The sequence below is a fragment of the Bolinopsis microptera genome, chromosome 13 (assembly GCF_026151205.1).
Source record: "Bolinopsis microptera isolate Bmic1 chromosome 13, MBARI_Bmic_1.0, whole genome shotgun sequence".
Classification (NCBI taxonomy): Eukaryota; Metazoa; Ctenophora; class Tentaculata; order Lobata; family Bolinopsidae; genus Bolinopsis; species Bolinopsis microptera.
In genome coordinates this window covers 5679192-6616793 of record NC_087084.1, presented here as the reverse complement: position 1 = coordinate 6616793, position 937602 = coordinate 5679192, and the positions used below count along the sequence as shown (strand labels likewise).

Genomic DNA, 937602 nt, shown 5'->3' with positions numbered 1-937602 from the left:
ACAATGATGAAAAAATTATATACTGAATATCATAAATTATATCGTAAATTAGCTAAACTTATGATTACTTAAGGCCAGAGGGGGGGGGGGGGGGGTAAAATTCGTTTTTCCAGTTTTCACATATTTGATAAGAGCTGCTGGAGACGAACAAGAAGAAAAAAACCCGACCAAAATCTGACCTGGCATTTTTGAGATATCGCGTCCAAAGAATGTAAGCGGTTTCTAAATAGAGTGGCAGACCTCATCGCCAGGAAAAGAAAAGAGAGGTATTGCGATGTGGTAAGACATGTAAGGACAAGAATAAGATTCGCTATGTTAAGAACCACACTCATAGCTCTACGAGGGTACAGAGGGAAAAAAATGGACAGCAAATATGAGACACCACTATCAGAAGTCCCTTATAACCTCATCCCTGCCCCTATGATGGAGTAGATGTGTATATATATCTGATTGTTGATATTTCATATTATAAAATATTGGTAGCAGTGGACAATTTCCGTTACCTCTGTATTGTGCTCTGCCAATTGCAACACTTGAATTACTTTATTATATATATACTGTTTGACATTTTAGTTTAGATATTTCAAGAACAAAGGCAAAAATCAAAATTCTAAAACATAACGTTTTAGCGTAACACCCCAAAGAACACCTGTGCCAAGTTTCAGCTTCTGGATGTGGCCAGTCTTTTCAAGTTAAGGATTTTGGTATGAGGGGGATAGGATTGCAGCCCCATTATTTAAATATCATATTCATTTGAGCATTTTCAGAATCGTTTATGGCAATTTTTTACTTTTAACACTGCAGTGTGTTACAAAGCCAGACTTACAACAACCATCTACTATTGGCCATTGCTGAGATTGAATGTATTTTAATCACAGTTGCCTTCGAAATGGTTAACTGTTCTCTACTTAAGGTTGTAGATATTAATAAATCATTACAACTTAATCTTTTCAACTTCCCCCAATTGGGTGACGAAATCACTGATTTGATCACTGATTAAGTGCCGAGATCACGTATCTGCAATATCTTAAAAAGGTCATAACTCGGGTAAATTGTGAACAAACAACTTGAAATTTAGGAAAAAGCACTTCTATTATCAAACCAAATATGTCTAGGAATTTTGAAGTTCCCAACTGAAAGCATTCTAACTTAATGGTGACAATAGCGGAAAAGAGGGATTGGCGTGCCACACCCACTGTAATTAAATAAATTTGACAAAGCTTTCATGGAATCTAAGTTTGACCCATATCTATAATCTCTGAAATTTCTGTGCAATTCTAAGAAGAATTACGTGAGTTATGAAAGGGTTGCGTGTGGGCAGTTACTTCTGGCCCACCATGTACATACATAATTATGCTTTTGATGTATTGCAGGGATTGCAGGGTGTTTTACGAAAATGTCATGTAATAACAATTTTTACATATTAGTATAACAGTCGAAAAATGTGCTCGAATCATACGATTAAACATCAAAACAACTTTATTTGAACCAGGTGCCAAAAAGCCCCGTTTATCAACTTTTAGGATTTGAAGAAAAGCTGAACGATAACATCGAATGATCAAAATGGTTCATCCAACAAGGAGCAACTTGTTGGACTATAGAGTCGACTTTTTATTAATATTACGGGAATTGAAATTAGTATGGATAAGAATTAATGTGGATAGATGAAAACATAAATTATACATGATAGAAGCAAAAAGAGCTCTGAAAAGCAATAAAATCACTAAATGACTTCTAATGCATTTTGGTTTAAATATAACCATATTTTATTTAATTTGCTTCAACGCTCGATTTTCATACTAGGGTGTAAATTGGTGAAATATACGCGGCACGCTGCTATGGGCGCGCGCCCATAGCAGCAGTGAGCAGCAGTGAGGAGCAGTTATCAGCAGTTTCTTTGCACTATAGTCCTCCTGTGTTGACTATTGAATTTACGGATAATATAATTAGTTTTTGAGGACTTCTCGCCGCTTTAACGCGCTGCACAAATTGTAAGTTTATTACCTACCAGGACGCGCGCCGAGTTAAACTCGAAACAAATATTTTACGAGTATTATGGGTTGCTCTATCCTATTTTTACTTGTGAAACAAGCGCGCCCGAAGTGACGCGAAAGCACCGGTGAACCTTTTTGCTTGCAGTAGCACTAGACCGCCGAAGGCACTTCATTCTAATTGTGAAACAAGCGCGTCACGCATTGCTCTATCTAGAACCCTTGCGCTTGCAGTAGCGTTTGTAGGTTTTATACAACCTACCAGGACGCGGGCCGAGTTGGACTCATCTACGGTCCTATGGAACAGATATTTTACGAGTATCACCCGTTAAAGTAGCGCGCGCCCGCAGTGGTGCGAAAGCACATGGTTAGGTGAAGCAATTGACACTATATACTGCTTTAAATACACTTTTATGAAACTCGTAGTCGAACTCCAGGATTGCCACCATTTGTTTTAACAAACTTTCAATGTTCGGGAATCCCGATTTCCGGGAAATCCCGGGAAATTCCCGATTTTTCGGGAATCTAGGAAATTTTTCCCGATTTTCGGAAATCCCGGAATTTATTTCGGTCGGGATTCCCAAATTCTGGGATTTAAAAATGAGATCGGGAATGACGCCAATCTCGGATTATTTAGCTCGTTTTTTTGGTAAAATGAGTCCGATCCATATATTGGACCGTAGACGAGTCCAACTCGGCGCGCGTCCTGGTAGGTTGTAAACCTACAAGACAAGAGCTGCTGTCGGACAAATGTCCTTTTAACTGCATATCACAGTATATGCAGTACTCGGCCTGGTCTGCTACCTTTGAAGTTTGAGCAACTCATTAAATGATTGTGTGGTATTGACGGGGATGCAGGCCACACTTTGTGTTTGTTGTTTTGATCTACAAATAAAGAAGAGTGTATAATGAAGTTTAATTAATTAAATTCTTTTGGATAAATAAAGGTAACGAATATCTGTCGAGATTTTTTTCTTTCTTATAGTTTATTCCATCTGATGTCTGATTGTACCAACATGTCTGTCGTATATTGTTTTTAGACGTTAGTGTTACCAATAAGCAGTTTAAAGGAAAATGAGAATTTTTTGTTGGAGAATTCTAAATTATTATAGTTTTCTCTTTGTTAGGAGAGCCGCTCTGACATTAGTAGCTTGTACCATTCTTGGTTACTAGTTGCTAATATGAGCGGGATATAAATACTTTGTTATTATATTATTATTATTATTATAGAGCAACTAATTATTTCATCAACAGTATGTACCATGTAAAATGCAAAAAATACCTTTTTGTATTTATGTATCCTGGCCTTCCTGTATATTATGTAAAATGCAAAAATATTTTTTTTGAAAAGCTAGCTGATGAGCTGTCTAATTTAAGAACTCTTGTCATGTCAATCATACAGTGCATAAAAAAGTAAAGAAAGAAAGTGAACAAGATTTTATCCAGCTCCACGGTCATCAACAGAATTATAAAGCAATAGTGTGCAGTATTCAATATTAAAACAGCAGACTTAGCCACAAACTATAATTTTTTACTCTCAATGGTTTTACTCAGATTTGTTCCATTTCACCTTTTTGTAAAAAGGCAATAGTGAAAGGTTACGAATGGACGTTTTTGCAGAAAAACGTGGATTTTGGAGAGCGGTAGGCGGGTCTGAATATGTCGTGTTCTGTCCTTCTGTTAGTAACCATGTCAATTCATATATTAAGATGCAATGAAACTACCAGACCACAATGTATGGGGACTTGCCACCCCATGGCAACATTAAAATATATCGATTCTGTTACATCGTTTCCTGTTAATATAAAACTCTGTTACAAAATGAACTGGGATCTGGCAATACTACACCTTAGTTCGATAAAATATGACAAAGTAATGTACAACTAGACTTAAGTAAAAGTCTGAATGAATATAGAAAACAAACTTATATACTGCTTGAAAGCTAAATAATAAACTGCGAAAGAGTAGTCAACGTGATATAAAACTGTTCCGATACGACCAAAGAGAGAAAGAAATAGATCCTGCGGAAGAGGTAACATGCATAGCCATAAGGAATTATAACGAATTACAGGGATTGGCCTTACACACAATATAATTATATAATGAAGTCATTAACTGTGAAATTGTGCCAGTGTTTGAGGATACACGCTGGCTGACTATTAATAAATAATTTAAGATATCTGTGTTAGATTTTTCGTTCATAATTATGGGTGATCAGTTTATCAATTAATAATTTAACATCATGAATAAATTCATTAACTACTGAGGAGGATCTGCATATCCTATTCTTTCTTTCTTTCTTTCTTTCTTTCTTTCTTTCTTTCTTTCTTTCTCGAAACATGTATCCTATTGTATTTCATTATTGTATTAAAATGTAAAGATATACTATAACTAGATATTACAACGAAATAGCGGTATACCAAATTGGCCCTTGATATTAACTATAACCGTGTTGATGGTTTTAAATTTTGTATGTTGTAAGTATTATATTTTAGTTTGTGAAGCGTTTACTCCTCCCCTCAGCAAGACAGTTAGATTGTAGATTAATGATAATAATTGTCAAATGACGTTATATATAATTATATAACAGTTATAAATGTTCAATAGTTGTAGAGCGATTTCAAGAGTAGTGGTCCACAGGGGCCCGAAAAAGCCGTACAGGCACTTGGGTCCTTATCCTTGTCACTAATCTCAATTGGATTCGGTTTACACAAAACATGAACATTTAGACACATTGACACGATATTTATTAGAAAGCAAAAAGTATAAAATAATACGTGCGTGCGCGGCTTGAGCCGCGCCGCATAAGAACGGATGCGTGCAGGGGCTGGAGTACGCTTGTATGTAGATTAATGAAATGTTGCATTGTAAATATTGAGAATTGACGATATATTATGATCTAATAGTAAATTTCACAAAGCTGGCTTTGGATTTAGGTAAGATTATAATTCATTCAAAAAAACCACGGATAGTTTAAATTTATTTCTATTTGTCGTACAATCATAAACAATTTAATCCTGTTTTCAAGAATGCGCGGCTTTGGCGGCCAGTTATTGACTTATACATTAAATTGGATTTTAAATAGAAATGTGAATATATTAAAATTTGAAACTTTCAAAACGGAGGCTTATAAATATTATTATATTATGATTGTAAAATAAAGGATAAAATTTTAAATTTGTTTCACTAAATTTGTTTCACTATATAGTTCGCCTACAAATATTCCATATGAAGGTTTCACAGGTACGTTGGAGCTAAGGTTAGGAAAAGTGACGACTTTAAAACTGAAATCACGTCGTTTGTCATATAATTTAGTGTATGTAATTTATACTTTTTGAGTGTGTCTAACCTTATATTTAGACAATAACTATAGTTGGATTTATTTATGAATATCATTGATAAACACATGATTTTATCACTTACACCTGATTTTGATTTGGGACCTTTCTTAAGCTTAAATCCTTTAGAAGAAAGGTCAGGTCTTTTTGGGGGGGGGGGGGGAGCGCCCCCTCTGATGCCCCTATACTCACGCCGCCCCCTACTATTAGAATGATCCGATCCCATTTCTCACCTCAAGTTATCTTATACTTACGCAAAACATAGTTTGTTGGCGTTCCTTTTGAATTTTAGCTGCATGTCTCTTGAGTTCATATAACATATAAATTTTCTATCAAATTATAGAAAATATGGCTGAGACCCAAAACTTATGACCCGAAATTATATATTTATCGAATGAATCTAATTTAGATAATGAAAAGGAAGCCTAAGCTACATATTCTCTGTGACTTTTAGTACAAATGTTTGATAAAATGTGGATACTAAAGCCTAAAAACCACCAGAAATGTTAAAAATCACTAATTATATTACAGTTGCAGTCAGTGGCATAACTTTACCTGTTGGCGCCCCCCGCACAGTGGGGTCAGTGGGGCCCTTCACTACACCACTGGTTGCAGTTGTTGTCTTTTGCAAGGGTGAATTTACTTGATTTGATATTTATTTTCAGAATCAATATAAAATCGTATGTTGACTATATAAACTAATGATTACATTTTAGATTGATGCCCAAATTTACAAACTAGTTCTAGCCAAAAAAATCCACAACAAATGTTGTTCCTAGGATGTTGCAGCAAAGTATTCTAAATTTACAGAGCTGTGTCAAATGTTTGACATCTGGACTGGTTGTAAAAAATTGTAAACGTTTTACAAAGAAAACGAACATAAAATATAGCTGATTACTCCTTCATTAACTCATCTACAGATGTTTGAGAATGTACTATTAATGTATTGTGAACACCCTGTATATTATGTATAGTGTATATAATATTATACAAATATCAATAAATCAATTATCAGTATCATTGCAGGCATGATTAATGGCTACTGGATTTAGCTTCACACTTTGGACCTTCACAAATAGATGACAAAAAATGCAGACACAAAGTTCGGATCTCTATCATGGGTTGAATTAGTTCCTGACTCTGAAGATAGCCCTTCCTCTCGCTCTGGGCATTCTCTTATATTCTTTGAAGGATCTCTATACCTTTTTGGAGGAAAAGATGAATATTCAGCAAGTAATGAACTTTGGCAGTACCACACTGAAGCAGCCGTCTGGACTAAACTCTCATATTCTGGAAAAGCTCCCCCTAGACTATTCAATCATAGTGCTATACTATACGATAAAAAAGTTTTCATATTTGGTGGGTCATTAGGGTCCAGTTTTTCATTGTGGGTTTTTGACTTTTCGGTGTACGAATGGGAGAAATATCAGACTGGAGATAACTGGCCTCTCAACCGTCACTCCCAGTCAGTGTCTATTCTCAATAACACTGTGTACATGTACGGAGGTTACACTTACCTTGGTTGTGAAAGTAACGAGCTGTGGACGTATGATCTGGGTAGGTAATGTTGCAGAATACAATACATATTGTTAACTGGTATACATGAATTCTATATAGTAACATCTTCAATCTACATGTATATTATACATGTAGATGTTTGAATTCACAATCATATCAGCAATCTGTGTATAATATGCTTCACAATTGTTTGGAAGGGTTGTTTGGTGTTTAAAAGAATTTTCCTTACCCCAGATGATAACGAATGGTGTAAAGTGGAGACCGCTGAAACCAACACTCCACCAGCAATGTTCGGTCACACGGCCGTGTTCAGTGGACCTGTGATGTGGCTATTTGGAGGTAGTGCTCAAAGGGAAATTATCAACTCTCTCTGGTCTTATGATACTGGTCAGTTTATTATGAGGTGTCGGGTCAGAGAGTTACCAAGTTAGTAGGATACTAAGTTACTAAGTTACTAAGTAACTAGGTTAATAAGTTACCAAGTTACTAAGTTACTAGGTTACTAAGTTACTAGGTTAATAAGTTACCAAGTTACTAAGTTATTAGGTTACTAAGTTACTAAGTTACTAAGTTACTAGGTAACTAAGTTATTAAGTTACTAAGTTACAACTAATATTCAGTTTGAAATTAGATTTGTAATGTCATGGTGCTCTAAAATAATGCATAAATTTGTGTAAATTTGGCCACCTCAAATGATGTTTCCAATTATATCTAATATGTTATTATGACAATGATAAAATTTCCAGTAGAATTCAATGTTATCATTATTATCATAATATGTATGCCTGGAAGTGGATTTGTTAAGCTTACGTTTTGGCAAATTGGCAATGTTTTGTAAGATACAAATCGATATAATAATTATGTCAAGGATCTTAATTAAATATGGTGTTGTAAATCTAACTTATTACTTTATTTAGAGACACAACAGTGGACTGGGGTGTTGTAAATCTAACTTATTACTTTATTTAGAGACACAACAGTGGACTGGGGTGTTGTAAATCTAACTTATTACTTTATTTAGAGACACAACAGTGGACTGGGGTGTTGTAAATCTAACTTATTACTTTATTTAGAGACACAACAGTGGACTGGGGTGTTGTAAATCTAACTTATTACTTTATTTAGAGACACAAAAGTGGACTGGGGTGTTGTAAATCTAACTTATTACTTTATTTAGAGACACAACAGTGGACTGGGGTGTTGTAAATCTAACTTATTACTTTATTTAGAGACACAAAAGTGGACTGGGGTGTTGTAAATCTAACTTATTACTTTATTTAGAGACACAACAGTGGACTGGGGTGTTGTAAATCTAACTTATTACTTTATTTAGAAACACAACAGTGGACTCACCATGTCAAAGTGTTTTCTCCACCGCCTCTTTACTATCACATTGCAATTGTCGTGAGTGAAATTTTTGATTCTTACCACTTACAGTATCATGGAAAATATTGTGATCTAGCTGGATTATCTCTAACTTTAACTGTGGTTTTTTAAGGGGGCCGGGGGGAGGGGGGGGGGTCTTCATCAAAATTCTCTCGAAATCGACTTTATAGTTGTTTCTGATAGAGGGGAGTGATATCTATCAGCTGCTTTTGGTCCCATAGAAAAATATTGTTCCTAGCCAAAATTATCGCCGGTCAAAGGTCAGCGCTTATTTGTAATTGTATTGCGCAAGCGATTTTCAATCGCGCGTTCTGAAAATCGAGTCTAAAAATCTACCTTCTCCTACATTTTTTGAGCAATCACCCTTTAACTTTCAGGATATGTTCTTAGGATCAGTTAAAAGAGAACTTTAGAGCCAGAATTTTGAGATAGGCCTTTAAAGATTTTTAATTTGATTTTGAAAATTTTGGACCTTGATTTTTAGAGGTCCAAGATTTTCAAAATCGGATTAAAAATCTTTAAAGGCCTATCTCAAAATTCTGGCTCTAGAGTTCTCTTCTAAATGATCCTAAAAACATATCCTGAAAGTTTGAGGGTGATTGCTCAAAAAATGTAGGAGAAGGTAGATTTTTAGACTCGATTTTCAGAACGCGCGATTGAAAATCGCTTGCGCAATACAATTACAAATAAGCGCTGACCTTTGACCGGCGATAATTTTGGCTAGGAACAATATTTTTCTATGGGACCAAAAGCAGCTGATAGATATCACTCCCCTCTATCAGAAACAACTATAAAGTCGATTTCGAGAGAATTTTGATGAAGACCCCCCCGGCCCCCTTAAAAGTGAGGCAGTATTTGAATATAGCTATTATAAAATTATGATCATTGATGTGCCTGATATAGTTAATAGTACTTATTTAATGTGAATTCTCTTTCAGACTGGTGATGTGATGCTAATATACGGTGGTTTTGATGAAGGAGTAAAAGCTTACACGGGCATGTGGCGATTTAACTTCGGTACGTGCTCTCCTCCGTTATCTATTGAACTTAGAATACATTTTCCCCAGATTATTGCCAGTACATGAGAACGCTTGTACTTCTTGAATATAGAAGCTAATACAAATCCCCCAGAAACAGAAGTATGGACCCAGATGGTGTCTACTGAGTTACCTGCTCTGGCTGGTCACGCTGTGGCTGTCTCTTACGTTAAATCAACACGCAATGGTTTGTTACATATTATTTTTATAGAAAAGTAGAAACATTGAACGTGACAGCACTAAATTTAGTTTCTTGAGATTAAAAAGGAGTTTCTCTTCTAGTGCTGAAATGTTTTGACTGTTTTATCTTCACGATTCGATTGAGAAGCACTACCCGGAAGCAGTACTCGCCACTAACACCTTAAAATGTTTAAATTTGATTACAAAATTTAATTATAATTATGTAATTATAATTATAATTCTAACAATCAATTTAGAAAACACTGTATTCCTGCCATACTGATACATCTACAATATAGATAGGCAATTTAGATCAATCTGGTACACAACTTTACTGTTCAATCTTAATACGCCAATAGACCTTATTGAATAGTCTATAATCAGTTCTTAAAAAAGTGAACGTATCCATAATATATAATTTTACAGGACCCTTTTATATCTTAATCAGGCTAAATGAGGTTAAAGTTAAAGTCAAGTATTTTTATTATTTTACGTATAGTAGTAATGTGTGTGTTAGTATGTGACTGTTATTCTAGAAAAGTGATATCAGAGACAATAAGAATGAGCGATGTGCATAACGTTACCACTTGACATGCATCAGATTGTAATTTTAAAAGAAATAATTATCTTTGCTGAACATGACGTATTCTTGCAATTATTAATACATCAAACTTGTTGCCACGTTCAACCTTAAGACTAAAATAGTTGAATACACTTCCTTTCTTGATCGTATTAAGATAATATAATTTGAGTGCACATATTATGCTATGAAAAGGTAGTTAAAGGGATCATGAAGTGTCCCCGACTTAATCGTCAAAACATTTCACATATACTATCACATAGAAACACTAATATAACAATAGGGCTCGGAATTCCCAGATTCGTAACTTAATTATGTCGCGTGAAATCGATACAGGAAGATCGCCCTAAATTGTTGGATAGTGGCTAACTGTCAGACACCGCAATAGAAACAGTGTTAAAATGCACATTTTTATTCATGTGCTGTGGCGCCAATTTAATTGATAAAATCTTCAAATTAACGACACTTGATAGATTTGACTTTTATCTTTCGAAAATTGTGGTTGTATAATGTGCATAATATACACAAGCATCAAATAATTGTCTTATAAGTTTACGTACTGCTGTGTAAAGTTGTAGGAAGAAAAACATTCAATTACCAAACGCTAAATAACAATACACGTTAGAAAGAACCTATTACTTAAAATAACCTTAAATTATAGATAGTTTTTTCTTGATACAAACATTTACTTGTTAAGTTCATGGCAAAATATGTCCATCATCAGTTCCGATACTGATAAAACCCGTATACCTTGATCCATCTGTGTTTGGAAACTTTTCCCGGATCGCCGACACAACACATGATGGAAGTACGTATCGAACCTTTCTATCCAATTGCAAAGCTTGAGCTACTATACTATGAAAACACGTGCCGCAGTCGACATCAAACGCGAAAATTTGTAACAGCTCTGACTTAGTTATTAATTCTTTAATTGGAAGATAAGACTTTTATCTACGGGGTACAGACTACGGATACATATGTTAGGTTCGTGTTTACACATTACACGTTATTCAAGAAAGCACACATTTGCAAGCTTTAAAATACAAAGACCGTACAGAACGAAAGTAAACAAATTGAACACTGATCGTGCTACATTCAAAGTCCATAAAGTGAGCTGTCTTTAATTGCTTGTAGGAACTAGATTTATCGCTGTACACCAAATTTAGGAAGATATGTGAAATATAATGGTTTATACCTGATGGTAATCTTGTCCGTTCAACAAAAAAACCAACAGAAAACTTGTTATGGACAATTAAAATCAGGCGTTTTTACACATGTCGTATATGCTCTCCCGTCACCTAGCCACTACTTGGAAAAATGTAATTGATATACCCCATATTATCTCAGCTTGTGAAGCAATTACGACGGAGCTATTTTGGGATTGTGGCAGAATTACTAAGCCTAGCTCACTACCCAAGTTTCGAGAATTTTTGAAGAATTCGCAAATTTACACTTCATGATCTCTTTAAGTAGTTGGGGGGGGGGGGGGGGGGGGGGGCTGTTTAGGAGTCACATAGTTTATAAGTTCTAACAAGGTGTACGTTTTACTTCTCCTCTGTAGTTGCGATCTTGACGATTGAAACGACCTCTTTAATTAAACAAAATATTTCGAATATACGACATCTTCATCTTACTATCTATAAAGCGAGACGATATAATATATGGATATGTTTATTGTTTATCCGTACCATTTTAGTGAAACCAGGGCATCAACTTTAACGCGACTTTCCGCAAAAACCGTAAAAGATATACAACTGAAACATTTTTACTGGGTCAAATGCTTTAATGGCCTCTAAATCAGCATGAAAAAATAACAAATTGGCCAAGGACTCAAGGAATAGGAGTTTTAGAGCCCAAAATTTTGACCCCCAAGTGGTGTCAAAAACGCGAATTAAATAGGTAATAATTATTTTAGTCTCTTGAGTCTTGGCACCACTTAAATCACTTTAAGGGTTATACGGGTTCCTGCTAGTTAAGTAGTTAGTCTAAACTATTAGTATATTATGGAAAGAAAGGATAGAAGGAGAAAAAGGTTTCCAGCGTTGATAATTGGTTTGAATTTTAAGGTTTATTATTTGCACATACTTCCCGAATCTGGTAAGGACTTGTTAATCACATGAATCTCAATAATTTGGTTGGAAATCATACGTGAATCCAAAAAGCTGGCACAATTCAGATCAAGCTCACACAATTTCAATATTGAGACTGGACGTCATGGAATCCACAAAAGAAATCAGACCATATACCTCAGATATGTAAAGCTTGCTCAACAGAGGACAGGGACGTGGACGTGCTCGAAAATTTCGCTGAAATGCCATTCTCCGACCCGCCACCCGGACCCCATCATCGAAGATGAGGTACACATCCTCCGGACCTGCTTTCTGTATGAAGATCACCGACATCGCTTTAGTCAGAGAGCCAAAACAGGTCTTTTCGCTAACTTAGAGCTTTAGAGGGGCTATTCACAGATGCAGCGAGGTTCCTGGTGAGAGCAAATAACAGGCGTTTACCGAAGAAGGAAGTCACTAAGAAGGATCCGCTGAAGGCCAGCTGTAAAGTCTCCGCTACACCTCAACAGAACTCCTCTGTGGAAACGTGACGGCCAAGTTAAGCTTCATTTCATTAAGACACTGAACTAGACTGTTGATATTCGGTTACCTATTCATATTATCATATCATAGCATTATGGAACATGCTCATGGGAATTCGGATAATTGGCAGTTAAATTATTATTTTCGCACTTGTTTCTCTTTCGATAAAGATGTGACGAAGTTAAATTTTAATGATTTTTCAATTTTTATTTTAAGAACATTCTTGCAACTTTATTTGTTTATTTCTCTATTGATGTATAGACATAGTAAAGACTTGAGTGTTAGGGCTCTCATTGACAAAATCTATGTTTAATCCTGTTTTAATCCTGTTAATCCTGTTTATGATAGAGATTCCTTAATGAATGTATTAAAAAATTGCGAAACTCATTGTCAATATATTATGAGAGATTTACAGTACAATTTACAGTTAAAATCCTCCTTTCATATTTCATTTTTCTTGTGCAGCCATATTCATCAAGTCAAATATTTTGATTTTACAAGATTTTTTTTTTTTTTTTTTTTTTTTTTTTTTTTTGTTTTAAATCATCTCAAATGTTATATTCGTTGTAATCTCTCCATTGATGAATGTGCGATATTTGTGTGAGTTTTCTTTTTTTCTTTGATCGGCTTGTGGATATTTTTAATGAGATAAAGAGTGACTATCAAAGAAATCCTATTAGTTTTTCTCCTTTTGACCCGGCCCATTTAGTTAAATATTTATTATAAAAACAATTAAGAGTCGTATCTTTGATTAATGTTTACTTACTTAAGATATTCAGCATAATTCAATAATTCAATAAATGTTTCAATTTTTTTAAAATAAGATAGCTTTTTAAATGATCAACACTTTAATTAGATTCATAAATTTCCGCCGTTATTTCAGAACGTTCTGAAAAAAAAACCTCATCATCCGATGAGTTTTTTTTCCTCCTTGTGGTTTCCCTTTTTTTCTTCTTTTACATTTGGTTTATAATTGTTAAATGCCTTTTTTAAAAGTTTGTATCTTTAAAACATAAATAGTGTACGCAATATCAGCTCAAAAATATAACGATACTAGTGTTATAATACCTTATTCAAAATCAGCATTTCGATTCAATTGGTTTTCTAAAAGTTATAAAGAAATTGGGGAATTTTTTGATAATTTGAATAAGTTATTACCTTAACACTTATATTTAAAATCGGGATAATAATATTAATCCACTTCATTTTAAGTAAATGTTTGTAAGATAAGTAATCGAATCGAGATATATAATATCTATCAGCGTCAAATATACTTTATAGCATGAAACTAATCCTAATTCATTCAAACCTTTTGTCTTATATTATCATGAATTGATCATAAAAATAAAATACCTTTCTAAATCTCTATTTTCTATATTTTACAGTCTGGTCTTAATTTTATACGGTTAGAAGCACGCCAAACCGAATTAAAAGTTTTGGATGGGCCTTAAAAGCAATCACTCTCCATTAAAGTTACTTATGATAATCATCAATTATTATGTTTTATCATTGGAAGATGGGAAAGGACCTAGAATGAACTTGCTATCTGTTTTAGAAGTGATTTTAATAGTAGAAAATTTGCAAATGAGGAACACTTGCATGATCATTGACGAAATTGGAGATGTAGCTGCATGCAATAGATGTTGGGAAAAATCTGTTTCAAGGGTACAGTTTACACTTTCCGCATTATGGTATTTTTAAGAATCATTTGTCGGTAAGATCCTCGTTTTATAATAATAATATCATCAAATTTAAAATACGTAGTTCCTGTTTATTGTATCTCATAAATAATTTTGTCTGCATCTTCTTGCAACTCCCATTCTGCTTATCAGCATATTAGATTAAAACTTTAAAGTCGTTGATTCTGATTTTTACGGAGATAAAATCATCTAACTTGGTCTTGTTATGCAGCTGTGTCTCTCTTGTTATAGCCCCCTTGCTCGATCAGAGTTGGTGAAATCGTTTTTTGTTGTCTTGTACTCCAGTCATCTTGCTGTGCCTGGAAGTTCTCGTCTTGACTCTGCCTACACAATCCGGCTCAATGATGTTAGCTGTTGATAATCGTTGAAATTCTTGACTTAACTCTCGGTAATTCTTGAAACCAGGATTAGGGTTCGAAGTTCTTGGGATTGGTACGTAAAAGGTTTGTTACAGTGTCATCATAGATTAGGGGGTTTTTGATGAGTTGTATGGTAGAATAATCATGGAAGGAAAACAGGCCATTACCAGGGGTGTTGCATCTAGGGATCAAGGGAATGTAGGACACAGATCACTATGAGGGCACCCAGCAAAGGAAAATCTGTAGTGATGATGATGGTGATACTAAGTTCATTTTTCTATTGCGTTGCGTTATCTGTCGTTCCCTCCTGTACTGAGTCAAACTTTTAGAAGATTTGTGAAAGATTGATGCCAATGAATTGGTATGATGCTGTAATGAAAAAGAAGCTAAACAAAGTTCAGGGAAAGAATTGCCCTTTACCAAGTGCCTTCTGTGGATCATTTTCTTTGACAAAAAATTTGAAGAGGCAGACTCCTCATTTCCATAGAAAAATCTTACCTTTTGTATGTTTTTTGTGTAAATTTCATACTGTTATGTTGAGAATTACATCCGGACATCATTTTGTTGATCATATGCCAACTTAGGTTGTTTCCTTCATTCTACCAAAGTATCTTGCAAGACGCAAATACAAATAGGCGTCTGCTTGTTCATTGTTCAATAAATATTTTGCTCTTCTGCTTATTTTACTCCATTGACGAATAAATCCCCAAATTTGGAGATAATTGGGATAACAGAATGAATAATGGAAAGCCAACGTCATCATACAAACACCTCCTGCAACTTGGAGTGATTTTATTAAGGTAACTTCTCGGAATTCTCATAGAATTATTGTATTCCATGAATTCGGGTGAGGGCTCAGTGCACACATAGCAAAAAGGCGACGAGACTTGAGATCGATGTGCTAAGAACACCAATAAATTGAACAGTGGATGCTGTATCCAAACCAATTGCTGGATTCAAATTGTTCCTTGGAAGATTACACCATCATAAACTGATATGACGAATATAAGTATATACCAACTAAAACCGAGCATTATAGAAAGATTCATCATGATGTGGAACTGATTGAACAGAGCTACTGTGGTTTGGTTTTCAGCTTCTTCAAAGTTCCTGTATTTTTGGACAGGTGATAGATTTGCCAGACGGCTAGAATTCTCTAACCCACGATGAAAACATTTGAGAGCATTTCCCTTCTAGAATCTGTCTGAACACTGGCTATTACATTCGTCCGTTAATCCTGGCAGTCAAATGAATCCGGCACATTTCTTTGTCACCGGTTTTTTTGTTTTTTTTTATGGTTTTATGATAAGCTACCGTCACACTTAAAATTATTTGTGAGCTGTCTCTATCCGAGCATCCCCGCATTATCGATGAGATTGCATACTTGGGAATAATCAATGCAAGTGATATTGTTGGTCACAGACAAATATCTTTCGTATAAATATTTCCATTGGATTTTCTGACAAAGTTAGGTTTTAGATGAGCTTATTGGCTATCGTTGCTATTCTATCACGTTCTTATTGACTGAGACAAGCCTCATATCTAGGGATATTTCTCAGTGGACAGAGAACTGAAACACTTGTCTGCACATTCTCGTGTACAAATAATGTTCTCCAAAATGTGGTCACAATTTTGAAGAATGTTAGGCATGATACACGTTGTATTGGTTCTCCGTAAACGTTTTCATTTGTAAAATCTAACGTGCTGATTAGTGAAGCCATGATTTTGAAGTTTTGAGTGTTTTTTATCCCCTTTATGCAGTATGGATAAATGCTTTTTCATGCTTTTGTCAGTTGATTTTAAAAAGGCTGTGGGACAGGTTTCGGTTGTTTGCGGGACTCAGAGCAGATCTTATTTTCATATCCGCATGTTTAAAACTCCATCACATAGTTTACTAATTCCCATATCCAGGGGTACCCATAGACAAGGAACCATTTTCACACTTCTCGTGGATGGTAAACAAATCGACAATAAATGGGCCATCTGTCATCTCGTCGATTTCATTCAAAAGTCTTAAACCCGTTCTCTTACCAAGCTAGCTTTAGTACTAGGGAGTTCCCTTTTCTGACCGCAGCGTCTTTCACACTTTATCCAGTGTATTTTGTTTGCACAAAAGACCAGTTTCATCATTTTATCATAGCAGTCTTGTGACCATCACACATTAAGTGCCCTGTGAACAGTACACTGACTTGGGGGAAGTTGGGGGCATGGGTTTCAAAATTATCATCACAAATTGCCTTTCTACCAATGCAGATTATATATATTGAACAGAGGACAATATCCGTCAACAAGACACCATACCCCTATTCTGGCGGGGATCTGACAACAGTTTGTTTGTGTTGAAGCATCCTGCAGTACCCTAAGGTTTAAGTTATGTCTGACACTTTAAGTCGTGTACATCTTGTAAAGTTGTGTAATGGACTGTAACTTTAGTTCTGGATGTTCACAACGTGTACTGTGTTTTCATTAGTTACGTTACAGTTAGCTTCGTTCCTATCCGTTAACAAAGTTCTGAAATCCATTACATATAAAATTGCGATCGTATGTACTTTTACTATTCCTGCTATAGATGGAATGTCACAATACATACCGTAAACTGTATCCGTTTACATGTAGCCTCATCTTCCACAGTTGTCTGTATCACACACATCATTACAGATTTTGTTCGGACGCTATCTGTCCCCACTCGGCATAGTTATCATTTCGTGCATCCCACTTCATCTAGTTCTGTATTGACACAGTCAGATTGTCCATTGCAAATTATATCATCATATTCTATCATGTTCATGATTCTACCCCATCTATTCTTACACATAAATCCTCCACAAAGAATGTTGCCCTTTGTTATCCCCATATTATATTTTTATCTTTAAAATTTGGCCCAGCCTGATAAAAGTGGGATCATCTGAACAGAAAGCTGACCACTCTTTGCAATTTTTTCGTCCAATAATGTTCCTCTGTATGTGGCACTTATAGAGGCGTGTGATCCTCGTCTCAACATAACCTGTTTCAAAAATCTCCGTTTCTGTAAAATTGCACGACTCTGCAAAGTGTTTTCAAGAGTGACCACTCCATAAGCTATCGTTTCATTAATTTACCAAAACAAAAAATACTGTCTTTAAACTGATGTAGTAGTCGATTTTTATTTTGTATACGTAAATAATATAAGTGATATTAATTACTTGGATAATTGAAGTTGGAATTCGGACCAAGCTTTGTGGTGATGAATGTGATGGTGTAGTTTTCTGTGGTGATGATGGAAACGAAGTTGTCAACAGAATCAGTAATGTCGTAGTTCATAGCTCCATAATCTAAAAAATAATTTTAGCTAAGGAAGATGATATTGAAAAGTTGTGATTGGAAATCCAAAGACATTCTCCCAAACCACCTCCGTCTAATACTAAAAGCATAGCTCACGAGTGAATGATAGACAAAATCTTAATAACAATCCCCGCAAATCATAGTTTGGTTCGTGCGCACTAAACGCACTTTGAAAACCGAAACGCACTTTACGCACGAAAAATTATTTTTAAAACGCACTTTTTAAATCTGTTTCTAACAAAATCAGTGCGTGGCACGGAAAAGGTGGAGAAACTTGTATTTTTTCACGGTTAATCTGCGCAATATCAGTGCATTGAGAAGCTGTGCAGCTGCCGTGGTAGTTCTCTTTTTAACATACCTTAGTAAGATGTAGGAATGAAGAATTTGTATTTGTAATTTGTTAACCTGTAATGTATAGCAGGACGCACCGTAACGCACTTTACCGGACACTTAAACGCCGGCAAATCTCACGAACAAACGCACTTTTCTGGGAAAAGTAACGCACGAACCAACTATGCCGCAAATGGCATTTAAATTAAAATTCCTATTACTTGCCGGTTTTATTTTTCGCCAACTTATATTACCTAGTCAAAGATGCAAAATATAAAGCAACCTTTTTACGATTCTTCTTCATTTAAAGTGAAATTTAAACGAACTGTTATTGTTATAAATATACATTTGGTGAAAACTTCAAAAGACGGGACTTGTAGCGGTTTACCGAACATCAACAACACGAAATTAAGTCTTGGAATCTCAGTAAGAGCGATGCTGTGAAAACTTTTAACGATTGAATAGAACATCATCGTTCTGTAAACATTAAATTGAGTTCATGACGTACTTCCCGTCTGTTGATGTGTTATTTATGTAATTCCTATAAAGAGGAACTACAACTCACAAGCGCCCTGTTTAGTCCTGGAAGGGATGTTGGTATAATCAATAGTGATAAATCATAGTAATAATAAACTTATCAATATTTGATAAATAATTAATTTAATAATAACCACCGGTCTAACTGCAAGAAAGATCCGGGACCTGTGCTTAAGCTACTTTATAAATTTTATCGCCTCTGCGGCCAACAGAATTAATAGAGAAATAAGAATTAACTGATGCTGGAATTTTTTAGTACGAGCCCCAGTGTGCACGTGACGATTTAAATGGCATAGTCACCCCGTGCCGGGCATTATCTTGTCTTTATGGTTAAAAGATAGTCCTTTCTCCATTGCGTTAACATTATCTGCAGGCCTCTTAGGCGAAGTAATTGCCCTCGTAGTGGTCGTTAGGATAGCTCCAAGGATGGTTGTGATATATGTAAAATCATTATTTACTGAATGAAGGAATTTGATCGGACAGAATCTGTGTTGGACCTCCTTCTGAAAATTATGATTTTGTATTATTTTCCGATCGTTCGTCAGCCTCGCGCAAAGCTACTGGAGAAATTATACCCCAGCAGACATGGATAAGATCATTGCATTTAATCATAAGATGATTTTTATGTAGTGGGACCTGATGGGTGTCTCTTACAGTCTTTATAAAACTTTATGAAAGGTCTAAGATAGTCGTTAGGATAGTTCTAATAACATAAATCGTTTCCATATATATAGTTTTTCAGGAGCCTTTATACGGGGCTAAAAACTAAGACTGAAGTATTTAAGCCTTATTTTACGTAGTGTGAGTTTTAGTATGTGACTGTTATTCTAAAAAAGTGTTATCAGAGACAATACGAAGAGCAATGTGCCTAACGTTAAAAAACATAATGTGACCTGAAAGTTGACATCAGATTGTAATTTAAAAATGAAATTATTTATCTTTGCTGAAATGCGTTATTTTGCAATTAATACATCAAACTTGGTTGCCCACATTCAACATTAACTCAAACTAGTTAAATACAATCCTTTCTATCGTATTAGATAATATAATTGACAGTGCACATATTATGCTATGAAGGTTGGGTTAAGTAGTTGGTGGAGGGGGGGGGGGGCGCTGTTTAGGAGTCAATAGTTTATAAACTAAAAAGGTGGTACGTTTTACTTCTCCTCTGTAGTCTGTGATCTTGACAATTGAAAACGACCTCTTTTAATTAAACAGTTAAACGAAATATTTCGGATATTTAAGACACTGAAAAAAGGCCATTTTTTTCCAATTAGCAGGGATTGAGTATAAGATTGCTCTAAAGCTCTAACAGTGTTCAAAATTCAAATGCTTCAACAACATAGCTCCAGACTATATCACCAATTAATGCAAGTTCTCATGTACATGTTCATGAGTAGATTAGAGGGCTTGATACTGACTCTTGGATTATGAGTTATTTTTTCCTTTCACCCTTTTGAAAAAAAGGCCAATACGTGAAGGTTACGATGGAGGTTTTTGCAGAAAAACGTGGATTTGGGAGATCCGCGTTTTAGGCGGGTATGAATAAATTGAATATGGTGTCGTTCGTATGTTACCAAGCAACGTAAAAGTGCGCGCGCGCGAGGATTGCTGGCGGAGATGTGATGTTATTGATAGCCTGTGATCTATGAATGCGCGGCGACTGTGTTTTATGTATTTGGTGATGTACGTTAATTTCCTATTAGGTAATACGCCCAATTTGTACGTGGCACGGCGTAGTGTATTGATGTGTTACACGAGTATGTTTTACCTTTGCTGATTTAATTTCTTGTCCTTACAGATACAAGTTAAGTTCTACGGCAAATTGAACTGAATTTCAAGTGTTTCCGTATTTGAAGCATAATTTATCAATATTATTATTCAGAAGTGAAGTGAGTGATTGGAGTTATATTAAATGTATAGTAAAATGTGAAATGGAAATCTAGCGTCGCCAAACGAAACCACGGGCGCACATTTTGTTGGCTATAAAGCGATGTATAAATTTCTAGTTATTATTATTATTATCTTCATTAACTATTAGTATATTATCAATTATGGAAAGAAAGGATAAAAAGGTTTCCATCGTTGATAATTGGTTCGAATTTTAATGTTTATTTGCACAACCTATGGCTTCGAATCTGGTGCAAGGACTTATTAATCACATGAATCTCAATAATTTGGTTGGAAATCATACGTTGAATCAAAAAGCTGGCACAATTTCAGATCATGCTCACACAATTTCAATATTGAGGACTGGACGTCATGGACCCACAAAAGAAATCAGAACGTACCTCGGATACAAAAAGCTTGCTCAACAGAGGACAGGGACGTGACTGTTCAAAAATTTCATTTGCCATTCTCCGTCCCGGACCCATCATCGAAGATGAGGTACACGTCATCGGACCTGCTTATCTGTATGAAGACTCGTGACCGGACATCGCTTTAGTCAGAGAGCCATAAACCTGTACTTTTCGCTAACTTAGAGGGGGCTATTCACAGATGACAGCGAGGTTCCTGGTGAGAGGCAAATAACAGCGTTTCCCGACGAAGGAAAGTCACTAGGAAGGATCGCTGAATGCCAGCAGCTGTAAGTGGAACTTCCCGCTACACCTCAACAGAAACTCCCCCGAGGATTCGTGACGGCAAGTTGAGCTTCATTTTATTATGACAACGAACTGTTGAAATTCGGTTACTAATTCATATCATCATATAATATCTTTATGGAACATGTTCGAATGGGAATTTGGATGATTGGCAGTTAAATTATTATTTTCGCACCTGTTTCTCTTTCGATAAAGATGTGACGGAGTTAAATTTCAATGATTTTTAAATTTTAAATTTAAAAACATTCTTGCAGTGCACTATTTATTTATTTCTCTATTGATGTATTATAATAGTCAAGACGTGAGTGTTAGAGCTCTCGTTGACAAATATATGTTTAATCCTGTTTAATCCTGTTTATGATAGAGATTCCTTTTGAATGTATTTAATAAATTGAACTCATTGTCAAAATAATATTGAGAGATTACAGTACAATTTACAGTAAAATCCTCCTTTCATATTTCATTTTCTTGTGCAGCATATTCTTCAAGTCAATATTTCTGATTTTACAAGATAAATCATCTCAACTGTTTATATTCGTTGTAATCTCATCATTGATAAAATGATGCGATATTTGTGTGAGTTTTCATTTTATCTTTGATCGGTCGTGATGGATATTTTTAATGAGATAAAGAGTGACTATCAAAGAATACTATTAGTTTTCTCCTTTTGACCACGGTCATTCTACCTCATTATCCCACCTAGAGCAACGAGAGACCTAACAACACCAACCATGATGCTGGGACGGCACTTCACCGTCACAACTCCTGGAGCCGATACCACTGAATATAGAAATTCACTTCAAAACACCATCGACAACATTACCAGTGAAACGATCACCTGCTACACTGACGGGTCACTCACAGACTCAGGATGCGGGGCTGGCTATATCATCACAACTGACAACAATAACACCACCCTTGAAGAAAGATCATTCAAGCTCCCTGATTATTGCACTGTTTACCAAACAGAGCTCACCGCCATCATTGAAGCTTGCAAATATCTCTCTACCTATACCAACACACATATCATCATATGGTCCGACAGTCTCTCATCTATACAAGCTATTTCTGCGCTTTCAACGCGAAGTAGAACTACAAGAGACTGTTACGACTCTCTTAATGCACTCGGATCCAACAACACGCTAGAGATACGATGGATTGCAGCACACATCGGATTGTGGGGGAACGAAAAAGCAGATGAGCTGGCCAAGCTTGGTACAACCAGTGAATCCACTTTGAAGTGTCCAATTCCACAATCCTACATCAAGCGTCAAATCGACAACAAAGTCAACAGACTGAATCAGGAAACTTGGTTAACTGACGGTCCCAGACACACCAAACTGACACTCGGCCACAAGCATGCCAAAATCATCAAAAACCTCAACACTACACTCAGCAAAAACAGACAAGATTACAGAACTGCAGTTCACCTCATCACGGGTCACTGCGGCTTAAACAAACACCTTCACACCATTTGCAAATCAAACACCAGTGCTTGTCCTATGTGCGGCGACGGAGAGGAAACTGTCTCACACTTCCTTGGACAGTGTCCAGCTATTGCCCAAATTAGAGGTCAATATTTCCAGGACTACTACCTCTCTGTCAATGACATATTCGACAACCAACACATCACCAGTCACCACAATTGTCAATTTCGCAAACCGCACCAAACGCTTAATTGTGCCGGAAGAGCTGGATCAGACCGGGGTGACTTAAAGTATTAGCTCATATGCTGTCTCGTCTCGTTTTACTTTTCCAAACCTAGCTGGCATTTAAGCGTATCATTTTAACTCATATATCATCTTACACCATCCTCCACCAATCACTCTGATTTCACCGGCAACCTTCCCCAAGGTTGCCACACCCCAGAGGTAGGCAGAGCATCTCAATGCTATCCTCTCGTGGGCTATCTTGGCCCAGCCTCTCTTAAAAAAAAAAAAAAAAAAAAAAAAAAAAAACGGTCATTCTAGTATTATTATAAAAACACTTAAAAGTCATATCTTTGATTAATGTTCTTAATACTAAAATATCAGTATAATTCAATAATTCAATAAATGTTCTAATCATTTTAAAATAACATAGCAATATAATCAATACTTTTATTCAGATTCATAAATTGTCCGTTATTTCAGACGATGAGTTTTTTTTCCTCCATTTTTCCCCCCTTTTTTTTCTTCTTTTAAATTTGGTTTTTATAATTGTTTGCCTCTTTTAAAAGTTTGTATCTTTAAAACATAACAGTGTACGTAATAATCAGCAAACATAATAACGATACTAGTGTCTATTAATACCTTATTCAGAATCAGCCTAGTAGGACAAGTATCCGTTAACAAGACACCTTACCCCTACTCTGGCGGGATCTGAACAGTTTGTGTGACATGAAGCATCACTGCAGTAGTTGTAGTTACTGTCTAACACTGTACATCTTGTAAAGTTGTGTACTGGTACTGTACGTCCATTGCTGTTATGTTCACAAGTGTACTGTGTTTCATTAGTAACGGTACAGTTAGCTTCGTCCTCTCCGTTAACACAGTCCTTTTTTCCATCACATATATAATATGGTGGTAAGTAGTTTACTATTCCTGCTCTAAATGGAATGTCACAATACATACCGTAACTGTATCCGTTACAAGAGCCTCATCTTCACATCGGTAGTCTGTATCACACTCATCATTACAGAGTTTGTTGGACGCTATCTTTTTCCCACTCAGCATAGTCATCATTTCGCTGCATCCCTCTTCATCTAGTTCTGTATTGACACAGTTAGATTGTCCATTGCAAATTAATTGACCGTGTTCTAATGTGTTCCTGATTCTACCCAATCTATTCTTACACAGAAATCCTCCACAAAGAATTTTCCCATTTGTTATCTCCACATTAAATACTCTAAGGAGGTAATTACTGCAGGCCTGATAATAGTGCGGATCATCTGAACATAAAGCTGACACTCTTTGCAATTTTTTCGTCCAATAATGTTCCTCTGTATTGTGACACTTATAGAGCGTGTGATACCTCGTTCTCAAACATACCTGTTTCAAAAATCCTCCGTCTTCTGTAAAACTGCACGATTCTGCAAAGTGTTTTCAAGAGAGACACTCAATAAGCTAACGTTTCCATGAATTTATCCAAAACAAAAATTACTGTCTTTAAACTGATGTAGTAGTCGATTTTAATTTTTATACTTAATAATATAAGTGATATAATTACCTTGGATAATTTCGGACCAAGCTTTAACATTGTATGTGCTTGTGGGGATTGGTGTTGTCGTAGTACTCTGTGGTGATGATGGAGAATCTGGTTTACCAAGTTTCAACAGAATCAGTAATGTTGCAAGTTTCATAGCTCCATAATCTAAAAAATATTTTAGCTAAGATGATATTGAAAAGTGATTGGAAATTTTAAAGACATTATCTATTCCAAATCCCCCTCCGTCTAATCTAAAAGCAAGCTCACGAGTTAAACGTAGACAAATATTAAAACAAATCCCCGCAAATGGCATTTAAATTAAAATTCCTATCACTTGCCGGTTATAGTTTTCGCCAGGTCCTGAACAGCTTAGTCAAAGATGCAAAATATAGAGCAACCTTTTGACGATTCTTCTTCATTCAAAGTGAATATCAACTAACTGTTATTGTTATAAATCTACATTGAAAAAGTCAAAAGACGGACTGTAGCGGTTTACCAGAACATCTAAACATCCAAAACTAAGGCTTGGGATCTCAGTAAGAGCAGATGCTTGTAAAAATTTTAAACGATTGAATGGTACATCATCGTTCTGTAATATTAAATGGTGATCCATGACGTACTTCCCGTCTGTTGAAGTGTAATTTTTGTAGTCCCTATAAACTTATAAAGGAGGAACTACAACTCAACAAGCGCCCTGTTTAGTCCTGAAGGGACTGTTGTATAATCAATAGTGATAAATAATACAAGGTGTCCCAGAAGTAACTGCCCACACGCAACCCTTTAATAACTCACTTAATTCTTCTTAGAATTGCACAGAAATTTCAGAGATTATAGATATGAGTCAAACTTAGATTTCCTGAAAGTTTCGTCAAATTTAATTAATTACAGTGGGTGTGGCACGCCACTCCCTCTTTTTCACTATTGTCACCATAAAGTGAGAACGCTTTCAGCTAGGAATTTCAAAGTTTGTAGAAACTTTTAATACCAAATAGATGATTTTAGAAGAAAAATTATCTTAAATAATTTTGTTAGCTCGAACACAAGAGTACAAATTGTACACATTTTATTACAAATTTTGTGTCTTATTATTAAGTATTATAAATTTGGGACTAAAAGTTTCGTCTCATCAAGCTGATTACGATTCTGTAAAAATTATTTCAAAAAAAAATCTGATACTTTTTAAGTTATAGGCATTTGAAGCCATTTTTGACCCTTTTTTACATGAATTTTACTAAGATCTTTGAGGCCAGATTTCATACCTTAAAACTCAAAATTGAGAGAAATCCTGTTGCAAAAAGTTGGATATGATCATCAGCTACACTCACAAGAATTTTTGAAGCGATATCTTATGACCTGGGTGATTGGTAAAATGTACAACTTTAATAATAGGCAAAAATTTCAATTTTGCTTCTCTCGTCCTTGTTCGGTCTGTTACTTCGTCATTTATTGCTCAATTCTATAATCCTTTTAAGGGCTTCTTGTACGGGTTGTACATAATGTTCAGTAAATAAATCAGCAAACAAACTTTTAAAATGACTGAATTATCGGTATTTCAGTGACAGACTTCTCAAAATTTAAAAAAATTTCCAAAAAGAAAATTTTTTTTTTCGAAAGTGCGCACTCTCAAAAAAATTTTCAATGTATCAAATCTTATTGTTTTATCTATACTCTCATAATATGAAGTCAAATCCCGAATCTCGGCAAAAAAGGTTTTGGTGTATGTCCCCTTAAAAGGGTCATAACTGTAACTCGGTTAAATTGTGAAATTGTTCAAGTTGGTTGTAACCAACTTGAAATTTTGGGAAAGCACTTCAATTATCAAACCAAATGTGTCTAGAAACTTTGAAGTTCTTAGCTGAAAGCGTTCTCAATTTATGGTGACAATAGTGAAAAAGAGGTAGTGGCGTGCCACACCCACTGTTATTAATTAAATTTGACGAAACTTTCAGGAAATCTAAGTTTGACCCATATCTATAATCTCTGAAATTTCTGTGCAATTCTAAGAAGAATTACGTGAGTTATTAAAGGGTTGCGTGTGGGCAGTTACTTCTGGGCCACCCTGTAGTAATATTTAACTTAATAATAATTGATAAATAATAATAATAAACACCGTCTAACTGCAAAAAGCATCAGGACCCATTAGGTTAGTTGATAGTTCTAATAACATAAATATAATTCAAGTCTCTCTTTTCATTGTCAGATACTAGTTACCAATTACCATCATCGAAAGATTAAGTTGATCTTACTATATATAAAGCGAGACGATATTATATATATGTATATAATATGTATATCCGTACCATTTTACTGACACCACGGCATCAACTTTAGCACGAATTTCCGCAAAAACCGTAAAAGATATACAACCTTAACTTTTTTGACTGGTTCAAATGCGTTAATGGGCTTCAAATCAGCATGAAAAAATAAAAAATTGGCCAAGGAATAATAATTTTAGTGCCCAAAATTTGTACCTCCAAGTGGTGTCACTTTAGGGTTAGACGGGTTCCTGCTAGTAATAATAATTAATTGTAATAATTAATTTTAATATTATCTGATAACAAAGAAACATCTAACAGGTAACCACTCGGAGGTAAAACAGAGGAATAACAACCCGCGATCACTACACGACCAACACTCCGTTAACAATCTGTACCAGTCAGGTGCTGGTAGTAACAACACGACTCTTAACAGTTCTACTACCACTGTTACTGCACTGGACGATAGTGCCATGTCAAATAGTGCGGTGAGTTATTTTAATTAATTATCATGATTAAGGATCATAATTAATTATCATAATTATTTAGTGATTTCGTCAATTATCTGATTATATTTAAATATAAGGAACGCTTCATTGTTTAAATTTTAAAAACATTTTTTGAGACCACGTAATCTCAGCAACCCAAATTGAAATTTTAGAAACTCCTAGAATAAACATAATATTATCGAGTAATAAGTTTAAATAACATTTATTACATAGTTTATAACATCCCTCCTAATAGATGTAAAATCCGGATTGGAATATTATTTATGAGTCGCATAGTTGAAATGTTATCTTGGGTAAATTTCTATTGATCCCGTTTGATGCGACAAGGAAAAGGCTCTTATCAGGAAAGGAATTATTCGACGTTTCAATGTGACAACATCCCTCCTATGTTATAACACACATAATCCCTGCGCATGCCGGAGTTATAAGTTTATAACATTGTGTTATAAGTATAATAATATATAACATTATGACCAGGTTGGAGAGGATTACGGTAGTACGTGGGTACGGAACGGTTCATTAGACTCTGCAGATAAGGGAGGAGAAGTAGTGTTGTTTGATAAAAGGAACCCTACAAGACAGTCAGATGAGGGGTACAGCTCACAGGTGAGGGGTACAGATGAGGGGTACAGCTCACAGGTACAGGTGAGGGGTACAGATGAGGGGTACAGCTCACAGGTACAGGTGCACTGTCTTTATTTGTACTTGTTATTATCTAATTAACTGTGTCCTTGGAAACACAAGGAAATGTTTTGTAATTCGTTTATAGTAAGCCGCAGCACATAGGCCTGTTTCACGATAGATGATTAGAGGGAATACCACATTTAAATCACATTATTGTATGACCAATAATTGATCAATAATTGATCAATAATTGACCAATAATTGATCGTGTACATTGTGCATCTAATGCATTTATATATAACTAAAGCTTCTCATCCTACCATACAACTTTACTTGCTGTAACCAGAGCTCACCAGATTAGCAGTGTTTCATTAAAACCAGTCAGCAGCTGAGTCCCTGACCTACATTAAGAGTTTATTGTGTTCTACTGCCCTAGTAGTAGTAGTATTGTGTTATGAAACATGATCTTAGAAACCACACTGCAAACAACGTGGCTCTATCACTCCTTCTTCTAACGTTATATTCGTTACATGGGAAATTACTGGCGTGAATTAAGTGTGTTACTGGTTTAAGCTTGTTACTCTGCGTCATGTCATGACGATCTTGTTAAACAAATGTTGTGTTAATTTTCTAAACTGAATCGAAAGTATCTACTCTACTACAGATTTATTGACTGTATGCAATATGGTCTGTGCTAAGCTAGTGTGCTTTACAGTTAGCTTAATCTTAATGCTTCTCAGCTGTGTCACTATTACAAGTAATGTAGATTACAGAATCTGAAATCACAACTTATGACTAGCAGGAACACGTTATATTATACATGGTCTTTGCGATATTGTAGATTGCGATAACATCTAACTAACGCTTCATTACACTGGGCAAGTTGTGCCACATACATTTCTAACATCTTCCACTGTATCACTGGAGGAGGTTTATATCAAACCTGTGTTTCATTTGTTTAAATGTTTTATGAAATCCCACAGACAAAAGTTAAATTCCAACACCGATACACCGATACTACGATCAGTTGTTGTACACGCTACAGTGTGCACACTTTTTTTTTTTTTAATTTTTTATCTCAACTCTTATTTTACTTCGGACATTCCAACAGCCACATTGTTACACAAGTGTGTAACCAGCCAATTACAGGAAGCCGAAGGATTCAATTATACATTAGGCCAGTGACGGTTAAGGTAGTGTGTACCATACTTTCTTCGCCCGAGACTTTGCTGCAATGGGCAGCTCCTCATTTAACCCTCACACCCGATTTCTCGAGTATTTGGCTGAGTGGACCGGGGGGCTGCATAGACCACTCAGGATCCTTAGCTGAGCGTCGACGACGCTCACCCCACGGCTAGTGACAGAGTCGGGAATCGAACCTGGTACCTCAAGCAATACCAGGCCCGGATTAACCAACTGAGCCACTAAGCCTACAATACTACATTCTACACACAAATCTACACTCACTGAATCACTTGTCACTACCCGTCAAACATTAGTCTCATTAAGTTAACTGTAGATGTGATGAGGACGACATCATTACCATTATTGCAACTCTGTGATACCCCGCTCTGGTACTGGTGTATCATTATTCATTAGGGTTCGTTCACATATTACGTAATCAATATTTTAGCAATTTTTTTTCAGCCGCGCGCTGAACCAGTCAAGGTTGTTAAATACGTATTAGGAGGGAATACGTATTGGAATACGAATACGTATTAATCCTCGAAAATTGACGTATTACGACGTATTCTTTATTCAAAAAATTCAAAAATTCAAATATGTTGAGGGGACTGAACTTTAGAAAATGGTCTTACATTTTTATAATTGCGAGATCGTTTTAGGAGCAGCCTCTAATCTCTAATAGTAATTAGTAATTACTGACGGCTAACAAACTGAAAAATTAATTCCCAGACCGGAGTAGTGCACTGTGAAGCTGACTGATCTTAACGAACTCCTCGCTCTCTAGTCTCTCAACATCAAAATCATTAAATATGTATTAATATGTAATTGATAATTTCGCAAAAATGTTAGCTTATCGGATTATCCATGAAATTTGATTACAAATTTAAGTTATCTGTATCATGTATAACTGCACTCCTTTAATGCATGATCAATGATGAGGGTGGCGCGCAGCTGTAATGTTTAATTTTGACAAATCAGCGTATTACGGCGTATTATGGCGTATTCGTGGACGTTTTTAACAATCCATAGAAATTACCGTATTACGGCGTATTACGACGTATTCTTTATTAAAACCGAATACGTCGTATTCTTTCACGAAAATTTGACGTATTTAACAACCTTGGAACCAGTGTTATGTTGCTAAGTAAAAATTGTGTATTTTTGTACATTTTTGAGTGTAAATTAATTTATTAGTTTATCACTTGTACACATATCACAAATTATTTTATTATAATAAAACCACTTCTGTGAAATGGTTATTTTGAATTTAAATATTTGAACTAAATATGAATTGATTGTGGGTATAAAATAAAATTTTGTTTTACTAAAAAAAAAGAAGTTGTTTTACTGTAACCCCGAAAGCTGGTATATATTATCTAAAGTAACCTTGGTTACATCCCGTGCTGTTTCGAATATATATTTAGATTTATATGTCCAATATCGAGTGCAAAAAAGTCTGATCTCCGGTACTGATGTTACACTTACATGATCTCCGACGTGAGGATCTCCGAAGTCCGATCTGAAAGTTGGATCTCAGAGCCAAAAAGAGGAACCTAAGCCTTGGTTCCTCTCTTTAGGAGTCAAACAGGAAATTCGGTGTTATCAACTCAAACTCGGATTCGTAGCACAATTGAAAAACCAAAGAATAAAAATCTTTATCTTAAAATTAATATCAGGTCGTATTCGATTCAGTGGCCCAAACTCCAGTAGGTTACAAGACTTAAGTTCGAGGAACACTTTGATTAAGCATGATCCGTGTCTAGTTGGAGTTTGAATCGAATATTATGCAATAGTTATCTACTAATCACTCCTAAACTGAGCGCTTGAGCGTTTTAGAGTCGAATCTCGAACCCTGCCATTCGGCCAAGTAATCTTAATTTAAAGTTCTAGAATTACAGTTCTAATATTCTATTACTAATGTAGTAGTGCCCTAGATAAGATCTCGAGGTAGCTGTAATAACAAAAGAGCTAGCCAGTAACCACTTGATTAAAAAACGAGGAGACGAGGGAATGGCACACAGAAAACAGAAAATTTGTATCTGCGAGGAAATTTTTAACTTTCTGGATGTGGGCCTCCCCCCTCCGTAATCAACCGTAATCAAGATCCACCCCTTCCCCTCCGCTGATTACGTAATATGTGAACGACCCCTAAATAAAAAATAACAAAAATAAAATATTAATCGATGCAATTTCGAATTGCACAGAAACTGGCTTACCACAAGTAGTCATGCACAGTACAATTGGCAAAGAAAAATTACGCTTTTTATTGTCAAAGATTAAAAATCTGAGGCAGTTGTGTTCATTACCATGTTTGTCAGCTGCAAATAATTTGCTACGTATAGAGAGGGTAATTAAGCGAGATTTTACGAAATATACTACTTGTTACTGTATTAGTACATGTATATTTGTGATGGCAAAATCAAATATATTATGGCACTAATGCCTATTCTGCTGTTAGGAGACAAAATCATTGAATCGATTTAATGATCGAATTTAAAAGGCAATTTGAGCAGGTGCTTGTTCACTGGGCCACGCTCAGCCTGCCATTCCGCCGAATTTTTATTCTTTATTACATGATTATGAACATTATAGCCGGGGTCCCCAGTTAAGTGCTTGTAGATTAGCTAAAATCATAGTGATATTTAAATAAAATGACATTATAAAGTTTGTGAATAGGTAGCAATTAAATGCAGGTGGCTCTGCCAACCACCTCCTTTATAGAAACTTAATAGTCAACCCCATGCAGTAGAAATATAATGGCCTCTAATAATGATTTCGCAATATCGACCATGACGTCACGCTCTGAACAGGTTCCTGACGATTTCGTTTTTCTCGAAACCACTTACAGTAAAACCCCAATTTATTAATTTCTTATATTCTTTTCACGCAAACTGTACGGTATCCACTAACACCTTAGAAATCAAATGGATAGCTGCTCACATCGGATTGTGGGGTAATGAAAAAGCAGACGAGCTGTCCAAAATTGGCACAACCAGTGAATCCACTTTGAATTGCCCAATTTCACAATCTTACATCAAACGCCTGTCTTAGTTCGCCTCTCTCTTCCACACTCAACCACCACTTAAGCGTTCATCTATGACACACCCCACAACACTTACCATCATCCTTGATTACACATCTTGATTCCACCAGCATCCTCCCACAGGACTGCCATACCCCAGAGGTAGGCAAAGCATCCATATATGCTATCTTCTCGTGGGCCAACCAGGCCCAGTCTCTCTTAAAAATATAACAATTTTTTAAAACTGTACGGTGAATCGGGTTTTTAGTGTATGTAGGACGTTAAAAACGGTTTGTGTGGGGCATGATAGATTTTTGAGCCTTAAAGTTGTCAGAAATAAAATGGTATTGAAACACAATTGGTTGGACACAGCTGTAACTTTAAGTCGAAGCTGGAAAATGAAATCTACGTTACACAGAATTTAATTAATCAGCAATTATTAATGATGAGTGTCAACATTATATAATATTATTATATGTCTCTCTCTCTCTCTGTTCTGGTCAACGGTTTCTGGCCTCTTACTATAAAGAAGGAGGCCCTATCACCGTGCCCACAGAATGCAACTCCTGCTAGCTGCATTCCAGGACTCCCAAAGTATATACGAAATCATACAATAATAAATATCAATGCAACAGACCTCTGGAGTCTTGAAGCTGTCACTACCTGTCTCAGAGCAAACCCACTTCGGTTGTGGTACTTCGGTGGGCAGACAAGGGACTTCCGAGCAAGGTCATCTCCTGGAATTGGTGCTATTATTAGTTTTTCCTGGGATTGGGTTATTTCCTGATGTTGTTTCCTGAAATTGTGTTATTTCCTGATGTTAAATATTAGTAGTTTACCCAAAAAGATCTTCCTTGTCTAGTCTTTTTGACTGTTCCACAAATTTTATGATGTGGTTGAGTTTGCTGTTGATAATTTCCTCCATAATTTCCCTATTATTATATGTATTCCAACCCCCCCCCCCCCCCCCCCCCCCCCCCCGTAATCATTTGGGAACCCCCTTACCCCTCGGCTGATTACGTAATATTATTTGAACGACCACTTATTAGAATTTAAATTTAAATCAAATTTACACAGTATTTAAATTTTGATACAATAAGACTCTTCAGTTGCAGTATGGTTTGTCATTTGTAGCTGAAGAATGTATGTAAGCTGTTGAGGACACGCTATATAATTGGATTATTGATATCCAAGGAATTTATGTTAGATTATGACTATGTTAGTTATGAGATCGGGGTTTATGTTCGTATAAATATAAAACCACAATATTATTAAATTGGTAAGTGATGACAATGTGGTGATAATGTGGTGACAATGTGGTGACAAAGTTCTATATTTCAGAAGATGTTCTCCGTGACACCTGGTGACATTGAGCTACGTCCCATGACTACACACTCTACAGTGAGTAACTTATTGATAATACACAATATACTACATATAGTAGTAGATCAAGTACTAACAACCACTAGATCAAGTCTTAGACCGAGTACAAGTACTAACAATCACTAGACATATTATTAGTAGACCAAGTACTAGACCAAGTAGTACTGTATTAGACCAAGTACTAACAGCCACTAGATCAAGTCTTAGGCCAAGTATAAGTACTAACAATCACTAGACCAATTATTAGTAGACCAAGTACTAGACCAAATAGTACTGTACTAGACCAAGTAGTACTGTATTAGACCACGTACTAGACCAAGTAGTACTGTATTAGACCAAGTACTAGACCAAGTAGTACTGTATTAGACCAAGTACTAGACGAAGTAGTACTGTATTAGACCAAGTACTAGACCAAGTAGTACTGTATTAGACTATTAGACCAAGTACTAACAGCCACTAGATCACACTGTTTCAGAACAGTGCAGATTCCCACGTGTCCCTCCCTGGCATGGTAGATGAGGACTATGTTGCTCCAGATTGTCAATACCCTCCGCCTCAGAGAATGTACCATTCTGTTTACGAGAACAAGAATGTTTCCTCCCAGGTAATTAACTTTATTAGCTTATAATTGGTTAATTGGTTAATTGTTTTTTAATTTGATCGTTTTTTGTAGTTATGCATTTGTAAAGGATATGACACAGTTTGAGTAAGCACAGTAAGATAACCATTGTTATTTTGTACTCAAACTCGAATAAAGCCAAGTAGCGCACTCAAAAGCATATTAACTTCACAATGTGTCACAAGCTCTTCTCACTGATGAAACGTTCCACATTCCTATTATTCCTTATATAGTCATGTCAAATATTCCTAGTGCATTAGCCGCATGGTAGTTGAGTAGTTGATTGCTATGTAGACCGAGTTGATCTGGATACCAGTGGGGACACGTGACGGTTATTTTAAAGTTTTAACCAATCAGCGATCACCTGTGACAAATGAAATCTCAGCATTCTTGTCACGTGTCCGATATGTGCTGTCACGTGTCCGATAATATGTGCTGTCACGTGTCCGATATGTGCCGTCACGTGTCCGATATGTGCTGTCACGTGTCCAATATGTGCTGTCACGTGTCTGATATGTGCTGTCACGTGTGAGATATGGTTCACCTCTCTCCACCAGTATCCAGACCTATTGAGTTTGAGTAATTGCATGGCTTGTGGGGGGGGGGGGCTGTAAGCATTGTTGTGCGCAATGTCGGAGCACTCAAACACAAATTTCAGTTTAAAATATGGTGGTGTTATTTTATTCAATCATTGTATAGTAGCTTGTTGTGTAATGTGTAAGGATTGTGAGAATGTGAGTGCTATCATTTGATGGATATTAAAAAGGAAATTGAAAATATGATTTATTATGCAAGCGTCTTTGGTTCGAGAATCAAGATGCATTTGATGAAAACACAATGTATGGACATTGTTAAAATATGAGATATGCATGGACTTTTGGTAAAGATTCGGGTATTTCACATTCACTCTATTACTAAAAAGTAAGGCGTTGACATATTATACGTTTTACATTTACAAGCTTAGTTATAATCGATGTTTCTGGTACAAATTTTAAAATAAAATTTGATAAAGTTAAAATAAGAAAGTTACATTTTGTTTGCAGGAATCGTACTGTTTAGCAGAACCAGATATAGTATTTGCAGAGTTTGTAAGTTTCAGCAGCGATAATACAGTTTACACTCGATTTAGCATTACCCTCGCAACTTGCATGTGGGATTGATGTGTTTTTAATCATAATATGTGTATGTTTATTGACACAATGCAATATTATATCGATTTATTTCTTTCTTATCCTTTTATATTATAAATGATAGTGGTATTACATGATATATCATAATCGTAACTTGTAACAGTGTAACTACACTCCACTAATGTTACATGCAATCTACAAAAGACAACTTAGCTATGCATGGTCTGATGGTCTGCTCTTCTAATTTATTTATTATCTTGATTTGTTACGCAGGAGAGTTTACACTTTCAGTATTCCTGATGTAACATACAAAATGTTTATTTTACAGTTAATTACCGCACCAGAAAACAACAACCAACTAATTTTAAAATGTACACCTTGTTTATCAAGCAACCTTCTGATTGTACAATCTACATTTACACAATTATACACACAATCATACATATTACATATTACATATACTACTATAAATTCTAACACATTGAATTATTAATTATGATTATTAACATGCTGATTATATATTAATTCCAGATGAACGCCAGGACAGGATTTAACAACCCCCTATATGATGACACCCTGTTAGGCAACCCTACTAAAAAACACAATAAAACCAACTCTAAGCCTAAACCCTCCGCTATCACATTCTACGACACTCAGGTTAGTTCTAATCCTTCATATTATGGAGCCAGGGTTTGTACTGGCTACACCTGGTTAAAACGCTTCCATCCCACTACATAATCACTGTGTAATAAAGTTCACTAAAACTCTCCATAAAACGTGTATAACAGTGTGAAACCAGCTGTTTTGTAAATGAGATCATGTTAACTTGGTTCTGTGAGGTTCACATTCCAAAGTAAAATTACACACATTGCAGGTTATTGGCGACACGAAACAAGATCAGAGTGACTCGGGCAGTCAAGGTGCATGTTTTAAAATGTAACATGTACTGTTACAGTCGTTACAAGTACTGTTACAGTCGTTACAAGTACAGCTGTAATTACAGTCTTTACAAGGATTATTTACATGCAAGTCTTAGCTAAAGTCTTGTGTTAAATTAGTTCAGAACAACTCCCTATCTTTCATATTGTTATACATTGAATAATTCTGACAACTATTATTATCCTGGAAATACAATAAAGTTGAGAACGTGGGTTACATGTTGGTCTTACTGAACTAAAAACTACTTTCTGAAATGTTTCCTATTACTTATACATGCAGTATCATCATCCTGCTATAAACTTTTTACAGTCATGGTTGATACTGAATGTTACACTGAAACTAATACTTACTTCACAAAGTTTCATGTTGTCTGCACAATTTTATATAGTTTTTTCAAGTCATGATGTGCACTATTACCCTTAAAATCTCACTACAAACTCATAACTCAGGCAGTAGTTACTCTATTACCCTTAAAATCTCACTACAAACTCATAACTCAGGCAGTAGTTATTCTATTACCCTTGAAATCTCACTACAAACTCATAACTCAGGCAGTAGTTACTCTATTACCCTTAAAATCTCACTACAAACTCATAACTCAGGCAGTAGTTACTCCATTACCCTTAAAATCTCACTACAAACTCATAACTCAGGCAGTAGTTACTCTATTACCCTTGAAATCTCACTACAAACTCATAACTCAGGCAGTAGTTACTCTATTACCCTTGAAATCTCACTACAAACTCATAACTCAGGCAGTAGTTATTCTATTACCCTTGAAATCTCACTACAAACTCATAACTCAGGCAGTAGTTACTCTATTACCCTTAAAATCTCACTACAAACTCATAACTCAGGCAGTAGAAGCAGTCTACGTAAAAAGAAACATTTTAAACGGGGCTGCAACACAGAGTTCTACATAGTGGGCCATGGTCAGGAGACACTTCCTACTAATGTTGTTTTATACCGCTGTAAAATAGGTGGGTTTTATTATTTAATTATTTAATTACTTTAATTGTTTAAAGTATTTAATTATGTTTTTACTTAGACTTAAAATAGGTGGGTTTTTGTTTAAGTAGAGAGTATAAAAGTTAGAACATAATTAAGATAAAATCAAGTTAATTAAGTTTAAAACATAAATAAGTGAACCTCTCATTATGCTTAAACTTTTATACTGTAATCAAAGTAATTTAACACTATATTATTACCTCTTCAACTGTCTTCAATTTCATAATAATTCACGTTTCGCAGTTATTTTAATTTTAGAATGCTAGATTTTTATTTTAATGATATGTGCATTTTGTACATAATACATGTATGATGAGTTCGCTTGGTTTTCATTTTTGAAGAAGTTAATGATAATTGGAGAGGTTGTTAGTCGAAATCGATTTAGACTTTACCGAACTGCATATTTTACTAACTTTGTTTAAACTTAGATCCCAGCTAAATGATATGAAATACGAACTTTATAGGTTTTAGGGGTCGTTCACATATTACGTAATCACCTTTTGGCCAAAATTTAATAACTTAGAAACCCTTCCCATGGCCCTAGTGATTATGTTGTAATAATATATATTAATATGTTATAATAATATATAATATGATATAATATGTGAACGACCCCTCATCATGAAAACAGATGCTTGCTGAAGAGATGAAAATAATAAACTGAATACTAATTGATCAATAAACAGATGCTTGCTGATAAAATAAAACACTTAACTGAATACTAGCTAATTAATTAATTAAATATTTATAATTGATTGATCACTCATCATACTAGGATTCATTGACTGATAACATCTGACCGATGTAAAAGTAGGTACTGTTAATATCAGTTTATGTTTGATCACTATTGGAATATCTAAACAGTGTTTCCCAGAAAATGGTTTGATGTCAATTTTTACCTTTCAAAAGTGGGTACGCTAGTTTACCGGGAAATGAAATTATTCTTTTGTTAATTTACCGGGAAAGTAAATTTTTGAGAAATCGAATTTCCGTGAAAAATTCGGGATTCTCTTGAGCAGGCTCGGAAAAACTTGGTATCCGCTCAAGCAGGCTGGGGGGAACTTAATTGTAAATTTTGAACCAGGAAGGAAAATACTTTTGAAAGGTCATGTCATGTTGTAGATATCTAGTGAAAAACTTGCATCTACATGTAGATTACAGTAGTAAAGATATAAGTTGAATGTTTGCTGCTTCGTGTATGAAGTGCTGATCGCTGCTGCTACATGGTACCAAACATTGCGCATTGGAAAACTCTCTGTGTTATTTGTTCATTGTGGGTTATTAATACACTTTATAAAATTATTTTGCTATTTATCATAATCAACAGAGTTTTCCATTACGTGTGATATTTGCGTCATTATTATTTGACTTGATTTAAATATTATTAATCATCATTTAATGTGTGATTTTTCTCCGACAAAAACAAACGAAACAACCAGTTATTCATCAAATTCTTTCAGTTTGATAGGAGAGAAAAACAAAACAGATAATCAACTCTACTCTCAAATCTAGGACCAGAACTCTCCAACAGAATTCAGTTAAACGTTTTTATAAGTCATGAACTCTGATATTCCGGAGGCAAAGTGTTTGTGTATATAAATGTAATTTTTGATTGGGCGACATCTGTCCGACAGCGACATCTGTCCGACTCAGAAAATAGGTTATTCGGACAATAGTTTATGTCGGAACTCGGATCCTACCGTACGATTTTCTTGAAACTTTCCATAAAGTATGGTGGTTATAGATTATAGGACGGATAATCTGTGTAAGTTTGAGCGAGTTTCTATGTGCCAAATTTGAGATATCACCTTTTAAACACAAAAAATATCTCCAATTCGGTGGTTTGCAGTGGTACCAAGGCATATATCTGGAGATCCAACGATACGATTTTCTTGAATTTTCTAGATAGTAAGATAGCTTTAAGACAAATAATTTGTGCAAGTTTGGGTGAATTTCTATGTGTCAAATTTGAGATATCACTTCAAACACAAGAAAATAGTGCTGTCGGACAGATGTCGCTGTCGGACAGATGTCGTGTTACCGTAATTTTTAGTAAAATATAAAGATTTACTATTAGTGACTTTGTTATCACCACTGTTACGTTTTTCAAGTTCCTATTAGTATGTTTGAGTAGACTATCCGAAGTTGAATTTGGTTTTGATTTGTAAAGCGTAATCTTAAACTTGTTCTTAATTAGGAATTGATTCCGTGTGTTTTATGTGTTTTTTCCTCGTTTAATCCTGTTATGACTAGATAATCAAGGTGTCTCCAGTCAAGGTGTCTACTTAGTAATCCTTCAAAAACATCGAGGCAAATCTCAAGATGGGGTAAGACTCACTGTGGCGTAGCGTTGCCTGTTGGCGCCCCCCCCCCCCCCCCCCCCCCCATTTGGTGCCCCCTCCTAAGATGACCCCCCCCCCCCCCCCCCCGCACAGCGGGGCCTTTCGTTACGCCACATTGGCCACAAAAACCGAGATTGCGCCCTCTGAAAACATCCATATCTTGTTCCTTTTACGTAACGCGCTACGCCTAACCAATTTTATGTATCAACTACGGCGCGGATTCGTTGTCATGTATATATATTATATTATATAGATCGATATTATATATATTATGTATATCACTGCATAATAAATATAATATCCATTTAAATTCCCGTATAATCGTCATAATATATACATATCGTCATAATATATACATATTATATATATATATATATATATGATATTTACCTGGGGACCCCAGGCTATTATGTTCATATATTATGAATAAAGATTTGGCGGAATGACAGGCTGAGCGCGGCCCAGTAAATATAATATGTATATATTATGACGATATGTATACATATTATGACGATTTTACAGGAATTTAAATGGTCGAAATCTAATCACAACCCACAAAACAGTCGAAATCTAATGATCGTGACCTTGGACCTAAACAAGAATTGGGCCCGTTGTTTCGTTGTGTGCTGTGGTGGACGCTAGATTTTCATTAATTTCAACTACAAGCTCTAATCTTGTCATACGTTGTATGACCCGCCGCGCACGAGTGCGTGGCTCCCCCTGTATCGTCGAAACTCTAACACTATAGTGAAGCGACAGTGGGGGTCACCACGTGATACAACTCTAATCAGCTCACTTCATAATACGAACATTATGTTTAAAATAGTATAGGGAAACACTTGTGATTGAATTCAATTGCCTTATAAAGCTTAATTTTTATCTGTAATTAAAGAAATTGTAAGCAAAAAGTGAAATATACTCATGTTTTGTAATTGTACACATCAGTAGTCAGTACACTAATTAACTACGCATGTCACATACAAATTGGACTTATTACCTAATACTATACACAGGCGGGGCTAAGTGCAAAGAAACTGCTGCTCACTGCTGCTCACTGCTGCTCACTGCTGCTATGGGCGCGCGCGCGACAGCAGCAGTGAGCAGCAGTTAGTAGCAGTGAGCAGCAGTGAGCAGCAGTGAGCAGCAGTTAGTAGCAGTGAGCAGCAGTGAGCAGCAGTTAGTAGCAGTGAGCAGCAGTGAGCAGCAGTTAGTAGCAGTGAGCAGCAGTTAGCAGCAGTTTCTTTGCACTTAGCCCCTCCTGTGTATACATGCATACATCAATTAATACACTCGCACCGCGCATATAATAGGGGGTGCACCATAAAATAAACTTGCTCGGATTTTAAAAATTTTTGTACTATTGTTTTCTAAAGTGTAGAGACTGTGAGAATTTTCACAATACCAAATTTGTCATACCTTTTTGAAAAGATCAATGAGTTTCGCCTAAATGCCATATTTGATGGTGCGCGGCTTTTGGAGCAAAATTAGCTGTAAAAGTCGCGTAATTTGACCAAATTTGACCAAATTCGTTGGTTTTTGTCGTATTATTTGGATATATCTTCAGTTCCTTGAATTAGATCATTCTGAAAATTGGCAACGACCTTCCAATAGGGCTTTCACATATGTCCGAAAAATTTGGTGGATATCGGAGTTGATATAATGATAAAAATGGGGCGAAATACGCTGATTTTAGTTCATAGTTGTAACATAATGTCTGATAGTTGGATATGCTTTAAACGTTTCGGACACTTTCCTTGTAAGTCTATGAGTAAGCTTGCCAATTTTTGTTGCAATCAGAGGTCGGGAAGAATACTAAACATCTATTTGTTTGAAGAAAATTGTGCTGGCCGAAATTAGCGCTAAAAAACTTACCTGAGGACCCCAGGCTTTAATGTTGGTAAACAATAGAATAGAGATTAGGCGGAATGACAAGCTGAGCGCAGCCCAGTAATAAAAAACCATCCTACAGTCGGCACGCGCGGCTCACTGTCGATGGCGCACTACCTACATATAATACACTGACATATAATACACTAACATATTATACACTGACTATGGACTACAGGCTATAATATACATCTCATCTAGCTCCGCAAGCAATTACCCTTGCGCGCCATGCGCGCGTCTAGTTGTGCCGTTGACATGGTAACTAACGGAAGTAAGAACTGACGACATATTCAAACCCACCTACCGCGATCTCCAAAATCCAATGGTCGTTTTTCTGCAAAAACGACCATTCGATTCGTAACCTTTCACTTTTGTCTTTTTACAAAAGAATGTGAATGAAAAAAATGGGCCTTTACGTACATTAAGTGCAGCTAGATGCACTTGGTTTTCTTAATGCCCATTTGACTAGCATGAAGGTTACGGCGCGCCGCGCGCTATACTACTGCGAGCGCTGCGCTATATACTGCAAATGCTTTGGTTCGTTAGAGAAAAATGATAAACGATAAATGTATTTCAAGTTTTTATAATTACATGTAACAAAGATTTTTGACATACATATACTTTACCTGGGGACCCCAGGCTATTATGTTCATAAACATAAAGATTCGGCGGAATGACAGGCTGAGCGCCGCCCAGTAAAGCATAACTACAGTATTTATCAAAAAGTTGTATTTACAATTTATTTACTAACAGAGTTTTTATTTGTAAAGTACGGAAAAAATAAACAAATATTGCACCATGCAGGCAATTATGGCTACAATAAATGTTGGTCCTATATCCCAACATTCTGTTCAATTAGATAAATGCTAAAGCTAAAGTCCAATTAGATGGATGTCCAATTTAATGAAAACTAATCAATTTATTTATAATTTGATATCCGATAAGCGTTTGATTGACGATGTCAACCTTTCCAAATTGTTATGCTCTGCGAATTGACAAAGCAATGATATTCGATGCGAAGTAAAAATGATAATATCCTCCAAGATAATTGTCTTCAGTCTTCACAAGTATCTTTTGGTGATAATTTATTCGTATCCTGCCTGGAAAATACACAAAGTGGTCAATAAATACATAAATGAAAGTGTACAGGTGGTGTCAACATAATATAATCATTGTCTGCACTTAGATTTGTATAATCCAAAACGCGTGGAGATATTTCTGGCCAGCTTTTTTGGTGAGAAACTTTGAAATAAAACAGTATTCTCATATCTCAATACCTAAAAATGCCTGTATATCCCAACATGCATTCCCGATTGTGCATGTAGTTTTTCCATTGAGCCTTAAAAACTTTGGTAGACTTTTTTCCCACATATTCCTCTTCAAATTCTCGAAAATCATCAAAAATTGATCTGCTATCTTTTTCTTCAATCCCTGAGAATAACAGGGTTTTATTTGTCATTGTTAGTTCGAAGCATTTCTATTGTCATGCTTATATAACATCAGGTATCGTATTCAGATTAATATAATTTATTTTGTATTACAAACGATTTTTAACAGGTGATAAAGATTGTATTTTGATATTTACCTGCTTTAAATAGTCTCATGAAAACAGTGCTGTCAAATGCTTCCATTTCCTTCAAAGATGTAAGCGATTCTATCACTTGCTTCCGTGTGATGTCCATGTTCTCAGCTTTAATGTACCACAGGTATCGTTCAAATGCGCCTACAATGATATTTACTGATTCTTTCCTAGCCCATAATCCCTGTTCAATGGCCAGGCATTGAGACCCTTTGGGATTTTGTGTGTGAAGTGCGAATTTTAAACAGATTAAAGGACCAGTTAACTGAAAAATTTGTAGTCTCCAATTTGGCTAAGATTTAAATCAGCTGTGACAAACTGGTAAAGAATCGTATCGCCGAAAGAACCAATTCTCTAGCGTACGTGTAACGCGTGTTATTGCAATAATAAGCTGTGGCGTCGTGACGTCATAAAGTCCCTCAGTGCGCGCTTGCATAGCGTAATACATTGCAAATGTTTATCATCGTCAATAAAACACGTGTAACTCACTCAAATTTTAGAATTATGACTATTACCCTAGTTCTCCAAAATCCTTATAGTTTTGGCTATCATCCTAACTAAAGGAATAGCTGATTGTATGTACAGTGCTCACGTCATGATTTTAAACAGTGACATAATTTCTTGAACAGTGGCGGGTGAATGTACGGTTAGAAAGTTTCTGCTATTACAACTTATGTCATATAATGTGATAATTTTGGATTGTTTTCATTGCTTAATTACACAAGCAGGGAGACTGTACCGATTATTTTTCCCCAGTCCATGAAACTCTAACGAGTTTAGAAAGGATCTAGATAAGTAGGAGTTTGTTCAATTCCGAGAGCAATTATATTTATATCATAGCGGAATTTCTAACTTTAATCCACATGTGTCAGCCAGTACAGGAGACAAGAAGTCTGGCTACTTTACGGCCGTTCCTCTGGGATTATTAGTAGAAGTAGCTTCTATCAGAACAGTGCCGTGGGAACAGAATTCCCGCCAAAATACCCGGTCTACCAAATAGTAATACTGATTGGTGTGTAAGGTGTGCGGTGTGTTTTGAATTAGACTTACGGCTTACCTAGTTGTTATCCTAATTGCATTATCATCGGTACATAACATAAATAAACTACTGGTAAGTTTAAATACCAAGTGCAAACGTGTTCAGTCAATCGACCCACTGAACAACTATAGAATTTCCAAGACCCTATTATTCTCTGGCCATATATTACGGCACGATCGATTGTTAGATGGCTAAACGACCAACGTTAATCTATACAATTCTAAAACTATGAGCTAGCACTTTAATCTAAAAATACACTTTTTATATTACTCCTGATTTTTACATTTCACGTTAAACATTGTCGCCACAGGTTGATCATGGACACTAACAGCTTAATTTGAGATAAATGACTTAAGAGTTTCTCTAAAGTTAACTCTAAAGTTGTGTAGTCCAGTCATTTATGGACATTTATGGAAATGAACCTGCAAATGTTCAAATACTCACGAAACTTTGCACAGACCTTCCTGAAGGTATGAATAAACGATTTTCGTTTGGAGACATTTTTTGACCGTGGAGAAAACCCAGGAGGGCCACGCCCATATTGACCCAACAACGTAACCGACCCCTTGCTTCTGAAGGTCGTAGAGACTTCTAAATAGGCTTAAACCAAGCGGCATACGCATGTTTATATAGGAGTTACTGAGCAACACATGGCCTAAAATCCTTACTTTTCGAGAAATTTGCCAAAAACCATTTTGGGCGTGGTGCTGAGCCCATTTTTGATAGGATCGTGATAGAGTCTTTAGACAGGGTGCAAAAGAACCGCAATTAGCATATTAATATATGACTTACGAACAAACATATGCCTTAAAGTGCTTACTTTTTCAGTTATTGGCGAAAAACTGATTTTCGGTTCCAGAAATCATGCTAAAATATGGGCATCTCGTAAATTGGGCTATGAAGGCCCTACAGATTTTTGAATGAGTGCAAATTGTGCAGAATGGCCATGTTTATATACAACTTATGAAGCAACATGTACCCTAAAATACTTACTTTTCGAGTTATTTGGGGGAGAAACATTGTATTATGTCCATTTTCTACCTGTAAAATACAGTCTCACGAGCTACTCAGTGCGCGCAAGGGACTTTATGACGTCATCGCCAAAATAATACAAACGCTAATTACACGCGTTAGAGAGCAGTTAGAGATTTAGGAATTTCGACTCGTTGCTTAGTTTGCTATTTGTCACAATCTGTCAAAATATGAGGATAACTTTTTTTTCAGTTAACTGGTCCTTTAAGAATGTGCCTGCAAAAGAGAGATGTTCTTTGACTGTGATATTTGGAAATATAAACGTCAATTCTTGAATTGTCTTGTAGGTTAACTTTGAATTGTTTTAAGTGACTAATACTCTTAAGAGAGTGCCCTTTAACTTTAGATGTGAAGATAAAATAGATTTTGACTACAGTAGTTATTCCAGTGGTTTTACTACGAAAACATACCTGGATTTTTCATAGCATTCGATTCTAAAACCGTCTTTGCAGAAAGTCTGAAATCCTCTAGTTGTGCATCTACTGTTTCCCTGCAACCAATATCTGCGAGTTCGTCTTGGTTCGACAACTTCTCTCTTGCCAGCTCATACATTTCTTTCTCGTATGAATATGGTAACTTTCTTCCTTCATAATAATTAAGATACCTGACATTATTTGAGTTCAAATTTCAAGTTACTTGATATAGCATTTATGTGTAACAGGTTCATAACTTTGTATTTCAACTTTATTTCACAAATAGTGGATCTAATAAAGTTGGTTAAATACAGCATAAATTGAGCTTAAAATGGGCACATCAGGACCCATCTATCGACTGTGCTACTATTACCAACCTTCATAGGTTACTGGATTGTCAAAAGCTTACGTTGAAAGACATAGGCACATTATTTTTACTGTGGAAAATCTTTCAAAATAAACAGAAGCTCTGAATATTATGATTATATAAAAAATACAAATAAGACTTACAGCATTTCTAAGAGATCACTCAGGGCCAAAAATATACTATAAATGTCACATTTAGGGCAATTCTGCACGATTTTAACTGTCTTTTGTGCTTTGACTGTCTCTGAGAAAGTGTCCATCTGAAATTTTCTAGATAAGTTGAAAGTAAAGTAAAATAAAGTAAAAATTATGGCATAACATCATCACTAATGTCTACAAAGTATCATCACACTACAATATACAGTAACTATTTCTCCATCAAATTTAAAAATAATAATTTACCAAATATTAATCAAGAATAAAAACAAAATTAAAAATTTTTTAATTTAATCATACTTCCCAGTGGAGTAAATATTTATAAAACGTTTCTTTGCTACATAAGGATGAAACCACAGATAATCATTGTGTTTTTCCTTATTTCTGATATAACTGGTACCTTCAATTCTTGTTAAAACTTCTTTCGAAAAATTCGAAAAATTCGAAAATCATTTACAATACATTTAGAAATCATATTCTTTTATACAAATCATACGATTTGCCTTGGAAATACATGCTTTTATCTGTTCATTCCAAAGCAGGGAACTATGGGTAATAACCCCCAAATCTTTTTCCTGATCAGATTCTTCAAGTTCTACGCCATTTACTAAATAATTTAAGTTGGGGTTGCTATTAAGATTAATATGAACAACTTTACATTTGGCAGGATTAAACTCCTTTCTACTTCCTCCTGACTCTTCTTTCTCTCCTTTCTCTCTTTCCTGGCTAAAAACGAATATCTCTGTCTGCTCTGCATAAGTCCAGATTGATCCAATATGATGCTTCTTGCCAGCCCTTACCATGATTTGAGTAATAATTTACCGATTCTTCATCAACTGTCTGGATGATCAGTGGTCGGCAATAGTCAGGCTTCTTTGGATCAACTTTACCAGCATGATGGCAACTGACGAGGTCGTTCTTATCTATCTTTAAAGTCTCCACACAGAATTTTTAAGTCATCCTCCTTCCGCTGTTTAAAGGTAGCCTTCTTACTCTCTGGGACTTTTACAACACAAAGATTATGTTTTCGTGCATTGCGTTCATATAAGTCTTGCATCCTTATTTGAACTTTCGTAACAACACTATGGGAAGCCTGTTCAAGACTAATTTCTTCAATAACCTTCTTCTGACTGCTAGCAGTAACATCAGCGAAGGACTGGAAAGCCTGGTTCACTATCTTTGATATTTCTTTAGGTTTTTCAGACTCGAAGTTAGTTGGAATGTTCTCGCTCACTGCATTTTCAACAACCCCTCTGATACAAGGTGTAAGGGCCTCAAGTTCCTGCCTAATAACATTCCGTAGTGTTTTTAGTTCTTCATTATTATGCTTTTAATGTAAGGTGATATAAAACAATTCTGACAACGCCAGTTAGACAGATGGTCGCCTTCTTCTTTTGTCAGACCTGTCATTCCAACACAGCCAGTAATGCCAGTACATATCACAGGTTGCACAAGCTAATGAAAACTCCTCTGCAATATACCTTCTGCATTCACAACTGCAATTTTCTTCATATCCAGTTACATCCTTTTCTGCTGTAGCACCAGTTTTCTCTTGACATTTCGTGTTCGTTTCGTCTCTCCTCGTGTCATACCTCAAATTATTTGTTATATAGTAGTGTTGAAAGTATTGTTATCTTTAGAAAATAAGGAATTCAGAATATTTCTAACAGCAGTCTATTTTGTATGATTTCATCAAGCAAATCCTACAGAGTACTAACAGTTAGTTGTAATTGAAAGTACTCCTCAACTGATGCTCTGTGGAATTCCGGATCCAGTTCCAAACTTTCCGAGCGAACTGTGGCAAAGATCATCCAAATCAACTTCTCGTAACTATTCTCAGTCTGCAAATCACATACTGTAACAGCAACTAACAAAATTAACTTGACTGATCAGATTTGGTGATACTTCAAAAGATAACTTGTTTAAAATTAATGACAATATTTACTATTTCGGTGTCAGATGTCTGAAAGATCACTTCATTTAGCTCCCTGTAGTCATACGTCCTTTGCATGCTGTACATAATCATGGTCATTATTTTGTCGGACAAAACGAAGCTGTCTATAGGATCCTCTTTTTGTATCAATCCACAGCGATCAATAATTCTGTCAAAGTTAATACTTTATCATACTTACTCAAAAACATCAAAAACATTAGTATAATAGTTGTACCATTGGCTCTGTGTCAATGTGATTTTTATAAAGGATGATCATAATTATTAGTAGGTTTCAAATTTAAATGAAGAAATTTAAAGACTACCTTTCCCTAAGGCTATAATAACCTGCCTAGAAATTAAGTTAAAGATCCACAATCTGACCATCACCCCCGTAATTAAAAAAAGGTCCTTTTTAAGGACCTTCACAGGGTTCCATCTTGGTGACAGTTACATTCGATAGAGATTATCAGTTCATGTGTATTTGACTGCAAAAAAGTTACGTAATAGTATAATTATTAATGCTTCTCATAACTTACACGCTTCTTTGGAAATAGAACAATTTCGAAAACTCTTCAGATAACTTCCGGATGATTTGAGCAGTAGCAAACTGTTCACAACTTTCGTATGCAATCATAAAGAGACCCATCACCAAAGGCCATGTTTCATCTGAATTGAGTGAAATTAATTCAGGCATAATATTTGAATATGACTCTTGCCTTGCCTTTCATCAAAATTCACAAAAGTATCTAAAATTCAGCTTACCGGCATTTCCTCAAAAGGTAGATTAATGTAAGGTTTTTTATAGTAAGCTGGTAATTCTGTGTCAACAAGATCTAAAACATCATCTATTCCATCACTGAAAAATAGATTTCTTGATGTGGCCACTTTCAAAAACTGGTATTTCGATAGCATCACCATAGTCAAATGAATAATTTTCATCAGAGATGAATTCATACTTTGTATAATGAATAGTGTTAGTTTTAAATATTAGTAGATTGTAATGTCAACTCTTACAGTCTTGAGATGTTAACCATCAAATCTTCTCTGTTCTCGTCAAAGTAGTCTATAACGGAGACATGGTTGTAAACGATATCGTAACCTCTTTATCTATGTCATCCCAACTTGTGTTACATTGTCTCGTTGCTGGTATTACCTGAAGCACAATAAATTTAAGGTTAACTGGATCAGCCTTCACTTAATACCCGTTCAAATATAATTCCGATATGGTAGATACAAATTGTATGTATTTGTTTTTTGTATGGTAAATTAAGCCCCGATTAGGTACAATAAGAAGTCAATTCAATTATCACAGAATCTCTGCCACTGTACCTTTCTTACTCTATCAATGGCATTCTTTAAAATTACCAAATCTTCTTTCCGTTTTACAATCACATTTTCTCGCAAGATCTGCTGATAAAAATGTATGAATGGTTGCCCCGAATTGAATATTAAAATAAGGAGTCACTGTCAAATTTGTATGAAGGCAGTGCAATTAAATTTCCTCGGCATCGAATAAAAATAATTTTAGGCAACCGGTTCATCTATACAGCTGAAAACCTGAGTGCAAGCAGATGATAATTTTGATGGTTACAAAGCATCAATTTCAATTAACTTACATTTTAATTTTGTCCAAGTATCATCTTCTGAACGTAGTTGAGAGATAATATTGCTAAACCACTATCCTCTGCAACAAAAGCTTTAACTCGTTAAATTCTTCTGCTGCTTCAGATGCTTTTGTGAATCGGAGAATATTTTCTCAAGGACGGTTTCATCTCCCATTACAGAGGCAATGTCCTAAATTTTCATCATCAGAGGATTGACAAAGTTTTCAATTAAACGTATAATCTAAATAAGGAATTGATAGTTTAAAAAAACAAAACTACAAAAGCAAAGTCGTCAGCAAATATGCACTAACAAAGGGTAATTGGGGACTAATTAATTAACGATAATTATTTAACTCCATTTAAGAGTAATTGGGACCTGAAGAGCACGTTTAAGCGATATTGACACTCCTCTGTAAAGTACACCTTCACCGCAACCTCCGTCTGATAGAACTGGAGGGTGACGTTCAACTGCTACTAGCGCTTTGATATCATTCAGATCTTTTCCGCATTTAGCTGAATTGTTATTATTGTTAATAATTGTTGATTTTATAGCTTCTTGTTATCATCTCATACAATAGGTATAACTTACATTATTGGAGACCTGGTAATATGACAGCGGATATTGAAAATATCTGTTGACTACGCAAAACTCTACTTGAAGTTTCGGATACTTATAACTTTATATTGCTGGCACTGTAGATCTAGTCGTCCAATCTAGTCGCCCAAAATACATACAGAAAATAGATCTATTCACAAAACAGAGAAATAATTAAAAAAAAATCCCTTCTGTTTCTTGTTAGAATTAGCAATATTTAATATCTGTCTAAGCTCCCTCCATGATTTTCGCCCTCAATTTACAGGACCAAACCTTTGAGTTGTTAGGTGACCGACCGATATTAACAAGAATTTCGCCGCGGTTAAACCACGCACGATTAATTTTCCCTACAATGTACTTGTACCATTAATTCTTTGAGTGAAAAGTGTGACTGAAAAAAGTGCAACATATTTACATACTATGTTTTTTATAAATAAGTGGGATTCGTGCATGGTAAAAATTGACGATTTATTTGACCAATGTAGCGCCGGGCATCAATGTAAAGATACAGTTAAACTGCGAAGGCACAACACCAACCAACCCTACTCTATCTCCCAAAAACAACCTTCTCCTGGTCAGCCATGTCCCTCATCCTGCACTTGACCCCCGCAGAGTCACAAGCCCATCGGAGCACAAATGAGCGAGAAACGGGGAAGCCTTAGCTACCGGGCCAAGGACTGCATCACTAGCACGAAATACGATATACCCTCCTTTTACCATGCGTTTCAACCGGCACCCGAACCACACGCTGTTTCTAGACATAACTTCCCACTTACATCAGTGTCTTCTCGCATCAACTGGCATCGGCAAATGCGACACTGTGTAGACTCAACCCTGAGCTTGATCAGAATCTTCAGTCACAAACCTGACACCGTTTCGGGGGCTTTCATTGCGATACGGTTTTCTGTCAGGTGCCCCAGCAGTCTCTCTTGGACCACCATCTGATCTGACAATCACCCGAGGATACCTGCTAGAGCTCGCGATTTGCGACGAGTTAGCTTATGGCACCTCTGGCTGTTAGGTGAAGTCATAAAGCTCAAACAGCTCTCATCTCCCACTCTCTTTTCCTAGATAGCAATAAATCCATCTTGAACAATGGGCTGCATCCTTCCCACAATCTCTGACCAACTTCTTAGGGCTCTCCCATCAGACCAATCTTCCTTGATGCACACTCCAAACTTGCTGCGACCACACCTCTAGCACCAACCTCAACAGCAAAGCTGAAACATGACCACCCATTAGCTTGTATTTCCGCTTGTAGACTGTTATACCGATCAAGCTTCAGCTCATGGGAGCAGCTATCATCTCTTCCGACGGTACTGTAAGCTCCCACCAGATTACTCTCTTGGAAGCTTTCGAGAGAAGAACCAAATCTGGTCTTAATCTGGTCGTTGCTTATATCCGACGGGAATTTCACTGCTTATCCAGGGTCTGCTAATACTATCCAATCAAGTGCCCCACTCAGAATCCCAAACTCACTGACTTTCGACCTCTTCACCTCCTAAACCTCCCTCCTGCTGGAACAAACTCAATTGCTTTCCGAGTGACACAAGAGCTCTCCTCATGTTGACTCCTCCGCTCACAATGTAATTAATTAACGCATGGCTAGCGTCGCGCGCAGCATAACAGACGCTTCCTATACACATATTATAGGGAAGTGGTCTATATTGCAAAGGAACAGACTTTGTCATCAACGTAGCGCCGTCGGCCACCTCATATATCCAAACCCGATTACTTATTCCCTACGATCTTTTTGCCTTCGCAAGAGTAGGGAAAAAATCTCTGTTGACAACGCTGACAATTTACTTTTTAATTATTTAGGTTAATAACAGATGCCTAACCTCTACATTATTTATCCTGGTTGACTTTAGGTATTTTTTTCCAAAACCCGAGATATCTTCCAGAGCCTTGTTCACCTTGTCTCCTTTAGCTTTTTCAGCTTCTTCGATAGCTGTTTTCCGTTGCTTAACTTTCTTTAGATGCCTTTTTGATTATCTTATAAGCTGACTTCTTTTTGTTTGATGACTCTGAAACAAAGAATTCTCAGTATTGATTTTGTTAACTTCTTCGAAATTAGTTTTACAAATTTGTTGGAGATGTGTACTTAAATCGATAACAACTAAAATTAAAACCTTTGGTATAGTGAAATAAGTTTCATCATCTGCAGTTATTTCCTCAAGTTTTGTCCAATTACCCACACACCCCTGATTTGATACCAGTTGGAACTAGACCCACACTTTTGATATACTTCTTCTCCATCTGAAACAAGAAATGCGGCCGCTTTTTTTTGTGCATGGCCGCTCAATTTCCCGATCCGTGATGGCGTATTTTATCATTTTCTATACAACCTGGGGACCCAGTTTTACTGTTTATAAGTATGCAGATATGGCGAAGTGACAGGCCGAGCGCCACCAAGTTAATATAATTCCATATTGAATTTGAAAATCGTGTATATTTTAAAAACCATATGCTTATTGTTTATGCAACCTGACACCGACACGGATGGTGCAAAATAGTATAAGTAAACTCAAAATAAAAATAGTAGCACAATTAGGCCTATGGGGTATTACAGGTGAAATTTAAAATTACTTGGGCATTCAGCGCCCCGCGCCCAAAATTACTAATTGGTTACCCCAAAAAACTTTGCGAGGTAGTCAGGGGCGATTCCAGTGTGTGCAGGCGGGACGGGCGCTCGAGGTACGGTCGCAAACCCATATACAAAAAAAAAACCTCGTCGTAACCCCTTTTCCTTTACTCTTTTGTGCCTTTGGGACTTTTTAGTCATGGTCGGGAAAAAAATAGACCGATTAGAAATATCCTGTTGGAAAAAAATTTTTAGTCATTAGAATTGAATAAAATTTAAACCAATTTAGTACATAAAGGCAAATTGACAGCATGACAAAAGACAAACGAACTTTTACCCTTCAAATTTTAAATAAAAGGCAGCCTGGCCGAACATGAAACAGGGACTTCCTTTTCGATTCAATGAAAAATCTCAAATTTATTTTCTCCACCTTTAATTAATCAAGTTCTTTTTTTTCTAATAAAAATGTTCGTTCATAAAATTTTTGTAAAATCGAAGCAGGGGCATTAAACTTGTAAACATTTTTTGGACTAAACCCAAATTTTTAAAAAATTAATTATTGACTAATTAGTTTTTATTAACGTTAACAAAGTTTTACCGGAATGCTCGCGCAAAAGTTTTTAGTGTTGTAACCCCTCCAATGAAATGAGGGGACCAAAATATCTGGGAGTAAATCTTTTCCCTTTACTTTTTTCCCGGAAATTTTTGGGCGTTTATATCCTTATATCTAAAATAACCTTTACCCTTTTCGTTTACATGTTTTATTAGTAAAAAAATCGGGAAATCGGCAAAGTGGGGCCCAAACAAGACACAGAACAAACACAAAAAGACACAGAAAAAAGACCAAACAAGAACAAACAAGACAAGAACAAGACACAGAAAAAAAACAGAACCCAAGACAAAAAAACAACGAACAAACACAGAACAAACACAAAAAAACACAGAACAAACACAGAACAAACACGAACAAACACGAACAAGACACAAACAAACAAGAACAAAACCAGAACAAGATAAAAACAAGATTTGGGTTTTTAATTTCATCAAAACCTTTTGGACGTTGACAGGAGTCGCTGCATTAAGGATTAGGCACATTTAAAAACACAAATCGCCTATTTTTGTACATAAAGAAAAGGAAAGTGAAAGAGAAAGGGTGAAACCACCTCCCCCCTCCAAATCTTGACGCCTATAACCTATCTTCTCCGTATTTTTCTCCGCTCCTCACTGAGAAAATGATACCATCATTGCCACTTTGTTGCAATCAAAAAGGACAGTGCTACTAGATTAAAAAGGTTTTGGGGATTCCGCTGTGGTTTATTGGTATGATGGAACCCAATCAGTGGTTAAAACGAAAAAACCCAAACCCACATTTCCAGAAATGGAATGAGATTCCCGGGGTGATGATATATTAAAAAACCAATAACCATGGAATATAAAAAAAGATTTTTTTAAAATTTTAAAGCTTTCAATGATAACGTCCTTTTGAACCTCTTAATTTTTTCGATCGAGGAAATTCATCCGGGTGGGGGGAACGTCAACAAATAAGTGTGGACTTATTTGCTTAAAAAACAATCGGCCCAGGTAAGGATGAGCTGGTCTTCAAGCTTTTGACCAATAAAAAAACCCAAATCCTGTCCCGTGTCAAAAAAAATTAGGGGCACCTTATAAAATTTCAGGTAAAATTGTTTTTTTTAAAATTTTTTTTAAAATTAAATACGTGACCCCAAAAACACTAAACCGAAAATTCCCCTTTAAAGCTGTCAACGTGCCTCAAAAAACATAATGGGGGAATGTATATGTTAACAAAATTAATGTTAGTTTTAATTTTATTAAATACAATTCAAAAAGGATCGTCAAATAACAACGCCCAATCTAATCTTTCCCTAAAAAAAATCTTAAAAATCGAAACTTTATTGTAAATTTTTTTTGCCAATATTTAGATAATTATACAGATTTGTTCCGTTTGGGGAAATTAAAAATTTTAATTAGTTCAAACTCTGAATTTGAAATCATTCATTTCAACTACCCCCATTTTTTGTGTTGAATGAATCTTTTCCCCAAAAAGAACTCGGAAGAGGGTTGCGAGATTTGGACGGGGGAGCAAAATAGACAAACCTCCCACACAGACGGGCAAGCAAGAAAAGGGGGAGCTTAGCAGTATAGGGGGCTAGTGAGGGGAGATAGGAAGGTCTAACAGATAATGATCTCTCCTCGTTCCGTGCCTGAATTTGGGAAGTATTATCCCCCGATATATTATAACAAGGCAGTACTTTTTACTCTCCCATTAAATCAGGTATAAAACAAGTGTTTTCCCCGATTTTTATTTATCTTTAGAAACCCCCCCTTAAAATCAGTATCTGATTTATATTTTTTTTAAAAAAAGTCGGATCAGTGAAAAAATTTAGGTGCTGCTTTGGTTTTTATGAAAAAAAAGCTGCTTTTAAAAAAACAAAATTATGTTCGTTTTTAGTATCCCCAAGTGGAATACAATTTTACTCCAGGTCACAGGAAGCATGTATCATATCCAAGAACCTCTTCGGGAAAAGCGGGAAACCCCCGTCACCAGGGGACAACAAGGGGCGGAGACCCAAACCCCTCAACACAGCCTTTGGACCACAAAAGGAGGTTTTTAAAAATAATAACGCATGTATTTCTTTTTAAAAAACCATACGGGGAGGGTCCTTCCACGGAATAACTCATATTAAAAACTTACAAAAATTTTAAACTATAAATTTTTAAAAATATAAACTATAAATTTTTAAATAGTTTATTAAGTTTTTTTAAATTGATTTAATATGCAGCAAAAAGGTCCAAAAGTCGAGCTGTCCAAATGGCAACAGAGAAAATCCAAAAAGCGCGAACTAACAAAAATCTTCACATTGATAGTAGTGGGTAGGTGTATAGAACTAACTAAATATTTACATTATAAAGGGGGAGGAGGGGTATAGTTAAAAAACGCAGAACTAACTAAATATCTTCACATTGATATGTGGGTAGGGGTATAGTTTAAAAAAAACCCGAACTAACTATTTTTCTTCACATTGAAGTATAAGTTTTGTGTGGTGTTATTAAATTTAATTAAGTTTAGTTGTTATATTAGTTTTTAAAGAATTTTTAAGTGGGTTATGGATTTTGATACCACTGAAAGTTTCGTTTTTACTTACAAATAATCGTCAGTTTTTCCTTGACACATTTTGTTTTTGGGTTTTCGGGAAGTAATGTTCATGTGATTTTTATGGTCGTGGTACTGGTTTTATATGGTTATTACGGGTTTTGTGGTTTGTTCTGTGGTTTTTATGTTTCTGTGGGTTTTGGGTCCCGATGGTCTATGTAGCCCCAGGTTCACTCGCCCAATGCCGAGAAATCGGGGGGTGGGGTTAAAAGGCTGGTTATCAACACGCAAGTCGGGCGAAAAAATGGCTGTGCCCTTAACCTTCTCCTTTAAAAATCCCCTTTCCCTTCTTTAAAACCTCCTTTAATCTTTTAAAAATTTAATCATAATCCGAATAAAATAACAAAGGGGGGTTCACTCATCATGCCTTTTTCCCAAAAATCCTCAAAGTAAGTAAATAAGATAAGATAAATAAATAAGTAAGATAATAAGATAAGATAAATAAGAAGAGTACGGTTTTATATGGGTTAGTTACTGTTACTGGGGTTTTTGGTTCATGGTTGTTCTGGGGTTTCGGTTTTATGTGGTTTTACGGTTTCTGGGTTCGTTTCTGTGGTTATGGTTCTGGGTTAGTTTTCTGGTTTTTGTGGTTATGGTTTATGGGTTGTTACGGGGAAAGTGGTTACTGGGTTTAAGGTTTGGTTACTGGTAATGTGGTTACTTGTTCATGTGGTTAGTTACTGGTTACTGGTTCATGTGGTTAGTTACAGGTTACTGTGGTTACTGGTTCATGTGGTTAGTTACTGGTTACTGTGGTTACTGGTTCATTTGGTTAGTTACTGGTTACTGTGGTTATTGGTTCATGTGGTTAGTTACTGGTTACTGTGGTTACTGGTTCATGTGGTTAGTTACTGGTTACTGTGGTTACTGGTTATTGTGGTTAGTTACTGGTTACTGTGGTTACTGGTTCATGTGGTTAGTTACTGGTTACTGTGGTTACTGGTTCATGTGGTTAGTTACTGGTTACTGTGGTTACTGGTTCATATGGTTAGTTACTGGTTACTGTGGTTACTGGTTCATGTGGTAAGTTACTGGTTTACTGGTTCATGTGGTTAGTTACTGGTTACTGTGGTTACTGATTCATATGGTTAGTTACTGGTTTACTGTGGTTACTGGTTCATATGGTTAGTTACTGGTTACTGTGGTTACTGGTTCATGTGGTTAGTTACTGGTTACTGTGGTTACTGGTTCATGTGGTTAGTTACTGGTTACTGTGGTTACTGGTTCATGTGGTTAGTTACTGGTTACTGTGGTTACTGGTTCATGTGGTTAGTTACTGGTTACTGTGGTTACTGGTTCATGTGGTTAGTTACTGGTTACTGTGGTTACTGGTTCATGTGGTTAGTTACTGGTTACTGTGGTTACTGGTTCATATGGTTAGTTACTGGTTACTGTGGTTACTGGTTCATGTGGTAAGTTACTGGTTACTGGTTCATGTGGTTAGTTACTGGTTACTGTGGTTACTGGTTCATGTGGTTAGTTACTGGTTACTGTGGTTACTGGTTCATGTGATTAGTTACTGGTTTCTGTGGTTACTGGTTCATGTGATTAGTTACTGGTTACTGTGGTTACTGGTTCATGTGATTAGTTACTGGTTACTGTGGTTACTGGTTCATGTGATTAGTTACTGGTTACTGTGGTTACTGGTTCATGTGATTAGTTACTGGTTACTGTGGTTACTGGTTCATGTGATTAGTTACTGGTTACTGTGGTTACTGGTTCATGTGGTTAGTTACTGGTTACTGTGGTTACTGGTTCATGTGATTAGTTACTGGTTACTGTGGTTACTGGTTCATGTGGTTAGTTACTGGTTACTGTGGTTACTGGTAGGCTATCCGATCCGATAATCGTTACCGATAATTATCTCCGATAATTCGTTAAAAAAGGTTATCTGTTTATCTAGATAAAACATATTTTTATCGGTATAAAAATTCACTAGAAATTACCGAAAAAACTGCCACAATACCGTAAAATTTTAAAGAAATATTAGTGTTTTTTGCCTTCCCAAGTAATCCAAGAAACAGTCCCAAACGTTTTATAGTATGATAGAAGAGGTAGTTTACTTAAATGTGAGCTTAAGAGGTTTATTTACATTTGTATACCTATGGAACTGTAGAACTGTAGAACTGTAAAAGTCTAGAGAAAGTTATTAACATTGTTATCTTGAAGTTGAGGCTAGGGTGCTGGCGTTCTACCTTACTTGAACCATTCTGGAGACAGGAACGAGCATGTTACTGTTAACAAGAGTCAAAAATACCGGCAGGCGGCAGGGCACTCAATTAAATTCCGTAAGTGTTCTAGGCGTGAAACATTGTCTTCAGGAGAAGGAATCTGTTGCTCCAAGTTATCCACAGGATAAGGAAACGGTTCACTGAATCACTTTAAATGTTTTACTGTTTCGAGGAGAATTGGTATTTGTTGCACTACTGTTCTCAAGAGAAGGATACCGGTGGTCTACTGTTTTGAAGAGAACTGGTGCACTACTGTTCTCAGGAGAAGGAAACCGGTGGTCTAATGTTTTGAAGAGAACTGGTGCACTACTGTTCTCAGGAGAAGGAAACCGGTGGTCTACTGTTTTGAAGAGAACTGGTGCACTACTGTTCTCAGGAGAAGGAAACCGGTGGTCTAATGTTTTGAAGAGAACTGGTGCACTACTGTTCTCAGGAGAAGGAAACCGGTGATCTACTGTTTTGAAGAGAACTAGTGCGTTACTGTTCTCAGGAGAAGGAAACCGGTGGTCTACTGTTTTGAAGAGAACTAGTGCGTTACTGTTCTCAGGAGAAGGAAACCCTTGGTCTACTGTTTTGAAAAGAACTGGTGCACTACTGTTCTCAGGAGAAGGAAACCGGTGGTCTACTGTTTTGAAGAGAACTAGTGCGTTACTGTTCTCAGGAGAAGGAAACCGGTGGTCTAATGTTTTGAAGAGAACTAGTGCATTACTGTTCTCAGGAGAAGGATACCAGTGGTCTACTGTTTTGAAGAGAACTGTTGCACTACTGTTTTCAGGAGAAGGAAACCGGTGGTCTACTGTTTTGAAGAGAACTAGTGCGTTACTGTTCTCAGGAGAAGGAAACCGGTGGTCTACTGTTTTGAAGAGAACTAGTGCGTTACTGTTCTCAGGAGAAGGAAACCCTTGGTCTACTGTTTTGAAGAGAACTGGTACACTACTGTTTTTAGGAGAAGGAAACCGGTGATCTACTGTTTTGAAGAGAACTGGTACACTACTGTTCTTAGGAGAAGACAAACCGTTGGTCTACTGTTTTGAAGAGAACTGGTACACTATTGTTCCCCGGAGAAGAAAACTGATGCTCTAATATTTTCAAAAGAAAGGAAATTGTACTTTAGCAAGATTACTGGTAAACAGTAATAAAAGTCGACAATCAGTTTTTGTGAAATTTGGAAAACATTTTGGCTTTGGCCTTCAGCAGAAAAATTATCGGTTTTATCGGTTTTATCTAGATAAAACCTAAATTTTTATCTGTTTATCTAGATAAAAGATTTCATACCGATAATGGATAGCCTAGTTACTGGTTCATGTGGTTAGTTACTGGTTACTGTGGTTACTGGTTCATGTGGTTAGTTACTGGTTGCTGTGGTTACTGGTTCATATGGTTAGTTACTGGTTACTGTGGTTACTGGTTCATGTGGTAAGTTACTGGTTACTGGTTCATGTGGTTAGTTACTGGTTACTGTGGTTACTGGTTCATGTGATTAGTTACTGGTTACTGTGGTTACTGGTTCATGTGATTAGTTACTGGTTACTGTGGTTACTGGTTCATGTGGCGTTTCCTCAGCGTTCGGAAGAAGAAGAGACAAAAAAGACAAGACAGAGACATCGGTCTGAAAGTAGCTGCCCTCACCCCAAAACATTTGGTTTGTCTGTAATATCACTGAATATGCTAACAAATCCAGTTAATTTTGTGCCGATCAAGAAAATGTTTAATATTTTTAATAGTTTTGTGTTCCCTTCTCTCAGGAAGATATTTTACAATCCAAAACTTTATGAGATTTACCAACTAACCGTTTCTCTTCAGATCTGAAGGGTAGAAGGATGTCGAAGCAAGCCACCATGATAAGCCAAGAAGGTTTAAAGTTGTCCTCCGCTATAAAATCAACTGATCTAAACTACCAGTCCACTAACACTCCTACCAGTCATCACATTGAGTAGGTTCAGCTTCTGTGGTTTTATTTTCCCGCGCTAAAATCTTTTGACAACTTGGTTCCTATTCGTAATGCTCGCTGTTCAGTAATCAGTATTCCACAGCACATGGTATACCTATAATAGAGCTATAGTTAAATCATTAATTTGAATATTAACCTTGAACTCTATTACAGGCCCCACACAGTGTATGTAGAGTTGGAGGAGCTCCATGAAGATGATAAAACTAAGAAAATGGAGTGGGTTGAAACTGCGAGGTGGCTCAAGGTTAGTGACTACTTAGTGACTAGTTAGTGACTAGTGAGACTGAGCATGTTTCACATCTTTGAATCAGAGAATCAAAGATTCTCTGAATCTATCCCTCCTAATTCCAAAATTTTATAATTATAAACCTGTTTCACGGTTGTTTTAGACAATTTATGTACATTTATGTTTACTACAACATTAGAATTGTAATTAGTTTCATTAACTAACACACTCCTGTGTTTAATTAATTGTAATTAGTTTCATTAACTAACACACTCCTGTGTTTAATTAATTGTAATAAGTTTCATTAACTAACACACTCCTGTGTTTAATTAATTGTAATTAGTTTCATTAACTAACACATAAACTAACACACCTCTGTGTTTCAGTATGAGGAGGATATGGAGAAGAGTGAGAGGTGGGGTAAGCCTCACGTGTCTTCTCTCAGTTTCCATAGTCTACTGGAACTGCGCAGGGGCTTCTCCAAAGGTACTTATTAATTAATTATTAATTATTAATTAATTATAGCTCAAAGTAATATGTTGTCATGTTGAGAATATGTTTTCATGTGGTAAGATTATTCACATCAGTAATAAATAGTTTTAATTCGAGATTAATTGTAAAACCGTCTGAATTACAAATTTGAACTGCACTTAGCTTATAATAATACTTAAATGTCTAGATAAATTGTAAAACAACCATCTTAGTATTACAAATTTAAACTACGCTAAAATGGAATTATAACTCCAGGTATAGCAGTGATAGATTCAAGAGAGGTGACCCTACAAGGTGTAGCTCACGAGGCTCTTAATGAGTTTGTTCACCAAGGCATCCTGAAGAGGGAACACAAGGACATTGTACTTCGTGCTCTCCTCTTGAAACACAAGTTTGTAGCATTTGCTAGGATTTGTTAGGATTTGTTAGGATTTGTTAGGATTTGTTAGGATTTGCTAGGATTTGTTAGGATTTGCTAGGATTTGTAGGATTTTAAAGATTTGTAGGATTTTTTAGGATTTGTTCGGATTTGTAGGATTTTAAAGATTTGTAGGATTTTTTAGGATTTGTTAAGATTTGTAGGATTTTAAAGATTTGTAGGATTTGTAGGATTTGCTAGTTCAGACTGTGTAGAGTTGTTAAAAAACTAGTTTTCGTCCAGTTTTCAATTAAATGTACTCTTGATAGATAGATTGATAAGCTTTTACCTTTCACTTGGTAGATAATAAGATAATACATGATAAAAACTCGTTTGATTATATATAATAAGCTTGTATCACTTAACTTACATTTTCAGGAATGAGTTTCAGTCCAAGAAGAATAAAAGGAAAAGTTTAGATTTTTTGACTGCTATGAGAAACAGAAGGGCTCATTCTCTGGTTAGATAATAGATACGATCTCTTGAGCTCTTAGAATAATATTCCCTTTGTTGGAGGAATAAAGCAGGCATTTCCTTCTACTTAAATTTACATTTACAGACCGGAAAAAGTTGATTTCATGTTAGATTTCCCTGCAAATTCTTAAAATCTATTTTACAAGCGATTTACACAAGTTTTACAAGTTTTTCTTAACAGTCGACAGGAAAATTGTTGTGATCCATGAATTTTTATCAGGCGCCAGATAAAGTCTTAACTGAGAAGGATGATGCAAAATCAGAAAACAAGGTTACTTTTTAAGTTTTAAATTTTCACTACAAGTTTGGAATACCGGCAGTCAAAATCCATCCAGAAATAATAATCTGAACAGCGACAAGAAATTCAATAGGTTGATTCAATACAATCATTAAATTACTTGGTGTTTCAACATATTTAGCCTTACGAACAGATTTTTTTCTATAAAATAACAGCATTTTTAGCATTTCGGCATGTTTTGTCTTTATTCCACGGGTATTCTGCCAGTTGGGATCTAGTGCCAGAACCCACAGATAATAGTATTATCGGTATAAGATGCAATTTACTAAAGGTCTGAAATGTAAGGATTCCGACCATTTTATTAGCTTATTGGATCAATTTTATTAGCGGTAGGTATCGAATGACACTATCTGGTTGATGTAATGCAGTAATGATGAGGCTTGAAAATTTAATAATATCATAATTTATTGGTTCATTATATTACAATTAAAATACAGTTTCATATATCAGGACGCCAACAGAGGAGGGGGGGGGGGGGGGGGGGCGCCAACAGGGGGCACTTTTTCAGCGGGGGAAGCGCCACCAGGGGGGGGGAGGGGGGCGCCAACAGGGGGGGGGGGGCGCCAACAGGGGGCACTTTTTCAGCGGGGGAAGCGCCACCAGGGGGGGGGGGAGGGGGGCGCCAACAGGGGGGGGGGGGGCGCCAACAGAGGAGGGGGGGGGGGGGCGCCAACAGGGGAGGGGCGCCAACAGGGGGGCACTTTTTCAGCGGGGGAAGCGCCACCAGGGGGGGGGGGAGGGGGGCGCCAACAGGGGGCACTTTTTCAGCGGGGGAAGCGCCACCAGGGGGGGGGGGGGGGGAGGGGGGCGCCAACAGGGGGGGGGGGGGCGCCAACAGGGGGCACTTTTTCAGCGGGGGAAGCGCCACCAGGGGGGGGGGGAGGGGGGCGCCAACAGGGGGGGGGGGCGCCAACAGAGGAGGGGGGGGGGCGCCAACAGGGGAGGGGCGCCAACAGGGGGCACTTTTTCAGCGGGGGAAGCGCCACCAGGGGGGGGGGGGAGGGGGGCGCCAACAGGGGGGGGGGGCGCCAACAGGGGGCACTTTTTCAGCGGGGGAAGCGCCACCAGGGGGGGGGGAGGGGGGCGCCAACAGGGGGGGGGGCGCCAACAGAGGAGGGGGGGGGGGGGGCGCCAACAGGGGAGGGGCGCCAACAGGGGGCACTTTTTCAGCGGGGGAAGCGCCACCAGGGGGGGGGAGGGGGGCGCCAACAGGGGGGGGGGGGCGCCAACAGAGGAGGGGGGGGGGGGGGGCGCCAACAGGGGAGGGGCGCCAACAGGGGGGCACTTTTTCAGCGGGGGAAGCGCCAACAGGGGGGGGGGGAGGAGGGGGCGCCAACAGGGGGGGGGGGGAGGGTGGGGGCGCCAACAGGGGGGAGGGGGGGGGCGCCAACAGGCAACGTTACGCCCCAAACACACAAATATGCTCACCAATCGTATCCCAACGTTTATCAACAGCAGTAGTGCACCTCGTTACCTCATTAAAAGCCATTGTGGTCTTAATAAATACCACACGTTATAAATCTTACTCTATCTGTGACAGTTTCGGGCCATAGTGCAATTACTGAGATGGCATTGGCATTATTACTCTCTTGGGGCAAATCTTCTAGGCTATCAAATTTAAATAGGAGATGCCACTTCATTTATAGAGTTTCTTCAGTCTGATTTCAAACAACATTTATCATGGTTTCGCGCATGTTAAAGATACTCAGGTCTAAATCCAGGATGAAGTGTGTTCGAGAACCACCAATGTTACCGCATAACAAAACAGTTCCAGGTTACCGTGACCTGTAACATTTCACATACAAGTGACAAATCTACCAGTAGAAACACTGTTTCAGTGCTACTTCCATTGTATTTCATCAGTGGCGCTATTGTGAGGAATCTGCGGCTGATTCAAACAAAAGGGCCAGAGAGAAGAAACAATGTGTTAAACAGCGTGTTAAACACATTAACCATCTTCGTTGGGGCTTGGAATTCTAGAAAAAGTAACATTTAGGACACGCTTTGATTCAAGACTCTTGAACGTTAAAAAGCATCGCAATCACGATAGGAGTACTTCCTGGCAAATTGTCATAATAATATTGTTATAGTTATTGATACTGTGATACAATAATAAACGGATATAATAAGTTTAATTTTGATCAATTTAGCAAAATTACACAATAATGATTCAAATTTCAAACCAATAAAGTTTAAACAATTCAAAAAATTATGAACCAATAATAAATCTTATGAATTTAGCATGTTATGTTGTGTATAATATTATGTATGTTTAGTATGTCTATTGTTTAGTATGTTATGTAGCATCTCAGTAATGAATGCTTCACGGTGATTCAATTTCAGAAACGACTTAGCTGCCCGGATGAGGATCTCGGAAGATTCAAGAAGATACAACGACGCATATCTTCTTTCGATCCAACATTTGGTAACAAATAATAACTATTAATACAATAATCAACAGAAGCTGAAAGTTATTCATCTTAATTCAGTTACTTTACTCCGATTTTATTTATAGATATATTAATTTTATATGAATTATTTTCAATAAATGTTTTTGCCATGAAACGGACCAAACTGATCCTAACTCATATTCCACTCATCATAGCATATCGCTTCAGCATGTACAAAGGGCATAACCTCAATCAGTTTAATGTAGTGAAATGACTGGTGTGAATGAAGTAGTGTACTAATACAAGTTGGAGAGGATCAGGTAAGCTTAGTCAGCATCCATGATGTTACAAACCCTCTGGGACATTACTGCGCCCAGTCTCCAAAGTTACAGTAAATTCCTACTACGGACAAACAAACACAGACAAAACACCAACAAGAAACTGATATACACTAGCTAGCTCAGAGAGGAAATGAGTACCGGCTCAGGAGGTATGTCAAAACAGGGCGCCCTTTCGAACACTACTCGGGCTAGAATCAGTGCAATTCGGACACTACTATGCAACTGAACCATGCAAAACTATATAAGTACACCTATGCTGGCAAGGCAATAGGTCAGACTGCCAGTCCTGAAAACCAGTTCTATGATAAGGGTCACGCAAGCCCCGAAGGGTTAATACAAAATCAATAAATGTTTTTGCCATGAAACGGACCAAACTGATCCTAACTCATATTCCACTCATCATAGCATATCGCTTCAGCATGTACAAAGGGCATAACCTCAATCAGTTTAATGTAGTGAAATGACTGGTGTGAATGAAGTAGTGTACTAATACAAGTTGGAGAGGATCAGGTAAGCTTAGTCAGCATCCATGATGTTACAAACCCTCTGGGACATTACTGCGCCCAGTCTCCAAAGTTACAGTAAATTCCTACTACGGACAAACAAACACAGACAAAACACCAACAAGAAACTGATATACACTAGCTAGCTCAGAGAGGAAATGAGTACCGGCTCAGGAGGTATGTCAAAACAGGGCGCCCTTTCGAACACTACTCGGGCTAGAATCAGTGCAATTCGGACACTACTATGCAACTGAACCATGCAAAACTATATAAGTACACCTATGCTGGCAAGGCAATAGGTCAGACTGCCAGTCCTGAAAACCAGTTCTATGATAAGGGTCACGCAAGCCCCGAAGGGTTAATACAAAATCAATAAATGTTTTTGCCATGAAACGGACCAAACTGATCCTAACTCATATTCCACTCATCATAGCATATCGCTTCAGCATGTACAAAGGGCATAACCTCAATCAGTTTAATGTAGTGAAATGGCTGGTGTGAATGAAGTAGTGTACTAATACAAGTTGGAGAGGATCAGGTAAGCTTAGTCAGCATCCATGATGTTACAAACCCTCTGGGACATTACTGCGCCCAGTCTCCAAAGTTACAGTAAATTCCTACTACGGACAAACAAACACAGACAAAACACCAACAAGAAACTGATATACACTAGCTAGCTCAGAGAGGAAATGAGTACCGGCTCAGGAGGTTATTTTCTATCAAGTAATTCTCACAGTTCAACTTCAGGAGCACTAAACTAGAATATTCTAAAAGATCACTTCGCTAAAACCTGCTGTAACCAGCTTACCACATTACACTGTATAGTTCAACTTCAGGAGCCAGATCCACTTCACAAGGTTACTCAAAAGACATCTCCGATCCTGCTGCAGAGCGTAGACAGAGCATATTTGATAGGCTTCAGCTCAAAATTAATGAATTTAAAGGTAACTAAGATTCACTTAAGTTCCTTATAATATTATATCACCGTGGTTTTAGCAGAATTATTTAGTTTTTAGTTATTTAAGTATAGTTGACTCGGCAATAAAACCTCCCATTTCTTCATAATTTCATACTTTTCAGGGAGATCGAGCAAATCAGAAGATCTGGAGTCTTGTGTTTTTACTAACGTTGCGAGTGAAGCACCTACTTTACCCGCCCTCACAGAGGAGACAATGGATGAGATACAACCTCCAAATGAGGCAAAACAAGGGAATACCTCAAATGAGTCAAAACAGGGAAATAACTCAAATGAGGCAAAACAAGGAAATTCTTCAAATGAAACGGCAGAAGAGAGGGAGATAACCGAAATTTCTGACAAGTTGGTGTCGAACATTCTAGAAAAAGTGAAGCAAGATTTTATGAAATGTGAGCAAGAGATCAAACAGAAGCGGACTGGTGAGCGGACAATAAAATTTCAGTATTTTATTATAAGTATCCAATGGCTCAATTTGTTAAGCTTTCTGTTATTTGCTGTTTCTTCAAGTGCCCGAGTTGGATAACTAAATAGCCCCTCAGTGCATGTTGCTTTTGGTTCTGATCTTTCCAGCCAATTTTTTCAGGTCTAAATTCCCGAAAGACAGTTTCATTCATGGAACCCCGAAAGTCAACAGTTGGACTCCACGAACTAAATTTTGACAGACCTACACTCTCTCCTACCGCTCACTTTGTTCTTAACAATCCTCTCGTTGTGGAAGAGGAGGAGGAAGAGGAGGATGGTGTTAGGGTAAAATAATTCCAGTTATGGGATCCGCAATGTTTTTATAGTTTTGTACGCTGGGATAACATTATATATTAAATTGGAGCTTATTTCAGAGATTAATTTTTTATTGGAAAGTTTTGTAAAGTTTTGGGAAGTTAAATAAAAGTTCACAAAAGAACAAAGGAGTAGGTCACCTCCAATGGTTAATCGAATTTGTTTGGTAGCTTGATCGAAGTCTGAAAGCACAAAACTAGGCTAAAAGTTGTAGCCATTTTAAAATCATATATAATATAAATGGTTGGAGATTGGAGGTTATTGTACAACCTGCGTCTTTGACCTTGGTTATAATACGATAATATGAGGTCATATTAAAGAAACAATCAGCTTGAAGTACTCCTTCCACAAGGTATTGGATGCAATAACGAAACATGTGGAGACAACGTCAGGATCCGAAGAAGTACAAGCATCTCAAGAATCCAGCTCCGGCAAGGATGGAGGGGACAAGAAGTCATCTGTCAGTGACGGCAAAAGGAGAGCCAGTACTGCACAGTTCCTCAAGCATAAACTTAACAGGTAATTGCAATACATTTGCAGCTTAATTATAATGTTTTCCGTTTTTTATCTGCTTGATATCTACGATTTGGCACCAATATCTCAATATCTCACACAATACAATGTTGCTTCAAATTGGGGTTTTTCTGATTGGATCAAAATAAATTGAAAGCATGTCAATGGATTTTTATTTGTTTAGATAATCATCACATATTTCACAATTTTCAGTCCTGCAATGTAAAAGTAAGATTATGTCTTGCGCCTGCAAGCTCAGCAATTATAGATTTCGCATTCTGTGGTAAGCAGTGTTTGGCCCACTTCCTGGATCAACCGCTGTAATATAAGTAGCTGATGATGCTAAACCATTATTATAGCTTTATAGCTATATTTTACGCCCGTTTAACAATGCTGAGAAATTCAAGAAAGCTGTCTGGCGAGTATGCTAAAAATTATAAAATTGCTGAGTTGCTGGCTGACATTGGCTGATTTTCAGGTCCCCACTACAATTGCTGAAAGATGCTTCCACGAGAATCGAGGTGAGTTTAAGTTAGGACTTGACTGTAGCATCTTGGCCCCGACAAATTATTGACAGGTATCATTTAAAATTTCAATTCCGGTCTAAGTGGTTGCAGTTATGGTTATAAAAGAGTAGAAGGTATCTGCGTCCAATTCTTGATTGTAGCTGTCAGTCGCTATAGCTGATCATGGCTGATTAAACCTGATTAAACTTGATTATAGCTGTCAGTTGCTATAACTGATCAGACAGTTGATTGAGGAGGGTATAAATCTACTGAGATAATTTCAGAAATACATGTATCCTGATCAGGATAAGAGCAATGATCGTACTAGAAGGTAACGTTAATGTAAGTTGCATGCTATTAATTTATTGTATTTACATAGAGAAGTAAGGACGTCGAGGTAGTTAAAGTCCGGTCATTGAGTTTGTTTAATATAAAAACTGTTGCAAATTCGAAATATGTAATATTTGTCATATCTGCACCTCTTCGCACAATTAGATAATTAACCAATTAACCCCCTCAAGGTTCCTCAGAGCAGGTAGTCTACCCCCTGACTGTGAAGCCGCCCCAGTTTTAGTGGCAAAACTGGACTTTCTCACCAAACCTCTGGTGGCTTTTATCCGGCTAGCTGATGCTCAGTACTTTGGTGCGTGATTTATTATACAATGTTACAAAATATAATGCTTTTGGACACGAAGGTGTTATTTTGGCAATGATGATATTCATAATATATAACCTGTAATACTATTCTGTATATATATATCTAATTTCGTTTTCCAAAAAAAAACCTCTTCAAATATTAGCTTACAAATTTGCTTTATCTTTATAAATCACTAGCAGGAACCCGTCTAACCCTAAAATGGTGTCAAGACTCAAGAGACTAAAACAATTATTACCTATTTAATTCGCGTTTTTTGACACCACTTGGGGTACCAAATTTTGGGCTCTAAAACTCCTATTTCTTGGCCAATTTTTTATTTTTTCATGCTGATTTGGAGACCATTAAAGCATTTGACCCAGTCAAAAAAGTTTCAGTTTTATATCTTTGACGGTTTTTTGCAGAAATTCGCGTTAAAGTTGATGCCGTGGTGTCAGTAAAATGGCACAGATAAATATATATATATCGTCTCGCTTTATATATAGTAAGATAGCTTATATTTTTGGACACGAAGGGAAACACACAACGTAAGGCTCGAAATCTTCGTAAAACTACATCATAAGAGCCTCAAATTATTTGTTATATAGTAATGTTGAAAGTATTAATCTTAATAATCTCAAGAAATCCGTGTGTGTGTGTGTGTGTGTGTGTATGTTTGAAATTTCCGAACGGTTATACAAAAAAAACGGTAAGAGTTACGGGACTGGTTTTTTCGGTATAGTGCCGACAAAACTCTGACGAAGCCAATAAGCAAACTTTATAAAAATCGGCCGGTGGTAAGTGGTTTAATTGATGGTTTTGTACCACAAATGTTACATAAAATGGCTTGATCAGAACGGCAAGAGTTACGGGGCTAGCTCTCTCTCTCTCTGCATAATATTATGTAGCGTATATATTACATGGCGCATATATTACATGGTCATGTAATACTATAAACTTATTAGGGGAGGGAGAGCTCAAACGGTCTGTTTGGACTGTAGAGAGAGTTCATACTTTCATACGACAATGTAATGCATGTTCACAAATATGATAGGCGGGTGTGGTGCATGGTGTTAAGGGTTAATTTCTATTGATTATTGTTTAAGATACTATCTTTTAAGCATACTATTGGATCATGTGAGGGCACTCCGAATAGAATTGCTCGCCTAATCCGGGTTTTGACTCAGCGGGTAATTACTCCTACCCTTTTAAACTGCGGCAGTGAAATCCCGGCCGAAGGCCGGGTTACACTAGTTATTAATAATTATACATTGGTATAAAACCAATGTTTGTGTTGTTGATTTGAGGTGATATTAAAATTCCACCCGCAAATTATGAATATTATACAGTTCACAATGACAATTAAGGGTAATAATATATATAGTGATATGTACGTGATAGGGATGTGAGGATGTTGGTTATAACGTCTTTAATTCATTATCTTCGTCAAAGTATATCTGCTTCCTATTATTATATATCCGCGTACAACTTTATGGAAGGCGCGGAATGGAGTGGCTGGGTGATTTGTCTTACTCTTATTTATAAAATTCCGTTATAACGGAATTTTATTTTTTCTTAATATTACTTGAAGCTGACATCGTTGACAATTTTGGTAAGGTTAGTACGATGGGCTCACCCGTTTGATGTTAAAAATCGTACATCAAAGTTCTATTGTCCCCTGAAATTTAAACCAAGTTCATAAAAATATCGAATCACAATCTCATTACAGGGTAACTCATGAATAATCGCCGTAATAAATAATGATTTTAATAATTATCCAATTTCAGACGACATCACAGAGTACTACATGCCCGTGAGGTTCCTGTTTCTGGTTATTGGACCCCACTCCGACTCCGTGGACTACCACGAGGTGGGCCGGAGTATCGCTACTATCATGAGTAATCAGGTCATTAATTAGATAATTGATTAATTTTTAAATATCCATATCGTTTTCAGTTGTGTCATTTCATTTCCAATGTTACACTTTGTAGGAACTGATATTAACCGAGTTTCTGATTCAGGATGTTACTAAAGATAGCAATGAAAATGTTTTAACAGCTCAGTACTGTGTATTACTACAGCTCAACCTGCTCAGTCTGACTAATTGGGAATTTAAACTCTTGAAATTAATTAGGGGACATCTACTTAGGACGTCCGGCAAATAGAGAGGGGGGTGGTTTTTGAATTTCGGACAAATCCGGACAGGGGAGGGGGGTGGTTTCTAAAAATCCGGACGTCCGGAAATTTTTGCAGAATTAACAGAAAAGTCCCATTTATTTCAACTCTTTGACACTAATTACTCTGTAAGTTTAGATCCCTGTATTTTGAACGAGAAGTCGATTCCCAGAGCACTCATGAGAGCCGAGATACAACTCGCATATTCTCCTAGCTACTGCCTTAAAACTTATTCGATTGGATGGCTACTTAAGTACTTAAATGTAGCTGTGCTAAACTTGTTCGACACTAAATGTAGGTATTATTGTCTATTTTAAGGGGGTATGTATTATTGTCTATTTTAACGGCTTACTGATTAAGCCGTTCGGAAATTACACACGTACATACACACGTACATACACACTACACACGTACACACACACATACCCACACCTTTATTGAGATAATAATTTAAGATACATATCATGATGTTTGAAAGACGCCTGAGGGCTTTATTGACGGAGTGTCTGAGAACTATCTACCTCGAACACTTCATCAGATGGTTCAATATTTCGTTCTCTTAACAAGTTTCTCGTTCTTTGTCTCCTAGTCAGTCTGTAGTTATTTATTATTGGCGATCTTGATCGGGCTATGTTGAAGGCTTGTCCGGTGACTGCTGAAAAACTCATGTCACCTGAAAATTATTGATTAACATAATTAATTCCACTCTAGATATCAGTATCATGCTAAAAATTAATAAAGCTAGGTATATATTATTATAAATAAAATTCGAAACTGATAATAATTATCTATGTTTCTTTAAATGAAACGCAGTAAAAAGGTGTAAGGGTATAAGGGCCTCAACGTTATTTATTGTAGGGGCAATAAATAACGTTTTTGATATTAAAATTAGATTTAGCAGGATATTTGGTGGTACCTTGAAAGGAAACTGTAGATAACCTCTGACGAACTTCTCCTTTAAGGTAATCTCTGAAACTTTTAACAGTAAATGCGTAGATAAACACGTTATACATGACACTTAACCAAATTGATTCTTTAGCCAGTCTGTGGTATAAAGGGTAAAATGAACTTCTCATGGGTAAATCAGATTGTTCAGTCAGTGCATCGACGACCATGTAGCTGATAAAAGGCAGATAAGAAAGAATATACAAGGCTGCAGTCATCTGAACTGTTATGAGACCCTGCCATCGGAAACTTCCTCTGCTTCGTTCTGCTGACCTTTTTGCTTTTAACAGATGAGAAACCAACAGAGCTGACATAATAACAATAATAATCATTGGAATGAACCCAAGAACAACTGATAAAACAAGCTGGAGCCACCGCCAGATGTCTGACGTGTATCCATACGCACATATATAAGTTCGATAGTCGAAAGCCACATCTTCTCTGTCTACAACGAGGAAAGATATGGGTAACACAGTTGATATGATCCAGATAAAAACACTGAGGTAGAATGAAGCTCGCTTTCTGAACCAGAGCTTAGCTTTGAGAGGGTAACTGAGCAGTATCCACTTGCACGTTGTTATAGCTGCAATATACTGCAACTTAGCTGAGTGTCCAAAGTAGGTAGCCATGACAACACAATAGCACAAACCCCGTCCAAGTACCCACTGGTTAGCAATAAGTGATGCGGTTTTAGGTATCAAACAGGAGATAGCCAGTGCGAGATCCAGCATGGCAATATGTTCTACAAACATTACGATGACTCTGTGCAGTTTTATTGCTCTGTATTTCAAAGAGGCTACTAGTATGGTAGTGTTTCCGAAGAGAGATGGAAACAGCATGATAATCAGCCAAACTGTCCAAACGTACCTTAATCCATCAGTTTGTTCGCCGTAGAGGGTTCTGTTGGAAAAATCCGGGGATTCCATCCTTTGTAATATAGAAATTGTATTTAGGGCATACATAGTTTCGAATGGATGAATAATGACTAAGGTATTTTCTGCAGACTTTAGTAAGTACAAATAAACAAACCTCTCATACTGTGCCACTTAGAACAGATGTTAGTCTACACTCTACAGCCTGGTATAGTAGCATGACCTCCAATATCCAAAGGTCAACCAGTGCTTAAAACTTGCTCCACTGCCATTCTGTTATAATATGACACAAATTTTCAGTCAAACATAATGTAATATAATCAAACAAAACTTTAGTAATTAGTATGTGCCAGATGGATGGATCGAGCTCATTGAAGTTGGTACACTAAGTAAACTGGGAAATTGCCGGAACATCACTCAATGCTGCCTACTCTTTTTGAATTTGTTAAGGGAAAATGGATAAACCGTACGCGTTTTGACGGCTAGACTGCTAGGCAGGATTGCGTTTAAGGATGTAATTCAGGATCGCTATTGCGTATTTTTGGTGAACCATGGCAGTAATTTAGTATTTCTTTAAAGACGAAAAAAGTTTGGTGTTCCGTCCTGCCTAATCAGTTTTATTGTCATTGCCAGTATACAATTATTATTCTTCTTACATGATTTCCGAGTATTTCCTTCTGCAAATGAGTATCAAATTGTCGAATTCCGACAAAGGTTAATTCAACTATTAAAGATGTGAAATGTTTGATAAGTATGAATAAAATGCAGACCATTGCTTCCTCATGATCTGGCTATAGCTAAAGCTACAATTTTTCACTATCACAGCGATTTGAGATGTCTAATACAATTCCAAAAACGGAACAAACAAACGAGCTGCTGGAAAAGACATTTATCATTCACGTTTCATTCGATTTGTTCGAATGAGTGGTGAAAGCAATTCACAAATAATCAAACAATTCAGACTATCAAAGACAGGCCATCAATCTGTTCTTTGATCTTTATAAATTATTGAATAAATAAATAGAGATAATATACTTAGAATGGGGACATCTATCTCGTCACGTGAGTGCATAATTATTATTATTATGCCACTTTACATAAAATATGTCAATAATTCAACTTATCCAACTGGTGTATAACACCAGGTGAATAATCTCAATAATGAGTAGGTATAAAATATTTAACTGGAGCTCAAAAATCTATTCCAGGTGCAATTGCAGGGTCAGAGTAATAGACTTTTTATCAGATACAGATCTGTGTTAGTGTATTACAGCAATAGTCAATGAAGTCAATATTGGTCTCCATTGATAGAGTTCTAAGTATTTTGGCGAGGAGTATTTGTTATTATTCTATTATTGTGGGGTGCACTGCACCTGTATTATAACCTGAACATACTCAATAGTATAGGAAAAGAATCAGAAAAAAGTTCATTATCAAATATCAATGCATATCATCAGATGACAAGTAATACTATCAATAATTGAGAAAAAACAAAAGAGGGTGAAAGTTGGCAAATGAACAACTCCTTAAGCTGAATCCCTCAACAGTAAGTCAGTATTAAATTCTCTGTCTCAATTATGCTCATCGCCAGCTAGACTAACTCCAATTATCCTGCTCATCTAATTTTTAAAGCTTTTAGGAGGGTAATTCTAGAATTTTACATCTTGTATTGTCATGACGCTCGGTGTGATACATCAACCTTGTAAGTTATTTGATCGTTAAACTAAACAATCATGTAATATGCCACGTTACATACTACGCTGTTGACTAATCCAAACTGAGAGTAAGGCTTAAGCGTGGTGTTTTCCTCGAAATTTGCCTTACTTGAGTCAATCTTAGGCAGGTGCGGGAACGCACTATTTGCAAAATCTTACCGCATCTATACATTGCCTCTCTTGCTTAAACCGCTCAAGAGATTGAGAAGTTACGTCCCACAAAAGATGAATGAACATACAGAAAGACAAAGAGGGAGCATACATATAATAGCCGTACCTAGCTGCTGATTATAAACAACAAGATTATAGAACCAGCCGCCTCGATGGATGGGTGGTAGAAAATTATGTTCTAGCAACTTGACAATGACAAAATTACCATCATGTGATTGAAACAATGTTATACATTGCGTTTATACACTCGCGTTTATCGCATCCACAGACCTTCTACCTCGAAATTTATAATTACTTTGGAAATTCATCAACGGAAATGGAAGCAATGACACCATAGCTGATTACAGGCTGCTGTGAAATAGGATTGGCAATGAGATGCATGCAGAGTGCTGGATCAAATTAGCATACATCTGGGGTCTAACCCTCGCCCAATCTTGTAATCTTGTGCCTCGATCTTTGCTGGCTCCGGCTGTATTATCTACAATGACCTCCCCAATTTTACAATTTGACATTGTAGAGAAATTTATGTTATGATTTGTTGTTATGGAGTTGTGAAGCTTGCCTAATTATGGATATTTTTGGTTTGAACCTGGATAGTGTATCAATGCAATGAATTTTGACTATGCGCTAAGAGATAATTAGTAGTAATTAGTAGTAATATGCAACTTAACAGACGAGTAAGAGATTGTGGGATCATTATCTAGACAATGCGACTAATCGCACAACATATTATTATATAAGGTAACAATTGAGATGGAGCAGCAATGGTATTCAATTATCGTAACTATGTAATATGTAACAGATCACCATTTAGGACATGGGTATCGCAATAGCGGTTTGATCGAATCCTTATTTTATAAATCGGTGTTCATAGAAACAGGTCTTATCAACGAGCTTAAAGAATCACATAACAAAGCACACAACAAAGTACATAACGTATTACATATCAAAGTACATAACAAAGTACACATCAAAGCACATAACATAGTACATAACATAGTACATAACGAACTACATAACAAAGTACACACCTCAGGAGTTCCAACAGAAGATGTACTCCGCTAGCAGCAAGGAGGAGGTCCTGGCGGAGCTGAATGTGTTTCTTAACGACAGTATAGTCCTGCCCCCTGGAGAATACGGCGCTGACCATATCCTACCTAAAACTTTACAGGTGTGTTCTGTTATGTTATGTTATGTTGAGTATGTAGAACTCTGTGAACCAGAAAGGGGGTAAGAATAGTATAATCAACAGAATTTATAATTACAGTAGGTTGTTTGGAATCTTAGAAGATCATTTATAGACACATTGTATAAGCGTTTTTAAAATTGCAGAAATCGATAAGAAAGAGAAAAAAACAAGCGGCTGAAATCGATGAAGACAAACGAGGTATTGAATGAAACAGTTGCTATTATCTCACTATCATATCCATTTGAAATTTTTTTTACCGTCATGGGTACACCAATCATGATCATTTCTTACCATTTTTCCATGCTTGAACCTGAAAAAAAACCTCGCCTCTTCAGTGAGATACCCAGTGGTTGGATACACCAGCGAGCTAAAAGAGCACTTCGACCCCCTCTCCCGTACTGGGAGGTACTTTGGTGGTCTTATCAGAGATGTCAAGACGTTACGCAAGCGTTATCTATCGTAAGATAATAAATTTGGATATGAGTTAACTTAGATAGTGCAGACAATATGTTAGTCCAGTCAGTTATGCACATTATGTTATCTGTCAATGCTTTTCTCTCATCAGTGACAGTCTAGAGTCCTAGCCATTTTGACTTAACATTGACTCATTCTTCAATTATATTAAACATTAACCAGTGTCAAAAGCTGGTCCCCAAACAAACAAACATTTAACAACATTTTAACAACATTTTAACAACATTTTAACAAAATTTTAACAACATTTTAACAACATTTTAACAACATTATAACAACATTTTAACAACATTTTAACAACATTTTAACAAATTTTACTAGAGATATAAAAGATGGGATGAACCTAGTGACACTGGAAAGTGTACTGTTGATGTTCGGTCTGATGCTAGCCCCTGCTATAACCTTTGGAGGGTTAGCTGGTAAACACACTAAAGGGGACTACGGAGTCATTGAGATGTTGCTCTCTACTTGCCTTGGAGGTTTGTTAGATATGGTATACATAAATTAATGGGGGTGGGATTCTAGCCACAGCCTTATTTCATGCCATGTTTAAGTAGCCGAAGAATCCAGGTCCAAGGACTCCAAGGACTTCAAGGTTGCAACATACATATATAAAATTATGATAAGTAGCCGAAGAATCCAGGTCCAAGGACTCCAAGGAATCCAAGGTTGCAACATACATAAATAAAGTTATGATAATTAATTATGATTATAGCTCTTTTTTTGGGGGCACTGTAAAGGGTAAAGGGCCCCAATTTTTTTATAGAAAGGAAAGGCCTAAATTAACAACTTTGAACAACATTGTTACCCTAAAATACTTAATTTTTTTATTTGGGAAAACTTTGTATTTTTCCTTTTTTTCCTTACCTGTAAAAACTGTCTTCAGGAGTACCTGTTGGGCGCGCAAGGACTTAATTCGTCATCGCCAAATTCAAATCGCAATTACACGGTTATTTAAAGAGACAGTTAGAGATTTAGAATTTCGATCGTTGCTTTTTCCTTTGTAAAATCTGAGTCAAAAAATTGGATCTTTTTTTTATTAAACTTCCTTAAAAATCCCCTCAAAATTATTTAAAAAACATTTTAAATTTTAAATTCTACATAAAATAACACTTTAAAACATTAAACTTTTAAATTTAACCCTATTTAACACCTTTTTAAAATTTAAAAAGAAACCCATTACTTTAAAATTTTTAAAAATCTTTAATAAGTTAAAGGTTATATTCTATAAATAATGAATTTATTAGTTGGTTTATTATTAATTTAGGGTTTAAAATTGGGGGCTGGGGTCATTTAGAGTTTTAAACGTATTGAGATTTGGATCATTTAGGGTATTAAGATCCTTATCATTAACTTTTAAAAAATTGTCCCTGGCTCCGTAAAAACAATACAAAATAAATAGGTTTAAGATAAAATTAAGTAAATTTTAAAAAAGGGAGGAAGTAAAATATTATTAAAAAAATCAATGCTATAGGTTTTACCTGGTTGGCGGTGTAGGCCACCCTGAAATGGTAATCGTGGAGAAGGTTGGCTTTTTCACAATTGAATTGGTATAGGCCCTTTCCCAAAATCCCTTCCAACAGCTCTTCCTTTCTGCAATTTTGGGTATTTGTGCGTGATTTCCATCCCATTCTCGCTTGTGTTCTCTTCTGCCCGCTCTTTCCCCCCTTTTTCCTGTTGTTGTCCTCTTTCCCAGTTACTTATGAGTTTGGAGGGGCCGGAAATATTCTTACCTCTTCTTCACTTTCCCAACGGTTTTTTCTTTTTGGAGCTTCTGTTTGTGGAAACAAGAGTCCAGCCCTTCGCTAAGAAGCAGCTGAAACCTTTTGGGTTTCAATGATAAATTTTTATTTTTTTTTTTATGAGGAAATTAGGGGGAAAACAAAAACGGCTTGGAGGAATAAAGGATATTTCTTTATAAACTCGAAATCGGTTTTAGGTAAAAATTACGTAATTTTTTTAATTGGCTCCCAGGGTTTAAAGGTTCCTTGTGGGTCACCTCCTTGTTAACTTATGATTTATGCGGGTGTTTATGGTATTTAACAAGGTCTCTTATTCAAATACTAGTTTTTTATTCAAAATACAAAAGTTTAATCAAGAGCAAACAAATTTCAACAAACGGTTTTTCCCGTTTTTCCAAGTTTAACTATTACGGGAATTGGAAACCATTGGTTTACCATCTGATAGCTTTTGCTAACACCCCCTTCCTGGATTAATTTAGTAAAATTTTTAATCTGTTTTTCATACTATTTAATTCTGTGAAAAATTTTCCCTAATTTACCCCCTGATTACTCTATGTTCTTATACATTTTTACTTACATACATTAAATTTTCAATAAAAAATTCAAGTTCAGTGATTTTTGGGGGTGAATAACAATTTTTTGTTAAAGGTTGACCTCACTTTTTGAGAATTAAGGAAGGTAAACCAAAAATAAATTAAAGTAGGGCCCCCCTATTTATTTGGTAATTACCCCTTTCTATTAAACAACTTTTTGTTGCTGACAAAAAAAGGTGATACTTAAAAATTTTCCCTTTAAGGTCAAAATTTTTAAAGGGGCAAAATTTTTGGTAAATACGGGCCTTACGGGACTTACTAAAAAATGATATTTTTAAGGTACACTATATCAACCTTACTAGCCCTCACTACTTAAATATTACTTTCACAGTTTACATACGTAGCGGGTCGCACATATACATTATGTGTTTTGATATATCCGACAAGAGTTTTGATACTTTTGAATTACAAAAATTAAAATAATTTGAGAAGTAAATGAATTTTTTAAAATCTGAAGTTAATTTTTTATTATTACTGTGCCGTTGTGGAACAAAGAAAAACCTTTGTGTTTAAAGAGTAAAAGTAGTAGTAGCGTTTAAAAACAATCTTAATAAAAATAATAAAAATTACGATAAATCAGCTATGTCTCCATTCTCAAGCCGCGAGGAGGCGGGCCGAGAAAGGCAGATCGGTAGAGGTGGCTTTGGGTTTCCAGGTTGTCCTGGGGGCCCCTTTTGAATCTCCAACAAAGTTCGTGCCTTTCAGCCTGCTGCATTTGGCATTTGCTGCATCTGAATTTGCTGAAGTGCCAGAATACCCATTCTTGCTTGGGGGAAGCTCTTCACCCCAATCCTGCCATACAGTTTTCCCTATGTGTTGCCTTGGGCTGAAATGAGAGGCAGGAGAATTTCTCTGCCTCTTTGTCTCGTTCTTTACCTCCACGGGGGTTTTCCCTCTTGAGCTTGCTGGGGTACTAATGCTCGAACTTTTTTGCTGAAGTGCAAAGGCACTCTTGCTCCTCTTCACCCGGGTTTTATTCCCTCTACATCTGGTGAGGGTCAGTTTCTTTAAACTCCCAAGGGTGGGTCAGAGTCAAACTCACACTTGAGGGGGTTTTATTCCTCCTTTGATGATGCTCTCTAGGCATGACCCACTTCATCGGGTACGGCAATGTCGCCTTTACCCCCCCAGTTTTGGTGAGCTCTTTTTTCCGGCTGTGCAGACTTTTTTGCCTCATATTTAAGGTTGTCCATTTTTTTTGAGCTCTCCGCAATTCCTTTGTATAGGGGCTGAATACAACCAGAGTTGAATTGAGCAGTTAGCTCTCTCCAAGTCTTTGCTTTTTATTTATGTCTCTTATGTCCGACTGGTGACTTTCGATTTCCAGAATGTCTTTTTTCTCGTCAACCAACTTAACAAGATACGCTCTCTCCTCCGCTCTAAATTTTGGTCTTCTGGTGCTCTTTTCTTTTTATCGGTATCTCTACAGCTGCTACCTCTTCCTTTTTCATGTTTTCTTATAAAATCTTGTCGCTCATCCTGATGATGATATGAATATGTATAAAATATGCTGATAGAATTCAAATTGTACGTCAAAGAGAACAGTTTTGAAAAGTAAAGTTTTGGCGATTGAACTATCAACTATGTAAACGGGTTGAACTGCAATTTTATTTCAAATGATAATTACAGATTGTATACATTTTTTTAGTGAGTAACATTTTCTCGTAAGAACTCGAAAAAAATGAAAACTATTGGCTCTGATCAAGAAAATGTCTCAAGGGTAATACAGTAAGAATTCCGTCCCAAAAAAAGAGTCCCGACAGTCTCTCAAATAAACTTCACCCAAATGGGGTAACTAAACATGTCAATCTGTAGAATAAACAAAAGAGGTGACAAATAAGCCAAATTAAGGAAAGTGAGTAGCACTGCGCAAGCCACTATGAATTTTGGGAACTTGTTGAGAGACCTCAATCCTCTGCTAAGACATGGCCATCTCCGTTTAAGAAGACACCCCATAGTGCCTTGTTGAATTTCCCCTTTGTTCTTGAATTTGGAGGGTGGGGGTTTAAGGGGTCATCAAATACGGGGTCAAGGGATAGCCGATCACAAGGAGTTCCTGCCCATCCAGTTTCGAAGTCAGTGCTAAGCTTAGAATTGTTTCAAATTCTGCTGTCGTGAGTACTTCCAGGCCATCCACAACCACGTCAATGATTCTTTGCTTCTCATCGCACACAAATTGCGTGATAAAGGAGAAATGTTTTTCGACATCCCAAACAATTTCCCTATCCAAACCCCGGACTCTGAATGGAATGGTGAACCGTCCACAACCCACTTTACAGCAGGCAAACCCACAGTATTCTAAAAACCATTTGTTAGTTTCCTTGTGTCATCTGGAAAAAACTAATCTGGCTTGAAAGTTGTAGCGATAGCGTTAGTTACTCTGTGCACTGTCGACCACACTGTGACTGGGCTAAAGCCCCGAAAGTCGCTCAAGATATCTGAAAATCCCAGTGGCAAAAAACCGTTGCGCCACAGAGAGCTGCTGCATCGGGCTCATTGGGGGAAATTTGTTTGTTTTCTATACTGAGGAAAAAGGCTCCACAGATTGGTGGAATCGAAGAAAAAACCCCCCCTTTTTCTTAAACGAAAACGGTGATAAAAATCGACTCATCGTAGGCCTCAAGTGGATTCAGTCGATCTCTTAAAGTGCAGGGCCTGCGATGAACCTCTAGAAACTTCCCAAAAATTTCTGTAGGTCTAACAAGTCATCAAAATCACCATTTTTCTGGATCTAACAAAATTGCAATGAACTAGGCAATATTGGAAATTGCAGGTCTTTTTTAAATCTCAAAGGGGTACAAAATTGCAAAAAAAGGAAACGGACAATCGAATACAAATTAAATAAGGGCACATTCGCAAGCTTCTGACATGATGCCAATCACCAAAACAGTCACCTCCCAAGTTCTAAACACACCCCTCCCAAAACTGGTTTGTCACTTTTTATTTCTAATTTTCCGCTGAAAGGGTCACATCAGTGATCATTATTGTTGAATACCATTTTGAGTTATAGGTCGACCTCCCACTTAGAGCATAAGTGGGAGGTCAGCCTATAAATTAAAGTTGAGGTATTTCCAGTTGGTAAAAGTATGTCGATTTGGGGGCCAACTTTTAAGGGCACTTTAAGTGACACTTAAAATTTCTTTCCCTTTTAAAGGGCGTACTTTAAACCAAATTTGGTGAATACGGGCCTTAGGGAGTAAGTAATTGTCATTAAGTACTGTGTATTAAACCCCGAGGATTGAGATTTTTCTTGCTGTGGGACAGTGGGCACTAAAACGGGGGGTTTACATTTGGAGGGATTTGGATGGATGGAAGATGGGGGCCCCGTGATTTTTTCAAATAAATGATAAACAAATCCTCGCAACATTTTAACAGTTTTCAAATTTAATTTAAATACTCAACAAATTGCAAATTTGAAGTCTTAAATAAAATAATCTAATTTAAACAACGAGCTTTTTAATTCCCACGAAACAAACAATTTCAGTAAAAACCACTTAAAATAGTCAAATTTCGAAACAAAACAATCTTTCATTAAATTTAGCTAGCTCCACAAATTTTAAAACCTCAAAAGGGCTATTCACTCACCACATTTAAATACTTTATTTACTTACCAAACCCCGCTTTTTTTTATTAAAAATTTTCGATAATTTTATGAGTTTTTAAGATCTAACCCACAACAGCTGAACCATACGAGCCTGACTGAAGTTTTTTTAAACACGATTTTATCAGCCCTATGTCTTTTCACAAAGAAAACCCCCAAAATTAAACCTTTGGGGTTTTGGGTATAGAAGGGGTTGAAGGAGTTGGTATATGATAAGTTGGGGTTTTTAAAGTTGTGGAAATGTTTATGCCGGTTGGGTGGAGATTTGAGTGGAGGTAAGAAAAAAGTGTTATATAAAGGGGAATTTGGGGTTGGGAGTTCTTTTTTTTGTTTGAAAATTGGTGGTATTTAAGGGTGGATTTTATGGGGGTTGGTGTAAAGACAACAGGTACCGCCTAAGTGGAAAGCCCTAGGGGGTTACCGAGATTAATTCAATTTTCGCCTTTTACGGACAAACCAGGTTAAAGGGTAATAAAGAAATGTCCCAAAAAACCCCCTGCAGGTAACGGGGGTGAGAAGCCAAAGGGGTTAAGGGATCACCATGATGTTAAGGTTTAAACAAATGTGGATTTTTTATACTGCAGTTGGTTAAAATTTCATGAGCCCTTCAACAAGTTTTTATATGGTAAGGGTTAGGGAAAAGATTATTCCTGTTTTCTTTTGGGGAAAAATTGATGAAGCAATTTCCAGGTGGTATACTGGAGTTTTGAACGTTAACACCCACACAGGCCAGGGTCCGCCAAGGGTGGTCAGGGTGGGTAATCCCACCCGGGTGGTAGGGGGGAACGATTAGGGTTTTCTTTTACGGAACAAGTTCGAAGACAAGGGGGTGGGTAAAAAAATAAAATTCGGTGCCCCCGGGAGGTGTTCAGGGTTGGGAATTGCCCGAGGGATTAGAGGTTTCAAAGATTCTTAGTATTTTGTGTTTCTGTTGTTGGGGAATAACTATGTCTAAAATTTGGGGGAAATCGTTTTAAACTATGTTTTTTAAAAAGAAAATCCAAATTTTTTTTTAAAGGAAGAAAAAAAAAAATTTTGTTGGAAGGTGTCTGTAATTTGTATCGGACACACTACAGCCAGAATAAGTGATTACGGGATTATGAGTTCTAACTAAGGAAAGTGGAAGCCCTTAAAACGATATTTATGATGGGGGTAATTCCCTTTTTTGGGGGGTTTTTGGGCCTTTTACCGCCAACGCTTTTTAAAGATTGTTGGTCCAAAAAAGGGTTATATCCATAAGGGGGCAATTCCATAAAGCGTTTTTATTTAAAACGATAACCCTTTTGGCCTTACTAGCGTGGGGAGGTTTGAAAACTTTTTTGTGGGATTAAAAAAAAATATAACTTGGGATATCGACGGGCGTTTTTTAACCAAGGGGGTTAAAACATTTGGGGGGAAATTTTTCGTTTTAAAAAAACCGGGGTTTTTCGTTTTAAAATTTAATCAAAATCCAAATTTCTTTATAAAGCATAATCGATTAAACGTTTTTAGAAATCGTTAACGGCAATTTTGGGTTTTACGTTTACCGCTTCTTCCACCATGGCCCTAGCCGGAATTAACCTTTAACGGAGCGCCCCAGTGATGGGAAAAGGGGACCGGAATTAAAAGGTTATAGCGATTCCAATTCCCTAACTTCGGAATTTCTGGGGTTCTGAGAATGGGGTGCCGCAACCCCGGATTTAAAAATTTGGGGTTTGTCCTTTTCACCCTTTTCCCTTTAACAAGCATGGGTTGCAAGATTATAAGGCTTTACTTCAATGTCCCCGCTTCCAACGGGGTTCCGTTTCGCATAACCTTTCAATGCCGTAATTCCAAACCTTGTCGGCAATTTAAACCCTTAAAGCGCATTCCCTTAACCCAAAAATGGGTGCCCATCGTTTTGTTTTACAACTGGGGGACGGGGGTAGATTTTAATATACTTTGGTCGTTTTTTTATTTTTTAACCTTGCCGGTTGGTTTTTAAATTAAAAATTAAAATTTTTATTGTGATTTCCGCCGGAAAGTTTTGGAAAAAAGCCCTTAAGGTTTTAAAACTGCTAATGGTTTAAAATGGAAATTAGTGGCCCCATAATGGTTTCTGAAACCTGGTCACCGGAGTTATGATCAGTTTAAAGGATATCATTTTCACCTTTTCATTTCCCCTTGCTGGTTGGCATTAGAAACCTTAACCTTTTAAGGATAATGGGGGAACGGGGAAAATGCCGAAATTAAATCATTACCTTTAACCGTTTAATTTGCGACTCAATTTCTTTGGTAAAATTTGTTGCCCCTAAAATAAGTGCCCTTGGAACCCGGGTAACCGGGGATTTAAGGTTTTAAAGGGCTTTGGATAGAAGCTTTTATTCTATTAAATTGCTGAATTTTAAGGAACTCTTGTAAACTTTGGGCTAAGTATCTTTATTGTTTTTGGGGCTCAAAGGGCAACAAAAAACAATAGGTTAAAAGGGTTACATGGGGAATGGCAAAAAATTTGGTCCGGAAAAACTAGTAAAAACAATTCAATATTTTAGGGCCTTTTAATTAAATTGTGGTTAAGGGGGGAATTTGGGGTTTTAGGGGTTTGGGGGATAGGAAGTAAAACCCTTTGTAGTGCAAAACCCTAAAAACCAAAGTCCGTTAAATTTTGGGGCTAGTAAAAGCCGAGTTGGCTCCAAAAATAACCCAATAGGTTGCCCGTCATTTGCAATTCAAATGTTGGATAGTTTGTAAATTTACCCTGTGGGTCGAATTGAATTGAAAGATTAATTGCTGTTTATCAAATTTTATTTGGCATGTTCAGCTTAAAATATTCCATGGTTGGTGGGGGTGCCCCATTATGGGTCCCCCTTTTTTGGGGTTAATTTAATAGGATAGCCAAATCGTTGATTTTTGTCGAATGTTGGAATTTCTCAAGCAGAGTGGTGATAAAAATTTAAATGAACATGAGGAAGATAAAAATATATTTTGTTTAAAAAAATTGTTTGGCGATATCGAAAAACATTATATAATGAAAAAGGGGCTGATGGCCATTTATCTGATTAACAAGGAAAACATGTTTAATTTTTAAAATAATAAACAAAAAAATTTATTTATTGATTGTTTAAAGGTGTGTATTTGGATTAAAAACCCGGGGAAGGCTCTTAATTTTCCCTTTGCCAAAAAATTCCAATATTTTTTTTTGGAACCTAAAAAACAATTTCAAAACTTATCCCCCCTTTCCCTAATTTTAAAAACCCGGGACACAAAATTTCAATTCCTATCTTAAAAACCCCTCCTTTACTAAACGTAAGTGTAAAACGGTTTTTCCTTGTATTCCCAAAAAATTTTTAACACTTGCTTGGGGGGAGGTTAGGTAAACAATAACCATTTGACATTGTTAAAAACCCCTTTTAAAGATTTTTTTAAATTTGGCAAACGTTTTCTCGATTTAAAAATCCCGGAAAAAAGCGGTTTACTATTAAAAATTTACAAGTATCTAGACCCGCAGCAAGGTTTCTAGATTATTACAATTTTCCTTTTACCCGGGCCTTTAGCACATTATATACAATACGAATGCTTCCACCAACAACCCCAATTAATGAGAACCCCATTTTTTAACCCGTAATTGTCACCCGATTTGGATTTCTGAATGCTAACACCTGTTATTTACCCAAAATTAAGCAATTGGGCAGAATTTTTTTACTGTACATAGTTGTTGTTCTGTTTCTGTAATCCCAAAAAAAATTGTATAATGATTAGAGGGATTTTAAAAAACCAATTTAAAAAATAAAATAAACGTTTTTAGCGTTTAAATTTCTGAAATTTGTTCAAAAGCCGTGGTGAAAATATTTTGTTTTTTTGTCGCCCGTCAAAAGGGTTTTAACCATTAATAAAAAGGTTATGGAAAACCAGCCAATTAAGTTGTATCGTTATAATTAGTCGTTTACGATATGTCGCTTTAGGGTTTTTAACGATTGGAAAAAACCTTTAAGCTTTAATTTGATAAGTTATGCCGCACATTTCTTTGGTGGGTTTTATAACGTCTAACGCAAACCCCCTTTTTTAAACTGAAATCCCGGGACCCCGATGCTTTAAAAAATAATAGAGTGGGCACTCCTTTCCAAGGGTTTAAGGGTATTAGAAATGCTTAATATATGCGGTTTTAAAATTTTGGGACTGTTAAATTAGGGGAACAATAAAAAAGGTATAAGCCCTTAAATTTTTCATCCCCCTTACATTAGGGGGCTTGAAACCTAAAAAGGTTTCTAATTCCGCCAATCCCCAATGGGATAAGAAATTCCTTTTAAAATTACCAAAATTAACCTCTTTGAAAAATTGCCCACCGAATTATAAGGGATTATCATCAACCTAAAAAATTAAAATCCTTTAAATAAAATTGCCTCCCCGTCCGAAGGGGGGGTAAAAGGTTTAACTTCCAACCAAAGGGATGGGAATTGGGAAAAAAAAAAGCTGAGAAAAAAATTAACCCATAAATTTTAAAATTCTTTTCCCGGGGCCCCAGGTTTCACAGGAAAGCTTAAGGGGATCTGGAAATGCCGACCAGGTTAAAATTGAAAATGTATAAGGGTTATTGAACAGGCATCCTTGACCCGGGTTTGGGGCTGTTGACTTAAAGGTTTATTTTGATCCCCCTGGTATAAAAAAAGCGTTTTATTTTCAGACATTATAGCGTTTAAATTTATCTCCCTGCCAAGGTTTTAAAACCTGCAAGGGGCACTTCCATGACAATTGAAAATTAAAAAATGTTTTTTAAGGTTTTTAATAGGGAAAACTGAATTAGGAGATTAAAAACCTTTTAAGGTTTATTTGAAAAACCCCTGGGGAAGGAAAAGGGAGAAAAGCATAATAAGTTTTAACTGATTGGGGAAAAAAGGGTTTTAAAAAGAAATTTTAAGCCATAGATTTAACAAGGTTAGGGAATTAAAACAATGATTTTTTTATCCCCCTCCCCTCCACCAGGGAAGGGGCACATTGTAATAGTTATAGGGAAAATTCTTCCAACCCCCCATGGGGAGAAAGTTTAGGAAAAATTAGGTTACCTTTTAATCCTCTTGGTAAAGTTTTAAAAATAGGAATAAGTAAATTAAAATTGAGAGTTTGTTTTAGGGTTTTAAATCGGGGGGAACCCTTGAATTAGGGGGATTTAAAAGGGGGTATACTTTTAAAATGGGCCCCCCTTTTAAAAACTCTGCTAAGGGAATTAAAAGATTTCGATGTGTGTGTGTCTAATCTTGCCAACCCCAATCCTAAGTGTTTTTACAAAAAAAAAGCATATATACTTTTAAGCTTTTTTCCTTACTCCTGAAAAAAAATTTTCCTGAATTGAAAGGTAACAGGTCCAGGGAACCGGGACCGGTCCAACCAACGGGAACCGGTAACCGGGACAGGTTTTATAAACCCCCGGTACCCCGGGACGAGGGTCCGAATCCGAAAACTTATAAAACCCTAACCCTAACGGGGGAACCCTTTAAGGTTAAAAAAACCCGGGAAAAACCGGGACAATACAGGGTAACCGTAAGGTTTCCAAAAAACCCGGTTATAGTTAAAGGGTTATAAGTGTAAATAGGTTTCCGGGTCCAATTTTAAAGGTTTAACCCCTTTTTTGGTAAAAGGTAAAGAACCCCCTTTTAACCCCTAAACGGTTATAAAGGGGAAAAAAGGGTAAAAGGGGAGGCCAAGGTACACCGTGGGAACCCCTGGAAACCCCTTTAAATCCAGGACCAGTAACCCTTAAAACGTAAAGGGTTTATATAAAAGGTTTTATTCCCAATATAGCAAATTTTAACCAATTTTTTGAACCGTTTAAATGAAAAAAAAAAACGGTTTTTAAAAAAGGGCGAAAAAGGTCAAAGGATTATGGGGAATAAAAAAGTTGGAAATTCCAAATTTTAAAAGGGAAATAAATACTCGGAATTTTTTTAGAATTCAGTAAACATTTTAAAAGGGCCCTCACGCTAAATAATTTTAAAATTGACGTTTTTATTATTTGAAACCCCAAATATATTCAGGGAAAAAAAAAGGGTTTTGTTTTAATTGGGTTAAAAAATTAAAAAAATTGATTTTAAAAAGGGCGTTGATAAGGAGTAATGATGTGGTAAGTAATACTTTAACAAAAGCAGGTAGGTTAGATATTGGTTGGTGTGTTAAGTAATATAGGCAGGATAGTTGATCTTAATTGGTGTTCGTATTGGTGGGAAGCTAATTTAACACTAATTAAAGCTTGCTATAATTGAGTAAATACGACTGACTAAGGAGTAATTAATAATGATATCGTGTGTGGTGAGTGGTCATTAAGTCAGTAGGATGAACCAACTCCCTGACTAGTGTTTATACTTCAATAATCAATTACAAAGCTAACTACTATGATACAAGGGATCTCTTGCCTTATCTTCTTATCTTGGACAAAGAATATTATATTTTATAAATTCCTACAAGGTTGGACCAGGGTAATATAACCACGGTAACCACTAACCAGGGTAACCAGGGTAACCAGGGTAACCAGGGTAACCAGGGTTACTAGGGTAACCAAGGTAACCAGGGTAACCAGGGTAACCAGGGTAACCAGGGTAACCAGGGTTACTAGGGTAACCAAGGTAACCAGGGTTACTAGGGTAACTAGGGTAACCAGGATAACCAGGGTAACCAGGGTAACCAGGGTAACCAGGGTAACCAGGGTAACCAGGGTAACCAGGGTAACCAGGGTAACCAGGGTAACCAAGGTAACCAGGGTAACCAGGGTAACCAAGGTAACCAGGGTACCTCCGGGATATGGCAGCAGAGATATTCTCTCTCTCTGAGATGAGGCAATTTGTAACCAATCAGATACAGTATGCGATAAGACGAGAATAAGATGAGGCCTGGGCATAGAAACAAACTGTTTTACTTTCAGGGCAGGAGGATTGGTCTATTTGGCTCATGGTGGAAAATATAAATAAAGTCTCGCGGTAGCAAATAATTCCCACACTATCTCATAAAGCAGCAAAATCACAATGACTACGGTATTTGTTCTAGACTTACAAAAGATGGACCTAAATTAAATAGGACCATTCACCGTCTTAAATACTTTTAATTTGACTGTACTATATAATTAGGGAAACCAGTAATAAGGTAATATTAATGCTGGGACAAAATAATATGTGTGCTCTGGAGTCTGGAGTTTGGAGTCTGGAGACTGGAGTCTGGAGTCTGGGTCTGGAGTCTGGAGTCTGGAGTCTGGAGTCTAGAGTCTGGAGTCTGGAGTCTGGAGTTTGGAGTCTGGAGTCTGGATTCTGGAGTCTGGGTCTGGAGTCTGGAGTCTGGAGTCTGGAGTTTGGAGTCTGGAGTCTGGAGTCTGGGTCTGGAGTCTTGACTCTTACTCTGGCCCTCGTGGTAGCAATTAATTCTCAGCTTCAGACAGCTGTTTCAGACAATGAATTTACCACTATCTAATAAGGTAGCAAATCACTGTGACTATAACAATATCTGTTCTCTAAATCAGAACTCTAAATGCTTAATGAACACTCTTGCAGGTACCACCCGTATTCACACTCAGACCTGAGTTTAGTCATTTTCCGATACGAGATTGGGGACGGGTTCTATAAACAAACAAACAAACAAATATATCTGTTCTAGACTTACAATAATTAATTGTAAGTTACAAAAGATGGGGCCAATTAATAGGACCATTCACAATCTCAAAATGTTTGACGAGCTTTTAATCTAAATACCCTTTTAATTGTGTGGTGACATGTAAAGTAACCAGTCTTACGGTTGTCAACTATCGGGCGGAATCACAAGAGAAAAACGCAAAGCGTGTGTCACTCACGGGCTATCATTAACATCTGTTTAATAGAATGGGGCGTTGGGGTATCTTAATGTTTGGTTTTAATGACCATGCTGTCATCGAGTGCACAAAAGCAGAAGTATTATATATATATGTGGATTGTGTGGATACTGGCGGGGAAGGAAACTGTATTTTGAGGAGCATAACGGGAAGTTGGTCGTTTAGCTCCGGACAGTCTATGCAACGTCTATGCAACGTCCGTGCAACAACAAAAGAACCGTCTATGCAACGTCTATGCAACGTCCCTGCACAATGAACACTCTATGCACACTCCCTGCACGGTCAGTCTATGCAACGTCTATGCAACGTCTATGCAACGTCCCTGCACAGTACCATATGAACACCGGCTACTAGCCGGCTACTAGCCGGCTAGTAGCCACTTTTGTAATAACAGCTCCTCAACTTCACATTAACAACCGGCTACTAACCGGCACTTGAAAAGTGGTCACTAGCCGGCTACTAACCGGCTACTAGCCGGCTAGTGACCACAAAGTGGCTACTAACCGGCTACTAAGCGGTCACTAGCCGGCTATTAGCCGAGCTCTAAAGCAGACCTATTAGTAGCCGGTTCTAAACCGGCTACTAGCCGGCACTTGAAAAGCGGTCACTAGCCGGCTACTTTTTTTTTTATTGAAATCTTTCAAATCAGTCAATTACATACAAGTTTACACAATGAATTAGTTAAATATAATATTGTCCTCTAAGCATGGATTGTCAAAGTTGAAATTGTCTCGGACAAAATGTATGTAACCAAAGGACCTGAGGGTCACCAAAACACAGATATTGAGTGCAAATGCAGCTCCTGCACAAGCATGGGCCCTTATAAAATTGTAATAAGTTACTTTAAACAAAATCACACACCCATTCAATCAATTCATAAAATATTGTGCTGTGAGATGAAATTGAGAAATATGTGAATGCAGACAGCAAGAATAGATAATCTTGAATAAACTATTTTACGGATTTGTTTCTATTGAATAGTCAAGTTCAGAGTCCGAATCCACCGGGATAATTTTCCCCCACATGTAAGTGGAAAGTTTACTTTTAAAATCAGTGATACTCTCTATCTCACGGATATCTAGAGGAATGTGATTCCACTTAGTGTGGGTCCTATAGAAGAAATTCTTGGCAAAAGCGTTGGAGCTTGCTCGAGGTGAGATAGAGCTTACAAAACATAGAGAGTCCATGTGACTATTTCTGAGCCTTGAGTGGCCTTGAAATGGTTGCAAATATGAGGGTAAAGTGACAGGTATATGTTGCTTCACAATTTTAAAGAAGAAGATGAGATCCAAGAAGTCAAAGCGGTCTTCAATCGGCATAATCTTCAGCTGTCTGCATTTTTGAATGTATGTGGATGGTGGATAACTCATATACTCCTCGTGAAGAATCCACTTAATAGCACGCTTTTGGAGGCCCTCCAGCTTGCTTATCTGGGATTTTGTGACTGGTCTCCATATAACCGAGCAATGCTCAAATAGGCTCCTCACTAAAGTGAGATACAGTACTCTACGACGATTTACGTCTTGGACAAAATAACAATTTCTTCTCGCCATGCCTAATTTTTGGTTTGCCTTAGAAAGGACTTTGGAGCACTGATCTTTCCAATCGAGATTTGATGTCACAATTACACCCAGATCCTTTTCATGATCAACATAGTCAAGTGTGATTCTTCCCATGGAGTATACAAAGTTAAAGAGTGGTAGGACACTAAGGAGGGAAACTGTTTCGGATATCCTTCCTGCGACGGTGAGGACCTTACATTTGTCGGGATGAAATCTCATTTTATTAGAAAGTGACCAGTCATGGAGATAATCAATGTCCTTCTGCAGTCGCAGGATATCAGACTCCGAAACAATCTTACGCCAAATTTTAGTATCATCGGCATACAGTGACAGTTGTGTGCCTGGTGAAATCCCCACTGATATATCATCAATGAACATAATGAACAGCAATGGTCCCAAAATTGACCCTTGAGGTACACCAGACTGGGCGTTTCTCATAGAAGAAAACTTGCCACTTATCAAGACCTGTTGTTGCCTGTCTCTTAGATAATCAGTGATGAATTTCAGTAGCCTCCCATCAATACCAAATTTGCTCTTTAGCTTAAATAATATAAGATCATGGTTAACCGAGTCAAATGCTTTGGCAAAATCAAAGTAGACTACATCTGTTCTCATATTTTCATTCAGTGAGAGCGCTAGGCTGTCGCACAGTCCTACAAGATTAGTTGCACAAGATCTCTCAGCTCGGAAACCATGCTGTTTGTCATTGATCATGCCATTAGTAAGTGCCAATAACTCATCTCTTATTATGCGTTCAAGAACTTTAACCGGCTACTAACCGGCTAGTAACCACCAAGTGGCTACTAACCGGCTACTAACCGGCTACTAACCGGCTAGTACTAACCTGCTCTAGGCGACTCTAAATCAGACCGGCTATAATTCATTATTGCCAAATAAACAAATTATTTGAAACAAATTATTTGAAACTTGTTATTTGAAACTTTTTATTTGAAACAAATTATTGAAATGAATTATTTGAAACAAGTTATTTGAAACACGTTATTTGAAAGTAAGTTAGTAGCCGGTTAGTAGCCACTTGGTGGTTACTAGCCGGTTAGTAGCCGGTTAGTAGCCGGCTAGCGACCGCTTTTCGAGTGCCGGCTAGTAGGTCCGCTTAAGAGCCGGCTAGTGACCGCTTTCTAAGTGCCGGCTAGTAGCCGGTTTGGAACCGGCTACTAGTAGGTCTGCTTTAGAGCTCGGCTAATAGCCGGCTAGTGACCGCTTAGTAGCCGGTTAGTAGCCACTTTGTGGTCACTAGCCGGCTAGTAGCCGGTTAGTAGCCGGCTAGTGACCACTTTTCAAGTGCCGGTTAGTAGCCGGTTGGTAATGTGAAGTTGAGGAGCTGTTATTACAAAAGTGGCTACTAGCCGGCTAGTAGCCGGTGTTCATATGGTACTGTGCAGGGACGTTGCATAGACGTTGCATAGACGTTGCATAGACGTTGCATAGACTGACCGTGCAGGGAGTGTGCATAGAGTGTTCATTGTGCAGGGACGTTGCATAGACGTTGCATAGACGGTTCTTTTGTTGTTGCATGGACGTTGCATAGACGTTGCATAGACTGTCCGGAGCTAAACGACCAAGTTGCCAGCATAACACTAAACAGTTATTCTGGGTTTGGATTTGTCAACACTTGGTTGGTTGGTCTCTTTCACTTGCCAGAAGAACTATGGCACTCCTCTTCACCGGTATATGAACCTATAGATTGACTAATTGAACATCACAATACTCTTTCTCCTTTGGATCTCCCATACTGCAGTTAACAACTTTAAACTTAATAACGTATTAAACTGAGTAACGCATTAAACTGAATAACGCATTAAACTGAATTACGCATTAAACTTAACGCATTAAACTTAATAACGCATTAACAAAATCGAGTGTAATCACAACAGAAATGTATGAGAGATGGTCCTTGAAGAACAACTGAAACCACAACCACTGTCACCCGACATCACACTATAACAGTCATTCGTCCCTTCACGGCAGATCACACTTCTATATTTAGGCGCTTCCCCGTCTTTATCAACTGTCAGATATCATATCCATCATTCACAGCAGTCCCCTTCAGCTCTTTAGAACACCTGTGCCAGTGTGCCTACTGCCTATCTACACGGTTACCACAGCTTCTAAAATATTTCTAGAGAAAGGAATGGAGAGTCGGGCAGGTTTCTAAAATATCCATTAGGGCATTAAATGGGCCACGAAGGGTGCTAAAATCGTTTTATGGCGTGACGTGGCAGTAATAAGTTAAAAGATGATTCACGACGGCTTTTAACAGTGAGCTAGTAACAGTGCCAGGTAACTATAGTAACTAGTAACTATATTAACTAGTAACAGTGCTTTAGTAACAGTGATATAGCTTTAGTAACAGTGATATAGCCAGGTGATCGTGGTTTCATTAAATATAAAAATATAGAGATATAAAGATATCCCAACGTCAGTCGTCAGGAAGCTGTAACTCTGTAATAAGTTTAAAGGTGATTCAGGCTTTTAACAGTTAACTAGTCACGTGTGATCGTGGTTTTATTGGATATAAATAAATAAAGATATACCAACGTCAGGAGGGACTCTAATTCTAAGAAGTGATATTCTCGTGTAAGTTCAGCTACGTATATGACGTCACACCACGTGATATGACGTCACCAGTCTCTGTATAATTAAATAGTCTTCTGTAAGTTAGTAAGTGATAATTCTATTCATCCCACACGCTAACAGATCAGATTAACCACAATAGGTATAGCAACTACATTACAGTCGTAACATTGGACTTGTCCACACATCACCGAACTAATGATTGAGAGGCATCCGCTCTCTGGGGTGGTCAGCAACTCTGATGGCCTGTCGAGTTTCGACGAGGCAAATCAAAGGTATCAAAGGTAAGGTAGACCTGGTCTGGCTACTTGTGAACCTGAAACACTGGATCTCCTACTTTATTACTATCTTATTATTAGCCCTGATAAACCAGTAGATTGTTCTCAGTTTTAATGATAACGTTGTATTGAGTTATCTAAATGCTCTCAGGTCATTAGACTACGCTATAATATATCACAAGTTAACAGTTCTAGTAAAATTATATTTAAATTTTAAAATCAATGTAAAAGTTAGCATTAAAACTTGGCAAACTATATGTATCGGTAACATGAACATCAAATGTCGATACAAATCACTTTGAAATGCTACTGACAAACGAAAGGTAGAAAGAAATAAAGAAAGAAAGAGCGAGAAATAAATTATGTGTTCATTAGGCAATTATTTGTTCATTAGGCGATGAGACGCAGCCGTACGTACGTGCGTACGTACGTTCTAATATGCAGCCAGAGACCCGAGTCTGGACTGAATTTTCTAAAGTGTAGTAGCCACCATGTGATAGCTTCAAATTGTACAGCTGACATTACGTTTTGAGGCTAGACTTTGTAATAAACAAGTCTTGGACTGTTCCCTCCTCCTTTGTTTGGATTAGACAACAATATGTGTTTGATCTGCATACTGGGCTTTGGCTAAGTAAAGATGTTTTAGACTCTATGATACCTCCCATGAATTTCGGCAAACTTTAAGTTAATTTGAGTGTGCCCCAAAGGTTCATGTCATTGTTATGATATCGTCGCTGATTCGGTTTTAACTGATTCGAGGTAAGATAGTTATAAGAAATCAAACTTGCTCCTACTTTTTTAAATCTCTTAAACACTAACTACAATAAGTTTAAAATATAAAATCCTGAAGTGCACTCCTGAAAACGAACAGCTTGGGTTGAAAATACAAGCTCCGGTTGTATTTAAGTCTGGAAAGTGCGCTGATGTAAAACTAAAATCTTATCCTGAAGAGTGAACTATACACTTGAACACTAGTTATAAGACCTTGAGGCTTGGCAATGCGAAACTATTGGTCCGTGATTAGGCCGATTATAAAGTCCACTGTGACTTATCAAAGAGACAAAATATCATGCCAGCTGCGGGATTTGTTAGCTAAAGTGGGAAAAGTTCATTAGTATTTCAGGAAATCTGCACCAATTGTCTGCTATAATAAGTTAATAGTAGCGATTTCTCCCCTGATCGTTATGAGATTCAAATGCGGGATTGATCAACCACATTGGCCTGTTGTGCTATATATAGTAAAACGCTCAGCAACTATTAACAGAGAATGAAAATTGAAATATCACGCACAGGAAAGTAAGTTAAGACCAAAGTTTCTAATTAATCTCGTTCCTGCTTGATTTGATTTGAAAATTTCATCGAATAATACAGAATTTTAAAGCAAAGGAACTAAACTTGAATAAAATCAATGGCGAACTTGTTTAGGCTGGGAAAATGCTCAGACTGGTTAGGGCAGGCACAAGTGAGCAGAATTTGACTGTACTATATGATTGGGCAAACCACTAACGTCCATGTTAGAACACATTTGCTCTGGCCCCTAATTAATCATATATCAAATACAGCTCTAAGGGGCAAGGGCAGTATATCGGCCTTTCAGACGTGTTGATAAGGGGGTTAGAGCATATTGAGATGGACCTCCGTTTTGGAGTGAAACGGTTCATTAATATTTGCGAACTTAAATTATAATCCTATATGCTAGCATATTTTTTGTCTGTTAAGCTATAATATAGTCATTGACAAAGATCTGAGGCTAGTTATGATTGTGATAGTTGAATGTTGATATCCTCTAGAAAAGTGAGAAAAAATATGTATGGTACATACAGCTCATTAAAAACACAAATCTTTGGAAGGTACCCTATACCTACTAAAACTTAAAAATGCTCACTGCTTGAACGACTCAGTAAAACGTTGCCTAAATTTAAATTACTTCAATTATTTAATATGATGAATTTAAAGGACATCTGTAGTCGAAAGGATCACCGGACAGATTAAGTAAATCAGCCTGTAAGATTAACTTAAACTACAAAATCACGTTCAAAGAACGCTGACATCAAGTAGTATTTAATGTCTGCCAACTGTCAGGCAGCAGTAACTTGACTCACCAGAAGTGTGCTGGTAATTCCACCTTGTCAAGTAATTATCCCTTTAATTAGGCACTAATTAAAGTAACAAGACCTTGTAATTAAATACAAAGTGCCGCGGTGGTCAGCCTGAATTCTTACTATACTCCAGTCATACTTGCTGAAAAGCTAACGTAGATAATAGGTAAAAATATACCGTTTGTTTCAGATTCACAAAGTCCTACTTAGTAGTCAGATAAATGAGAAATAATTCTCGACACACGACAACTACTGTAATAATGTAATAAACTAATAGATAATATCTGATCACAATAAATTGTGAACTACCCGAGATATGGTACGCCTCGAGTTAATTTTTTCGCTCTTGCACTTAAACGTTAATTTTTTCGCTCTTGCAAACAGCGCTCTTTGATGCGACTAAAAATATAATCTAAAAGGGAAGCCGAATAATTAAATGATAACAAATTGTTCTGTTATATATAAAAACAATAAATGTTTAATAAAAGAGTTTGGTGAATATTGTTCGTAGCGGGTGCTTCTAAAGGCAACGGTCTTTCATTGACATGTTCAGAGTGAGTTGGTTAAATAAGTTTAGAATAATTTATGGCAATCAATTAAGTTAACTAACAGTGGGGACATGTAGATTGTTTAACGAAGGTAACAACTAAGTGGTAATTGCTATCCTCATCTGTGTTTATTAATTTAATCTATTCATTCGAAATAAGGAAATAATTTTACAGTAGTAAAGTTCTGTGAACTACCTTCTACCACACTTCATTACACGGTTTTCTAAGCAACGTAAAACTGTAAGTCCTCCTGAGAGTGAGTCAGTGCGTGCACTCCTGACATAAGAAATTGGTAGTAAATCAACCAATGTGTCCCACCACTTCAAAGTGAAGGAAATATTCTCATCAAATATATATGTTATCATCATTTGCACTTCGAATCGAAGTTAATACGTTTAGTGCGTGCCAACCTGAAGAATCACGGTATATTCAGTGCTCACAATAACACAGAGTTTCGTGCGGATCAGGACATCTTGTTAGTTAGTACATTAGTTCGCTTTCAGGTTTAACGTTTAAAGTGGAATATAATAATATCATCATGGTACTCTTTCGTGATATTTTAGGAACTAGGATCTGTTATTACGAAATGAGCAGAAAATAGAAAGTAAGCGTGTTAACTTAATATATTTTCTCACGAATAAATCAAAACAAACTAAAGTAAACCCGTCCACAAGTGTTTATTTTTAAATGCGCTAACCACTTACAGTTTACACGGTTAAATAGAATATATCAAAGTGCTTTACTGAAAGCACAACTTGATCGAAATCACAATAGCAATAAGTCATCTCTCAATAACAGAATCAAAGTCATAATTTTGAACGAAAGCTTCACTAATAACCAATTAATAACCGCTAATGCAGCAGACTTTTTCAATACTAATGCTATCGAATTTAAGAAATAGCAGACAATAATCTATAAGCCACTCTTTGATCTAGATTCTGTAGGCTCAACAATCTATAACTCAACAACAGAATCAAAGTCATAATTTTGGAACAAAAGCTTCAATAATAACCGATTAACTGAAGCTTGTGCAACGGTCTTTGTAAATCTTAATGCTATTGAATATAAGACACAACATAATATTTACTATTGTATGGAATAACGTTAAGCAGCAGACACGGATCTATAGTAATATAATCTATAAATATTACATTTATAATAATAGTATAAGCCACTCGTTGATCTAGATTCTGTAGGATCAACCTGCAACCATCATAATCCGAATGAAAATCATGAAAATTTCACATTTCTAGGCGTAAATATCTTTGCTAGAAGCTGAAACATTTATTAACCTCGTTGCTAATGGATAATTTATACAATAAACATGCTCCTTCGACGAAATTTGAGACAAATATGTTATTACCCATCTCGCGAAACGTACTATACAACAGATGGAGCAACGCGTTTATCACATTAATGACCAGAGCATAACGAATTATGCTATTTATGACATATGAGCTGAGTAAAATATGAAGATAACAATATTGAAACATTTCAATATGATCAGGATAACAATAAATTGAAAAGCTGTATACACTTCGTTATTTATCCACGTTAAATTATAATTTATAAATCTAGGGACTGTTTATTTTGAAACAGCAGGTTATGAGTTGTTGATTCCACAGTGACGAAACTAAACCTGTCTAACGAATCAACAGGACCCTATCCTAATTCCTAGCTATGTTATCTATCTCTAGATTATAGTAAAACCGGCAGATAACAACTAACCATATCCAGAACCGCTCTCACAGCAACAAATCATTAACAGTAACGAGATTAAATTGAACAGATGGAAGGTATTAACTTATGAAGGTTGAAAGGTATAGCGTGTTGAAATTGAATAGGCTTTGAATTCAGCAGGCGATATTTTCTGTTCTCTCGAGTCATAATATTATCTATATATAATATTATTATGTATATAACTTTTTGTAAATTGGTCATTAGAACTACCGGCACCGTCCAGGCAACAAACAAACAAACATAGGAGTATATATCATTTAATCAATTGATGTGGATTCTGTCGGGGGAGGCAAGGCATATTGTTTCGACACGTGACTGTAATATGAATAAGCCAACCAGCATCCACTATTGACCAAAACAACCCTAGAATTAATGTCACGTGTCAAAAAATATGGCCCTCACCTCCTCCGAAAGAATTCACGTTTATCGAACGACGAGCATCTCCTTTAACATCGTGCTCTTGATTTGGTTACGATGCTGCGATCTAAAAAGCAAAAGTAGAAAGACCAGAGAGTCATCAACTTGAATATAACTGCAGATAACTCACTGCAAGAAGATGTTGGAGAATGAAAGTGCACTACATCATATGCCAGGTGCACACGCTGACGAATGTAAAGCTAAAAATATAGAATTATTGATGCACGATACTTGTATTTGCCTGCACTTCCTTGATGCTATCATGTCCGTAGTACATCATATCCAGTAAACAATTGAAATTAATTAAGATCTTATATTATGCAGCATGGAAATAATGAAATGGAGAAATGTCTGCTTGCTGACTCATTCAATTATTCGACACGTTTCAGCTACCTGCTAATATCCTTGTGTTTACAGGATAAAACAAGACGACGAGCAGTCAGGACAAAAAGTTAGTCAGTTTAAATTTTGACATATTTCGTAGCAAATATTTAAATTTTATCGTGTCGGCCTCTTTTAAAGTGTCAACATTAAAAATACACTTTATGCTAATGCTATATGCCTGCGACCTGTCATCAAATATATTTGGTTTAGATTGGTGACAATTTTCTTAAAACTACCGAACAAAAATTAAGTAGCGAGCATAGTTTCTAGAAAAATTGCTGAGTATGGTACTAAAAATTCACTACATATCTAGTTTGACCTTTAAGACGGAGTTTAGTCTAATGTCTGCGCGGCTGGAAAAAGGAAACTTTGTTGAATATTTCATCCTACATAGCTAGAGGAAACTCAGCGATGGAATTATAGCATAACTTCTATCACCATAATTCCATCGCCAATCGCCATAAGCATAAGATTATTATGCCTTAATATGATTGGCTCATACCGTGTGATAAAAGCCGAGACAGATCTTCCTACAAAGCACATTGTTGCTGAGTCAGACAATGGGATGGGCTTCCATATAATTGGGATTATTTTGGATAAACAGTGTCTTACGATGTACAGCACGTACGCGACGATAATTATACAGTGTGATTATAACTCTCCAAGGCTTCAGATTCACCACTACTATAATAAAGTAATAAGCCACTTTATGCAAAGATGCAAATGAAGGTATACAAAATTACCACTCAATTTAAACATCTAGGGGGTGATTATAAATTATATCTAAACATTGGTCAGGCGTCAGACCTATGAGGGAATGGGTTTCAGAATACCTCGATTCATCAGCTGATACGGTGCACAACGAAATTCTTCAAAATTGTTCACTCGTATCAGTAAATTAAAAGATCTTGTGGAACATGTGGCTGACAATGTGTCTCTAAGTACTAGTAGCTGGTCTGATAAATATGAGCAGCTGGTTTGGAATCTAAATTAGTCACTGAGAAATTTCATAAACTTTCGAGATTGATTTTGCCAAGAATCTAGCTAAAATCGATTTTTAAAAGGTGCGTTTGATGCTCCACAAGGTAGCGGGATACTTTGTCAATTGATTAAAGAGTTAGGGGCCCGATTTAAGAGTTAGGGGCCCGGTTAATCGACATCATATTATCTCGTTTTTATGGACTGGTCCCCAGGATGGAGTTCAGATTAGAAGATTCTAGAAGCGATTAGATATGGATTTAAACTTTTTAGGGTTTGGGAACCGTTTACAAACCAAGAATTACGGCTGTAATTTTAGTTATCAGTGATGCCGGAAATCCTCACGTGACGTCACATTCTCCTCGCGTGACGCCACACTCTCCTCACGTGACGTCACGTGAGGAGAGTTTGACGTCACACTCTCCTCACGTGACGTCACACTCTCCTTGCTTGACGTCACACTCTCCTCGCGTTACGTCCCACTCTTCCTCACGTGACGGCACACTCTCCTCGCGTGACGGCACACTCTCCTCGCATGACGTCACACTCTCCTCGCGTGACGTCACACTCTCCTCGCGTGACGTCACACTCTCCTCGCGTGACGTCACACCCTCATTCCCTCGATTTGTAATGACAATGACATAATTCAGTAATACTCCATCTTAGACACAGGTGTTAGTGACAGAAAATAATGATCTCAATTAGAATTCATGAATTTCTCGAAAATAAAAGTAAGCTATAGCTTATGGTAAATCAAAATGAGATGTAACGTAGAAAAGTTTGTGCTCGCTTTAAAGCAGTTGTATCTCCAGGCAAAATAACGTAGCCAGTATGACGTCACACTCTCCTCGCGTGACGTCACACAAAATAACATGGCCAGTTGATTTATCAGATTCTAGAGATATATTATTTGATAAATCAAAAATGTTAATTTTCATGGAATCATTTATATTAATTTGCACTTGGTCACACCTTTCCAGTAAAACAGTAAGAATGAAGATTATAGCTTTATATTTACAAACACAATACAATTTGTCCCCTCTAAAACGAAATCTAATTTCAATGGATCAGGACTTGTCTGGTTTAGATTACAATTGGACCAAAATCAAACGGAGCAGCAAGTATTGTTATTGTCAAATATTGTTATTGTCGACGATTAGCAAGATTATACACTATACAGTCAACGAAAGAACCAAAGTAGCCGATATAATAAACAATAGTTGTGTATTCGCGGTATAAGACAGATATGATATAATATGTGTTATTGACATGATTCCTATGTAATGTCCAGATTGGTGAATTGTCGTTATATCAGTGATTAATTAATTAAATTTCAGCTGCGGAGTGTGATGTCAGGGTTTGGAATCACAATAGCAATGATAACGATGATAATTGTAGCTAATTTAACGACAAGTGTTTACACGGAGCCTCTTGTCATGCCGGACAAGTTCCAACACACTGCAACTAAACGAGAATCATGGTAACCACACTTTCATCACATTGTAACTGTAATTCAAAATTGAAAATTACCGATCTTTTTGGAAAGGGGTTTTTTGCTCTCTTCTGTACAAGGCCCTTAATAATCACTGGGGGTCTCATTACTATATGAGTGAAGGTAACCACCACTCTCTCCACACGTGACGTCACATTATCCCTCACGTTGCGTCACACTCTCCCTCACGTGACGTCACACTCTCCCTCACGTGACGTCACACTCCCTCACGTGACGTAACACTCTCCCTCACGTGACGTCACATTCTCCCACACGTGACGTCACACTCTCCCTCACGTGACACTCTCCCTCACGTGACGTCACACTCTCCCTCACGTGACGTCACACTCTCCCTCACGTGACGTCACATTCTCCCTCACGTGACGTCACACTCCATCCCAGGTATATAGACATGTTCGACACCTCCTACACCTCCATCTCCATCCCTCTGCTAGCTATCTCAGCTGTAATACCCGCCTTCCTGGTCTCTGTACTGATCATCATGGAGAGTCATCTCACCGGGGTTCTGGTTAGGAAACCTGGTCACAGACTCGTCAAAGGTTATAGGATATTACATTTTGAGTTGTATTTATTATTTTATTAAAGTTCTGTAGTATGTTTAATTTATGACTTTTTCTAAAGTTAGTTTCTGTCAAGAATCAATGTTTCCCGCAATCGGACTACGAATTGTTCCAATAAAATCTTTATAACATTGGCAGAATTTCTGTGTTCCTTTAATTAGGCAGTTACCTTGTTACTCTACCTCATCTTCTTTACCATTCAAGCTTTTTATTAAGAATTAAAACAAGGCCTTGATATTATTGTTGTAATTAATTTAAAACTATTTCCAGGTTGTACACCTAACTGGGACACGTTTCTGATGGGAGCTATCCTCTTAGTATGTTCTCTATTAGGACTACCCTGGCTCTGTGCTGACTCTGTTAGAACTAGTGAGTATACTGTGAGGGTATGTGACGTCACGTGAAATAGTTAGACGTCACGTTAGAGTGTGATGTCAGGTGAGAGAGAGCGAGTATGACGTCACGCGAGGGAGAGTCGCATGTCCCACTTTAGCTCACACAGAGAAATAACCCTCTCTTCTCTCACCCAGTTGAGCACATCAAGACCCTGACAGTGTACAGCAAGTACTCCGCTCCCGGAGAGAAACCACGTGTTCTGTACATCCACGAACAGAGAGTCACTATAGTGCTTGTTCATGTTCTAGTCGGTAAGTTAGTTAACTCTACCGTACTCTGTTTAGCTTATCCATATTCCATACTCCACAGTATTTTAAGAATTAAGACATTTAAGACATTTAATTTGTAATTTCTTCGAAAAAGTCATTCTGTATGTGCTCAAATGTACACAATCAACAGAAAAAACACCAATTTCAGTATGGAAATCAAATAACAATTAAAATCAGCTATTCTCGCTGAGCCCACCCTCCGATCTCCTCACTGTTATCTCCCTCTAATCATCATCCTCGTAAACACACAGTACCCACTTGTACCGAGGGTTTGAGTGTAGTCCTTCACTGCACACGTCACACTCTCCCTCACGTGACGTCACACATTCCCTCACGTGACGTCACACTCTCTCACTGTTATCTCCCTCTAATCATCATCCTCGTAAACACACAGTACCCACTTGTACCGAAGGTTTGGAGTGTAGTCCTTCACTGCACACCCAACCTCTCCGTCCACCCTGGGGAGAGAGATAAATGTGAACGACCCCTTATGACACTTGAAAATGAACCGTATTTAATATAAAGGTGGTGCCAACCTCAAAACAGGAAGGGTTATTTTGAAATACCGCTCTTATAATCTATGATAATAAAGTTAGGGTGACTCAAAAGTATGATCGTACTTTCTTATTCTTCTGACCCTGCCCTTGGAGATGTAGTCATCACATTGTCGTATAAGAGCGCAGATAGACATGTCATCATCATCGTCACTACTGTCATCATCACTCACCGCCTCCCCTGTCGTAGATATCTATATAAATCTTTGTTGTCAATATTGCTTGTCGATATCCGGAAAACTCATACAGTATTTGAATTATTGTTGATATTGTTTTTGTGCTTTCGTCCTTGATAAAAAGGCGTTCCAACAACATGTTTATTGTTTGCGGGAACTAGGATTATATCTACGTTAGTTAAAGTTAATGGTTAATCTTAAATACAAAATAATGACCGTACCATCACATCGTCGATCACGTTCGAGCATGGAGTAAGCCCTGGTGGCCAGCCTAGAGCTCCACGGTAGCTTAAACCAGCGTTTGTGAGTGTTCTTGAGACAGTCCAACATGTCCGAGGAGGTGATATAGTTGGGCGGGTCTAGTTGGTATAGTTGGTCTAGTTGGTCTAGTTGAGATGTGTTGTTGCCAGATTCTATCTGGGACACGGTACCGAGGTAGCTTCCTTCTGGGTGTTCAGCGGTTGTGAGAAACTAATCGTGGGAGGGGGAGACAATTATGGTGATATTATTGTTTAGGAGGCTGTACTTTTTGTTTTGCTTATGTGTGATGATAAGACACTAGACAGCTCTGCTAAAATTGGCGCCTGACTAGTAGTTTCTCTCAGTATTAAAGCACGTCAAATTGATACGTTAACGTTAAAAATAAAAGAAGCCAGTATCATTTGGAAACACTATAATATTGGAGAATTATCGAAAACTGAATTGATTTTCATCAGCCAGAAGTTAAAACCATTTTTATATAATTTTACCTGCAAACAACAATAGTGCTGTCGAAAGAATAAAAGCAACACCAAAAAGCACAGCAATGGGGCGCCGCTGTAAGTGAATCATCTCACGATTGTCAACCTCAGCACCAAATCAAGGAACATATTAAAATAAATGCGAGTTTGAAACCATTATCATTTCTACTTATGAAAGAAGAGAAAAGAAATAGCACGTGTATGGATGTAGAACACGGTGGTCAGGTGCTGTTTCTCCTCCTTTAAAAGAAGTCCCGTGTTTTTTGTTAACGTCTAGCCATCAGGTATGAAGGTGTAACTTACCGGATTTCAGACATAATTTAACAGAGAGGGCGGATGAGGTTTTTACTTCTAGAACAAACCTTATTTCAGAAAATGAAATCTGTAGAGTGATTAGTGTCTACAGCTGGTTAAATTTGGGGATGATCTCGTTTTTCAGTGAGTGAAGGCGGAATAAAAGTGAATGTTTAATTTCTTTTAATGTTTTGCCCCTCATTGATTATTGCACCTGGATTTCTATATTATGTAACGATTATACACCCCCTGTCCTCTGCTGTACCTTCAATTGAATATTTTTATTTGTTGTATCATATCCTTATCTGATATCACAGTTGACAAAAGACAAAACATGCAAAAAAACATCATAATTACAAAAGCTGATCAATGTTTGGCCGGTTTGAAGAATTAATTACACTTATCTTAGGGGGGCGCAAAATCGTCGTTTGAATGTGGGACAATTTTGAAAAACTTAACTGAGGTACTAGCAAAACTGCGCGTTTTGCTCTAGAAACACACTTTTTTAGAGATTTTACCGGCGTGCCCTCTGAAATCATCTAATTTTACCAATTTTAGGGAGGGGGCAAAAGTCAGTATCCATACGTTGGCCTTAATAGCTCAGTCACTGAGTGCCTAATTGAAATTATTCTTACGTCAAATTTATACTGGGTACTGCTAGGTAGTCACTAGCCAGCACTTTAAAAGGGAACAATAGCTGGCTACTAACTGTGCCCTTAACATCTGACCGTGCCCTTAAACATCTGATTGTGAACAAACGGAAATTTACAAATTAGAAGTCCCCTTTCAGTGATAAATAATCGGAATAAAATAGTATTTTTACTTCTACTGAAGTACTGATCTGTTAGCAACTCAACAGTTAATGGTAAAGACTTAAAGCTTTAAAGATAAAACATCCATCAGATTTTAGTTATCTCGCCTTTAAACATGGTTAAACAAATAAAACAACCGTTTTTGCAAGAAACATGGTATGCAATGTTTTCAAATTTGAAAAATGAGTGCTCTCGATCATGCTCAGTCCCTCAACTAATATTTTTTGTAGTGGCAGATAATCTTCACTCTCTTTCCAGTCTGCTGCACCGTACAACCAACCTGAACAATTTAATATGCGTTAGCAAATGTATGGATCGTCTGTACTCTGTTCCCATGCATATCATACATTATTTTTGGAGAGTCCAGAATGATCCGGTTTAAAGTGCCTCACTGTGTTGATAACTTGATAAATAAATATGCTAATTATTTATTTATTAAGTTATTTATTAAGTTATTTATTAAGTTAACACAATAAGGCACTTTTAACCGGTCTTTTCTGGACAGTATTGATATTGATAAACTCCTGGAATTAATCGCTTCATTTACCCACCTCTCCACTAGAAAATCTCCTGATTTCGTACATCTTCGACCTGAAGTACTTCAAACACGAACCTTTAACCTGGAAGGAGCTTTGTTAGATAATTTAACTGCACCATTTTAGTCAAACTGAAATGAGTAGCTTTTAGGCACAACTGGCAACCAGCATCTTTCTGGCGCCATTGAGAACAGATGCCCAAAATATATATATAATATATACTTTTTACTATTAGTACTGTAGATCAAGAACACAAAATGTTCTTCGTTCATGCCCCTTGCATATAATTCTTTCCTAAATCGACAAAATATCAGATAAGAGTGTGATCTGTAACTAAAATCTACATCTATGTTAGCCAGTAACCAATACAGAAACTTGAATTCTCACCGTCATAGTAGAATCAGAACCATGACCCAGGGATGACAACCCCTCCTTGAACTCAGTTTCAAATTCTACATCACCCTCTTCAGTTTCTACATCACCCTCTTCAGTTTCTGAAATCCTCGAATTGATTACAAATAGATAATTTCGCTTAAAATTGTCCCATTGAGCTCGAATATAAAACTCCTGATAATTTCTCACTTCGCGCGTGCAAAAGTTTAGCGAACACTACATTCCCATCTTAACGTGAATCACATGATCGAGCTCTTAACACAGAAAAGTGTCCTGTAATGTTCCTGCAATATATGAAATAGTGATATTAGTATTACAGCATACACATACCTGTAGTATCTCTTCGTCTCCTGTCCTCTCCCTGTAATACCTGCTGTGCCTTGCGGACTAGTCCTCCATTCCAGTCAATGTGGAAGTAATGCCTGCGGAGGTGTATTCTTATTCAGTCTTCTGTTTAAATCGAAACAATATATTAAATTTGGTACCGTACTTCCTTGGATGTTGTTGATCTTGCAATCATGAGTTTTAAACTGTTCATTAAATCCCTGAACGACTGTCACGTGTCATAACAACATGGCTCACCCAGTATCCAAGGTTAAAATTATCAGTAATAATTGTCGTACACAAGCACGCATCATGCAACCCTCATCCCCCAATAGTTAATATAAACCTAAACCCAAATCATTTTTCACTAATATGTCACTAATATGTCACTAATGTGTCACTAACACTCTAACAGGTCACTAATGTGTCACTAATGTGTCACTAATATGTCACTAATGTGTCACTAATGTGTCACTAATGTGTCACTAATAGGTCACTAATATGTCACTTATAGGGCACTAATGTGTCACTAATGCAAATGGTTCACTAATGTGTCACTAATGTGTCACTTATGGGTCACTAATGTGTCACTAACCAGTGAGAAGATTCCAGACAGTCCATCTCTCTGTTCTCAACAGAATTATAACCATACGCCGTACTAAGTATTAACACAAAAACCACCAGCAGTGTGTTCTTCATCTTACGATTAATTCCTTGCAATGAATATTTCCGGTCAAGTCGCCTTGTTAAAGCAAGTAGTTAATATCCGAACGATTTCAAGGACGATCAAAGATCCCGAACAATAGTCAGAGATTTGCACCGTGTTACTTTTAGGCGGCGGCGGTCTGGACGCAAAATTGTTCGGCTCCGGCGGTCTGTGCGCAAAAATTGGTCGGCGGCGGCGGTCTGGACGCCAAAATTGGTCGGCGGCGGCGGTCTGTCTACTAGATATCCAAACCAAGGTCTACTGTGTACATGATGGTAATTTAGTTGTGTAACTGATGTACCTAAGGGCGAATAAATTTGGTTACCATACTTTTAGTCACAAATTTCATAAATTTTTTTTGTCTACAACAATTTTAGTCACATTTTTCGACTTTTCGAGACCATTTTTCATTCCATTTCTTTGATTTTCGATTATTTAGCTAGTTTTTTTAACGATTTCGCATAAAAAGTCATACTATATAGTTAGGCATGTTGATTAAATGATTTGTTGCAATAAAGAAATAAAAGAAATAATTTGTAAAATAAAATGCTATCTATCAATTCTATTCGGCAATGACACCCGTCTGAGCATTACAGATTAATGCTGAAATGCATTACTCAGGAATTTCAATAACATCAGATCCAGAGTCTGTGACTCTGTATCACTAAGTTCTTCAGTACGCTGTTCGGTTTCTTTTTCACCCTTTTTCGACTTTACCATTTCTGTCGGTACGACGTAGTTTATGTCGATATGATCCTTCAGCCGTTTCAACAGAACATTTTGGGATGGATCGATTAAAAATATAATGTCCAAGAGGAGCTCTAACCCTTTAAGTGCAATAAGACTTTGTTACAGTTCGTAGTTTCACAACAGTCTTTCCTCCCAACAAAGTAGTTCAGCAGTAGGAACGATAATGTCATTATATTGATTATAAACAATGTAAGCTCAATGCTATTCATGTCATATATTATGCTCTACTAAAATTTTGGTCTCCTTTAAAATTAGTCGCCGAAAAAATTAGTCTTATGAAATTTGTTTTACAACAATTTTAGTCAAAAGTTTGACTAAATTTATGGTATAACTAAATTATTCGTTCTTAAGGTATATGAATTGATTTCTTAAAATCACTCTACATTGAAGAACTAATTTATCGTTAACAGCTGTATTTGTTGATCTGACGGCCAATACCTCAAAGACCGCGGTCTGGGTCAAAATGTCGCGGCGGCGGTCTGGGTCAAAATTTCGCAGTGGCGGTCTGTGTCAAAATTTCGCGGCGGCGGTGGCATCGCGGTGGTGCACGTCTCTGGTCCCTCATAAAATATTAATGCTAACATGATAAGTTAAGAAGTAAAACGTTCTGCAAAATAAGAAACTCAAGAGTTTCCACTGTTATAGAGTTATAGAAGAGAATGAGGAAGGCATCGAAAGGTTGCTCTTATAAATAACAGATAGCAATTTAAATACGACGACAACTGCAAACATTCTCTGCCATACACCCTTAACCGCCCTAACTAGAACACACAATTATTGCACCTGAACCTAGCAGATCTAAATAATACAATTACTAATAAAATTACTACTGGCTCCGCCGTCTTACTAATAAATAACTACGTCTAGTTTTGCGAGAACTAATCTTTCCCTGCGTGTTTTTGATATAGGAATATCATATTAGCGATAAAGTGCTGCCAGATGGTAACTCATTTAAGGCGGGTATTAATGATCACATACTTGACTAGTTGTAGGTTGTAAACTAGAATCGTCTATGAAGTCTTTTAATTTATCTGCATTGTAATTATGGCGATTGTTCAAAAAATAATGAAATGTAACGAAGATAATACATAATGCATACTTCCGACTTCCTAGTTACTGTAGTACCTATAGTAACTAAAGTTACTTCCTGCATCATAGTTACTGTAGTAACTATAGTGGTAACTATAGTAGTAACTATAGTAGTAACTATAGTTACTGAATGCTCGTCCAAAGTACTAACCTGCAGCTGATCAGCCCATTCCAAACTATAATCTGCCAGACGCTGTATGGTAACTTATTTAAAGTGGGTCTTAATGATTGTTTTTACAGTAAGTTATTTGACTTATTAAGGGTAGGAGAATATCGGTGCATATCTAGTGCGCGAGATCATTAAGAATTTAATGTAATGGTTCTTGTTTAAATTCGCAAACAAATGGATTTAGTAATAAGAAATATTTCCAACATGTTCAACATGTTCAACATGTTCAACATGGTATTTCAAAGTTATTTAAATAACTCATTTAAAGTCAACATAAATGACGACCAATAATGGTTTTCACAGTTACCTAATACTTATTTTACTGTAGGATATCTCCAGCACTTAAATGTTTGAGAATTGTTTACGCATTTTAACCAAACTAAAACTGAAGGATCATTGGTGAGGAGTGAGGACAGGATATAATTCAAAGTTTTGATATGCAACTAAATTCAAGGTTATCTAAACAAACGATCACGTGCCAGTGCCACTGATCACCATCTTTTCAAAAAAAGTAAGAAAGTACAACTACGGATAATATTGATGGAATGACCGTTTCAGCACCTTTTTATTCAATCAGGATCGCCCAAACAGTCACATGACCACAAGTTCCGTGCTACCACCCCCGCCAAATTATAACCAGGAGTTTGTTGGAAGTCCAGCCCCTCCTATTACTATCAAGACAGCTGCACTGTAAACTGTTAGCAGCCAATCAGAAGTATATTTACTGGACACGTGAAGTTTTCCTCCTATGGATGTGGTTCAGGTGCCATCTGTTAATGACAAAGGGTTGCTCCTTTGACTCTAGATAATAGAGGTTGTTTTCAACTGATCGTCGTTATTTCACTAACTTTACTGATGATAGAAACAATATAGGGTAATTATGTTATTATAGCTTTATAGGGTAATTATGTTGTTAACAGTACATGGATCACTGCTTTAAGGCTCACTTATAAATCAAGAGGCTTGCATATAATGAACATATTGACACGGGTGCAGAGTTGAGTCTGTACGGAACCTAGTAGTTTCAGATCCTTGTTTAACTTGCCGTACAGCAAGGTCATCCACTACTTTAGCCCGGCGAGGCACATAACTCCCTCTACAACTCCATGACAAATGTTTCATATATACTAGCCGAGTTCACAAGAATATATCCTTGTGTTTGAGAAGAGCTCGTTAGAACTGCTTCCTTTCCCTTCAGTATCCAGGAAATTTGACAGGTTTTCTATCCTAATCCTTGGAATATTGAAGGGTGTAGTTTTTAGATCAATGTTGCATTTTTGAATTTAATCACTGATTATAACCAAGTTAAGAATTTAGTGGTTAAAAATGGTCATTTTCCGTCCAACACTTTTTGAGACTCACTAAAACTTTCAAAGATTCAGATGAGAACTAAATCGTATTTGGAAATGATCAACAATGTAACTTAATATCAAATATCAAATATCAAATGATGGAGTAGTTCGCTGTTTATTAGTCTCATGATTGAAATACTGATAGTTGGATAATATCCGGTTGGATAATATCTCTCAACCGGATATTATCCAACTATCAATGTAACTTAATGCAAAACATTTCATCAAAAGAGTGCACGAAAAATAGTCTTATTTTTAAGAGTCCACAAAAACAGTCTTATTTCTAAGAGTCCAGAAAAGATTATGTTTTAAAACAGTCTTATTTTTTATAGCAGCAGACAACAGCCACATATTGACCACTCTCCGCTATTCCACACCCGACCTTTGTATAACTTCCTTTCAGTGCACTCTCAGAGCCCTTCTCTTCTTCCTCATCAAAATACACTCTGCACATGCGCTCGTACATGTTCAGATTATCTTTTTTAGATAGTACGCAGAAAAGACTGACGTTTCTCTTTAACCCTGAAAATAAGCTTGCTGTTATGATAATGATAACTGCATGGGGATTTAAAGATTTGTTTGTAATTTTGGTGTGAACGTAAAATAAAGAAGCCATTTCAAAACTATTGAAATGACAACAGGGGAAGATAAAAGTGAGCTAATGAAGGTACCTTCAGATTCTAAACTGGGTCCCCCTAAACTCTGCTTTTCTTGAGATGGTTGATCTGCCACTACTTTTTTTGCCCGTTTTTCGGCAATGACCTATTTAATGAGACTGTCAATTGTTCATTGTTTATTATTACTAATCTATCACATAATTGACTAGCTAGTTGGTTGTACACTAGAATCTTCTCTGTGATCAAAGTCTCTCAATTAATCTGCATTGTAGTACTGGCGATTGTTAAAAAAGACTTCGTGAAGATTATACATAATACCTAGTTCCTAGTTACTGTAGTAACTATAGTAGTAACTTTAGTTGCTATAGTATTAACTTTAGTTATAACTATATTAGTAACTATAGTAATAACTATAGTAGTAACTATAGTAGTAACTATAGTAGTAACTATAGTAGTTTTAATACTTTCAACACTACTATATAACAAATAATTTGAGCATGAATAAGAAGTTGTTACTTTGAAACGTCGTTTATCCTAACAGTGCAATATCATTTGTCGCAAATCAGAATAATCAGAAACTATTTGGAAAACCCAAAAACTGTCTATAGTAGTAACTATAGCAGTAACTATAGTAACTGTAGTAATAACTATAGTAGTAACTATAGTAACTATAGTAGTAACTATAGTAGTAACTATAGTAGTAACTATAGTTACTGAATGCTCGTCTAAAGTACGAACCTGTAGCTGATCACCCCATTCCAAATCTGCATGTCCTTCCTTTAAGCACGTGACCTGGTCAGGACACACCACCACTAAGATACAGCAGGATAATGTAGCACATACCAACCCTGTGGGATATGTGGTGTTTTGATCGTATTTACTTCAAAAGTTGGGGCACAAGACTGAAATTTCTGAGCCACAGTTGAGGCAAAAAGTTACTTGGGGCAACCTGAAGTCTGAGCAATGATTTAGAAAATGACATGGGATCTCCTCCGAACCCTACTTACTTACCAAAACCGAGGAGCTGCGACATCGTCTGAACTTTTTTGCAACAACGTACCCAACCACAGACAATTTAAAAATGCAGGCCTTTTTAAAGACTGAAAATATTCCTCTTTCAATTACTGACGAATCCTCCTGAGATTAATTACTCACAATAATTATTGTGGCGTGATTAACTTCACCAGGGAAATAGGATTAAATGACCCTAATACTTTATTACCTTATTTTCCATTGTACACCTGTAGTGAATCTACTAAATCACCATAATTATTGAGGCTGAATGAAATATAAAATACATACTCCACAGTGCCTACAAACTAAAAAGAGCAAGCGATTTTTAATCACGAGATTTCCCATGGTAACACTATGCCCACCGGTTAAAAATTTAGAATCGTTCAACCGGTGGGCAGAGGGTTGATGTGGATAAAGTTGGGGACATAAAATAAATCAAAGAAGCCCTCTCAGACAGTTAAATAAATACATTAGTCAACTCTCTCAGCTGAGCATGATTACAATACCACTAGCTGTATATAATATGCTCATGATGATATTATAATTGTCATCAATGAGTTTCTTTATTTTAGTATTTTTAACCTATAGCATACTCCATTGTATTTCACACTGAATACTACAGTAACAGATTTTAATTCGTCAAATTTATTATTAATTACGTAATTAAAAATATAAGATTATAATATCTTACCATTGTCACTCAAAGTGTCTGTTCAACCTGTGTCTGTTAAGGATCATCGCGGATAATGCACTGCACTGGTTAGTAAGGGGGACAAAAGAAAAAAGAAAAAGAGAAAAGAAAGGGGAGAAAAAGAAAAAGTTAATGGTTGGTTCAATTATCTTGAATCGATCATTAACAATGATAAAAAAGAAGAAAAAAGATAGTTTACTGGTTGGTTAAATTCTCTAAAATCAATCACTAAAAATACAGATCCCTGTTAATAAAGAGTGTTTATGCTAAGACATTGAACCGACGCCCGCAAGTCATTCACTGTCTTAGATAAACACAAAAATTTGGTTCCTTACCTACACGTCCACATTTTGGGATCTCTGTGTAGGAAAATATTGATCCTGAAATAGTAGCGTTGTAACCATATTGTAGAAATGAATGCTCCAAAATATCACATTCATATTATGTATTTATATACAGTTAATTGTGTGGATGGCACGAATTTGTTGTGTGACATTCCACTGACAGAAATTCTGATATCAAACACAAAACTTATTCTCACATTCTCGCAACTTACCGTACTCGCAAGTCAGGGCTTTGTCTCTGGACATGAGAGCAAATCTCTTCGGTTTCTCACAGCTCACTGTTAGAACGGTTCCTGTTGGTACTGGTAATTGTGATGGTGAAACTGCCAATCCCGTGAAGTTCCAACCATCAAAACTTGTGCATTCTGAAAAGTATTCTTGTTGTATTGATGTTATAAATATTATGTTGTTGATGTTGTTGATGTTGTTGATGTTGTTAATGTTGTTAATGTTGTTAATGTTGTTAATGTTGTTAATGTTGTTAATGTTGTTAATGTTGTTAATGTTGTTAATGTTGTTAATGTTGTTAATGTTGTTAATGTTGTTAATGTTGTTAATGTTGTTAATGTTGTTAATGTTGTTAATGTTGTTAATGTTGTTCATGTTGTTCATGTTGTTCATGTTGTTCATGTTGTTCATGTTGTTCATGTTGTTCATGTTGTTAATGCTTTTAATGTTGTTCAGATTGAGAGTTACAAAGTGTCTTCTTTTTTTTCATAGGAGAGTTTGGGAAAGATTTATATCGAATATGCTTAGCACCCTCAGTCCATACATATAGTTTGATAAAAACAATCAGTATATTTCTTCTTGGAGAGGGTTCTTGAAACATATAAATGATACGAAATATTTTATTAGCAGGAGCTTTAAAAACAGTACATTTCCTAACCTGATGTACCAGTAGTAACAACCTCAAACACAACCAATTGTACACCAGTTTCTTTACTGAGTCTCACATTGTCCCCTTTAGTGTTACAGAGCAGTGTGTAGATCTGGTCTGCTTGTTCCAGTCCGTATGTTAGTTGGAGTGTTCCACAAGATGCCTGTTTTACATCTCCCTGGTATACTGACACATCTACGTTGTTGTTTTCATCTATGCATTTGATCGTGGCATCCTCGCTATTTGCACAGTTTGCGGCTTCATGGTACCAATAAGTGTTGAACCTTAAAATTTTTAATTTTAAAATATATTCAAACAATATACATACATAATTTCAGTAATGATCATTGTTCAATGTTCAGCTATAAGGTTAAACAACTTTAAAAATAGATAAAACAATACAATGAATGTAATAACACTTGTTGGACCTATAGTAGATGACAACGGTGAAGATGAAGTAGGTTTTGTCGAATTCCAGGTTGAGCCAGCGTGCTCCTTCTTCTTTTTCAGTTGAAGCCCTCGTGGAAAGATCCTTGTCGATTGCAAGATCTGCTGGGCAGCAATCTTGAGTTTCTCCAGTTGCCGCAGAAGGAGTGATCTCTCCTACCTCAGCCCATCGCTCTAGTTGGATAAACACTTATTAAATTATTAGATACTTCTAAGCTGTTGTAATGGTAAAATTATCGATTAATTATCAGGAATTGATCTTAGTCGGATAGTGGAGTTCAGTGTAGGCAGCTATTATTTAGATATTTAAGGTCACGTGATACGAAGAAATATTGAACATGTTTACCTGTACTAGTAACAGCTATTTCAAACAATGCTATATCTCCAGCAGTCTTGCTTAGTTTCACAGTGTCCCCGTCAGTGTTACAGAGAAGTGTGTAGATCTGGTCTGCTTGTTCCAGTCCGTATGATAGTTGGAGTGTTCCACAAGACTTCTTATTTACCTCTTCCTGGTACACTGACACATCTACGTTGCTATCCCTATTCACACAGGCGCTAAAATTATCTTTACTTCGTCTACACCAACTACTGGGATGGTACCAGTTGGTGTAAAACCTATAGTAGATCAGGACCTTGTGGATAAAGTAGGTTTCACCAAACTCCAGCTTGAACCAGCTTGCTGCTCCGGTACCAGCGTCAACTGCTGCACTTGTTGAGAGGACCCCGTCAACTGCGTACGCCGCTTCACAGCATTCTTTAGGAGTACTGCTGCTTGCTGTTCTTGTAGTTATCTCTGCTATTTCTAACGGTCGAACTGAAGCAAAACAGTCGTATCAAGACGAGTTGTATTGAAATTTAATAGGTAAAGGGGTCAACCTTTACAATGTTAATCCTATTAAATAAAATGCGGCAAAATAGGCCAGGACCGGGACTATTATAAGTTGGGATTCCGGTCGATCCTTGAAAATGCCATATATGTCATAAGATGCCTGGTACTATAATATAAATTCCGAAATTTTACAACATGAAACATTACCTTTGCTAGTAACAGCTACTTCATACAATACTATAACTCCTGCAGTCTTGCTTAGTTTCACTGAGTCCCCTCTATAGTTACAGAGTAATGTGTAGATCTGGTCTGCTTGTTTCAGTCCGGATGATAGTTGGAGTGTTCCACAATACTTCTGTTGTTTCTCTCCCTGGTACACTGACACATCTACGTTGTTATCATTGTTTGCACAGGCCCTAAAATCATCTTCACTTTGTACACAATGATGACTGGGATTGTACCAGTTGGTATAAAACCTGTAGTAGATCAGGACCTTGTGGATAAAGTAAGTTTCACCAAACTCCAGCTTGAACCAGCCTGCTGCTCCGGTACCAGCGTCAACTGCTGCACTTGTTGAGAGGACCCCGTCAACTGCGTACGCCGCTGCACAGCATTGTAACGGAGTACTGCTGCTTACCCAAGTTTTACCTTGGGTTGCATTCCTTTCAGTTATCTCTGCTAACTCTGGCTTTCGGACTGAAATCAACGATCGTTATTTGGAACCATGATAGCATGATAAAGTAAACCTGTTTGGTTTCCCACTCGTAGGAGGTTTTAGAGGATTCGTTGCTTCAGGGAATACTTATCAGTAATACAGCCAGTTAGGAGTTTGAATCCATATTTCTCGGGCAGTTGATCGGTAAGAGTTACGAATTTGGGTCTTGAAGAAACATTTTGTGACACCACCAGAAGACATTATGTAGACGCTCTACTTTATTTAAACTGGCAATAATACCGGTGCACAATCACTGTTTTTACGGAGCCATATGTAGTCGGCCGGGTGGTGTAGTGGTAACAAGATCGCCTCCCAAGCAGAAGACTCGGGTTCGAATCCGGTCGGATGCAAGTCGGCCAGTTACCAAGCTGTGATTTGGTACAGCTTCGGCTGGTGATACACACTCCCTGGCTCGTTAGACTAACCCCCCCCCCTACAGCTAGTATATTACTAGTATAGTGCCTTGGCACAGAGTAGCTTAGGGTTAATGAAAACGAGATACGCACCTCAGGCCATCCCAACACTGGGAGTGACCTAGCCTTGTATCTATCTTGTATATGTAGTATCTTTGGGCGCCTAAAGGGGCCCTAGTCATTGCTATCTTAAAATTAGGGCTCACAAAAATATCAGGCTGCACTCATACCCACCACTAGTTGTAAAAATCCAGGAGGTTTGTTGGGAGTGGTCATTAAGTTCAGGTCCTTGACGTAGAGTGTACTTACCAATGTTTGGTTCGTATGTGATACCTCCGCAGTCTGGTAGAACAACGATTAGAAAATTAATTATAATTTAATTAAACGAATTTATCGTTTATTACCATACACAGGAGGACTATAGTGCAAAGAAACTGCTGCTAACTGCTGCTAACTGCTGCTAACTTCTGCTAACTGCTGCTAACTGCTGCTAACTTCTGCTCACTGCTGCTAACTGCTGCTCACTGCTGCTAACTGCTGCTCACTGCTGCTAACTGCTGCTGTCGCGCGCGCGCTCATAGCAGCAGTGAGCAGCAGTTAACAGCAGTGAGCAGCGTTTTTCAGCAGTTGCGCGGGGCGTGCACCGCGCAGTAAAGACACGCATAAAACTGCTGCTAACTGCTGCTAACTGCTGCTAACTGCTGCTCAGTGAGTGCTGCTCACTGCTGCTAACTGCTGCTAACTGCTGCTATGGGCGCGCGCAGTTCGCAGCAGTTTCTTTGCACTATAGTCCTCCTGTGACCAGGGAATTTGTTTATCTTTTTGGCATTTTTTAGGTTTAACCCCAACTCTGAAATAATCAGTTTACGAATGAAAATTAATTTTGAACAAACCGTTTCGTTTGAGGCAGTGATCCTTAGCATCCTCAAGACTGTCATACTTGGAAGTTCCTGTACTATATTCGGGCAAAAATTTGTTAGGGTACTCGCTCCATTTTCCTGAAAATGTAAGTAACTTTGATGCCAGCATGTGACAACTTTGTTGTTCTAACTTTCTAAACAGTAGACACATTCATAGAGATATTTAATTTTTTACCAAAACCCAGAATTAAGTTGATCGGACCGGTACCAGTGTCTCCTTCCTCCAAACAGAAAGAAATGAAATCATTTGAAATTACTGTTCTCAAATGTATGCAAAATGATACCGAGAATGAAATCGGTCGGTCAAGAGGCAAAACTTCTATCCCTGAATACGCCGAGAAGAAAATAATTTTCTGAGGCTGGTATTTAAAAAGTGTGGATTGCCTTGAAATATTTGAAACCATAGTGATAGAGAAAGTCACTGAAACTTGTTTTGGGCCAGGCACCATGACTAAATCAATTTCCTTACTTTGATAGACATTTTAAATACTAGACCTACCTTCTGTACTTTCTTGAGTGGAGCCGCCTGTGACTATCCAAATCACAACGAAGACGATAGGAGTCAATCTAAGCATCGTGGTGTGCTAAAACTGGCTGTTCTTCAAAGTATTCTCGTACTTGTTGAAGTAAACCAGTGCAACAAAACGAACTCTATAAACGGTTAATGTGAGCTATACCTTCGTGAGAGCACTTGAAACCAGATAATCGTCTTCTAATGAATCATTTATAACGCCTTCCATGTGAAAACAAAGGAAACCTCCTTTCGGACCCACAGGTACTCTAAGACCGATTAATGTGAGCCAGTCCTTCGTGAGAGCACTTGAAATGCAATAATTTCCTTCTAATGAATCATTCATAACGCCCCGGTCCTGGCCTCCATGCGAGCAAATCTTCCATCTTGAACTAAGCTACAGTTATTACCGTGCTTTATTCCAGTTAACTTCTTGACTTTAAACAGCACAGTGCCCTTATCTTGTGTGTTACTTGTAGCATGTGAGCGAACAGATAGGGCTCAATGTTCTGCCTCTTTGGTACATTAACTCAAGACTCTTAGACTTGCCCCAATTCAATGGTAAACGTGGTCAGACCAGCTCTCACCTTCCACGAGTTCCACAAACAATGGAGTTTGCAACGTTTCCTTTTTAAGTTTTTACCGGTAGCATAATTCTATAATTGATAGTAAATTACAGGCATTAAATAGGGTTTCTAATAAGAAGCTTTAAATTTACTCATTACAGTTTATTATAAGTACAGCCTGCAATCCATCTTAAGATTTTACACATAAAAACACAAGTTAAGAGTTGGAAAATACCACACAATCAAACTGATAAGATGTTAGATAAGAAACACTACATCAATGTACGGCTCTTAGGCTGATTCTTATAAACACAAACAGCAGCAATGGTATGATGTACCCTTAGGCTGATTCTTATAAACACAAACAGCTGAAACTCTATGATGTACTCTTAGGCTGATTCTTATAAACACAAACAGCAGCAATGGTATGTCTGTTCTCAGCTATATCACACCCAACCTTATTGACTCCATAACTCTCCTTGTAGTTTCCCAGGGTGTACTCTTCTACGTGGTCCATATAGAGGGAACACATGTGGTGGTGTACTCCCAGGTTGGGTCTCGTTACTGATTCTAGGTATACTGGCACACCTGAAATAGTTGAAATAATTGGGCAATACCTTTCAGATGATAGAGGGTGAAATAGTTGAAATAACTGAAATAATCAGGAGGTTGAGAGGAAGGAGCTTAAAAGGATAAAAATCTTACGGCTAAACATTGATTGTGGATACGATTAGTTAAAAATATCGGGTTTGACCACGTTATGTTCAAGTTAAAATGTAAGCATTTATTGATAAAATTATTGGAAGATTAGACATTCCTAACGCGAACGATCAACAGATTTAAACTTTTAAGATAAGACGTACCTTCGTAAAACCCTAATCTGTCTTTCTCTGATAATATCTCAAGACTTCGTCTGTTACGTCTTACCTTATCATCCAACATACTTTCAGCTTTACGTCGAGCAAATACCTTTAAGAGATTACAAATATTTTTACACTTTTGAGATTACAAATACCTTTAAAAGTTTAAAGCTTTAAGATTACGAATACTTCAAGATTACATTTGATACTTTATTAACTCATTAATTCTTTCCGAAAGAAACCAAGAATCTCATTCAGAACCCCCTCTACTTTACCAATCCGTCAAATGTTTCGATATTGGTATAATTAAGTAATTAATTATACCAATTACAGCTGAACTATAATCTGACCTGTAAAGCTACTTTAACAATCCGTCAAATGTTTCGATATTGGTATAATTAATTAATTAATTAACCAATTACAGCTGTACTATAATCTGACCTGTAAAGCGGGCCCCCATTCTAGCCCATGTTTTTGGTGTTGTTCCTCTAAACACTTCTCTTGTGACGTGGAGCTGAACACCACCAGGATCAGGGTTACTGAGACAGAATTTCAAATTCAGTCTTTAATAAGACGTGATTTCAGTTGGATAGAGAGTCCATTTTGAGGACAGTATTACAGCTGTTGAAGTGTCTTCATACATGATAATTAATGATAATATTATGGTTATCTATAATACGTACCAAAAGGAAGTGCACTCAGCATACCGTTCAAATATAAGGGTCACGAAACAACAACCTCTCAAAGGTTCAACACTGTTGAAACAATAGTCAACAACTGGCCTCTTGCATTGATTCAACGAACTAAATAAATGTAATACTAGCAGTTTCGTAACATTTATCCTATATTCCAATTACAGTCTATATTTTCTGTTATTAAGCAGAATTTACTGACCAAAAAGACACCTGCCAATGATTACTTTCTCCTCTTTGATTAATTCTGATGTCTTTATCAATTTAGATGCTTACTTTACTGAGGAGGGGCAATGTGATGAAATAGAGCTGAAGTTCTCGAGTGGTCACGTGATGTCACGTGGTTTACAACACACCGGTTTTTAAAGACCACGTGACTACAGAATACGCACCGATTGGTCGGTTCAGGACGCTGGACTAAGATTCTTATGATCTTGATGATTGCAGATCATTCAAGTATGACTTTAGCACTAATTATCCAATAGAAAGTATCAAAAATGTGCTGTTGAAATGGACTCTTACTAATTCGCTCGCCCAAAAATTATCACGTGACTTTGCTTTTATGGTTTTGCAGCTGAACAAAAACCATAACCCTAAAGCTATTCATAACCCTAACCACAACTCTAACCCTAACCCGAGCCTTAAACAATCAAATTCGTGTTTTACTAGCCTGTCACGTGACCAAAATTGATTTTTTGCCTATAACTTTCCAGGGAAGCATTTTTACCCTACGTCATGGGGGTGATTCGGAATCAGCGTTCAAAAATACAACGAACAACAAGGATGCCACTATACCTTCAGGGCCTTTCCACAAGAATTTTCTTAAAATTTGGGCGAGCGATTTAGTGGGAGCGGTTGAAATGACCCGGTGTTCCTAACTAGTGCCTGTCGCCTGACATTTACCCTTCAAGTACTGTAACATGATGTGATTATGAGCTGACAAAACACGATACTTTCTGTGACAAGTTGTGAACTATTGTGAACATTCCGCTTGGATCTCTGGATGTCCCATTTTATGAAGTGCAACATAACTGATAGGAGTGCAAATATTTTGAAACAGTATTTCAACAATGTATTGTTAAATATAGGAAATATTGTGTTTCTGCTCGCAGTTTCTAGAGTTCACGTTAAGCGCTGATGAATGTAAAATCAATGAACGATCAGGATACAAAATTAGATCAGATGTAAACTGTAGATTTTAGTAGCTTGTATTTCAGTTTTGGGCAAAAGATGAATGCAGAATAATCATATTCTATATTTTCACTCTTACACGCTATATATTTATATCTGCTCTGTGACGACTAATTTTATGTTAATTATATTTGTGGTAGGATAGACAGTAAGGAGTGATTAGTCTTTACCCAGAAGATACGTGCCATATCAAGTTATCATATTCGTAAGAATACAAAATTAGATCAGAATGTGATACATTGCCTTTTCTTTTAACATCAAACATAAAGTGAGTGCAGAATAATAAAACATAAGTTATGCTTTTCACCGAGTATCTGAGTGTAACTGCATGGGTGATGGGTTACACTATTCCTGAAGGACGTTAGCCCCATTTTGGGGCCTCGTGGTCTTTGTGACAAAATATGGCAAAATATTCACGTTGTGGTAACGCGCGCAATCAAAATTTTGACCTGACTATCCTGGAACATATTTGCGTTAACATGTTCCGCGCGCAATAACATGCGGAGTTGAGCTAGTCTACAGTTATTATACTCTAGTATCAGGGCATAGTTGAGTATGCACTTCGATGTGCACACTCAACTATGCCCTGCTATAGTAGAGTCTATAGCTATTTCTTGGTGAACACTAGGTAACCCATAGTTGCTATCCCTGGGATGTACAGGTAACACTAACACTAGGAACACATCTCAGCTGAGTTGGAGAACTGATTTCTAAGTTTCTGATATCCTCGCGTGGGAACGCCCAAAATCAAGGATTTCTGTTAACTAAGTTATATAGGTGATTTGATGGATCAATAATTCATATTGGTATTTCCAATTTTTACAAGTAAAAATTGTTTTTAAATTTCATTTATATCACCAACGAAAATATTCTGGCCACAGATCAACATGGTGTTATCAATTATACCTTATAACTCTAACAGAATCTCCAAGTTTAACCAACATATCATTTAATTGTTCAAATTTAAAGCTTGACTTGGAATCATTTTCTAATCCTGAACCATATAATCCTGAATCATATAATATAACAACACAATAGACCCTTGCTCTAGAAATCTGCAGGTAAATAGGTTGTAAACCTCGGGCACGACGAACATCGTATAACACAATAACTGCTGGGTACTCTACTGACAAACAATTAGAAATATTGCAACTCTCTATTTCATTACTATCAGATACACTACATCGTTCTTCATTTACCTTTTTAATTACAGTATCATTAAACAGCAAAGAACAATTAGATACTATACCTATTTCAAACGAACGGGTCACGTCTGTGTTACATAATTTAATTAGCTCTGTATTCAAGATATCAGTAACCTTACTGTGATCCTGATCAAGTGGCTTCTCAATAACATGCACTACAATCTGTGGTCCGTGTATAAAGTGTCCTTGTTTTATCATTGGAATAAATACGTCGATATTATCATCTATTTCGTTTTGTTGTAGTTTTATGTACTCTCTGATCTTAGATAGAATGTCAGTAATGTCAGAAGTATTTCTTAAGTTCAGAGATAAAGTTACAATGTTTTCAGGGGGCATATCGTTTATGAATGAGTTAAGTAACATATAGCTAATATCATAAGAAGTACATAAGTAGCGTGACTGAGTTAAATCACAAGCAATCCAGACACAGTTCGTTTGAGAGAGTACTCTGATGGTGCGTTGTAACTTTCTATAAATTGGTCTATTTCTCGACGCACCTGCCACACCCTGCCAGTCGTCAATAAATACGTGTAGGTTACTTTCCATCAGTTGAGTCAGTACTGCTGTTTTTGTTAGTGCGTAACCAATCGTAAGTATTACCACCCTGTAGATACTGTCTAATACCTTCTGTGCTGTGTACTCTGCACTGTAATTGTGAGCATTTGGTACTATCACCTCGTTACTGATTTCAGCTTTACGTAAAGCATATTGATAACGTTCACATGAGATGTTATCATTTGAGAAAATGTACAACACAGCTCTGTTATCCACATTTGATTTGATCACTTTTATGATCTTAGCCAACAAGATGATAGATTAGGCTATCCGATCCGATAATCGTTACCGATAATTATCTCCGATAATTCGTTAAAAAAGGTTATCTGTTTATCTAGATAAAACATATTTTTATCGGTATAAAAATTCACTAGACATTACCGAAAAAACTGCCACAATACCGTAAAATTTTAAAGAAATATTAGTGTTTTTTGCCTTCCCAAGTAATCCAAGAAACAGTCCCAAACGTTTTATAGTATGATAGAAGAGGTAGTTTACTTAAATGTGAGCTTAAGAGGTTTATTTACATTTGTATACCTATGGAACTGTAGAACTGTAGAACTGTAAAAGTCTAGAGAAAGTTATTAACATTGTTATCTTGAAGTTGAGGCTAGGGTGCTGGCGTTCTACCTTACTTGAACCATTCTGGAGACAGGAACGAGCATGTTACTGTTAACAAGAGTCAAAAATACCGGCAGGCGGCAGGGCACTCAATTAAATTCCGTAAGTGTTCTAGGCGTGAAACATTGTCTTCAGGAGAAGGAATCTGTTGCTCCAAGTTATCCACAGGATAAGGAAACGGTTCACTGAATCACTTTAAATGTTTTACTGTTTCGAGGAGAATTGGTATTTGTTGCACTACTGTTCTCAAGAGAAGGATACCGGTGGTCTACTGTTTTGAAGAGAACTGGTGCACTACTGTTCTCAGGAGAAGGAAACCGGTGGTCTAATGTTTTGAAGAGAACTGGTGCACTACTGTTCTCAGGAGAAGGAAACCGGTGGTCTACTGTTTTGAAGAGAACTGGTGCACTACTGTTCTCAGGAGAAGGAAACCGGTGGTCTAATGTTTTGAAGAGAACTGGTGCACTACTGTTCTCAGGAGAAGGAAACCGGTGATCTACTGTTTTGAAGAGAACTAGTGCGTTACTGTTCTCAGGAGAAGGAAACCGGTGGTCTACTGTTTTGAAGAGAACTAGTGCGTTACTGTTCTCAGGAGAAGGAAACCCTTGGTCTACTGTTTTGAAAAGAACTGGTGCACTACTGTTCTCAGGAGAAGGAAACCGGTGGTCTACTGTTTTGAAGAGAACTAGTGCGTTACTGTTCTCAGGAGAAGGAAACCGGTGGTCTAATGTTTTGAAGAGAACTAGTGCATTACTGTTCTCAGGAGAAGGATACCAGTGGTCTACTGTTTTGAAGAGAACTGTTGCACTACTGTTTTCAGGAGAAGGAAACCGGTGGTCTACTGTTTTGAAGAGAACTAGTGCGTTACTGTTCTCAGGAGAAGGAAACCGGTGGTCTACTGTTTTGAAGAGAACTAGTGCGTTACTGTTCTCAGGAGAAGGAAACCCTTGGTCTACTGTTTTGAAGAGAACTGGTACACTACTGTTTTTAGGAGAAGGAAACCGGTGATCTACTGTTTTGAAGAGAACTGGTACACTACTGTTCTTAGGAGAAGACAAACCGTTGGTCTACTGTTTTGAAGAGAACTGGTACACTATTGTTCCCCGGAGAAGAAAACTGATGCTCTAATATTTTCAAAAGAAAGGAAATTGTACTTTAGCAAGATTACTGGTAAAACAAAATTTAAATTTTATTGCCATTACAATGAATAATGATATCATAATAAATATAAGTAGACATCCGATAATAAACTTGTTACATCCAGTACAACCCAAGATGTCAGCCGACGCGACTTACAAAAATAAAGAAAGCTAGCATGTTCATTGTTCATAGTTTTTCTAACGAGCATACTTTGTACTTAGGCTGTACGGAAATAGCTTAAATTCTACGTCATTTCTGTAATGTTTCAAATTATATTCAAATGTTCTATTAAAAACTTTACATAATTTTTGAGATACAAAAATAAATTTTAAAATAAATAACTCTTTTGCTGCTTAGGCACAGCACCGCGCTTGATCCACATGCTATACAGCGTGTAGCAGCACAGCGCTGAAAACAGGAGATGAAGGAGCTATAACTTATAAGCGGTGCGCCGCGCCTAAACCTAAAACCATAAACTTTAAATATTGTCAAGATATTAAACGAGTTTTGCAAAATAATATAGCATGCTGACTTCGTAGGATATTACAATTATACCTGTGCCAGTTCCAAATGTGAGTCAGCGCTTAAACCAAAAGCAGTTGGCAAAAGGAGCCAGTTGCCTGCAAGAGCTTTACTAGCACCCGATTTACCACTTTTGGAGCACAAACTCAAACCTAAAACCGGCCAAGCACAAAGATATGTTATTGCCACGACTGGGTGGATTGATTCCCAGAATATTTATCAGCACGCAGCACTATTAATATAAAGTTCATTATCGAATTTTAGATATTTCATGGATCGTTTAACACATATATAAAAGGTTATTAAAGAATAATTAATGTTTGGTTGTTGGTATAAATCGATATTAATCAATTATTTAAAATAGTATTTGTGTTTGTTATTATTAACTATTGAGTTACGTTTGATTTAAATATTAAAACACTACTACAATACATTTCACAAAACAAAACAGTAAACAGTAATAAAAGTAAACAGTAATAAAAGTCGACAGTAATAAAAGTCGACAATCAGTTTTTGTGAAATTTGGAAAACATTTTGGCTTTGGCCTTCAGCAGAAAAATTATCGGTTTTATCGGTTTTATCTAGATAAAACCTAAATTTTTATCTGTTTATCTAGATAAAAGATTTCATACCGATAATGGATAGCCTATGATAGATTTCCCTGAACCTGCTGGTCCATTTATTAACAACAAGTTCTGATCTCTGTTGAAAGCATCGTGTTGTTCCGCAGTCACGTATTCTATTCCGAGCATGCTGAAAATGTTGACAATGCCATTTTGATTTACATTAGCAGATACTATATCAGTTGCTTTTATCACATTGGGGTTTAGGGGACGGTTTTTACTGAGAAATGTTATGTTTCCTTTCTTCAACTCGTCGTCAATCTCAAATATAGCTTGTCCTAAGCTACACTTCAGTTCTTCACATAGGTTTATATCAGTACAGTACATTGCTACCAATACTTGCTTAATTTCCTGGTGTTTGGTGAGAAAAGCTTCAGTTTGAACAAAGCTACATATCGAACCTAACACATATTGTTTCCACCAGCTTGAGAAATCTAGGAAGTCTTCTTTACACAGTAACTGTTTTTTGGTCTGTTCGTCCATGTTCTGAAGTCGATCACGACTTGTGTTAGGAAACGCGGACAGGCATATTATTGAGCATTGATCTGCCTCCATTCCAACTTGCTCTACAAGACCATTTATCAACGATTTTGTTCACCCTGATTTTTTTGTGAAACTTGGTTTCGAGATAGTAGTTGACCAACAAACTAGGACCAGTGACCGAACTTTTGAGGGGGTCCCGGACCCCAACCGCCAAATGGTGCCCGCGGGGCAGCCACGCCCATATTTGGTCCAAATTAGGCCCAATTTAGCCAAATACCCTGAACATGCCCAAAATCCAGATTTTTGGTGCTCTACTTGTAGCTAGTGGTTCCCTGAACTCGTATATGAATTTTCATCAAGATCGGACAAAAAATGACTGAGTTATGAGCAAAAAACCATATGACCATATTTGGGCATACGCACCAAATTTGATCGATTTTGGCCCATTAATTGGTCAAATTTCAATATTTTTGAATGAAACCAACTTTATATGGAAGGTAAGCCTATACTACACATTATCTATGATTATCAGCTCAGGATCTACCTAATCTTGGATTCTATTTTCAAATAATCGCAAAAAACGAACAAAATTGCCCATATCTCAGTTCGCGATATTTGCAAAACTGACTTCGCTCAAAACAATAGAACTCAATAGGGTTTCAATATTTTTTCAATTCCAAAATTTGCACTGCTAAATTTAGAATTTTTTGCTCATAACTCACTCATTTTTTGTCCGATCTTGATGAAAATTTATATACGAGTTCAGGGAACCACTAGCTACAAGTAAAGCACCTAAAATCTGGATTTTGGGCATGTTCAGGGTATTTGGCTAAATTGGGCCTAATTTGGACCAAATATGGGCGTGGCTGCCCCGCGGGCACCGTTTGCAGATAAAAAATCACATTTTCTCCCATAACTTCAAAGGGAAGCATTTTAGGGTGTTTTGTTGTTCATAACTCATATATAAATATGCTAGTTGCGGTTATTTTGCACCCTTCAAAAAGTCACTAGCACATTCCTATCAAAATTTTAGAAAAATCAGTAAATATTAAAAACGAAAAATGTGCCTAAATTTGTTGTTTGGCTTTGAGGTCCAATAGATCAGGAGGTGAATGAGTAAAAACATTTTTGAGGGCATCAAAAACTGCGCCAGAATTCAGAGAACAATTTGATGTCAAGCATCAAATAATCCGATCTTCCCTGACTGACTTTTTGTTAAAATAAGTCTGAAAAGGACAATTTTAGCTTTTTGACTTTGAAAATTCATAACACACCAGCCTTTTTAAATACGATATCAAGATTTTTCACACACCTTGACATAGATGTGAATAAACGGCGAGCAAAATTTCAACCCGATACCGCAAGAAATGATTAACTTATAGCGTCTCAACCACAAATTAATTTTTTACGAAAATTGCACTCTTAACCAGGAAATGGTCGATTATAAAAATGGGAATTCTCAAAATAATTTTTTTTTGTGTGGAAACGGTGCGCTAGAAGGTCACTGAACTGCCTATGAGGTCATTTGGTCTGGACGGCACAAACCACTGTTTTGGGGTATGCCCCCTTAAGTCCCTATAATAACAAAGAGAGTCTAGCACAGTGACTACCCGGCCGGAGCTAACTGCTAAATGTATCAATTTAGTATGAATTCTATAATAATTGCTAGATTTTAAAGCAACAATTACCTAGTTAATGTTTTACTACGAAAAGACATGCATAATGTTATAGTGTAAAGTATGTACCGACCGCTAATTGTTTTTTCACCATTTGTAACCGATTGATCTCTTTTCTGTTTATTTCTCTGCTTTCCTTTCCCCATCATGATGTTATATCTGTTTGTAACGAGTTTTTTGAAATTTGATGACTATAAACTTTCCTGAAAACATTTTTACCAACTAGCAGAATTTAATGTTATCACAACTTGTACACAGAAGCTTTTTATCAGAGACTATATTGATTTTTACAGCTATTTGGGCTATTAAGATAGTATTATAAACCTCTGATGTAAAATATTGAATCCTCTTAAAGGGATCATGAAGTGTCCCCGACTTAATCGTCAAAACATTTCACATATACTATCACATAGAAACACTAATATAACAATAGGGCTCGGAATTCCCAGATTCGTAACTTAATTATGTCGCGTGAAATCGATACAGGAAGATCGCCCTAATTTGTTGGATAGTGGCTAACTGTCAGACACCGCAATAGAAACAGTGTTAAAATGCACATTTTTATTCATGTGCTGTGGCGCCAATTTAATTGATAAAATCTTCAAATTAACGACACTTGATAGATTTGACTTTTATCTTTCGAAAATTGTGGTTGTATAATGTGCATAATATACACAAGCATCAAATAATTGTCTTATAAGTTTACGTACTGCTGTGTAATGTTGTAGGAAGAAAAACATTCAATTGCCAAACGCTAAATAACAATACAGGTTAGAAAGAACCTATTACTTAAAATAACCTTAAATTATAAATAGTTTTTTCTTGATACAAACATTTACTTGTTAACTTCATGGCAAAATATGTCCATCATCAGTTCCGATACTGATAAAACCCGTATACCTTGATCCATCTGTGTTTGGAAACTTTTCCCGGATCGCCGACACAACACATGATGGAAGTACGTATCGAACCTTTCTATCCAATTGCAAAGCTTGAGCTACTATACTCTGAAAACACGTGCCGCAGTCGACAACAAACGCGAAAATTTGTAACAGCTCTGACTTAGTTATTAATTCTTTAATTGGAAGATAAGACTTTTATCTACGGGGTACAGACTACGGATACATTCGTTAGGTTCGTGTTTACACATTACACGTTATTCAAGAAAGCACACATTCGCAAGCTTTAAAAGACAAAGACCGTACAGAACGAAAGTAAACAAATTGAACACTGATCGTGCTACATTCAAGTTCCATGAAGTGAGCTGCCTTTAATTGCTTGTAGGAACTAGATTAATCGCTGTACACTAAATTTAGGAAGATATGTGAAGTATAATGGTTTAAACCTGATGGTAGTCTTGTCCGTTCAACAAAAAAACCAACAGAAAACTTGTTATGGACAATTAAAATCAGGCGTTTTTACACATGTCGTATATGCTCTCCCGTCACCTAGCCACTACTTGGAAAAATGTAATTGATATACCCCATATTATCTCAGCTTGTGAAGCAATTACGACGGAGCTATTTTGGGATTGTGGCAGAATTACCAAGCCTAGCTCACTACCCAAGTTTCGAGAATTTTTGAAGAATTCGCAAATTTACACTTCATGATCTCTTTAAATCTCACAAAATATATCCTTAATCCTTATCGTTCCTACCTGACTTTACAAAGTTAACAGTTCGTCTCAGATTTAGAGAAAGTGAGAGGAGGAGGGTAAAATCAGTCACTAACGAATATCACAGAAATAAGGACCTTAGGACTGTCACTATTATAATGCCTGGCTGTATCACTATCAGTTAAGTAAGAAACCAAACTAAAATAGGCACCCAGTCCAAACTGAGTCTGCTGAGAAATAAACTGCTGATCAGCACAATAAGGATTAAGAGAGAACGGAGTTTGCGAAGCTAATGTAAGGATGTAGATTTTAGGACCGTGGCCGTTTGGACGGAATTGGATTATGAGCGTCACGTGTAGCCGTAGGTCACTTGTAAGTCACGTGCAGGTCACTTGTAAGTCACGTGCAGGTCACTTGTAAGTCACGTGCAGGTCACTTGTAAGTCACGTGCAGGTCACTTGTAAGTCACGTGCAGGTCACTTGTAAGTCACGTGCAGGTCACTTGTAAGTCACGTGCAGGTCACTTGTAAGTCACGTGCAGGTCACTTGTAAGTCACGTGCAGGTCACTTGTAAGTCACGTGCAGGTCACTTGTAAGTCACGTGCAGGTCACTTGTAAGTCACGTGCAGGTTACTTGTAAGTCACGTGCAGGTCACTTGTAAGTCACGTGCAGGTCACTTGTAAGTCACGTGCAGGTCACTTGTAAGTTACGTGTAGGTCACGAGGGACGAACTCTCACTCTGAGTAGCTGGATAGAGTACACACTACACTGTTCGGGGGCCATCTAATTATACATATTATATTACAGATTCGTCCGGGTGTTTGAGTGACAATACTCGGGAGACGGGAACGGGGAAGGGCCTCTAATATATATATATTAGAGATAATGTGTACACACAGACGACCGCGTAATATGCGGGATCTATATATAATATTGGATGGCGAATCACAAGACTTATCTCCAGACGGCATTAAAAGCGCTGCTCTGTCACGTAGAAATGCACTTTCCTCAAGGAGATCAATCTGCGATGCATCTTTTTTACATTTTTTAGTCAGAACTATTTTCTTTCCCAACCATATGCCTCCACCTCCTTCGGGAGCAATGCAGAGTACTCCACGACCATCTGCTTGATCATCCCTGTAGATGAGTCTACCTTTTTCTAAGTTCAAACTGATTGCTTGTGTACAATCTAGCAGTGTCAGACTGTCACCAGAGGTAGAGTTGTTGAATCCCGCCAAACCGACTCAAAGTGAAAATTCTACAGATCTCAGAAATCCGTTGATGTGGTAGAAAGCTTGTTGTTTAACCGAATAACAGCCGCTGCCGAATTGTTTGAAACTTCCTTCAAGGCATTCTCTATGACACCTGCGCTACTGTTAGATCCTTCACTTCCTCCCAATGAACGCAACTGATGGGATTGTAGTTCCGACACTGCTTGCACAGAGTCCACATCAGTTGATAAGGACACGTGTGCTCCTTTGTCACGTTGGATAAGACTTTGGCAAAATAAAAATACGAGAAAAGACAAATAGGTTACGATAAGTATGTATCCAAGTTTTGAACTAAGATTATGGCATCCACGTTCCATATTAACAACGTCAAATATCACAATCACTGAAAACACAATTTCGTAATGGTTAATGCTATGTAATTTTATTGTTCAAATAAGTGCACCACCTCCGGTGGGGACGGTATAATAAATAATGTACACATAATAATTAATAAATAATACCACATGGAATTGGAGAACAAGCATGTCATCGACAGTGAGTCCCTACTGATATCATGAGAATAACTCTACCATTAATCACGGTCAACAATTTTCTGGATATTTTTTTATCTAGACACTTATTTTACTTCGGTGTATTCCAACAGTCTGATGGTTAAAGATCAAACAGCAGATGAGATGTGATCGCTAAATTAAAGTTTAAGTGATATATCAATTTAGTGATGTACTATGATGTCGGTCCGTTAGTAGTGGGCACAGAATTCCATCGTCCATCAGTCAATTTCTGCATTTACCATTAAACTGCTTTCTTTGATCCTTGCTGTGGTTATTGAAGCGCTTCAATGATCATTATAATGGGTTAAAAATACCAATATCAAAAATAACGATATTTGACTAATTTATGGGCCAAAATCGATCAAATTAGGTGCGTATGCCCAAATATGGGCATATAGTTTTTAGCTGATAACTCCGTTATTTTTTGTCCAATCTTGATGACATTTCATATACGAGTTCAGGGGACTACTAGCTACAAGTAGAGCACCTTAAATCTGGGTTTTACGCATGTTCAGGGTATTTGGCTAAATTAGGCCTAATTTGGACCAAATATGGGCGTGGCTGCCCCGCGGGCACCGTTTGGCGGTTGGGGTCCGGGACCCCCTCAAAAGTTCGGTCACCGGCGCGGTTCTAGTTTGTTGGTCAACTGCTATCTCGAAACCAAGTTTCGCAAAAAAAATCCACCCCCCCCCCCCCCCCCTTAACTTGGGTACAATTATTAGACTGGAATCTGATTTACGTTTAGGTTTTATTCTCTCCTAATCAGTGCACAGGAGTGGCTTCCTGGGGTTACACCTCAGACTCCAGCTCTGGGACTAATCACATAGAATATAAATAAAGCACGGAGTGATAGAATTATCCTTGAAATGGGGCTTCTGGTGGAGCACTGTGTGTCGTGTATGTGCCATTGTCCAGGTTCAATGGCTTCACATGTTATGAAGTATAAACTATGTACCAAAGTAACAATGGTTTTAAAAATACATCTTACTATATATATTATATAAAGCGAGACGATAGTTTTCCGTGCCATTTTACTGACACCACGGCATCAACTTTAACGCGACTTTCCGCAAAAACCGTAAAAGATATACAACAGCGATCGCGTCTGTATTCTGTAACTAAACAAAGTTATATAATAATAGTTAATAGTACTATGTACAGTATGCACTGAAGGGGTATCCTAGGAAGTTTCTTGCACTTTTAACAGGTACCCTTCCTCATTTAACTGGGGTTCGAAAACTGGACCTTCTGCGCAGAAGGCGGATGCTCTAACCACTAGGCCACCTAGCCCCTAAGGCTATAGCTATTATAGCTATTTTTTTGTTAAATTACTACCAAATCCAAATATAGCCAAATTGGTAAGATTTGTTTAAAAGCTGAAGCGTTTGAAGGGGGTCTAGCCTTTGCATATTTTTGTCCATTTAATTATAAGACCCAAGTTAAGTGTAGGAAGTTGATGATATACCTTATCGGACCTTATTTGGACGGACATTAAATGAACAGACATAATTATGAACGGACATTAATATGAACGCTAGAAGGCACTCAAAACCATCAAAAATCCGATTTTTTTCCATTTTTTAAGACTTTTTTTATTTCAGAAAATGATTTTTAAATCCATTTTTTATACAGTAAGTAAGAAAAGCAGTCGTTAACAGTAAAAATCTTAAAATATGAATTCTTATAGCAAAACTAATAGTTTCGATTAATTGCATCAATTATCACATGCTGTAAAAATCTCTTCGGGTTGCTTTCGGGTGGATACTTGATTGACGTTGTCAACCCTTCCAGATCGTTGCTCTGCTTCGCAGAGCAACAACCTGTGACCGAACGTTTGAGGGGGTTCCGGACTCAAAGTTTTTCTACAAGTAAAAACTACTTTTCTCCGTGTTTTAAGCTATTTCGATCATTTTGAGCCAATTACAAAATTTTACATTTTTTCTAATTAGCTAATTGATAATTATCCAATTAACTAATTGTCTGACGTAAAAAGTGTCTTTACAACAGTTTTTCCTCCTGATAAGATGAACACCCTCGATTAATCTGCAAGCTTTTGCGATGATCAAAACTAAGGATATTCGACAAACAAGAAAGGTGGTAAAAAGTGGTAAAAGTGGCAAAAAGTGGGCGTAAGACACGTGGAAAAGTTTGGAAAAGTTGGTCAGCCATAAAGGGCACCCAATGGGACTCAAAAACGTCAAAAATCCTTCGAAAGCTTCTTGTGTCGGTCGATCGATTTTTTCAGTACTACGATCTGTCTGTACTATACTGTCCGTGATCTAGCTCGTGATGTTAAACGTGACCTTTCCTAAATCTTGACCAGATTCATGATCTTGTAATACTACAGAATACTACAGAATTCTGTAAAGAGTGATCACCGTAAAATTTACATCACGAACATCACGAACTAGATCACGGACTGTATGGTTATGCAATATTCAAATATATATTCAGATATATTCAGCTACATAACATTATCGTGGAGCTTTAGTTTAAAGACTGTAGTTTAATTGTTTCCAAGATTAGGTTTAGAAGTTTATTATAATAGTAATAAATGTATGTATATATGTATTATCTTTTATTTGCAACTAATTATCGGCAAAATATCAAAATAACATTTTAAACTTTGAACGAATTTGACTACCCTCTCCGCCATTTCCCTATTTTCTGTGATCAAGGCTTGTTTTTTTCATTGGGTCTTTCTATTCTCTAATTAGCTAGCTTTAAGTATGATGCTCCATGAACAGAGCTAACATTTTTCCAATTAATTCTTATCTGAAATATCGTATCGGAGATAATACACCTCGAATTTACATTCATATCATTTTCTAGTGACCATCATCAAATACCAACATATTTACACGTACGCGTACGGTTGTTGACTTTCCAGTAAAATGAAGCAGCAAAATGTACCAGAGTTTAAAGATGATATGAAGATGGAAGAAGATTGCATCCTACCAGAATTGATAAAGACAGATATCAAGAAAGAGGGCCTGGAAGATTACATCGTACCAGAATTGATAAAGACAGATATCAAGAAAGAGGGCCTGGAAGATTACATCGTACCAGAATTGATGAAGACAGATATCAAGAAAGAGGAAGATAATCTTGTTATTAAATCAGAAAGGTATTCGAATCCTACTTCTCAGATGCATTGTCCCATCCAAGAATCAGCATTACCTTGTCAACAGTTGGTTCATACTGATGAAAAGACTTACAAGACTGAATGTTCGTACAGTGCAAGCAAAACAACAGCTTTAGTTCTACATCAACAGATTCATACTGGTGAAAAAACGTATAAATGCTCTGAATGTTCCTACAGTGCAAGCCGAAAGAGAGCTTTAGTTTTACATCGTCGGACTCATACTGGCGAAAAAATGTACAGCTGCTCTGAATGTTCCTACAGTTCAAGCCAAAAATCAGCTTTAGTTTCACATCGACGGACTCATACTGGTGAAAAGCCATATAAATGCTCTGAATGTTCCTACAGCGCAAGCGTAAAACCAAATTTAGTTCGCCATCAGCTGATTCACACTGGTGAAAAACCTTACAAATGCTCTGAATGTTCCTACAGCTCAAGCCAAAAATCAGCTTTAGTTTCACATCGACGGACTCATACTGGTGAAAAACCATATAGTTGCTCTGAATGTTCCTACAGTTCAAGCCAAAAATCAGTTTTAGTTTCACATCGACGGACTCATACTGGTGAAAAACCATATAAATGCTCTGAATGTTCCTACAGTGCAAGCAACAGATCAAATTTAGTTTGCCATCGGCGGACTCATACTGGCGAAAAGCCATATAAATGCTCTAAATGTTCCAACAGTGCAAACCTAAAACCAAATGACAGTAAAAATACATATCGATCTTCTGAATGTTCTTATGATGGTTGTCATAAGTCAACTTTGGCTTTTCCAAAGCGGAACTATACCGGAGAAAACTCACACACTTTTCATGAAAAACAAAACGATAGTGTTGAAGGACCCCTTTTTGTTAAACCTATACCTTTCGTGAAGCCTCTAACATCTTTAGCTGAGTCAGCTGACTCCCTACTCTCCAGTTCCAGCTTACTTCCCGGTTCCTTCTCCAGTTACCAACCAACATCTCACTTGTCTCCCCCAGCAATAAGTGGAACAACAAATTTCTCAACAGTTAATACCACAAAAGCCGCCAAGGGGGTGGGTGGATCTTTTGACAAAATTCCAAAATGACATTTACTCTTAGTCGACGTCGAGTAGAGAACTTGGTACTTGATCCCCCCTCCCGGAGTTATAGGAAGTTAAATTCAATCTTCACTAGTCAAGTCACGGCTGTTGTACTTGGAAATCACGTTAAATTAGTTTGGCTTTTTGTTTACCCTCACCGGTGATGTTTTATAATTTTGCTTACAGACTATCGTGATTGCTTGATAATTTTGTTGCAGGCTGATGCAAATTTCGACTGAGCGAGTTCATATACTTTTGCATTTTCCCGAATTTTAGGTATTTTAAGTTGGGGAATGGGGGAAAAACGTGGGAAGGCGACACAATGCACATAGGTATGTTTGGTCACTGATATCACACCTGACACCATGCAACAGGTGCGAAGTAAAGCTCAAAAGTCAAAACCGTTACCGTGGAGCTTTAGTTTGGAGAGTTCTAGTTTTAGGGAGCATCCACATATCAGTATTACTATTACGTCAGCAAGTTTTTGGCCATTGTTTGTTGTTACCCAATCCGTCAATCCGTGTTAGCAACTGTTTTCACATAGCCAATGATAGTTCGTCTGGTGCGTCGAAGTCCTCCAAGGCCCATATCAGTTAAATCTTTCCAATTAATTTTAATCTGAAATGTCGATTCGAAGAGAGGATATCTCGAATTTATATTCATACTAGAAAGCCCGTGGTAACAGGGACGAAGCTAGTAGTATTCTTTGAAAGAAGGTTTTAATCGCATCAAAAAAGATCCATCCCGACCGAAGATACAGTCAATTTAAATATAAAACACTTTAAACACAACGTAATTACCACAAAACCGATCAAAATGACATTAAAACAATCTTTGCACGTGCATGTGTGCATTAAAACACCGTTGCTATGGAACCTTTTGGTTGTTACCTAAATTCCTATTTCTCATCTAATTTGCACGTGGGCGGTCGTACAGACAGACAGACAGCAGAAATAATTCTTTGAATTATAGTAGAGATTATTGTTTAGCGATGATCATCAAATGCTAACATCTCTACACGTAGGGTAATTTACTTTCCGAAAAATGGAACAGCGAAATGCACCAGAGTTTAAAGATGATATGAAAATGGAAGAAGATTGTGTCCTACCAGAGTTGATAAAGACAGAGATCAAGAAAGAGGGCCTGGAAGATTGCAACTTACCAGAATTGATAAAGACAGAGATCAAGAAAGAGGGCCTGGAAGATTGCAACTTACCAGAATTGATAAAGTCAGAGATCAAGAAAGAGGGCCTGGAAGATTGCAACTTACCAGAATTGATAAAGTCAGAGATCAAGAAAGAGGAAGATAATCTTGTTATTAAAACAGAAAGGTATTCGAATCCTACTTCTCAGATGCATTGTCCCATCCAAGAATCAGCATTACCTTGTCAATTACAGCTGATTCATACTGATGAAAAGACTTACAAATGCTCTGAATGTTCGTACAGTGCAAGCCGAAAACACAATTTAGTTCGTCATAAGCTGATTCACACTGGTGAAAAGCCTTACAAATGCTCTGAATGTTCCTACAGTGCAAGCCAAAAGAGAGCTTTAGTTTTACATCGACGGACTCATACTGGTGAAAAGCCATATAAATGCTCTGAATGTTCATACAGTACAAGCGTACAACCGAATTTAGTTCGCCATCAGCTGATTCACACTGGTGAAAAACCTTACAAATGCTCTGAATGTTCCTACAGTGCAAGCGTAAAACCCAATTTAGTTCGTCATCAGCTGATTCACACTGGTGAAAAACCTTACAAATGCTCTGAATGTTCCTACAGTGCAAACCAAAAGATAGCATTAGTTTTACATCGGCGGACTCATACTGGCGAAAAACCGTATAAATGCTCCGAATGTTCCTACAGTTCAAGCCAAAAACAAAATTTAGCTCGTCATCAGCAAACTCATACCAGTGAAAATCAAAAGCCTTACAAATGCTCTGAATGTTCCTACAGTTCAAGCCAAAAATCAGTTTTAGTTTCACATCGACGGACTCATACTGGTGAAAACCCATATAAATGCTCCGAATGTTCCTACACTGCAAGCGACAGATCAAATTTAGTTTTGCCATCGGCGGACTCATACTGGTGAAAAACCATATAAATGCTCTAAAAGTAAATGTTCCAACAGTGCAAGCCTTAAACCAAATGACAGTAAAAATACATATCGATCTTCTGAATGTTCTTTTATTGGTTTTCATAAGTCAATCTTATAGCTGCAGGAACTGGACGAAGTTTTTAACTCAAATCAAATTTAATGATCAAAGCCAAAAGCTGATGTAAAAGGTTTTATAAAATGTTTTGTAAAGTGAAATTAGTTTCTTATTTTCATAGTTAATATTCGGGTTTTATCAAGTTTTCGAGCAACTATTACATGTAAGACCTAACCTTCATTTGGATATTTAAAAGACAAATTAAATACACACAAGGGTTTACGGTAAGGTAAATCGGGGTTTACTGTAGGAATCAGTAAAACCGCAATTTACCTTACCGTTAATCCCGGTTTACCGTACAGCCCATACTCATAGGGAGTTTAAGCAGACTGAAACTATTAATATTATATCGTTAAATTCGCTGATAATGATGATACTCATACATTGTACACTGTGTTCATACTTCAATTTAAAGCCGCATACAGTTCAGTGTGTTGATAAGAACACAACTGATACGAAAGCGAGTGAATTTGTAACGTTACTAGAATAGACTGTGCATGCAACTGTCGGAAAATCTATATATTCGAGAGTAGGTTGAACAATTAATACCAGATTATACGATTAAGTTCTTTATTTCAAAGTTAAAGTCATAAAAGAAGCACAAGAATCGCATAAATATACTTGATTATCTAATCGATTGTGATAATTTTCTTGCTTGAATCATTTAAGTTGTCAAATAATTTAACGTTCTATTCGTTGTCGTGAGCTTTTAAAACCAATACTTATAAATGTAAAACTAAAAGAGTACGAAGTTCAAGATTAAATGTAAATTTATTCATTATTTGATACAACAATCTGTTTGTAGTGATACTGTAAATACTAAATTGTGAAATTGTGAAATGAAATATAAGGTCAAAATATCAAATCTGTATATAAATATTAGTGAAGCTAACAAAAAAGCAGTAGAATTCCTGCAGTCCAAGTAATTGGTATATACTATTGGTTCATTTAAAAACACAAATTCAAACTAAAATGTGGTCTAAGTTTCAGTTTACATAATTATTAATTTATTTCTGATAGGTGTGGATTCTTGTGTGGAGGCATATTGACAGTGATTCTGGGGTTTGAATTTCATCGGTCAATAGTGGATGCTGATTGGTTAATTGCTGTCACGCGTCAAAACAATATGCCTCACTTCCCCACCAGAATCTACATCTATTAAACCTAAGTTGAAATTGTCGTCGTGATAGTATCAGCCATGATGTCCCTTTTATTTGCCTGAGTCTTCTTATTCCTGAGAAGAAATGAAGAAATATATTAGAATTATTAATTCTTCTTCCAGTCGTTTATGAATTAAACACAAATTACTTATATAACTCAAACTTCAGTTAACATTACAGCCTCACCCAGTTCGAAGGTTGTTGCGATGTCTGTTGTACATCTTTGTCCGGAAAAACTTTCTAATGCTCTTCAAAGTAAGCACATGCAAATTGCTCACAATCTGAAGGAACAGCAAAGAGTCGGCTAGTCTGTATAAGTGGTGGTTGAATTCTTCTTCGGAAATGTGTAATTCTATGATTTGGTAAACAGCAAATGGAAGGAAGGAGATGCAATAAATTACTGCTTTAAGAATTTTTGTCAAGACCCTTTTCCACTTCAGACTTTCTCCACGCTTGCTAACGATCTCTTTAGCCATGATTATCATTTGAATTGTGGTTGTAACAACAATACAGTTTAGAATAGAGATAAATATGGCTGTTGTCAACGTCCTAATCCGACGCCAAATATTTCTACTCAAAACAAAGTCGCAACCATAACCTTTGTATGAAAAGCAAATTTCCCATTCATAATCAAGGATCAGGGTCGTCACTAGGCCGATCGAAGCTATCAACCAAAACGCTCCACAAATCTGATGTACGGTCTTCAACGTAACTGTCGACGACTGGAGGGGGTATTTGAGGAGAAGCAGCAGGACCGAAGGCATAGCGCAAACAAGAGACAGGATGACTCCATACAAGTAATACCTACCGAGAAAACACGCTGTACACAGGACGTTGCCTAGCAACCATCTATCAGCAATGAGGGAGGTAACCTTCGGAAGTATGGATACCACACAGATCATTAAGTCACATACAGCAATGTGTTGGATGATAGCTAGGAGGACCTTGTCAAGTCGGATGGCCCTGTACTTGACGGACATAATCAGAATGAATGTGTCCCCGACAAGAGATGAACAGAGAATCACTAAGAAATACACAGACCACGTGTATCTCATCACATCACTTTTAATGGAGTGCAGAGTTCCGTTACTGTAATCATATTCCAGGGTCGTCATTGTGCTACGGGTTTCCAGGAATATTAAAATTATTAAACAGAAGTTTTACGTTATCTCTTTGTGGCCAATTCGTAATCAGTTTTCTGTTTTACACATTGACATAGCTACCGTAAAGTTATACAAGCGTTAGGGGTCGGTCACATATTACGTAATCAGCTGAGGGGGGGGGGGGGTTTCCGAATGATTACGCTAGTGTAATTTTGACACAATAGCTATGTGTAAAACTGATTACGGAGGGGGGAAGGGGGGGGGGGGGGGAAAAATGTTCCAAAAAATGATTACGTAATATGTGAACGACTCCTTACCACCTAGAAACCCCCCCCCCCCCCCCCCCTTCAGTGATCACATAATATGTGAATTGAGAACTACCCCTAACACCTAAGTAGAAAGTAATACAATCGCAAATTGAATAAACGGAAACCTAGGTGGCACTAATTTAAATTAAACACAACGTATCGACCACAAAATACATATCAATTACTGATCTAGATTGGGATAAATTAAAAGCAAAAGATAAAAATACACCTTATCAAGAATTCCTGACTAAATCAAAATGAATAGCCATAGTCACGGCAGATATTATTCAACTGATAGTGATATAAACATGTTGTAAATGTAATAATATGGGGGACTAAACATAATTTAGTCAATCAATCACAGTCTGCTTGTCCTAATAATTGAGTATAGTAGCTCAATTTAACATCAAATTTAGGTTTTTCTAGAAAAAGCATCCAGACAAGTCTCACGAGTGGAGTTGTTGAATAAATGTATTACACCCTGGTCATTAGGAAATTTTGCACGAGATGGACCATGACCCGATCACGTTTTTCCAATTTATCTTTAGAAGATTGTCACAGCTAGGAAGAACTTTTAAGATATATAATAGGCATGTTGATGTATGAATTATAATGGTTATATGATTGAGGGTCTTACTAATGACCAGGGTTATCATTGTCTTTCGTTATCGTAAACCTTTCACGAGATAGCATTTATAAAAAAATTCCTATGTCAATGTGAACTGATAGGTTTTTAACCATCTCCCGAACATGATTGTTTGTTACATTTAATAACATATCACATAACGGAGTAGTTCGCTGTTTTTTAATATTAGTCTCAATAACTCATGATTGAAATTTAATACTGATAGTTGGATAAATATCTGATTGGAAGAGACAAGGACAAGTAAAACAAGGAAGTTAACAAGGAAGTTAATAACATATACGTTAAGAAGGTTTTAATATTTTATTGTATAAATATCTAATATGATATACAAATCATATGAATAGAGATTCGGCGGAATGATAGGCTGAGCGCGGCCCAGTAAAGTTTGTGAGGCGCGTCGAATCGGCAAAGTCCTCCCAGGTGGATACATACGTCATACCTTATCGGACCTTATTTGGACGGACATTACATGAACGGACATAATTGTGAACGGACATTAATATGAACGCTCGAAGGCATTCAAAACCATCAAAAATCCGAAATGATTTTTTAATCCATTTTTTATACAGTAAGTAAGAAAAGCAGTCATTAAGCAGTAAAAATGTTAAAATATGTGTACATGATCAGTGTCTAATATCACATATCATCCTCATTAAATGGGTTTTCGTGCATGAAATAGTCCATGCTTAAACAAGCATCAGTGATTTCTAGCTTTGTGGAAACCTTTTTTATCAAACTACCCCGGTCCTGCATTTCATTGTTAACTTTTACAAGCCATTCGGCGTGAAGTGGTTTTATCTTAGACAACTTTAGGTTAACCTTAACATCACGTGGAGCTTTCCTAGCACTGTTTCATAACCTCCCCTCAGTAATATGAACTATAACAACGTCGGACAATGTCCTTGGCAACACGATTTACCGTAATATCTAGAGGCTGGAACAAGTTTGTCATGTTGGCGGGGACTAGCTCATGAACTATGTTGTTGAGTGCCATAATTTCGTTGACTTTTTTCCGCCAAGTGACCCTTGAAAACATCATATACTAGTAAAGTTTTCTGTGCCTCCGGCAGACCAAGGAGAACCTTTCCGTCGTTAACTTACGGCACAATAAAGTTCTCAAAGTTGTCATATTCTGGACAAAAAGTTCGAAATGGAAAAATTTTTGAAAAAATTTCAACGGACTTTAACTTGGACGGACATTAATTGAACGGACTTTATTTGAACGGACATTAAGATGAACGCTAGGGCCTCCAGCGTTCAAGTAATGTCCGTCCAAATAATGTCCGATAAGGTACTTCTCTGTAAAGCCAAAGGAGTATAATTTTGCTTGAAACATGGTTGAATATTATCTGTTGCAATAGTAGAGCAACAGTTTTTAGATAACAGCTGAGGTTATATGGAAATGCCGACAAGAATTTTGTCATGACTAAAACTGACGCTCAGAATTCCAACAGAGGTTAACTTTAAGGCAGTTAAAACTCAGCATTTAGTTTCGGTGGCACTTTAAAGTTTTTACGCAGCCGTTTTAATTGTAAAGATTTTCTTGGTTGATTTGATATTTTCAAGGTAAAACACAGCAAACTAAATTAAGATATCGTGATAGAAAACGGAACGTCAATATTGTGCTTGAACCCAAAACTCATTTTATCAATTTAAATTTTGTATTCATGAATACCAGATGTTTCCAACCTTTTAAGGATATTACTTATAACATGGGGATAACGGTTCTAAAGATCAAAACCCTGCAGAGTCACTTTATGTTACATGATCTTAATAGTATCCATTCAAAATAACTGTAAGTAAGCTCTAAACTTGCAAGTATTTTCAATTTTGACCTCTCGTTAATATTTGTCGTTTTCCCTTGTGTTAGGCCATTTCTCCATGCTTCCCGTAAATAATTTGTAGTATTTAACATTCCAATGATTCTCAAATACCTTCTTCATCTGCCACTCTCTACCGTATCTCAGCTTTTCGTAAGCATCGTCGATAACAGTTGTATCATCATTGTTAATGTACAAATTTAAAACATGGAATTTAGGACACCAGACAACTTTCTTGCTAGCAGCTTTCAATCTCAAGAAAATATCCTGATGTTCGTGTACTTTTAGCTCCTTGCTCCAACCACCAACTTCAAGAATATCTTTTGTCTTTGCCATGAAACTGTTACTGGTCAGATCGCATCGCAAACAATCTGGAAAGAAAGGCAAGCTCTGGTTAGCAATCCTGCAGGATCTCGAATAATGGTTAAGAGTTGGTTTTGATTGGTCACAACCAAATTCCATAAACCCAGGCCAGTCCATCGAGTCGGTTCTCCCACCCACTAAAGATAAGTCAGTTGTATCGAGTAGTTCTACGATTTTAGCGGCGTCCCACGATTCTGTGACCACATTGTCGTCGTCCATGTTTACAAAGTATTTTGTCGTTACCATGTTAACTCCTATCATTCTGCCTTCACTAATTCCAAGATCCCTACTTTCATTTATAACGTAATTTATATTTGGGAATCGGGAAATTTTGGCCACGATATCCGAGGGATGCGGGTTGGGGCCATCATCGATCACTATCATCGGAAGATCCTGATTGAGTACTGTTTTTATTGATTCTGCAAGTCTGAGAACCAGGAGAGGTCTCCGTGCTGTCTTCACCACCACAGTTACACATTCAGATAATATTTTGCATCTTTCAACTTGTATCTCAGGTAAGAGCTTAGCCATTGGTGGTCGGTTATTGGATGGCGAATCACAAGACTTATCTCCAGACGGCATTAAAAGCGCTGCTCTGTCACGTAGAAATGCACTTTCCTCAAGGAGATCAATCTGCGATGCATCTTTTTTACATTTTTTAGTCAGAACTATTTTCTTTCCCAACCATATGCCTCCACCTCCTTCGGGAGCAATGCAGAGTACTCCACGACCATCTGCTTGATCATCCCTGTAGATGAGTCTACCTTTTTCTAAGTTCAAACTGATTGCTTGTGTACAATCTAGGAGTGTCAGACTGTCACCAGAGGTAGAGTTGTTGAATCCCGCCAAACCGACACAAAGTGAAAATTCTACAGATCTCAGAAATCCGTTGATGTGGTAGAAAGCTTGTTGTTTAACCGGATTACAAAAAGACAGTGTAAGTCTCTTTAATTTGGAAATGCCAACACACAAGCCTTTGTCGGGAAATTGGAGACGATATTTCAATTTGTGAGAAAAGCTTGCTGATTGCTTTACTTTGTCGCTCGGTGAGACAGTTTTAGAAGTAGTGGCAGTAGTATTAGCTATAGTAGTATCGGTTTGGGAAGTGGTAGTAGTAGTTATAGTAATCGCTTTAAACTCATGTTGCTTCCTAATAACAGCCGCTGCCGAATTGTTTGAAACTTCCTTCAAGGCATTCTCTATGACACCTGCGCTACTGTTAGATCCTTCACTTCCTCCCAATGAACGCAACTGATTGGATTGTAGTTCCGACACTGCTTGAACAGAGTCCACATCAGTTGATAAGGACACGTGTGCTCCTTTGTCACGTTGGATAAGACTTTGGCAAAATAAAAATACGAGAAAAGACAAATAGGTTACGATAAGTATGTATCCAAGTTTTGAACTAAGATTATGGCATCCACGTTCCATATTAGCAACGTCAAATATCACAATCACTGAAAACACAATTTCGTAATGGTTAATGCTATGTAATTTTATTGTTCAAATAAGTGCACCACCTCCGGTGGGGACGGTATAATAAATAATATACACACAATAATTAATAAATAATACCACATGGAATTGGAGAACAAGCATGTCATCGACAGTGAGTCCCTACTGATATCATGAGAATAACTCTACCATTAATCACGGTCAACAATTTTCAGGATATTCTCTGATGGTTAAAGATCAAACAGCAGATGAGATGTGATCGCTAAATTAAAGTTTAAGTGATATATCAATTTAGTGATGTACTATGATGTCGGTCCGTTAGTAGTGGGCACAGAATTCCATCGTCCATCAGTCAATTTCTGCATTTACCATTAAACTGCTTTCTTTGATCCTTGCTGTGGTTATTGAAGCGCTTCAATGATCATTATAATGGGTTAAAAATACCAATATCAAAAATAACGATATTTGACTAATTTATGGGCCAAAATCGATCAAATTAGGTGCGTATGCCCAAATATGGGCATATAGTTTTTAGATGATAACTCCGTTATTTTTTGTCCAATCTTGATAACATTTCATATACGAGCTACAAGTAGAGCACCTTAAATCTGGGTTTTACGCATGTTCAGGGTATTTGGCTAAATTAGGCCTAATTTGGACCAAATATGGGCGTGGCTGCCCCGCGGGCACCGTTTGGCGGTTGGGGTCCGGGACCCCCTCAAAAGTTCGGTCACCGGCGCGGTTCTAGTTTGTTGGTCAACTGCTATCTCGAAACCAAGTTTCGCAAAATAATCCACCCCCCCCCCCCCTATGTACCAAAGTAACAATGGTTTTAAAAATACATCTTACTATATATATTATATAAAGCGAGACGATAGTTTTCCGTGCCATTTTACTGACGCCACGGCATCAACTTTAACGCGACTTTCCGCAAAAACCGTAAAAGATATACAACTGCGATCGCGTCTGTATTCTGTAACTAAACAAAGTTATACAATAATAGTTAATAGTACTATGTACAGTATGCACTGAAGGGGTATCCTAGGAAGTTTCTTGCACTTTTATCAGGTATACCCTTCCTCATTTAACTGGGGTTTGAACACTGGACCTTCTGCGCAGAAAGCAGATGCTCTAACCACTTACCACTAGGCCACCTAACCCCTAAGGCTATAGCTATTATAGCTATTTTTTTGTTAAATTACTACCAAATCCAAATATAGCCAAATTGGTAAGATTTGTTTAAAAGCTGAAGCGTTTGAAGGGGGTCTAGCCTTTGCATATTTTTGTCCATTTAATTATAAGACCCAAGTTAAGTGTAGGAAGTTGATGATATACTTCTCTGTAAAGCCAAAGGAGTATAATTTTGCTTGAAACATGGTTGAATATTATCTGTTGCAATAGTAGGGCAACAGCTTTAGATTACAGCTGAGGTTATATGGAAATGCCGACAAGAATTTTGTCATGACTAAAACTGACGCTCAGAATTCCAACAGAGGTTAACTTTAAGGCAGTTAAAACTCGGCATTTAGTTTCGGTGGCACTTTAAAGTTTTTACGCAGCCGTTTTAATTGTAAAGATTTTCTTGGTTGATTTGATATTTTCAAGGTAAAACACAGCAAACTAAATTAAGATATCGTGATAGAAAACGGAACGTCAATATTGTGCTTGAACCCAAAACTCATTTTATCAATTTAAATTTTGTATTCATGAATACCAGATGTTTCCAACCTTTTAAGGATATTACTTATAACATGGGGATAACGGTTCTAAAGATCAAAACCCTGCAGAGTCACTTTATGTTACATGATCTTAATAGTATCCATTCAAAATAACTGTAAGTAAGCTCTAAACTTGCAAGTATTTTCAATTTTGACCTCTCGTTAATATTTGTCGTTTTCCCATGTGTTAGGCCATTCCTCCATGCTTCCCGTAAATAATTTGTAGTATTTAACATTCCAATGATTCTCAAATACCTTCTTCATCTGCCACTCTCTACCGTATCTCAGCTTTTCGTAAGCATTGTCGATAACAGTTGTATCATCATTGTTAATGTGCAAATTTAAAACATGGAATTTAGGACACCAGACAACTTTCTTGCTAGCAGCTTTCAATCTCAAGAAAATATCCTGATGTTCGTGTACTTTTAGCTCCTTGCTCCAACCACCAACTTCAAGAATATCTTTTGTCTTTGCCATGAAACTGTTACTGGTCAGATCGCATCGCAAACAATCTGGAAAGAAAGGCAAGCTCTGGTTAGCAATCCTGCAGGATCTCGAATAATGGTTAAGAGTTGGTTTTGATTGGTCACAACCAAATTCCATAAACCCAGGCCAGTCCATCGAGTCGGTTCTCCCACCCACTAAAGATAAGTCAGTTGTATCGAGTAGTTCTACGATTTTAGCGGCGTCCCACGATTCTGTGACCACATTGTCGTCGTCCATGTTTACAAAGTATTTTGTCGTTACCATGTTAACTCCTATCATTCTGCCTTCACTAATTCCAAGATCCCTACTTTCATTTATAACGTAATTTATATTTGGGAATCGGGAAATTTTGGCCACGATATCCGAGGGATGCGGGTTGGGGCCATCATCGATCACTATCATCGGAAGATCCTGATTGAGTACTGTTTTTATTGATTCTGCAAGTCTGAGAACCAGGAGAGGTCTCCGTGCTGTCTTCACCACCACAGTTACACATTCAGATAATATTTTGCATCTTTCAACTTGTATCTCAGGTAAGAGCTTAGCCATTGGTGGTCGGTTATTGGATGGCGAATCACAAGACTTATCTCCAGACGGCATTAAAAGCGCTGCTCTGTCACGTAGAAATGCACTTTCCTCAAGGAGATCAATCTGCGATGCATATTTTTTACATTTTTTAGTCAGAACTATTTTCTTTCCCAACCATATGCCTCCACCTCCTTCGGGAGCAATGCAGAGTACTCCACGACCATCTGCTTGATCATCCCTGTAGATGAGTCTACCTTTTTGATATATAGATCCCGCATATTACGCGGTCGTCTGTGTGTACACATTATCTCTAAAAAAAACTTAGAAAAAGGCTTTTTCTAAGTTCAAACTGATTGCTTGTGTACAATCTAGCAGTGTCAGACTGTCACCAGAGGTAGAGTTGTTGAATCCCGCCAAACCGACACAAAGTGAAAATTCTACAGATCTCAGAAATCTGTTGATGTGGTAGAAAGCTTGTTGTTTAACCGGTTTACAAAAAGACAGTGTAAGTCTCTTTAATTTGGAAATGCCAACACACAAGCCTTTGTCGGGAAATTGGAGACGATATTTCAATTTGTGAGAAAAGCTTGCTGATTGCTTTACTTTGTCGCTCGGTGAGACAGTTTTAGAAGTAGTGGCAGTAGTATTAGCTATATTATCGGTTTGGGAAGTGGTAGTGGTAGTTATAGTAATCGCTTTAAACTCATGTTGCTTCCTAATAACAGCCGCTGCCGAATTGTTTGAAACTTCCTTCAAGGCATTCTCTATGACACCTGCGCTACTGTTAGATCCTTCACTTCCTCCCAATGAACGCAACTGATGGGATTGTAGTTCCGACACTGCTTGCACAGAGTCCACATCAGTTGATAAGGACACGTGTGCTCCTTTGTCACGTTGGATAAGACTTTGGCAAAATAAAAATACGAGAAAAGACAAATAGGTTACGATAAGTATGTATCCAAGTTTTGAACTAAGATTATGGCATCCACGTTCCATATTAGCAACGTCAAATATCACAATCACTGAAAACACAATTTCGTAATGGTTAATGCTATGTAATTTTATTGTTCAAATAAGTGCACCACCTCCGGTGGGGACGGTATAATAAATAATGTACACATAATAATTAATAAATAATACCACATGGAATTGGAGAACAAGCATGTCATCGACAGTGAGTCCCTACTGATATCATGAGAATAACTCTACCATTAATCACGGTCAACAATTTTCTGGATATTCTCTGATGGTTAAAGATCAAACAGCAGATGAGATGTGATCGCTAAATTAAAGTTTAAGTGATATATCAATTTAGTGATGTACTATGATGTCGGTCCGTTAGTAGTGGGCACAGAATTCCATCGTCCATCAGTCAATTTCTGCATTTACCATTAAACTGCTTTCTTTGATCCTTGCTGTGGTTATTGAAGCGCTTCAATGATCATTATAATGGGTTAAAAATACCAATATCAAAAATAACGATATTTGACTAATTTATGGGCCAAAATCGATCAAATTAGGTGCGTATGCCCAAATATGGGCATATAGTTTTTAGCTGATAACTCCGTTATTTTTTGTCCAATCTTGATGACATTTCATATACGAGTTCAGGGGACTACTAGCTACAAGTAGAGCACCTTAAATCTGGGTTTTACGCATGTTCAGGGTATTTGGCTAAATTAGGCCTAATTTGGACCAAATATGGGCGTGGCTGCCCCGCGGGCACCGTTTGGCGGTTGGGGTCCGGGACCCCCTCAAAAGTTCGGTCACCGGCGCGGTTCTAGTTTGTTGGTCAACTGCTATCTCGAAACCAAGTTTCGCAAAAAAAATCCACCCCCCCCCCCCCCCCCCCCCCTTTAACTTGGGTACAATTATTAGACTGGAATCTGATTTACGTTTAGGTTTTATTCTCTCCTAATCAGTGCACAGGAGTGGCTTCCTGGGGTTACACCTCAGACTCCAGCTCTGGGACTAATCACATAGAATATAAATAAAGCACGGAGTGATAGAATTATCCTTGAAATGGGGCTTCTGATGGAGCACTGTGTGTCGTGTATGTGCCATTGTCCAGGTTCAATGGCTTCACATGTTATGAAGTATAAACTATGTACCAAAGTAACAATGGTTTTAAAAATACATCTTACTATATATATTATATAAAGCGAGACGATAGTTTTCCGTGCCATTTTACTGACACCACGGCATCAACTTTAACGCGACTTTCCGCAAAAACCGTAAAAGATATACAACAGCGATCGCGTCTGTATTCTGTAACTAAACAAAGTTATACAATAATAGTTAATAGTACTATGTACAGTATGCACTGAAGGGGTATCCTAGGAAGTTTCTTGCACTTTTAACAGGTACCCTTCCTCATTTAACTGGGGTTCGAAAACTGGACCTTCTGCGCAGAAGGCGGATGCTCTAACCACTAGGCCACCTAGCCCCTAAGGCTATAGCTATTATAGCTATTTTTTTGTTAAATTACTACCAAATCCAAATATAGCCAAATTGGTAAGATTTGTTTAAAAGCTGAAGCGTTTGAAGGGGGTCTAGCCTTTGCATATTTTTGTCCATTGTGAGAAAATACTACAATATAATCAAGGTACGATGTTGGATACCTGAGTTCTATATCTTTCGATAGCAACTCCATCTATGTATCTGCTTAGCTTCCATCACTGATCCTGGTACTTGAGATTCCAGGTGTGGCTTTAAACAATGTTTTAAGGGCCCAACACTCAGCTCACTCAGTTGATGGTAGAACAGTGGGTCTTTTTGCGATGTTGTAGCAGGGACTCCACTTCTTGTTTTCTCTTGCTAACCAGATTGCATAGGAACATCTGAGAGCAACCAAAGCCGCCTCTTGGAACACTGCTTTCTTTACTCTCTTTGTAACACCAAAGTAGTTTAGTAGGGCTGGTAAGGTATGATGCCAGAAGCCTCTACACCCAACCTCTACCGTAAAAAGCTGAGCTTTCCACCCACTGCCATGCAGCCCAGGAATAAGCTCTCTGTTGTAACGTGCTTGTTTACGTTCTACTTGGTCACTAAAGTTACTCTCGTCACCAACTGTCAACTCTACTAATATGACCACCTTTCCTTTATCAGACCAGACTACAATATCGGGACGTTCTGCAGTTCCGTAGATGTGCTGGGGGAACTGTGCTGGGAGGTCATCTTCGTCCCAGATAATCTGCCAATCTTGGTCTTTCTCAAAAGGGCTCTCTCTTTTCATCTTCGTCTTCGGTTTTTGGTAACAGCTGCTAGATGACTTAAAGCCTGTCCAGTCCTGAACTTCAAGTTTAAAATCTGTGTTGTTGAACTTCTCGATTTGATCCAGTAGGGATTTCGCAATGACCCGCAGCACGTTGTCATGCCTCCAATTCTATCGTTTGTTGTTCAGCGAGAAGTTGCAAGCTACCAAAATGTGCTTAATGTTGCAGTGTCTCCATCCGCAAAGTGGACAGTGTCCTGTGTCAGCATAGTTCCACAGGCTCATGTTTGCTGGAGTATTTGCAACGTCATGGGTTGCATTGAGGTGGAACTTAAGAAGAGCAGGGCTCATCTTGTAGTTGTAAATAAGGTTGTTCCAACCTAGGTCTAGCTGCATGATGTTTTCCCATGTTAAGAATTGTCCTTGAACTCCCTTGTCTACCAGTGTCAACAGGATATCCTGCTCTGAGATGTGGGATACCAGTTCTTTCAGTTTTTCCTTTTCACTGGCTACACTCCGCTTGGATCCCAAGCCCATCCTGCCTTGCACTGTTACCCCTACTAACTCTCTGAAGTAGAGATCTCTTTCTCTAGCACTCAGCTCCTTAGTGTAACCCCACCGACTGCTCCCTTCTTGTTTCTTGGCCCTGTGCTCGTAGACCTCCTTAACTTTAGGATCCTTGCTGTTCTTTAGAGAGTAACCTTTGGACACCTGAAGGAACTTGTATAAGTCCGATAGTCTTTTAAGATTCAATCCAAAGCAATCCTTATTTCTGTAAAGCACACTGACAGTAATTGTCTTTGTTACACCTAGCCATTTCTTCAGATACTTCGTACATATTGCTTCAAGATCTTTGACAAAACTAACCGGGAGATTGTAGATCATCAGGTCCCAGGAGAGCTTGCTGGTTAGGAGGTTGTTGTAAATCCAGCATTTCATCACTCCATTAAGGCCTGATCCGTCCACTGCCTGAAACAGTGTAATCAGTTTGTCTTCTATCAGCTTCTTGGTATCTTTGAGGCCCAGATCCACATATATCCAATGGCCAAGAAACTTCATCGGTGTATTTCCAATAAACTGGATTTGAGCTCCATCTATGAAAATTTCAGGGTCATAGGACACATACCTTCCATCTATAACCTTCATCCCCAGGGATACGCATTTACTCGGCTTGGCTTTCATTTTCCTTGACCAAGTAAGAAATCTTTCCATCACATCTATTAGCTTCTTCATCTTTTCCAGCCTGGGAGACATCAGAGTTAGGTCGTCAGCAAAAGCACGACTTGACGTGCTGCTAGAACTAAAAGACGGCTTGTAAACCAAGTCGCTTTGATTTTTCAGGAGATCCAATAGTAGGTTGAAAACTATTAAGAACAGTACAACCAATAGAGGGTCGCCCTGAAAAAGACCTAACATATAAAAGAACCAGTTTGTTTTCCAGTCCTTTGTCACCACTCTCACAATCAGCTCATCATAGTACTTAAACATATATTCTATGAGCCAGTTTGGGAACTTATAATGTCTTAGAGCATATATTATCAAGTTGTGGGGAACCCGGCCGTAGGCGTTCATTAGGTCCACCCAAACTGCAAAGATCTGTCGTCTATTAGATTTGGCATCCTTTAACTCTTCCATCAGAGCCTGAGTATGCTCGAGGCAACCTGGTGTCTTACGCAGGAATCCTTTCTGGATAGACGTGTCTATGTAGCTATTGCTGACCATATACTCTAGCATTCTGTCCGCTAGTAATCCCATCTGCAACTTCCCACTAGTGTTTGTTTTAGTGATGTTTCTGAACTTACTAGGGTCATCTAAATCCTCAGTTTTTGCTATCAGAATGGCTTCACCTACTCGCCATTGCAGCGGGACTCTCTGGCTTTCCCATAGAGAATCCAGCAATTTGAATACTGCTTTCGCCATTCTGGGACATCTCTTCCATAAGACCCAAGTTAAGTGTAGGAAGTTGATGATATACCTTATCGGACCTTATTTGGACGGACATTAAATGAACGGACATAATTATGAACGGACATTAATATGAACGCTAGAAGGCACTCAAAACCATCAAAAATCCGATTTTTTTCCATTTTTTAAGACTTTTTTTTTATTTCAGAAAATGATTTTTAAATCCATTTTTTATACAGTAAGTAAGAAAAGCAGTCGTTAACAGTAAAAATCTTAAAATATGAATTCTTATAGCAAAACTAATAGTTTCGATTAATTGCATCAATTATCACATGCTGTAAAAATCTCTTCGGGTTGCTTTCGGGTGCTGATTGACGTTGTCAACCCTTCCAGATCGTTGCTCTGCTTCGCAGAGCAACAACCTGTGACCGAACGTTTGAGGGGGTTCCGGACTCAAAGTTTTTCTACAAGTAAAAACTACTTTTCTCCGTGTTTTAAGCTATTTCGATCATTTTGAGCCAATTACAAAATTTTACATTTTTTCTAATTAGCTAATTGATAATTATCCAATTAACTAATTGTCTGACGTAAAAAGTGTCTTTACAACAGTTTTTCCTCCTGATAAGATGAACACCCTCGATTAATCTGCAAGCTTTTGCGATGATCAAAACTAAGGATATTCGACAAACAAGAAAGGTGGTAAAAAGTGGTAAAAGTGGCAAAAAGTGGGCGTAAGACACGTGGAAAAGTTTGGAAAAGTTGGTCAGCCATAAAGGGCACCCAATGGGACTCAAAAACGTCAAAAATCCTTCGAAAGCTTCTTGTGTCGGTCGATCGATTTTTTCAGTACTACGATCTGTCTGTACTATACTGTCCGTGATCTAGCTCGTGATGTTAAACGTGACCTTTCCTAAATCTTGACCAGATTCATGATCTTGTAATACTACAGAATACTACAGAATTCTGTAAAGAGTGATCACCGTAAAATTTACATCACGAACATCACGAACTAGATCACGGACTGTATGGTTATGCAATATTCAAATATATATTCAGATATATTCAGCTACATAACATTATCGTGGAGCTTTAGTTTAAAGACTGTAGTTTAATTGTTTCCAAGATTAGGTTTAGAAGTTTATTATAATAGTAATAAATGTATGTATATATGTATTATCTTTTATTTGCAACTAATTATCGGCAAAATATCAAAATAACATTTTAAACTTTGAACGAATTTGACTACCCTCTCCGCCATTTCCCTATTTTCTGTGATCAAGGCTTGTTTTTTTCATTGGGTCTTTCTATTCTCTAATTAGCTAGCTTTAAGTATGATGCTCCATGAACAGAGCTAACATTTTTCCAATTAATTCTTATCTGAAATATCGTATCGGAGATAATACACCTCGAATTTACATTCATATCATTTTCTAGTGACCATCATCAAATACCAACATATTTACACGTACGCGTACGGTTGTTGACTTTCCAGTAAAATGAAGCAGCAAAATGTACCAGAGTTTAAAGATGATATGAAGATGGAAGAAGATTGCATCCTACCAGAATTGATAAAGACAGATATCAAGAAAGAGGGCCTGGAAGATTACATCGTACCAGAATTGATAAAGACAGATATCAAGAAAGAGGGCCTGGAAGATTACATCGTACCAGAATTGATGAAGACAGATATCAAGAAAGAGGAAGATAATCTTGTTATTAAATCAGAAAGGTATTCGAATCCTACTTCTCAGATGCATTGTCCCATCCAAGAATCAGCATTACCTTGTCAACAGTTGGTTCATACTGATGAAAAGACTTACAAGACTGAATGTTCGTACAGTGCAAGCAAAACAACAGCTTTAGTTCTACATCAACAGATTCATACTGGTGAAAAAACTTATAAATGCTCTGAATGTTCCTACAGTGCAAGCCGAAAGAGAGCTTTAGTTTTACATCGTCGGACTCATACTGGCGAAAAAATGTACAGCTGCTCTGAATGTTCCTACAGTTCAAGCCAAAAATCAGCTTTAGTTTCACATCGACGGACTCATACTGGTGAAAAGCCATATAAATGCTCTGAATGTTCCTACAGCGCAAGCGTAAAACCAAATTTAGTTCGCCATCAGCTGATTCACACTGGTGAAAAACCTTACAAATGCTCTGAATGTTCCTACAGCTCAAGCCAAAAATCAGCTTTAGTTTCACATCGACGGACTCATACTGGTGAAAAACCATATAGTTGCTCTGAATGTTCCTACAGTTCAAGCCAAAAATCAGTTTTAGTTTCACATCGACGGACTCATACTGGTGAAAAACCATATAAATGCTCTGAATGTTCCTACAGTGCAAGCAACAGATCAAATTTAGTTTGCCATCGGCGGACTCATACTGGCGAAAAGCCATATAAATGCTCTAAATGTTCCAACAGTGCAAACCTAAAACCAAATGACAGTAAAAATACATATCGATCTTCTGAATGTTCTTATGATGGTTGTCATAAGTCAACTTTGGCTTTTCCAAAGCGGAACTATACCGGAGAAAACTCACACACTTTTCATGAAAAACAAAACGATAGTGTTGAAGGACCCCTTTTTGTTAAACCTATACCTTTCGTGAAGCCTCTAACATCTTTAGCTGAGTCAGCTGACTCCCTACTCTCCAGTTCCAGCTTACTTCCCGGTTCCTTCTCCAGTTACCAACCAACATCTCACTTGTCTCCCCCAGCAATAAGTGGAACAACAAATTTCTCAACAGTTAATACCACAAAAGCCGCCAAGGGGGTGGGTGGATCTTTTGACAAAATTCCAAAATGACATTTACTCTTAGTCGACGTCGAGTAGAGAACTTGGTACTTGATCCCCCCTCCCGGAGTTATAGGAAGTTAAATTCAATCTTCACTAGTCAAGTCACGGCTGTTGTACTTGGAAATCACGTTAAATTAGTTTGGCTTTTTGTTTACCCTCACCGGTGATGTTTTATAATTTTGCTTACAGACTATCGTGATTGCTTGATAATTTTGTTGCAGGCTGATGCAAATTTCGACTGAGCGAGTTCATATACTTTTGCATTTTCCCGAATTTTAGGTATTTTAAGTTGGGGAATGGGGGAAAAACGTGGGAAGGCGACACAATGCACATAGGTATGTTTGGTCACTGATATCACACCTGACACCATGCAACAGGTGCGAAGTAAAGCTCAAAAGTCAAAACCGTTACCGTGGAGCTTTAGTTTGGAGAGTTCTAGTTTTAGGGAGCATCCACATATCAGTATTACTATTACGTCAGCAAGTTTTTGGCCATTGTTTGTTGTTACCCAATCCGTCAATCCGTGTTAGCAACTGTTTTCACATAGCCAATGATAGTTCGTCTGGTGCGTCGAAGTCCTCCAAGGCCCATATCAGTTAAATCTTTCCAATTAATTTTAATCTGAAATGTCGATTCGAAGAGAGGATATCTCGAATTTATATTCATACTAGAAAGCCCGTGGTAACAGGGACGAAGCTAGTAGTATTCTTTGAAAGAAGGTTTTAATCGCATCAAAAAAGATCCATCCCGACCGAAGATACAGTCAATTTAAATATAAAACACTTTAAACACAACGTAATTACCACAAAACCGATCAAAATGACATTAAAACAATCTTTGCACGTGCATGTGTGCATTAAAACACCGTTGCTATGGAACCTTTTGGTTGTTACCTAAATTCCTATTTCTCATCTAATTTGCACGTGGGCGGTCGTACAGACAGACAGACAGCAGAAATAATTCTTTGAATTATAGTAGAGATTATTGTTTAGCGATGATCATCAAATGCTAACATCTCTACACGTAGGGTAATTTACTTTCCGAAAAATGGAACAGCGAAATGCACCAGAGTTTAAAGATGATATGAAAATGGAAGAAGATTGTGTCCTACCAGAGTTGATAAAGACAGAGATCAAGAAAGAGGGCCTGGAAGATTGCAACTTACCAGAATTGATAAAGACAGAGATCAAGAAAGAGGGCCTGGAAGATTGCAACTTACCAGAATTGATAAAGTCAGAGATCAAGAAAGAGGAAGATAATCTTGTTATTAAAACAGAAAGGTATTCGAATCCTACTTCTCAGATGCATTGTCCCATCCAAGAATCAGCATTACCTTGTCAATTACAGCTGATTCATACTGATGAGAAGTCTTACAAATGCTCTGAATGTTCGTACAGTGCAAGCCGAAAACACAATTTAGTTCGTCATAAGCTGATTCACACTGGTGAAAAGCCTTACAAATGCTCTGAATGTTCCTACAGTGCAAGCCAAAAGAGAGCTTTAGTTTTACATCGACGGACTCATACTGGTGAAAAGCCATATAAATGCTCTGAATGTTCATACAGTACAAGCGTACAACCGAATTTAGTTCGCCATCAGCTGATTCACACTGGTGAAAAACCTTACAAATGCTCTGAATGTTCCTACAGTGCAAGCGTAAAACCCAATTTAGTTCGTCATCAGCTGATTCACACTGGTGAAAAACCTTACAAATGCTCTGAATGTTCCTACAGTGCAAACCAAAAGATAGCATTAGTTTTACATCGGCGGACTCATACTGGCGAAAAACCGTATAAATGCTCCGAATGTTCCTACAGTTCAAGCCAAAAGATAGCATTAGTTTTACATCGGCGGACTCATACTGGCGAAAAACCGTATAAATGCTCCGAATGTTCCTACAGTTCAAGCCAAAAACAAAATTTAGCTCGTCATCAGCAACTCATACCAGTGAAAATCAAAAGCCTTACAAATGCTCTGAATGTTCCTACAGTTCAAGCCAAAAATCAGTTTTAGTTTCACATCGACGGACTCATACTGGTGAAAACCGGTGACCGACAACGAGGAACCTCTCATTTCGGCCTCCCACAGGTATCACATCACATGGCCCAATCAGTGACGTATCATTTGTGATGTGATCCATATTATAACCATCCTAACAGCCGGACAACCAAGAACCTGGGTAGGGTTCACATGACAGTTTAGTAAGTAGCTGTGTATTATGAAGTATATTAAGAAGTGTTAGACGTTGGAGGATCCGGAGTTTCCCCGAACATGGTCGAGGGTTTTCATCGTGGATTTAAATCCAGGGTGAATCGACCCAAGCCGACCGTGCAAGAGTACTTCCGTGCTATTAGGGAGCAGCAGGTGATCACTGATTACCATATCGATCGACTGGGTGTTGGAAAAACCCCTTCTAAGAAAAGGATTAGAAGGAAAACTTCCAATGACCAGTTGTTTCAGATCTGTTCCAAATACTCGGATTGCTCTAGCAAGGTTGACTATCTGTTTGAGATTGCCAAATACTTTTGATTGATTTTGAGTAATGTATTCTGTATGTAATTATTATGTTGGGTTTGAACTATCATTATCTTGAAAAAATCTTTGTCTTAATTAATGAGTGCAGAAATATATACAGCACAGCTGTGAAATCGGTGGACACCTGAATGTTTAAAGTATCTCCAGAGGTTCCTAGTTGTCGGGGATATGTCATGATTGGTTCCTAGTTGTCGGAGCTGATTGGATTTCCCAAGCTTGCATGTTAATTAGTTAACTAGGTAAAATTGAAAGGTTCCTAGTTGTCCGTCAGCCGTGAAAACCCATATAAATGCTCTGAATGTTCCTACACTGCAAGCGACAGATCAAATTTAGTTTTGCCATCGGCGGACTCATACTGGTGAAAAACCATATAAATGCTCTAAAAGTAAATGTTCCAACAGTGCAAGCCTTAAACCAAATGACAGTAAAAATACATATCGATCTTCTGAATGTTCTTTTATTGGTTTTCATAAGTCAATCTTATAGCTGCAGGAACTGGACGAAGTTTTTAACTCAAATCAAATTTAATGATCAAAGCCAAAAGCTGATGTAAAAGGTTTTGTAAAAGGTTTTGTAAAGTGAAATTAGTTTCTTATTTTCATAGTTAATATTCGGGTTTTATCAAGTTTTCGAGCAACTATTACATGTAAGACCTAACCTTCATTTGGATATTTAAAAGACAAATTAAATACACACAAGGGTTTACGGTAAGGTAAATCGGGGTTTACTGTAGAATCAGTAAAACCGCAATTTACCTTACCGTTAATCCCGGTTTACCGTACAGCCCATACTCATAGGGAGTTTAAGCAGACTGAAACTATTAATATTATATCGTTAAATTCGCTGATAATGATGATACTCATACATTGTACACTGTGTTCATACTTCAATTTAAAGCCGCATACAGTCCAGTGTGTTGATAAGAACACAACTGATACGAAAGCGAGTGAATTTGTAACGTTACTAGAATAGACTGTGCATGCAACTGTCGGAAAATCTATATATTCGAGAGTAGGTTGAACAATTAATACCAGATTATACGAGTAAGTTCTTTATTTCAAAGTTAAAGTCATAAAAGAAGCACAAGAATCGCATAAATATACTTGATTATCTAATCGATTGTGATAATTTTCTTGCTTGAATCATTTAAGTGGGTGGGTTGTCAAATAATTTAACGTTCTATTCGTTGTCGTGAGCTTTTAAAACCAATACTTATAAATGTAAAACTAAAAGAGTACGAAGTTCAAGATTAAATGTAAATTTTAATATATTGACAGCACTGCAGTGCCCCAAGCGGCACGAGGTGTTTGTCTGTGTGGTCCCGATAAGCGAAGCGAGCAGGATCTACACTTTATATTAAGTTAAACAGATGGATTGCATGTAGTTCATGACCATGTTTAACTATATGGCCACTAATTGTTTTTGCGCGTGTCACGTGATCATGAAAACCCGCTCCCTTATTTATATATAATAGACGGTTAACGGAAACCATTTATTTAAGTCGAAGTGTAGACTGTAGAGTGTAGAGTGTTGACGATGTCAATCCTTCGCAGTTGATCGGCCCAGTGGTGCGTCGCGCCGGGACTTTACAAAGACAGAGTCAGACACCTTGTGCCCCGGGGCTCGATTTTCCCCATTTATTCAATGACAAATCCTATTTAATTAATTGTCCTAGAATAATAAAATTCCGACGAAACTTCTCGTATACGTAACTATTTTCAAATATTTGTAGTTGTACATTTCAGGATTATTCATCCTGTTTCCCAGTGTGATTCAGAGTATTCCAGTAGCAGTTTTGTTGGGTGTCTTCCTCTTCCTAGGCTTCCTCTCCTTATCAGGTTAGATACACATTCAACATTAACATGTAGTAAACTGCAGGGCCAAAAATCCGGATTGTTTGAGAAAATATGAATATCCTTACAAGAAATAATAGGTAAAATGCTGCCGAATAAACTTAACTTTGAAATTTTTCAATCGATAATTTTCAAATCGTATTATTATTAATGAAAGAATCGTCCTTTAGGGCTGCAGTTTGTGAAAAGGTTCAAGATGCTATTCATGAGTGCCAAATATTTCCCCGACTACAGCTTCACTAGCAAGGTTTGATCTTGTACCTCAAAAGTTAGTTTTTTACTATATCGATTGTTCTAACTCGGTTACCTACCGGTGGGATGTAATATTATTATCCATATTATTATGGATCCGTGAGCAAATCATTGAAATTGATTTGTTTAATGAAGTTGAATATTTTGAACAAGTTTCAAGGAAATTAACAGAAATCATGTCACGTGTAAAATCTATTTTCAGGTGAGGACTGCTAAGATCCACACGTTCACAGTTCTACAATTAATTCTCTCTGCACTTATGTTCGGGATTAAGCTGTCGCCGGGTTCTTTTTGTGAGTATACAACTTGAGAAAATAAGTTTTTTGTTGATTGTACAGTAATTTTTTAATTAAGTAATACCGGCCATATAGCTGTGATAATGTTGTCACTTCGAAATGAACTGAGCTGTTCAAATTGTTGAATAAAAAATCTTTCTTGCATTGCAACAGTGTTTTTAATATATATAATATGTTAATATGTTATATATATAATATGTTATATCTGCTGCAGTGTTCCCCATATGTGTTATCGGTTTAGCCCTGATAAGACGCTACGCAATGAAATCTATCTTCTCAGAAGAGGAAATCGAGGAGGTAAATGTCATTAAGATTAAATTCTTGACTAACAAGTTATATTCTGCACTTATGAACACAATCACATAACTTGCAGTGCACCACCTTATCTCACTTTCACTTATTGTTTGGTAATTCCGGAGTGAAATTTTGCCACTCTTGTACTATTTGAAGCACAAGGAAATATTTTCAGTTAGACCCAGAGGAATCCGGAAGTGAGCTAGATGAGTCGGACCACGAGTAATTCATAGCGGGACAGTTCTAATTGTAGGAGCTTTTAATAAAGTTTATCTGAAATCTTAATCAGAATACTGAATAGAGAATTAATACATGATTCATGGATATGCAATTTGCATCAAATTGATAAAGTTAGGGCTACAAAGTTTGGGTTACAAAGTTCATTTGAATTACTTGATCCTTTGATTTTAATATATTTTGATCGGTTTGGGTCAGCCAATTAATTTATGTCGATATTTTCAGTACCCTGTACAATGACGTCGGTTCATGACTGAAAGTTTTTAGAACTATGTTTTATTTTAACAAGAGCTTATGAATTTTTGAAAATCCAAAATTACGTTTACGGTAACATTGACTAAGATTATTCCGCAACAATTCGGGTTGAACAACTTGTAGTTGGACCCCCCCCCAACAACTTGTGATTTGACAATGTGAAAGTCGCAAAATGGTAGACGGTAATGGAGTATAAAATTCTCGTCACTGTATTAGCACAATAATGAGTCAAATAATCAATCACTCGTATTACTAAAATACAATTACATATAAGCGGGAACACTGAGATACAGTCACGTAGTCAAGTGTTTTTTGCACTGAGTCACGTGTTTTTGGCAGATATTCGAGAGCACGTGTCTGATAGTCCTATTCCCTCGTCCTCCGGTATCTCCTCCTCGTTTATCACAGCTCTTATCGTACTCAGGGTTCCTGTAAAGTTTGAACTATAAATACAACACTATAAGTATAACAGATGGAAAAATGCTTGATAGGACGTTACATGTAACATGTTCTTTGTGATGTTATAAAGTTGATAGTACGGCTAGTTACAATTAACACCTGCAGTACTCCAATGATCGTTCTGCCGAGAAATAGCACTTACCCACTAGAATCTCTCCACCTGAAGGCACACAAACTGGCTCTGAATCCTCCTCTTTGGGGAGCTGGAGATACACGTGGCATGACGGTGACATTGGTTTCAGGAGCCAGCCTTCAGCGGTTTTAGTTAATTTTAGGTGCTGTTTCAAGATCTCTATACCCGGCACCTGAAATAGTTAAAATGTGTGTTTAGTTGTAGATTATTTGTTAAAAGATGCAATCGCACTCATCGCAGTCCTCAATTAGCTTTTGCGAAGACACGGCAGTTTCATGGCCCTTTTCGTTCGGTATATACCAACGGTTCAGAATTCATTTGATTACCCAAATTGGCAAAGAGTTTACCTGTATCTTAAAGTTGGACCCCTCCCCGGAGCCGATAGTGACGCTAGAGTTGAAGAGCACTTCTTCCTTTACACTCGGACTAAGTACCTTCATCACCAGCCCTTCGTCTTCTTCAGGAGCGTAGCTGTGGGGGGATACATAGATGTATAGATAGAGTTTGTAACAAGAGTGGGATACAGGGTGTCTCTAAATAATCTTGCAAGGGCCAACTCCAAGGATTCTAGTCTTGCAAGGATGTACTTTTTGAGTAACTTTTTATCCATTTGTTTAAACTTGATTCTGTAAACATTTATTGGTACTCGGTAGTTCTAAGGTTTAATGGCGTTTTTGTACGTTGCCATGGCCCAGGACCTTGTACCTATCTGATATCACGACTCACGTGAAGACTGAAGATAGAGAACTGAAGTGTGCCATACCTGATTCTTATTTTAGCCATGCACTGAGAGGCATTCCTTCTGGAAGCAATACTGATCCACTCTTTTCCTAGCAACAGAGTTGAAGTACCTAGCGATGGAGTGGGTTTAACATTTTTAACATTTGCATTACTTTCATCATTTGCGAAATTCGGCTATAACTTCAGCTAACATATTTACAATTTCCTGAAATTCTATTAAAACTAACCTCTGGGCATATAGATGGGAGCAATAACAGATACGAAAGTAAGAGGATGACCCATACTCTTCACACTGACACACAGGCCACATTCGTCAGAGTAATCTGTTGATATTACACAGTGCCCGTTCTCTGACCCCTCTCTCAGCCCCTTGATACCTGGTCGAGTCCGAGACGATCAGTTAGATAGTTAAATAATTAATTAGATAATTATTTTATGTTTTTTAAGAACAAGCATATTGGCTTTTTAAAAAAAAAGCTCCAAGATATAGTAAAATTGGCATCAGAGACATCAGTAATAATATTTGCTATAATACCACTACCCCCCCCCCCCCCGGCCCCCCAACTAACCTTTGTCTCCTCTGAAGAGGACACTGTTCTCACTCCTACAGACTATAAAACTGTCCTGATCTGACATGCTCACCTCAAACGTCTGGCTCTTCCCTGCACACAGTAGATAGTGTTAAAAAAAGTCGAAATTCGGGATCATGGCAGTAATAACTTTATTTTTAGCATGAAGAATGAAGATGCTTTGCCTGCATTTAGACTTTAGAGTGTGGCAACCCTTCAAGCTTCAAGGGAATGATGCCAGGGAAATCTATGTTTTTACGTGAATGTCACGCCAACGTCAAACGATTCATAGTAATTGTTTGATTATGATCTATCTTTTGCACGTCCAGTATCTATACTCTAAAATGTAAATCATCACTCGGCAGCGTTTGAAATAGCTATCTAATAATTGTGGCTAGTTCTTGAGATGGTGGTTATTACTAAGTTAGCATGCTGTTTGAGAATTCTGGTCAGTAGTCACAGCTCACAGCACTATATTCCGTTTGAAGCGAAATTTTGTATCAGAGAAAATTGAACTGGGGAAGTGAGTTATTGAGTCAATTTGTGTCTATCAGTTGAACATGTCTTGTCTCCAAAAACAAATCGTGTTAACATACATAAGAACACATACCTGACTGATGTTTGGAAGTGCACTGTAGCGTCGCTGCACATTTATACCATCTACTTACTGACGTCTTTAATCCTGTAATAGTAATACTGACGTCATGAGTCCTTATAAGGACATGAGCCCTTAGGGTCTGAAGTCCGCATGAATATGCGGTCAATAATCGAGCATCAATAAAGTAGAAAGATAAGCTGATAAAATCTACTACATTTACGTATGATAACCCATTGAGTTACATCGCGATTCATTTCATAGAATACCTGAACCATTTTACAATTTACGTATTCAATTTTGATACAACCTGATCCTTGAAAAAATTGTAACCAAATTTTGAGCAACATTAAGATCCACACTCACGGTTATGTATGATACTAGTGATCTGCTTGATGTATTCGCCGACTCCCCCGATGAAACTGAACTGAGCCACACTCTCCAGCCCAGGGCAGGTGTCTGATAGGTATTTGGGAGTAACTCCGTTTAGGATGGGTATGATGTTCTTCAGAGAGGCTCCGGGGTTTATTTCTTGATCCTGGTGTGGGACGGTGGAGAATTAATTGTAGTTTTGGAGGGATCCCGGTCATTCTATAAATAGTTTGTTATTCATCCAGATCTACTTCTGTTTTCAAAATGATATTATTATTGGAATATTGTACAATTATGGGGGGGGGGGGGGGGGGGGGGGGGGTGTAACCCAAAAAAACCCAACTCCTACCCAAGAAAAGGTAATACTGGGATTGGGTTTTTTTTGGGTTTTTTAAACAAAATTTAAACAAAATTCTAGCCATTTCATTAATTGTATTGAATGTGAATTATTTCCCACTGAGTCTTACCTACGTGTTGTTCTCATGTCTTAACTTAATAGATAGTTTACATAGTATATGAGTGTGTTTATATTGATAGTATGTTATCACGATAGCAAACAGGATGTCTCGATCATCGAGATATAATCCATATGAATGCACAAAGTGGAAATGTGCCAAATGTGGCAAATGTGTTCTCCTGTCCATGTCATGGAAGGAGGCTATGACGAAGGTCAAGGGCAAGTCAAAGCACATGACTTAAATTACTTGACTTAAGGCGGCTTCAGAGTCCGAGTCTCAATGATGTGTCTCCAAAGCTTTCTGTCCGCCATAAGCTCCTTAATCTCCCCAGTGTTCTTGAGTACGGTGTCACTTATTAGGTTATCGACGAAAGTGAGCGGTGGTCTGCCCCTCCCTCTGGTCCCATGGCTAGGTTCCCGAAGGAGAAGTTGGTGTACTGCCAGGTCATCATATCGCTGGATCTCTGCCCAGCCGACCTCATTCTTCTGGCCTGTATCTTCGAACTAACTCTTGGGAGTGATTTAAAGACCTATTTGTTGGTGCGATGTTCTCTCCAGTCCACGTTTAGGGCCATCCAAAGCATTTTACTGTAACATCCGTCTATTCTTTTCAAAGATTCTGTCATTGTCCACGTTTCCGTTCCATACAGGAAGATTGATTCAACTGTAGCCTTGAAACAGACGGATCTTTAAATCTCGGCGCAAATTGGACCTCCATATAGCCTTCATTTTGTTGTAGGCAGCCCATGCCTTGGCCTTGCGTACCCTAAAGTCGTGCTCTGTTGTACTTATCCAGGCTCCTGGGTAGAAAAAATCCTCAACTTCCTCTAAGGCATGTCCGTCCTTAGAAGTTATTGTGTGTGGCTCCTCTTCTACTAAATTAACAGTAAGATGCTTGGTTTTAGACAAAAGAGATTTTCTGCCTCCTCATCAGATGAGGCTTCTGTAGGACTGTAGCATGTGATGACAGTGAGCCTGCGCTTTCCATTGAAAGACATGGTGCAAGGATCCTTGCGCTGTAAGATTTTATAAGACTTAAATAGCCTCATATGCTGTCCTCGTCAAGATGATTCCTACTCTCCCATTAGAAGCGCCAGCTGCGTTTCTCCACGCAGATGAGGTCACTAGATGAATCCCTTTGTTCATCTTTTCTATCCTGGTAGGCTCAGAATGCACTACATGATGTTCTTGCAGGCCAAGGATGTGCAGTTTGATTCGAGAAAATAGTTCTGCAAGTTCGATGCGTTTGTGCTGTTCTCTGGCTGTTCTTATGTTAAATGTGCTAACCTTAGCAGTCCTTTTACATGATACAATACAATTGATGTTCATATTTTTTTGATGTTTTCTTGTTTGACTTTCTGTAGAAGTAGGTTGTCGTGTTGTGGAGACCGAGTTATCAGCTTCTGTAATAGCAGCGTAATTACCCCGGCAACCACTTCCACTAGAAAAATAAGGGGCTTTAACCCTTAAGCTGTTGATAAGATTCATCTTGACTTTTCAGTTGGCTCACAATCCTGTGCAGTCCCCTGCACATTGGCAGTGGATTGTGTTCTTAACTCTTGCGCCACTAAAAGAGTAAAAGGTTAAGGCAATCCGCTTGAACAAAAGCCATCTTTAACTCTCACCATAATATCTTGGGTATCTTGAGCATGTAATTGCACGAACATATGCTATACAAGACAAATGTGACACTTCCTTTTTCTACCAAACAGCATCAGTTGTAATCCTTACCCAATCGTCACCTGCTCCAGTGTGGGACTTTCCGATTTTATCCCAAAGCATAAGGAGGTTAGAGTGAGAACAGAGCTACACTTTAGCGGGGACTAACCCTTCCCCTGACTACCTCGTTACCCGGTACCCCGGGCATAGGGAGCCGTATCCTGACTACCAGAGTGTGGTCCAGTCTAGCTGGGTCATAGTAGACTAGGTTAAACAGGGTAACAGCCAACACCTCTTTAGCTACTGTGCAATCCACAGTAAAGATTTACGAGTCTCAAAGCCTCTTGTAGACCAAGAGTTAAGGAGTCAATAGATCAAATTATTGAACTTCCGGGGCTCAATGTCTCCCGTCGACCGTCCTGCCTTTAGCCTGGACCCCCTGTCCAGTATCCAGTCTTCACCACGTGGAGGTAGTGGCTTTCATCATGCTGTCCGATGAGTGTCTGGAAGAGGGCACCAGCAGGATACCCCTTTTCAAAGTTCTGGGAGCCTCACATCAGACCAGGGCTTCCACCCAGCTTCTATCCAGCGGTGACGCCTTGGGCCACCTAAGCTTCACACAACCATTGAAAGACCACCTGCCTACTTGTAAAAATTTTGATGATGCGATAAGAACACTGTAACTTTGAAGGAGAGTCTTTCCAACCATCTTCTGACGGAGCAGAGAGTGACGAAGCGGAAACAGATGATGAAGAAGAGGAAGTGGAGGATATTGACTCATCAGAGGAATGGGCGAAAATAGTAACTGTGTATGGTGATGCTCTGCATCATGATACGGCTGTTGAGGTTTGCCTCAATGGAGGGCGAGATCGAATGCCATCCCAGTCAAGATTTTAGCGACTCCAGGGCCATAAACAAGCGAAGATATCACTTAATATCACATGTGATCACGCAGCTGATGGTAACTGCAAGATTCTTTCAGTTGGAGATAGAGCATGGTTTCTCGTTAAGCGGATGATCAGGAAAACGGAAACAGAGATCGTGAAGGTGAGAAGAAAGGCTTTATTCCTCTCGTACCGGTTGCGGTCAGGGTTGGGGTCATCAGTGAGTTGCGTCCCTACTAACTCAATTTGCCATGGCCATCGAAGTGAGCATTACATATGACTGATATCATATCTGGATGGCCAACTTCTTCTGAGCACATCAGTGAATAAAATACTGCTTTTAGGTGATATTTAAGCGATTATATCTATTGTGATGTTGTAGTGATAAACAACAACAGTGATGTTGTACTGATAATTGTTTTGCTAGGTGCCTACATGATTTTATTTCCTTCAAATGAAAAATTTGTAAAAAACCCAAAAAAACCCAACTCCTACCCTGAAAAAGGTCATACTGGGATTGGGTTTTTTTGGGTTACACCCCCCCCCAATTATCAACTTTCGTGGTTTTCGAAACAGCTGTGTGGATGGATGACGTCCATAATAAGTTAAATTACTGTCCAAGTATTTACCAATCAATAGTAATACCACTGAGTAATTTGAAGACCACACAAACCAGTAAAATGTTGAGCTCTGCCGTCAGATCCTGCTGGATGTACGACTTGCTAAGTATCGGTACACAGTATCTGCATCTCAGCGGTTCTTCCGTCCAGATCTCCTTGAAGTCCCCAGATAGAATCGTTACTCCCTCTTCTTTTAGTAGCTGTATTTAGTGAATTTATGGTTTAAATCTTTCAAACTGGAGCAACCCTATTATCTGTCTTACAACTAATTGACGAGAAGTTTTAGTTAGATTGTCAGCCCACCATACAACATGTTGATTTAAAACATCACAAATCTACAAAAAGGTCTAGCAATCAAGGCTACCAGGGATGTTTGAATTTCGTGATATTTACATCAAGATCTGTCCAACAATCTCACCTGGATAAGGTACTCCGCAAACTTCCTGTCGGCATCAGTGTAGTGAAGGTAAAGATCGTAATCATGCTCTTCAGTGATACCCACAGTTTTGTACTGGTTCCTTGGTACCAGGAGTATTTCTCCTGTCTTACGGAATGTTTCCATAGTATGCGCGTAGGCTGACTGCTTCCACTCACTTTTGTAGAATCTTTTAAGAGGTAGAGGTAAGGGTAAGAATCAATATTATGATTAGATATACTCGTATAGAATTGGAACCCGATAAATACAGTCGCAGTAATTTGTAGCTTTATAAATTTGATAGGAATTGATATCAACGTGTATATTCATACGTAAAGAAGCATTTTTAAAGATATTTTCCGATATCCGTCACAACTACAAGAGATGATGTATCTAAAAGCATTTTAATTATGAAACAATTTATTGATGTCTAATAATAATAGATGCATGTCTATAGAAATATTCATACTTTTCTTTCTAGACATTTGTAATAAAAGCTTTTTTTATAACAATTTCTAGTATGCATAATGCATCAGTATCATGAGCCAATATTTCATCCCCAATCATACAATACGTGATATTGAAATGACCACCAATATGCAATACAATCCTCTAAAATCAAATCTTTCAAATTATCTGGACTTGTAGTTTATTTGGGTTCCAAATCGGATCGTTTAGTGCCATACCGCCCACCGCAAAATCTCCAACCCCACATTAGCACATAATATTAATAGATTTCCTCACTAAAAGTTAACTTGGATGCAATCTAAAATAATGTGAGGAAATGAAGCTCACCTTTGCACGTGATCAACGAGATCAGGTCGTCTGATGCTGGTGAATAGCATGTCCAGGTAATCACTGTGAATCTTGTCCTCATCTGTTAGATACGAGAATAGATCTAATCCGTCCTCAATGTTATATCTGAGGATTTAAGTCAGATTACAATTACAACGTTTCACATGCCAGTATTCATATGTTGGTCATTTAAATGAGAGAGGTTCATTAATCATTGTAATGATAAAATAATGTCAAATAATTGCTATCTCTTGTTTATCTGTTGTTCCAAAGTTCAAATAGCTAACATTTTTTGGTAGCTGTTTGACCTTTGGTAGGAGCAACAGATAAGCTGGAGATAGCAATCATTTGACAATATTTTGTTAACATTTAAGTGTAGAAACAATTACCTGAGATGTGGTGGAACGTTTGCTATAGCTGAGAGCGTGGTGACTTCCCTGAAGTTCAGTTGTGTGTGAATGTGATACAGCATCATAGTGATCGGATCTACTTCATCCTTTTCTCCTGTTATAGTCCCCAACATTGTGCCAGTACACTGTAGACATTTGGTTTAGTGAAATTATTTTAAAATCTTATTTGTTGATTGATAAGAAAATTAACTCGCATCGGCCAGTTGATCGGAGATTCTTATCATCAAAAGAAACATGTGTTCAGTTGTATGCTTTATGCCTGCAACAGCTCATGAAAGTAATTGCCGTACCCAAAGCCAAATTGGTCAGGAAAGGTCACTGAACCTTGTAGCTGTAAGAAGCTGAAATAAAGCAACAAACTAGGGATACTAATTTACAATATTAGAAAATAAACTATCTAAAAAGTGCAGACAAGAGTTGGTCAACAGTCGCTTATCAATGTGTCCTGTAACAAGTACACAACGGTCACAACTGATCGATATCAAGCATTGAAGCAACACCCTAGCCTAGCTAGATAAACATCAAATGAATCAGACCGAAATATTTAGTTACAGCTGGTGTACACTTAACCATGTTAACATGCTAAATTCAAAAACATCCGTTAAAACTTATAGAGATTTTAAACAAGGAGCGGAGGTTACCTAAAGTTCCGGTTATTCAGTACGGTTTATTTCGATAGGACGGTGGTGCAGAAAACAAAGTGTTGTACTCGAGAACATGAACAAACTTTTTCTAAAACTTGATGTAGTATTTTAGCAACAAGCTTTCTTTCGGATGCTGCACTTTTGTCGTGCACAAAAACAGAGCATGTTAAAGCTTTATAAAGGAGCAAAATGTGGGACATAAGCAATTCTAGCTGTGTTGATAATCTAAAGGTCACGTGGCAGTGGTCAATGGGACGCTAGACGTCACATTACGATGTGGCTGATGCCTGATTATAATAATTGCAATGACTAATGCATGATTAACACAGCTCTTATGATTAGCAATGTGTTAACTTGGTGACGCGTCTGTTTTTAATGACGACAGTGTGAGTGGGAGCTGTTAAAACAATGATGCAAATGGTAAGTTCCTAAAAGTTACCTGGTTGATGCAGTGTCACATGCTTGATCAGACTTCAAATTTTAAATCTGTACTCTCCTTATTTTTGATACTGCGAAGGATCCACTGAAACCGAGATGAACACTAGCAATACTAGGCCTGGTAATTTTCTTTTTCCGTAGAACTAGAATCACGTTTTGAGAAGAGTTCATCCAAGTTATCTTTTTTTTCTAACGTCCAATGATCACTTTCTATAGAAAATGAAACAACTAAATCAAAGTTAAATTTGATTTTATCAATGTGAATATTTACACAATGCAATAATTAATAAAATATACGATTTTAAGAAGTCAACAAGTTCCATGAAATAGGATATTTTAAGTCGCAATCTTCACCAAATTGAACTACCAGAAAGGGTGAAACCACCCGATCCTTTCAATTTAAACCTTGCGGAATTCAACGATAAATGAGGTTGCGGAGTTGAAGGTCTAGGACAGTCATGACGCTCAATATCAAACAGAACAATCAATAACTTTGAAACAAATAATTCAGTTAGACAGTCAATGGCACTACAAAAGTGTGAAGCAGGAAATTAATCCCACCAAACTAACTTATCCACAGTCAGATCTTCCTCTTACAGCTGCCTATATTTTTAAGAAATTGTGCGTCTGAAGAACTAATATTTAGATGTCTAGAGTAAGTGTGTGAAATGATATTATCAACTCGCCAACTGAAGAATGCAAAATATTCAAGATCAAATGGTTAAGAGCATTGTAAATTTCATTTTATTTTCTGAACAGGGAGATCTGACCGTTAAACTGTATCAACAGAGTTCTACTTCAAACCCTACCCACATAATCCAGGAGCACAAACTTTGAAAACATGACTTTAAAATACAATTATCATCTTCAGATATAGATTCATGATAACTTCCGATAGATTTATAATCATAACTTTGAAAAAATAGGAAAATTGTCAACAATTACGGAACCAAAAAAAAAGGTACAAATTAATTGCTGTACCAGAGTCAAAATGCCCCGCAAACACATTCCTTTCAATCCACGAATTTATAGCTTCGTCATCATTTTTTAAAAAACTTATTAAAAGAAAAGTAAGACACGTATCATATATAAACAATCAATTTGAAAACTTTTGAGTGCACTGAAAATTCCTGGGTTTCCAGGAGTAGATCAGATAATGCATGAAAAACATACCGGTCAGGTTGACATCAATAAAGTAATAAACTCGGTGAACGTGGCCTGGGTGAATCCAGGCGAAAATAAAGTGTAAATTTACTGAGGGTTTTTAGAAATCTCGTTGATGTATAGATTAGGGGTCTGTTTGACACACAGGAACAATTTTTCGCCCTTCCTCCAAGAACATGACAGTATAACACACAGTTAAATTCAGCTCACATATTAATATCATCACATATTTGAAATATTTCGCATATTTCAGATGAGAGCGAGCAAGTCAGGAATCTCCGGAGATAACATTCATATTTAATCAGCTGAGCACACACCCGATTTGAAGATAGTTTGACAGCACAATGACGTCATAATGAATGTATGACGTCATTTTTTCTGACCATCAGTTTTCTATTTTGATCGAACATTCGGTACCGGTAGATTTGCTGGATGCTATCGAAGCTCTTTTATGGGAACTAGAAATAGAAACTCTCGGCGAAAGGGAAACGTTTTCCTTGCTCTTAGAAAACTTAACATTGTTTAGAGAAAGTGACCTCTGGGGCGATTCAGCACTCCGCAAGTCTTGCGTGCTGCTAGTAGTACTGCCCCCTTTTGATTTATCCCGTGGGGTCAACGGAAAAAAGAGGGACTTTACCTTGGAACGGCGCTTCTGTTTGGGATCGTTGTCAAGCAACGGTCTAGAAGCGGTATTTTGAGGGGAACCCGGGGTGGGCGGATCTCTGTTGAGGGATTCTGAGGACGCCTTAACGTTCATATTGTTAATACTAGTGGTACTGTCACTGTACCTAGATACTGATCTTATTGTCTGAGTTAAGCACTTCATGAAATCAGGATCTACCCGGCTACCCTCCATGTCCTCAACTATCGGTAAGTTTATACCCTCCGGTAACAACACATTGTCCTCTAACAGCTCGTGGGGACCAAACCGTATGAGAGTTTTATCCTTGCTCTCGAGATCACGTGCTGCTATTCGGAGCTGGTAAGCATGCAGTGCTCGGTATACGAAGGAGTACTGGTCGAGGGTCTGGATCATGCCACCTCGGTCCTGGCGGAGCTGGCATATGTAGCCTAGAGGGTCCACTTTGCCGTTGTCTAAGAACTGCTCGATTCCTGGGATAAGGGGAGTTAGATTTGTATCCATGAAAATTATTTGAGTTAAAAACATGCCACATCCGGATTAACAAGCTAAACATGACGCTTACTTGAATAATAAAGATAAAAGATGCCGCACCTAAATTAACAGAGACGAAGGTTCCGGTTCTCCCGATGCCGGCTGAACAGTGCACCAAAACTGGCGCGTTCTCCAAAACATCTTTAAAAGCTCGCACACATTCCACATAGTCCAGGAAAGGTCCTGTGTCTTCAGGGACCCCGAAATCTGGCCACGAGTGATACCTGAATAATGGCAAGAAGAGGGTTTATATTTGGCATATAAATGTGGATTTACCTACTTCATGCTAGGAAAATGGACGAAAAAGCATATTTAAAGCACATAGTGTGAAACAAAAATGTTTTAAATAATAGGATATTTACCACAAGTGATAAAGTATTCTTTCCTCGTCTTTAGGTTTCTCCTCCGCAGCCTCCTCATCATTTCCCTCCTCTTTTCCAACTGCTCTCTCCTCCTCACTCACCTTTTTGACTCTCAGGATGGAGATTGTATAGAATTTACTCGGGTAGATTCCTAACTGGGTTATCTCGATATCACCAGATCTCATTGTGTGCCCTGATGGGTAAAATTTATATTATAATAATTAATCAAGTAATCGATTAACTAACCCTTAACTTCTCAATAAATGAACAGAATTATGCACATAATTAATTATGTAATTACCGATTTCAGTAGCGGGCCAATACAAACAACACTTCATCCGACTGTTTTCTATCAACCCCGTTGTCATGACAATAATGCGGCATCTCTGAAATCACGTGAATAGTTAGGGACATGTCATAGTAACACTGATTAAAATATCTGGTATTACAGGATAGAACTGACACCAAGCGTATCGTTATAACGAAGAATTAATTTGAAGTAGGATTGGGTGAATATTCTGCAGAGAAATAAATCCAAGGAAGTTATACCTCTTCCCAAAGCAGTCTCCAAAAGTCGTATGAAGTTGAGGGTAGAGGTCCTTGAGTGGCGACATACTCCTTTGGAATCAGCTTATAACCCCTGAAATAGATGTCAAGTTACATTAAGCTCACTTTCTTGTGAGATCATATTTATCATGCACGTTTCCGGTTTCATAACAACTCTTTCATAAAAATGCAGCACAACTTTTATTAATTGGTGCTATAGGGGTGGAAAAATTCACTAAAATTGGCTGGTGAGTAGTTGGTAATGTTTAAATTATTCAACACAACCAGAACTTTGGGAATGTCTCCCTAAATCTTAGGAACCAGTTAAGTTCTGTAGAAATTTAACGCGGCACCATGTTAGCGAAGACTAAAGAGGAGGAAGGAGAAAAACGAATTCGAAAGAATCAGAATTGCCCCCCGTCTTCCCTTCCTTGGCAAAAGATGTCTTATGTCACCTGATATAGTTAGCATTGACGTAGGTGGATGTTGGATCACAACCCATCTCGGGAAGGAGAACTCTAGAGTGCGGGTTTGGCAGCACGTTCAGATACCTGACAGAGGAGAGAAATGATGTCAGTGAACTCAGAATTTAATGAACATTTGAGAAAATAGAGAGTTTCTTGTACGTGGATATTAGATAGGGGATTCTGAGAATTCCTCTTAATTCCTGTTAATAACACAATTTATTTAATAAAACAATTATCCAATAAAACAATTATATATTTCTACGGCACAATTAAACAATATCAATGGTAAGTGGAGGCTTGAAGAGGTTTCAAGTACCAAAGTCCAAATGTCACTGCTTATCGTGACTTTGAGAGCGACCTGTGCTTGAAACCAGTTCAATTATCCAATACGTCAAGGTTGGCTTTAAATTTAATAATGGTGCACGTCCAGGCTTATATTAATCTGTGGGACTCTGTATCTACATTAATAATCATATTATGTCGTTTAGTATCGATAAGGTATGATTAAAACGATCTATACGATGACTCAATCTTACCTGTTTTTACTCTCCGTACCCACAGGGGTCTTGTTAATTGTGATGCTGTTATTCGGGATACTATCAAACTCCATTCCTGACGAAGAGAATTTAGAAATTTGATTTCAGTTCGTTGCTATTTGAAATTAGAAATGGTTAAAAATGCAGTACACAAACAAATACAGCGAAACTTAGGGATAATAGGGAACTGGACAAGGGCGACTCCAACATCTAACTTTTCTTATTGTCGAATTAAAATACAAGTTTTTCTCACCTAGTTCATGATTTTCATGGTAGTCAGAGTTGGGATCTAGAGGTTCCCCCATCATCGCTACCAAATACGCTAGCTCAGATTTAGAGAGGGGTCTCGTCCTGAAGAAATCAAACAGTCAGACCACTATGTAAGGAATTGTTGAATATGAAAATATTGAATAGCATACAAATTGGCACAGGGAATCCATATCCATAGCAGTGAGCTGTAGTGACAGCATGGATTGCTCATATCCTGTAATACCCCTTCCCAACAGCCATGATAATCACGTCAATTGGGAGGGGACAAGGGATGCTGCACCTAAATTGATTAACTTACTTGGACAATCGTTTGAGATAGGACTGTGACCTCTGAATAACCTGGCCAGTTTCATAAGGGTCCAGGCCGTTGTAGAGTTTTGTATGACCGCTAGTGAACATGTGTCGGAACCTTCGTTTGAAACTGTTCATCTTGTTAGTATGTGCACTGAAAATAATATTGTTACGACTTACGGGTATGTGTTTTGGGGAATTTGATCAATTTAAGTGAGATCATGGAATGTCAAATGCATGCAGCCTGCCAGTGAATGCGGCGAGTTGATTGTCTAATTAAATTTGCACATCGGCCGAAGAGTGCAAATTGCTAATATCATGTTGAAATGTATAGTCTGTCTAAGTTAAGCGTACGTGAAAAATAGCTCAGTACGATAGGATTCCCTACAATGCACACCGCTAGAAGTGCAATAGGCAACTTTCACCGTCATATGTACAAAATCTTGAGAATACACAGAGAGGGGAAAATCATGAAATTCCAGGAGGTGTTGCCCTGTGTCAGAAGTTAAAGTATTTGTTAAACATGCTTTTGTACATCGACAAAAGTTTTGCCACACCCACTTTGTGCACTGTAAAGAAAACGCGCAATTTCATATTATACGCGCGCTACGCGCTAGAAATTCCAAAATTTTCCCAACGCGCGTTCCAGTTTGGCTATTGTTTGCGGTGACTGTGACAAAAATTGGCACACATTCTATCATCAAAATTTCGGTTCCACAAGGCCGTTTTTACTTCCTTCTAAACTTCGAGGAATAATGTGCTGTCCCAATGATCTCATCTTTAAAACTTAATGTATCAGTAAGGAAGGTCATTATATTTAACCATGTTCTGACATTTTCGGGAATTAATAACAATACAAAGGCGCAACCCGAGACAAAACGGATGAAAATAAAAAAATCAGACTTTCTCACAGAGACTGGAAGACTAAAATCGTAAACAAAACATCCTGCTATTAATAAAATGCACATTACATTCCTTCCAGTCATTCTGCCGTGGAATTTGATAAAAATTTGTATCATCCATGATTATCCAACTTAAAAAGCACTTAACTAGTTTTGTGGATTCTAATAAAAACACATTACGTTACATTAGTGATTGCTTACCATGTAATTAGTGATTACTTACCATGTAATATATAGAACAAGACCTAGTATCAGTAGCGATATTACTGTTATCGTTATTATCAGGTACTTTCGCTGGGTGTTTTCTGAAAAGAGAAAGTGACGTTAAAACCAAAAATAGGATTTATCTGTTTTACACTTGAGTAGATGTTAGTTAGCAGTGAGTTTTCATTGACGTAAATAGGAACGGGCGATGTGGGGGGGGGGGGGGGGGCTAGGGAATATGATTTATTAAGAAAGTCGATAGCAAAGCCCACAGTTGAAATCTTGGTTGGTAGTATCACATGACATCAGCCGACGAATTACGTATTATATAACACAAATTTCAGAAATTATATGTTGGCATTGCTGGGCGTTGATTTAACTACCATAGACAACAAAGTGAAAAATGTTTGTAGATTTTTGTAGATACACTGAATATTTGTGATGAATTATATCATAATTTTTATAATATCAGGAATTATATTTTATACAGGAATTTAAACTCAGTCGATTTCAACCATCATTTTAACATTTTTGTTGTATCATTTTCTGTTGTAACCTTAATACAAGCTGCAAATTTAGAAGAAAAATCTGAGATCAAATTTCACATCTTACTACGGACCAGGTAAATTCCAGCGAAAATAGAATTTTAGCGGGATGGGTTGGTCCGGAATTAGATTTTCTAAGTTATCTTCTTTTCTCTGGTCAGTCCGGAATGAGGCGAACAGTCTGGGATTATCTGATCCGGAGTTTAAAAAATCAGAACACCGTTCTGACACGTGACCATATAATTGTTTCTGACACGTGACCATATTGTTTCTGACACGTGACCATATTGTTTCTGACACGTGACCATATTGTTTCTGACACGTGACCATATTGTTTCTGACACGCGACCATATTGTTTCTGACACGCGACCATATTGTTTCTGACACGTGACCATATTGTTTCTGACACGTGACCATATTGTTTCTGACACGTGACCACATTGTTTCTGACACGTGACCATATTGTTTCTGACACGTGACCATATTGTTTCTGACACGTGACCATATTGTTTCTGACACGTGACCATATTGTTTCTGACACGTGACCATATTGTTTCTGACACGTGACAGAGGTCAACCGCTCAGATTTATTTGATATTAGACATATATGATTATTGATAAGTTTATTGTTCTTACCTAAAAAACGAACTTCAAATATCAAACCAGAGTTTTCTAACAACATCTCAGAGTAAATTATTGTAAAACCTAGTATCTATCTCTATAAGGCCGAACCCTACACCATCCATACAGACCATAGCATATCAATATTACCTTCTAAACCCTCCACTTTTTGTTCCTCTTTTTCTCTTTTTTACATCAGGCTGCTTTCTTTGATGATGCGTGTCAGCAGTAAAATCATTGTCACCGAATATTGTAATTGAGTAGAAGAATCGATGACTAAATGCTACAAGGAATACATCAGAAACACTGATATCATACACGAAGAACTAGACATATAAACTTCCAAAATCAGTTTTTGTTCCTATTTTTCAACCTATTTTTTACATCAGGATCTTTCTTTGATGATGCGTGTCAGCAGTAAAATCATTGTTAACGCTACCCGAATAGTGTCGTTGAGTACGAATAACAACACTACAAGAAGTACATCATAGAGGCTGATATCATATGAACAAAACTAGGCAACATTATTATTTGCCTATTTACAGAAAGTGTGACTTTTTTGAGAAATGATACAAAATATTATGAAGGAGCAGTTGCTTCAAACAAGTCTCATTTAAAAGGTCACCACAAAAATTAACCAAATTCTTTCTAAAACAAGCTACTCACAATACACACATACAAACTAGACATTTTGTACAAGGTATACTAAAAAATGTCAAGTGTAACGCGACTTACAAGTCGTATATGCCATCCTAATAACTAGACTAAAATTGTAATGTTCCGTCGCCGACCAGTAGTGCTAGTTTACTTTTGAAGTTAGTTTCTAGATGCAATATATATATATATATATATAAAAGTGCATAATTTTGATAATTTTATGCTCATATTTGCTAATAAATTCTGAACTGATAAAGAAGAGCATAATCTTAATATTTCCACACTAAGTCTCACTTGAATGACTTAAATGTACATCTTTGTTGGGTATATTTGAATGTCGAAGCGTGCAATAAATGTTAGAATTTATTATTTATTCTATTATATATTCATGTTATTTGGGATAACTAGTTTAGACACTGCTGAGTATAAGTTGTATCGTAATAGCGGTGTTATTAAATTTCAATCTATTCTATTATATAATAAACGGGAAAAGTTAAACGATGAATTTCGTGCAAGAAATGTAACCCCTCTGGAAGCTTAATCCGTACCTTTCGTGTGCACTGGTTACGTTACTGGGAATTTATTTAAATGACACGCTCGGGAATGCGCTTTAGCTCGAAATATAACATAACTCAACTGTTCGATTTGTGAATTGTGAAATTCTTGTATTATAAAGGGGGGGGGGGGGGGGTCAAAAGTCAGTACACATGCGTTGGGTCTTTTAAATTAACCTTGTTTCATATTTGAGACCTGTAACAGTGTAACTTTACAGATGGTATTATATGCTACTAGAAAACCAGTGGTCAAAGGGAGGAAGCTAATAGTATTTTTTGTTAGTAAGTTTAAATCGCGTCAAAAAATATCCTACACAACCGAAGATACAGCCAATTAAAATGTTGCTCGTACTAAACACAGCGTAATATCAACAAAGCCGATCAAAATGACGTTAAAACAATCATTGCACGTGCACGTGCGTGTAATAACCCTCGTTACCATGGTTACTTTGCAAATTCCTATTTCTCGTCTAATTTGCACGTGGGCGGTCGTACAGACAGACCAACATTCTACAAAAATAATTCTCTGAATTTTAGTAGAGATAACTACTCATTCGATGATTCTGTCGCCAAAATTTGAAAATGAGCAATTCAATCAACATTGAATTGCTCATACTCGTGTTTGTGAACAATGAAAATGTTAGAAACTCTGATTGAAATTATCGCGATAGGTTCACTAAATCTGGAATATGATCTGAAAAAATGAAACGAATCTAAAATGACGAAGTTGTCAAGCAATTAGGTTATCTCGTTAGCAAAATTGATTGGGTAATCATGCGCTACGACACCGTAACTCAGTAACTCACAACTGTGCTTTCAGTATGGTTCCCATAGTACAGAATATCTAGTGTCAACCCAATCACCTGATACCACGCAATGAATAAACTTGTTATGCTTCATCTCTCGGTCATCTGAGAAGCTAGAGCTACCATTTTCAGGACGAGCAAATTTTAAAATGCCAAACACAATGCATTACAATTTGACCCGATCGAATCTTTCAAAATATATAAAAAACACGTAAATGATTGTTCATTGAACAGAAAAAATGGACATTGTAACTAATATTATTTGATATATTCCTCGAATGAGTGATGGTAGCAAGTCGTACCAGTAAGAAATATTTCAAGCAGCCACTCAGAGAAATCAGCTCCAACGTATATGTACTGACTATTGACTTCCTCCCCCCCCCCCCCCTCTTCTGCAGTTATACCAGAAACCAGCTATAGAACACGTAATGTGTACTGACTACTGACTTCCTCCCCCCCTCTTCTTCTGCAGTTATACCAGCTATAGAAAACGTAATCCAGTCGTTGAAATAGTTTACCTGATTTCTCGGTAACATGTAAATGCAGCGTGACATATTCCAAGAAAAAGAGAAACAATTTTTCTTTTAACTATTTTATAACTATCATATTATTAAAATTATCAAGTTTCATGTTCAGTTCTCGCTACTGATATCCTCATTTCAGAATGAATTCCATAAAAATTTACATCATAAAAACCTGAAAAGTCAACTTAACCATTCATGTGATATCCACTGTTTAATTTTAACAGTGTACTATGTATAACATAATTTGATAAATGACATAAGGACATACATATCACACAGCGTGAAAATAATAAAAATCATCACAAATACCAAGGGGCTTAAAATAAAACCCATGTATCTAACACCCGATAAAACTGAATACATAACATGATTCGTGCTGCAAGTGTTGATTTTCAGATATAACATACATACATAATTAGGTCATATATATATATTATAGAGTGAATATATGTTGCTACTTGTCATTAACAGGGTGCGAGAGCTCAGTATACATTTACAGTATACAATACTATACATTGTACTGTTTCATCACCCTTCAGGAATGTATAAAACTACTAGTTATACTGCCCGGGGGATCCCAAAGAGTGACATTAGAAAACAAAAAAACAGTATTATATATTTAAAGACGAATCCGCACCATTAATGGTACAGATTTCAGACTTCATGGCATAGTAAAGATATGATGTATACTGTATAGTGGAAACTGTAGTGGAACGAGTTGAAAGTGACGGTTGTGAGTGACTCATGTAGATGACGATGCGTTAATCAAAATACCAACAAAAGGAGGGAGGGGGTGTCATTTCCATGATCTCAACTTTGTAATCATATATTAGTTCATACTACAGTAAAACCCCGAGAAAATGGCTGCGGTAAATCGGGGCGCAGTAAATCGGGATTTTACTGTAATAGCATTATTTAATAGCATTATTTAACTGTCATAGAGATGATCATACATTCATTATTTATTGATAGTTTTGAGAAGTCTACTTAACAGCAACAATTTTAGTTTCTTTTTGCTGACGATTAAAAAAGTATGAATTACTAGAATATCTAATTGGTGTCTCCTGCATGAAACATCATGCAAATGACGAAAACTATTTATATAGAGTAAGTTACAACTTACGGTACTGACACACGGTAACCTTACTTTACATTTTCTAAACGAACTACAAATAATTTTTAATTCTATACTGCCAAATTAGCCAACATATCATTTAATCTATAGACCACATCATGCCCAAATAACATTTTACATTCTAAACAACACGTGTATCTCTGGTAAGATTCGTGCAAACAAATAAAAAAATTGAATAAAATAAAAAATAAAAATATCAGCTCTTATAAAAGTAAGTTTCAAGTTTTCAGCAACTTTACATTCGTTGTTAGCTACGACCCAAATAACAGATACTTCTCTATTTTCTAATAAATGTTAGCTGCTTCCTTGCTGAACATTTCACAGGCTATTTAAGTACAAAATGTATAGTATAGAGTAGGTATATAATACACTGTTTACACAGTATACACTGTATACATTCTCTTCACTGTCTTAAAAAGCGTTATATTTACTTCTCGATATATATATGTACGTACATTTAAAAACTTCGTGCTCACTCTTCATCTAGTACTATCTACTCTGTCCAGAAAACACTTTTTCTCTGCATGTTCCCCATTTGTCCCTACAGTAGAAAATACAAAATGCAGAACTTAGACCGTATATATACGGTTATTATATAAAACGCGTTATATATAACGCGTTGGTATTATTTTACCACCACTCTAGCTCTTTACTTTCCAACTCCAACTTCTACAACAAACACTATCGTCCATCTTACCCAACATGCAAAACTCACATCTGCAACACACCATTAACTTAATACAACTCAACATATATCACAAGATTCCACATGTAATATCTCACATCAGAAAAGACACGGGGTAGTTCTATTAGGTTAATTTGGAAATTAGCACGAACAGTACACATAATTATAGGTGAACTGTGTACGTGACTACATGACTACATGACACGTGACCACGTGTAATTTAGTCACGTGACTACACGACTACGTGCACAATGTACCGTACATTGTGCACGTACTCATGTAGTCACGTACACAGCTGTGTGCAATGTACGCCATTGTACCCTCATTTTAGACTGTCTGTAGATAACAAAAGCAATAGCTGGGGTTTATTTGCCGTGAAATACATTCTGAGAAGTGGAACACTTGATACACTCCAGTTGGATCTGGTCAGACGGAGAAATTTGTTTTAATTTCTGAAAGATTTCTGAAAGATCTGCGTGAATAAGAAGTTTGAAAAGTTAGATTTAAGAATCTACATATTATAAAACACGGTGATTGTGTAATGTGTGGTACCATGCTCAATTATTGATTTAGACAACTAGGAGTACTCTGTCTGGTTATATGAGAGTTACTGTTAGATATAACGCACAATGCACAACATTACAAGATATAACGCACAATGCACATGTATGTGATTATATATGCGTTTTGTGATCGTGAGAAAATAGAAATGATGCCAATTTGTAAACTTCTGAGACAATTTAATCTGTTTTTTCGGTAGAACTCAAAAGAATGAAAATTTATCTGTCAAAATATTGACACATTTCTACCCGAAGTAAGGCCTGCTAGTTAAGTAGTTAGTGTAATTAGTTTGGCCCTTTGATTTCAGGGATGCTGCTGTTGTGATAAACTGACGATTTTACTGAAGACAGCGACAATATTTAAATTTGTTTGTGCCAACTTGGCCAAAAATTGGGCAATCAATGGGCATGAGGTTGGCCCGCCCTCCCGTTCTATGATTGTAAATATTGTCTTTCTAAGTAGTAGAGCTGTGCAATGTGGTCATGTTGACCTCTGCTCCATATAGGCAATATTGACGCTAAATTCATTATATAATGAAATTTATCTCACTAAGTAATGTTAAGTTAATTTATAAATTGCACTTTAATTGCGGCATAATCTTTGTACGTGACTTAAATCATAATATTAATAATATAATAATATGTTCATACTATTATATTATTATATTCCTTCTTGTAACAATAGTGAAAAGCCAGACAATGAGTAACCACGCCCTTAGAAATATTCCCTAGTACAGACAGAATAGTTGGTATTTAGTTGTACTCATGCAGATTACAGTACACACGTACAGTCGTACACAAATATTGTATTGCTCTGTAGATCAATTATTATAACATTTAATTACTCAGGTTCATTAAGGAAAGATATGGCGTTATATTTTTGACATTATTATTAAGTTACAGGTATTTTTTATTGAGTATTATATATAATATATTTTTAATCTGGTGCTTTAGTAGTTAGTACGCATTTCAACTTTTAGCCTTTGCCAAGGACTGTATTATTATATCGGTTCAATATGACAACAAAATTGAGAATTATTTATTATTAAAAAAATTGAGAATCAGGGATCAGAAAGATAATTTTGAGTGCAAGAGAAAATTACAATATTCCAATTAAGATTTAGCACTCACCCTTTGCCCCATCATTTGCACATAGAATACAGCACAGTAACGAGAAAGTAAGAAAAAAATCAGAGCAGACAAACCAATAACAACACTGAAGAATGATAATATATTTAAAAGAAGTAACCACTGCCCACGTGCTACATCCGGACATTTCGATTTGCTAATAGTTTATCACGTGACAGGTAAGCTGGCTGATACTAGTTTGAATATAATCACGTGACACAGCAACAAGTACGATACTTCCCAAAACGCGCACCACAGCTACACATTGAGATATAACACCACAGCCCACGTGACATCCCACGTGACAGCCCGCGTGTCTTGCTAAGCAGTGAAGTAGAGATTAGCACGTGACGTGCCTGCCCTAGATTTGATTAAGTGTGGCCCAAGTGTGGACTAGTCAGCTGGTAGTGATGTGTATCTCATATTATGTGTAACAATGTTAATATTTCTTTCAACGAACACGTGGTACATTCATTAATCATTTTCATTCCGTAGAAGTGCGAAAAACGCCCTTGCTAGTAATATGCGTTTTTTGGTGCATCTTTTTTAGTTCTTTGTAGTGATCATATTATGAACTGATTGACTATTTTAATGACAATATTCTAGATTTAATAATAACCTTGGCCTTGTTATCGTCAGGAGAATTTATATAATCAAATGATTGATTGAAAGTAAGGGGATTGTCTCCAATGGACTAATTTATTGTTTACATCATAATCAGTTAAAAATAAAAACCCTAATGGGCACAAATTTAATTAGGGACGATAAGAGAGCTCACTCAAACAATACAATAAATAAAACGATTGTTTATTTTTACAGCACAATAAACAATATCAATAATATATAAATCAGTGGCGGCTTGAGGAGATTTCAAGTGCCGAAGGCCACTACATGACCAGAGTAGCTTCATTGTGCGTTAATACTTAATAGGGTTGGGTTCAGGGTAGTTTGTATTATAATTTGTATAATAGTTTATAATTGTATTATAAAACACGTAACACGAGTAGAATGAGACAGAGGAATAAAGGGGCTTACCAATACTACTGTTTATCTGACATACCAACATAATATGTACTTTTATTATAGGACTAACGATGTAGAAAAAATACGAATATTTCATCAGAATTATGATGTTTTACTGTTTATCCAACATATTACAATACTACTACTAACCAATATCTATTAATATTACAACTATTACTATACAAGTATACAGGAAGTGACTAACCCGGTTCAGATATCTCGTATCCTAGTGAACACAGAGAGTTGCCAAACTCACTGTCAAACGCACAGCACGAGTATTTTCCTTGCTTATCTTTTGACATGCTCGTTATTTGCAACCTGGGTATTAATTGTGTGAGGTATTGATTATTTCATAATTAGTTTGTCTAATTAATTAATTAGTTGTAGTTACTTGAAAGGATGAATATCAAATCAGATTATTTTAAAACAGTTTCTCCATTGAGACAAATTTGTCTCGTGTCATCAAATAATACAAAGTATGGACTAAAATATGAGTTCTCAACTGACAGGAGTATTGTATTTTAAATAAGTGGTAAAATAATCTGGTTCATTTTAGATCGTTTACGAAAGATAAAAATGTAACTTAATCATTTTTTAAACTACATAATATGTTGATGATGATTGATAAAATCAAAAACAGTCTAAAAACGAAACTTGCTTACGATTGTAATGTTTCTCCCTTTATAATTTCGCCATCACCTCTGAGCCACTGAAAAGACCCATTAAATTACAAAACAAATATGTATTTGTTCCGTTGCGAAAGTGATACATTTTCAATAAATTAAAACAAGAACTGACTAAATAAATAATAAGTTAACAGATATAATATTACCGTGTACTCGAGTTTGTAACCCTCCAAATAGCAATGAAGAGTAATATTCTTGCCTCGCTCCACTGTGAACCTCAACAGGTCATCCCCAATACGGTCCTCACTTCTTACAGGTCCTACAATTAATAGTGATAATAATAATAATACAATTTATTGTAGTGTAGGATTGTTTGAATTTCTATTTGCTAAGTCACTTAAGGGGGGGGTTCACCCTGATTTTTTTGTGAAACTTGGTTTCGAGATAGCAGTTGACTAACAAACTAGGACCAGTGACCGTAATTTTGAGGGGGTCCCGGACCCCAACCGCCAAACGGTGCCCGCGGGGCAGCCACGCCCATATTTGGTCCAAATTAGGCCCAATTTAGCCAAATACCCTGAACATGCCCAAAATCCAGATTTTAGGTGCTCTACTTGTAGCTAGTGGTCCCCTGAACTCGTATATGAATTTTCATCAAGATTGGACAAAAAATGACTGAGTTATGAGCGAAAAACCATATGACCATATTTGGGCATACGCACCAAATTTGATCGATTTTGGCCCATAAATTGGTCAAATATCAATATTTTTGAATGAAACCAACTTTATATGGAAGGTAAGCCTATACTACACATTATCCATGATTATCAGCTCAGTATCTACCTAACTGTGGATTCTGTGTTCAATTAATAGCAAAAAATGAACAAAATTGCCCATATCTCAGTTCGCGATATTTGCAAAACTGACTTCGCTCAAAACAATAGAACTCAATAGGGTTTCAATATTTTTACATGAAATTTTCAGAATCAACGTAGAATCGCATTTCGACCTTAAGTTTTGTATTGGAATTTTGAGTTAGGCCTTTAAAAAAATTTGGCGGCCAAATTCTGAATTTTGCACTGCAAATTTTGGAATTTGGCCGCCAGAATCCACAGTTAGGTAGATACTGGCTGATAATCATAGATAATGTGTAGTATAGGCTTACCTTCCATATAAAGTTGGTTTCATTCAAAAATATTGATATTTGATCAATTTATGGGCCAAAATCGATCAAATTAGGTGCGTATGCCCAAATATGGTCGCATGGTTTTTGGCTCATAACTCAGTCATTTTTTGTCCAATCTTGATGAAAATTCATATACGAATTCAGGGGACCACTAGCTACCAGTAGAGCACCTAAAATCTGGATTTTGGGCATGTTCAGGGTATTTGGCTAAATTGGGCCTAATTTGGACCAAATATGGGCGTGGCTGCCCTGCGGTCACCGTTTGGCAGTTGGGGTCCGGGACCCCCTCAAAAGTTCGGTCACCGGTCCTAGTTTGTTGGTCAACTGCTATCTCGAAACCAAGTTTCACAAAAAAATCAGGGTGAACCCCCCCCCCCCCCCCCCCCCCCCTTAATATGCATTTTGCGTTTGTTTCTCCCGTTTTTCTTCCCTTGCGTTGCAAGCCCTGTCTCTTGTAGAAACAACCACTTTTGTAGATACACACAGTCTCTACGCCTTTAACCTCTGGTCCCTAGGGTCCGCTGACTCCGGGCCAGAGGAAAATTACCGATTGCCAAGGTTTGATGCCTAGGCAGTCGAGACCTCTTATTGAGACCCGATATAATAAAATTTGGTAGCTTAAACACAAACTCTAAGCCCAGTGGATAAACCACAAAACTTATGCTCTATTGTGTGAAACAAAGATACTAGATCAAGATAACTATCAAGGAGTGTATGCATAGGACATAAAAAGTTTTGGAACGAAGATGACATGCTTATGAAGCGAGCTAACAGTCTAATTGCTAATAAGTTCAAAAAGATCATGACATTAGGTTGCATCCTAAACAGCAAATAACATAAAGTGTTAAAAACATTAATAGTGATAGTACTATGTTTACAGTATGTACTGAAGGAGTATCATAGGAAGTTTCTTGAACTTTTAACCATCAATCAATTAATACCAACAGCACGAGTAGACCTATGATGTAATACTGCTAGGACTCTGAAACATACCAGCTATTATACTAGGACTCTGAAACATACCAGCAATGACTCTGAAACATACCGTGATCACTAAGTTTCACATCCCAGTTGTCACGGCAACGTGTCCCGAACTCGTTTCTAACGCAACACGTGTAAATACCAGTCTCATGTTCCGTCAGCTTATCGTCTGAACGTATGTTAACCCATCAGCATTTAAGTGAAATTTTTAGTTTTGTAAATATTAATTATCTTGTGACTTGTGTTTATATTCAAGTATTTATCTCAAATTTATCTTATCTCATTAATCCTAACATCATCCTAATGGATGATAAATCTGTCATCGATTACATTTAATGATAACTACATATTTTAAATAAAGCGATACAGGTTTGCTGATCTACTATACATCTGTTAAATTTGAATAATTCTAATGTTTAAATATATTTACAAGTCATAACTAAATCCCACAGGTACTTAGAAATGTACGAGATGTTTCTTAGAAACTGCTAAATTGTAGTACTGGCTACTAAACACTATTGCATAACATTGCCCCACCTTTCAGTTTCAATGTCATTCCACAGGTTACTTAGTTTTAGATGTGGTTGATAGCGCACCTTGCAAATATTTTGCAGCAATACTGCACACACATCACAAGGTTTAACATCACTACAAGTTGGCCCTGGTAAAGTGACAAGATCCACAAATAAATAAAGAAATCTGATAAAATATAGTTCTCTTTTACCTTCGTATCTAAGAGTATCACGATCGGCCCTAGTGAGATCTGATAAGATATAAGCAGCGTCTCTCTTCCACATAACTTCCATGCCCTGATACCCCACTGTTCTGGATGGTTCCACATCGCAGACAAGGAAGAATTTGCGGCGGTATGATATCCTGATGACTTGTCTGCCGTGGGATTTGAACTTTGGAGCTGTGGGAAAGGGAGGTTATACACTGTACATTATACACTGTACACTATACATTATATATAGGAGGTTATACACTGTACATTATACACTGTACACTATACAATATACACTGTACACTGTACACTATACACTGTACACTATACACTATATATAGGAGGTTGGTAGAACAAGTTTAACATTTGAACGACGATATTCATGATAGTGAAAACTACAATGTGTTATAAATCTAATTCAACATTTGAAGAATAGGGGAATATATTTCATCATCACTTTGAGAAAGTCAAGAAATGACCGTGGAATATAAGAGGTATAACATAGTCGGTCAAACATCTGTAGATTGCGATTGGTTGTAACAAAATTGTTACCGATTTACATCACTCGACTTCGACTCGACTTAGGGCGGCTTCAGCGTCCGAACAGAAATGGTCTTCTTCCAAATCTTTCTATCCAGCATGAGTTTGTTAATCTCTTTGCTGTCATCAAGCCCCGTGTCCTTCCGAAGGATGTCGATGTATGTGAGATGTGGTCTTCCCCTTCGACGATGACCTTGAAGGGGTTCCCAGAAGAGTAGTTGATGACTCAATAGTTCTTCATGTCTGGCTAAATGACCTGCGAGTCTCATCCTCCGTGCAGCTATCTTATCAGATGCTCTGATGAGGTGTCCATACACCTTGGCGTTAGTCTGCCGCTCTTTCCAGTCAATGTTCAGTGCCATCCTCAGCATTCTCGTATAACATCCATCAATACGTTTTGCGAGGGTCTGGCTGACAGTCCATGTTTCAGAGCCATATAGAAGGATGGACTCGACTGTAGCCAGGAACAATCGTATCTTGAGATCTCTACGCATATCCGACTTCCATACAAGCTTCATCTGGTGACACGCTCCCCATGCCTTAGCTTTACTCACAAGGAAGTCCTTCTCCGAAATCTTCATTCTACTACCCAAATATACGAAGTCATCGACTTTCTCAATGTTCTTCCCACTCCCAGCAACCAGAGTCGGGTTATCATCATCTCTTATGTTGATTCCCATGTACTTAGTTTTCCCCTCGTTGAGGTGGAGTCCAACTGAGTTGGCCGCCAGTTCCAGACTCCTGAGGAAATCTTGTGCCTCCGCAACACTATCTGTTATAAGAGCAAGGTCGTCAGCAAAGTCCGCATCAGTGACCTTGACTGCCGGATAGCGACGGCTTCTTCTAGGGTGTAGAGTAAACCCAAAGTCCCTTCCCTCTAGGGACACCCTCATAATGTAGTCAATTACGATTATGAATAGGTAGGGCGCCAAAGTGTCTCCCTGCATCACTCCTGCATCACTCCTGCTAGAATGATGAAATCACTCTGATTTACATCAATAGCTAAATATAGCTGGTTGCTCTTTCATAAATTAATTTACAGATGTTTAAAACCATACAAATGTTTCGTGAACACCCTGCAAATTTGTAAATAACTTAAATTTTAAAATATAATTAAAATATTAATCTCACCACAATGCTGCCTATCACAGTCTGATACCTCCATATTCTCCCCCGCACATAACTTTCCCGACAGCAGACACTGTCGTTCCCTTTCCTTTTTACAGGACAAACGGTCATCAACTGGCTGTGCACACTGTGACCACTGCTCCCATTCAGACCACTTATCTGGTAAAGTGGAATAATTTATTTTTTATGTTGACCAAGTAATTAATTATAGATTTCCAGGATATTGTTTAAAATTATATACTTTTGAATCAATTAAATGTATATTGATTTAGCTCCATTTGATAAGGAAAATAACCTGGTAAAAAACTAACCACATTGGTCATCTGGACAGTCAGTGAAGTCCTGGAGAGCATCAGTGCACGAGCGGGTGGAGTTAACCGCCACCGTACAAAACCTCTCACGTGACTTCTGGCATGCTGTCATGTTGGAGTTGTACTGGCACGTCTCACCCCACACACCCCAGTTAGTCACTGTTGGTTCTGTCGAGAGTCAAATTGTTTAGTTGTATGGTTAGCATGTGTGGTTTTTAAGTTGAACTGTTGGAAATTAAAATGTCTGAGAGTGTAAGAGCTAATAAGAAACTGTAATGAAGAGCAGTTTGTTAAATTAATAAACTTATGTTAATAAATTAATTGAATTGGTTATAATTACCACAATCATTAGGATTACAGTCGAGGAACCCATTTTGTTCCCCCTCGCAAGAAGAAAATTCGCTATAATTAATGCAAGTCCTGGTCCTCATTTTAGCACACTGGTACATCTTCTCAGGGCGAATTTCACAACTTTCAGAGTACTCACTCCAGACACTCCATTCGGGTACTGCAGTTGAAGATTCAAAGTTTTGTGGAGAATTGGGAAAATATCATAGTTGATCGAAAGATAGTGTTGAAAGGAATGGTAACATAATATATTTGTGATACAATGGAGTAATCAATTTTAAAGACCAACCTAAAACTTCAATGGTAGCATTGATGTCCATGAACACATGTTCTCCCTGAACACCAAATGATGCCTCACAAGTAACCACAACAGTTTTCTCAGGCTTGAATTTGACTTTTGCTTCCACAAAATCTCCTCTGACTGCAAAAATGGTATTACCTATGGCCACAGCTGTTGCCGCATCCTGGCACATGATTTGAGGCACTCCAACATCACCCTCTTGTATAATTTGGATCTCAACCTGCTGATTTTTATACACAGCTGCCACCTCAGGTATTTGCTTCATTGTTAGGGACCGGAAATGAATACTGATATTGTTGCTGATAGACTCATTAACTGAACAATGATATTCTCCACTCTGCCCGTCCGAATCCAGGACATATTGATATGATGTAGAGTTTGTGATTGATATGATCTCAGTATGCAATTGTTCTGTGTCTTCATTGGACTTTGATTTGATAAACCAACTTATTTGAGGAGTAAAATCAGACAAATTTTCACCCTGAACTGTGCACGTAAGTGTAACTGGTTCCTGAAAAACCGCTGTAGCTGATGATGTCAACTCTGAAATAAAAAATGGTATCTAAGCGGTGAAAAAATGTGTCAGCTATAAAATAACTGTAATATCTTTATTGCTTTGAAAGAGCTTTAATCTTATTGAAAAAATTAAGTAAGACAGTGATTATTTGTTTGTAATAATTCCCTTTTTAGAAGTAACAGAAAATCAACAAAGTTGTGTCAAATCACTCAGAGGCACCATTTCAGCGATTGTGGAATCACTTTTTTGTTTTTTTCCCTGAATTTTAATGTAAGTTTGCGGTAACAATAATAATGCTGCAGATTGCATTATCAATCGCTGGCAGTATCGAGATAGCCCGACCACTGGTCCGCGGACCACTGTCTGCGGACCACTGTCTGCGGACCACTGTCCGCGGACCACTGTCTACCAGATCATATTACTGTATAATAACAGTATCCCCTGAATCAAGCAACAGGTGTTTGTGAATAGTTGATTGGTTACCAGATCAAAGTAAGGCAGTATCGAGATAGCCCGACCACTGGTCCGCGGACCACTGTCTGCGGACCACTGTCTGCGGACCACTGTCCGCGGACCACTGTCTACCAGATCATATTACTGTATAATAACAGTATCCCCTGAATCAAGCAGGGTTCACATCATCCCCTGAATCAAGCAGGGTTCACATCATCGCACGCGAATTCCAATCAGCGGTGGTGTCAAGGCTTATTAAACGATTAAGCAACCTTACGAGATCAGTTCACATCATGCAATATATAAAGAATAACTATTATCAGACTGCATCAATCATTTCTATCATCAACTCCTTCTTGAACAACTACAACTATGGTCTCAGAGAAAACGAAACGGATGAACTCAGCCCTACCCTGCGACCCTATCTGCAAACCTATCTCACCTCTCGACAAGTGGACTCAAGCTGGTAAAACCCTCATCGTCACCAGAGCCAACCCAAGCTTCTGCGTTTTCTGCAACAAGAGGCATGCTGGTATATCATGCGCTGCTCATGACCCTGTAGCATCTTCTGATGCCGGAGGTCTTGCTAACTCCTAATCAATAGTTTGATCCAGTAATTTACTACGCTACAATTAATTATGCTAAGTCGTAACTAATTGCATCCAAGATACCATACATACCATTCATATGATCTGGTAACCAATCAACTATTCACAAACACCTGTTGCTTGATTCAGGGGATACTGTTATTATACAGTAATATGATCTGGTAGACAGTGGTCCGCGGACAGTGGTCCGCAGACAGTGGTCCGCAGACAGTGGTCCGCGGACCAGTGGTCGGGCTATCTCGATACTGCCCAATCGCTTTTTGCCGCACTGAAATGGTGCCTCTGCAAATAAATTGAACTCAAATATCTGTTACCAGTAAACTTACCAACAGAGCCAAAGGTTTGAGATAAGGCAAGTTCAGGTAGAAATAATATAAGAAAACATAGCATCTGCAATCATTTGAGGATGTTAGTAAATAATCTCATGATATCTATGATATCAATTAAAGGCACAATAGTAAGTACTACCGCAAACCAAGTTTTTGTGAAACTTGGTTTCGAGATAGCAGTTTACCAACAAACTAGGACCGGTGACCGAACTTTTGAGGGGGTCCTGGACCCCAACCGCCAAACGGTGCCCGCGGGGCAGCCACGCCCATATTTGGTCCAAATCAGGCCCAATTTAGCCAAATACCCTAAACATGCCCAAAACCCAGATTTTAGGTGCTCTACTTGTAGCTAGTGCTCCCCTGAACTTGTATATATGAATTTTTTGTGAAACTTGGTTTCGAGATAGCAGTTTACCAACAAACTAGGACCGGTAACCGAACTTTTGAGGGGGTCCCGGACCCCAACCGCCGAACGGTGCCCGCGGGGCAGCCACGCCCATATTTGGTCCAAATCAGGCCCAATTTAGCCAAATACCCTAAACATGCCCAAAACCCAGATTTTAGGTGCTCTACTTGTAGCTAGTGCTCCCCTGAACTTGTATATGAATTTTTTGTGAAACTTGGTTTCGAGATAGCAGTTTACCAACAAACTAGGACCGGTAACCGAACTTTTGAGGGGGTCCCGGACCCCAACCGCCGAACGGTGCCCGCGGGGCAGCCACGCCCATATTTGGTCCAAATCAGGCCCAATTTAGCCAAATACCCTAAACATGCCCAAAACCCAGATTTTAGGTGCTCTACTTGTAGCTAGTGGTCCCCTGAACTTGTATATGAATTTTTTGTGAAACTTGGTTTCGAGATAGCAGTTTACCAACAAACTAGGACCGGTAACCGAACTTTTGAGGGGGTCCCGGACCCCAATCGCCAAACGGTGCCCGCGGGGCAGCCACGCCCATATTTGGTCCAAATAAGGCCCAAATCAGGCCCAATTTAGCCAAATACCCTAAACATGCCCAAAACCCAGATTTTAGGTGCTCTACTTGTAGCTAGTGGTCCCTTGAACTCGTATATGAATTTTCATCAAGATTAGACGAAAAATGACTGAGTTATGAGCCAAAAACCATGTGACGATATTTGGGCATACACACCAAATTTCATCGATTTTGGCCCATAAATTGGTCAAATATCAATATTTTTGAATGAAACCAACTTTGTATGGAAGGCCAAGGTAAGCATATACTACAGATTCTCTATGATTATCAGCTCAATATCTACCTAACTGTGGATTCTGTGTTCAAATAGTTGCAAAAAATGAACAAAATCACCCATATCTCAGTTCGCGATATTTGCAAAACTGACTTCTCTCAAAACAATAGAACTCAATAGGGTTTCAATATTTTTTCATGACATTTTCAGAATCGACGTAGAATTGCCTCATGACCTTAAGTTTTGTATTAGAATTTTGAGTTAGGCCTTTAAAAAAATTTGGCGGCCAAATTCTGAAATTTGCCGGGCAAAATCGATCAAATTTGGTGCAGTTGGGGTCCGGGACCCCCTCAAAAGTTCGGTCACCGGTCCTAGTTTGTTGGTCAACTGCTATCTCGAAACTAAGTTTCACAAAAAAATCAGGGTGAACCCCCCCCCCCCCCCCCCCCTTAAGTCCTTTGTTAGAAAACCTGCCAACCTTTCTATGATATTGTTGTTAGGTGCATCTACCTTATCCAGTCAGATTTAATTTGCAGCTATAAACTTGTGTTTACTTAATAGTTTAACCACCGTCCAAAGCAAAGATGCACAATCCTCTCAAATAGGTATCATTTACAGCTGAGCATAAGGGTTAAATTCAATTAAAATTATTAAAACTTTTGGTGCTGTGTAGAAATAACATTAATTACTTATCGTTATTATTATGTAATTTTTTGGCACTTAACATTAGGTAGGTCAATAAATATATTTAATAAATTGTAAAAACTATAATAATCTGAATAAAATGTACTATGACCCTGGCCCCTTGATGTTAAATGCAACCCATTAATACATCTATGTACACTGTACAGGCTCTTAGACCAAGAGTGAGTATTGGTCTGCTATTTTAACAGCACCACTACGTTTCAATTCTTTTTCCCGTACAAGAACTGTCACCATGGTTTTCAAAAGGTTAAATATCTCTCATTGCTTCAGTATAATATCGTCGACCAGACTTACTGCACAGCTTATCAGCTAGCTTCTTGAAAAAAAGGTGTATTTGCCTTAATTCCCATTTTGCTTATAATAGTAGTTAATGGAAATAATAATAATAATAATTCTATACAGTTACATAATTGAAACAATTATGGCCCCTTATTGTGGGCAGAGTATGTGTCTTTGTTGAATTGTCCTGGTATAAACTTATCTGAGTGACTGCATTAAAATAATTTAAGGAGAGTTCTCTTAAAACTTTAAAACAATGGGGATAAATGGGGATAAATACTAAGACCTAATAAATCAAAACAAAATGCAGCCACCTAATTTGTTGTTAATCTTTCTCTCCCCCTACGATTGACTAGTGGGACCATTTTAATGTTAATGGAAATATTATTATAAAATATCCGTGTTCAGCTTCAATTATTCTTTTATTGTAAGCATTTTTTTGTCAATCATGGTTACTACACCTGTAGATTGTAAATACTCATTAAAGATCCAAAAGCCTTATTAAAATATCCTTGTGCATGAATTGCGAGCTTTCATCTAGTCGGGATTAACTAACTAAGTTATAATCTATCAAAGCTTAAAACGTGCATTTGTATAGCACGTGACATGGCCATTGCTGATATAGATAAGATAAACATATTTCGAACAGTATGCAGATAATTTCAGCGACGGTAATCGTCTAGCTATAAGGCTGATAAGGTTACATTCATAGTTCTTAATTTGTGATTGACGATGTCAACCCTTGACGAATGTTACTCGTCTAAATTTCTTCGAAGTAGCGCGCGCCGCTTTCTTCACGAAATATTATGGCTCGAAATATATGGCCCGATGGCAAGTGCTAAGAAGTAGCGCGCGTCGGGCCATTCGGCCATATTAACAATGGTCAATGTCAACCCTTAAAGATTAATATTTATATGCAAAAAGTTTGTAAAGCGATGCACTACCAACTACTTAAGAAAACAACAACTTTCAAAAAACAACAATTGGGCCGCGCCGCGCATCAAATAAAATAATGCTTAGCTTCACGCAACTTTCAGTAGATCGGCAAAATGAACTATTGGGCCTTATGCACCAAGCTGCCAAGGATTGACATCGTGACATGAATCAAGCAAGAAGTAAAATACAATTTGGTTGCCATTTATATTTATAAAAATTCATTTTGTGCCGCCACAGGAGGAGAAAAGTGCAAAGAAACAGCTACTAACTGCTACTAACTGCTAGCTACTTACTGCCACTAACTGCCACTAACTGCTACTAACTGCTGCAATCTTGACGGATGTTACTTGTCTAAATTTCTTCGAAGTAGCGCGCGCCACTTTTTTCACGAAATATTATGGCTCGAAATATATGGCAAGTGCTACGAAGTAGCGTGTACCGGGCCAGATCATTGACAATGGTCAACTGCAATCGAGCGCCCACGCATTCGCGCGCCGTTTGTAGCAGTTAGTAGCAGTTAGTAGCAGTAGGGGGTGCACGATAAATATAAACTTGCTCGGATTTAAAAATATTTTTACCACTGTTTTCTAGAGACTGTAAGTGTAAGAATTTGTTCAATACCAAATTTGTCATACCTTTTTGGAAAAATCAGTAAGTTTCGCCTAGGTGCCATATTTGATGGTGCGCGGCTTTTGGAGCAAAAGTAGCGTAATTTGACCAAATTCGTTGATTTTTGTCGTATTATTTGGATATATCTTCGGTTCCTTGAATGAGATCATTCTGAAAATTGGCGACGACCTTCCAATTGGTCATACGTTGTATGATCCGCCGCGCACGAGTGCGCGGCTCCCCTGTATCGTCAGACCAGGAATTAAACTGACAATTATTAAATTTCAACATGTTTCAGTCTTATTTCCTATATTCAACAATTTTGACGACTTGGGTTCCCTGGACTAAAACTTTGCCATTTTGACGTAATCTTTGATTAGCAATCAAAGAAATATCGAGTTAACCAATAATTGATAATGGCACACGACAAGCTTTTGAAATGTAAAATTGCGAATGAAGATTTAGAAATAAATAATTAGTATCACCAAACTGCCTCAAGTAAGAGTTTTCTTGAACCGAAATTTTACTGTTTTTTGCAATTTAAGTTAAAATATTTTGACTGAATTAACGCAACGTAAATTTGCTTACGATTTGCTTGTCGATGACGATAACGAAGAAAGAGTTCGATAAGAATTAAAACAATCAGGAGGTGAGAGGTGCAATTACTAGATCACGTGTGCAGTGGACAGAGGAGGGGGAGCGCGCGACTAAATACTTTTTTGGACTGGAAAAATCAAACGGCAAGAAAAACAGTATTAGTAAACTGATAGACATCAAAGGCAATGACCTCACAGACCAGGAAAACATCTCTAGTCACGTGGTTAACTTTTATCAGAACCTGTATAACTCAACTAACCCATCTCCCACTGAGATAGATAATTATGTAACCAGTAGCGATTTAAAGCAAATCCCACAAGAAATTACGGAAACTCTGGAGGGGCCTATCACGTTGCACGAAATGGATGCTATTCAGTGGCGTAACGAAGGGCCCTGCTGACCCCGCTGTGCAGGGGGGCGCCGTCTTAGGGGGGCGCCAAATTGTCGTTTGAATGTGGGACAATTTCGAAAACTTAACTAAAGTACTAGCAAAACTGCGCGTTTTGCTCTAGATACACACTTTTTTAGAGATTTTTACCGGCGTATCTTCTAAAATCACCTAATTTGTTCAATTTTAGGGAGGGGCACCAAAAGGGGAGGGGGCGCCAACAGGGGGGCGCCTTTTCGGCAGGGGGGCGCCAACAGGCAACGTTACGCCACTGATGCTATTGTCAATAAGTTACATACATGCTACATGAAGAGGTCTCCTCCTAGTCGTTGGAGTGGCCTGCATCACACACATCTCTTCTACGGCGTAACATGTTCCTCCATTCCACTCGCTTTAGAGCCAACTGTTTTACTGCATCTCTGCTGATGTTATCGACACCTGTAAATTCAGCCGCATCCTCGAGTACACAGGCCATCCAGCCTTTGCGGGGTCGTCCTCTCAGTCTCTTTCCATAGTTTGGTTTCCAATCCAGTAAGAAATTGGGGAACCGCGTCTCTGGCATTCTGACAACATGTCCGTACCACCTTAGTCTAGCCGCACCGATGAAAGTTTCGATAGACTTAATTCCAGCACGCCTGAGAACTTCTTCATTGGAGACATGGAAGAACCACTTTATCTTCAAGATTCTTCTCAGGGAGGTCAGATGGAAGACCTCAAACCGTTTCATCTGCTTCTTTGTTGTGTTCCACACTTCAGCTCCATATAACAGAATAGTAATAACAGCAGCCTTGTAGATACGGATCTTGGTGGGCGTTCTTATAGTTCGACTGTTCCATATCTTCCAAAGCTGATGGAACGCACCATTAGCACGCTGGATCCTGATGTCAAGATCTCGGTCAATGGTACCATCCCCACTGATGTTGGCACCAAGATAAACAAAGTTGCTGACCTGTTCAACAGGTTCTCCCTCCACTGTTAGCTTTATACTGTCTCTTTCGGTGTAAGGTCGCTGGGACGCACTTCAGTATTGTCCATCACTGCCAGATCATCAGCGTAGTCACTATCCATGATAACTTTTTCATCTGCACCCTTTAGTTCCTTTTGCAGTACAGCACCATGACTGATTGCCTTGTGAACCTCGGCCAAAAAGATTCCAAAGTTCAGACAGAAATTAAATACAGGAGGGCCCTGGATATCACCCTGTCCAGTGCCCGAATTAACAGAGAACCAATCAGACATTTCACCATTAACCCTGACAGCACTCATGGTTCCGTTGAAGAATGCCTGAAAGATTCTAACGTATTTCTCAGGAAGTCCATAGTGTCTCATGCTTGACCAAATCAGGCTTGTCCGCCGTGGCTAAATGGATCGGCGGCGGCGTTTCACTAAAATTACACCGGCGGCGGCGGCGTACGCCGGCGTGAGCCGTGAAATCAAGGCCAACTTAATTGAGGTCTATGAAATATGAATATGATCATGTACTTAATTTGGGTAATTTAGACTTAACTTCAACAAATGATGTTGGTATATTGTTATGGTATTATCTGCTATCAAAGTTGAGACAAATTAATACAATTATTTTATTTAAGGTAAAATACATAAACAATAAATTATTGCTGAAATCAATGGATCTCTCATTATGTTTTGTTGGAAACAAAATCATAGTTTTTAGAACAAAACAGTGTATATTTGAAATTCTTAACATTCATCCTAGATCGGTGACTAGAAAGAATTAAACCTGCAGCCGACCAGGTTCTTTCAATTTCCGCACGACTGGCAGGTATACAATGCACTATTCTTACTATGTTTGAGAGTATTGGGAAAGTTTTTTGCCTATCGGCCCAAAATCTTAAAAGTTCGAATTGTAAAATTTCTTCTTCAGTCAAACTTATGAGTAGGTATCTGCTCAGTTCTTCTGATAATCAATATTGTTAAGCTTAGTTAGCTAAAGGTGTGTATCATGTGTGTGTTGCCCCTAGCCGCTAATCGCTATCAGTAACACTGATATCTTCAAATGAAGACAGAATTATTTTGAAGTCAGAAAATGCACGCCGTACGCCGATGTACGCCGGGGTGTATCGGCGGCGTTCGGCGTGGCAAAATCACCCGGCGGCGGCGGCGTTCGGCGGCGGCGGACAAGCCTGGACCAAATAAACTCTCTTCTGATGGAATCAAACGCTGCCTTAAAATCAATGAAATTAACATAAAGTGGAATGTTAAACTCAATGCAGTTGTGAATAATGGTGCGGATGGAATAAATCTGATCAATACATGAGCGGTTCCGTCTGAACCCACACTGATTTTCCCTAAGAAGACACTCCATTCCAACATCCAGCCTCTTAAGAAGAACCATTTGAAGAACCTTAGAAGACGTTGCCCTAAGAGTTATACCCCTATTATTGCAGCAGTATGAGGTGTCTCCCTTCTTTCCGATAACCACTATAACACCTTTAAGCCAATCCTCAGGGATCACCTCTTCCTCCCATACCTTTTTAAACAGTAGCTCTAGTTGGCCAACAAGAGCACTTCCACCATACTTAAGTTGTTCATTAGTTATCTCATCAACCCCTGCACTTTTGCAGTTCTTCAGTTTCTTTAGAGCATAACTAATCTCATCTCTAGAAGGAGGTCCATCAGAACAAGAAAGGTAGTCAAAACTCGGTTGTGAGGGCACACCATCGAGGTCATCAAGATTGCCATCCGATAGTGGAGGATTTAAGAGCTCAGTAAAGTGCTCCTTCCACCTTTCCTTCTGACTGTCCGGGTCTGTAATAAAATGACCGTCCTTATCCCTAACTGACATACCCACTTTCTTCTTCTTTTTCCCAGAAATCTTCTTTATCTTATCCCAAACTTCCCTTTGCTGGCCTTTCTTAGAAGCCTCCTCTAGATCAGTCGCTATTTTAGTAGCCCAGTTGTTGTCGTCAATTTTACAACTTTTCTTAACTAATTTATTAAGTTTAGAGTAGGCTGATCTATTGACGTTTGAAGTGGGATCCCTCCGTTTGAACATTCCCCGTTGCTCTATCAAGTTCTTAGAGGTTTGCGAAAGGTGTTGTTCTTTAACCTTCCGGGGACGCTTTCCAAGCACTTCCATCGAGACATCAGTGACTGTCTGCTTGAAATTATCCCACATGTCCTCAAGGTTGACCTCATTAGCCAGACAATCAAAACGGTTCTGAAGAGCCACGTTGTACTCTTGAACCTTAGACGAGTTTCGCAAATGTTCGATAGCAGGCACATCATGCCTTTTAGCAGTGATCTTAGCTAACGACTGCAGTTTGATTTGCAGCCGTCCACGAACAAGATAGTGATCTGAACCAATGTCCGCCCCACGACATACCTTAACATCGAGTAGCGAGTGTTGGAATCGTCCACTAATACAAATATGATCTATTTGATTCACAGTTAACCCGTTGGGAGACCGCCATGTACCCTTGTGGATGTCTCTATGCTGGAACAGAGTTCCACCAATAACAAGTTGATTGGCTGCACAGAAATCCATGAGCCTGGTCCCATTGTCGCTTGATGAACTATGGAGAGATTCTCCACCAATAACTCCCTCGAATCCATATCTAGGTTTGAAGTAACTTTTCCATTGAAGTCACCCAGTAGCAGTTTCAGATCATGTCGGGGCAGTTCACCAAACGTGTCTGATAAAACGTTGTAAAAACGATCTTTCTCTCCGTCATCAGCACCGTCAGTCGGAGCGTAGGCTACAACAACAGATATGTTGAGGTGTTTGCCGTGTAACCTAGCTGTTAAGACCCGCTCTGATGTAGGTACATAAGAGATCAGGGAGTTCCTGACCTTTTTGGAAAGACATAGGCCAACCCCTTGCCTTTTGATACCATCTCCCCTACCAGAATGAATAAGTAGACTACCATTGTCAATAAGTTAACCAACAATAAATCTCCAGGTTGGGACGGGCTTTCTGCTGAATTTTACAAAACTTTTTGGATGGATATCAGGCAGATCATGTATAACTCCTATTAAGAATCTATTAACAGGGGATGCTTGTCGCCCTCGCAGAGAATAGGTATTCTTACTCTTATTCCCAAGCCAAAAAGTCCAGTGGAACTTAATTACATAAAGAATTGGAGACCTATTTCTCTGCTAAACATTGACTATAAAATCTTCACACATATAGCTAAAAATAGGATTATGAAGGCTATCCCTAGCATAATCAGCAAAACCCAGTCAGGCTTTCAAGCGGGCAGGAGTACAGCAGATAATCTTATTCTCATGTCAATGGTTCTGGAATCATTTAACAACGACACGGAACAAGAGGGCCTCCTTTTACAGATTGATTTTGAAAAGTGTTTTGATTCGGTAGAACATAACTTTGTCTTCAGTACTCTTGAAAAATTGGGTTTCAGCGAATACATTATTAAACTGATTAAAGTGGCTTTTCAAGCATGCTTTAGCTACGCCAATATTAATGGGTTTTTAAGCTCGCCTATTTATATTCTAAGAGGTCTTCACCAGGGTAGTCCACTGTCTCCTATTCTCTTTCTGATTGTGGCCCAAACTTTCTCGAATAAAATCCAGATTAATCCTAATATCAGGGGTCTTAACATATCAGGTGTGGAAATCTTACAGAGTCTCTTTGCAGACGACACTGATCTGTTTCTGAAAGCTTCAATTGAAAGTGTAGAGGCGGTTATGACAGAACTCAGAACTTTTGCTCAGTGCTCGGGGTGTAAAGCTAACATCGACAAAACTAGATGTATTCCTTTAGGTCGAGCTCGTCTTAATACAACTCTACTAGAATCCCTTCAAAGTTTATACGGCTATGATTTTATAACAAATAACTTCACCGCTTTGGGTATAGTTTATATGAACGATGGCTCACTGATGGATATTGTCAACAGTAATTATAATGATAAATTGATTAAGGTTCAGTCTTGGATAAACCGATGGAGCAAGAGGGATTTGACGCTGATGGGTAAATGCACAGTCATTAAAACCCTTCTCTTTTCCCAAATAACATATTTTGTTTCTCCTCTCCCTCGACCGGATGCTTCCTTTATCAAAATCTTTGACACGGCTATTTTCCATTTTCTTTGGGGTTGCGAACGCGATAAAGTAAAACGTGAGATTATTACCCGAAATAAGGAACATGGAGGCCTGGGACTTTTTTATTTATCTGATTTTATTATAGGTCTCAAAACCAGCCTCATATCCAAGCTACTAAATAATTCCTTTCACCACACTTGGAAAGATATTATGATTATGCAGCTGAAATTTCCTGACCATATCACCATCTCCGTAGAAAACGGTCTCGCTAAAACCAACTGCCATTTTACTCAAGACGTCCTTAATTGTTACACTGAGTGGAAGATAAGTTCGGTAAATGCAGCCTTGGGTTCTATTGATCACTGCGTGTGGTACAACCAAGCAATAACCGACATCGGGGCCAAACTTTGGAACAATCATCTGATTAATAAGGGAATATTTTACATCTCAGATTTCCTTTCTATAGACCAAAGTACAATCCTTAACTACCATATGTTCATTAACAAGTGGGAGCTGTCTCCAAATATGCAAATGGCAATAGATTTATAGATTAGCAAGCTAAGTAAGTATACATACAAAGCATTTTACGAGTCCAACTCGGCGCGCGTCTGGTAGGTTATAAATCTACAATCCTAACCCTAATCTCAAATTGTCAAATCTGGCAAGCCATAATCCCGGCCCTTATCTAGCTTGCGATATATTATTAGTAATAAAGAGCTATTATAGCACGATGAACTACTGAGCCGCGCAGCGCATCAAACAATTGGAACAAATATTTTACGAGTATCACCCGTTAAGATTAGGATTTTAGCATATGATTCAGTTTGGGATTAGGTTAGAGTTGCAGAAATCGAATTAGAGGGTTAGGGTTTCAATTTCGATCAATCATTTAACGGGTGATACTCGTAAAATATTTGTTCCATATATTTGATATTGGACCGTCGACGAGTCCAACTCGGCGTGCGTCCTGGTAGGTTGTAACATGTAAACCTATAATCAATCATCAATAGTCTCATTTAATTGGGACGAATAAAAGTTTACAACTTTAAATTTAGCTTTAGTTTGTAGCGCGATGCACTACTGGGTCGCGCGCGCGCATCCAATAATGCTTCTCGCAACCGCCGGTAGATCGGCGAGATGCACCACTGTGCCTCACCGAGCTGCGAAGGATTGACATCGTGAATCAAGCTTTAGTTTATTTGCAATTTGAGAAAAGTTAAATATTTCAACCACAAATTAAATGTTCAATTAAATAAGCGTTATTCAAATTTCAAAATTCGAATGATTAAGTCTGAATACAGAATACAGAATAGAAATCAAAAATTGTTCAATGACAATTAATTTTAATTTACGTTTTCAATGGCCTGTTCGAGTGATTTCGGCAGATGCTCTGGCGGCAACGTACAGAGTAGATTATCTACATCAGAACGCAAAAGAAGAAGCACAGCACTAATCTTCACTCTAGCTACTTTTAATGTCCTGGGTATTACTTCTCCAGTTAAACGGGATGAACTTTTGAGAGATTGCTATTATCGTAAAATAGACATTCTCGCTGTGCAAGAAACAAAATGTCGTCACTTTGAGGATTCAGTTTTGCATTTTACAGATGATGATGGGAAATCACACAAATATCGCTTCATAAACTTTCAGCAATTTGACAATAAGTGGCAAGCAGGAATTGGTTTTCTTGTAAATTCAGTCTATACCAACTACATCAAGTGTTACAACAGTATCAGTGACAGGGTTGCTTATCTAGATCTTGAGATACCAAGTAAATCAGGTAAACCAAGACTTTGCCGTGTTATCAATGCCTATGGACACACTCAAGTAAATTGTGATAAGTATCTGCAGAGACGTGATTATTTCTACAAGTTTCTTGGCAAAGCTGTTGATATCCCATCAAGTTGGGACTTATATATTCTTGGAGATTTCAACTCTCGACTCGGTAAATTGTCTCATTCAGATATTGTTTTCGGGTATAATGACTTTATGGGTATGTATGGGTCTGGAAAGAGGAATTCAAATGGAGAGCATCTTCTTAATTTTCTTGCTGATAAAAAACTTTTTGCTTGCAACACTAGCTTCCAGCACCCTGTCCGTCATATAACAACAAGAATTGGTTTTATGAAAGACTACTCAGCTCCTAAAAACTCACATCGCACTTTGCCCTACTACTCTCAAATTGACTATGTCCTATGTAGCAGTCGATTGAAGAAACTTTTAGTGAATTCTCGAAGTTATGGGGGTACTCTTGTTAAATCTGATCACAAAATTGTTATTACACGTTTCAACTTCAGTGACGCTCACCTTGTCTTCCCCAAACAGAAACCTAAAATGCATTTTGATATCACAACCCTTGTCAGTAATCCTGCTGCTAAAATGCATTACAACAACACATTGAATGATATTCTAACAGACAGCCCTGTTAATCCTAACCCTGAGGAAGAAATGAATAGTTTGTTTCACAATGTACATAAAGCTGCTGAGGTTAGTATTGGATACCTTCCTAGGAAACGCCCTAAAAACTTTTGTAATGACCTTGAAATTCGAGAGATGTCTGATGAAAAGAAAGTTCTACAAGCTCTACTCAATCAGAACAATACCTCTGAAGATAGATCAGTTATACGTACCAAAATCAATCGTATTCAAAATGACACTCGTAAGAGAATCAAGCTCCTTCAAGAAGAGCATGCAGACACTCTTGCTGAAGAGATAAACGAAACTGATAGTTCTAGAGCATACTTTGCAGCCACTCGCCAACTAGCAGGTATCAAACGTGCTCCAACCATAAGTGTGCATGATGAAAACTCTAACTTCATAGGTACAGACACTGGAAAAGCTGCTACACTAAAGAACCACTTTGAAGAGAAGTTCACTGCAAAACATACAGTTGAGCCTATTGACACTTTCTTTGATCAACCTAGTCCTCTCGCTGACCCTATTACTGCTATTGAAGTTGAGATAGCTGCTAAAGCTTTGAAGAATGGTAGAGCCACTGGGCCTGATGATATCCCAAGTGAATTGATTAAGTATGCAAACAGAAGTGTATTTCAGAAATATGCAGACTGTATAAATACCGCATTTGAAACAAACACCACCATAACATCTATTGGAAAAGGCAACATTACTCCACTCCAAAAGCCTAAGAAACCACTTGGTCCAGCAGCAAACATCAGACCTCTCACCCTCTCAAACTGCTCCAGAAAATTACTGTCAATGATTACCCTAAAACGTATCCAAGGCAAGCTAGATCAGTACACCGGTCCTACACAAAGTGCTTACAAGAGAGGTAGAAGTTGTGGCGATATAATTTGGTCTCAACGTATGCTAACCTCAGCGGTACTTAGAAAGCATTGGAGCTACCACAGAATGAGTATAGACATGTCAAGTGCCTTTGACACCATCAGCAGAGAAACAGTACTCAATGTTCTTGAAGATGCTGGCTGTACTAGTGATGAAATTAGGATGGTACGGCTCCTACTATCAAACACAGTGTTGAAAGTAAAAGTCAATAATACTGTATCAATTGAGTTCCAAAGCACAACTGGAGCATCTCAAGGAGATGCACTATCAGGTAATCTATTTACTGTTGTTGAAGCCGCTGCACTTATTCACCTCAGATCTGTACTCTCCCAAGTATCATCAACACCTTACCCAGTGAATCATCCAATCCCTAATCCTCCTATCTCAGAAGAATTCATGCCACTCGAAACAGGATACTCTGATGATATTGACTTTAATAACACTGAACTTGCTCCACTCAAAGAAATGCCTCCTATCGCTAAAGATATATTCCAGCAGTGGGACCTTCATATCAATTCTTCCAAAACTGAATTTGTCCATTTTTATTTAGCAGATCCTAAACCCACTGTTAAACGCAAGGTAATTGTTGGAAAAGTGTATAGAGGTGATGAAGAGTGGCGCTCTAACAAAACTTTAGGATCGTTGATGTGCACTGTTAAGGATATCAAGAATCGAATATTCCTTGGTAATGTTGCCTTTAGTAAATTTCAGAAAGTTTGGATGAAGAGCAAGATTTCAGTCCAAAGGAAGATCAAAATCTACGAGGCACAAGTAGTCTCTATTCTACTCTACAACTGCAACTCCTGAGCTGCACCACTAGCTTCGTTGAATGAACTTGATATTGCTCATCGCAAACACCTCCGAAGAATCCTCAACATCAGATGGCCTACTGGGGTTATTTCTAATGAGGCACTCTATGCTCGTTGTTATGTCACTCCCTTGTCTGTGAGAGTCTCTAAGTTTCGATGGAGAATGTTAGGACATATTTTAAGAGGACAGGAAGACTCACCAGCATACACCTCTATGTTATTTGCTATAAATTCTGATATTTTTATGGAAGGGAGACGGGGGTAGACCATGTTTAAACTTATTAGATGTTATTAGAAAAGACTTGACTAGTAGAAATCTTGATATTAGACTTAAGAATTTGACTGATTTCGAAGACCTTAGATTTTTAGCTTTAGATAGGGAGGAGTGGAAGAAGTTAGAAGATGGTTGATGTTTTTGTTTTCTTTTTTTTATGCGTTTTGATATCTATAAGGTGCCTATAAGGATGCTCTTTTAAAGAGATATTTCGTACTTTGAAAGATTTACTACTACTACTACTTACGTTTTCAATCTGAACTTAAAATTAAATTAATAATGAATATTAATTATCTCAACCTGATCCTCAAAATAAGTTTATATGAAATATAACCATCATGTTTTGAATCAGTGATCTGTTGAGTTGGAAAATAAAAAAATTGAATGTGAAAATTGGTATGCTGTAGATCAAAATATAATGAACGAGTAAATCATTTGCCAGTAACCAGTAACCAGTAACCAGTGACCAGTAACCAGTAACCAGTAACCAGTTACCAGTTACCAGTTACCAGTTACCAGACATGAGCTTTCTAGTTGACGAGTGCCAACATAGCTCGTTTGATCCAGGCCAAGGGTCCAGAGGAGCTGAAATCGTGTTCGACCTCGGGCCACTCTTCTAAAGCACGTTCTTTTAATTCGTTCAGTCTGGATCCACCTGAAAAAAAAGCAGCATTATTTTTGTGATCGTGAGTAAAGTATTTTAATATGCTCAAACTCAAAGCTCAGCATGTATTTAGATTTTAACCATGACTAATTTTTAGCTGATAAAGTAATTGTTAGTATGTAGTAATGAGCGTTTTCGTTATCTTTATCTAACATATATCTTAAATTTATTATTTAAATATTTTCACTGAAATATCTCTCCTACAGTTGATTTTTACCTTCAACAAGACAATACAGAGACGCCACCAACAAAACGAACGCGACAGATCTCCACTGCATGTCTGTACTTCTAACTATTATGTTTCAGATTGTTAACGAATAATATTGATAAGAAGAATTGCCCAAATTAGATACCAAAAGATTAATTGCCAAAAGATAAATTACGCAACGACCTTTAAGGGCCCAATACCGTTGTTTTTAAATTGTGGCACTCGCTTACTCGCTAGTCGCTACAACCAGAATAAAACTTAAAAGCTTCGACATAATATCGGCCAATTTCTGTGGAATCAGTCGGTGGGTTTTCTAAAATAGTTTCAAGCATTATTCTGAGCTTTGCCGGGTTTGGTTAAGTGGGAAGTTGTACTTAGAAAGAGTGTTCCATCCAAGAATCCTACAGAGAAAGTCAGCTTCTTTTAATCCATTTACTTTTAGAGCTGCTATAAACCCAATTGACACGACGATGGGCTGACAGCTGTTTCTGTAAGACTTTGTCCGCAAAGATACGGTTACTACAGCGGGGAAAACTGCTTAAACTAATTTACAAACCCTCATTAGGGTTCATAATCATAATTATCATATCATAATGGAATGGAAAAGTGTTAAGTACAAGGTTAATGTGGTTTAAGGAATTAAGCTCAGGAAACATCAATGGATCCAACACCCTTGCATTGTTCTACAGTGAGAATTGCTTGATTAGTAATAGTAGTTATTATAGTACATCTGACTGGATCAGGGTACATATTTAAGGGTCGAGCTAGTTCGCGAGATATCATTACAGATCAACAGAAACGAGTATTGCAGACAAAATGAAGATCCTCTTCGTCCTATTCCTTGTCGGAGCTGCCCTGGCTAAGGAGTCCCCACTTAAAGCCATTCTACGATCCCCGGTGGAAACTCTGAAGCTCTACAATTCCTTTAAAGGCGAGCAGCAACTCTCTTTTCATGCAGCTGAAGATCGAATGAGATTCCGACTGTTCAGAAAAAGCGCAGAGTTTGTGGCGGAAGAAAACTCTGTTGAAGGAGAAACGGCCGATTTCGCTCTTAACTTCTTCTCTACCTTGACCGAATCTGAGAAACAATCCTGGCTAGGGTTTAACGCTACCGGTGCAGAACCAAACCTTCTCCCTCAACCTAACTATGGGTCAGAAGAAGAGAAGGATATACCAGAAGAAAAACTGTGGACTGACGAAGGTAAAGTGACCGCTGTAAAGAGTCAAGGGAGCTGCGGATCCTGCTGGACCTTCGCAGGAGTTGGCGGACTGGAGACAAGGTACGCTATAATAGCTGGAATTCTGAAGACATTTTCTGAGCAGGAGTATTTGGACTGTGTCTACGAAGGAAGGAGAGACGGGTGTAGAGGAGGTTGGATGGAGAATTGTTACGAATTTTCAGCCGAAGCTGGAGGACGCCTTGCTAAGTCAGCAGATTATCCATACACTAAACAAGACGGGGACTGCCTGGGTTCCAGCAAGCCTGATGCCATGATAGCTGCAAAGATCACCGGGAATGTTCCAGTTGCGCGAAGTGAGCAGGCGAACATCGAAGCTCTGGCAGAAGGATCTCTTGCTGTAGCCTTTGAGGTCACCGGCAGATTCTATCAATACAAAAGTGGAATCTTCAAAGACACCACGTGCAAGAGATACCCTAACCATGCAGTCACAGCAGTTGGATATACCAAGGAGTACGTTCTGGTAAAGAACTCTTGGGGTTCACGTTGGGAGAAGCTGGATACGTGAAGTTTACACGAAACCATCACAACTGTGACCTGTGGAACCGCAGCAGTTACCCCAGGCTGACTCCTACTGGTATCATCGACGATGGAAAAAACCAACCACCCACTTCCGCTCCTGCTCCTGTCTGCAAAGATAGTAATCCAAAATGCGTTAAAAGTTGGTGCGCTCATGATTTAGACTACATTAAGTATGATCACTGCCAGAAGACATGTGGTGCGTGTACTGACGATGGAGATGATGGTTGAGATGATGGATATCCTGCAGAGGCACGACACTGTGTCCGGATGGAATCTGCAGACACGAACACATGTGTTAGTTCACACGTCTTTACAATTCGTAAAATTGCAATTTATCATTAATTGCATTGCATTTTAATATCTGTCGTTTTATTTGACATCTTGAACTATGATCAAAATTTGCATTGAACTGTATAAAGATATCATTTCTATTCTATTCATGCAATCGCTACAGAATCTTAAGACAGTTTCTTCTTACAAATACAATCCACGATCATTCCATGCGTATTTACTTTTAGGGCTTCGTACCTAACTGAAATTCTTCGGGTTCTCATACAAATTCCAAACTCTGACGATACGCTCCCACTGAACGATAGATAATTATTAAATTACATAATTATTAAATTACACTGAAACACGTTTTAGACTTTATCTTATGGTTGCGATTTAAAGAGAACAGTGTATTTCATATTAAAGGTACAGTATGTATACTTTGACATGTGACATTGTTTCTGAGTTTTGATTGATCAATGCTGGAAGCTGATTGGTAAAAACTGTCAAGTGCCAGAGAGTTAACTATCAGATTCCCACACGTCCTAACGAGCAGTGATTTACGCGGAACTAAGTTGAGCTAAACAGAGAGGAGAAACACTAAAAGCAAAATGGGCCCATCTCAGTCTATTTATTGGTTAGGGTTAGGTTTAGGGTTCCGGTTAGGAAATCAAAGTAACGGGTGTTATTTGAAGTGGAATAGATCGAGTACATGGGCTCGCTATAGTGGCGCCCAACAGCGAGTATCTGGTTGTAAACGAGCTCGACAATAAAAATGATGATAACCAGTTAATTAAGACGCAGTGCAGTTCACAACCTCTAGAGTAATGGCGTGTTTTCTGAGCTACAAGCACGTGCTATTGATATCGAATGCACTCCGAACCAGGCTTTTGTTTAGTTTTTAGAGGGATGGGCTTATCTATTGTGTTTGGAATAGAGTCTGGTGACGATGGTGCTTAAAGCACGGGAGTAGAGGGTGCAGCTTTAAATTCAATCGATTTACACTGACCAGCAGGCAACACGTGCTTCGGCAAATAGACTCTTCAAAAACTTAATATTTATATGAGAACCAAAACCTTAGATCATAGCGCTCAGCACTATCAAACTATTAGATCTTTGTAAGGAATCATAATTTTGTTGAGATAAGTTCACCAATGCAGTACGGGTAATGGGGTACGTAACTTCATGATAAGCTCTTTCACAAGATATTTAAAAGCTCTTTGGCGAGGGATTTAGTAGAAACAGTCAAACAGGGTAACCTCATTTCATTGATCAAACCATGTTACCAGGACGTGCACGTGTTATTTACTGTTAACTGTGGCTGTTATTTTATTTCTGGGGGCATTTTTATTTGGCACGTATCAGCAATTATATTAACCTACCAGCATCCATAAAACATTAAGGGTATATTCAGAGAAGGGGTGGGGGGGGGGGGGGCAAACATCCTTCAATGTACATACATTGTATCATTAGTCTGGTTACATTTTGGACGTTTGGCTGCAGCTAAATGCAGCTTACTCATACTGCCTAGCTTCTTACAGTTATGACTTGCTAGTAATAGTGGTTTTATTTTCAATTGAACCTCATAATCAGCCTGCTGTTAATTTTTACACCCTGAATGACTGTTTGACTTTACATTACAATGCCATTTACAGGTGCTCTCCGAGTCTAAATTAACATAAAATACCTTCATGATCATCGGTTGATTGAAATTTGGAAGGTTGATTGAAAATTCGGACGTTCGAATGATATCATATTTGGTGTATACTGTATACACTATGTTTATACAAGTTTTGGATTCCACTACAGTAGTTACTTAAAAAGTAAACCTATACGTAGATAAGAGGAGAATTCTTAGTTTGAGTCAAGCAAATATGGTATTTACCAATCGTGCGTAAAGTATTATACAATTATATACACAGTACACACGTATTCCCAACGTATCACTCACGCACATATGAGACAAAATTAAAATATTTTAGATCGAGTACTGACTGGTTAGCAACTGTTAACATTGGTTAGCAATTGTTAACATATGCTAAAACATGTTAAAATATATGCTAACGCAACTTTAAAGGTGCGATACACTGTACACTGTACACTGTCAAAGTTTAACTTGACATCAACACACTGTAGTCTGTACAGTGCACATGTCACGGCTGTACCGGCAACCCGAGGCCACATTTCAGATGTTCAAATATCATCAGTTATTTTGTAGTCGTATCTGTAAATAGTCTCGCTACATTTCTACTCGTTTTTTTACTCAGATACAAATTATACCGGCGCTCACAACAACCTGTACAATTACGCAATGTGTGGCCTAATTTTTGGCAAACTTCAAAGTGCACTACTCGCACTCGTATTGAATGACACTGGCCTGTCAGTTTTGTATTGTATCGTCTAATTTTGTTGGCGAACCTGGACTTACATAATTTTGTCCATCGCAGTACTGCTTTATAATGCAGCAACATCGCGTTACGCCAATCGTAAGTATTTTCCGAAGGGTTGATCTGTGTGCAGATAGTTTCCACGAATATGCCCAAATTAAACCAAGGCGAGCCGTACAAGTTGGTTATTAATTACTTTAAAGACCCTCCCAGTGCCGGCCAGCAACTTGATAACTCCAATATCTTGACAGATTTTACCTCTCGATTTCAGTGGTCAATGACCTTATTTAACGTTTTAATTTTTATCATACTTTGCTGTTGCTGGCTGCCGCAGAGAATCAGAGATTTACCGAAAGAATTGTGAATTTAATTATATTTCTGTAGTTTGATTTAGTTGATTCAAGGCTTGTGAAAAATGATCGGGAAAGTTTAGATTAATATTATTCAGTGTAACACTTTTCTAACCGGTTGATTAAGAAACAGTTCCTGAAATGAACTAAATAAGATAATGACTAAAATTTGAATTTTGATGATTGTGTGATGATAAGTACTACAGTGGTGCTACGCCTACACTGTAGTGCTACCCGAGGTGCATTTTCACTCGCAGAAAGTTTATTCTGTTAAATAATTGTCTGTGAGCATGTCGTCGTTCTTCATAAACCCTATTGCAACAAAATTGTAGGCAGACATCTGCGAGCAAATTCATCCCGCGGTTGCCATGACAATTTGCAAAATTGCACGTGCTGGCATAACCATCAACTGATTTTGCTAATATTTTAAAGAATTTCATAGGAAACTGTGACTTAACTCAGATTCCACACGATTTTAGAATGGATCACCCTGATGAAATGAAAGTCGTCTGACACAAAGTTCTTTTCGTCACATCTTGCTGTTGTATGCTACAGATAAGTGTCTTTCCCTGCTACCTAAACTCAAAGGACCAATACTAATGGGGTGTTTGCAAAGTATCATTAGGGAGTCATCAAATTGGTTATTTGGCATCAAAGAACAATGTCCGGATTTGTCAGAATCGGCAAGAATTGGAGTTTCGGTGATGTTCTCCACTCTTTTTATTATCGTGTTATTGTTCGCTGCCTCGCTCAAGAAAAGACTGGCTATCATTGAGGTTTGTCTTTTTCACTTTCATACGTACATCGTATATTCCTAGTACTGTCAAAACTCAAAACAACTTTGACCTCTGCAACAGCAGCAGCATTTTTAAGTTATCTGTATCCTAACCAATTTTTTAACAATTTTACACCAATACATTCTTTAAGGCGGAGAACGAAAGTCTACGAAAGGAAATGATCAGATTGCAGATGTTAACTTTGGATATGATTGACACAGTTATCTCCGACTCAGCAATAAACCCTCCGAAAATCAGTTCAGACATTTGTCAACAGTCAACTTCAGACAATATTCATCTTTCAACATCAGACATTGTTCAACCGAGAGATTCGTGCAGCAGCGGTTACCTTTCGAACAACAGCGAAATTTTGCTTAACCACTCGAATGGCTTCAGTGTCGATCATTACAAATATCATTGTTTAAAAACAGCACTTGGTAGTGACAACAGCTTCCAGATAAGAAATGATAACGACGATCATAATTTTAACGAACCTAATTTGGCACAAGAAATTCATGCTACAGTGATAGGGCAGGATTTTTCGAGAATCAGAATGTCAGATCGTCTCAGATTGAGGAATTCTTCGAGTAAAACATCTTGATTTTTAATTATCTCCTATTTTTTCTTGTGCAGTTTTATCATTACAGAGCTTGTCGTTGATTACCTGGGGGGGGGGGTGTAATCTTTACATTTTTACACTTTTTTACATTATACTTTTGCCTTTTTTGGTGTATGGTGTAGTAAAAAGTGTAGTAACAAAGGTACACCTTTTTACATTTTTAATACACTTATTACCAAATTATCTTCTAAAAATCATCTTTTTTCCTATTATTTTCCAATCAGTCTTCACATAGTACATTTCCAAAGGTAAAACATACCTTTGGTGAGAAACAAATGTCACTTTACACTTTTTAAGGCTATTTTACACGACACTTTTGCCCCCCCCCCCCCCCCCCCCCCCATTAAACTCACATTATTAGGGGACTAATCGAGCAATAATATTAAGCCCCAATTACAATCTCATGGCATAATTATGAAAGTTGTAGCGCTTAGATTTGTCCGCAATTGTTATGTACTATCGTACTGGATCGAAGCTTTGCGTCGGACTTCCTTATGCCTTTATTTATTGTTTAAATTGTTGATATTGATTATTGAGATAAGTTTCAAGGCTTGGAGAATCCTCGGCTTAACAGTAGAAACTTAGTTTGGATGATTCGTCGACCACTTTATATCTTGTATATTATCTTATTATGATAACCAACAACCAGTGTCGATATCTACTACTGGAGAGGAATGAAAAAGACTATTTAAAGTGATTAAACTTTCACTAATACACACAGCAATCTTACATTATCTTAATACAGCTCACATGATTAAGTTTGAGTCTTGAATTACAATTTTCGTCATGGTGTTTTCTATTTATTGATATTATTAACATTATATTGTAATTTTTATTTGTACGAAATTTGTACACGAATGATAAAGATTTCAAAATGTTAAACTGAATAAACAGAATCGATTGATCAAAACGAACAACACTCACCAACACAACCCAATTGTCATATTATGATTCAGATCTTCGATCACTCCTTTTAACTGCACAAACACTGACAATCCAACGTCACACATTCAAATTCTTCTGACATAAATCAAAACATGGGGTCTGGGGATAATGCACAGAGTGTTCCAATTCCACATGTAAGACATAAAGTGTTTCAGTGACCGATCTTTTAGTGCAAATTCCATTTGTTAGGAGGACCTGAGGAGATATAATCATTCAGTTATGGGTTAATAAAATCCTCCCCCCCCCCCCCCCCTCCGTAATCAGTTTAACACATAGCTATTGTATCAAAATTACTCTAGCGTAATCATTTGGAAACTCCCCCCCCCCCCCCCCGGCTGATTAAATAATATGTGAACGACCTCTTTTCAACTTCCAAGCATTTTATAAGCCAATTAATTAAGAGGGAGTTCAACTCGGCTAACATGTGCACGCGCGGCGTTATGAAAACACACTGGCTGCTAAAAAGTTGTTATTTATCAGACTTCTGTCAATCTTAAATGGTCCGCGCCTGCCGCAGAGCACTCAAGCTGTAAAGCACCCAATGCTGTGACCACGGTTGCCATGGGTAACCAAATAACCCAATGATGAGATAGAGGGGATGAATGTGACCAATCTTGGTAAACAGATAGTTACAGCAAACTACGGTCCAGTGATGGTTTTAATCTACTTTAAACAACTCCTGATCCCAACGGACATACTGAATTTCTCACAGAAGTCATTTTCGAGATAAGGAATAAAATAAAAATAGAGCTATGTGAAAGTGGTAAAAACTATAAAGTATAAAGACAAGATGCTGCCATGATCTTACCTCACTTCTCTAAACCATCGTCACCGTACGATTCATTGTGAGGATTCCTCATCTTTTCCACCACATCTTGCAACAGAGAATGGAACATGCTGAAAACGCCAACTCCCGTGGCGGCGGATGTTTCCCAGTAGGTTAGTTTGTGAGATTTGGCCCATTTCTCGCCTTCTTCACGTGATACAACCCGTTCAACGTCTTGGTCGACCTGATTTGGTAAAGGATTGTAAGTATATTACGCCAAGTGCCAGTGGGGGATCGTTTGGAGAAGCTTACGATAGTTTAATTTTTGCACAATAGCTATGTACATTGTACAGTGTGTTTCAAAAGTCTTCATAGGATGTTCATTTTGAATAACATTTTATCCATTTGTCTAAACTTCATTCTGTAAAAAGTCACCGGTATTTCTGAGGTTTAATGGTGACTTCTGAATGTTTTACGGTACCATGGCCACCATAGCAACCGTAATCAATCCCCTAGCAACCGATGTAAATTCTAGTTTCCAAGAAAACGTTCACCTGACATACTGGTAGAATAAACTTTATGTAACCACATCTGACATCAACAACAACAAAACATACCAAACTCAGTGCTCACCTTATTAGCAACCACTACAGTGGCCAGGGGGAAGGAGCTAGCACACCGGACACACTCCCTGTTCCACGCCTCCATGCTTTGGAAGGATGCACGGTTAGTCACATCGTACACCAACATTACTGCCTGTGTCTGACTGTACAGCTCGTTTCGAACGTCATAGTACTCGAACTTTCCTGGGGTGCTGGGCATAAAGGGCTTCAGTCGGGTGAATGTGTTTTGAAAAATAAAGGCATTGACACTGCAATTTATATACCCTATATACCATAATGATTTTCAAACGTCACACTTAAATGGTAAATAACAATCTGAAGAAACAGATAAACTCACCAGCCATGTCCCAGAAGTGTACCCTGACATCCACATCCCCGATAACGTGTATCTTAAAGCCGTAATCTATACCAACTGTCGGGTGAAACTTTGCTGTAAACTTCTCCTCGCAGAATCTTTTAACTAGACAAGTTTTGCCGACCCCGCTGTCACCAACACCTGGAGGATACTTGGTGACGTCATCGGGTAATCTGTGACGTCAACAACATATTGATATGTACAGCTGATGTTGTTGACAAATTGGTGATAAATGTATAAATTTCGTTAATTTATTTTCATTGATTTGTATTCCATTCGACATCGACTCTATTACCTTGAAATAAAATTAAGTATCTGACTCAAAAAGCAAGTAAAACATTGAAAATATTTAATTTCTTCATCCTAGTTAAAATAAAAACAAATCTTAGCTATCCTTGGTAATCAAAAGATACAGAACAATGCTGCTAGATTTATCTTTGGTCTTTACGGAAAAAGATACGTGAACCTATCAAAAAAGCTCCACTTTCTACCTGTTCGGTTCAGAATCAAGTTCAAAATATCACTTCTGGTCTTAAAGTGTCTTAATAACATAGCCCCTCAGTACTTACAAGGACACATCAATCTAAGGGAAGTACGAAGACGAAGTTCCAGACTAGATGATGACTTTTATTTGTTGAAAGTTCCTCCTGCTCCTCATTTCAGACGAACGGATGCTGCATTTATGTTTTGTGGACCAAAAATTTGGAATGAACTACCCTACTCAGTGAGATCATTATCATCTGTAGAATGTTTTTAAAATGCGCTAAAGACGTTTTATTTCCACCTAGCTTTTGATAATATTTCTAATATTTGTCCATAATAATTTTACTTATATATTACCGACTATCTTGACCCAGGTCAGGTCGGCGATGGAGTTCATCGGGTCGAAAGGAAGATGTCCCTTTACTCTGTTTAGCGTCATGGTTCATCATATGAGATAACTGCTACGTGTTGTACATGTTTAACAGCTAAGAGGGTCATTATTGAGCTAATTAATTAATTAAATATATGTTAAATAATTTAAACTTAAGGGGCGATCACATGTTTTTATATTTTTGGCTGCGAAATCCTCCATGTACACACTATACAGCAGGTATTTTAAACCTTGACCACACGATAGCATGAGATCTCTAATGCTGACAAACTGAATTTTAAAGAACAAAACAATTATTATTTAATCTCTCTAAGAAGTCTTATTGTTTAAGCATGTCACTTCATAGACAGTGGCGACTAAGAATCAAGCTGCATTTTGCGAGAAAGGACACAAGCAACACAGTCAAGCAGCACGGCCAAGTTATGAAGCAGTCCAGCTACGAGACATTTGTGAAGGTGACCAGGCACTTAGTGACGTCATCTGGCACTTAGTGACGTCATAGGTGAGCGATTAAACTCGTGAAGTAGTAGTAAGTAAGTACAAGCAAGTACAAGTAAGAAGTCTGAAAGTTATAGGGAGTATTGGCGATTGTGAAGTTGAGAAATAAGCATATTATTTAAATTATTCAAGTAAACATTACAGGTACATTCTGCACTAAACTAGTGAACAATAAATTAATAACACCTCTCTAACGAATATCAGCTAGTCTAACAAATAACACTTTATGAAACAAAAATCAGCAGTCTATCTACACAAAAATAGCTCACAATAAAAGTAGGTCACAAAAAGTGGTGGTCATGGTTAAAGATTTACGTTTAAAACGTGTCATTTTTAGTAAAATCGTAGTCATTGTGGTTATAAAATTCATGAAGTCAGTATCATTTATGGTTGTCTTCTAAATGAAATGATATCTAATTTAATATTGGAGCCCAAACAGCGCATGAAAGTCTATTAGAAATCAATCCCTCTATACTTATAGATTTAAAGCAAAGATAATTAAGACAGCTATCGTCTTTTTACATTAAAGTGGAGTCACATTGCATCAACAGCATACCGGACAATATAAACAGTTTTTAATCAACTTACAGTGATATCAAATCACACATTCCATATAATACGAGCACATATCTTAAACCACCCAGTCCACCAGGGATCAAAAATTTTGACTTGATCTCAGAGTCTGTAAAAACGAATCCACGCTAACATTACCATCAGCGTCTAAAGCAACCGCCGTTTTGTAAACCTTATCAAAATCCTCGTCAGATAAGCCCAGTTTCATGGCCCCGAATATCTGCTTGATATGTTCTTTGGATCTGACCTGGAAAAAGTCCCGCTCAATTAACCCGTAGCTGGTGTAGATGGAGGGGTTAAGGAGCCCGTACACGTCGGATTGTTCCCCGTAGTTAGTGTAATCTCCGACGCGCTTGATACGCGGTGCGGGTAGGTCGCTCCGGATCGTGGGCACTCCAAAACTCCTGTAGTCCTGGGTTGGGGTGAATCCTGCGATGGCGTTTATAATTGAGGAAGAGGTCTGGTGGTTGTCTAAGTTACCGTCAATCTGCCGGATTCTCGGGGTGGTGCTGTCTTTATCTTCCTTGAGAGTGAGTTCTTCTACCTTGTCAGTGGGGATTTCGTAGTTCCAATTCAGGAAGTTACAGAAGTCCAGGTAGTCAATCTTGCCATCGGCAGAGGAGTCGCAGAATTTCATCAAGTTGTTAATGAGATAATCGTCGACCGGCAAATGGAAACTTTTGCACACTTTCAAAAGATCATCAGATTCAATTTTACCTGATTTGTTGGCATCATAACTATTGAAAGCCGACTGAAGATCAGCAAAGTTGTGGTAGTTTGCTTTTTTGAGGTGGTCTCTGGTTGCAGCTACAGCACCACGCTCACGGTCACGTGCCCGCAAGTACGAATTAGCCTCACGGTGATGTATCAAGTCTCCTGCACCGTACTCATCCGGTTTTATCATCACACCAAAAGTGTGATCAGCATCGATATTCATAGAATCTTTAATCGGGTCATGAACTTCTCCCAGTTTTGGCTGGGTCCGTTCTTTGAAATCGTCTAACCGTTTAGAAACCACTGTTAACGTGTTGTTGTTCTTTACGTCGTCACTCCAAAGAAGGGAGTTTTTGACGTGACCTCCATCGTTACTGTGAGGCGTTTCAACTCCGAACACGTCAGTTTTCTTTATTTTGGTCCAGACGTAGTTGAGGTCCCGTTGTTCACCGACTTGTTGGTATCGGTGTGACTTTCTGTAAAGTTCGATACCTGGGAAATTATTAAATTTTAGCGATTGCAGATTGATTTCAACATATCAGCAATTTTTCAACATTTGATAAATATTTAATTATGTATTACAAATCTCATGTGATCACGGTCGCGGTGACCTGGGGAAGTGGTGACTTAACCAAAATGTCGATTATTTGAGAGATTTGTATCTTATCCTACCTTCATCAGCCTTAGCAGCGACTTCATCTCTTGAAATATTAGGATTAACAACCAACCCAGCAGGATCGCTCTTCTCAGTTTTTATCCCAAAAGTGTCTAAAGTCGTTATACCCTCCGCAAACTTTCCAGTTTGATCCGGTACTTCTCCCAGTGGTTTCTTCACTTTGCTATCGTAAATACGCTCATTCCGCTCGATCAACCTCTGTCTGAAGAAGGTCTGAGGAGTGGGATTCACAAGATTCTTAGCGACCTCCGAAGACCGTGTCGTAATCCCATGCCGCATCCCTGTCAGTACCGCTGTATCCGCGTACTTTCCTGTGTAAGTCCGCTTTTCACCCGGTCCTGGGTAGGTCAGAGCCCAGATCCGTTTTATGATCTCGGGAGGGTCTTTGGGGACGTTCATCTTGATGCAGTCGGTGGTGCGGTCTCCTCCAGCTGTCAGCTTGCCGGCTGCGGAGATACCGGGGTTTCTGTCCCGGAACTTTCCTTCGTTCGCTAACATATTCCAACGGTCTCCTAGACAGATGGATATAGTTGATATATTTTATCGAGATTTCTAGGGTTAGTATCCAGCTTTGGATCAAATAGATTGCAACAAAAAACTAAACTAAGATTGTAAGCAATTAGCACATTATGCGAACAAAATAGAAGAAACTTCGGTATTTCCGAACTAAAGACAGTCAAGGACTGGCTTGCCTGTCCTTCCACCACCAGGAAAAGGATTTCCAACATTTGGCATGGAAGAGATAATAATATGGACTTGGGCATTCTAACGAAGGAACCAGAGATCCCTAGTGTATTTTTAAGCAACCTTGCTTTGAGACAGCCCCCAAAACAACATAAATTATCCTGGCTTTTGTGAACTAAATTTAATACCGATTGCATTCTATCATACAATTAGTTATAATTAGTCTTTACTTGGGGAACTAGAACGAACACCGATGCAACATTAAGACAACAACAAGACAACAAGCTCTAGCAACCCCACCAGCCACCTCCCGCAGCTCCAGCAACCCCTCCTCCTGCAGCCCCAAATACACCACCTCCTCCAGCAGCTCCAGCTGTTGCCTTAATGTTTGCTTAAATGTTGCCTTAATGTTGTCTTAATGTTGTCTTACCGTTTGTTGTCTTATTGGTGATTGTTGCGTTAATGTTGTCTTATTGTTGTCTTAATGTTGTCTTATTGTTGTCTTAATGTTGTCATATTGTTGCATCGGTATTCATTCAAGTGGCCTTTACTTGAATAAGTGATTGCAAAATTCTAAATCGAAACCTTTAACGCGGTAAGTCGGATTCAAAACTTGCGAGTTGCCATGAAATCAACTCCCGATTAATAAATGGAAATTGTTACACTCAATCGCTTAGCAATAGCATTAAGTTAATTGCAAGCAATACATAAGGCAAGAGCTAGCCATATGGCAATTGGCATTGTAAACAAGCAGTTCAGGCGACAGTTACTACATCTCTAAATCACACGTTCTCGTGTACTGTTCATGTTAAAACATTTGAGGTCTACCTCCGCATACATCTTAAAACTCATAGGAGGTAGCTACCTTGAAAATGAATGAGCGCGCGGCGTAAATATATCAATTTCATGGAGCATATTGGTTTAAAGATTTATTCAAATTTGAAAATTCATACTATTTTAAAAATGAAGTTAACATCAAACATAATTATTACTTTAAAAATATATGTTAATGTTACTTTAAAATCAAAAACATGTGCTTTTACTTTTAAAATTCAATTTCCAAGCCCACAGCTGGCTCCGAAATTACGCCGCGCAATGTGACAAGTTTATCATTTTTCATTTTGTAATATTTATAAATACTGCACTGCGGACAGCGGAAGGTAAAATATTTGGCTTTCTCATTACTTCAAACAATTGGTCGAATTTGATGCCTGTCCACTTTACACTCGTTGCTGGGCGGCGATCAGCCTGTCTTTCCGCCATTCATGTCATTATGTTTATAAACATAGAATAATATAATAGCAGCTGGGGGCCCCAGGTAATACACTCGCTGTCATGTGATTAACTTTATACCACATTCTGTACAGGTAGTTGAATTGATGGCATAAAACAAGTGGATAAAACAATGGATTCAAATTCTTACATTACAAGTTCTTAAGTTAACTTTCAAAGACCAAGAAGCCATTTAGGTTATTATATGAAATGACTACTATCCCGAACATTATATATGCCATGTTTTATTATGTAAAACCAAAAACATCCTATTCGGATGTTACATAGTACATGCTGGTCAGAATAATAAATTACATTATACTTATTGGATTTGGTTTGAGTTTTTGAGCAGGTTTTTGACCTCCATCTCGGGGTCCGGACTCTAGGGCGTAAGACTCTAGGGCGTAAGACTCTAGGGTCTTAGGGTTAGGGTTAGGGTTAGGGTTTGGGTTTGGGTTAGGGTTAGGGCGGTTAGGGTTAGGGTTAGGATAAGGGTTAGGGTTAGGGTTAGGGTGATGGTTAGGGTTAGGGCGCCGCCCTAAAGTCTCACGCCCTAGAGTCTTACGCCCTAGAGTCCCGGACCCCTCCATCTCATGTGTTGAACTTAAAACACATACCAAATGCTTGGTTGCTTAGCGAATGGTATATCATCTAGCCTTACAGTTATACTCCTAAGCACAGAAAGTCAACAAAGGAAGCCATCTGGCATCTTTAGGTCCCCACATAAAATTTAAATTGTTAAATAGTATGATATGTTATTCTAAATTCTTACCATGTTTTAATCATAATTTAACATCACTGTTAGGAAGTTAGGAGATGACACTACGACCGCCAGATAAAAAAGAGTTTAAAGTATGTCTATTTGGGGTAAGAAATAGATATTATAGATATGGATTCTGGTGGGGAGGTGAACTGTGAAGCATATTCTTTTGGCACTTTTGATGTAAATAAATGAGTCAGCTTCCACTATTGACCAATCAAACCCCAGGATCACTGTCTTGTGTCAACACACCATATTCCACATCTATTAATCGATATATATGGGAACTGGCAGAGAGGTAAACCAAATGTATTTTGACATCTGGCAAGGATTTTGGGCAATTCGATAATCTGTTGATGGTCACATAACACATGGTTAGGGCACGGTTAACGCCCACTTAACGGACAGCCACAGGAAATATTGTATTTATTATTAAATCACAATTAAAGAAGCGATAATTTAGTTGTAAACATAATATTGGGGTTAAAGAACAGACTGTTGATCATCCAGATGTTTTAGAATAGTTTTAGAATAGCACTACCCGACATCCGTGCGCTGAGTGTCTAACCGTGCATTAACCATGCCTTAACCGTGCTTTAAGTGACCATCGACAGATTACCAAATTGCCAGATTTTGGCTTTTGCTTGGTAAATGCTTGAAGCTGATTGGTTAATCGATGTGTTCTGGCAGAAAATACATGGTTCACCTCTTCACCAGAATCAACATTTATTAACAAATAAATTAACGATACAGAAGCTGATCTGAGGCTTATCAACAAAATATATCTATGAGCACTATTGAAACCAAACCTATCATTACCTAAATGTCGATACAACTCATTTCAATTATATATAGTATTATATTTACTATACAAGTATATCATACATGCAGTATTCCATCTCATTTCATCTGCTTTAGCTAGTTTTTGTCCCCTGCAGGATTCGTCGGTCGGTAAAACCAGTATAGTCAGGAGATTTGTTCAGAATACTTTCTCTGAGTTTCAGGCGGCTTCTATTGGGTATGATTAATGCTGTTCAGTCCTCTTCAATATAAAATGTGAATTTAAACACTAGCCTTAGTGGGCTAGTGTATTCTCAATTCTGTTTATTTAGCCAATGCTATAGGATCGAAGGCTTTTCCACATATGTATTATTTATACCATTTTTTGGCCATTTTATACCTCCTCCCCGACAGTGTTCATTTAATTATTTTGAAAACCAGAAAACTGCAGAACACATTATTTAATTTTAAACAATATCCACAGTGCTGCATACACAGAGAAATCAATTAAAATCGAAGATGAAACTTACAAAATACAGATATGGGACCTCGCCGGTCAGGAAACTGTAAGTTCTGTTGTCTGTTGTCTGTTGTCTGTTGTCTGTTGTCTGTTGTCTGTTGTCTGTTGTCTGTTGTCTGTTGTCTGTTGTCTGTTGTCTGTTGTCTGTTGTCTGTTGTCTGTTGTCTGTTGTCTGTTGTCTGTTGTCTGTTGTCTGTTGTCTGTTGTCTGTTGTCTGTTGTCTGTTGTCTGTTGTCTGTTGTCTGTTGTCTGTTGTCTGTTGTCTGTTGTCTGTTGTCTGTTGTCTGTTGTCTGTTGTCTGTTGTCTGTTGTCTGTTGTCTGTTGTCTGTTGTCTGTTGTCTGTTGTCTGTTGTCTGTTGTCTGTTGTCTGTTGTCTGTTGTCTGTTGTCTGTTGTCTGTTGTCTGTTGTCTGTTGTCTGTTGTCTGTTGTCTGTTGTCTGTTGTCTGTTGTCTGTTGTCTGTTGTCTGTTGTCTGTTGTCTGTTGTCTGCACGTCACTACCTCAACATGCTGTATTAATCCGTATGGCATCATGCCAAATAACACACTTCTAACTGTTTGCAATTTAATTTCAGTTCAAGAATTTGGCTCCAATGTACTATCGAGGTGCTGCAGCTGCCATCTTAGCATTTGATATTACCTACAAGGTAGGAACTAAGAAGGTTTTTAGCAATTAGATTGTAAGAAGATTCTGAGGAGAGGGGGCATTTTTTGAGAACCCCAGAATCACTGTCATGTGTCAAAAATATATGCCTCACCTCCCCACCAGAATCAACATTTAAAACGCTAACATTTCAGAATTCCTTTATTAGTGTGGACTCCTGGATGAGTGAGCTAAATAAGAACGCCCCTGAGGGAATCGTACTGGTGTTGGTTGGCAACAAGGCAGATAGTGCCAATATCAGACAGGTTTGTCTCAATAACTGATATTTTACAACTAACGTGTAAAATGTTTTACTGCTTTTTTTTTCAAGATGTAAATATCTGATAAAACTCAATCTAGGTCTCTGTTGAAGATATACAAAGTTACACTACAAAGCACAACATCATTTACTTTGAAGCGTCAGCTAAATCAGGAGAAAACGTCGAGGAAATTTTTCATTTCGTATGTGAGTATCCTTATAATTTACAATGGTTATTATAATAAAGGGTATAACCTCCGGAGTCAGTGGTCAGTTAGTGAGGTAATCATCCCACGAGCTGACTAGATCCTACAGCTGTTAAAGTGGATCACATGATTGCTATGCAGCTCCTGAATGAGTTAGAGCCTTGAAATGTGGCGATTTTTGCCCTAAAATTTTAAACACAAATTCTGGAGCATCACACCACAAATCGTAATGTTAAATCTGATACGATTTATTAGCAAAGGTCACTTGATATTTTTTGTGGGACATTGCTAATATCTAAAAATATCTTTCAACATTTCTGCTGAAAGTTATTAAGTTAAGGCCCCTACTGATACAAAATATTTATATGAGTAGGTAAAGCAGGTCTTCGTGACTTTATTCCTTATCCGATTGTACATTTACACTTTCCCAGATTTTACATGAGCTAATCATGAGTGTTACCGGCTCTACTCAACTTTAAGAAGTTGGAAAATTTAAAGTAACAAAAAAAAACATGCGTTTTTCCCATTATACATCATCAGCTGTTTTTAGTAGCTCAAGTTGAATGACTGTTTTTTAGTCACATGGGAGATGTAATGTACAAAACTTAGAATTTAGATCATCTTAAAGTCTATACAAAAATTGTTTATGACTTTATTGCAGGTAAAAGTGTACCAGATAAAAGGAGAAAGAATCTCATGACACTATCAGGAGGATCAAAACCTTTAAATCGGATTAACTTGAATGATTTATGTGAGACCGAAATACGAAATAAAAAAAGGTGTTGTTAATAAAATATAAAACCGGAATTTAAGCTGGAAAAAGGGAATTTTAGAACGCTTGTTCCTAATATGAGGAATGAACGGAACGGGTGAAGATATTCAGTCTTCAGAAGTATTTGAGATGTAAACGTTTCAGTGTCAATAATTATACTGTTTAACTATAGCTACACGGCACGTAATAACTCACTTGATGCGTTCCATTTAGCTAAGGCCAGTGCCGCTTTGACTGTTCCGTGTTTATGTGGGTTTTCATGTCATAATTAATGTTTATAATTCAAGCTTATAATTAATGCATTAAAAAACTGAATATCTTGTTGTTATGTAGTGTGTACATGTTTCAAATCAAATCAGAATATTTTATTTAATATTTGCAGCTTGAAAGTTGAAATTAAGATCGTTTTGTCACAATTACTTCTTGTCTTTTATAATGTATTTTCTATTAATTAAGAGATTGAACCGAGAATGAAAATGAATTGATAACTGTCGTCCTTCCCCGGACTTATAGTGCTCTAGAATATTATTCTAGAACATTCTACCCAGAGCATCATGCAGCAGTCTAACTCTACTGGGGCATGACTCAGTCGTGCCAGTGTAGAGTTAGAATTAAGATAAAAATACCTGGGGCTCGCACGAAGTTCTGGGGCTGGACGAAGTTGCCCATATCACATATGAGCCGAGAATATATTAGATTTATGAGTTTCAAAACGACAACAATATTATGAGATCAATGATCCATTCTTACCAGGGGTGTAGGATGAGGGGTTCAGGGGGGGGGGGGGCGATCTCTATTGCCATATTCTTCAGCTAGGCCTTTTACAAGTTTTGCTGTTTTTGAAATTCAGGCTGTGGCCAAAGCGTGTGCTAAATTAGAAAAACTCTAAGATTCCTACACCCCTGATTCTTACCCGAAAGAAAGAAATCTGTGTGAAAACGTTTGGGCTCATTACGTAGCCATTTTTTATTTCAGAGACCTGTAACTTTACAGATGGCATACTGTAACTACTCAATCAAGATTTGAAAATTTTGACTGTTAAAAACTATTTAATAATGTTTGTAAGAGCGGACCCCTCTCTCTCAATTTAAATGCAACTTAATGTCTACCAAACATTCTTGACAAGTTATCTTAGATATAAAAATACTTAATGTATTTTCCTTTCCAGTATCAGACATGACATACATAATCAGTGACCCGATATGGACAACTATACGAGAAAAAGTAAAAGAAAGAAACTTGACAGAATTGTTGAATATTTACAATGTCAACAACTTGGACTACGATGCTAAAGGTGGGCGTTATAAGAGGACAGTACTTCATGTAGCAGCAGAACAAGATGAACAAGAGATTGTATGTTATCTTATACAACACGGTGCTGATGTAGGCACAAAGAGCAATTATGGGTACAGCCCGTTACATGGAGCTGCACGTAATAACAGAGTAGAGTTAGCTAAATTACTCTTACAACACGGTGCTGATGTGAACACTAAGAGCAATAATGGGTACACCCTGTTACATGAAGCTGCACATAATAACAGAGTAGAGGTAGCTAAATTACTCTTACAACACGGTGCTGATGTGAACACTAAGAGCAATAATGGGTACACCCTGTTACATGGAGCTGCACGTTGTAACACTGTAGAGGTAGCTAAATTACTCTTACAACACGGTGCAGATATCAGTACTAAAGATATAGATAATGAGTCAGCTCTTCAGTATATGCAGAAGATCTGGTCCAATAATGACTTACAAGATACATTCCGTGCTCTTCCAAATGGCGTCAAATATTCTAATCCTGGTCTTATCGTCAATGAATTAGAAATTAAGGACGATTTTGATGATGATGTCAAGAGCATCTTAAGTAATATTCTGAAAGAAGCGATCGACAAATTGCCAGATATTATCAATGATCCTAAGCAGAGACTTACGTTTTATAGAGGAGATCTGTATGTGCGCCTCGTTAAAGAAATTTTGAAACGGTCAGGAGAGACGACTCTTCTACATACGATATACATTGCTCTTCAAGCAAAAACTCCATGTAATCAGCTCAAAAGAGAAATTCTCAAGAATGGACTCGGCTACGATATCTTTGAACAGTTTCAGAGTAAAATTAAAGAATTGGCAGATGATGTAGTTGCAGAGAGAGACACAAAGGAACTTAATGTAATTGCGCAACAGATTTACGCAGAATACATGAAGGAGAAAAAGGATACAAAAGGATTTAGTTATCGACTTAAGAAATACTGCAGCAAAACATGGAGAATCACGCAAGCTTTCCTTAAATCCTCATTTCAGCGATTGAAGTTATGTTGTAGAAGAATAGATTGTGGTCTTCCATGTTGTTGCCGAAACGTTAAATGTTCATTTTGCCTGACAAATCCCTCAGAAGTATACCACAGCTGTTCTGCAATAGGAATGATGGGGAGAGTCTTTTGTATCCTAGGAATTGTCTTCTACATTTTAGACTTGTACACTGATTTAGTAGTCGGTATTTCAGATTTCAAAGGATTTTCCCAAAAGCTAGGGATCTTTGAGATTGCTCTGGTATCGTTTACTTTAGGTCATGAGAACTTCAGATCTGCTAACAGTGCTTACACAACGGAGGAAGAGGTTCTGAGAATAACGTTTGGAAGATTCATGTTATCTGCCAAAGAATGGAGCGAATCAAACTTAAACTGGAGCGGAATAGGTTTAAAATGTTCTTTTACAAGCTATCTTGTCCGTTCAAGGTACAGGGAAGTTTTCTGAGTAAGCTAAGAGCGATATTCTACAATCTACTGACATGTTTCCAATTAAGGCCAGTCGTGGATAGGTTGGTAATATTCCTACACGCACCAATAAGCTTGCGTGAGTATTACAGACGTCAAGCAGAACAGAATAGCTTGAAACAGTTTTACCTGATTTTGGAACAATTGCCGGAACTCCTGGTTCAGTTCTATACATTTCAAATAGTGATGAACAACCTTTCCCCAAGAGATATTGAAAAGTTTGCCGGTGAATGTTACCACTATTTCGATTATCAACGTATGAATACAAACAGCACCAACGACACCAACCTATTTTGTGAAAAGCTCCCACTATCTGATACAGGATTAGGAACATATTGTGGCACTGTGTTTCGTATATTCTCAATGGCAATTCCATTTTACAACATTCCCTCGGGAATTGCCTCTTTGGAAGATGGCTTTAGGAAATTGGACCCGCTGACTCCTAAAATGTCCACTATTTTAAAGATCATTTTCCAAGCATCCTATACATTAATGATACCAGCCAGGTTGTTCATGTTTGCAGCATGCTGTGTTTATAAAGGAGTATGTCTTTGGGTTCATCATCTTCAGAGTGATCATGGAACTCTTGGTAAACCTTTATGGCCTCAAAGCGAACTTCACAGGACTTTCCCTTAAAAGTGTTTCAATCTTATGGCGAATGGTCTTGTTTAGTATCAGAGATGTGTTTCTAATATCGATAAGAAACCCTGACGCTTACCTCTCAAAACCCTCAGACGTTTCTTACAAGTCATTGAGAAAGAGGAAAAATCTAGCTGTCCGTGCAATCCCATTTATCTGCGAGGGTTTGGTCGCAGCTTTGATCATTGAACAAAAATATCCGTGCGGTAAGCATTTCAACTATTTCAAATATTTGGGATGGTTTTGTATAATTCCTCTAATGCTCTCGGTATCAGCAATGGTCATGGTTTCAGACCTTTTCCATCCATTTGAAGGAAGATCTTCGTCACTAAGAAAGAAAACAAAGAAGCTCCTTCTCGCTGGTTTTATCAGTATTATGTTCATGGGAGTTGTTGTATGGACCTTCATTGTTAGTCAGAAAAGAGGGTCAGTGGAACTTCTGGTCATGGGTCTGGTAATTTTTCTTCATATCGTCCTTGTTGCTGGACTCTGTCTGTTTGTCAAGATGTCCAACAAAAGTAAAGAAAGTAAAGAAAGTAAAGAAACTCCGTACACACCTGTAGCTACGTCAACCGCATCAGTCGACCACCATCAGTCGACCACACCAGTCTGATGAATTACCCTTTTGTCTATTTAATTCATCCTCGGCTTACCAGAGCCATAAAAACTGTGTATTTTAAAGTATTTGCTGAGTAAATATCAATTCATAGACTATATCAGTCTTCTCAAAGCAATAACAATGAAAGTGAAGCAGAAATCATTTCATCAGCAAAATATCCCTCTGTCATTCCAGAATCATCTTAAAGCTTTATTGAGCTGGATTTACGACACAGTTAACTGGTGGACTTCTTAAATTAACCTCGCAACAGCACATGTAAGTAAAATATATAATAAATATATGATTACATCATTCTCCTTCTTAGACTATTAAATTAAAATACAGTGAAACCTCTATAGTCTATATAGTTATACCGGGCCTGTCGGGGGAAAGAATAGTGCACGGTATAGAAAAACCCGGTATATATGGCATATGCTTCGAAAACAATCTGTCAAGTGTCTCATGTATCCAATTAGGGCCTTGTATAGTTGTATGTACGCATATTGTGTTGTATTGTGATGGACTACAGAATAGGTACTATAATCGCCACCAAATACGATATGACTTATGATAAATAAGAACTTAAATTTCGGGTGTAAAGAAGAAGCTCAGTATATCGAAGTAGCCGGTATACTGGTATAGAGATTAGAGAGTAGAGACTGCGAGTCCCGGTATAGAGAGTAGAGAGTAGAGACTGCGAGTCCCGGTACAGAGAGGTTTGACTGTGGTGAATAAGTCCACTTTTGGGGTTTGTTTACAAAAATCCTTTATAATTTACTTTGTGATTTTTGACTTCTTTGTCGCTGATTGTTACTAATAAGAGTCTTTTACATTAGCTTTTTGGTCCAATCAAAATAACGCTCACATGGTTTTTCATAAATTTCAGAACTAAACTGCAATCCGGGGTGTCTCCAATCTTTCCAACTGATGTTACGCTGATATCCAGGTTTGTTGGTAACAGTTTTCAAACAACTTATATTTTCAATTTAATTGGAAACAATGTGTTTATCAGTCAGCCTTTTCGCTGCATGATTTAAAAATTATCATAAATTTTAGCTATTTGATCCAATAAAAATAAAGCTCATACGGTTTTTGTACATTTCAGATCAAAACCAGGGTGTACACTTTTATTCGGGTTTGTGAGTAGTTTTAAAAAAAGGAAGTAAAATTTCGTATTTAAAGAGAGACAAACTGTTTTTAATTATCAACGTGGCCGTAGAGCGGTTTAAATACAAATTAATAATTCAAGCGCAAAACGCACAGTTTTGACTTTTGCTAGTACCGTACTGTAATTAAGTTTTTCAAAATTGTCCCACCTTCAAACGAAGATTTGGCGCCCCCCTAAAATGGCGCCCCCCCCCCCCCCCCCCGCACAGCGGGGTCGGCGGGGCCCTTCGTTACGCCACTGCAACTACCTAGATTTTTCTTTATTTCCAGATGAATCTACATGGTATAGCAAAGTGTATCATATATCCAACATTTTACTGCTCTATTATAAAGGTACAGTTTTTATTCGTCGTTCTCTAGTCCAAGTGTAGTAACAAGAATTTCGCCGTGGTTAAACCACGCACGATCAATTTTCCCTACGATGTACTTGTATCATTAATTCTTTTGAGTGAAAGGTGTGACTGGAAAAATTGCACCATATTTACATACTACGTTGTTCATAAATGAGTGGGATTCGTGCATGGTAAAAATTGACAATTTATTTGACCAATGCAGCGCCGCGCATCAAAATAAATGAATCCAGAAAATTGCGGAAAATAACTTTGCGAAGGAGGAATTTCACTGTAATTAATTAACACATGGCTAGCGTCGCGCGCAGCATAACAGACGCTTCCTATACACTTAATTATAGGGGAGTGGTATATATTGCGAAGGAGCAGACTTTTGTCATCATCGCAGGTCCATCGGGCCACCTCATATATCCAAACCCGATTACTTATTCCCTACGATCTTTTTGCCTTCGGCAAGAGTAGGGAAAAAAATTACATTGTTATAAAGTTATAATTCACAAGTTTTTTTGTAAAACTCTTTACTATTTCAAATTTCAGATGTGAAATAGTGAAGAAATAACGCTCACATGGTTTTTCATAAATTTCAGAACTAAACTGCAAACCGGGGTGTCTCAAATCTTTCCAACTGATGTCCGCTCGCTTACACTAGTACTACCTTCGTCTTTTAACCCTCTAACTCTACACTGATATCCAGGTTTGTTGGTAACAGTTTTCAAACGACTTATATTTTGAATTTAATTGGAAACAATGTGTTTATCAGTCAGCCTTTTCGCTGCATGATTTAAAAATTATCATAAATTTTAGCTATTTGATCTAATAAAATAACGCTCACACGGTTTTTGTACATTTCAGATCAAAACCAGGGTGTACACTTTTATTCGGGTTTGTGAGTAGTTTTTTAAAACAGGTAAAAACAGAGACAAACTGTTTATGATTATCAACGTGACCGTAGAGTGGTTTAAATACAAATTAATAATTCAAATGTTTTTAATCCAATCAAAATAACGCGAATAAAATGGGCTTAACGAATTAAACACATGATGGGCTAAAATTGGAAAAAAATAACAAAATAGGATGTATTTGCAAACTATGTCAACTACTTTTCTTTATTTCCAGATGAATCTACGACCTAAGTGGTATAGCAAAGTGTATCCTAAATCCAACATTTTATTGCTCTATTATAAAGGTACAGTTTTTATTCGTCGTTCTCTAGTCCAAGTGTAATAAAAATTACATTGTTATAAAGTTATAATTCACAAGTTGCAAATTTTTCTCGTAAACCTCTTTACTATTTCACAGTTTCCGATCGATTTTCCTTTATCTAAACAAAGCGGATGGGGAATGCAGTAGTAAGAGATATTTACCCCCTGTAGCACACATTTTGAAAATTTCACGGATTTTCGACACTTGTAAAAATTTCATGGATTTTCGACACTTGTAAAAATTTCATGGATTTTCGACACTTGTAAAAATTTCACGGATTTTCGACATTTGTAAAAATTTCACGGATTTTCGACACTTGTAAAAATTTAAGCTTTTAGGGGTTATTCGGCAATCCTTTTTGCAATGACACTTTGTGTACTTGACTCCCAGTTTTGAGATTCATGCAAATTGAGCATGTTGAAAAGGTGTAGGATAAAATGGCGGTCAAAATGGCCGTAACGATTATTTGATAGATCCTAAAATGACTCGTCAAGATCCAGTTAACTTTTGCGGTCAAAATGGTCGTAACGATTATTTGATAGATCCTAAAATGACTCGTCCAGATCCAGTTAATTTTTGCGGTAAAAATGGCCGTAACGATTATTTGATAGATCTTAAAATGACTCGTCCAGATCCAGTTAATTTTTGCGGTAAAAATGGCCGTAACGATTATTTGATAGATCTTAAAATGACTCGTCCAGATCCAGTTAATTTTTGCGGTAAAAATGGCCGTAACGATTATTTGATAGATCTTAAAATGACTCGTCCAGATCCAGTTAATTTTGAAATAAATCATGGCTGAAATTTACAATGAAACTTTGTGGAACAGGACTGGCTCCAGATGTTTAACTTTGTCAAGATATTCCATTGTTTAGTCCAAAACCTTCGAGATAAAAGTGGTCAGAAAGCTATGTTTTATTTTTCTTACTTAACGTTACAATTCGTTTTTATTTCCGAGGGTTTAGAGCGAGGTGTCAATTCACCTGCCGTTCTATTCACACGATGGCTCGATCTTTTTTTTCTGTGCTATTTTTTTTGTTACTTTAACGTAGGATTTGGAGCGAGGTGTCAGTACACCTGCCGTTGTAAAAATTCCTTGAGCGCGGTAAGTGTTACTTTAATCAAATCCAACCTTTGTTCCAACAGATTATATTAAGAAGAGACGCTCACAATTAATTCATTTTTTGTTCATCTCCCACCTACCGATGCATACCAACACCCTGAGCTAGTATTAATTGTTTTAAGCTTTTTATACGTAAAAAATTCGAGCATTTTTAACACTAGCATTTTCCGATACTTGTAAAAATTTCAAGAATCTATAATAGAGAAAACAGTCAGCCCTAACTAATATTGAGTTATTTTCATGTTTCTTATATTGATTTAATGTTTCCTTAGATGACCTGGTTATTAATGTTTTAAACTATCTGCTTTTTATTAATTTTTTCACATTAAAATCTTACTCAGCTATGATTGTTGAAGGTATACTGACCTTCATTGGGAGTTCATGTAAAGGAAGGGTAAAGATCGTCGTAAAAACAAAAGATAAGGAGACGGACTATCTTGTCTGGTCCTCGATCGTCCCCGATGAGTTGAAGGTTTGTAGTTTGCCATACAAAAGGATCAAATTTTAACGGTTTTTAAAAAATATTTCAGTTCAAAACAGTTATAGTGTAAAGTAGGAGATTGAAAATCTGACATCTGCTCGTAAAATTACTATTAATGACAAATTCACCATATGAAATTTTTGTGACACAAATTTTCAATTTGCAATTTATTTTTGTGTAATAGAAAATAATATCAAACAGATAAATAGTAAGATAAATATAAAGACTCTCGAGAAGACTGTAAACGGCAAATCTTACACGAATGTTGTTGGGTTGAGCGTCATTACACCAACAGTACAACAGTCAACCCCAGCTGCAAAACACCGTAAAAGAGTGAGTCTATTTTAAAGAAATCAATATATTTCTACAGTTTATACTTTTGAACATATAATTTGTGCATGCACCACCGTGTAAATTCAAAAATCTTCACATGTCATTGCTGTATTACACAGTGATTTTAATTTGTTAAGTTACATCGTATGTCAATTTGAAAATTTTCCAGATAGCTAAACGACCTACCGTCACTACAAGAGACCCAGGTAAAAACAAAACCCCTCCATTTTAGATTTGGAAGACCTTCTTAGAAATGATACATATTTAGTTTTTATTAAAATTTCAAAACATTGTAATCGAATGCTATACAAATAGAAATTTGATCAGTGTATAAAATTATACCTACGAGCTAGCTCACTCTATAGTTTAATGTTTAAGAATAATTAGAAATGATTTAAATTTTGGAATTGGTTCATCTAATATGAAAAATTTTCATTTCAGATGCAGATGAGGACACAGGACCAACCACCAGCGCAGCCAGTCCCAAAAAAGTGAGATTATTTTCCTAGAATCTAAGATATGTATTTCTAACTTTAAATCTACAAGTTTTGATAAGCATACATCACCATGTAAATTCAAATGAATATTCCATTGATCTGTTAGTCACTGAGGATCAAAGCCCTATTCATTCCTGTGATTATCAAAGATCCTGGTCAATAAGTCTTATCAAACACAACTCAATCGTTTGGAATGAATATTCCGTTGAGGATAAAACAACGATATTATTGTTAATAACACATTCAATTTGTAGGTGAAATCTAGGGGGAAGCAGCTCCCCCCACCTGCAGACTTCATAGATTGGGCAGCCTTATTAGATGTAAGTAATTTAAAATCCTAACAGCTCTGTTTAGTAATATTAGCTGATTAATGAGATAGAGTTATTTAAAAAAAAATTAAATATATATATATATCCATAGACACAGTGTTTCGTCCTATTAGGACTGATCAATATTAACCGCAGGAAACAAGCTAGACCTGCCCCTGCCGGACCTGCCGGACCTGCCGGACCTGCCCCTGCTGGACCTGCCACCGGACCTGCCCCTGCCGGACCTGCCCCTGCCAGACCTGCCACTGCCGGACCTGCCGGACCTGTCCCGGACCTGACCCTGTCGGACCTGCCCCTGCCAGACCTGCCACTGCCGGACCTGCCGGACCTGCCGGACCTGCCCCTGCCGGACCTGCCCCCTGCCGGACCTGCCCCTGCCAGACCTGCCACTGCCGGACCTGCCGGACCTGTCCCGGACCTGACCCTGTCGAACCTGCCCCTGCCAGACCTGCCACTGCTGGACCTGCCGGACCTGCCGGACCTGCCCCTGCCGGACCTGCCCCCTGCCGGACTATAATATAAAAGTTTAAATTACTATTATTATTATTTATTTACTTATACTTTATCAAATTCTTGTTTTACTTATCTAATATTCAATGAAACAAGAAATTTCAATGAAACAAGAAATTCTACTTCAAGCTGCTAATGATAATAATTAAGTGATAAAGATATTTATGCTATAATTCAAATAATTAACTATCGTGATACCAATTCTATAATGTTTCTTTCCCCTTCTAGTTACAACATGGGTTAATGTACTTGAAATAAAAATAATACATTTATAAAGTATATTTAATACAGATATAAAAATAAGAATCTGAAAGTTATGAGAAAGCTCTGCTAAATCACTGGTAGCTTGACTATCACGCTGTGCAGTATGAGTCGAATTATATTTTAATACAGATATAAAAATAAGAATCTGAAAGTTATGAGAAAGCTCTGCTAAATCACTGGTAGCTTGACTATCACGCTGTGCAGTATGAGTCGAATTATATTTTAATAAAGATATAAAAATAAAGAATCTGAAAGTTACGAGAAAGCTCTGCTAAATCACTGGTAGTCTGACTATCACGCTGTGTAGTATGAGTCGAATTATATTTTAATAAAGATATAAAAATAAAGAATCTGAAAGATATTCGAAAGCTCTGCTAAATCACTGGTAGTCTGACTATCACGCTGTGCAGTATGAGTCCAATTATATTATATTTTAATAAAGATATAAAAATAAAGAATCTGAAAGATATTCGAAAGCTCTGCTAAATCACTGGTAGTCTGACTATCACACTGTGCAGTATGAGTCGAATTATATTTTAATAAAGATATAAAAATAAAGAATCTGAAAGTTACGAGAAAGCTCTGCTAAATCACTGATAGCTTGACTATCACGCTGTGCGGTATGAGTCGAATTATATTTTAATAAAGATATAAAAATAAAGAATCTGAAAGATATTCGAAAGCTCTGCTAAATCACTGGTAGTCTGACTATCACGCTGTGCAGTATGAGTCGAATTATATTTTAATAAAGATATAAAAATAAAGAATCTGAAAGATATTCGAAAGCTCTGCTAAATCACTGGTAGTCTGACTATCACGCTGTGCAGTATGAGTCCAATTATATTATATTTTAATAAAGATATAAAAATAAAGAATCTGAAAGTTACGAGAAAGCTCTGCTAAATCACTGATAGCTTGACTATCACGCTGTGCGGTATGAGTCGAATTATATTTAATACAGATATAAAAATAAGAATCTGAAAGTTACGAGAAAGCTCTGCTAAATCACTGATAGCTTGACTATCACGCTGTGCAGTATGAGTCGAATTATATTTAATAAAGATATAAAAATAAGAATCTGAAAGTTATGAGAAAGCTCTGCTAAATCACTGGTAGCTTGCCTATCACGCTGTGCTGTATGAGTCGAATTATTTTTAATAAAGATATGAAAAATAAGAATCTGAAAGTTATGAGAAAGCTCTGCTAAAACACTGGTAGCTTGACTATCACGCTGTGCGGTATGAGTCGAATTATATTTAATAAAGATATAAAAATAAGAATCTGAAAGTTACGAGAAAGCTCTGCTAAAACACTGGTAGCTTGCCTATCACGCTGTGCGGTATGAGTCGAATTATATTTAATACAGATATAAAAATAAGAATCTGAAAGATAATAAAGATAATAATACATTTATAATAAATGTAAACTGTATACAAATTAATGTGAGAAATACTATTAAAAGTAGAAAGTGAAGAATGAAAAATTATAAAGATATGAATAAAATGAAGAATGATACGAAGCTATGAAGAGCAAACAGTCAATCATCATCTTATTGCAATTTACAAGCAGACGGTCCCATCCGCTCTATCGAGTTTGTGTTTCCAATGCCCCCAATGGATGTGGACCGGATTGTAGTTTAAGGCTACAAATCTGACTATCTCATGATACGGCTGGGCATTGTTTGTGTGAGATAATGGTAAGATCGCTTGTAAGCAAAGGGTTCCAGCAAGGCGGGGATTCCCGCTAAATATAACAAAATAAGAGAGTATTCTCTCTAATTCCAAAAATTGAAAAATGACTGTTTGCAATTCATACTGCTTCAATGTTATTATCATCACTGATAATTATAATAATGAAACCACTAGTACTGAAAGATAAAAGGATTAAATTAGGTGGGAATTCCCACTATATTTAATGTAATAGGAGAGCACTCTCTTCGTTTACTTTTTTTCTCTAGTTATACTACTGTTTGAATTTACTTGTTATTCTATTTTAATTTTAAATATTATCTTATTACACATTTTGCTACTATCTTTTCTTGCTATCTATTTTTAAATGGTTAACCATACTTTTTTCTTTTTTTATTTTTGGGGAAAATTTGCCTTCCTCAGCTGGTCGTTACTTTATTTTTCTAATATTCTTATCATTTTAAAACTTTGATCAGCTGCAGGGGGTGAATTTGCGTCAAGGTTCTGTAATATGAACCAGTTTTCACAGAAAAAAGACCGCCCGTAGGTGGTGAATAGCCACATCCTTCACGAGGTGACCCCGTTCTCTGCATTTTATTTTACTCTACTTTTTGACTTATATTTTTATTTTCCAATGCAGAGGTTACTAAATACGGCGGATCGGTTATAAAATACTTAGTACTATATAAAGGCTTAAAAACAGACCTCTTATCACAAAACTATTAGCATGAGCGAACTGACTTTTAATGTAACACGAGCCTTGAATGACTCTGTCATTGAATTTAAGGTTAGAGCCCCTGAAACACAGTTCAACGGAACCCCCGAAGAAGGGTTGGAGGTGCTCTTGGGGGGTGTTGACACGATAATAGAGCACTCCATACAACGACGGAACTGTTTCAAGTTCCATGTCACTTTGGACGGAGTATTTCAGGTATTTGATTTGCTACTAACAATCTGTTAAAATAGTGATAAGGAAACTTTCAAATCAAAAAGAAGTGGTTTAACAAGAAAAAATATAGATAAATAGAAGTTGATATATTTCATTTACAGAAACATATAAACGGTGAAGAGCAGACATTTGGTTTCAAGACACGAACAACTGTGTGCCTGAGATCATCAAATAAGGATGAGATGATCAATGAAGTTCGAAATAAACTCTTGAACTCATACGAGTCTTTTCAAGGAATGGGTTGGTAAAGTTTTCTAATTTTTATTTCATTAACCTCCAACTACCTTGACCCTAATTAAACCAAGTTGAGTTACGTTAAAATTGCAGATACAAAGATTACTACAATTAATCTCAACAGGTAGCGGTTGGATATGGAGACGATGGCCAATGGTTACAGTGCTGGTCATAAAGTACAACCCTGTATCAGGATGATTGATTGAGTGATTGATTAAAGGTCTATATAGGGATCACTATAATGTTGAAAATTGTTGTTTTATATCTTACTAATTTCAATTAACTTTAAGAACTTTCAATAGTTTAAAACCACAAATCAATAACAAGAGTGATTGAAATTTAAAATGGAGATAGAAGACATATTGCGTTTTAGTTTGAATTATGACGTGATTTAAGAACGTAATTAACCATGTTATATATAACACTCTATATAACATTATATAAACTCTCTTAAATTCTAGAATGTCGACTTACTTGCCAACTCCCAAACTGTTGAAAAAGAGAAGATGTCTGTTGAACATACGGAATAAAGATGACCAATCATTCCTTTATTGTATTGTGGCTGCTTTGAAAAGACCTGATAGAAACCCAACACGACCTGGATTCTATAAGCGTTATGTCAAGAAACTGATCACGACAGGTATATATCAATTATTAACAATCATAACATATGCAACCATCACGTGACCGTAATAATCTAGTGAATATCTAGAGCTTAGTGAAGAATAGAAAATGATACTTGTACCCACAGGAATCAACGCACCAAAACGGTTGGAGGACATCCCCCTGTTTGAGAAACAAACCTGTAAGTCCCTTTATCCATATAATAAAGCAACTTTCCTAATTACACATTCATAATATTTTTAAATTTATCTTTATTCTTATATCAACTACGATTTTCAGGTATATCCGTCAATGTTTTTGGTTACAGTGAGAGTGAGCCAAGAACACACATTTTCCCTATTTACACGACGAACTTCAAGTTTAAGAGGATAGTACATCTGATCAGTTTGACAGAAAGAAATAAAACACATTATGTTCTGATCAAATCCCTATCAACATTTTTGAGATTGGTCACGAAATACGAGAAAAGAATGTTGACATGTGAAAGATGTTTTAGAAGGTTCACATCCAAACTTTTTTTTGAAAAGCATGCAACGTTCTGTGAGACAGGAGAACCCTCTGTCTTCATGCCTGAAGACCCTGTATTGAAATTCAAAAACTTTCAATACAAATTTCCCTGTCCTGTGGTCATGTATGCCGATTTTGAGGCCTATCAGATCAGCATGAACGAGAGCACCGGTTCAAAAAGCTCAAACATCGCTGAACAGAAACCAACAGGGTTCGCATACATGATTGTGTCACCTCATGATGTTCTTTGTAGACCATTGAAGTTATATAGAGGTGAAGACGCAGCCGCAAAGTTTGTAGACTGTTTGATAAATGAGTGTTACGACATAGAGGATATACTCAACGAGGTGAAACCGATGGAGTTCACAGACGATAACATGGTGCAATTTCAAACAGCAACCAACTGCTCAATCTGTAAACAAAGCTTAATTTGGAGCGATTTGAACAATCCTGTTGTTCGCGATCACTGTCATATTTCAGGTTGATAAGTTAACTTATACTATTGATTAATACAAACGTTTACAATTGAAATATAAATCTAAAATTGATTATCACTAATGTGACATCTTATTCAGGTTCATTTCGTGGTGCCGCTCATTCTCAATGTAATTTGAAGGCTTGTCAACAAAAGAGGTTGTTTGTCTACTTTCACAATGGGAAGGGTTACGACAATCATTTCATTCTAACAGCTTTAGCTGATGACAAGAGAACGGGTACCATAGAGGTTATTGCCAATACTGCTGAGAAATATACCCAGATTAAGACCCAAAGATTCATAGTCCATGATTCAATGAGTCACCTCGTTGGCAGTCTAGATAATCTCTGCAAAAGCTTGCGACAGAGGGGCTTGGATGGGTTTAATCTAATGCGAAACGAATTCCCCCTCGATGATCAATTTCGATGTGTGTTGCAAAAGTTAATCTACCCCTACGACTATATAGACGGGTTTGACAGATTCGAGGAGCCAATTCCCGGTAAACCAGCGTTTTTCAACAAACTCACCGATGAAGATTTGTCTGACGAAGATTATGACACACTCTTAAGAATTTGCAAAATCTTCAATATAACTACTTTAGGGGAACTTCACGATTTGTACTTGAGGTGAAACATTAATTACATTTTAATGCTCTTATTTTGATAGCCTATCATGTAACCCTTTTGCGATTATACTCAAGAAATCGCATGAGTTTGATATGTAACCTTGAATTCCCTCCTTCTAGAATTTTGATAAGCTTACGAGTTGAATGATATTTTCCTGCCTAATCTAAATTCATGCTTCAGAGTGGATGTTTTGATACTAGCATGTGTCTTTGAGGACTACAGACGGTTGGGTCTTGAAATGTTTGCTATAGATCCAGCGTATTACATAAGTTCACCAAGCTACTCGTTTGACGCTATGTTGCATCTAACGAATGTTGAGTTAGAATTGTTGACAGATGTGAACATGTATGAATTCTTTGAAAAAGGTTAGTTTCCTAATGTAGGGAGTAGATTATTTCTTCATGTTTTTCATTAATAAAAATACAGAAACCTTTTGAACTCACTTGAATATTGATTAAGGATTTTTCAGGAATGAGAGGAGGTTGCAGCACAGTTTTCAAACGTCTAGCCACAGCTAACAACAGAGGTCTACAAAGATATAACGATCAAATGCCTCAGTCATCGATTTTCTACACAGATTGTAATAACCTGTACGGGTAAGTTTTAAAATAAATTAACTGGCAAGTGTAACTCAATTAAGTGTAAATCATATTAACTACATTCTGTTTAGCCTTATCTGGTCTCTGTTACAAGGTTTGTAAACTGGATCGGGTAGATAAGGATGGTTAGTTTAGGTCTGCACCATGCTTTCAACCATGCACCATGCTTTCAATATCATTATTTTCCTCTGCAGGTATTGCATGCAAATGAAGCTGCCCCACAAAGATTTTAAATGGTTGACTGAGCAAGAGATATCCTCTCTGGATGTCACAAAGATCGACGTTAATGGTGATACAGGGATGATTTTGGAGGTTAGCTAAGAGTTTACTTAATTATTTCAAGACTATATAGTGTAATGTTTCTGACTTCATTACATTTATTCTAAATTTTTACAGGTTGACTTAGAATACCCTGACTCACTTCATTCGAGTCACAGAGATTATCCCTTGGCTCCGGAGAGGTTATCTATAACAAAGGATATGCTGAGTGAGGAGACGAGGCAGTTTTTTGATGATTTCAACATATCATATTCAACCCAGACCAGACTCACGCAAACTGTCTTACCTAAAACGAATTATGTCACACATGTCAAGAACTTGCTGTTTTACACACAGCAAGGACTTGTTCTCAAAAAGATACATCGAGCTGTGACATTTTACCAATCTTCTTGGATGGCTGAATATATAAAAACAAATACTATGAAGAGGATTGAAGCCCAAAACAAGTTTGAGAAGGACTTCTTTAAACTTCTGATAAACAGGTGATTATTGACAGAATCAAACAGGTTATTTTTACTAATTTCAGAAAAACGCGAATCTTTAAAATTTTGTTGCTAAATCGATAATTTCAGTGTCTTTGGCAAGACCTGTGAGAACGTTAGAAAATATCGAAAGTTTGACTTGGCAACAACTGAAAAGCAAGTCAAACGCCTCTCTCAAAGAGTTGAACTGAAGTCTGCTGTCGTTGTATCCAAAAATCTCGTCATTTTTGAGTCAAACAACCTTGAGATAACGTTAAACAAACCTCTTTATGCAGGCATGGTAAGGTTGTTCAAACTGTATTTTAACTGTGATCGCTCTCTCAATTATACGTAATTTACTCATGTTTTCCAAAACAAATTTATAGACAAGCTCATTTGTAACTCTGCTCATTTTTCCAGGTGATTTTGGAACTTGCAAAACTCCACATGTATCAATTTCATTATAAAGTTATGCGACCTCTGTTTCCAGGGAAAATTGAGGTTAGTTCTACTCAAATTCTAGCTTAACAGAACAACAACAGACCATTATTCTAGATGTTCTTATTTTTCTCTATTTAAAATTAACAAATTTCAGTTGTGCTACAGTGACACGGACAGTTTTCTATACCACATACAAGAAGGCGATTTGACTGAAAAATTTTCGAGAATATCCTCAACTTTCATGGACTTCTCAAACTACCCTGTGAATCATTGTCTCTATTCCATTCAGAATAAACTCACCCCGGGCAGGTATTATCAGTCACTAAATCAAATTAAAAATCAATGTATGATAAATTAGGGTTGAAGGCAGCCGAATTTAACTCTTTCACATTTTCAGATTCAAGGACGAAATGGCAGGTTGCGAAACCCATCAGTTTGCTGGGTGTAGAGCCAAATGCTACTCTATAGTTACAGATGAAGAACAGAAAATGGGAGCCGCGGGAGTGAAGAGAAATATGCAAAAGAGACTGAAGCATGTCGATTTTGTAGAAACAATCGCACATTCCACGTTTAAGAACATTACTCAGAACACCCTAGTATCAAAAAATCATAGAATTTTTATGAGACAATCAGAGAGAATAGCTCTAAGTTTTGTAGATATTAAGAGGGTTGTTTTAGGTAATGGAATTGACACAATTCCATACGGGTATAATGGATATGTTGATTGACTTTTTATTTGTTTGTATCTTATTTATGTTTAGGTTATACAAAATAAAAGTCGCATATTATTCGTTTATAAAATTAAAACGTAAATGATAATAACTAAATCTAAAACAATCAACTAAATCTAAAATATCCAACTAAATCTAAAAACACCCAAGAAAATTAAGATTCAATAAAATTTTTTATAGCAATACATTTTGCCTTGGCACAATATCTGGCATTGTGTGACCTAAAACAGTTTGCATCTGGCAACACATCTGGCATCTGAAATCCTAATTCCTGTACATTTGTAACTATAGTTGTTGGTAGAATGTTTTGAATAAATTTCAAGGTAAGATCGTTGTAGGTATACACATGATATTCTTGAAATCTCCAAAATATTTCGTTCATCTTCTCGTAGGGAAACCAGCCATCATGATAGGACAGGTTGTTGAGGTTCTTGGTGGCATACCGTATGGTTCTTTTATCAACATCATTTAGATCTCGATTCATAGGGGGTTTCACAAGGTAGTGGTTGAATTCATTGTTGATAAACATACAGCAGATTTCTTTGACGATAAAACCGCTCGGTAAAGTATATCCGTCTGTAGTGATGTAGACATTCATGATTTGAAACGTTCTGTAATTCGCAAAACAAGAAATGAAGTGAGAACATTTCACCTCCCTCTTTATAGCTTTGCTTTCTTTACTTTAACCATAGCCTCAGAAATGCAACTGTCGTTTAAACTGTTGATGTATCTCCCAAAGTACAATGCTTGAGGAGAGCTTGTTAATAGAAAAGTTTTTCCAAGATTACAGTAAATGACAGCATCTTTTTTAGGGTCGGAACTATGAGGCAAGCTTGGCGCAAAAATTTTGTACAATGTTGGCAAGGAACCTAAAACTTCGCCTCTGGCTTTTTCAAAATGGTTCTGAACTCTATCCAATAGTGATAGCTGATGGTGTTGGTGGAGAATATCATTTTTCATTCCATCTTGACAACCAGGACAATCTGCTAATGTCCATGAAACGCATTTTCTTATCACATTTTCGGTGAGGAAGCCAACCCAGTCAACATTATCGTAAAATGTCATTTCAAACGAATTCAAGAATGTTTTAATGGAAATGAACTCATTTATAGAGGTTAAACTTTTCAACAAAATTTTTCACGCTTGGGTTAATATTTCGGTCAAAATACTTGTAAACACAGAAATAAAACTCTGCAAGATTCTCAGGATGATGTCTTAACCAAATACACATTAAACGTATGGTATTTTCATCGTGAAGGCACAGCTTGGTCTTGATTAATTCTACAAACCGAACAAACAACCATGTTGACGGATATTACCGTCTTAGTTAGTAGCTTTTATGGATATCTACTAGAGAAAGTTTAGTGTAATTTTTTTATCGTACTACACTCTATGATCTAGGACATCAACAGTTAAGGACTGACTCATATGTCTCATTAAGTCTTAAGCCTCCCTCAATGTAGAAAAAAAGTTAGACATCAGTGCTAATAGATCTAGGAACTTTAGAAAATTTCACTCCATCAGAAGCTTGAAGGATTTTTACCCATGATTTTATAGCCTCCTCTTTTAGATTCAAAGGAATACCTATAGCTAGCACTATCAAAACAATATACCAATAGTTTATATTATTGTATTGTGCAATTTGGGCAGAACAATTTGTAGTACATTCTTCAATCTCATCTATAATAGGTGACAGGAAAAGCAGGCTGTTGTAGTTCAATTTGGAAGTGTCTCCAACTGATTTTGTTAAATTCATAGACTTTCCATCAATTTCAAATCCAATCCAGGAAAATGTGAATGTTGATTGATTTATTGCCGCCTCAAAAACAGTCAAGTTTTCTCCCTGGTTCAAATATAGATTTACGATTTTCTGTGACCTAAACAAATGAGCACTTTGATTTACACCCTCAAAGTAAAAATAATCTTGCTGGCCGTTTAAGTTAACAGGAAACTTGAATACAAAAGTAAGGGTTGAGATGAAATGGAAAACTACTTGGAGATTCATTTTTCCTGGTTTTCAATATAGTTTGTGACACATGCTTTATATAGCCTAATTAGAAGCATTGTATCTGTTATAGGTATCTCTGGCTAACTTGATAGAGTCCTTGATAATTGTGAAGAGGTTAATAACATCACCCCGCTTATTTCTAAGAATATTTTTTGCATTTGATGGTGAGGCCGTTTGTAGCTGCTCCACCACACGTCGTTGTTCATTTGTTACCTGATCTCGCTGTGGTTGACAAATTGGTAGAATACCAAATGACAAGCTAAGTAGTAGATTCTGCAGTGTCGGTAAATGATTTTGAATTAATTCATCAATCTGATGGTTATTGATTAATTTTTGAATTTGAAAAATTTCCTCCATTGTTGTGCAATTAAATATCGCTTTTGTGAGACTACTCAAATCTTCGTCATCATCTTTCACAGCTTGAAGTTGTTCTGAGAGAAGTTTTATTTTTCTTTTGCATTCTCGTTCGAAATCATCCATTGCCTTTTCATGTGCATCATTCAAATCTTTAGTAGCCTTGACATGCGACTCTCGTATCTTATCAACTCTTTCATCGTATTCAGCCTTCATTTCATTACCAAAGTCACGCAATTTATCTCTATAATTCTCTTTTAGAGAATCTATTCTTTCTTCGTGCTTCTTTTTTAAATCTGTGATCTTCTTTTGACATATGTTTTCAAATTGCTTTTTAGAAGCTAAACACTCTTCATACAATTTCTTGTAGTCAATACTATCAATACTATCAACCACTGTTAGACCATCATCAGATTGTCCATCATTGTCATAGCTGTCAACTACCTGAAGTCCTTTATCTCCTTGTCCATCATCATCAAAACTATCGACAATTTTCAGATTATCGTCAGCTTGTCCATCGTATGTTTGTGGAGTAGGATAAGTTTTGATTTCATAGTCTCTAGGTTTCTCTTTAGGATGATTATGTTTAGTTACTGGTGCTAAATCACGTTTTTTAGCATCTGGGTGAGATGTGTTATAACCTCTAGATCGTTTATTCGAAGATGATGAACCATGTGAGTGGTTAACCAACATGAGTTTCGGTTCTGGATGAGCAAGGCTTTTGTGTTGATACAATGTAGCGTTTGTTGGGTAAGATTTCCCACACTTATCACATTGTAAACTCATTTTAAAATTACAGTGAACTCTGGGTATTTATAGACAAAAAATATATCATGTAAAACAGAAATGAATTTGAAAGACTTGTATGAAGACCCTACCTTTCCAGGGTCCTTTACTGGAAAGAATCGCTTCTACAAACAGCTTAGAAATAAAGGTCATTTAGTAAGTCCTAGAACTGTGACAAAAAGTTTAAGAGCAATTGACAGCTACACACTACACAAACCCGATAAGAAACCTGGTTTATATCGCAGAATTTGGACCAAGGGAATTGGATACTTGTATCAGTGTGATTTAGTTGACCTCTCGAGTTTACATCAACACAACGATGGTTACAAGTGGATTGTTACTATAATCGATACATTTAGCAAAAAAGCATGGGCTCTTAAAATGAAAAATAAGACAGCAAATTCTGTTGTAGCTGTTATGGAACCGTTCTTACGTCAGAACACTCCACAAAAAATGCAGTTTGATCAAGGAACAGAGTTTTACAACAAGAAATTTTTGCGTTTATTAAAAGATTTACGTATAAAACACTACAGTGTTTATAGTGATAAAAAAGGGGCAATAGTTGAGCGGTTCAATAGAACATTAAAAACGCGAATGTTTAAGTATTTCACGTCTAAGGGTACTCACCGTTGGATCGATGTTCTACAAGATCTATTAAACGGATACAATGAGAGTAAACATAGATCCATAAAGCACACTCCCAATGAAGTAACATCTGCAAATGAAGCATTAGTTCGAAAAATTTTATTCCCTAAAGTGATAAAGAAAAGTAAGTTTATGAAAAAGCACTTCAAAGTGGGGGATACGGTAAGGATAACAAGGCAAAAAAGAACATTTCAGAAGGGTTATGAACAATTATGGAGTCACGAAGTGTTTACAATAAGTCAAATCAAAGACACTTATCCTATCACATATGAGTTGAAGGACTATAAAGGTAAAGAGATTAAGGGTTCATTTTACACTAGTGAAATACAATTGGTGGATAAATCTAACAGCATTTATCAAATTGAAAAAGTTTTAGATAAGCGTACGAGACGAGGTCAGACCGAATATCTTGTCAAGTGGCAAGGTTATCCAGACGAAGCAAACACTTGGGTACCTCAATTCGATCTCTTCAGTTTGTGATGCCGATTAAGTTTCTAGCCTCCCACAACTGCATAATATTTGGACCAACAAGAGCTGGAAAGACTCAATTCATATTGGAAGTTATCAGACAAAAACTAGTACACCCCTGGCCTAAACGGATCTTTTACATGTACAAAATAGAGCAGAGTTTTATGAAAACTTGGAATGATGAAGAAAATGTGCCGATAACATTTATCAAAGGACTTAATTTTGATAAAATAGATACTTCTGAACCTAGTATGTTGGTTGTTGATGATTTAATTCTTAGTGATAACAAGGAAATGGCAGAATGTTTCATTTTAGGGTCACATCACAAATCAATATCTACATTCTACATAACACAAAACCTATTCCCAAAATGTCCCTTGTTTAGACTCATGAGTTCTAACAGTCACTATTTTGTTCTCTTTAATAGTCAACGTCATTTTAGACAAATTAACACATTGGCAAGACAAATGTTTTGTGGTGATGATTTGAAGCGTGTCACTAACGCCTTTAAAAGAACATCAAAACAGGAGAGAGGGTTCATTCTACTTAGTCTTGCACCAAGTCTACCACAGGAGCTAACTGTAATAACAGATTTTTGGGAATGGTTACCAAGCATTTATCTCTAAAGCAGGCAGATATGTTGAATAAACATCGATACATACTGGAGAAGTTAGCTGCTAGTAATATGAAAAACCGTAAAATCATCTTGAAAAATTCACCTCCAGAACTTTTCAAAGTTCTTGGAATCGTGTTCAATCTTTTAGCAAATAAAAAACTGGATCTAGATAACAAACAACATCAAACTTTGAAGAAGCATAGACGTTTAATTCGATCGACAAGTGGTTTAAAAGGAGCGGGTATGAAACAGAAACTAGTTGCACAACGTGGCGGAGCATTAGCTACTATATTAAGCACAGTTTTACCAATACTTGGAGGAATACTACAATCAATTTTCTAACATGTCTCGATATATTATATCACCCTCTCACTGTAAAGATATGCATATGCTTTTACCATCAGAGGGGATCTCGGAACAAATCAAAACTATTGAACTACCAAAAGGAATCTTCCCGGATTTTAACTATAATGAGCTATTAATTAAACTTTCAAAAGCAGATGTACAACGATCCAAAGATGGACTGATTTTGATTAGATATAAACCGATTAATATCAAATATGATGATTTTGTCAATGATTGTTGTAATGGTGATTTTAAAACACATTACGAACCTATTTTCTGTCATCTTAGAGATTTTGGAATAACATTTTAACTATAAAAGGAGGAGTTTCAATTGCTTTAGCAAAATGGATAACATTCACAATATCATTGTTGTTGGTGGTTATGAAGGCAATCAATCGAAATTTGTAACTCGGGTTAACCCCGTTAAAATAAAAAAAGAAGCCGAAATTGCAGTTACATCGATTTTTCATGGTCAAGTGTTCAATATTAGTGATGATAACAACAAGATTCACTTTTACAATACAGTTAACGTGACGAATATGTTTACACCCATGGAAGTGCACACACTGATAACATATGGTGAACTTGATATTGAATTGAAGACAGTTACAATACCACCAGGGTTTTACCATTCAATTCATGCTATATGTCTTGCAATAGAAGAAGAGATATCTAGTGTAATAAAACCAAAGAAATACAAACCTTTCACTGTATCACTTGATAAGCACAGACAAATTGTACAGTTAAGTTTGGATAATCTTATTATAACGAACAGAAAAGATTCACCATGGGGGCTTGTAGGTGTTGAAACTGATTTGTATAGCACATACACTCTTCAGAATACCTCGTTTGAAGGGGAATCACTACCTGCATTTATCTACATTAACATTATCGAAAACTCTTACATTAATGGAAAATTATCTAGAATTTCTTCTGTGATTCCTATAAAAACAAATCCAGGATGGAATTTTTTTCATCAAGCTCATCCATATTTTGTTTCGATAAATGTAAAGGAATTCTCAAACATCTTGATCGAGATAAGAGATATTAATGGTAAATTCTTGAATTTCAATCCTAGTTTCAAGACAATTCTAACTCTGAGTGTACGTCCTTCTACACTATATAAGGAAAGCAATTGAGAGAAGAGAAAATTAAAATGGAGGAATTTAACTCTAGCTATCTGAAAAGTAGACCATACCATGCTGTGTTTGTACAGCAAGGTGGGTCTTCAGATATGGACCGATATATTTACGGTATGCAGGGAGAAGGGTTGGGAAGTTTTCTTGGTTCCTTACTAAAGAAAGCGTTACCACTCGCTGGACAGGCTATAAAAGCAGTAGCTAAATCAGCAAAACCAATTGCAATCGCTGCTGGTAAAGAACTACTTACTGCTGGAGCAAAACAGGGAGCAAAAAAGTTAAAACGTTTAGCTAATACTTCTGGGGCAAAACAGGGAGAAAAAAAGTTAAAACGTTTAGCTAATACTCAAGTGACACATAAACATCACTCCAAACGTAAAAGAAAATGGCGAAATTTGTAAACTCTAGTGATTCAATGTCATCTTCTCTCCTTCTATGGAATGACACACCTACACAAGTTTCGATTCAAGAGACTTACGATTTGAAAGTGTGGCCTGTAACAAATTTATTCAACGAGGGACCCATAAATTTCAACATACCACCACAACCGAAAGGACTTTTAACGGATTTACACATAGTTACCAAGGTGAAGCTAATGCAAAATGGTCGAGATATCAGCACACGAGCAAAAGATGTTTCTGTAGTTAACAATATTGCAAACAGTCTATGGGGTGAAGTTTCAGTTGTAACAGGAAATCGCATTGAGTTATGTCAAAGTATGCGGAATGCTTATGCTTACCAGAGTTTCTTGAATCAGACTCTAAGCTCGGATCAAAACCGTGATGGGTATTTGTTCTACAACGAAGGATTCCTGATGGATGAAGGTGTAACAAAAACATCTGAGGAAAATCTAAGAACATTTTGGAGGTGGGATGAAATTGATAGAAATATAACTTTATGGGATGATCTTGAATCTGTTCCAGGATTTGAGTCTCTTAAAGAGGGGATTGCTGCAAAAAGGGATTATGCGTTTGATATGGAAATACCAATGGATATCGATTATAGGAGCGAAATGTTAGAGGTTATTAAGAATGGAAATTCAGATCTAGATGGTGATGATCTTGAAATAGAGTATCAGAATCAAATGTCACAAGTGGATAATTGGGTTCCAACTCAAACAAATCCAGCTGCCAGTAAAAGAAGTACTCTTTTCAATAGAGGAAAAAATGTTACTCTAAACACCAAATTTCACTGTCCATTGTTAAACACTACAAAATGTTTACCTACAAATATGAATTTGAGAATGAGTCTAACTAAAAATACTGACGATTTCTTGCTTTTGTGCAAAGCAGATACTGGATATAGTTTGGTTATTGAAGATTGTTTTCTTAACATTACTTACTATCGAGTAAGGGATGAAATTTTAGAAATGATTGAGGAGAGACTTAAAAAAGATCCTATTCCATATTTCATTTCTAGACCTGAAATCATAGTACGTCCGGTAACGCAATCATCGAGGATAGTTAGAATAAATGATATTTTTGCAAACTCTATTCTTCCTCCATATGCATTCTTTATGTTGCAGAGGAGTCGTGACTTTGATGGACATATTGTTATGAATCGTTGTGACAAGGTAAACGCAAGACTAAAAGCTAAACCAAAACCAAAACCCAGGTAGTCATCCTGAATAGTATATCGGTTAATCATACAATAAATTACTAGAATATATAACATCCCGTTCAACTAAAAAGTGTTAAAAACAATATAGATTTAATAATTTAACTGAATTCGTAAAAAAATGTGATATAAATCAATCGTACAAAATTTAAAATGTTTGAAAACGTGGTCAAAATGAAATCTACAAAAGTGTGAAGTGAACTCACGTGAAAATTTTGAAACGTGTTGCGCTCGCTACACGATTTAAAACTTAGCGCATTCCGTTTAAAACAAAAAATAACGTGTTATTCTTCAAAACATAAACGTGACAGGGAATATTTATAACTTTATGTTTGATCTTGATAATTTAACTGGATTAATGTGTGGTTAGATTTACACATTCAAAATAAAACAACTGTCATAAAATGTGATAATGAAACGTGTTTTATGTTCCTCCCAGTTTGCGGTAACTTAGCCTGTCTGGTGGTTTACTATCACGTGCAAAGTTTGCTGGCAGAAGCAAATTAGGTTGTTGCAATTCATGCTCTCTAACAATATTAGGTTTCATAGTGCTACGGTTAATTTCTATGGCAAGCTCACGTGGTTTAAGTACAGGTTGTGCAGTGATTATAGGTTCAATGGCTGCCTTATGGTTAGGCTTGGCGGGTAGATTTGGATTATTACCAACTATAATCGAAGTTTCCGGCTCTGTACTCTCAGGTAAGCTAGCTGTCTTCTCGAAATCACCATCAGTAGCTGTAGAACTCTGCTCATCTCTTATCTCCAGCTCAACTCTCGGTGTATCCGGATCTGTTTGTTGCAACGGTTCTGACACAACAGATCTCTTGATCACCTTGTCCAAATGCTTGCGGTAGACTCCATCAGGTGTCTTGATCAGTAGCACTTTGGTACCTTCCTTACCCTCGATAACACCGTTTCTCCAGCACTTCTTGTTCTCATCATAGAACGATATAGTGTCATCAATCTTCAGATCACGAAGTCTCGATTCAGCAATCGTGTTCTGATCGTTTAAAGCAACTTTGGCAAACTTACTACTCGAACTCGGGTGTAGAAAACTCAAGGCGTTTCTCGTCCGTCGTTTCATCATCGCAACTGCAGGCTCTACTCCGGTAGTGGTGTGTGGTGTGTTGCGGTAGTTTAGCAGCCAATCAGCCAGGTTACACATAACGTCAGGGTTTTTCAAGATCATCCGTTTCATAGCTCTTTTAAACAGTCCGACTGCAACTTCTGCTTGTCCATTACTTGCAGGTGAGTAAGCAGGAATAAGCACGTGTCGAATCTGGTTATTGTTCGTGAATACTTTAAACTCTTCTGAAGTTAAACTCGATCCATTGTCTGATACTAGTATCTTGGGTAGTCCCCAACGGCTAAAGATGTCTCGTAACTCTTGAATCACTCTCTTACTTGTAATGTTCGTCATTCTCACAACTTCTAACCATTTTGAATACGAACAGATAACTATCAGCCACATAGATCCAAGAAAGGGTCCACAGAAATCTAGATGAATCCGCTCCCAAGCCTCCATAGTTTTAGCCCATGGGTGTGGTGTAGATCTAGCGGGTTTCTTCTGGTTTAGTTGACATGGTTCACATAGTTTAACCATTTTCTCGATCTCAGCATCCATGTTTGGCCAATAAACATAGCCTCTCGCTAGTGCTTTTGTCTGTGAAATGCCCATGTGTGTTGCATGAAGCATTGAAAGCACGCTCTTTCTCATACTCTCTGGAATAACAACTCGAGATCCCCAGACAATACAGTTCTGGTCTATTGACAACTCGTTTCGACGTGTGTAAAACGGTTTCAGCTCGACATCAACAGGGGGTTTCTCGTTCCAGCCGTCTTTAACAAACTGTAACACTCGACCAAGTGTCTTGTCTCTTCTTGTGTGACTAGCTATTAACTCAGCGTCAATCAAAGGTTTGTCATCACCGAAGTAGTGCACGCTGAAAACAGTATCTAGAGGTTTCATTTCAAACTCCTCTGTTAACTCGTCATCAAACTCTCTCGTCTCTGCCGATGTGTCTAAAGGCAGTGGAAAACGGGAACATAGATCAGCATTACAATGTTTACCAGTGGGTCGAAACTGGATCTTGTAAGTGTAACCGCTAAGGAACAATGACCATCGTTGTAAACGACCTGCCACCATGCTAGGAATTCCACGACTAGGGTGAAAGATAGATTCCAGCGGCTTGTGGTCTGTAACTAGGGTAAACGGTCGTCCAAAAAGATAACGGTGCAGTCTCTTAGTCGCCCAAACTATTGCCAATGCTTCTTTTTCTATCATGGAATAGTTTCTCTCAGATTTCGTCAGTGTTCGAGATATATACTCGATCGGTCGCTCTGTTCCATTTTCATCAATATGTGACATAACAGCTCCTAAACCAACGGATGAAGCGTCCGTGTCAAGCTTTAACTCCAGCTCAGGGTTGTAGACTGTTAGAACCAAGTCAGACGATAACAGCGCTCTTAACTCATCAAAAGCTCTCTTTTCTCTATCTCCAAAGTGGAAAATACTGTCAGCGGGTCTTAAACGGTTAAGTGGTTCAACAACTGTTGACATATTGGGAATAAAACGTGAATAGTACTGTGCACCACCAAGAAATGATATCATCTCCGCTCTAGTAGTAGGATACGGTGCTCTCACTATGGTTTCAACTTTCGAACTCAGCGGTCTTATCCCGTCAGCAGATACTTCATGGCCTAGAAATGTCACCTTAGGCTCCATGAAAACACACTTGTCTAGCCGGCATTTGTAGCCTTCATTCTCTAGTGCTGTAATCACCGTTCTCACGTTCTTCATGTGACTCTCATCATCAGGTCCTGTTATTAGAATGTCGTCAACACGCCATGCCGTGTTCTCTGTCTTTCTCAAGGTATCATCAATCTTGCGTTCAAATATCGGTCCGGCAGATGAAATACCGAATGGTAGAGAAGTAGGACTGAACAATCCTTTGTGTGTGTTCAAAGTCACAATCTTTTGATCACATTCTCTCAACTTCAAACTATTATAAGCGGCTCTGATATCCAGCTTAGTAAACAGTTTACCTCCGACAATCTTACTCAAGCAATCTTCTATCGTAGGAAGTGGGTAAATAGCTGTGTCGAGATTAGGATTTACAGTAGTCTTGTAGTCACCAAATATGCGAATCGTACCATCCGCTTTCATGACAGGAACTATGGGTGAAGCCCAGTCTGAGTGCTCTGTTGGAATCAGCTGTCCATTCTTCACTAACTCGTCTATGGCTTTCCCAACCTTGTCTACGATGGCAAATGGGACATGCCTTGCCTTGCAAAACTTTGCTCTCGCATCAGGCTTAAATTGTAGACAAGCTTCGAATCCTTTAACAGTTCCAACACCAGGATCGAACACAGGACTGCGGAGTATCTCACTAACAAATTCATCTCTCTGAAGCTTGGAGACAGCGTAAGATTGCTCAACATCAACAAGTCCTATCATATGATCCAACCAGTCTTTACCAAACATCTGGATGATCCACTCTCGACCTAGGAGTGTGGGAAACCGACAATCGACAACATATAGTGGTAAAATCCATTTCTTGCCTCTAAATTCAACGTTTACAAGGGCCTTGCAGTCAATGCTTTCACAATTAAAATTAGCTACTCGCAATTTCTGGGAACATGGAACAATCTGGCAATCAGTTAGTCCTAGTCTAGCAAAATCAGACTTACTTATACAGCTTAAAGATGAACCAGTATCTAACTCCATTTTCAAAATCTTATCATTAATCTTAACTTTAAGAAATGGTTTCTGATTACAATCTATACAACTGGATAAATTACTAACAACTGATGCAGGAAGAGTACCATCAGGAACAGGAATCTGTACTGGAATCTGGACAGGATCAGCCGTCTCCACGCAGTACAACGTTTTCTCCGACTCTTGATGTGTGTACCCATAATCAGCAGCGCAAGCGTTGCCCTCATCATGATCACCAATCCCTTCAACACAATGGGATTGCTTCTTAGCAGAACGACAGTTCTTCGCGATATGTCCGGGTTTGCGACAGTTTCTGCAACGAACTTTGCAGTTTTTCGCAACATGACCACGAACAGTACAACGTGAACAAACAATGCTAAGGTCGGCCTTCTGATGGAACTTAGAGTTTTGAGGTTTTTGAAACTTCCCGGGTTTTTGAACATAGTGTGTTGTGACTGACATTGAACTTTGCAGAGCGTTCTCCTTCGTCTGAGCTTTATCAAACAGGCTGGCAGACGTGTCGTTGGTAGCAGATTCTGATATGAGTTCAGCACGTATCCTATCAGAGGATAGTCCAGCCACAAAACGTGTACGCACCATTAAATCAAACAAATCACCGAACTGACAAACATTAGCAGCTTCCTTCAATCGTGACATAAAAGTACATAAGGATTCACCAGCAATCTGATTCAACGTCATAAACTTCTGCTGTTGAGCTACAATGTTTGTTTTGGGTGATAACCGATCAACAAGAGTTTTTCTCAGGGTAGCGTAGGTAGTGTCTTTAATTTCATCTGGAAATGTAAATGCACGCAACTTCTTCAACGCGTCAGGCCCCAGATTGACTGTTAACAGTGTTCTCATGAGTTCTGCTTTTTTAGCAGTTTTCTCTTCTGCGTCATCTGGTAACTTATCTGCGTGTGCGAAAATGAACACAGAAGCAGCGTTTTCGAAGATTTCCAGCCACTCTCTGACACAATCAGTTTCCTTGGATAAGCGTAAGTTCGAAACCAGACTCGTCGCCATTGTTATGAATCGTTGTGACAAGGTAAACGCAAGACTAAAAGCTAAACCAAAACCAAAACCCAGGTAGTCATCCTGAATAGTATATCGGTTAATCATACAATAAATTACTAGAATATATAACACATATGCCCTCAAATCCTTTTATTATGATACCTTACAAAAAATTTCAACTTTACCGTGATGGTGTTCCAGTCTTTGCTGATCCTTTAGAAGTTGGTAGTATCAGAAAAATTGGTGAGAATAACTTCCAATTCAAAGAATTTGGTGAGTATCTACGACAACTTTACCGCACCTTGGGTAAGGATACCCAAGGATCATGTCTTATAAATGAGAACAACTTTCATTTGAATTTCATGACTGCAATAAGCTTCGGTGCTGATAGATCTAGTATAAATGATCGTCATCTGAATCTTCAAGAGAAAGCAAGTACCAGCATTGAAATAGATCTCGGAACAGAGACTTTTCCAGAAGATCTCATACTAATTGTTTATGCTGTCTTTGACAGACAAATTCAAATAGATTCCGATCGTATTGTACGCATCATTGAATAATGCTTGAACCTCTTACCACAACGCAACTTGACGATATTCTTTTCAACACAAGCGTTACTAGCAAAAACTATATTGGTACTTACCCTTCTTGTTTCTCACCTACATCTACCAAACCATATTATGCTTTCATTTCAAACACTGAGGAGCATGATGAAAATGGAGAACATTGGTGTGCTTGGGCTGCAAAAGATGATACAATATGCTTCTTTGATTCATTTGGACGATCGCCAGACCACAAAACTCTACCTAAATATTATAAGGATATTGTAAAAAAGTTTAAGTTTGTTAGATACACAAACTATAGAGTTCAAGGCTGGAATAGCAAAGCATGTGGTTACTTTTGCATTCATTTTATCTATGTGTTAAGTTTAGGGTTAGATTATAAAGATTTTTTAAACGACTACTCACAAGATTTTGAAAAAAATGATTCTGTAGCTTTTAATTTTGTTTCTTCAATAATTTGAATAAATTTGTTTTATTTGTACAAATGAAAACAAGTTCATAAAGACATAAAATAAAACCAATAAAATTACAACTAATTGATATCAACTACATCGAGAAACTTTCCGTTTGGAGCAATCCATCCGACGACCCAGTATTTGTGTCCAATTTTCATATTTTCAAGTTTCTGGTATGCAAAGTTATTTGGGAAAATAACCGGAGCAAAGGCTTTGTTATCTACTTCACTGAAAAGCTCTAGTTTGAACCCTGCACTGTTTGAATACTGCTTTAGCGTTTTAGAAACGATCTGCATTTGAGTATTCACTCTTTTCTTGTGTTCTTCCTCAGGTATCAATCGACATCCATCGCATCCAATCTCCATTCTTTGAGTATCAATACCCTCCAGTGAGTTAAAGCATATTGGACAATTGTCAACGTGAGATGAAACCATGTTAACGAGTATAGGATACCCATCCTTGTAGGAATATTCCACTTGTACTTCTTCTCCCACTTTGAAGGGAATCGCGGTACTGGATCTAGTACTTCCAGGTTTCTTTAACTGTACGGTATCCCAAACATTGAACTTAATCAATCTTGTCTTGAATGGTATATTCGTTGAGATCGTCAAGCGAGTGTATCCTTTTGTATTTGGATTAATTTCACAAATCAATCCATAGTTGTTGAAGAGTGCCATGTTTGAAACGTAACCAAAGTTCTGTATCAAGAAATGAGCTCTCTACATTCCAACTCGATTTATATAGGCGAGTCACTGGGCATTGAATTCATGAAGACCTTAAAACAATTGCGTAACATGTACTTGTTTTCATTTGCCATCTGAGTAACATCTGATAAGTTCAGCTCTTCTCGTATTGCTTGCAAAACTATATTTTCATGGATATTGATGATATCTTCATAACTCTTACTCTGAGCTGATATCAAAATATCAAACATAGGGAGTACTCTTTTTCGAATACGGTAAATGTCAAACATAGTTATAACTTTGGTTCTTTGATAGTATGAAAGCTCAGAGTGAAGCTCATTCAGAAATTCTGATGGTGAGTTGACAAAGAACTCTTGGAAATATTGTGTGCTGGTCTGCATCTTTAATCGGTCAAGGTTGGAACTCTAAGTTCTTATATATCATGCCTCCCTTCAATCAAAATGAACTCTGGATACTCTGAAAAGTAGCACCCATCTCCAAACCTCCGTTCATGTTTAACAGGGTGGTTTTGATCGAGATTGTTCCTGATGATACTGGGGACATTGGTTAAAAGCTGTGGCATGGTAAGCAAATATTTCTTTGGGGTGTCGTGTGGTTATGAATTAGTCTGTTCTTTGAAGAAATATAATTTACCTCGATAAATAAGTTTTGAATTAGCCCGATCACATTCACTCTCTTTAGTTTCGAGTATTTATCATAAGAGAATATGACACTCAACCTAGACCTATAACCGATACTACCAGGAAAGTTTACGAGATGCAACTCTTAAACCTTAGTAGCAAAGTCCGATCTTCTAGATCGGTGAGTAAAATCCAAGTTGAAAACTGAGCCGAGTCATGATTGCATCTGTATGGGTACAAAGGATGACATATCAAAACCTGTTGATCGAACAAAGGAATTATATAGTTTTGATGAGTTGCACTTGAAATATCTTATCGATCAAATTGGAGAGATTAAAATTGTTGTTGATTCTGTTGACCTAAGACTCTAAGAGACATTGGAAACTCAGAAATTCTGATGGTGAGTTGACATAGAACTCTTGGAAATATTGTGAGCTGGTCTGCATCTTCAATCAGTCAAGGTTGGAACTCTAAGTTCTTATATATCATGCCTCCCTTCAATCAAAAACTTTCTATTCATCCATCTGTATTGGCCCAACACCTCGATCGTTTCTGCAACAGCATTAGAACATTGTGGTGCATGTAGGTGTTGGCTTTTAGTGTTATGATTGTACTTTGTAACACAGTATGGGTAGATGGGTTCATTTCCAAATATTTCCGTTTGCTTAAATCGGACAGACTTCTTAGTTTTTTTAGTTGATGTCTTTTTCAGTATTGATGTTCCTGGATACCATGTCTGTGGAAGTTCTATATCAAGCAAAAAGTATTCACTCCTATTATCAGCACATTTATGAAGGGTGGGTGCTTCTTTTCCTTGCATGTGTAAGAACAATCGCTTTTCAAACTTTTTGCGACGACGTTCACAAATTGTTAGAACCTCATAACCATAACAGAGTTTTTGCTCTTTCAGCTTTGTGCGCAGATCTTCAATTGATAAATCACGGATCTCTTGCATATTAGCTCATATCATTCACCTCTATAATATGGTTGCTTGCTGTTAACCACCCTACTACAACATAATTTTTACCTACTTTTAAATTGGGTACTCGATTAAAAACAAGAGTGTTTTCAAAAATCCTTGCTCTTAAAATTCTATTCTCTTTAAGATAGAGTAACTCTAATCTGAAAGCTCTGGTAACCGAATAACTATGTACAGCAAGTAATCTCATGATCCCAATAACAAAACCTCTGTGATATTCATCTTCAATAAGAATATCTGACATTGTAAAACTAACAAAAAGAGAAATGAGATATATAATGATGTTGATCCTTTTAATAACAAATTTTTACAAGTGATGAAATTGCTCGAAATTTTTACAAGTGTCGAAAATCCGTGAAATTTTTACAAGTGTTGAAATTGCTCGAAATTTTTACAAGTGTCGAAAATCCGTGAAATTTTTACAAGTGTTGAAATTGCTCGAAATTTTTACAAGTGTCGAAAATCCGTGAAATTTTTACAAGTGTCGAAAATCCGTGAAATTTTTACAAGTGTCGGAAAATGTGTGCAATAGCAAAATGTGTGCTACAGGGGGTAAATATCTCTTACTTGCAAAGTCACGAACGTTCGCGTTAATTGATCAAGTGAGATCAACGAAAATCAACCGCAGATCAAAAACTGTGGAGCTTCTAATTTTTTGGCGAGGATAAATGGACTGCGGGCATTTTTATTTATACATACATGGCTATATTGCACCGACTTGAACTAATTTGTAATTTTATCTTGGTGCAAAATTTTGGATTTAAACATTTGACAACTTTCTCAAAGGTTTAGTTAATTACTTTAGCAGCTAAAATGTTTTGGGCGAATGATATTGTTTAAAAAGTATTGTTATGTTTTATTTAAGATATAAATAGCACCACGTACTGTTCGTGCTGATTTTTGTGAGACATTTCTGTTTTATAATTTTGTATAGCCTATTTTAAGTTTCAAGGAGTTTTGCCCCTTTGCTGTAAATTAATTGCAATGATTTTTGTACTGTTCTACTTTTATTTTTTAACCTGTGTTTAATCAAACCAAAAATTAATTTTACCACATGAAAAATTGGGTCAGGCACGCATTTTTGTATTTTAAACAGATTACCAGAGAATCATCAACCACATAATGCCCATATAAGATGTGGGACACCACGTGAGGCCTAAATAAGGATATGTAAAACACCACGTGACTCCCCTCCCCATTGTAGATATACAAATTCAGAATTGGACATCGAAACTATCTTGAACGCAAAGAGTTCATGAATCCGAGATTTTGGAAACATTTTGGAAACATGTGACAGAATTGTGACAGAATTGTGACCGATTTGGAAACATGCCCTTGTAGCCGTAATTTTGCCTGGACTGACTTGAAATCGATCTGGCATGGTAGAGGGACATGTGTACTATCATTTCTAACCACTCAGAAGTGCGAAATATTGCCCTGGTTCATGGAATGAACGAAATGAACAAAAAATGAACATCATCCTAGAATCGCCTGAAATGAGCTGAAACCGATTGGGATCGATTGGTAATGATACCAGAAGTGTCCCTGAGAAGTTTGGTGGGTCTAGCATGTTAAGAAAGGGTTCTGGGGCAATGTTTCCATTTTGGTTTCAGAGTCACAACGATACACCTAGAATGCCATGAGCTTTTAACCAGTTGTTTGGTTCGTTAAATGGTATCATTTAGTGAAATTCCGAACATTCTAGCTCACTCACACTCCAAGTTAGGGGCTGATCTAATTACGGCCTAGTGGTTAGCTTGTGACGTAGATATTTCCATAGCAGTAAGAAAGTAAGAATGATGCGTGTGAATTGGTATTTGTTATTTGGACAGTCCTTGTTCACGTTTTGTTTTTGTTACACGATGTGTCCGATGTGTACAACTGATACACCCGAATGTACTTACTTCTTGAGTAAGAATTATAATAGTTTATATTGAATATATAAGGCAATTAATTAACAATTAGTGTAACAGTAAATATAAGATAATGGGGAAAGATACTATTGTTTTATATTTATCATTTATTTATGTTTATATAGACAGTTCATGACATGTCGAAATTCGATATTTTTTGCAGATCTCATCGGATTGTTAACTCTTAAAAGGCCTTAGTTTCTGCGTTTATATTGACATAGGAAATAATATTTAAATTGACATATGGAAATAAATCTAAATAACAAAATCCATCAACTTAAATCCTCATAAAACATTCCGACGCTACAAATGCTTTGTATTTTCCGTCGTCTGACGGGTATAGAGATCTAATCTTCATAATAGCACATGCTGGAAGGACATATCTCCGATTTTTCCTGATGAATCGTAGTTCGCACATGTTCAAAAAGTTTCTGTAGGCTGCATAACGGAGTCCTTCCGGTTTTATGTTCTCTTCTTTGTCGACGGGAATACTTTTCTGCATCATACCGAAAGAGCACATTTGTAGCATCTTTCGGTTACTGATTCCAGCTGAGAAAAGTTCGCAATCTGTAACACATGAAACTTTTTCAATAGGCTTTGGGCAATAAGTTGGCACTTTGTGGTGATGCACAGTATGACTCCCCAGGATTTACAGCCAAGTACTGCACCTATTCAATCATGCATTGTACAACAAACGAAATTGTAGATTTTTGTGTCATCCAAAGAGGTCAATTTACAGGTGAACTTGAAAAGCAGGCTTGTCAGCTGCTGCTCGATATTCTAGTCAACGAGATCAAGTTGGATATTGGTGATTTTGTGACAGACAGACATAAGGGTATTGGAGCTATGATGAAGAACGTGTTCCCCGCAATATTTCACGCATATGATGTATGGCACATGGGAAAGAACCTCCTCAAAAAGCTGACAGCATGTGCAAAGAAACACCCTAAAGTTGGATTGTGGACCCGCTCAATAATTCGACACTTTTGGTGGTGTTGTCAGAATTGTAAAGGTAATGCCGATCTCCTCTTAGAAATGTATCATTCCTCGTTGTTCCATCTTCTAAACATACATAATTGGGGAAGAAGAACAGTGATTCACAAGCAGCTCAGCCTAATGCGTGTTGGTTCACGACCCTATCCTTCTAAACCAAAAACGGTGAAGCAATGCTTCCACCCTCAACTATTGGTAAGAGAAGACAGGGCAACTCAGTGGTTCAGTATTGGGGATGATGATTTCAAAGCGGTATTCAAAGTGATAACTGCTACCGGGTTCAGTAATGACTGCAAAAAATGCTGTAAGTTTGTGCATACTGGAAAGTTGGAAAGCTTTCACAGCATGAAACTTTATATGTACCTTCCGAAATCAACAGGATTCGGCATGACGACCACAATAATCCTCACAATGCTGACAGCAATTCAGAACAATTGTTACCTCGACCCTAATAACAAGCTGAAAATGTATTCTGTCCGCCAGTGGTCACGGGCAAATCAGCAGCACTTTCTTAAAGAAAGGAGCATTTTCGACAATGTCTCATTTAAGAAGAGAATCCTTGAAGAAACATTTGAAACATTTGAAAATATCAAGAATAACAGCATCTAATCATTAAACTAGACGTATCATCATATATTAGAGCTCCAATTCCTAAAACGTTTCATTGTCAAACTGCACCATCAAAAGAAGTACTACTTACTAAGAAAAATTCCCGCATGTCATGAACTGTCTATATAAATATAAATAAAACAATAGTATCTTTCCCCATTATCTTATACTTACTGTACCAATTCACACGCATCATTCTTACTGCTATGGAAATATCTACGTCACAAGCTAACCCCTAGGCCGTAATTAGATCAGCCCCTAACTTGGAGTGTGAGTGAGCTAGAATATTCGGAATTTCACTCATTTTATAGTAACACGGTGATCTCCGTATGTGGCGGTAACAATTGGTAATTAATGGAAATGAAATCTCTGTCGTTGTGACCCTTTGAGATCGTGGAAACATTTGTGACCGATTTGGAAACATGCCCTTGTAGCCGTAATTTTGCATGGACTGACTTGGAATCGATCTGGCATGGTAGAGGGACATGTGTACTATCATTTCTAACCACTCAGAAGTGCGAAATATTGCCCTGGTTCATGGAATGAACGAAATGAACAAAAAATGAACATCATCCTAGAATCGCCTGAAATGAGCTGAAACCGATTGGGATCGATTGGTAATGATACCAGAAGTGTCCCTGAGAAGTTTGGTGGGTCTAGCATGTTAAGAAAGGGTTCTGGGGCAATGTTTCCATTTTGGTTTCAGAGTAGTTGAGATCGTGGAAACATTTGTGACCGATTTGGAAACATACCCTTGTAGCCGTAATTTTGCATGGACTGACTTGGAATCGATCTGGCATGGTAGAGGGACATGTGTACTATCATTTCTAACCACTCAGAAGTGCGAAATATTACCCTGGTTCATGGAATGAACGAAATGAACAAAAAATGAACATCATCCTAGAATCGCCTGAAATGAGCTGAAACCGATTGGGATCGATTGGTAATGATACCAGAAGTGTCCCTGAGAAGTTTGGTGGGTCTAGCATGTTAAGAAAGGGTTCTGGGGCAATGTTTCCATTTTGGTTTCAGAGTAGTTGAGATCGTGGAAACATTTGTGACCGATTTGGAAACATGCCCTTGTAGCCGTAATTTTGCCTGGACTGACTTGGAATCGATCTGGCATGGTAGAGGGACCTGGGACATGTGCACTATCATTTCTAACCACTCAGAAGTGCGAAATATTGCCCTGGTTCATGGAATGAACGAAATGAACGAAAATGAACATCATCCTAGAATCGCCTGAAATGAGCTGAAACCGATTGGGATCGATTGGTAATGATACCAGAAGTGTCCCTGAGAAGTTTGGTGGGTCTAGCATGTTAAGAAAGGGTTCTGGGGCAATGTTTCCATTTTGGTTTCAGAGTAGTTGAGATCGTGGAAACATTTGTGACCGATTTGGAAACATGCCCTTGTAGCTGTAATTCTGCCTGGACTGACTTGGAATTGATCTGGTATGGTAGAGGGGCATGTGTACTAACATTTCTAACCACTCAGAAGTGCGAAATATTGCCCTGGTTCATGGAATGAACGAAATGAACAAAAAATGAACATTGTCATAGAATCGCCTAAAATGAGCTGAAACCGATTGGGATCGATTTGTATTGATACCAGAAGTGTCCCTGAGAAGTTTGGTGGGTCTAGCATGTCCGGTAAGGGCTCTAGGGCAATGTTTCCATTTTGGTGTCAGAGTAGTTGAGCTCGTGGAAACATTTGTGTCCGATTTGGAAACATTAGAGACTACGGGTGGAAGATGAATAATTGAAATTCCGACAGTATTTTGTTCCCTTCATTGTGCTGATTTCGGGAAGCATTCTGTTTATGCTCTCATCATTCTCTAGAATGAGATATCGTTCATTTAAAATTGGGTAATTGTAGGCCTGTCAATGATTGCAGCCCAATTAAAAGCTGATCAATTGCAGCTCCTTGTGCCATATAAGGGATAACTGAGGTCACGTGACAGTCGGTCCTATCACGTGACTTTGATTCGTTAATCCTCGAGCACGTGATCACATTCGTTACGTGTCGTATGCCGACTAGGATATTTTGTGACGTCACCAGAGCTCAAGTTACTTGATCAGGCGTTATATGGAGTAATACAGTGTTTCGTGTGTAATTGGACCCAATTAGAGGAGCTGAACGCTCAATTATAGCAGCATCTGGTACCGCCTTCTGAAACCCAGCAGACAGCTGGCTCAGAGAATCGAAAATAGAAGGATTTTTTATGGATGAAAATCGAAAGGAAAACCTTGTAACCCTACATTTTCGATGACGCTGAACAAGATTAAACTGATAATAATTATCATACTCTCGTGTAAATTGCTTTAAAACGTACTTGAATGTTGGCATGTTTCCAATTCGGTCACAAATCTTTCCACGATCTCAACTACTCTGAAACGAAAATGAAAACATTGCCCCAGAGCCCTTTCTTAACATGCTAGACCCACCAAACTTCTCAGGGACACTTCTGGTATCATTACCAATCGATCCCAATCGGTTTCAGCTCATTTCAGGCGATTCTAAGATGATGTTCATTTTTTGTTCATTTCGTTCATTGATCATTCCATAAACCAGGGCAATATTTTGCACTTCTGAGTGGTTAGAAATGATAGTACACATGTACCTCTACCATGCCAGATCGATTCCAAGTCAGTTCAGGCAGAATTACGGCTACAAGGGCATGTTTCCAAATCGGTCACAAATGTTTCCACGATCTCAACTACTCTGGAACCAAAATGGAAACATTGCCCTAGAGCCCTTTCGTAACATGCTAGACCCACCAAACTTCTCAGGGACACTTCTGGTATCATTACCAATCGATCCCAATCGGTTTCAGCTCATTTAAGGCGATTCTAGGATGATGTTCATTTTTTGTTCATTTCGTTCACTCCATGAACCTGGGCAATATTTTGCACTTCTGAGTGGTTAGAAATGATAGTACACATGTCCCTCTACCATGCCAGATCGATTCCAAGTCAGTTCAGGCAGAATTACGGCTACAAGGGCATGTTTCCAAATCGGTCACAAATGTTTCCACGATCTCAACTACTCTGGAACCAAAATGGAAACATTGCCCTAGAGCCCTTTCGTAACATGCTAGACCCACCAAACTTCTCAGGGACACTTCTGGTATCATTACCAATCGATCCCAATCGGTTTCAGCTCATTTCAGGCGATTCTAGGATGATGTTCATTTTTTGTTCATTTCGTTCACTCCATGAACCTGGGCAATATTTTGCACTTCTGAGTGGTTAGAAATGATAGTACACATGTCCCTCTACCATGCCAGATCGATTCCAAGTCAGTTCAGGCAGAATTACGGCTACAAGGGCATGTTTCCAAATCGGTCACAAATGTTTCCACGATCTCAACTACTCTGGAACCAAAATGGAAACATTGCCATAGAGCCCTTTCGTAACATGCTAGACCCACCAAACTTCTCAGGGACACTTCTGGTATCATTACCAATCGATCCCAATCGGTTTCAGCTCATTTAAGGCGATTCTAGGATGATGTTCATTTTTGTTCATTTCGTTCACTCCATGAACCTGGGCAATATTTTGCACTTCCGAGTGGTTAGAAATGATAGTACACATGTCCCTCTACCATGCCAGATCGATTTCAAGTCAGTCCAGGCAGAATTACAGCTACAAGAGCATGTTTCCAAATCGGTCACAAATGTTTCCACGATCTCAACTACTTTGGAACCAATTTGGAAACATTGCCCTAGTCCCTAGAGCCCTTTCGTTACATGCTAGACCCACCAAACTTCTCAGGGACACTTCTGGTATCATTACCAATCGATCCCAATCGGTTTCAGCTCATTTCAGGCGATTCTGAGACAATGTTCATTTTATGTTCATTTCATTCATTCCATGAATCAGGGAAATATTTCACAGGAGGCTTAAAATGTTAGTACTCATGACACTGTATCATACCAGGGCAAATCCAACTCAGTTTACGGACATATACAGCCAAAAATATGTTTTTAATCTTGTCACAAATGTTTCCACGAACTCGGATTCATCTTCTGAACGCAAACGCCAAACAATAACTATGTTATAAAACTAAAACGTTTCGTATTCACGTTGACAGCGCGCACGTACGTACATTATTTCATTGCGCGCATTCGTATCGATCGTTCAAGTCAAGCTCTTAATTCGCAAATGCATATGTCCGAACGCGGCCCTTGTATTGTTACAATGGTGACATGGTCCAGTCACCGAACGGAGGACCAATGACCAAGACTACTATAAGTATACTATATACGGTCAAGTCGTTCATGTCTCACTACGATTCGAGTTCGATCTTACTCAATTTTTAGATTTCGTACATGTTTTGAGATCAAGATTATATTCGCAATAAAAATTTGACGACCAAATTTATTTCCAACAAATATATAACTGTAAAATAGTTTTCCACTGTAAACTAGTTTTTTTGTGTGTATTTTTTGTATTAAGCATTAATATGATTAATATTGACAATATTGTCTATGAAGAAAGTAATAGTCAATTTTTATGAAAATCTTTTCAAAATTTACATACAATATAATATGTGGCGCAAAATAAAATCAAAATATAACTGATTGCGATCCCTAAGGGACAGATGTATGTAAATTTCAAAGGGAAACCAGAACGCAGTAAAAATGTAGTCGAAACCACACCGCACAAGCCTAGTCCCTGGTAAATTAAAATCAATCAAATAATATGTTGATAATGATAAAAAATCATATCCCATCAGTCCTTCTCGGAGCTTACGATCTTATTGTTCCTTATATAACATGAACTCGCTGAGGCTCCAATTCCCGTTTCTGCTTAACTTCAAGAACTAACTTCCTGAAGGCAGCTCTCTGCTCGGCTGATCGGTCGGGGCTGATGTACACTGAGTCATACCCCTCCACTTCTCTTAGTTTTCTCGCTTCAGCTTTGCTCAACACTCGCCGCACATGATCTGAGCCGCTGAGAGTGAACTTGATAGGTTTAACGGCTGGTCCTCCATCTGATACAGTTCTCCCCATCCTACAGCAAGAAACGATTCGAGGTTTCTCATCTATGTTTTCTAGTACCTCAAGCACTCTCTTTTCCAGAATTTCTTCACTCTATTCTGGTAGACCGTAGATGACCAGATTTTGACTACGATCCTCTTCCTCGGAGGCACTTTTCAGAGCAGCTTTCATTTTCTTAGGCGCTAGCGCCTTGCTGCATGAATTCTTCACAACTGACGACCAGGCTTTGAGTTCGCTTTTCACTGTCGTCTGAACAGAGGTCAAATCTTCACTTTTCTTCTCAAGCAATTGTCCTTGCAGTTTAATCACAGTGTTCTGATCTGCAATCTTTTCGTCCTTCAGTTGGTCGATTTCATCTTGTAGTTTGGTGGCTGAAAACAACAGCGGTGAACAATAACTGTCGAGAATGTCGATAAAAGTTTCCATCCAATCACACAGTATAGCCTTGGTGATCTGAGGCTTGTTGAGCGTTTCTTTACGTAACACATTGGATTTCTGAACACCTGCCGCTTGACGCATATCGTTGAGTTATAGCATAATCTGAGCACCCAAAATCTGTTCAGCATACATTGATCTGAATTTGAGTGTAGAGTAATTCATCGCTATTTCATTGTCAAGATTCTCCAAGTATTTGTTAACCATGATGTACAATGTACACGCAGGGCCAGTTTAATATACACGAGTATATTATCTGCTACACAGTGAGAGCTGTTTAAACCGACGCAAAAGCAATTAACTGATAAGACTATGAATTCGAAGAAAAGAAGTTATTTTGGACATGAGTTTGAACTGTAGAGACAATAATGTGATATATATGTTATTATGTTGCTCAGTGTAGTATTTGTGCAGTTAGTAACTTAGGAGAGAGCACATATTTTGGTCAGACAACGTTTTAATGGACAACATTTTAATGGACACAGGAGCAAATTTAAATTTGATGCTGATAGTGATAAGTCTTACACTAAGTCAGTTCATTGAAGTTTGAGGATATAACCAAAAAAATAGCGTTTTCGAGTTCCGACGATATAAGTGGCATAATTTTAGCATCTATTAATTTAACGTGTTCAGAAGTTGTGAACATTAGCCACGTGACCCATACTCCCATATATGCACTGCTCAGAAATAAAATGTATTGTTGTTAGGCACTATCATGAAAAAATGTCACATTTTTGTGACTGTGTTATTTGTTAACCATATAGCTGCCCAATTAGCATTATATATTCTAAAATATAGTAGATTATGACCTAATCATTAGGTCAATCTAACAATTATGATAAAACATTGGTTAAAGGGCAGGGATCGAACGGTTTTAAGGCAATATTTCGTAAACTTTGACACTCAGAATACGATACCTCTTTTCTACTGTGAGGTGTCCTCAAAACCCTTTCAACTCATTATTTGATTGTTCTTCGACCAATCGTAGGCCTAAAATATTTTGTTTTGAAAAGTTAGCAAAAACAGGCACTTGGTTATTGGGAAATGATGTAAATTCTGTCACATTATATGGAATTTGAAATTTTGGGCGACTTGCCGAAATCATTTATATCTGATTTTGGTTTGGACGGCGGGAAAACTCTATATAAGGATGATACACGGATACAGTTGATTCAAATTAAGGGCAGTTGATGTTAACATTGTCACAAAATCGTAAATAGGTTAAATTTGGAAACAATGCATCTAACTTTTACAATGACGTATGTGGCGAAATTTACATTTCTTGACCTTATTTTGAAGAACCATACCTTGTACCTCAATTAGAATTCAATATTCTTCCAGGAATTATTGGTAGGTTATATTGTTCAGCAAATCAGAACTCAAGTTTAACAATGCTGAGTTTAATTTTAATTACCAAAATGTGACGAAATTCACTTTTCCTGCCCCAACCTGCAACAGTATTTCAATGTGATATAAAATTGGCATGGGTTTCAATATTTCCTGTATAAATCAATTTCAACTATAATAAGGATTAAGGGGTCGTTCACATATTACGTTATCAATATGTTAGCAATTTTTGATGACAATAAAAGATTTCCATTCATATTAATTTTCACGTAAATTTTGGGATTTTTGTGTTTAAGGCTGTTTTGTTCCACCTAAGTATGAGTCTAACTTAATTCCATTCAGGAGGTTCTCCAAAGATGATATTTTATTCGAAGAATTCAAGAGCCTAAACTGTGTATGAATCGCCTCTCCAACCAAATCTAATATTGTCTATTACAATATTTATTGTATCTTTACTTTTAATGTCAATATCATTATTATTATTATAATTTTCAGTAAAGATTTGGGTGCAGTTTTCGTTTAAAAGTTAACAAGATACACTGATTGGAGTTCCAATTATATGAGCTGATGAATCCGGAAATTTTGGGACATCGGTTTATGTGCCCTATTAAGTATTAAGTCATAAATTTTGTGAAATTTTGTTTTTATTAATATTTTTCTATAAATGTTTAGTTTACATTTTATAATTTTATACTTGTTTTATGTTGTTAGTGAAGAAGTAAAAGAGTTCATTTGAGCAACGTGGAGGGCAGTCATATTATAAATTTACAGTATATAAATAGTCTTAGCAATCATAAATTATAACAGGGTAAAATATAACAGGGAAACAATGCAATATCTAGAAATTAAATAAAATTATTTAATTTAATCAACCAATGTCTGTTAGATAAAAATTTTTCGAAAGGATGAAAATGGTTTGCTAGGATAGAAAGAAGTAATTAGAATCTATTTGCTATGTATTTTTGCTGAAAATCAAGTGTTAGAAGGATACCTATTACTGTTCTAAGCTACATTTTAGCCCACAAAAAAACTATGGTTTTCATGTTGAAATTGTTTTGAGAAAAGGGGCCAAAATGTACCTTCAAGAAAATTAAAAGTTCCCAAAATAATTCATGCAAGTACGGAACCGTTTCGAAAATCCAAGATTAACACTTTTGCGAGAGAGATCGGATCCAAATAAGGCTATAACTAAAATCACTAACTTCATAATCTAACCCCGAAACACAATGAGACAGGTCTAAAAACAGTAATTTCTGCATAAATCTATCTGCATAAATCTGTATATCATCTGCATATATCATCATCTGCAGCAAAATGTACAAGTCTTCTCCCAAGTCTGTCTGATACAGGGGCTCTAAGAACTCTCAGAAAATAATGAAATAACAACAAACTTAATCAAACAGGAGCTTTCACATATCGGTAGGGTAGAGTATGTGGCTACTGGTTGGGAGGCGATGTTGTGATCCTGGCACGTAACCGCTTTGTAACTAAGTAACCGCTTTGTAACTAAGTAACCGCTTTGTAACTAAGTAACCAATCAGATACAATATCAGCGTCACGTGTCATGGGTCACGTGCATCGCCTCGCTGCCAGTAGCCACATTACAATCGGTCGCGGAACGTCCATGAAACGAAGGCAAAATCATTACCACGGAACCAGAAAATACCTTTCGCTCTCACTTATTAATTAATTAATTAATTAATCAATACCTTTCACACTCACGGGCCACGTTTCCTCCCTTTTTACACAGACAGGATCACGAGGATTGTATCGACTGTAGCGGCATTGTTGGGAATTCGAGGAAACGTGACAACGTGAAAAAGAAAAAATCTCAAACAAAAGATCACACACGTTAACGCTCACACACTCACTCACAGGGGGGGATACTGTCCCTTGTCATAATTAATTAACTAATTATAATTAATTAATTATTATACATAAAATCAGGAACTCTGGCGGGAATTCTGACACAATACTGTATACGATTAAACCGGATTAAATAAAATAAATAACAAATATAACTCAAAAACTGAAAAGCATGTAATAACTTTGCCGGCCCCCAAAGGCTCCCCCATAAACTGGGTGTCAATCAAGTTTTTGAACTGTTGTGAGAAGAAGTAAACTTTTACCACTAGGTGAAGGTTTACCCTTCAAGTGAAAGACAAGGTGACCCATTTTACCGCTTCTTTGGGACAGAAAGCGGTAAAATTTCACCATCCCGTACGTTTAAAGGAGAAGACTTTGAAAGCCGTACATCTCCGCACCAGGCGAGTCAACCAGCCCATGCCAAGGTTAAAATATCAGTCCGTACCCGAAAAAAGATCTGTCCCCGAAAATATACAGCCGCGGGTTTTACCATGCGATACACCGCAAAATAACACGAAACCCGCAAAAATATACGAGCAGTTCTGCATCATCAGGGCCGGACTTCTTTAAGCTTTAGGATAGCCTGGCATCCGGTGTTAACCAGTTCGGTGCTGTGTTCCCAGCTTTCGTCAGCAGCCGTGTTGAAGGTCAGGCAACCGTGTGAGATTTTCAGAATGGGCCGTTCCTCTTGGACGGGTATACACTCGAAATCAAGCTGAAGGAAGGGAGTGATGAGATAAGCGATATTATCATTATATTGAGGGTTTTAAGTTTTCGACCGCCGTTATCGGTTAGGTTTTAAACAGGGTTTTTAAACGAGTTTAACTGTTTATATGTTTGGTAATGAGGTGCTGATTAAGTGTTGGTTATTGGTTATGTCATGTAACTTTATCAGTGTCGCAATATCTCGGCAAAGCAGTACATATTAATTATACATTTTATTGCTTCATTTTAAAAGAAAAGATAAAAAGTAGCTAAATACAGAATTTACAGCTGTAAAATACTTACATTTTTGACTAGTCGAGTGTTCTTCTTGCAAGTCCAGCTGATCTTGATAAATGGGAACTTGTCGAATCTTCGCTCAACCACAGGGTCGCTCTTGCACAGTCTGTAGTTGTCTGCAGGAAGAGCTACTATTAATTAGATAATTAGTAAAATACTAAATTAAATTAAATATTATATTTTTGGGTACTTGTGCAAGGAGAATGAAGATTAAGAGAATCTCTCAAAACTGATGTTCAAAAAAGGACTTTATATTTATAACCACAACACCAATCTTGGGCGGGATTTAAATTTTAAAGAAATATTTCTGTATTTTGGGCTAAAAATCGAGAAATGAAGTGTTAAAGGTGACATGCGTTATGATAGTTTATATCATATTTATGAGATGTCGATTGCTCGTTGTAAGTTCGGTATTATTGAACTATCAGTTACATTTTCCGGAGTTAAATTGAGTAAATGGTTCCCACAAGTTGTTATCTTTTGTACCCAATCGCAGGGCAAAAAGATGAAAGAGTTGAGGCTTTATGGTTCTAAAAGAAGGGCTTCAGTAATCTCAATAATAAATGAGGGCGTGTTAATCTATCGTGTTCTGCCGTGGACTTACGAAATTTACTATTCAACATTTTCGTTTGAGCTGAGAAAAAGGATGGATTAACGTCATTGTCGTGATTAACAACGGGTTGAAATGTATAAAATGTATGTAAAAAAAGGGTTAAGATAAGATTCCGTCGGTTTAAGTGAATGATAAAATGACCCGGAGCCTGCAGTTAAGCGAAAGTGAAGTGAAGGCAAAACTCGGTAAAATTATTTGAAAAATACTTACAGTTGTCGTCGCTATCCAATCGTCTCTTTAATCTGGCTTCGTTTACACTGTCGGTCTCTCTGAAAAATGCAGCATATTAGAATGGAATGTTCGATTTAAAATCGTCTGTTGTTGTGATAAAGTGACGAAACTTTCAGAATAAGCTGCAAATAAAATGGGTTTATTATCATTTAATTAGAGCGTAAAAAGAAGTAGCAGGGAAAGAGACTATTGAATGAGAATTGAGATTCTATGTATACAGCTTCTGGTATTACAGGGTTTAAGTTTAGCCAGTCCTTCAATGGTAGTTTTCCATGATAAACTCATCTTCAAGTGAAATGACGTTTTTCGAGAAGGAGAGTTGAGGCACAGCTGTGTTACTAGCAGTAGTAACTAGTAGTAACTGGTAGTAACTGGTAGTAACTGGTACTAACTTACTACAAAAGAGCATAAAGTAGGAACAGATCGTTCAATGAATAACTCTGAAGAACGCGAAACTCAGGAAGAATTTTTCACAAGAATTGTCATTAAAGAAGCACTCGAGGGTTGTATGGTAGAGATTCAGAATATCCAGCCTGGTCCTTACTCTATAGTGTCAAATGACCCTCCCGCCGCTTGGAACATTAACCCTAACAACTTTGCCAGAGCGATCTCCCCACTGCCATCTGGGTCAACATCACTTTCAGTTTCTCCCTTTATGTCATCACCATTCTCTGTTCCACTCTCAGTTGGATCGGTTTCAGTTTCGCTTTCACTCTCGGGTTCCACAGTTGGGACCACAGTTGGGACCACAGGATTTACAGGGATCGGAGGAGCGGGAACAATTTCACTATTTGGACACGGTATCAATAACTGATAAATTATCAAAAACATGCGGTTAAAATCAAAGATTGTAAAATAGGCTAAGAAATTCTGAAGCTTGCTTACTCGAAGAGCCAGAAGTCTTTGCTCTTCAATGAAGGGTCTTGTTTGATATATTTCTCGGCGAATGCATGGAATTTAGAGTCAATTCCAGTAACGATCATCTGAGGAGAATATATTATTACTTGAATGTATCACAAAAATACAACTAATCAGTAACTAAATGTTGATTAAGTGATCATCAACGATTTTATTTATTAATTCTAAGATTTTACTCGTTCAAATGGTCACTAACCTGGTGGGGTTTGTTGAGGAATTCTAAGAGGTGATTACCATGTCGCCTGCACATCGGGGCTTCCACTGGAAATAAATTAGGTTAATAATTTATTTAACTTCATGATTGGAAACATATTTTGAATGGTTAATTTGTTGATCGCCAAAGTTAAGTTCTTGGCTCTTGGTTGAAGTTCAGAAACATTTGATGATCAGTCTTGTCGTGAGTACTAAATTTCTATGCCACCACATAAGCTTGACATACCAAATACTCAAATACGTGCCGGCAAAGTTGTTTTAAGTTTTATAAAACATCCCAACAATTTAACCACCACCCACTTAACCACAGCCGATTCGGTCTAAAACCAGATTTAATTAGCACTACAGATTGTAGAGCTATTTTAAAGATGCATCAAATTTGGACGAATTAATTAATTAATGCAGCCGAACGACTTAAATTGCATGGATGGAAATTAATGGAAAATGGATGAATTATCTATTTTAAAAGTAAAGCCCAGGTCTGACTAAAATGCATCACGTGCCGTTGAAAACAGTTGCCACAGCAACGAGACCCGAGCACGTGACTCTCCTGAGGTTTGGCCTTTCTAACCAAATTAACAATTCTAACTTTATTGGCAGTAAATGGTGTTCCCCACCCATAATTTAATATATAACAGAACTGCTGCGGAGTTTAATTATAAATTTCATTGCTAATTGTCACAAAAACAACACTTTACGTGATATTCTACACCTTTAACTGCCCGGTAGGTAATCGGGCCTGTATGGTACAGTAGCCCGGGGCCTGGGGGAGGGGATAACTTTACCCCACCCTAATTTCAGTCCCTTTTAGAAGTTTCTAGGTGGCGGAATTGTAAATTGGAAGTGTGGACGTTTTATATCTGCTAATTTTTAGTACTGTAGACAGTGCAAGCTATAATATCACATTAAATCTTAAAATAATGTCGTAGAATAATAAGGAAAATTTTAGAATAGTAATCAACAAAATTAAGTTGACTTACCTTCTACAGATCGTATGGACTTGGCGTGGACTGGTAACGCGAGTAGAGTAACCAAAGCAACGTAGTTACCAATTATAATAAAAATACCAATCTGAAATAATTGATGTGTTAGTTTATTTAATTTAACATAATGTAAGTTAAAAATTTAATTATTTGCTGGTTTGAAAACTAGTTACTTGATCATTATTGAAATCTGAAAGTTTATCAATTGAATCGAATATAGAAATAAATGTGTGAATTGTGAGTTACACTGTTATATTTATATGAATTCGCGTGAAGCCAGGCAAATGTTTCCAAAATTTTACAACTACCTCAATGTTTACCATTTTATCACTTCAAGGTAAGAAAAACATTTCAAAATTATTCGCAATCTTCGGAGATCCAAAGTTCATCACTTTGTGATGAAAAAAACACTGAACGAAAACGAAATAACCGCAAATAAAAAGTTACGACACAAAAAATCTGTCACATATACGCCATCAATCATCATCACGTTTAATAGCATTCATAGCGACTCAACCACTCCCCATTTTCTACAAAATATCACATTTATTCAAGGCTAAATATTTCTCATCTCGTGCAGGACCATAACAAACCTATTAAAGTATTAACTCTTAACTAAACGCCGTGCTAAGCCGCTGGATGGCACCAAATATACCCCACACGTGAATATGAAACATTTTTAAGGTCCCGGCCACATCCTAAAGATTCTTAAAGAATTCCATGCATCTTGCTTACCATTATTATTTTACTTATAACACAAACAATTCCAACAAATAATACCAAACACGGTTAATTAATCAATCACAAAAAAAAACAAAATCCAACAAAAAAAAACCAATGATAAAAAATACAAAAAAAGGAACCCTGTTCAACACGCTGAAAACTATTTATTGAGGGTGATAATTGAGCCGTGCTGTTCCCTGTTACTATTAATAGCCGCACGAGGTAATTATTAATTACTTGTTAATTATTTTGGTGCTGCCGTTGACTGTCGTATGATTGTCTCCCACCACAAAGCCACACAAATGACGGAATGCAACCAGCACAATATTGGCGGACGCGTTTTTCAACTTATTAATTCATATAATTACAAATAAGCTGAAATTTGAAATTTCCCCCCTTCGATCAGTCCTATGTTTGAATTACAAGTACGAGTTTTTTTCGTTGCGCCCGACTAATTCGAAGAGTAATTTTGTTTGCTTGACGCATAATGAGCGCGGAAAAAGCACCTCACATTTGGGTTGTGAGTAGTGCGTCAGGAAAATGCTGACATGATAGAAAAAATCAGATGTAAAATATGGATGATAAGTCACATGACTACGCACGTGACAACGCACGTGACATCCCCACACTTACATTTCTAAAAAGCATGAATGTAGCAGGTTTGTGTTATCGCATCGTCTAGTATCTCATCTAACTACACGGATTACAAGGTAAATAATGGTTTCTCTGTCAAATTATCAAGAAAATAATTCCGTTTGTTCGAGAATAAATAGGTTTTCCTATGGAAATTCTTTATAAGAATTTCTTAGAATCATCACAATGGTGTGACTATTAATACACACTTAATAAACACTTGTACGGAATACCCGTGCACTTTTACAGTGTACACGTTTACAAACGCAACCCAACTAAGACATCGAAGCAAAGGACCTGCGCTTATAAAACTAGATCATTGAAAATAAAACGAAAGTTAATCAAATATGAAGTCAAAGTTAAAGATGTTGCGGTTTCATTATTTATATAAGGTAATCAAAGTTAGAAAAACGCCATTCGAAACATATTGCCGCTTAAGAGGATGCAAAAATTATTAAAGTACGCCAGGAGGAATTACAGGATATCGCTTACGTAATTCTCAGTTATACCGGGCCCACAAATTAAAAAGAGGTACATTGCGGATGCAGAAAATCGTTAAATCACGATCAATCCGACAAAATTAGGTCACATCGCGGAAGGTGCTCATGAATCATACCAACTATACTGTATATATATACACCAACTATAGAAGAAGAAAACAAAATCCCACTGATCCAAAATGAGAGATTATGCAGAGTAGAGGAGGTAACAGGTTGTAACCTCTGGAGAGCAGAGGTTGGCGACCCTAGGCCCTGGACGATCTCACAAACTTCCTGTCACTGGAAACCAAACACCCTGAACCCGTCATCCAACTGATCTGAATTCGACTGGATCAAGCCGATTTAAATCGGCTACTAGGTCATTGATGCTTTAAATAGCCCAGCTGGCAGAGTTCGGGGTCCTATTTTTAGCAGGATGTCTCTCCGAGTCAGGTGCTAATCTACCCGTCCGACCTCGGTCGCCTTTGAGCGGATCCTGGGAGCGTGCCCTGTAAAATCTAATCACGTCTGGAAGGAGATATCAAAGTGGTTGTACCCTCAAACACGCCCAAACAAGGGTCTGGAACCTCATTGGATTAGAGATGGAGCAGAACATCTGTTGTTGGAGAGTATCTCGGAGATATGATGGTTCTGGACATATTCCAAGTCTAGGGTTTCAGACGGGGCCGGATTTAGATGTCATGGACCGTGCTTTCAGTGCCAGTGTCTGTCCAGTGACAAAGAGATAAGATACTTGGAAAAATAACAACAACTCGCCAAATCAAACCTAATAATCGGATGGAATTCTGGAGAGCAACCTAGCATACAAATGCTACCAAAAAAACGGGAGACCTAATGTTAGGCAGAACGTCCGAGCCCCTATCTCTCGTTAGAACATTACAGGCTTACGAGGGCTTACGAGCTGCACCGTTTCCGGGAAGGGATGCCAGATTAGCCGTATTTACTCCGTTCAGCCAGCCTTCAACCATCGGGACAAACAAAAGAACCCTCAGGTTCGGGGACATTAATCTTCACAAAAAAGGAGCAATATCTTCTTGTGACACAAAACTTTTAGATCTGGAGAGAAATTAATAGCTAGTATCCGAGAAGGATCTTACTGCTGTGAGATGGAATAGTTTGGCGTGCTGCCAGCTGCTACATTTTTTAGGAGGTAGAATAACGCTGAATGTTTGCCGTTTCGGCGATTTCCTAGCATTATTACCATTTCGTGCACTATGCTGCAGGATTTGCAGACTCTGGCTAAGCTTCCAAATACCTGACTACTCAACTCGAATATCTGAACACTTCGTTCGTCAGAAATACCATTCAGTAAACAATGTAACGTTTACTTTTTAGTGATAAAAACAACGCATACTGTTCTTAGTCATTTCTTTTGAACAATAGCCTGGCTGCAGAGCAAAGACCAACTATAAGCGAGAGGCTTTCAACTGATGTGGGCACTCATTGTGTTCGGAGCTATATTTCAAACGAACAAGAGACAATTGACCATGTAACCCGGCCACAGCACAACAAAACGGCTATTCAACAAAAAGGCAGGTTTAAAAAGCGTAAAAAAGAGCTGTAAGAAAGCAAAATTTGTTACATTTCCCACGGTACGTCATTGCTGACAGTAAAGCCATTAAAGACAGTATTTCTAGCCGATAATACTGGGACGTGTTTCAGAAGAGCGAGGGGAGACAAGAAGAAGAGGAGAAGTGAGAGAGACAACCACAACTACACAAAAGTAAGCAACTCCACGTGTTCTCTCTCCTCCTCTCTCATCCTCCTCCCTGCAGGTCCAGAGCTTGCATCAAAGACAGATCATAGAGCAGCGGGCGGGGTCGGTTTTTACCCTCCTCAAAAGAACAACCACGTTTTAACAACGGGTAAGTTACAACTGAAGTCTCACTCCGTGACCAGGGAGACTATTGAGTACAGAACTCCCGCGGGGGTAATGTGTGGTGAACAGACCTATCCGGTTATAAACACACAATGACAAAAACAAGCTCAGGGAAAATCAAAAATATCGAACACCAAGGAGTTGCGGGTGGATTGTTGCTACAAATAATGTATAAATATATATCACAGTTGTTATATTTACACAGTACTGACCACGCTGCAAGACAATGCCATTCAGACCACAAACACCTCAATAAAAGTCACGTGGTGTAGGAGATCAAAGTCACGTGATGTAGGAGATCATTACAGTAGAAAGTGCATTCAGTGCAAGTGACTGAAAGTGTGCGTGCACAGCGCACACAGTGCACTCAGCGCATCATCATGACTTGCAAATAGCACACACATCACCCAAACTATGACAGCGCACTCTGGCATCCAGATTCCAGCTGCAATTGCTATTTCGCAATTTTCAAGCAATTCAGCCACAATGGCTACACCTGCTTTCCACAAAATAACGAAGAGAAATTGTGCAGCTATTGTAATGCCAATATGCGGAGTATTGTCAGAGTGATCCGGGTCGTGGTACGTCTCAATTGGTAATGAGAACTTGCTCGGTATCCCATCTCGCTCAACTATTCCATTGTGTTATGTGTCACTATGGGGGAAAAGTCACAATTTCCATTTTTCCTAGACGTGTGTTTTTCAAAGAAAATGACAGCCGTAACACCTCTATGTTTCTCTAAGCGTTGTCTATGATATTAGACGGGGTTTATCTCTACAGAAATGTCACTCGTAAGTCGTAACACTCAACCATTGGATCGTGTTACAGCGCCGCTCTCCGAAATTTCTATCAGTGGTTCGGGAGCGGAATTACACGTACTGGGTAGACATGGCTGAGTATCACGTAGTGAGTCAGATCACGTACTGGCGGCTGGGAGGAGTAATGTACGTGATTATAGAACTTACTTTAGGAGATCCTCAACAGAAATTCTAGAACAATTGCCCTACAGAACTTGAGTATTCAGTGGTTAAGGCGTGGCTCTGTTACGTTGTTATCATTAAATGCAGACAACACAGCAACATGCCAGTTACGAAGTTACTATAGGCGGTCAGCATGCCAGCTACTAGGCGTAAAGAAACGTGGGCACCATTTGTTGCACAACATATTTGATAGGATGTCAAGAGTCTGCAGAGGGCTAGTATAGCTTGGGGGCTATTCTGAATGTTAAAATCGTTGCGAAACTTAAAACGGAAGAAGAGGACTGAAGGCAGGAGAGGAGTATCCAGGTTAATCCTGCCCCCTAAATTAGGAACATGCACCGGCAAGAAACTAACGAGAAATCAGAACACTCTTATAATTCCCGGTACAGTGACCTACCACCTTTGTTAGATTGGAAGAAGACCTACAATCCAGCAATTCTTATCTGTGTCCTTCAGTGAATCCGGGTGTTACACGTGAGACGATTGGCTGAACAAGGGGTCGTTTCACGTGAAAAGTGAGCGGAATTCGGCTAGACCCTCAGATTGATTAAAGATGAGATGTGCTTCACATCGTTTGTTCCTAATCAAATGAACATAAGAGAGGATGAACTATGTTGGAAGTTAAACCGGTCATTGAGGTGAACCGGTCATTGGGGTGAAGATTGATTAAAGATGAAATGTGCTTCACATGTGCTTCACATGTGCTTCACATGTGCTTCACATGTGCTTCACATCGTTTGTTCCTAATCAAATGAACATAAGAATTAAGAAGGGATGAATCAAATGAACATAAGAGAGGATGAACTATGTTGGAAGTTGAACCGGGGGTGAACCGGTCATTAGGATATTTTAGATCGTGTTGCTGTAGACGACTACTGGCTCCAGTCATCGGAAGAATGGAAAATATCCGTGGTATTTGGCGGCAAATATCTGTTTTGCGGCAAGGGTTTGGTTGTTCAGTATGATCGTTTAAATGATGATCACAGTTAATAGATCAGGATAGAAAATCCTTAGGTATTTAAAGGGAATTCCGGTGGTATTCACCCTGAATTCCATTAGATGATTTATATCTATGCTATGTGGACTCGTGCCAATATCCCAACTGAAAGCCCAGAACCAGGACGAGATATCTAAACTTCAATCTTAAAAACACAGAAAAATATCGGCACATACAACATCTAACAAGGCAAGATAAAACCCAGAAAAGACACCAGGGAAGGCTGCCAAGAATGCTGAATTTGTAGCATCACTTGAGCGCGTGCCACATTACACCAAGGCCCAGTCAGCCCACGTGCAACAGGTCCCCTTATCAATAGTACCACGTACCGGGACAAGGAACTCAACCGACCAGCTTAACCAGTTAACCAGCTTCAAAAATAATAAAACCGTACGTATTGGTATGTGAACAATGCGTCCTGGAGCTCGGCGGATTATCATTAAATTATGAAAAATTAGAAGTGAGCTGAAAATGGAGGTTTCAAAGAAAGGGTAATGTAATCAGGGGAACCACGTAATAGCTGGCATGTATAATAACCCTAATACTGGTCACGTGGGGTATAATCAGCGTGGTGGTTACCTCAAGCTGATTTGATTTCGGTATACCAGTGACGGGAGTATGATATCTATCTTGATAAGTATAAAAACCACGCTGTTATTTGTATTATGTACAGGTGTTGTGGGGAGGGGAGGGAAGTATTGCTTGCGGAGGGAAGTATTGCTTCATGCAGTTGTGACGTGGTGTTTGTAATGCAACCAATTACCAGTTATTGGAGTTGATTAGTGGTAATTACTGTGATTAGTGGTAATTACGGTGGGTTTAGGCGGGTTATGAGAAGTAGTGAAGAGTAATGAGGGGTAATTACCGGTGATGTTATCAGTGACCATATTGTGATTGTTAGATTGGGTGTCGGGGTGTTGTTAAACGTGATGGTTTAAACTGCTTGTTAATTGAAATTGGATATTTTGTGTTCTGAACAACAAAAATTAAAAAGGTGGGGCTTTACAAAAGACAAGCACAAGGAGAACTTCACCAGATCTAGATATGTAAATACAATGGCTTCAGATGAATTGACATAATATTAAAATAGCACAAAACATGGCTCTGGGAGTCTGGGGTAGGGTTATTCTAGAATAACGCCCGCCGCGACATTTGATACCATGCATAATCCTAGATATTGTCATTGTGTGCCGATAAATTGCATTACAATGGTATTATGATGGTATTAGGGTGGAACCTCCGGAATGCATGAAGTAACGTCACACTGGTACGTGTTATATTATACTTCATCCAATGATTTATATTATGAAGGAGCAATGTTTTATTGACTAAAGTCACCTTACAGTTTACATGTTCAGTTGGCTGGAAAAACTCAAAAGCAAAAGTTTTCAAGACGACTCGAAAACATCACCGAAGATATAACATCAATAATGAAATCCATGTTTGTATAACAACATAGTGGCTATCAGGAATAATGCTATCATGAAATGGCCGTGATGGAAATGAATCGTGCCTATAAAGGAAGTGATGAGCGAGCTTCGCGGAATCACTTATCTAAGGTTCAAATGAAAGTTTCTACGAACCGTCTAATACTGTAATCTAGACTAGACAACCGTCCGGCCAGGAAGCCTTCTAAGAATGAAAGATAGGCAGACCCACACGTGCGAAAATGAATTGTGGGAGATGACCAAATTTGAAAGCAACTTAAATGCGATCGTGTGCCATTCTGATATTTATAAGATTCGTGGAAATGTGGAATTTGTGATTTGTAAAATTAGAGTCAACAATTGATAAAATTTGAGGGTGTGCCGATCACCAGAATTGCCGGATGTTGTGTGAGAATAATTTCGTTTAATCCGGGGGGGGTAGAGCCTGAATGCCTCCTAATGTGTCATTTAATGGTGTCATTAGTGGGCATTCCGTTCGGTGTAAACTCGACTGTTTCAGAAAATAACCTTGTTTCTGAAGTTTAAATAGCCCACCGTTTCATGATGAGTGGTAAATTTAGAAGAATTTTGTAATGACGAAATTGGTTAAGCGCGCTGATGTCTGCATGGGTGGTGTGAAGGAAATGGTTAAACGAAAAGAATTGTCAACGGTACTCACCATTTTGTTAGGAGTCTGTGAATAATTTAGCGAAATATACAACAACAAATAGAAACAATTAAAATCAAAGCAAGTACAAATACACAAAAAGGTCTCTCAGTAACGAGTCAAGGTTTGGTGTGTGTCAGCAAGAATAACGGGAGGAACGTTTGCAGTTGTGTTGGAGTGGAATAGTTGCTCTCTGGCCTGCGCTGCTATATAAATACAGCAAAAGTACGTCATAAAGTTGAGAGAGGCAACCTCCCAGGAGCTCCCATCCAGCTGACATATCACGTGACTGCTTTGTTTGTAAGAGAAGCTGACACGTGCGACAGAGTCGTCATGGTTACGTCACCGGTCACATGATATCTTGCTCACGTTTCAGAGCTGTTGAGCGCTGAAAGCGGTCCCTCTCTGACCTGTCTACCTTGACGGGGTGCAGACAACGTAACTAGGTTACCCTGAACTTGGGCGGTGGTCCAGCCGGCCAAATTCCATCCGAATTCCAACAAAATGCTCGGTAAACTTCTTCGGACACAAAGGAGGGATCCAGGGGGGATGATATACATGTCATGCATGTTACAGCGGACATACTGGGGATACTACTCAAACAAGGTTCTCAAATTTGGTGCAATAGTCAGATTTAATCTACAGCTCACTTAATCACCTTTTCAACCTCTTTCATATCATATTACCATTGCGTAATTCTATTATAAGATCCTCAGCAAACATTAAACATCTCTCTTCCTGTAAGTTTCATGGCTTCAGCGCTGACTCGATACGCAGCAAGTAAACACCTACAAGGCCTCTCATATTTTTAAACTCTCCCAGTAACAATTTTAACACGATCGGAGGAATTTGAAACATCTCAAGGGAGCTGAAAGCTAGAGGGCTGTCAGCAAACAGCAAATGTTGCAATTAGTGACTCGTTTATTGGTCCCAGCGCTTAACAAGACGTCATATCAAGTTGGAGCTCTTGGTGACGAGTACGCAAAGTCCAAAAGTTGCAAAATCCGGACCTTCACATGAAGCGTTCTGATTTAGTATTACTTAGCTACGTAACTCAATTTAAAATCCGCAGACAGCGATTTAACTATCAAATCATCATGAGTACGACCCTAGCAATGCTAGCATGAGACTCCTGAAAGATCGAGCAAGTTTAGTAAACAGATTAACATTTGTCTTATGTCACTGGTGTGTGCATGTCACAGGCGATTGTTACCCCGACCGAAAAGTAATTCCCTTCATTTTCCGTCTCCCTTATTACCCCAAATGATGGAACGGAGCGACTCGACACGTTAATATTTTTACAAGGTAGACCCTCCAGTCAACCGTGCCAGGCAGACGATACTCCAGACACACCATAGGAGCAGCTGCACGCCGCGCGGCTCAACAAAGTAGAATCACACAACACGTGCTCCTTCATTAAGATAACTTGAGTACTCGGCAGACAGGGGATCTAGACAGGGAGCAAGTCATGGTGGGGGTGTCCGGGCCAGCAGGGGGCGCCGGAGTTTTGGGGGTGGGATCTCGGAGATCATGAGGCTCTGGTTTGATGGTGGTGATTCTGGTGCCTTTCACGGGAAGGAGAATAGTGGTGAGATGTCTCTGTAGTGTCACCACACCCTGGAACTGTGATTATGGGCTGGGAAAATATCTGCTGTGTGAGATTTGGTGGGACTGTGGGAGCTGTAGGGCTACAGATCGGAGGTCGACACTTGAAATCTGCTTTGTAAAACCAGGAGATAGGCGGGAGACGTGACTTTGTTCAGGTCATTAATAAATAGGGTTTGCAAAAACGGAAGTGAAAAAAAGATAAAAAGAAAATACCGACATCGGCATCGTAAGATCGGCATCGTAAACAATGGGAACAATGGTGTTTACCGTTGACAATTCTCTTATATGTTTTTTGATGTTTTGAGTGAATAATTTTAATATGATAATATTATGATGTTTCCAAGTGGCAATTATCTTTTGATAGGTTTTGAAAATTAAACCTAATTATGAGATTTATCTGGGGACCTTATTACTAAGAAATCCATTAAAAAATTCCACACTCAATCAACGTTGAGATTCATAAAATAGTGATAATAAGAGATAATTTTCTTCCAACCGCAGTCGCAGCTAAGAAAAAAAATCTATTTATAGTTGTGGAATGGGAGTTTGACTGGCGATGCCCGGCGTGCTCTCACTCATAACTTACCTGCGACTGCGACATACACCGGAAAATTGGAACAAGAATAGGGAAACAAATATTGTAATCGCGTCCTGGTCGCAGATGGAAATTCGATTGGAAGGTGAAAAATTAAAATATTGTAAATGGATACATTTTAAACTAACCATGTTTTAAGAACTTGTCTTCGGGTGTTACAAAAGAAAAGTGAGGCAAATGATTTTTTTTTTTTTAATTTTTTTATAGAGAGGCTGGGCCTGGTTGGCCCACGAGAGGATAGCATATGGATGCTTTGCCTACCTCTGGGGTATGGCAGTCCTGTGGGAGGATGCCAGTGGAATCAAGATGTGTAATCACGGATGATGGTAAGTGTTGTGGGGTGTGTTAAAGATAAACGGTTAAGTGGTGGTTGAGTGTGGAAGAGAGGGGCGAAACAAGACGGCGTTAAAGTAGTCGCTATGTTACACCTGTCTGGTCCAACTCCTCCGGCACCACTAAGCGTTTAGTGTGGTTTGTAAAGTTGACAATGGTGGAGATGTGTTGGTTGTCGAATATGTCATTGACAGAGAGGTAGTAGTCCCGGAAATATTGACCTCTTATTTGGGCAATAGCCGGGCACTGTCCGAGAAAGTGTGAGACAGTCTCCTCTCCGTCGCCGCATTTAGGACAAGCACTTGTGTCTGATTTGTGAATGGTGTGTAGGTGTTTGTTGAGGCCACAATGTCCCGTGATGAGGTGCACTGCAGTTCTGTAATTTTGTCTGTTGTTACTGAGAGTAGTGTTGAGATTTTTGATGATGTTGATGTTTTTATGTCCAAGTGTTAGTTTAGTGTGTCTGGGACCATTAGTAATCCATGATTCTTGATTAAGTTTTGTGACTTTGTCGTTGATCAGGCGTTTGATGTAAGATTGTGGAATTGGGCAATTCAAAGTGGATTCACTGGTTGTGCCATTTTTGGCCAGCTCGTCTGCTTTTTCATTACCCCACAATCCGATGTGTGCTGCTATCCATCTGATCTCTAAGGTGTTAGTGGATCCGAGTGTATTGAGGGTGTCGTAGCAGTCTCTAGTGGTTCTACTCCTCGTTGAAGGTGAGGATATAGCTTGAATAGAGGAGAGACTGTCTGACCATATGATGATATGTGTGTTTGTGTAAGTTGATAGATATTTACAAGCTTCGATGATGGCAGTGAGTTCTGTTTGATAAGGCAAATGATGTTTTATCGTTATAAGGCAAATGATGTTTTATCGTTTAATGAGTAAGAACAGTAAATGAACTAGTATAGTGAGATGCCTCAATTTTTAATAAGTTAAACTACAAAAAAAGGGAAAACACGTTAAACAATGTTTAACTTCTCTTTAAAAAGCATTCCACACTCATTAAAACACTGTAATCTTGAGACTTATCCACGCTCACACGTAAACACCAGATAATGCAGGAAACCATAGAAAGGTAAGTGGTAACATAACAGTTTGTGAAGGTCCTGACTCGAAGATATCGTGTTTCTGTATCAAGCACTTAGAGATAAGATATCCAGCACTGATATAAAATGCTCAGAACTTATACCTGGCATTGCTTTAGCACCAGGCAGGGGTTTACAACGTCAATATTATTATGGGAAAATTTAAAGAAAAATTTTATCTTTGAACGAGATTATTTGTTCGGCAGACGACTAAGGTCCCAATTCCACGAAAAAACACGATAAAATTAAAATCTCGCCTCCGTAGTGTGAGCCAAAACTTTAAATTGAATAATTCAATCTGAAAAGCAAGACAGGCCAACAGGTAATAACAATATATCAATCCTAAACGGATTGTCTCCACGGCCAAAAACACGGCCAAGACACCACATACAAGTCCAAGTATGTGGGATTCAGAATTAAAAATTTCGAGGACTTAAGACACGAAAAAAAGTTCCCGCCAATACAGGACCCAAGAATGCAAAAATGACGTCCACGATGAGGAATCGCAGGTGCTAAGAGCTAATTCCAACATATGCAGGACTGGATATCATGATCAGGATTATCAACCAATAACCTTCATCCTGGGCGTTGAGACATATGACATCAGTTAATTAAAAGATCGTTTAAGACGGTATATATATAACACTCCTGATCCTCTACTAGTCTACTATAGGTAAATATTATTACGAATATTAAGTTAGGGTAAGAGAAGCAGCACTTATGAGACCGGTGTTACTATTAACTCAAGCATGAGGTGACATACTTTTGTAAGTGGTGGCTGTAAGTACTAAGTACTACATATTCTCAATCAAGGTCATATCCGTCTGATATATCTGTAAATTGTCAGTAAATTGTCGGAGCGAGCCTTGCTATTTGCTCGCTCGGATAGATGCTCACTCACATTTCTCCGAGAGATTATGTCACAGTTCGGCTGGCGTTGACACGAAGGTATTCATAATCTATTCGACTGACATTTTGATGACATTTTAATAAATAAAATGACGTGACCATATGTGCTCTGCAAATCTCTCGATCTTAAACTGTTATATTAAACACGGTAAGCAGATAAAGTAACCGTGGGTCCTTGGAATATGTCATCTAATCATCTAGCCCCTGACCGGGCTAAGTCATACCATTTTAACATATTTCTCTATGAGTCAGAGGCAAGAGAAGTCTGCTGTTCTGGTGTCCTAATCCCCCACTCTGAGCTGGCAAGATATACCTTCCTGCGTGCTTCCGTTCAGATATGTATCTAACTCTGCAACAATCTGTTACAAGGTGACGTTATCAGTCCCGCTGCTAGGCCCGTTTGGGGACAGTTGCAGAACTAACTGCTGTCCCAACTCAACTCCATCACCTCTGTCACCAACATGTTTAATTACAGCCAGCTTCTCCGTGCCAAGACTGTTTTAACATGTTTTTCATCCTGGTTGTTTTGGAGATATGTCCCAATTGTCTCAGATGATCTAAGTTGTCGGATTGTTACAGTTTCGGTCGGCACGCTCTAGGAGTCTAGGGTAGCTCTATAATCCCTCGCACAGTGAGGAGCAAAACTGGTCGGTAAACTTAAGGTTTTAGCAGTTAGGACGCTGTATAATACCAAAGTAATCCAGAATTTATTCTTCATAACTGAATAGAAGTGGGAATAAAAATCCTGACTTTTTTATAAACATGTTTTTATAAAAAATGTCAATTGGAAGAATGGAAGGGGCTCCTGATTTATAGGACACGGTAAACACACTTATGTGTCATAAAGTGAATTACTATTAGGGATTAAGACCGCAGAATAATTACGGCCGGTAAATAAATTATGAACTGTAGGTTAATTTAGAGGATTATTTACAAAATATTGCTCTTTAACTGATATTAAGGTTTTTGGTGGAGTGTAAAATCATGACAACATATTTTTACAAATATTTGCGATTCTTTTCACAAGTCGGACTTAAAAACTCCCGGCCGTTAACCGTATCCTTCTCCAATCCCCAAGTCTGACAAAAGGCCTAAATAAAATGTCGTTACTAACTATCATAACAACCCTTTGAGTCAACGCTCAAAGACAGTTATAATGTTTAGAACGTCTAAAAGAACCTTGAAGAGGTAACATAAAGGAGTTTGAAACCTTTTGAGACGTGCTAAAATGGAGGGTAAACGTAAAATCTCTTTTGATCAGGGCTTGATTATCGGTCTAATAAAAGAGCTGAACATTCTATCGGGGAATTGTCACACTTTGGGGATATTGCGACTGTCTTAAATGATTGGGTATGATAGTAACGTAATGTTTTACCCTAACTCATGTGTCCGATGGAAGATTGGCCGGGATTTTGTGTAAATATGCATTTTATTCTTTATATTTCAATTATAAATATGATTATAATATAATTGGACTCTGCAACTTCAAGGCATTTGCCGTATTGATAGAAATTGAAACTTTGTCAGATTGATTACATTCGATTTAAAACAATTAGAATGTCATAAAGTCTCTGCCGCGATCGTTTAATGTCAATGACTTTAAAACTCAAAATTAAGTATAGGATATATTATAGAGGATATATTATGTTTTGAGTCATCGGAATGAATATGGACATTAGACAAGAAGTATGTACTAGTAGTATAAGTCCAATGAAAATGAAACGATTTATCATCTGAAAATCAAATTCACTTAAAAAGTTTCATTTACTTTTATTAGAAATTACGTTAGTAAACTAAAAGTTATAACTCAGTAAAACTTAGTAAGCAAGTATTAGATTCCCTCCGCAAACGTTTAACGGAATATCTTCCTGAACATCGCTCAGTCCCATAGTAGTGCACCTTTAACCTGCAGCTCTACAACACTTCAAATTATACTAGTAACGTACCATAATTAATGTTTCTAAATAATTGAACAAATGCCAGTACAATTTTCCTGGATCCAGAGCGTAGAAGTGCAGCACAGTTCCTGCACTTCTACTCAGTGCGGCACAGTTCCTGCACTTCTACCCTGCTCCTGGAGCAGTCTGCAGCACATCCAATTGTTGTAACTTTTAAACTACCAGGTAAAAGTTGCTGGTGCTGTCAACGGTACTCACTACTCAGCCTTAGTTTCCTATATGATTTAAGTTTCGTATACCTGGGGCACATACAGCATGTACTGCAGCTAAACCTATTATCTATTTGAACACTGTTTACTTGGGGAGCCGGGTTTATGTCAGATTTCTTACAAATCTGCTGGATTTGGTGGTTGATTCGAAAGTGGTGCTATATATTAAGTTACTTTTTGTAATAAGAGCTTTTTTACTCAAAGAGAAGATTAGACCGAAATATAGTACAATTAGCTTAGGAAGTGCAGTTTTCGCTGTGGATGGTTTACAATCTGATGCTTTACAGTGATTTACAGTGATTTACAGTGATTTACAGTGATTTACAGTGATTTAAAGTCAAACAGCCTCTTCTTGATATCTCAGATATTTCTAGTAAAACTACATAATTCTCTAATCTCCATCAATTAGGTGTATATTATGATCAAATGGACTATCTAACTGTAATATCATTTTGTAGCTCATATATATCGTTAAACTGACAACTAGTCCAGAGTTAGATATCGTAACTTATTGACGTAATTTCCAAATATTCAATAAGCGCGGGAACTGTAGAGGCATCACTTTTGTTGCATTTAGCAGCTAATTTCAACAATCAGGTAAAATATGCCGATAACATCTTGCTATTCATTTCAACAGTTTCACATCTGCTCCAGTAATATGCTGTTGAAAGATACCTGACATGGGGTATTTTACGATAGCAGTGGAATTTATTGACGTAATGACATAATGTAGATATTATCGAGTAGTTGGTGATTAAACAGGGGTATAAACTATAATAAGTGCCTTTTCAGCGGCTCTCAACACATTTCAGCTGCTGGTCGTGGGAAATGTCTCGGTGGACAGTGGTAAGGAATGCTAGGTATGTGGTGAGAACACCTGGAATTAGTGTCCTGACCTCTGAGAGCGAGGGACCACTCCCCTGGAATAATAAACTGTGCGATTTAGTGCTCAAAACCAAAAACTGATCGGGTGGCATTCAATGTAATTGCGAAAGGGAAACTTTTGCTGAGGAACTATTAAGATTTAATGAAGGAAGCTGCTGGATGCGATGAAGTGGATATTAAGCACGTGCATTTTCAGATTGTTCTCAGACATTTTGTCTAGACAAGTCTCTGTTCAATATCTAGAACAACAGAAAGTCCATAATATATAATGCATAGTTCAGGATGCATACTAATAATACCTATACATAAAATAATTATTTGTTGCTAACAACTGACCCACGCTTTCTAACAAAGTTATAAGTAAACGAGGGCTATGGTGCAATTAACGCACATTATATGCACATTATATGCACATTATATGCACATTATATACAGTATGCACATTATATGCACATTATATGCACATTATATGCACATTATATGCACATTATATGCACATTATATGCACATTATATGCACATTATATGCACATTATATGGAGTAATAACAAGCCACGGTAGTTCGATGTAGTTGACAAGAATAGAACGCTATGATTATCAATATGGTATGTATGATAAATAATAGATATGCTATTTTGTGCAGCTCCACATTATCACGTACTATATTTACTACTTTAATATATATACTTATTTCCGTTATTACATATATATTATATATTTAGTCGCGGATTCAATGCAACTTCACAATATTGATGTATTCAGTAATTTTTTAAATTATTTAAGCAGTGTTGACAGCATGGACAAAGGTATTCAAAATGTAGGTTTGTAGGATTTATAGAATTGCTCCCATGAAAAGCGAACTAAAACAATTACCATCCTATAAGTATAAAAGTAACCAATTATTCCAACTATTCCAACTTTCATAGTTTCAACTATTTTAACTTTAATAACACATGAACTTTTAAAAATATTTTAACCTTCACAACATCTCCCTCCCTGACACCAACCTGGTCTCTATCCCTGACATGTGAACGTATACCCGAGGGATTTAACGGGACACAATAACACAATAACGAGCGGGTCTCACTCGCCACTTCGAAGGTTATCACGTGACCTGATCCCACCCAATCGCTAGGCACTTCAAAGGCTAAAAGAGAGACAGAACATAAACTCCCGGCCCACTCCCGGCCGATAACTCTTTTGTTAAATCATTCATAAATTCATTAACTGTTTATCTGAGATGATGAATACAAAAGGAAATTAATACTAAAGATTTGGTAGCTGTCTTTGATCGGGAAATTTGTAATCTATTCCAAGTTAAACAGGAGCATTTGTCACTTCAATCCAGTGCCAGGGGTCAACAGAGAAATTTAGACACCAAATTTCGCCCCTTTACCATTACAATGCTGATACAGAAGTCTGTCTTATTTTTAAAAGAATCGCGCTTTAAAAGCACTAATCCTTTGACATGATGACTTCAATGAAGAAGGAATAGTTTACGTAAACATATATTTTCTTGAGAACTTTATTACGCATTTTTGCCTGGTCAACGTGAAGAATTACACATCATGAAGTCTAGAAAAATGCTAAAATCTTGTCATCAAATTCCTGAGTAGCCGAACTTAGTCAGGGATAATATCGAATGAAAGGCTACTAAAGTTTAGTATAAACGAGTCTCGAAGTCTGCACGAAAAAAAGGACGAGCAGGAATGACAAGTGCCCTATCCCAAAAATTTGGGAGAGAGCCAGAAACTTAGGAGAGAGCCAGTGCGAAACATAACGGAACTCTATTTAACATGCTCTGGCGATGAAAAGCATCTGCTTATAATCTCCTCGTCCACCAATTATAATTCTAATTAACGGTCATTTGTTATTTCATAAATTAGGGGAAGGGTCAAAACGAGGGACAATAGTGAAAGGACTAAACTCCCCTTCGAGACTTCGCGGGTCTGTCATAATAAGCACATTATCATTGTCATCGTGCAACAGAAAGGTTTTAACAAAAGCCTGGCATGAACTAATGATTATACATATAATAACTTAATCAATTGATTAAATGATGATTATAACAAAGTAGCAAGCTGCAAGCTCTTTAATTTTACCGACAAGGCTTTTCTTTTAAAGGATTTAATAGTCTGGAAACAAGTCTATGATAAATTCTATTTGAAGGCACTTGTAATTTCTCTTTATGACTATTACGCAACCAAGTTTTCTTTATTTAGGGCCATGTTTCAATTTGATGGTAAATTTTGTTTTTAAATTTTCAATAGACATTACGGCGGGTAGTAAAAGAGATAAAGGCACCGAAAGAATTATTGAAAATTTAACGTAAGTATAAAAAGACCGAGTCTAGCGGTTTGAGCTAGACGAAGTTGCATTATTTATATGTTTTCAATAACTTTTGACTGATTATAGCGGTCAAAAAAATTATAAAATGATTCGCGGACAGGTTAATATCAAGACATGATTCAAACTGTAAATATCTCCAGAGTTTACATTAGTGCAGCATGAAAAAGGGCTATATGATTATGAACACACTTGCAATATGCACGAATAATTACATTTTACAAACAAAGAAAAAGGCTTTTTTGCTTACCTTCATCATTTCCGTTGGGCAAACCCTCCGACAATATCACTTCGACTCTCGAGTTGTGGGAAACAAAGTGTAGTATGGACTAGTTTGGACTGCTCTCTCGCTCAAATCTCAAGTAGCAACTTCTTGTACAATACCCGGCTTTGTTCCGGCACTTGTCACTTCATTTAGACTGACACGTGGGCGAAGTCACGTGACAACGACGCGCGTGACAGCCCCGTGACTGCGCGGCTCACTGCACGTGCTGCGAACAGTTGATCTGAAAACAATGCGTTTCTCTTTGTGCTATTGTCAATGTTCACAGTCGGCTGCAATCCTGCAGGGAAGTCATGCTCAGCGCCCAGCGAACTGATAACAATCCACAATAATGGTACATCACCCTTATTCACTGACCTAATTTCCAACATATCATTCTGATTCATTGACCTAATTTTAGGCCTCCTTCCAGTTAATTATCATGAGGTTGAGAGAAATACCTGACAATAGCACGAGAGGGAGAGCATTCTCTCACTCCCACCTGTTTCATTATCGTCTGTAGTCTCTTTGCAATACCGGAACTGCTGGCCAAGTCCCCACCAACCCAGTGGGGGAGGTTCAAGTAGCTCAACAGGTCGCAACAATGTGGGACACTATTAGAGGGAGGCTGTGCACTATGAGGGAGTGACCCGGGACTAAGTGAGATCCGAGCATGGGTCAGGGTTACACGGCACGCTCTCCACATTCCACAATACCGGCTGGTTCATTCCTAAAGATAAACAATGATCAGCATGTTGGTTAGGGGGTCGCGACCGCCCGCGTGTTCGAGTGTTTCCGCTAAATGTTGCGGCATGACGACAAGGATGTGTCAATTACATAATGATTTAATGAGGGGAGCACGCCCCAGCTCCGGCAATGACATATACTCCCACGGGGAGAGCGAGAGCTTGGAAACTGGGAGGATATTTGGAAAACCTTACAAAGTCTGCAAGGTTGTACTTGTAATAGTTCGTACATTGATTACGTTTAAGAGGCTTGTTTACGAAACAGGAAGAACTATTCTACATCAACATTGATTACGTTTTAAAAGAGGGTTGGTTACGAAACAGGAAGAACTTTTCTACATCAATAAAAGTATAAATTTAACAACACGTACATTATCTTGAAAACACTATTCTGATATTTTAGTTCTACATAACACAGCATATTTGTCAGATTAAGTACACAATAATAATAATATGATAGCTTTCGTCAGCAACCTGATCCGTTTAAAACATGATGTCTGATAAATAGCCCGAGGTTCTGGGGCAGGACGGTGTGAACTCTGTATACGACTACTATAATTATAGATCTAAGTACTAACCTGATTTTGTATCTAATAGCTGTCATAAAAAGGTTTACTGTTAAATGAAATAAAAATAATAATAATCAACAAATCTAAATATAAAGACACAATTCCCAACAAAATACGATACAAACGGTTAAAATACAACATTACAAAGAAGACGTGTTTCATCACAAAATACCAGATATAAGAAATAAGAGATTATTAAATCATAGTATGTACTATCAATATACGAAATAAGAGATCGGATCAAGATACGAAATTTAACTTAAACCATTTTATTTATCACAAGATTAATATCTAAGAATACTTTACAACTAATAGTTTGATACAGGAACACAAAACAAAATAATGATAGACTCCCTTACTTTCGCACTACAAAACGTCAAATTCAACCATAAAACCGAATAATTAATACCAATCTAGAAATCTAATGAAACCATTTAAATAGACGCTTCTAACGCTTCTAACTTGTACATTGTACATTGTACATTGTACATTGTACAGCCAAACCCAGCACACCACAAGTGGTAATCTACTTGTATTAATAGTGTAAAACAAAACTCCCATCGCATCTCCCCAGCAACAGTGGTAAATCAGTGTTTTTCTGTGGTAGTAAGTAGTCGCCGCAAATCTACAGAGTAATATAACTAATCATAACGTATGAGATTATAAGTTAACGAACACCAATACATCTATTAACTAAGTATAAGTATAGGTTAAATGAATATAAATACTGCAACCAGAGTCCAGACAACAATAGTTATAGTAAGTAAGGAGGTTTCTACAGAAGTCAGCTGTAAATAAACTGTTGATCTTCTTCAGTTGATAAGTGAACACGCTAAAAATAAATGCCATGTCATTTATCTGGCCATTTCAACCTGTTATTAATTTATTCGGCTGATTTGAAAATGGTCAAAATTTCACAGCGCTTAACTTATTTCTGTTCTGATTATTAGTCGTGTCTCATTTGATCATTTTTTCGGGAAAGTTTCGATTTTTTCTGAATAGACTCAATAACAATGTTCTAAATTCTAATGAAGGTAGATAGATAAATCACGTATCGACATTTCTACGTCATTATACTCATATCTTCAAATTATTTGATACATAACAGTGTTGAAAGTCTCAACACTTTTTTTAATACTTTCAACACTACTACAAAACAAATAATTTGAGAATATGAGTATGACGTAAAATCTCAATACGTAATTTATCTATTTAATTTCATTAAAACATTATTTCTGTTCGCTTTTTAATGTAAAGCTTTATTTCAATGATCTTCATATCAATGTTCCTAAACATTACTTTTCGACCGTCCCACAACCTTGACGAAACATCAATAATCAATACCCAACTTAACTATTTGACCCCCAAAATTTTTGATGAACACAACATATTTCCACGGCAGAATCCTAGTTTATTTAATCCTAGACGAAAATGACGAATCATTCCCGTCAGGAAACCACTTCCCTTGACAAATCGTAGAACTCACAGGGTTTTTTCCCTTAAAATTCGTACGGAATTTAGTTTTTTAATTCTAGAACAATCCGAAGTACAAATTTTGAGTAGCTTTGTTTTGAAGTACCCTCCTAGTCCTTACTATGACTGTAATTGCAACCTGGATCTCATTATTTCACCGTGCGGTAAAAATAGTCAGCTCCAGCAACATGTTGAAATATAATCTGTAAATATTATAATACGTCAGTGCAGTTTGGAACATAAAACCGGAATAATATCCCAACGTATAAATCCGAATATTGATATTTTCGTTGACCTAGATATCTTCCACAGAAATTCCGGCCACAACTTACTCAGCAAATTATCGCAAAACGGTGAAAGATTTTTCATTTCTGTCAACATTTCTTTGAAGTGGAAAAAGATTTTATGATGGAGACGGCCAAAGAACGATATTTCAAAAAAATGTGTGACCTTGAAATCACTCCTGAAATATATAAGAAAGGCATGTTTCAATCATCAAATTCCACTTTAAATCTAAATTTGGCTTCACAACTAAATCTAATAATTCTATGCCAATAGATCTGCATACTGGTAGAGGTGAACCTTATTTTTTGTGTCACGTGACAGCGATTAACCAATCAGGTCCCAGAATCACTGTCACAAGAAGTAAGGATTACCTCCATCCAGATAAGTACAACATTTGTAATCAATACCTACTTACTTTTGATTGATCAACAATTAATTACAACTTAATTTACATAGACTTTATTCCACAACAACTTAAAAGGCACGTACATTAAATTTCTCAATCTTTTTTAGCCACATCAATCGACTAATAACCAGTGGGGAACACGTTTTCTGGATATTTCGACGGAAATTTTGCTGAGATGAAGGGTCATGTAACTGAGCGATAAGATTCTCAAACGTACCAGGAATAACCTCGGACATTGATAAAATACACGAAACTAATCCTGACACTAAATTCTCAAGAATTTGGGGCAGTGATAATATTAATTATTTCTGACGTGATTCATTATCAGTTGTTTTTACTGGAACTACAAAATTGTCGTTAGTTGAGACCGTGCCAAAAATGAATACTTCATGACGCAAACGTTGTTCTTCACTTGTTTTATTGAAACGAAACGAACGAAACATACGATTTTTATGATAATGTTAACGATAAATGTGGATAATGTTAACGAAATCATGTGGACTAACTTTTGCGATTCTGTGATTCAAAATAATACTGTGACAATAATTATTGGGGATCTTGGTTTGGCGAAACCATTAAAATAGTTTCCAATCCTGTCTTCTGAACAAAGAGAGTAAAACTCACTTCTTATTCCATCAAAATATTATCCCAGCTGTTTGAGGGTCAGCATATGTATGATATGACAGTGTTCTTTGTCAAATAACCGTTTTTTCCAACCTAAATCCAAGTTTGATCGTACAACTTCATGTAATTCCAAAACTTGACAGAAGGCGTCTTAAGTGCACACACATCAGAGGACTCGGTAATAATTAATTAATTAATCACCAACCATTGATCAGCTACAGCAGTTAAGACAGAGGAACCTGGAATGTCCACCAACTCAACATTCCATCAGGATGTCCCTTCATGTGGTCGTTCACCGTACTAGCCAGATTCAACAGGAACACTATAACACCAAGCGCTACAAAGCACGCACCTACAAACACGTGGGCGTAGTTGCTCTGTCTCCATGCCAACACAGTGATAATGCACCCTGGGTACATGAACATGAAGAGGGCGGCGATGGATCCCACCACGCTTATAACATCTTTGATACCTGTAGCGAACGTGGCGACGGCCGCAGTCACAACGAACCAGATGGCGATGGAGGAGATGCGGAATTTCTCGTTGTTAGGGCGCAGCGGGCGAGATGTGTGTCGGGTTACCTCTGAGACGAAACCTTCCAGAGCAGTGCGACCTAAGGTTGGGGGGATTAATTAGAAGTTGAAAAGGAATTAATTAGAAGTTAATCAGAAGTTAATTAGAACAGCTAAAGACGTTAGGCATACTAAATGAGATTTACAGGATTACGTTATCAAACGAGCAAACAATGACGCTAAGAATTTTAGGAAAACATTTTTACGCCATTTGTCACCAAGAATGTTAATTCAAGACTCATCCTAAGTATCTGAAAAATGCGGAAAAGGCCCCCACCCACCAATAAACAGCACAATAGGGTAAGTCATGCAGATGGCAAGGGTAACGGCTACTCTTCCCACTGTCATGATTATCGAGCCAGACGGAAAACTGAGGATGATATCAGGATCTACCGAGGAACCGTAGATAGCAAATCCAGTGTAGCCGACCACAAGGTAGGAGGTGGTTGCTAGAAACATGGCCACTCCTACGATAACTGAGGAAGGAAGGGTTAGCGGGTGAGATTGTAACCAGGTGGGGGTTAATGTGTGAATATGTTAAGTGAATGAAGTTTGAAAAAAGAACAGTTTGCTATGTATGGAACACAACGAAAATTGATGTGAAAATTGATGGAGAAACCTTTCGGTGTGCTGAGGAAAGTTTGCATAGATATACTGGGGTTGCGACGGCTTATTTCGACTAATTATGACTTATTCTTGATCATTTTGAAGACGACTTAACAGTAGTGTCTGCACATTTCCACTAAAAGGTATCACTATTGTTATATAATAAAAAAGATACTATTTTGACTACTCAATTTGATCTTAGGCTTCCCAGATTTCTAAGTTTTTGTTCGCTGGTTTGTTGGAATGGGGCATGTAATATATGTCCATCAAGGTTCATATCCAATTGGGGATAGAATGGGCAAAACAATAATTGTTTAGAAGATACCTTAGTGAGATTCTTGAAACGAACTACAGAACCTGACAAGTTTCATGGTATAAGGAACAATGAGTCAGATCTGTAGAGAGTTGAGGCAAGACTGGCTACAGTAAGGATTATAACTTATCTCAATTTAAACTTTATTGTCGTTTTTTATTTTGAAGGGATCATAACTTTTTTGGCCATAACTCGGGTTTTCTGATGGTTTGGGACAGGTGCTACTTATTTAACCTTCGAAACACATGCCATCTACCCGGGAACACAAATCGCATGCAGGGCCGAGTAAAGATTTTTGATTTGAATTATAGATTTTCTGGTGTGAGTGCGGCCCTTAGAAGTGGTTCCAGATTGGGTTTAAGGTGCTATTTACTATTTAGTTGTTCATATCATAGTGTCTATAAATACGAGCAGTTTAGTGAGACCTTTGAAAGCTTATTTTCGTAAATTTTACTAATATAAATATTGTAACGTACGTGCGGCGCGCAAAATGCATACACAATCGCATACACGATCCAAGGAAATATCTTCTGATGGCACCCCACTTGGCCACCCCACGCACATGACATGATAGTACATATATTAAATATATGCAGTTACGTACGTACGTTTGCATATATTGCGCGCAAACCACCCAGGGTATGCAGCATGGCAGACGAAATCAAACAGCTCTGGTATTGCGTGGAAGCTTATAAATGACCTTACCAATCGTAAGCCTAAATCTATGTCTCCATTACCTGGATATAGAAACAAGGCAGATCGAGCAAAGGCGTGGACTGACCACTACAGCAAACTGCTTTACAATCCTGCTGACAACATCAGAATGGGTAGCTTTGAAGTCCAAAAGCCAGAACTCCCAATTGAAACGTCACCGTTCTCAGCAGATGAACTATCTACAGCTCTCAAGCAGACAAAGGACACGTACGGTCATGACGGAATTCCTTCTCTGCTGTACAAGTGTGTTGACTTGGACACTACTTTACTATCTTTGTTCAACAACATGCTAGCTACTGGTAAAGCCCCGGAAGAGCTCCTTGTCACTGCCATTCTTCCTATACCCAAAGGAGCTAAAAAGTTCTGTCCTGAAAATAGCAGAGGCATCTCCATCCTCCCTGTTGCCACGAAAATCTACAACAGGCTGCTTCTAAACCGAATCAGGAGCCACATAGAACCTCGCCTCCGATACAACCAGAATGGTTTCCGGCCTGGAAGAGGGACTCGTGAACAGATTCTGGCTCTTAGACGTATCATCGAAGAGGTTGTGAACTTCCAGCTTCCTTGTGTCATCTCCTTTATTGACTTCTCAAAGGCCTTTGACTGCATCTTCAGATCGCATCTTCCCGACATCCTGGCTTCCTACGGCTTTCCTAAAAAAATCATAAAAGCCATTATGTCACTCTACATCAACACCAAGGCTAAAATCATGACCCCTGAAGGTATAACCTTAGAATTCCTTACCAACCTCGGAATTCTCCAGGGCGATGTTCTTGCACCTCTCATTTTTATCATCGTCCTGGATTTCATACTAAGACTAGCAATAGGGCCACGTGATGGGTTTAAAGTTGGAAGTAACTACATTGCTGATTTGGACTTCGCCGATGACCTAGCAACAATTACTGACAGCTTCAGCGAAAATGGCCGCCTTTGCCAAAGCATTTCTGACATAGCAGCCCGTTATGGTCTCCTTATTAACATCGGAAAGACCAAATACATGTCCTATAACATCCCGCGACCTGTCAACTCAGACGATAGAGTCTTTATTAACGGCAACCCTTTAGAAGAAGTTCATGACTTTAAGTACCTTGGATCCTTTATAGCCTCAACAAGCAGAGACATCAATGTCAGGAAAGGCCTCGCATGGAAAGCTTTACAGAGTCTAGATGCTTTTTGGAAATCTAATATGTCCAGGAAGATCAAGACTAAGATTTTTCGAACTGCAGTAGAACCTGTTCTGCTGTATGGTGCAGAAACCTGGACTCTTAAAAAGGCTGATATCAGAGCACTAGACGGTGTTTATACTAGAATGCTACGAAGGGTCTTTGGTATCTCATGGAAATCACATACACCTAACTCCGTTCTTTATGGAAAGATTCCATCGGTGACAGATACTATAAAGACACGAAGACTTCGTTTTGCAGGACATGTCTACCGTCTACAGGACCAACCTGCTCAACAACTCCTTTTCTGGCAACCATCCTATGGCCAGCGTTATCGAGGACGACCACATAAGACCTTCCCGGACGTCCTACTTGAAGACACTGGAATGGAACCTGACCAGCTGCGTTTACTCATGTGTGATAGGGATAAATGGAGAGAAGCGTTGACACGAAACTCGTTCCAGATTTCATCTGGATCGACCTAGGCAGGTAGGTAGGCGCGCTATAAATTTGAAACATGCGTGCGCGCCACATATATCTCAAAAGAGTACGCGCGCGTTCCTGATATTCCGCAAATAGTGGACGGACAGTGGCAATAATATGAAAAACAACTCAACCCAGAAAAGTTTAAAATACACGGCAAACAAAAAGAATTGTTTCAAAAAGTAAGGCACTTCATGCAAGCTTACCCATATATTTGTTAATAGATCTTCCAGCCAGTTCAGCGTACAGTGGGACAGATGTCATGTGACATTGGTATGCGAATGACATGCTTGGTAACACACTTAGTATGGTGAGAGGGTCTGTATTGGCCGGTGGATACCTGAGAGATATATTACTTTAGGTTATGCTGTTATGAAAAAAGGGAGTAAAATGACATTTAACAGTCTCAAGGCTATTCTTAATTCAAGTCAAAGTAAAGTAAAGGTAAAGTAAAATTTATGACATCACATCATCACACATGTCTACAAAATATCATCGCACTATGTAAAAAAATATATGTGTACAATAAATATTTCCCCACTAACCAACTTTAATTATTTATCAATACAATATTTTTAGATTTGTCAAAACATAATCCCACAAAACAAATTCAAGTAGAATGTAGATAACTATTTATAAATAGATAATAAATTAGCAATTCATAACTATTTATTAACAAATGAAATTCAGCCTGATAGAACAGATTTATTTTGTGCTACTACAAAGAAACAAATTGCAAATGTTTTAAAAGTCTTTAAAACTCTTTTAAATATAACATTGATCTGGATTCTGGTGAACAATATTTGTTCTGACACGTGACAGTGATTCTTAGTTTTGATTGATTAATCTCTGTCACGTGTACAAAATATCACACAAATAAGATAAATTAACAACGTTACCACAGGTTAACAGGTGTCCTCTGTTCCGTAGTTAGGTACTCAACAAATACTGCTGCCACTAAGTAGAACACACTGGCTACAGAGAAGAAACTTACCTGCGATAATTAATTACATAACTAATTTTATAATTAATTACATAAAATTACATAAAATAACATCAAGAAACTTACGATAATTAATTAATTCATCATTTATTCATCATCATTAATTCATCATGAATATAATGACATAAAAGATGTGAATACAGGTAAGAACTGAGAAGGTGAGGCATATTTTTTGACATGTGACAGCAATTAACCAATCAGCTTTCACTATTGACCAATCAAAACCCAGAATTAATGTCACATGTCAACAAAAATATGCCTCACCTCCCCACCAGAATCCACATTTATTGGTATAAACATAACTGAACTGGTTTTGTTGACTTTTCTATTGATCTATTAAGTACAGGGTGGACCAGAACTAACGTAACACCAAAACTATAACACTCTAATATACTCTAACCCTGGAGCACACTTAATTTGCCACACATATCTCAACATCGCTAATTATTCTGGCCCGCCCAGCTAAATTCCATAAGATCACCGCATTTTATACCACATTAAGTACGTCCCACATTAGGAGACTACACAATCTCTGTGATGGAAACGCACATTAATCTGCACAATGTTTACATCTGCTGCTCTGCTGTGTTATTAAGCTAGTGGACTTTAGTTTTGCTGTTGTGTTGAGGGGTTTTATTGTGTTTGGGGCTTGAAGTTGGTAGCATGTGGTAACTTTAATACCTGTGGTAACTTGAAAACCTGTGGTAACATGGTAACAAGTGGTAACTTGAAAACATGTGGTAACTTAGTAACTTGGTAACATGTGGTAACTTGAAAACCTGTGGTAATTTATTAACTTGGTAATATGTGGTAACTTGAAAACTTTTAGTAACTTAGTCACTTGGTAACATTTGGTAACTTGGTAATTTGAAAACCTGTGGTAACTTATTAACTTGGTAATATGTGGAAACTTGAAAACTTGTAGTAACTTAGTCACTTGGTAACATGTGATAACTTGGTAACATGTGGTAACTTGGTAACTGGAAAACCTGAGTGACTTCGAACTAAGAATAGCTCATAAAAAATATTGACTACAAACACTACAAATTATTTATCTATTATAATTAAATGGAACTCACATAACCGAAAGCGCTGATGTTCTTGAACCAGATAACGGGAAGTATAACCACGATACTGGCTACTGGAATTAGAAAGTGCCTGTCACAGTAGTATTCGTGTGTCTCAACTAGGAGGGGTGTTATTTCAATGGATAATTAATCAATTAATTAATTAAATAATGACAGAGGCAACTTCATGTAGGTGCGGTAACATTTTGCAAATAGTGCGATCCCAAACCTCAAACCTGTCTTAAATGCTGTGCCGCAAATTTGGAGGAAAAAACACCGTGATTAAGCTGGAAAATTCGCCCAATTTGCAGCCTTTAGGTACTCTCAGGTCTGATTAATTAACAGCGTAGTATATAACTTTGCATCATACGATTGTTTAGTTTAACACATCAAATAACTCACAAGGTTTTGAAATGTATTATAATTTACAGAGTTTCCTGACAATTCAAGATATAAATTCTAGAACTATCCTCATGGAAGTTTTTACAATTATATGTAAAAGAGCCAATATGTTTTATGTTGCCATGGGGTGGCAAGTCATTCATCACAGCCCGCTAATTCCACTGCCCCATAATATAATCTTAACGTTACCTAAGTGACTCAATTTCAATCTGTTAAGGGATTACGATCCAGCTTGAGGAGTTAGTCATATGATTCATCCTTTTTGTTTTTCAATTATCGATAGTATCATGTAATCATGTAATATAGTAATATCATCATTGCATAGTATCTGATAATATGTATATTAAAATTAACTTTCTGGTGATTTCTTTTTTTGGAGGAAATACTGTTCTATGTATTTTCTCCTGGTTTTCAAAAGTAACACTTTCTTTCCTTATCATGGGTATTTTCCCTAAATCGTTTGTGTTTTAGGATCAATAATATAAAAAGATGATGTGGGACATACACTGAAGATCAATAACCAAGAGAGCAGAAAGGCAGCATATATATCTAGATAGAAACATCTTGATATATATATCTAGATATCATCTTCCACAAGAAACATCTTGATATCCTCCCACCCTCGTCCCTCATCTACAAAATGTCCCCAGACTCTCTCATCATTGTCATTCGTAGTGGACAAGTAATGACACTCCGTCTTGACGAACTCATTTTAGGGGATCTCGTGCTAGGCTTTGATGAGAAGACCCAAGAACCAGCTTTCTCCAAACTGATACTTTGGGCGGAGACAGATTTCCGGGGTAGTATTAAGTACACTCTCCTTGAGTTGGAGGATGGAACTAAACTGATGGTTAAAGGAGATCAGCTTATTGTTGTACGAGGTCCAGATATTCACATTCCACAGCCAGATCTCATCATACCGGGGGTGGTTGAAGATGATGACGTCACAGTGATGGGTGATGACGTCACAACGCTGGGTGAGGGTACTCCTAAGTCAGGGAGTGCCACGCCACTGCCGGATTATGATAGTGAAGATGATGAACCACCGGACTATGATGCTATATCAATTGCTGGTTCAGTCGCACCATCAGTCGCACCATCAAGAAGTTCACGTGCACAATCAAGACGTTCACGTGCACAATCAAGAATTTCACTTGCACAATCAATAGCTGGAACTGTAGTATCAGCAGCTGGAACTGCACTATCAACAGACAACGTCTCACAAACCTCGGAAGCCCCGTTACTTCCACCAAAACCCCCAGATATCATCATCCCCCAACCTGACATTGTCCTGACGTCATCAAACTTTGTCATGACAAAAACACTTCAACCAGGAGACATCCTCTACAAAAGGAACGTGGGCTACATAGAACTTAAAGAGATAACTCCGGTTACACAGAAAGGGTTTTGTAGACCTATAACAACGTCAGGAACAATCTTGATTAACAATGTTGCAGTGAGCTGCTATCACAACCTTAAAGAGAAACCCATAACGGGAGATAAAGTATTTTCAGCACAAGAGCAAGGGAGGGTAGGCTACGCTCCTCTGGTGTTTTTCAGGAGGTTTTTTAAAGGGAATGTTGCGCATCTCGACCCGATGGATGAACCAGAGGAACCACATTGTTACGGGGTCCTGTTTAACAAGATATTCAGAGATAAGAAATAACGACTGGGGGGGGGGGGGGGGGGCGGCGGCGGCAAGCTGATTGGTTATAAGTTATGACTGAGCGGGTTCATTGTATTTCATTTACGCTCTCTTTAACTGCGACACTGGATCTTGGCCGAAGGCCAGGTTGCAATAGTATTAAGAAAATAAAAAAATAAATATTCTAATTTTATTGACATATTATACATACGTATCATATAAATGTAGACTGTACAACTATGATTCGTTTCCAAATAATATTGTTGTTCCTGTTTGTTTACCATATTTTATTTATCTGTTAATAATCGGATAATATCACTTTTATCTTATTTGGTATTTTTTGATTTTATGAGACCCGTGTTTGTTTTCAACTCTTTGCTCCGATGAGGACTGCAAGGTCAAAAGGAAATCGCGGCACGTGCGGAATCGCGATTTTTCCCATTCTCCGCGACAAATTTGTTAAGTGAGATTTGAAACAAAGGAACAATGAGAACATTGATCAATTGTTAAGACAATTAATCTATATTATAACTTTATAACATACCTTTGCGAACACAATATGGACAAAAACTCATGAAGGTTAAAGAAATATTTCTACGAACATGATGAACGTGATAGTGAAAAACTTATACAAAGGATGCCATAATGCTGGCAAGGGGGTGATGCAACGACCATTAATGACCATTAATGACCATTAATGACCATTAATGACCATTAATGACAATGTCAGTTTTGCTAAAATTTCAAATACTGACATTAATGGTCATGTTTTTTTCCGCACTTCCTGGAACAAGAAGGACGGACACGAGGACCACTTAGAACCTACCTAAAGTTAACTAACAATAAGTAGACGGTACTTTACATCTTGGAAGGGGATGAAAAGTTAATTTTACAACTTTCTCAAACACTGATATTACTACATATTACAACTAACCCAATTATACCATAACAACAACATTCTCCCAATCTAAACTTATTATTGAACCATCCTGGGTCTTCACCCAACACTGGGAAGACATATCGTGCTCAATACAGATCGCCACCGCAGGTCTTCTCTCTCCCGACCGAGCATTTCCTTTTCTTTGTGATGCTTTAGATGTCTTAACAGATATAGAAAGCACTTTGCCCTGCACAACCGTGCGCCTTCTTTTTTCATCCTTGCCTGTTATGAGTATACCAGTTATTGTTCCACCAACTTGCACCTCTTGAGCGTTGCATAGCTCTGGTTCTGCTAAACCTTTACAGACTGGGCGATACAACCCAATACTTGTATCCAAGGCAAGACCAAAAAATCTTTTCCTTCGGCTTTTCGCACCAAAGTTGGTCTTGCCTTGGTTACAATATTTGGTCACGACCTTAGTGGAGCTATCAACCAGCTCTTCGTCCTCATAATCAGAAAAATTGTCTTCACTCTCATGGTCTGATTCATCATCTGATTGTTGTTCACTACCATATGAGAGTGGAAATTGGAGACTCCGCCGTCTTTCAGAAATAACATTTCCATTATCACCTGAAAGATACGAACTTCCATAACTAGAAGAGGAAACAAAGAGTTCCTCTCCAATCTTGGATCCTCTTTTTAAGCTTTGGATTATAAGGTTACTCATCTTGACCGAACCTCCAAAATCAACAGCAATCTTTTTCTCTGGATGTTTGCTCCACTCAGAACGAAAGAGTGTCTTCCCCCGGGTATAAGCGGTTTTATGAACACTTGTACCACATTCAACATCAAGCGTATTCTCCACCTCTAATAGTCGGTTGTAACAACCCATGGCTTCAGGGACTCTTGTAGAGTCGATTTGTGTGCGTCTACCAGAGTGCCGTCCAACCCTGATTCGAGCGAAGAGTTGTTCATTTTGATCAGACGATAAAAACCACGGTACTACTGGTGCTTTGGGGTGATTACAAATCAAGTCGACAAAATACAAGACAAGTCCGTTAGCTGCGGTTATTAAGTCTTTGAAGCTTTCTCTAGTTATGAAGTTCTCGCTGGTATTTAATTTCTTCGAGTGTTCTCCCCACAGAGTGAAGAACGCGAAAACAGTCCACGCATTTTCAGCTCTTTCTGAAACAGTCAGCGATTTGTCATAAAACGCTGCCAGGAGCAAAAACCCGGCCTTAAGATAGGCCGAGAGGCTCAGAAATCCTGCTTGTTTTAGAACATCCCATGTAGCCGTTAGCTCTGCAGCACACTGCGGGTTTTGTCTATCAGAGTGCTGCAGAGTTGTAAGGGATACAGAGTCTCTGAATTCTTCACTTTCCGTAGCGAGTTTAAGAATCATCCCCCAGTTTAGGGTGAATTTCGTGTCTTCGATCGAATCAGAATCGGCCATTATGATGAATCTAGTACTGAGGTAATGGAGACAGTTAACCAGTTTTTTCAACTCATGACAGATGTCCTGCATGGGAAAGTCTCCTGTTTTGTTGAAGTAAAATACTGGCGGGTACTCCAACTTCGACAGCTCGCTCTGACTGGCTGTTTTGATCCGTTCATCTGTATTGACCTAAGCCGCTGATCTCCGTACGAAACATGATTTCTCCCCTCAATTAGATTTAGTCAAGGCTACTGCCAGATATTTCAAAATTTGAGATATCTTATGACCATTAATGACCATTAATGACCATTAATGACCATTAATGACCATTAATGACCATTAATGACCATTAATGACCATTAATGACCATTAATGACCATTAATGACAATGTCAGTTTCGGAAAAATCTCAAATACTGACATTAATCATGGTCGTTGCATTACCCCCGCTGGCAACATGCCGCAACCTCTAAGTAGCCACCTCTAAGTCGTACACACAAACCAACTAGCAAGTCATTACCCTACAAACCAGTCTACCCCTAATTCATAATTCTATTCGTGCAAATACATTATCTTTTGCTGCGATTTTCGCCACGATTTCGCCTAATTTGGCTTGTCGCGGCGCCGCGATTTTTGGCCTAAATAATCGCGATTTTCTTTTGTCCTGAGGAGAGAAAGTTTTTTTGAGGGGAGCCGCTCAGACATAGGCACCGTATTGTGTAAATTATTTAGTTGTATCTACAATATCTTTGCCGCATAGGAGCGGGGTAGTAAATACTATGTTTTGTTTCCGTAACCGAACAAATTAAATAAATTTTATGAACGACTCATAATATTATCGATAGATTAACAAGCAAATTGATTAATCAATGGACTAGTCAATCAACTAATTCATCGACCACTTAATTAATTAAGCAAATATGAACCTGTAGCATTATTAACGTATAAGTAACGTATTAGAAACGTATTAGAAACGTATTAGTAACGTATTAGTAACGTATTAGTAACGTATTAGTAACGTATTAGTAACGTATTAGTAACGTATTAATAACGTATTAGTAACGTATTAATAACGTATTAGTAACGTATTAATAACGTATTAGTAACGTATTAGTAACGTATTAGTAACGTATTAGTAACGTATTAGTAACGTATTAGTAACGTATTAGTAACGTATTAGTAACGTATTAGTAACGTATTAGTAACGTATTAATAACGTATTAGTAACGTATTAATAACGTATTAGGAACGTATTAGTAACGTATTAGTAACGTATTAGTAACGTATTAGTAACGTATTAGTAACGTATTAGTAACGTATTAGTAACGTATTAGTAACGTATTAGTAACGCATTAGTAACGTATTAGTAACCTGTAGTATTTGTAACGTAGAAACAGACTTCCTGCAGCATATCTCCAACAGTTACCATGTAAGCAATGTTTGATCCAGAACAGTAGAGAATGAGAGCTACTTGGGCTGTTAACTGAGAGGTAATTAGTAATAATTAATTAAATAATTTAATTAAATAATTTAATAATCAACTTACATCAAATTAGTTTATACATTTACACATTAAAAATAAGATAATTTTAAGGGTAATTTTTCATTAAACTTGAAGAAATAATTTCCTCATTTTATTTTCTCTAACCAGCAGTTTATCATTCCGGTCAATCTGTTTCAGTCCCAACTTCAGCTAACTTTTAATTATTAAACAACTGAATTACTAAACGAGTTAATTATTATCATCTCACTCACCAGAACTTTAAATCCACATATCTTTCCTATAAGTTCGTGATAGCTAGCAGAATCAGTAAGATCCACCGTTTTAGCGAGCACTATGTGCGTGGTACCTTAGGGAGGAGGATTAAGATATCACAGATGATCTGTTGTACACCCAATGACAATTTATCTACTCAAAGTGCTGTTTCAGTTCCATTTATAGATTCACACAGCTATTAATTACGTAATTAACTTATTAAGTTAATAGTCCATGATTTGTAGATTGGGGTTCTCACTAATATTACGACATTCCAGCATGCCAGACTATCAACAGCTGTTGTAAAACTAAACGTTAGCTTGGTAACATTATACCACAGCACATGATAAAATAAGAGTGACGGTAAGGAATGTGATACTTCACTCCCAGCGTACTTCTACGTACACGGTATCGTATTCTACTGTAATTCATAGATAAAATCATTTCAGATGTCACGTCTAATGTCAACGTTAAGAGTACAACATTGTTGCAGCACGGTTGTGTTTAATCAATATAGCACAACACATTCAAATCTTAAAGGTAGTTGGTGCACTGACGGGGGGATCATGTACCTGACCCCCCCGGCACTGACTGGGGATCATGTACCTGACCCCCCCCCCCCCCCCCCCCCCCCGGCACTGACGGGGGATCATGTATCTGATCCCCCCGGCACTGATCGGACTGCCGTTGAGAGCTAGATACGGCCCGGTAAGAGTCTGATAAAATTCATCTAAGATTCGATCAAGAGTCGGCAAAGAGTCAGCTAAGAATCAGCTAAGAGTCGGTTAGTACATTTCCCAAACTGTAACAACTAACATACCAGCACATATAAGTAGGAATACTAGCAGTAGAAACGCTGTGATTAGTCCTACTTTACTGAACATGTACGGAAACTCTAAAACTCCTGCACCTGTGAAAAAATAAATTGTATTATAAAGTAAGTAAAATAATAAACGTAAGCAAATTAAAAAAACGATACTTTTATAACGACATCTCAGCTGAAAATTAAACCAAATAAGAGTAAATTTATTTAGGCCCAAAATAGTCATATAAGGTGGGGATTTAAAATTCACTTTTATATATATAATAAGGTAAGGTAGACTTACTTAGTTTTAAAACGTAAAGATAAATGAAAATTACCAAGTACAGCGTTCATCAAGATAAAGATACCCCCAACCATGGAGCCTCCCCTCGATCCTTCACTTGAGATGGAAGCATCTGTTTGGGTCGATATCTCGACTGACCTGCAGAGGGTAACAGTTATATTTTTAATATAAAACAATTATTTTAATAAAACAATTATTTGGTTTTAAGTTTGGTTTTTATGAAAAGTTATTACATCTAAATGCTGTTGAGAAGGTGCACCATAATTTTTTCAAATTATAATGATAAATGTGATTGTAAAACCAGATACACAACACAATATTTTCAACCATTTTCTTGAATCTTGGTAGATATGGTAGTAATTAGTAAACTCAAAGTTTTAGAATTTTGATTTTGAGTAAAAATAAAATGTAACAAATTGCTCACCTGGAAGTGAGAAGGTCAGGTTGGTGTGACATTAGTGAGTCAGTGTCCTCGTCCAGTGTAACATATTTATTGGCAGCTGGCCCGCTCATTCCCTATATTATGCGGATAGTTAGAGGTCACACGTGACAGTCACACGTGATAAATGTTGGTAATAACACGTGATAAATGTTGGTAATAACAAGTGATAAATGTTGGTTATAACACGTGATAGATGTTGGTAATAACAAGTGATAAATGTTGGTAATAACACGTGATAGATGTTGGTAATAACAAGTGATAAATGTTGGTTATAACACGTGATAGATGTTGGTAATAACACGTGATAAATTTAGGTAATAATACATGATTAATGTTGGTAATAACACGTGATAGATGTTGGTAATAACAAGTGATTAATGTTGATTATAACACGTGATAGATGTTGGTAAATGTTGGTAATATTAATGAAGTTAGATCATGAGTAAAAGTTCTGTAAAACATGAATAGATTAAAAACTATAAAAATATTGCGAATAATAGAGACATTGGGAAATCAAACATTCGGAATAATATTAAAAACATAGATATATATTCTCATCTAACATATTATCCTGAGTATAAAAAATAATACAGTACAGTGCTAGGTATTTATGATTATTGGTAATGAAATTAAAATAAATACGGGGGGGGGGGGGGGGGGGGGGGGGGGGGGAGGGGGCTTACTCTGACTGGGAAAATCCAGCACTAATTGGTCATTCAACTAATATTCAGAAATAATATTGGAATTTAGGTCGAGGAACTTACGGGTACATGAACCCCACAATATAGGTGGCCCCCAGAATATAGGTCATGTTAGTGTATACAGTTCTAACCAAGATAAGCGATACTAATGGGATCTGTTACTGCTAGGTTGGAGTAAAACATGTAACTAATGTTTCTGGATAAGAATTTTGGACCTACATGAGGTATTTTGGTATATTTGGTCATGACAGCGAAAGATTTAAACGATGTTGTCATTTTCTAGAGGGGTAAATATGGCGAAAAATGGTCATGACAAAAATCTGTCCAACACATGCCATTAAGACTACTGGTATGAGTATAAGTATTATTTTAAGCTATCTTTTCATCGAGACATCTGCAAACTGACAATTTGGAAAAAAGTTATGGCCACCACAATTTTACGGGCCCCCAGAATATAGGTCTAATGGAGGTGCGGAGACATGTTGATGGCAAGGTCGTAGAGACATGAGACCTTGACCAATTTTAACCTTTCTATCACGTTTATATTAGACTAAATTGCTTTCGGGGCCCTATCTAGACGTTTAAAGGTCAAAAATGGCAATTTTAAGAATTTTGCCTGTATAAGGGCCTCGAAAAATAAGGGCGTGGCCCGTGGGTCCAGATTCCGATGGAGTTGAGCCACGAAATTTTTCAAGGCAGTATTTTAGCCAAGGCATCAACTAATAAGCTTGGACCCAGAGCGATTGGATCAACTTCGGTTTTTATGAACCAACCTAACGGGTATATGGCCCCCAGAATATAGGTTTTAAAAAAAAATAGCGACCAAGATTCTGCATTTTCTCTGTCACCCTGAGCATTGAGGAATGTGGGGTAGTGTTGAGAAACAGTTAAAGAACATATGCTGAAGGCCTGAAGAGATGGCATCATCAAAATGTATGAAGATGGAGTATTTGAGGACGATTTTTGCATACCTATATTCTGGGGGCCATAGTTTTTGGTTTTTTGTTATTAAGTATACTCTAAACCATTTCAATTTAGTATCTTGAGCCATTGGCATCATCAATACAGTCTCAGCAACATATTCTGACTGCATATAACTGTCTGTGACAATTTTAGAAAAACTTAGGAACAGATGTTTGGACCTATATTCTGGGGGCCCTGTTAAAAAATGGTATTTTTACAGGTGAAAAAAGTGCACTTAAAAACCTAATAATTATTTTCAACTACCCAAGAAACATTTAAAGGGTTATTATGTACATATTTACACCCCTAAACATGCTTAGAAGTAGTTTTAACACCTGTTTCTAAGTGCTCAAAAAACGACCTATATTCTGGGGGTCATATACCCGTAGCTGAAATTTGAAAATGTCCTGTCAGTAGGACATTTTCATAAGAGAAAAGACTTCAGACACAGATTGCATCTATCAGTTTATTGAACTACCTCATCATAACTGGTTCTATCCAGAACTATTGTTTGTCCACTTGCTTGGCTAGTACTAGGTGAAGATAGTAACATATTTACTTTTTACTGTAGATTTTCTGATCTAGACTGTAGCTTTAGTAAACTCTGAAAGACACAGAGTGCAGTTAAATCATGAAAAAAAGTTGATTTTGCTCAGTACAGTTTTAATTGTTAATGATTGAGCATTGTGATCTTCAGGCGTATGTTGTTAATAATGTCTTATTCAATATTATTAGTCACAGGTCTTCGTTCATTAACCCACGATAATGATATCACATCCTTAAAGATGGTTCACACTCGATCACAGAAATTATACGCTACAATAAATCAAATTTTAATGTTTAAATTTAAATGTAGCTGCCATTAGCTCATATAGTAGTAACGATCAGATGACTGATGATAGACTATCAACTGTCATAGTAAAAAACCACAGTAGATCCAATAATATTACGATTAAACCAGATGAATTGTCAATGTAAACTGTCTCACCTTGCAGCCCTTCAGTTAAACAAAAATTTCAATTTTATGCCATTTATTACAGATAAGACAAGTTTACAATAAATCAATTTGATATTTAACGGAATACTAATTCAATGTGCAGTATGGTTGTCACTCTTTAAATAGATTAGATATAGGTTGACGGGGCAAAGGAGTGTGCGTGCTGTTCGCTATTGCTCACACCAAACGGCAACCTTTGTAAAAATATGTATGGTGGTATTAGTTTACACATTGGTGTAGCATTAGCCTCTAAGTATGCACAAATTATGAGTACTGAACTGTGACAATAGATATAGGTTCAGGCAGCTATTTTAAAACCAATACAGCTTTCTGTAAATATGTGATGAAAATATATGTTTTAAAAAGAGCTGCACCATCAAAACTTGTTATATTCGGTTCAGCATCTACTGAAGTAGTTTAATTTAAATCGAATCATTTGATCTAGGATTTATTTACCCGTTGCATAATTATGCAATATACAATTAGTGCGTTTTCCCTTAAATCACTGGTGAGTGAATTAGTAGCGCTGTTTTTGGTTTACTCAAGCTTTCTTCGGTAATTTAACTTTTGCAGTACCCCCAATGACATGTGCCATCCACAATAAACTCACTAATTGGTCATTGAATGAAAATTCAATCAAAACAATAAAATTTTAGTAGAGAAAAGCTAAAATCTGAAAATCTCGATAAATAAAAACTTAAAAGATATTTATAATGTTTTAAATTAAAGTATTTTGTGGATATTCATCTTTTAGATTTTTTGTCTGCAATTAACAATATACGGTATTACATAAAACTTTGAAGCGCGATGCGTTACTGTGCCTGGCTAGATCGGCGAGATGCGCTACTGTGCCGCGCCGAGCTGCCTTGATTGACGATGTCAATCCTTCGCATCTCGCCGATCTGCTTACGATCTGCTACAACGAGCTGCCATGAATTGACATCGTCAATTAACATAAAACTCTAATCTCAAGCTAGCTGTTATAACTCTAACCTTGTAGGTTTACAACCTACCAGGACGCGCGCCGAGTTGGACTCGTCGACGGTCCAATATATGGAACAGATTACGAGTATCACCCGTTAACTTTGTAGCGCGATGCACTACTGGGTCGCGCCGCGCATCAAATAATTCTTCTCGCAACCACTTCGGTAGATCGGCAAAATGCACCACTGTGCCTCACCGAGCTGCGAAGGATTGACATCGTGAATCAACCGTTAACTCTAACCATAACTCAGAAATTATTCATAACCCTAACTAAAACCCTAATTGCTAACCCGAGCCCTAAACAATCCACATACATAATCGAATTTTTTTTCAACAAACCTGTGATCACGTTATCAAAATAGTTTTTGCCCATAACTTTCTAAGGAGGCATTTATAAAACGCCGCCGTTTCAACGCAAACTTTGTAGCGCGATGCACTACTGGGTCGCGCGTGCGCATCCAATAATGCTTCTCGCAACCAGATCGGCGAGATGCGAAGGATTGACATCGTGAATCAACGCAAACTATGATCATTTTTACCTGGTACGCCAGTTTTGTGCGCGGCGCTCTTTTCGAGCTTCGCTTGAACGTGAAAGAAACAAGCAATAAGTTTCACTAAGTCCCCCTTTATAATATCGTTTTTACGACACAGGGGGAGCCGCGCACTCGTGCGCGGTGGGTAATACAACGTTCACCTAGCCATGAGTCTACGCATACTGCGTGACGCGCTTGTTTCTTGGAGGCCAGGACTTCGCCGCTTCGACGCGCCGCGCGAACTAGCATTCTTGCTTTGCATCGTCAATTACCTGGGGACCTCAGGCTATCATGTTCATTAACATTTGATAGAGATTCGGCGGAATGACAGGCTGAGCGCGGCCCAGTAATTCGTCGATTGTTGAATGTTGCTTTGCTTCGCAGAGCAACGATCTTGATGGGTTGACATCGTTAATCTTACTAGGCATGAACATGGTAGCCTGCGGTCCCCAGGTAACGTCAATCAAGTTTGTTTTACACCTCCTGTGCCGCCTTCGCACTTCGGCGGTCGCGCGCTATATTATACTACAAGCGAGAGGGCTTTGGATAAAGCAACATATAACTTGTATCACGTGGTGACCCCCACTGTCGCGGGGGAGCCGCGCACTTCGTGCGCGGCGGGTCATACAACGTATCTAAAAATCGGGGGTGATACTCATTACTCGTAAATTGTTTGCTTTGTTGTTTGTACCACTACCAAATATTATAGGCCGTTCATGACAAAACCGGCCGTCGACCGACAACCGTCAAGTTAATGTCCATTGTCCGTCAACTTGTCCAAAACCGTCGACGAGTTCAACTAAACGCGCGCGTCTGTTCAGCTGAAGCAATTGAAAACAGCACCACGCACGCCGCACGGCTGGACTGGCGTGCCAGGTTAGCGACTAGCGTCTTGATTGGTCATAAAATAACTGCAAGTGCCACTGCACTTGCAGTAGCACGCGCACACTCACGTAGTACGCGAAGACTCATGGTTATGTGAAACGTGTATCCAGTATATGATATATATATCAGTGATCAAAGCCATTCCCATGTTTGGTCCGTTTTTGTCGGTCAAGTGTCGATATTGTAGCTCGATGCACTACTGGGCCGCGCATCTTCGTAGATCGGCGAGAAGTGCATGCACGACAGGCGAGATGCACCACTGGGCCTGCCGAGCTAGGAAGGATTGACATTGTGAATCAAGTGTCGATAAACATTAACAAGTAAGACTCTGTGGATAAATTTGAACTTTTCATGTGCATAGCAGTTTAGAAATAACTATAATAGATATGAGATAAACTGAGCACAAAATAGCAGAGGCATGATCAACACGCACGTAGCAATTAAACCATAAGTAAACTAATACATTTCAAAATTGAGATCCTACTGCATACTGTTCATCAGAATTCACATTAAAATTTTTGTTTGGTCCTTGAACAGAAAATTGGGCCTACAAATCGAGTGCTTGGTTATGCCAGCATTGGGCCTATGTTCAACATCAAATACTTGAAGTTGAACATCAAACATACTGATTTCAATCACATTTCAGGACTAAAATTAGGAAATTGGCATTTTTAATCAATAAATAATATTCAATTTTTACATTACTAGAACTCACTCACTACTTCTATCATCACAGCTATAAGTAAAATATACACCACATAGCATATAACATAAACCAAACTTTTATTAAGTTCAAGTTCAATAATTATTATTTAATAATTACCAAACGTAAAGAAATTAACTCCGACGGGTGCAATAACATTATAATTATAACCTTTTATAAACATAGCGATTTGTGAAGCAACCTACTCGATTAAAAGAGACTCATTGAAAAAAGGTCAATCAAAAATTTTCAAATTGCGTTTATTCTTGCCCATCCTGTAATAACTGAGTGTTATAAAAAACCGTCACAGCAACTTAAAATTTATTTTAATTGGCCGCACGCGTGAATTTATATTCATTTTTTGTCAAACATATGATATCAATTCTGTAAACCATAGATCTAGTCGAAGGTGGATATTATAAATAAAATTAACATTCTCTTGCATAACCAGTAAACAATATACAGCTTAATTTACACTTAAACAAAATATACATGAAAATGACTCTAAATTTACTGTTTATGCCTTTTCGACAAAAACTGGTTCAATACAACTACTGGTGCAAGGAATCACAATTATTCTAATTCGAGATTTAAGTTACAAAATCCTTACCTTGAATCTTATCACTATAAACTATACTATATGAAGTACTATCTCAACCGGTCTCCGCCCAACATAAATGTTGAGTAAGACATATGCTATGTAAAATGCCACAAACAAACGAATTAACGGCCATCAAGGTATCACGAACATTTTGTTGATGCGCGCCACTGGAAAAGTTATAAATATAACGTAAATTACTAAAAGTAATGTCAGTAATACATATTCATATTGTTATCGGTCTAATAAATTAATAGAAATTCAATTCAAATACATTCTTAATACTTAATAGGTTCAGAGTAATTGTGATTAATTAAACACTTTGTTTATAATCAAAACTCACCAGAACTCCACAGGACTTTAATCTAAAATTATATCATATCAGCTCGTACACAAATCAACATTTAATTAAACACATAAATTATTTCAACATCAACACATTTAAACATTGAGATTGTAATTCAGCTCGAATCATCTGAGTCCACGTCTTCATCTGACGTCATATCGTGTTAATTGTGACGTCATAGAGCATCACGTGACGTCATAGAGGATCGCGTTACGTCATAATATTTCGTTCTGATCTCAATCTTCCATTAGCGTGGAATAGTTTGCTCGAGAATTACTGCTAGATCCGTGACGTTTTATAGGCGTGTATTCGGTTGGGTAGTATAGCTGAAAATAAATATTATTTGTCAGAGTTGTACCAAAAATTCTTAATTTCTATTTCATTTGTATTTTGAATTTGTAAAAAAATGGGAATCGAACTTCAACTACTTATTAAGTCTATGTTAAAGTATGCCATGGATATTTCTGGCACAATTATTGAGAAATCAATTGCAATGCCATTAACTTTAAGAAGGTAAGATTGCAATACGGCTTCAAGAATCAGGGTAGATGCTATTTTATGCTATGGTTCAGGGAGTGAGAAACTCATAAAGGTAAGAGAAATCATAAGTATAACAGGAGGTAGCATTATTGGGTCGGTAAAATTATACGTTATTTGCTGAAAATAAGCTGGCAATTTGTAAATTCGGCAATTTCAATTATTTATATCAGTATCTATTGCAAGGTGGAAATGCGATCACGCTAAATTCCAAAAAGCGACAGCAGCGGCAAAAGCTACAGGTAAAAACAAAATAGGACAATCAGAAGATGATCACGATGACAAATAATTGGGGTTAGAAAAGTATCAATTATACATAATGTTTGCAATGGAATGGACTGTCAAAACATTGTTATGCTAGTCACTAATCGCATAAATTAGACACATAACAGGAATAAACCAATTTTATTAACATCAATTTCAGGTTTCCAAACATCACAGTCTAAATAAACTCTAAATAAAGCCCAATTCACGAAAAACTAATCCTCCTAATTACAACTAATTAACACCTATAAAACTCACCTGAGCGTGTTACAACCCACCGTTACGATTCCCCCGCGGAGCCCCTCCTAATACTCCCATACGCTGCACTACCCGTCTGATATTTCTCACTGTCATCCCGTTTCACCAGCTGCTCTCCCGAATACCCCATTCCGTCCCTACCCCCCAACCCAAAGTACTGGGTCAGAGTAAAAGAGTTGAGGCGGTAACCGCAGCAGGGCCGGTAGTCGCGTCCCGCGTGGACTTTGTTCCAATCTTGGAGCTGAGGGAAGGACGGGACATGCTGCACAGCAAACAAAGTAGCGACATGGTTGTCAGCGGAGGTAGCCGGGTTGGTCACGTGGCTACTTATTATTCAGAAACTAAATTATGAAGGCCTATCTTACAGTGATGAATAAGTCTTAAAGCGTGACGCATCAAGGACTAATCCTAGTGATCCTAGTGCGGCGCGCTTTATGGACTTATTTTCATAATAAAAAACCACTGACTGATAAATTATCTAATATCAGAAATTGCAGAGTTCTAATTGAAGTAGCCACGTTACCAGTAAAAACAGATACAGCAACGTTAAATAAAACATTAGAATCAAAATCCGCAACGGGCATCAAGCAACATTGTACACACTACAATTACATTATCCTTACACAAATTTTAATCACGAATAATTCCTGCAATTTCAGCTTACACCATATTAAGAGCTATCTCATTAGGTGAAACCTATTTATCATAGAAATATTTCCTTTAGTTTGGAAATCAGTATGAAAATCTCATGCACAGATTTTGAAGTAGATAAACTGCCATTAATATTAATTATAACTTAGACATTCAGACCTTACGCAAGGACTCAGTTAAGTTAGTGCAATGTTAGTGCAATGTTAAGTTAGTGCAATGTTAAGTTAGTGCAATGTTAGTGCAATGTTAAGTTAGTGCAATGAGTGAATTAGCAACCAGAATGGTTGATCCCTGTTTACAAGCTGATGCAATGCTTTTTGATGACATGCTGTGGTAGTATCCTTGTAAAAAGTCCTTAAACCCTTTCTGTTATTAAAGTTGAAATATTAAACTGTATGGAAACTGCATGGAAAGTGTAAATGCAGCGCACTTGCTTGATGCCCAAGGACCGGCTTTCAAATAAAGCTAGTAAAAAACGCTTTAAGAAAGTAAAACTCACAGCTGATGACGTCAACACTGCACAATGACGTCATCACCAAATAATGACGTCACAACTTACCCTGAACTTATCCGCCTCCATCGGATACATATGGTGTTGTAGCAACATGACCAGGACCGGCGGGAGGACACAGAGAACCACAACCATGGCTACCTCCAGGTAGATTACTGGACAGGAGAAGAGGAAGATGAAGACGTAGGTTGCGTCGTTAGTCTCGTGGAGCCAGAGTACGTTAGGGCTGTGAGAGAAGGGATGTTAGTTAGACGTGTTCGTTACGGGGTAAGGTCTGTCTTGTTTTAAAGAAAAACAAGGTGTTTTAATTTATTGTGCAGGGAATAGTTTCGTTTTATTGAGAATACTGAATGGACTTTCTATGGAAAAGATAGAAAAAACAAGGCGAATTTATTATTATTTTCGACCTGAAGTTGTCACTATTTAAAATTGACAGTCCACTCACTTGGTCCACATAGCATAGAAGTAGGAGATAATGACGTAGGAGAGGAGTGTGCCCCAAATTGTGAAGTGAGTGAACCACACCCAGAACCTCGTCTTCAGGGCGATCTGAAACACAAGGTTAGTTTTTATAGATTAGATTATAGATGAACCACTAAAATATGGCTCAGATATATCCGAGTAAGCATGATGAATAAATAAATATAATAGTATCCTCATCAAAATTTTCATTATTCTAACTACGCCAATCATTTGCTAATTAACTGCTGATCAGTTGCTAAGTAATTGTTTGTCACGCTACTAATTACCATGATATTGATGACGAATATGACAGATGTGTAAGCTACTGTTCCGTAACACCACAAACCACCAACTCGCTGTGAACTGTTGAACCCTCCTGCATCACTGTGGAACAAGGTTTTACATTGGAATATTGTATAAATATTAGGTTGGTAAAATTCGTAAAAATTTATAGACTTTATGAAATTATATCATTTACATTGTTAAGAACTGTTGAACCCTCCTGCATCACTGTGGAACAAGGTTTTACAATGGAATATTGTAAAAATATTAGGTTGGTAAAATTCGTAAAAATGTATAGACTTTATGAAATTATATCATTTACATTGTTAAGAATTAAATAAATATGAATTTATTAACAAAATTCTAAAAGACGGGAAATTAACTGAAAAATAGCGTAAAGATCTTACTAGAACATCGAGAAATCGAAGATGAAAATAACAAAACAGTTCCACACAGCTAGAGCCATCCACGCAACGAAGTATTTTATTGCGAGTAGATTCGTTTTAGCAGATTCTCTGAGGTATTGAGTAATTAGCTAATAATAATTAACTAATAATACAATTATTGGAATTTGAATAACTGATGTATTTGTTAAGGTGGAGTTTGGATTGAACCCTTTTATAATTTCGGGAGTATCAATATTTCATCATTTATCTGATCCTGGCAAAGTTCTTGATAAGACTGACATTCCTTGCGTTTCTAATTACTTCTAATCAAAACAAATAAATAAACTCTAATTAAACCCAATTAACGACTAACTTATAAAGTGATGGCTTCTCGTAAAGCAGGGTGGGTGGAAGATGTTGCTCAAATAACCCGTAACTAATAATGGGGAGAGCTGAGAACATTAGGTTGAACCCAATCAGTTGTAGCTCACTGTATATCGTCTGAAAAACAGGGGCAGATCAGCAACGGTCGGATAAAACTGGGTTTAATCAGCATTCTTGTGGTGCCTCAAGATAACGCAATGGGCAATTCCGTTAATGTTAATTGGTTAATTACTTATGTGCATCACTTCTGAAATAGTTTTTGATCAGGTTTGTCAGTTTTAGTTGAAAGCGGACTATTTTGCCAGTTTTTAACTAATACTTTAACTGACCTGAGGGGAGTATCCATTCATGAAGAGGAAGCAGATAGCAGGGCCAACAAACGTTACATTCTGAAAACAAACCACGGGGGTTAGGAGGTATAGCAAATATAATCAAAACTATGAAGTACGCAATGAACTGATAGATTTAATTTATAATTAATTAATAATCATTTAATCGGGGAATGTTATGAATGAACTTACAGTACCTTGTAGTACCTTACAGTACCTTGTAGTACCTTACAATACCTTTCAGTACCTTACAGTACCTTACAGTACCTTACAGTACCTTACAGTACCTTACAGTACCTTACAGTACCTTACAGTACCTTACAGTACCTTACAGTACCTTACAGTACCTTACAGTACCTTACAGTACCTTACAGTACCTTACAGTACCTTACAGTACCTTACAGTACCTTACAGTACCTTACAGTACCTTACAGTACCTTACAGTACCTTACAGTACCTTACAGTACCTTACAGTACCTTACAGTACCTTACAGTACCTTACAGTACCTTACAGTACTCAATATTACCTTGTAAAAGAAGTAGAACACGACGGTAGATATCCTCCTGTAGTAGTAGTGTCCGTGTACAAACATCAGGTTACGGAGGTACTGGAACCGGGCGATGGCAAAGTCACATGACCTGACTGCTTGTCTGCCTTCTTTACCGTAGATACCTAAACAGGGTAGTAATCAACAAATTAATTAATTATAATTAATGAAGACGGGTTATACATTTGAAATCGACAAAATTTATACAGAAGATTTCTATTGAAATCAACCAAATTTACAGATGTAACTAATCTTTTATTTTGTAAATGTTTAATGACTGTTTGGCTGAAACTATGATATATCTGTTACTTACCGACTCCAACATTAGCCTCCAGGATCATACTGACATCGTTAGCTCCATCTCCAATAGCCAGTGTTACTGGATTTGTTTTGTGTTCTTTTACCATTCTTACTACCTGAGAGGTGAATTGTAAGAATGGAGGAGGAGGGCGTCATTTTTATTCATCAGTTAACAGTTTCATCCAATCATGTACCAGCAATCAGCATACTACATAATTTTGTCTTGAACACCGTAAAATTAAATGATAATAAAAACCAGTCCATTTCTGGAGAAGGGAATCTAGTCAAGAAGCTACCACGATATTTCTGATGGTTTAAATTGAACCTGTTTTCGTGAAAACCCCACTCAACCTCCCACTAAAAACCCCACCCCAACCCACGAACCTTAGCCTTCTGAAGAGGAGAAAGTCTGCAGCAGAGAACAGCGGTGCACAGCAACGTGGTCCGGAGGAACAGTTCAGGACACGTGTTAAAACACGTGGCTAGAGACGTGCCGTCTACTATTAGACCATACGTCTGGTTCCGTTCACGTGAGGTGCCTGAGAATTTGTTATTTAATTTGTTAATTTATTAATTAATTTGTTAGTTAATTTGTTAATTGATCAATTAAGAGATGAACTAGGGCGGTTAGTGGAGGTCCACTAAATTGTTACTTTATGCTACCTTATGAATTAATTAATCGGAGAGCAACTACAGCTGTTGAATATCGGTAACGTTAGCCATATTTCTTGGTAGATACATCGCGAGGATGATCTTATATAGTTTTTTTCATCAAATTTAACCAAAATCAAACATCAAAGTTCAAAAATGTCCCTCACCCTCCAGCAGTTTCAACAGACTATCGAGAGTCTGTTTGCAAGACTCTCCGTCTCTCCTGGCTGTAAGGAAGTGTAGTTTCATGGAGACAGTGAAATGGTTGCAGGACTGGGAGATGTTCACAGCTGTTTCCATCTTGTCACCTGGGGAGAATTAGAATTACGATTAGAAACAAATTTACACAAACAGGATACGAAATAATTTAAAGAAGCTTCTATCTGCTGTTTATAGAATACCCTTTGAAGGAAAACGGGGAGGGACTGAGATTCGTGTTCAATGTAATGTCAATATCTATTTGTTTATATGAGGCCAGGGACAAAAGAAAATCGCGATTATTTCGGCCAAAAACCGCGACAAGCCAAACAGACGATTTTTAAAATTAATTATGCTGATTTGAAGGCTATTAAAGCATTTGACCCAGTCAAAAAAAAAGAAGTTTCAGTTGTATATCTTTTACGGTTTTTGCGGAAAGTCGCGTTAAAGTTGATGCCGTGGTGTCAGTAAACTGGCACGGATCCATCCATATACATATATGGTATCGCTTTATATATATTAATATTACTAAAACATGTGTATTTGTTGAACTAACCAGTAAGGACCCATAGTTTAACTCCTCCCTCTTTCAGAGCACTGATAGTATCGTACACTCCGTCTTGTAACCTGACATACAGTTACAATTAGTCATACTATTACAGTTACAGTTATTCATACGGTTATTAAAAACATTATATTATAATAAATCATTTATAGTGTTAGACATATCATTACCCATCCCAATCGGTAAGCCAAACTGTACTTTATCCGGCCCCCAGGACAGTTACAGTTAGTCATAAAACGGCTGGATTATCTTTAATACTTAGTATTCACCATGTTAACAGAAGATAGCGGTATGTTTGACCACTAAAAATTCGTCTACCAATTAAAAAACATCAAATTAATGCGCAAATACCATAAGTTAAACTATCAATTAAATTAACAAACATAAAACTAACATTATCACTACAGCAACTAACCTGTCCTGAACTCCAGTAACTCCAATACAACACAGCAACTAACCTGTCCTCAACTCCAGTAACTCCAATACAACTCAGCAACTAACCTGTCCTCAACTCCAGTAACTCCAATACAACACAGCAACTAACCTGTCCTCAACTCCAGTAACTCCAATACAAAACAGCAACTAACCTGTCCTCAACTCCAGTAACTCCAATACAACACAGAAACTAACCTGTCCTCAACTCCAGTAACTCCAATACAACACAGCAACTAACCTGTCCTCAACTCCAGTAACTCCAATACAACTACTACTACTACTACTACTACTATGTCGGAGCTAAGTCCGATCTACGCCAGAAAACCCCCTCCATATATCCCTGTCCCGCATCAGGGTTCGCAGTTCCTCTTTAGAGTTTGTCCCGACTTCCTTCAGTAACATAGACAAGTAGCTTTGTCTTGGTCGGCCTTGCTGTGCTCTACCGTGCGTAGGTTCCCATAAGACTAAATCACTGGCAAGTAGCTCAGGATGTCGGATGCAGTGTCCCGCCATTTTTAATCTCCTGCTTCGTAACTTGTTTGACAGCCTTGGGAGGCTACCATACAAAGTTATATTGCTGACCTTGTCCTTCCATGAGATACCCAGCACCATACGCAACATCTTTGTGTATGTCCCGTCCAAACTTTTCTCTTGAGCCTTTGTCAGTGTCCAGGTTTCTGATCCGTAGAGCAGTACTGATTCACAAGCCGCTATGAACAATCTAATCTTTAGGCTCTTTGAGAGTTTGGATTTCCAGATATCCTTCAGTCTATGTAGGGCACCCCACGCTTTTCCCTTTCTAACCCTTATCTCCCTATCTGTGCTCTCAATCCAGGAGCCTAAGTAGATGAAATCATCTACATTTTCTATGGCTTCCCCGGATCGACTTTGTAGGTCGCTAGATCGATCCTCCATATTCAGTGTCATGACCTTGGTCTTGCCTTCGTTTATGTGTAGTCCCACGCTTGCTGCCGCCGATTCTACTCTGAGCAGGAACTCGTTAGCCTTGTCCATGTCCTCAGATATAAGTGCTATATCATCTGCAAAGTCCACATCGGTGATGATCTTGGGCCCCACTCTTCTGCTTTTTCTACGTTCGAGGGTGAGTCCAAGTCGCTCCGCATCATCGCCTATGGCTTGCCTCATACAGTAGTCGATGACTATTGCAAAGAGGTAAGGTGCTAAGGTATCACCCTGTAACACACCTGCAAGTATCTCGAACAATTCAGTTTCTCCGTCTGGAGTTAGGACTTTGGCCATTGTCTTCTCGTACATGAGCCGTATAAGCTGCACGATTTTGACTGGAATGCCGTAAGCTTCTAGAATCTTTAGCATTTTCCCACGATGTACACTGTCGAAAGCCTTCTTAAAGTCTATAAATGTCAGAACAGCTGGCAGTTTCCGACTCTTGACACCCTCTATAAGACGTCTCAGTACCAATATCTGTTGAGTTGTTGACCTTCCTGGTCTGAATCCATTCTGGTTTCTACGCAGAATTGTCTCGATTTCTGGCTTCAACCGGTTTAGAACCATCTTGTTTAGAGACTTGGCAACTAGGGATGACAAGCTTATTCCCCGATAGTTCATTGGTTCGCTAAGGTCGCCCTTCTTTGGAATTGGTATGATGTTGGCAGTTGACCATTGGTCTGGTTTCTCACCTTTCAATAGAGCATTGTTACAGAAGTCTAAGACAATTTGATCAAGGTCGCATCGTTTTAAGACTTCTGGGGCTATGTTGTCGTCACCCCATGCTTTCCCTTCCTTTATGCTGGACTTTGCTTTCCTGTACTCATCCAACGTAAACGGTTCTGTTCCGATATTCAGAGGTGGGTGGACTGGGTCAATATCCTCTTCCGCGTTCTCTACCGTCGGTGGTGAGCCGAGAAGAGTAGCAAAATAGTCCTTCCATTTCTGAACCCTTTCCGTTGGTGAGTTTCCCTTGATTTTGCCAGTATATGATGGAGCTTTACCTGTGATCTTGTTGATCATGGTCCAGCTTTTAGCATGTCTGCCCTGCCAACTTGCTTCCTCCAGTTCCCGGACCTGCCCCTCCAGCAGGTGCTCTTTGGCTGCTTGATAAGCATCGCCTAGCTTCTGTTTGCCCTCTTGAACAGCTATTCGGTTGTCTTCTGTAGCATCTGAGTGGTATTTTATGCTACATTCCCTCAGCTTCAGCCTGGCAATTTCAACACTTGGAGTCGCTGAGATTTTACATCTTTTCTTTTTCTCCTTTTCAGGTAGTAAAAGTCGAGAAGTTGTCCTATTCGCATCAATAAAGCATTGGTACCTTTCTGTTGCCGTCTGATCATCCTTTTCAAGTATGGAAAAGCGGTTTTTAACTTCCACTGTGTACCTCTCTTGTAGAGCGATATCAGTTTTAAGTTTAGACCAGTCCAGAACCGGAGCCCTCTTCTCCGTCTTGCTTATCCGTAGACTAAGCTTTACCCTTGCTACGACTACTCTGTGATCCGAGCCAATACTGTGGAAACTACCATATGCTTCGGAGTTCTTGACGGAGTTCCGCCATTTCTTCCGGCAAATGATGAAGTCGATTTGAGATTTACTTTGACTCATATCTGAGAGATATGTCCAGAGTTTACCTCTTCGCTTCTGAAATCTGGTGTTTGTGATTTCTAGCTGTCGCTCCAACAGCATATCCTCTAGCAGTCTACCATTTCGGTTTGCTGGACCCTTGTGGAAGGATGTCCAGTTTCCTGATGATGAGACATGCGCATTGAGGTCTCCTACAACGAATAGTAAGTTGTGGGCTGGTATCTGGTCGATGGCACCACCAAGGCTGTCGTAGTAGTTTTCTGCTTCGTCGACAGTCGCCCCCTCTGTCGGGCTATAAGTCACAATAACAGTTGTGACCGGGTTCCCTGCAAAGTTGGCTACCATCGTCCTCCTGTCATGTGAGTATACACTAATCAATGAGTTGAATACTGTCTTTTTGTCCAAGACAATACCAACCCCACCAGCAGCCGCCCCATTGCTGGTTCTCCATGCCGAAGTTGTTATGAGGTGAGAGCTTCCAAGATCTTGATACTCGATTTCAGTGCTATGTACTACCCGATGCTCCTGAATGCCCAAAATATGTACGCCACTATCCCTCATGCATACACCCAGCTCATCCCTCTTGTATTGTTCTCTAATTGTTCGTACATTAAGAGTTCCTACAAGAATTTCCTTCTGGCCACGTAGTAGTAGGGTACCAGCCTTTGAAAGAGTTGGAGCAGGAGATTTGGGTGTGACCCGCCGGTCGAGAGATTAAGGTGTGTGCCCGAGGTAAATACCCCACACACCATGTGTTGAGTCTACGGCGGCGCCCGGCCAATAGGCAGGTCACAAATTGTTTTGCCAGACTTGTATAACCGCATCATAGTACTCAAGCGAACAACCATCCCCCTGTTCGCTAGGGCCGTTACTGCAGAAAGCCTCACGTCTAGAACAATTGATCATTTGTCGCTCCTGATCCTAGAGCATCCTTGTCTCGTTACTTGTCACATGCACTTTTTCTAAAGAGGAGCTGTATAGTGATATACAGAAAGAAAATCTGTAGTAGATTTTCAATACAACACAGCAACTAACCTGTCCTCAACTCCAGTAACTCCAATACAACACAACAACTAACCTGTCCTCAACTCCAGTAACTCCAATACAACACAGCCTATCTTCGATACTCTGAAAAGCCAGCTGTTCTTTAGCCTCCCTGTCATTAATAGCGTTCTGACAGTCCACCATTAGTCGGTCCACTTCAGTGTAGTCCTCGGGGGAGATCTCCTTCATGGCGAATACCAGGGTCCGGAGCCCTTCAGCTGCGTAGCTGGGGGAGGGACTTTGTTAGGGGGAATGTTAGGGGGGGGGGGGGGGAGGGACTTTGTTAGGGACTTTGTTAGCAGGGACTTTGGTTGGGGGGGGGGGGGGGGTCACTTCTCTTTAGTAGCTGGGGGAGGGACTTTGTTAGGGGGAATTGTTAGGGGGGGGGGGGGGGGGGGGTCACTTCTGCTGCGTAGCTGGGGGAGGGACTTTGTTAGCAGGGACTTTGTTAGGGGCTTTGTTAGGGACTTTGTTAGGGGTTACCAGGGTCCGGAGCCCTTCAGCTGCGTAGCTGAGTGAGGGACTTTGTTAGCAGGGACTTTGGGGGGGGGGGGGGGGGGGGCCAATGGCATAAAATGGCATAAAATGGCATAAAATGGAGACTTTTTCTATGGAGAAAATGGAAAAACCCATGAGTAATTCTCCATTTTCTCCATTTTATGCCATGAATTTTGTCTTCGAAATTTCATCTTTAACACCGTTTAACACCTAAATTGGACATCCTAACATGTTTATTTACGCTTACTAACAAGCTTATGAAAGCTCATAGTAGGCTACTAGATGCTTATACTAGGTTAGTAGAGGCACACTTCAGGCAAACTCATAATTACTCAAGCCTAGTATAAAGTTATTTCTACAGGCTACAGCAGGTGTGAGTAATAGGGGAGAGCAAACTGAGAAGTGAGACCTACATCCTCGACAGTCGAAACAAGCTCGCACTGCAAAGGGGAGGCCTGCCTTCCGAGATCGCAGTACCAGGGGGAAGCCTCGAGTCCAAATTTGTGTATCGAGGGGTAGGTGCAGACTTCGATAAACCGAAAAACCAAAAAAATATGTTCGGCTTATAATGAAGAGGGTAGCATAAAACGTGGAGAAAAGTGGTTTTTAGAAAAACTTTGAAAAATTTTGACTTAGAAAATTTTCGGCCCGAGTCATTCTCGATACGTACCTCTCGTATCGAGAGCTCCCGATTCCGAGCTCCTGTTGCAAAGGGGAGGCCTGCCTTCCGAGATCGCATTACCAGGGGGAAGCCTCGAGTCCAAAATTGTGTACCGAGGGGTAATTTTCTAAGTCAAAATTTTTCAAAGTTTTTCTGAAAAACACTTTTCTCCACGTTTCATGCTACCTTGTTCATAATAAGCCGAAAATATTTTTTCGGTCAAAATTTTTCAAATTTTTTCTGAAAACCACTTTTCTCCATGTTTCATGATACTCTGTTCATTATTGGCCGAAAATATTTTTTCGGTTTTTCGAAGTCCACACCTTCCCCTCGATACACAATTTTGGACTCGAGGTAATGCGATCTCGGAAGGCAGGCCTCCCCTTTGCAACACGAGCTCGGAATCGGGAGCTCTCGATACGGGAGGTACGTATCGTAAATGACTCGGACCGAACATTTTCTAAGTCAACATTTTTCAAAGTTTTTCTGAAAACCACTTTTCTCCATGCTTCATGATACTCTGTTCATTATTGGCCGAAAATATCTTTTTTTTTAATAATTTTTCTCGAAATTCTAAATTTTTCAGGTTTTCAATGGCATAAAATGGCATAAAATGGCATAAAATGGAGACTATTTCTATGGAGAAAATGGAAAAAACCTATGAGTAATTCTCCATTTTCTCCATTTATGCCATTGGCCCCCCCCCCCCCGACTTTGGTTAGGGGGGGGGGGGGGGGGGGGGGGTCACTTCTCTTTAGTAGCTGGGGGGGGGGGGGGGGGGGGGGAGGGAGGGACTTTGTTAGGGGGAATTGTTAGGGGGGGGGGGTCACTTCTCTTTAGTAGCTGGGGGGGGGGGGGGGGGGGGACTTTGTTAGGGGAATGTTAGGGACTTTGTTAGCAGGGACTTTGGTTAGGGACTTTGTTAGGGACTTTGTTAGGGGGAATGTTAGGGACTTTGTTAGGGACTTTGCTAGGGGGAATGAGGATGGTAGTTATTACTATCTTATTTATATATTATCGTTATTATCTTACTTAACAGATAGCACATCATGTGCAGATAATGGAAGGTTATAGAAACACGTTGCATATCTTAATTAACAGATATTACATCACACTAGATAGTAGATAGTAGAAAGACAATAGTGCTTATCTTACTCGTCCACGTGTTTCCGGGTTACATCTACACAGCCACTATCACAGATATCCAACACTGACGACTCGGCCCCCTTACACAGTAACAAAATCTGAAAATAATGGAATTATTAAAATAAATGTAATTATAAGGACGAAAATAAGTGTTAATAGTGTGGCTAAAATTTGAAATTAATTATCTATGTAATGTAACATTTACACTTTACATGTTTTTAAGTTGTCTGCATTAAATGATGTTGGTAGTGTGTAGCATGGAGAATGATAATGAACCAATTTTGATTAGCGAAGCAAGTTAAGTTAGTATTAAAAACAGGGCACAAGTAGAGTGTGGTAAATTGTTAGAGTACACAGCAGGGACAAAAGGATATCGCGATACCGCGATTTTTAACAGACTATACATTAAACTGTACATAAAATTTGTCGCAAATAATGGGAAAAATCGCGATTCCGTACATGCCGCGATTTCCTTTTGTCCCCGGTACACAGTAGCGGCAGGGCTAAATCAAGTTTTATATGTATTATGTATTATATTATGTAAATTATGTATTATAGAACAGAGGCTTTGCACCGCGGTCTGGCTGGTTTGATATCCAAACCACGGTCTGGAAAGATTAAATGAATAATAGATTGAGAAGTATACTATACATCTAACGTCCAGAGATAATTACTAATTAGACCCCAACTTCATAACTTGTTATAGATAAGACGGCACAACCAGGGCAGGGACAAAAAGAAATCGCGGCATGTGCAGGATCACGATTTTTCCCATTCTTTGCGACAAATTTTATATGTCGTCTTTTTGGCTTGTCGCGGTATCGCGATTTTTGGCCAAAATAATCGCGATTTTCTTTTGTCCCTGAACCAGGGTGAGGGTATGTGCTGCAGCATCTGTTCTAACACAGGGCACAGGGCTTTATCCTGGATTACAGAACTGGAACCATTTCTAGGGTCATGAACCAATCACTGCTTGGATAATGTGACAAAAAACATAGATATTGGAGTAGTAACGTCATACTTTTACATTTTCCAATTCACAAAATTGCTGTGCACGCCTCTGTTATACAACTCTGTTATACAACTCTGGTATAGACCTCTGGTAACAGCGTCATTACGCAGTGTGCAAATTACAAGACATACACTTTAGTAAGTTAGAACTTCTTATTACACATAGTAATGTGTAGTGTTAGAAAGTATATCATATTTAATTAACGTATCATATTTATCATTCTTTCTGCTGGTTTCGTTGTTAGTCAAATGTTGAAAGGCTCATCATTTCTTTTACTAGTTCCTTATTTGTTGCGAGTTCATAGCTATTTTTGATGCCGTCTCTGTTTATGTTTGTGTGCACAAAAGTATATTCTTCATTTCATTTCAAAGATTCTATTGTCACCAAGAATACTCTATATTCTTCATTTTATCTCCAACAAATAACGTTAACCATCGTCGCTTCTAAAATTAAATTTCAACGTTTTTTGAAAAAGAAATTCCTCCCACTTGAAACTACTAATAAAGTACATAATAACTTATTATGACATAACTAAACAATGTTAAAGTAACTCACAAGTTACCAATCACCATGTTACCATTTTATTACTGTTAGCTAAGACTAGTCTAAAGATGAAGCCGGTTATCCTTGGAATACTATCCTTACTTCTGTTAAACTCAACTGCCGGGGACTTAACCGCCGGGGACTCAACTGCCGGGGACTCAACCGCCGACAAACGCCGATATACCGCCCTGAAGTTTGGAAACAGCCTTCCGGACTATATCATCTTCAAGCCGAACATGGAACCTCTTCAAAATGCTTTTTCAGTGTGTTCATGGATCAGGCATCTTAGATCTAGTGGTTTCCCGAGTTGGCTATCCTACGCAGTGAACAGTGGTAACTACAGGGTGTTTCGAGACTCGTGTCCAAATTTAAAATTTTAATTTTTAATTTTATGAAGGAGCAAAATTAGATGCAATCGGTTTTAAAATGCTGGTTATACCTTACATTTCAGTTATCTCTCACAAATTCGTTTCAAAACTCATCTTTTCTCAAATTTGTATCCTTTCGAAATTTTCTTCGAAAAAATGTCAAAATCTGGCATATCAGACGAAATGAGAGTAGACATGGTCAAGCTTTTCTATGTCAACAGAAGCAGTTGGACTGCTGCTAGGAGGGCACTTTCAAAGAAATACGGTAATGCAGGCAGGAAAATTCATCTTAGGACTATTCAGCGACAAGTGACGAAATTTGAGAGAGAATTGACTCTCAGAAGGAAACCAACAGGTGGGGGTGCAAAAACGGCAGTTAATGAGAAAAACATCAAAAAAGTCGACCAAATCCTTGACAAAAGCCCTCGACGTTCTGTAAGGAACATCGCTAAGAGAACTAAGCTATCTACCACAACCGTTTGGAGGATCTTGAGAAAGGAGTTAGGCAAATACCCATACAAAATTCAGATGTTGCAAGAACAGACGGCAGCCAACAAGCAGCAAAGAGTGGACTTTGCCAAGCAATTTGCTAGCAAAATTGAGTCTGATCAAAACTTTTTGAAGAACCTTATTGTCTCCGATGAAGCTCACTTCCAACTATCAGGGTGGGTTAATACTCAGAATGCCCGAATCTGGTCAGATAAGCAACCCTATGCCACCGTGGAAGGTCCAAAAACCAGAGAAAAGGTGACTGTTTGGATGGGCCTCAGTTACCATGGTGTCTTCGGACCCCACTTTTTCGAGAATGAAGAAGAGAAGGCAGAGACGATAAGGACAGCAAATTACATTGCTATGTTGCGTGGAAAGGTAATCCCAGTACTTAAAAGGAAAAAAATACTTGATTCCTGTATATTCCAACAAGACGGGGCCCCTCCACACTGTTCGCACGAAAGTTTGGCTTGGCTGAAGGAGCATTTTGGGGAAAGACTGATATCGAGGAAAGCTGAGTTCAGCTGGCCTCCCTACAGCCCTGACCTGAATCCGGCTGATTTCTTTTTGTGGGGCTATCTGAAAGAACGTGTCTATTCAGACCCAGTCCCACAAACAGTAGATGAGCTAAAAAACAATATCAGAAGGGAGGCTAAAAAGTTAAAAATTGACATGGTAAAACGTGCAATAGACAATATGCTTCCGAGGGTTCAAAACCTTCTATGCAGAAAGGGGGCTTGGTTCGAAAAATTGTTAAAATATTAGATTTATTTTTGTTATGTATTTTAAAATGTAATAATTTGTCTACAATTTAAAACAAAAAGTATACCGTTTGTCTCATTTTTTAGATTTTGAGAGCCATTCAAAATTTGGACACGAGTCTCGAAACACCCTGTACAACGAGCTCTTTATATCAAGTGATGGCTACAACGTCATCTTCGACCAATACTGGGATTTGACAAGTGAGATGAGCTCAGTTCCATCAGGGACTTGGTACCATTACTGTGGAACCTGGAGCATGTCATCCCTAATATATAGAGTGTACCTTAACGGACAGCTTATTGGCAGCAGGCCAACACCCCCGGGATACAGACTCAGTACCGACGGTTATCTTGTAATCGGTAACGATCAGGACAGTTATGGTGGAGGGATGGAGCAGCGCAATATATTTGGAGGGGAGCTGTATAAGCTCAACTTATTCTCCAAGGAACTGAGTAGCACTGAAGTTCAGGAGATGGCAAAAGACAAGTGCACTGAAATAGAAGAGACGTTTGGGGTGGTGAGAGCCATCAAGTGGGAACAAATACTGCTAGAGACTAGGAACGGGGATGTATCTGAGATCGGAAGTGGGTGCATATCTAGGCTAAAAATGTTACTTCAGAAGACTAAATCTGATCTGAAGGATAAAGAACAGCAGATAAACACAACTTTGGCAGAGTTTGAGAAGACTAAATTTTATCTGGAGGAAAAGGAAAAGCAGATGAACACAACTCTGACAGAGCTTGAGGTGACAAAATCCGATCTTGAGGTGACGAAATCTGATCTTGATGATAAAAAACAGCAGATGAACACAATCCTGACAGAGCTTGAGGAGATGAAATCTGATCTTAAGGATAAAGAACAACAACTAGGTAACCGTAATTCCATAATTTTCATCATATTTTGGTCAAAATTCGATAAAAATCGGTTATAATCGAAAAATAAAAAATCAATATTTCTGATATCATAGTCTACTGGGCTGAAATATAGAAGTACTTGGCACTTGCTAATATAACTCAAGTTTTCGATGTTTAAGGCATAAACAGTAATGCCCATCGATGCACATAGCACATGCCCATTTGACCAAAAGTTGAGGAAAAATGGCCCCCTCCCATCCACCCGGTTACCAAGTACTACCGAACACCGAATATTCGATAAGCCCCAAATTATTCTAAAAGCACAATCCAAACCAGGCAACGATTATAAATTATAATCGAATAGTTACGACTCGACTAATACGATAACAAATTAATTAAAATGTACTAATTTTCAGATCTGTATCTGACTCTGATAATTATACTTGGAGTTATCTCAGCGATTCTCCTGATTCTCCTGGCAATCCTTCTGTTTAAGCAAGTGGAACCAAATACAGTAAACCAGCCCGTAGTTATAAGCGAACTTGCTAGAGAAATTCCTAGTGTACGAGGCAGTGAAAAGGACGCTGGAGGAAGAGCAAATGAAGAAGAAGACGTTAACTTAATACTCAAACGTTAAGATATTCTATATTGACTCCGATAATACATTTCAAGTGAAACTGTAGGAACAATATTTATCTAAATTATAATTATATTTTGCTGTGATCGTTCGATAGAGTAGAACCAATAATTAAACCATACTAAACATTTTTTGTTTTAATTTTGATTATTATTAACTACGTAACCTGAACAAGTGATTCGTATCTGAATATTATCAATAAGAATCTTAATAAGTGAAACTGGGAACAGAATTTTTTCCAAAACATTAACGGTTTAATACTGTATGTTTAAGTTAGAATACTGATTTTCTGTCAGACACCTGATCCGTTCTTTTAATAACATTTTTTGCGAAGCTGTGTTTTGAATAATAGATAACCATATACAATTAAGTCATTTCGATTGTAAATAATTTGTATGAAAAAAACCCAGTAAATGTAACGCTTGATTTATATATATGATAATTAATTCAATTTTTAAATAAAAAAATACAAAACATTGATGTTGAATGTAGATTTATTGATTTGATTTTTGTTCAGTGATCCAACCAAGAACAAATAACTCAATGGGTCAAATAAAAAATCAGATCCATAAGTTAAATTTCTTTGATTGAATCACTAAATATAACTTTAATAATACAATAACAAAACTAACCTTCCCACTGGGATCCCGGAGAATAATACTCATTCGTTTCCGGGTATTATCAAAGGGTAGGATATAGAGGAACTCGTACCGATCTAGGTTACCTTCCACTCTTATCTTCCGAGAGTTACGGGACGCGAACATGAACTTTATACCGTATCTGATCAAGTTAGGTAGATTATTCATCTTTTTTGGGCCGTGTTATTGTTTAGTTGAAATGGATGAGATCAACTAGACAAGGAAGCGACAGACTGGAAATGGCAAAAAAAACGATTGCTTATTATTTGACACTTTTCGACACTACGTCCACCCCTCGTAACTGAATCATAAACGATGACATAATAAAATAACAAATGACGTCATAACTTAAAGAATGTTACGTCACAAATAACTCACTCAGCAGCAGCCTCGACCAGTGCCTTCTCGTCCGGGGAGCTAGCCTCGTACTTCAAGTTCCCCTGTTGTTCAGTAGTAAAGACCGAGTGGCACAGTGACATTGTTATCAGGAAATCTTTTACCTGAGGGGGAGGATAGTGTTAATTTACAAAACACCCCTCATAACTGAATCACAGCTGATGACGTAAAAAATTAAAAGTTTTAGCTCATGACGTCATAGCTCAATAAAAGAGTGCGCAGTGGCATTGTTATCAATGCCACTACAAACTCAAGAAATTTGTTGCCTGTTGTTAAGGGAAACTAGGCTCAAAATCTGTTATAGAAGTCTGTGGTGCGTTAAAATACAATTAATTAACAAATTAATGATAAGACCCACGTTTTGGTTGGCAAGGTCTACAGCTATCTGGGAAGCTTCCTCTATGAGGACTCCGTCACCTGCAGCGTATTTTACACCTTCTATGGAACACTTCCTGAACACTAACTCGTTCTCCGTCAGCGTTCCTGGTATAGTTAGTGATTAATGAATTAATTTAGTGAATAATTCATGATAGATCTTTAGTGGAACTCTATTTTAAAACTTACAAGATCAGCTCGGCACGACAATTTACTGCTACAGTAATTCGACTAGTCCGTTATTGAATCGAATAGCACTAACTATCAAGGATAAAAGAAAATCGCGATTATTTTGGCCTAAAATCGCGGCGCCGATCGGGAGAGACTCGAGGATCAAGGGACAATAGTCTTACATGTTCTGGAATTGCCGTTCACACACTAAACAGTACACATTCTCGACAATCTCCAGTCACATACTATTACTACACACTACACATTCTTAAATGATAATATCATAATCAAGTGTCTAAACGTACTCCATGCCATGTGATGATTCATGCTACCCTGATTATTATGATCGCATAACATTTTTTCTTTTCGGTTTTCTGAAGTCAGTACCTAGTACAATTACATACTCCTCGATGTTTGTACGATTTTGGAGTCGATGCTTTCCCATTGTAATGCGATCTCGGAAGGCAGGCCTCCCCTTTGCAGTGCGAGCTAGGAAGCGGTAGCTCTGCCTTCAGAGGTACGTATCGAGCATGACTCGGACCGAAAATTTTATAAGTGAACATTTTTTCAAAGTTTTTCTAGAAACTACTTTTGTTCACGATTCATCTATTCATGCTACCCTGATCATTATTAGCCAAAAATGGTTTTTTGATTTTCGAAGTCCGTACCTACATCTCTACATTCGGAAGGCTGTGGACGTGATTGGTTCCATATACTTGTAGATAACGTGATATTTGACCCGCAGATTTAAAGGAAAATACGGGAATTATCGGTCACCAGATTTAAAGGAAAATGCGCGATTAATCGCGGAGAACTTTAAAAATCGTGAATTGTCGCGAGGATCTGAGAAAATCACGATTTGTACTAGTTAGTACTACTACTACTAACACTAACCAGTTTTATCAGAGAACACGTACTCTATCTGCCCGAGCTCCTCGTTAAGATCTGACGTGTTCGCTTTAGCTGGTGTATCTGTCTCCTGTAAGTGGTGGTGTCATTTAACAGAGTGACAGACTGATTGACTGACACACTGATTGACTGACTGACTGACTGACTGACTGACTGACTGACTGATTGACTGACTGATTGACTGACTGACTGACCGACTGACAGACCGACGACCGACCGACCGACGACCGACCGACCGACCGACCGACCGACCGACCGACCGACTTACCGACCGACCGACTTACCGACCGACCGACCGACCGACCGACCGACCGACCGACCGACCGACCGACTGACCGACCAACCGACTGACCGACCGACCGACCGACCGACCGACCGACCGACCGACTTACCGACCGACCGACCGACCGACCGACCGACCGACCGACCGACCGACCGACCGACCGACCGACCGACCGACCGACCGACCGACCAACCGACCGACCGACCGACCGACCGACCGACCGACCGACCGACCGACCGACCGACCGACCGACCGACCGACTGACTGACTGTCTGACTGACTTACCGACCGACCGACCAACTGACCGACCGACCAACTGACCGACTGACCGACTTACCGACTGACCGACTGACTTACCGCATGATACATTTCAAGATCCCACTTGACAAAGTAACTAGAGATGAACTTGACAGCCTCCACGGTGACGTACAGCGAGATAGGGATAACGTAGTTGAAAAGTACGATGAAGGAGAAGAAATCGTTTAGGAAGCCTCCAATCTGAAGAAAATGTACAGTGTTAGTTAATTCAGAAAATTACTCATTGTATTCAAATGTCGATCAGTTTGGCTGCAAATGTCGCAAGATTATAATAGGAAAGTTTCAAATAAAAACATTTTTCAATAAGTTTTTCGTATAAGGTTTGTCAAATATCGTACAATCATATACAATTTTCTGAGGCAAAATACTAATCGTCCACATGTTTAAATCGTATTTATAAAATCTAACACTTCACATAATTAGTTTCAGAATGATTAGTAAATTTAAATAAACGTACATTTTATTTTCCAGTTCATATAAAATACGTCAAAATAAGTCAGGTGGATAGTTTACAACAGTGTTTTCACAAAATTATCAATTCCCATACATAACGTACACAGGTTTTTCAACAATCATGGCAGCAACTTCAAGTCTCAAACGAAGCTAAGGGGATACTAAACACAAAACACATGTCTTAAGATCGTACACAGTCTCCACTTTAAGTGCAGCCTGTATGTCAGTATAGAAAGGAATCTGTTTACCCTCCACCGTTCTGCCATATATTATCCAACTGTAATTGGTAACTTCGGGGTCTGTTTTTACCCCATCTTTGTTGATAATTATAGCAAAATTGGCTATTTCATCAATATCAATATCTAATCGTCTCTCCATAACATTATGACCATCATTGAAGGTATACGTAAGTTTATTAACATAATCTCCGACATTAAGTGAGACGAGTCTAACTCTACAATCTCCGAGATAAAGTGAGACGATATAGCCCTCTGTCTTAAACACTTGTGTCACATGTTCCAAGTACTCTTTAGCTGGTATCCTAGATGTGTCGATCAGATTACATAGTTGCCGAACTGTCTTAAGATCCGGTTTATTTAGTGTGACCCACGACATCAACACCTCCATAACATAGAAATCGGTCTCAAACACCTTGCAAACTTGTTTTATTTTCTCTTCACTGTAATTTTTCCACGAAGTCAACAAATCACTGTGATCTGATTTGAATTTGAGTTCCTTGGTTTTCATTTCCCGCAGTATGAACTTCTTTAGATTTTGGTATATCTTTAGTTGTTTATTCGGCATTTTATGTCGAATATATACTTCGATCATAGAGAAGAAATACGAAATATAACATTTGTTACAGTGCCAAAAAGCCTCCGTGTACAAATCATAATTTTCGACCTGTACAAATGATGTTAAAATTTCGTCAATGTTTGATCGATCTATCAATGAACTAAAAACGCGTAAAAATGTTTTCGCCAGAATCCCATTCTTCATCATTTCCAAGATAACTTTAGCTCCTTCGGTAAGATTGATATCAGCCACAAGTTCATCTATCGTGGGCGTCGACAGAGACTTCACGAAGTCTTCAAGCGGCCAGAAATATTCAATGTTAGCTTCCAAGTTACAAGATCCAGCAAACCTGTGAGCACGATAGCAAACCATTGCCCAATTCCTCAAATTCCTTCCATCAGTTAACACTGATGCTATGTATTCAAGTCCATGCTCGATCAGATCAGTCAAACGAAACTGGATCCCAAACTTAATAATTTCCTCACAGTTATCCTCGGTGAGTACTACACTTCCTCCATGTAGAATCATCACACACTCCTCAGCAAATTCATAATCATTCAAGAAAACCTCATCATTTTGAACAATTTTCATCATGACCTCACTGTGTTGAGATATAACAGCACCGCTTACTTCTAACATCTCTGTCTTTGTCACAACTTTTACTGAGTGTCGTATAGTTCTGTTAGTGTTTGCCTTTGTTATAAACTTGGTGAAGTCTGTGTCGAAATTATTTATCCGGGCTGTCATATTTTTTACTCTGAGCTACGGAGGTATGATGGTGTACAAACAACGTTTTTTAAACAAGCTTACTATCTTTGAGAAGTGTGTTCGATAAGGAAAACAAAATTATGGTACTTGTCATATAGGTAAGAAATACTCAACACAATCTTTCGAGAACATAAAAACCGTACGCATCAAAACCGTACGCATCAAATTAGTACAATCGTCTGGCATGGTGAACTGCGTGCAACAAATCCACTGTCAAAGCTGATTTTTACGTCAATATTGTATTCATACAATGATACTCGAGTTACGCGTTAAAAATGCATCTTTTTGATGCATCTGAACGAAAATTGAACGAAAATTGAACGAAAATTGAACGAAAATTGAACGAAAATTGAAACATGTGACTACTAGTTAAATTTGCGACCTTGTGGTCACATGGTTTGGATAGTTGATAGAGTGACAGGGTAACTAGGCCATCAGCAGGTGTCCATAAAATTTATTAATTCAAATTAAGTTTAAGAATACAACTTGGGAATGACTTCAGAGATTATTTTAATTTTGATTGTTCTATGTATGATGATCAATTCTTCTGCTCCAAAACCTTCAAAAAGACGTGATTCTAACAAAGTAGAATTCATCTCACGCAAAGAAATAAATCCTTGTGTTTGAACAGACTTACACTGTGACTGAAAGTAACACGTGTCCTGTAAAGAGCCCTCTTATCACACTCAACCTCCCAGAAGAACTCCACTATTGTTAGTACTGTTGCCAGGGCAACTACCATGAAGCAGAAGAACAGAATGTACATGTTCATTTTCCTGGAATGGAGGGTACAGGTGATTAATTAATCGATTAATTAAATAATTGGTTAATCAGTTAATAAACTGTACTAATTTCATATCTTACTCTAGTGATAAATTTGTCACCGTCAAAACACAGTCACGAATCGTGACTCATGATCATTTCACTTGCAGCGGAATATATATGATCTCTGTTATCAGACTAGAGATACTTTCAAATGCAAGTCGCAGTATGCAGATATTATTTCGTAACTAGAGATACAACACTTACCATTCGATAGAGGGTAACTTGTACTGGGCTTGCGCCTGGTTGAGCGCCATCTTAGTGTCTTTGCCAGTATACACAGGAACACCTGCCAAAAACAGACTCGTTAGTAAACTCGTAAACATACAGACAAATAAACATACAAACAAATATACTGACAGTCAAACATACAGACAGACAAGCAATAGTATCGACCCTGAAATATATTTATAATTTTTCCGCAGAACGAATTTTTTACTTGGATTGAACCTGAAAGCTGCGACATACGTGTAAGTTATCAACAATCTGTGGTAATTTTTAGAACCTCGAATACCTTCCACGCCTCGGTTCATTGTTCATTGTTGACGTGTCAGTAGAATTAGTGTTTCTGAGATAAACCTATTTTTCATCAGCCACCTTTCTATATTCCGCAGAAAGTAAATATTGGAAGTCGGGAATTAATAAGGGTAGAGATAGGTAAAAGACGGTAGGTGTACGCTGATTAAAATACCATTTATGGGTCACAAGCAATCATAAGCTATCGCCTATCACAAGCAATCAGTTGCTGATCAGTTGATCTTCACACTTCAATACCATGCTAAGTGCTAACTAGTTATTATAATGGCGGATTATCTATCACTTATATTCGATTACGATATCAAAAGCATCCATCTGCATCAGGTATCAGAAAGTAATGTCTGAATCGAGTATTGCTTATTAAACCTAATTACGTAAATACCTAATTACCAGACCCACTCTACTTCCGTAAGAATGCTTCATGGTAGGTTAAATTTAATGGTATTTGAGATAGACACTCGATCTTATGACGTTGTGTCTGCAATAACTGGGTGTTAGCTGTCACCACTCATCACTGCTGATTTGGTTAGGAAGTTGAGTGAGACTGGAAACGTGACTTCACCAGTCCTAATTTACTTCCGGTCATGTTTCCAATTTTCCAGGAGAGCTACTTTTCAACAAGCAATCGTAGAGATGGAACAAGTATAAAGGGTCAGCGCAGTCAAGCCACATCATTCATCCAGTCTTGATCATGTTGTGTGCTTACCCCCTCCGGTAATACACATACATTTGAAATACAGTAAATCCCCGATTTACCGCAAACACCGATTTATTAGTTATAATTTCTTTTCCCCAAAGTCCGCGGTAAATCGGGCTGCTACTGTAGTAAGGTAAGTTATAGAACTCCTGACCAAACTCGTGCCGAGGGCACGAGTTTTGTCAGGAGTTCTATAAATTGCTTATGGAACGGCACAAGACAAAAATTTGAAATTTGGTGCATTTTAACCGTGTAAAATTGGCAAAAACTGTATCTACTTCCGACACAAAGTGTCCATTGTCCAATGAGTATCCTGTCATGCTGCTACCATCGTGTTACTCTCGTGGTTGCCACACGACAGCTTGCGTTCTAAAAGGAGCAAGATATTATGTTACAAAGAATAAAAAAGTTTGGCATGTTTTGATATTTTAATAGTTCACCGTAAAATGAACTTCCGCTCTCGCAGGAAAAGACAGCCAGTTCCTACATTTTTATCATTGTCTTTAATTTTATTTGGCAGCTTTCCAATAAACATATTGTTGCTGTTAAATCTCACACTTATTGCGACGTGTCCTATCTGGTTGGGCAAAGTAATCAGAGTGTTTGTATCTATTGAAACCGTTTCCGTTCATTTTGATTGTACTTGTTCTACTTCAAAGTCTTTATCTAATCTAGATTTCTTTGCTTCTTGATCTTCACTTTGTTCTTTAGGGGACACACACCTTTCCACCTTATCCACCTTTCTCTTAGTATTCACGCGCGATGTTTTTGGTGTCTCGATGATATTCGTAGAATGAGCAGTCATGCTTGAACTTGGACCTGGGAGCACTTCAGACGCTTTACTTGTTGTGGCTACCTCGTCAGTCACGCCTGATGTTTTAAGTGTCTCATTGGTTGTCTTACGACAAACACTTGGAACCGACAGAGTCTCGGAAACTTTAGTAAAAGTAGCCACACTGTCTCTACGATAAGTTGCTAATGTTGCTACGCTCCTGTGTCTGGTCCTCTTAATTATGTCAGTTTCCGTTACACCTGCAGTTTCCGTTACACCTGCAGTGGTAGTTCTTATTTTCTGTGAGATTCGTTATTGCCTGACTTTACTCACCTCCTTCTTCTAGACGATCCAATGCTGCACATTATGCACAATATTCACACACTATTTTTAGCGCATGATGCCATGATATTTCCGGTTCTAAATCTGATTCTAATTAAGGTCCCAACTCCCAAGAGAACTTTTCGACTAACACAATGAACTTTATAGTAAACAGGACATGAAAATTTCATGGAGCTATTGTTTACTTTCTAGCGGCTTCCACTGTACAAGTTATTAATACCACATAGTTTCAGGACTACAGTTCTTTTGTTTATTTAAGGTTCTATGCACCTCAGTGCCAAGTTGTTGTTCGAGTGTTTACTATTTAATACATTACCACTGAGTAAATATCGGTATATTGCCCATAAAGCCAGGTTTTAATTATCTCGTTAGATAATAATAATAGATGTTTAAAATAATTATGTAATATACACTTTGTGATTCCTATTATCCCGTTTTTTGTAGATTCATACAGTCTCTACGCCTTTATCCTCTGGTCCCTAGGGTCAGTTGGCTCCGAGGAAGAAGAAAATTACCGACTGCCAAGGTTTGATGCCTAGGCAGTCTAGACCTCTTATTGAGACCCGATATCAATTTGTAACGGAGTTTTACATTAACAGGAAACGATAAACGAACAGAGTCGATATATTTTAATGTTGCCATGGGGTGGCAAGTCCCCATACATCGGTGGTCCGGTAGTTTCATTGCGTCTTAATATAATAGATGTTTAAAATAGTGCCATTACACTTAGTGCCATAGTTCAGCCCACAGCCAGAAACCATAGCAGATTGGCAGATAATCTTCAAGGAAATTTTCGATGGAAATTTTTGGTGCCCAAGAGGAAATTTTAAAAGTTTAAGATCTCATTTTGAAAAATTTTGATACAAATTTTTTTGTTGGTGAAGAGGAAATTTTCAAAAAATAATTCAAAATTGTTGACAAATGAAAGAAGAAAAAACTAACAGTTTTTTGGATCGTTTTTGAAACTGTGTTTGAAAATGATCTCTATTGCTAAATTGCTTCTAGGCCTTGAACTGTGTGAGAATTTTTGCAAACATATCTTCAATTCCTGTCTGTGTGAAAGTTTCAGTTGCATGCACTCTAAATTTTTCAGGATATGGTTGCCTCTACTCTTCAAGGCACATATAATAATTTGTGATAACTACACCAGATGGTGCAAGCTGGCCATGTTTTACTTGTGGGTTGTAGAAGAAATCCATTTTGTAACACACTATTTTGAAGGGCTTCAGATATTTTGTTATTGTAGATTTTAATGTGGCCAAGCAAGAACGCAAAACATTTTCTGGGGCCTAGCGAAGCGAGCGGGCCACAGAAAACATAAAATTTGTATCTGCGAGGAAATATTTTACTTTTAGGATGTATGTGGGCAGTGATAGTTGAGGTTTTTCTTGAATAGTGTTTTTTTTGACTTTGGGCTATTTGTTTGTTTAAAAGGACATAGAAATATTTTGTTTGTCTAAGTCATGAACAAATGCGGTTTTTGCGGTTTTGGTCATGGCAAAAATTATTGCCAGAGCTTTGTTTGCCCGCCTCAATGCTGGCTTTGTGGCAGCCAACCTGTTACTACTACTACCAGTCAGTAGTCCTAACCAGGTTACATTGGAAATATGAGAGCTAACAAAGCCCTTCAAATATCCGTTAGAGATACTATCAGAACTAGTTAGGGCCTTGTTACGGCTGAGAACCAGGTAGTCCCCAGTTTCCCGGGCCCTAATTTGCTAATCACACACGGTGTATATGACAACTGTAAGCAATATGACACTACCTGATTGTTTACATAAGCGGTGGTATCCTGACTGAGCGTGAGTAGTGACACCACGTGACATGACGTCGTACCACGTGACATGACGTCATACCACGTGGGGAGGAATACTGGCGCATGATTAGTAATGAGCGTGGTACAGTGAATAATCCTGCGTGGTTGCGATAGCTGCCCGGTATTACCTTCAGTTGTACCGGGATGCTGACCTATTGTCTACTTTGCTGTTTTTATCTTCACGGAAATATTCTGGTCAGTATTGGATTTGTTTGTACAAAGGACCTACATTAAGCAGTGTCATTTGAAGGTCATGGACCACGGTTGAAGCTTTACTGGAGAGCCTGCCAGTGCCACTCTGATCTAGTTTAAATAGGTTAAAATATATCTGACTATGTACAAAAAGAAACTACATTATCTTTATAAATTATATCAAGTTTGGGTAACTAGATTATTTATCCGGCTATCTGTATATCCTGGAATTTATAGAAAATATCACCAAGTAGCACTAATTCAAGATGACGCCTCAACTCTTAGTACAAATTCAAAAGCAGGTCACTTTTGGCTCACGAGTTTAATAGTTTAATTAAAGAAAGGTTGCTTTTCTGTAGTCTTTAACCAAACGTTTAGTTTGCACTTTGCAGACGCGTACAATTTTGTGTAGATTCAGTTTGTTTGAAAAAATGTGGATCTGCAGTTAGAATTGCTTTTGTGCATGCAACAAGGTTACCAGGTTAAGGTTACAAGGTTACCAGGTTAAGGTTATTAAGATTTCCAATCCATGTACGCTGTTTTATGACAATGAACTAATGAACTAATGAACAGAGATAATGACTATAAGACCGTTCCAAAAGCTACAACCCGTTAGTTTCGACTTTTATTGATTGATATTTGATCTTGGTTTTTTACCTCCCAACTTTGTTTATAATACTTTTACCATTCCAACTTACATCTGTCAGCACAATATCCCTTTATATACACGCTCCACAATTTGAGGTTAAAACCAATGTTCATTTCTTCAGCATCATAATAGACACTTAACATTTATTTCTGTAATATATCAGAAGACCAGTGAAACGATGTGTTCATAAGTTGTAAACCCCTAAATATAGAAACGATTAATTACCTCAATTACATTAATCAATCATCAATAATCAATGATACAACAATTTCTCTTACTTATCTTGCATTTCTCTTACTTATCTTGCATACGTGCAGAACGTCCCAACTTTACTTCCTAATGTAGACTGTAATATTACTAAGTGAGATTTATATTCTATTAGACTTTTACTTACGTTTTGTTATATACTTTATCATATTTTATTGATCTGAGGTGTAGACTCTACGGCGGGTTAGGGTTAGGGTTAGGATTAGGGTTAGGGTTAGGGTTAGGGTTAGGGTTAGGGTTAGGGTTAGGGTTAGGGTTGGAGTCTTACGCCATAGATTCTCACGCCGTAGAGTCCGGACCCCGGCAAGTCCTTCGCCTCTTAGCGGGTGTCTTACCAACACTCAACCTGTCGATATGAAAGTCAGTAATGACCTGCTGCTCTTTAATAGCTTGCACATACTCTTTAACGTCACTAATAACTAATTGGTGATATGATCTGACCCCTGATAATCGAGGGCCCCCCTTTGTCGGCCTCCCCAATTTGTTGTTAATTTTATAACTGAGGCAGTATATACAAGTCAATTCACTAGTGCATGCTAACGTAGAGTAGACTGTGGAGTGTGGAATGCAGGTCAGCTGTAACATCGCTGCCTATACTAAATGATTAGTCGATAACAGACTCGAAATTAAATATTATTTCCTTCCAATTAGCTAATAAGCTAGGTGTCTGGGTCTATTAGGTTGCACGAAAAAGTGGGAACTATCATGAAGCAACCATTATCAGTCGTTGAAGTTTTAACGCCACGAATTTATTGTGATTTACTACGAGCAAACATATCTGAGCCTCAACTAAAAGTCTATATCAGTTGAGATTGTTTTATAGAACCCTTTTCTTTGTTCTTACATCGTTTATCGAATTGTGGAATGATCTTTTTCATTACGTTCTCTAACCCACTGTAAGACATAGAATCAGCAGCAAGCTGCAGCTTTCACCTACTTCCACTTCCCACTCCACCATTAGCTGACCTGCGTCACTAGATACAATATAAACTGCAATAACGACATCAAATGTCCCCCAAGGTAGTCAAGACAGCTAGGATGAGTTTAACGTTTGAGGAAGGTGGGAGCATCATCTTCAAGAACCGGGATGAGCTGGTGGAGTTCATTAAGAGCTCAGCGGAAACTGCTAGCACTGCTTACTCTATGGACGTGTTCTGGCTTATCATCTGTGCTGGACTAGTGTTCCTCATGCAGGTGAGGAAGGAGAGGGTATCCGTATTTTTAAGCATCTGAGGCCTGAGCAATAATCTGATTCTGATCAATAATCTGATTATTTTTAATTGGCAAACCAATTTGTAATTCAATTTCTTGAGTTTCAGTAAAAAAGTACCATATTTAAAATGGTACTGTATTTACGCCTCCAATCTTCAAACAAAACTTGCCCCCCAGGCTGGATTCGCTCTGGTGGAAGTGGGAAGTGTCAGAATAAAGAACACAAAGAACATTCTAATAAAGAATATGCTAGACGCTTGTATTGGAGCTCTTTCTTTCTGGCTTATCGGTTATGCTTTCGCTTTTGGAGAAAACAACTCCTTTATAGGTGAGATAACGTATTTTGTGTTAAATGATTTGGCGAGAAAGCATATTACTTGTTCGGTCGTTAAGGGATGTTATTTTTCAAATTGAAAATACGATGACCTCCAGTTTTCGAACTGTAAATGATTTAGAGGTTCAAATTAGGTCAAATAATTTTAATAAATGTTGATTCTGAGAGGTGAAACACACTTTTCTTGAAATGTGACAGCCATCAACCAATCACGTTCCAGCCTTGACCAATGAAATCCCAGAATCACTGTCACGTGTAACAAAAACAATAATTTCCCCAGGTGCGGATGGGTTCGCACTGAAGACTCTGGATATACCGCAAGAAGAAACTCCGGACAGGTTGTATCAGGGAAATAATTACGCTTTCTTTTTCTTCCAGTGGGCATTTGCTGCCACAGCTGCCACTATAGTTTCAGGTTAGCTAATCAATTAATTAATTAATTGATAAATAACTCCAGCCCTTATCAACAGTGTTACAATTTTTGAACAGTCTTATGATATTGTAAAGAAAAGATAGATATTGAAAATTTGGGGTGGAACATCCTTAATACAATTAAATATAGTATGCAGTCAAAACTTGTTTTTAAGGCATTTCCTTAAATCTCACGAATGAACCTTGAAAATATAAATTTCGCATTTTTCAGGCGCAGTAGCTGAAAGATGTCAGGTCATTGCCTACTTTATCTACTCTTTCATGCTCACAATATTCGTGTATCCTGTGGTCGTTCATTGGGGTTGGTCCGGAAGTGAGTCTAACATTTTATTAATATCATTATTTTGTTAATAATTTACTTGCAATTTGTGATTATAACCTAAAAATTTATGAGAAATTCTAGTTCTGTTTTTAAGTTCATTTCATTACAGATGGATGGGCCTCCGCCTTCATTAAACCGGAAGATAGGCTATTCGGGGTTGGAGTTATAGACTTTGCTGGCAGTACTGTTGTCCACATGGTGGGAGGACTGACGGCCCTTATTGGGGCCATATTCCTGGGGCCCCGTACCGGGAAATATAGAGGGGGCGAGGTGCAGGTTATGGTGTTTCAGAGTTCTACTTTCCAGACTCTCGGGACTCTGATCTTGTGGTTCGGATGGTGAGTTTATTGGGCTGGAGGGGTTCATTATCTTCATTAACTACAACTGCATAATATCAGATTTAATAGGGATTAAATATCAATAGCCTTTGAAACTTCAACCTCTTCTTTTCTAGAACCTAGTATCAACAAGAATTTCGCCGCGGTAACACCACGCACGATCAAATTTCCCTACTGCCTACAATGTAATTGTTCTACTTTATTGTTATCCCAGAGTGGTGTTTTGCGCACGTGATAATCGTTTATATTATATTAGGCGTGCAGAACTTGAAAAATTCTGCCCGCATCTGAGGTGTCGCCGTCGATCTGTATGTGGTTTGGTTGTAGATCATTTCATATTTTGCGCAATTCTGTTACGTGTTAACGATGCGTATCATCAATCATGTCACGTCATATTATTGCATCGTATGCCAACTTTAATGACTGTTATAAAATAGTCTGTATCATCTTAGTTATTATCTAACATAAACTAATACATTTTGATGCTTACTCGAATACTCGACACATCTACAGCACCATCGATTATCGAGCCTTTGATTTGATATAGGATTCTTTAAAAGCATACCACAATCTTGATCTTAGTTGCTTCTTGAATGTAAATGTAAAATAACATATTTTCTCAACTATATGTTTTCGCTTTTTACCATTAATTGTGTCAATCAACTGTTAAATAATCAGCCACGAGTTTATCAGCTGATATCATAATTTAATTTGTTTTGACTGAATATTATCACTCGGTAATATATTAAGCTTGTTTCACCAAAATAACAACTTATGTTGATGATTGATCCGCTCAGATGACTAATATGCTATATTAATGAATTAGAGTGAATTGTAACCCGATGGAAACCTGTGTAACAGTCGTCAAGCACCAAAATTTTGTTGCTATGGCTGTAATTAATTAACACATAACTGGCGTCGCGCGCGCAAAATAGACTCCTTTTATACACATAATTATAGGGGAGTGGTCTATATTGCGAAGGAGCAGACTTTTGTCATCACCGTAGGACCGTCGGGCCACCTCATATATCCAAACCCGATTACTTATTCCCTACGATCTTTTTGCCTTCGGCAAGAGCAGGGAAAAAAATTGCAGTCAGGTTATTGCGCTTCATCTCCGAGATCATTTTATCTAACACCATCCCCTCCCCAGGTACGGGTTCAACTGTGGCAGTACAATAACCATAGCTGGTGCTGCATCAGATGTAGCTGGTAAAGTTGCTGTTACAACTACAATTTCAGCCGCCAGCGCAGGTTAACATTCTTTATCTACTCGAATTAGACGTGAATATATTTTACATTTTTCATTGTATTAGTATTTACTCGGAGTTCGGACGTTAAAGCCGCCTTGAGTCAGTAAGCCAGCTTCACTGAAATTTGTTTATTTATTTTTTATTTGAATCTTTTTGCATTTCAGGTGTCACATCCACCATAATGGGTGTTATTTTCGAGGGACACATCAACATTGGCAGAACAAACAACGGTAAGTCTCTTGTCAGCATTAATTTCCATAATATTTATATCACATCCAAGAGCATATTCTTCATGAATTAAGTAACATCAACAGTACGCTGTGTAGTCCTTGCAACAGACTTGATCATTAATTTGACTAATCATTATGTTCGATTCATTTTTTACAAATTATTTCCAGGTATTTTCATTATTCATTAATCATAATCTTCAGGTATTTTGGCGGGATTGGTCAGCATTACAGCTGGATGTTCAGTGGTGGACGTAGAGTTGGCTTTTGTTGTTGGTATCATCGGTGGAATAATCTACTTCTCCTCTTCTCAGGTAGATAATATCTAGATATTCTCAGGTAGATAATATCTAGATATTCTCAGGTAGATACTATCTAGATATTCTCAGGTAGATAATATCTACTAAATAATATACAGAGATAGAAAACAAGATACATTGTGTTAAAGATAGTAATTTACTTTGTTTTAAGTCTAGACTGCCACACTATCTAGCATCCCGGCAACTTGTTGGAAATATTTAAAGCTATTCAATGACAGCTAAATATCACGCGATCGTACATATAATAGTGATCGCACTCGAAGTTCTTGTTCCTAAACATCATCAATGTTCGTGCGAAAAAATGTAAAAGAGAAAATGATTCACTATAATAATGGGTTTATGACCCTCCAAACCTTACTCCAAAATATCATTAAAATAAATAGCGTGATTCAATATTATGCAAGGCGGCGTGTTTGGCCCATGATCCTTCACCCCAAAATTCCTCAGCTATTAGTGTTCCTGCGTATAGATGACGTAGTGGACGCTTCCCCTGTCCACTTCTTCTGCGGAATGTGGGGCACCATTGCAGCTGGATTGTTTGCGGAGCCGGATAATGTGAAGATGGCCTATGGTACTGGGAGTTGTGGGCTCTTCTACAAGGTGAGTAATCTACAAGATATTGAGCTGATTGCTCCTTCACAAATACAGCTGATTTATCCTTCATAAATACAGCTGATTGCTCCTTCAAATATCTGTACATTAAGGGTTATCGGGTTATCTGTGTTACAAATTTCATTAATCTACGTCAATGTAAAGAAATTAGTTTGTTATTTTACATATTTCAGTGCAATGGAAACGGAGGAAAGCAGTTGGGAGCGAACTTGGTGTTCATCCTCGCTGTTTCTGCATGGGTCGGCCTTTTCGCTTTCATCATCTTCGGACTTCTAAGCGTAAGTGAACTTTGTCTAGCTTGATCTGGTGTTTATCTAATCGAGAAGAATAAATTTAAAGTATTAAGCTTATCAGTTGAATCATATTCTGATCACTCAACCCTCTACTATTACAGCTGATGAAGCTGCTACGAGTATCTGAAGAGACCGAGAAGATGGGTCTTGACATAAAGGAACACGGTGGAGCTGCGTACGAGATGAACGCAAGAAGATCCGTATGGGACAGCTTCAGCAAAGATGCGAAACGAACTAGGAGGTCCAGGAAGGATTCAAACAGCAGATCTGAAGGGGTGGTCCTCGAGAATGGGACAAATATTCCGGAACCAGTTCCAGAGGCTGAAGCTTAAAGCTTGACTTATCTTTATGTTACCCTAAACATGATGTCCCGGACAATAGGACTTTATTATAATTATTGTTAATAATAATAATATGACTTTATTATGGTTGCGATGGGCTTCAGCAGTTTCAGTAGAGTTTATTCGCTTAAGAACTCCGTAAATAATGGATAGGTCTGATGTTTTTGCTGGTTATTTAATGACGTTGCAGTGATTGTTTTTATATGGTTTGTTCAAGATTAACATTACAATTACTTACATATTTGATACAAAAGAAACGCCATTTTCGGACGTGAGGAGAGTTAGGACTCCTCCAACTACATTAAATCAATTCCTTCTGTAACGTCCTCAATAAATGTAATAGATTTGTAGTGTTGTAATTAGTTTGAAATCTTAGTTTAAAACATAGATTTTTTTACAGTATTACTAGTTTAACTATTATTTCGTTGACAAGATATTATTATGATGTGGGTTCAGCCTGATCGCCGATAATTGAGGAAGATTTTATAAATACGATAATATAATGGTAATTACTTTACGTAGACATATTTTTCTATTCAGATAAATGTATCTAATTGACATAAAGTACTTTTAGTCCAATCTCTGCGTTTATATATTTTGTAATTCTTATGTCAACTATTACTCTATAGGCTCATTATCAATAAAACCAACTTTAGATATATGACAATTATGATAACTACTCAGCATCTAGCAACGACTAGAAAAAGTTCACAAATCTTTGTTGAGACTCACAGGTCAAAACAAATCACCTCCCCAGTCAATATCAGTTTAAAAATCTCTTTCGATTGACGGAGAAATGTCTTGTGATAACAGTATAAATAAATAATCGAATAGAATTCCATCAGGGATTCTCGTTGCTTCTCGTTGCTTCATGCAACGAGAAGTTTTGAGACATAGCGGACAATTATGAACACAGAGAGAGCAAATATTTGACGGTGGTCCAAAATGCGGAGTCTTAATGATAATATAACATTGAAGCTGCGCGGTGTATCAGTAGTGGATGAATCGTTCTTCTTTACCTCAAATGTCTAAGAATAGTTCAACTATTCATCAACAACTCTCAACATTTAACATTTATAAAGGAGCGACGTATGTCACATGCACAAATTTTAAATCCTTAACGCAATTATATATTTTCCGTCGTCCAATCGTGAATTTGAGTTTTATCACTGTGATTTCTACCTTTGCTTCCGCGTTCGTATACAAAATATTGATATTATATTTAAACTTTACATACCGACATTGAGATAAATAAAACAACAACATTGGGTGTCTTACCGTAAACGAACTTGGTATTTTTCAGCGTCGCTCCTCGTAGAAGTAAGTTAGATGATCCCAATGACCTAAAAAAGGTTGTATATTTAAATATTATCAGCTTTAAACTTTGGTTATGATTGCAGCATATTCAGTTAATCAATGACTTAAAGAAAAGCCGTATAAATATAATTATATAAGTTTATGCTCGCTTTACTGTTTATACGATAACAAAGTCAGATTATTAAAAAGCGATCGCGATGTTTAGACTACACTAAGACGATAAATTTCCGCAGAATTAAAATAAAACAAGCAATGAAGGACCGCACATCGGCAGTTTCACGACTGTCCATTAAACAAAGGATCAAGAAGTTTATCTCGACGAGATTCTCTCGACTTTTTCGACAAAACAGTGACAAAGCAGTTTCTGATACAAGCTCAGAGGCCATGGATCTTGACGCATTAATCAGGGTTTGTATAATCAGTAGAATTTCAATGATTTAACTTTAAGCTTCTGAAATTATAGCTTTTACAACATTCCCCATGAATATATTATAACGAAAATATAGAGATTTGATTCTTTTCGGAGTCAGTTTGTTTCGTCAGTCAATGAAATATAGATACAATTTTTTCAGGATTTAAATATCGATAATGTTAAAATTGAGATGCCAGAGTTGTTTTCTCAGCCTTCACTAAAAACAGATGAGGGAGAGGAAATAGTGAGACTGACAAGTTGTTGTTCAGAAGCTAGCTTTACACCGGTTAGACCCGATTGAATATTATTTTAATAATGATTGTAAAATGAAAGCAGATAGAATGTCCCATAATATTTGTATATTATATCATGGTTGACGGTTGTATTATATGTGGTTGACTAATTTGATTATTTGACTGATTAGTGTAACATAGGGGTAGTGGAACGGGGCCGTGCCACTAAGCACACTAGAAAATAATTAATAGTGTTCTTGTTTACAGGTGTTTACAGAAGAACGATGTTTAGAGTTAGAGAGGACCGCCAAGACTTATAGTCAGACTTTCTATTGAACAGAGATACATTTGAATGTGACTCAGTTTGAAAATGTTGCTGTCACAGAAGCCCTTTGAATAACACGAATTGAACTGAAATGAAATGTTCCCTGTATTTTGTTTTCTGGTATTTCTCAAAGTATGCAGACGGTCTCAGCAGTCAGCAAGGATATTTATTCAAATCAGATTAAGATCATATAATATGAAGAATTTGGTGAATTATGTCCATTGGTGAATTTAATTCTTCATCATGTAGCCGAGAGAAATGTCTCGATTTTTATTCACATGGTAATAAATGCAATTGAATTGAACTGCAATTTCCTGTAAGTGTAATATTGCGGTTGATTCACATTGATCATTCTGCACTTCTCATTGATTCTCATTGATTTACAGTCGACAGCAGATAATTTAAGTAAATATGATATTTAACGGACCTGCTTTAATTAGTTACGCAGTGAAGTTTACCGATTTATTTCTTGAAATTTTAATTGTTGAGTACGTGTTTTTAATTTCTGTTGCGCACGGAAAGCAAACATAATCTGTCTATTATTTGTCAATTAAACTAGTTTGCCGTATTTAGATTAAATTAAACTAGTTTGCCGTATTTAAATTGGTGGAACCTAGTATAAATAGACATAATTGCTTTAATAATATATATCAAAACTATGATTAGTTGCACCGTATTGCCTCATTGCTATTATCCCCAGTTTAACTGGCGCCCAAACTTGTCTACAGCTGAAATCAATAAGTTTTGTTTCCCACGAAGCTGCAGCAAATTACTTAAGCTATAATTAAGAGTTACCCAAAACAGAAATTATCTAATAATAACTGTTAACTTTTTCCCTACCATGAACCAGTAGGACTTCATTCCACGGTTTATTGCAATTTTTCTGTGGTTTATACCCTAACTCTCACCAACCGCTTGTCTTTTACCGTTCACCCTCAGGTGCTGATACCTATCGTCGTTTTGTTTTGACAATCAAACATGTTTGATTTTTCCGAGGGATCGCCCATCAGCGAGAAGAAACCTTTGAAGATTGGGGTGAACAGATCACGATCAAGGAAGACTCAAAAGGTGATCGCAGTGGTGATACTCGTTATCTTTCTGATTGTAGCATTGGCTGTTGCTGTTACAGTGTTTTATGCAGAGGAAAAGGTTGAGTCTAGGGATGCGGTAACTGTTGAGGTAGGGAGGTGGAGTGCTGTAACACAGAGTCCTTCCATTGGGAATATGGAGGAGGATCAGAGGCATGGTGATATGGAGAATGAGGAGGAGAATGAGGGGGAGAATGGTGGGGAGAATAAGAAAGAGAATGAGGAGAAGGACAATAAGGAGGAGAATGAAGGGGAGGATGAGGAGGAAAATGAGGAGAAGAGTGATGAGGAGAATAAGGAGGAGAATCAGACGCGGAATGAGGAGGAGAATAAAGAGGAGAATAAGGGGGAAAATGAGGAGAAGAGTGATGAGGAGAATAAGGAGGAGAATCATACGCGGAATGAGGAGGAGAATAAGAAGGAGAATGTCGTTCAAGATGAGATACAGAATGAGAATGAACAGTCAGTAGGTGATGAGGAAAACGATGCTGAAAATGACGCTACGGATAAACCAAATACTGATGAAAAGTCTGGTGTTGTAGAAGAGGATAAAAAGGGAGAAGCGTCTGAAAGTAACAGTGGCGGCAATGGAAAAAAGAAGAAAGATCCGACAAAGAAAAAAAGTAAGGGAGAATGGAAGAAAAATAATGGGGAGAATAAGAAAGAGAATGAGGAGAAGGAGAATAAGGAGAAGGAGAATAAGGATAAGAATGAGGGAAAGAATGAGGAGGAGAATAGGGAGGAGGATAAGGAGAAGAATGAGAAGGAGAATGATAAGAATAAGAAAGATGAGAATGAGACACAGAATGAGAAGGAGCATGAGAATAAGACGCAGAATGAGGAGGAGAATAAGACGCAGAATGAGGAGGAGAATGAGAAGGAGAATAATAAGGATAATGAGAATGATGAGAAGATTACGAATGATGAGAATGAGAAGGATAATGAGAATGAGGAGGAGAATGAGAATGAGAAGCAGAATGAGGAGAATGAGGAGGAGAATGAGAAGGAGAATGAGGAGGACAATAAGGAGGAGAATGAGGAGGAGAATAAGGAGGAAAATGAGGAGAAGAGTGACGAGGAGAATGAGAAGGAGAATGGGGAGGAGAATAAGGAAGAGAATGAGACGCCGAATGAGGAGGATAATGAGAAGGAAAATGAGACGCAGAATAAGGAGGAGAATGAGGAGGAGAATAAGGAGGAAAATGAGACGCAGAATAAGGAGAATAAGGAGGAAAATGAGAAGAAGAGTGACGAGAAGAATGACAAGGAGAAGAAAAACGAAGCAGATGTTATTGAAGCAACTGACACATCACCAGAGGACGAGATGCAGGAGGGAGACGAGGACAAAGAGAAGATTATAGATCAAGAAAAGAGTGATGAGGAAACGGCAAGTGTGACGGAGGAACCCACAAACACGGACAGTAAAGAATGTGTAAATGTTCCCTACCAGTTCATGGAAAGTAAATGTTTAAAGAGAACATTTGATTCCTTAGAGTGCTCAAGATTATTCCTCAACGAAGTAATGACCTACGACTATAACCATCCTAACCGTAAGTCGTTTAAGAATTTGCCATTTGAACTACTGAGTTTTGATTGCTTCATAAAACCACATATTAATAGAATTTTATCCATCCTCAATTTGACAAGGATATCCACCGTAAGGGGTAGAGCGGCTGCGCCGCTTGGGTACCCGTTCCAGAAATACTGCACCACTTTTAGGGTGCAAGGGTTAGAAATCGAGGTGATTAAATCTGACATTAGGTTCATTCATACCTATATCGTTCTTAAAAAACATTTCCTTGCATTTGAGATAATATAAGACCTAACAATAGAAACGTTTTTAGAACAAGGACAAATATTAGGACATATTTTGAAATATTATATTGATTTATTAATTAGAGTCGGTGGTAGATGTCAGATTACTAAAAGCGAAAATCTAATTTAATAAGTTCCAAATAAGAAATTTGATCGACTTTAAAACTTTAAATATTTAAGACTTTGATGTCCAAAATTCAGACAAACCAGTGTTTTTCCCCCAAATAACTGTTTGCTAAAGCGTCCATTTAAACTGCACACTTTTTACAGGCTGTTTAAAGTTGCAGAAGAAATGTAACGAGACAAAAGAGGTGAAAATCTGCTGCAGAACAGTCTACTGTTTCGCCCTCAAGAGAGGAGACGATCTTATATCGTCCCCTTGACGACCTTATCTCGTCGCCATGACGACCTTATCTCGTCCCAGTGACGACCTTATCTCGTCCCAGTGACGACTTATCTCCTCCACATGAACTACTTAGGAACCAGCGAACTGGTTGATCACCAAAATATGGTGCCCGTTTTAATTAAGAGTATTAGCAATTAGTATCTTACACATCTAAATGTGACGACTACCATGCGCTTGGCTACATTTTGCGGACAAACAATTTATCAGTCAGGAAATAACTTTGCCAAATTCTCATCCAAGCGAATTGAGGTAGTCACGAAGTGAGAATTACGCAACTAATTGACTTATTAGAAGTAAGAGTGAAGGAACACCCAATTTAGTACATTCTGCAAGTGTTTGTAGCTTGTGTGTTTTGAGATGCTACGATTATGTTTCAGCCAGTATGTTGTTCGAGGAGCTAGACTTCTCTAAACCGGACCATCTCTTTATCACGAGTATTAGACTCTATAAGCCTCTCAAGACTCGGGAAGACTATAGAAGACTCTGGAAAACTCTGGAAGAAATGAAATGTGGAGTGAAGACAAAACTAATCATCTCAGTGACCCTAGCTTGGATAGTGATTGGAGGTGTTATTTTGTACCTGCTACTAAAAGCTGATATCACCAGTAAATACGAGAAGCAGGGTAACGGGACACTGGGGGAGTTAGAAACTAAATTCAATAACTCTGGAGAATCTTGAGTGTTTTGTGATCATAGTTGTCTTTCAATGGGGCTGTGGCCTGTGCAGGTTTTGTGTCGGACAGAAACTCAACTAGGTGTTATGTGGTAATATTACTCAAAAACTGAAGACAGTGATATGATCTTATCATGGACTTTTAGTCAGCAACTTTAGTCAGATGTTTGAAACTAAGATTATACAAACATTTATGGAAATTAGATAATATTTGGATAAAGAAATTATGTTGTTATTCTATAATATATGGACGATACAAAGTAGCCATGACTAATTTCGAACACAGTTTACTTTAGTTCTCAGCTAAATAGCTTAATCTTTGTTTGGGGCCTTTTAAGAAGGCCTAAAAAAGTACAAACTTTTCCATCGAAATTAGATTTTAATACAATGACTCATTTTTAAATGGTCGTTTTAAAAAATTATGTGGACAATAGAGGGGGGGGGGGGGGGGCAGTCGTTTCGCCACTGCTTCTTCCTGTTCAAAACGATGCTGTTAAAAACAACACCGTACACGCGCGCGCAAGCTATTGCTAGGTTTTGTTGTTCAAGGTTGTGTGCTACTACATGAAATATCGGTTAGGAGTTCGCGCGCGTGCAACGTACATGCTCTGTCGAAATAAGTCTAATTTGCGCACACAAATATGGCCTTATTGCCAGGGGACCAATCATTAATGTAGGAGGAAAAGCATCGCATGACATCGCACACACTCCCTGCCAAACTTGTACAGGCTTGGTACATAATAACAGTAATTACTTGCACTATCCGTACATTGCTCACGGCACATGGCATATGAATCAAAGTAATTGGTGTATTGATTAAACTCACTTCATTGCGGAGATGTTGTCGAGATTTGTGTCAGTCGCGAATATAATCCTCCCCTGGAATCTGAAATACATTTTAGTTACTAATGACGAATAATGTGGTGCTGAGTACCTTTGACAACCAAGTCTAGTACAGAACAGAAATGGCAGAAAAACGTTTCCATGAGGGAGTAGTCAGTTACATAGACTAAAGAACTAAGAAGCTTAGTAAATAATTACATAAACACGCAGCTTACACAAAATAGCTTGATATTACAGCTTGATATTGGAGATTATAAGAGTGGGTCAACAACCAGCCCTTATACAACATATTCAATGACAAGGATACATAATACATTAAATATACGTTCTGATTGATGTATGTATCAATACTAAGAGATTATAAATGAATAGAAATGATTACTGCGAGTCATTGGATTGGGTTTTTAGTAATAAACGGGGAATATTTAATCAGCAAAATCGATCATGATAATCATGATGGTTCTAGATATTGCGTAATGCGTATGTATGTGGGGATAGCCTCTTAAAAATCTAAAATCTGAAGACCAGATGGATAACAGAAAACGGTACCTAAAAGGATAAAATGATAGCAAAAAGGAGAATTTTTCTTTAAATTGCTCACCATTTTTTCAAAGTTATTATAAACAAAATGATATGTCAGATGTAAAGACTAATTATCCAATTAATTAGCGTAATTACCTGTAGAGATCAACATTAGGAGGTTCACACTCAATGCTGGCATCTAACCCGTACAGTTCTTGTACTGTTAACAAACTTTTAGTTTCGTCAGGGCACGTCAGAATCTGAAATAATGTGTTATTTAAACTTTTTCAAGAGGAGCTGGACCACGGGTTGCTCTGCCTGCCTCTGGGGTATGGCAACCCTGGTTCCTGATCCATGGTATCTATAATGTGATATAAAATGTTTATAAAGAAAACAATGTGTGATAGTAATGTGTGCATTACATTGGATGTATTGAAGTTCAATCTGATTATTACACGGAATATTCAACCAATCACATAGCCGCCTTCACTCCAGCAGAATAAAGCAATAAAACCACATTGATATCAGAGATTTTTCCTATTTTAGCACTGTAAGTTGTTTAACAGATTCTTATTTTATTGTGAGACCAGCAAGAGAGAGAGAGAGAGAGAGAGAGAGAGAGAGAGAGAGAGAGAGAGAGAGAGAGAGAGAGAGAGAGAGAGAGAGAGAGAGAGAGAGAGAGAGAGAGAGAGAGAGAGAGAGAGAGAGAGAGAGAGAGAGAGAGAGAGAGAGAGAGAGAGAGAGAGAGAGAGAGAGAGAGAGAGAGAGAGAGAGAGAGAGAGAGAGAGAGAGAGAGAGAGAGAGAGAGAGAGAGAGAGAGAGAGAGAGAGAGAGAGAGAGAGAGAGAGAGAGAGAGAGTTGTGTGAGATTGCAGAGAAGTTAATACAAATGAGCAGCTTGTACATTGCAATCATTCCAATATTAACCATGTTAAACATTCCAATATTAACGATGTTAACCATTCCAATATTAACCATTCCAAGTGGTTATGATGACCCTCTACAAGTCTCTAGTCAGAAGCTTATTGGAGTACTGTTGTCCGCTGTGGGACCCAGTCAAGACGACAGAGATTCAGCTTTTGGAGGGGGTCCAGCGTACCTTTACAAGCCGCATTGGTGGTCTATACAGCTTAAAATACTGGGAGAGGCTAGCTCATTTGAAGTTAATGTCCCTGCAACGGAGAAGGGAGAGATACATCATCTTGATGACGTGGAAAACGTACCATAACGTTGTTCCAAATAGCTGTAGCATCGAGTTTGTGGAAACATCCAGATATGGCACTAAAGCAGTTGTTCCTTCTCTATCAAAGTCGAGTTCGATGAGAAACCAGAAACTGTACGATAGCTCGTTCGCAGTAAAAGGATCCAAACTGTGGAATAAGGTGCCGAGTGAAGTGAAAGCCGAGAAAACGTTTGCCAGCTTCAAAGTCAGTTTGTCGAAGTTTCTTGCTTTGATACCGGATAACCCTCCGGTTTCCGGTTATACGTGCAGCTGGTCGAATTCCTTGGTAGACTACACGCCATCACGGTGGTCAGACATCTGATGACCCTTCCTGCTACGAGGATAAACCTTACCAAGTTACCAAGTTAGTTAATATTAACCATGTTAACCATGTCAACCATTACAATATTGCCCAATATTAACCATTCCAATATTGCCCATGTTAACCATGTCAACCATTCTAATATTGCCTAATATTAACCATTCCAATATTGCTCATGTTAACCATTCAAATATTAACCATGCAGTGTTATATCTTACTTTGTATTATATTTAAACCAATTTATATGTAGCAATACACACAAAACAGTTCTGTAGAATAGCTATTAAGATTTAATGTGTAACATGAACAATTTTCACATTGTTATACAACCTCTAGTAGGCAGCTTTAGAACTCTTACATTTAAGCCACAGTAATCTTTATAAATTCAAACAATAGATGTGGATACTGGCGGGGAGGTGATAATTGTTTGTTTACATTAATAGTGAGCACATGTTCAGGAGGCTGAGGAGGTGATAATTGTTTGTTTACATTTTAGGGCGAGCACATGTTCAGGAGGCTGATGAGGTGATAATTGCTTGTTTAAATTTTAGGGCGAGCAAGCTTGTCGTTGACAAGCTTGAAAATTATTGTGTTCGATTAACCGTTCAAAAGTTGATAAGTGTGATTAAATTTGATAAAATTCCGATATTCTTCGGCGTTTAAAAAAATTCGAATCTTATGGAAGTAAGAATTTCCAATGTGTCTTATCGAAAGTGAGTGAGAGAAACACTTGTGGCAATTTTATTTACTGATCCTCTTATTTATAAAGCTATCCTCAATACATATGCAGTTACAAAGTGTGATAACCGTTTCAACAGGGGTCGAATTTACAAAAATAACGTAAACCATTGATTTAAAGCAACCGCCGCTCCTGTCTCTTGATTGCTGATTACGATCAGGAACACATGACGTATCATTACGACGATTATTGGTCACTCGAAATCGACCCGTTAAGAATGCAATGTAGGTGTGATGGTTGTTTCTGAGTATTTGTTACCTGTTACTAATTAATCAACAGGATCATAATGTTGATTGTATCGATAAAACATGGATTTTAAGGAATAAGGAAGCATTGATGAGTTCTGAAACCAAGTTTAATCGATTTCTCGTGCAATTTTAGGTCAGGGATGGTCATCAAAATAAGTTTATAACAATGTCGATACTTTGGTAAATTTCTAGCTTTCTGCCAGAAAATAAATTTTCGGTTTCTATAATAGGGGGTAATAGGTATAGGGGGTAATTAGGTATAAACTACAGTACAGCTGTACTTACACCCACATTCACAAGCATGCAAGCTCACCTGGTCCAATGAGCGGGAAACGGAGAACAAGGCCCAGTGGCATAAAGTGAGGAATTTAAGAATCTAATTCCTAGCCATAATATTTCCACAGCTACCGACTGATATTTGTTAATTAGTTAATATTTAAATTCAAATAAAATCAGTCGCTCTCAGGGGTTCTTATTTCTTAAGAAGTTTGAATCGAGCGCATTACATATTATGTATGAGATCTAGCTAGATTCTTGTTGATTCCTAGGACAAAAAACGGGCAATAAAACGCGCGGCAAATATTCCTTGATTCCCAGGAATTCCTAGGAATCTGTAAGAATCTAATACTAGTAGTATGGTAGTCGACTACTACCTTTAAGTTGCAGTAACGCGCAAATACCTATATATAAATATTATAATATAGTACATGAAATCGTGGCCTAAGTGGTTAATGCGCCAGCTCCATATCAGTAGATTGCGAGTTCGAGGCCCGGATGAGGCAATTTTTTCCCATACTTTTTGGCAATTATGAATAACTAATGAATAACTAAAAATGCTTCTGTAATATAACTAGCAAGGTGAAATGAAATCGTAATCCGCGGAGCGGCCGAAAAATTTATTATAGCCGTTTTAAAAATGAATTAAAGCCGTTTTTTCTTTCCAGGCTGGATTCCTAGTCACTTTTTAAAGTTATGCCACTGCACTGGGGAACAAGGTCTGGTGACGTCATAGTCACGTCACCTCAGGCTCATAATCACGTGACCTCAGACCCAATCAATTGGGTTCTGGCCTGGTCAGCCCCCTGTCACCCGATCTTGAGGTGACGTGCGACACCTCGTTGACCCAATCAATGTCTGGAAGGCTGCAAATTTTCACATGCCAAATTCACAAGATTCTTAAAGAGTTGTGCGAGATGACGATACATAGAGGCCGCAGAATTATTTTTAAAAGCTGTTTGCGAAAAAATTGCCTTCAAATTAGTTAGATATTAAAACTTGTGTAACAAAACACCACAAAACGGCTTTAAAAGCTTAGTAATATTCTCAAATGTCAATTCTGAATTTTAGTCTTCAAAATTGTTTTATCCTTTAAATTTTACTCATTTTGTTTTATTAGAAATCCATGTGAACTTATTTGCTTATTTAATGAAACGATTCTATAATAAATTAGTATTATTTCACATTGAATGTTTAAAAGTTTTGAAACCTCATCTGATTAAGATTTGTTATGCAATTGATGCAACGAACTAGAGTAAGGAATTTTACGAACATTTATTTGGTATACATCTGGAATCATTTTATTATTATGTTATAAAAGATATTTGTATAAATTGACTTGTTATAGATATCTTACAGATACAAATACTAACATTAACAATTCACTAGATCGTGAAATGGCCCCAAAAGTGACAGTACCGTTAGATTTTGGAATAGAGAACCTACACTGTGAGTTTCACTGTAACGTGGTCCTAAAGTTACAAGAAGGAGAGGAAAAGAGAGCAAACTCCCTGATCCTGTCTTACCACAGTTCAGTGTTTGTTCACCTGTTCCTGGAACTGCACCAGACAGAGCTACAGATGGAGGACTTTGCGGGGGAGGCGGTGAAGAGGTTTCTGGGGGCCCTGTACAGCGGGGAGATCCTGCTGGAGAAACACTTGTTCAGAGATGTTAACAAGCTGTGTCACGTGTTCAAAGTAGAGTGGTTAGCAGGGAGGTGTGGGGACTACTTTACCAGCCTGGTGGGTGGGGTGAGTCCCTCCTCAGATTACCAGACTTTGTTGTTCTTGTTTGAGGAGGCCAGGTTTTGTAGCAGGGTCATGAAATGTAACAAGTTTCTAGACCTGGTCCTAGAGAAGATTTGTAGTATAGAGAACAGAGCTGATATATTTGTTGAGCCCTACATGAGGAATTACTCTGATCTAGAAACTAGTCAACTAGATTTAATGCTGCAGATAACAAGGAGTAATCCTGTTATCTTGTTGAAGATAATGAAGAAGAATCTGGAGAGTAAGGGAAAGATATTTGATGAAGCTTCTCGTTACCTCCTACAGAATGTTGATCTTTGTAAGTGTATTTCTGATGATGAAGCTTCTTTTGAAGAACTTTTTGATGTTTTAGATAATGCCACGCATTCATCTGATTGTGATGCATTATTTGTGAATAAGTTGTACAAGAAGTCAGTGAAGGAGTTTAAGAAAATTACGAGCTTGAGTTCCTCTTCGTCATCAAGGACCGTTTTATCTGCACCTGTACTTCCCCAAAATACAACAGAAATTCCCAATATCTTCTGCTCATATAAGAGATTTCGGGGACTGAGTACCCAGCAATATCTTGATGCTGCTAAAGAATCTCCTCTAGTACTTAATTTGTACTTGTTGATTGAAGGGCTTCTGGTTTGCAGTCAATTTCTTACCCCTGACATGGTACATGAAATAGAGATTGTTCGTCGTAAGAGAGGATGGAGCAGAATATCACCTGATTTCCTTAAATCGTGGGGTGAAGCAGTCGCATCGGACGCTGTTACAATAAAATAACATAGCAATGATCTTATATCTAAGGAAGATAGTGTTAGACGAGTTGGGAGAGTAGTTGGGCCGGACAAAAATATATTAAGCTGGAATTCTTGTATAGTTAAAGATTTGTTTGAGACCTCACAATCTTATGCCCTCAGTTTCAAGTTGGTAGCATTTATAACTTTATAGTTTACAACAGTTGATAACTTTTTAACAGTTGGATATCTTTATAGTCTGAATAATCTCCAAATAGATTTGATTTCCAATTAATTCTTTAAATTTAGAAAGCTCATGGTAAGTTAGATATGAAGATTTGTAAAAAGTTGAAGAAAGCAAGTCTCAATGTTACAATGACTATTTAATCTAGATCTCTTAATTCGATTTAACTTCTCTTGCTTTAACGACATTATTATTATCAGTTTGGATTTGCCCGATAAATCATGACTGAGCCTTACCTTTCACGCATGTAGCACTTTTTAACCTTGATACGAATGTTTGGAATAAAAGTTTGAACATTGCTGATGGGGTTTGCGTGCCTTGTCATTTCTGATTCGGAGTGGCCTTGCAGGGGGTCCTGTGTTTGGGAGCGTTGCAGACGCTGAACTTCGTGCTCGGTTTCACTTGACTTCTAACAGTCGGGGTTTTTGCTCACGCCCTGTGTGAAGGTCGGTTTTGCTGAATTTTTCCAAAGAGTGGGCATTTTGGGCCTTCGTGGCCCTCATGGTGCCAATATGGGCATGTGCATTGCGGTCATTTTGAGCCCACCTTTGAGTCTGTGAGTCCTTCAGGGGCTGGGATGCGGATTTCCCATGTTTGCGCATGGTATGGGGTGTGGGCGTGGCTCCACAGGGTTGAGACTGCTAGAGGGGTTTGCTTACTTTACCGGTTCCGATTTGGGGTGACCTAGCGGAGGGTCCTGTGTTTGGGGGTGTTGTGGACACTGAGCTGCTTGCTCGATTTTCACTTGATTTATAGTGTGGGTTTTTTGCTCGCGCCCAAGTGAAAATTGGTTTTTCTGAGTTTTTTCCGGGGATGAGCATTTTGGGCTTTCATGACCTTCATAGTGCCAATGTAAACATGGGGGGGGGGGGGGGGGGGGGGGCAACCATATTAAAGTGTATTAAAGTATATCCCCGGGTGAAAATCGGAAAAAATCCTACATTTTAATATACTTTAATATACCTACAATTAGAAGATTCGCAAGATAAGCCTGTTTAAGGACTAGTACATGAATTTCCATCCAGATTGGTCAAAAATTGGCTGAGCTATGAGCTTCAAAAAATATGCCCATATTTGGGCATACGCTTTTGCCCAAATTCGCTTTTGCCCAAATTCGATAAAATTTCAATATTTTTTAATGAGACTAACTCTATGTGAAAGATATAACTCAGTGTTTGTTGAATATAGTGGATACTAAGTAAAAAGACCTCCATGAACAAAATTGGGAAAATTGCACATAATATCTCGGTTCGGATTTCGGAATACTAGCCAAAATGACTTCATTAAAATTGAAATAACTCTATCAGTTTTCAATATTTTTTCAAGAACTTTTTGGAATCGATTAAGAATTGCATCTCAAGCTTATTTTGGGCAACAATTTTTGATGTAGGCCTAAGGAGATAGGGATATATTAAAGTATGTTATAGGTATATTAAAGTATATTAAAGTATATCCCCGGGTCAAAATGTTAATGTTGATGTACCTGGAGCTGCCAAGAGGTTGAAGATATGTAACCTTCACCTTACAGAATCCAAAACTCTCTTATGTCTCACTTATTCGACACCACTTGTCGGCTTCGCTCAATTGAAATTGAACGAGTAGTCCTTTTCGTTCCCTTTAGCTTTGGAGGCACCACTAGAAAGACTCCTTTGCGAGTTCAAAGACTCTGGCTACGTGACTCGGTGGAGGCTCTTTCTATATGAAAGCTTCAGTAAGAATAGTTGTATGCCTATAATTTCATTACCTAGCTACTAAATACACTATATCAGTATATCTGTCAAATGAGTTCAGTTCGTATTCAACCACTTTGAATTCCTTTTAAAACTTATAATGGACCATTTACAGATCGAAGTGTAGTAGAGTTTACCTAGCATACTATAAGTTATATCTTGATGCAAGCTAGTAAGGTATCTTGATGCACGCAAACTACAGTGAAATTCTTTTTGGACTGCCTTATTTAACTTGAACAGTGACAAATTTTATTTTAATTTAAATTTATCACAGATCATAGTAACAGACTAAAGTGTAGCACAGTTTACCTACCATACTATAAGTTATATCTTGATGCAAGCAAGTAAGGTATCTTGATGCACGCAAACTACAGTGAAATTTTTTTTGGACTGCCTTATTTAACTTGAACAGTGACAAATTTTATTTTAATTTAAATTTATCACAGATCATAGTAACAGACTGAAGTGTAGCACAGTTTACCTACACTTAAACTACGAGTAACGAGACTACAGATACATCTTGATACAAGTAAGCAGACAAGGAGGAATGTTGAGACCAAATATTTTGAGCACAGCTGTCCTTATATAGCTGCTTCATTTCCAGTTCACTAACATTCAGTTCTCTTTAAGTTGAAGTTCTAATTTGTTTAAGACTCTGGGACGATATTTCAACGAATCGTTATTTTTTTCATGACTCCCGCCCAGACTGTATCAATTTAAGGCACCCGCTCCCTTCTTTGATTTACGATAATTATCGTGAACAAAGTTAGAGTCTGGTGCAGTGTCCAACAAATTTTAGATCTCTATATACAAATACAGTGGATCCAGGGATGAGAACAAGAAAAATGCAGAAATACCGGAGAAACTGGCTGCGCTCGTCCTGAAAATTAATGAGAAGTTCTGTACAGAAGAAAATCCTGTGATGAATAGCGTGTTGATCAACCGCTACGAAGAAGGCGAGGGTTACCTGCCAGAACATTCTGACAACGAACCAGTGATACATCCAGAATCTAGCATATTGACTCTTTCCATTGGAGGTGAATGCGAAGTCCTCTTCACTGAAATGAACAAATCAGTTCACACACACAAGTGTACCCCCAGGTCAGTTTACAGGATGACCAGAAGGAGTCAGGCTCACTACAAGCACTCTATCCAGAAGGGGTCAGTCACTGGTGCAGTACGATATAGTTTTACTTTCAGATCAATAGCCGGAAAGAATCGTGCTAGTACTTGTATCTTCTCTGATTCAAACGGATCAGGTATGAAATTTGGAGACGATCACAAGAGGAGCTTTGGTAAATGGCTGCCTGGTCGGAATGTTTGGACTCCGACAATAGATGACATTAACCCATATCTTGCATGTGGATACAAGAATGTTGTTATTATGTGTGGTATTAATGATGTTAGAAGACCATCTGTTAAATCTCAACGTGAAATTTTTGCTATATTTAGTCTTCTAGAATTCAAGATTGAGCAAATCCAAGAGGCCAATCCAACTGCTCAAGTATTTCTTTGTCCACTTTTACCAACTCGAAATACTGACTTAAATAGGAAAGTTCTATACTTTATAGAGCTTATTCGTCGTGAGCTACTTCCCAAAAACTTTGGTGTCCAGTTCGTTGATGGCTTTGACGACTTTCTGGATAACAACACTGGCTTACTTAGCCTAACCTTGTCCAGGGAGTTTGACAAATATGGCCGGACGGATTACCTGCACCTTAATTGGAAGGGAGTGGCCAAACTTGCTACTTTAATCCGTAATACTGTCCTTGTTAGGATGCATGGAGGGACTGATAGGAGGAAGAGGGGGAGGAGGGACGGTAAGGTTGGTTCAACACTTTATTCTCATGCCGCCGGAGGACAGCCTCATGTTGAAGGCTATCAGCCTCCATCATGAATGTTCTTAAAAAAGAGGTCTGTGCCCACTGTTTAAAAAGTATCTATTTAGGTCAATCTATATTTGAATGCTACAACTGTAACTGTCCCATTCACTCTAGATGCTATAACACCAGTGACAAACAAAATCAAAAAGTTGACTTGTACTGCAATAATTGTCTCCACCTAGCAGTAATCCGTTATAACCCATTCAAGCTTCTGAATGATGACAATGATGATAACACTGATGCAGATGATGTTACACGTAAAATCTCTGAGGTACTTGAAAGCTGTGACTCATATTCTGTAAAAGGCATAAACCACACCTTTGCTCACGAATTACAAGTGCAAAACTCACTAATATTTCAAAATCTTGATGGCAACAAATCAAACTTTGACTCGCTGGCAATTGAAATAGCTAGATTTACTAACAAATTCTCTGTAATTGGTCTTGCTGAAACAAATGTAGGCCCTGAATTGAAAAACTTGTACGAACTCACAGGCTATGAGAGCTTTTATCAAGATACCTTTGACTCGAAAGTAAAAGGCTCAGGAGTAGCTCTATATGTCCTTAACTCCTTTAATGCTGTTAAAAATAACAACCTGTCACAAGTAACAGAAAATCTAGAAACCCTCTTTGTAACCATAGGAAGTATAGGAAATTCTACTTCTATAGGAGTAATATACCGCCCTCCAAGTGGCAATGCTGAGCAAGCTCTCCAAGAATTGTCGTCAATCCTTGATAAAGCACCAAAACATACACACATTGCAGGTGATTTTAACATTAATCTCCATGGTAAACACAGTAACATTATTGCACAGTATGAAGACGTCCTATTCAGTAGAGGCTTCTTCCCATTGATATCATTAGCAACTCATGAAAAGCCTGGATGTAATGCCTCGTGCATCGACAACATTATTACAAATGACCTAGACTCTGTTACTGCCTCTGGAGTCATAACTGATCACATATCTCACCACCTCCCTATATTTAATATATCTGACTGGAAAATTAGCAAGACCAAAAATATTCATAAGCACACTCAATATTATGACTATTGTAAGTCAAACACTGATAAATTTGCTGAAGTCTTGGGTAATGAACTAGATAATGAACCAATTATAGATTTTACCAACTTTCATGATATCTTTAAAAACAGCATTGACGAAACCTGCAAACTAGCTGTACCCAAAACCACTAAACGCACTATCCAGAACAACCCCTGGATTACTGGCGGGATTATAGCCTCAGTAAACCACTGCCATGGACTGTATGATGCCTGGGTGAAAGTCAGGAAAGTTAAGTGTAAACAAGGCGAAACTGACACAAAAGGGGGCACATGCCTGTGTTCTATCTGCTGTAATAAAAGAAACCGTTATGATGACTACAAAGAATATAGAAAGGCTTTAAAAAAGGTTCGTAAAAAGGCTGTATCTGAATATTATTCTGACAAGTTTCTTGAAACTCAGGGAAACTCCAAGAAAACCTGGGAACTTATAAATAAAATTCGTGGCAAACAGAAACGTGATATCAGACCTATATTTACCATAGACAATGAAAAGATAACTAATCGCAGAGTTATAGCGAATGAATTCAATAAGTATTTTGTATCCCTAGCATCTAACCTTAATGCAGCCTACACAGAACTAGGAGAGATACAAATAAATCAGCTTCCAAGTTTCTGTGACCTCTTACCTAAATCGAATACAGCTAATATATATCTACATGACTGCTCGCCTGAAGAGGTGGCTAAGATCATATCGGAACTTCAGAATGGCAAGGCTAGTGATATACCAGTACATATAGTAAAGGCAGTATCAGGCATAATTAGCCCACTACTATCGGTTTTGTATAACGAATGTATGCAACAGGGAGTTTTTCCAGACGACCTAAAAGTAGGTAAAATAAGTCCAATATATAAGAAAGAAAATGCTGAGCTTCTTGAAAATTACAGGCCTATCTCAACCTTAGCGATATTTGGTAAAATACTTGAGAAAATCATATTCTCCAGGCTTTACAGTTTCTTTCAGTCACAAGGATTATTATATGAAAATCAATATGGCTTCAGAAAAAATCATTCGACAAGCCATGCACTTAACTTCTCTGTCGACTACATTGAAAAATCACTAAGAGATAAAAATCATGTACTAGGCATCTTCATTGATTTAAGTAAAGCTTTTGATACAATCTGTCATGATAAACTGCTTAAAAAACTGAATGATTATGGAATTCGAGGGACTGCAAATAAATTAATAGCCAGTTATCTCTCTAATAGACAGCAATATGTTTCAGTACTTGGAGAAGAATCCGAAAAACTGTCTGTTATATTTGGTGTGCCTCAGGGGTCAGTATTAGGTCCCTTGCTTTTCATTATCTACATCAATGAAATATATAGAGTATCAGACCTAGGCAAGTTTATACTTTTTGCCGATGACACCAACATATTTGTTGTAGATAAATGTATAAAAACACTTTACTGCAAAGCTAACAAAATTCTTAAACTTGTTCATCAGTATATGAAGAGTAACTTGCTGCATATCAACACAAAGAAATGTTGTTATATCCACTTTAAACCGAACTGTAGAAATGAACCAGATTCAAACACCAATGAATTAGAACTGACACTGAATAATATAATAATTAAAAAGGTAGAGGAAACTAAGTTTCTTGGAGTCATTATTGACCAAAAACTGAACTGGGATGCTCACTTAAGAGCGTTAAATCGTAAATTGAAATGTGAGATTGGTAGACTATGTGGAATTAGACGCTGTGTACCTAAAAACCTATATAAGGACCTGTACCACACCCTTTTTGAATCACACCTATGTTATGGAATATCTGTTTGGGGAGGTGTATCAAATAATAAACTAGAAGCCATATTTAAAACACAAAAGAAATGCATAAGAATTCTCTTTGGTGATAATGATGCGTACTTCAATAAGTTCAAAACATGTGCCAGAGTAAGGCCTATCACTAGGGATAAGACCGGTAAAGTTATCAAGCAGATGTTAGGCAGAGATTTCTTTGAACTAGAACACAGTAAACCAATCTGTAACGAGTATAACTTCCTGACTGTCCACAATCTTCATAAGTTGCACTGTTTACTGGAAATGTTTAAAATTAATAAGTTCCAATCACCAGTCTCAATGTTCTCTTTATTCAACAGGTCACCAAGACGAGACAACTACTTCATCCCACCCACTCCATCCTCACTATTCATCTACCAATCAACCAGTATTTGGAATCACTGCCGTAAGTCAACGAGTGAAATAGACTTCTCCACTCTAGACTGACCTGAATTTTCACTTTTTCGTCCGATCATCTTGGAAAGTTTTTTGTACATCCCCATAGACGTAAATAGTAACCAAAAAAATTATTTTTGAAAAATTCGGAAATTTAGGTCTTCCCCAAGCCGTTTCCATGACAACCGCGCTCGCGAACCTCAGAAATCTGGAAAAATTCGATATCTCAGGACCCATTGCACCTACAGAGCTAAAATTAGGCTTAAAAGATGCGGAATCAGCACATTTATATGAGACTTATTAATAAACATATAGCCTAAAGTGCTCACTTTCGTCAAAAATTGCAAAAAACACATTTTTTGTACATTTCCATGTTAACCGCGCCCTAAAATTTGGATGTGCATCTCTATTTTTCAGTCAAACTATGAACAGCTCAGAACTACAGGGGGATAACTACAGGGGGAGAACTAGAGGGGAGAGAACAGCTCAGTACTACACCCGAGGAAGAACTACAGGAGGGAGAACAGCTCAGAACTACAGGGGGGGGGGGGGGGGGGGGGGAGAACTACAGGGGGGAGAACAGCTCAGAAGAATTACTACGGGGGGAGAACAGCTCAGAAGAACTACAAGGGGAGAACATCTCAGAACTACAGGAGGGAGAACTACAGGGGGAGAACAGCTCAGAACTACAGGAGGGAGAACTACAGGGGGAGAACGGCTCAGAACTACAGGAGGGAGAACTACAGGGGAGAGAACAGCTCAGAACTACAGGGGGAGAACAGCTCAGAACTACAGGGTATAGAACAGCTCAGAACTACAGGGGGAGAACATCTCAGAACTACAGGGGGAGAACAGTTCAGAACTACAGGGGGAGAACAGCTCAGAACTACAGGGGGAGAACAGCTCAGAACTACAGGGTGGGAGAATTACAGGGTATAGAACAGCTCAGAACTACAGGGGGAGAACAGCTCAGAACTACAGGAGGGAGAACTACAGGGGGAGAACAGCTCAGAAATACAGGGTGGGAGAACTACAGGGGGAGAACAGTTCAGAACTACAGGAGGAAGAACTACAGGGGGAGAACAGTTCAGAACTATAGGGTGGGAGAACTACAGGGAGAGAACATCTCAGAACTACAGGAGGGAGAACTACAGGGGGAGAACATCTCAGAACTACAGGGGGAGAACAGCTCAGAACTACAGGGGGAGAACAGCTCAGAACTACAGGGTGGGAGAATTACAGGGTATAGAACAGCTCAGAACTACAGGGGGAGAACAGTTCAGAACTACAGGGGGAGAACAGTTCAGAACTACAGGGGGAGAACAGCTCAGAACTACAGGGTGGGAGAATTACAGGGTATAGAACAGCTCAGAACTACAGGGGGAGAACAGCTCAGAACTACAGGAGGGAGAACTACAGGGGGAGAACAGCTCAGAAATACAGGGTGGGAGAACTACAGGGGGAGAACAGTTCAGAACTACAGGAGGAAGAACTACAGGGGGAGAACAGCCCAGAACTACAGGAGGGAGAAATACAGGGGAGAGAACAGCTCAGAACTACAGAGTACAGGGGGAGCACTACAGCGGAGAGAACAGCTCAGAACTACAGGGTGGGAGAACTACAGGGGGGAGAACAGCTCAGAACTACAGGAGGAAGCACTACAGGGGGAGAACAGCTCAGAACTACAGGAGGGAGAACTATAGGGGCAGAACAGCTCAGAACTACAGGGTGGGAGAACTACAGGGAGAGAACAGCTCAGAAGAACTACGGGGGAGAGAACAGCTCAGAAGAACTACAAGGGAGAACAGCTCAGAACTACAGGAGGAAGAACTACAGGGGGAGAACAGCTCAGAACTACAGGGTGGGAGAACTACAGGGGGAGAACAGCTCAGAAGAACTACAGGGGAGAGAACAGCTCAGAACTACAGGGGGGAGAACTACAGGGGAGACAACATCTCAGAAGAACTACAGGGGAAGAACAGCTCAGAACTACAGGGGGAGAACAGCTCAGAACTACAGGGGGAGCACTACAGCGGAGAGAACAGCTCAGAAGTACAGGAGGGAGATCTACGGGGGAGGGGGAACTACAGGGGGAACAGCTCAGAACTACAGGGGGAGAACTACAGGGGGGAGAACAGCTCAGAACTACAGGGGGGGGGAGAATTACAGGGGAGGGGGAGAACTACATGGGGGAACAGCTCAGAAGAAACTACAGGGAGGGGGGAGAATAGCTCAAAAGAACTACATGGGGAGAGAACAGCTCAGAACTACAGGAGGAAGAACTACAGGGGGAGAACAGCTCAGAACTACAGGGGGAGAACTACAGGGGGAGAACAGCTCAGATCTACAGGGGGAGCACTACAGGGGAGAGAACAGCTCAAAACTACAGGGAGGGAGAACTACAGGGGAGGGGTAACTACAGGGGGAACAGCTCAGAACTTCATGGGGGAACAGCTCAGAAGAAACTACAGGGAGGGGGGAGAATAGCTCAAAAGAACTACAGGGGGAGAACAGCTCAAAAGAACTACATGGAGAGAGAACAGCTCAGAACTACAGGGGGTGAATTACAGGGGGAGCAGCTCAGAAGTACTATAGGGGGAGAATTACAGGGGAGAGAACAGCTCAGAACTACAGGGAGAGAACAGCTCAGAACTACAGGAGGGAGAACTACAGAGGAGGGGGAGAACTACATGGGGGAACAGCTCAGAATTATGTAGTTCTAAGCTGTTCTCCCTCCTGTAGTTCTTCCTCAGGTGTAGTACTGAGCTGTTCTCTCCCCTCTAGTTCTCCCCCTGTAGTTATCCCCCTGTAGTTCTGAGCTGTTCATAGTTTGACTGAAAAATAGAGATGCACATCCAAATTTTAGGGCGCGGTTGCCATGGAAATGTACAAAAAATGTGTTTTTTGCAATTTTTGACGAAAGTGAGCACTTTAGGCTATATGTTTATTAATAAGTCTCATATAAATGTGCTGATTCCGCATCTTTTAAGCCTAATTTTAGCTCTGTAGGTGCAATGGGTCCTGAGATATCGAATTTTTCCAGATTTCTGAGGTTCGCGAGCGCGGTTGTCATGGAAACGGCTTGGGGAACACCTAAATTTCCGAATTTTTCAAAAATAATTTTTTTGGTTACTATTTACGTCTATGGGGATGTACAAAAAACTTTCCAAGATGATCGGACGAAAAAGTGAAAATTCAGGTCAGTCTACTCCACTCCTATCAGTATATTCAAGAATAATATTAAGAAAGCTTTGTTAGAACTACAATCTAAATATGACAGACAACTATGGTGCAGTTACAACTTTGATGCAAATGAATTATCATTGAAATAGGTTAATTAAGTAAACTTAATCATATGAGTAAACCACGGTGTTATTGCAAAGAACCATGACAAGGGTATCAGACCTATATTAATCTAAGAGACGAAACAAAACGAATCATCATACAACAAATTTTAAAATCCTGCGGCACAGGATCCTGTTGTTTTCCTACTCTGCCTCTCCCAAACCCCTCTCTCCTTCTCCTTTCTTCAGGTTTATTCTTCAATTTTTTAAATTAGATAGCAGATATATTTTCTTTCGAACGCGAATGTAGTAATGGCATTATACATTATTTGGTATCCTATGTATGTTGTGTTTAGTGTTTGCTAACTAGGTATGTGCTATATATTTTGGAGAATTTTGAGGCTCACGACGTCTCGTCCCATGGGTTGAGTTGTAAGCTGAGTATATGTTCAAATCGCCTTACTTCGTATGGTGAAACATCGACAGGTATGCCTTAACCTTCGGGACGAGTGTTTGCCCACCGGGGATCCAAAAATTTGATCACCATGAACATTACTTTGACACGTGAACTTATCAAACGACTGTAATGATTCCATTAAATTTTCTTAGTACATTTAGCTAGTTTATAGTAGATACACACGATCACAGAATAGAAGAGCACAATTGGGCTCTTTGTTCTGCGACCGTGTTTCCTCGGTGGGCCGACAGGTTTTTGTTGTGTAGTAGTGCTGGGGAAAAACACGCTTTAAATATCAATGAATGTAAATATTGTTAATTGACATTAGTGCCACAGTTTCTGTGGTAAAAACAAATTTATGGTTAAACATTATATATCGTAGAAGGGCATGATTTACGCACATCACCAAGCATCTGGATGGATAATTAACACACAAGGATAAACTGACCTTTAAACATGACCACCAGCAATATCATATAACCATAGCTCCGAAATAAATAAATTGCTCTACATAGAAACATCTGGCCTGATCTTATCACATTGTGGTCCCCAGGGGTTCGGTAAAGCCCTTACAGGCAACTGGGTCCTTTTACCAGCCACAATTAAACTAGTCATGCCAGTACTGTCATAAACTGTAACCAACTATTTAAAAATAAGATATCTTTTGCTAGAATTTTAAATTGTAAGCCATAGAGCAATCTTCTCAATTTTAAAATTTAAAAATAACATTTTACCCTAACTATGATGTGGTGGCATTTCATACTTAACTAAAATTCAACTTTGAAAGTCAATAGATTATTAGTCACAACAAAATTATAGTTTAAGACATCCATTTTGCATTGTGTTTCCAATATTAGAATTTATGATATGTATTGATTGAATAATTGGTAATAAATTTAACTTTTGTTTTATTAACTTTTGTTTTATTATTAACATGGTTTTTTAGACACCTAAATATGCCGATTTCCGGGTTTTTTCCAGCGTCAAATTTTAGCAGCTGGTTGCTTTTTTCCTTTTTATCTTTAACAATATAATAAAATAGACTATTTTGATCTACCTTTTGAACGACTTCTGATACGACTGATTTCTCCTTAGAACACGGTGGTATTTGCTTTATCAGGGCTTTAACTTTCAGTTCTGTTCCTTTTACCAGGTTTCAGTCTCACGTAACTCCGCATTTCATTTTTTAAAAATCTTATTTTTATCTGATATCGATTGATATTTGTAAAAAACGTTGAACTATTTAAGTATTGTCATATTCGTATCCTATTGTTTTAGCCTAAAAAAACACCAGACCCGCAGCAATGACGAAAGTATTCTGTTTTCTACTAGTGCTAGGACTGATCGCTCTGACTCAGTGTCAGCCTCCAATAAGACGATCAGCTGAACCCCAACAGAACGGTGAACCATTTGTTGATTTTGGAAAACGATCAGCTGAACCCCAGGCTCAGGACGATGCTTATTGGGATGCTTATTATGATGATTTTATCGTTTTGAAACGATAAGCTGAACCCCAGCAAAACGGTGAAACACTTGTTGATTTTGGAAAACGATCTGCTGAACCCCAGCAGAACGGTGAAACATTTGTTGATTTTGGAAAACGATCTGCTGAACCCCAGCAGAACCTTATGTGAAGGTAATAATGCTAACTTGTATGAAACTGCACTGGGTAACGCAGGGGTAAGGTGTGAGACGATCACGAGTGAATTTTGTTGAATGACCATAAGTTTAAAAAGGTGCATTGAATATTGAGTTTTATTTCTCTTAGATGTGCAAAATATTGCAATTTACTTTATATCAAAAATAAAACATTCTCCTATCTATGTACCTCTATCGAGGTTCATAGATAAGATAATAGTCTAGAAACTGTTATCTTATCTATGTACCTCGATAAGAGTACAGTGTAGCACAGTTTAACTACGGGACTACTATATCATGAGACAAGTAAGTAAACAAGGAGGAATATTGAAACTAAATACGGTAAATTCAGCCATTTCTTACAGCTTCTCCGACCTCAAGTTCACTAACAGTAACATTCAGTTCTCTTTAAGGGGGGGGGGGGGGGGGGGGTTCACCCTGATTAAATGAAACCAACTTTATATGGAAGGTAAGCCTATACTACACATTTTTTTAAAGACCTAACTTAAAATTCTGTCCCAAAACTTAAGGTCGAAATGCGATTCTACGTCGCGTTGATTCTGAAAATTTCATGTAAAAATATTGAAACCCTGTTGAGTTCTATTGTTTTGAGCGAAATCAGTTTTGCAAATATCGCGAACCGAGATATGGGCAATTTTGTTCATTTTTTGCGATTATTTGAACACAGAATCCACAGTTAGGTAGATACTGAGCTGATAATCATAGAGAATGTGTAGTATAGGCTTACCTTCCATATAAAGTTGGTTTCATTCAAAAATATTGATATTTGACCAATATATGGGCCAAAATCGATCAAATTTGGTGCGTATGCCCAAATATGGTCATATGGTTTTTTGCTCATAACTCAGTCATTTTTTGTCCAATCTTGATGAAAATTCATATACGAGTTCAGGGGACCACTAGCTACAAGTAGAGCACCTAAAATCTGGATTTTGGGCATGTTGAGGGTATTTGGCTAAATTGGGCCTAATTTGGACAAAATATGGGCGTGGCTGCCCCGCGGGCACCGTTTGGCGGTTGGGGTCCGGGACCCCCTCAAAAGTTCGGTAACTGGTCCTAGTTTGTTGGTAAACTGCTATCTCGAAACCAAGTTTCACAAAAAAATCAGGGTGAAGTGCCGAGTACTCAGTACAGCTGCCTTCGGGTAGTTCTTCTTAATCTATTACAATTGTAAATGAATGGGAAAAGCGAGCGACCGATTTCATTCTCGGTAAATTGATATCATATCCTTTTATTTGGGAAAGAGAGACACTGGCAGCGGTCCACTCTACCCATGATTATGGGTTTTGGTCAAAAATCATCTCTTTTTGATTATAATGTCAGGGTACTTTTCAAAGTCGAAATTCATAACTTTATTAATAAGGTAAAGGAGGTAATTTCAACGCGATTTTGAAATTTTACCTTTGAAAACATTTCCTTGTGTTTAGGTAAGCATATCTGTCGATCACTGACTGAATATGCCACATTATACTCATTCAAGTCGGCATTAAATTCATATTTAATGCCATTTAACTGTCATGGAAAAGCAGAATCTAACCGAAATCACGATTGAGCAAAATTCTCACCTTTCGCACGTGCAAACTTTGAGCGGACGTTGCGTGCGCATCCAATATTGAATCACCTTAAATTTTTGCATATTCGTTATTTATGTATAGTTTGATAAGCATGCAAAGTTTCAAAGTATTTCAAGAAGAACTGTACTCACAACGGCACTCCAAAGTTGACAGAAAATGGTAAAAACAGCAATTTTCAGTGATTTTTGCAATTTTTAATCAATTTGGGCGTGTCCCCACGTGTGCAACTTTTCGATTTTCAACTTTAAAACTAGCCTTATGCACAATTTATACCTATAGGAAGCAGAACTGAGCTATAAAACATCGATTTTGAGGGATAAGGAAGTGTTTATAGGTTCTGAAACCTTACTGGGCCGCGCTCAGCCTGTCATGTTTATAAACATGATAGCCTGAGGTCCCCAGGTGACTGAAACCTAGCTAAATCGATTTTTCGTGCAATTTCAGATTAGAAACGGTCATCAAAATGAGTTTATAAGAAGGTCGATTTCTCGGTTATTTTTGAGCTTTCGTTCAGAAAATAATTCGGGGCCCTCAAAGCTTCAAAGGGGGGGTAACAAGAAGGCGTTACAAGCCTCTCTTCAGCCTCCTGAACATGTGCTCGCCCTAAAATGTAAACAAACAATTATCACCTCCCCGCCAGTATCCACATCCATTGATTCTTTAGAAATTAAAAATACTGCACTTCAAGTTGAAACTATTTTTTATCTAACATTTTTCCAAATAGATAATACAATAGTATAGGTCCTACATAACAAGTCGTGCTCCGGATGTTCGTTATGATATGCCAAACGTGGTCTGGAATAACTTGGCAACCCGCCAACCCCACCAACTCAACAAGAAACGTGATTATCTCATATTATGAGCCAACAGTCCCTGCATGACCATTATAGTTTCATTGCGTCTTAATATGTATATATATGTAGATGGTATATATACCATCTACAGCTACATCTCCATAAAAGTGATAATGATATTGGCAACACTGCAGCGGTGATTATATTGCATTATTTATTACAGGGTGCTGAGATACGACACAGTGTTTTTTTAGAGATATATTTCTAGCCATATCTTTCAAAATATGAATGTTTTTGAAGCAATTTGGAACTAAACAATTAATTCTTGTGTTGAATGTGATCAGTACAGCTCACCAAATAGTTGGTATAAAATAGAGAAAATGAGAGGGTAAACTTGAAGATGTATCATGTAACCAATCTAACATACTACAAATTTGATAATATTAAAAAGATTAAAGGTGTTAAAGGTGTTAAATGTGTTTAAGGTAGGTGTTAAACCTTCAAGTTGGTTTCTCCGTCCAAGTTAGCGGTAGTGATGAAACAGCTTCCTTCCTCGTCACTAGAGGATACGAGTACCATGTCACAGGGGAACTCATCCTCACATTCCAACTTCACTACGTCACCAACCTGAGGTAATTAGGGGTATTTAGTGCTAATTGGGGTAATTAGAGATAATTGGGGTTAATTGGTTAATTGGTTATTGTAATTGGAAGTTACAGCTATTGGGTTAGAGATGTTTTTTAAAATTACATTATATATTATGGCCAATTCTAAAGAGCTACTAAGATCTTCATATGAGGTGACTTTTACATTAAACCTACTAGCAAGTCTAACTTTAATTTTGTGTATTATTTCCAGAAAAATGCACAATTTTGCAGCTTTGCTAATGACCTTCCCAAAAGTTAAAACTTTTTAACTTTCCACTAATCTCCACAATACAGTAGTCACTGCATCACAGTAGGTACTCACCACCACATTTCACACAAACTCCTCAACAGTACCTGTATTATAATGTATACACAGTACCTGTATTATAATGTATACACAGTACCTGTATTATAATGTATACACAGTACCTGTATTATAATGTATACACATTTCACGCAGACCCCTGTATAAAGCTACCCTTCAGAGGACTTGAAGTCTACTACACACAAACTGATACTAACAGTTAACACATTGGTTAGACACCTCTACATAACACAGTTACTATTCACTGCTGAGGACTTGAAGTCTATTATACCACAACCACACCCACAGGTACACATGTAAGTGATAACCCCGGTAGGGTGTAAGTAATAACCCCGGTGGGGGCTCCTATACACACAGTGAGGATATAATATGGGACCCACACCTACTACTCTACTAGTCAATACCAACACGTCTTACTTCTTTACTATTATACTACTGTATACTGTATACTATCATACTACTGTATACTGTATAAGTAGCTTAAAGTGTACTGTTACTGGTGTGACTACCGGCTATATAGTATTAGCTGGAGCCTGGAGCAGGCTGGAGGGGACTATCAGCAGTGATTAGTTTAACATCATTACATTCTAGAATTCTAGTAGCTCAGCTCCGAACCTAGTTAACAGTCTAACAGGTCACCGTATTAATCACACTGCACCCCACTTGTAGTACCACACCTAGCTGATAACTATGTAACCACACTGCACCCCACTTGTAGTACCACACCTAGCTGATAACTATGTAACCACACTGCACCCCACTTGTAGTACCACACCTAGCTGATAACTATGTAACCACACTGCACCCCACTTGTAGTACCACACCTAGCTGATAACTATGTAACCACACTGCACCCCACTTGTAGTACCACACCTAGCTGATAACTATGTAACCACACTGCACCCCACTTGTAGTACCACACCTAGCTGATAACTATGTAACCACACTGCACCCCACTTGTAGTACCACACCTAGCTGATAACTATGTAACCACACTGCACCCCACTTGTAGTACCACACCTAGCTGATAACTATGTAACCACACTGCACCCCACTTGTAGTACCACACCTAGCTGATAACTATGTAACCACACTGCACCCCACTTGTAGTACCACACCTAGCTGATAACTATGTAACCACACTGCACCCCACTTGTAGTACCACACCTAGCTGATAACTATGTAACCACACTGCACCCCACTTGTAGTACCACACCTAACTCAGAACAGTGAAGACATGAACCTGATACCACCTGAACCCTGACGTTAACACTCAACAGTATATTGTAATTTGTACTCTATAATTATATATTACTACTATTATAGTTATTAGTTAATCTGTATTGATGTGGTAGTACTACTAAGTACTAGTAACTAGTAACTAGTAACTAGTAACTAGTAACTAGTAACTAGTAACTGAGTAAGAACAGGTGTAATGATCATTATAATCGTATTAACTGTAGCACGTGTATTGTAAACCTTTCCACCGGTTACTGCACACAGGGTGGGCCATAGTTAACTTAACATGTGAGTACAAATCCGTGCCAGTGGTAAGCTAAAATGGTCAGCTGTGTTAACCCCACGAAGAGACTGCAAAATGAGGATGTACTGTAGCTAATTAGTTCAATTCTGGCCCATGGCCATCTTCTAATGAAACGGATTATTTCTGTCATTCTCTTAATCAACACTCAGCAATAAACCAATAATGATAGAGAGATGGGGTAACAGGGAGATGGGGTAACAGGGAGATGGGGTAGCAGGGAGATGGGGTAGCAGGGAGATGGGGTAGCAGGGAGATGGGGTAACAGAGAGATGGGGTAACAGGGAGATGGGGTAACAGGGAGATGGGGTAACAGGGAGATGGGGCAGAGACAAAAGGATTTCGCGGCATGTACGAAATCGCGAAATTTCCCATTCTCCGTGACAAATTTTATGTATAGTTTAATGTATAGCCTGTTAAATTTCGCGGTACCGAGATTTTTGACCAAAATAATCGCGAAATCCTTTTGTCCCTGAGATGGGGTAGCAGAGAGATGGGGTAACAGAGAGATGGGGTAGCAGAGAGATGGGGTAGCAGAGAGATGGGGTAACAGAGAGATGGGGTAACAGGGAGATGGGGTAACAGGGAGATGGGGTAACAGGGAGATGGGGTAACAGGGAGATGGGGTAGCAGAGAGATGGGGTAACAGAGAGATGGGGTAGCAGAGAGATGGGGCAGCAGAGAGATGGGGTTGCAGAGAGATGGGGTAGCAGAGAGATGGGGTAACAGAGAGATGGGGTAACAGAGAGATGGGGTAGCAGAGAATTGGGGTAGCAGAGAGATGGGGTGGCAGAGAGATGGGGTAGCAGAGAGATGGGGTAACAGGGAGATGGGGTAACAGGGAGATGGGGTAGCAGAGAGATGGGGTAACAGAGAGATGGGGTAGCAGAGAGATGGGGTAGCAGAGAGATGGGGTAGCAGAGAGATGGGGTAGCAGAGAGATGGGGTAGCAGAGAGATGGGGTAACAGAGAGATGGGGTAACAGGAGATGGGGTAGCAGAGAGATAGGGTAACAGGGAGATGGGGTAACAGGGAGATGGGGTAGCAGAGAGATGGGGTAACAGTAAGATGGGGTAGCAGAGAGATGGGGTAGCAGAGAGATGGGGTAGCAGAGAGATGGGGTAACAGAGAGAAGGGGTAGCAGAGAGATGGGGTAACAGGGAGATGGGGTAGCAGAGAGATGGGGTAGCAGATAGATGGGGTAACAGAGAGATCGGGTAGCAGAGAGATGGGGTAACAGTAAGATGGGGTAGCAGAGAGATGGGGTAACAGAGAGATGGGGTAACAGGGAGATGGGGCAGAGACAAAAGGATTTCGCGGCATGTACGAAATCGCGAAATTTCCCATTCTCCGTGACAAATTTTATGTATAGTTTAATGTATAGCCTGTTAAATTTCGCGGTACCGAGATTTTTGACCAAAATAATCGCGAAATCCTTTTGTCCCTGAGATGGGGTAGCAGAGAGATGGGGTAACAGAGAGATGGGGTAGCAGAGAGATGGGGTAACAGAGAGATGGGGTAACAGGGAGATGGGGGTAACAGGGAGATGGGGTAACAGGGAGATGGGGTAACAGGGAGATGGGGTAGCAGAGAGATGGGGTAACAGAGAGATGGGGTAGCAGAGAGATGGGGTAGCAGAGAGATGGGGTTGCAGAGAGATGGGGTAGCAGAGAGATGGGGTAACAGAGAGATGGGGTAACAGAGAGATGGGGTAGCAGAGAATTGGGGTAGCAGAGAGATGGGGTGGCAGAGAGATGGGGTAGCAGAGAGATGGGGTAACAGGGAGATGGGGTAACAGGGAGATGGGGTAGCAGAGAGATGGGGTAACAGAGAGATGGGGTAGCAGAGAGATGGGGTAGCAGAGAGATGGGGTAGCAGAGAGATGGGGTAGCAGAGAGATGGGGTAGCAGAGAGATGGGGTAACAGAGAGATGGGGTAACAGAGAGATGGGGTAACAGGGAGATGGGGTAGCAGAGAGATAGGGTAACAGGGAGATGGGGTAACAGGGAGATGGGGTAGCATAGAGATGGGGTAACAGTAAGATGGGGTAGCAGAGAGATGGGGTAGCAGAGAGATGGGGTAGCAATGAGATGGGGTAACAGAGAGATGGGGTAGCAGAGAGATGGGGTAACAGGGAGATGGGGTAGCAGAGAGATGGGGTAGCGGATAGATGGGGTAACAGAGAGATGGGGTAGCAGAGAGATGGGGTAACAGTAAGATGGGGTAGCAGAGAGATGGGGTAACAGAGAGATGGGGTAGCAGAGAGATGGGGTAACAGAGAGATGGGGTAACAGGGAGATGGGGTAACAGGGAGATGGGGTAGCAGGGAGATGGGGTAGCAGAGAGATGGGGTAGCAGAGAGATGGGGTAACAGAGAGATGGGGTAGCAGAGAGATGGGGTAACAGAGAGATGGGGTAACAGAGAGATGGGGTAACAGAGAGATGGGGTAACAGAGAGATGGGGTAACAGAGAGATGGGGTAGCAGAGAGATGGGGTAACAGAGAGATGGGGTAACAGAGAGATGGGGTAACAGAGACATGGGGTAGCAGAGAGATTGGGTAGCAGAGAGATGGGGTAACAGGGAGATGGGGTAATAGAGAGATGGGGTAGCAGAGAGATGGGGTAGCAGAGAGATGGGCTAACAGAGAGATGGGGTAGCAGAGAGATGGGATAACAGAGAGATGGGGTAACAGAGAGATGGGGTAACAGAGAGATGGGGTAACAGGGAGATGGGGTAACAGGGAGATGGGGTAACAGGGAGATGGGGTAGCAGAGAGATGGGGTAGCAGAGAGATGGGGTAACAGAGAGATGGGGTAGCAGAGAGATGGGGTAACAGAGAGATGGGGTAACAGAGAGATGGGGTAACAGGGAGATGGGGTAGCAGAGAGATGGGGTAACAAAGAGATGGGGTAACAGAGAGATGGGGTAACAGAGAGATGGGGTAACAGGGAGATGGGGTAGCAGGGAGATGGGGTAGCAGAGAGATGGGGTAGCAGAGAGATGGGGTAACAGAGAGATGGGGTAACAGAGAGATGGGGTAGCAGAGAGTTGGGGTAGCAGAGAGATGGGGTAACAGAGAGATGGGGTAACAGAGAGATGAGGTAATAGGGAGATGGGGTAACAGGGAGATGGGGTAACAGGGAGATGGGGTAGCAGAGAGATGGGGTAGCAGAGAGATGGGGTAACAGAGAGATGGGGTAGCAGAGAGATGGGGTAACAGAGAGATGGGGTAACAGAGAGATAAGGTAACAGAAGGATGGGGTAACAGAGACATGGGGTTGCAGAGAGATGGGGTAACAGAGAGATGGGGTAACATTGAGATGGGGTAACAGAGAGATGGGGTAGCAGAGAGATGGGGTAACAGTAAGATGGGGTAACAGTAAAATGGGGTAACAGTAAGATGGGGTAACAGTGAGATGGGGTAACAGAGAGATGGGGTAGCAGAGAGATGGGGTAACAGAGAGATGGGGTAACAGAGAGATGGGGTAGCAGATAGATGGGGTAACAGTAAGATGGGGTAACAGTAAGATGGGGTAACAGTAAGATTGGGTAACAGTAAGATGGGGTAACAGTGAGATGGGGTAACAGAGAGATGGGGTAGTAGAGAGATGGGGTAACAGAGAGATGGGGTAGCAGAGAGATGGGGTAACAGAGAGATGGGGTAGCAGAGAGATGGGGTAACAGAGAGATGGGGTAACAGAGAGATGAGGTAATAGGGAGATGGGGTAACAGGGAGATGGGGTAACAGGGAGATGGGGTAGCAGAGAGATGGGGTAGCAGAGAGATGGGGTAACAGAGAGATGGGGTAGCAGAGAGATGGGGTAACAGAGAGATGGGGTAACAGAGAGATAAGGTAACAGAGAGATGGGGTAACAGAGACATGGGGTAGCAGAGAGATGGGGTAACAGAGAGATGGGGTAACATTGAGATGGGGTAACAGAGAGATGGGGTAGCAGAGAGATGGGGTAACAGTAAGATTGGGTAACAGTAAGATGGGGTAACAGTGAGATGGGGTAACAGAGAGATGGGGTAGCAGAGAGATGGGGTAACAGAGAGATGGGGTAGCAGAGAGATGGGGTAACAGAGAGATGGGGTAACAGAGAGATGGGGTAACAGAGAGATGGGGTAACAGGGAGATGGGGTAGCAGGGAGATGGGGTAACAGAGAGATGGGGTAGCAGAGAGATGGGGTAACAGAGAGATGGGGTAACAGAGAGATGGGGTAGCAGAGAGATGGGGTAGCAGAGAGATGGGGTAGCAGAGAGATGGGGTAACAGAGAGATGGGGTAACAGAGAGATGGGGTAATAGGGAGATGGGGTAACAGGGAGATGGGGTAACAGGGAGATGGGGTAGCAGAGAGATGGGGTAGCAGAGAGATGGGGTAACAGAGAGATGGGGTAGCAGAGAGATGGGGTAACAGAGAGATGGGGTAACAGGGAGATGGGGTAACAGTGAGATGGGGTAACAGAGAGATGGGGTAGCAGAGAGATGGGGTAGCAGAGAGATGGGGTAACAGAGAGATGGGGTAACAGAGAGATGGGGTAACAGAGAGATGGGGTAACTGAGAGATGGGGAAACAGGGAGATGGGGTAGCAGAGAGATGGGGTAACAGTAAGATGGGGTAACAGAGAGATGAGGTAATGGTGGTATCCAGCCCGCTATCTCCCCAAGATAAACGAGTGTAGATTCTACACGTATTGTTTATCTGTAGAGTGTAGAACGTTAAGATTGATGGTGTGGCTGTTAAACACGTAATTCTTATTTCTTAGCCATTGTTTTGGTAGCGAGCAGGGTTGCTAGCTGTTTGTTGATATTCCGTGTGGTACAGTTTGTTTAACCTGGGTTAAGTCAATGTTTCTTATTCTTTTCGCGTTTATTTTAGTTTTAGTATTTACTCTAGGTCGTAGATTATTAATTATTTTATCTATCTGCTATTAAAAGTCATGCCTTAAGAAACGTTTAGTGTGCAGACAATATAAAAGATATAGGATTCTGTGTTCACAAACAATGTAGATCTGCAGTTAGAATTGCTCCTATAATGGCAAGTCGCAACAAGGTTGTCATGCTAAAAGTTTTACATTTCTTAACGTTATTTAACAGTAAAGATGTGAAGTGTGTGGGCGGACAGGTTATATAATATATAATATAATATATATTATATATTTACATTTTAACTAGACAGACAGACAGTGCAACACCTCTTGTCACGATTATTTCCGTGTGTCACATCTAGTTGGTAGAGTAAAGTAGGTAAAAGGGTCTTGAGTCTAGACAATAGAAAGTAAGTACATCAGGCGAATTTAGTAGATCATCATTTAAATATCTTTAAAAATATCTTCTATTCTGACGATTTTCGGTTTATCGAAGCTTTCTTGGATTATCTAGCTTTCAATATTAGTCAATCGTGTTTTGAGCCATCCACATTCCACAGTGAACTCACTAGTTGGTCATTCAATAAAAATTCAGTCAAAACAGTGAAATTTGGGTCGAGGAAAGCTGATATCTGGGAATTTCCTACCGGTAGGACATTTTCAAGTGTTAGCTACAGGTGTGTTACATTCACAGTGAGGACCTATTTTAGATTTCCAAAACTACGATACGTCACATTTCCAACCAGTACTACAAAGTAGATCTAGAACATCAGTACCACATCTAGTTTTGTGTTACCTTACTCGGGATTATTACGACGGGTTTATTAACGACCGGTTAAAATATGGTTCGGGAAAAATATGGCGAAATTGCTCAAAACCCACCACATTTTCCCGGTCACCATTTTACCGGTGTCCAACCTTTCAATTTTTGATTCAAAAATTTTGTCTCAGATGTAAATTTCCTTATTAGAGATAAGAAAGTTTAGAAATTTTCGCATTGCTAAAACTTGTGAAACAAGTCGTACTATCAATATTATGATAATTCTAGCAAATTCGTTGTTTTGAATTAGCATTAAATGTTTACGTGTATCAAATAACCATTATGACTCAATTTGTAGAAAATCTTCGAAAGAATGCATCGTTCACATTGTTTAGAATTATGAATAAATGACTGATGAAACTGATTCATGTTATTGACAGTTTTAATTAATTCAAGTTTTAATTTAACTGTTACTTTTACTTTGAGTCCTATTTCATTATGTAGAGATAGTCAATACCTAAGAAATTAAAAATTGGCCTATTTAAATCAACTTTGACAATAATATATGACAAGAATTTGGCAAAAAGGTGAATTTTTTGCAATTTTAGCCAAATGAAGTCGAAAAACCTACAACAGGTGTCCCAATAGTCATCTTAAGTGAATATTAGACAACGATTAAAATATGAGCACCCATACCCCTTGGGAACCCTAAAAGCTGAGTAGGCGGGTTTATTAACGACCGGTGAAAATGTGGTTCGGGAAAAATATGGCGAAATTACCCTAAACCCGCCACTTTATCCCGGTCATAATAATCCCGAGTAAGGTATCTTAACTCCACTGATTCATCATTGAAATCAATAAATGGTGGGTAATATTGTGGCGGGTAAAAATAATGGCGAGTATAAATATGGCGGATTTTCCGAAAACACGCCAAATTTAACCCGCCGCTTATTTACCTGCAACATTATTTTCACACAAAAATTTGAAAATCCACGAATTTCTACCTGCCATATTGTAATATTATACCCAATTTTCTTTCCAGACTGCGTGTTTGTTTGCAATTTCAAAGTATAATAACATTTAAAATTAAACGTTTTGCAGTATAACATCTCTGTTGATATGAAAAGGTAGTAAGTATGAATAGGTAATAAGTATCATAGCACGGTATCAATCAGTTTAACAGTACTTGTGCGTCCATTACAACCAAAGTATTCGATTTTTCGAATAAAACCACCTCGTTGAGGTCGGAAAACCTAGTGAGTGCATGACACTTGTTTCAATGTAAAAAAGGAAAGATTATTATGCCAGAACTACAAAAGTTGACTCGGCGGGTTGCATTATGGCGGGTAAAAATAATGACGGGTACAAATATGGCGGAATTTCCGAAAAACCGCCAAATTTAACCCGCCATAATTAAACGAACTAAGGTAAGCACTTTTGTCAGAAAACGACAGATTGAGTCATGATAATGTAAATGTAACTGATTACAAGATAAAGCTGATATCTCAAGCTGTTTAAGTTGTCGACTTCACAGAATGTATACAAAGAATGCGGTGAGAAAGCTTTCTTTATCTTGTTGTGTTCCTACTTATCAATTCGGGGACCGGACACTACGGCAAAATACGTAAGGCGGAACTAATTTAGAAAAAGATCTGGATAGTACGGCGGAATCGCATGTTACTCAGATCACTATTTTTGTACATTGAATCGAATGTCCACTGCCGTGGTGTCCTATACCCATCAATTCAAATATATGATTCTCATAGGCCTAGGATAGATAAGAATAAAACATTGCTCCTTGATTCACGAATCTTGTATCTTTGTATCTCACGATTAGGTTACAACAAAGAATTAATCCCACATTTACAGTTCTGTTAATTCTTGTTTATCGAGTACATACTAAAACTATCTTGTTGTCAGATAAAATCAGCCCCTGGACAACATTCAACAAGTGTTTGTCATCATTGCTCTGATCGGTCGATTGATATCAAGTGTGCACCGCTTCCGAGAAAAACAAGCTACCCAGATCACTCCAGAAGTGGCTTATTTCATCTGATAGCACTATATAACTGTTAAAGTTAACCAGTAAATATCACCGCAGGCGAAGATAATACTGATCGTAATACTTACAATCACGACCGTTCATTTCATCAACACAGCTAGAAACGTTGGTTTTACAACTACAATTGCAACCTTCGCAGCAGACAACAGCGATCAGAGAGATCTGACAAACCTACTCAGAAGAGAATCACCCGATGTTTTTAACCACCTCCCAGCTCAGTTCCTGAGCGAATACAAAAGCTTCTGCTGGAGAGAAGAAGAAGACTCTAAACTTCTCTGTTTGCCTAGTGTGTATTTAGCTGGAATGCCAAAATGCGGTTCCACGGACTTGTACCGAAAATTGGTATGGCATCCAGACTTGGTGCAACCAACCGCTGGTAAAGAAAACCACTACTGGGCAAGAAAAAGGCTAGGAAAACCATCAAACCACCTTTCAAAGGGAACCACAGACCCCACACAGTTCTCAGCTTTTTTAAATAAGCTGGGTCCTGAAAAATGGAAGGAAACACCAACCTGATGTTACTAGATGGTACACAGTCCATGCTGTGGGACTTGAGGGGATGGGAGACCCGATATTCAGGGCAAAACCAGCCGCCTTACACTAACGCGGACCTGCTTAATGAGCTGACTCCAGAAGCAAAGATTCTGGTCATCACTCGGGACCCCGTTCAGAGATTATACTCTGACTATTTATACTTTAATATTGGGAATGATCCAAATGTAACAGCATACGGATTTGAAGCGGCTGTTACCAAGGAGATGAACAGGTTTCATAAGTGTTTGGAGACACAAGATCTTAAGACTTGTTGTTATGATTCACAGAACGACCCCAAATTAAGACTTAATCTTGGTATCTACATCTGTTTTATAAGAGACTGGAAAAAGTCTTCGGAGGTAACATCTTGGTGGTTTCGTTAGAGGATTACAGTTTATATCCCTTCCCAACAATCTCCAAGATATTTTCTTTTCTGGGAGTTTCCCAACCCACGAGTCAACAACTCGAAGAATTTTTGCAAAATTCAATTAAGGAGAACAGCCGACGAAAAAGCGCAGTTAAGGAAGGTGACATGCTTCCGCAAACAAAGAAGGCCTTGCAGGACTTTTATGGACCTTATAATAGTGACCTTTCTCGATATCTTGAAGATACCAGGTTCTTGTACAACTACCAATGACATTTATTGCCTTAATTCTACACTTTGACAGAGTCTCCCTTACTCTTAGCTAAAATACCTCCATATTATAGAGAATGGCAGACCATGTACTGTGACAGTATAACTTTTGTTTCAACTACCTTACTCGGGATTATTACGACGGGTTTATTAACGACCGGTTAAAATATGGTTCGGGAAAAATATGGCGAAATTGCTCAAAACCCACCACATTTTCCCGGTCGCCATTTTACCGGTGTCCAACCTTTCAATTTTAGATTCAAAAATTTGATAAGCAAGTTTAGAAATTTTCGCATTGCTAAAACTTGTGAAACAAGTCGAATTATCAATAATTGTTGAAAGTAGACAGAAATAATGACTCGAGGTTAATCAAACTAGATGGAAAATAATTTTTAACATTTGAAGCGTAACAACCAGATCGATATTAAGATAAAGGGAGAGCTGTTTAGTCTTCCAATAAGTTGTAATCATCTTCGTTATCTTCATCTGGATCATCCCTTTCATCAGTTTTAATTAATTCAAGTTTTAATTTAACTGTTACTTTTACTTTGAGTCCTATTTCATTATGTAGAGATAGTCAATACCTAAGAAATTAAAAATTGGCCTATTTAAATCAAATTTGACAATAAGGATATATGACAAGAATTGGGCAAAAAGGTGAATTTTTTGCAATTTTAGCCAAATGAAGTCGAAAAACGTACAACAAGTGTCCCAATGGCAATAGTCTTCTTAAGTGAATATAAGACAACGATTAAAATATGAGCACCCATACCCCTTGGGAACCCTAAAAGCTGAGTAGGCGGGTTTATTAACGACCGGTGAAAATGTGGTTCGGGAAAAATATGGCGAAATTACCCTAAACCCACCACTTTATCCCGGTCATAATAATCCCGAGTAAGGTATGCAACATCAGTTTCAAGCTTGAATCTGTTCGTTATTCGGTACCTTTTTTATGTATAATTTTATGTATATCGACTAATCAACTGAAAATCGCATCAAATCCATGATTTGTACATAACGGCTTTGGTGGTAGATTAAAATACATTTTTAGAATTTAACACTTTTGCTTCGTCTTTTAAACACAGTTACAGTTTATCAGCGTAAAGTTTTCGTTTGATTTATAAAACGATGTTGTTTAAACGCTTGACAGTTATTGGATGATATGCTGGCAGCAGCTAGGCCATTCAAATCCACGAGTCGCTGCTTAGAGTCAAAACAATTCTACGTCACCATTTCCCAAGTACATAATTTAAAAACTAATGCTCTCATTTCCTCTACAGAAGTTTCCCATGAGCAATGTCACCAAGCTTCTTCTGTTCATCTCAGTTACAGCAACACTGATACTGTTTATTTATGTACCTATTATCAAAGAGGACTTGTCAGCTATAAGGGGTTACTTGCCAACTATGATGCCAGTACAAGGTAGAGGGGCTGGCGAGAATGATACGAGATGGAATGTTGAGAATGATACGAGTGGAGTGGAGAGAGAACACTTTCTTTTCATTGTTATGATACTTAGTCACAGGTATGTTTCTCAGATTTACACTTTACTTTCGAAAAACAAAACCGTCATAGTTTCATTTCAAAGAACAATGCTGCTTCCAAATTTAACAGAACTCCAACTATCCATGCTAATTATTATAAGTAACTATTAAAGAAAAAATGTAACTAAAACAGTATCCGGTGTCCCAGGGCCTCAGACAGAATCCAATCAAGATCCGCCTGGAACAACCCCACATTCTGGGCCACTAAAAACGTCACAACAAAGATCCTCTACGTGGTTGGAAGTGACCAGGTAGACAGCACAGAACAAGATATTATCATAGCAGATATGGTGGAGAGCAGGTGTGCTCTCAAACATAAGGTTCAGGCTGGGTTAAGGTATATAAAGGAGCGGTATAGTTGTGATTATATCCTCAAGACTGATGTTGATGTTTTTAATGATTATAAAGCCTGGACTGAGGCTATCTTGAGGTATAATGACAAGCAGATTAACGCTGGTCATTCACAAAACGGAGCTAAGAATAATGTTGATTCTCACAGTAAATCAGAACAATCAGCAGAAGAGCTCCACTCCTCTTCCTCCTCCCCACCAGCACTGCTATACGGGGGAGGCGGATGTCGGAGGCACCTGGACGTACCTTACCCATTCTGCTCAGGAATGGGCTACATACTCCACTCATCTCTACTAGACCACGTGATATCATACCCTCTGAGTAAGATGGAGGGGGCGGAGGATAGAACAGTAGGGAAGTGTATGAGTGAAGTAGGGGTGAAACCTGTGGGTATACTAACAGGGAGTGTGAGGGGGTTGAAGGGGGAGGAGTGTGAGGGGCTGGGTGGGTTGATGAAGGAGCACGGGACACTGCATACTGGCAGGGACAGTGGCAAGATGTTGGAGTGTTGGAATGCGGCTGATTTGAGTGCCATTTAGGTTGTTTTAGGTGTTAAACGTTATGTAATTGTGTGGTTTCGTAAGAAACTTTTTAAAGTTTTAACCGTTGATTATTATAAATATTAATATGGATGTGTAAATTTCAAACCACTGTCATTTCTGACAAAATATCATTATAATTTGACCTGACACGGAATGTTATTACATTGCAGTTAGCAATCGTTTTCATTTTCCTTCTCACAACTGTGAGAGTTTCCAGAGTACAAAACACAGATGGTATGATAAATGATAATAGTAAAGTATACACTATACTATATTAGTACACTATACACTATAAGCTTTACAATAGATACACTATATAAGTTACATTAATAATGAATAAATCACAATGAAACATACATAATATATTCTTGTCCAATAAACAATAAGATTATAAGAATAATACATTTCACTGTGAATAATAAATGTCACTGTGATTTCCCAACTAGTAATATAGGTAGTTATTTATGTAGACTATTTTGGTCAAACCATTCATTGTGTGTGACTGTTATAAGTGTCTCTAGTAAGTAATTATAATATATTGATATGTAATATTATATACGTTAATATAATCATAACTATACTTTCTATTTCTTGAACAATACCCGGAAATGAGAATCAGATACTACTTCACCAGTGATGGATCTGGGCACACAATGGTTCCAGTAACTATAGTAACTAGAGTAACTATAGTAACAATGGGAGTTCTCTTATTTCATAGGATATCATCTAGATACTGGTGGCGGAAGTGAACCACAGTCCACATTTGTTTAAACACGTGACATTGATTCTGGCTTTTGATTTTTCAGTACCCGTGTCACGTGTCAGAAAATACTTCGCTCATCTCCCAAATAGTATCCAAATCTAATATCTATATGTTGAATTATTCAATAACCACTATGTAGACAATCACACTCCGTATTTTGCATCTGCGTGTAACATTCACACTACAAGTGCTCCTTTCTCAAGATTCAGAACACAGCTTACACACTGCACTGGTAATGAGCTGTGTTCTGATTGGTCCGTTAAAATCACGTTACAGTGATACTGTGTTCTGATTGGTCAGCAGCCGCATCATGGAAAACTTATGACATTGGATAGCATCTTTAGAATATAATCTAACAATTCTTGGACTGTAACTAACTTCAATAGTTAAAGAAGGATTTACATGTCTGTATTTCTGTAAAACACGAGTCCAGACAATATATGCACTTCACACTACTTTTTATTATATATCAATTAACTACTTTATTTACTTCCGGTGAGACTTATCATATAGGTAAAGTAAATTAGATTAAGTAAAGTAGTTTACAATAGTTATTGCACCAAACACTTCCCATTACACAGTGCTACAAGCACTTGAAACATTCAAAGCTCTGACACAATCACCATGTATAACAGCTGGGGGAATGTGACATTCCATAATTGTACCCTATGTGTAAGGGTACAAGGAGTGTAGAGAATGTTGTAGAGTGCTTGTAAGAGTACACTATATACACTATACAGGGAAGTACACGGGATAAGTACAATGTACAAAGTAGAGTACAAGCAATTACTTGCAAAGTACAAGTTGCCGCGTTGCTATGGTTACAGAGGTAAAGTTTACACAGAATCCAGTGATATACAACTCAACAGTCTACAGTAAGATTGTATACACATGTACAGTTAGTTCTGTGATAATATGTAGCCCTAACTTTACTCTGTATACATTCCAGACTAACTCTCAAATTTGTGATTGAGTACTAGCGAAAAATTCACATATTTGGTGAATCAGGCATGGCAGGAATGTGACCACTAAGAAATCTTGCAAGGTGAGGTAGGGTGATCGTGAGGTTAGATAAAATAATTCTCCGGCGGTAATAGGTCTCCGAGCTTTTTAATGACCCTGCCATTTCCGGTAGAGGACAACATTAGCGTATACTGTGGTTACTGGGCAGCTTGTGTACGTGTAGTGTACACTAATTACTTAATTATTTAATTAGTGTTTAATTATGAGTGGCATCAACGCAATCCACCTGCTTGATTCGTGTGAAAAGGAGAGGAACGGTCAACGGAGTAGAAATGTGATCTGTGTAAATTAATACGTCTATTTCCTCATATTACTCAACCATGACTATAATTAATTCTTAACTTGCATTTTGTTATCCTGTCATAGATATCGGTAGAATTAAACAATAAATCTTGAAATTCAGTGGATATTAAGATAATAACTTTACCAATACTAATTAATTAATTATCGAACTAGTATCTAATTACCCTGATGTTTTTACTGTTGATCTGCTGAAGACACCCATGTCTGATAACATTCACAAGACGATGATTAACCTCGTTATCTGCCTTGTGTCTATTGTAGTCTTCAAACCCCTGAGATACAGATTATATTTAACTGGGCGAAGGTGTGGAAGGTATTTTTAATATGCTGCCTTCTTGAAAATAAAATGCTGAGGTATTTAATAAGATAGGGATCTAAAATTCTTCTAAAGTTATAATGACTTTTAGGTAGTGTCTATTGACTGTCTACATCCCTCATCACTCCACGCTGGGAGAATTAAGTTCAGTAAGTCCTACTACATTTTCTATATTTCCTTATAATAAAGTTTCTGGGAGCAATAACTTCACCGCTTTGATCAACATTTTTATATACTGGCTCTTAAGTCTTTTTTTTGCGTATAAATATGTATATAATATATGCAATATGCATCTGCAATTTGCATTCTGTAGAACAAAATACAATTCATTTTATAGAAGCAAAAGAATTGCAAACTTCTTGTGAGAAAGCGATTAACACTTCACAGTGGTCAGAAAATGCTGACTTTATAAAGCTTAATTGATCTGATGTACTCATGAATGGCATTTTCTGAGAACCCAAATCTTTCGAGGTTGTGCAATAGCTTGTCTTGTGATATGCATAAAATCACTTCGACTTTTCAGATTGCAGTAATAAAATCTGTTTGTTGACTGCTCAAAAGTGAATGGTAATTACTTATGTGGGCTACTGCAGGGGTAACCTGTTTAGAAATACTGAACGAAACCACCAAAATAAGAGGGACAAGTGTTGTACCATAACTTATAGGAGAATCAATACAAATCTGAAATGGGTTATTTACTAGAAAAATAATTTGACATTATTGTATGATGCTACCTTGATTCACTGGTACATTACTCTATCAAAGAGATACATACAAGAAATAATCTAAATCCTTAACGCTTTCTCAGTGAATCAAGGCAGTACCAAACAACAGGAACGAATAAGTAAACCTGCTTAAAAAGGGATATCGTTACGACAATGATAAGTGGCATCATTGTCGTACCAGGTCCTATTGGAGTCTCTATACATAACTGAAATAGTTGTCCATTAAAAATTGGTTTGTTTGTTACAATGAATTTGACACGTGCTATCAAACAAGGGATTATGTATTTTATAATTTTATTTATGTACTGGCTGATATGCAAGTAGATGCGATTCCAAGGCTTCAATGAAACCAAGCCTTATCCTACAGTAGAATATTTAAAATGTAAGCAGAAATTTGCAGTGCTTACCATGATGATAACAACACAGAGGAAGTAGAAGTTGGCAATCCTTTTGAACTGTTCATAGAGATTCTTTGGAATAAAATTCCAGATTGTGTACTGAAGTGATGTTTGTTGCATTAATATCTACTCATAAACGGAACTCAGCTTGTCTTGACAACAATGTAAAAGCTTTATATGAACTGTAGCCCAAAGAGAAAAGATATTGAACAGTAACTTTTAAATTACTCACTTTGCTTGTCTTAATTGCATTGTCAGCAAAAGCTTGAGGCTTTACACCATCAGGATATCGGTTGAAGACATAAACCTGAAAAATGGTGAATGAACACACATGAAAACAACAATTCTTAAAATCATGAACAATAGACTTTATATTTAACTTTTAAAAAACCTAAAAAGTAACTTTTACCTGTCTGATTGAATTGGCTTCTTCCTCTTGTCGGAAGATACCACCTAAGTTTCCAAACATCTCATTCCAAATTCTACCTTCCCATCCCTATAATCTTGAGTATTATTTTAAAGAAAATCTCTTTAAATTGTAAATTGATATATTTATAATTTAAAGAATTACACAATTACTGGTAAATCAAACAGGGTGTGAACTCTTTGATATTGTCAGAAAAGTAAAAACAATTATTATGAAATGTTGGCATGGGTTTACATGGAAAAAATAACATAGATATGAACACAAATCATAGCGAACAACAAAGCAGCTATAAATATGATGATCAGTCTTAGGAGCAACTAGCTGCAAAAATGATCACAAATTGAAAAGTAAAGTAAAAGTAAAAGTAAAAATTATGACATAACATCATCACTAATGTCTACAAAGTATCATCACACTAAATGGAAAAATAACTATTTCTCCATCAAATTTAAAGGTAATAATTTATCAAATATTAATCATGAATAAAAACAACATTAAAAAATTTAGTTTATTCATACTTCCCAGTGGAGTAAAGATTTATAAAACGTTTCTTTGCTACATAAGGATGAAACCATAGATAATCATTGTGTTTTTCTTTATTACTGATATAACTGGTACATTCAATTCTTGTTAAAACTTCTTTCGAAACATTCCAAAAATGAAAGTCATTTACAATACATTAAATAGAAATCATATTCTTTTTAAAACTTTCCAATCCAATTTTAAAACTCAAAACTGTCAAGCAGTTCTTCACCTCCGAAGGGAGTTTGTTCCAATAACGAACAACCCGCTCTGGAAGAAAAGAACACTGAAGATTCTTGACCTTTGTCACACTCTTACTAGTATCTATTGGATGAAACCAGATTAAGACCTGATCTGCTTGGTCTGAACAAGTCTGAACCATATAATAATCAGTCAAGCCATTAATAACCTTAAAAGCTTCAATAAGGTCCCCACGTATTCGCTGCTCTGCGGTCTGCCAGCGTTGTCAAATTAAGGATTTCCAGTCTACGGCTGTAAGTAAAAGTACCCACCTCATCAATCAGACGGGTAAACCGCCTCTGGACGCTCTCCAGCTCCAAAACAGTCTGCCAACTTCCATGAGCCGCAACTGGATTCCACAATTGGACACAATACTCTAGATGAGGTCTTATCAAAGCTTTATAGATGGCTATCATTACACATTTTTCTCTAATTATCAAATTCCTTACAACACAGCGAATCATACGATTTGCCTTGGAAATACATGCTTTTTTCTGTTGATTCCAAAGCAGGGAACTATGGGTAATAACCCCCAACGAATGTTAAAGATGCCAACTCAAATTCAGCTTCTAGGCAGTGGCATAACGTTGCATGTTGACGTCCCCTACCAAAAAAGTGCCACCCTTTCGAGGCCCCCTCCCCTTTTGGTGCTTTTCACTAAAATTGGAAATATTAAATGATTTTGGAGGATGCGCTGGTAAAATCTCTAAAATAAGTGTGTTTCTAGAGCAAAACGTGCAGTTTTGTTAGTACTTTGGTTAAGTTTTTCGAAATTGTCCCACATTCAAACGACTATTTGGCACCCCCTAAGATAGCGCCCCACCCGCACCAAATGGCCCCGCTGACCCCGCTGTGCGGGAGGGCGCAGTCTTAGGGGCGCGCCAAACCGTTGTTTGAATGTGGGACAATTTTGAAAAACTTAACTACGGTATTAGCAAAACTGCGCATTTTGATCTAGAAACACACTTTTTTAGAGATTTACCAGCGTATCCTCTAAAATCATATAATTTGTTCAATTTTAGGGAGGGGTGCCAAAAGGGGAGGGGGTGCCAACAGGAGGGAGGGGGCCAACAGGCAACGTTACGCCACTGACCCGCACAGCAAGGTCAGCGGGCCCTTCGTTATGCCACTGCTTCTGGGTTTACTGACACCTTATAGATCTGTAAAGCTGTAAGAGCAAAGTTCAATTGCTCATGCAAACGCACAAAAAATAACACTTAAAATCACAAGCATATTGTTTTGAAATAATTAGACAGGGGACCTATTCAAAATAACAGCAAGAATATAATTTTTTAAAATGTAAAATTATTCAAACAATATACACATAATATAGCAATGACCCAGATATAAAATCTACCCTTTAAGAATTAAAAAAGTTTCCTAAACAATCAAAAATTACCCTTGGCCTTGTGGCTCCAAGTTAAGATCTAGACAGCAGCAAGAATATTGCCTCTGGAAAAAAATGCCTCGAAGATGGAAATTACTGGTAACACGGTATTATTAACTTTATGAAAAGGCAGATGATCGAAGAAATGCTCTGGAGAAAAGAAACACAAATGCAGTATTTCAGAAGTTTGAAGCAGCAAAATCGCAGTCGTTGTGTATGGTAGAACAGGCAGAGAACATCTGGAGAGAATACTGAAAACTGGCCACGGGCCTAAATATTACATATCAATCAATTACAATTCATTAATATTACCAATATTAAAAACTATCGAAAATATTCAAGAAAGTATTCTCTAGCCAAAGGGCTCAATATTTAAATCTAAATCTTCAATATTGTCTGGTTTATATCGCGACTTGGGCCCTCTGTCCCCCCTTATCGAAATAACCGTTGTCTTTAATACATCTGGAGAGAATTCAACAGATTTACTAAAATTTTGTTTTACTAAAGATTGTTTGATTCACAGGCAAACACTTAAGTAAAGTTAGTATAATACACTTATTTACAATACACTACAATACAGAGATGAGATTACCAAGACAGTGTAACAAAAGCTGCTTGAACATTGAAATATTTTACAGAAACAAGGAAACTATAATAAGTTTGATCAAAATTTCTATAAAAATTAAAATATGACGGATCACAAACAAACAATCATCAATCATTACTTTGATCATTTCACTAGAGGGGAAATTCATCATCACCATTAACATAAAACACTAAACTATAATTTTTGTGTTTTAGCATGATCTTATAAGTACATTTCGGCCCATTTTCTAATATGTTTGTTCGATAGTCTGTAGTCAATTTGTTTATATTTGCTATTTTTGTAAATGTTTCTTCTTAATCAAATTGTAATGAACATGTATTCACTAGTTTATTGCAAGTGCATCGCAAAACTTTCATTACTAAATGGCGCCAAAATATAAACTTGCGCTTTACCATTTTTTTCGAAAACAAAAATTTGAGCTTTAATTATTTCAATTCATTGTTAATTGTGAGTGGATTAAGATTAAGAAGCGGCACTCAGCTTGTCATTCCGCTGTGCAGCTTATGAATATTATTACTTTGTTATGTAGTCTTTATATTTAGGGAATTTAAAGTGGACTGATCCGGCCCGACGCGCGCTACTCATTCGTTAACCAATTTAAGCAAAGTGAACATTTTAAAAATATTTTAATTAAAAATTAGTGAATTATATTTCCCAAGAAACCTTACTGGCAGGGACCTAACGTTCAAAATATAAGAAATAAATACTTCCGCGGTTTTTAGCAAAATGATCGCCTTGTAAAAATAAAGTTTCTTCGCCAGGAGGAAAATTATTAATTAGGGACTTTTTAAATTTTGAGTTATGGCGAAAATTAAAAGTATAATTTTGGGCCAAATAAAAGGTTGCAGCTTTATAACTTTGCAAATTAATGTGGTTGTGATCATCGATCATGACTCCATGATGCATGGACGAATTCAGCTCCAGATTGTAACGACGCGTGCACAGTGCAGAGCAGCGAGCAGGCTATTAAAAAATTATCACTCCTAGTAACACTGCCAGCCAGTAAGGTTTTCCGGGTTTATTTGAACAACATTGCATCAAATTATTTTCGAGGTTAAATATATCTATAAAAATAATACTATTTTGTATTTATATTTTTAATAAATTTAAATTGATTACTCGGCGCGCGTCTTGATAAGTTATAAACTTACAAAACTGGGCGCGCAGCATATTCTCCTCAAAAATGTTTTGATACGAACAAAATAAAAATGGTGCATCACGTATTTAGTATTAAATAATTAACAATTTTCAACCATTAAAATGTTTATTTTCATGGTAAGAATTGTTGCTTTTATTGTATAACAACTTGCTTTCATCAGTTTTCAGTTTTTGCTTTTTTGTTTAAGTAGACATTTATGTTTTGATCAATTTTCAAAACAAACAAAAAATTGTTTGCAGTATACAAAATTTGCCAAAGACCACAAAAAAGCGACAATAAACACAACCTTGCTACGGTACGTTGTATACCTCTCGGCCGCGTGATCAAAAGGGGTTACAGTGTGTGTCAAACAAAACCTTACTGGCTTGGGAAAATTTAAATTTTTCACTGCAAATGCCAAATATTTAGTTAAAAATAAAATGAAAAACATATAAACTGTTGTAATGCTCAACTTAAATTTAATTTTTGATGATCTCATTGCTAGGAGTACGACTTCATTTGACATTCTGAGTGAATTTGTATAGTCAGTCATGCAATATTTTGATTGGAAGTCTTTCCTTGTAATTGTTCTAATTGACCTGTACTGGCCAGGGCGTACGCGGCAGCCTTTATTTGTAACTCCTAGCACAAGGCCTTATACAGTGTAAACTTACAGAAGGCTTTCTGGGCCGAGCTTATCAGGTTTAAAAAAATGCAGTAAGGAGCTGCAATTTAGGGGACCATCAGATGCCTTCGATTTCGTAGCTATAATGTAGTAGAGTGGATACTACAACCAACAAAAATCTATTAAGAATTAAGATAGTATGGTTCTGAAACTTTTTTCCAGGGGATCTTCTATCCATTTTATGGGGTAACTTTTAGGGATTAGGTAATTTTAATTTGATTAGGTAATGTTGTCAGCTGCTGAATGGTCTTCATCTCATTAAACTCCAGCGGGTCCCTTAATCTTGTTGGTATACTTGTAATTTGTTTGCTTTGTGTCTTCTACAATCTTACCAAATTATCGAGCAGTTTTTGTTCTATACTAAAACCCTCAATATATGAATTGGCTATTATAGTTCTGCGTTTTGACCAAATTAGTTGTCAGTTTTTGTAGCGTCACTGAAGATGACCTACTGATACGAATATTATATGCTATTTATGCCCTAAAAATGTTTTCTCACCACTTGTTTTCAGAAGCCTATGTAGGTGTTGAGCTGTTGTATGTGCTGGTGGGCAAAAAACAATGTAGAGGATGACACTGATGCACATGAAGCGTTATTGGCTGCGGACAATACTGTCATTGAAAGCATGACGAAAGGGAAAAAATCTAGCAAAGAAAAGGCTAGCAAAGAAAAGGCTAGCAAGGAAAAACAATATGATGACATCTTAAACAAGTATAGGAAAAGCAGTGCCTCTCCACAAGAACCAACCAATGAAAATAACATACCAACATCAAGTGAACCCTCCCTCCAAGCCTCTGAGTCCTCTGTTCAAGGTGTTCCAGTTGCAAGGACATCATCAGACAGTAGTTTCGTAAAATCAAAAAAGAAATCCAGTTTAAAAGGTTCACAGAGCGCCCCTCCACGGCCTCCAGCCCCATTGTCACAACGAGTCACTTTTGAAGCAGAGTCAGACATCCAAAAGGTTCAGCAGGGACTATCAGAAAGGAAGGATTTACTTCAAGACGTGTCAGATAAAACGGAGGAATTGCAGCAGAATTCGCGTCACTTCAGATCTTTATCAAAGAGACTGAAGGACAAACAAGCTCAAAAATTGAAAAAATCTAAACTTCCTTGGTAGTGAGATTGTTATCTATTTAAATATAGTTTCATTACTGAAATGCATTATTGCATTATTCTTGATTTTTATTTCCTTCACTTTATTTTATTGATTTTTGATCATTTGTTTTCACAGGCATCGTCACTTATGCATTAATAATATCAATTGCTATGTTATACAATTTTTGAACTTTAAGCGTCATTTGTACCTTAATTTGTCATCCATGTTAGATTCTTATGCTGAAAACGATTAAGTCAGTCAAGTTTTGATTTAAAACGTTTTGCATGTTATATTCTAGGTTATAATGTTGAAGTTAAATTGATTATGAAAAATAAACATGAAAAATAAAAGTATCAGAAAATGTATTATAGTTATTGTACCAATCAGTACCAATAATGTTAAATATTGAATATTTTAAAACTGTTTTTGGTGATTTAATGATATTTTAGTCAACCATAAAAGATTAGGTAAATAATCACAACTAATTCTTAATTATTCTACTTGTTTCACTGTCTCTTTATCTTGATAGTCTTAGATTCTATCTTAGAATAATCTGACAGTAAATTTAGTTATAAGCTACTTTGGTTTGTGCTTGAAAAAGCATACCTACAGGGTGGTAAAAACACTCCAAGTGTCAACTGAACATCTTATTTCACAGCCCAATACAACTGTGTTGAATAATTACCCTTTTTCTTCAGAAAGACTTTATAATGAGCAATGGCAATGAAGACAGAGAAGTAATTTTGGCAAATTTTCAGGTGTGATAAACACAGTCATAGCTTTTTAAGCTATTTTGCATAGATTACTTTTCTTTGACTCTCTTTGTACTTTCTTAAATATTTTTTGTTGGTTGCAAATTATCCTGTCATGCTGTCTCAAGTTTGAATTATTTCTGTTCTCTGTCTTGTTAACTACTCATTAGTTTGTGGTTCTGACTTTAACAATTTTATTTATTTGCAGGCAATCACAGGTATCGACGACATAGCAATAGCACTCTCCACCCTTGAACAGTTCAACTGGGATATAAATGTGAGTTTTAAAAAAATATTTAAAAAAATAGTATTTATTGAACTATGTGAGTTGTGTAACAAAGCAATTAATTTGCAGGTCTGGTTTTGTACTACTCTAGGTTTACATTGGGTTCAATCAACCTGTATGTTTTACTGAATCTGAAGGCGGCTTTCTTCAGTATACTTTGGTTTGACACTTGCACTCATGGGCTGTTGGGATTTGCCTTTTTATCTTGGGGATCATTTAAAGCAAAGTTAAAATACTTCTAATTTGATTTTGACTTTTCTATGGATAACAATGTCTGGGCTTGTACTTCAGGGTTCTACAGTAATTTAATCTCTGTTGTGTTTCAGAATGCAATAGTTGCGACTGTATCTGAAGATCCTACACCTTCTCCTCAAGTGTAAAGCATTTTTCTTTCTTTAGAACTTTCTAGATGCTGGTGGGAGGTGGACCACGTGAAAATAATCGCTGTCACGTGACAAAGATAATAATAAAGTCCACCCTCCACCAGCATTCGGAACTTTAGAGTGTACAGGGTGTCCACTATAAGTTCTGGAACATTCGGTCAATTTACCTTTTTGCCTTATCTCTAATATCTATCTGATGCACTGTAACATATGGTATGATGGTCTCTAATTCATAATAATAATCTATTATATGTTGCAACATCATCCAAACAGCTGCCACATCATACAACTCTATAAAGTCTCTAAGATATCACTATCAAGTTAGTTACCTAATTAATTAGTAAACTAATTAATTAATTAACTTGTTAATTAGTTAACTATTTAACTAATGACCGTTAACAGGAGCTCATGTGAGGTTAACACAACATTCAAAGTGGATTGGAAGGGAAGGGAATACAGTTTCTCTCTAAATGTTAATGATGCTACAGTTGGTTAGTCAGAGTTATATCATTTTAATGTTTATTAGATACCATTAGATAAGCCAGTTCACTCTATAAACCTCCTTTAAATTAGCCGTTTAAGTATTTATGTTTATTTTAAATTGGCTTTTTGGCGGTGCTTTTTCTTGGACCTCGTTTTTTGACGATTTTTTCAGGTCCAAGATTTTTAAAATTGAATAAAAAAATTTCTAAGGCCTATCTCAAAATTCTGGCCCGACAATCTTTTTGAAATGGTCCTTAGAACATATCCTGAAAGTTTCAGGGTGATTGCTCAAAACATGTAGGAGAAGATAGATTTTTAGACTCGATTTGCAGGGCGCGCGATTGAAAATCGATCGCACAATACAATTACACATTTAAGCGCTGACCTTTGACCGGCAATAATTTCGGCTAGGAACAATATTTTTCCATTGGATTAAAAACAGCTGATAGATATCACTCCCCTCTATCAGAAACAACTATAAAGTCAATTTCGAGTGAATTTTGATGAAGACGCCCCCCCCGGCCCCCTTAAGACAGTTAGCTCATAATGTGCAAGTGGTTTTATTACTTAATTAAGAAGAGGTTAAAATGTTACCTTTATAGATCTGTTGCTTGTTTTATATAAAATTAAGTTTGGCATTCACGCAGGAACATTAAAGGAGAACCTGTCCTCACGAGTTGGGGTCCCCAAAGAAAACTTTACGATTATTGGCTTTCCCACAATGACGGTAAGTTGAAACATTTATATTGACACGTGATAGTGATTATGGGATTTGATTGGGCAGTATAATACTGGAAGCTGATTGGTTAATCGCTGTCAAGTGTTAGAAAAAATATCGTCCGCCTCCCCACCAGTATCCCGATCTATATTTAGAGAGACTCAGTTTTTGAGCTAATTTATCTGATATCTAATAAAATGATCTGTATTCACACACACATTAAATATCCTTCTTGTATCACGATACGAACATCCACATACTGGTAACATTTGTCAGCTGTATCTTGTTTAATGTTTAATCTACTCGTTTAACTACTCTGTTACATAATTATCTTATCTTTAACCAGATTATCTTATCTTTAACCAGATCAGCTGTTATTATGATTAGCCATACCTTTGAAACACGCATTTGTAAAATCGTTCCAGATTATTTTGTCAATGTTTACTACAAACACGGCACACGGTTCTACTAATGGATTATTCCGAGCTGGTGATATGGTATGTGATCTCAGATATATGGTACGTGGTCTTGTACGTGGTATCGGTCTTGAACGTGAATCGTACCAAGTTTCGTACCTGGTCTCGTAGCTAAAGGGTCATACTAAGTATTTGCTGAGTAGATGTCCAGTGATGTAACAAGGTAAGGTATATGGATTTACTATGCAGAAATGTTTGTACCCATTACCTTGGTTCGATGGAAAGCGAGTAGAAAGCTAGCAGAGGTGAGTAGAGGCGAGTATTATGGGTGGGGTCAGTGTTGTAACCTAGCCTTTATGAAGTCAGGTAGTTTCTATTGGGATGAAGTTAGGGGTTCTGCAGTGTTGTAACCTAGCCTTTATGAAGTCAGGTAGTTTCTATTGGGATGAAGTTAGGGGTTCTGCGGTAAGAGGGCAGCTGGCGATGGCTTATATTATATTATTTGGAAAAGTAGATTATTCTTAAGAAATTCGTGTGGTGTAGAAAGTAAGTATATGTGCTGTACATTATGTTTTCGGTAAATAGGTGCGCCTTAAATCTCACAAATTCAACGTAGTTGACCAAATTTTGGCTTTCATTAGAATTTCATGCGTCACAAAAATGCTCTTTTAAATGTTTATTACTCTGCTCTGTATATAATGTCCGCGGACAGTTTATAATTAAATTAATACAGTGTAAAACGAAAGTTGACGCTGGTTGATTCATTTTAATCTCAACGACCAACGTGACCTTATCTGATATCTTTAGATGTTCTTATCCATGACCAGCTGGTTGGTCAGCTGTCACGTTACCTCAGAAATACTTTCTTCAGAAATTCTTCTTCAAATAGATCCTTGAGCTATATTTAAATATAAAAGGTGTGTTAGATTATCTCACTGTTGCAAGCTTGCCAGATCACTGTTACATCTTTAATAAATAGTGATGACTATTACAGTTTGTAAATATATATATTGCTATATATTGCTACATATTACTATATATACATATTGCTATAATATAATATTCACAGAATAATGTTCTGTACCTGTGTCCCGTAATACCCTCAACACGGTGTTTCAAGACTCTTGTTTAATGTTTACGGTGGCGTCATCAATTAAAATGTAACATAATGCTCTACAGCGGCCTGTATAATATTGTAAAGTAAATTTAGTGGGTCGAGCCTGGCGGAGGGGGTTTGTTATGGTCGCCAGCCGCCAGGTCGCTTGCTGTTTATTAGAGAAATTGTCTGATTCGTGGAAAAGAAAGAAAGGAGTAGGTCCTCAATTCATTCTAGTTGCGAAGAATTTTCGATATATGTATATATATACAAGTTTTTGGTCAACTCTTCGAGACATAATATTAATAATATAATGAATAAATTCTAGTATTTATATCACACTTTGACATAAAAGAAATACCCACAGAAATACATATTCAAGCCATTCAAGCGTGAATTTTTGTATGGCAAAAATTAGATAGCAAAAATGGCGAGATGATGCATTTGAGTATAGTTTCACAGGTATACACTAGGTATACACTATACTAGGTATACACTACAATTTCCTGGTTCTTAGTGACTATGTATATATATTTATACAGGCAATGTTTACCACATCAATCAATACATACTAGCACTATGCTACACTGACGGGTCACTCACAGACTCAGGATGCGGGGCTGGCTATATCATCACAACTGACAACAATAACACCACCCTTGAAGAAAGATCATTCAAGCTCCCTGATTATTGCACTGTTTACCAAACAGAGCTCACCGCCATCATTGAAGCTTGCAAATATCTCTCTACCTATACCAACACACATATCATCATATGGTCTGACAGTCTCTCATCTATACAAGCTATCTCTGCGCTTTCAACGCGAAGTAGAACTACAAGAAACTGTTACGACTCTCTTAATGCACTCGGATCCAACAACACGCTAGAGATACGATGGATTGCAGCACACATCAGATTGTGGGGGAACGAAAAAGCAGATGAGCTGGCCAAGCTTGGTACAACCAGTGAATCCACTTTGAAGTGTCCAATTCCACAATCCTACATCAAGCGTCAAATCGACAACAAAGTCAACAGACTGAATCAGGAAACTTGGTTAACTGACGGTCCCAGAACACCAAACTGACACTCGGCCACAAGCATGCCAAAATCATCAAAAACCTCAACACTACACTCAGCAAAAACAGACAAGATTGCAGAACTGCAGTTCACCTCATCACGGGTCACTGCGGCTTAAACAAACACCTTCACACCATTTGCAAATCAAACACCAGTGCTTGTCCTATGTGCGGCGACGGAGAGGAAACTGTCTCACACTTCCTTGGACAGTGTCCAGCTATTGCCCAAATTAGAGGTCAATATTTCCAGGACTACTACCTCTCTGTCAATGACATATTCGACAACCAACACATCACCACAATTGTCGATTTCGCAAACCGCACCAAACGCTTAATTGTGCCGGAAGAGCTGGATCAGACCGGGGTGACTTAAAGTATTAGCTCATATGCTGTCTCGTCTCGTTTTACTTTTCCAAACCCAGCTGGCATTTAAGCGTATCATTTTGACTCATATATCATCTTACACCATCCTCCACCAATCACTCTGATTTCACCGGCAACCTTCTCCAAGGTTGCCACACCCCAGAGGTAGGCAGAGCATCTCAATGCTATCCTCTCGTGGGCTATCTTGGCCCAGCCTCTCTTAAAAAAAAAAAAAAAAAATACTAGCACTATACACTATACACTGTACGATACACACAATTTCAAATTTGCCAATCCTTCGCAATATCACTCTGTACATTTATCTTAATTTAAAATGTTGTTTTATTTTTTATTTAACACCATCATATTAAAGTCACTATTGTGACGGTACATTAGAACTAGACAGAAACAAAGTGTGAAGGGCCTGAACGGAACCCCTCGGTTTCAGTTCCTTGTTTAACACTGCCGTACAGCAAGGACATCCACCGGGTTCTCCAAGGATGGGCACATAGCTCACTCCACACTATGCTTTGTCAAATGTTGCTTATATACCTTACATAACTTGTATAACTTGTCCGGTTCCCCCACTATATTGCGACTATAACTCTGACCCTGACCTTAACCAATGAGAATACTGTCGCAATAAAGCGCTGTTACCACTTTGTCTAACACATTACCTTGTAGTTTTACCTATTAAGACACTAAATTTGGTAAGGAGGGTTGCCCTCGCCACGCGCCATTTGTCGGACAAATATATTTATTAACATTTTCTAATATATTATTTAAATCTATTATTTCCGGCCGTATTATATTTTAGTTTTAATACTTTCAACACTAATGTATAACAAATTATATTATAACAGAAGGTATATAATATGTATAATGTTGATATAGAGGGGTCTTAATCCCCCTCTATCCTCAAGATAGAGGGGTCTTAATCCCCCTCTATCCTCAAGATAGAGGGATCTTAATCCCCCTCTATCCTCAAGAGAGAGGGGTCTCAATCCCCCTCTATCCTCAAGATAGAGGGGTCTTAATCCCCCTCTATCCTCAAGATAGAGGGATCTTAATCCCCCTCTATCCTCAAGAGAGAGGGGTCTCAATCCCCCTCTATCCTCAAGATAGAGGGGTCTTAATCCCCCTCTATCCTCAAGATAGAGGGATCTTAATCCCCCTCTATCCTCAAGATAGAGGGGTCTCAATCCCCCTCTATCCTCAAGATAGAGGGGTCTTAATCCCCCTCTATCCTCAACTTTCACTTTCTCATAATATTCGTGATATCTCAGGTACAGACGGATCACAAGACACTTCAACAGATGGGAGTATCTCAGGACTGCAGGCTGATGATGGTGGAGACACCAAACCAGGTCCCCAACACACGAGGGTACGTTAACTGGCTGCTAGTTGATCGTTAATTGGCTGCTAATTGATCGTTAATTGGTTAATTATACGGGTTATTAGTTGTAATGTAATGAAGCATTTTTAATCTCTCAATTTGTTTAGTTAATTATAAAATGCCTTAGCTAGACAATTTTGATACATCAAAGATTTATTATTAAATACTATTAAATACTATATATTTATATAGGATATTAATCAATTATATTTAATCAATAAAAACTTACCGCTTAGAGAGTAACTACTTGACATCATGACGTATGAATTATGATGTATACTTATGACGTATACTTATGACGTATGATGTTTACTTATGACGTATACGTATGACGTATGGTGTATACTTATGATGTATACTTATGACGTATGATGTATACTTATGACGTATACTTATGGCGTATGATGTATACTTATGACGTATACTTATGACGTATGATGTATACTTATGTTCATGTCACCAATTAATTCAGTGGTTTGTATTCAGTCTGTTAGGAAATCAGACCAGCGTGACGTGTAATCTGTATTACCAACCAAACGTTTTGTTGCAAAGCCCTGATGATATAATCCTAAAATATATTTTAAAAGTGTCTGGGCTATATTCTATAGAAAGGGCTCACATAATCGTTAAGTTTATTTTAGGCTATCAACAGTAGGGCGTACTTTCCTTTTTGAACGTCATTACAAAGCTCACTGTTTGCACCATGGTGTACAGTATTTGTGCGTGCAGAATTCTGCAAAATCGGGGTTAAATCTGACATTGAGAAGGCAAAACCCGGCATCGTCACATACATTATGTAATAGTGATACGTTATTAAGATACAAAAAGTGGACGTACAAGGTTTACGAGGTTTACGAGGTTTACGAGGTTTACGAGGTTTACGAGGTTTACGAGGTATGTAATGCAGTATTGGCATACTTCGAATACGTTATTAATTTATTTGCGTTTTTCTGAAATCACGCACGTGTTTATAGCTGGGTCACGTACTAGTCACGTAATAGTTCACGTACTGTTAACACGTGTCAAATGGGTGATATTTATCAGTTCAGGAATTTGTGTTCATTTTGGTCAAGTTTGAGGTTTCACGAATGTTTAAAAAAATAAGTCGTACAAAAAATAACAGACAGAAAATACGTGATCTTGGGTGCCATTTTAAATATTCCAAGAAAATGTTAAGATTAGTGAACAATTATCACCAATCTTAATTAAGATCTTAATTTGAAATCCTAGACAAAAACTGCACAAAATTCTCAGAGATATTTCGTTTGGCTAATCAGACTCTAATAGATACGGACAACCAAATACTGTGATGAGTATGTTTTACGCTTTTTTCCAGTCCCGGTCAAAAAGGCTGTCCCGGTCGAGCCTTGAATGTAACTGTATCAAACAAATCAATTATTGAAATAAATATAAATAAATAATAATATTATATAGAATATCGACGCTAAAAATACCGAATAAAATCATAACAAAATCAGATTACTCCATAGAAATCCATTCCATCCAAGGGTGAAGGATAAGTTCTTTAGGGATCATCCTATCATCTTCATCAATGATCAGAACATCACGTAGAAACTCCTTGCTTTCATGATCAAGTCGAGAGTTGATAAACTCCAGATGCTGATGGTCTGCCACTTCCTGCTTGGTAGGAAAAGGACAGTCGCCGTTCAGTAGGACGTAGGCCAGACATCCAATACTCCAAGTCATGGCAGGAAGAGCTGAGTAGGATCCAAAGTTGAAGTGCTCTGGAGGGAGATAGACTTCTGTTCCTTGATAAGAGGTGTAGGGGGCTTCATCTTCAGGAATCCAGGACGCAGAACCGAAGTCGATCAGTTTTATCCGGCGAGTGACAGGATTGTAGAGGATGTTCTCGTCCTTGATGTCCCTGTGGTCGATTCCCAGGGAGATGAGGTAACTGCACGTGTCCAATAGCTGGGTTAGAACTTCTCGGGCATCCTCCACGGTCAAGGCTCCTTTCGTAGAGATATGGTCGAATAGGTCAACAAAGTCAGGTATGTACTCCATCACGATGATCCAGGAGTTCTGCTCGAAGTAGATTTCGTGAAGGTTGATCAGGTTGGGATGATCCAGGGTCTCCGAGAGAAGGATTTCGTCAGGTATCAGAGCTGATCTGTCATCACACCAGGTCTTCCTCTTGCATTTGGAATCATCGACTATCTTAGCAGCGTGGAGAGTTCCATCAGATATCCGCTTGACAAGCCACACAGCTCCATACCCGCCTTCTCCGAGCAGTCTGATTGATTTGTAGGAGTCTGTGAAAAGTAGAGGGTTTGTTGCAGTGGAGTTCATCGTTAGAGGAGAGAAATGTTCGATATAGGAGTAGGATGTGCAATGGTATTTATAGGTAACTTGTGGTTAAGAGGGTACGTTAGTTGATCGTTAAGTGATCGTTACTTGTTAATTGGTCGGGTAATTATATTTAAAGTAATGAAGGAATGAAGCATCTCATGTTGTTAAAACCATCAGTTTGCGTCTAATTGATGCCAGCTTAATAATTGAATCCGATTCTACTGCTGTTATCTTAATTTGTTCTCTTAATTTGATCACTTAATTTGGTCATTATATACCTTATATAAACTTGACGGTTTTGTTAAATCGAAAACTGCAACCATTAATAAACAAGGATGATAATGAAGAATTAATCTATTTGTTCTGATTGATAAAAACCGTACCAATAACATAATAACCACTTGTTACACTTGTTCATGTCGCCAATCAATTCAGTGACTGTAAAAAACTGTCATTATTTTGTGGTACTAGATAGTGATAAATGATGAGTCTGGATTCATGAGTAACGAAATATCAAATGTAATTGTATCAAACAAAGCAATCAGCGAAATATCCGCGCTAAAATACCAATAAAATCATATTAACAAAATCATATTACTCCATAGAAATCCAGTCCATCCAAGGGTGAAGGATAAGTTCTTCAGGGATCATCCTATCATCTTCATCAATGATCAGAACATCACGTAGAAACTCTTTGCTTTCATGATCAAGTCGAGGGTTGATAAACTCCAGATACCGATAGTCTGTTACTTCCTGCTTGGTAGAAAAAGGACAGTCGCCGTTCAGTAGGGCATAGGCCAGGCATCCAATACTCCAAGTCATGGCAGGAAGAGCTGAGTAGGATCCGAAGTTGAAGTGCTCTGGAGGGAGATAGACTTCTGTTCCTTGATAAGAGGTGTAGGGGGCTTCATTTCTGGTATCCAGGACGCAGAACCGAAGTCGATCAGTTTGATTTGACGAGTTGTAGGATTGTAGAGGATGTTCTCGTCCTTGATGTCCCTGTGGTCAATTCCCAGGGAGATGAGGTAACTGCACGTGTCCAATAGCTGGGTTAGAACTTCTCGGGCATCCTCAACGGTCAAGGCTCCTTTCGTAGAGATATGGTCGAATAGGTCAACAAAGTCCGGTATGTACTCCATCACGATGATCCAGGAGTTCTGCTCGAAGTAGATTTCGTGAAGGTTGATCAGGTTGGGATGATCCAGGGTCTCCGAGAGAAGGATCTCGTCAGGTATCAGAGCTGATCTGTCATCACACCAGGTCTTCCTCTTGCATTTGGAATCATCGACTATCTTAGCAGCGTGGAGAGTTCCATCAGATATCCGCTTGACAAGCCACACAGCTCCATATCCGCCTTCTCCGAGCAGTCTGATTGATTTGTAGGAGTCTGTGAAAAGTAGAGGGTTTGGTGCAGTGGAGTTCATCGTTAGAGAAGATATATAAGTAGTTCAAGTGGAAGTGGTGAAATGTTCGATAGAATGGAGTAAGGATATGTGGTGGTATTTATAGTTAACTTGACAGGGGCGAGCATGGTAAGAGTCAGTCATGCCCATTGGCCATTTCTCACATAAGATCAGATCTCGAACTATGTGACAAGATCCGATGATTGGATCATTGGATGTTCACATGCTGTAATTGGGGAATTGAGTTAGAGTGATTGGATTCGGCAAGGTGAGAGTCGTGCCTATTTCTCACATGAGATCAGATCTCGAACAATGTGATAAGATCCAATGATAGGATGGTCACCAGATCACGTGCTGTGATTGGGGAACTGATTGATTGAATGCCGCAAATGTTTACTCCGGCTTGGTCCTGATCAGATAACTACTATTTACTCCAATTGATGAGGAGTGGCGTGATCAGGTCACATTTTATCTCCACCCTGTACACTGTATAATGTAAATATATGATGTGACTCAGGTGATCATTGTGAGTAACTCAGTAACAGCCACACAATGTACTTAGTCAAGGAATTTAGTAATTAGTTCCTTATTTATGTCGACACTGTGACTTAGTTACTAGGTGTTGAACATGAAGCTCTATTAAATAGTGTATAGAACTAAAAGTAAAGTTGAGAAAATCATCGTTTCAGTGTCTGATTTGCTCTGTACTACAATGGCCCTGTCTAAGGCTAATCAAACATCCTCTTTTCTACGGCCAATAACTGCCCAGCCCCTCCTTCTAATCTGCAAACATTAACACCCCTTCTGCAGGCAAGGCAGCAGCAGTATTATGAGCAGCTCCAGATACCGATTCAAAATGAGCGTGGAGGGACTGGAATATGATCTCGTCTTTCCTGCCAATAATCACGTCCGACAGGTAAGTTTTTTGTTGAATATATGTATTTTTTGTTCAAGTATTTTTTCCGAATATAATCAGTGACTGCATGGAGATAGGAGGAATTTAATTTACCTAATTAATTAACCGATTAATTAATTAACTACTTATTCGTTAGGTGAAGTCGTATGTGGAAAGTACGTATAACATACCAGCGAGCCAACAAAGGTGGGAAGGCTGGCCCCCCGGTACATCCGACTCGGTAATTTCCAGAACTTTCTCTTTTCTATGATCTCTTTCTTTTAGTTTTAGATCGCACATTTTATATCAATAAGATAATACTTTGGTTGACGATTATGTTATTAGTTAATTTTTCAGCTCGAACTAAGAGACTTGGTGTTAGAAACACCGTTTCACAGACTGAAAGTCTTTCGCAGACAAGAGGTTTAGTTATATGCCGCGTCAACATTGTGTTCAATATTTGAAACATTTAGATGCAATTTATTTAATTCAACATTCTTTCAACATTGTTAACATTTAGTTCAACAAGATTTGTCCTATACCTGAAGTTTTAACATTGACATACTTGATATTTGAAAGCTAATTTAGTGAAATAAATTGTCAATGTCCCCCTTCCGGTAGACGACCTTCAAGATATTATCCCAGTCATAATACTTTTTAACCACCGCCTTTCTTTCAAGCCCACAGTCGAGTCCTAGCTTGTTGATAATATATAACATAGATAAACTTTCTATAATGCAAATGATCGTCCGAAACAATTAAAAGATTTAATGTAGTTCTTCTTTTAACCAAATGGACAAACAAAAGTTTAACATATTTAGATTTAACTTCCGATACAATTAAACACTATTTTCTCCTTGTAATGACCAAAGATAACTAATTAATTACTAATTACTTAAACCAATTAATTCTCAACCAGGCTGGCAGAGCATCTGTAGGATCAGACGACGAGTTCATGGACGAGGACGTGTTGGAATCACCAGGTAATTAGTAATTAGTTAATTAGTAATTATATATATATTATGTTCAGTTAATCAGGCAATTACAAGTAATTATATAAAATACAGTTCCACATATTTTATGGCCCCGTAGTTGATCATGTGACAATTCACCAAAATCTCCCTCTGGGCCCTGACTAATAAAGTGAGAGATTGAGTGAAAAATTAGAGTTGTAACTACATACTACATGACGTTAGTTAGTGTTGTAGTTAGTGTTGTTGTAGAGTTGTAGTTAGTGTTGTAGTTAGTGTAGTAGTTAGTGTTGTAGTAGTTAGTGTTGTAGTAGTTAGTGTAGTAGTTAGTGTTGTAGTTAGTGTTGTTGTAATTAGTGTTGTTCTAATTAGTGTTGTTCTAATTAGTGTTGTTCTAGTTAGTGTTGTTTTTTTTTGTTGCTCAGCTTTGTCAGGTCTAGTATTACTGGCCTTGTCAATCCAAACTTTCGTGACATTTTATATATTCATTATTCATACCACAGCGTGTTAGGTTCTCCTTGGTTGTTTAGAAGAATAACGAAATTTATAGCCCACAGTCGACATAAACAGTCACAAGTAGTTTTATGGCGTCATTGCTATTAATAGATTGGAACATCGGCCATGAAACCTGAAATAACCTTTACTGAGTACTAATTGCATCTTTTACTTGTTTAGATGTGTTAATAATAAAGTTTAATAAGTACTATGAAATGTTTGGATAATTTTGGGGTATGACATAATATTATGTAAAGTATACATAATATCACATATTAATATTATGTAAAGTATACATTACTGGGAGTTGGATTCTTAGCCACAGCCGTATTTCATGCCATGTTTAAGTAGCCAAAGAATCCAGGTCCAAGGAATCCAAGGTTGCAACTATGCAAGCATATATTTCATCTGGTGGGTAAGCATGGTCTATTCTCGTTCAGCTAATTGAATCAAGGCAGTAAGGTAGTACGTTTTCATGAAAAGTCGGGGTGAGATGTGCCGAGAGCGGGAATTGGACCCACGACCTCCCGAAAGTGGGTCCAATTCCCGCTCTCGGCACATCTCACCCCGACTTTTCATGAAAACGTACTACCTTACTGCCTTGATTCAATTAGCTGAACGAGAATAGACCATGCTGACCCACCAGATGAAGTAAAGTATACATATCACATAATGGTGGAGGTTTAAGTAGTGAACACAATGTTGCATAATATACCATAAACCCCCGATTTTCCGTACACACTGATAGATTAATTATTTATCGTGCTAAGTTCTTTCCTCTAACTGTACGGTAAATAGGGTATTACTGAACCTTGTTTTATTTTTCTGAACTATCATAATATTATAATATATAATATTTAAATGTTTTTTCTTTCGATTTACAAGAAAAATACATGAATTTTCAGAGATTGTTATGTGCGATCAAATGTGGACAAAAGACTCATGAATTTAAACCGCACGCAATACGTGAAAATATTAATGGGATCATTCTTGTTAATTTTTAACTTTAAGCTTAGAAGTTCTTATTATCCCTTCTTTCTAGGAAATTAATAAGAGTTTTTTAGATCTGTAATACCAAGCATGACTAATGAGTCATCATGTGATAGCTCCAACAATACGAGACACTGAGCCAGTAACAATCACATGCCTCATATTATAATATTATGACTCACATTATATACGCTAGTAGCCAGTAACTAGTAACTACAATGTGGTTACTAGAAGGAAAGATACATAAAAGAAGCTATTATACAAAAAAATATGGTCGATGAATGATTGATCCATATCACCTTGTAACACAGGTACCATCATTAATCCATCCGCTAACACAAATTATTTGCTACATATTTGCTACATATTTGCTACATATTTGTGTTGAAAGTATTAAAACTGTACTTTATGCAATGTTATGTTGATATAAATATGTAACATTTTCTGTCTCTAAATCACGAGTAATTTGTGTACAAGATTCAACGTGCATTATTATCATGTAATGTACAGTGAAATTAACATAGAGATATTATATTGTAAGTATATTATATACATATGATGATATATCATTAAATATAATATATAATATTATAAGTGTATTACATAATATAATATAGAATAGTATTATAGTTGCTACAATATTACAGGGGTCAGTGTAGTGTGTAGATTTATCGAACTCGTGTGAATTACCCTGAAATCTGAATCAATTCATGTGGCAAATGAAAAGTAGTTTATTGTGTTTTTTAGTCTAATTAGATACTATATTTATGCTTTTCATACAAAGTTATGTATCACATAATTCTCAATAAATGTAATAGATTTGTAGTATTGTAATTAGTTTAAAACTTATCATAGTACTTAGTAGTAGTATATGGGACAATTATAAAACAGTACAATAGTAATAATACTGACCATTAAATACACTATTTTATTTACTAATAACTCAATATACATGATACAATGATCACCTTATATTTCTCAATCACACCAAAGTGTACTTTTTGAGTATCATTCTGAGACAATAGTATCACATCGTACTGAAAATTCATAATGTTTCAGATTTCAGTGCTTACTTATCACAAACATTATTGCAAGCCCATACATGATGTCCCTCACCCTTGAATAATTTGGTGCTAGAAAGTATTTATACTAGAAAGTATTTATACTATACCTTTTAAGGCATGCGTTTATAAACGCATGCCTTAAAAGGTCATGGCATGTCACATGACATGTCACATGTAATTATTCAGGTCAGAACAGGGGACTCTATAAAACATTATCAAAACCTTCTGTTGTGTTCTGAAATCCCCTGGCTGATCACTCCACGCTTTTCCTTTAGACACTTAACTTTAAAATAGAATTAGCATCGTATGTCCACCCTAATGCCCACCCTTATGTCTACCCTTATGTCTACCCTAATGCCCACCCTTATGTCTACCCTAATGCCCACCCTAATGTCCACCCTAATGTCCACCCTAGCCTAATGCTTTAATGTCCACCCTAATGTCCACCCTAATGTTTACCTAATGTCTACCATTATGTCTACCCTAATGCCCACCCTTATGTCTACCCTAATGCCCACCCTAATATCCACCCTAATGTCCACCCTAATGTCCACCCCAGCCTAATGCTTTAATGTCCACCCTAATGTCCACCCTAATGTTTACCTTTATGTCTACCATTATGTCCACACTAATGTCCACACTAATGTCCACCCTAATGTCCACCCTAATGTCCACCCTAATGTCCACCCTAGCCTAATGCTTTAATGTCCACCCTAATGTCCACCCTAATGTTTACCTTTATGTCTACCATAATGTCCACACTAATGTCCACCCTAATGTCCACCCTAATGTCCACCCTAATGTCCACCCTAATGTCCACACTAATATCCACCCTAATGTCCACCCTAATGTCCACACTAATGTCCACCCTAATGTCTACCCTTATGTCCACTCTAATGTCTGGACCCTTATGTCCACCATAATGTCCACCCTTATGTCCACCCTAATGTCCACACTAATGTCCAGTGTCCACCCTAATGTCCACTCTTTTGTCCACCCTAATGTCCACCCTAATGTCCACACTAATGTCCACCCTAATGTCTACCCTTATATCCACTCTAATGTCCACTCTAATGTCCACCCTAATGTCTACCCTCAGTGGTCGGGCTGCTGAGACACCGCCCTGACCCCGGGCCCGTGCTTGTTCTAAGCTGATATAGCATGTTTAATGTGTTGTGTTGTGTGACTGTATCAGTAACACTGTTACTGGTTGAACAGGTGCGCTCTCTTTAACTATCTTAAATATATTATAACAGTATAGATCATTTTATATACATTATAATTATTAATTATATACGTTTTATCAACAGATTGTGAAGCGCTGCCTGACTGACCTGTTAATAGAGTTCGGCAGACTCTAACTTCTAACTTCTTGAACTTATCTTGTCCTCTTTTTCAGAATGTTCGAGTGGAGTCACATCTGCACAGCGTACTAACCCTGTCCTCTTTTTCAGAATGTTCGAGCACATCTGCACAGCGTACTAACCCTGTCCTCTTTTTCAGAATGTTCGAGCACATCTGCACAGCGTCCGCTTATGACGGTGGGCAAGAGCGCTGAGGAAAACGTCTTGCAATTTCTACAAGTCTTCGAGGAACGGTTAGTCTTAATTAATTAGGTCTTCTTTAATAAGTCTTATTTTTCGTTGTAGGTCGAAAATATTTATTAAGTTACTTTTTCTGCTAGAAATAGAACAGAGAAAATAAAAACGCTGTATTTTTAGAATTTCGATGCGAATTTTAAATATTATACACAGATTAACCTCAATTTACATTTCACTTACAGTAATATCACATGAACACATAAATTACCTCAAAACGTACATAACTGTGCTGATTAGAATTAGAAATGTGAACACACAACAAAAACCTGGAAAACTCTGCTGGGCCGTTAAAACAGTGTGAACCAGGTTTAGTTAAAGTGCACGGAATAAACAGCGTGACACGGTACAGCGGAAGATTTGTAAATGCATGAGGATTAGGTTGAGGGAAAATCCTCACCCTAATTCTTTGCGCCGACAAATCTCCCGCTGTAGTGTCTCATGCCGTAGAGTCCGGACCCGCTGAGCGCTAACAATGTCCAAATCTACAGCCACACGTAAAATGCCCTGTTGGGAATAGTCAAATCTCCAAATACAGAGCATTGTGCCGATCTCCCTTACTAGCACTTGCAACACATTGCGCCAAGTTCTTGCTAGCAATTACAGGACAATGCACCGAGTGCGCTTCCGCTAGCAGTTTGTCACACAACTCATCAGGACGTTCCATCTTGTGGAGGTTTTTTCAATGAGGTAGCCATCATAGCACTTTGCTAAGCAGCTGAGGGGGGTAAGTATTTTGATTATCATGGTCCATATTTGAGGATTCGAATAAATAATAAATTATGCTATGTAAATATGTCATCTTCACTATAGTTATGATTTTATTTTAGATGCTCCATTTTGGACTGGAGCTGGTGCTTTTTAATCGACCAGATAATTTCAAATAAACTGTCACTGTATCATAAACTAACAAATAAATAATGGATCATTCATTGGGAAATAGATAAATGAAGTGTCATTAACTAATAAATAAAGAATGTCTTACTCTGAATCTAAAGTAGCCCTCTTCTCGAGACCTCTATTGATTTCTGGGATGTTGATATCTGCAGTGTTGACCACGACGTTCAGTACACACACCAACAAAAGGACTATCCCGACATTGTTCATTCTCGTTGCGAGTTTTACTGTTACACTCCACACTCCTTAATGCTAATAAGATTGAGTGAAGATAATGAGGTTTTGAGGTTTATCAGGGTTAAAGTGAGGTTTTCGGGGGAAGACTATCTTATTTTTAGAAAACACAAAACAGCTAGAATCAAAATTTGAATCAACACTAAAAATCAGAAATATTAATTAAGTTACTTTTTTCTGCTAGAAATAGAAGCAATGAGAGAAAATAGAAACGCTTTATTTCTAGAATTTCAGTGCGAATTTAAAATATTTACAGATTAACCTCAATTTACATTTCACAGCAAATAGGTACAATTCCAATCGGCTAAAAGCCGGTTATTAGCCGGTTATTAACCGTTTGGCATTGTACCTGTTTGACCATTTCACATAGACATTAGACGCATAGTACAGTAATATCACATGAACACATAGATTACCTTATATCGTACATGATTGTGCTGATTAGAATTAGAAATGTTTGACCTGCACAACAGAACACACAACAATAACCTGGAAAACACTGCTGGGCCGTTAAATCAGTGTGAACCAGGTTTAGTTAAAGTGCACTTTAATGGGGTCGTTCACATATTACGCAATCACTAGCGTAATCAATTAGAACCCCCATTCCCCTGTGATTACGTAATAAATGTGAACGACCCCAATGTCCAAATCAAAGTCCAAAGATAAAATAAAATCTGCAGCCACACGTAAAATGCCCTGCTGGGAATAGTCAAATCTCCAAATACAGAGCATTGTGCCGATCTCCCTGACTAGCACTTGCAACACATCGCCCCAAGTTCTTGCTAGCAATTACAGGACAATGCACCGAGTGCGCTTCCGCTAGCAGTTTGTCACACAACTCATCAGGACGTTCCATCTTGTGGAGGTTTTTTCAATGAGGTAGCCATCATAGCACTTTGCTAAGCAGCTGAGGGGGTAAGTATTTTGGTTATCATGGTCCATATTTGAGGATTCGAATAAATAATAAATTATGCTATGTAAATATGATTTTATTTTAGATGCTCAATTTTGGACTGGAGCTGGTTGCTTTTTAATCGACAGATATTCAAATAAACTGTCACTGTATCAGAAACTAACAAATAAATAATGGATCATTCATTGGGAAATAGATAAATGACGTGTCATTAACTAATAAATAAAGAATGTCTTACTCCGAATCTAAAGTAGCCCTCTTCTCGAGACCTCTATTGATTTCTGCTCCGTTGATATCTGCAGTGTTGACCACGACGTTCAGTACACACACCAACAAAAGGACTATCCCGACATTGTTCATTCTCGTTGCGAGTTTTACTGTTACACTCCACACTCCTTAATGCTAATAAGATTGAGTGAAGATAATGAGGTTTTGAGGTTTATCAGGGTTAAAGTGAGGTTTTCGGGGGAAGACTATCTTATTTTTATTAAAAACAAAACAGCTAGAATCAAAATTTGAATCAACACTAAAAATCAGAAATATTAATTAAGTTACTTTTTTCTGCTAGAAATAGAAGCAACGAGAGAAAATAGAAACGCTTTATTTCTAGAATTTCAGTGCGAATTTAAAATATTTACAGATTAACCTCAATTTACATTTCACAGCAAATAGGTACAATTCCAATCGGCTAAAAGCCGGTTATTAGCCGGTTATTAACCGTTTGGCATTGTACCTGTTTGACCATTTCACATAGACATTAGACGCATAGTACAGTAATATCACATGAACACATAGATTACCTTATATCGTACATGATTGTGCTGATTAGAATTAGAAATGTTTGACCTGCACAACAGAACACACAACAATAACCTGGAAAACACTGCTGGGCCGTTAAATCAGTGTGAACCAGGTTTAGTTAAAGTGCACTTTCATGGGGTCGTTCACATATTACGCAATCACTAGCGTAATCAATTAGAACCCCCATTCCCCTGTGATTACGTAATATGTGAACGACCCCAATGTCCAAATCAAAGTCCAAAGATAAAATAAAATCTGCAGCCACACGTAAAATGCCCTGCTGGGAATAGTCAAATCTCCAAATACAGAGCATTGTGCCGATCTCCCTGACTAGCACTTGCAACACATCGCCCCAAGTTCTTGCTAGCAATTACAGGACAATGCACCGAGTGCGCTTCCGCTAGCAGTTTGTCACACAACTCATCAGGACGTTCCATCTTGTGGAGGTTTTTTCAATGAGGTAGCCATCATAGCACTTTGCTAAGCAGCTGAGGGGGTAAGTATTTTGGTTATCATGGTCCATATTTGAGGATTCGAATAAATAATAAATTATGCTATGTAAATATGATTTTATTTTAGATGCTCAATTTTGGACTGGAGCTGGTGCTTTTTAATCGAATTTCAAATAAACTGTCACTGTATCAGAAACTAACAAATAAATAATGGATCATTCATTGGGAAATAGATAAATTACGTGTCATTAACTAATAAATAAAGAATGTCTTACTCCGAATCTAAAGTAGCCCTCTTCTCGAGACCTTTATTGATTTCTGCTCCGTTGATATCTGCAGTGTTGACCACAACGTTCAGCACACACACCAACAAAAGGACTATCCCGACATTGTTCATTCTCGTTGTGAGTTTTACTGTTACACTCCACACTCCTTAATGCTAATAAGATTGAGTGAAGATAATGAGGTTTTGAGGTTTATCAGGGTTAAAGTGAGGTTTTCGGGGGAAGACTATCTTATTTTTATTTTTAAAAAAACTGTTATATAATCAAAATTTGAATCAACACTAAAAATCAGAAATATTAATTAAGTTACTTTTTTCTGCTAGAAATAGAAGCAACGAGAGAAAATAGAAACGCTTTATTTCTAGAATTTCAGTGCGAATTTAAAATATTTACAGATTAACCTCAATTTACATTTCACAGCAAATAGAGAAATAGGTACAATTCCAATCGGCTAAAAGCCGGTTATTAGCCGGTTATTAACCGTTTGGCATTGTACCTATTTGACCATTTCACATAGACATTAGACGCATAGTACAGTAATATCACATGAACACATAGATTACCTTATATCGTACATGATTGTGCTGATTAGAATTAGAAATGTTTGACCTGCACAACAGAACACACAACAATAACCTGGAAAACACTGCTGGGCCGTTAAATCAGCGTGAACCGGGTTTAGTTAAAGTGCACTTAAATGGGGTCGTTCACATATTACGCAATCACTAGCGTAATCAATTAGAACCCCCCATTCCCCTGTGATTACGTAATATGTGAACGACCCCAATGTCCAAATCAAAGTCCAAAGATAAAATAAAATCTGCAGTCACATGTAAAATGCCCGGCTGGGAATAGTCAAATCTGCAAATACAGAGCATTGTGCCGATCTCCCTCACTAGCACTTGCAACACATTGCGCCAAGTTCTTGCTAGCAATAACAGGACAATGCACCGAGTGCGCTTCCGCTAGCAGTTTGTCACACAACTCATCAGGACGTTCCATCTTGTGGAGGTTTTTTCAATGAGGTAGCCATCATAGCACTTTGCTAAGCAGCTGAGGGGGGTAAGTATTTTGGTTATCATGGTCCATATTTGAGGATTGAAGCTGATGGACATTACCCCCTATCAGAAACAATTATAAGATAAATTTCGAGAGAAATATAAAAAAAGAATGTCTTACTCTGAATCCAAAGTAGCCCTTTTCTCAATACCAGTGAGTTCGAGTAGGGTGTTGACCTCTGCTCTGTTGATCTCTGTCAGTGTTGACTACGACGCTCAGCACACACACCAACAAGAGGACTATCCCGACATTGTTCATTCTCGTTGTGAGTTTTACTGTTACACTAATAAGGTCGAGTGAAGATAACGAGGTTTTGGGGTTAAACAGTTAAACGGAAATGTTAAAACAGTGTGAACTAGTTAGAGTTTTAGTTGAAGTGTACTCCACTGAGCGCAGGTGCGGGACTCAATGGCGTGAGACTCTACGGCGGGAGATTTGTCGGTGCAAAACATGAGGGCTAGCTTTAGGTTGAGAGAAAATTCGCATACACAAACCCTAACCCTAAGGGAACCAGACACGAGGGCGGAGGACACAAGGGCAATGGAAATAAGAGCGCAGGAAACGGGACGGAACTATTTTTAAAGGGTGGACACAAGGGCCCAGGGAGGATGTGGTTAAATCAGTGATAGCTCAGGGGGTGGTTAAGTTAGAGTTAGCCCCAGGGGGGAGGGATGGTAGAGAAGCAAGATTTCAAGTTCAAAGTTCTTTAAGAGGGTAAGAATACCCACAAAAGTGATTCAAGTGTTTGAATATGATTTGAGAATCCTCGGTGGATTCTTATATAGTAGGTCACACGCCCAACATCATTATTTTACCTCTATCTATCTATTATTTTGCTCCCGTCACTCTTTTTGTCCCAATATCGTTGTGATTGCTCGCTCCCTTCTTTTGTGTGATTCTGCGTAATCTCGCAAGCAATTGGTCAAGAAAGAAAACACTCGGCGTCTTCAAAAATGAAATTTCATTGTCGGGCAGGGCGCTCTCTTTCTGAATCAAATACCGTCCCATTGTTCGTTTTCAATTCGGTAAGATCTAATTCAAGAGAATCGATTGCAAACCCTGCCCAATCTATTGAGGCTAAAAATATAACGTATTGTTTCAAAATCTGAGTCATTAAAAACCCTTTCAAGGGCAAATAAAGTCTTGCTTCTCCTCGGTCAAATTTTTACCCGCCTCACTAAAATCTAAAATTAACATGCTCTTCATTCGGTAAATTTGTGACATTAAGACCTGGGTATCATAGATTCGTGACTAATAAAGAGCGTATGAATGCGCTATCTTGAACTTGTTCAATTGTGTCTATGATCATTACATTATCGTTGAACTTTTAACATAGCGGACTGACCGTGGCAACGAGAACGCCCTTTGTTTCTTGTCGTTTAACGTAAGCAGCATGTACAAAGATGCAATTCCGTCCGCGCAAAGAATCGCACGTACTTAATTAATTTGATTCGATCGCGTCGCGCGTTACGTACGTACGTTACAATAATGTCTACGTCATGTCAATCGTCTATCATACCGACCCAATAATTAATAATAATATATATTTAACTATCATATCAAGAATCTTGGAAATTTAAGGGAGCGTCCACAGTCCACACGTAGCTAGATTCTGGTAATTTAATACCGTCTCTGTAATCATTGGTACGCGTAGCTTTATGTGGCCACTTCCGTCACGTCAGAGGGGTTAGTGTCTTCTTGTATTTAGTGTCCTTGAACATTGATGAAACGGCAACTCCCTCGGGGAGATGAGTTGTTTGGAGAAAAGCTCAAAACTCGATACGTTAGGTTCTTAACAAAATGGTATGTACAATGGTAACAACTAACAAGGGGTAAAGATACCTTCGGATCAACTTCCACATAAATATAGTTTCCAGTCGTGAATCTTCTTATTATCTCCTCTAAATCCTCTTATCTCTTCTTTGCCAATTCCCATTACCGGAACATTACCGGATCTTAACTTCATTATTTGTGTTTAACTTACCCAATGTTCCGGTCTGTATACTCCAGTAGCAGGCAGGGGTTGAGTGTTCAGTGTGCACTTCGCTGCATAGAGTTTTTTGCTACTGATTCAGGTTAAATAGGTCATTGGTAACTCAAATCACCGAGGGGCAAATTTTGTATCGCTAGTCCCAGTCCTACAGGGCAAAATTTCTAAATTGCCCTCAGTCGCAAATTTGGGATTTTTGTATCTCGGCTTCTAAAAGACTTAGAGACTTGAATATTAGCTTAAAATAACCGCAATAGCCTTATTTATATACAAGTTATGAAGCAATATAAGGTCTCAAGTGCCTAGTTTTAAAGATATCACGAAAAACTGTTTTTTGGCTCATCGCAGCCTGAATTACCGGATTATTTTTATATCTCGAGCTACAAAAGTCGTAGAAACTTCTCCGATATTGCAAAATATTCGCAATGAGCACATTTATATAAGCTTTATGAATCATTATATGCTCTAAAATGCTTATTTGTAGAGATATTAGCAAAAATCGGTAATTTTGGCTACACTGTCAATACAAATTTGGTAATTCGTTTTGTCTTTTTGTTGCAAATATTTACGTTGCAATTTTCAAGATGCGGTTTGTGGCTATCGATAGGGCTTTATATATTATTGTATGGTTTTGATAAAATCCTTCAGCACCTGACATAGGCAATAGGGGTCACAAACCCTGAAATGTCAGGAACTGGGCAGTGGCCGAGATAAATATTTGATAATAAATTGGACTCTTGACTCACATACATCTTTTCAACGGTTAGTTAGACATCTTAAACCAGTATTGAACGTTGAGTAAAACTTCTGATCCATTTGTAGCCCAGGTAATGTGCCCCAGATTCCAGAACCTCACGCCTGAGTGACAGTGGGCCTTATCGATCATGAGCCGCAAATCACAATGACTTTGGGCCTCAGAGACAAGGGTATTCGTACTCTTGGCTTAAATTGGCTCTTCGTTAGTATCATCAATCAGGTTTATAACTTCTATATTATCTGCCTGTCCAGTGCAGTATCCACCTGTCTCTTTGAGATTCATTATTACTTCAAGAAGCTCCACTATCATGCTGACACTATACAAGTCCATGGTACGCAGTTTACTCGAATACTGCTGCCCATTATGGAATCCATCTAAAGTGTCAGATATACAAGAACTGGAAGGAGTTCAACGGACATTCACATCTCGAATAGCAGGAACCAAATACCTTGATTACTGGGGGAGATTAAAAAAACTCTCACTCATGTCTCTACAACTTCGAAGGGAACGCTATATCCTGCTACACATGTGGAAGATCCTTCATGGGTCCATCAGCAACGATCTGAAGATTAACCCTAATACCAACTCCATCCTGGAATGGCGAAAGGATCCTGTAACATCGGAGCTATGGGGCGGTCAAGATAGTTGATGACCCTGTTGCAGTGCGCTAAACCCAACAAAAGTAACAAAAGTCAGCCACAGGACTTCTGGCACCTGCAACTTTGGGTCCCAGAACTTCGGGCCCAACGATACCTATCCCTCAGTGACTCTGTGCCCCACATAATTCTAATTTATGACTCAATGTAAGTTGTAAATGCTGAGATGGACATTCGATAACCTGTAGAGCCCAGGTTCAAGATTATATTGAGAGATAAAGGAGGTGAATCTGTTTTTATGCCAGTATGATAGGGAAGACTTCTGAAAAAGGAACTTAAAAATGAGCTATGTTAAGCAAAAAATCAGCATTACCATGTGCATTACCAGTACTCCAGCATTACCAGTGCTCTGGGGGCCAATATTTTGGGGCAGTAGGACTGAAAACTTACAAACTTGCTTGCTGAACACAATTACCTCAAAAGTAGCGAAACCAGATATTTCTAAATTTAGAGATATTGCTGGACTGAAGTCCCTCATTACACCTATAACAGTTGAACAGAAGCGAAATGACTGAACTTGAAGTAATAATGAATATCAAAGAGACAGGTGGACACTGGACAGGCAGATGATATCTATATCATCTGATATAGATATAGATATAGATATATCTATATCTAACTTCTATAGAAGTTATAACTTTATAAACCTGATTGATAATATTAACGAAGAGCCAATTTAAGCCAAGAGTACGAATACCCTTGTCTCTGAGGCCCAAAGTCATTGTGATTTGCGGCTCGTGATCGATAAGGCCCACTGTCACTCAGGCGTGAGGTTCTGGAATCTGGGGCACATTACCTGGGCTACAAATGGATCAGAAGTTTTACTCAACGTTCAATACTGGTTTAAGATGTCTAACTAACCGTTGAAAAGATGTATGTGAGTCAAGAGTCCAATTTATTATCAAATATTTATCTCGGCCACTGCCCAGTTCCTGACATTTCAGGGTTTGTGACCCCTATTGCCTATGTCAGGTGCTGAAGGATTTTATCAAAACCATACAATAATATATAAAGCCCTATCGATAGCCACAAACCGCATCTTGAAAATTGCAACGTGAAAATTTGCAACAAAAAGACAAAACGAATTACCAAATTTGTATTGGTGTAGCCAAAATTACCGATTTTTGCTAATATCTCTACAAATAAGCATTTTAGAGCATATAATGATTCATAAAGCTTATATAAATGTGCTCATTGCGAATATTTTACAATATCGGAGAAGTTTCTACGACGTTCGTAGCTCGAGATATAAAAATAATCCGGTAATTCAGGCTGCGATGAGCCAAAAAACAGTTTTTCGTGAATATCTTTAAAACTAGGCACTTGAGACCTTATATTGCTTCATAACTTGTATATAAATAAGGCTATTGCGGTTATTTTAAGCTAATATTCAAGTCTCTAAGTCTTTTAGAAGCCGAGATACAAAAATCCCAAATTTGCGACTGAGGGCAATTTAGAAATTTTGCCCTGTAGGACTGGGACTAGCGATACAAAATTTGCCCCTCGGTGATTTGAGTTACCAATGACCTATTTAACCCGATTCAGTAGCAAAAAACTCTATGCAGCGAAGTGCACACTCAACCCCTGCCTGCTACTGGAGTAGTAAGTTATCTTGGAAATCTAAGTTACTTCATAACTTGGCAGCTGTTTGCGATGAGAATACATTTTATCCAGTTCCACGCAAAAATCTGATGTAGAACTGCAACTACCAGAATTACTATACAACATCACCATATTTAGTATTTCATTCAACTAGGTTCATCATTTCAATCTGTACCTCCAGCAAATGACCAGTTTCATCCCTCTCGCAGGTACGGGAATGTGCATCCTGCATTCCACATCGGTACGCTGAAGAGCGCCCTGACAGCCGCGTTTAACGTACCAGCCGATCTGAAACGACCCCTTATAGTGTTCCTGCACTCGGACAAGGCTCTTACTGGACATCTCTTTTGCAGGTAATAGAGTGATTGAAATACCGGGGAAACATGTGCACTATCGGGTAAAAAGAAGTGCACAACTTAGTGCACAGTGTATTTTTATAACCATTTACTAGGGCAACTCCAGGACTTGCCTGCGGATTTGTAAATTTAGACTTAACCACCTCTTTTTTAGGTTGCATTCAGCCGTTGTTTGGGATCCTTAAGAATTGATAACATATTTGGGACAAGAGAAACACGAATTAGGACTATTTGAAGTTTGACTCACATTTCTTAACCCCTCCTCCCTCCTCAGTCAGGTGATTTGCAGTGAGAGTATGGCTGGTTACATAGACCAGCACTTCGTCATGTGGGCTTACGATCTGACAGAGAGAAGACTGCAGCAGCAGATCCTGACGGAGTGTCAGTCTATATTCGGCTACAGTGGTCGCCAGCAGGTGAGTGTCAGTCTATATTCGGCTACAGTGGTCGCCGACAGGTGAGTGTCAGTCTATATTCGGATACAGCGGTCGCCAGCAGGTGAGTGTCAGTCTATATTCGGCTACAGTGGTCGCCAGCAGGTGAGTGTCAGTCTATATTAGGCTACATTGGTCGCCAGCAGGTGAGTGTCAGTCTATATTCGGCTACAGTGGTCGCCAGCAGGTGAGTGTCAGTCTATATTCGGATACAGCGGTCGCCAGCAGGTGAGTGTCAGTCTATATTCGGATACAGCGGCCGCCAGCAGGTGAGTGTCAGTCTATATTCGGCTACAGTGGTCGCCAGCAGGTGAGTGTCAGTCTATATTCGGCTACAGTGGTCGCCAGCAGGTGAGTGTCAGTCTATATTCGGATACAGCGGTCGCCAGCAGGTGAGTGTCAGTCTATATTCGGATACAGCGGCCGCCAGCAGGTGAGTGTCAGTCTATATTCGGCTACAGTGGTCGCCAGCAGGTGAGTGTCAGTCTATATTCGGCTACAGTGGTCGCCAGCAGGTGAGTGTCAGTCTATATTCGGCTACAGTGGTCGCCAGCAGGCGATCAAGAGTGTTATCAGTAGATGGGTTAAGGGGTCATCGACCAGGACATTGGTTATTTGTAAAATGTTCGATTTTCACCATTTTAAATCGGTCAATATGCCGATGACCCCCAGCCTTACTTTAACCTTCAATCTTCGACGTGTGATGATGGAAATTTTTTAATCGAATCAGACTACACCGTAGTTACATTGTAAACAACATTGAATAACAGCGTCCCCCCTCAGGTGGAAATGTACGTGCCGGACAAACTGCCCCTCATGATAGTGATAACAAAGGTACAGAGTGCTCCCCAGGTATTTGCTGTGTTCCAGGGTGACATATCACCTGACCTGCTCATGGCTCAGCTGATAGATGCGGTGGAAAATTATAATCAGACTAGGTCGATTGAGAAGGCTGCTGAGGTTTGGTCTATTTCAAAATTAAAATATATTTTCCATCAGTATATTATTAAAATTTAACTTACACAAAACCAAAATATACACAATTAGACCACTTGCACTGTAGCATGAAGGATAGATAAATAATATGTTCTTGAGTTTGAGTTTGGGAGGTTATACACATAAAATATACATAATATAATATTAGCCATTTCTTCGAGAAATTTAAGTACTGTGCTTTGCAAATTGGATTGGTTTTAAACTAAATTAAGATAATAAATTAATAAATTAAAATACAAGATACCATTAAAATACCATTAAAATACCATTATTCCAGCTAGAACAGGAGCAAAGAAGTCGGTTGAGGGAGCTGCAGGAGCAGGAATATTTGGATTCCTTACAGGTACGCCATATTTGGTCAAGTTGCTCCTTTTCTCTCCGATGATGAATAATATAATAATATATAATACGTAGATCGAGATTCGTATCGCACGTATTTTTCTCGAATACTTTTAGTGGGCACTCCGCACTATACATTAACCTAGTTCCAACTTCCATGTGTACTAGTCGGAGTAATTGTTTGAAGTTGACTTTCACAAATTCTTTCAGCGTGATCGTGAAAAAGATGAAATGAAGAAAATTGAAGAAAAAGAGAAACAACTGCAAGTAGAGACGGAAGAAGCAACGTTGTCTTCCTTTGAAGACCTCGTTCCTCCTGAGCCCGATTCTAATACCCCCAGTAAGTATTTAGTATAATCCAAAAAGTGTTCGGAGTTTAAATATCATAGTACAGGAATTTCATTTTAAGTAAATTATATTTTTGACTTCCTCGTGTGGGGACCTCACCACTTCCTTAATTACTACAAAGAGTTTTTGACAAGATAAAAATCGTGATGACTTCTTATCTCATATAAGTTTGAGCCAGTACCATTTAAAAAAAATTAAAAAATGAAAATAAACTTTACATCAACGTATTACAGTTATATTTAGAAAAGACCACAATATCTCCATGACAGCACTTTGCCCAGGTTCCGATATAACGTTCAAACTGCCTTCCGGGGAGAGAATAAACCGTAAATTTGTGCACCGCACCCAACTGAAAGTGTTGTCTTATTTCGTCGGCAGCAAGGGTTACCCTCCAGCCAACTTCAAACTCGTGCAGAACTTCCCCAAACGACAGGTTTGTGAATTTAGTCTTTTTTTACGTGATTTTTTACTTTTTTGGGCTTTTCCATGTAATAGTTTTCTTTCATTCTGAGAACGGATCAAACTTCGTCAACAAAAAAAGCTTTTAAAAAAATTATTTAACCCCAACCTCCGTACCAAATGCCAAAATTTACAGCCCAAAAATTGCCTAAATAAAATAATTACCAATTTACTGAATGCTAATCACCTTACATCTCAGTTTGACGAGGACGAAATGTACTTGACGTTAGATGACCTGGGATTGACCCGTCGTGAGATATTGTACGTTGAAGAGAGGGACTGAGCCGAGTTTAATAGCTGGTATCTGCTTGTTAGCTTGCTAATCATCAAATTAATTAAATAATTAATTGAGTGCCTTACCAGTTATGAGAATAGGGTGTTTTTATGTTGTAAAACGTAAAGCTTTTCCTGATGTATAACGTGGTATATTTGTAAACATTGTTTTTAAGGGGGGACTTGAAGGGTAATGATTTGTCAGCAAGTTGTTATAATCTACTGACGAGCAAAATTGTTTGCCTTTTTGGCACTTGAGGAGAGTTGTGTAATATTATCAACGAGGAAAGTTATATAATATATAAAAACCAAGTTTGCTCGACGTTTTTAATTTTCAATACCATGATAAATAAGTTAAAGATCATTCATATCTTTAACGGGGAAAGGGGTTTGGAAAATAAAATTTTTCAAAAAGTGATAACGTAATATTATGTGAACGACCCCTAGTCATAATATATATCCGATGGGCCAGGGGTCTACAATCTACATCTCTTTTCAACCCATAACCTGTGGCCACGGGATAGTTTTATTAAAATGGGTTAAGCCTAAAGCTGTCAGCAATGAGCACATAATCATGTCGTGATGGTTTTTGTAATGTTAGGAATTTATTTTCGGCATTTTTATATCAGCTCTCTGTTGGTCAAGCTTTGGCTGTAAATTTTGGTATTTAAATACGTTATCTTATATTTATCACAAATTAAAATTCATTAAATTCCGTCACGATCTTGTTTTATTTCTTGTAAACGTGACAATTAATTATACAAGCTAAATCAAAAAGGCTTTTCTGGTAAAATAAACAAATCTTATGTACACATAAATTGAATAAAATCGTTCAATCTCCCCATTTTAACATGAATGAATGGTTGTAATTTCTTCCAGAAGTTTTACTTAAATTCCTTGATACATTGAATACATCTTATCACAGAAAAGAAAGCGAAAAGAGCTATACAACGTGTATCAATTAATTGCTCTCTGAAATATAATGTTTGTACATACACGTTTGAAAAAACACTACGCTAAAACGGCATTTTTTTCCTGACATCCAACGTTTATTTCTTCACCAAACATTTTCACAAACAATTTGTGATCTTAAGAATTAAAAATCCAATTATATTACGGGATCAGTAAAGTTAGTGAGTTCTAACAGCTGTAAACATGTTGGTTGTTTGGACAGAGTCATGACTCTGAATTAAATTCTGATGAACTCTGTGAACATGTGGCACTGCATCAAACTGGGGTTAAAAATCTCTGCACTTCTTTCGTTATGAATTAAGCCTATTTCTTCCCTTTCTTTCCTTTCTTCCCCTTCTTTCCCTTGCCCTTCTTTCCCTTCTTCTTGGCGTAAGGACCAAGACCTCGCCTGACCATAACACCCTTCCACCAAGCTTGAATCTGAAACAGTGAATTGTGAGAAGAAGTGATTTTAACCAATTCTAGGTAAATTTGATTTTGATGACTACAGTCTGCCAGGGTACCGTGGAACACAAGGTTACCAAAATGAAAAGGCAAGAAAGAAAAAAACAAAATATTGCTAATACCTTGGTAGCGCAGCGTATTTCAAGTTGAGCTTTTTCGGCTGCTTTTTTGGCTTTCTCTTTCTGGGCTCTGTCTTCCATCACCACTTCCTCGTATTCTTGATACTGAAAATAGGGAGTGCTGTGTTATCACAGTTCGAAAGTATGAACCATAAATTATCTGCGGTTAGCAGGGGCGGAGCTGATAACTCAATACCATCATCTGTGGTTTATCTTACATATAAAGCGATAAGAATAATATAAATTAATAGTTGTTGCCATGGCAACGCGCACGAAGCTCAACAAAATATAGGTACGCGCCCGCGCAAAAAGGAAGAAATTTTATAAAAACTTGCCACTGTGACAAAATCATTAAAACAATCCCAAACCGCCAACATACCAATACTACCAAATACTAAAACTCCGAGCGTCTTAATGATTTGTGTATACATTCAATTATTTCGGAAAACGGTAAGCTTCCAGTGTATAAAAAACAAATTAAGCAAACTATTGAAAACAAAGCTGTCATTACCTTTAGAGTAAGTTCCTGCAGTTTGAGCAAAATGTTAGCTTTGGAGCCCTTTAATCCACTCAACTCCTCGGATTTCTGATCGACCTCTCTTTCGTATCTACGGGAGTGGTATGAGATTAGTTGAAGCTTGATGGCGTCAACAAAAAAGCCACGTGCTCTATGATTTGTAAGACTTCCCATCGTTTATAGAATGAAAAATTAAAGTGTTTCCGAGAGAAAGGGTCGGAAAAGTTATATCACTCACTTGTCCATCCAGAACTCAACTTTCTCTTGCAGCTGGTCGTGATGTTTCTTTACCCACATTTCAGTTTCCTAATAAAGGCAAGATTGTCAAATGAGATGTCAGATTTTCCTTATTCGAATATGCAATCAATCGATCACGTTATTCTCATAAAGTCATAAAGTTATATAATCCCGGATACCTTGTTGACTTTGTTTTCTTCTTCAAGCTGTATTTGAAGGTTTTCCAATTCTGCCTGCAATTCTGCCTCAGTCATTTGACACTGTTTGTTCTTCATAACTTTCTGGACCTGTGTAACAATTCCTTAATTAGTTTATAATTAGATGATAATTAATAAAAAACAGTTGGCAATTAGTAAATAATAGCTTGATATAAGAAGATGTAAGAACGATAGTTACATAATGAGATACAAATTTATTCACATCAATCATTAAACCAAAGTGTATCATGATGCCTGGTATTCCTGGCATTTCTGTATTACCTGGCACTCCTTCTCAATGTATTTTCTCTCCATGGTGGTCTTAGCTCGAGTCTCTTGAAGCTGATCCTTCAGATGAGCAATCATTTCGTTACGACTCTGCATTTCTACCTGCAACGTTGCAAAGTTAGAGACAATTCGGAGAGCGGGATAATCGAGTGTGAAAAATATACCTGTACGAACTTATAAATAATTGATACAAAATTACACGGTACAGTAACAGTGTGAGACTTATGCCTCAACGTTAAAACACCGCCATGTCATACAATGATTATTAATACCTCTTTTGATTTCTTCAGTTCTAGAAGTTGTCTTTGTAACGCTCTGACGTTCTTCCTAGCATCCTCCTCCCTGAAAGAAAAGAGGTAAAAAGAGGTAAAAATGGGTTTGAAAAGGTTTAAAAATGTGAAAACAGCTTTAAAGAGGTTATAATACGTCAAAAGAGGTTAAAAGAGGTTTAAAAGAGGTAAAATAGGTTAAAAGAGGCCATAACTCATAGCCTTAGTCACAAGTAATCGCAAGATATCGGATTCCACATAAACAAACACAGAATCAAAATTTTGGAAACAAAGTTAAGTTAAGGAAGGGAAGCTGAAGGGGGTCTAAAATTACCAACAAAAAAAGGCTGACGTAAATGACCCCAAATATCCCAAAAAAGCCACATTACACCGCGGTATATGTTCACATAACAACGCGTTATCTAGTTATCTAACCCCTCCAAAAATACACATAAATGGTTTCCCTGATCTCATTACCTGGCAGACCTCAAATTAATGTGATATCGATTACCAAATACCAAATGAAGCCAGTTACCCGGAGAACCCTGCCACACTGCCAGAAGTCAAGCTCTGAAGTGCTGTAATTCGATGAGGAGAGCAGTGCCAGACTTATCATCTTATTATTCGGGTTCATCCAGAGATCAATGGTCTCTTTAGGATTGTTGGTCGGGATTTGTTTTTATTTCATTAACACTTTAGACTTTAGGGTTCAAGGTAGAGAAAATTCTGGAGAGCTTTCGCGAGGCTTCCTTAGATTGATTGATTTTTGGGTTTTTCTTTGATCCTGCCGTGAGGAACTCTCGCTAGTTCTGGTATTATCTTTTTTGCGATTGGTAAATTTCGGTCCCACTTGATTCAACAGTATTTAGAAAGCTGGAATGGTCTTGGTATGATTTTGGGTGTAAGGACGAAATAAGACACGGAACAGGAACCCATACGTCATGCAATTACCTTATCCTGGTGAGATTTTCCCTTTCCGGCCCCCAAATATTGCGACATAATGAATAGGTTTTTAAGTGTATTAAGATTGGGCATCAGCCCATTTTGAATGTTTTAGATTTCATTTTGTTCGTTATTTTTTGTGCGATTAGATTTGATAGTTAAGCAAATATTGATTCGTATTTTTTGATGGATAACCCATATAAGCTAAATCTAAATTCCTAAAGTTTCCCGGCCAACGATATTTTATTTTTATCAGCTAATTTTATATCTTCACCACCATCACCCCATCCTTAGCCAACAAACCATGTCAAAACCCATGCTCTCAATCCAAAGTTCTCGCAGAATGGATATGGGTGCCATGCCAATCGTTATCGCTCTCTTATCAGTAGCAGTTTTACTGATAACACTTATCTGTTGCAGTGTCTGTTGGAAACGAACCTCGAGCCCCCAGGACCAGCTCCCTCATACTATTGTAACGAGGAACAGAGCTGTTAATAATCGTCACGATAGGAGGACTGTTAGTACGTGCAGCACTCTTGAGGTGATCGAGGAATGAGGGTTATCAGAGAGGGGTCAAGTGTAGCACTCTCGATGTGATCGAGGAATGAGGGGTATCAGAGAGGGGTCAAGTGCAGCACTCTTGAGTCTTGATGTGATCGAGGAATGAGGGGTATCAGAGAGGGGTCAAGTGTACTGTGTAGCACTCTTGAGGTGATCGAGGAATGAGGGGTATCAGAGAGGGGTCAAGTGTAGCACTCTTGATGTGATCGAGGAATGAGGGGTATCAGAGAGGGGTCAAGTGTAGCACTCTTGATGTGATCGAGGAATGAGGGGTATCAGAGAGGGGTCAAGTGTAGCACTCTTGAGGTGATCGAGGAATGAGGGGTATCAGAGAGGGGTCAAGTGTAGCACTCTTGAGGTGATCGAGGAATGAGGGGTATCAGAGAGGGGTCAAGTGTAGCACTCTTGATGTGATCGAGGAATGAGGGGTATCAGAGAGGGGTTAAGTGTAGCACTCTTGAGGTGATCGAGGAATAAGGGGTATCAGAGAGGGGTCAAGTGTAGCAATCTTGAGGTGATCGAGGAATGAGTGGTATCAGAGAGAGAATTACTGGTCAAATGGTCAATGTTATGTTACTATGTCGACTTAATTATTTGCGGAGATTACAAGCTTCGACACGTAAAAGAAAGTGTACGGTAACTACAAACATCACCAATATCATCGAATCTTTACCGAATAGGAGCAGAAACTACAATGTTATTTCAAATAAGAGCTGGATTTTTTGAAATAATTATAATGGAGAATCGCAATTTCTCAATTTTTTATCTCAGTTTTAGCTGAGGATGTGTGTGTAACAATAACTAAATTTGTTTTAACTAAATTTTAACTAAATTTAACTTTTGAACTGATTAAAAATGTTTTAACCTAATCTGGACAACTCCCCACTGAAGTTCTTCACTATGCAGAAAGTTCTAGAGCTACTAGAGTGTTCAGTTGGCATCCATGATGCAAAATCTGTTTATTTAAGTCGAACTTTTACCACGGGAATTGAGCAATTACCACAATGTGGTGATACGACCACTTTAATTTATAAAATAATTGCACAATTAACATATTCGTGAATGAAATATCACTAAATTTCGTACAATTGGTTACTATATCTAATAATTGATAATGAATTTTATGATCAACAATGAACAGTTTTTATAATTCTTTACTAAGTAAAGCATTATTTTTACTAGTACTACTTTTTCAATAACAGTACCTATTTATTATTTAAGAAATATCACAGTTCTCACAAATAATTGTATTAATGTTTTAAAATTAAAAGTCCGCAATTTGAAGCCTATTAACAAACAATTAAGGCCACAGGGGGGGGGGGGGGTCCGAAGTCGATTTTGAGATTTTGAGATATGCTGTAGAGCTCGATCTAAATTTTTAAACGCTTTTGTCCTTACCGAAAACAAAGTTTCCTATTTGAAGATATCGCGCGTTGAATTTTGAGGTTTACCTGTAATTCTATTGTAAATGAAAACTTTAAATGAAATTGTGTTCAAAATCTATCTTCTTTTTTCAGTTTATGACTTAGAACCTTGTAACTTGGCAACAATGTTCTTCAAGGTATTTTGAGTTTTAGTTATGTAACGATTTATGATATCTTGCTCCGAAGCTGAGATATGAGGTTAACCATGAGTGCGCGTCACAAAATTTACAAAATTTAAAACGGTTAACCTCATAAAAAGAGTTAGGAACAAAATTACAACAATCGTTACTTACTTACTTTAGGTACTTTAGGTTGGTTTGGCAGGGATTGCTTCTGGACAACAGTAACTAGTACGTCCTCCATTCATTCCTGGTTCAGATCTTTCTGTAGATTCCATTCCAGGAGTGAGTTGTTGGTGATGGCGGTGTATCCTTTGGTTGGCGGGGTATCGGGAAACGTCTCCAAAAATCGAGCAAGTGATACCTTGAAGGGTCCTAGAGCAGTTAAACTGTTCACTTGTTGTGGGAGGAGGTTCCATAGTCTCGCTACATTCACTCCAAAGGAATTCTCGTAATGAGTGGCCACTGATCGTTGCGATTTGTTGTTCAGTGGTGGGACTATGGCTTTTATGCCATGTCGAGCGTTTTCCTTGAATACCATGTTGATGTCATTTGGAGCAAGGTCGTTTGCCATCTTCCATGTATGGATCAGGATGTATCGCTCTCTCCGCCTCTGCAGGGAGAGCAGGTCCAGCTTTTTAAGACGGTCCCAATAGTCCAATTGCTGACAACCTAAGATACGGCGAGTGTAGTTCCTCTGAACATTTTCGATTGCTTCTATATCGGTGATTTTGCTGGGGTTCCAGACCGGGCAACAGTATTCTAGCCTGCTCCTCACCATTGTTTTGAAAAGGGTGAGCATCAGGAAAGGTGATCTGTCACTGAAGACACTGAAGACCCACGATGCCATTTTCTTAGCAGTTTTCAGCATCTGATGGATATGGGGCGTCCATGAGCAGTCATTTGAGAGGAGTACTCCAAGGTCTCTGACTGTTTGCGTTGGTTCGATAATTTCCCCGTTTGTTGAGCTGTAGCTGTAGTCTTCGTTGGAGAAGGGGAGTTCTCTTAATAGCAGGGATTTATTCAGCTTGTAGTTGATAACTTCAAATTTGGTTTCGTTTAGCTGCATGTTATTTTGCACGGCCCATTTGATGACATTAAACAGATCTTCTTGAAGCAAACACCTTGCTACTAAATCAGTAATTTTGCTTATAAGCTTCGTGTCATCAGCAAAGACCTTTCCAAGTGCAGTTAATAACGTGTCCAGTTGGTCATCTATATACAGAATAAACAAGATTGGACCTAACACAGTTCCCTGTGGGACACCACTTATCACAATCTGGAAGGACGACTTTTCTCCTTCGACGACCACTGTCTGCAGGCGATTCTTTAAGAACTCAGCAAGCCACTGTAGAGTTTTGCCCGTGATACCGTAGCGTTTGGCTTTACATAACAAACTTTTAAATTTATGTCAGCAACATAAGTTCCAAATTTGAGGTGAAATGGATAAAAGCTCTAGGAGAAGATAGGCTTTTGAGGTGGTAAATAAATTGTTCAGGAGAGTCAAAAGACTGATTCTGAGAAAATAGGTTAACCTCAATTTTCCAACAAATAAAGGACATATAATAGTTCTGTTCGCATTGGATGGCCAATTGATACCCATTGATAAGTTTAACTTGTGATGAGAGCAACAAAATGTTAAGAACTGGTTATTTGTGAGGTTAACTGATTAAAAAGGCAATAGTTAACCTCAATTTTACGACAAACTAGGCGCTCTGGGGGGCTAAGGGTAGTGTGCAAGCATCAGATAGTACGTGGTCTGCCAACTGGCAAAAAACGTTCTTTCGACCTCGGACCCCCCCTGTGGCCTTAACAACCAATTAATAACCAATTAACCCACCTGAGTATAGTTTCCTGTAATTTGTTCTTCTTCTCCCTCTCCTCAACAGTTGCTCTGATCAGTCCCTCGAAGGATCCCTCTTGTGAAACTTCCTCTAAACATTCCGCTACCAGGTCTTGTAGGTACTCTCTGAAAAACAACACTATTAACAACAATTGTAAGTATTCTCTGAAAAACAACACTATTCACTCAACTAGTTCTTTGGATTTCAATTAAATCGAAACAGGAAACTACGAAATAAGTGCTGATTCTATAAGGTATTGCAGTTCATCCTTGAAAAACGTACTCTTTTCTCACAAACCTTACTTCATCAGACGTAACTTTTAGAAAAGCTATAATTTACAATTGAAAATATCATTCTTCGAACAAGATAATACTAGATCTATAAATTAAATTAAACTAAGCTCGTTTTCCAAAATTTCCCTCACTACCCCACACCAAATACCCCACCTATCTTGTTGCAGCTTGATAAGGTTCTCCGTAGCTAGTGGGTTCAGCTTCACGCTCTTCATGATAGCCTGAGCGCTGGACTTCATGTTCTGTTTTAAGGAGGACATCTCCGAGGAGTTCTTGTCGTTCATCACAAGTTCCTCGTATCGTCCCTCCAGGTGCTTCTGTCCATTTAGCAGCTTGGCTATCTCGTCTATTGAGTTCTAAAGAGAGGGTGATGAGTTAGTTGGTGATGGTCTAAAAGTGGGTTTTGCGACCAACTAATCGCGGGAAATATTGGGGTAGCACCATGACATAAAATATTTCCCAAAAGATTTGTTCCATCAAAAAAACTTCATAACCACGCAAAGTTTCAGATTACCAAACCATTAAAAATAGCATCCAGACCAACTCACATTGTCAGTATTATTAGTAGGGTTATCAGGAATGGAGATGATACTGCCCAGTACAGCCAGCTGATCTACACAATCCTCTAAAACTGCGGCCACGTGCTCCGCGTCAAGCGCACACATCTCCAGAGGAGAATCCGAGGTTAACAACATTCTAATAAAATGATATGGTATTAAGACAAAAGTCTTGTAGGTTACATAGCATACATATAAAATCACCGTTACAAATACTTTCTTTTTAAGGGCGTGGATGTCAGTGTGAGTATTGGCATTCCCGTTAATTAGTTAATTGTTTGTTCGATTATGTTAATTTTTATTATAATAATTGTTATGACAGTTTATCCCGAATAATTTAAGAATCGGCTACGTTTTCATTTATTGGCCTGTTTTCATACAATAGAAACATGACATGTGCAGATTGTTCATGTGTATAATATAATGATAATAGAAATCGAATCTTGGAAAACAATTAATTTAAAAGACTTTAAAAACTAATAACTGTGTAACAAAACATAGTTTTATCAATCAAAAAGAGCCCCAAAAGTTTCTTGGTCGTCAATTTTTATTGCACATAAAAATCCCAAATAATAATCTTTATTCAAAATCCCAAAAATAATACGATATAAGTCTAATTATATACAAATATCTTTTACAGCAACAAATAACATCAAAATACTTTGATATAATTTGATTTAATCGAATATTCAATTAACGTAACATTTAAATTATGTGAATAGTAAGAAATATTAACATATTTACAATTTACATTCCCTTGAACTCCGTCCTAAGATCAGAGAACTTCTTATTAACATCCACCAGATACTCCTCAAAACCATCAGCCTTCACAAGCTCCATCTCCAGAGGTTGTCTCAGAGACGCGTTAACAGCCCCAGAATCTGTTCTGCTAGGAATTCTTTTGGGCGAGTTGAGGCGAGGGACCTGTTTTGTGTCTGCTAGTTTTGAGGTTTGAGGTGATTTAAGTCTGGAGATGGAGGGTGAGGAGGTACGACGGAGAGGAAGAGGGTCCAACAGCCCTGGTTTCTTGGAGAGACTCCTAAAATGGTTTCAGTTGAGATTATGTGGATATGACCGCAGTGATACCATATCACCCCTTAAAATTGGTTTAAATGTCATCCAATATTTTTTGTAGTTAATTCACCGGCACATTCATTAATGCTGGTTAATAAGCGAAATGTCTCTAAATAAGATGAAATATTAATAAGCTCTTTTTTCATAAAAGAGCTCGTCTTCATATAATAGAACTTGTTGTTTAATTAAAATATGAATCACTTACTGGGAACTCAATGTCCGTTCCAGTGGAGGTAGACAGTTTCTACTCAGCTCACTTGCTTCTGAGATTATTATATTATTAATTGTTATAAAGTATTTATAATTAATATATCTTCAAAGCTTCTCAATTAAAGAGTTTATACTTATATGTTTAATGTTACTCCGCCCAAGTGCTACTACCAATACCAAAAGTATTATGGAAGGGAGCGCTGCGGAGTGTAAGTTATCGGAAAATGAGGGAAAGATGTAGAACGTTGTCCAACACTCAATACCGAAACTTGGCAAAGAGAGCACAAGAACAGCGACTCAATCCCTTACTGGACATTGTGAACTAAACTACCATATCAATAAGTTCAAGCCGACAACGGTCCCTAAACCTTGTCCACACTGTCTCATGGAAGAGGAGACAAAGAAGAAGAAGAATATGTTAAATAATGACCAATCAATCAAGCCAACAACTTGTGATGATGCGATGATGAATGAGGTGGTGAAGACTGAAGGTAACTGCTAGTACGGATTGAATATCGTTTATCCAAGGCTGTCAAAATGCGAAAATGTCTGTTTCATTTGCTAATTGTCAAGCGCATTACGACGATGGTCGATGATCTTAAGATTTTACTGAGGGAAGAGTATTGAGAAGCCGGAGACCTCCTCCCCAGAGAATGTGTCACGTGAGAACTGAGACCTCCCCAGGAACCTGAGACCTCCTCCCCAGAGAATGGGTCACGTGAGAACTGAGACCTCCCCAGGAACCTGAGACCTCCTCCCCAGAGAATGTGTCACGTGAGAACTGAGACCTCCCCAGGAACCTGAGACCTCCTCCCCAGAGAATGGGTCACGTGAGATCTTCTCCTCAGAGAATGTGTCACGTGAGATCTTCTCCCTAGACTGGGATGATCAGACACATGTTACTCTATCATATCAGCATGTCTAAAGGTAACAAATTGACAGCTTAATGTAGCTGTCTATTCAAAAGATCCTTACATATTGATAATTATCAGGAATATTGTCTTAAAGATTTGGCAATAAAATGGCCACTGTAAAAGATTATATACATGGAAGGAATCTAAATATTATCAATATTCCCTCAAGTTTTACATAGTTTATCATCTCGCTTTACAACTAGGCGACATTTATTATCACCTCTTATCTTCTTTGAAATCAACAATGATCATGATAAATATCATTGAGGTGTGATGGTTATTTGAATGCAGTCAGTACCCAGGTGCAATATATTGACCCCTCTTGCTAAACTATCATCCTGACTCAACTCAAAGGCTCCAGTAAGATTTCGTGTCAGCAGCTGGCCATTCAGACAATTACCCAAACTAACAACATAGCTGCAATGAATCCTTTATTTTGCAGGTTAGGTTTGTTGGTTATGTTAAGATTTGTCTTTATTTAAACCAATTCTTTACAATAATTCACCTCAATATCTTAAATACATCAATCAAAACCATTTGATGTTAGCAAAACTTTAGGATGAAACCACACGGCATGAGGAAGATAACACCTCCAAACGATCACGGAACAAGTCCTGAACACTACATACCACACTACATACCACACTACATAACACTCGGGCTAACAACACTAAACTCTATCATATCCCTACTATCCATACTCTCTAACGGACTGATCATCCAGTTTCACAAGTCCAATACCAAGCGGACTGTTCCTTTTCTCTTCTTCACCAACGCAGCTAACGATATCATCTTAACCATTGGGGTTCTCCTGCAGACTCTCAGTTTTATATGTCATGCAGCAGAGTGGAGGATGGGGTATCTGGGGTGTCTGGTTGGGGCTGGCTATGTGGTTGTGGGTACTTGTGTTAGAGTTAGTTCCTTTATCAACCTGATGGTGTGTGTGGTACGTTCTCTCAATATAATACAGCCGTTCTATCGAGTTAAGAGGTATCATACTGCGTGGCCGATTGCTTTCTACGCCGTCTTCTGGTGTCTGATATCCTTGTATGACGTCATATGGTTTCAAAAGAACGTTGGGTTGTTCCAATCGGGAGTGTACGCAATGAGATCATTGGTGTTGAAGCCAGAGGTTGGGTATGCTGGTGTGAAAGGATTAAATCTGAGTGTAGGTGGAGATATTGTGGTGTTGTTTGGGCTTCCTTTTGTTGTTCCTGTGGCTGTTCTTACTGTGTCTACTATTATACAGGTGAGTGTCAGGGTATTACTTCAATTAAACCTTAGCATTTATTAGTTTGTTTATAAAATACTAAATTAGATAACCTCGTCGGAGGATTTATGATAAAGTTATAATTAACAATTTCAATCCGTTGAAATTATTGTGTCTAAAGAAATTTTCCCATCACAATGATTCCCAGATACATAAGCTGATAAACGTGAGGATGAACACAAGAAGAACCCTGAACAATACCGACAACACAGTACACAACCGAGCAGCAGTAACTATTACCATCCTATCTGCTATCTTCACCCTCTGTAATATTACTACAGTAGTGATATGGACCTGTGTGTACCATGATATTCTAAATCAGAACAGGACCAAGCAGGTCACGTGGTATCAACTGGCTCTTATCTACTTTTCAGGAACAACCATGTTCCAAGTTGCCTCCTTGCTGTCAGCGGTTGTTATAGTGCGGAGAGGTGGATCAAAGTTGAGTGAGTACTTTAGAGGTTTAGTAAGAACGTTGCATGGCGGGAGAAACTTCCCCACTAAGCCTTTTAAGTTGGTTGTTGGAGCCAAGTCTTAAAATACTTGAAATGATGATAATGTCTGATGAACATTCCGAAAACAGAAAATTATTGTGGGGTTCTACTTCTGTTAACAAGGGATTAGACACAAATCTCAAAAATACCTTGCTGGGGTTTTTCGTTGTGTTCAAGCCGAGAGAAATTGTTAGTTGGTTTAGCTGATGTTAACTCTGTCTTCAGTAGAGCTAGTGTTGTTTTCTTGTTCTGATGATTCTCTTCGATCTGTTTTTAACTTGTTTTAACTAACTTAATATTGATAACTATAACTATTTATAACTATAACTATATAAATTTAAGTTCAAGAGATTTAACAATTAAAAAAAATATGCAATATGAAAACTCAACACTGTAACAACTTACTGTATTTTGCCTTGCTTTGCTAGATTCTTTCAAGTTTCGAGTCATGTCTTGCAAACAACCAGTCTCACTTTCATTTTCGTCTGCTTCTTCATCCACCTCTTCATCACTGTCTTCCCCATCGTTGAGCAAGTTTTTGTTGTAAACTTTCATCTCTGGAAACTCCTAAAATACAGGGTTGGCCGATATTAATTGTTAGCTAGTACCCTCATCTGATATATAAAGTCATTATTCAGTCCAAGTTTTTCTATTTTAACATATAACAATAAAATTCCCCGGCCCTGATAAGTTCCACTTCCCCAGCTTCTCTGTTTTAAAAGGCGATACCATTTGTTAAAATAATGTTAATGCCAAAAACTTACCTCTAAAAATGAATCTTCGTCAAATTCATTACTTTCCATTAGTGGGTTATCCAACAGATTGAGGAAGGTGATGCTTGAAGGTAGCTGTTTTGAAGTGATGGTACCTGATTAAGGATTATTGTTATTTCGTTACTGAAACCTTCTCTACTTCTGAACAATAAAAAAGAACACAAATTCAAATAATCTCGCAGATCAAAATGACATCCATATTCTTGTTTGTATGTGTATTCTATCATGTAATCAAAATATGTCAACATGGTAGTGATTAAAATACAACATGAAACTCAACAGAAGGATTTCAACATACTTATCCTGTTTTCACTCAAATCCAGGCTCATCAGTTTAGACAAACACATCAAGCCTCCTCCAATATCAGATATTTTGTTTCCCTTCAAACTTAGATGCTGTAATGACGAACCAACAGTTTCCAAATTCTGAAACGGTGAGAAAATGTATAATCTTTTGGAATATTTGAGATACCAAGTTCAACCAAGCATGACGAATGACGATGGGGGAAGAAAGTCAGACCATACAAAATAGCATATTTTCAATTACCTCGATTGTGCTGATAACATTGAAATCCAAATGGATGTGAGTTATATTTCCAAGCATCTCTAAATTATCAATCTGTGTGATACCCATTTTATCCAACCAAATTCTTTTGAGCCTTAGAACTGAATCCTCCCTGGAATTTGTATCTATGACGTAAACAAAATTTTTCCTATAAGTATATCGACCACAGTGCAGGGTTGAAATGGTTTTGAATATTGATGGCTTATCCATAAAACTCCAATCAAGATTAAAAGGATAAGAACAAATAACCAAGAAATAATGCATGTGTATTTGTTTTTGACTAATTTAGTGATTGGACACATACACTGAATTATTAGATCCTCCATCCGAGCAGTTCTTTGACACAATCATCTCTAAATTGATTGGCTCTGAAAGTGATGAGTACGTGAATTTTAATAGATTCTTTAAATAAGAAGGGCACTTTATTAACAGTTCTTGACGGATTTGAATGTCCTGCACAGCAGATCGAAGCATCTCTAAAAATTTATCGAAGCATCAAGTAAATTATTTACTTCTTTTTTTTGTATTGCTGTTAAATTTGATTCTAATTCTAGTTCTAAATGTTATATCCAAAGTATAGACACTTAAAATTAAAATACATTCGGACAATACCGATTTTGTTATTGACTTTTAAATACAAAAAGTCAATAACTGATGTCAATTTCTGATGCTCGGAAAAGCTTAACAAGTTTTCGTATTAGTTGCCACAACTTTACATTAAGAGGGGCCGTTACGAAACCCCCCTAGTACCAAGAGAACATCGATGGTGCACTTTCTGCTTTTTCAGCAAGAGGCTTAAGCCTATTGAGGACGAAATTCATGTCTTAACTGACTGTTTACTCTACTCCTCAGTTAGAAAAAAATTTAACTTCCATCCCAAAAATATCACTGACCTAGCCAGTTTGATATCCGATAAAACTCCAGACCCTACAAAATTTACTGCCACAGCAAGAGCAATCCATTCAATTCTCTCTGTGAATGAACAATTTACAGCCTACTATGAGTCCAGATTTCCATTCAAATACTGGCCAGTCCATAATTTATCCCTACACATTTGTAAATAGCTAGAATTGTGTAACTTTAAATTATTTCAGAATTATAACTATTGTGAACTCAATAAAATAATTATCAATTTTGTATCCTTGTATCCTTGTATCATTCTATCCTACAAATTTCAGTGGAGACACTAAATTAACTTATTTGAATCTCCTCAAATGTATTGATCAACTTACTTGGTAAAAGTGATTCAGCCATTTTGAGTCCTATTTTGGTTTTCTCCAATTACATCTTTTCTGTCTGTTGTACAATATAACAATTAATTTTCTGTCAGAAGTTCAGATTGACTCAAATCATCTCAAAAACATGTTAATTTAATGTTAATCAGAAAAAAATATATATTGTATTTCCATAAACAAGCTGCAAACTAAATACTTAATACAGATCAGATATCACACGACAAAAAAATAGTAATAGTCTATAGCAACAAGCACCATATTATTATTGGCACACCAGGACCCACCTTTCAACAGATAAATAAAATAAAACAAAATTTTATTTCATACCCACAATCAATTCATATTTAGTTCAAATCAATACGGCTACTTTAATTCTTTAAAGTCTTAAGTTTGAACAGCCAAAATGTTATTTCTGATCACACATTTATCTCTCTTTTGTGACGGAATACTTCTAACCGTGTTTACCCTTTCTAGCAATGACAAGGAAACAGGGATAACCGATTGGACTGGGGAGTTGCAGACCAGTGGCAGCACACTACCGTCCAATCGGTAAGTATTTATAATGTTTAGTTATTAGGTATTTATTTGGAATTGGTTTAATTTGGTTGTAAAGTTATTCTATTATGTAATAAAGTATTTTGTTTTACAGGTTTTGTACATACGACAAATACGGGTTTTATTGGTCAACTTAAGGTCATTTAACACAAAATACCCGCGTCAGTCAGCTGCACCCAGAAACCCTTTCTGGCCAGGGCCTAACTTCAAAAGTAAAAGAGATTTCCGGTTTTTTGCAAAATGTTCGTCTTGTAAAAGTAGCGTTTCCCACCACACAGGACACAGGAGGACTAAAGTGCAAAGTAACTGCTGCTAACTGCTGCTAACTGCTGCTAACTGCTGCTAACTGCTGCTAACTGCTGCTAACTGCTGCTAACTGCTGCTCACTGCTGCTCACTGCTCAATGAAACAAGAAATTTCGATGAAACAATAAATTTAATTTTAGCACATTTTTACAGAATAAAAAGATGTAAAACAATTCATAAAACATAATGCCCATTTGGTGTATGACTTTTTGTCCTTGACTGCTAGTTTGGTTTAAGGGGGCAGGGGGGGTCTTCATGGAAATTTTCTCAAAATCGACTTTTTAGTTGTTTCTGATAGAGGGGAGTAATATCTATCAGATGCTTTTGATCCCGTGGAAAAATATCGTTTTTAGCCGAAATTATTGCCGGTCAAAGGTCAGCGCATGTGTGTAATTGTATTGCGCGAGCGATTTTTGATCGCGTGCCCTGAAAATCGAGTCTAAAAATCTATCTTCTCCTACATTTTTTGAGCAATCACCCTGAAACTTTCTGGATATGTTCTAGGGATCATTTAGAAGAGATGAGCCGGGCAGAATTTTGAGATAGGCCTTTAAAACATTTTTATTCGATTTTGAAAATCGTGGACCTCGTTTTTTGATGATTTTTCGAGGTCCACGATTTTCAAAATCGAATAAAAATGTTTTAAAAGCCTATCTCAAAATTCTGCCCGGCTCATCTCTTCTAAATGATCCCTAGAACATATTCTGAAAGTTTCAGGGTGATTGCTCAAAAAATGTAGGAGAAGATAGATTTTTAGATTCGATTTTCAGGGCACGAGATCAAAAATCGCTCGCGCAATACAATAACACACACGCGCTGACCTTTGACCGGCAATAATTTCGGCAAGGAACGATATTTTTGCACGGGATCAAAAGCATCTGACAGATATTACTCCCCTCTATCAGAAACAACTAAAAAGTCGATTTTGAGAAAATTTCCATGAAGACCCCCCCCTGCCCCCTTAAGAAGGACAGGTAACTAATGGGGCAAGGAATCCGCATGGCGGGCCGTGCCTGGAAGCTTTTGCACACACCGAAACGCTAGTTCAGTTAAGTTTATAGAGACAATGCTCAGATTAGGACTAGAAGAAAAATTGTTAGCAGACATTAGGGGTTCTGTTTATAATTGTTACTATAGGTTGCAGTCTTGTTGTGACAAAAAGTCTACACTAAAACATGCTTTAGTTTATATTGTGTAGTTCAAGGATATAAAATGCAGCTTCAAGGTGGATATTGGAGAGCTGGCGAAAGATTATGGCCTTTGTATCAATAGTTATAATAAGCTATAAATATCTTAAACTATACAGTGCTAATCAAAAATAAATATACAATGATTTTATTAAAACTTTCTCACAGGACAAAACTTGGAAAACAGTAACCTAGGGTAATTTTAATTGAGATGTGTGTGACCAGCCAGTTATAATTTTTGGAAAATAACATTTGTGCAGTCAACATCTTTGACGGTCCAATCAAGCAGGGCGTGATTATGTTGATTAGCTAATAGCGCACGTTTTAGCTAGCAAATCACAATAGTAGTAAAGTTAGTCATTCTGAACTTTGGGGTTAAAATGTTAAAAATGTTGGTTGATCTAGTGATCTTGTGATTGTCAGGCCAGGTGAGTCTGCCTGACAGATTAGAAGTCTGCTAACTGCTGCTCACTGTTGCTAACTGCTGCTAACTGCTGCTATGGGTGCGCGCTTGATTTAATTACATTTTTTATTTTAGTGCCCAAAATTGAAATCTCAAGTGGTGTCAAAAACGCGAATTAAATATAATTGATAATGTACTAATTTGTAATTATTTTATTCTTTTGAGTTTTTACATAAACACCATTTATTCGGGTTAAACGAGTTGAACGGGTTCCTGCTATAGTTTGTTCTTACCATAGCCCTCTCGCTTGCAGTAGCGCGCGACCGCCGAAGGCGGCTCCATAGGAGCCGCTAAATATATTTTACTTGTGTGTTGTGAAACAAGCGCGTCACACACTACGCGTATACATATGGCTATGTGAATGCTATAGTGTCAAGTGTACGTGTATGTTATGCGAAGAAAGAATGATAGTACGCGCGGCGCGTCGAAGTCCTCCATATTATTATCAAATACTCAATACGCATTGTATTTTACTGGGCCGCGCTTAGCCTGTCATTCCGCGCCGAATCTTTATTATGTTATAATGAACATGATAGCCTGAGGTCCCCAGATAAATTGTATCATATCAAGAATTTTGTACTCGCCGAAATTAGCGCTAAAACATAAAAACCATCCTACATGCATGACAGTCGGCACGCGCGGCTCACTGTCGCGCGATGGCGCACTACCCACTGCAACTAAATGCTTCGAAAATTTGGAAAAATGCAAAAACGCTTGCGGAGTGAAAATATTCAAACTTCGATAAAGTATATCAAATGGGTACTACTTGAAAAGAAAAACTACAAAAAATTATTCCAACTTTAAGCAAAAAAGAAGCAAATTTTGACCACCTTTTAGTTTTTGGATTTTTACCCGAGGAAATCCTAGAATAAGAGCTTAATTTAATGCCATCAATATCATGTGCAGTTGTGTTTCAGCTATCTTCGTGCAAATTTTTGCCAACAAAATTAATTTGCTCAAAAGTTTTAAAAACATGGTTTTTTGGCCCAAAAATCTGATTATTGCGATTTTTAAAACATAAATTTATAAACTTTATATATATATACAAAATATTCCGCTGCGAATTTTACTATAGCATGACCGTCAGGGACAAATTTCGAGCACTAGCTAAAATATTTGTACCGATGGACGGACGCGAATTCGGTCGCTATCCTGGTGGTCTGGTAGTGGTATATCAAAAAATAATCTCGATTTCTAACTTTAAACTTGCGTTTTCTAACCATTGAGGCAATGAGAAAAGAAGATTAATAAATCAAATTCAATACCTTAATGTGGTAATATGTACCGATACAAAGTGTCCCAACACTTAGATCGCACTTTTTTATGCCTTTAATTTAATTCAGTTCACAATAGATGTTGATTCTCGTGTGGAGGTCACAAGAGGACTATAATAGTGCAAAGAAACTGCTACTAACTGCTGCAGCAGTTAGCAGCAGTTTCTTTGCACTATAGTCATCCTGTTAGGTGAGCTGAGGTACATTTGTTTACTTTAACATATTGGCGGAATTCTGCTCAGGAGGAGACAGAGGTGATGCACATTTACAATAACAAATAATTTGTAGCGAAAATCACACCCTCACTCAAAGTAGTTAAACGAATGAACAGTACACTAATTAACGAATCCAGCTCAAACCGCCCACGTGCGTCACCCTAGTCACGTGCGTCACCCTAGTCACGTGCGTCACCCTAGTCACGTGCGTCACCTTTCGTCACGTGTGTTAGTCATGTGATCCTCTCATCACTGTTAGTGTTACGTGACCTGCAGACTTTCAGTTTCTCTAACTCACTCCTTTTCAAGTGGACACTTCTAATGATTACAAGTAATAGTATGCCGTAGTGGTCATGAGTGTGCTTGCAACGGTCTGGTACAGGGATCCGGTGCGTTATACGATCTTTACTATAATATTGAGAAATATGTTTCTCGCTGAAATGTGAAACAGCTTTTATCATTCGGCTGCAGTATGTTATAATGAGGGTTTTTGTCGTGCTCAAATAAAAAGCCTTTGTCTACTCACAAAGTCTTGCTCACAAACTCACACCCATCTTAGTCTACCACATAAACTTCTAGAACCTTCGGGAACCTCTTAGAATCCCCTGGAGTGCAACCGTTACACATAGTCCAGATAAAAATAATAATGATATTGAGAGTTAGACTCAGCACAGGAAATTGATCAGTGCGATTATCCGTTAAGTACTTTAACTTTAAGCATGATCTGAGGGCAAGATTTGTCGATACTATTATCGACTAGAAACCCTGGAGTCGAAAGCTTTGTCCGCAGAAATTTAAAAAAACAGTTTTGTTTTAATTTTTCTTCATCATCTAGCTCTGCAAACTGTAGAAAGCTTAGATTTTATTTGATAATGGCGACAGTGTTGTAAGTATTCGAATTCCTTAATAATCAGTTAATCGATACCTTTTACTGCATCAAAAAAACATCAATCACAACCAAAGTTATTAATAATTATAGCGTGATCAGTGTTAAATTTAATGTGAGCTAGTATATCATTAACTTATAGAGTTAAATAGTTAAAGCATGACAAGAGTACCATGTCAGGAATTGGAATAGTTGTTGTTGTTGTTCAACAACAACAACAACTATTCCAATTCCTGACATGGTACTCGTCTGTCAACTAGACGAAATTACTTGGTGTTGATAATGGCAACTGATAATACTATACCACATATAAATCGTAATCATCTTACTATATAAGTATATATAAAGCGAGACGATATCTTACGCTTGCTGTACAGTTAAACCAATTGCACAGCGCCTTACTCTTGGACTTAAAGCTGTCTACAGTCAAATTTGTAGTTATTCACGCATGCTTTTTAAAGTGACTGGGATTAAGCGTAATTGGATTATCGACAATAATGCGCCTATTTTAGATTGTTTTAATAGCTATATGGAGTCTGATAGGGCTCGTAATGTCCAAACCTATGACTTTTCGACTTTGTACACTAATCTCAGACATGATGAGATCAAAGTAGCTCTTAAAGATGTCGTTAATTTAGCCTTTAAACACAGTAAGTGTCCGTATATTTCAATATATGAAAGTGGTTTTGCATGGGTCAAGAATCCACGTGAAAACACCTTCCGTTTTAACGTGGATACTCTTATTAATACTATTGATTTTATTTTAGATAATTCATATTTTAGCATGGGGAATATGACTTTTAGACAGATTATTGGTGTCCCTATTGGGGTAAACCCAGGACCCTTTATTGCTAATCTTACACTTTTTTATTATGAGTATAAATATTTAGATAAACTCTATAGGATTGATTATTATAGCGCTAAGAGACTTAATAACACGTTTAGGTTAATTGATGACATTACTACTATTAATTCTGATGGTGTCTTCCAGGAGCATGTAGCCAATATTTATCCTGATAGTTTAACTCTTAATAAGGAGAACACCGAGGACACTAGTGCTCATGTCCTAGATTTGAATATCTCTATAGTTGAAGGTTATTTTATTGTAGAAGTTTATGATAAACGGGACGATTTCCCTTTTAATATAGTCCAATATGCCCCTAAATGTAGTAATATGTCCAGAGATGTACTTATTGGAGTTTTTGGGTCGCAACTAGTCAGATTTTTTAGAATTTGTAATCAGTTTGAAGGTTTTAGGAAACGGGTTGAACTGATGTTAAACGCGTTCATTAAATTAGGTTTTAATAGGAAGCTGTTGAGTAACAAATTCCGACGAATAGCTGAAAAACATGGATTTCAGGAGAAGTTTGACATGATCAGTACACTTGATTACTTGTTTGAGAACCGATTACCCCGTCACCTCACTTCTAGCTCCTAGTTCTACATTGTGATGCATGACGTGTAGCGGTGTAGTACTGGAACTGGGAAGGTGACTGTGGTTGTTAGTTTACACTAGTTTTGTGTGCTGTGTTTTGTTGGAATCCCCTGCTGTCGTGTTTGAAGTTGTTCTTTTGCAATTATTATTATTTTTGTTTATCGTAGCTTTGTGAACGTATAACTTTATGAACGTATGATTTTTGGTAATTAAATTATTAATATATTTTAGGAGAAAAGTGAGGGAAAGATGATAGTTTGGCCAGTAATACTTGTATAAGTCGCCAATGCACAATCTAAAGTTTGTGGACCTCAGTTAAGCCTTTCACTTGTTAATATATGGATCCGTACCATTTTACTGACACCACGGCATCAACTTTATCGCGCCTTTTCGCAAAAATCGTAAAAGATATACAACCGAAACTTTTTTGACTGGGCCAAATGCTTTAATGGCCTTCAAATCAGCATGAAAAAATAAAAAATTGGCCAAGAAATAGGAGTTTTAGAGTCCAAAATTTGGTCCCCCAAGTGGTGTCAAAAACGCAAATTAAATAGGTTATGATCATTTTAGTCTCTTGAGTCTTGACACCATTTTAGGGTTATACGGGTTATTCCCTGCTATTCACTTTAATAGTTTAATGGCCAACGTTTAACCCCCCCATCTGTTATCAATTTTACTCATAAGTAGTATCTTAAAATGATACTAGCGTAATCATTAAAAAACCCCGTGCCTCCCCTCAGTGATTGGGTAATATGTGAAAGACCCTTTATAAAAAGTGATTTAATTGAACAAAATTGTTGATATAATAAATCTTGGAATTTTACCATAATATTTTTTCTCATCTAATCTAGGTAAACTATAGGTAAAAATATAATATTAATCATAAGCTAAAATGTACTAATCTTTGTATTCTAAATGGGGAAAAAGAAGAAACATTGTCAGTCAGTCGAGAAAATTGTCAGTCAGGCTATATGGCAGCTTTGTAGATGTTGTGACTATGCTAGTAGTGGTCTCAGGCTTGCGACTGGAATTGCGGTGTTAAATCGATTTAATGGTATACCAACTTACCAACGATCCACCTCCCACTTGTTGTTTGGTACTTAGCATTAATAGTGTTAGCTGTAGCCATTTATAGCAAGAATCTTAAAACTAAAGGGGATGACAAGGAAAAGAGGAAGGAAAAAGAATAACGGAACAAACAATTAATTAAAGTATTTATAGGAGCATTAGATATTGTAATTACAAGCTTCAATAATAAATCACTGACTAAAACTTCTAATTAAAATGACACTTGGTACGCTCGCCCATTTTCACTGGTCAGTCTGAACTTCGGTTTAGCACGTTGTACACTTATTCACCTAAGTTTCAGAATTTGTTCAGTTTAGCAGAGTTAGTACCCGTGTTTCAATAAATCAAAAGATATCAGGGGAGTTCTTTAATAATGTTATGGTCATCTAGAATACCGAACTTCCTGAAAACGTTATCATATTTCCTCAGACAACGTTTAATGCTTTTAATCAGTCTATCACGGCTATATCCTCTATCAATTAGAATTTTGAATATTTTGTGAAGATGGGAGGTAAAGATATCCAATCTAGTGCAAACATTACCATATCTAAGAACTTGACTTGAAAAAACGTTGTAGCCAACCTCGGTTGGGATGTTACTGTGAGGAAATGTAAGGGATACAACATGAAAATTAAAATCATCAGTTTTGTTATACACTGATATTTCTAGTCCTTCTGTGGAAATATTAATATTTAAATCAAGGTAGTTAATGATTTTATTATTGGAACCAGCTCGCTCCATCTCCAATGAATTAGGATAAATATCTTTAATCAATTGATGAAAGTAAAGGTAGTTAATAATAGATAAATCGTCAACATATCGTTTATTATTGGATAATATCTTTGCTAATCCCATTTTCTTTTCCTGAAGTAAACGTTTCATATAATTAAATTCCTTTTTGCCAACAGTGAGATCAGCTATAGGGGAACTTGAATTTCCACCCATAGGAATACCCTTGGTTTGTATGAATACAATCCCACCGAAGACGACATAAGTGTTATAAATAATAAATTTAACAGCCTCTTTTAGGTCATCTTGACTAAAGCAGGCATGAGAATCATAGGTTTTATTGGAAAAGAAACATGTATTACTGTCTCTTTTAGAAATACAAATATATCTATTACGGTCTGAAAATATTAAATCAACAACTTCATTAATCATATTCTCTACTTCAATCAAGTCTAATCTGGTATAAAGAGTAGTAAAATCATACACTTGTATATTATAAACATCGCTATTTTTGATAGCTTCAAGGAATTCACTTGAGGAATCTATGCTCCAAAACATGTTTATACCGCTGTTGTTGTAGATTGCCTCGCAGTATTTCTTGAAGTATTTCCTCAAATGTTTCAGACAACAGTTAACTTGGACGTTAAGTTGTTTCGTAACGCAAAAACGGGCACCTGCAATGAACCTCGCCTTGTAAGGGTTCTTATGAAGCTTAGGGTTCCAGAAGATGCGTGCTAGTCGCAAGTTTTTATCTTCAACTTGTACATTAAATCTCTCCTTTAGACTCTCAGATAATTTATTGACATAATGAGTCTCGTCTTCGCTACAGGGTTTATATGTATCATTACCTATACATTCTAGAGTATTAGGATCAAAACCCATTTCATTGACAAGAGTTTTTACATAAAACTTTTTACAAATAAATGAAAAATTACCAGAAGCTTTGTCGATACTACAAATAATGTATTTACTTTTCAGCAATTTAAGACTTCTTTTAACATCATCTTTTTCCAGTGTGTTTTCTTTTATTTCAAATGTTTTAGGAAAGTTTTTCTTGTAATATTCAATACGATTGGAAACTATTGATAACACTTTTTCCTTCCAATCGCTGAACTTTACTTCTTTTTGACAGTACTTTCTACTTTTTGATTTTATAAATTTATCGACAGCTTCGGTAACTGACATATATATCTCATCTGGAGATTTAAATGTGGGAATTCTGTATTTACAACCGTAGGAAAGTACTTCCCTAAGTTCAACATTATCAACAATATCTAAATTACCAGTAACTACATGTCCATGAGGAGGATAATTGAAAGGGGAGGAGTGACAATCGCATGGACTACCTAAAATAGATTTAATATCAGAAATAGAAAGTTTCTTTAAGAATGAAGCATAGTTACAAATAGAAAGACTTATAGGATCATTATACTCATAATAAATCTGTAATGGTGTAAAAGACTGAATCAAAATGGGAAGCAAATCAATGACTGAAGTGTCAGAGAAAATAGATTTTAGGTTAAGATTATCAATGAATTTGCAATTAAATGGAACAATTATAAATTCTCTATTACTGGATTCAGATTTGTTCTGATGGTATTTGGGGGAAAATGTTGAACAGAAAGAGGAACATACGTTGTAAATCAATCCTGAATTATTTTGACTCAAAGAGTAGAGAGTGTCTAAATCTGATAAGCTATAACATTGAACTGACACTTGAAAATTTAAGATGTATAAGTCTTATAAACAGATATTAAATGTTTCCTTCACTTGTCGTTCTGACAAATTCAAATTGACTTTAAACTCGAAAATATTTTTTTATCGATTTTATATTTTATTTTCAGAAATGACAGAAGAACCTACTCCAGAAGAACATACTCCAGAAGATCCTACTTCAGAACAACCTACTACACAACTTAGTACAGAGTTGACCAGCTCCAGTCTAAAAACAGAAATGATAAAGATCGAGCAACCTGCCATTTTTTTCTTCTTCATATTGAGCTGTACGTGCCACGTATGTCCAAATTCGTTATAATAGATATAATGTAGGACTTCTGGGCAAAGAGCTTTATTGTGGGACACACTCAACTAGGGAAGGCCTCAAGGCTCAATTAAGTCTCATTAATGAGATCATATCAACAGAGTGCGAACCACTGCCATGGTTACACGCAGTACCTACGCACTAGCGGGCCGCTAAACACCGGTTTAATTGATACCGCACCTCATCCCATGTGTACTTTATTTTCGTTCTGTTTCCTTTTTGTTATTTTCCTTGATCCAGCAATTTACTACGCTAAAATTAATGGCAAATTATGCTAGTCGTAACTAATTGCATCCAAGATACCATACACACCATTTAATTTCATAACATTTGCGGTCATATGATCTGGTAACCAATCAACTATTCACGAACAGGGGTCGGGCTATCTGGATACTGCCAAACCGTGTATTACATAACTTGCTCATGAGCTATATAAGTATATAAGGAGAAAAACTAGATCGTTTTCGACCTGGAGGGGGTTCTTGAAATACTTAAATGATACCGAAGGTTTTATTAGCAGGAGCTTTTAAAACACGGCTATATCATATTCAGCTCGTCGCTTCCGACTGTACTTCAGTTTGACACTTGTCAAAGAGCTGTGACTATGCATTATTTAAAGATTCCCAGTGCCGATCTTCAGTTAGGCACCTTTTTCATTGTTTGATCTGTATATTTGATCTTGAAATTCAAACGAACCAGGAAAAATCGTCCAGGTCTCCCGACTCATTCGAGTCAAGGTCTCCATCTTTCTCTCTCTCCCTCTCTTCCTTTGTACACGTGTACACAAACCCTCATCTCTGTGATAGTCAGCTTGTCCTGCTCACTGACTCATCTCCAAGCGGCCCACCACCCACCAATGACTCTCACACTCCATCCTCCACTCTGATTGGCTCCCTCAACCTGTCCCTCGCCCTGATTGGTCCACACGGCACCAAGTGACCTCCCACACTACACATGTCTGAAATCCAGCCGCTCAAGCTTTCTCACATCATGATTACTGTTTCTATTTAACCACATAACATCATCATTAGCCCCACATTAATCATTTCTCATCCCTCTCTCTCCTCTTATTTCCTCTCCTCTCCATCATTGAGAAAAGTACGTTTAGACAGAGCATTAGTCTACTGCCCTACAGGTAGTCTGCGAGGGGAGGAGTATTCAACTTGTCTCATTCCACTCACTGTAACCGTTCAGACTTTGAAGTTGCTGTTGGACCTGATCTACCATTAATTAATGTTAAAAGGTTAAATGAGCTGTTGAACCTGATTTACCGTTAAATGTTAAGTATGCTTGGGGTGTTGAACTTACTGTTGAACCTGATTTACTGACGGACAACTAGGAACCTGTCAATTTTACCTAGTTAACTAATTAACATGCAAGCTTGGGAAATCCAATCAGCTCCAACAACTAGGAACCAATCATTACAATATATCCCAGACAACTAGGAACATCTGGAGATACATTCGGGTGCCACTGATTTCACAGCTGTGCTGTATATATTCTTATCAGTATAGTATAAAACTTTAAGCTTCTTCAAAATGTTCTTCTGAACAGCTTGACAGAGATGGAAGTACCAATTGTTAATCTCCCACCCTTGCAAACTGTTCTGAATCGCATTCATGACAGCTTTCTCAAAATCAATTATAATTGTTTCTTAATAATCATAATTGTACCAGTGTCTGCCGGACATTGCTGGTCGAAATAGAACTTCACCACATTAAAAATATACTGGTAAGTGTCCCCTTTCTTATCTCCAGTCAAAATATAAATCATCGGCAAACATTTCTGGTCAATAACAGCATGAATGAAACCGATACTGTTTATGTTCAAGTTTTAGTATATATATATATGTACCAGAAGTGCGGTTGTATATTAACAGCTAATCAACTCTCGTACTTGTGATTGTATGTCTCGTATCACTCCCATTGCATGCTCGGCTCACATCCTTGGATACGAGAACCAGCCCTTTCGGACCCGGCTCACCTTCGTTATGTGAACACATGCCGAGAGCTCAAACACTTCATAATACACAGCTAACATCACAAATGATACGTCACTGATTGGGCCATGTGATGTGATACCTGTGGGAGCCTAGAATGAGAAGTTCCTAGTTGTCGGTCACCGATCAAATATTATATAAGCTTGAGCTGTTGAACCTGATTTACCATTAAATGTTAAATATGCTTAAGATGTTGAACTTACTGTTGAACCTGATTTACCACTAAATATTAAATAAGCTTGAGCTGTTGAACTTACTGATGAGCCTGATTAACCATTAAATTATAGATAAGCTTGAGCTGTTGAACCTGATTTACCATTAAATGTTAGACAAGCTTGAGTATTAAACTTACTGTTGAACCTGATTAACCATTAAATGTTAGCCAAGCTTGAGCTGTTGAACCTGATTTACCATTAAATGTTAAAAAAGCTTGAGTATTAAACTTACTGTTGAACCTGATTAACCATTAAATATTAAATAAGCTTGAGCTGTTGGACCTGATTTACCATACATACATACATGCTACATGAAGAGGTCTCCTCCTAGTCGTTGGAGTGGCCTGCATCACACACATCTCTTCTACGGCGTAACATGTTTCTCCATTCCACTCGTTTTAGAGTTTACTGTTTTACTGCGTCTCTGCTGATGTTATCGACACCTGTAAAGTCAGCCACATCCTCGAATACACAGGCCATCGAGCCTTTGTGGGGTCGTCCTCTCAGTCTCTTTCCATAGTTTGGTTTCCAATCCAGTAAAAAATTGGGAAACCGTGTCTCTGGCATTCTGACAACATGTCCGTACCACCTTAGTCTAGCCAAACCGATGAAACCATTAAATGTTAAATAAACTTGAGGTGTTGAACTTACTGTTGAACCTAATTTACCATTAAATATTAAATAAGTTTGAGCTGTTGAACCTGTTTAACCATTAAATGTTAAATAAGCTTGAGGTGTTGAACTTACTGTTGACCCTAATTTACCATTAAATATTAAATAAGTTTGAGCTGTTAAACCTGATTTACCATTAAATGTTAAATAAGCTTGAAGTGTTGAAAGAGAGTATCTTGGAGTGCATTTATTGACTTAGAATCAACTTAAGTCCTGATTAGAACGAGAGAAATTTAAATCATTCCCTCCTATGCAAGTCACGTGACTGTTTGAAGGCACTGTTTGCTTCTTTTAAGCAAGTCACGTGAGGTTGAATATTTTATTGCACAGCATTTTCTGAAGCTGACATTTCCAGTTCCTTAGTCCGGTATGTGAGAAGCATGACTAATGATATTGTCTGCACGTGGCTTGTGAAATACAGTGACATTATTCGGAGCTGGCGTTTAAAAGAGTGATGACTGGACTAGTCATCCAAGTGTTGTGATTATCTGACTTCTCCTATTCTAACATTTCTAATTCATTTTATTTGTTGTTACCGATATTATAATAACGCTAACCACATTATTTTAACCACTATTTAACCGCTATTTAACCATTATTTTAACGACGTCATTTTACATAGCGACGCTAACAGAAAGTTACGGGTTACAAGAGAAAGGTCGATATGAAGTGTGTCATCGTTGTACTTTTCTGTCTTCTGGTAGCAGCCCAGTCTCTCCCACTCAACTTCGAAGAGAATGAAGGTTTAAACCTAATTGAATTAGAAGAAAGAAGCAAGAAAGCTGCACCTGCGCCTGCACCTGCCAAAAAAGTTGTAGCAGCCAAAAAAGTTGTAGCAGCAGCCAAAAAAGTTGTAGCAGCCAAAAAACCTGCAGCAGCCAAACCAGCAACACCAGTGAAAGGAAAAGCGAAAGTAGCTGCACCTGCACCCCACAAAAAAGGGCTCCAATTAGAAAAAAGAAACAAGAAAGCTGCACCTGCGCCTGCACCTGCCAAAAAAGTTGTAGCAGCCAAAAAAGTTGTAGCAGCAGCCAAAAAAGTTGTAGCAGCCAAAAAACCTGCAGCAGCCAAACCAGCAACACCAGTGAAAGGAAAAGCGAAAGTAGCTGCACCTGCACCCCACAAAAAAGGGCTCCAATTAGAAAAAAGAAACAAGAAAGCTGCACCTGCGCCTGCACCTGCCAAAAAAGTTGTAGCAGCCAAAAAAGTTGTAGCAGCAGCCAAAAAAGTTGTAGCAGCCAAAAAACCTGCAGCAGCCAAACCAGCAACACCAGTGAAAGGAAAAGCGAAAGTAGCTGCACCTGCACCCCACAAAAAAGGGCAATAATGTAAGTAATTTATTTCTCTAGCTTGAGGAGACGAACGTTCATATCTAACATCCTATCAGGGTTTTCCTTATTCTATTTAACAGAGATATATTAACATTAAGGCAAGATGATGTTTTGAGACAAACATCGTTAATTGGTACACCCTTTTGGCGAACGTTTGACTTATTTCGAAAAAATATTAGACTTTTACCCCTACTGGACACTGAAAACAATATATTAGTGTCTGAAAAATCGTATATTATATCAACTAAATAAAATCAAGATCCTGACATCTTAAAAGTTTGTTTGGACAAATGCTACATAAGTAAAGAAAATAAATTTAATCCACTCAAATTCGTTGCAACAAAACCAATCCAAAATCTTTTATCTTTTTGTATCTGAATCTTATTATTCAATTTAATGATATAAATTTAATATTTTCAGTACAAACAATACTGAACACGGAAAGGAATTAACGTTGAAGACCAGATCGCTCAAAAAGAACATTCATCATTTATTTGTTGGCATTTACTTACCTAGGCTGAACGTTTTGTTGGATCATGCAGTTGTTTAAAATTTACTCATACTAATTTCGGGTTTTATTTATCAATTTCAGCACTATGCACTATAGCTAGGTAATACAATAAAACCTTCTGGCAGAAGCTTAAAGTATTTTTTGATTTCACGATACTCACTGCATTAACATATACAGCATGGCGATGTTTAAATTTCGAGATATCAATTTAAACTTAAAATTATCTGTCAGTCTTTCAAGAATTAGATTGTTTAGCTAAAAATTAGAGTTTTATTCGAGTTTGAAAAAAAGCTGTTTTATCTTTAATCACAAAAATGTTCATTCTAATGTCCATTATCCACCTGAGTTTATGCTTTATATTTAGTAGCACAGGAAGGAATCCGTATAACTGTAACGTGGTGTCAAGAGACAACGATATTTATTTATTTTTGTGATTTTGACACCAGTACCACGGACCACCTGGGGTCCAATTTTCAGGACCTAAATTATTCTTCCTACTGGTCTTAAGGTCGATCATCATAAAAGGATTTGACCCAGCCAAAAAGTATATCCCTCAAATAAACGACAAATTCTTACAATGGGTGTAATCTTACCGGGCCAATTTAAAGCTGTCTATTTCGGGAATTCGGGAAACGTGGTTTATTGATTTTAACTAGAAATTTAGAGATCTCCTTCAAAAGCTTTGTGTCCGTTCACTGTTACGAGAAGCCAAGAAGCTGGCTTCGGGAGTGAGGCGGTATTTTAGGTATTGACACAGGTCACAGGGAGAATGTATAATTTTCAATTATTGGGTTGAAGAACTCTGCCATTATCTTCAGACTTGCAGAGTTCCTTTGTCCTTATAGTGGAGCATGCAGTTGGCTACGTGCATTATACACATTGCACGTGATGCCCAAATAAAGTAATGCATATTGCAAGTGATGCCCAAATAAAGTAATGCATATTGCACGTGATGCCCAAATAAAGTAATGCATATTGCACGTGATGCCCAAATAAAGTAATGCATATTGCAATCGATGCCCAAATAAAGTAATGCATATTGCACGTGATGCCCAAATTAAGTAATGCATATTGCACGTGATGCCCAAATAAAGTAATGCATATTGCACTTGATGCCCAAATAAAGTAATGCATATTGCACTTGATGCCCAAATAAAGTAATGCATATTGCACGTGATGCCCAAATAAAGTAATGCATATTTCACGTGATGCCCAAATAAAGTAAGGCATATTGCACGTGATGGAATTCCGAGCTTTGATTTGCTGAAAATGTCCGACAGCTATATGACATAGGTCTTCAGGACTGATTTAGCTGTCTGGACAATGAAGTCAGACTTCAGGGCTTATAGAACTTCAAAAGTCAAACTTTAGTATACCTTATCGGACCTTATTTGGACGGACATTAATTGAACGCTGGAGGCCCTAACGTTCATCTTAATGTCCGTTCAAATAAAGTCCGTTGACTTAACGCCCGTCCAAGTTAAAGTCTGTTGAAATTTTTTCAAACATTTTTCCACTTCGAACTTTTTGTCCAGAATATGATTATGACAACTATGAGAACTTTATTGTGCCGTAAGTTAACGAAGGAAAGGTTCTCCTTGGAACTTGGTCTGCCGGAGGCACAGAAAACTTTACTAGTATATGATGTTTTCAAGGGTCACTTGGCGGAATATGTCAACGAAATTATGGCACTCAACAACATAGTTCATGAGCTAGTTCCCGCCAACATGACAAACTTGTTCCAGCGACCAGCCTCTAGATATTACGGTTGCCAAGGACATTGTCATACTTCTTAAGCGAGCGACCGATTTCATTCTCGGCATCATTTTGCATTTGAAAACGGTTAATCGAATTAATATCCTTTCCTTTTGTTTGGGAAAGAGAGACACTGGCAGCGGTCCACCCTACCCATGATTATGGGTTTTGGTCAAATTACAATTATAAATTTATGGGAAAAGCGAGCGACCAATTTCATTCTCCGTATCATTTTGTATTTGACAGCGGTAATTAAAATTGATATCATTTCATCCATCCCACTGTTGTTAATGACTGCTGTTGGTATAAATGACTCAGGGTTCGTGCTAACCTCATCAATACGCTAGGTAGGGAGCCGTACTAGGATAATTGATACTGGATGCTCATACGTAGTGCGATTGTTAATGCTTATGTCTATATATTTTATTGATTAAAATTTACTTAGAACTGTAACCTTGAGGTTAGTTAGTATTTGTGAAATTATTTAATTACTAATACTTGATTCTAAGCCATGAGCCGAACGGCCATTCCTAATGCTAAGGGTTACAAAGTATTATTATTATAAAACAGGATCTTACCGACAAAAATGATTTTTAAAAATACCTTAATGCGGTTAACTGTACCCTTGAAAAAGATTTTCCCAACATCTGTTGCATGCTGATGCAGCTATATCTCTAATTTCGTTCAATTCATGCAAGTTGTCGATTTGCAAATTTCTACTACTTAAATCACTTCTTAAAACCGATAACAAGTTCATTCTAGGTCTCCCCAGTCTACCAATTAATAAATTATCTGATTCAATCGCAAAAGAGAGAGCCGTTTGGGCTGGGGTGTTCTCCATACTCCTGAGAATGTGTCCAAACATCTTCCACCGCTGGTGTTCAATACGCTTGGATAACTTTTCAACTTTGCACCGTTCATACAATGCTTTGTTACTTATCATACCTTTAGGCCATTTGATGTTTAAAATGGACCTGAGGTGTCTACGATGGAGTGTGTCCATTTTCTCCATGGTTGCTTTCTTAGGACTCCAACTATTTGAGTTGTAAATCAATACAGATACAACTTGAGCATCATATAACCTCAGCTTTCTTTCAAGGGAAATTTTCTTACCGGACAACCATACTTTTCCAAAGTTCTTAAAAGCAATCTCAGCTAGGATTCTCCTTCTTTGAATGTCCTTCTCAGTGCAGAGTAAGGAACCTAGTGACTTGTTACTTCGCCATGGTTCGTTATTAGCTAATGGCTGACCGTTTGTGTCTTTATCAGATTTTTTCGCCAGGTATAGAGGGTACTGAATTCAGTTTTACTTTCATTTACTTGGAGGTTCCAGTCTTTGAGAATCTCCTTCACTGTAGGAAGGAAAATTCTCAGTTTCTCAATGTCCTCGTCAGCAAAGTCACAATCGTCTGAATATTCCCACTCAGTTGGAAAACCTAGTTCTGATACTGGTGGGTTTGGTCTCCCGGATACAGCTCTGAAGTGGTGTAAGGCTGCTGCAAGTCATTACAAAGTAATGACACTAAAATCGTTGGTTAAAGTAACCCGTAAAATAAATACGGTAGACACTCTTAGTTACAGAGAGAGTGAACTACATTGAATAATATATATCAATCTCTTTCCTAACTTAGACTAAGATTATGACAGTCAATTATATGAGAGCTGACAATCCACATCGTGATTGTGCTGCTAAAACTCTGCCGGTAAACTCTCCTGCTCTGGAAGTTCAGTCGCTTTAAATAGTTGCGTGAGTGATCAATGATCATGTGACAGTGATTTTGTGATAATGTAACTGAAGCGGGTATACAAGGTACGTGATAATTTGAGAGTCTTAATATCTTGCATCTCTCCGCATCGAAGAGGCTTCACCTGTACCAGGGCTGTCACAGTCAATGTCACATAAGGTGGAAAACCCGCTTCAGGTGTGAACAAAAGTATACCGTATGGTTTGGGAAAATAATCCTTTACCTAAATAACAGCTGCTACCAGCTGTCATATCATGGGAGACTTATAGGTCTTCCTAAGTGGGGCACAGGATGAATTTGTAGGGTGCTATTGTCAGCAAAAAGCTATACATCTTTGAGGTGATAACAATAACTGGGTGTGAAGTGATGAGTGGATTAAGTTCACTTGTCCTGCCGTTCCTCAACGGTGCGTCCCGTCAATGTTACTTTTAAAGAGCTTGATAGTTCGCCCCATTGGAATAGACTGATAGGCGAGCAGGAGATAGGGCCTAGATGGCAGATTGATTATCTTGAGGTAGACCTGTCGACTATGGATGAATCCGTGTGGCATGTCATGTAATTGTTGACACCGTATACTAATACAGCAGAGTTCACCAACGTACCCAAGATAAGAGTTAAACTTAGTAATGGTAAATAAGGAATATAAATGAAGGTCCCTAAGTCGACTCAGGGAATATCATTTATACAATTACACTACAATTGGTGAATAAAGAATCTAAATGAAATTCACAATGTTTGCCTCGACACAGTGAAAACCACCCATAACAACTGTTTTCCCCTCCTAATAAATATTCCCTGCACAGTTTTAATATTATCGAGATTAAAACGTAAATTTTGAAACTGGTTACTCCTAGCAGTTTCCTAGAAAACAACTCACCCTCCCAGAAAACGCCTCACCCTCCCAAAAAGCGCCTCACCCTCAAAGTTAAGGTTAGACTTAGATTAAAATAACATTTCGTGCTACCCACTTTGTATTGTTTCCACTTATCCCGCGCGCCGCATGAAAATGGATAAATTAAAATATAATCCCTGTACCATATGTGCACATAATCCCGACACTGTCCGTGCCGGCGTTATGTGTGTTGCTATTTTGTTGTATAACAATTTCTGACAGTCAAATCAGCCCAAACAAGAATACATCAAATAAAATACCGATTGCAGAAATGTTGCTTGAACTAATTTTGGGATTATCATTCCCGTTTGCGAGACCATAATATTTAGACATGGCAGATTGTAAGACGAATGGATTTTGTACGGCTCAAAACATTATTCTCTTTGCCGATTTGAATTTGATCTTAACCAGGCTTTGACTTTGAGTTATGTTAGTTTGGATAATGTTTGATTTGTAGAAAGGTTTTAAGTTGAAACTTGGTTTATTTTATGACGAACAAGGTTAAATCCAAAACTGGGTGGAGTTTATAAGAAGATAAGAGTGGACCGTCGCCAGTGAAAATCGAAGATCAACAAATTGTAGATTTATTGGCATGCGCCAACCACCATGATTGTTTCTACCTTGTTGATCTATACTGCAGGTCAGAAGAGGTTTCAGGAATTAAGGGACAGCACTACAGCTGCAGTCTTACACAAATAAATTTACTGAAAACATACTTCACCCAGCTATTCTAATGGACAAACAATGATTTGAAAAATTCCTGATAGTCAAACACATGTAAAATTTAAGAACAATAAACTTCCAAGATAGACCGCGTACCCTCTTGAAGATTAACCTCCTCAGTGATATTTATGTATAACGTTTTTTCAATTAATTTCATTTTAGGTAGATAGATCATACAAGTGATACTTTTCAATAACGATTCTATCCAACTATATGGAACAGGTTTTAATGGTTTCTACTTCTTTGGTGGTTCGTAATTGTGACCGCCTTAGATTTATTGTTTATGCAATGTCATGAACGACAACCATATTCATTATATTTATACGTATTAACTATTAAAATGCTAAAAGTGATCAAAATGAGTATTCCGTACAGCTAAAAGTAAAACATTAATAGATATTTATTATTTTTGAACAAAAATCCACTTGAGTGGACCGTCGCCAGAATATCCTTTTTCCAAACCTGAAAATTTCTAAATTTTTTTTTCTAAAAATGATATCAATTTAAATTACCGTTACCGTACCCAAACGCAAAATGTTACCGAAAATAAATGCGGTCACTTGTATGAAGTAATGATCATAGATTGAGGAGCACTGCTCGTTCTTCAGTTGACAGTTCCGGTTACAAAATCAAATTATTCAATTTGAGCCTTGAGGGTGTAAGAATATGGCAAACAATGACCATGCAGGTAGCTATATAAATGTTTTAAGAAATTCCTTAGGAATTAGGTATGGCGACAAAAACTCAATTTGAAAATTTCTTTCAAATTTATCTTTTGAAATATAATACTAAGGTCCTGCATATAATTCCCGCATATGTTTGCATACAAATGACAATGTATAATGATATATTTGGTATGCCGTGATATATGATATGAGCATTTACTCATGCTAATTAGGACTAAAGATACTAATTTTTACCACAATTGTCAAATACCTTATCGGACCTTATTTGGACGGACATTACATGAACGGACACAATTATGAACGGACATTAATATGAACGCTCGAAGGCATTCAAAACCATCAAAAATCCGAATTTTTTTCAATTTTTTTGACGTTTTTTAAATTTCAGCAAATGATTTTTAAATCCATTTTTTATACAGTAAGTAAGAAAAGCAGTCATTAAGCAGTAAAAATGTTAAAATATGTGTACATGATCAGTGTCTAATATCACATATCATCTTCATCAAATGGGTTTTCGTGCATGAAATAGTCCATGCTTAAAGCATCAGTGATTTCTAGCTTTATGGAAACCTTTTTTTAATCAAACCTGCATTTCAGTGTTAACTTTTAGAAGCCATTCGGCGTGAAGTGGTTTTATCTTAGACAACTTAAGGTTAACCTTAACATCACATGGAGCTTTCCTAGCACTGTTTCATTACCGCCCCCGAGTAATATGAACTATAACAACGTCGGACAATGTCCTTGGCAACACGATTTACCGTAATATCTAGAGGCTGGAACAAGTTTGTCATGTTGGCGGGGACTAGTTCATGAACTATGTTGTTGAGTGCCATAATTTCGTTGACTTTTTTCCGCCAAGTGACCCTTGAAAACATCATATACTAGTAGCAGTAATAGTAGAGTTTTCTGTGCCTCCGGTGCAGACCAAGGAGAACCTTTCCGTCTTTAACTTACGGCACAATAAAGTTCTCAAAGTTGTCATATTCTGGACAAAAAGTTCGAAATGGAAAAATTTTTGAAAAAATGTCAACGGACTTTAACTTGGACGGACATTAATTGAACGGACTTTATTTGAACGGACATTAGGATGAACGCTAGGGCCTCCAGCGTTCAAGTAATGTCCGTCCAAATAAGGTCCGATAAGGTAGTCGAACTCTCAGCCGTTTTCCGTGCGCAAAGTTAGTAGTTGGTTTAATAATTTGGACTCACAATCGCTTTCCTTGCGCAAAGTTAATAGTTGGTTTAATAGTTTGAACTCACAATGGCTTTCCTTGCGCAAAGTTAAAAGTTGGTTTAGTAATTTGAACGTTTGCTATGACTGACATTGCTATGACAGACATTATTATTGTGTAAAATATGCTTAGGGGACGTCTGAAAAAATCAAAATCTGGTTTACTTTATATATTTTGTAAAGTGCGGTTTCTGAAATTGCTTAAATTTAACAACAATAACGAGATCTGATCGTCATCTTCTTACAGCGTTCGATGTCTGTGTGAAGGTAAAATGGTGACATCCTCCGGATCATGGGCAGTGGTCGAGTGTTATCGGGATTACTTCTGTAGTAGTTGTACAGCAATACAGTAGTAGCAATGCAGTAGTCCCATTACCTTAGTATTGCTGTACAACTACTAGTAACAATTGCTTGAATTGCTGTTTATAGTTATGACACAGTGATTAATGTTGAAGGTCCTTTATAAAACTGTTTTAGCTGCAGCGCGAGGACCAGTTAAACTAGCATTTGTACACTCGGTACAGTGTCGTAGGATGGTGTTACTATGGTGTTACTATGGTGTTACTATGGTGTTACTATGGTGTTACTATGGTGTTACTATGGTGTTACTATGGTGTTACTATGGTGTTACTATGGTGTTACTATGGTGTTACTATGGTGTTACTATGGTGTTACTATGGTGTTACTATGGTGTTACTATGGTGTTACTATATTGGGTTGTGACCAGTAGTGTTCACTGTTCAAGCACTCAGTACAATACCAGGATGGTGTTACTGATTGTGACCAGTGTTGATTCACTACCTTTTGTGTTGAAATGTTCGTCAAAACGAACATATATTGGGCAGTACAATATTTGTTCATTTTTGAATTTGAAATCTCTTTTAAGTTTTACTCTGTTGATATAGTAAGCTTACTTATTAGGCTTTAATAATCGTAGTCTCCACATCTTATATTAAGCAAATAATGTTGTTATTTGATATGCACATTTTTCGCTGCTGATTCGTACTAACGAGTCTAATTCTTCTCACACTCATAACAGCCATACTATATACGGCATGCAGTCATTGGTCAAACACATCAGAGCTTTCCTTGATCGATAGTTATTTTTGTTATTTGAACCGTGATAATGGGAACGTAAAGTAACACGACTCTTGTCCGACAGCGACATCTGTCCGACAGCGACATCTGTCCGACTCAGGGTACCAGAAAAAAACGACATCTGTCCGAAATTGTGATCTAATTTCAATACGAAACATTTCCAATTAGAGAAATTTTCTGAACTGTTACTTTCTAATTTGTATACGTAACATTTCCTATCTATCTGAGATATGATCTGAGGTTATTCTGAGCCATAGTTTACTACCATAGTTTATTTTCATTTGATGTCGATAAATTGGACAATAGTTTAAATTTTATATTAATGTTCATAGGGTTGATGTAGTTTTTGTAATCATCTACAATTCTCTGAAGTTGTCGATCATAACGCGACGGATCCATTTGGGTGCACGTGGCTCAGGTGTTTCCCACCCGTCTCTTTTGGTTTTCTTCACGTATGTAAAGGCTTGTTCTGCTTTAAGGCAATCAAGGAACTTCCCAACGTAAAGAGCTCAAAACAAGGATTTTGATAAGTGTTTCTTTAAGGTCACCTCCATCAGGAACATGAACACACCTCACCTCCAGCAGGAACATGAACACACCTCACCTCCTGCAGGAACATGAACACACCTCACCTCCAGCAGGAACATGAACACACCTCACCTCCAGCAGGAACATGAACACACCTCACCTCCAGCAGGAACATGAACACACCTCACCTCCTGCAGGAACATGAACACAACTCACCTCCAGCAGGAACATGAACACACCTCACCTCCAGCAGGAACATGAACACAGCTCACCTCCAGCAGGAACATGAACACACCTCACCTCCAGCAGGAACATGAACACACCTCACCTCCAGCAGGAACATGAACACACCTCACCTCCAGCAGGAACATGAACACACCTCACCACCAGCAGGAACATGAACACACTGACTGAACACACTGACTGAACACACCGACTGGATATCTAAACAGAATGTACATTCCCAAAATCCTACACAATCATACACAATCCTACACGAGTCATTCAGTCGTTGACAACAAGACGTGTGTGCCTTTGGAAGTCTTCTATTGTAATCATAGTTCCATGCAATAACTTATGATGATATACAGATATGCTAAGCTCATGTTGATAGTGAATTATCCAATCCTTGTGGATAGCCGACAGTGAGGTGAGGGTTCCTTCCCTTGCGCTATAGTTAGTTTCGTGATTTTAACCGAGCTCATGGGAACATTAAGAGCTCATAACATGGATATTGATACAGGTTTCCTAAAAGTTGCTTCTATTGTTGTTAACTTGTATCATTATAACGCGGATATAATGTGAATCATGCGTATTTATCCGTTTTGTTTTAGAGTGATTTAAGCAACTTGCCACATTCCTGGTATTTAACTCCACTTGTTTTTGTTGTTTTTGTATAGGGATCAAACTTGCCACGTAGGTTCAGGACCACAGTACATAATATCGGACGTTTAACAGCCGTTAAATCAAAAAGTGGGGTAATGACTTAATTAGTTAATTATCCTTGAGAAAGAAGTGAAAATAAACATGCAATTAAGTGATATAGTACTTTGTATTGTATTGTATCAGATACCATCGTGGAGTAGGTGGTCTCCTGCACCTTTCCCCCCCCCCCCCCCCCCCGACATGGTGAAAAAACATAGGCATGCAACCTGCAATCCGAAGGTGATTGCAGCCCTTACGGAAGACTATAAGGTCTTCATGCTTCTGTTATAATTAAATGATACATAACGATAACTTGTAAACCCCAGAAGTTTTCAGTATCGTCATGAATCGATATACTTACTGAGCTTGGTTTCACTTGGCCATGAAAAAAGTTGGGATTGACGGTAAAATTGTATAGAAATAAATGCCCTTACTTATATTATTACCGTGAGACAAATGGGAAATTATATAACCAGTCATTATCTGTAAGCTAGCTTTGTCTAATTTGAGTTATTTGTACTTTGAGTTATTCGCATTAAAAAATAGGACAATACCAATTATCGGTAACAAGTAAGAATAATGAAAGTTGGTAAAATGATATCTAACTCTGTTATAATAAAGGGTTGTATTTGTCACATCAGTATATTTCGTTTCAAATTTACACGTGAGTAGATCCAATTATTCGAGCTAAACTTTACCTCGACCTAAAATGAAATTGTGTGATGTTACAAGTCTATTACTAGTTACTAGTTCATCATTCAGAACGGTGTTTGATTCCGCCCTCGTTTCCGTGTTAAAGTGAGTCATGTGATTCGCCCTCGTGTCCACCCTTTCAGGAAAGTGCCACCCTTGTGTCCACTGTCCTACCGCCCTTGCATGTCCTCCGCCCTTGTGTCCGGTTCCCGTTATGAAGTAAAAGGCGATCATTCAAAATATTTAACTCTCTGTAGGACTGTAGTTGGATGATAGCACAATACCATTACCGGTTATTTGTTCGAATTCTGCGAAAGGAGAATAATAGGAGGTGGTCAAATGATATTTGCATTTTGAAATGGCTGGTTGCTCCTTTATAATGGTTGGTTGCTACTTGCTTCTAAGAATAAAGAGGGATGTGTTGATATATTATAGCCTCGCCCATTATATTGCCATTAGATTTATATATCTGATATTTGCTGATATAACACTAGTTTGATTGAAGATTGACTATTAGAATTAATGTGTACGTAGTTTTATTTAACCAATGTTCACAAACAAGCAATGATCTTCCGCGAAACGATCTTTCTCCAACTTACGAACTAACATACGAAGATATTGCATTGATATTGCATATTTATATCCACGAAACACAGTTATGATCATTTGACTTAGTAGTTACGAACTACCAAATTTTGTCTCCTTAAGTCCACAAATAATAAGTAATGTGACGCTTCTAATGAGTTTTTTTACGATTCTTATGTTAGTGCGTAACATGATAGAAATGGAATTAGTTCGTGAGTACGGGTTGGGGTGTACTTACGAACAAATATTAGTTCAGAAAAAATATTAGTTCAGAAAAAATACTCATTATTCTCTCTGACGTTGTCAATCAATACAATTCTATCCTAAAAAACTTTGGATTATAACGTGAACGTGTGGTTCAACATTTTGATCAGAGTAAATTAAAGGTAATGATTCTACAATAGAATAGAAAAAATTAAGATTAAAATTATTGGTATTATATTGGGTATTATAACTATCGTCATGCTACTAAAACATTTATACATGCATAACTTTCACTTAAAGTACGCATCTGTATCAATTTTTAGGTCATGAACCCCATCAACAAGCTGTTATTTGACGACTGAGAATTAGGTCCCTGTCTCACAGCTGCCTCACGAGGCTCATTTTCTTCTCGTATGTAGTCCTCAATATCAGCTGCGACGGGAAAGGAATGTTCCGATTCCTACAGTAATTATGAAGGACAACACAGGGCAGAATAATTTGGCAAAACATCTCAACGTCGAATGGAATGGCACCACCAGATTGCCTGCACGTGCATCTGAATCGGGACTTGAGCGTCCCTATAATTACTCTCTCGATAGTGCATCGATATTTCGTTGTGACGTTCGTTGAACGTCCTCTCGCCAGCTGAAGCGGGATCCAAATATGGTATCATCATGTGGGGGCGGAGTTCATACCCCGAATCTCCAATAAGCCATCCTTTATAAGGCCTAGGCTCACTCAACAAGAAATCGTCTATGCGCTCTTTAAGTCCACAATTTTTCCAGATAGTCTTGTCGTTTACCGATCCTGGCCCTTTTACAACGGCATCGAGGAATCTAAAATTCGCATCTCGTATACCAACTGAATTTTCATGTATGAAATGATAACATTACACCAGGACTATATCATATCAGGACTACTAAAAGTTTTAAAATTTGACTATTTATTATACATCGTTTCAAAAAATGAGAATTTTTACTCGTTGTATATAACCTATGCAATACAGAAAATAACACACGAACCTTAACAAAGGCAGAACCAAAACGTAGTAATCCCAGATCTCAATGCAAATTAGATTGTCTGCAGTCTGCATGCGCGAAGACAAAATTTTAAACTTAATAATTCCAAAAAGGGAGCTCTGTGATCCCTAATTTGGTGGTAATTATCACACACGATGGTTCGCTAATTGTATCAATTATGGGACACTAACTTCGTAAACTCCGGTTCGCGGAAGACACTTTCTCTAATTATTTTCTCAAAGTGACGAAGTAGTACTTTAGTCGACGTATACTTAATGATAGTTCGTAATTAGCTACTATTAATACGTGGGAACTTACGTACTGTGTTAAAAAGAATTTTCTGGAAGATGAAAATGCTCTTCATGAAGTCCGGGGTATTTCTACTGTTTTACTTGTTGAGATTATTGCGGGGACGAAACGAGAGTCTCCACTCAGTGTAAAACAAAATTATCCATGCAATGTCGACATTTTGGCTACAAACGTTGAGATTTCCCTCTACATATAAGCTGCACCACACCCCTTATATGATATAAAGGCATCATGTGCATGCCAGACGAAACGTTGAGATTTTGTTTTGCAACACACTTGAAATAGACTTATCAGATCTTTGGGATGTTTATTGTTAACTGCTTCAGATTTGTGAAAAGTATGATAATAATTATAATCATGTTTTATCGGGTATAATTGAATGATTCATTGTCATCCTCTGTTCTGTCGACAAAGCCGTACTTAATCAGCTCATTAATCGTCATTCGTCAAATAACGTCCAATAAAGTATCCGTATACTCGTATAAAATATGCCATTTACTAAAAATAAATCACTATAGATCATGGTAATTGGTATGCCGAGGAGAAATTTGGCGTATTTCTTTTTGAAACGTTTAGTTTCTGTTTTGTAAGTTTATAACCTACCAAAATCTGCGCCGAGTTGGACTCGTCGACGATCTCGATAGTTGAAACAAATATTTTACGAGTATCACCCGTTCATTTCTGTTTGGTGGATGTTGTGGATGGATTAGTTAATTACTGATTAGTTAATTACTGATTAGTTCATTACTGGTTAGTTAATTACGGATTAGTTAATTACTGATTAGTTAATTACTGATTAGTTAATTACTGATTAGTTAATTACTGGTTAGTTAATTACTGGTTAGTTAATTACTGGTTAGTTAATTACTGATTAGTTAATTACTGATTAGTTAATTACTGATTAGTTAATTACTGATTAGTTAATTACTGATTAGTTAATTACTGATTACTTAATTACTGATTAGTTAATTACTGGTTAGTTAATTACTGATTAGTTAATTACTGGTTAGTTAATTACTGATTAGTTAATTACTGATTAGTTAATTACTGGTTAGTTAATCACTGATTAGTTAATTACTGATTAGTTAATTACTGATTAGTTAATTACTGATTAGTTAATTACTGATTACTTAATTACTGATTAGTTAATTACGACAGACTCGTGCTCTCCCTATGATTGCCATCATCTATTCAGCAAGGATTTTTAACATTAAAATATATTAAATCTCCAAAATAATATTTAAGAGGAAATGTTTTACTGTAAAAATAACTTAAATATTTCTCATTATTAAGTGTAATGATACTAAGAAGGTGGGACATATCAGCTATTAAAGTGTATGCTCTCGTGTTGGTCATATTGTTACTTCTCAGTTTCACTGCGTATAAAAGCTATTTAGAATCTGATACTGAAAAGGTACATAAGTTTTTTTATCGGCTTGAAAAATAACAGTAAGTTTTCTGACAACTTTAGGGTCAGAAAACGTTTAGCTGTCCATATTTTGGCCATTTTCAAGTAAAACATGGGGCTGATAAATTTCTTTTTTTAAAGTAACAAAATTAAAAATCGAATAATATTATAATTGATTACAGGTGATCCGAGCAAGAGTATTACAGCAGGGCAGATGGTCCAATAATGATTCAGACAGCCGAAGAGAACTTGTCATTATTGCAACAGAAAGCAGGTATCATTTTAGTCATAGTAACACCATAGCAACACCATAGTAACACCATAGTAACACCATAGTAACACCATAGTAACACCATAGTAACACTATAGTAACACCATAGTAACACCATAGTAACACCATAGTAACACCATAGTAACACCATAGTAACACCATATTAACACCATAGTAACACCATAGTAACACCATAGTAACACCATAGTAACACCATAGTAACACCATAGTAACACCATAGTAACACCATAGTAACACCATAGTAACACCATAGTAGCACCATAGTAACACCATAGTAACACCATAGTAACACCATTGTAACACCATAGTAACACCATAGTAACACCATAGTAACACCATAGTAACACCATAGTAACACCATAGTAACACCATAGTAACACCATAGTAGCAGTGTAACACCATAGTAACACTATAGTAACACCATACATACCTAACAGTTATACTGTTATACGATCTTATGAACAACTGAATGTGGAAAATGCCAGTTTTTTATGCCCTTACTTTTATTTTTAAAATGTTGTTATAGATTGACGTTTTGTACTATTTTAGGTCCGGTTCAACTTGGCTTGGGACAATATTTCAAATGATACCAGATCTATTGTACGTGTTTGAACCTCTGGACCCTGATTACACCAGTTTAATGGGTTACCCTAGTGTGGTTGGTTTTATCCGATTTTTTTAGATTTTTATGGAGGTTGTACCATTGTAAAACTTACATTGTGACAGTATAGATGGCGAAATATTTTTGAAAATGGTCCTAACACAGCTTTGATCGTAACAATAACATTGGGTGAATAGATTGGGTGAACAAACTATGAAGCAGGCAATTATATGTGCTCATCCATCATTCTGCATATGTAAGCTCAGTAGTTTAATTGCTGATTCATACTCAATGGTGAATCGATAGAATTCATGTGTCGGAGATCTCGTGAGAACACCTTTTAATAATTATAGCCCTCAGGATCGCATTATCCCGATCCGGCCGTAATGTGTATTGAGGTATGCACTAATTGTAGTGGTGAACGGTTGCAGCTCAGGCTATGTTTCAGTATAACTATATATCAGAGATCGCAGTATATTTACATTCTACTCGGATTGCAGATTGAAATATTTTCCTGTTGGAACCATGACACATGCAGGGGAATACCAAAATATTAATTGTAGTTGTACAACTAATATGATCAATAATTAATAACGGCAACGCTAATTTGTCCTTATTGGACTTTATTTTTACGGACATAAGTTAATAGTTGCTGCAAATGCCAAATGCTACAACTACAAGTTAAGCCCTATAAGCGTTCATTTTAATGTCCGTTCATTTTAATTTTAATATCCGTTCGAATATTGGCGGACGTTTTAAATTGTAATTAAATAGACCATTGAGCGGTCGCGTTTATTTTAATGTCCGCTCAAAATTATTCCCGTTCACATTATTTCCGGTTGCAGTACGGGTAAAATAACGTCCGAATAAAGCTATCCGATAAGCTCAGGCAGAGCTTTCGGACTGCGTAAAACTAAACAACTTAAAACGTTGAAGAACGCCGTTAAGACATCTGTTGTTAACTCACCTAAAACACAAACATACGTCATACAGTCCAATGGCGAAGAATTCACAGCCAACTGAGCAAGTCATAAGCTCGGAAACGCTCAAAAGCGTAGTAAAACGTGTTGTCGAGGAAGAGGACCGCAGTCTAGTCGCAACGTCATTGTATTTGGTCTGTTACAAGGGAGCGAGATATATAGAGAACTTATTGACACAGTTAGCGTGATTTTCCAAAACATTGGACAGAAACCGAAGATTGTTGAAGCGTGCAAAATTGCCAGAAAATCTAAGGACAATTTAGTTACAGCATCATTAATAAATGAGCAATTACGTTATTCGTTTAAGTTATTGCAAAATATTTGATTCCAATAAATAAAATCCGCCTTGTGCCGCGTGCGCTAATTTACTAATTCTGTACTCGCCTGCGTACACTGTACTGTACAGTGTACAGCAGGAGCAGGCCTGCAGGCATCATGCTACATGCGATTTTACAAATAATGTTCGACTTCAATTTAGACTTTCAGTTGTTGTAGTTGTACTGTATACTAATTGTGTCGGTTTATATATTTACCAGGCGGCGCTCAAATTGCATGATCAATAACGCTAATTTGTCCTTATTGGACTTTATTTTTACGGACATAAGTTAATAGTTGCAAATGCCAGATGCTACAAGTTAAGCACTAGCGTTCATTTTAATGTCCGTTTATTTTAATATCCGTTCGAATTTTGGCGGACGTTTTAAATTGTTAGTAAATAGAGCATTGAGCGGTCACGTTTATTTTAATGTCCTCTCAAAATTATGGCTACGCCCGTTCACATTATTTCCGGTTGCGGTACGGGTAAAATAACGTCCGAATAAAGCTATCCGATAAACTCAGGCAGAGCTTTCGGACTGTAAAACTGGACAACTTGAAATGTTGAAGAACGCCGTTAAGACATCTGTTGTTGACTCACCTAAAACACAAACATACAGTTCAATGGCGAAGAATTCACAGCCAAAGCTGAGCAAGTCATAAGCTTGGAAACGCTCAAAAGCGTAGTAAAACGTGTTGTTGAGGAAGAGGACCGCAGTCGCAACGTCATTGTATTTGGTACGTCACAAGGGAGCGAGATATATAGAGAACTTATTGACACAGTTAGCGAGATTTTTCAAAACATTGGACAGAAACCATAGATTGTTGAAGCGTGCAGAATTGCCACGAAATCTAAGGACAATTCAGTTACAGCATCATTAATAAGTGAGCTTACGTTATTCGTTTAAGTCTGTCTGTCTGTCTGTCTGTCTATCTGTCTGTCTGTCTGTCTGTCTGTCTGTCTGTCTGTCTGTCTGTCTGTCTGTCTGTCTGTCTGTCTGTCTGTCTGTCTGTCTGTCTGTCTGTCTGTCTGTCTGTCTGTCTGTCTGTCTGTCTGTCTGTCTGTCTGTCTGTCTGTCTGTCTGTCTGTCTGTCTGTCTGTCTGTCTGTCTGTCTGTCTGTCTGTCTGTCTGTCTGTCTGTCTGTCTGTCTGTCTGTCTGTCTGTCTGTCTGTCTGTCTGTCTGTCTGTCTGTCTGTCTGTCTGTCTGTCTGTCTGTCTGTCTGTCTGTCTGTCTGTCTGTCTGTCTGTCTGTCTGTCTGTCTGTCTGTCTGTCTGTCTGTCTGTCTGTCTGTCTGTCTGTCTGTCTGTCTGTCTGTCTGTCTGTCTGTCTGTCTGTCTGTCTGTCTGTCTGTCTGCCTGTCTGTCTGTAATTTCCAAGCGGCTTAATCAAGAAAACGGTAATTTTTTTTATTAGAAAACATAATATTAATATTATGAATTGGGTCATGCCATGTGAATTTTATATGCTAATCTGCATTCATCACGGTTTTTATACTAATAAATTATTCTTATGTAATGAGTAAGCACGAGAATTTACCTACTATTAATAATAATTAGAACTCATGGATTTATTTTTTCTGAAATTACCATTTAGTGTCAAATTGGTGCTAGTGCTACCCACCCATGACGGGGTGGTATAATCATGTAACTTGCGGTTGATCGAACAATTAGCTTCGAAACAATTTGGACTTTAATAGCCCTTAAGCTTATTAAACGACATAACTCATGATGTTAATTTACTCAATAGACACTTTTAACACATTGTTCAAGGTAACTTCTAAATTACTGTTACCGAAGTTCAAATGCCCTGCAAAAAAATCGTTTGATGTGCCCAATATCTATGCTTCTCAATTTTCACAATTAGCCTCAATATTCAATAATCATATAACTATAAATAAAACAACGCCATCTGCATCAATAACACCAGTTTTATAAACTTTTGAGCCCACCATGAAACTTGAAGATTTTGTTAAACCAGATCGTTTAAATCCCTCTTGCCGTCCAACTCTGCTACGTCATGTTTTATCACATTTACTCTTTCTCGTCGAAGAAGCCAACACTGGTAGAAAGAAAAAACTTTCGATTGTTGATTTCTACCGTCCTGTTGCTGTTGACCTGCTTTCTTTGTACGATGTCACAGAAAAGTCCGAAGTTCGTAGAATTTCACCTACTATTGCTGGGTAAGTTGCATATTTTTATGCTTCATATTTGTTGTCAATATACATACATACTGTCCGATCATAAACTTCATATCTGAGTGATTTTTCCGATTTGTTGATATCTATTCAGTTTCTGTTTATCCAGTTTGCATTTAGCGATCATGTCCGATGCGGGCGATGTGGATAATTGCCAATCGTGACTGATATTCATAATTTGTTCTATATATAATATATACTACTTAATATTTTGTGTTTATGCTTTATATTTCTTGTCACATTGGTTACGCTGTTTGTAATTTGAAACTATTACAGGTTCTCTCAGTTAATACGGCAAAGTCTATGATGGACAAGTTCACCGACAGTCTAAATGAACCTTTTAATGTCATACCCAAAAAGAAACTTGAAGTTGAAGCCCCTGTGCAAGTTAATCTCATCACTCCTGCTCTCAGTGACGTTACTACATCAGCATCATTGCAAGTAAGCACGTTTCAATACGAATACAGAATTATTTGTTTAACATAGCTTATTTATTTTAAAAGTTTATAAACTAAAATAATATTAATACCATTGACTGTCAAATTATTAATTTTAATCTCTGAGCCGACACTGTAATTGATTGTTTGCAATGAACAATTTGAGATCACATAACACAACTTTTATTTTCACTAAATAGTAGATAAATGCCCGGCCATTAATTGAATCACCGATCACGGATAATAATACAAAATATACTTATGATGTCAACGACAGGCTTATATAAGCGAGGACTCGGCAAGCCAACACACTAACATTGACCCGAGAGATGAAAAGGATCGTGATTATCAACCAGCCTCTTCCAGTTCTTCTGCTAGCACTCCGAGAGTCACGGTGTCCACTTATCTGAACTGCAATCTGGATGGTATGGCAGCTGAGTTGGAAAGAAATTCTGCCGGCACGGAGTCGAATGCACGCACGTTAACATTGTTTTGCAAAGAACTTTACAAGGGTGGTCTCCTGCAGCAGCCATATGTTGTTCCCCGGTCAAAACTCGAAAGCATCCGTGGAAGAGATGGGAAAAAGAGGCTTGAAGCTCTGTCTACTCGTTCTCCGTTAGGTTTGTACATAATATAATGTTTTCACCAGGTTATTTTTTAACTTTTGAACATGTTTATATTACCAATTTTAAAAATAAACAGCGACATTAACTTTACCATTAGAATTAGTACGCTTTAGATTAAAAACAGCTATTTTGCAGCAATATTCTTTGACGGAAAGGAGGATAAGAATATAAGGATGAGCCAAAAAGATGAAAAAGGTCACATACGACATAGTGTGGGGAAACGGAGCCACTACTCTGTGGTAGAACAGCCTGGTGCGATCCCTTTGGGGATGTTTGTTCCTGAGCAATCGACTGGTAAGCACTAGATAAAGATTATACTTAGATGAATATATTTTTATACATTGCGATGTTATTTTGATCATTGGTACATAATAAACGGTCTAACGACTAACGTTATATATGTCTCGTTCCATTTTAATGTTGCATTAGATTTCCGGAATAGGTTCTGCAGTTACAATGTTACATTTATGCCGATTCTTTGTTGATTACTTAATCTTCATACCACAGGTAAAGGCCTTGCTCTGGGATTGTGTAACTACTTTGAAAGTCGAGGGATAAGCACGGACAAAACATTGTGTATAGGTGGAGACAACACTAGTGTTAATTCTGGCTATCTGGTAAGTAAATAACTTATTTTTCATTTCAGATAAGGAACTTTTCATCTTTTAGCTGAGCATTGGATACTATTAGACAACCATTTCGTTCGTTAAAACATATTAAAATAAACAATTTTCAGGGAGGTGCTTTTCGAGAGTTTGAGGTTCTGCTACATCGAACACTCCAAAGAGCCCTGTGCCTCTTACACCAAGTGGAACTCCCCTTGAGAAAATTGTACTTTCACTATGGAGGAAGTACCAAGGGTGTGTTATTTATTTTAAATTTAGAGATATGTTATAGTATTTTAAAATAACAGTTCAGAATTTCCACAGTATTAAACATTCCTTATTACTATAACGATTGCAGGGATTTCCTCGATAACTACGCCAATAAATTTCACTTTACAATTAATATTATCATCGTTAATTCTTACACTTACACTCAAAATAACGTGTATATCATTATTATATATCATTACAGCACCTGGTGACTTTGACGGACCTATGGGGCCCTTCATTATGTCCAACGAACTTTGGCTGAAACCAGTTAGAGTATTTAAAAAGATTGGCAAAGGTTTTCCTCGACTGCCCCAAGAGGTGATATATAATTTAAAATTGATATGGTTAATAATGGATAATCTTATTGTTAGATAGTAACTACGTTTATAATTTGCTGGGAAGATAACTTACTGAACCGTTTTGCAGTTCCATGTTTATCAATCATTGCGATAATGTTCGACAAAATCATAGAGCTCTTACCTAGCAACGTTAAAATTAATAACAATCTGTTTTTTTTTCAGACGCTGAGTAAGATGTCAAATGATGCAAAACTTATGTATAAGTACTGCATCACTGTCGAGACTGGTTTACACGACGACTTCGTGTATAACGCGATAGGAAACTGCTCCACTGCTCGGTGGATTACGTTTGGGGCCAGAATCCTCCGATTTTACATTTCGGGGGATCTTACCTACAACTCCCATATTTCGGAGTGTTTAGAGAGGATGGTCAACTTTATTGTAAATGTCTATTACAAGGTAAAAATCAGATTACAGTGCTGGCACTTGTGAATTGATTGCTAATGTTTATTCAAATTTAAATGCTCTTACAATATTGATGAAAATCAGAGAATGTTCAGCCTATGTTTCCCTTAAGTACCAAAGTTACTCAGAATTTCTATTAAATTGGACTAAATCTCAATAGGTGTTTGCCAACATCAAGATGAAGAGCAGCTTAATAGACGCCCCAGCCCACCTATTTGACCAAATACGGTTCACAAGAGAACACTGCGAACCAGCAGAGCGTAAGGTCATATTCGAGTCAATACAACAGAACGGCTATATGGCTCATCCCGAGAGTGTGATACTCGCCATGCTAGGTAAGAATAACAACAACAAAAAATGAATACGGAAAGTGGGTAATATAGCTAGGCACACTTAAAATAACAATATGATACTATTACTATCAGAGCAGTGAATATTCAGCTGGTAGTGGTATTCTGTGCTTACGTCCGAATTCTTGCGGTTATAAATTCACTTGCACACTTGACTTTAACACAATATCCAACCAACAATATTTTACATCTATTGTAAAAAACTTTATATACATATTTATTATCCAGGCGATCACAACAGAGACCATCGAGAGAAAGGAATAGGGATCGTAAAGAATATTCGTCGTTCAGAGGAGTGGGACAAGCACGTTGAAAGAGAGTCTGGCGTTCGGCGACCTAGACGAATCCGACATTTCAAGTGCCCGAAGATAGTCTTCAAATGTACGACATATTTTGAGATGGTCAGAATGAAAGTTGAGGTGAGTTTATAGAGCATGTATAACTATAGTGATATTGTAATTATGCAATGGTTTGATTTCCAAACCAATTGACGATACTTTACCATGTTAAGTGACCATGTTAAGTGATCGGCAGACTTAGTAAGTCTGCCGATATTATGCTTTTGCATCAAAATCTGACAAACGAAAAGTAAGACTGTGCGTTCATTCTACTGAACTAGCAGAATGCAGAATTTGTTAACTAATTTGCTGAGTCTACCTAGTCTGTCAAATATACCACGAACTCTGTCCCTGTTTCAGTTATATTATTATTACGATTTACCGATCAAATAACTAATTTGCCCTTCATTCAGAAAGAGAACGGTCCGGTTCCAATGAAGATATTCTTCCAGACGTACGACAATGAGTGGGAGCGAGTAACGTGCCCTCCCCTCCTCTCCGTAATGTCAAGTGCTGAACTGGAAAAGATACGGGAAGCCCCTCTGATTTGTAGGATTCCTTGCCATAGTCAATCTGTGGAGCACACTGTCGCACTTGTGTCCCACGCTGTTCAACGACGACGGACTGAAGACACTCAATTGATGAGTGTCCTCCAGATAGGAGCTGCACGGAAAGAGTTTTCGGGTAGAGTAACGCACAAGCGGTACAGAACTGATACAGACTCGACTCCAAAGTCGAAGAAAGTTAAAGATACGCCCTTTAACAGGGAATTATTTAAGGATTTCGATTAATAGACTTAAGATTAGTGTAATCTATAAACTGAAAGTAGATGTTAATAAACTTTTGATAGATAAGCAGTTTTGGAAAATAGTATTACTATTATTATTGAAATACTGTTCTGATAATCAAAGTTTTGCAAATAAATGAATTACGAAAAGAGTAGTTTTTAATTTTGTCATAGTATTAGCCAAAAACATGATTATACATTTTTTTGTAGAACATTAGAGCTTCGGTAACACGTCTGAGGCTCTAATAGCTATCATGAAGTTACCTTGAGAAATGTGTTAAAAGTGTCTTTTGAGCAAATTAGCATCATGAGTTATGTTGTTTAATAAGCCTAGGGGCTATTACATATTAGTATTACAGTCCAAATAGTTTTGAGGCTACTTGTTCGATCCACCGCAAGTTACAAATACATGATTATGACACCCCATCATGGGTGGCCAGGTGGCCTGCAGACCCTGGGTAGCACGAATTTTGTCACTAAATGGTAATGCCAGAAAAAATAAATCTATGGGTTCTAATTATTATTATTAGTATTAGTATCATAGGTAAATTCTCGTGCTTACTCATTACATAAGAATAATTTATTAGTATAAAAAGCGTGATGAATGCAGATTAGCATATAAAATTCACATGGCATGACCCAATTCATAATATTAATATTATGTTAATATGTTTCATTACCTATGAAACACTGAAAGTGAAACACATTTAGCATTAAAAACGCCTAGTAAATATAGAGACTGCCGTAACTCTTACCGTTTTCTTAATTAAGCCGCTCGGAAATTACAGACAGACAGACAGACAGATAGACAGACAGACAGACAGACAGACAGACAGACAGACAGACAGACAGACAGACAGACAGACAGACAGACAGACAGACAGACAGACAGACAGACAGACAGACAGACAGACAGACAGACAGACAGACAGACAGACAGACAGACAGACAGACAGACAGACAGACAGACAGACAGACAGACAGACAGACAGACAGACAGACAGACAGACAGACAGACAGACAGACAGACAGACAGACAGACAGACAGACAGACAGACAGACAGACAGACAGACAGACAGACAGACAGACAGACAGACAGACAGACAGACAGACAGACAGACAGACAGACAGACAGACAGACAGACAGACAGACAGACAGACAGACAGACAGACAGACAGACAGACAGATAGACAGACAGACAGACAGACAGACTTAAACGAATAACGTAAGCTCACTTATTAATGATGCTGTAACTGAATTGTCCTTAGATTTCGTGGCAATTCTGCACGCTTCAACAATCTATGGTTTCTGTCCAATGTTTTGAAAAATCTCGCTAACTGTGTCAATAAGTTCTCTATATATCTCGCTCCCTTGTGACGTACCAAATACAATGACGTTGCGACTGCGGTCCTCTTCCTCAACAACACGTTTTACTACGCTTTTGAGCGTTTCCAAGCTTATGACTTGCTCAGCTTTGGCTGTGAATTCTTCGCCATTGAACTGTATGTTTGTGTTTTAGGTGAGTCAACAACAGATGTCTTAACGGCGTTCTTCAACATTTCAAGTTGTCCAGTTTTACAGTCCGAAAGCTCTGCCTGAGTTTATCGGATAGCTTTATTCGGACGTTATTTTACCCGTACCGCAACCGGAAATAATGTGAACGGGCGTAGCCATAATTTTGAGAGGACATTAAAATAAACGTGACCGCTCAATGCTCTATTTACTAACAATTTAAAACGTCCGCCAAAATTCGAACGGATATTAAAATAAACGGACATTAAAATGAACGCTAGTGCTTAACTTGTAGCATCTGGCATTTGCAACTATTAACTTATGTCCGTAAAAATAAAGTCCAATAAGGACAAATTAGCGTTATTGATCATGCAATTTGAGCGCCGCCTGGTAAATATATAAACCGACACAATTAGGGCCGTATTTACCAACATTTAGGTCATACTTAAACAGCAGTTTAAGGATGAGGTCGCACTTAAAAAGGAGTTTAAGTGGCAACTCTACAAATGGTATTCACGAAATTCTCTTTTAAGTGTCACCCTTAATTTTTAAGTGTCACACTTAAAATCCCTCAAAATTGGTATTTACCAAATCGAGTCATACTCAAGTTCGTACTTAAACTCACACTTAAAACGACTATTTTTAAGGTACACCTATGTCACCCTTAATCTACAGACCTCATACTTAAAGTTTAAAATCTGTTACATATGTAACAGTTATATTCTAAAATATATTATAGTTGGTTATGATTAGCGGTTATATTATAGCTGTCATATTACAGCTAAACGTATTGATTTTGACTCATTTACAATTAAGATCTCTACTCATTTAACGGTTAATTATGTACTTGCACCGTGTGAAAAACAATAAAAACACTAGCGTTTCAAGAGTAAAAATAGAGTAAATATTGAAGTGAAAGTAAAATATTCATAATAAAATGAAAAATCAGCTATGTTTTCACCCTCAAGCTCGGCGGGAAGGCCACCTGAAAATGGTAATCGGGATGAGGTTGGCACCAAATTGACTGTAAGGCCCTTCAAAATCTCCATCCACAGTTCATGCCTTTCTGACATCTGTATTTGCTGCGTGGTCAGCATCCCCATTCTCGCTTGATGTATCTCTTCTGCCCGCTCCTGGTACGTCTCTTCTGTTGTTGTCCTCTTACAGTTAAACTTAAGGTGAGATGACGAGGCAGGAAAATTCTTTACCTCGTTCTTCACTCCCAACGAGGGTTTTTTCTTTGAGCTTGCTGAATGTCGCCACAAGAGATCTGCAAAGCCGTTGCGCCACAGAGAGCTGCTGTACCGGGCTCAATGAGGAATTGGTTTGTTTCCTGTACTGAGAAAGTAGGGGCTCTACGGCTTGGAGGATGAGAAGGAAACCTTCTATCTTGACTCGAAATCGGTAGTAAAAATCTACGTCATCGTATGCCTCCAGTAGGTTAAATCGGTCTCTTAGTGAGACAGGCCTGCGCTGAATAACTCTAGATTCTACCCGCTGCCGTTGTAGGTTTAACAAGTCGTCGTACTCAATACTCATTAATTATTCAAATTTACTAAAGTTTAATCAGGAGTAAACAAATCAGACAAACGGATTTCGATCAGAAACATATTACAGCAACTCGCAAACATTGGTTTACCTCCTGATAGCTTTGTGCTAACAGCTCTCCTGATAATTAGTAAAATTTGTTAATCTTGCTCTCTATTTAATCTCTCAGCAGTCTATTTTCCCCTAATTACCTCCTGATACTCATCATCTTCTTATACAATACATTACAATACATCTAATTCTGCACTTAAAGTGTCAGTTCAGTGATAAAATTTTGGTGAATAACAATTTTAGTTAAAGGTTGACCTCCCACTTAGAGCATAAGTGGGAGGTCAACCTATAAATTAAAGTACGAGCTATTTCCAGTTGGTAAATACGAATTTCGATTAAGGTCCAACTTTTTAAGTGTCACTTTAACGTGATACTTAAAATTCTTCCTTTAAGGTCGTACTTTAAGCAAATTTGGTAAATACGGCCCTAAGTATACAGTACAACTACAACAACTGAAAGTCTAAATTGAAGTCGAACATTATTTGTAAAATCGCATGTAGCATGATGCCTGCAGGCCTGCTCCTGCTGTACACTGTACAGTACAGTGTACGCAGGCGAGTACAGAATTAGTAAATTAGCGCACGCGGCACAAGGCGGATTTTATTTATTGGAATCAAATATTTTGCAATAACTTAAACGAATAACGTAATTGCTCATTTATTAATGATGCTGTAACTAAATTGTCCTTAGATTTTCTGGCAATTTTGCACGCTTCAACAATCTTCGGTTTCTGTCCAATGTTTTGGAAAATCACGCTAACTGTGTCAATAAGTTCTCTATATATCTCGCTCCCTTGTAACAGACCAAATACAATGACGTTGCGACTAGACTGCGGTCCTCTTCCTCGACAACACGTTTTACTACGCTTTTGAGCGTTTCCGAGCTTATGACTTGCTCAGTTGGCTGTGAATTCTTCGCCATTGGACTGTATGACGTATGTTTGTGTTTTAGGTGAGTTAACAACAGATGTCTTAACGGCGTTCTTCAACGTTTTAAGTTGTTTAGTTTTACGCAGTCCGAAAGCTCTGCCTGAGCTTATCGGATAGCTTTATTCGGACGTTATTTTACCCGTACTGCAACCGGAAATAATGTGAACGGGAATAATTTTGAGCGGACATTAAAATAAACGCGACCGCTCAATGGTCTATTTAATTACAATTTAAAACGTCCGCCAATATTCGAACGGATATTAAAATTAAAATGAACGGACATTAAAATGAACGCTTATAGGGCTTAACTTGTAGTTGTAGCATTTGGCATTTGCAGCAACTATTAACTTATGTCCGTAAAAATAAAGTCCAATAAGGACAAATTAGCGTTGCCGTTATTAATTATTGATCATATTAGTTGTACAACTACAATTAATATTTTGGTATTCCCCTGCATGTGTCATGGTTCCAACAGGAAAATATTTCAATCTGCAATCCGAGTAGAATGTAAATATACTGCGATCTCTGATATATAGTTATACTGAAACATAGCCTGAGCTGCAACCGTTCACCACTACAATTAGTGCATACCTCAATACACATTACGGCCGGATCGGGATAATGCGATCCTGAGGGCTATAATTATTAAAAGGTGTTCTCACGAGATCTCCGACACATGAATTCTATCGATTCACCATTGAGTATGAATCAGCAATTAAACTACTGAGCTTACATATGCAGAATGATGGATGAGCACATATAATTGCCTGCTTCATAGTTTGTTCACCCAATCTATTCACCCAATGTTATTGTTACGATCAAAGCTGTGTTAGGACCATTTTCAAAAATATTTCGCCATCTATACTGTCACAATGTAAGTTTTACAATGGTACAACCTCCATAAAAATCTAAAAAAATCGGATAAAACCAACCACACTAGGGTTACCCTCGGGTTAGTCCTTACCTACCTTGTTCATCCTCCTGGTCATTATTTATTTTAGTATTGTCAGCATGTATAACGGATTAAAAAGGAAAATTGTTAATTAAATTAAATATATTGTTGAAATAAACTTATGATTATGAAATTATGAATTCATCCAGCGAATTTTCTTATGATTGGTTTATTATTTCGAAAATAACATATGTACCGAAGTTAAGAATTACGAAATATGCGTACTTTTGAAATAGACTTAAAGTTAAAGTACGTACTTATAAATATAATGCCACGCATCTTATATTATAATAAATGTTATAACGCAATAATTATTAGGGGCGTGTGAATTAATGTTGAAATCACAGATTATATTTATATGTTGACACCTTAGGTTGACTTATAACTTAATATTTCAGACGGAACTAGATCCTCACGACAAAAGACAGCTGTCAGAAGAATCAAAGTTGAAAGTACTGTTAAGTTTGTGCACGTGCCAGTTTCAGACGATACAAGCCTTCGGAAAGGCAGTGGCAACGAGAATAACGTCAAGTCACACTCTTTACAATCTACATGAAGAAGTTAAGAGTAAGTTTATTAGGGAAATTTAATTTAAGTTATTTGTTAATTTATAATTTTAATTAGATTAAAGAAAAATCAAACAATATTGAAAATGTTTTAAGCCCGCCTGCCCAGAGTAAGATAACTGGGACTACCGACCGTGCTAAGCTACAATAGCTTTAATATTTGTTGACATCTTCATTTTATTTTACCGTATCATAAGCATACTTTGCGCATGTAAATTGTAATCATATATTACATTAGTTCACGTACTCAATAATAATATATTTATAATAAAAAAATATAAAAAACTGTTTGACCTATTTGCTAGATTTAAGGGCCATTCAAAATTTGGACACGAGTCTTGAAACACCTTACCTGGGGACCCTAGGCTATTATGTTTATAAACATAATACTAATAGAGATTCGGCGGAATGACAGGCTGAGCGCCGCCCAGTAAGAAACATCCTGTATACGCGGTCCGTGTTTACAACATGTGTGAAACACTCCGACTGCAACAATAATATGTCCGTACTTATTTTATTTTCTTTTCTCTTCTTCTTTTTGCACCTTGATGACTCAATATAAATAAAATATTAAACTCATGTAACATTCGCAGAGGGCCAGGATCAGATGGAGGCGTTTTGTTCCCAGTTTTCTGTGGTGATGCCGAAATGTATAAGGTTACCGGACATATCAATCCTCAAACGACTCCCTGAGCTGGGCTGTACCAAATTCAAGGTCACAATTGCGTAAATATAATGTTATTTCAAAATTTTTTTAATGTAGTCCAATAACTTAACTGTTAACGGTACTGAACACTTACTCGAGAACCTACTGTGGTGAACTACTCATTCAGTGATCTTACTAAGCGGAAAAATTTGAATTCGTACTGTGTATTCTACTGGTGTTTGATGGTGCAGTAGTATTCCATCCCGGAGCCCACTTTTGTATGTGATATGGAGCATAGCACAACAGTAGCACTACAATAATAAGATATTGATTTCAGTTTTTCAGGTTGTTCAGTTGATACGGGATCCGAGAGCTGTTATTAGATCAAGGATGGATACTAGATTTATCCTTTTCAGGTCATGCCATTAATTAATTACTAGAATTTATGTAACAGTGGCTAACGAAGGGCCCCGCCAACCCCGCTGTGCGGGGGGGGGGGGGGGGCAACAGGCAACGTTACGCCACTGTTATGTAATGAATGTGACTTTAAATGAATAGCCTAGTAAGTAATCAGATAGTAACTTTAAATTACATCACAACTAATGAAAGTTAATTGATTAATTTACATAATTTAAAGTTATTAATTAATTTGTAATCTTCTCTCCGCAGAACAGATTCCCTTGGAACCCTGTGAAGCTTCTATCTAGATTATTTTCTTTCATTTTTGAGGTAGTTAATAGGATTACACAGGATTGAACAGTATTAAACACGATTAAACACGATTATACAAGATTAAAAAGGATTGATATAAGAGTAAATTCAATCAATTGTTGAAGCATTGAACTATTTTCAATGATCACTGCATTGTTGTTTGCTATCCTAGCAAGCTTGTGACAGTGCTAACAATAATTTTAAATTCAGGAGTTTAGTGACGATGAGATCTACAAAGCAGCAGCTGAGTTGTGCTCAAATATTGTAAGTTATAGGGCTATAGCCAAGGAACCTTGGCTAAAAGACAGATACATGGCAGTACACTACCAAGATGTAAGTAAGCAACAACAAAAATGAAAGTTTCAGACTAGAATTGAATTTAACTATTTAAGGTTTAATGTTTGTGGTTCAAATTCCAATTCTAAGAAGTCGATTATTCATTCTACGTTTAGTTTGGCTCCTTCACGATATCTTACAGATAGTCGATAAACCCTACGAAAAGCTAGAAGAGTTGTATAAATTTGTGAACAAGCCAGTGACAGAAAAAGTTATTAAGTTTGTAGCAACTTCGATGAACGGCAAAAAAACTTCTTCCGATTTCGACGTGAGTTTTTTTTTTTCTTCACAGAACTCAAAGTCGATTCTATTCTAATTTTCATGATTTAGTTAGTTGTCATTATTGCGTGGTTCCTCCCTCCACCGAATATTCGATTGTATAACATTGTGGTTTTAGTTATGTCCGAGAAAACCTTATAGAAACTAACTATTATCATTTAATAATTGCCAATCACCTATAACAATCTTTTTTTCCACTTTTAGGTAATCAAAGATTCAGTAGCCGTATCAGAGAAATGGCGAGATATGGATGTTGAAAAAATTCGTATCATCGAAAATGCCTGCAGTGCATTCTTTCAAACGTTTGACTATCAATTATTTGACGGGAAAATTTGAACTACAGAGGGGTTTTTATGATCTGTCAGTTTTTTGATTTTTAATATATTTAAATTTAAATTTATAATTTATTTGTATTCATTTTATAATTTATTCATGGGAACAGGTTATTCTTTTGCCATGGAATTTGAGGCTGTTTTCTGCAGAATTGTTTGAAGGGATCAAGCCATCATCATTTATGTATGACTAAATTTATTAACTGCTCCTTTATAATGTGCTTCTAAATAATGTTTACCCTCTTGTAGTGTTTACTAAGAAGCATCACGGCTTTTTTCTGACAGTAAATCAGACAAAATAACTGGTGAAATGAAAGCAATCAACGTCTCCTCATGCTGATTGTCCTTTTGCTAAATCCGTAATGCTTTCTACTCATTGTTCAAAACTCACGCTCTACCTCACGAGATCTATAATTAAACTTTAATAGTACTATAATCAGTCAACACTGAACGTTAATCTGAATTATTCTTGACCTTCAAACTGTCCTGGAATTTAAAATGATAAGTTACAATTCAATCATAGATGGAATCTGGTCCAGCTTTCAGTTCCTTTCATAATCATCACTATACGAATACTGTTCCGTACTCTCATAACCTTTAACATACATTTTATCAAAATCCAGGCTTATTGGTATTCTGTAAGTTTGTAAAAATTCTTCACGTTGTTGTTCTCCAGTATTAACACAAATCAGTTAATAATTAGCAAAGCATGTTTTTGATAATTTTCCAAGTTAACCAAGTTCCTGGAATGATAGCAGTAGTGCGCTGGGTCAGGAAGCCTACAAATTATCTTACGTAGCCAAATTCTTCAGCTGCAGGTATAAGGAACTAATAATCATGACATACTACTTTTTGATTGAGTAGATTCAGCTAAAGACCTTATTCCTTTCATAAACCCGATACGATAAGTATCGTATTTATAATTTTCAAGTTTTGAGAGGGTATGTTCTAGGTAATATTATGACAATAGCGCTTCGACCAGTGAGCCAGGAAGCCTGCAAAACACGGTGCGTATCCGGCCGAACTGAGAAAATTAATTAATCTTTAATTAATTATATTTATTTCTTCAATTAATTTTGCTTCTAATGCCCATAAAAGGAAAGTTTTCTTCAAATCCCGAGAATTTGTATCACGTGGTCCACGGGAACCAATTGGTGGTAAAATTTCTGCTGGCTAGCTGTTTCCGTTTTCAGGAAGCTATATTAAACCTCGCCGCCTCTTAAAACCAGAGCAGACCAAGCATTTTACCAGTAGTTATATTTTAAAGTTAGTCCCAGTTTTATCAACTATTTTCTGCCATGGACGAAGAAGATACCCCCGCTATTGTTGTAGACAATGGATCAGGAATGTGCAAAGCTGGGTAAGTACAAAATCATCCTTCGTAAAGTAGCTGATTATTTGTAAAATCATCCTTTCATAAATGAGTTCCCTCATTTAAATTCTTTATAGGTGCAACATCTTGAAGGAGCTTGTCTGTTTACTTACCCTCTTCTTTCAGATTCGCTGGTGATGATGCTCCTCGAGCTGTCTTCCCCTCGATCGTAGGACGACCCAGGCATCAAGGTGTCATGGTCGGTATGGGACAGAAGGACTCCTACGTCGGAGATGAGGCTCAGAGCAAAAGAGGTATCCTCACCCTGAAGTACCCCATCGAGCACGGTATCGTTACCAACTGGGATGATATGGAGAAGATCTGGCATCACACCTTCTACAACGAGCTGAGAGTTGCCCCCGAGGAACACCCCGTCCTTTTGACTGAGGCTCCCCTCAACCCCAAGGCCAACAGAGAGAAGATGACCCAAATCATGTTCGAGACCTTCAACTGCCCTGCTATGTACGTCGCTATCCAGGCTGTCCTGTCCCTGTACGCTTCCGGCCGAACCACTGGTATCGTCCTGGATTCTGGAGATGGTGTTTCTCACACTGTGCCCATCTATGAAGGTTAGATTTAGATCAAAACTTTATGTTATTTTCACATTTCGTGCGAATTTTTTATGAGACCTGAGACTTCTTCAATGTTGTCTCAAATACTCGTGACTAAGACAAATTACCCAAGTTCAATATCAAAGTAACTTCTCAACTTCTATTCAGATTGCTGTTCAGTGGAATCAAATTGCTAAAGTTTTTATTTTCTTTCAGGTTATGCCCTCCCCCACGCCATAATCCGTCTCGACCTTGCTGGACGTGATCTGACTGACTACCTTATGAAGATCCTGACCGAGAGAGGATACTCTTTCACCACCACCGCTGAAAGGGAAATCGTCAGGGACATCAAGGAGAAACTCTGCTACGTTGCCCTGGACTTCGAACAAGAAATGGCAACCGCTGCCAGTTCCAGCTCCCTCGAGAAATCCTACGAGCTTCCTGATGGACAGGTCATCACTGTGGGTAACGAGAGATTCAGGTGCCCAGAAGCTCTCTTCCAACCCGCATTCTTGGTAAGAGACGCATTGTTAGATAATGATTATGTAAATGATGATTATTTACATAATTATTATTTAAACAATTATTTTTTAAACAATTATTATTTAAATAATGATTATTTGTTGCTCTCTTTCATAACGAAACAAATTTCTGTGTTCTTTCTTTAATCGCTGCCATTTACAAATTTCGAAATGAAGAAAAAGAATTTGATAATTATTTTTCTCAGGTATGGAGTCCGCTGGAATCCACGAAACAACTTACAACTCAATCATGAAGTGCGATGTTGACATCAGGAAGGACCTGTACGCCAACACCGTGCTCTCCGGAGGAACCACCATGTACCCCGGTATCGCTGACAGGATGCAGAAAGAGATCACCTCCTTGGCTCCACCCACCATGAAGATCAAGATCATTGCTCCTCCAGAGAGGAAATACTCCGTATGGATTGGAGGATCTATCTTGGCTTCTCTGTCTACCTTCCAACAGGTACACCTTGCCTTTGCAGCTCAATTATTCCGTATCAAATCAATGGTAGCATTCAATATACCGATTGTTAATACCAGGAAAGCCGGATTCACTATATCCCTGTCGAATACTTATATATCATGCTTAATGCTTATAGGGTACAATGAATTAAAAAATCCTGTCCAAATAGGCAACTAGGTTTAGATTAGCAGAGCGCGACTACTTGAGCTAACAACTGTGACCACACCCAAATAATGAGCTATGATATATAATATAATATAATAATATAATATAATTGAACCCTGACCAATAACAATTTCAGATGTGGATAACAAAACAAGAGTACGATGAGTCCGGTCCATCTATCGTCCACAGAAAATGCTTCTAGATAAACAGAAAATCCTTATCAAGCGAAGTCTGAGATATAGACCTGCTCTGCAATGATTGATCAAGTGCGTCAGACTCTGAATTGAGGGAAAGGCTCGCTAAGACACTATTAGTATTATAGGTCGATGATTTTTGATTTGGAATACAATGTTATACTTTGATATCATTTCATGTTTTGTAAATAATTTTTGCGTATGATTTATACTATCACGTGTCCAAATTGTTTTGCGTCTTTTTTCAATTGAAAATCTCAGAATGTTATATCATACAGCTATTTAGAATAATAAATGATATGATTATTTTACCAAAACCCATAATTGGGTAGAGTGGACCTCTTTGGGTTGCTTTCAGGTCGACACCTAGTACATTTCGGGATAAGGGCGGTAGTCAGTGTCCAACTCCAATTAGCTGATGTTTATTGAATCGGTATTGCCGAGTACAGCTGCCTTTGGGTAGTTCTTCTTAATCTATTACAATTGTAAATGAATGGGAAAAGCGAGCGACCGATTTCATTCTCGGTATCATTTTGCATTTGCGGACGGTCATTCAAAATAATATACAAAAAATAAAGTTCTGAACAAACAATGCAAATAAATTATTGATTTAGATTGGTCTACACCATACTGATTACCATTTATAAATGGTAATCAGTATGGTGTAGACATATATGATATAAATATCATATATGTATTCTGTGTAAAATTATCTTTATCCCGGTTGTTGCGACAAGTGAAAATGCTCCTATTAGGGAAAGGAGTTTACTCGACGTTTCAATGTAACTACATCGTATTCATGATCTCAAATTATTTGTTATATCTCAAATTATTTGCAAGTATTGAAACATTACAACAATGCGACTCATAAATAATACTTCAATCTGGATTTAACATATATCATATATGGTATAATTTGACCCAAACCTCCCCCCCTCCCCCCTCCCCCGGGGCTTTTTGTAACACCAATGCTTTGTATTTCAAAATTTCGACTACAAACCGCACCTTTAAGCTGGTATTTTCATTGGCTCACGGTTCGTTATTGTACTATTGTATGAGTGTACTGCAAGCGAACATCAGCATAAGAATAAAATCTTTATAAGTGCTACATTTCGAGCAAGATCGCAGACAATTTAAAGCTGTTTATTTATGTTCCTCGGTATTTAATACAGACTCGGCTCCTATATTCCTGATGTTTGCTATGATCTCAGACAATAAGCAGCTTGTTATAACTATCTTTGTGTGCTTGTGTTACGTGCAAGCAGACGAGTCCAAACTGCAAAATACACAACCCAGCAATATCACACCTTTAAGTGATCAAGAAGTGGCCTGCTTCAAAACAGCTTTCCTCGTTCCTGAGTCTTCAACAGGTGGTGTGATTATTGAGTCGAGTATTATTATTAAGTCTCATGATTTGATATTTCTTTTATTCAAATTTCTGTTTGTATCTGAAAGTACTCAGTGAAGACAGATTCTGATGGAAATGAATAGCTGAATAACGTATCGACATTTCTACATCATACTCAAATTCTCAAATTATTTGTTATATTATATAGTAGTGTTAAAAGTATTAAAACATTTCAACAGGTGGCACTGTGACAAGTTTCCAGACGGCTGGAAGCCATGACTGCTGGCGGTACTGCAAGACTTCTGATAGTTGTAAAGCAGTTTCCTTCTGCATCATGAACTCTACATGCAGTTTGTTTACCGGATTCTACGACATAGTTTATGACGAATATTATGACGAATACAATGGTAGAAAAAGTCTATCACTCGAGAAACTGTGTACAATGACAAGAACTGGAATGGACATGGAAATGGCGTTAAACATGAGTCTTGAAAAAGGAGGTGTCCTTATGATGCAGGGGATAAAACGACAGAACAAATGCTTAGTGCCCACAGAAAACGTAGATAATAACAACAAAAATTCGTTTGGTTTATCTTGGGGTAACTGCTATGGCGCAAAGAGATGGATGATACAAAAGTTGAAAGGACAATTTTACAAGTTCTCCCCAGCCAAGTATCCAACACATTGCTTGGATGTGGAGTTACGACACCAAATACCCGTGGCCGTGCTGAATGATTGTGAAACTAATAGCAGCATCATAGAATTAGATAACAACAAAATGCAGATGATGTTTGTGAAAAAGTATATTATTGACAACACTTTGACAGATTGCTTTTCTATCCATTCTTATGGACTAATTCGGAAGCATGGGAATAGCATGCTTAGCACTGGCAAACAACAACAGTACCTAGAACAAATTCTTTTTCAGGATCCTGATAATTATACCAAATCACATTTCTGTTCTATTTCTCGGCTCAAAATTCCACATGGAGAAGTAATAAATGATGCGAATCTACCGTGGTTTCTGCCAGGATCTACAGTAATTGTTGTGTGCAGAGAAGGATTTGGTGTCAAAGCCCGGAACTACACATCCCTCCAAAAAATTGTCTGCTCTGAAAATGTAAAACCATACCCCTGCTCGAGAATCGCCAAAGTACCGAAAACAAAAAGAGTATTGAAAGATGTAGATGATAGAGAAGCCCAAAGTCTCTCCTCAGAAGTCATCGCACTGATCATTATGCTGGTTGGTTCAAACGTGCTGTATATCCTTGCCGTGCTCGTGATCTACAAACGCAATAAAAAGTCCATTGCGGAATCTCCGGACTTGGAAATGGTAGCAAAAAAAACTTTACCTGGGGACCTCAGGCTATCATGTTCATAAACATAGAGATTCGGCGGAATGACAGGCTGAGCGCGGCCCAGTAAAAAGTATTGAAATTGCAGTTGACCAAGAAAGGAGGGGCGACGGAGGAAAGATGGACAAATACAAACAAGAAATTTTTTACAACGATCGAATTTTTGGCGCTTCAGCTGTTGGCTGGTTGATATAAAGATTAGAAAATATACTTTCAATATTGTTCTTGGTAAGAAAGTTATTATTTATGTTGCACTCATATAAATCATTTATAAATTTATGTTATACGAATTTTGCATCTCAAATGCAGGTTCTCATGATAAAGTCTTTTTTGTGAAGATTTAAAGCCGCTTATGGTGTGTTTCCCTTCGTCACTTCGTGTCCAAATAAAACAATTATGAATAATTTTCCCTATATAGCAATCTTTAAGTTTAAGTTTAGCTTATATCTCAAGGAAAACACAAATTAAACCTGCGTGAGTCTCCGAAGCACAATTTACATTCAGAAACTACTTCTAATAAATAAATGCAAGTCACACAATCGCTGTATTGTACAAACAAAAAACTTTATTATAAGTTTTTTATTGAAAGAATTTCTTGCTTAATTCCATGAAAAATGGAATTAAGCAAATCATTTTCGGAGCTGCAAGAAGTTATTTCAAATATGAGAAAAACTCCTGAGTCGTGTTTGGTTCAAAATTGAGGTACTGGAAGCTAGTAAATTTCCGAGCTTTTATACCTTTATGATAAATGGAAAAATCATCAGAATAAATTGAAAGTGAAATTTTGAATATTTTTTAGTAAAAGCTTTCTTGTCGGTTGCTTGAACGAAATTTCACATTTTTGATTGAATTTTGACTAGCTACCAATCAGTGAGGTCAGTGTGACTGACACAAGTCACCATCGAGGTATAACTGGAAGCTGAATATCCGGAGAAACCTTTAAAGAAAGGAAATTAATGAAAATTTCCTACCGATAAACAGGGAAATATTCTCAAAGGACAACGATGAAATTTCTGGTTACTTTATAGGAGTGACAGTGTCTGCATCTTCAAATATCTAGTTACCAGAGCAGACCCACAGTATACTTACTCCCTTGCTATTCTTTCTCTAAACTTCGTATGATGTTTCTTCATCACCAGCTGTTACATCCAATACTTTGTTGCATACTTTTATTTCCGCTGAAATACTTTGTAGTTTTGTAAAAGAGTAAGGTTTGTGTTTAGGATCTTCAAAAATGATAAAAGGAATAAGTGATATTTTCAAAGCATGAAACCCCATATATAGTGCGTTATACTGTTATAGTAGAGGTGATAAATTCTAGTATAGTTGCTAAATCTACAAAACTCCTCTAAGGCGTAATTTATCATAAGCTAGAGAGGACACGTGACTGCTGGTCACGTGATCTTCCACCTATGAAGACTATGGTCAATGAGAAATTCAGTAACTTAATACGTTCGTGTGGTTTTTCTCATCTTGACTTGAAGTCAAGCTGAAAACAATGGAAACCCCATATATAGTGGAACTATAAACACTTGGATATAACACTTGGACATAACACTTGGATATAACATTTGGATATAACACTTGAATATAACACTTGGATATAACACTTAGATATAAAACTTAGATACGAGACATTTGTTTCAGACTCAGACTGACTAACATCATAAACTAATACATATATATTATATAATGACGTAACACTATATTATATAATAATAACATAACCTAACAATACTTAGAAATCGGCGTCTTAATTATATTTATTGTCATTATTGTTTTGTACTAAAATCTGTACCTATACATTTTAGTTGGTACAGTTAATTTAACAGTGATTAGTTTGTGTAACTCAAACAAAACTATAACAAACACGACCGTGACACCTTTACGTAAAATTGAATGTAAGCAATATTATGCGGAAACGTTTGATGTGAACCATTCTCTAAATTGCCACCTTGGTGGCTACATCATTATCACTATCAGACACAACGAAATTAGGGATTTTTTAGCTGGCTTGCTGAAGGCTATTTGCTCGGACGTGGAAGTTGAACCCCAGCTTCAAGAACTAGAAGGAGAGCAGTTCACGAGGTCCTCAACACTAATTACGGGTGACCACACTGACCACACTTACCAGGCAAGTCGGCAAGACCGGATTTTAGAGCTCGTGGTTTCTATAGGCCGGGCCAAGTGGCTTTTTCGATGTTAAGGTAATTAATCCTGATTCTAATTCCTACCTTCAACATTCGACAAAGAAGACCATGGAGAATGCCGAGAGACAGAAATCACGATGCTACAACGAGAGAATTCTTAATGTAGAGCATGGATCATTCGCCCCATTAGTTTACTCAGTGACAGGTGGTATGGGACCTCAAGCCGAGAAACTGCTATGCAACAAACTTGCTTATAAAAAAAAACAGAAATACAACGATATCATAAATTATTATCGGTGTAAATTATCATTTTTGATTAGGAAATTAATTTTATTGTGCATTAGAGGATCTAGAAATACCTCAAATAAAACCGGCGAATTATCTAACATATGGATGATTTATAATTTAACTCTTTCGAATCGAAAGTCAACTAATTTTTTCAGTCCCACGGACTGGTTTTTATTTTGGAAATGATGATGTTCATAATATATAACCTGTAATACTATAATGTATAATATATCTAATTTCGTTTTCCAAAACACTACATGATGTTGCTCTACCACTTTGACTTATGTAGTTATGTCCCTTAAGCGCTTTTAACTACCGTTCACCGAACCTTGACTGCGGCTTTGTTAACAAGGTTTGGCCGGTAGAGGGTCTGCAGTAGTCCCATTACATTAGTATTGCTGTACAACTACTACAGATTCGTTTTAGTGTTTAGAATTCACAAAACACATATTGAACTGACCTTGAGGTAGCAAAAAAATGAAACATAACAAAACAGGAAACTGCTCCACAGTAAATAATTCTCAGTCTAAGTCTAACGTTCCTTCACAAGTTGCTGTAAAGTGTAAACACAAATAATAAAGTGTAAATACAATTATATATATTAATTCTATTTCTGTTCTTTCGGCGAGTTAGTACAGACTACAGTTCATGGACGGCTTGGAGCTATACTGATGATGTTAAACCCTTGAAGTGCACCGTAGTCATTTACAGTTTGTCATTATTGCGATGATTAATGATTATCATATTTTGATCCGCTCGTCGGACTTAGTTTCAGGTATATTAGCATTGAGATGATGCAGAGAGCAACCGATGACAATTGGAACAAGAAAATTGGATTTATCCAAAGATACAAACAACAATAAGTTTTTCTAAAGGTGAATTTAAAAGTTCAAATAGCAATTCCTTGACAACATTGGGATATGTTAATGTTTGAACTACCATATCAGTCATGAAATCAACAAAGAAACAATATAAATAAAGCCACCGACTTTATTCTATTAGTTATTTTGGTTTACTGTAAGCATGGCACCATAGTCAGACCGTATACACTTCTCAGTAATCGACCATATGATAGGTTTTTTTTTCGATAATTTAGACTCATTTCTCAGTCATTGGTCAAGGTTTAAATTATTACGCAATCATTTTAAATATTTAATTGAAAAATACAAATTTGGTGGCAAGGATAATCACCATTTTAATTTTTACTGCTTTAGTTTTACTGCTGGAGGGCACATACACCAGATTAACCCGTTTTTAATTGTTCCCGGCAAATGACTTTATATTTGGCAAATATAAACAAAAACACTTTTTAAATATGTTTTGAGTTTTTCATAAATGTGTACAATTTAATTAATACAAAATTTAAACAGCGTGTGGGGGCCTTAAGCCCTTGGGAAAACCCTTATATTGTGTTCGAGCTAGAAAAATGTTTCAAATAATTTTTCTTCAAATATCATAAATTTGGTATTATAAGTTTCGTCCCAGCAAGCTGCTTACAATTCTGTAAAAATCATTTCAAAGTAACTTAATAACGGATCAGTCATTTTTGGCCATTTAAACACGTATATTTTAAAACACTTTGAATCTCAAAATTCTGAAAAATTCAGCAGCAAAAACTAGTCCAAAACCTTCAGTTATACTCAAAAGCAGTTGTGGAACGATATCTCAAATTCTCAAAAACTGTACGATTGGTAGCATCTACGTAACAGTTTTTCGGGGCAACAAAATCGTAATTCTTTTTCTCTTAGCTCTCGCTATAATAGTCTAATCAGATTAGAACTTGATCATCCATTACTCAATCATATAATCCTTTGGAGAAGTTCTTGTAGGAGTTAATAATAGTATTGAGAGGCAGGAAAACTATCGGGCTGCGATGAATAGAGACTTGCCACCCCATAACATTAAAATATATCGACTCTGTTACATCGCTTCTTCAATAAATGTATTTAATTGTAATTGTAAAAATTAAATAGTTTAAATATGAAGGTTGACATAATACCTTAAAAATGAAAAGAATCTTACATTTGAAACGAGGGTTTTTTGCTGAAAATAGTGTCTTTTCAATCAAATTTTCAAAACCAAATGTTCTGTTTTCATAATATAGGGATATAATAATGAATATTTATCATTTTAAAGAATAATCTGAAGGATGTGGAAGAGGCAAAGGCAAGCTGTCCGCAGTAAAATGATGTGGGATTATGGCCACAACATGATTTGGGAATACCAGTACCACCCGAATTCCTTTAAAAGGCGCCGAATTCCACGAAATTTGCAAATGGGCTCAGTGCTATGACTTGGGGGACTTGGGGGACTTTGGGGACTTTGGGGAGCTTAATTTCTGTTGAAGAGGTTGGTCGCGTAATAACAGTGGGTTGCGTAGTGACTGTATGCTTAAAGCAAATGCACTTTGACTTACCAAGCAATCTGTTGGTAGCATAAATTGCGAGAAAAACTGTAGTGGGGAAAAACAATCCGGCTAAACAGATTGGGATCCATGCTATGGGTTGCGGTTGGGCGCTTTCTTCTGTACCTGATATAACGGTTTCAGTGATTCAGTGTAACTGTAATATACAGTATTCCCCTTCTGTAACTCAGTTTTGGGATAAAAATGTACCGTTGAAAAGTCGCGTTGTAAGTATAACCACTGCAAACCACTGATTTGTGTTTGAAGTGATATTTCAAATTTGGTAATAGAAATTCGTCCAAACTTGATTCTAGTATACATAATGGTACTTACACCCCACCGAAAAATGGTGCACCTGATTTTGTGTATAATTACATATGTTAACCCTAATTAGTGGTGATTTTTGCTAATACTAATTGTTAATTGTATCCAATGACCCTAATTGAGTGTGTTTACTCCTCATTATCATCTTACTATATTTAAAGCGAGACGATATATATGGATATATGGATGGATCCGTACCATTTTACTGACAGCACGGCATCAACTTTAACGCGACTTTCCGCAAAAACCGTGAAAGATATACAACTGAAACTTTTTTGACAGGGTGTTATCTATCAACAGCAGCTGGCGCTATCTAGCGCCAAAAATAATTGGTTACCTTCATCATCGCTTGAGATAGCAATCCAGGAGATTTCACTGGAAGTACTGTTATTGAGGTCGATTCCTTTTCGCAGAGTATACTTTTTGGATGTGGTCTCGTATGTGATACCTCCACAGTCTAGTAGGAGAAGGTGGCATTTAAGGTGAATTGATATTTTACCAGTGATTCTGTATATCTTTTGTGTATTAAATTTCAAGATAACCAATTAATTTTCTAATTTATCATCAAATTAACTGCAAGTTTGAACTGACCGGATCGTTTGAGACATTCGCTCTTAGCCTTCAGAAGACTGTCGTATATGGCGGTTCCTGCGCTGTAGCCGCTCAGATATTTACCAGCGTTCTTGCTCCAAGTCCCTGGAAGAAAATATTTCCATTACCTCAGGCATTATAGCCGGAACCTGTATAACTTTACAATGGTGTCAAGACTCAAGAGACGAAAATAATTATTACCTATTTAATTAGCGTTTAGAGCCCAAAATTTGGGGTCCAAATTTTGGGCTCTAAAACTCCTATTTTGCGTACGTAATAATTACACCATCCCTAACAAAATGTACCGTATAAAAAATATACATTTAGTGACTAACTAATTAGAGTTAACATAAGTAATTATACACAAAATCAGGTGCGCCATTTTAGGTGGGGTATAAGTACCATTATGTATACTACTAACTTGCACAGATTATTCGTTTTATAATACTTATAGCCATCTCACTATCGCAGTATCAGATAGCAACCGTCTAAAAAAACTTAATTTCGAAGACAAGAGTCGCAGTCGGACAAAAGTCGTGTTACCGAAAAAAAAGATAAGAAGCAACTCAGTTATATGTTATAAGTTACAATAAATTAGCCAGTCCAGTTTTAGAAAGTATTTAGTTTAGGACACCTTCGGAAACTGCTTGATCTCAAATCACGTGCAAATCATGTAAAATGAAAATTTCAACCAGGAAATCGTTCTATTACATTTACCAATTTAGTGTGGCACTGGCGTGCAACTCCTCCTCTTTCAAATTTCTACGCTTTATTTCTCCCGGCCCCGAAACCGTTTTCTATTGGCATTGCCATTGGAGAATGAACCAGAACACGTACTATAAATGAAACGGTTGACGTATCTGATGTGGCCACCGTGCATTATTCCATGTATGGAAAAATACGGAGTAGCTATAGCTGTGAAGATCTTCCATTGTTAAGTAAATTGAGCTTGTGAGACAAATGGTCCAAAAACCGAGCTCTAAGGGGTCATTCGTAGAAACTTAGCATGTGCTTAGAGGTAAGAGTTTATGCAAAACGTTAAAACCCAAATCACGTGATAATTTTGGGTGAGAAAAATAAATAGATTTTTTAAATAACTCCACACAAAAAAAAGACTTGCCTTAAGAATACCTCGAGATGCATGGTATTAACTTATGCAAATGAAGGGATTATACATCTCTACAACAAAGGAAAGGCTCTAGCATATGGCTATACTAACTTAGAACCACAGCATAACCGCTCAGGAAAATTGCATATTCACACTTACTGCACTGGGCCACGCTCAGCCTGTCATTCCGCCGAATCTCTATTCATATGTTTATGAACATGATAGCCTGAAGTCCCCAGGTAAATTCACACGAGTTGCAAATATAAGGCAACGACCACTCATGGAAGTCCCTGTCTCTCCATCCTAAACCGATGGGGTTGCACCAGGGGTGGTGGTAACACAGCTTCAAGACTCCAGGAGTCTGTTGCCGATATCTATGATTAATATGAATATGGTATATACCATGCATCTGGGAGTCTCTCTCTCTCCAGACCCAGTAGCAGGAGTTGGAGACGTAGGGACGCGTTGTGAAAGCCGCTGTTGTGAAAGACGCTGTTCGGGCAGGCTTACGGATGATGATTAATCACTCTACACTCGACTGTCACGTGACTTTTTTAACCCATTCTCTAGCTGGTTCTGAACGACTTTTCGAAACCCTAACCCTTTAATCTGATCCCAACCCTAACCCTAACCCAATCCTTAACAAAAACATATGCTGTAACCATAACCCTATAACGAGAAAGTATACTAACTTCCTTAGTTACGGTCATATCACGTGATCGATACAGTTTTTCGCCAATATCTCGTCAGGAGAGCATTTTAACCCTATGTCATGGGGCCGGGGGTGATTCGGAATCAGCGTCCGAAATACATCGATTGAAGTTGGTTGCATGAACCATCAGGGGCCCTATTAGAACAATCTCGAAGATCGACTGCAGAGTGATTTAGCACGCTCGCAGGCTTACAGTCGACGCCGCGCCGACCAGGCCATGAATAAGAAGAATAAGAACCTTATAAAGTTATTACATTACATGATTACAGATATATTAAATGTAAAGCCCGTATTTCATTATTTTTTAAATAATGATCAATTTTAACGATTTTAAACGTTCATAAATATTTTAAATAAATATACCTTACAAGACATATCAAAAAAGTACGAAATTCCAATGAACTAAATGATTTGGGAGGCGGACGAAAATATGGAAGTCCCCGGTGTAATATTACTATTAGTGTTCATTTGTTAAATGAAACCAGAAACATATTGATACATGATAGCTTGTACTTGTAGTTGTAGTGCAATACACTACTGGGTCGCGCGCGCATCCAATAATGCTTCTCCAATAATTTTATGCAGATCGGCGAGATGCGAAGGATTGACATCGTGAATCAAATTGATAGCTTACTATAATAATGATAGTAAATCGACAAAGTCATAATATTAATAATTAAAGAAACTGTGTGAAAAAATTTGGGAAAAAAATTATGCGGTGACCTAAATTTTGGTTGTATCACGTGGTGACCCCCACTGTCGCTTCACTATAGTACTAGTGCTAGTAGAGTTTCTACGATACAAGCGGGTCATAGAACGTATGATAAAATTTTGGTAGTCCGAAAATATGTTGTTTTTTTTTCGGAAAACCAGTACCACCGCATTTAGTAACTACCTTTTAAATATAATATGTCTCGTAAGGTAATACAGTGAGTAGTAATAAATAATTAATTTAAAAAACATATATGATTTTAATTTACCTTCTGATATGAAGGGTGATACGAAGCGTGGACTCCGACTTGTAAGGTATGAGGGGTGGACAGATATAAGCCTGTACTGCTCCGACGCTGAGTCAAATTTACTAAATTTGATCATATTTATTTCCCGTCCCCACATTTCACTGTCCTCACAGGAAGAGGTGTTGTAATGTAGAACTGTGACCCCGTTACACTCTATTTCCAGTCCTGTTTCTGTCTTGCCAATACCCCAAACATTGGTAGTTGCTTCACTTGGTGGTGCTACTGCTACGCGAGAGAAATTGAAAGGAGTGTACATTTTGTTGCAATTAGTCATATGGTAACTTATCGGGATCTGAAACAAAATACCAAGCAGGCCTATATATGAAACTCCTCCAGGACTTTTATGCCCCAGAAATATGTATATCTGTTTTGTGCTTCCCCCGGCAAAACTTGTTTTTATCTGAAGCTTGTTTTTTTGGAGATTGGCGGCTGTTTCGACATCTCTTGGCACCACTTTCCAATCTGCGTCACCTGAATAATAAAGTTGTGAAGCATTATGAGTTAATTTTGGATCATTTTAACTGACCCTTAAATTAATTATAATAGTCTAAATAAAGCTTTAACGAAGATCAAAAGCGACGTGCGCCTATGGCTATAGTGGCCGGAAGAGTCATGCTAAAAGCATAAATGTATGGATGATGATTAATCACTCTAGTTCTACACTCGACTGTCACGTGATTTTTTCAATCTATCGTAAAAATATAAGGGCCACAATACTGTAGGTAGTGCGCCATCGACAGTGAGCCGCGCGTGCCGACTGTAGGATGGTTTTTTAGCGATAATTTCGGCCAGCACAATTTTCTTCAAACAAATAGATATTAAGTATCCTTCCCGACCTCCGATTGCACCAAAAATTGGTAAGCTTACTCATAGACTTACAAGGAAAGTGTCCGAAAAGTTTAAAGCATATCCAACCATCAGACATTATGTTACAGCTAAAAGCAGCGTATTTTGCTCCATTTTGATCACTATATCAACTCCGATATCCACCAAATTTTTCGGACAGTTGTGAAAGCCCTATTGGAAGGTCGTCGCCAATTTTCAGAATGATCTCATTCAAGGAACTGAAGATATATCCAAATAATACGACAAAAATCAACGAATTTGGTCAAATTTGGTCAAATTACGCGAGTTTTACAGCTAATTTTGCTCCAAAAGCCGCGCACCATCAAATATGGCACCTAGGCGAAACTCACTGATCTTTCCAAAAAAGGTATGACAAATTTAGTATCGTGAAAATTCTCACAGTCTCTAGAAAACAATGGTACAAAAAATTTTAAAATCCGAGCAAGTTTATTTTTATGGTGCACCCCCTAACAATAGAAGACAAACCATGACATTGCAATAAAATTACTGCGTGAGTAAAAAGCTAGTTAAATTCAATTCTACTACTCATGAAAAATCACAAATATTTGCACTGCATATCTAAAACAACTTACCAGTAACCAAGTATTATAAAATCGGTCCCTAACCTGCAAACGAAGTGGCCGATAACCATAGTATTAATAACGTCATTAGGATAGGAACCATCTAACAGACTGAGGAACATGCAGTTTTGACACCTTTAGTAAGTAAGTTATTAAGTTATTAGTCGAAGTGTCAAGTATAGTTTGTTTAAATGTATAATTACACTTTACTGGGCCGCGCTCAGCCTGTCATTCCGCCGAATCTCTATTCTATGTTTATGAATATGAACATGATAGCCTGAAGTCCCCAAGTAAAGTTACACTACGAGTGTTAGAATAATTGTGATCTTATATAAATTGAATACCACTCATTATTTAATTGAAGTTTGGATAAGTTTTGAAAATATAAATATTTTATGCAGATCGACAAATATGATAACTCAAACACAAGGAAACGGTTTATAAGGTCAAATTTTCTCCTTTTTCTCTTATTTATTATATTAATGAAGTTTCAGTTTTAAATTTCGACTTTTTTAAGGACCCTGACATTAACCAAAAAGAATGATATTTTACCAAAACCCATAATTGGTTAAAGTGCCACATCATGTCTCTCTTTCCTAAACACTTAAACAAAAGGAAATAATAATAACTGTTCTCAAATGCAAAATGATACCGAGAATGAAATCGCGCGAATCGGTCGCTCGCTTTTCCCATTCATTTACAATTATAATAGATTAATGAAAACTACCCGGAGGCAGCTGTACTCGGCAATAACGATTCGATAAACCTCAGCTAATTGGACACTAACTACCAGTTAGTTACCACCCCTAGTCCCTTTTAATTTTATAGGTATCCCAAAGTACTGCAGGTATTGGCCCTTAGCAACCCAAATAGATGTCACAAAGTGTGGTTGCATGCAGATGTAATAATCCAAAACGTATTACAATTCGTAAGCCGTAAATGTATATTAGTAAGGGAAAATGAGCGACCGATTTCATTCTCGGTATCATTTTGAGAACCTGAACAGTTATTCAAATTGATATATTATACCTTATTCGAGCAAAGGAGGACATTTTAAGACTAGGTCAAACTCAAGGTGCCTGCGGTGCGATGTGCATTGCATTTTAAGTGACCACAAAATCAATGAACCGTTTAAAAAAACGTATCATAATTGAGGCTGAAAATTAATCGGTATTGACTTTCCCACTATATTATAATTCAGAGAATTCCCTTTGTACAATCTTTGTACGACCGCCCACGTGCAAATTAAGTAAAAAGCAAAAGGTTACCAAGTAACCATGGTAACGAGGGTTGTTACACGCACGTGCACGTGCAAAGATTGTTAAAACGGCGTTTTTATCGGTAATTTTGTTGATATTACGTTGTGTTTAGTGCGAGCAACATTTTAATCGGCTGTATCTTCGGTTGTGTAGGATATTTTTTGACGCGATTTAAAATTACTAACAGAAATGCTATTAGCTTCCTCCCTATGACCACGGGTTTTCTAGTATAATCATAAAGTATTGCTAGGCTTTCATGGAAGACCAGTTAGCAAAGCAAATTTTGCATTAAACAATGTAATTGTAATGCAGCTAAATGACAAAAAGAACCCCAGAAATAAATAAAAATAATAGTATCGCCCCAATTCTCTCGAGATCACATGCTTATAGTTCTATAGTTAATAGTTATACATAATAATCAATATTGTGGAGTAGAAGAACCGACTGTTGATCATTTCGAATGTTTTAGAAGAGCTTTCAGCTTAATAACCTTTCCGTAAGTGCAGAAACCGTGCATTAGGCGTCCGTTCCTTAACAGCGCCAATTAAGTAACCATTGTGCGTTAACCGTGCGTTAAATGTTCGTTCCTTAAGTAACCATTGTGTGACGTGCGTTTACCGTGCCTTAGGCGTAATTCCGTGCGTTAAGTGCCCACTGTCCATTAATTGTGCGTAATACTAATAACCGTACTATACCGTAACTGTAAGTGTAACCGTGCGTTAAGTGTATTCTGTGTAAAATTATATTTATCCCGGTTCAGGTTACTGCGACAAGTAAAAATGGTCTTATTAGTAAACTCCTTTTCCCTAATAAGAGGATTTTTACTTGTCGCAGTAAACGGGATAAATATAATTTTACACAGAATACATTACAACCAGGCGACTCATAAACAATACTCCAATCCGGATTTTACACGTGCGTTAAGTGTCCGTTCCTTAACCGTGCCTTAAGTAGCCATTGTGTGGTAACCGTGCTTTAATTTAAAATTCAAAATGTACATTTCTGACCGACAATGCAATCGCTTAACAAAGATCGATACTTAGTTTCAAATGCATACAAGTTTAATCAGTTAGGGACAATTAACATTAATACAGGACCATCTGGGAAAAAATTTGCAACAAGCTGATTTTTACAGGAATGTGTTGTCCATAGTGGCAGGAACCACCCCAAAGAGTTTCCAATCTGGATCTGTTGAGCAAAAAAAGTTACAGCCAATTTTCTTCAGGCGTGTATGTCAGCCTGAGGACCGCACTTGAAAAACTCGTAACTGTCGTAATAAAGACCCCCAGGAGCACCATAGGGGGTGCAAAATGACCGCAATAGTGACATTATGTGGGGCGAATCTCAATCAGTGTTTTAGGGTCGTCAGATCTTTACTTATTGAGATAATTTCATTTTCATAGGCTAACCTCTCAAAAATTTACTAAAATTTTGAAATTTTACTTAAATTTGGAAATTTAGCAAAATTGTTGTACAATTAAAACATTGTCTAGTTATCAGTATTCAAATTCTAAAATTTACTTTCAATTGTCAATTGATCCTTATATTAGTATAGTAAATAATATACATATCACATCAAATTCTGTAAAAAAAGGTCCTGAATCGTCCTGTCTTTCGGGTGCATTAGTGCAACTTAATCCATGACATTGGCCACATGCAGGTAGACATTTAAAGCCATACTTCCGGCAGGAACACCTTAAGTACTTACAAGGGTTCTCAACCTCCACCGAGCAATTGCAGCAAATGAGGTTGAGCATCCCTGCCGGGGCAATCGCAGCTTTAGTCGGGATTGGCCGGTAGTATCCTTCAGAACTCATCTCCCATCCATAATGTAGTGGATTTAGACTTGCAGTGTCGAGTGTCACCCAGTTATGGTACTGAAGATATGATCTTAATATATGCTCAGTTGCAGAGGATGTAGACGGTGGTAGCCTTGATGGGTTGAGTTTTTTCTTTGCTATCATTCTACTGTAGCTGAGAAATCTGAGAGTTTCAAGTGCCTTGGTTTTATCTCCATAGATATGTTGAAACAAGGAGAGGCCAGCTTCAATTACTTCATTTGTTGAAACTCTCACAGAGAGTAATGATGCTAAATGACCCTCCTCATGAAGAGAAACTGAAGTTCGAGATGTTATCGTCGAACAGCCGCACAGCTGCTCTTTGGACAACTTATCATGGTTTCATTTGCTCAATAAAAGATTTCATAAGAGCAGAACGGTTACATGACTTCGATCTACATCTTGCAATTGTGGCTAAGATGTTGCCTATCTTTGCAGCAGCAGGTCGAGGTCAGTACTCCAAAGCTCTACGGCTGTATCTTGAGCAGATTACCGTACTTGAGATCCAGTATGGGGCACTAGTCAAAACGTTCAAGGTCGTAGGTCTGCACACAGTTCGATATAATGAACACGAGTGATCTGGTGTGTGGACAGACCTGTCGATCGAACAGCGACTAATGAAGGCTGCAAAGTCATCAGGGGGTTTGTCTGGAAGGAGAATGCGAACTCATGAATCTGCCCATAAGTTATGGACTGCAACCCTCAATCAAATGGCGTTGATAAACGAGAGTGTCGATGAAGCTATTGCAGACTTATCCAATAAAAGAACAACAACAAAAGCCTCTAGTGCTAATCACTCAGATCTTAGCAAATCTTCTGTACAGAAAAATATTGCAGTGTTTACCAAGCTGTTGTGTTGGTTTAAAGATACAGCTGATTTCGACGAATCTGAAGACAAGACTAAAATGCTATCGTACTCAACGGGTCTCATATCACAGAAAGAGAAGGATAATGTCAACCCAGAAGATTGCATTTCAGTTGGTACTGCCCTCCAGAAAGAGCTCGATGGCAAAAGCTTTATCGATAAGTTTCAAGTTAAAGGCAAAGTCGGAAACTTGACCCTTCTAAAGAGGACAGTGAGGGTGAACGAAAAAGACATTGTTATAGACTCATTGGCAATTTTTAATCGGCTTGTCTTCGCATCTGAACGAGAGTCTACACTGGAGGAAAGCTTGCAATATGAGCTCACAGCAATGCCGATGAGTCTTTTTAACAATGAGCAGATGATGAGAAAGGCAAACAAGGCAGCCCTTGGGCAATATCTCAAGAATGTTGTTGATTGTACTGTGACATTTAGCAACCCATCCTCCCCATTAATAATTGATGATGGATGGCTACTCTATCAAGTTACCTCGTTCACAGGCTTTGAAACATACGGCGACATAGCTAATGAATATTGAATACCTTAAGCTAGTTCCGAAATCCGAACAGCGGAAAGTGATTGTTGTGTTTGATGGCTATGCCCGATCAACAAAAGATCATGAGCATCAGCAAAGAATCAAGGCATACTGCTCTGATATAGCTATTAAAATTTAAAAGTACTACTGTGTGCACAGTTCCGATGAAAGAACTGTTCAGCAACTCAAAAGCTCAAAGAACAAGCATGAGCTTATAAAGCTTCTGTCGAACGTTTTTACAGAACATTGAAGCACATGTAGCTACTGATGATGCTGATACCATGGTAGCTAGTAAAGCTTTAAACTTGTCCCTCTACGAAGATGTTGAGGTAAAAGCAGAGGATACTGATATACTTTGCCTCCTTATTCATCATTTTACTGAGAATCACAATGAAATTGTAATGACGACCAGAAACGGCTCACACTCGATCAGTAAAATAGTAAATGCTCTTGATGCCAACATAAAACGCATATTACTGTTTGATCACAGTTTCTCAGGATGTGACACGGTCAGCAGTATACATGGCTTTGGTAAGGTGAAGATATTGAAAAAGGCAGTTTCTTTTCATGAGGAGGGTCATTTAGCATCATTACTCTCTGTGAGAGTTTCAACAAATGAAGTAATTGAAGCTGGCCTCTCCTTGTTTCAACATATATATGGAGATAAAACCAAGGCACTTGAAACTCTCAGATTTCTCAGCTACAGTAGAATGATAGCAAAGAAAAAACTCAACCCATCAAGGCTACCACCGTCTACATCCTCTGCAACTGAGCATATATTAAGATCATATCTTCAGTACCATAACTGGGTGACACTCGACACTGCAAGTCTAAATCCACTACATTATGGATGGGAGATGAGTTCTGAAGGATACTACCGGCCAATCCCGACTAAAACTGCGACAGGGATGCTCAACCTCATTTGCTGCAATTGCTCGGTGGAGGTTGAGAACCCTTATAAGTACTTAAGGTGTTCCTGCCGGAAGTATGGCTTTAAATGTCTACCTGCATATATGGCCAATGTCATGGATTAAGTTGCACTAATGCACCCGAAAGACAGGACGATTCAGGAGAATCAAACAACTGTGAGGAAATGGGATAGCCAGAAGTGACCTAATAGTTGCTAATAATTCAGGACCTTTTTTTACAGAATTTGATGTGATATGTATATTATTTACTATACTAATATAAGGATCAATTGACAATTGAAAGTAAATTTTAGAATTTGAATACTGATAACTAGACAATGTTTTAATTGTACAACAATTTTGCTAAATTTCCAAATTTAAGTAAAATTTCAAAATTTTAGTAAATTTTTGAGAGGTTAGCCTATAAAAATGAAATTATCTCAATAAGTAAAGATCTGACGACCCTAAAACACTGATTGAGATTCGCCCCACATAATGTCACTATTGCGGTCATTTTGCACCCCCTATGGTGCTCCTGGGGGTCTTTATTACGATAGTTACGAGTTTTTCAAGTGCGGTCCTCAGGCTGACATACACGCCTGAAGAAAATTGGCTGTAACTTTTTTTGCTCAACAGATCCAGATTGGAAACTCTTTGGGGTGGTTCCTGCCACTATGGACAACACATTCCTGTAAAAATCAGCTTGTTGCAAATTTTTTCCCAGACATTTTGCATTATTCCCTAACTATGCATTATTCCCTAACATGTGCAATGTGACAATTAAAACGATTATTTATCAGCATTTTAAGAGTTTCAAAAGATTAAATTCGGACTTGAGTAAGACTAAGATTACATAATATGATAAGCGGCCTCGTTCACGTATTACGTAATCACCTTTTGGACAATTTTTAGCCTGTAATCAGTTTTAAATTGTATAGCTATTGTGTCAAAATTACACTAGCGTAATCTGGTGGATTCGTGTAGTGTTATTGAGTCTCATTTTGATAGTTCTTTTATTCAAATTTCTGATTGTTTCTGAATAGACTCAGTGAAGACAGATTCTAATGGAAATAAATAGCTGAATAACGTATCGACATTTCTACGTTATACTTATATTCTGAAATAGTATTAATTCAATTATAATGATCAATATGTACATTAAAAATTTTACGACGAAATTTATTTCAAACAAAATATATTTATATATTTTGTTTGAAATAAATTTCGTTATTTTACAGTAGATAACTATTTTACAGTTATAACTGTAAAATAGTTATCTACTGTAAAATAGTTTTTAACGAAATCAGAGCAAATATGAACAAAAACTGACACAATTTATCAAATAGGGCTCATCTGAAAATTAACGAATAGCGTGACGTGTACAGGAGATAAAAGATTAAAAGAGATAAAAGAAAGTAGACAATTGCACCGAGAACTATGGTGTGGAAACATACAGACCACTCAAGTGCAGGTTCGACGAGCATTACCGTAGTGCGGCAAATCCAACAGCAAAATCTTACGAAGATAAGCCACTAGCAAAGCACTTCAGGGAAAGTCACCCTCAGCACACAGGCCCCCAAAGCTAAGACTTCAAATCGTCACATCACTCATCAACAGAAAGATTAAAGAAGCCCGATTTTTAGTTGAAAAGAAACCATGAACAGTGAACACTCAACGACAAAACAGAGTTGAACAATCTAACGCAGTTTTTAGTTGAGTGACGTTTAAATAGTAATATTTTCGTTTAAATTTCACCCCTCTGCTGTCAAGCACTCAACTCTGTTTTGTCGTTGAGTGTTGGTTTCTTTTCAACTAAAAATCGGGCTTCTTTAATCTTTCTGTTGATGAGTGATGTTCCTCTATCGACGATTTGAAGTCTTAGCTTTGGGGGGCCTGTGTGCTGAGGGTGACTTTCCCTGAAGTGCTTTGCTAGTGGCTTATCTTCGTAAGATTTTGCTGTTGAATTTGCCGCACTACGGTAATGCTCGTCGAACCTGCACTTGAGTGGTCTGTATGTTTCCCCACCATAGTTCTCGGTGCAATTGTCTACTTTCTTTTATCTCTTTTAATCTTTTATCTCCTGTACACGTCACGCTATTCTTTAATTTTCAGATGAGCCCTATTTGATAAATTTTGTCAGTTTTTGTTCATATTTGCTCTGATTTCGTTAAAAACTATTTTACAGTAGATAACTATAAATTACAGTTATATATTTTGTTTGAAATAAATTTCGTCGTCAAATGTTTAATGTACATATTGATCGTTATAATTGAATTAATACTATTTCAGAATATGAGTATGACGTAGAAATGTCGATAGGTTATTGAGCTATTTATTTCCATTAGAATCTGTCTTCACTGAGTCTATTCAGAAACAATCAGAAATTTGAATAAAAGAACAAGCGTAATAATTTGGAAACCCCCTCCCCCCACGGCTGATTACGTAATATGTGAACGACCCCAAAATCAAATAAATTGTTCAAATATAATAATTATATACATTGGTTTTTAAAATAATGTTATAATGGATTGATCGACTGATCACTGATGTCTGTCTAAATACACTTTTTTCTTAACTTATGTCTATAAAGCTATATAAGAGCTGAAAACGCCTAAATCTTGCGTGCGAATAAGCAAAAAGTTACAATATAAAATCCATTCACTGTTAATAATAATAATGTTAATTATATAATGTACCTATAGACTCTTAATCAGTAAAAAAAAATCTTACCACTTATACATTTCTGTAATCCTACCACTGCACTTGAATATATCACTTTAAATTCTTCGTTTTAAACATTCAACATATTGTCGAATAAATTCAACGATTATAACAGCAATGTTTATAAATATTAAAGTACGGTAGTTCGATAAATTAAATAGAATGAAATGGTAATACTGCAGTTGTAAACCAATGATTACGGAAGATTCACTGATCAGGAGAAAAATCAAAAAAATACGTTCATATAATTTACAGGTATTTTGCGATTTTTGTTGACAACTGGATAATGTAGCATATTTCAACTTATATCCTTTTCAGAGTAATTAAAATTAAATTAAAGAGCTATATCATTAAAAGATTAAAATAATTCAATATAGAATAAATAATTTTTCAAACAATGGAAACCACAATAATAGCTAAACTTGAGATAAATATTAAATACTAAATAATATGATCTGTTAAATATAATTATGATCTATACATAAAGTTTATCGAAATTTGTAAAAGTTAAATACAACTGTCATGCATCATTTTCGAGTTTACTTTCGGTTTCACTTTCACTTAAAGTTCTTGATGTGATTTCCACTCGCTAGAATATCTGCCAAGATTCTGATTCATCTCGTCCACATGTTTTCTCATCGATCTAGATATAAAATCAATTATCAAGAAGAAAACGTGCCTAGCTCCCAATACTGGTGATTTAAAAAACGTAAGTAGTAAAATCCCAGTCCACAAGACCACAAAGTTTGGAAATTTGCGTTAACATTTCTGGGTACCAAATCAGTGTGTACCACTTTTATTTACAGTTTATTAGGTTTTATCCGGTGAAAATTAGTTAAATAATTTTTAAAAATACCGCACATACCTGACACTCTGTTCAAACACCCGAAACTGGTTCTTGTAGTAGATATCTTGGTACTGGTATTTGGAGCCTTCTAGATCCTTCAGCTTGAAATCCGGACTAAGGCTCCCGTCCAATGCGCCTGGATTTCAATTGTCAAGAATTCTAAATAATGTGAATTTGCAGAATACTAAATAATGTGAATATCATTATGACGATGTAATTTAAACTTATTTTCTTGCCTACATTTCTTGCTTCTCAAATAAATTAAATCATTAACACAATGTTCGGAAGAACAAGCCAGTTGATAAACAATAAGACGACTAACCAGTTAGCCAAGTCTCCAGGGTAGCCTCCTCCGGGAACTTGTACCCACACTTCCTAGACTTGGAAATGAACAACATCGCTTCGTCGTAGTCGTATCCTGGAAAAAAACAGTAGTGTGATGTCACGTGATCAGGGCTTATGTAGTCACGTGATCAAGGCTTATGTAGTCAAGTGATCAGGGCTTATGACGTCACGTTATCAGGGCTTATGACGTCACGTGATCAAGGCTTATGTAGTCAAGTGATCAGGGCTTATGACGTCACGTTATCAGGGCTTATGACGTCACGTGACAAAGTTGTAATGACACATTTATGTTTGAATGGGCAGATAATTATGTTGTCACATGGTTCCTTTATTTGACATAATATGTAAAGGGGATGGATGGTTCCAACCCATCCTATTCATCTAGGTGACAAAGCCGATGCATTATACTGATTAGTGAACATGCAATAGATAAAATGCCTTTACATATTATGAATGAAATGTTTTTATAATGAGGAATCATCCCGCCTTATACTGAGCCATAGTCAGAAACTTCAAGTGATATTTTGTCATGCTGATATATCATTTTAAAAAGGAATAGGAGTACAATGTTTCATTGTTTGGAAAACAAAGGATGTAGTACAGATATGTGCTGCAGTCTATAGCTTAAACTTTTGGATGTTCAAGAAAATAGAATCGCATTAAAGTTACAGTCGACGGGGCTTTTGTTGTTTAATGTTTATTCCGATCTAGAACCTCCCGAAGTAAAGTCTAGACTCTAGGGCTATTGTTTGATTGTTAGCATGTGTTGGACGGCCATGCACCTCGTGATGAATATCTTGGATAAAGTAAATAAAACCGACCTCCTTTGAAAGGATATTATACATTGTCCTGCATTCTTCCTCGTCATGCTATGATTTCTCTTCGTTCGCACGTGTTTGAATAAATACAACGTTAAGACATATTAGTAGAATGGTTCATTATCGTTTTGCCATATTAATTGAAGCGTCGATTACGTTGACACAGCATTGCTGGTTCTTTTGTTGATTTATTTTTATCGTTGAATGAAATGAAATCATTGCAATAAAAAATCACAGCTATGCCGTCTGCATTAAGTTTAACGATAATGTTAGCGATTATGTCTAATCTACATATCATAATAACAGGTACGATAACACACTTTTGGCTTCCGGAATTACAACAGACTGAGATTATCCCCCAAATCAACAATTCAATCATTCAAGCTTTTTAAAATTCATTTCACAAATTGATAATTAGAAAATGTGTACAAACTACAAAGGCCGATTATTCAGATTATATCTATTCAGGTGTTTCTGGACACACGCCAAGATCACTAGAGGAGCAAGAGAACCCATGCGAGAAAGGATACGTAAAAAACGGCATCGAATGCATTAAAAACCCATGCAAGAAAGGATATGTAAAAAACGGCACCGAATCAGAATGCAGTATTTGCGACATCGGCTACCATATGAGCTTAGGAAAATGTGTCAATACAATTTGTTTCTTCATATTTATTTCAGTATGTGTGATAGTTGTGGCACTGCTGGTGATATCTGGTCTTATAATGCGGCATGAAAAGGAACAATGTCGATCAATCAGAAACAGATCAAATTCAAATCATTGAGAGCTCCAGACAATTGGCCTCCGACCCAAACCGCATAAGTTACGTTCTCGCACTTCTGAAGTACTAAGCAATGTTGAATCAACTCAGAGGGTTAAATGTTAACAGTCCTGTTTAATTTCATCTTATGAAAATTGAATAAACTTTTTACAGAAGAGACTTTTATAATACCTGAATTTTTGGCAATTCGGTAAACTGTCGATGGTCACATAACGTACGGTTAAGGCACGCGTTAAGTACGTGCGTTAACCGTGTGTTATGCGACCATCGAAAGATTACCGAATAGTCGAGTTTTTTTATAGGTTGATATAACTTTTTAAAAGTAATTAGTTTTAAACTAATTACAACACTACAAATCTATTGCATTTATTGAGTATTAATATTATGTAACGCGATGGAAATATTTTAAGCGGGTAGTATCCTGTCCAAACCCAGGATATATTACATGAAGACTTTGTTGTAACTTTGTATGAAAAGCATTAATATGAGTGTTTTTAAAACATTTTATTGAAATCTTTTAATTCAATCAATGACAGAAAAGATTCCATAATTATGTGAAAAATCCATAACAGCGGGAAAAAACCTTGTATGCAACCAAAAAATCTGAGGGTAGCATAGATAATAGATATCGAGTACAGGCATTGTCAGAATGGAAATATTAAATATAAGAATGATCAAATCTTGCAACTTCAAATATCAGAATCTGACACATCCACGGTGATCTCTGACCTAATAGTCTCACACACGTGTTGGAGGCACCCTTGCCAAGAATTATCTGAGGTGCCAAAGACCGTGTTGTTTTCTCTAGTGGAAGATTGCGACAATGCATATGCAATATGCACTAAAGCGTTATGTTATGGGGGGGGGGGGGGGGGGGGGGGCTGGGGGCTACAATATAATTGCTGAAGTGCCATATTACCAATACCACTGGTGAGTAGAAAATGGTTCACATTCGCACCATGTTTTCATTTAGTGTACCTTCCCAGTGATGTAGGATAGTTGAACATTGTCATATATCTTTACGTTAATGTTATGGTTGGGCTGTTTATAAGTTAGTTTGATAGATTTGTAATTAATGATGAACATTAAGTTTACCCTGTGGATGTATTGCGTCTGGTGCCCACTTAAAATGGTAGCAGATTTGGCCAGCTGTTTGTAAATGGGGCCTGATTGTTTTGACAAATGACAATAATTTACCGATTTACCGGGGGCTACAATATAATTGCTGAAGTGCCATATTACCAATACCACTGGTGAGTTATACACGCTTTTATTTCGTTGCTAATTTGTGCCTCTGTTATCAGCAGCGCTTATCATCTCAACAACTATCTCATACTCGCAGCTACAGCTTGTTTTACGGATACTATACACTGTGTATAACTGATCAACGATATGCCGACAGTAGCAGAACGTTTCAAATTTGACTTAGTAGAGACCGATGGACAAAAGTTCCTACTTGATACCGTGAAACAGTGTAAAGTCGATTGTGTTCAAGAACTAAATCATGAGAGCGTGAACAAAATTGGTAACAAGGGGGATTTAGCGGCAAAGTTTTTGCAAGCCATGCAGCTCATTGAGAGACAGCATAACATGATCATAAATCAGAGGGTACACGTTAGTCAGTATCAGTCTAGTATGATACAGCTGCAGGACCAAGTTATAAAACTACAGGAGCAACTATTATCTGCAAAAGAAGGACTTTCTAAGGCAATAGAGTTTAACGAACATCTCAAGACTGAGTTTTTTGAGGGTGTTCAGAAAGAAGTCAGTTCAGTTAAACAAAGTTTTAGCGATGTGGTGAAATCCGGTAGTATCGAGAACTCAGCTGCGATTTCTACAGAATCCATTAAATCAGTTGCCAAGCAAATTGCTTTGGAGGAGGAGTTGGGTAGGAACATCATGGTCTTTGGGCTATGCGAGGAGGTCAATGAGGAGATCAATACAAAAGTCGCTGAAGTATTGGAATCATTGGGAGAGAAACCCCGAGTTGAGGCTTGTAGAATCGGCAAGAAATCACCGTCAGCTGCAAGACCGGTTAAAGTTTCCTTTTCCAGTTCTTCGATTGTGCAACAAATACTGAAGAAGTCGAGTAAACTGTGTGGAACAGAGAGATTTAAGAGGGTGTTCCTAGCTCCAGATCGTACAGCAGAAGAGAGAGCTCAGCGTAAAGAACTTGTCCTAGAGCTAAAAAGAAGAGCTGGTATTGAGAAGGACAAAAAACTCTTCATTCGTGAAGGGAAGATTTGTAGCCTTGAGAGGCAAAAATGAGTTTCTAAATATTTTTCGTGTTGTGAGCAAATCAAAAAGTTTAGCTCTATGAGTATTTGTCTTCTGTGTGCTTAGTTTTTGTCGAAGGATCTAACCATTTTATTTCACTTATACAAAACTGTATAGTTTTCAAGGGGTTAATCTGGTTTTAGGCGAATCTTGTTCAGAGATCGCTGTTTCATTACTCTTAGTCAGCTGGTGCAGCCTTTATACATACTTTCATATGTATATTTACAATTTTAAATTGCTGTTCAATATCTATTTTTAGTAAACATTAACTGGGGTAGTAAAACCCAGTTCCCAATCAATCAGTAGAAAATGGTTCACATTCGCACCATGTTTTCATTTAGTGTACCTTCCCAGTGATGTAGGATAGTTGAACATTGTCATATATCTTTGCGTTAATGTTATGGTTGGGCTGTTTATAAGTTAGTTTGATAGATTTGTAATTAATGATGAACATTAAGTTTACCCTGTGGATGTATTGCGTCTGGTGCCCACTTAAAATGGTAGCAGATTTGGCCAGCTGTTTGTAAATGGGGCCTGATTGTTTTGACAAATGACAATAATTTACCGATCAGATGCAAAGATTTACTTTGGCAATGGAGTATTATATAATTACCTATAGTTTACTGAGACTAAATGAGCGACGTATCAAAAATGACAAGTCAGTGTTATGTTATAATCCTGAAGAATTGATTGTAATACAATATTACTACACGTACAATTTAGCTTCATTCAGTTAGCACGCTGGAAAATATCATCTCTGCGCATGATCACTGATAACAATACCCCAAAATTTCCAGATAACATTACCATGGCAACATTACCTGACTACTCTAACCATACCATATATGGAATACACAACCCCACAGAAAGGTACCTCTGGGCAGGATACCACACCCTCGTCCTCTTCTCCTCTCTCCTCGGAGACACTGCTATCCTGGTTGGGTCCATCAAGTTCAACGCGTTTAAGCTGCACAAGTTCCTGGTGGCAGTGATCCAGCATATAGCGGTCTGTGACCTCATCCTGTCTGTGGTGTACGTGTTCCCTAACTTACTGTCACTGGTTGCAGACTGTGAGATTATGTCTCACTTCATATGTGTTTCCAGGGTCTATGTTGTTTACGCTGCCTTTGGAAGCAGTGCTAATCTGGTGTGCCTGCTCACCTCTAGCAAGCTCCTGATCCTGGAGTACCCTCTACATACCAGGTATTTCACCAAGACAAGAGCAAACCTCGTGTGTGTTTTGATCTGGCTTGGGTCCCCCTGTCTCAATGTTGATAGTGGACAAGTCTGACGTACAGTACGACTACAGGATTTACAGCTGCGACTACAAGTTCACCGCAGAAATCTGGACCAAGTTCCTCCGCCGGATCCACTTCTTCTTCGCCATGTCAGCTAACATAATAGTACTCCTGACCACTATGCGGACACTGGTTCACCTAATCAGAGCAAGGAGAGCTTCACTACGGTCACATGGTCAGGTCAGATGGCAAGGGATGGTGACTGTCCTCGCCACTGCTATTGTCTACTTTCTCTCCAGTCTCCCCTATGGTGCTTACTCCGTTGCAGAGCGGTACTTCGTGAGAACTACCTTCCAGTTAGATCCTCTTACTTTTGCTCCCTACATGAGGGCTGCAAAGTACCTGCTCTTACTTAACGTCATGTCTAACTTCTACATATACAGCTTGACTGTGCCCAGTTTCAGAGGGTTTGTAGTAGAGTTGGTTGTGGGAGGGAGGCGGGTTCTGCAGAAGAGGCAGGTTGGTGCATCAGAGATTAGTAAGAGAACATTGGTGACTGATCAGAGCGAACAAATAACCGCATGCTAAGTTAAATATCAATATGAATGTCTTTGTTTCTTTCCCGGAGAAAGCATTGCAAAATGGAAAAATAATATTGTCTTTTTTTTGTCTAATTTTCAAATATTAAAGATGGAACTGGAACAAAAATCACAGATTTGACTGAAATTTTGTCTGGATACTTATTAATCTATGGATGGCATAGGAGTTAGGACACAATCGAGGTGTACTGGAAGTTTGACTTCGTTAAGAGAAAACATTCCAGAGAAAGTGTTTCTTCACAATTCTTGTATTCATAACTTCATAACAAAAACAACAAATAAAGGCGAAACTGTTGATTTCTATAAATATTTCGTTTGTTAGAAAACAATGGAAATACAGGTATTTCTTTTGTAAGCAAACAATGGAGAAGAAGTATCCATAATAAATTATCGAATTAGGTTACATAAAAGAGACTTTCATTGGAACTTATTGTGCTTTTGTTAGCGATAAATGACTGAGAACCAAAGGTCATTTAAACCGGCGTTCTTAGAGATTATTATAAATCATCATGTGCTATTCGTTACTTCTGTAGAATCCAAAGCCTTGATTATAGAGAGTGATAAATGATATTGGTGAATTTTCGTCAATTTATTTTCATCCCTAGTTTTACATGGTTGATATGCAACTTGCTTTAACGATTCTGCTAGTGGTCATCTTAAATCTACAAATCATAACAACAGGTACGAGTAGTGAGGCAAAAAAGAGGAATTTCAGTTTTAAAGCAAATAAATCTTCTGTAAAACGTTTCGATCTGTCTTGTTTTCCTGGTTTCAAATTAAAACTATATTTTAGTAAAAACCTATGCTTAATGAACCGTTGCTACTACTAGGTCGAAAGTACAATCTACGTCAGATAACCCTCTCCGTATATCCCTGTCCCGCATCAGAGCTTGCAGTTCCTCTTTAGAATTTATCCCAAACAGTAACACTAACATAGTAAAATAGATTTCTGCTTTATTTCGGTCTGCCTTACTGTGTTCTACCATGCACACTTGCACAGGTTCCCTTATGACTATATCAGTATATCAGTATATAACTGACCAGTAGCTCAGGATATCTAATGCAGTGTCCCACCATTTTCAATCTCCTGCTTCGTATCTTGTTCGACAACCTTGGTAGGTTGCCCTTCCTGTCCTTGAACTTCCTTGAGATGCCCAGCAACATAATTGTGTATACCCCGTCCTAATAGTTCTCCCGAAGCTTTGTCAGTCTCCAGGTTTCTGATCCATGAAGCAGTTCTGATTCGCATGCCGCAATGGACAATCTGATCTTGATATAAGCTTATTGGAAAGTTTGGATTTCCGGATAACACTCAGTCTATGTAAGTATGTAGGGCTGAGGGCACCCCATGCTTGTTCCTTCTTTATCCTCATGTTCTCCCTATCTATGCTCTCAATCCAAAAGCTTATATTAGTTATACGAAATCTTCCACATTTTGTATGGTTTTCCCGGTCAAATCGGAAGATGAAATGCTTATAACTGTTTTAATCATCCATTACAGGAGTTAGCAGAGAAACAGTAGCACCAACAGAGTCACAAAACATCTCTTGCAAGGAGGGACACGTACACAACGGAACCGACTGTGTCCGTGACACCGGATACACTTTCAATCTAGAAGAATGTTTCAAACTCAGTTTTATTACAATAGGGATGGTGATGGTGGCTTTAATTCTGGTCATCGGTGTTGTAATGTTTTCCTATCGCTCAGGAGTTGGGGAGTTCGGGAAGGGTTCAGAAGTTGAGGAGCCTGATTTGCCGATCATTCTGCCTGATCAAGTTACCATCTCCCTCCAAAATCACAACTAACGCTTTCATACTACTCAATAACGCTGCTTCAAGTGGAAATCTCAACATTGATTAGTAGATTAGTGAACATTTTGCAAAACTAATTGTACCCTACTATATCTATATATCTAGCTTCTGGTTGTGTAAGGTTAATGGTGGGTTTGGTAGGTGAACCACCTTTCTTCTGATACGTTTCATTTACTGTGATAAATCAGTAAGCTTTCGAAATCGACTTTTAAAAACTGGGGATCACTGGGTAGGAGGGGTTCTGGAAACATATTATTGATACGACAGTATTCCGTTTCAGAAGCTTCCAAATAATTGGTGTCAATTAATTTCAGATAAGGTGTCAAAAAATATTGACTGTGACATTTTATAAGGAGCTTCAGCTTGATTTGTGTTAATCTCCAATATGATTCGAAGTGTAATCTTAAATCTAAGGCCAATCTAAAATCTAAAGCCTTAATCAAAATTCTAAGAATGCTATAACGGGTGAATTTCCTTTTTATCGATCCTGCTAAAGATCGCGAGGTTCCAACTCCATTTGCGAGCTGAAATTGACCACAAAGAAGGGTCGGTTTTTGGTCAATTTTCAGTGTTTTTCCCCGTTCCCGGGGGGATTTCGTCAAGTTTAAAATATAGTATAAATATAATTATATTTGTATAAATTTGTTATATATAACAAATAATTTGAGGCTCTAAAGATGTAGTTTATTTACGAATGATTCAAGCCTAACATTGTGTGTTTCCCTTCATGTCCAAATGCAATATATATAAATATATGATAAAATTGAAAGTTGTGGCAAATCGGGATTTTCAGTAGATCGGTACGCGGTAAATCGGGGTTTAAAATGTTTTAACAACAAAGAGATAAAATTACTATTCATTACTCCGTTATTCATCAAACAAAGGGGCCGAAAGCTCTGTGCTGTTTACAATAATAGGTTAAACTATTGGACACTAGATAAAATATAATGTCATCAATAGAATGTCATTAAAACCAATTGTCGTAAGGATCCATTGTTATATATTCCGATGAAGGATTGCAAAAATTCGCCTTGACAGTTGACAGTAACCCGGTAACCTTTTCTATAAATGAAGGATTGCAAAACATCCTTGATAGTAACCTTTTTAAATGTTAGTGCAGTGCGTTGCTGAATCTTCCGTTGTTTTCCTTATACTTTTTCAATAAAAGATATCATTATTATGAAGCCTGGTTTAACGATACTTGTACTAGTGGGTATCATGAATATACAGAGCGTAACATCAGGTACGATTAGCGGTCATTCGCATATTGTTACGTAATTAGCTGAGGGGGGAGGGGGTTTCCAAATGATTACGCTAGTGTAATTTGGACACAATAGCTATGTGTAATACTGATTATGGAGGTGGGGGATACAAATTGGCCAAATAGTGATTACATAATATGTGAACGACCCCTCAACAGCAAAGTTCGAGATTGAAAATAAAGAATTTTAACTTTAACACAAATTAAGCATTGATTAAACATTCCGAATAATTCTGTTTTCCTGTTGTCAAAACAAATAAAGCTACCTTAGTTCCCAAAATTTGATGTGCCAAACATTTGGGCTCAATAAGTTTGTGTGCCAAATATTTGGGGGGACATTTGGCCTTGTTTATTTTCCATTAATCTAATTTGCAGCAGTTTTGAGAACTAAGGTATATCCATTTATAGGGGTATCGGAACGACATTCAGAGAAGGAAAAGATCTCATGTAAGAAAGTATACGTACCAAATCATTAAAACAATTATTGTGTACAAAGGATTCAAACTGTTCCCACTTCAGGAGTTTTAGCACAAAACAAAGGTTCATCAGAGGAGGAGGAAAGCTTAAAGAATCCGTGCAAGAAATTGAAGAAAGGATACGTACCGCACGGCACCGAGTGTATCTGTGACATTGGCTACCACCGGAGCTTAGGAAAATGTGTCAATACAATTTCTTTCCTTATATTTATTCTAGTTTGTGTGGTAGTGGTAGTATTACTGGTGTTATCCGGTGTCATCATGCACCTTGAGCGGGAGAGTTATTTAACTTATTTCGGGTGAATTGTTTAAATTGTTTAAATTGTTTTTGGATCTAAAGTTTCGTGGCACTAAGTGACTCAAATTGTTTTAGGCACATGATTGTAATTAACCAATCAGCTATGAACATTGAAAATGTACCGATCAAAAACGAGAATCATTGCCAGTGTCAAGAAACACTGATTGTGATATACATTATCGAACTTCAGTTAAATATTATTATATTAGTATATTGTAACGAACTTTGAGCAGAGTGATGGAATTTGATCTATCATTTACGTAATATTTACGTAACATAACTTATTTTTTAGTGAATGAATACTTATGTGATATGTTTTCAGTAATCTCTCTCTAAAGGTTTAAACATCCGCATTTAACTTGTCCATTAGAAATATGAAAAATGTTTATTACTTTATTAGAAAACAATGAGGGTGAAAAGAATGTGCTGAAGTTTATAATAGTCTAAAATATTGTAAACAAAAATAATGTGTAAATAGTACGTCATTGAAATACATTTTTGACAGTTCGAACGCGCGCTTGTGAAATGTGAATTTGAGTATGGTGTACAGTGTACCAGTACAGTGTAGCTCTTATTAACCCCTATAAAAGCCCAGATTTATTTCTGATCTATAGAGCTTGAAAATAACCAAAATAACAACCTTGTTATAAGCTCATTTTGGTGACTGTTCCTAAGATCTACCCTATTTCTAGGTCAAATAAATTCTATCCATCGATCACATCCCTAATTAATCGTTACTAATGAACAGATTCTGTGGTATTAATGAGGACCGATTTTCTAGAAGTTATTAAGGGTGTGATCGTCGTGTCGACCACACCTACGAATAGTGGCGAGTGATGCGAAATTTTCAAAATGCGCGTGGAAACTTGATCCTGAATACCTGCTCGCGTCCAGAGGTGGTTACCCTCTTACAAAGGTGTAACTCTGTTAACATGTTTATGTTAACTTGCAGCTGTGCATGTTGATAAGTGATTATGAAAGCCTATTCATATTGTTTGCTGCATTTAAATTATCTCAAGATTTATCCGTGAAAGTTCGTCCAAATTAAGTCCGTTAAGGTAGCATTTGTAAGGTAGAAAGAATGCACTGCTTCGCCTTCAGTAGAATCAATGGGCATGATTTCATGGCTTTTGTTCACCAATTTGTTCAGTGCTGGATTTTAACAAAGAGGAATATCTTTATACTACATCAAACAAGCGAAACACCCGGCTGACAAAGTTTCATGGTATAATACCAACCATTGGTGCTTTGTATTGATTGGTTTTGTTCAAATTCGTGTGCAGTTATGCAACCTTCTTTAACGATACTACTAGTGGTAATCTTAAATCTACAGGTGATAAGAACAGGTACGTTTCACAATCATAACTGACTCCTGAGGTCAAAATAACATGAGTTTTACGCAACATGCTTAAACTAAATTGCAGTGAGTAGATTTCATGGACCTGTTCATTGTTTGATTGTGGGACAAATATTGTAGTGAATATCTCAGGTGTTTTAGGACAAGAACAAAGTTTAATGGAGACGCAAAAGATCTCTTGCAAGAAAGGACAAGTACAAAACGGCACTGCTTGTATATGTGACACTGGCTTCCATCTAAACTTGGGACAATGTATCGATACAATTTACTTCACGTGTTCCATTTCAGTAGGGGTGGTGTTGGTGGCTTTTATTCTGGTTTCCAGTGTTTTCATGTACCGTGAAGGGACAATTTTAGATACAACAGAATCTAATCAAATCCAAGTCATGATTCAGTCCCCATGCAAGTTACCACCTCCCTCCAAAGTCACAACTTACGCTCTCGCGTTACTTAGTAATGCTGTTTCAAGTGGAAATCTTAACATTGATAAATGAATATTTTACAAAACAATGTGTGGCCTGCTTGGGTGAAGTGGTCTGTAGATCTGTACGTTGGTGATAATGAGAACTATTTTTTAATGATCCGTACTGTGATAAACCAACCAGTTGCTGACATTGACCAATCATATCCGGGAGTAGCTGGTTTGTGACTGTGTGTTTACTGCCAAGAAACATTTTGGTAATTCCTTCCAAATATTAGTTTAAAGCATATCATATTTCAACAGGATTTAAAATTATCCACCATTTTGCAAAACTTACTTTCTTCTAAAGTATGAATTTTGTTAAGAACATGGAAATTCGACAGTTCTTTTGAATAGAATTTGCTAACATGCATACCTCTTCGATGCTTTTAGGTTTTTAACTTAGCCGATACTGTGGATGCCAATAGCTACTTGTGTGAAATGTAACGTATGTTGTAGATATTTATATTAGTAGTTAAGTGGGGTATGTTGATGATATATTAAATGTAACGTATGTTGTAGATATTAGTTGTGAGGCATGTTGAGGATATATCAAATGTTAAACATTTTCATTTATCTATGTTTTCTTTTCATGTTTATGATTGATTCATATTATAGCGAAGAGGATTTTAAATAAAGATTTATAGCATCGTTGATATAAATGGTTCAAAACATTATTTTCTACTTTATATATTTAACACCTAGAAAAAAAAACATTTTTAACTTCTTTAAACCATTAAAGAACGACAGATCAAACCAGTCATAAAATAATATTACTGTATCTTGGTACTTTCCTTCCTTGATCCAAGACCTTCATAACCTAAGTCTGACACGTTCAGGAAGGAAAACAAGAAATTTAATTTTAGCACATTTTGCAGAATCAACAAATTTATTTAACGATGAAAATATGATGCTTATGTGGTTTATGACGTCATTGACTTCTAATTGGGTGGTGAAATGATGGAGTAGTTCGCTGTCTCCTGATTGAAATACTGATAGTTGGATAATATCCGGATATTAGACATACGTGACAAACTCATTATTAGAATACAATGGCTGCATAATAGTGTAAAATATTGTAAACAAAATTAAAGTATAAATAGCATGTCCATACAACCAATTGTTGATAGGTCGACACTCTACACGACCATTGTTATTTTATTTCAACCGAGGATTGCCCAATAGTTTTGATATTTTGGTCGTGGCCTTTTCCATCAGTCCAACATTGTTGAATCTTTCGTAGATTAAACTTCATCATTGCATTAAAAAAATCGCAGTTATGCAGCCTTCTCTAACGATTCTACTAGTGGTCATCTTAAATCTACAAATCATAACAACAGGTATGTTCCACAATCATAACTGAGTCTTGAGGTCAAAAGAACATGAGTTTTACACAACATGCTTAAACTAAATTGCTGTGAGTAGATTTCATGGACCTGTTCATTGTTTGATTGAGGGACAAATATTATAGTGAATAATTATCTACTCCATATGTTTTAGGACAAGAGCTGAGTTCAGTTGAGACGCAAAAGATCTCTTGCAAGAAAGGACAAGTACTCAACGGAACCAACTGTATCTGCGAGACTGGCTTCCATCTGAGTTTGGGAAAATGTATCAATACAGTTTACTTCTCCTGTTTCATCATAGTAGGGGCGATGGTGGTGGCTTTTATTCTGGTCTCGAGCGTTGTAATGTACCGTGAAGGGAAACATGTCAACACAACTGAATCCAATCAAATTCAAATAATGCGGAGATTCAGCCATTTCCAAAATTCTGGTCGTGCAAGTGACGATGAACTTGCAGATACAGCCCCATGCAAGTTACTGCCTCCCTCAAAAATCACTACTAATGCTCTCGCCCTACTCGGTAACGCTGTTTCAACTTAAAACCTTAATATTTAATTCAAAAATGAACATTTTGCAAAACAATGTGTGGCCCATTTGGGGCAAATGGTATATATATCTGAAACTTACTTTCTTCAAAAGGATTATCCATTTTGAAAAGAACATGAGTAAGAAATGTACAGTTCTCTTGAATAGAAACTAGCTTTTTAATTCTCATTCTAGCCGATACTTTGGCTACTTGTATCTTTGTGTGGACTGTGAAGAATGCTCTTAATTGTATGTTGTGGATATATTAAAATGTGTATTATTGATGCTGTCTAATATGACCCCCATAACAGTGGAGTTCCCACCTACGAGTGGTGGCTGAAAGGTGGTGCGCCTGAGAGGTGGCGCGGTGTATGCAGAGTATGATAATGTCAGCCGTGCCGCAAGGCTGACATTACGTTTGAATTATTGCGTCCGCGGCAAGGCTGACATTATCATACTCTGCATACACCGCGCCACCTCTCAGGCGCGCCACCTCTCAGCCACCACTCGTAGGTGGGAACTCCACTGTTACACAAGCCTGACACTTCCTTTCTAAATCCCAGAACAGTATAGTTGTGGTGTATGCGGTGCACACGAAAGCGAATAGCAATACTGCCCCGTAAACTACCAGTTCATCTGCAGTATGCACAAATTATCCTAAATTGCTTTTCTTTGTAAAGATTTCCAGTATTAATGATCATGTTATTTGAAAATTCAATTAATTATTATATATATAAATCAAGTGTTACATTTCAGCCATGATGCAAAATTACAGTGACATATTTTGATATATTAATTGATAAATCAAAATGGTACTGCAACATAATAGTTGCTTAATGTGTGGCCGAATGACAACTATCTAAACAAAAAAAATAAACTTGATTATATAATAATTAATTCGGCTGAACTAACACATAGCAAGAGCCACATTAACGTTGGGGCCGTCAAAACTGAAAGTTCAACCGTTGTTCAACTGATAACTATGTTTTAATGACAAATCGTCCGTTCTTTATTAGACAACAATGGAAGAAGCACAATTTAAATTGGTAGCAGTTGGTAGCAGTCTAAATAAATAGCTTTTCATTAAAAACAATAGTTGGCAGGTCCAGGACAGTACTAATGTCATTTTATTTCAACCGAGGATTTCCCTAAAGCTTTGATAATTTGATCGTGGCTTTATCCATCATCGTTGAATATTTTGTCGAGTTATTTCCACCATTACAATATAAAACATGAGAGTTATGCAACCTTCTTCAACGATACTACTAGTGGTAATCTTAAATCTACAGGTGATAAGAACAGGTACGTTTCACAATCAAAACCTAGTCCTGAGGTCACAAGGACATGAGTTCCATACAACATATTTGAACTTTATTGCAGCGACTGATCGATTGAAAGCCCCTTGTAAGGAGAGTGTCTTTAATGGACTAATTTATTGTATACATCATAATCAGTTTAAAAAATAAAAACCTCCATGGGCACTGCTAAAAACAATAGCTTTTATGAACTTGTTGATTGTACGACAAATATTGTAGTGAATACTCACATATGTCAGGGGTATCCGGACAAACAGTTAGTTCATCAGATAACATCACCATGGTAACACCAGATGAGCAAGACATATCTTGCAAGAAAGGACAAGTACACAACGGAACCAACTGTATCTGCGAGACTGGCTTCCATCTGAGCTTGGGACAATGTATCAATACAGTTTACTTCTCCTGTTTCATCATAGTAGGGGCGGTGACGGTGGCTTTTATTTTGGTCTCCAGTGTTTTCATGTACAGAGAAGGGAGACATGTAGATACGAAAGAATCTAATCAAATTGAGATTATGAGCCAGTTTCAGAGTTCTTGTCGTATCAGAAATGAGGATCCCGAATTGCCGACCAAGGCACGATTTAACGCGGAAGGATCGAGTTCCGCTCTCCTGCTACTTAATAATGCCGTTTCCAGCGGGAACCTTAAACTTGATAAGAGAACATTTCTGTAGTTCTGGATTGTGGTGGTTTGGCGAAACACATTTGATTTTCTGACATGTTATACTGTGGTAAAAAACAATTGACCAATGAAAACTGAGAATCACTGTTAGAGTGTTAGCTCAGTTGACTGTCGGGAAATATTGTGTAATTGTTCTGTTAGTGTTGTTTGATTGACAATGCGGACACAACTTATGTGTTGCATAGTACAGAGTACCAAAAATAATGACAGCTTACACCATTGCACATTGAATACAATTATTCGATTAAAACGCATTGTCAAATCAACAGAGCCTTTATTCGTTGGACTGTCATGTGATGACTGGGTAAACACGGGTATTAAAACCTGCTTCCTTCACAAGGATAATGTGTACTGTCCTGTATACTGTTCACTGGAAACTGTGCAGTGCACATGTGCTGTCGTACCAGGAGTTATCTTTATTTGTACACTGTTCACTGCACACTGTTCAGTGCATATGTGCTGTCGTACTGGATACTGTTCAGTGCATATGTGCTGTCGTACCAGGATCAGGAGTTATCTTTATTTGTATACTGTTTACTGGACACTGTTCAGTGCATATGTGCTCTCGTACTGGACACTGTTCAGTGCACATGTGCTGTCGTACTGGACACTGTTCAGTGCATATGTGCTGTCGTACTGGACACTGTTCAGTGCACATGTGCTGTCGTACTGGACACTGTTCAGTGCATATGTGCTGTCGTACTGGACACTGTTCAGTGCATATGTGCTGTCGTACTGGACACTGTTCAGTGCATATGTGCTGTCGTACTGGACACTGTTCAGTGCATATGTGCTGTCGTACTGGACACTGTTCAGTGCATATGTGCTGTCGTACTGGACACTGTTCAGTGCTCATGTGTATTACATTAATGTACCATTATCTTTATTTGTTGGTGCTTTTAGTGAGTTACACTGTGGTTCTGGTAAAGTTACACTGTAAGAAGAGACACATTAGCAGGCTTGTCTTACATTACCTAATTAAATGATTAACCACACTTAGAGGTTTTGTATTTATTTTGACCTTGACATACTAGTGTCTTGTATTAGATTATTTAATCGCATCATTTAATTTAAAGCTGACTGATATCTTGACCCGGTACCCGGAAGTTCAGTATTATTGACTGCTTCGTTGATTTGTTTTATCATTGTAGTGAATATCACTTTTTCTTCAGCAAGTTCAGTATCATTGACTGCTTCGTTGATTTGTTTTATCATTGTAGTGAATATCACTTTTTCTTCAACAAGTTCAGTATCATTGACTGCTTCGTTGATTTGTTTTATCATTGTAGTGAATATCACTTTTTCTTCAGCAAATTCAGTATCATTGACTGCTTCGTTGATTTGTTTTATCATTGTAGTAAATATCACTTTTTCTTCAGCAAGTTCAGTATTTTTGTTTTTGTTGTTTTAATCGTTGCAAAAAACATCAAAGTCATGCAGTCTGCTGTCACGATACTAATAGTGGTAATTATCTATCTACAGATCATAACAACAGGTATGATTATTGATTAATAAAGGGTCGCTAATTGAACATGAGGATTTTAAACTTTGAAACAAAGCCTTCCCTGCAGAACATCCCGAACAATCTTTTTTGTTGCCTAAACAGAGTCAAGTTGCAGTTATCAACTTTACCAAATAATTCATCATTAGAACAATTATTGTTTACAAAGGATTAAAACTGTTTCCACTCAGGAGTTTTAGGTTCATCAGAGGAAGAAGAATTAGAAGATAATCCATGCAAGAAACTTAAAGGATACATAAAAAACGGCACTGAATGCATTAAAAATCCATGCAAGAAAGGATACGTAAAAAACGAATACGTAAAAAATGGATACGTAAAAAACGGCACTGACTCAGGATGCAGCATCTGTGACACCGGCTATCACCGGAGCTTAGGAAAATGTGTCAATACAATCTGTTTCATTATATTCATTTTAGTTTGTGTGGTAGTGGTAGCATTGCTTCTACTTTCTGGTCTTATAATGCATTTAGAACGGGGGAAATGTCGATCAATCAAAAATCGATCAAATTCGAAATGTTGAAGAGGTTCTGTTACTTTCAGATTTCTTGTGTTTCAAGATAGAGGACCAAACAAGCTACAATTTACCACCTAAAAAAGATATATATTGGTTTAGGTGCGAACCTTAACTGTGATTAGTAAACATTTTGGGAAGGTTATTTGGCATACTATAAGTATAACATGCCCTATAGATCCAGGGATACTGGAGTAAACTACTATTAAGCTATAGTAAAGTATAAACTAGGTGGTGAACCAAATAGTTTCTGGCACATGGCTGCGATCAACGAATCAGTTTCCGTCACGGACAACACGGACAAGCACTGTTAGACATCAAGAAACATTGAATAAACTTCAATTTAAGCTTTATTACTTAATGTTTATATATTGGATGGGGGATTTTAACCCCGTTTAAACTCATAAATCAAAATGTATCGTTGTTTTTGGGGAAGATTTTACATTATATTTTCACTATTAAATGCATTTGTACAATCTTAGACACAATAACTGAGTCTTAAATGACTTAATTGTTAATAGTTCTGACCCTTATAAACACAATTCATCCTAAATTATTTGAAAACTTATCAACCTAGTTTATATTCTAGGCTTGTGAGCCATCATTCAGCTCGCTTACCTTCACCAGAAGTATTGGTGAAATAATAACTAAATAAAATACTCAGAGACAAAGGTCCGAAGAGTCTGAATCAATTCGTCATGGTCTCCTCAATTCTACGATAAGAAACTGTGTTAAAGCACCTACCAGTTTGCATTAATTGAAAATAACATATTGTGTAATCATGACCACCACTTCCCAGTTAGTGAGCTGAGAGGGGATAAAGTTTTGCTTCTTGAGAAAGGTGTGTAAATAGAGAAGAGGAGATGGCAGACCACTATCCGTCTCTGGGTCACATGTTTTTCAATGAAACTGTCTGATGGCGAGGGCTTCTGCATACAAGTGATATGTCAACTGCATTAAAAAAACTCCATACTGCCATGGGAAGTTCTGGGAACATGATCTTAAGATCTAATCCACTTACCCCAAAACAACTATTCAGCCCTGAAAACACCTTAACACCCGCACTACTTGTACTTGTACTTGATTAGGTCTCCTCAATCATTCGAGTGGCCTGCACCAATGAACTCCCGTTTGTGACGTATCATCTCCCTCCAAAGTTTGCGGTCACTAGCCATCTCGCTCGCTCCTTCTAGGTCTATGTCAGTGTTTCCTGTAAACGCTGCAGCATCTTCCAGCAAACATTTCCTCCAGTTCTTTCTTGGACGGCCCCTAGATCTTCTCCCATGGGCAGGGGTCCAGTTAAGCAGGTACTTAGGAAGCCTAGTGTCTGGCATTCTGGTGACATGGCCAAACCAACGCAGGCGGTTTGCTCCTATGTACGTCTCTACTGGATTTATCTTTGCACGCTCCAGCACTTCAGTGTTTCTAACCCGATCAAGCCATCTTATCCTAAGTATTCTCCCCAAGCAACGCTGATGGAACACCTCAAAGCGATGTAGCTGCTTTTTTGTTGTGTTCCAAACCTCACTACCATATAACAATATTGTCAAAACCGCTGCCTTATAAATCCTGATCTTTGTATAAGACTGGATGTTGCGGTTTTTCCATATATTACTCAGTTGATTGAAGGCTCCGGAAGCTTTCTGAATCCTAGCTGACAGCTCACGGTCGATAGTACCGTCGCTGGAAATAATTGTACCTAAGTACGTAAAGTCACTAACTTGCTGCACTGGCGTGTCTTCAACAGTGATGTTCACTGTGGCTTCTTTCGTGTATGGCCGTTGAGAGGTTGCTTAACCAATGACCATAGCCTCAGTCTTTTTACCATTGATTCTAAGACCTCCCTGGGCACCATACATACACAAAAGGTCAGTTGTTTCTTGAAGACCTTCCTCGCTGTTATCCAGTACAGCCATGTCATCTGCATAATCTGTATCTAACACAGTGATATCACCAACAAGCGGACTGATAGATCTTTGAAGAACCGCTCCGTGGGACACCACTTTGTTGCTTTCTGTTCTCTCAGCAGCCACATTGAGGCAGACATTAAAAAGTGGGGGACCCTGAATGTCTCCTTGGCCACTGCCTGAACTTACTTCAAACCATTCTGATAGTTCACGATTGTGTCTAACAGCACTAACAGTTCCATTAAAGAATGCCTGTATTATTCGAATGTATTTACATGGCAGGCCATAATGACTGAAAGCTTTCCAAATATAATTCCTGTCGATGGAATCAAAAGCTGCTTTGAAGTCCACAAAATTTACATACAGGGGGAGATTATATTCAATGCAGTTATGTATAATAGTGCGGAGTGAATAAATCTGATCAATGCATGATCTGTTCTTTCTAAACCCACACTGATTGTCTCGTAGCAAACTTTCTAAACCGTCACTCATGCGTTGTAATATGATGATTTGATACAGTTTAGATGCTGTAGATCTTAGAGTGATCCCCCTATTATTGGAGCAATGAGAGGTATCACCCTTCTTTGGTACAATTATCACGATGCCTTTCAACCAGTCGTCAGGCACTGCTTCTGAATTCCAAACTTTAGAGAACAATTTCTCCATCCTATCCACAAGACCACTTGCCCCATACTTTAACTGCTCATTAGAGATTTCGTCAATCCCAGCACTTTTGTGGTTCTTCAATTTTTTGAGACAGTTTAAAATCTCAAGTCTAGTGGGGGGACCATCACCATCACCAAGATAGGGAAAGCATGGAACCACTTCAAGTTGGTCCAGGTCAGACATATCCGCATTCGTGGGAGGAGGGTTTAATAGCTCCGAAAAATGTTCTCCCCATCTCTCTCTCTGAGCAGAGGGATCAGCAATCAACTTCCCGGATTTGTCTCTAACAGCAGTTGATTTTCGATTCTTCTTACCGGACAGTGTTTTTATCCGTTGCCAGACTTCCCTTTGCCGGCCATGGACAGCAGCTGTTTCCAGATCTGCTGCAACTCTAAGAGCCCAATTCTCGTCGTCTTTCCTGCAGCTCTTTTTGACAAGTTTGTTGGCCCGAGAATACTCACTCCTATTGTTGTTGTCACTAGGCGCCATCTGTTTAATCTTACTGCGTTCTGCAATAAGGCTTTTTGTCTCCTGAGACAAATGCTGTTGCCTTCTGCGCCGGGGGCGCTCACCCAGTACCTCCATAGACACTTCTTTAATAGTATCCTTAACTAATGTCCATTCTCCATCAAGATTCTCCTCCATTGGTAGGCAGCTAAAACGATTTTGAAGAGCAATGCAGTACTCTTCAACCTTGGACTGATCTCTAAGATTCTCAATTGCTGGAGATATCCTACGAGAGGCGTTCATTTTTTGAACTGCCATAAGTTTGACTCTAAATTGACCCCGTACCAAATAATGATCGGAGCCACCCGCTACTTCCTCAAAACAACTATTCAGCCTCTATTCTCTTGATATCTGTATATATCTACTAACTAAGTCCTAAAAACGACCAACTCTAATCTTATTGTCAGCACCCTGTTAATCAGAAAAACAACCCATTAGTATAGCCTTGCAAACATCCACTACTACTAGAAGCACCCAAACACTGATACTGATATCAACCAATTACCACAAGCTAAGGAAGCAAGAACAACTCATGATGAGACCTGCCAGCAGCGAACTACAACTACTCCTAAAAACCATCCAGTGCAGCAGCGAACTACAACTACTCCTAAAAACCATCTAGTGCAGCAGCGAACTACAACTACTCCTAAAAACCATCCAGTGAAGCAGCGAACTACAACTACTCCCGAAAACATCCAGTGCAGCAGCGAACTACAACTACTCCTAAAAACTATCCGTGCAGCAGCGAACTACAACTACTCCTAAAAACTATCAGTGCAGCAGCGAACTACAACTACTCCTTAAAACATCCAGTGCAGCAGCGAACTACAACTACTCCTAAAAACCATCTAATGCAGCAGCGAACTACAACTACTCCTAAAAACTATCAGTGCAGCAGCGAACTACTACTACTCCTAAAAACCATCCAGTGCAGCAGCGAACTACAACTACTCCTTAACAACATCCAGTGCAGTAGCGAACTACAACTACTCCTAAAAACCATCCAGTGCAGCAGCGAACTACAACTACTCCTAAAAACCATCCAGTGCAGCAGCGAACTACAAGTACAACTACTCCTAAAAACTATCAGTGCAGCAGCGAACTACAACTACTCCTAAAAACCATCTAGTGCAGCAGCGAACTACAACTACTCCTAAAAACCATCCAGTTCAGCAGCGAACTACAACTACTCCTAAAAACTATCAGTTCCCAGTCCTCTCAAATTTTCCTTCTCCTAAAAACAACCACATTCCAGTCCTACAGTCATCAATTACCATGAGTTCGATCACGATTCACGCGGCTGCTTTTTCGATGAGCAGGTATATGTTTGTGGTTTAGTAGTGTTGGGACCGTTGCCGATTTTCTGATTTTCCTCGCGCGCGCAGGAAGGGACATGTGGCAAGAATAATGTTTTTAATTTTATCTTAAACCTAATTGATTTCTATTTTAACGTTAATTATTAAATGCACACGTTACAAACTAATCTGCTTCGGAAAATTTCTCTTTTGTCTCAAACTTTTCAGCCAAAGCTAGTTTAACTTCAATTAAAATCTCCGACAATTATTACATGACTAAATGTGACGTGCGCAAATAGGTATGCAATACTTGTTGATCACAAGTCGTTTTCGTTTTATTAAGTTTTGGTTTTATTATTATTAAGAAGTTTATGCTAATCTACTGTTTAATTTCTAAGAAAAATATTTTTTAGTAACGATCGATTCCAGATCACGTGTAAAAAAAGAGCAGCGGTCCCAAAATAAATTCTAAAATATATCCTTGTGGCACAGCAATATCTAAATAAAATCCATGTCTCTTAGTTCACCTTTACTTTAAAGGCGTTCTACGGACACTGCGCGCATATAAGCATATATATTAGACATATTGTAAGCCATATCTAGGCCAAATGTCAGCCATCCTTTATAATTGCCTATTATACCATATTAGACAGTGTATATATAGTTATATATAATGTCTTGCTTGTAGTTGGTCTGGTCTCCTGAAGTTTATAGCATGTAATACGCCGCACTCTCAATTACCTGCTCGTGATAGCTAATGTTAACGTTGTTAATGATGATATCCGTATTTTGTTCTACCCGTTTGTGTGTGTCTACAAAGTCTCGATAGCTCTGTGATTTTGGAGTCCTGCTACAGCGAAATGGCTCCCATGACACTAGATATAAAATAGAATATAATTCAATTCAATCTCATTGTAAAAACAAAATGCTTATAGTTTTGTTGGATTACTACAAAGTGTAAGCGCACAATGTTAAACAGTCAAGGCACGTACTGCAGTACTAGTGCTATACTTAAAACCTGTTATCAAAACCGGAGCTCCCTTTGCGAGGGTAATGTTGTTAACAGTGTGAAAGTGTATGCTATTATAGCACACTTTTATATCCTATACTCTGGGGTGTTAATCGATGGGGTGTCATTCACAACTTTACATTGTCCGTATGTGCTTGTACTGAATAGCTTCGCTGTGGTTAGTTCTGTCATGGCTTGTAGCCAGTAACCACACTGTGGTTAGTTCTGTTCTGGCTTGTACTGAATAGCTTCGCTGTTGTTAGTTCTGTTCTGACTTGTAGCAAGTAACAACACTGTTGTTAGTTCTGTTCTGGCTTGTAGCCAGTAACAACACTGTTGTTAGTTCTGTTCTGGCTTGTAGCCAGTAACCACACTGTGGTTAGTTCTGTTCTGGCTTGTAGCCAGTAACCACACTGTGGTTAGTTCTGTTCTGGCTTGTACTGAAAAGCTTCGCTGTGGTTAGTTCTGTTCTAGCTTGTAGCCAGTAATCACACTATGCTATGGTTAGTTCTGTTCTGGCTTGTAGTCAGTAACTACACTGTGGTTAGTTCTGTTATGGCTTGTAGCAAGTAACCACACTGGTTAGTTCTGTTATGGCTTGTAGCAAGTAACCACACTGTGGTTAGTTCTGTTCTGGCTTCTAGCCAGTAACTATACCGTGATTGTTGGAATGAAAGTCATATTATATTATACAAAGATATATTAAATAGAAAGAAACTTGTTGGATTATTTGCCAATAGGAGTGTTGATTGTGAGAATGTTCATCAGTAAGTAAGTAGGTACAGCCTTGCTGAATTCCTTGTTGTTTTGTTTTAATCGTTACAAATACATCGCAGCTATGAAGACTGCTTTAACGATACTAATAGTGGTGATCATAAATCTACAGATCCTAACCATAGGTACGATTAATTTAATTTCAAATCTGGAATTTTAGCTTGAAACTTGAAGCAAATTATTCCTCTGAACTGAAACTAGTAATGTTATAAAGTTAATTTAAATAATAGTCTGCCCCAATCATGCTCATCACCAGCTCAACAAACCCAGTCATCTAGGCCATCTGATTGTAAAACCTTCTAAGAGGATAATTCTACATTAATTATACATCTTGAATTGTCAGGCAACTCGGTGTAAATTATAGTACAGTAACCTTGTAAATTACTGGTGTAAGCCAATGTTATATACTGTACAGTACGCTGTTGAACGACGAAACCTGAGAGCACCTAAAGGCTACAAATTTAGCGAATCTTTCGGCATAGTTGTGGTGTTTTTTGCCCCCAAATCTGCCGCACATAAAACAGTTTTAGGCAGGTGCGGAATCGCACTATTTACATAATATCACCGCACCTTATACAATCTACATGGTAACTCTGTTAGAAAATGAGTAGAAAAGATATAAACCATATTAAATAAATATTCACTTTATCAGGAGTTTACGGACAAGAGGAAAGTTCACCAGAGGAGGAGAAGGACCAATGTAAGAAAGGATACGTTGCGAAGGGTGCTGATTGTGTGTGCGACGACGGATACCATCTGAGCTTGGGAACATGTGTCAAGACAATAGCCTTCTTCATATTCGTTTCGGTGTGTGTGATAGTTGTGGCACTGCTGGTGATCTCTGGTCTTATAATGCATCACGAGAGGAAGAGAGGTGGAATTGAGAATCTTATGCCACCAAATTGACCGGTTAAAACGGAGAATCGCTGTCTAGTGTGAGGAAATATGAGCTGAAGGTGGATGGTGAGATTAACAGTTAAGGTTTACTACAAGTGATGAAAGATATGGATAGTATTGTAGGAGACATTTGTCGTGGTATGCTGGAATCAGTGATGTTAGTGATATCTTCTAATTTGGATAGTGATAAGTGAGTAAGGAAATGCTCTGTCCGTGGCTGAAAACTAGTGTTTGTGATCTTGAAGCTGAATCTTGTACAATTCCTCTTAAGAAGGGTGCATGTGTTGATGAGATGACAACTCAAAAACTATCTGATTAAAAACACTCAATAATCTGCAGGGAAAGATAAGATAAGAGAAACAAATGTTGCATAATGTTGAAGTCATTAAGGAGCACTATCAAAACTCAAATACCTCAAATACCTCACATACGTATACCTCAAATACCCCACATGATACGTATACCTCAAATACCTCAAATACCTCACATACGTATACCTCAAATACCTCACATACGTATATATAACTTAAATACCTCAATATACAAGGTTTTAGTTCGAAACATTTTGTATCTGTTTCTTTGAAATGTTGACGGTTAATATTGCTGATACTGCTATGAATCAAAGCATTTCGAAGAGTTTTCGATAAAACATCATAATATCTTATCGAACTTCAGGTTAAGATAAATACATTATTAATATTGACAATTGCTTTAGTTTAATTGCTATAGTATGAAACTTGAAGTAGAACTTGCCATTTGAACTTTGTTTCATTTGTTCTATATTATTAATATTGTGTACATATTACATTTTAATAAATGAAGGGATCTTGGGATGGATTTTTATATTGAATATAAGTAATACATGCGTGATATAACTATATAACGTATTTTTACTTCTTAGAGAATAAATGTGTAAGTTCGAAATATATGAGTAAAGTTTCTTGAAAAGCTCGGCATTTCACTGGTCGATCATAGATCATAGATAGCTAACTAAAAAATCATACCAATGAGAGTAAATGACGGTTTTTATTAATACCAAGATGAACAATGAATGGAATGTTTTTGTGCTAAAAATTCCACTTATTACTGAACAAATACTGCAAGCCTCGGCCGCCTTGACGAATTATATAACTTTCAATATAGAAAATAATTATCTATGCTGATGCTTCGGTTTGTTGACTTTCTTTAAACTTTTAAAACAGTGGACTATTTCAGTAAAAGTGAGTAATTGATCAGAAATGTCTACCTTACTCGGGATTATTACGACGGGTTTATTAACGACCGGTTAAAATATGGTTCGGGAAAATATGGCGAAATTGCTCAAAACCCACCACATTTTCCCGGTCGCCATTTTACCGGTGTCCAACCTTTCAATTTTAGATTCAAAAATTTTGTCTCAGATGTAAATTTCCTTATTAGAGATAAGCAAGTTTTATTTAGAAATTTTTTATTTAGAAATTTTTTATTTCGAAATTTTCGCATTGTTAAAACTTGTGAAACAAGTCGAATTATCAATAATTGTTGAACGTAGACAGAAATAATGACTCGTGGTTAATCAAACTATATGGAAAATAATTTTTAACATTTGAAGCGTAACAACCAGATCGATATTAAGATAAAGGGAGAGCTGTTTAGTCTTCCAATAAGTTGTAATCATCTTCGTTATCTTCATCTGGATTATCCCTTTCATCAGTTTTAATTAATTCAAGTTTTAATTTAACTGTTACTTTTACTTTGAGTCCTATTTCATTATGTAGAGATAGTCAATACCTAAGAAATTAAAAATTGGCCTACCTTACAAGACTTTTTCATAACGTACGAAATGCGACGGTTTTCCCGAAATTTCGCCATATTTTCGGACCGCCAAAATTTCGGTCGTCGTAATAGAATCCGTCGCATTATTTTTAGCTTATTCCAATTAGTGTGGCTTCATCGATTCATTTTGTTCTTGAAAAGTTAGTGATATGATGGTGGGACAAATAAACACAATATTCCATGATGAATTTAATGTCAAGTAATACCTTTTAAATTTACAATAAATTACATTTATGTGCTAACATAAACGTCTTATAAGAGACTAAGTCAAGATAAACAATTTAATACCAAACTCAATAAGTGAAACTGAAAGAGTCGAGCCGGACCCCTTAGAGGAAGATGAAGAAATCGATTTATAAGTTTCATTTTGTTTCAACATGATTTTACCGATTTTTAGAAAATTTTGAATTTCCTTTGTGTCAGAAAACAAAATGATGAAAAACACCCTTATTTTCTGTGACGTCCGAAATGTGACGGTTTTTGTTCAATTTCGCCATATTTTCGGACCGCCAAGGTATTTAAATCAAATTTGACAATAAGGATATATGACAAGAATTGGGCAAAAAGGTGAATTTTTTGCAATTTTAGCCAAATGAAGTCGAAAAACCTACAACAAGTGTCCCAATAGTCTTCTTTAGTGAATATAAGACAACGATTAAAATATGAGCACCCATACCCCTTGGGAACCCTAAAAGCTGAGTAGGCGGGTTTATTAACGACCGGTGAAAATGTGGTTCGGGAAAAATATGGCGAAATTACCCTAAACCCACCACTTAATCCCGGTCATAATAATCCCGAGTAAGGTAATACGCAGTAAATTATAATACCGCGATTTACCGCGCCCTGATTTACACGGCTGTTTGTTCGCAGGATTACAATAAGACTATTGTACAGGAAATCGTGAGTCATCTGCAGTCGATGAGATTATGGCCAACACTATCGGAGATTAAATTAATGGAATTCAATTCTGGTACAAAAGAGCAGAGAATGTCAGACAATCAATGTGTCTAGATGACATGCCGCACAACCTAAAACGGTTTTCCTTAGAAAGTATAATATGTGCTATCATATATTCTTTACTCCTTTAGTCTTTGGTGTTCGTCGTCTTCCCGTGATTTTGCACTGTTTATATTAGTCTTAATACTTGTGGGAAGCAGGGAAGTATCAACACTTTGATTTAAGAAAAGTTAAAAGAAGCTCATAATATCATTATTTATCGTTTGTTACCTTTTCCAATTCCATCATTGCTGAATAGTTGATTTCTATTTTCTATCACCGCAATCAAAATATCACAGCCATGCAGCCTTCTTTAACGATACTTCTAGTGGCGATCTTAAATCTACAGATCTTAACAACAGGTACGATTAACGGAAAAAGGTGAAAAGAAAGCTTGTTTGTGGTGCCACACAGATTCAAGTTGTGATTATCAGCCAAATTATCCAAATAGCCATCACTTTTTCGAGAAGATGAGTTTAAAGGATTTAAACAAATCATCTCAGGAGTTTTTGGACAGACGGCAGCATCGCCAGAGACGCAACACGTCTCTTGCAAGAATGGACGAGTACACATTAACGGCACTGCTTGTATCTGCAACACCGGCTACACTCTCAGCCTAGGAAAATGTTTCAAAACAGTCTACTTCACTTGTTACTTCACAGTTGGGGTGATCATCGTGGTTTTTGTCCTGGTCTCCGGTTACATAATGCACCAAGAAGGAAGAAATGTAGGTCAGTCAGAAAAGACGGAATATAAGATAATGATGCGGTTCAGTTTGGCCAACAAGGGCGCATCAGGGGACGATGGTAGTCTTGAGGGGGGCAAGTTACCGCTTCCCAGCCAGTCCACAAGTAATGCCCTCTTACTGCTCAGCAATGCTGTGTCAAGTGGAAACCTCCTTGATATTAAGTAAACATTTTGGTGAGGTGTTTTGTGCCCCTCTTCGGGTAAATGGTCTGTAACAAAACTGTTTTGATGTTAAAAGAAAAGAATTTTTCTCTACAGAGACTATTACAGTATTACAGTATATACTTCTTTCGGACAGCAGCGTGATTAGTCAAAGACAATCTTATAAACTTGTCGGTGGACTCTCACTCACTCTCTTAGACGAGAAACAATATATCAGTGTGAGTAAGTAAGGAACAATAGCTACTATATACCGGTCTGGGAAGTATCCAAGTAACCCGATATGTGTTCCCGAACACCTGTAGGGTTACTTGGATAGTTGGATACTGCCCCGGTCTGTAATAGATCTAGATAATAGCGGAGAGATGATCTAAATATAACACGTGACAGCGATTAACCAATCAGCCTCCAATATTGACCAATCAGCTTGTACAATGTACAATGTATAATGTACAATGTATAATGTACACCAGCAGCGTGATCAGTCAAAGACAATCTTATAAACTTGGAAACCAATCAGCTTCCACTATTGACCAATCAGCTTCCACTATTGACCGATCAGCTTCCACTATTGACCAATCAGCTTCCACTATTGACCGATCAGCTTCCACTATTGACCAATCAAAACCCAGAATAACAGTCACATGTCCAACATATAAAGGCAGCAACAAGTCACAGATATTGGAGCTTGAATTTTTGTCGCAAAATATGGGGAATTTTAGTCAGGCTAATCTGTATACACCGTTACATCACACGATTGTTCAATTTAAAACAACAAAGAACATCGTAGGACAATGTTCCACATTACTAGATCTATATAATTATAGTTTCCTGAAAATTCAAGATATTTCCCAGAATTACTGTAATCTTACAACAACTTGCGTTCCAGTACCACTGTCACATTAGGGCTCAGGCCCAAGCTTAAATTGTTGCCAACTACAATATTATCTTTAATTATGACTAAAGTGACTCGATTTGAATGTGTTGCGGATCAGTGACGTGTGGTCAACATTGAAAAGTTTGCAGCCACGATTCACCCGGCCTCTCCTGTTTGTAGTTGTTATGTTAGTTGCCCTCAGCTCATCACAAGACAATATTGATAATAGTGAGGTATCTGGTGAAAATTGGTGAAAATAATTTTATGTGTGTTTCTCATTCTTTTTTATTTAACTTCTTTTTATTGACAAATCAGCACTTCTCTTGATCAGTATAAGAATGTTTGAGGAAAGAATGATCAGTATTCGATCTTTGTAATCTTCCAAGTGTAATCACAGAAACAAATATACAAATTTATTCTTCGTCTTGAGAGTTGAGACACATTTTATGAACACATATTTCCTCGCTGCATATTCTCACAATGCACCTCAAATGACGTACTATGAACACATATTTCCTCGCTGCATATTCTCACAATGTACCTCAAATGACGTACTATGGACACATATTTCCTCGCTGCATATTTTCATAATGCACCTCAAATGAAGTACTATGGACACATATTTCCTCGCTGCATATTTTCACAATGCACCTCAAATCAAATACTATGGGTGACACGGGAGATGATTTTATGGAGTGCATGATATTTATCAACTACAAGATCTTATTGTACATATCTTATCCAAATATTTACAATGAACTCATCTTAATTTGATAACAAAAGGTTTATGCGACAAGCTCCATATCACGAGAGTCTAGGCTTATTGCTGGTACTTTAAAAATACCGCCTCCATGTCGACCTTTAATCCATGATGACAAATAAGTACGATTACATACCCTTTATCAAAGATCAGGTCCACAATTTTTGTATCCACACCAAACATACAAACTATGTATTTCAAATAAACAAAAAACTGTAATATAAGTTTAAAGAAGTAATTATATCTCATTACAATGTACAATGTACAATGTACAATGAACAATGTACAATGTACAATGAACAATGTACAATGTACAATGTACAATGTACAATATACAGTGTAAAATATACAATGTACAATGTATAATGTACAATGTACAATGTACAATATACAATATACAATGTAAAATATATAATGTATAATGGAACGAACCTACGAGTTCCCGGAGGAGTTTGTGTTTGAACTCGGGAGAGGAGACCTGGACAAACTGCACAAAAGGGAAGGTGTTCACCACCTTGGCTAGCTCATCGTCCAACACTTGGTCAAACAGGACAATGTCTGTCAGATCTTTGTAGACCAGCAGCAGCTCACTTTCTGAAATAGTACAAGGATAGAACCGTGGAGTGGCTAAATAAATCAATAAATCAATCAAAATTAATCGTATCGAACATTCATAAAAATGCCATTAGATTCTTTTTTAAATTCATGGCGCTGCGTAGATCATCACCTAAATGTAAAGTAACGTGTGAAGTAACGTGTAAAGTCACGTGACACTGTATACCTGATATGACGGATGAAGTAGATAGCTTCTTGATCTTTTTAACCAAGCCGTCAACAGACTTCTCCTTTTTCAGCGGATACTTCTTGTTGATCATGACTGGGTCGTCTGGAACGTGTACAATCAGCATGTTCTCGTTCCTGAAACACACACGTGACGTCATTGTAAAATTAGGGTAATTTTAGCACAAAAGTTTTAATTTTATGGGCAATTAGGAACATTCGTCACTGTTATCAGTTCTTGGGGGATAGGAACGTGGGTTTGCTTGATTTCCTGTGTCGATGTTTTATTAATTTTATTTCCACCAGAGGCTGAAGGCTCTACAATGGAATTGTTAGAAATCAAAGTTTCTCTAATCGCCATTGTTACACTGAACTCACGCCCATTGTTACTGAACTAAGGCATGGTAATCACAACCATTGTTACTGTACGATGTATTAGTTATTTAACTAGTTTTAATTGCTAAATTAAGTAATTGATCCTGCTTCTTTTGTAATTGTTGATGGTCCAGACTATAAACAACAAAAGAAGCGTCAACGTTCCCCTAATTATCAAATTAGGGGGACCTACTCCTCTCCAAGTATTTCCAATTTCCTTTAGTTTCTCCCTCTTAATCCCCATAAAACCATCAAACAACTGAGGTCTACCATTCGAATGATAAGATTCGTTTAAGCAACTGATTGCTAAATAAGAATGCTCTTTGATATCAAATTTTGGCGGCCATATTAACTTGTTCCGTATTAATTTTCGTAGTTTTAATGGTTCGTATTTAGACCTGCTCTGAATCTCATGGACCAGGGACCTGTGACAAGTTCCTAGCGCTTGAAAAAGATAGAACAGAAAACTACTTGATTATGGCTGTGGTTTGTGGCACATTATGATTATTGATTATTTTATTCTGAATGTCTTGACCCTACATTCAAGCAGAAAATCAGAGAATGTCAATGCTTCGGCTAGCGTTCTTTTCGATAATTGTCCCTTCGCTAGCTCTCTGTGGTAAGTGACTTTTTACCGCAAAGTACTCAACTAATATTTATTTCGTACGATGCGTTTTAACAGTATTCATTAAAATCAGTAAACCACATCCGTATTCGTCTGAGCAAATATATTCAGCCGACACGAATTTCATGACCATCAGCACCGTATTTCAGAAGAAGGCAGTGAGGAATCAGAAGAATGGGTTTGTCACGGCTGGACTGATGCGGACAATAAATGGCGGACAGATAATGGCGCTGACAAAGCTGCAGCGTGCAACAGGTCAGACATTCAGGTCACGTACAGGTCACGTACAGGTCACGTACAGGTCATGTACAGGTCACGTGGCAACAAGCCAAACATTCCTTCTTAAGTTCTTGAACCTAGATTGAAGATCAGACGTATAGCAATAATGATTTCACAACTGAAAATGAATGCAAATATTGGGGATGTTACAGAAGGAATGTATTTAATGTACATATTAAATATAAATATGTATATTTAATTTATTTAATGAAGTCCTTATTCTCTGAGCGTCCAACAGTATCTCTAATCTGTGAATAGAGAATATAATTAACGATTCCCGTTTAAATAAATAAAATAGTTGATGGGATGAATATAATTTAGGCTGGTGGGTGGACGATGGACAGGAGGAAGCAATGAAAATACACCAGGATGTGGAAACTGTGGATGCTGCCAAGATCTTTTATCAGGTTTATTAGCTTATTGGATATATTGCGTCAACAATATTATCTCAAATGTTTCAACGTTAAGTATGGAAGTATTAATGTTGTTAAAGATGTTAAAGACAAATATGCAGGCTAACCAGATAGCAATAATTGTATGATTTCTGAACTTGATAATTCAAATAATTTGCAACATTGCACTGCAAATATAACTGTAGGTTGGGGTAGGTTTCTTAATTTTTGCCGCGAATCTTGGTAATTTTGCTGGTCTAAATGTGATTCTTCTTGATGATATTGATAACGGTATATTACTAGGTAGTACTTGTGGTGTTGAATTCGCGATCGGTAATAATGTTACTTTAGAAGCAGGCCAACCAATCCCTACACTTCCAATAAACTTATCTACTAACTAGCTTTAAGTATTTAATGATACTCATTAAAAACTATAGAACAAGAACATTATTAAGTTGCAATCTTAAGAATTTCAATTTCATTGGCTAGAAACATAACACGCGACACAAACGATAAATTCTCATTGGTTGGGCATCCCAATAGGTATAATAATTAGAGTTGCTTGGAGGATATTTCTGGACAAGTGCCAAAGTTTGTACCAGTCTTTAGTGGATCCATTTTGAGGGGTGAGGGGGAAAGGAGAGGGAGGGGTTCGATGAGAGGTAAGGGGGAGTTAGTTTCTTGCATCTCGTGACTAGTTTGAATATTTGAAAGCATTTAAAACGGTTCTCTTGGGAAATAACAGTATCTTTGAACCAATGATCAGCAAGATCATTTTAGTATATCACTACGTTTTAGTACTGTTAGTAGTTGAAGTTTACCCTATAACTAACTCAGATAAAGGTTGATATAGAGATTTAAAATGGATCATTAAATATATAATATGTGTAAACCAAACGAATAAGTGATTTTGAATTGTATTGCTCTTTAGGGGTAGGGCAGCTGATACAAAAATGGACTCTCATAATATACTCTACATAATAAAAATTAAAAAACGTTTTGGAGTCCGACGATAACTTGATTTTACCTAAGGAACTGCAAAATCTTTCTGTACCACTGTTAAATGACTGTCGCCGTCAATATAAAAACTATAAATAACTAAGACAACAACAAAATAACACACTATACACCAATCAGATTGGGTAGCAGTAAGTTCCCTCCACCGCGTGACCCACAACATCCAGATAACCCCTCTCGAGATAAAAACTGACAGCACTGTCGGCAGCGTGGATTCAATCGAACTGTGGTTCTACGACCAGTACAACATGTTTTCTGGGGGTATCGGAATTTTCCTTGGTTCTACTCCCCAGTATTCTATCTCTTTCTGCACGGAGAACCCCGTGAACCTACCTATCAGTCTTCCAGAAGTTTCGGGAAGAGTATGGAGAATATCCAAAACACCAGGTTATAGTTTGTTTATTCAAATTAAATTTGACTTTGTAATATTTAAAGCTGTCACATCCAATAAATTCGATAAGTTAGATACATACACGCAGAAATAACAGCTCAGAACTTCCACAAAAAAGGGACACCTGAGCTGCGTTTTAATCACTTGATCAGATGATAGCCACGTGATCAAATGATAGCCATGTGATCAATTGAAAGCCACATGATCTGATGATAGCCACGTGATCTGATGATAGCCACGTGATCTGGTGATAGCCACGTGATCAGGTGATATTCACGTGATCTGATGATAGCCACGTGATCTGGTGATAGCCACGTGATCAAATGATAGCCACGTGATCTGATGATAGCCACGTGATCAAATGATAGCCACGTGATCAGGTGATAGCCACGTGATCAAATGATAGCCACGTGATCTGATGATAGCCACGTGATCAAATGATAGCCACGTGATCTGATGATAGCCACGTGATCAAATGATAGCCACGTGGTCAAATGATAGCCACGTGATTAGATGATAGCCACGTGTTCAAATGATAGCCACGTGATTAGGTGATAGCCACGTGGTCAAATGATAGCCACGTGGTCTGATGATAGCCACGTGATCAAATGATAGCCACGTGGTCTGATGATAGCCACGTGATCTGATGCTAGCCACGTGATTAGGTGATAGCCACGTGATCAAATGATAGCCACGTGATCTGATGATAGCCACGTGATCAAATGATAGCCACGTGATCTGATGATAGCCACGTGATCAAATGATAGCCACGTGGTACTAACCTCGCATCGAAACAGGTCCTCGTTAACACTGTAACGAGGTGTTGGTGCTGAGTGTCTTAGTAGACTCGTCCCTGTGTCACGTGACCTCCTGGAACTCAGTTTGGAGCAAGGAGACTGTGATGTTCAAGTTTGCTGCTGGAGACACTGCTTCTGATTACTTCCGTGGATATCAGCCTCCTCCTCCTCAACCAGGTATACAGTCATTTAAACTGTATGTGATTTGCTCCGAGGATTAATTGAATCTTTTACCACAAAATTTTAAATTTTAATCGAACTTAGATAATATGTTTATATCATATACAGTCGTATATTGGTGGAATTTTACTTTGTACTTGTAGTATGTAGCCTGTTTGTGCAAAGCTAGAATTTCAATGATATAAGTACGATCCATAACCAGTGAAATAGACAAAAAATCAATTTTAATTCCGGTTTACTGTAACACTAAAGATTCCACCGACAGAAGAGTGCGACAGCCTGAAGACAACATGGATCAAAATGTCAGCAGATAAGCAGTTTCCAGTGGTTAAATCAACAGTGCTGTCTCTCAGTTGTGAGGAAGGGTACGAACTTGTGGGGGATAAGGAGGTCACGTGTGAGAAGGATACCGAGTTTAGTTTCACTGATGAGCCACTCTGTGCAGGTATTTAGTGGTTTATGTTTTTATAATCTTGACTGATTTGAGGAATCCCCGTATGATATAATGAGTATTGATACAACAACTTTTTAAATAAGCCTATTAAGAATGTATTCGAAGTAAATTTTACATGAACGATTACCCCCATGTTTGGTTCTAGAGCGTCTATAAATTTGTGTATTGATTTTCGATTTAATTTCAGAAATTTGTGGTGGTAATTCTGTCAGATCTGGAGATTCTCTTTGTACACCTTGTGGAACAGGAGAAGTAGCAAACAGCGAGAAAACAGCATGTGGTACCCCTGATCCTAATATTTTTAATTGCTAAAGAAGGCCTTCAAGATATTGTAAAATTCTTATATTTTATTCTTATATTTGATTATGTTACTGGAAAAAAAGGTTAATTCTATACAATTTCTGAAATATTTCATTTCAGCTGCATGTTCAGCCGGCACTTACAGAGCAACTAACAATACAACATGTGAACCATGTGAAGGGAACAACATCAGTTCTGAGGGAGCTACTTCCTGTACACCGTGCGTTCCTGGAAGAGCGGCAAACACTCTTAAAACTGTTTGTGGTAAGTGCTCAGTTCAATGACCTTATAAGGTTCTTACTAGCTAGGCGGAAATTTAACAACTAAGGAATGAACAAATTTCTACGATTTGGGTTGAAATTCTTGACAGAGTGAAATATACCACATTTAACACGATCTTTAATTTCAGATTCATGCCCAGCTGGAAAGTACAGAACAATCAGCATGACAACATGTGAATTGTGCGGAGCTGGAAAAGTGGCAAACAGTCTTAAAACTATGTGTGGTAAGTGCTCAGAGTGGTTCTCTTGACTCTTATGTTTCTTAAACGGTAGAAGTTTCACAATTTATCCCTTGTTCACGTTTCCAGAATAGTCGGGGATACTGAGAAACACGTTTGAAGCGTACCTCATACTTATTAGTTATTACTAATTAGTAATTAGTGATTAGTTATTAGTTATTAGTGATTAGTAATAATTGTTGATTGTCGAACCGTCAGTAAACAGCTAAAAACAGTTTAACACACAATGAGCATCAAACTAAGAAATACTATTTCATGGTAATGAGACAAACTCCACATAATGTTACACTCTACACTGATAATGTGATAGTAGTAGTACTAGTAGTAAACCTGCGATGGGGTGGCATGTGCCTCAATAGGGTAGATACGTCAATTAATATTAAATGAATCATATTATAATTCCAACAATATCAATAAAGTAGGGTTGATCCACTTCAGAGGTACAATGCTCGGAGATAACAACCTCCCACTCCCAACAATCACCCCCGGACACGCTACAGAGAACACAGTTATAACGGTCACGTGCACTTCAGACTTCACGCTGATTGGTCGGGAGAAGGTCACGTGTGAAGCTAGTGGGGAGTGGTCGAGTACTGGCAAATGTGAAGGTAAGGGAGATGGAGTGGGATATTCAGGATATTCAGGATATTCCATTATCTCTAGAAATCCTAAAACTAATATATCAGCGTGTGCATAAAGAGGTGGTTAGCAGCTGGGAATGTGGGAGGTTTATTGGTTAATTGATGGTTAATAGATAGTTAATTGGTGGTAATTAGATTATATCAACCAATTTCGGTAAGGACATTCCAATAGGAACTAGTAATTCCTTAACTTCAGATATTCGATATTATCAGCAACACAATTAGTTCCCTCTAAGGCTAGCATATTATTGCTATATTGTATCTCAGAAAACAACTTTGTGATGAAGCAGCACTTTCTGTTAGATGGGTGCAACTTTTTATTGTAATAAATAAATAAATTTGTGCGAGAAATTTACTAAAATGTTCGCAAAACACCAAAATCGGTGTTGTGAAATGAACTGCTTGTAACTTTTCTGCCATTGAATCATTCAAATTCGCCAAAATTGTTACAGTGAAGATAATCCAATTTTAGAAAATTCGCAAAAAATAATATACCAACGTCCAACATTAAACAAAAATTATCTTTTTTCAAAAAAATTGTCTTTTCTCAACACTCAAATGTTTAATTTGTGATTCGGGATACAAATAATAATCACTCATACACTCATTACATACACTCATTACATACACTCATTACATACACTCATTACATACACTCATTACATACACTCATTACATACACTCATTACATACACTCATTACATACACTCATTACATACACTCATTACATACACTCATTACATACACTCATTACATACACCCATTACATACACCCATTACATACACCCATTACATACACTCATTACATACACTCATTACATACACTCATTACATACACCCATTACATACACCCATTACATACACCCATTACATACACTCATTACATACACCCATTACATACACCCATTACATACACCCATTACATACACTCATTACATACACTCATTACATACACTCATTACATACACCCATTACATACACTCATTACATACACTCATTACATACACTCATTACATACACTCATTACATACACTCATTACATACACCCATTACATACACCCATTACATACACCCATTACATACACTCATTACATACACTCATTACATACACTCATTACATACACCCATTACATACACCCATTACATACACCCATTACATAAACTCATTACATACACTCATTACATACACTCATTACATACACTCATTACATACACTCATTACATACACTCATTACATACACTCATTACATACACTCGTTACATACACCCATTACATACACCCATTACATACACCCATTACATACACTCATTACATACACCCATTACATACACCCATTACATACACTCATTACATACACTCATTACATACACTCATTACATACACTCGTTACATACAATCATTACATACACCCATTACATACACTCATTACATACACTCATTAAATACACCCATTACATAAACCCATTACATACACTCATTACATACACTCATTACATACACCCATTACATACACTCATTACATACACTCATTACATACACTCATTACATACACTCATTACATACACTCATTACATACACCCATTACATACACTCATTACATACACTCATTACATACACTCATTACATACACCCATTACATACACCCATTACATACACTCATTACATACACTCATTACATACACCCATTACATACACCCATTACACACACTCATTACATACACTCATTACATACACTCATTACATACACTCATTACATACACTCATTACATACACCCATTACATACACACATTACATACACTCATTACATACACTCATTACATACACTCATTACATACACCCATTACATACACACATTACATACACTCATTACATACACTCATTACATACACTCATTACATACACCCATTACATACACCCATTACATACACCCATTACATACACTCATTACATACACTCATTAAATACACTCATTACATACACTCATTACATACACCCATTACATACACCCATTACATACACCCATTACATACACTCATTACATACACTCATTACATACACCCATTACATACACCCATTACATACACCCATTACATAAACCCATTACATACACTCATTACATACACTCATTACATACACTCATTACATACACTCATTACATAAACTCATTACATACACTCATTACATACACTCATTACATACACTCATTACATACACTCATTACATACACTCATTACATACACTCATTACATACACTCATTACATACACCCATTACATACACTCATTACATACACTCATTACATACACCCATTACATACACCCATTACATACACCCATTACATACACCCATTACATACACTCATTACATGTAAGATGCCTGCAATATTGTGATGAACTCTAAAACAACGATTTATAGTCAGTTCGATATAGTTAAAATAAATAGACGTTCACGTGGAGGTAGATTCATTAGTAATATAGTAAGTGAAAGACAAGAATTTGATATCGATGTATTTTATGAAGATTTGCTGGATGATGATAATATGATTGATATGCATGATATTCGTACTAATCTATGTAATCTTAAAAAGAAACAACTTAAGTTAGTATATATTAAAGCTATATCTTATATTAATAATTTTAATAGTAGTATAACGACATATAGATTTCATAAAATTCTCTTAGTTAAAGATTTATCATGGTTTTACCTTACAAGAATGGGTTTAGCGTGTAATAATAATAGTAAATCAAATTCTTTTATTGTAGTTAATTATGTTAATAAATTTGTCGAGTATATTGATTTTCGAAAGATATTTAAAATGGAACAAGTTACTAAAGCTGCACCATTCAAGTCAAAGTATCATCAGCAACCTACATTGTCCTACAAATACCCTCCAACAATCAGATCTAAAGTACTTAACTACAAAAAAGTATATAATGAAGCTAACATTGACTCAGAAACATTGAAATGTAATTGTGCATCAAGTCGTTATACAGACCCTACTCATAAACATGTCATTACAGGAGAGCTATCAATGATCAGTAATGATAAACTTCGTAATCTCCTAATGAAGGGATTAAATTATAGAGACCAAGCTAAACCATGTACTGAAAAAGCTTTAAAATCAGTAAAGACGGCACTCAAAAGCTATTGCGATAAATTGTCTAATTTATGGCATAAACCTATAGAAGAGTTTCAAGAGTGGAAAACACTAATCATAGAGCAAGTGAAAATTCAACTGCAAGGAGCTAAACCATATCCCTATTATTCAGTATTATCAGATGTTGAAGTCTTAGCAGATTTAGATGAGCTTCATAAAGATTTTGTATTGGTTCCTACCGATAAAGCCAAAAATAATATTACTATTGTTTGTAAAAAGTTCTATATTAGTATGATTGAAAAGGAATTATCATCGAATACATTTACTAAAGTTAATCGTTCAGAAGATGATATAATTAATGAGCATAAAGCATTCTTACTTAAACATCGTATTAAATTTGATGAAGATAATAGCAAATTACCTTATTTATATATTACACCAAAACAGCATAAAAAGCCAGTCGGAGTTAGATATATAACGTCTGGTAGTGGAAGTAGTTTACAACAATTATCAGTCTATCTTAGCATTTGTATTAAATCTATGCTTCACTCAGCTAAAAATAAATCTATATATGATAATAAATTTCACGTTAGAAATGATTATTTTGTTATTGATAATAATGAGCCTATCTTAGATTTTCTTAGTTATGATAATACCCAGAAAGGTTTAAAGTCTGTCAGTACTTATGATTTTTCAACTTTATATACATCTATTCCTCATATTCAATTGAAGGATAATCTTCGTATGTTTGTAGAAAGAGTATTTGATTTTAAAGATAAGTCTTATATTATTCCTAATCTTTATACTAAGAAGGCCTATTTCTCTGATAATGTTAGTAAAAATAAAGTTCATTTTTCTAAAGATACACTTTTGGAATGTCTTAATTATTTGATTGATAATTCTTATGTTACTTATCAGGGTCAAATTTATAGACAAGTTATTGGAATACCAATGGGTACCAATGCAGCACCACAAATAGCTAATGTTTATTTACATGTTTACGAATATAAATATATTAAACTTTTGATAGAACAAGGGGATACAGAAAATCTAAAAAGATTAAAAGACACATTTCGTTATCAAGATGATTTGATAGTTTTTAATGATTTCAATTTATTACAGAATGTATTAGAAGATATTTATCCTAAGGAAATGATAGTAAATAATACTAATATTTCGGCTCGTAAATGTTGCTATCTAGACTTAAACATTAGTATTTATCAAGGAAAGTTTAGAGTGACGTTATATGATAAAAGAAAAGATTATAATTTTAAAGTTATATCTTATCCTTTTTTGGATGGAAACGTTCCAAATAATTTGTCTTATGGAATATTTATTTCTCAATTAGTACGATTAGCCAGAATTAATTCGACACTTAAGGGTTTCAAAAATTGTGTTACCGAACTTTTAGGTAAATTGGTTGCGCAAGGATTTAAGTTAGCTGCTTTGCGCAACAAGTTTGTCAAGTTTTATAAATCAAGATTAAATATTTGGGGTAAATATGGTAGTGATATTTATGATGAATTTATTGAAATGTTTCAATCACCTAATATTATTTTGTAATTTGTATCGACATATATCGTTTTTCAGTTATATTAGTTACCTAATATCTATTAATTATTCTAGTATTTGTGATTAATTTGTATTGATTTATTATTTGTGACTTATAAATTAGTAACCATTATTTTACCGTACGTCTAAAAAAATTTTTTTGTCAAAAATTAATTTTATGAAGGAGTAAGTTGACAAAAGATGCGCATTCGTATATTCATTTATTGCATGTTTAATTTGTTTTTTGTGTTTAATTTACGATTATTTGCATTTGAGATTCTGCGATTAAATTTATTTTGTTGATTGTAATGTTGTGATATTGCATAATTTATTGTAAATGTAATATATGTTTCAGAAAATTATGTAATGTAATGTGATGGAGGTTCTTTAAGCAGGCAATTCCAGTCCAAACCCTGGAAACATGACATAAAGGATTTGTTTTACTTGTTGCATGAAAAGCACTAATACACTCATTACATACACCCATTACATACACCCATTACATACACCCATTACATAAACCCATTACATACACTCATTACATACACTCATTACATACACTCATTACATACACTCATTACATACACTCATTACATAAACTCATTACATACACTCATTACATACACTCATTACATACACTCATTACATACACTCATTACATACACTCATTACATACACTCATTACATATACTCATTACATACACTCATTACATACACTCATTACATACACTCATTACATACACTCATTACATACACTCATTACATACACTCATTACATACACTCATTACATACACCCATTACATACACCCATTACATACATTCATTACATACACTCATTACATACACTCATTACATACACCCATTACATACACCCATTACATACACTCATTACATACACTCATTACATACACCCATTACATACACTCATTACATACACTCATTACATACACTCATTACATACACTCATTACATACACTCATTACATACACTCATTACATACACTCATTATATACACTCATTAGAATCAGGGGGATATTAGTATGCACAGTAATACGTGTTTTATTGTTTAGTTACAATACTTATGATTCTGAAATGCCACCTAAGCATGTAGCGTTATATCGTATCAATATTGTAAACTTTCGGTTTTTCATATTGATCCAATTACCGCAAAATTTGGAATAGTTATGAAATAATAATAAGACCGTATTACAGTTCATGTCAAACACAAGGAAATACTTCAGCGAGATATATGTATAGAAGGATAACGTTTTCATGCATCACCCAATTTTGTCAACCAAAATCTGACAAATATATTTGTAAGCCGCCTTTATGAGCGGTTACCCCCGATAGTTACGTTACTGCTCTGATGATCTTCGGGCATCCAGGTTGCACATCCTAATTCATGATACTCTGTATTGTATCTATGAACTCATAACGAGGTGGCTGGTGGTTAGGTTTATTGGTTAATTGATGGTTAATTGATAGTTAATTGGTGGTAATTAGATTATATCAACCAATTTCGGTAATATAAGGACATTCCTTGAATATGAACTAGTAATTCCTTAACTTCAGATATTCGCTATTATCAGCAACGCAGTTAGTTCCCTCTCAGGCTAGCATATTATTGCTATATTGTATCTCAGAAAACAACTTTGTGATGAAGCAGCAGTTTCTGTTAGATGGGTGCAACTTTTATTGTAATAAATTAATTAATTTGTGCGAGGAATTTACTATAATGTTCGCGAAACACCAAAATTCGCGAAAATCGGTGTTGTGAAATGAACTGCTTGTAACTTTTCTGCCATTGAATCATTCAAATTCGCAAAAATTGTTACAGTGAAGATTATCCACTTTTAGAAAATCGCAAAAAATAATATACCAACGTCCAACATTAAACAAAAATTATCTTTTCTCAACACTCAAATGTTTAATTTGTGATTCGGGATACAAGTAATAATCACTCATACACTCATTACATACACTCATTACATACACTCATTACATACACTCATTACATACGGACACTTTTTTTTTTAAGTGTGGTGAAAATGACTTTGAGTGCCATGACACTTTTGACAATGAAAGTAAAATGACTAGTAACTTGAAAGTGTTGCACAGAAATGCCTTCAATCTTTACTGCCCCTGTAAGGAAAATCCATTAGTTAGTTAATATGTCATAATATAGTACCAAGGTAGTGCCAGTTTTCAGCATTTTGGACTATAATGTTTAAAACGCCCGTAAAAAACTGAATTTTGCGACTTTTCTGTTCAAAATTCAGATTATGTCTCAGAATTATTCAAAGAATATTTGGATTGGGGTAGGAATACTCGAACTGTGCTCAAAATAAGCAAAAAGTCATTTGTTTGGTAAAATTTCTAGTTTGGTTGAAGGGGTTGTACAAGGCCCATACTTTCGATCAGCTTGTGAATGAACTGTAACAACTTTCAAGAAACGTTGGTCTGTAATAATGTAACCTAGGAAAAACCTATTGTGTGCCTGTATTCAGTAAAAATTCACTCACAAAATTACAATTGAGTTTTTTTTACATTGCAGTAGCTAGACAGCAACAAATTAGAACGTTTTTCAATCGTACTGTCGAGATTAAGTATGCTCAACAGCATTCTGTTCGAAAATCAACTTAAGAGTGTGTCAGTTTTCAGTAAAAAGTCATTTTTAGGTCAAATTCATCACGATTAAAAATTCGAAAGAAATGACTCTTTGCTGAATATTGGCACTATACAATTGATGTCTGACAGCATAAGCAGGTTCATCAAGATGATTCTTTACGAAATCTAACGATATTGTGTGTTCTAATTCAGCAAAAAGTCATTTTATAAATAATATTTTTAGCTTAAAATCTTCATAGAAATGACTTTTTGCTGATTATTGGCACGATAAAGTAGATTTCTGACAACAATATCATGTTCATCATGGAAATTTGGGACATACTATTGATGTTTGAAGTTCATTGTGCCAGTTTTAAGTTAGTTATAGCAGGTTATCACAACACTGCTTACAAAGCACAAATTTTATGTGATTTACCATTGGTATATGCCTAGAAAAAGAAGTCATTTTAAGCTGAATAATGGCACACAGTGCAACAAAATTGTGCCACATTAAACAAAAAAGGCACACCGCTCCCTCAAACAATATTCTGAACTAAAAGGAGTGCCATATAGCAGTAAGAATGACTATTTCTGTCAAATAAGTCACTTTTTACTGATTTTCAGGACACATTTGTTGTTTAAATTTTCAGGATATAACTAAACTAAGATTCGTATCTGCAACATAAACAATTTGGTGGTTTGAGATGATTGATAATGCTGATATTGACTTACAATAGTTGGTAATTCCCACGCTGGCTGCAGCAGTCACTACAGCTGATTAGTGGCACTCTAATATTATTATCTGTTTTTGACCCCTTTATGAACACATTACTTTTCGAAATAGATGCTTAAACTAACACTTGTACACCCATGGATCAAGAAATAGACAATTTTTGTCTTTTTACATCATTTATCTATATGACTGATATGCTGAATTTGGGCACTCGGGACATAATTGAGTGTAAGCAGTACAGAGTTCAAGCCGTCTTTTAACTGATTAATGGCACCTTCAATCTAAAAGTCAATAAGGTGACTGAAAAAGAGAACTAAAATTTCGATACTTATTTCATCAATTAAAAAAAGATAAATTTCAAGCTGATACATGTGTGACTTTTTGCTGATGGCTCGCACATAGACATGTAAGAATAAGTTTAAAGACACAACCAAACATTATCTTATCCAGAAAATAGCACAGTCACGCCTTGATCTTTTTAATATTTTGACAAGAACCATCAATAGAGCAGTCGTATTCAGATATAAAAATGACTTTTTGCTGGATTCTGTCACTTACTGGAATTGCTAATAATGACTAAAATGCTGAAAACAGTTACTCGCTCCAATCTACTAGTGTTATGTGAACAATATTTGAGCAAAATATGGCGAAATCAATGGAATTAGTCAATTGGAGGTTAAAATGGTTTGCTGATTTTTGGCACTCAGTTTAATTGCTCATAAGTCATATTCTGCTTGAGCCTGGCACTTCGTTTTTTCAAATCACAACTGCTGAATATTTTCACTTCATCCTATGTACAAATGTATGGTTGCACTTTAAAAAGCATTGCGACTTTTTCCTCATTTTGTGCACTCTACTTTGAAAAAGGTGAAATCAGCAACTCACCACACTTAAAAAAAACGTGTCCATACACTCATTACGTACACTCATTACATACACTCATTACATACACTCATTACATACACTCATTACATACACTCATTACATACACTCATTACATACACTCATTACATACACTCATTACATACACTCATTACATACACTCATTACATACACTCATTACATACACTCATTACATACACTCATTACATACACGCATTACATACACTCATTACATACACTCATTACATACACTCATTACATACACTCATTACATACACTCATTAGAATCAGGGGGATATTAGTATGCACAGGAGTAGGTGTTTTATTGTTTAGTTACAATACTTATGATTCTGAAATGCCTGTAGCGTTATATCGTATCAATATTGTAAACTTTCGGTTTTTCATATTGATCCAATTACCGCAAAATTTGAGTAGTTATGAAATAATAATAAGACCGTATTACAGTTCATGTCAAACACAAGGAAATACTTCAGCGAGATATATCTATAGGAGGATAACGTTTCTCACGTCAACCTATTTTGGTTAAATCTCAAAATATATTTGTAAGCCGCCTTTATGAGGCGGCTACCCCCAATAGTTACGTTTCTGTTCTGATGATCATCGGGCATCCAGATTGCATATCCTAAATCATGGTATTCTGTATAGTATCTGGCGCACCCAAGGATCCAAAACAAGCTTATTCTAAAAATGTAATATTTTCGAACAAAATTATACAAATACAATACAATGCATCGTCCTAGCTTGGCATTTCCTTGCACATTTCACAAATAATTCTTAAAGCTAGTAATATTATGCTAATATAACAACTTTAATACAGGCTAAATATAGGTTTGCGCAATACCCGGTAGGAAAAAAGGCTCCCCTTGCATCAATTTATGGGATTAAAAGGAACTATAAAAGGGTGAGCATAACCGCATAATTTCATTATAACATTGTAATTGTTCTCCTTGTGTTTTACAGGAAGAGAGATTAAACTTGTTTAGTCACCGGTTCAAACTTTGAAGATGAAGGTGTTCTTGCTTTTCTTGGTCATCACCGCTGTTCTCTACTGCACTGCTGCAGCCGAAGGTAATAAAATACCAATCATAGATTTTTCTAACTCCATTGCAAATTATTATGAATCAAATCGGATCAGCTGCGTGCTACGATAACTTTTCTGTCATCGATAATGATCATTGTACGATGCAAATTATTTCAAAATTCACGCTCAATTTCAGAAGAAAAAGCTGAGACAGATACTGAAGTTGGGACGATAGCTAGTTCTGAAGATAGTTCTGAAGCTGACCGTCGTGGCCACCATCATCACCACCGCCATCGCCGTCCCCGTCTCCGCCACAATCATGGCCGGGCCAAGAGAGCACGTGCTGAGAGACTCCGTGCCAAGAGGGCACGTGCTAAGAAACTCCGTGCCAAGAGGGCACGTGCTAAGAGACTCCGTGCCAAGAGGGCACGTGCTAAGAGACTCCGTGCCAAGAGGGCACGTGCTAAGAGACTCCGTGCCAAGAGGGCACGTGCTAAGAGACTCCGTGCCAAGAGGGCACGTGCTAAGAGACTCCGTGCCAAGAGGGCACGTGCTAAGAGACTCCGTGCCAAGAGGGCACGTGCTAAGAGACTCCGTGCCAAGAGGGCACGTGCTAAGAGACTCCGTGCCAAGAGGGCACGTGCTAAGAGACTCCGTGCCAAGAGGGCACGTGCTAAGAGACTCCGTGCCAAGAGGGCACGTGCTAAGAGACTCCGTGCCAAGAGGGCACGTGCTAAGAGACTCCGTGCCAAGAGGGCACGTGCTAAGAGACTCCGTGCCAAGAGGGCACGTGCTAAGAGACTCCGTGCCAAGAGGGCACGTGCTAAGAGACTCCGTGCCAAGAGGGCACGTGCTAAGATACTTCGTGCCAAGAGGGCACGTGCTAAGAGACTCCGTGCCAAGAGGGCACGTGCTAGGAAAGTTCATGCCAAGAGACGCCACCACAGGCGTCACCACCATAGGCGTCACCCCCATCACAAAGGAGACTAGGACTGAGGATTTCAGCCCTCTAGTGCTGCACCGTACTTGGAATGAAAGGACACCTACACTTACATATACAAACATTTCCGTAACATTTTTTGTGTGTTTACAATTATTATCGTTCGAATTTGTGAAATAAGTCGTTCAAAGTCAAACATTATGCATTGAATGTCACGTGTTTTATTTGTCGATCTTCAACAACTCTCATCCTGAAAATACATCAGACTGTAGTGCGCTATACTTGACGAGTGGTGAATATCGGATATTAGCAAACAAATCTTCATAAATATTCGTAATCTTCTTAAATTAAATAATGAAACACTCAGTAATAATACAATTATGCAGTTACAAAATAAAAATTAAGTAATTTCATTATAAAATAATATCAGGAAATAGCTTACCTAATTTACTTAGTACATGCTCGAACACAGACAAAGACTAAAAAACACAACAGAGATATTTTGACTAATAATAATAACAAAGATTTAATCAAAAATGTTGATTAATCGGTTGGTCAATTCTATATTACATCTTTGAGAACTTAATGTACACAGTTATCTTCGGAGGAAACAGAATTACTTATTAAAGTTGTTTACTTCTGTTTCACAACATTTTGCACATACTCGATGTGTTGCATCTGCAATTACAAATTGAAGTAATATTCATTAGAAACAGTACAAATGTTAGTTCATCACCTTCAAACCTTAAGGGGTCGTTTACATATTACGTTATCAGCCGAGAGGGGGGGGGGTTTCCAAATGCTTACTGTTGATTACGGGGCGGGTGGTAAAAATTGTTAAAATATTGATTACTACTATTGATTCACATACTATAAATACTAGCAGGAACCCGTCTAAAGTGGTGTCAAGACTCAAGAGACTAAAATAATTATTACCTATTTAATTCGCGTTTTTGACACCACTTGGGGGTCCACATTTTGGGCACTAAAATTATTATTCCTTGGCCATTTTTTTATTTTTTCATGCTGATTTGAAGATCATTAGAGCATTTGAACCAGTCAAAAAAGTTTAAGTTGTATATCTTTTACGGTTTTTGCGGAAAGTCGTGTTAAAGTTGATGTCGTGGTGTCAGTAAAATGGTACGGATATATATATATATCGTCTCGCTTTATATATAGTAAGATGTGAACGACCCCTAACATCGTGGATCTAATCTCAATGTGTAAATTAGAATTTGTGATATTATGCACAGTCGAATCATAGATTTTAAAAGGGCAAGAATCCCTGTTTTCAGTTTTTATAGCAACATCAGTCAGAAAGGGTTGCACCCGTCGAAACTGCTCTTGATATTTATAATGATAGCTAGTCGGTTATTGTAACTTTAGAACACTGAAAATACAGGTTGATGGAAGAAACAATGTTGGGATTTTTTAAAGTATACAATAATTTTTATGAAGGAGCAAATTTTGAAACATAGTTAGATAGTTTCCTATCAAATGAATTACGTTTTTTCTCATTTGATCCTAACTTTAATAAACTTTATTCTTGGCAATGTCGTCCCTAGCTCTCAGCTCTTTAACTATCTTCTGTTGTTGGTCAATAGTTTTCAGAGTGGTGTGGTGTTGTTTCTTTCCTAGGGCCTGGTCATAATCCAATATAACTGCGGCTTTCACTGCCTGGAGAACGTGTTACCAGTGCGATAAATCCTGCATGATCAAAAACATTTGCTACCAATTAATATGCCAAATATGTAATAAGTCCTACATTGGGGAAACTGGTAGGTTTAAAAGAAGTAGAGCCTGGGAACACTACAAATCAGTAAGGGATGGCAACAAATCTACGGCCATGGGGAAGCACTACCTAGAGGAGCATGCAGACATTTCAATGCCAAACATACCGTTTCGGTTTATAGTTCGAAAAAGATGTAAAGACTATGTGGACCGTCAATTGTGGCAGTCGGTTCTAATAAAACGTGAAAACCCAGAAATAAATACTCAATTGTCTGAGTCCGTAAATGAAGGTGATTGGATAAAATATACTTGGAAGTTAATGTAATATTGAACTTATAAACCTAGATAATTTTTGATTAATCAGTTTTATGAAGGAGCTATCTTGGTAAAATGTTTGTAGTATTATGAAGAATTGTTCACGGCTTGTTGCGGTTTGGATTCTTTTAGCCGTTATATTTTATGTTTCTTTTGGATAAATTTGTGATTGTTGTTGTGTTTCAAGATGTTATTTGTTGTTGTTATATTTCGTAGTATTAATAGATTATTTTAATAGATTATTTTAACATTGTATCTTTGCAGCTATGTAAGTTTTCAGTACGTCCTGTTTATGACAAAGGCATGTAGCCGAAACGTCGACAAAGAATTATGTTCTAACACACTGAGTGGAGACTCTCATTTCGTCAACTACAATTAAAAATAAATTTTTCTCATTTGATCCTAACTTTAATAAAGTTTGTTCTTGGCAACTTTCCGATGAGTTGCAATTTCGTCTCTATATGGTTCTGAAAGGAAATAAAACCTGATATTCTTAAGAACTATTGATTATGTGAAGGCAGTGTTAAAACTATAGTTGTGAAATTTTACATATATATAATAATATAAATTTAAATCTTTCAGATGTTTATTTTTACATTCGATGATAGTAGTATGCCAGTCTTCCGGGCTATTGTGTATTAGTAATGCACAAATTAGTTCCGCAAACATAAATTTTAGAACATCTGTAGGGATTTCATGGAAATCAGAATTGCGACCTTATCTGTGATATGTCACATGATACTATCAGAATCAGCTGATCCGAAGAAGAGTACGACATACACCGGATGCTACAAACAGAACAGCACAACGTTTGGATGGGAGAATTCAAGCGTCCTGATTAATGTTAACTTTTCAACTGATGTGTATCGGGAATGTCAAAGCAAAGCAAGAGGACAAGGTTCGTCTGAAAACCTTTACATTTATTTCTTATTGTATTTATAAATTATTCGTTGTTTCGTTCAATCATGTGTTTTGATTACCCTGCAGATACGTAATTATCTAATAATTTTTGATTAGATAATATTAGACCCACGGCATCCTTAAGAACTCGTTTTTGGAGCATCTCTGCCCGATTGATGAATTTCAACCTGTTTCAGAACTCCACCTGGCTCAGTTTGAGTTCGACAAAAATGAACAATTATCGATCAGGTGCAAACCTGAAACGAAGATCCACATATTTGAAGCTCTGCTCTTCGATCTTACTCCCGAATGCTCTGGTAAGTTAATATTAACATTTTTAAATTAATGTAACCGAGTTACGAAATCCTGTGTGTGATTTTTTAGCCATTCATTGACCATAGCTAGCCTGTGGTCAATGAATGCGCGGCGCCAGTGTATTTTAATGTATATTGTATATACTATGTAATGTATAGTATTCTAAGGTAATAAGCCCAATTTGTACGTGGCACGCGTAATGTACTTGACTTACTGACTTGACTTAAGGCGGCTTCAGCGTCCGAGTATTGATGCGCTGTCTCCATAAAACTCTATCCGCCATAAGTCCGCCCATTTCTCCAGTGTCGTTGAGACCCGTGTCAGCTCGTAGGCTATCAACATAGGTCATGGCTGGTCTCCCCCTACTCCGCACCCCATGAGTTGGTTCCCAGAGTAGCAAGCGGTTTACGACTAGATCTGGGTGCCGGTGGATATGGCCTGCTAATCGCATCCTGCGCTCTTGGATCTTCATGGTTGCTCTCGGTAGGTTGCCATAGACTTCTTTGTTGGTTTTTCGCTGCTTCCAATCCACATTAAGTGCCATCCTTAGCATTATAGTGTAGCAGCCATCAATGCGTTTCTTCAATTGCTCTGTCAACGTCCACGTTTCAGAACCATAAAGAAGTATTGACTCCACAGTAGCAACAAATAGACGGATCTTTAGTCCTCTTCTAAGGTCAGACTTCCACATCTTCTTTAGCTTGTGGCAGGCTGCCCAAGCCTTAGCTTTTCTGACCCGCAGGTCCCTCTCTGTTGTTGCTATCCAAGCTCCAAGGTAAACAAAGTCTGTCACCTTTTCCAGCTGGTTTCCAGAACAGCTATTAAGACTACTCGCCTCCTCTGTCATGTGCAGAGTCATGAACTTAGTTTTAGAGCCGTTCATGGCTAGCCCAACACTCAGTGCAGCTTTCTCAAGCCTGTCCAGGAGTAGTTTTGCCCCTTCAATGGTATCAGTGATAAGGGCAACATCATCTGCAAACTCGACGTCTGCGATCTTCTCGGCACCAATCCTTCTACTCCGTGCAGGCCTGAGAGTAAACCCAGAGTCCGAGTCATCATCGTCTATAGATACTGTCATGATATAGTCAATCACGATAATGAACAAGTACGGGGCAAGAGTGTCTCCTTGCAGTACTCCAGCCAGGATATCAAAAATTTCTGTTATACCATCGGCTGTAACTACTTTAGCCTTTGTGCTCGTATAGATACCCTCAATGAGCCGCACTATGGCTTCTGGTATGCCATATGCTTTCAATATCTTCATGAGCAAACCTCTATGCACACTATCGAACGCCTTTTTGAAATCAATGAAGACCATGGTGGCCTTAAGATTTTTGGCTCTAGCACCCTCCATAATTCTTCGTAGAGCAAGGATGTGTGATGTTGTAGAGCGCCCAGGTCTAAAGCCATTCTGGTTGTCCCTTAAAACTTCCTCAAGACTTGGCTTCATCCTGTTCAGCAACATTTTGTTCAGAGTTTTACTGACTATCGATGTCAGAGATATTCCTCTGTAGTTGTCGGTCTTAGTGAGGTCCCCTTTCTTTGGCACAGGAACAATATTACTGAGCTTCCATTGATCGGGCATGAGACCATCACATAATGCATCGTTGCAGAACTTCAGGATGACGTCATCGATGTCCACCCTCTTCATCACTTCAGGTGAGATACCATCATCACCATAAGCTTTGCCTTCTACTATCTGCTTTTTGGCAAGACGTAGTTCCTCAATGGTGAACGGGCCATCCTCTATATTCAGTGGAGGGTGTATATTCCTGATCGGAATACTATTGTCAGGGACTGTGGGTGGCTGTCCAAGTAACCCAGAGAAGTGCTTCCTCCAGTTCTCAAGACGTTCTGTTGAGCTGCCCCCTTCCACGAGTCCACAGCTGGGATTTGTCCTCCCTGAAATATCGTTGACAAGCTTCCAGCTTTCCTTGTTCTTACAACGATCAGCAGTATCCTCAACTTTCCTGATCTTTCCTTTCAGGATCTCCTCCTCTACCTCTTTGTAGCAGGCCTTTAACAAATCCTTTTTAGTGGCGACTTCCTCTCTCTTCTCCTCACAAGGCTCCTGATGGTATTGGTCCTTGGCCAAGAACAGTCCCCTCCTTGCACTATCCACTCTTGGGTCACTTGAGGGGTCAATCTGCTTTTGTCGAGTCTTCTTTGGCAGAAGGCTCTTGTTTGCCGCCTCAATAGCAACCATAAGCTTCCCGTAGCTTTCAGTGGCCCCATCATCCTCCTCTACCAGGCAAGAGAATCTATTCCGAACTTCAATTGCATACTTTTTTTGAAGCTCACCATCCGATTTCAGGGCACTATAATCATAGTTAACTTTTTTCGGAGGCCTGTGTCCTTTCCTAAAGCTAACTTTGATCTTACACACTACAACTCTGTGATCAGATCCCAACGACTGAAAAGTGTTGTAAACTTCAGTGTTCTTTAATGAGTTTTTCCACTTCCGCCGTATGAGGATATAGGGTAATCGTACTGTAGTGCGACACGTACTCTAGTGCGACACGTACTCTAGTGCGAAGTCCGACAAAAACACCCTCTGTCGCACTACAGTACGTGTCGCACTACGATCCAGGTAGCGTACTCTAGTGCGACAAAATATCCTGACTTATTTCCAAGTTCAGGTCACATCCTATCCTTTTTATGGATTTGTCGGGTCGGTTCACGTCACTTATTTTGAAGTGATCTTGCGAATACGATTCGTCGGTTCACATCACGTGTTTCGAAGTGATCCACTGATCATAATTCCTTCGGGTCAGTTCAAGCCACGTATGCAGTGTGTGATCCACCGGGTAACTCGTAAGCAGCATATAATGATCCTCTTTCCTATTACACGCATCGTATATCTCCGATTGGGATAACAAGTTCATATGCTTGGGCCATATATAAGGTCACGATGATTCTACCAAAGCATCGAACAACATCAACATGTCTTCTTCAATCATCTTCATTTCTCGACAAACTACTGGTTCAAGAAACGTTATCCACGACGGATACCGCTACTGCCTGAATAAGAAGCGCGACGACAAGACCTACTGGCGATGCACTGAATTCCCCTTGCATTCGGCTTACTCCCCGGAAAGACACAGGCTCATTATGAAGCCCTCTTGGATGAGCCTCTTGCATTTGGAGTCGACCCTCAATCTGTCATGAGTGACTGCGAGAGAGCCCTGATAAACGCTGTGGAGACAACCTGGCCCACTACCACCAAGAGAGGATGCTTCTTCCACCACAAGCAAGCATTTTTGAGGAAGATGCAGCAACATGACCTAGTCCCGGAATACAACGCAGAGACCTCAGCAGTACGGAAGTACTTTCAGATGACACTCTTGTCATTAAAACTTTAAAATATCGCACTTTAGTTCGTGTCGCACTACAGTCCAAGTAGCGCACTGTAGTGCGACAGTGTCGGCCTTGAAAATTTTCTGTCGCACTAGGGTACGTGTCGCACTACGATCCAGGTAGCGTACTCTAGTGCGACAGTGTCGATCTTGGAGGTTTCGCACTAGGGTACGTGTCGCACTAGAGTACGTGTCGCACTACAGTACGTGAACCAGGATATAGTCAATCTGACCTTTGTTAAGTGTCCCATCAGATAAGAAGGTCCACCTCTTGTTGACCTTCTTTCTGAAGCGGATATTGGTAATTTCCATATCGCACTCCAGGGCAGTGTCTCTCAGTAGCTCTCCATTCCGATTGGTACGAGTATGAAAGTACCAACGGGAATCTTCTTCACTCTCCTTTCCAAGCCGGGCGTTCATATCTCCCTCTGTGATCAGCAGGTGGTGCGCTGGCACATCATTCATAGCCTGTCTAAGGGTGTTATGAAAATCCTCCGCTTCTTCAACTAGTGCTGCCTCGGTAGGACTATAGGCAGTTATAGTTGTGAGTCTGGGATTTCCGTTGAAAGAGATAGTCAGCACCCTTGAGCCATAGGGTTTAATGAGGCTGATTGCGCTGTATGCTCTTCTAGTCAGCAGAAAGCCCACTCCACCAGTGGCTGCTCCTGCTCCATTCCTCCATGCTGAAACAGTTACCAAGCTAACCCCCTCTTTGAACTTTTCGATCTTGATCGGCTCCTGGTGGACAATCCTATGTTCTTGGATCCCAAGGATCTCCATGCCACTCTCCAGAAACTGAGTCACGAGTACAAGGCGCTTGTAACCTTCTCTAGCAGTTCGGACATTAAATGTCCCTACTAGAGCTACCTCACTACAAGAAACCAATGCATCCCCATCCTTTTTTTGTTGTTTTATGTTATTTTTTGTGCCGGGTGAAGGAGCCGGCATATCATCTGTCACCCCTCTCCTAGGGAGTTTTAGGGTGAGAGAGTCATCAATCCGGTCCCCTCCGACATCTAAATCAGTGGTAGGGACTTTAACCCTAGTGTTATTATAAGACATCATCAAACTTTTCAATGGCTGGTGTTGTATAAAAACATGAGTATAGTTTACTTTTGCATACAATTTTTTTAAATCACAGATGCAAGTTAAGTTCTACGGCAATTGAATTGAATTTCAAGTGTTTCCCGTATTTAAAGCATAATCTATCAACATTATTACTATAAAGTGAGCTGATTAGAGCTTATACTTATAGTTATAGTGAATGGAAATCTAGCGTCCGCCAAAACAAAACAACGGGCGCAATTCTTGTTGTTTAATGTGCAAATCTTTATAATCTTTCCCTAAAATTAGAATCATACTCCGAGCTCAATCAATTATCAATTCAGGTAAAGACATTAAAAACGTTACAACGTCAATTTACAACATGTGTTCCGCTGCAGAACAGTGTCAAATATACGACCTTATTGAAGCAGAGTACAATGTTGCAGATGGTTGTATTTACGAAAGGATGAATATTACTTTTGGATGCATGTACGACAGATTGTTCAAATTAACCAGATTAACCAGATATAATGAGTTTAATGATGATGGTTCATGCAGTTATAAATCATGCGTTAACATTGAAGGGATAATCGTTTTCGGGACTTTCTTTGGTGTGCCACTGGTCATCTTCTTATGTATCTGCTGCTGCTGTTGTTACAAACGTTGTGGAAAATACAGTCAGAGTGGTAGAATGATTTCCCCACCACCTGCAACCGGAGGTACCTACCCACCACCTGCAACCGGTGGTACCTACCCACTACCTGCAACCGGTGGTACCTACCCACCACCTGCAACCGGTGGTACCTACCCACCACCTGCAACCGGTGGTAATTACCCACCACCTGCAACCGGTGGTAATTACCCACCACCTGCAACCGGTAGTAACTACCCACCACCTGAAAGAGGAAGTACCTACCCACAACCTTCATTCGGTGGTACCTACCCACCACATGCAACCGGTGGTACTTACCCATCACCTGCAATCGGACGTTTTAACCCACCAGCTGCAACCGGACGGTTCCAACCCACCACCTACAACCGGACGTACCAACCCACCACCTGCAACCGGACGCACCTACTCATCACCTGCAACCGGAGGTAACTACCCACCACCTGCAACCGGTGGTAACTACCCACCACCTGCAACCGGAGGTACCAACCCACCACCTGCAACCGAAGGTACCTACTCATCACTTGCAACTGTTGGAGCTGGGATATCTAAAATCCCATATGACCACTCAGCGACTGGAGGAACAAACCTTCCACCACCAAGTTACGATGATGTCACACCCACTGCCGGAGGTACCAACCCATCACCTGCAACCGGTGGTACCTACCCACCCAACGCAAACGTTGGAGCTGGGATATCTACTGCATATGACAACTCGGCGACTGGAGGAGCAAACCTCCCACCACCAAATTACGATGATGTCACCAAAAGTGGTGAAGTTAATTTGAAAAAAGAATTCATGATGTAAGCTTCAGATAAGACTGATTAACTATATTTTGTTAATAAATTGTTTGCGTGTATATGTTTTTATCACTATTATATATACAAACTTAAAGACTAAATAGTTTTCCAGAAGAGCACTAATTATGAATTATCACCAGATAACAGGAAGATGTTACAATAAAATTCCCGAGATTCTGCTTGATCCCAAATTGTGACCAACAAACTAGGACCGGTGACCGAACTTTTGAGGGGGTCCCGAACCCCAACCGCCAAACAGTGTTCGCGGGGCAGCCACGCCCATATTTGGTCCAAATTAGGCCCAATTTAGCCAAATACCCTGAACATGCCCAAAACCTATTGAGTTATGAGCTAAAAACTATATGACCATATTTGGGCATACGCACCAAATTCGATCGATTTTGGCCCATAAATTGGTTAAATATCAATATTTTTGAATGAAACCAACTTTATATAAAGGGTAAGCCTAAACTACACATTCTCTACGATTATAAGCTCAATATCTATCTAACTGTGTATTCTGTGTTCAAATAATTGTAAAAAATTAATTGTAACAAAATCGTCCATATCTCAGTTCGCGATATTTGCGAAACTGATTTCGCTCAAAACAATAGAAATCAGTTTCGCAAATATCGCGAACTGAGATATGGGCGATATTGTTTTGGCACACGCTAGGAAAGTTCATGCCAGGAGAGTGGAGACGCCACCACAGGTGTCACCACCACCACAAAGGAGACTAGGACTGAGGATTTCAGCCCTCTAGGACACCTTCACTTACATTTACAAACATTTCTGAAACATTTTTTTGTGTGTTTACAATTATCGTTCGAATTTGTGAAGTAAGGTGTTCAAAGACAAACATTATACATTGAATGCCACGTGTTTTATTTGTCGATCTCACTATATTCACAAACTCTCATCCTGAAAATCCATTAGACTGTAGTGCGCTATGCCTATACTTGACGAGTGGTGAATATCGGATTACTTCTGTTTCACAACATTTTGCACATACTCGATGTACGTTGCATCTGCAATTACAAATTGAAATAATATTCATTGGAAACAGTAGAAATCGTAGTTTATTTATTTATATATTACGTTATCAGCCGAGAGGGGGGGGGGGTTTCTAAGTGCTAACGGTTGATTACGGGGGGGGGGGGGGGTGAACATTGCTAAAATATTGATTACGTAATAATATGTGAACGATAGATCTATTCTAAATGTGTACATTAGAATTTGCGATATTATGGACTGTCGAAATATAGATTTTAAAACAGCAAGAATCCCGGTTTTCAGTTTTGATAGCAACATCAGTCAGAAAGGGTTGCACCCGTCGAAACTGCTCTTGATATTTATAATGATAGCTTGTCGGTTATTGTAACTTTAGAACACTGAACATATAGGTCGATGCAAAAAACAATGTTGGGATTTTTTAAAAGTATCTAATCATTTTTATGAAGGAGCAAATTTTGAAACATAGTTAGATAGTTTCCTATCAAATGAATTACGTTTTTTCTCATTTGATCCTAACTTTAATAAAGTTTGTTCTTGGCAACTTTCCGATGAGTTGCAATTTCGTCTCTATATGGTTCTGAAAGGAAATAAAACCTGATATTCTTAAGAACTATTGATTATGTGAAGGCAGAGTTAAAACTATAGTTATGAAATTTTACACATAAATTTAAATCTTTGAGATGTTTATTTTTACATTCAACGATAGTAGTATGCCCGTCTTCCGAGCTATTGTGTATTAGTAATGCACAATTTAGTTTCGCAAACATAAATTTAAGAACGTCTGTAGGGATTTCATGGAAATCAGAATAGCGACCTTATCTGTGATATGTCACATGATACTATCAGAATCAGCTGATCCGAAGAAGAGTACGACAGAATACACCGGATGCTACAAACATAACAGCACAACGTTTGGATGGGAGAATTCAAGCGTCGTGAATAATGTTAACTTTTCAACTGATGTGTATCGGGAATGTCAAAGCAAAGCAAGAGGACAAGGTTCGTCTGAAAACTTTTACACTTATTTCTTTTTGTATTTATAACTTTATTCCCTTTTTTCGTTAAATAATGTGTTTTTATTACCCTGTAGATACGTAATTATCTAATAATTTTTGATTAGATAATATTAGACCCACGGCATCCTTAAGAACTCGTTTTTGGAGCATCTCTGCCCGATTGATGAATTTCGACCTGTTTCAGAACTCCACCTAGCTCAGTTTGAGTTCGACAAAAATCAACAATTATCGATCAGGTGCAAACCTGAAACCAAGATCCACATATTTGAAGCTCTGCTCTTTGATCTTACTCCCGAATGCTCTGGTAAGTTAATATTAACATTTTTTAAATTAATGTTACCGAGTTACGAAATCCTGTGTGTGATTTTTAGCCATTCATTGACCATAGCTAGCCTGTGGTCAATGAATGCGCGGCGCGAGTGTATTTTATTGTATATTGTATATACTACATGTAATGTATAGTATTCTAAGGTAATAAGCCCAATTTGTACGTGGCACGCGTAGTATACTGATGTGTATAAAACATGAGTATAGTTTATTTTTCCTTACAATTTCTTGAATTACAGATACAAGTTTAAGTTCTAAGACAATTGAATTGAACTCCAAGTTTTTCCTGTATTTAAAGCATAATCTATCAATATTATTATTATGAAGTGAACTCATTAGAGCTTATTCTTATAGTTATAGTGAATGGAAATCTAGCGTCCGCCAAAACGAAACAACGGGCGCAATTCTTGTTGTTTAATGTGCAGGTCTTTATAATCTTTATACCTAAAATTATAATCGTACTCCGAGCTCAATCAATTATCAATTCAGGTAAAGTCATTGAAAACGTTACAACGTCAATTTACAACATGTGTTCCGCTGCGGAACAGTGTCAAATATACGACCTTATTGAAGCAGACTACAATGTTGCAGATGGTTGTATTTACGAAAGGATGAATATTACTTTTGGTTGCATGTACGACAGATTATTCAAATTAACCAGATTAACCAGATCTAGATATACTGAAAATAATTATGATGGTGAAGACGACCCTATTGGATTACTATGCGCGTTTATCTTTTGTGTGATCATGAGCATATGTGTATATATATATGTCTGGCGTTGCAAACATTGTCGAAAGAACAGTCAGAGTGATGACATGATTTACCCCACACCCGCTACCGAAGGTACCTACCCACCACCTGCAACCGGTGGTACCTACCCATCACCTGCAACCGGAGGTAACTACCCACCACCTGCAACCGGTGGTAACTACCCACCACCAGCAACCGATGGTACCTACCCACCACCTGCAACCGGTGGTAACTACCCATCACCTGCAACCGGTGGTACCTACCCTCCACACGCAACCGTTAGAGCTGGGATATCTATCCCATATGACCACTTGCACTCAGCAGCTGGAGGAGCAAACCTCCCACCACCAAGTTACGATGATGTCACACCCACTACCGGAAGTACCTTCCCACCACCAGCAACCGATGGTATCTACCCACCACCTGCAACCGGTGATACCTACCCACCCAACGCAAACGTTGGCACTGGGATATCTACTGTATACGACAACTCGGCGACTGGAGGAGCAAACATCCCACCACCAAATTACGATGATGTCACCAAAAGTGGTGAAGTTAATTTGAAAAAATAGAACTCATGATGTAAGCTTCAGATAAGACTTATTAAAACTATATTTTGTTTATAGATTGGGCCAGTTGGTAGATCACCGACCGGCTATAAGCCGGCTACTAACCGGCTTATAGCCGGCTACAATTTTTATAGCCGGCTATAAGCCGGCTTATAGCTGGTTAGTAGCCGCTTACATTTGTTGTTGAGCGACGGCTATTTCCCATAGATTGTTTGCATCATACATGTTTTTAGATCACTATTATATATACAAACTTAAAGACTAAATAGTTTTCCAGAAAAGCACTAATTATGAATTATCACCAGATATGAGATAACAGGAAGATATTTCAATAAAATTCCGAAAATTCTGCCTGATCCCAAATATGGATAGGGGATCTTAGTTTTTAATTGCATAGCCTCTGGGATTAACGAAGCAACTAAACTAATAAAGAATAGAATCTATACAAAATTTGTAATATCTATTCTAAAATACCTCGATAGATTTTTGTAAGCAATTTTTCCCCTTATTTCATTGAATTTTATTGTACATTTAAAAAATACTAAAGCAGACGCTGCACTGCTGGCAGAGAAGCTATAAACTGAGTTCAGATAAAAATAGTGTACCCAAGGACAGTCCCTAGAACCCACTCATCAGCCATCAAATATATTAAAATCGGTAACAAAAGCAATATTATAGTCTGGATCAAATCACACACTGATATGTTGTGCATTACAACAACTATAAACCTGTTGAGTTTAATAGCGTTAGAATTATGGTGTCCCCGACAAACGGTGAATCTGCTACCACCAAAAGATAGGAGATAGTTTCTGTATAACAATTGTAAAGTATCGTTATTTTCTTTAAATCAATTTGTAGTTTAGCGCTCAAGCCATCAGCTGGCAGTGATTATTTAATCTGAAACTCCTCTTGAAGCTATGTAAAATCTTGGATATTGGACAAGGCAGATGGCTTTCCAGTTTTTATTAGCACTAGATAAGAGGGCAGAATACGTCTTACCAAGTCTGATTAAACAAAGATTATCTTTAGACCGTGAAGTTTTCATCGGAAAGGAAGAATATCTAAAACTTTTTAGATCTCAATTAATCAGACCTACACTAAAACTAAAGATGAATTACCGCGGTGTCTGCGGTTACTGCTGCTGCTAACACCTCATATTTCAAATTTATCATTCAATATCAAGATTATTTCTATCCCGTATAATATACCCAAAGCATCACAAACATTACTTACTACGGAGCTCAACGAAATCTGGTACTCACGGGTTCTTGGAGTCGAGGAGATAACACCGAATAAAGCCATACACCTCATCACAAGCTAAGTGGAACATGTCTTCCAGTTCACTCTTACCCGAACTGATCATCACAACCGCCTTGTTGTCCGCTCCTGTAGGAGAGTGGTGACGTCATCAGGGAAGCATGACGTCATCAGGAAAACATGACGTCATCAAGGTTTAAGTGATGTAATCAGGAAAAGTGACGTCATCAGGGGGTTGAGTGACGTTATAATCAGCGTCAAATTATAAGTTAGAATCACAATATCAAATCATGAATCAACTCATTTCCTGTTACCTACTTACCTTTGAGAACGAGATCAACTTGTATCCGGTGCGCTCTGGTAACTACAGGGTGTTCTATCAGCTCTCTGAAGGTGTTCAGAGCAACCTCCTCCATAGGACCAGCGTAGTGGAGGGTCTCGTTGTTCCTGTGCGGTTTACTTTATTTAGTTTTAAGATATTGTTAAGTCATAACAACAAGTATTTTACCGAATTGGTATTATATTAAAGCCATTTGGTATTAAATCTAATGATAATGATCCAGGTCGAATCCAAATAATGAAAATTCTCTGAGAAATATGTCTAACTGTGTTAACGTTTGTATAGGTTCGAATTGCTTGCGCGGCTCCAAGTTAAAATACACATAAAATTGACCCGCGCAAGCGAACCTCACCTAGAACCAAACCAACCCAGCACAAAATGACAGAAACAACCAAACCTGGCGAAGAAGACGACCAAACCTGGCGAAGAATACGACGGGGTACAAACCTGGCGAAGAATACGACGAGGTACAAACCTGGCGAAGAATACGACGGGGTAGGATTTAATGTCGAGCTTGTCACACACTAGATTCAGGTTGAAGCACTCCACTATCAGTATACCGGGTAATCTGGTCTCCAACAGCTGTTTTATCGTGTACAGACTTGATACGTCCGCTGCATAGTACGAGATGATCAGTCACAAATAACGTTCAGAAATTATAATACGGTGAATTATTTTCGGTTGACACAGGATAGCAATCATTGAAGGGGGGGAGGGGGGTACCGGTAAATTAACGGCCTTGACAGTTATACCTTGATCCCAAAATGCGGTTCAAATGAAACCACGATGTGGTACCATAAAAGCAAATAATATTAATTAATGTAATAAATTAATTAATAATACTCAAGTTTATAGCCCATAGCCGTGATGCGGTGTTTAGTAGCGGACTTTTGACGGGACTTTTTATTTATAGAATGGTGGCTGCAGGTCTAAAAGGACAATGTCAGACCAAAATTAAGTTGTGTTTGAGCTTTTCATTAAGAATTAAAACAAGTCCTTCATATTATGGAGCCAGGGAGTGGACTGGCTATAATATCCTCACAGTGACGCTCTAAAACAGTAGCAGATGCGCTGCTCGCATTGTTGAAATGAAACAGCTCGACATACCAACCAGAGGAAGAAACCTACGACCTATCCTTTGTTTTGCTTTCCCTGCGTAACAATAGCTGTCAACAATATCGTCAACCGTAAAATGGGAGCTTGGCTGCAAAACTACAAGGGTACCCTAAATATAGATTAGTACAACCTCAACATTTCTTTAACAAAGTATGATCAAACCAGCGCATTATATGGGGTGATAAGTGCTCGTCCTGCTTTCTTGGCAAGTTTACTACTTCACAGAAAGATCAGTTTAGTGGTCCAGAATTAGAATCTGGGGAACATGTGCTCTAATTTGGATTCCCTAGGTAAGTAGTAACTGAAGCGCTGTATTCTTTGATGTTTCCTGTGCCCGATTAAGTATCGATTAAGTACCGATTAAGTATCAATTAAGTTGCACCTTTCTCAGCTTAACGCTACGTTTTAGCGACGATTTGATTGCAATTGTTCAGCCTAAAATGTGTGAAACTTGATTCTGACACAGCAGTTAAACAACAAACTAGAACTTGAATATAAATTTTCATCCAGATTAAACAAAAAATTACTGAGTTATGAGCAAAAAACCATATGCCCCTTTTTGGGCATACACACTAAATATGATATATTTTGGCCCATAAATTGGTCAAATATCAATATTTTTGAATGAAACCAACTTTATATGAAAAATAGTTTTATTTTTGGCCGCCAAATTTTTTTAAAAGGCCTAAATCTAAAATCCGGGGCAAACGATAAGGTACTGAGACGATTTTAAACCTAACCTAAAAATTTCATGGGAAAATTTTGAAAAATGAAAAAGCCTTAAATAGGCTTTTTGATGAAGTCACTTTCGCGAAAATCGCGAACTGAGATATGGGCAGTTTTCTTCATTTTTAGTGGTCTTTTGGCCTTAATTTCCAAATTTCTATAAATATTAAGCTATATATCTCAGAGAATGTACAGTTTAGGCTCACCTTAAGAAGAGGAAAGGACGTCATCAAAGTAGCCTATTGATATCTGACATGACACAATCCCGTAAACACAAGTTCAAGAAATGTTAACCTAATGAAACTTGCCATGAAAAGTAACAAGTAACTTGTTATTTTACTGAGTGCGGAACTTATTTAAATTGCATTACGCTTTGTCAATTGTGCTATGCGTTGTTAATTTGTTTTGTTAATGTAAGTTTATTGTTAAGTTATCGTAAAGATTCAGTTTTTAATACAATATTATTAAGTCAAATAGAGGATTGCTGTCAAGATTGCACTTTTCGCGCATAATTATTAGAATGATCCCTGACTATCTACAGGAAATTAGTTCGTACAGTTACCATGAACACTGTAAAATATATTGTTCCTCATGCAGCATCACATGCTGGGCAGAAATCTTTTAGTTTTATTGGACCCAAAAATTACAACAATCTACCACTTCCAGTAAAAATACAGTGGATATGTTTAAAATTGGTTGAAAGACATACTTATTCCATTTGTCACAATGTAATTTTGAGAAACTCTACTCCTAGGATATGAATAGTTTAATGGGTATTATATATTATACTGATGTAGAGTACAGTGCAATTTTGAGAGTCAAAACTGGTAATTCTGTTTTTTCGGTCTAAAGTTTTATTCGAATCTCCTTTCTGAGTATAAGTTGGGGGGGGGGTCCAACCCGATTTTTCCGATCATTCCGATCCCGATTTTGGCCTCATCAACCCTCATATCGGAAAAATCGGGAAAATTTAAATCTTTCCTCTGAGGTTTCTAGGCGATATAGTTAGCTATTTCTGTACTTAAATATGACAAGAAATCGATTGGTGGTGGTCCCAGAACCCCAAAATGGTTTCTTGTTCCAAACAAGAATCGTTTCGTCCGAAAATCAACACACTGTCGTATCAACTCTTGTTTGACAGAAACATCCACCCCGGTCCACAATTGAAAGAGGTACGGTTGGTAATAACAATCGTAACAAATAGCGAACGCTTTAGTAACTTTTGATTCAAATTGTCTCCACAATTTGTAACAGGCTATCTGCAGAAATGGGTAGCACGGTTAATGACCATGGTCCTTTCTCAAACTTCCAATCCTCAGTTAGATACAAAGAATAGTCTACACAATTTTTAATAACATAAAAAGGGATGAAAATCACTTTATTTATCAAAATCTTTATTTATCATGTAACAACTTTTCCATAGTACTGGAGAGTAAAACTCTGTTAAACAAAAAAATTCTCGAGCACATTTTGAGTCAGTAACAGTAACATGTCAATATGTTACCTGGACTCAAATGCGTTTAAAAACATTTTAGTAACAATAAATTGTGTAAACTGATGAGGAGGAGGAGGAGGACTGAAGACGAGGAGGATTGAGGAGGAGGAGGAGGAGGAGGAGGAGGAGGAAGACTGATGAGGAGGAGGACTGGGGAGGATTGACGAGGAGGAGAAGGACCGAAGAGGACTGAGGAGGACGAGGAGGACTGAGGAGGAGGAGGACTGAAGAGGAGAGGGAGGACTGACGAAGAGGAGCAGGATTGGTGAGGAGGAGGAGGAAGAGGAGTACTGAGGACGGGGAGGAGGAGGACTAAGAGGACGCGAGGGCTAAGGACGAGGACGACTAAGGACGAAGACGAGAGCGAGGACGAGGACTGAGGAGGAGGACTGATTAGGAGGAGAAGGAGGAGGAGAAGGAAGACTGAAGATGAGGAGAAGGAGGACTGGGGGAGGACTGAGGAGGACAGGGGAGGAAGACTGAGGAGGACCAGGACGAGGACTAGGAGGATGAGGACGAGGACTAAGAGGATGAGGACGAAGACTAAGGACGATGAGGATGAGGACGAGGACTAAGGACGAGGAGGAGGACGACTGAGGAGGAGGACTGATTAGGAGCAGAAGGAAGAGGAGAAGGAGGAGGAGGATGAGGAGGAGAACTGAGGAGGAGAAGGAGAAGGAGGAAGACTGATGAGAAAGAGGAGGACTGGGGAGGACTGAGGAGGAGGAGAAGGACCGAGGAGGACTGAGGAGGAGGAGGACTGAAGAGGAGAGGGAGGACTGAGGAAGAGGAGCAGGATTGGTGAGGAGGAGGAAGAAAACGAGAAGGAGGACGAGGACGAGGACTGAGGAGGAGGACTGAGGATCAGGAGGAGAAGGAGGACTGGGGGAGGACTGAGGAAGAGGAGGACTTGGGGAGGACTGAGGAGGAGGAGGACTGAGGATGAGGAGGAGGAGAAGGAGGACTGAGGATGAGGAGGAGGAGAAGGAGGACTGGGGGAGGACTGATGAGGAGGAGGACTGGGGGAGGACTGAGGAGGAGGAGGATGACTTAGGAGTAGGAGGAGAAGAAGGAGAAGGAGAAAGAAGACTGACGAGGAGGAGGAGGAGGACTGACGAGGAGGAGAAGGACCGAGGAGGAGGAGGATGACTGAGGAGAAGGAGGAGGAGGAAGACTGACGAGTAGGAGGAGGACTGGGGACTGAGGAGGAGGAGGACTGAGGAGGAAGAAGATGAGGACTGAGGAAGAGGACTGAAGAGGATGAGGAGGAGGAGAAGGAGGACTGAAGAGGAGAGGGAGGACTGAGGAAGAGGAGCAGGATTGGTGAGGAGGAGGAAGAAAACGAGAAGGAGGACGAGGACGAGGACTGAGGAGGAGGACTGAGGATCAGGAGGAGAAGGAGGACTGGGGGAGGACTGAGGAAGAGGAGGACTTGGGGAGGACTGAGGAGGAGGAGGACTGAGGATGAGGAGGAGGAGAAGGAGGACTGAGGATGAGGAGGAGGAGAAGGAGGACTGGGGGAGGACTGATGAGGAGGAGGACTGGGGGAGGACTGAGGAGGAGGAGGATGACTTAGGAGTAGGAGGAGAAGAAGGAGAAGGAGAAAGAAGACTGACGAGGAGGAGGAGGAGGACTGACGAGGAGGAGAAGGACCGAGGAGGAGGAGGATGACTGAGGAGAAGGAGGAGGAGGAAGACTGACGAGTAGGAGGAGGAGGAAGACTGACGAGTAGGAGGAGGACTGGGGACTGAGGAGGAGGAGGACTGAGGAGGAAGAAGATGAGGACTGAGGAAGAGGACTGAAGAGGATGAGGAGGAGGAGAAGGAGGACTGAAGAGGAGAGGGAGGACTGAGGAAGAGGAGCAGGATTGGTGAGGAGGAGGAAGAAAACGAGAAGGAGGACGAGGACGAGGACTGAGGAGGAGGACTGAGGATCAGGAGGAGAAGGAGGACTGGGGGAGGACTGAGGAAGAGGAGGACTTGGGGAGGACTGAGGAGGAGGAGGACTGAGGATGAGGAGGAGGAGAAGGAGGACTGAGGATGAGGAGGAGGAGAAGGAGGACTGGGGGAGGACTGATGAGGAGGAGGACTGGGGGAGGACTGAGGAGGAGGAGGATGACTTAGGAGTAGGAGGAGAAGAAGGAGAAGGAGAAAGAAGACTGACGAGGAGGAGGAGGAGGACTGACGAGGAGGAGAAGGACCGAGGAGGAGGAGGATGACTGAGGATAAGGAGGAGGAGGAAGACTGACGAGTAGGAGGAGGACTGGGGACTGAGGAGGAGGAGGACTGAGGAGGAAGAAGATGAGGACTGAGGAAGAGGACTGAAGAGGATGAGAAGGAGGAGAAGAAGGACTGGGGGAGGACTGAGGAAGAGGAGGACTTGGGGAGGAGGACGAGGAGGAGGCTAGGAGACTGATGAGGAGGATAAGGACTGAGGAGGAAGACTGAGGAGGATGAGAACGAGGACTAAGGACGAGGACTAGGAGGATGGGGACAAGGGCTAATGAAGAGGAGAAGGAGGACTGAGGAGGAGGATAAGGAGGAGAATGAGGAGGAGGAGGAGGAGGATGACTCAGGAGGAGGACTCAGGAGGTGAAGGAGGATGAGGAGGAGGACTCAGGAGGAGGACTGAAGAGGAGGAGGAGGACTGATGAGGAGGAGGAGGACTCAGGAGGAGGAGGAGGATGACTCAGGAGGAGGACTCAGGAGGTGGAGGAGGATGAGGAGGAGGACTCAGGAGGAGGACTGAAGAGGAGGAGGAGGACTGATGAGGAGGAGGAGGACTCAGGAGGGGGGGGGGCCAATGGCATAAAATGGCATAAAATGGAGACTTTTTCTATGGAGAAAATGGAAAAACCCATGAGTAATTCTCCATTTTCTCCATTTTATGCCATGAATTTTGTCTTCGAAATTTCATCTTTAACACCATTTAACACCTAAATTGGACATCCTAACATGTTTATTTACGCTTACTAGGGGCGTAACAAGCTTATGAAAGCTCATAGTAGGCTACTAGATGCTTATACTAGGTTAGTAGAGGCACACTTCAGGCAAACTCATAATTACTGAAGCCTAGTGTAAAGTTATTTCTACAGGCTAGGCTACAGCAGGAGTGAGTAATAGGGGAGAGTAATAGGCACTGAGAAGTGAGACCTACATCCTCGACAGTCGAAACAAGCTCGCACTGCAAATGGGAGGCCTGCCTTCCGAGATCACATTACCAGGGGGAAGCCTCGAGTCCAAATTTGTGTATCGAGGGGTAGGTGCAGACTTCGATAAACCGAAAAACCAACAAAATATTTTCGGCTTATAATGAAGAGGGTAGCATGAAACGTGGAGAAAAGTGGTTTTTAGAAAAACTTTGAAAAATGTTGACTTAGAAAATTTTCGGCCCGAGTCATTCTCGATACGTACCTCTCGTATCGAGAGCTCCCGATTCCGAGCTCGTGTTGCAAAGGGGAGGCCTGCCTTCCGAGATCGCATTACCAGGGGGAAGCCTCGAGTCCAAAATTGTGTACCGAGGGGTAATTTCTAAGTCAAAATTTTTCAAAGTTTTTCTGAAAAACACTTTTCTCCACGTTTCATGCTACCTTCTTCATTTTAAGCCGAAAATATTTTTTCGGTCAAAATTTTTCAAATTTTTTCTCCACGTTTCATGCTACTCTGTTCATTATTTGCCGAAAACATTTGTTCGGTTTTTCGAAGTCCACACCTTCCCCTCGATACACAATTTTGGACTCGAGGTAATGCGATCTCGGAAGGCAGGCCTCCCCTTTGCAACACGAGCTCGGAATCGGGAGCTCTCGATACGGGAGGTACGTATCGAAAATGACTCGGACCGAACATTTTCTAAGTCAAAATTTTTCAAAGTTTTTCTGAAAACCACTTTTCTCCATGTTTCATGATACTCTGTTCATTATTGGCCGAAAATATTTTATCGGTTTTTCGAAGTCCACACCTTCCCCTCGATACACAATTTTGGACTCGAGGTAATGCGATCTCGGAAGGCAGGCCTCCCCTTTGCAACACGAGCTCGGAATTGGGAGCTCTCGATACGGGAGGTACGTATCGAAAATGACTCGGACCGAACATTTTCTAAGTCAGCATTTTTCAAATTTTTTCTGAAAACCGCTTTTCTCCACGTTTCATGCTACCCTGTTCATAATTTGCCGAAAATATTTTTTCGGTTTTTCGAAGCCCACACCTTCCCCTCGATACACAATTTTGGACTCGAGGTAATGCGATCTCGGAAGGCAGGCCTCCCCTTTGCAACACGAGCTGGGAATCGGGAGCTCTCGATACGGGAGGTACGTATCGTAAATGACTCGGACCGAACATTTTCTAAGTCAACATTTTTCAAAGTTTTTCTGAAAACCACTTTTCTCCATGTTTCATGATACTCTGTTCATTATTGGCCGAAAATATCTTTTTTTTAAATCTGAGTGGAGTTGGGTTAAAAACATATAAGAGATACGATGATTTAACTTGTAGAAGCTTTCAATAAACATGTGTTAATCGTCGTCAGCTGAATGTGATGTGGTGGACAATGCTTATATGTGATTGAGTGGTGTCAGGGATGGAGGGTGGGGGAGGTGTGGGTGGGAAAGTGAAAATTACAGTACAATGTCAATAAAAATTTAGTCTTCTGTTGAGGTTGAGAAGGAAATGCCAGATGGTCTGGACTTTAAGGATTTGGCAATTTTAGGAAGAATGGGGTCCCAGAGCGAACTACATTTGGGTGCGCGGTCTGTTCTGTTCATAGCTGGTTGTCGTATTTGTATAGCTGCGTGTTCTGTGAGGTCAAGTTGGGAGCGTGAGGTGAGGGATTTGAGGACTTCGATACTGTTCCAGGAGATAGTGTGGCCGGTGGTCAGGGCATGATGTGCAGGGGCTGATTTGATTCTGTCTGTGGATTCGTCGATGGCGTTGTTGAGTCTGTAACATCGTTCGTGTTCTTTCATGCGGTGGACCAAGGGTCTGTAGGTCTGTCCGGCGTATTTGGAGGGGCACTGTGAGCAGGAAATTTCGTAGATGGTGTTGGGAGTGAGGTGAGTAGGGGGTGTGGTCTTCGTTTTGGTGAGGAGGTTGCGGAGGGAGGTAGCAGAGGAGTGGGTGACTTTGATGTCGTGTTGTCCGAGTATCTTGGAGATGGGTTTGGATAGGGAGGGATGGAAAGGATGAGAAACACTAAGGGCATGTTCACGGGTCTGTCGGTTGAATGAGGCTAGGGATTGGTGGCGAGAGGGGTTGGTGAATTTCCGTTGTACTTCGTCCATGATGGTGGTGATGCGGTGAGGAGGGAAGCCGTTCTGGAGGCAAACGTGTCGTACTGTCTGGAGTTCGTCGTCAAGGTGTTGGGGTGAGCAGATGTTGTGGGCTCTTCTGGTCAGTGATCGGATGACTGCGTTCTTAGATGAGTTGGTGGTGCAGGAGGAGTACTTGGTGTAGAGGTTGGTGTGGGTGGGTTTTCTGTAGACTGATGTGGATTTGTCAGGGTGGATGAGAACGTCAAGGAAGGGTATAGTTCCGTCTGTAGAGGGATGTTCTTGGGTAAAGTTGAGGTCTTCAGTAAGGGAGTTAAGGAATGTAAGGAAGGATTCTGCGTGGTTTCTGTCTCTGAAAGATCCAAGGCCGTCGTCAACGAAATGGGAGTAAGTGTTCGGAGGGTCAGGACATGAGGATAAAGCTAAGGTCTCGATTTCAGCAAGGCGGATTTCAGCTAGTTCAACAATGAGGGGGATCCCATTGTACCACCTTCGTCTTGGGAGTAGAAGGAGCCGTTGAATTCAAGGTATGAGTTGTCAAGGCAAAAGTTGATAAGGGAGCCTATGGTGGTGGTGGTGACATTGGAGGGAAGACGAGAGGGGTTCTGTTCAAAGGAGGAGATGACAGTTTTGAGGGCTAGGCGCATGTCACAGGAGGTGTACAAGGATTGGACGTCTAAGGAGGCGTGGTAGTGGAAGGAGGGATTGAGAGAGGAGTCGAAGCGATGTTTGAAGTCGGAAGAGTCTTTGAGGCGTAAGGGGTTCTGGGCTAGGGGTTTGAGGAAAGATGCGAGGACTTTGTGGAGGGCTTGGAGGGGGGTGTTGTAGAAGCTGACTACGGGACGGATAGGTGCGCCGGGTTTGTGTATCTTAGGTTGTCCGTAAAGTTGAGGCCATCTAGGATGTAGGTTGCGCATCTTGTGGTATAGGTCGGTCGTGATCTTCTTGTCGGTGTGTAGTTTCTTGAGGACTTTCTGTAGTTTAGTGGTAACGGATTGAGTGGGGTCTTTCGTTAAGAGGGTGTAACTACCTGAGGATAAGTGGTCGGTAACTTTGGTTATGTATTGATCGTGAGTCAGTACAACAGTGGCGTTGCCCTTATCAGCAGGAAGAAATTTCAATTCAGATTTCTTAGATTTTAAAGATTTAAGAGCGGTACGTTGTTGTGGAGTCAAATTGTCGGTGGTCATGTCACGTTTATTGTCAAATTTAGATAATACAGAGGTGACCTAATATGTGGCTGAGGCTTCCATGCCTTCTCCTAGTTGTTTAGTGATATTCTGTATGAGGGGAGCCAGGTCGGGGGTGGGATCTGAGGTGGGTGTCGGGACGAACTTCAGTCCAAGGGAGAGGACGTCAGTTTCAGCTGTGGAGAGGGTCTGTCCAGAGAGGTTGATCACTGTTTTGGCTGTGGTGTCTTTCTTTTTTTTAAATAATTTTTCTCGAAATTCTAAATTTTTCAGGTTTTCAATGGCATAAAATGGCATAAAATGGCATAAAATGGAGACTATTTCTATGGAGAAAATGGAAAAACCTATGAGTAATTCTCCATTTTCTCCATTTATGCCATTGGCCCCCCCCCCCTCAGGAGGAGGAGGAGGAGGACTGAGGACGGGGAGGAGGAGGAGGAGGAGGACTAAGGACGAGGAGGAGGAGGACCGAGGATGAGGAGGAGGAGAAGGAGGACTGGGATAGGACCGATGAGGAGGAGGACTGGGGGAGGACTGATGAGGAGGAGGACTGGGGGAGGACTGAGGAGGAGGAGGACTGAGGAGTAGGAGGAGAAGAAGGAAAAGGAGGAGAAGGAGGAGAAGGAGAAGGAGGACTTAGGAGTAGGAGGAGAAGGAGAAGGAGGACTGAGGAGGAGGAGGAGGAGGACTGACGAGGAAGAGAAGGACTGAGGAGGAGGAGGAGGATGAGGAGGAGGAGGACTGACGAGTAGGAGGAGGACTGGGGACTGAGGAGGAGGAGGACTGAGGAAGAAGAGGATGAGGACTGAGGAAGAGGACTGAGGAGGATGAGGAGGATGAGGAGGAGGAGGACTGAGGATGAGGACTAAGGAGGAGGAGGAGGAGGAGGCTGAGGAGGAGGACTGACGAGGAGGAGGACTGACGAGGAGGAGAAGGAGGAGGAGGACTGAGGAGGAAGAAGATGAGGACTGAGGAAGAGGACTGAAGAGGATGAGGAGGAGGAGAAGGAGGACTGGGGGAGGACTGAGGAAGAGGAGGACTTGGGGAGGAGGACGAGGAGGAGGCTAGGAGACTGATGAGGAGGATAAGGACTGAGGAGGAAGACTGAGGAGGATGAGGACGAGGACTAAGGACGAGGACTAGGAGGACGACTAAGGAAGAGGACTGATCAGGAGGACAAGGAAGAGGAGAAGGAAGAGGAGAAGGAAGAGGAGAAGGAAGAGGAGAAGGAGGAGGAGGAGGATAAGGGGGGATTGAGGAGGAGGAAGAGGAGGATGACTCAGGAGGAGGACTAAGGAGGTGGAGGAGGATGAGGAGGAGAACTCAGGAGGAGGACTGAAGAGGAGGAGGAGGACTGATGAGGAGGAGGAGGAGGACTCCAGAGGAGGAGGACTCAGGAGGAGGAAGAGGAAGAGGACTAAGGACGAGGACGACTAGTGGAGGACTGAGGATGAGGACTGATGAGGAGGAGGAGGAGGAGGACGAGGAGTCAGGAAGAGGACTGAAGAGGACTCAGGAAGAGAAGGACTCAGGAGGAGGAAGACTTAGGAGGAGAAGGAGGAGGACTGATGAGAAGGAGGAGGAAGACTAGGGAGGGGGAGGAGGACATCTAAATGTTTTGTCTGTTTTTGTCCGTTTTTGTCCGCCCTACTTTTAGTCCGTTTTGAAATTACAGGGTACCGAACAGACACAAAACATGATCCCCAGCCAAGCATGTGTTACGATACAAATGTACTTGACTATACATTTAAGGTGCAGTGTACTAGTGATATTATGGTATGTTTAAAGACCGGACCACAAAATATAACCCGGTACCTAGTGTTGTACTAATACATAATAACAAGTAACAGGGATAAATTAATGAGCAGAAACAATCTATCTCACGTCAAGAGGCCAAAGCACTCGGGTCTGGGAGTACATGACAACTCCAACTAGTAGTGAGCATACTAGCCCCTGCAGTGGAAATACACATAAAACATACTATTGGAATGTCCAATTGGTTCGTTTTCATACAGCATACATAGCATATGTAGGGGTTCTGGTTAAATTATATCACTTCTGAGAGCTTTTAGAGATTGATTCAGTAAATTTCTCAATTTTCCGATTTTTCCGATTTTTCCGATTCCGATTTTGGCCTCATCAACCCTCATATCGGACATCGGGTTGGACCCCCCCCCCCCCCCCCCCCCCCCCCGGCCCCCCCCCCCCCCCCCCCCCCCCATAAGTTTCACTTAACTATAGTGTCATAAACATAATTTATTACTATTAAGTATTATTACAATATTCTAACTACCTGTTAGTTAATACCAAACTGACCTCCGCAGCTGTCGATACATAAGATTTGCTGACTATCACTATTTATTATGTAATCATCTCCAAAATTAACAATTTATGAAAGTTTAAAAGATAAGTTTGACTTTTGGTTCTCAAAATGAATCTCTTCATCCCTGGAGCTAGACTAAGAATCCAGAATGAACAATAAAAGTTTGACTATCTAACGGGCTTCAGACAGTTATTAGCAGATCATCTTTTCAATGATTTTGACTCAATAAATATAACAGATTTGTAGTGTTGTAATAATTTAAAAACTAATTACGTAAATGTGTAGTGTTAAGTGCCTGCGGTCTTAAAAGTCACATCACGTTTTGAAAGTCATGTCATTATCACGCGTTATTGGCGATGCGTCTGTCTTTCTGCCATGAAATTATAGCACCTCTACCCTTCACCCACGGACAAATTAGACAAAAACAAAAGTCCTGAATTTTAGTGACAAAGCCAGACTTGCTCCAATCAGTGGAGCAATTAGCGGAGGCTGGAGGCAACAACCTGGCTGTTTTAATTGACAAATAATGAACAATTATTTATTATATCACTATACCTCCTCACTCAAAGTAAGGTATGTATTATTTGCGCGGTTTCTGTTGTCGTGAGAAATTCATCAGAGTTTTCAACCCTCATTTAGATTCCTGGATAACTTTATCTATTTATTTAACTGCTTTTCTCTGATTTTTGTATTGCGGAGACGATTCCATGCCACCAATTTGTACTTTCCTAGATTCAGACTTAAGTCTCACGATACCTGACATCCGTAGTAGAGTATCAGGATTTAAGAGGTATACTTAAGCTAAGGGGCATGCTCCGATAGCATCGTGTCAGTTTCAACTATCAAGTTATTAGATACCGGCAGTCCAATACAGAGAGCATTTCATCATATCACGTGACCAATACAGAGAGCATTGCATCATATCACGTGACCAAACGTGGACCAGCCCTCGCATTCCATGATGTGACATGAGGCTATAGTACAGGGGATATAACACGAACACATGAAACAAAGGAACACATGGCTCCTGTCACCAATCATTCTCATTATTTATGAGTTCCAACATGGACAGTCCATCACATCAAAGAACGGTAAATATGTGCAACAGTTTATGGAGACACCATCTGTGCAGTGTGCTAGACCCTGTTACCCGCCTGACTATACCCTGTCAACCACAACTAACTGTATGGTAGTGCCTGAAACTAGCTGGTTACTAGGTTACTAGTTATTGTTGAAAGATTATAGAAGCAATTATACATGCCAGGTGATGGAAATGCTAACTTGTTATCGGATATTTCTGCAGCGGTTCCACTTAGATATGACTGCGGTTGGACTTATTGTTCGAGCCATGATCTTCTCACTTCTGGTCATCATCTGGTCATCATCTGGGCCCTGAACGCCTTGCAGACCATGTGTGATCCAGGGTCAACTAAATCTGGGTTTTGGCTTGGTTCTCAGTAATCCAGTTTTACTCCTATACCATTACTCTTATTTACTGTTTAACATTACTCTGATTTACTGTATACAATTTGAAAAATATTCTTTATCATGATGCAGGAACGCCTGAAAATGTTCAGATAATCGGCCCACTAAATGGGCTTAGAAACATTTACCAGACTTTACCTCTCCGCCTACCGACTACCGAGCACCAGTAGCTTTTATATATCAGCTTTATATTATAAAAGTTTATATTATAAAAGATGTTTTATATCTTCGATATAAAACATTCCATGATATATGTTTTAATATAATACGACGCTATTCATGGTTTAATAAAGCAGAATATTTTAAACTATAGATTTAATTCATTCAAACTGTTCAAAGGGTTTAAATCTAAATACATTTAATGATATGCATACGGTTGGTTAATAATTCTACAGTGTTACTTTGTATAAAAGAATGAACATAATACTGTATCATTATACTTGTGTCGCTCTGCAAACTGTAAACCGTGCCTGATGTGCAAATGATGCTAATTTAAAATATCATAAGATCATAGACTAAATAATGAACATGTGGTTGAGGTATAGTAGAATTAATAGACTCCCTAAGACTACCGACCCCTGATCATAGCTTTTTGGCATGCTCCGAGACTGAATGTCACTGAATTTAGAGTTAGTAGTAGGTTTTATAATGCACAGATCAGTTTGATATAATCGAGTTAAAAGTTGTGAATTAAATGCATTCTGAATCATTTATCATACCCATCCATACCGTGGCTCCATGATATCTTAATACTCTAATATTAAGAAGAATGTGTTTCACTTCTAGATGAAAAGCTCGAATACCATACAGTTTATGTACGAATTCTTGATAATAATAGTTATTGATTTGTAGAGCTTTACAAAGATCAGTGTTTCACGCTGTGATGCTGGATGGAATACCTAAAATTATGGAAATAGTTTCTAGATTTGTCTAGCTAGATTTACTTTCATATTATAATATTATCTTGAGTTCGGCTAACATATCACGACCGTCGAGTGTCGCAAGTGAAATGAACTAATGAGAGATTTATTATTACGATAGTTTGCTAATTTGTTTGATCCCGCCCTAGAACTGTTATCTTACTCCTAACTCCTTAGGGGTCGTTCACATATAACTTAATGACTGAGGGGAGGGGGCGGGGTCGAAAAGTGATTATGTAATTTGTGAACGACCCCTTACTCTGAGAGGTGGTAAGCATTGTGGCTAAATTTAGGATTACATGGGGTAGCATCGTAGTCCGATAGTTTCACTGCATCCTAATATGTCTACATTCTACAGAATTTCTAAAGACTCCGTCAAAATAATTGACATGATTCCTTTTATACCAGAAAACATGGCAATGATTGGGGCGGTTTTCACTGAAAGTGGGCTCCAACAAGCTGAACACATATTGTCTCGCACTGGAGACCACCTCGCATCCCAATTAAAATCAAACCTGATGACGTGAAACTTTAGCATAAGTGAAAACTATTGTTATGCTGTTTTTGCGTCACCTAATATATCCAAATATGACTACAAATTGGTCTGTTGTGTCGTGACGGAGGAGGAGCAGGTGAGCATAAATAATGGTCGTTAAAATACCGGGAGGTATTTATATAAAATACCGGGAGGAGCACAGCTGATCGCCTGATCTAGTTAATTTGAATTTGTGAGTGATATCGACTTCATAATTGTTGTGAATTTTGTATCAGTATCTTGCTAATGGTAGTCATGCTGTATTTTATGCTGGTAACTATCTGTTGTTTGAATACTGAAGTCACTGAAGCGTTAACAAGCTTTCGGTTCATATATGACAGGAGATTTTAGTTCTCGCTGGTTGAATTGTACCGGGATCAATACGGGAACTTTCGTGATCCCATGGCACGCACTCACGCACTGGTTATACTCATATAACTGTTGAGTGTTGCTATACGATATCGGATCGCATAAGCATTATATGGTTGGGATAACAAGCTCGCGTGCTACGATATATAAGCCAATGAAAGTACAATCGAACATCATGTCCTCTAAATCCTGAAAAGATAACGATAGCAAACATTTGTCCTTTATCTCAATATTAAAACAATAGTTCACACATCGTCATTTAAGCCTCATAGGACACCTTCTGTAACTGTAATGTGGCTTCTTTTGTAGCCCTCATACAACATTCAAAGCTTCTTTTTTTCAGTGCATAAATTATAGTCGTTAATATACTCAGAGGAGCACAGCTGATAAAGATTAATTTGAGTTTGTGAGCGATATCGACTTCATAATTTTTGTGAATTTTGTACCTTGCTAATGGTAGTCATGCTGTATTTTATGCTGCCAGCAATTGTTGTTTGAATACTGGCGTTACTGAAGCATTAACAAGCTTTCGGCTCATATGACGAGAGATTTCAGTTCTCACTAGTTGAATTGCACCGGGAACAATACAAAGAGTTGTTTTATAGCCACTAACATGGCAATGCTGCTTCGAAGCTCAAGTATGAGATTTGTATGATGTAATTACAGAGGCACAAGTAGGAAGAAACATTGAGGCAAATGTGGCAATTTATTTGTTTTGTTTGATTTGCTTTGCGGTATTGGCGGTATAATTTGTGAAATTTGTGCTGTAATATAACCATTACGATTTCTTTAGTAGGAATTCATCTAATAACGCTCTCGACTAAAAAAGTGGAACTAAAAGGAGGAGCATCAGAAAATGAAGTTGCAGACTGGAGCATTCCTTATTCTCCTGATTGTTTGCCCACAAGGAAACAGTCAGACTTCAAAGCAGTCAAAATCTGGAAATATTACTGCCGACAATGAAAGTGAAACACAATTAGGTTTGTTGAACATTTTATTCGTTTTTGCTTTTTTAGGAGGGATGAGAGACTTGGCGTTCTTTGCAACACACTCCTTGACCTTTCTAATCATACTTAGAACTTACTGATAATTATAAATGTATACTTCATTAAGATTATTGAAAAACGCATCAACAGGGTTGTGGAATCCTGTTGTCCGTGACAACGACGTCTATGTTGACCTGGAGACTTCTTACCTGCACCTTAGAACCAACAGCACTGCAGATAGTGATGAGAAAACCCTTATTGTCTATTTTAACGAGGAAGGCAGGATGGCAGGAGGTATTGGCATCTGGTTCACATCAACTATACAGTATTCACTGTTAGGCTGTGGAAGCTACACGAATCTGATAGGTCTACCTGTGGAAGTAGATAAGAAATGGGCAATAGAAAAACGAGGATATAGGACCATTTTGTATTGTAACGGCGAGCAGGTTGTGGATATGACAGTTTCCTTGGAAACGTGTGATGATCCTGACTACACTGATAACTGGAACACTTTTTGGGCACGAGATGTTACGAAGATAGCGTTTTTACATGAGTATGACACAGCGTCTGATTCCTTTTACATCGGTAAGTTTGAAAAATCTTGGTCATTCATTGCAGTTAAATGGGAGGAGAAAACTACACATTGATGTTGGAATGGTGAATTTTCCACTACAAATTTATAACACGACTATTTATTTCAGAGCATGTTTGGAAATTCCATGGAGCAACTCTTGTCAACATGGTGAGCGGAAAGGAAATAGAAAATAAAAGCGATGGTCTTCTAATTGTAACGGTTGTTGACAAGCGAAGCGGAGAGCAGAAGAATGGAACTGTTTGTAAGGACGGGTTTAGCTGGCTTTCAGCTCAACTGTTTTGTCGCTCTCTCGGACAATTCTTTGCCAAATGGGGAAGTTCTCCGAAAAACATTGAATATGTTCCCGAGTAAGTTGCATATCAATGTGAATTTAACTTGCTTTTTATCACTTTGGTGTTGGAACATTCATACATTTGTTTTTAAACGGTTTAACACAAGATTCCACGGTTTAAATACATAGTATTTCTCAGATCATGGTTCTATAATCAACTTATCATGGATGCTGTAAGCTGTAAGAAGAATGACACGGACATATCTATGTGTGACACTAGGATCACACGACACAACTGTCAGTACAAGGATAGTGTTTGGCTCCGTTGCTACAATCAGACAGGTATGAGTTAATTAAGTTAATTAAGCTTATTAAGTTTTTGCTCAATTATGTTTTGAAGTGAAACTCTTGTTGGCTTTACTTTAAATCATTGTCTCGTGCAACTTTAGTTCGGACATTTTTTGTTCTCCCTCATACATATGTTATTGACCAGGGGAAAACTCAAAAGATTGGAAAGAAGACAAAAAGTGCGCAGGGGAAACTTCTGTCCAGAACCCCAATCCAACCTCCGGCTTCAAGTCTCTGGGGTGTGACCCTGATGGAGATAATCCGTGTTGTAGCGCTGATGGAATGTGCGGGCACACCCCCGACCATTGTTCCTGTCCGGAATGTCGGGACTACAGTAAAACTTGTACCATCACTAATGTTGGGGGATTCTTGAAGCACTTGTGTTACAATGAAAGTACTGGACAGTACTATCACAAGTGTGCTCATTCTAATGTTTATTATGAACAAGATGATGTATTTGACAGTTCCACTCAAAGTCACGTGCTCTCCACAGTATCCACTGTGTGTAACAGTGACCCACACGTTTACCAGGCATGTGGGTTCACCACCAAAATAACAACAAACTCCACTTTTCTCTGTGGGGGATATTTCAGCACCACAAATGAAGAAGTGCGTTTCGTGGAGTGTGACCAGGAGTGCGTCGCCGGGATCACTACCGGCAGTAACACATCCACCGAGTGTGACGACAAGTGTGATTCACCACACTGCGAAGACGAGAGTCACTGTAACGGATACTCGTACGGAGTGAACTGCTCCGGAGGGTATGTGCCCCTACCCTGGATATGCGACGGGTGGGGTGACAATGAGACTTGTTATTACAATGAGGATGAAAGGGACTGTGGTATTATTAACAACACCACTAACAACACCACTAACAACACCACTAACACCATTCAACCCACTTGTCTGCATTACTGGCGTAAAGCTATGGCTGGAATGAACAGGAGCGTTCCCATTCTAAACTACACCAGGTGCGGTGTATTTGATCTGACTAACACTAACCAGTATCCTTACTGTTATCATTTTGAGGATCAAACAAACTGCACGGACCCCACCAGAGTGGGTGGGTTTTGCTTTATAAACGGTTTCATGTCTACTGTATCTAAATACGTGGTTTGTGACAGCGCCCTGATAACCGGTCCAGTTAATCTGTGTGATGATGGGTTGGACAGTGAGTGTGTCTCACCGTCAGAGACAACAGAATGTGTGGTCCACAAACACAAACTGTGTGATGGGGTGAGGGACTGCACTGATGGCAGTGATGAGTCACGTGATATTTGTAGCCGGACCACAGCTGGGTATTTTCAGTGTACCCGGACTTTCAATTTGGAGAAGCATCTAGAAATACCTGTCTCGTGGATATTGGATAATCAGACTGATTGTACGAATGGTGAAGATGAACTGAACAGTGATCACTGGAGGTTCTGTGGAAGAGGAGATCTGGGAACTTATAGAGTTTTACTGGGAAATAACACGTGTCAGGACGTGTTTATGTGTTCTGGGGAGGGGAGGTTTGTAGAGTTTGATCACTTGTGTGACGGACTGAATTCCTGCGCTAATGAAAATGTGGTGTGTACCACATCACGAGATTTTCCAAACATCAACACAACGGTGGTGATGGGGAATAATTCAGTGAGAGATTTATGCAAATCAGAAGAAGTACCCGATGATGCGGTGTGCCACATTAAGGAATTCAAATCTGGTGATGTTTTTGGTGTTACCACGAAACTCAAAATCCCAACCTCCAAAGTTGACTGTAGCCGCCTGTTTGGCGAGTATTACGTGTTCTTGAGTTGTATGGACCTGTGCTTAAACTCAACCTGTCCTCTCCCAAATACCCCCCTAAACTCTGCTTCATGTCCGGGTCAGTTCCCTGACCGGATCTACACACTCGCTAACAACACGTACTTAACCTTTGTCACAATGGATCAGACCGGGCAATACGACAACAACTACTTCCAATGTGAGAACAGCAGATGTGTTCAGTACAGCAAGGTCTGTGACCTGGTTGATGATTGTGGGGACATGTCAGACGAGCGGAACTGTTCCAACCATATGGTGTGCCAGAACACGGAGAATAAGCCCGGTATCAAGGAACACCTCATATCTTTATCTCAGAAATGTGATGGTATCTACGACTGCTTTGATTTATCTGACGAGTGTAATCTAACTTGTGGAAAGCAAATCCTTGATCACTGGATACTGAAGTTTATTTGCTGGTTTATGGGGATTTTAGCAGCTCTCCTGAACGGAGTGACAGTGTACAAGGAGATACTCTCACTTCTGGAGCTAAGAACTAAAACCAGCAGTACACTCGTTATGTACAATAAAGCACTTGTTGGTCTGATAGGTTGTGGTGATTTCCTTATCGGTGTATACTTGATAGGGTTGTCTATCTACGACAGCATTATATTCGGAAATGAGTACTGTGGGAAGCAAGCTGAGTGGTTAACCGGGACCGCTTGCTCCGTGTTAGGGATTATAAGTACTGTGGGTTCACAAGTATCTCTGTTCGCTATGACTACCTTGAGTGTGGTCAGAATGGCTGGGATATTCCGGAGGTCCATGACTCTGCCTAACAGTCACCTTGATAGGAAACCAAGTATTTACGCTGGTATTTTAGTGTTGGGGATCTCGTTAGCTTCACTAGCTGTGGCTGTAACACCTCTGATACATTCCCTTGAGGACTACTTTGTTCAGGCCATGTTTTATGATCCAGAGTATAAACTGTTCTTGGGTTTTCCAAATAAAGTGAAACATGTCAAGGTTCTTCAGGCTTACTACAATACAAGCAATATTACTACAGAAATAACGTGGAAGGAAATAGGAGAGAAAGTGAACGGAATGTTCAGCAATCAGTATGGACTTCTCAGTAGATACCCAGTCCATTTTTACGGTAATGACGGGGTCTGTTTGTTCAAGTACTTTGTTCGGAGTGACGATGCTCGGAGAAGCAGGCAGGATTCAGATACTGGAGCTGGAATCACAGATCGTAAAGGAGATGTGGTAGTGTGGCTAATGCTTGCGGTTAACCTTATATGTTTCATCATCATAACAGTTTCATATATAGTCTTAAACGTCTCTCGGAGGAAATACTCCAAGAAGGTTGGGCAAGGTCGCAACCGAAACACTTTAAAACAAAACCAAAAGCTCCAGCAGAGAATTTCAATGATTATTGTGACAGATTTTCTGTGTTGGGTACCATTTATTGTTATCAGTGGCCTCCACAACCTGAAGGCTATCGATGCTTCTAAATGGTATGTTTACTTCGCAATGACAGTCCTACCCTTTAACTCCGTCTCCAATCCTCTCATTTACGATGACTTTTTCAGAAAATTTTTCCAAAGAAAGATAAAAGATATAACTGTATTTCTAAGGAATTCAGGATATGTCAACATAGTGACTGAAGCAAGAACTAATAGACTTTCATTTCTAACAAGGACTTCATTTCTAACAAGGAATGTTGAAACCACTGAGTTGGAAACAAGGGATAAAAGACCCTCTATTTCAAATAGGAAAAGTTTCATGCTTCATAGTGGCGACGAAGAGGACTCAAAAATGCTCTAATGGAACATTCTGATCTTATTTCTCAAAGAAGTGCACAGACAACGTTGCTTTGGAAGTTGTCAATTTTAAACAGGTTTTAAAGATTACATTATTCGTGTTGGTAAGTTATAAATGATATTTCTATCATCTGAAAATAAATTCAATTTCCAATTCTAAAATATTAGCAAATAGTTTCCAATTACATGTAACGCTGGTTAAAAATGAAATAAACAAGTTTAAAAAAAGTAAAATTGGGACTTACATCTGAAGACGAACAAAATGAAATGACCGCGTTTGTCACTGATTGAGGAGTAATACCCCGATTCGTCTAACACCCGTAATGATGTTGTGTCACTTTTCAGGACTGGTTCATAATCTGACGCTTGTAGTAACGTCTAAAAATGAAGAGAATTGTTAAATTCAATTTTTATTTAAAACCAAATAGGCGTTATTCGTAATTTAGAATGTCATTTAATAGTTAGGGCAAGAATTGCTGTTTATGGGTCAATCTGTGAACAAATTCGTAACAAAGGTTTGTCTACAGGAATGTGTTGTTCATAGTCCCAGGAACCATTAAAAAAACCGTCCAGCTGAAACTTTTGGGCAAACATTTTTATAGTCATTTTTCTCCAGGAACAGATTCAGATGAAAGTACAATAAAAACCTTGATGTCGTAGATCATCTTCAGCTCTTTTGGTGGCTCGAAAAACCAGGCTTTGTTCAAATTACCTGAAAAGCTCTCATTAGTATATTTCATTGTTACACTCCCGTCTCCACACAAGATCCAGACTGTCGAAAAGCTGAAAACACACCAGCGCAACAACAAGTTACCTCTATGATGGTTTTCTTCATCGATGAACTGCTCCCCAAAAACAACAGGAACAGCTCTGTGCGCATTCTCTGCTGCCGGAGGGAGATAGACGCCAAATTTCTTACTCAGACATCGATACACTTCCTCCTTGCATTCCTGGTATGTAACTAGGTAATAATAATGAAACTGAAAGTAGTCAGATATTCAATTTACATGGCACAATGCCAGAGAAATTAAGTAAGTATGTTGCATTGTGTGGCACATACCTATTTGTTATAGCAAGCAGCGATGGAAATGCCCAAATTTTCTGATAAGTATTAGAAATTAGAAATGTGTATTAGAAATTCGTGTAACAAGGAAAAGCAAATTATAAATTTCATATGATCGTCGGATAAGGGACGAGGTGACAGTCAATTGTACGAACAATAATGCGTACCGTGCGCGCGGCGCGGTTTATTGGATAACAAATTTGACTTTGTTCAAACATTTGTTACCGCGCGTTACCGTTATTTATTCGAACAACTGTGACCGATTAATGGAATCGATTAGTTTCCTATTATTAAGCCTTCAATATCAATCATCCGGCAGACCGCAGAAACCATGTTACCACACAAAATTAACATGGCAGTAACGAACAATCTAACATATATTAGGGTACCTAAACGGTGCAGAGGTCACGATAGCGGGCTTATCATAGTCTGGTACAGGCGGTGCGATTAGACCGTAAAAGTTATAATCGATAGCACATGTAGGAAAACTACAAAGATTACACAAGAATTGCGCCCAAGATGATACAGTGTGTAATAGTAAATACAAACCAAATGTTGCATAGAGGTTACATATTTGAGACAAAGGCCAAGGTAAGTTTACAATGCATAGAGAAACCCCAATTTACCGTGTACTTAGTTGAAAGTAAAGGGGCGTGCAGAAAAAAATCGGTATTTTGATTTTTAGGACATACGTTTTTTTTTAATAATTTATTGATATCAGACATGCATGCATGATTTACAGTTTTATAAATTATAAAATGATACATTCAATCAAAACAAGTTATGCAATTGGCAGAGCACAATACACAGGTAACGAAAATGGTCCATTGCTACAAAATTATTTGAAATTTCAATAATATGTTCAATTATACCCAAACTTACTATTCACATGATCAGACTTCTGAGATGGTTTACACAAAATAATCTACTTATTTCTGATGTAATATAACTGAAACTAAGTAAAACTAACCTTTATACTGTTAGGATAGAGAATGTAGTAAACCCCAGCTTTATATTGCTTAGTTTCACTCATCATAGCCACTGAGTACTCTCCTATTGTGCTTTGTCCAAGGGAGGAATCCAGATAAACACACAATTCCTGGGTGAAGTTGTCATGGTAACCAGAGTAGTTGTCGTGGTATTGGTTACCAGGGTAGTTGTCAAGGTAACCAGTGTAGTTTCCATGGTAACTAGAGTAGTTGTCATGGTATTGGTTACCAGGGTAGTTGTCAAGGTAACCAGTGTAGTTGCCATGGTAACGAGTGTAGTTGTCATGGTAGTTACCAATGTAGTTGTCGTGGTAACCAATGTAGTTGTCATGGTAACCAGTGTAGTTGTCATGGTAACCAGTGTAGTTGTCGTGGTAATCAGTGTAGTTGTCATGGTAACCAATGTAGTTGTCATGGTAACCAGTGTATATACTATACCTGAGTTTCATCGTAGTGACTGGGAGTGTAGACGAGCAGAACAGCAGGTGTGCTAGTTACTGTCATGAATAAATCTGATAACATAATAATTGTTAATTAGACCCAATTTGTCTGTAGTTAATCAGTTATCATCACATCATATTTTACAGCAGCACACATTTTTGATTACGAGTCATAAGATAATAACCATTTTTATGTGACTGAAAAATGTAAATTAGGAGTTACCTTGTAGATCGGCAGAAAGATGGAATAGAGTTTTCGGGGCTGATCCCTGAAAATTAGTTGTTAGTGGGAGGGGAACAGTGCACATTTTGAGAATGGGGAATAAACGGGTTAATCCAGCACTATTAAAATTTGAGAACTTTGTAAAATTCTTAAATATAATATGATTATGATGTAATTTTAAGAGACATTGTAATAATTTGAAATATCAACCAAAATCCTGCACTTGAAGCATACACTAATCAGCAATAGTATAGTGGAAAAGAGTCAATCATAAAAGGATATGTGGGAGGACGTGATGATTAGGATAATTATATATTAGGATAATAAATTACGGTACTAAATTGGGATACTAATTAAACCTCTTGGTAAAGTTTCAGTATTTTCAAGCAGTCCCTGTAGTCGTAGGTTCGACACTTGAAGTTCTCAAATGCCATTACCACCTCCTCCATCTGTAGTTGAAACTTATCTGGGGTGCAATTTAAATTATTCAGATATTTTTATGAATATTTGTGATGATCTTACTATACATAATGATTACATCATTATGTTTTTTGTTGTTGATTTGATTATACACGTCTTGTTAAGTAAATAATATTGCAAAACTCTTATCTATATTCTATGTGTCTGATAACAAAATAGGAATCAAGACAAGAAAATGCTGTAAAATAATTCAATTTTTACATTAAAAATTCATACTCCTAGCTGTTTTCTAGCCGAACACTTGCAACAAAAACGAAATCATCAATTTTAAGATAACAAGTCACCTGATGGAGCATAAGGTTTGTAATTGGCGTGGACCTCTTTGAACAAAGTCTTCAGCTTATCAGACAATTTGTTAAAGGCAAGGTCGCTTGTAGTTGTGATGTCCACACTAATTATATCATCCTGCCATAATTTCATTATTTATTTAATTGTAAAAACGAGAAGGTGGTCCTGAATAAAAGTGAAATTTCGGGTGTTGATATTTTTGTAATTTCATTTATGAACTTTGAAACTTTGAGAATATTTTAAGAAGTTTCAACAATCTCCTCAGATTAAAGCTAAGTTTAATCTTCAACTAACCATGAACTCCTCTTGATATACAACTTCCGGCTCCAGGTTAAAGTTGTGGATAGCATGTTTGAGAGCAGAGTTGAAAGCAGACACGCTTATAACCATGTTGTGTTTTACACGTAATTCGTGCTTGTTCTCCTTGCTGGGACATATGGTTTGATTAATTGATTAATTATTCAATTAATTAATTAAGATCATAAATCAGTTACATTATTATCATGTACATTTGAGCTTTATTGTTTAATTTTCAGACCATTTAATTTGCTTTCTAGTTTATAATTTGTAAACATATAATGTGTTTATTTTGACTGAATTAAACACAGTCCCTCGTAAACCCATTCCTATCTAAAACAACACATTCCTATCTAAAACACCACATTCCTACCTAAAACACCACATTCCTACCTAAAACACCACATTCCTACCTAAAACACCACATTCCTACCTAAAACACCACATTCCTACCTAAAACACCACATTCCTACCTAAAACACCACATTCCTACCTAAAACACCACATTCCTACCTAAAACACCACATTCCTACCTAAAACACCACATTCCTACCTAAAACACCACATTCCTACCTAAAACACCACATTCCTACCTAAAACACCACATTCCTACCTAAAACACCACATTCCTACCTAAAACACCACATTCCTACCTAAAACACCACATTCCTACCTAAAACACCACATTCCTACCTAAAACACCACATTCCTACCTAAAACACCACATTCCTACCTAAAACACCACATTCCTATCTAAAACACCACATTCCTACCTAAAACACCACATTCCTACCTAAAACACCACATTCCTACCTAAAACACCACATTCCTACCTAAAACACCACATTCCTACCTAAAACACCACATTCCTACCTAAAACACCACATTCCTACCTAAAACACCATTTCTTGTTGCTCCAGGTGGTGAGGCCACTAGTTACAAGGGACCAGACGTAAGGTGTCCCCACAGTACCCTCACAAAAGTAAGTGTGAAGCGTCTCTTTTTCCTGCGGTCGTGAGGGTCGGTGCAACTCCCTGGAAACATGGTGTGAAGGTAATTTTGTACGGATTAAAATTGGAATTTATTTAACGGTAGAAATCAAAGAAAACAATTGGTAATGGCACAGATCTATCATTATTAGCCATTATTTGTTGCGGAAAACTGAGATATTTGAGATTTGTCGTGGAGAATGGGAATATTCGTGATTCTGCACATACCGCGTTTGACTTTTGTCCTTGTCATGTCCGCTACATAAAGATCTAACTTCATACACAGTGTGGACCCATTGGAATTTGTTTTCAATATTAATAAGGAAAGTTATCATATAATACTTTTAATAGGTCGACTATGCTATGAGAATAAAAACAATGTAGTTAAATCATTACGAACAAAACAAATCACATAACATTACCTCATCACATTATCGAAAATGCTAGCAGGACTTCCATTTTCAACTTCAAAGGTAAACCTGGAACAAAATGTTAATTAATTTTTTAACAAGAATTTTGCCCGGTTGCACGATCAATTTTCCCTACAATGTAGTAAGTAAAGTTACATTGTATCAGTAACGGTGAAAGGTGAATAATGTAGTACATGTGACAGTCGTGTTTTCATTTCAGGCGTGTAGAACTTGTGGTTGTACAACTGTTTGTGGTTGTACAACTTTACCTTTCTGGTTGCAGCTGAGTAACAGTAACCTTTTGACAGCCCCACGTATTTTCAAAACAAGCACATTTAGAAGTCTGCTTAACACTGCACCCCTGTCATTAGGAGAAACTAATTATTATTGTTATTTCAAACACATGATTATTTGCATTCTACACACATAATCTTATACATTCTCTCAATTTATCCACTGTGTACAATAAAAATTATGATAATTCTCGATATAGCTTTGCTCTGATCAGAATCAATCTTAAACCAGAATCATTTGAATTACCATTACAAGCGTATGGTCAACAGAATCAAACATGGTGGAAATCGTTGCAATGTCTTTCTGCAGTGCAGCTGAAAAATATTTTATGCCATTTTATGATAGTTCACTTGAAATGTAAGTAGAAATGTTAAGGTTAGATAAAATGTGCAGAAGGAATTCGCCTTTTGAAGGATGAAAGAAAAACTGCATTCATCATTAAAACAGAATTGTACAACTGCTACAGTGTATGTATTAAAGATGGAATACATTTTGAATGTGAGAGTCCATTCTACGTCTCAGTTGTGAGAGTCCATTTCTACGTCTCAGTTTTTAAACATCATTATCAGAAATATAACATCAAGTTGTATATAATATATTAGCGATAATGACAACATACCTGTGAATGTGCAGCACATTTCCACATAATTTGACCTAGTGGAACCTAACAGAACCAATAACACCATCAACTTCATTCTACCCTAAAAAATATTGAAATAAATTCACAATCATGAATACAGTAAAACTCCTTTATACCATGCAGAGTACACTTGGTAAACCGATTATCTTATCTTAATTATCTTAATTAGCTCATGTTTGGCAAGAAATGCGATTTATTATAACCAATATTGCATTTGGTGGTGATTTAAATACACATAGTACTATGTAACATCTGTCCAGTGTGTAGTCAGTGAAGCTTACGTTGCAATTATCGAGCTCTCTTATCTTTTTTAACTTAACGATAAGTTCAGTTTGCTGCTACTGCATAGTTAGCCTTTGTGTGTACTTGTACATTACTATACAAGTACACCATGGAGGATGATCTGAATTTGACCCGATCTCAGAAGAAAATCAAGGATTTCAATTATGAAGAAAAAGGAAGATGCAGAGGGCTGTATTGATAGATGGTTCACTACGATGGCAAAAGAACTGAAAATAGACGACGTCGACATTCATGAAGATATGGACAAAGAAGTATTAATGGCTCCGTCTACTTATAAAAGGTATATGGCAGACTGGGTTATTGAAGGAGCAGACCTTGTACGGTGGCAGAGTAGGCAGATGAGCACTATGATGGAAATCATTGAGTGCCTCAAGACGGCAGCGCTAGCAGACAAGGACAAGGTGATCAGGCTACAGTGCAGCTGTACAAAAGAACAGCACAAGTGGTAAGGTCTGCAACAGTAAAATTCTGAAGAATGCGATGAAGAGTGTGGCTGCAGGGGAGGACAGGAGCAAGAATCAGATAGTGTTTGGGCTGAAAAAAGAGGATGAAGAACAGCTTCCAGCTCTGGTAACCGCAGTATTTGAGGAGATGGGGAAATGTCATTTCAAAGCAACAAGAGTCGGCTGGAAGAGGCCAGGTACAACGATCTGACCAGTCAAGATCACCGTCCCAAGCTCAACAGCAGTTCATCAGATTTTGATGAAAACAGGGAGACTGAGGCTAGCTGAGGCACACATAGATGTATGGATTTGTCCTGATAGATCCAGTGAAGAGCGTGCAGCAAGGAAGAACCTGGTAACTGAACTGAAGAAGAAGAGGGCTAAACAGACTCATATCGACCACTACATCCGTAATGGGAAGGTCTGTAGCCGTGTTAAGAAGCCACCATGAAGTAATTCATGTCTCTTGGACACCGATCAGTATATGTAGGAGTATCTTAAGAGTTTTTGGACATTGTCTGTATTTGAGAGACAATTATATTAAATAATACACACATTATTATTTTATTGTTTCACACTTATCACATTTCATCATTTTATTACTAGGTGAAGGTGATGTCATAGAGACTTTGGGCGGTCAAAAAAATCCTGTTCTGAAAGTTGTCCTCTTTACTTGTTTCACTGACCCACGATTTTTAGCATTTATACATATTGGCCAATTTTATAGTACTAGTAAAATACAATTTTTATTTTCCACAGAAGAATCAATACATATTGAATTATAAATATCCGATAATTCCATTAATAATCATTAAAAGTTGCTTTGTCATTTGTAAAATCAAAAACGAAAAGCCGTACGCTGAACTGTGAACGCGCGCGGCGCCTTTTCTGCAGCTGCCTAGCTTCAAGCTTGTAGCCGCTAACATCAAAGCCGCCACGCGCGCCCAGTGCTGGGGTGCATTCTCATTAACAATTAAACTTGGTCAATGATAGTTATATACAATTCCTAAATTAAATCAATAATCATGTTAATATGAGTATTCAACACTACTCGACAACAAATATTTGCCGGCCCATCAACGATTCAGTCGCCGAAACAAAAATCAAATGTTCGCTTTTTCGTTTCGGGGACTGTTTGAACTCAGTACTATATCCGACTAATCATACTTTATAATGGTTAAAATACAAAGTAAAAAGATTTTCCTCGATGGGCCGGCATTCGCAACCGCGAAACGTTTTGAGTACGACAAACGATGACACCAACACCAGCTGTTAATTAATAAGTCCATGGGTGACGGGATAAAGTTAAAGTAAGATGTGTATTTTCATATTGCCTATCACCTATCACCAAAGTTACTTTGCATATACTGCTTCTAGTTACACGATAGCGATCTCAGTTCCCAATAACGTGTGACCCAACAGAAGGGATTGTGGAAGGACACGTACATTTTTCATTAACACGTGCCCTGATTACCCCCTCCGTTGAGCTACTATACGGGGAACGTTAACCGCCAGTCTGTAGTCAGACAGTTAATAAATTTTACTTTAAAATTGGTTGCCGGGTGATGGTGTCAGCGAGAGACGTTAAGTTAGGTGAACATTGGTACAAAAATATAATAATATAGCAGTTTATCTCAAAGTTAAAATCACTATTTGTTAAAGTATACAAACAGTTCTATTCAAAAGAACAAAGTCCGAGAGCAGAGATAAGAGAAGATTTGGAGACTATACACGCATATGTGGGGTTTGAATTTGGTATTAGTAATTTTAGGGTTTGACCGAAAATGTTGGTCGGTTTGTTAATAGGGAGCAGTCACTGTCATTAGAATTATCAGATTAGGAGCAACAATTAGAATCAGATTGGACATATTGTGTATTGTGGCCCAGAAATCAGTGAAACCTAGAATGGCGGTAAAATGCTAGCGCGCCTTGTTATGCGCGCTAACATACTAGCTGCTGAAAATAAAGAAGTATATCCATGATAATGACGTTTGGCGGCAGCGCCTGCCGATACCTGGATTATATTGTGTTTAACTTAGAATTCAGTGAAATTTTTGTCATTCCATTCAGCACCATACCTGTTTTGGGCATTCATCAATGACTTTTGTAATTTATTCTTAACAGAAGAACAAGAGGAATTAAAATTAAATGAGCCAATTTTACAAAACTCATTCCACAGCCACGCTGATTTATAGATGAATTGTTTAGTTGGAGAAGGTGTGATTAACATATTGTCTTTCCTATGAGATATGGTGAACAAAGAGAACATTGAAATTGGTACTCTTGTCTTAATTATCTTAAAAAAATTCCATTAGGCAACGTAGTCTATATAGGTTCTCTACAGCTAGTAATTTATGTTTTGCAAATAGAGGTTTGGTAGACTCCTTAACATAAAAATCGCAACCCAAACGTTGGGAGCCAAACGGTCTAACTCTAGCACATGTTTTGAATTTGTCTACATACCTTTTATGGTCTCCGAATAGAATTCTTATACATTTCTTCTGGGTAATAAATAGTGGTTTTAACTGGATATTAGGAATACCTCCCCAGACAGAAATAGCAAAACTGAGATGTGATTCAAAGAGAGAATGGTAAATTTGTTTATATAGTGATTCTGGTAAGCATTTCTTAATACGGTAGATACGTCCACAAGCACTGCTTAGTTTTTTGTTAAGAGATTGTATGTGTGGTTTCCAACTTAATTTGTCATCAATAATTACTCCAAGGAATTTAGTTTGACTAACACGCTTGATTACCTTTTTATTCATGGATAGGTAATAGCTATCTATATCAGCGTCTAATTCATTATTGTTACGTTTATTTGAAGAGAAGTACATGTAACAGCACTTTTTTACATTAATGTGTAGTAGGTTTACTATCATGTACTTATTAACAGCCTGCAGTATTTTGTTAGCCATGTCATATACCTTATCCTTTGAGTCGGCTGCAACAAATATATTAGTGTCGTCAGCACTATCTTTGTTCGATTTGCTGTACATGTGTATACTTTCTATTTTGTACAAGTTTCAAATCAAATCATTACTGTAGCTACTGGACGGCCCCCTAAGAAAGCTCTAGACATCCTTCAGAGAAAACATCTTAGACAGTAACGAGAACTTGTATTTATACAAGTTTATAAACGGTTTAAAGTAAGATCAATGACTGAGAGAATCGCGGAGGCTAGATGGGAAATGATTGGGGTACATACTAAGGAGTGGTGAAAGCCAACCTATCTTGAGTAAAACAAATTTTTTTTTTTTAAAGTAAAACAAAATTTAAATTTTATTGCCATCACAATGAATAATTATATCATAATAAATATACGTAGACATCCGATAATAAACTTGTTACATCCAGTACAACCCAAGATGTCAGCCGACTAACAAAAAATCATCATTGACACATGCCTGTTAAACGTGTAAGGACTATAAAGGAAGAGTAGGAGCTCATTGCACCAATTTGTATGATGTGTTAATAATATCTTAAACTAACGATGAGGAGCCAAAAGTAGATTGAGTGGCTCCTCGTCGTTAGTAGAACAGTGCTTGCATATCATGTTCGAAAGTTTATTGTGATTCATGCAGTGCCCTTCTGATAGTTGTTTTACCTGGCCTTTATAAGAAAAAGTGTTATGTGTGGGGAAAGCTGTATGGTTCACATGATCCTTAATATAATAATAACCTGGTAAGAGTCTCAATTCTGCCCGTTTTATGCCCTATTGTAAAATAAAAATTAAATACAGCTCAATATTTGAGGCTAGGTGGCCTAGTGGTTAAAATTTTTCCCTCCTGCGCAATAGGTTCAGGGTTCGAATTCCATTGATCAAGATGAGCTTCATGCATCATGCATACATTCCACACTTACCCTCTTTATAACTATTTCCGCCACAAATTGTCTGATCAAAGTAAAACATAACTTTTCTCTATTATTGGTTGCTACACGTCGGCCGGTAGGCGCGCGATCAAAAGGGGTTGCAGCGTGAGTCAAGATATTGGACAGATCTTCGCACACTCTACGACTAGACCATCGGAAACCTTATATATAAAAATATTCACATAGCCATGTGTCTACGCGTACTGCGCGCTACTTCAAGTGAGAGGGCTCTGCTTAGAGCAAATAAGAATATATAAAAAAGTTTCTTTCTTGTAGGTTTATAACCTCCCAGGACGCGCGCCGAGTTGGACTCGTAAATATTTAACGAGTATATCAGATCACCCATTAATTCTTTTCTAAATCACATGAACAGAGATTCCCTAAAGCGTCCTTTTAACAAACTCCGCTCCCTTCCAAAATAAAAATAGCGCCCGATATAAAACCCTGTACAGTATACACTTTAAAAGAATTTATTCTATTTGTGTCTATTTTGGGAAGTATTTTTTGTTTGACCATTATTACTGGACTATTTTGGCGCGCGCTTCTTCGTAGCACTTGCATTCGCGGACCATTTCGAAAAAAAGCGGCGCGCGTTACTTCGAAGAAATTTAGGCGAGTAACATTCGTCAATTTGTTGTTTATTATGTTGTTCTTTTTTATCAAGTTACACTTATTTTACTTCGGTGTATTCCAACAGCCACATTGTTACACAAGTGCAACCAGCCAATTGCAGAAAGCCTAAGGATTTATTTGGCCAGTGACGGTTAAGGTAGTGTGTACCATACTTTCTTTGCCCGAGACTTTGCTGCAATGTGCAGCTCCTCATTTACTTGGGGACCCCAGGCTATTATATTATGTTCATTAACAATAGAGATTAGGCGAAATGACAGGCTGAGCGCGGCCCAGTAACTCCTCATTTAACCCTCACACCCGATTTCTCGAGTATTCGGCTGAGTAGACGGGGGGCTGCATAGACCACTTACGATCCTTAGCAGAACGTCGACGACGCTCAACCCACGACCAGGCAGACAGTGGGATTCGAACTCGCAACCTAACGATTGTAAGGCTGGCGTTCTAACCAACTGCACTAACTGGCCGTTGTTCAATTCCAAATTTTATTCTAATTATCTTGTATATTTATATATTTTATTTTTAATTTTTGGTAAAATTATTTTGATATTGAGTTAAATAAAAGTTTTTTTTTGTTCAGGGAGCAGGCTTGCCACATAGGTCCAGGAGTACCGAACGTTTAGGCAGGGTGCTAGGTTATGGAACACACTCAACTAGTATAAATAAAAGTTACCTGGACCGGGACCTCATGTAGGCAGTGCGCCATCGATAATAAGACGCGCGCGCTGACCATTGAATGGTTTTTTAGCTCTTATTTCGGCCAGCACATTATTTTGGAAACAATCGAAAAGTTATAATACTTCCCATATAACAATTTTGTTGAAATTTGGTCAGCTTACGTAAACACTTATGTTCTACTGAACCTAATTTAGTTTGAGCAATTTCGATGGTCAGAATTTGAGTTATCAACGAATTTATACCTATTTTGTCATTTTTAGACCTCTTAATCAAGGCCAATCTCTCCCAACTAAATTAGGTTCGGTAGTTAAGTATGATTGGAAGATTTTGACAAATTTTCAGCATGATTCATGTTCAGAAACCGAAGATATGACAGAATAATACGACAAAAATCAACGAATTTCGTCAAATTACGCGACTTTTACACCTAATTTTGCTCCAAAAGCCGCGCACCATCAAATATGGCACCTAGGAGAAACTCACTGATCATTCCAAAAAGGTATAATAAATTTGGTACTGTGAAAATTCTCACAGTCTCTAGAAAACGATGGTACAAAAATTTTGAAAATCCGAGCAAGTTTATTTTTATCGTGCACCGCCTACCTCATGCAGGCTATCGTGTTCATAATTATAAAGATTAGGCTTGGAGGACTTCGCCGCTTCAACGCGCCGCGCAAACTAGCATTTTTGCTTCGCATCGTAGCAAAAAGTCGTCAATCGAAGCAAAAAGTCGTCGATCGTTGCTCTGCTTTGCAGCAACGATCTCGACGGATTGACATCGTCAATCAAGATTAGGCGGAATAATGACAGGCTGAGCGCGGCCCAGTAATAAAAGAAAAAACCGTACAGGGAAGGAGGTGGGGTGGGATCAGGTTGGATGTTGGAGAATGAAGGTGTTTCGATATAAGGCTTATTTTTATGAAAAAGTATGAAATTTTAAAAGTCGATTTTAAAGCCGAAAATTGAGTTATCCCGACCCCAATTATGTTCCATTTGGAGGATTTTGCCGCTTCGACCCGCAGCATGGCACAAATTAAACTATAAACTTGCATTCTTGCTTCGCATCGAACGATCGATCGACGATAGGCTATCCATTATCGGTATGAAATCTTTTATCTAGATAAACAGATAAAGATTTAGGTTTTATCTAGATAAAACCGATAAAACCGATAATTTTTCTGCTGAAGGCCAAAGCCAAAATGTTTTCCAAATTTCGCAAAAACTAATTGTCGACTTTTATTACTGTTTACCAGTAATCTTGCTAAAGTACCATTTCCTTTCTTTTGAAAATATTAGAGCATCAGTTTTCTTCTCCGGGGAGCAGAAGTGCACCAGTTTTCTTCAAAACAGTAGACCAACGGTTTTCTTCTCCTAAGAACAGTAACGCAATAGTTCTCTTCAAAACAGTAGACCACTGGTTTCCTTCTCCTGCGAACAGTAACGCACTAGTTCTCTTCAAACAGTAGACCACTGGTTTCCTTCTCCTGAGAACAGTAACGCACTAGTTCTCTTCAAAACAGTAGACCATCGGTTTTCTTCTCCTGAGAACAGTAACGCAATAGTTCTCTTCAAAACAGTAGACCAAGGGTTTCCTTCTCCTGAGAACAGTAGTGCACCAAATACCAATTCTCCTCGAAACAGCAAAGCATTTAAAGTGATTCAGTGAACCGTTTTCTTATCCTGTCGATAACTTGGAGCAACAGATTCCTTCTCCTGAAGACAATGTTTCACGCCCAGAACACTTACGGAATTCAATTGAGTGCCCTGCCGGTATTTTTGACTCTTGTTAACAGTAACATGCTCGTTCCTGTCTCCAGAATGGTTGTAAGGTAAAACGCCAGCACCCTCAAGAGAACAATGTCAATAATCTTATCTGGATTTCTACAGTTCATACAGTTCTACAGTTCCATAGGTATACAAATGTAAATAAACCTCTTAAGCTCACATCTAAGTAAACTACCTCTTCTATCATACTAGAGGACGTTTGAGACTGTTTCTTGGATTACTTGGGAAGGCAAAAAACACTAATATTTCTTTACAATTTTACGGTATTGTGGCAGTATTTTCGGTAATATCTAGTGAATTTTTATACCGATAAAAATATGTTTTATCTAGATAAACAGATAACTTTTTTTAACGAATTATCGGAGATAATTATCGGTTACGATTATCGGAGTGGATAGCCTAATCGACGATCGTTGCTCTGCTTCGCATCAAACGATCTCAATGGGTTGACATCGTCAATCAATGTTCCATGGGCACGAGTAAAATTTTAAAAATTTCTTGGTTTGAGAATTTTAAACCACATATTTATTTTTATTTAGTTAATGCAACAAATAAATTCGTCGAATTTTAATTTAATAGTTATAGTTATATAAACAATAACAAGCAACATAAAACAATTGTTCTAAGAAATTCTGTCCTTTAAGCATTGTTAGTTCAAAAGTCCCACTTTGTTTAAATATTTGCATTTGTGCGGCCTATCAAATTCATATCAAACTAAATTTATCCCTCAATAAAATAAATTTTAATCTAGAAGTCCATTTTCTTTAAACAAAGATAGTTGTCATCCCATGTGTCTGGATCAGAAGTTTCCAGCCATTGGATACACTCCAAACCCTCCAAAGGACCAGCAGAACTCCACTTGAAGTCGTAAGGGGTGTCCAGAGGAAGACATATGTAGTTATCAGTCCATGTATCAGGATCAGCTGCTTCTGTGATCTGTACGCACTTCTGCCCTGCAATCTCACCGGCCATCGACCATCTAAGACCAGGATCAGGCATACCATCCATCCAGCAGAAGTAGTTATCCTCCCATGTGTGTTCTTTGGACTCAGCAAACTCAAGGACTCTCATGCAAGTGTAACCGTCAGGAACTCCAGCACTGCTCCATTTGAAGTCTTCAGGCCAGGAAGGTAGATGTACAGATACTTCAGGACCTACCGCTGTCTCGTGACAGAGATAGTTGTCATCCCAAGTGTCGGGATCAGAAGTTTCCAGCCACTGGATGCAATCCAGACCTTCGATAGGGCCGGCAGAACTCCACTTGAGGTCGTAGGGGGCGGCTGTAGGGAGACAGATGTAGTTGTCAGTCCATGTATCAGGGTCAGCTGCTTCTGTGATCTGCACGCACTTCTGCCCTTCGATCTCACCGGCCATCGACCATCTTAGACCAGGATCAGCAAGTCCATTCTTCCAACAAAAGAAGTTATCTTCCCACGTGTGTTCTTTGGACTCAGCAAACTCAAGGACTCTCATGCAAGTGTAACCGTCAGGAACTCCAGCACTGCTCCATTTGAAGTCTTCAGGCCAGGAAGGTAGCCGAGGAGGACATGGTTTAGTGTTGCAAGCTTGGGTTTCTTGATCATCTCCCTCACAACCTGATCCGCCGTGTAATGGAGAGGGATTTTCACAGAACCTTTTTCGAGACTGAATTCCACCATCGCAAGATGCCGAGCACTCCGACCATTTGCCAAACTGACTCCATCCACCATTTACGGTCGTCAAAGAGGGGTCCTGGTGCCACCATGTATGACAGAGGTAGTTGTCATCCCAAGTGTCCGGATCAGACGTCTCCAGCCATTGGATACATTCCAAACCCTCCAAAGGACCAGCAGAGTTCCATTTAAGGTCGTAAGGGGAATCCAGAGGGAGGCAGATGTAGTTATCAGTCCATGTATCAGGGTCAGCTGCTTCTGTGATCTGCACGCACTTCTGCCCTGCAATCTCACCGGCCATCGACCATCTAAGACCAGGATCAGCAAGTCCATTCTTCCAGCAAAAGAAGTTATCCTCCCATGTGTGTTCTTTGGATTCAGCAAACTCAAGGACTCTCATGCAAGTGTAACCGTCAGGAACTCCAGCATTGCTCCATTTGAACTCATCAGGCCAAGAGGGAAGAAATGCAGTAACGTCAGGGCCCTCCAATTTTTCGTGACAAAGATAATTGTCATCCCAAGTGTCAGGATCAGAAGTTTCCAGCCATTGGATACACTCCAAACCCTCCAAAGGACCAGCAGAGTTCCATTTAAGGTCGTAAGGGGAATCCAGAGGGAGGCAGATGTAGTTATCAGTCCATGTATCCGGATCAGCTGCTTCTGTGATCTGTACGCACTTCTGCCCTGCAATCTCACCGGCCATCGACCATCTAAGACCAGGATCAGCAAGTCCATTCTTCCAGCAAAAGAAGTTATCCTCCCATGTGTGTTCTTTGGATTCAGCAAACTCAAGGACTCTCATGCAAGTATAACCGTCTGGAACTCCAGCACTGCTCCACATGAAGTCTTGAGGCCAGGAAGGTAGCCGAGGAGGACAGGGGTCAACATTACAGACTCTTGTCTCTTCTTCCTCTCCGTCACATGATGCACCACCATTTACTGGAGCGGGATCATCACAGGATCGTTTGTGAGTTTGGGTACCTCCACCGCAAGCAGCAGAACACTCAGTCCACTCTCCAAATTCACCCCAGTCACCGTTCACGGAGCAGCCCCATTCGCAGACCATCAAGTCTTCTTCAATGTTCCTGCATCTTTTGATTTCCCTTTTTGAGAGACCAGAATCATCGCCAGTTGTGGGGCATCCTCCTATCGAGCTTCGGAAACCCTCATCTAGACATTCGTTGTAGAGATAATCAACCTTCCAGTTGATGTTCTTGTCGCTGAAAACACATTCCTCGTGAGCCTCAACGGAGAGGATGAGCAGAGCAGTGAAAAGAAGTATGTTTGCCATCTTGTCAAATGGTGAATTGTGGAGTTCTCGTTGTTTGTGGACGTTTTTATACTGGCTTGTGCTCATAAGATTACGGCAATTTATTCCACTCGACTCCTTCCCAGTACTTGTAAGACTAAGGGTGACTGATGATATCACAGGGGTGGCTGATGATTTGGGATGTAGAACGTACTAGACTGTAGACAGAGAGACAACATGGAAACTGGAGCGTGGTTCAAATAGTGTTCCTCACGGTTGGCACTGGTAGAGGTCAAGCACCAATATTTTACTTCGAGTGAAGTATATTCAATGACGTCGAGTGAGCTATTTTGATAGTATTCGGTGCGGTTTCGCCATGCTGCAGCTGCTAATCCCGCCCTCATCCGATCAAAACATGAATTGTAAATTCCAAATAAAAATATTGATATTTAGTCAGAAACTTCAATGCAATGAATTAAATATAGACTCTCTATTTTAGTCTGTACGCATCAATGAAATTTATGTTGCCCGATTGTGTCAACTATAATATTCACTTTTAACGAACTCTGGCAACTTATACCTTAACTATACCTAATAAATAACGTTTACCACGCTAAAGTGCTAGCTATCCCGTTCACACTCAGAACCTTAAACTAAATATTGATAAGTGTCACGAACTTAAGTTTGCATGCTCCAATTCACTTCAACAATCTATATCATTCACAAATCTCATAACTGTACTCCATCAAAGAGAACGGTCGTTGATTTAGAATCAACCGAAAATATGCAAATTATACAAGCTTTCAATTCTGCGAAGTTTTTTTGCACCAAGTCCCAATACGTTACAATGACAACGAAAAAATGAAGTAATGGGCTTGACTGTCCGAAGTAACTTTCCTCCAGGCGGCTTAGTCAAAAATTGGTGCAAAACTTGCTTTAGAAGGGTCCTAGAGCTGCAGTCAAAGGGGAGTCAGACTAATATTAAAATGACCACAATAATTATACGTTTACATTTTTCAGCTTTTATTACCTTGGGACGGGGGACCTCAGGCTATCATGTTCATAAACAAACCGAATAGAGATTAGGCAGAATGACAGGCTGATCGCCGCCCAGTAAAGCTTTTATTGTTTACCTGTTTACAACGTCGTCTACAGGGATAGTGCATTTTTATAATGTACCCTTGCAAGATATTTTATGGGCATTATTTCCCATTCATTCATCCAGATTCCAGATTATCAGTTTCCAACTGTTGCCAAGCCTTTGAGATCCCAGCCCCCAAAAATGGTTGACATCCCAAGACAAATCTATCAGTATCATAACATGACGACATTGCTGACAAAAAGGACAGATCTCTCGTCTCGAACACATGACTGGAGCATTTCAAAATGAAGTACGAGGCATGGGATTTAATTTAAGACCAATGATCTAAAATTCCGTACTTAGAACTAATAAAATGAAGGCTAACGACTTTTTTGTTGGACACAGAACATGGTTCGACTTCGAGTCTGGATCTATCTATAAATAAAATATGTGCCATGCCGTCACCACCTTTAGCAATAGAAGGGTTGAGTAGAGCCAGAGGGTCAAATGTCAAAGGAACCATCAAAATGACCACAATTACGATGGTTTCAAAGCTCTAGCTTCTTTAATGGTCGTGAAATTCGATAATTTGTGGTATACTGTCAACCCCACACGAAGAAGATTTACCGACGTTATACATTACAAGCCTGGCTACAAATTCAACGTTTTGCTAGTGCGTGTGCGTTACTGCACTATTTGTAAAAGAAATCCATCTCTGATCGGTCGTTGAAATCTGTTTTGATCAAGTGGCATGCAAATAAAAGGAAGCAAGTCAAAATGTTTTTTCTCGTAAAGGTAAGGGTCTGGGCTATGGTAGATGTTGACTGTTATATAGAAATATTCGAGTTTGAATCTATCAATAATTCTCTGCCATTTCATCACCACCTTTAGGAACGTTTGAGTATAAAATGAGCTAATTTGTTTGAAACTGCACACGGTGGGTCGGTGGTGACGGCATTGCAATCGAAGTCGAACCATTCGGACTACATCCAGCAAAGATGTCATTATCTTTCGTCGACATCATTCCTTTCTTGTTCTAAAAATGGAATTTAAGAACATTGGTCGTAGATTCCGATTCCATGTTGTCAACCATTCAACAAAAATGTGTTTGAGACGAGGGATCTTATATATCTTTTTGCATTCGATAATCTTCAGTCCTTTTTGGTTAACAATGGTCGACTTGGTGGATCAATGTGGAAAGTATATATATTTATATATATTTCGATCATTAAAATATGTTGTTGGATGACAAAACGATGAATAAATGATATGAATCAAAATTTACAATCAAAATGAAAATGAGGTCAAGTTTTGAACCATCATGGTTGTGGTCGTTTTGATATATTTCATGTATTGACCTGAGATCTAACCACTTGACCTATACTACATCCAAGTTCCAACAAAGATGCTATATCATTGACATCACGCGTTTACACTATACGCACGATCAATTTTCCCTACAATGTAGCCCTGCCACCCATCGAGCCCTTGATTCGATATAAGATTCTTTAACAGCCTGTCGCAATCTTAATTGCTTCCTGAATGTCAATGCAAAGTAAGATCCGTTTTCAACTATATATTCACCTTTATAGTTTTGCCATTCAGTGCCAAACTAAGATAATCAACCATTTGCGATCTGTTTGCCTTTGGCAATGGAAATTTCTTTACTCAGTTGCATTCTAAATTTACGATAACGTTCTGTTCACGTCCTTTTGAGAATTCCAAACTACACGATATAAATCTAACACAAAATAATTACGCCAAAATTTAATTGCATTACATCATAATAAATATACATACTCAGTAAAAATGGATGAATAACAAACAACAACCTTGCTTGATCAATTAAAATATTGACTAGGGCACTCTGACTTTTAAAATTTGAATACATATTTGTTTACACATTCATGTATCGTTCAAAAAAATCCATTTGCTCATCACATTCAAATCAAACCAAATAAAGCCCCTTTTAATAAATCTTAGTTTAGAATTCCATTGTCTCAAAACAGAGATAGTTGTCATCCCAAGTATCTGGATCAGCAGGTTCCAACCATTGAATACACTCCAAATCCTTCAAAGGACCAGCAGAACTCCACTTGAAGTCGTAAGGGGTGTCCAGAGGAAGACAGATGTAGTTATCAGTCCATGTATGTGGATCAGCTGCTTCTGTGATCTGCACGCACTTCTGCCCTTCAATCGCTCCAGCCATCGACCATCTTAGACCTGGATCAGGCATTCCATCCATCCAGCAAAAGAAGTTATCCTCCCATGTGTGTTCTTTAGGCTCTGCAAATTCAAGGACTCTCATACAAGTGTAACCGTCAGGAACTCCAGCATTGCTCCATTTGAAATCTTCAGGCCAATCAGGTAGATGATTAACTATTTCAGGACCTTCAAATGTTCCATGACAGAGATAGTTGTCATCCCAAGTATCTGGATCAGAAGTTTCCAGCCATTGGATACACTCCAAACCTTCGATAGGGCCAGCAGAACTCCACTTGAGGTCGTAGGGGGACTTTAGAGGGAGACAGATGTAGTTGTCAGTCCATGTATGTGGATCAGCTGCTTCTGTGATTTGTACGCACTTCTGCCCTGCAATCTCACCGGCCATCGACCATCTTAGACCAGGATCAGCAAGTCCATTCTTCCAGCAAAAGAAGTTATCCTCCCATGTATGTTCTTTAGGCTCTGCAAACTCAAGGACTCTCATGCAAGTGTAACCGTCAGGAACTCCAGCACTGCTCCATTTGAAGTCTTCAGGCCAGGAAGGTAGCCGGACTGGGCAGGGTTTAGTGTTGCAAGCTTGGGTTTCTTCTTCATCACCCTCACAACCTGCTCCGCCGTGTAAAGGAGAAGGATTTTCACAAGACCGTTTCCGCGACTGAGTTCCAGTACCACATGATGCCGAGCACTCAGACCATTTTCCGAAGTGTGTCCATGCACCATTCACAGTCTTCAAAGAAGGGTCCTGGTGCCACCATGAATGACAGAGGTAGTTGTCATCCCAAGTATCTGGATCAGCAGGTTCCAACCATTGAATACACTCCAAACCCTCCAAAGGACCAGCAGAGCTCCATTTGAGGTCGTAAGGGGTGTCCAGAGGGAGACAGATGTAGTTATCAGTCCATGTATCAGGATCAGCTGCTTCTGTGATCTGTACGCATTTCTGCCCTTCGATCTCACCGGCCATCGACCATCTTAGACCAGGATCAGCAAGTCCATTCTTCCAGCAAAAGAAGTTATCCTCCCATGTGTGATCTTTAGGCTCTGCAAACTCAAGGACTCTCATGCAAGTGTAACCGTCAGGAACACCAGCATTGCTCCATTTGAACTCATCAGGCCACGAGGGAAGGAATGCAGTAACATCAGGGCCCTCCAATTTTTCGTGACAGAGATAGTTGTCATTCCAAGTATCTGGATCAGCAGGTTCCAACCATTGAATACACTTCAAACCCTCCAAAGGACCAGCAGAACTCCACTTGAAGTTGTAAGGGGTGTCCAGAGGGAGACAGATGTAGTTATCAGTCCATGTATCAGGATCAGCTGCTTCTGTGATCTGTACGCATTTCTGCCCTGCAATCTCACCGGCCATCGACCATCTTAGACCAGGATCAGCAAGTCCATTCTTCCAGCAAAAGAAGTTATCCTCCCATGTGTGATCCTTAGGCTCTGCAAACTCAAGGACTCTCATGCAAGTATAACCGTCAGGAACACCAGCATTACTCCATTTGAAGTCTTCAGGCCATGAAGGTAGCCGAGGTGGACAGGGGTCAACATTACAAACTCTTGTTTCTCCTTCGTCTCCCTCACATTGTGCACCACCTTCTGCGGGCTGAGGATCATCACAGGATCGTTTGCGAGTCTGAGTGCCTCCACCGCAAGCAGCAGAACACTCACTCCATTCTCCAAATTCACCCCAGTCACCGTTCACGACACAGCTCCAGTCACACAATATCAAGTCTTCTTCAACTTTCCTGCATCTTTTCTTTTCTCTCTTTGACAGGTCAGATTCCCCTCCAGTTGCAGCACATCCTACTATAGAGCTTTTGTACCCCTCATCTAAGCATTCGTTGTAGAGATCTTCTTTCTTTCTGAGCTGCTTATTTTTGAAGGTACAGTCGTCTTGGGCATCAACGGCGAGGATGAGCAGAGCAGTCAAAAGGAGCAAGTTCCCCATCTTTCAGAAATGGTGAATAATGGATTACTTGTTGCTTGTAAGCAGCTCTTAAGTAATGGCTTAAGCGCATGCAATAACGGTGATTTATTTCGCTCCGTCAATTCCCAATACTGCACCGGTACCATTGTAGCTAATGATAATTGTCGTAATCAGTACCAAGGTAACTAACGAGCGACGAGCGTCATTGGTTGTGACGTTAAAGCTAGACGATATTGGACTGCTTGACTAGGGACCAGGAAAGCAACATTGGACCTGGTACGTGGTAAAGTAGTGCTCATGATCAATCTTGGTGGAGGTCAGGTACCGTTATATTATTCTTCTCTAGACGATGACTTAGACTAAAGATTATTTTGAGAGTTCGCGGTGGGATCATTGGCTATTGATACCGCCCTCATTCGATCTTACGTTTGAGAGTCATAAGCTTACTGTAGCAATCAATACAAATCGCCTAAATTATGCTCTAAACAAGTCGTGTTTGCTCAACTAATATACTATCATTTCAGTTAGATCTAATTTATAATGTGTAAATCAAGCAATAGTTTTCACTACCAATTCACGAAGATTCAAAATATCATTATAGTCATATACGCTTCTATCTTCGTCAGCTTCGACTTGTAAGCCTTCCTTTCGCATTTCAGTGGCTTTCACAATGCGTCCCTACTCCCTATGTCTCCAACTCTGGTGGAGAAAGATACTCCCATGGTATATACCATATTTATATTAATGATAGATATCGACAACAGACTCCTGGAGTCTTGAAGCTCTGTTACCAGTTACCACCGCCCCTGGTGCAACCCCGTCAGGTTAAAGACGGAGATGCAGTCTTCCACCAGGAAGACTGCATCTCGTAGGAGTATGCAGTGTTCCTGGTGGGGTTACACGAGACATGATAGCCTGTGAGCGTGTTAGAGTCCTGGGGTTACACAAGACGTGGCAACCTGTGTGAGCGTGTTAGAGTCCTGGGGTTACACAAGACGTGGCAACCTGTGAGCGTGTTAGAGTCCTGGGGTTACACGAGACGTGGCAACCTGTGAGCATGTTAGACTTAGAGTCCTGGGGTTACACGAGACGTGGCAACCTGTGAGCATGTTAGACTTAGAGTCCTGGGGTTACACGAGACGTGGCAACCTGTGAGCGTGTTAGAGACCTGAGGTTACACGAGACGTGGTAGCCTGTGAGCGTGTAGACCGCTCGTCTATCGTTCTTTTGAACGCTTCTATCTTATCAGTCACCTTGATTTTTAAAAATTGTATGAAGATTGTTTACCTTAATTTAATCAACGTTCAAAAATTCATCAATCGAAATTGGTTCATTAATAGTCCTGACTGCAGGGGCCTAATCTTATGAAAATTTCGAATTACCAGTGGCAGTGTAGAGTGATTTTCATTTAGCAGGCTCGATTGAAGAATTGAGTGGGATCTGCAGCGAATAAATTATTCGTAAGCAACGTACGAGCATAGTAAAGATCCGCTCAATCTCGCAGCTCTCTCCACTTCTGACGTACAAATCACTGAAATTTAGTCTTGGGAGCGAGTCAAAGAGAGAGAGAGAGTCAGAGAGAGAGAGAGAGAGAGAGAGAGAGAGAGAGAGAGAGAGAGAGAGAGAGAGAGAGAGAGAGAGAGAGAGAGAGAGAGAGAGAGAGAGAGAGAGAGAGAGAGAGAGAGAGAGAGAGAGAGAGAGAGAGAGAGAGAGAGAGAGAGAGAGAGAGAGAGAGAGAGAGAGAGAGAGAGAGAGAGAGAGAGAGAGAGAGAGAGAGAGAGAGAGAGAGAGAGAGAGAGAGAGAGAGAGAGAGAGAGAGAGAGAGAGAGAGAGAGAGAGAGAGAGAGAGAGAGAGAGAGAGAGAGAGAGAGAGAGAGAGAGAGAGAGAGAGAGAGAGAGAGAGAGAGAGAGAGAGAGAGAGAGAGAGAGAGAGAGAGAGAGAGAGAGAGAGAGAGAGAGAGAGAGAGAGAGAGAGAGAGAGAGAGAGAGAGAGAGAGAGAGAGAGAGAGAGAGAGAGAGAGAGAGAGAGAGAGAGAGAGAGAGAGAGAGAGAGAGAGAGAGAGAGAGAGAGAGAGAGAGAGAGAGAGAGAGAGAGAGAGAGAGAGAGAGAGAGAGAGAGAGAGAGAGAGAGAGAGAGAGAGAGAGAGAGAGAGAGAGAGAGAGAGAGAGAGAGAGAGAGAGAGAGAGAGAGAGAGAGAGAGAGAGAGAGAGAGAGAGAGAGAGAGAGAGAGAGAGAGAGAGAGAGAGAGAGAGAGAGAGAGAGAGAGAGAGAGAGCTCATTCCCCGGAGCTGGAGGACATGATCAAGCTCGGTCATAGTTTCCATGTTGGTGGTGAGCAGACTGGAACAAGGTAATGAGTCTAACACAAACAAGGATATTATAACGATATTCTAATTCGCTCTACTGAAGCAAAGTCTGGAGCAGTTCGCAATCTCATAATCATATCATTGAAACTAACAAATAAATAATCACATTGTTTACACTTTCTTTATACAAAATATCGTCAAATTTTGACTTCGGTCTCCTTGCGCGGCTACTATACGTCCTTTACCTGGGGACCCCAGGCTACTATGTTCATAAACATAGAATAGAGATTCAGCGGAATGACAGGCTGAGCGCCGCCCAGTAGTACTAATACGTCCTTAACAACATTCGTCAGGATATTTTGATCGTGGCGCCATGTACGCGAGTTATAGTTATACGATGTACCTACGTCTTCAACTCAGTTTTTACAATATCCTCAATCCTGAACTGATGCTACAATTTGCAATTACAGTACTTATACTACTAGTACTACCTACTACTAGTACTAATATCATAAAATTTAAAGGAACATTATTTTCAAATTTTTAAAACCTGAACAAATTTTGTCCTTCAAATGTTATAATTTTTGTACCAAAAGTTGCGTCTGACTATAAGGCTTATTCATTATTACGATCCTGTAAAAATTATTTCAAAATATTTGATATTTTAGGAATTATATGTAATTATAATTATATGCATTTTAAGCGAGAAACCTGTTTTTCGTCCTTTTTACACTTTTGCACAATGGAGGCCCACATTAGTGAAGTCATTCCCGATCTCATTTTTAAATCCCGGGATTCGGAAATCCCGACCGAAATAAATCCCGGAATTCCCGAAAATCGGGAAAAATTTCCTGGATTCCCGAAAATCGGGAATTTCCCTGTTCCCGGAAATTGGGATTCCCGAACATTGAAAGTTTGTTAAAAGAAACAAATGTTCCTCAAATTCAACTTTCATCAGCTTTTTTATATTTTCGCAATACTGTATCAACTTTGCAGCGATCGTGTTGTGAGATTTTGGAACGTTTAAACCTGCTCTATTCATCAAGCGCCTAAAATCTTTAAATTTTTCAAACGCTATCAAGGGTAGACCAATGCACTAAACGAACAATCATTTCAGTAGCTTCAAGTTTAGATGACGGCGCAAAGAAAGTGCAGCCAACGATGGTTCAGTTCGAAGTATTTTTGAAAAGTTAGTATTTGCGATGTCGGTATCACAATGTGGTGTGCTGAAACCAAATGAGAAATCAATCCTTCAGTTGATCCACCACTGGTCTTTAAAACTTTCGAACAGTGTTTACATCGAGCAAATCCTAACTTGGTTCGATGTCCCTTTTTGAACTGCTGCCATGCCAAGCAGCAGAACATTTCGAAGAAAAAGGAACTTCTGAAAAGAATTGTTCGGTGTTGGTGGTTTCACTATGAGTCACATAAAGCAAAGAAGAATCATTTTGAGAGTGATATTGAACCTCAAAAACGTTTACATCGTCACCTGAACTCGCATTAGACTCTGATATATAGCTTTGTTTGCAAAAAAGTAATAAAGTCGGAAATATGATCAATTGACGTGTAAACGTGAAACAAAACCAACTCGCGCACAGCAAAGCAACCACACTCCACATAAGTGGTCAGATCAGGCAGCTATAGCTGCGCGCATATTTTCCAACAGTATGCAATTGCAAATTGTATCACGTTGTGACCCCCACGGTCGTCTCACTTTCACTATGGTTTAGATTTTCTACGATAGAGGGGGAGTCGCGCGGCACTCGTACGTGCGCGGCGGGTCATACAACGTATGACAAGTATGCAACACGTGCAACGTAACTGTAACCGGCCTAGATTTTATTAGATCGAACGCAGAAATTAGATCGAGCGCAGGAATTAGATCAAACGCAGGCACGAGATTGGAGATATATATTGCAAATATAAATACATTGAAAGCCGCACGTACCGACGACGCGTGGCGATGATTGACGGGTGATACTCGTAAAATATCTGTTCCAGGCCATATATTGGACCGTCGACGAGTCCAACTCGGCGCGCGTTCTGGTAGGTTGTAAACCTACAAGGCGATGAGTGTTATATCATGATTATTTATTTATTACCCACAACCCAGCGTGAGCATCGAATTTTCGAGTATTAGCAAGCTAATCTAGGCTTAACGGGTGATACTCTTACAATATTTGTTCCAAATATTAGCTGACCGTCGACGAGTCCAACCCGGCGCGCGTTTTGGTAGGTTATAAACATACAAATTTAGGCGCTAAAATGTTTAAAATTACATTGCATAAAATTTTCCAAAATTTGGGACATACAAAAATTTTCCGGTCGGCCGGAATTTCTTGTATCACGTCGTGACCCCCACGGTCGTACTTGTTTCACTATAGAGTTTTAACGATACAGCTACAGGATCGAGGGGCTAAGTGCAAAGAAACTGCTGCTCACTGCTGCTCACTGCTACTAACTGCTGCTCACTTCTGCTCACTGACAGCAGCAGCGAGCAGCAGTGAGCAGCAGTGAGCAGCAGTTAGTAGCAGTGAGCAGCAGTGAGCAGCAGTTAGCAGCAGTGAGCAGCAGTTAGCAGCAGTTTCTTTGCACTTAGCCCCTCATGGCAGGGGAGCCGCGCACTCGTGCGCGGCGGTTCATGCAACGTATGATAAGGAATTTCTTGATTCACGATGTCAATCCTTCGCATCTCGCCGATCTGCATAAGGTTGCATGTGGTTGCGAGAAGCATTATTGGATGCGCGCGCGCGACCCAGTATGCAGTAGTGCATCGCGCTACAAGGAATTTCAGGTCAAAAATGGTTGGGAAATTACCGACATCGCGGAATTAACTTCACTAGCCCACACACAGCTTAAAATAACTGTACTACACGGTGAATTTACATTATTCACTGCACTTTGATGCAACTTTCAACTTTTTACCTGGGGACCTCAGGCTATCATGTTTATTAACATAATTAATAGAGATTCGGCGGAATGACAGGCTGAGCGCGGCCCAGTAATCAACTTTTGGTACCAAATTTATCAAAATCGGAGACAAACAATTTTGTTGACATACGTGGCATGCCACTTTTCGCGCGCGCCGCACTAACGTGCTCTATCTGGACTCATATCAAGTTCGACACGCACTAAAGTTAAACAAAAGAACTTTGACTGTCGGACTAGAGTTTTGAAATCTCCAATATCTCCAATAATCAAGCAACTATTCTTTACGAGCTTAAATTCTATTCTAGTTTGTTTGTTTTCCACTTGTCTCATGCTGTTCAATTATGTGTGTATGTAATTTCTATTATCCATATTCATATGATCTATGTAAGTGTAACTCTAACTTCGTTTTATAGATCTAGATTGTAGATTATGCTTGTGAGTTAAGACTAAGTACAAAGTAGTGAGCTAATTAGTGATTCACTCCCGGCGCGAGAACAAAGCGCCAGGAAAATAAGACTATTTTTCGCGCGAACTTGTAAATTTACTGACGCCGCGCAGAGGTGCTCCTTCCTGGTGTATCCATAATATCTCTGATATTTGTGATACGTAACATGTATCAACAATTTTGTGCTCGCACTTGTCCCTTATTTATATTACACTGACTATATAATAGTTAGATTAGCTATAAACACCGAGCAGGGCTTGCTTTTAGATCAGCCCTTCCAGACGATCTCGAAAGTTCCTCCCAGCTCGCCACTTGATATTCCACTTCGAGTATAAACTAAAAGCAGACACTCCTGATCACTATGTTCGTAGGAATATCTCCTTAACCCTCATGAGCTGTTGTCCGTATAGATTGTCTTAACAATTGATTTATGTTCTCATCTTCTCATGGTTCCCTTCTTGCTTCTATAAGTCTTGATTAGGGGTCAATCACATATTACGTAATCACTTTTTGGTAAATTTGTACCCCCTCCCCCTCCGTAATCAGTTTTACAATGATTTCGCTAGAACAAGGAAAACGCTTATTTATTGCGCTAGGAAAATAGAAATAATGAAATATCCATTTGAGGACACATGACACTCATTACTATAAAAACTCGACTAGTTCCGATTTACATAAGTAATATTAGTATCATTGATCGGTAGCCATTATTGGTTATTTTAAAAGAGTTTTCAATAACAACTGAGAAACATAATTCATTGCTCAGTGCTGCAGTTCAGGTCAATCGAAAGGAGCCATCAGAAGCTGTGGTATTCATACTTCACAGAAATCGAGATATTTCTAGCTTTTTGGCTTGAATATCTAAAACGTATGACTTATTCTATTCATCATAATGTTTTGTTGTTAGCTGGAATTTTGTAAAAATTTGTTCTTTCCATGGCTACCGGTAACAGAAAGGGAATAGAATACGTTTATATGTAGAACTAGACACATCCAATATACTTCAGTCGTAGAAAAGTTTTAATGTTAAAAATTTTAGGTGTTATATTATGTTAGGTAAATATTAATACATGTTGTTGCCGGTCTCTCCCTTGGGGATTCAAGTTATATTGTTTATTTTCAAGGGCGTTTTTATTTCACGTAAGCACTGAAAGGGAGGGGCTGAAGATGCTTACCCGTGTGGAATTGTTTGAAGTCTTTTATAACTTCACTGATCAGAAACTTCAAGAACTTGGGGAATGGAAGAGGGGGTAGACCGAGAAATTCATAAAATTTAGTAAGATTTGACTTGAACCCCAAGGTTAACGGCCGGCAAATATCACTCCAATGGACCATATCGTCGTTATCTTGGTCTAGTATAGATTTATTAAATTCTCACATCTCTTAACACACAACAGCTATATCATAACAATCAGATCAATGTTTTACTACAGTCCTCCGTCAGGTAATATGTACTCACGTGATGACCAAATAAGGAAGTCACGTGATGACCAAATAAGGAAGTCACGTGATGACCAAATAAGGAAGTCACGTGATGACCAAATAAGGAAGTCACGTGATGACCAAATAAGGAAGTCACGTGGTTGAGGAACACAACATATATATCATATATATTATATATATATCAGGAGTTATTGAACATGACTAGACATACACAAGAGTTGCTTGGTAGGAGGAAACTATAAATATCCCAAATCCTTTTCCTTAGCATTATTCACAAAAATTAAAAATTAAACAAGCATGATAGGGCATGACGACATAGTGGCTGTAAAATTGGTTAAATGATGGAAAACACATTCTTATCACTCATTAATGCTAAACGCATTTTGTGACGGTTAATTTACTCCTTTTAATTGACTTTTTAAAACAAAATCATGCATTTTACATCAACATGGACCAAGGCTATATTATAAAGGGTTTTGTTAATAAATCGTCAAATATTGTCGCAGTAGTAAATAAAGTAACTCGTACCGACCAAGATCTGGTTTGTAAACCATAAGGATACTATCAGGACGCATTGTAACATAACCTTATATGGTAGTGTTACCATGGTTACACTACCATATAAGGTAATGTTACAAGTACACATATGTATCACATTATACTCTTAATTCTTATACACAAATCATCACCATATTAGAATTCCAGAATATATTATCGGTACAATACATGTGTGTGTGTGTGTGGTCCTGTTAAGGTGTGTGTATAATATTAGCGTGTTGATGCTCCGTGTGGTGGTCAAACTAAATAACTCTGTGAAGAGAGGTGAGATCTCTCTTCCTCTCTATCTCTCTCTCGGAGGTGATAACAATAATACAATTTACAGAATTTCACTTCTTTTCTTTTTTGTTGGAAGAGAATAGCAAGACCCGCTAACTATTTATAGGTATTTTTAGTGTATCAGATCAAAGAATTCAACCCTCGCAATATCTCAATATTAACCCTCTAAAATCTAAACATCGCTTGCAACAGGGCGGCGGTACACGCGATGACCAAATAAGGAAGTCACGTGAATCGCGTGACTGCGTTTAGCGACTCCCACAGCCCCACATTACTGGAGATGACCGACTGGCTGCACACTTTGTCATTATTCTGGTTCTGTGCCAAAACTGGTTCCAGTAGTGCATTCCTCAATAGCAAGTTTTAGTTCCTTAACTGAAGGGTGTGTATCCAACATAATATGGTAGATGTTGCAGCACGCCGGTCATCCCTCGTTATAGATGAACAACAAGTCAATTGAATATACTAAATATGGACATTATGTTAGGTACAAATCGCATATATATTAGGAATATATCATATGGGTATAATCATGTAAAGTAAACTGTAAGTATCAGAAGGCCATCCATTGTATATAAGTAAACCTAAAAACAATAAATAAGGAAATTTATGTTAACATCACAAATCTAAACTCTTTTAAATCGTTACCATTGTGAATTAGCCGGTCCACACGATCAACTTTAATTGTTAATTAATTAATTAATTATGTTTGGTCTACAAACGATAAATAGATCGCATTGGTACATATCAGTTCCTAGTGTGTGGCAGTTTTATAATTATTGTAAGGACAATAATGGTGGTTAATTGTCTGTGAAATTCCACAGCAAGGAAACAAAGCTACGGGAAATTTAAATACGTATAAATCATGCTCGGTTAGCCAGATTAATGACATTTTTGTGGCAAGTAGTGGTTAAAGTTGATCACGTGATTTCCGGTTTCAAGTATAATACCTATAATCTCCTGAGAACGGAGGTAATATGAAAACAGACGTTGCACACAACTTTCTGTCAATTCTGTTCTCCCCCCAACTTTCATTCCTTCCCACATCTTTCTGTTAGCGGGAATACCGTCTCGTCACATGTAATTTTTAATAGATCACGTGATAACCAAATAAGGCAGTCACGTGTTTTGTAACGCGATCTTTTTTAGTAGTAGGAAGTGTGGTTGGTTTGAGGGTTGGAGAGAGAAACAAATATTAGGATTCAATACTGTAGCTGTCCAACGGTTAGCTACTTCGTGCTAGCAAAAAATACCGGAGTCCTTTAAAAATCTCTCACTCTTGTTTGATGAATATACTCTCCCAAAACTACAAACAATCTCTATCCACTCCACCAAAAACAGAGCTTCTTGTTCATTTTTTGATGTTTGATTGGGGTGTGTTGAAACATGTTGAAATGTGTATTATAGGTGAGATTATAGTGGAAGAAGACTGTTTTTGATGGGCGCTCATACAAATCCGATTTAAACAATCACACCAAGATATTAGGTTTTGATACTTTTAGTTTCTGGTTGTCGTTCATTTTTGCTAACTTACGCTTACATGGACACATTTCCATCGTGACAAAGTTGTTTTTAATTTATAGTATTAATTTGATAGTTTAAATACGATTGAGTTAAACTGTCACGTGCGAAATATGCCCAAGTATAGCCAAAAACAGGTGCCAAACCGTGAAACTCTACCGGAATTGACCAGCAACTGAAATGTTGACGATCAGTATTCAGTTCAAGTGTAGGAATAAGTTTGTTGCTGATCTGTCACGGCAGGGTTCCACAGTTTGACAGGTTTATTAAATCATTTTAAAACGTTAGTATATTGAGCTTAAAATGAAATAACAAATTCCACGCCATTCGCTCTCTGGAGATCACAGCCCGGTTGTTTCAGATCTTCTCCAAATAAATTCGAATCACATATCTCTAGTTGTGTAATAAACGTGTCGCACAACAGATCATATCATACATACTGGAAAAAAACAACAACATCCGACACGTAACCAGCACCAGGCTCAACATCTCAATCTTTGGTAGACTCCCATCCAATACAGTTACTCCAGAGCAAGCACAACATAGTTTCATGATGCGACCACGTGGACACCCACCACACCACGTGTCAAACCAAACACTCCACGTGGCGCGTGTGTGTGTCACGTGGCACGTTGTGTTCATGGAAACAGAAACACGGAACATCTCGCCGTCCATCTTGTTTATTCCTTTGGTATACCCGACACCGACGACCTTACATCGGGTGATCAGTACTACGTGATGGTAGAGGGATCATGTGCGCAGATCAGATCACAATAAAATATCAGTCAGATCACACGATCTCGCACACACACACACACACCCACTGTCACGCAGTATGCAGACCCAAGCTTCTGTTTCGCATACGCAGCTTTCCTGCAGCTCATATAATCATACCATCATATCCGAATCAAGTGCGTGCACGTGCACTTATGTAATAACACGTGCACAAACAAAGACAAACAATTCATTGCCAGAACACCACGAGAGTAGTGACGTCACGACGCTTCTTCTTGGTACGTCCAGAATGAAAGACTACGTCGTGGCACGTGCCTCTGATCTCGATTTCTTTTTATGTCCGCGGCGATCTGACAATGTAACCACCCCTATCTTTTGAGTCAATCGAACCAATAAGACCATCCCATTCCTTGAGTATAAACTTCTAGCATTCCCCGTGTTGTTCCTCATGAAAGCTCTTGAAAACACGTGTTGACCAAATAAGGAAGTCACGTGGTTTGTCACGCGACCTTGTGAAGTCACGTGAGAGTTAAGTTCTGCACGTGGTGTAGTTTGATAAATGTCATTTGATGAAATATAGCTTGTGGGCCCGACTCGGCCCGGGGCTACTACAGGGTTGGTTCGTTGCCTTGGCAACGGTAGTTTGTTTGTCTTTTAAACTTGACACACTCTGTTACACATCTGTGTACCCTGAAAAAAGATTATTTCCCGTTAAATACTAGTCAAATAATCAAAAACTAATTTACTGTTAATGATTGGTTATATAACGGAGTGCAGTTTCCCTTTTTCTTAAAACATTCTGAGCAAGTAAAATTTTAAATTGATAAGTTTTCTCAATGCTGGTATGAAGTTTTGGGCACTAGCGTATATAAAAAACACAATATAAACGGGAGTGTAGTGAGTATCATATCACAAACAGACCGAGCTGAAAAAATACCGCTCTACAATTAGTCGCCAAAGATACGAAATGAAATTTGTTAAGCCACGTCACATCTCTGGAAACAGTCCAGATTTTACGTGAAATTTAACCGAATCAAAATTCTTCGAATTACTCTGGAAACTGTCCACACAGCAATATAATATAGATTGTTGAGTTATGTAGCACTGAGAAGTAATTAACTGGGTAGGTTGTGTACACTGTGTTTCTGGATGTTATCTAAATAGTTTGCTATTTCATCTACAAGTGAAACACATTCTTCAAATCAATTTGTCATGGAGCCAGGATGTATGGACTACCTACACCAGGTTTAAAGTTTAAACGTTCCCGTCCCATTACCAATACTCAATACATATAATAGATCTGTACTACATTGTAATTAGTTAAAATAAGTACAGGCCACAGATTTGGCAGACTTTTCTGGTGCGGCCCGATGGGAAGCCAGACGGTGGTAAATCAGCAGGAGTTCACGCCGTATCTCTTACACGGTGGCTCTAACATAATTGATAAGATGGGTAAGCAGGGGATCAGGTTACCAGTTCGTGAGTGGTGTGTTCCTTACCAGAGGAACGGTGTTCCGTTACCGGTTCCTTTAGGTGCAAATACTAAGCTGGTTACAGGTGAGCTACTTCAAACTGGCAACACTAGACGGGAGAAGGAGGAGGGAGGAGTGAAGGAGGTGTTGACTGATAAAGTTTTACAAGATATCGAGAAGTTCTAGAATGAACTGATCGATAATTCTGGTGCGTTCGTAATCTCCAGCGCCGGAAGAAACTTGGAGAAGTTATGCTTGTTGTAACGAGTATAACTCTTCATGGCTAGTTAAATAAGTTAAAGGTGTGACAAGTTATGAACAGTGCACGTGTTGGAAAAGACAGGGTCACAATATTAATGTGGTATTATGATAAACAGCAATCTCTACACAGGGTCAGGGAGGAATGTTTGATGATATGCAAAGCATGCTATACTCATCCATCACACAAGAATAGCAGGTAACCCTCACAATCCACATCCGTGAACACACACACTCACACAGTACACACCCCAAACCATGTAATGATCACACACATTCACTGCATGATTCTCATTGTAAATTGTATAGCAGAGAGAGATACCACTGTGTTCTACCAGAAGAAACTATTACATATGAGTGCTGTGTTGAAATTATAACACAACCAGCCATCTACCATGACCACCAGACTTGGAGACCACCAGACCCGGAGTTAGAATGACCCAAACCCTGGGTTAGAACTAATAAAAGCGTTCTGTACTGCCCACGTGGTTTTCAGTACCAATATACGCGCACTAGCACGGTCACGTGGATCGCAAGTACGAAAAGAGCAGAAAATAAAGTCACGTGGGCGCAAGGGATATCACGTGACTTGAGATATACATCCTCATTGTACCGAGGAGAGGGAGAGAGCTGCTGGGAGAAGTTGGTACGCCACAATGCCACATACCTTTTGAGAGTAGAACCAGGGGGAAGGAGGGTGAAAAAGGGGCGGAAAGAGAGAATATGAAGGAAATAAATGGGAGCAGCGGATGAGAGAAGGCGATGAGGAAAAGGGGGAGAGAATGACGGGGAGAGAAGAGTGAAAAGAATGCAAGAAGAATAGTTGGAGATGTGCCAAGCAGGAACACTAGCTGAGTTCAAGGACCAGACATATAGCTACCATATAACTACTTTTCCAAGATACACATCAGAGACGCCTACTTAGAAACAGTCGACGTAAGAGTTCTCATTTTAATATTTGCGATCATTTATCATTATCAATTTTAAATACTATGGTCTGCTTAAAGTTAAGAGGCCTAGGTACAAGCGAGGCCTCTAGAAATTTGAGTTGGTGCTTGAGATAATCGGGCATTAAAATTCCGAGAACTTTATATTGGTGGGATTTGACAGGGTGGCCGAGAAATTACAGATATAATGATGGTATCTGATTGGTTGCAGAGGTGAAGTTTGACAGACTGAAATATCAGACTTTCAAAATACACCTCCGCTATCATGATATGCGGTTAACAGTACAGTGAGATGCCGCGAAGTACGCAGGAAGGGCGATCTTTTTAGCTGTGATTGGGCAAGGTTAATCTGTTAATGAGGTTCGGAAGTTGCGAATTTTTATAAAAACGAGAGCTAATCTTTATTTGTAACGTCAATCTCATTTCCAAAGAACATTCCTCTAAAATGGAATTAAGTGCCAAATTCGAGAATCACAAAAATAGAACAACAATTCCACAGCAAAACCGCAACTTCCACAGCAAAACCGCAACTTACACAGCAAAACCGCAACTTAGTACTTACATGTATGATTTTGTTTCTGAATTCCCTCACTATCGCGGGAACACCAATGCTCGTCTTCAGCCCGAAAATATCGCACATCTGTGGCCAGCTCTCGAAGACCTGCCTCTCATCAACCTCGTGCCAAAGCGGTAAAATGAACCGCTCCCCGCGGTTTAGCTGCCGGCAGATTAACCGCTCCAGGACTCCCATTGCGTGCTCGTCTTGGAAGAAGGCGGGCGATAGGATAACAATGGCGTATTTGGCGTTGTTGATGGCTTCAGAGCAGCTGGCTGGTTTTGATTTGGTGTCTAACTTGACTCTGTAGTCGCAGTCCTTTAATTTCTCGGATAGTGTTTTGGCGACTGTCATTCCATCTGAGCGGGAGTAACAGATAAAGGCGTCCACGTTCGTCACTTTTGTTGACCGGTTCTTCAATCTGGAAACCTGTGTGAAGTGATGTCATGTAACTGTTAAACGCAACTGTTAAAATTGAACGTGTTTAAGATGTTTAAATTGCATTATTTTGTGGTGTGATAAAGCCATTAAAATGATATAAAATTACGTAATCTTTATGAAATTAATTAATTTTGTTGAATTATTACGTAGTCGACGAGGGCTAAATAAAATGCTGTGATATTTATTCATTAATTTATCAATCAAAATTCATCATAACATTAAATTAATAATGTGGGGTGGAGTCCGGTAAAAATACATTTTATCATCTTTTCAAGATAACATAATTGTGTTAATTGAATCTGACTAAGATAAAACACCACCCAGAGTTCAAACACGGGGGATCACTCCCTCTATTATACGGGGAATCCTTGTTTCTATATAATGGGGGATCATTCTCTTTTGGCAGGGGATCAACCCTATAGATGGGATCACCGCTATTTTGGGAGAGTTTACCATTATTCCTCCTACGTGTACCATGATAATGGTATTCTCAAGACTATCCGGTGCGGATAATTCCAAACAAAAGACTAAAGAGTATCTCGGCCACACTCGGGTAAACACCGTGGTAAAGACCGTGGTAAAGACCTTGGTAAAGACCGTGGTACTCACCAGAGTATGTGGCGTTTAGTGGTTAGGGTCTAACGCGTCATTTGTTTAAACAGTAACATCCCCGGCCCGCATGGGGGAGGATCATGGAGGAAAATACCGGAAAGGAATAATACTCATTCTTCTGCTCGTATCTAATTATATCTACCGGCACCAATAAATAATTAACCCAACTAACAATGTTAATTTAATATTAATTTAACGTTAAATAAATGTAAATTAAATGTAAAATGATGTAAATTTCACGTACCATTCTGGTGGTCAGGCCTGCGTAAGGTAAGCGTCTCTTTCTTGGCGAAGAATCGTCCAGACTCTCGCTGCTGCACGTGCTACTTGTTCGGTGTAAGGCTGCTGTCGTCTCTTGCTGTTTCCGGTCTCGCTCTTCTAGCATCAACAGGTAGTATTGTCCTAGAACACAAGGAAATATTTAGTTTGGAAGTACTTGAAGTATGTTGTGTTTAAATGTCGGGAGATGTTTTCTTTTATGGAGTATTGTCTTAAAATACAAAGAAATGTTTTGTTCTTTGGTTAACAGGTATTAGGCTGGCACACAACAACATTATCCTTTAGTGAAAGGAGCTGGGTTCTATCTGACAGCCGATTAAGGCTTAAGCAGGTATTGTCTCAAAGTAACAGGAAATCTTTACTTTCTGATGTATTATTATCTGTAAATACACGGAAATATTTCGAAGCCTGCATTAACAAGTTCTTTGTGCAAAATCAGGTGCAAAACAAGCACAAACATAGTAACAACTAGCAGGCAAATAACTTTTCTGCCAGATAAAGGTACCAGATGAACCGCCGAGGAAGCACCAACAACCACAAAAGATCTGAGCAGAACATGAGAAGCCTAGACGAACGAAACACCACAGCTCACAATAATACAGAAGTATATAAGAATAAAACAAAGCGTCGGGTAATGAACACTTCACGTGGGTACTGCGTTATAAACAGAGAGACGACTAACAATGATCTGGTACAACTCAGACACACTCTTTCTAAAACTTTCTAAAACACAAGGAAACGTTTTGTTCTAAAATACTAAGTCTACAAAGTTAATCTAAAATCTTGTGTGTACTATGATATATCTGAAGGAGAGACTGTTGACAAATGACAATAACCAGGTTGAACCACCCAGACTGCTGACAATGATCTGATACAACCACATTGCAACCACCCAGACACTAATAACATTCATTAGCTTCCCCCACTTTCTCTTACACAACAAAACAAAGGTCTTCTCGCTCCTCTGAAGGACGGATCAAGTTACTACTTCAGAAGTATTGGTGCTCTCTCTCCAGCACTTAATTAGAACTCAGAGAGAGAGAGAGAGAGAGAGAGAGAGAGAGAGAGAGAGAGAGAGAGAGAGAGAGAGAGAGAGAGGGAGTGAGAGAAAAAGAGAGAGATAGAGAGAGAGGGAGAGAGAGAAAAAGAGAGAGAGAGAGAGAGAGAGAGAGAGAGAGAGAGAGAGAGAGAGAGAGAGAGAGAGAGAGAGTGAGAGAGAGAGAGAGAGAGAGAGAGAGAGAGAGAGAAAGAGAGAGAGAGAGAGAGAGAGAGAGAGAGAGAGAGAGAGAGAGAGAGAGAGAGAAAGAGAGAGAGAGAGAGAGAGAGAGAGAGAGAGAGAGAGAGAGAGAGAGAGAGAGAGAGAGAGAGAGAGAGAGAGAGAGAGAGAGAGAGCACTGTAATGGGGATGACCCACGAAACTAGATGAGGATGTAAGCTGTTCTGTGGAACAGGCCTGGTGTGCCACTATCTGTGAAATTGGGTCTCGTGAGCGGGCTGGGGCAGTGTTAGGTTTCAAGGTGGAGAAAGGGTGCTTTGAGTTTGTCCCACACTGATATATCTAGTTATGGATATTTGAGGGGTTTCAAGATCTTGATACTGGTACTGGTACTGGTACTGGTACTGGTAATGTTACTGTAACTGGTCCTGGTACTGGTCAATGGTACTGGTCAATGGTACTGGTCAATGGTACTGGTACTGGTACTGGTACTGGTAATGTTACTGTAACTGGTCCTGGTACTGGTCAATGGTACTGCCTACTGGTACTGGTCATGGTACTGGTCAATGGTCATGGTTCTGGTCCTGGTACATCACTTTCAAAGTTTGCAAAGACGTTGGCCATTGAGATAGCTATATTGATTAATAAACTATATAATAAGTCAGTGAGACTCAGCATGTTTATTGTTTAGGGTTGACCGTGGTGGGTAGTTTATTAAGTTAGGAATCCTGGCCAAATCCTTGAGCTTCCAAACCATGAAGTAACTGTTACGGTTGTAATACACGTAATTTAATGAGTGGTAATTATACCATAATTGGATAATTATTGCTTAGCAACTCACTTAATTGGGAGGTTGAGTACGAATCTTTTGACGAGGATGCAAGTTGGGCTGCTAAAACGGTTTCTTCTTCCCCTGCCGAGGAGGCATTTCCCATTCCTAACAGAGTTAATTGGTTAATTACTTTAATTAATGGATAACATTAATTGATTATTGGATCAATTTTTATGAAACTATCAATCAATCAAACATACAATAAAGATAACTACATAACAATATGATCTCCGAACGGAAATCTACAAAAGAAAAAAGGAAGATGAGCATAAAATATTCTAGGCTACAGCTGAAACTGTGTCCAGACTAACAACTAAGAGTGTCGAACTAAAAGACACCTATTTACTTCTGCTTTCCCCAAGAGATATGATAATATATGAACTATCCTAGCTTTCATCACTTGCTGAATCCAGAAAGCAATAATTACTAACAATTACCGATGACAGCGGTCTGGTTACCTCAAGACATTGACAACAATAAATCCAGAAAAATGTTCAAGTATTGTGCCATAACGGTGGATATAAGCACGTGAATTTAAAATATATGTTTACAATAATATATCATTTATATTACATATATTTGTTCCAGGTATGTGGCAGGAAGGAAGCTTTGGAGAGACAAAATCGAGACTTGAGCATTGAAGCCGCCTCAAGTCGGACAGCAAGTCTGTAACGAATTTTCTTTGCAACGTTTCAACGATGAAAACGAAAATGTTCTTGATAAAACATTAATTCTACCATTTGAAAAAAAATGGTATATAATACAGCTATATTAATATACAGGAAGAGAAATACAGGAAGGGTTCTGCAGAACAAAATATCGGTTGAGCAAGAGAGAAATAAAATATAAAGTGTTATTGTCTCCGAGATCCAGAGAGAGTGTGCAAGTGGCTCAGCTGTAACGTGCCTCTACCGCTAAATATTGATTTATTGCGCAACCACGCTCGCATCTACAATACAAAAATTAAAGCTTACGTATTTATATTGACGGAAAGTTCCATTTCAACCACTTTGCAGTACGAAAAACAGAAGAAAATGCAGAAAATTGATAGAGCAGCGCATTAAGCTGGTCGGTTATAATATCACTGTGATGATGATTAACAAGTACAACTTGGAAATACTGTCCAGTAAACTTAGCCGCTAACTAACGTACACCCGACCCAGTAACTACAAGATCTAGAGCTGTAAAGCTACCAGCTCTAGACTGGAGAGGTACTACTAGTGGCAGGGGTAGGTGCACGTAGACTCTAATATTATGACAGGGTAACTTTGTGAAGCCTTGTCAACTGCGCGCGTTACCAAAACAAGGATATATCGCACGTGGCGGGTGCTCTACCAAAACAAGAATCACTTGACCAGAATCAGAGACAAGGCTGACATAACACAGGACGTATGATGCAAGACTAACATTACATACCAAGTTAACATTACATACCATGCTAATATAGATGTAATGGTAACGCTTATCACCGGTATTTAATACTGGTGTTTTATGTAACATTAGCGCTACCTCACAATAATATCACAGCAGCTGCCTAATGACTCTAGCTCGGATTCGTGTCGTTTGCGGAGAGGGAGAGACTGGAATTAGGCTAGGTTCTTAAATACAGCGTACAAAATACCTATTTATAAACACGAAGATATCCCAGTAGAGGTGACGAAGGGTTTTCTTTGCGCGTTTTAAAATTGTAATTATTGGGAATGCTTTTTTCAGGATGACTGCGTTGTAAGACCTGAAAAATTCTCAAAGTAAACTAAATCACGGCAAACAGGTGTTAAATATAGCGAACTGTGTAGCAAACTGCTGCGAAGTTGTAATATAATGACCGTCATAATCTTTAGTATGGCAAGTTACTAAAAATAGATAAAGTATTGTAAACAGGATAACGCTAATAATGGCTGTGAAGGATGCAAGTCTATATCGAGCAGGATGCAGCGAGTAACACTCGCACTTAAATTAACACTAGCATATTATAAAACACTGTACTAACAAATTGTTGAGCACTATCATAATAATATCTAACACTGAAATATCATAAAATTCTAACAATTAAATTAGCTCTAACATAATATCTAACAAGATGAGCGCCAAACTGAGCTCTACCGACCAGGTAAAACAACTACTATCGTATAACGTATCTGAACAACACGCACACTAACAATACTATCGTATTGTTAGTGCAGCCCACGTGCAATTGTAGCGCCCACGTGCAATTGTAATAGCAATGCCCACATATAAACCATGGAATGTACATGTTAACTTGTATCTCAATGACCGAGGACCACTAATGAATAACAACTATCTAGCACATAGGATGGCTGCACATTTTCCGCTTCAAAGAGTCTTCTATTGTTAATATACAGCCAGTAAGGTCACGTGATAGCCAGTGCAGTGGGTTGGAGAAGGAGGTGCGCGGCACGAGGACCCCACGTGACCATGATGAAAGGAGGAGTGTTGGGAGAAAGTGCGGTGGAACCTGAGATACTGGAGAAAACAATTGAGTTCAGTATGGAATCATAGTATTTGGTGGTCTCTCAAATGACTGTAGAGGAGGACAATGTTAAGAGATAATGACAATTGCTGGACAATGACACGACGCTTTTTGCAATGACTGTAGTTAGTGGAAGCCGTTTTTAGAAGCGGTTAAATTACTTAGAGAAGAATGGTATCAAGAGAAAGTTAAGATACGGGAGAAAAAATTGAGTTCAGCTTGAAATCATAGTATTAGATGATCTCTGTAAAGGAGGAATAATGTTAAGAGGTTATGATAATTGCTGGACAATGACAAGACGTTTTTTTAATGACTGTAGTTAGTGGAAGCCGTTAAATTACTTAGAGTGGTTCTGCCATGTGACATTGGTTTGCGAAACAGATATAGTGTACACCAAAAAGATATTTAATGTGTAATAGTTGTGCAGTAACTACAGCTTTTGTGTGGAATAATTATACGTATACGTGCACACTTCGTGCACACTATATACTAATGCGTGCAAACCATGTGAGTAAACCGTATTTTATTAACGTCCGAAGTACGTAAAAACTTTTGTAAATGTGCCGTGTGCACACTACAAGAACGCGTGCATACTGCGTGCAAACCAAAACTAAAAGTGCGCACTACAAGCGACAGTGATGATGAGACAGGAATTACAAAAGCTACACGTTAAATCCCCCACCGAAGTCTTACAAACTAACATGTACGGCAGAAAAGGAGGTCTCCAACAGCGGGGTTAACATCAACACCACCCAATACTTGGCATCCAGCCAACTCTACAGCCAACTCTAGCCAACTTAGTAGCCCTGCCAGACTTGCCCGGACATAACTGGACATGGCGAAAGCTTTTGACACCCTAGAAGTTTTGACACCACAGATAAACTGTGCTGTATCTCTGCTGTAAATGTTGGAGTACCCGGGCATATACAGATAGAGACAATATCCACACCTAAACTCGTGCTAGTTGAGGAGTTACAGTGGGATGTTCCGGATCAGTTTCACTCCCCGAGTCTAGCTACTCAAATGAATGAGAGAATTCCACGTATCTTACCTCAGGTATGATGATAGAATTGTGCGACTCAGTTAGATCGGCTGCGGAGTATAGATTGCGTGCGGAGTATAGTTTGCGTGCGGAGTGTACGTGTTTAGCGCAATGGGAGGGGTTACATCATGGTGTAAAACTGTAAAATATTACAGGAAAATGTCGGTATAGTCAGCGGTGTAGACTTTCTAAGCGACAAAGCTGTTGTAACTGAGACATAACGTCATCTCCAAACCTTTTTAGGGTGGAATTGGGCAGGAGTATAGTTTGCGTGCGGAGTGTGTGTGTGTGTGTGTGTGTGTGTGTGTGTGTGTGTGTGTGTGTGTGTGTGTGTGTGTGTGGGGGGGGGGGGGGGGGGGGGGGGGTGGGGGGGGGGTTTTTGGATAAATGTTTGAGAGACAGAATGAGGGGAATGAAACAAAGAGAGGGAAAGACACAAAACGAGATGTTGTTTAAAGGTTACTAATCGCATTTCTCATCACGTGATTTAAAAGAGAGGACAAGCGCAACTGGGAGAAATAACGAGATCTGGTTAAGTTAACAAATCAAATGTTTGCACGGTTACTACGCAATATATCTGCAGCTACGCAATATATGCAGTTGGAAAGCCTCCCACTCACTCAGTTCTAATCATATCACGTGACGTAAACCCATACCACGTGATCAGCACGAGTCACGTGACACTATACCTATTTCCAGTTATTACCGCACTCCTTCCGTGGTCTCCGTTTTCCGGCCTCATCACAGCCCCACTAACCGGTCTCCTACATTGTTTGTGATAATGACACTGTTACTATCTTAGAGCCATGACGTTATGACATACACTGAATATCTCCCGCGTTACGCTAGAACATTTTTGTAATGTTTATTTACGTCACACAGAATCGCGCGCAAATCTGATGAAATCCTCTTTAAATAGTGACTCGATATAATGGTACACGGGAGTGTTGAGTTACCGTAATGACGGAATATTATGCTAATTAGTATGTGATTATGTGGACAGAGGGAGACATGTGGACCAAGGACATCAGTTGTTACTTGTTAGACGAGTGGTGCTGCCAGGTGATAGGTGTTACCAGGTGATAGGTGTTGGATAGACTGTGACGGAACACACCTTAACACTCTTATTTCATGGTCCTAGTTTGTGCTATGTAATCTACACTACGTATATCAGGATAGCATTAAATGTGGTATATTACGTTTGTGTTCCCCTCAGTTACACAGCGTGGCACAGAAACCCCTTCTCTGTAGCAGGCCGTGCACCGCCTCCGTGCTGTAGCTGCTCTGCAGTCTTACATCCGTGTATTTGCGCATTATCTGCCCGACCCGCTGACAGACTTATTGATTACGACTACTTGGAAAATGTGTCACGTGACGACATTTTGGGAGTTCGCAAAGTGCAAATATTTAGCGCAATGGGAGGGGTTACATCATGGTGTAAAACTGTAAAATATTACAGGAAAATGTCGGTATAGTCAGCGGTGTAGACTTTCTAAGCGACAAAGCTGTTGTAACTGAGACATAACGTCATCTCCAAACCTTTTTAGGGTGGAATTGGGCAGGAGTTTAGGTTGAGTATAAGATACAGATTACATTACGTCACGAGGAGGAGGATATGTTCAGATCAGAGAAGAAGGATCTACGTCATCAGATGCAGGGATCAGACAGATAGAGTCCAGCGGAGGGATCAGACACGTAGACTGAGGAGAGAGAGACTGAGGAGATACATTGCATTACCTGCATTCCGATCATTACCATGATTGTGCAATGTTAAACAATTTTTCTGCTTGCCAAAAATAGTCGCTCCATCTCATCAGGAGGGATGTAAGAAAGACAAAATAAATAACCAGGACCAACCCCAGGTAAGATATGATCAAGCTAGGTATAAGAAATAAGCAGGATTGGCATAAGAAATGGGTTGGATGGCCAGGATGGGCATAGGAAATGAGCAGGAAGTGTACAAGAAATGAGCATGGCTGGTATTAGAAATGAGCAGGACGACCATAATTAATGAGTAACATGATGGCCGATATGTAGGGAAATTAGCAGGAAGAGTATGAGCAACGACCAGGATAGGCTTGAGAAATGAGAGGGAAGTATGTAAGAAATTGGCAGGGCTCCAGCAAGTTAGCCAGACTGACATTAGACAAGAACAGGATCGGCATACAAACTTAACAGACTGGTGGTGATAAAGGAGGCTTATTACAAGGCAAGATCAGGGCTAATGGCACCGGAAGTAATGTAGAAAATTACACGGAAACGTCAGTGAATAATCATGGACCTCCGAGTGCTGTGCCACACAATGCTCTGACAAAGCGGTCACATGGCAAAGCAGTCACGTGGGCTACTGCTGCTGCTGATGACTTGTGGTTATAAAGTTGCCATATCAACTTATGAGACGAACAAACGAACAATGACGATGTGTCCACCAAGTGTACAGTGTATGGCTAATGGTTACTGGTTAGCAGGCCCTTTAGTGGGTAGATTATCGCCAATGAATGATATGGCCCAGTGCAGTGTGTAGCGTGACTCCTTGATCAGGGGTCAGGAGGGTGCCGGGAGGGGGGGGGGGGGGGGGGGGGGTAGGAAAGTATTGGTTTCGCAAGATTGTAACGCGTATGAAGAGCGAGAGGTGGTGAAATCTGTAGGGAAATCTCCACTGTTCTCTCCATTGAATAGTTAACAGCAAGAAAAAACGCGAACAAAACAAAACTGAAAAGCTATGGAAGCAAAAGTATTCAATCGCGGCAGCGAAAAGATCAAAGGAAAACAGTGTAGTCCGAACGGCAAGGAACTGAAAAACTGGGAACACGAATGTTTAAAATACACCCTGGCCTGATGCGAACAGGTACACACAGAAAGTTGAACGCAAAGGAAGATCTCTCCCCCCACACACACACACTCACACGCCGAGGCTGTACAAGAAGCTAAAATTTGTTACCTAAGCTGGAAACTAAATGAAATCAGGAACTAAATCTAATTCTCTCTCTCTCTCTCCCTACTGTGCCTGTTCTGATGCCGTTATGATTAAGGGTATTGAATACCGCGCATATTATGTCGTATTAATGACAGGGGATAACCCTTTCCTTCTCCCCGACCCTGTCGTGTCGTCACGATGAGATGAAGTCCCTAGAACTGCAATGTTTTAATGTGCAGGATATGATGAGTGGTGTTAAGGGGTGTTACAGTGAACGTAATAGGGTGTTAACTGTAACATCATCCCCAACCTGATGAATAACGTTTTATTTTAGCAGGAAAAGTTGGTCATTATACGAGGAGATATCGTAGAAATGCCAGCACGGAGTTCACAGTTCTTGAGAAATGCTTCGTCGAGTCGTGTTAACTTTAAGTGCTTTAGTTTTGTTGAACAAACAGCCAGCTTTGGATATATCTTGTTTTTAACTTTTGTACTTGCAGAACATATTATAACTATAAGGCTTGTTGAATAGACAACTGTTTCCTAGACAGTACAAATAGAACATGGACGTGACCAAGTGAAGCAGCTAGATAAGAATATATCGACAGAACAAAGTAAGAAATAATAGGTTGACAAACTCTGTATCGCATTAAGAGTGGACCTCCTTTCAGAAGTCAGAACGCCATTTCAAGAAAACATCAATGCAAGTTAATGGCTTTTAGTGGATTCGCACCAAAGTGGACCGCTGATGCAGTAAAAGCTCAATAGAAGATATATATCAAGTCCATCAATTTCAACATCGATTGAGCAACTTGAGGGAGCGGCAGAGTTTAACAGCGGGCTAGGAAGGTTCTAGAGGTATAGAGTGATATAAGACACAGCACGATAAAGGAAGGTTCTAGTGGTATAGAGTGATATGAGACACAGCACGAGAAAGGAAGGTTTTAGTGGTATAGAGTGATATGGGACACAGCACGAGAAAGGGCCCCGCTATATAGAATGCAGCAGGTGGCGCAGGGTGCACCCTCCAACCCCTGTGCAGAACTTCACCTCACGTGACTTCTATTCACGTCACGGGATTTCTATTCATGTCACGTGATCACATTTCAGGGTCACGTGAAGGAAATGTGGGGCACGGGACCCAGGTGATCTCATCTATGCATTGCAAACACGTGACCGAACTTCTGGAGAAGTAAGTTCATTTTTTAGCATGTGATGTTGAAGCGTGAAAGGAGGCCGGAAGAGCAACTCAATTTTGTACAGCAGGTGGTCTGCTCTAGTATATTCTACTTCTGGAGTCTATGGCTGTTAAATCTTTAATATCTCCAAATAGCACTGACGAACTCTCTTGTGGGAAAGAAATTATATCGCCAAACTATTATCGAACTTCTATTCTACCCAGAGGACCAAGAATAAGAAATACATCTCTGAAAGAGAACCAATCACAACGGAACTGTTATCTTCCGAGGACAACTGAATCTCAAATATAAAAGCTATAAATAGCCCTTGACGAAGATCAACATATCAAAGGTGATATCAATTATCCCACTTTGGAATTCAGCTTTCATCGGGGGAGTGGGGCACTTACAACAGCGTATCTCTGACGTCACAGTCCATAATATACGAACAATGTCAATTCTGGTCGGCAATAAAGCGAGGGAAGAGGAACTGGGACAGGAACAATAAACTAGCGAACAGGGAAGATATCCTTTGTGCAATGTTCAAAGGGAGATTGGGGCGTGGGGTGAACTGAACATGAAGCTTAACCCATTAGGGACGATAGGGTCGTTTTTATGACCCACCTTTTCTAGACGAAAAACCAAATTACTAAACGCTATAACGAATCTATAGCATATATACTCAAAATTTATTGGGCTTCATTATACGTAGCCCAATAAATTTTAAGCATATATGCTATAGATTCGTTAAAGCGTTTAGTAATTTGGTTTTTCGTCTAGAAAAGGTGGGTCATAAAAACGACCCTATCGTCCCTAATGGGTTAACCTTTCAGTTTCAGTAGAATTTGTGGGTTATGCCGCTAATTTAAAAGCAAAATTTGTGCTGCTTTTAACGAGGAATATGATTAACGGGTTGTTCTTTTTACAACTAACTGATTCAGCAAGGCTGGTTAATAAACATATGGTTATCCTGATTTAACTTTACGATCTTAATTTATTGCTAGGGACATTCTAATCAGTCTAGAGGCCGAGGGTTTATTCTACTTTCGAGGATTTACTGCTACATGCGGGTATTGGTTTTATTGCGCAAAGTTATATTGGCAAGATCGCAATGAACTGAAGATAAAAGTTACTGTGTAGCTGGACTTGAAGAAGATAATTTATCGAATAAGAGAGTTTGAACGCAGCTGTGGTGTCAATAAAATACTGTGGCGGTATCAAGCTGAAAGGGGTTAACATTCTATCTTCTAATGCGTCTTTCCTAGAACAGTAACAATGTTGTAGTTATTGAGTTCAAGCAATACAATGAAAACAATCAAGATCAATAATTCCAATATCACAGAATGACTCAAAAAGTCGCTAATGTCATCGATAACCAATTAATATAATTAGTCTTAAATAACATAATTAGTCTTAATAAACAGTCAACTTTCTTCACAAAAGAAAATATTTCTTCGGAAATTCTTCTTCTAACTTAATCAACTGGTGGAGGAAAGCAGACTAAGGTCAAGTACGAATTGACACAGCAGCAGGCATCTACAAAGCAAGTATGAGCAGTGTTCCTCAGGGCTGGCAATTCTACCGAAACTATTAGTGGTCTTCCACGGAATACATCGTAGAGTTTAACAGAACAATAAATAAGATACACGGAACACGTAATCATGCAAACATCATGCTCACAAAAACTAGCGAGTAACAGTACAATCCGGTAAAGCAACAGCTCAGACCAAGAAAGAGAGGGAAGCTCAAGAAAACGTCGCAGCAACAGTAGCGGCACAGTGCAGGATAACAACTCTGAATCCTCCCAATTGTACATTAACGTTTTGTACACACATTTTACACCTTTATATATATTAGCTTAGCGACTGACAGAACTCTTTGAAGTACCGCCAACTCTCTCTCTCTCTCTCTCTCTCTCTCTCTCTCTCTCTCTCTCTCTCTCTCTCTCTCTCTCTCTCTCTCTCTCTCTCTCTCTCTCTCTCTCTCTCTCTCTCTCTCTCTCTCTCTCTCTCTCTCTCTCTCTCTCTCTCTCTCTCTCTCTCTCTCTCTCTCTCTCTCTCTCTCTCTCTCTCTCTCTCTCTCTCTCTCTCCCTCTCTTTCTGGCCGTTTCTAAATGCCATCCCTCCAGTAGTAGTGGTAGTGAGGCCTACCCAAGAGTCTGATTAATGAACTGGACCTGGCACTCGGCCAGATAATGAGAGACACACAGAGAGAGAGAGAGAGAGAGAGAGAGAGAGAGAGAGAGAGAGAGAGAGAGAGATGCAGTTGAGGGATCACGTGATGAGTCCGAACCAATCACGGCGCTACACCTCGACACTACATTACCAGGACACCCTCTGGACTGTTCAGAGGAAATACCAATATCAGGTTGCTACTAATCTACCTGTCTGCTACGTGTTACACTAGGTACTGTGGGGTGAAAAGAGAGGGTGTGTGAGGTGGAAAGAGGGGGGAGAGAGAGAGAGGAGGGGGCAGGGTTATTCGATCAGGAGAGAATGAGAGGTATCCGTTATGTATCTCCGGGGGACAAGATGAAAGGACCTGTAATAAGATAATTAGGTTTCAACACTGGCTGTGTCTCACAGGAGTGAGAGAGAGAGAGAGAGAGAGAGAGTAGGTACTGGGTTTAAATACTGCCAGGGGCTACTTGGTTCAAGCTACCAGGGCTATTAGGTTCAGGCTGATGGGCTGCCAGGTCCAGTCTACCAGGACTAGGGTCTTATAAGACTATTAGAGCTACATCACGCTCCGAAGTTCGGTATGTTTCGGGGTGTCCGGTATGTTCCGTCATGTTTTCTGGGTGGTCTGGATGGTTCAATCCGGTAGAATAGTAAATAAATTTTAACCACTCAAATTATAACTCTTCTAGATTTGATTACCAAGTTAACGAGAATGGTGATATGGAGCACTTAGACAATGGAACTAGAGTTATTGAGAACTGCAGTGAGGAGACACTGAGAACTGCAGTGAGGAGACACTGAGAACTGCAGTGAGGAGACACTGAGTAATGCAGTGAGGAGACACTGAGAACTGCAGTGAGGAGACACTGAGAACTGCAGTGAGGAGACACTGAGAACTGCAGTGAGGAGACACTGAGAACTGCAGTGAGGAGACGCTGAGAACTGCAGTGAGGAAACACTGAGTAATGCAGTGAGGAGACACTGAGAACTGCAGTGAGGAGACACTGAGTAATGCAGTGAGGAGACACTGAGAACTGCAGTGAGGAGACACTGAGAACTGCAGTGAGGAGACACTGAGAACTGCAGTGAGGAGACACTGAGAACTGCAGTGAGGAGACACTGAGAACTGCAGTGAGGAGACACTGAGAACTGCAGTGAGGAGACACTGAGACCTGCAGTGAGGAGACACTGAGAACTGCAGTGAGGAGACACTGAGAACTGCAGTGAGGAAACACTGAGAACTGCAGTGAGGAGACACTGAGAACTGCAGTGAGGAGACACTGAGAACTGCAGTGAGGAGACACTGAGACCTGCAGTGAGGAGACACTGAGAACTGCAGTGAGGAAACACTGAGAACTGCAGTGAGGAGACACTGAGAACTGCAGTGAGGAAACACTGAGAACTGCAGTGAGGAGACACTGAGAACTGCAGTGAGGAGACACTGAGAACTGCAGTGAGGAGACACTGAGAACTGCAGTGAGGAGACGCTGAGAACTGCAGTGAGGAGACACTGAGTAATGCAGTGAGGAGACACTGAGAACTGCAGTGAGGAGACACTGAGAACTGCAGTGAGGAGACACTGAGAACTGCAGTGAGGAGACACTGAGAACTGCAGTGAGGAGACACTGAGAACTGCAGTGAGGAGACACTGAGAACTGCAGTGAGGAGGTATTGAGAACTGCAACGAGGAGACACTGAGAACTGCAGTGAGAAGACACTGAGAACTGCAGTGAGGAGACACTGAGAACTGCAGTGAGGAGACACTGAGCACTGCAGTGAGGAGACACTGAGTAATGCAGTGAGGAGACACTGAGAACTGCAGTGAGGAGACACTGAGAACTGCAGTGAGGAGACACTGAGAACTGCAGTGAGGAGACACTGAGAACTGCAGTGAGGAGACGCTGAGAACTGCAGTGAGGAAACACTGAGAACTGCAGTGAGGAGACACTGAGAACTGCAGTGAGGAGACACTGAGAACTGCAGTGAGGAGACACTGAGAACTGCAGTGAGGAGACGCTGAGAACTGCAGTGAGGAAACACTGAGAACTGCAGTGAGGAGACACTGAGAACTGCAGTGAGGAAACACTGAGAACTGCAGTGAGGAGACACTGAGAACTGCAGTGAGGAGACACTGAGACCTGCAGTGAGGAGACACTGAGAACTGCAGTGAGGAGACACTGAGAACTGCAGTGAGGAGACACTGAGTAATGCAGTGAGGAGACACTGAGAACTGCAGTGAGGAGACACTGAGAACTGCAGTGAGGAGACACTGAGAACTGCAGTGAGGAGACACTGAGAACTGCAGTGAGGAGACACTGAGAACTGCAGTGAGGAGACACTGAGTAATGCAGTGAGGAGACACTGAGAACTGCAGTGAGGAGACACTGAGAACTGCAGTGAGGAGACACTGAGAACTGCAGTGAGGAGACACTGAGTAATGCAGTGAGGAGACACTGAGTAATGCAGTGAGGAGACACTGAGAACTGCAGTGAGGAGACACTGAGACCTGCAGTGAGGAGACACTGAGAACTGCAGTGAGGAAACACTGAGAACTGCAGTGAGGAGACACTGAGAACTGCAGTGAGGAGGTATTGAGAACTGCAACGAGGAGAAACTGAGCGCGGTTGTACGGAATTAAAGCCACACTATAGGACGTCTAATATAACCAATTACCTCAACCAGCAACTGCAGTGATTACCATTAAATATTAACACACGTCCACTTACACAGTGCGTCATCTTCCCAAATTAGAAACTGCCGAAGTCTGGACCACACAAAAGTTGTGAGAGCAGTTGGAGACACTGAGTGCATCATCTCGGCACTGAGTGCATCATCTCGGCACTGAGCTTCATTAACTTTGTGCAGTCGTGATCGAGCAACTTCAGGTATGTCATACTTTAAGTAGGCCAGACCCGGAAATCATACCAGTAATCACTGGCATAGTAATGAATAGAAGCAAAGAGCAGCGAGAATGAGGGAAATATCCTGAATTTAGAGTCACAAAGGTCGCCACAAACACAGATACGGCGCCCAGTAAATGAAATCACAGCAAATATACTAAATTTAATGTTAACAATTCATGGCGCAAGGTGTGCTGATAATGAAATTGCCAGACGAAATGTAACCACAAACTAATTAATGAGAATTTATTGGATAGTGACATATGAACCCGGCCAAATCAGGAATGACGAAATATCATGGCATGTTGACATCTCTATCCAATAATGTAGGAGCGATAAGTGAATTTCAGAGAATCTATCAGAGAATTTATGAGGGAATCGTTTTGGAGTATTAATCAAATATAAATGGTAATGAAGTAGGAGAGGTAGCGAAATATAGATGGTCAATCATGATAATGGTACCGAAGACTTTGTCTCTCAAATACGGACCGTCATGATACTAGTAGTTCCGAAGAAAATTTTTGAAGAAGGCATTCGATGGTTAGATAAGAGCGCAATGCACTTTAAGAAACGACAACGCCGTTAATAATGTCGTTGGGCTGCAATCAATGAAACATTCTGGTTGGTAATACATGATGCTGCCTAATGCACATTTTGCAGAAGCATTAGTATAGAGACTGTACACCCACGTACGGTGATTTACGATATATTTTCTTGACCTTCAACTTTGGTATCTTTTAGGTCCCCGGAACATCTCCAATGGATTAGATTGAAAAATATATATTTTAGATCATATGTCTCGTAGAACAAAAATCAAACATCATATTGAGATTAAAGTTTCACCATGTTATAAGCAGCTGAATGATTGTCTAATTTTGTCTAATTTTACAAGAGCACAAGAAAATTTCCATGTTTTAAATGTTTCACAACAAATATCCACTGACTGGCATGTTCTTGAAGCAACAGAGAAAATGCTACTACTACTAACAAACCAAACCAAATCACCGAGTAAGAATGCTACTACTACTAACAAACCAGACTAAATAACCGAGTAAGACGGACAAAATGTACTATTTCAAATCTAGGTTTAGAGCGTAGACACCGATGACATCCTCATGCTGCTTTGGAATATTGCCAATCACCAAGCTGTCACCTAATTAATCAAAACGAAACTGTTGACGTAAGATTTCGCGTGTCTGCGCTCTGACGTTCAAGGGGGCCAAACAAGATATTAAAAATAAGATGAGCATTCCATACAAACATAGTTAAGGGTTGTTTCGTGCAATCTTCCGGTTGGCATTCAGGACGTAACAATAAATTCATATATAATTCATAAATATAATAAGTTCATAGACGTAACAATAAATTACCGGCACATTACAAAGGGCAAGTGGTCATAGGATAAGGTTTGCACTGGTAACTTACTAGAAATTAAACTGAAGAAATAAAATAGAAAGGTGACTACTGAAAGTAAACTGACATTACCGCAATATCTTACTATATATAAAGCGAGACGATATATATATTATACATAGGATATATATATATATATATCCGAACCATTTTAGTCTTTTGAGTCTTGACATCACTATAGGGTTAGACTAGTTCCTGCTAGTGAAACTAAAAGATGAAAGGGAAAGGTGCTGCCGCCAGTCTAAGCTGGTACATTGAAATTACAACTGAGTACGAGGGGTACTCAACGTTTAAACTTTCACACTCACACTTCATCATGAAAGGGAGTCACCTTCCACCGATATAATCAAACTGTGTGTCACGAGGGTGTGTCACGAGGGTGTGAGTTAATGAGTTGATCCGAAAGTCAAGCATCAAGCATTGAAAAACACGTACATGTACATTCACTGTGAATGTACCGGTGAATGATTCACAGCACAAGTGCGCTACATTCTTTTAGTCTGGGTTACCCTCTATATTCAGATCTCCATCCTGAACATTCAAGTTTGATAGCCAAGGTCTAAACCAGCACTACAGCTACTAAGCTCAAGATGTGAGTAATGTGGGCAAGGCTATGGCCTGAACGTTTCAGGGGTAGTAAAGCTCTGTCAGGGCCCCTTTGTGCTTCCTATCTACTAAACGTGGGGACATTACTTCCATGTTATTAGTTGTCTCCAGTTCAATCTAATCAAACTGTTTTACTACCTATGTGCGAGCTGCATCAACAACAAAAACAAGATATAAACAAAAACATGATAGAAGATATACGCAAACGTTTTGTCTCTGGTATCTCTGGCGAGGAGATACAGTGACCTAATTCTCGGGCACGTGATTATCGTGTCACGTGACTGCCGCGTCACGGGACAATCATGTAGCAATTTAATAGACTGTGCTGGAACTTCCGGGGTGCCCCAACTGAAGCTGTCATGATGGAATTTCAGGCGTGTTTACTCTGCGATAATGGAATTTCAGGCGTGTTTACTCTGCGATAATGGAATTTCAGGCGTGTTTACTCTGCGATAATGGAATTTCAGGCGTGTTTACTCTGCGATAATGGAATTTCAGGCGTGTTTACTCTGCGATAATGGAATTTCAGGCGTGTTTACTCGGCGATAATGAAATTTCAGGCGTGTTTACTCTGCGATAATGGAATTTCAGGCGTGTTTACTCGGCGATAATGGAATTTCAGGCGTGTTTACTCTGCGATAATGGAATTTCAGGCGTGTTTACTCTGCGATAATGGAATTTCAGGCGTGTTTACTCTGCGATAATGGAATTTCAGGCGTGTTTACTCTGTGATAATGGAATTTCAGGCGTGTTTACCCCCCAATTTGTGAGGTGATCCTCTGAGACGGAGCTATAAAGAAGGTAGGAACCAGGCTCCGGTAGTCTGGTGGTAAAGACAGGTTGTTTGCACTGAGTGTACAGTGATAAACAACCTTCATACTCAACACACACACACACACACTGCTCCTGTAATCTGGTTAGATAGTTGTCACGTGATCACAGGCCTCCCTTTTTGGAGCTACTTAATAATAGATCAAAAGTATAACAAATTAATTAAATTGGAATTTTTAAAATTAATTAGATTGGAATTTTTAAAATTAGTAAAATGTAACATTACAAATTAATGAAGCGGAACATGACAAATAAATAAAATTGAATATAACGTTTGCATAGTAATTTTAGCTTGGAAGGTGCGCTTGGAATTTCTGAGGAAAACACTTTTACTTTCGGATCGGGGATCCCTGCCCCATACTACTCTAAAGTGGCCAACATGCGGAATAGTAAAGCAACATAGCATGAAAGCGTGGCTAATGGCATTGTGGAATGTGACTAATACTCAAGTAATAATAATAGTCACATGTTTCGACAAGTACTCCAATTTGTAATTGGAGTTCTTCGCTGAGTAATACAACCTGGATCAACACAGACTCTACCACCGCCCTCTTCTACCCCCGGGCCCCTCTTCTATCCCCGGGCCCCTCTTCTATCCCCCCTGCCCCTTGATGAGGAATCAACGAGACACAACCTCCCAGATCCTCTTACATCTCACAATGTGATCCTGTCTGTCATGTCCTTAACAAGAAGCAAGACCTGACATATTACTGAAAAATAAACCTGATGCTACAGCAATGTCCAACAACCGTAGACATGTACCCTAACATCCGGTACTACCCCTGAAATTCAATCACCACCAGGTTAAAACAGAAACCGGAAATAAAACTGACAATCGAGTTGAAGCAGAGAATTTACTAGCGAAGCCAGAACTTCAGGCGCAAAAGAATATGAAAATCAAACGAACACTCGCTAATATATAATGCATGTTATACTGAATATATGCCACATAGAAATGCAATTATCATCACAGCGCAGTTGGCTGAAACTTTAACGACGTGTGTTCATGCTTCAATGGGGAGGCAATGTGAATATTGAATTTAAGATCATATGTTAGGTTGCTGCACATTGGCGGTCACGTGATAAACTCGAGATATAGCGTAACAATATGGCGGCTATCACGCGATGGACTAGAGATATTATAGAGTAACAATATGGTGATTATTTAACAAATGGTATGAAAGAAATAGTTTCAAAAGTATTTCACTGATTATAAAGTGAAAATAACGGAGATATTTAAGAAGCCTGAAATCAGCCAGGATAACCAAGTATGATCAGTATGAGGTATCTTGTAATTGAAATATCATGCTGCATGATAAACGATACTCCTCCAACTGGATACACAGAGCCCCGTTTAAATTGGAACAAAACGGTTCCACAGAAAGTGCGGTATCTTGTAATTAATTTCTTATCTCTAAAATACATACGATGAAGATAAGGGATACCTCGTTTACACAATATTATATAAGCCTGATTTCCATTCTTCCAAAGCTTTTTTACACATGGTATAAGGTACAGATTGAGTTAATAATCCATTAAGCCTTTACAAAACCACACCCTTTTTGGCTTACGTCATAATATGTTAATGATCCTTAAGTGCAAATTGGTGTGATTATTAAACCGTTCCAGAGCAAATTGATGTGATTCTTTAACCAAGCATGGATATACAATATGATAGTGGTTTAGAATTAGAAACCACAATCTACAGGCGAGTCTGAAGAGAACCCAAGAAAACGGATCGTGAAATTTAGAAGAACCACTACAGAAACATTGTAGAGTAAAGTGTAATGTGACATGAAAAGAGTCAGAAAAACACGGCAAGAGACAATACGTAGGCACTGTTCATGGCATTAGAACTAGAGCGTGAAGCCACACTGCTTGCTGAAAACGTAGCGCTTTCTAAATCTAACAAGCAACATTCGTACCGGCCATGTGACTCACAACTTGCCTCTGAGTGGCTGTCAGGGTTCAGCACGTGTTGAAAACCAGGCTTCTGATTGGCAGACAACATTCGGAGGTACTCAATAACTGGGCCGTATATTTGGCGGGTCACGGCGATGGAAGTCGAGGCTGAAAAAGTGGTGAAAAGTGTGTCCGTCAAATGTACCACGTGTTACTGGCAAGTGTGTCACGTCATACCCCACGTGGGCTTGCACGTGTTGTGTTATGCCCACATGCTGAGTCACGTGCGTGATATATCAGGTATACTGCATGCGAGGGGAGCTGGAGCTGAGATGTAATACGGAATTGTATACTGAACAACAAGTACAGTACCAGAGAGGAACTGGAGTGGAACTTCTAGTTCTACTCTTAATTACAGTCTTAATGTTCTAAGCTGTCGTACAAATTTAACTGTAATCGTACTGCATTAAAGTAGAAATGCTCTGTTAAAGTTGCGCAAATTTCTCAATTTCTGCTTAAAAGGTTCACGGTCTACTTCTGCTGACGTGGAACTGTGCCTGGAGCTGAGATGTAATACGGAATTGTATACTGAACAACAAGTACAGTACCAGAGAGGAACTGGAGTGGAACTTCTAGTTCTACTCTTAATTACAGTCTTAATGTTCTAAGCTGTCGTACAAATTTAACTGTAATCGTACTGCATTAAAGTAGAAATGCTCTGTTAAAGTTGCGCAAATTTCTCAATTTCTGCTTAAAAGGTTCACGGTCTACTTCTGCTGACGTGGAACTGTGCCTGGAATGCTCTGATTTGTACTAGATGTGGAAATTATTCCACCAAATAAAGACGTTTATAACACAAAACTGGTAGTATTAGTGAAATAGCAACAAATGGAGATCGTGGCCTGTGTGCTTATAAACATTTTAAGTGCAAGTTCGACTGTAGATCTCGTAAGGCCGAATTCAACACTTGAATTTATACATAAATCGTTCCTGAGAAACAGAGCCAGAATAAATTAACATCATTTATTGCAAATCCAGTGCTAGTCACACTGCTACTAGTCACACTTATCGAGAAGTTTTCGTGAAACTGTACAAGGTTGGGGCTGACATATCGAGCTCATTGTGTCCATGAACTGGAAGTACCACAATAATAATATCGATCAAAGTGATATGTCAATATCACAAGTCTCGTCCGCGCCGGGCCGAACTCGGCTAGATTCTCAATCAAATAAAAGTATAAGTATCCAGCTATTTTCTGTTTTATTAACTGTTCACGAAAGTACAGACGTGTCACGTGATAGCACAGCCAATCAAACGAAAGTAAAGTGTTCCTCAGAACATCAAAGGTCCATCTCCAATCCAATATTATTAATTGGTCTAGAACATAGTTGCCGGGTTACACTAGTAATATGTATAAAGCGAAAGTCCCAAAAGTGATATGCTATTATTACAAGTCACGGACGGTTCTCTAATCAAATAAAAAGTCTACGCTACTTTCTGGTAATAATATTGACAACACAGCTCGATAAACTTCATAGTATCATGAGAAAAAATTCTAAAGGAGGACAAAACCAAGCTTCATTCATAATTCAAACCAAATAAACACGACTTGTTACGCCACTACTCCTTAATGCTCCTAACCTTACTGCTCCTTAACCGACTGACAATCTGACGTGTTGTAAAACACTTACAGAGCGGACATAACAAAGAAATTGAGACTCTCCGCCAACTAAATGTTTAGGTCTTGCAGAGGCCATGAGAATATCCCACCGACGTGTTTATGATATTCAAACGTCAACAGCCACGTACGTCAACGGCCAAATACGTGGCTGTTCCACATGAACGCAAATAAATATTATGCGTGACTACCGAGGACGTTCACAAGATGATCTTGTTTCCGGCATCATTCCGGCATCCTCTAAGAGCATCATCCTGGCCAATTCCGGCATTAGTTCACCTATGTCCTATTCCAGTTTCTATTCCGTAGAAATCAAAAGTGTGGACTAAAGAACGGGAAATACAGTAGGTCAATAAATTCCTGGCTGGTTCCGCAGAACAACTACACAGAACACTATTTACTTGTTTTACTGGTCGGAGGAGGTAAATAAGAGTGTGTGTGGGACTGTGATGACAGTTATTTACCAAGAATGTGACTCGTTCTGCAGAACAACATGACATCATTTTCCAATTTAAGAGGTTGAATAAGAACACAAAGAAGGATACGTCACTTTTCTTTTACTAACTGAAACTCGTTAGCTAGGCTCACCTCCCCCGACAGCTACTGAACATCACCGAAATGCAGTGCCCTTCAAGGCGTGCACTGCAGCTGAAACAGGGGCCGCCTGCATCGCCTCCCCCCTGCGCTGAAATACCCACCACCCAAATACTATTCCTCCGAAACCAACCAAGTTAGCACAGTTTTCAGTTTCCAACCGGTAAACAGGTGTAGTGTACGGCTGTCAAAATTATCAATTTACAAAAAAGAAAAAATTACTACGCACGATACCTCCTCCATCACAGGTCCAATAACATAGGTCCAATAACATAGGTCCAATAACGATCCCGTGTAGACAGCCATTACATCATACTATACCTAGGAGAATAATGTAGGGTTAGGAAAGAAAATAATTTCATGGTCTCTGATGAGTAATGTGCTCTGAGGAAAAATATTACATCATTATAACTTGTTCGGGCTGTTGTAATGTGCGGTTATTATGAAAAGAGAGAAAATAAACATGACGTTATTAATTGTGCTTATATATCTGTGTGGAGAGTGTATGTTGACTGTTATTAGAGAGAGATATAGATGAGGTTTGTCTTGGCAGCAGTGGGGTGGGGGGGGGGGGGGGGCTTCTCCATCGATGCCCATTTGACCAAAAGTTGAAAAATAAATGGGAAATGCGGTTAAAGTCCCGAAAGTGGGGGCTTTTTTTGTAAAAAAGCAAAAGTGAAATAAATTTTTAAACGATTGTAATACTGTCACTAAAATCAATAAAAACGTAACAGTTTAACAATTACAACTATGTAACATAGAATTAAAATTAACGTATTATAGAACAATCGTCAGTACTTGCTAAAGTATGGATATGACGCATACAAATATCTCTAATAATAAGCTCATAATATGCAACACCCCGTGGTTAGCTGTACTAGCCACATCTTTTACTTTTTAGTATCATAATTTTATCATGAATAAATAAATATGTTATATTATAAGCTTTACTGTCTACAAGCTTAACGTTCAATCTGCGTATCATGGAAATACGTTAAAAAATCGCGATAGAGATTGTTACAGCAAACTAGACTACAACAATAGAATATAATAACAATAGAAAATTTTAACACACTTTCCGAAACTGAAGTTTACCGTAAAAAATATTACACTTAGTCGAATCAGAAAATATCAATAGGCATCATGTAGCCTCCAGGCTCGACAAACCCCGACGTGTCGAGATATGTCGTATCATGTCGGGCCCACCGGCTACATGATGCCTTCTTGTGTAGTGTTCTTCCACATAAAGCTTGATGACTCCGTCTCGGCTTTTTGTTGGGAGACTCAAAAAAAAAATAAATAAATAAATTAATTTAAAAAAAAATAAATAAAATAAATAAATAAATAAAAAAAACCCCCAGGCTTGACAAACCCCGACACACCCGACAAACCCGACAAACCCTGACAAACCCCGACAAACCCTGACAAACCCCGACGTGTCAAGATATGTCGTATCATGTCGGGCCCACCGGCTACATGATGCCTATCAATATAATATTATGATAGGTATTAGGTATACTAATAAAATACTATGGGGCACTTTCAAAAACATCTGTCACGGAAAAAATGTTAAAATTTGCCAAAAATCAGGTTTTTTGGCATAATTTGGTGGATACATTTTGGAACGGGGTGAAACTCCAGGAAATGGTGTGCAATACCCTAACCTTTACTCTCTGTCACTTTTGGGGGGGGGGGGGGGGGGGGGGGCTTTTTGCTAATTTGGATGTTGTGAACACCTCCATGTTCCTCAGTTTTAAGTGGTGTCAGAGATGTTACATCGACACAATATTTACTATAGATACGCCGAAGGGTCTGGGCCTTGTGCTAGACAAATTCTTCAGACTCCTAATTACACTCACTGCTAACAATATCACGTGACGTGCACGCCAAAAATGTGCTCATTCAGGAATGACGAAAAGATAAGGCAACCCACTGTATAAAGGTATTATAAATTATAATAGGTATAATTATGACTACGATAAATTAGACAATAGTGTTATGTAGAGACTGAATAATGAATATGCGCATCATAGGAATTATACAGTAAACATGTTACGATAAGCTCATATGAGCTTGCTAATAATAATCGACACTGAGAAAAGATGTAATACTATGCCTGGGACTAACTAGACTTCAATCAATAGGAATACATTTCATTAATTACATCTTCAAGTAGATGGCTCATGAAAATGCCCAGCCTCCCCTCAGTAGCTTTACGACTTTTAAACTATCCAACAACAACACAACATAATGTAGTGTTATATAACCAGGTGACTGGGGAGGAAACAAGTCCCTTTAGTCCCTTATAGAGTAACTTGTTTTTCAGATACCCTGCCTCCCCCTCAACATATAACAGAACGAACAGAACGCTCACCGTAAAGACTACTGCTTGAGATCACACAGAGCTATGTTCCAAACAACAGGCCAATAAAGACACAATGTTTTGGAGATCAGTGTGTACACTGTACATATAGCTGGTAACCAACTCAAGATAAAGACCTTGTATTTGAATCAAGTAGACGAAAAAGGTTGGCTCTTAATCAAATGCGATTTCAAAACAAGTTTCAATCTACGATGAGACCGAGAGGGTGCCAAGACTGTTAGAGTGTAGGAAATAACCCTCTAGTATACCTACTACAGTACTACAGTATCTGTATACTGTAGGTTAAAGTCTTTATAGCAATCAGTAGCTAGCTAGCTTGTTGGTAATAAGGACTACCTGTAGCGGTTGCTCGGAGCAATAACTCACTGAGTTACCACACAATATAGCTACAAAAGGTAATAAATAAATAAATTCAAATTATATACAGCAGTTTATTGATAGAGATTAGAGATTTATGTAAAATCAACATTGACATGACCGCTGCGTTTAATACTATCCGCAGACAGACCATCATCAACCTCCTCATTGATGCAGGATGCTCTAGAGCCGACATTCGCCTAGTTCAGTACCTCCTCTCAAATACAAAGCTCAAGGTGACGGTCAACAGATCTGAGTCTGGTGAATTTGTGATTAATATTGGCGCTTACCAGGGAGACAGTCTGGCAGGTAAAGTGTTTACATTGACCCTTGCCGATGCCCTGAATCACATCAGAGCCGTGATCAGTGTCACGATTCCTAGACCGAACCCCCCAGTCTCTGATAGAGGCCTCCCGTTAGAGTCCGCCTATGCTGACGATGCTGAGCTTCTGAGTGAAGATGGTCAGAGCCTGGTGAAGATATTAGAGATTGCCAGTGATATACTAAAGGATTGGAGTCTCTTTGTTAACGAATCAAAGACGGTGTTTACAAGAGTGTTTTTGGCAGATACAGATGCTTTAGATGCCCATGGCAATAAAATTAGAGGAAATGAAGAGTGGCGAGAGTCAGTGCTATTAGGATCAAAGCTCTGCTCAGAAAGAGATATTGTCAACAGACGCAACAAAGCCAATGTTGCCTTCTACACCTACAAGAAAGTCTGGTTGAATAGTTCTGTTCAGATCAGTGAGAGTAGAAAGCTGAAGCTGTACGAAGCTCTTGTCACTTCAGTGTTGTTGTATAACTGTAGCAGCTGGGCTGCTCCTGAAACCGTAATGGCATCTGTCGACGTTCTTCAAAGAAAGCATCTGAGACAGATAATCAACACCTATTGGCCTACGGTTATCAGTAACGAGAATTTATATAAAAGATGTAATGTCAGACCCCTTACTGAAAGGATCAAGAAAGCAAGATGGAAGATGCTTGGGCACGTTCTCAGAGGCGGTGATGACACTCCCGCCTTCTTATCTTTCAGATTTGCATGTTTTGACTACAAAGGAAGGAGGGGCAGACCTCGTTCAAATTTATTTGATTTATTATTAAAAGACATTATGACAAAACAAATTATTGTGATTGTAAATAAAAGATTTAGTTTAAGTAATTTCAACGATTTAGTGTACAAAGCTCATGATAGACGTCTTTGGAGAAGTTATGGGTGAGTCGAGACTACTCGGCCACTCGATTTTATGATTTAATTTCTATTATCTTGTGTTTGCTGTAAATAGTTGATTAATAATAGAGATTTATGACAGTCATGTAATTATAACACAATAATACTTCCGTGCTACAAATTACCAAACCTATTTCAGGAAGATGCGGTTATACTTATATGATTTAATAGAAGTGGCCCATAGGGAGTAGAGTTGGAAGAGTTATAACTTATACCATTACACCATCGAATATATCCATAATAAAGTCAGCGAGAAGACCCGGTAAATTGATATAAGTGCATTTTAAATAAAGCTTTATTTGGAAATATACCAACATCGATACGATAAGATTCAGAAACTTTTGAAGGCCATGTCCATTACGTAAGCCACTCTTCAGAGATGGTACAATTACAAGCACAGTAAACGATAACGTGTACTGTTCAGTGCGGCCACCAGGAGGCACTTGCCAGACACATCCCTGAAGCTTCACGTGAACTTCCAGGAACTAGAGTTGTTAATTACTGTAAGAAGAATCCCTACAAAGCGGAGATAAGAAACTGGCCGAGTACCACAACTTTAGGAACACTTCATATCAGTGGTCAGTGTGTGTCCTTTATCTGGACACCGGCTCCAAGGACTGCTCGCTGCGAAGTCCCGTGAGCCACTTACCCATTTAGCCGTGGGCTGGACGACATGGCCTAGGCCTACTGATTTGTGCTGAAATTCCTAAACTAAGCATCACGAAAGAACAAAGGAAATACCAAATTCCGCGGAACTCGCATAGTAATAAAATGCTGAATTCCATGAGAATACAATTTTGACATAATATGGCCTAAGGGCAAGGTCGTCTATCACAATTTTAATGAAATTCCGCCTCAGGTCAATGTTTATTAGAAAGGCAAACATTTGAGAACAGAGGAAAGATTACGGTGTTTACTGTTTCTAGACACTACGCTCACCATTATTCTAATGGTAATAATATCTTAAAGAGTAAGCTGATAGAAAGGGAGGAAAGAAATCTGAGAATATTAAACTCTGATTGAAATGCAGCAAGGTGTGTTCTGACGTGAATAACATGAAGAACTAAACACTTATATAATATACTAAACCAGATGCAGCCGGTCCACACCTTAGTTGCATAACATCTTTTCATTTTGCATAACATCTTTTCATTTTGTATTCTCGGCTAGCTGGTAGACCACGCTTACCGAAATATACAATAAACTATAAAGTTGAATTAATACTTTGGAAGATTCGTTCTCTGCACAGTCTGCTAGATTAAACAAGATACCAAGATTATTATTAGGCTGACATGGCAAGAAATAAATATCGCATATGCAAGATTATATACCCTAAATATGGAGATCGGTTGACAAACCTACTGGACAGTTGTGAGCCCAGACCTACAAAGAAACACAACCAAGCAAATACTCACTACTCTCTCTTTTTATCTTTTTTCTCTTTTTTTGGGTTGAACACCCCCCAATCCCCATGTTTGTTAGTTTGAGTAAGATATGTTAAGTAACAAATTACCACGTAAAATAGTTTAATAAAGCATAATCTCGCTCCGTTTCCAGTTGCAAACCCGAAATCTCCGCGAAGTCATCTCTACTAGCGTAATCCAGACGGGAATTAATTGAATTCATCTAGCAGGTAGTTAAATAGTATACTTATGTTGGATTGGATATTTATTCGTGATCATGTGGATTTAAACTGAGACAAACTCTCTTAATAGTCATTATATGTAGAGGTTATTAATATTATCAATATGAATATGATAAATCATATCCGGGCGGGCGATATCCCCAGTATACTCTATACCCGCTGGTCATGGTAGTGGTTACTACTACTACTATTACTAGTGATAGTACTTTATTACAGGTAGTAATCAGATCTGCTCACTAGTTGTAACCCTCTATCTTCTGGAGGGGAGAGGAGGGGAGGGGCCAGTATAGATCAGTGAACTGTTACTGGGGGGTGTCCAACCCCAAAAAAACCCATTACCAAATTGGAAATTTCAGGTAAAGTTGGGTTTTTTTGGATTTTTTAAAGAACATATTTTAGAATTGAGGGGCCAGTGAACTCTTACTTGATTAGAAAACATTGAAAAGAGTGCCTAGGGGTTTTGTTTTCAATGTAGTCGAAATAGATAAAACGTTACCAAAACTGAAAAAAAACCCCAAGAAAAACCCCATTCCCAAAAATGGAAATTTTAGGTAGAATGAGTTTTTGGGGTTGGACAACCCCAACCCCCCCCTCTTTCTCTCTCTCTCCACCCGTTAAAAGCCGGGCCTAGACCGCCATACTGTATTAGTTCACATTACAAATACTGTACCCAAATACTAGCTAGCAAAATCTGAATCGTACACGCCTGTGCTCTATGTTTATTTCATGGAGGGTATTTAAGCCTTATAGGGCGTTATTACCAGTTTCAAGCCCATGACTGAAGGTCTGGCTATTGTTTAGATGTATATCCAGCTAAGGGTTAAGTCATCTTCTCTTGTCATGTACCATGTTGGAAGAGGTTTCACAAGTCGGTGGTAACGTGGTGGGTAATCTGGAGTAGGGTTTGGAGTGGGGTTTGGAGTGAGGTTTGGAGTGGGGTTTGGAGTGTTGTTTGTAGTGGGGTTTGTAGTGGGGTTTGGAGTAGGGTTTGGAGTGGGGTTTGGAGTGTTGTTTGGAGTGGGGTTTGGAGTGTTGTTTGTAGTGGGGTTTGTAGTGGGGTTTGGAGTGGGGTTTGGAGTAGGGTTTGGAGTAGGGTTTGGAGTGGGGTTTGGAGTAGGGTTTGGAGTGTTGTTTGGAGTGGGGTTTGGAGTGGGGTTTGGAGTGGGGTTTGGAGTGTTGTTTGGAGTGGGGTTTGGAGTGGGGTTTGGAGTGTTGTTTGGAGTGTTGTTTGGAGTAGGGTTTGGAGTAGGGTTTGGAGTGGGGTTTGGAGAGTTGTTTGGAGTGTTGTTTCATGTTTGGAGTGGGGTTTGGAGAGTTGTTTGGAGTGTTGTTTGGAGTGGGGTTTGGAGAGTTGTTTGTAGTGTTGTTTGGAGTGCGGTTTGAAGTGTTGTTTGAATTGTTGTTTGGAGTGTTGTTTGGAGTGTTGTTTGGAGTGTTGTTTGAAGTGTTGTTTGAAGTGGGGATTGGAAATGTGGTTTCAGGGCGATTCCTTTATTAGGCCCCAGATTGTGATGCCGTATATCACTAATGGTGGATAAAGTTCGATGATAACGCGTGATCAACAACAAGAGAGAAATTGAAAATAGTTATTGTATCCCAAACCCGACACACTATCTACTGTACGGGGGCGGGCGAAATAGCGGGAACAATCATATTGGTCCTTTGTTCTAGGCCACAGCAAAACATGGCCTGATATGATATATGATAATTGCTAATTGTAGGAAAGAATAGAATATCGGGGATTTATGCTAGCGAGTGTAAGGGTTAGTGTACTCATACCGGTTATTGTAGCAAGGGGTAAAAAATAGCGGGCTATCATTTGACAGGGCCCATTAATTGTAGGAAGAAATAAACTATCGGGAACATTACTCAACGTTACTAGCGGGAACATTACTCAACGTTACTAGCGGGAACATAACTCAACATTAACAGCGGGAACATTAGTCAACATTATCAGCGGGAACGTTACTCAACATTACTAGCGGGAACGTTACTCAACATTATCAGCGGAATCGTTACTCGATATTACAAGCAGGAACATGACTCAACATTACTAGCGGGAACATTACTGAACATTACCAGCGGGAACATTACTCAACATTACTAGCGGGAACATTACTCAGCAGCAACAGAGTCCAAAAAGACAACTAGTAGTCCGGTGTCAGCTAGCGAGTGTAGGCATGGAATTACAGCTTTCAACATTCAATTAGTCCGCTACCAGTTCGTACAGTTGGGAGTGTAAATAGTACTGCTGTTGGAGCTGGTAGCACAGCATTGTACTGCTGTTGGAGCTGGTAGCACAGCATTGTACTGCTGTTGGAGCTGGTAGCATAGCATTGTGCTGCTGTTGGAGCTGGTAGCACAGTATTGTACCGCTGTTGGAGCTGGTAGCATAGCATTGTGCTGCTGTTGGAGCTGGTAGCACAGTATTGTACCGCTGTTGGAGCTGGTAGCATAGCATTGTGCTGCTGTTGGAGCTGGTAGCACAGCATTGTACTGCTGTTGGTGCTGGTAGCACAGTATTGTACCGCTGTTGGAGCTGGTAGCATAGCATTGTACTGCTGTTGGTGCTGGTAGCACAGCATTGTGCTGCTAGTGGAGCTGGTAGCACAGCATTGTACTGCTGTTGGTGCTGGTAGCATAGCATTGTGCTGCTGTTGGAGCTGGTAGCATAGCATTGTGCTGCTGTTGGAGCTGGTAGCACAGCATTGTACTGCTGTTGGTGCTGGTAGCATAGCATTGTGCTGCTGTTGGAGCTGGTAGCGCAGCATTGTACTGCTGTTGGTGCTGGTAGCACAGTATTGTACCGCTGTTGGAGCTGGTAGCATAGCATTGTACTGCTGTTGGTGCAGGTAGCACAGCATTGTGCTGCTGTTGGAGCTGGTAGCATAGCATTGTGCTGCTGTTGGAGCTGGTAGCACAGCATTGTACTGCTGTTGGTGCTGGTAGCATAGCATTGTGCTGCTGTTGGTGCTGGTAACATAGCATTGTGCTGCTGTTGGTGCTGGTAGCACAGCAATATACTGCTGTTGGAGCTGGTAGCATAGCATTGTGCTGCTGTTGGAGCTGGTAGCACAGCATTGTACTGCTGTTGGAGCTGGTAGCACAGCATTATACTGCTGTTGGAGCTGGTAGCACAGCATTATACTGCTGTTGGAGCTGGTACCACAGCAATGTCAGATACAAGTACTGCTGCTGGAGCTTGTATTATAAATAATATATAAATATATATATAATGCAAATATAGTAAGATATAAATAGCATGCTGGACTGAATTATATACAGTCTTCTTGTGGTAGCCTCTCATGTCAACGATAAGGAGATGTGTACATACTGTAGGCATTAAGACAGACAAAAGAATATTACTGCACTCTGAAATATGGAGGTCTCTTCATGACACGCAGAGCGTTTAAGTACATTGATATATTATCCCAGAATGGGGATTTCATGGGGATCAAAAAAAGTGTGTTACACCACAAAATCGTCACCTTATCATTCCTCAGAGAAAAATGTTCAGGGCCATGAGGGTTGGAGGACACGAGGGTTGGAGGACACGAGGGGTGGAGGACACGAGGGGTGGAGGACACGAGGGGTGGAGGACACGAGGGCGGTACTTTCTTAAAAGGCGGACAAGATAACTCACTTCAGCATGGACACAAGGGCGGAACTAAAAAACGCCCAAAACGATGAACTGTCAAAATTGATAGTTTATTGTTATAAGTTGCATCAATTTTAAACGCTTGAAGTACTCTATAATCATGCATGTTTTGTCAGTAAAGTGACAGTCAACTTTTGTTCAAAGAAAAATTTGGATTACAAGTGAATTCAGGGTTTCACTTGTAATCCTATGTTTCTTAGACAGTTTTTGGGAGTTCCAAATAATTTCTGATTATTCTGATTTTTTGCGACAAACGATACTGCACTGTTAGGATAAACGACGTTTCAAAGTAACAACTTCGTCTTCATGCTGACAAAATTGGTAAATACGGTATGTGAGAAAACTGTCTCATAAAATTGATAAATCAAAAACAGTATTTTTAACAGTATTTACACGAATAATCACAGAAATTAAGGTCGTCTTAAAAGTTTACACGGCTGTGAATTAGGGTACCAAAAGAAACTAAATTTCTAAATGAACATAATCTAAATCTAGCAGTATCTTGCTTAAACATACAACACCGTCTTATAACACGGCGAAAGGTTTTACTTGACCACAGTGGAAAGACTACATCCGTGTTCCAACACATGAGGATTATCATTAGGTAGGTTGGTTGTACACTGTACACAGTACATGTGGGGGTGGTGATAACACCTGTGCTGTGGTACTAGTTACCTGGTTACCTAGTAACCAGCTAGTAACCTAGTAACCAGCTAGTAATCTAATAACCAGGTAGTAAGTTAGTAAACAGCAAGCAGTAAGCCAAGTGAGGCGTACAATGTACAATGTACATTGTATAATGTATATGCAGTGGTAACATACGAGGTGTGGACTAGGACTGGGTGTGGTTCATGAGATTGAGAAGCCATTTCAGGTTGAGGAGCACTTTCAGTCTTAGGGGTGCTTCATAATATGATTGAGGACTTAAGTACACTATAATACCCACTATACTATTTCAAGCTTCGAGGTGAGGTATAATGTAATGAATGTTCTCGATAGTACTTCAAACTTCTAGACAAGCTGATACTACATAATATTATGAAATAGCAAGATAAATTGTATACTCCATTGTATGATAAATTTTATAATTTGTAGGCGTCAACTTAGTTAAAGAATTAAAAATCAGTCGTAAAACAATTTCACAACTAGAAATGATAACATTTATTAAAACTGGCAACAACGTTAATCATTGATAATGATTTTACAGAAAAAATAGTTGACCTTATCCAATCATTTAGTTTTTAAACCAGCTGTCAAAGAAACGTCCTCCCATTATTAGAGGAATAACTTACTTGTTAGTTGTTTAGTTGTATCACATTTAGTAATAAAAATTAAATAATACATACCCAGGATGCACTACATGGAGAATTCATTGTAACTTTGTTTGAAAGCGTTAATACAGACTTCAGAGGTAGAACGGCTAGATTTCTAGAACTGCAGTTCGGAACATTCCATGTTCTATAAACGAATATTTAGAATTCCAAGAAATGCCCGACATTTCATCTTTAGAAGGATTTTATTTTGAATTTGGAAGCTGCAGAGTCTCCAAACATTTTAAATAATAGACAGATTCAAATCAGCTATTTAGTAGGAAAATTTTGTGTGTGCACTATTATTATAACTGAAATTCTTAAGTTCCTAAGTTCTTAATTGAATTCGGAATTCAAAAACCAGGATTACACGAGCTTTCCACGAAAAAATAGACAACTAGCTTTGATGAAAAGGTCACTTCAATAAATAATCGAAAGTCACATACCTACAAACATGATAGGCTGTGCCAATAAAGAGCTGGGCGGGTTAAATATAATTATAGCTGAAATAATATAGCTGTAATATAGCCGACCTTTAGCTGCAATATAGCCGAAATATAGCTGAAATATAGTTGAAATATAGCTCGGTATATCAGTATATCGAGGTTTCATATTTAATTAGTTAGTTATCAAGCTGCAGTTTCTTGTAATTAGTTATCAAGCTGCAGTTTCTTGTAATTAGTTATCAAGATTAAGTTTCTTGTAATTAGTTATCAAGCTGCAGTTTCTTGTAATTAGTTATCAAGCTGCAGTTTCTTGTAGTTAGTTATCAAGCTGCAGTTTCTTGTAATTAGTTATCAAGCTGCAGTTTCTTGTAGTTAGTTATCAAGCTGCAGTTTCTTGTAATTAGTTATCAAGCTGCAGTTTCTTGTAATTAGTTATCAAGCTGCAGTTTCTTGTAATTAGTTATCAAGCTGCAGTTTCTTGTAATTAGTTATCAAGCTGCAGTTTCTTGTAATTAGTTATCAAGCTGCAGTTTCTTGTAGCTAACGAATCTGAATCAGTTAGTTCAACTTGACAGAGGTCCAGTCTAAGTAGCTTTATTTAGTGGCTGCAAAGTAGTGGCTGCTAAAGTAGTGAGCTTTATTTATGGCTGCTAGCAAACGATTTAATAATCTAAAGATCAAGACTGAAGTAAATATCACGCTGAAATTAATGTCACCCTGAATTTAATATCACCGCCTGAGCCTGTCAGACATTAATTTCAGCTCAGTAACATCTTGCTCTGGTTCTAGATACTTATACCACTTTACAGCCGGCTACTACTAATCACAACTGAATTAAATAACCACTCAAATTAAATAACTACCTTACTTAGTCCAACCACCCCGGTAACAGCCTGCTGGTACTACTCTGAGTTCAGAGTGACCTGATTTGTCACTCTCAAACTGTACCAAATCCCACTGCTCCTACCACATATCCAGGCTACAACTCTATATCAGCTGCAGAAATAGTTGCTGACTATTGCTGAAATAGTTGCTGACTATTTCCGGGGTGCTACTCAAATATCAGTCAGCAGCTGATGCTCTCTACTGCTACACAATATCAAATGTAGATTTGTTGGAAGTGAGCCAAAAAGCTCCAAGCCTTCCGGTTAGATGCGAATAGCTGAGATGTACCGGAAATATGTGGCCTCTCTCTCTTTGTGTGTACATGCGAGTGGGATTATAGTTGCTTTTGTGACATGTATCGGTCAATGGTGTTGTATGCCGTGGTGACAACAAGAACGTGGCTAAGATATGTGACTGGCGGCGGCGACGCCACTAATTGATTAACTACGGCGGCGGCAAACTAAAAACAAGTACGACGGTGTTGGGTGATCCGCCGCGGCGAACAAGAGAGGCTGAAATTATACAAGAGAAGAGCGAACGAAGGAGCAATGAACAGACACACACTCTCCCACACGTACGTCCACTCTATCTAAAGCAATACAACACCAATTACACTCGGATATCTCGCTCTACCACGAGACCCCCATCTGATTCCTCCTTACTCATCCACGCGCACTATTCCAACACCACGTGGGCGGGTTGAGCGAATAAGGGCAGGGTGGGGTGTCACGTGTCACGTATCTCTCTAGTGTCATGAAAGATGGGAGACCCGGGTAGCCACGTGCCCTGTACTGGCCGGGAATAGGCTCACTGCCAGCACACGTGACACATGCGTGCTGTTCATTGGACAAGGAGACCACGTGATGTTCGAATAAGACAACGGTGCTAAATAGCTTTATTTCTCAACATGTACCAGCAACAGGGCTGCCGGGCATGGTAGAGGAGGGGAGAGAGAGCGCCCGGGACAGGTAACAGGTTGGGACCAACTCCTTTCATGTGTCCGGGACAAGTCCGGGATATCAAGGACGTGTAATTAGGCTGTGTTATGTGGGTAACGGTTAGTGTACAGGGACGTTCAATTAAAGTGTGCAGGTAACGGTTAGTGTACAGGGACGTGTAATTTAAGTGTGCAGGTAATGGTTGGTGTACAGGGACGTGTAATTAAAGTGTGCAGGTAATGGTTAGTGTACAAGGACGTGTAATTAAAGTTTGCAGGTAATGGTTAGTGTACAAGGACGTGTAATTAAAGTGTGCAGGTAATGGTTGGTGTACAGGGACGTGTAATTAAAGTGTGCAGGTAATGGTTGGTGTACAGGGACGTGTAATTAAAGTGTGCAGGTAATGGTTGGTGTACAGGGACGTGTAATTAAAGTTGTGTCGGGGCTGCTAGAAACCTGCCCAGGGCCGGGGTGGGGCCGAGTTAGCCAGATAAATTGGAGAACAGGCAGAATGATCTGGATCCCTCCGTGACGTGCACACAACTGTATAACGACGTGCAGAACTGCAAAGATAAAATAAACTGACCGGAAATGGAAACAGTTTTATACAATTTATAACATTGCTTTTGTGATGCATAGCTGAAGCAAGCAGGCGGCATTATTAAAATTTTGAAATGCTGATCACGACACAATACTTTATATGGCAGTGTTAATATGGAAACATTACCTTATATGGTATCGCTACTTTGGACACATTACCTTATATGGTAGTGCTGACCACAATGTAAATCACAATGTTACCAGAAGCTTCCATGTACATAATACTCTACCGCGAAACTAAATCACAAAACAAAACGATCCAGCACCTCACGGGAAGCGAACAAAAGACGAAAGCGGTGTACGGCAGAGCAAGCTCGAGTTATCATGTAATTTCATTAAACAACAAAGCTTAATTCGTTAAGTTAAGAGGAATTGGTAGAATTGTGTCGTACTGAATCCTGAATTAATCGAAAATAATTAAATTTCAGGGGGAAAGGAATGATTTCAGGAGATTTCAGGGATAAATTAACTGTAGTGAAGGGACAATAATATATCCTGGTAAGACCCTGGAGCTTACACAATAGAAAAGCTGCTGTAAAGAAGCATTAAGACGAGTTATTAAATCTCATATTTACTATCGTGTATGTTCTAAGAATAAATGCAGAAAATATTCACATAAATATTCACTGTATAATATAATCAGTTACACTGGAGATGCAGTACAGGGATAGATCTAGAAGGTGATTACTAAAACACAAAAGATACAGATCAAGCAGCTATCTAGTGTACACTCAGTGGTGCGGTTAGAAACACAGCTGCAGTCTCAACTATACACTTACCAGTATTACAGTATTACTTGTGAAATGAGGCTGCATTTATGTGATTATGTAGACTGTTTGGGATGATATTTGGGGGATATGGACTGTGTAAATATTTGAGGGAGTACAATATGATGTACTGCAGTAGAGGAGCTCACGCGGGGGCTTTACATTTTACAGGCTAATTTAAACTGAATATCAACCAAAATATATGCATTATATGCATATACATTATTATAAATATTTGATTGTATAATGTATATTATACATAGTACACGATAAGAGCATAAATACACAGTCAATTATACATCTTGGAACATGTAGCAGCTATACACACCCAAGTAAAATAACCATTCAGGGCAAAACAATGAATAATATGTTTACACAAACTGTATTATAATTAATATTATAATAATCAATACGGAATTATTATCATATATTTTGATAGAAGGTATGTAATTGTTTTTATTAATTTATCTCCTAAACATTAGAGCAGAACAAGTTTCAATATAATAATACAATATAATTACACCGTCGGAAATTTGATTTCATGCTAACTAAGGCCCATGTAAGAAACTGACAAAGAAGAATGGACTGCTATAATCTCATGAGTTGCGAAAGAGTTGGTACATGATACATCCCACGGTTATTACACATAATTTACAGGGGAAGGCTTGTTATAACCAGTCAGGACTGAACAATCCTACTGTCTGCTGGAGTAGGAGGGAATAACACGTACAGTCGTGCACACTGCACACGTACAGTCTTGCACACTGCACACGTACACATGATGAAGATATCCAGATTGGGAACCTTGTTTCCAGTTACAGCCACCTGCCACAATTATCTTCATAAACCGGCACAGATCTTTCGTCCCAGTTGCCCGGTAAAAAACACTAAAAAAAGGAGAAAAGAACAAAAAATTCATAACAAAAAATCATCACGTTTTCTACAAAGAGAGCCGACAGTTAGGATGAAATACGATGACACTGATACAGGGCGAAACTTGAGCCAAATATTCCTTATCCTGTTAAAGTACCGACTGATTTCATTCCCGGTTCCTAGAAATATCGAAAGTTCTAGATGGAATTCCAAGTAAGAGAAATGATATATTAAGTTCACAAGCTGTACACAAGGCTGCTCCTTCTGAACTGGGGGGAGCCAAGTGGATATTTGTAGATATTTGTAGATTAATGTAGAATGGATAATCCACGAAAATAGTGGATGACATTCTACAAATTTATACATGTATCTCCAAAAATTCAGTAGAATTTCTGGGCACATATTTGAGATATACATTTTTTGTAGATAAATGTAGATATTTGTAGATTATTGTAATGGATAATTCACGAAAAAAGTGGATGACATTATCCAAATATCTACAAATATCCACTTGGCTCCCCCCCTGAACTGATCGTGTTATCAGGACATTCTTCACATGTGTTCATCTCAATGTTCTTGTAGTTTCCAGCTGGACATGACTCTAAAAAATTAGGAAATCTTAAAGCAGCAATTCGTTTGAACTACCTTATTTAGAAGTTATTATTATTATAATATATTATATACAATACAGGGTGTTCACGATACATACATAAGAACGGTTTCAAACGTCTGTAGGTTAAATCATGAAGGAGCAACCAGCTACATTTTGCGATCATTTTCTTTGCTAATTGATTAAAATTGTGTTACAACCATTCCAGATATCAAAAATGTTACACAATTCTCAAAATTTGAAATATTGTGCTGGAACATGTATAATATATTAGCGACGATAGAACCGCCATTTTTGGACGTGAGGAGAGTTAGGACTCCTCAAATATGAATTTGAACACGTTACGATAACGTGTCAAGAAAAGTAATGAAAGCGATTATAAAAGAGTTATTTGAATATATAATATTATAAGCGACAAAGAGCAACTTATAAGAACATGGGAGGACAAGTTAATATGCCCAGATCGAATAACATGGGTACTGGATATAAGTGAGGAGACTCACCAGGTTACACGCAACCCTAGGGATCGGTGATCGCTGTAAAATTGGTTAAGTGAGGATCTCAGGATTTTGCTGCCTCGTACATTACTTCTCGTACGTGAATAATCTTATGAAAATAATCTTTCTTAAAGGCAGCCAATAATTATGATAATTTTTAATCTGTCCATCGCCAGTGACTCAAAGGATTAGCATATAAAACTAAAAACAAAAAAACAAACAAATGAATACCCTTACTGCAGATTCCACCTGTATTTACACTGAAAACTGAGTTGGACAATTTTCCAATACGAGACACACACACACTCCTACAAGTATTAATATTAATGAGAAGAAGCTGGCCCCACTACTATACAGCTATAATGCTGCTCGCACAAAGGCGAGAACTGAGCAGAAATGTAAAGAATATTAGGGGGAACAGTATCGGTTGGGTTCTGCCGAATTCTCTGAAACAAACCGCTCACTTTAACTGTAGTTTGCAATTAGCTAAGTAGAGGAGGAATTGTCACAAGCCGACCTACTGTAAGACCAGGTGCAGTTTTAGACACAGCTTGACTGCATGTCTTTATTTCAGCTTGAAAGGTGTCCTGAATGGCGGTCTTCACGGTGGAGTACACGGATTCCAACTGCTTCGATTTGATTTACTCATACTGTGCAGTAGTAGGTAATCCTTTTTATCTATCATGTATTTGTATTTCTATAAGAGATAAACACAGTGCCAGCTCAGCGGCAGTTGTAATGTGACGATAAAATAAAGATAAGAGAGCTTAGATTATCAACACGTTACAAAACTGCAGAGTAAAATAATTAAAAAAATAAATGAATACCAGATTCAACCTGTAGGAAGAGGGGGCGACACACGCACGCATGCACGCACGCACGCACGCACGCACGCACGCACGCACGCACGCACGCACGCACGCACGCACGCACGCACGCACGCACGCACGCACGCACGCACGCACACACACACACACACACACACACACACACACACACACACACACACACACACACACACACACACACACACACACACCACACACACACACACACACACACACACACACACACACACACACACACACACACACACACACACACACACACACACACACACACACACACACACACACACACACACACACACACACACACACACACACACACACACACACACACACACACACACACACACACACACACACACACACACACACACACACACTCCGCAGCCGATCTAACTGAGTCGCACCTGAGGTAAGATACGTGGAATTCTCTCATTTATTTGAGTAGCTAGACTCGGGGAGTGAAACTGATCCAGGATATGGTAAAGTATTAATATAAATAAGAAGAAGCCCCACTTTACAGCTACACACAAAGGAGAATTGAGCAGAAATGTTAAAAATTCTAAGTATCACGTTCTGTACCGGATTCAGCCCTGCGGAACATTTTATAATTAGCCATGTAGAGCTCTGCTTGTCACAGGCAGGGACAATCTCCGACCTTCAACGGTCACATTTCTAAATGGAGTGAAGCGTGAAGTGAAAGTGTTAAATAATTACCACTACCACGGGAAAGTCCAGAAGCTTGCATCTCTCTTACGTAACCTTTCAGCTTTTCAGACATATAAGACCGAACAGAAAATGTGATCAGTAAGATCGGGTGTAGTGTGCTGGTAACTAAACTGAATTTAGGTTTCACTACTCCGCACGCAATCTATACTCCGCACGCAATCTATACTCCGCAGCCGATCTAACTGAGTCGCAAAATTATATCATCATACCTGAGGTAAGATACGTGGAATTCTCTCATTCATTTGAGTAGCTAGACTCGGGGAGTGAAACTGATCCGGAATGAGGTATACATGTCCGGAGTGTCAATTCCGTGGAAATTAGCTGGAATGCTAGAAATGCCGGAAATATCAGGTCCTTACTCCAGTAAGTGTGCACCGTGTTGTGTCGCTAACCTATTACATTGGGACCTATAATAACAATAATTTGGTTAGTAAAGTTAGTTACTGTATTAACATTATGATACAAATCTCTTTTTAAGAGATCTCTACACAAAAATAATAATAATATCCCCTTACTTACCCCCTTATATCCCCTCAAGTACAAAAAACAACACAGTAACTGATGCAAGGCGGTGACAAAGGGAGGGGAGGGGTGAGGGGAGGGTGCAAGCAGTTGTTGCATTCAGAAATTATCTTTCTCAACGTAGGTTGGTCTTGAGAACAAACATAAAATCTGTTCCGTGGAACAGATTTTATATTTGTTCTCAAACAAAATTGATGAGCACAACTTTCTAGGGCAAGATATAGTTGGGGATTTGAATAACACGTACTGTTGTACGTGAGTTTGATGCGGTCATTTTAATGGGGCTGTTTATCGAAAACCCCTTATCAGTATATATATATATATATAACTAGTCAAGATAAGAAAGTCAGTAAATCGCTACTGATAGAAATAACTCAAAAATAATTGTTGTCATTTTGATAGGATTGTTGACCGTCAAAATCATGTCAAAATCATGTCAAAATCATGTCAAAATCATGTCAAAATCCAAGAATAAATTTCGGCGAATTATTCCTCGTGACTTGAAATAGCAAAATATTAATTGGGGTCATTTTAATGGTATTGTTGATACCAAAACTTCTGTCACAAGTCGAGATAAGAAATCAGTCGAGATAAGAAGATCAGTACTCGTGACTTGAAATAGCTCAATAACTGAAACAATCAACCGACTTCAAACCTTCACAATAATATGCAATTATCATGGAAAGGTTAAAGGGGTAGTTTACTTCCAAACCCCCACGTCACAAGCCAGTTTACATGATCCTCGTATTTAACTAAAAATTCCAAATTCAATTTGATCTGGGATGTGATGTCAAGCGATTTGTGAAATTTTTTGTGGTTTTCAAAACCACAGAACCAACCTACGCAAGGAAACAATCTGCTTAGATATAAAATTAATATTTTCACAAATGTTTTCAAAATCTCAGAAACTAACGGTAGTTAACTGCGTAAGCTTGATTACAGAAAATTTCAAGTTACTTAACTAGTAGGCTCGAGGAAGTGGAACAGAATCTTATAATTTAATGTTCACTGGTTTAATTATTTTGTGGCCAGTATACACTATACACAGTATACACTATACATAGTATACACTATATACACTATACACAGCCCACAGGTTCGGAATATACTGATCCGGTGCTGCCAGAACCAAAAGAAAAATAGCCATATTTGAATAACAGACTCAACATTCAGCGCAAGAAACACAGATTACTTAGATATCCGGAATAGGAACACCAGCACTCTTTGTTAATGTTCACTATTTCCAGCTCGGACATTGGTCAATATATTGTAATTATTGAAGTAGTATAACACTTCCACAGCATTGGCCAACACAACTCCATAAGCATAACGAGGTTTTCAACACATATTCATTGTTCACCGTTCAGGGGTGGAAGCACATAATATCATTAGGGGTAGAACATGTAAAAAATCCAAATTAGAGCCAACATTCTTTTCAAAAATAGCGCGTCGGACCACTGCTTTTTTGACACTCCTGGTGGTAGCCAAGCATTATAACAGTGCTAACAGTATGGTCAAGTAACAGTTACGGACGTTTGCATACTTTCCAGAGTGCGATATAATACGGAGCTTGGTTGTGCTGGGTATCTATCCCACTAAATATATTTAAAAATTAGCATATTTTGACGATAAAGGAAACGAATCCGTGCGTCTTTTTAGACATTTTAAAGAAAGTCTTTTTTACTGTATAGAAAAATATCTGTAGTTAAATATGAACGGAATTTTACCATTATTTTCCGTGATACTGATAGACATTAATCTTTTTAACGATAAAGACAGATCTTCTATTTCGAGTTTTTAAAACTCAAATGTAAATTTTTTTGTGACGAGGAGGACAAATATTCTATTTTGAGCTCCAAGGGCAAGAACCAAACAGTTTGGGGCCACGAATTTTGTATCTTGGCAACAGCATAACATTCAAACGACCAACAAATGCTACATTACATTTACAATACATCAACAAACATGAGAACAAACGGAGAAAAACGTCTCAAAAGTCAAAACTCGAGTTACAACGACAGAGAGAGAGAGAGAGAACGAGAGAGAGTAGCAGTTCTAAAGTATAGGACATAAATCCCAACATTCCACACACACAGCCAACATACCTTTCCCACACACCATCACCCTTGTCACCCTAGTCATTGTTGCCAGATTTACGGGGAGACTTGATCTCGGTTTAAAGTCGGGAACTGAGGGCTGGCTCGGTGCCAGTTTTATAAAACAAGGGTTTTAAAAGTACGGTAAAGTGCGGTACACGGAGGAAAAGTGCGGGGTCTTAAAGTGCTGGACACGGAGGAAAAGCAAAGGTCTTAAAGTGCGGTACACGGAGGAAAAGTGCGGGGTCTTAAAGTGCTGGACACGGAGGAAAAGCAAAGGTCTTAAAGTGCGGTACACGGAGGAAAAGTAAAGGTCTTAAAGTGCGGTACACGGAGGAAAAGTAAAGGTCTTAAAGTGCGGTACACGGAGGAAAAGTAAAGGTCTTAAAGTGCGGTACACGGAGGAAAAGTAAAGGTCTTAAAGTGCGGTACACGGAGGAAAAGTGCGGTACACGGCGGAAAAGCAGAGGTCTTAAAGTGCGGTAAGTGAAAGTAGAGCCAGACAGAAGACAGAGTACCCGTATCAGGCGTGAAGATAGTGGAACCAATCTTACAGCAATAATAGAGGCAGCCAAGTATCAGGACTAATAAATTTTAATTTAACGGTTTGTGCAAGTATCGTGCCATTCATTGAAAAGAACGGTAAACGAAACTGATACTACTGTGATTTGAAGAGACTATCTTTATTAAATTAATATCATTTAATGAAATTACCCGTAACCTACTCGACATTTTTATTCGGGTACCGGTAACCTGAATCATCAAAAACAGGTACAATAAAAGGAATATAACTACAAGTGCGATAAGGTTCACTGAGGGCAACTATTATATACTTGTGTTGAGTAAATCACGAAATTTGACGCTTATAAGAGCCAGCAAGCGTTAGGTACCAACGCCAGGTATCAACATCAGCTTCAGGTACCATTATCGGGTATCAACATCATCTTCAGGTACCATTATCAGGTATTAACATCAGCTTCAGGTACCATTATCAGGTATCAACATCAGCTTCAGGTACCATTATCAGGTATCAACATCAGGTATCAACATCAGCTTCAGGTACCATTATCAGGTATCAACATCAGCTTCAGGTACCATTATCAGGTACCATTATCAGGTATCAACATCAGCTTCAGGTACCATTATCAGGGATCAACATCAGCTTCAGGTACCATTATCAGGTACCAACAGAGTCAGTGGAGGTCATTTTGCAGCTCAGTAACAACATGAACACATCATGTGTAAAGTTAATAGAGAGGTGCAGCAATGACAAACACCACTATTTAACGGTCATTACATTTAGCTGGCAGGTGGTGCACTGTGCAGGTGGTGTTAGGACATATTACATAATTACCCCCACTTTTAGGAACATTTAACGGCACGGGTAAATGCACCTGCAACAAACTGTGACAATTACCGTGGAGAGGGAATCATCGAGAGAGAGAGCAGAGAGAGGATGGAAAATGACCTTTGGCAGGCAGCTCCATGTTGCTGGTCAGTGAAAGTAACAATTTGGTCGTTAGGGAGCAAGTTTACCAGCTGCTCTGCTGAACAGGAACATTATATGTGATTCTAGCACGGTAACTGTGCAGTAATTAGAGGGGGATAATAGAGCCCGCCATCTCTCATCTCCTTCGTGGTGAAGGTATTAACCCCATTACGGTTAACGGAGCGGGAATAATAAGCCAGGATTATACAGCTCGAAAGCAAAAGCCAAGTCTAATCTCACCGGAGAGTCTCCAAACAGATGCAAATTTTATGAGAGTCAAAACGTTTATAACAACAGGGCAGTCTAGAAAGCTTGGCATGGCAGTAGAATTAGAGAATTTTACAGTACAAAATGGATAAGAAAGAGACCAAAACAGACCAGACTTTAAACTAACTCATAACATGAAGATTTAAAATTGCAGACAACCTGACGAGAGATCTCAAATTACATAACTTTGCCTCAAATTAATCGACCTTTGTAATTTGAAAAGAACTGCCAAAAAAACAGTGAAAGGTCAGGATCTAAACTGGCTCATATAGCGGAGATTTAATTCTTTTTTCTGCAGAAAATAGGCCGCGCTTTTCCATAATTAAATATCTATTAAGGGAGGCCGACAACTATTAATCGATCTTAGTAATTAAAAAAAGGACTGCCAAAAATGTACAGCACCACAGAGCACTGCCCGAGAGAAAGGTGGTTACAAAACAACACACGCTGGCAGCGATTGATCAAGGAAGTTCTATCAGACTACCAGACGAGCTAACCGCGCTAAATTGAGACCAGGCACCTCAACACTCGGCCGGTCTCGGTGAACATTCATAGAATTAAACCTCCGCAAACTTTCTCGATATATAAATTAAACCTCCGCGAGCGCTTTCGAGCTGGATAAGGTATCAGTACAAACACACTCGCGTTAATATACACACGCTGTGATCTGATCGTGACAACTCTGTCACGTGATCTGAACGTGACAACTCTGTCACGGAAGTTACGCGTACGATATCTCTGATGCCTCCAGAAACAAGCGGTGTAGTCATGAAACCACGTGATGGGTGGTCACGTGACACGTGCAGAGGTCACGTGACACGTGCAGAGGTCACGTTGCTGCCTAGTTACCGGGCAAGGTGCGCGGAAATTAGGATAGTCACGTGATAAGTAAACGATACGAAGAGAGAGAGTATGTGTATGTTGCTAAATGCCAGACAGCTACATCATTCCGGGCATTCCAATTTGCACGTGGTCTAATTGTAGAGAACGCTTCAATAATTGTGGCAACTGACTTCACTATGATTTTAGTTAAGACTTCAATTATTGTTGTGATCATTTGTGTTGCTATTCTCGGAGCAGCCATGAACAAAGAGGATAACTGATTACCAAATATACTACTTAATTATGGTATTTACTAAATGGTGGTATTTACTAAATGGTGGTATTTACAATTACTAAATTGTGGTATTTACTAGTTCAAGGACACTTCACGAGATGTTAACTTCGTCGTCACTGCAGATGATTGTATTTGTTTATTTTTCAGTTCATAAACACAATAAATATGATTAAACAGGTTTGAACAAAGCAGCAATCGTTCAGACTAAACGAATAAATTAGTACATAACTTAGATCTAAAAGAATTAAAAAGAAGGCACAACTTAAGTTTTGTTTTGCTAGTTTCCTTCACACTCCATTAAGTATGGCTCTTACTTGTTCTTCTGGGCTATGTCCAAACAATTCAATTGTAACATAATAATATTAAAACACATTATAAGTATAACATGATAAAATTATAACATTTTAACTCGATAAAAAGTACTAGTTAATGTTATTGTATGTAGTGGGGTTGCCAAATGCTTGAAAGATTACTAGAATCTCAAAAGTGAGAGGTAGAAGGAAATGCTAATGAAACATGAGAAATACCCGGTCAGAAAGAGAACTAACTGACACTTTTGTCAAACTTGGCTCAGAGATACAGTTTCCTGGTAATTGCTGGTATGTTGCGGGAATTTATTGTGCCATTGTATTTCCAGGAAGTTCTGTTTCTGTGCCAATATTTGACAATGGTGCAGTGTCAGCTAATAAATGTATTTTGATGTACTTTATCAAACATAGCGTAATAGGAAAATGAAAAGAGAGAAATATTTAAGACATAAACTGCAGCAACGAACTGTCAATTAAGCAAATCAGAAAAAATTACAAAATTAAAAAGAATAAAAACGACCGTTCTAGGGGGGCTAGATACCAGAAGACCCTGGACTTTACAACGGAATAGAGGACGGAGATCTTAGCTTACTAAAAAACGAACAGAAAAAAGAGAAAAAGAAAACATGACAGCGAGGAAACAATATCAGCCGGGTACCTAGCAGATAGAGACACAAGAAGGCATCCCAATTACTACACTACAACTCAGAACCTCCCCGCCACTCATTAGGCTATTATAAAGTCATTATAAACCAATTATCATCATCAGACGATAGAAAATGTCTATTAGACGCTATCAGCTTCACGAGCATTTGTAATTGGCTTGTCTTCCAGTGCCAGTTACCAAAGCCTGTCTGAAAAACCGGTAGCAGTGGTGAAACAGTAACAACACAAACAGTAATAACACAAACCTGGTACTAGCCGTGAAACACTAACAATACCATTCAATATCAATAACCAGCAGTAATATGCTAATCAGACCGTGATTGGAGAGAGAGACAGTAAGTGACGAGTAAGATTTAATTGGGCCGGCACGATAACAAACCACGCATACACCGCAAGAGACGACCAAGAAGCCAAGTTAAGTTATCATTATCACTCAAACAGTCAAACTGTTGGGCTACTCGTTACTACAGTTCGCACGCAACCACTACTGCACTGAATACTGATGTGCGACTAATTTACTTGCAAGTACTGTCCATATATAGATTGGCAAGAGTCCAACGAATCACAGCTGCTGATTGGTCGAGGTTGATCAGTAACGTCAATGAATGGGCGAGGGTCACGACGTGTAGCTATTTTGATTGGAGTACAAAGCACGTGACCACCATATAAGGCCCCTGATTGGAGTAGAGACGAGCTGTAATTCCTGATAGTTGGAGCCCGGCTAAAAGCAGCACGAAGGTAGCTGGTGGGTATAATGAACAGCTTCCCAAGTTACAGCTGCACTGCCGGGGTATTAGATGGCAATTAATTACAGTACTGTCCAGCCCTGTACTGTCCAACCCTGTTAATTACAGGCCAATTTAACCCAGTTCGACCTTGTGCGACCCATGTGATTACAACTTACAACCCAGTCCAACTCAGTTCAACTCGGGTAATCATAGTCCAGTCCAACTCAGTTCAACCTATTTAGTAGTTAATCAGTGGAGCGAATCTGACTTCTCCACTGAGAGGATAATTTGTCCCACATTAAGAAACATTTAGAAAGTTACAAGTTTAGAGGAGATCATTTTCCGAAGAAAAAAGAAACATCAGTCCACTAATCGTGCCACTAATCGCACTATATAAGGCCTGTATTTGCACCCCTACATTAAAGTCTAATTCAGTTCGCTACACCTAACTTCCCTGCAAGTGCTAGGGCGGATCACTAAACACAACAAGATTGATGAGGTCAGGGCGAGCAATCAGATAAGATGATCTCAATTTGATTAGTCTTCAGGGCCCCTGGTATCTTGCCAGCCAGCCCCTTATCTAGCACTTGTTAGCCCTGTTATACACCTTGGTAATAAAATGGACACAGTGTGATGAAGGTGGGGAGGCTACACAGTCCCGGTTACAGTGTCAGTTCCAGTCTCGTACACACGACTAACGAACAGGGTACCAGCCCCAGTGTTATTAGGTCCAGTGTTAACTGTTAACCCCTGTTCTACGTGTATCAGTATAATCTGGTATAATTACAGGTAAACGCATCAGCTTCATAACACAACACACATAACACAACACACATCACACATAACACAACCACTGTGTAGAATCGTAGATAGATATAGAATATAGATTACAGCAGGTGTGTGTAGTTAGATATAGATTATAGATAGCAGACCTGTTTATTTGTGTAGCTCGATCTGAGAAGAAAGTGGGGCTGGTAGTCCCACATTACCGCGGGGCTGGTAGTCCCACATTACCGCGGGGCTGGTAGTCCCACATTACCGCGGGGCTGGTAGTCCCACATTACCGCGGGGCTGGTAGTCCCACATTACCGCCAACTAAAGTACATACAATTTCACAGATAATCTGATCAGTAGAGGAAGAGTCATGATCACATCCGATGGATCAGGTAGGCTCTGACTTATGATGATCTGATGGGGACAGGCCCCGGAGTGTCCCTGGACAAGTTGGGCCCGAAATCGGAGCGATTGAGTTAGTTACGTATACCTGCAGATTTAATCCTTATCTCTAAAATAACGTTTCATATTGTAAACAAAGCATGCTCTTCAGCTAAGTTCATCGCAACGTCATGATGTGTCCCTATATATAGTTGCGATGAACTTAGCTGAAGAGCATATATATATATATATATATATATATATACTAACACCTTGCCTAAACGTCCGGCGATCCTAAACTAATACAGTCGACCAAACAACAAACAAGTCATCAACACTGAGATAATATATAAAAGAGAAGGCATTACAAGCTCAGCAACATTACGTATTACACTCAAAATTATCAATCATGTAATTTGTAGGCGATTATCCAGCTTCTCTCTTCGGCCTGCCCAATTTACTCCTCGGCAACTACGTAAAGCTCTGACTGTTCCATGCAAGAATTTGTCGGGATTCGAAAGGGTTCTTTCGGGAATTTTGGGCTAGAAGTCTACAAGGTTTCCGTTGTACGGTAATGTAACGACTTCATGATAAGAGTAAATAAATAGCGATCACGGAAAGAGTAAAATATTGAATTTAACGGAGGTTACTTTACCCTTTGAACGAATAAGATGATTAATTTAATCGTTACTAATGAATTAATCCCGAACAACCGGAAACTAAAAGTGCCAAATCCGTCATTCTTTCGGGGAATCCTCGTGCTTAAAAACCAGTTAAAGCATGCGTGGATCCTTTCACTTGAACTAACACGTGACTTACCAACAGATACAAACAGTTTTACTGTAAGAGTCTCAAGGGGGGGGGGGGGGGAGGTTCAGGCTGAACTCCCCCCCGGCCCCCCCCCCCCCCCCCCCCCTTAAGGATAAACGTAAAGAGAACAACGAAGGCCCAGTGAGACTGAAAGTGTTGTTCTATAAATAGATATTATGTTGTATTGTTGTTAAAGGTTGGAGACTCTGTGTAATGCGTACTGGTAATTGACAGTCTAACTAAATCTACTGTAGACCGGGACAAACTGTGCATTGTTAGTGAGATGAGTGGCAAGTTACGCTCTGGATCTTTCCAATAAAAACACACATGTGGATTATTGGCCAGTACTTGCCCTGATCTCTGCGAATCCGTCTTGTGACACAGCCCACCCCGTCACACACTCACCCCGTCACACACTCACCCCGTCACACACTCACCCCGTCACACACTCACCCCGTCACACACTCGTATAAAACAGAGCACTCATTACGCCTCACTTTTCCACCGCATTACGGAGTTCAAATCAAGTACCACTTTGGAGTTCAAATCAAATTCACCACTTCAACTGCTCCAACAGTTACAGTTCTACAAGAGATGCACATGACTTTATTAGTTTATTGTTATTTGAGTATAATCGCAGAAAGTGGTCATCATGGTTATTCGCACAATCCAACGAAGTTCAAGCAAAAGTTATTCGCATGGTTATTCGCACAATCCAACGAAGTTCAAGCAAAAGTATCGAATTCTCAAGAACACCAAGATAGAACTAAGCACTTTTTGACAACATGTTAGCGCTGACAATGCCTCTAATTCTCACCCTGACCACCCAGTACCGTGGATTTTTGTTCTCCAGAAAACTGGACGAGCTTGAACAATAGCTTTATAACCGAAAGATGTCAATAAGAATAAGACAAGTCGCTGATAGATTGTTACTTATAACGACAACAGAACTTGACTTGACAATCCCGCTCTCAACAAAATTCTTCGGTTCACTCACCTAACCAGCTCACCTAACGGAACACCACAGTTACTGTTCAGTATAATATCTACCCCCTGGGTAGGCAGCTGCAAAAATCTCAACTCAACCACGTAGCTACGGTTAACCCCAAACTGCAAATCCTCGAATGCCGGATCAGCTTATAACCGGACCAGCCATGTTACACTTTATCAATTTCTCGTTTCTCGGTAAATTGGTCTCACAACCAAGGTAAACGACTGGACACTACAGATTTAAGAACGATGCAGATTAACCAGCTAATTTGATGGATTTCTCTTCTGCAGAAGCATGCAAGATCTTCATAATCGCTTCTATAATTGTTACTTTAAAACTGCAAGTTCTTCATAATCGGTTCCATTATTGTTACTTTTAACTGTAGCGTTTGGGCAGTAACTAAATTTGGATTTATCTAAACGGTAAGCCTACCAATCCCAGATCACGGTATTACCAGACCAGTAACATTACGGAATTTTAGTTCCAGCAATTACAAGCCAGATCAATAATTGGTCACGGGAAGGCGGTTGTGTGGTCTAGGCCTGTAACCTCTAGAGTCACAATAAAACCAGTCAAAACGGTTGCTTATTGATATTAATAATCCAGGATCAATTACCTTCCTTCTTCACGCTCCGCCAGAGGACTAGGCCTGAGTCATGATGAGACAACTAATAAGAATTACACAAAGAATCATCAGGCATGAGATTTACTGCAGTCTACTCTTGCAAGCCGACTATTATCGGCATCATGATATTAAAGTAGTATGCCACTGGCGAGACTGCTGGATGGTTTCGTTTGACCTAAACCAATCATAAATGCCATAGTTGTAATCAATCAATCAAGTGCACCATTGTAAAGTTGTAACATCACGTCTCGACCATCGTCGAGTCTCGACCATCTAAAGTCCCAAGACCTTTAATACTATCCTTGCCGTAGTTTTTAGCAGAGTATATCATTTTAGTAACCTTTACTTTATCTGCCTTATAAATCAATCTCTAAACTCATTATTGGAAGTAGCGACTGGTGAGAGTAGATGGAAACTGTTCCAGTTTATGCTCTTATTAGTTTTAGACGAAAGCTTTCCGGCTCTTCTCGTCTGCAGGTAAATTAAGTATTATTAAATATTAATAAATAAGAAATACTCGTAAAGTTCCGTCTTCAATCTAATCGGGTGACCAACAACTGAACCCAATTGAACCTAGTTCCCACTAACCAGTCAGCTTAATTGGTCAGGGTTAGGGTCAGAGTTAGGATTAGGGTTAGTCTAAATTGGGTTTAGTTGTCCGGTTGCCTTGATTCAAACCGGTTATAATAACTTAATAAGCAAAAAAGTTGTAACTTTAAACCTTCAATTTCAAATGAAAAACTTACCCAATAATCTAGCAATTGACGTCAATACCGTTAAAAGGTCCGGTAGTTGACGCAGGATTCAGTGACGCTTTGGTGCTACGAACCTCGTTGACATAGTTTATCGCTACAAGGTTTACTAAAGTCATGTTGATGTCATTGTTAACGTATATAGTATGATGTTATTATATTTATAGAGCCATTCTAGAAATCCAGGCCATATTACAACTATAGTGATAGAAAAATCCAAAAATAGTTTATAGTCGAATATGAGAAAGCTTGCCCACTAAAGGACAAAAGAAAATCGCGATTATTTATAATTTAGGCCAAGTCAAACTAGGCAAAATTGCGGTGAATTTGCGGCGAAAGATAATGTATTTGCAGAGCTAAGTTAGATGTCATAAATTCGTTAACTAGTCCAGTCATTTATGGAAATGAACCTGCAAATCTTCAGATACTCACGAAACTTTGCACAGACCTTCCCAAAGGTAAGAATAAACGATATTCGGTTGGAGACATTTTTTTACCATGGGGAAAACCCAGGAGGGCCACACCCATATATTGACCCAATAATGTAACTGACCCTTTGCTTCTGAACGTCGTAGAGACTTCAAAATAGGCTTAAACGAAGCCACATATGCATTTTTATATAGAAGTTATTGATCAACACATGGCCTAAAATCCTTACTTTTCGAGAAATTCGCCAAAAACCATTTTGGGCGTGGCGCTGAGCCCATTTTACTAACTTTTGATATGATCGTGATAGAGTCTTCGGATAGAGTGCAAAAGAACCGCAATTGGCATATTTATATATGATTTATAAAGAAACATGTGCCTTAAAGTGCAATAACGCCTATTTTGAAGTCTCTACGACCTTCCGAAGCAAAGGGTCAGTTACATTATTGGGTCAATATGGGCGTGGCCCTCCTGGGTTTTCCCCATGGTAAAAAAAATGTCTCCAACCGAAAATCGTTTATTCATACCTTTGGAAAGGTCTGTGCAAAGTTTCGTGAGTATCTGAAAATTTGCAGGTTCATTTCCATAAATGTCCATAAATGACTGGACTAAACTAGCTTGTTAGTCTAGCTAGATTAGGGAGCGACAGGCTCGTCAGGCAAAAAAATATCATCTATATTAATAATCTTTAGTGTGCACTGAGTAGTGTTAAGATCTAAACAGACTCTTCTTCGTGATGCCTACGATTGAAATATCGTCAAGTTAAAAAATTTTCTTTACTTTTGCAGCGGCGCGAAAGCACATGGTCAGGCAAAGTTCATAGGCCGATTAGATAAATGACAATGTTGTAGATATTAGGTCTGTGCGGCTTCTAGTGATAATAGAAAATTAAAGTATTTTCTTATTACGTAAGAATTATTATTATAAAAGTTATGTTTATAATTTATATAGAAACAAGGAGAGTAATTTACATATTGAGGCACTTTCCTTGTACCTATCGAGGATGACTCGGACCGAAAATTTTCTAAATCGAAATTATTATTTTAAGTTTTTCTGGAAACTACTTTTGTTCATGTACTGTTTCATGCTATCCTGATCATTATGAGCCGAAAATACTTTTTCGGTCCGTACCTACATTCGGAAGGCTGTGGATGTGATTGGTTCCATATAATTATAAAGAACGTGATATTTAGCCATCGGATTTAAAGGAGAATGCGCAAATTTGGTCCTCAGAGAACTGGAATAATCGCGATTTGTCGCGAGGATCTGAGAAAATCGCGATTTGTCTCGGCAAACGTCAAAAATCACGATTTGTCTCGGAGAATGGGAAAAATCGCGATTCTGCATGTGCCTTTTGACCTTGTGCCTACTGGATACAGTGAAACATAAAACTGTTAAGAAGCGGAACTTTGAAAAGGATATGAAAATGATTCTGAACATTTATGTGATATCCATGACGATGTCTTTTAGAATTATTTTAAGCTCATATTTAGACATGGATAACACGAAACTATGTCAAAACACAGGTAAATATACGAAATATGAAAAATATGTGAAATATTTCCAAGAACACCCGGATGTTAGTGGACCAGAACCCGGAAGAATTCCACGCTAAAAACGTAGCGTCGTAACACTTGACGTATACCTTTAGAAGTTTTCAGGGGTGTAAGTCTAGCTGAGGAGTCGACAATATATCATCGCCCCAATGCTATGTAATAATATGTAATAATGCAACACAATGTACATACTAGTCAAACCAATCACATCCTGTTGACATACCGTACCCGGATTAGGCCCTGAACAGTCCTCCAGCTAAGTTATTGGTTTATTCCTGGACTGATTTTGGGAAGTGTTTACAGTCCAGGATTTAATCCAGTGCAAAAATTCTGCTCTGTCATTGGACAATTTGTGTGGATCCTAGCTTTTGATTGGGTACGCCAAAATGCGGGACTGTTACCAGATCCACCACTGTAAACATATCCAAAGTTGAGTATTTAATCGAATAAGAAGGAGTTGCCACGCTATATAGTGGCTGCTACAGTATTTCCTATATAATAATAGTCGCTAAGTAGACCGTTACGCCTAGAAGCTCCCGACAAATCTTAGTAAATGACCAGTAGTATAGACTGGCACTGATGGTGAAAAAAAATATTCCACCAATGTTATAAAGATTTTATTGGAAGTTTAACACTTACTCGTTGTCTGTTGTGGGTAATAATATAAATGCTTGATAGGACGGGTATTAGAACCAGTATAAATGGGCTAAAACTTTTGCGGGTTTAATTGTGGCTCGAATTTAGCTGAAACAGTTTTACCATGCACCACTGGAGAGTGGAGGTAGTATACCGAGGTCATCGCCATATTACAACTTTAAGTAGATACGACTGACGTCAGTCGTATCTACTAAGTCAGCTGACTAAGTAGATGATACTGACTAAGTAGATGAGAGTGACACAGTAGATGAGAGTGACAGTAGATGAGAGTGACGAACAAGCTTTAAAAGTAGATCTGTAATCAAGAAAGACTTACCACTAACTGATCATTGACCTGGTAAAACTAAATAGTAACTACAAAAACGGTATCAATTATCCCAGACTGTGGAGCCAAGAAGGTTACTAACAAATTACTAAGAAGACGCAATTATCTAGAGGATCAGAGGCATTTACCCCCTGCTTTACACTGTGTCCACCACTACTTGTAGTCTACCTTCATGCATGAAACATCTTAAAGGTTTGGTATATTTGAATATTAAGATGGTAAAATAAAGAGGAATTATGTAATTGACTGATAAATATCTATAAATATCTATTTAAGACTGAAATAGGCTCTGAAACAAAAGAAAGGCCTTGAGTTGAGGATGTTTTCTAAACTTAAACCTTTACCACGTGTTTACCACGTGATTACCACGTGAACGAATTATATCATTACGTACTCTGGTCTTTGAGTGTACCGAGTTTAGAAACTACCTCCTTGTTCAGAATAATATAACTAAATAATTTAAACAATACGGCGCCCATGTCTAAGCGGCTCTCCTCGAAAAAAGTTATTAAGTTATAATTTATGTAAAGATAAAAGATACAAGGAAAGGACAAATAATTATCGAAAAGATGCCGCAACCAAATGGTTAGTAAATAAAGGAAAGTTTCCAAATATGTATAATACAACGCCACGGAAACAATTCTTTGCGACTGGGCAACCAGATACACAAATCTAGCCCGATAATAAAACATCAGAGATTATTTCTAATTTTAGTCAGACGCAAGGTTTAAAAACTAATGGCTTAATCGCTAAAGAATGCAAAAATGATATAAAAATGTGAAATTAATGCCAACGTTAGCCAGATACAAGATAAAAAGACTTCACTCCCGTAGATTTGAAAAGGAAATAAACCAGCACAAGCTCTATGAGGAGAGAACGACTAAATCACCTCTTATTTAGTAATGTACCAGTTCAGTTGTTACAGCTACTACTAGAATAGCTTGATTTAGCCCCCCCCCCCCCGCACTCCGACTAAGACATTATTTAGTAATGTACCAGTTCAGTTGTTACAGCTACTACTTGAGCAGCTTGATTTAGCCCCCCCCCCCCCCGCACTCCGACTAAGACATTATTTAGTAATGTACCAGTTCAGTTGTTACAGCTACTACTAGAGCAGCTTGATTTAGCCCCCCCCCCCCCCCCCCGCACTCCGACTAAGACATTATTTAGTAATGTACCAGTTCAGTTGTTACAGCTACTACTAGAGCAGCTTGATTTAGCCCCCCCCCCCCCCCCCCCCCCGCACTCCGACTAAGACATTATTTAGTAATGTACCAGTTCAGTTGTTACAGCTACTACTTGAGCAGCTTGATTTAGCCCCCGCACTCCCCGCCACTCCGACTAGAATAGCTTGATTTAGCCCCCCCCCCCACCCGCACTCCGACTAAGACATTATTTAGTAATGTACCAGTTCAGTTGTTACAGCTACTACTTGAGCAGCTTGATTTAGCCCCCCCCCCCCCCCCCCCCCCCGCACTCCGACTAAGACATTATTTAGTAATGTACCAGTTCAGTTGTTACAGCTACTACTAGAGCAGCTTGATTTAGCCCCCCCCCCCCCCCCCCCCCCCCCCGCACTCCGACTAAGACATTATTTAGTAATGTACCAGTTCAGTTGTTACAGCTACTACTAGAGCAGCTTGATTTAGCCCCCGCACTCCCCGCCACTCCGACTAAAACACCTCATATTTAGTAATGTACCAGTTCAGTTGTTACAGCTACTACTAGAGCAGCTTGATTTAGCCCCCCCCCCCCCCCCCCCGCACTCCGACTAAGACATTATTTAGTAATGTACCAGTTCAGTTGTTACAGCTACTACTAGAGCAGCTTGATTTAGCCCCCCCCCCCCCCCCCCCGCACTCCGACTAAGACATTATTTAGTAATGTACCAGTTCAGTTGTTACAGCTACTACTTGAGCAGCTTGATTTAGCCCCCGCACTCCCCGCCACTCCGACTAAAACACCTCATATTTAGTAATGTACCAGTTCAGTTGTTACAGCTACTACTAGAGCAGCTTGATTTAGCCCCCCCCCCCCCCCCCCCGCACTCCGACTAAGACATTATTTAGTAATGTACCAGTTCAGTTGTTACAGCTACTACTAGAGCAGCTTGATTTAGCCCCCCCCCCCCCCCCCGCACTCCGACTAAGACATTATTTAGTAATGTACCAGTTCAGTTGTTACAGCTACTACTAGAGCAGCTTGATTTAGCCCCCCCCCCCCCCCGCACTCCGACTAAGACATTATTTAGTAATGTACCAGTTCAGTTGTTACAGCTACTACTAGAGTAGCTTGATTTAGCCCCCCCCCCCCCCCCCCGCACTCCGACTAAGACATTATTTAGTAATGTACCAGTTCAGTTGTTACAGCTACTACTAGAGCAGCTTGATTTAGCCCCCCCCCCCCCCCCCCCCCCCCCGCACTCCGACTAAGACATTATTTAGTAATGTACCAGTTCAGTTGTTACAGCTACTACTTGAGCAGCTTGATTTAGCCCCCCCCCCCCCCCCCCCGCACTCCGACTAAGACATTATTTAGTAAAGTACCAGTTCAGTTGTTACAGCTACTACTAGAGCAGCTTGATTTAGCCCCCGCACTCCCGCCACTATTTGGGGCAACTCATTGGGGGTTCAGACACTAAGAACGACCATCTTTTATAATGGTGACAACTGAAATGAAAGCTGATATGGTAAAAATAAACTCTTTTAATGGCCTCGTTCATGACAAAGCTCCTGGTCGTGAGCTTGGTCGTGAGCTTGGTCGTGAGCTTGGTCGTGAGCTTGGTCGTGAGCTTGGTCGTGAGCTTGGTCGTGAGCTCGTTCGTGACTCTGGTTCGTGACCTGCCACTATTTCACTGATGATCCTGACTAGTTCTGGCCTATGACCCCAACTATTTGGCGCTCAAGATTTGACTCTAATACAGGATCTAATTTCGTGGAGTTGTATCCACTTTCAAATTACCAGGATGGGCTGATCGAGTTATAAGGCATTACATAATGGTAATTCTCAGCTGTGACAATGGGGCTCGAAATTGCGAAAGGGAATTTAAAATGTATGTGAGCTCGATAAAGTTGTAGATATTATCATTCGTCCAGATGCCCAGGGAGACATACATTGTAATTTAACAAAAGTTAAGCTAGCAATTGAGAAGAGGAGATTGTGCGCTCTTTTCGTTTAAAAGTCATTGTCCACATGTACATGTCTCCTCCTTTGTAATTTGTCAAACAAAGGGGGGGGGGGGGGGGGGAGGGGGGTCAACCCCATCGAATATCGATGCTCATGCTCATTTGACCAAAAGTTTAGGAATGAATGGGCAAAATGGGCATCATTTTTCGTACAAAATTTCATATAGGAAATAATTACACCGTTTTAAAAGGCAAATAAAAAAGGAAAATAACGAAAATAACGAAAAATTGCTGGCACATTGCTGGAAGTTGAATATCAGTGAATCAGTAGCATTATATACATAACTTGTACTTTCTTTTTATCAGAGTACGGGGGCATGAACTATGAAGTACGTGTTGTGAGAATGTAAGATAACGATACGGCCCTGAACCAGTAAAAATTCCAAGATATGGGATACGGTATCAGATACGGAAGTTGCCAAGAACAACAATTATAACCAAATTAAATAATTAGCGGAACGTGACGCACAAAACCAGGTTATCAGTTTACCCCGGAACTTCATGACCTTGATTCGATGAACGGGCGATAATTGTGTTTCACCCAAGTTAAAGCGCCTGAGCTGTAACGTGATTCACCACGTGGTTCCATGTTTGTGTCACGTGACTGGAATTTGTCCGCACGGTTTCCTTCAACTTCCAATCTACACTTAACACGGAGGGAAAACTCGTGAGCGTATGTTTGGCAACATGGTCCTTTGTGTTGCAATCTAAATTAAAAGCTAAGGACTTGGCTTTTTTAATGGGACCAATACAGTAGTGAGTGTTATAATAGATTGTTCTTTTAGGGACCAAATAATTGCTGCCCCAAAGCTGAAAACATAAATTATCGGGATCTCCCATCTGTACCAACATAATATAAAATAAGTTACAAGGTCAGAGATCAGATGTCATGACGATTTTGTTAAATGCAATATTGGTGAATGAGCACTGAACAGTCACGAAGCTTTCATAAATACTATCAGTAAAATAATGTTGGATAAACAGCACCGAGCATTTTATATTCGCGTGAGTTTTACTGTGTCCACTCACCAACCTGTAGCTGTGGAAGTAGAACCTATGCTAAACGGTAGCGTCGAATATCGTAAAACGGCAAGAAAATGCGGTATATTCATAATGGAAATAGCGCACGAAGTATCCTGTATCGATAGCACAAGGATAAACTTTATTATTCTGGTACAGCCTAATTTATATCTACCTTTGTCGCCTGCAAGTTTCCACCCCCTAAGTTATGTGCCATTTCGGAATCTAAAATATGGCACATTTAACGTGGATACTGGATAGCACATGCCAGCATCCACATACAAAAGCATTAACAAGTTTTGAGGTCTTTTAACAGGATAAACAGTTAAAAACTTGAAGACATATCGTTGCATGTAAAGTAAGTGGAACCTATTTGAAAATGGATAAAAGTACCTAAAAATGCTACATTAGTAACTTATAACGCAACGGTATAAAAAATTAATAATAAATTAATTAACGATAATTTAAAAACTGCAACTGAAAAGCCAAAGCAAGCTTAAATTTAGTTCACTGTAACTAGAAAGCCAACAAAAGCCAGCTAATAATTGTACGTGGTAGAAAACAGCTACACCATGAGAAACACACAATTGCTCGCACAATAACACTAATAACGTATTTCTCAGACACTACCACTGCAATTACCACAGTATTTTCTTACACATCTTAGTAAAATGTGTCTACAGCAGTATTTCAATTAGTAGGATGTGTCTACAGCAGTATTTCACTTAGTAGGATGTGTCTACAGCAGTATTTCACTTAGTAGGATGTGTCTACAGCAGTATTTCACTTAGTAGGATGTGTCTACAGCAGTATTTCACTTAGTAGGATGTGTCTACAGCAGTATTTCACTTAGTAAAATGTGTCTACAGCAGTATTTCACTTAGTAGAAAGTCTCTACAGCAGTATTTCACTTAGTAGAAAGTGTCTACAGCAGTATTACACTTAGTAGAAAGTGTCTACAGCAGTATTTCACTTAGTAGAAAGTGTCTACAGCAGTATTCCACGTCTAACACCGTTCTCACTGAAATACATGGCCACCACCGCACAGTAAGCGCGGTGGAGCTCCAGCTGATTATAGAGCGGATAATATCTGCGGTTCTCCCCAGAGGCAGACTTTAATAACCACAAATTTTACGGAACATTGGACAGGATGAGGGCTCCACCGCAGAGTTACATGCGGCATCTAGCTAGGGCAAGTTCTACCGCAGATCTGGTCTAAAGGAACAAAGGTTTCAGACGCAAGCTTGTGTGTGCTGAAGAGGGATTCAGAGCAGGTTTTATTGCACATCCACTGGGAATGTTGCTTGTGTCGATGGGAATATTGTTTGTGGCGATGGGAATTTTGCTTGTGGCGATGGGAATTTTGCTTGTGGCGATGGGAATTTTGCTTGTGTCGATGGGAATGTTGCTTTTGGGAATTGCATCTCCACTATGTTGAGTAACAGGGGACTAAGTTAGTAAATGATATTAGGGATAGCAATTGGAATGGTCAAATGACACAAAATATTGAAGGTTGGTATGTATGTAATGTACCTGTAGACATTGACAATGATTGATGCATGGTAGTCAAGACAATGGATACAGTACACTGCACTGTGTTGGATTGCTTAAATATGTCTGCTTCGTAGTTGTAGTGAACATTGCGATTGGATTTGGACGCAGTGAACGCAATGATCTCTGTATCACATCTCATAATTTTAGTAGTAACTAACCATTAACCACAGCGTTCGGTATGGTAAATAAATTTTAGTGAAAATTCCGTACGAGTACACTGCAAACTAATATTTGCTTACCTCTTTTTAAGCGTCGCTAATAATTTCACTCAACGAAAAACGACAGAACCTACCGGCTGACTTAAATGGTGATGGAATGGGCAGAGGCACAGACCAAAAATATAAAACAATGGATTTTATCAAATAACCCAAAAGGCTGGAAACCCAAAAGATATCTCTAGGCCTGTTAAAAAACATGAACTGTAATAAGAAAATTGGGTATAATTGGTTGTTAAACCCTAACAATGCCGATTGATGTTACCATGAAAACCAGGAATTCGGGTGCAGCAACAGACTATTTAATAAAATTTCTGCAATCGATATCAAATTTGTACCTTGTTTCACGTGCAGATCCAACAATTTAAACGGAATGCAGATCTAATATCTAGTAAGAGAGAAACCGTTTTAAATACTTCCGGCATTTTTTCATAATCGTCCTGGTTGGAAAAAACATCATGATCAAAGCTATATGGAGTTTTTGAAATTAGCTTAAAATCAAAATCCTAACATTTTTCAGTCAACTGTAAAGATAACGTGAAGTCAGAGGGAGAGAGGGATAGGAAAAAAGTAACGGCCACCCAAAGAGGTATGTGATCATCAATGAGATCATCACTGAGATCATCAATAAGGTCATTGCTGAGATCATTTCTGGTTCAGTATGGTTTGTTTACATGAACTGATCACAGAAGGATAAAATTGGAATGAAACTCGTGCAAACAATAATCTTACTATATATAAAGCGAGACGATATATATATATATATATATATGGATGAATGAATTTTACTGACACCACGGCATCAACTTAAATGCGACTTTCCGCAAAAAGTAAAAACCGTAAAAGATATACAACTAAAACTTTTTTGACTGGGTCAAATGCTTTTCAACTTTTCAAATCAGCACGAAAAAATAAAAAATTGGCCAAGGAATAGGGTTACAACTTTTCCAATCCATTATTGAATATAAATGTCATAGATTTTCAGTGTTGTGATCAGTTTAAAGACTATTTTTTACAATAGAAAATACTCTTTTTGTATAAAATCGAAAAATTTTAACAAGGAAGGGTGTTCACCCTGATTTTTAAAGTAGTTTAAACCAATAAACTAGGGTCGAGGTCCGTGACCGAACTTTTGAGGGTGTCCCGGACTCCAGGCGGTAATAAATATAACTATACGTACTATTGCTAATCAACTAAATTTAATGAACCACCATTCGGTACATTCCCGGAATTAAATTTACCGCAATAAACTAAAAAGGTGCCCCAATGATTAGACGTATCCGTCTTATTTGGACTAATAGTCATTAAACCAAATATGATAACTGCTTACCCAGCTTATCAACAGTGAACGAGGTAGCAAAGGTGAACGAGGTACGAATCAAGAAACAATTTAAATCTTTGTGACTGCCGAGTACTTTATCGGATACCTTGTGGAGTCTATAGCGTAGGGAGATTGAGTTATTTTACTAAGACATTGCAGGCTAGATGGTTGGAAGTGGGATTTGTCCGAACTGTTAAGGAAATACCAGGAAATAAAGTATTCTGAACTAAAGACCCAAAGTTAACTCTGTCAAGACTTCAGATTGGATGAGTTACCAAAAGGTATAAAATAATATGATTTAAGAACACTACTTATGTAAGACATGATTTAAGTTCACATAATTTCAATAAAATCGATGGTTGATTCGGCTTGGAGTCCACATCATTATCTTTGAAACGTTGCAATTAAAAGTTAAAAGACAACTAAACCGTGTTTATTGAATGGATGAGTTACCAAAAGGTATAAAATAATATGATTTAAGAACACTACTTATGTAAGACATGATTTAAGTTCACATAATTACAATAAAATCGATGGTTGATTCGGCTTGGAGTCCACATCATTATCTTTGAAACGTTGCAATTAAAAGTTAAAAGACAACTAAACCGTGTTTATTGTTTACTAGATAGACTAATGTTAAGATAAAAGCTATAAGTATTGCAGATTTAAGGTTTAATATTGTCAAGCACGATGGTCCCTAAAGCGGTCGTATCATAGATTTGAACATCAATATCAATACTAATAACACGGGTTACACTCTAGTATTAGATACTATTAACGATTTCATAAGTAATTCCAAGAAAAATACCAAATTAACCCTGCTGTCTGTAGTTTCCAGTTTCCACGAATAGTCATATTCTAATGGCTGTTTCCTAACCAGTGAAAGTCCACTCAAGAACTAGTTGCTTGGTTCCTGGATCAGACAACTACTGGTTAAAGAGCTGCCATACACGAGAGAAGCCACAGTGAACATCACTGTTGAAGACACGCCAGTGCAGCAAGTTAGTGACTTTATGTACTTAGGTACAATTTTCAGCGACGGCACTATCGACCGTGAGCTGTCTGCTGGGATTCAGAAAGCTTCCGGAGCCTTAAACCAACTCAGTTATATATGGAAAAACCGCAACATTAAGTCTTATAGTAATACAAAGATCAGGATTTACAAGGCAGCAGTTTTGACAATATTGTTATATGGTAGTGAGGTTTGGAACACAACCGAAAAACAGCTAAATCGCTTTGATGTGTTCCATCAGCGTTGCTTGAGGAGAATACTTAGGATAAGATGGCTCTACCGGTTTAGAAACACAGAAGTTTTCGAGCATGCAAGGATAAATCCAGTAGAGACGCACATAGGAGCAAACCGCCTGCGCTGGTTTGGCCATGTCAAACCAGCCAGAATGCCAGACACTAGAGCACTAGGCTTCCTGAGTACCTACTTAACTGGACCCCTGCGTATGAGAGAAGATCTAGGGGTCGTCCAAGAAAGAACTGGATGAAATGTTCGCTGGAACACGCTGCAGCATTTTCAGGAAGGAGCGAGCGAGAGGGGATGATACGACACAAACGGGAGTTCATTGGTGCAGGCCACTCGAATGATTGAGGAGACCTAATCAAGTACAAGTAAGTACTGCTCACCAAAATAATATTATAGATATTGTCTGGCTACTGTCCCTGAAAACCCGTTATTTAAAAATGAATTTGCTATTAATTATTAATCCCTTTCTGATTAATTACTGTTTTGCAAAATGTTTGCAAGAGATTCTGCCTCTCTGCCTGGCTGGTGGTCCTGTCTAATTTGCAATTAACATATAACTGTGCAAATAATAAATGTATCATTAATCAATAATCCCTATTCTATTAATCACCGTTATTGCAAGAGATTCTGTTTCTCTACCAGGCTGGTGCTCTTGTCTCATTTTGCAATTAAGGGTCGTTCACATATTACATAATCAACTGAGGGGGGAGGGGGTTAAAAATTGTCTAAAAAGTGATTACGTAATATGTGAACGACCACTGCACTTATCATATTATGTAATCTTAGTCTTACTCAAGTCCGAATTTAATCTTTTGAAACTCTTAAAATGCTGATAAATAATCGTTTTAGTTGTATGGTGGCGTTTTAAAATCGATTCAAGAAAAAAGCCGATGTCAAATCATTTTCCATTTTAATATTGAATTGGAATTTCATGGCTCAAACCCGCCATCGTTTTAAAATCAAAAATGAAATGACATAAACTTGGCTCAATAGCTATACTATGTTTAAAACTGATTGCGGAGGGGGGTTAAAAATTATCCAAAAAGTGATCACGAAATATGTGAATCAAATTGGATTAGTTACTAAATCTGACAATCCTAGACTGTTTGGCATGTTTTTGTTCTTGAAAAGCTTATTCGGATTAGCATAAAGATGATAAAGTTGCAAGAAAAAAGATATTAAAGTCTTCAAAAAAACAAAATAGAGCTAAAATTAAAGTAGCGGGCTGGATGGGCAGGATAAAAGCTAAGCGATTTCTCAGCGAGCGGACAAATTATATCAAGATACTTCCAAAATCGAGCGCTACTAAGCCGCTACAAGAGAGTAAATAGAATTAGGAGAGGCAGGCCGTTACACTCACGAGCTACCTTGTGATTACCACAGTCACCCACGTGACCCCCAGCTCCCAACAACGTGACCCGGCAAGAGCGTGGAAATCGATGTCACGTGTCCGCCCATGTGCACGGCGGGGTGAGCACGTGCCCGGGTCACGTGATCCTGAGAAGCAATACTTCTATTGTCTGCGGGTAAGTTTACACCTGACCACGTGATGTAAAGTAACGTGCTCCGCTTCTTCCCACAGCTTCTGACCAGAAAAGTGGCCGATAGTGAACCGACCTCCGGCGCTTTAAAACAGTCCACATCAGCGGTCAAAAGATATTTTAATTCGACTAAAGACCATTGATAATCCTTAAGCGTCGTACATAATTCACTTTAGATTAAAAATATGATGTCATATAGTGAACGTCACACTCATCTTTAAGTTCGACCGAGTAAAATTTGGAATGTAGCCAAAAGGTTTGCATACACTACTGATCATACCTTTTTATAGCAAAGTTACAACTTAACTAGAAAAGAACGGGAAACGTGTTTAAAGCTACAAAATATATGGTACTGCCCAGTTTCTAGATCTTACATATTTCTCTAATTTCACTGATAAATGATAAATGGAGGGCTTTACATGCAACATATAATACCATATCTGCAAGTTAAGGTATCCAATTCCATATATAAGGTGAGCCAAAAGTCAATGGGCATACGTTGGCCTTAATAGCTCAGTCACGGAGTGAACAATTGAAATAATTCTTTCTGGTACGACTTACTACCACTACTACCAGTACCACTGGGTCGAGGAATTTGTCAAATCGAAAAATATTCGAGTTCATTTTTTTCAAATGAAGGTTTATTTTTGCATTTATTTGATAGTTTGGATAGTCGGATCGAGCTACATTTTATTGAATTGTGTTTGGCCATTCGAATTACGTATGTCCTGAAAAAATAGAGTTTGAGCTCCTCAGATGGCCGAGATACGAAGCATAACGAGTTCATTCATTACGTGTAATCAGGTGATTGGCTTACAGTTACCTGATCACGTGATAAGGTCACCCCGTTAACCAACCCATTAAACATTATGGGAATCGTTAAGGCTGCCCAATTAAGGTGTCGTGTCACGGTGTCACGGTGTCACATAATCACCCAGTCAATTTTGTTAACGAGATATTTATTATTATTTGGGTGATCCTACCGGAATCCTATAGAATTAGACTGATGAAGGAAGATTTCTTACGAAATAAAATATCTGATCAGAGTTGATTCATGTTATTTTGAAACTTGCAGTAAAAACGACGTCAACACCAAATTAGCTGACTCTGCCGAACTAGAGTAGGCTACCTACCTGGACTCTAGCTTGACACATACCGAAGTTCGACAGGAGTGATTTGAAGCGAACATAAATTTTCGAACTAGAGTAAGTGTCAAACTAGAGTACGTGTCGAACTAAAGTACGTGTCGAATAACACAATAAGGGACACTGTTTTTTATTGTGCTATATATAACACTATGAGAGCAGCAATGTTAACATTTTGTAAGGAACAGTTCCCAGTTCTACTATATATATATATATTATATATACCTTATCGGAACTTTATTAATGTCCGTTCAAATAAGGTCCGATACGGTAGTTGTTGTGCAGGTCAAGTATTTACCTATGTATTCTTGATGACGACATAAGATGAAACTTTATAGAATATGTATTTTCATTGAACATACCATAGTATCGTGATCAAAGATGGTCGTGCCGGGGCGTACCTTAAAAGTATAAAGATAAATGACTACTTAGCTAGTAAAATGTTCGCCTCACTCGAATAATCTTTTGTTTATAAGGTCCTCACTCCTCCCATCTGTTTTAAGAACACTGTGTTGAATGAAGAATGAAGATACATACTGGACTCCATTAAAGCAACAGTTGCATTTATCAGCTGTGCCCAACACTACTGCGTACACAATATTGTGGTATTTCAACACATAGAAATCAAAATGAAAAGAAGTATTTACCATACAGCTGACACATTTTTCAATGAAACAATTCCAAAGTATTTGATTTGGGTGAGATGTGCAGTAACTTCTAACGCGCTTTCAGCTCGTGCACAGGATATATTGGATCTTGAATCAGAATTAATATCACAAAGGGATACGATCATAACAGCTGGATGATGATAAGCAGCTAGAACGCGTTTTATCATATTTATTATATTATCCTGATGTAACGTTCGACGGGCATACCCTTTTCAGATAGGACTTAATGTTAAATATAAATATCAACGTCTCTCCAACACAGAACACTTGATTCAACTTCAGAGCGCTCATACAAATTAAATTAAATTAAATCATACAAAAAAAATGAAATACCAACTAAGTGGCACCAGCTGATAAGAAAAAGAGCTAAAGAAATGTTATAATAACTGCCAAGACACAGCCCTTAAACTGTAAACAAATAACGAGTCTGAATTGAAAACAAAATGAAAACGAATTTCACAGATTACCTGAAAGTTTCGTAAAATTTTGTCGATTACAGTGGGTGTGGCATGCCACTCTTTTTCATTATTTTCAAGATAAAATAAGAACGCTTTGAGCTAGGAATTCAAATTTTCTTGATTTCTTTCATTGGATAATTGCAACTAAACCTTTTGTCGAAGTTTTAGGTTAAATGTTTGAAATTTTGCTGATATGAGTTGTGACCATTTAAAAATCTGGCGAGAACGTCATATCCTCTCAATCAGGGAATCTCATTGGAAGCTAGTCGCTTACGTGCAACAATAACCTATTGTTGGTAGAGCCTAATTAGGCTTATTGAATAAGCCTGACTAGGCTCTACCAAGCAATAGCATGTTAAAGTGATTAATATCATCTACGTAAATAACAGGGCTAATAATACCAGAAATAAGGCGAAACCACAATCGTCAGCAATTTGTGTTAGTACTTCGGGTGCAGTCAAATGAATGGATGAGCTTCTAAGCAGTCTGAAACCGATCAGGCAGTGCATGTGAGCTGGACAAGCCAATGATGAAGTGATAAGATCACGTCCCCGGCAGATTTTCAAATGGTCATAGCTCAGCCAAATTTCAAACATCCAACTTTATATTTTGGCACAAGCATCAAGGAAAAAAGTTTAAAAGCGTTCTTATGTTATGCTGAAAATAGTGAAAAAGAGGGTGTGGCATGCCACATTCACTGTAATAGGAAATTTAAGTTTGACCCATGTCCGTAATCCCTGAAATTTGTGTGCAAATTCTGAAACGAATTACGCGAATTATTTTAAGGGCTGGGTGCGTGCAGTTACTACCGTGATTTACGTACACACGTACACAGAACAAAAGTTATGATAAAACACCACGTACAGGAACAAATTTGATCACACTGTACGCTGTTTGTGTACGTTGCTTCTGTCTACACAAAACACAAGATTTCATGTCGGAATTCGTTTTGATCTGGATGCTGAAGTGGGTACAAAATCAATACAATGATATCATTATATTAAGGGCAGATGGGGTCATGAAGTGCTACAAAGAAAAAGTATGGAGTTATGCTAACTTTCTTGGGAAAAAGCAATATCGCTATTTAGTGAGTATAATTCAGTTAACTTTTGATTTTTGGATATAAGGCGGAAGACTACCGGTACTAGCACATATATATTCGAGTTTAACGAATTGAAGTATACTATAATATGGCCTCCTATCAAGGTACTCAAACCAGCAATTTTGCCTTTTCTCCTGAAAACTAAGATATCACGAACTTAGCCCAATTAGTTAAACCCTCACAAATTACTTTTCTTCGTTAACAAGGTGTGCTGGTTCCGGTTATTTTACAACTTTCCGAAAGTATAATATATGGCCTCCTATAAAGTAAGCTAAATCGGGTACTTAAAGCTGGAAATTTTGCCTTTTAAAAAGAAAACTAAGATATCACGAACCAAAAACCATTCCCAATGATGAACTTCGAAGTTACTATAACTTATATATAATGACCTAGTATTATACTCAAATCCTTAAACCATTTAAAAATATCAATTATAAGCTGGAACAAAATATTACTAAGATACTGTATTACTCCTCCATGCTTGGAGGGGGGGGGGGCATGTGGTTTTTGTCTCATAACTCAGTCATTTTTGTCCAATCTAGATGAAAATTCATATACAAGTTCAGGGGACCACCAGCTACAAGTTCAGCACCTAAAATCTGGGTTTTGAGCATGTTAAGGTGATTTGGAATAATTCGGACTAAAAATGGGCGTGGCTGTCCCACGGGTGACCGGAGTCCAAAACCCCTTCAAAAGTTCGGTCAGAGGCCCTAGTTTGTTGGTCAATTGCCATCTCAAATTTCACAACAAAATCATGGTGAACCCCCCCCACCCCCCTTCAGATATTTTTATTTTCCCTGACTGAAAACTCCTTGGACATGTATATATTTGCAGCCTCCGTTATTCAACTAAGAACAGTATTTTCGTATGTACTGGAATGGTATTGTCGCAACCTGAAGGATGATATAGAAAAATAATGGTTGCAGAGTTGATAAAATCATTACAAGCTGGAGAAAGTTAAATTAAAGTAAGACCACTTAAGTAGCAGCTTGGGTAATTTCCTCCACCTTTTGAGTTGGGATTATTGCACCGCAGCTCTATTTTAAAATATTGACTCAATTACACGCTAAGCTTCTTGGCTCTTGCCATCTAATCCGAGGTCTGACAAAACAAGAACGTGACAGAATAAGTTGACCACATGGACTGGACGACGTAGAACGTAACTAATGCCACATTTTCATCGATCAGAGAATCCTGTTAAATTTCTGGCTAGAAAAATGGTGAAATCGTACCATGCTACCGATGATAATCATAAAACATTTGCGCGCGAAATTCTGATGAAAATAAACGCGCACAGCGCGCGCCACTCTACTCACATACGAAGACAAAATCCGCTAGTTGTGAATGATATGTGGAAGCTGACAGCCAAACGAAAAGTTGAGAGAACTGCTGTTTTATTTGTTAAATAAGATTAAAAAAGGAAAAATATTATTAGCGTGTACCCTTTTAAACTTTGGTTGGGAGGAAATTATTTGCAAGCTAATTACAAAGTAGGCCATGAGTTAAAGATAATGAATGATATGAATTGAATAAGTATGAACTTACAAGTTGTTTGCAATATCAGGAATATGGATTATGGGGACACTGGACAACAATTAACTCTATGTAAATTTTGAAGGTTACTATGATCAGTTGAAATATCAAAAAAGTCGAGACTTATAAGTCAGTAATAAGGAATAAAGATGGGTTTGTTTGCTATTTATTACCAGTGTAAGACTTCAACCGAGGTACTTTCTTCTTTGAGTTCAGCAGAATTAACCATACCTAAAATTAGAAGATTCTGTTAAAAGTGAGTAATGGGAATAACTTGTTAACCAAGAGTAAATCAGGTTGGGATTATGGCATACAATTAATTGATGAATTATACGGTAAATTTCAATGATATTTTTGATGCTCTCCCGGAAAAATAAGGGTAAAGGAGTTATTTCAATCTTTTTGAGTCAATTATGAGCTATTCTATCGAATAAATTGGGGAGAAGCAAACTTTATTTAAAAATAACAGCAAAATGTTATTCAATACACAATATCAAGAATACTTGAACTGCAATTCATGAAATATGCATTTTGACTTACTATTCGCACCTTAACCCTTAGTTAATAATAATTACAATAATTATATTATTATTGGTGAATCCAGTGACTGAGCCAGGCACGGATTCTGGGCCAATGTGAAAATTCGGTGAATCTGTCTAATGTAAACGCTATGAATAACGGGCCAGGCAAAACGTACACAAGATTTATGGAATTGTGCAATGTAAAATTATAAATAATTTGATCATAATCACAGAGAGCTGGGCACGGATTGTAAGATTGTAGAGAGAACACCGTTCAATTTAATTTAGCGCAATCTTGGGCCTTTTTAATACTTAATAGCAGTAATCTTCAAAAATGGCGTAAAGACCGCCTCATTATAAACTAAATACATACAAGCATATCATATAATAGGATTTCAAATACGATTAAAAACTGTAGAGAAAAGGCATCAACAGTGTTTAAAGTTTCGACTGAATTAAACCGTTATCAACTAGAAGGTTATCAACTAAAACTTTAATAAAACTTGAACTTAGAATTAAACCTTGATATATATAATAACTTAGACAAGGCGTTATATATTATTAAAAACTTCTAGAAGTAGAAAATATTTCTTCTGATCAACCATTGAATAGTGAATGCTATCATACAGATAAGTTAAAAACGCTGGAAAACGAAAAAACCATTTAATCAGATCGAAGAATAAACTGTAAATTCTGTGAAACATGTCTGTGTATTTCATATCGTATTTTATGCACAGTTGGGACAATTATAAATAGAAGGAAAGTTAAATTATCTAATGCGGTTTAAAAACATTTTGATGTTTCAAAGTGCCAATAAAAACCAGAGCTACTTGATTTTCATGAGAGATATTTTCGATTTTCTTACCTTCAATACCTAGGCAAACCAAAAAGCGTGGTTAATTAACAATTAACTAATCCTAATAATATGCAAATTCTCACCATATCAGATACTTTAATATATTATAGATATTAAAATGGAAGTGCGAATTAGAAGGATTGTGGCTTGATTGTATTGACACGTGACAGAAATTAGAAGGGCTCATCCGTTAACGCTGTAAGTTTCACAACTCACATGGCAAATCAAACTCGCGCCAGCTGTCCAAGATCCCAACAATACCCACATCCATTCAAGATATAACATCAATTACCAATCAATTACCAATTCAAGATCAATTACCAAAACATGAGTCTACTTTATATTAGGTGTTACAACCTAAAGCTAAGTTGAAGCATCCAAATTCCAGAAATCGAAGAGTTAAATGTTGTTATACCCATCTAGAACATCATAACATCACGGTCCAAATCCAAATCTGACAGTGTACTTAGACCCCCACTGTAGCGGTCCCTAGAGTTAGAGCTCTGAAATGGAGGTAATTTTAACGAACATTTAATATAAACGGTTATCAGTGATGGTTATCAAGTCACCGAAAGCAACACTTTCATTAAACAAAACATATATTATATTTAATTATAAAATAAATGCAACAGATTACAGATTTACGAGTTCGAGCCTGTCAAAAGCTTATTTGATTTTCGAAAATAATCCTATAATTTTCTCAGACTTCTATAGATAATAAATTGCTGCATCTTATCTGACAAAAATGAGGCAAAACGGATTTAAAATGACAAAGTTATCAAGCATTTTTACTTTTGTGTATCTCGTCAACAAAATTGACAGGGTGATTATGTGACAGGGACACCATAATTGGGCTCCCTTATAATTTTCACGACACTTCGTGAATCATGGTATCTTCAACACTTGTCCAAAAGCAAAGCAACCCTAAGATAAGCCCACAAATGTGTTGCGGAGCACACGAGTAAAGTCTCACGAATCACTCAGGACACAGGATCGTATGCTATTATGCTATACATTTTTCTCGGTTTTTTGAATTGTGTATTCATATTTTGAGTAAACATTGTCTGGTCCCCGATCGTTTCTAATAAGTTCTGATAAAAAGCCAGTAAAACCGACTGGCCCTGGGGGCGGGGCCCCTAACAGAGTTATATTCGTTATTAGTGGGCCACCTTCAGCAATAAACCATGAACTCACATTGAAGTTGAACTAATCTTACATATTGAATTGGTTCGTGACCCAGGAATAAAGCAAAGGTCGCCGGTCGGTGTTATCAATCTGCTTTTAAGGTGTTCTTAATGACATTATTTTTGGACGCCCGCCAAACACGAACTTCGTCAAGCAGTCTTCCTCCTTCATTTTAATGATTATACAGGAAGCTGTTCATGTATTATGCCACTCTCCCACATTCAGAAAGACGGCAGATAATCTGAGAGGAAATTTTAGATTTTGGAGGAAATTTGACCTTTTTTAAGACAATGTTTAGGGGAGAAACATTGATCACTCTCTCATTCAATTGGTGGTAGTTTGCAATAGTAGCTCACGTGACGTCACTACGTCAAAATATTAAGTTCGTTAAAATTTCCTACCAAAAGTAAGCATGACAAAATACTTTGCAATAACCAAAGTTACTAAAGTAAACGACCAGTTTTAATTGGTCCGGTATTTTAAACGACCCGAAACTTACAATACCGGAAAGAGTTGGTCGGGGATTTGATATGATTAGAATAAAATTGGCCTTTGAATGCCCTTAATTAACAAGATATTTAAATGGCTTACTGCCTTGATAGGTTGGAGTGTAGACTGTAATTAAACACTAGTGTAAACTTAAGTTTGTTTAAATACCATTCCTTGACACAATTCTAATATGAGTATTGAGTACCCATATTGAGACATCTCGTGAGGTGCCAACAAATAACAATTACATTTGAATTCTATTAAGCTATTAGAATATTCCATGAATTGGATAATATTATGTAATTAAAATTAATTCATTGACAGAAATGTGTACTTTACAATTTCATTTCTGATGTACCAACTGTCGCGGTTTATTTTGACAGGGTGATAAATTAAATTGATAATTGATAATCCTACAATAATTATAATACTAGGCAGTTATGAATTATCCGAAAAATAAAATAGACCGGAACTAGATTGGTCCGGATATTACCAGGTCTTGAGTTGAAATGAAATAGAAAAGAATCAAATTTTACTCAGCTGAGCACGATTGAGACCTAATTAATAATTTGTTTAATTCAAGCTAAGTTTTCCACAATAAAAGACAATACTAATTTGCATTTCTTACCAACAGAAGTTCGTTCTGTCGACTCTGAATGTTCTGTAGTTGTACGAGTTGTTTCTGAAGGAGCTGCTGGTTCTGGGCTAGGAGCTGTAGTTGCCTAACTTGAGTGTTTTGATCCTGAGAATAAAAGATTTCCGGTGAGTTTTGTAATGATTACCGTTCAGGTTAACTAAATCAAAATTATCATAAAGAGAACGCTGAACTATCCCTGTCAAAGCTTTAAACAAGGTTTATAAAATTACAAATAAGAATAACCTGGAGCATTGTGGTAGTACCACGTTGGTTCCCCCCATTGTTGCTATTATTGTTGTTACCATTATTGTTATTATTGTTGTTTCTAACTTGGCTCTGTTGGCGACCACCTCTAAATGATTTGCCCTGAAAGTAAGATTAATGTAAGGACTCTGTAAAAAGTTTTTCTTCCTGATAATATGAACACCCTCGATTAATCTGCAACCTTTTACGATTTTCACAACTAAAGATATTCAACAAACAAGAAAGGTGGTTAAAAGTGGTAAAGTGGCCTTAAGACACGTGAAAAAGTTTGAAAAAGTTGGTCAGCCATAAAGGGCACCTAATGGGACTCAAAAACGTCAAAAATCAGACGGATCTGTCTGTACTGAAACAAGTTAAAACAAGTTAATGACTTACTCTACTTCTGAAGCTTTTGCCTCTGGTGCTGTTATTATAATTTCTCTGTTGATTATTTATGTTTGTGTCGTTGTTGTTGTTGTTGTTGTTGTTACGTTTGAAATTGTTCCCACCACGATTGTTGTTTAGCCTGAGCAGAAAATAACTTAAATTGCAAATAAAGTGAAAACTTTTTTGTTTCTAAGAGCTATGATGCATAAATAGCTTTCATAAATTTTTTTGAAAACGATATATACTATAATATACTTTATTATACAAAATAGTATTATAACTGAAATACACTAATTTATTTTCGACACATTGGCAGAAGGAAGTGTTACCTCTTCACTGGAGAAGTGTTGCTGTAATTGGAAGTGGATCTGTTGACTCCTCTACCTCTACCACCACGACCTGAATAGATTTATCTGATTTAAGTTAGCTGTTAGCTAGATGTTGAACATCACTTCGTGATTATTTATTTATCTTTAAAGGATGAGGGGACCTTAGAAAAAGTTTTTTTCTCGTGCAAATCCTTTTATTACATTAATCGTATAAACCACTTTAGTGAAATCCGCAAAGTTGTATTTCATTCGCGCGCCGAGATATCCAGCCAAAACAATTTGAACCTGTGACGTCAATTATGTGAGTTGCTCTGATCCGCGCATATAGAAATACAGGTAAAATGAGCGTGCGGGCCGACTAAATTACTAATTAAGAATAAATTAACAATTTACGATACTAACGAGCCTATAACCAATGGAGAGGAGACTTTTTATGACCGGTTGAAAAAAGAATTATCACCCTACGATAACCGTGAGCCGAGATACACCTGGAATAAGATTGAAGTCACACCGAAAGGCATGTAAATTATGTATATTTATAGCTCCCAACGTAACACCTAGCAACTCCCTGTTTCGTACCACAGTTGATATATCAACATGTCATATCAACACAACACGGTCCTAATAAAAATGGATCGGGTAGGTATGAAATGCATGTCTTCATTCCAGTTGGACATGCACCAAGCACCAAGCTTTTAAGTTCTAACTCACTATGTGACACTACTTATAACGTAAGCAAGATTTGCAACTATTACACCAAGCAATATTATACCAAGCATAGCAGACGAACACATCCACATTCGTTACGCTTTACACTCAAGTCACAGCAAACTAAAACGGTAAATTATAAATGAGTGTACAACTAAAGGCCGGTACACGCACAGTGTCAAACCGCACGTGCGTACTCAGATAGGACTAGAGGCGCCAAGGGCCAGCTAGTAAAATGTCTTCTACTACATCATACATTCTTTTTAATTGTGTCCATATCGGGTTTCAAACAAGTCAAAACAAAATAGCAGTTTGTGGTTTAGTTAGCGGATGCTACTTATCTTAGCTATTTATAAATAGAAATACCTACTACAACTACAAGAAAGCCTTTCTGAGTTACATTTAACTATTATTATTAAAGAAAATTATTCGTAACTTAGACTAATTCAGTACAACCAAAGATACCGCTCTCGCAAACGCCAAAGGTAACACGATGTAATTAGAACAGAACAGAACAAAATGTTGACACGAGCGAAGTGTGCGCGCGCACGTTGGTCTTAACACATAAGTGACGTCACAGCCCAAAATTGCTATCAGCCAATAGGAGCGCGGCGTGATATTGCACGAATTATCGATTTCACAGTCCGGCGTATTTTTTGATTCTACACACTTTCACAGGACTTAAACGCGAATATTTGGAAGTAAATTCTAAGGTCCCCTCATCCTTTAAAAAGCTTAAAAGCAAACTGCAGAGATAATGGTTCTGTATGTATTTCCCTTAGAACCCAATGTGTTCAACAGTTCATTAAAATTTCTGAGGTGCTATAATATGTTGTATTTACTAGATCTGACATAATCGGCCTTTAAGAAAGTTCCAGTATTTACCTCCACGTGACCTGATACCTCTTCCCCTGGTATAACTGTTATTCTTGACATAGCTGTTTGATCCATCAGCAGTGTTATCTTTCAGACCAGAGTTAGGCTTTCCTCTGCCACGGCTGGCACCTAGCAGTATACTGTGTGATTAGTGCACCTGTATAAGGAGATGTTCAGCTGCAGGCTGAATATTGGGAAAATACTACAGCAGATCGTTACGAGGAGCAACAAGGGAAGGAGCTTATTAAGTTGGTAACCAAATGCTGAAGAAGTAGACTTAGCACAAATAAGATTCATGTATATCAAACTCTTGAAGGTATCGAAAAAACCAACCTCGACCCCTTCCGGTTCCTCGTCCTCGTCCTCTCTTGAGACTCTTGTCAACTTTGATTATGTCATCTGGAGATGACCAAAGAAATACAGAGAAGGTATCAAATATTTAAAATAGCATTGGAATTTAACTTAATTCACGATGTCATCCACAATTTAAATTTTAAAAATGCATTTAATCAGTGACAACAGAAAACAGAAACTTACCAAGAGCCATGTTTATTCTGTCGTTTCCACCCATTGTTGGGATCTAACACCCTATAACAAGGTGACGTAGTCAGATAATTGATCACATTAATTAGGCAGCAAATTCATGACAGTCGAATTCTGTATTCTGTATAATGTAAACTTTGCAAAATAAGTTGAATAATGAAATGAGACATAAAACAAAAAGATCTCAAACAAAACTGGAGACTTGAAGACGGATCTATACTATAAATTAAGAGGCCATACAAACTCGCCTTGAGTCATTAAAAACGTTGTTTATACATGATTAACAGATTTCGAAATGTCATAGATTAATGGCCAGGTAGCGCAGTTGGTTAAAACGCCATCTTTGCAAATCGTGCGGTTGCAAGTTCGAATCCCACTGTCTGCCTGGTCGTGGGGTGAGTGTCATTGACGTTAAGCTAAGGATCCTGAGTGGTCTATGCAGCCCACTGGTATACTCAGCCGAATACTCGAGAAATCGGGCGTGAGGGTTAAATGAGGAGCTGCACATGGCAGCAAAGTCTCGGGTGAAGAAAGTATGGTACACACTACTGGCCAAATAAATCTTTTGGCTTCCTGTAATTGGCTGGTTGCACTTGTGTAACAACAAATAAGTGTCTTGATAAAAAATGACTGGACCATTGTTAGCCCTAAGCGTTTTGATCCCTCATTCCTGCCCCTATCAAGATTCCTGAGAAAGTGCGATAAGACTGGATTTTGGGCATCTGAAAGTTCAATTGTCACGTGTCAATCAGGATCGATTTCAACCGATTCCTCTCTAGAAAGGCAGTAAGTCCATTTTTCCTCAGATAAAGTCAACACAGAAAATACAACATTTGAACTATATTTTTGATCATATGCATATCTTTGCATACTATAATTATGTGGGCCTCCTGTGCATTGCAAGTACAGGGTGGGCCAAAAGTCAGTACCCATACGTTGGCCTTAATAGATCAGTCACTGAGTGCCCAATTGAAATAATTCTTTCTGTTATAACTTACTACCACCACTGGTTCGAGGAATTTGTCAAATCGAAAAATATTCGTGTTCATTTTTTAAAATTAAGGTTCATTTTCGCATTTATTTGATAGTTTGGATAGTCGGATCAAGCCAAATTTTATTGAAATGTGTTTGGCAATTCGAATTACGTTTGTCCTAAAAAATGAGAGATGTAGCTTCTCAGATCACCGAGATACGAAGCATAACGAGTTTATTCATTACATGTTATCAGGTGATTGATTACCTAATCACGTGATAAGGTGACCCCGTTATCCAGCCCGTTAAACATTGTGGGAATCATTAAGGCTGCCAAATTAAGATGTCGTGTCACATAATCACCCAGTCAATTTTGTTAACGAGATACACAAAATGCATGATAACTTCGACATTTCAAATCCGTTTCACATAATTTTTTCAGATCAGATGCAACATTAAATAATCTACCGTCTCTGAAAAAATTAGGCGTCCAGCATGTTCAGTAAGAACAATTGCAATATAGGTGTTTCAATATTGAATGGGCGCGTTTAAAATATTCGAATTATCAAATTTTGGGGACGGAATCCTCGAATAAGCAGAGGCAGCCCGTGGGAAGTGACTGGCAGTTTTGTTGGGTGTCCAATCGACGGACTGGGGAGGGGTTACCTGAGGACCCCAGGCTATTATGTTCCAAATAAAGATTCGGCGGAATGACAGGCTGAGCGCCGCCCAGTAAGGGAGGGGAGGGGGTAGGGGGACTTGGGGCTGGCCCAAGCTCCCTCCAAACTACCGATTGCATTACACACAGGGCCTCATGAATGTAATGTGTCACACTTCACAGGCGACAGCAAACAATAACAACAACTTATAATCTGGGTGAAACAAGACACCACAAGTCTAGGTAAACTATAGGTAAAAATATAATATTAATCATAAGCTAAAATGTACTAATCTTTGTATTCTAAATGGGGAAAAGAAGAAACATTGTCAGTCAGTCGAGAAAATTGTCAGTCAGGCTATATGGCAGCTTTGTAGATGTTGTGACAATGCTAGCAGTGGTCCCAGGCTTGCGACTGGAATTGCGGTGTTAAATCGATTTAACGGTATACCAACGATCCACCTCCCACTTGTTGTTTGGTACTTAGCATTAATGGTGTTAGCTGTAGCCATTTATAGCAAGAATCTTAAAACTAAAGGGGATGACAAGGAAAAGAGGAAGGAAAAAGAATAACGGAACAAACAATTAATTAAAGTATTTACAGGAGCATAAGTTATTGTAATTACAAGCTTCAATAATAAATCACTGACTAAAACATCTAATTAAAATGACACTTGGTACGCCCATTTATAGTTAAACGTTATATATCGTAGAAGGGCATGATTTACTCACATCACTAAGCATCTGGATGGATAATTAGCACACAAGGATAAACTGACCTTTAAACATGACCACCAGCTATACCACGTAAGCATAGCTCCGAAATAAATAAATTGCTCTACATAGAAACATCTGGCCTGATCCTATCACATTGTGGTCCCCAGGGGTTCGGTAAAGCCCTTACAGGCAACTGGGTCCTTTTACCAGCCACAATAAAATTGGTCATGCCAGTACTGTCATAAACTGTAACCAACTATTTAAAAATTAGATATCTTTTGCTAAATTTTAAATTTTAAGTCATAGAGCAATCTTCTTAATTTTAAAATTTTTAAGAATAATATTTTACCCTAACTATGATGAGGTGGCATTTCATACTTAACTAAATTTCAACTTTGAAAGTAAATAGATTATTAGTGACAAAATTATAGTTTAAGACATCCATTCTGCATTGTGTTTCCAATATTAGAATTTATGATTTGTATTGATTGAATAATTGGTAATAAATTTAACTTTTGTTTTATTAACTTTTGTTTTATTTTCACTGGTCAGTCTGAACTTCGGTTTAGCACGTTGTACACTTATTCACCTAAGTTTCAGAATTTTTTCAGTTTAGCAGAGTTAGTACCCGTGTTTCAATAAAATCAAAAGATATCAGGGGAGTTCTTTAATAATGTTATGGTCATCTAGAATACCGAACTTCCTGAAAACGTTATTATATTTCCTCAGACAACGTTTAATACCTTTAACCAGTCTATCACGGCTATATCCTCTATCAATTAGAATTTTGAATATCTTGTGAAGATGGCAGACCGTAAAGATATCCAATCTAGTGCAAACATTACCGTATCTAAGAACTTGACTTGAAAAAACGTTGTAGCCAACCTCGGTTGGGATGTTACTGTGTAGTGAGGAAATGTAAGGGATACAACATGAAAATTAAAATCATCAGTTTTGTTATACACTGATATTTCTAGTCCTTCTGTGGAAATATTAATATTTAAATCAAGGTAGTTAATGATTTTATTATTGGAACCAGCTCGCTCCATCTCCAATGCATTAGGATAAATATCTTTAATCAATTTATGAAAGTAAAGGTAGTTAATAATAGATAAATCGTCAACATATCGTTTATTATTGGATAATATCTTTGCTAATCCCATTTTCTTTTCCTGAAGTAAACGTTTCATATAATTATGAGAAAATATAAACGAGTTTTTGGGGCCAAAACTGACAACTTCATCTGCAACCTCAAAGACTGTGACTTGCTGGTCACATCTGAAAAAGATAAGGAAGAGCTGTTATTTAATACTTTCTTCACAGGAAAACACCTTCAAAACCAACCCAATGACCAAGAGCACGAAATGCATGTAAATAATGAGTTCAGTAAATTAAAGAATGTTAGCAGCAAATCTGCAAGTAGTTACAGTGAAGATGATCCGCTGAACAACCATATTTCCATAGACGAGATAAAATCAGCTATAGAAAGGCAAGAAACAAATGACAAATCATGTGATGCAGACAATATTCACCCCACCATCCTCAAACACATAAAAACAAATTGTCTTCACGTCTTGCAGATCATATTTAACTGGTGTATGAGCACAGGAAAATGGCTGTGGAAATCTTCCGATGTAACATTCTTGAGGAAAGAAGGAAAATCCAGCTACATGTTACCTGGTGCTTATAGACCGATTTCCATATCATCCTACTTTGGAAAGATTTGTGAAAGAGTGCTAGACAAAAGATTGAGACTCTTCCTGGACATCGAAGGAACTCTTGATGAAGATCAGGAAGGTTTTATTGGAGGGAGATCAACAACGCGATATCTTTTCAGAATGCTGGCTAACCTTGAGGAAGTTAAACGACAGAAGCTGGTGCTTTTCCTTGACTTCGAAAAGGCATTTGACAGTGTTCATCTTCCATCACTATGTGTCAAACTATCAACTCTCGGTATTCAAGGAAATATTCTTAACGTGCTGAGAAGTTTCCTGTTCAACCGGACGATATGTCTAAAAGTGAACAACTATAAAGGAGAAAAAAGAAAATGCACAATATTTGGACTACCTCAGGGGGCTGTACTCTCACCTCTCCTCTTTATCCTATACATAGCAGACATGACGCACAACACCCCGGAAGAGGTAAAAAGATATCTAAGCTGCTACAAATTTGCTGATGATGGTACACTTATGATTTCCTTTGAGAACATCTCCGAATGCCATGAAAAAATGCAGATGGTATGTGACCACCTTAGCAAGTGGTGCATCAAGAACAAGCTAGTAGTGAACTGTGATACAAATAAAACAGAGGCAATAATCTTGAAAACTGCAGCCTATAATGAAGAACAGAAACCTGCAGAATTATGTATTAATGGGAAAAGCATCAACTACGTCAAAAGTACGAAGGTCCTTGGGGTAATAGTAGATGAGGACCTCAATTTCAAGAAACATGCGTCTCAAAAACTTAAAGAATGCAAAAGAAAGTGGGGATTAATAACAAAATCAACTAACCGCAACTATGGTCTAAACGTTTACAGCCTCACTCTCCTCCTTAAGACAATGGTCCTCACTAAACTGTTCTACGCAGCACCTATTTGGCTTCACAAGTGTCTCAATCAATTTAAAAGCTTCTGGAATAAAATAATTCTAAAAATATCTGGATCAGTCCTGAACCCACAAAGGGAATTAACCGAACTTGCTCTCCACCTACCACCACTGGATGTGCAACTCGAAGCTCTCTCGGTTAAATTCATGTGCAAAATACTCACACAAGGTGACAATCTTTCAGCTACCCTCTACCAAGTTGATGAAAGCAGAATACCAAGTTTTCATGTCCTAACAATGTCACTGAAAAAGTACTTCCTCTGGAAAGAAAATAAGTCACACGGAACCAGAATGATAGACCTAACGCAGCAACATTTCAAGGATCTAGCCTATTACACTCAGGCAGACATAATGAGCTACAAAAATAAGATCTGGATTGACAGCATCGAAGCAATGCAGAACTGTCAGTAACAACAAGGAGACCAAGATACTCGGTGTGATCACAAAGATCAAAAACAGTGGGCTGCTCCTAGACAAAAACAACTTTTTATTCGGGCACAACACGAGTAAAAATCTGGACAGCCGAATAATGGACTACATTCACGGCAGCTCACCACTCTTTGCGAACATCCAAAAGATCTGTTACTGTTACTGTTTAGTCCCAGACGGCTTTAATCCGTAACCGAGTTTCTCCTCCGGAGTTGGACCTCAAATTTTACTGGTAGAGGTTCACCGTTCAGCCTCCCTTCTAAGGGAATCCACGGAGATAGGTGCGAATAATGGGCTATCTGGATAAGCCTTCAAGCCCTCGCGGATCCTTAAGTATCGTCCTTTCTGTACTGGCTGTGCACATAAGGACTTCACAGCGACCTGTGGGACAATATGTCTGCCACTGACGTCAAAGCAACAGAGCAGAATCATTATGACATGATCGTCCCGAGAAATAATGGCCAGATATGCAAGCAGCCAACTGACCTTATTCCTCATGAGAGCCATTCGGTATGATATTGAGCTAAGACATCAAAAGACTCTCAGAAAGCCTGTTTCAGCTCACTATTCTGGTTGAAAATGTCTGGAATTTGAATGCTTGTATCGGTATCATAAATAATTGAAATTACATATATATTAACTCTCTTCCGGCAATTTGCTATACTTTGACTCAAGAACCATGCATGGTTAAGTCTCCGGAGGTGTCTCAAAATCAGTAATAGAAACTGTGGATGGTTAAACTTGCACATGAAAGGGATCGGCTGAAAATTTTGGCATAGCTTCCGCTGTCCCTGAAGGATAAAACTGTCACGCTGTCCCTCATCCAAAAGATCATGGGTGGTGGCAGTGGTGAGGCCTGTCGTTTCTGTAACAGCTTCATTGATTCCCCCGTACACCAGCTCCTATTGTGTCTGGAGGTGCAAGACACCAGTTACCTGCAACTGAAAGAAGAGCTGGGTGGGGCAGACTCACATTCCTATCTAGATGAAGTGTTAACAAAAAGCAGCACACAAAAAGCATTCATTAGGAGAGTCGAATTTCTTTGGGGACAAAATGATGCTCTCCAGGATTTATCCGACAAGAAAGATCATGAAATAAAGACTCTGCAAACATCTCAGAGAAATATTACCACCATAAAGAACAAAGAGGGAGTATCCTGGACCCCGAAATCCACCACTTTTCTGTACTTTCAGAGGTACCAATGTGGCAGGAAACCAGGGCTCATGCTGCCGCTGAGCTAAAGCAGTAGAGGGGATGGCGGCTTCTCTAGGATCTAACACGTCCTGAAGCAGACCAACACTATGTCCCAACGCACTGGTGTTGGGATGTCTGCCCCCGGTGCCTGTCCGGGTCAATAAAGCAGTCAAGCATCATGTATGTTATGTTGAGCATTCTCAACCAACAAATGTGGGAACTCCCACGAAAGACCAAAACAGATCTAAAGAGACACTTAACAACATTGGAAAATAAATAAATAAATAAAGTCAATTTTTACAGCACAGCAATGTATATCTAAATATCAGATCCTCTGTAATCATAATGTATAAAAAAAGGAGCTTTTCTCTGTGCTGAAGGATGAATCAAGGCAGATCATGGTTCTGTTAGCAGGCCACCCTAGTTATGGACAATACATATATATAAAATAATTAAATTATAATTTTAAAATTGTGTCAAGATTGAACTAAAACATAACTCAGGGTAAAATAGACGTATTCCCTTCGTCAAATTAACTATTTACAATACTAAACTTAAACGAACTCCGGGTAAAATAAACGTAATCCCTTTGTCATACTTGCTATTTACAATAAGTTAATAAATTAATACGGTTGAAAATTATTTCATATTCAATAACAATGTAGCATCAATATAATTGATACAAATGAGGGGCATACATAGCAGTGAGAATTGCACATAACAGGAGGACTGGAGGTATGGAGCAATAATGATTGACAGTGCACCTTTCCACTGATGTTCCTAATTTCCTGTAATAGCTTAATAGGCATGGAAATACTTTGATTGCAGGGGATAGATTGGATTCACTTATGTACTGAGATAACTTAACCGAAATAACATAACTGCCTAGATACATTGGCTAGTGTTGGGTGGGATCATGAATTTATCGTAAGAGTTATCCCCTTGGTAATTCTCATCAGTTAGCACCATATTCATAAGAGTTTCTTTGTATAACTTAGAAAATTTCTTAACGTCGTCACACTCTCTAAGGGACTTTGGTAATATATTCCAGGCCTTAGTTCCTAGATAGTTAAACTCCTTGTGAGATCTTGATTTAGGAGTATAAAGATTGCAGTTTTCTGCCTCACGTGATCCACCAGAAATATAGGAGAATTTCCCGATAAAATGCTTTGGACATGTTTCATTGATTATACTTTTTTTATTTTTTTATTTGAAAATTCAATTAATCATTATATATATAAATCAAGCGTTACATTTCAGCCATGCAAAATTACAATGACATATTTTGGTTACTAAATGATAAATGGTACTGCAATATAAGTTGCTTAATGTTTGGCCGGATGACAACTAACGAGAAAAATAAACTTGATTATATAATAATTAATTCGGCTGAACCAACACATAGCAAGAGCCACATTAACGTTGGGGCAGTCTACCAAATTTGAATGACAAACATTAACAAGAAATCAAACATATCATAAATAATTATAAGAATTTTGTTCATTACAATTCCGTCACAACTGATAAAGAAAAAGAAAAGGACAAGCAGATAGGAAATTGGACGGACAGAATTGTAACCAACAAAAACAAATTTCTGAGACTCATAAGACTGATGAGCTAATCTGGCCAGACTGTATCGGCAGCCCAGAGGTACTTGATCAGTTTGGCCTTAAAAGTAGAAATACGCTCTGACTGCCGGATACATACTGGTAGACTATTCCATTTCAGCATAGATCTATGAAAAAAGCTATTTCGGAAGGCATCCGAGCAGGGCACAGTGGTACTCATGTAAGTTGAAGTATCCGACATATCAATTATTTGAGCACTGTGCCTAGTGTATCGGGTGCCCTCTGGACGGCATAGGACTATATATGTAGGGAGCGAAACTGGAATTATGCTATTCACTATTTTATAGAAGGTCATAAGATCGTTATAAATAAACTTCTGTTTAACAGGGAGAATATTTAGTTTCTTTTGCTCTGTAGCAAGTTTATCGTCATTATAACTGGAGTGTGCAATCAATCTTTTCGCTTGTGAGTTGATATCAGTTGTCTCTTATCAGTAAATAGGTAATTGCACTGCCTTTTACTGTGCAGCTTTGCTATACACGAAGTATACACAATATGGAATTTTCGGTCAGTACACTTCACGAACTGGAGAAACAGATTGAGGACTTATCAGACTCGGTTTTAGCGAATCTTAATTGCAGGAAACTAGAGGACCTCACTCATGACTTGTTCAAGCCAAAAGGCGTTACAAAGGATGTAATAACCGAAATAGTTTTGAAGATGGGGTCTATGATATGTAAATCGAGAAATGTTTTGAGATCAGCAGCAGAGACGCTTGACCAACAAAAATCAGAACAGATAAAAACTCAGAACGAGCTCATTCAATGCAAATCTGGTAAACTAGCTTCAGTGAAGGAGACAGTGAAAACAGAAATGAAACTGTTTACAGATGTTGTGAAGAATAACAGCGTAGCTAATGATATCTCTCCAGCTAAAATCAAAATGGCTGTGAAATCGGCGATTACAGAAGATGATCGGTCGAAAAACTTTATCATCTTCGGGGCCCCAGAACAGCTCGAATGTGAAAAGCAAGAAATGAACGAACGGGATCTCGTGGGTGATATTTGGGGTTTTATGAAGTTCATTGGAAGGCCGACTATAACAAACATTGAGAGAGTGGGAGTAAAGAAGTCTGACAGCCCTCGATCACGGCCGATAAAAGTTACTTTGCGAGATCCTGAAATTGTACGTGAATTTCTGAGCAGAGCAAAAGTCTTGAAATCGGTTGATGTGGCAGACTACAATTTCAACTACAACAAACTCTACTTATCTCCAGACAGGTCGCAGGATGAGCGAATCTCTCGCCAAAAGCTCGTACAGGAAATGAAAGAGGGAATCAAGAAGGACCCGAGCAAGAAATATTACATAAAAAACAATAAAGTTTGTGTCGCTGAGTGACTAATTATTTGAGAAAGTCAAGCATTTGTGTATGTGTGTGACATTAATTTCATGGAGTTAAAACTTTTTGTATAACTGAGAACAGAGGTTAGAGGAACTACTGATAAGAGTATGATTAGACTGTGTTGCGTTATCAGTTGACTTTTTGCATCACTCTTCTAGATTATACGTAATAGGGTAACTTAGTTATAGAATAGGATTTTAGTTGTTGCAAGCATTGCACTAAGGTTTTAAGTTAGGTAAGTAGGCCACGAACTGTTGAGCAAACTGGGCTGGAAGCCCAAGCAATATGCAGTTCTGGTCTTGAGGCTATTTTACAATGTTTTATAACATGTGCTTGCAACTAGATCTTGAATGTCGAGTGCCCCACGGGGTTTTGATTTATTCATACAATTTATTATATATTGGTTCCAAAGCCCTTATGGGTACCAGCAAAAACTGGTTTTCAAACAAACAAACAAACAGTAAGGTTCACCATTGATCCATTTAATAGCCCTCTTTTGGATAGCAACAAACTGTTGAAGATGAGTTGCAGATTGAGGGGACCATATGACAGAACAATGTTCAAATATAGACCTAATTAACGCTAAATAGAACGATCTTTTCTGCCTTTTATCAGTAGTGAAATGACATGTTCTCTTAAGTAGTCCAAGTCTAGAGGTAGCTTTGGAAACAAGCGCTTTACATTGTGCACCCCAATTAAACCTGGAGTTTATTGCGACTCCTAAATCTGACTGAGAGGGCACAAAGTCAATATCACTTCCAGAAAGTTTATAAAAGAAGGTATTGAATGGCAAGTTATCCAGCACGTTTCTTTGCAGGGACACAGAGAGGGCTTTGCACTTTTGTGGGTGGAACTTCATTCGATTTCTCACTGACCAATCATATAATCTATTGATGTCATTTTGGATTATGTGATGGTCAGGGTAACCAAGAATCTCCCTCCAAATTTTAGTGTCATCTGCATAAAGGGCGATATTTGTGCCTTCAGAGACACAGGAGAACATGTCATTTATAAATATTACAAACAATAAAGGGCCAAGTATAGAACCTTGAGGGACACCAGACCGAACTGGTAGAGAAGAAGACGTTTGGCCTCCTATCACTACTTGTTGTTGTCGCCCCTCAAGATAGGACTTAATAAATTTAAGCATTAGTCCATCGACATTAAAAATATTCTTTAATTTACTTAAAATGAGGTCATGCGAAACGCTATCAAAGGCTTTCGCAAAATCAAAATATATTATATCAGTCCTGGACCTGTTATTCAATGCAAGTGCAAGATTGTCCGTGAAAGGTATCATTTGGGTTGTGCATGAACGTTCATTAACAAAACCGTGTTGCCGGTCATCCAACAGATCAGAACACGCAGCGTATAATGCAGTCTTTATGCACCTTTCAAAGACTTTCATTACAAGAGATGTTAACGAGATAGGCCTGTAGTTCTCAACCGAAGACTTATCGCCCTTTTTGTGCACTGGTACTACAAGTGCCAGCTTCCAATCAGGGGGTATGCATCCGCTCGAGAAAGACAGGTTAAATAAAACACTAAGTGGGTATGCAAGGCTTTGGGCACAGTTTTTGAGGACTCTCCCATGAATCCCATCAGGGCCAGGGGCCTTGTTAGGATTTAACTTTTTAAGAATCAACAGAACATCTTCTCTACTAAACACAAGACTTGAAAAACAATCATCACGAAAATCTATGTCAATGCCATAATCGCTCTCTTGAGAAAACTGCTCATAAAAATATTCGTTAAAAAGGGCAGCTTGATCAGATGGATTGTTTCGAAAGCGATTATGATATTTGACAGTTTCAGGGATCCTGGTTGACTTTGATTTAGATTTAACGTAGGTCCAGAATTTCTTGGAGATAAGAGCATCATCGGAGTCATCCTCAACACTGAGTCTCATTCTTTCGTCCATCAAATTTTTAAATTTTGTGCGAAATGCACGAAACTTTTGTTTATGAGACTCAGAGTTGCTCCCCTTATGCCTTATTCTCCATTTCTCCTTATTTCGTAGGAACATATATGAGCTAAGATGAACCTGTCGTCTCAAATGGAGAGGAAGCCATCCCATATTTTTGTATACATTAACCGACCTCTCTCTGATGTTTACATCTAGGGCTATTTTAGCAACCTTTTTGTACATGATATCTAACTCTCCTAGTCGTTTTAGACTTCAATTTGTTTTAGACTTCAATTTGTTTATATAATTTATAAAGCGTATATTATTGCCCACGTTAAGGGGCCTGTTAATAATTTATTAAATTATTAGCTATTTTAGATTTAATAATAATAATAATCATATAATTAAATTCCTTTTTGCCAACAGTGAGATCAGCTATAGGGGAACTTGAATTTCCACCCATAGGAATACCCTTGGTTTGTATGAATACAATCCCACCAAAGACAACATAAGTGTTATAAATAATAAATTTAACAGCCTCTTTTAGGTCATCTTGACTAAAGCAGGCATGAGAATCATATGTTTTATTGGAAAAGAAACATGTATTACTGTCTCTTTTAGAAATACAAATATATCTATTACGGTCTGAAAATATTAAATCAACAACTTCATTAATCATATTCTCTACGTCAATCAAGTCTAATATGGTATAAAGAGTAGTAAAATCATATACTTGTATATTATGATAATAAAATATTCAAACAATATACACATAATATAATAGCAATGACCCTATATAAAATCAACCCTTTAAGAATTCAAAAAATTCCCTTAACAATCAAAAATTTTTTACCCTTGGCCTTGTGGCTCCAAGTTAAGATCTAGACTGTTTATATCAACAATGTTTTTTCTCGCACCTCTGTCTCCACGGAGAGAAATCACTGTTGTTCTGAGGATTTCAAAGCGAAGGCGCTTTCTTATGTATCCTACAGCGTCTGAGTACCTCTGGCCAGTGTGGTACTCCATCTTACTGGCCAGCTTCTTGACCAGTCTCTCAGCTTCACCACCCATTCCACCAGAAGTCGAGAACACTACAGGTGTAAAGCTTCCTTTCTCCACTTCAAGAACCCTTGCATTGTAACATCGCTTTTTCTCATTTTCATGGGACAGGTACATTGCTGGTATCGGTTTGCTTGCATTGGGGGGGGCTGGGGCATGAAATACCCTTACATCAAAAAATGCCCTCTCTGAAGCATTCCAAATCGATCTTGCAGAAATGTCCAGCCTGGCTTGGTCTCCTAGGACTGTTCCCTTTGGTAACTGTAGACCATCAACTGGAAGAAGAACTGGCTCAGTCTGCACATCCTTGCATTTCACAGTTCTCATTAGTTCTGCAAAGGTGTCTCTCAGCGAGTTGTGCCGCAGTGACACATATCCACCAAGTTTGCAGATAAGCGCATGGTTTGCTGAGTATTTCTGGCCACACGTACATGTTTTAGGGCAGTCCTTTAAGTTCAGGTTGTATCTTAGAGCTATTGCATCTGAGAACTGTTGTTTATTCATCAGATATCCATACTCTTTTAAAGGTAGTGCTGTTAACCAAGCACTTCAACTTTGCCAGTGGTGTTGACTCGAGCTCCTGGCGTATTTCTGCTTGTTTTTGTCGATAAAAGAGATTTTGTTCTGTCGTTATCTCAGTTTTCACTCCTTTACTATGTCTCCAGTCCTCTGTGTAGTTGCCTATCTGCTTGAGAATAGCTTCTTTAAGGGGTTTTGTGGCTCTACATGAGAAATTGTACTCTTGGTCTGCCATTTCCATCATAACTGGTATACCCAATCCTCCATATCTTGGTGGTAGAGCCATTATGTTCCTTAGTTCATCAGTGCAGCTAAACAGCCTGTTAATGATAGCTGGGATAAACTCATCACGTGTTACTTGTTCTAGAGGAGTGAGCCTATCTGCAACTCCTGGGGTAGTTCTGCACACATAGTTCCATCTTTTACTAAGCCCATACATGTATGCACTGTATGCTATTTGAGGTTCTCTTGATGCTATATCACTTAACTGTTTAAGATCACGACACCATTCTTGAACTTTTTCCTCAATAAAAGCCTCTTTTCCTATATATACTTGTATATTATAAACATCGCTATTTTTGATAGCTTCAAGGAATTCACTTGAGGAATCTATGCTCCAAAACATGTTTATACCGCTGTTGTTGTAGATTGCCTCGCAGTATTTTTTGAAGTATTTCCTCAAAAGTTTCAGACAACAGTTAACTTGTACGTTCAGTTGTTTTGTTACCCAAAAACGGGCACCTGCAATGAACCTCGACTTGTAAGGGTTCTGATGAAGCTTAGGGTTCCAGAAGATGCGTGCTAGTCGCAAGTTTTTATCTTCAACTTGTACATTAAATCTCTCCTTTAGACTCTCAGATATTTTATTGACATAATGAGTCTCGTCTTCGCTACAGGGTTTATATGTATCATTAAGTAAAACAAAATTAAGTAAAACAAAATTTAAATTTTATTGCCATTACAATGAATAATGATATCATAATAAATATAAGTAGACATCCGATAATAAACTTGTTACATCCAGTACAACCCAAGATGTCAGCCGACGCGACTTACAAAAATAAAGAAAGCTAGCATGTTATGTTCATTGTTCATAGTTTTTCTAACGAGCATGCTTAGCACTTAGGCTGTACGGAAATAGCTTTAATTCTACGTCATATTAAAAACTTTACATCATTTTTGAGATACAAAAATAAATTTTAAAATAAATAACTCTTTTGCTGTTTAGGCGCGGCACCGCGCTTGACCCACATGCTATACAGTGTGAAGCAACACAGCGCTGAAAACAGAAGCTGAATGAGCTATAACATATAAGCGGCGCGTGCGCCGCGCCCAAACCTAAAACCATAAACTTTAAATATTGTCAAGATATTAAACGAGTTTTGCAAAATAATATAGCATGCTGACTTCGTAGGATATTACAATTATACCAGTGCCAGTTCCAAATGTGAGTCAGCGCTTAAACCAAAAGCAGTTGGCAAAAGGAGCCAGTTGCCTGCAAGAGCTTTACTAGCACCCGATTTACCACTTTTGGAGCACAAGCTCAAACCTAAAACCGGCCAAGCACAAAAATATGTTATCGCCACGATTGGGTGGATTGATTCCCAGAATATTTATCAGCACGCGGCACTAATAATATATGAAGTTCATTATCGAATTTTAGATATGCCCTGGATCGTTTAACACATATATAAAAGGTTATTAAAGAATAATTAATGTTTGGTTCGTATATAAATCGATATTAATCAATTATTTAAAATAGTATTTGTGTTTGTTATTATTAACTATTGAGTTGCGTTCGATTTAAATATTAAAACACTACTACAATACATTTCACAAAACAAAACGACGGGGACACAGAAAGGAGAAGGACAACACATCACACGTAAGGAAACTGCTGCTGTTGACGAGTATCTGATTATATTAATTATGGGTCTTTTGTTCATTAAAATAAGTGTGATCATACTTCTAGAGTATATTGGGCTGACACAGTTGCTGCAAGGTTAACATTGGGGTCCAAAACCGGGAGTGTGATACAACTTAATTGTTAATTTCGCGTTACGTAGTAAGAGATACAAAATATAAAATATAAGTCACTGTAGGTTGTCATACGTTGTATGACCCACCGCGCACGAAGTGCGCGGCTCCCCTCGTATCGTCAGGACGATAAAGTGAAACGACCGTGGGGGTCGCAACGTGATACAAACTGTGATACAAACTGTAGGTTCACGGATATAGCGCGGCGTCATATCATTATTCTGGCGCGGTAAATCACGCTGGGTAATGAAATGATAGAGTTATACAATATTTAATTTTCGCGCGCTACGTTTACACAATATATTTATTACCTATACATTCTAGAATATTAGGATCAAAACCCATTTCATTGATAAGAGTTTTTACATAAAACTTTTTACAAATAAATGCAAAATTACCAGAAGCTTTGTCGATACTACAAATAATGTATTTACTTTTCAGCAATTTAAGACTTCTTTTAACATCATCTTTTTCCAGTGTGTTTTCTTTTATTTCAAATATTTCAGGAAAGTTTTTTTGTAATATTCAATACTTTTTGACAGTACTTTCTACTTTTTGATTTTATAAATTTATCGACAGCTTCGGTAAGTGTACGATCTCAATCGCACAGTATCATAACAGCCGATTGATTCACGATGTCAATCCTTCGCAGCTCGGTGAGGCACAGTGGTGCATCTCGCCGATTTGCGAGAAGAATTATTTGATGCGCGGCGCGACCCAGTAGTGCATCGCGCTACAAAACAGTCCATAGCTAAAATTACAAAGTGTTCTGGACGAGCAAATCATATAAATTACCTGTAGTGGGATGCGCTTGATGATAGTATTAGTAACTCACTAGATTATAAATGTGATTTAAACACATATGCATGTATGTTTACATCAATTATTACAAAAATTAAAATTCTTTTTCCTTTAATACAATTACATGTCACATAATTGATTAGTTGAATGAAACTTGTGCTACAAATGTCATGTCTACGCCTGACGCAGAACTGCGTACTGCTTAGTACTTCGAATGCCTTAGCGGTGCTGCTGTCACAAAGGCGCGCGCTCAATCAAAAATAATGAGCGCCCGTTTTTTCATTTTTGGAATATCTCCATTATTATATTAATTAGATTGCAGTTAATTTGATAATTAGTATCGCGCGAACGACAGAAATATCTTTTAAATTATTTTGTTTCTAAAATTTTGGTTTTAGTAATTAATAAAAATGCGACTTGTAATTATAAAATAACAGTTAAATAGCTATCCTGTGCGCGTTGACGGATGTTACTCGTCTAAATTTCTTCGAAGTAGCGCGCGCCGCTTTCTTCTCGAAATGTGCTACGACCGGGTCAGACCATTAACAATGGTCAATGTGCGCGGCGCCTACAGCAGCACCTAAGAATTTATCATTAATTGCAAATTGTGGCTGTTATATCGAAAAACAACCACCTCTAGAAACACGGCCAGCCGGTAAGTTTTGTTGGGCACGTTCGTTTCACAAAGTTCTTACCATACAGTGGGAGCCACGCACTCGTGCGCGGCGTTTCATATTGCTCTAACCAGAGCCCTCTCGCTTGCAGTAGCGCGCGACCGCCGGAAACAAGCGCGTCACGCGTAGGCACATGGCTCGAGCGTGCTAAATCACTCTACAGTCGATCTTCGAGATTGTTCTAAAAGGGCCCCCGACAGTTGAAACCAACTCCATTCGGACGCTGATTCCGAATCACCCCCATGACATAGGGTTAAAATGCTCCCCTGACGAGATATTGGCGAAAAACTGTTTCGATCACGTGATATGACCGTATAAGGAAGTTAGTCTAATATCTAGTTAGGGTTATGGTTTCAGCATATGCTTTTGTTAAGGATTGGGTTAGGGTTAGGGTTGGGATCAGATTAGAGGGTTAAGGTTTCGAATAGTCGTTCAGGACCAGCTACTGAAGCTAGAGAAGGGGTTGAAAAAGTCACGTGACAGTCGAGTGTAGAGTGATTAATCATCATCCCACATGGCTATGTGAACGTTTCATACAACGTATCACAATGCTGGCAAGCATTACCGTCGCCCTTATATTCACAATACTATTTACCCCCTATACTATTATATCCCCTTTATTGATTTCCAGGCATTAAGACTCATCGAAAGTAGATCAGCAGGTACATTTAAGTTCAAAACATTCTAATTCAATGTTAAATATGACAGGAATAAGAAATAGTTATATGGAGGTTTTTAAGAAATTTGCGCAAAATACGCGCCAGCATGTTGTACAAAATTAGGTAAAAAACCCAAAATCGCCATATTCAGGTGCCTTGTTAAATAACCATGTTAAAATTGAGTTAGAGATCTGAAACTTTGCAGGGCGTCTAGACCTTGTCCAAATCGACTGTAAAAAAAATTTCATGTTTCAGGAGTATCGTGAAGTGGGTTTTCTGGAACCCCTGTTTTACAACAGATTGTCGTGAAGATATATAATATAGACGCTTTTTGCAGTCAATTGTAGCCTACATTTAAGTGTCCGTAGATTCGAAAGTATAAACGATACAGTCATCTCGAACCACAGGTTTTAAAGATAATCGTTTAAGCTTTAGTTTACATTGTATTGAAAAATAATTTAACGTCATCATCATCACTTGATGACGTCATCAAATTAAGTGTTTTAAAAACTTGATTTTTGACAAAGTAACAACTTTTCAAATCGATTTTACGCTATTAAGGAGTAATTTTATTCAAAATCTGAGGACATTTTCATCTTAGATAATTGTTCAAGCATTCCGAAAATCTACCGGAATAGTTTCCTACCTTGCTCCTTCATAAAGATATTTGCTATTGAAGTTAGTGCTTTTTTGAAGAATAATTTTATAAAAACACAAAAGTTGTGAATTAGTATTCTCTGGTGTTGGGTCATCCCTTGGGTTGTGGAGCTCAATTTTGCTTCTTAAAGGTGTAAATTGTGTTATAGGCTAGTTTTAAAGTTAAAAATCGAAAAGTTGCACACGTGGGGACACGCCCAAATTTATTTAAAATAGCTAAAATCACTAAAAATTTTGATTTTCACGATTTTTATCAACTTTGGAGTCCCGTTGTGATCCAAGTTCTTTTTGAAATCTTCTGAAACTTTGCATGCTTATCAAACTATATATTAAATACCACTATGCAAAAATTTACGGTGATTCAATATTGTATGCGCACGCAACGTCCGCTCAAAGTTTGCACGTGCGAAAGGTGAGAATTTTGCTCATTCGTGATTTCGAATATACAATATATTCTGCTTTCCACGATATTTAAATGGCATTATATATGAATTTAATGCCAACTTGAATGAGTAAAAAGTGCCATATTCAGTCGGTTATCGACAGATATACCTAACTAAACACAAGGAAACGTTTTCAAAGGCAGAATTTCGAAATCGTCGGAATTACCTCCTTGTTAATGAAGTTTCGATTGTGTAAATTATCCTGACATTATCAATTATAATCAAAAAGAGATGATATTTGACCAAAACCCATAATCATGGGTAGAGTGTACCGCTGCCAGTGTCTCTCTTTTCCAAACAAAAGGAAATGATATTAATTTGAGGAACCGTCCGCTAATGCAAATTGATACCGAGAATGAAATCGGTCGCTCGCTTTTCCCATTTAATAAGCTTTATTACAATTCGTAAGCCGTGAATGAATGGGAAAAGCGAGCGACCGATTTCATTCTCGGTATCAATTTGCATTAGCGGACGGTTCCTCAAATTAATATCATTTCCTTTTGTTTGGAAAAGAGAGACACTGGCAGCGGTACACTCTACCCATGATTATGGGTTTTGGTCAAATGATGTATAACAAGTAATAAAAATTCAATAAGTTAGCTTTTAGTTGACCATTGTTAATGATCTGGCCCGGCGCGCGCTACTTCGTAGCTCTTGCCATTTCAAGAAGAAATCGGCGCGCGCTACTTCGAAGAAATTTAGACGAGTAACATCCGTCAAGCTTTTAGCTATTGCCTATCCATGAATAACCAAGTCAATCAAGCGTGTTAGTCAAACTAAATTCTTTGGAGTAATTATTCTTCGAAGTAGCGCGCGCCGCTTTCTTCTAGAAATGGCCCGATGGCAAGTGCTACGAAGTAGCGCGCGCCGGGCCAAATCATTAACAATGGTCAAAGTAATTATTGATGACAAATTATTAAGTTGGAACATCCCAGCAAAAATTACTGGCTGGTGGTGGTACTAGAGGTGGTTTAATTTAAACAGACGGCTAGACCTCACGCGCGTTGTAGGTTTACAACCTACCAGGACGCGCGCCGAGTTGGACTCGTCGACGGTCCAATATATGGAACAGATATTTTACGAGTATCACTCGTTAACACGCGCGACATTAAACATGATTTGCACGCGTGGCGCATTCCAATCTTCAAGCAGCAAGCACGTGACACAATTCAGCCAATCAGAGTACAGGAATTTGCAAAGTTAAAGTTGCAAACTTTTGATCGGCCTAAAATTACACTTTTCTGGAGATTTGTAGATAACTCCAAATTTACGTTGTTTTAAATGTTCCCCCTGGGGGGAAACGTTACTTTTACAAAACGAACATGTTGCAAAAAACCGGAAATCTCTAATTCTTTTACTTTCAAAGTTAAGCCCCATCCAATACACATTAAGGGTTTCTGGGATAATTTAGGTTTCAGAACTTGTTAACTAACTAAAGTAGAGGCTTTTGCGGGCACTGTCTGTTCGATACGCTAGGGACCCCAGATACACCTTACTAGACGTATTTTTGACCGTAGAATCGAATAAAAGTGGTTTCAAAATGATTGGACTGAGTAAGCGCGGTTAAAATTGCAAAAAACCGATTTTGGGGCCAAAAATAGGCCAAAAAAACCATGTTTTTTTGATAATTTGGGCAAATTAATTTTGTTGGCATGTCTACAAAACTTGCATGAAGATAGCTAAAAGACAGCCGCACTAGATGGTATAAAAATAAAACAAATCCCTCTATTTTAGCGCAGGTAAAAATCCAAAAAAGTGGTAAAAATGTTGACTTTTTTGCTTGAAGTTTGAATAAGTTTTTGCAGTTGTATTAAATCAACCCAAAAATAGTCACATCGTGTTTGTCTAAATTTTTCCTTTTCAAGAAGTACCCACTTCATATACTTTATCGAAGTTTGAATATTGTCACTCCGCAAGCGTTTTTCGAGCGTGCTAAATCACTCTACAGTCGATCTTCGAGATTGTTCTAAAAGGGCCCCCGACGGTTGTAATCAACTTCAATCGATGTATTTTCGAACGCTGATTCCGAATCACCCCCATGACGTAGGGTTAAAATGCTTCCCTGACGAGATATTGGCGAAAAACTGTCTCGATCACGTGATATGACCGTATAAGGAAGTTAGTCCAATTTCTCGTTAGGGTTAGGGTTTCAGCATATGTTTTTGTTAAGGATTGGGTTAGGGTTAGGGTTGGGATCAGATTAGACGGTTAGGGTTTCGAAAAGTCGTTTAGAACCAGCTAGAGAACGGGTTGAAAAAGTCACGTGACAGTCGAGTGTAGAGTGATTAATCATCATCCAGCGTTTTTGCCAAATTTTCGACGCGCACTATGCGCAAAAGCATTTAGTTGTTATCAATTGGCACCCGCGCGTTCATCATAAATTTCAAACAGCTATAACTCAGCGAGATTATGTCGGTTCTAACTCATATTTTCACAACAAATAGAAAATTATGTGATCTTATTGCTGACAAAATATGAATATAATCACTTTATTTGCCTTAGAGTAATAGACTGTCAAAGTTTAAAACGCGCATTGGTATAGCACGTGACTAATAAGGCCAAATTTATACTTCTTAACATATTATCAATCCTTAGACATCATACTATTGTGTTTAATTAGCGGTTAGGTCTCTAAACTCGTAGCAGAAAACACGTCTTTTTGCCCGTAAGAGCTTCTACTATGTAGATTTTTTCAGCCTAACTCCAAGCTAAGTTTATTGAAACCGTCAGAAGTTACATATCTGCACATGCATTCTTTATTGTCGATGCACTTCAGCAGAAAGGCTTGTTCGAATCGTAGAACTGGTGTTAAGTTCGGGGGATATTCAGGTTGTTCGAAAAAAAATGAGCCTGGGATTTATTTCAGTCTTGTTCATGTCACCTCCATTTGCGAACTGATTACCGGCCAAGCTATTTTAGGAAAGGATGTTTAGTTGATTTGGGACCATCTACGTCAAAACTTTCAATTATGTCTGTCTGAAGAATCCAGACGATTTATTGGTGACACTCCATTTGATTTGAAAGCCTTAGTCTCTAATCCAGTCCCAATCCGGCCAGGGCAAAATGTTCATCGTATTATTCTTAGAACTAGGGTTGTGAAATACGATCTCTGTCCCCAGGTATTCAATGTATCAGCCCCCCTAAGGTAGCTAAACTTACTCAACCTCTTTGTATTGGTAACTCGGCTCTGATTGTGAGGCCTTATAAAAACTATACTCTGGCACATAGGTCTACTGTAATTAGACAAAACTCTCGTATTAAGTCTCTGCAACTTCGACATCGTCTACTGCTAATTAAATATACACAAAAAGAGAACGAAAATTTGGTTTTGGCCAACGATTTAAAGAATTTGCAAGCAGGTCATTTTGAATTGCAGGAAAAGTTTCAAGAACATGTAGTCATGCAAAATACTGTTGTTAAAGATAACTTAAGGATCTAACTGGGAAATTGAAATCTTCCAATGAAAATATTGACTATCTTACGAAGAAATTGTTGTCATTAGAAGATATTCAGAATGATTTAGAAGTAATCGAGAATCAAATTGAGGACCCAAACTTCGACTCAGTTATTAGAAAAACAAATGAGAATTTTGATCAACATCAGTTTCCTCAAATTGAAGTCCGACATTCCATCAAAAATATCAACCCAGCTATTCATTTGGGTATTATACTACTCCGTCAAATAGGACATGTATCTTTGGAAAACATCATGCCTTTGTTCCTTGCATTAGCCAACTCGGTTTTTGGTCAAATAATATTTCATGTTGTATGAACATTTAGATATTAGAAATGTAAAATGTGATATTTGAATTGTGAAATTTGAAATGTGAATATCGTTATGAAGCATATATAAATTAGTTTATGAAGATAACGATAAAGCAATAATTTATCAATATTAGCAGCAAAAGTAAGAATGTTTAGCACAGCTTTTACTGAAGTAATCTACTTCTTCCTCAAGAGTATTTTATACACTGTACGCTGTTTAATATCCGTCCTGATTCGAGCATTTCTTTAAGTCCAAATAACACATTTTAATATGATCGTAAATTATTGTAAAGACCTTGAAACTTACAGCCCAATTACTACGGAACCTCCCACGGATTCTGTACCCTTATTTTAAGCTGTTTAGATTTAAGTTCTTGATATTCCGAGCATTCCAAGTGGTTAGTTTTGAATGGTCTTGACTGGTATTTTGATTGAGCCAGTCGGCCCATCTCCAGGTTTCATGATAAGGTGATAATTAACAAAGTTTTAGAATTATTTACAGGTTAATGATCCAAGCCTGCAGGAATTTAAATCAGACTTTCACGTGCGCTTATTTTAGAATTTTTAAAGTAATAAGATCGTGTGAAGAAATATGTTACTGTGGAGATTCGCACGGAGACAAGTTTATGCTGTTCGAGTTTTGTGTATTTGCAACGTGATTTATAAGACGAGTTTTCCCTTTGAAAGATAAGGAGGTTATCCCTTTGAAAGAGAAGGACGTAAGAATGTTTTGCAATATTGTTTTAGTAGCAACGAGATTTAAGAAGACAATTATAACACTTTTAAGAACGAGATCAGAGAAATTGATTTGAATTTTGCACGGAATTCAGAGACATTGATAATGATATTGTTACGATTCAGACACGTGAATGACCTCATGAATGCGATAAGGAATTATTTATAAGGTCGTATTTTCATCCAATAAGCGGCTTCGGGCTCTTGACTTTTAGGCTTCAGACCCTTAGGTCTTAGGGCTTGGTTATAGGTTCTTGTCTTTTGAGCTCTGGGTTCTTGTTTCTTGGGCCTTGACTCTTAAGTCCCAATGTTTGACGTTTTTAAGTTTGTAAGTTCCAGTACTGAGGGTACAGAATCCTATACTGTGACTTATTTTGTGACAAGTAGTATTTATACTTTACTCCACTTCGCTTTACATTAGTTTACGAACTTGTCTCAATTGTCCCCCCTCTATCTCGAAAGTGAAGAAAAGCTAAAGACACCTCTGACCTCGCCTAAAACTCTCAACTTTAACTCCTTCTACCAAATTACACCCCCTAAGCCCACAATTTGGTGGAGAACCCGGGCACTGAGTTGTACGCTGCAGTCTATTGGAACTCAGCCAACCGATCCCAAACGAGGTTATAATTTACTACATTAGTCATGGGAGATCCACTTGCTACATTAGAGTTGAAGACGACTTGGTCCTAATGTGGAAACTTCTTAGCCTCTCCATTACAGATTTCAGAAAATTCAAGAATTGACACAGTCCTGGAACCCTTTAACCCTCGAAGATCTTCAAAGTCCTAGCCTCTTGGACCTACCTGGTACAACACCTGGAAACGAATAAGCAGATTGTGTGCCATTTTGACACAATAAAGCTTATCCCTACAAATTAACGCAAAGCTGAAACTCCTAGTCAACACTAGATAACAATACCTTACAAGCACAACCCGATGAAACTAACATGCCTAAGTTGATGAAGCTAGGTTAGGATCCACATCTAACATTCTAACTAATTACTAATTAGTTTCGTCCACCTGAAGGATTATGACTTTTACTTACAGAAATGTCAAGGACTGATATCTTATGGTGATAAAATCAACAAATGTGATTGTTCATCTGATCGGGTCCCAGCTAAGAGTAGTGGTTCATTGCAAGGAGTTGCTGCTTTTGCTGATGAACCCGCAGCAAATACCCTAGCTGAGATCTACCTCCCAGATACCCCATTCTAGCATCACGATGACCCTTGTCAGTTGTTACGTTGATCGCTACTTGCTAGCTTTAGTTGATAATAAGCGAAGTATAGACTTGTCGAATTGATCCGAGCACTCTAGAGATATCAATTAGAAGAACCTTGATATGCAAAGGAACCGGCAATGCTACTGAAAAGATCACCAATGACGATGAGAACCACAAGATATCTGATCCGATGGACGAAAGTGAAAGGACGAAACTGATGTTCGGCACTGTTATGGAAATGGAAGCACCAACCAGCGAACCCATGAATGAAAACAATGCCCCGGACCTCTCAGAGACTGAACAACTTAGGTACAACCCCAGACCAAAAAAGGATATTTTTCGCTCTTCAAAGGTTAGCCCAAGCTTTAATTTTCATTGTTCGCTCCATCGTCTCTCAAGTCTACTCTGGCCAAAACTGGTCCTGTCTCCCTTTCCACATGAAATTTTGAAAGATTCTGAAAGACACTGAAAGCACCGAAAGTTACTGAAAGACACTTATTACGACGGAAAGAACTATGAATGCCTATCTGGCTGGTTAACTCTACCAAGTAGTGATTCATTGACGAGGAGTTACTACCATTAGTTGATGAGTCCATTAGGGCCTGTCGTGATATCATGGATCGCTTAGGTTCCACCAGGATCTGGTAGTCCTCATAATTCTGCGGCCTCTATGTGTCGTCATCTCGCACAACTCCGAAAAACCGTTGTGAGTTTGGCATGTGAAAATTTGCAGCCCTCCAGACATCGATTGGGTTAACGAGTTGTCGTACGTCACCTCAAGATCGGGTGACAGGGGGCTGAACAGGCCAGAACCCAATTGATTGGGTCTGAGGTCACGTGATTATGAGCCTGAGGTCACGTGACTATGACGTCACCAGAGCTCGTTCTCCGTTTCCCGCTCTTTGGACCAGGTGAGCTTGCATGCTTGTGAAAGTGGGTGTAAGTACAGCTGTACTGTAGTTACATCCAATTACCCCTAATAGAACGAAGATTTATTTTCTGACAGAAAGCTAGAAATTTACCAAAATATCGACTTTGTTCAAAATTTATTTTGATGACCACTCCCGACCTAAAATTGCACGAGAAATCGATTAAACTTGGTTTCAGAACTCAACAATGCTTCCTTATGCCTTAAAATCCATTTTTATCGATACAATAAACATTTTGATCCTGTGGATTGATTAGTAACAGGTAACAAATGCACAGAAAAAACCACCGCACTTACATTGCATTCTTAACGGGTCGATTTCGAGTGACCAATAATCGTCGTGATGATATTTATACGTCATGCGTTCCTGATCATCATCAGCAATCAAGAGACAGGAGCGGCGATTACTTTAAATCAACGGTTTACGTTATTTTTGTGAATTCGACCCCTGTTTTAACGGTTATCACACTTTGTAATTGAATGTATTGAGGATATCTTTACAAATAAGAGGACCAGTAAATAAAATTGCCACAAGTGTTTCTCTCACTCACTTTCGATAAGACACAATGAAAATTCTTACTTAACCATAAGATTCGGAATTTTTCAACCGTTGAAGAATATCGGAATTTTATAAAATGTAAGTTCAATTTTTACAAAAAATCAACGAATCGTATGAAATTCCATCAGCAGTTAGTTCCAGAGTAGGGATCAGAGCAAAACGAAGGAATATAATTTCTTGCGGGAATCATTCCTGAAATATTGTCGACAGGTTAAAATCTACTAGCAGGAACCCGTCTAACCCCTGAGTGGCGTCAAGACTCAAGAGACTAAATAAATTATTACCTATTTAATTTTTGCGGAAAATCGTGTTAAAGTTGATGCCGTGGTGTCAGTAAAATGGTACGGATATATTTAAAGTCACTATTGTGACGCGGTACATTAGAACTAGACAGAAATATATCGTCTCGCTTTATATATAGTAAGATTGTACTTCCGTCACTTGGGTGACATATATAGTTGTTAAAAAACTTATTATTTAGGCTTTTAACAACTATATATGTCACCCAAGTGACGGAAGGGGGGGTACCAATGGCATAGAATGGAGAAGAATGGCATAAAAATCATCAAATGGCATAGAAATTTCATGGCATAAATGGAAATTTTGTTTGGCCAATTCTCCATTTATGCCAATTTATGCCATGAATTTAGGTCTTCATATTTGACCTTTAGGATGACTTTAAATTCGCAAATATTATTAGTACTTGAATAAGAGACATGTTTCATGCTATATAACGCTTGGAATGCGAGTTAAAGTCAAAGATTCATATGACAAATAACTAAATAAAGAAAATAGAAATGTATTATATCAAATATATACCAAACATTTCACTATTCAAGAAAAGCAAATTGTGAGATGTTCAAAATGTACAGAATACAAACATTGACAACACAACGATTTTGAATGTCATCAAGGAACAGTGCATCTGATGTATTTGTCTTCGACGAGTAGCCATACATTAGGAGATCCATTGATTATGCTATGTTCCTGGCAGTAGTACTTCATCGGGCATGACTTGTAAGAAATAAATCTAACCACTCCTGTTGCAAAGTTCTGCTGAGATTTGAAGACTTTAAGAGTTTCTGTACTGCCAGCTTTCAAAACTGTTGAACATCCGCATTCAGGTTGATTGTATATGCGAACATCAGAAGTCCCCCTTGAATCTTGAAAGACGAGATTTTGTTGATAAAGTGCTTCTTCCTCCATTGCACATTGAGCGTGAGTGTCTCAAAAGACCGGAAGGATAGTGTTCCATATTTATCTGTTGATATCGTTTCTCCATCATCACAATCATCAACTACAGGTTCTACCTCATAAGCTAAGTCGTCCTCATCCTCGAGGCATCCAGATTCATCATCTACAGCTTCCCAAGAAAGTTCTTGGCCATGGACGATTGGCTTCCCACTCCGTTCTTCAGGATCTGCGACTGCGGCGAACACAGGGAAATTGTTTCTTTTCCCTTCTCGAATGCAGTCCCTCGATGCCCTGTCCAGCGTTTTTGCCAACTTGCCTAGGCTTATCATACCACCAGTCCATTTCACTCGTTCTGCTTTCTGGTCTGCAGATTTAACCTTTTTGAGGTGAACTGTAGGATGCAAAACTGTACTTCCACGTGCATGTGCAATTGCAGATGTGTCTTCATGTAATGATAAAGCACTGTACACATTCTTTCTCTCCATTCCATGGGCCATAGTTATCGCATCCATATTTCTTGAGCGACCAGATGAAAAAGAAACCCGAATAAATGCAAACAGCTGCTCATTCTGATCACTTCCAAGGTAATACGTGACGATTTCGGCATTAGGGAATTGCTTCTTCAGCAGAGTTAAATACAAAACAAGACCGTCACAAGTACATATAAGATCAAGGTACGTCTGATTCGTTATGCTGACAGCTGAGTAAGTATTCTCTTTCCAAAAAATGTTTTTTCTCAAACAGTTCCATTTTTATTATACTTTATAGTTTAGAGTCTAATTTGGCATGATATCAGATCATGTGATATTACATGGCCCCATGGAGAGCATTGCCAGAGCAATTGGCCAGAGAGCTCCATAGAAGTAAGAGGCCTACTCTAGCCAACAGCTCTACGTAATACATTTCCTTCCTCAACTTCATTTTCTTCATCTAACTGCTGCTGCTGCTCAGCAACTACTTGATAGCTGGCACAGTGACAATTGTCTGCGTAGTGTATCTGTTAGCCTCAATTTTGCCTCAAGGAAGGAAGGTAGCCTCAATCCAACCTCACATAAGTTTCGATAAAGTCTCGATAACCTTCGGGCTACAATTACAAGTTTTATAGTGGGTCTATAACATGTTTCCGTACATTAAAGTTAAAACTTAAAATGCGGTCGAATCATTTATTAGCCTCATTTTGGCCTCCTACAAGAAGACTCTGCGATCTCTGAAATGTTGAGCTTGAAGAGGATGAATAAATTTTTATTGTTGACACATTAGATAGTCACAATACCGAACATGCTCAAAAATATACACAAAAGTATACTTGTTAGCCTCATTTCACCCTCTCACAAGGTGGTTAGCCTCATTTTCACCTCGAAAATTTGAAACTATAATCCGACGGAATTTCATGTGCAACATAGATATCAAGTAACTTGTGAGTTGTTAACCTGTTTCCGTACATTAAAGTTAAAATGCGGTCGAATTTTTTATTAGCCTCATTTTGGCCTCCTACAAGTAGACTCGGCGATTTCTGAAATGTTGAGTTTGAAGAGGATGAATCAATCTTTATTGTTGACGTATTAGATAGTCACAATACCAAACCAACTCGAAAATATACACAAAAGTATACTTGTTAGCCTCATTTCACCCTCTCAAAAGGTGGTTAGCCTCATTTTCACCTCGAATATTTGAAGCTTAAATACCGATTAAATATAATCCCAAGGAATTTCATGTGCAACATGGATATCAAGTAACGTGTGAGCTGTTAACCTGTTTCCGTACATTAAAGTTAAAATGCGGTCGAATTATTTATTAGCCTCATTTTGGCCTCCTACAAGTAGACTCGGCGATTTCTGAAATGTTGAGTTTGAAGAGGATGAACAATCTTTATTGTTGACATATTAGATAGTCACAATACCGAACCAACTCGAAAATATACACAAAAGTATACTTGTTAGCCTCATTGTCACCTCGAATATTTAAAGCTTAGATCTCGATCAAGTATAATCACTATGGATTATACTTGCAACTTGGATATCATGGACGTAACATGAGAAAGTTCTTTTTTGAAAGTGGTGAGGCTAATTTGTTAGCCTCAATTGTCCCTCGCAGTTAAATCACTCCTACTGAGTCTAGTGAGTGAGCTAGGAGGTCGCCGAACATCTCATTTTAAAGCCGTATCGATTTTCTATACGCATACCAAAAATCAAATGCGTAACTAAAACAGAAATGTTTTTGTCAAAAAACGAACTTTAAGGGGTGTTTCTAATGACCAGGGTCAGTACAACAAATAGAGATAAAGGTGGACAGTACTAGTGGGGTGCAGACTATTCGTTATTAAATTCTCAGTTCAAAGTTATAAAATTTAATATTTCGAATGGCATAGAATGGAGAAGAATGGCATAAAAATCATCAAATGGCATAGAAATTTCATGGCATAAATGGACATTTTGTTTGGCCAATTCTCCATTATGCCATTTATGCCATTGGTACCCCCCCTGACGGAAGTACAATCTTACTATATATAAAGCGAGACGATATATTTCTGTCTAGTTCTAATGTACCGCGTCACAATAGTGACTTTAAATATATCCGTACCATTTTACTGACACCACGGCATCAACTTTAACACGATTTTCCGCAAAAATTAAATAGGTAATAATTTATTTAGTCTCTTGAGTCTTGACGCCACTCAGGGGTTAGACGGGTTCCTGCTAGTAGATTTTAACCTGTCGACAATATTTCAGGAATGATTCCCGCAAGAAATTATATTCCTTCGTTTTGCTCTGATCCCTACTCTGGAACTAACTGCTGATGAAATTTCATACGATTCGTTGATTTTTTGTAAAAATTGAACTTACATTTTATAAAATTCCGATATTCTTCAACGGTTGAAAAATTCCGAATCTTATGGTTAAGTAAGAATTTTCATTGTGTCTTATCGAAAGTGAGTGAGAGAAACACTTGTGGCAATTTTATTTACTGGTCCTCTTATTTGTAAAGATATCCTCAATACATTCAATTACAAAGTGTGATAACCGTTAAAACAGGGGTCGAATTCACAAAAATAACGTAAACCGTTGATTTAAAGTAATCGCCGCTCCTGTCTCTTGATTGCTGATGATGATCAGGAACGCATGACGTATAAATATCATCACGACGATTATTGGTCACTCGAAATCGACCCGTTAAGAATGCAATGTAAGTGCGGTGGTTTTTTCTGTGCATTTGTTACCTGTTACTAATCAATCCACAGGATCAAAATGTTTATTGTATCGATAAAAATGGATTTTAAGGCATAAGGAAGCATTTTTGAGTTCTGAAACCAAGTTTAATCGATTTCTCGTGCAATTTTAGGTCGGGAGTGGTCATCAAAATAAATTTTGAACAAAGTCGATATTTTGGTAAATTTCTAGCTTTCTGTCAGAAAATAAATCTTCGTTCTATTAGGGGTAATTGGATGTAACTACAGTACAGCTGTACTTACACCCACTTTCACAAGCATGCAAGCTCACCTGGTCCAAAGAGCGGGAAACGGAGAACGAGCTCTGGTGACGTCATAGTCACGTGACCTCAGGCTCATAATCACGTGACCTCAGACCCAATCAATTGGGTTCTGGCCTGTTCAGCCCCCTGTCACCCGATCTTGAGGTGACGTACGACAACTCGTTAACCCAATCGATGTCTGGAGGGCTGCAAATTTTCACATGCCAAACTCACAACGGTTTTTCGGAGTTGTGCGAGATGACGACACATAGAGGCCGCAGAATTATGAGGACTACCAGATCCTGGTGGAACCTAAGCGATCCATGATATCACGACAGGCCCTATGAGTCCATGTAGTAAATACTTGGAAGATTTGATCTACCTGTTGGTATAAGTAGTTTTGCAACGGCTGAAACTTTTATCTGTTTCGAACTTGATGACAAAGGTTGCACTCAAGAAAACAACAATTTCAAGAAAACAACAATTTTATTTAGTATCAATTAAAGCAAACATAAATATATTTTATATATAACTAGCAGGACCTTTTTACCAGATATCTTAGGGGACTTGGAGTAGCAAGAGAATGGATAGAAGGTATATACCTAATACAAAAATACGTCAAAAAGAATCCAGGGTGATACAGGATCGGAGAGTGCAGACCGTAAAGTTGATACCCATAAATAGTTAAACATTCCGATTGAAATGCTGATTTGAAAGTAAGAAAACAGGTCTAATGAATGTTGCTGAGTGCAAAAGTTCAAGCCGAAGCTGACATTAAATCACTCCTGAAAGAACCTCCAGCCCACTCTTCAGTTCTACAACAGAGGATAACTCACTGGTCGAACATGGACATGATCCAAAAGAATTGATGTCATTTTGCAAATTATGATAGTTGCAGAATCACAATTTATGTAACAGGAACCTTACAGAAGGTATAACGATACCACTCTGGAAACTACCCTCTCACTACTTCTTCTTCACTCTATAACAACCCCAGCAAGTTTTAGACAAGCTGTTCCTCGAAAAAGGTCACGGAAAAGACATCGTACAAGATTGGAATATTGAAACAAAGCTAACGAATAACTCTGCAGATTTCAGCCGCGAATTAGAGACACAGTATTTGATATATGAACTTGAAGCTCACTGCCTAATGCAGTTATGAATAAACATTGCTTCCTTATCGAACTAGATATTACATTGTAACTTTTTCGTGATTATAAACCCGATAAATATGACATGTTATAATTATATTTGACCAAAACCCATAATCATGGGTAGAGTGAACCGCTGCCAGTGTCTCTCTTTTCCAAACAAAAGAAAATGATATTAATTTGAGGAACCGTCCGCAAATGCAAATTGATACCGAGAATGAAATCGGTCGCTCGCTTTTCTCATTCAATAAGCTTTATTACAATACGTAAGCCGTGAATGAATGGGAAAAGCGAGCGACCGATTTCATTCTCGGTATCAATTTGCATTTGCGGACGGTTCCTCAAATTAATATCATTTTCTTTTGTTTGGAAAAGAGAGACACTGGCAGCGGTTCACTCTACCCATGATTATGGGTTTTGGTCAAATATCATCTCTTTTTGATTATAATGTCAGGATAATTTACACAGTCGAAACTTAATAAGGAGGTAATTTCAACGATTTCGAAATTTTACCTTTGAAAACGTTTCCTTGTGTTTAGGTAGGCATATCTGTCAATAACAGACTGAATATAGCACTTTTTACTCATTCAAGTTGGCATTAAATTCATATATAATGCCATTTTAATATCGTGGGAAAGCAGAATATATTCGAAATCACGAATGAGCAAAATTCTCACCTTTCGCACGTGCAAACTTTGAGCGGACGTTGCGTGCGCATGAAATATTGAATCACCATAAATTTTTGCATAGTGTTATTTAATATATAGTTTGATAAGCATGAAAAGTTTCAGAAGATTTCAAAAAGAACTTGGATCACAACGGGACTCCAAAGTTGGTAAAAATCGTGAAAATAACAATTTTTAGTGATTTTAGCTATTTTAAATGAATTTGGGCGTGTCCCCACGTGTGTAACTTTTCGATTTTCAACTTTAAAACTAGCCTATAACACAATTTAGACCTTTAGGAAGCAAAATTGAGCTCCACAACCCAAGGGATGGCCCAACACCAGAGGATACTAATTCACAACTTTTGTGTTTTTATAAAATTATTCTTCAAAAAAGCACAAACTTCAATAGCGAATATCTTTATGAAGGAGCAAGGTAGGAAAACTTTCCGGTAGATTTTCAGAATGCTTGAACAATTATCTAAGGTAAAAATGTCCTCAGATTTTGAATAAAATTACTCCTTAATGGTTTAAAATCGATTTGAAAAGTTGTTATTTTGTCAAAAATCAAGTTTTAAAAACACTTAAATTGATGACGTCATCAAGTGATGATGATGACGATAAATTATTTTTCGATATAATGTAAACTAAAGTATAAACAATTATCTTTAAAACCTGTGGTTCGAAATGACTGTATCTTTTATACTTTTGAATCTACGGACACTTAAATGTAGGCTACAATTTACTGCAAAAGCGTCTATACTATATATATATATATAGCTTCACGACAATCTGTTGTAAAACAGGGGTTTCAGAAAACCCACTTCCCGATACTCCTGCAACATGACATTTTTTTTACAGTCGATTTGGACAAGGTCTAGACGCTCTGCAAAGTTTCAGATCTCTAACTCGATTTTAACATGGTTTTTAAGGCACCTGAATATGGCGATTTTGGGTTTTTTACCTAATTTCGTATAACATGCTGGCGCGTATTTTGCGCAAATTTCTTAAAAACCTCCACATAACTATTTCTTATTCCTGTCATCTTTAACATTGAATTAGAATGTTTTGAACTTAAATATACCTGCTGAACTACTTTCGATGAGTCTTAATGCCTGGAAAACAATAAAGGGGATATAATAGTATAGGGGGTACATAGTGTTGTGAATATAAGGGCAACGGTTATGCTTGCCAGCATTGTGATTATCATCGATGATCGTAAGCCTTTAATAACGCAGCATGTGATTTAGACTTTAAGGATTCATAGAAACACTGCATGTAATATGATATGAGATCTGTTAGCTGTATCTTAACTGAAAGACTGTACAGAGAGAATCAATCTTAGCATTTTTAAGAGGGAAGTGTTGTACGCTGTTTAATATCCGTCCTGATTCGAGCATTTCTTTAAGTCCAAATAACACATTTTAATATGATCGTAAATTATTGTAAAGACCTTGAAACTTACAGCCCAATTACTACGGAACCTCCCACGGATTCTGTACCCTTATTTTAAGCTGTTTAGATTTAAGTTCTTGATATTCCGAGCATTCCAAGTGGTTAGTTTTGAATGGTCTTGACTGGTATTTTGATTGAGCCAGTCGGCCCATCTCCAGGTTTCATGATAAGGTGATAATTAATAAAGTTTTAGAATTATTTACAGGTTAATGATCCAAGCCTGCAGGAATTTAAATCAGACTTTCACGTGCGCTTATTTTAGAATTTTTAAAGTAATAAGATCGTGTGAAGAAATATGTTACTGTGGAGATTCGCACGGAGACAAGTTTATGCTGTTCGAGTTTTGTGTATTTGCAACGTGATTTATAAGACGAGTTTTCCCTTTGAAAGATAAGGAGGTTATCCCTTTGAAAGAGAAGGACGTAAGAATGTTTTGCAATATTGTTTTAGTAGCAACGAGATTTAAGAAGACAATTATAACACTTTTAAGAACGAGATCAGAGAAATTGATTTGAATTTTGCACGGAATTCAGAGACATTGATAATGATATTGTTACGATTCAGACACGTGAATGACCTCATGAATGCGATAAGGAATTATTTATAAGGTCGTATTTTCATCCAATTACCAGCTACTATTTTCTGTAGTCAGACTTGATCATTTGCTCTTTTTATTGGGACTACAACACCACAGAAATTCCAACTTCTCTTCATAAACGTGCCTTTGCTAGTACTAACCGACTTCCCATCATCCTTGGAGGGGACGCTAACGCCCACCATACAGCCTGGGGTAGCACTAACACTAACAAAAGAGGTGAAAAACTAATGGATCTGATACTTAAATACAATTTGTGTATTTCCAACGATGGTTCCATGACGTTTCAGAATGTTCTCCGCTGCGAAGCTCTAGATGTTACTCTCGGTAACCCTGCGTCTTGCGATCTCATCTCATCTTGGCACGTTTCCGACAGCCCTTCTCTCTCCGACCACTCACTCATCAACTTTAACATTAATCTTAAAGGTTTCATTTCATCTCCTTCTGCTTCTTCCTCGAGAGGAAGAGCTATCAAACGCTACTCCACTGACGCTGCTTCATTTCAAGAGCATCTTGCAAACCTTTTAACATCATTCTCCAAACATCTCTCGGCAGAATGCAATTCAATCTTAGAACTTAACGATAAAACAGAGCTTATAAATACCATTATTCACAAAGCTTCCAAACTCTCCCAGTCACATCACTTCGTTTCCTCAACTGCATCAGGGAAAAAGTTAAAATCTCCCTGGTGGACGAAAGAGCTAAAGATTTTACGGAGCAGAGTGAGGCGTTGCTGGAACAAATGGAAACGTTCAGGAGCTTTGACTGATCTTTCGGCGTATAAGAAATCCAACAACAAGTACGTCAAGCTTATTAAAAAGTCTAAAAATAGTAGCTGGCAAGATCACTGTTCCAACACATCGTCCTCACGCTCCAAATTTGCTAACCTCATCAAACATCTTAAACGTGGTAAAACCACCCTTGCATCCCTTAAAAAAGGTGATGGTACCTTTACACAAACTGCCTTAGAAACACTAACTGAAATCACAAAAAAAGATTCCATGACAAGTAACCCCCGCACTCACGTCCTCCTCAGAAATAGCCTACTGTTCTTCTCTATCTCCCACATCCGATCAGCCTTCTCCTTCTGAACTTGCTTCATTAATCTGCACTAAGAAAAGGATCGACAAAGCCTTCTCCTACTTGACCAACAAGAAAGCACCAGGTCCAGATAATATCTCTCATAATTTAATTATCCTCTCCTGGCCTCAGCTTAAAACTTATTTTTATGACCTCTTTAAGGATAGCCTGCGCTTAGGTACTATCCCCTACCTCTGGCACACCTCAACTGGTATTTTTCTGCCTAAACCGGGGAAATAACAACATTTCCTCGCCCAAAATTTACGTTCTATTAGTCTCTGCTCTAGTCTTCTTAAACTTTTAGAGAAAACTGTGTTATTGTACTTAAACGAAGAACTCAACATCGATCAGTCTCTGAGTAATGATCAGCTGGGTTTTAGAAAAGGTAGATCCACGGATGAAGCACTTCATAAAGTTGTCTCGTTCATTGAAGATGCTCTATCCAAAGGTCATTTTGCCCTTACATGCTTCGTTGATATCAAGGCTGCCTTTGACTCCATTTCATTCAAGAGTATAATTGCTGCACTGGAAAGATCAGGCATAGATAACCATCTTATCAAATAGATTATCAACCTCCTTGGGAATCGTAAGGTTCTTTTTTCTCTAAAGGGTGTTTCTCTCATCAAATACATGCTAAAAGGAACCCCTCAAGGAGGAGTACTTTCGCCCCTTCTCTGGAATCTCGTCATCAACTCCCTCCTCGCGTCCCTCAATACTTCGCTCCACAAGCCTGACTTCACGCAGGGTTTTGCAGATGACCTTGTTGCTGCAGTCACTGGTGAAAATCTTCACGCACTTATTAGTCAGATGCAACTCATAGTCAACACCATCAAGGACTGGTGTAAAGCTAATGACTTGGAGTTGTCCCCGCATAAGACTTCTTTAGTACTCTTCACCTGGAAAAGGAAATTTGTAATTGATACCCCTATACTGATAGATGACCATCCTATCAACTACTCCACTGACGTTCGCTACTTAGGACTGATACTGGATCAAAAGCTCAACTGGAAAAAACATGTAGAACACGTCATACATAAAGCAACCTGGACCCTACTTGCAACTAGAAGAACTATTGGGAAAAATTGGGGTTATTCTAAAAATACCGCACAGTGGATCTACAAGTCAGTTGTATTACCTGCAGTGACATACGGATGTCATGTTTGGGGCCTTAACCCTCAATCTCATATCATTGCTAAACTGTCTAAAGTGCAGTCCCTGGCCTGCCGCACAATCGTCCACTGCCCGAAATTTACTTCCAGAAGAAGCATGGAAGTTACCACAGGTATTCTGCCACTCCATAGCGAGATCAACAAGTCTGCTAGCTCGACCCTTTTCCGCCTGCATGGTCACAACAGGTTCAACCTAGTCAACTATACCAGGACGAAATTCCTGCCACACTCAGCCAACTACTCCAACTGTCTTACACCCAGTATGGAACACTGGGACATCACCCGCCCAGAAAGATTCAAGACTCCAATGTTCATAACCAATCTGGCAAACGAAGAACTAATGAACGCACTCATCTCCTCACACAAGTCGGTAACTGATCAATACCACTTCTGCTGCTTTACTGATGGATCCCGCCTTAACAACAAAACAGGATCAGCACTCGTGGTGTACTCCATGTATAACAATGACCCCTTAGCAACATTTAAATGGAGACTGGACGACCGCAACACTGTGTATCAAGCAGAAATGATGGCCATAAGGGAAGCATGCATATTTCTTCGCTCCCTGTCATGTCTCAACGCATCGATAGCTATTTTTACCGACTCACTATCGTCAGTTCATGCCCTCTCTGCTGAAGCATCGTCTAGTCGGCTTTGCATCGACACTAGAAGAGAGTTAGATATTCTCACCGCCGAATGCTCCTCTGTTTTCCTTACATGGATAAGAGGACATGCGGGAATACAAGGAAATGAACTGGCTGATACTCTTGCCAAAGAATGGACCACTTGCAGCTTCTTGAAAGCAGTCCCTCTTCCTACAACCCTTTTCAAGTCTACACTGCGTGATAATAGCTACACCACCAGAGCCACTGACTGGTCAGCCGTAGCTACTTCTAATACTCTCCACTCTCTGCTAGCTCACTACTCCTTACCCCAACATGTTTCATTCTTCAAATCTCTTAACAGGCGGAACTCTCGCATTCTCACCGCTTTTCTTGATAATCGAGCACCACTTCGAGCCTTCTTGCAAAAGCTTGATAACACAATTAATCCCACGTGCTCATACTGCCTCTCTGGACGGCAGGACAACTCACACATACTAGTTTATTGCCCAGCACTTGAGTTTCAGCGTCTACGCCACCTTGGCTTCTCGCCACGCCTAGCAGATGTTAACCGCATCCCCCCTCACGCTCTACTCAAGTTCCTCCTTAGCACTCCTCTCTTATCTCTATCAGGACCTTGTTGAATGACAATGGCTACGACAACACACTATTTATCATTACTATGCTCTTTTCTATTTAATTATGTACGATATATCGTCATCTAAGCATTATATTTCGACCTGTTATATATACATTTTGTTTGTTATATTCATATATTATATTCACTACCTTTGTTTTTTACAACATCCACTTTTTCCTTTCGATACCATCAGTTCGTCTTCTAAAATAAAATTCCTCTAGTAAGTGGGGACAATATTATCGATTATCCTTCTTCCACCTACTTCAATAACAGGCGATATGTACCATGGAAACTGGATCTCAGCAACACACAGAAGATACTACCTGTCATCATTATAGAGTCTAATGAACTCTACTCACAGGTTAGTCAGGCAGTGGATCACACTCTGATGACATCTCCTTTTGGAGACTTTCGGACTCTCAGACTACCTATACTAGTTGAGTGTGTTCCATAACCTAGCACACTGCCTAAACGTTCGGTACTCCTGGACCTATGTGGCAAGTCTGCTCCCTGAACAAAAAAAATGTATTGAATTAAGTTTGTTTCCTCAAGGGAAAAGATCAAATGAAGACCTGGTTTCTACTGGATAACCCAGAATCCGAGAAACTGCGAACACAGCCAGTATTTTCTCAACAAACCTCCGCTATGCTTGAAAATGGCGTAGTAGTAATGAGTCAACTCTGTGTTTTTCGGATAACTTTTAAAATGTTCTATATTTACTGTGAGCTTGGATTAGGTTAAAAAACATTAGAATGGGAAAACTACTCAAAAAGGGTTGCTGAATAAACCCTAAAAGCTTAAATTTTTACAAGTGTCGAAAATCCTAGAAATTTTCAGGTGGGTCAAAGGGGGCTTTATATTACTACTGATGAGGCTCCCTTGATTCAGCCTCATTTCTTTAGTAGGTCGATCATCTTTGGAGCCCCTTTCGTTGTGGTTTTTCATGTTCTGCTTGTTTGCCACTGTGGATCGTTTGTTGTTGCTTTGTTCGACCACCTTTACCCAGGAAGTCACTGATTGCTTGGGCTCGTTTTCTCCTAGACGTGCTGTGGCATTACTGGAACTGTTACTGAGTGCACTGGGTTTATCGCCATTGGATTTTCACTTTGAGAGGACTGTTGGGTGCCACAGTTATGTTGGTCGCTGCAGGTTGCTCAGCAGTATTTAGAGCTTGTATAGTGTCCTCTAAGTTGATCTCCAGGGCTTCTATTCTCGTCCTGTTAGAAGCGCTTGTGGTATCAATTGCATCGACGATGGGGCGAAGCTCGTGTTTGAGTTCTTGGGTTGAGGCATGAGATTGGTTGAGTGCAGACTTGGCAATTCCCTTCGTGGCCTTCGTCAAGTTTTCTTGGCCGATCTCGAGGGTCTCAATCCGCTTTTTGTGGGCGGAATTGGCAGATGTTGAATTGATCAGTTTTTCGAGAATTATATTCTGCTCTTTAAAACTGAAACATGAACTAATGGTATGCCAAGTAAAAATAGAGCTGGTGGTCAATGAAAATCATGATGAAGTATTTGTCTTGATTCACGATGTCAATCCTTCGCATCTCGCCGATCTGCATACGGGCATGTGGTTGCAAGAAGAATTATATGATACGCGGCGCGACCCAGTAGTGCATCGCGCTACAAATATTTGCCTGGCAACACTCAGCGCGCGAAAAATCTCTAGTGCAATGCGCTTCCACAGGTCCCACCGTGCCCTGATTACCCTGGTAACAGATAATGACAACTCACGTGGTAGTAGCAGCTGCTCTGTGGCGACTGGCGGTGCTTGTTCTGGTTCCAGGGAGGGAGAGAGGTAGAGAAGTAGAGAGGGAGAGAAAGAGAGGGAGAGGAGGAGAGAGGGAGAGGAGGAGAGAGGGAGATGAGGAGAGAGGGAGATAAAGAGAGAGAGTGATAGAGGGAAAGAGGGAGGTAAGGAGAGTGGGAGAAGGAGAAAGGAAGATAGGGACAGAGTGAGAGAGTTTGACGGATGTTACTCGTCAAAATTTCTTCGAAGTAGCGCGCGCAGCTTTCTTCTCGAAATGGCCCGATGGCAAGTGCTACTAAGTAGCGCGCCGGGCCAAATTATTAACAATGGTCAAGAGAGAGTGAGAGAGGGGAGAAGGAGATAAGGAGATGAGGGAGAGAGGGATAGAGGGCCTATATTTTGATCGTTTACAATAAAATTATATGTACATGAAACAATGAGCTGAAACATTGTTTGATAGCGGCCGGTTTTTCGTTCTATAGTCAGTCATTTTGGCCTGTTCTACATCTTAAACTAAAAGCAACATGATTTTCTCGTAAAATTTCTGAAATCTTGTGCATTCATTTGCTGTGATTGTTGGAAACTGAAGCTTCGTGATAAACGCCCACTTGTGGATATATTACATTGTTGATATATTTACATTTATAAAACTTAGTAAATGATCATCTAATTAGTGGCATTACAACTACACTTGAGAAGTTCTAAATTCTAATTTCGATCAACTGTAACCCCTGTTTTATTTGTTCGTTCAATTTCATTAGAAACATGTTGAAAGTACAAGTGAAACTAAATTAAAAACGGATATCTTGAAGAAACTAAAGTAAAAACTAATATCTGTAAGAAAAAGCTCACGCTGGTGGATACAATCCACATCACCTCGACCCGAGGGCGGAAAAAAACTCGGGCTTGATGGGCCCTCCGTGCTATACGAAAATATGTCCTCCTCGGGCTAGTGCCCTCGGGGACATATGAAATATTGCACACGCGTGCAATATTTTGTGCCGCCAGCGAGTCTCCGGTGATATGTATATACATGCATCATATACATTAAAACACAGTCGCGCCACGCATTCATAGCTCACAGGCTATTTATACATCATGCATCTCCGCATGCAATCCTCGCGCGCGCGACTTTTTCGTTGCATGGTAACGGAAGAAATGACATCATATACAGACCTGCCTAACGCGATCTCCAAATCAACGTTTTTCTGCCGAAACCTCCATTCGTAACCTTTCACTATTGTCTTTTTTCAAAAGGGTGAAAAGGAAAAAATTATACCGAGAATATTAAGTTGCATTTTAGTGGTTTCCTGGTCGAGTGAGTGTGATGTGAGTGTAAGATAAAAGATATAAGCATTGGTCTATTATTTATAAAAGTGCTCGTCTGTTAAGTTAGTTGTCTCATCTCTCACTTTTCCTTGCAAAGAGAAATCTTTAGGAGAAACCGATCCAAACATTATACCTATAGTTGCATGTGACACTGTATCACTTTCTATATTAATATAGAAGCCGCATGAGAGTGCAGTATAGTGATTATAAATACCAAGCTCGTTGGACCAGGTGAGCTCCCATGCTTGTGAATGTGAATTTGCGTGTGATGTGAGTGTAAGATAAAAAATATAAGCATTGGTCTCTTACTTATTAAAGTGCTCGTCTGTTAAAGGACCAGTTAACTGAAAAATTTGTAGTCTCCAATTTGGCTAAGATTTAAATCAGCTGTGACAAACCGGTAAAGAATCGTATCGCCGAAAGAACCAACTCTCTAGCGTACGTGTAACGCGTGTTATTGCAATAATAAGCTGTGGCCTCGTGACGTCATAAAGTCCCTCAGTGTGCGCTGGCATAGCGTAATATACGTTGCAAATGTTTATCGTTGTCAATAAAACACCTGTAACTCACTCAAATTTTAGAATTATGACTATTTCCCTAGTTCTCCAAAATCCTTATAGTTTTGGCTATCATCCTAACTAAAGGAATAGCTGATTGGATGTACAGTGCTCACGTCATGATTTTAAACAGTGATATAGGTTCTTGAACAGTGGCGGGTGAATGTACGGTTAGAAAGTTTCTGCTATTACAATTACTTATGTCATATGTGATAATTTTGGATTGTTTTCATTGCCAGTTACACAAGCAGGGAGACTGTACCGATCATTTTTCCCCAGTCCATGAAACTCTAACGAATTTAGAAAGGATCTAGATAAGTAGGAGTTTGTTCAATTCCGAGAGCAATTATATTTATAGCATAGCGAAATTTCTAAGTTTAATCCGCATGGCATGTGTCAGCCAGTATAGGAGACAAGAAGTCTGGCTACTTTACGGCCGTTCCTCTGGGACCATTAGTAGAAGTAGCTTCTATCAGAACAGTGCCATAGGAACAGAATTCCCGCCAAAATACCCGGTCTACCAAATAGTAATACTGATTGGAGCTGAGTGTACGGTGTGCGGTGTGTTTTGAATTAGACTTACGGCTTACCTAGTTGTTATCCTAATTGCATTATCATCGGTACATAACATAAATAAACTACTGGTAAGTTTAAATACCAAGTGCAAACGTGTTCAGTCAATCGACCCACTGAACAACTATAGAATTTCCAAGACCCTATTATTCTTTGGCCATATATTACGGCACGATCGATTGTTAGATGGCTAAACGACCAACGTTAATCTATACAATTCTAAAACTATGAGCTAGCACTTTAATCTAAAAATACACTTTTTATATTACTCCTGATTTTTACATTTCACGTAAAACATTGTCGCCACAGGCTGATCATGGACACTAACAGCTTAAAATTTGAGATAAATGACTTATGAGTTTCTCTAAAGTTAACTCTAAAGTTGTGTAGTCCAGTCATTTATGGACATTTATGGACATTTATGGAAATGAACCCGCAAATGTTCAGATACTCACGAAACTTTGCACAGACTTTCCCGAAGGTATGAATAAACGATTTTCGTTTGGAGACATTTTTTGACCGTTCACCGTGGAGAAAACCCAGGAGGGCCACGCCCATATTGACCCAATAACGTAACCGACCCCTTGCTTCTGAAGGTCGTAGAGACTTCAAAATAGGCTTAAACGAAGCCGCATATGCATGTTTATATAGGAGTTATTGAGCAACACATGGCCTAAAATCCTTACTTTTCGAGAAATTCGCCAAAAATCATTTTGGGCGTGGTGCTGAGCCCATTTTCGATAGGATTGTGATAGAGTCTTTAGACAGGGTGCAAAAGAACCGCAATTAGCATATTAATATATGACTTACGAACAAACATATGCCTTAAAGTGCTTACTTTTTCAGTTATTGGCGAAAAACTGATTTTCGGTTCCAGAAATCATACAAAACTATGGGTATCTGGTAAATTGGGCTATGAAGGCCCTAAAGGTTTTTGAATGTGTGCAAATTGTGCAGAATGGCCATGTTTATATACAACTTATGAAGCAACATGTACCCTAAATTACTTACTTTTCGAGTTATTCGGGGAAAAACATTGTATTATGTCCATTTTCTACCTGTGAAATACAGTCTCACGAGCTCTTCTGCGCGCGTGAGGGACTTTATGACGTCATCGCCAAAATAATACAAACGCTATTTACACGCGTTAGAGAGCAGTTAGAGATTTAGGAATTTCGACTCGTTGCTTAGTTTGCTATTTGTCACAATCTGTCAAAATATGATGATAACTTTTTTTTCAGTTAACTGGTCCTTTAAACGGCTGATCGAATTTAGAGAAACAGCCTGTCCGGACCGACCGTATCAACTTGGATTCAGAAGGGGAGCCCAATGTAACGACCACTTACTCACCTTGAATACCATTATTGAGAAATACACCAAGAAAGAGAAGAAGCGACTTTTCGCCTGCTTTGTCGACTACCGCAAGGCTTTCGATAGCTTATGCAGGGAAGCACTCCTGTTCAAGCTGGGAAATATGGGCATAACAGGCAAATTCTTCGATTGCATCAGCCACATGTACAAGAACTCTTCAACCCGAGTCAAGCTGATTCAAAAGCTATCCGCAACCATTGACGTCACCATCGGCACAGAACAAGGACACCCAATGTCTCCCGAGCTCTTCAAACTCTATATCCACGAGCTCTCGATCAGACTTGAACAAATCGAGGAATTGGATGTACCTTTATTAAACGGTGTAAAAGTAAGTCACCTCCTATGGGCAGATGACCTGGTACTCTTAGCGCTGGATGCGGGCAGCTTACAGAAACTGCTCAATTGCTTGCATGACTATGCTGAAAAGTGGGAGCTGTCTGTGAATATCAACAAAACCAGCGTGATGGTCTTTAACACAAGCTCACGAATACTGAAATGTGCTTACGGCTTCAAACTAGGCAACTTGGACATCGCACCCGTCAGAAAATACTGCTATCTAGGAATCCAATTCTCCCTGAACGGTTCCTTCAAGCAATCGATGAACTTAGGAAGAAAGCTCTTCGCTCATTCTTCTCTCTGAGACGAACTATTGACACGAGAGCCCTTACCACTAGCACGATGCTAAAACTCATTGATAGCTTAGTCAAGCCAGTGGCCACATATGGATGCCCTATTTGGCTGCCATCAACCAACATCGTGAAAGCCATCCTCTCAAAAAATCAAGAAGCGAGTCTTCCCAAAGCAGCAGCAAAAGATGCTCTTGAAACTACTCACTTGAAAATTCTTAAATGGATATTGGGTGTCCACAAAAAGGCAAATAACAACTTCTGCTACGGAGATACAGGTAGAACCCCCTGGACAGTAACCGTCCTCCCTCAATGTATTGCCTACTTCTGTAGAGCATCACAAGCGGTAGTAGGTAACGTGAACACCCTCTTGCACCATACATTTCAGGAACAGAAACAACTGAACCTTACCTGGTATGATGCATGGTCTACTATCATCAAGACGAGCACTGTCGCTAAGCCACACCTACCCCACACCCTTGCGGCTCGTGAACACATACACGAAACATTTGTCAACCACTGGAAGAAGGATCTTCACAACCAGCCTAAAATGTCATTCTACACTGCGGTCAAAGCTGAGTTTGGTGAAGAACTGTACTTACAGCTCCCATGCAGGGTCAAAAGAGCTAACATTGCAAAACTTCGATCTAGCAGTCACGATCTGAGGATTGAGAAAGGTCGCTACACTGGAGATCGCTACAACACAGCACTGAAAACATGTCGCTTTTGCTGCTCCTCAGACACCGACGTCATGCGGTTCTTCGAAGAACTACCATTCTTTGAAACACCTATCCTTGAAACCGAGGACCACGTTATAAATGAATGCCCCAGCTACAACTCCCTCCGGTCCAACCTCTCAGACAACCTTAAAAGCCTCATAATGCTCAAAGAATATGGGGCCATCATGAACTCATTCCATGCTACTGAATTTGGAAAGTACCTCACAGAATCCTTTCACCTTCGACATCCTCCTGAAAAGAAGTCCTAGTTATCACCTCCTATGAAGTCCTAGCAATCACCACCTAACAGACTCTTCAAACCTTCGAAATCCTATGATTAAGTCCTAATCCTCGCTTCACGTCCCCTACTCATCTCCTTCATCGTCCCATCAACTTATGTAGTTTAACATATCTCATTGGACTTGCTTTTATGCACACATCCAGAATTTCTATTAGCATTTAAATTATTATATTTGATTTTATTTCCACTTCGTGATATTGTAACGCGGTTAAATTTTAAGATTTTATTTTCATACTTTTATTCGGCTTTTGTTTTATATATGAACTTATTTATGAATTGATGTATAGCCAAAACGAGTCCGTTAGTGTTCTCCTTGTTAATTTCAAGTTTAATTCCAGTTTAATTCCAGTTTAATAATTCCGTCTCATGTCTTGCGATATAAAGTCCCTGGATTGTGAGAAGTCTGCAGCAGCACGTGTAACAAATTAACAAGTATCAGTGATCATGCATACTCGTATTATCCAATGATGTGTCTAGCCTGCCAATAGCAATCACAAACTAGTAAAATCCCTCTGTTCAGTACCACTAAATTGTTGTTTGCTTGTTGTTTGCTTGTTGTTTGCTTGTTATTATTATGCAAAAGGCTATACTAGCTCGGTGGGACTTCGACAAACTAATGTGTTTTTATACTTTACTTTAGAGCAGACCATTTTGTATCTACTGTTAATCAAAATAATCAACTAGCGGATTGATTGCTGTATCTGTGATAACATTATGCTTAATTTTTACAAATAAGACAGATACTTAAATTCAAATGCTAAAAGCATCAAATACAGGAAAATTGTTACAGTTTAGAAGAATAGTATAGTAATACGGAATCGTTTTAAACACATTTTAAGATTGTAAGCTATGATTACAGAAATCAACTTATTGTGCCCATTGATTAAGATAACAATGAATAATTGTCCTCGTAACCTCCACCCATCAGGTATCACGTGATCACATAGCCATGTGTCTACGCGTACTGCGGTCCCGCGCTACTGCAAGTTAGAGCAAGTATCACGTGATCACGTCATCATTAGAGGTATCTGCACTTAGCACCCAGTTAGCTAATCGCAGAAACCGCAATCTTTAGTGCAATTTTCTCTAAGATGTTCTTCCCATCTTCCTAGGCAGTTTCCTCGCTTCATTGTCAAATATATATTACACATGGTTTCAAAACCCCGCATAGTGTCATATTTATTAACACATGGTGTTGTTTGTGATTGAGCTGAAAAGTTGTAATCGTACATACGCGTTAATTAAAGATTAATTAATGATAAAATAAGTGCATCTCCCACCTGTTATAGTGGGGCTCAATGGGTTATCTAAATTTCTCATAAACTCCAGTTTCACATTAAATACATCCAGAACAATCCTATTCCCAATCAAAACGATACACTAAATTGGGTTACATTGTAATTGGGTATTTTTTGTATGTTTGGTGTAAAAATACCAATGTAATATCGATATCATGTATTAGTAATAAATCGATAGAAATTTGGTATTCGCAAATTAAATCAGATTAAAATAAACCACCATTTTGCTTACCATTAAATCCAGCCACGAGTAGAAAAACTGCCACAATCTTCATCATCATCATCATAGCTCCTTGATATCTGTATTGCGATCGTTATACTGATTTCATGAGTATGAAAGAAAGGTGGTATCGATATGATAATTCAGATTGTGGATACAACGGTTAAGAAATTGTTAACATAATCTAAAACAGTATTGCTCTATGAACTGCGGCCAGAAATGTTTGTTGATAAAACAATTAAAACACACCTAATAAGTTTTTGGCCCTCAAGGCCTGGCTATGCACGAACACCATTTTGCCTCATGATTGACCCCGCCCAACCCTTCAACACTGACGTGTAATTTTTTGCATCATAACACGAATTACAATAGATACCTGTTTTGTGTTGGATATTGTGTATTGCTGGTGCAGAAAGTATAATGATCATTGTTTACTGTAGCCCATAGGGCATGTCGTGATATCATGGATCGCTAAGGTTCAACCATGAGGATCTGGTAGTCCTCCTAATTCTGCGGCCCTCTATGTATCGTCATCTTGCACAACTCCTTAACAATCTTACGTTTTTGGTATGTGAAAATTTGCAGCGAGGTGTCGTACGTCACCTCAAGATCATGTAATTACAGGGAGCTGACCTGCCAGACCTTGGGTCAGAAGTGATATGACCACCATATACGTCATCAAGTAATTAACATTCAAGCTTGAAGCTTGTGGCGTATAATTAGTGATGTGATCCATGGATGTTTTAAATTGAGACAATGTATTGGTTGGTTATAAAATGTTAAATCGATTAATAATATAATACTTCAGAATACAACAAATTACTCAATATCATTACCAAAGTATTTCGCAACAGCGAACAGTACTCACTCTTTGTTGGGTATGTCGTGTAGAGAAGGTAGGCATGACTGTTGATAGAATGCGATACTACTACCTTCTATCTTTCCAGTATATATGTAACGGGTGATTCTCATCAAAACCGACCCAAAATTACTCTACACACTTAACCTATTGTCATTTAATCATTTTTTTAACGATTTGATTTATTTTTGTACAATCATGTAGAGAAGTGGGGCGTAGAATAACAGGTCATCAAAATATATAACTAAAATATAACTTAGAAATATAAAATTAAGTTTATACTGCTAAAAAAAGGCCAAAAACGGGAGGTGTCAGATAATGTTCCACCCGTAACATAGGCCTTTCAGACACTATAACTCATCTTATGATCAATATTTTTTCACAAAACTTTCTGAAAGGCTTATTTATAGGACAGGTAGTACTTCTAACAAGTTTGGAATCTTTATTTTAGTAGATAAGGAAAATTTTAGGCTGATAAAGATCTGGGGCGTCACGCCCGTAACAAACCCGTAACGAACCCGTAACACGTTACGGGTGTAACAAATTCTCAAATGTTACACTCGTAACGCGTTACGGGTGTAACAATTTCTCAAATGTTACACCTGTAACACGTTGTTGGTGCAACGAATTTGTAATTAATGTAACACCCGTACAGTTGGTATCAAAATGGTACCAATACTAGTAGTGTGTAATGTAAGTACGATGTACTGTAGTGTCTGGAAGAGTATATATCTTCCTAGATAGGTATTGATTGAATTCTTCATGATTGAATTTGACACAAGAAGCAGTGTTAGTCTAGTTCAGCTATTCTCCTCGGTCCTCCGCAGTCCTCCTCCTCAGTCCTCCTCTTCAATCCTCCTCCTCAGTCCTCCTCCTCCTCAGGTCCTACCTCCTCATCCTTCTCCTTGGTCCTCCTCCTCAGTCCTCTTCCTCCTCAGTCCTCCCCAGTCCCCCTCCTCCTATCCAGTACTTCTCATTCTCCTCAGTCCTCCTCCTCCTCCTCCTCAGTCTTCCTCCTCATCCTTCTTCTTAGTCCTCCTCCTCCTCAGTCCTCCTCCTTCTCATCCTCCTCCTACTGAGTTCTCCTCCTTCTCCTCCTCCTCCTACCTCTCAGTCCTCCTCCTCAGTCCTCCTCTTCATCTCCTCCTCTTCCTCCTCAGTCCTCCTCTTCCTCCTAAGTCCTCCCCTCCTCAGTCCTCCTCCTACTCCTACTCCGCGCAGTTCTCCTCAGTCCTCCTCCTTCTCAGTCCTCCTCCTCCTCAGTCTTCCTCCTCATCCTTCTTCTTAGTCCTCCTCCTCCTCAGTCCTCCTCCTTCTCATCCTCCTCCTACTGAGTTCTTCTCCTTCTCCTCCTCCTCCTACCTCTCAGTCCTCCTCCTCAGTCCTCCTTTCATCCTCCTCCTCTTCCTCCCTCAGTCCCTCCTCTTCCTCCTAAGGTCCTCCCCTCCTCAGTCCTCCTCCTACTCCTACTCCGCGCAGTTCTCCTCAGTCCTCCTCCTTCTCATCCTCCTCCTCCTCAGTCCTTCTCCTCCTCAGTCCTCCTCCTCATCCTTCTCTTAGTCCTCCTCCTCCTCAGTCCTCCTCCTATCTCATCCTCCCCCTACTGAGTTCTCCTCCTCCTCCCTCCTCCTCCTACCTTTCAGTCCTCCTCCTCAGTCCTCCTCTTTATCCTCCTCCTCTTCCTCCTCAGTCCTCCTCTTCCTCCTAAGTTCCTCCCCTCCTCAGTCCTTCTCCTACTCCTACTCCGCACAGTTCTCCTCAATCCTCCTCCTTCTCAGTCCTCCTCCTCCCCCAGTCCCCCTCTCTCCTATTCAGTACTTCTCCTCCTTCTCCTCAGTTCTGCTCAGTCCTCCTCCTTCTCAGTCTCCTCCTCCTGGGTCCTCCTCCTGGGTCCTCCTGATCCTCATCAGGTCCTCTTCACCAATCCTCCTCTCAGTCCTCCTTCTCCTCATCCTCCTTCTCATTAGTCCTCCTCCTCAGTCAGTCCTCAGTCCTCAGTCCTCAGTCCTCAGTCCTCCTCCTCCTCCTCCTCCTTGTCCTCAGTCCTCGTCTCAGCCCTCATAAGTCCTCATCAGTCCTCTTCCTCCCCACGTCCTCCTCCTCCTCCTCATGGGCGATTTTTCCCCCGGGGCCTCCTCCCCGGGGCTTCTTTTTCCCCCTAATTTTCCTCATTCCCCCCCCTTTTCCTTTGTCCTCCCCCCTCCCGTCCTCCTCCTCCTTTAGGGGGGGGGCCCCCCCCCCAAGGGGGCCCCCTCCGGGCCCCCTCCTATTTAGGGCCCCCCTTCTTCTCATTTTTTCCTCAGTCCTCCTCCTCCTCCCCTCCTGGGGGGCCTCCCGGGTGGGGGCCTTTTGGGGGTCCCCCCTCAGGGGGGGGGGGGCCCTCTTTCCCCCTCCGGCCCCCCTCAAACCTCCTCCCCCTCCTCATCTCCCTTCCCTCCTAAGGGCCTCCTCTCCTTCCCGGGGCCTTCCCTCCCACTCCTCCTCGTCCTTTATTTTCCTCCCATTTTTTGTTTTCCCCCCCTTTCTTTCCTTTTAGGGTTTTCCCCCTCCTCCTTCTTTCTATTTTTCCCTCCTTCCGGGTCGTTTTTTCCCCCCTCCTTTATCAGGGGGCCCTCCTCCCCTTTATCTTCCTCTTTCCCTTCTCCCAATTTTTTCTTTCCCCTCCCTCCTTTATTCTCCCCCAAGTCCTTTCCCCCCCTTTTCCAAAATTGAGGTCCCTTCTTTCCCCCCTCCTCCTCCTCCCTTTTTTCATTTTCCTCATTTTTTTCCAGGGCTCCTCCTCCAAATCTTACTTCCCCTCAGCCCCCCTTCCCTCCCCCTCCTTTAAAAACCCCCTCCTTTCCCCCTCCCCCTCACCCCCCTTCCCTCTTTCCACTCTCAAAATTTGTTCAATTTTATAAATTTTTGTTTGGTTATTGTTTTTCCCATAATTCTTGTTTTATCTGGGGCAAAAATATTTTAAAACGCTTCGAGCCTCACTCGGGGGAAAGTGCTCAAAATTTTTTTGTTTTATTTTCGCTCCCGTATAAAGGAAAAGTTGGGGGGGGGAACATTTATTTTCAGAAATGGGGTTGAATTTCCCCCCCTTTTTTATGGGGATTAAAAATTGAGGGGCCCATTTTTGGGGGCCAAAAAAGGAATTTAAAAGGAGAAAGGGCCCTTTGGGATTAACCGGTACCCCCTTTTTTAGATTGGGTGGGGGGGGCAAATTGGGGGAATTTAAATTTAAATAAAGGTTTTTAAATTGTCCCTTTTTTTGGGGGGTAACCCTTATTTTTGAAACGGAATTAAAATTAAGGGGGGGGAAAAAACGGGGCCAAAAAAAAAAAAAATTAATTTGTAAAATTTTAATTTGGGATTTTTTAATGTTTTTTTTTTTTGGGGGGTGAAATTAAAAAAAGTGAGGAAATGGGTGTTTTTTTGGGGACAAAAAAGTTAAAAGCATTTCAAAAATTGGGTTTTTAACGTGGGGGGAGGTGTTTTGAGGGGGGGTTTTTGTTAAACCCGGGGGAATTTTTAGGGGGTAAAATTTGAATTTTTGGATAGTAAACGGGGGGGTTTGGGGTTTTTTTTGGGGGAATTTTTTTATACCCGGGAAGTGTTTGGGGGGTAAATTTTGTTGGGTTTGGGGGGGAATTTAAACGTAATGGTTAAAACGGGTGTTTTTTAAAATTGAAAGGGGGAAAAATTTGTTACACCCGGGGGGAATGGGGGGGTTTGGGGGGGGGGTTCCCAGAAATTTTACGGGGTAAAAATAAATTGATTTATAATTTAATTGGTTTTGGGGGATTTTTTTGGGTATAAAAAATTAAATTTAAAAAAAAAGATTTAAAAAAAATTTTATTTGGGGGGAAATTTTTTTTGTTTTCCCTTTTAAATGTGGGGGGGGTTTTTTGGGGGGTTTTTTAATTTGGAATCAACTTCCTTTAAGGGGGGGGGGGGAAAATTGATGGGGTTATCTCCTTAATGTTTGGAAGAAAGGGGCTACTCCTTTGATTTAAAAGAAATTAGAAAGAGCCCCCTCCCTTAGGGGGGGTTAGAGTTTGAGCGTAACATGTTTATCTTTATGGGGAAAAAGATTTCAGAATTTTTATGGGGGGTTTTACCCCAAAAATTAAGGGATTTGGGAAAATTTTTTATTCAATTTATGGAACATTTTTAAAAATTTTCGTTTAATTGGGGAAGGGGGGATTTTTGAAACCCCCTTGGGGGAAAAATCCGGTTTTCGAAAAAAGTCCTATGGGACCAAAACCAAGAAATAAAATTTAGGGTGAGGTTAATTTTATGGTTTGGGGCCTGTGGTAAAGTGATAGGCGTATTCCAAACTGGTTTTTCCTTTCGCCTCATTGGGCCCTACCCCGGTTTTTGAATGTAAGTAAAAACTTTCGGGATATATTTATTAAACCCCCTAAAGAAACCCCCAAAATTTTAAATTATGAAAAAAAAAAAAAATTCCAAAAAATCGACCTTTTATAAACTCCCTTTTGAGACCCCCAAAACTTACAAATTTTTTGTCCCTTGGGCCCCCTAAAATTTCCCTAAATTTTTTACAGTAAAAGAGCTTAGAGCTAAATGGGGATGGAAAGACTAAAAAATTTAAACTTAAATGATTTTTTTAATTTTCTCGAACAAAGCTTTCGACTAGCGGGTTTCTAGTCAGTTATGAATGGAGGCAGGGTTTTTGTTGGTGTGTTCTTTTTTCAGTCATGTGACTACGAGATAACCTGGGCACATTGGTAAAACCTGAAGTTTAAGGCATAAGGAACTCTGAATCCGAGTTTAATATATTTCCTCGTGCAATTTAAGGTCATGAACTGTCATTAAAATGAGTGTATAATAATTTTGATATTTGGATTATTTCTAGCTTTCTGGTCAGAAAATAAATCTGAGCTTTTATACGGGTAACCATTTTACTAACACCACGGCATCAACTTTTAAACACGACTTCCCACAAAAACCGTAAAAGATATACAACTTAAAAGTTTTTGACTGGCTCAAATGCTTTAATGGCCTTCAAAGTCAGCATGAAAAATTTAAAAATTGGCCAAGGAATACGAATTTGAGTGCCCAAAAAGTGTTGTCAAATGGACCAGAGAACAAAAAAGGTAAGTGATAAATAGCCTTGAAGCTTATTATTTATAATCACTACTGCACTCTCATGCGGCTTCTATATCAATATAGAAAGTGATACAGTGTCACATGCAACTATAAGTATAATGTTTGGATCGGTTTCTCTTTGCAAGGAAAAGTGAGAGATGAGACAACTAGCTTAACACTTAACAGACGAGCACTTTAATAAGTAAGAGACCAATGCTTATATTTTTTATCTTACACTCACATCACACGCAAATTCACATTCACAAGCATGGGAGCTCACCTGGTCCAACGAGCTTGGTATTTATAATCACTATACTGCACTCTCATGCGGCTTCTATATTAATATAGAAAGTGATACAGTGTCACATGCAACTATAGGTATAATGTTTGGATCGGTTTCTCCTAAAGATTTCTCTTTGCAAGGAAAAGTGAGAGATGAGACAACTAACTTAACAGACGAGCACTTTTATAAATAATAGACCAATGCTTATATCTTTTATCTTACACTCACATCACACTCACTCGACCAGGAAACCACTAAAATGCAACTTAATATTCTCGGTATAATTTTTTCCTTTTCACCCTTTTGAAAAAAGACAATAGTGAAAGGTTACGAATGGAGGTTTCGGCAGAAAAACGTTGATTTGGAGATCGCGTTAGGCAGGTCTGTATATGATGTCATTTCTTCCGTTACCATGCAACGAAAAAGTCGCGCGCGCGAGGATTGCATGCGGAGATGCATGATGTATAAATAGCCTGTGAGCTATGAATGCGTGGCGCGACTGTGTTTTAATGTATATGATGCATGTATATACATATCACCGGAGACTCGCTGGCGGCACAAAATATTGCACGCGTGTGCAATATTTCATATGTCCCCGAGGGCACTAGCCCGAGGAGGACATATTTTCGTATAGCACGGAGGGCCCATCAAGCCCGAGTTTTTTTCCGCCCTCGGGTCGAGGTGATGTGGATTGTATCCACCAGCGTGAGCTTTTTCTTACAGATATTAGTTTTTACTTTAGTTTCTTCAAGATATCCGTTTTTAATTTAGTTTCACTTGTACTTTCAACATGTTTCTAATGAAATTGAACGAACAAATAAAACAGGGGTTACAGTTGATCGAAATTAGAATTTAGAACTTCTCAAGTGTAGTTGTAATGCCACTAATTAGATGATCATTTACTAAGTTTTATAAATGTAAATATATCAACAATGTAATATATCCACAAGTGGGCGTTTATCACGAAGCTTCAGTTTCCAACAATCACAGCAAATGAATGCACAAGATTTCAGAAATTTTACGAGAAAATCATGTTGCTTTTAGTTTAAGATGTAGAACAGGCCAAAATGACTGACTATAGAACGAAAAACCGGCCGCTATCAAACAATGTTTCAGCTCATTGTTTCATGTACATATAATTTTATTGTAAACGATCAAAATATAGGCCCTCTATCCCTCTCTCCCTCATCTCCTTATCTCCTTCTCCCCTCTCTCACTCTCTCTTGACCATTGTTAATAATTTGGCCCGGCGCGCTACTTAGTAGCACTTGCCATCGGGCCATTTCGAGAAGAAAGCTGCGCGCGCTACTTCGAAGAAATTTTGACGAGTAACATCCGTCAAACTCTCTCACTCTGTCCCTATCTTCCTTTCTCCTTCTCCCACTCTCCTTACCTCCCTCTTTCCCTCTATCACTCTCTCTCTTTATCTCCCTCTCTCCTCATCTCCCTCTCTCCTCCTCTCCCTCTCTCCTCCTCTCCCTCTCTTTCTCTCCCTCTCTACTTCTCTACCTCTCTCCCTCCCTGGAACCAGAACAAGCACCGCCAGTCGCCACAGAGCAGCTGCTACTACCACGTGAGTTGTCATTATCTGTTACCAGGGTAATCAGGGCACGGTGGGACCTGTGGAAGCGCATTGCACTAGAGATTTTTCGCGCGCTGAGTGTTGCCAGGCAAATATTTGTAGCGCGATGCACTACTGGGTCGCGCCGCGTATCATATAATTCTTCTTGCAACCACATGCCCGTATGCAGATCGGCGAGATGCGAAGGATTGACATCGTGAATCAAGACAAATACTTCATCATGATTTTCATTGACCACCAGCTCTATTTTTACTTGGCATACCATTAGTTCATGTTTCAGTTTTAAAGAGCAGAATATAATTCTCGAAAAACTGATCAATTCAACATCTGCCAATTCCGCCCACAAAAAGCGGATTGAGACCCTCGAGATCGGCCAAGAAAACTTGACGAAGGCCACGAAGGGAATTGCCAAGTCTGCACTCAACCAATCTCATGCCTCAACCCAAGAACTCAAACACGAGCTTCGCCCCATCGTCGATGCAATTGATACCACAAGCGCTTCTAACAGGACGAGAATAGAAGCCCTGGAGATCAACACTATACAAGCTCTAAATACTGCTGAGCAACCTGCAGCGACCAACATAACTGTGGCACCCAACAGTCCTCTCAAAGTGAAAATCCAATGGCGATAAACCCAGTGCACTCAGTAACAGTTCCAGTAATGCCACAGCACGTCTAGGAGAAAACGAGCCCAAGCAATCAGTGACTTCCTGGGTAAAGGTGGTCGAACAAAGCAACAACAAACGATCCACAGTGGCAAACAAGCAGAACATGAAAAACCACAACGAAAGGGGCTCCAAAGATGATCGACCTACTAAAGAAATGAGGCTGAATCAAGGGAGCCTCATCAGTAGTAATATAAAGCCCCCTTTGACCCACCTGAAAATTTCTAGGATTTTCGACACTTGTAAAAATTTAAGCTTTTAGGGTTTATTCAGCAACCCTTTTTGAGTAGTTTTCCCATTCTAATGTTTTTTAACCTAATCCAAGCTCACAGTAAATATAGAACATTTTAAAAGTTATCCGAAAAACACAGAGTTGACTCATTACTACTACGCCATTTTCAAGCATAGCGGAGGTTTGTTGAGAAAATACTGGCTGTGTTCGCAGTTTCTCGGATTCTGGGTTATCCAGTAGAAACCAGGTCTTCATTTGATCTTTTCCCTTGAGGAAACAAACTTAATTCAATACATTTTTTTTGTTCAGGGAGCAGACTTGCCACATAGGTCCAGGAGTACCGAACGTTTAGGCAGTGTGCTAGGTTATGGAACACACTCAACTAGTATAGGTAGTCTGAGAGTCCGAAAGTCTCCAAAAGGAGATGTCATCAGAGTGTGATCCACTGCCTGACTAACCTGTGAGTAGTTGTTGTTGTGAAACCAGCTTTTTTTTTTGCCGGTACCCTTAAGGGATTTCAAGTCAACTTATAAAATCAAAAAATTCACACACCAAACAATATCTCACTCCCATCGGGCAGAAATTAACCTTTAATAAATCATAGTAAGTAAATGTATAGTCTATAGAATATGCGTATGAAAACTTAGCCTAGTTAAATAAAACCTACTGGTGAGACTTCCTTCACGATTGCTATTCAGCAATGTATGGTCCAAAAATCATCACGGGAAATTATATGAGTAACAATCCCGTTGGCCATACTTCATCAGGTCTCAAAAAGTCTGCACTTCGAGTTGCTATACCAAATTTGAAATTCAGCGAAATCACGCACTTTATTCTAAACTCTTAAACTCAGCCCAATTGCACACAAATCAACAAAGAAGATAACAGATTAATCTGAGTTAATTATCTCTTATATGCATTCACTACACTCAAAACTTTTCCGTCGTTAATATAGTGATACTTCGACGGTTCAGCAGATATTTTCTCCTTTAATTGAGCTACGAGTTTTTTATGTGTTGCTTGTTCCTCTCGGTTTCTATCTGGAGCAACGAACCAGCTGTGGTAGGTTGTACAGAGGGACTTTTTCAAATGATTTGCTCTCGAGAGAGCCTCTTTCACTGATTCGTTACTATTCATAGTCACTTTGATTGGCCTCGGCCTACCATCCTCCCGTTTCTTCACACCGATACGATTAGCAGCTACAACATCAGAGTGGTTATTGTGTTGCAAAATCTTGTCCAGTACTTCATCTGCTAAATCAGCGGGGCACGTGGAGTAGTCCTCCGGAACTCCGTGGACGATGAAGTTCCTGCTCCGAGCGTCGTCTTGAACAGCAGACTGTACTGCTTTCTTCACTGTCTTCAAAGTTGGAGCTTTATTGTCGCAGTTTTTCCTGGCAATTTCGCTCCATGTCTTCATCTCCGTTTTAATCTCAGTTTGAACAGTCTCCTGCACAGATTTTAGCTGCTCTCTCTGCACTTTTATCAGTTCTGACTTAACATAATCGATGGTACCGGCTGCAGATTTGCATAAAACAATGTTACTGATCAGTGATTTGGTTAAGTTCTCAATGAGTTTTGCCATCGTGTCCTTGTTACATTTCATGAGTGCTGCATGATTCAGTTCCTCAAATTTTTCAATATTGACAGCGTTCTTCGCAGTATTTGCAGTATTGACAGCTTTTAAAACTTTTTCCACTGATGAATGCAAAGCTTCCTCTTGTGTGTGTAGATCTGCTACGTTGAATTCCATTGTCAATTGTACAACAAACGGGCTGTACAGCACGGTGCTGTGTTAAAGTTGATAAAACAGCTGATAAGAGACGATTTAAACCGTTGCATAAGCTAGATAAAATGATTGCTACTGATGAGCTAGATAAAATGATTGCTACTGATGAGATAAAATGATTGCTACTGATGAAGATAAAATGATTGCTACTGTTCATTAGACTCTATAATGATGACAGGTAGTATCTTCTGTGTGTTGCTGAGATCCAGTTTCCATGGTACATATCGCCTGTTATTGAAGTAGGTGGAAGAAGGATAATCGATAATATTGTCCCCACTTACTAGAGGAATTTTATTTTAGAAGACGAACTGATGGTATCGAAAGGAAAAAGTGGATGTTGTAAAAAACAAAGGTAGTGAATATAATATATGAATATAACAAACAAAATGTATATATAACAGGTCGAAATATAATGCTTAGATGACGATATATCGTACATAATTAAATAGAAAAGAGCATAGTAATGATAAATAGTGTGTTGTCGTAGCCATTGTCATTCAACAAGGTCCTGATAGAGATAAGAGAGGAGTGCTAAGGAGGAACTTGAGTAGAGCGTGAGGGGGGATGCGGTTAACATCTGCTAGGCGTGGCGAGAAGCCAAGGTGGCGTAGACGCTGAAACTTAAGTGCTGGGCAATAAACTAGTATGTGTGAGTTGTCCTGCCGTCCAGAGAGGCAGTATGAGCACGTGGGATTAATTGTGTTATCAAGCTTTTGCAAGAAGGCTCGAAGTGGTGCTCGATTATCAAGAAAAGCGGTGAGAATGCGAGAGTTCCGCCTGTTAAGAGATTTGAAGAATGAAACATGTTGGGGTAAGGAGTAGTGAGCTAGCAGAGAGTGGAGAGTATTAGAAGTAGCTACGGCTGACCAGTCAGTGGCTCTGGTGGTGTAGCTATTATCACGCAGTGTAGACTTGAAAAGGGTTGTAGGAAGAGGGACTGCTTTCAAGAAGCTGCAAGTGGTCCATTCTTTGGCAAGAGTATCAGCCAGTTCATTTCCTTGTATTCCCGCATGTCCTCTTATCCATGTAAGGAAAACAGAGGAGCATTCGGCGGTGAGAATATCTAACTCTCTTCTAGTGTCGATGCAAAGCCGACTAGACGATGCTTCAGCAGAGAGGGCATGAACTGACGATAGTGAGTCGGTAAAAATAGCTATCGATGCGTTGAGACATGACAGGGAGCGAAGAAATATGCATGCTTCCCTTATGGCCATCATTTCTGCTTGATACACAGTGTTGCGGTCGTCCAGTCTCCATTTAAATGTTGCTAAGGGGTCATTGTTATACATGGAGTACACCACGAGTGCTGATCCTGTTTTGTTGTTAAGGCGGGATCCATCAGTAAAGCAGCAGAAGTGGTATTGATCAGTTACCGACTTGTGTGAGGAGATGAGTGCGTTCATTAGTTCTTCGTTTGCCAGATTGGTTATGAACATTGGAGTCTTGAATCTTTCTGGGCGGGTGATGTCCCAGTGTTCCATACTGGGTGTAAGACAGTTGGAGTAGTTGGCTGAGTGTGGCAGGAATTTCGTCCTGGTGTTATTGACTAGGTTGAACCTGTTGTGACCATGCAGGCGGAAAAGGGTCGAGCTAGCAGACTTGTTGATCTCGCTATGGAGTGGCAGAATACCTGTGGTAACTTCCATGCTTCTTCTGGAAGTATATTTCGGGCAGTGGACGATTGTGCGGCAGGCCAGGGACTGCACTTTAGACAGTTTAGCAATGATATGAGATTTAGGGTTAAGGCCCCAAACATGACATCCGTATGTCACTGCAGGTAGTACAACTGACTTGTAGATCCACTGTGCGGTATTTTTAGAATAACCCCAGTTTTTCCCAATAGTTCTTCTAGTTGCAAGTAGGGTCCAGGTTGCTTTATGTATGACGTGTTCTACATGTTTTTTCCAGTTGAGTTTTTGATCCAGTATCAGTCCTAAGTAGCGAACGTCAGTGGAGTAGTTGATAGGATGGTCATCTATCAGTATAGGGGTATCAATTACAAATTTCCTTTTCCAGGTGAAGAGTACTAAAGAAGTCTTATGCGGGGACAACTCCAAGTCATTAGCTTTACACCAGTCCTTGATGGTGTTGACTATGAGTTGCATCTGACTAATAAGTGCGTGAAGATTTTCACCAGTGACTGCAGTAACAAGGTCATCTGCAAAACCCTGCGTGAAGTCAGGCTTGTGGAGCGAAGTATTGAGGGACACGAGGAGGGAGTTGATGACGAGATTCCAGAGAAGGGGCGAAAGTACTCCTCCTTGAGGGGTTCCTTTTAGCATGTATTTGATGAGAGAAACACCCTTTAGAGAAAAAAGAACCTTACGATTCCCAAGGAGGTTGATAATCTATTTGATAAGATGGTTATCTATGCCTGATCTTTCCAGTGCAGCAATTATACTCTTGAATGAAATGGAGTCAAAGGCAGCCTTGATATCAACGAAGCATGTAAGGGCAAAATGACCTTTGGATAGAGCATCTTCAATGAACGAGACAACTTTATGAAGTGCTTCATCCGTGGATCTACCTTTTCTAAAACCCAGCTGATCATTACTCAGAGACTGATCGATGTTGAGTTCTTCGTTTAAGTACAATAACACAGTTTTCTCTAAAAGTTTAAGAAGACTAGAGCAGAGACTAATAGAACGTAAATTTTGGGCGAGGAAATGTTGTTATTTCCCCGGTTTAGGCAGAAAAATACCAGTTGAGGTGTGCCACAGGTAGGGGATAGTACCTAAGCGCAGGCTATCCTTAAAGAGGTCATAAAAATAAGTTTTAAGCTGAGGCCAGGAGAGGATAATTAAATTATTAGAGATATTATCTGGACCTGGTGCTTTCTTGTTGGTCAAGTAGGAGAAGGCTTTGTCGATCCTTTTCTTAGTGCAGATTAATGAAGCAAGTTCAGAAGGAGAAGGCTGATCGGATGTGGGAGATAGAGAAGAACAGTAGGCTATTTCTGAGGAGGACGTGAGTGCGGGGGTTACTTGTCATGGAATCTTTTTTTGTGATTTCAGTTAGTGTTTCTAAGGCAGTTTGTGTAAAGGTACCATCACCTTTTTTAAGGGATGCAAGGGTGGTTTTACCACGTTTAAGATGTTTGATGAGGTTAGCAAATTTGGAGCGTGAGGACGATGTGTTGGAACAGTGATCTTGCCAGCTACTATTTTTAGACTTTTTAATAAGCTTAACGTACTTGTTGTTGGATTTCTTATACGCCGAAAGATCAGTCAAAGCTCCTAAACGTCAATTTCCCAGTTAGATCCTTGTTATCTTTAACAACAGTATTTTGCATGACTACATGTTCTTGAAACTTTTCCTGCAATTCAAAATGACCTGCTTGCAAATTCTTTAAATCGTTGGCCAAAACCAAATTTTCGGTCTCTTTTTGTGTATATTTAATTAGCAGTAGACGATGTTGAAGTTGCAGAGACTTAATACGAGAGTTTTGTCTAATTACAGTAGACCTATGTGCCAGAGTATAGTTTTTATAAGGCCTCACAATCAGAGCCGAGTTACCAATACAAAGAGGTTGAGTAAGTTTAGCTACCTTAGGGGGGCTGATACATTGAATACCTGGGGACAGAGATCGTTTTTTCACAACCCTAGTTCTAAGAATAATACGATGAACATTTTGCCCTGGCCGGATTGGAACTGGATTAGAGACTAAGGCTTTCAAATCAAATGGAGTGTCACCAATAAATCGTCTGGATTCTTCAGACAGACATAATTGAAAGTTTTGACGTAGATGGTCCCAAATCAACTAAACATCCTTTCCTAAAATAGCTTGGCCGGTAATCAGTTCGCAAATGGAGGTGACATGAACAAGACTGAAATAAATCCAAGGCTCATTTTTTTTCGAACAACCTGAATATCCCCCGAACTTAACACCAGTTCTACGATTCGAACAAGCCTTTCTGCTGAAGTGGATCGACAATAAAGAATGCATGTGCAGATATGTAACTTCTGACGGTTTCAATAAACTTAGCTTGGAGTTAGGCTGAAAAAATCTACATAGTAGAAGCTCTTACGGGCAAAAAGACTTGTTTTCTGCTACGAGTTTAGAGACCTAACCGCTAATTAAACACAATAGTATGATGTCTAAGGATTGATAATATGTTAAGAAGTATAAATTTGGCCTTATTAGTCACGTGCTATACCAATGCGCGTTTTAAACTTTGACAGTCTATTACTCTAAGGCAAATAAAGTGATTATATTCATATTTTGTCAGCAATAAGATCACATAATTTTCTATTTGTTGTGAAAATATGAGCTAAAACCGACATAATCTCGCTGAGTTATAGCTGTTTGAAATTTATGATGAACGCGCGGGTGCCAATTGATAACAACTAAATGCTTTTGCGCGTAGTGCGCGTCGAAAATTTGGCAAAAACGCTTGCGGAGTGACAATATTCAAACTTCGATAAAGTATATGAAGTGGTTACTTCTCGGAAAGGAAAAATTTAGACAAACACGATGTGACTATTTTTGGGTTGATTTAATACAACTGCAAAAACTTATTCAAACTTCAAGCAAAAAAGTCAACATTTTTACCACTTTTTTTTTATTTTTACCTGCGCTAAAATAGAGGGATTTGTTTTATTTTTATACCATCTTGTGCGGCTGTCTTTTAGCTATCTTTATGCAAGTTTTGCCGACATGCCAACAAAATTAACTTGCCCAAATTATCAAAAAACATGGTTTTTTGGCCTATCTCTGGCCCCAAAATCGGTTTTTTGCGATTTTAACCGCGCTAACTCAGTCCAATCATCTTGAAACTACTTTTAATCGATTCTACGGTCAAAAATACGTCTAGTAAGGTGTATCTGGGGTCCCTAGCGTATCGAACAGACAATGCCCGTAAGAGCCTCTACTTTAGTTAGTTAACAAGTTCTGAGACCTTAACCAGAAACCCTTACTGGATGGGGCTTAACTTTGAAAGTAAAAGAGTTAGAGATTTCCGGTTTTTTGCAACATGTTCGTTTTGTAAAAGTAACGTTTCTCCCCAGGAGGAACATTTAAAACAACGTAAATTTGGAGTTATCTACAAATCTCCAGAAAAGTGTAATTTTAGGCCGATCAAAAGTTTGCAACTTTAACTTTGCAGATTCCTGTACTCTGATCGGCTGAATTGTGTCACGTGCTTGCTGCTTGAAGATTGGAATGCGCCACGCGTGCAAATCATGTTTAATGTCGCGCGCGAGGTCTAGCAGTCTGTTTAAATTAAACCACCTCTAGTACCACCACCAGCCAGTAACTTTTGCTGGGTACTTGTGAAACAAGCACGTCACGCAGTACGCGTATAAACATGGCTATGTGAACTGAATCACTCTACAGTCGATCTTCGAGATTGTTCAGGGCCACTGGCCAGCTAGAGAACGGGTTGAAAAAGTCACGTGACAGTCGAGTGTAGAGTGATTAATCATCATCCGGCCCTGAACGACTATTCGAAACCCTAATCCTCTATAAATCTGATCCCAACCCTAATCTTAACTTAATCCTTAATAAAAGCATATGCTGAAACCCTAACCCTAACCTTAAATTCGACTAATATAATATAACTTCCTTATACGGTCATATCTTAACGGGTGATACTCGTAGTCGTAGAATATGTGTTCCATGATCGAGTTCCATCGCGACGAGTCCAACTCGGCGCGCGTCCTGGTAGGTTGTAAACCTACAAGGTCATATTAAGTGATCGATATAGTTTTTCGCCCATATCTCGTCAAGGGGAGCATTTTTACCCTATGTCATGGGGGTGATCCGGAATCATGATAAGCGTCCGAAAATACATCGAATGAAGTTAGTTTTAACTGTCGGGGGCCCTTTTAGAACAATCTAGCTAGCTCGAAGACCGACTGTAGATGAGTGATTAAGCACGCTCGCAAATTATACTTTATTTAACATTTATGTGACTAACTTATATCCGTGCTTGGATTTTGATTTGCATGACCATTGACCAGCATATAATTATATGGAATTAATAATAGCACGTAAAACGTAATCTGATGTGTGCAGTTTTCAAAAGAAATCATGCGCATAAAACCAAACAATTTAGATAAATTGTATTTTTTGGGATCGTTTACTTTTAGTGTTTAGATAACAATGTGCAATGAAACACGAAAAATTGTTCATGAAATTTTCAAAAACCATAATTGAATTTACTTATTTAAAGAGTTCAAAAATCCGTAAACGAGAAAAATTCCCAAAATGCAAAAATAAATTGTTTTTTTTTGGGATCGTTTATTTTAAGTGGTTAGATTACATTTCTGATTTCCCTTTTATTGTTTAGATAACGATGTGTAATGAAACACGAAGAATTGTTCATAAAAATTTCAAAAAACATAATTTAATTTATTTGTTTAAGGAGTTCAAAAATCCCGTAAACGAGAAAAGTTCAATCTTTGAAACGTTATGCCGCTATGCACTTATTAGTATTGGGTCACGCTGATTTGTGAAGGAAGGACATTTGCATTGTCAATAAAATTCAACCTTCAGTTAGGTACATCGAAATAATGAGTATAACAAAATTTAAGCATATCAAAACCATGTTTAACTAAATTCAGTTACTGTTAGAACATTTGGAGCTGAAATCTCTCATAACTGTTTTATCGCTGCACTTACAATAATTTACATATAAAATCATATCATATTATGATCATCCTTTCTTTTCATTAAATGGCTCGACTATTATATGAAAGGTTATTGTCTTTTTGCTTGTTATTATCCAATTGTACAAACAAGAACTTTGTTTTTCCTTCTGTTGTTAAACCTTTGTGTCTTTCTGATCCTGAAGGTTTTTTGGTGCCAAAGAAATAGCAGTCAGCTCTTTAGGACTTAGAACTGTACCAACTTGTTCTGAGGCTGTCGTTCTTCTAGTAGGTCTTGGACTTCGGGCCCTGCCAACTGGTCCTGATGGCGTCGCTATAAGTGATGTTCTTGGTCCTTGAACATTGATAACTGTTCCCGGGGCTGGTGTTATAGAAGGTCTTGGACTTCGGGCCCTGCCGATTGGTCCTGATGGCGTCGTTATTGAATTCATCGGTACCCTACAAACCTGTCCTTTGGTTGAAGTTCTTGAAGTCCTTGGATTTGGAACCTTGCAAACTGATCCTGGCCTAGCAGAGGTGGCTGTTCCTGTTACCTGGCTCAGTCTAGACTCACGGTTGAATGATGCACCTGTCGATGTCACTTGTGTCTCCATTTCAACATCTTCCATCCTCCCACACAAAATCATAGTGCGTCGAATTAATGTGGCAAAGAATTCGGTAACAGTGTTGTCATATAGCAGGGGGTTGATGACTGAGTTGATGGGAAGTACTATCATTGCAAAGTAAACATACCAGCTTGTCGCATCGATTGCTTGTCTATTATGAAGAGCACTTATAATGATGAAGGGTACCCAACACAAAAAGTCTGTTATGATCATCAAAGTTACACGGTTTTGAATCCTTTGGTTCTTTTGAACAGCTTTCTGGTTTTTTGCCTGCCCTGATTTCGCTAAGGATTTCAGAGTATGGTTGTTGATGACACCATAGCACACAGCAATGATAACAAAGCAGAAGAAGTTGACTGCTAGCATGACCCATACAATAAGATTACCCCGAGAGTCAGTGAAGACCATGTCTTCTGCGGTGGTAGCTCGACTTCTTGTTGGATCGTCACTTCTGACAAAGTACTTGAACAAACAAACCCCATCATTTCCATAGAAATGAACCTTTCTCCTGCTTAACTCCCCATAGTTTTGAACATGGGTGAACATTCCATCTACTTTCTCTCCTATTTCCTTCCAAGTCAGGTCAGCTGAAATGTTTGAGGAACTGTAATATGCCCGAATAACTTTGACGTGCTTTTCTTTGTTGGGTAGACCAGTGAATAGTTTGTAGTTCACGTCATCATAGAAGACTCCTTGCACGAAGTAGTCCTCAAGAGATGGTGCTAGGGGTATTAGGGCTAAAGAAAGTGAAGCCACCAAAACGATAACCGCCACTGCAACAACTTTAGCAGTCCAAACTTTGTTGACGCTGGATGGAACAGCCATGGAGCCTAAAGTTATTCCAATCGCTCTTGAAATACTCAAAGCTGTCATGGAAAATAGAGACAGTTGAGATCCAAATGTGCTAATGATGCCCATTACTGAGCAAGCTGTCCCGGAGAGCCATTTCGCTTGATTCTTACAGAACTTTTCACCAAAGATGCTATCGTATATGGACAATACGACTAAGTAAATGCCTATCATTAGATCTCCCAAGGCTACGAGGCTTATGAGAGTTTTGCTGAGTAACATACTTCCAGTTTTTGCCCTTGTGATTGTTGACGCTGTTTTGACTACGGCAATGACGTTAAAAAGTATCGCTAATAGACCCGTAATCCAGCAGGTAACCTTAAGCATCCATCCCTCCAAAATCTTCTTTCCGCACTCAGAATTACATTCGTCCGATAAGTCCGAACAATCAAATATGCCATTACACTTTTGATCTAAAGATATTAACTGTGGATTTGTACCGTTTTCAGTGTTTTTGCAGAGCAGATGATTGGAACAGCTTTTCTCATCAGACATATCGCCACAGTCATTGACAAGATCACAAACCTTGCTGAACTCTATGCATCTGCTGTTGTCACATTCAAAATATTTATTCTGGTAGCCCAGGTCTGATTTGGTTACGAACGTCAAATGTGAATCCTTGGCTGTTTCCGCAAGAGTGTACACACGATCAGGATATTGACCTTGACAAGAGTCATGCTTGAGTGGCTCTTTTTTTAAAGGACATTTTGAGTCCGTTATACACAGTCCCATGCAACTGAGATAGACATAGTACTCACCAAACAAACTGTTGCAGGGAACTTTTGTGCTTGGCACGTTGAGCAAAGTTTTCACTCCGAAGACTTTCTTATATGGACCATGAACGAATTCTTTAATTTCACACTGTTTGTTTCGCCTATCCTTCACTGAGCATAGATCTCCTACATTGTCCTCAAACACTACCGACTTTTCAAAGGTAGGGGAATCTCTAGAAGTCTTACAGACATAATTTTCTGTGCCACAAGACTCAACGCCGTCACAGAGAAGGTCAAGTTTTACAAACGGTTGTTCGGCCCCAGGACATAGGAATACATTTTGACAAGAATGTTCACCAATCAGGGTTATAGTTTCCCAAAAATATTTATCGTATTCACAAAACTCAAGCTTTGATCCATTCAAGTGCTTCATGCTACCTTCATCCAGTCCATTTTTACAATCTTTTTTACCATCGTTTATCCATGACAAGGGAATCGATGTGCTTTTGTTGATGCCAAAACCCCGTTCACATTTAAAATGTTCAGCTGTGGTAAATTTGCAAATGTCAACGGATTCGTCACTTCCATCAGGACAATCATTAATCTCGTCACACAGTTTGTGCTTGTGGACCACACAAGACTCTGATGGTGAAAAGCAAATGTTTTCCATGTTACCATCACACAGCCCATGGTATTCATCGTTGTCTCGACGAGAACCATGATCACTATGATCATTCTCATGTTCCTCATCATGATCCTCCTCATTTTCCCCCTTATGATCCTCCTCATGTTCCTCGTCATGCTCATCATCATGCTCATCATCATGCTCCTCATGATCCACATGATAGCATACCATCGCTTTTGAAATACTTGTCAAAACTCCGCCAACTTCACAATAACCTCCGATCCGATTCGGATCATTACAATTTGTTTGATCTAAGAAACTCTTACAATAAGGATAAATTTCTTGGGCCACATCAAATGCAGCACATCTAGTGTAGTCCAAAATGGGGACCTCTACTTCTTCCTCTCTTATCTGCATCCGGTAGTATTGAATACAGGTTTGATGAGAAGTATTATCAGTTCTACAATCGGCCTCGTCCTCCTCATCACGGCATCCACTTTGACCATTGCATATCCAATGGACAGGTACATAGATTTCCTCTCCACTGACCCTCTCACAAGTTAAGCCGTAACTAAACCCTCCACATGTTGCTTCGTCCTCACAATTAGTTGCTGTATCGCATTTCCCATCGCATATGGAGTCTGCAACAATCTCAAAAGTTTCCGAATATTCCGAGCCAAGATGTTCATCATGTCCATGATCTTCGTTGTCCTGACTCAGGGATTCGAATATTCCTCCACCCTGCTCACTTTCAACAAAGTGACCTCCACAGATAGCATGATTGGTGTTCGTTAAAGGAGTGTTGAATCCACAAGCTTGATAGTGTCGTTCATCATTTTCACATAAAGCAGTAACGTTGGAGAGTGAATATTTTCCTGTGGCTTGGTCCCATGTGTCGAGATAACTTTCGTAATTCGTCTCAGAAAAGGGACATTTGTAAATCAGTTTTGATTGATGGCTTAAACAGACACTTTTGAGGAAGCCACCTACCGGTTCTATTTCACATTTTTGTTCTATCTTCTTTCTGAAGTCACGGCAGAAATTATTGCACGCACAGTGTTGGCGCGTATTTCCGCAAGTTTTCAGCTTTTCATTACAACAAGGGTGTTCACCGTCTGGATCACATTCCGCAGCAGTACCGTCGTGAAGTACGTGATTTTTACCACACTTCCTGTCATACCTCCATCGTTGGAAATCCCCTGGGTTTTAAACATTCTGGTGATGGATCCAATGAATTTTATTGCTCGTAAACAATCTCCCTTTCTGTTCAGTAGCTTGACCCTCTTTCCCTTAAGCCATACCGACGTTTAACGAGTCCGAATAACAATCTGATCTCATCTTTACACTTTCTAATACCAAACCCTTACTGTTGTCTGTTACCCTGACTGTTACCCAGTTTATTCAGCAGGAGAATTCATTTTGAGAATTCATTTTGAAAATGCAAGTAAAAGTCAGATTTATTTTTACCTATATTCGTAGCGCAGTGTAGCCAGATGTTGTTTTCATAATCGCAACCTTCATCGGTGTTAAGCTCCTGGCAATGAACACTATTGGACGTTTTCTGTGCACAACGCAGGATGGGAATTTCATTTTTTTCTAAGTATGATCTGAAGAATATGTTGTGTTATTATTCATATATTTTGGATCATCAGAGTGGAAATTGTTTGTACTATTGCACTCTTTGTTATCACAAATATTACTTTTAGTAATACATTAGTAATACTAAGAGTACTTGGAATTTTCTTCAATATAAATATTAAAAATAAACCAAAATTTACCTTGGAGTATAAACAATATTTTGAGGATTTGTACCCCACTGGCCGTACGTATACCCAAGCTTTGAACAAAAAAGATCCGCTGCATCATAATCAAAGTCCGGAGTACAGACTGTTCCATGTTTCCGTTCTCCGCTCTCAGCATCGACATAAGACACAAACAGAATACCTTTGTCGTCCCTCGCCACTATTTCTTTTGTTTCGATATCAAATTGGTAAAGTGAAGGCTCTGAAATGAACATATAGTGAACAGCTTTGATCTCATTGCTGCACAGGTCGAAATATGATTTTTATTTTGATAATTTTTTACAAAATAATTTTTGTATCAAATTCCTGTTTGTAATTGTATTGGTTTTCTGAAACATTTCAAATCCAATTTTCTTTTTTTAACTAGATTACTACCTGTTGGTGATTTAATTTAGGAAATAATTAAATCTTTAAATGTACACTGTACGGCCCAGGTCACTTTTACACAAACCTATGACGTTAACATTAATAAAACCGGACGATTTTATTAATCTTCCATCTTCTTCCACACAGCATCTGTACTTCCCAGAATCTGTTAAAGCTATAACATTGGGGAAAGTCAAGGTCCCCTTGTTGAATACTTGCCCATCGTAGGAGGAGTTGGTTGATGGATATCTTTCTTCCCTCTGCAATGGTGATATGTTGTTGTAACTTTATAATTAAATCTCGGCACTTCGGAATAAATATCGTCAGAACTTCGGAACAAAAAAGTTTATTTTTTGTGTGACAAAAGAAGAAATCCTTTCAAAAACCAATTTTTCACTCTCTTGCTGTTCTCTCGTGATCTTTTATAGATCAGACCCAGCAGAAAAATGCATACCTTGCACCAAAGCACTGCAACTTTTTTGTTAGACGAGTAGGTGCAGATGTTATTGTTAATGGACACTAATTCCTCACCAACAAACTTGTAGACGTTTATTGTTTCGTTGTAATCGATGATTTCTAGGATTGTTTACATTATTTGATTTTTAAAAAGGAAATACACTTTAGCAAATTAGTAACATATTATTTGTTCTGTTTGTAGATTAATCAAGTTTTTAAATCAATTGCATAAAAGGCAACTGAGAAGAAGTTTGATTTATTTGAGAGTGCAGAATGCAGATCACCAAAAATAATATAAATTTCCTTTACTATTGACTTATAGTAGAGTCAGATCAAATCTTTGTAAAAATATTCCATATAAGTAGAGATGAACATGGAGAATGCCTGTTTGTGTTGCCTTTATAAGGAGATCACTAACCTCTCACGTACACAGATGCAAAATTAGAGCGAATTGTGTCTTTACCCACGTACTCGGCGACACAGCTGTAACGATTCCCGTAGTGTTCTTCATATGACAATGATTCGATGACGAGGCTGCTTTTACCTGCATTAACTGTTACTGTAATCCCGCCACCATCACTGCCCGCTGAAAGCAGAAGCATGTTGCAGTGAACGGACACTTAACACGAATATCTAACATAAAATTGGTTGAACCAATAAAGGAGCCGTATTTATAACGTCAGGGCAGCGAATTGAGCAAAATAATAAATGATTAAAAGATCGTATTTTTATCGAATCTTAAACGGTGATAATCTGAAAGCAAGTAACGTAACACTAAGATTATAAAATGTATTTAAAAAACCTTGTACTAAACCTATTTGTTACAATTTGAAGACCGTGAATAATTGGGTAACCTAAACATGTGAGAAAGACATCCTCGTTAGGGCCGTTAATATGGGTTTAGTTTAGCAAGGGTACGGACGTACGTTGTACCTTTCAAGTTTCATTGGATTAGGATACCTTATCGGACCTAATTTGGACGGACATTACTTGAACGCTGGAGACCCTAGCGATTATTTTAATGTCCGTTCAAATAAAGTCCGTTCATTTAATGTCCGTCCAAGTTAAAGTCCGTTGAATTTGAAAATACCACACTAGGAACTCAATCTAGGCCCATCTCAGAAGTACTACAACGGAAGTGGGTTTGCTCTGAGCCAGGTAGCGACAGCTTCAAGACTCCAGGGGTCTGTTGCATTGATCTTTATTATTTTATGATTTCGTATATACTTTGGGAGTCCTGATATGCAGCTAGCAGGAGTTGCATTTTGTGGGCACGGCGATAAGACCTCCCTCTTAAAGTAGGAGGCCAGAAACTGTTGATCATAACAGAGAGAGAAAGACATAGGGTTAAAATGCTCCCCTGACGAGATATTGGCGAAAAGCTGTCTCGATCACGTAATATGACCGTATATATACGGTCATATTACTATATATAGTATAACTATAAGGAAGTTAGTCTAATTTCTCGTTAGGATTAGGGTTTCAGCATATGCTTTTTTTAGGGATTGGGTTAGGGTTAGGGTCTCGAACAGTTGTTCAGGACCAGCTAGAGAACGGGCTGAAAAAATCACGTGACAGTCGAGTGTAGAGTGATTCATCATCATCCTTTGCACACACCGAAACGCTAGTTCAGTTGCATGGTTGAGTTTTTAGAGAAAAGGCTCATATTAGGATCAGAAGAAAATTGTTAGCAGACATTTATAGGGGTTCTGTTTATATTTGTTACTATGGGTTTCAGTCTTGTTGTGACAGAAAGTCTACACTATAGTATGTTTAAGGTTATAATTATATCGTGTTGGTTGAGGATATAAAATGCAACTTCGAGATGGATATTGGGCAGTATCGAGATAGCCCGACCACTGGTCCGCGGACCACTGTCTGCGGACCACTGTCTGCGGACCACTGTCCGCGGACCACTGTCTACCAGATCATATTACTGTATAATAACAGTATCCCCTGAATCAAGCAGGGTTCACATCATCCCCTGAATCAAGCAGGGTTCACATCATCGCACGCGAATTCCAATCAGCGGTGGTGTCAAGGCTTATTAAACGATTAAGCAACCTTACGAGATCAGTTCACATCATGCAAAATATAAAGAATAACTATTATCAGACTCACCGATACGGATGAACTCAGCCCTACCCTGCGACCCTATCTGCAAACCTATCTCACCTCTCGACAAGTGGACTCAAGCTGGTAAAACCCTCATCGTCTCCAGAGCCAACCCAAGCTTCTGTGTTTTCTGCAACAAGAGGCATGCTGGTATATCATGCGCTGCTCATGACCCTGTAGCATCTTCTGATGCCGGAGGTCTTGCTAACTCCTCTGCTCATGCTCCTCGTGTCCGCTCCAAATGCAACAACTGCGTTGTTATGAATGTCCACCGAGAATCTTCAGTCCGCGATGGGATCCTACATTCTACTACAAAAAAGATAACAAAGCTTTGTCCTGAGCATTCCACCAACTCCTCAAGACACGATAGATAGAGACAACGCTGAACCCTTCACTGGCCTACACACAGCAAGGATCACAAACATCCCTGCTCCCATCACCTCCAGCCGATGTATTGCAGCCTAGTCCTCCAGTTGGATCACAAACATCCCTGCTCCCATCACCTCCAGCCGATGTATAGTAGTAATATGATCTGGTAGACAGTGGTCCGCAGACAGTGGTCCGCAGACAGTGGTCCGCAGACAGTGGTCCGCAGACAGTGGTCCGCGGACAGTGGTCGGGCTATCTCGATACTGCCCAATTCATGGTAGATCTCAACATACCACCCAAAGCAGAGAGAGAGACATATCTATACCAACCATAATGCTTGAACGACGCTTCACGGTCACCACTCCTGGAGCTGACAACATTGGATATAGAGGCTCACTCCAAAAAATCATCGACAACATCCCCATTGAAACCATCACCTGCTACACAGACGGGTCACGCACAGACTCAGGTAGCGGGGCTGGTTATATTATCAACACAGACAACAACAACACGACACTAGATGAAAGATCATTCAAGCTTCCCGATTATTGCACCGTTTATCAAACAGAACTCACTGCCATCATCGAAGCTTGTAAATATCTATCAACTTATACAAACACACACATCATCATATGGTCAGACAGTCTCTCCTCTATTCAAGCCATATCCTCACCTTCAACGAGGAGTAGGACTACTAGAGACTGTTACGACACCCTCAATACACTCGGATCCACTAACACCTTAGAGATCATATGGATAGCTGCACACATCGGATTGTGGGGTAATGAAAAAGCAGACGAGCTGGCCAAAAATGGTACAACCAGTGAATCCACTTTGAATTGCCCAATTCCACAATCTTACATCAAACGCCTGATCAACGACAAAGTCACAAAACTTAATCAAGAATCATGGATTACTGATGGTCCCAGACACACTAAACTGACACTTGGACATAAAAACATCAACATCATCAAAAATCTCAACACTACACTCAGTAACAACAGACAAAATTACAGAACTGCAGTGCACCTCATCACGGGACATTGTGGCCTCAACAAACACCTACGCACCATTCGCAAATCAGACACAAGTGCTTGTCCTAAATGCGGCGACGGAGAGGAGACTGTCTCACACTTTCTCGGACAGTGCCCGGCTATTGCTCAAATAAGAGGTCAATATTTCCGGGACTACTACCTCTCTGTCAATGACATATTCGACAACCAACACATCTCCACCATTGTCAACTTTACAAACCACACTAAACGCTTAGTGGTGCCAGAGGAGTTGGACCAGACAGGTGTAACATAGCGACTTCTTTAACGCCGTCTTATTTCGCCTCTCTCTTCCACACTCAACCACCACTTAAGCGTTTATCTATGACACACCCCACAACACTTACCATCATCCTTGATTACACATCTTGATTCCACTGGCATCCTCCCACAGGACTGCCATACCCCAATTTACAATGATCCATCTCGGCCACCATACCCCAGAGGTAGGCAAAGCATTCATATGCTATCCTCTCGTGGGCCAACCAGGCCCAGCCTCTCTTTAAAAAGAAAAAAAAGAAAAAAAAGCTTGCTCTTCGTTTGTGTCCCTTCAGGACTTATACTTGTGAATTACCCTTATGATCAAGTTTCTGCTGCTGCTTCTCAAGATGACCTGTTCAGGGCTTCTAAGGACCTGTCAGACTCGGAGGGAAGTGGAAGCACTGGAGAGAGTTCCAACAGCAGTTCCTCTAACAACTCCTCCAGTGCAGCAGCGGCATCAAAGTCAGAAAGGGAACAGATCCAAAGCAGAGGAGCATTGTCTAACGGATCCCGTAGCATCACCACTGGATCAAACGGAAATGGAGACGGGAATGACGAGGAGGATGAAAACAATAAAAGATCTCGCTTACTCCATGAATGCGAGTCTAGTGTGACAACTGATCAGAAAGATAAAGAAGAAGACAGTGGTCATACTTCTGGAGGAGACGGAAGTAATGAAGGGAAAATCTCATCACACAGCTCTATGGCGGCCGAGATGGCTCACGTATGGCGAGCCATCTCGGCCGCCATACAGCTCTTCTGCAGACGACAATAAAACTAGAAGGAACCAAGTTAAGAGCAGAGGAGCACTTTTCAACGGTTCACGTAATAGTTCTCTGAGCTCCAGTTAATGTTATAGAGAGGACCACAATGAAGAAAAGAATAACAGAAACGGACCACGGCTGCTACACCAGTGCAATGATATTGCCTTGAAGAAGCCAGAAATTAAAAATTTCAGCCCACAAAATGCTGTACTGGACCGAATGTCACTGACTTTGAAAGAACATAATAACACTAGCCAACACCAAAATGTTCAGGCTATTACTGCCAACTCTACCCAGATAGACCACAGCCAACTAGCAAACCCGATGTTTGATATGTCTGTGCTCCATGGGATCTCCAAAATATCGTACTCGTTTTGGGAGTCAGCGAAGAATGTATCCCTGTTCGGCAGAGGTAGAAACGTTAGTGAGGTGAGTGACATATCAATTAGTAGTGAACTATGCGACCTGTCTGACATCGCCGAGTTATCTTTGAACATAACCATTCAAAACACCACAGTACTGGACGACAGTGTACATGAGAACAAAAACAAAAATCTTAAGATGAACCAGAAGATGGTGGCTTTGAAGCGAAACACACAGATGAAAGAAATAATATCTACACTGGACTCGCCAACCCAGAGATAACGCCTATCGGGATCCCACATAGATCGAGGTGCTCTAGGATCAGAACTAGATCGGAGTGTTCTCCCTTGATTAGAGCTGGGCCCTATGATGTGCCACTGGATATTATCCTAAGGAAAAAACAAAGAGCGGACAGGAAAACCCAAGCCACTCACCATAATGAGACACCAACCAGCAAAAGGAGGAGAAACTGGTCGGAATCATTTAGCTCTAAGGACTCCCCTGGTAAAATAAATGAAATAGACTGCGTTCGGGTAAGGGACTCGGGTCTTTACGACAGCAGCAACGGATTGGGAAGTTACTTTCACTTGGAACATAACTATCTTGACCCCTCTCCGCCAGACTTAATGAACGAAGAGGATAAGAAGGATAGTAAAAATTTCAATGACTCCTCCGAGCAAGTTATAGAGACTAACAGCAGTTCAAACATACTAGAGAACGCTACTAAACCGCGAGTTGAGACTGAAAAGAAGAGTAAGAAGAAATCAGAAAAGAAAAATACCAAGAATGAAGCTAACTGTCCAAAAAAAACAGAGACTGTAAAAACCCCACGCTCTCAAAATGCCCCAGTATTTCCGGGCAAGGAACTCATGAAACCACTAAAAACCTTGGAAACGAGTTTGTTAAAGATCCAAAATAATGTCTCTTGTCAAGAAGAGCAAATCAGGCTCCTTCAAGAAAAAGATCAAGGCCACGTGAAAATCGCTAAAACGAGCGAGTGTCTCTGTCAGACAGAGTTAACTGAGCTCAGAAGCCAGATGGACACTCTGCTGCAAATTATAGAAGTCCAACAAGGAACTCTACTGCAGCTGACTGAGATGAAAGATGAAATAAATCTTATGAAAGAGCGAATTGCTGAAATCCCAGAACTTGTGCAAGCTGCGCTCATGGCCAAAAGGGTCCAGAGAACCATAATAGACAATGAACACACGTATAGTAAAAGAGCCCACCATGGGACCGAAGATTCAGCAGTGGAAATGGCCCTTGGAGTTGTGATAAACTCAGATAAAATCGACGTATCAGATCACGTCGAGGTTGTAACAGAGCATGAGTTTATCCCCAACTCTCCACCTAAATCTATACCCGTCATTGCGAGCGAACATAGTCGGGCAGATTCATTAAATTTCCCCATCAACTATGACCCGGGAACATACCAGCATGTCAATAAACCTGCATCTACTGAGACTCAGATGCCAAACCCAGAAGTAATCGATGTCACTATCAAAACGATCCCAATGCCATGTGCAACAACAAATGTTTCTGAGATTCCTGTAAGTGAAACAGAAACCTTTGATCCACTCATATCAGAGAACGATGTTGGATTGGGTTGAACACTGATTGAAAAGCGCAGAAAAGAGAAAACCCCGACTAATAACAAACGAAAATGTTTAATAGTGCATGATCATTTTTTCGAAGACTTTGCGAGTTCAAAGTTCACATCAGCTTTCTACATTGATCGACATAAAGTAAAGTCCATCAGTAGTATTCTCAGTCGAGGTGGGCTAATCTCTAAGGCGCGTAATCTAAAATCAAATCTTATTTATATTCACGCTGGACTGGAAGATTTGTATAAAAACAAAACCACCCCAAAAGACCTCATTGCAAATTACAAAAAACCTGTATATGATCTATTGGAATCTACATCAGCTAAAGTATGCATTTCGCTGATGATCCCAATTCCAGGATTACCGGACATAAATGAAGACATATTATACGTTAACAAAGAAGTTTCGAACTTTGTCTCGTACTTAAGAAGGCGAGGAAACTTTGCAGACAGAATATATTGCTCTTGTAACGAACGTCTTGGAGGATTCGTTACAAGACTAACCAACTCCCAAAATAGAGACCTCTCTATTAACGAGAACGGAAAGAGGTTACTCTGGTTGAGGCTCAAAGATTGCTTTTATAGATGCATTGACCTACCGAACCCTAGCTCACTCTCAGAGGAACGTACTCTAAATGAATAAAACACACAGATTGCCTCCTGTCGCACAAAAGGTCACTATGCTCGAAAACCTCCCAATTTTATCTTGGAACATCCACGACTCGGTTATGAGCCAAGAAGGGCCCAAAATGGAAGACAGTGACTTTGTCAACATCCTGATACAAAGTAGCGTCTTTTGCCTGCAAGAAACCAAACAGGACTTTTTTCTCCCCAACTATGAGTGCTTCAACAGCACAAGAAAAGGCTCTCGATCGGGTGGAATTTGCATTGGGGTACATCGCTCAATTTCAAAACAAGTAAAGCTAGTCAAAACAAATCGCCCTCACTTCCAAGCTATTACTTTCTATCCCAATGATATGGAAAACAAGTTCACCATCATCAATGTCTACGACTCACCAGAGCAGTCGTCGTACAAGTCAAAACGCAAGGCTGGAAATGGCTCCCCTTACATGACAACATTAGAGCACCTCATTGACTTTAAAGCTCAGAATCCCGATCTTGGCAAGATCTTGCTGGTGGGTGACCTAAATGCCCGTGCTGGAAACACAAACTTCGACTTTGAAGATGACGACCCTAACTCTGAACCAGATGAAATCCCCTCCAGCTATCCAAAGACTAGCGGGAGAGTAAGCAAGGATCAAGTACGTAACCCTAGGGGTAACCTACTGTTAGATTTCCTCGCTTGTAATCGCTGCTATCGCTGCTAAATGGTAATACACTGGGAGACATCTTTGGGGAATATACCTCTGTCAACTACAATGGTGCCAGCGTAGTTGACTATATGGCAGTCACACCTGAATTGTTGGAATCAGTGCTGTCATTCCAAGTGCAGAATCTTAACAAATTTTCTGACCACAAGCCGTGCATCTGCAAAATAAAGCACAAACACAACTTGGTTGATGCAGAGGATCTACTTGAAACACTAGAAGACGCACCTAAAAAAATGGGATAATGAGGACGAGAAACTTCAATTTCAGTTTCATGCGATCCAGAATTCGCCAGAATTTGTTCAGAAAATAACCCGAATCGCGGAAACCCAATGCACAGACAGAAAACAAGTTTTGTGTCTTAATGAAGAACTCGTATCTATCTTCCAAGACATTGCGATGTTATTCTTCCGACAAAGGGTCCGAGGAACAAGCCAGATAGGAAAATAGTGAGCGGAAAAAGAAAAAGGAGACAAAGGATGAAGCCCAAAGCTCCGTGGTTTGATGTAAGTTGTATAAACGGCAAGCGGGAGTTGAACAAACTGTCCAAAAGTTACGGCAAAAATCCTACGAATAAAAAACTCAGAGACTCTTACTATGAAAGTCGACGATCATATCGGAAACTCATAAAACTTAAAAAGTTTGCATTCATAGAGGACCTATGTAGTGACATCGAACGAGGCAAAAATAGTAACTGGTCCCGTTTCAAGAGGCTTAAAGATATGAAGACAAATGGAAGCAATTTGGACGTCTTTGATATGCTTAACTTCAGCAAATTCTTCAAAGAGCTGTATAGTAAACCATCGATCAGCCCAAAGAAAATAAAAGAACTACAAAAGAAATGGACAGAGATGCCACCCAGCAAACACTCACAGAAATCCTTGACCAAGACATAAGCTCCGAAGAACTGTTGGCTTGTACTCGAGTGCTCAAGAAAGGGAAAGCAGTGTCGGAGGATTTAATCCCAAATGAATTTCTTAAACTCTCTGGGAAACATATGCAGTGCGCTATACTGCATCTCTTTAACCTATGTTTATCACACAGAGTTTATCCCTGGGGAACATCTGTTGTGACGCCTCTGCTTAAAAAAGGCAACATCTACGATCCCAACAACTATAGGGCAATTGCAGTAGCCAGCAACGTGGGAAAACTGTTTGCAAGTATTCTCCTCCAGAGAATTATAAAATTCCGTGCTGAGACAAACCCTGACACCCCCAATCAACTGGGGTTTTGCAAAAACGCGCAAACAGCAGATCATTTATTGACACTGTCGACTTGCATAGAAAAATATGTAAAAGCTAACAAAGGCAGATTGTTCTCCTGTTTTGTTGACTACGCCAAAGCGTTTGATACAGTCTGCCGGGAGGCACTCTTGTACAAACTCTGGAAACTAGGCATCAAAGGAAGATTCTTTGGTTGCATGGAGTTCATGTACGCAAACTCCAAAGCAAAAATCAAGCTCTTGAACAAGCTCTCTGAAAAGATCGATGTTCTTTGCGGGACTGAACAAGGACACCCCATGTCTCCAGAACTCTTCAAATGCTTCATACACCAACTATCAGAAGACCTTAATTCTATGGAAAATGTCGAAGTACCGTTACTGAAAAGTACTAGAGTAACCCACCTCCTCTGGGCCGATGACTTGATTCTGTTGGCTCTTGATCAAGAGAGTCTTCAAAGAATGTTAGAAGTTTTACACACCTACTGTCAAGAGTGGGGGTTATCGGTTAACATATCAAAAACAGCAATTATGGTGTTTAACCGGGCAGGACGGGTGCTCAAGGACAGTACTAATTTTGTCTACGGGGAAATGACCTTGCCATCAGTGCGTGAGTACACATATCTTGGAATTACGTTCACACTCACGGGATCATTAAAACTTGCTCAGATAAAGCTTAGACAAAAAGGGCTCCGGAGCTACTTCTCTCTCAAGAGTTTGCTTGACCTTCGATACCTTCGGAAGACAACTGTGTTTAAGCTTTTCGACACTCTGATTGTTCCTGTTCTATCCTACGGGTGTCAGATCTGGCTTCCCATGACAAACTTCATGTCTATCTTTGCTTCGGGGAGTTATCCGGCTACTCAGGATACAGCAAAAGACCCCCTGGAGAAAGTTCACCTATCATTTATGAAATGGACTATGAATGTCAACAAATCGACTTCAAACACCGCTGTGTGGGGTGACACTGGAAGATACCCGCTTGCCATCGAGCTTACGTCCCAAGTCTATAGCTACCTTGGGAGGTTGGAGGGACTGGACAAAGAGGGATGCTCTTCTTTAGTGTGGCACGCTTACGCCGAGCAGAGGGATCTGAAACTGTTATGGTTCTCCCGGCTGGAATCCACCAAGAACACAGTGAAACAACTGACAGGAGGAAGTGATATTTCAAACCCGCTCAAAATCAGCGAGGCTATGAAAACCCTTTTCGTTCAACAATGGAACAAAGAGCGAAAACTCAACAGAAAACTAGGATTCTACAACCTCATCAAGGCAAGCTTCGGTTGCGAAACATACCTGTCGATCAACCTACGGCCACAGCAGACTAGGAGACTTGCGCAACTCAGAACAAGCTCGCATCAATACAACATCGAAACTGGAAGACACGGCATGCATCGACATAAACTTTCGAATAGGGCATGCAAACACTGTTCTACTACAGATGTGGAGTCACTCGATCTTCTTCTAGAGCTTCCTTTCCCTGATCCAATCATCGAAGATGAACTTCATGTATTGCGTACTTGCCCTCTCTATGAAGATCTCCGCCACTGTTTGTCCCAACAAAGTAAAACATTACTCTTTTCTGACATTGTACAGATCTTCGCACACCCTACAACCATCGGAGACCTAGGAAGGTTCCTTACCAAAGCTCATGAACGAAGATTCCCTAAAGCGTCCTCCAAACAAATTCCTAACATTAACAATATTGCCAAATTATAATCTATGACTCGGAACACTTTCAGAAGAGTTCATTTAAATTATTAAGTACCTTATCGGACCTTATTTGGACGGACATTACTTGGACGTTTGAGGCCCTAGCGTTCACCTTAATGTCCGTTCAAATAAAGTCCGTTCAATTAATGTCCGTCCAAGTTAAAGTCCGTTGAAATTTTTTCAAAAATTTTTCCATTTCGAACTTTTTGTCCAGAATATGATTATGACAACTATGAGAACTTTATTGTGCCGTAAGTTAACGACGGAAAGGTTCTCCTTGGTCTGCCGGAGGCACAGAAAACTCTACTAGTATATGATGTTTTCAAGGGTCACTTGGCGGAAAAAGTCAACGAAATTATGGCACTCGACAACATAGTTCATGAGCTAGTCCCCGCCAACATGACAAACTTGTTCCAGCCTCTAGATATTACGGTAAATCGTGTTGCCAAGGACATTGCCCGACGTTGTTATAGTTCATATTACTGAGAGGAGGTAATGAAACAGTGCTAGGAAAGCTCCACGTGATGTTAAGGTTAACCTAAAGTTGTCTAAGATAAAACTACTTCACGCCGAATGGCTTGTAAAAGTTAACACTGAAATGCAGGACCGGGGTATGCAGTTTGATAAAAAGGTTTCCATAAAGCTAGAAATCACTGATGCTTGTTTAAGCATGGACTATTTCATGCACGAAAACTCATTTTGAGAAGATGATAATATGTGATATTACTTATTAGACACTGATCATGTACACATGTTTTAACATTTTTACTGCTTAATGACTGCTTTTCTTACTTACTGTATAAAAAATGGATTTAAAAATCATTTGCTGAAATTAAAAAACGTCAAAAAATTGAAAAAAATTCGGATTTTTAATGGTTTTGAATGCCTTCGAGCGTTCATATTAATGTCCGTTCATAATTATGTCCGTTCATGTAATGTCCGTCCAAATAAGGTCCGATAAGGTATTTTAAATCTCACTCTTAAGATTTACGGGGTTCATTGTATATATATACTTTATGACTTTTGGGTAAATTTAATTTTTTATATCTGGTCAGACATTACCATTGTAGTTTGACTTTTGAATCGTTTAATCCGTTTAATCCGTTTAATCCGTTTAATAAGCCAAATACCCGTCTAACTCTTACTCTAAAATGATATCAAGACTCAATTAGAGACTAAATGTCTAAAATAATTTTTACCTATTTAATTCGCGTTTTTGACACCACCTGGACGGGGGTCCTAATTTTTGGCACTAACATTTTTATTCCTTGGCCTATTTTTCAGTTTCGTATTTCAAAAATAAATTATATCAATTTAAATTACTGATGATTGCTTTATTGTTTTATTTGAAAATTCAATTAAATATCATATAAGAAAATTGAGTGTTACATTCAAATTTACATTGACAGTATTCTGATACAAAACAAATTCAAAAATGGGATTGCATTGTAAGTTGCATACTGAATGGCTGGATGAAAAATAACAGTAACTTAGTTTGGTGATTCGGTAATCTGTCGATGGTTAACGCACACTTAACGCACACTTAACGCACACTTAACGCACACTTAACGCACACTTAACGCACACTTAGCGCACACTTAACGCACACTTAACACACACTTAGCGCACACTTAACGCACACTTAACGCACACTTAACGCACACTTAACGCACACTTAACGCAAACTTAACGCACACTTAACGCACACTTAACGCACACTTAACACACGGTTAAGGCACAGTTAATTAATACACGGTTAACACACAATGGTTGTTAATGGCCCAGTTAACGCACAATGATTACTTATGGCATGGTTAAGGAACGGACAATTAACACAAATATCTTACATTTAATTGGTCGGACCAACACATAGCAGGAGCCGCATTTTTAACGTCAGGGCAGCTAATTGAGCAAACTAATAAATGATTAAAAGATCGTATTTTATCGAATCTTAAACGGTGATACTGATAATTAAAAAATACTCGCAATATGAATCTAAAATTAGATTTAAAATTAAACCTCTTAATTTGATTCCGTTTTCATCTTCCCAATACATACTGGTGTTTTCGTCAAAATAGCTTAGAAAACAATCAAGAGTCAAAGCATCATTTGAGAATCCAACAGTGGAAACAGGTTGAGTAACTATATCTGAAAATAAAGTCACTGCACTGAGCTGAAGATGTTTAAAAGATATGACATTTAATAAATATGACACTACAGTGAATGAAAATGACAGCAACAACAACAAGTTATATTGCCCAGCCTCTCCACAAAAAAAGAAAGTTATGTTTAAATCAGACCGGTTGGTAATCTAGCTAGGCACACTTGGGGCAACAAGTTACTTGGGGCACACTTGGGGCACACTTGGGGCATAGTAGGGGCAAATACAGTTTGGGCACTCTTGGGGCACAGTCGAGGCAAAAAATGACTTGAAGCACAGTTTAGGGAAACTACACATACTTGGGACACCATTTATAGGGCACAGTTGGGGCACAGCCGAGGCAAAAAGTTACTTGGGGCACACTTGAAAAAATCATATTATGAAGTTTTTAAAAACTGTAGAATTAGGCGTGGCTGTCCAATGTCCATGCATTTTCTCATTTATGCACTACATCTCAAAAGTTAAACATGTTTTCAATACTTACTTGCCGGATCGAGAACTCAATTTAGAATACACATTACATCTTCAGTTTTAACGAACACATCTACCAAGTTATGATACCTACCTATTACTTTTACATTGGCTATCCCAGAAGACAGTATCTCCCTTCCGTCCTCCACAGCGCAGCAACTGTATCCACCAGAGTCTGCAACAGAAATGTTTGAGAATGTTAAGGTGCCTTGGTTCCTTCCGTTGCCATGGTAAACAGATATTCCCTGTGCACATCTTTTTGTTCCTTCCTAAACATTTTTATAGTTTTTAGCGGTAATTGTAACAACTTTCGATTTAAATAAAAATCTATAGGGCCTGTCGTGATATCATGGATCGCTTAGGTTCCACCAGGATCTGGTAGTCCTCATAATTCTGCGGCCTCTATGTGTCGTCATCTCGCACAACTCCGAAAAACCGTTGTGAGTTTGGCATGTGAAAATTTGCAGCCCTCCAGACATCGATTGGGTTAACGAGTTGTCGTACGTCACCTCAAGATCGGGTGACAGGGGGCTGAACAGGCCAGAACCCAATTGATTGGGTCTGAGGTCACGTGATTATGAGCCTGAGGTCACGTGACTATGACGTCACCAGAGCTCGTTCTCCGTTTCCCGCTCTTTGGACCAGGTGAGCTTGCATGCTTGTGAAAGTGGGTGTAAGTACAGCTGCACTGTAGTTACATCCAATTACCCCTAATAGAATGAAGATTTATTTTCTGACAGAAAGCTAGAAATTTACCAAAATATCGACTTTGTTCAAAATTTATTTTGATGATCACTCCTAACCTAAAATTGCACGAGAAATCGATTAAACTTGGTTTCAGAACTCAACAATGCTTCCTTATGCCTTAAGGGGGGGGGGGGGGGGGGGGGGGGGGGGGGGGGGGGGGGGGGGGGGTTCTCCTGATTTTTTTGTGAAACTTAGTTTCGAGATAGCAGTTAACCAACAAACTAGGACCGGTGACCGAACTTTTGAGGGGGTCCCGGACCCCAACCGCCAAACGGTGCCCGCGGGGCAGCCACGCCCATATTTGGTCCAAATCAGGCCCAATTTAGCCAAATACCCTGAACATGCCCAAAACCCAAATTTTAGGTGCTCTTTTTGTAACTAGTGGTCCCCTGAACTCGTATATGAATTTTCATCAAGATTGGACAAAAAATGACTGAGTTATGAGCCAAAAACCATATGACCATATTTGGGCATACGCACCAAATTTGATCGATTTTTGCCCATAAATTGGTCAAATATCAATATTTTTGAATGAAACCAACTTTATATGGAAGGTAAGCCTATACTACACATTCTCTATGATTATCAGCTCAATATCTACCTAACTGTGGATTCTGTGTTCAAATAGTTGCAAAAAATGAACAAAATCGCCCATATATCAGTTCGCGATATTTGCAAAACTGACTTCGCTCAAAACAATAGAACTCAATAGGGTTTCAATAGTTTTTCATGAAATTTTCAGAATCGACGTAGAATCGCCTCATGACCTTAAGTTTTGTATTAGAATTTTAAGTTAGGCCTTTAACAAAATTTGGCGGTCAAATTCTGAAAAATGCCCGATATTCTTCAACGGTTGAAAAATTCCGAATCGTATGGTTAAGTAAGAATTTTCATTGTGTCTTATCGAAAGTGAATGAGAGAAACACTTGTGACAATTTTATTTACTGGTCCTCTTATTTGTAAAGCTATCCTGAAGCTATGCGCTCTTTTCCTTCTCTCATCCTGCCAGCTCTTCTACACAGCAGTTATTGGGAGAATTACGACGTGGCTGCGTTTGTTGTCCAGCAAGTAAAGCGATTTCATTTAATGAAGTTTTAATCGAAAGCAAGTCGACCACAAAGAATTACTTAACTCAGGCATGAAGCAATTCGTAACTCAAACTGAGAAATATGCCCGCACGTGCCACGTTTGTATACTGACCAGTCCACCACAAATGAACACATAAAAGGTGATCTGAAATTGAAACTAGTTTGATTTGCAATCTCTCGGTTCAACAGAAATGGCGGTCTCGTGATATAAGTTGTTCCGTGCAAAGCACAATTGAACTGCTTCCCGAATCCAACTATAATGAAGTATTTAAACTTGGTCCGTAGTCTTCGTGGAATTTGGATAGATCTTTATAATTCAATTCGTGGTGGTCCCGTGACCTGTCAAAATGGGTTAGACGGGTTCCTGCTAGTAGACTTGAACCTGTCGACCATACGATTCGTTGATTTTTTGTAAAAATTGAACTTACATTTTATAAAATGCCGATATTCTTCAAATGTTGAAAAATTCCGAATCTTATGGTTAAGTAAGAATTTTCATTGTGTCTTATCGAAAGTGAATGAGAGAAACACTTGTGACAATTTTATTTACTGGTCCTCTTATTTGTAAAGCTATCCTCAATACATTCAATGACAAAGTGTGATAACCGTTAAAAACAGGGGTCGAATTCACAAAAATAACGTAAACCGTTGATTTAAAGCAATCGCCGCTCCTGTCTCTTGATTGCTGATGATGATCAGGAACGCATGACGTATAAATATCATCACGACGATTATTGGTCACTCGAAATCGACCCGTTAAGAATGCAATGTAAGTGCGATGGTTTTTTTTGTGCATTTGTTACCTGTTACTAATTAATCCACAGGATCAAAATGTTTATTGTATCGATAAAAATGGATTTTAAGGCATAAGGAAGCATTGTTGAGTTCTGAAACCAAGTTTAATCGATTTCTCGTGCAATTTTAGGTCAGGAGTGGTCATCAAAATAAATTTTGAACTAAGTCGATATTTTGGTAAATTTCTAGCTTTCTGTCAGAAAATAAATCTTCATTCTATTAGGGGTAATTGGATGTAACTACAGTACAGCTGTACTTACACCCACTTTCACAAGCATGCAAGCTCACCTGGTCCAAAGAGCGGGAAACGGAGAACGAGCTCTGGTGACGTCATAGTCACGTGACCTCAGGCTCATAATCACGTGACCTCAGACCCAATCAATTGGGTTCTGGCCTGTTCAGCCCCCTGTCACCCGATCTTGAGGTGACGTACGACAACTCGTTAACCCAATCGATGTCTGGAGGGCTGCAAATTTCACATGCCAAACTCACAACGGTTTTTCGGAGTTGTGCGAGATGACGACACATAGAGGCCGCAGAATTATGAGGACTACCAGATCCTGGTGGAACCTAAGCGATCCATGATATCACGACAGGCCCTAAAAAATCTATTTTATGTAATTTTACAGATTAAAGGATGAAGCATGTTTCTTGTACAAAGCCAAGTTATTGATAAAAAAGTGTTCCTAAATGTCTATTCAAAGAAAAGATTAAGGGGGTTCCCTCAAACGTTCGGTTATTTATAAAAAATAACCTTTTTCCAGGCAACAGATACATTCTTTGTTGTCATGTAAGTACAAGAGATAGAAAGTTCGTCACCAGCAATTACTTTGTGCACCACTGAGTTGAATCCAAGAAATCCTTTGGGGGATAAATAGTTAGGTTATAATGCGGAATACGATTTACACAAGTTAAAAGTAATTTGAACGCTGATCCTGCTTAATAAACTTTTCGTATCACTTATATATTTTAGACAACCCCTCCAGGTTATAAAGTATGTACCAGTTTTAGGAACACCACTAATCCAATCAAAAAATTAATCCAAGGTATGTATAACCAACCTTTTACATGAATAAGCGCTGCATCACGCGACTGAAGAGTTATACCTTCATCTGAGTAGTCAACAAAACATTTGTACTTGTCTTCATTGTTTCTGTCATAAGAAAGACATCCGATAGTCAGAGTGGCTTTACCCTCTGTGGTTGACACCATGGAATCTAAAAAAAAGTTGTATTATTAGTTTCGGTCTTTGAAATAATTGCATACCATTATTTGTTATGTCTAATGAATGGATAGAGTATTTTCATGCAGACCTCCAATTCAATATTAGCACCATGATACTTGGCATTTCTTATGAATTATCTCAATCTGCAATTTTGATATGTGGAAGATCTCGTTTCATCATATTTCATATCTGGGGCTAGAAATTCATACTTACGATTATAATTGTGCTGTAAAAAACTTAATTTTATTTACTCATTAATATATTTATCTACCTCCACAACAGGTTAGAAACACGTCTTGACCATGGTGACAGGAGGAAGGGATTGTCTCTGAGTAATCACAGGACTCCCACGTATCATTCTCACAATTCACACTAGCAAGTGAAATGTTCAGGCTCCCCTGCAAGTAATCTCCCACTTCCCACCTCTTGGCACTGTAATACCCCATTTCTTTGCAAATTGCATTTGCAGCGGTGCCATCAAAGTGAGGACCCGCACAAACAGTACCTTTATTTTGGTACAGCAACAAACCATGTTCTCCGGCCGCAGCTGCTCCGCCTTCGATATCAACAAGTGAAAACGTGTCTGAAACCATGTGTGTACGTTCAAATGTATACAAACCAGTATGCTTTAGATATTGTGCACGTTCAAATATATACAAACCAGCATGCTTTAGATATTGTGCACGTTCAATTGTTTACAAACCAGTATGCTTTAGATATTGTGTACGTTCAAATGTATACAAATCAGCATGCTTTAGATATTGTGCACGTTCAATTGTTTAAAAACCAGTATGCTTTATTGCTTTAGATATTGTGCACGTTCAAATGTATACAAACCAGCATGCTTTAGATATTGTGCACGTTCAAATGTATACAAACCAGTATGCATTAGATTTTGTGCACGTTCAAATTTATACAAACCAGCATGCTTTAAATATTGTGCACGTTCAAATGTATATAAACCAGCATGCTTTAGATATTTTTCATGGCAGAGATTGATCATTGAATGCATTGGTTAGTGGTTATGAATGTGCTGTAAACTCACAATATACTGCGAAATTCAAGCCTTAGAGAAAGGAAACAGCCGCAGTAAAATGGGGTTTTACAGCACCAGCTGTGACGAGCGGCAAGATTGCACTGCAACGAATCTTATTTAATTCATTTGAGGAAAGGACTGGTCTCAAGAGAATATACTTTAACTGAATAATTTAAACAAACCGTTGGCAGCGTCATCGTTTTCGGTTGATTCTATAACTGCTGTTTCTGTGTCTGGAGGCCCTACCGTTAATTTTATAAATGTCCATTAAAATATAGTGTGTCCGTTTACGGTCCAAGCCAACTATCAAAACCCGTTGAAAGTTTTTTCAGGATATGGCTACTTTTCAATTGTGGCCAATTTCAATTTCTATGATCTAACTATATATAAAGCGAGAAGATATATATCTTACTATATATAAAGCGAGACGATATATATGGATGTATATTGTATATATACATATAAGCGGTTACATGCTGGTATGGAGTGTCTCCTCAGGGAGAACCAGTGCGGATTTAGACAAAACCGCTCATGTATTGATCAGATTTATTCTCTCCGAACTATTATTCATAACTGTCTTGAGTTTAACATTCCTCTTTACATTAATTTTGTGGATTTCAAGGCAGCGTTCGATTCTATCAGAAGGGACTTTATTTGGTGCAGTATGAGACACTATGGGCTGCCTGAAAAATATGTCAGAATATTTCAGTCTTTTTTTGGGGGTACCATGAGTGCCGTGAGGGTTAATGGGGAGCTGACAGACTGGTTTGATGTTAACTCAGGCACAGGTCAGGGTGACATTCAAGCACCTCCTGTCTTTAATTTCTGCCTAAACTTTTCTGCATTTCTGGCTGAGACCAACAAGATCATCAGTCAAGGCGCAGTGCTGCAGAAAGAGATGAAGACGGTCGAGGAAAAGGTCATTCTGGACACCGATTATGCTGATGACATGGCTATTATGGACAACTCAGGGGAGGGCCTACAGGAATCAACTGATCTATTAGTTCATTACAGCTCCTACGCTGGGCTCAGAATAAATGCAAAGAAGACCCAATGCATAGCTGTAAGTAAGTGCGCCTCCCAGCGACCTTTCATCAAGGATGATTGTATTGAGCTGTCGGTTGAGGGTGAACCCGTCGAGCAGGTTATCAACTTTGGCTACCTGGGTGCAACTATCAGTGGGGATGGGACAATCAACAGAGACCTGGATGTCCGTATTCAGAAGGCTAATGGCGCCTTTCATCAGCTCTGGAACATTTGGAATAGCAGAACTATAAAGACTCCAACCAAGATCAGGATCTATAGGGCTGCTGTCCTCACCATCTTGTTGTATGGAGCTTAAGTCTGGAACACCACCAAAAAGCAGATGAAACGCTTCGAGGTTTTCCATCAAACCTCCTTGAGAAGGATCCTTAGGATTAAATGGTTCTTTCATGTGACCAACGACGAAGTTCTTAGGAGGGCTGGCATCAAGTCAGTTGAGACTTTCATCAGTGCTGCCAGGCTACGTTGGTATGGACATGTAGTTAGAATGCCAGACTCTAGACTACCGAGGTTTCTGTTGAACTGGAAGCCAAATTATGGAAAGAAGTCAAGGGGCAGACCCCGTAAGAACTGGAAGTCCTGCGTACTCGAAGATGCTGCTAAGTTTACAGGTGTTGAAAACATTGACAACGACACAACAGAAGCTTTGGCTACCAACCGAGTACAGTGGAGACATATGTTACGCCGCCAACGCGATGTGTGTGATGCAGGCCACTCCAACGACTAGGAGGAGACCTTACCATGTAACATGTATGTATGTACGTATATGTATATGTATATGTTTATCTGTAACATTTTACTGACAGTGACACCAATATGGGCATGGCATCAACTTTAGCACGACTTTCTGCAAAAAACCGTAAAAGATATACAACCTAAACTTTTTTGACTGGTTCAAATGCTTTAATGGCCTTCAAATCAGCATGAAAAAATTAAAAAAATTGGACAAGGAATAAGAATATTAGTGCCCATAAATTGACAAATTCGGTGTCAAAAACGCGAATTAAATAGGTAATAGTTATTTTAGTCTGTCGAATCTTGACACCACTTTAGGTTAGACGGGTTCCTGCTAGTAGTAATAAAAGGTGCAGTCAACAAATATTCCGATTATAAAGAAATTACGTAACTAATCAACAAATTACCTGGCCAACATTTGAGATTACTGCTGTTGACCCCGTCCATGTCCTGAGGGTTATCACCAAACTCCGTGTGTTTGAGCCAGCATCTGGAGGTGGCTGGTTGGTGGGTGACTGAGACACAGCCAGCCTGGTCAAAGCACAGAGCTATACAGTCCATAAAAGAGTCCACGTCATTTACCATTATTATGTCAGCTCCCATGAAATCGTAGTTTTCTTTTATACATAGCTTATTGAACATATCTGTGGATATACCAGGACTTGAAAGTTTATCAAGCAAATAAAGGCATTTTATCAAAAACGGTATAATCCGCTCTGTTGATAACGTATATGTTTCTTCGTCGGTTGATATAACGGTAATAAAGGTGAACATACATCCTTCTTTCCTACACGAATACGCTTCACATTAAAAATATTACCGGGGTAAGCACGAAGCTGTAATGCTCTATCTAATAGTGGTAATCTTGACCACAGCTCCTAACAAAGAAAATCGGATCTATAAAAACTCACTTTTTTTCAATAACTAAGTTTTCTTAAGAATACAAAATTTTCCTTGAGTAACAAATTTTTTTCAAAAATAACTCTCAATATTGTAGGATACCTGATTTAGAAAAGTTGCTGCCAGCTTCAGCCTTCCAAACATGAATAGTCATTGGAATATTTGGAAAGTAACTGGCTTCGCAAAGAAGTGTTAGTTTATCCCCAGAGTATCCAATAGAATTGACAGGAGAAGATATAATGCCTGATGGAAATAGCAATTATAAAAAAAAGATAAAATCCTGATTTTCAAGATAATTGTTTATACTTTTATACATTATAGTGGTTTTATTCCACATGTTGTAGCGTCTACTCCTTATATATGGAGCAAATGCCAATTGGTACACATATATTGCAAGAGGCATTTGTTTCATTATTAGGTAAGTTATTATTCCATATGAAAATTTAAACAGATCTGATATGCATATTTCAATATACAGATTTAGCTGTAATTTTTAAAAAGAACAATATCCTGTTAATAAATACAAAATTTCAAAATAGTTATGTAAATGCAATGTAAATTTTATTGCTGAACACCAGAGCTACTAGATATAATAAATAAATTCCGATAAGGAATAACAACAAATGGTTAATTTGACTTTAAATTTGTTGACTAAATATAAATTGATTGTGGGTATAAAATACAATTTTGTTTTATCTAATTTTGTTTTATTAACACATGTTTTTGAACCAACCAAACACATTGAGAGTAACTGCAACATATGATTCTCTTCCTTCTTCCTCTGCAAAACAACTATACAATCCAGAGTCTGTCACGGACAGATTAGATAACACCAAAGCTCCCTGGGTCACACCATCACCGAGATACGTCGTTAGTCCGGTGAACAGACTTTCAGAACCCTAAAATTTGTTAACATACATTAATTAGCAAACTCAAACTAATTACAGCACTACAAATCTATTATATTTATTTAATGATGAATATTATGTAATGAGATGGAAGTCCTTAAACCTGGTGTAGCTCCATTTTACTATATATAAAGCGAGACGATATATATATATATATATATAAATCCCACATTAAAACTCAATTAAGGACTTGTGAACTTTCCTGCCATTTTATAGATAATGAGGTTTGCACAATCTTGACCGTACTACCACTAAGTTTTTTACCAGTACTTTAAGTAAGGACATTAATGTTTCTATTATAGAGCAAGTTGACGTTGGGAATTTTGAGCAATGTGCCCAGGATAGACTAAGTATATGTAAACAAAGGGAGAACTTTTGGCAAAACCAGCTTAAAACTTTAAAACACTTTGAAGGGATGAATGTTAGAGAAGAAAGATGATTTTTTCTTGCTTATTTTATTTTCTCACCTCTACCACTCATTTGGGATTTCCACCCACCATAATTTGAATTGCTGAGTTACATAAATTTCTAAATTTTAAATTTCATTTATTTGATTGATTGATGGATTGATATTTTGAATAAATTTACTAACATGTCTTTATATCAGGATGACTGTAAAGGTACATTTTACCGACATTTGAAGTCAAGGCGTTGTTTTACTGATAGTTGTGGCTGACTAATAATATATATATACAAAATGAAACGACCGGTTGAGTCAGACAAATGTTTCAATTATGATACAAAACCATGATATCATCAGTGACAACTGAGGTATAGGAACTAAAATTAAAATTACAAAGCTAAAAGTTAACATAAACATTCACTCGTGAAACAATACTAGGGGTTAGATATTCATATATGAGTCATTAGATTATAAAAGGAATTTCCCGATTTCCGTTTTTGGCGGCATTTTGTAAGGATTTCCATCCTGGAGTTAAGTGTGGCTCAGAGGTCCAGAGGATCGAAGTAAGATTTCCAATTTCTCAGACGTGCACAGATCGCAGCTGTTCTGGCCGGCTCTGTATCCGTGTCCACGTCTGATTATTGTCCATTCGATCCTGATATGAATTCTAACTCACGGTCTTTGAAGGACCAGATATTCTCCGACAGTTTGGTTCTATTTCGGTACCACTCCAGGCGAAATGATGACGTGTGCCCGTTGTACCGTTCCTTGAATGTGCGTTCCGTCATTCCGATGTAGTGGTGCTTCTCATTTTCCGTACGGAGGGTCGCCATGTATACCACAGACTTCGATAAACACTTTCCGTCTAGTGGGCAGGAGTTCCTGGAGCGGCAGTAGCACTGCCGAGTGCCGTGTGGTGGGTTCCTGGGTTTCCTGGTGCTGACGAATCAACTGCTTGTTCAGGGATTTTATGAGGCATTCCATATTTTTAATAAAGCTGTATGAGACTTTTACACTGTTCCGGTTCAAGATCTTGTGTAGTGGATTGTCCCGAGGGAAGTGTTTCTCCAACAGATTGAAGAATTTCCTTCCATCATTGGTCTCCACAGTGACAGAGAAGGGGGATTGAACCAAAGGACCCTGTGGTTCCTCCTTCTTCAGCAGACGACGCCACCCACAATTATGTATATATATTATATACTAGTGTAACCCGGCTTTCGGCCGGGATTTTACTGCCGCAGTTAAAAAGGGTATGAGTAATTACCCGCTGAGTCAAAACCCGCATTAGGTGACCCAAAAGCATTTTAAACAATAATCTCATAATCAGTTCTTTCTCGTGAATAATTAAGTCATTATTAGCCATTAGGCACCACATTCCATGATCATATTCATAAGGTCTGCACACCGACTATTACACCTCATCACTCCCGTCTTGAATTACCTGGGGACTCCAGGCTATTATGTTCATAAAGATTTGGCGGAATGACAGGCTGAGCGCCACCCAGTAAGTCTTGAACCGCTTTCCATTTTTATTTAAATCGTTATAGAAATTAACCCTTGTTAACTCCGCACCACACCCGCCTATTATATTTGAAAACAGGCATAACATTACATTGTCGTATGAACTCTCTCTCTGCAGTCCAAACAGACCTCAAACACTAACAGTCCCCCCTCCCCTAATAAGCTTATGGTATAACATTACAGCGAATCTTCCTGGGCTAACCCAATTATGACGCTACATATAATACAGTAATGAGAGAGAGAGAGAGAGAGCAAGCCCCGTAACTCTTGCCGTTCTGCTCAAGCTATTTTATGTCACATTTTTGGTACAAAACCATCAATTAAACCACTTACCACCGACCGATTTTAAAAAAATTGCTTATGGGCTTCGTCAGAGTTTTGTCGACACTATACCGAAAAAACCAGTCCCGTAACTCTTACCGTTTTTTTGATATAACCGACCGGAAATTACACACGGACACACAGACGATCATCAGACACACACACACACACACACACACACACACACACACACACACACACACACACACACACACACACACACACATTCTTGTGTTATTAAGGTGATATAATATATATATGTATATGTGTTTATCCGCACCATTTTACTGACAGTGACACCACGGCATCAACTTTAACGCGACTTTCCGCAAAAACCATACAATATATACAACTGAAACTTTTTTGGCTGGGTCAAATGCTTTAATGGCCTCCAAATCAGCATGAAAAAATAAAAATGGGCCAAGGAATAAAAATTTTAGAGCCCAAAATTTTGACCCCAAGTATAAGTGTCAAAAACGCGACGGGTTCCTGCTAGTGATATTAAAGTATTATAAGGGCTTTTTAAATTCTTTAATAAACACTACACACTACTGCACAGTGCACATGCACAATCTTTGGACGGGAAAAAGCGTTAGACATTTACATTCTATCAATTATATTTACCTTTGTCCACGACACAGATACATTGCCTGTAGTCACGTATAAACAAGTTAACGTTACGTTTTCACCAGCTTGCTTGTTGTGAATCTCTGGGTCTGATTCAACAAATCCTGTGATGAAAAAGCTTAGTGAGAGGCTTTATTGAAAAAAAATAAGAATATTTTTTATCATTTTGTATTTGTTGTCTGGAAATCTGTCATTTAAGAGATGTTGAGTGGAATTAACCACCTTTGAATTATACGTTATTTTTCTGAGAATGCTACAGGTATAAAATAAGAACAGACGTAATTTTCACATAGTAAACCTTTAACATAGACGGACGCCGGATAAGACTGTAGTGATAATTCAATATCAGGGTATTCCACGAGGCATGTGTAGTTATTTCGATGGTTTTCATCGTAGGAAAGACATCCAATGGTCAAAGAACTCCTGCCCTCGATGTTCGTAACGCTCTCTTAAAATTAATGGTTATCATTACCTAATTAAAGATTTTAACTGCTATAGTTTATGACAATGCAGAATCTCTGTGATATATTTTAATGTTTATTTTATTTTATTTTTTTAATTTCTCAAAAAAACATACCTCCACAGCAGGTGAGAAATACATCTAGACTATGTTCACAGGAGGTAAGGTTATCCAAGTTATAATCACAAGATGACCAGGAACCGTCGACAATACAATTCACACCGGCTAAATTTATAGTCAAGTTACTCTGAAATTCAGATTGATTTCCAAATCCCCAATTCTTAGCAACTGAATGCCCCATTTTTCTGCATATCGTATTTGCAGCGTTGGCATTAAACTCATCGTCCCCACAAACTGTTCCTTCGTTATGCAATAGCAAGCCACGTTCCCCAACCGTAACTTCCTCTCCTTCGTTGTCAACAAGTTTAAAATCATGAGTTCCTGAAAATAGATTAAAATTACTTTTGGTATATATACCAAAAGATATATCTATATCACAGTGCTGGCAAGCACGACCGCCGCCATTATACTCACTATACCTTTTTCCCCTCTATATAATACTACTAGTGTAACCCGGCCTTCGGCCGGGATTTCACTGCCGCAGTTAAAAAGGGTAGGAGTAATTACCCGCTAATTCAAAACCCGCATTAGGTGAGCAATTCTATTCGGAGTGCCCTCACATATCCATTATCCAATAGTATCTCATTATCAATTCTTTCTCGTGGATAATCTTAAACAATAATCTCAGAGTGAATGTGTGTTTTCTGTGTGTTTTCTGTGTGTGCGTGTGTAATTTCCGAGCGGCTTAATCAAGAAAACGGTAAGAGTTACGGGGCTGATTTTTTCGGTAAAGTGCCGACAAAACTCTGACAAATTTAAAAGGTAAAGGTTTTTTTATATCGGTCGGTGGTAAGTGGTTTAATTGGTGGTTTTGTACCACAAATGTTACATAAAATGGCTTGAGCAGCTTAATCAAGAAAACGGTAAGAGTTACGGGGCTCGCGCTCTCTCCCATTACTGCATATGCAGCTGCATAAGTAATGACCATAATTGGGTTAGCAAGGTGAGAAAAGTTACCTGAACATGTGAGAACGACATCCTCGCTATGGTCGCAGTTGTTAGTCTCGGTGTAAGAACAAGAGGACCAACTTTGTTCACTGCAACTGACATCATCTAGTTTTATCAGTAAGTCTTCCTGAACATCAAAATAGTTTCCACTTTCCCAGGCTATTGCACTATCATATCCCATTTCTTTGCAGATCGCAAATGCTGCATAATCGTTGAAACTGTCGTCACAAACTGTACCACCCTTATAGAGCAACAAACCTCGTCCTCCCGCCGTCAGGTCATTGCCATCTTTATCAACGATTCTGAATCCAAATAGTTCTTCATCTGAAAAGAGTTCCTTAACTTGCTTGAAAATAGTCGCTGGGCGGCGCTCAGCCTAGTGTCATTCCGCCGCAGCTTCAATCGGTTTATGATCGATTTAATCTGTTTATGAACAGAAAAAGCATGAGGTATTGAGGTCCCCAGGTAAAATAGCAATATGAGCAAGATAGAAATAATTTCCAGTAAATTTTCGGAAATCTTAACAAATATTTAGCTTACACCTAGTAGTAAGTAAAATATTTGGATTTCAAAATTCTTGTATTTTGAATGGTGGGCTTCTTGAGTAATATATTTTTCTTTGGGTACATTGGACGAAAAGATAAAAATGTTCTGTTATCATCGCTTCCATTAAAATTTGTTTTTATGAGGTGGCTGTCCTACAGGGACATATATTGAATTTGAATTGAAACAGTCGCGTCATTTTAAAAATAATAAGAACATAAATTGAAGTGCACTTTTCAGCTATCATTGATGAGAATTAAGAATTTGATTAAGATTATTTTATTTTTGGATGTACAATTTACATTAAAACTGATTATTAAAGTATTTGATAATTCTGTTATGCCAGGAGCATAGGTGAATCACTTTTCAAATATGATTGTATTTAGGCTATTTCTTGCTCACAATCTTATAATATATAATATGTGTTCATTAAGGGTAAAGTACACCTTTCAGCTTTCATTGGTAGCTGAATTTGATCATTTTAAGGAGGTCATTCACACGAAAGTGAAACTGTTTTGAAACTGTTTTAAAAAGTATTGTCGGCTATGTCAAGACAAGAGCATAAGTTATCCAATCTTCAAATAAGACGTTATTTCGGCTTTTTCTTACTTACCTTAAGAACGACAAATTTAGTCTACCATAAATTTAGTCAAACTTTTGACGAAAATTGGAGTAAACCAAATTTCATGAGACTAAATTTTTCGACGACTAATTTTAAAGGAGACCAAAATTTCAGTAGAGCATATATGACATGACTATTGAATATTATTAAGCTTACATTTCCTACATTGTTTATAGGGCTTTATAATTAATATAATGACATCACCGTTCCTACTGTACAAAACCGTACCAAATTCCTATAGCACTTAAAGGGTTAGAGCTCCTCTTGGACATTACATTTTTAATCGATCCATCCCAATGCATGGTCTGTTGAAACGGCTGAAGGATCATATCGACATAAACTAGGTCGTACCAACAGAAATGGTAAAGTCAAAAAAGGGTGAAAAAGGAACCGAACAGCGTACTGAAGAACTTAGTGACACAGAGTCACAGACTCTGGATCTGATGTTATTGAAATTCCTGAGTAATGCATTGCAGCTTAATCTGTAATCTGCAGCTTAATCTGTTCAGACGGGTGCTCATTTTTGAATTGATAGATCACGTCCGTCTATGTCCGCTTGTCAGATAGAATCCAAAAAGGACAGGACAGGACATTGCCAGACGGACAAAAGTGGACAGCAAAATTTGCTAAATTTTGCTAAATTTTGCTAATGAGGCAGGCGGTGATGATTTTTCAAAAAAAGTCAAATTGTATGTGGTTCATTTTGTAAATCCTGTTTTAAAGGTATATTGGGATAGTGAGATGTCCAGGACTGTTGTACTTGGATCATACAAGATCCAGATAACTTTGTGACGCATTGAGGCACTGAGGCCCTTGAGGCACCACTTTAAGGCCCTTGAGGCACCACTTTCAGGCACTGAGGCCTACGGAAAACCATGCACGATAAAAAGCGCTAGAGCTTAAAAAGGAAAAATGCGTTGTGTAATTTACCCTGGTCACAATCAGTTAGAGAACTCGCAGTCCATCCACTCCTTGCGGTTATGTGCGTAGTGCCCACTAGAAAGCACTCTCGGGTAGCCCAATTCTCGGGACTCACGGTTACTCCTTTACAGCGGGGAGTATCATCACACCATTCCTGACAACTCTCAAAACTCCTGAACTCCCTCTGTAATAATAACTGGGAATCAGGAAACAGACCAACATTCTGCTCGTAGCTTGTATAACAGCCTGAAATATATTATAGATACGTTTGCGTACCGTGTCTATATATATGATCATAGTTTATAATTTAAAACTTTAGTAAGGAAACGTAAAAGAAAAAGTCAAAGAATCAGAATAGCATAAGTCCGATTTTGGTTTACATTTTGGTGACGCGAAGTCATGGACAGAAGTTAAGAAAATGCTTTATGTTAGGTGATTTCCATTCAATTTAATTGAATCATATCGACATAAACTACGTCGTACCGACAGAAATGGTCAAGTCGAAAAAGGGTGAAAAAGAAACTGAACACTGAACAGTGTACTGAAGAACTTAGTGATACAGAGTCACAAACTCTGGATCCGATGTTATTGAAATTCGTGAGTAATGCATTGCAGCTTAATCTGTAATGCTCAGACGGTGTAGACTAACTTTGCCGTTCTTAAGGTAAATGGAATGGAAAATGGTCTCGAAAAGTCGAAAAATGTGACTAAAATTGTTGCAGACAAAAAATTTGCGAAATTTGTGACTAAAATTATGGTAACCAAAATTATGGTAACCAAATTTATTGTGACCCAAATTTATTTGCCCTAAGGTACAATCATATACATATATATAATACTAGTATAACCCGGCCTTCGGCCGGGATTTCACTGCCGCAGTTAAAAATTGTAGGAGTCAAAAACATAACAAGTGCCTGGTGTTTAATTAGTGTTTTACCAAAAACTGGACCGTCGTCAATGTCTCCTTTTGCCAAACAAAAATAAATGATTTTTTAATGTTTGTTTTTTTTCGGTATAGGACTAATTTTTTTTGTAGGACTCAATTGACATCATGTTAAATTTTGTTTAGAAAAAAGGCACTGGTGACAGTCCACTTATTCGGGTTTTGGTAACAAAATATTATGTATGAAAAATAATGATTCTTATTGATCAAAAATGATAATTTGTTAATGATAATTTGTATATATATATTTGTAATTCGTACTTGTTTCACTATCTATGTTAATTTTTAAAAGCCGAATCACTCCGCATACCTGCTTCAGCAAAACTGTTACCACGTGCCACCTTCCATTCAATAGTCATTGGAATATTTGGAAAGAAACTGGCTTCACAAAATAGGATCATTTTATCCCCAGAGTATCCAATTGAGGTACCAGCAGGAGAAGATAACATTTCTGAGGGAAACAATGATTATATTTGAAAACAATACAGGTTTTCAGGATATTGGTTTATAGCGGTTTCATACCGCACATGGTGTAGTTTATACTCCTTATATCTTTATATCTTTATATATACACTTATAACAGCCCGTGCTGATACAAATTACACATCACACATGTGTTGAAAGAAGCTTAAGGTATTTGTTTGCTTGCTTATTACTTCATACACTCATACAGCGAAACGCCAATGACCAGATTAGCCAACTCCGGACAAAATGTTAGTCCATCAAACTGATCCCGGAAATTTTCAAAAGGCGCCGACCGAAACTTAAAGTTTCGGAAACTTTCATGGGTAAATTTGTTGATAGCAAAACATACCTGGTTGCGTCAAACTGTCCAACATGTCACTTTCTTGTGTTGTTGTTGTTGTTTCGTCAGTTCCGGATACCATTGACTTTGAGTTCATCATTCCTGTTAAAAAATTTACCTTATCGGACGTTATTTGACATGACATAATTTTGAACAGACATAATTATTAACGGACATTAAAATGAACACTCGAAGGCATTCTGATTCAAAACCATTAAAATTCCAAATTTTCATACCGTTTTGGGCGTTTTTTTGTAGCAAAGAGAACCCAAGATTTCCCCGGGTAAAAATTCAAAAAAATGTCAAAATTTCGGCATTTTTTGCTTTAAGTCTGTATTAATTTTTGCAAACCACCCACCAACCATCATAAACAATCTCCCCAAAATGATAAACCGGCGACTATCGGACATCTCCTGCAATAAAGAAGAGTTTGACAAAGCGAAAGGGGTTTACGGAACAGCTCTTAACGATAGCGGCCACGACCACCAACTATAGTTTACAGATACCAGCCTTGCCATGAGCCAACAGGAAGAGATCCAGGAATGTCGTATGGTTCAACCCCCTTTACTGCTCGAATGTAACAACAAACATTACTAGACAAACACTTCCCCAGAGGACAAAATTCCACGAGCTGTTCAACAGAAACAAAATCAAGCTATCGTACAGCTGCCTACCCAACATAGGATCCATCTTAGTGATCACCAGACACCAAGCTCAGAAAAAACCTACAATAAAGGCGAAAATGTGCAATTGCAGGAAGCCGGAAATGTGCCTACTAAAAGGACAGTGCCTGGAAGCCCCGTAGTGATATATGAAGCAACGATTGCAGTAGAAAAGGAAAAGAAAGAGCACAAATATATTGGGCTAACTGAAAACACTTTTAAGACCCGCTTCAGTACACACACAAGCTCTTTCAAACTCAGTAAGCTACGAAACCAGACGGAGCTATTTAAGAAAATATGGGAGTTGAAAGATAAACAAACCCCGTATAAAATATTTTGGAAAATAATCCAACATGCTCATCCGTACAAGGGGGGGGGGGGTGGGGGGGGGGGGGTGGGGGGGTACAAAAGATTGTCATCTCTGCCTTACTGAAAAACTTTATATTATTTTAAATAAAGACGACAATCTATTAAATGTGAGAAAAGAATTTATTAGCAAATGTAGGCACACCAACAAATTTATGATCAAGAAATGCTTCTATTAGGAATATTTTATTTTGTTTTTCGTTTCGTTTTGTTTTGATTTTGATTTAGTTTAGTTTAGTTTAGTTTAGTTTAGTTCAGTTAATTTTATGAAGGAGCGTGTTAGGACAATATATGGATTTAGTAATAGTAAGTTATTCTGACACTGATGATTGCGTTTGCATGAAACTGTAAGTTTGCAGAATCGTTGTTTTTCTTGTATATATCTTACTATATATAAAGCGAGACGATATATAATATGGAGGGTTCCGTACCATTTTACTGACACCACGGTATCAACTTTAACGAGACTTTCCGCAAAAACCGTAAAAGATATTCAACTGGAACGTTGTTGACTGGGTCAAATGCTTTAATTGCATCCAAATCAGCATGAAATAATTAAAAATTGGCCAAGAAATAAGAGTTTTAGAGCCCAAAATTTGGATCCCCAAGTGGTGTCAAAAACGCGAATTTAATAGGTAATAATTATTTATTGGTAAACTTAAAACTAGGAAATAAAGATATTTTACCTATGCATGTAATGAAAACATCTTCTTCGTGACCACAGTTTTCCTCTGATGTCACGTAACTACAAGAGGACCACACTTCTTCACGGCAGTCGACATCATCTAAGTTTGTGTCAAGACTGTTCTGCATATTATCGTATACTAATCCACTGTTCCAGCTCTGAGAACTTTCGTATCCCATCTCTTTGCAGATCGCATTAGCAGCGTTGAAATCAAAGCCATCATCGCACACTGTTCCTTCCATGAACAGTAATAGTCCTTGTTCTCCCGCCCTTACTTCGCTACCATCTTCGTCTACCAGTTTGAATACAGATCCAGCTTAAAATGGTTCATTTGTTTAGTTTGTTTTCTACAAAGTAAAAGCTTAACTTTTAATATACCTTAAGGCTTAAGGGGACATACACCAAATCCTTTTTTGCCGGGATTCAGGATTTGAGTTCATATTATGAAAATATAGATAAAATCAATAAGATTTGATACATTGAACAAATTTTTTGAGAGTACGCACTTTCAAAAACATTTTTTTTGGAAATTTTTTAACATTTGGTAAAGTCTGTCACTAAAAATAAAATACCGATAATAAGACGAAACTTTTAGTAACAAATAGATGATTTTAGAAGAAAAATGGTCATAAATAATTTTCTAGTTCGAATACAAGGGTCCCTCCCCCCTTGTATAAATTTTGTACAAGTTGTACAAATTTGTTTACAAATTTTGTGTCTTTAAGTATTATAAATTTGGAACTAGAAGTTTTGTTTCGTCAAGCTGATTACGATTCTGTAAAAATTATTTCGAAAAAACTGATACTATTTGAGATATGAATTTTACTAAGACCTTTGTCAGATTTCATACCTTGAAAGTGAAACTCAAAATTGAGAGAAATCATGTTCCAAAAATTTGGATATGATCATCGTGGCTACACTCACAAGAATTTTTGAAGCGATATCTTATGACGTCGATTATTGGTAAAATGTACAACTTTAACAGTTGGCAAAAATTTCAATTTTGCTTCTCTCTGTAACTTCGTCATTTATTGTTCAATTATTTAATCCTTTGGAAGGCTTCTTGTACGGATTGTAAATAATGGTCAGCAAAAAAACAGCCAAACTTTTAAAATTACTAAATTATCGGTATTTTAGTGTGTACTCTCTAAAAAAATTTTCAGTGTATCAAATCTTATTGTTTTTATTTATATTTTCATAATATGAAGTCAAATCTCGAATCCTGGCAAAAAATGTTTTGGTGTATGTCCTTTTAATATATGGCATCAATTCAAAATTCTAATACAACAAAAACTGTGTGATACGTCATGCTATAGTTGACAGCCCTCGATCCATCATAACCCCAAAGAATATTGTCACATTAAAGCACTGACTATTATATAACATGTGTTCATAAAGGGTAATTATGTACAGTGTACACCTTTCAGCTTTCAAGAAAACAACAAATTGCTGTTTTTCTAAGTGGTAGATCTATTCATTCCCAGAGTGCTCAAGCTTAGTAAACTAGGCGAGCATATATATATATATATTATTATCAAATATATATATTATTATCAAACTTTACACAAATCCAAAGTAGTTACTAAGAACATCCTAAAGACCATCCTAGATAAGTCTACTTAAAAGACTGAAAACTTACTATATATATACATGTATATGTATATATATATATTTCGTTGCTGTACTCCTACACATTAAAAGTCGGTGTTGACAATATATATATTGGACTGTGATTGGACTGTGATACCAAAAATTTTCTATACATAGTTAATGATATTAATTGTAAGTTAAGTTATATAGGATGCACTTTAGACTTTCTAAAGGTTAGATTTAGGAACCATAAATCTCACATTAAAACCCAAAGAAGGACTTGCGAACTGTCCTGCCATTTTATAGATAATGAGATTTTGCACAATCTTGACCGTACCACCACTAAGTTGTTTACCAGTACTTTAAGTAAGGACATTAATGTTTCTATTATAGAGAAAGTTGACGTATAGTAGTGAATTTTGAGCAATGCGCCCAGGATAGACTAAGTATATGTAAACAAAGGGAGAACTTTTGGTAAAACCAGCTTAAAACGTTAAAATACTTTGCTTTGGAGGGATGAGTGTTAGAGAAGAAAGATGATTTTTTTTCTTGCATATTTTATTTCCTCACCTCTACCACTCATTTAGAATTTTCACCCATCAGTTATTTGAATTGCTGAGTTACGTAAGTTTCTAAATTTTTAATTTCAATTTATTTGATTGATTGAATGATTGATATTTTTAATAAATTTGCTAACTTGTCTTTATATCAGGATGACTGTAAAGGTATATTTTACCGACATTTTAAGTCAAGGCGTTGTTTTACTGACAGTTGTGGCTGACTAACAATATATATATATCTCTATTACAATTCAGAAAATTCTTTTTGTTGTCTGTATGTACGACCGCCCACGTGCAAATCCGACGAGAAATAGGAAGTTGCATAGCAACCATGGTAACGAGGGTTATTACACGCACGTGCACGTGCAATGATTTTTTTAACGATAGGTTTTGTTGATATTACGCTGTGTTTAGTCTAGTACGAGCAACATTTTAATTGGCTGTATCTTCATTTGTGCTGAATATTTTTTGACGCGATTTAAACTTCCTAACAAAAAATACTATTAGCTTTCTCCCTGTGACCACGGGTTTTCTAGTATATATATATGACGATGTTTAATAAATGATGCGAAGACTTTCGAAGATCTAATCAACACCGACTTTTAATGTGTAGGAGTACAGCAACGAAATATATATCTATACTATAATTTAAACTTGACGAAATTTCCCCGGCAACGGGGACATAGAAGAAAAAACACCGAAAATCGACCTCAAAATGACCCTCTGGTGATGCCAAACCCAGCTCGCAAATGGAGTTGAAACCTCGCCATTTTTAGCAGGGTTGTAGAAAAAGGATAGGAATAGGCTATAGCATTCTTAGAATTTTGATTTAGGCTTTAGATTTTTTATAATTAACGTCGGAAGTGAGGTTAAATAATCGTTAGAATAATGGCGTTATTTTAGCAAAGGTTTACTGCGCTGTTGCGTAGCAACGATAAAAATGCACGTGCGCGAGCAAGAACATCTTAACAACGCGCGTTGTTATATATTATGCTGTATGCTACGTCATAATTTCAAAACTAGCTCACATTTACGCTCACGCTATGACTTATATTCATAACTTTGGTTGTGATTGGTATTTTTTGATGCGGTAAAAAGTATCGTTTTGGGAATCCGAATACTAACAACGCTGTCGCCATTGTTAGATAAATTCCATTATGTCTACAGTATAACAGAGCTATATGATGAAGAGAAATTAAAACATAACTGATTTTTAAAATTTCCTCGAACAAAGCTTTCGACTAGCGGGTTTCTAGTATATATATATTTCATGGCTGGACTTCTACACAATAAAAGAAAGCGGTTGTGATTAGATCTTCGAAAGTCTTTGCATCGTTTATTTACATCAATTCTCAAATTATTTGTTATATAGTAGTGTTGAAAGTATTAAAATTATATATATATATCCATATACACAGTGTTTCGTCCTATTAGGACTCATCAGTATGGCTCAAATATATATATATAATTGTCAGTCAGCCACAACTGTCAGTAAAACAACGCCTTGACTTCAAATGTCGGTAAGATGTACCTTTACAGTCATCCTCAAATTATTTGTTATATATAACAAATAATTTGAGGATGACTGTAAAGGTACATTTTATATAGTAGTGTTATATAGTGTGTTTAAGTAATTTCAACGATTTAGTGTACAAAGCTCATGACGTTTATGGAGAAGCTATGGGTGAGTCGAGACTACTTTGCCACTCGATTTTATGATTTATTTCCTATTATCTTGTGTTTGCTATATAATTATATATATAATAAATAGTTGTTCCTTGGTTTCCCAAAGAGAGTGCTCGACTGCAGTTAAGCAGGAGCATTATAATTCGAACAATCGAAACAAATCAAATTGGCGGGCAAACGATCCGTTTCATGATAATATGTATAAAACAATACCAATCATCAGTGCCCCGATATAATATATATGTATATATATATAATATATATTTGCAATTAGCTATCATAATGGCAAGGTAAGTGGTATTATAATTTTGTCAATACATGGAAAAGTTACCTGTACATGTAAGAAACACATCTTCGCTATGGCCACAGTTGTGAGATTCACTGTAAGAACAAGAGGACCAACTTTGTTCACTGCAAGCTACATTATCTAGTTTTATTTCTAGGTCTTCTTGAAAACTAAAATAGTTTCCACTCTCCCAGTTGATTGCACTAACATATCCCATTTCTTTGCAGATCGCAAATGCTGCTTCCGTGTTGAAATCGTCGTCACAAACTGTCCCGTCCTTGTAGAGCAACAAACCTCGTCCTTCCTCCGTGAGGTCATTGCTATCTTCATCAACGATTCGGAATGAAATATCAGCTTCAGTGGAGTCATTTTCAGTTGGTTCAACAGTGGAGTCATTTCTAGTTGGTTCATCAGTGGATCCATTTCTAGTTGGTTCATCATCTGAATTGAATACAACATTTTCAGTTCTACTTCGATGCAATGGACATACAAAACGTCCAATGTTCTCGAGAGATTTAGATTAACTTGTTTAATAAGCTTGTAAAGTAATACTTGTAGTCCTGCTTAGTTAATATGGGTTTAGCAAGGGTACGGACGTACAATTGTACCTTTCAAGTTTTGCATCGGATTATGATAGTTTTGAGTGCAGTCACAAATTAATTGTATGCTATGTATTTAACAAGAATTTCGCCGCGGTAACACCACGCACGATCAAATTTCCCTACTGCCTACAATGTTCTACTTTATTGTATCCCAGAGTGGTGTTTTGCGCACGTGATAATCATTTTCATTATATTAGGCGTGCAGAACTTGTAAAATTCTGCGCGCATCTGAGGTGTCGCCGTCGATCTGTATGTGGTTTGGTAGTAGATCATTTCATATTTTGCGCGGTTTGTTTCGTGTTAACGTTGCGTATTATGTCACGTCATATTATTACATCGTATGCCAACTTTATTGACTGTAATAAAATATTTTGTCTCATCTTAGTTATTATTTGTATCTAACATAAACTAATACATTTTGATGCTTACTCGACACATCTAAAGCACCATCGACTATATACTATATAGGATTCTTTAAAAGCATACCGCAATCTTGATCTTAGTTGCTTCTTGAATGTAAATGTAAAGTAGCATTTGTTCTTAAATATGTAATCGCTTTTTACGATTCAGTGTCGATCAACTGTTAAATAATCGGCCACGAGTTTATCAGCTGATATAATAATTTAATTTGTTTTGACTTGCTGAATTTTATCACTCGGTAATTTATTAAGCTTGTTTCAACAAAATATTTATACTTATATTGATGATTGATCCGCTCAGATGACTAATATGCTATATTAATGAATTAGAGTAAATTTTAACCCGATGGCAACCTGTGTAACAGTCGTCAAGCACCTAAAACTGGTTGCTATGCCTGTAATTAATTAACACATAACTGGCGTCGCGCGCGCAAAATAGGTTCCTTTTATACACATAATTATAGAGGAGTGGTCTATATTGCGAAGGAGCAGACTTTTGTCGTCAACGTAGGACCATCGGGCCACCTCATATATCCAAACCCGATTACTTATTCCCTACGATCTTTTTGCCTTCGGCAAGAGTAGGGAAAAAAATTAGAAATTGAATGAATAGTAAAGTTACCTGTTATACATGTGAGAAACACATCTTCGCTATGGCCACAGTTGTGAGATTCACTGTAAGAACAAGAGGACCAACTTTGTTCACTGCAAGCGACATCATCTAGTTTTATTTCTAGGTCTTCTTGAAAACTAAAATAGTTTCCACTCTCCCAGTTGATTGCACTAACATATCCCATTTCTTTGCAGATCGCAAATGCTGCTTCCGTGTTGAAATCGTCGTCACAAACTGTCCCGCCCTTGTAGAGCAACAAACCTCGTCCTCCCTCCGTGAGGTCATTGCTATCTTCATCAACGATTCGAAATGAAATATCAGCTTCAGTGGAGTCATTTTCAGTTGGTTCAACAGTGGAGTCATTTCTAGTTGGTTCATCAGTGGATTCATTTCTAGTTGGTTCAACATCTGAATTGAATACAACATTTTCAGTTCTACTTCGATGCAATGGACATACAAAACGTCCAATGGTCTCGAGAGATTTAGATTAACTTGTTTATGAGCTTGTAAAGTAACACATGTAGTCCTGCTTAGTTAATATGGGTTTAGCAAGGGTACGGACGTACGTTGTACCTTTCAAGTTTCATTGGATTATGATAGTTTTGAGTGCAGTCACAAATTAATTGTATGCTATGTATTTAAAAATTAGAAATTGAATGAATAGTAAAGTTACCTGTTATACATGTGAGAAACACATCTTCGCTATGTCCACAGTTGTTAGACTCGCTGTAAGAACAAGAGGACCAACTTTGTTCACTGCAAGCTACATCATCTAGTTTTATCACTAAGTCTTCCTGAACATCAAAATAGTTTCCACTGTCCCAGTTGATTGCACTCACATATCCCATTTCTTTGCAGATCGCAAATGCTGCATCCATGCTGAAATCGTCGTCACAAACTGTCCCACCGTTGTAGAGCAGTAAACCTTGTACTCCCTTCGTGACGTCATTTTTATTTTCATCAACGATTCGGAATGAAATTTCAGCTTCAGTGGAGTAATTTTCAGTTGGTTCAACAGTAGTTGATTCATCAGTAGTCGGTTCAACATTGGTTGGTTCAACATTGGTTGGTTCAGCAGTGGTTGGTTCAATTACAGCAGTTGGTTCATCAGCAGTTGGTTCAATAGTGGTTGGTTCAATAGTAGTTGGTTCAACAGTGGGGTCAATCTCTGTTCCTTCAAGAGTAGATTCATTTCTAGTTGGTTCAACAGTGGTTGATTGAACAGTGGTTGGTTCAACAGTGTTTGGTTCAACAGTGGTTGGTTCAACAGTGGTTGGTTCAGCAGTGGTTGGTTCAGCAGTGGTTGGTTCAACAGTGGTTGGTTCATCAGTAGTTGGTTCAACAGTGGTTGGTTCAACAGTGGTTGGTTCAACAGTGGTTGGTTCAACAGTGGTTGGTTCAACAGTGGTTGGTTCAACAGTGGTTGGTTCAACAGTGGTTGGTTCAACAGTGGTTGGTTCAACAGTGGTTGGTTCAGCAGTGGTTGGTTCAGCAGTGGTTGGTTCAGCAGTGGTTGGTTCAGCAGTGGTTGGTATAACAGTTAAGTCATTTCTAGTTGTTTCAACATCATTTGTTGCAGCGATAACTTCCGTTATAGTTTCCATATTTTCGGTAGGTTCCACGAAATCAGTGGGCTTAACAGCTGAAACATAAATAATAAATCCATGTCAAACTTGATTTTTGATTTGAAACTTTTACAAATAGTACATATAGATGATGCAATACAGCAAAGAGAATTCAAAATAAACGGCGTGATCCAGAAACTTGCTCTTTAAGCTGTACTGTAGAGATTAAATTTTGTCACAAGGTAGAGAAAAAGAGAAATCTACATTTTCCAATAACGTATGTCCATAGACAAGACAGAGAATTTAATTGTACACAATTCACAAACCTTGAGAGCTGACCGCCTCATTAAGGAACATAATCAACAACAGTAGCTGCAACATTGTGCCTAGTGGCACTGTCAGCTGACTAAGTCCTTGAGTCCTTGTGTGAATCTGCAGTTTGAGCTCTTGCCTTTATCTTTTCTGATGTACTATATTATTATTTTTTGAGAATATTTTGTGAATACCGAACATAATCCCCGGCCGACAGTTCAGTGGTGTTACAAAGCGTCCTAATGACCTTGACTTAAATGATAGGCGTCTAAATTTCTTTGTCAAAACGCCAATAAGTATAAGGCGCCGGGTTAGGGTATGGGCAAACTGTTTCAACGTCATGGAGCCCAGTGTGATGCTTTTCCTCCACTCCTCACTACCAGCAATAGGCTTTCCAGTTGCGTCCTTTCCCCTGAATGCGCTGAGTACACATGAGTGAAGTCAGATTTATCTTCATTGACAAAGAAATTCCAACGCTTCAGCACATCTGTTGCCACAGGCAAGATGTGCTTCAGGTTTTCTTCATCTTCATCATTCAAGTCGACATCATCTGCATACTCAGTGTCAAGGGGAAGGCCTCGACTAGTGATGGGCGGATATGAACTGGCCTGCCCATTATAGTAGCGAGGATGGTTCGGAGTTCAAAGAGTGCACCTGCAATTACAAGTGTAAACAGACACCCAGATAGGCAGTCACCCTGAAAAGCGCCCAGCAGACTCAGAAACTGAACTGTCCAAATGCAATATAAAATAAAGCTCTCTCGACCTAAACTAAACTCTGCCTAGACTACTAGGCTATACGTCTAGCGTCTATAAGTCTACGTGACTATACGTCACAATGAACAATTTAAACCCAAACTAACTAATGTAAGACACGTAAATTATACAACGTAGGTGAAATGAACGTAGGTGAAATGAAACTCACTCGACCTAATCTATGTAGGTACGTCTTGCTGTAGCTGTTATAGACAATTGTAGATAACAAAGAGTATTATTCTTCAAACATTAGACAAAGGCAAATGCATTAGACGAAGACAAAGGCCTAATTTGTTTTATAAAACGTACTGCGAGGTTATTCTACTACACGTGGTATGGTGATACAATAAAATAGAGTTATAGTCAACAATGGTCCTGATATCTATATTAATATAGATATATCTATATATCTGTTACTATTTTATTTACACCACGACATCAACTTTCCGCGAAGACCGTGATAGAGATATACCATACAATCATTTTTGGTTGGTTCGAATGTTTTTGATCAGTATGAAGAAATACAAAACTGGCCAAGGAATGAAAAATGTAGGTCCCGTAAATCTAATGTGGTGTCAAAATCACTAAATAAATAAATATACGCTTTTGCGCGATAACTAGAACGAACACCGATGGGACATTAAGACAACATTAAGACAACAATAAGACAACAATAAGACAACATTAAGACAACAATAAGACAACATTAAGACAACGTTAACGCAACAAACACCAATAAGACAACAAACGATAAGACAACATTAAGGCAACATTAAGGCAACATTAAAGCAAACATTAAGGCAACAATAAGACAACATTAAGGCAACAATAAGACAACAATGAGACAACAATAAGACAACAATAAGACAACATTAAGACAACAAACACCGATAAGACAACAAAATATGATAAAATATTAAGACAACGTTAAGACACCATTAAGACAACGTTAAGACAACAAACTCATTAAGACAACAAAATCATTTAAGACATCAATAAGACAACAATAAGACAACATTACGACAACAAACACCGATAAGACAACAAAATATGATAAAATATTAAGACAACATTAAGACAACAAACTCATTTAAGACAACATTAAGACAACATTAAGACAACAAACTCATTTAAGACAACATTAATACAAGGAATTTGTTGCTTTAATGTTGCCTTAATGTTGCCTTAATGTTGCCTTAATGTTGTCTTAATGTTGTCCTATCGTTTGTTGTCTTTTGGTGTTTGTTGCGTTAACGTTGTCTTAATATTGTCTTATTGTTGTCTTAATGTTGTCTTATTGTTGTCTTATTGTTGTCTTAATGTTGTCTTAATGTCCCATCAGTGTTCGTTCAAGTGGCCATAAAGTAGGTTTATAGGTCTACGGGACTATACGTCACAATGAATAATTTAAACCCAAACTAACTAATGTAAGTCACGTAAATTATACAACGCAGGTGAAATGAAACTCACTCGACCTAATCTAGTAATCTATGTAGGTACGTCTTGCTGTAGCTGTTATAGACAATTGTAGATAACAAAGAGTATTATTCTTCAAACATTAGACAAAGGCAAATGCATTAGACGAAGACAAAGACCTAATCTGTTTTATAAAACGTACTGCGAGGTTATTCTATATATATCTATATATCTGTTACTATTTTATTTACACCACGACATCAACTTTCCGCGAAGACCGTGATAGAGATATACCATACAATCATTTTTGGTTGGTTCGAATGTTTTTGACCAGTATGAAGAAATACAAAACTGGCCAAGGAATGAAAAATGTAGGTCCCGAAAATCTAATGTGGTGTCAAAATCACTAAATAAATAAATATACGCTTTTGCGCGATTTAAGGAGATTGAAGGAGATTAATGAAGGATATTGAAGGAGATTATAGGAAATTGAAAGAGATTGAAGGAGATTGAAGGAGATTGAAGGAGCTATTGAAGGAGATTGAAGGAGATTTGAGTACCACTGCAGGAATGCAGTGGTACGTGGACAGCTCGCGTGATGCAGAGATGATAGATACACACGATGAACGGCTGCCAGGCCTCTATTTAAATTTAGGCTTAAGCTACCATGGGAAGATGACGAATCAAAACCAACTAAAATACTGCTGAATCAGATACGACAGTCGCGCCCTGCTTAAAAAACTGAATGATTATGGAATTCGAGGGACTGCAAATAAATTGATAGCCAGTTACCTTTCTAATAGACAGCAATATGTTTCAGTACTTGGAGAAGAATCCGAAAAACTGTCTGTAATATTTGGTGTTCCTCAGGGGTCAGTATTAGGTCCCTTGCTTTTCATTATTTACATCAATGAAATATATAGAGTATCAGACCTAGGTAAGTTTATACTTTTTGCCGATGACACCAACATATTTGTTGTAGATAAATGTATAAAAACACTTTACTGCAAAGCTAATAAAATTCTTAAACTTGTTCATCAGTATATGAAGAGTAACTTGCTGCATATCAACATAAAGAAATGTTGCTATATCCACTTTAAGCCGAACTGTAGAAATGAACCAGATTCAAACACCAATGAATTAGAACTGACACTAAATAATATAGTAATTAAAAATTTTGGAGGAAACTAAGTTTCTTGGAGTCATTATTGACCAAAAACTGAACGGGGATGCTCACTTAAGAGCGTTAAACCGTAAATTGAAATGTGAGATAGGTAGACTATGTGGAATTAGACGCTGTGTACCTAAAAAACTATATAAGGACCTGTACCACACCCTTTTTGAATCACACCTATGTTATGGAATATCTGTTTGGGGAGGTGTATCAAATAATAAACTAGAAGCCATATTTAAAACACAAAAGAAATGCATAAGAATTCTCTTTGGTGATAATGATGCATACTTCAATAAGTTCAAAACATGTGCCAGAGTAAGGCCTATCACTAGGGATAAGACCGGTAAAGTTATCAAGCAGATGTTAGGCAAAGATTTCTTTGAACTAGAACACAGTAAACCAATCTGTAACGAGTATAACTTCCTGACTGTCCACAATCTTCATAAGTTGCACTGTTTACTGGAAATGTTCAAAATTAATAAGTTCCAATCACCAATCTCAATGTTCTCTTTATTCAACAGGTCACCAAGACGAGACAACTACTTCATCCCACCCACTCCATCCTCACTATTCATCTATCAATCAACTAGTATTTGGAATCACTGCCGTAAGTCAACAAGTGAAATAGACTTCTCCACTCCCATCAGTATATTCAAGAATAATCTCAAGAAATCTTTGTTAGAACAACAGTCTAAATATGACCGACAACTTTGGTGCAGTTACAACTTTGATGCAAATGAATTATCATTGAAATAGGTTGATTTAGTAAACATAATCACATGAGTAAACCACGGTGTTATTGCAAAGAACCATGACAAGGGTATCAGACCTATATTAATCTAAGAGACGACACAAAACGAATCATCATACAACAAATTTTAAAATCCTGCGGCACAGGATCCTGTTGTTTTCCTACTCTACCTCTCCCAAACCCCTCTCTCCTTCTCCTCTCTTCAGGTTTATTCTTCAATTTTTAAAAAAATTAGATAGCAGATGTATTTTCTTTTAAATGAAGTAATGGCATTATACATTGATTGGTATCGTATGTATGTTGTGTATAGTGTTTGCTGACTGGGTATATGCTATATATTTTGAGGCTCACGACGTCTCGTCCCATGGGTGGAGTTGTAGGCTGAGTATGTGTTCTCCTTACTTCGTATGGGGAAACATTGACAGGTTTGCCTTAGCCTTTGGGACGAGTGTTTGCCCACCGGGGATCCAAAAATATGATTATCATGGACATTACTTTGACACATAAACTAATCAAACGACTTGAATGATTCCAGAAAATTTTACTAACTGCATTTAGCTAGTTTATAGTAAATACACACGATCGCAGAATAGAGAAGCACAATTGGGTTCTTTGTTCTGCGACTGTGTTTCCTCGGTGGGCCGACAGGTTTTTGTTGTGTAGTAGTGCTGGGGAAAAAAAAACGCTTTAACTATCAATGAGAGTACAAATTTTTAATTCTTGACCTTAGTGCCACAGTTTCTGTGGTAAAAACAAATTTATAGTTAAACGTTATATAATGTAGAAGGGCATGATTTACTCACATCACTAAGCATCTGGATGGATAATTAGAACACAAGGATAAACTGACCTTTAAACATGACCACCAACTATACCACGTAACCATAGCTCCGAAATAAATAAATTGCTCTACATAGAAACATCTGGCCTGATCCTATCACATTGTGGTCCCCAGGGGTTCGGTAAAGCCCTTACAGGCAACTGGGTCCTTTTACCAGCCACAATAAAATTGGTCATGCCAGTACTGTCATAAACTGTAACCAACTACTTAAAAATTAGACATCTTTAGCTAAATTTTAAATTTTAAGTCATAGAGCAATCTTCTTAATTTTAAAATTTTTAAGAATTATATTTTACCCTAACTATGATGTGGTGGCATTTCATACTTAACTAAATTTCAACTTTGAAAGTAAATAGATTATTAGTGACAACAAATTATAGTTTAAGACATCCATTCTGCATTGTGTTTCCAATATTAGAATTTATGATATGTATTGATTGAATAATTGGTAATAAATTTAACTTTTGTTTTAACTTTTGTTTTATTAATTAACGAGAGCTACAAGGATTCGGAATGGGAGAGCTTTGATAATTAATAATATCCAAAAATAAGCAAGATAAGCAACTGTGCGTGAGATCCTGTACAGACGAATTCATAGGCTGCAGTGAGCAATAAAAACCAAACATCTAATCGACTGGAATTTTGTCGTTCCAACTCTGTTTTGTTCACTAATTTATTCCTTTTTGTTCAGTTACATAGATTTCACCGTATCTCCAAGTTTAATTTAATTCGATTTATCCTCAGGTTCATTAGTCCATTTTCAATCACAGTATTTTGTCTGAAAGCGATTAAACTTTTCTCTATGTGGGCTAGCCAGCCAGTAGCTTTATTAAATACAATTTTAATGTAAATCTTTGTTCTCAGAAAACAATACTGAAAATTAACATTTAAATTAGACAAGACAAAAGAAGCTTCTAGAAAAGAAGCTGCCAAAATCGGTACAACTTCTATCCGCTTTTGGGTTTAGGCAAAGAACAAATACCAAATGAAATAGGTTTAAAAACAAACTTAACAATTTGGGTCACAGTCCACAGACAGTCAGACAGACTTAGTTTAAAATTCACAGCCAAGAATATAATCAAATTGGAAATATATATAATCAAATTATATAATCAAAGTGTTGATTATTAGACAATAAACAATAAGAATGACGTAACATTCACAGTGTATTGCATACAAATTCAAGCGACTTGAATTAAATCTCTTAAGACTGACAGCGAACATGTTCATTCTAAATTGCCACCCTATTCTCCAAAACGTTTGAAATTTATTTTGGTTTTAGAAAGACTACAATTGATAGCCGAACTTATCCTCAAGCTTAAATGATCAGTGTATTTAGGTGGCCCGCCTGATAATAAACCCACATCAAACATCCTCAGCAATTTTACCAAAAATACCTTTGTCGCCATGAGCGAAAAATCTTTTCCTATGCATGCTCTACTGCCAAATGAAAACGGAAAGAACGTGCAAGGTCTGAGACGAGTCATGTTTCTGCCGAGGAAACGATCAGGATTGAAAGAGTGGGGGTCAGGGCCCCAGTGATCAGGATCACGATGAATGTTGTAGATTGAGAGGATAAAGTCAGTGCTTTGGTGGCGGCTTGTTTTCTTCATCAGGTACCTGAGGAGAGCAGGGAATTTTGGTTCGATTTTTAATCTTTGGATCATCCCTTATCTTTTAGTGAAAGTGACTGGCTCCTTCCTTTGATGCGCACTTAAATAACAAAAGCAATTTATCACACACAAAATAGATTTTTAACAGCTAGTAAAGTTCCAACTTACTTGCCCAGGTAGATATTCTTTCTGGTTTTAGGAACAGATCGTACTGTGGGTTGTGGAGGGTTCAGCCTCAAGCTCTCGAGAATGCACAAATCTAGGTACTTGAGCTTACTGATAATTGAGTAAGGGGGATCAGCGTTTTCTCCAAATAGTAGGTCCATTTCTGATATCACTCGTATGTAAACTTCGCGGTCTGAATAGGATTTAATTATAGTGTATACTCGATACGAGTCTAGTAAATAGTTGGCTGAAACAGCAGGATCATAAAGTATAAGCTATACTGTTTAGCTAACCTGGAGGAAGATTATTTAAGACATATAAGTGATACGAAAAGTTTGTTTTAGCAGGAGCTTTCAAAATAGATGTGCAAATGGTCTTCAGCTGGGGTCTGGACTCTGGGGATGATGTTGTGAAGGGGTGATTATATAATTATATATTGTAGTGGTGTTAATGATGAGTGGTGTGTGACGTGCAAGGGTGGAGTGGAGAGGGTGGAAAATTTGTTGGAGTTTTCATTACAATAACATTCAAATAATTCAGCTAACTGTTTACTGAACTCTGTGGAGTTCTCTAAACTGTCAAAATTAATGTGTGTACACTGTACACTGTATGGTAACTGATAATTGATAAAGACTGCTTCAAAGTCAAATCCAATCATATCAATTCTGTTTGTGGCTCACTTATGGTTCCATTCATTGTGATGGGATTTTATTTGCCCTAAGCTACTTCTTCAATAATACAGTAAACCCCGATTTACCGCAGCAGTTTCCTTTCCCCTTGAAATAATCCGCGGTCAATCGGGATTTTACAATACAATTACATACCAGAGAGGATGCTGAAGAGTGTCTGGATAATGTGAGTAGTAAGAAGTTCTCTTCCGATTAGAAACAGTGAAATTATATCGTTAACTATCAGCTCATCGTCCACCTTGCACTCTGAGATAGTAATCTTTTAACTTGAAACGGAAAGATTGCTTTTAATGACAAGCTCAGAAAGGAATTAAAGCCATAAGGATATTCGTTTCCGGAAGAATCTGATCTCAGTCTCTTTATTGTGAAAACATTAGCCATCCGGGTTATACATTTAACAATAAAGAATCTTCTGGATATCTCTCACGCAATTATACAGCAATTATACAGCAATTATAAAGCATTATTGCTGTCTAGACAGGGAGTGCGGTGCAGTGTTATATCGTGCCCAGTTTATGCGTGGGAGAAGCTATTATTGATATGTTTGCAAATCAAGTACAGGTTGCACTGGATATCACAAACACTCAAATCAAGTACAGGTTGCACTGGATATCACCAACACTCAAATCAAGTACAGGTTGCATTGGATATCACCAACACTCAAATCAAGTACAGGTAGCACTGGATATCACCAACACTCAAATCAAGTACAGGTTACATTGGATATCACCAACACTCAAATAAAGTACAGGTTGCACTGGATATCACCAACACTCAAATCAAGTACATGTTGCACTGGATATCACCAACACTCAAATCAAGTACAGGTTGCACTCGATATCACCAACACTCAAATCAAGTACAGGTTGCACTCAATGTCACCAACACTCAAATGAAGTACAGGTTGCACTGGATATCACCAACACTCAAATCAAGTACAGGTTACACTGGATATCACCAACACTCAAATCAAGTACAGGTTGCACTGCATATCACCAACACTCATATCAAGTACAGGTTGCACTCGATATCACCAACACTCAAATCAAGTACAGGTTGCATTGGATATCACCAACACTCAAATCAAGTACAAGTTGCACTCGATATCACAAACACTCAAATCAAGTACAGGTTGCACTTGATATCAACAACACTCAAATCAAGTACAGGTTGCACTCGATATCACCAACACTAAAATCAAGTACAGGTTGCACTGGATATCACCAACACTCAAATCAAGTACAGGTTGCACTGGATATCACCAACACTCAAATCAAGTACAGGTTGCACTGGATATCACCAACACTCAAATCAAGTACAGGTTGCACTGGATATCACCAACACTCAAATCAAGTACAGGTTACACTCGATATCACCAACACTCAAATCAAGTACAGGTTGCACTGGATATCACCAACACTCAAATCAAGTACAGGTTACACTCGATATCACCAACACTCAAATCAAGTACAGGTTACACTCGATATCACCAACACTCAAATCAAGTACAGGTTGCACTCGATATCACCAACACTTCAATCAAGTACACGTTGCACTGGATATCACCAACACTCAAATCAAGTACAGGTTGCACTGGATATCACCAACACTCAAATCAAGTACAGGTTACACTCGATATCACCAACACTCAAATCAAGTACAGGTTGCACTGGATATCACCAACACTCAAATCAAGTACAGGTTACACTCGATATCACCAACACTCAAATCAAGTACAGGTTACACTCGATATCACCAACACTCAAATCAAGTACAGGTTGCACTCGATATCACCAACACTTCAATCAAGTACACGTTGCACTGGATATCACCAACACTCAAATCAAGTACAGGTTGCACTGGATATCATTAACACTCAAATCAAGTACAGGTTGCACTGGATATCACCAACACTCAAATCAAGTACAGGTTACACTCGATATCACCAACACTCAAATCAAGTACAGGTTGCACTGGATATCACCAACACTCAAATCAAGTACAGGTTACACTCGATATCACCAACACTCAAATCAAGTACAGGTTACACTCGATATCACCAACACTCAAATCAAGTACAGGTTACACTCGATATCACCAACACTCAAATCAAGTACAGGTTGCACTCGATATCACCAACACTCAAATCAAGTACAGGTTGCATTGGATATCACCAACACTCAAATCAAGTACAAGTTGCACTCGATATCACAAACACTCAAATCAAGTACAGGTTGCACTTGATATCAACAACACTCAAATCAAGTACAGGTTGCACTCGATATCACCAACACTAAAATCAAGTACAGGTTGCACTGGATATCACCAACACTCAAATCAAGTACAGGTTGCACTGGATATCACCAACACTCAAATCAAGTACAGGTTGCACTGGATATCACCAACACTCAAATCAAGTACAGGTTGCACTGGATATCACCAACACTCAAATCAAGTACAGGTTACACTCGATATCACCAACACTCAAATCAAGTACAGGTTGCACTGGATATCACCAACACTCAAATCAAGTACAGGTTACACTCGATATCACCAACACTCAAATCAAGTACAGGTTACACTCGATATCACCAACACTCAAATCAAGTACAGGTTGCACTCGATATCACCAACACTTCAATCAAGTACACGTTGCACTGGATATCACCAACACTCAAATCAAGTACAGGTTGCACTGGATATCACCAACACTCAAATCAAGTACAGGTTACACTCGATATCACCAACACTCAAATCAAGTACAGGTTGCACTGGATATCACCAACACTCAAATCAAGTACAGGTTACACTCGATATCACCAACACTCAAATCAAGTACAGGTTACACTCGATATCACCAACACTCAAATCAAGTACAGGTTGCACTCGATATCACCAACACTTCAATCAAGTACACGTTGCACTGGATATCACCAACACTCAAATCAAGTACAGGTTGCACTGGATATCATTAACACTCAAATCAAGTACAGGTTGCACTGGATATCACCAACACTCAAATCAAGTACAGGTTACACTCGATATCACCAACACTCAAATCAAGTACAGGTTGCACTGGATATCACCAACACTCAAATCAAGTACAGGTTACACTCGATATCACCAACACTCAAATCAAGTACAGGTTACACTCGATATCACCAACACTCAAATCAAGTACAGGTTACACTCGATATCACCAACACTCAAATCAAGTACAGGTTGCACTCGATATCACCAACACTCAAATCAAGTACAGGTTACACTCGATATCACCAACACTCAAATCAAGTACAGGTTACACTCGATATCACCAACACTCAAATCAAGTACAGGTTACACTCGATATCACCAACACTCAAATCAAGTACAGGTTGCACTGGATATCACCAACACTCAAATCAAGTACAGGTTACACTCGATATCACCAACACTCAAATCAAGTACAGGTTACACTCGATATCACCAACACTCAAATCAAGTACAGGTTGCACTCGATATCACCAACACTTCAATCAAGTACACGTTGCACTGGATATCACCAACACTCAAATCAAGTACAGGTTGCACTGGATATCATTAACACTCAAATCAAGTACAGGTTGCACTGGATATCACCAACACTCAAATCAAGTACAGGTCGCACTGGATATCACCAACACTCAAATCAAGTACAGGTTGCACTGGATATCACCAACACTAAAATCAAGTACAGGTTGCACTGGATATCACCAACACTCAAATCAAGTACAGGTTGCATTGGATATCATGAACACTCAAATCAAGTACAGGTTGCACTGTATATCACCAACACTCAAATCAAGTACAGGTTGCACTGGATATCACCAACACTCAAATCAAGTACAGGTTGCACTGGATATCACCAACACTTAAATCAAGTACAGGTTGCACTGGATATCACCAACACTTAAATCAAGTACAGGTTGCACTGTATATCACCAACACTCAAATCAAGTACAGGTTGCACTGGATATCACCAACACTCAAATCAAGTACAGGTTGCACTGGATATCACCAACACTCAAATCAAGTACAGGTTGCACTCGATATCACCAACACTCAAATCAAGTACAGGTTGCATTGGATATCACCAACACTCAAATGTCAATGAACCATTTATTATATTTCTATCATTATTCGTATCCATACAATTATATTGAACGTTGTAAAATCGTAAGTAACTTCAAAATTATTTTTGTATGTAAATAATTAAATTGTCAACATACCATCTTGCGTGAGTATTGCAGCAACAAGGTCCGTGTCTTGTTTTTCAGCCCAGCTCTTCCTTCTTAGCAACTGTTTTGTTATCTGTACATGCTCATATATCAATCTGAAATCAGAGTCGTGTTAATTCTGCTAGTTCTTTTCAAGCAGCTATCCTCCTCCACTCCTCAAACGTCTCAGTATTATACTTAAGGGACATATCTAGAAGGAAGAGAAGTACAAGTAGAAAATAACGCACATATCTCCTTATTTGGGCATAACGTGACATAACACTATAATCAATGACCTTCTTATTTCAATGGTTTCTTTATCAGGATCCATATCTTCATACGAAGCATCTTCGTTTATTTCGAACTCTTCAACGTTTTTATATGAAAACCAATTCATGAAACCACTCGTTCTGCGTCTGCTCTTCATTTTAATTTTTCCTGCCATTTCCAACTGCAATAGTTTGAATCGTGTTTCGGGGATTTTAAACTAATGCTAGCTTTCTAGGATGCCAAAAATTTTCGATCAGATGAATCATTAATTTTCCTTACTCCTTACTCCTTACTCCTTACTCCTTACTCCTTACTCCTTACTCCTTACTTCTTAGTCCTAACTGCTTACTCCTTACTCCTTACTCCTTACTCCTTACTCCTTACTCCTTACTCCTTACTCCTTACTCCTTACTCCTTACTCCTTACTCCTTACTCCTTACTCCTTACTCCTTACTCCTTACTCCTTACTCCTTACTCCTTACTCCTTACTCCTTACTCCTTACTCCTTACTCCTTACTCCTTTCTCCTTACTCCTTACTCCTTACTCCTTACTCCTTAATCCTTACTCCTTACTCCTTACTCCTTACTCCTTACTTCTTACTCCTTACTCCTTACTTCTTACTCCTTACTCCTTACTCCTTACTCCTTACTCCTTTCTCCTTACTCCTTACTCCTTACTCCTTACTCCTTAATCCTTACTCGTTACTCCTTACTCCTTACTCCTTACTTCTTACTCCTTACTCCTTACTTCTTACTCCTTACTCCTTACTCCTTACTCCTTACTCCTTACTCCTTACTCCTTACTCCTTACTCCTTACTCCTTACTCCTTACTCATTACTCCTTACTCCTTACTCCTTACTCCTTACTCCTTACTCCTAACTCCTTACTCCTTACTCCTTACTCCTTACTCCTTACTCCTTACTCCTTATACCACTTACTCCTTACTCCTTACTCCTTACTCCTTACTCCTTACTCCTTACTCCTTACTCCGTACTCCTTACTCCTTACTCCTTACTCCTTACTCCTTACTCCTTACTCCTTACTCATTACTCCTTACTCCTTACTCCTTACTCCTTACTCCTTACTCCTAACTCCTTACTCCTTACTCCTTACTCCTTACTCCTTACTCCTTATACCACTTACTCCTTACTCCTTACTCCTTACTCCTTACTCCTTATACCCCTTACTCCTTACTCCTTACTCCTTACTCCTTACTCCTTACTCCTTACTCCTTACTCCTTACTCCTTACTCCTTACTCCTTACTCCTTACTCCTTACTCCTTACCCCTTACTCTCCCTTACCTGTGAGAAGAAAGCATTCAGAGGGGGCTTCAAATCAGTTTCATAATCTGAAGTGTCAATTCCAAACAAGGAATCCGCCATGATGCGGTGAACAAACGTTAGTATTACTCCCCTAATGTCTGTCTCCTCTAGTCTGTTCAATGCTAAGATTATGTTGTCTGACACTTCTTGGACTGAGGAATGGGGAAGTTTGTTGTGTTGTCACAGTGTTGTCACAACACTGTCACAGAGCTGTCACAGCACAGATACTTTGAATATTTATATATTTCCATTTAACTTTCATAATCTAGTTCTACTGTGTGTTCACAAACGGCTTAACTTCCTTTTATAATCCTGGACCAGGCAAAAGTCCTGCTCACATTGGGACGTCCGCTCGGTTTCTCGATGTAATCCGACTTATATGGTCCTAAATAACACTAATTACTCGGGTACACTTTTTCACCAGTTTTGCGACCCCCACTATAGATTATCTCAGCTTCTGATTGAGATACAGACCTTAGACATATACCAAAATGTGCCTAAGATGCATGTTTATGTTAGTGCTATGAAGATACTTAAGGCCTAAGAGACTTAGTTTTTGAGAAATCGCCAAAAGTCCGATTTTACTATATAACAGTCTCGCAGTAACAATTATTACACTTATTTCAAGATATCTCAGCTTCTGATTGGAGCTAAGCGTTCATCTTGGGCATTGAAATGGTCAGAATCATCACATTGAGTGGGGTAGAGCGTGGTTTCAAAGTCTTCAGACTTCAGGTTGTTGAATTATTAGGTTAAAACATATTTTTACACTCTCGCGAGTAGCGATTGACACACTTATTACAAGATATCTCAGCTTCTGATTGAAGCTAAGCGCTTATCATGGGCATTAAAATGGTCAGAATGATCAAATTAAGTGGGGTAATGAATGTTCCTAGGGCTAGAGGTTTTAGTGAAATTTTATTGATATTTCTTGGCAATCGCTACTTGCGAGAGCGTAAAAATGGGATCTGACTTATAACTCAACAACCTGAAGTCTCAAGACTTTAAAACTATGCTCTACCCCACTCAATGTGATGATTCTGACCATTTTAATGCCCAAGATGAGCGCTTAGCTCCAATCAGAAGCTGAGATATCTTGAAATAAGTGCATCAATTGCTACTCGGGAGAGCGTAAAAATGGGATCTGACCTAATAACTCAACAACCTGAAGTCTCAAGACTTTAAAACTATGCTCTACCCCACTCAATGTGATGATTCTGACCATTCCAATGCCCAAGATGAACGCTTAGCTCCAATCAGAAGCTGAGATATCTTGAAATAAGTGCATCAATCGCTACTCGCGAGAGCGTAAAAATGGGATCTGACCTAATAACTCAACAACCTGAAGTCTCAAGACTTTAAAACTATGCTCTACCCCACTCAATGTGATGATTCTGACCATTTCAATGCCCAAGATGAACGCTTAGCTCCAATCAGAAGCTGAGATATCTTGAAATAAGTGCATCAATCGCTACTCGCGAGAGCGTAAAAATGGGATCTGACCTAATAACTCAACAACCTGAAGTCTAAAGACTTTAAAACTATGCTCTACCCCACTCAATGCGATGATTCTGACCATTTCAATGTCCAAGATGAACGCTTAGCTCCAATCAGAAGCTGAGATATCTTGAAATAAGTGCATCAATCGCTACTCGCGAGAGCATAAAAATGGGATCTGACCTAATAACTCAACAACCTGAAGTCTCAAGACTTTAAAACCATGCTCTACCCCACTTAATATGATGATGCTGACCATTTTAATGCCCAAGATGAGCGCTTAGCTCCAATCAGAAGCTGAGATATCTTGAAATAAATGTAATAATTGTTACTTGCGAGGCTGTTATATAGTAAAATCGGATTTTTGGCGATTTCTCAAAAAATAAGTCTCTTAGGCCTTAAGTATCTTCATAGCACTAATATAAACATGCATCCTGGGCACATTTTGGTTCATGCCTGAGGTCTGTATCTCAATCAGAAGCCGAGATAATTTATAGTGGGGGTCGCGATATGGGTGCGGTCAAAAAGGGCGTGATTCCGAGAAATGCCCCACTGGTGAAAAAGTGTACCCGAGTAATTAATGTTATTTAGACCATATAATTCGGATTACATCGACAAACCGAGCGGACGTCCCAATGTGAGCAGGACTTTTGCCTGGTCCAGGATTATTATTCACGAACATGAAAGGAAGAACGACTAATACTGCAATTAAGTAATTATAACTATAAGCAATTCCATCGCCCGAAATTCTCGATTTAAACAACTTACCAGAATCCACAATGTGCTGGAAAGATTTTCTGTGCATGGACCTCAGGTAAACACCTCTTCTCTGCTGTCTGTGAAGAGAGTCCTGATCAGTGAGAATACTTTTACCAGTGGAGACAGCATCCACCAGGGGTCCTTCTCGCGACAACTGTGGGAATGGTTAGTATTAATTGGTTTGAATGTGGAATTAGATACTATTGGAGAGACAGCTGATCACGAGGGATTTAAAATCAATCATAATAATAAGTCGGTTATAAGTACAATCAACAGAAAAATTAATAATGGCGCTCTGGAAGAATCGGAAAAAGAGCTGACAGTCAGTACATTCTATACGTTTCCTATTTGAAATGTTTTTAATTATTAATCATAACTTTTAAAGTTAATGCGTATAAATTCAGACATCATTCTAACGTTATTGTAGACTTCGTATCTAGATTGGTGAGTACTTGGAGCTCTTATGAGAAGGCTACAAAAACTGGGACTAGAGATCAGAATCTTTGGAGACCTGTAGATCCAAATCAGGGAGACACCTCCGTATTCCTGTTGCGAAAATATTGTCTTTAAGAATATCGTCATTTTATGTACAAACTGGTTTTATATATAACTATAAGCCAAACGAAATATTCTTCGAAATCATTTAAATTGAACGAATATATAATAAGTATATATTCAGCAAAATATGGAAGTATGTTAATTTACCCTGAAAAGAAAGTAAAACCATTTGTGACTGTGACCGTGAGACTTTTGCTGTTTTTTCAAGGTGTCCACGTGACCAGAAATGAAGCTGTCTCTAGGTGGTCCGGGAAGGTGACGGTATCGACGGTGTTTTAACTATGGAAGGATTAAAAATCGTCATCACCAGGCATGTATATGCAATATGCAGTGACAATAAGTTGTAAGTTTAACTTGGTTTAGTGATTTTTTAATTATGGAAATGACTGCGAACCAACTGCAAATAGCCTCAAACAATACCAATCATCGGTGATTGGTACCGTTTAATCTTTACTTCATGAAATATATCATTTTCTGGTAAATTTTCATTTAGTTTAAAAGTTTTAATCATAATTATACTCTCTGTACTGGGAATGTAAAACAGCAAATTATAAAGTTATAAGTGTATATCTTCATTATAAGTATTTTACTTTGCAGATGACAATATTTATTATTCCTATTTATTTTGGGAGATAAGGCATGGATTTCTACTGGAATATGACTTACAGCAGTATTGTGGAAAGCTTTCAGCAAGCTAAGAAATAAGAAAATTGCTCCCATTCGCCCTACTTTCCAGCTCCATTTCAATACATTGGACTGAGTGAAAAGAAGTAGCTGTTCGAGCAGATCTGCTTTATATTCCACTTCTCTCGATAAAATATCGATCATGTTATCCATTTCACATTTGTCAGTGTATCTATTTGATCGAGCGTTTAGTCGTTTTAACTTTTAGCATATGAAAATTGAACGTCCTATTTGAACCTTGGAGGTTATATAAAACTGTTGGAAGCGGAAAAAATGCGACGACTTTGTTAATGTAACCAAAATAATAGTAACAAATTCTTTAACAACTCACGATACAAAGCATTAAAGCAAAACGTTAACGAATCAACCTTAGATTTAATACCTGGCATAAACAAATGTAAGCATTTCGCTTAAACTCATTACACAATCCAATTTACATTTCAGGACCTGGAAAACATGTGTCAGCTCAGCAAAATACGGGCAAGTTTCCATTAATAATTATTGTACCAACATTACACATGTTTTAACACACGACTTAATAAAGTATCAAACGCATTCACAGTGCAATAACAAATAATATATCACGTACTCAGCAAATTTGACAGAATTTCCCCTTATAGTAATAAAACTTAACTTTCCAACATTTTACCGAAAATATTTATATAGTTCACGATTGAGGCACTGGAATTGGAAGCTTTAATGATCACAAAACAAAATATAAATATTATATTGTCGCATTTCGAATTTCAAATTAATACATTATGATTAACAAGAATTGCGCCCGTTAGGCCATAGGCGGACGCTAAACTTCCATCAACTGCCTTTTTAAGTCCTATAATTACAATTCTATATAACGATACTTCGTTCGAATATGCATCGCGATTAATTTGCAGTATGACTACGTTCACTGGTTATAGCTGCGTTATTTTCAACAGCTGACTTGATAGTGATACGTTTCAATAATGACTACCTTATCGGACCTTATTTGGACGGACATTACTTGAACGCTGGAGGCCCTAGCGTTCATCTTAATGTCCGTTCAAATAAAGTCCGTTCAATTAATGTCCGTCCAAGTTAAAGTCTGTTGAATTTTTTTCAAAAATTTTTCCATTTCGAACTTTTTGTCCAGAGTATGACAACTTTGAGAACTTTATTGTGCCGTAAGTTAACGACGGAGAGGTTCTCCTTGGTCTGCCGGAGGCACAGAAAACTTTACTAGCATATGATGTTTTCAAGGGTCACTTGGCGGAAAAAAGTCAACGAAATTATGGCACTCAACAACATAGTTCATGAACTAGTCCCCGCCAACATGACAAACTTGTTCCAGCCTCTAGATACTACGGTAAATCGTGTTGCCAAGGACATTGTCCGACGTTGTTATAGCTCATATTACTCAGGGGCGGTTATGAAACTGTGCTAGGAAAGCTCCACGTGATGTTAAGGTTAACCTTAAGTTGTCTAAGATAAAGCCACTTCACGCCGAATGGCTTGTAAAAGTTAACACTGAAATGCAGGACCGGGGTAGTTTGATAAAAAAAAAGGTTTCCATTAAGCTAGAAATCACTGATGCTAAGTTTAAGCATGGACTATTTCATGCACGAAAACCCATGGCCATTTGATGAAGATGATATGTGATATTAGAAACTGATCGCGTACACATATTTTAACATTTTTACTGCTTAATGACTGCTTTTCTTACTTACTGTATAAAAAATGGATTCAAAAATCATTTGCTGAAATTAAAAAAACGTCAAAACGATTGAAAAAAATTCGGATTTTTCATGGTTTTGAATGCCTTCGAGCGTTCATATTAATTTCCGTTCATAATTATGTCCGTTCATGTAATGTCCGTCCAAATAAGGTCCGATAAGGTAATCTGGCTGACTTAATACAAATCGTAGCCTTAAAACGTTGTATTGCCGACTGACTACTGAGTGGGTTTGCTGTTGTATTGTATCCTTGTATCCTTAAGTTTCCCTCTCAGACTGTCGATTTGATTGTTATTGTTTTTTCTTTGATCGTTTCACTGTAACGCTATATTTCAATTTTCCTACAAGATCTATTGAACGTGTCAGGAAAATTCATTTTAAGTAAACCTTAGTCCCTTTTCATTGTGATCCAACCAGTGTTACTTATGACTTTATGACGAGGAATTATCAATTAACCTCATCGAATTTTTATTCCTTATAGAACATAAAATGCTGCGACCTCAATGCTCCGGGATTGCTCTCAACACTTTTAGATATGTTTCAAAGTATCCAAACAAAATTTGGTTATTCATTAACACAAAAAAAGGTCGATAATGATCTTAATGAATCATTTCATAAATTTAAACGATTGATGAGTAACATAGTTTGGGAAATAAAGTAAAATGTAAATGGGTTCATTGTACGATGATTTTTGTTGATCAATAGTTGTTGTTAACTTGTCAAGTGTTTAAATTCTACGATGTATGACATTGACTTGTGTTTAGTACATAAGTACTGCCAATAACATGGCAAACTAGGATTTTACATAAGTCACGCCACGCCGTCGTACGCCGGGAGTGGTACCGGCGGCGTGGTCAAATTGACCGGCGGCGTTCAGCATGATGGTTACCACCCCACCTGCTGATGTTACAATTCTATCTCAGACCTCAGTTTGTTGTTTAATCTCTAAAAATAGCAACACGGTCCTGTTTTGAAATGTCCAGCCTCTTGAATGTTGAAGCCACGAGGTTTAGAAATTATACAAATTTATAACAATGAACGTAATTATTCTCATCATCATCATCAGACTTTAAGACTTATTGCATTTATAACGAGCTAGCCTAATTGTTGACGAACTATCACACGAAAAAAGTCCTCTAACAGTTATAACACAAAAGAAATTAGAAATTAGAATAGTAAACACCTCATCAGGTTTTTCTATCCAAACGCCCACCTTACACCTAATGTAGATTAGAGACTAGAAAGACAATTATCATTTCTACAATTCGAATTCATTATGAGGTTTCTTATCTTTGTAACTTTCTTAGTCGGAGTATTATATGCAGCAAAGTCTAAGAAGTCTAAGGGTGGGACCAAGCAGCTGTTACAGGCGATAAAAGATGAGCTGAGTGAGCTCAAGGAAGGACAAGAGGTACTCGGAGAGAAGATTCAGTCCCTTGACGAGGGACAAGGGGTACTCGGAGAGAAGATTCAGTCCCTTGATGACGGACAAGGGGTACTTGGAGAGAAGATTCAGTCACTCGAAAAAAAGCTAGAAAAGGCGGGGACCTGGCGCCTGGGGATGAACATCAATCCTGCTGACGGACACATATTCGGATACACTGTCGGTAAGAAATTATTATCATGTTTTTTAAATTGGGAGATTTAAGTTGTAAGTGTTAAGTCGACATTTTGTGCCATTTTCCGACAACAAATCGAGAAAAATTATTCAAATTATAAAAATAGACATGGGCGATTGGCGAAGCTGCGTTCGTTATCTTTATCATTTACAGGACAATAACCTAACACCATCAGGCTGATCAATTGATTATCCTCAGGATGGGCCACTGGTATTGATATTGGAAGTGATGATGAAGCCCTAACCAAGGACTACTTGAGTGCAAACGTGTGGGTTACACCAGCAAACTACATCGCTATTGTGAGACATCAGCGAGGTGTTGTGGATGCTGTCAAGGTCTTCAAGTTCAAAGTCTTGGGAGAATCATTCAGTACAAGGTATGCACACTTTTCCCCCGGGAACTAATTCTCTGCCTGGATTTGGCTATACCACTTACAATCTGTAAATTATAAGTTTTTGATAACATAACTTTGTTCAGGTTCGGGCTGAAAAACATGAACCCGGGCAGACAAATTGTTACTCAAGGAGGGCCAATCCAGGAGTCAATTGCCGATGATGCTGATAATTTGGGAGACGATCCTATATTCTCTGTTGGTGGAGACCTCGCTTTTAATTGGGCATATAGCAATAACGGCTGTAGGATTGTACTCACTGGAGGACACCTCTCTGGAGCTGGTGTGAATGACGACAACACACACGGCCTTGGAAATGACTTTGCCATCAACCCACTCACAAACACCATTCTCAGTAAAGACTGGCCCCATGACATTTCGAACATACAGGACTGTCCGGTTCAAACCTGTAAGGACGTGAGACTACAGGGAACAGATCATGGAGCAGGACCACATTTGAAAAGTGGACCCGTTTACGGGAACTATGCAATCTATGTTTCATTTGACTCGGAGAAGTTCCCCCTGCCTGGTGACAAGCTTAGTCTGAAGATTGAGATGTAGAGGGACTACTTTACAAGGAAGGACGATGGACTGAATGATATAGATATCTAGAATATTCTATAAATTCCTGACACAAATCCTCTTTTTCGTGAGAATCTTTCCGCAACAATTGTGATGTGACTCCATGATTTTTATTCCATTATATTCAATAATTTGTTTAACGCAGACTGTGAAAAATAAATTATCAGCCGTTGTGCTCAATCAAATACAAAAAATGTATCTCAAAATATAAATTTATTAACGCTCCAGAACTAAATGTCAACCTTTATAATAGAGGGAAATGTAAAACACTAGGTGCTTAGGACTAGGTGCACGTGCTTAGATGCAGAGTTACAATGTTGTGCTGTTGTGATCTAGATTACTTCTCAGAGTCTGGAGCACATTGAAACTTAATCAGGTTCGGTTATTTTTTGTCAAAGACATTTCAGGGCACTTATTCAACAATTCGAGCGTTGTCGTTTAATTTGATTAAAATTTCCATTGTGATCTCATTAAGATGTTTTCCACTTATGATCAGCACAGCAGTTAAATTGATGCAATTAATACTATGATAATTGTGGGGGAAAGAAAATAGTATGGCAATTCGGGTGCACGGTAAATCGTGGATTTGACTTTTGAGTGGTTTCTCTCTGCACAGTACAGGCTTCAAATTATCTTATATAGTTGGTCAATACGTATTCGCACCCGGTACGGCGGTACGCGCGTACCAAGTTCTGGCCCCGATAGCGGTACGTGCGTACCCGCACCCGCACCCGATCGAAAACTCAAAAGTGAATTTGAATTTTTCAAATTTAAATTGAAATGTCGTTTGAAATTCAGTGAACCCTGGAACTTTGCAAAAGAATTCATTGTGAGTAAAATCAATTACAACCTTAGCTTTTCATGGATATGACAAACTTCAAAATTTTAGTCTGGTTGTATCAAAATCTAAAAAATATTGAGCCGGCTAGCGCGTCTGACGTTTGCTTGAACATAAACGGATTAAACGAATTAAACGGATAAAACGATTCAAAATTTAAATTACATGGTAATGACAATGTCTGACCCAACATAAAAAGTGAATTTACCCAATAGTCAAAAAGTATATATATAATACATTAAAAGTATATATATATACATTATACAAGAGAATGAGAATAAAATTGCAACCACTATAATAAACAAAAAAATAATCCCCGCAAATCTACAGAATGAGATTTATTTTTCTAATAATTTAAATGAACTCTTATAAAAGTGTTCCGAATCTCTTAAAAAGGGTTTCGAAACATATATTGCAGTCTGGGAATCCAAAAAGTTGAAAAATTTAAAGGTAAATCTTTTTATTTTTGGGTCGGAGAGAATAAGCTGTGAGTTGGAATCTTTGTCGATAAAGGTGAAGGTTGAGTCTTCAATACAACTGTGGTAAATTATATTACTATTAGATCCCAACATTAATCTAGTTATTGAGACATATGTAACTTAATACAATAATTCGCTTGTCTTATTTCTACTTGTTTAAACGTCATAATGTATTTTGGACGATTTTTATTTGATACATATTCATATTGATATATAATATAATAATGATAATCCCAACAAGCTTAAAATACAATGATTACAAGATAATGAATCTTTTGAAATTAAATATTACAAACTTAGAAGAGGATTTTAAATGTTGACTCTTGTGGGGAGGTGAACATTTTTTTAAACGATTAACAAGCTACTGTGTTGACGAATCAACCCAAGAATCACTGTCAGGTACCAAAACAAATTTGGTTCACCTCCCCATCAGTATCTACTGATTGAAACTTACCCTACTTTGACTAGGTATGACAAATTCCCCTCGTCCTCAGATTCACTGTTTTTAGCTTGCACGTGCAATACTCCTAGAGAAAGAACTGAATCCAGCGAATCCAATGTTATCTGGTAATATAAATTATTTCATATAGCAGTTATTACTTATATTCATACCTACTTCCCTGAAAATTTGAAGTCTGAAAGTGAAACTGAATATGAAGTCTTATATCTAATATAATATTTATATAATTAGTCATCATGCTTTGAAATTTTAGTCATTAAACTTTATTGGACTTTATTTGAACGGACGCTAGAAGCCTTAGCATTTATATCTGAATCTCTCCGTTCAAATAAAGTTTTCCGTTTACAGAACATCAAAGTCTGCTGCAACGGCAACGTCTGGTCAAATTACTCCGATATCAAAAGTAAATAAAAATGCACATTGTCATACACATGTTCAGAGGTTGACGTAATCACTCATAATAATAAAGGAAGTTTACGCTTACCCAACATTCCCCAACTGGAAGACAGTTGCTGGATCAGTTCCTCCGTGAGCACCTTGTTGTAGTAGGGAGTGGAGTATAGGACATCCCACCTGGTGATATTCTTGAATGTCCTGGCGGTCTCCAGCTGGGTCATTGTGCCTGTTAGGGAAGACAGTATTTTACTTGGTAAATAGCCCTAATTGGTCGCAGTACAGTTGCTTTACAATCAAAATGGAATTTCATACACAACACTCTCAGTAAAGTTCCATTTGATGACATATCCTTAGCTAAATTAAAATACTAATTTTTCAATATATGAATAATTATTAACAACACATTCAACGTGGGTTTAAGAATTTATTAAAAGCTAAAGTTCAATTCAAGACCTGCATGTAAATGTTTTCATTAAGAGACAGTTCAAAGGGAAAGTTTTCTACTTTTTCTGCAAAATTTCCGTCCTTATATAGAAGTCTAGGACAAATCGAAATGAGCCAGCACCAGCCACTTTTTGCACAACAGTAGTTCCTTTTATCTCCCAAGATGCAACCTCGGTCGCTCCTGGAGGGCGGAATTGTTTATAATTGAGGTATGCCTCTCTATACGGGGTTCCTTGATAAAGTGTTGGGCCAATTCGTGCAAAAAATGTGATCTATCAGAGCTCATATTGCATTTAGTGATTATATAATGAGCATATTATATCTATATTATCAATACATTAATTATACTGATTATGTGTTGGAACTCATTAACTTATGGTCCTTTCGATCTGAAATTTCAGGTTGATTATTACTTCTTTTGTTAAAGAAATTTAAAGTTTCGGCGAAATGCGAGGTATAGCTGTGTATAGCAAAAGACATTGGTATATAAGGTTTACTGCATAAAAATTTGAAATTTTCGACCGAATTTTTTTACAGCGATCAATTAGTGAGGTAACACAAGACACGATTGATATGAGGTGCTGGAAGCTCAAATTACGGAAAAGCACTGACATTGTCAGTCTGACAAATGAAAGATCATCAAAATGGGACACACTGGTATATTAATATTATATTATTATATTATATAACTTTATTCAAATCAAAAATAGAACATAAAGAACATCTTGATGACCTGATAAGTCACCAAGAGAAAAATAACACAGAATAAACTAAATCATGCTTAACTCTCTCCATGCTTTTCTGTCTGTTGCAAAAAGTCTTAAATGGTATAAATCGTCTGTATTTACAAGTCTAAAGTTTCTGTCACTTAAATCTATATATTAATATAACTTATTAAATATACAAATCCAGACTTACCTCTACCAAAAATGGTGTTGATTTGTTGGATAATCTATCCTGAGTTGAAATTAGTTCATCTGCAACAAACTGGACATCATAAGTCGGCATTTTCCCAACGATAAACCTTAACCGGAACATTTAGGTAGTGGGATAGTTCCCATTGGTGTCGTGGGGCTATATCATGGAATTAAATATAAGTTAGTATTTATTCACTGAATTATAAAACTCACTCCAACCAGCGGTTATTAAACAGCACTTATATAAAAACACGTACGAGTACCAAACAAAGATAGGTTGATTATCCTGACCAGTAAGTGTAACAAACAACAAGGAAGCAAAATGACAATAAAGAGTACGTGGATTTGTTAGCTCAACTAGTAACTACACCTGCTCGTTTTCTTAGAATTAGATTTATATCTGATTAATTAAGTTTCATAACGGCTTCTAGGATGCCCCTTAAACCACGTAAAGTATAATAATTCAATATCATTCATGTATGTGATTATAGGGACAATGCCTTTATCTCATTATCTGCACAATGTAGAGTGCAGATAACCTCATACAATTACAACTACTACTATTTAAGATATTTGGTTGGGGAGGCGGATTATCGTTGTGAAGTACAGCTGTACTACTTACGAAGTACTGTACACGATGTTTTCAACCCACGAGTCAGAGAGCAAACTCAACTGACGGCTTAAAACTGACGGCTTAAAACATTTTTTTTGGAGGTTTTTTAAAATTTTGACCGGGTTAACTCTTGTGTGTGCTTATTATATTGGTATTAGCTAGTGCGGCAAATAAAACTGTACAAGAAGCCAAAATATCTAAGCTTTTTTATTGAATTAACCTGTCGAAATTTCTAAAAAACCTCAAAAAATGGCCATTTTTGGGGCTAAAAATCGGGCTTTTTTTCAAAATAAAACCGGGTTAACCCCATTTTTAACACTTCCGATTATCCCAATCGATCTAGGGGCCAAAAATACGTCTTTTAAGACATGTCTGATGACTCTGGTGTATCGAGCAGAAAATCCCCGTAACAGCTTCTACTAACTCCCAGATGATGTATGCACATGTTGATGTAGATTGTAAGTGAATCAGTCTGATCAAGTAGTTGGTTAGTAAAACAAAGTATTTTAGTAAAACAAAGTATTTTATTTATTAGCAGTGCAATCAATTCATATGATATAATTATAAGAATATAATAGTATGTCACACCTATTTAACTGTTACGTTCGAGTAGTCGTGCCATGGCTAAATTTAACTAGGACCAGTGGTGTCGATTAACATTTAAAAGGTGATTCTAAGTGACACAAATGGAAAATTTTAAGAAAAGACGGATCAAAACACAGATCCAAGGACAAGGAGACCCCACTGCAGGACCATACATGCTATTGGCTTGTGCATGGCCCAAAAGGTTCCAGTTGTCCAGGAAACTGTACGTAGCTGGTCAACTAGTTTTGAATTCAGACTAGGCTTGATGAGTTCTGGGGTTTCTAGAGGTAAGATTTGATGGTGCCAGGTTTGTTCAGGCGGACATGGAAATTATGCGAGGAATATATAGGTATATAAAAATCATATCAATATAAAAATAGATCCAAAAATAGATCCAAAGATTCACACGGCAGTCAGGAAACTTCCAGACAGGATGCTTTTGAAACAGGTATAATTAGCGCTTTTGTAATTAGTTGTATGCAAGGGATGGGATGCTGATTGACTAAGCTGGTTCAATGCCCCAGCTGTTTAGGGGGAGCCACTCAATTTCACGCCCAGGTGTTGTCAATTGCTGGGTTTCAAGTAAAAGCTTTTTGATACGGCTCTTGATAATTGAGATGGGGAGGACTGTAGCGCATCGGACTGCAGCGCATCGGTTTCTTTTGCGATAGTGTAAACGCAACAACTTTAATGCTGGCCAGCGCAATATATCAAAATCATATAATTATAGTTGCACTGCGATATTACTCGTCAGCCAGCGCTGGCCAACGCAATATAGTTGCAATATTACTTATACTCGTCAGCTACCTAGCGCCGCTCCTACTAAATCGCTCGCCCAAATTTTAAGAAAATTCTTGTGAAAAGGCCCTTTAGGCATGAAAGTGATCTAGATCGGTGTATTTTTGGACACTGATTCCGAATCACCCCCCATGACGTAGGGTTAAAATGCTTCCCTGGAGAGTTATGGGCAAAAAACCGTTTTGGTCACGTGACAGGCTAGTAAAACGTGAATTCGATTATTTAGGGCTCGCGGGTTAGGGTTAGGGTTGTGGTTAGGATTATGGATAGCTTCGGGGTTATGGTCAGGGTTGGGATTAGGGTTTATGTAAAACCGTTTTGTACGGCTGCAAAACCAAAAAAACCAAAGTCACGTGAAATTTTTGGGCGAGCGATTTAGTAAGAGCCTACAAAAAGTGATGATCGCGTCTTCACGGCGAGTTCATGCTCTCTCGCGCGCGCGGCGCTAAGGTTTATTGCACGCGTAAAACATTGTGTAGGTTTACAACCTACCAAGACGCGCGTTGACGGATGTTACTCGTCTAAATTTCTTCGAAGTAGCGCGCGCCGCTTTCTTCTCGAAATGGCCCGACGGCAAGTGCTACGAAGTAGCGCGCGCCGGGCCAGACCATTAACAATGGTCAAGGTTAATTGACGATGTCAATTCATCTCAGCTCGGCGCGGCACAGTAGCGCATCTCGCTGATCTAGAGAGAGAGAGAGAGTGAGAAGCCTCATTGAGTGCGCGGCGCGGCACAGTAACGCATCGCGCTACAATGGTCAAGGACGCGCGCCGAGTTGGACTCGTCAACGGTCCAATATAGTATCACCCGTTAAAAAACATTCCAATATTCAAGCAGCTAGCACGGAATACAATTAAGCCAATCACAGGACAAAGCTAAAGTTGCAAACTTTTGATCGGCCCAAAATGAGACTTTTCTGAAGATTTTGAGATAACTCAAAATCTGTAAAGGAAGCGTTACTTTTACAACATAAGACGATCATTTTGCAAAAACCGGAAGTCGCTATATAATCTCTTTTATGTTTTACTTTCGAAGTTAGGCCCCAGCCAGTATATAAGGTTTCCTGGCCTTGGGATCGGGAGCAATTAAGTAAAAGCAAACTTTAGCTTTTTTATTTACGAATGCCGGGCTGATAGTGTTCATAAACATATTAAAACTGCACTGCGGCAGAATGAAAAACTAAGCAACGAGCATCAAATAATATATTTTCTCTCGCATTCTTTGTCTGTTGTATGCGCGGCGCGCATGTACAACAATTTGTTGTATGAAGACAATTTGTTTTCTGAATTCACTTATTTGGTACTGAAAATTCATCTTATCAAGCTGATTACGATTCTGTAAAAACTATTTCAAAAAAACTGATAATTTTTGAGTTGTAGGCATTTCACATTTTAAGCCTTAAATCTTCTATTTTTGGCCCATTTTTACGTTAAATTTTACTAAGTTGTTTGCAGTTTGAGGTCACATTTGATACCTTAAAACTCAAAATTTAGAGAAATCCTGTTCCAAAATGTTGGATATGACCATCAGCTACAGTCATGTGTAGCTGATGAAGAATTTTTGAAGCGATGTCGTATGATCTGGGTGATTGGTAAAATATACAACTTTGATTTTTTGTATAAATTTCAATTTTGCTTCTCTCGACCTTGTTTGGTCTGTAACTTCGTCATTTATTGTTTAATTATAAAATCCATTGAAGGGCTTCTTGTACGGATTGTAAATAATGTTCAGTAAAAAATCAACCAAAAAACGTTTAAAATGACTGAAATGTCGGTATTACAGTGACAGACTTCTCAAAATTTCCAAAACTTTCGAAAAAAAAAGAAAAAAAAAGGGGGGACCCCCAACCCATGTAGCTGAGACACCTCACAGCAAGTAGACCAAAGTGGCTCTTGCTTGTGAAAGGTGCGTCAACTACCCGCCGAGGCGGTGGGTTGGGAGTCCCCCCTGGGATCATTTCGTCCGTAAAATTATATACAACATAAAATAGTACAGTAAAATATCAAAATTTACATAAACAAATCTAGGAGACCTCAAAGCTCGTCTTCTGGGGGATGAGGTTGAAGGAGATGTCATGCAGTTCAAGATGCTGGGCCGTTGATCTTCCTCTGATTCCTCTTAGTGCAATGAGTGTACTTCTTAACAGATCAAATCTGAATCGTGTTCTGATATGATTTTTGACTTGGCTCTTGGCTTCTTTCGAAAAAGGAAATAATTTGTTTTTCGAATGTGCGTAGTCTCAACAAATTTTTTCAATGCCTCAAATCTTATTGTTGTAATCTATCTCTGGTGTATGTCACCTTAATTTATAACTAAAAGTTAAGTTCTACGGCAATTGAATTGAATCACAAGTGTTTCTTAAATTTGATCCTTCGAACAGCTGTTGAGCAATGAAACGCAAACATAATCTTAGCAAAATGAATATATTTCTTTTATCTTCAGCATTTAATCAGTCACATAATCTGAGAATATCAATGGTTAGTTTGAAAATGTCAAAAATTCTCATCAAAAATGTAGTAAAGTCTCAAAAAATTAATTTAGCATCTCGTCAAAATGGAATAGTTTAAAATCGGAACAAAATTAATGGCATATACTATAATAATGTGGAGTCTGCAGTAGTTCATTAAATCAAAAAGATGCAATTCAAAAATTGATAGACTGCATATATAAACAAAAATGGACGATTTAAAAATAAAATTCGGGACACCATGAAAATTAGCTTCCAGAAACGGAATTCACATTGTTCAGGCCAAACGGATAAAGTGTCTTCAATTTGTTAATATAAAACTGTTCTGACTTTCTGATATTATCTGGGGATGTAGAACACAAAATATCAAAATGGAAACTTTCATTGAAATCAGATCTCTCCCTCAAATTGTGAACTGAAAAATGATGTGCCCCTAAAACATTCTCGTCATCAAAATCTCTGTGGCTCTCAACATTCCCCTTACTACTTGCCTCTAAAATCTCATAATATTTACTGCGATGACCATTCACACGTTGGCTGAGGCTGGTGACTGTTTTTCCCACGTATACGTTATTAACAGTACAAAGTTTGCACGTCTCGCCGTACACAATGTTGCGTGTCTTACAGTTACTGTTAGTATTCTCATTGAGCTGCGAGGGCCACATCGCTGCAGTGTTTCTATTTCTATTATTGGATTGTATTTGTATTTATATTCATTTATTTATTTATTAAGATGACTAACCATCTATCTCCATAGGAGTGGTGGGGCTGTTTTTACACTACAATTACTGCCTATCATTGCACCGTCTAACCAATAAAACATGGTAAACAGTGAAGATGAAAAAGAAAGTAATCCACCACCTGAAACAGCAACATCATCAAATGGTCAAGGCACAGTACAACCAGTACAACCAGTACAACCAGTACAACCAGTACAACCAGAGCCAATACAAGTGCAGTACCAACAGCCAGCAGCCCGCCTTACAGCCCCACCGCAATGGAAAGCATCTATGAGTTATGAGGAATGGAGACTACAAGTTGAGATGTGGGACAAATTATGTGCAGTCAGAAAAGTAGACCCCGCAGAGCAAGGATATGCCTTGTTCAACCTAGTATCTCAACACACTGATCATAATGTCGTATCAAAGCTCAACTCAGCAGTAAAGAACAAAGACATCGATGTTCTTGACGGGGAAGGAGTACAAAACATCATTAAGCTATTAGATAGAACATACAGGAAAGATGATACCAGTAAGATGATGAAATCCTGGTCGGATTTTATCAATCTTAGGAGAAAGGACAGTCAAGATATGTCAAGCTTTCTGAATAACTTTGATCAAGCCAACACCAACTTGAAAATTAGCAAGATAACTCTTCCTGGAACTGTGTTAGCATTACACATGCTAGAAAGATGCGGTTTATCAGCAAATGACAAAAAGCTGGTAATGACTGGAGTTGAGTTAGTTAAAACAGAGTCTGTTGTTGAAGATATGATGAATTCAATAAAGAAATACTTTGGTGAAGGAATCCGTGAGGTTGAAAAGAGACCACAATGTGATACGCCCATCAAAGAAGAGCCAGTATTCAATGGTGAGAGATTTTTTTCTGAATCGTCGGAATCTACACGTTCATCATCAGATCCTGATAACATGTCTGAAGAAGAGGAAGCCTACTACACCAACTGGAGAAATAGAGGAAAGGCTTGGAAAAGAACAGATAATAACAGATCATACAACAATCACATCTCAAGATTTAATCGTGACAAAAGGGATAATGGCAAAGGAGAATACAAGCCAAAGAGATATTCAGATAATGATCGAAGAAGAGATAACTCTAGAAGTTTCAAAAAAGAGTACTCTAAGACATATAAGACAGCTGACGACTCTAGGGCAACTCAGAAGTTTAACCCCCGGTTGAGATGCAATAGATGCGAATCAGTAATGCATTTGATTAAAGATTGTCCTCATTCAGATAGATCAGAAAATGTTAATGAATGTAGAGAGATTTCAGAGATGGAGACAGCAGAATGCCATCAGGTTGCACTTTTAGACTCTGCTTGCTCGAAGAATGTAGTTGGCGAAGAATGGATTCGTGAGTACATAGATAACCTGACAGAAGAGGACAAAGCACTCCTGAAAGTGTCAGACGCCCGTTCAAAATACAGTTTTGGAGGTAGTGACCCTATTGCTGCCGCAGATGCGGTGAGAGTACCTTGTATAATTGCCGGAAAGAAGACATTCCTTTGGGCTGATATAGTGCAAAGGAATATTCCATTTCTGATCTCCAAAGAAGAGATGGCAAAGCGAGGGTTTAAATTAGACCTTGGTACAAGTACGATTGAAGTAGATGGAGAGGTGATCCCTGTTATAACAACCGAGTCAGGTCTGATTGGCATATCTCTATGGGATTATAATGAAGTTGCTATAGAAGAGCAATGTAATCTAGTCAATCTAGATGACACAGTCAGCAGCATTACCAAACTTCATAAGCAGCTGGGTCATTGTTCAGCAGAAAATCTGAAAAAGATTACCAAAAATGCGAACGTACAAGGTGAAAATGTAAACAAGGTGATTGATCAAGTGCTAAAAGAATGTGATGCCTGTGCGAGATATAAAAGAACACCCTCCACACCAGTCGTTGGATTACCTATGGCAACGAAGTTCAATGAGGTAGTAGCTCTTGATTTGAAACAATTTACTGGAATCAATGGTTATGTGATTTACATTGTTGATATGTTCTCTAGATTCTGCAAAGCTAGGGTGATTTCCAACAAAAAGCCAGAGACAGTAATAAAAGCCTTTACTATGGAATGGATTGCAGCAGGTATGGGGCCTCCAGGAAAAATATTAGTGGACAATGGAGGAGAATTCGCAAACAATGAACTTAATGATCTCAGTGAACAACTCAACTTTGAAATTTGTGTTACCAGTGCCTACTCACCTTGGTCAAATGGCTTATGTGAAAGAAACCATGCTGTGGTTGACAAATCAGTGCTTAAAATGATGTATGACGGGTTTCCATTGAAGATAGCACTTGCATGGTCAATCAATGCCAAGAACACACTGTACAATGTCAGTGGATTTTCTCCAGTGCAGATAGTGACAGGTCAGAATCCAAACTTTCCTGGGGTATCTTACAACTTGTTACCTGCTAATGAAGGAGCAGATGAATCATTATCAAGCGACATTCAAAGGAATCTTAATGCAATGTATCTAAGCAGAAAAGCATATCTAGAGGCAGAGAATTCAGAAAGAGTTAAAAGAGCTTTGAAAAGACCCTTACGAGATATCAACCAAGACTTTATGATTGGTGATGTTGTATTCTACAAAAGACCTAATATTGAACGCTGGAAAGGACCTGCCAAGATAGTCGGCAAGGAAGGAAAGACTCTTATACTGAGGCATGGAGGACTGCTTATCAAAGCAGCAAGCTGTAGAATTGTGAAACGAGAATATATAGTGAGTGACGAGCACAACCAAAACAATGATGATATATTGGAAACAGAGAATAGCCAACATGATGAAGCAGTCAATATTAACGATGATCAGTTTGATGAAGCTGCTGAAAACATAGAAGAAATGCCTGTTCAATTTCAAGTGCCAGTGGAAACAGAGGACATACCAACAGGACAAGAAATTATGAGCTCCTCACCAATACTTGAAATAGACTCTAAGATAATTTCCAATGAACAAAAACAACAACTCAAGATTAAGTATTTGGAAACTAGACTTCAGAAAAACGATGTTTCGGTCGGAGATACGGTGAAACTTGTTAAAGAAGGAAAGGAAAATGAATGGGAGACATGTACCGTGACTCAAAAAGGAAAACGGCTTGGCAGAAAAGATCACTGGGTGAAACTTATGACAACCCAAGATGAAGAAAAGCTGATAGATTGTACAAAGACGGCTATGTACAAAGCTGATGCTGCTATTGATGAAGAACCTGGAGACGATCATGAAGAATGTAATGTTGTGACAATTCCCACTTCCAGACACAGTGAAGATGTGGTTATTAAGGCTAAAGTTATTGAATTGACTAACTGGAAGCAGAGAGAAGTATATGATGAAGTCAAGGATTGTGATCAGAATGTCATTACAACAACTTGGGTAATAACAGAAAAACCCAGCACTGAACTTGGAGTTAAAGCCCGGTTAGTAGTCCGTGGATTTCAAGAGCAAAATCAGTCGATTGAATGGAGTCACCTACAGTATTCAAAAACACTCTCAAGGTTGTACTTGCTATAGCTGCAAACCAGCAGTGGCAACTAACAACGATTGATATCAAAGCTGCCTTTCTGCAAGGAAATAAAATTGAAAGAAATGTTTATGTCATACCACCCAAGGAAGCTCATGTAGAAAAAGGTTATTTGTGGAGATTGAGAAAGACAGTGTATGGTTTAAATGATGCTGCAAGAGCTTGGTTTATCAGTGTGAAGGGACTTCTTATCAACCTTGGTTGTACTCAATCAGTGTTAGATCCTGCTTTGTTCATATGGAGAACTAGTACTGGATTCGAAGGAATACTTGTGCTTCACGTTGATGATTTCTTAGTAGCTGGTACAAATTCATTCTTTGATAGAGTTGTAAAAGAACTGACATCAAACTTTGAAGCTGGTAAAATATGCAAATCAAAGTTCAATTACATTGGTCTATCAGTTGAGCAGACAGAAGATGGTATCCTAGTGAACCAACATGAATATATCCGAGATCTAGCAGATGTCATCAATGATAAAGAACATGAGATATATCATCTGTCGACTGACAGGAAGCTTAGAACAATATGTGGTCAGTTGAACTGGGTAGCTGCTCAATCACGCCCAGATTTGTCATTCATGACGTATGATTTAAATGTAACAAAGAGTGTAGATCCAGTAGAAGCTGTTAAGAAGGCCAATAAAGCATTCAGACGGATGAAAGAGCTCAACGGATGTTACAACACAAAGTTCTCAAAGTTAGGAGACATTTCTACACTAAAGATAGTCATCTACTCTGATGCATCATCTATGAACCTCGGTGACAAGGTGTCCACAGGAAAAGGTCATCTAATAGTCCTGATGAATGAGGAAGGAAAGATATCACCGTTATCATGGGGAAGTCATAAATGTAAACGAGTTGTAAGCAGCACTTTGAGCGCAGAGACTTTGGCATTCAAAGATACATTAGATCATGGAGTGTATGTCTCTCATCTGATAAGTGAAATCTACTTCGATCAATTTGATAAGTCAATGGTTCCAGTAATAGGCTTTACAGACAATCAATCATTAGATAAAGCTTTGCGATCAAGTAAACATGTTGAAGAAAAGAGGTTGAACGTTGATCTGGCTACCATTAGACAAATGCAGCAGAAAGATGAGATTGAAGTAAAATGGGAAGAGGGAGCTAAACAGCTTGCGGATCCTTTTACTAAAATAACCAGTAACAGTGATAAACTTTTAGTGATGCTAAATAAAGGAGAAATTGTTTCAATTTAATTGACATTTAATGGTATAAACTGTTTATAATTACGAGTGACGATGACTTTAATGTATTATTAACCTTTAAAAACAAACAACAATCCGAAGTCCCGGTGACACTTTGTCAAGAACAGCTTATTAAAAGAAAAAGACAATCCGAAGTCCCGGTGACACTTTGTCAAGAATCAGCCCATCAAAAAAAAAAAAAAAAAAAAAAAAAAAAAAAAAAAAAAAAAAAAAACTAACAATATTTACAGGGTTTCACAAGGAATTGGTACCTATGCATCTCTGCTTTGTTTTTGGATCTTGTGATCTCTCTGTGGTAGTGTGGCTCTCCTCTTGGCTAGTACCTACTCTCACCTTGCTCTCAACGTGACAGACTACTTACTTTCTCCTGCTATCTATGGCCGTTGAGAGAACGGGATACAGACTATGATTTATACAGTATAAGAAATTGAAAGGACTGAAAGAATTGAAATGAACAGATTATTATGATTTTTGAAAAAGGAAGGAAGAAAGAATTGAGAATGTGATGATAGTTTTGGGAAAGTTTTAATCTGTTTTAGAAATTGGAGTAAGATGTTAGTATTCTCATTGAGCTGCGAGGGCCACATCGCTGCAGTGTTTCTATTTCTATTATTGGATTGTATTTGTATTTATATTCATTTATTTATTTATTAAGATGACTAACCATCTATCTCCATAGGAGTGGTGGGGCTGTTTTTACACTACAATTACTGCCTATCATTGCACCGTCTAACCAATAAAACAGTTACCACCTTGAGTTCTGACTGAGTGTCCATTATTGGAGACCATGGAATTGCCACTAACAAGGTGACAAGTTTGGCAGGGTCTGCCTTTCTTCTTCTCACCAGGTTTGGTGCATGGGTCAGTTGTTCTTGACTCTGAACCTAAGGCAAGCTTCTTTCTCTTGAATAAAGTGTCCTTTAAGTTAGGGGCTCGCCTGGTCACCACTTGGAGTTTAGGGATCCTCTCAGGGTTCTCACTGCTCCATGTACGGCTATTTGAGATGATGTTACTGGCCTCTTTAGCCTTTTCCTTAGTTTCCTCATAGCCCGCACCGAATGTAACAATCCATGGTGTGAAAGAAGGGGGACCCTGATCCTTTGCCTTGTACTGTAAAGTTCTTGGTATCAATCTGACATCACTGATGACCTCTCTCACCATATCAGTAGGATATGAAGACCGCTCAAAAAACAACTGAAGCTCTGCCAATCTCTCATCCAGCAAGACGTCATCATTGATTATCCTTCTGTATCGAAGTGCCTGTGAGAAGACTATACTCCGGAAGGTATGTCGTGGATGGAAACTTGAGAATTCAAGATACCTGTTGGCGTAAGTAGGTTTCCTAAACAGATCTGTTGTGAGTCTCCCTCCAACAAACTTGTACTGAATGTCCAGGAACTGCGTGAACTCCGTGATTGGTTTCACTTCGTATGTAATATCTAAGCCATAGTTATCAACCATCTTACTGCGTAATGACCCTACCCATTCTTCAAAACCAATCATAGAACCTCTCCACATACCTTGGCCCGAAATATCATCCACAAACCGATCAAGGTTCTTGAGCTCCTCTGGTCTAACAACCGGGTCGTAAACCAGACTCTTTAGGACAAAGAACAAAGCAATGTTACCGCAATCCACTGAATTGATACCTCCAGTGGGTACACCGTTAACGACCTCATACCAGTTGTCTGCATTCTTCAAGACTGCCGAATCAAAACTAAGCTGTATCAGTCCCTTCAGCCAAGTCCTGAACTCCTCAGACCAATCTGGTCTACACGACTCCATAGCATCATCTAAGGCTGACATCACCAAGCTATGTTGCAGAGAATCGTATAGAGAAACAATATCAATACTGAAGCTGATCCAAGTATCAACTACTTGTCCGGAAGCTGCCAATTCCTCGAGTTTGATGAGAGCTGCAGTTGAATCTTTAACAAGATCTATACAGTAATCCCTGGCAAGAGGTCCCAACCACTTCCAAACAACAAACTTATCTGATCTTGCAGTTACTCCTCTAGAGAGATCAGTCACGAATCGACTGGGTGGAATCTTTTTCTCTCTAATTTCAGTCTCAGTCAGCTTGTGAATTTTCAGTAATGGGTAACCATACGGAATATCGGGCTTGACTAGATCTGAAGTGCTCTGTGAAAGAGTGTCCTGATCAGACTTCTGAATCAAACCAACCACACACTTAGACTGTTCACCACTTACATACTTCCGCTCCAAACCAGATGACCACAGCTCTAACAACCTCCCTCTCAAAGATCCAGTAGGATCAGTTTGCAAAGGTATGTATCTCAAAGGGTCCTCAACTTTGGCAGAAGTGATATCCTTGATTATCTGAGGGGTGACAATGATTATCGCACCGCCCTTATCAGCCGATGTTATGGCTATTAAGCCATCCTTGACAGCCTTCTTCAACCACATATACCCTTCACTCTCATAGCGGTTCATATTAGATTCAAGTTTTCTGGGCTTGAAGTTGTCTACAAAATTGACAATGTTGTCTTTTGCAGACTTGATGGCTGGGTCTTCAAAAGAAGTACAAGGAGCTGTTACTGGTTTCTTCAGTAGCTCCATAGGAACTTCGTTATCCCGTGCTGAGTTCTTAAAAACAGCTTTCCATGCTTGTTTGTTGGCAGCATTGTACCCATCTACTTTGAACTGCATCTCATCAAAATCCGGGCAGGTTTCCTTATTTAAAGCATAATGTTCATCTTATGAAGTGAGCTGATTAGAGCTTGTAGTGAATGGAAATCTAGCGTCCGCCACTACGAAACAACGGGCGCAATTTTTGTTTGAATTATATAATCTAGGAGTGTTTCAGGTTTAGGTCCAAATCACCTTTTGCAGTGGGTGGCAAAGTTTTAACACCTCTGTAACCCTGATTGATTGAAATAAATTTTCGTGCACATACAGAATGAATGGTTAATAATTTAATATATATGTAGACCAAGGTCTGTGCACGGGATGCTTCCTGGAAGAATCCAGTTCTTTTCTTCTGATAGAAATGATACAAATTCTGAGCAGATTGAATCGCAGTCTGCGTCTGATAAACGACATTACATTGCAGTACTTTTGGCCTTTCTTTAGGCTGATCTTTTCAGCAAGGTGCTTCAAGAATCTTACTATATATAAAGCGAGACGATATATATATATTTATTTGTGCCATTTTACTGACACCACGGCATCAACTTTAACGCAACTTTCCGCAAAAACCGTAAAAGATATACAACTGAAATTTTTTTGACTGAGTCAAATGCTTTTATGCTTTTCAAATCAGCATGAAAAAATAAAAAATTGGCCAAGGAATAATTATTTTAGTGCCCAAAATTTGGACCCCCAAGTGGTGTCAAAAACGCGAATTAAATAGGTAATAATTATTTTAGTCTCTTGAGTCTTGACACCACTTTAGAGTAATACGGGTTCCTGCTAGTTGTATTAATGCCTCCAATGCCATTCATCCTGTTGTTCTGAACACTAGTGGGTTGAACATGGCTTTCTCTACATTCATGACTCTTTCGTTGTGCTCATGTTTTTCTCCTGTCACTGTTGGACTAGGCTTGAGGGTGCAGTACCCTTACATCTGTAAATGCCCTGTCCAGCGGCGACCAGAACGATCTCGCACTGATGTCCAGTCTTAATTGCACCATCTTGTCTATTTGTGCCATTTGGTAATAAGAGTGATGGTGAAACGGGGAGAAGCTGGTACTCTTTTTCAACATCTTTGCACACAGTGGTTAATAGAGAGAATTGTGTCTTAGTGAAACATAGCTACTGTTAATTGATATTTTTACTTAAATTATATGCTTATACTATCCACAATTCTGATAAACACTAAATTGAATTATAATAAATTTTAGGCAGTTCAATATGGCAGATAGAATAACCCAGCTGCAGGAAGAGACAAATCTACTTGCTACTTACATGTGTGATTCAATTGGTGAGAAATATAATAACAATAAGTCAACTTAGAAAACATTTATTCTCAATTGAAGTGTCTTGTTTGTGCAAAGTTTCAGATTAAATTTATTGTGATTCTTGAAAAAACAGAACTTTTCACTGATTCTTCTTTCTCACAATTGATTTGTAGATAAAAATAAGGCTGCACTGGAATGATTTAAATAGATTGAACGATTTATCGTTTGAACACTTAAGTGATAGATGGTAGTGTCCGATTAAGAGCTTTTATATTACACTTTACATGGATTACATTTCATATCACAATATACACACTTTCCCTTTTAACAGGTGTACTGCAGAACAGTGGGGTAAACTCAGACAAAGGCAAAAGTGACATAGCTCTGTTTTCCAAACTGATATCAGACACCAGCAGCAATATTAATCTACTTATAGACTCGTTACCAACGGTAATCTTTGTTATGTTTTGTTTTTCAAATGATTTATTTGACTTCTTGCCACAGATTTTTGGTCAGGTTGTAGCTGGTCTATGATCAATTGATAATTCATCTGAATGTTTCACAAATTATTTTATTTTAAGCAATTTTGCTATCAAATTTTAAAAGATTGAGAGTTTGATGGTTCTAAAATTATTATTTTAAAAGTTGCTGCATTATTGCATGAGTTGACAGTTTTGTTGAATTAACGGTATCACGATACGATTAAATCAGTTATAATTCCCAATTATAAAACGAAAATTGTAACCTCTGCTTATTTGTCTACTACTTAATCTCAATATTATCTCACAGGAACAGGTATCGAGTAGTAATCAATACACCAGACTTCTAGCTTTACTGAAAGAAAATGAGGTAAACTGCCTTTTTTCCTGATTTTATTTTCTGTATTATATATATATTATATATCATACCTGCATTCTCAGTCGAAAGTGCTGATATCTGCTATTTAATGCCGTTATTTTGTTTTGTTAAAATGTTAGATGAATAAGCGATTTTGTTAATTAACAATCCCGGAATCATAATCGAAGATTTATACACAGTGATTTGAAATTTAGTAACAGTAGAATGTAGTACTGTATGACAACGAATAATTATTTAAATTTTTCGAACATTATTGATCATGTAATTAACTGAAATAAGTTACCAGTTGATAATATAATTATAAACAAAAGTTTTTTAGCAGATTTATCATTTTCCTCTCTCTCTCTCCAAATCAACCTATCTACATTCTATTGTATAGGCACTACCTCACTCGTATAAAACAGAAATCTGTTGACACGTTGAATTTCACACCTTGTTCCTAGACACTGTGTACAATGTACTATGTATATAATATTATTATACATTGTATGGTATATTTGACATAGTGTACAATGTATAAAGTAGCAAAGTACTCAATGAGATAGATCTTCATGGGGTTGAAATCACTCCTAACACATTAGTAATGTTTGTGCCTACTGTTAAGAACCTTGGGTTGTTATGGACAATCGGCTGGTATTCAATTAACAAATTGTAAATCTCAACAAGAAATGTTTCCATACTTTACGAAATATCAGAAAAATCCGATTCCTGCTGAATACCAAACAGATAAAAGTCATCGTTAACAGTCTAGTTGTAGCTTGTCTAGATTACTGTAACGGTCTATACTTTGGTATTGGTAAGAAGCTTCTAAATCAACTCCAGTTACTACAAAATGCTGCTGCAAAAGCTGTTACTGGTAAATATAAACATGACCATTTTGATGACGGCTTGTTAAATCTTCACTGACTTGATGTAAAGAAAATAATTGTTTTCAAAATCTTACTGCTGTCTCACAAAGCATTGCTAGGATTGGCACCAACTTATCTGCAGGACATGTTTAGGTACTCACATCATGATCACACATGGAAACTAATTGTACCATCTTTTAACTCTATGTTTGGTGAGCGAAGCTTCTCTGTGGAGTGTGGTGGCTCCAAAGATCTACAATCGTCTGCCTGATACCATCTCATCGGCTCAATCACTGGAATTATTTAAAGCTCTTCTAAAAACGTTTCAGTTTAAACTGCCCCTTCATGAACTTGAAATACTTTATCGATAGTTTATTTTGGTCAATATTGGTGTTCGATTCTTACATATAAGTATCATTTTCTGTCATTAGACTAAGCGATATATTTTCAAACATACGTTACCAGTCCTTATCTTATTCAAGTACTTTTCTGGGATTTAATATTATTATTATTGTATCACAGTCTACAATGTATTATATCGTATATTACTGTATTACAGAATAATGTATTTTGTATTAGAGTATACATTGTAATTGTATTATGTATATTTAAATTGTACACACAAATCAAAATGTATATTGTATAATTAATACTGTATTAGAGTGTACAATGTATAACGTCTATTGTACTTCAGGATGCTGATAAAGAATTGCTGAAAACTAAAAGGCAAGCAGAAAGACAGCTCGAACTAATCAAGGCAGCTAGCTCGCATATAGCGTCCACTCAGCTTAAAATACGAACTGAACTATCTTCTAAACTTTCTTGATGAAGTTTACGCCTTCTTGGGAATTTAGTTCCTTTTAATTGGATAATTAATTACCTTAATTGGATTATTAAGTGTGTGTGTGTTTAATGGCAAGAGATATTAAGAGATTCACACTGTGTACTGTGTAGCCTGCTCTGGCTTTATCCCGGAGGAGAAAGGATTGAGGGATAATTTTTAACAAATTTTCGTAACCCCACATAAGATATTTGGTGGAAGTTAACTTTTTAAGTCGATTATTCAATTTTGATGTGCTCTTTTCACCACATCATGATTTATACCGTCATGTTCTTTGACACTTTAAATATGTAAGAGTTACAGGGTATTGTATTGTACATTCTACACACTCGGCCAGGTATTACGACATGTTTTTAAACTGATATTAAATTGTTTGTTAAACAGAAAAGATACCAGACATATCTCGTGTGTTAATTAGTTCAGAGAGGCAAAACTTCAGCTGCAGACTGCAGTTAGGATGTGAAATATAAGGAGCAACCCTACGATCTCTGACAATATTTGCGGAAATTTAATAATTAATAGTTTTAATTACCGAGAGCTCTTTTAATTATTTAATTAATTTGCACATATTTTTAATTAATCGAACCATGATAACATAGCCCGCATTGAAATTACATTTTCAGAATAAATTAGCTGCCTCTAATTAAACGGGGTCTAACCTTTTGTACATATATTAATTATTGTTTGTTTTTCAATTGTCTATAGTACTGCCTAACATAACCAAATTAACCATGACTCTGCAAAATTATAGATCCAGTTTCAACCTTTTTTCCCGGATAAAATTCTACTTTTCAAACATTTAAACTCTTATAATCGATTATCGTATCTAGTGTTGACTGTTTAAGTACATTTCTGGGATGACTAATTCCTGCTAATTATAAGTTTTATCTTAAAATTAGTGTCATTAAATTTATTATTATTAGGCTATGACAACAACGGTCCTGGTAGCACGTGCTACCGATGGCTTTCTTCTCTCCTCCAACAATAAAAACCTTCCAAAAAGCACGCTGAGGAAGTGCCAGTCGCTTCTTCATAATCAGAACCAATTATTGAGACAAGTGTCTTTGGAGAGTGGAGACTTCGTGTACCAGTGAGTAGATTGGTTTATAAATTAATGTAGTTTTTTAAATTTATAAAGCTTAATTATAGTGAATTATGTTATGTGGATAAAATTAAGTTTTAAAGGTTTTTTTAATTCTGGTGGTATACGACGATACCAAGAGCTCACTTTTGATGTACCTTACTCGCCATGTTCACAAAAAGTTACCATTTTTTCCCTATCCATGACTCAAGTGCCGAAGGCACAACAGAATCAAGGACAAGGGTTAGCGAACAAGGTTTTTTTTTATATGGTAGCTTGTGTTCGTCACCCGCTGTCGTTGTCGTCGTACGTGTCCTTCGTCGTTATCGTCGTACTTGCCTGTGCGCACAGTTGTCGCTCACTTTCCTCACTCCGCAAAGTTATTTTGCATGATATTCTGATTCAAATTATTGTGTTTGCGCGGCGCTGAACTGATAAAGTAAATCGTTAATTTCACCATGTACGTATCCGCTAGCCACTAATTTATGAAAAGTGAAAGGCTTAACTGAGTTAGTCTCGAGTTAGTATTACTATAATTATATGCACAAATTATATGCACAAATCCGTGTCAGCTTGCATAAACAATAAACTCACAATGTTCACTAGTTTTGATGAAAAATTGTGATTGATTGTTTTGGTGAATCGAGTTTCTGAATTGTAAAACCTCTACTTACTTTAAATATAACAAAACACATATTTAAATCTGAGTTAATAACCAAATACTGTTTTAGAATTATTACACCAGGTCAAAAGTAAAACTAGAAGGCTGAAGGCAAATATACTCCTCGAAAAAATGGTGCAATTTTACAATTTGGATACTCATTTCACCATCAAAATCATTCACAATTTTTCACAATTTTTCACCATTGGAAACCCCCCGAACTACTCATTTTACTTTTAGTAGGGAAAGCCCGTGTTCACAGGAAGGAAGCTAATAGTAATCTTTGATAGCCAGTTTTAAACGCATCAAAAAATATCCATCACGACCGAAGATACAGCCGATTAAAATGTATCTCGCACTGAACACAACGTAATTACCACAAAACCGATCAGAATGTCGCTCGCAAATCTTTACACGTGCACGTGTGTGTTTCGACACCGTTACCATGGTTACTATGCAACCTTTTGCTTTCGTCGTCGTATAGACAGACAGAAATAATCTTTCGAATTATAATATTGATTTTACAGTTTTACATTCCACATCCGGTATGGTTATATAATACACTCAAAGATATCTCTCTATTTCAATGATATTGATGTATCGGATGGTAGGGCTGGTTTCAAGTACAGATCGCTGTCAAATCCAACGATAAGCAGTGACCTTCGGCACTTGAAACCTCCTCAAGTCTCCACTGATTGATTTACCATAATTATGTAATATATTGTTGAGCAGCATAAATAAATTTTTAACTAAACAATTGTTTTATTATTTTACTGAATTGTTTAAAATTACATGAAATAATTAACATTCAAGTACACGTGATCAGGTCACATGATCAACATTATATCCAGCTAAAACTTTGGGTGAGAAAAAACTTTAAAAAACAAACATTCTAAACACATTCTAGTGTTCGAAATAAATCTAGTTCTAAATTACAATTTTTCAATGGTGTAACTGTTAAAACTTTGTAAATGTTTATAAGTTCAAATTTATTAACAGCTCAACTGTATTAACTGTTTATAAGTTCATATCTATGATCAGCTCAACTGTATTAACTGTTTATAATATTTATTAACAGCTCAACTGTATTGAGCTTGACTTTTTCCCATGAGCTCATTCTTCTGTGCCTCCACTGCGCTGTACTGTTTCTCAGCTATACCAATGAGAAGGTTTTCGTTGTTGACACGGTCCGCTGTACCGGCCCCTCCCGGCGTGCAACAAGCCATGCTGACACTCTTGAATCTGTGGAGGGTGTCGGATTATTATACACTTAATTAGGGAGGCGGTTAGTTGACTTTTTGTTGATAAAATCATGGTGTGAAAAGCTGTAAAAATTTTAAAAACCTGAAATAATAATAATAATTTGCAAATTACAGACGAAAAGAATCTAAAATTCATTTAGAATTTTAAAACTTAAAGTTCGTGACCTCTTACTATCTATAATACTGTAGTTTTTAAAGGTAAATATAAACAAACCTGAAGTACCCTAGAAATAGAAGAAAGAAGATAAAGATCGTGTAAATCACGAGGAGAATGGTCCGGATATCCAACTTTTCCGTGAAATCGGAAACGGAAGTTGTCATGATCTTGGAAATAGCCTCAACTTTAGCAAACAGCTTCAAAACAGTCAGAGCGAATAGTACTCTCAACTTCACGACGAAAACGTACAACATAATTTGGAATATCAGCGGAGGGATTATTGGAAGAGGCGTTATATTGACTTTATCGGGTCACGTGGCCGAATGGAAACCACGTGTGGTGGTTTAATTTAGTCACGTGACTTTGAGTTAGTCACGTGACCGTGGGTAATTGTTAGCTGGAGCCGCTGATTGGAAGGTTTTTGACAGGGATAACTTTTGACGGTCTAATAATGGTGGTATTGAGGGTGCCTGTCAGTTTTTGTTATCCAGAATTATATAGGTCACTATCAGTCACACAGTAGTTTTTCAAGCATGACTATGACAAAGTTTTTGGTAGTAGTGCATGCCAAATGAACTTATTCAAGCGATCGATCTAGTTTTAATGAACGGTTTAAGGACCACCCATTGGGGGCCCTCTGTAGATCTGGCTACTACCATTATTTCTGACACGTGACAGTGATTAACCAGTCAGCTTCCAGCGCGGCGTTGACCAATGAAACCCAGTATCACTGTCACGTGTCAAAACACACATGGTTCACTTCCTGACCAGTATCCGGAAAACTTATTAAATACCAATTAATTTAGTTTAACAATCATACTGTCTTTAAAAGCTGCCTCTACTGTGAAATTTTTGTATATCAACAGTAACAATTTTCACAATATGACGTTATTGACGAGTGAAAAATAGAGCCGACAATCTACATTGTACAGTAAAGCCCCGATTTACGGCGCCCCAATTTACCGCGCCCCAATTTACCGCAAACCCCGATATACTGCGGTCATCTCCTTTCCCCCAAATAGGGCTTAACATGTATAAATGTAAACAAACAAAACCCCGATAAACCGCGAAACCCGATTTAACGCGGATGTTTCCTTTCCCCAAAATCTAATTATAGTTATTTTGTTTCACCCATAAATCTGATCATGTTATCACTTATTTTGAGGAGAGCCGCTCAGACATGGGCACCGTATTGTGTAAATTGTTTATTTATATAATACTAGAAAACCCGTGGTCACAGGGAGGAACCTAATAGTATTCTTTAGAAGTCAGTTTTAATCGTGTCAAAAAGTATTCATCCCCACCAAAGATACAGCCAATCAAAATGTTGCTCGCACTGAACACAGCGTAATATCAACAAAACCGATTAAAATGACGTTAAAACAATCATTGCACGTGCGTGTAACAATCCTCGTTACTATGGTTACTTTGCAACTTCATATTTCTCATCTATTTGCACTTGGGCGGTCGTACAGACGACAAAGATAATTCTCTGAATTATAATAGAGATCATACAATATCTCTGTCACGCTCGCATAGTAGCGGGGTAGAAAAATACTGTGTTTATTTTCGTTTTCGTTTCGTATAAAATAATGTTCCTTCAAATCAAGACTGACTTTGTCCCAGTTTTCAGAAAGGACAAATAGTAAGCGTCCTCCTGATAACAGAATTCGGATACTCTGGAATGGAGGCCTTTACTCGAATAGTTGAGATAGAGGAGATGTTCGTGGAGGCTATGGGCGAGGACAAGATACGGCGTGCAGCCACATTGCTATCCAGCGGAAGTAAGTTTTAAGTTGAATAGGGTTTTTAGATAAGAAACATGATAATAATAATAAGTTTAATAATGCCATTATTAAGATACTAGTTAGTGTAACCCGTGCCTTCGGCCGGAACTTTACTGTCACAGTTGCAATGTAAAAGTATACAACCGCATTATATATTTGATATCACGCATAACGCTGTCTTATGAAAGTATGAAATCTCCCTACAGTTGAAACAAAGCGGCCGCAAGAGTGAGCTCTAAGCTTATAGTATTACGTGGGGCTAAACTAATTACGGTACATGTTATCCTCCTCGTTCTCTCTCCCATCCATTTATGTCACATTTCTGGAACAAAATTATCAATTAAACCACTTACCACCGGCCGATTTTTATAAAATTTGCTTATGGGCTTCGTCAGAGTTTTGTCAGCACTATACCGAAAAAACCAGTCCCGTAACTATTACCGTTTTTTTGTATAATCGTTCGGAAATTACACACAGACACACAGACACACACACATTCTGGTGTTATTAAGTTGATACTCACTGCTCAGCAGTATTTACTCTAGTCATCCAGAAATGTACTTGGATAATAGGTAAGGACTGGTAACGAGTACTTCAAGCCTGAACAACTTAATCACTAATTATCACTAAACCCACCAGTTAACAGTGTTTGAAAATCGTAGTGAGGTGTGACCACCTTCCCAAGATAACCTTAATCTATCAATATTTTAATAATATTATGTGCATTGTGCAAAGAAATTCATATCCGTATTCAGTGTCCTGAAATAACACAGCATGGTTTACCCAGAGTATAAATGAGTTGTTAAGAGCTGATTGATCGACTTTTTCAGGTGATCTACTAAGACGAGCCCTCCTAAATGAGTTTGATTCTCAAGGGTGTATAACAAACGGTGAACTTCCTCCACGTCAAAACATTTGTACTGTTTTGGAGAAGATCAAGGGACAACCGTTTGGGTTTTCTAATAGAGTCCTCAAGAAGAAAAGTAGGTCAAGTTATGATATACATGTAATCAATAATTTGGACACTTCGTATTTTATAGCCGATTATCAATTTAAAGCGAATACAGTGAAGAGTTTGTAAACGATTGTTGATCAAAATGACTTGGTAACCATGCCATGCCAACCCCTCCCCCCCCCCCCCCCCTCATGCCATAACGTACAAACTTATCAGGAAAGATTATGCTGGAGTGGAAGGAAATCTGTTTATTAGTCCCGCTAACCCTGATTGCTTTCTTCAAAACTATCATCGCTATAAAAGTTGGGGTGAGTTACGTGTTTAAGAATTTTGCTTTTTTTCTCAGGGGGTTCTCTAAAGATTAGTACAGCAGGGTACCCTTGGAATATTTTAGATCTTTTGGCAGGCGGCATGCCAAACAATCTAGAATCTGCCTGCCGCAGGGCGCAGGCCCCATCTCATTTAACCCTCAATCCCGGATTTTCCGATCATTCGGCTGAGTCAACCGTAGGGGTTACATAGAAGTCTTTAGTGTACCCTCTGAGACTTAATTAAAATAAGGTTTGAAATAGAAGGCGTTGTTATTAAGGTTTAAAAAGTCCACAATTTTAAAATGTTTCTTTTTCTTTTGAGGCTGTTCTGGAACATTCGCGCGTCTTATTTGAAAGAGTCTCGGGACGGTCTTCTTTAAAGTTTGCTGGAACGCGTGAATACAAATTTGATATATACATAGCGCTCTGTCTTCAATTAACTATAATATATATTGCGCGCGCGCTATGAACTAAAGCCGCGCTGCGCTCGGTGGGGTCGGCCAAGCAGCTAAGAAGCAATGTTCATTATTTATTGCCGAGCTTCGGAGAATTTAACAGTTAGGTTGGAGTTGACCGCACTCCAGGATCATCAGCCGGGTAAGATCCGCAGCAGTGGGACCCCACAGTTCTGTTTCACTTGTGATATATCAGGTTTTAACAGAACTGTAAGGCTGGCACGAAGAGCAGATAGTCCAAAACTATCTTGCTCCCCCCACTGAGACCGCAAGCACGACGTGTTGCTTGGGCCTTTTAAAATAGTAAAATGAGGTCGTTAAAATCCGTGAAGTGGTAGGTAAAATGTCGTGGTTTTGGTTGAAGTCGTAGATGAGATCACACTTCACTCATCAGGCATCGAGATGACAAAGTCACCTTGAGCTGGTCCGACCAATATTTGTCGAGTTGGGATACTCTGACACCCCACTGTAGCTGTTCCGTATTTGGTATTCCAGTTCCGTAACAGTGGACGTTTCTTTGACCAGATGCTGTCTGGGGATGTTGGCAGCTCCTTTTTGTAGCTGCCCGGCTACGTGGTTGATTAGAACGGCGAAGTCCCTGTATCGGTCCGTGGTTCGTCGGTCTAAATCACCGAGTTCATCGTAAAGTTCACGAACGGAGAGGAAAGGGAGACCTCTCTCAAATCCGTGGCAGCAGAAAACCATAGTTCCCCCTCCCATTATGGCACCGCCGAGGAGAACGATGGCAATAAGGATCAAGATTGAACTTGGTTCCATTGAAATAGTGTTTATTATCTTCGCGTAAGAGAGATGAAGTAAGAAGCACTGACCGTATGCGTGCACGTTGTCATGGTTGATGGCAGTTGGCACGTGCAATTTGCGCGTACGGATTCAACAAAGACTCAATTAATGTTCTCGCTCGCGTTTGGTTTGACTTTTAAAAAACACATGATATTGATATCTCCTCGATAGTTTGATGTTTCATTAATATGTCTCATCGTTTCAGGGTCCTATTACGGTGATATCTAACTTTCTATCAACTGTAACCTCCTTCTACCTGGTATAGTTCCTTTTCATTTAATCTTGGTACAATTTATATCAATCCTAGAATTAGCCAGTTCATACTTTTAGTTCAACCATCTAGCTCAATCTAACTTAACACTGTTTTTAGTATTTATATACATGACACGTACAAAGTTAACAAAACCTCCCCTTTTTCCAGGTATTTATCTGTGTACACGGCTTACTAACCAACAAAAGACTGATCGTATCCTCATTCATCCTCCTAATCCTTACTTACGGGACCACCATGGAGTCCATAACATCAGTTGTTTTCAATGGCATATTCGCCTTGTTGACTCTCGCAAATGTCGCTCATTATTATCTAAAGCCAATGAGTGATAAGCCTGAAGTTTGAATCACTTAACAAAGTCTAACGAGATTGTTTATTTTCTCTTTACTGATGTATGAAGCTGGTCAACTTTAGGGATTTCTCTTGATAATTATCCTGACAATTCTCTCAAAACTCAAAAGGCCTGCTACTTTTTGTATTCATCAACGGGCAGCTGAGATAGCCCGACTGAATCAATTCAAATAAGAGGAACATATAAAGAGGTTTATTTAATTACTATAACTATAAACTTGGGTTTGACGTATTATTTGTATTCTGATATTCTGTATAGATGTATTAAGTCTGGACTTTATTTGCTATGTTTATACAATTTTAAGAAGTTGTTTTATTTTTCAACCATTTTTGTCCACCGACACGACAGCGACCAACCACAATCCGGGACAGCTGTCACGTACGTGTCATAACAATCACCAGTTTCCATATCTGTAAGATTGACGAACATATTTGCGGTTTGTTCCAGACTCGTGTTAATATTTGTACCTATCTCTGCGGGGGAGGGGCATTATAATGCTTTCGAATATTGACGAAGGAATCCAGCCACACAACGTTGTGACCACGCAGGCAGATTGTCTTTCAAGTTGCTCTAGCTGCTAGCCACGCCAGTCCCTTTGAGCAGGGAGGAGTTGAAATTTGAGTAAGAGACGGTATAGTACTGAACTGCTACCTTTTTACCTGATCTAGACTGAACACGTACGTCTTCATAACGCGCACTATAGAATTACTCCGCGCACATGTAGAACCTATTCTGAACCCATTTCTGAAGAATGTTCAGGCTAGCATTGTAAGGGAAATTGGTTGCTTGGCACAAGCCGAGTATAAATCGCACTGACACTAGTAAAAAACATCGTTATTGTTTTGCAAATCTCAAATCTGAATTAGGCAAAACTTACCAATTGTGTTACATAGTAGTAAATTATATATATTTCAATTAATCCTTCGATACCCATATCTAACAGACATCGTAAATGCAAGTGTACTATGTACACTTTATACATTGTGATGATGAACAAAATAATGTGGTGTACAAATCAAACATGTTAAAACAAGTCCCCTTAATTCTACATACTAATATCAATTAAGTTGGGGCAATCTCGATTAAACTGCAGAAAAATCCCTGTTTCATGACAGATATCAGGTATTATTTCACTAAAAATACGGACATGTTTCTAATCCTAGACCATTATATGTAATTCAGCGTCCTAGGAAATTTATTAGCTATGTAATATTCGAGAATTTGTATTTACAGTGTAACTTAATATAATTGTAGTTCAAATCAGCATCATGCTGAAATCGGAGGATGAAAATATGTGGGCAAATATTGTGGTAATCTTTACGATTTAAACCAACTCGTTCAACTTCATTTGTATAAGTTGATCATATGAATGACTGCTCTCATAAAATATAAGAGTACAAACTTCTGTTAATACAAAGTTAAAATAGAGAAAGTTCACACTTCACATATTACGTCAGATTCCTAGAGAGAATGAGGAGTGGAAGAGGGGTGGAAAGAAGAGGAGGATGGAGGGATAAGGGAAGGGGAGGGAGGAGAGAAAATTTGACGACGTAATTTTACACTGTAGCCAGGGTTGAAATTTCTGGCAGGTCTAAAAATAGTCCAATATTGCTGACGTAATGTGTGATTGGCCCTTCTGATTAACACAATTAAATAGATCAAGTTAATTTTAAAAGGATATACCCGTATTTTAAACAAAATTCAAGTTTTTATTAGCACATTTCAGCTTTTTCCAAACCAAACATTGTAAATCATTTTGATTTTCCTCACAAAAACTAGAGTCATTTCAGTGATCACTATTAATTAATATCAATATTATTAAGTAATATCAATATTATTAAGTAATATCAATACACCTAATTACAAACTTTAACGAATATATTTACACTCGTGAACTTCAAAAAATTAGTTACAAGTTTACGATTACAGTTCCTATTCTGAACCTACCATTAAATTAATTATTTATCTAACTAATTAATTAATTATTCAACTAACCAATCAGTTAATTGCACTCTACCTAACTTTTTTCTAAATTTCTTAAAACTAAATTTCTACTCGAATAGTTAATAAACATTCAGTTTTGAATATATATCGTGAGAATTTCCGTTGAATATATCGACATGGTTCGAACTGTTCTGAAAATAACAATCTCAGGAATTTCAGGAATTTCTCATTTTCTGTCTGTCTGCATCTATTGACAAGCCTGAAATTGGAAATAAAATGTGTAAAAAAAACAGACTCGAAATCAAAGTTAATTAATTTAGTTAATTAACTTAATCAAAAAGAGGTCACTTTAATTTCTCGAGAAAATTGTTTGAATGATAAAATTGCGGCCGCCAAAATGTGATCAAGTGGTATCTAAATATTAGATATATACAGATTGATATAAAACATTAAACACCAGAAAGTGAACGGTGGCTCATTGAAACTTGTGTGTAAAGATCACGGAAACGATTACCACACGGCTCGTAGGAACATCACATATCACTGAGATTGTTATACAGCAGCTTGTATACAGCAACTATACAGTATAGTCTATAGAGTATACATAAAGCATACTATGTACTACACAGCAAGTATACACTATACAATTACTATTCAGTACACACTGCACAGTGCATAGTGTATACATATTTCACACAAGACACAGCTATTATAAACAGACTCTGTACAACACTCTCTACACTCTCTACAGTCTACACTTTACACACTCTACAGTCTACACTCTACACTCTACACACTCTACCCTTAGTCTTGACAATTCATGTGCTAGATCATTGATGATCCGCTAAAACGGAACTTCAAAGACTTACTGTAAAACTGTACACTTATTATACAGTTATTATATTGAACAGATGATATACCCATAGAATGGACCTGTAACAGTGTAACATGTAAACAGCTTTATGTAAAATGTAAGCTGTGAGGAAACTCGGTAACTGTACTAATTTGGGGTCAGCGGGAATAATTCAAGACATTCTTTATAACAATTACACTGGTTACCATGACAACTACACTGCACTGATTACCATGGCAACTACACTGGTTACCATGACAACTACACTGGTTACCACGACAACTACACTGCACTGATTACCATGGCAACTACACTGGTTACCATGACAACTACACTGGTTACTATGACAACTACACTGCACTGGTTACCATGCCAACTACACTGGTTACCATGCTAACTACACTGATTACCATGGCAACTACACTGGTTACCATGACAACTGCACTGATTACCATGACAGCTACACTGGTTACCATGACAACTACACTCGTTACCATGACAACTACACTGCACTGATTACCATGGCAACTACACTGGTTACCATGACAACTACACTGGTTACCAGGACAACTACACTGGTTACCAGGACAACTACACTGGTTACCATGACAACTACACTCGTTACCATGACAACTACACTGGTTACCATGACAACTACACTGGTTACCATGGCAACTGCACTGGTTACCATGACAACTACACTGGTTACCAGGACAACTACACTGGTTACCATGACAACTACACTGGTTACCATGGCAACTACACTGGTTACCATGACAACTATAACACACGTTACCATGACAACTACACTCGTTACCATGACAACTACACTCGTTACCATGACAACTACACTGGTTACCACGACAACTACACTCGTTACCATGACAACTACACTCGTTACCACGACAACCCACCTGTTCTGCGGGGGAGTGTCTAGTGACACATCTAGGGGGAGGCGGTCGATTAAACACACTGTTGTTACTGAATATTATCTTTATCTTGCTCTTGTCTGGTCCACTGCGTTCTAAGGATTCTAAACTGGATCCCCTACAATAATAAGTTAAATTAGTTAATTAATAATTAGTTTTAAATGATCAATCATTAAGTTTATAACACAGAAGATTAACTGTCGATTATATTTATAGGGAAAGTTCGTTTACTTATTTCAACGATTAAGGAGACGTTTAGCTATATACCAAGGTTCTTCATATAGGAAATAAAATATGAATTCCACAGAAAATTGGGACAGCAGGAGACTTGATTAAACGGTCCAACATCAAACTATTCCAACTATTCCAAGGAAATCGTGTGCTCAGTAACCAAGGTACACGTGCAGAGGGTATTTAGATTTAGCCACAATATTAGCAAATTCAAACAAAGTATTTCCTTATAGCAATCTTTCTTTCTCTGGTCTGAGTTAACATTATACATTATATTATGTTAAAATACTTTTATAAGTTGATTTGAGCTGAGGAGAGTACTATTTTAAGATATCGCGATTATTATTAAAGGTCGTTCACATATTAATTATTATACGTAATCACTTTTTGAACAATTTTTACCTCCGTAATCAGTTTTACACATAGCTATATTGTCAAAATTACACTAGCGTAATCGCTTGGAAACCCCCTTCCCCCCTCAGCAGATTACGTAATATGTGAACGACCCCTTATTAATATTAATACTTCTGAGGTACTAATTATGGATACAACTACAATTGGGTAAATCTGAGATAAGGGCAGCAATAATTGAGGGTTCTCTAAGGTTGACGAGCAAGATAAGTCACAAGATATGTTACAGTTTTGCGATTAAATCTATTAATAATATTATTTAATGAATTAAATTTTCAATGATTGTATGAGTGGTCAAATATAACAATTAAATTTGTCTTATCAGGTAATATTATTAATAGGTGGTTTACGCTTTTAGGTATTAACTATTAATAGACCTGCTTTACGTATATATCATTTTGTTAATTATTTATATTATATACAGTGCTCTGTGGTTGTGGCAAAGCATGAGCTGGGACATTATGTAAACCGACCGTTTTTTGTGGACATGTAATATCGCCGTAAATTGACTAGATAATGGTCGTGTATATTGACTGTATTATAAAGTTGCAGTTTGGTGCTGTGTCGACGGACATTATAAACACAAGGTTAACACAAAGTATAAGGTTACTTGTCGTACAGTTAACAAACTGTTAACGTACTGTTAACATACTGTTAATATACAGGTAACACACAGTTAACACACAGTTAACACACAGTTAACACACAGTTAACACACAGTTAACACAAAGTATAAGGCTACTTATGGGACTCACACACCGTTAACGTACAGTCAACAGCACAATGTTAACTAATAACACTCAGGTTAGAGTCAACTCACAGGCGGTCTCACGGTAGCAGCTCACATTTATAATAACCCTCCAGAAACACACATTACGTGTTACACGCAAGTCTGCAAGTCTTACTCGGAGCAAGTGTTTGTGACAAAGAGGACCTTTTTTAAAACATGACCTTTTTTAAGGCATATAAGATAATTTTTGTAGTGGGAAACAAAAACTCAGATAGACTTGAAAGTTTTAACTTTTTAGATGTAGAGCAAGATTGATCGTGGTGGTTAGCTTGGATCAGCTTTTATCCCTCTACTTGCAATCAATGATAAATTAAGCTGGACATTATACAGTATAGACAGTGATATTATAGTCTCATATCACTTATTTGTAAATTATCAGCACTCCACGTATCTCTAGGTTCCCAACTTAATTATCGTTTTTGAGATAATGCCAAACACGATATAATCAGATAAGTGATCTAGATGATTTAGGATGATCACACCCATACAGGTTATTAAACGAGCCATAATTATTCAATTAGTCACTTTCAGGATAAATTATAGGAATTCGAGTTGTTCGGATCACATGAAATCATTCTTAGTATATTCTTTATATATATAATAACAATAGACTTATCATTTACTAACAATGTGAACAAGTAAATCTATTAGCTGTGTTTACCTCTAACTAAACATATCTTTGTTTCACAAAAGGTTAATTGATGAATATAATAATAAGTACAGTATCTCAAATATAAAAGATAAATATAAAAATATACTCGAAGGGCCATACAAGAAAGAGCTATTATAATCGATTTATAATTAAATTATAATAAATGTAATTACACATTTGCATTCCTGCAATAAATTATAATAAAAGGTCCACATCGCTCAATAATTCATTGATTTATAGTCACATACTACAAGTCTTTTGTTTATACTCACCTTCTTACTGTTTATGGAATAGACATTACCAAAACAACCAGCCGAAACATTTGGTTGAACGTAGCTTAGTTCAGATGTTAATAAACATTTTATATAAACACTTAATAAACACTTTCGTTGTTCATAGTTCATGATATCTTCGCTGAATTGCGTCATGATTGAACCAAATGTTACAGAACATTTCAGTAAAAACCAAAAACTCTTGTTGGAATTTTACTGTTTACTGTCACATGTAATTTTGCTTATCTTTTCCCAAAAATAAAAGTCATGTTCGTTTAACGATCCTATCCACGTACAGAACACACCACAGAGACACGCAAAACACACACAGTTGGTCGCGTTCCAACCACAAAGCTTGACGTAACCACAGCTTGCTGGAGTATATGACCAGCCCCCCACGTGACAAAAACGTCACAAACACGTGATCAAAACACATCATGTTCTATCAATCTATTACATTTATTAAGTTTCAGACTATGAAAGTGATGTGGTTACATGTACTTCCCATCATCATCTCATCAGAAACAATCAGGTATTTTCTTGAGAATACCACGTGACAAAATCGTCACGCCCACGTGTAACATTACGCCCACGTGCACTATCACGTGACAAAAACACATTCATCTCCCAACATGCACGCTTGTTAGGAAGAATCGAGCATTAAACGTACACATAGTATACGTTTTTCATGTGACATAATACTAGTGCCGTAGTGCGTCTGTTACCACGCATTAGAAAGTCACCATCCTGGAATCTGGCGGATTGCCAAGAATTCTGGAAGAATGCCAATAATTCTTGGAATCTGGCGGATTGCCAAGAATTCTGGAAGAATGCCAATAATTCTTGAAGAATTCTAAGAATTAATTCTTTGAAAGTGTGCTCTCAGTAGAGATCAGCGGAGATACGTCCCATTCCTGCAATATAATGACATACCTCTAAGTCTAAGAGATCATGATTTGTCTTGCGGAGTAGGCCTCCTCATAGGTTCATAACAAGAATCATGCATTGTAGTGTGTGTGGAGCAGCCAAATTTTATATATTTAGAGGCGAGAGAAATATTTTACAGAGAAATATTTGGTACAGGGAAATGTTTTAGGGTAGCTATATTGCACCGTTGCTACAGGAACAGGGTTGGTATTTGGTAATTTTCTATACGCCGGACTTGTAATTTGATGTTGGTTCAAATAATTCCATCTTCTCGCTGGTTGCTTAGTGAAACGCAACCTCTCTGCTGAGAACAAGTCTGGTATATTTTACATGACATTTGTCATTTATTTCACATACTATGTAGGGTCACATTCTTTACAAGTCTTTATTATTGTCATTATCATGATTAGTGATCAAAAAACGATTTATTCGCCCATTATTTTGTTGTTAAGATCCAACTGTAACACTCATGATGCAACCTCATACGATTACACAAGCCAGCGAAACAAATTTCCGCGTATTTCAACAAGTCGTTTGTTGAGATGAGCCACCTTTCACTTGCATTACTCACGTAACATATGTTCCTCTCATGAAATACGGTCCTCATCACACATGACAGGAGAATTCCTTATGAAATAACGGCTCGTGGAAAATTCGTTCTACACGTACATTCCTCATCTTGCACGTGGTATTGACGTGTACACGTGGTATTGACACGTGGTATTGACAGTGTACACATACATCATCTTACACGGACTGTAAGACTGATGTTGTTCAGTGAAACTGCTAGTAGTTACTGTAGCTACTGTACCTCTAATGTTAAACCAGTGTTTTCATTGGAATTCAGCTCATCGTTTGGGTGTATTTTAGGAAATGTATGTATCTAAATTGGAACTCCTCGTAGGTAAAGATCTCCTATTTATTCAACCGAAACTCAGGATGCATCGCACGAAAAATTGCGTCTCATTCCCAAATAAATAACACAAATAGTTTCTCATCACGATTGTGGGAACCCAAAACAGTCGTAATTTGATAAAAGAGCTCACAATTAGAGGGAGTATTATTATGGTGCATGACGAACTTCAAGAATTTGTTAAATTCGTCGCCTAGAAGCTATTTATATAAGGTTGTTATTAAATTTAACAACCCCTTCTAGAAAGACGAATTTTTAAAACCGTTACCTCAGTTATTTATAAAGTCAAGTTATTAAATTCAGTTATTTATAAAGTCAAGTTATTAAATTCAGTTATTTATAAAGTCAAGTTATTAAATTCAGTTATTTATAAAGTCAAGTTATTAAATTCAACAACCAAGCCCCTACAACATTAGAGGCTATATGTTATATCATAACATTGGCTACACTCGACATAAAGCCGGAAGAAACACCACCCAAAATGGCTCCTTTATTTTGGCTGGGTTCCAAGATTTCGTCCTGGATATTAGTTCCCTGCCAACATTGTGGTACCAAGAGAACGCTAAGTGGCAGGGTAAAATGAAATTTGGCAAGTCCCCCTGCCTAGACTCTGGTTTGTAATGGTCTAATCTGTATTGTTTCTGAAGAAACGCTGGTGTGTTCACTTATATTCACATCGTCTTCATGTTATTAACAATGAAATACGATATAGATTATAATTATATATATTATATATATAAAATGAGAATATACTATGAAGGTTCACCTTGCTGTCCCGAGGCCTTGTTATTATTTATTTCAGTGTAGTAAGTACAGTGAAGTGTACATTACAGCTTTACAGTACAGATCAGTACAGTTTACTCATTACAATATTGTACAGTTAAGTGTAAAGTGTACAGTGTACTGTGTAGACTGTATATCTATTTCAGTTAGAGTGATAATATGGACCATGAGCACCTTGACGTGTCAGTATAATATTAACTAAACACACGTGTCTGGTATTAACTATCGTGTGAGCGATAATAACTGATAAATATCTCTGAAACTGTACTCACTTCACACAGCTTGTATCATTTAATTCTGGCCCACCCTGCTAGTACGGATAGATACAGTGAACACTGAACAGTGTACATTTGTGTGTACTACAACCAGATTGCAATGGTATGTTACAATATCATTATGTAACATGTACAAGTGATACGAGTTAAACTTGTGAGGAGTGGGCCGGGTACAATGAGGAATTGTTTAGACACATTGCCCCCGCGGAATTCGGCCCTCCATCCCCCTCTGTTGGCCACGTTTCACATAACCCTCAGATTTCACTAGCTTCAGAATTTTTATTAGCCTCTGTAAGATGATGAGGTAATAATAATATGTGGACGGTCCCTAACAATATATCCCTAACAGCATATCCCTGATAATGTATGTAAATGTGAACGATCCCTAACAACGCACAAGGTTGCCAGAGAGATTGTGCAATAAGCAGGGTGGTAGATAACACAGTGAGATCATTCACAGGAATTTGAATGAGCTTGTACTTTACTTTTACTTTTGACTTTCGAGTTTGGTCTCTAAATTCAAAATATTCGCAGCTATGCATATGTTATCAACTGTGACAGAAAATTTGTGAAGGTTTTGATTGTGGAACCAATAAACCATAAAAATGTAACCGTTCTAATCTTAGTAAGCAAGATACAACATTTATACAAATCATTTAAGTTGGATGTGTAGCTTACAACCCGGAACGTTCCACCTCTTCATCTGATTTGAAAGGTAACCTTACACCATAACCTTACATAATATGTTCATTATATGTAAGCCTCTTGATTTATAACTCTATCCCTAGCCCTAACTCTCACCATATCCGTACTAACTCAAAACCTTGTAAATGTAAAGACTGTAAGGGGTCCAATATATTGTATCAATCTCTTCTAGTGTTTTAAAGACTGGTTTAAGGAGTGGTTAAAGGAGTGGTTTAAGGAGCGTCTTAAGGAGTCGTTCATGTATGTTATACTCATTAGTATTACTCATGGCTATAGGACTGGACCATGAACATCTTCTATAGACTAAGTATCTATCTCAATATTTCATAGACTGATTTAAACCGAGCTGGATGCCAATTGCCAAAAATAATTGGGATTCCTCAGCACATAACTTGGAGAGACACTTGGAATCCGGCCAATATTTTTCGCGATCGTAATTATCCATGTTTTGCACAGGTGATCTATTGAACGGGTACATGAAATTAAAATAATTATTTCATTTCAAAGGTCGTGTTCAGCGTACCAATATTTGCAAAATAAGTACATTTCTCAGGAAGGAGTTTCCTGGTGATCAGACGTATTGTGTTGCGATTTAAAAATCGCATTCGGAAGTTATACATTATATGGTGCCCATTCACTGACTAAATACATCTATTTGCATACTATTTATTAATAAATCAATTAAATGCATCTATAATTTACATTATATTTATTAATTTACTAACTAAATATCAAACTTACTTGATGCATCTGGCTTTGTCAGCATTGGGTGGGGGTTGGCGCGCGAAAAGGAATGAGCAATTAACACGAGGTGATGAGCCTATTATCTTATCGGGGGAATCCATTGAGGGCGATCTGAGGAGATGTTGATAGTTGAGAAATAAATTAGTAATAATTGGAGGGCAATTCAGGTTTAATAATTAAGATCGAGGGAAAGTTGATTGTTTGACTAATATCAATTAAAATTATACACAGTTCCAAAATTGACAATCCTTTCAAATCTAAAAAGTCAATACTCTTTTAAATATTTGCACTGGGGCACGTAAGCAATAAGAATATAAACATTTAAGTTATTGCTTAATGTAGAAATAAAACGCTGCATCCTTTACAGCATAGCTGACTCAAATATTTACCGATAAATTGCTGAATAAAATTAGACTTTATTTATTTATTATTTATTATCACCTGGCATCTGTATAATAATTAGGAGAGGAGGAGGGAGGAGAAACAGTGTCCTCTGGAGTCTGGGAGCTGGTGCAGCGTCCAGCGCCACAACAAAGCACTGGTGTGTCGCTGCGTGATCCGCGCGGTAGAGGCGCTTTGTGGCCCTCGTGTGGGGTCTAATAGGGATGATAAAGTTTAATGTGTATGATTTTATATCAATTAAAACTATTTAGTTGTGACAATATTGCCTTCCAAAATTAAAATTTACTGTTATATCTCAAGTGGTAACAGCAGCCTAATCCACTAAGTGACAGTTTAAATTCATCAGCTTCACCCAATTTCACTCAATTAAGTCTCCTATTGCTGTGGTCCTCTGTCCGCCATATATAAGACACGATTGACACTCCAAAAGAAACCATATTATAAAATATAATAAATACAACAATTTTAATGAACTAATTTATCAACTAAACCCACCAGAGGGGAATGGTTGATGGTTAGATTCTCCAGCTCAGACAAGCAGTCGAGTGATCGAGTGCGCGTCAACCCAAACACCGGTATAGAAGGGTTAACAAAACACTGGTCTGAGTTCCTGTACAGCGCGTCTCGGATGTTGTGAAGACCTCCGTGTAATGTCTGCAAAATTTAATAAAATCAAATTTTACATAGTTCATCGTCAACTTAACAATTCATTAATGAAGTGTTTACACTGTGAAAGATAAAGCAAGTAAGAATTTAATTCTGTAAGGAGTAAACCTGACTACATTTCTGTGTGCTGGTTACGTTTCTATAACAAGTGTTCAATTTGCTGGAGAATCGTGATTTAATTAAGAATTAACCAATTAAAACAAAAAGTGTCTAAAACTTACAGGAGAGGGGCTTTGCTTCTTCTCTCTTTGTAGGGTTCGTCTGAGCTTCTGAACATCATTAACATAACAGTGACGTTTTAGTTAAATATGTAATTAAAAGTAGATGTAATTATAATATGAGCTCAACTATCAAGATGCTCCAACTCCAAGACGCTTGATGATAACAAACCTAACAAGACAGTTAAGATAAGGTTAAGATTGGTGTATGACTAAAGTTAGTTTTTTGGTTTCTTACCTCTTTCAATTCAGTGGTTCCCAGACTACTGCTCCTTTTGTGTCTCTTTATCTTCTTGTCAATCTTTGGGTGATGATGTATTAAAGTATAGAAAAGTTGTGTACATATAATAATCAGACTGATTATGTGACATGCTCCAATCAAATTACATATTAGTGATTTATATATTCATTTCCTGGATAAAGATTTTCATAAGATTTTCAAGCTAGAAAATTACAACACCATGTTGCAACAAAATGTAGAGAACTCAATGTGATTGACACTACAACTACATCATAAGTTGACTTGACCTGATAGGATATTTAACAATTAACCTCGTAAATTAAAAGCCTTACTTTAGAAACATTTGGGGTCTGAGATGGTATGACTTCTAAAGAACTTGCTCTTCGTAGCAAGCCAAACTCATGTGTGGCTCTGACAGGTCCTTGAGGCATTATGCTATTACCTGTTACAGTTCTCATGAGGTTTCAAAAGTATCAGAACAGCATTTCAAAACGATACAATATTGATATGAAAAATAACATAATTTCAAATTTTTAAGGTTTCAAATTAAACATAGACTGCTTCAACGGGAAAATTAATCACTCAAGTATGGTAATATAGATAGTTGGATGGAATTTACTCATCTTCGGGAGTTCTAGGTACTGTTGACCTAACAAAATATCAACAGCCATAGGATACAGAAGTGACTGGTGAGGAGTGGCTAGAAGGGTGTGTTTTACACATTCCCAAGGCTTTTTAAGGGTGAATTTTTGATCTATTAAACACCCCCAAAATAACCCAGAGAGACTCAATTGTTCATTTTGTTGCATCTGTTATTACGTAAAAAGTTTCTCGAATAATATAGAGATAATTTTAGCAATGGTAATTGTGTAGCTGTAAGGATAGGCACCCTCGAAAATGAATAAACCAACACAACAGATTAAAAGTTATAAAAATAGTACAAATTTAAAGAACCGGGGTAAAAGATGAAACCAAACATAATATAATTGGTCAACTGAAAATAAAAATCTACGAATTCACATCACAGCAGCAAGCAGTTCGATTTCGAAAGTGTGCTTTGATAGCAACATTAATACCCCCTATGATGGAGTAGATGTGTATATATCTGATTGTTGATATTTCATATTATATAATATTGCTAGCAGTGGACAATTTCCGTTACCTCTGTATTGTGCTCTGCCAATTGCAACACTTGAATTACTTTATTGTATATATACTGTTTGACACTTTTTTCTTACATTGAAATCTTTTTTTTTTTAACTTTAAAAAAATTGATATTCTAGAAATAGTAATAGCTACAGATTAAACAAGTTTAAAAAATAGTATAACAGTTTCGAAACTACAAGCCATAACATTTAGAAGGTCGCTGTCCAATGTTATTTTCATAGCTCCAAGTTTTTCAGCAACAAATAGTGTCCTGAAGCGTTTTTGTGGCACACCTGTGCATTTTAAGTCGTTGTGCCACTATAATATAAAGGTTTAAATCATAATTATTATTTATAATCTGACTCAATTTCTGGAGAAAATAATTTTGATATAAACATACATGATGATGTCGAAGGCTGTGTTGACAAATATAATAGGGCATTATCAATTATGTTGGGAACAGAACTAAATATATTTACCTAACCATGTGCTGTTGCGCAACTGCGGATGAGCTTGTTTCACAAGTTTTTTTACAACTTTTTACCGCCGAGAGGTGAGCGCGCGCCACTGCAAGTGCAACAAAAAACAAAAAAATTGGTGGTTAAAATTTAAAGTGCAAAGTGTAATGATATTCTTACCTGAGGACCCCAGGCTTTAATGTTGGTAAACAACATAGAGATTAGGCGGAATGACAGGCTGAGCGCGGCCCAGTAATGATATTCGTCAGGTTCTTAAAAATAAAGTGCTTTTTTTAAATGTACACTTATCCTGCAATTATGATAAAAATATATTATGGAGGACTTCACCTAGGGCCTGTCGTGATATCATGGATCGCTTAGGTTCCACCAGGATCTGGTAGTCCTCATAATTCTGCGGCCTCTATGTATCGTCATCTCGTACAACTCTTTAAGAATCTTAGGGATGTGGCATGTGAAAATTTGCAGCCTTCCAGACATTGATTGGGTTAACGAGGTGTCGTACGTCACCTCAAGATCGGGTGACAGGGGGCTGACCAGGCCAGAACCCAATTGATTGGGTCTGAGGTCACGTGATTATGAGCCTGAGGTCACGTGACTATGACGTCACCAGACCTTGTTCTCCGTTTCCCGCTCATTGGACCAGGTGAGCTTGCATGCTTGTGAATGTGGGTGTAAGTACAGCTGTACTGTAGTTTATACCTAATTAACCCCTATAGAAACCGAAAATTTATTTTCTGGCAGAAAGCTAGAAATTTACCAAAATATCGACATTGTTATAAATTTATTTTGATGACCATTCCTGACCTAAAATTGCACGAGAAATCGATTAAACTTGGTTTCAGGACTCAACAATGCTTCTTTATGCCTTAAAATCCATGTTTTATCGATACAATCAACATTATGATCCCGTTGATTAATTAGTAACAGGTACCTAACAAATACGCAGAAACAACCATCACACCTACATTGCATTCCTAACGGGTCGATTTCGAGTGACCAATAATCGTCGTGATGATACGTCATGTGTTCCTGATCATTATCAGCAATCAAGAGACAGGAGCGGCGGTAGCTTTAAATCAATGGTTTACGTTATTTTTGTGAATTCGACCCCTGTTGAAACAGTTATCTCACTTTGTAACTGCATATGTATCGAGGATAGCTTTACAAATAAGAGTATCAGTAAATAAAATTGCCACAAGTGTTTCTTTCACTCACTTTCGATAAGACACATTGGAAATTCTTACTTCCATAAGATTCGGAATTTTTTTAAACTTGTCAACGCTGAAAATTACATTTTAACTACATGCAAAGTTGTCTAACCAATTTTGAGTTTTGATCATTTATATCTACTATGTAAATAAAACACTTTCTATAATTTAAATTACTCACGTTCAAGTTGCATGACCAATGACTAATCACTAATACTGATGCTTATTCTACTGATTCACGGTCCTTGGAAACTTTTATTACTCGTTAACTGACCCTCGGGGTTTGTAATACTCGCTCCCATTCTATATTTAAGTACATGGCTTTTGTTACTGGCCAATGGCTAAGTTGTACCACGTCGTGCGCGTGACGCCCACGGTCGTTTCACTATGGGTTATACAACGTTTGACACTGGTTGACCATTGTTAATGGTCCATGGCCTGGCGCGCGCTACTTCGTAGCACTTGCCATATTTCGAGAAGAAAGCGGCGCGCGCGGCGCGCTACTTCGAAGAAATTTAGACGAGTAACATCTGTCAAAGGAATATGAAATATACCTCACCTGCACCGCTAGGGTTTCCTGGAACCAGGACTTGTCCAAATGTCCGTTGTTAATGGATTGGACTAGCCCGGTGCCCGATGGGCGATGGCAAGTGCTACGAAGTAGCGCGCGCCGGGCCAGACCATTAACAATGGTCAAATATTCCCGAAAGTAAAATAAATATTGACCTCCGGTTTTCAGCAAAATGTTCGTTGTAGGTTTACAACTTACCAAGACGCGCGCCGAATTGGACTCGTCGACGGTCCAATATATGGAACAAATATTTTACGAGTATCACCCGTTATAAAATGTTCGTTTCGTAAAACTAAATTCAGTTAGCTTCCCCATTCCCAGTACAGGAATTTGATCCACAATTTGGGACAATTTAGATTTTGAGTTATATCAAAAAGTCGTATTATGTATTTGGTATATTTTGGACCAAATAAAAGTTCGCAACTTTAATTTTGCATGTTATTTAATTCTTGTCCTTTGATTGGTGAATTGTTGCTCTATCCAGAGCCCTTGCGCTTGCAGTAGCGCGCGCCCGCCTCACGGCGGTAAAAAGCTCATTGGACCAAGTGAGCTTGCATGCTTTGTGCTTGTGAATGTAGGTGTAAGTACAGCTATACTGTAGTTTATACCTAATTAACCCCTATACACTACAGAAACCGAAAATTTATTTCTGGCAGCTAAAACTAATAATTATGCATTAGCTGTTTTAACTCAAACTGAAAGACCTGTAAAGTGGTTACTGGAGGGAGAAGTGCCAAGACTACATGCGCTACATAGACGCTGTTGTCAGCACTGCGCGCGCGCGCACGAACCTTCCCATCGGGGTTCGTGGATAGGTGCTTTTCTTGACTTGTGAAACAAGCGCGCCCGCAGTGGCGCGAAAGCACATGGTTAGGTGAAGCTGAATTGTGTCAATACAAGTAAAGTGCATCTCAAACTTACTGCGAAAAAATACTTCTAGCAAGCCCGCCAGCCGATAAGGTTCTTTGAGTAAAGTGTAGACGTTATCAACGTAAATTTAAAATGGCTGGTAATGTTCGGTGGGTGTAAAAAATCTGACCTGGGGCATGGGGACATCAAAATAAAGGGCCAGGGTTAAGCTTAATTGTTAATTAGTTTTAGTTTTGATTTCAGTCAAAGCTACCTAGAATTAGAACTACACATTTTCATTGCAATTAATAATGTCAACGCGCTTCCCAGCTCGTAGAGACCCAATATATAGTGCAAGTGCATCGCTGCAATCTCGATCGAACGTACTAGATCACTCTACACAGACACTACTTTGTATCACGTTGCGACCCCCACGGTCGTTTCACTATGCGCGGCGGGTCATACAACGTATGACAAACACTACTCGATCTTTGAGATTTTTCTAAAAGGACCCCAGACAGTTGAAACAAACTTGAATAATGTATTTTTGGTTGATTGAAAATGTCAACCCATCGAGATCGTTGCTCTGCGAAGCAGAGCAACGATCGACGATGCGAAGCAAAAATGCTAGTTCGCGCGGCGCGTCGAAGTCCTCCAATATTTTTTGATACATGTTTCGTATCCCGCCTTCGGCGGCGCGCGCGAAAAGTGGCATGCAACGTATGTCAAAATATTTTTGGACGATGATTCCGTATCACACCCCATGACATAGTATTAGTAGGGTAAAAATGCTCCCCTGGCAAAATATTGGCGAAAACTTGAAACTGTCTCGATCACGTGATATGACCATATAAGGAAGTTAATTTAATTTCTCGATAGGGTTTCAGCGTATGATTTTGATAGGAATTGGGTTAGCCATTAGCCGTTAGGTTATGGTTTTTACCGTACAAAATAACACTTTTGGGAGAAATTTATGGTTAAATTACGACTAACGATATTACGAATTTCATGATGTAATGTAAAAAAGGCACGGGTTTTATTGAAGTAAAACACTAATTTGATCGGTATGGAATCACAAATAATCAAATCACTACAATAAATATATCGTCGAAAAGCAACATAAAAATGAACGATTTAATCTAAGAAATCAGGATAACTAAACAACCAAAAGAACAAACTAGCTTCCACACAAGTATATTATCAACAGATATAACCCAAAGACTTAAGATCAAACATTTTAGGAAATAAGCATATACTATAGTATATATTATAGTATATTATAGTTTACTAGTCGTATTATAGTATATCATTCTATGCTACTATAAGAACATAGTATACTATAGTATACTATAATAGCATACACCTACTTTTTGAAGTTTTTTGGAGTTTCACATGACTAAAAATTATGTGCACCGCAAATTGCAGATAAAGTAATACTTCGGATATTTTAACAAATTCTGTAACGCTTGACCCAAGGATAAAGCAGTTTTTAAAAACATACAAGACTGCTAAACTTTCTATTTACAAATGCAGTACGAATGCTGAGAACTTACTCACAAATTACACTACTAGTTTAACCCGTTAAATTTCATACACTGCTCCTTCCATGCCAAAATTATAAAGAGATGTTTTCTTCGGAGTGCAAAAAGATTGGTCCATCAAGCCATGAACTTTAAAGGAAGGTACATGGTCAATAATGAATAAGGACCTCAGCAACAGCTCCGATTTGTAATCTCAACAACACGAAATATTCAACCTAATAAACTTTAAAACCGGCAACTAAATAGCCTTGGTCCGGAACCAGCGAACTGCAGCAAACGTAGCAAGGTTACTAAGTAACTAACCAGATAGTTAACTGGGTTACTAAGTAACTAACTAGATAGTTAACTGGGTTACTAAGTTACTAACCAGATAGTTAACTGTGTTACTAAGTAACTAACCAGATATTTAACTGGGTTACTAAGTAACTAACCAGATATTTAACTGGGTTACTAAGTAACTAACCAGTTTAATTAGGAGGTCACTAACCCAGTTACTTGGAAACTACCCATGTAGTTGTGGTAACTAAGTTACTAACCTTTTCAACCCTAAACCAATACTCGGTACTGGAGTATAATACATATGTAACCTACCAACCGAAATCAAAACATCAGTGATTACTACGTGTTATACTAATGTTTTTGTAAAATATTCACAGCGGTCTGTTGGTCTTTTAAATTCAGTCAGCTACATTATTTAGCTAGTCAAAAAAGTACTGTCACTGGAAAATCAAAAGTTTGCAACAACCCATACCATCAATACCCGGATTTCAATCCTCTAAAACTACAGTTTCATCATCCAACCCCAACACTTCCAAGATCTATTAAACTAATAGTGGGGTAACTGTGTTTCTAAGAAATTTACAAGAAGCTCTTCACCATGTTCCATCCTTATTAACAAAACAAAAAAAACTCAAATATACTTGAATTGGTCTCCAGCCTTCCAAGCTGAACTTTTACTCTGAATAAAATATCATGAACCGCAGCTGGACAACATGATCTTAATTTCGTTAACCTTGTAGCTTCTCAAAACTCTCACCACTAAATGATACAAGCCTACTCCAATAATAAGAGTCCTGCTCCTTTGCAAAGTTATTTTCTCAAGACTTTACGCCCATCGCGTTGGCGGAAGCGTACTCTTTTGCTTTGTTTCGTAGCATTTCAATGCTTTTCTGACTTTCCACGGACTTCGCTGAGTTCGTGTCAATCACGTTGATTTCTGTGGCCTGAAAATTCAATTTGTTATCACTCAAGTAATCATTGTTACAATTAGTCAAATAATATAAAAGTTCAATAATTAAACTTTAGTCCATTTTTTGTTGGTTACATTTCTCGAGTTCTCACAGTTGTCTTGTTCGACTCAATTAGCCAGGAAAATCTCGGGCTTCTATAATAATCCAGCACACACAAACATAATATAATAATAATACAGATTTCAAGGTTTTCTCTGCCGCCGATCTGCTCGGCTCGGATCTCTCCGCATCCTTAATAAGTTATTAACTTAATGATGCTTGTTCACAATATAATATGTAGTAACTCGCCGGGGCTTTAACTCTAAACTGTAATCTTTTGTAAAATTGAAATTTAGGGGTTCTACAAATTAGCTTAAATTATGTAGCCCAGATCTCAGCTAATTTGAGAGGTCGCGTAGCTTCACGGCTGGGCCAGTAACTTATGCACACGTTACAAGAAGAGTGAGTTGTAAGATCACGTGATCAGGAGTCCAGATAAGTTGAGACACAGGTAATATGGGAAAATTGGGGAACAGATCACGAGTCCGGAGTCACGTGATCAGGAGACAGATCGTCAACATCATTGGTTGTTTTGTGAACTAACTGTCAGTATGCAGACGTTAAACTGAGAATAGTTGGGAGACACCCTTGGGAAAGTTTTGGGTTTAGGCAGATCTACTTGGGGCATTTAATTTTAGACGTGTTTACAGTCTTTAGTCGAGAATTAATTCACTGACTATTGCACTTAGACGCTACTGTCACTGACTCATGAGAAATTCTTTGTCGAGATATTGGGCTGGACAGGACTGAATTCTTCCTTACTCAACCCCGAAATATTGAGGATCATGGGATCTGATTTTCACAGTTTCATTTCCAATAAAGCTCTTGTATCAGTCCTCCACGTGTATAACACATATCTATCTTGAATCATGTACACATTGTAGCTGATCCCCGATATGATTATTAATTCCCAAATCTACCAAGACTAACAAGTGTATTTAAACTCCAATAAAGTCCAATAAAATAACCCGTCACAAATCACGTCAGACTTATCTGATTAAGGTGTGTGTTTTGTTATTCAATCTCATTTGATGACATGAAAATTTCTGATTTTTTCTCAGTAAAATCCGAGTGTATTAAGTATAAATCAGATATTTTCTTGGAAATAAAAACCAGACTTTAAAAAAAACAGTCAACTTCTCTCCAAGTGTTTAATAACAAAATGAGTAATTTTACAGGGGAATTGTGTAGCAGCAGCTCGAGGAGGCTCGGTCATAATAAGTCTAAAGTAGACTGATTAATTAACAGCGAGAGGTTTAGTATTTGAAAACAACATTGAGGTCACGTGGTCAAGTTACTGCTCTGTGATTGGTCAGACGGGGAGGAGGGGCGGTGTGGTTGGTTGATGAGGTTGGTCTAGGTTTATATTTGTCGTATTATTGGATTAAACAATAGCAATCACAATTAATTAGTGGGTTTGGTGCAGGTACAGTCAAATATGAGAGCCCTCTGAGGTGGAAGGCCGTTCGCCGCTAATCTTTACTCGGACAACCATCATGTTGGAAGGAGGCTGGTAACAGTGCGAAAAAGGATTTGAAAGAATGAAGGGACATACATATGGAAACAAAAGTAATGAAGGGACAATAAGGGACATACAAATGTAAAAATAAGGGTGACTGGTGAATGTCACTGATTCGAAGTAGTCGTTTTTGTAAGTGTGTCGTCTTGATATAGATATGTGTGTTGTAAGCAGAGTATATTTATATACGCTCATACGTTGCACAAATTCTGGTGTTTTTATTTTTCTTTCAAAAATGAATCCTTCTGTTTGACAAATTACAAAATCCTTCAAAAGATAAATCCTAGTGTAACGTAACACATAGAACATTAAAATATAAATACTAGTAGTATTGTTACTGACCGGTGACGGAAGAGTGACGGGGGAGGCAGTAAGAGATGGGGTAGAAGTGAGAGGTGAAACGAGGGGTGATCCACCCGCGCTGCAGGTTGTCGTGGTAACTGGGGCCCGGAACCCTCCCATAGACTGGAGACCCTGCATTGACTGCAGCTGGGCCATCGCTTGTAGGAACCTGGGAGAGATAACTTATCAGGAACCTGGAAGAAGTTAGAACTCAAATATTATTAAAGAATAAGTGTAAGAACTCGTACTTATTTACCTAGAATTATTAACTTATTATGAACTCATAATTATTTGCGTACGAATATTTTTATCTAAATTATTGTAATCGCGCTGAAGGTCTTACTTCACCTTTGATTGAGAATTAAGAGTATTTTAACTTTTAGTTTATCATTATTCCAGATTTGTTCTACGCATACAGTTTTGTAATATGCTAGTTTTGTACTGATGGATGAAACTAATCACTGTTAGTGTAAGATAACATGCTCCTTCATAATCTTATCCGTCTATAATTACCAAATTAGACGAAAACTCGGAATTTAAGAAAACTGGCCAGAACAAAATCAACCGGTGCGGTTCATTGAGCTCGTATCATTCAATTAGCCCTCCATAATTACACTGATAATTACAGTGATTATGCAACTTTCTGAGGAAATTCAGGTAAAAATAGGAACTTCCAGACTGCCTGCCTAGGTCGATCCAGACTTCCAGACTACTCTTTCAATAATCTTTGTATTATCACGTGATCACCACGTGACTTCTTGAGTATGCTTTAAGTTAAGTTTCACTTGTCCGTTGGAATCACCACGTGCATACTCCCAGGTGTGAAACATTAATTTGAAACATTTTACTAATAACCGTGGAGCATACCACTGGTAGAGCGGTAGTATAGCCGATAAGATGTTGACATTCCCACATAACTTAGAACAAGTAACACAGGTTCCCACACATACCCTAAATAGTAAATACCACGGGGCTAATGATCTCAAAAGTCGATAAAGTTTCAGGGGTAATAATAAAACACTACCAGGTTATGAAATCGCTCTTCCATGTACCAAAAAAGAGACTTCCAGGTAAAAATAAGACTTGTTCAGCAGAACAGCCGCGGGTGAGTTCATGCGTTACGTCGTAATTAAATTGCAGCCGAGTCAGTATCGTAGGGGTAAACAGTTATTGAATAACTCGATCAAATTAAGTATTATCTTTTAATTTGTGTGCCGTACTGTATAATACGCTATAATATTATTTTATCATCAGATAAGCGGGTCATGAGATGGGTTTTATCGCTTAAATTTAAAACTTTTGGTATTTAAGATGCGTCTCATGCGGTTCACTATCATAATCCAATAATTGCCTTGTGTCGAATATTATTTTAAAATCATTCATATCGCTATTCATGACCGACCAAATATGGAGATGGAACTTGATAATGTACCAAGTGAGAATTCTTGGAACGTTTCGGGGTCCGGGCCAACTATCATATAACATGATTTCAGATTTCGGAGCATGAAATTTAGCGTGACATTTGTTGCTTTTCAAACCAGTGCTCTAAAAGTTAATGTTCTGTTTAATTGAAAAATTAATGACTCCAATAGGCGGCTTGGTCAAGGGCAGTAAATTTAAATTGATATTTAGACCCGAATCCAATTGAATCTAAAACCTGTATTGGTGGAAAATTACAGCACGCCCCTTAACTAGCATACCATGCGGGCCGTTCTTTGATCTGATCGGTCGGTTGCGGACACGTGACGTGTTTGCCGGGGTGTGATTGGCCGAAAAGGGGCCGGGGTTAAACTGAACGTCGATGAAGAGTAGCAAATCTTATTTAGCACTAGATAACCCGATTATCACTGAATTAGCTGTACTGAAAGATGATTGGTAGGTTCAGGTCAGGAGGGGGACACGTGGGCGAAACAGCTGTTTCTGATTGGTTGAGGGAGGCCATTTCATTATTCATACTTACCTAATTAGAATATATATATGTCTAATTATAAACAAAGACATTTTGTAGAGCCGTGAAAAGTGGGGGTTTGAATACCAAGACAAAGTTTCCGGGTGTATTGTCAAAATAAACACTTTAAATGCGATATGGCAATGGTTCAAGTTAAACTTTTTTAAAGATTTTTCTTATTTTTGACATGATAGTAAATTGAATTGAAGGGACTATCGCTTCATTGTATGTCTACATTCTATGGCCTCGTAAACTTAAAGGAAGTTATCGTACCAGAAACAGTTGCAATGATTCATCAATCCGTCACGTTATTTTATGTAGGCCAGACCGTAAATCTCGTGATGTCGTCACCGATTTGGTCAGATTCTAAAGTTGAAATAGATTGATTTAGGATAGTCTGGAATTTCTAGCTTCACATGCTATGAACTAAATTTATGTGACTATCTCTTAAGTTTGAAATATGCACTTTAAAGTTTGATACACCACGGGTAGTGGGTACAAATTAAAGTTTTTAAAAGAATTATCCTAATTTCTTATCAGGCCACTATAATATAGGGAATGAAGTATAGGCCACAGGGTACTAAAGCTGGATAATATGCAGAAATTCCACAAAAGTTACAGTACCACAGACCGTTGCAATAATTTACCAATATATATTAATGAAGACCATACCGCAGAATTCGTGATATCATAAATTTGATGAGATTCTAAAAGGTTAATAGATTAAAAGGCGAAGAAGTTTCCACGTACAAAAGTCCTGGGACCAGGTCACCATACTGCATTACAAATTGTATTCACCACTTCACCTTTTATTTCACTTAGCACTAACAATAAAATCAAACAATTGATTACGTCTTTTAAATAATATCCAGACCTTTTAACTTTCCACGGACAAAACCCCATAAATTCCTGCTCCCAGAGGACCATAGTAAAAACTTTATTCACCATCAACCCCCTTAGCTCACTTAGCACTGACAATAAATTCAAACAGTCGATGACTTCTTGTAAAGAAGCAAGTTTGATTTCAATGGAGGAGGTGAAATGATGTTAATGATCCTATTGCCTCACCACACAAAGGCCTCTGCACTCAACACCCCAAAAATCCCCAACAATATCACTCACACCACATTCAACGACCAGAGGCCCTCTCACCCCGACTCTTAGCCAATGATGAACAGTAAAAATAATTTCAAGAACACAAAGAACATGGGGAGCGCTAGTATTTCTCGAAATAAATTTAATTGGTTTGAGCTAGAGGCGATTAATGCAGGCGCTAAGCAATCAACAAGGCTTTGTTCGGGAGGTCTCCTTCATTAGGGAGAGAGCGTATTTTATTATCCAGAACAAAGAGGTAAATTTTACAGCTCATAAGGTTGTAGAATCTTTAAATCTCTAGATTTTGGGGAGCTCTCAAGTTTAATTGAGTAGAATTATGTTGGATTCGCAAAGATGTTGGGGGAGAATTGGGAGATGTACAAGTGGTCATGGTTTGTGGGGCTCAGTGAAAGTACTTCAAGTTGAAATGTCAGTTTTATAAGATTGGTTTGTAACAAATTGTGACATTCATTTACGTCAAAAATATAAAATCAATCAAAATTACCGGTCATTAAGAGTTTATTAAAAGTTATTTGATATTGTCCAAAAAATTGAGGTTCCAGATTTCAGATTCATCAGAATCCAAATTTATTCCAGTTCTAAAAATAAACTTAATTGAGCAACATGTTACGGTGACTTTCTTATAATTACCAAATTTTGTTTTAAGTACTTAATATTAAGGTGAGGCTATCTCATTAGTGGAATTCTTTTGATGGATAAGCGGGTCGTTTATTAGAGGCTCTAGCAAAACCGCCAGCTACTAAACAAACGGTTTCATTAAGATTTTAAGATGACAACATGGTGTCTCATGTCTGATGATGTTTCAAATAGCTCGAAGAAATTAGGCTTCGGAGCTAGACATTTTGATTTTGAAGGAGAAAAGTTTTGCATTTGTATTTATGGACTAGAACATTCCCGTAATATTCCCAATTTGCGTCATAACCCAGATAACAACAAGTTATGATAGCAGATTAAAAAAGGTGAACTTTATGTACATCTGGTAACTTACGATAAGTCGCCTGGTAGGATGGGCGGGGTGGTGGGTGACATTGTTGGTGACATCATCAGGGCTTGTAGTGCTGCCGCCCTGGAGAGTTGAAAGTATTATTTTTAGAAAACTTTTTATAAAACTTAGTTATCAAAAACCGATTAGTCTTAAAATGAGAAAAATGACCCGCATCCCCTAGGTTTTAGTTTAGGTTGGTCCTCTAGCGGAGTGAACATTTCAAATCCGAGGACCCTTGTAGAATTGGAAATCTAAGTTATCCCCCTTCTCCCTCAGAAACTTCCCCTCATACCTGATGTGTGGGTGAAGTAGTGCTCCAGCTGCGCTCTGAAGGGCGATGTTACCGATGTTGCTCATCAGATTACTGTTGATCAGGTTCTCCGCTGCTGTCTTCGCTTTCTCGTTCTTCCGATGTTTAGCTCGACGATTTTGGAACCACACCTGATGAAATTATTTGTTTAATAAATAGTGGGTAATAAGTGGTAGATAGTGGACAGGAGGTGGTAAATAGTGGACAGGAGGTGGTAAATAGTGGGTAATAAGTGGTAGATAGTGGACAGGAGGTGGTAAATAGAGGACAGGAGGTGGTAAATAGTGGGTAATAAGTGGTAGATAGTGGACAGGAGGTGGTAAATAGTGGATAGTGGGTGGTAAATAGTGGGTAATAAGTGGTAGTAAGTGGACAGGATGTGGTAAATAGTGGACAGGAGGTGGTAAATAGAGGACAGGAGGTTGTAAATAGTGGGTAATAAGTGGTAGATAGTGGACAGGAGGTGGTAAATAGAGGACAGGAGGTGGTAAATAGTGGGTAATAAGTGGTAGATAGTGGACAGGAGGTGGTAAATAGTGGGTAATAAGTGGTAAATAGTGGGTAATAAGTGGTAAATAGTGGACAGGAGGTGGTAAATAGTGGGTAATAAGTGGTAAATAGTGGACAGGAGGTGGTAAATAGTGGGTAATAAGTGGTAAATAGTGGACAGGAGGTGGTAAATAGTGGACAGGAGGTGGTAAATAGTGGATGGTGAGTTGTTCTTGGTGAATTAGGAGTGTTCAATGCTTGTCCGTTCAGAATACATCTAGAATACTGCCACTTTTGGGGACATCTAGTATGCTGATTTTTATAGGTATATTTTCTGGAAATGTTGATGAAAAAAATCAGGTCTTTTTGTCGGTTTATGGTGATTTAGGACGATTTTATTAGTTGATTAAAACTGTGTCCACCGCGTGACCACCATGTTAGAAAATGCAATTCTCATACGAATTAGTTCTGAATAAATGAGATATCTCTATGATAAGGTGCATTTAGTCTTGGTCCACGTGCAAGATATATCCTCAAATCATAAATGTCGTAGGATTGTAGGATAACAGCGTTTTCTCGGGCCAAAGAAATGAAATTTTGATTAATAAGCACGGCAGTAGATGTTATGCAGAAATACAGGGACTCCAATTTAATCAGTGCTAGCTTGAAAAAATAAGCACTTTCAAGCTTCAAAGAACATGGGCCTGGCTGGCTTACAACGAAAATATTGAAAAAAATCATGAGTAAAGATTTCAAACACAAGGGAATGTTTTCAAACCTGGACTCGGGCTTCTGTGAGTTTGTGTTTGTTAGCAAGTTCTTCTCTGGTGAAGATGTCGGGGTAGTGGGTAGTCGCAAAGACTTGTTCTAACTCCTGATAGGGTGTTAAATGTCAAACACAAGGAAATATTTTACATGTTTTAATTGGTAGCTAATGGTTACTAATCTTAACTTATGGTAACTAATGGTTACTTAATTGGTAACGAATAGTAACTAATGGCTACTTATGGTAAATTATGGTAAGTAATTGTAACTAATGGTTACTGATGGTAACTTATGGTAACTTATGGTAACTAATGGTAACTAATGGTAACTTATGGTAACTAATGGTTACTTTATTAGTAACTAATGGAAACTAATGGTTACTAATGGTTACTTAATTTGTAAATAATGGTTACTAATGGTAACTTATGGTAACTAATTGTTACTTAATTGGTAATAAATGGTTATTAATGGTAACTTATGGTAACTAATTGTAACTAATGGTAACTAATGGTTACTTATGGTTACTTATGGTTACTTACATCAAGTTGAGCCTGGGTGAAAGTGTGTCTGTTCCTCCACTTTCTCTGTTTGCCGTCTGAATCTGTACCAGGGGACATACCACTCTCACCGCTATCTGAACAAGTAGGTTGGTTACCAACTAGGTTACCAACTAGGTTACTATCTAGGTTACTAACTACGAGTAACTAGGTTACTAACTTACCTACTAGGCTAGTTTTATTTCTACCTCATCCCAATTTTGCCTTTTTTAGGCTGCCCGAATGAGGTAAAATGAGGTTGACCCCCCCTCTCCCCCAGTTTTAAAGCCGTATTAGGAAATACTCACATCTACCCGTGATATAACATACACCTTTACACAGCATTGTTTTCACACTCCCCCATGAGATTACCCACGGCAAAGTGACTCACACAGATTTAGGGTCTAGGTTGAACTTTAAGGTTGAATATTCAGGAGAAACAATAGCCTCCATTAAAAACCTGTCTATCCCACTCTCCCACAGGAAGGCTCACAGTACCTACACCTACTCAGCACATTATCTTCAAAACAAACGACTTTTGTCAAGTATGACCTGTCCGGTAAACCCCCCCCCCCACCCTTAGTTCAAATCCCCTCCCGTTCAACCCCTCAGTTCAAATCCCCCACCTTCAGTTCAAACCCCGTTCCCATTCAACCCCTCAGTTCAGACCCCCGGTTCCAGCCACCATCTCCACGTTGACGCCTACTCGGCCGGTTTTCAATTCAACTACATTACTAATGACCAGGACTAACACGTACATAACCCGCTCTTATTCGAGAACAAAAGCTCTGTCTTGCGTGCGAGGAGGGCATTGCCCAATCAGGGGAGGTTATTCCCCGCTGATAGCCAATGAGCGGGCGGCATTTAGAGGGCTAGCAGGGAGAAAAGTAGAGATGATTAACGCTTTGTTTCCAAATTAAGGGTTTGAATCGAGGGTATCTCCGCACGCTATACATTTATTCATTCGAGATATATTCTTACCATTCATAAACTTGTATATATTTATTTGATTATAAGAGGTGATGTCACGTGGGGTGATTTCGGCTGATTTGATTGGTCGAGATGTGGATTAGTGGGTTGTGATTGGTTAGACCGGGATTGAAGCACTGGTTTAGTAGAATTATTGGGCATTGTCAAAAAACAAAGACTATATTAAATAGAGGGTGGGTAGTGTGGCTTGTTATGTAGGAGAGATGTGTTAAAACGGAGAGAGGAGGGGGGGAGGGAGACCTGACCACAGTGGCCACCATATAACAGCCCTTAAATTACCTCAAAGTAACCGTGAAATAACCACCAGGCAGTCAATATGTAGCCTTCAAACAGCCACTAAGTGACCACTACACGTGACAACTACATGTAGCCTTACCTCATCAATGTGTAGCCACTACCCAGCCTTAACTCCTTAACTACTTAACTACCCACAAAATATCCACCAGTTGCTGCCCCCCCCCCCCCTGAACAGCCTTGAAAAGTTGCCGTCCCCCTTAAAACTTGACCTCCACCTAATTGCTAATGTCAAGGATACCAATTGAGTTTAGAACAGGTCGTAATGGCCGGAAACTCAATAACCCTCCCCAGTCGCCACATACTTTATCTTACCAAGGACATACTTTACAATACCCCCACCAAGGACAACATGACAGATTCAATCAATATTTCTTATTGCTGTTCTGATTACACAGTGATTGCAAGTTTATTTTGGTGACTAAGTTTGAGGCTGTTAAATTAGTTCATTGCATTGAAAATTGGATTTTCTGCCACTGGTATTGAATTTAACGGCAAACATTCGGAGAAAATCAACTCACGAGGTAGTATATCTTAGTGGGTCATCGGGAAATATAGGAAAAAATTCAATTATCGATAAGAATTTCATAAATTAAGTTATTCCATTATTCCAAAATCATTCCTGGGAATCGGTACCCACATATTTTGGCAAAAGCAAATTACAATGTTCTGAGTTCCCGTTTATGACAGGGCTTATTCATTATATGCAGCTGTTTTGTAAACACTTCGGTAACTTTGGGGTGACATGGTTGATGGTTGCTTTGATAAAAAAGTCCGGTAAAAAAGGATGTGTAATAATTTATGTTCGTTACGCTTGTGAGGATATGGGTATTCGGAAGAACTCAGCTGCCAGAAACGATATAAACGATAACAAAAACCAGGTGATTTTTATCTATAATGTTAACAAGAATTAATACTGGTTCTCAGAGTGGGTAAGAAGAAGCCATTTTGAGATGTGTGTTATACTTATAGATTTATAGCTTTATAAGCTGGGACTGGTGAATTATCAGATTATGGCTAAGCTGGATTGAGTGGATGACCAACTACTTAATATTTGCGTGGTCTGCTTTCTGGTTTACTTTCTTATCTGGTATATATACAGATACTGGGGTCATCTTCAAAGAGAGGGAAGGTCCATAAGTTGGTGACTTGAACAGATTATTTTAACAGCCAGTCACGCATATCAGCAATTTCGATCATGTGACTCAAAATTTCAGTTTTCCTATCAATATATCAATACTGATTTGTGAACTTCTTTTGCAAAGTGCTCAAATGATATTATTTATATTAATAAGGAGCAAGTATACGATTTCAAAAAGACTGAATATTCAGTTGAATATTTAATTTACTTTGTTCCGATCGCAAATACATACACATTAAAGATAAGACGATAAAATTATCACATTTTCCCTCTATCATTTCTATCCAATGTGCATATATCAAAATTTATATTAAACGTGCGCCTCATTATTTCAAAGTTTCGTCTGGTAAATACCCTCAGGGTCTGAGACCCAATGAGGCCGGCCGGCACTAATTACATGAAATAATAATTAGCCGTCTGTACTTGTTATTCGATTAAAAGTTGAGGAAACGAATTATACCACTTGGAATGAAGGGGGAGAAGAAGGAAGGAGGAACAGATATATACGTTTTAAATCGTAACTCTCTGAGATTACCAATTATCAAATACCCATGTTGTTGCACTTATAGTTATAGTGCTGTGGAGTATTGAGGGGGGGTAGACAACGGTAATGAAGTGATATTTTATTCTGATTAAAAGTTGCGTCTTTTCCATGAGAATATAATTGCATAACGATGAGCTAACTCAAACACATTAACCTGATTCAATAAGAACAGATAATGGAGCAACGAGCAAGATTCGGAGGATTTGTCTTGATCCTCATCTTTATCACTTACCACTTAAAATTACGTCAAAGTTGATAAAAATTACGTTTACTTTTCCGGCATGTCACCAAATCAGTCGATGATGATGATGATGATGATGATAACTCATTATATCTCATGACGATTTGATAAGTATCTCCAAATTATCAAGTTAGAACCAAATAAGTGTCAGGTGAAGTCTGGTGCTCCTCATGATCGTGAGCCAAACGTCGGCCCCTAAAACCAAACCAGACAGAAAATGTCAACTAAGGGGGGACCTGCTGTTTTTACAGATTTTTAAGACAACTTAATACAGATATTACTGGTGATCCGGGTTTAATTTAGCCAAAAAACCCCCACGTTTCTAGTACTCCTCGCAGGTTTCTAGTACCAAGGTGTTAAATCTCTCGCCGAAATTAAACGCCCGAAAACAATTATTGAATTTAAGATTTTAGTTCTACGTGTCTGCCCAGTTGCAGTACTTTAACTACTAAAACTATATTATATACTATATTATATACTATATTAAATACTATATTATATGCTAGGATGATCTCGTGATGCACTATAGGCCTCATTTTCGGTGCGTTTTCAACTATCATCCTTGTGTCGTTAGCCTGCCTTGAAAATTATCAGAAACGCTAGAGAAATACTGAAATCTTCTCCTCACGATTTACGTAATATATGTGGTTAAGTTCTACAGAGAGCTAACATTAGGGGGGTAATTTTAAAAATTATTGGAAAAAATCCGATTGAATTATTTCAAGTACTTGCTCGGGGGTATGATTTAAAATATAGTGCAGTAATTTAAAAGATAGTGTAGTAATTTCTAAATTTGGCCGGTAAGGAAACTGATTTTGGGTTGGAGAGGAGGCCGTCAAAGGGAACCTGGTTCTAGTTCAACGGGTGTTTTAACGACCTCTCCAGCATTGTGACAAATTAGAATTAGAAAGTGTGTTTCCGAGTTCTGGTAAATATTTCAGTTAACTAAAACGGACCGTGAACATGGACCGGGTTTCAATGGTGTAGGTAGGCACGGTAAATCACGGTAAATCACGGTAAATCACGGTTTTACTGTACTGACTTTGTTGTTGGCGAGGATCAACAAATGAAATTTTTTCAAAAGAAGTTTAAAAAAGCTGGAAGTTTCAATTCAGCAGTTGTGTTACGGCACATCGAGGGAAATCATTCCTTTGTGGCTGATTGTGATTTATCAGTTGTACGCCTGCTTTTTTATAAACACAAAGGCTTACAACTACAAACAACCTACCTATAAAACCTCAAAACGATGTGATCATCGCAAACTATTTATGTTTGTAAAGTCAAATAGTACAAGACCGTGCGGGACCGATCCAGTAGTGGGTATTTAAATATGATGTAATTATACTGCAAGGTGACCAGCCGGACCGGTATCAGCTTGGATTCCACAGATCAACCAGTCGTTAAATCTCCATTACGAGAAACCTTTTGAAGTTTGAATATGTAAAAGTTGTTACTGGTGACCAATAAATATAAAGCTTTGATGGTGGTACTGAAATCTGCACCCTGCATCCCCCTGCATGCATTCAGACGCAATCAAGTCTCAAGATGTCATCATTAGTGATTTGTGTAAAATAATTGGTATTAAAACCTTAAAATTATGGCAATATATATTTGGGTGGCATTTGTTCATAGCATTGATTCTGATGTACAAGCGACAATAAATGTCATATTCTCGGTATTTTTTCTGTAGTAAACATGAAGTGGGATAAAATGCACGTTATATCTCCCCGGATAAAGTTGACGCAATAAATAAGTTGTTTAACCAACTTACAGAAAACTAGTGCATATCTACCCCGGAATCTATCATGAATCAGGTACTAAATCACTCTATATCACCCGATATAACCCCCAACTCTCATAATATCCCCGACCTGTTAAAGTCTGAACATAGCGGACCGATTAAAGTCCTCCCCGTATTAAAGTCCTCCCCGTATTAAAGTTCTCCCCGTATTAAAGTCCTCCCCGTATTAAAGTCATCCCCGTATTAAAGTCCTCCCCGTATTAAAGTCCTCCCCGTATTAAAGTTCTCCCCGTATTAAAGTCCTCCCCGTATTAAAGTCCTCCTCGTATTAAAGTCCTCCCCGTATTAAAGTTCTCCCCGTATTAAAGTCCTCCTCGTATTAAAGTCCTCCCCGTATTAAAGTTCTCCCCGTATTAAAGTCCTCCCCGTATTAAAGTCCTCCCCGTATTAAAGTCCTCCTCTCATTTAAGTCTAAACAACGGACCTGTTATCGTCCTCTCCCAATCCCCACGTACACCCGACTATTATGAAACGATATTTAATTTCCGGTGTGTTCTCTCTCTCTCTCTCTGCTCAAATGTGTTATTATTATTATTGTGCTAATTTAACAAATTGGTGTCCTCATTGGGGTAGCAGCCAAGCTAGAATGTGCAATAATTTAATACAATAAAACTTCATAACCGCGGTGCCGGACGTGATAACGAGCACTATGGTGGAGTGCTAGGATAGTGTCTGAACCATTACTTTTACTAATACTAGGTTACCAGGTTCCCAGGGTACAGTGGTGGTAACCAGGTAACCTGGTTACCACCCCTGTTACCAGGTAACCAGGTTACCAGGTTACCAGGTTGTTACCAGGTTGAGGTACTCCCGTCTGACTAATCAGAGGGAGCTCCATTGAAAATGCTGCACGTTATTCTGGTTTTATTAATTACCAGAAGATTGGGATATTTAGTGGAAGATGGTGAAGAAAGGTGGACTGGACAACGAAACCGATATAATATAATACGAACTAATTTACGTCTTGCCAAATAAATCACTATATTACTTCAACACATTAATCTCCGTTTTTACGACTATAATAACCTATATAATCTACGTAATATAGCTATAATTTATGTTATAAATATAAATTAGCTATTATTACAGGGATGTCAAAGTAAAAGTAGGCACAATGCTCGAAACAAAGAACCTTGGCAGGGAGTGAGTCATTCCGACAGGATGGACAACCGGTAATGCATCCTAATTGCATAAAACAGTAATAATAATTGACAGAATTATAACGTGAGACGGACGAATAAGAGAGGGAGCTGAGTAGCACGTGATATGTTGGGACCAGTGAGATTGGAGAGATTCGCCCACGTGCAGATGGAGATACTGAACAGGAATATCATAATGGTACAGGGCGATCGGAAACAAGAAGATTGTCAAAAATTAGTGGGATAGTCACTCGAGTGAGATCCTAGGCAAGAGATACCACGACAAATTAAATCTATAGGATAAGAGTCCACCAGTTACATATTATATTAATATATAATGATAATATACAAATATAAGAATTACAAGTCGAGATATCCGCTGCCTCTCACGAAACCTTTCGTTCAATTCAAGGGCAATTCACGGGTTCGAGAAGCCGTCGTTTTGGGTTTGGGAAACCTTTCGCATTTGGCGACTAGCTGCAGGAACCCAAAAATTAAACTATTAAAGACAGGGTCATCAGAAAAATTAAGATTCGTATTGTTGTTGTGTTTCCTTCGGAGACTGTCTGTGATTAGGCGCTGTTGTAAAATGTGTGAAGAAACCATTGAGCCTCCTGGGTATGCGGCTTCGTGAAGTTAGGGGCCGACTATAAACTCCTACTCAGCTGGCTTTATCGGGCAGAAACGAGTACTTAGGTAGCATTTATCGGGGGAGAAGGAGAGGGAGAAGGAGAGAGAAACCCATGTTTAAGGAGGGGGAAGGAGGTGGAGAACTTGGATAGAACCAAGTGTTCAGTCATTAGTCGTACTTGGGTAGGTTTCGGGAGAAGAGAGAGAACTTATAAGAGAAGGAGGAGGCTTATCTAGACAAGCTTTTTCTAGACAAACAGCAACATGTTTTTATGCCGAACTCAATCAGGTCATGGACTAATTAACTGACTACTTATCTTAAACGCTATATAAGACCATTAAATAATTAACCAATTAGCTGGCTAAATACCTGATTTGACAGGGCTGCCGAGGCGGTGGTGGGAGCTGTGGAGCATGATCTTGTTATCGTGTTTTGTCTGGGTCAGGTAGGGGTGCACTGCCTCCTGCTGCTGGTTGTTCTCTCTCTTCATCTGGGAGATTAGTGTGTTAATTGTGTTAATTAAGTTATTTGTTAATTAGTGGGGTCTATTCAGATTATTGCACCTGGGTTTTTTTTTCTCTGCTAAACTTAGATGTGAAAAGTCGAATTGTTGTCAACAACAAAACACCTCAAACGGTCTAGACAAACCAGCCAAAATTCCAGGTCACACCGATCTCCGATAAGAAAGCGAAATCTTTCCAATAAATACAACAAAATCTAATTAAATCGGAGGTGTGCCACTACCACCTCGGTACCAAGCCACGTAATTATCACCCAACTCTAACCTAATCACCCCTATTACCTAATCACCTTAATTACCAATTATCAAATTACAAATTATCTCACCTCAGTGAAGATATCGGGACGGCTGTTGAACTCCTTGAAGCCGAGCAGACCCTCGATGTTGTAAGTCACTGAGTTATCTGCTCCTTTAAGGAGGGGTTCAGACTTTATCAGGGGGATCACCGACTCCGAGCTTCTTTGTACGCTTTCCGTCATGATGAAACCTTAGAAATTTAAATGGTTATATATTGTTGATGAATATTAATTGATTAATTGGGTGTTTTGGTAGATTTTTTGATTTTGTGGGTGTTTTCGGTAGCGGTGTGAGATGAAGTGGAAAGGAAATTGGGATTGAGTCGGGCAAGAAACTTTAAAAGATATGACCAGTAAATTTTGCAACATTGCTGAGAGTTATTGCGAAGTTTAAACAAATAATCGTATATTGATACAAATACAACGGCCCCCAGTACTGAAGAAGCCGTATTCGCGCACGTATATCAAAAGATTTACAATAATTGAAAATAAGAATTATCAAATTACAAATTTACAATTCGAGGTATAGACACACTAAGTACTGGTTCGGGCCTGGTCAACACCGGGGAAGCGCCAAGAAACTTAATAACTTGACACCGAATGGAGTAAATTAAGAAATTACAGCAATCACAATTAATTTAGTAACTCCGTCAAGTGACGGATCAGGCCGAGAAAGACTTGACGAACTTCGTGCTAGAAACTAGGGGGCAGCAAACTAGAAACTAGGGAGGCAACACATTAGAAACTAGGGAGGCAACACACTACAAACTAGGGAGGTAACACACTAGAAACTAGGGAGGCAACACACTAGAAACTAGGGAGGCAACACACTACAAACTAGGGGGCAACACACTAGAAACTAGGGAGGCAACACACTAGAGACTAGGGAGGCAACACACTAGAAACTAGGGAAGCAACACATTATAAACTAGGGAGGCAACACACTACAAACTAGGGGGCAACACACGAGAAACTAGGGAGGCAACACACTAGAGACTAGGGAGGCAACACACTAGAAACTAGGGAGGCAACACACTAGAAACTAGGGAGGCAACACATTATAAACTAGGGAGGCAACACACTTCAAACTAGGGAGGCAACACACACTAGAAACTAGGGAGGCAACATACACTAGAAACTAGGGAGGCAACACACTAGAAACTAAGGAGGCAACACACTAGAAACTAAGGAGGCACCACACTACAAACTAGGGGGCAACACACTAGAAACTAGGGAGGCAACACACTACAAACTAGGGGGCAACACACTAGACACTAAGGAGGCAACACACTACAAACTAGGGGGGCAACACACTAGAAACTAGGGAGGCAACACACTAGAAACTAGGGAGGTAACAAACACTAGAAAATAAGGAAGCAACACACTAGAAACTAGGGAGGCAACACACACTAGAAACTAGGGAGGCAACACACACTAGAAACTAGGGAGGCAACACACTAGAAACTAAGGAGGCAACACACTAGAAACTAGGGAGGCAACACACACTAGAGGTGAGATTCCTCATCTAACTTTATCCCTAATTAAAGCTAGAAACACTAAGCCTTACAATCAACACGGAATCGTAGACGGACACTGATTTCCAACCACAGTGGGGTCTGAGATCTGATGTTTATAATTATAATTAGGATACTGTAGCCGCCCCCAGGGTGTCCTCGGTACGAAGATTAATTGCCACCCCACTTATACCAGTGAAACACTCCCCCACTTCCTGTTTACCGACCACAACATCGCTAACAACTCTGGAAAACAAACGAAAACCAGCAAATACTAATAATGTTCTTAACCATCAAGTTAACTACAAACTCAAACAAGCTTCAGGTCAGGAACCAATGAGGTGGTAGAAGTGGGAATCAGCGGCCAATCAGGGGCCAGCAAACAGTCACGTGATAGATGTCGGGTGAATAAGCCCATCAGGTTAATCAAGATGGTTTGCTTAGTTTTTCTATTTTAAGTGGAGAGGAGGACAATTGCAGAAAGTTTGCACGAATTATTATAGTAATGTGGACACACGGGATATCTCACCAAAGCGTTACTACACGTGCGTCACTGCATGAACTCTCAATTTGAAACAGATGGCTGGAGTCTAATTTGCTAAGTTCTAAAACAAGGATCAAACTAATAACCAGCCCGAACGTGTACCTCTAAAATCTGGGGAACATTTCTTCTCGCTCCAACTTTCACTGCCAATCAACTGCGAAATAACAGTCTACTGCCCTAAAAAGCACCATGACCCTGAACAATCTCCTCCTCTCTCTCTCCCCGGGATAACGCACGCGCCTAGCGTAGTTCGACATAATTGACATGGAATTCTGCTCTCTGATTGGTCGGTTGGTGCGTGACGTCATCGCCCACGTGCCACGATTGGTGGATTGCGGGCTACGTCACGTGAGCAACCCACGTGACCTGGCCCTACTGAGTAGCAGATTTAGTTTCCTTTGTAAAGGAGCTAGCAGTAGGGAGAGATATATTACTGCACTTGATAACATGGGCAGGGGATCTCACTAAAAGGGCAACAATCGCGGTGCGGACGACAAATTGACGCTATAAGTATGGATCTGTTACTGATACAACTCTAATCAATCATCTCATCAATTAATGACGATTTGTTATCCAATAATACTACTATTGTCCGCTGTGACATAAACGAGGAGGGAGATATAACCTAGTAGCAGCTCGTTGCTTGTTACCGATCACCAATCACATCACTCTGCAGAAAGCAAACCTCTACTACTATTACTACTATTACAAATTTTCGACAGATCTTGATTCTTGAGAAATTGGAAGCGCAAACTTGTTCTGAAGGTTGAGTAGAGGAGACACAGAGTATTGCGTATAAAAGTGCTGGTAATGAGAGTTTGCGGAGTTGGGAGGACGGAACAACTAGAGCCAGTAAATTAGGTTGTTAAAGCGAGCTGGATGTGAACTGGAGGTGAAACAGGATGCTATGTAGACTGTGAAGGTGGATATTGCGGTGTTGATTGCACGTGGGCAAAAGTCGTGCTCTGTCGTGGCGAATATTCTGGAACCTTATAAGATCTTCTAGGAGCTGTTTGCACCGACTAAAATCGTGGAAATAAACCTCTTTGGTCTGACAATCACCCGATTCTCCACTCAGTAGATAACCTCAAAACAAAGAACGTCAGAACTCACTTGACACTTCCAACTGCCACACACTAACATAGTGGAGCTCACTTCACAAGAAACAACAACCAGTTTATTATGAATCTACCAACAACAACCCACACTTTCTTCTCCGGAGAGAGAGACAGTGTTGATAATACTAATCTAACGTCCCCCAAAACACCTCAACCAATCAGCTCGCTCCACTCCACCAATCAGAGACCACGATAAACCGTGACTGAGTACTGACACTTTAGAAAAGGAGAAGGAGGAAAGAGAGATCATAAAATAAAGTTTGCCAACAATTAACTGAAGTGTTGCTTGTGTGTGTGGGCAACAGACGATAATCTATTAGGAATTGTCTGCTGAGAGAGTGATAGAGTTAGTTAGTTAGACAACACCCTCAGGCAAGGAAGCAACTTAATGTACGCTATAATATTCATAGTCTATAAATATAGTGGGAGTAGTGTGTATATAATGTAGACTGTGTTTTAACTCTTCGTTTTTAGCGGATATTACAAGATTACAAGGCAGTTAAGCAGGTTAAATAATGATACTTTGTGGTTTTATAATAACCGTCCAGTTGCATCCACTTATCAAATAATTGACCGGTAGTTAAATATAAAATATTGTCTACCGATAAAAAGCTACACTACTCGGTACAATACTCATTGATTTATGCTAGCCGTGTTGAAGTAACAAACTGCGAATATTTTTTCTATTAGACACTTTTCAAACAGATATATAAGGTCACAGTCGAATTTTAAATAATATTCAGCCTTGCTGGCGGGAAAAAGAAATCTAACAAGTTAGGTGCAAGCGTTCACTAAAAGCATTAGTTAATGAAATAACAGCTCCGATGTCTATTTTACCCGCCTCTAATAAAAGATATGTTAATAAAAGATATGTTAATAAGAGAAAACTATTTTATTATATCTAAGGGGACCTAGACTGGTTGTGGAATTATTAAGTGTATTATTACAGCTATAGCCTACTGGGTATAATGTGGTAAAAAGTATTTATGGCAGTCTGGAAATCCAAAACGTAATCTCTAACACATACTCTAAAAAACATACTCTCCAAAACGTGATCTCTAAAGTAAAATCAGACTATTATAAGTGAGAAAATCTCACATATTGCTCAATGTCAAACAAAGGAGCTAATTGCGATTTTAAAACAATCGATTCTGGACGGAAAATGGGATTTTAACCTGTAAATTGAAGGTCAAAGCACTCAACAATCCAAATCTTCCAACAAATAATCGAGAACATCTTTCAGACCAGCTCCTTAACACATTAAAAGCCCATCATCTGCATCATCGACACAAATTAAAGTCAGAAACGTTCTAAAGAAACAAATCGTATACTGATTAAAGGGACTGCTATTAACCGACGCCGCACATTAAGCAACAATTTTACTCCGAAACATCTCCTCCACTCGCCGTACCCTTAATAGCCTCCTGCCTCCATAACCCCTCCATTCTCTTTTAATAATTGAATAACATGATAATTTAGTCAAGCAACACCATTGTACTGTAATTCGGTTGATTAACTCACATTAAAGTAAATATATAGATCTTCATTATCTTACTATTTAAAGATGGCCGAGTACCGGTGAGTTTCTGCCGGCCTTTAAGGATTGGTTCACATATTCCTGTTTAAAACCCCGCTCAGATTTGCTTGATAAGTGTATTGTCACCATCTGTCTTGTTAATTTTCAACTAGTGTGTTTATAAAGGAGCAATTTAAACTGTTTTACAGTTATTAGTATGAGGGGTTGACAAGCACGGGAGGATATTCAAAAACAAGATTTGCGGTCGGATAATTAGAATTTAGAGGCGTTGATAGCCGGATGATTCCCCCAAAAATAAGGATTAGTCGCATGATTGATCCTTTACTTTTTGTAATTAGCATCATCATTATAATGATTCGCAGTTTAGCCGCATTATGATTAGTTGCATTATTAATAATTATTGGCGTTGGTAGCCGGGATTTATTTTCCATTCAGGGAGGAGTCGTCCCGTTTAGTTGTTTTTGATTGATCAATGATCGTGTATTTTCTATGTTTTCGAGGGTTAATAACCCTTACAATACTTTTTTTGCCGGATTTTTTAGCGGAGAAGCAATAAAAATTCATAAAACAGGAAAATTACGTCGATCAAAAACTAAAGTCCGTCTATAGAGTATAGAAGTCAATCAATAACCACCAATCCCCAAACTCCATTAATTGGAATAAGTTTCCAAGCATTATTAACTCCACTCCGTGACTGGTTACCAAGTTACAGCAATATAAATTCTTTCGCTTTCTCCAGAACCGCGACCCGTAAAACTAACACTTTTCATATTATGTAGTAATAAAATAATAATAAATGTTACTGACAAGTTCTTTTATTGACAAGTTAAACTTAACATTGTCAACACACGTTGCGACATGAATTCTATAACAAATTCAGGGCTGAAAACTTGGGTAATTGGAGGTACCAGGCCAGAGAAAGAACTAGAGTGTTTATGAAGGAGTAACTTAATGTGAACTAGAGTGTGGGATAGTGTGGGATATGGCTGATTTCTTGGAGTTTTAATTGGTAGTTAACTATAAATCAGGTTCAGAATGAAATCTGAATAGCCCTGTAACAGCTTGTCGGCATAATCTAATTATAGGTTTAGAGGCAATTTATAGGAAATGTTATATCTCCGTTGATTGTTGAAGTTGAGTAAACGGCAGCCTTGGAACTTAGGAAGTATCAAACTTTAAGCATCAGTCAAAAAAAGCTGTAGTCAATATAATTAATAAATTATAAAGCAAATTCCAAAGCAAGCTACCAAGCCACACTATAAGTTCAACAAATCCCACAAAGTTGACACTAAATAGGCGGAGAGAACAACAACCCAACAACAACATGCCACGCTCGACCTGTGGCTGGGTATTAAAAGGTATTTTAACAATTTCACCAACACGTTACACAAACAAGCTTGTAGCCAGGTGCAATGGAGCAATTTCCTGATTATTGTAGTTACCGTTAGGTAAACATGGTTAAAAACTGTTTAATAAAAAGCTGGTTTATCACACGTGTTAATGCCCACGTCATGGTCCATCTTCAAATTACACGTGATCAGGGACACGTGATCATCGTTCAAAAACTAGACAATATCTGTCAGAGAATTGTCTGTTTTTAATTAGGTTTCCTGACTTTTAGTGGGAATAACATGGTGTATTGCATTCAGAGAGAGGACCACTAGTCAAGAATAAAACGCTTATTTCAATCAAATGTGACCTAATCTGATTGGCTAAACTTTAAACTTGAACTATCTGATTGGTTGAACGACTGGATAATTGCTTTTTTGTTCTTTACATGAGCACTATCACAGACGTTAAAATTGTAAAACTACGTAGTTAGGTTATACCAGTGGAAACAATCACTACCTTGTCAGATATTAAATCAAATTTTATTTGCCATGGTTAAACCAGTGCAGTTGTCATAGTTATAACGGGTGCTATCAAGGTTACAAGTGCAGTTTTCTCAGAAAACGCTACCAAAATAGTTGGTTGGTAACCAGTTGTCATGGTAACCAGGGTATAGTTACCAGGGCAACTATAGCAGCTTTAAACAAGAATAAAACGTGCACTAACATTCCAACTTGCAAGTTTAACTCTAAAAATTAGCGCCATCAATCTAAAATATCAAATAAGCACTATGAGACTAAAAGTAAATTAAACTGCATATAATATCCCCCTGTCATAAAGCACCCTTATACAAGGCTGGAGAGCTAAATTAGTGACATAAAGTAAGGTGCCAGTAAGGTGCCAGTAGGGTGCCAGTAGGGTGCCAGTGCTCTGACGGAAGGGTGAGGAACCCTGGAAGGAGGATAAGGGACAACAGTAAAGCTAGGACTGGAGATGTTTGTTAGGGTAATGCTTCAACAGGAAGTCCTAAATGTGCTGTCCCCCTACATGTTATACTTGTAATTAGTTTATAATGTGTATTGTGAGGAGAGGGGTATAAGTTGGTTTAGTTTGGACTGTTGTTAAGCGGTCACTGAGGGGGGAGGTCGAGGAGATATTATGCACTGATCAAGAATAAAAGTGCAGTTTTTTTTCAGTAACCGCTACCAAAATAGTTGCTTGATAACCAGTTTTCATGGTAACCAGGGTATAGTTACCATAGTAACGTTGGTTTGGACAGTTGTTTGCCGGTCTGGGCGAGGAAAGAAAGAGGAGATATGCACTGATCAAAGTGTATAACGTTTTGGCGAATATAGTAAAAGTAACACATGATAATTAAATTAATAATCTAACGCTGCTCGGCTGGGGTAGGTGGCGGATACCGTTGACGCGTAGTTGAACACGTATAATTATATATAATTATATGATATATAATAATATATAATTATGTATCAGACTGGGAATCTAGGAGAGAGCTGATACGGCCGTAGTTAGTTGTTGATGATGTTTTGAATTAACAGTTGGTAGCCAATAAGGTTCGGTTTAGGGGTACCGGGGAGGGGTAGGGCTAAGAAAGGGTAGGAGTTCAAATTGAAGTTGTATCCAAACTCGCTGAGCGTATTTATATGAGTACTGGGGCATCTCCGCATTTTCTAAGAACATCAAATGTTTGAGGGACTGCAATTTTAAAAACATTGTAATATTGAACAATGTAGCGGATTGAAAAGAATCAAGTTTTGTTTGAGAGTGGAGCGAAATATATTTGAGAAAATAAAAGCTCATTTAATAAAGATTTCTTTTAAAACTATTGTATCAAAAAGGATTATAAAGGAGCCGAGAAAAAATCAAAGAAACAAAGAATATGCAAACTAAGATTCAAAATAAAATAAATAAAATTACAAATGCGAACTGCGGACATGACAGCAGATCGCTCTGCTACTCTGATTACTTTTACAGTATTACGATTTCTTTATCCCTGACGCCACAGCAGTAAAATATAAACCCGTAAAAGTCATATGTCCTACATGCTAACCAGACTCAATGATTGTCCGTGGACGCATATTAATTAAAACTGTACCGGACAAATCCAATTAAATATCAATAAATTAATTAACAGCTCGGTGATATGGCTGTATTAACCAATTTAAATTAAAACATTAAAACTTGCAGTTCTGTGCTAGATTCACACAGGTCAACAAGGAAGAAACATAGTGAAATTGTGAAAGAGAAACATAGTGAAATAGTGAAACTTATGTAATGAAGTGATTATTAAATGCTAATTGAAATTGTAGCCATTTTTATAGATTATATAAAATCTCTCCCAGCCCGGTATAATAACGTCTCGCTGAGTATTTAGTTAAAACGTAAAAATACAGCACGGGGAACTAGGAAATTTAATTTGTCGCACTAAATGAATCTCAGATGGAAATCACTTCTGGAGAAAGTGGAGAAATGCGTTTTAATCAATGTCAATAAAATAAGAATACGTAGAAATTATGTGAATACTATTCGTCAGAATGTTCGTCAGAATATCAGATCTTGTAAGTTTAAAAGTTGGAAGCTACACAACCGCGAAGCTTGAACATTGAATGCCTATTTAATAACACTAAATACTCAACAGCCAATATTTGTTCAAGTCAATTGTGATATTTATGATCAAATTAACAGAGAAATTATCGTCGGTCCCCCTCCTTAATTAGACGAATAATATAATAATAAAATACCATCGAATTAATCAGAGAATTTCAAACGACTCCTTTATAACCCATGACCGTGAAGTACTGATTTGTTGAACAATCTAAATTAAATGCCATCAAAAGAATTTTGAAATGTAATTAAAACCATGCTAATGCTATGCGTGGGATGTAAGGGATTACCATGTCGTGGATGAATGATCAGTTGCATCACAGAATATTATGTAATCTTAATTAAATCTTAATTGAATTTTAATTGATTTCCGAAGTGTGGCGAGGTAAAAAATAACCAGACGGAATTAAGCTTCTCCGCTTTTTGATAAGATTATTGATTTTTGGCTGGAGGAACAGTCTGAGCAAACGATGAAATGTGTCTGTTGGTGGTTCGGCCTTAATTCTCATACTGGCAGGAAGAAAACTCGGAACACTGGAACAGGAAGACATTGTAATAGGGCCTGGCAATAATTATGGAATATTCAACCGAATTGGACCAGCTGCAATTTTTGGACTTTACCAAAAGTTTTAACACATGATACCAGCTGCAACTTTTATCATATCGTTATCGGCCATTGACCCCGCTAGGCCATAACGACGGATAAAGTTAAGGACCGGTGAATGCACAGGAAAAGTATTGACTAAAATTAGCAAACGCTTGGCTATACCTGGGGAATGAGAAGAAAAAATGTTTCAGCTTTTTCGTGACATTGTGTAACAAGGGACTAATGCTATAATATGGTACCTACAGGAGCATGGCACGGAGCCAGCATCTGATTTCTGAAACGGAAAATAAAAAGATTTTGACTACTTCTAATTGAGTATCTGACAGTTGAAACCCCTGTTGTTGTTTACTTGCAGATAAATTTAAATCAAGAACTCAGATATCTGGAGGTTGGATGTATTGTGATACAAGCGGGAACTAGTCATAACGAAATGGGGGATACCAACGAAAGAATACGTGACCAACGAGAGGATATACGAGCAGGAGACTCGATTAAAAGTATCAATTGACAATTAAAGAGGATGAAGAAATGGTAATTCTACAGAAGAGAATGTAGGAAAAAATCGAGAAAATCAAATGTAAACACATGATAAAGAGTTTAATACTTTCAAAAATAACAAATAATTTGAGGAAACGATGTAACAGAGTCAATATATTTTAATGTTGCCATGGGGTCGCAAGTCCCCATACATCGTAGTCCGATAGTTTGACTGCATCATAATATAAGATCTTTAGCAGACAATTTCAACACAATGAAGAAACGAAACAAAAATCAAATTATAGCTATAATTGTCGATTCCCCCTCAGTACAACAAAAATCATCAACCCAGAAGCAAAACATCTAAAACAACACCCTTCCCTAAAACAGATCGGTACTACTTAGACAAACGATCCCCACCAAACAAATCGGAATTCCCCACATCACACCATATCTCAACTTCCCCACATCATAATACCACAAAAATATTTAACCCGAGATTCGGAACTTTGCCTCGGTCAGTGGTGAACTAATGCCAATGGTACGGGTCACCGACGCAGTTGAATGCTAATTATTCAACTTAAATCACGTGCAAATGACTTCATCCACGCTTACCCCACGGTGTTTTATGTTCGATAAAACAATAATTTGATTGCAGAGAAGTCGAGGCATAAGAAGAGTCGAGGGGCTTGATTATTGAATTATACGGTATATATATATTGTCATGGAGGATATATAATTGTGTACCTATTACTCCATTATAATACGATAACGGCTTCAGGGATGAGCTGTTACATAATTTGAATTATGACGCCCGGGGGATGAGATAGAGGAGACGACACTTTCCAAATTAGAGGAGATAAATTTAATTATCTCCTCAAAAAGTATTCTAATCAGTTATAATCAGAAGGATTGTCCCTAAATTTGTTTTTTGTTCGGCTACCGCTTTAAATCGATCAGGGCATTTAATTTTTGATAGACAAATAGCTCCAACTTATATGTACTGGAATTTTTCAACGTTCCCAGGCAACGCTCAATTAGGGTGCGGTGCACGTCACTCTAAAAATTGCACCATCGCTCTCTACGACACGTTTTTTATTACATTTTGATTTGTCGGAAGGTACGAGATTAAAATTGGAATTTCGGTATTCCAGAAAGAGATTTAGACAAAATTTTAACACATTGTCTGGCGAGGAGAACAAAAGAGATAATATTTATAAAGGAATATTTTATTATTTTGGGCTTTGAGCGGCTGCCGATTTAATAAGTTTCGTGTTCTTAGGAAGCGGTTTTTAAGAGGAAATGGTTAGCAGTGTTAATAATTTAAAATAGTTAGAGAATTACGAAACTTGTCTGGGAATAGATTTGCGACAAGTGCAGTTCTCTGCAGGAATGTGTTGTCCTTAATCGTAGGAACCCTAACGATGGTTTGGAAGTGCTCTGCCGTCAGAGATCGAGATATTGAAAGTTTTTTCGAAAAATTGCAAAATTGTTGATATGCATACCTGATTTTGATAAATTTTCATGTATGAGACTTCTGGAATAGCGTTAAGTGACCGCAACTAACAACTAACATGTTTATATGCAAGTTATGAAGAAACTCATGCCATAAAATGCTTGCTTTTCGAATAATTGGCGACACAAAAAGTGTTACATTGGGTTACAAAGGCCCCAGAAACATTTGCGAAGATGCAAATTTGTGATTAATTAGTATTCTATAGCTACTGACTACTGCGGCGAATATTTCTGCTCAGCTGCTAACTACACCGCTTAACTGCAGTGAAACGGTAGTTTCCTATTCGGTTCATTAGATAATATAACTATTATCAAATATTGATTAAAGTTTATAAAATGGTACAATTTGAAATTGAGGATATAAACTATGAAACTGGCTGCAGCAACAGTAATCTGTAACACGACTCTGGTTTCATACTAATCATTTAATAAATTCGGGGGATATTAACCTGATTCCCAAATGGGGATTATTATTAATCTTATTAATTTTATGTCTCGAGAGTCGAGCCGATGATTATCTAAATTATTTAATCATTTAATTACAAGACTGTCATAATCACCATGCTTATCCAATTAAGTTTTAAATTAATCCTTCCTTTTAGGACTTTTCCGGACGAACCATCTTCTCGTCTGTGCTGATTTGATAATAGGTCGTTTTAACAGCATTTAATATCCAATTAGACAGATTAAGTAGATAACATAGCATTAATTATCTAATACATTCAATAAATTATGTCTATTAAAGACCGCTAATTGAGAATTTGAGACACTCTGATCTGGGGTATAAAACAGGGAATAAATTACAGATGATTTATTAAATGGATTAAAAGAAATTGAAACTTACAGCTCTAACATAGTCGTGTAATACCACGGCCTAAAAACGTTGGGGGAGACACATCGTATTAGAAGGAGAGTACAATTATTTCATGCTCTACTTTACAATTAGTTGGAGTAATTGGTCGGGAGACCGGGCCGGGAAATGAGTGATGCAGAGGAGTAAAGGACGAGCAGGCAGACTTGGTCACTGTATTTAAATTGTGTTGTAAATTAAATAAATTAATAAAATTTGTGGCGTGGGGGTATTCAGACGAGGGCGTTTAAGTTTAAAATTAAATGACGTGATTTAAGTTATCAGGGATTTCATATCGTCGTTATGAATTTAGGATGTTTTTAAGACATTTTAAAATTAAAACATGATCAAGCAGGCAGGATTAGATTAATCAAACAAAAGTTATTAATTTGATTGAATGACAAAGGTATTGAAATGTTGTACGAGGGGATTGTACTCAATGAGAAACGATGCAAGCGATTTGAGAGATGCGCTAAATTGTAAATTAAAATATTTGCGTAATGATAATGTAACCACAAATCACGAATACGAGGAATTCGACAATGATAAGATAATGAAGATTCATTGAAGATGGTTACTTATAATTCAGTGAATAAAGGCGACATTCAGGGCCAACAATATAATTTATGCGCACTGCATCTCACAATAGTCAAATAAAAACGATCAACTGATAATTTTGATCGACAAAAGATTGGCATCTGATACGCCTGCGTGATACTGTTGTAATAAAGAACGGATATGTATTCATTTAATTATAATTCCTTTTTGTATTCAGACATTAATAACATTAATAGAAAATGTAATAATATTCATTGAATTACAGTTTAATTACGACGTTATTTCATGGGGAACAAGGCGTCATGGACCACATATATACTAATCCCCCCGGAATCCTTTATAACGAAATAAATTTATAATGTAAATCAAATCTGGCGTCTACTTTAGTATATAATTGAAGGCGATGATTAAAATACTGGAGAAGGTGTACTGCAGTGTCCGTAAAAGTCAAAGAAACAGCTCGATCTGGATAACTTTGAATTATGTCATCGATTTAATGTTGATCATTCGATAATGATGTCATGGTGAATATCCATTATAGATCCAGTATAAGCTGGGATAGTGGCTGATAAAGAAATGGTATTAATGGGCTGCTAGAATTTGAAAGTGACCTTGCATGTGCCGTGGACCGTTGGATCATATAGATTTTGTCTGCCGTGGAAAAATGGTTTAATGAGCGGACGAAAAACGAGCGAAAAGCTTTGGAGTCACATATGTGAAATGTATGTCACTGATTTGAAGCAACTTCGGCTCTTTCGAAAACAGCAGCAGGAGAAATTATCAACCTACAGGTAACATATCAAACTTTAAAAAGGGCATCACTATGGTTGTAAGACAACATTTTTCGATGCGATTTGCCACCCTGTCACTCGAAGGTGGCCGAATCAGTCGTCGCCAAAAGAACCCAACAGATAACGAACTTAAGAAAGTTCCAACGCCGCACAGGGCCCATAGCCACAAAACGGATTAGAAATTAAAATAACCATATGTCTATATATTGGGGATAGAAACTAGAAAACGCATTGCTCAATTATTGGATTTGTAGCAACTCGTGAGTACCGAGGCAATTACTTAAATTGGCAGGTGATGCTGGGGGACCAATCACCGGGTTGGATTTCGCTCACGTGACTTGTTTGGACCAATCAGAGGGGAGAATATCGGCTAACAGGAGAGGCACCGTCCTAGCTAATGATAACGACATATAATCTAATATACCATATTGTAAATAATAGAACTAATTAATTAGTTTGAAAGTCATCCAATTTATTTGAACATACGAACTGGCCCCACTAATTTTATTAAGTCTCTCAAACGAGCGACCAATCGTTTTCAGGTCTGAGGGTCCGATGACCAATTGGATGAAATAAAACTCGGTCACGTGCGGAATCTAAACCAATCACATTGGGAGCGCTGTGGTCACGTGGGTAAGAGGTCACGTGGTGCAGGAAATTCACCACGCTACCCACCTCATATCACATTAATCAAAACTGGGAGATGATTCTAATCAAAACTATAGCATAGAAAATGTCTAAGTTGTTAACTCAAAATTTTGGAATAGCACCAAAAAATATCACCTTCATCAGATCAGAAGCTTTCAACTTTCGCAAAATCAAATACACCAAAAGGCAATCATAATGCACTCAATTATAAATCTGCTACAGATGCAGGTAACCGTTTTCGCAGATTGACGAAATCGACATGCCATTATAAAATCTCCTCCCAACTCTGATGCCCAACAAACATGACCAGCTACCCTTTTGTAACCCCAGCACCGGTGTAGGCATAACTCAGGTATTACTCAGGTATTACTCAGGTATTCCCCCGTTGAAACCTGAACCAGCCACATAATAACGGAAAGCAACCGAAAGAAAGGAACCACCCGAGCATGAAGATCAGAGTCGCGGGAAACGACGACGGTCGATAATAAATATTAAATAATTTTAACCTGATTTAACCATATAAAAAGCGCTTTTCTGTGAGGCGCAGCATCATAATGATTATGAGATAATTCAATCGAACAGGCGAGGATAACCGAATGAAAATGGCCGGAATCAAACTACTATAATTGCAATTTCAAGGAATAATATGTTACAATCTAGCCATAGGGAATGCCTAATTCGATAATAAGAAACTGGGAGATGATGGTGGAGATGATGATGGTGGGGGATTGTGACTAATAAGTTTGGTATGGCTGAGTTGTTGTCTTGATAATCATGGCGGTGCTATTGTCGCGACTTATTCGTTGTTGTGGGTATGTAACGAGTTATCAGGGATCAAGCTAGGGTAACAGCTGCAAATTGGGACATCCGATCTACACATTTTAGAGTAAGATAAGGTTAGAATTTTAGCACGGAATCCTGCAACGGACGTGTTTTAATAATTTTACAAGCATTTACAATCTCATAAGAATTAAGCAGTGTCAGTTTTTTAAGTAATTTTGTTTCCGTCGATTGAGTTAGTAACATAATCCATTCTGACATTTATGCCTTTTTCTGGGGGTAAAGATAGTGAAATCAAATCAAATAAATTATTGCTTTGACATTAAATCATCGCTTAATTCTAGAAAATCACGTTATGAGTCGGAAGAGTGAGTAAACAGTAAAGTGAATTCATTTTTAGCCTTGGCCCAAATAATATGCAAAAATGAATTAATTTTCATTAATAGAATTTTGAATCTTTGAACGTGGGGCGCTGACGCTCACATTTGCAAATGATTGCTTTCCGGAGAATATTAATTTATTTAAAAACCGAATAAATTCAACAATCTATATTCTATTTTCATGCGATGATGGCCATAAACAACTTTTACCACAAACAACTTAGAAAAAACACATTTATTTACTTGGATAAAAGATGGCTACATAGTAGCAGCCTACTAGCCTCCTGGCAAGTAGGCTACTCCTAGCGTCTACTCCGATAAGCCGGTACAATGGAAAACCAAGGAGCACTCAGGAGCAGAGGGAAGGAAAAACAGACCCTTCTCATCCCCTGCCCGAAAATCAGCCACAGTAATGAGGCCGGGATTTTTGTCACCACACTTATAACTCACAGCTTCAGACAATTGAGTACCCATTTTAAGAGATCCTTGTCCCGTCGTGCGATCGCTTCTCTCGATGTCATTATCTTAGTTGATAAAGGAGCACAATACCCCGAGTCCATTGTAAGTCGCCAGACAAACACTAACAATCTCCGCAACTTGTAAAACGTGGAAATAACTTTGCGGAGAAGCAGCTCTCTCTCACTCTACCCCATGATTATCTCACCATAATGCGCCCTAAAATAAAACCCTAAGGTTTTAACTCATCTCTCATGATGAGAGTAGATGGTATTTATTGCACACACTTAGCCTTCTTCTCTTTTAGACGCGTAAAAGAGAGAGCATCTACTCCCTCTCTGTCAATTATCTGAGCCAACAGATCTTTGAGGATGGCGAATGATTCTGGGTGAGAGAGGAATAGTGATTTTCACGGGGGGCTAAGAATCAAGTTTTATTGTTCTAGCAAGAGTAGACCACAACCTAATCATAAACATGTTCCCTGTATGGTTTATATATTTACAATTTTACAGAGAGAAGGAGGAGAGGGGTGTCATTAAGGGAGCCAGGCATCATGAGTTGGAAATGGGATGGAAGATGAGTTGTTCAATGGCTGAGGATGGGTTTCTTTGTTGGCGGGGAAATCCGTGTTTTTAATGATCGGGTGTGGGTTTAGTCCTTGTTAAGGAGAAAATTGGTTGAGATGTAATTGGCCCGATCTTGATCAAGAGAGACTCGTATACAGGGAATTATTAAACGATCAATAGATTCCAGCTACGTTAAAGATTTCAAGTGCCTGAACAAAACTGCCCGACTCGATACTTCATACTTTTGGTAACTTAGATGAGAGTTTATAACCGGTAAAACACTGAGGAGAACCAGAAAATAAACCATACAACTCAGACAAAACAGAAGGAGAAAAACACAAATTACGATCGCAACAACGCTTAAACACGTCTCATGAAGATTAAAAGGGCGTAAAATAATCGGTGAATGCCAGGGAAACAAATTAGAATAGCCCCTGAAACACATTAGTCGTCTAAAACTAAATTCCTCTTGTCAGCGATTGAAAAAAAAAAACTTTAATTTTTACTTCGTTAGTCTGGATACTGATTAGTGAGGTAACTAAAGATCATTGTTGTGGTGATAGGTAACGTAACTGGATATGTAGGAGGTGGTGGTAGGGTAATAGGGCATATCACTGCAACCCTGCTCTAGGATTAAATCAGATATATTTACAAGTACAACGGCCTGAATATAAGAAAAATAATTTAGCTTACAGGTTTTACCATCAAAAGGAGCAACCCAGAGAGCTCGAGAGCACAGTCTGATCATGGACATTGAATATGAGAATTAAAGATAAAATTCAAAGTGAAACTGCCATTAAAACTTTAAAACAGACATTTTAATGGCAGCAGTTTCACTTTCAAAACAAAAACAGGGTAAAATATCTTTTGGGAACACAATAGAATTACACGTAAAATTTCGGCTTAAAATTTCAAGGTTTATCAACTGGAATAGTGAGCAATTTACATAGAAATGGTAAACTCATAACAATTAGAGAATAGAGATTAAAGGCTCAGACTTCAAGTCGCCACGAATTTTGTAACCATAGTAACAGTATGTCACGTGTTCAATATGAGCCAATCATGATCATGCGCCCACGTGTGCCGACTGCGTGATATAGGGGATCGGATGTGAGCTTAAAGCGACTATATTGCCGTGAGAATTATTAAAGTGTATAGTGTGGATCAATAATACATCGGCCCTTATACAGGGCACAAAATTAAAGTGAAACTCCTATGATCCTGTCTCGGGGCTATATCGCTACTGGTCAAATTTCATGCGGGCTATATCAGCGGGCGGTAATAGCGGGCTGAGAAATATCAGGCCTTTTAACTAGCGGGCTGCGCTTGTGCCCGCTGGAGGATATAATTTTATTATATGTTAACATGAATTCGGACCTTAGGATTGAGAAATTCCACCCTAAATACCTAGTAACTACCCTAATTTACTGCCGTCAAGTTCGCCTAAAAACTGTTATTTTTAGTGGCCTTAGCCTTAGACACCAATTCTATCTGAAAACTCCACAGCACGACCAAGCAATCAATTATTTCAGAGAAAATTTAACAAATCATGAAAATAATTGTAAGTGATAAAATATAAAACAGCTGAACCAAATCCACTACTAAGTACTACGTTCCTCCCAACCTTATCTATCAGAGCAGTACGTGCTGGCGGAGACTAAACACGTGCCGAACACGTTGTTTTCAGACTAAACACGTGCAAATTTAACGTGACACCTTCATCTTAAGTCAGGCTATGTGCCAAAATTTACTTTTCATGCCCCACATGCGTACAGGTTGCTTTTTTTACCACGTACATTGTAAAAAGTGGGTAATTCATAAAGCATAAGTATTAAGTAAGTACTCTGGATAAAATCAATGATACTCTATCTCGAAACCAATATATCTATCTCTAAACCTATAGATAACTTGAATCGCTGCAAAACACGATTTATTATAATCAAACAAAAGTTTAACGCTCATTATAAAGCTGATAACATGCAGGCTCGAAGAGAAGTACTTGATAACTTGAAATGATCTGACCAGCAATTATGTATCTGCTCGCATTATCCGTCGACAATAATATTTAATTATAACCTATAGATAAAAGATAGGCATAAAATATGCAACAAAAAATATTCTTAGAATCATAAAAGTTCTCTGATTATCAGGAATGATTTCTGAAAAATCAAGCATCAGATCTTAATATGGTTTGTCCAACCACAAGCTTAGATAAAAATATATTACTGGGCGGTGCTGAGCCTGTTACTCCGCTATATTTTTATGAACACTTAAGCCTGGAGTCTCCAGGTGAAGGATAAAGAGATTCACAAGAATAAGAGCATTTCCCAGTTACGTAGAAAGCAAAACACTAAACTGTTGCCAACTATTCCGTTATCCCCGGTTCAAATAAAAGCTGCGGTACTCGTTGTAACGTTGAAAAAATGAAATTATAAATAGATTTTGTTATTAAGAATTCCACTACACCTTATTACTTATTAATATTAGTATTACATGAAATTTAAATATCGCTTAAGTAACGCACAAATTTGATGTAATAACGTAACTCGGATCAAATCATTACAAGCGAGTTATTTATAGACAAACAATAATGTAAAACCGTCCATCGAGTTAAACTTGATGAACAATTAAATAGTACTCTGAAAATCGGATAAGATATTTTTTTAGTCGTAATATCCGTCGCTGCAGTCTGTATATTGGGCATTTAAAATAAGATTAGTTATAATCATTGAAAGGAAGTTCAGACAATTTTCTTGACCGATCAGTTAACCATATAATTTCAGGTGCATACCCACAACCAAGATAAAGATACGGCACTCACTTCAACGAGACAACTGGTTTAATGACTAAATAATGACTAATATGATCGTATGAATATTAATAATGAAGATGTCATTTCTACAATTTTTCCTGATAACTACAGTTTGATAATAACCAAATAACCTCTATTAGTATTATGCAATACAGCCAGACGGTGTGTAATGTTTATTAACAATACGTAACATCAAATAACAACAATACTTCACTTAAATAATAATAGAAAGTTCCAGTAATAGAAGGTTCCAGCAGGTGCCGTCATGATAGACATTATTAACAGCCCCCGAACAATTTTGACAGCGCTAACCAAATCACAGTTCTAATCATCAGAACAGACTGCATTAAGTATTAACAAATAACTAACAAATAACTAACTCGTCAATTGTGTAAAATCTCCAACTATATCCTCGATAATAAAAGATAACAGCTCAACTGTCAACTCAATTCTGCAATCTCAGCTCCCCCAGCTGCAGGAGATATAATTGGGCTCCTTCATCAAACATAATGATGATTAGCTACCTATGTGCGTATTGGGTCCCTTTGTTCGTCAATATTACAGTTTTAGTGAAATCAGTTAGGCTCTAAGTCTCATTATATCGCGCTTATCATCCCCCCTTCATCTCCCGAACACCGGTTTGAGAGCACGTGACCAAATCCTATTACCAGCCAATGAGTGGGAAGTATTTGTGTCACGTGGGGTAACGCGGGCCAGTCACAGTAGGTTAAATCACGGTAGAAGTAGCAGATGATCATTGTGCGGGGAATCAGTTACCAAGGTACGGCGCATTGTTCATCACCATGGTAACCATGATCACGCACGCGCAGCACGGCTTACGCACGGTGATTGGCTGATGTTAACCCCACGTGACATAAATACTCTTCTCCCATTGGTCAGTTAAATAACATGTTCACGTGCTCACCAAGTACAGAATAACAGTTTGTTGATACAAGATACACAGACTAAGGATTAACACGTTGTGGTCAATATTTCTGGAGCACACAAAAGGGGGACCTTATTACTGCTTAACGGCCCAGTGAGTTTGCTGCAAAACACTTGTTAACTTAAAGTTGTTATTGTGAGAAGAGAACTAATAACGAGGTTATTAAAGTAACCGTTATAGATTATTGAGTATTATTATAAATTGGAGTATTAGTTTATTGTAAAGGGTGGTTCGCGGAGATATTGCAGGGGTACACGTGATCAATCTCGGGAATTTGTCGAGAAACTGTCCGTGATTAAATGCTAATTTGTCATGGTAAGCAGAAGCTCGGGGTGTATTGCGGTTTATTGAAAAACAGGGTAAATATAAAATCAAATATCTTTAATGATTATAAAATGGCTGTCTAAAATTCACTGCCCGCTCCACACTGACAACAGAGTGTGGGTGGGATGACTTTAAGAATCATTCCGTTTCAGGCAATTATTCAACTTAAACTCTGTCACGAAAGATATGGGAATTAATACGGCAGAAAAATGTTTTAAAATGTGAATATAAATTGCGATAGTAAATTTAATTTTTCAATTGAAATCTTTAATTTTGCAACCAACATAAAATAGTTAACATCGAATGACAAGCCTTTAATAAAATAAAAGTATCCTGTGCCCACGCCCCATGCCACAAACAAAAACCGGAAACAGAAAGCAAGTTCATTCTGCCAATAACAGCATTATAGAAAACAATAACATGATAACAAATAACAATCCTAAACTGAAATAATAAAATGTTATAGTTATACAGTTCCCTGTGATCAACCTTTAACGACCTATTTGATTCTGTAACTGGTATAACTGACAAACCATTACCGCACTGGCACCCTCCAAAAAAATATCACAATCTACCATTAGCAGCTGGTGAACTGCGAATAAATCTCGATTAGCAGGGAAATTTAAAAAATAATCTCAGTATTATAATAATGAGTAGTAGTAGTAGTAGAACATGCAGCTGCAAAGGCTAGTTCGAATAAAGCTGAAAACCAAATACTTAACGTCCAGACCAGATCTAAATTGCTTTTCATTAAATCAAACTCTCGCGCGCCAAGACTAATAACTTGAGAAAGAAAATTGGATTTGAACTCCAAAAAACTGGAGACAAATAACGTAAGGGCGGCCAAGGGAGAGGGCACACCTGGTGGATCTATCATTATGTCGGCTATGCTGTCGGTCATAATTCCGGATCAGCAACAATTAAGTATTGTATACAAATCTTAAAATATAGTACATCTCTCCGAGAAATCTCAATGATTAAAAACCTAATACCGAAATTCGATCGAGTTAAATTTACAAATGATCTTGTAAATTATAACGTTTGAACTCGATAACAATCCAAAACTACAATCAGACTAATCACCAGCCAGTAGTCAAGCCCGACATTTAACTGCAATTTAAAACAAATTTTTCGGAGGGTACGATATTATAAAAACTTAGATAATTCGATTTGAGAAAAAAAGCCAGGTGTGGATACTAAATCACGTGGTAGCTATAGCCGTCCAGCCGATAATTATTTGGCGATAGCATTTAATTTTTGAATAATTTTAGAGAATTCAATGATTTCAACAAGGAGTCATGACAAAAGGTTTGAGGTAAAAATCAGAATTATTTGTGGACGTTAAGCAGGCTCGACGCAGATAATTTAAAATACTTTGCGAATTAACGCCAAGATTACATGGCTAAATTTGTTATTATAATCGATAAAATGATGATAATCAGATTTGGATGTTTAAAACGTCGAGGTCAGTAAAAGTAACAAATTTTTAAAACAACAAAGGCTGTCAAATTTATTTAGCAGATAAAAATTGGTTCAATCTAATAAGTAATACATGACCTAATGCAAAAACGAGCGGAATCTTTCATAAAATATTTCTAAAGATAAAGACCCCCCTCATTAGATTATACTGCATGTATTTTGATGTTCTTGCGAAACTTTTTATTCTTTGAACTTAAAATCGAATTTGGGTAAAAACGTGAGATTACTTAAATAAATGAAAATAGGTTGTACCAGGTACACCTCTCATTTTAATTGATTAAGTGCTAAAACCTTTAACCCCTTTGAATTTCAGTAATCAACTTAAGTTTTTCCCTGGCACTGAGCCTTTTTGACATATTCTCGGAATTAACTCTCGTTCACTTTAAAAATTAAATCCAAACCTTAAGCAATGTGTAAATTTATAAATCCAGTTAAATTAATCTTGCTGTTGCTCTTCAGACAAAAACCAAACGTCTAAATTTATTTGTCTTAGTGTGAGGGCCGGTGAAACGTGTCGGGGAAAAGCCCGTTTTCTCGTAGCGACAAATCATTATTATGTAATGTCATTGAGCCATCTAAAGTTTAGATTATCTAAGTAAACCACAGCAACATTCCTCGAGGACACACAACTCAATCGACATCACTCTTTCTCCCTCGCTAACAAAAAATAAACATGATCGAACCAAAAACCCGCCAAAACTCATCTCCATTAAAAACTTACGAAGCTCTACAAATCACCACAAACCACCACATTCCACAAACCACCACTATAAAAACTCAATCAACACCATACCACCTTTTCTTCCACGAATACCACCAACACAAAAGCTGTAAAGCTGCAACAACACCCCAATCTCCACTAAAACATAACAAACCCCACTACCAACCAACATATGTCCACGTGACCAATTCAACATGCCCACGTGACCAATTCAACATGCCCACGTGACCAATTCAACATGTCCACGTGACCACGAACCAACACACCATACCAATGCAATCAGCTCAGCCAACAACGACTACTCAACTCTCATTCATCATTGATATTGGATGACGCTTCATCCTTCACTATACCGCGCAGCACCCCTCTTTATTTTAACGATACCTTTATTAGGGGGCTGTCGAAGATTGGTTCCCATTGGGAGCTGCCTTGATTAAAATATGTTTTCTGTGAAATGGTTACTCAATGGCTGACGGGAGCTATTTTACATTACCATAAGAACTATTAATGAGTACTCGAGCAAGGCATTTGTGTGACTGAGCCGGGTGTTATAGTGTTTTGGATAGTAGAGAAATATTAAATAAATTGCAGTACGTAGTACTTGTATAGAAATTGGTATTTTGGGGGAGATTTTACGTTGTGGTCAGATATTTAATGGGTGACATGCAGTTGTAATATAAGTTGATTTATTAGCATTGGTGGCACGGTGAGTTGATGCTTGTAAAGACAAGAAATAGGTTATATTTGGGGTGGGATGGACATTTCATTTTACAAAAAGATATCTGGATTCTGGTTGGGAGGTGAGGCATATTTTTCTGACACATGATATAGTGCTTCTGGCGCTTGATTGGTCAATAGCGAAAGCTGATTGGTTTATCACTGTCACATGACAAAAAACATGCTTCACCTCCCCACCAGAAACATCATCTATTAATCAAGTCAGTTATTTATAACGGAGCTTACTTTTGTCAACATAACAATAATTTTACATTACAATAGGAGTTATTAAATAATATTAACGAGTCTGCAGATTGTACGAGTAGTGTTCTTTCTCGAGAAATGAGTTTTCGAGGACTATTGGGATGGAAATTGTGATTTTATGCTATTCTATATGAAGGAGCCAAGGCATTTGTTACCGTTAACAAACGATTAAGGGAACGACTGTGATTACAGAGAGCACGATGGCCGTGAATGCCTTATTCAACATTTTAATGGGTTATGCGTTATGCGTTATCGAAGAGCTATAACCGGGTCAACCAAGGTGGTCCAATTGCATAACCATAAAACTAAAATCTGTCAAAGATAAAATTATAAATCTAATAAAGATATTACTCCAAGCGGCATGTGTTCATGGACATTTACGCCCAAGATCTCCAGGTAAATATAGGTAGAAGCACTTATATTAACATGTTGGGTTTAGCAGCTTGTGGATGATGTTGTTCTGGTTTAGTGTTTAGTAATCAGCGCAATGTCGACATTTTATAATATAATTTATAATATGATTAATAAAACTAAATATCACTGATGAGAGTACTCGACTGTAGTGCATAGTTAAATTATAAGGGGGTTGTCCACGTATTAATTAATTGTTGGGGGGAGGGAGGGGGTTTCTGAATGATTGCGTAAATCTATAGGGAAAGGCAAAGATGAGCAAATAACATAATACGTATGTGATGTCAAATGTGTTAGGCACAAGGTTAGTTAGCAGTTAATCTGTTAAGTGAGATTTGGGACAATGAGAACATCGACCAATTGTTAAGACAATTAATCTATATTATTAATATAACTTAACAACATACCTTTGCGAACACAATATGGACAAAAACGCATGAGGGCAAAGGAAATATTTCTATGAACATAGTGATTGTGAAAAACTTATACAAAGCATGCCACAATGTTGGCAACATGCCGCCACCTCTAAGTCGCCCACAAAAAGCCACTGAGCTGCAAAATTTTGCCACCACTCGATAGAATTAAAGATGTTAAGTGATTTAAACCTCATTCTGTCCGATAACCGTAATGATAATATGCCCTGTTGTTTCAGAACCACGTGCTCACTTGAAGAACCGTGGAAATTTCTGCGATTTTCGATATTTTTGCCGCGATTAATTCTTTTGTCCTTGATTGCGTTAGTGTAATTTTAAAAATTAGCTAAAAATTGTTAACAACCCCTGGCCCTAAGGTTGAAAATATGCACGGTAGATCGCACAAATTGAGTGTTAGAAATATGTGGTAGAACTGTAGAAATATGTGGTAGAACTGTAGAAATGTGTGATAGAACTGTAGAAATATGTGGTAGAACTGTAGAAATATGTGGTAGAACTGTAGAAGTATGTGACAGAACTGTAGAAATATGTGGTAGAACTGTAGAAATGTGTGATAGAACTGTATAAATATGTGGTAGAACTGTAGAAATATGTGGTAGAACTGTAGAAATATATGGTAGAACTGTAGAAATATGTGGTAGAACTGTAGAAATGTGTGATAGAACTGTATAAATATGTGGTAGAACTGTACAAATATGTGGTAGAACTATAGAAATATGTGGTAGATCTGTAGAAATATGTGGTAGAACTGTAGAAATGTGTGATAGAACTGTAGAAATGTGTGGTAGAACTGTAGAAATATATGGTAGAACTGTAGAGATATGTGGTAGAACTATAGAAATATGTGATAGAACTGTGGAAATATATGTTAGAACTGTAGAAATATGTGGTAGAACTGTAGAAATATGTAGTAGAACTGTAGAAATATGTGGTAGAACTGTAGAAATGTGTGATAGAACTGTAGAAATATGTGGTAGAACTGTAGAAATATGTGGTAGAACTGTAGAAATATGTGGTAGAACTGTAGAAATATGTGGTATAACTGTAGAAATATGTGGTAGAACTGTAGAAATATGTAGTAGAACTGTAGAAATATGTGGTAGAACTGTAGAAATGTGTGATAGAACTGTAGAAATATGTGGTAGAACTGTAGAAATATATGGTAGAACTGTAGAAATATGTAGTAGAACTGTAGAAATATATGATACAACTGTAGAAATATGTGGTAGAACTGTAGAAATATGTGGTAGAACTGTAGAAATATGTGGTAGAACTGTAGAAATATGTGGTAGAAATATGTGGTAGAACTGTAGAAATATGTAGTAGAACTATAGAAATGTGTGAAAGAACTGTAGAAATGTGTGATAGAACTGTAGAAATAGGTGGTAGAACTGTAGAAATATGTGGTAGAATTATAGAAATGTGTGATAGAAGTGTAGAAATATGTGGTAGAACTGTAGAAATGTGTGATAGAACTGTAGAAATATGTAGTAGAACTGTAGAAATATGTGGTAGAAATATATGGTAGAACTGTAGAAATATGTGGTAGAACTGTAGAAATATGTGGTAGAACTGTAGAAATATGTGGTAGAGCTGTAGAAATATGTGGTAGAACTGTAGAAATATGTGGTAGAACTGTAGAAATATGTGATACAACTGTAGAAATATATGATAGAACTGTAAAGATCTACTTATACATTGTCACATCCACCGTGTTTCCATGGTGACGGCTCAACCGTAGAGGGATACTACAAGAATTTTAAGCGTAGTTTTTCAAGAAATAAACGAAATTAAACGAAAAAGTCAACAAATTCAAATTCTGCTCACGACAATAGTAGATATTGAAAAATGTACAATCCAACGTCAAAGTGGCGCTCCAAATTACAAACATAATTTTTCAAAGAATTTGTTTTAAATCTTTAAAAATAACCAACTTATAATTTAAATTCGAGAAAATTGATCATGGTCGATATTTATACAAATATTTAAAAACATCATAACATATTATAGACTGCAAATAATAAAATAAGATTTGAGTAAGTCATGCAGTACAGGTATTCATGAGTCTCTTTTGATGATTCTTCCAAGAAAATGTCTGATTCTTCAGAATGGACTGAAATCGTAATAGTGCACTATTACGATTTCAGTCTATTCTGAGGAATAAATTTGAACCTCACTAGTGAGGTTCAAATTTAATTTCATTAATAATTGTAACATTTATTCAATATTACCTTTGTTATATATTAATAGCATCGTCTATTCTGAAGAAATCGGACATTTTTGTGACATAATATTTATATGACTGTTAAAACTGCATTCAAAATCATCGACAACTACGAGCTAACGCCTAACGGTTTGACTAAAATGAAAACATAAATAAAACATGAGCAATGAGGGTCATCTTGCTTACGAATGGAAAATATACATACCGGAAACTAGGAAATGCCTGAATGATATTCAACGAAAAGTTGAGAATCTTCAAGGAGACGTGAACTGAATTAAAATTACAAATCGCAACATTTATTCAGATTTAAACAACCACTGGAACAGTTTGTTGCCGCTTTACTGTTGACACTCTTATGTTTAGTTCGTAATTGTACACCGTTCGGGAATTAATTAGTTTCCAGAATGAATGTTTGTCGTTCGTAATAGCAAGTTGTTTTTATTCTCTTTTTATGACAACTTACAGAAAAGGCCAAAACTACCCGAACAATAGACGGAATAATCTGAAATATTGATCAGGAAAATATAGACAAAATGAAGGAGAAAATAAAAGTGAAAATAAAGGAGAAAATAGAGGATAAAAAGAAGATAAAATAGAGGATAAATCAATGATGCTTTGCAAATGCAAGCAAGTATATCATATGAAGACACGCAGTGACCGCGTGGTGTTGTTAAACAATCTCATGGCTACGCATTGTACAGAGCTGAATCACTAAGCATTCCACCACCAAACATTCCACCAAAGATATAAAACATCAAGGTAATACACCACAAAGCAGGTAAAAAGTTAATGTGACAACAAAAATACATGCAACCTGAAAAATGGAAAACAAATGGAAAGTTAAGAACTATAGAGAACTCTAGAGAACGCTAGAGACTCTATAGAACGCTAGAGACTAGAGAGAGAGAGAGAGAGAGAGAGAGAGAGAGAGAGAGAGAGAGAGAGAGAGAGAGAGAGAGCGAGAGAGCGACGTACCTGATGACCGAAGTGCTCGGTAATATTAGAATATTGAACAATCTGAAACGATACAGAGCTGACTCGCAGGATATGAACTCCAATGATTATGTTAGTATTACAGCCACCCTCGTCTTTAATTAATGAGATGTACCGCCATGATGGGATCGTAGACAAAACAACCAAATCATATCAAATACATTAGGGAGAACTGACCGGCTCACAAATATAAATATATTGGGTTTAATAAACATATATATATTGAGTTTAATAAACATTCCATCACGTGGCTGGGAGGGTGGTTGGTATGGTCACGAGAGGGTGGATGAGTACGGATCACGTGGGCGGATTTTAGTCACGTGATGAGTCATGTGATGTGGAGTTGGGGCCGTGTCTCGGTCGATAATTGGGAGAAAGGGGAAAACAAATCGTATTCAATGAGGTAACTAATAAGCTGCAAGCATTGGTAGGAATCGCTATATGGGGGAGGGGATGGGTATAGTTGTATCAGGTTTCGTTAATTAAGAAAAACATCGGTCAAAATTGAGGGAAAGGGTTATATAAGACCCTATAAGTACAAATGATGAGTATTATGAATGCATTGAGGCAAGATGTGTAATTATACACTACTTGAAAATTCAGAATTTGATCATTATTTCTTGGAGTTAAAAAAGGATTTTCATTATGGACATTGAGTATGGAGTACTCAATCTCAGGTACCGCGATAAAAACTTTCACCAACAAAAACAGAAATGTATTGTGTAGGTACGGGTGCAGACCGACAACTGAAACCAATTGGTTAGGGTTAGGGTTAGTCTTAATTGTCTAAATTGGGTTCAGTTGTCCGGTACTGGTAGCCGTAAGTACTTCTACTACGGAGCTCAGCCGGACTTCATAAACAAACAGTGAGCTGAAATAAAGATTATTATAAAGATATCAGGGACTCTAGATCATTGTTAACTGAATATAGCTGCACCCAACGTTCAGTCACCCTCCACAGCTGCACCACTAGTCATACTTGTAACATAGCAACAAATAGAGAGACAATGCAACTACTAGCGTTGTTTTCAACAGTACAAGCAAACAAAAGGTAACCCGGGAAATCATGCCACCCCCACTGTAGCAGCGGGCATTTTAATGAATTAGTTTATAAAGGAGCATAGATTTCTTTACAAAGGATTTATTGATTTGTGTCACGTGGGCGGTGTTGATGCTTAATATCCTGGTGCGACATATTGAGATGCGAGGATACATGGTTGACGTATTAACATGGGGGTCGAGAGAGAAACGTGCCATGCCGGTCACGTGATACAAAACGCAGCCAAAATAGTTCAAGTCTAACAGGAACACGTGAGGAAATTCACAGTTCAAGTTTAATTTAACCCACGTTTTACGGGAGTGACAGCTGATTGTAAATTGTTATTATAGAGGCTAATTGTCTTTCTTTTAAGTTTAACGCATTTAAGTTGACTCATGGTTTATAGTGTTTTGCCAAGTTTTCATGATTGTCAAATGACATTTTAAGTTGTGGTGTTATGAGAAGATTGTAATCAACTAAATATAACCATTACCACATCATGATGCTAGTATTTATTATTTATGGGATAATCATCATTAATTTAATGAGCGGATTAATCAGGAAAAGGGGGAAATAAATTTAATCAACAGTTAAACTTAAAGAAATCATCATTAATCATTAATTAATATTTCAATAAAAAGTCAGTTTGTCTTAATCTGCCTTGAAATTAAAGCTTTTATTATTTCCCTCGTTCAAAAATTATCATATGACATTGGACCGGACATACGACATGGGTTATCGGGTTTCTACGATTTTTCAGCCGAACTAAACGGTTTTACATAAACCCTAACCCTAACCATAGGCATAACCTGGAAGCTAACCATAGCCTCAACACAACCGTAAGCCTGTACAACCGAAAAGCCTGTAACTCCTCATATTAGGGATGCATGTTTACCCTACGTCATACGTCATGGGGGGATTCGGAATCAGCGTTAAAAATATAATTAATGAGGTAAGTTTCATACCCTCAGGCTCAAGGCCTTTACATAGTATATACTATTACTACTTACAGGAGTTTTTTAATGTGGGCGAGTGCGAGCGATTTGGTGGGAGTGTGAAATTAAATTAACTTGTCTACTACTCTTGTCTACTTAACTTGTCTACTACTCTTGCTCCTCCCTGGCCTCCTCAAAATATTTCAAGACAAATTCATACTAGCAGTTCTTGAGATTAACGGGTTATTTATTTGATCACCTGTTAAGCTTTGAAATTGAATTGCAGGCCTGCCTACTTTCCAACTTTTAAATGACTGTCAAAATTAAAAGCGGTAAATTTAATTAAAAATTGGCAATTAAATAAATAATGTAAATGAGTGGTCCACGAGTAAATTTTTCATCCACGAAATCAGCGGCCTCCGTAGGTCCGATAGTAATAAAAATTCGTAATTGTTTTTGCTGCTAGTTCAAATTGGGGCTAAATCCAGCGTCCAGAGTTAAGTTTCTAATTTGTTTTTCAATTCCAGCGTGTAATGATAGAACTACAAAGCTCAGGAAACGATGAAGAATGGCCACCTTTTCTGTTACATAATTTACCCGGGCTACGTAAATCGACAAGATCAGGCACACAACAAATCAACTACCGAGAATAAACTAAGGAATAAATAAAACCAGACGGTTAGCACACTAGTCACTATCGACCATATGCCACTTTTTTCACTGCCCATTCACTGTCATATTAATAACATCATATAGATAGCGCTAGCAGGTGCTGATAAGACGTGGGCTCAGTTATTCTTTTTTGTTTTAACCTCAAGTAGCTTATAAAACAGTGTGTATAATCATCTGTCGTATCAAATCAAATTAATTGTCACTATATTTTAATAAATCATGATATACAAGTTTTAATTTTTAAAGTTTCTGTTTTTGTTTTTAATGAATAGACGTAATCAACATTTTCAATTTTCATATTCACGCATATTAAATAAAATTATATTGTTATGTATTATATTATTTTGTAAACATTGGCCGGGTACCAAAAACCGGTCCCCAAACAAACAAACATTCCTATAAGTATCAG

At 38.2% G+C, this 937602-nt stretch overlaps 48 protein-coding genes and 7 long non-coding RNA genes across 75 annotated transcripts; 27 read left to right on the top strand and 28 right to left on the bottom strand.

The window, feature by feature from the left end:
* Positions 1-6351: 6351 nt before the first annotated feature.
* Positions 6352-39535, top strand: LOC134824928 (uncharacterized). Of its 7 annotated transcripts, none has more exons than XM_063836940.1 (15): positions 6352-6886; positions 7082-7234; positions 8181-8251; positions 9172-9250; positions 9365-9457; positions 27234-27400; positions 27899-28027; positions 33597-33653; positions 34111-34239; positions 35298-35342; positions 35916-36041; positions 36259-36304; positions 37181-37303; positions 38107-38141; positions 38792-39535. In XM_063836940.1, the coding sequence occupies exons 1-14, from the start codon at positions 6409-6411 to the stop codon at positions 38118-38120; spliced, it is 1710 nt and encodes a 569-aa protein (XP_063693010.1). In that variant the 5' UTR covers positions 6352-6408; the 3' UTR covers positions 38121-38141; positions 38792-39535. The 7 variants fall into 7 exon arrangements, with proteins under 7 accessions (XP_063693010.1, XP_063693007.1, XP_063693009.1 ...); XM_063836937.1 differs by having other exon boundaries at positions 34096-34239; XM_063836939.1 differs by having other exon boundaries at positions 33594-33653.
* Positions 39536-59877: 20342 nt separating this feature from the next.
* LOC134824743 (anion exchange protein 3-like) lies at positions 59878-77219 on the top strand. Its single transcript, XM_063836718.1, has 21 exons — positions 59878-59906; positions 60068-60197; positions 60369-60459; positions 60828-60927; positions 61189-61324; positions 61730-61811; positions 62046-62096; positions 64467-64548; positions 66194-66301; positions 66438-66752; positions 66917-67080; positions 67463-67629; positions 68102-68144; positions 68414-68460; positions 68651-68772; positions 70551-70669; positions 75678-75812; positions 75974-76028; positions 76166-76289; positions 76626-76783; positions 77191-77219. The coding sequence occupies exons 2-21, from the start codon at positions 60085-60087 to the stop codon at positions 77217-77219; spliced, it is 2241 nt and encodes a 746-aa protein (XP_063692788.1). The 5' UTR covers positions 59878-59906; positions 60068-60084.
* Positions 77220-101985: 24766 nt separating this feature from the next.
* LOC134824930 (anion exchange protein 3-like) lies at positions 101986-161903 on the top strand. Its single transcript, XM_063836944.1, has 9 exons — positions 101986-102122; positions 102537-102694; positions 102986-103084; positions 103246-103362; positions 160397-160489; positions 160675-160751; positions 160959-161049; positions 161267-161349; positions 161522-161903. Exons 1-9 carry the CDS (start codon positions 101992-101994, stop codon positions 161570-161572), a joined length of 900 nt encoding a protein of 299 aa, XP_063693014.1. The 5' UTR covers positions 101986-101991; the 3' UTR covers positions 161573-161903.
* Positions 103733-105067, bottom strand: LOC134824939 (uncharacterized). 2 transcript variants are annotated; one of them, XM_063836953.1, is made up of 4 exons: positions 104860-105067; positions 104332-104556; positions 104001-104115; positions 103733-103838 (listed from the first exon to the last, which is right to left on the bottom strand). In XM_063836953.1, the coding sequence occupies exons 1-4, from the start codon at positions 104939-104941 to the stop codon at positions 103748-103750; spliced, it is 513 nt and encodes a 170-aa protein (XP_063693023.1). In that variant the 5' UTR covers positions 104942-105067; the 3' UTR covers positions 103733-103747. The 2 variants fall into 2 exon arrangements, with proteins under 2 accessions (XP_063693023.1, XP_063693025.1); XM_063836955.1 differs by having other exon boundaries at positions 104332-104553.
* On the bottom strand, positions 106020-107905 carry LOC134824942 (uncharacterized). Its single transcript, XM_063836959.1, has 5 exons — positions 107805-107905; positions 107216-107307; positions 106880-106986; positions 106508-106576; positions 106020-106236 (listed from the first exon to the last, which is right to left on the bottom strand). Exons 1-5 carry the CDS (start codon positions 107828-107830, stop codon positions 106171-106173), a joined length of 360 nt encoding a protein of 119 aa, XP_063693029.1. The 5' UTR covers positions 107831-107905; the 3' UTR covers positions 106020-106170.
* On the bottom strand, positions 111479-113065 carry LOC134824941 (uncharacterized). The gene is made up of 4 exons (XM_063836958.1): positions 112904-113065; positions 112631-112740; positions 111947-112037; positions 111479-111797 (listed from the first exon to the last, which is right to left on the bottom strand). The coding sequence occupies exons 1-4, from the start codon at positions 112923-112925 to the stop codon at positions 111595-111597; spliced, it is 426 nt and encodes a 141-aa protein (XP_063693028.1). The 5' UTR covers positions 112926-113065; the 3' UTR covers positions 111479-111594.
* On the bottom strand, positions 119536-130666 carry LOC134824940 (uncharacterized). 2 transcript variants are annotated; one of them, XM_063836956.1, is made up of 5 exons: positions 130445-130666; positions 128861-128990; positions 120521-120618; positions 120083-120188; positions 119536-119807 (listed from the first exon to the last, which is right to left on the bottom strand). In XM_063836956.1, exons 2-5 carry the CDS (start codon positions 128934-128936, stop codon positions 119596-119598), a joined length of 492 nt encoding a protein of 163 aa, XP_063693026.1. In that variant the 5' UTR covers positions 128937-128990; positions 130445-130666; the 3' UTR covers positions 119536-119595. The 2 variants fall into 2 exon arrangements, with proteins under 2 accessions (XP_063693026.1, XP_063693027.1); XM_063836957.1 differs by lacking the exons at positions 128861-128990; positions 130445-130666 and adding an exon at positions 120763-120923.
* Positions 151579-153327, bottom strand: LOC134825376 (uncharacterized). Its single transcript, XM_063837554.1, has 2 exons — positions 152275-153327; positions 151579-152118 (listed from the first exon to the last, which is right to left on the bottom strand). Exons 1-2 carry the CDS (start codon positions 153325-153327, stop codon positions 151579-151581), a joined length of 1593 nt encoding a protein of 530 aa, XP_063693624.1.
* A 123-nt stretch (positions 161904-162026) lies between the features above and the next one.
* Positions 162027-170691, bottom strand: LOC134824889 (uncharacterized). 2 transcript variants are annotated; one of them, XM_063836872.1, is made up of 13 exons: positions 170589-170691; positions 169927-170072; positions 169538-169663; positions 168746-168932; positions 168381-168527; positions 164702-164873; positions 164351-164422; positions 163741-163833; positions 163399-163548; positions 163194-163281; positions 162778-162901; positions 162440-162602; positions 162027-162267 (listed from the first exon to the last, which is right to left on the bottom strand). In XM_063836872.1, exons 2-13 carry the CDS (start codon positions 170058-170060, stop codon positions 162161-162163), a joined length of 1563 nt encoding a protein of 520 aa, XP_063692942.1. In that variant the 5' UTR covers positions 170061-170072; positions 170589-170691; the 3' UTR covers positions 162027-162160. The 2 variants fall into 2 exon arrangements, with proteins under 2 accessions (XP_063692942.1, XP_063692943.1); XM_063836873.1 differs by lacking the exon at positions 170589-170691 and adding an exon at positions 170238-170279.
* A 571-nt stretch (positions 170692-171262) lies between these two features.
* Positions 171263-193310, bottom strand: LOC134825158 (uncharacterized). Its single transcript, XM_063837307.1, has 20 exons — positions 193234-193310; positions 191318-191872; positions 191021-191188; positions 190681-190848; positions 190373-190528; positions 188702-188890; positions 188042-188146; positions 186017-186129; positions 185847-185893; positions 185390-185502; positions 176965-177046; positions 175847-175993; positions 175532-175629; positions 175279-175354; positions 174731-174826; positions 174279-174369; positions 174031-174115; positions 173730-173922; positions 173428-173591; positions 171263-173306 (listed from the first exon to the last, which is right to left on the bottom strand). The coding sequence occupies exons 1-20, from the start codon at positions 193295-193297 to the stop codon at positions 172579-172581; spliced, it is 3438 nt and encodes a 1145-aa protein (XP_063693377.1). The 5' UTR covers positions 193298-193310; the 3' UTR covers positions 171263-172578.
* A 5627-nt stretch (positions 193311-198937) lies between these two features.
* On the bottom strand, positions 198938-203260 carry LOC134824742 (uncharacterized). The gene is made up of 4 exons (XM_063836717.1): positions 203221-203260; positions 201392-201729; positions 200160-201230; positions 198938-199240 (listed from the first exon to the last, which is right to left on the bottom strand). The coding sequence occupies exons 1-4, from the start codon at positions 203258-203260 to the stop codon at positions 198938-198940; spliced, it is 1752 nt and encodes a 583-aa protein (XP_063692787.1).
* Positions 203261-205309: 2049 nt separating this feature from the next.
* Positions 205310-206861, top strand: LOC134824741 (uncharacterized). The gene is made up of 2 exons (XM_063836715.1): positions 205310-206775; positions 206858-206861. The coding sequence occupies exons 1-2, from the start codon at positions 205310-205312 to the stop codon at positions 206859-206861; spliced, it is 1470 nt and encodes a 489-aa protein (XP_063692785.1).
* A 796-nt stretch (positions 206862-207657) lies between these two features.
* On the bottom strand, positions 207658-304368 carry LOC134825247 (dnaJ homolog subfamily C member 27-like). 3 transcript variants are annotated; one of them, XR_010161519.1, is made up of 8 exons: positions 304356-304368; positions 217925-218052; positions 217067-217225; positions 216740-216912; positions 216149-216350; positions 215320-215535; positions 214271-214440; positions 207658-208016 (listed from the first exon to the last, which is right to left on the bottom strand). XR_010161519.1 is itself a non-coding variant. In XM_063837396.1 (6 exons), the coding sequence occupies exons 2-5, from the start codon at positions 218004-218006 to the stop codon at positions 216150-216152; spliced, it is 615 nt and encodes a 204-aa protein (XP_063693466.1). In that variant the 5' UTR covers positions 218007-218052; positions 304356-304368; the 3' UTR covers positions 215257-215535; position 216149. The 3 variants fall into 3 exon arrangements, 1 of the variants encoding a protein (XP_063693466.1); XR_010161520.1 differs by lacking the exon at positions 214271-214440 and having other exon boundaries at positions 207660-208016; XM_063837396.1 differs by lacking the exons at positions 207658-208016; positions 214271-214440 and having other exon boundaries at positions 215257-215535.
* Positions 209050-209979, top strand: LOC134824740 (uncharacterized). Its single transcript, XM_063836714.1, has one exon. The coding sequence runs from the start codon at positions 209050-209052 to the stop codon at positions 209977-209979; it is 930 nt and encodes a 309-aa protein (XP_063692784.1).
* Positions 218516-220946, bottom strand: LOC134825194 (EF-hand domain-containing family member B-like). Its single transcript, XM_063837346.1, has 2 exons — positions 220416-220946; positions 218516-220235 (listed from the first exon to the last, which is right to left on the bottom strand). Exons 1-2 carry the CDS (start codon positions 220915-220917, stop codon positions 219112-219114), a joined length of 1626 nt encoding a protein of 541 aa, XP_063693416.1. The 5' UTR covers positions 220918-220946; the 3' UTR covers positions 218516-219111.
* LOC134825425 (ras-related protein Rab-5B-like) lies at positions 223179-226686 on the top strand. Its single transcript, XM_063837600.1, has 7 exons — positions 223179-223242; positions 224074-224153; positions 224400-224481; positions 225011-225082; positions 225234-225344; positions 225439-225544; positions 226205-226686. Exons 1-7 carry the CDS (start codon positions 223192-223194, stop codon positions 226330-226332), a joined length of 630 nt encoding a protein of 209 aa, XP_063693670.1. The 5' UTR covers positions 223179-223191; the 3' UTR covers positions 226333-226686.
* Positions 227492-228633, top strand: LOC134824739 (poly [ADP-ribose] polymerase tankyrase-2-like). Its single transcript, XM_063836713.1, has 2 exons — positions 227492-228422; positions 228614-228633. The coding sequence occupies exons 1-2, from the start codon at positions 227492-227494 to the stop codon at positions 228631-228633; spliced, it is 951 nt and encodes a 316-aa protein (XP_063692783.1).
* Positions 228684-232722, top strand: LOC134825133 (uncharacterized). Its single transcript, XR_010161493.1, has 6 exons — positions 228684-230599; positions 231210-231269; positions 231429-231458; positions 231761-231823; positions 232428-232534; positions 232693-232722. It is a non-coding gene; the product is annotated as an uncharacterized LOC134825133 (long non-coding RNA).
* LOC134825042 (uncharacterized) lies at positions 234522-235475 on the top strand. The gene is made up of 4 exons (XR_010161479.1): positions 234522-234638; positions 234849-234980; positions 235150-235186; positions 235422-235475. It is a non-coding gene; the product is annotated as an uncharacterized LOC134825042 (long non-coding RNA).
* Positions 235671-236323, top strand: LOC134824737 (uncharacterized). Its single transcript, XM_063836712.1, has 2 exons — positions 235671-235681; positions 235942-236323. Exons 1-2 carry the CDS (start codon positions 235671-235673, stop codon positions 236321-236323), a joined length of 393 nt encoding a protein of 130 aa, XP_063692782.1.
* LOC134825163 (uncharacterized) lies at positions 238670-244281 on the top strand. Of its 2 annotated transcripts, XM_063837313.1 has the most exons (15): positions 238670-239199; positions 239319-239461; positions 239580-239671; positions 239913-240091; positions 240203-240256; positions 240355-241062; positions 241158-241683; positions 241864-242048; positions 242153-242279; positions 242477-242594; positions 242679-243043; positions 243134-243323; positions 243443-243523; positions 243618-243772; positions 243861-244281. In XM_063837313.1, the coding sequence occupies exons 4-15, from the start codon at positions 239914-239916 to the stop codon at positions 244189-244191; spliced, it is 3018 nt and encodes a 1005-aa protein (XP_063693383.1). In that variant the 5' UTR covers positions 238670-239199; positions 239319-239461; positions 239580-239671; position 239913; the 3' UTR covers positions 244192-244281. The 2 variants fall into 2 exon arrangements, with proteins under 2 accessions (XP_063693383.1, XP_063693382.1); XM_063837312.1 differs by having other exon boundaries at positions 238670-239461.
* LOC134824736 (uncharacterized protein K02A2.6-like) lies at positions 252597-256916 on the bottom strand. The gene is made up of 3 exons (XM_063836711.1): positions 256351-256916; positions 255978-256203; positions 252597-255803 (listed from the first exon to the last, which is right to left on the bottom strand). Exons 1-3 carry the CDS (start codon positions 256914-256916, stop codon positions 252597-252599), a joined length of 3999 nt encoding a protein of 1332 aa, XP_063692781.1.
* On the bottom strand, positions 271262-295086 carry LOC134825268 (uncharacterized). Of its 6 annotated transcripts, XM_063837421.1 has the most exons (9): positions 294819-295086; positions 294346-294601; positions 276354-276444; positions 275357-275421; positions 275128-275225; positions 274222-274280; positions 274003-274032; positions 273405-273514; positions 271262-273111 (listed from the first exon to the last, which is right to left on the bottom strand). In XM_063837421.1, the coding sequence occupies exons 2-9, from the start codon at positions 294352-294354 to the stop codon at positions 272947-272949; spliced, it is 627 nt and encodes a 208-aa protein (XP_063693491.1). In that variant the 5' UTR covers positions 294355-294601; positions 294819-295086; the 3' UTR covers positions 271262-272946. The 6 variants fall into 6 exon arrangements, with proteins under 6 accessions (XP_063693491.1, XP_063693495.1, XP_063693492.1 ...); XM_063837425.1 differs by lacking the exon at positions 274003-274032; XM_063837422.1 differs by lacking the exons at positions 294346-294601; positions 294819-295086 and adding an exon at positions 284175-284340.
* LOC134825246 (sodium-coupled neutral amino acid transporter 7-like) lies at positions 297764-312129 on the bottom strand. The gene is made up of 10 exons (XM_063837395.1): positions 312029-312129; positions 311639-311742; positions 311319-311408; positions 310498-310592; positions 310114-310225; positions 304394-304500; positions 303211-303305; positions 302518-302651; positions 299314-299508; positions 297764-299073 (listed from the first exon to the last, which is right to left on the bottom strand). Exons 1-10 carry the CDS (start codon positions 312115-312117, stop codon positions 298685-298687), a joined length of 1410 nt encoding a protein of 469 aa, XP_063693465.1. The 5' UTR covers positions 312118-312129; the 3' UTR covers positions 297764-298684.
* A 5314-nt stretch (positions 312130-317443) lies between these two features.
* Positions 317444-398604, bottom strand: LOC134825562 (phospholipid-transporting ATPase IF-like). Of its 2 annotated transcripts, XM_063837790.1 has the most exons (31): positions 398509-398604; positions 398332-398406; positions 398109-398198; positions 397827-397907; positions 396825-396932; positions 381258-381386; positions 360759-360862; positions 360064-360123; positions 354247-354311; positions 342220-342301; positions 341828-341966; positions 339214-339354; positions 338559-338643; positions 337477-337601; positions 337101-337222; positions 336717-336864; positions 331429-331517; positions 329149-329340; positions 325074-325144; positions 324487-324627; positions 324053-324207; positions 323682-323784; positions 323348-323493; positions 322821-322880; positions 322481-322608; positions 322129-322236; positions 321727-321823; positions 321423-321526; positions 321026-321203; positions 319816-320056; positions 317444-319082 (listed from the first exon to the last, which is right to left on the bottom strand). In XM_063837790.1, the coding sequence occupies exons 1-30, from the start codon at positions 398566-398568 to the stop codon at positions 319838-319840; spliced, it is 3405 nt and encodes a 1134-aa protein (XP_063693860.1). In that variant the 5' UTR covers positions 398569-398604; the 3' UTR covers positions 317444-319082; positions 319816-319837. The 2 variants fall into 2 exon arrangements, with proteins under 2 accessions (XP_063693860.1, XP_063693861.1); XM_063837791.1 differs by lacking the exon at positions 319816-320056 and having other exon boundaries at positions 317445-319082.
* On the top strand, positions 348309-353626 carry LOC134825564 (uncharacterized). The gene is made up of 11 exons (XM_063837792.1): positions 348309-348478; positions 348674-348824; positions 349111-349245; positions 349474-349575; positions 349694-349922; positions 351076-351176; positions 351340-351405; positions 351607-351716; positions 352170-352322; positions 352508-352612; positions 352729-353626. Exons 1-11 carry the CDS (start codon positions 348323-348325, stop codon positions 352957-352959), a joined length of 1539 nt encoding a protein of 512 aa, XP_063693862.1. The 5' UTR covers positions 348309-348322; the 3' UTR covers positions 352960-353626.
* LOC134825375 (myb-like protein X) lies at positions 356141-358541 on the top strand. Its single transcript, XM_063837553.1, has 3 exons — positions 356141-356773; positions 357032-357803; positions 358429-358541. The coding sequence occupies exons 1-3, from the start codon at positions 356234-356236 to the stop codon at positions 358539-358541; spliced, it is 1425 nt and encodes a 474-aa protein (XP_063693623.1). The 5' UTR covers positions 356141-356233.
* Positions 393419-394740, top strand: LOC134825565 (uncharacterized). The gene is made up of 2 exons (XM_063837793.1): positions 393419-393659; positions 393827-394740. The coding sequence occupies exons 1-2, from the start codon at positions 393424-393426 to the stop codon at positions 394566-394568; spliced, it is 978 nt and encodes a 325-aa protein (XP_063693863.1). The 5' UTR covers positions 393419-393423; the 3' UTR covers positions 394569-394740.
* Positions 398605-404897: 6293 nt separating the features above from the next.
* Positions 404898-434469, top strand: LOC134824925 (FAS-associated factor 1-like). The gene is made up of 18 exons (XM_063836932.1): positions 404898-404960; positions 405163-405231; positions 405567-405616; positions 406026-406114; positions 406754-406833; positions 411062-411159; positions 415695-415800; positions 415937-416020; positions 416137-416202; positions 416699-416762; positions 420803-420896; positions 430752-430895; positions 431173-431314; positions 432116-432292; positions 432606-432671; positions 432878-433007; positions 433297-433448; positions 433674-434469. The coding sequence occupies exons 1-18, from the start codon at positions 404913-404915 to the stop codon at positions 433755-433757; spliced, it is 1743 nt and encodes a 580-aa protein (XP_063693002.1). The 5' UTR covers positions 404898-404912; the 3' UTR covers positions 433758-434469.
* LOC134825374 (serine/threonine-protein kinase pim-2-like) lies at positions 414300-414992 on the bottom strand. Its single transcript, XM_063837552.1, has one exon. The coding sequence runs from the start codon at positions 414903-414905 to the stop codon at positions 414300-414302; it is 606 nt and encodes a 201-aa protein (XP_063693622.1). The 5' UTR covers positions 414906-414992.
* Positions 434470-434513: 44 nt separating the features above from the next.
* Positions 434514-498268, bottom strand: LOC134824926 (dynein regulatory complex protein 9-like). Of its 2 annotated transcripts, XM_063836933.1 has the most exons (11): positions 498252-498262; positions 442522-442671; positions 442127-442329; positions 441677-441805; positions 436794-436863; positions 436516-436623; positions 436216-436323; positions 436038-436105; positions 435794-435890; positions 435286-435387; positions 434514-435139 (listed from the first exon to the last, which is right to left on the bottom strand). In XM_063836933.1, exons 2-11 carry the CDS (start codon positions 442666-442668, stop codon positions 435023-435025), a joined length of 1149 nt encoding a protein of 382 aa, XP_063693003.1. In that variant the 5' UTR covers positions 442669-442671; positions 498252-498262; the 3' UTR covers positions 434514-435022. The 2 variants fall into 2 exon arrangements, with proteins under 2 accessions (XP_063693003.1, XP_063693004.1); XM_063836934.1 differs by lacking the exons at positions 434514-435139; positions 435286-435387; positions 435794-435890; ... (5 more) ...; positions 442127-442329; positions 442522-442671 and adding exons at positions 443107-443569; positions 443810-443867; positions 446642-446759; ... (4 more) ...; positions 448134-448197; positions 449062-449127 and having other exon boundaries at positions 498252-498268.
* Positions 460261-464212, top strand: LOC134825233 (uncharacterized). The gene is made up of 2 exons (XM_063837382.1): positions 460261-463436; positions 463860-464212. The coding sequence occupies exon 1, from the start codon at positions 462773-462775 to the stop codon at positions 463433-463435; it is 663 nt and encodes a 220-aa protein (XP_063693452.1). The 5' UTR covers positions 460261-462772; the 3' UTR covers position 463436; positions 463860-464212.
* On the top strand, positions 477646-492947 carry LOC134824735 (uncharacterized). Its single transcript, XM_063836710.1, has 6 exons — positions 477646-477756; positions 477933-478024; positions 478592-478697; positions 491705-491873; positions 492466-492587; positions 492864-492947. Exons 3-6 carry the CDS (start codon positions 478626-478628, stop codon positions 492945-492947), a joined length of 447 nt encoding a protein of 148 aa, XP_063692780.1. The 5' UTR covers positions 477646-477756; positions 477933-478024; positions 478592-478625.
* On the top strand, positions 493185-494218 carry LOC134825560 (uncharacterized). Its single transcript, XR_010161569.1, has 3 exons — positions 493185-493247; positions 493440-493833; positions 494049-494218. It is a non-coding gene; the product is annotated as an uncharacterized LOC134825560 (long non-coding RNA).
* On the top strand, positions 495410-497481 carry LOC134824721 (actin, cytoplasmic-like). Its single transcript, XM_063836699.1, has 5 exons — positions 495410-495536; positions 495675-496117; positions 496316-496623; positions 496835-497086; positions 497388-497481. Exons 1-5 carry the CDS (start codon positions 495475-495477, stop codon positions 497451-497453), a joined length of 1131 nt encoding a protein of 376 aa, XP_063692769.1. The 5' UTR covers positions 495410-495474; the 3' UTR covers positions 497454-497481.
* A 19781-nt stretch (positions 498269-518049) lies between the features above and the next one.
* On the bottom strand, positions 518050-608558 carry LOC134824892 (uncharacterized). Of its 2 annotated transcripts, XM_063836893.1 has the most exons (22): positions 608468-608558; positions 608095-608162; positions 607824-607915; positions 607567-607623; positions 607049-607189; positions 606153-606285; positions 605855-605975; positions 605450-605556; positions 605091-605136; positions 604866-604939; positions 604409-604537; positions 603190-603325; positions 603023-603087; positions 602621-602753; positions 581666-581804; positions 581173-581297; positions 580856-580979; positions 549959-550095; positions 549610-549771; positions 519464-519559; positions 519160-519277; positions 518050-518937 (listed from the first exon to the last, which is right to left on the bottom strand). In XM_063836893.1, exons 1-22 carry the CDS (start codon positions 608541-608543, stop codon positions 518856-518858), a joined length of 2361 nt encoding a protein of 786 aa, XP_063692963.1. In that variant the 5' UTR covers positions 608544-608558; the 3' UTR covers positions 518050-518855. The 2 variants fall into 2 exon arrangements, with proteins under 2 accessions (XP_063692963.1, XP_063692964.1); XM_063836894.1 differs by lacking the exon at positions 608095-608162 and having other exon boundaries at positions 518199-518937; positions 608468-608549.
* Positions 527662-544267, top strand: LOC134825077 (uncharacterized). Its single transcript, XR_010161484.1, has 3 exons — positions 527662-527680; positions 542989-543051; positions 543579-544267. It is a non-coding gene; the product is annotated as an uncharacterized LOC134825077 (long non-coding RNA).
* LOC134825518 (uncharacterized) lies at positions 569531-575664 on the top strand. Its single transcript, XM_063837746.1, has 3 exons — positions 569531-569726; positions 569926-570045; positions 574788-575664. Exons 1-3 carry the CDS (start codon positions 569564-569566, stop codon positions 575543-575545), a joined length of 1041 nt encoding a protein of 346 aa, XP_063693816.1. The 5' UTR covers positions 569531-569563; the 3' UTR covers positions 575546-575664.
* Positions 577799-578933, top strand: LOC134824873 (uncharacterized). Its single transcript, XR_010161464.1, has 3 exons — positions 577799-577927; positions 578129-578248; positions 578761-578933. It is a non-coding gene; the product is annotated as an uncharacterized LOC134824873 (long non-coding RNA).
* LOC134825131 (G-protein coupled receptor GRL101-like) lies at positions 597404-602533 on the top strand. The gene is made up of 5 exons (XM_063837272.1): positions 597404-597592; positions 597749-598183; positions 598300-598540; positions 598664-598806; positions 598958-602533. Exons 1-5 carry the CDS (start codon positions 597469-597471, stop codon positions 602377-602379), a joined length of 4365 nt encoding a protein of 1454 aa, XP_063693342.1. The 5' UTR covers positions 597404-597468; the 3' UTR covers positions 602380-602533.
* Positions 608559-621981: 13423 nt separating the features above from the next.
* On the bottom strand, positions 621982-624379 carry LOC134825137 (uncharacterized). The gene has a single exon (XM_063837278.1). It carries the CDS (start codon positions 624357-624359, stop codon positions 622167-622169), a length of 2193 nt encoding a protein of 730 aa, XP_063693348.1. The 5' UTR covers positions 624360-624379; the 3' UTR covers positions 621982-622166.
* A 7388-nt stretch (positions 624380-631767) lies between these two features.
* Positions 631768-641338, bottom strand: LOC134825174 (2' cyclic ADP-D-ribose synthase BtTIR-like). Its single transcript, XM_063837324.1, has 4 exons — positions 641180-641338; positions 639088-639245; positions 637797-638219; positions 631768-635247 (listed from the first exon to the last, which is right to left on the bottom strand). Exons 1-4 carry the CDS (start codon positions 641271-641273, stop codon positions 635212-635214), a joined length of 711 nt encoding a protein of 236 aa, XP_063693394.1. The 5' UTR covers positions 641274-641338; the 3' UTR covers positions 631768-635211.
* A 22420-nt stretch (positions 641339-663758) lies between these two features.
* LOC134824734 (uncharacterized) lies at positions 663759-666465 on the top strand. Its single transcript, XM_063836709.1, has 3 exons — positions 663759-664541; positions 665295-665448; positions 666428-666465. The coding sequence occupies exons 1-3, from the start codon at positions 663759-663761 to the stop codon at positions 666463-666465; spliced, it is 975 nt and encodes a 324-aa protein (XP_063692779.1).
* An 875-nt stretch (positions 666466-667340) lies between these two features.
* On the bottom strand, positions 667341-667808 carry LOC134824733 (uncharacterized). The gene has a single exon (XM_063836708.1). The coding sequence runs from the start codon at positions 667806-667808 to the stop codon at positions 667341-667343; it is 468 nt and encodes a 155-aa protein (XP_063692778.1).
* A 40780-nt stretch (positions 667809-708588) lies between these two features.
* LOC134824924 (uncharacterized protein DDB_G0287625-like) lies at positions 708589-714994 on the bottom strand. Its single transcript, XM_063836931.1, has 8 exons — positions 714932-714994; positions 714728-714793; positions 714404-714523; positions 712811-712880; positions 712491-712620; positions 712095-712217; positions 711843-711956; positions 708589-710043 (listed from the first exon to the last, which is right to left on the bottom strand). The coding sequence occupies exons 1-8, from the start codon at positions 714963-714965 to the stop codon at positions 709960-709962; spliced, it is 741 nt and encodes a 246-aa protein (XP_063693001.1). The 5' UTR covers positions 714966-714994; the 3' UTR covers positions 708589-709959.
* A 45436-nt stretch (positions 714995-760430) lies between these two features.
* LOC134824923 (uncharacterized) lies at positions 760431-761286 on the bottom strand. The gene is made up of 2 exons (XR_010161469.1): positions 761217-761286; positions 760431-760896 (listed from the first exon to the last, which is right to left on the bottom strand). It is a non-coding gene; the product is annotated as an uncharacterized LOC134824923 (long non-coding RNA).
* A 10921-nt stretch (positions 761287-772207) lies between these two features.
* On the bottom strand, positions 772208-773992 carry LOC134824732 (uncharacterized). The gene has a single exon (XM_063836707.1). The coding sequence runs from the start codon at positions 773990-773992 to the stop codon at positions 772208-772210; it is 1785 nt and encodes a 594-aa protein (XP_063692777.1).
* Positions 773993-777986: 3994 nt separating this feature from the next.
* On the bottom strand, positions 777987-823365 carry LOC134824731 (uncharacterized). Its single transcript, XM_063836705.1, has 27 exons — positions 823227-823365; positions 822009-822977; positions 821345-821743; positions 819747-820142; positions 815581-815895; positions 813876-813968; positions 813372-813512; positions 812128-812364; positions 810042-810356; positions 809082-809405; positions 808803-808952; positions 808502-808608; positions 805458-805623; positions 804827-804967; positions 804232-804468; positions 802228-802287; positions 801281-801592; positions 800846-801001; positions 800539-800645; positions 797249-797423; positions 796542-796670; positions 784154-784321; positions 783734-783855; positions 783365-783539; positions 782890-783115; positions 782579-782718; positions 777987-782310 (listed from the first exon to the last, which is right to left on the bottom strand). The coding sequence occupies exons 1-27, from the start codon at positions 823279-823281 to the stop codon at positions 778475-778477; spliced, it is 9651 nt and encodes a 3216-aa protein (XP_063692775.1). The 5' UTR covers positions 823282-823365; the 3' UTR covers positions 777987-778474.
* A 5586-nt stretch (positions 823366-828951) lies between these two features.
* On the bottom strand, positions 828952-840111 carry LOC134825537 (cholesterol 24-hydroxylase-like). Its single transcript, XM_063837765.1, has 10 exons — positions 839926-840111; positions 839407-839538; positions 839119-839247; positions 838711-838855; positions 836425-836597; positions 835148-835302; positions 834864-834967; positions 830752-830862; positions 829931-830120; positions 828952-829769 (listed from the first exon to the last, which is right to left on the bottom strand). The coding sequence occupies exons 1-10, from the start codon at positions 840094-840096 to the stop codon at positions 829394-829396; spliced, it is 1686 nt and encodes a 561-aa protein (XP_063693835.1). The 5' UTR covers positions 840097-840111; the 3' UTR covers positions 828952-829393.
* Positions 840112-842902: 2791 nt separating this feature from the next.
* On the top strand, positions 842903-844375 carry LOC134825291 (uncharacterized). The gene is made up of 3 exons (XM_063837454.1): positions 842903-843259; positions 843470-843647; positions 843749-844375. Exons 1-3 carry the CDS (start codon positions 842929-842931, stop codon positions 844221-844223), a joined length of 984 nt encoding a protein of 327 aa, XP_063693524.1. The 5' UTR covers positions 842903-842928; the 3' UTR covers positions 844224-844375.
* A 963-nt stretch (positions 844376-845338) lies between these two features.
* On the bottom strand, positions 845339-847850 carry LOC134825573 (uncharacterized). Its single transcript, XR_010161571.1, has 5 exons — positions 847780-847850; positions 846871-847042; positions 846506-846643; positions 846016-846125; positions 845339-845619 (listed from the first exon to the last, which is right to left on the bottom strand). It is a non-coding gene; the product is annotated as an uncharacterized LOC134825573 (long non-coding RNA).
* A 13725-nt stretch (positions 847851-861575) lies between these two features.
* On the top strand, positions 861576-864881 carry LOC134825255 (mediator of RNA polymerase II transcription subunit 21-like). Its single transcript, XM_063837407.1, has 4 exons — positions 861576-861664; positions 861973-862091; positions 862431-862490; positions 864042-864881. Exons 1-4 carry the CDS (start codon positions 861595-861597, stop codon positions 864171-864173), a joined length of 381 nt encoding a protein of 126 aa, XP_063693477.1. The 5' UTR covers positions 861576-861594; the 3' UTR covers positions 864174-864881.
* A 227-nt stretch (positions 864882-865108) lies between these two features.
* LOC134825106 (uncharacterized) lies at positions 865109-872582 on the top strand. Its single transcript, XM_063837244.1, has 6 exons — positions 865109-865278; positions 868976-869133; positions 869967-870119; positions 870308-870399; positions 871864-871917; positions 872080-872582. The coding sequence occupies exons 1-6, from the start codon at positions 865115-865117 to the stop codon at positions 872272-872274; spliced, it is 816 nt and encodes a 271-aa protein (XP_063693314.1). The 5' UTR covers positions 865109-865114; the 3' UTR covers positions 872275-872582.
* A 760-nt stretch (positions 872583-873342) lies between these two features.
* On the bottom strand, positions 873343-884675 carry LOC134824922 (protein FAM117B-like). Its single transcript, XM_063836930.1, has 8 exons — positions 884570-884675; positions 884235-884297; positions 884000-884047; positions 883608-883766; positions 883152-883306; positions 882708-882821; positions 875993-876125; positions 873343-874484 (listed from the first exon to the last, which is right to left on the bottom strand). Exons 1-8 carry the CDS (start codon positions 884666-884668, stop codon positions 874473-874475), a joined length of 783 nt encoding a protein of 260 aa, XP_063693000.1. The 5' UTR covers positions 884669-884675; the 3' UTR covers positions 873343-874472.
* Positions 884676-889531: 4856 nt separating this feature from the next.
* LOC134825038 (homeobox ARX homolog alr-1-like) lies at positions 889532-907159 on the bottom strand. Its single transcript, XM_063837118.1, has 8 exons — positions 906958-907159; positions 906481-906601; positions 899334-899428; positions 898808-898903; positions 897523-897671; positions 897234-897311; positions 893182-893350; positions 889532-891254 (listed from the first exon to the last, which is right to left on the bottom strand). Exons 1-8 carry the CDS (start codon positions 907108-907110, stop codon positions 891129-891131), a joined length of 987 nt encoding a protein of 328 aa, XP_063693188.1. The 5' UTR covers positions 907111-907159; the 3' UTR covers positions 889532-891128.
* Positions 907160-937602: the final 30443 nt, after the last annotated feature.

Bases quoted from the DNA above. Each gene is read 5' to 3' on its own strand.
- LOC134825564 (XM_063837792.1), top strand. From the start codon at position 348,323: ATGAGTTTAACGTTTGAGGAAGGTGGGAGCATCATCTTCAAGAACCGG. The intron at 351,406-351,606 runs GTAAGTCTCTTG...CATAATCTTCAG, and splicing joins CATTGGCAGAACAAACAACG to GTATTTTGGCGGGATTGGTC. The intron at 351,717-352,169 runs GTAGATAATATC...AAAATTCCTCAG, and splicing joins TCTACTTCTCCTCTTCTCAG to CTATTAGTGTTCCTGCGTAT.
- LOC134824922 (XM_063836930.1), bottom strand. From the start codon at position 884,668: ATGCCTCAAGGACCTGTCAGAGCCACACATGAGTTTGGCTTGCTACGA. The intron at 884,048-884,234 runs GTAAGAAACCAA...AATGATGTTCAG, and splicing joins GAACCACTGAATTGAAAGAG to AAGCTCAGACGAACCCTACA. The intron at 882,822-883,151 runs GTGATAATAAAT...ACATCTCCTCAG, and splicing joins AATTATTATACAGATGCCAG to ATCGCCCTCAATGGATTCCC.
- LOC134825038 (XM_063837118.1), bottom strand. From the start codon at position 907,110: ATGACGGAAAGCGTACAAAGAAGCTCGGAGTCGGTGATCCCCCTGATA. The intron at 898,904-899,333 runs GTAAGTAACCAT...ACACCCTATCAG, and splicing joins TCACCCAGGCTCAACTTGAT to GAGTTAGAACAAGTCTTTGC. The intron at 897,672-898,807 runs GTTTGAAAACAT...TAATTTCATCAG, and splicing joins TCACAGAAGCCCGAGTCCAG to GTGTGGTTCCAAAATCGTCG.
- LOC134824740 (XM_063836714.1), top strand. From the start codon at position 209,050: ATGAAGATCCTCTTCGTCCTATTCCTTGTCGGAGCTGCCCTGGCTAAG.
- LOC134825247 (XM_063837396.1), bottom strand. From the start codon at position 218,006: ATGACGCTAAACAGAGTAAAGGGACATCTTCCTTTCGACCCGATGAAC. The intron at 217,226-217,924 runs GTAATATATAAG...AGTATCCTCCAG, and splicing joins GACCTGGGTCAAGATAGTCG to GTGTTGGTGACAGCGGGGTC. The intron at 216,913-217,066 runs GTGAGTTTATCT...CCAGCACCCCAG, and splicing joins ACACTTCTGGGACATGGCTG to GAAAGTTCGAGTACTATGAC.
- LOC134825425 (XM_063837600.1), top strand. From the start codon at position 223,192: ATGACACTACGACCGCCAGATAAAAAAGAGTTTAAAGTATGTCTATTT. The intron at 224,154-224,399 runs GTATGATTAATG...CAATATCCACAG, and splicing joins TTTCAGGCGGCTTCTATTGG to TGCTGCATACACAGAGAAAT. The intron at 225,545-226,204 runs GTGAGTATCCTT...ACTTTATTGCAG, and splicing joins GGAAATTTTTCATTTCGTAT to GTAAAAGTGTACCAGATAAA.
- LOC134825246 (XM_063837395.1), bottom strand. From the start codon at position 312,117: ATGAGCGGGCCAGCTGCCAATAAATATGTTACACTGGACGAGGACACT. The intron at 310,226-310,497 runs GTGAGTGAGATG...ATTACCTCTCAG, and splicing joins TATGTGGATTTAAAGTTCTG to TTAACAGCCCAAGTAGCTCT. The intron at 299,074-299,313 runs GTGGGTGGGGGC...CCCCAACCTTAG, and splicing joins CCCTATTGTGCTGTTTATTG to GTCGCACTGCTCTGGAAGGT.
- LOC134824743 (XM_063836718.1), top strand. From the start codon at position 60,085: ATGTCGAAGCAAGCCACCATGATAAGCCAAGAAGGTTTAAAGTTGTCC. The intron at 68,145-68,413 runs GTGAGTTTAAGT...AGATAATTTCAG, and splicing joins ATGCTTCCACGAGAATCGAG to AAATACATGTATCCTGATCA. The intron at 76,029-76,165 runs GTATTGAATGAA...TCGCCTCTTCAG, and splicing joins AATCGATGAAGACAAACGAG to TGAGATACCCAGTGGTTGGA.
- LOC134824721 (XM_063836699.1), top strand. From the start codon at position 495,475: ATGGACGAAGAAGATACCCCCGCTATTGTTGTAGACAATGGATCAGGA. The intron at 496,624-496,834 runs GCATTGTTAGAT...TCAGGTATGGAG, and splicing joins CCGCATTCTTGGTAAGAGAC to TCCGCTGGAATCCACGAAAC. The intron at 497,087-497,387 runs GTACACCTTGCC...TAACAATTTCAG, and splicing joins CTCTGTCTACCTTCCAACAG to ATGTGGATAACAAAACAAGA.
- LOC134825255 (XM_063837407.1), top strand. From the start codon at position 861,595: ATGGCAGATAGAATAACCCAGCTGCAGGAAGAGACAAATCTACTTGCT. The intron at 861,665-861,972 runs GTGAGAAATATA...CCCTTTTAACAG, and splicing joins TTACATGTGTGATTCAATTG to GTGTACTGCAGAACAGTGGG. The intron at 862,092-862,430 runs GTAATCTTTGTT...ATTATCTCACAG, and splicing joins TTATAGACTCGTTACCAACG to GAACAGGTATCGAGTAGTAA.
- LOC134824892 (XM_063836893.1), bottom strand. From the start codon at position 608,543: ATGAAGTTGATGGTGTTATTGGTTCTGTTAGGTTCCACTAGGTCAAAT. The intron at 607,916-608,094 runs GTAATTCAAATG...TCCTAATGACAG, and splicing joins TTGACCATACGCTTGTAATG to GGGTGCAGTGTTAAGCAGAC. The intron at 605,976-606,152 runs GTTAGTTGAAGA...AAATTATGGCAG, and splicing joins TATATCAAGAGGAGTTCATG to GATGATATAATTAGTGTGGA.
- LOC134824928 (XM_063836936.1), top strand. From the start codon at position 6,409: ATGACAAAAAATGCAGACACAAAGTTCGGATCTCTATCATGGGTTGAA. The intron at 7,235-8,180 runs GTCAGTTTATTA...TACTTTATTTAG, and splicing joins TCTCTGGTCTTATGATACTG to AAACACAACAGTGGACTCAC. The intron at 36,305-37,180 runs GTGCATGTTTTA...CTCATAACTCAG, and splicing joins GAGTGACTCGGGCAGTCAAG to GCAGTAGAAGCAGTCTACGT.
- LOC134824924 (XM_063836931.1), bottom strand. From the start codon at position 714,965: ATGGGTGGAAACGACAGAATAAACATGGCTCTTG. The intron at 714,524-714,727 runs GTTGGTTTTTTC...GTATACTGCTAG, and splicing joins AGGAACCGGAAGGGGTCGAG to GTGCCAGCCGTGGCAGAGGA. The intron at 712,621-712,810 runs GTAACACTTCCT...TTTTCTGCTCAG, and splicing joins AACACTTCTCCAGTGAAGAG to GCTAAACAACAATCGTGGTG.
- LOC134824742 (XM_063836717.1), bottom strand. From the start codon at position 203,260: ATGGCAGTTGGTTTTAGCGAGACCGTTTTCTACGGAGATG. The intron at 201,730-203,220 runs GTGATATGGTCA...TACCTACATCAG, and splicing joins GACCGTTTTCTACGGAGATG to AGCGGGTCTTAACAGCTAGG. The intron at 199,241-200,159 runs GTTAATTTCATT...AGAATCTTTCAG, and splicing joins AGTTTAACATTCCACTTTAT to GCATTCTTCAACGGAACCAT.
- LOC134824736 (XM_063836711.1), bottom strand. From the start codon at position 256,916: ATGGCGACGAGTCTGGTTTCGAACTTACGCTTATCCAAGGAAACTGAT. The intron at 256,204-256,350 runs GTCAGTCACAAC...AGTTCGTTGCAG, and splicing joins AACGCTCTGCAAAGTTCAAT to AAACTGTCGCAAACCCGGAC. The intron at 255,804-255,977 runs GTTAGTAATTTA...CCATGTTCCCAG, and splicing joins GTACTCTTCCTGCATCAGTT to AAATTGCGAGTAGCTAATTT.
- LOC134824926 (XM_063836933.1), bottom strand. From the start codon at position 442,668: ATGTTGTTAACCTCGGATTCTCCTCTGGAGATGTGTGCGCTTGACGCG. The intron at 442,330-442,521 runs GTGAGTTGGTCT...CCCTCTCTTTAG, and splicing joins CTACTAATAATACTGACAAT to AACTCAATAGACGAGATAGC. The intron at 436,324-436,515 runs GTAATACAGAAA...ATTGTTACACAG, and splicing joins ACATTGAGAAGGAGTGCCAG to GTCCAGAAAGTTATGAAGAA.
- LOC134824732 (XM_063836707.1), bottom strand. From the start codon at position 773,992: ATGCTAAAAGGAACCCCTCAAGGAGGAGTACTTTCGCCCCTTCTCTGG.
- LOC134824939 (XM_063836953.1), bottom strand. From the start codon at position 104,941: ATGATTCACTTACAGCGGCGCCCCATTGCTGTGCTTTTTGGTGTTGCT. The intron at 104,116-104,331 runs GTACGGTCATTA...TATCTACGACAG, and splicing joins ACGTGATCGACGATGTGATG to GGGAGGCGGTGAGTGATGAT. The intron at 103,839-104,000 runs GTACGATCATAC...CTCTCTCCCCAG, and splicing joins AGGGTCAGAAGAATAAGAAA to GGTGGACGGAGAGGTTGGGT.
- LOC134825163 (XM_063837313.1), top strand. From the start codon at position 239,914: ATGTCGACTTACTTGCCAACTCCCAAACTGTTGAAAAAGAGAAGATGT. The intron at 240,257-240,354 runs GTAAGTCCCTTT...TACGATTTTCAG, and splicing joins CCTGTTTGAGAAACAAACCT to GTATATCCGTCAATGTTTTT. The intron at 243,524-243,617 runs GTTAGTTCTACT...AACAAATTTCAG, and splicing joins TGTTTCCAGGGAAAATTGAG to TTGTGCTACAGTGACACGGA.
- LOC134825518 (XM_063837746.1), top strand. From the start codon at position 569,564: ATGATACTATCAGAATCAGCTGATCCGAAGAAGAGTACGACATACACC. The intron at 569,727-569,925 runs GTTCGTCTGAAA...AACCTGTTTCAG, and splicing joins AAGCAAAGCAAGAGGACAAG to AACTCCACCTGGCTCAGTTT. The intron at 570,046-574,787 runs GTAAGTTAATAT...TTATCAATTCAG, and splicing joins TCTTACTCCCGAATGCTCTG to GTAAAGACATTAAAAACGTT.
- LOC134825174 (XM_063837324.1), bottom strand. From the start codon at position 641,273: ATGGGAAATGCCTCCTCGGCAGGGGAAGAAGAAACCGTTTTAGCAGCC. The intron at 639,246-641,179 runs GTGAGTTGCTAA...CTTGTGTTCTAG, and splicing joins GTACTCAACCTCCCAATTAA to GACAATACTACCTGTTGATG. The intron at 638,220-639,087 runs GTACGTGAAATT...CACTTCACACAG, and splicing joins CAGGCCTGACCACCAGAATG to GTTTCCAGATTGAAGAACCG.
- LOC134824733 (XM_063836708.1), bottom strand. From the start codon at position 667,808: ATGAAACAACACTCCAAACAACTCTCCAAACCCCACTCCAAACCCTAC.
- LOC134825194 (XM_063837346.1), bottom strand. From the start codon at position 220,917: ATGTTAGCGAACGAAGGAAAGTTCCGGGACAGAAACCCCGGTATCTCC. The intron at 220,236-220,415 runs GTAGGATAAGAT...ATAATTTCCCAG, and splicing joins CGCTGCTAAGGCTGATGAAG to GTATCGAACTTTACAGAAAG.
- LOC134824940 (XM_063836956.1), bottom strand. From the start codon at position 128,936: ATGATGGGGAAAGGAAAGCAGAGAAATAAACAGAAAAGAGATCAATCG. The intron at 120,619-128,860 runs GTCGGTACATAC...ATTCTGTCTCAG, and splicing joins TGGTGAAAAAACAATTAGCG to TAACCCTGATCCTGGTGGTG. The intron at 119,808-120,082 runs GTACGTCTTATC...CAACTATTTCAG, and splicing joins CAGATTAGGGTTTTACGAAG to GTGTGCCAGTATACCTAGAA.
- LOC134824925 (XM_063836932.1), top strand. From the start codon at position 404,913: ATGAGCAATGGCAATGAAGACAGAGAAGTAATTTTGGCAAATTTTCAG. The intron at 411,160-415,694 runs GTACGTTAACTG...CCCCTTCTGCAG, and splicing joins CAGGTCCCCAACACACGAGG to GCAAGGCAGCAGCAGTATTA. The intron at 416,763-420,802 runs GTAATTAGTAAT...CCTCTTTTTCAG, and splicing joins GGACGTGTTGGAATCACCAG to AATGTTCGAGCACATCTGCA.
- LOC134824942 (XM_063836959.1), bottom strand. From the start codon at position 107,830: ATGGACTGTCTGGAATCTTCTCACTG. The intron at 107,308-107,804 runs GTTAGTGACACA...ACACCTCCGCAG, and splicing joins TGTCTGGAATCTTCTCACTG to GCATTACTTCCACATTGACT. The intron at 106,237-106,507 runs GTGGGTAAATGA...TAAATTGTTCAG, and splicing joins GGAGATTTTCTAGTGGAGAG to GTTGGTTGTACGGTGCAGCA.
- LOC134825291 (XM_063837454.1), top strand. From the start codon at position 842,929: ATGAGGTTTCTTATCTTTGTAACTTTCTTAGTCGGAGTATTATATGCA. The intron at 843,260-843,469 runs GTAAGAAATTAT...GATTATCCTCAG, and splicing joins CATATTCGGATACACTGTCG to GATGGGCCACTGGTATTGAT. The intron at 843,648-843,748 runs GTATGCACACTT...AACTTTGTTCAG, and splicing joins GGAGAATCATTCAGTACAAG to GTTCGGGCTGAAAAACATGA.
- LOC134824741 (XM_063836715.1), top strand. From the start codon at position 205,310: ATGCATTTTGATATCACAACCCTTGTCAGTAATCCTGCTGCTAAAATG.
- LOC134825537 (XM_063837765.1), bottom strand. From the start codon at position 840,096: ATGGATAACATGATCGATATTTTATCGAGAGAAGTGGAATATAAAGCA. The intron at 839,539-839,925 runs GTAAGTCATATT...ATCCTTCCATAG, and splicing joins AAGCTTTCCACAATACTGCT to TTAAAACACCGTCGATACCG. The intron at 839,248-839,406 runs GTAAATTAACAT...TTTTCGCAACAG, and splicing joins GGTTTTACTTTCTTTTCAGG to GAATACGGAGGTGTCTCCCT.
- LOC134824734 (XM_063836709.1), top strand. From the start codon at position 663,759: ATGACCGCTGCGTTTAATACTATCCGCAGACAGACCATCATCAACCTC. The intron at 664,542-665,294 runs GTTATCAGTAAC...TGTACTGTTCAG, and splicing joins TCAACACCTATTGGCCTACG to TGCGGCCACCAGGAGGCACT. The intron at 665,449-666,427 runs GTCAGTGTGTGT...CTCCGTTTCCAG, and splicing joins AGGAACACTTCATATCAGTG to TTGCAAACCCGAAATCTCCG.
- LOC134825374 (XM_063837552.1), bottom strand. From the start codon at position 414,905: ATGAACTCCACTGCACCAAACCCTCTACTTTTCACAGACTCCTACAAA.
- LOC134825565 (XM_063837793.1), top strand. From the start codon at position 393,424: ATGAGCAATGTCACCAAGCTTCTTCTGTTCATCTCAGTTACAGCAACA. The intron at 393,660-393,826 runs GTATGTTTCTCA...CCGGTGTCCCAG, and splicing joins GTTATGATACTTAGTCACAG to GGCCTCAGACAGAATCCAAT.
- LOC134825233 (XM_063837382.1), top strand. From the start codon at position 462,773: ATGAAGTGTGTCATCGTTGTACTTTTCTGTCTTCTGGTAGCAGCCCAG.
- LOC134825158 (XM_063837307.1), bottom strand. From the start codon at position 193,297: ATGCTATGTTTTCTTATATTATTTCTACCTGAACTTGCCTTATCTCAA. The intron at 185,894-186,016 runs GTAATATTATAT...GGGTCTTTTCAG, and splicing joins GTTACAAACTCGAGTACACG to TGGCTCAGAGGTGATGGCGA. The intron at 174,116-174,278 runs GTATAACTTCCT...ACGTGATTTCAG, and splicing joins GGAGACTGCTTTGGGAAGAG to AGATGCCGCATTATTGTCAT.
- LOC134825106 (XM_063837244.1), top strand. From the start codon at position 865,115: ATGACAACAACGGTCCTGGTAGCACGTGCTACCGATGGCTTTCTTCTC. The intron at 865,279-868,975 runs GTGAGTAGATTG...ACTTTGTCCCAG, and splicing joins AGTGGAGACTTCGTGTACCA to TTTTCAGAAAGGACAAATAG. The intron at 870,400-871,863 runs GTGAGTTACGTG...TCATCGTTTCAG, and splicing joins TCATCGCTATAAAAGTTGGG to GGTCCTATTACGGTGATATC.
- LOC134824735 (XM_063836710.1), top strand. From the start codon at position 478,626: ATGATACCAGATCTATTGTACGTGTTTGAACCTCTGGACCCTGATTAC. The intron at 478,698-491,704 runs GTGGTTGGTTTT...TTAATATTTCAG, and splicing joins GTTTAATGGGTTACCCTAGT to ACGGAACTAGATCCTCACGA. The intron at 492,588-492,863 runs GTCACAATTGCG...TCAGTTTTTCAG, and splicing joins TGGGCTGTACCAAATTCAAG to GTTGTTCAGTTGATACGGGA.
- LOC134824889 (XM_063836872.1), bottom strand. From the start codon at position 170,060: ATGTTGGGGACTATAACAGGAGAAAAGGATGAAGTAGATCCGATCACT. The intron at 164,423-164,701 runs GTGAGTGTGGAT...TTACTATTACAG, and splicing joins CACTAGTATCATACATAACC to GATTAAAGACGTCAGTAAGT. The intron at 163,282-163,398 runs GTTAGTTTTAAT...CTCCATCGCTAG, and splicing joins TCCCATCTATATGCCCAGAG to GTACTTCAACTCTGTTGCTA.
- LOC134825562 (XM_063837790.1), bottom strand. From the start codon at position 398,568: ATGTTTGGAAACTTAGGTGGTATCTTCCGACAAGAGGAAGAAGCCAAT. The intron at 341,967-342,219 runs GTAAGTGTTGTA...CCTCCATTCCAG, and splicing joins AAGTTACCCTCTATCGAATG to GAAAATGAACATGTACATTC. The intron at 338,644-339,213 runs GTAAGTCAGTCG...CACCACTTACAG, and splicing joins ATCTTGAAATGTATCATGCG to GAGACAGATACACCAGCTAA.
- LOC134825268 (XM_063837420.1), bottom strand. The intron at 275,226-275,356 runs GTTAGTGACCAT...TATTCTCCTCAG, and splicing joins TCCTCAACAAACCCCACCAG to ATGATCGTTACTGGAATTGA. The intron at 273,112-273,404 runs GTAAGTATTTTA...CCCTTCCTTCAG, and splicing joins ACACTCGACTAGTCAAAAAT to CTTGATTTCGAGTGTATACC.
- LOC134825376 (XM_063837554.1), bottom strand. From the start codon at position 153,327: ATGGCGAAAGCAGTATTCAAATTGCTGGATTCTCTATGGGAAAGCCAG. The intron at 152,119-152,274 runs GTTAGTTTTGTC...AAGTTCCTTCAG, and splicing joins TGATGATCTACAATCTCCCG to GTGTCCAAAGGTTACTCTCT.
- LOC134825131 (XM_063837272.1), top strand. From the start codon at position 597,469: ATGAAGTTGCAGACTGGAGCATTCCTTATTCTCCTGATTGTTTGCCCA. The intron at 598,184-598,299 runs GTAAGTTTGAAA...TATTTATTTCAG, and splicing joins GTCTGATTCCTTTTACATCG to AGCATGTTTGGAAATTCCAT. The intron at 598,541-598,663 runs GTAAGTTGCATA...AGTATTTCTCAG, and splicing joins AACATTGAATATGTTCCCGA to ATCATGGTTCTATAATCAAC.
- LOC134824941 (XM_063836958.1), bottom strand. From the start codon at position 112,925: ATGTCGCAGCTCCTCGGTTTTG. The intron at 112,038-112,630 runs GTTCGTACTTTA...CTCATTAAATAG, and splicing joins AATGGGGTGATCAGCTACAG to GTCATTGCCGAAAAACGGGC. The intron at 111,798-111,946 runs GTACCTTCATTA...GCTTATTTTCAG, and splicing joins ACCCAGTTTAGAATCTGAAG to GGTTAAAGAGAAACGTCAGT.
- LOC134824731 (XM_063836705.1), bottom strand. From the start codon at position 823,281: ATGTTGCAGCTACTGTTGTTGATTATGTTCCTTAATGAGGCGGTCAGC. The intron at 802,288-804,231 runs GTAATTTGTTGA...AATTAACGGTAG, and splicing joins TAATCTCAAATGTTGGCCAG to GGCCTCCAGACACAGAAACA. The intron at 801,002-801,280 runs GTAGATAAATAT...ACTTTTTTTTAG, and splicing joins GTTTCTAACCTGTTGTGGAG to ATTCCATGGTGTCAACCACA.
- LOC134824930 (XM_063836944.1), top strand. From the start codon at position 101,992: ATGTCAGGGTTTGGAATCACAATAGCAATGATAACGATGATAATTGTA. The intron at 102,123-102,536 runs GTAACCACACTT...ACTCCATCCCAG, and splicing joins GCAACTAAACGAGAATCATG to GTATATAGACATGTTCGACA. The intron at 102,695-102,985 runs GTTATAGGATAT...AACTATTTCCAG, and splicing joins TGGTCACAGACTCGTCAAAG to GTTGTACACCTAACTGGGAC.
- LOC134825137 (XM_063837278.1), bottom strand. From the start codon at position 624,359: ATGGGGAACTTGCTCCTTTTGACTGCTCTGCTCATCCTCGCCGTTGAT.
- LOC134825375 (XM_063837553.1), top strand. From the start codon at position 356,234: ATGTTTGATTTTTCCGAGGGATCGCCCATCAGCGAGAAGAAACCTTTG. The intron at 356,774-357,031 runs GTTCAAGATGAG...AAGGAGAATAAG, and splicing joins AGAATAAGAAGGAGAATGTC to GAGAAGGAGAATAAGGATAA. The intron at 357,804-358,428 runs GTAAATGTTTAA...CACTTTTTACAG, and splicing joins TCCCTACCAGTTCATGGAAA to GCTGTTTAAAGTTGCAGAAG.
- LOC134824739 (XM_063836713.1), top strand. From the start codon at position 227,492: ATGACATACATAATCAGTGACCCGATATGGACAACTATACGAGAAAAA. The intron at 228,423-228,613 runs GTAAAATTAAAG...TCCTCATTTCAG, and splicing joins TATCTTTGAACAGTTTCAGA to CGATTGAAGTTATGTTGTAG.